We start from the raw sequence: 1,153,433 nt of genomic DNA, 5'->3' as shown, positions 1-1,153,433 counted from the left end.
TATTGTTTTCTTCCTCTTTGCCTTATTTTGAATAATATCTGTTAATCTGTCTTCAACTTCATTGATCCTTTCTTATGCGGTGTTTATTCACATTTAGTGTGTTTTTATTTTATGTATTATGCTTTTACATTCTAGAATTGTTTCTAGTTTCTAGTTTCCATTTCTATGTTGAGATTTTCCATTTGTTCATCTAATTTTTGTTTTTCCTGAAAATCCTTGAATATAATTATAATAGCTATTTTAATTTCCTTGAGTGATACTTCTACTGTTTCTATCATCTGTAGCTCACCTTCTGTTGTTATTTTCTTGGTTGTGGACTCCCAGTTGATTGTTTCTTCATGCCCCTTATTATACTAAATTGTGTTTCCTAAAAAGTAAATCTATAGTTCAAAACACTTTAGGCTGGGCACTGTGGCTCACACCTGTAATCCCAGGATTTTGGGAGGATGAGACGGGTGGATCACAAGGTCAGGAGATCGAGACCATCCTGTCTAACAAGGTGAAACCCCATCTCTACTAAAAATATATATATATGAAAAAATTAGGCGGGTGTAGTGACAGGCACCTGTAGTCCCAACTACTCGGGAGGCTGAGGCAGGAGAATGACATGAACCCAGGAGGCGGAGCTTGCAGTGAGTCAAAATGGCACCACTGCACTCCAGCCTGGACAATAGAGTGAGACTCCATCTCAAAAAACAGACAAACAAACAAAAAAACCCCACATTAAAAAAAAATTCTGACCGGGCGCGGTGGCTTGCAGTGAGCCGAGATCGCACCACTGTACTCCAGCCAGGAGGACAGAGCGAGACTCCGTCTCAAAAAAAAAAAAAATTCTGTCTTCTACCTTTATAAAAGTGTGAGAATGGACTAATACAGAAAATTGGTACCAGTACCAGGAGAGTGGGGCACTGCTATAAAGATATTTGAAAACGTGGAAGTGACTTTGTACCTGAGTAATGGGCAGAAGTTGAAACAGTTTGGAGGGCTCAGAAGAAGACAGGAACATGTGGGAAAGTTTGGAACTTCCTGGAGATTTGTTGAATTGTTTTGACCAAAATGATGATAGTTATATGGACAATGAAATCTATACTGAAGTGGTCTCAGATGGAGATGAGGAACATATAGGGAACAGAAGCAAAAAAAAAAAAAAAAAGAAAAGTCTCTCTTCCTATGCTTTAGCAAAAAGACTGGTGGCATTGTGCCCCTGCTCTAGGGACCTGTAGAACTTTTATCTTGGGATAACTTAGGGTTTTGGGAGAAATAAATTTTAAACAGCAAAATGTTCAAGATATGACTTGGCTGCTGCTAACAGCATACAGTCATATGTGTTCGCAAACAGATGATCTGAAATGGGAACTTACATTTAAAAAGGAAGCAAAGCATAAAAGTTTGGAAAATTTGCAGCCTGACCATGTTGCAGAAGGGAGAGAGAGAAAAAACAAACAAACACAGTTTCTAGGTAGAAATTCAAGTTGGCTGCAGGAATTTGTGTGAGTAAAGAGGAGCCAAATATTAATTGCCATGACAATAGGGAAAACGTCTCCAGGGCATATTAGAGACCTTTGTGACAGCCCCTCCCATCACAGGCCCAGAGGCCTAGGAGGGAAAAATAATTTCATGGACTGGTCCCAGGGGCCCACTGCTCTGTGCAGTATTGGGACATGGTGCCCTGCGTTCCAGCTACTCCAGCTCCAGTTGTGGCTAAAAGGGACCAAGGTATAGCTTGAGCCATTGATTTAGAGGGTGCAAGCCCTAAACCTTGGTGGCTTCCATGTAGTGTTGGACCTGCATGGGGACAGAAGACAAGAGTTTTTGCTTGGGAACCTCTGCCTAGATTTCGGAGGATGTATGGAAATGCCTGGATGTCCAAGCAGGTCTGTAGCAGGTCAGAGCCCTCATGGAGAACACCTACCAAGGCAGTGTGGGGGGAATTGTGAGGTTAAAACCCCCACACAGAGCCCTATTGAGGCACTACCTTGGGAGCTGTGAGAAGAGGGTCACAGTCCCCTAGACCCCAGAATCATAGATCCACCAAGAGCTTGTACTGTGATCCTGACAAAGCTGCAGGCACTCAATGAAAACCCAAGAAAGCAGTTTCAGGGACTGCACCCTGCAGAGCCATAGAGTCAGAGCTACCCAAGGTCTTGAGAGCCTACCCCTTGTGTCATTGTGGCTTGGGCAGATGTGTGACAAGGAGTTGAAGGAAATCATTTTGGAGCTTTAAGATTTAATGGCTGCCTTGCTGGGTTTCAGACTTGTGTGGGGCCTATAACCCCTTTGTTTTGGCCAATTTCTCCCATCTAGACTGGGAGAATTTACCCAATGTTGGTACTCCCATTGTATCTTGGAAGTAACTAACTTGATTTTGATTTTACAGGCTCATAGGCAGAAGGAACTTACCTTGTCTCAGATGAAGCTTTGGGCTTGGACTTTTGAGTTAATGCTGGAATGAGTTAAGAGTTTGAGGGACTGATGGGAAGGCATGATTGGTTATGAAATGTGAGAAGGACATGAAATTTGGGAGGATCCAGGGGCGGAATGATATGGTTTGGCTCTGTGTTCCCACCCACATCTCATCTTGAATTATAATCCCTAGGTGTTAGGGGAGGGACCTGGTGGGAGGTGATTGGATCAGTTTCCCCAATGCTGTTCTCATAATAGTGAGTGAGTTCTCATGAGATCTAATGGTTTAAAAGTGTGTGGTAGTTTCTTCCTTCCTCTCTCTCCTGCTTTGCCATGGTAAATTGTGCTTGCTTCCCCTTCACCTTCCATCATGATTGTAAGTTTCCTAAGGTCTCCCAGTCATGTTTACTGTTAAGTCTTTTGTACTGTGAGTCAAACACCTTTTCTTCGTAAATTTCTCACTCTCAGGTAGTTTTTTTTAGCAGTGTGAGAATGGACTAATACAGATGTCCTTAATTAGATATTAGAAAACCTACGTTAGTTTGTTCTCCAATGCTATAAAGAAATACCTGAGACAGGGTAATTTATAAAGGAAAGAGCTTCAGTTAGCTCACAGTTTACACGCTGTACAGGAAATATGATGCTGACCATTGACTGGGCTTCTAGGAAACCCTTAGGAAACTTACAGTCATGGCAGAAGGTGAAGGGGAAGCAGGATTTGGAAGCAAGATTATCTTACATGGCCAGACTAGGAATAAGACTAATGTGGGTGTTATGGTTTGGCTCTGTGTCCCCACCCAAATCTCATCTTGTAGCTCCCATAATTTCCACCTGTTGTGAGAGGGACCCAGTGGGTGATGACTGAATTATGGGGATGGGTCTTTCCAGTGCTGTTCTTGTGATAGTGAATACGTCTCATGAGATCTGATGGCTTTAAAAATGGAGTTTGCCTACAGAACTCTCTCTTTGCCTGCTGCCATCCATGCAAGATGTGATTTGCTCCTCCTTGCCTTCCATCATGATTTGGAGGCTTCCTTAGCCATATGAAACTGTAAGTCCCATTAAACCTGTTTTTTGTTTTTTGTAAATTTCCCAGTCTCAGGTGTGTCTTTATCAGTAGCACGAAAATGGACTAATACAGTGGGGGAAAGTGCCACACACTTTTAAACAACTGGATATCATGAGAACTCACAATCATGATGACAGCACCAAGGGGAGATGGTGTTAAATCATGAGAAACTGCTTCCATAATCCAATTACTTTTCACCAGGCCCTACTTCCAACATTGAGGATCACAACTGAACATGAGATTTGGGTCGGAATACAGATCTAAATCACATTATTCTATCCCAAGCTTCTCCCAAATCTCATGTCTTTCTCACACTGAAAAATACAATTATGTCTTCTCAGCAATCCATTGAAGTCGTAACCCATTCCAGCATTAACTAAAAAGTTCTAAGTCTCATCTGAGACAAGGTAAGTCTCTTCTGCCTATCAGCCTACAAAATCCAAAGCAAGTTAGTTACTTCCAAAATACAATGGGGGTACGGGCATTAAATATTCCCACTCCAAATGGAGAAAAAGGCCAGAGTAAGGGGCTACAGGGTCCATGCAATTCCAAAATTCAGCAGGGTAGTCAATAAATCTTAAAGCTCCAAAATAACCTCTGTTGACTCTATGTCTTACATCTAGGGCACACTAGTGAGAGTGGTGGTCTCCCCAGGCTTTGGCAGCTCTGTGCCTGTGGCTTTGCAGAGTTCAGCCCCCACGGCTGATCTCAAGGGCTGGCATTGAGTGCCTATGGCTTTTTCAGGTGCAGCATGCAAGCTACCAATGGAACTACCTTTCTGGGGTCAGGAGGATGGTGGCCCTCTTTTTACAGTTCTACTAGGCAGTACCTCAGTGAGAACTCTGTGTAGGGGATCCAACCCCACATATCCCCCTTTCATTGCCTTAGTAGATGTTCTCCATGAGGGTTCCACTCCAGCAGCAGGCTTCTGCCTGGACATCCAGTCTTTTCCATATATGCTCTGAAATCTAGGTGGAGACTCCCAAGCCTGAACTCCTGTACACTGCACCACAGTCTTAACACCACATGGAAACTACCAAGACTTACGGCTTGCACCCTCTGGAGCAGTGGATCAAGCTGTGCCTGGACCCCTTTGAGCAGTGTTCCAAGGCTGCATCGGGCAGTGGGGCCCTGAACTTGGCCCATGAAACCATTCTGTCATCCTAAACCTCCAAGCCTGTGATGGGAAGAGCTTCTGCAAAGGACTCTGAAATGCCTTCAAGGCCTTTTTCCCATTCTCTTAGCTATCAGCACTTGCCCTACTTTTAGATATATAAATTTATATAGCCTGCTTGAAGTCCTTCCATGAAAATTGGCTTTTCTTTTCTACCACATGGCCAGGCTGCAAATTTTCCAAACTTTTATGCTTTTCTTTTCTTTTCTTTTAAATATAACAGTTTTCAGTCATTTCTTTGCTAATACATATGAGCTAGGCTGTTAGAAGCAGCCAGGTCACATCTTGAATGCTTTGCTGCTTAGAAGTTTTTTCCACCAGATACCCTAAATCAGCATTCTCAAGTTCAAAGTTCCACAGATTCCTAGGTCGGGGGCACAATCAAACCAAGGTCTTTGACAAGGTGTAACAAAAGTGACTGCTTCATTTCCCAATAAGTTCCTCATCTTTACCTGTGATCTCATCAGCCTGACCATCTCTGTTCACGTCACTATTGGAATTTGGTCACAACCATTCAACAAGTTTCTAAGAAGTTCCACATTTTTTCCTCATCTTTCTATCTTCTTCTGAGCCCTCCACACTCTTCCAAACTCTGCCTGTTACCCAGTTTCAAAGTTGCTTCCACATTTTCAGGTATCTTTATAGCAATACTGCACACCTGGTACCAATTTTCTGTATCAGCCCATTCTTGCATTGCTAAAGAAATATTTGAGACTGGGTAGTGTATAAAGAAAAGAGCTTTAACTGGCTCATGGTTCCACAGACTGTACGGGAAGCACAATGCTGGCCATATGTATAGCTTCTGGGGAGGCCTCAGGAAACTGAAAATCATGACAGAAGACAAAGGGGAAGCAGGATTGTCTTACATGGCTGGGCCAGAATTGTCTTACATGGCTAAAAAAGGTATCACACATTTTTCAACAACCAAATATCATGAGAACTCACTATCACAATGAGAGTACCAAGGGGAAATGGTGTTAAGCCATGAAAAGCTGCCCCCGTGATCCAATCACCTCTCATCAGGCCTCACCTCCAACACTGAGGATCACAATTGAATGAGATTTTGGTGGGGACACAGATCCAAACCATAAAAAAAAATTCAGTAAAATATAAAAAGATAATATATTACAACCAAGGATTATCCTAGGTATGCATGTTTATTTTAACATTCAAAAATCAGTCAATATACTTCACCACATTAAGAGAATAAAGAAAAATCATATGGTCATAAGAATAAGTACAGAAAAATCATCTGACAATTTTCAACACCCATTTATGATAAAGATAAAAATTCTAGGAAAACTAGAAAGGATTCTACTATATGATAAAGAGCATCTAAGAAAAATGTACACCTAATGTAATACTTAATGTTAAAATGTTGAATGATGTCTGCTATCAACACTTCTTAATATTTTACAGAAGGTACTATTCAATGTGATTAGGCAAGACAAGAAAACAATTTGTATAATGATCAGTGGGGAAAAGAGAAGTGAATTTTTATTTGCAGAAGCATTATTATCTACATAGAAAATACAAAGGATTTTATAAAAAAGAAAATGCTATATCTAATAAATGAACTCAGCAGTTTCTCAAGGTAAATATGCACAAAATTATCGTATTTCTACATACCAGCAACAAAAATTTAGAAAATAACATTCAAAAATTGATGTCATTTATAACACCAAAAATTATAAAACCTCAGAATAAATTTTAAAAAGAAAGAAAATATCTTTATACTTGAAAGCCACAAACACATTGCTACAATAAGTTTTAAAATATATGTATAAATGGAGATATGTACCATGTTCATTAGATGGAAAGTAATATTTTTACAATTTTAATTTTCTCTCACTTGATCTATAGATTGAAAGATCATTACAACTCCAGTGCAAATTCTAGGAGGCTTGGCTATTTTAGATAACAATTGATGATCCTATAGTAAAATGTGTATGGAAATACAAAGGACCTAGAATAGCTAAAAACCATCTTAAGAACGAACAAAGCCAGAGAGCTCACACTCTTAATTTTAAGACTTCCATAATGCTACAGTAATTAATGCAATGTGTGACTGACACAAGGATACATTAACATAGCAATGAAACAGAATAATGAGTCTAGAAATAGCTCTACACATTTTGGTCAATAATCTGTTACAAATGTGTCATTGAAATTCAATGGGAAAAGGAAAGCATTTTTAACAGTCCTGGGTCAATATTATGTCAATATGGAAAGAAAACAGAATCATGACTCAACGTCATACCATACATTAAAATATCCATATAGTTTATAAACCTAAATGTAAATACTAAAACTATAAAGTTTTGGCCGGGCGCGGTGGCTCAAGCCTGTAATCCCAGCACTTTGGGAGGCCGAGACGGGCGGATCACGAGGTCAGGAGATCGTAGACCATCCTGGCTAACACGGTGAAACCCCGTCTCTACTAAAAATACAAAAAAACTAGCCGGGCGAGGTGGCGGCGCCTGTAGTCCCGGCTACTCGGGAGGCTGAGGCAGGAGAATGGCGTAAACCTGGGAGGCGGAGCTTGCAGTGAGCTGAGATCCGGCCACTGCACTCCAGTCCGGGCAACAGAGCGAGACTCCGCCTCAAAAAAAAAAAAAAAAAAAACTATAAAGTTTTAAGAAAAATATAGAATATCTTTGTGCCTTTGCATAGGTAGTAGGCTAAATAGTGCCCCAGTAAAAGATACGTTCACATCTCAACCCCTGGAGCCTATGACTAAAACCTTACATGAGAATGATATGATTGATTTAGGAATTTTAAATGGTGAAGCTTATTCTGAATTATGCAAGTGAGACATAGATGCACTCATATCTATCCTTTTAAGAGAGAAATAGAGGAGTTTTGAGTCAGAAAAACAGGAGGCAACGTGATCACAGACAGAAAGAATTGAGTGATGCAGCCAAACCAAGACATTTCTAGCCACCCGAAGCTGAAAGAGGCAAGAAGCAGTCTCCTCTAGAGACTTTGAAGGAACAATAGTTCTGATAATACTTTGATATCCAACTTCTGGCTTGCAGAACTGTTAAAGAATAAGTGTCTCTTGTTTTAAGCTACTATTTATAGTAATTTATTATAGTAGCCACAGGAAACTGACAGAAAGTAAATAAAGATTTCTTAACAAATTCAAAAAGCGCCGGGCACGGTGGCTCAAGCCTGTAATCCCAGCACTTTGGGAGGCCGAGACGGGCGGATCACGAGGTCAGGAGATCGAGATCGAGACCATCCTGGCTAACACAGTGAAACCCCGTCTCTACTAAAAAAAAAAAAAATACAAAAACTAGCTGGGCGAGGTGGCGGGCGCCTGTAGTCCCAGCTACTCGGGAGGCTGAGGCAGGAGAATGGCGTAAACCCAGGAGGCAGAGCTTGCAGTGAGCTGAGATCTGGCCACTGCACTCCAGTCCGGGCGACAGAGTGAGACTCCACCTCAAAAAAAAAAAAAAAAAAAAACAAATTCAAAAAGCAGCAGCAAAATCAGAAAACAAATGTAGAAATAACATAAAAATAAAAAGCATTTGTTCTTCTTCAAAAGACACCATTTAAAATGAATCCAAAGAGTGAGAAAAATATTTTTATCACATATATGCAATAAGGCTTGACTCCAGAATAAAGAACTCTGATAAATCAATAATAAAAAGACAATCAATCTAATTAAAATAGAGAAGAAAGCAGGCAGAACAAGGTGGTTAAACAGGACCCCCCAGAGATTGTTTCTCCCACAGGAACACTAAATTGAGCAACTAACCATGCAAGAACACCTTCATAAGAACCAAAACTCAGGTAAACAATCACAGTACCTGGTTTTAGTATCATATGAAGGAAAAAGACACTGAAGAGGGTAGAGCATAGGAAGACAGTCTTGAATTGCCTACACCACTTGTTTCCCCATTTCCCAGCAGTACTACATGACATGGAGAGAGAATCTATGTGCTTAGAGGAGGGAGAGCAAAGTGATCGTGGGACTTCCCATTGGACCTCAGACCTGCCCTGTAACAGTGGAAAGAAACACAGGGCAGAATTCAGCTACTGCCAACAGAGAGAGCCTTTAGACCAACCCTAGCCAGTGGGGACTCATCCATCCTAGCAGTGGGAGACTGAGTTCTAACTAACCCACTACCACAAGCTACAGTACTCTGGGGTCCTAAATAAATCTGAAAGGTAGTCTAGGCCACAAGAATTGCAATTCCTGGGCAAGTCCTGGGGTTGTGCTGGGCTCGGGGCCAGTGAATTCAGGGTGCAGTGGCTGAGTGAGGCATCAGATAAGGAGGCCAAGGGAATGCTCGTGTAACCACTACTCCAACTTCAGGCAGTGCATCTTGAAGCTCTGGTAGGGAGTCCTTCCACTTGAGGAAAGGAGAGGAATGAGTAAAGAGTACTTTGTCTTGCAACTTGGATATCAGCTCAGCCACAGTAGAATAAAGCACCAAGCAGAGTCCTGAAGTCCCTATTTTGGGCTGTAGCTCCCAGATGAAATTTCTGGACCTACCCTGGGCCAGGAGGAAACCTGCTACCCTGAAGGGAAGGGCCAAGTCCCGACAATATTCAGCAGCTGCTGACTAAAGAGCTCTTGGGCTTGAATAAACATCAGTGGTAGCCAGGCAATAATTTCCATGGGCCTTGAGCAAGTCCCAGTGTCATGCTGGCTTCAGGTGTGACCCAGCACAATCCAAGCAGTGGTGGCCACAGGAGTGCTCACATCAGCCCATCGTAGCCCCAGGCAGCTCAGCACTAAGGGAGAAACTGCATTTATTTGAGGAAAAGTAAGGGAAGAGAACAAGAGACTTTGGTTGGTAATCCAGGGAGTTCTCACAGATCTTACCCAAGTCCACCAAAGTGGCACATCTATAAAACTACAAAAGTCACAGCAATACTGGGCTTTACTATCTCCCATTGCAAATAGAGCTTCAGCGACCAAAGGTTTAGACCACGACTTTCAATTCCCTTGGAATACATAAAAAGCCTTTCTTAAGAAGGACAGGTACAAACAAGCCCAGACTGACAGTATTAGAATTAATACCTAATACTTCAATGCCCAGAAATCAACAAACATCCACAAGATCAAGACCAATTATAAAAACAAGATTTCACCAAATGAACTGAATAAAGCACCAGTGATCCATCCTGGAGGAACAGAGATATGTGACTTTTCAAACAGAATTCAAAATAGACTTTTAGATAAGTCAAAACAGCTATTTTGAGGAAGCACAGTGAAATTGAAGATAACACAGAGAAGGAATTCAGAATCCTATCAGAGAAATTTGATGAAAAGATTAAAATAATTTTAAAGAATCAAGCAGGAATTCTGGAGCTAAAGAATTCAAATAACACACTGAAAAATGTATTACAGTCTCTCAACAGCAGAATTAATCAAGCAGAAGAAAGAATTAGCTTGAAGATAGACTATTTGAAAATATACAGTCAAAAATGACAAAAGAAAAATAATAATAAAGAATAAAGCACATTTACAAGATCTAGGAAATATCCTCACAAAGGCAAACCTAAGAATTATTGCCTGAAAGAAGAGTTAGAGATAGATATAGAGACAGAGATAGAAAGTTTATCCAAAGATATAATAACAGAGAACTTTCCAAACCTAGAGAAATATATCAATATTCAAACACAAGAAAATTTATAGAACTCCAAAGATTTAACCCAAGTAAGACTACCTCAAGATATTTAATAATCAAACTCCCAAAGGTCAATAATACATTCCAAAAAGCAGCAGCAGAAAAAATAAAAAGTGTGAACCAGTTCCAATACATTGACAGCAGACTTCTCAGTGGAAAACTTACCAGCCAGTGTAGAGTGGCATGGCGTACTTGAAGTTATAAAGGAAAAAAAAAAAATTTTATCATAGCATATTATATCTGGCAAATATATACTCCAAACATGAAGGTCAATAAAGACTTTTCTAGACTAACAAAAGGTGAGAAATTTTGCCAACACTAGACCTGTCCAGCAAAAAAATGCTAAACAGAGTTCTTCAATCTGAAAGAAAAATGTGTTAATGAGCTATAAGAAATTATCTGGATGTACAAAACTCACTGGTAATAGTAAATATACAGAAAAATACACAATGCTATGACTTTGTAATTTCTGTGTGCCCATATCTTGAGTAGGAAGACTAAAAGATGAATAATAACTACAACAACCTTTTTCTTTCTTTTCTTTTTTTTTTTTTTTTTTTTTTGAGATGGAGTCTTGCTCTCTCTCCCAGGCTGGAGTGCAATGGCGCCATCTCAGCTCACTGCAAGCTCCAACCCCGGGTTCACGCCATTCTCCTGCCTCAGCCTCCTGAGTAGCTGAGACTACAGGTACCCGCCACCATGCCTGGCTAAGTTTTTTGTATTTTTAGTAGAGACGGGGTTTCACCATGTTAGCCAGGATGGTCTTGATCTCCTGACCTCAAGATCCAACTGCCTGGGCCTCCCAAAGTGCTGGGATTACAGACGTGAGCCACCGCGCCCAGCCCAACTTTTAAAGACATAGTATAATAAGATATGAATGCAAACAACAAAAATTTTAAAAGGTTGGGGGATAAAATTAAAGGGCAGAGTTTTCTCTTTGCTTGTTTGTTTTCTTTAATTTTTAGAATCTGTTAAGTTTTCATCAGTTTAAAATAATGGGTTATAAGATACTATTTGCAAGTCTCATGGTAACCTCAAATCAAAAAAGCTACAATAGATCCACAAAAAATAAAAATAAAAAAGAAGAACATAAAACATACCACCACAGAAAATAACTTTCACAAAAAATAGGAAAAAATGGAGGAGGAAGGGCCACAAAAAAAAAAAAAAAAAACCAAGAAAAAATATTTTTAAATGGCAGTACTAAGTCCTTACTTATCAAGAATAACATTGATTGTAAATGGACTACGCTCTCCAATTAAAAGACATAGGGTAACAGAAGGGATTTTCTGCTGCCTACAAGAAACACACTTCACCTATAAAAACACAAATAGACTAAAAATGAAGACATGGAAAAAGACATCCCATGCGAATGGAAACCAAACAATAGCAGGAGTAGTTATACTTATTTCAGACAAATAGATTTCAAGACAAAAACTGTAAAAGGAGACAAAGAAGGTCCTCATAGAATGATAAAGGGGTCAATTCAGCAAGAGGATATAACTGTAAATATATAAGCACCCAACACTGGGTCACTCGGATATATAAAGCAAGTATTAGAGCTAACAGAAACATGGATCTATATAAAATAATGGGGAGAGACTTCAATAGCTCACTTTCAGCATTGGACAGATCATCCGGACAGAAAATCACCAACGCAACACTCAACTTAATCTGCACTATAGACCCAAACCTAACAGATATTTACAGAATGTTTCATCCCACAGCTGCAGAATACAAATTCTTCCCTTCAGTAAATGAAATATTCTCAAGTATGGACCATATGTTAGTTAGGCCACAAAACAAATCTTTAAAAATTCAGAAAATATATTTATATCAAGTTTCTTCACTGACCGCAATGGAATAATGCTACAAATCAATTCCAAGAGGATTTTTAGAAACTATATAAACATATTGAAATTAAACAATATGCTCCTGAATGAGAGTGTGTCAATGAAGAAATTAAGAAGGAAATTAAAAGTTTCTTGTAACAAATATAAATGGAAGCACAACACCACAATTTATATAATACAGCAAGAGCAGTACTAACAGAAGAGTGTGTAGCAATAAGCATCTTTACCTTAAAATAGCAAAACTAGCAATGCATCTTAAAGAATTAGAAAAGCAAGAGGAAACCAAACCCAAGATTAGTGGAGGAAAATAAACAACAAAAATTCAAGCAGAAATAAATGAAATTGAACCAAGAAAACAATACAAATGCTTAATGAAACAAAGTTGAGTTTTTTGAAGAAAAAGAAAGCTAACAAATTCTTTTTTGTATTTATTATACTTTAAGTTCTGGGTTACATGTGCAGAATGTGCAGGTTTGTTACATAGGTATACACGTGCCATGGTGGTTTGCTGCACCCATCAACACGTCACCTACGTTAGGTATTTCTCCTAATGTTATCCCTCCCCTAGTCCCCCATTCCTCGCAGGCCCCAGTGTATGATGTTCCCCTCCCTGTGTCCATGTGTTCTCATTGGAAAGCTAACAAATTCTTAATCTGACTAACTAAAGGAGAGAGAAGACACAAGTAAACAAAATCAGAGATGAAAGAGGTGACATTACAGCTGATACTGCAGAAATGTAAAGAATCATTAGAAACTACTATGAGCAACTATAGGTCTATAAATTGGAAAAACCTAGAAGACATTGATAAATTCCTAGAGACATGAAATCTACCAAGATTGAACCATGAGGAAATCCAAAACTTGAATAGATCAACAACAAGTAATGAGAGAAAAACCATAATAAGAAGTTTTCCATTAAAGAAAAGCTGAAGAATCAAAGAATTCACTGCTGAATTTTGTCAAACATTTAAAGGAAAATTAAACCAATCCTACTTAAACTATTCTAAAAAATACAGAAAAAGGGAATACTTCTAAACTCATTCTATGAGGCCAATTTTGCTCTGATACCAAAACCAAAAATACATAAAGAAAACAAAACTACAGGCCAACATCTTGATGAACACTGATGCAAAAATCCTCAAAAATACTAGCAAACTGAATTCACCAACACATTAAAAAGATTATTCATTATGACCAAGTGGAATTTATTCCAGTGATGCAAGGATGAGTCCACATATGCAAATCAATCAGTGTGATGCATCATATCAAGAGAATAAAGGACAAAAACCATATGATAATTTCAACTGATGCTGAAAAAACATTTGGTAAAATTCAACACCCCTTCATTTTAAAAAAACCCTAAAAAAACTGGGTATAGAAGGAACATACCTCAACACAGTAAAAGCCATATATGACAGACCCACAGATTGTATCATATTGAACAGAGAAAAACTGAAAGCTTATCCTGTAATATCTGGAACAATATGGACATTGTCACTTTCACCACTATTTTTCAACATAGGACTGGAAGTCCTACCTAGACCAATCAGACAAGAGAAAGAAAGAAATGATATCAAAATTGGAAAGAAAGAAGTTAAAATATCCTTCTTTGCAGATTGTGTAATTTTATATTTGGAAAAATCTTAAGACTCCACCTAAAAGGTATTAGAACTGATAAACAAATTCATTAATATTGCAGGGTAGGCCGGGCGCGGTGGCTCAAGCCTGTAATCCCAGCACTTTGGGAGGCCGAGACGGCGGATCACGAGGTCAGTAGATCGAGATCATCCTGGCTAGCACGGTGAAACCCCGTCTCTACTAAAAAATACAAAAAACTAGCCGGGCGAGGTGGCGGGTGCCTGTAGTCCCAGCTACTCGGGAGGCTGAGGAAGGAGAATGGCGTAAACCCGGGAGGCGGAGCTTGCAGTGAACTGAGATCTGGCCACTGCACTCCAGCCTGGGTGACAGAGCGAGACTCCGTCTCAAAAAAAAAAAAAAATTGCAGGGTACAAAACTAACATACAAAATCAGTGGCATATCTATATGCCAACAGCAAACAATCTGAAAAAGAAATAAAAAATGTAATCCCATTTACAATAGTGACAAACAAAATACCTAGGAATAAAAGTAGCCAAAATAGTGAAAAATCTCCACAATGAAAATTATAAAACATTGATTTAAGAAATTGAAGTGAACACAAAAATGAAAAGATATTTTATGTTCATGGATTGGAAAAATTAATGTTATTAAAATGTCCATACTACCTAAAACACTCTACAGATTCAATGCAATTCCTATCAAAATATCAATACATTCTTCAGAGAAATAGAAACAAATTATCCTAAAAGTTATATGGAACTGCAAACAAAACAAAACAGAATAACTAAAGCTAACCTGAACAAACAGGACAAAACAAGATGAGACACATTATGTGACTTCAAATTATACTACAGCGATATAGTAACCCAAACAGCATGAAATGGCATTTAAACAGACACTTAGACAAATGGAACAGAATAGAGAATGTAGAAGTAAACCATACATCCATAGTGAACTCATTTTTGACATATGTGCCAAGAACAGACATTGGAGAAAGGACAATCTCTTCAAAAAGGTGCTGTGAAAACTGGATATCCTTATGCAGAAGATTGAAACTAGACTCCAGTCTCTCACCATATAAAAAAGTCAAACTAAAATGCATTGAAGACTTAAATCTAAGACCTGAAGCCATGAAACTACTAGAAGAAAACTAATGAAACTTTTTAGGTCATTGGTCTGGGCAAACATTTCTTCAGTAATACCTCAAAAGCACAGGATACCCAAGCAAAAATGGGATCACATCAAGTAAAATAGCTTCTCCACAGCGAAAGAAACAATTTTAAAAAGTGAAGAGACAACCCACAGAATGGGAGAAAACATTTGTTTTCTAATTATTTTACTAACTTTTATTTTAAATTCTGGAGTACATATGCAGAATGTGCAGGTTTGTGACATAGGTAAACATATGCCATGGTGGTTTGCTGCACAGATCAACCCAAAATCCAGTTATTAAGCCCAGCACCCATTAGCTGTTCTTCCTGATGCTTTCCCTCTCCTGCATGCCCAACAGGCCCCAGTGTGTGTTGTTCCCTATAATGTGTTCATGTGTTCTCAACATTCAACTCCCACTGATAAGTGAGAACATGTAGTGTTTGGTTTTCTGTTCCTACATTAGTTTGCTGAGGATAACAGCTTCCAGCTATATCCATATCCCTGCAGAGGACATGATCTCATTCCTTTTTATGACTGCATAGTATTCCATAGTGTATATGTACCACATTTTCTTTATCCAGTCTACTCTGATGGACATTTGGGTTTATTCCATGCCTTTGCTATTGTATATAGTACTTTAATGAACATATGCGTGCATGTATCTTTATAACAGAATGATTTCCATTCCTTTGTGTATATACCCAGTAATGGAATTGCTGGATCAAGTGGTATTTCTGCTTCTAGATCTTTGAGGAATTGTCACACTGTCTTCCACAATGGTTGTACCAATTCACATTCTCACCAACAGTGTAGAAGCGTTCTTTTTTCTCTACAACCTCATCAGCATCTGTTGTTTCTTGACTTTTTAATAATTGCTATTTTCACTGGTGTGAGATGGTATCTCATTGTGGTTTTGATTTGCATTTCTCTAATGATCAATGATGTTGAACTTTTTTTCATGTTTGTTGGCTGCATGAATGTCTTTTTTGAGAAGTGTCTGTTCACATCCTTTGCCCCCTTTTTGATGGGGCTGTTTATTTCTTGTAAATTGGTTTAAGTTCCTTGCAAATACTGAATAGTAGACTTTTGTCAGATGGATAGATTGGAAAAATTTTCTCCCATTTTGTAGGTTCTCTGTTCAGTCTAATGATAATTTCTTTTGTTGTGCAGAAGCTCTTTAGTTTGATTAGATCCCATTTGTTAATTTTTGCTTTTGTTGTAATTGCTTTTGGTATTTTAATCATGAAATCTTTGTCACTATCCATCTGACAAGGAATTAATAACTAGAAAATATATGAACCTTAAAACATACAAAAAAAATCTAATAATTCAGTTAAAAATGGGCAAACAATCCAAATAGACATTTCTCAAAATGAGGCATAAAAATGGCAAACAGGTATATGAAAAGTTGCCCAACATCATTTATCATCAGAGAAATGCAAATTAAAACTACAATAAGACATCATCTCATCCAGTTAAAATGGCTTTCATCCACATGTCAGGAAATAACATGCTGGTGAGGGTGTGGAGAAAAGAGAGCCCTTGTATACTGTTTTCTGGAAAAGTAAGTGTATGAAGAACAGTTTGGAAGTTTCTCAAAAAACTAAAAATAGAACTACCATATGATACAGCAATCCCACTGCTGGGTATATATATCCAAAGGTAAGAAAATTAGTGTATTGAAATGATACCTGCACTCCATGCTTATTGTAACACTATTCATAATAACTAAGATTTGGAAGCAATCTAAGTGTTCACCAGCAGACAAATGGATACAGAGAATGTGGCATATAAATGTGGCATATATACACCATGAAATACTACGCAGCTATAAAAAAGAATGAGCTCATGTCCTTTGCAGCAGCATGGATGGAGCTGGAGGCCATTATCTTACATGAATTAACACAGGAACAGAAGACCAACTACTGCATGTTCTTACTTATAAGTGAGAGCTAAACATTGAATACATATGGACACACACAAAAAAAGTGCAACAGACACAGGACCTACTTGATGGTGGGAGGGTGGTGGGTGAGGACTGAAAAACTTCCTATCCTGTACAGTGCTTATTTCCTGAGTGGCAAATTAATCGGTACACCAGACTCCTGTGACATGCAATTTACCTTATAACAAACCTGCAAGTGCAGCCCTCAACCTAAGAAAATAATTTTTTAAAAAAAGAAGAAAGTAGTGACAGGAAACTTTCCAGGGTGGCAATGGCAATGTTCTAATATATCTCGATTGGAAAGTTGGTTACATATTTGCTAATATTTATCCAACTCTATGCTTAGAATATGTACATTTAATATGCAATAGTGAATCAATTAAAAATAAATCCAGCAGACTAGAAGCAGCTAGTGTGTGATGTTCTCATGAAGTGAAAAAAAGAGTAGCATGTAATTACTAAATATTCAACTGGAACATCAAGGTCACAACGGGATTCATCAAGGAAACAACTAGGAGAATGAGAGGAACAAGTGGTGTGGTTCCCTCAAGAGTGGCATGGAACCGGGGGAGGCTTCCTCATCCTGTTGCAATGATGAGTGTGTGAGAGTCCCTGACGACCAACACTTCTGCCATGGACCTTTGCAACCCTGTGCTTAAGTTGATCCCCCTGTGAGCCCACCCCACCAGGGTCTGCAGACTGACACAGAAACCCATGTGGAGTCTGAGCAGAGTGGTAGCTCAGGCACACATGAAGTCCCCACTGGTGAAGCCTTGATTCCTCAGGTGTAGGGAGACCCCCTGAAACTATTGCTACGGAAGAAAAGATGAAATGCTTCTGATTATTGTAAGTACAAAATTGCATGCAGGATTGTGTAAAGACAATGCCAGGTTGGTCCACCAGAATGAGCCAACAGCGCGTGATGTGCTTCCCCCTGCAGAGAGCCTATGAATGGACGTGCAGTGAGGGAGGTTTCACATCACCAAGATTCCTATCCCAGAAAAGCAGATGTTCATAGCTCTGGGAATGGAATGCGACCCTTGTGGAGAGCCTATAAATGGATGCATGGGGGGCACCTGTCCATACGGATAAGATAGGGCTATAAATGCCCTTATCTTGCCACGGCTCTTCTAGGCCTCTTTAGGGTTAAGACATACTCCCTTCTGAGAATTTCTGGTCTAACCAGTTGTCTAGTTTCATGTCCTGTTTCTATGGATTGTTTATAACCAGCTTTTGCTGCAACTGTTACTGCTGATTAATATCTTGCTTATCATAGGTTATGGAAAGACTGTGTTCCTGTTTTAAGGCTCTGTTAGAAATTACTGATTCACACACTGTATTGTAAATTCTTATCTCTGTATACTGTACTTCTGCATACAGATGTTATGTTAAAGAATTACTTCATCCCCATGTGACCATCTCACCTCATAATCAAATGACCCTAAATCCTTCACTAACCTACCCCCTCACTCACTAAACTTGATAATAAATGCTGGCATATCCAGTGCGTTGTTGGCACCACGGGACCAGAAGGCAGTGACCCCCCGGACCCAGCTTTCACTGTGTTGCGTGTGCCTATTATTTCTCAACCTGCCAATCCACCTGGGAACAAAGAGAGAGCCACATTGCATTGTGGGCTGCTGGCCAGATCCCGCAATACTCAGGCATCCTGGAGTTAGCATCTGTAGCTCTGGTCATTGAGGAGGTCAAGTTCCCTCACACCTTCCCAGGAAAGGGGCCAATTACAGGGGGCTGAGCAGTGACTGACTGCAGGCCTCATCTCTGCTGTGTTTCACAGGATAAGGTCCACTGGCCTGGGTCTCCAGTCACTGCCCACCTGGGCTCTGGGGCCAGCAGCAGCTCTGCACTTCCCTAGATGGAGCTCCCAGTGAGAGAGGCCAGCCACCATTTTTGCTGTCTCACAGGCCCTACTGCTATAACCTTCAGGCTCTAGTGGTGATTACAGAGTGGCATGGATTTCTAGTACAGTGTAGTCATCCCACAGAAATAATGGCTAGACTGTTTTTTAGGTGGGTCCCTGATTCCACTTTTCCTCACTGGGCAGGACACCCCAACTTGGGATTCCAGCCACCCCCTGACCAGGGCTCTCAGACCAGCAGGAGCTCTGCACTTGCCTGGGATGGAGTTCCCAGGGGGAGAGGCTGGCTGCCATTTTTGCCATCTCACAGCCTCCACTGCTATAGCCTTTAGACTCTGGAGAGCGAGTGGTGATTAGGGACTGTGCAGTCCCCTGCACAGTGCAGCCAACCCAAGAAAAAGTATACAGATTGTTTTTTATACAGGTCCCTGATCCTGCTTCTCCTCACTGGGCCTTCAGCCACCTACCACTGGGGCTCTTGAGCCATTAGCAGCAGCTTGGCAGTAGACAAAACTCCCAGAGGAAGGGACCAGCTGCCATTTTTGCTGTCTCACAGTCCCCACTGCTATAGCCTTCAGGCTGTGGAGAGTGCATTGTGATTAGGGAGTGGTGTGGTTCCCCAGCATAGCACAGCCATACCATGGAAAAGTGGTCAGACTGTTCTCCACACAGGTGCCTGTCCCTGCTTTTCCTCACTGGGCAGGACCTCCCTACCTGAGACTCCAGCACCACTACCCTGCCCTCACTTGAATACTGCAGTCAGAGGCAGTTCTACATTTCTCTGAGGAGGAAATCCCAGAGACAACTCACAACCTCTCTGCCATTGCAACTACAGTGGTACCATCCTAACTGCCCTTGGCAGAGGAAGGAACAGAGGCCTAGTCGCTATGTTGTCACCTGTAGCCTACCACAGCCACCATACAGAGAGGAGTTCAGTCACTTTTCACTGTGAGCCCCTACCCCCAACTATTAACCAGGAAGGGAAGAGCATGCCCACTGGTAGTGGCTCTGTGTTTCCCTGGACAGGGGCTCCCAGAGGTAACTGAGCTCTCCTGCCGCTGCCACAGCAATGGTTCTGCCCCTAATGCCCTTGGTCTGGGGAGGAAACAAAAAGCCGGAGGTCTTCACCTGAGCTTCCATCAAAACACAGTCACTATCGAGAGAGAAGCACAGTTTCTCATCGCTATGAGCCCTTGAGTACCCGTTCTTCAACAAAGAGAGCCACCATCTTAGGCCAGCAGAGCAGCCACTCCAAACCCATGGCTGAACATTCCCAGTAGCGGTGGCTTTATGTTTCTCTGAGGTCAATCTTCCGGAGGCAATAGAAAACTCCCTGCCACTGCCATTGCAGTAGTACTGCATTTGCTGCCCTCAGATCAGGGAGGAACAAAGACCCTCAGTGCTTTAACCACACCTTCAGCAAGCTGCAGTTGCCCGAAGGAGGAGAAGCCAGTCTTTCTTCCCCAGCTCCCACCCGCTGCTGCTTCTCACCAGGCAGGGCCTCCCTGGCTTGGGTTCACAGCGCAGCCAACCCATCCCGTGCAAATCACACTGATTGATAGTGGCTCTGCATCTCCTTAGGGTCAGCCCCAAGAGATAGGTGTAAAACCCACGACCACAACCAATGTTAAGATCCCTTCCCCTGCTGCCTCCAAGCTGAGGAGGAAACATAAGGCCTGAGATTGTCCCAGAGCTGCAGTGTGCAGCCTGGGAGTGCCAAGCCGAGATCTTAGGATGGGAGAGAAGCCCATACCTTCAGATCACTGAGAGGGAGCACAGCTGCAATCATGAGGAAATGCAAGGGAACCATCTGACTGGGAAAGAAGAGCCTACCTACTGGCCATTATACTTAAGCGCCACCTAGTGGATCACAGCCCAAAACATTAACACAAGACATACTTGGCTAATTTACTCCCCTGTGAAACCAAGGACAAGAATTCAGCTACAAATAAAGACCCTGCACAAAGCCTTGGCCCTCTGAAAACATCCAGAAAAAGTCTACTGACTACTCAATTTACACTGCAGTTAAAGGATACTAGCCTACACAGATGAGAAAGAACCAGTGCAAGAATTCTGGCAACTCAAAAAGCCAGAGTACCTTCTTTCCTCCAAAATATCATATTAGTTCCCCAGCAAGCGTTCTTAACCAGACTGAAATGGCTGAAATGACAGATACAGAATTCAGAATATGGATAAGAGTGAAGATCGTTAAGACTCATAAGAATGGTGAAACCCAATCCAAGGAAGCTGAGAATTACAATAAAATAATACAAGAGCTGATAAATGAAATAGCCATTTTAAGAAACAACTAAACTGATCTGATAGAGCTGGAAAACACACTACAAAAATTGCATAATGCAATAGCAAGTATTAACAGCAGAATAGACCAAGCTGAAGAAAGAATCTCGGCGCTCAGAGACTGGCTCTCTGAAATAAATCAATCAGAAAAAAAAGAACGAATAAAACCCACAAGAAATATGGGAATATGTAAAGAGACAAAATTTATGACTTACTGGTGTCCCTGAAAGAAACAGGGAAAAAGCAAGCTACTTGGAGAAAATATTTGAGGATATCATCCATGAAAACTTCTCAAACTTTGTTGAAGAGAACAACATTCAAATTGAGGAAGTGCAGAGAACTTCTGTGAGATATTGCATAAAAATACTATCCCCAGTATACATAATTATCAGATTCATCAAGGTCAAAATGAAAGAAAAAATGGTAAAGGCAGCTCGAGAAAAGAGGTAGGTCACCTGCAAAGGGAACCCCATCAGGCTAACAGCAGTCCTTTCAGCAGAAACCCTATAAGCCAGAAGAGACTGGGGGCCTATATTAAACATTTTTAAAGAAAAAAAATATCAGTCACAAATCAGTAGAGAAATGCAATTCAAAACTACGATGAGGTTCCATTTCACACCAGTCAGAATGACTATGATTAAAAACTAAAAAAAAAAAAAAAATGTTGTGAGGTTTTGGAGAAAAGGGAAGGTTTATACACTGCTGGTGGGAGTGTTCAGCCCCTGCAGAGAGCACTTTGGAGATTTCTCAAATAACTTAAAACAGAACTACCATTAGACCCAGCAATCTCATTAGTGGGTATATACCCAAAGGAATATAAATCATTCTACCATAAAGACACATGCACTTGTATGTTGCATGCAGCAATTTTCACAATAGCAAAGACATGGAATCAACCTAAATGCCCATCAATGGTAGGATGGATGAAGAAAGTGTGATACATATACATCATAGAATACTATGCAGCCATAAAAAGAATGCAATCATGTCCTTTGCAGCAGCATGGATGGAGCTAAAGGCCATTATCCTAATCAAACTAACATAGGAACAGAAAATCAAATACTGCAGGTTCAGATTTACAAGTGGGAGCTAAATAATAATGACACATGGATACTAGGAGAGGATCAACAGACACTGGAAATTACTTGAAGGTAGGGGGTGGGAAACAGGAGAGGACTGGAAAAAATACCTAAGAAGCATAATACCAGCTATTGTGCTTATTACCCGGGCAACAAACTTACCTTTACAACAAACCTCCGTGACATGCAGTTTGACTATACAACAAACCTACACATGGACCCCTGAGCCTAAAAGTTAAAAACTAAAAATAAAAAACTAAAAGGAACAATGTATATTTGGTCAGATTATTGAAAGCTTCAATTATTTAGTGATTATTAAATTATGCAACTTACAAGTAAGAAGCTGGAAATCAAAGTGAATGACTCAGTAACATGGGAAGTAAAACTGCCTCATCGTAGCTCATTGTAACAATTATGACAGCAAATGAGGACAAGGCCCAAGTAGCTTGTTCATTTTCTCTGGCATGAACCTGAATATTTATGACAATGAATTCATCTGGAATTTCACAAGAAGTTAAACCATAACAGAAGTGACTTCTAATTCCCCTCCCCACCAGAAATTATGTAATAAAGTGCTATAAATTTCATTAACAGGCTCGTTTTCTTCCTTGTTGTGAACATCAACCAAAGTCCTGCCAGATGGGTACACTGATTAAATCCATATAACCCTAGGAAGGACATTAATGACCACTGGTGATGCTATATAGACACAATAACATGCTAAACTCTAGGAAAATGTATGTGCATGGCTAGTTTAGAGCAAATGTAACATACTTGTCTCATATTAAAAACCCGGAGTTTTTATGAGAAATATATGTTTGATCTTTGACAACTACAATTTTTAAAAATTGTTAAGCAACATTGGTTTATGTTAATGAATAATCAGAGGTTGTAGGTAAAAATATTAAAAATAATAATAGAGGATCAAGCTGTGCTTATTTATAAATGACATGTAAAACTTAATCCGATTTGAATATAATTTTTTACCATATCAAATGTGAATTGAAAGTGATTAGAAAAATTTATTCTATCATATGCATATCAACACAACCCCGATTGTAAACTGATAATTCAGATGTTTCCTAGATACCGTAGTACTATTTCCCCCTATTAATCAGCTTACTCAGAATGCACCTAATACGGTAAAACTGTGAAATGTTTTATCTCCCCAGATAGACTCTAATTTTAATATGGATACCTCTCCTACCAGTTATTGACTTTTGCTGGAAAGACTGTAATGGGAAAACTTCACAATGTTTATGATATTAATAATTTAAGCTATTTTCTAACTTCAATAATAGAGTATCTTTTATTAGGGTCTTATGCTCAGCTATTTGATAAGTGCTCTGTCAGCAGTATTTCTGTTAATCCTCACCATAACTTTTTATGAAAGTGTTGTGTAGTTAACTTCCATTATATAGATAAGGAAACCAGGGCATCAGCAGGTAAAGTATTTTTCCCAAAGTCTCACAGATGATGGCAAAAAGTGGGATCACAATTTATACTCTGATTAATGTGCCTCCTAAGCTCAAACTCTACTTACTACTCATATTGATACCTCTCATCTTTCTTACCTCATGGCATAATATGCATTTAGTAGAATAAACAGTTTGAACCTTAGCAAAAATTGTGCAATATTACCTAATGTTCCAAATAATTTGGAGGCATTTTATATGTGTTCACTATAAACCAAGTCATAAGAAAGGATTTACTTGTTACATAAACACCCTTTTAACTTGTTACAACTTTTGATTGAATTGTTAAACTTTTTATAGTGCCAACTGGCAGAGAAGTTTAACTCATTATTTTTATGTAAACATGTAACATCTTTGTATTTGATCTTTTAGTGTTTACATGTTAGCTTGAGAATCTTGGCTTTTTCTTATTTATAGAATCAAATATTTTTAGTTTAAAGGTAAATTACAGATTACTAGTTCAGTATCACGTTCAATGCAGTTATCCTCTGTTTATGTTTCCTCCATAACCTTTGTGATTATCTTCAGTAATACATTGATCAAATATTCTATGCTGTGTGTCTCATTGATCAAATATTCTATACTGTGTGTCACATTGCTGAGAATAGCTGTAACACACATAGAAATTGAGTACATATTGTTTTATGTATAAAAAATAAATCCACTAAATAATTAAGAAAGAGTTTTCTAAATGTCTTTCTTAAAGATTGCCCTTAAAAAGGTCTTCCAGTAAGATAAAATATTAACCCTGAAGAAAAAGTGAGTTGTGAGAAGGAATACGAAGCAAAGATACTTAAAAACATTAACCTAAAATGTATTTAGAAAAATGTAATAAAAGTTTCACATAGTTTTTGGAGATACTTAAACAGCAAGTTACCATTGTTGTTTAGGAAAAGAATCAAAATGTTCACTAATTTTTTTACTTTTTCAGAAAAATATAAAGCTAATTAGGTTTTAAAACTTCCAGGGAGAGCACTGAATGCATGGAAATAAATGCTATCACTTCTAATTCAGCAGAAAAAAAAGAAAACAACCTTATCAATGCAACAAAAAGTCAGGAAAAGAGATAAGTAAAATATGTTTCATTATAAGATTGCAGAAATAAATCTAAATGTATTAGTAATGACAACAAAATGTCTTTGATTCAGTACATCCAGTAAAATATATAGATTATAAGACTGGACAAAGCTTTAATAGCCACACTCTATAAGAGACACTTGTAAAACCAAAAGGAACATGAAGATCTAAATGCAGATACTTTAACATAATGAATTAGGAAAATGTCAAAGAAAAATTGTTGTCCAAGATGATTCTACATCTAAAAGAAAACAATTTTATGATGCTTAAAAGTACATTTATAAATTTTGACTAATTTGGGTTTATGCCAGGAATTTAAGGATAGCATAATATCAAAAATATTTATGTGATCCATCACACACATTAACAGACTGAAGAAAAGTTGTAGATTATTTCAATATATGCAGTAATATTGGAAAACTGTAATAATTCATAATTTTAAAAAATCTTTAAAAACTAGGAATTGAAAGAAACACCCTTAAATTTTATCTATTGTAAACAGTGCTACAACAAACATAGGACTGTTACTAGCTCTTCAATATACTAATTTACTTTCTTTTGGGTTTATAACCAGTAGTGGGATTGCTGGATCATATGATAGCTCATCTTTTAGTTTTATGAGGAAACTCCAAATGGTTCTGCATACATATATGTCCATCAAACGATGAATGGAGCTGAAAAATGTGGTACATATACACGAGGGAGTACTATTTAGCCATCAAAAAGGATGAGATCTAGTCATGTGCAACAATATGGATGAAACTGGAGGTCATTACGTTAAGTGAAATAAGCCAAGTACAGAAAGACAAATGTCACATGTTCTCACTTATTTGTGGGATCTAAAAATCAAAACAGTTGAACTTATCGACATAGAGAGTAGAAGGATGGTTACCAGAGACTCGGAAGGGTAGTGGGGTATTGAGTGGGGAGGTGGGCATAATTAATAGGCACAAAAACAATAGAAAGAATAAATAAGACTTACCATTTGATAGCACAATAGGGTGACTATAGTCAATAATAACTTAATTGTATATTTTAAAATAACCTAAAGGATGTAATTGGATTGGTTGTAACTCAAAGGATAAAAGCTTGAGGGGATAGATACCTCATTGTTCATGATGTGCTTTTTTTCACATTGCATACCTGTGTCAAAACATCTCATGTACCCCTTAAATATATACACCTACTATATACCCTCAAATTTTAAAAAAATCATTCTAAAAATTTATGAAAAGAAAAAAATGGAAAGAATGGGTAAGATCTACTATTTGATAGCACAACAGGGTGACTATAATCAATAATAACTGAATTGTACAATTTAAAACAACTTAAAGAGTGTAACTGCATTGTACATAACTCAAAGGATAAATGCTTGAGGGGATGGATACCCCATTCTCCACGACATGCTTATTTCACATTGCATGTCTGTCTCAAAACATCCCATGTACCCCATAAATATATATAGCTACTAGGTGGCCATAAAAATTAAAAATTTAAAAAAGAAACTCCTTTAAATTGATAAAATATATCTACCAAAAACTTGCATCAAATTGTATTAGTCCATTCTCATGCTGCTATGAAGAAATACTTGAGACTAAGTAATTTATAAAGAAAAGAGGTTTAATTGACTCACAGTTTCACATAAGTTGGGAGGCCTCAGGAAACTTACAATCACGGTGGAAGGCCCCTCTTCACAGGGCGTCAGGGAGAGAATGAGTGCAAGCATGGGAAATACCAGACACTTATAAAACAATCAGATCTTGTGAGACTCATTGATTATCACGAGAACAGCATGGGGGAAATTACCCCCATGATTCAATTATACCCACCTGGTCCCACCCTTGACATTTGGGGATTATGAGGTTTACAATTTAAGGTGAGATTTGGGTGTAGTCTCAGAGCCAAACCTTATCACAAATATTACACTTAATAAAAACTTTATTAGAAATACCTTCAGTTAAGACAAAAATAACCACTAAGCCCACTACTTTCCAACATGGTAGATATTATAGCCAATAAATGAAGATGAAAAGCAAGAGTTTTAAAAATTATTAAAGATAAGGTAAAATTAACGTTATTTTAAAACAATCTCAGAGAATCTAAAAGCTAGGAAAGACTTTTGCAGGCCTGCTGATACAAGATCAACATACAGAAGTCACTATTGTTCCTACTTGTATTAAAACATGTAAAAAATGTAGCAATAACATAATCTTGTATTTAAGAAAAATAAACTCTAAAGCTACAATGAATAAATCTAGTAAAAGATTTACAGAATGTTACGGAGAAAACAGAAGGACATAAAAGGAAACCTGACTAAATGGGACCAAAAACTATTGTTTATGGATTGGAAGAATTGGTATAATAAAGATATTATTTTATCCAAATGAATTTATAATTAAAATAGTTCTCAATGTAACAACAGTAATTCATGCACTAACGTGTTTTTTGAAAATGTATATAAATGAAAGGTAATAAAAATATAAAACGATACTGGATGCATACCCACCAAATTAATGACATTGTTTGCTTCTGAGCAGGGAGAAAGGGAAGGGTGCTGGCAAGAAGAATAAAGGAAATTTATATCTCATCAGTCAAGTCTTATTTTTCATAATCACGATGTCTGAAGAACAAATTGTGAATATGGTGAAAATGCTGGCTTGAGAATTCGTTTTTGTTTAGTGACATCTTTACCTTTCTCTACTGTTTAAACTTTTCAAATAAAATAAAAATGTTAGATCTTCAGAATCTCCTCTGAAGATTAGTAGACAGTAGCAGTATGAACTTTCATTTTAAATCATTTCACCTAAAAACCTAAGGTTTCCACACAGCTGAGTTACAGATAGGTAAAATTCTACCATATTAAAAAATAAGAGGAAAAATTATATTCTGAAACAGTCAGCTGAAAGTAATTTATTTATTTATTTATTTTACAAATTTTTTTTGAGACAGAGTCTCACTCTGTCACCCAGGCTAGAGTTCAGTGGCACAATCTCGGTTCACTGCAGCCTCAGCCTCCTGGGTTCAAGCAATTCTCCTGTCTCAGCCTCCTGAGTAGCTGGAATTACAGGCACGTGATATCACACAGGGCTAATTTTTTTTTTTTTTTTTTGTATTTTTAGTAGAGACAGGGTTTTACCATGTTGGCCATGCTGGTCTGGAACTCCTGACCTTAGGTGTTCCACCCACCTCGGCCTCCCAAGGTGCTGGGACTACAGGTGAGAGCCACCGCACCAGGCCTATTTTCTTTTTTGTCGTTATTGAGAAAGTGTCCCTGTTGCTCAGGCTGGAGTGCAGTGGTGAGATCATGGCTCACTGCAACCTCTGCCTCCTGGGCTCAAGCAATTCTCCCACCTCAGCCTCCAGAATAGTTGGAACTACATGCCACCTCACCTGGCTAATTTTTGTATTTTTTTTGTAGAGACAGGATTTCACCATGTTGCCCAGATGATCCAGAACTTCTGAGATCAAGCAGTCCACCCACTTTGGCCTCCCAAAGTGCTGAGATGACAGGGGTGAGTCAATGCCCCTGCCCTAAAGTAATTGATTACTAACACTAATTTTTACTATAAAGACTGGCACCACTGACCTTTACCTAAAGACAGCTGATGAGCTCCATTTACTCAGTTACATAATTTACCTTCACAATACCAAGGATATCTAAAATCCTAGAAATTATTTTAGTTGCTTAGAGATTTATTTCAGTTATTAGGAATTGTATATAGTAAAAGCATTGTTCTTGAGCTAAATTATGAAAAATGATCGAGCATATATACCACTTATGAAGCATTCACTTATATGCTGGTTTCATGTGAGTCACAAACTTAGTATTCAAAGCAATCATTTCAGCTAAAATTTTTTGAATACTGTTTTCTAGAAGTATAGCTGTTCCAATATTTACTTGTTTGGGCTTGTTCAACACCACATTGACTTGTATAGTAACTGGTTCTAATTACATTTCAAAACTTTACTATATGGTTTATTTATATGACTAAGACTCATTTTGTTCTAATTGTTACCAAATATCAGCTCTTACTGTTATTCAAACCAGGGTTGCTTACAGGTTAGCAAATTTTGTGAGAGTAGCAAAATATATTTTTAAGCCAAAATAATTAATGCTCATGTATATAGTTAGTTTTGCAAACGTAAAGAACAAGACAAAACAAAATAAGAAACTAAAGACTTTCCATAAAGGAGAACATCTTTGGACAGAGTGGGGAAAGTTTCAGTAGAGTTTATCTAGGCTTGTGAGGATCAGTCTTGTTCTTGTGACTCTTGATTTTCAGCCAAAATATGATCTCTATTTAATTTAGGAGAGCCTGGAGAATTTTCTTCAGGTAAAGAACAAAGATTATATAGAACATGTATCATATCTGCTAATTAGTATTTACCCTCTCATTTTGGTAGCAAAGTGATTTATTTTAGGTAAAGGGTTAATAATGATTTGATTTTATATATCTTGAAAGAAGCTCTTCCCCATCCAAGGGTATGATTGAAATTCATTAGGAAGAAAATTATATTCCTATAACAGAGTTCCTTATACTAAACCAATTAGTATAAGGAGCTTTATTAACCAGTTTAACCTTTTCCAAGGGAAAGCTTAGATTGAAGATGGTTAATCCATCCTCAATAAAGGATGCTTGCATACACAACACATGATAGGCAATGTTTAATGCATTAACTGGCTAGATTCTAGGTAATAAAAGAGGGATAGCTGGGTGCGTGATGGAGCATCCCTCTGCACACTTTAGAAGAATTTATCTTATGTCACGAGGCATGGGAAATGAATTTGTATTCCTGGAGAAAATGGTTCTAATCAAAATTAAAGGAAAATTGAAAACTCTGGTCTAAACACATTGCTGGAACTATCTCATATCTAGCTGTTGGGGTTTAAGAAAAGGCCTAAGCAACTGGATGCATGCAAGATTAAAGGAATTAGGATTATTTGGTTTGGAGAAAGCACAATTGGAAAGTGACTGGCCATGATTATTTAAACATGATAGTATTATTTGGAGGATGTTGACCAGCTGTTGTCCAGCCCCAGTATGCCCTTCATGTTAAAAAAAAAAAAAAAAAACTATTTAAAACAGCAAAAAGAGAAATACAGACTAGGTCTCATGAGGAATTTACAAACTCTAGTATGAAGACATCACGTATTAGAAAAAAGACCATATAAATGATTATTATAAATAATAGTTGAGGGAGCTCACATCTAGCCATATAAATCCCATAACAGATTGCACAAACATTCTAGCTAACATATTCATGGCATTCATTTGGATTAAAGAGAAGTGTCTATTTATACGATTACGTAAATTGCAAATTAATGATTTTTATGTCACTCAAAAGTAAAAAAAAAAAAAAAAGAAAAATGCGTGCCAGAGTGCCTATTTTTCTTTTGAAAGCATTGAACTCTTTCCCAAGCTAAAGATGCAATCTTTGCAACACTTGCTGTCATTCTTTGATCCCATGGTCATAAGAGAAAGGCACTCAACAGAGCGCAGAAAAATCCACTCCACTGTTCTCCTGATGTTCCCACATCTTTCTTTCTTTTCCTTTTTCTTTTCTTTTCCTGTCTTGTCTCGTCTCGTCCTCTCTTTTCTTTTCTTTTTTTTGAGACGGAGTCTCGCTGGAGTTCAGTGGCGCGATCTCGGCTCACTGCAAGCTCCGCCTCCCGGGTTCATGCCATTCTCCCGCCTCAGCCTCCCCAGTCGCTGGGACTACAGGCGCCGCCACCACGCCCGGCTAATTTTTATTTTTTTATTTTTTTATTTTTTTTAGTAGAGACGGGGTTTCACTGTGTTACCCAGGATGGTCTCGATCTCCTGACCTCGTGATCGGCCCGCCTCGGCCTCCCGAAGTGCTAGGATTACATGGGATTACAGGCGTGAGCCACCACACCCAGCCTTCCTGATGTTCCCACATTTTTCTTAGTGAAAATTATTAGCTGAAATCGCTTTGAATTAATGGAGTCTGTGTAGTTGAGATTGTGCTTTGCTCCACGGGACAGAAGAGACTGGGCTAGCTTGATACCTTGGCAAGGCAAACTAGAAACACTACTAGCCTATCAACAAAAGTTTAGCATAATGACAGAAAACGAGTATTCAGACCAAAACCAAAATGGATCATATAACCTAGATGTATTTGTATATAAAACTTTCCAATTTTTCAGTGTAGAGATATTACAGTTAGTAGCAGAAATGCGGTGTCCTTATGCTTGTATATTGAGTTTTTGAAATGTGATACAACTGATTTTTGATTAACTTTATAAAGTTATAATTTACATACAATAAAATGCACCTATTTAAGTGTACATTTCAATGAGCTTCAACAAGCATATTAACTATGTAGCCACCATCACCATGAAGATATAGAATATTTCCATCATTCTAAGAAGTCCTTTTATTCCCTTTCCCAAAACACATCTTCCAAACTTCAGCTCAGGCAAAAAACTGATCACTGTCACTATAGATCACGTTTTTCTTATAAATTTAATCATATAATATGGACTCTTTCTGCCTTTTTTGCTCAGCCTTATGTTTTTGAGATTTGTTCATGTTGTTGTGTGTATAAATAAGTTCAATTATTTGTCAGTACTCTTGTTGATAAACATTTGGATCATGTTCATTTTGGACTTGTAATGAACAAAACTGCTGTCATTTTTTCTGTATGACTCTGTGTATGGACATTTTCAATTTGGGAGTCAATACCTAAGAGTGGTATTACTGATTTATATAGTAAATGTTTATTTAAGAAGCTATGAAACTGTTTTTGTAAAGTATTTGTGTTATTCATTGTCTCACCAACAATGTAGAACACTTCCAGTTTTCCACTTGCTCCATATCGTTGATAACACTTGCTATTGTCAGTCATATTGTAGCTATTGTCAAATATTTTATAAGATGTGATTGTGCTTTTAATTTGCACTTTCCTGATGACTAATTATGTTGAACATATTTTCATGTGATTATTGCTAATTTGTATATCTTCTTTTGTGAAATAGCTGTAAAAAATTGTTCCTTAACAGGTTTGTTGATATACATATTTGTTACCAATCTTAGCAGAAAAATAGTTCTTCACCATTAAGTATGTAAGATTAATGTTAACTGTGGGTTTTCCAGATTCTTTTTATTAGGTTGACAAAATCTAGTTTGCAGAGAACTTTTATTATGAATGGGTTTTGAATTGTTCAAATGCTTTTTAAGGAACACTATTTGCCCAAATAGTCATGTTTATTTCATATACATGTAAATACACATACATATAGTATCTATATCTATATCTATCATTTGTGTATAGCTGTACTTAATACATCCCCCAAAGCTATCACTTGACTTTTTGTTACCTTAACAACATACTTCAAAGATCAAAAGTTACTGTTTCTTTTTATTTGGTGAAGCCCAACTTATCACTTTCCTTTCTTATAGTGTGCATTTTTTGTGTCCTAATTTGGAAATCCTTGCATATCTCAAGGTCATGAGGATTGTCTTTTGAGTTCTTCTAGAAGTTTTAGAGATTTTACTTCTACAGTTATGTTCACGATTCACTTTGAATTAGTTTTTGTAGATAGTGTCAGATAAAGATTAAAATTTATTTTACTCAATTGGTATCCAATTTGGTATCCAATTTTTCCAGCAGAATTTGTCGGAAAGAATATTCCTTCCCCATAAGTTACCTTGATATAATTGTTGAAAATAATTGAACCCAGATAGATAGATAGATAGATCTATTTTTGGACTTTCTATTCTATTTCATTGATCTATATGTTTAATTTTACATTAATACCACACCACCTTGAATACTGTAGGTTCATAGTTTTAAGGCATTTTTGACTATTCAAGTTCCTTTTTATTTTGATATAGATTTTAGGTATGTTCTATAAAGTCAATAAGCCAATTTGTTTGACGATGTTTTTCAAGTCCACTCTATTCCTGTTGATATGTTAATACGTTATCTATTTGCTACCTAGAGATGAATATTGAAATCTTGAATTGTGGATCTGTCTATTTCTCCTTTTAGTTTTATTAGCTATTGCTTCACATAATTTGAAGTTCTATTATAGAGTTCATAAATATCTTTTTGATGAATTTACTACCCTTTATGTATGTTTTCCCATTTTGTACTTCTAATCTCTCTCTCTCTATATATATGTGTGTGTGTGTGTGTGTGTGTGTGTGTGTGTTGTGTGTGTGTGTATGTATATATACATATATATAAACTCTAGAGAGGGAAGTGGAGTAAGATGGCTAAATAGAACCCTCCAGTGTTTGATACTTCCTGCAGGAACACCACATTTTACAACTATCCAAACAAGAAAGCACCTTCATAAAAAAAAAAAAAAAAAATTCAGGTAAGTGATCACAGTACCTTTTTTTAACATCAAATCAAGGAAAGAGGCACTGCAAATAGTAGAAAAGACAAGCTTAAATTGCTAACACCACCCTTCCCCCATCCCCCAGGAGCAGCCACATTGCATAGAGAAAGAATCTGTGTGCTTGAGGGAGGGAGAGTGTAGTGATTGTGGAACTTTGTATTGGAATCCAGTACTGACCCTTCCGTAGTGGAAAGCAATACAGGGAAGAATTCAGATAGTGCCCGTGGAGGAATCATTTAGACCAGCCTCAGCCAGAGGGCAGAACCTGAGTTCCAGCTAGCCCCCCCCCACCCACCAGCTAAAGTGCCCTGGGGATCTAAATAAACTTGAAACGCTCTCTAGGCCACAAGGACTGATATTGCTGGACAAGTACAGGTGCTGTCTGAGATTAGAACCAGCACACACGGGGTGCATGTGACCTATGGAGACACCAGCCATGTTGGCCAAGGGAATGCTTGTAACACTCCCACCCCAACCCCAGGCAGCAGAGCTTGAAGCTCTGAGAGAGACTCATTCCTTCTATTTGAAGAGAGGAGAGGGGAGTGGAAAGAGGACTTTGTCTTACAACTTGGATACTAGCTCAGTAACAGTGGAATAGAATACCAGGCAGAGTTGTGAGGCTCCTATTCTAGACCCTAGCTCCCAGATGACATGCCTAAACACATCTTAGTCCAGAAGGGAACATACTGCCTTGAAAGAAGGACCCAGTCCTGGCAGAATATATCACTTGATTACTAGAGATCCCTTGGGCCTTGAATAAACATCCGCTGTAGCCAGGCAGTAATCACTGTAGTACTTGGGAGAGACTTAGTACCGTGTTAGCTTCAAGGATGACCCACCACATTTCCAGTTGCAGTGGCTATGGGAAGAGACTCTTCTGGCTTAACGAAATAAAAGAGAAATGTAAAGGGAAATTTGTCTTGAAGCTTGGGTACAGTCCAGCCACAGTAAGATAAAGCACCAAGTGGGCTCCTGGGGTCCCTGAATTCAGTCCTTGCCACTGGGACAGCATTTTTTGTTCCACCCTGGGCTAGAGGGGAGCCCACTTCTGTGAGAGAGAGACATTGGCATGCAGCATTTGCCACAGGCTGATTGAAGAGACGTTGATTGAACATGCGTGATCGCTAGGCAGCACTCGCTATGGGCCTGGGGCAGTGATGTCCACAAGGAAAGACTCCTTGTTGAGGAAAAGAGAGAGAAGATTGGGAAGAACATTGTCTTGTAGATTGGGTGTCAGCTCAGAGGCGATAGACTGGAGAACAAAGTAGATTCCTAAGGTTCCCAACTTTAGGCCCTGGCTCCCAAATTGCATTTCTGAACTGACCCTGGAGGAAGGAAGGTATCTTGCCACCCTCAATGGAAGGACACCAGCCTGGCTAGATTTGACACCTGATGACCAAAGAGCCCTTGGGCCTTGAATGAACGTTGACTGTAGCTAAGTAGTGGTTGCCATGAGCATTGGGTGAGACCCCGTGTTGTGCTGGCTTCAGGGCTGACCCAGTGCAGTTGCAGTGGTAGTGGCCACAAGGCTACTTGTGTCACTGCTCTCCCAACTGTAGGCAGTTTAGCATGGAGAGAAAGGCTCCATTTGTTTGGGGAAAAGTAAGAGAAAAGAACAAGAGTCTCTTCTTAGTATTCAAGGGAATTCTCTGAGATCTTACCCAAGTCCAACAAGGCAGTATCTCTGCCAGTCTGCAAAAGTCCATAATTACTGATCTAGCGGTGGACCCTAATGCAGATTTGGCTGCAGCAAACAAAAACTTAAATCACAACACTCAATTCCCTTTGAATACTTGGAATGTCTGTCCAAGAAGGATGGTTACAAACAGTCCCAGACTGTAAAGATTACAATAAATACCTAATTCCTTGGTGCCCACACATCAATGAACATCCACAAACATTAAAACCAACCAGGGAAAACTTGGTCTAACCAAAACTAAATAAAGCACCAGTGATAAATCTTAGAGGGACAGAGATGTGTGACTTTTCAGACAGAATTCAAAATAACTGTTTTTAGGAAGCTCAATGAAATTCAAGATAACAGTGAAAAAGAAATTCAGAACACTATCAGAGAAATGTAACAAAGAAATCAAATTAATTTTTAGACATGAAGCAGAAATTCTGGAGCTGAAAAATGCAATTGACATAGTGAAGAATGGATCAGAGTCAACAAGATAATTGATTAAGCAGAAGAAAGAATTAGCTTGAAGACAGGCTATGTAAAAATACACAGAGAAATGAAAAGAAAAAGAATTTTTTAAAATGAAGAACATCTACAAGATCTAAAAATAGCCTCAAAAAGGCAAATCTAAGAATTACTGGACTTAAAGAGAAAGTAAAAAAACAAATCAGGATAGAAAATTTATTCAAAGAGATAATATTCCAAACCTAGAGAAAGGTACTAATAGTCAAGTTCAAGAAGGTTGTAGAATACCAAGAAGATTTAACCCAAAGAACACTACCTCAACATATTTAATAATCAAACTCTTAAATATCAAGGATTTAAAAAGGATCCTAAAAACAGCAAGAGAAAATAAACATGTAATATAAAAATGAGCTTCCACACATCTGGCAGTGGACTTTTCCATGGAAACCTTACAGACCAAGGAAGAGTGACATGACATATTTAAACTGCTGAAGAAAAAGTATTTTATCCCTGAATAGTATATCCAGTGAAAGTACCCTTCAAACATGAAAGATAAAGACTTTCCTAGACAAAGAGAAGCTGAGGGATTTCATCAAAATCAGACCTGTTCTACAAGAAATGCTAAATGGGCTTCTTCAATCTGAAAGAAAAGAACATTAATGAGCAACAAGAAATCATCTGAAGGTACAAAACCCACTGAAACTAGTAAGAACACAGATAAATACAGAATATTAGACATTGTAATTGTGTATCTGTACAGATCTTGAGTAGAAAGACTAAAAAATGAGCCCATCAAAAATAATAATTACAACAACTTTTCAAGACATAGACAATAAATTAAATGTAAATAAAAAAAGTTAAATAGTTCTGGGGTTGAAGCATAGAGTTTATATTGGTTTTATCTGACTTGTTTGTTTATTGTTCTTGTAATTAGTGTTAAGATGTCTTCAGTTTAAAATAATGGGTTATAAGATGGTATTTGCAAGGCTCATAGTAACTTCAAACCAAGAAACCTACAACAGATACATGAAAAATAAAAGACAAGAAATTAAAACATACCACCAGAGAAAATGACCTTTATGGAAAGGAAGATGGAAGGAAGGAAGGAAGGAAGGAAGGAAGGAAGGAAGGACAATACAACCAGAAAACAAATAACAAAATTGCAATAGTAAGTCCTTACTTATCAATAATAACTTTGAATGTAAATGAACTATACTCTCCAATCAGAAGACATAAAGGATCTAATTGGATATATAAAAGAAGAAACAATGATCTCTTGCCTAGAAGAAACACACTTTACTTATGAAAAAACACACACTGAAAAATATGGAGATGTAAAAAGATACTCCATGAAAATGGAAACTGAAAAAGAGCAGGATTAGCTATACTACAAAATAGATTTCAAGAAAAAAGACATGAAAGAGACAAGGTCATTATAAAATAATAAAGAGGCCAATTCAGCAAGATAATGTAACAATTATATATGCAACAAACACTAGATCCCCAAGATATAAACTAAAAACTGCTAAAAACCTACAATCTAAAAATGGCTAGAAATGATAAACAAATTCAATAGAGTTGCAATGTACAAATCAACATTCAAAAATTAGGGGCATTTGTATATGGCAATAACAAACAACTTGGAAAAGAAATTAAGAAAGTAATTCCATATATGGTAGCTTAAAATAAAATACCTAGGAATAAACATACCCAAAGAAGTGAAAGATCTCACTGTGAAAATCATAAAACACTGATGAAAGAAACTGAAGTAGACACAAAATAATAAACATAATTATGTTTATGAATTGGAAGAATCAAAATAGTTAAAATGTTTGTACTCAACAAAGCAATGTACAGATTCAATGCAATTCCTATCAAAATACCAATGACTTTCTTCATAGAAGTAGAAAAATTATTCTAAAATTTATATGGAACTATGGAAGAACCAGAATAGCTAAAGCTATCCTAAGCAAAGAGAACAAAACTGGAGGAATCACATTACCTGACTTTGTATTATACTGAATAGCTTTAGTAACCCAAACAGCATGGTACTGGCATGAAAAGATACATAGAATCAATTAGTGAACCCAGAAATGAATCTACATATCTACAGTGAACTCATTTTTGACAAAGTCTCCAAAAACATTCATTGGTGAAAGCACAGTCTTTTCAGTAAACGGTGCTAGGAAAACTGGATATCCATAGCAAAAGAATGAAACTAGACACCTATCTCTCATCATATACAAAAAACAATAGAAATGGATTAAAGACTTAAATCTCAGACCTCAAAGTATGAGAGTGTAAGAAGAAAATACTGGGGAATAACTCCAGGATATTGGTCTGGGCAGCAATTTCTTGAGTAATACTCCAAACGGAAAAGCAACCAAAGCAAAAATAGACAAATTAACAAATGTGTTAATCAAGTTAACAAATTTCCGCAAAGCAAAGGAAACAATCAGCAAAGTGAAAGATAACCCACAGAATGGGAGAAAATATTTACAAACTTGCAATCTGACATGGGATTCATAACAAGAATATATAAGAAGCTCAAATAACTCAACAGGAAAAAAACCTGATGATCAAATTTTTTAAAATCCAATTTAAAATTATCAGAATAATGCAATTCAAAACTATAATTAGATATAATCTCCCCCCAGCTAAGTGGCTTTTATCTAAAAGTCAGGCAATAACATATGTTGGTGATGAGGTGAGAGAAGGGAACCCTCATAAGCTGTTGGTAGAAATGTATATTAGTACAGCCACTATGGAGAACAGTATGGAAGTTCCAATAAAATAAAAAATAGGGTGGAGGAGAAGAGCACAACTGTTGAATAGAATGCTCCACTGATTACACCCCTGCAGAGATATCGATTTAACAACTACATACACTTTCAACGCACCTTTATAAGAACCAAAATTCGTGTGCTCACAGTATCTGGTTTTAACTTTATGTCACCGAAAGCATCATTGAAGAGGGTAGGAAAGAGTCCTGAATCACCCACATCACCCCTTCCTCCTCCCACGGCAGAGGCCATGTGGTATGGAAAAAGAATCTGAGTGTTTGGGAGAAAAGTGTAGCAATTGTGAGACATTCCATTGAACTCAGTGCTGTCCTGTCATAGCAGAAAGCAAAACCAGACTGAACTCAGCTGACTCCCACCTACGGATGGAGTATTTAAAACAGTCCTAGCCAAAGGGGAATTGCTTGCTGCAGCAGTGGGAAACTGAGTTCTGACAAGCCTCATCACCATAGGCTCAAATGCTCTGGGCCCCTAAATAAATTTGAAAGGCAGTCTAAGCCACAAGGACTGCAACTCCTGGGCAAGTCCCAGGGCTGAACAGGGCTCAGTGCCAATGGATTTGTGGGGCATGCAGCTTACTGAGACACCAGTTGGGGTGACTAAGGGAGTGCTTGTGCCACCCCTCCCCCAACACCAGGTTCCACAGCTTGCAACTCCAAAAGAGACTTCTTCCTTCTACATGAGGAGATAAGAGGAAAAAGCAAAAAAGACTTTGTTTTGCATCTTGCACACCAGCTCAGTCACACTTGGATAAGGCACTGTTCAGAGCCTTGGGGCCCCCTTTCCAGGCCCCAGCTCCTGGATGACATTTCTAGAAACACCCTGGGCCAGAAGGGGACCCACTGCCTTGAAGGGAAGGATCCAGTCCTGCTAGGACCCATCATGTGCTGATTAAAGAGCCCTTGGCCCTAAATAACCAGCAGTGATACTCAGCTGGTATACCATGGGCCTTGAGAGAGACTCTGAGATTGGCTGGCTTAAGGTGAGACTCAGCACATTCCCAGCTGTGGTGGCCACCTACAGGGAGAAACTTCTGCATGAGAAAAGCAGAGGGAAAAGTAAAGTGGACAGTGCCCGCACCTTAGGTATTAGCTTGACCACAGGGAGATAGAGCATCAAACAGACTCTTCAGATGCCTGATTCCAGACCTAGACTCTTGGATGGCATTTCTGGACCTGCCCTTGGCCAGATAGGATCCCCCTGCCCTGAAGGGCAAGTCCCAGGCCAGGCAGCATTAACCACAAGCTGACTGCAGAGCCCTTGGGCCTTAAGGGAACATCAATGGTATCCTGGCAGTACTCCCCCTGGGCCTGTGGAGGTGCTGGTCACAGGATAAGGCTCCTCTGCCTGTGGAAAAGGGACAGAAGAGTTGGAAGGACTATCTTTTGTAGTTTGAGTATAGTCTCAGCTGCAGTACAACAAAATACCAGATAGATGCCTTACATTTTTGCCTCCAGTTCCTGGATCCCAGATGGTACCACTGGACCTACCTAGGGTCTAAGGGAACTCACTGCCCTGAAAGGAAGGACAGAAGCCTAGTTGACTTCACAATCTGCTGACTGTAGAGTCCCGGCAAACATAGGCGGTATCCAGGTCGTGGTTACACCAGTCTTTTGGCAAGACCCAGTGCTGTGCTGGCTTCAAGTCAGACTCAATGTAGGCCTAGTGGTGGTGGCCATAGTGGTACTTGTGTTACCCCAACCCCAGCTCCAGGTGGCTCAGAACACAGAGAGAGATTTCATTTGGGAGAAACTAAGGGAAGGTAACAAAAGTCTCTTCCTGGTATTCCAGAGAATTCTCGATCTTGTCCAAGACCATCAAGGCAATACCTCTGTAAGTTGGAAGGACCCCAGTATTACTGTGCTTGTGATGCACTCTAACACAGCTGTGGCTTAGATCACAACACACAAGTCCTTTTGCGTACTTGGAAAGCCCTCTTATGAAGGATTAGTACAAAGAATACCAGATGGCAAAAATTACAATAAATAATTAACTCTTCAATGCCCAGACATGACAAACATCTAATAAGCATCAAGACCATTCAGGAAAACATGGTTTTAGCAAACAAATTAAGTGAGATACCAGGGACCAATCCTGGAGAAACAGAGATATGTGACCATTCAGGTAGAGAATTCAAAATAGCTATGTTGAGGAAACTCAAAGTAATTAAAGAGAACACAGAGAAGGAAATCAAAATTCTATAATATAAATTTAACAAATACATTGAAATAATTAAAAAGAATAAAGCAGAAATTCTAGAGTTGAAAAATGAAATTGGCATACTGAGGAATGCACCAGAGTTTTTCAATAGCAGAATTGATCAGACAGAAGAGAGAATTAGTGAGCTTGAAAACAGGCTATTTGAAAATACACAGAGGAGACAAAATAAAAAAGAATAAAAAGCAATGAAGGATGCCTACAAGATCTAGAAAATAGCCCCAAAAGGGCAAATTTAAGAGTTAGTGGCCTTAAAGACAAGGCAGAGAAAGAGATAGGGATAGAAAGTTTATTCACAGGGATAATAATGAGAACTTCTCAAATCTAGAGAAAGATATCAACATTCAAGAACAAAAAGGTTATAGATCACCAAGATGATGTAATCCAAAGAACACACCTCAGAGCATTGAATAATCAAACTCTGAAAGGTCAAAAACAAAGAAAGGATCCTAAAAGCAGCAAGAGAAAAGAAAAATAACAAAGAGTTTCAATAAGGCTGGCAGCAGACTTTTCAGTGGAAACCCTACAGTCCAAAAGAAAGTGGCATGATGTATTTAAAGTACTGAAGAAATTTTTGTTTTTTACTATAAAATAGTATATCTTGTGAAAATATCCTTAAAATGTAAAGGGAGAAATAAAGACTTTCCTAAACAAATAAAAGCTGAGGGATTCTATCAATATCAGACTTCTACAGAAATGCTAAAGAAAGTACTTCAATCAGAAAGAAAAAGACATTAACAAGCATTACAAAATCATCTGAAGGTGCAAAAATCACTACGGATAGTAAGTACACACAGAAAAACACAGAGTATTATACCACCAGAGAAAATCATCTTCACTAAAAAGAAGACTTGAAGGAGAAGGAAAGGAAGAAAGAGGGGAAGACCACAAAACAATCAGAAAACAAATAACAAAATAGCAAGAGTAAGTCCTTACTTCTCAGTAATAACATTGAATGTAAATGGAAAACACCCTCCAATCAAAAGACATATAGTGGCTGAATGGATAAAAAAACAAGACCCAATAATCTGTTTTCTAGAAGAAATACACTTAACCTATAAAAATACACATAAACTGAAAATAAGGGAATGGAAAAAGATGTTCCATGCCAATGGAAACCAAAAAAGAGCAAGAGCAGCTATTCTTATATCAGACAAATAGCTTCCAAGACAAAAATCATGAGACAAAAAAGGTCATTATATAATAAGGAACGGGCCAAACTAGCAACAGAATAAAATGATTATAAATATATATGCACCCAACACAGAAACACCCAGAGAAATAAAGCAAATATTATTAGAGCTAAGGACAGAGACCTCAATAAAATGATAGCTGGAGATTTCCACACCTCACTTTTAGCACTGGACAGATCTCCCAGGCAGAAAATCAACAAAGGAACATTGGCCTTAAAATGCACTATAGAATAAATATACATGATAGATATTTACAGAACATTTCATCCAATGGCTACAGACTATGAATTATTTTTCCTCAACACATCAATCATTCTCAAGGATAGATTATATGGTAGGTCACAAAACAAGCCTTAAAACATTCCAAAAACTTGAAATATTATCAAGCATCTTCTCTGACACAATGGAACAAAACTACAAATCAATAGCAGGAGGAATTTTGGAAACTATACAAACACATAAAAATTAAACAATATATGACCAGTGGGCCATTGAAGAAATTAAGGAAGAAATTAAGAAATAAATTGAAAAAATTCTTGAAATAAATAATAATGGAGACACAACATAATAAAGCTTATGAAATTTAGCAAAAGCAAGACTAAGATGGAAGTTTATGGCCCTAAGTGCCTACATCAGAAAAAGAAAAACTCCACCTAAAGATGCATCTAAGAACTAGAAAAGCAAGAGAAAACCAAACCCAAAATTAGTAGATGAAAAGAAATAATGAAGATGAGAGTAGAAATAAATGAACATGAAATGAAGGAAACAATATTAAATATCAGTGAAACAAAAAGTTGGTTTTTTGAAAAGATAAAATCGACAAAACTTTACCCACACTAAGAAAAAAAGAAAACATAAATAAATAAAATCAGAGATGAAACAGTAGATATTACTTCTGATAGTGCAGAAATTCTAAGCATAATTAGTGACTACTATGAGTAATTTTATGTCAATACATTGAAAAATCTAGAATAAATGGACAAATTCCCAGACACATACAACCTACTCAGGTTGAAGCAGGAAGAAGTTCAAAACCTGAACAGATTAATAACAAGTAATGAGATCAAAAACATAATAAAAAGTCTCTCAGCAAAAAAGGTCTGGGTCCCAATGACTTCACTGCTAAATTCTACCAAACACTGAAAGGAAAACAAGTATCAATTCTACTCAAGCTATTCTGAAAAACAGAGAAGAGAATACTTCCAAATTTATTCTACAAGGCCAGTATTACCCTGATACCAAAATCAAGCAAAGACACATTAAAAAAACTACTGGCCTATAGCTCTGATAAATATTGGTGCAAAAATCCTCAAGAAAATGTTAGCAAACTGCATTCAACAACATATTAAAAAGATCATTTATTGTGACCCAGTGGGATTTATCCCAAGGATGCAAGAATGGCTCAACATATGCAAATCAACTGATGTAATGCATCATATCAACAGAATGAAGGACAAAAACCATATGATCATTTTCGTTGATGCTGAAAAAGCATTTGATAAAATTCAACATCCCCTCATGATAAAAATGCTCAAAAAACTGGGGGTAGAAGGAGCATACCTTAACATGATGAAAGCCATATACAACCAACCCATAGCTAGTATCATATTATATGGAGAAAAAGTGAAAACATTTCCTCTATACTCTGCAATATGACAAGGATGCTCATTTTCACTACTGTTATTCAACACGGAATTGGAAGGTCTAGTTAGAGCAATCTGACAAAAAAATAAAATAAATAATAAGCATCTTTATTGGAAAGGAAGAAGTTAAATTATACTTCTTTGCAGATTATGTGATATTATATTAGGAAAACCCTATAGATTCCATCAAATTACTATTAGAACTGATAAACAAATTCAGTAACAATGAAGGATACAAACTAAACATTCAAAAATGAGTAGCATTTCTAGATGCCAACAGCAAACAATCTGAAATAAGAAATCAAGAAAGTAATCCCATTACAAAAGTTACAAATCAAATAAAATACCTAGGAATTAGCCAAAGAAGAGAAAGATCTCTATAACGAAAATTATAAAACACTGGTGGCAGAAATTAAAAAGGACACTGTAAAATGAAAGATATTCCATTTTCATGAATTGGAAGAATCAACATTGTTAAAATTTTCATGCTACCCAAAGCAATCTATAGATTCAATGCAATTTCTATCAAAATACCATGACTTTCCTCACATAAATAGAAAAAACAAGCCTAGCATTTGTTTGAAACCAGAAAAGACCCAGAATAGCCAAAGCTATCCTAAGCAAAAAGAACAAAACTGGAGGAATCACATTACCTGACTTCAAATTATACTACAGAGCTATAGTAACCAAAACAGCATGGTACTGGCATAAAAACAGATACATAGACCAATGGGACAAAATAGAGAACCCAGAAACAAATCTACACACCTACAGTGAACTCATTTTTGACAAATGTGCCAATAACATAAACTGGGGAAAAGACAGTTTCTTCAATAAATGATTCTGAGAAAACTGGATATCCATATGCAGAAGAATAAAAGTAGATACCTATTTCTTACCATATGCAAAAATCGCATCAAAATGGGTTGAAGACTTCAATCTAAGAACTCAAACTGTGAAACTATCTCAAGAAAACATTGAGGAATATTCTCGGATGTTGGTCTGGGCTACAATTTCTTGAGTACAACCCCCAAAGCAAAAGCAACCAAAGTACAAATGGACAAAGAGGGGGCCCATCAAGTTTAAAAACTTCTGCACAGCAAACAATCGACAAAGTGAAGAGACAACTCATGGAATGGGAGAAAATATTTGAAAAGTTCCTATCTGACATGAAATTAATAACCAGAACATATAGGGAGCTCAAACAACTCTATAGGAGAAAAAATCTAATAATCTGATTTAAAAATGGGCAAAGAGTCCGAATAGACATTTCTCAAAAGAAGATATACAAATGGTCAACAAGTATATGAAAAGGTGTTCACCATCATTGCTAATCCGAGAAATACAAATCAAAATGACAATGAGATGTCATCTCACCCCAGTTAAAATGGCTTTTATCTAAAAGTTGGGCAATAACATGTGCTGGTGAGGATATGAGTGCAGGGAATCCTCATATGCTGTTGGAAGAAATTCATAGCCACTATGGAGAATAGTTTGGAGGTTCCTCAAAAAACTAAAAATACAGCTGCCTTACTATTCAACAATCCCTCTTCTGGGTATATACCCAAAAGAAAGAAAATCAGTATATCAAAGAGATATCTACACTCCCATGTTTATTGCAGCATTGTTCACAATAGCCAAGACACAAAAGCGACATAAGTGTCCATCAGCAGATAAATGGAGAAAGAAAATTTACATATACACAATAGAGTACTATGCATCTTTAAAAAATGTGATTCTGTCATTTGCAACAATATGGATGGAACTGGAGGTCATTATATTATGTGAAGTGTAAGCTAGGCATAGAAAGACAATCATCACATGTTCTCACTTCTTTGTAGAAGCTAAAAATTAAAACAATCGAACCCGTGGAGACAGGGAGTAGAAGGATGATTACCAGAGGCTGAGAAGAGTATTGGAGGTTGGGAAGTGGGGAAGTGGGGAGTGTTTGTTAATGGATGCAAATAAATAGTTAGAAAGAATAAGACCTAGTATTCGCTAGTACTAAAGGGAGACTATTGTAAAAAGAATTTAGTTGTACATTTTAAAATAACTAAAAGATTATAATTGGATTGTTACACAAAGGATAAATACTTGGGGGGTGGATACCCATTTTTCTGTAATATGATTATTACACATTGCATTCCTGTACCAAAATACCTCAGGTACTCCATACATATATACACCTACTATTAATATATACCCACAAAAATTAAAACTTAAGAAAATGATTTAAAAAAAACCTTATTGCTAAAAATGCCAATGATCATCAGAGGCTTCAGTGAGTGATAATTTTTTGCTGGTAGTGGTATTCACCTCAATATTTTTGTTTGCTGACGTCAGGATGGTGGTTGCTAAAGGCTGTAGTGGCTGTAGCGGTCTCTTAAAATAAGAGAAAAATAATGTTTGTCACATCAACACTTTTTTTCACAAAAGATTTCTCTGTAGCATGCAAAGCTGTTTGATAGCATTTTGCCCATAGTAGAATTTTCAAAACTGGAGTCAGTTTTCTCAAACCCTGCTACTGCTTGATCAACTAGGTTTAAGAAATATTCTAAATCCTTTGTTGTCATTTCAACAATGTTCTCAGAGTAAATTATATCATAAGAAACAACTTTCATGCTCATCCATAAGAAAACACTCTTCATCTGTTCATGTTTTACCATGAGATTACAGCAATTCAGTCACATCTTCAGGCTATACTTCTAATTCTAGTTTTCTTACTGTTTCCACTGCATCTGTAGTTGCTCCCTCCACTGAAGCCTGGATCCCCCCAAAGTCCTCCATGAGTATTGGGATCAACTTCTCCCAAACTCCTGTTAACATTGGTGTTCTGACTTTCTCCCATGAACTGCAATGTTCTTAATGGCATCTAGCATGGTAAATTCTTTCCAGAAAATTTTCTTTTTTTTTTCATTTTTATTATACTTTAAGTTCTAGGGTACATGTGCATAATGTGTAGGTTTGTTACGTATGTATACTTGTGCCACGTTGGTGTGCTGAACCCATCAACTCGTCAGCACCCATCAACTCGTCATTTACATCAGGTATAACTCCCAATGTCATCCGCCCCCCTCCCCCCTCCCCATAATAGGCCCCGATGTGTGATGTTCCCCTTCCAGAGTCCAAGTAATCTCATTGTTCAATTCCCACCTGTGAGCGAGAACATGCGGTGTTTGGTTTTCTGTTCTTGCCATAGTTTGCTGAGAATGATGATTTCCAGCTGCATCCATGTCCCTACAAAGGACACAAACTCATGCTTTTTTACGGCTGCATAATATTTCATGGTGTATATGTGCCACATTTTCTTAATCCAGTCTGTCACTGATGGACATTTGGGTTGATTCCAAGTCTTTGCTATTGTGAATAGTGCCGCAATGAACATACGTGTGCATGTGTCTTTATAGCAGCATGATTTATAATCCTTTGGGTAGATACCTAGTAATGGGATGGCTGGGTCATATGGTATTTCTAGTTCTAGATCCTTGAGGAATCGCCATATTGTTTTCCACAATAGTTGAACCAGTTTACAATCCCACCAACAGTGTAAAAGTGTTCCTATTTCTCCACATCCTCTCCAGCACCTGTTGTTTCCTGACTTTTTAATGATTGCAATTCTAACTGGTGTGAGATGGTATCTCATTGTGGTTTTGATTTGCATTTCTCTGATGGCCAATCATGATGAGCATTTTTCATGTGCCTGTTAGCTGTATGCATATCTTCTTTTGAGAAGTGTCTGTTCGTATCCTTTGCCCACTTTTTGATGGAGTTGTTTCTTTTTTTCTCATAAATTTGTTTGAGTTCTTTGTAGGTTCTTCATATTAGCCCTTTGTCATATGAGCAGATTGCAAAAATTTTCTCCCATTCTGTAGGTTGCCTGTTCACTCTGATGGTAGTTTCTTTTGCTGTGCAAAAGCTCTTTAGTTTAATTAGATCTCATTGTCAATTTTGTTGCCATTGCTTTTGGTGTTTCATACATGAAGTCCTTGCCCATGCCTATGTCCTGAATGGTATTCCCTAGGTTTTCTTCCAGGGTTTTTATGGTATTAGGTCTAACATTTAAGTCTCTAATCCATCTTGAATTAATCTTCGTATAAGGAGTAAGGAAAGGATCCAGTTTCAGCTTTCTACTTGTGGCTAGCCAATTTTCCCAGCACCATTTATTACACAGGGAATACTTTCCCCATTTCTTGTTTTTCTCAGGTTTGTCAAAGATCAGATGGCTGTAGATTGTGGTATTATGTCTGAGTACTCTGCTCTGTTCCGTTGGTCTATATCTCTGTTTTGGTACCAGTACCATGCTGTTTTGGTTACTGTAGCCTTGTAGTATAGTTTGAAGTCAGGTAGCGTGATGCCTCCAGCTTTGTTCTTTTGACTAAGCATTGTCCTGGCAATGCAGGGTGTTTTTTGGTTGCATATGAACTTTAAAGCAGTGTTTTCCAATTCTGTGAAGAAAGTCATTGGTAGCTTGATGGGGATGGCATTGAATCTATAAATAACCTTGGGCAGTATGGCCATTTTCACGATATTGATTCTTCTTATCCATAAGCATAGTTTGTTCTTCCATTTGTTTGTGTCCTCTTTTATTTCACTGAGCAGTGGTTTGTAGTTCTCCTTGAAGAGGTCCTTGACATCCCTTGTAAGTTGGATTCCTAGGTATTTTATTCTCTTTGAAGCAAGTGTGGTGAATGGAAGTTCATGCATGATTTGGCTCTGTTTGTCCGTTACTGGTGTATAAGAATGCTTGCGATTTTTGCACACGGATTTTGTATCCTGAGACTTTGCTGAAGTTGCTTATCAGCTTAAAGAGATTTTGGGCTGAGACAGTGGGGTTTTCTAAATATACAATCATGTCATCTGCAAACAGGGACAATTTGACTTCTTCTTTTCCTAACTGAATACCCTTGATTTCTTTCTCTTGCCTGATTGCCCTAGCCAGAACTTCCAACACTATGTTGAATAGGAGTGGTGAGAGAGGGGATCCCTGTCTCGTGCCAGTTTTCAAAGGCAATGCTTCCAGTTTCTGCCCATTCAGTATGATGTTGGCTGTGGGTTTGTCATAAATAGCTCTCATTATTTTGAGATATGTTCCATCAATACTGAATTTATTGAGAGTTTTTAGCATGAAGGGCTGCTGAATTTTGTCAAAAGCCTTTTCTGCATCTATTGAGATAATCATGTGGTTTTTGTCTTTGCTTCTGTTTATATGCTGGATTACGTTTATTGATTTGCATATGTTGAGCCAGCCTTGCATCACAGGGATGAAGCCCATTTGATCATGGTGGTTAAGCTTTTTGATGTGCTGCTGGATTTGGTTTGCCAATGTTTTATTGAGGATTTTTGCATGGATGTTCATCACGGATATTGTTCTAAAATTCTCTTTTTTTGTTGTGTCTCTGCCAGGCTTTGGTATCAGGATGATGTTGGCCTCATAAAATGAGTTAGGGAGGATTCCCTCTTTTTCAATTGATTGGAATAGTTTCAGAAGGAATGGTACCAGCTCCTCCTTGTACCTCTGGTAGAATTGTGTTGTGAATCCATCTAGTCCTGGACTTTTTTTGGTGGGTATGCTATTAATTATTGCCTCAATTTCAGAGCCTGCCATTGGTCTATTCAGGGATTCAACTTCTTCCTAGTTTAGTCTTGGGAGAGTGTAACTGTCCAGGAAATTATCCATTTCTTCTGGGTTTTCTAGTTTATTTGCGTGTGTTTATAGTATTCTCTGATGGTAGTTTGTATTTCTGTGGGGTCGGTGGTGATATCCCCTTTATCATTTTTTATTGCATCTATTTGATTCTTCTCACTTTTCTTCTTATTAGTCTTGCTAGCGGTCTATCAATTTTGTTGATCTTTTCAAAAAACCAGCTCCTGGATTCATTGATTTTTTGGAGGGTTTTTTGTGTCTCTATCTCCTTCAGTTCTGCTCTGATCTTAGTTATTTCTTGCCTTCTGTTAGCTTTTGAATGTGCTTGCTCTTGCTTCTCTAGTTCTTTTAATTGTGATGTTAGGGTGTCAATTTTAGATATTTCCTGCTTTCTCTTGTGGGCATTTAGTGCTATAAATTTCCCTCTACACACTGCTTTAATTGTGTCCCAGAGATTCTGGTATGTTGTACCTTTGTTCTCATTGGTTTCAAAGAACATCTTTATTTCTGCCTTCATTTCGTTATGTACCCAGTAGTCATTCAGGAGCAGGTTGTTCAGTTTCCATGTAGTTGAGCGGTTTTGATTGAGTTTCTTAGTCCTGAGTTGTAGTTTGATTGCACTGTGGTCTAAGAGACAGTTTGTTATAATTTCTGTTCTTTTACATTTGCTGAGGAGTACTTTACTTCCAACTCTGTGGTCAATTTTGGAATAAGTGCGATGTGGTGCTGAGAAGAATGTATATTCTGTTGATTTCGGGTGGAGAGTTCTGTAGATGTCTATTAGGTCCTCTTTGTGCAGAGTTGAGTTCAATTTCTCGATATCCTTGTTAACTTTCTGTCTTGTTGATCTGTCTAATGTTGACAGTGGGGTGTTGAAGTCTCCCATTATTATTGTATGGGAGTCTAAGTCTCTTTCTAAGTCTCTAAGGACTTGCTTTATGAATCTGGGTGCTCCTGTATTGGGTGCATATATATTTAGGGTAGTTAGCTCTTCCTGTTGAATTGATCCCTTTACCATTATGTAATGGCCTTCTTTGTCTCTTTTCATTTTTGATGGTTTAAAGTCTGTTTTATCAGAGACTAGGATTGCAACCCCTGCTTTTTTTTGTTCTCCATTTGCTTTGTAGATCTTCCCCCATTCCTTTATTTTGAGTCTATGTGTGTCTCTGCATGTGTGATGGGTCTCCTGAATACAGCGAACTGATGGGTCTTGATTCTTTATCCAATTTGCCAGTCTGTGTCTTTTAATTGAACCATTTAGTCCATTTACATTTATGGTTAATATTGTTATGTGTGAACTTGATCCTGTCTTTGTGATATTAGTTGGTTATTTTGCTTTTTAGTTGATGTAGTTTCTTCCTAGCCTCGATGGTCTTTACATTTTGGCCTGTTTTTGCAATGGCTGGTACCAGTTGTTCCTTTCCATGTTTAGTGCTTCCTTCAGGATCTCTTGTAGGACAGGCCTAGTGGTGACAAAATCTCTAAACATTTGCTTGTCTGTAAGGATTTTATTTCTCTTTCACTGATGAAACTTAGTTTGGATATGAAATTCTGGGTTGAAAATTCTTTTCTGGGCCAGGTGCGGTGGCTCAAGCCTGTAATCTCAGCACTTTGGGAGGCCAAGGCGGATGGATCACGAGGTCAGGAGATAGAGACCATCCTGGCTAACATGGTGAAACCCCGTCTCTACTAAAAATACAAAAAAAACTAGCCGGGCATGGCGGCGGTGCCTGTAGTCCAAGCTACTCAGAGGCTGAGGTGGGAGAATGGCGGAAACCCGGGAGGTGGAGCTTGCAGTGAGCTGAGATCGCGCCACTACACTCCAGCCTGGGCCACAGAGCAAGACTCCGTCTCAAAACAAACAAACAAACAAACAAACAAAAAGAAAATTCTTTTCTTTAAGGATGTTGAATATTGGCCCCCAGTCTCTTCTGGCTTGCAGAGTTTCTGCTGAGAGATCTGCTGTTAGTCTGATGGGCTTCCCTTTGTGGGTAACCCGACCTTTCTCTCTGGCTGCCCTTAACATTGATAATTTTCAATTTACCTTGCCCACATGCATTAGAGGAATCATTTTCTATAGCTTTACAAGATGTACGTCTTAATAAGACTTAAAGCCAGAAATTACTTTTTGATCCATAGGCTGAAGAATGGATGTTGTCTTAGCAGGCATGTTGTTTAATGAAAACAACATTAATCTCTTTTTATATTTCCATGAGAGCTCTTGAGTGACTAAGAGCACTGTCAATGAGTAGGAGTATTTTGAAAAGAGTATTTTTTCCTGGGCAGTAGGTCTCAACAGGAAGCTAAAAATATTTAGTAAGCCAGGCTGTAAGCAGATGTGCTGTCAACCAGGTTTGTTGTTCCATTTATAAAGCACAGGCAAAATAGATTTAGCATAATTCTTAAGGGTCCTAGGTTTTTCAAAATGGTAAAAGAGCATTGGCGATTTAGAGGGGGCAGAGCAAGATGGCCGAATAGGAACAGCTCCAGTCTCCAACTCCCAGTGTGAGCGACACAGAAGACTGGTGATTTCTGCATTTTCAACTGAGGTACTGGGGTCATCTCACTAGGGAGTGCTGGAAAATCGGTGCTGGTCAGCTGCTGCAGCCTGACCAGTGAGAGCTGAAGCAGAGCGAGGCATTGCCTCACCTGGAAGCACAAGGGGGAAGGGAATCAGTTTTCCTAGCCAGGGGAACTGAGACACACAACACCTGGAAAATCGGATAACTCCCACCCCAATACTGCGCTTTAAGCAAACAGGCACACCAGGAGAATATATCCCACACCTGGCCGGGAGGGTCCCACGCCCACAGAGCTTCCCTATTGCTAACACAGCAGTCTGCGGTGATCTATCCGCAAGGCAGCAGTGAGGCTGGGGGAGGGGCGCCCGCCATTGCCGATGCTTAAGTAGGTAAACAAAGCCTCTGGGAAGCTGGAACTGGGTGGAGCTCAGAGCAGCTCAAGGAAACCTGCCTGTCTCTGTAGACTCCACCTCTGGGGACAGCCCACAGCTGAAGACCAACAGGGAAAGCAGCAGGGGCCTGTGCAGACGTGAACGACTCTGTCTGACAGCTTTGGGGAGAGCCGTGGATCTCCCAACGTGGAGATTGAGATCTGAGAACGGACAGACTGCCTGCTCAGGTGGGTCCCTGACCCCTGAGTAGCCTAACTGGGAGACATCCCCCACTAGGTGCAGTCTGACACCCCACACCTCACAGGGTGAAGTACACCCCTGAGAGGAAGCTTCCAAAGGAAGAATCAGACAGGTACACTCGCTGTTCAGCAATATTCTATCTTCTGCAACCTCTGCTGCTGATACCCAGGCAAACAGGGTCGGGAGTGGACCTCAAGCAATCTCCAACAGACCTATAGCTGAGGGTCCTGACTGTAAGAAGGAAAACTATCAAACAGGAAGGACACCTATACCAAAACCCCATCAGTACATCACCATCATCAAAGACAAGAAACAGATAAAACCACAAAGATGGGGAAAAAGCAGGGCAGAAAAGCTGGAAATTCAAAAAATAAGAGCTCATCTACCCCTGCAAAGGATCGCAGCTCATCGCCAGCAACGGATCAAAGCTGGTCAGAGAATGACTTTGACAAGATGAGACAAGAAGGCTTCAGTCCATCAAACTTCTCAGAGCTAAAGGAGGAATTACATACCCAGCGCAAAGAAACTAAAAATCTTGAAAAAAGAGTGGAAGAATTGACAGCTAGACTAATTAATGCAGAGAAGGTCATAAACGAAATGACAGAGATGAAAACCATGACACGAGAAATACGTGACAAACGCACAAGCTTCAGTAACCAACTCGATCAACTGGAAGAAAGAGTATCAGTGATTGAGGATCAAATGAATGAAATGAAGCAAGAAGAGAAATCAAAAGAAAAAAGAAGAAAAAGAAATGAACAAAGCCTGCAAGAAGTATGGGATTATGTAAAAAGACCAAATCTACGTCTGATTGGGGTGCCTGAAAGTGAGGGGGAAAATGGAACCAAGTTGGAAAACACTCTTCAGGATATCATCCAGGAGAACTTCCCCAACCTAGTAGGGCAGGTCAACATTCAAATTCAGGAAATACAGAGAACGTCACAAAGATACTCCTCCAGAAGAGCAACTCCAAGACACATAATTGCCAGATTCACCAAAGTGAAATGAAGGAAAAAATCTTAAGGGCAGCCAGAGAGAAAGGTCGTTACCCAAAGGGAAGCCCATCAGACTAACAGCAGATCTCTCGGCAGAAACTCTACAAGCCAGAAGAGAGTGGGCGCCAATATTCAACATTCTTAAAGAAAAGAATTTTAAACTCAGAATTTCATATCCAGCCAAACTAAGTTCATCAGTGAAGGAGAAATAAAATCCTTTACAGATAAGCAATGCTTAGAGATTTGTCACCACCAGGCCTGCCTTACAAGAGACCCTGAAGGAAGCCCTAAACATGGAAAGGAACACCCCGGTACCAGCCATTGCAAAAACAGGCCAAAATGTAAAGACCATAGAGGCTAGGAGGAAACTGCATCAACTAACGAGCAAAATAACCAGTTAATATTATAATGACAGGATCAAGTTCACACATAACAATATTAACCTTAAATGTAAATGGACTAAATGCTCCAATGTAAACACAGACTGGCAAACTGGATAAAGAGTCAAGACCCATCAGTCTGCTGTATTCAGGAGACCCATCTCACATGCAGAGACACACATAGGCTCAAAATAAAGGGATGGAGGAAGATCTACCAAGCAAATGGAGAATAAAAAAAAAGCAGGGGTTGCAATCCTAGTCTCTGATAAAACAGACTTTAAACCATCAAAGATCAAAAGAGACAAAGAAGGCCATTACATAATGGTAAAGGGATCAATTCAACAGGAAGAGCTAACTATCCTAAATATATATGCACCCAATACAGGAGCACCCAGATTCATAAAGCAAGTCTTTAGAGACTTACAAAGAGACTTAGACTCCCATACAATAATAATGGGAGACTTCAACACCCCACTGTCAACATTAGACTGATCAACTAGACAGAAAGTTAACAAGGATATCCAGGAATTGAACTCACCTCTGCACCAAGCAGACCTAATAGACATCTATAGAACTCTCCACCCGAAATCAACAGAATATACATTCTTCTCAGCACCACATTGCACTTACTCCAAAATTGACCACATAATTGGAAGTAAAGCACTCCTCAGCAAATGTACAAGAACAGAAATTATAACAAACTGTCTCTCAGACCACAGTGCAATCAAACTAGAACTCAGGACTAAGAAACTCAATCAAAACCGCTCAACTACATGGAAACTGAACAACCTGCTCCTGAACGACTACTGGGTACATAATGAAATGAAGGCAGAAATAAAGATATTCTTTGAAACCAATGAGAACAAAGATACAACATACCAGAATCTCTGGAACACGTTTAAAGCAGTGTGTAGAGGGAAATTTATAGCACTGAATGCCCACAAGAGAAAGTAGGAAAGATCTAAAATTGACATTCTAGCATCACAATTAAAAGAACTAGAGAGGCAAGAGCAAACACATTCAAAAGCTAGCAGAAGGTAAGAAATAACTAAGATCAGAGCAGAACTGAAGGAGATAGAGACACAAAAAACCCTCCAAAAAATCAATGAATCCAGGAGCTGGTTTTTTGAAAAGATCAACAAAATTGATAGACCGCCAGCAAGACTAATAAAGAAGAAAAGAGAGAAGAATCAAATAGACGCAGTAAAAAATGATAAAGGGGATATCACCACCGACCCCACACAAATACAAACTACCATCAAGAAAACTATAAACGCCTCTACACAAATCAAGTAGAAAATCTAGAAGAAATGGATAATTTCCTGGACACTTACACTCTCCCAAGACTAAACCAGGAAGAAGTTGAATCCCTGAATAGACCAATAGCAGGCTCTGAAATTGAGGCAATAATTAATAGCCTACCCACCAAAAAAAGTCCAGGACCAGATGGATTCACAGCTGAATTCTACCAGAGGTACAAGGAGGAGCTGGTACCATTCCTTCTGAAACTATTCCAATCAATTGAAAAAGAGGGAATCCTCCCTAACTCATTTTATGAGGCCAACATCATCCTGATACCAAAGCCTGGCAGAGACACAACAAAAAAAGAGAATTTTAGATCAATATCCCTGATGAACATCGATGCAAAAATTCTCAATAAAATACTGGCAAACTGGATTCAGCAGCACATCAAAAAGCTTATCCACCATGATCAAGTGGGCTTCATCCCTGGGATGCAAGGCTGGTTCAACATTCGCAAAAAAATAAATGTAATCCAGCATATAAACAGAACCAAAGACAAGAACCACATGATTATCTCAATAGATGCAGAAAAGGCTTTTGACGAAATTCAACAGCCCTTCATGCTAAAAACGCTCAATAAATTCGGTATTGATGGAACGTACCTCAAAATAATAAGAGCTATTTATGACAAACCCACAACTAATATCATACTGAATGGGCAAAAACTGGAAAAATTCCCTTTGAAAACTGGCACAAGACAGGGATCCCCTCTCTCACCACTCCTATTCCACATAGTGTTGGAAGTTCTGGCTATGGCAATCAGGCAAGAGAAAGAAATCAAGGGTATCCAGTTAGGAAAAGAAGAAGTCAAATTTTCCCTGTTTGCAGATGACATGATTGTATATTTAGAAAACCCCATCATCTCAGCCCAAAATCTCCTTAAGCTGATAAGCAACTTCAGCAAAGTCTCAGGATACAAAATTAATGTGCAAAAATCCCAAGCATTCTTATACATCAGTAACAGACAAACAGAGAGCCAAATCAGGAATGAACTTCCATTCACAATTGCTTCAAAGAGAATAAAATACCTAGGAATCCAACTTACAAGGGATGTCAAGGACCTCTTCAAGGAGAACTACAAACCACTGCTCAGTGAAATCAAAGAGGACACAAACAAATGGAAGAACATACCATGCTCATGGATAGGAAGAATCAATATCGTGAAAATGGCCATACTGCCCAAGGTTATTTATAGATTCAATGCCATCCCCACCAAGCTACCAATGACTTTCTTCACAGAATTGGAAAAAACTGCTTTAAAGTTCATATGGAACCAAACAAGAGCCCGCATTGCCAAGACAATCCTAAGTCAAAGGACAAAGCTGGAGGCGTCACGCTACCTGACTTCAAACTATATACAACGCTACAGTAACCAAAACAGCATGGTACTGGTACCAAAACAGAGATATAGACCAATGGAACAGAACAGAGTCCTCAGAAATAATACCACACATCTACAGCCATCTGATCTTTGACAAACCTGAGAGAAACAAGAAATGGGGAAAGGATTCCCTATTCAATAAATGGTGCTGGGAAAATTGGCTAGCCATAAGTAGAAAACTGAAACTGGATCCTTTCCTTACCCTTTATACGAAGATTAATTCAAGATGGATTAGAGACTTAAATGTTAGACCTAATACCATAAAAACCCTAGAAGAAAATCTACGTAGTACCAATCAGGACATAGGCATGGGCAAGGACTTCATGTCTAAAACACCAAAAGCAACGGCAGGAAAAGCCAAAATTGACAAATGGGATCTAATTAAACTAAAGAGCTTCTGCACAGCAAAAGAAACTACCATCAGAGTGAACAGGCAACCTACAGAATGGGAGAAAATTTTTGCAATCTACTCATCTCACAAAGGGCTAATATCCAGAATCTACAAAGAACTCAAACAAGTATACAAGAAAAAAACAAACAACCCCATCAAAAAGTGGGCAAAGGATATGAACAGACATTTCTCAAAAGAAGACATTCATACAGGCAACAGACACACAAGAAAATGCTCATCATCACTGGCCATCAGAGAAATGCAAATCAAAACCACAATGAGATTCCATCTCACACCAGTTAGATTGGCAATCATTAAGAAGTCAGGAAACAACAGGTGTTGGAGAGGATGTGGAGAAATAGGAACACTTTTACACTGTTGGTGGGATTGTAAACTAGTTCAACCATTATGGAAAACAGTATGGCAATTCCTCAAGGATCTAGAACTAAATGTACCATATGACCCAGCCATCCACTACTGGGTATATACCCAAAGGATTATAAATTATTCTACTACAAAGACACATGCACACGTATGTTTATTGCAGCACTATTCACAATAGCAAAGACTTGGAATCAACCCAAATGTCCATCTGTGACAGACTGGATTAAGAAAATGTGGCACATATACACCATGGAATACTATGCAGCCATAAAAAAGGATGAGTTTGCGTCCTTTGTAGGGACATGGATGCAGCTGGAAACCATCATTTTTTTTTTTTTTTTTTTTTTTGAGGCGGAGTCTCGCTCTGTCGCCCGGACTGGAGTGCAGTGGCCGGATCTCAGCTCACTGCAAGCTCCGCCTCCGGGTTTACGCCATTCTCCTGCCTCAGCCTCCCAGTAGCTGGACTACAGGTGCCCGCCACCTCGCCCGGCTAGTTTTTGTATTTTTAGTAGAGACGGGTTTCACTGTGTTAGCCAGGATGGTCTTGATCTCGTGACCTCGTGATCCGCCTGTCTCGCCTCCCAAAGTGCTGGGATTACAGGCTTGAGCCACCGCGCCCGGCCGAAACCATCATTCTTAGCAAACTATCACAAGAACAGAAAACCAAACACCGCATGTTCTCACTCATAGGTGGGAACTGAACAATGAGATCACTTGGACTCGGGAAGGGGAACATCACACACTGGGGCCTATCATGGGGAGGGGGAGGAGGGAGGGATTGCATTGGGGAGGTATACATGATATAAATGATGAATTGATGGGTGCTGACGAGTTGATGGGTGCAGCACACCAACATGGTATAAGTATACATATGTAACAAACCTGCACGTTATGCACATGTACCCTAGAACTTAAAGTATAATAAAAAAAAAAAAAAAAAAAAGAGCATTGGCTTCAACTTAAAGTAACCAGCTACACAAGCCCTTAACAAGAGAGTCAGTCTGTCTTTTGAAGTTTGGAGCCAGTCATTGACTTCTCCTCTCTAGCATGAAAGTCACAGATAGCATCTTACTCCAACAGAAGACTGTTTCATCTAGGTGGAACATCTGTTGTTTGGTGTAGCCACCTTCATCAATGATCTTAGCTACATCTTTTGCATAACTTGCTACCGGTTCTTCATCAGCACTGGCTGCTTTACCTTGTACTTTTTTGTTATAGGGATGGCTTCCTTCACTAAATCTCATGAACTAACCTCTGCTAGATTCCTACTTTTCTTCAGCCTCCTGAACTTTCTCAGTCTTCATATATTTGAAGAGAGTTAGGGCATTTCTGTGGATTACACTTTAGCTTAAAAAATGTTGTAGCTTCTCAATTTTCATAGTGTCCACAACCCCTCTTTTTTTTTTTTTTGTCTCTTATTCAACTTTGTAGTACTTAAGATAATCTTTAATTGAAGAGATGTGTTGCATAAAACCACAAAGCTGCAAAAAGGTTTTATAGTTAACAGTTAATCTGGAGTAACACTAATTTTCTTTAATCACAAAATCATCTACTCTGCTAATTTAATTAATTGCTAACATTATCACCATCTATTTTTACTCATCCAACCATAGGACTTAAGCTCATACTCTTTTCAAAATAAACCTACCCCATCCTATGGAAGTTGTAAACTAGAAAAATGATCGATTTAGCTGGTCTCTTTTGGGCTAGTTTTTTTTTTTTTTTCTAATTGTACTTTAAGTTCAGCACAACCCCTCTTTTAATGATATACTGAACTCCCTTGCCATACCTCTGTCCCACCAGCATAGACATTCATTACTTTTTTATTTCCAAATCCAGTGGACACTTTTCAGTTCCTATTTTGCCTTACTATTTACCATTTGACACTATTTTTGAAACCCAGTCTTCCTTTGGTTTCTAATTTTTCTTCTTCCCTTACTAACAGGTTAGTGCCCTTTGCTGTTGTTTTACTTCTACTCATTCCTTGAATGTTGATGTTTCTAGATTATCTGCTCCTTTCATTACCCACACTCTCCCTGTGTAATCACATCTACTCTGACAAATAGAGTAATCACATCTATTAGTAAGGGTCAACGTTACGATAACATGACAATGAGACCCTACAAAACTCAATTACTTAAAGAACAAATACTTTTTAAAAATTCACAGAACCGTTCAAGATGAGTACTTTAGGCTGGTGAGAGGCTTTGTTCCAGTGACCCAGGTTTCTTTCAAATCACTATATATATATATATACCCACACACAAGTTTGATCATGTCACTTAAAAGAAAAGCAATGGTTTAAAAAAATAAAGTGCAAGCTCCTTAACTTTACTTATAAATCTCTCTACAATCTAGCCCTTGCCTAATGCTCAGCTGTATCCATGGTCATTCTTTCATAGTTTTGAAGTCTATGATCCATTAGTATTAAACCAATCTCAGTTTCTTGAAATAATATTTTATGTATTTATATGTCATTCCCTTTGTGTAGATATCATTTTATCCTCTTTTGTTTGGTTATTTCCCACCTTTTACTTATCTTTCAGGTTTGAGTTAAAATTTTATTTCCTCCACTGAATTCATAAGACACTTTAATGTTAATAGTTGAGGAAGTAATTCAAAGAGAATGCATAAAATACAGTGAGAGATATTAATAATATCTCTAATTTAGAAAGCTATTGCTTATGAACTCATGGGTACAATTTTAGTGCAAGTTCTATTAGCAGATGGCCAGCAATGTTGGACCACAAACTCTGAAACACAAAATTAGGTATCATTCAATTACAAAGGCTATTAATAAATAGTTATATTCCTGTAACTGCATATAGCAGTGTGAAAGAATCATGTAGGCCTTTATTTAGAAATTTCCCCCTTGTTTAGTTGCCGTTTTTTGGTGCCTTGATTTCTTTTTTTTTTTTTTTTAGTAACAGGACATAACTAGCAAGGTCTTCTATACTGTCAGTTCAATTAATGTTTTCAAAAATGAAATCTATTGTGCCTGCCCTATTGTTTTCACATGGAAATGGGTAGCTTAGCCTTGGTATGTTGGCCCAAATGCTACATTCTTTTTTAAAAGATTCATCTCCAATTCAACTTGAAAAGTTGCCTATGTCATTGACATTGCCAATTACATTTCATCAAAGTCTGTACTTCGTTAGCTTTCCAAAACAAGCAGAGGAGAATTCTGATTTTTAGTAGGTGGTCCCAGTAATTGCAGGCCTTGAAAAACTTCAGAGAAATTTTAATTTTTATGTAGACCTTATGTAAATTTTATATCTGTCAATATAAAAATTCATCCTCATAAGCTCCCTCAGCTTATGTGAAGCAGCATTCACCATATTGCTTTTTATCTAGAACTTCTTTATGTATTCCTTTTATTTTGTACACAATTGGCTCTGTGTGCTTTTGTCTTGTCTAGGATTCATTCCACAATTTTTAATCTCTCAACTAATTAATTTTAGATATAGAAAGCATATATTTGCTTCACATTTTACATAGTACTTATTAATAAGATATGCATACCACATAGTAGATTAAGTAAAAACATAGTAGTAAATAGTTGAAGACAAAGAAGTCTATGGGTAACAATAAGGTGACCAACAGAGATAGTTCCTCAACTACTTGAGGAAAATATACAAAAAATAAAATGCTGCCATCTCTCTTAAAGTATATTTTATTAATTTCTCTCAAAGGGAGCCATTTCTTAAAAAAAAAAAAATATATATATATATATATATATTCCTGATTTTAAATAAATGCTAATAAAATAATTTACATGAAGGTGAACAAAATAGAAATATTAATTGTTACTTGTTGTGATTATTGTTGTAAAATGAATTACCCATGACTCTTTATAATGGGTTTATAAGAGACCTAATTATATGGTACCTGCTGCTAACTGCACCCAAATAAGTTGCCTGAATTTGGTGAAGTAAGAAATAAAATTTTCAAGAAAAAGCACAGTGAAAAGTTGACAATGTAAAGAATATATATTCTCTCAGGAGGATTTATAAGTAAGGAAGTATCAAAAGGGTTGAGCCAGGAGCATGTTCATGTAAGTGGGAAAAATATCAGGTTAATCACAAAAGATATGTCAGTAGGGTAAGGAAGGCTAGAGATGGTGATGTAGAGCAAAGTCATGTAAAATTTTATGAGTACCCATTCTGTCTTCATCCCACTGAGCATATGTGCCTGTTTGATACCAAATTACAGCATGGATGGGGGGATACAGGGATCATTGTAGTCCTATCATATTTTTAGTGATTCGGTAATTAACAAAAGTTCAAAAGTATTTAAAGTTCTTTTTCCTTCTTACTTGATAAGAAGAAAACATACTGTTCTCCACAATATACACTGTTATGTATTCTGAACCTGTAAAAGTTTATAAAAGAAAAAAAATATCATGGCAATAACTTTTGGTGATGTGAGAGTTTCATCAGTAACAGTAATTAAATGAGAGATGGGTTATTGCGAATGTGAACACCAACTTCATAGTTTGAGTACCACATTTTGTTTGCAAATTAATATCTCAAGTGCTTTCCAAAGGAATGAAAATGGAAAGACAAGAAAAAGACCATAATTGCACAAGATTCAGATGAAGAGGATAGGATTCCTATGTCATGCATGAATTCATTTAACTAGAGTTTTTCTACATCATGGGACTGTACAAAAGGCCTAGTGCAGACAAGTCTGCAGGCATGTTTTTAAGCAAGTGTTCATTGAAACATGGGCATCATTAACTTATGGCCTAAATATCAGAGAATAGTTAAAGAGGTGAGCATCAGGGTATTGAAGTAGAAGATCCATGTTGACATTTCCCAAGAATCTACTGTTCCAGAACCCTTGGGAAAATTACATTAACTGTTAAAACACACAAATTTACAAACAGTAGACATATTTTGTTTTAAAAAATATTTATATTAATTAAATGGTTAAACATTTGTACTACTACCCATGTTCTTCACCCTCCCCCTCCAAAAAAATAATAATAACCACAGCAGTTCTAAGATTTCTTTCATGCTATATTCAAGTCACTAAGGAAAGCCAAAGGACAAGTCTCAGAGGAAGACTGTCTTTGCTAAAAATATCATGCTTCCAGTCTTTAAATTTCTACCAGTGTGGTGACATGGTACGTACTGACTTTAAATGTTCCCAGCATGTTGGAATCTTAGGGTGAGACTTAGATAATTCCATGAGCTTAAGAGAGTTTGGCTCACATTTATTTCTTTTAAGTCAAGGAGTTTAGGCAAAACTACTATTAGATTATAGTGAGGTCATGAAAATTTGGGGAGGAATTATGCATCTTTCCAAGGCCTGGTGATTTTTCAGTATATTATAATTTCCAGGATCAATGAAGTTTTCTAGCAGAATCTACTATTCTACTATATCTATAAATTAAGATAAATCTATAAAATACTAATGATTATCCCAACAATAATAGAGACTTTTAAAACACATATATATTCCTGTGCATACACACATGCACATTTGAAACTAAAAGAAATGAATCTTTAACAGCAAAGTTAGTACCCCCCATATTGCTTTTAAAATGGCTGTGTATTTGACTTTGAATGTTCTGGTGGCCAGGGAAATAAGGGAAATATGCTGAAAAATTACTTTCAGAAGAAAGAATAATAATTCCTCAGAGGAGTTTTGGTCTGGTTCCCTCATAGCCCTGATTCTCAGAATTTAGTTATAACCAACCACCTGTCCTCATAAGACAAGAGTCATTATTGACATCAAGTCTTCATGAGGCAGGTCTGAAGGGACTTTGGAAGCACTGGGTCGAGGAATTTTAAAGGAAGCTGAGAAATAAGCAGCTATTTAAATTTTCTACAATTTTGTCTGGAAATCTCAATAGGAAAATATATATTTTTTCTCTATGTTGAAATAGTATATGGTCTATGTAAATTAAACATTCTAAAGTTAGAGTTTTGCCACTGGATAAAGTTCCTACATTTTTAGTAATGCAAAATAAAGTTTGAATTGTGTTTTACTGTTCCTATTCTGTCCAGAAAGTGATAAACAATGGGATTACAATAGTAAATTTTGAAAATATGCTTCTTTTAAAAACAAATATTGGAAGAACTAGGCAGCACCATGTGAAGTCCAAGAGACTGGACCATTGTTATTTAATTCTAGTGTGTAAGGCTTGTGGTTGGGATGATATTTTGATATAGTAACCATGTGAGTTTTTGTTATTGTTGTCCCCAGTATGCTGGGACCTTGTGGCACTTAACATGCAAAATAGGGTATGAGGCATTTATTTCCCTAAAGAAATGTTTCAGCACAGATAGTTTAAAATCCATGCTCTTAAACTTTTAATTGCAAAAGTCAAGATCCATAAAAAAGAGGGCAAAAGACAGAAGAAACAAGTCAGAGGGCCCCTTTTCCTTCTCTTGTCCTCACTTTAAGGGACTGCGCTGGGTTGCACAGTGGGACAAGAAGGAGATATGGAGTGGAATAGAGTGTAAGATACCTGGATGCCTCTGAGTGAAAGTTGTGATGTACCTGCCCTCTTGAGTGAAGCCCTATTGGAAAAGTGTCTGTGTGTTTGTGTGTGTGTGTGTGTGTGTGTGTGTGAAACTCTAATGTATCTAGCTTTTTCTTCATCAATACAAATGGGTAACTAAAGTCACCACTATATTAGAATAATGTAGCATGAAAGAGAAAGAAAGGCAACATGATCAACATGAAAGAATGTGGGGAGAAAAGAATGGAGGGAGAGAGCTAGTTTAAGGAATTGGCATACATGATTGTAGAGGCTGGAAAATTCAAAATCTACAAGATAGGCCAGCAGGCTGGAGACTCAGGGAAGGGTTGATGTTATGGCTGGAGTCCAAAGACAATTTGGGGGCAGAATTCCCTTTTCCTTGGGGTATGTCAGTCTTTTTTTTTCTTCTAGGGCTTCAACTGATTGGAGATCCTCCACATTATAAAGGATAATTTGCTAACTCAAAGTCCACTGATTTAAACATTAATGTCATCTAAAAATATCTTCACAATAACATCAAGACTAGTATTTGACCAAATATCTGGGTACCTTGCCTAGCTAAGTTGACACATACAATTAACCATCGCAAACATTAAACATTTCTGTTGAAAACATTTAGAGAGTAAAGTTTAAAAATCAGCTAGAATGTAAACAAAAGAGAAAAAAGACTGGATATATAAAATTAAATGAAGACTACAAGTCTCAGATTTCAAAAGATCACAAGATAGATAGCATAGTTAGTAAAAAAACAAAAGAAGACTGGTATCTAAAAAATACTGAAATTGTGGAATACCAAAATAAAGATTCTAAAAATTTTTAGAGAACAAAAAACTTACTTCTAAAGGAATATGAATCATATTGGCATCAGAAGTTGTAACAAACAATCACTGAATGATAGACGACCGTATGTAATCCCTTGAAAACTGGAGGGAAAAAGTGATAGTCCACCTCCAATTCTATACCCAGGCCAACTATCACTCAAATAAGTCAGGAAGAAGGGATTTCCAGACATGTGGTGACTTAAAGTTTATCTCCAACACATTGTTATTTAAAAATTTACTCCAGCAAATCAAGATGTTAAAAAAGCATCAAAGGAAAAGACCACCCTTTACATATATCTTAAGCAAATAAGTCAAATGTATTACTTGTTTAGCAAGTAAGAACAGACGATGTAGGGTACAGACTTTGAACAAAGCAAAGAGCAAACTTTACACACCTCTGAGGAAAGTGAAGTTTAGGCAGTGGCTCACTTTCAGAAGTATCCTGGAGTGAAGCATCTGCTGATTAGCCCACCGTGAGCAGCCTGAGTACTTACATAAATCTCTCATTATTGCCAAGATTAGGTTTAAAAAGTGTTCTGAGATTTCTTCTTTATTACTTGGGTTTGGGGCAAAATAACAGTCGGTATTTTTTTTTTTCTTGATCTTGGACGAGAGAAAATTTTATTCTCAAAACAAAGAGAATCATATGGGCCCCAGGAAGGATGGATCCAAGAAAAAGCAAAGAGAAGTTGCAGCTGGCAGTGGCTTAATACATCCGCAGCATGACTTAGCCCTGTTGAACCAGGAGGTTGGAATTCTATGGGACAGAGACATTTAGTGCAAAAAAGGGATTCATTAAATATAATGATTGAGAGTAGAGAGGAAGGAAATGCAATACACATGTTTGAGAGTTGGGGTTGCGGAATTCAATGTAGTGTAGTATCAGTTTTTGTTTGTTTGTTTGGGGTTTCTGTTTTGTTTTGTTTTCTCTTATTGATTCCAGGATCAGTTATCTTCCCACACCAGATAATTAAGGAAGCTTGGCAAAGATACAATTTAATAGTAAGTAAGTAAATGCAACACCCCAGTAAAATATTTAGTTTTGGCAAAGTGTTCATTGTTTTATACTTATTATAAAAGGTGAATAAAAACTATTGATGTGATATCTTTTTTCAATATTATTTTTAATGGTAATACTTCCATCTACTTTTGTACTATGTATTAATCAACATGCAAGGTACAATATTCAAGCAACTAGAGATTTCTATTTTGTTTTGTTTTGTGGCATTGCAGAATAATAATTAGGACTCACTACATACTTAAAACCTAATTATGAAAAAAGGTTTACTAAGCTTGTGTTAGGCAAACATACTTTGTTTATGTATCTTTGGAGAACTTATATCGTTTCTATAGGTAACAGCTCATTTGATATACACCTAATTTTTTCAAAAGTTATGAGACTCTTCTGCACATAGAAAGTTAGGGCTTTTCCCATTTCTACTATTGGGAGTCACAGAGGAGATCGCATTATGTTATTTACACCTGTAAGTTTTACATAGATTAAATCCATGAATTCCTGAAGATATATCCCATTTTATTTACTGACTTCCTGGATGGAAATTTATTCTTTTTCATACGTAAAAGAAACATTGTGGCTTTAAAATATAGTATCATAGTTGAAAACACAAACTCTGGAAACCAACTGACTGTGTTTGAGTTTAATGACCACCAGTTACACATCACTGTGTGACCTTGAGTATGTTACTTAACCCCTTTCTGCCTCTCTTGCCTCATCTGTAAAGTGACCGTAGTAATCGTATTTATCTTGTAGAGCTGTTGTGAGGATCACACAATGTTTATGACCTATTGTCCTGTTACAAAACTTAGTGGCTTAAAACAATTGTATTGGACTGATCTTGGACTACTGTAAAATATACCTGAGACTGGGTAATTTATAAGAAAAGAAGTTTAATTAGCTTATGGATCTGCAGCATCTGCTTCTGTGGAGGTATTCCAATCATGACGGAAGGTAAAGGGAGCAGGTACATCACATAGCAAGAACAGGAGCAAGAGAGAGAGTGAGGGAGAGGTGTTACACACTCTCATTCCATCTGAGACCACAGAAATCTGGCCTTCAGGGTCCATATTGCTGTCAGAATTTTGGTCACAACCATTTAATCAGTCTCTAAGTAATTCCAAACTTTCCCTCATCTTTCTCATCTTCTGAGCCCTCCAAAATGTTCCAACCTCTGCCCATTACTGAGTTCCAAAGCTGCTTCCACATATTCAGATATCTGTATAGCAATGCCTCACTATTCAGCACCAATTTTCTTTATTAGCCTATTCTTGCACTGCTATAAAGAAATATCTGAGATTGGGTACTTAATAAGAAAAGGGGTTTAATTGGCTCATAGTTCTGCAGGCTGTATAGGAAGCATAGTTGGCATCTGCTTCTGAGGAACCCTCAGGAAGCTTCCAATCATGGCAGAAGGCAAAGGGGGAGCAGGCACATCATATGGTGAGAAGATGAACAGAAGAGAGAATGGGGGTGATGTGCCATACACTTTAAAATGACCAGGTCTCATGAGAACTCACTCACTATCGCAAGGATACCACCAAGAGGATGGTGCTAAACCACTCATGAGAAATTCACACCATGGTCCAATCACCTCCCACCAGGCCCCAACTCTAATATTGGGAATTAAAATTCAGGATGAGATTTGGCAGGGACATACATCCAAACAATATGAACTATGATGAACATTTATTATCTCTTACAGTTTCTGTTGGTCAAGAATATGAAAGATGTTTAGCTTGAAGTTCTGACTCTTTAATGTCTCTGATGGTGTAGCAATCAAGAATTTGCAGCTGTACTGGCTTACTTATTGGCTGGCAAGTTGGTGCTGGGTATTGACATGAGACATCAGTTCCTCTTTTGGTAGATCTCTGTGAAAGATGCCTAAGTGTCCTTATAACACAGTGACAGCCTTCCCCCAGAGGAGATGATCTGAGAGAGGAAGAAGCTATCCTCTTTATGACCTAGACTCAGAATCACATGGCATCACACCTACCTCATTCTACTCAATAGAATAAACCATTCAGTCTGCCCACATTTGAGGAAAAGTGAATGCAAGCTGAATACTGTCAATGAATTCATGACATTTAAAACTATTGGAACTATTACATATAAAAAGTGTATACATCAATCTTTAACACAAAATAAGTAATACATAATGTTTGGTATTGTATCTTTAAAAAACTATAAACATATTGTCCCAATGCTTTGTCATTGGTGTGTAGTCATGTGTTTCACTTTCATATATTTATTTTGTATTCACTATTTTGAAAAACTGTCTAATTAATTATATTAATTTATTAATAGATCCTTCGAGGCTTTCTATGAATACAGCCACAGTATCTGCAAATAAACAATTTTTTTAAATGTTTGAATATTCATGAATCTTTGTTTGATTTTGTTACATGGGTTAGGATCTCCAGTACTTTTTTTTTTTTTTATACTTTAAGTTCTAGGGTACATGTGCACAACGTGCAGGCTTCTTACCTACGTATACACATGCCATGTTGGTGTGCTGCACCCATTAACTTGTCATTTACATTAGGTATATCTCCTAATGCTATCCTTCCCCACTCCCCCATCCCCACGATAGGACCTGGTGTGTGATGTTCCCCTTCCTGTGTCCAGGTGACCTCATTGTTCAATTCCCACCTATGAGTGAGAACATGCGGTATTTGGTTTTCTGTTCTTGCGATAGTTTGCTGAGAATGATGGTTTCCAGCTGCATCCATGTCCCTACAAAGGACACAAACTCATTCTTTTTTAAGGCTGCTTAGTATTCCATGGTGTATATGTGCCACATTTTCTTAATCCAGTCTGTCACTGATGGACATTTGGGTTGATTCCAAGTCTTCACTATTGTGAATAGTACTGCAATAAACATACGTGTGCGTGTGCCTTTATAGCAACATGACTTATAATCCTTTGGGTATATCCCCAGTAATGTGATGGCTGGGTCAAACGATATTTCTAGTTCTATATCCTGGAGGAATTGCCATATTGTTTTCCACAATGGTTGAATAGGTTTACAGTCCCACCAACAGCATAAAAGTGTTCCTATTTCTCCACATCCTCTCCAGCACCTGTTGTTTCCTGATTTTTTTAATGATTGCCATTCTAACTGGTGTGAGATGGTATCTCACTGTGGTTTTGATTTGCATTTTTTCTCTGATGGTGAGTGATGATGAGCATTTTTTCATGTGTCTGTTAGCTGTATGAATGTCTTCTTTTGAGAAGTGTCTATTCATATCCTTTGCCCACTTTTTGATGGGGTTGCTTGTTTTTTTCTTGTAAATTTGTTTGAGTTCTTTATAGGTTCTGGATATTAGCCCTTTGTGAGATGAGTAGATTGCAAAAATTTTCTCCCATTCTGTAGGTTGTCTGTTCACTCTGATGGTAGTTTCTTTTGCTGTGCAGAAGCTCTTTGGTTTAATCAGATCCCATTTGTCAATTTTGGCTTTTGTTGCCATTGCTTTTGGTGTTTCATACATGAAGTCCTTGCCCATGTCTATGTCCTGAATGGTACTACCTAGGTTTTCTTCTAGGGTTTTTATGGTATTAGGTCTAACATTTAAGTCTCTAATCCATCTTGAATTAATTTTCATATAAGGAGTAAGGAAAAGATCCAGTTTCAGCTTTCTACTTATGGCTAGCCAATTTTCCCAGCACCATTTATTACATAGGGAATGCTTTCCCCATTTCTTGTTTTTCTCAGGTTTGTCAAAGATCAGATGGCTGTAGACGTGTGGTATTATTTCTGAGGGCTCTGTTCTGTTCCATTGGTCTATATCTCTGTTTTGGTACCAGTACCATGCTGTTTTGGTTACTGTAGACTTGTAGTATAGTTTGAAGTCAGATGCCTCCAGCTTTGTTCTTTTGGCTTAGGATTGTCTTGGCAATGCGGGCTCTTTTTTGGTTCCATATGAACTTTAAAGCAGTTTTTTCCAATTCTGTGAAGAAAATCATTGGTAGCTTAATGGGAATGGCACTGAATCTATAAATTATCTTGGGCAGTATGGCCATTTTCACAATATTGATTCTTCCTATCCATGAGCATGGTATGTTCTTCCATTTGTTTGTGTCCTCTTTGATTTCACTGAGCAGTGGTTTGTAGTTCTCCTTGAAGAGGTCCTTTACATCCCTTGTAAGTTGGATTCCTAGGTATTTTATTCTCTTTGAAGCTATTGTGAATGGGAACTCATTCATGATTTGGCTCTCTGTTTGTCTGTTAGTGCTGTATAAGAATTCTTGTGGTTTTTGCACATTAATTTTGTATCCTGAGACTTTGCTGAAGTTGCTTATCAGCTTAAGGAGATTTGGGGCTGAGATGATGGGATTTCCTAAATATACAATCATGTCATCTGCAAACAGGGACAATTTGACTTCTTCTTTTCCTAACTGAATACCCTTGATTTCTTTCTCTTGCCTGATTGCCCTAGCCAGAACTTCCAACATTATGTTGAACAGGAGTAGTGAGGGAGCGCATCCGTGTCCTGAGCCAGTTTTCAAAGGGAATGCTTCCAGTTTTTGCCCATTCAGTATGATATTGGCTGTGGGTTTGTCATAAATAGCTCTTATTATTTTGAGATGCGTTCCATCAATACCGAATTTATTGAGAGCTTTTAGCATGAAGGGCTGTTGAATTTTGTCAAACGCCTTTTCTGCATCTATTAAGATAATCGTGTGGGCCGGGCGCAGTGGCTCAAGCCTGTAATCCCAGCACTTGGGAGGCGGAGATGGGCGGATCACGAGGTCAGGAGATCGAGACCATCCTGGCTAATACGGTGAAACCCTGTCTCTAATAGAAAATACAAAAAACTAGCTGGGCGATGAGGCGAGCACCTGTAGTCCCAGCTACTCGGGAGGCTGAGACAGGAGAATGGCGTGAACCCAGGACGGAGAGCTTGCAGTGAGCTGAGATCCGGCCACTGCACTCCAGCCTGGGTGGCAGAGCAAGACTCTGTCTCAAAAAAAAAAAGATAATCATGTGGTTTGTCTTTGGTTCTGTTTATATGCTGGATTACATTTATTGATTTGTGTATGTTGAACCAGCCTTGCATCACAGGGATGAAGCCTACTTGATCATAGTGGATAAGTTTTTGATGTGCTGCTGGATTCGGTTTGCCAGTATTTTATTGAGGATTTTTGCGTCGATGTTCATCAGGGATATTGGACTAAAATTCTCTTTTTTTGTTGTATCTCTGTCAGGCTTTGGTATCAGGATGATGTTGGCCTCATAAAAAGAGTTAGAGAGGATTCCCTCTTTTTCTATTGATTGGAATAGTTTCAGAAGGAATGGTACCAGCTCCTCCTTGTACCTCTGGTAGAATTGTGCTGTGAATCCATCTGGTCCTGGACTTTTTTTGGTTGGTAGGCTATTAATTGTTGCCTCAATTTCAGAGCCTGCTATTGGTCTATTCAGGGATTCAACTTCTTTCTGGTTTAGTCTTGGGAGAGTGTAAGTGTCCAGAAAATTATCCATTTCTTCTGGGTTTTCTAGTTTATTTGCGTAGACGTGTTTATAGCATTCTCTGATGGTAGTTTGTATTTGTGTGGGGTCGGTGGTGATATCCCCTTTATCATTTTTTATTGCATCTATTTGATTCTTCTCACTTTTCTTCTTTATTAGTCTTGTTAGTGGTCTATCAGTTTTGTCGATCTTTTGAAATAACCAGCTCCTGGATTCATTGATTTTTTGGAGGGTTTTTTGTGTCTCTATCTCCTTCAGTTCTGCTCTGATCTTAGTTATTTCTTGCCTTCTGCTAGCTTTTGAATGTGTTTGCTCTCACTTCTCTAGTTCTTTTAATTGTGATGTTAGAGTGTCAATTTTAGATCTTTCCTGTTTTCTCTTGTGGGCATTTAGTGCTATAAATTTCCCTCTACACACTGCTTTAAATGTGTCCCAGATATTCTGGTACATTGTATCTTTGTTCTCATTGGTTTTAAAGAACACCTTCATTTCGTTATGTACCCAGTAGTCATTCAGGAGCAGGTTGTTCAGTTTCCATGTAGTTGAGCAGTTTTGATTGAGTTTCCTAGTCCTGAGTTGTAGTTTGATTGCACTGTGGTCTGAGAGACAGTTTGTTGTGATTTCTGTTCTTTTACATTTGCTGAGGAGTGCTTTACTTCCAACTATGTGGTCAATTTTGGAATAAGAGCGATGTGGTGCTGAGAAGAATGTATATTCTGTTGATTTGGGTGGAGAGTTCTGTAGATGTCTATTAGGTCCTCTTCGTGCAGAGTTGAGTTCAATTCCTGGATATCCTTGTAAACTTTCTGTCTAGTTGATCAGTCTAATGTTGACAGTGGGGTGTTAAAGTCTCCCATTATTATTGTATGGGAGTCTAAGTCTCTTTATAAGTCTCTAAGGACTTGCTTTATGAATCTGCGTGCTCCTGTATTGGGTGCATGTATATTTAGGATAGTTAGCTCTTCCTGATGAATTGATCCCTTTACTATTATGTAATGGCCTTCTTTGTCTCTTTTGATCTTTGATGGTTTAAAGTCTGTTTTATCAGAGACTAGGATTGCAACCCCTGCTTTTTTGTGTTCTCCATTTGCTTGGTAGATCTTCCCCCACCCCTTTATTTTGAGCCTATGTGTGTCTCTGCATGTGTGATAGGTCTCTTGAATACAGCAAACTGATGGGTCTTGACTCTATCCAATTTGCCAGTCTGTGTCTTTTAATTGGAGCATTTAGCCCATTTACATTTAAGGTTAATATTGTTATGTGTGAACTTGATCCTGTCATTATGATATTAGTTGGTTATTTTGCTCGCTAGTTGATGCAATTTCTTCCTAGCCTCAATGGACTTTATATTTTGACATGTTTTTACACTGGCTGGTACCTGTTGTTCCTTTCCATGTTTAGTGCTTCCTTCAGGATCTCTTGTAGGGCAGGCGTGGTGGTGACAAAATCTCTAAGTATTTGCTTGTCTGTAAAGGATTTAATTTCTCCTTCACTGATGAAACTTAGTTTGGCTGGATATGAAATTCTGGCTTGAAAATTCTTTTCTTTAGGAATGTTGAATATTGGCTCCCACTCTCTCCCAGCTTGGAGAGTTTCTGCTGAGAGATCTGCTGTTAGTCTGATGGGCTTCCTTTTGTGTGTAACCCGGCCTTTCTCTCTGGCTGCCCTTAAGATTTTTTCCTTCATTTCAACTTTGGTGAATCTGACAATTAATGTCTTGGAGTTGCTCTTCTCGAGGAATATCTTTGTGGCATTCTCTGTATTTCCTAAATTTGAATGTTGGCCTGCCCTACTAGGTTGGGGAAGTTCTCCCAGATGATTATCCTGCAGAGTGTTTTCCAACTTGTTTCCATTTTCCCCGTCACTTTCAGGCACACCAATCAGACGTAGATTTGGTCTTTTCACATAATCCTATATTTCTTGGAGGCTTTGTTCATTTCTTTTTACTCTTTTTTCTCTACACTTCTCTTCTCACTTCATTTCATTCATTTGATCTTCAATCACTGATACTCTTTCTTCCAGTTGATCGAGTTGGTTACTGAAGCTTGTGCATTTGTCATGTAGTTCTTGTGTTATGGTTTTCATCTCTATCAGTTCTTTTAAGGACTTCTCTACATTGGTTATTCTAGTTAGCCATTTGTCAAATCTTTTTTCAAGGTTTTTAGTTTCTTTGCACTGGTTACCTAGTTTCTCCTTTAGCTCTGAGAAGTTTGATCAACTGAAGCCTTCTTATCTTCACTCATCAAAGTCATTCTCCCTCCAGCTTTGATTCATTACTGGTGATGAGCTGCGTTACTTTGGAGGGGAGATGCGCTCTGATTTTTTTAATTTCCAGCTTTTCTGCACTGCTTTTTCCCCATCTTTGTGGTTTTATCTGGCTTTGATGATGATCTTTGATGATGGTGACGTACTGATGGGGTTTTGGTGTAGGTGTCCTTTCTGTTTGTTAGTTTTCCTTTTAACAGTCAGCACCCTCAGCTGTAGGTCTGTTGGAGTTTGTTTGAGGTCCACTCCAGACGCCGTTGGCCTGGGTATCAGCAGCAGAGGCTGCAGAAGATAGAATATTGCTGGACAGCGAGTGTTGCTGTCTGATTCTTGCTCTGGAAGCTTTGTCTCAGGGTGTACCCCGCTGTGTGAGGTGTGAGGTGTCGGTCTGCACCTAGTAGGGGATGTCTCCCAGTTAGGCTACTCGGGTCAGGGACCCACTTGAGCAGGCAGTCTGTCCGTTCTCAGATCTCAACCTCCATGCTGGGCAATCCACTGCTCTCTTCAAACCTGTCAGAGAGGGGCATTTACCTCTGCCAAGGTTTCTGCTGCTTTCTGTTTAGCTATGCCCTGTTCCCAGAGGAAGTGTCTACACAGGCAAGCTGGCCTCCTTGAGCTGTGGTGGGCTCCACCCAATTCGAGCTTCCTGGGGGCTTTGTTTACCTACTTAAGCCTCAGAAATGGCAGGCGCCTCTCCCCCAGCCTCGCTGCTGCCTTGCAGTTAGATCTGAGACTGCTGTGCTAGAAATGAGGGAGGCTCCGTGGGCATGGGACCCTCTGGGCCAGGTGTGAGATATAATCTCCTGGTGTGCCATTTGCTAAGACCTTTGGTAAAGTGCAGTATTAGAGTGGGAGTTACCCGATTTTCCAGGTGTTGTGTGTCTCAATTTCCTTTAGCTAGGAAAAGGAATTCCCTTCCCCCTTGCACTTCCCAGGTGAGGCAATGCCTCGCCCTGCTTCTGGTCGGGCTGCACCCATGGACCAGCCCCAGCTGTCCTACACGACATGCCCCAGTGAGATGAACCCAATACCTCAGTTGAAAATGCAGAAATCACCCATCTTCTGTGTCGCTCATGCTGGGCGCTGGAGGCCGGAGTTGTTGCTATTTGGCCATCTTGTGGAAATTCCCTCCAGTACTATATTGAAAGGAGTGGTGACAATAGATATTCTTGGTTTATCATTGATATTCTAGGACATACTCTCAACCTTTCACTTGTGGTAGTGACAGAAAGCATTTTGCAGATGTTCTCTGTTAGTCAACAATGTTTTCTTCTGTACCTAGTTTCTTAAGTTTTTATCAAGACTGAATACTGAATTTTCTTTCCTGAGACTGCTGAGATACGTATGATTTTCTTCTCCTAGAATGTAATTGTGATAAATCACAACTTCATCTTTCCTCTTTTTCATTAGATGTTCCCAGAGCTAAGAATGGTCCTATCCTGAGGTTTCTGAGTGATTTAGACCAGGATTCATAACCATGTCAACCCTGAAAGCAAACCTTTGGTCATTAACATTTTATACTTTCGCCTTTTTTGTAGGTGTCAAGTCTTGATAAATCAGGATTTGCATTTATCTTAAGTATTTTTTCTAGAGTTAATTTTTTATACTATGTATTTGTTAAAAATATTCTCTGAGGTTTAGCAGAAAGAGCTATTAATAATAAGCCTTATACAGTACATTTTTATGCAATGAAATAGCTAAATTGGGTATTTCTGTAGTCACTACTAAAAAGAGTAAGTATAGAAAAATTACATTTTCATTGTTAACTTATTTGAAATAATGTGAAACACAAAAATGCACATACACACACATACAAACACATTGCACATACTCAAAAAAGCAGCTGAATTTAGTTATATAAATAGATTGAATCTAAATTGATTTCATAGTTGATTTATTTCACAATTATTAGTTGTTTTCCCTTTAGTTGAAAGGTGTACCCAAGGAGGAAAATACGTCCTACTTTCCCTTTGGGCTCCTATGAACAAAACAAAACATCACAGAGCTGGAGCCAGGCAGTACATTAGGCTGCATTCAGTAAAGCAGAAACAAAGCTGTATTTTACATTTCCTCTTAGAATAATAATTAAAAAAGAAACTAGCCTTTCTCTTTTTCCTTGGAATTGAGCCCTGCTGACCTTAAATATTTTACCTTTTCCCCTATTTAGCAGTCCAGTAGGTAAGAATTACTCGTGGCTAGCCAGCTGGAAAAGAAGACAGCCTCCCAGCTCCACCTCTGAAACTTACTTTCCTTCTCTTTTTGACCATGTCTGAAGTGGCTCCTTCTCAGTCCAGCAGTCAGTATTCTTTGAACATCAGGACTGCTGTCACAAGCACTTGCAGGTGTCAAATCCCAATAAATGTCAAACAAATTGATTTCACTCATTTTGCATCTTGGGTTTCTCCTAGAAGAGTGAGGGTTGGTTGAAAAAAGAGGGTGTATGGGAAAAGCTGGCAAAGTATTTGTACATATTGGCAAAGCATAAAGAAAGGCAAAGTTGGCAAGAGACAGAATAATAATTACTACCATACTCAGAGTGCCTCGTATATGCCAGGCATTTATAAACAAAATTTCATTTACTCTTCTACCACTCCAGGGAGCAAGCATTGTTACCTCCAGTTTACAGACCAGAAGCTGATGTTCAGAGTTTCACTCTAGTTAGTGGCTGAGCTGGGATATGAATCCAGTTGTTTTCAATTCCAAAGTCCACACTGACCCTTGCTTTAGTCATCCTAGACAATACATTTTCATTTACCCTTCTGATTGCTTAAATATATATTACTAATGGTATATGTTTAACAGCACAAGCAAATTTTAACAGTCAAATATAACAACAAATGAACAGGAATAATCAGTCATGTGTGCTTTCAGTAATACTACATTCAAGAGCATATTAACATAATGCCCTTCTATTTGGCGCACTACAGCAAGACAGTGTCTTGTCAAGCCTCCAAATTCATAGGCTGTGAGTTTTAATAAACATTCCTTTTAGGCAAAGAAACAGCACAAAAATATTTTAATGGGTCATGAAAAACAACAGTCTGGTGTAAAAGAACTTTCAGATTTTGTATAATAAGTTTTATTTGTTGTCACTTGTTTATGATCATGAACAAATTACTAACCAATAATAGGTGCACCATTTCCAAAAATTTTATTATCTGCAAATGATACCACCTATCTTAAAACTACCAGAGAAATAACAGACCTTACAACAGATACTTGGACAACTGGTTATTACATTTCCAAATTTGTGGCTTTGAAAAAAAATATTCTGCTGTTATTTCTGCAAGTAATTTTTTTTTCTATGAATACAGTCCTTCTGGATTTCAGGGAATTATACCTTTTACAAAAGTAGGATACCTAGATGAAATGTGACAGCCTAACTTTATAGACTTCAAACTTTGTTCTGGGGAAGTTATGAGAAGGGAGGAGAAACTGGTTGTATCCAGAAGGATTCTTCCATAGTAGTGTGTGGATAAAGATAAATACAATATTCCTACTTTTGTTAGGAGGTAAAAATTGTCAGTTATACTAACTTTCAATGTGGAATAATTATATAAATAACCAATCGAATACAAAGACTATGATCTTATTTCCTATAGTTTCTTGATTTCTATTTCATGCATTCATTTATGTATTAATGTACTCTTAACAAACATTATCAACAAATGTCAATTTCCCAGGATAGAGTGAAAGGATTTTTTTTCTCTTATGTGATGTTTATACTCAGAAAAGAGATGTGTGTCATATGTAGATTGCTTACGAAGAATAAAGTAGCATCCTGCAAGGGGACTATGTTAAGTTTTCTGCCTCTTCTTCTTTAAGAATCTATCCTCTCCATGTTTTGTGGATTCATCAGTTGTCACACAACAAATACTGAGAAAGCATTCATACAATTAAAATATATATAAAGCAAAAAGTGAAAGCATGTTGTGATTTTTTACCCAACTCTAACAAGCTTTTTCTATGCTTATAAAACATGCATGTATTCATAAAGATTTCATAAAAATGGCATCATGTTATATACTTTCATGTTGTTTCTATTACCATATAATGATCTCCTTTCTTTATCAATGAATTTAAATCCCCCTCTTTTAAAAAAATTATTTATTAGCTTACTTATTATTATTTAGTTTAATATGTTGTTTATTTAATTTAATTAATCTAATTTAATTAAAATTTAAATCAATTTTTTAATTTAAAAAGTTACATCAATTTCAAAATTTTTTAAATGGAGATATAGACCAATGGAACAGAACAGAGCCCTCAGAAATAATACCACACATCTACAACCATCTGATCTTTGAAAAACCTGACAAAAATAAGAAATGGGGAAAAGATTCCCTATTTATGAAAGAAGGCATCTATGCAGCCAAGAGACATATGAAAAAATGCTCATCATCACTCGCCATCAGAGAAATGCAAATCAAAACCACAATGAGATACCATCTCACACCAGTTAGAATGGCGATCATTAAAAAGTCAGGAAACAACAGGTCCTGGAGAGGATGTGGAGAAACAGGAATACTTTTTCACGGTTGGTGGGAGTGTAAATTAGTTCAACCACTGTGGAAGACTGTGTGGCGATTCCTCAAGGATCTAGAACTAGAAGTACCATATGACCCAGCCATCCCATTACTGGGTATATTCCCAAAGGATTATAAATGATGGTGCTATAAAGACACATGCACATGTATGTTTAATGTGGCACTATTCACAATAGCAGAGATTTGGAACCAACCCAAATGTCCATCAATGACAGACTGGATTAAGAAAATGTGGCACATAGGCAGAGCAAGATGGCCGAATAGGAACAGCTCCAGTCTCCAACTCCCGGCGCGAGCGACACAGAAGGCCGGTGATTTCTGCATTTTCAACTGAGGTACTGGGGTCATCTCACTGGGGAGTGCTGGACAATCGGTGCTGGTCAGCTGCTGCAGCCCGACCAGCGAGAGCTGAAGCAGGGCGAGGCATTGCCTCACCTGGGAAGCGCAAGGGGGAAAGGAATCCCTTTTCCTAGCCAGGCGAACTGAGACACACAACACCTGGAAAATCAGGTAATTCCCACCCCAATACTGTGCTTTAAGCAAAAGGGCACACCAGGAGATTATACCCACACCTGGCTGGGAGGGTCCCACGGCCACGGAGCCTCCCTGATTGCTAGCACAGCAGTCTGCAATCTAACCGCAAGGCAGCCCCGAGACTGGGGGAGGGAAGCCCGCCATTGCTGAGGCTTAAGTAGGTAAACAAAGCCACTGGGAAGCTCGAACTGGCTGGAGCTCAGAGCAGCTCAAGGAAACCTACCTGTCTCTGTAGACTGCACCTCTGGGGACAGGGCACAGCTAAAAAAAAACAGGGAAAGCAGCAGAGGCCTGTGCAGACCCGAACGACTCTGTCTGACAGCTTTAAAGAGAGCAGTGGATCTCCCAACACGGAGGTTGAGATCTGAGAACTGACAGAATGCCTGCTCAAGTGGGTCCCTGACCTCTGAGTAGCCTAACTGGGAGACATCCCCCACTAGGGGCAGTCTGACACCCCGGGTGGAGTACACCCCTGAGAGGAAGCTCCCAAAGTAAGAATGAGACAGGTACACTCGCTGTTCAGCAATATTATATCTTCTGCAACCTCTGCTGCTGATACCCAGGCAAACAGGGTCTGGAGTGGACCTCAAGCAATCTCCAACAGACCTACAGCTGAGGGTCCTGACTATTAGAAGGAAAACTATCAAACAGGAAGAACACCTATACCAAAACCCCATCAGTACATCACCATCATCAAAGACCAGAGGCAGATAAAACCACAAAGATAGGGAAGAAGCAGGGCAGAAAAGCTGGAAATTCAAAAAATAAGAGCTCATCTACCCCTGCAAAGGAGCACAGCTCATCGCCAGCAACGGATCAAAGCTGGTCAGAAAATGACTTTGATGAGATGAGAGAAGAAGGCTTCAGTCCATCAAACTTCTCAGAGCTAAAGGAGGAATTACGTACCCAGCGCAAAGAAACTAACAATCTTGAAAAAAGAGTGGAAGAATTGATAGCTACAATAATTAATGTAGAGAAGGTCATAAATGAAATGACAGAGATGAAAACCATGACACGAGAAATACGTGACAAATGCACAAGCTTCAGTAACCGACTCGATCAACTGGAAGAAAGAGTATCAGCGATTGAGGATCAAATGAATGAAATGAAGCGAGAAGAGAAACCAAAAGAAAAAAGAAGAAAAAGAAATGAACAAAGCCTGCAAGAAGTATGGGATTATGTAAAAAGACCAAATCTACGTCTGATGGGGTGCCTGAAAGTGAGGGGGAAAATGGAACCAAGGTGGAAAACACTCTTCAGGATATCATCCAGGAGAACTTCCCCAACCTAGTAGGGCAGGCCAACATTCAAATTCAGGAAATACAGAGAACACCACAAAGATACTCCTCCAGAAGAGCAACTCCAAGACACATAATTGCCAGATTCACCAAAGTTGAAATGAAGGAAAAAATCTTAAGGGCAGCCAGAGAGAAAGGTCGGGTTACCCACAAAGGGAAGCCCATCAGACTAACAGCAGATCTCTCGGCAGAAACTCTACAAGCCAGAAAGAGTGGGGGCCAATATTCAACATTCTTAAAGAAAAGAATTTTAAACCCAGAATTTCATATCCAGCCAAATTAAGTTTCATCGGTGAAGGAGAAATAAAATCCTTTACAGATAAGCAAATGCTTAGAGATTTTGTCACCACCAGGCCTGCCTTACAAGAGACCCTGAAGGAAACTCAAAACATAGAAAGGAACAACCGGTACCAGTCATTGCAAAAACATGCCAAAATGTAAAGACCATCGAGGCTAGGAAGAAACTGCATCAACTAACAAGCAAAAAAACCAGTTAATATCATAATGACAGGATCAAGTTCACACATAACAATATTAACCTAAATGTAATGGACTAAATGCTCCAATTAAAAGACACAGACTGGCAAACTCGATAAAGAGTCAAGACCCATCAGTCTGCTGTATTCAGGAGACCCATCTCACATGCAGAGACATACATAGGCTCAAAATAAAGGGATGGAGGAAGATCTACCAAGCAAATGGAGAACAAAAAAAAGCAGGGGTTGCAATCCTAGTCTCTGATAAAACAGACATTAAACCATCAAAAATGAAAACAGACAAAGAAGGCCATTACATAATGGTAGAGGGATCAATTCAACAGGAAGAGCTAACTCTCCTAAATATATATGCACCCAATACAGGAGCACCCAGATTCATAAAGCAAGTCCTTAGAGACTTACAAAGAGACTTAGACTCCCATACAATAATAATGGGAGACTTCAACACCACTGTCAACATTAGACAGATCAACGAGACAGAAAGTTAACAAGGATATCCAGGAATTGAACTCATCTCTGCACCAGCGGACCTAATAGACATCTATAGAACTCTCCACCCCAAATCAACAGAATATACATTCTTCTCAGCACCACATCTCACTTATTCCAAATTGACCACATAATGGAAGTAAAGCATTCCTCAGCAAATGTAAAAGAACAGAAATTATAACAAACTGTCTCTCAGACCACAGTGCAATCAAACTAGAACTCAGGACTAAGAAACTCAATCAAAACCGCTCAACTACATGGAAACTGAACAACCTGCTCCTGAATGACTACTGGGTACATAACGAAATGAAGGCAGAAATAAAGATGTTCTTTGAAACCAATGAGAACAAAGATACAACATACCAGAATCTCTGGGACACATTAAAGCAGTGTAGAGGGAAATTTATAGCACTAAATACCCACAAGAGAAAGCTGGAAAGATCTAAAATTGACACTCTACATCACAATTAAAAGAACTGGAGAAGCAAGAGCAAACACATTCAAAAGCTAGCAGAAGGCAAGAAATAACTAAGATCAGAGCAGAACTGAAGGAGATAGAGACACAAAAAACCCTCCAAAAAATCAATGTATCCAGTTGGTTTTTTGAAAAACTCAACAAAATTGATAGACCGCTAGCAAGATTAATAAAAAAGAAAAGAGAGAAGAATCAAATAGATGCAATAAAAAATGATAAAGGGGATATCACCACCGACCCCACAGAAACACAAACTACCATCAAAGAATACTATAAACACCTCTACGCAAATTAACTAGATAATCTAGAAGAAATGGATAATTTCCTGGACACTTACACTCTTCCAAGACTAAACCAGGAAGAAGTTGAATCCCTGAATACACCAAGAGCAGGCTCTGAAATTGAGGCAATAATTAATAGCCTACCAACCAAAAAAAGTCCAGGATCAGATGGATTCACAGCTGAATTCTACCAGAGGTACAAAGAGGAGCTGGTACCATTCCTTCTGAAACTATTCCAATCAATAGAAAAAGAGGAAATCCTCCCTAACTCATTTTATGAGGCCAACATCATCCTGATACCAAAGGCTGGCAGAGACACAACAAAAAAAAGAGAATTTTAGACCAATATCCCTGATGAACATCTATGCAAAAATCCTCAATAAAATACTGGCAAACTGGATTCAGCAGCACATCAAAAAGCTTATCCAACATGATCAAGTGGGCTTCATCCCTGGGATGCAAGGCTGGTTCAACATTCGCAAATCAATAAACGTAATCCAGCATATAAACAGAACCAAAGACAAGAACCACATGATTATCTCAATAGATGCATAAAAGGCTTTTGACAAAATTCAACAGCCCTTCATGCTAAAAACGCTCAATAAATTCGGTATTGATGGAACGTACCTCAAAATAATAAAGCCATTTATGACAAACCCACAACTAATATCATACTGAATGGGCAAAAACTGGAAAAATTCCCTTTGAAAACTGGCACAAGACAGGGATGCCCTCTCTCACCACTCCTATTCAACCTAGTGTTGGAAGTTCTGGCTAGGGCAATCAGCAAGAGAAAGAAATCAAGGGTATCCAGTTAGGAAAAGAAGAAGTCAAATTGTCCCTGTTTGCAGATGACATGATTGTATATTTAGAAAACCCCATTGTCTCAGCCCAAAATCTCCTTAAGCTGATAAGCAACTTCAGCAAAGTCTCAGGTTACAAAATTAATGTGCAAAAATCGCAAGCAGTCTTATACACCGGTAACAGACAAATAGAGAGCCAAATCATGAATAAACTTCCATTCACACTTGCTTCAAAGAGAATAAAATTCCTAGGAATCCAAGTTACAAGTGATGTAAAGGACCTCTTCAAGGAGAACTACAAACCACTGCTCAGTGAAATCAAAGAGGACACAAACAAATGGAAGAACATACCATGCTCATGGATAGGAAGAATCAATATCGTGAAAATGGCCATACTGCCCAAGGTGATTTATAGATTCAATGCCATCCCCATCAAGCTACCAATGAGTTTCTTCACAGAAGTGGAAAAAACTGCTTTAAAGTTCATATGGAACCAAAAAAGACCCCGCATTGCCAAGACAATCCTAAGTCAAAAGAACAAAGCTGGAGGCATCACGCTACCTGACTTCAAACTATACTACAAGGCTACAGTAACCAAAGCAGCATGGTACTGGTACCAAAACAGAGATATAGACCAATGGAACAGAACAGAGTCCTCAGAAATAATACCACACATCTACAGCCATCTGATCTTTGACAACCTGACAAAAACAAGAAATGGGGAAAGGATTCCCTATTTAATAAATGGTGCTGGGAAAATTGGCTAGCCATAAGTAGAAGCTGAAACTGGATCCTTTCCTTACTCTTATACGAAAATTAATCAAGATGGATTAGGAGACTTAAATGTTAGTACCTAATACCATAAAAACCCTAGAAGAAAATCTAGGTAGTACCATTCAGGACATAGGCATGGGCAAGGACTTCACGTCTAAAACACCAAAAGCAACGGCAGCAAAAGCCAAAACTGACAAATGGGATATGATTAAACTAAAGAGCTTCTGCACAGCAAAAGAAACTACCATCAGAGTGAACAGGCAACCTACAGAATGGGAGAAAATTTTTGCAATCTACTCATCTCACAAAGGGCTAATATCCAGAATCTACAAAGAACTCAAACAAGTATACAAGAAAAAAACAAACAACCCCATCAAAAAGTGGGGAAAGGATATGAACAAACATTTCTCAAAAGAAGACATTCATACAGCTAACAGACACATGAAAAAATGCTCATCATCACTGGCCATCAGAAAAATGCAAATCAAAACCACAATGAGATACCATTTCACACCAGTTAGAATGGCAATCATTAAAAAGTCAGGCAACAACAGGTGCTGGAGAGGATGTGGAGAAATAGGAACACTTTTATGCTGTTGGTGGGATTGTAAACTAGTTCAACCATTATGGAAAACAGTATGGCAATTCCTCAAGGATCTAGAACTAGATGTACCATATGACCCAGCCATCCCACTACTGGGTATATACCCAAAGGATTATAAATCATGCTGCTATAAAGACACATGCACACGTATGTTTATTGCGGCACTATTCACAATAGCAAAGACTTGGAATCAACCAAAATGTCCATCTGTGACAGACTGGATTAAGAAAATGTGGCACATATACACCATGGTATATTATGCAGCCATAAAAAAGGATGAGTTTGCGTCCTTTGTAGGGACATGGATGCAGCTGGAAACCATCATTCTTAGCAAACTATCACAAGAACAGAAAACCAAACACCACATGTTCTCACTCATAGGTGGGAACTGAATAATGAGATCACTTGGACTCGGGAAGGGGAACATCACACACCGGGGCCTATCATGTGGAGGGGGTTTGGGGGAGGGATTGCATTGGGAGTTATACCTGATATAAATGATGAATTGAGGGGTGCTGACGACTTGATGGGTGCAGCACACCAACATGGCACAAGTATACATATGTAACAAACCTGCACATTATGCACATGTATCCTAGAACTTAAAGTATGATAAAAAAAAAAAAAAGAAAGTGTGGCACATATACACCATGGAATACTATGCAGCCATATAAAAGGATGAGTTCATGTCCTTTTAAGGACATGGATGCAGCTGGAAACCATCGTTCTCAGCAAACTATCGCAAGGACCGGAAACCAAACACCGCATGTTCTTACTCACAGGTGGGAATTGAACAATGAGAACACATTGACACAGGAAGGGCAACATCACAAACTGGGGCCTGTTGTTGGGTGGGGGGGGGAAGGGGAAGGGTAGCATTAGGAGATATATCTAATGTAAATGAGAAGTTAATGGGTTCAGCACACCAACATGGCACATATATACATATGTAACAAACCTGTACGTTGTGCACAAGTACCCTAGAACTTAAAGTACAGTAAAAAAGTAAAGGAAAAGAAATTAAGAAAATCATTTTAATTTTTTTTAGTATTTGGTACCAAGGCTGTGATTTTTTTTCTGTGTTTTTTTCTTGTGTATCTTCAGGGTAAAAATATACCTCTTGTTTTAGCGTTATGAGCAGTGCCAGGACCCATAGCAGTATCACCAGACAAGTCTGTGTTGACCTATAAGTCTGTTTCTTTATCAACATCACGTTTCATGGTCAATTTTAAAGTGGCACATGAATGTTGCAGTAGTCATACCTAGAAAGAATGGTTTTCAGAAAGCCTTTGGAAACTTCCAGCTTTTTACTACCAATAGTGGTCATCTGATCGTTAGGCAGTCTGCAGCTCTCTTAAATAAGGAGGAAGTAGCAGTATCCATCTCATGTTCAAAGTCCACAACAATCTAACACAGTTTCTTTTTGTTATGTTCATTCTCCTTCTCAGATGTCATAGTGAAGCTATAGCTGCGTTTTGCTTAAGGAAGTCTGTAACAATCTTCCAAGTCCAGACATGTGGCAGCGCATAAATCCCATAAATCCACACTGTCAGTGATACTGTTACCAGAGTCCATCACAATAGAGTGGTGTGACAAAAGATATTCAGTAACAGGGCTGCCTGTATAACAACACAGTTCTCAAACATAACCTGAAGCATCTCTATCGTATTGGCCACGGAGTTTAGGGGGACCTCAGTAATGTGCATAGTAGAAGGTAGATGCCAGATTTTCTCTATGCCACCCTAGTTGATAATGATGTCATCAATGCGGTACTTCAGGGAAAGGATACACCTCTTGCTTTTAGTGTTATTACCCACGATGCTTCCCGTTGGCCCATAGTGTCTTCGACATCAACAAAAGAGGAAAACATGTTTCCTGTATCTGTATTTGGGTGATCACAAGCTGACAGGTATCCACATAAAAATCCTGACAGTAAGAGGTTTACCTTCATTACCTTGGTCAAGAGGGACATTTATGACATGAAGAGAAGCTTATATACAAGGGCAAAAGGGGTTCATATCCAGAAAAGTCATGTTTCCCAGTGTCAGAGCCATTGTTAATACTGAGTGCAGAGATCTCATTCTCTGTTTGATCTATCTGAAATGGTTACTGCATTGGGTGAAAAGAACCTGGGCAGAGACATGAGAATCTCAGATTAAATTTTAATCATTATAATTTTGAAATATTTCAAGCAAACACTGAGTTGTTGCATTGAAAAAATATTGTTGCAAATAATAAGTATTACATACTTTAGAGCTAACAGGCTTGTGTGTATTTGTTGTGTCTACCCCCACCCACATCCAATTATATTAAAATGTCTTGGATACATGGCAAATGCTTAAAATGTATTTGTTAATTTACCAGTAAATTAAACTTTGTCATAGTGAATAATATTTTATAGTTGGCTATCTCAATGTGTCATTAAATGGTTTTTCTTTCCAAGTTAATTATTATTAAAAGCATACTGATTTAAAACTGAGAATCATTTTAGAGAAAGTCCTCAAACAACTCATGCTTTAGTGCTTGATGGGTTTTAAATAATTAATGACAAAAATATTTGATTCTGACAAGCATTCTGGTATTAAGCAATTAACACAAATATTAGCATATGTGGATTTTAGAAGTCTGCCAAATAGCAAATCTGTTGAAACAAATTGATGTTTATTATTGTTTCATTTCTTTTTCTGCTTTAAATGTCAAGTAATCACAGCTAACACAATTAAAGAATAGGCTTTAATTGTAAGCTATAAACAAGATGTAACTGCTAATAAAAGTTATTGTATACATAGGTGTGCCTTTATTTTTTGAGGCTATAATCCAGTCATGAAAATAAGCCCTGGTACATGTTCTCAGTGTCTAAAGAAATCAGAGAATCCGATCTTAAGAAATTTAATACGTTGAATATCCCCTTGTTACTTTCTTTTTGTTTAAATTTCTTAGGTATTTGTGTTTAAAGAACTCCCAGTGCCTTTGTTAAGGGCAAAAGCTTATATTTTCTTAGCCTAGTGAAAGACAAGCACAAGAAAGAAGTGAAAGGGGAAGTGGATGAAACAGGGATCAGAAAATATGCTTAGATTTGTTATAAGTAACCAAATCCTTATGATTACATCTAAGCCTATCTATAGTACCACCATCTCGTGCCTGCCATGTAATAACGTCTTAACTGCTTTCCTCATGTTTTTCTTTACACCTTTATATAGCAGCCAAGATGATTTTTTAAAAAGGTAAATCAGATCATATTTGTCACCCTTTAAGTCCCTCCAGAGGCTTCCTCTTATCCAGAGAATAAAAGCCCAATGGCATAAAATAACATACAATACCTCCTATAGTCCTGCTCCTGCCTAGTAGTTCTACCTCATCCCATGCCACACCTGTACTGTGCTCTAGCTACAAGGTCTCCTGTCCTGGCATAGAACAAGCCCAGTTTTTCTACCATAGGATTCAGAGTTGCTGCTCCTTCTGCCAAGACGACTGTAGTTCTAGATCTTTCATGGCTGGCTTCTTCTAGGCTTTACAGTCTCAGTTTAAATACCATATCCACAGAGCTTTTCTGAATATATTATAAAATGCATTTCCTATTCTACCCCTTTATTTCTTTACCCAAATTTATATTTTTCATAGCATTAATCACTTTCCAAAATTATGTTGCTCACATATTTCTTTTTTCCAACTCCTCTCCCCACTAAAACATAGGTTCAGCCAAAGCTAGGCCTGGGGTAATGCCAGGCATATGGTAGGTGCTTAATAATATTGACTGAAAACATGGATCATGGATAATCCTGAATGCTAAAAAGTTGACCCAGTGTTCAAGTTTAGATCTCTGTGTGAGATGTATCTGACTAATATTTTGTTGTCTCCTATACTCATGATTTTAAAATATTTAGAGGATGTGAATACTTTGTGACATGTTTAATTATGTTTATAAGCCTATCTTCAAAGAGCAGTGTTGGAATAGAATTTATGTTTAATCAATCAGATGCTAAATCACATGTGCCTGCAATGACCATGTTTCCAGAAATCTGTGACGGTATCTTGTAGAAGAGTGAATAGAAATCACTTAAATTTAACTTTACACATACTGAATACAGTTTATTGCTTAAAAGTCTCATATTGCTTTAACAAGTTTGTTCATTCCTGACAGTTGAAGGAAATAAAAAATTAATTTATCTAACACTATTATGTTGTAGGGACTACAACAGGTAGTAGTACTTGGTATACAGAGAACAAAACAGCTACCAAGTTTTACCATCTAAAATATCAGAGTCTCTGCCTGACAATCTAGGGAATACTCCTGGATCTTACCCAAGCCCACTAAGGTGATAACTCTGCAAGTCTGCAAGACTTGTAGTGTTACTTGGCCTGCAGTGCCCACTAGTGAAAGACGGCTGCAGTGAACAAAGAATTAGATAACAACACCTGATTCCTTTTGAATATCCAAAAAGCCTTCTCAAGAAAGATGGGTACAAACAATCCCAGACTGTGAAGATTAAAATAACTATCTATCTCATCAATGCCAAGACATTGAAAATCATCCACAAGCACCAAGATCATCCAGGAAAACATGACCTCACCAAACAAACTAAATAAGGCATCAGGGACCAATCATAGATTGACAGAGATATGTGGCCTTTCAGACACAAAATTCAAAAGAGTTCTTTTGAAATAGCTCAATTGAATTCAAGATAACAAAGAGAGGAAATTCAGAATCCTATCAGATAAATTTAACAAATAAATTGAAACAATCTTTTTTAATTAAGCAGAAATTCTGGAGATGAAAATTCAATTGAAAAACTGAAAAATATATCAGAGTCTATCAAAAGCAGAATTCACCAAAGAGAATAAAGATTTAGTGAGAGTGAAGCCATATGAAAATACACAGTCAGGGGACAAAAGGAAAAAAGAATGAAAAAAGAATAAAGCATACCTACAAGATCAAGAAACTAGCCTCCAAAAAGCAAATCTAAGAATTATTTGACCTGGCCGGGCGCGGTGGCTCAAGCCTGTAATCCCAGCACTTTGAGAGGCCGAGACGGGCGGATCACGAGGTCAGGAGATCGAGACCATCCTGGCTAACACGGTGAAACCCCGTCTCTACTAAAAATACAAAAACTAGCCGGGCGAGGTGGCGGGCGCCTGTAGTCCCAGCTACTCCGGAGGCTGAGGCAGGAGAATGGCATAAACCCGGGAGGCGGAGCTTGCAGTGAGCTGAGATCTGGCCACTGCATTCCAGTCCAGGCGACAGAGCAAGACTCCGCCTCAAAAAAAAAAAAAAAAAAAAAAAAAAAAAAGAATTATTTGACCTGAAAAAGAAGGGAGAGGGAAATATTGTGGTAGAGATTTTATTCAAAGGTATAATAACAGACAAGTTTTTAAACCTAAAGAAAGGCATAAATATTCAAGTATAAAACAGTCACAGACCACCAAGCCAATTTAGCCTAAATAAGACTATCTTGATACATTTAAAAGTCAAACTCCAAAAGGTCAAGGATAAAACAAAAATCCTAAAAGCAGCAAGACAAAATACATAAATAACATAAAGCAACTCTAATATGTCTGATAGCAGACTTCTCAGTGAAAAACTTATAAGCCAGGAGAAAGTGGAATGACATAATTAAAGTTCTGAAAGAAATAAACTTTTTTTTTTTTTGAGATGGAGTCTTGCTCTGTCGCCCAGTCTGGAGTGCAGTGGCACAATCCTGGCTCACTGCAACCTCCGCCTCGTGGGTTCATGCCATTCTCCTGCCTCAGCCTCCTGAGTAGCTGGGACTATAGGTGCTTGCCACTACGTCTGGCTAATTTGTTGTATTCTTTAGTAGAGACAGGGTTTCACTGTGTTAGCCAGGATGGTCTCGATCTTCTGACCTCATAATCCACCCACCTTGGCCTCCTAAAGTGCTGGGATTATGGGTGTAAGCCACCGCGCCCAGCCAAGAAATAAACTTTTATCCTAGAATAGTACATCCAGAGAAAATATCTTTGAAATGTAAAGGAAAAATAAAGACTTTCCCAGACAAACAAAAGCTGGAAGATTTCATCACCACAAGACCTGTCCTACAAGAAATGCTAAAAGGAGTTCTTCAATCTGAAAGACGAGGATGTTAATAAGCAATGAGAACTTTTCTGAAGGTACACACTCACTAGTAGCAGTAAGTATAGAGACAAATACACAATAACACTGTAATTTGGGTGTGTAAACCACTTGTATCTTGAGTAGAAAGACTAAAAGACAAGCCAATCAAAAATAATAGCTACAAAACCTTTTTAAGAAATAGTCTAAAAAGATAGAAATAACAAAAAGTTAAAAAATGGGAGAGATGCAGTTAGACTGTAGAGTTTTTATTACTTTTCTCTTTGCTTATTTTTTGGTAATTTTTTTTTTCAATCAGAGTTAATTTAGCAAAAGCTTAAAATAATTGATTATAAGGTGTTATTAACAAGTCTCATGGTAACTTCAAATCAAAACATCTATAAGAGATCCATATAAAATAAAAAGAAAGAAATCAAAACATACCACCAGAGAACATCCCTTCTACACAAAGGAAAAGAAGCACGAAGGCAGGAGGCAGGAAGGAAGAAAGGAAGGCAGACAAGAAGAAAGAAAGGAAGGAAAACAATAAAGAAGAATGGAAAGGAAAAAGAAAAACTACAAAATAATTTTAAAAAGCAAGGAATAAGATGGCATAGTAAGTCCTTACTTTTCAATAATTACATGGAATGTAAATAGATTAAACTTTTCAATCAAAAGGCATACAGTGGCTGAATTAAAAATAAGACCCACCTATATGCTGTTTACAAGAAACTTATTTCATATATAAAGACATACACAGGCTGAAAATAGATGGAAAAATATATTTCATGCAAAGAAAATAAAAAAGGAGAAGAAGTAGCTATACTTAGATAAAATAGATTTCAAAACAAGAGCTATAAAAAAGGACAAAGATGGTTACTCTATAATGATAAAAGGGTCAGTTGAGCAAGAGGGTATAACAAATGTAAATTCATATGAACCCAACACTGGAGCACCCAAATATTTACATCAAGTATTACTAGAGCAAAATAAAAATATAGATCCCAAAATAATAAAAGCTGGAGATTTCTACACTCACTTTCAGCTTTGGACAGGTCATCCAGACAAAAAGTCAACTGATAAACATCACACTTAATCTGCACTATGGGACCAATGGACCTAATAAATCGTTACAGAACATTTTTTCCAGTGGCTGCAGAATACACACTTTTCTTCTCAGCACATAGATTATTCTCAGTGATACAGCATATGTTAGGACTCAAAATAATTCTTAAAAAATTCAAAAAGTTGAAATAATATCAAGTATCTTCTCTGACTACAATGGAATAAAACTAGAACATGATAACAAGAGAAACTTTGAAAACTATACAAATGCATGCAAATTAAATAATATCTTCCTGAATGACCAGTGGGCAAATAAAGAAATTAAGAAGTAAACTGAAAAGTTTCTTGAAATAGATGAAAAGGCAACATACCAAAATCTATGGAATATAGCAAAAGCAGTACTAAGAGGAAAATTTAGAGCAATAAGCTACCTCAAAAAATTTAGAAAAACTTTAAATAAGCAACCTGATTATGTATTTTAAAGAGCCCCAAAGCAAGAGCAAACCACAAAATTAATAGAAGAAAAGAAATAATAAAGATAACAGCAGAAATAAACTTGAGACAAAAATACAAACGATCCATGAAACAGAGTTTATATTTTGAAAAAAATAAATAAAACGGACAAAGCTCTACTCAGACTAATTAGAACAAAAAAGAGAAGACCCAAATAAATAAAATTAGATGAAAGAAGGCATTACAACTGATACCACAGAAATACAAAGATCATCACAGACTACTATGTGCAACTATGTGCAATAAATTGGAAAATCTAGAAAGAAATTGATAAATTCCTAGACACAGCTTTTCAAGATTAAAACATAAAGAAAACCAAAACCTGAATAGACCAAAAACAACCAACAATATTGAAGCCATAATAATAAGTCTTCCATAAAGAAAACCCTAGAACCTGATTGTTTCACTGTTGAATTCTACCAAACATTTAAAGAAACACTATGAATCTTAGTCAAGCTATTCCAAAATGTAGAGGAGGGCAGAATACTTCTAAACTCATTGTATGAGGCCAGTGTTACCCTAACACCAAAACCAGGCAAAGACACAAGAAAAAAAGAAAACTATAGGTCAATATCCTTGATTAACATTGATGCAAAAGTCTTCAACAAAATACTAGCAAACTGAATTCAACAACACATTAAAAATATCATTAATCATGATCACATGTGATTTATCCAAGGAATGCAAGCATGACTCAACATATGCAAATCAAAGAGAAACATAATAACAGAATGAAGGACAAAAATCACATAATCATTTCCATTGATGCTGAAACAGCATTTGGTAAAATTCAAAATCCCCTCATGGTAAAAAACACTCAAGAAACTGGGTAGAGAAGAAACATACTTCAACACAATAAAAGTTACATGGCAGCCCCAAAGATAGTTTTTTCTGAATGGGGAAAAACAGAAAGCCTTTCCTCTAAGCTCTGGAACAGGAAATAAATGCTCACTTTCATCACTGTTATTCAGCATACTACTGAATATCCTAGCTATAGCAATTAGACCAGAGAAAGAAATAAAGACCATCTAAATTGAAATAGAAGTTAAACTATCCTCATTTGCAGACAAGTTAATCTTATACATAGCAAAACCTAAAGACTCCATAAAAAAATTAGAACTGATATATTTGATAAAGTTGCAGGATAGAAAATCAACATACAAAATTCAGTAGCATTTCTATATACTAACAGCAAACAATCTGAAAAAGAAATCAAGAAAGTAAATGTATTTACAATAGCTACAAATAAAATACCTAGGAATAACTTAACCAAAGTAGCGAAAGATCTCTACAATGAAAAGTATAATACATTAATGAAAGTAATTAAAGAGGGCACAAAAACCTGGAAAGATATTCCATGTTCATGGATTGGAAAATATATTGTAAAAGTGTCCATATTGCCTAAAGCAATCTACAGATTCAGTGCATCCCTATCAAAATACCAATGATTTTATTTGCAAAATAATAGAAAAAAATTCTAAAATGTATATGGAACCATGGAAGTTCCAGAATAGCCAAATCCATCCTGAGCAAAATAAAACAAAACAAAACTGGAAGAATCACATTACCTTAATTCAAATTATATTACAGAGCTGTAGAAGCCAAAACAACATGATAGTGGCATAAAAACAGACACACAGACTAATGAAACAGAATAGAAAATCCAAAAGTAAGTCCTTACTTCTACAATGAACTTATTTTTGAAAAAGTGTCAAGAACATATATTGGAGAAAGGACATAAATCGTTCTGGGAAAACTGGATATCCAGAAGAATAAAAGTAGACTCCTATCTCTCACCATGTACAAAAATCAAATCAAAATGGATTAAAGACTTAGATCTAAGACCTCAAACTATAAAACTGCTAAAGAAAACTTTGGGGAAACTCTCCAGGACGTTGGTCTGGGCAACAATTTCTTGAGTAATACCCTGAAAGCACAGGTAATCAAAGCAAAAATGAACACCTCAGATCACATCAAGTTAAAAAGCTCCTGCATAACAAGGGAAGCAACCAACAAAGTGAAGGGACAACTCACAGAATGGGAGAAAGTATTTGCGAAATACTCATCTGATAAGGGATTAATAACCAGAATATATAAGGAGCTCAAAGAACTCCACAGTACAATTAGATCAATCTGATTTTAAAATGGGCAAGAGATTTGAATAGACATTTCTTAAAAGAAGACATAAATGACCAAGAGGTATATAAAAAAATTCAACATCATTAATCATCAGAGAAATACAAAGCAAAACTTTAATGAGCTATCATGTCATCACAGTTAAAATGGCTTATGTCCAAAAGACAGGCAATAATGTATGGTGGCAAAGATGTGGAGAAAGAGGAAACCCCATACACTATAGGTGGGAATGTAAATTAGTACAACCACTATGGAGAACAGTGTGTAAGTTCCTCAAAAAACTAAAAATATAACCACCGTATGATACAGCAATCCACCTGCTAGTTACGTACTCCAAAGAAAGAAAATCATTATATTGATGAGACATCTGAATGCCCATGTTTATCACAGCACTATTTACAGTAGCCAAGATTTGGAACCAACCTAAACAGGGTCCATCTACAGATGAATGGATAAAGAAAATGTTGCACATATACATAGCAGAATATAATTCAGTCACAGCAAGAATTAAATCCTGTTATTTACAACAACGTAAATGGAGCTAGAGGACATTATGTTAAGTGAAACAAACAAGGCACAGGAAGACAAATTTTGCACATTCTCATTTGTGAGAGCTAAAAATTTAAAAACAATTGAACATATGGAGATAAAGAGTAGAATAATGCTTATCAGAGTCTGGTAAGGGTAGCTGGTATTGGGAGAACCCGCCCCTGATGGTTAAAGTGGGTTCTTTTATATTTCCTAAGTGTCTCAACTGGTTTGAGAAATAAAGGGAAAGAGTACAAAAGAGAGAAATTTTAAAGCTGGGTGTCGAGGGGAGACATCACATGTCGGCAGGTTCCGTGATGTTCTCCGAGCCGTAAAACCAGCAAATTTTTATTAGCTATTTTCAAAAGGGGAGAGAGTGCACGAATAGGGTGTGGGTCACAGAGATCACATGCTTCACAAGGTAATAAAATGCCACAAAGGAAGTGGAGGCAGGTTGAGATCACAGTACCACAGGATGGAGTTAAATTAAAATTGCTAATGAAGTTTCAGCCATGCACTGCCATTGATAACATCTTATCAGGAGACATGGTTTGAAGCAGACAACCTGTCTGACCAAAATTTATTAGGTGTGAATTTCCTCATCTTAGTAAGCCTGGGAGTGCTACAGGAGGCCGGGGCTTATTTCATCCCTTCTGCTTTGACCGTAAAAGATGCCATGCCCATGGGGGCCATTCATAGGCCTACCCTCAAGGGTGCGTTCTCTTTCTCAGGGATGTTCCTTGCTGAGAAAAAGAATTCAGTGATATTTCTCCTATTTGCCTTTGAAAGAAGAGAAATATGGCTCGGTTCCATCCGGCTCACTGACAGTCAGACTCCAAAGTCTTATCTCCCTTCTTCCCTGAAGATTGCTGCTATCCTGTTCTTTTTTCAAGGTGCCCAGGTTTCATATTTTTCTATCACACTTTCCCTACAAACAATTTGTGCAGTTAATGCAATCATCACAGGGTCCTGAGGTGACATACATCCTCCTCATCTTACGAAGATGACGGGATTAAGAGATTAAAGTAAAGACAGGCATAGGAAATCACAAGGGTATTGATTGGGGAAGTGATAATCTTCACAATTTATGTTCAGAGATTGCAGTAAAGACAGGTGTAAGAAATTATAAAAGCATTAATTTGGCGAACTAATAAATGTCCATGAAATCTTCACAATTTAAGTTCTTCTGCTGTGGCTTCAGCTGGTCCCTCCATTCAGGGTCCCTGACTTCCCGCAACAAGCTGGGGCTGGTGGGTTGGGCAGGAGGACAAGGTAGGGAAGTGGGGATTGTTAATAGGTGCAAAAATATAGTTAGAAAGAGTGAATAAGATATGGTGTTTAATAACACAACAGGGTGATTACAGTCAACAATAATTTATTGTTTATTTCAAAATAACTAAAAGAGTAAAATTAAAATGTTCCTAAGACAAAGAAAAGATAAATACTTGAATTGGTAGTAACCCAATTACTCTGATGTGATTATTACACATTGTATGCCTATAATAAATACCCCATAAATATATATACCTACTATGTAGCCATAAACATTAAAAATTTAAAAATAAAATTTCAGAGTCTATGGGGTCTATCATATCTATAAAAATCATCATAATGCAAGACATGTCATGAAAAGTACAATGTAAAAGTACAAAATTTATTAATTCTAATTCAGGAGATTTGGAAAGACCACATTGAGAAGGTAAATTTTGATGAAATCCTTAAAGAATGTTATGACCTTGACAGAGGGAGTTGGGGACCATGAGCCTGGCTGAGGCCAGAAGCTGGCTGAATGTTTCATTTACAAGAATGTTAGGTAGAAGGAGGTGGGGGACAAAATAATGTGTATTGGGTATAGTGTACACTGCTTGGGTGACAAGTGCACCAAAATCTCAGAAGTCACCGCTAAAGAACTTATCCATCTAACTAAAAACCACCTGTATCCCCCAAAAGCTATTGGAATAAAAATAAAAAAGAAGGTTGAGAAACAGAGATCAGCAGGGGAGATTAAGAATAATTAAGAGAGATAAGAAACAAACAAGTACAGTATAACAAAGGCTAAAAAAAGGAAATACAGAAAAGGAGAGGATATAGAGTTCAACATTGCAGTTATATCGACAGAGAATGCAAAGTAAGAAGGATGCTTCTGCCAACATATTAGAAATGTTTTATTGAATTAATGAAAGGATCAGAGCCTAGGTAAGTGTTCAGGACTAATCAAAAGTCAACAAAGTAGAGAGCAAATGGAGCCTCAACCTTTAAATTTTTGGTAGTACAGGGAAGAAAGAAAATGGAAGAATAGCATGACAGAAAAGTAAAGTAGAGGGATTGTTTTGACTTGTATTATTTTTAGATTAAAGGAGATTTGGATATGCTTATAGGTCTAGGGGAAATAACTGAAAAAAGACTTTGGAAATAAGGGATGACTGATGGCACAGGAGCAGAGGAGAGACAGCTAGGAATGATACAAAGGCACTGGCACAGAGAGTAGCATTGCAAAGAAAGAAATATAATTTTATTTTTTTCTGATATAGGAGGATAAGAAGACTAGAGCAGCATGGTATATGTCAGAATAGACTAGTATTCTTTGTAACATTTTTTATTGAGGAAAATTTATATAGCATAAAATTCATTTTTAACTATTTTAAAATGTACAACCCAGTGGTTTTTAGAACATCCACATGTTGTAAAAGCATCATCATTGTCTAATTCTGGTATATTTTCATCATCCTATAAAGAAACCCTGTGCCCATTCAGTCACTCCTCAAACCCCCTCTTCTTAAGCTCCTAGAAACTATTAATCTGCTTTCTGTCTTTATGGATTTGTCTATTCTGGACATTTCATACAAATAAGGTAATAATATGTGGCCTTCGCATATGACTTCTTTTACTTAACATAGTGTTTTCTAGTTTCACCCGTGAAGTATGTATCACTACATCATTTCTTTTTATGGCTGAATAATATTCCATCTATCAATATACCATTTGTCAATTGATGGTCATTTATGTTTCCACTTTGAAGCTATTATGAATAATTCTGCTATGAGATTTCACGTTTTTGTTTGAACACCTGTTTTCAGTTCTCTCAGATTCCATTCAAGTGGAATTACTGAGTCATATGGTAATTCTGTGTTTAACTTGTTGAAGAACTGCTAAACTGTTTTCCACAGTGTCTGCATCATTTTATATTCACACCAGAAATGCACAAGGGTTCCTATTTCTTGAGATTCTCACCAACACTTGTCATTTTTCATTTTATTATTATTACTACTACTACCTTCCTAGTTGGTGCAAAGTTATGGTTTTGATTTATGTTTTCTTGATAATCAAAAACATTGAACATATTTTCATGTGCACTTCTAGCAATTTATGCATGTCTTTGGAGAAATGTTTACTTAAGTCCTTTGCCCATTTTAATTGGATTGTTTGTCTTTTTGTTGTTGAGTTGTAAGAGTGCTTTATAAATACTGGATACTAGACACTTATCAGATAGATGATTTGCAAATATTTTCCTTCTGTGGGTTGTCTTTTCACTTTATTGATAGTGTCCTTTGATGCACAAACTTATAATTTTGATGACATATAATTTATTTTTTATTTTGTCATTTGTACTTTTGGTGTCATATCTAAGAATCCATTGTCAAATCCAATGTCATGGTCCAAGATTATTGTTTTGCATGTGGTTACTCATTTCTCCAGCACTATTTATCAAAAAGATTATCCTTTTTCCCACTTAATGGTCTTGACACTCTTGTCAAATATTAATTGACCAGAGACGTATGAGGTTTTTTATAGACTCTCAACTTTATTCCATTGGTCTATTTGCCTGTCATTGTACCCATACCCCACTTTTGATTACTGAGCTCTGTAATACATTTTGAAATCAGAAAGCATGAGTCCTCCAAAGTTTGTTCTTATTCAAGATAGTTTTGGCTATTTGAGATTTCTTACAATGTCATGTGAATTATAAAATATGAATTTCACAATCAGCTTGTCCATTTCAGCAAAACTTTAAAAATCAGAATTTTGATAGAGATTGCACGAAATCTGTAGATCAATTTGAAAGTATTCCTGTCTTAACAGTGTTATCGTTCCATTCATGAACACAAATATCTTTCCATTTATTTAGAATGCATTTATTTATTACGTATGTTTTCTTATTCCCTACACGTTTCTGTCAAGCTTTTCAGCTTGTATATTATTTGCCCTGTTACCCCTTCTCCTGGGTAGGAGCTGCTAATGTGTTTGCCTTTAAATGATTTTGACAAATGCCTTCTGGGTGGCCACCTCAGCCATGAAATTTTCTGAATAAGGAAAAGTGAAGGCAAGCCTTTCGTTCCTCAGTCAACCATCAGACAGGTCAAAACAAACAACCACAATTCTTTGAGAATGAGTTTTGTTCTGCAAACTCTGGTACTAAAAACCTGTACAACGAATGTAACCTGTTGTCTTCACTGCTGTCTCTGAGCTGGGGACTGGCAACTGGGATGAGAGTACATTAAAATGGCACAAAGTTTTCTTACTGAGACTCATGTTTTTCTCTTGATTAAGCCGGATTGATTATAGTCTGGTTGCTATACACTTGACTAGTATGCAGAGTTCAGATTAAGTTGATTCTGACCATCCTTACCAGGTTATTCACTGCTTTTGTGGATATATAAGCTTTTGGAGTTCTCTCCTCAACCATTTTCCCTTGATGCCACTTCTTGATTTGGTTCTTGTTAAGGTAACAAACAACCCCCACATTTCAGTGGACCAACACTGCAAAGGTTTACTTGCCCATGAATGATTCATAACCACTGTGGGTAAGCTGGAGGCTTTGCTCCATTTCTACTGCAACTTCAAGACATTAGCATAACAGAACAGTCACAACTTGGAACAATGCTGAAAGCTATGGCTGATGCAAAGAGAACGTGGCCGACTATCTACTGACTCTTCAGTCTTCCATCTGGAAGTGACCCACTCATATTTCAGTGGCCAAAGCAATTCACGGCCGTGCCTCACTTCAAAGGGGCAGGAAATTGCACTCCCACCTGGTGAGTAGGAGAGGGAACTGAATATTTGTCAACAGTATAATTTGCAAAGAAAATTTGAATATTTTTCCATTAAGGATGTAGTTAGGAGTATTTTTCTATTAAGGTTACAGTTAAGAGTATTGATATGAAATATCCTTGAGCCTCACATAAGACTAAAGGGTGAAATAATTTGCTATTAGTATAGGGGGTGAGGACTATGTGGGGCCCATTGTATGAAGGCATATAAAACATTTGGATCGGTTGTTATATGTAGGTATTCAATACAATGGTAATTTAAAAATAAAGGGAGTTGAACACTGTTGAAAGCCCAACTGAAGTTAGCTATGTATTTACAATGCAAATAATCATTGTAGGATATTCTCCAGTAATGCATCATAGCTCAAGACAAACACAATATTTAGCACAGTAGGGTGACTAACAATATAACGTACCACCAAAACACAAGTAAAGGCTGCGCTAATTGTAGATGCCATTTCTTTCCTTCTTCCAGGCTCATGTGATATTTTTGGACAGTTTGTTTATTTTCATTTATTCTACTTTGAATAAATCCAGATGTAATGAGGTGAAACCTATGGGAGAAGACTTTCCTGTGGCTTGGCTGGATGATCTTCCCATAAAATGCTATTGACGAGATATAATTCTTGGCCTCCAACAAGAATATTTAAAATATTTTTTATCTTAAAAATACATATGTGACAGCTTCTATTGTTTCACCTTCAGAAGTTTATTAGAGACTTTGGAAGTAAAAATAATTAAAGAAATGATTCTTTGTGTATTGAAGAGAAAATATAAGAGATTCAAACACTGGTGATTTGTTACTTCCTATTTATGTTAAGGGTGGGTACAAAGATACAGTTAGATTATGTGGAACAGACCTAACTACTCCTTTGAAACACTAAATGGGGTGTCAGGGTCACAGTCGAGCCTGGACACAGAAAGAATTGCCCTGTTGGTTAACAGCTCCTAGAAAATTCTTAGAAATTAACCATCAAATGTAGGAGGAACATATTGGCCAGGTGATGGTAAAACCAAAACCAAGAAAACATAAACAGCTGCTTAAGACCTCATCTTCAGTGAGTGGGGGCTTTAATAATGCCATTAGTAAAAACAGAGGAATCAAAAGAAGGAAGGACCAGCAGAAAGGATATACTGGTCTCTAACTCTGGATAAGTCATCTAAATCCTCTAGGTCTCCTTAAACTTCTGCAAATTAATAGAGTTGAAATTGTTAAATAATTGCTAGTGATCCATACAGCTCTATGATTTTTTGGGGGGAGAAATAAAGATGAGTTCAATTTTGAATATCTTGAATTTGAGATAACTGTGGAATATCCACTGACTATGTCCAGCATGCAAGCAAAACACTAGAGTTTGGAATTTAAATAAATGGAAATGCAGACTACTTAAAATTTATTCAAGATCATTCAAACCCCATTTTAATTTGTAAGAAATATTTTAGAAAGCTATCCTTTTGGCAGAAATTGTGTATATCTGGGTCGTATCCAAAAGTGTATTTCTTTTGGAAAAAAATGATGCACATGTGTTAAACTGTTTGAGTTAGAAGCAGGTGAGAAAGTATCTTTTACTATTGTTAAAGGATTACTTTTGGTACAATGCTTATGGTGAGAGTTTAAAAGTTGAAACTTCACAGGTATCAAGTTATCACTGAGGAATTTATTACTTATTAATAAAGTAATTGTTACCATGGAAAGCAATCTTATTCAGAAAGCAAGGTCATTTTCATAAAACTATCTCAAATGGAACAATATAAGCTCAATTTCTTTGAACTCTATTGAGGTGAATGGACCAGCAGACAGGGAGGAGTAATGGAAAGGACATGAAGAAGGAAATGTAATGAAACTGAGAAAATAGATTCTTGCTTCTCATTTCTGTCTATGTTTATTAAAGATGAAATTAGAGATAACAACTTCAAATTGCTTAGTGTTTAGGTTCCAGACATAAATACAGAGAGGCCAAGAACTGTGAAAAATGAACTTTCTTTTTCATTATGGAGCAAATCCTTCAGATGTTCATTTAATAGTCCAATCAGGCTTTTTAGGAAATGGTGTGGGAAATATCTGGAACTTTTTTACTTCTTTGTATTCACATTTAGAAGTGAAATTTATTTGTGTCTGTAGGTGAGTGTGTGAATACATGAATTTAACTTGAAAAGTTCCATTTTTTAACTGTTATTTTAGATTCAGGAGTACATGTGCAGGTTTGTTATATAGGTAAACTTTGTGTCATGGAAGTTAAAAGTACAGATTATTTTGCCACTCAGTCAATAAACATAATACCCAATAGGTATATTTTTCTTATGGCTTCCGTCCTACCACCCTCTGTCCTCAAGTATGCCCCTGTGTCTGCTGTTACCTTCTTTGTGTCCATGTGTTCTTGTTGTTTAGCTCCCACTTATAAGTGAGAACCTGTGGTGTTTGGTTTTCTGTTCCTGTGTTAGTTTGCTTAGGATAATGGCCTCCCGCTCCATCTGTGTTCTGCAAAGAACCTAGTCTTGCTCTTTTTATGGTGGTGTAGTAGTCCATGGTGTATATGTACCACATTTTCTTTATCCAACCTACTGTTGGTGGACATTTTAGGTGATTCCATGTCTTTGCTATTGTGAATGGTGCTGGAATGAACATACATGTCCATGTGTTTTTTATGGTAGATTCATGTTCCTTTGGGTATATACCCAATACTGTGATTGCTGGATCGCATGGTAATTCTGTTTTAAGTTCTTTGAAGAATCCCCACACTGTTTTTCACAATAGCTGAGCTAATTTACACTTCTACCAGCAGTGTATAAGCATTCTCTTTTCTCTGTAACCTTGCCAGCATCTGTTATTTTTTGATTTTTTCATGATAGCCATTCTCACTGGTGCGAGACAGTATCTCATTGTGGTTTTGATTTCCATTTTTCTAATAATCACTGATATGGAGCTTTTTTTCATATGATTATTGGCTGCATGTATGTTTTCTCTTGAGAAGTGTCTGTTCATGTCCTTTGCCCACCTTTTAATGGGGTTGTTTTTACTTATAAATTTGTTGAAGTTCTTTATAGATTTTGGATGTTAGACCTTTGCTGGATGCATAGTTTGGAAATGTTTTTTTCCCCCCATTCTGTAGGTCATTGGTTCACTGTGTTGATAGTTTCTTTTGCTGTGCAGAAGTTCTTTAGTTTAATTAGGTCTTATTTATCAATTTTTATTTTGTTGCAATTGCTTTTGGCATCTTTGTTAAGAAATATTTGCCAGGTCCCATGTATGGGATGATATTACCTGGGTTACCTTCCAGGGTTTTTATAGCTTTAATTTACATTTAAGTCTTTAATCCATCTTGAGTTGATTTTTGTATATGGTGTAAAAAGTGGTCAAATTTCAATCTTTTGCATATGACTAGCCAGTTATCCTAGCACCATGGAAGTCCTGGTGAGAGCAATCAGTCAGGAAAAAGAAATAAAAGGCATACAAATAGGAAGACAGAAAGTCAAACTATCCCTGTTTGCAGACAATATTATTCTATATCTAGAAAATGCCCTAGTCTTAGCCCAAGAGCTCTTTGATCCGAAATACAACTTCAGCAAAGTTGCAGGATACAAAATCAATATACAAAAGTCACTAGCATTCCTATACAACAAAAACATCCAAGCCAAGAGCCAAATCAAGAGTGCAATGCTACTCCCAATTGCCACAAAAAGAATAAAATATCTAAGAATACAGCTAACCAAGGACATAAAAGATTCCTACAGTAAGCATCACCAAACACTGCTCAAAGAAATCACAGATGACAGAAACAAATGGAAAAATGTTCCATGCTCATGGATAGGAAGAATATTGTTAAAATGGCCATCCTGTCCAAAGGAATTATTCTATAAGGCCACAGTAAACAAAACAGCATGGTACTGTTACAAAAACAGACATATAGACCAATGGAACAGAATAGAAAGCCCAGAAATAATGATGTACAGTTACAATGATCTGATCTTTGACAAAGCTGAGAAAAAAAGCAATGAGGAAATCACTCCCCATTCAAATTCCATTTTTTTTTAACAGATGATGTGATGGCAAGACCAGTCTCCTCTTCAAACTACTACATACATCAACAGTTCACATTACCCTGGGCATGCTGATTTTGTATACAATGATTTAATCTACCTACTAGGTATTCCATTCCATGAGAGACATACTAGGTGTCTAGTATGTCCCACATAGTGATAGGCAATGTGAGAGTTACAGAAAACCAAAAGGTGAGTGCCTTCCCTTCGAAGAGGTTGCTATCTAGTTAGGAATATTGATATCTTCTTAATTTAAAAATGAGGCTTTTATTTGTCATATATGTACTTAACAGGCCATGGTATGATCCAGCAAACAAACAAACTGTTGCCATTAGCAAAAAAGGTCCCTGCTATCTTTTGTTAATCAAAAAACTGTAGTGAATTTTCCATATGTGCTTCTTTCAATTTCTCTTGGTATGCAGTTCCAGTAAACATACAAAACCTCTTTGAAGAAGAAAAAAAAGAAATAAAACTTATATAGAAATTTATTTAATCCTAAGTGATAGGAGACAAAAAACTCTTTCACCTAACTCAAACCACATAAAGGACTTTCAAAAACATTTGAGCATTCCTGGGCTCTGTTCCCTCCACATATCCTACTAGCCAGACAAGGAAGTACCTCTTTCCCTGTGTGAAATCTCTTCTGTTAGACAATTAGTTCCACGTCTTGGGATCTCATTTCCTAAGGTCCTGCCAGTGACCTTCTCTTAAAAACCATTAATTCTTGTGAGATTCTGGCCAGGTGAAGTTTGGACTGGCTCCTGTACAAGGGTGATGCCGGGCAGTCCTGTGAAGCCTAAAGCAGTATTACACATCACCTTGGAGTTGGAACATTTTTGGCTCAGGAAAGTAAAATGACTGGATGAAGTCTTGCTGTGTAAGTCATAACTCTATAATCAGAATTGTGTATTTTTTTAATTTATAAAAAGGATTTGGCTTTGGATTGGCAAGCAGCAGTGGTAAGTCCTTCCAGGGAGCTCTCGTGACCCTTGCCAGGGTTATTTATGTTAGACGAAGTGGCACTTTGAGCTGTGCCCAATGACTGGTTCCCCACTTATATACCCAAGCCCCATCTAAAATCGAATCAAACCACACACACCTACATCTCTGCCCTCTTTTCCTGAACAGCTGGAGTTTTATAAGGTTACCTTGGAACTCATCTGCCCTTTCCCTTAGAACAGATCAACACTGCTGACTAAGGCTGGTACTTTCTTTCAGAAAAAAGGTCAAGAAAAAAAGGTCAAGAAAAGTGAGGATCATTTTCTTTTTGACTAACGGGTAAGGGTGTCTGTCTGTCTGTCTTTACTGAAGACATAGTACCTTCCAACATGTCCATCCAACAGAGGAAGAGCACACATTCTAAAAGATGCACATTGACCATGCACCAAGCTTTAGCCTTCCGCTCTTTGTTGGTGGAATGGGAAATTAACAGAAGGGAAACAGGGATCAAGATAGAAGCAATGACAATAAATTCGAAGGAGTAAGCATAGGCTTTAAGAAGAATCACACATCTCTTTTTATTATATACTTACTGGAAGGACGCATTTCATGACTACTTTGAGTATACATGGCAAAGCAGCAATTTCACATTTGTATATGCTATGTTCCATTTACTTGATCAGTCAGTAATGTTCACCGAGTGTAATCCAGGCTCCCGAAAAGCAATAGAGGACTGAGTCAGTTCCTGTTCCCCCTAAAATTCAGATTCTATCTGTAATAGAAGGCTTCCCAATTAATATTAGTCGATTGTGGCATCATCGTGGAAATGGTCTTGTCTCTTGGGTAGTCTCTGAATAGCAGGATAGAGTCAGACTCTCTAAGCCACCCTAGGCCTCCTTATTTCCAGAGGAGACGCACTTGCTCTTCTGAGACTGAGGGAGAAACAATTGCTACCACTGCTGCTTCTACCATTGCTAAAACCATTTAATCTGTGTCAATTTTAAATGAATGTGATTAATCATGGTATTCTCACCTATTTTAACATATTAGAAAAGTAAGGCTCTAAGAAAATAACCAACTTACCAAAAGTATTAACTAGCTAATAAAATGTAGAATCAAAATTTGAACTCTGTTCATTTCATGCTGAAAATGGGTGTTAATATCTTTCTTACTTTAAAGTCATGTTATTTGATGTACAAATTAACCACCAGCAGAGTTTGATTAATTATAAACTTAGAATTTTAAAATTCCTGTTTGTTTAAAACTTGAATTTTCTAAAATAAACATACATTTTATATAATCCATTAAGTTTACTTTATCAAATATTTTTTCCACTTCCAAATGCTTTTCTTTGCCATATTTCTTATTTTATTTTTTTTTTTACTTTTATTTTAGGTTTGGGGGTACATGTGCAGATTTGTTGCACAGGTAAACACATGTCATGGAGGTTTGTTGCACATATTATTTTATTACACAGATATGAAGCCCAGTACCAAATAGTTATCTTTTCTCCTCCTCTCCCTCCTCCCAACCTCCACCCTCAAGCAGACCTCAGTGTCTGCTGTTTCCTTCTTTGTGTTCATAAGTTTTTATCATTTTCTTCCCACTTATAAGTAAGAACATGCAGTATTTGGTCGTTTGTTTCTTTGTTGATTTGCTAAGGATAAGAGCCTCCAACGCTATCCATGTTCCTGCAAAAGACATGATCTCATTCTTTTTTATGGGTGCATAGTATTCCATGGTGTATATGTGCCACATTTTCTTTATCCAATACGTCATTGTTGGGCATTTAGGTTGATTCCACATTTTTGCTACTTTAAATAGTGCTACAATGAACATTCATGTGCATGTGTCTTTATGGTAGAATATATTTCTCTGGGTATGTACAGTAATGAGATTGCTGAGTTGAATAATTCTGCTTTTAGCTCTTTGAGGAATTGTCATACTACTTTCGACAATAGTTGAACTAGTTCACACTCACACCAACAGTATATAAGGATTTCCTTTTCTCCACAACCCACCAGCATATTATTTTCTGACTTTTTATTAATAGCCATTCTGATTTGTGTGAGATAGTATCTCATTGTGGTTTTGATTTGCATTTCTCTAATGATCACTGATATTGAGCTTTTTTTCATATGCTTGTTGGCTGCATGTATGCCTTCTTTTAAGAAGTGTCTATGTCCTTTGCTGTCTATGTCCTTTGCCCACTTTTTAATGGGGATATTTGTTTTTCTCTTGTAAATTTGTTTAAGTTTGTTACAGATCCTGGGTACTAGACCTTTGTTGGATGCATAGTTTGCAAATATTTTCTCCCATTCTGTAGGTCATCTGTTTACTCTGTTGATAGTTTCTTTTGCTGTGTAGTTTCTCTTAAGTTTAATTAGATCCCACTTATCATTTTTTGCTTTTGTTGTGATTGCTTTTGGTGTCTTAGTTGTGAACTCATTGCTGGTTCCTATGTCCAGGACAGTATTGCCTAGGTTGTCTTCCAGAGTTTTTATAGTATTGGATTTTACATTTAAGTGTTTAATCCATCTTGAGTTGATTTTTGTATGTGGTATAAGGCAGGGGTCCAGCTTCAATCTTCTGCATACGGCTAGCCAGTAATCCTAGCACTATTTATTAAATAGGGAGTCTTTTACCCATTGCATCAATGTTCATCAAGGATATTGGCCTGAAGTTTTCTTTTTTTGTGTGTGTCTGCCAGGTTTTGGTATCAAGATGATACTGGCCTCCTAAAATGAGTTAGGGATGAGTCCCTCCTTCTCATTTTTTTCTAATAGTTCTGTAGGAATGGTACCAGCTCTTCTTTGTACATCTGGTAGAATTTGGCTGTGCATCCATCAGGTCCTGGTCTGTTTTGGTTAGTGGGCTATTTATTACTGATTCAATTTCAGAGCTGGTTATTGGTCTGTTCAAGGAATTAATTTCTTTCTCACTCAGTCTTGGAATGATGTATGTGTCCAGGAATTTATTCATCTCTTCTAGGTTTTCTAGTTTGTGTGTATAGAGGTGTTTGTAATAGTTTCTGATGATTGTTTTTATTTCTGTGGGGTTAGTAGTAACATTCCTTTCATCATTTCTAATTGTGTTTATTGGGATCTTTTCTGTTTTCTTCTTTAATAGTCTAAGCAGAGGCCTATCCATTTTGTTAATATTTTCAAATATTTCAAAAACACCAACTCCTGGATTCATTGATATTTTGAATGAGTTTTCATGTCTCAATTTTAAATATTTTTTTGAGTCTTAGGGATGTTCCAGGGATATGCCACATTGTATTTTAACATTGAAATTAAAGCAATGAACAACAAAGAAAATCATTCCTGATCTCATGGTGTTAGAGTACTTGCTTTTTGTCTTCTGGTGAGGGGAGACAAAATAAAATACAAATAGAAAAAAATCTATGCACAAATGATGATACAGTCAATGAAAAAAAATGAAGCAAATTAAGCAAACTTTAAGGGAGATAGATAATAAGAGAAATAGGGGTATTTGAGCTACTTCTGACCAGGGTAGAAAGGACTACCTCCTTGATAAGGTAACATTTGAAAAGAGACTTGGAGGAAAGAAATCAGGAATACATGTGAAAATCTGGTAGAAGAACATTCCGTTGCAGGAAACTCCAAGTACAAATGCCTTAGTGTAGAATCATCTTGATGTGTTCCAGAAATAAGTAGCAAGGAAGCAAGTCTGCTTGGAACAGAGCGAGAAGCATTTGAATGCTGATAGGGAGAGACAAGATGGGAAGAGGGTGTGATTGGAGTTGAGAGAGAGATAGCAGAGAGTCAGATCCTGTTTTTGTAAATGGTCATGGTCTTGAGGAGTGATTGAATTTCATGCTGATACTGGAAGCTATTAGTGTGGTTTGAATAAAGGAAAACATGATTTGACTTAGATTTTTAAAATATCACTCAGATACTCTGTGACAAACCCAGTAGGAGAGAGGTCGAACTCATACATTTTATAGGGAGCTCATTCTCATAATAACTGACCCACTCCCACAATAATGACATTAATTCATGCATGAAGGCAGAACTCTCATGATATAATCACCTTTTATTAGGCCCTAACTTTCAACATTGTTGCATTTGTGATTAAATTTCCAACACATGAACTTTGGGGAACACATCAAACCACAGCATAAGTAAAACTTAAATTCCTTTTAATTATAGATGCTCCTCAATTTATAATGGAAATATATCCTGATGCATTCATCATAAGTTTGAAATTTATTTAATACATTTAACCTACTGAACATCATAACTTAGCCTAGACTAACTTAAACAATCTCAGAAAACTTACATTAGCCTATAGTAGGACAAAATAATCTTTTAAAAGCCTATTTTATAATAAAGTCTTGAATATCTCATATAATTTATTTAATACTGTACTGAGTGCATATAGGTTTACAATTGTCTTAAAGTCAAAAAATCAAAAGTCAAACTATTATAAGTTAGGGACCATCTGTATACATAGATAATTGGAAGTATGAATAAACGGAAACAAATTTTTTTCCATTTTACTTTCCAAGACTTGTTTTGGCAAAGTGCCTTTTGAAATGCTGAAACCAGTTGTGAACTTTCTATAAAGGAAGACTAATCTCAATTCCTAAGAATGAACATCTCTCTCACATAGGGTAAAATACACATAGTTGGAGACTGTGGGTCTTTTCAAAGTGTAGTAATTACAATACACTTCCAATAACCTTGGTAAATATGATAACAATACATAAGAAAGAGAGGATTTGGCCCTGTAAGTAGGCCCTTAGCTTTGAGTTGTCACTCGAACATTTTTATTACAGTAGAAAATACAATGGCCAACCAGGTCTTCTTGGTTTCTTCGCCTTGCCTTCACAAATACATGAATACTATTTTCCCCATTCTTAACTTTTGCACAAGATTTTAGGCAGTAGCCCTGGATGATGATGGCACTTGCAATTAGGTAGTGACTGATTAGCCTTGAAACACTAAAATAACAGAAAGGAAATTCTGAAGATGAAATAGTGTGGGTGGGAGCACACAGAATTCCCCTTCAAAGTAATGGTGACCACCTATACCAAAACCCCATCAGTACGTCACCATCATCAAAGACCAGAGACAGATAAAACCACAAAGATGGGGAAGAAGCAGGGCAGAAAAGCTGGAAATTCAAAAAATAAGAGCGCATCTCCCCTGCAAAGGAGCGCAGCCCATCGCCAGCAACGGATCAAAGCTGGTCAGAGAATGACTTTGACGAGATGAGAGAAGAAGGCTTCAGTCCATCAAACCTCTCAGAGCTAAAGAAGGAATTACGTACCCAGCGCAAAGAAACTAAAAATCTTGAAAAAAAGTGGAAGAATTGACAGCTAGACTAATTAATGCAGAGAAGATCATAAACGAAATGACAGAGATGAAAACCATGACACGAGAAATACGTGACAAATGCACAAGCTTCAGTAACCAACTCGATCAACTGGAAGAAAGAGTATCAGCGATTGAGGATCAAATGAATGAAATGAAGCGAGAAGAGAAACCAAAAGAAAAAAGAAAAAAGAAAAGAATGAACAAAGCCTGCAAGAAGTATGGGATTATAAAAAGACCAAATCTACGTCTGATTGGGGTGCCTGAAAGTGAGGGGGAAAATGGAACCAAGTTGGAAAACACTCTTCAGGATATCATCCAGGAGAACTCCCCAACCTAGTAGGGCAGGCCAACATTCAGATTCAGGAAATACAGAGAACGCCACAAAGATACTCCTCCAGAAGAGCAACTCCAAGACACATAATTGCCAGATTCACCAAAGTTGAAATGAAGGAAAAAATCTTAAGGGCAGCCAGAGAGAAAGGTCGGGTTACCCACAAAGGGAAGCCCATCAGAATAACAAAAGATCTCTCAGCAGAAACTCTACAAGCCAGAAGAGAGTGGGGGCCAATATTCAACGTTCTTAAAGAAAAGAATTTTCAACCCAGAATTTCATATCCAGCCAAACTAAGCTTCATCAGTGAAGGAGAAATAAAATCCTTTACAGATAAGCAAATGCTTAGAGATTTTGTCACCACTAGGCCTGCCTTACAAGAGACCCTGAAGGAAGCCCTAAACATGGAAAGGAGCAACCGGTACCAGCCATTGCAAAAACATGCCAAAATGTAAAGACCATCGAGGCTAGGAAGAAACTGCATCAACTAACGAGCAAAATAACCAGTTAATATTATAATGACAGGATCAAGTTCACACATAACAATATTAACCTTAAATGTAAATGGACTAAATGCTCCAATTAAAAGACACAGACTGGCAAACTCGATAAAGAGTCAAGACCCATCAGTCTGCTGTATTCAGGAGACCCATCTCACATGCAGAGACATACATAGGCTCAAAATAAAGGGATGGAGGAAGATCTACCAAGCAAATGGAGAACAAAAAAAAGCAGGGGTTGCAATCCTAGTCTCTGATAAAACAGACTTTAAACCATCAAAGATCAAAAGAGACAAAGAAGGCCATTACATAATGGTAAAGAGATCAATTCAACAAGAAGAGCTAAATCTCCTAAATATCTATGCACCCAATACAGGAGCACCCAGATTCATAAAGCAAGTCCTTAGAGACCTACAAAGAGACTTAGACTCCCATACAATAATAATGGGAGACTTCAACACTCCACTGTCAACATTAGACAGATCAACGAGACAGAAAGTTAACAAGGATATCCAGGAATTGAACTCATCTCTGCACCAAGCGGACCTAATAGACATCTATAGAACTCTCCACCCAAATCAACAGAATATACATTCTTCTCAGCACCACATCGCACTTATTCCAAAATTGACCACATAATTGGAGTAAAGCACTCCTCAGCAAATGTACAAGAACAGAAATTATAACAAACTGTCTCTCAGACCACAGTGCAATCAACTAGAACTCAGGACTAAGAAACTCAATCAAAACCGCTCAACTACATGGAAACTGAACAACCTGCTCCTGAATGACTACTGGGTACATAACGAAATGAAGAAAGCAGAAATAAAGATGTTCTTTGAAACCAATGAGAACAAAGATACAACATACCAGAATCTCTGGGACACATTTAAGGCAGTGTGTAGAGGGAAATTTATAGCACTAAATGCCCACAAGAGAAAGCAGGAGAGATCTAAAATTGACACTCTAACATCACAATTAAAAGAACCAGAGAGGCAAGAGCAAACACATTCAAAAGCTAGCAGAAGGCAAGAAATAACTAAGATCAGAGCAGAACTGAAGGAGATAGAGACACAAAAAACCCTCCAAAAATCAATGAATCCAGGAGTTGGTTTTTGAAAAGATCAACAAAATTGACAGACCGCTAGCTAGACTAATAAAGAAGAAAAGAGAGAGGAATCAAATAGACGCAATAAAAAATGATAAAGGGGATATCACCACCGACCCCACAGAAATACAAACAACCATCAGAGAATACTATAAATGCCTCTACGCAAATCAACTAGAAAATCTAGAAGAAATGGATAATTTTCTGGACACTTACACTCTCCAAGACTAAACCAGGAAGAAGTTGAATCCCTGAATAGACCAATAGCAGGCTCTGAATTGAGGCAACAATTAATAGCCTACCCACCAAAAAAAGTCCAGGACCAGATGGATTCACAGCTGAATTCTACCAGAGGTACAAGGAGGAGCTGGTACCATTCCTTCTGAAACTATTTCAATCAATAGAAAAAGAGGGAATCCTCCCTAACTCTTTTTATGAGGCCAACATCATCCTGATACCAAAGCCTGGCAGAGACACAACAAAAAAAGAGAATTTTAGAACAATATCCCTGATGAACATCGATGCAAAAATCCTCAATAAAATACTGGCAAACCGGATTCAGCAGCACATCAAAAAGCTTATCCAACATGATCAAGTGGGCTTCATCCCTGGGATGCAAGGCTGGTTCAACATTCGCAAATCAATAAACGTAATCCAGCATATAAACAGAACCAAGGACAAGAACCACATGATTATCTCAATAGATGCAGAAAAGGCTTTTGACAAAATTCAACAGCCCTTTATGCTAAAAACACTCAATAAATTCGGTATTGATGGAATGTACCTCAAAATAATAAGAGCTATTTATGACAAACCCACAGCTAATATCATACTGAATGGGCAAAAACTGGAAAAATTCCCTTTGAAAACTGGCACAAGACAGGGATGCCCTCTCTCACCACTCCTATTCAACATAGTGTTGGAAGTTCTGGCTAGGGCAATCAGGCAAGAGAAAGAAATCAAGGGTATCCAGTTAGGAAAAGAAGAAGTCAATTGTCCCTGTTTGCAGATGACATGATTGTATATTTAGAAAACCCCATTGTCTCAGCCCAAAATCTCCTTAAGCTGATAAGCAACTTCAGCAAAGTCTCAGGATACAAAATTAATGTGCAAAAATCACAAGCATTCTTATACACCAGTAACAGACAAGCAGAGAGCCAAATCAGGAATGAACTTCCATTCACAATTGCTTCAAAGAGAATAAAATACCTAGGAATCCAGCTTACAAGGGATGTAAAGGACCTCTTCAAGGAGAACTACAAACCACTGCTCAGTGAAATCAAAGAGGACACAAACAAATGGAAGAACATACCATGCTCATGGATAGGAAGAATCAATATCGTGAAAATGGCCATACTGCCCAAGGTGATTTATAGATTCAATGCCATCCCCATCAAGCTACCAATGACTTTCTTCACAGAATTGAAAAAAACGGCTTTAAAGTTCATATGGAACCAAAAAAGAGCCCGCATTGCCAAGACAATCCTAAGTCAAAAGGACAAAGCTGGAGGCGTCACGCTACCTGACTTCAAACTATACTACAAGGCTACAGTAACCAAAACAGCATGGTACTGGTACCACAACAGAGATATAGACCAATGGAACAGAACAGAGTCCTCAGAAATAATACCACACATCACAGCCATCTGATCTTTGACAAACCTGACAAAAACAAGAAATGGGGAAAGGATTCCTATTTAATAAATGGTGCTGGGAAAATTGGCTAGCCATAAGTAGAAAGCTGAAACTGGATCCTTTCCTTACCCCTTATACGAAAATTAATTCAAGATGGATTAGAGACTTAAATGTTAGACCTAATACCATAAAAACCCTAGAAGAAAATCTAGGTAGTACCATTCAGGACATAGGCATGGGCAAGGACTTCATGTCTAAAACACCAAAAGCAACGGCAGCAAAAGCAAAAATTGACACATGGGATCTAATTAAACTAAAGAGCTTTTGCACAGCTAAAGAAACTACCATCAGAGTGAACAGGCAACCTACAGAATGGGAGAAAATTTTTGCAACCTACTCATCTGACAAAGGGCTAATATCCAGAATCTACAAAGAACTCAAACAAATATACAAGAAAAAAACAAACAACCCCATCAAAAAGTGGGCAAAGGATATGAACAGACATTTCTCAAAAGAAGACATCCATACCGCCAACAGACACATGAAAAAATGCTCATCATCACTGGCCATCAGAGAAATGCAAATCAAAACCACAATGAGATACCATCTCACACCAGTTAGAATGGCAATCATTAAGAAGTCAGGAAACAACAGGTGTTGGAGAGGATGTGGAGAAATAGGAACACTTTTACACTGTTGGTGGGATTGTAAACTAGTTCAACCATTATGGAAAACAGTATGGTGATTCCTCAGGATCTAGAACTAGATGTACCATATGACCCAGCCATCCCACTACTGGGTATATACCCAAAGGATTATAAATTACTCTACTACAAAGACACATGCACACGTATGTTTATTGCGGCACTATTCACAATAGCAAAGACTTGGAATCAACCCAAATGTCCATCTGTGACAGACTGGATTAAGAAAATGTGGCACATATACACCATGGAATACTATGCAGCCATAAAAAAGGATGAGTTTGCATCCTTTGTAGGGACATGGATGCAGCTGGAAACCATCATTCTTAGCAAACTATCACAAGAAGAGAAAACCAAACACCGCATGTTCTCACTCATAGGTGGGAACTGAACAATGAGATCACTTGGACTCGGGAAGGGGAACATCACACACTGGGGCCTATCATGGGGAGGGGGGGAGAGGGAGGGATTGCACTGGGGAGTTATACATGATATAAACGTCATGCACATGTACCCTAGAACTTAAAGTATAAAAAAAAAAAAAAAAGAAAAAAAAAAAAAAAAAAAGAAAGATAAATCCCAAAAAAAAAAAAAAAAAAAAAAAAAAAAAGTAATGTGACCAGCCAGGTAGTCTGTCTATAGGTCTTCATTGTACCTTCGAGTAATCACAGCTTTCTTACTTCCAGTATGCTAAACTAAACTAAACTAAACTAAACCAAACACTAAAAAGGGAAGAGAGGAGAGGAAAAATAAAAGGTAAGAAAACACAGCAATGAACCAAACAAATTTATGGCTGTAGATGATGGGGAACATTTAAGGCCACTTACACTATCTAATCCTTTAACTTGATTTGATTTCTGTGGAAGTAAAATAGGCCAGTCAAATTATTCCTAAACTAGATTTTTTTTACTCATTTCCTTTTTGTAAGTTTTATTTTATTTTTAATTGACACACATAATAACTGTACATTTTTATTGGGTACAATGTGATGTTCCTTTTTTAAAAAAATATTTATTTATTTTGAGATGGAGTCTTGCTCTGTTGCCCAGGCTGGAGTGCAGTGGCACTATCTCGGCTCACGGCAACCTCTGCCTCCCAGGTTGAAGTGAGTCTCCTGCCTTCCGAGTAGCTGGAATTACAGGTGCCCACCACTACACCTGGCTAATTTTTGTATTTTTAGTAGAGACAGAGTTTCACCATAATGGCCAGGCTGGTCTCAAACTCCTGACCTCAGGTGATCCGCCCACCTCGGCCTCCCGAAGTGCCGGGATTACAGTGATGTTCCTATACTCCTATACATGTATACTTCATTGTAAAATAATCAAATCTGGGTAACTAGAGTCTATCAATCATCTCAAAATTGATTATTTCTTTGTAATGGAAACACTCAAAATCCCTTCTTCTAGCTCTTTTGAAATATATAATGCATTGTTTTCAACCCCAGTTACCCTGTTGTGCAACAAGCCATCAAAGCTTGTTTCTCTCCTATCTAACTGTAACTTTGTACCCACTGACCAACAGCTTTCCATCCCCTCCCCCTACTCTCCTTAGCCATGATATACTCTGATTCTATTTAATCAGCTGTTTTAGATTCCACATATGGGTGAGATCACGCAGTATTTGTCTTCCTGTGTCTGGCTTATTTCATTTAACATAATATCCCTCAAGTTGAATCTTGTTTTTGCAAATGACAGAATTTAATTTTTAATAGTATTTCATTGTGTGTATATACCACATTTTCTTTATCCATTCATCCACTGATGGACACTTAATTTGGTTCCACATATTGGCTATTGTGAATAGTGTTGCAATAAACATGGAAGTGCAGACATCTCTCCAACATATGATTTAATTTCCTTTGGATATATATCCATCAGTTACGTGGCTGGATCATATGGTAGTTCTATTTTTAGTGTTTTGAGGAACCGTCATACTGTTTTCTGTGATGACTGTATTAATTTACATTTTCACCAATAGTATGTAAAGGATCCCTTTTCTCCATGTTCTTGGGAACACTTGTTATCTTTTGTCTTTTTGATAATAGCCATTCTAATTCAAGTGAGGTGATATCTCACTGTGGTTTTGATTTTCATTTCCCTGATAATTGGTGATGTTCAACATTTCTCATTTCTTGAAGGAATAAAATAATAATGAAGCTACTACATTTTAAATTTATCAAGGGTTCTTTTTGTCTATTTTCTACATGTGAACTTTGGAATCAGTCACGAATAGCACCACCAAAGCTCACAGACGAGGTTTCACTGGCATCCAATGTTTGAACTTGTTAACGAGGACCACCATAGAGTTAAGCAAAATGCTTGTTATTTCTGTCAATTAAAAACAGGCATTTCAGAGCACCCAGTTCTGTAACATTTCTTACAAAGTAAATGCGACATTTTCATCAAAACCCAAAAGCAGATACAGAAGTAGTGTTGCTGACGTGTCATTCCAAAGGTCTCTTAATAGTTCTGAAATATAGAAACAGCTTTTGGTTGTTGTTTTACCCCTTTAGATTAGAGCACAGTAAGTATGTTTACTTCCAGGGCCAATGTTGAGTGAAAGTGAAAAATTTATTTTTTATAATCCTCTTTATTTTCTAACTTTAGGTACCCACTGTCAAAACTCCTCACTTTTCTTGGCCATGTTCCCAGCACCATACCTCCTTACTTACACCTATCTTTTGCACACATACATAAACCCATCTCTCGATTTTTTTCCTATATCATTTTTCCACTACCTCATTTATTCATTCATTTACTTATTGATTCAGCCATTCACTAGTCATTTAACACATATTTCTTGAGAGCTTACTATGTGGTCGACCACATGTCAGTCACTGGGCATGCAGCTGTAAGCAAGATGTATGTTTCTGTGCACATGGATACTAGTGGAAAGAGTCAAATAATGGAAGAGAAAGAATAAAAAGGTGAAGAGAAAAACTATCAGAGAGTGATAAGTGATACAAGGACAACTAAGTAGGTTTGCATTTCAGTAACTGACTAGGGATATGCCTTCCGCACTAGGTTCTCCTAGGACTCCACTCTTGGATTCCAAAGCATCAACCAATCTGAATTCATAATTCATGTTTCCTTGTCAATGACTTCCCCTCCTGTCTCCCTTTTAATTAATATAATTTCTGATGTTTGACTCTAGAGATAACCCAAATAAATGACTAATAGTAGACATTTCAAGTACCAAAGTGACAGGGTGAGATATTTAGGAACAGCCTACCATTTGTCACCCAGGCTGCCCCAGAGTTTGGCTCTGCTTGGCTCTTCTTTATTTCTTTTATAGACTTCTGAGCTCTTCATGCCTCTGGCTTTTTCCACTGCATTGCACAGGAAAGAACTTTTAACCACTCCCTGGTGAGTTGTTTCTCTTTTGTCTTCTTGGATCTGTCCCCAGTCAATCCTGTCTCCCTTCACAGCAGTTGCTGTCTGCCATTGCCTCCTGGCCATATCATTCTTTCTCTACCATGGATCAGATTATCTTGTTTTTGCCCCTCTGAAGGTCATTTCATCCAATATGCATAAGTCCTTTTCATTTTTGATTTTTTTTTTTTTACTGGAGAATGACAAGCTGTCTAGCATTTCAAGAAATGAAAGCCTAAATAAAAGCATTTTCTTGTGTCTTAAAAATTCCTTCTGATTCTATGCAACTTTGGTTTGCCACCTTTCCAAAGAAAATGAAAGGCCAAGATCATTAGTTTACGAACTTTATGAGTCTCTAAAATTCTTATGGGTTGCTTTTCGTATCTTAGACTCCAAATCCTCATTGCAGGATTGGGGCAGTGTTGGCTGCTGGAGTAGCAGACACAAAACAAGCATATCCCAAATGGGCATATTATTTTTCTTTCAAGAAACCTTGGGGGATAGTCAGTCTGAGGAGCAAGAAGGAGGGAAGACCACATCTATATCTTTCAAGCGTACAAACCTTAATGTCAAAGAGATAATCCAAGGATGGTGGAGGAAAGAGGAAAGCTGATTAACAAAATGATCTGTACATGAAGCAGGTGGGAGAAAACACACACTGTAATATGAAGAGCAGGTCTAAATGCTGCCTGCCCCAGATGGCAATTATAGGGTACTCTGAAATGATTCATTAAAACTCAGGATGATGGGTATGGCGACTTACACCTGTAATCCCAACATTTTAAGAGGCCAAGGCAGGGGTACCGTTTGAGGCCAGGAGTTTAAGACCAGCCTGGGCAACATAGTGAGGCCTCATCCCTACCAAAACATAAATAACAACAACAGCAGCAACAACAACAACAAAGCTTAGGGATTAGCCTGTAAGTTCCTCTTCTAGGTCCCAGGAATTCACAGCAATTCACAGCAGTGGTCTTGCTTTGGAGGATCATTTCAACTGCACCAGGAGAAAGCCTACATGTCTATCACAGGCCCTGGGAATACTGCCCATCACCAAACTCTGAAAGTCAGCTCACTGGAACTCTAAAATTCAATGAAAGAGTTTGAAATGCCTAATTTTAGAATAATTTTCTATGTAATACAAAATTTGAGGGTGAAGGGGTCCTTTGGTATCATTTATGCCACCAACAGGTTGGCATAAGTGCCACAAATGGGTTGGCATAAATTAGGATGTTGATATCTATGTAGAGGAGAAAAGGTCATTTCTTTTCCTAACTCATCACAAGTGTCATGGTGGACACTCCTGTAATTAAAGACAAGTTAACAAGATAAAAGCATACCAATTTTTATTATTATTATTATACTTTTAAGTTCTAGGGTACATGTACACAACGTGCAGGTTTGTTACATATGTACACTTGTGCCATGTTGGTGTGCTGCACCCATCAACTCGTCATTTACATCAGGTATAACTCCCAATGCAATCCCTCCCCCCTCCCCCCTCCCCATAATAGGCCCCGGTGTGTGATGTTCCCCTTCCCGAGTCCAAGTGATCTCAATATTCAATTCCCACCTATGAGTGAGAACATGAGGTGTTTGGTTTTCTGTTCTTGCGATAGTTTGCTGAGAATGATGGTTTCCAGCTGCATCCATGTCCCTAAAAAGGACACGAACTCATCCTTTTTTATGACTGTATAGTATTCCATGGTGTATATGTGCCACATTTTCTTAATCCAGTCTGTCACTGATGGATATTTGGGTTGATTCCAAGTCTTTGCTATTGTGAATAGTGCCACAATAAACATACGTGTGCATGTGTCTTTATAGCAGCATGATTTTTAATTCTTTGGGTATATATCCAGTAATGGGATGGCTGGGTCATATGGTATTTCTAGTTCTAGATCCTTGAGGAATCGCCATACTGTTTTCCACAATGGTTGAACCAGTTTATAATCCCACCAACAGTGTAAAAGTGTTCCTATTTCTTCACATCCTCTCCGGCACCTGTTGTTTCCTGACTTTTTAATGATTGCCATTCTAACTGGTGTGAGATGGTATCTCATTGTGGTTTTGATTTGCATTTCTCTGATGGCCAGTGATGACGAGCATTTTTTTCATGTGTCTGTTGGCTGTATGCATTTCTTTTGAGAAATGTCTATTCATATCCTTTGCCCACTTTTTGATGGGGTTTTTTTTTTCTCATAAATTTGTTTGAGCTCCTTATATGAAAATTAATTCAAGATGGATTAGAGACTTAAATGTTAGACCTAAAACCATAAAAACCCTAGAAGAAAACCTAGGTAATACCATTCAGGGCATAGGCATGGGTGAGGACTTCATGTCTAAAACACCAAAAGCAACGGCAACAAAAGCTATAATTGACAAATGGGATCTAATTAAACTAAAGAGCTTCTGCACAGCAAAAGAAACTACCATCAGAGTGAACAGGCAACCTATAGAATGGGAGAAAATTTTTGCAATCTACTTATCTGACAAAGGGCTAATATCCAGAAGCATACCAAATTTATTTGACAACATTTTACATGGCCACAGAAATAAAGACCCAAAGACTGAAAGAAAACTGTGTATTTTTATGCTTAAGTTCAGTAAAGAATGGATAGTCATGTAAAAGGATGACTGAATAAAAGGGATATGATCTAATGGTAACAAACTGGAAGTAACTTAGCAAGGCCTGTTTGTTCAGATTCTTCTTGGCCTCTCCATGTAGCATTCCTTCCTCCTGAGTATGAGGCAGGATCCCTCTGGAATGATCTACTTTCAGGCAAGATAAGTCAGAAATTTTCTTTATGGTCAACTCTCACACAAAAACCAGGAGAGAGTCAAAATGACCTTCCTGATTCTTTGACCCTCTCAGTCTCCTTCAGTTCAAGGTACTTTGGACTGACGTTTTCCAAGCCTCAGCACCTAAATGGGTAGACTGACTTGCTCACTTAAGAACAAACATGCACTAAAGTAGAAAACTCATGAAAATATACGAACTTTAACCTATACTCTGCTAATCAATTAGAGTTTAATTTTAGAATGTTACATATTCTCTTATCATCTCACCCCAGTTAAAATGGCTTTTATTAAGAAGATAGAGAATAAAGAATGCTGGCAACCTTGTGGAGAAAGGGGAAACCCTGTACGCTGTTGGTGAGAATGTAAACTAGTACAGAATGGAAAACAGTATAGAGGTTCCTCAAAAAAGCTAAAAATAGAACTACCATGTGATGCAGCAGTTCAGCTACTGGGTATATATCCAAAAGAAAGGAAATCAATATATTGAAGAGATAACTGCACATTGCAGTTTATTGCAGTACTATTCACAATAGCCAAGATATAGAATCAATCTAAGTGTTCATCGACAAATTGAATGGATTAAAAAATGTATTATATGTACACAACGGAATATTATTCAGCCATAAAAAGTTAAATTTTATAATTTGAAGCAACATCAGTGGAGCTAGAGATCATTATGTTAAGTAAAATAAGCCAAACACAGAATGACAAATGAAGATTGTATATTCTCAAACATAAGTGGGAGCTAAAAAAAAAAAAGGATTTTGTGAAGATACAGTAGATTGGTGGTCACCAGAGGTTAGGAAGGTTAACAGGGAGGTGGAGGATGAAGATAAGTTTTTAATGGGTACAAATATACAGTTTGATAGGAGAAATAAGAGTTTGTGTTTGATATATCAGTAGGCTGAGAATAGTTTACAATAATCTATTATATATTTCAAGATAGGAGAAAATAATTCAAACATTTCAGCATAAAGAAAATACTTAAGGTGATGGATATCCCAATTACACAAATTATATGAATGTTTTAGATTACTGCACATACCCTGAAAATATGTACATCTATTGTGTATTAATAAATAAAAAGCTTAAAAATAAAGTTATATAATCTCTGTGAGCTAAATTATATGTATTATATACAAAACAGAATTCAGGAAACCATACAGAATATGACTAATTTTTATAAAGGATGCTTAACTAATGCTTGGAAGTCACTTATTTATCAAAGAATTTCATCCTATAAAAATTCTGAAGTATTTAATTCTAAAATAACGGAAGCTTATGTTACATGATGTAACTTTAGAAAAAAGAAGCTTTCAAACTCTTAGTCTATATATTTTGGGATAGCCCTTAGAATATTACATAATTTAGATTTAGGAGTTAAAATAAGTAAGACGTCTCAGCTGCTTAGATAAGTAAACTTCAAATACTTTTGATTGTATACCCTACTATATGCTTCATTAGATTAAAAATAACCACATTTGTTCACACAGACCCACTATATTAATTTTTGTCTACAAATTACATCTATGTACTACTGACCTAATATGTAATTATAAAAAATTTAAAATATACCTAATATTAAAATAAGACAAATCAAAATGTATATTTTATATTAATTAGTAACAATATAAAATTTTGTTTTTAATTTTTTTGTTGAAAGCAAATATTCCTCATTGTAAAAATAAATCTTAGTTTTACAGTTTATGTTATAGTGACTCAAAACCTGGTTTTAGTTCAGCTTATTTTATATTTAGTACTAATAACTGCTTTAGTTTTAAAAAGATTACTAACAGCCTGTAGGTCTCAAATGAAAACAAGAACATCTTTGGTTGCAATTATATCTTGAGATCCATTTTTTACTGTCATCCACCAATTGTGAATAATTTTTGCCAAAATTCAGCTAGTAAAGTTTCATCTTCTCTAATGTCAATCTATTGTTTCTGAAAAGTAATTAGAAAGCGATCTATTTTTATATTTTTAGAAAATAATAATTTTTAAAATTACAATATTCTAGATTAAATATTTTCCAAGTGAAAGGTTCAAAATACACTGAATCTTGTAGTACATATAACTGAGACTAGAATATTATAATTTTAAGATTATTATATACAGTTGAGATTCTTAATGTATATATTACTTTTGTTAGCAAAGTCACATAATGGAATGTTCATCTTCTCTTCCACCCCCATCCTCTTCATAAAAGCGGTGACTATTGAAAAGCTGCTTCTTTCTCACTTACTGCTAAAATGTCAGCTTTATCTAGAAGAGCCAAACTAATTGCAAAGGGTTAAATTAATTGTGTTTATTATAAAATATATCTACTAGGTAGCATACTGTTGACAGTAACTATTAACTCATATCTAAGGCCAAGTTCAGAATGTGTATTTTGGCAAAAGTGTTTAGCTTATCTTTAAACTCAACAACACTTTAAACTCAACACTATACTTGTTGAGTGAGGGCAGCAGTATATAAAAACTCTAATCTTTTTAAATATTAGCAAAGTCGAATATTTTTTCTCTCTTTAAAAAACAATGGATATCTACTATGTGCTTCCTCACCCCTGTGGATCAGGTTGCATGTCATTTTGCATTCCTATGCTGGTTATTTATCTATATTGTCTCTTGGATACAAATCCACCCTTTTAACTATGCTCAGTAAAGCTGTGATGAGGAAATTGCAATTTATATTTGCCAGATTCCTTTCTAGCTGGCTTCCTCTTGAGTTCTGCCAATACGAGGCAAGATTGCCTCATATTGCAAAGGTAGAGTGCAAATGTAGATTGGAAAGCAGAGAGGAGAGAACTTTGTTGTTTTTTCTTGATTTCTTATTAGCATTGCCTTAACAATAACAACTCATATAAGCAGTAGTAGTTCAGCCCAGAAGACACAGTTTACTCCAGCTTTTGATTTCTTTCAGTGCTTCCACAGCCAGCCTCATCTTACCCATCAGCAGTCCCAGCAGGAACCTGGCGATGTTCCTATCTTAGAGATCTGAGCACTAACTCTGCAAGGGATTACTCTGAGTTTTTAGACTCTGGTAACTCTAGAATCTTCCCTTCTTTTCTCTCAGACTGAAGCTAGTGTCTACTTCCTTAAGTTATTATCTCTGGGTTAAAAAAATGTTCTTCTTTTTGTCTTTTCACTCCTTCAATGTCTGTGTAACCAACTCCTTACATTAAATTTCCTCCCAGAATACTGAACATGATACCTCTTTTCTGATTGGACCTTAGCTGATGCAACTTATTTCTACAATAAAAAGCCTTAGAAGTCCCCACTTCATTAATGACAGTAGCAAAACAGAGATGACTAAATATAAAAAAGCTACATGGAATATGAAAGCAAAACTTTATAATTATGAAGAAAATTTAGGTTCATATTATTATATACTCATGGGAAAGAATTAAGAAAAAAATTTAAGAGGAAATAAGCACAAGTTATAAGTGAAACAATTGATAAATTTGACTACATTCAAGTATAAAATGCCTGTGTCACAAAAGATACCGTAAATAAAAGTTAAGTAATACACTGGGAGAAGACATTGTAGTACATATAACTGAGAAACCATTGAAATCCAGAATACTAAATAATTCTAAAAGCTAACAAGAAAACAAACAGTCCCATGGAAAACTAATGAATGACTTAGAGAAATAATTAATTTAAAAGGAAACTTCAATGGCTAATAAATATGTTTAAAGTTTCTCAACTACTTTACTTGCACATATAGAAATGTAAATGAAAACAACAAGAAGACATCATTTCATCATGAAGGCAAAATGTAAGTTTGAAAATACCAAATATTGGCAACAATGTTGAGAAAGAGATACTTGTGTGTACTGCTGCAATAAAAATTGTTTCAACTTCTTTTTAGTGTATATTGCTTGAGATTCTTTGAAGACCAATTTTGAAATATCTAATAAGGCAAAGATGTGTATATCTTATATACACAACACAACAATTCTAGTTTTTTAATACTTATAAGGAGACATGAGCTAGGAAATCTGATGTAACATTGTTAGTAACATAAAAAACTTAAAATAATTGAGATGTCCATTAGTATGGAAATGGATACAGTGGAACTATTTAGTGACTAATGTGGTTAAAGAAAGCTGTATTTCCCAACATCAAAAACAACAACAACAAAAAAAAAACTCCAAAGATGTTTTCTGCTGAAACTAACAAAAAAAGAAATGCATGAACTCATCTAAAAAGAAGCCTGAGGTGCTATGGCCTGAAGATTGGTTAAGATAGCCTCTCCCTCTTTTCCCCCTTATTTCTGCTCTGCCATCCATATTACGTGAACTTATCTTCAGGCCAATTTTCTCAATGCAGTAAGACAGCTGCACAATTCTAGGTCTCATATTCAGATATGACAGCATCCAGCAGAAAATGAAGCCATTTGTGTGCTTTCAAGAATAAGAAATGTTTCTCAGAAGCCTACCAGTAGGATCCTGCCTGTTTCATTGACTATAATTATGTTGCATGCCCTGCGTAATTCTCTCACAGGAAATGAGTAAGATTACCATGATTGCTTAGACAAATTAGAATTTACCCTGGACATGGAAATAGGCTCTCCTCCCTGAAAGGATGTACCTATTGTGTCTCAAGAAAATTGGAGCTCTGTTAACAAGGAATGGAGAGGGAATAGTTAATGGGCAGACAGCCACCAACTCTAGTTTAACCTGGAATGAAAATAATACAAGATATAGAAGAACATTTACAGTTTTGTGTCCTTGTAGACATTTTTAAAGCTCTGAAAGCAATAATGATATTGTGTAAAGATACAAACACACATAATGGGTGGTCAAAATCAAAGGCAGACACTTTATATAGTGGCTATTGGACTTCCCCATTGAACAACTGGGGTCTACAGTGCACAGCTTGCCTCTCTTAGCATTGTGCTTGACTCAGTGGCCTTGTGGTTTTCTTTAGGGAGAGAGGAAAGGGAGTAAGATGTGGAGGGATGCTTCAGCAATAGCTACACATTTTATTTATTTTAATAAAGAAGCAAATGTAGCAATATGCTAACATTTGTTAATTCTGGGAGGCAAATGAAATCCATCACTTTTAGACATAAAATATTTTTAGAGCTGAAGCCCAGGGTACACTTTGTTGTGTTCAAATTCCTGAGTGTTGATTATCTGGCTTCTTGAAAAAAGGAAAACAGTATTTCAAAGTACAAAATTGGTACATTTTAACTCAAAGCAAATATATTTACTTTGGCAAAACTGTGGGAGATTTATGAATGATGACTAAAATGATCAAAATGTTACCATTTCATTGTTACAATTCCAAAAAAGTCATTCCCCAACATGAATTCCCAGACAAATGTGAATGTAGCTTTTGGCTATTTTTTTTAAATTGCATGTTTGTTTTGGTTTATTCATTGATGTAAATCACTAGGGAACAGGTAAGCTTCTGTTTCCTTCCTAAACTAACCCCTGCTTATGTACACACCCTAAAAGGTCAAATGCATGCAGGACCACTGTGTAAGCCCTGGGAAATATATTCTAGGTGATCATAAACATAACCTCATTTTTTTCTTTTTTTTTTTTCTATTCATTTGTATTTATTAGAGTATGTTTCAACTTCTCATGATAGTGTCAGAAAAGTCACCTTGCCATTTTTTAGTTCCCTTCCATCCTCACCCTTACAGAATAAGGAGCTTCTACACAAATTAGGAGACACAGGGGTTCACCTAGCCTCTTGCCCATGAACCTCAGAGATCTTTCTTTTTGCTAGGTAGGGAAGAAGAAGAAAAATATGTTTCATTTTGGCCATTAGAACTTCACATGTTTGGGAAATGGCTCATGCTTTAATAAGGGACTTCCAGCTGATTATCTTCTGTCATCAATATTCAGAAAATCCAACCAAAAATATTTCCACGGATCTGCAAGTAGACTGGTAAGTCCTCATTTTACATTCCAGAGCAACAGTGTCTAGGTGCTCCTTAACCATTGGAAACACTGTGGTCAGAGAGAGTTGGCACAGATCTCAGAGCTGTGGCCTCTCTTGGGCTTCTCATTTTCTACTGGCTCACCAACCCATTGGCCAGAAGTAGATCCTGTGTTGGATGCTGCATTGGGAGTCCAGGTGGTCTGAAGGGAGAGGAGTTTCTTATTCCTCTCACCACCTCCATTTCCACTTCTCAAAGATTCAGGAAAGGCTATTTCTGGACACTCCATCCAAAGCTATAGGTAGACAAAAACCTGATCATAAAAAGTGCTGTTACTGTCACTAATGTCTAAATATCAGATTAAAGGAAAAGTCAGTCCTGAATCATAGCATAGCTTTGCATCAATTGGTCTTACTAAAAAATGAATAGATATCCTTTGTTGCTTGTGCTCTATGTACTTACAACAATATTGTGAATACTATTTGCACTTACAACAATATTGTGAATATTATTTCTGCTTGCCAGTTAAAACTTAACTTCCTCTTTCTGAAACAGTTTATGAATGTTATGTTATAGGTTTGCATCATTAGCCTTTAGACAGGACTGCAGTTCAGTGGTTTTAAAGAGCAATTTAATGGTGGGTGTAGCTTGAATGATGCAGGAGAATGGTATTAGAGGTTGCTCTGGAGACAAGTATAATTGCTCTATTTTTCACTTAATTCAAAAGGCATCTGAGCAGAGGAATTCTACTCTTGACTCACCTTAAGTGAACTGCTCAGCCACTGTCTCAGTTTTCGCTGTAGTCAGCACAAGATTTTTATGCCTACCTGTCACACCAGCATTTTAGAGAGTACCAATGCCAGTGTTTCTCTGACTCTGTTGAATCTGATCAATTTCCAGCCAGAATTAGTTCAGATTTTATGACAAAGAAGTATTATATGTGATTTAAATGTAATTTTTACTTATAGGAAACCCTAGAATAAGTATTCCTTAGATTTTTTATATACAGCCTTCCTCCTAAAAGTTCAAAGCACTTTTATATATAATTTCATTTTTCACCCAACTCCTGTAATGTAAGTCAAGAGCAGGTTTTAATTATTCCTTGCATTCCATGAAGATGATATGCTATTATTTTATTGTAAGTGAAGATTTCGAAGATATTGTCTCAAAATAAAATAAAGAAAATTAGTTTCTTTTTCTAAATACATGCATTGCCATCAAGATTGGCAGGCCTACACTTGACCTTTTGTACTTTCTATTATCTAAATACTTATTTGGCTTTAGGAAACCAGCCATGTGTGTCTGGAATTATTACTAAATGTAGCCCTTAGATTGCAATACCAGTTTACAACTTTAAAAAAAGGGTAAAATTGGCAATATTGTGGTTTTGAAAAATGTCTTCTGAGTGAAGGCATGGACCACTATCTACTTCATCTTCAACTGGGTGCTTCTGCCTAAAGCACTGTCAGGCTACAGCCTTACACGAATAATATGACTAACTGTAGCCTATAGGACCAAATATTCCATGTTAAAATCTTATTAGAGGAATATAGAAACTGCAGAACGGAGGGGAAGGTCACCCCCACACCCCAATTCTGTTGACCTGTTTTTATGGGATTTAAAGAGAGACAGAGGAACCCTTCTGTCCTTCTCATGGTTGGATCTCAGATGTATGTGCTTTTATCATAGGTTTCCAGCTGGAGAAGTGGTTTCCAAATGGAGAAGCCTAATTTCTAGCAGTTCTCAAAGGCAAAAATAAAAATCCAGATATGTTCATTAGTTTTATCTAGCTATTCCACAATGTATACATACATGAAAATGCTGTGATGTACACCACAAAGATATATGATTTTTATTTGGCAATTAAAAATGAAATCAATCAATTAGTTTAAAACATAGCATGATATGTGCAAAAATACATAAATGCGAATAGTTAATTCTAATAAATTTTGAAGTCTCACATTAATCAGTTATATTCACATCCTTGTTTTAGTTGCAAGAATATCAACATAGTACGGTAACACAGTAATCTTAAGCTGAAGAATGGCTTCAACTGGCTTCTATTTGTGATTTTGAAAAAAAAAAGCAATTTAACATTTACTTAATACATGTGGTGAGATTGGTGGAAAACAGAAATTGTCTCAAATCTGAAGCCTGTGGAAGAAACTATGGTGGTGGGAACATTGGCTTCTTCTGTCATCAGTTTGAGGTCACCATCATCAAGTGTGCAGAGCCCTCCACTTTATAGTTCCCACCTTATTTGGCTTGATTCCCCACCCAGACACCTGAAGATCTTAGAACTTCTGACTGCGAAGTATTAAGAGCCCAATTAACGTCCATTAAAAGAAACAGCTAGAAACAGACTGGTTCCACTTCTTAAGAGTCCCACTTACTCATTCAACAGATATATAGAAAGTGACCAATTTCAGCTCTGTGCTGGGTGCTTGGTATACAAAAGGTTCTCCTTCCCCTTTGTATGAAAAAGATGCCACTAATTGCCTTCATAGACATTGTAGTCTGGTAGGAGTGGCAGACGTTTATTCAATAATCACATAAAGAGGAGTAAAATTATAATCGTGGTAAATGCTGTCAAGCAGAGGTGCAAGGAAACTTCTACATCGGGATTTGACCTAATCAGAGATTAGGAAAAAGCTTTCCCAGGGAAGATAACCCTGAGCTGAAGCTAGTGGTTGAGTTGTAGTTGACCAGTCAGGGATCTAGGGAAGAGCATTCTAGCCAAAAGGAACCAGATGTATAAATATTCTATGTCAGGAGGAAGTCTGGTAAGTAGTAGAGCCTGAAAGAAGATCAGTTTGGTGGTGAGACTGGCTGGAACACGGAAGAGTCAGTGAGAAGTGAGGCTGAAGTGTAGAATTAAGAGTCCCACCGTGGAAGACCCCTTAGGAAGTTTGTCCTACCTTAAAATGGAAAAAAAAACATTTAAGAATGATGAAGAATATGTATTACATGATCAAACTTGCATGCTCTTTGTTTTTTAAAGAATCCCTTTGGCCGCAAGGTGGAGAACAGAGTGGAAGTAGAGAAGAGAGTTCAGTTAGAATTCTACTGCTAGAGTCCAGAGCATGGTGCCTGAACTCTTGTAGAACTGTTAAAAATAGAAGTAGACAAAATAAGGAGATACTTGGGAATCAACTTTGAACTCTCTGGTAGCTGCATATGTCCATCTTTGTATGTATTCACATGTCTCCCAGGTCAAGAAATATTAATTGGTTCCCCCAGACTCCACCAGAGGAACCCCTCAGTCTCATGGTCGGATCTCAGCCTTCCTAGATGTATCTGCCTTTGTCATAGGTTCATGCATTATAATCCCTGTTGTGGGCTGCTTTCTTAGCTCTTTATTATTATTATTTTATTTATTTATTTATTTTGAGACAGAGTCTCACTCTTGTCACCCAGGCTGGAGTACAGTGGCATGATGTCGGCTCACTGCAGCCATACCTCCTGGGTTCAAGCAACTTTCCTGCCTCAGCCTCCTGAGTAGCTAGGATTACAGGCACTCGCCACCATGCCCAGCTAATTTTTGTATTTTTAGTAGAGACAGGGTTTCACCATGTTGGCCAGGCTGGTCTCAAACTCCTGAGCTCAGGTGATCCACCCATCTTGGCCTCCCAAATGCTGGGATTGCAGGCATGAACCACCTTGCCCAGTCAGCTCTTTATTGAGTCAGCCTGGGCATGGTGAGTAATAACCAGGGGTAAAATCTACATCCATAGCAGGCGTTTGTCTAGACAGTGTTAGCCTCATAAAATTTAAATGCTCCACCTTGGCCACCTGACCACCAGGATTACTTAAAGATGCTCTGTTTTATGCTTTAACTCCAGGAAACACTATTGTTTGGAGAAAAAACCCTAAAAGGGTATAATCATGAGTTTGTTCCCACCAAATATAAAATGCTACATTCTTCTATGATATGATAGGGCTCCCTGATTTAGTACTCAGAGAACAGGAGTGGGAAAGCCAACCCTAACATCTAGGCTACGGAGCCTGTCAGGATGTCTAAGCTTTTCCAACTGCTTCCATCAGGGCCAATATGTGGGAGATATGAACTGAGGTTGTGTAATGGAGTGACCTTCATCCCTCTTTTGATTTATGTATTATGTGCAAAGAGTATTTATTATTTATGGCATAAATAAATAAATTTATCAATCAAAAATAAGTATCCACTCTGCTTACCCATTCAGAGTTAAAAAGCAAACAAAGTTAAAAAAGGAATATATTCCAAAATTTAGCCAAAAATTCATCAAGTGAGAAGAAGGGAAGAAATCTGGTTGAAAGTAGAACCATAACAGAACCAGAAAGAAACTGAAAAAAGAGGTTTCGCTGAGGAGGTAGCATGGGAAGAGTGAGTTGATTCTTATTCTGGCAGGAGAGAGAAAAAGCTGGAATTGGTGTTTAATCTGATGGAAACAGTGTGACTATGCATGCCCCAGCTGGGCTTATTCCATCTCCTCAGGCTGCTGTGACTGCCCCAAGTTTCTGGAAGTTTGAGCTTCTGCACTGAAAATCAGTCTAGACGTTTTATTCTCAGACTTTCCAGAGGAAACTCAGATGGTAACCCTACCAGCGTGTCAAACTGAGAACCTACATTGTTCTCACCTCATGAAAACCATTTAGGCAATGTCCAAGACAGTTTAAAGCAATAAGGGAACTATTTCTACTTGGTAAGAAAGTAAATGCTTCCTTGAAATTCATTATGTGAACTGCTAAAAAGAAAAATATAAAGAATGTAAACTTTTAAACCGCTTGTTTAAATGCTAGTATAAAAACAAGTAATGTCGTAATTTCACCTATATGGTTTGTCATTTCTGGACATGTTTACATATTTTCGCATTTAAACCAAATTCTTGAATTTGAGAAAAAATCATGAAGAGGTAATAAACAGAGCAGAGGACTCGGAATGAAGATAATCAGGTTAAAGTTTTAATTTCTAGTGATGTGATCTGGGACAAGCTACTTAACCTCTCTGGGTGCTCATTTCCTCACTGAAAAAAGTAGCAGTGTTGTATATAGGATCTAGAACTTTCTATGTAGAATCCTCATTGAATCCATTTATGATCAATAGCAGTAAGCTACCTTTTTAATACAATAGACCTCATAATGAATATTAAGCATTGTTAAATTGAGAAGCACAGTATTAAAGGATCAGTTTGGATTTTGTGTTATCTCAAGAAGTACTGTAACCCAGCAAGTAAATTACTTTCAATCAAATATATACATTTTATCTAGAGAGAGAATGTAAAACAAATACTTGATATATTTATTTCTCTGGTAAATTTATTAAAAATATTCCTAATTTTCTTACTTTGAAATAATGAAAGATCTCAAGATAAGCAATGTGTATTATATATATATATATATTTTCCAGACTTTTCCTTTATATACATAGAAGTTATGAGGAGCCTTTATGAAAATCTTAGAATTTGTACTTTTTAGCTGAGATGAAGAGCATAAGGCATTTGGGAGATAATTCTTTTCACATCATCACACAATATGTAGAGAGTATTGTGCTGCATAGTTAGTTGAGGTCGGTAAGAAACATAGGCCTGGACTCAGCTGCAGTGAAGTTTACTGCACAATTATTTCTATTCTCTAAACATCTACCACTTTACCTTTTGGTAGAACTCTAACACATACAACATAAACTACAGGGATATTACGAAAAGTTCTCTCTGTTTCACCTTACTCCAAAAGAGCTTATGATACAGCATGTTAAAAATTAAAGTATAGTCATCACAATGTAGAATGCGTTATGCTCTCATGTACTCTTACAGCTTAGAGGAGAGGCCATGCAAATATAAGGATTCCCAGAAGCCCTCATCACCAACCCTAATTAAAACATATGGCTTTTCTAAAAGAAGGCAGCACAAATCATTTGTTTTTATCTAAGAATCTACAATACAAATTATATTGTAGGCCCAATCATGCACACCTTATTCCAATGCCATTCCTATACAAAGATAATTGGCTAGGATGGCGTTCCAAAGTATATTGCTAATGGTATCATAATCCAAAATCATTGGCATTAGATCTCCATTTAATTATTTTGTTATATAATTAATTAATTAATACAAATGAGCTTTGCCTGTCCTTCCTTCTTTCCCTACTGCATAGAGTTGCTTCATTTAGCAAAAACAAAAACTAAACAAAAAATTAAATGATTTGCAATTAAACTTGAATTTCAGAAAACTGACAAATAATATTTTAGCATAAGTGTATCCCATGCAATATTTTGACATACTTACATAAAATTTTAATATAACTAGGCGTCCTTTATTATGTTTAGAAACTCTACTATCACAGATCACCTCTCTATCTTGGCTTGCATGAGAAATATTCCACATATGTATTTTTATTACATACAAGAACATCAACTCCAATGTGAAAGTTGGAGAAATTTCATGACTGTAGTTCTTCAGGCATAACAACCAAATCTGAGTAAATTATCTCTTTAGGTAGGGAAATAATTTACTACGTAATTTCTAAGGATCGCATTCAAGCTTTTATGTTTAAGTTCCTAAATCTTATGATAATCAAATAATAGGCTGTCCAAAGCTTCATGAAAGCAGGGACATTGTATATCTTGTTCAATTTTGAATTCACAGTGCTGGAACCTTACCTAATAGAGGTAATGACTATGGAAGGCACTTAGTAAATACATGTGTTAAGTAAGTAAATAAGAAAAAAAAATGTGGAATCTATTTAGGACAGAAATGACAAAAATAAAGGAAAAACTAGAGAAGGTTCTTTTCAACTATGGGCCCAGAGGTGTAAGGCCCTATAGACACTTCACAACTACGTTTTCACATACATGGCTGAAGTTGCATCCTAAGGTAATACATGCAGATTTTTAGAAGGATTAAAACTCTTTGAAAAGGTTGGCCCAAACCAACAGGATATTATTTCTAGGTCTCATCTAGGGCTCCCAAAGGATAATATTTTGACTCCTAGCCTAAATCCTTTTATGGTTTCTCTGGGCCACCTGGATATTGTCTTAATGCACAGTTTGATGCTTTTTTGAGTACTCTGTTAGTTAAAGTGGGGTTACAAAGTAGAATCTATGTATGACTATGGAAAGTCACTTTGACCTCAAGAAATATAAATGTAACAATCAAGAGAGAGAACAAAACAATTTATATTTAATTGCCCTTTACTCAGTTATAGGGGAAATTTGAAGTTTCTTTCAGACTTTCCTTTTTCAATGATTACTAAGACGAAAAGACTCCTAATATTCAAATCATGCTTCTGTTTTCAACCTCTTCTCCAAAAGAGTCAAAAATAGAAAGAGAGGAAGTCTAGGAATTCCCACATGGTCCTTTTGGGAGTGATTTATGTTTCAAAGAGATTACCTTTTCTTTTCTTTTTTTTTTTTTTTACTGTTAACCAAGGAAACATTGCTTTCAGCTTTAAATTAGGTTGCAGATTTCTACAATAAATTTTTACCTCTGTTTTTCTCATGCATATATGTTTTGGAAGGGGCATGAGGGCAGTGAAAGTGAGATTTGCATGTATCCAACATAAAGCATGCATCATTGAATGTACTTGTTCCACTGCCACTATCTGAAGCATTTAATATTTAGCAATCAAAAATAATGATAATGAAATGTCTAAATGATTCAAATTCATAGAAACAGAAAGCAGAATTGTGGTTGCCCAGGGTGAAGGAAAGGTTGAAATAGGAATTGTTATTTTATGAGTACAGAGCTCTCATTTTCCAAGATAGAAAATAATTCTGGAGATCCATACCCAACAATATGAATATACACAACACTACTGAACCATGTAGCAGTCAGAATGAGAAGAAAAATTCATTATTATGAACAAATCATAAAATTCTTCATTTACATTTTTCTATGCAATATAGGTTCATATGTGGAAATATACGGCAATTCATTCATTCAGACATTTGTTAAGTCTCTGTTATATAAAAGGTAGAGTAGGAAAGATAAAACACACCAATAACTTTGTTCAAAACTTTCTACATGGAAAATTAGCTGGGCGTGGTGGCGGGCACCTGTGGTCCTACCTACTTGGGAGGCTGAGGCAGGGGAATGGCATGAACCCAGGAGGCGGAGCTTGCAGTGAGCCGAGATCGTGCCACTGCACTCTAGCCTGGGCGACAGAGCAAAACAAAAACAAAAACAAACAAACAAAAACTTTCTGCATGGAAAATAGTATTGTTGTGAGAGTTAAATGAGGATGTATGTGAGTGTGTCTATGTGTCTGTTCATTGCTTACCACATGATTGGCATACTGAAAACTCTTGTTTAATATTAACGATTATTATCATCATCAATTTACTCATTAGATGGTCATCACAGCCCTAGTGTTACTGCTGACGGTAGTTGTCCAGTTGTCCAACTACGAGTTGAGGGTAGTTGTCTAGACTCTTAGCATTTTGAACAAAGAACTGGACAAAATGCAAAACGAAACAGGGCCAGGTTCTTGGTGTTCTGGACAAAGAACTGGATGAAAAACACAAAGCAAGGCAGTGAAAGCAGAGACTTGTTTTAAATGAAAGTACACTCCACAGGGTGGGAGCAGGCTCAAGCAAGTGGCCAAAGAGCATTGGTTACAGCATTTTTCCGTCTTCGAATATCTACCTAGGAAACCTAAACCTGGAGGTTTCCCATTGGCCCACAGCCAGTCTAATTTATTGCAGGAAGGAACCAATCAGAATGAAGAGTAGGCCTGCAACCAATCTGATTGGTTGTGGGAAGGGACCAATCAGAGGTACTTACATTTTTCAATTGCCACCCAGAAAAAGGAGGGATTGAAAAGTGAGTAGCCTCTGATATCCAATCAGCATGAATCAGCCTTAGGTTCTCTGCCTCCAAACCCTATTTTCCTGCTTCATTTCCTCACTAAGAAACATGATCCCTACAGATCTTTGTGGGAGGCAGAGGGACTGATGGTCTTTCTTCTGTAACTGCTTCATACGGACATGGGGCACAGTCCCCACCTACTGGGGATCACGGAACTCATCCTGCTCTGTCTAGTGGAGACAAGGTAGATTCTTGATGGCTTGGGTTGTTGTCTTCATTTGGAACTGGCTGGAAACCTAGTCAGTTGATCATGTGAAGCTTGATAGTCTCTAGGTGAGAGGAAATGAATTTGATGAAAAGATCTAATGGGAACTTTACGGGGTGGATACCTATGCTGTCAGGAATGTTTGTTATGGGAATGAATAAGACATTCTGCTTAACTACTACAAAGAAAGTGATTTGAATCGATCAAAAGAAGGCAATTAAACTGCAAAAATATAAAAGCATGGCTACTATTATCCAGCCTACAGTAACTATGCAACAAAAACACCAAGGAAAGTTGGCAGGCATTTACTTATCTTCTGGCTGTCTTCTAAAAGGTTCTTCAGGTCTTCTACAGGTTCACAGGTGTGGTGGCTTATGGGAGCTTCCAGATTCCAGGTATGAGACTTCAGGTATAGCAGACTTGATCCTCGAAAGAGGTATTCAGCTATCTAATCCTAGTACTTTCACTGCAGAAGATATGGCCATTACCACTGAAAATTGTCCCTTCCATTTGGGTTGCAATTGTTGAGCAGGTGATCCCTCCTTCCGTGTTTTAACAAGTACCTTATCTCCTGGCCTGATTTGGGGTTGGTGGTTAGTTTCCTTTTTCATTCCTCCAAGGAGCCTCAAGAAATTTAGCCCAGTTGTTCATTTCCACGGATCTGTTATAGTCCTGATTAGGATCAGTAGTGGGGACTATGTCTGGGCCCAGGAGGTTACCCTGAGGGCTTCAGGCATAAATCTTCTGCTTCCAGGTGGGCAGTCTCAAGGATTCACTCCTTTTAAAGGGGGGTGCAACAGGTTGCTAGAATGAATTGAACATCTCTCCATGAGAGATCAAAGGCTAAAGTCAAGTTTGGAGCTCATCTGTGAATTTTCTGGGATTCTTGGAATAGTTTCCTAGCTTTTCCTTACATTGCTGTATATGAGTTATAGAGAAGGGGACCTGTACTAGGACTGGCCCCACAGCTCCCGCTACTTCCCTAAGGGGGATGGAGGGAGAGTTAAATATGGTGTTTCTCTCCAAGTGTGAGGGGGACTTAGTCGGGTCTCCAGTGTTTGGGTTGTAGCCTCAAGTGCACTTGGCAAGGGGCTATATGGAAGAGGTTGCTGTTCACCCTGAGAGACAGGTAGCCCTTGAAAAGGGTCATGTGTAATATCTAGCTCTGCCTTTGGACTTTCTTTTGGGGCAATTATTAGATTTTGGTATACGGCCATGGAGGCTGTACATATGGGATTTCTGACCATTTGCCCTGCCTCTTACAAAAATAGGTCAAATTGCAGGATTGTCATAATCAAAGGCTACCATTCACCACCCATTGTTCTGGGCTGGGCAGCTCATAATGGTGCCAAACAGCATTGCAGAAAATAATCATACATGTTTGTATTAGTCAGGTTTCTGTAGAGGGACAGAACTAATAGAATATATATGTAGAATATATAATTTATATATATATATATATATATATATTCTATTAGCCTGAGTCATTTGTAATCCTGCCTGGATTGGACCATTGTAGTTTCCCGTTGACCTTAATCACAGGACATGGTAATACTAAGAGACACCCTAATGGTTCATCACTTTATTCAGTGAACTTAGGAGCAACCAATCAGTTTTATTATGTTCCCTGGTTTTCCACATACAATCAAAGGCATTATGTATAGAGTTGCTAAACTCCTTGCCTCTCATGAGCAGTGAACCAGGATTGTCAAATCATTTATTTTACATAACTCTCTGAACAGCTTATGCCAAGGACTATCAGTGTTCTCCATACTATTAGAAGTAGAGTCCTTAGCATTTTTGGGTCTAATTATATTAAGCAGCCAACTCCAGAAACCCCAAAACCAATGAAAGGACTCCATCCTTAATATTCTGCTCCTCTAGAACCACTCCTGGTACCAAAATATGTACTAGTCAGGACTCTGTAGAGGGACAGAACTAATATACTATATATATGTATATATATGAGTTTATTAAGTAGTATTAACTCACATGATCACCACATCCCACAATGGGCTGTCTGCAAGCTGAGGAGCAAGGAAAGCCAGTCTGAGTCCCCAAACTGAAGAACTTGGAGTCTGATGTTCAAAGGCAGGAATCATCCAGCGCAGGGCAAGATGTACGCTGGGAGGCCAGGCCAATCTAGTTTTTTCACATTTTTCTGACTGCTTTATATTCTAGTCATGCTGGCAGCAAATTAGATGGTGCCCACCCAGATTAAGAGTGGGTCTGCTTTTCCCAGCTGACTGACTCAAATGTTAATATCCTTTGGCAACACCCTCACAGACACATCCAGGATCAATACTTTGCATCCTTCGATCCAATCAAGTTGACACTCAGTATTAATCAGTTTTCTTTTTAGGTTGTCAGGGTCAAATTGATTCCAATGGTGGAGGATGCAGCCTAGCTGGGAGTCAGGTGGAATAGATGGAGAGTTGTCCATAGAGGAATCAGGAGGAATAGATGAAGAATTGTCCATAGAGGAATCAGGTGGGATAGAGGGAGAGTCGCCCACAGTGGAATCAGGTGGAATAGATGGAGAGTGGTCCACAGAAGAATCAGGTGGAATAGATGGAGAGTTGCCCATAGAGGAATCAGGTGGACGAGATGGAGAGTGGTCTACAGAGGAGTCAGGTGGAATAGATGGAGAGTTGTCCACAGAAGAATCAGGTGGAATAGATGGAGAGTGGCCCATAGAGGAATCAGGTGGAATAGATGGAGAGTTGTCCACAGAAGAATCAGGTGGAATAGATGGAGAGTTGCCCATAGAGGAATCAGGTGGAAGAGATGGAGAGTGGTCTACAGAGGAATCAGGTGGAATAGATGGAGAGTTGTCCATAGAGGAATCAGGTGAATAGATGGAGAGTGGCCCATAGAGGAATCAGGTGGAATAGATGGAGAATTGTCCACAGAGGAATCAGGTGGAATAGATGGAGAGTTGTCCATAGAGGAATCAGGTGAACAGATGGAGAGTTGCCCATAGAGGACTCAGGTAGAATAGATGGAGAGTTGTCCATAGAGGAATCAGGTGGGATAGATGGAGAGTTGCCTGTAGTGGTCTGGAAAAGAGAAGATGACATTGAAAAGTGGAGAGCTCATTAGGTGACCCAATTTTCCTTGAGGCATCCCCCTGGAATAATTCTGGGCCCTGACTATGATCCCTGGGGGAATCCCCCTTTGGGCCCCATCTTAGTCTGTCAGATTTCTCTGACCTTAGATGGGTGCTGGTACTGCTTTGAAATGGTCTCCTCCACCACTGATGAACCACTATGAGCTTTCTCTCTTGTCCTTGGATGAAGGCCTTGACTTCTAGAATTAATTTTCCATCAAACCTTGGACTTTTTTTCTATCCTGCTTAAAACAATTCTTTACGTACAATTTAATCTTGCCTAAATTTAAAGAGTTAAAGAATTGTATCCAAAATATCAAAATAACTTTTTTCTTGAGTTTTAAAGGGATAAAGTTTAAATGCTTTGTAAAATTAAAAATATAATGAGATTTTAATGCATGCTTAAATTGAAGGCAAAACACTGTCAACTTTGTTAGAAAAGCAATAAAATAGTATTAATTTTTATTGTAAAATAGTGAGGGTATATTAAATAACAAGAGTAACAACTAAAAATAGAAATATAGGACATTGTGTCCAAACCAGCAGAGGGGGGAAGATAACACAGAATGGTTAAATAAAGGGAAAAAAATAACCAGTCAAATGCTAACTCAGGGGAAACTGGTATAGTATACTAGTTTAGTATAGTATACTAGTATAATACAAAATAGAAGTAAAGGCAGAAAGCATTGAGAGAAGCAAAAAAGATCAGTGCATAAGAGAAGGAATAATTTTAATGAGTAACAGAAAATATTACAATAGAAATTATAGAATATATGTAACTGAATAAATAGAAAAGTGAATAAATATAAAAATAACTGAATAAAAAACTGTGAGACTCATGTAAAGCAGTCATTAGGGGGTAATTCAGAGACATGCATTTATTAAAAATCATGATTGAAACTAAGCAAGAAAATGGTTTAATTCATTAATCAGGGAAATAATAGACTAAACAAAATAAAAGGAGAAAGCAATGAAAATATATAGCAATAGAAAATAATAAAATCAACAAAACAGATTATTTATTTTAAAGGAAGAAATAAAATAGACTGAATTAATCAATAAAAAAGAGAAAACATAAACATAATAATGGAAATGAAAAAATTAAATGACCATATTTTTATGTAGCTTTTTTTTTTACATTACAAGAAATTGTGAAAAAAATTGATGCCAATAAACTTGCAAATCTGGTAACTTGCTAGACAAGTATAATTTAGCAAAAGTACCTAAGGAAGAAATAATGATCATTAAATTTAATAATTTATTTAAACTAAACTCATCTAAAAGTATCAAAGTTTCAAGAAACAAATAATTTAAAACATATACAAATGTTTCAGTGGATACAAAACAAGAAAAAGCTACTCAACCACTCTCATGAAGCAAACACCCAAACAGATATGAATAGTAAAAGTAAAATCCTATAGATAGGTTTAAAAATAATCTGTAAATTTCAAGACTAGTTTATAAAAATGTTTAGCAAATTAAGAATAGAAAAATTTCTGAACTTAATCTATAGTAAACAACATATTTGAATGTGAAACTAGTAACATTTCAATTAAATTCAGGAACAACACAAGAATGCTTGCTATGACTGTCTCTAATAAACCTTGTACCGAAGACTCAAGGAAAATAATGTTTAAAAAATAAGAGGTATAGAAGTGCAAAAACTTGCAAAATTGTCCTTATTGAGATGATAAAGTTATAAAATTCTAAATAATTTGCAAACAATTGTGACTACTAGAATATTCAGCAAGTTTAGTAGATAAAATATCAATATAAAAAATCAATAGCATCCCAACATATCCCAGCATCGTCAATTAATAAAACAACGTCAACAAAACCAGTAAAGCACCTAGCAATAAATATAGCAAATTCTGTATAATAAGATTGTGATGGAGATAATTCTAATTTGAATGATATTTTTAAAGTACTGAATAAATGGGAAATTATGACATGATAATAGATGGAAGACCTAACATCCAAAAATGTCTGCTCTCTCTTTTTTTAATTTAATTTAATTTATTTTTTTATTATACTTTATGTTCTAGGGTACATGTGCACAACGTGCAGGCTTGTTACACATGTATACATGTGCCATGTTGGTGTGCTGTACCCATTAACTCGTCATTTACTCATTCTGTTTTTTAAATCAATAAGAAAGAACGTGTGTGTGTGTGTGTGTGTGTGTGTGTGTGTGTGGCTTTAATGAAACTTGCCAAGATTATCCTGAAATTAAGATAAATGAACAAAAATTCAAGATTAAATAAGATATTTATAAGAAAAATATGATGAAAAGGGGATATCAACACATATTCAAATTTTGTAATTAAAATAGTGTAGAGCAGGAACTGAAATAAACTAATAGACTAAAGAGCCAGAAAATAGAGCCTGGAAATAGATCTACATATGTATGGCAAAAGATGAAGACTTGGCCTTAAAAATCAGTGGGAAAAGAATAAAATTTTTATTAATACTATTAGAACACCTGGGAATCTGTGTTGGGCTTTTTTTTTTTTTTTTTTTTTTTTTTTGCATTGCTGTAAAGAAATATCTGGGACTGGGTAATTTACAAGAAAAGAGGTTTAATTGGCTTATGGTTCTGCAGGGTGTACAAGAAACATAGTGCCAGCATCCGCTTCTGGGAGGCCTCAGGAAGCTTTTACTCATGATGGAAGGCAAAGCAGGAGGCAAATGGTGAAGGTAGGAGCAAGAGAGAGAGTGGGAGGTACCATACATTTTAAACAGCTACATCCAAAGAAAATTTACTCCCTATAGGGAGGACAGCACCAAGGGGATGGAGCTAAACCATTCACCCCCATGATCCAATCACTTCCCACCAGGCCCCATTTCCGATACTGAGGATTACAATTCAACATGAGATTTGGATGTGGACAAATATACAAACTATATCAGTATCCAAATATAAAACAATAAACTTGAAATATTGGAAAGTCCTAAATATTAAAAGCAAAACTTTAAAGTATCTAAAAGAAAATACAGAATAAGTTTATGATATTGAGGTTCAGAAGGAGGTATTAAATATAAAATTTCAAAACTCATTAAGTATAAGCTCTAATACATTTACCTATATGAAAATAAAAACTTTCTATTTAATAAAACACCACAAAGTTAAAGGAAGCTGCCGAATGGGAATTTATATCTGCATGGTTTATTGCCAATAATAATTTTGTATCCAGAATATGTAAATGATTAAAAATGAAGAAGCAAAAAATAACCCAATATAAATAAAGGGCATTTTGTGAGCAAGGTACTCAAGAGATGTTTAAATGGTCAATAACACAGAAATAAAATGCTCAACACTACAAAGAATTAGGAAAATGTAAGCTAAACCCATGTGCAATTAAAACCACATATCTTTTCAAACTCAGCAGACAGAAAAACATTTTAAAATCTGGCAAAATTCTAGGTTTATAAGACTAATGAGTCACAGGGATTCTTATACATTGATAGTGAGCACATGAATTGGTACAGCCACTTTGAAAAGAAAGTTAGCAATAATTATTAAAGTTTAATATGCTGTATTAGTTTTCTATTGCTGCTGTAAAAAATTACTGCAAACTTTGTGGCTTAAAACAAGCCAAATGTGTTAGCTTACAGTTCTGGAGGTCAGAAACCTACCATGGGTTAAAATCAAGGTGTCTGTTCACATAGCTACATTTCTTTCAAGAGCCTCTAGGGAAACATTCTTTTTCTATCCCCTTTCCTAGCTTCTAGGGTCTATTCCTTGGCTCATGGCTCCTTTCCTCCATCTTCAAAACCAGCAACAGATCCTATCTCTCTGACTCTCTAATCTGCCTCTTCTTTCAATTTCAAGGACTCATGTGCATAGATTGAGTCCTCCTAGATAATCCAAGGTAATCTCACCTTCTGAAGATCCCTAACCTTAAGAGATATTCACCAATATGTTCATTGGAACATTGTGTATAGCATGAACATTTTTCAAATTGTGGGTATTGATAGGATAAACAGTACTGGTTTATTAATATAATGAAATACTGTTTAGTCTGTTCTCATGCTGCTAATAAAGATATACTCGAGACTGAATAATGTATAAAGGAAAGAGATTTAATGGACTCACAGTTCCACATGACTGTGAAGGCCTCACAATCGTGGCAGAAGGCAAAGTCAGGAGTAAAGTCACGTTTTTCTTGGCGGCAGGCAAGAGACAATAAGTGCTAACCAAAAAGGGAAGCCCCATATAAAACCATCAGATCTCATGAGACTTATTCACTACCAAGAGAATAGTATAGGGGAAACTACCTCCATGATTCAAGTACCTCCCACTGGGTCCCTCCTACAACATGTGGGAATTATGGGAGCTACAATTCAAGATGAGATTTGAGTGGGGACATGGCCAAACCATATCAACTGCATAGGGTTGAGATAAATTTTAAAAACATAATGTTGAACAAAATGAAGATGCAGAATTATATAATTGTGTGTGTTAATAGGCAGATAGACAGATACATAGATAGATACAGAATATAACAACTTGCACTGACATAATAGGTATGGCATATGGGCTATCTGGGAAGTAAGGCCAGGGAGGAAAAGAAAAAGGTACATAAGCAAGGCATACTGTTCACATTTGTTAAAGCTAGATAGGAACATGTGTTTTCCTTAAACTCTTATCTATACATTTTATATTTTTTAAGTGTTTTACAATAAGAATCTGTAGGTTTTAGGGTAAGGATATTGAGTTGAATGAAGGCATCCATGTCAGGAACAAAAGCTGAGAAGAGGAAAACATGGAGGAAAGCCCAGATTAGTTGGTGTTGTTGAAAAAGCTTTAGACTGAAACGGAAGAGACCTGGGTTTTCACTTTGGCTTTATCACTGTCTAGCTCCATGACATTGGGAAAATTACTGAATGTTGCCAAACCTCTATTCTTTCATCTCAAGAATGAGTACTTTGAATCAAAGCATCTGTAGGTTTGTTGTAACCATAAGATATTATATCTGGTGGCTTTTATGCACAGTGTAGTATTTTCATCACTAAAAATATGGGTAGTATGATAAAATACATCTGCTTAAGATTGGTGATCACATCAAAGAAACTTGTACACACACACAACACTCTCATAATGCCTGATTTTTGCTTAAAACCACTCCACCCTGTCTTTTGGGGCTAAAAGGTGGCTCCAGAGCTGGAATGGGAGAGTGGCTACTAATGCTAATCTGGGATACAATTTTGAGGTGGGATTGAATTTGGAGTCCAGCTCTCTGGGGCTCTCACAGGTCCAAACTCAGTTTTCTTTTCTTTTTTTTTTTTTATTATACTTTAAGTTCTAGGGTACATGTGCATAGCGTGCAGGTTTGTTACATATGTATACTTGTGCCATGTTGGTGTGCTGCACCCATCAACTCATCAGCACCCATCAATTCATCATTTATATCAGGTATAACTCCCAATGCAATCCCTCCCCCCTCCCCCCTCCCCATGATAGGCCCCGGTGTGTGATGTTCCCCTTCCCGAGTCCAAGTGATCTCATTGTTCAGTTCCCACCTATGAGTGAGAACATGCACTGTTTGGTTTTCTGTTCTTGTGATAGTTTGCTGAGAATGATGGTTTCCAGCTGCATCCATGTCCCTACAAAGGACGCAAACTCATCCTTTTTTATGGCTGCATAGTATTCCATGGTGTATATGTGCCACATTTTCTTAATCCAGTCTCTGTCACAGATGGACATTGGGGTTGATTCCAAGTCTTTGCTATTGTGAATAGTGCCGCAATAAACATACGTGTGCATGTGTCTTTATAGCAGCATGATTTATAATCCTTTGGGTATATACCCAGTAGTGGGATGGCTGGGTCATATGGTACATCTAGTTCTAGATCCTTGAGGAATTGCCATACTGTTTTCCATAATGGTTGAACTAGTTTACAATCCCACCAACAGTGTAAAAGTGTTCCTATTTCTCCACATCCTCTCCGGCACCTGTTGTTTCCTGACTTTTTCATGATCACCATTCTAACTGGTGTGAGATGGTATCTCATTGTGGTTTTGATTTGCATTTCTCTGATGGCGAGTGATGATGAGCATTTGTTCATGTGTCTGTTGGCTGTATGAATGTCTTCTTTTGAGAAATGTCTGTTCATATCCTTTGCCCTCTTTTTGATGGGGTTGTTTGTTTTTTTCTTGTATATTTGTTTGAGTTCTTTGTAGATTCTGGATATTAGCCCTTTGTCAGATGAATAGATTGCAAAAATTTTCTCCCATTCTGTAGGTTGCCTGTTCACTCTGATGGTAGTTTCTTTTGCTGTGCAGAAGCGCCTTAGTTTAATTAGATCCCATTTGTCAATTTTGGCTTTTGCTGCCGTTGCTTTTGGTGTTTTAGACATGAAGTCCTTGCCCATGCCTATGTCCTGAATGGTACTACCTAGGTTTTCTTCTAGGGTTTTTATGGTATTAGGTCTAACATTTAAGTCTTTAATCCATCTTGAATTAACCTTCGTATAAGGAGTAAAGAAAGGATCCTGTTTCAGCTTTCTACTTATGGCTAGCCAGTTTTCCCAGCACCATTTATTAAATAGGGAATCCTTTCCCCATTTCTTGTTTCTCTCAGGTTTGTCAAAGATCAGATGGCTGTAGATGTGTGGTATTATTTCTGAGGACTCTGTTCTGTTCCATTGGTCTGTATCTCTGTTTTGGTATCAGTACCATGCTGTTTTGGTTACTGTAGCCTTGTAGTATAGTTTGAAGTCAGGTAGTGTGACGCCTCCAGCTTTGTCCTTTTGACTTAGGATTGTCTTGGCAATGTGGGGTCTTTTTTGGTTCCATATGAACTTTAAAGCAGTTTTTTCCAATTCTGTGAAGAAACTCATTGGTAGCTTGATGGGGTGGCATTGAGTCTATAAATAACCTTGGGCAGTATGGCCATTTTCATGATATTGATTCTTCCTATCCATGAGCATGGTATGTTCTTCCATTTGTTTGTGTCCTCTTTGATTTCACTGAGCAGTGGTTTGTAGTTCTCCTTGAAGAGGTCCTTTACATCCTTTGTAAGTTGGATTCCTAGGTATTTTATTCTCTTTGAAGCAATTGTGAATGGAAGTTCATTCCTGATTTGGCTCTCTGTTTGTCTGTTACTGGTGTATAAGAAGGCTTGCGATTTTTGCACATTAATTTTGTATCCTGAGACTTGGCTGAAGTAGCTTATCAGCTTAAGGAGATTTTGGGCTGAGACAATGGGGTTTTCTAAATATACAATCATGTCATCTGCAAACAGGGACAATTTGACTTCTTCTTTTCCTAACTGAATACCCTTGATTTCTTTCTCTTGCCTGATTGCCCTAGCCAGAACTTCCACACTATGTTGAATAGGAGTGGTGAGAGAGGGCATCCCTGTCTTGTGCCAGTTTTCAAAGGGAATTTTTCCAGTTTTTGCCCATTCAGTATGATATTAGCTGTGGGTTTGTCATAAATAGCTCTTATTATTTTGAGGTACGTTCCATCAATACCGAATTTATTGAGCATTTTTAGCATGAAGGGCTGTTGAATTTTGTCAAAAGCTTTTTCTGCATCTATTGAGATAATCATGTGGTTCTTGTCCTTGGTTCTGTTTATATGCAGGATTACGTTTATTGATTTGTGAATGTTGAACCAGCCTTGCATCCCAGGGATGAAGCCCACTTGATCATGGTGGATAAGCTTTTTGATGTGCTGCTGAATCCAGTTTGCCAGTATTTTATTGAGGATTTTTGCATCGATGTTCATCAGGGATATTGTTCTAAAATTCTCTTTTTTTGTTGTGTCTCTGCCAGCCTTTGGTATCAGGATGATGTTGGCCTTATAAAATGAGTTAGGGAGGATTCCCTCTTTTTCTATTGATTGGAATAGTTTCAGAAGGAATGGTACCAGCTTCTCCTTGTACCTCTGGTAGAATTCAGCTGTGAATCCATCTGGTCCTGGACTTTTTTTGGTTGGTAGGCTATTAATTATTGCCTCAATTTCAGAGCCTACTATTCGTCTATTTAGGGATTCAACTTCTTCCTGGTTTAGTCTTGGAAGAGTGTAAGTGTGCAGGAAATTATCCATTTCTTCTAGATTTTCTAGTTGATTTGCGTAGAGGTGTTTATAGTATTCTCTGATGGTAGTTTGTATTTCTGTGGGGTCGATGGTGATATCCCTTTTATCATTTTTTATTGCATCTATTTGATTCCTCTCTCTTTTCTTCTTTATTAGTCTTGCTAGTGGTCTGTCAATTTTGTTGATCTTTTCAAAAAACCAACTCCTGGATTCATTGATTTTTTGGAGGGTTTTTTGTGTCTCTATCTCCTTCAGTTCTGCTCTGATCTTAGTTATTTCTTGCCTTCTGCTAGCTTTGAATGTGTTTGCTCTTGCCTCTCTAGTTCTTTTAATTGTGATGTTAGAGTGTCAATTTTAGATCTTTCCAGCTTTCTCTTGTGGGCATTTAGTGCTATAAATTTCCCTCTACACACTGCCTTAAATGTGTCCCAGAGATTCTGGTATGTTGTGTCTTTGTTCTCATTGGTTTCAAAGAACATCTTTATTTCTGCCTTCATTTCATTATGTACCCAGTAGTCTTTCAGGAGCAGGTTGTTCAGTTTCCATGTAGTTGAGCGGTTTTGATTGAGTTTCTTAGTCCTGAGTTCTAGTTTGATTGCACTGTGGTCTGAGAGACAGTTTGTTATAATTTCTGTTCTTGTACATTTGCTGAGGAGTGCTTTACTTCCAATTATGTGGTCAATTTTGGAATAAGTGCGATGTGGTGCTGAGAAGAATGTATATTCTGTTGATTTGGGGTGGAGAGTTCTATAGATGTCTATTAGGTCCGCTTGGTGCAGAGGTGAGTTCAATTCCTGGATATCCTTGTTAACTTTCTGTCTCGTTGATCTGTCTAATGTTGACAGTGGAGTGTTGAAGTCTCCCATTATTATTGTATGGGAGTCTAAGTCTCTTTGTAGGTCTCTAAGGACTTGCTTTATGAATCTGGGTGCTCCTGTATTGGGTGCATAGATATTTAGGGTAGTTAGCTCTTCCTGTTGAATTGATCCCTTTACCATTATGTAATGGCCTTCTTTGTCTCTTTTCATTTTTGATGGTTTAAAGTCTGTTTTATCAGAGACTAGGATTGCAACCCCTGCTTTTTTTTGTTCTCCATTTGCTTTGTAGATCTGCCCCCATCCCTTTATTTTGAGCCTATGTATGCCTCTGCATGTGAGATGGGTCTCCTGAATACAGCAGACTGATGGGTCTTGACTCTTGATCCAGTTTGCCAGTCTGTGTCTTTTAAATGGAGCATTTAGTCCATTTACATTTAAGTTTAATAGTGTTATGTGTGAACTTGATCCTGCCATTATGATATTAACTGGTTATTTTGCTCATTAGTTGATGCAGTTTCTTCCTAGCCTCGATGGTCTTTACATTTTGGCATGTTTTTGCAATGGCTGGTACTGGTTATTCCTTTCCATGTTTAGGGCTTCCTTCAGGGTCTCTTGTAAGGCAGGCCTGGTGGTGACAAAATCTCTAAGCATTTGCTTATCTGTAAAGGATTTTATTTCTCCTTCACTTATGAAACTTAGTTTGGCTGGATATGAAATTCTGGGTTGAAAATTCTTTTCTTTAAGAACGTTGAATATTGGCGCCCACTCTCTTCTGGCTTGTAGAGTTTCTGCCGAGAGGGCTGCTGTTAGTCTGATGGGCTTCCCTTTGTGGGTGACCCGACCTTTCTCTTTGGCTGCCCTTAAGATTTTTTCCTTCATTTCAACTTTGGTGAATCTGGCAATTATGTGTCTTGGAGTTGCTCTTCTGGAGGAGTATCTTTGTGACGTTCTCTGTATTTCCTGAATTTGAATGTTGGCCTGCCCTCCTAGGTTGGGGAAGTTCTCCTGGATGATATCCTGAAGAGTGTTTTCCAACTTGGTTCCATTTTCCCCCTCACTTTCAGGCACCCCAATCAGATGTAGATTTGGTTTTTTTACATAATCCCATACTTCTTGCAGGGTTTGTTCATTTCTTTTTCTTCTTTTTTCTTTTGGTTTCTCTTCTTGCTTCATTTCATTCATTTGATCCTCAGTCGCTGATACTCTTTCTTCCAGTTGATCGAGTCGGTTACTGAAGCTTGTGCATTTGTCATGTATTTCTTGTGTCATGGTTTTCATCTCTGTCATTTCGTTTATGACCTTCTCTGCATTAATTAGTCTAGCTATCAATTCTTCCACTCTTTTTTCAAGATTTTTAGTTTCTTTGCGCTGGGTACGTAATTCCTCCTTTAGCTCTGAGAAGTTTGATGGACTGAAGCCTTCTTCTCTCACCTCATCAAAGTCATTCTCTGACCAGCTTTGATCCGTTGCTGGCGATGAGCTGCGCTCCTTTGCAGGGGGAGATGCGCTCTTATTTTTTGAATTCCAGCTTTTCTGCCCTGCTTCTTCCCCATCTTTGTAGTTTTATCTGCCTCTGGTCTTTGATGATGGTGATGTACTGATGGAGTTTTGGTATAGGTGTCCTTCCTGTTTGATAGTTTTGCTTCTAACAGTCAGGACCCTCAGCTGTAGGTCTGTTGGAGATTGCTTGAGGTCCACTCCAGACCCTGTTTGCCTGGGTATCAGCAGCAGAGGTTGCAGAAGATAGAATATTGCTGAACAGCGAGTGTACCTGTCTGATTCTTACTTTGGAAGCTTCCTCTCAGGGGTGTACTCCACCCTGTGAGGTGTGGGGTGTCAGACTGCCCCTAGTGGGGGATGTCTCCCAGTTAGGCTACTCAGGGGTCAGGGACCCACTTGAGCAGGCAGTCTGTCCGTTCTCAGATCTCAACCTCAGTGTTGGGAGATCCACTGCTCTCTTCAAAGCTGTCAGACAGAATTGTTTGCATCTGCACAGGTTTCTGCTGCCTTTTTTGTTGTTGTTATTTAGCTGTGCCCTGTCCCCAGAGGTGGAGTCTACAGAGATAGGCAGGTTTCCTTGAGCTGCTGTGAGCTCACCCAGTTCGAGCTTCCCAGCAGCTTTGTTTACCTACTTAAGCCTCAGCAATGGCGGGCGCTCCTCCCCCAGCCTCGCTGCTGCCTTGGGGTTAGATCGCAAACTGCTGTGTTAGCAATGAGGGAGGCTCCGTGGGCATGGGACCCTCCCGGCCAGGTGTGGGATATATTCTCCTGGTGTGCCCGTTTGCTTAAAGCGCAGTATTGGGGTGGGAGTCACCCAATTTTCCAGGTGTTGTGTGTCTCAGTTCCCCTGGCTAGGAAAAGGGATTCCCTTCCCCCTTGCGCTTCCCAGGTGACGCGATGCCTCGCCCTGCTTCAGCTCTCGCTGGTCGGGCTGCAGCAGCTGACCAGCACCGATTGTCCGGCACTCCCTAGTGAGATGACCCCAGTACCTCAGCTGAAAATGCAGAAATCACCGGTCTTCTGTGTCGCTCGCGCTGGGAGTTGGAGACTGGAGCTGTTCCTATTCGGCCATCTTGCTCCGCCCCACTCAAACTCAGTTTTCTAACCATATTATCTCCTTGGGGCGCATGCTCAGTGGCGAACTGCTACAGTACATCTCCAGAACATGTATTCCTCAAAATAAGTCTATTTAATACCATAGAATATGGCAATTGGTAACTGCCTGTCCTAATTCAGGAACACACAGTATTAGACTATGGGGTAAGTATTTCCTGGCAAAAGATAATATGGCCACACAAATCCTAGCACTGCTGAATGATCTGCTTGCCTATGCCAAAGTGGCTCCAAGTCCGCAGAAAGAATTCCCTTCACAGATACTGTGCCACCTCACAAATGCTTCTTTTGTCCTATGTGCAAAATAAACTCTAAAGACCACCCAGGTTTTATACCCTGATTCATTTCTTCAGACACTATTTGACATGTCTTTGGGGGCAATGTCTTCTTCAATAAGAACAAACCACTTACTTCTGATGACATGAATTCTTGAGTAGGACTCTGACTAGGACACACATTGCCTCAGGCAGCAGGCTGGGTTCTTTGGCTCTCTTTTGAGCAGCCCTGCTTTCATGTCCCAGTTACTCAACTTCAAGTACAGCCAAAAATTATCTTAAGCCAAGTTCTTCTGAACAAAAAACACTCAGAAGTCTTGCCTGCTTCAAGCCAGTAGAAGACTCCAGCCGGATATTGGACCCGTCAAGTAATTTTAATAACTAAAAGAAGAACGTATTAGATTCTTGTTCTCATTCTCTGTAGTGCTGATGCCACATTCTTATAAACCATGCCTATGTGGAATTTTTATATTTTACTTTAAATGCTGTGTTGGTTTTACTGTTCTATAACATATGGCTATATTTCAGAATATAGTTTGCAATCATGTATCTACTCCAAAGACCCACTGAAGTGACTCCTTCATGTATATATCACAATTCTCTATTTTAGGAGAGAGTATTCTAGATTTTGTGTAGCCTTCTCTAGTTAATTGTCACTGCATTCTGCTTATCTCCTATTCATTTTCCCATATTCTTTGATATTTTGATGCTAGGTTTATGGTTCTCTTTCCTAACTTATTGAGTATTTATGTGGACAAGTTATCCAAATTGGATTATCTAGTTCCTTTTTTTTTCATTTCTAATCAATGACTTTCTCCATCTGTCACAATCTCGAACATGACACCACCCAATTTCTCCAACTCTGAACATTACTAATTCAAGTTCCTCACTGCCATCACTAGGCTTTCTAGTTGACATTCATGGACATCATTGTGTCCTTTGAGGCTTTCCAGTTCATCGACTCTTCCATTTTCTTCAGGTCTTTTTACTGCCTTTGTCCTAGTTTCAGGTATTATTACACAATCCAGGAATTACTTTCATAAAATCATGACTTTTCTTGTCTCTTTTGTCAGGATAGTCTAATCCTGTTTAGGATTTAGAGATAATTTGATTATCTGCTTTGAAAAATAGGCCCCATTATAAATTTGTAATTGCAAACCTTATCTCTTTGTCTGATTACCTTGCCCTCTTACTTTCTTCAAAGATTATTTCAAAATTTTTTTTTCCATCCTTGGTATGATCTGAATAAACCTTTCCCCATATTAATGTTAAAACCTATCCCCCAAAATAATGCTATTAGGAGGTGGAGACTTTGGGAGATGATTAGATCAGGATGGTGGAGCCCATAGGAATGGGATTAGTGCCTGCATAAAAGAGGCTCAAGGAAGCTTGTTTGCCCTTCCAGCCATGTGAGGACATAGCTAAAAAGCACCATTTATGAGAAGTGGGGTCTCACCAGAACCCACATCTGCTGGCACCTTGATCTGAGATGTCCTAAACTCAAGCAGAAATTCTGGAGCTGAAAGATACAATTGGCATACTGAAGAATGTGTCAGAGTCCTTTAAGAGAAGAATTGATCAAACAGGAGAAAAATTTAATGAGCTTGAAAATAAGTTATTCAAAAATACACAGTCAGAGGAGACAAAAGAAAAAAGAATAAAGAAAAATGAAACATGCCTACAGGATCTAGAAAATAACCTCAAAATGGCATATTTAAAAGTTATTGTCCTTAAAGAGGAGGTAGAAAAATATATAGTGGTTGAAAGTTTATTGACAGATACAATAGCAGCCAACTTCACAAACCTAGAGAAAGATATCAATATTCAAGTACAAGAAGGTTATAAAACACCAAGTAGATTTAACCCGAAGAAAGCTACCTCAAGGCATTTAATAATCAAACTCCCAAAGGTCAAGGATGAATAAAGGATCCTGAAAGAAGCAAGAGAAAAGAAACAGATAACACACAGTGGAGCTCTAATATGTCTGGTAGCAAATTTTGCAATGTGAACCTTACAGGCCAGGAGAGAGTGGCGTGACATATTTGAAGTGCTGAAAGAAAATAATTTTTCCGTAGAATAGTATATCTTCAACATGAAGAAGAAATAAAGACTTTCCCAAAGAAACAAAAGCTGAAGGATTTCATCAACACCAGACTTGTCCTACAATAAATGCCAAAGGGAGTACATCAATCAGAAAGAAAAGGACATTAATGAGCAATAAATAATCACCTTAAGATGAGCTCACTGGTACACAGAAAAATGCAGAATGTTATGAAACTGTACCTGCGATGTGTAAACTACTTTTATCCTAAATAGAAAGACTAAATGATGAAGCAATCAAAATAATTATAACAACTTTTTAAGATATAATAAGATACCTTTTCTATAACTTTTCAAGTATAATATGAGATAAACAAAAACAACAAAAACTTAAAAAGCAGAGGGATGAAATTAGGTCATGGAATTTTATTAGTTTTTTTTTCTTGTTTGTTTGTCTATGAAAATAGTGTGAAGTCATTAAAATAATCCATTATAAGATAGTATTTACAAGCCTCATGGTAACCTCAAATAAAAAAATACATTGAATACACACAAAATAAAAATCAAGAAATTAAATCATTTCAACAGGGAAAATCTCCTTCACCAGAGGAAGACAAGAAAGAAGGAAGAGAAGACCACAAAGCAATCAGAAAACAAATAACAAAATGGCAACAGTCAGTACTTACAGTACTTACTTATCAATAATTACATTGCATGTATATAGGCAAAACTTTCCAATCAAAAGATATAGATTGGCTGAATGGATGAAAAACAAGACACACTGATTTGTTTCCTATGAGAAACACCCTTAACCTATAAAGACACTGAAAACAAAGGGATGGAAAAAGACATCCCATGACAATGGAAACCAAAAGGGAGCACTAGTTACTATACTTGTATCAGATAAATAGATTTCAGGACAAAAATTGTAAGAAGAGACAAAGAAGGTCACTATATAATGATGAAGCAGACAATTCAGCAAAAGGCTGTAACAATTTTAAATATATATGCACCCAACCGTGGAGTACCCAGGTATAAAGCAAATATTATAGAGCTAAAGAGAAATATGTCTACATAATAGACATATCATATGTCTATATAATGACATATATAATTATATGTCTATAAATATGTCTATATAATAGACATATTTCAATACAATAATTACTAGGGACTTCAGCACTCCACTTTCAGCACTGGACAGATCTTCCAGATAGAAAATCAATAAAGAAACATCAGACTTAATCTGCACTATAGACCAAATGGACTCCAGTAAATATTTACAGAGCATTTCATCCAATGCCTCCAGAATACACATTCTTTTCCTCAGTACATGGATCATTCTCAAGAATACACCATATTTAGGTCATAAAACAAGCCTTAAAACATTCACAAAATTTCATTATAGCAAGCATCTTCTGTGACCACAATAGAAAAAAGCTAGAAATTAATAAAAAGAAGAGTTTTGGAAACTACTAACACATGGAAATTAAACAATATGCTTCTGAATGACTAGAGGGTCAATGAAGAAATTAAGAAGAAAATTGAGAATTTTCTTGAAACAAATGATAATGAAAGCACAACATATCAAAACCTAGCAAAAGCAGTACTCAGAGGGAAGTTTATAACTGCAAGTGCTGACATCAAAAAAGAGAAAATACTTCAAAGAAACAATTTAATGATGCATCTTAAAGAATTAGAAAAGCATGAGTGAATAAAACCAAAAAGTAGTAGAAAAGAGATAATAACAATTAGAGAAGAAATAAATGAAATTAAAACTTAAAAATTAGGAAATGCCAATGAAACTAAAACTTAACTTTTTAAAAAGTTAAACAAAATTGACAAAATGTTAGACTAAGAAAAAGAGAGAAAATTCAAATAAATAAATTCAGAAATTAAAAAGGAGACATTGAAACTGATACTTCAGAAATTCAAAGGATTATTAGTGACCACTGTGAGCAACTATATGCTAGTAAATTGGAAAATTTAGATGAAATGGACAAATTCCTAGACACACACAACCTGCCAAAATTGAACCAGGAAGAAATAAAAAATCTGAACAGACCAATAACAAGTAACAAGATCAAAGCCATAATAAAAGTCTTCCACTGAAGAAAAGCTTGAGACCTGATAGCTTCACTGCTGAATTCTATCAAATATTTAAAAAACTAATACCAATTCTAGTCAAACTATCCCAAAAAAATGTAGGAGGAGAAAATACTTCCAAACTCATTCTATGAGGCCAGTATTGCCCTGACACTAAAACCACACAAAGACACATCAAAAAAATAAAAAGAAAGAAAGAAAATTATAGGCCAGTATCTCTGATAATTGATGCAAAAAATCAATTTTTGCATCAATTATCAACAAAATACTAGCAAACCAAACTCAACAATACATTAGAAAGATCATTCATCATGACCAAGTGGGATTTATCCCAGGGATGCAAGAATGATTCAACATGTGCAAATCAACCAATGTGATACATCACATCAACAGAATGAAGGATAAAACTATATGATCACTTCAATTGATGCTGAGAAAAATATTTGATACATGTAGCATCTCTTCATGATAAAAACCCTGAAAAAAAACAGGATAGAAGGAACATACTGCAACATAATGAAAGCCATATGGAATGGGGGAAAAGTGAAAACCTTTTCTCTAAGATCAGGAACACAACAAAGACACCCACTGTCATCACTGTTATTCAACATAGTACTGGAAGTCCTAGCTAGAGCAATCAGACAAGAAAAAGCTATAAAAGGTATCCAAGTTGGACAGGAAGAAGTCAAATTATCCTTGTTTGCAGTTGATATGATCTCATATTTGGAAAAACCCAAAGACTCCACAAGAAATTTATTAGTTTATTGGTTAATAAACAATTCAGTAAAATAGCAGGATGCAGAATCAACATACGAAATTAGTAGCATTTCTATATGTCAACAGCAAGCAATGTTGAAAAGAAATTAAAGAAGTAATTGAATTTACAATAGCCACACAGAAAATTAAATACCTAGGAATTAAGCAGAGATGTGAAAGATCTCTATAATAAAAACTATGAAATGCTGTTGAAAGAAATTAAAACATTGGAAAAATATATTGGAAAAAAATTGGAAAAAGATGGGAAAATATTTTGTGTTCATGGATTAGAAGAATCAATATTGTTAAAATATCCATACTACCCAAAGGAATCTACAGATTAAGTGCCATCTTTATCAAAATACCGATGACATTCTTCACAGAAATAGAAAAAACAATCATACAATTTATATGGAACCACAAAAGACCCAGAATGACCAAAGCTATCCTAAGTAAAAAGAAAAAGCTGGAGGAATCACATTACTTGACTTCAAATTATGCTATAGAAGTTTAGTAATCAAAACAACATGGTACTACCATAAAAACAGACACATAGACCAATGGAACAGAATAGACAATCCAGAAACAAATCCATACACCTACAGTGAATTCATTTTTGACAAAGTTATCAAGAACATACAGACAGTCTATTCAACAAATGATGCTAGGAAAACTGGATATCCATATGCAGAACAGTGAAACTAGGCCCTTATGTCTCACCATGTAGAAAAATTAAATCAAAATGGATTGAAGGCTAAAATATAGGACCTCAAGTTACGAGACTACTACAAAAAATCTAGGGGAATATCACCAGGATATTGGTCTGGGCAAAAATTTCATGAGAAACAACTCACAAGCACAGACAATAAAAGTAAAAATGGACAAATGGGATCACATCAAGCTAAAAAGCTTCTACACAGCAAAGGAGAGAAACAACCCACAGAATTGGAGAAAATATCTGCAAACTACTCATCTGACAAGAGATTAATAACTAATACCTTGTCACGTGCCCAGCTTCCATATATAAGAAGTTCAAACAACTCTATAGGAACAAAAACTAATAATCTGATTTTAAAAAGTGGGCAAAGGGTTTGAATAGAAATTTCTCAAAGGAAGACATACAAGTGTGCAAATAGGCATATAAAAAGGTGCTCACGGGGCCAGGCGCAGTAGCTCACGCCTGTAATCCCAGCACTTTGGGAGGCTTAGGTGGGCGGATCACGAGGTCAGGAATTTAAGACCAGCCTGGCCAATATGGTGAAACCTCACCTCTACTAAATATAAAAAACTAGCCAGGCATGGTGGTGCTTGCCTGTAGTCCCAGATACTCAGGAGGCCGAGGCAGGAGAATTGCTTGAACCCAGGAGGTGGAGGTTGCAGTGACCCGAGATTGCGCCCCTGTACTCCAGCCTGGGCAATAAAGGGAGACGCTGTCTCAAAAGAAAAAAGAAAAGGTGCTCACGATCATTGATCTTCAGAGAAATATAAATCAAAACTACAGTAAGATATCATCTCACGCCAGTTAAAATGGCTACTTCAAAAACACAGGCAAGGCCGGGCGCGGTGGCTCAAGCCTGTAATCCCAGCACTTTGGGAGGCCGAGGCGGGCGGATCACGAGGTCAGGAGATCGAGACCCTCCTGGCTAACACGGTGAAACCCCGTCTCTACTAAAAATACAAAAAACTAGCCGGGCGCGGTGGCGGGCGCCTGTAGTCCCAGCTACTCGGAGGCTGAGGCGGGAGAATGGCGGGAACCCGGGAGGCGGAGCTTGCAGTGAGCGGAGATCGCGCCACTGCACTCCAGCCTGGGCGACACAGTGAGACTCCGTCTCAAAAAAAAAAAAAAAAAAAAAAAAAAAAAACACAGGCAATAACAAATGCTGACAAGAATATGGAGAAAAGGGAACTCTTGTACATTGTTGGTGGAAATGTAAATTATTACAACCACTATGGAGGCCAGTTTCAAGGATCCTCAACGAACTAAAAATTGAGCTACCATATGATCCAGCATTCCCTCTGCTGGGTCATCAGTATATTGAAGATATATCTGTACTCTTACATTTGTTGCAGCACTGTTTACAATAGCTAAGATTTAGAAGCAACCTAAGTGTCCATCTACAGATGAATAGATAAAGAAAATGTGGAACATATACATAATAGAGTACTATTCAGTCATAAAAAAGAATGAGATCCAATCATTTGCAACAACATAGATGGAACTGGAGATCATTATATCAAGTGAAATAAGTCAGACACAGAAAGACAAACATCGTATGTTCTCACTTATTTGTGGGATCTAAAATCAAACAAGTGAACTCATGGACATAGAGAATAGAGACATGGATATAGAGAACCAAGGGTGGGAGGGGTAGTGGGGGGTTGAGGAAGGTGGAGATTTTTAATGGGTACAAAAAGTCAAAGAGTGAATAAGTCCTACCATTTGATAGTATAAAAGGGTGACTACAGCAAATAGTAACTTAACTGTACATTTTAAAATAACAAAGAATGTAATTGGATTGTTTGTATCTAGAGAAATAAATGCTTGAAGGAATAGAAAAAATATAAAAGAAAGTGATTACATTATTAAAAATATATAAAAGCTCATTGTCAGAATTTATGTAATCAGCAGCTTGGTATTCTAATATGTTGGTCTTAAGTTCTGACAGTGCTATTACATCAACTGAATAAAGATCACTTATATCTATCAAGAAAAGATATTTTTCTAGTAATAAGCTATCATTCTTATCATTTTTATCTGTGTGTAAGCTGTCAGGGTTTTTCTTCTTTACTGCTTTCATGAATTTTCACTTAATCCTTGGTGTTCATCTTTTGACTATGACTTTTTTTTAGTATGGTTTACTTTGTACTTATTCTATGGGTTTTGCCAAGTTTCTTGGATATATGGGTTAATAATTTTATATCAGTTTTGAACAATTATAGAGATAATATGTGCAAATACTTCTTTTGTCCCATTCATTTTCTCCTCTCCTTCTGGGATTTCATTTATGTGAATGTTAATCTGCTTGATTTTAATCCTATAGATCTTGAATGCCCTGTTCCATTTTTCTCACTCCTTTTTTCTCTTTGTGTTTTGGCTTGAATGATTCCTAGTGTCCTGCCTCCAAGTTCATTTATCATTTCTACTGCTTTGTCAAATCTGCTGCTAAGTCTTTCAAATACTTTTTTCTGTTTTTCCTTCTGGATTTTTAATTTTGTCAGAGTTTGCATCTTTAGGTTGACGTATTATAGCTTCACTTAGATTTAGCTAACTTTTGTCTTCAAATATTTTGAAGGAGATATTAGGACTTTTCAATCAAGTGGGACTTAGAATCTGAATACTGGAAGACTCCAAAGCCCTCTTTATTCTTTACTTTAGCCCATCAGCTTTAGTCTCTTTATACTTTTAGCTATCAGCTTTTCAAAGCATGAGAGATAGTTCTCTGCCTTAGAGTTCAGTGCCACCTCTTTGATCAATACAGATTTTTCTTTTCCTCTAGTCCTGTCTTCAGATTCTCTGAATCCAGGAAAATTATTCTCTGTCCTATTTCTTGGTCAAGCCCTGAAAGTTCGCTCTAGCATATTTGGTGCAGATGCAAAAGACCAGAGAAAAAGGGGGAAAGAGAGAGAGACAGAGAGACAGAAAGAGCGTGTGTGTGTGTGTGTGTGTGTGTGTGTGTGTATGTGTGTGTGTGTTCTTGGGCTGTCCTACCTGGGCCCAGTCTTTGGTACATAACTCCCATGCACTTAGTGAAGATAAAGGTTGTTGGGTGAATATAGGCTCTTTCTGGCTGGAGGTCCATAGGATTCTAATCCATCCATCATTATGGACCACAGGTGACTATTAGAAATTTGGTAATAATTAGCCTGACATGTCTTTATAATGGATTCTCTCTTGTTATTGTGTTTCCATAAATGAAAGCAGCTATGAGTTTCTTTATTTAGGTTTATTTGCATTATTGGCTCTTTAATGCATTTTTAAAACCTATGATTTTGTAACTTTATCAGCTTGCTTCATTATTAGCTAGGTAGAACTTTGTTTGGTTTTACATAATAGTAAATAAATCACTTTTGAAAGCCCATGACAAATTTATTCTATATCAGAATGTGTGTTATTCAAAGGAAACTGTTTATTTAGAAGGAAAAGGAGTTTTATTTGATTTTATCATACAATATAAATAATATACTTTTTTTTCCCTTTGGATTTAAGGGATTTTTTTTTTTTTTTTTTTTTTTTTTTTTTTTGAGACAGAGTCTCACTCTATTACCCAGGCTGCAGTGCAGTGGCACAATCTTGGCTCACTGCAACCTCCACCTCCCGGGTTCAAGCAATTCCCTTGTCTCAGCCTCCCAAGTAGCAGGGACTACAGGCAGGCACAGGCCACCATGCCTGCCTAATTTTTGTATTTTTAGTAGACACGAGGTTTCACCATATTGGTCAGGCTGGTCACAAACTCCTGACCTCAGCTGATCCACTCACCTCAGCCTCCTAAAATGTTGGGATTACAAGTGTGAGCCACCACACCCAGCCGGATTTAAGGGAAACTTTGGAGGAAATATTTTTAGGGGATACCTTAAAAATATTAGATACATCTTTCCTTAAGCAGTTAATCTTTGTTGGCTCTGATTCAAAGTGATAACAAATTCTGAAATTTCAAAAATGTCTACTCACTTTTCTTTGCTTCTTGATTAGATTATTCCATTCTCTTTAGCCATGCAGGCATTTCCCTCCCCTCTTCTATAATATGAACTTTCCTTGAATAATCGATTCATTCCACTGGCACAATTCCAACGTGTTGTGGGATGGACCTGGTGGCAGGTGATTGAATCATGGGGGCTGGTCTTTCCTGTTCTGTTTTTGTGATAGTGAATTTTCATTGTATTGACTCCAATAGAACGTGTAACATTTGGTTTTTACTAAAAGTGCATTCTGCTTTTGCACTGGAATCATACACTATGATTTTAAAATCACAATTATCCTCATTATGCATAATTTCTTAACATCTATCCAATTTATACCCATATGATCAGTAGAGCTTCATCAAATCTTAAATCAAAATAATTCTCAGATAGTATTGAAATGAATCTTCTTTCATTTTGGCAAATCTGAAGACAAAACAAAAAATTGGGCCTTGAGGTCACTTGAAAGAGTGTAGGTTTCTTCAAGGGCTTCTGCTAATCTGTTGCTTTTATTTATCACCTGGCATTGGTAGAAGATCTGGTATACTAGACATTGATACTTTCTGCTTCAAACCTTGTCTAGCCTACAACTTAATCTCCTGAATTCATGGATATTGCACCCTCCAAGCACAAACTGTTTTGGTTTCCCTGTACTTTGGTGCTTACCATTCCAGGGGAAAGCAGAAATCAGAACTAGGACTAATCCTGATTCCAATAGAAGTTTTGATCTCAGGCCCAGCCCCGGCCCCAGCTTTAGACAGAATTTCAATGATCCCCCTTTCACTAAGTCACAAAGTCACTGAAAACTCAATCAGTGATTCATTTAGTTTAGCCACCTACATTTCCAGAGCAAATGGACCTTGGAAAGCTGTCAGTCCTTTATAAGTCAGTGCTAATTAGAGATGTTTCCTTTCCACTGAGCACCTAATTGAGATGAGTCACATGAATAAACAAAACAAAACAAAAAAAATCCCTGTTTCAGAGAAAAATAAGATATGAGTAATAATTTCAGATCAGTCCTGAATTATTACACCAAGCAAGGGATCTTGGTCTTGAGAAGCTGGTAGAGAAGAGATGAAATCGATAGGAAATGATGCAGAAAGGATGCTTAAATGTTGCCAGAAATGAATTTCATCAGCTTAGCAGTTTTGATTAAATCAATCCTCATTGAATAATTTTTCAACCTACCATTCAAGATAAAGGAAGCAAATCCTTTTCTGTTCCCCAAAATTCAGTTCTCTGTTAAATGAGACAGTGAGGAAGATACACATTTAAAAGAAGGCAAGGAGAGGATACCTGCTTTTAAGTGATGGAGAGATTCTTACATTTTTAAGGTATAAAGTGTCCTGGTTCATCATTTATTTAGGAAGAAAGTTGAACCTGATATTATAACACTTGATGTAATATCAAAATATTTAATTCATTAGACATATGTTGAGCACCTACTGTGTGCAAGGCATAATTCTGTTAGATCTAAATAGAGAAAACTTTTAAAGTAAGAATGAAATGTTTTATGGTGCTTATATTTAAAGGCTGTATGAAAAATAGCTTCAAAGGAATGACTACGTCTTTGTACACAAGACAGCCCAGCATGATTTGGGATGCATTAACTATGGAAAAATCACACTTTATACTGCTCAAACTTCAAGCAAAATTATGTGTTATATGGCAAGGATTTACAAGTGTAGGTATTTTTCTTTGAATGTATACTCAGAGTCTAAGTTGATTAAAAAAAAAAAAAAACAGCTGCTTCTCTTGGTGATATGGTTTGGCTATGTCCCCACCCAAATCTCATCTTGAATTCCCATGTGTTGTGGGAGGAACCTGGTGGTAGGTGATTGAATCATGGAGGGCAGGTCTTTCCCTTTCTCTTCTCATGATAGTGAATGGGTCTCACAAGATCTGATGGTTTTAAAAACGTGAGTTTCCCTGCACAAGCTCTCTTTTTTTGTCTGCTGCCATCCATGTAGGATATGACTTGCTCTTCCTGCCTTCCACCATGATCATGAGGCCTTCCTAGCCATGTGGAACTGTAAGTCCAATAAACCTTTTTCCATATAAATTACCCAGTCTTGGGTATGATTTTATCAGCAGTGTGAAAATGGACCATTACACTTGGTTTATTTTCTTATTTTCCTAGCAATGACAAAAAAGACAGGCAAGTGTTTTCATACCACCCAATTTCACATCTGCTCATGATACATAAAAGACATATTAATATTTTGACATTTAAAATGTAAAGTCCATCGACGCTAGGAAGAAAGTGTATCAACTAGCAAGCAAAATAACCATCTAATATCATAATGACAGGATCAAGTTCACACATAACAATATTAACCTTAAATGTAAATGGGCTAAATGCCCCAATTAAAAGACACAGACTAGCAAATTGGATAAAGAGTCAAGACCCATCAATTTGCTGTATTCAGAAGGCCCATCTCACATGCAGAGAAACACATAGGCTCAAAATAAAGGGATGGAGGAAGATCTACCAAGCAAATGGAAAACAAAAAGAGCAGGGGTTGCAATCCTAGTCTCTGACAAAACAGACTTTAAGCCATCAAAGATCAAAAGAGACAAAGAAGGCTATTACATCGTAAAGGGATCAATTCATCAGGAAGACCTAACTATCCTAAATATATATGCACCCAATACCAGAGCACCCAGATTCATAAAGCAATCCTTAGAGACTTACAAAGAGACTCAGACTCCCATACAATAATAATGGGAGACTTTAACACCCCACTGTCAACATTAGACAGATCAACGAAACAGAAAGTTAACAAGGATATCCAGGAATTGAACTCAACTCTCCACCAAGCAGATCTAATAGATATCTATAGAACTCTCCACCCCAAATCAACAAAATATATATTCTTCTCAGCACCACATCGCACTTATTCCAAAATCGACCACATAGTTGGAAATAAAGCACTCCTCATGAAATGTACAAGAACAGAAATTATAACAAACTGTCTCTCAGACCACAGTGCAATTAAACTAGAACTCAGGACTAAGAAACTCAATCAAAACCCCTCAACTATATGGAAACTGAACAACGTGCTCCTGAATGACTACTGGGTACATAACGAAATGAAGGCAGAAATAAAGGTGTTCTTTGAAACCAATGAGAACAAAGACACAACATACCAGAATCTCTGGGACACATTTAAAGCAGTGTGTAGAGGGAAATTTATAGCACTAAATGCCCACAAGAGAAAGCAGGAAACATCTAAAATTGACACTCTAACATCACAGTTAAAAGAACCAGAGAAGCAAGAGCAAACACATTCAAAAGCTAGCAGAAGGCAAGAAATAACTAAGATCAGAGCAGAACTGAGGGAGACAGAGACACAAAAAACTCTCCAAAAAATCAGTGAATCAAGGGGCCGGTGTTTGGAAAAGAGCAACAAAATTGATAGACCACTAGTAAGACTAATAAAGAAGAGAAGAGTGAAGAATCAAATAGACGCAATAAAAAATGATAAAGGGGATATCACCACCGACCCCACAGAAATACAAACTACCATCAGAGAATACTATAAACACCTCTACGCAAATTAACTAGAAAACCTAGAAGAAATGGATAATTTCCTGGACACTTACACTCTCCCAAGACTAAACCAGGAAGAAGCTGAATCCCTGAATAGACCAATAGTAGGCTCTGAAATTGAGGCAATAATTAATAGCTGACCAACCAAAAAAAGCCCAGGACCAGACGGATTCACAGCCAAATTCTACCAGAGGTACAAGGAGGAGTTGGTACCATTCCTTCTAAAATTATTCCAATCAATAGAAAAAGAGGGACTCTTCCCTAACTCATTTTATGAGGCCAACATCATGCTGATACCAAAGTCTGACAGAGATACAACAAGAAAAGAGAATTTTGGACCAATATCCCTGATGAACATCGATGCAAAAATCCTCAATAAAATACTGGTAAACTGAATCCAGCAGCACATCAAAAAGCTTATCCACCACGATCAAGTGGGCTTCATCCCTGGGATGCAAGGCTGGTTCAACATATGCAAATCAATAAACGTAATCTAGCATATAAACAGGACCAAAGACAAAAACTACGTGATTATTTCAATAGATGCAGAAAAGGCCTTTGAAAAAATTCAACAGCCCTTCATGCTAAAAATTCTCATTAAATTCGGTATTGATGGAACATATCTCAAAATAATAAGAGCTATTTATGACAAACCCACAGCTAATATCATACTGAATGGGCAAAAACTGGAAGCATTCCCTTTGAAAACTGGCACAAGACAGGGATGCCCTCTCTCACCACTCCTATTCAACATAGTGTTGGAAGTTCTGGCTAGGGCAATCAGGCAAGAGAAAGAAATCAAGGGTATTCAGTTAGGAAAAGAAGAAGTCAAATTGTCCCTGTTTGCAGATGACATGAGTGTATATTTAGAAAACCCCACCGTCTCGGCCCAAAATCTCCTTAAGCTGATAAGCTACTTCAGCAAAGTCTCAGGATACAAAATCAATTGCAAAAATCACAAGCATTCTTACACAGCAGTAACAGACAAACAGAGAGCTAAATCATGAATGAACTCCAATTCACAATAGCTTCAAAGAGAATAAAATACCTAGGAATACAACTTACAAGAGATGTCAAGGACCTCTTCAAGGAGAACTACAAACCACTGCTCAGAGAAATAAAAAGAGGACACAAACAAATGGAAGAAATACCATGATGATGGAGAGGAAGAATCAATATCGTGAAAATGGCCATACTGCCCAAGGTGATTTATAGATTCAATGCCATCCCCATTAAGATACCAATGACTTTTTTCACAGAATTGGAAAAAACTGCTCTAAAGTTCATTTGGAACCAAAAAAGACCCCGCATTGCCAGGACAATGCTTAGTCAAAAGAACAAAGCTGGAGGCATCACGCTACCTGACTTCAAACTATACTAAAAGGCTACAGTAGCCAAAACAGCTTGATACTGGTACCAAATCAGAGATATAGAACAGTGGAACAGAACAGAGCCCTCAGAAATAATACCACACATCAACAGCCATCTGATCTTTGACAAACCTGACAAAAACAAGAAATGCGGAAAGGATTCCCTATTTAATAAAGGGTGCTGGGAAAATTGGCTAGCCATAAGTAGAAAGCTGAAACTGGATCCTTTCCTTACCCCTTATACGAAAATTAATTCAAGATGGATTAGAGACTTAAATGTTAGACCTAAAACCAAAAAGCCCTAGAAGAAAACCTAGGTAATACCATTCAGGACATAGGCATTGGCAGGGACTTCATGTCTAAAACATCAAAAGCAATGGCAACGAAAGCGAAAATTGACAAATGGGATCTCATTAAACTAAAGGGCTTCTGCACAGCAAAAGAAACTACCATCAGAGTGAACAGGCAACCTACAGAATGGAAGACAGTTTTTGCAATCCACTCATCTGACAAGGGGCTAATATCCAGAACCTATAAAGAATTCAATCAAATTTACAAGAAAAAAAACAAACAACCCCATCAAAAAGTGGGCAAAGGATAGGAATAGACACTTCTCAAAAGAAGACATTCATACAGCCCACAGACACATGAAAAAATGCTCATCATCACTGGCCATCAGAGAAATGCAAATCAAAACCACAATGTGATACCATCTCACACCAGTTAGAATGGCAATCATTTAAAAAATCAGGAAACAACAGGTGCTGGAGAGGATGTGGAGAAATAGGAACACTTTTACACTGTTGGTGTAAAAGTTTAACAGTGTAAAAATGGTTCCACAACTAGTTCAACCATTGTGGAAAACAGTGTGGTGATTCCTCAAGGATCTAGAACTAGAAATACCATTTGACCCAACCATCCCATTACTAGGGACATACCCAAAGGATTATAAATCATGCTGCTATAAAGATACACGCACACGTATGTTTATTGCGGCACTATTCACAACAGCAAAGACTTGGAATCAATCCAAATGTCCCTCAGTGACAGACTGGATTAAGAAAATGTGGCACATGTACACATGGAATACTATGCTGCCATAAAAAAGGATGAGTTCGTGTCCTTTGTAGGGACGTGGATGCAGCTGGAAACCATCATTCTCAGCAAACTATCGCAAGAACAGAAAACCAAATACCGCATATTCTCACTCATAGGTGGGAATTGAACAACGAGACCACTTGGACACAGGAAAGGGAGCATCATACACCAGGTCCTATTGTGGGGCGGGGATAGAGGGGAGGGATAACATTAGGAGATATACCTAATGTAAATGATGAGTTAATGGGTGCAGCACACCAACATGGCACATGCATTTATATGTAACAAACCTGCACGTTGTGCACATGTACCCTAGAACTTAAAGTATAATAGAAAAATAAAAATAAATTTTGACATTTAAAATGCATATTGTAATCATAGATGCATAGAATCAAAAGGAAATAATTCTGATTTAATTTTTATTTCTATTCGCATTCTCTCCAAGTCTAGAAGATCTTTACTTAACTTATTTTTAGGAACACTGTGTTACGTGTGTTTCCCCAAAAACTCTGGTTTTGGCTCCTACATGTAAAGAGCTTAAAAGTTGTCACTCCTGTTCTTACAACAAGAAAAAAATGAACAAACTGAAAATCAGTGACTTTTCTTGGATCCATTAAAGAACTGAGCTGCAAGGCAAACCTCCACCCTAAATCTAGAAAGACAAGTAAATCCAGACAGTCACAGCCAAGTCCTGCTAACCTGAAACAGTAGCCGCTAGAGCCATAAACTTGTTAAAACATTTTAACAGTAATTTTGATGAATTGCTGGAAGCTGATTCTGGACTAGCATGAGAATGAGAAACTCTTGGGGCATTGCAGTCTGGGGTGCGAGACCCACAATTCATGGGTTTTACCTCCAAGAACCTCACTGGGTTCTCATGATGAAGAGCCAAGAAATATATCCTTATAGTTCAGCCAGGGGAAGAGGAAGAGTGGTTATTGAGAAATAGATCTAGAGAGTCTTTATAGCAAAGGCCTACTTTTCAAGGAAAAAGACGTTCTAGTAATCTCATATAAGGTAAGGGCATTTTCTTCTCACCCTCAGGCCTTTCTAGCCTTCCTGTCTCATCTAATGAGAGAGAAAGCTAAGAAATATTCCCGAATGTCACAGTCATCACAGTGAAGGACAAAAGCCCACTAAAAAGACGGAAATTTCATCATAACATTAAAGAATATTTCCACTGCCACACATTGCCAGCACACTAGTAGAGCTCAGTATAATGACAGTGGATTATAGCTAAGACGTCTACAACATGCAGGCTGTCTCTGAGGAAGAGTACTTAGAGAAGCCCAAAGTCATCAGGGAACGTTTTTAAAAAGGACATCAGAGTAATTTAAAGTCTCCGACAAATTCAGATACAGCAAACATTGCATAGAGGCCAACTCCTAGCCAGATTGACATAGAAGCTAACATTAAAGACCTATTTACCTCATTTCCCATTATTTCCAGCTTTCAAAAAGAAATTACAAGACATACTAAAAGATAAGAAAAACCACAGTCTCCAGAGACAAAGCAAGCATCCAAACTAGACTCATATGCCACAGATGTTGGGATTGTCAAACATGAAATTAAAATCACTATGATTAATATGTTAGGGACTCTAATGAAGAAAGTAAATAACAGGCAGCAACAGAAGGGTAATGAAAGCAGAGAAATTAAAAACCCAAGAAAGAATCAAAAACATTATAACAGCAATGAAGAATGACTTTGGTCTCATTAATAGACTGGGCACAGTCTAGGAAAGAATAAATGTGTTTGAATGTAAGTCAATGGGAACTTCTCATGCCAAAATGCAGAGAAAAAATGATACAAGTAGAACAGAATGCCTAAGAACTGTGCAATAATTTCAAAAGTGTTACATGTGCATAACTAAAATATTAGGCAAAGAAAAAGACAAAAAGAGTTATTTGAAGCATTAGTAGTCAAGACCATCGCAAAATTAATGAGACCCCCCAGTCACAAGCCCGGAAGTTCAGGGAGCACTAAAGCACAGTAAATACCAAACAAAAACGTCGACCTACCCTTAGTCACAGCATATTCAATTTGCAGAAAATCAGACAAAAACAAACTCTTGAAATAATTTAGAGGAAAAAAATGTCATTTTACCTATACAGGGAAAAATACAAAGATAAGAATTAAAGTGAACTTCCTGTCAGAAACTATGAAGCAAGAAGGGAGTAGAATGAAATCATTGAAGTGCTTAAGAAAAAAAAAACATCAACTAGAATCCTATATTCAGGGAAATTCTTTTTCACAAAATGACGGAGAAATAAAGACTTTATCAAACAAACAGAAACCGAGGAAACATGCAAACAGCATACCTGCCTGGTAAGAAATGTTAAAAGAAGTTGTTCAGGAAGAAGGAAAATGATAATAGATTTACAAACTCAGATTTACATTTAGAGAGAAAGAGTGTCAGAGAAGAAATTAAAATAATTAAATAAAATCTGTTTTTCTTATAATTGAGCTAAAAAATACATGTTTGTTTAATGTCATAATATTAACAATGTATTGGGTGATTATAGCTTATTAATGAGTAAAATAAATGACAGCAATGTCCTAAGGAGGGACAGGAGGGAATAATTAGAAATACTTTGTTATAAGGCATCTACATTACAAATGAAGTAGTTTAGAGTTACTTGAAGGTGGATTTGGATTGGTTAAAAATGTATATTGCAAACTGTAGAGCAACCACTAAGAAAATTTAAAAAACAAGTGTAATCAATATGCTACGAGAAGTATTAAATGAAACAATATTAAATGTTCAATTAAAACTAGAGAAGGAATTTTTAAAAAGGGGGAAATACCTCCAGAGCTATTTCCTGGAAATAGACAACTGCCTGAAGAAATAACAGGTAACTCTGACATTCCTGATCCTTTAGTGAAAAATTAATTGATGGTCAAATATTAGAGGAAATGTTGGGAAGTACAGCATTCCACATTTTGCAACTCTTCTTACAAAACTTTTTTTATAATTAAATTAATTGGTTGGTTGTGTACAAACGTTCTTCTCCAGATTGGTGGCATTCAGATTGCGGGACCCTGTATTTCATTGTGTCTTCCATTTGGTACTTTTTTAAAAACTAGTTTAATGCAATTGATTAATCCAGGAAATTAACAACTTATTTAATTCTCTCAAAATCAATTCCAATGCCTGTAATCCCAGAACTTTGGGAGGCCGAGGCGAGTGGATCACTTGAAGTAAGGAGTTCAAAGGCAGCCTGGCTAATATAGTGAAACCCCATCTCTACTAAAAATACAAAAATCAGCCAGGCATTGTTGTGGGTGCCTGTAGTCCCAACTACTAGGGAGGCTGAGTCACGAGAATCACTTGGGCCCAGGAGGCAGAGGCTGCAGTGAGACAAGATCGCACCACTGCACTCCAACCTAAGGGACAGAGTAAGACTCTGTCTCAAAAAAAAAAAAAAATTCCAAGATAGATCCAGTAACTAGTAACTGGAATATTTAGGTGATTGCTGTGGTGGAAGACAGATATTGAGGTTAAAACACACATAAACACACACACACACACACACACACATACACACACAGAGAGTAATTACAGCAGTTCTTCAAATTTGCTATCCTGCTGGTATTTGGTTCAAAGAGTTTCTCAGTAAGATGATCATCTAAAAGTGCTGCTGGTAGCTCCTTTTTGGGTTCACAACTCTTTTAAGGATTTCAGTTAACAATTTATTTTCCCCAGTAGTTCGGGCTTAATCTAATAAACACTGAAAATATATTTTAAAAGTAGATGTTTTATACCTATTTCTACTTAAACCATTTAAATCTTTATTACATCAATGAAAATTATAGTCTTCATATTTTTCTGTATTTATATTTTTGTGAAATATAAATAAGATTGTTGTAAAATATGAATAACAAACATTTCAGAAAGGTTACATTATTTATACTGTAAATTAAAAGCAATTAAATTCAGTCAAAAAATATTCAGTGAGCATTTACCTTCAGACACATTGACAAGTTCTACAGTGGGTTATGAAGATGAGTAAGATACGAGCTCAAGAGGACTTCAGTGACCTACTCATATGGAAGAACCCATTTTATAACAAAATAGCTATTAATAAAACCACAAGTCTTTTTCATTTAATGTGTTCATGATTATTTTAGTAAAATTCAATTAGTTAATTAAAATATCTCCCTGATTTTTCAATTTTCTGTGCAACTCAAAGCACTCAAGATTCAGTAATATTGCCAATTACTATTCCGTCTTTCCCATACGTGACTGATAGCACTAAATTATACTGGTACATTTTCAGATTGGCCTTGGGTGTGCCTTTAGAATCTTTTCAAACAGCTGAAAATGTATTTTCCATTTCATTATAATTGCCACAAAAGATGAAATTTACTTGCCGTCCCCGGTTTAGATTAAAGATGTGTTGTAATCATGTTATCACAAAATAAAAACATTGTGTAGGGTCTGAGTAAATGCTGGATCATATTCCAATTCATTTGAAGACATTTGAAGAACTATCTGGAAAACACAAACAAAACAAACTAAAAGTAAAACATTTAGGGATGAGTTGTACAGGAGAAGAGCATCAAAGGCAACAAGAATGCCATAAAGAACAAACATTATTGAATCCTAGTATTCTAAGACATAATATTGTGACTAATTGTCTTTCAAAAACATTAGCAAAAATCTAGAATATAGTATGTCTTGGTACCAGCACAACCATATTCTTTTCATTGAAAATCATGTTTTAGGCCAGGCGCGGTGGCTCAAGCCTGTAATCCCAGCACTTTAGGAGGCCGAGACGGGCGGATCACGAGGTCAGGAGATCGAGAATACAAAAAAAAAAAAAAAAAAAAGCTAGCCAGGCGAGGTGGCGGGCGCCTGTAGTCCCAGCTACTCGGGAGGCTGAGGCAGGAGAATGGCGTAAACCCGAGAGGCGGAGCTTGCAGTGAGCTGAGATCCGGCCACTGCACTCCAGTCCGGGCGACAGAGCGAGACTCCGCCTCAAAAAAAAAAAAGAAAATCATGTTTTAAATATGATATTATTTCTGGTTATCAGAATGTGTCTTATGACAGATTTCAAATGGAATTTTTTTCTATTATTTATCTAAGTAGACTTTAATGGGTTGTCATTACCTGCACTTGTGTGAATTTAGCCACATGTAGACTGTTACAGTTTATAATATTGAGTCATTTGAATTGGCAGTATCCTGAAAAGTTAAATATTTAGCCAAATTTGGATTTTTAACACTGCTTAAAATATCTTCAATATTAAAGTACAATTTAGCATATAATTTAGTTATAACATGTAGCATATAATAGAGCATCTTATAACTCTCAACGCTTCCACTGAGAACAAACAACATTGGATCAAATGTAAAATAATCATTTGAAAGGGGCAAGTGAGCTTCCAAAATACTGAAGATAAAAGTGAAAAAATTTGAGAGAAAAGAACTATAGAAAGATAAATCAACCACCATCAGCAGCTTTTAGTGTTTTTGAGGTATCTGTCAACCTAGATGTGGGCAAGTGAGAGATAATCTAGTTTTGTCCTGGCAGAAAGGTGCTCTTACAGAACAAAAACTTGCAGAACCTTTGCCATCTCACAGACTAGAGTGAAATGTTAAACTTTTGAAGTATATCTTACATTCAGGCAGTTTTCCTCTTAAGATAAATGCTGAATTTGAAGCTTCATGTGGTAGAAGCCAAAAAAAGCCAACTCCCCAAAACACATAAAAACCCCAAACCTGTGAAAAGCAGAGAAGAAATTTTGGCAAACTCACGGCTCCAAAGAGACAATGATTTGCAATAAGAACCCACTGTGAAAGGGGATCTGGCACACGTAGTCTCAACTGAACAAGCTCTCAGCTGAAACCACTAAAGGTCTATTCCCAATTAACAGAGCAGAATTAATTGCACTATGTTCAATTAATAGACAGATTTAGTTTTGCCTAAACTATGTCTAGTATCTACCAAATACAATTCCTATTTGACCAAAGTGAGTAGTTCTCACTTTATTTGCACAGTAGAAGAAATAGTGAGATAGTAATATTGGCATAATGAGATAAGTGGAATAGAGTATCCAGAAATAGATCAACATATATATATTTGACAAAGATGCCAAGGTATCTCAATGATTAGAGGATAGTCTTTTAAACAAATAGCTCTGAAACAATATTTGTATGACAGTTATGCTTCAATTCTTAATCAGAACATGAACAAACACTTAAAATGGACCATAGGTCTAAATAAAATAGCTAAAATTATCAAATTTCTTGAAAAAAGTATGCAAAAGTATTTGTGACTTTATGTTAGGCAATTTCATTTCTTAGATAGTACTCAGAAAACATTGATCATAAAGATAAAATGACAAATTGAATATCATCCAAAGTAAAAATGTCTGCTTTTTGAAAGACATTAGAAAGAAGATGAAAAATTACACCACATATTTGCAAAACATGTATCTGATAAAAATACTTGTATCAAGAATATATTTCTTAAAAGATTCATAGAACTCAGTAATGAGAAAATAAACAATCCAATAAAATGGCTAAACAATTTGAACAAGAACTTCACGAAAAGATTTTAGCATTACTGGGGAAATAGTAAAATTAATATTTTATATTACACTATAGTAATTCAGGGATAGGTATTATAATCTCCCGGGTAACCGCTAAAGAAGAGTAAAAAATATTTGTCTTGGAAGTCAATAGAAGGAAAATAAAATAATAAAAATATTCATTATCCAAAATAATGCAAGAATGAGGGAAAAGAAACCTAAATATATGAGCCAAATAAAGAAGACTTGTAATTTGCAAATATAAAATCAAATGTATTAATAATTAGAATAAATGCAAATCAAATTTAAAGTTTAAGTAAATAGCTAAAATTCTCAGACTGCATAAAGATACAAATCCATTCTATTCTGCTTACAAGAAATAATTAAATAAGTCATACCATGAATACATGAATTAGGAAAAAAGCAAAGTAGACTTTAAGGCAAGAAACATTGTTAGAGATAAAGAGAGACAATTTAATGATGATAAAATTGTTGATCCAATAGCATGACAAAACAATTTCAAATATGTAAAGCAAAACTGATGAAATAAAAGGAGAAGAGATAAATTCAAAATAGTAGTGACAAATTATAAGATCCTTTCTCATTAACTAATAGAATAAATAGAGAAAAAGAGAGAATATTGTATGTTTCAGGATATACTGGTAATGAATCCACTATATCACACAGAAATACAATTTAAGAAGTTTGGGAAAACTCTAGGTTTACTAAATAAACATTTACTTTAGTTATTATTCAAGTTAAAGACAAACTTAAAATTTTTAATTCTTTAAGTTACCACTTGCATTTTAGATTAATTTAATTTACAAAAACATTTATTGTAAGAAATAAATCTTTTAAGAAATAAGTCTAGTGCTGCAAATTTTTGTTATTCTGTAAATTGTGCATTTTTGAGCAAGAACACTCAGATCCTATGATGTAAGACCACATATATTCTCTAAAATTATATAGTTAATACTGTTATTGAGAACATATTCTAAACTTAATTTTGGAGTGCTACTTCATGTAGAGTTAAATGTAGAGAAAACCTTAAATGACCTGATGGAGCTGAAAACCATGCCACGAAAACTATGTGATGCATGCACAAGCTTCAACAGCTGACTCGATCAAGTGGAAGAAAGGGTATCAGTGATTGAAGATGAAATTAATGAAATGAAGCAAGAAGTTTAGAGAAAAAAAAGTAAAAAGAAATGAACAAAGCCTCCAAGAAATAGGGGACTATGTGAAAAGACCAAATCTATGTTTGATTGGTGTAGCTGAAAGTGATGGGGAGAAATGGAACCTAGTTGGAAAACATTCTTCAGGATATTATCCAGGAGAACCTCCCCAGCCTAGCAAGGCAGGCCAACATTCAAATTCAGGAAATAAAGAGAATACCACAAATATACTCCTCGAGAAGAGCAACACCAAGACACATAATTGTCAGATTCACCAAGGTTGAAATGAAGGAAAAAATGTTAAGGGCACCGGGTCGGGTTACCCACAAAGGCAAGTCCATCAGACTAACAGCAGATCTCTCAGCGGAAACTCTACAAGCCAGAAGAGAATGGGGGCCACTCTTCAACATTATTAAGGGAAAGAATTTTCAACCCAGAATTTCATATCCACCCAAACTAAGCTTCATAAGTGAAGGAAAAATAAAATCCTTTACAGACAAGCAAATGCTGAGAGATTTTGTCACCACCAGGCCTGCCCTACAAGAGCACTGAACTGAAGAGCTGAAGGAAGCACTAAACATAGAAAGGAACAACCAGTACCAGCCATTGCAAAAACATGCCAAAATGTAAAGACCATCAATGCTAGGAAGAAACTGCATCAACTAATGGGCAAAATAACCAGCTAACATCATAATGACAGGATCAAGTTCACACATAACAATATTAACCTTAAATGTAAATGGGCTAAATGCCCCAATTAAAAGACACAGACTGGCAAATTGGATAAAGAGTAAAGACCAATCAGTGTGCTGTATTCAGGAGACCCATCTCACATGCAGAGACACACATAGGCTCAAAATAAAGGGATGGAGGAAGATCTACCAAGCAAATGGAAAACAAAAAAAAGAGAAGGGGTTGCAATCCTAGTCTCTGATAAAACAGACTTTAAACCAATAAAGATCAAAACAAACAAAGAAGTCCATTACATAATGGTAAAGGGATCAATTCAACAAGAAGAGTTAACTATCCTAAATATATATGCACCCAGTACAGGAGCACCCAGATTCATAAGCCAAGTTCATAGATCTTCAAAGAGCCTTAGACTCCTATACAATAATAATGGGAGACTTTAACACCCCACTGTCAATATTAGACAGACCAACAAGACAGAAGGTTAACAAGGATATCCAGGACTTGAACTCAGCTCTGCAACAAGCAGACCTAATAGACATCTACAGAACTCTCCACCCCAAATCAACAGAATATACATTCTTCTCAGCACCACATCCCACTTATTCCAATATTGACCACAGTTGGAAGTAAAGCACTCTTCAGCAAATGTAAAAGAAGAGAAATCACAACAAACTGTCTCTCAGACCACAGTGCAATCAAATTAGAACTCAGATTTAAGAAACTCCCTCAAAACTGCACAACTACATGGAAGCTGAACAAGCTGCTCCTGAGTGACTACTGGGTAAATAACGAAATGAAGGAAGAAATAAAGATGTTCTTTGAAACCAACGAGAACAAAGACACAACATACCAGAATCTCTGGGACACACTTAAAGCAGTGTATAGAGGGAAATTAATAGCACTAAATGCCTACAAGAGAAAGCAGAAAAGATCTAAAATCAACACCCTAACATCACAATTAAAAGAACTAGAGAAGCAAGAGCAAATAATTCCAAAAGCTAGCAGAAGACAAGAAAAACTAAGATCACAGCAGAACTGAAGGAGATAGAGCCCAAAAAACCCTTCAGAAAAGCAATGAATCCAGGATCTGGTTTTTTGTAAACATCAACAAAATTGATAGACTGCTAGCAAGACTAATAAAGAAGAAAAGACAGAAGAATCAAATAGATGCAATAAAAATTGATAAAGGGGATATCACCACGGATCCTTCAGAAATACAAACTACCATCAGAGAATACTATAAACACCTCTATACAACTACACTAGAAAATCTAGAGGAAATGGAAAAATTCCTGGACACATACACCCTCCCAAAACTAAACCAGGAAGAAGTTGAATCCCTGAATAGACCAGTAACAGGTCCTGAAATTGAGGCAATAATTAATAGTCTACCAACCAAAAAAAGTCCAAGACCAGATGGATTCACAGCCGAATTCTACCAGAGGTACAAGGAGGAGTTGGTACCATTCCTTCTGAAACTATTCCAGTCAATAGAAAAAGAAGGAATCCTCCCTAACTCACTTTATGAGGCCAGCATCATTCTGATACCAAAGCCAGGCAGAGACACAACACAAAAGAGAACTTTAGACCAATATCCCTGATGAATATCTATGAGAAAATCCTCAATAAGATATTGACAAACCGAATCCAGCAGCACATCAAAAAGTTTATCCACCATGATTAAGTTGGCTTCATCCCTAGGATGCAAAGCTGGCTCAACATACACAAATCAATAAACGTAATCCATCACATAAACAGGACCAAAGACAAAAACCACATGATTATCTCAATAGATTCAGAAAAGACCTTCAACAAAATTCAACAGCCCTTCATGCTAAAAATTCTCAATAAACTAGGTAATGATGGAAAGTATCTCAAAATAATAAGAGCTATTTATGACAAACCCACAGCCAATATCATACTGAATGGGCAAAAACTGGCAGCATTCCCTTTGAAAACTGGCACAAGACAGGGATGCCCTCTCTCACCACTCCTATTCAACATAGTGTTGGAAGTTCTGGCTAGGGCAATCAGGCAAAAGAAAGAAGTCAAGGGTATTCAGTTAGGAAAAGAAGAAGTCAAATTGTCCCTGTTTGCAGATGACATGATTGCATATTTAGAAAACCCCATCATCTCAGCCCAAAATCTCCTTAAGCTGATAAGCAACTTCAGCAAAGTCTCAGGATACAAAATCAATGTGCAAAAATCACAAGCATTCTTATATACCAATAACAGACAAACAGAGAGCCAAATCATGAGTGAACTCCCATTCACAATTGCTTCAAAGAGAACAAAATACCCAGAAATCCAACTTGCAAGGGATGTGAAGGACCTCTTCAAGGAGAACTACAAACCACTGCTCAGCAAAATAAAAGAGGACACAAACACATGGAAGAACATACCATGCTCATGGACAGGAAGAATCAATATCATGAAAACGGCCATACTGCCCAAGGTAATTTATAGATTCAATATCATCCCCATTAAGCTACCAATGACTTTCTTCACAGAATTGGAAAAAACTATGTTAAAGTTCCTATGGAACCAAAAAAGAGCTCACATTACCAAGACAATCCTAAGCCAAAAGAACAAAGCTGGTGGCATCACGCTACCTGACTTCAAACTATACTACAAGGCTACAGTAACCAAAACAGCATGGTGCTGGTATCAAAACAGAGATTTAGACCAATGGAACAGAACAGAGTCCTCAGAAATAATACCACACATCTACAGCCATCTGATCTTTGACAAACCTGAGAAAAACAAGAAATGGGGAAAGGATTCCCTATTTAATAAATGGTGCTGGGAAAACGGGTTAGCCATATGTAGAAAGCTGAAACTGGATCCTTTCCTTACATCTTATACAAAAATTAATTCATGATGGATTAAAGACTTAAATGTTAGACCTAAAACCATAGAAACCCTAGAAGAAAACCTAGGCAATACCATTCAGGACATAGACATGGGCAAGGACTTCATGACTAAAACACCAAAAGCAAAGGCAATAAAAGCCAAAATAGACAAATGGGATCTAATTAAACTAAAGAGCTTCTGCACAGCAAAAGAAACTACCATTAGAGTGAATAGGCAACCTACAGAATGGGAGAAAATTTTTGCAATCCACCCATCTGACAAAGTGCTAATATCCAGAATCTACAAAGAACTTAAACAAATTTACAAGAAAAAACCCCATCAAAAAGAGGGCAAAGGATATGAACAGACACTTCTCAAAAGACGACATTTATGCAGCCAACAGACACAAGAAAAAAATGCTCATCATCACTGGTCATCAGAGAAATGCAAATCCAAACCACAATGAGATACCATCTCACGTCAGTTAGAATGGTGATCATTAAAAAATCAGGAAACAACAGGTGCTGATAGGAATGCTTTTACCCTGTTGGTGGGAGTGTAAACTAGTTCAACCATTGTGGAAGACAGTGTGGCAATTCCTCAGGAATCTAGGGCTAGAAATACGATTTGACCCAGCGATACCATTACTGGTTATATACCCAAAGGATTATAAATCATGCTACCATAAAGACACATGTGTACGTATGTTTATTGTGGCACTATTCACAACAGCAAAGACTGGGAACCAACCCAAATGTCCATCAATGATAGACTGAATTAAGAAAATGTGGCACATGTACACCATGGAATATTATGCAACCATGAAAAGGATGAGTTCATGTCCTTTGTAGAGACATGGATGAAGCTGGAAACCATCATTCTGAGCAAACTATCGCAAGGACAGAAAATCTAACATCTCATGTTCTCACTCACAGGTGTGAATTGAACAATGAGATCACTTGGACACAGGGCGGGGAACATCACACACTGGGAACTGTCGTGGGGTGGTGGGGGATGGGGGGAGGAAAGCATTAGGAGAAATACCTAATGTAAATGACGAGTTAATGGGTTCAGCAAACCAACATTGCACATGATGTATACCTACGTAACGAGCCTTCACATTGTGCACATGTGCCCTAGAACTTAAAGTATAATAAAAAAATTAAATAAAAAGCTTCTATAAACTCTATGTTTTGTGCCATTTAAATTTTGATCAAGTTTGTATATCATCTGAAGACTGTTAGTAGATACAGACTATGTAAAGTAGTTATCATAAAACCTACAAATGGTTGTGAAAACCTTTCTAGCTAACAATGTTATTGTATCTCTTACAAACAGAGGTATATAAACTAGTTCCTGTTCTACAGGTTGGAAAACTGAGATTAAAAAATCCCTTACTTTTTGTCTGCATCACTCTATCTCATCCTACACAATACTTGAGCCATCTCCATATGAAATCTCGGCAATAAATGGCATTGTTGACCATGCCCTATTTCCCTAAACTCTCTCCAAAACATTATGAACTTAGTTATATACAAGTGAGGCTGGTCTTTTTCAATATCAGAACTATTAAGACATCAGGACAGTTAAGAGATGGGTAACTAAATGAGATCAACAAGGGATCACCTGGAAATTGATAAGAAAATGATATGAATACCAATGGGAGAAAGTGAGCAAAGGATATAAACAGGCAATTTTTTGGAGGATAAAATTTTTGTAAGGCTAACAATCATATAAATACTTCAATTCATTAGTAGTAGAAGAATTATACACCACCTCTCTCCAAATTTTCACATAGGTCAACAAATAACTATGTAAATGGATATTCTTTGCAACATTATTTGGATGACGGAAAACTGGAAGCCATCTATTTCAGGGGTCCCCAACTTGATCCCACAAGCTCTATTGTGAACTGTACATGTGAGGGATCTAGCTTGTGTGCTCCTTAAGAGAATCTCATGCCTGATGATCTCTCACTGTCTTGCATTATCCCCAGATGGGACCATCTAGTTGCAGGAAAACAAGCCCAAGGCTCCCACTGATTCTACATTGTGGTTAGTTGTATAATTATTTTTTTACATTACAATGTAACAGTAATAGAAATAAAGTACACAATAAATGTAATGCACTTGAATCTTCCTGAATCCATCTACCTGCCCCCAGCCTATGGAAAAACTTGTTTTCCACAAAACCGGTCCCTGGTGCCAAAAAGATTGGAGACCGCTGATCTATGTGACCTTCGGTAGGAGAGTAGAAGCACACTTTGAGGACTGTGTCTCAAGTAAAATAATTGATTATAAGCATATGGCAACAGAACTGGACCTAAAAATCAGACATGCAATACCACCTACATAACTTAAGAATATATGATTACAAAGATACATTTCATATTTTGTTAGAACATAGAGAAGTAAAAAGATACACAGTAAACAATATGAATGAATGTCTAGTGGGAAGGAGAAACAGTATAAACTGTGTGGATAAAGAAAAACAATGTGATTCGGAATAGTTTCTCTAGGAATGGTACCAGCTCTTCTTTGTACATTGGGTAGAATTTGACTGTGAATCTATCAGATCCGGGGCTGTTTTTGATTGGTAGGCTACTTATTACTGATTCAGTTTTGAAACTCATTATTGGTCTGTTCAGGAACAGACAAACAGCCAGGAAAAAACTGAATCAATTTCTTCCTGACTCAGCCTTGGGAGGGTGTATGTGTCCAGGAATTTTTCCATCTCTTCTAAGTTTTCTAGTTTGTGTGCATACAGGTGTTCACAATACTTTCTCATGGCTGTTTTTATTTCTGTGTGGCCAGTAGTAACATTCCCTTTGTCATTTCTAATTGTGTTTATTTGAATTTTCTCTTTTTTCTTCTTTATTAATCTAGCTATTGTCCTGTTTTACTATTTTTTTTTTTTTCAAAAAACCAACTCCTGAATTCATTGACCTTTTGAATAGTTTGTTGTGTCTCAATTTCCTTCAGGTCATCTCTGGTTTTTGTTATTTCTTGCCTTCTGCTAGCTTTGGGGTTGATTTGTTCTTGCTGCTGTAATTATTTCCATTGTGAAGTCATATTGTTAATTTCAGATTTTTCTAACTTTTTGATGTGTGTATTTAGTGCTATGAATTTCCCTCTTAACACAGATTTAGCTGTGTCCCAGGGATTCTGGTATGTTGTATCTTTGTTCTCATTATTTTCAAAGAAATTCTTGATTTCTTCCTTAATTTCATTATTTACCCAGAAGTTACTTAGGAACATGTTGTTTAATTTCCATGCAATTGAATGGTTTTAAGAGATTTTTATAGTCTTGACGTCCCTTTTTATTGTGCTGTAGTCCAACAGTGTATTTAGTATGATTTTGATTCTTTTACATTTGCTGAGGATTGTTTAATGTCCAATTGTATGGTTGATTTTAGAGTATGTGCCATATGGCAATGAGAAAATTGTATATACTGTAGTTTTGGATGGAGAGTTCTGTAAAGTCTCTCAGATCCATTTGGTCCAATGTTGAGTTTAGGTCCTGAATATCTTTATTTTCTTCCTCAGTGATCCATCTAATACTGTCAGTGGCATGCTGAAGTCTCCCTCTATTATGGTGTAGGAGTCTCTGTCTCTTGGTAGGTCTCTGTTAACTTGCTTTATGAATCTGGGTGCTCCTGAATTAGGTGTACATATATTTAGGATAGTTAAGACTTCTTGTTAAATCAAATCTTTTAATCTTATGTAATGCCCTTCTTTGTCTTTTTTGATCTTTGTTGGTTTCAAATCTATTTTTTCTGAAATCAGAATTGCAATCTGTGCATTTTTATGTTTTCCATTTGCCTGGTAGATTTTCCTCCATCCCTTTATTTCAACCCTGTGAGTGTCATCAATTGTGAGATGGGTCTCTTGAAGACAGCATACCATTGAGTCTTGCTTTTTTATCCAGCTTGCCACTCTGTGACTTTGAAGTGGGTTATTTAGCCCATTTACATTCAAGGTTAGTAATTATATGTGTGGATTGTCACTGTACTGTTAGCTGGTCATTATGTTGGCTTGGTTGTGTGGTTGCTTTACAGTGACACTATTCTGTGTGTTTAAGCAGAGACACAACCAAAGAAGAAAACTTCAGGCCAATATCCTTGATGAATATCAATGCAAAAATTGTCAGCAAAACACTTTCAAACTGAGTTCAGCAGCACATCCAAAAGCTAATCTACCATGATCAAGTAGGCTTCATCCTGGAATGCAAGTTCATTCAACATACACAAACAGATAAATGTGATTCATCACATACACAGAACTAAAGACAAACACCACATAATTATCACAACGGATGCAGAAAAGGCTTTCCATAAAATTCAGCACCATTTCATGTTTAAAACTCTCAATAAACTCGGTACTGAAGGAACAAACCTCAAAATAATAAGAGCCATCTATGGCAAACACACAACCAACATCATACACAATGGGCAAAAGCTGGAAGCATTCCTCTTGAAAACTGACTCAAGAAAAGAATACCCTCTCTCACCTCTCCTATTTCTAGTAGTACTAGAAGACCTAGCTAGAGCAATTATGCAAGAGAAAGAAATAAAGGGCATCCAAATAGGAAGAGAGGAAGTCAAACTATCTGTTTGCAGATGACATAATTCTATATTTAGAAAACCCCACAGTCTCAGCCCCAAAGCTTCTCCAGTTAATAAACAAGTTCAACAAAGTTGCAGGATACAAAATCAATGTACAAAAATCACTAACATTTCTACACACCAATAACAGCCAAACTGACAGTCAAATCAGAAAAGTAATCTCATTCACAATTGCCACAAAAATAATACAATACCAAGGGATGCAGCTAACCAGGGAGGTGAAAGGGCTCTACCATGGGAATTATAAAACATTACTCACAGAAATAAGAGAAGACATAAACAAATGGAAAAACATTCACTGCACATGGATAGGAAGAATCAATATCATTAAAATGGCTATACTGCCCAAAGCAATTTACAGATTCACTGCTATTCCTATCAAGCTAGCAATGACATTCTTCACAGAACAAGAAAAAACTATTTTAAAATGCACATGATATCAAAAAAAAAGCCCAAATAGCCAAGGCAATCCTAAGGAAAAAGACCAAAGCTGAAGTATAATGCTACTTGACTTCAAACTATACTACAAGGCTACATTAACTAAAATAGCATGGTACTGGCATAGAAACAGGCACATAGACCAATGGAACAGAATAGAGAGAGCCCAGAAATAAGACCACACATCTATGACCTTCTGATCTTTGACAAAGCTGACAAAAATCAGCAATGGGGGAAAAGACTCCCTATTCAATAAATGGTGCTGGGGTAACTGGCTAGCCATATGCTAAAGATTGAAGCTGACCTTCTTCCTTAGACCATACACAAAAATCAACTCAAGATTGACTGAAGACTTAAATGTAAAATCCAAAACTATAAAAACTCTGGCAATGACATTCTTCACAGAACTAGAAAAACTATTTTAAAATTCATACGGTACCAAAAAAGCCCAAATAGCCAAAGCAATCCTAAGCAAAAAGACCAAAGCTGACACATAATGTTACTTGACTCCAAACTATACTTCAAGGCTACATTAACTAAAATAGCATGGTACTGGTACAGAAACAGGCACATAGACCGATGGAACAGAAGAGAGAGCCCTAAGCAATATCATTCTGGACATAAGAACAGGCACAGATTTCATGATAAATACACCAAAACTAATCAGAACAAAAGCAAAAATTGACAAATAGGATCTAATTAAACTTAAGAACTTCTGCACAGCAAAAGAAACCATCAACAGAGTAAACAGATGACCTACAGAGTAAGAAAAAATATTCACCAACTATTCATCCAGCAAAGGTCTAATATCCAGCATCTATAAGGAATGTAAACAAATTTACAAAAATAAATAAATAAATAAATACATAAAATAAAAACCTCATCAAAAGGCAAGCAAAGGGCCAGGTGCAGTGCCTCACACCTGTAATCCCAGCACTTTGGGAGGCTGAGGCAGGCGGATCACCTGAGGTTAGGAGTTCAAGGCCAGCCTAGCCAACATTGTGAAATCCTGTCCCTACTAAAAAATACAAAAATTAGCTGGGCATGGTGGCAGGCACCTGTAATCCCAGCTACTAGGGAGGCTAAGGCAGAAGAATTGCTTGAAATCGGAAGGTAGATGTTGCAGTGAGCTGAGACTGAGCCACTGCACTCCAGCCTGGGCAACAAGAGCAAAACTCCATCTCAAAAATAAATAAATAAATAAATAAATAAATAAATAAATAAAGTGAGCAAAGGACAGGAACAGACACTTCTCAAAAGAAGATATACATGCAACCAACAAGAATAAGAAAAAAAGCTCAATATCACTGATTATTAGATAAGTGCAAATCAAAACCACAATGAGATGCCATTTCACACCAGTGAGAATGGCTATCATTAAAAAGTAAAAAAAATAACAGATGCTGGTGAGGTTGTGGAAAAAAGAAAACACTTATATGCTGTGGGTGGGAGTGTAAATTAGCTCAATAATTGTGGAAAGCAGTGTGGCGATTCTTCAAAAGCTAAAAGCAGAACTACAATTTGACCCAGCAATCCCAGAGGAATATAAATTATTCTACCAGAAAAACACATGCATGTGAATGATCATTGCAGCACTATTCACAATAGCAAAGACATGGCATCAACCAAAATGTCCATTGATGACAGATTGGACAAACAAAATGTGTTACATATACACCATGGAATACTATGCAGCCATAAAAAAGAATGAGATCGTGTCTTTTGCAGGAACATGGATGGAGCTGAGGGCTATTAACAAACTAACGCAGGAACAGAAAACCAAATACTGCATGTTCTTGTTTGTAACTGAGAGCTAAATGATAGGCACTTATGAACACAACAAAGGAAACAATAGACACTGGGGTCTACTTGAGGATGTAGGGAGGGAGGAGGGAGAGGAGCAGAAAAGATAACTATTGGGTACCGGGCAGAAAAGATAACTATTGGGTACTGGGTGATGAAATAATATACACAACAAACCTCCAAAACACATGTTTATCTATGTAACAAACCTTCACATGTACCTCCAAACCTAAAAAAAATTTTTTTAAAGAAAATAAATGCAGAAACAGTAAATCAAAGAACACTCTTTTCCCGTACACATCTGCAAACTGTCTCCTCCTCTCCATCATCAGTCTTCTAACCCCCTTTACCTCAGTAACATTAGAACTGCTTTCCCTCTATCTTCTTTTACTTTTCTTCTCTCCATTTTTTTCTACCTTGGACACAGTGACTTTCAAGAATCCAAATCTCTTCATTATATTTCCTTTATAAAAGTTCTAATACTTTAGCTCTCTAGGTAAAATATTTAAGCCTTAGCGCAACCATACACTGTCTGGCTGCTACCTACAGTTCCAGCCTCATGCTGGGTATTCTGGTCCTTGGCAACACTCTGATACCTTTAAATCAATGCCTGTGTCTAGAACATTCTTCCCTTGTCTCCTCATCTAACTATTAATAACTTATATTTATGTTTTAGTTCCACACTCAGAGTCCTCTCTACACAACCAACTAGATCAGTTCCCTTTGGTATGCTCACAAGAGCACCCAGCAATGATTCTTCATATCACTGATCACAGGGTGTAAGTGGATCTAGGAAATGTTTTCATAATTTCTATTTCTACCACATTTTTAGGCTCCTTGGAGTTCAGGATTCTATTTGTTTGTTCACCATGATACTCAATGAAGTTGACAGATTTCCAGGCACATAGTTGGCTCTCAGTTATCATCTCTTCAATTAATAAATAAGTGTAAAAATTCTTGCCTTAAGGAAAATAGTAGACACCTGCTTTCATCACTTAAAAACAAGAGATTTATAGAAGGAAGTTTATAATAATAAAAAGATTATGAGTCAGAGAAAGAAATGATGTTCAAAAGGGAAAAACATTAAATGAAATCAAAACATACACAGCATACTTTACTTCTGGATTTAAGTATTAAATGTTTATCATAATGATGAGAAAACAAAGAGCATCATGTATCTATTTTACATTTCTCTCTTCAGAATTTCAGTATAATTCCATAACTGCTGAAAACAAGTTTTAAAATTGCATTCCACATGACAGCTTTTAAACAATAATGTTTTTTCTGAAACAATGCCAGGAGATTTTACATCACAGATGTCTACGTACCCAAAGATTCATTGTGCTGAAACTTATTCCAAAATATTCCCTTTAAAATTTGCTTATGCATTTCCTTTACAAAAGTAAAGGCATTCAGACATAAGAGAAGAATGAGAATATTGCTACATTTTTAAGTATACAGCATCTGTTGTATTAAAATAAATACCACATCTGTTTTTTAATTCTGTGGCATTAAAACTAGCCTAAAGGAAACCTCAGGGAGTAAACTATAAGTGGTATACCCCATACACAAATATTTAATAATGACTAGCACACAGGGAAGTTGTACATTTGCAAAGAAAATCAATGTCAATGTTTCCTATTCAAACTAATTTGGCTATAGGGAGGAATCCTCAGAAATAGGATATTTGTCATTCAGAAGCCAACTGAGCCTAGATGAGTTTTAAAAACAAAATTTAATCAGGGTGCTTTTTGTGCCAGGTGCTTTACAAACATTATGTCATTTAATAGTCATCCCTTATGGTATATATAATTCTCAACATTTACAGAGGAAGGAACTGAGACTCAGATACATTGAATAATTAACCAGAATAGATGCAGTTAGGTGACAGTGGGGCTGGACTTGAACTCAAGTATAACTCCAATTTTTTTTTCTTCTGTATGTTTTTGTTTTATTATTATAGTATAGTAACATAATAATCTTACTTGTATGTATGTCTTAAACTTCACAAAACGTTGTCATTACTTTTGATTTAAACAGCCAAGTATCTCTTAAACAAATCAAACTATATATTTATACAAGCAGTTATCATTCTTGGTGCCTTTATTTCCTCATTTAGCTTCAGGTTTCTATCTAATATCATTTGTCTTCTTTTAACATTTCTGTAGCACTGGTCTGCTGGTGATAAATTCTTCCAGCTTTTGTGTATTTAAAAAAAGTACTTCATGCTTCTTTTGGAACTAAAATTTTCTGGGTAAGGATTTCTAGCTCTTCATGTGCTTATTTGCCATCTGTACATCCTTTCTGATGAAATGCCTCTTCATATCTTGTGCCCATTTTATAATTGAATTTTTTTACTGCTCAGTTCTTTATATATTCCAGTTCCTTGTCAAATACATGGTTTGCAAATGTTTCCTTTTCAGAATGTAGTTTGCCTTTTCATCCTTTTATCAGTCTTTCACAAAGCAAAAGTTTTTAACTTTGATTAAGTCCAATGTGTTGTGATTTTCTTTTATGAATAATGCTTTTGGCATCATGTCTAAAAACTTTTCAGCAAACCCTAGGATTCAAAGGTTTTTCTCTTATGTTTTTTCCTAAAAGTTGTATATTTTACAGTAGGAGGGATGGCCTATTTTGAATTAATTTTTGTATAATGTGCAAGTTTCCTGTTTTCAGTTATGCAATCTTTTTCTTTGCATTTAATTTCATATAGTTTATATTGCTATAGTTTTTATGTAGCACCATTTGTTGAAAAGGCCACTCTTCCTCTATTGAATTGATTTTACACTTTTGTCAAAAATCAATTCATTATAGTTGTATGGGTCTGTTTCCAGGTTCTCTATTTTTTCCATTGATGTCTGTGACTATCCCTTCACCAATACCATACAGTCTTGATTACCGTAAGTATACAATAATCTTGAAATGAGGTACATTCATTTATCCTGTTTTATTCTTCTTTTATGAGAGTGTGTTATCTGTTCTTGTTCCTTTGAATTTACAAATACATTTTAGTATAATATTGTCTAAAACTATAAAATAACTTGCTGAGATATTGATAAAAATTGCATTAAACCTGTACATCAATTTTAGAAAATTTATGTTTCTACATTGAGTCCTCCAATTCATGAACATAATATTATCTCACCAATTATTTAGCTCTTTTCTGATTATTTTCATTAACATTTTGTGTTTTTCAGCTACAAATCCTGTACATTCTTTGTTAGTTTTTTACCTAAGCATTTTATTTTCTTAGTGATTCTAAATTTTGGTGTACTTTTAGAATTTCATTCTCTCTATGTTCATTGGTAGCATACACAACCCTGGTTTATTTTTGTATGTTTATCATGAACACTGTGACTTTGTGGAACTCACTTATCAGTTTGAGGGTTTGTTTGTCTGTTTTGGTAGATTCTTTAAGAAATCCTGCATAGACTATCACATCACCTGAGAAGTAAGGACAGTTTTGTATCTTTCTTGCAAATCTCTATGTCTTTTATTTCCTTTTCCTTCTTTATTTTGCTGCCTAGGATTTCCAGTATTAAGATAAATAGTGGTGGGGAGTGCAGACATATTTACCATCTTCCCATTCTAATGGAAAAGCATTCAGTCTATCACCATTGAGTGCAATTATTTAAGTAAAAGATTTTTGTAGTTGTACTTCATCAAGTTGATGATGTTTCCCATGATTTTTAATTTTCTGTTGTTTTATTTTCATTATAATAGGTGTTGAATTTTATTGCATGTGTGAATTTGGCTGGTCATGTGATTTTTATTGTTACCTGTTAATACTGTAGAATACATTGGTTGATGTTAGAATATTGAATGAGGCTTAGATCCCTAGAATAAACTCTCCTTGGCTATGGTGTATAATTACGAGTGCACATTGCTGAATTCTATGTGTGAATATTATCTTAAGGATTTTTTTTGAATTTTTAATTTGTTTATTTATAAAACTACATGTGCGTAACGTGCAAGTTTGTTACATATGTATACTTGTGCCATGTTGGTGTGCTGCACTCATCAGCTCGTCAGCACCCATCAACTTGTCCTTTACATCAGGTATAACTCCCAATGCAATCCCTTCCCCGTCCCCCTTCCCCATGATAGGCCCCGGTGTGTGATGTTCCCCTTCCCGAGTCCAAGTGATCTCAATGTTCAGTTCCCACCTATGAGTGAAAACATGCGATGTTTGGTTTTCTGTTCTTGCGATAGTTTGCTGAGAATGATGGTTTCCAGCTCCACCCATGTCCCTACAAAGGACACAAATTCATCCTTTTTTATGGCTGCATAGTATTCCATGGTGTATATGTGCCACATTTTCATAATCCAGTCTGTCACTGATGGACATTTGGGTTAATTCCAAGTCTTTGCTATTGTGAATAGTGCCGCAATGAACATATGTGTACATGTGTCTTTATAGCAGCATGATTTATAATCCTTTGGGTATATACCCAGTAGTGGGATGGCTGAGTCATATGGTACTTCTAGTTCTAGATCCTTGAGGAATCGCCACACAGTTTTCCATAATGGTTGAACTAGTTTACAATCCCACCAACAGTGTAAAAGTGTTCCTATTTCTCCACATCCTCTCCAGCACCTGTTGTTTCCTGACTTTTTAATGATCACCATTCTAACTGGTGTGAGATGGTATCTCATTGTGGTTTTGATTTGCATTTCTCTGATGGCCAGTGATGACAAGCATTTTTTCATGTGTCTGTTGGCTGTATACATGTCTTCTTTTGAGAAATGTCTGTTCATATCCTTTGCCCTCTTTTTGATGGGGTTGTTTTTTTCTTGTATATTTGTTTGAGTTCTTTGTAGGTTCTGGATATTAGCCCTTTGTCAGATGAATAGATTGCAAAAATTTTCTCACATTCTGTAGGTTGCCTGTTCACTCTGATGGTAGTTTCTTTTGCTGTGCAGAAGCTCTTTAGTCTAATTAGATCCCATTTCTCAATTTTGGCTTTTGTTGCCATTGCTTTTGGTGTTTTAGACATGAAGTCCTTGCCCATGCCTATGTCCTGAATGGTACTACCTAGGTTTTCTTCTAGGATTTTTATGGTATTAGGTCTAACATTTAAGTCCCTAATCCATCTTGAATTAATTTTCATATAAGGAGTAAGGAAAGGATCCAGTTTCAGCTTTCTACTTATGGCTAGCCAATTTTCCCAGCACCATTTATTAAATAGGGAATCCTTTCCCCATTTCTTGTTTTTGTCAGGTTTGTCAAAGATCAGATGGCTGTAGATGTGTGGTATTATTTCTGAGGACTCTGTTCTGTCCCATTGGTCTATATCTCTGTATTGGTACCAGTACCATGCTGTTTTGGTTACTGTAGCCTTGCAGTATAGTTTGAAGTCAGGTAGTGTGATGCTTCCACCTTTGTTCTTTTGGCTTAGGATTGTCTTGGCAATGCGGGGTCCTTTTTGGTTCCATATGAACTTTAAAGCCATTTTTTCCAATTCTGTGAAGAAACTCATTGGTAGCTTGATGGGGATGGCATTGAATCTATAAATTACCTTGGGCAGTATGGCCATTTTCACAATATTGATTCTTCCTATCCATGAGCATGGTATGTTCTTCCATTTGTTTGTGTTCTCTTTTATTTCACTGAGCAGTGGTTTGTAGTTCTCCTTGAAGAGGTCCTTCACATCCCTTGTAAGTTGGATTCCTAGGTATTTTATTCTCTTTGAAGCAATTGTGAATGGAAGTTCATTCATGATTTGGTTCTCTGTTTGTCTGTTACTGCTGTATAAGAATGCCTGTGATTTTTGCACATTGATTTTGTATCCTGAGACTTGGCTGAAGTTGCTTATCAGCTTAAGGAGATTTTGGGCTGAGATGATGGGGTTTTCTAAATATGCAATCATGTCATCTGCAAACAGGGACAATTTGACTTCTTCTTTTCCTAACTGAATATCCTTGATTTCTTTCTCTTGCCTGATTGCCCTAGCCAGAACTTCCAAGACTACGTTGAATAGGAGTGGTGAGAGAGAGCATCCCTTTCTTGTGCCAGTTTTCAAAGGGAATTTTTCCAGTTTTTGCCCATTCAGTATGATATTGGCTGTGGGTTTGTCATAAATAGCTCTTATTATTTTGAGGTACGTTCCATCAATTCCGAATTTATTGAGAGTTTTTAGCATGAAGGGCTGTTGAATTTTGTCAAAGGTCTTTTTCCATCTATTGAGATAATCATGTGTTCTGTTCTTGTACATTTGCTGAGGAGTGCTTTACTTCCAATTATGTGGTCAATTTTGGAATAAGTGTGATGTGGTGCTGAGAAGAATGTATATTCTGTTGATTTGGGGTGGAGAGTTCTGTAGATGTCTATTAGGTCCACTTGGTGCAGAGATAAGTTCAATTCCTGGATATCCTTGTTAACTTTCTGTCTCGTTGATCTGTCTAATGTTGACAGTGGGGTGGCCTGCTTGACAGCACTCTTCCTCTCTTCTTTAAATTTCAGTCTTTCTCAGTCTCTAAATCCTTATCAGGATATTATTCCTCCCAACAATTTCCCTCTGCTCAACTTTATGCACTTTCACTGTAGTTACAGTGATAGATATTACAAACTTGAAAATTCACTGCTTTGGAGGTATCCTTCTAACTAAAGGTAGTCTAACTAAAGGGTAAGTAACTTGAGGCTAATTTCTATTTCCTTGTTCTCTTTCTCCTTTGTACTTCTTGGTCATGGAATAACTTGGGCATTTACCTATGAATGTTAAAGGCTAACATGTCAATAGTTGGAAGAATAACATAATAAATGACAACCTATCATTTCCAAATTTCTGGTGCATATATTAAGTTATTTAAGCATCCTTTTTAGCTCAATGTGACTTCAACGTTTTCTAAATGAAATTAAACCAACAAAAGGGGCCCCCATGTGTGTGGTGTGTGGAGTTTGCCTCATTAATTAAGGACTGTGATTAATTAAGGACAAATCCCAAGCTAATCCAAACAGGCCTCTCCTACTTGATATCCATGTGCATTATTTCCTTACTAGATGAAACTGGAGAAGAGATTTTTCTTCCAAAGGCCAAGCCCCTCGTAGAGTTTCCTCATTTGCACCTTCTTGAGCCAGGGATTCCAGTGTATGTTTATTTAATCTAAATAGTCTTCAGTAAATTATTTAACTTCATTCAGTGTGTTCCCCCATGAACGTTTGTAGTAATGCATAATGAGATATCTTCAAGGATTAAATGAGATAATGTATTTAGAGCAGATAGGTTGTAGGGAAAATTCTTAGTCAATGTTAAGTTTCTTTCTTTACCTTCTCTTAGACTTTCTAATTTATTCTAAGTTCTCATCAGTTCTTGCTCTTTTTTCCTAGTTCCCTTTTTTTCTAGCTATTTATTTCTTCATTAATATCCTTCAAACTTGATCTGCTTATTTTGCATGAATTCTGCAGCCTCAGGGCTTCCTATAACTGAACTCTCCTATCAGCCTCCTATTTCTTTCCCTTACTCTAGAAACTTTCTGGCCTGGAACTTTATCTCAAAGAATAAATTTCTAAAATGGGTACATTGCAGTTATGCAACTCATCTGGAATTTGAGCATGCCAAAAACCTTCATTAAATTCATATGCCCTGCTGTGAAAGGATAGAGCAGTTCTTTTCCTCTCAACATTACCATAAAAAGGCATCATGTCTCCATTTAATTAGAGTCCAATACCCCTGTCTCTAGCCAAGCTGGAGATATTTTTCAAATCTACCATGATTTTTGAAACACGGTGTGGCTTGCTGTAAGACTCACTTTCAGTAAACTTGATATTTGGGTATATATTATATAAATTATAACAGCAAGAAAATCCAGGAGAATAATTATGGGAAATACTCAGAAGTGGTCATAAGGAATAACTATAATAATTGATAGTAGGGTATAATGGCCTAATGCTTAGACTTAATGGTAATATCAATGGCATTGTGATTATGTTGGTTTGGAAATATGGCCCCCAAATCCTTTTGACCCACTTCCCATCAAGGGCTCTGTGTCCTTTACCCTTAAATTTGGGCTCTGTGACTTCTTGAATCATAGAATATGCCAAAGTGACATTGTACAATTTTCTACGCCAGGCAACCAAAATTTGGTAACTTCCATTTCTTGTTTCTTAGTACATTTGCTCTTGGATCCCATCCACCACGCTGTGAGGAAGCCCAATTACCTCATGGAGATGTCCTCAAAGAGTTAAACAAAAGGCTCTGGCCCACAGCCCTAGGGAACTTCAAGCTGAAAGTCAGCACCAACCTGCTATTCATAAGAGGGAGTCATCTTGACAGTGGATCCTCCAGCCTCCAACAGAAGCCCTGTGGAGCAGAGAGGAGTCATTCCTATCAAACCCTGAAAAATTCTAGATCTCTAACAAAATAAATTATTGATACTATCTGAGCAATTAAGTTTTGGGGTGATTTGTTAGGTATCAATACATAATTGGAACAGGAAAACATGCAAAGGGATATCAGTGTTGTCTAAGATTGAGGAAGTGAATTTTATCAGCAGGAGGGCTCTGTGCCCTCTGTGCTTCCTACATCTAAATTGGCTTTGAATGTTTCAGCCTAACATCCATAAGTATCCTGCTTAACTTCCATATGGATATGAAAGTTAAACAGACACACACATTAAACAAGGTTATGTATTGGCCAGTTGATAAAAATGTGACAAGAGGCTCACAGGATCCTAAGCCTGTATTTCTCCTAGAAACAATGGTTCAGTAATAGCAAATTCAGCATTCGTGTAGACTTTATAAAACATTATTGTCATGAACAAGAATCAACTGTACATATTCCAATCTAACATCTCAATGATTCTGCCTAAATTGAAGGTATTTATGTACATGCACACACACATATAAAAGACAACATGATAATATAGGAAATCATGGATATAAACCATGAAACATCTGCTCTGATTCTATTTGGTCTTTTATCATATAAAATTTATTAAAATATATGAAAAACTACAAGTGCTATTTTATGGACAGACTCACTAATATGGTATCCAAGTAATCTGTTTCTCAGTCATCTTTGCCACATATAAATTATGTTATCCACACTTTACCTTTTGAAGAAGGCATTGTTCTCTGGATGAGAAGTGAGAATAAATCATAATTTCCTACATATAATGTGAACTTAATAAAAACTATGTTAAACTGAAATACATCTGATTAGATAAATACAAGGCAAAGATGCTGTGGGTTGATTAAATGTGGGTACTCTAAATAGACTGGTTAATACCCCAAACTCTTAGCTGTGATTAAAGTTTTTTTCTAACACTCATTCACTCTTTTCTTTTTGTCACTGATAAATCTCATCGGTTCACTGTCAGAAGACCTCCTTCTGAATATGTGATGATTATATGATGAAAAATCTTTAGTCCCAAATGTTAACTTGTATTTCATTTTCTAAACTCAAACTCAAATCCTTTAGAGTTGGTTCACGGCAGCTGAAGGGTTGGAAACAGAGGAGCACTTAAATCTAACTTGTCCTGCATGAACTACAAGTAATCATTTACCCTCTGCTCTCTCTTCCAGATGTTCCTAATCACTCCTTATCCTCCTCCCTCCTGCCACACTGAATTTTTTAATGTGCAGCATACCGGAGAGAAAAATAGTACTTTGGTCAGATAAGGAAACAGAGCTGAACATGGGAAAAAGAACCATATTCTAATTTTGAAGAAAGCAGGTCAGTAGAATCTTAGATTTTCCAAGCTGTGGGGCCTTTATTGTGCTAGGGGGAAAAAAGGGAAAATAATACAAAAAACTGATTCTATTATATTTTCCCTTAATGGCAAATCTTAATAAAAGAAAATAGAACTTTAGAATGGAAGGAGCACTGGGCTTATTTTCTAATGAAATATCTTTACTTTACAAATGAGAAACCTAAGGATCAAAGAGAAAATGTGATTTGTCCAAGCCCTCACAGCTTTCCATGACAGAACCTGAAGTAGAACCAAAGTGTCAACGCTCATATTTTAGTATAAAATATGAGTCAGATAATAGCAGAGAACACTCAGAAAGAAACTTTAACAGTTTGTCAACATTCTTATTTCTTGGGCTATAATGTTGATGACTGTTTTAGGATTGATTATTTTAAAGATAAGAAAATTTTTTTTCTGTCCTTTTTTTTTTTTTTTTTTTTTGCAACAACAGGGCATGCTTTTTTCTCTCCCCATTATTCTGTGGGGGAAATTTTGTGAAATTCCATCCAGTAAAACTGACTGAGGCAGTTGGGAGAATGGCCACTGCCTTCATCTAGTAATGAAAGCAATAATCGCTGGTGAGAAGACAATTGGTTGCAGGCAAGTCTCACTGGTACTATGATAAGGGACCCAGACACAGTGGAGAAAAGCAAATTAACATGACCCCCAGGTCTCTGGAGTCATATAAGACACTAAATCATATAAAATCCCTTATAATGTCATAGTCATAAGGGACTATGAAGCCTATGTGAGTTCAGTGTTAGGCCATGGAGAGTGGAGTAATGGAGCAAGGGAGAATGAATGGGAAACTGTTTGGTGTTTAACTAATGTGCTCATAGAAAACCTGGTAATTTTTGGCTAGTTCAAAGTTGTGTCTGACCTGAAGCAACTGTTATTGCCTACTGACTAGAGTTTCTTTGTGGAGGTTATATGATTCACTTGAAGTGTTTTCCAATACCAAATTGGTTAGCTAATTTAAATAAGGAACAAGATATGTTATTTCTTCTCCAGACTTCTTTCAACAAAAGCTAATTTTCTTTCCTTCCTCCTATCCAAAACACAACTAATAAAATTGTGAATTCTTAATAATTTAGAGAAACTCAGGAGAACTCCTTAGAAGTATAAACTATCAATAGGAAATAATCTGTGACTCATGGTTAAAATATGCTTAGTCAGTGTTCAGGGACTCTGCTTGGCACCACTCCAAGGACATCGTTTGTAACATTTTTGCACAAATGGAGCAACACTATTAGTCTGGTTTGATGAAATACAAATCTGAAAAGATGGGATAATGGAGTAGTATCACAAATCAAGAAAGCCTGAACTATGTGAAAAACCTTGACCCATATAAGAAAAATATGAAGAAAAACATGTTAATCAGAAAAAATGAGAGTAATAGTAAATTATCTAGTTTGGGGAGAATGCATAACATTCTCGAGTCCAGCAGGAGGGACATATGTCATGTTTATACCTAGGATCACAAAAATGGCAGAATTGAATCATGGCCGCAAGGAGGACCTCAGATATCTATTCGTGAAATCTTCAGTAGATCCACTGTTGGGTTCTTTATTTCCACCTTTCTGGACACCTTCATGTCTACATCTATTCCTCATCTGGAGTCAAAGTCAACTGGAAAAATATTCCCTGCCTTTCCATCTCCTGCCCACCCTTGAACCTTGATTCCCACCACTGCATTCTTGATTCCTTATGTTCAGCTCTTTGGCCTTCTTCCTCTTCCTAGAAGATGCAAAGACTGTTCATACCTTAGGGCTAGTGCACTTGCTATTGCTCTGTGTAATATTCTACCCTAGGGTATTTTTATGGTTTAATCCCTCTTGGAATTTAGCTCTCAGCTTAAGTGTTACTTCTTTAGTGAGGCCTTTCCTGAGCATCTAATTTAATAGTAATGGATATAACTCCTTACCCATAACTTTCTGTCATGTTATGGTAATTTACTTTGTTTATAGAACCTGTAATTAGCTGAAATTATTTTGATTTTTTTTGGTTTACTGTGTCCTCTGTCTCCTCTCTCTGTCATGTTCTCTGCTATATTTTTCTCAACAAGAGCCTTACTTGATATATCATAAGTACTCTTTACATATTTAATGTGAAAATCAAGTTACCAGACTAACCCTGAGGTTGCTTTGCTAACAATTTCATCTCTTAATGAGTCCATAAATAACCAAAAGGAGTTGCTAATTTGAATTTAATTCTTAGCAACAAGGGAAAACTGACTGAGTCAACGGACGTGATAGTAGCTTTGGAGAATGTGAGCAACGCTCTTGGAATTTATAATAAAGCTGTGGAAAAGAATCCTGGGGGACAGCCAGATATCTACTCTGGGCTTCAGGAAAGCAGGCCTTAAAAAGTGTAAGACAAATTAGGAATGACCACATGGCTAGAGATTCAAAAGGGAAGACTGCTTCAGGAGATGAAAGAATAACAATAACATTTTGATAATACAGTCACTGATTATATTTTTTAAAACAAACAAAAATTGGAACCCTAGGTACTCTCTGGGTTGAGGTCATTTTTAAAAAGACATGTACAAAAGTCAGAATAAACAGTGTATAGCCAAAAATAAAAATATAAGAGTTCCATAAACCATAAGAACCATGCATCAAGTTGAAAATGGGCTGTGGAGAACAAAATACAAAGCACAGAACTTAAATGATTTTTTAAAAAATTAAGTTTGCTCTTCCCACATTGAAAAGAACATGTTGAATCAAATTTATTTGGGAGAGACAGAGTAACATTAGCATAACACTAAACTCTTATTTATTGTTTTCGTCCAACTTTTATATAGAAAGAAAGATATTCAATCCAAAAAAAGAAGAAATAAGGAGAATAGGAAAATGAGGCACAAAATAAAATAAGACAAATTAATGGTGAGATCAATACAGCCCAGAGTATTAAAACAACTTGAAGTAACACAATGTTTAAGGAATCACGTTGAATAACAAGGAGACAAAAAGGAGCCTTATCTTAAAGTTCACAATGAATAAAATTAATTTTTGAAACTAGAGACCTGTTAGTTTGTGTCTTTCATGATGAAGTTCTAAAGCATGTTATTAGGGCTAGATGGAGGTGTATTCCATGAACTAGGAACACAGCATTATGTTAATATAAATAAATCCAAACAACTGCTAAATGAGTTTTTTAATACAAATAAGCTTGAAAAATGTTGGATCAATTGAAGTTAAAGAAGATTTTCCTTTATTTACTGCAAGTTCGCAGTTTATAATGTGCAATCTGCACTGAGACTTTCCAAGAAAAGGCAGATCATATGTGGTGTTTTTAGTATCTCATGGAACTAGTATCTTAAAGAATATACTTTGGGAAACAGTGTTCTGGTGACATGCTGCAGGGTTTTATACTTTCATATATTGTGCTCCACACTTTTGCTAATGACTTAAACAAGGACAAGATGGCCTGCTTATCACAAATACAGCCAACCCAAAGCTGGGAGAGACAGTTAATATAATGGATGACTAAATCAAGTTTAAAAAAATATTATGACAGGTTGGAATATTGGGCTGAAACTAACAAGATAATACTGGTCTCCAAAATTATCTCATATGTACAAGATAGGAGACACCTGGCTTAATAGTCATTTCTATCAACAAAATCTAGAGAGCTACAAACTCAGTATGAGCCAACAGTGTGTTGCCTTTGCAAACAAAAACAATGTAGTAACACTGTTATACTGGGATGTCTTAACAGAAGAAAAGCGCTTACAGGAATTCCGAACTCCATTGTCTTCAGTACTGGTCAGGCAACATTTGGAAGGTGGAGTGATGGAAATATGCTCAGTTGAAAGCTACTGCACCTATCATTATCCATTAAGACCTGCATTCTACATTAGCTAAACTCTAAATCAACCTTAATAGACACCTACTGTGAAGAATAACTCGTGGCCAGGTGCAGTGGTTCATGCCTGTAAGCCCAGCACTTTGTGAGGCTGAGGCATGAGGATCATGAGGTCAGGAGTTCAAGACCAGCCTGGCCGACATAGCAAAACCCCATCTCTACTGAAAATACAAAAATTAGCTAGGCGTGGTGATGGGTGCCTGTAACCCGAGCTCCTAAGGAGGCTGAGGCTGGAGAATCACTTGAATCCGGGAGGCAAAGTTTGCCATTGCACTCCAGCCTGGGCGACAGAGAGACACTCCATCTCAGAAAAGAAAGAAAGAAAGCAAAAAGAATAACGCTTAAACATGGAGCTAAAATAATGCATATAATGTTTTCAAGAGGAATAAAAAAAGTTCATTCACATTAAAAACCAATTTTACTCAAAAGGAAAAGAAAACATAAAGAATAAAATACCAGAAGTCATCAGTCCTAAAATAATATTTCTACTTACTGATCACCCCACATGTATACATATTGCTTCTAATCCTCAGAAAAACTCTGCAAGGCAGATATTATGAATCCCTATCAACAGATGAGGAACTGGGATGTCGGTGTAATGCCAGTCAGTAAGTTGCTGAACCTGAGTACAAACTCAAATTTGTCCGACTCCTGTGCTCATGATATTTCCTCTACAGCACTCAATCGTCTGCTGCGGAAAGGAAGGCAGGCTTGGTCAGATTGTCCTTTTCCATGCATCAATCTCTATTTTATAATATAAAAAACTTACAGAATGTAGATTCATCTAGGAAAATGACCTTACTTTATACTATTCCTACCCACTCCCACTGCAACCTGTATAGCAATAGTATAGTATATAGTAAGCAATTTAATCCAATTCAAAAAACATTGATTCATTCAGCAAATGTTTATGAAAAGTCTATCATGTGCAGGCACTATTGTTGGCTGTGAAATACAACAATGAAAAAAACATGCAAATTCCCAGCCCTCATGAAGCTGATTTTGTAACAGGAGAAATTACAATGCCATGAGAAGCATATGGAAGATATGTTTATTCTTGGCCATTACATAAAAAATATTTAAAATTGCCCATTAAATGATTGTTTTTAGGACTGTGGATTAGTTTCTACTGCTGGGTGACAATTGACCACAATCTATAAAACAATACTTATTTATAATCTCACCGTTTCCATGGGTCAGGAATCTAGCACCACGCAGCTGAGTTCTCTGCTCAGAGTCTCGCACAGCTGAAATCAAGGTGTTGCCTTGGTGATGCTGCCTCACCTGAAGCTTGTGATTCTTTTCCAGGCTGCCTCAGAGTGTTGCCAGAATTCAGTTCAGAGATTGTAACACTGAGGTCCCTATGTTCTTGACTGATGTCTAGGAGGCCCCTTCTTGATTAATGTGAAGGAGCTCTTCACAACATGGCAAGTGCCCATTCAAGGCCAATAAAAAAGGTCTCTGCTACTTCTAATTTCTGACTTCTGTCCTCAACGCCTAGATTCAAATTTATAGGACTCAGGTGATCAGGCCAGACCCACCCAGATCATCTCTGTTTTGATTAACCTAAAGTCAGTTGATCAGTAAATTTAAGTACATCTACAAAATCTTCAGTAATTAAAATTAAAATTTACAGTGATTAAACTCCATCATTAAAATTAGTAATCTTAATTATCTCTTCAGAAATCTATTTTGCTGCATAACATAACATAGAGGAGTGATAGCTCATCATATTTTCATCCATCCACGCTCGAGGGAAGGAGACTACACAAGCACGAGTCATTTGGGGGTCACCTTAGAATTCTGCCAATCACAAGCTATAAAGGAGTTCGAGAATTCATTTCTTCCAATTTCTTGCTTTATATTTTTCATTCATTAATTCACTCATTTAATATATATTTACTGAACACAATTACATGTGTCCTATGTGAAGAGATGCAGTTACATAAGACAGAAGTAATTGCTCTCAAGGCTCTAAAAATCTAAAGGAATTCAATAAATTGGGCCAGGTGTGGTGGCTCACTCCTATAATCCCAGCACTTTGGGAGGCCGAGGTGGGTGGATCACTTGAGGTCAGGAGTTTGAGACCAGCCTGGTCAACGTGTTGAAGCCCTGTCTCTACTATATATATATAATATATATTATATATATTTTATATATATATATATATAGTAGCCAGGAGATGTGGTGGCATGCACCTGTAATCTGAGCTACTCAGGAAACTGACAAAGGAGAATCGCTTGAACCTGGGAGGCAGAGATTGCAGTGAGCTAAGATCACACTGCTGCAACTAGCCTAGGTGACAGACCAAGAGTCTGTCTCTAATAATAATAAGAAGAATAATTCAATAAAGAATAGTAATAATAAAACAGTATGATAACAGCAATAAAAGTATGTGAACATACAGATTTGGCATAGAGGGAGGGATCCATCATCTAGAAGGGCAAGAGAGCATTGTGAATATGATGCAATAACTACATATTAGTAAGTGGACTCAAACCCTTCTAAATAAATAACCTTTATTTTGAGTTTTATGGAAGGACTTACCATGATGACATATTCTCTCTTACTAATATTAGCTTGTTTTCATTAACAACTATGAATGCTAAAATTTCCCACCTCTTCTGAGGTGGGAACACCTCATGTTACATGTTGCGGCTCCTCACTCCAAGGACTAATCAATTTCCAGGTATGTCTGTAAAGTGAAATTGATGAGTCTATAGAGAGGTATTTCTCCTCTATGAATGGAGTCAGAAAAGTACCATTTTCTGTTAACAATAACATTATCTACTGGCTTTATTACTTTCTTCCATATGTAGGTTGGAAATACAGGTTAAGTCATACCACTAGTAAATCTGTAGCAAGATCTCACAGGGGAATAAAAAACAGTGAATGCATTCATTTCTTGGCTTACATATGGGGGAAGTACATGAATGCCTGGACTCCAAAAGGACGACTTTGTACAGTTCTGTTTGTAGTTACATATGGTCTGCATAAACACATGAAGGGTCTTTGGCTTCCTTTAGAACAAGAAGGGTAGTGAGATTCTAGCAGCCAGAAACAAAACACTGAAGGTTGGCTACAAACAAGTTTGATCAATGGTCTGAGAGCTTCAATTCGCCATTCTATTTCCTTAGCAAGCACTTCATCTTGTGCCAGCCACTGCTGTGCATGCCATTTGATTTTAGGGACTGGCTATTCATCATCTTTTGGTTTTCTCACCAGGCACAAGGATGCCAATAAGGCTGCTTATTGCCTTGGGATAGCAGGTGGCAATGTTGGCAGTTAAACAGTCAGAGAGACGTCAATCTTACTTTTATTGCTCTGTTCCAGAAAAACACAGAACTGAATGAAAGCACATTTCCCCACCTCTCAAGTTTTCTAAACTGTTACACTATTTGAAAAAAAGAAAAGCTTTGCCACATAGAAGTTTCTTTTAGTTCAGAGAGTCTACTTGATATTTATTTCAAGAATAAATGAATGAATTCTTCATAGATTCTCCCTAATGTATCAAGTAAGATTTATCTTTTTCTGTAAAAGCAAATATGGAAATTGTCTTTTGTAGTAAGATTGTGAGTGATTTACTGTTTCATGGGTTGATCCACACATGTCATCTGCAAGGTTTCATATCATCCCAGTGAAATGTTTCATCCCAATGAAACATGATGAGAACGTGTTAATTCTATGCCTAGATCCTCTAAGAATCCCTTTATGGTTTCTTTCTGTGCTCCCACCCCTTAGCTCCTCCATGCTGTCCTCCCACAGGTTTACTCCCACACTTTGCTTCAGAGGACTGTCGATGAGCAACTGGAGCTGCTCCTCCCAGAGATGCAGCATGCTGGGAGATGTTCCCAGGGTAGTTCACAGTTTATGACATCAGTTCTGTGTTGTAATTTCTGTTCTACCCTACCTTAGACAGAGGCTGAGGTTGAGACATGGCTTGGCTTCTTCCCTTCTATCTTCTCTCATCAGCTTCTATTGGAAGAACTTCCTTAATGAACCTACTCAATAAGGTAAGTATTTAAAGAGATCCCTCTAGCTGTGATATGGAGAAGAGAGGGCTGGCCAAGATTACACAAAAATAAGACTGGTCTTCAAAATATTGAGCATATCATACTTGTTTGGGTAGAAACACTTCGAGGGGGGACATGCAGTCCCACCTTCAGTCAGAGCAGAAACTCCTTCTAAAACATCCATTACAGAGAATCATTCAGCTTAAGCTTGAAGATCTGGAAGCTCATCCTCTTGCAGAACAGTTTTTTTAAATACAGTCATGCCTGTTATAAACATCTTCCTATAAAAGGCTCCAATGAGTCTCCCATGAGTTTTGCCCATTGCTCCTAGTTCTGCTGTCTAGAATCTCACAGATTAAAACTGATCCTTTTTCCATGTGTGTAATGGTTAATTTTATGTGTCCATATACCCCCTGAACTTAAAATAGAAGCTGAAGGGAAAAAAAAAAAACAGAAAAAAGAAAGTGCTACCCCCAACATAGATTGTTCCTATAACAACAAATTGATGCCTGCATTCTCTCAAGTGTGCATTATTGTATACCAGAATCACTATGCACAAACATGACAAGAAAGGACCTATCCCAAAAGTATTTCTGGAAGAGTTTAATATCTGCCTCCAGCAAATGCTTGGCTGTGTGGTTAAGGGTCAGGGTCAACGTCACTGCATTACAGTGAATGTAATGCAGGGAGCCTTCTTCACGAGCTGCACTGGAGAGAAGCTTGGGGATTATCTTCCCCCAAAACTGAAGTAACACAAATCAAAACCGACACACAACTTTAAAGATGCCAGCCCCAGGATACCAGTGCTTAGGATCACTGCCCCTGAGATTACAAATGCAACTGGCAAAATGATCCTTGAAAGTCACTTACATGCAATAAATATATAAGATCATGAAAAAAGAAATCATGTGTCAACTTTACTGGGCCACAGGGTGCCTAAACATTTGGTCATACATTATTCTGAGTGTGTCTTTGAAGGTGTTTCTGGGTGAGGTTAACATTTAAAAGAATGAGTAGAGTGAGTAAAGCAGATAACCCTTCCTAATGTGAGTGGACCTCATTCGATCAATTGAAGACCTGAATAAAACAAAAAAGCTGAGTTAATGAGAATTCCTTAAACCCTGATTGCTTCGAATATTGGTCTTTTCCCACCTCCATCTCAAACTGAAATCCAGCTCTTCTCGGGTCTAGAGCCTGCCAGTTTTTGAACTGGAACTACATCATTAGCTCTCAGGTCTCCAATTTGCCAAGTACAATAATGCATATACTACATACATACATACATACATGCAGACACACACACACACACAATTAATTCTGTTTCTCTGCAGAACCTTGACTAATACAACAACCTTCAGGTAGGAATGTCCCTAGGTAGTCTAATTTAAGATCTACTGATATCTCAAATATATTTCATCCCCCTTGCCCAGCAGAAATCTTTGGCACTCATAAGTACAAATGAACAACATGAGAAAACAGTATATTAATTCAAGAATAACTTTTGTTTTACTCTTATCCTAAATTTTATCACCTTTTGAAATAGAAGACACCTGACTAAAGCTGTAAAGAACTGGATTGTACACCAAGAATTAAACTAAGGTTGGGTGACCTTGAGGAAGTCATACCATCTATCTAGGACTGCTGCTTTTCCTTCTATGTCAAAAGAACTTTGAGTGGGTGAGATACGGGGAAGCATATTTTAATTTGGGAAGTAGAAGTATTGATAAGAGAATTAATACAGGAAGTAGGAGTCTGGTACAGTCTCATAATTGAGGCTTCTGTAAATTCTGGAGTGGCATGAGGTGTTTGAGATAAGGAAGTGTGCAAGAGGGTGGAAAAAGACTTCTGGTCATCTTTTTTTTTTTTTCTCAGCCCAACATAAAAAGCTCAGCATAAAAAGAAATTTCTACTGATTATTTTGACTGATGCCTAGTTTACACATACTTCTAAAACTAATTACTAAATTTAATATCTTTGTGTATTTTAGACACAAACTATTGTCTTTGATCACTTTTTATGTGGTGAATTCAACTGTTAAGAACAGAATCAACAAAGTGTTTCTTGGCTACGAAACAATGGCTAAATCATATGTTAATATCTGACTTGGTTGGTAACTTTAGGATAAAATTCTCTAAGAGTATAAATCAAGGAAATAAAACCTCACGGCTTTCAATTATGATCATTCCTATAGGCCTGGCTTTTAAAGCTATGGAATAGAAGGATTGCATATGACTAAAACTTGCAAAGAAGTTTTGTGTTTTAGCAATAGTTATTTCCTGAGAAAAATTAGTCTCTCCTTGAAAAGATTACTTTCACCTTTATAAAATCCTGGCCATTTCTCTTTATATATTACTCAAAAATTAATGGGTTAATAAAAAAGATTTGGAAAATGATAACAGGCACTGAGCTATTTGAAGACCTAGACATCTTAACTGGATTTATTTACTTAACTAACACCACTCTACATTTGATAGTAATTTTCCTTTGGCTACATACCAATAGCATTTCTAACTTCAGTCAACTTTATTTATACACAAACTCTCTGAAGAGAATGTGTATCATTTCAAATTTATGGCCTGAAATTATTTTAATAATCTTCTATCATACCAAATTATTATTTAAATCTTATCCTAGATTTCCTCATCTTTTAAAATAAAAGACACCTTTCTAAAGCTCAGAAGAATGGGTTGAAGTCCAAGAACTAAATTAAGGCTGGGTGACTTTGAGGAAGTCATAACACCTCTTTAGGATTGCTGCTTGCTATTCCTTTTATGTCAAAATAGGCTTTAAAATACAAGATCTCTGAAATTACTCTCAACCAGAAGATTCTACAAATAGGTTCTGTCAATAGAAATTACATGTATACTCTTATTTAGCAGTATTTACTTTTTAAAAACTTAAATTAAAAAAAGTACAAGCATTTTCTTTTACCTATTCACAATAGCAAAGACAGAATCAACCTAAATCCCCATTGGTAGTAGACTGGATGAAAAAATGTGGTACATATATACCATCGAATACTGTGCAGTCATAAAAAGGAGCAAGATCATGTCCTTTGCAGCAATATGAATGGAGTTAGAGGCCATTATCCTAAGCAAATTAACATGGAACAGAAAACCAAACACTGCATATTCTCATATATAAGTGGGAGCTAAACAGTATTATATATGGGCACAAAGAAGAGAACAACAGGCAGTGGTGCTTCAGGGTGGAGGGAGAGAGGAGGGTGAGGATTGAAAAATGACCTATCAAGTACTATGCTTATTACCTGGGTGATGAATAATCTGTACAGCAAAGCCCCATGACACACAGTTTACCTATATAACAAACCTGCATGTGTATCCCTGAACCTAAAACACAAGTTAAAAAAAAAAGAGAAAGCATCATGCTTAATGAAATAAGCCAGACACAGAAAGCCAAATATTGTATGATTCCACTTGTTTGAGGTTACCCAGAGTATTCAAATTCATAGAGACAGAAGGAAGAATGATGGTTGCCATGAGTTGGAAGACAAGAGAAAATGGGGAGTTGTTGTTTAACGGCGACAGGGTTTCATTTTGGAAGATGAAAAGGGTCCTAGAGACTGGCTGCACAGTGTAAACGTACTTAACATACTGAACTCTATGCCTAAAATTATTAAGATGTGAATTTTACATTATATATTTTACAATTTTACATTAAAATTAAAAATATATTTAAGCAGGGCGCGGTGGCTCAAGCCTGTAATCCCAGCACTTTGGGAGGCCGAGACGGGCGGATCACGAGGTCAGGAGATCGAGACTATCCTGGCTAATACGGTGAAACCCCATCTCTACTAAAAAATACAAAAAACTAGCCGGGCGACGAGGCGGGCGCCTGTAGTCCCAGCTACTCGGGAGGCTGAGGCAGGAGAATGGCGTAAACCCGGGAGGCGGAGCTTGCAGTGAGCTGAGAGCCGGCCACTGCACTCCAGCCTGGGCAGCAGAGCAAGACTCCGTCTCAAAAAAAAAATATATATATATATATATTTAATACATGAAAAACAGAAATACACAGAACAAAGCAAAATTGCGAGCATTATTTTCATAAATACTGAACAAGCGGGTCTAAGTGAGAAACACATGTTTTTTAAAAAGAAATGTACATTCCTTGGCGTGATAGCCATAGCATATTAACTTTACAGTTGATATCTTATAAAGTTGTGGGAAATGTCAGATGTGGGGTAGGAAAGACATCTTCCCTTCTTCACACAGTGTTCTGTCTCTAAAATTTAGTAGGCTCATTCTCACACCTCCTGAGATCTTAAGTTAAAGCAGAGTTTATCTCCCCATTTCTGATTCCCTGTGAATACTGGGCTCACATCCTAGTTCGAGTGGGAAATTAAAGCTTTTTGTTGAATTGTAAATGAAACTGTGTGGTTTCAACTGATAAGGAGGATGACGGCCAGGCCACTGGCACACCCACACAGTGTCCAGAATTTGCTATGTATTTGCAGCAAAGGCACCAATAAGTATCCAGGGAACGCTCCTGGAAAGCACATAGTGATTTCTCTTCTCTTACAAACATCAGACCCTATGGAGACTCTACAGTAGGGCTTTTATTTGAGTGTACACATGTAAAAGAGCAGAAAGAATCAGCATACGCTGAGAAAAAAAGGGTATTTGAGTGCGAATTCCTCACATCCAATAAACTTCTTCTGTCTTTTCTTTTGGTTCCTAACATCCTGCACATAAATATATATGTCTTATCTGTTTATTGAACAACCATATTTGGAGTGGCTACTAAGTCTACTTTAATGCGGAAGATGCAAAAATGTATGTTACAGAAAATGCCTTTAAAGAGATAATCAGAAGAGAGGAATGTAAAGGTCATTTGGCAAAAATGCAGCATTTCAAGTACGTATTAAGTGCAGTGATCACGTAGAGCCACTGAGATAACGGCCACACATATGAAGGCATGTAGGACTAGAAAAACCATGTCTTTTGGGCTGAAGAAAGTTATTTGGAGCTGAAGGCAAGGTAAATTGGAAAAGTAGGCAGGTATAAGGCAGCTATAACTGATTTCAAGCCAATTTATGACACAGACATATATTGTTATTGGATGTCAACAGCAGAAATGGATATCAAACAAAGACATTTTTAATCTCCAAAATTATTGGTGACAAGTTTATCTGTTTTGCAGTAAAGTTATATACTTAAGTTTTCTACTTATACAAAGTTAATCATTCAGACTCTGCAAGAAACCAAAACAAAACAAATATAACTTAAAACCAAATTCATCAATTCCATTCATTATTCTACACAAGGACATGTTATAGCATGAGCACAATGTGAGTCTGAATTCTTGCTATTTCCTCTGTTGGTCTCAGTTCCAGAGCATCTCTCATACTCTGAGTATTTCTCTTTATTTATTTTATTATTATTATTATTATTATTATTATTTGAGACAGTCTTGCTCTGTCAGTTAGGCTGGAGTGCAGTGGCACGATCTCGACTCACTGCAACCTCCATTTCCCAGGCTCAAGCAATTTTCCTGCCTCCGCCTCCTGAGTAGCTGGGATTACAGGCGGGTGTCATAATGCCTGGCTAATTTTTGTATTTTTAGTAGAGACTAGGTTTCACCATGTTGACCAGGCTGGTCTCGAACTCCTGACCTCAGGTAATCCACCCTCCTCAGCCTCCCAAAGTGCTGGGATTACAGGCATGAATTTCTCCTTATTAATTAAGATTGTGAGATAGGCTGGGCGTGGTGGCTCACGCCTGTAATCCCAGCACTTTGGGAGGCCGAGGCGGGCGGATCACAAAGTCAGGAGATCGAGACCACGGTGAAACCCCGTCTCTACTAAAAATACAAAAAATTAGCCGGGCGCAGCGGCAGGCGCCTGTAGTCCCAGCTACTCAGGAGGCTGAGGCAGGAGAATGGCGTGAACCCGGGAGGTGGAGCTTGCAGTGAGCCGAGATGGCACCACTGCACTCCAGCCTGGGCGACAGAGCGAGACTCCGTCTCAAAAAACAAAAAAAAAAAAAAAAAAAAAAAGATTGTGAGATAATGTATATCCTTATCAGATTCTCTGTATCTCCTTACTAGATTTGGATTTTATTTTAAAAATATATATGTGTATCTATATACACACACACATATATAAAGCAATTCTACACAATCTAAATGCAAATCAACTGCCTGATGCTTAACCAAATATAAAGACATAAATATACAAATAAAATAAATGTAAGTAACATTCCTATGCTGGAGAAAAAATAATGAGCTGTGTTAGACTACTTGAGAGATGTTAATTTGATCCCCAGTAGGCACTTTCTTAAGAGACTTAAAATAATTCTGATTTTATACTAATTTTATCATCTGCATCTGGCTTTGTATCCTAAAGTGGATAAAATACATAATTCCATGGTGTACTCATGTTCTTTTCAAAAAAATATTAGTAACTTAAACAAATTTTGAGAAAATAGGCAAATGAGTCAATGATGTAATAATTTTATCAATATGAAACCTTATATTTCACATTAATGAAGATTTGTAATCCTAGTGATATTGCTTTCCTAAAAAGCATCACCACATTGTCATCCTTATCATCATCAGGCATGCAGTTTTCAAGAGGAAAACAACAGAATAATAGCAAAACTTGAAGAGATAGTGTCTGTTTTGTAATATTTTAAGTTATTTGATCTTGGTGAACTGTGTCCTTCCTGCCATCCTGACTTTGACCTGTTTTATGCTTTCCTCCAAATTCCTCACCTGCTTAGGAAATGTGTCCAATCTTTTAAGGAAAGACTTTATAGTTTATCCAGGCACATGCCATTCTGTTGAGGTCGGGGGTAGGGATCCTCAACCTTTATGTTTTAGAGATGACAGGATAATTTTGATAAATATTTTCAAATTTTTTACAGTGATACATTTCTGTGGAAAATCCTGTTACAGCTGGGAAAACCAGTTGAGTATCAAGCATACTGACATTATCAGATCATCTTTTATTTTTTCACCCAGATAAATGCTTGATGGGTACCGTGGCTCTGCATATCTTGAATCTTTCATGTAGAAGGCAGAGTGTGGGTGTGGAAAGATCATGGTAGGGAGAAGTCTGAGGAATGGAATGTGGTACGGAAATTTATTGGAATATGGGAACAGACCAGAGCTAAATTGAAAGTAGTCAGCCAGCACCCAGGCCAAGAATACAAGCTTCTCTAGAACAGGAATGTTGGCTGTTCTCTTGTGGCTCATCTGGGCTATGGATTCTCACACTGTGTGTGAAATACCACAGATGTGGGAAAAAATAATGTATGTTGATATTTGAATCTACTATCCACTGACCACTCTGTTGTGACAGATATTAGGTGGAAGATACTCTGCTACCACAAAGCATCATTATTTCATCTTATAAATGTCTAAACCAAGCATGATTTTTTAATAAGAGATAAAATGTGGAGTTTTGCTTTTCCAGGATAGTTAGGCAGAATACCACATGACTTACAAGGGAGGAATAAATTAGGAGAGATGTGAAAAATCAAGAGTTCCTACAGTATATAAACAAATGATACCTATGCTGCAGTGCCAAAAAATTAAACTTTTTAAAGTATATATATGTGTGTGTATATGTATACATATATACACATATGTATACATATATATAAATAAATGCATTACCATGGAGAGAAAATCCCAAAGATGAAGCATTTTTCTCCATGACTGGTCCTTTCTGACATTTAAGAGAATCAGTAAGTGGAAATCTTGAACTTATTTCAATTTTTAAGGAGAAATAGAATTTGAACTTGGAAACAAAGATGAACTCTTCGGGTAAGGGAACAAGCATGATCAGAGGCAAGAAGTGAGGCTCCTTATGCTGGATTTTGGTGTCAATTGGAAGACCAATGTAGCCTGAATAGAAGAGTTATACTGAAGATAAGAGGGAGGCATTAGATTCAGGACAGGATGTAGAAGACTGGGAATGCCAGTTTCAAGAAATTATTATAAAAATAAAATTTAAAACTGTTACTCATAGAGATTTCACAGGATACTTTATAATTTTATAATGTAATCTTATTTTTTAGTTTTTTTTGCAGGCGGTAGTATACAGTCTTGCTCTGTCACCAGGCTGGAGTGCAGTGACGTGAACATGGCTCACTTCAGCCTCCACTTCCTGGGTCCAAGCAATCCTCCTGCCTCGGCCTCCCATGTTGCTGGGACCAGAGGCACATGCCACCACACTTGGCTAATTGTTTTTTTAGAGATAAATCTCACTTTGTTGCCCAGTCTGGTCTTGAACTTCTGGGCTCAAGCAGTCCTCCCACCTCGGTCTCACAAAGTGCTGAGATTACAAGTGTGAGCCACTGCACCCAGCTTAATAGAAATGTTTTAAAAAGCAAATATTAAAAACCATGAAGAAAATACAGCTAAGTCAAAATGTAAAACTTCCATATGATAAAAATTAAAAGATGATGGATGGTACAGTACTTTGGAAGACACTTTGGCAGCTTCTTATAAAACTAAACATACTTACCCAAAGATCCAGCAATTATTCTTCTTGATATTTACCTTAAACTTATGTCATGCAGAAAAAAGAAACAACAAAAAAAAACCTGGATATGAATATTTAAAGCAGCTTTTATGATAATTGCCAAAACTTGAACCAAAATGTCCTTCAATAGGTGAACGTATTTAAAAAAAAACCTGTGATACATCTATAAAATAGAATATTATTTAGCAATATAAAGAAATAAGCTCATAAGCCACAAAAAGACATGGATGAACCTTAAATGCATATTGCTAAATGAAAGACGCCTGTCTGAAAAGACTACCTAATGTGTGATTTCAACAATATGGCATTTTGGAAAAAGGCAAAACTATGGAAAGAGTAAAAAGATCAGTAATTGCCAAGGGTTTGGAGAGAGGTAGGGAAGGACAAGTAAGAGTACAGAGGACTTCTGGCTAGTGAAACTCTTCTGCATAATACTGCAGTCGCAGATACATCTTATACATTTTTCAAAACCCATAGAAAGTACAACATAAAGAGTAATTCTTAATGTAAACTATGGACTTTAGTCAATAACAATGTATCAACATCGGCTCATGAACCATAATAAACATACCACACTAATGCCACATATTAATAATGAAGTAAACTTGAGTAGAGGATAGGTTGAGAGGGTATATGGGAACTCTCTGCTTTTATATAAGCCTGAAACAGCTAAAAAATCTATTGATTAAAAAAGGACAATAGGATAAAGATGTCTGCAACATATACAACAGGAAATTAGTGGATGGAATATATAAACAAGCTCCTCAAATCAGTAAGAAAAAGACAACGCAATAGAAAATGAGCAAAGGAAATAAACCAGGGAATACACAGAAAAATGTTGAATAGCAAGTAAATATGCACTTGCTGCAGAAAATGCTGAATCTCAAGTAAATATATTCAACATTTGACAAAATATTTATGGAGTCTTTCTGAGCCAGGCACTCTTCTAGGTGCTTGGGATACATGAGGAAACTAAATATGGAGGTGTGTTTCTATGGAGGTAACATTATTGCAAATATGATATCATTTGGGCAAAAATTAAATATTGGATTTTAGCAACTGTTGGCAAAGATTTAGAAGAACAGAACATTCTATGCCCTAATGGTAGAAGAAAAAGTGTTTCAAAATTAAAACAAATAAACAAACAAAAAACCAGAATCTTGATAGTATCTTGTAGTATTAAACAGGCATGGTCTATGACCCAAAAATTACACTTGTGAGGATATAACCTTAACAGACTGTTACATACACAAGTATATATAGCAATAATGTTTATCACAGCATTGTTGTAATATTTTAAGAATTGGAAGCAATGAGAGATTTGAAAAATATGAGGTATATACAAAGGAAGGAATATTATCAAGCAGATAAAAGAAATTAAGCAGATTTTAATATATCAACATGGCTAGATCTGAAACCACAAGTTTAAGGAGAAAAACAATCAACTGGCAGAATATAGAGTATGCAATAAATTATATTAATAAAGTTATAAATAATATAGTATGTATATTTAAATATATTAAAATATTATGGGTATAATATTTGTTGCTTATAGGGAGAGCAGAGTGGAATGGGTAGGGGGAACAGAAGCAACTTCAACTTTATCTCTAATATTTTATTTACTTCATACAAAATTGATAAAATAAATATAGCAAAATGTTAACATTAGTTTCAATGAATAGGCATAGCTATCATATATTTTTTATATTTTTCTGTAATTTAAAAAAGATCTGTAAATATAAATGAAATTGTAAGAAGAATAAGTGAATTTTTTACAACTCTACTCCAAGACAAGGAAATAGTTGTATATATCTATCAGGATTTCTGAGCCAATAAGCCTTAACATAACCACTTCCAACCTTTTATAAAAATTGAGGATGTAGACACCAAAAAGGTAAAAGCTTCCAGAAACACAGTGACAATCTGGGCAGAATTTCCTTTAATTTTTAGACCAAAGGAATTGAAGGAAAAATTACAATCTGTGGAATGCTTAAAGCAGGGGAACTAGAAATAAAGCAAACCTACTCACCAGACAGTAATTTAAAAATTCCCTTAACTTTCCCTGTAGTCTGTTCATTGGTCCAGGGAGGGAACAAAAATACCTTACCAGACAGAACAGTTGGCAGCTCTCTTCACTGTGATGGTAGTTTTTTTGTGATGGCCAAATGCAGGCTCTCTTTATACCTTCAGTCATCAGTATTTCTTGGTCTACAGCTCATCTATCGAGAGGACACATTGACTGAGAAGCTGGGATGGGCAACAAGTACTGAGCTGCCTTCCAGGTAGTGAAGTCTCCACATGTAAAGCATTATTGCAGATGTAGACGTAAATCACCCGGGAGCCTGTGCATAATATAGGTTTCTAGGTCTTCCTCCTCCTCACACTAAAGATTGTGATGCAGGGGAACTGGGATTAGGCCCAAGGCTCTGTATTCTGGTGCTAACTGGCTCATGACTACATATTACAAACCACATTGTCATCTAACCCCCAGCAAAAAGATCCCAAATAACAATGTAAACTTAAAATCGTAGGGGCTTTTTTTGTTCTTTTATATGTTCTGAGTCCTTTTAGCCATATGTTATACATTGAGAAAAGTCACAAATCAATCCAACAAACTGAAAGACAAAAGGTGTAGGACTGCAGTTCATACTTATCACCTGTCTTGGGCTGTAGATCTTAGAAGACAGTTTGAGCACTATCCAACTAGAGAACATGCAGAGTCAAAGGCAGTTTGCTTACCTGGTCCATTGACGAAAACTGGATCTGGGTATATTTTTCCTTGTTTAAGGAGAAGTAAACAGAAAGACAACAGCATGGGATCCAGGAAAGACTAAGAGAGCATAAGTGAAAGCACAAATTTCCCTGGATAATGAAGAGAAGAATAAATACATCCCTGAAAATAACACATTATAGAAACAGAAAGAAAATTTTATAACATTTTGCAGTCCTCTTTAAAATATAAGCATATATTTTCATTTTAGCAGATGCAGAGAATCATCAGAGAAAAATCTGAGATAATTTGACTGGAAGATGAGATGAAAAGGATAGGAAAAATAGAAGAGAAGAGGGAAATAAAAGAAGAGGTAGAAAGGAATAAAATAGAAAAGGCAGAGAATAAATCAGCAATGGAAGTTAAAACATGACAATTCTCCTGTAATATATTTTGAACTTTAGTTGATTCCAGTTGGTTTATGTGCTGCTGGATAAATTCTGCAGCCCAGGAGGAAAGCTCACCCTTGAAGTATGCTCTCTTAACTTTCTCTTTGGATTCCGCTCCTCTGCCAGGTCCAGGTACTATGTCTACCACCAGATAGCTTATCCCAGAGTTGAGCTGGAGTCTCTTATTATTTTTTATAAAAAGAATGCAATTTTTCTGCTATCTTTATTTAGCACTTGAAAACAGTATCCAAACTATTTGCATGAAGCACTTTGCCAATAAAGGTTCCTTACCTATCTCTACAATACAGAGCGGAAAGAGCAATACCAAGCCAACTACATTGACAAGTACTTGAGGAAGTATTTTTTGCGTGGTTGAAGCTCTTACTAGAATGGCTTGTGTAATTTCATTCAATTAAGAAAGATCAAAAAGCCACCCAAAGAGGATATTAGCTGTCATCATGCCTTGGATCTATTATCTTCTACCTAGGAACTATGAATGATCCTTTAACTGTTAATCTTTTTATTAATAATTTTTTAATTGACAAGTAAACGCATATATTTATCAAGTACAGCATGACATACACACACACACACACACACACACACACATTGTAGAATGGCTAAAATAACCTATTTAATGTATACATTACTTCACACACATTGTTTTTATGGTGAAAATACTTAAAACCTACTCTCTGCAATTTTTCAGTTATACAGTACATTGTTGTTAACTGTAGTCACCATAATATACAATAGATCTCTTAGACTTACCTTTTCTAACTGAAATTTTGTGTTTTTTCACCAATATCTTCCCAATCCTCCCACCCTCAGGCTCTGTTAACTATCATTTTTCTCTCTGTTTCTATGAGTTTGAGTTTTTTACATTCCATAAATAAGTGAAAACAAGTGGCATGTGTCCTTCTGTGCTTGGCTTAGTCCACTTAACATAACGTCCTGCAGATTCAGCCACACTGGCACAAATGACAGGATTTCCCCACTTTTTAAGGCTGAATAGCATTCCATTGTGTACATATACCACATATTCTTTATTCCTTTATCTACTGATGGACATGTAGGCTGATTCCATATGTTGGCTATTGTGGGTAGCGCTGCAATTAAAATGAGAGAGCAGGTGTCTCTTCAACATGTTGATTCAGTTCCTTTGTATCAAATGCCCAGAAGTGGGATTACTGGATCTTATGGTAGTTCTACTTTTAGTTTTTACCTCTGATTTTCCATAATGACTGTACTAATTTATGTTCCAACAAACAATGTAAAAGAGTTCCCTTATTATCCATCCTTGCTAATATTTATCTTTCTTATTTTTTGATAAAAGTCATTCTAACAGGTATAATGTGATATCTTATTGTGGTTTTAATTTGCATTTCCCTAATGATTAGAGGTGTTGATCATCTTTTCCTGTACCTGTTGACTATTTGTATGTATTTTTTGTGAAATATCTAGTTACGTTTCTTGCCCATTTTTAAATATGGTTATTTGTTTTCTTGATTTTTTTGTGTTCCTTACATATTTTGGATATTAATCCCTTATCAGATGTATGGTTTGCAAATAGTTCCTACCATTTTGTCAGTTGTCTCTTCATTTTGTTCGTTGTTTCCTTTGCTTTGCAGAATATTTTCAGTTTGTTGCCATTCCGTTTGACTGTTTTTGCTTTCATTGCTTATGCTTTTAGTGGCATATCCAAAAAAATCATTGCCCAATGTCATGGAGCTTTCCCTTTATGTTTTCATCTAGTAGTTTCACAGTTTCTGGTCTTATATTTAAGTTCTTAATCCATTTTTAGTTCATTTATGTATGTGGTATGAGATAAAGGACCAGTTTCATTCTTTTGCCTCTGGAGATCCAGTTTTTCCAACATCATTTATTGAAAAGATTGTCCTTAACCTTTTGTGTGTTCTTGGCACCTTCGTTAAACATTTATTGACTATAAATATGGGGGCTTATTTTTGAGACTTCTATCTTGTTTCATTGATCAAATGCCTGTTTTATGCAAGTACCATGCTCTTTTTATCATAATCCCTCTGTAATATGTTTTGAAATCAGAGAGTGTGATGCATTCAGCTTTGTTCTTTTTGTTCAAGATTGTTTTTGCTATTCTGGATCTTTTGTGATTTCATACAACTTTACGGGTTGTTTCTTCTACTTCTGAAAAAAATTACACTGGAATTTTGATAGGGATTACATTAAATCTCTGGATCACTTTGGGTAATCTGCATTGAATAATACAGACATTTTCATAATATTAATTCTTCTAATCTGTTAATACCAGATACCTTTGAATTATTTGTATTTCTTCAATTTAATTTATCAATATTTTATAGTTTTCAGTATACAGGTCTTTTATACCTCCTTGGTTAATTTACTCATAACTATTTAATATTTTTGTTGGTATTGTAAATAAGATTTCCTAATTTTCATTTTTGGACAGTTTATTATTAGTATATAAGAATGTTACTAATTTTTTATGTTGATTTTGTATCCTGAAATTTTACTGAGTTTATCAGTTCTTATAGCTTTTTGGTGGAATCCTTAGGGTTTTATATGTATAAGATCATGTTGTTAGTAAGTAGAGACAATTTCACGTCTTCCTTTTATACTAGGATGCCCTTTATTTCATTCCCTTGCCTAATTGCTCTGGTTAAAACTGCCAGCACTAAGTTGAAAAGAAGTGGCAAGAGTGGGTATTCTTGTCGCTGATATTAGAGAAAAATCTTTCAACATTTTAGTGTTGAAAATCATGTAAGCTACAGGATTTTTACATATGACATTAATTGTGTTGAAGTACATTTTTTTCTTTATTTTTTATTTTTGTGAGTACATAGTAGGTGTGTATATTTATAGGGTACATGAAATATTTTGACACAGGCATACAATGTGTACTAAACCTATCAGGGTAAATGGGTATCCATCACCTTTAGCATTTATCTTTTCTTTGTGTTACAAACAATCCAATTATACTCTTTTAATTATTTTAAAATGTACAATAAATTATTGTTGACTGTAGTCACCCTGTGGTCTATCAAATACTTTTATATCTTACTCATCCTTATATTAGTCCATTACTCCATAAAGAATACCTGAGACTGGGTAATTACAAAGGAAAGAGTTTTGGCTCATACTTCTGCATAGTTGGAGAGGCCTCAAGAAACTTATAATCATGGCAGAAGGCAAAGGAGAAGCAAGGTACGCCTTACATGGCTTCAGGAGAGTGACAGGACACAGGAGCAACAGCCACTTTTAGAACCATCAGATCTCATGAGAACTCATGCATCACAGCCCCCATGATCCAGTCACCTCCCATCAGGTCCCTCCTTTGACACCTGAGGACAACAATTTGGGATGAGATTTGGGTGAGGACATAGAGCTAAACCATATCAATCCTCTCTAATTGTATTTTTGTACCCATTGACTATCCTCCTTTCCTTCCTACCACTACCCTTCCCAGCCTCTGGTACATTTTCTCTATACCTAATCTGTTGAGAGTTTTTATTATGAAAGAGTGGTTAAATTTGTCAAATGCCTTTTCTGCATTTGTTGACATGATTATAGTTTATTCCTTTCATTCTGCTAATGGGTTATGTCACATTAATTTGCATATGTTGAACCATTCGTGCATCCAAGGGAAAAATCTCACTTGATTATGGTGAATAACCCTTTCAATGTGCTATTGAATTTAGTCCATTAGTATTTTGTTGAGGATTTTTCCATTTTGTGTTCATCAGAGATAGTGGCCTGTAATTTTTGTAAATAGTGTCTTTATCTGGCTTTGGTATCAGGGTAATAATGGTGGCCTTGTAAAATGAGTTTGAAGCTTCTTCTTCTCTTCACTTGGAGAGAGTTTCAAAAGGATTGGTATTAGTTGCAATCTAAGTGTTTGGTAGAATTTAGCAGTGAAGAAATCATGTCCTGGGCTTTTCCTTGATAGGAGACTTTTTATAACCAATTCTATCACTTTATTCATTATTGGCCTGTTCAGATTTTCTGTTTTCCCAGGATTCAGTGTTGGTAGCTTGTATGTGTCCATAAATTTATCCATTTCTTCTAGGTTTTCAATTTGTTGTTGTATAATTGTTCAAGTAATAGCTTATGATCCTTTCTATTTTTATAGTATTTCTGAGTTTTAATGTCTCTTCTTTTGTTTCTGGTTTTATTTATATATTTGAGACTTTTCTCTTTTTTCTTAGTTAAGGTAAAGATTGTAAATTTTATTTTTTAAAAAAAACAACTCTAAGTTTCACTATCTTTTCTATTTTTTCCTACTCTCTATTTCATTCATTTTGCTATTAACTTTGTTATTCCCTCCATCCTACTAATTTTGTGCTTAATTTGTTTTTCTTTTTCCATTTCCTTGAGGTGTAATATCAGATTATTTGATATCTTTCTTCTTTATCGATATAGGCATTTATTGCTATACATTTTCCTCTTAGAAATGCTTTTGCTGCAATCCATAAGTTTTGATACATTGCATGCCCGTTTGTGTTTGTCTCAAGATGTTTTAAATTACTATTTTAATTTCTATTTTGATCCTTTGGTAACATATTCAGGAGAGTGTTGTTTAATTTTTATGCATTTGTGATTTTTTCAAAATTCTACCTATTATTAATTTCTGGTTTCATACCATTGTGCTCAGAAAAGATACTTTATATAATTTCAATATTTTAAAATTTATAAAAACGTACTTTTTGGTCTAGCATAAGATCTATCCTGGATAATGTTTCACGTGTGTCCATGTGTGCTTCGAAAGAATATGTATTTTGCTGCTGTTGGATGAAATGTTCTCCATATATGTCTGTTAGTTTCATTTGGTTTAAAGAGTGGTTCAAATTCAATGTTGCTTTACTGATTTCTTTCTGGATAATCTGTCCACTGTTGACAATGGCATATTAAAATCCTCTACTATTATTACCTTGCACTCTATCTCTGACTTCAGATTTATTTATATTTGCTTTATATATTAAGTTGTTCCCATGTTGAATGCATATATATATTACAACACGGGAATGCAACATCCCATGTTGAATGCATATATATATATATTTATTATATCGTTTCAATTTATTGATCACCTTATCATTACATAATGACTTTCTTTGTCTCATTTTATAGTTTTTTTTACCTAAGTTCTATTTGATCTAAGTATAGCTATCCCCACTCTCTTAGCCTCCATTTTCATCGAATATATTTTTCCATTCTTTACTTTCAGTCTATTGGAGTCTTTGTGGCAAACTGAGATTCTTATGGACAGCATATAGTTGGTCTTGCTTTTTTATCCATTCAGCTACTCTATCTTTTGATTAAAGAATTTAACCCATTTATATTTTAGGTAATTATTGATAGGTAGGAGCTTACTACTGTCATTTTGTTAATTGTTTTCTGATTGTTTGGTGTATCCTTTGTTCCTTTCTTTCTCTCTTGCTGGCTGACTTTATTTATTTATTTATTTAGGAATGGGTTCTTGCTCTGTTGCCCAGGCTGGAGTGCAGTGACATAATTACATCTCACTACAGCCTTGAACTCCCAGACTCAGGTGATCTCGCCTCAGCCTCCTGAATAGCTGGGACTACAGGTGCATGTCACCATGCCAGGCTAAATTTTTTTATTTTTAAATATTTTGTAGAGATGAGGAAAGACTACGGCTTTGGGCTTTGGAGAAGTAATGGCACTGGTGCCTGGGGCATAGACACCTCTGCTGTCATCTTGGCAACAGAATTCAATGCATGGATGCTCACGAAGCAGCAGGGGAGCCAAGAATGGAAGCACAGGTATAGAAAAGTTAGAGTAGCTTCAGGGTTGGTGCAGGGCCTAGCTCTCCATGACAGCTCAGCTGGTGCCCAAGGCACAAGCATTCCTGCTGCCACATTGGTAGCAGTATGCGAGACACAGATGCTTGTGATGTAGCCAGGGAGCTAAGAATGGGAACACATGAGTGCACAAAGTCAGAGAAACTGTAGGATCAGGGTGAGGTCTAGCTTTCTATGGTAACTAAAACAGTTCCTGGAGTATGGGAATGCACAACGAGAGCTTGGCTCTGGGATTTGGAGTGCAAACTATCTTACTGTGGTGGTAACTCCAATGTCTTAGACGTGAGCAGCCCTAATGCAGCTACAGAGCCTGAGTCTGAAGTGTGGGCACTCATGAAGTGGTCACAGCTCCAGCGTTGGGGCTTACATACGGTTGTGTCAGGTGGTGGTTTCTTTCCCAAAGTGAAGGGAGGTATGTGGAGCCCCATCTCTCTCTCTCTCTAGGGTCTCTCAGCAGGAATGGCTGTTGGTTATCTCAGTGGCAAGATATGATGGTGTCATCTGCGGAGCAGACCACTGGCAACTACAGATAGCCTCCAAGTCTCTAATTTCTATGCACACAAAAGGTGAACAAACATAGGTTATGATTATGTTAATCAAGATGATATTAATGTAAACTTCTTACAAAGTACCCAAGTGATGTTTATCATGAAAAAAAATCTTAGCAAAGAGAAGGACATCTGCTTTAAACCTATGATTGATATGTTTCTGGAGTGATCAAGTAGTTTGTAGCATAGCCAAGAGAAGAATGGGCATACACGTGGTATTAATCCTTTTTCTTTGGTTTGTAAGACTGAATAAATGGACACAACGAAAATACAACCTAATATACAGGATGTGCATGAGGCTGTATTTGGTACAAATATATATATTTACAACACTTATTTGGGCTACTTTGTTAGAACTGAAAAAAAAAGTTAACCCACAAACAAATACCAGTATTAAGTCTCATCACAATTGCTTTTGATTACGAGTTAACTTTTAAAAGTTAGCTAAACACATCCACCGCACTCCATTCTTCCCAATAATTTATTAACAAGCACTCTTGATCTAGGTTCAGTATACCTTTAGCAGTGAAATCAATTTAGTTCCAATGACAAACGTGATTATTTTATAATTCCCTGGATACATTAAATGTATACAAAAGTCACACGTGCCTGTCCTACTGGAGAGCTCTGGCTCACATGTGGTGTCAGATATGCCCATTAGAGCCTTAGCTCGGTTTCACTCATTTTGGAGTCCTTAGGAATGAGTCCTATCCTCCATTCCCATCCTAAGGCCTTCATGCAGTGTGGGTCACTATCATCCTCTCTGATGGTATTTTTGTTGAGGTAGATCAGATTTGTGTTGAGCCCTTAAAACAGCAGCCTGTGTTTCTGTATCCCATACAATATTGTCACGTCTATGCATCCTCAGCTCAATCAAATGACTTCCACAAATGTAGTTTATAAGGAATATAAAATATCAACATAGGGAGGAAGACACCTGCATTTTAAGTGCCTCTACTTGTCAATTTAATTGGTGCTTTGAGATATATGCTCAAAACACATGGAGTTCATCACTACTTTCAGTGCTAGTGTAATGTCCATCATATATATATTTAATAAACAAATCAATAATCTTAAATAAAAAATTAATAGTTCTTTACAACAGTTTGTATTGTATCTCTCAGCTGTATTCTGTTTTACCATCTGTCACAACCAATTTAATTTCAAAAGTTAAAACTAAATTTTGGAATTATTAATAAAAGGGATAAAAAATTACTATATATTTTCCCCACTAATAAGGAATAGAAAGGCCCAAAAGGAATATATTTTCCATTTTCATCTTGAATATGAAATTTTTTTATTTCATTCATAAAAAATCTTCTTTTTTTCATAAAACCTAGAAAATCAGGGCAGAGCAAGATGGCCAAATAGGAACAGCTCCCGTCTCCAACTCCCAGCGCGAGCGACACAGAACACTGGTGATTTCTACATTTTCAACTGAGGTACTGGGGTCATCTCACTAGGGAGTGCCGGACAATCGGTGCTGGTCAGCTGCTGAAGCCCGACCAGCGAGAGCTGAAGCAGGGCGAGGCATCGCCTCACCTGGGAAGCGCAAGGGGGAAGGAAATCCCTTTTCCTAGCCAGGGGAACTGAGACACACAACACCTGGAAAATCGGGTGACTCCCACCCCAATACTGTGCTTTAAGCAAACGGGCACACCAGGAGAATATATCCCACACCTGGCCGGGAGGGTCCCACACCCACAGAGCCTCCCTCATTGCTAACACAGCAGTCTGCGACCTAACCGCAAGGCAGCAGCGAGGCTGGGAGAGGGGTGCCCGCCATTGCTGAGGCTTAAGTAGGTAAACAAAGCCGCTGGGAAGCTCGAACTGGGTGGAGCTCACAGCAGCTCAAGAAAACCTGCCTGTCTCTGTAGACTCCACCTCTGGGGACAGGGCACAGTTAACAACAACAACAACAAAAGCAGCAGGAACCTCTGCAGACACAAACGACTCTGTCTGACAGCTTTAAAGAGAGCAGTGGATCTCCCAACACCGAGGTTGAGATCTGAGAAGGGACAGACTGCCTGCTCAAGTGGGTCCCTGACCCCCGAGTAGCCTAACTGGGAGACATCCCCCACTAGGGGCAGTCTGACACCCCACACCTCACAGGGTGGAGTACACCCCTGAGAGGAAGCTTCCAAAGTAAGAATCAGACAGGTACACTCGCTGTTCAGCAATATTCTATCTTCTGCAACCTCTGCTGCTGATACCCAGGCAAACAGGGTCTGGAGTGGACCTCAAGCAATCTCCAACAGACCTACAGCTGAGGGTCCTGACTGTTAGAAGGAAAACTATCAAACAGGAAGGACACCTATACAAAAACCCCATCAGTACGTCACCATCATCAAAGACCAGAGGCAGATAAAACCACAAAGATGGGGAAAAAGCAGGGCAGAAAAGCTGGAAATTCAAAAAATAAGAGCGCATCTCCCCCTGCAAAGGAGCACAGCCCATCACGAGCAATGGATCAAAGCTGGTCAGAGAATGACTTTGACGAGATGAGAGAAGAAGGCTTCAGTCCATCAAACTTCTCAGAGCTAAAGGAGGAATTACATACCTAGCACAAAGAAACTAAAAATCTTGAAAAAAGAGTGGAAGAATTGACAGCTAGACTAATTAATGCAGAGAAGGTCATAAACGAAATGACAGAGATGAAAACCATGACACGAGAAATACATGACAAATGCACAAGCTTCAGTAACTGACTCGATCAACTGGAAGAAAGAGTATCAGCGATTGAGGATCAAATGAATGAAATGAAGCAAGAAGAGAAGCCAAAAGAAAAAGGAAGAAAAATAAATGAACAAAGCCTGCAAGAAGTATGGGATTATGTAAAAAGACCAAATCTACATCTGATTGGGGTGCCTGAAAGTGAGGGGGAAAATAGAACCAACTTGGAAAACACTCTTCAGGATATCATCCAGGAGAACTTCCCCAACCTAGTAGGGCAGGCCAACATTCAAATTCAGGAAATACAGAGAACGTCACAAAGATACTCCTCAAGAAGAGCAACTCCAAGACAAATAATTGCCAGATTCACCAAAGTTGAAATGAAGGAAAGAATCTTAAGGGCAGCCAGAGAGACAGGTCGGGTTACCCACAAAGGGAAGCCCATCAGACTAACAGCAGACCTCTCGACAGAAACTCTACAAGCCAGAAGAGAGTGGGGGCCAATATTCAACGTTCTTAAAGAAAAGAATTTTAAACCCAGAATTTCATATCCAGCCAAACTAAGTTTCATAAGTGAAGGAGAAATAAAATCCTTTACAGATAAGCAAATGCTTAGAGATTTTGTCACTACCAGGCCTGCCTTACAAGGGACCCTGAAGGAAGCCCTAAACATGGAAAGAACAACCAGTACCAGCCATTGCAAAAACATGCCAAAATGTAAAGACCATCGAGGCTAGGAAGAAACTGCATCAACTAACGAGCAAAATAACCAGTTAATATCATAATGGCAGGATCAAGTTCACACATAACAATATAACCTTAAATGTAAATGGACTAAGTGCTCCAATTAAAAGACACAGACTGGCAAACTGGATAAAGAGTCAAGACCCATCAGTCTGCTGTATTCAGGAGACCCATCTTACATGCAGACACATACATAGGCTCAAAATAAAGGGATGGAGGAAGATCTACCAAGCAAATGGAGAACAAAAAAAAGCAGGGGTTGCAATCCTAGTCTCTGATAAAACAGACTTTAAACCATCAAAGATCAAAAGAGACAAAGAAGGCCATTACATAATGGTAAAGGGATCAATTCAACAGGAAGAGCTAACTACCCTAAATATATATGCACCCAATACAGGAGCACCCAGATTCATAAAGCAAGTCCTTAGAGGCTTATAAAGAGACTTAGACTCCCATACAATAATAATGGGAGACTTCAACACCCCACTGTCAACAATTAGACAGATCAACGAGACAGAAAGTTAACAAGGATATCCAGGATTGAACTCATCTCTGCACCAAGCGGACCTAATAGACATCTATAGAACTCTCCACCCCAAATCAACAGAATATACATTCTTCTCAGCACCACATCACACTTATTCCAAAATTGACCACATAATTGGAAGTAAAGCACTCCTCAGCAAATGTACAAGAACAGAATTATAACAAACTGTCTCTCAGACCACAGTGCAATCAAACTAGAACTCAGGACTAAGAAACTCAATCAAAACCGCTCAACTACATGGAAACTGAACAACCTGCTCCTGAATGACTACTGGGTACATAACGAAATGAAGGCAGAAATAAAGATGTTCTTTGAAACCAATGAGAACAAAGACACAACATACCAGAATCTCTGGGACACACTTAAAGCAGTGTGTAGAGGGAAATTTATAGCACTAAATGCCCACAAGAGAAAGCAGGAATGATCTAAAATTGACACTCTAACATCACAATTAAAAGAACTAGAGGGCAAGAGCAAACACATTCAAAAGCTAGCAGAAGGCAAGAAATAACTAAGATCAGAGCAGAACTGAAGGAGATAGAGACACAAAAAACCCTCCAAAAAATCAATGAATCCAGGAGTTGTTTTTGAAAAGAGCAACAAAATTGACAGACCGCTAGCAAGACTAATAAAGAAGACAAGAGAGAGGAATCAAATAGATGCAATAAGAAATGATAAAGGGGATATCACCACCGACCCCACAGAAATACAAACTACCATCAGAGAATACTATAAACACATCTACGCAAATCAACTAGAAAATCTAGAAGAAATGGATAATTTCCTGGACACTTACACTCTCCCAAGACTAAACCAGGAAGAAGTTGAATCCCTGAATACATCAATAGCAGGCTCTGAAATTGAGGCAATAATTAATAGCCTACCCACCAAAAAAAGTCCAGGACCAGACAGATTCACAGCACAATTCTGCCAAAGGTACAAGGAGGAGCTGGTACCATTCCTTCTGAAAGTATTCCAATCAATTGAAAAAGAGGGAATCCTCCCTAACTCATTTTATGAGGCCAACATCATCCTGATACCAAAGCCTGGCAGAGACACAACAAAAAAAGAAAAATTTAGACCAATATCCCTGATGAACATCGATGCAAAAATCCTCAATAAAATACTGGCAAATCGGATTCAGCAGCACATCAAAAAGCTTATCCACCATGACCAAGTGGGCTTCATCCCTGGGATGCAAGGCTGGTTCAACATTCGCAAATCAATAAACGTAATCCAGCATATAAACAGAACCAAAGACAAGAACCACATGATTATCTCAATAGATGCAGAAAAGGCTTTTGACAAAATTCAACAGCCCTTCATGCTAAAAATGCTCAATAAATTCGGTATTGATGGAACGTACCTCAAAATAATAAGAGCTATTTATGACAAACCCACAGCTAATATCATACTGAATGAGCAAAAACTGGAAAAATTCCCTTTGAAAACTGGCACAAGACAGGGATGCCCTCTCTCACCACTCCTATTCAACGTAGTGTTGGAAGTTCTGGCTAGGGCAATCAGGCAAGAGAAAGAAATCAAGGGTATTCAGTTAGGAAAAGAAGAAGTCTAAATGTCCCTGTTTGCAGATGACATGATTGTATATTTAGAAAACCCCATTGTCTCTGCCCAGTATCTCCTTAAGCTGATAAGCAACTTCAGCAAAGTCTCAGGATACAAAATTAATGTGCAAAAACCACAAGCATTCTTATACACCAGTAACAGACAAACAGAGAGCCAAATCAGGAATGAACTTCCATTCACAATTGCTTCAAAGAGAATAAAATACCTAGGAATCCAACTTACAAGGGATGTAAAGGACCTCTTCAAGGAGAACTACAAACCACTGCTCAGTGAAATAAAAGAGGACACTAACAAATGGAAGAACATACCATGCTCATGGACAGGAAGACTCAATATCGTGAAAACGGCCATACTGCCCCAGGTTATTTATAGATTCAATGCCATCCCCATCAAGCTACCGATGAGTTTCTTCACAGAATTGGAAAAAACGGCTTTAAAGTTCATATGGAACCAAAAAAGAGCCCGCATTGCCAAGACAATCCTAAGTCAAAAGGACAAAGCTGGAGGCGTCACGCTACCTGACTTCAAACTATACTACAAGGCTACAGTAACCAAAACAGGATGGTACTGGTACCAAAACAGAGATATAGACCAATGGAACAGGACAGAGTCCTCAGAAATAATACCACACATCTACAGCCATCTGATCTTTGACAAACCTGACAAAAACAAGAAATGGGGAAAGGATTCCCTATTTAATAAATGGTGCTGGGAAAATTGGCTAGCCATAAGTAGAAAGCTGAAACTGGATCCTTTCCTTACTCCTTATACGAAGATTAATTCAAGATGGATTAGGGACTTAAATGTTAGACCTAATACCATAAAAACCCTAGAAGAAAACCTAGGTAATACCATTCAGGACATAGGCATGGGCAAGGACTTCATGTCTAAAACACCAAAGGCAATGGTAGCAAAAGCAAAAATCAACAAATGGGATCTAATTAAACTAAAGAGCTTCTGCACAGCAAAAGAAACTACCATCAGAGTGAACAGGCAACCTACAGAATGGGAGAAAATTTTTGCAACCTACTCATCTGACAAAGGGCTAATATCCAGAATCTACAAAGAACTCAAACAAATATACAAGAAAAAAACAAACAACCCCATCAAAAAGTGGGCAAAGGATATGAACAGACATTTCTCAAAAGAAGACATTCATACAGCCAACAGACACATGAAAAAATGCTCATCATCACTCGCCATCAGAGAAATGCAAATCAAAACGACAATGAGATACCATCTCACGCCAGTTAGAATGGTGATCATGAAAAAGTCAGGAAACAACAGGTGCCGGAGAGGATGTGGAGAAATAGGAACACTTTTACACTGTTGGTGGGATTTTAAACTAGTTCAACCATTATGGAAAACAGTATGGCAATTCCTCAAGGATCTAGAACTAGATGTACCATATGACCCAGCCATCCCACTACTGGGTATATACCCAAAGGATTATAAATCATGCTGCTATAAAGACACATGCATACGTATGCTTATTGCGGCACTATTCACAATAGCAAAGACTTGGAATCAACCCAAATGTCCATCTGTGACAGACTGGATTAAGAAAATGTGGCACATATACCGCATGGAATACTATGCAGCCATAAAAAGGATGAGTTTGCGTCCTTTGTAGGGACATGGATGCAGCTGGAAACCATCATTCTTAGCAAACTATCACAAGAACAGAAAACCAAACACCGCATGTTCTCACTCATAGGTGGGAACTGAACAATGAGATCACTTGGACTCGGGAGGGGAACATCATACACCGTGGCCTATCATGGGGAGGGGGGGGGGGGAGGGATTGCATGGGAGTTATACCTGATATAAATGATGAATTGATGGGTGCTGATGAGATGATGGGTGCAGCACACCAACATGGCAGAAGTATACATATGTAACAAACATGCACGTTATGCACGTGTACCCTAGAACTTAAAGTATAATAAAAAAAATTTTTAAAAATAAAAAATAAAAATAAAAAAATATGAAAAATCTCTAAGGAAACTGATGAATAGGATTTAATAGGCATTGTATTTCATGACAATTAGAGCTTAAATTGTAATTGCATGTATAAATGAATAAAATACAATAATATATCAAAAAACCCTAGAAAATCAAAAGTTTTTTCATAAAACCTGACATATTAAAACAGAATTACCTCCTGACTTGCCTGTGTAATTCGTGTATATATTTCTCTTTGCCACTCCACCTGAGTTTGAATACAGACAAGGTATGCTTAAGGGAAAACATAGTAGTTTAAAGCGTCATCCTAATCCCAAATCTCATGTGAATGTATTGTTTTCCATATTTAGAATTAACATCCAGACTAGTCAGGTGTTCATGAGCCAAGCAACCACACAAACGAGCCTGATGAAGAGAGACCCACATAACTCAGACACTGGTCCCACCCCTATCAACAACAGTCTTCTGGAATACTATTTTTAGAGGCTATTTGTCTTTCAGTAGCTGATCCTTTAAGACATAAGAAACATAGCCCACCATGGCTTGTCCATACTACTCTACCTCCACTTTCCCAAAGTTGCCTTTTACTTCCTTACCTCCAAGATAGCACAGTTCCTAAGGGTAGCTGAGGCATTCCCACTGCAGTCTGATGAGAATGCTGCTCCAAGAGATGTGGGGTGCAGTGGAAACAATTCTTTACATCTTTACAGCCCCATAAATACCTTTAAAACAAGAAGGAAACAAAATTCAAAGTATCAAAATAAAAGATTAAAATGTGACAGAACCAATCAATGTAGATTATGAGCACCCACTTCCTGCCTTACACTGTGTCTACAAGACTTTAAATATACCAGTGAAGAGTGTGTGTGTGTGTGTGTGTGTGTGTGTGTGTGTAACCAATAAGTACAATAGGAGTTTAAGACATATTCATTCTTTTCACTTGCTTGTAATCTTGTGGAGGTAAAATTCACTCACTTAAAGCAGCAAAAGTATAATAAGCTCAGATGCCTATAGTAAGTATAATAGATATTCAACAGAGAGAATAGATTGTGTTATACAGTTATATAGAGTCAATTTTAATTTTTCTATTAGTGATATTCAAAAGTAATCTTCATTGGCTATCTACCCAGTTACTAAGAAATTATCTTACTTATTTAAACTGCTAAAGCTGAACCCTTCCCAGTAAAGCTAAATCTGAAACTATCACCCCAGAGAATGTAACACAGAGGTTAAGCATACAAACGCTGCAGCTGGAGTGTCTGCACTCATGTTTTGACTTTATTAGGTATGTGACCTTGGGCAAGTTACTTCACCTCTTTGTGTCTCACTTTCCTAATTTGTAAGATGGTATATTTCTAAATTTTTCCGTGGGATTACAGTGAAAATTAATTATATTCATATTATTTCTAGTATAGTCCCTGCTAGTAAGCATCATGTAAGTTTTCACTATTATTTCAAATACAAGGATTTGTATAGGCATTATGTGAGCATTTGCTATCATTTCTGGTTTCTACCATCACGTGGCTGACCTTCTCCTACATGGTAATATAATTTGGGAATGATGGACCAGCACAGTACCCTGAAACTGGAAGTTCATGGTTGCTGAATGAAAGAGTCCAAACCAAGCAGAGTACAGATAGGTTGAGTGTGCCCAGAAGGCACTGGAATAAGTTATTTGAAAAAATTGGCCTAATCCTCCATTTCTTTGAGAAAGAAAACAGAGTTACCATAAAGGGTTAAGAAGCCTTCACATCCGGAGGCTGACAACCTATGTCAAAATACTAAAATCATGCTCAAATGTGCTAGTTTTATGAGGCTGAAGCCTCAATTAGCCAAGGGAGGCCTGTATACATCACTGCTTCTTTCTTCCTGAAGAAATCATAAAGACAAATTTATTCAATGTCCCGAGATTTTCAGATATAACAATCAGTGCCACACTGCTTGACAGCGGTAGGAAATGGTTGGGCGCCATGGCTCACGCCTGTAATCCCAGCACTTTGGGAGGCCAAGGTGGGTGGATCACCTGAGGTCAGGAGTTCAAGACCAGCCTGGTCAACATGGCAAAACCCCGTCTCTACTAAACACACAGAAACATTAGCTGAGCATGGTGGTGGGCACCTGTAATCCCAGCTACTTGGGAGGCTGAAGCAGGAGAATTGCTTGAACCAGGTAAGTGGAGGTTGCAGTAAGCCGAGATCATGCCATTGGACTCCAGCCTGGGCGACACAGCAAGACACTGTCTCAAAAAAAATTTTTTTTAAATAAAAGAAAAGAAAGAAAGAAAAAGAAAAAAAGAAAGTGGTAGGTAATTAGACAGACTAGAGATGTTGCCTTAAATCACTCATTCCTGGGGAAATGACATAACATATTTAAAAGACCCCGATCTTGTAGCAACACTAAACATTTGAGGAAGAGGAAACATCTGTTTCCACTGAAATGGCACCAGTACCACTGTAAGTTGGCTGGGAACAAGGTGGAAAATGGGGCGTGGAAAGAGTTGGTGCTCCCCTTTCCCCTTCCAAAATATGTTTTACATATAGATAAAGTCAGCATTGAGATAAATTTAAAGCAAAAGGAGTATACAACAGGCAACCTGGAAGCAAATGGATGGAGTGGAGAGGGCGTTTTATCATCTTCCATTGTGGTGGTGTAGGAGGGAGTGCCTAAGGTGAGTCTGTACAGCCACTTCACTACTTCCTTCTGTCTCTCAAATATTTACAGATTCATTGGAAAGGTCAGGCACAAATCAGTGACCCTGGGTGATAAGAAAAAGTACACAAATAAAATATAAGAATGATGAGACTCTGGTTGAGGGAAAGAGAGGGGAAAATAAATACAAACAGACAGAAACAATGAGGAGCAGAGATTTTAAGCCAGTTAGAAGGCAAAAATTTTAGAAACTTGGTGCAAATAAGCAACATGTACTTTCACTATCAGTAGGATTTTGTCTATTCTTTCTTCTTTTACTTTTTTTCTTCATTTTTGAAATATTCTGACATCCTCCTTGAAAAAAACTTTTAGCAGAGATACAAAGAAAAAAGTCAAATAAATATTTCTTAATCTAATAGTCTAATTCAGTACTGGTACACTCAATGACAATTGATAAGCCAATAAATCAGTCAATCAATCAATGACTTCAGTAGTTTAAAATTTATAATTATAAGCTGGATGAGGTGGCTCATGCTTGTAATCCTAGCACTTTAGGAGGCCAAAGCAGGCAGATCACTTGAGCTCAGGAGGTGGAGACCAGACTGGTTAACATGGTAAAACCTCATTTCCACACACACACACACAAATTAGCCCGGTGTGGTGGTATGTGCCTGTATTTTCAGCCACTCAGAGACTGAGGTGGGAGGATCCCTTGAGTCTGGTAGGTCAAGCCTGCAGTAAGCCATGATCACGCCACTGCACTCCAGCCTGGGTGACAGGGTGAGACTCTATCAATAAAAAGAATGAATGAATCAGTTATAATTATATAGAGGACACAGTGGCAAACTGTAGTGTGAACATTTGACACAATTGAAGGGAGGAAGGATGGTAAAGTAATGAGTCTAATAGTGCCAAGGTGTATGTAAAAGGGAAATCCTAAGTATGTCTCAGTCTTAAGGGGGAAGGGGAGTCTGTGTTCAGAAGCCTAAGAGAGCAGCAAATTGAAGTCATGTCCTAAGCTGAGGCTATACCTACTGATACGGTTTGGGTCTGTGTCCCCACCCAAATCTCATGTCAAATTGTAATAACTAGTGTTGGAGGAGAGGCTTGGTGTGAGGTGACTGGATTATGGGGTGGATTTCTCCCTTGCTGTTCTTGTGATAGTGAGTGAGTTCTCATAAGATCTGGTTGTTTAAAAGTGTGCAGCACCTCCCCTTCTCTCTCTTCCTTTTGCTCAGACCATGTGAGATGTGCATACTTCCTTTTTGCCTTCCACCATCACTGTAAGTTTCTTGAGGCTTCCCCAGCCACATTTCCTGTACAGCCTGGGGAGTCAAGAACCAATTAAAGCTCATATCTTTTTAAATTACCCAGTCTCAGGTCTTTCTTTACAGCAGTGCAAGAACAGACTAATATACCCACATACTGATAAAGGAAAATTAATATGAGTCATGTCCAAGTGGTGTGTGTGTGTATATATATATATATATATATATATATTATATATATATATATTTCCAAGAGATAGTTAATCTTTAATGTGACTATCTGGGGAACAAGGTGAGAATTGTGGTAAAACCACTCAGTTATCTACGCTAGCTGAATTTTTAATATTGAATAATTTTAAGGATAAATGCAATCAAACATTTTTAAAGACCACATGTGTGCAATTTCTGATCAGGGGGCTCTAGTATAGATTGGTTATATTAAGATAAGGTCTAGGAGTTTAGAAGAGCTGAGCTGTTTGTGGGGAATAAACACAGCCGATGTCTACCTGCTCTTCATGGTATGACCCCCTGGGTGTTTCTTGGGGATGGGGGCTGGCCATTCTTATTGGTTAGGCACTTCTTTTGATTGATGTGCCTCTGCCATTATGATTGTTACGTGTTTTGAACAACACCCCTGGAATAACTCCATGCCAGAAATGTGACCTAACAACACAAAAGCTTCCCTTGTCAAGTGGCATTGCTTGCTCTAACTTGTATATTATAAAGAGCAATCTTGCTGGTGCACTGGCTTTTTTTCCCCATGGGGTAGAACCCATAAACAAGTAAGATCTCCTAGGAACCACCTATGCTTAAATGAATAACTATATGATGCCAGTATGTCATGCTGTAACTATCAAGCAGACTGTCTCTGAGAAAACCAGGACTGTTTATTGGCAGGTAAGAATTCCTTTTGGAAATATAATCCTCCTTCTCCATTTACATAAGGATTCCCTTCCTATACTTGGGGAGAAGATATGAAAGAGCCTTGATCTCCTGATGCATTCCCAAGCTTATTATTGTCAAAGAGATCTGTAATCCAACCAAGAAAAAATTCTTCATGTACTTGTGGACTCTTCCCAGCCCTTCTGCTCTCCTCAGTACTCAGGTGAAAGTGTAGTCATCTTTCAGATCCAGCCACTGCAGTACACAGACTCTTTGGCTCATGCACTGCAAACTCTGGAACTCTCTTCCACAAACTGTTGTGCAATGTGTAAGGAATATCAGCCACGTCAATAATTAAATATATGGCAATAATCATTGCAGGAATTTGTGCAATGTCAATCCACGTGGGAGCTGAGAAGTAGCAAATGCTTTGGAGTAAATTTTCCAACCAGGGTAGAGACCGATGGCTCTATACAACTGCTTGCTGAAATCTATATGACCTTCACAAATCCAGCTCCTAGCAGGCAAAAGAATTCAATGGATCTGCAAAAGGAAGTGCAGGAGAGGGGAATAGAAAGAAACACTCTCTTGTATCCAATGAATATGTTTTCCTTTTTCTTTTACAGGAAAACAACTTTCTTATTTTGGTGTTTTAAAACACATTTCGGTATATCTCTTGTATTGAGACATGTCACAGAACCTTGTAGAATGTGATTGGCATCTCTGAGTTAGAAGAAAAAACTATCATGGATGAGTAAGATTGACATTCAGATGTTCCTTGGATACATTTCACCTCATGGAGTCTAGATTTTTCTGGGTTTTATTTTTTCGTGTGTGTGTGTGTGTGTGTGTGTGTGTGAATTTAGGAATGATTTTCATAGCACCAACCTTCTAAGACATCTGGTCCTAGATGGCAAAAAAAGTCATGTTGTTCAGACAGTGGCAAGTTCTCAAGACAGCACAGTATTTGCTTTGCTTCATTTCTAGAGCAGCCTACATGTAACAACATGGCTTTCATTTCCCTTTGCGTTCTTCTCTCTACACATGCCTATCAAAAAGAATAAAATAAAATGCTCATGCCCCAACCAAAGACTTGTGCCTGCTATTTTCCATAGGGAAAATAGCTTTGCTCTGGTTGAAAAGGGAAATCTTATCACACACTATATGTGTAGGGATGAATTCTGATTGCTTGCCACCAGACCATGAAGCACAAGAAGAGTGAATAATAACTTTTCAGTTGGAGATGGAACTGGTAGACAGAATTTGAACCCTGGCTGACTGTAGAATTATTTGCCACCTTAGTCTATACTGATATTTCTGCAAAACACTTCACTTGGGCTCAAGAATAGAACCAGAGGCAGACAGAGAATTCAACAATGGTTATTTGATTAATTTATTAATTCCACAAATAGTTTTAAGCCTCTTCTATATGCCATAGACAAAGCACTGAGGATACAGAAATGAAGAGCACAGCCCTATAGGAGCTCGACTTCCAAAAACAACAACATAATATATACTTGTAAACACCTAAAAATATGATATAATGTCATGTACTGTAAGTGCTGAAAAGCATAATAAAGCAAAAGATGGAGCTACAATCCAGGTGCACTTTAGATGTGCCTTCAGAGGAAGCCTCCTTGATCTGCATGTGTATGTGGGAGAAGTAATTTGAACAGTCAAACAAGGGTTAAGAGCATACAGTATGATTTGATTTGATTTTATCATAGAAGATAGCATGAATTAAAAAACATTAAAATGCATGACATTATCTAAATTCAGAAATGTGAACTATTTTACACATTTTTTATACAATTCTGTGAAGTGGACAGAAGGTGTTAATTTTATCCTCTTCCCCTATAAAGTAAACTGTTAATAAAAAATTTACATAGATTGTGAGAGGCATAACCAGGATCATGAACCTTTAAAGACTCCCTGACTCCAAATATAACGTGTGCTCAAAACACAATATTTGTCATCTATAACCAAATAGAGGTATTGAATTTTGCAGAGGAGCTCTTTTATTATGGATTCTAAACTGAACTAGACCTGCCCCATTTATGGCCCCCGAATGGAAGCCCATATTTCTGTCTTCTACTCATGTCCTGTTTCCCTCAGATTTTAACCAGAATAGACTCCTAACCCAAAAGGAAGAGGCATCCAAAGATGGGTGAACAGCCCAGATTCCAGCTGGTAAAAATTTGTTTTTTGTTTGTTTGTTTGTTTGTTTGTTTTTGAGACAGAGTCTTGCTCTGTCACCCAGGCTGGAGTGAAGTGGCATGATCTCAGTTCACTGCAACCTCCACCTCCCACTGATTCAAGCAATTCTCCCACCTCAGCCTCCTGAGTAGCTGGGATTACAGGCACGCGCCACTATGCCCGGCTAGTTTTTGTGTTTTTAGTAGGGACAGGATTTCACCATATTGACCAGGTTGGTCTCAAATTCCTGACCTCATGATCCACCCACCTCAGTCTCCCAAAGTGCTGGGATTACAGGTGTGAGACACCACACCTGGCCCCATTTGGTAAGAATTTGAACTAAGAGGTCAATGATCTGTAGACAATGGAACTCACAAATCAACTCAAATTGAGAGAGGAACAAAGGAAGTTCATAGGGTGAGAGGGAATAAAAGAGGAAAGTAGAGAAAGAAGTAACTAACACTGAGAAACAGAGACGACTACATTCGTCCTGTAGAAAGTAAGGAATTACCCAAGATACTTGCCAAATCCTCAAACATAGCATATGCCATTGGTAGCCAGACTGAGAAAATCAATGATTTTTATCCTAATAAATATCTCTAGGGATAAAATGACTGTTATTTGACAAGGATAAGATAGGAGCTGAAGAACTGTCATCACTTGTTTACTGGAAGAAATAAAAAATGTAGATCCTCTAAAAATCTCAGTTGTGCTGTCTTTTTCAACTTCTTCACCCACAGTAAAGAGCTATAGCATTTCAGAGCTGAAAGAGAACTCAGAGTTCATCTAGTTCAAGTAGGTCAAAATAATTTGATTTTATTTGGCCACATAATATCCCTGTGAGGTTCAGAGAAGCAGAGATTACAGATGGACAAGCTAAGGCACCTGAAGCTTCACCCAAGTCGTGGGCTTATGTATGTCACAGAACTCCTGGCTTCCAGTTCTGTGTCTCTTCTTCAGCAACAGTTACATAACAGAACATACTTTATTATCTTAAAGCAGTCGCTTCGTCAAACTTAAAAAGAATAAGGCTTAAGAACTCCACTTCACGGCTGGGCACAGTGGCTCACGCCTGTAATCCCAGCTACTCAGGAGGCTGAGGCATGAGAATCTCTTGAACCTGGGAGATGGAGGTTGCAGTGAGCCAAGATCCCGTCACTGCACTCCAGTCTGGGCAACAAGAGCCAAACTCCACCTCAACAAAAAATAGAACTCCACTTCAAAATAACCACAGCCCAGAGGAATCACACAAGAAAAAGACCTTAAATGAATACAAATGAAATAAAAAGTAGAGACTTAGATGAGGAGACTCTTTCGGGGCCTAGTGGCCTCTACAACAGCATGTGTTCCAGAAACTTCTAAGCTTCCTCTCTGGTCCTATCCTGTTTATTGAGATGAATTGCTCAATTCACCAAAATTCTCCAGGCCCAATTTTCATCTGCTAGGTAAAAAGAAGTTCTGATAAACCAGCATGCTATGAGGAATACAAATGAGCAAAATGAAAGGGACACTCTACAGCATGAAGAGATGAAGAGCTGTAAAGTAATGGGTTGATAAAGTTGAAAAGAGGCCTTGACAGGTAATCTGGCTGCAAAATATAGGATAAGGCAAATTATTATCTGCTACCCTGGCAGCTATTAGAGAGTTGAAAATACATGTATTTGTATTTCCAGAACACTTTGTCATGCAATTGGGAAGAATGCAGAATGGGGAGCGATTCATTTATCTACTTCTACTGCTCCCCTCCACCAAGGGGGTTTTTGCTTAATCCAAGATGAGAGTTGATTGGAGCAAAAGAGGTAGCCATGAATTAGAATGAAGTTTATTCCTGGAAACATTCTGCCCATTCCCATTCTTACTGCCACCCCCACACTACTACTCAGCTGCTCCCCACTATCTTTTGCCATATTTAATAAATGTCTTTATGCTATCCATCATTATCCAGGCTTCACACTATTAACTACTACAAGCAATGTTTTCCCCCAATAAATAAGTTCCTTTCCCCTCTAGACTTACTAACTAATAGTCATCACATCAACTTCATGTATGCTTCCACAAACATTTGTAGACCCTATTATTTATTAGGCACCAGCTTTAGCATGTAGCTTCTCACCTCACCAAAATCCTTAATCAGATAAAATGCAGCTAGGTTCCAAAAGATGCGGATGCTACAAATGTCAGTTGCACAGCAGGCCAACAGAACTTGGTACTTCCAACCCCCAGAGATAGGGCAATGAGTCATGTGAGGCAAGGCTGCTGCTTGAATGACTGAGCAGAGTCAGGACCTGACAGTGGCCCTAGACCTCCTGTTCTCTGAACAGCTGCTGAGCCTGAGCTTTCATCAGTGGATGCATGAGTAGAAGGGAAGTTCAACCCTGGGTAGCCGCCATGCAGTCAGAGGATGTGAGTGACCAGAATATATTGATCTGGCTTATTCCCTTTATGCCCCAAAGACAAATAGATCTTTTCACAAAAAGTAGAATGAGGTCTAATGCACACACGTGACCTCAGGTTGAGGAACAGCAAAGGGTTTTCAGATATCTCCATTGATGTTCAGAAAAATGCCCCGTTTTCCTCCATGCAGTTGAAGTGCCGTTTTTTCAACCCTCATAGCACCTGTTATGAATAAACCAGACAGGCTTTGTTACCATCTGAAATTCTATAACAAGCATTTTTCAGCCTTGGCCAGCATTCTAAAGACAACAGCTTAATTCTCACCACTGCAAAGGTGAGAAATTCTGAGGCATGAGAATCTCTTGAACCTGGGAGATGGAGGTTGCAGTGAGCCAAGATCCCGTCACTGCACTCCAGTCTGGGCAACAAGAGCCAACTCCACCTCAACAAAAAATAGAACTCCACTTCAAAATAACCACAGCCCAGAGGAATCACACAAGAAAAAGACCTTAAATGAATACAAATGAAATAAAAAGTAGAGACTTAGATGAGGAGACTCTTTCGGGGCCTAGTGGCCTCTACAACAGCATGTGTTCCAAAAACTTCTAAGCTTCCTCTCTGGTCCTATCCTGTTTATTGAGATGAATTGCTCAATTCACCAAAATTCTCCAGGCCCAAGGAAATCAGAATATGAATCCACTGTTGATATATTTTCTTTTGACATACACAATTTTACTGAAACTGCTGACTTGGGGTTTGAAATGCAAAGATGTTTCATTTGAAAATTTTACAGGGACTATGGCTTCAGGAAAGCTCTTTATGTCCCTATTTCAGAAATGCCATATTGCTTATCTGTTTGAATTCACTATATTCTTAAATCTAGAAGCCTTTTCAAAAAGGTTCAAATTATAATCCCCAACATAAACTTCCTTTGTCTTTATTGTTCACTTTATTGTATACCAATGACCAATATGAAAGATGTTTCATTTAGCACTGTAGCTAGCAGCATATCCATTCCTGCACTTCTGAGACAGCTGCCAAGGTCCATGTTTGAGCAAAAATATCACATATTCTGTGTTGATCTCAATTTCTCAGGAAGATATGTGAGATGGGAATAGGCAAATCGACATTGTACTTTAGTGTCTGCTGGAATTATTTTGGATCCTTGATATATAGAAAAGTGGTTTGGATAATTGGCCAGGCCAGACATAGTGCATTGCTCTTTCAAGGAAGGCACAGCAATACACTGGGCCATTCCCAAGCATTGGGGAAATGCTGTTTGATTAGGGAAGTTGCTAGTTCTGAAGATTGAGTGATTTAAATACTCTGTGAGGAAAGTTATTGGTCAGTTGATAGTCAGCCATGGTCTGAAGATTTTTTCTTTTAACATAACAATTTGTTTTCAGACCTTTGAAAACCTCCAATAGACTCAGTGCTAGCCAAGTATTTGGTGGTTTTGTGAAGGTTTTTGGTATTCGTGTTGACTGCAGTTCTTCAGAAACCCATTTAAAATGTTGTTTCCTTTCCATATGGCATTCTGAAAGGGAACAAGGGATTACAAATTTAAGATTGTGACAAAAAAGAATGTTCTTTGTAACTCTTTCTGTATTTTCTAAGCTTTGTAAATGAGTTTGACTCATATTTTGCCAAGACTAAATACTAGATTTATTATTGGATTGTGATTTAAAACAAAAACAAAGATACATATATTCTTGGCAACTGGAACATATTATATATGTATAATTTGTTGTAGGCTTTTGGTTTTCATTTTTCACTATGTTTTTAAGTTTGATTGACTCTATAAATGAGTCTCGAAGAAGGATAAATCATCTAAGCTTTATTTCAACACTTTCAAAGCAGGTTTAGCACAATTTTAAAGTCTAAGACACTCAGCATTCTTTGCAAGGCTTACCTCATTATCTCACGTTGCACACTGGGAATACCACATTTTCATGGACTTTCAAACACTCTTAAGGCTGTAACTTTGTCCACTCTTACAAATTTGACTCTACTAGACAAGCCAAGTAATGTATCCTTCTGAGAAACCTTGGAATCTCTGCTGAGACCACAGCTCCCTTCAGAATGGTTCTCCATTCACAGATTGCTGCACTTTATGTCTTATGATCTTCACCCCTTACCCTTCAACTCTGGTTGCAACATCTCTGTCCAGATAATGCGCGGCCAATCCAAATGCAGCATCCACAGACTGGGCAAGAACCACAAGAAGTGCAGCTGGAAAACTCCACTCAATAACATAATGGAATGACTGATACCATCAGATCTCTCAGTGAGAGATCTGTCTGAGAGATGTACAAACTCAGAGTCAGTAGTGGGAAAAAATTTAAGAGATAAATGAAATAAGATAGAAGGTGCAAACAAGGGGTAGAAGCCTGAAGGAAGCACAACCCATGGGTTGCAGATTTCGTTCTCAAACAGAAGTTATGGCATGGAAGGAAGGAGAGAGAATAGAAAGATTTATTAGTGGTAGAAAGTTTCGAAGAGAAAATAGGTAGAGAACAAGGCAGAGGGGAAACTGAACCACAAACATGGCAGAGTGTCAATGGGGGTTGCCATGTACCACCATAGCTGAGATATTAGAGAAACAGATGCATTCTGACCAGCTGCCCAGTCCTCTGTAAGTTTGACTGTGGAGTTCTTGAGGTTATACCCTGTCCTCCTTTATTCCCCTTACAACTCATCCCCACTAACTAAAACAAAAGAGTAGAGCTTTATCCACTTTCTGACAAAAGACATTGAAACCCCTTAAGTAAATAATTCATTTACTATAATGAAATATCTATTTTGTGGGTTGGTGCTTTGACAGGTTCTGTGAAGACTATAAATATGAAAATCTGCAATCACTGCTTTCAAGGGGCTCATTTGTTTAAATATATCAGTCCATAGTGTGCTGATGAAGGGAGCAAAGGGTTAAAAACAGGCACCATGGAACCAAATTGCCTGATTTCAAATCCTGACCCCAATATCAACTAGCTGTATGACCTTGGGCCAGTTCCTGAACCTCTTTGTGCCTAGGTTTCCTCATCTATAAAAGAGGGAAACACTCTAAAATCTACCTCATAGTAGTGTTCTTGTAAGGGTAATATGAGTTAAGTCCTACAAAAAGCTCAGAATAGAGTTCAGAGTAACAGGTTGTTAAGGCTCTTCTCAGATATCTTGAATTTTTGTGGAAAAGGAAGGAATTGGGTGGATTAGAAGCACCTATTCCTCATGGGAGAACAGTCTTTATGCCAAACCAGGCAGGGTGGTTCAGGAGTTACACCTATATTCCAAGGCAACTATCCGCAAAACAGACATCCACCAGTGCTCCTGAGTCTTGGCATAGAAGATCCCTCCTCTCTTCAGTCACTCACATGCCAGGGAAGAAATCTGGCTCTCCTGCCTCCCTGCCTGGCTCCTGTCAGCCAGACATCTACTACGTATGCTGCTGTTGTTTCTGCTTCACCTTTCCCCACATGATCTTATTATTGCCCCTTCTCTTCCCTCTTCATACTTTCTTACAGGAAAGACGCTGGGGCAATTTTCTTTACGACATATGGAACCATGCAAAACATATATTTCTGCTTGACTCTGGTGGGTTCTCGAGTCAATCAAGACCATCTGGGCTTGCATATCTAATATCCCCCAGTCTACCCCATCTCCTAAATCGAATCCTTTCTGTATAATTTAACAGTGTCTTTGTGCTACAAAGCCCTTAATAATTTTTAAACAAAATTGCCTTAATACATAGCAATTGCTAAATGCAATACGGAAATATTTATTTCTCTTGCCAGCTATGGATTCCAAAGGCTGCCTTGCACAACGTGCAGAACTCTTTGTGATACAAACTATATAAGACATGTTTCTCAAAAGCCACTTTTTTGGGGAGTCTAGCCACACATCACATTCAATTCTACTAGATATGAACATTGAAAAAATATCAGCAAGTTAATTGCCCAAGGAAAGAACTCAAACTAGCCCTGCAATATTTAATTTCCCCTTGTCCCTTCCATGGCTGACATCTGATATGCTGAGTCTTTCTAATGGCACCTGTTTTCCAATTGTTGACTTGTACTTATCATCACTACAAAACACTAAGGCATGAATTCTACTGATAGAGGGAAGTCCAGCTGGAAAGTAACACCATCAGAGCATCCTGGAATATGTGATACGGTTACATAATTAGAGTCATGTATGAGCACCAAAGATAAACAATAATTTTTGTAATCATATACTTATAAAATCATTTAAATGATCAGGAATTTTTCAGTAGATTTGGAAATATTTCAGAGATCATTCTTTCAGGGGTTTTTAAAGTCCCACAAGTACGCCATTTTCTTGAATGAATCTTTGAAATTGCTTCAGTTCTTCTGATGCATTCAGCAAATGCTGCGATCTAAACCTTTGTTGTAAGCAGTAGACTTGGATAGATTCTTGGATAGCAGTAGAATACAACAACACATCAGACACAGATTTGAGGCTCCAAGGAGTTTACAATCTAGTAAAAAGAAATAAGACATATATACCTGTGTTCAGCAGATTGATAGCCATCTTAAAGATGTTTGTGCCCTACACTCAGGAACCTGTGAATATATCACCTTACATGGCAAAAAGTACTTTGCAGATGTGATTAAAGTTAAGCATCTTGTGATGGGAGAGATTATCCTGGATTATCTGGGTGGGCCCGACATAATCACATGATTCCTTAAAATGAGAGACTATTTATAAGCAGAGAAAGATGTAAATAAATGGTCAAAGAAATACAATATTGCCAGCCTTGAAGATGAAAGGGGCCCATGAGCCAAGGAAAGTGGGTGGCCTGAAAAGCTGGAAGAAGCAAGAAAATTTTTCCCCTAGAAAATTTTCCAAATGAGAACTCAGCCCTGCTAACATCTTGATCTGAGCCAAGTGACACCCATGTCACATTTTTCACCCCCAGAACTGTAAGCTAACAAACTTTGTGTTGTTTTAAGCCAGTGAGTTTGTGGTAATCTATTAATGTAGCAACACAAGACTAATACAATGTGTAACTTGAATACAAATTAGAATGTGCCAATTGCTGTAGAAGAGATATAAAGTGAAGGAGATCTTAGACCTTCGTTAGCATGGCAAAATCAACTATCTATCTTCTCTCTGATCGTTATCTTTCTTGAGTCTATGACTTGGATTTGTAACAAATAACATCCATATTGAAACAGCATTGTAATGTCCTCCCCATCTTCCTGGGAACTCTGCATCACAAAACTAAGGAAATCATGCAAATGAGATGAGTGACTTTTACAAGATAGGAAGCTAGCAAAATTGGCTATTCCTGCACTGAACGCAATTCAAACCCAAGAAAAAGTTTCCAGACCCATGTCTAATGCAGCCCAAAGTAAGTTTCTGAAATCACAAAGGTAGATTTATGATAGGATCACAGTGGCATCAAACGCTATTGCTACCTAAGACCTTTTCATTAAAAAATAAATTATGGGATTTCCAGAATGTGACATTCAGTTTAGCAAAGATGGAGTTCAAATAGGTTAAACGTTTTTGACTCAATTAAAGAGATAATCAAAAACAAAAAGTGGGGGGAAGGAATCTGTATGAGAGTCGATATAAATAATACCTTATACTTGCACATGCAGAGTATATTTATGTATAGGATCACACTTAATATTTACAACAATGCTGTTAAGGTCTTATTATCCTTGCTTTTACTGGTGAGGAAACCAAGGTCCCAGAGGTTTGATGGCTTGTTACTAAGTAGCAGAGCACAGGCTCACACCTAAGAGTAAGTAGAAACCCAGATGTCTTTTTTTCACTGGTCTAGTGTAAGAGAAAGATACTAGACTATAGACTCCAGGAGAGCAAGGGCTCTGGATACTCCCAATACTTGGCACAATATCTGCACATAGGAGGGTTTCAAAAGTGATTGTGAAATGAAGGAGCGCAGTCTGGTGAGTGACAGTACTCTCTGCACACTCCTTTACCAGACAGCCCTGGAAAAGAAGACAAAATAGCACGCCTTAGGACCACCTCCTCAGGTGATTTTAGGCAGAACTTTTAAGCCTTTGGCACATATTTGAATCATCTGTGGAGCTTTTAAAAATTCAAACATCCTGGCCACACCCTAGACCTGCTAGCATAAGATCTAAATGAGACCCTCTAGAGCTGGATCGCACTGAATCTTTGCTATTGAAAAACAAGTTTTGAGTCAGCACAGAGCAGAAACCAAATGGTTTTGTTGTTTCTTTTTTTTTTTCCCTAAACAAATGACACCTGAATCTTTCCAGACTCCTGATGTAAGTAAGTACAGTGCTGAACCCTGAGCAGGCCTGGATTCCTTAGTAATGAAGTGCACCCAGACGAGTTCTCCTTGCAGCTGACAACCAAATTCTGTTGGTGGAGGGAGAGCAATGGGCAACTGAAAAACTAACCTTGGCACAGGGAGGGTAACAACACACACTGGGGCCTGTAGCAGGGAAGGGAGAGCATCACGATAAATAGTTGGTGCATGTGTGGCTTACTACCTAGGTGACAGGTTGATAGGTACAGCAAACCACCATGGCACACATTTACCTATGTAACAAACCTGCACATCCTGCACATGTATCCCAGAACTTAAAATATAATTAAAAGAAAAAGAAAAACTGTATGTTGGAGAGGTCTATATGCTTGTACATATAGCCCAAAATAATGAGAACATTATATCATAATGCTCTTACCTCATTCTTTACTCTGAGGGATCTGTTTTTCTCTTAATAGAAACCTAAAACAACGAGCACTCATAATTCTGAATAGAGCTAAAGTTTGAAATGGGAACTCTGCAAACATTATATATTCTCTCTTATTGTAGCATCTTGTTTATTTTCAGCAGGAGGGCACAGAGATCTGGGTGAGTTAAGAACAATGGTCACAGTTTATTGAACTCACCTGTTTTCTTAAAAAGGATAAATTATGCCTGATGCAGTACAGGGTTCTTTTAAGTCTCCCAGGGGGATGGGCCAGACACAGAGATTCTTGAAAGATGTCCATAGGTCATTTGGATGCACACCAGAATTGATGACCAATGTTCTGTAATCAAAACCCCAGCTACTCATGTAGATAAACCATGCCCAACCCTTCATAAATTCATCATAAAATGGGTCTGATCCTTGAATCTACACTCCCTCCATTGTCTTAATGAAGTTACTCTTCTCAAGTCTCCTAAATACAAAGAAAGAAACTGGTGAAATCTAGGAAGGGTAATATTTTAAAACAAACTTTTGAAATTGTAGCTGAAAAGAATTGGAGAAATAACAAATTATTTTAAGAGGTCTAATGGCAGAATTCTCTCAAAAGGAGAAAAACAAATGTTCAAGTATCCCTTTTGCAAGACAGGCCCAACGATGAGGTCAGTCAAGCAAAGTGGCATTTTTCCTTGGAATTCATTGAGGTATTCAGGTCATAATTGGCTGTAGGACTTGGGAAAATGTGGGAGAAGAAACTTGGATTTGGAAAACGGGGGAAAATTATCTCAATGCCCTACAAGCTCTCTCAAACTACAGATCTGCAGTGGGAAATTTAGAGTTAGAATTTCCAGTAATGAAGACAATATATCAAAGCCCTGGATTTCAAACAAGGGGGAAGGTCAGGGAAGTCGTTAAAAAAGGAAAAGAAAACTCTGAAATAAATAGTCTTGGACAGTTGAATGGTCAGACAGTCTAACTGAGTCATAGGAAAGAATGATATGGTATCTAAATGTTAAGTTGGGGGGTGGGTGTCTTGTGCTTATGATCTGATTACACATTGTTAAACAGGGGTGCACAAAACAGATGCAACACCCACTAAAAAGTTTAATTTATCAAGTTTAACATAATAATTACTGCTTTAACATATTCCCTCTTTAGAATCTGTCTTGCTTGCTTTTCATATTCCTTCCTCAGAAATATTAAGGGTTATTGTTATTCTCAATAATAATATCAGTAATCCATCACTTGAGCACATATTTCAGTTGTACCTACTATGTGTCCGATACTGTGCTGAGAAATATAAGATCCACAAAAGAAGTAAAACATGATGTCTATTCACACAAAACTTAAAACCTAAGTGGAACAGAATTTGTGCACATTCAGACATTAAATAATAATAGCCTATATGATACCAATAGGAAGTGTGATGTGATATGATTTCTGGAATGGGAGATATCAGTACAACTAGGCTATGTTGAGACAAACCCCAGAGGGAAGTTGGGGACTTGATCTGGACCTTGATAATGGGGCAGAAGTGGAAGGTGTTAACTATTAGGTTGATGCACAAGTAATTGCAGTTTTTACAGTTAAAAGTAATGGCAAAAACCGCAATTACTTGTGCACCAACCTAATACTAGCATGTGGAACTAACTGAGAGACACGTAAAAGTTCAGCTGGTATAAAGAAATTGGTATGTCTGCTTGACCATTGGAATTGAAAAGTCTATATTTAATATTTAAGTTATAAGAATCATAGAAAAAGACTGTAGCCTGATGGAATGAACACAGGTTTTGAGACTGGATTCTGATTTTGCCAATATAACCTCAGCTTTCATCTAAAATAAGAAGAAATTTTGGATTTACTTATTTGAAAATGGCTTCTGACTTATTTCTGCTTGAATATTGCTCCTCAGCCTCCTGTGTTTCTCAAACTGCTTCCCCCTCTGGCCAAATGCCATCATTACTTTCCCCATTTTGAGCCCCACCCAGAACTCTTAGGTACTGTCCACTTGATAGGCCATTGCTTCCTCTCACGTGGAAAGAGTCATGTTGAACAAGTTTCCTTAAGATTTCTCTACACAGGGTGGATTTCAGACAAACCTGTCTCTTCCTTTGATTGACCCATGAGTAGTTGCTGAACAAAATGTATACATTGCTTCCAAGGATAAATATTTATTCTCAGAGACTGTACAGTCTAAACCCATGAAAAGGGTGGAAATATATGTATAATTGTCTCATGATTTCTTGAAAAAATTTAAACTTATTTGCCATTTAGGGCTACATGTGTGGGTTTCTTATACAGGCACTCATGTCATGGGAGCTTGTTGTACAGATTATTTCATCATCCATATATTAATCTTAGCATCCAATAGTTATTTTTTCTGATCATCTCTTCCTCCCACCCTCTCCCGCCAAGTAGGCCCCAATTGTGTGTGTTCCCTTCTATGTGTCTATGTGTTCTCATCATTTAGCTCCCAGTTAAAGTGATAACAATGTAGTATTTGGTTTTCTGTTCCTGTGTTAGTTTGCTAAGGATGATGTTCTCCACCTCCATCCATGTTCCTGCAAAGGGTATGATCTCATTCTTTTTATAGCTGTGAAGTAGTCCATGTTGTGTTTGTACCACTTTTTCTTTATCCAGTTTACCATTGATGACCATTTAGTTTGTTCCATGTTGTTGCCATTGTGAATAGTGCTGCAATGAACATATATTGCATATGTGTTTATGATAGAATGCTTTATATCCCTTTGGGGATATACGCAGTAATGGGATTGCTGGGTTGGGTGGTACCTCTGTTTTTACCTCTTTGAGGAATTGCCAAACAACTTTCCATAATGGTTGAACTAATATACACTCCCACCAACAGGGTATAAGCTTTCCCTTTTTTCTACAATCTTACCAGCATCTACTTTTTTACTTTTTAACTAATAGCCATTCTGACTGGTGTGAGATAGTATCTCATTGTGGTTTTGACTTGCTTTTCTCTAATGATCAGTGAGCTTTTTTTCATAGGTTTGTAGTTTGCATGTATGTCTTCTTTTGAAAAGTGCCTGTTCATGTCCTTTGCCCACTTTTTAACAGGCTTGTTCTTTTTTTCTTGTAAATTGGTTTAAGTCTCTTATAGATTCTGGATATTAGAGCTTTGTTGGATGCATAGTTTGCAAATATTTTCTACCATTTTGTGGGTTGCCTGTTTACTCTGTTGATAGTTTCTTTTGCTGTGCAGAAGCTCTTTAGTTTAATTAGATCTAATTTGTCAATTTTTCTTTTGTTATGATTGTTTTTGGAGTCTTCATCATGAAATCCAGTTCCTATGCCTAGAATGGTATTGCCTAGGTTGTCTTCCAGGGTTTTCATAGTTTTGGGTTTTACATTTAAGTCTTTAATGCATCCTGAGTTGATTTTTGTATATGGTGTAAGAAAGGGGTCCAGCTTCAATCTTCTTTATATGGCTAGCCAGTTATCCCAGCACCATTTACTGCATACCATTTACTTTCCTATTTGTTGAATAGGGAGTCCTTTCCCCATTGATTCTTTTTGTTGGCTTGGTCGAAGATCAGATGGTTGTAGGTGTGTGGCCTTATTTCTGGGCTCTCCATTCTGTTCCATTGGTTGACATGTCTGCAGAGATGTGTTGGATTCTTTCCTTCCTTTTACTGCTCCCATTCTATGTCTTTTTCAGTTTGTGGTCACTTTTGCACCACTCAAACATAAGAAAAATGCCAATGTTGTACTGTATCCATTTCATGGCATGCTGTTAGCCAGACAGTAGCTGAAGTTTGAGGATTATTTCCCAAAAGAATTAACTGGTCAAACACTTTTTGTTTCTCTGTGAGGGTTGGGAAAATGTAGTTGTATTCTAGGTAATGCCTAGACTAATGTATAGACTTGGTTGGGTTGCTTAGCCTTTCAGAGCCTCAGTCTTTTCATCTGGAAAAACATAATATTAGCATCAAGCTTCAAGATCATTAGGATAGTTACATCTAATTTATGGAATTATGTATATGGAGCATAATGGATGGAATATGAGAGTGTTCCAAAATTGATCATTATTATTTCCACTCAAAAAAATAGGCCAGTATCTCACTTTAAGTAGAAAAAGAAAGCAGAAAAAAATAATGTAAGTAGATGGAAAAAGAAGAAAGAACAATTGATGCTATTTGAATGCCCACTATATGTCAAACATTGTGTGAAGTTCTTCACAAATATGTTATCTCAGTAATGACTACCTATGCAATGGGTATTAATATGCTCATTTTTGTAGGTGAGAAAATTGGTACCTAGGGAGTGTAATAATCTATTTAATGTAATAGAGAGGAAGTGACTGAGCCAAGATTAGAAGATTGATTTTAGGCAACCTTTATTAGTGATCTTTTCTTGGGCTACCTTCCTCTCCTATCCCCATTAGATTGTGTATTTGATTCCACAAAGGTTTTTGACACTTGTGGCTCTCTTTAGGAGGTTCAAACCATTGAGAAATTCTCAGTTGCTGTATGTGTGCATGTGTTGCAGGTGTGTGCAATTCCTCTCCCCATTTCAGATGAGTTCATTTCTATTCATGCAAGATTCATCTCACTTCTCACTTTATTACTCATTTTTTAAAATTATCATTCATCACATTGGTGCACAAATAATTGTGGTTTTGGACTGTGAATTTTAAATAATTATAACTAGGCTCAAACACATCTTTATTAATTAAAATAGGAACAATTACAATCAACACATTTTTGCCAATGAGAAATAAGTTTGTTTATTCCTGCAGTATAAAAATCCGTATTTCAGGGTTTGATGAACTCTTGGAGAGCATTTTCTGCATCTTGCTGGTTGTGGAAGCGTTTTCCCTGCAAAAAGTTGTTGAAATGCTTGGAGAAGTGGTAGTCGGTTGGTGAGAGGTCAGGTGAATATGGTGGAGGAGGCAAAACTTTGTAGCACAATTCATTCAACTTTTGAAGCACTGGTTGTGCAACGTGCAGTTGGGTGTTTTCCTGGAGAATTGGGCTGTTTCTGTGGACCAGTGCTGGCTCCAGGCATTGCAGTTTTCAGTGCATCTCATCGATTTGCTGAGTATACTTCTCAGAAAGCTGTAGTGGATCAGACCAGCAGCAGACCACCAAACAGTGACCATGACCATTTTTGGTGCAAGTTTAGATTTGGAAAGTGCTTTGGAGCTTCTCAGTCAAACCACTGAGCTTGTCATCGCTGGTTGTCGTATAAAATCCACTTTTCATTGCCCATTACAATGGGATCAAGAAATGGTTTGTTGTTGTGTTGAATAAGAAGTGGCAACACTTCAAAATGACAATTTTGAAAAATTTTTGGCTCAGCTCACGAGGCCCAACTTATTAAGATTTTTCACCTTTCCAATTTGCTTCAAATACCAAGCTATGCTTCTCATCTTCAAGATTCTCCTCTCCTTTGCAAAACTTCTTGAACCACCATTGTATTGTATGGTCGGTAGCAATTCCTGGGCCAAATGCATTGTTGATGTTGGGAGTTGTCTGTACTGCTTTATGACACATTTTTAACTCGAATAAGAAAATTGCCCAAATTTGCCTTTTCTCTAACATCATTTCCATAGTCTAAAATAAACATAAAATAAACAGCAAGTAATAAGTCATTAGCAAAAATACATAAAGTGAGAAAAGTCCATTAAAACACTGTATAACATAACCATATTTACTTAACAATGTATTCCAATATCTAACGGCAAATTCCAACAATGCAAAAATTGCAATTACATTTGCACCAACCTAACATTTCACTTCCTCACTTCAGTTATTATTATCCTTCCCTGGGACCTCATTCAAAATGTCTTCAAATTAACCTTTATTTGCTTGTACTGTTGGAATAGCTATATTGATGTGTGTGTGTGTATGTGTGTGCGTGTGTACATGCATGGTATGATGAATATGTTTCTAACTTTTTCACTCAATATTAATTTTGGTAATTCTGCTTATGCTACTCTGTGGATATTAAGTATTTCTTCTATTGTTGCACATATTCCATAGTGTGCACTAAACCACATCTGCCAATGGCAGACACCAAGTTTGATTGTAATACTCCAACGCCGCAAACAATACCATTTCATTGTAGACTTATGTGAGAATTTTTCTAGGTTATATATCTAGACATAGGATTTCTGGAACATATGGTTAGTACAGGAGTGTTTAAACCGAATTGAGCACTACATCCTTCTCATTAGAATTGTCCACATGCAATCCCACTTGTTTAGGAGGGTTTCTACTTTATCCCTAGAGAGCCTTCTGCACTTGCCTTTGTGGAAGAGCCTGCCATGTTAAGATAACATTCATGTCTATTAACATTAAGATCTTCAAAAGCCTTTAAAATCACACTTTATAAAATATAAAGAGAGATAGCCCCCAAAAGGACATTTCACAAATCAAATTCAATTCTTACAGCAGTATAGTTGTGATCCTCTTACAAGAGATTGGAACATACTAAGTTTCACATCTCCCCTGTGGGGACGATATTACATGCCCTCCGTTGGAGGGAGAGTCTATGCTTTAGCTTAATGGGAAAATGTCAAGTTTTTCTTGTGTAACCACTGTGTATTGTAAAAAATGACTTTTAAATGGGAGAATGAGAAGGGCACTAGTACCCAGGTACTTGGCAAGCCTACCAAGGACTAAATGAGACAGCAGAGCTTCGTATAATGGCATGGACCTAAGAAGCCTCCAAGACTATGGTGACGAGCAAGATGCAGACAGTCCATGACCTCACAGAGCTTACAGTACAGTGGGAAGGTCAAAAAACAAACAATTATAAAAAAAATTGTGAGTCTGAGATTTTGGTAGCCTTACTGAAATAAAACTTTGGATCATCTGCATGTCAGAGAGAGCCTGGTTACGTGGAATGTGTAGTTCATTGTTTCTTATCTCCCAACTGAGAAGCCTTTCTCAGGCTAGGTCTCCACTGTCTGCAAGGAACATGAGGTCTCTTGCTTACATAAGCTATTTTCTAACTCAGTGTGTTCAGGCCCTCACTCCTTTTATTTAAGCAAGATTGTCTCAATTTAAATTTGTCTGGCACATCCAGACCCATCTTTTTGGCCAGGACTTCACTCAAAAATGTATGGCTCTGAGAGAATAATGTTCTTCACACTAGATTTCTGAGGAGCTGTTCAATGTCTTCCCTAATTCGGCAGTGAAAATAATGAGCTGAAACAAAAGTAACCGTGACAGGAATTGTCCTCATTAATTATTTTCTCAACATCTCAAGAGGATCTGGTGGGCTCTTGACCTTGCCCCTTAAGTTAAGTACTTGGAATGTATTTTGACTGCTGGCAACTTAGCCAGTGCTATGATAAATGTGACTTAGCTACCTTAGTTCTGGTTTGTGGGAAACAGTTGAATTTTGTATGGTTATTTTTGTGCACTGTTAACAAAAGAGAAATCTTTTTAAAAAAATATGTGTGGGCAGGAAGAACTGTGAAGGAAAAATTATATGGCAAATCTGATTGACTCCTGGGATTTCAAATATGACAAGCAGTGCTTTTTCTCTCCACATCATCAATTTCATGCTGTTTAGAATAACTGCTAGGTTTTCTTTTAGAAACCTATTAGAAAATATTGGTATGTGACTTACTGTTGATAAGACACATGAGATAAATGTTAACACAAGGGATGCTCACTTCCTACATGATATGTGGGTTATTATGTGTGTTAATAAAAAATACTGTGCTTTTTCATTTTACTTTGTAGATTTGAAGATCTGTAACTAGGGTTGTATTGAAATTTAAGGAACTCTAGTATTTTCTTCTTATAACCATTTTTATGGTTAATAATTATCATATAAATTATGAAACTCAGAAGATCCTATAATAAAACCATTCATTGGGCATTTACTTCATTTTAGCCACTGTATCATTTGTTCACTCATTTATGCATTTAACAAATATTTATTGAGTACTTAATATATGCCAGGCATTTTGACAAAAACTGAGGCTATAATGGAAAGGCATAGACAGTCCTTAACCAGTGGGAAAGACAGAACCCAGAAAGATAACAAGCAGACAACCACAAGAAAATATTTCAAATGTTATAATAAAAAAAAGGACACTATTTATTTATCCTAATAAAGAAAAAGAGAACAAAAGGAAAACTAGACTAAGGGGCCTGGAGAGAGAAGATTATATTTAAGCTGAAACCTAAAAGATGACTGAGAGTTCTGCTGAGGAAGAGAGGGGAAGAGTGATTTGCAGGCAATGGAAACAGCCTTTAGGAAGAATATAAACCAAAAGAAAGATTACAGCATATTCACGGAATGGAAATGAGTCCTGGTTTTCCTAAGCTGTGCAATGAAAGGTGGTCATAAGCAGTGGCTAAATTATGAAAACCTCATAAAGTATGTTTTGGACTTCAGAATTTATCCTAAAACCACAGATAAATAAATACTATACGACACGAACAGACAGTATTATTTTCACTTATTAGATAAAAAATTAGCATAGAGAGGTTAAATATGCTTTTGTTTATTCAGCAAGCAATTGGTCAAACCAGATTTTTTTTTTTTTTGATACTTTAAGTTCTAGGGTACATGTGCACAACGTGCAGGTTTGTTACATATGTATACTTGTGCCATGTTGGTGTGCTGCACCCATCAACTCATCAGCACCCATCAATTCATCATTTACATCAGGTATAACCCCCAGTGCAATCCCTTCCCCCTCCTCCCTCCCCATAATAGGCCCCGGTGTGTGATGTTCCCCTTCCCGAGTCCAAGTGATCTCATTGTTCAGTTCCCACCTATGAGTGAGAACATGCGGTGTTTGGTTTTCTGTTCTTGCCATAGTTTGCTGAGAATGATGGTTTCCAGCTGCATCCATGTCCCTACGAAGGACACGAACTCATCCTTTTTTATGGCTGCATAGTATTCCATGGTGTATATGTGCCACATTTTCTTAATCCAGTCTGTCACTTTTTTTAACAATCACTGCCTGACTCCAAAAACTTGGACTTTTACTTTATATGTTATGGCCTATCTTCTAACTCACATAAAACTTAGCCACTGTGTGGCCTTATCTTGACCAACTATTGCATTCAGAGAGACATTGATCCAACATTTAAACATGATTTTTTAAAGATTAAATATATACTACTGTGCCTCAAGAAATTTCCAGGATGGAAGGAGGTTCTATTCATATTTCAAGTAAAGCTTTATATCCTCCTTTTCGTCTCTTTTGGTCTCAATGACACCTACACTTATAAGCTGTTTCCCACGTCTCTCCTCTTTCCACATCCAAAACAAATATTCCCTAAGTCTTATCCACATGGGTACTCATACCCCTTTATTTTCTCACTCTTAGTGTAACCTTCATTTATTTATGGGAGTAATTCTTGGTTTATTCCAGTGTGAACTTAGCCATCTTCTACAGATTCTCCGATTTTTGTTTCTCACCTTCCTCCAATTAGCAGAGGCAGAATAAGCCAGATAGTACTCTGCCTGACAATGTTCTATTGAATGACAAAACTCCTAAATGATCATGGCTGAGAAGAATTCAGACATACATTAAATCTTATATGAATGAGGTGCATGAATGGGGTGTTACTGAGAGCCCAGTGACTTGGAAAGAGGGTTGCTTCTGTGCAAAGACAGATGCCACAATTCCAAGTGCCCTGGGGTGAAAATCACATGGAATATCTGGCCAGTTACTAAGGGGAATTTATTGGCATAGGAAAAAAATACAGCTTGCTATGTGCCACTCTAGAAAAAGCAGGCCATTTCCTTAACACAACGGCCCCAGCAGTAAATTTCAAACTGCTTCCATTTCACCCTAAAGAAGAAAAACCATTCCTTTGAAAAGCCTCAAGAGAAAAGCATCAACTTGCCAAACTTATCACCACCTGGAGGAAAAAACTCCCTATGCCATTATTCACTTTCCAACAACATTTATTGATAAGAAAAAGCAATGGGTCTATTTAAGGGACGTAATAGCTTAAGAGAAGATGATGGCATCAAATAATAAGGACACTGTAAGCAGAACTAATGGAAGAAACATGAGATTCTAATAAAAGCCTTATGAAAGAGACAAATTAGAGCACAGACACACAAAGAGTATTTGGACCAAAATAAAGAAGAATCTAAACTTAAAAATTAGAGAAATTGAAAATAAGTTGGCTACCTATAAAAATTATGTTGTGTAATTTAAAGTATAAATTGCAAAGTACAAAGAAAGGAAATTCATAAATGAAATCTTAAGAGATATATAGATCAAAAAATAGATTAAAAATGATAATCAGGAAGGGACTTCAAGATGACTGACTAGTGGCATCTGATACTCGCTCTCCTCCTCCACAAAGAAAAACCACAAGAGTGAGTAGATAATCACACTTCAAATGGATCATCTAAGAGAGAACACTGGAATTCAACAGAAAAATAACAGGAAACACCTAGCACAAGGAGAAAGAGGAAAATGAGTCAGACCACTTGGCAGGGATTGCCTGGGGAGACTGGAGAGACTTCCCAATATGGGGAAAGGGAAGTGAATGACCCCCAGGAGTCCATATTCCCACCACAGATTCCTACAATCCTGGCCACAGTAGAGTCTCTAGACCCTTGCAGGCCCTAAGACTAACATAGGTAGTGTCTGGATATCACATAAAGGCATTGCTACAGGGAGAGAACTCACACTGGGTCCCACACACCTGTAGCTACAGCAAGGCTCATATTGAGAGCCCAGTCCCCACTATACTGTATCTTGCTTTGGAGCCTACCACAGTTGGTTCTTGGAAGCAACCCAATGCCCATCAATGATAGACTGGATAAAGAAATGTGGCACATATACACCATAGAATACTATGCATCCATAAAAAAGGATGAGTTCATGTCCTTTGCAGGGACATGGATGAAGCTGGAAACCATCATTCTCAGCAAACTAACACAGGAACAGAAAACCAAACACTGCATGTTCTCATTCATAAGTGGGAAGTGAACAATGAGAACACATGGACACAGGGAGTGGAACATCACACACCAGGGCCTGTTGGGGAGTGGGGGGCTAGAGGAGGAATAGCATTAGGAGAAATGCCTAATGTAGGTGACCAGTTGATGGGTGCAGCAAACCACCATGGCCCGTGTATACCTATGTAACAAACCTGCACATTCTGCACATGTATCCCTGAAATTAAAGTATAATAATAAAAGAAAAAATGCTGATGAAATAAATTGAAAAGGACACAAACAGATGAAAAAGTATCACATACCCATGGATTGAAAAAATTAATATTAAAATGACCATGCTGTACAAAGCAATCTACAGATTTAATACAATCCCTATTAAAATATCAATGTCATTTTTCACAGAAAAATAACAACTATAAAATTCATCTGGGTGAAATAAAGGTCCCAAATACCCAAAGCAGTCCTGAGTGAAAAAGAACAAAGCTGGAGGTGGTGTCACACTTCCTGACTTCAAAGTATATTACAAGGCTATAGTAACCAAAACAGCATGGTATTGGTATAAAAACAGACACATAGACCAATGGAGAACAAAATGGATAACCCAGAAACACATCCATGCATTTACAACCAACTGTTTTTCAACAAAGGCACCAAGAAAATACAGTGAGTAAAAGACCTCGTCTTCAATAATTGGTACTGAAAAAACTGGATATCCATATGCAGAAGAATAAAATCAGACATCAATCTCCCAGCATATGCAAAAACAATTCAAGATGGATTACAGGCTTAAATTTAAGAGCTGAAACTATAAAACTACTGGCAGAAAACATAGAGAAAATTCTTCAGAACATTGGTCTAGGCAAAGATTTTATCGCTAAGACTTCAAAAACGCAGGTAACAAAAAAAAAAAAATAGACAAATGGGGCTATACTAAAATAAACAGCTTCCACACAGCAAAGGAAACAATCAACAGAGTAAGGAGACAACCTGTTGAATGAGAAAACATCTATAAACTATTCACCCACAAGGGACTAATATCCAGAATGTGTGAGGAATTCAAACAACTCAACAGCAAAATACTAATAATCTCTTTAAAACGTACGCAAAGGACGTGAATATCAAAATAAGACATACAAATGACTAAACAGGTGCATGAGAAAATGCTTAACATCACTAATCATCAGGTAAATGCAAATCAAAACCACAATAAGATATCACCTTACACCAGCTAGAATGGCTATTATTAAAAAGACAAAAAATAAAATAACAGATTCTGGTGAAGCTACAGAGAAAAGGGAACTGTTACACAGTGTTGGTGGGAATGTAAATTAGTATAGCCACTATGGAAAAGAGTGTGGAGATCTGTCAGAAAAACTAAAAAACAGCTACTATATGACCCAGCAATCCCACTATTGGATATTTACTCAAAAGAAAAAAAAAATCAGTATATCAGATGGATACCTACATGTTATGTTTATTGTAGCACTACTTGTAACAGCAAAGATATGGAATCAATCTAAGCGTCAATCAATGTATGAACAGTCATACATTTTGGGTGTCTGTCCCCTCTAAATATCACGTGATTCCCAATATTGTGTGTGGGGCCTTGTGGGAGGTGATTGGATCATGGTGGCAGATCCCTCATGAATGATTTAGCACCATCCGTTTGGTAATAATTGAGTTCTCACTTAGTTAGTTCATGAGATAATTAAAAGTCTGGGAGCTTCCCCACCTCGCTCTATCTTACTCTCTCTCTTGCCACATGATATGCCTGCTTCCGCTTTATCTTCTACCATGATTGTAAGCTTCCTGAGGCCATCAACAGAAACCAGCAGATATTGGTGCCATGCTTGCACCAGAAGCCAAGCAGATATTGGTGCCTGCAAAACTGTGAGCAAATTAAACCTCTTTTCTTTATAAATTACAGAGTCTCAGGTATTTCTTTATAGCAATGCAAGAAAGGCCTAACTGGATAAAGAAAATGTGATGTATATGTACACAATGGAATACTATTTGGTCATAAAAAGAAAGATATCATGTCATTTGCAGCAACGTGAATCGAACTGGAAGTTATTATGTTAAATGAAATAAGCCAGGCACAGGAAGATAAATAGTCCATGTTCTCACTCATACATGGGATCTAAAAAGTTGATCTCATGGAAGTAGAGAGTAGAATGATAGATACTAGAAGCTGGGAAGGGTGGGTGGGTTCGAGGGGCAGGAAGATAAAGAGAAGCTAGCTAATGAGTACAAACATATAGTAAGATGGAATAAGTTCTAATGTTTGATAGCAGAGTAGGGTGAGTATAGTTAACAGCAATGTTTGGTATATTTCAAAATAGCTATAAGAGAAGACTTGAAAGCTTCCCAATACATAGAAATGACAAATATTTGAGGTGATTGACATCCCACATATCCTGACTGGGTCATTAGAGTATATACATGTAACAAAATATTTCATGTATTACATAAATATGTAAAAATATTATGTATCAGTAAAATTAATCTTAAAAATGATAATCAGAGGAATATTAGAATGCAAACTCAATGAGAACAGGAATCTTGTACTTCTTCATTATTGTCAATTGCTATAATGATGCCAAACCCATGGCAGGTGCTAAATGAATGAGTGAATGAAGAAACAGTTAATAGGAGAAAAGTTACCTAAGCTCAAAACTTTTTAAATAGCCTACTAGATGGGTACAGGCCTGATTGTCCCTACTCCTCTCTAGAAAGTATGACTATAAACTCTGGAAATGGTGTAAACAAACAAACAAACAAACACATTAGAAAGAACTCTGAAAGATGTAAAGGAGAAGGCAAGCTAGTTTGGGAGCCTAGAACTAGAGGAATGGCACAGTAGTAGGATGTCTTGCATACCTCACCGAAGAGGAGTGTCACTCAGCCCCATCTTTCGTGGTCCTCAACCTAACAACAGAAGGCAGCTGAGATAGGCTCATCCCTTCACCAGATTGAACAGAATCCCTCTGGCAACATTAGGTGAGATAGACCACATGGGTTAGGTGAACGGATTTAGAGCCCTGCCAATAATAAGCAGCCTGAAGAAGCATTCTTCTTTCCTGTAGAGCCTGAGACTCCTATGTTCCATCAACAGATGTTAAGCCGGGCTGGAGAGACTGGCAAAGAAACCCAGCCTGTCTAGGAAGTTCTTTGCTCCAGTGGCCCAGGTATCTCTGCCTCCTGCCCAGAGATATCATGATACCCAGGAGGCGTTATCCCTCCCCAGCTGAGAGACATTCAGCAGCTTCATCTTGGGAAACCCCTTCTTCACTCCCAGGTAACACTGTCAGAGAGCAACTGTTGTTCCAGAACCACTGGGTAAATCAAGTAGACCAAAAGAATACCACAAAGGCTCAATTTTCTGAGCCTCAGAACAATAGCTCACAAAGGTCACAGGATGACCCTAAATAGGACATGGCCTCTAAAAATTGAAGATTTAAATAAGATTCCACATCTCCTCACATAATAGACAAAAATGTCAAGAAAATAATTAACAATCACCCATCATACCAAGAACCAAGAAAATCACAATGTAAATAAGAAATCAACTGACAGCAAAATAAAGATGAATCAGAGGTTGGAATTACCTTACAAAGATTATAAAGCAACTATCAGAAAAACGCTCCAACAATCAATTACAAATTCTCTTGAACAAAATAAAACTAGAAAATATTAGCACAAAACTAGAAGTTATAAAAAAGAGCCAAATAGAAACGAAAAATGCAATAGAAATTGAAACTCACTGAATGGGCTAAATAGTAGAGTGGAGATGATGACAGCAAATAGTGTCAGTGATTTGAGGACAAAACAATAGATTGGCTCTTCACCAAATCTGAGCAAAAGAAAAAAAATGAATAAAACAATTAACAGAGTTTTACAGACCTGGCGAACAATAACGAAAAAAAAAAATGTTCATATCATTGGCATCCTAGAAGGAGAGGGAAGATAAAAGGGGACAAAAAAATTATTTGAGGAAATAATGCCTAAAAATTTTCCAAATTATATACGTTAAAGACAAAGACCTACACATCCAAGAAGCTGAGCAACACCTCTCCAACCACCAAAAAAATTAATAAACTCAATGAAATCTACATCAAAATCACATAAACTTTTGAAAACTAAAAGTAAAGAAAAAAATATTGGAAGCAATCAGGCAGAAGTAACATATTACCTATAGAGGAGTCCCAATTCAAATAACAGTAGATTTCTCACTGGAAATCATGCAGGTCATAAGATGTGGCACTATATTTTTCAAGTGATTAAAAAAACTGTCAACTGTGAATTCTATATCTAAAAAAACCCTATTATGTATGATTAAAGGGGAAATAAAAACATTCTGAAATGAAAAAAGTAACTAACATAACTTTACACTAGCAAGCCTATTCTTAATTATTACCTAAAGGAAATTCTTCCAGGTGAAGTGGAATGAAAGAATGAAAGATGGAAAGAAAGATAGCGAGGGAGGGAAGGAGGGAAGAAGAAAAGAAAGAGGAAAGAAGAAAAGAAAGAAGGAAGGAAGAGAACCTTGGGATTTTGTTTTCAATCAGAATAGTTCCCTGGAGAGTCATCAAGTTGTTTGTATAAATTATCTGTTATTTTTTATTGATAAGTGGTATTTTGTGGTATACTTTTACTAAATTTTGTTTATGCATTCACCTGCAGAAAGGAAAGACAGATTAGTGACTACCAGGAGTTAGGGTTGAAGAGAGGGTGAGAGGTAGTGCAAGAGAAAGGAGGGTGTAGTTATGAAAAGATAACAGGAGGAATTTCTGTGGTGTTGGAAACTTGTGGTGCAGTATCTTGACTGAGGTGTTGGATGCACAAACAATGCATGTGATTTAATTGTATAGAACTCAATATATACATGCAGACATAAGTACATACACGCACACAGAGATTAGTAGGAGTAAAACTAGTAAAGCTAATAGAAATGGGTGGGTTATATCAATGTCAATCTTCTGGTTTTAACAATGTTTCACTATAGATTTTCAAAATGTTACCACTGGGAAAATTTAGACAAAGTGTGCATTGGATCGTTCTGTATTGGTTCTTACAGCTACATAAACATCTACAATTATTTCAGTGCAAATCTCAATGAAACAAAAAGTAGACTACTGTGTTAGTCAGCCTCCAAGACAGCTCTCCCTGATCTTGGGATTCCCACTCATCCCCAGTATTCAGCCCTTGTGTAGCTCGTAAAAGACATTGTAGTTTCTACCTTACTTTTCCATGGATCATTCACTTTGGGGAAGCCATCCATCTGGCATCAAATGTCTCATCTTCATCAATGGAAAATTCAAGAGATAGCTACCTTTATTGACTAATGAGAAAAAAAGTGCTATCATAGAAGATTCTTATACCTCCCTAAGATATCCTTCATTTTCAGATATCATAAAGATCCAAAACTTATTCAGCTCCTCACTCCATGTACTATGACTGAAGCAATTACCTGAGAAAGCAGTCTGATTCACCAAGAAAATTGTGTACAATCTCTCTAGATGTAAACAGTGCCTATAATAGAGCATTGTGCACAATTAACTTGGTAATATTCACAGTGAATTCTGAATAAATGCTTTTAATATAATTAAAATTATAATATAGGTAAGTGAGAATTCATGTCATAAAACAGACATTCTGTGAAGAAAAGTATATATTAACAAGGAAGCAAAATACAAAACTATTTTAGCAAACCCAGGAGTTGGAAGAGAAGTGAAGGATTCATTTGGAGAGTATAACTATCCTAAAGGTCTAGTTCCTGTGGAGATAATGGATAGATTTGGCCAAGTAAATACAGTGGGTGGAGATCATAACATCATTTAATTTTAGTAAATGATGTAGATGTAACTGTTACAGGTAAGATTTTAAAGATAAAAAAGCGATCACTAGTTAAAAAGTAGATGCCAAATTATATTTCCAAGTTAGGAGGGAGAGAAAGAGAATATTTGGAAAGGAATATGATAAAACTGGCTCATAGAAATTAAGGTTCCTGCTTTAGATTAGACAGAGAGGCAGAGATGTCTACACTAGGTCCATCTGGCTCCAAAATTCATGTATTTCTACTCTATTATGTGGCCTCTATTTATGATTCTAACAGGCTTTTACTGAAGACTTTCCAGGTTCACAAGCATCTGCCCCATGTTTTCATCATTTCCAAAATCAGTGAACAAAGCAAATGTTAACAACTTACCCTAGTAGCTTAATTTGGCACTGCAAAATAGTTGGAGTAACTAGCAACAGGAAAAAAAAAAGAGAATAGTCATTCACAAAAGGAAAAATGAGTTAGATATTAGTAAAGGACATCTGACTCATTCAATGACCACCCAGGAGATCAAGAAGGAAGAGACTCAGAGAATTGGAGGTGTCTAGGAACTCCAAAGATAATATTTGCAATATGTTTTTTCTCATCATCCGTATTTATGTTACTAATAAAATAACAATACATAGCAGTTCTAAAGAAATCATCCATTTCTTAGAATATCATGTTCTGATGATCTTACAACATTGGCTTGTAAAGAACCCCCCAAAAATGAATTTGGATGGCCAACAAACTTATTTTTAAAATGCTCGACATCACTAATCATTATAGGAAAATGCAAATTAAAATCACAATGAAATACTGCTTTACTTCTGCAAGAATGGCCATTATTAAAAAGCCAAAAAACAGTAAATGTTGACATGGGTATGGTGAAAAGGGAACACTTATAAACGGCTGATGGGAATGTAAATCAGTACAATCTCTATGGAAAACAGTATGGAGGTTACTTAAAGAAATAAAAGTAGGTCTACCATTTAATTTAGCAGTCCCACCACTGGGTATCTACCAAAAGGAAAATAAGTCATTATATCAAAAAGACACCTGCATGCATATGTTTATTGCAGCACAACTTACAATTGCAAAGATATGGAACCAACCTAAGCGCCCATCAACCAATGAGTGAATAAAGAAAATATGGTATATATACACACCATGGAATATTATAAAAAAGAACGAAATCATGTATTTTGCAGCAAGTTGGGTGGAGCTGGAGGTCATTATTCCAAGTGAAGTAACTCAGAAATGGAAAACCAAATTAAGCTATGGGTGTGCAAAGGTATGCAGAGTGATATAATAAAATATGGAGACTCACAGCAGGGAGGGTGGCAGAGGGACAAGGTTTAAAAATTACATATCGGGTACAAGGTACACTATTTGAGTGATAGGCACACTAAAATCTCAGACTTCACCACTATACGATTCATCCAAAACCACTTGTACCCCAAAAGATATTTAAATTTTAAATTTTAAAAAACTTTGCACCTGGAAAATGAAATTATTTTGGAGATCTCAGAGCATGTAGTGACAGTGAGTTTGATTTTTAGAGAAATTTGAAAGAAAATTCTCTTTTCTAATGAGAATTTTATTTTTTGAAAAACTGTATCCTTCCTTCAGAAGAAAGGTGCCTCTTTCAGGATGTTTCTAAATGCTCTGTGGTAAAAGTATTCCTTTTCTTTCAGACAATGCAGTATTGGCCTTCTGCCTAACGGTGCCAAGTGCTGTGAATGAGGTTTCGTGGAAAAGACAGGACTTGAACAAGGAGAATTTTATCCAGGCAGAAGCACATTGCTTAATGTTACAACTGAAGCTAATGGCAACTGTGGCCCTGAATTGTTTCTGTCCCGCAATGAGTGTGGATATTATCTTGAAGTTTCCAAGAAAAAAGTCTCATGCTGAGGTTTGGAACTTTTCATTCTGAGGTAGTCAGAACATTTTTTAAAATGACAAGTTCTGAGCACAAATATCAAAATATTGAATAAGTTGGGGCACTGGATAACAGAGAAAGATGAAAGATCTAATTCAAATGACTGGGCCAAATAATGACTAAGGAGAAATAATAACCATCTGTAAATATTTTAGGAAAATAGGGAGCAAGAAGGTGAGAGGAATTTCTCTGAATTATCCAAAGGGGTATAACTAAGAGAAACAGGATTAAATTGAGCAAAGAAAAGGTAGGCAGAGAATGAGGGGGAAAATGACCACATAATGAGATCTGTCAGTCTGTGAAATAGTGCTTCAAGGGAGGTGGTGGAAATCCCATTGCTTGAATCATTTTCAGCTAAGTTGGAAAAATTGATCTATTAAGAGTATTATCCAACCATGGAAGAAGAGAGGCTTGAGGATGAGCAATGTATCTTTTCCATCTTTAACTTCTATATTTTTGGAAAAGGAAAAAAAATGAAGATAAGGAAGCAACCTAGTAGAATATTTTGGAGAAAAACAAAAATAATCTAGAAACCACAGGATAACAGTGATAAGTGAAACAAATGGAAAGAGAAAACCCACGGAAACACACCACTTTCAAAAAATATGTAAACACTTCAAACATGGCTAAAGAAGGGGTGACTTCAAAGAGAGTTAGGAATTTATTTAAGGATTTCTGTTTTTCTATTTTTAATAAAATATCAAAATCACAACATTCCTCTTAAGTAACTGAAGGACTGTCGTGATTATTTGAGTTAGGCTAACACGGTTGTGTTTGTTTAGGACCCCAGCAAATCTGCATGCTTCAGAGAAATCTGGATGATCTGATCCTCTAGAGTGGCCAGACCCTGGTAATACTGGTTAAGCAAAGCAACAGAATAATCACAATTAAATAATATATAATTAAATTATTAAACATCATATAAACTATGTAAAAATATTGAGCATCGACCACAGGCAAAGCACAATTTCAGATAATGTAAGGATTACAAAGGTTTATAAAACTTGGTCATTTTACTCCTTGAGATGTGAGTCTATTGGAAAAGACAGACTGATGGGAAATGTAATATGTCTCTGGGCAACGAAGCACCAGTGCTCCTCCTTGGACAGAAATGTTCTTCTTACCCCCACTCAAAGTCTCAGGGACTCATCCTGCTTTTCTCTTCTCAGGGTGGCTGCTTCTTCCCACTCATTCTCCTTTCCGCAAACTCAGCTTTACCATTTCTTACTACCGTGAAGAAGAGAAATGAGGGCTTTTTCCTTTTTCACATTTAATCAGTATTGGAATAGCAATGGAAACTCATAACAATATCATATTTATTTTGTGCTTGTTCTATGCCCACATACTATAATGGGTCCTTAAAATGCAATGTTTATTTTAATCCATGTCAACATCCTGTGTGTTGAGTAGTAGAATTACCCATATTTTATAGATTTTCAAATTGAGGCTTAGAGATGTTATAACTTGTCCAAATTCAAACAGGAAGGAAGCGATGGAGCTACGATATGAGCACATGTTGCTATCGACTGAGTCGTGTGCCTCCAGATTCATATGTTGATGCCCTAACCCTCAACGTGATTGTATTTAGAGAGAGGGCTGATGAATATTGTATGATTTCACCACAAAAAAAGACAGATCTTGATTTATATTTTGTTTCTTCCTATTATTAGCACATAGTTGCAAGCATGACTGTATTTCATTTAATAACCTAATTCTTGGTTTAATAAGTATATTTTTATAATTTTTTATTTTATTTCTCAATGTAAAATTAAATAAACCCTTTGTTCACTGTCACTGAAGTTCATTTATTTTAAGTAGCCTTTCTGCAGAACAAGTTATAAAGCTCATAAGACTTAGATAACAAAAGTTCTTTCACCTACAGCTCTCTATATACTTTTTGAAAATAAACTGGAAGCTTCTTTGGTGTGTTTTATTCTACTTTTGTATCTAAGCAACACAGTTAACAATCAATCCCCATCTCTCCTTTTCTGATATCTGCTACTACAACAATGATAATAGACAGCAAAGTCCATACATATGGTCCCTGATTTAGGATAGTTTGGCTTACAATTTTTCAACTTTACAATGTGTTTATTGGGATCTTAAATACATTTCTGACAGGTTATATTTTACTTATGATGGGTTTATTGTACTATAACCCTATTGCATACCAAGGAACATCTGTATATTATTTGCGTTTAAGTCCTGAATTTAATTAACAATCCTACAACTCTTTATTTTGGTTGACTCTTTTGGTGAAAATCCAGGCTACAAAGAAATGCTCTATGTTCTCTAATGGGACAGTTGTTTAGGCTAAATAAGTCCAACAGGTAAAAAGGAATCCGCTCTAAAAACAAAGCAGAATGCTATCTGGGAGTGGATAATCATCATTACAAGAAAGCATTCAACACATGTACATTTATGGAGCAAATATATATCCATGATTACAAATAGGAGACTACAAGTTAATATCATAGGAAAATGCTACTTTGGCAAGGTTCCCAAATCAATTTGGTAACAGAAATTCTTTTTTTTTTTTTTTTTTTTTTTTGGCTGATGCACAGTTTTTATTCTTTGGAGCAATTCAGTGGCAGCTGTTAAATCTGCTTCATTTGGGGGCTGCTCATACTGTAAATAAGGTAGACAAAGGACAAGGGAACATTCTGGGGGAAAAAAAAAACATTTTGTGCGCCTTTTCCACCAATATATACCTTATACTTGAAAACCAGCATTTTTACGAGCATAGCCTTATTCCAGAAAGCAGTTAGTACAACCTTGAAAGCGAAATTGACCAAAACTCATATAATGATGGATTAGTTTCTCCTCTTAAAGCTTATACTATATGTATCTTTCTTGATGTAAAAATATACTAGTTGGAAAGAAACAGCCTAAATAGTAGAAATAGGCTGTGTCTTATAGTTATAATGCCAGTGAGGATACATTTTGTAAAAATATTTCATCCCATGTTTCTGGGGAAACTGGCACTAAGCTTAAAAAGATCTCTGCATATTCATTGTGTTTATTGAGAAATCTCATAATGAGAATATTTACTTAGTAATTTCATTTCTCTTCTATTTTGAACTTTATATACTATATATACTTATTACAGTTGAATTATTACAGCCACTTAAAGGATGTGGCTGAATTTTTTTTTTTTTTTTTATACTTTAAGTTCTAGGGTACATGTGCATGACGTTTATATCATGTATAACTCCCCAATGCAATCCCTCCCTCCTCCCCCCTCCCCATGATAGGCCCCAGTGTGTGATGTTCCCCTTCCCGAGTCCAAGTGATCTCATTGTTCAGTTCCCACCTATGAGTGAGAACATGCGGTGTTTGGTTTTCTCTTCTTGTGATAGTTTGCTAAGAATGATGGTTTCCAGCTGCATCCATGTCCCTACAAAGGACGCAAACTCATCCTTTTTGATGGCTGCATAGTATTCCATGGTGTATATGTGCCACATTTTCTTAATCCAGTCTGTCACAGATGGACATTTGGGTTGATTCCAAGTCTTTGCTATTGTGAATAGTGCCGCAATAAACAAACGTGTGCATGTGTCTTTGTAGTAGAGTAATTTATAATCCTTTGGGTATATACCCAGTAGTGGGATGGCTGGGTCATATGGTACATCTAGTTCTAGATCCTTGAGGAATCGCCATACTGTTTTCCATAATGGTTGAACTAGTTTACAATCCCACCAACAGTGTAAAAGTGTTCCTATTTCTCCACATCCTCTCCAACACCTGTTGTTTCCTGACTTCTTAATGATTGCCATTCTAACTGGTGTGAGATGGTATCTCATTGTGGTTTTGATTTGCATTTCTCTGATGGCCAGTGATGATGAGCATTTTTTCATGTGTCTATTGGCTGTATGGATGTCTTCTTTTGAGAAATGTCTGTTCATATCCTTTCCCCACTTTTTGATGGGGTTGTTTGCTTTTTTCTTGTATATTTGTTTGAGTTCTTGGTAGATTCTGGATATTAGCCCTTTGTCAGATGAGTAGGTTGCAAAAATTTTTTCCCATTCTGTAGGTTGCCTGTTCACTCTGGTGGTAGTTTCTTTTGCTGTGCAAAAGCTCTTTAGTTTAATTAGATCCCATGTGTCAATTTTTGCTTTTGCTGCCGTTGCTTTTGGTGTTTTAGACATGAAGTCCTTGCCCATGCCTATGTCCTGAATGGTACTACCTAGATTTTCTTCTAGGGTTTTTATGGTATTAGGTCTAACATTTAAGTCTCTAATCCACCTTGAATTAATTTTCGTATAAGGGGTAAGGAAAGGATCCAGTTTCAGCTTTCTACTTATGACTAGCCAATTTTCCCAGCACCATTTATTAAATAGGGAATCCTTTCCCCATTTCTTGTTTCTCTCAGGTTTGTCAAAGATCAGATGGCTGTAGATGTGTGGTATTATTTCTGAGGACTCTGTTCTGTTCCATTGGTCTATATCTCTGTTGTGGTACCAGTACCATGCTGTTTTGGTTACTGTAGCCTTGTAGTATACTTTGAAGTCAGGTAGCGTGACGCCTCCAGCTTTGTCCTTTTGACTTAGGATTGTCTTGGCAATGCGGGCTCTTTTTTGGTTCCATATGAACTTTAAAGCAGTTTTTTCCAATTCTGTGAAGAAAGTCATTGGTAGCTTGATGGGGATGGCATTGAATCTATAAATCACCTTGGGCAGTATGGCCATTTTCACGATATTGATTCTTCCTATCCATGAGCATGGTATGTTCTTCCATTTGTTTGTGTCCTCTTTGATTTCACTGAGCAGTGGTTTGTAGTTCTCCTTGAAGAGGTCCTTTACATCCCTTGTAAGCTGGATTCCTAGGTATTTTATTCTCTTTGAAGCAATTGTGAATGGAAGTTGATTCCTGATTTGGCTCTCTGCTTGTCTGTTACTGGTGTATAAGAATGCTTGTGATTTTTGCACATTAATTTTGTATCCTGAGACTTTGCTGAAGTTGCTTATCAGCTTAAGCAGATTTTGGGCTGAGACAATGGGGTTTTCTAAATATACAATCATGTCATCTGCAAACAGGGACAATTTGACTTCTTCTTTTCCTAACTGGATACCCTTGATTTCTTTCTCTTGCCTGATTGCCCTAGCCAGAACTTCCAACACTATGTTGAATAGGAGTGGTGAGAGAGGGCATCCCTGTCTTGTGCCAGTTTTCAAAGGGAATTTTTCCAGTTTTTGCCCATTCAGTATGATATTAGCTGTGGGTTTGTCATAAATAGCTCTTATTATTTTGAGGTACGTTCCATCAATACCAAATTTATTGAGCGTTTTTAGCATAAAGGGCTGTTGAATTTTGTCAAAAGCCTTTTCTGCATCTATTGAGATAATCATGTGGTTCTTGTCTTTGGTTCTGTTTATATGCTGGATTACGTGTATTGATTTGCGAATGTTGAACCAGCCTTGCATCCCAGGGATGAAGCCCACTTGATCATGGTGGATAAGCTTTTTGATGTGCTGCTGAATCCGGTTTGCCAGTATTTTATTGAGGATTTTTGCATCGATGTTCATCAGGGATATTGGTCTAAAATTCTCTCTTTTTGTTGTGTCTCTGCCAGGCTTTGGTATCAGGATGATGTTGGCCTCATAAAAAGAGTTAGGGAGGATTCCCTCTTTTTCTATTGATTGAAATAGTTTCAGAAGGAATGGTACCAGCTCCTCCTTGTACCTCTGGTAGAATTCAGCTGTGAATCCATCTGGTCCTGGACTTTTTTTGGTGGGTAGGCTATTAATTGTTGCCTCAATTTCAGAGCCTGCTATTGGTCTATTCAGGGATTCAACTTCTTCCTGGTTTAGTCTTGGGAGAGTGTAAGTGTCCAGGAAATTATCCATTTCTTCTAGATTTTCTAGTTGATTTGCGTAGAGGTGTTTATAGTATTCTCTGATGGTAGTTTGTATTTCTGTGGGGTCGGTGGTGATATCCCCTTTATCATTTTTTATTGCGTCTATTTGATTCCTCTCTCTTTTCTTCTTTATTAGTCTAGCTAGTGGTCTGTCAATTTTGTTGATCTTTTCAAAAAACCAACTCCTGGATTCATTGATTTTTTGGAGGGTTTTTTGTGTCTCTATCTCCTTCAGTTCTGCTCTGATCTTAGTTATTTCTTGCCTTCTGCTAGCTTTTGAATGTGTTTGCTCTTGCCTCTCTAGCTCTTTTAATTGTGATGTTAGAGTGTCAATTTTAGATCTCTCCTGCTTTCTCTTGTGGGCATTTAGTGCTATAAATTTCCCTCTACACACTGCTTTAAATGTGTCCCAGAGATTCTGGTATGTTGTATCTTTGTTCTCATTGGTTTCAAAGAACATCTTTATTTCTGCTTTCATTTCGTTATGTACCCAGTAGTCATTCAGGAGCAGGTTGTTCAGTTTCCATGTAGTTGAGCGGTTTTGATTGAGTTTCTTAGTCCTGAGTTCTAGTTTGATTGCACTGTGGTCTGACAGACAGTTTGTTATAATTTCTGTTCTTGCACATTTGCTGAGGAGTGCTTTACTTCCAATTATGTGGTCAATTTTGGAATAAGTGCGATGTGGTGCTGAGAAGAATGTATATTCTGTTGATTTGGGGTGGAGAGTTCTATAGATGTCTATTAGGTCCGCTTGGTGCAGAGATGAGTTCAATTCCTGGATATCCTTGTTAACTTTCTGTCTCGTTGATCTGTCTAATGTTGACAGTGGAGTGTTGAAGTCTCCCATTATTATTGTATGGGAGTCTAAGTCTCTTTGTAGGTCTCTAAGGACTTGCTTTATGAATCTGGGTGCTCCTGTATTGGGTGCATAGATATTTAGGAGAGTTAGCTCTTCCTGTTGAATTGATCCCTTTACCATTATGTAATGGCCTTCTTTGTCTCTTTTGATCTTTGATGGTTTAAAGTCTGTTTTATCAGAGACTAGGATTGCAACCCCTGCTTTTTTTTGTTCTCCATTTGCTTGGTAGATCTTCCTCCATCCCTTTATTTTGAGCCTATGTATGTCTCTGCATGTGAGATGGGTCTCCTGAATACAGCAGACTGATGGGTCTTGACTCTTGATCCAGTTTGCCAGTCTGTGTCTTTTAATTGGAGCATTTAGTCCATTGACATTTAAGGTTAATATTGTTATGTGTGAACTTGATCCTGTCATTATGATATTAACTGGTTATTTTGCTCGTTAGTTGATGCAGTTTCTTCCTAGCCTCGATGGTCTTTACATTTTGGCATGTTTTTGCAATGGCTGGTACCGCTTGTTCCTTTCCATGTTTAGGGCTTCCTTCAGGGTCTCTTGTAAGGCAGGCCTGGTGGTGACAAAATCTCTACGCATTTGCTTATCTGTAAAGGATTTTATTTCTCCTTCACTGATGAAGCTTAGTTTGGCTGGATATGAAATTCTGGGTTGAAAATTCTTTTCTTTAAGAACGTTGAATATTGGCCCCCACTCTCTTCTGGCTTGTAGAGTTTCTGCCGAGAGGTCTGCTGTTATTCTGATGGACTTCCCTTTGTGGGTAACCCGACCTTTCTCTCTGGCTGCCCTTAAGATTTTTTCCTTCATTTCAACTTTGGTGAATCTGGCAATTATGTGTCTTGGAGTTGCTCTTCTGGAGGAGTATCTTTGTGGCGTTCTCTGTATTTCCTGAATTTGAATGTTGGCCTGCCCTACTAGGTTGGGGAAGTTCTCCTGGATGATATCCTGAAGAGTGTTTTCCAACTTGGTTCCATTTTCCCCCTCACTTTCAGGCACCCCAATCAGACGTAGATTTGGTCTTTTTACATAATCCCATACTTCTTGGCAATGCGGGCTCTTTTTTGGTTCCATATGAACTTTAAAGCCGTTTTTTCCAATTCTGTGAAGAAACTCATTGGTAGCTTGATGGGGATGGCATTGAATCTATAAATAACCTTGGGCAGTATGGCCATTTTCACGATATTGATTCTTCCTATCCATGAGCATGGTATGTTCTTCCATTTGTTTGTGTCCTCTTTGATTTCACTGAGCAGTGCCAAGACAATCCTAAGTCAAAAGGACAAAGCTGGAGGCGTCACGCTACCTGACTTCAAACTATACTACAAGGCTACAGTAACCAAAACAGCATGGTACTGGTACCACAACAGAGATATAGACCAATGGAACAGAACAGAGTCCTCAGAAATAATACCACACATCTACAGCCATCTGATCTTTGACAAACCTGACAAAAACAAGAAATGGGGAAAGGATTCCCTATTTAATAAATGGTGCTGGGAAAATTGGCTAGCCATAAGTAGAAAGCTGAAACTGGATCCTTTCCTTACCCCTTATACGAAAATTAATTCAAGATGGATCAGAGACTTAAATGTTAGACCTAATACCATAAAAACCCTAGAAGAAAATCTAGGTAGTACCATTCAGGACATAGGCATGGGCAAGGACTTCATGTCTAAAACACCAAAAGCAACGGCAGCAAAAGCAAAAATTGACACATGGGATCTAATTAAACTAAGAGCTTTTGCACAGCAAAAGAAACTACCATCAGAGTGAACAGGCAACCTACAGAATGGGAGAAAATTTTTGCAACCTACTCATCTGACAAAGGGCTAATATCCAGAATCTACAAAGAACTCAAACAAATATACAAGAAAAAAACAAACAACCCCATCAAAAAGTGGGGAAAGGATATGAACAGACATTTCTCAAAAGAAGACATCCATACAGCCAACAGACACATGAAAAAATGCTCATCATCACTCGCCATCAGAGAAATGCAAATCAAAACCACAATGAGATACCATCTCACACCAGTTAGAATGGCAATCATTAAGAAGTCAGGAAACAACAGGTGTTGGAGAGGATGTGGAGAAATAGGAACACTTTTACACTGTTGGTGGGATTGTAAACTAGTTCAACCATTATGGAAAACAGTATGGCGATTCCTCAAGGATCTAGAACTAGATGTACCATATGACCCAGCCATCCCACTACTGGGTATATACCCAAAGGATTATAAATTACTCTACTACAAAGACACATGCACACGTATGTTTATTGCGGCACTATTCACAATAGCAAAGACTTGGAATCAACCCAAATGTCCATCTGTGACAGACTGGATTAAGAAAATGTGGCACATATACACCATGGAATACTATGCAGCCATAAAAAAGGATGAGTTTGCGTCCTTTGTAGGGACATGGATGCAGCTGGAATCCATCATTCTTAGCAAACTATCACAAGAAGAGAAAACCAAACACCGCATGTTCTCACTCATAGATGGGAACTGAACAATGAGATCACTTGGACTCGGGAAGGGGAACATCACACACTGGGGCCTATCATGGGGAGGGGGGAGGAGGGAGGGATTGCATTGGGGAGTTATACATGATATAAACGTCATGCACATGTACCCTAGAACTTAAAGTATAATAAAAAAAGAAAAAAAAAAAAAAAAAAAAAATCCCATACTTCTTGCAGGCTTTGTTCATTTCTTTTTCTTCTTTTTTCTTTTGGTTTCTCTTCTCGCTTCATTTCATTCATTTGATCCTCAATCGCTGATACTCTTTCTTCCAGTTGATCGAGTCGGTTACTGAAGCTTGTGCATTTGTCACGTATTTCTCGTGTCATGGTTTTCATCTCTGTCATTTCGTTTATGATCTTCTCTGCATTAATTAATCTAGCTGTCAATTCTTCCACTTTTTTTTCAAGATTTTTAGTTTCTTTGCGCTGGGTACGTAATTCCTCCTTTAGCTCTGAGAGGTTTGATGGAGTGAAGCCTTCTTCTCTCATCTCGTCAAAGTCATTCTCTGACCAGCTTTGATCCGTTGCTGGCGATGGGCTGCACTCCTTTGCAGGGGGAGATGCGCTCTTATTTTTTGAATTTCCAGCTTTTCTGCCCTGCTTCTTCCCCATCTTTGTGGTTTTATCTGTCTCTGGACTTTGATGATGGTGACGTACGGATGGGGTTTTGGTATAGGTGTCCTTCCTGTTTGATAGTTTTCCGTCTGACAGTCAGAAGGACTGTCTGTTGGTCTGTTGGAGATTGCTTGACGTCCACTCCAGACCCTGTTTGCCTGGGTATCAGCAGCAGAGGTTGCCGAAGATAGAATATTGCTGAACAGCGAGTGTACCTGTCTGATTCTTTCTTTGGAAGTTTCCTCTCAGGGGTGACGCCACCCTGTGAGGTGTGGGGTGTCAGACTGCCCCTAGTGGGGGATGTCTCCCAGCTAGGCTACTCAGGGGTCAGGGACCCACCTGAGCAGGCAGTCTGTCCGTTCTCGGATCTCAACCTCCGCGTTAGGAGATCCAGGCTCTCCCCAAAGCTGTCAGACAGAGTCGTTCGCGTCTGCACCGCCCCCGCTCTTTCCCCTAATGGGCTGCAGCTGTGCGCTGTCCGCAGAGGTAGCGTCTACAGAGACAGGCAGGCTTCCTTGAGCTGCTGTGAGCTCCACCCAGTTCGAGCTTCCAGCGGCTTTGTTTACCTACTTAAGCCTCAGCAATGGCGGGCGCCCCTCCCCCAGCCTCGCTGCTGCCTTGCGGATAGATCGCCGCAGACGGCTGTGTTAGCAGTGAGGGAGGCTCCGTGGGCGTGGGACCCTCCCGGCCAGGTGTGGGATATATTCTCCTGGTGTGCCTGTTTCCTTAAAGCGCAGTATTGGGGTGGGAGTTACCCGATTTTCCAGGTGTTGTGTGTCTCAGTTCCCCTGGCTAGGAAAAAGGGATTCCTTTCCCCCTTGCGCTTCCAGGTGAGGCGATGCCTCGCCCTGCTTCAGCTCACGCTGGTCAGGCTGCAGCAGCTGACCAGCACCGATTGTCCGGCACTCCCTAGCGAGATGACCCCAGTACCTCAGTTGAAAACGCAGAAATCACCGGTCTTCTGTGTCGCTCGCGCTGGGAGTTGGAGACTGGAGCTGCTCCTATTCGGCCATCTTGGTCACAGAAATTCTTGACAATACTACCTAAAACTCCTCAAATCTACTTTTTCTGAGAAAGCATTGTCTTTCAATCATCAGTCTGAAGCAAGATGTGTAACAGTCTGAAATATCCTTTCCATTGTTGAAAGCTTCAAACCTTTCCACACTAAGAGATTTATGACTATTTCTGATATATTCAGTCATTTCCCCTATATTTTTCCTGGCACTATGTTGAAAGGATAATTTAAACATTAAGATTTATGTGCCATTTAAAGTAAAGGCAGTCGGTTCATTCTCTAAGAGGTGTGATTTGACTGCCATCTGGCTAAAGTAATGGCTTCTTTCTAGGTTAGTGACAAGTGAAAAGAAAAAAAGTGAAGAAGACTAGAGGAGGGTATTCCTAAATAAACTCCAAGCAACAGATGAGGGGAGCCATTTGTATACCAAATGTCATAGAGGAGAGGTTAGGAAGCACTGGTTTTGGTGTCAGACAAACGCAAGTCCTGATTCTGAATCTATTTACCATATGTATAAACCTTGGCTGAGCTTCTGAGTACTCTGAGTTTTAGCTTCCTCATAGGTGAAATGGGAACAATGACAGGGTTGTTGTATATATTAAATGGGGTAATACACATATAGTGGTAAGTGGAGAATGGACATATAACAAAGTCAATAAAATTATAGATTATATCACTATCAATATACCTTATAAGAAGTAAATGAAAGTTAATTTTTTATGCTCCTTAACCACTAAATTATTCTTTCTGAGAATGTGGTATGAGGAAAATTTGCATCAACATCACAACGTGAGCTACTTGTTAAAAATGCTCATTTCTAACTCCCACCCAGCAATACTTAATTTTTTGAATTTATTTATCTGTTGAATGAATCAACAAGTATTTTGGAACACTTGGTATATGCCAGTCACAGTACTGGAAATAAAATGATGAATATGACAAACAAGCTCCCTGCCCTTATAGAATTTACATTCTAATGGAGAAGACACAGTAAATAAATAACATAATTAACAGACAGATTGTGTTAAGCAGGTTGATGATACAGAACAACCTGAAAAGGCCACTTTAGATAGGGCGGTTTGGTGAAGACATTCAGGGGAGATGACATATGAGTTGAGACTTGAAGAAATTGAGACTACTATGATAACAGCCAGAAGAAGAGCATTCCTGGCAGAAGGAAAAAAAATCCAATGGCCTGGAAGTTTGAAAGACTGGGAATGTTTTTATAAGGAGATCAATGTAACTGGAATGTTGTGAGAGAGGAATGGTATGAACTGATATTGAATATATTGAAGAGAAAAGCCTTTGTACCTCTTGGACCCATTTGCTTTCTAATATAAATTCATCTCATCCACTTTTCCAGAATTGTGGTTGGTATCTTTTTCTGGGGAACTATACTAAGGAAGGTTAATGGGATAAACTACAAACCCCACCATATTGCTGTCTCAAGATTGCAACTAATGCTCATCTTTCTTCTCTGCTATCCATTCTAGATATTCCTTCAACTTCAGCACTTCTGCTGGTCCAGGTGGCTTATTTAGTAAGGTGATCCAGACCCTCACATGGAATATAAGCTTCTGGTCACCATGTTGTTCTAGGCCATGACTATTGCACTTTACTACTACTGTTAAAATTAAGAAGAGCTGCAGGAGCATACTAAAAAAATTCCCTATTGTATCACCCAGTAGTCAAACATATTACTTCCTATTTTTATTGTATAGTAGCTCTCCTGCTTCCTTCTGGTCTTCAGAGTCTATTACCCTTTGTGCTGATCTCTTTACATGGAGATCCCAAAGTAACTGGATGGAAACCATACCTTAGAGTTTAATGGGATTTTTACTGTGTTCTCTAAAGGAAGCATTATCCTGCTCAGTTAACTAGAACTCCTAGCCTCAAAAAACATAAAGCTGCTGGGCTGGAAAGCGCATATGTGGACCATTGGAGGTGATGATATGTGGGGATATTCTGATTTCCACAATTTGGTTCAAAAACCAATGTGTTTAACCTACGGGGAACCCTGCACCATATGATAGTCATTGACTTAGAGCAGGTGTCAACATATATTTTTTGTAAAAGTCCAAACAGTAAATAGTTTGGGCTTTGCAGGCAATATGATCTTTGTTACAACTCTTAATTCTGCTGCTTTAGTGTGAAAGCAGCCATAGGCAATATGTAAATGAAGGAAAGTGGCCATGTTCTATTAAAACATTATTTACAAGAAAGATGGCAGGTCCTTGGACTGTAGTTTGTTGACTCCTGATTTAGAGGTGTAGTGCATTCTAGGGAATGGCATTCCATTCTTGCAGAGTAACATATCCCACTGATGCCAGAACTGAATATTCAAAAGGCAAATCCATCGCTCTACTGGGTGGGCAGCTTCTAAGTAGTGGGCTGTCATGTGACAGAACCCACAACTATAACCGTTTCATTGTTGTAGGTGGTGTTTTGGGTCTTATTTGTTATTATGAAGGACCGTTTATTATCTGTTCAGTTGATTTAATATTCTGTAGCACTCAGATGATAGTGCTAACCAAGACTATGTCAGCAGGAAAGACAAAATGAATTGCTGTCTTCTCCAGAGTAAGAGTGATTCCATGTAATCAGTTTACTATCAATAGGCTGGTTACCCTTCTGCTATATTGGGGGCTCAGTATTAGTATCCCTTGCTGGATGCTGAATATTTAGAAGTGGCAGTAGCTAGATAAATTTTGGTAAGTGGGAACAAATAGGGGATATCCTCTATCCTTGCCATTCTGGTTACTCCTCTCATAAGCCTATTGTCTCAGCAGTGAGGTGGTAGATGATAGATGCTATCTGATATCAGTTGGCTCGTAAGTTCAACATTGTGCTCTTCCTCACCACAGAACCTCTGGTAGCATAAGATCTGCTGGACCTTATGACCCAGATGGTAGAGCTGCCTGAATTCCAGCCTAGACATCCTGCAGACCTCTTATCTGTGTTGAGCCCTGCTAAGAGCAGATAGCTTTAATATCACTTGGTTAGTGGGTTTAAGAAGTATTCCCAAGTATGTAATATTTTCTCTCCAGGAACTGAAGGGACTTACAAGGCATTGTGCTACCTTTCTAATGATAGGAGGTGTAAGTTTTAACAGTTTCTCCCTTATTTTGGAGGGGATTTACATGCATGCCCCTGACCACTGTAGAATTCACTGATGCAGCAGTCCTTGAATCTTCACAGGGTGTACCTTCCAACTCTGGACTATACATGATTTTCCAAGGAGCACATACATCTTATCAGAGCCTCCAACATACTTGCCATTTTTTGCTTGTTTGTTCCAATTAACATGGGTCATCAATACAGTGGAACAATATGACATACTGCAGAATATCCAGACAGTTGAGGTATCTTGGAAATATATTACAAGAGAGGGTTGGAGATTTAATATAGCTTTAGGCCAAGACTGTATATATTTATTATTGTCTGTTCCATGTGAATGAAAACTGGTTTTAAGCCTCTTTCTTGACAGAGATGGAAAATAACACATCTGCTAAGTCATGGCCAAATGCCATCTACCCAAGTCTATGGTAATCTGCTCTAGCGATGATACCACACCTGGCATAGAAGCTGCAATTGGGACTAGTATAATGGTTTGTTGAATCTGCAGCACTATACTATTATCCAATAGAATCCCAACATTTTCACAGGGGCCAGACTGGTAAATTAAATGATAGCATCAATCATCTCTGCCTCCTTTAGGTCTTAATTTCTACCATTCTTGCTGAAATGCAATATTGTTTTTATTTATCATTTTGACTGGGTGTGGAGTGGGCAGCTTCAATAGCTTCCACCTAACCTTTCATACCATGATAATGCTTATTCCACAGGCCAAGGAATCAATGTGAGAGTTGTGCCCATGATGAATTACACGTTTGGAGATAGGAATAAGAAGTTACCTGTGAGCCATCCCTGGGCCAGAGCTCCACTTGTTACCTGGCTTTCATAATCACCATTGTAAGAAGGACATCCATGACAATGCTTCATGTTTCTGAGTATCAGTGCCAACTCAGAGCCTATGTACGACAGTCCTTGAAATTTGTGGAAATTCCTCTTTTCCCAGTGTATGGACTCAGAGCCTATGTACGAGAGTCCTTGAAATTTCTGGAAATTCCTCTTTTCCCAGTGTATGGTGTTACGTATAGTTACATTTCTTTTGGGGAAAGAACTGGAAGAATTATTCCTATATATATTTACCATAGAGTTGCAGAGCCCCTTGTTCTGAGCACCCAGTCGCTCTCCCCTTCAGTAAGCAGGTTCTGGGCCCAAGATTTGGCTCAAGTCTGGAAACTGGGCCAACGATTGTGGTATATTATTGAGGGAGGTGCTCTCAGCCTCCTAATCATTAATTTTTCTTGTATTTGGTAGTATAAATTAAGCAATATCCCTGTTTGCTGCCCATGTATCTTTCTCCTCAGGAATTTTGTATTCTATTAATCATTTTATAGCTCTGTGTGGGTCAGACCCCGAATTGGCACTCCGGTTTTGCCTGTCATTACAGTAATTGTGCACAGCTTGCTTCTGATGATTAAGCACCTGCCCTCTTTCATCCTCATTGCCTGTTTTGGGACAGCATTTCCTCCTATCAATCCTGGTCTGCAAGGGAAAGCCAGCATTGAGCTTCCCGTTGACACTGGTATCCCTCTCCCAAGTGCAATCCTTGTTCCCTCGGTAAAAAGATTGTCTGCCTAGCCCTCCCACAAATATTGTCAGCTGGTAAGTTTTCCAGCCATATGTAGTGTATCCTTTCTAACATGTTCACTTCTCTCTTCCTATTGATCCCTCTGTCAGCTGTTTGTCCCTGTAGTTCTAGTATTCTTACTTCATTTAGAGCAGTCTTTGTTTTTGTCAAGCTTCCAAGGAGCATCCTAGCAGTATATTAATACTTTCTTCTAAAGTCTTACCAAGGGGTTAAATCCTATATCCCAGAAAAGCAGCAAATAAAGTCTTGCTTATCCAACTTTATATTCTGCCCCCTGATGCAGCACCTCAGGAACAAATTTCAAAAAACACTCCTGGCCCCTGCTACTGTCTGTTGACTGGGTCTCACTGATCCTTTGGATTACATTTCTTTTCCTTTTCTGGCAGATCTGGCACTTCTCTGGCTGGGATGTATTATGAATTAACCCTACATATTGGTCTGGTGGTCAGGAGAGGAGATGGGAACAGATCCTGAGAGGAGTGCATACTGTCTTTTAAAGCAGGATGGAGAAGCACTGGCCTTTTAAAGGGATGTGTGGGCCATTCCTGCAGGCCCGAAGGGAACAGAGTATCTGGAAATCCAGGATTTTTGATGATTTGGCCCATAATGGCCCCATCTCTAGACTCCGGATTCTCCGCCTTCATAATAGGCTTCTGATCTCAGCATGTCAGATTTGCCATGGTTGACAAGTCAACTTTCTCTGGAATTCTACTAGTCTTACAACATTCTTTTCTTCCCTTCAAATTCCAAGAATTGAGTTTCTTTTCTATTACCAAAAAAGCTCTACAGTTTTTAGAGCTATTATTTAATTAATTGTTAATTATCGTCAGCATTTTAAGGTATTTCTTCAATGACTCAGTAGCACCCAGCAAAGGCTGTCTGATTGATTTCACAGCCTTTATAGTTACTGTTTCCTCAGAATCTTTCAAATGCCTAAGACGCTCTCACACCTGTGCATTTCCTTTCACCAGGTATCTTGTTCCAGTTCACCATTAGTGAAAGTTTTCATAATAACCACTGTAACACGTTAGGGGCTATGAGTACTCTACTCACCTTCTATAATGGGGTCCTCATTACCAGTTGGCCAGAGGGAGAGCCAGTTCCCAGACTTTCACTTTATAATCTATTTCCTGGAGTCACTCCTGACTTCATCTGTCAGAAGATAGGTTCCCTGTGAGAAATACTCTCAGATAAAAATTTGTATGCAGGAGATTTTTGTGGGAGAAAGCTCTTGGGAACAACACCAGTAAATGATGGAAAAACTGCAGTATTAGGGAGAGGAACAAGTGGAACTGCAACACAGTCAAACAGAGATCTCAGCCAGCCCTCCAGGAAGCTCTTGGAGCTGGGAAAGGCCTTCAAAGTAGTCCAAAATGGAGGCAATAAAGTTGGGCCATTGTACCTTCATCAACAGTCAGTCACTGGGTGCAGACTGTCCCAGGGAAGGAAGCACAACTTTAGAAGAGGTGGCTTCCTGTAGTTGAGGGGAATTCCCAGAGAGAAACTCAGAGCTGTTTGTAACCAACACCTGGGATACTGAGTGTCCTGGTCCTGAAAGCAAGGATCTGTATTGCACTCCATAACATTTACTAAATCATCACTATTGAGTTCACTTTTCAGTGAGTCTAGAACATTAGATATCTTTCAAAATCACCATGGTGGCAAAGATACTTGGAGCCAGGAGAGTTTTTGGATGTGTGATCAGTAAATGAGATCTGCACAAGAAATGGTTCATCTCAAGTGTCCAGAAATTTTACTTTACCACAGCTGCCTTCAGTATAATTCACAATTGTTTCCAAAGATCCAAGACAATTACTCACTTATTTCTTCCCCAAAAAACTCTTCCAATTTTACAAGTGAGGAAAGAATGTCATAATATTTAGAATAATAGAATGAGTTGGTATGCTTGCAGCAAAGCCAACCCTACAAGTGAACTTCTAAGCAGATCTTCCTGTGAATAAATGACCAACAGAATCAAAGTCCTCCCATCATCTTCTGAGTTTGGCCTAGAAGCCTGCACATGTACCAGGATTAGAATTCCCATTTACCCTTTATAATTAAGGCATTATCCAGTTAAGCAAAATATTTGTTAAACTACTGTGTGCCTTTAGCAAGAACTATAAGATATGGGGTTGTTGCAACATCAATGACTCAAAGGTTAAGGATGCAATTTCTTTCATCAACATTTAATATGGTGAAGTGACTTTTATGACTTTTCACTATGCATATTTTTTAAGCTGGTCAGAATTATGGTAATCATTGACACATCAACTTCCTAGAACTAAAGAATTAACAAGGTTCAAAAGCAAGTTCATTGCTCTACTTCGTCATCTGAATTCAGTTCAACTTAGATCTAAATCCCTGGAATCTTCAAAGAGAACCAGTAAACCCCTAATATCTACCCTTGTTGATTTCTGATGATCCTTGTAGGATATCTTTCTTTGTGAGGAAAGAAGAAAATAATAGTGCATTGCAGTCAATCATTAAATCATGGAAGCTGGTCATAGTATTGAGAAGAAAACTAAACATTTTAGCTGTCAGCAATATTTAAATACTTTAAAGAATGCCAAATTTGAGGACTTAACCAAAATCCTATTTAAATAGATTTAGTATAAAACCTACATAAGGAAATGAGTCAGTATAAGGATGTGAATTCACATTAAGTTGTTTATAAATAGCAAACAGTTTAGGGAGCCTGGTTTTATGTACAGTGCATTCTTCACTTGGTACTTACAATGCATTTGGGAAAATGAAAATATTTTCAGTATTACAACTGGAAAGTCAGTAAGCCATTTTATGCCAATGCCTCAGACTTTTCCTAGGACAAGTCTGGAAATATGGATCCCATATTCCTAGGAAACACTTGAGATGGTGCTGGAGTTTCAACCTTTTCCTGGCTACAAAGAAACCTGGAGATGGCACTTCCTGGATTCCTTCTATACAGAATAGGCACTGAGAGTTTTCTAGGCTGTATAACCATGTTCCTTGTCACAATGTAAGTCACATCACCACTTGTTAAAATCCTATGAAGGTATTACCATTATCCCCATTTCATAGATAAAGATTCTGAAGCACAGAGATGTTACATGTCTTGCTCCAAGTCATAAAGTCAGTAAGAAGGGAGACATAATTCAAACCCAGGCAGTTTGCTTGAAGAACTTGTGGATTTAATTACTTGGCAATGCTAACTTCTGCTCACATTATTTATTAACAGTATTAATAAAACCAGGAGAATTTGAGGAGAAACAGAAATGAAAATATATATAAATCATACCATTGAAGCTGATTACCCCATTTGATTCTGTTTTGTTACCCAGTCAGTCAGGCATCTGCATTTGATTTGCAAATCTTCACAAGAATTATGACTCTCAATGGATCAACAAATGTTCCAGACACTTAAAAGAAACAGGATGAATAATTTTGGTTTTGGTAGTTGTATTAGTCAGAGTTTTACAGAGAAATAGAACCGATAGGATATATAGATATAGAGAGAAATAGAGATAGAGGTATAAGAGTAGATTTATTATAGGATTGGCTCACACGATTATAGGGGCTGAGAATTGGCATGATATGCTGTCTGCAGGCTGGAGAACCAGGAAACCTGGTGCCGTGATTCAGTCCAGTTCCAAAGGCTTGAGAACGAGGAGTGCTAATATTTGAGGGCAGGAGAAGATGGATGTCTCACCCAAAACTTCTGCCTTTTGTTCCACTGGGGCTCTCAACAGATTGGGTAATGTCCATCTACATTGGTGAGAGCCATCTGCTTTACTCAGTCTACAGATTCAAGTGCTGATCTCTTTTAGAAATACTCCCACAGCCCCACCCAGAAATAATTTTTTATCAGCTATCTGGGCATTTCATAGCCCAGTTAAGTTATCATAGTGGTGTTGAAAATACTGTTACCCAGACTACTCCTTTTAAAGTTCTGCGTTATCCCAGTGGCATATTTGCTTTGCCAGCTAACTAATCTACAAAATGAATTACACGTGCAAATCTATCAGATGTGCTTCTTGAGTCTCTTTAATTCATTTTTTGGCTATAATTTTCTAAATAGAAATGTCAAATAAATTATATTACCATATCTCATTTCTTTCTGATTTTAAACTCAATATACACTTACTGTTAAAATGTACTAAATAGTGAAATACATACAATTGAAGATACACTTAATTTATACTTTTACCTAACAAAGAAACTAGTAATACTTTCATAGATTTTTCTTCCTCCTCCTCCTCTTTCTTTTCCTCCTCCTTCTTTTAGATTTTCAATAAAAGTACATCCTGCAGGTGTGGCTTTCCATTCTACTTTATATCACTGTATATTTGTCTTAGTCATTAACTATTCTTCAAAAGCAAATTTCAGTGGGCAACTGAATAATATCATATTACATGGATACAGCTTAAAGGACATTTGGACATTGTATCAGTTCATTTTCATGCTGTCAAGCAAATGGGGAAGCCCTTTATAAAACCATCAGATCTTCTGAGAACGCACTCATTATCATTCACTGTCAGGAGAATAGCATGAGCAGCATGAAGGTAACCATCCCCATGATTTAATTACCTTCCACTAGGTCCCTCCCATGACATGTGGGGATTATGCGGACTACAATTGAAGATGAGATTTGGGTGGGGACACAGTCAAACCATATTATTCTGCCCCTGGCCCCTCCCAAATCTCATGTCCTTGCATTTCAAAGCACACCCATGCTCTTCCAACAGTCCCCCAAAGTCTCAAGTGATTCCAGCATTAATTCAAAAGTCCAAGTTCAAAGTCTCATCTGGAAGGGACAAGGCAAGTCCCTTCCACCTATGAGCCTGTAAAATCAAAGGCAAGTTAGTTACCTCCTAGATACAATGGGGATACAGGCATTATGTAAATACAGCCATTCCAAATGGGAGAAATTGGCCAAAACAAAGAGGCTACAGGTCCCATGCAAATTGGAAATTCAACAAGGCAGTAATTAAATCTTAAAGTTGTGAAATAGTCTCCTTTGATCCTATGTCTCACATCCAGGTCGTGATGATGCAAGAGGTGGGCTCCCATGGTCTTGGGAAGCTCTGCCACTTTCACTTTGCAGGGTATAACTCCCCTCTAGACTGCTTTAATGGGCTGGTGTTGAGTGCCTGTAGCTTTTCCAGGCAAGCTGTTGGTGGATCCTCTATTCTCGAATCTGGAGGATGGTGGCCCTCTTATCACAGCTTCACTAGGCAGTGCCCCAGTGGGGACTCTGTATGGGACCTCTGACACCACATTTCTCTTCCTCACTGACCTGGCAGAGGTTCTCCATGAGGGCTCCACCCTTGCAACAAACTTCTGTCTGGACATCCAAGCATTTCTACACATTATCTGAAATCTAGGCAGAGGTTCCCAAATCTCAATTCTTGACTTCTGTGCACCTGCAGGCTCAACACCACATGGAAGCTGCCAAGTCTTGGGGCTTGCACCTCCTGAAGCCACAGCCCAAGCTGTGCTTTGGCCTCTTTTAGCGAGGGCTGGAGTGGCTGAGATGCTGGTCACCAAGTTGCTAGGCTGCACACAGTAAGGGGTACCTGGGCCCAGCCCACAAAACCGTTGTTTCCTCCTAGGTCTCTAGGCTCGTGATGGGAAGGGCTGTTGCGAAGGTCTCTGACAGGCCATGGAGACATTTTCCCCATTGTCTTGGCGAGACCATCCTGGCTAACACGGTGAAACCCCGTCTCTACTAAAAATACAAAAAACTAGCCGGGCGAGGTGGCGGGCGCCTGTAGTCCCAGCTACTCTGGAGGCTGAGGCAGGAGAATGGCGTAAACCCGGGAGGCGGAGCTTGCAGTGAGCTGAGATCCAGCCACTGCACTCCAGCCCGGGTGAAAGAGCAAGACTCCGTCTCAAAAAAAAAAAAAAAAAAAACATTTGGCTCCTCGTTACTTATGCAAATTTCTGCAGCAGGCTTGAATTTCTCCCCAGGAAATGGGGTTTTTCTTTACTATTGCATCATCAGCCTACAAATTTCCAAACTTTTATGCTCTGCTTCCTTTTTAAACATAAGTTCCAATTCCAAGTCATATCTTTATGAATGAATAAAACTCAGTGATTTTAAAAGCACCCATGTCACATCTTGAATGCTGTGCCACTTAGAAATTTCTTCTGCCAGATACCCTAAATCATCTCCCTCAAGTTCAAAGTTCCACAGATCTCTAGGGCGGGAAAAAAATGTCACCAGTCTCTTTGCTAAAGCATAACAAGAGTCACATTTATTCCAGTTTCCAACAGGTTCCTCATCTCCATCTCAGTCCACTTTAGACTAGACTTCATTGACCGTATTACTATCAGCATTTTTGTCAAAGCCATTCAACAAGTCTCTAGGAAGTTTCAAACTTTCCCACATCTTTCTGTATTCTGAGCCTTCCAAGTCTCTAAGAAGTTCAAAACCTTCCCACATTTTTCTGTCTTCTTCTGAATCCTACAAATGGTTCCAACTTCTGCCTGTTATCCAGTTCCAAAGTTGCTTCCATATTTTTGGGTATTCTTATGGCAGTGCCCCACTACATGGTACCAATTTACAGTATTAGTTCATTTTCACACTGCTATGAAGAAATACCCAAGGCTGGTTAATTTATAAAGAAAAGAGGTTTAATTGATTCACAGTTCAGCATGGCTGGAAAGGCCTCAGGAAGCTAACAATCATGTTAGAAGGGGAACCAAATACATGCTTCTTCACATGGCAGCAAGAGTGAGAAAAATGAGAGCCTAGCAAAGGTGGAAGCCCCTTATCAAACCATCACATCTCATGAGATCTCATTAACTATCACAAAAAAAGCAAGAGCAGAATGAGGGTAACCATCCCCATGATTAAATTACCTCCCATTGGATCCCTCCCATGATACATAGGTATTATGGGAACTACAATTCCAGATGAGATATGGGTGGGGAAACAGGAGAGAATAGGTTGAGAACACAGCCAAACCATATCAGACATCCTTTACTTAAAAAAAAAATATATATATATATATAACAAACTTTTCTGTTCACTTCTCTAGTCAAATAATTATCACCTATTTCTTACTTTAAACAGTCTCTTTAATGAGCTCCTACAACTCCTCTTAATTTCCTTCACTCTATCTTCATGCAGCAGCCAACACAATCTATAAAACCAAATGGTTACTCTTGGAATAAAGACCAGAGACTTTATTATGGATCCCCAAATCCCTCGATCATCTCACTGCTGCCTCAATCACCAATCTTATTCTAAACCCTTCTTAGAATTCACCTTTTTCACCGTATTTATTTATTTAGAAATAAGGTCTCACTGTTTTGACTAGACTGGACTTTAACTAAAGCGATCCTCCCACCTCAGCCTGCCAAATAGCTAAGACTACAGGCGTGTTGTGCCGTGTGTGATTTAGACTATTTAATTCTTCATCGTTCCTCAAGTTTCAGGTCAATTACCACTCTTCAAGGGAAAACTCTTATGTCCAGAACTCTGATTTCTTGTTATATGTTTATATGACATGTGTATATTACATTCATAGAAGTAATTACACTTGGTAATTACCAATTCTGTGTAATTATTTTATTAATGCTTATATTCTTCCCTATACAATAAGGTAATTAGATCAGCAACTAAGATCATTTTTCATGGTATTGCTACTGCTTTGTAATAATTGGCTCATAAAAGTCACACAATGAGTATTCATAAAATAAACTGATTTCTAGAAGAATTTTCAAGCATAATCACATCATTTTGACAGCTTATCAAAATTTAGTTTTATACCAGCAATATAGTAGAAGCATCTTTTATCAGTATCATCTTTACCCTTTATAAGGAATTCTGACTTATTTACTTGACATGAAATACCATACCGCTGTTATTTTGTTCCTATTCATTTAAAGGAAACATTTTTTAAAACTTCATACTGGTCTTTCATAGTTTTTCTCCAAATCCTCTATATAGTCATTGCTCATACTTCTATTGTGGTGCTAATGTGTTTCTTATTAATAAGTGCTCTTAATATATGTAAAGTTTTAACCATATGTCTTATTTCCAAATATTTTCCTCTAGGCCAATATTTGCTCTTACATTGAGTTTACAGTAATTTTGGTGTTTACAAATATTAAATTATGTCCAGTAAGATTTACCAATAATTATCTAATAGTTTCTTAACATTCTTATACTTGAAAAGGCATATGTTATCCCAAGACCAGTTAGTTACATATTTTTCTAGTTTTGTACAGTTTTATTTTTTATTATGTTTTCTTCTTGTCACTTATGGAACTAAGCTGAGCAGAACGGATTTAATTATAATCCTTGGCTCACGACACACTATCATCCTTGGTCTACACACCGCTCATTTGTATTAATTAATTAATTGTTAAATAAGAAAATGAATACTGAATCCCATTACCTATTAAAAATATTTGCAAAGGCCAGGCACAATGGCTCACACCTGTAATCCCAGTACTTTGGGAGGTTGAGGCGGGCGGATCATGAAGTCAAGAGATTGAGACCATTCTGGTGAACATGGTGAAACCCCATCTCTACTAAAAATACAAAAATTAGCTGGGCATCGTGGTGCACACCTGTAGTCCCAGCTACTTGGGAGGCTGAGGCAGGAAAATAGCTTGAACCCAGCAGGTGGAGGTTGCAGTGAGCCAAGATTGCACCACTGCACTGCAGGTTGGTGACATCTCAAACAAAAAAAAAAAAAAGACACACACACACACAAATACTCACTGTTTTGAATTGTTCATTTATAATTTTCTTTCTTTGTGAAAGTAGTTTTAATCATGCGTATATAAATATATGTGTATGGTATATAAAATCAATATATGTATACATAAATACATGTATAGATGTATCTATAAATATATATGTTTCAAAGCATGTATATATGAATATATGTATTTGAGTATGTATTTATGGACACTTTGCATATTGCTTATTTTTTAATGTCATAAAAAAATCGTATGTTTGCAGAGTGCGCTAGTACTTGTTAGTTGTTTTCTTAGCATTTTTTTTTAAGTTTAGCCAGACTTTATTATATTCAAATGCTCAGTGGTTGCTAGATGTGTAATTTGTTTTCATTATTATACTTTAAGTTCTAGGGTACATGTGCACAACGTGCAGGTTTGTTACATATGTGTACATGTGCCATGCTGGTGTGCTGCACCCATTAACTCATCATTTACATTAGGTATTTCTCCTAATGCTATCCCTCCCCCCCTCCCCACCCCACATCTGTCCCCAGTGTGTAATGTTCCCCACCCTGTGTCCAAGTGTTCTAATTGTTCAATTCCCACCTACGAGTGAGAACATGCTGTGTTTGGTTTTTTGGTCTTTGAGAGAGTTTGCTCAGAATGATGGTCTCCAGCTTCATCCGTGTCCCTACAAAGGACATGAACACATCCTTTTTTCTGGCTGCATAGTATTCCAAGGTGTATATTTGCCACATTTTCTTAAACCAGTCTATCATTGATGGACATTTGGGTTGGTTCCAAGTCTTTGCTATTGTAAATCATGCCACAGTAAACATATGTGTGCATGTGTCTTTATTGCGGCATGATTTATAGTCCTTTGGGTATATACCCAGTAATGGGATGGCTGGGTCAAATTGTATTTCTAGTTCTAGATCCTTGAGGAATCGCCACACTGTTTTCCACAATGGTTGAACTAGTTTACAGTCCCACCAACAGTGTAAAAGTGTTCCTGCTTCTCCACATCCTCTCCAACACCTGATGTTTCCTGACTTTTCAATGATCGCCATTCTAACCGGTGTGAGATGGTATCTCATTATGGTTTTGATTCGCATTTCTCTCATGGCCAGTGATGATGAGCAGTTTTTCATGTGTCTGCATAAATGTCTTCCTTTAAGAAATGTCTGTTCATATCCTTCACCCACTTTTTGATGGGGTTGTTTGTTTTTTTCTTGTAAATTTGTTTAATTCTTTCTAGATTCTGGATATCAGCCCTTTGTCAGGTGGGTAGATTGTAAAAGTTTTCTCCCATTTTGTAGGTTGCCTTCTCACCCTGATGGTAGTTTCTTTTGCTGTGCAGAAGCTCTTTAGTTTAATTAGATCCCATTTCTCAATTTTGGCTTTTGCTGGCACTGCTTTTGGTGTTTTAGTCATGAAGTACTTACTCATGCCTATGTCCTGAATGATATTGCTTAGCTTTTCTTCTAGGGTTTTTATAGTTTTAGGTCTAACATTTAAGTCTTTAATCCATCTTGAATTAATTTTTGTATAAGGTGTAAGGAAGAGATCCAGTTTCAGCTTTCCACATATGGCTAGCCAGTTTTCCCAGCACCATTTATCAAATAAGGAATCCTTTCCCCATTTCTTGGTTTTGTCAGGTTTGTCAAAGATCAGATGGCTGTAGATGTGTGGTATTATTTCTGAGGGCTCTGTTCTGTTCCATTGGTCTATATCTCTGTTTTGGCACCAGTACCATGCTGTTTTGGTTACTGTAGCCTTGTAGTATAGTTTGAAGTCAGGTAGCATGATGCCTCCATCTTTGTTCTTTTTGCTTAGGATTGTCTCGGCAACGTGGGTTCTTTTTTTGTTACATATGAACTTTAAAGTAGTTTTTTCCAATTCTGTGAAGAAAGTCATTGATAACTTGATGGGGATGGCATTGAATCTATAAATTACCTTGGACAGTATGGCCATTTTCACGATATTGATTCTTCCTCTCCATGAGCACGGAATGTTCTTCCATTTGTTTGTGTCCTCTTTTATTTTGTTGAGCAATGGTTTGTAGTTCTCCTTGAAGAGGTCCTTCACATCCCTTGTAAGTTTCATTCCTAGGTATTTTATTATCTTTGAAGAAATTGTGAATGGGAGTTCACTCATGATTTGGCTCTCTGCTTCTCTATTATAGGTGTATAGGAATGGTTATGATTTTTGCACATTGATTTTTGTATCCTGAGGCTTTGCTGAAGTTGCTTATCAGCTTAAGGAGATGTGGGGCTAAGATGATGGTGTTTTCTAAATATACAATCATGTCATCTGCAAACAGGAACAATTTGACTTCCTCTTTTCCTAATTGAATACCCTTTATTTCTTTCTCTTGCCTGATTGCCCTGACCAGAACTTCCAACACTATGTTGAATAGGAGTGGTGAGAATGGGCATCCCTGTCACGTGCCAGTTTTCAAAGGGAATGTTTCCAGTTTTTGCCCATTCAGTATGATATTGGCTGTGAATTTGTCATAAATAGCTCTTATTATTTTGAGATATGTCCCATCAATACCTAGTTTATTGAGAGTTTTTAGCATGAAGGGCTGTTGAATTTTGTCAAAGGCTTTTTCTGCATCTATTGAGATAATCATGTGGTTTTTGTCTTTGGTTCTGTTTATATGACGGATTATGTTTATTGATTTGCATACTTTGAACCAACCTTGCATCTCACGGATGAAGCCAACTCGATTGTGGTGGATAAGCTTTTTGATGTGCTGCTGGATTCCACTTGCCAGTATTTTATTTAGGATTTTGGCATCAATGTTCACCAAGGATATTGGTCTAAAATTCTCTTTTTTTGTTGTGTCTCTGCCAGGCTTTGGTATCAGGATAATGCTGGCCTCATAAAATGAATTAGGGAGAATTTCCTCTTTTCCTATTGATTGGAATAGTTTCAGAAGGAATAGTACCAGCTCCTCTATGTACCTCAGGTAGAAGTCGGCTGTGAATCCGTCTGGTCCTGGAGTTTTTTTGGTTGTTAGGCTATTTATTATTGCTTCAATTTCAGAGCCTACTATTGGTCTATTCAGGGATTCAACTTCTTCTTGGTTTAGTCTTGGGAGGGTGTATAGTCCAGGAATTTATCCTTTCTTCTAGATTTTCTAATTTATTTGCATAGAGGTGTTTATAGTATTCTCTGATGGTAGTTTGTATTTCTGAAGGATTGGTGGTGATATCCCCTTTATCATTTTTTATTGCATCTATTTGATTTTTCTCTCTTTTCTTTTTTATTAATCTTGCCAGCAGTCTATTTTATTGATCTTTTCAAAAAACAAGCTCCTGAATTCATTGATTTTTTGAAGGCCTTTTTTGTGTCTCTATCTCCTTCATTTCTGCTCTGCTCTTAGTTTTTTCTTGCCTTCTGCTACATTTTGAATGTATTTGCTTCTGCTTCTCTAGTTCTTTTAATTGTGATGTTAGGGTGTCAATTTTAGATCTTTCCTGCTTTCTCTTGTAGATATTTAGTGCTATTAATTTCCCTCTACACACTGCTTTATATGTGTCCCAGAGATTTTGGTACATTCTGTCTTTGTTCTCATTGGTTTCAAAGAACATCTTTATTTCTGCCTTCATTTTATTATGTACCCAGTAGTCATTCAGGAGCAGATTGTTCAGTTTCCATGTAGTTGTGCAGTTTTGAGTGAGTACAGTTTTGAGTGAGTTTCTTAATCCTGAGTTCTAATTTGATTGCACTGTTTTCTGAGAGACAGTTTGCTATAATTTCTGTTCTTTTACATTTGCTGAGCAGTGCTTCACTTTCAAAAATGTGGTCAGTTTTGGAATAAGTGTGATGTGGTGCTGAGAAGTGTGCATATTCTGCTGATTTAGGGTGGAGAGTTCTGTAGATGTCTATTAGGTCCACTTGGTGCAGAGTTGAGTTCAAGTCCTGGATATTCTTGTTAACTCTTTGTCTTGTTGATTTGTCTAATGTTGACAGTGGGGTGTTAAAGTCTCCCATTGTTATTGTGTGGAAGTCTAAGTCTCTTTGTAGGTCTCTAAGGACTTGACTTTATGAATCTGGGTACTCCTGTATTGGGTGCATATATATTTAGGATAGTTAGCTCTTCTTGTTGAATTGATCCCTTTACCGTTATGTAATAGCTTTCTTTGTCTCTTTTGATCTTTGTCAGTTTAAGGTCTGTTTTATCAGAAACTAGGATTGCAACCCCTTCTTTTTTTCATTTTCCATTTGCTTGGTAGATCTTCTTCCATCCCTTTATTTTGAGGTTATGTGTGTCTCTACAAGTGAGATGGGCTCCTGAATACAGCACACTGATGGGTCTTGACCCTTTATCCAATTTGCCACTCTGTGTCTTTTAATTGGGGCATTTAGCCCATTTACATTTAATGTTAATATTGCTATGTGTGAATTTGATCCTGTCATTATGATGTTAGCTGGTTATTTTGCTCATTAGTTGATGCAGTTTCTTCCTAGCATCAATGGTCTTTACAATTTGGCATGTTTTTGCAGTGGCTGGTACCAGTTGTTCCTTTCCACGTTTAGTGCTTCCTTCAGGAGTTCTTGTAAGGTAGGCCTGGTGATGACAAAATCTCTCAGCATTTGCTTGTCTGTAAAAGATTTCATTTCTCCTTCACTTATGAAGCTTAGTTTGGGTGGATACGAAATTCTGAGCTGAAAATTCTTTTCCTTCAGAATGTTGAAGAGTGGCCCCCATTCTCTTCTGACTTGTAGAGTTTCTGCTGAGAGATCTTCTGTTAGTCTGATGGGCTTCCCTTTGTGGGTAACCTGAACTTTCTCTCTGGCTGTCCTTAACATTTTTTCCTTCATTTCAATCTTGGTGAATCTGACAATTACGTGTCTTGGGGTTGCTCTTCTCAAGGAGTATCTTTGTGGCACTCTCTGTATTTCCCGAATTTGAATGTTGGCTTGCCTTGCTAGGTTGGGGAAGTTCTCCTGGATAATATCCTCAAGAGTGTTTTCTAACGTGGTTCTATTCTCCCTGTCACTTTCAGTTTTATCAATCAGATGTAGATTTGGTCTTTTCACACAGTCCCATATTTCTTGGAGGCTTTGTTCATTTCTTTTTTCTCTAAACTTCTCTTCTCACTTCATTTCATTAATTTGATCTCTAATCACTGATACCCTTTCTTCCACTTGATCAAATCAGCTACTGAAACTTGTGCATGCATCACGTAGTTATCGTGCCATGGTTTTCAGCTCTATCAAGTCATTTATGGTCTTCTCTATGCTGTTTATTCTAGTTAGTCATTCATCTAATCTTTTTTCAGTGTTCTTAGCTTCTTTGTGATGGGTTCAAATATCCTCCTTTAGCTCAGAGAAGTTTGTTATTACTGATCTTTTGAAGGCTACTTCTTTCAACTAGTCAAAGTCATTCTTGGTCCAGCTTTGTTCCGTTGCTGGCGAGGAGCTATGTTCTTTTGGAGGGGAAGAGGCACTCTGATTTTTAGAATTTTAAGCTTTTGTGCTGTGGTTTCTCCCCATCTTTGTGGTTGTATCTATCTTTGGTCTTTGATGGTGGTGACCTACAGATGGGGTTTTGTTGTGGATGTCTTTTTTGTTGATGTTGATGCTATTCCTTTCTGTTTGTTAGTTTTCCTTCTAAGAGTCAGGACCCTTACTGCAGGTCTGTTGGAGTTTGCTTGAGGTCCACTCCAGATCCTGTTTGCCTGTCTATCACCAGCACAGGCTGCAGAACAGCAAATGTTGTTGCCTGATCCTTCCTCTGGAAGCTTTGTCTCAGAGGGGCACCCTGAATGTCAGTCGGCCCCTACTGGGAGGTGTCTCCCAATTAGGCTACTCGGGGGTCAGGGACCCACTTGAGAAGGCAGTCTGTCTATTCTCAGATCTCAGACTCCATATTGGGAGAACCACCATTCTCTTCAAAGCTGTCAGACTGGGACATTTCTTAGCTTTTTTTTTTTTTTTTTACCAAGGTTTATCCATATTATTGTATAGAATTGCATTCTTTCATCTATGGTTTATTGCACTATAAGAATATGCCACAATTTACTAATCCATTCTCCTGTCAATAAACATTTCATTTCAGTTTTTTTGTTATTACAAACGGAACAAAGCTGGGATCAGAGGTGTGCACTACCACACCCAGCTAATATTTGCATTTTTAGTAGAGATGGGGTTTCACCATGTTGCCCAGGCTAGTCTCAAACTCCTGACCTTGGGTTATCTATCTTCCTCAGCCTCCCAAAGTGCTGGGATTATAGGTGTGAGCCACCACACCCAGTCCAGAAATAACATTTTTTCTGAATTTCTGGGATATACAATTTGTTCATTTAATATACCAAGAAAAGTCACAAATCTGGCCAAAGTCATTGTAACAATTTACATTCACCAGCAATGTAAATGAGCTTCCCCAGATCTACATTCTCTCCAAGTCTTGGTACTGTCAGATTTTCTTAGGTTCTGCCAAGTGGGTGTAAAGTGGTATCTCATTGGGTTTTGGTTTTATTTTCTTAAGTTCTGAACATCTCTTCATGTGTGATCATGTGTTTCCTTGTCTGTAACATGTCTCTTTATGTCTTTTACCAATTTTTCTTTTGAAGTTTTTTCTTTTATCATTGTAAGCATTCTTGATACGTTTTTGAGGGTAATCCTTTTGTCACAGATATCTACTACCAGTTTGTACCTGGAAAGCAAGTTTCTTTACTTTAAAAAGTTTTTTATTAAACATAATTTTAAAATTGTAGCCCAATTAACTTATTAGTCTTTTCTTTTATGGTTAACATATTTGTCTTCTTTAGAAAATCCTTCAGCTATATTTTAACCTAAAAGAATGAGGTTTTTCTCTTCACATTTCTTAATCTGCTAAGTTCTTTTTTGTCCCATACAGAAAACTGATTTTTCAATCTTCACTTATTGAATAGCTCTTTCTTTTCCCAGTGACTTGCCATTTCACTTTTGTCATTCGTGAAAGTTCAAATATTTGTGTTTATTGGCTCTGTGTGCCCTTCCATTGGTTAATTTCCCTATTTCTTCACTAATATTCCACTTAATTGCTATGCTCAAAAGTAAGTATTGTATCTGGCTATCCTCCATGTCTTAATATTCTTATTTAAATATATATTGACCATTTGTTATTCCAAATCAATTTTAGAATAGGCTTGTCATATTATACTGAATGTATAGATAATTTAGGAGAAAACTGACATTCTGACAATATTGGATCTATCTATTTATCTATAGGATATCTCTCAATTTACATATATCTTCCTTTGTACTGTTCAGTAAAGTTTTGTTAATTTCAGGAAATAAATCCTGCAAATTTTTATTTGGTTGATCCTAAATTCTTTATAGCTCTTTTTGTCATTGCAAATATTACCCCTTTACAATTTCATTTTCTAAGTTTTGTATCTAGCATATAGAAATGCACTTGACTTTTTAATATTGAATTTATATCCAATAACCTGACTAAGGTCTCTTACAATTTTTAATAACTCATCTATAGGTTCCACCAGGTTTCTCTGTTGACATTTATATCATTTGAAAATCACAACAGCTTTATTTCCTCCTTCCCAATAATTAGGCTTTTATTTGCTTATTGTACTAACTGGGACCTCAAATATAATTTCTCACAGAAGTGGTATAGCAAGTATTTTTATATGGTTGCTGGTTCTACAGGAAATGCTTCTAATATTTTCAAAGGTTGAATTACGTTAATTTAGGTTTTTTATGGATGTCTTTATCGGATTTAGGAAATTCCCTTTCAATTTTAGTTTACTAAAAATTTTGCCATGTTTTTTCCCCTTCATCTGTTGATACAGTTTTCCAGGTTTCTCTTTTAATCTACTGATATAATAAAGCATGTTTAACAAATCTTCCTTGAATTCGAGGTATTAAGCTCAATTTCATCATATATGATATATCATGCATTTTATACATTTTTAAATTTAGTTTGCTAACTTTTGGTTCAGGATTTTTGCAGCTATATCCAGGTGTTAAATAAACCAATACTTTTTATTTCCTCTTTTGCTCTTTCCTGGTTTGGGTAAAAAGTTTACATTATTCTTGCAGAATAAAATGATGACCCTTGCTAATACTTCTCAACACCTTAAAAGACTTTACACAAGATTAGATGATGACAATTAGATTAGATATTCATTTAAAGCTTGTTAAAACTCACCTGTAAAATCATTTAAGATTGATGTTTTCTCTGAGGGAAGACTCCCTTGCCGACTGTTAACTATTAATTACTACTGTAAGAAACATATAGTCTAGGACACTGAAACACAAACCATCTCTTAACTCCATTTCATCCAACTTTAAAAATTTATATTAACTTTATATCTGTTGATGCTTTCATGGCAAAAACTCACCAAATTTCAATTAAGGAATTAAAACTGTATGTCTTTCCAAAAAGTTTAAATGTTACAATAATATAATATTGCTCATATGTTCATTCATATTTTCCTAAGATAATTCTCACATAAATTATTATTTTCCTTATCCAAAATTTTCAACACTGTAATTATAGTTGTATTACAGTCAAATATCTTCCTCATTTGCAAAACACTTGTACTGTTATTTACTTAATTTATTTCCTTTAAGTCAACTATTTTTTTTATTTTTATTAATGGGAAGTTCAAACATCAGAAAGAAATTTGTATTATGAACCCCATGTACTCATCACCTAGTTTAAATCATTATTAAATTGTGGAAAATATTGTGTCAAATACATACTCAATCACTTCCTCCAACCCCTAGTTATAGTAAAGTTAGTACCAAAAATCTTTTTTTTTTTCATTTTTAAATATATCAGAATGTATCTCTAAAATAGTTGCTTTTTTTGCATACTCTGGTTGACTACTGGTGGTCCCTAAGACCCTTTCAGGGAGTTTATTATTATAATAATACTAAGATGCTGGTTGCCTTTTTATCTCCATTCTTGGGAAGTTTTCCAGAGGCTACATGACCTGTGATATCACAAAGGACTGAATATAAAAGAAAATATGAGACTCTATTTGTCTTCTACTAAAAAAAACTCTTAAAGATTTGTAAACATGAAATAATGCAACACTTATCCTTTTTTCTTGCTTTGGAAAATGTACTTCTTTTGTAAAAATACGTTAACATGTAATTGGATTCTTATTATAATTTTAAATAAATTAATAAACATGTTTTGTTTTAATTTTTGAGTTTTAAAATTTGAATGAATACATATCAATAAGTATAATCCAAAAGATATAAATAGACACTTCCCAAAGGAAGCATACAAATGGCCAACAAGTATAAGAAAAACTGCTCAACATCACAAATGAACAGAGAAATGCAAATCAAAACTACAGTGAGATATCATCTTACCCCAGTTAAAATGGCTGTAATCCACAAGACGGGCAATAACAAATGCTGGCGAAGATGTTGAGAAAAGAGAGCCCTTTTACACTTTTGATGGGAATATGAATTAATACAGCCACTACGGAGAGCAGCATGGACGTTCCTCAAAAACCTAAAAATAGAACTACCATGTTATCCATCAATCCCACTGCTGAGAATACATCTTCGAAGAAAAGGAAATCAGTATATTGAAGAGATATCTGTACTCTCATGTTTATTACAGCACTTTTCATGGTAGCCAAGTAGAAATCAACCTAAGTAGCCATCAATGAGTGGGTAAAGAAAAAGCAGAATATATAAACAATGAAATATTATTCATACACGAAATGAATGAAATCATGTCACTCGCAACAACATGAATAGAACTGGAGGCCATCTTGTTAAGTGAAATAAGCCAGGCACAAAAAGACAAATATCAAATGCTCTCACTCATATGTGGGAGCTAAAAAAGAAAAAAAAAAAATGAACTCAGTGAGCTAGACAGTAGAACAATGCTTACCAGAAGCTGAGAAAGATAGTGGGGAGTGGGGCATAAAGAAGGGATGGTTAACAGGTACAGAAAACAGTTGGAATGAATAAGATCTAGTAGTGAGAAGCACAACAGAGTGACTATAATTAATATCAATTTATTAAATATTTTAAATAACTAAAGGAGTAAAATTGGAATGTTTGTACTACAAAGAAATGATAAATGCTTGAGGTGACAGATACCCCAATCATAAATATATATGATTAATATGTATACATAATTAAAAATTTAAAAATGTAATAACTTTGGAATTCTCAATAATTTGTAAAAGTATAAGCAATCCTGAAAGCAAATTTTCAGAGGAAACATTCTCATATTTAAGCACTTTAAAAATCCATAGCCATAATGACACTGTCACAGGTAAAACAAATTAGTTTCTTTTTTTTTTTTTTACTTTTATTTTAAGTTCAGGGATACATGTGTAGGTTTATTACAGAGGTAAACTTGTGTCATAAGGTTTTGTTGTACAGCTTATTTCATCACTCAGGTATAAGGCCTAGTACATATTAGTTATTTTTCCTGATCCTCTCCCTCCTCCCAACCTCCACACTCTGATAGGCCCCAAGGTATGTTGCTCCCCTCTATGGGTCCATGTGGACATTTAGCTCCCACTTATAAGTGAGAACATGTGGTATTTGGCTTTTCGTCTCGGTGTTAGTTTGCTGAAGATAATGGCTTCCAGTTCCACCCATGTTCTTGCAAAATACATTATCTTGTTATTTTTATGACTGCATAGTATTCCATGGTGGTGAATTTTATTGAAAGCCTTTTCTGCATCTATTGAGATAGCCAAGTGGTTTTGCCTGTAGTTCTGTTATGTTATTTCACTTTATTGATAGCTCCCTTTGTCCCTTAGCACGTGATGAAAACCTGAAATAGACTCAAGTACAGTTTATTATAATGACTTTTTAAAAATTACCCTCAGTATACTAGCGATCCCTCTGTCAGCTCTGGAGAAGGCCATTAACATTTAAGAGATTGTTTAGTCAAATAGGAACAGCGTGGAAGTGAAATGTTGTCAGAGCAATGGTTGCTGTTAGGGCTTCCCACAGGACATGGTTCCCTCTGGCCCACACAGTCAAGCTCAGTCTGACTCCACATTGCTGGAGGGCCAGCTTACGTTCTTAACACAGATGCTATATATTTTGCTTTCACCCTGCATATGCTGTCAGCATAAACTGAAGGGAGCATGTGTATATGTTATCTCAATTCTTAAGTGTTTCATTTCTTGTGGACAAACAAGAAAGTATGAAAGGTGGTTTTTCCACCTCTGGCTTCTGCAGAAAACTTCAAAGAGGCCAAAGTTGATGTGCGAACTTTTATGATTAAGGGGTGTAGCATGTCTTCTCAATCAGGCTTCTTCAAAATCTGGTTGAGAGAGTTTGGTGGATTGATTCAGTAAAGAGTAAGAGGATGCATATTTCAGAGTGCACTAGATGTGCTTGCCACTGATTAATATCGGCATCTTTTTTTCCAATTCAAATGGGATGAACAAAACAACATAAGGAGATAGTAATAAACATTAATTCAAGGGTGATAAACTTCAGCTATTTAATTTTAAACATTTTAATTAAAAATGAAAGGAGTTCAGAGTATAAGAAAAATGTCCTTTGGAGCCAGAGACAAAGTTATAGTGCCAGCCAAGCCATTAAAATTTGCAATATGGATGTTCAAGTGTTTCATTTCATGAATCTCTCATACTAAGAATAATTTGAGATGGTAGTTTATAGGTACAAAGGATTTTTTTGTTTGTTTTTGAGATGGAGTCTTGCTCTGTCACCCAGGCTGGAGTGCAGTCGCACAATCTTTGCTCACTGCAAGCTCCACCTTCCCGGTTCACGCCATTCTCCTTCCTCAGACTCCCGAGTAGCGGAACTACAGGTACCCGCTACCACGCCCAGCTAATTTTTTATATTTTCAGTAGAGATGGCGTTTCACCATGTTAGCCAGAGTGGTTCCGATCTCCTAACCTTGTGGTCCGCCCACCTCGGCCTCCCAAAGTGCTGGGATTACAGGCATGAGCCACCGTGCCTGGCCAGGTACAAAGAATTTTTATACACATTCTCTTAGTAAAACCTCATAAAATTTCTGTGAACCTTCTGTGTTCACATTACATGCTCTTTCATTCAATCCCCACCTAGGATTTACTGCTTTTGCTTTGCTCTTTAATGAAGTACAGTCAGCCCTTTGTATCCATGGGTTCCAGATCTGCGGATTCAAGCAAATCCAAAAATATTCAGAAAAAAACGATTCTGATGCTTAAGTCTGTTACATAAAATGTCACAGTATTTGTGTATAACCTGCATTTATCCTATAATAGACTTAAGCATCAGAGGAATTTGGTACATGAGGGGTGTCCTAGAAGCAATCCCCCGAGGATATCAAGAGATGACTGTATTTTAAATATATAATCTCAGCTATGTTTCAAAGGAAACTACATGGTTAAGTTAAATTCCAAATTCACTCGGCCAGCAATTGTTAATTACCAAGAGATATGTCAAATTTCTAGCCTAAAGAAGCATATGATTTTCTGAATAGACATGACATGGAAGAGAGTAATGGACAGTTACCAATGCCACACACTTAATTTCAGAGTGATCATGAAAACAATGGTCCAAATGATAAGACAAACATTGTCTATAGGTTTGAGAGAACCCAAGGAGTATTTCTTGGAGGAGGTAGAATTTTATCTGGACCTCAAAAGACAGGTAAGACTCAGCTAAGAGGAGTGGAAAAGCCATCTCAGATAAGGAAGCAGATATGGCACAAGTAGATTCCAGTTGGAGAGATATATTCAGTTGAAGCCAAGAGTTCATGATAGGGAATAGAAGAAAGAAAGCTGGAAAATAGATAAAGATGCAGGTATAGAAGGCTAAATAATTTATCTAATTGGGAGTCATCAAAGATCTTGGAGCAGATAAATACCATGATGATAAATACTGTGTCTAAATATGGAAGTGAAGGGGAGCAAAAGAATTGAATATAACGTTTTTAATATGGATAATGAGAAAAATGGTGTCAGTGACAGAAATAGAGATGCTAGATTGAGAAGTTTTTTCCCCATACCAAACGATGCATATTTTCATTTGAGATTCTCTTCATTTTGGATTTAATTAATTGAAAGACGTTCTCCAAACTCTAACCTTAACTAAGTACCACTTAGCCCAACTACACAATTGACATTCTCACTTGAATTTCTAAAGCACCTATCAATTTTAGTTCTGCCTATCAGAGGTCTTAACTCCCACCCCCTACCAATTATTCTTTCCTGAGTCTTCCTCATGTTAGTAGATGTCATCTATCCATCAACAAAAACTCTTGGTTCCATCTAAAAAATATATTTCACATCTTTTTATTTCTTTTCACTTCTACCATTTTTCACCTTGGTCTAAGTCACTGTTATCTCTAGCTTTGATTATTATGAAAGTATTATTCTATTTCAGCTTCTCTACAATCTATTTAAAAAGTCAGAGTAGTACTAGGAAAACACAAAATTTTTTTTAAACCCCCATATCAAAATCTCCAGTAGCCTCCTACTGCATTTAGAACAAAATTTAATTATTTTTCATGGTCCATTAGGTTCTATGTGATTGATCCTATTCTTATCTATGACTTCTTCTCCCTTTATCCCCATCTCTCTATGCTCTTGCCACATTGCCCTTCCAGAGTAGGTTAAGATATTTCCTTTCTTAAGGCCGTTGCCCCTGATGATCCCTCATGCTGGAGTTCTCTTCCTCCAGGCCTTTGCATAGCTAGTTCCTCTAGTCACTAAGCCTCAGCTCAGATGTCACCTCCTCACAGATATTCACTCACAAGTAGCCCTTCCCCACTGGCCTCCCCAACACTTTCTATTACACCACTCTTATTTCATAGCATGCACCACTGATCTTATTTATTTGGTTATTTGATTATCGCTGCCTGCTTATCCCAATGCCATCCCTTGAGAGGGATTCTAGTCTGCATAGTTTAGCCCTCTATGCCTTCAGTAGTGTCTGGCATACAGTCAGCTCTCATTTAATATCTGTTAAATGAGCAAACAAAGTCTCTCTTATATAAGTCAATATAATTCTAGCTATGAGGAATTCCCATTCTATGCTAGTCTTGAGGATGTGAAAATATGAGGGGAAATTAACATTTTTCAGCAAGCGCTGCTAGAGATCCAGGAGTTTCCCCCTCACAATGGAAAATTTAAACCATGAAGGAAAACAAATGAAGGTTAAATACTTGAGGATATTTGTGGACAGTTATGCTTTCATTCCACAGACTCTGTAAACCTGTAAACAATCAGAAGTTTATACCACATCTTATCTGGTGTTCTGCTGCTTTCTACAGAACAGGAAGAAAATGCAGCTTGTCTATCACAGCAGGACTGGTGGCTTGAAAGGCAGCAGGATTTACGTTTTCAAGTATGACAGGCTCTCTCACCCTCAGCTCCCAGAGGGCGGAGACCAAGGACCACATAACCACCAAAGCCAATGCTTCGATCTCTGGAGGACTGACAGGCTCCAGGATGAGTAATGAGTTGGGCCCGGCAGATTATACAGTGCCCCTGAGATGAAGAAAAACAGAATAGGGGTGGATGAGTGCCTGTGGGAAAAGAAGTGTATCGGCTCTCACACAACCACCATGCCCTGCGTGACTGGCTTAAACAGAAATCTGGCAGCAAGAAAGGGAACTAAAGGAAGTTAAAAAAAATAAAATAAAATAGCAGGCAATCTCCTCCCTTTTCATTCCTTAACTTTCTGATGAGAGAATAAAATGCTGCTACCAGATGTAGCATGTGCTGGCATTAATTATCTCATTCTTCCATTATCAAGAAAGAATCGATTCATATCATCGTTAGCGTGAGACCACTTCAGAGAAAGCAGGATGTTGTTGTAATGAATAGTTCAAGCTCTGGATTCCACACAGACCTGGACTCAAATTATGGTTGTTATCATTTAGGGCCACGACACCTTTTACGACGGGAACATTTTACTACCACTACATGAGATTATGTAAGGAAAACATAGACAGTTCATGTGAAATGTTTAATTTAGCACTTGGAGCTCTCAATAAATACTAATAAAATATAAAATTACTATTTTATTATCTAATCTATGTTTTTTCTCCCCCGCCCCTCCCATAAAAACCAAGTAGTCTAAACAAACATAAATTTTCTGTACAAGAAATATCTATCTGATGATGTTCTGAATTTGGAAGAAATTGAAGAACTTTAGAATTTTAAACTTTAAGAAATTTAGAACTTTAAGAATTATTCTGCATTTAAAATATGTGTAGTTCTAGCAAGCCATTCCCACCACCGTTACCAAGCATGAGCTACAGAATTTAATCATTAAGGGTAATCACCAAGCAGTTAAATAGTGAATTAATAAGTAAAATTTTAGAATTAAAATAGAAACTTTAATGCAATTTACTGTTGTTATTTTCCATTCACAAGTTTGGTAAAAAATAAAAAGCTGAATAATAGCTTTTGATAACAATAATGTATATGGAAATGGGCTTTCTAATACAGTATTGTTGGAGGCATGGATAGATACAAACTATTTGAAGGACCGTTTCTCAATAACTGCCCAACTCTTTAGAAACATTTCCCATTAGATCCAATAATTCCATTTCTAGGAGCTCACCCTAGTAAAATAACAAAAGAGTTTCACAAAGATATATATATGAGTATCTCACTTTTGGATTGTTTCTAACAATACCTGCTCCCACAAAAAAAAAAAAAAAAAAAAAAAAAAAAAAAAAAAAAAAAAAAAAAACCTCGACTGTTAATCATTTGAGACTTGGCTAAATAAATGATAGTAAATATTTTATAGACACTAAAAATGATATGTAGATAAACATTGACATTAAAATTGTTATGAAGGGTTATTCACTTAAAATTGTTATAAAATAATTTAGAGTACAATCTCATTTTTCCTAATAATAATTATTTTTATGTATAGAACAGAAAAGCACTTGAAAAGATATCCTACAGAATATCAACTCTTCTTATTATTTGGCTATAGGATTATAGTTTACCTCTATTTTCTTTATGCTTTGGTATTTTAAAAACATTTTATGATGTCCAATTATTTTCCATAATAATAAATCTATTTTAAAAACTTAATAGACTATGAAAAAATCTTTTATACAAAAGTAGTATCTAGGTCTTAACATTTATAACACGTAGGGCCTTTAAATTATATCGAGTCTCTTGGGAGGGTTCTGTGGATAAGTTAGTATTTTCCTGAACTTAGAAACATGGCAGCAGTTCTTCGCTATACGTATCACTGAATAAAAAGAGACTAGAAAGGCATCATGATGACACTAAAAATTACCATGCTAACATGGTCAATGGAACCATTTTTCCTTGGAGTACTATCAGCATTTGCTTGTAGCCTCTCGCTTTGTCTTATCAGTAAAAGCAATGGTATATAGTATTACATTATTTTTTATCCATTATCACTTGACCAAAATATTGGCTAGACCATAACACCTTAAAGTATATGCTGCTTCAGAGCTTAGTAGGAATGATGCTCCTTGTTTGTTTTCAGCATGTTGGTGAAGAAAAGTCATCTAGTTTTCTGTGACCATTTCTCCTCTCATAAATGACAAAAATAAATACCAGTGTCCTGAAAGCATACAAGTAGAAAGCACGATAGTGAGAACATTTTGAAAACCTACAGGTGTAACTACAAGATATAATTCAAAACAAAAGAAGCAAGAAACAATAGGAGAATTTGCAAATAAATATTTTTAAGCCTCAATATTGAAAACCCTTTTCTTCCTTTTTTAAAACCAATGAGAGCTTTAAAAAGAACTGTATTGTTTCCCACTACAACTTACGTCATCAGTAACACTTACAGCGTAAAGAACACCTGCCTCTTGTCTGCCCTGGATATTAGTGAGGTTATAGCAGCCACTGAAAGAAAACTCAGATTTTAGCAATAAGAAACATGTTTTACTTGAGTTCTATTTCTCTTTCCTTCCAAGTCAATGTGTATTTAGTTAATAATTTTGAGACCATTTTGGACTGAATAGAATAACCTTTAAGCCAAATGTACAGCTTATTTCATGGTATGTTTAGAATCAGGTCTACACTGCCAAAATGAGAAAGAACTTTGGATAAATCCAAGTAGTACAGACAGCTCTTCTGGAAACTGCTAAGCAAAAAAGTTTCCTTGTCTGCCTAAAATTACTTGAATTATCAGAAATTGTTCATTTGCACATCTTGTGTTTCAGGAAACCAACTGAACTTGTTTTTTAATATCTCCCATTTAGTTGGAATCTGTTGACCAAAATAATACATTGGAAAATATGGTGACACATAGTGGAAGAATCTTCACCACTCTGAACTACGTGAATTCTCTCTCTGGGACAGGAAATACCAAGCAAGTTTTAAATGAATTCCAAAGCAATGCTTAAAGCCAAAGCATAGTGGAAAATATATAAGAGCTATTCAATAAGTATTTATTACTGTCTGTATCTATATTAATCATTTAAAGCATATTAGCATATTATATTCATAACCAGCTAATCTGTACTGCACACTTACTCCATGTTAGTCCTCAGGCTAAATGCTTTATTCTGTTTAATCCTACATAATCTAGTGAGAGATATATAATTATTATATTTATTTACAGCCGAGAAAACATAGAGAATTTAGGAAGCGTACACAAGGTCAGATTGATCAGTACATGATTAGGTCAGGATTTGATCCCTTAATAGACTTTGAAATCTCAGTCTGATTTCAGAGCCTAACTTTTAGTCACTATGTTATAATTCTTATAGCAGTAGCAGGCATTGAGTGAACTACAAAGAAGTTAAAGGCATGGCCCCAACTCCATAGAATTTCCTTTTCCAAACAAAGTGACTACCTAGAGAGAATGGACTGAGCAGAGTTCTGGTTCACTTTGGGAAGGACCTGAATTTTCTGTATTCCAAAGGTTGGTTTGCTAATAATAGAAAATCCCAAGAAATTCCCCCCAAAATAAACCCCTAAACTAATAAATGAGTTAAGCAAGGTTATAAGCTAAAAGGTAAAAACACATAATCAAGTATATTTCTATGTTCTATCAATGAACCCTGAAATTAAACAATCCATTTACACTTCACTCCAATGAAAAATATATACTTAAGTACACAATTAACAAGACATGTACAGGATCTATTAGGTTGGTGCAAAAGCAGTTGTGATTTTTGACATTGAAAGGAATTTTTTATGCTGAAAATTACAAAATTCAGATGAAATAAATCAAAGACTAACACAGAAAGACATACTTCATGTTCATGCATTGGAAGATTCATTTCTCCTGAATTGATGTGCAGTTTTAAAGAAAAACCATTATTAAAAAAAACCCTGGCTGCACACAGTGGCTCATGCTTGTAATCCCAGCACTTTGGGAGGCCAAGGCGGGCAGATCAATTGAGGTCAGAAGTTCGGGACCAGCCTGGCCAACATGGTGAAACCCCATCTCTACTAAAAATACCAAAAAACTAGCCGGGTCTGGTGGCACGCGCTTGTAGTCCCAGCTGCTGGGGGCGCTGAGGGAGAATTGCTTGAACCCAGGCAGCAGAGATTGCAGTGAGCCAAGATCTCACCACTGCACTCCAGCCTGGGCAAAAGAGTGAGACTCCATCTCAAAAACAATAAGCTAAAATAAAATTAAAATTAAAAAAAAAAACCCTAACAAGCTTTTTTGTAAAAATAGATATTATTATGAAATATGAATATGAAATGGCAAAAGAATTAGAATAGCTACAGCAGTGTTGAAAAAGATAAATAAAATTAGAGGAATTAGTCTTCCCAATTTTAAGACATACTCTATACCTATAATAATCATGACTGTAAGTATTGTAGAGGATAGATAGATAAATTGAAACAGAATACAGAACCCAGAAATTGACTCATACAAATATGCCCAATTGACTTTTGCCAAATGTGCTAAAGTATTTCAATGGAGGAAATATAGTGTTTTCAAAATATAGTGCTGGAGCAGTTGGATATTTTTAGGAAGAAAATAAACCTCAACCTAAGTCTTATACCTTATATAAAAATTAAAAAAAAAAAGATCATGGCCATAAATGAAAATGTAAAATTATAAGAATTACATAAAAGCATAGAAGGAAATCTTTGGAATCTAAACTTAGACAAAGAGTTCTTCGACTTGATTACAACATCACAATTTATAAAGGAAACCACTGATACACTGTACCTCACCAATGTTCAAAACTTTTGTTCTGTGAAAGGCCTTGTAAAGAAGATGAAAAGACCTACTAGAGACTGGGAGAAAATATTTGTAAACCACATATCTGACAAAGAATCCATATCTACATATATAAATAACTCTCAAAACTAAACAGTGATACATAAATAAATAAACAAACCAAAAAACCCAGTTAGAACATGGGCAAAGGGTATAAAGACCCATTCACTGAAGATCTAAAGATATACAGATGCAAAATAATCACATGGAAAAAATTCGACTTCATTTGTCATAGGGAAATACAAATTAAAGCCACAATGAGATATCACTACCTGCCTCTTAGAATTATGAAAGTAAGAGTAGTGACAACGCAAAATGCTGGCAAGGGTATAGAGAAATTAGATCACTCACGTATTGCTGGTGGGAATGTAACATTGTCCAGCCACTGTGAAAAAGTTTGACAGTTTCTTCTGAAATTAAAAATGCACTTATCATACAATCCATAATTTACACCTTTGGGAAACTTTTGGGGATTTATCCCAAAGAAATAAAGACTTTTGTACACACAGAAACCTCTACTGAATGTTTATCACAAATATATTCATATTAACCCCATACTGGAAACAACCTAGATGTTCCTTCAACGGGGAAATGGTTAAACAAACTGTGATATGATCAGAGCACAGATTACTCAGAAGAAAAAAAAAGGTGGGGGAAGGGGGAACACTGGCGATACACATGACAGTCTCAATGAATCTCCAGAAAATTAAACCAAGTGAAAAAAATCAGTTTCAAAACTTCTATACTGTACGACTCCATTCATATAACATTTTAAAAATGACCATACAATAGAAATAAAGAACAAATTACTATAATTATTTGTCAGGGATTAAGGAGGTGAATGGGGTAAGAGGGAAGTGGGTGTGGCTACAGGAAGCAACATGAGGAATCCCTGTTGTGATGTAAATGTTCTATATGTCTATTGTATCAATGTCAGTATTCTGATTGTGATATTACAGTATAGTTTTGCGAGATGTTAACATTGGGGAAAACTGGATAAAGGGTAGATGGAATTTCTCTGTGTCGTTTGTTACAACTGCACATGAATCTATAATTATCTCAACATTAAAAGTTTAAAAAACAATAGAACAATTTGTGTGTGTGTGTGTGTGTGTGTGTGTGTGTGTATGTGACAGAGTCTTACCCTGTCACCAGGCTGGAGTGCAGAGGCACGATCCCGGCTCACTGCAACCACCGCCTCCTGGGTTCAGGCCACTCTCCTGCCTCAGCCTCCGGAGTAACTGGAACTACAGGCGCCCGCCACCACGCCTGACTAATTTTTTATGTTTTAGTAGAGATAGGGTTTCACCATGTTGGCCAGGATTGTCTCCATCTCCTGAACTCATGATCCACTCACCTTGGCCTCCCAAAGAATAATCATTTTTAAAGGAAGGAGCACAGCATTGGACATAAGTTCTTGTCCAGTAACACCACTCAGAAGCCATATGACCTTGGGTAAGTCATATCAGCTTTCACAACCAAAGATTTCTAATGTCTAAATGTGTAGATTAGATAAGTTGATTTTTGAAATTGTGTTCCAGTTATATAATTCTTCCATGGTATTTTATTTCCTAGAAAAGACTGTTTCCATAAAATATACTTTTCTCCACACAACTGAAATAAAGTACATGGGAATTATTTTAAATCCAGGAAAACAGTCATACCCAAGTGTAAAGATATTGCACTTAAAAAAGACTGATCTGTTTGCTTAGTAATGAAAAAATCTCTAAAAAGGGTCTTCAACCCAGCACAAGACAGCATTTTCCCCAAATATTAGATATGAGAGACTGGTTTAAGATTACATTATAAGCCTCTACCTTTTCAGCCAATCAGAGAACTAAAGAAATATGTCCTTTCTAGCTATTTTTGATGTTTTCAGAAAACCAAACTTTTCCCATGCCCTATTTCTCAGGGAGGGGGAATAAATGTGTGGCAGGTCCTTTACTTCACTTTAGCTTCAGCGATGTTGGCTTTGGCTTAGTTTTTAGAACTAACATGTTTACATGACATCTGGGGCACACTTCTTCTGCTCTTCCGTCTGTCAACAGCTGATGGACTCCAAGACAGTCTGGATAAGAATCCATTGCTCTTACTGGAAGCTAGTCTATCTATATTACCTTCACATATGGTTTTTTAAAAGTCATTTTCTCATTAAAAATCTACAAAATATCTTGAAAGAATTTTAAATGAGCAAAATGGTTATTTAAATACCACATGGCTCTTAAATTCACAAACAGTTATTATTCTGAGTTCAAATTACATAGGCACTGTTATATACAAAACATAATAGCATGATGGAATTCCATGTATACGATGCATACCTGGTGATGTATACATAGAATGATGCACTAGATGAGGAAAGTGATACTCTTGTTATTCAACCAACTATGAAAAACATCCTACGTGTTAAATGTAAAACTGGGGCCCATGGACTGCCTTTAAAAAAAAAGTTAAGGTATTGGAGAACTGTGTGAAGATTTTTGAAAGTGATCATACTTGAATTCTTTTCAGAAGCTCAAAGAGTATGCAGAGTTACAGCTTGCTTACATTTGTTATGGCATTTATTTATTATAAATTTGTATTGGAAGCTGCCATGTATCATGTACTGTCTAGGTGCTAAGGAGAGATACGAATAGGCAATTACCTTAACATGGAGTACTAAATTCTATGATGGAGGTGAGTACTAAAGTGCTATAGGAGGAGGGGAAATGATTTAACCCAACCTTGAGAAGAGTTTTCACATGCATACGACTACTTTTTAATCTCAGACTCCCATGTGAACAGCAACATCCTATTTTTCATGTGATGAATATCAAACAGGTTCCAATGTTTCTAATAGCTGGGTTACGGATATATCCAGAAATCTTCTGTAAACAACTGACAACTCAAATTCAGACTACCTGGTGCCAAGCAGCCCAGCTCACTTGTCAATACTATTTATGTAACCTTCACTTCTCATGACAGAGTGGAGGTAAAAATAGACCCACCACCAAATGGTCATCTATACAATATGTATTACAGGCTCAGCAGAAGTCTGGCCCCACAGACTTCTCTGTGGGATGTTCACCTACATAACTTTACTTCTCCTCGTAGTAACTCTGGCCTTGTGCGTTTTTCCTTCCTTCTCTAATAAACTAGGCCAATAGCTTCAAAGAATTTATTCTGAACCCCATTACATGATAAGTGAAAACTCAACTGTACTCCTTTGCAAAACAGGCTTCCTGGGTGATGTTGAAACGGAAATCATATGATAGTATGTCAAAGGATTTTCCCCAGACTTTTCTGACACAAGAGAGTTGGAGTGAAACTTAGAATTCTCATGTACAGAATGACCTTAGGTTCCCCATGTAAACTCAACTCTCTCCACTCCAGACTGCTGGACTGTGTTAGTGTCTGGTTTGTCTGATTTGATTATGAACCCCCTGGGCAAGAACTTTGTCTAATTCTATGTTCTCTACAGCACCTAGCAATGGTGTTGGCACCATCTAATGCCAAAGGACACTCAATCTCTGTTAACTAATAATAGGATTGACTTCTCAACTCAACATGATGAGGTTTCTGTCATCTTTATGCCAGTGTTTTTTCTGATGTGTATTTCTATTTGTGTCTGGAGAGCAAGCTTCATGTGTTACTGATTCACTCCTGGGCTGATCTTCTTTTCAGGAAATGTAGGCATGAAGTTGAGATTTTTTCAACCACAAGTTTTGGGAACACAGACTGCTGAAATATGCTAGGTTACATGAAGGGGAAATGTTTTTGAAAGCATCGCTTTTTTTTTTTTTAGCAGTCATGGGGATCTTTGTGAGCCAAGGATGCAGACTGGTTAGCAGATGTGACCATAAAACCAGCAGGTCTTTTCAATGCAAATATTTCGTTTTAGTTTCTCCATTCCTAAGGAAAACAGTCAGCTTTTTGTTCGATTGACAAGTCTTTATAATGGTATTTTTTAATTGCACTTCTTGTTTGCTCCAGTACTGAATTATTAATTAAATTTTCCTCACGTTGTATGAGCCATTGTATTGATCTTTGTAGTCATAAATCAGATGTTACGTATGAAATTTTAGAGCACAAATATAACAAAGGATTTTTCTGTGCGATTCCATCTTAATTCAACTGAAGGTGGAAAATATCTTCTAAAAAGAGGACTCTTTGTTATATGGGTTTTTCTCTTGCCATTTAGCATGCTTTGTAATTGGCCTTTAGTGTAAGGTTTTAGGCTAATCTGGCTAGGAGTTGGGCTGTGTTTAATGTTTTCTGTACTTGTACATACCAGAGGTTTCAAATCCCTCTGTTGCTCTTTTCGCCCCTGTGGGGTTTTTTTTGTTTTGTTTTGTTTTCCTAAGAACTCCTCCTCAGAGAGAGTCTGTGTCCTGTGCCTCTTGCAGCTGTAATTCTTTGTTATACTGTGTTCTGTTGGTGTGTTGGTGTGTTGGCAAGATGCTGGGGCAGGGGGAGAAGGAGCATTCTATAATTTTATAATTAAATCTCAGTCTTCACATGGGTATCACTCAGCCATGACCTTAGCAAGTATTTCTTAGCTTTACTCCCCACTTACATGAAACAAGGTGGCTAGAAAGAGCTAGAGAGGAGTAGATGCTCTTTTCTCAGTTGGGATAAGGCTCTAGTAGTATCTTTTACCCTGGAAGGTGAGTCTTTGTATGGTGATTGCTTTGGGTAAGTCACTTTTTCCCCCTTGTGCCAAAGCTACAAGGGGATCTTTCTTGACTCTACCGTAAGAATCTGGTAGAGTTCCTGAAGGCAAAGTCCAAGAAAGTTGGCGGGTGGGGGTTGCGGGGTGGGGGCATGGTGGGGAGGCTAACACTGTATTCCTTAGGAGTTTCTCATCCATATGCTCATCCACACTCAGCATGTACAATTCATCAAGTTTGCCATGTAAGTGTTACTATAAATTTATTGCTGGAACTTCTGCTCCAGGTAAGCAGATCTTGGTAGTAACTCTGAATTTGCCTGGTTTGCAGGTGGCAATTCAACATGTGACCTCAGGCCTCTACTGGGCCTAAGAAAGGTTATGGTGTTCAGTACGTTTAATTTTCATCTTATAATGACAGGAGTGAAAATTTCCAAGTTCTTGACATGTTGGAGCTGAAACATATGATTTTTCACAGGTAAAAATAAATTTGATAAGGGGTTGAAATATCACTACAAACAGACTAAAGTTTATTTAAAAGTGCTTGAAAACCAATTTCCAATGATGAAGTTAAGTGGATAGGGCAATTGAAATGAATAGCAGAGCTTAGCAGGGCTTCCACTGCCAAATTTGGGACAATTTGTGCATTATAACAAATAATAAGTGAAATAAATTACAATACATTAAACAAAGAAGGAATCCACTAGCTCTTAATGATACCTCAAAATAGTAGTTTCAAATGCTGAAGAGAAAATGAATGAAAAGCTCTTTTTTATAGAAACATAACTAATAAATATAGAAGAAATGATGAAATTAGAAGATCATTTGCTGACACTGTAGTAATGATTGATTCAAGCAATATGAATTTATGGATGCCAAAACCATCAGGGTTAGAATCACTGGAGAGCAAGATATCTGCACAGTATTACCTGTGCAGATTACCTTTGATAATCTCAAAGTATTACCCCACAGATTACTTGTTAATCACAAAAAGAAAAGAGCATCTTTACAATGAAGAAATTCAGCAGACACGCCTCAACCAAATAATCAAGCTAAATTCTTCAAACTAGGATACACTGACGTCATGTACTTCTGACAGGCTGCTCCGTGAAGGACACAGCATCTTGTGTGTATTAGTCCTGCCATAAATATTTCACCTGAATTTAATTATGAGAAAATACTCATTTTAGGGGATAGTGTGTAAAACAATGGTTTGGACTCTAAAAATATCAATATCATGAAATTTTTTAAAAGCTGGGAACTACTTTAGATTAAAGGAGGATAGATAGACTTGAAAACTAAATGCAATGTATGATTCTTTATTGGATTTTGAAAGAAGGGGCATGGAAGAAGGATTTCATTGGGACAACTCTGGAAATGTGATTATGTAGTGGTTTTAGATAGTTGCATTGTATCAATGTTAATTATTTCAGTGATAATTATATTGCGGTTTGTGGGAGAATGTTCTCCTTTAAGGAGAGAAATGTTGAAGTATTTGGCAGTGAGTGTCATGATGTCTGCAATTAACTCTCAGACAACTGAATGTTAACAACTAATAAGTCTAATTGAAGGGCCCTTATTGCAACTTTTCTACAGGCTTGATATTTTCAAAATTAGAAACAGGAACAGTAAATAAAATGAATGACGGTAGTAATCATCATTATAAAATCAAATGTTTTATCCTATGGGTGTTAGGTATCATACAGAGAAAAAGTTAAGCTTACCTTTGATCGATAAATACATTAGAAAATCTTTTAACATGCTATACGTGAGTTAACAATTTTTGCAAATGAGATCCCAGTTATACTTAAAAAATCAGCCAACTACACAGAAACATAAAGAATACAGTAGATAGTCCAAAACTTCTTGCAAAAGACATAGAATTTGCAAGGGCTTTGGCATACAGTTGTAGGAAATTAGAAGTAAAGTTTTGGATGCAATAAACTCACATGTATTTTATTTATTGCTGCATAAACATAAAATGTCAAAAATATTAATAGCAAATATAAATAATTTCAATAAAATGTCCTCCTACCTTAATTAAGCACTTTCCACAAACTTGTTTTCTTCAAAAGGCTGTCTTTTCACTGTACTGGTTACTCTGACAACATGTGAAATAATGAGAACATACACCTAGTCTTGGCTCTGAAGTTTTCCCTAAATAGGGCATTTTTAACGATGCTTTCTCTCCTGCAAGTGATGGTAAAGTGATTAAAACTATGGCAAAATTCAACATAAAGGTCAGACTGAGTCTTGCCAACTGCTAGAAACTTTCGTAGTGTGTGCCTGAGTAATGTTTTTATCCTTCCACATCGCCTCCTCTGCTCATGAATTGTGCCAAGCCATAGGGAAAAGTTAGTCAGTGTGTTCATAGACACAGGGGGAAAGTAACAAGGGGAAGGGGAATTAACTATCTTATCTATCTGGGATAAAATCCTTCTGTTTTGAGACATGCTTTTTAAGTCGCTTCATTCCAATTAGCGTCATTTATGAACTATCATACTTAATAAGCAGCAAATGCCACAGTCAGCACTGCACTGTAGTGTAGCCATCCTTACAGGATACAATAATTAACTCACCTGCAAATGAGTTCCTGCCTTTTTTCCCTGCCAAGTTCCAAGAACAAGGAGTCTGTTTTCAAAGAGCTGTGTCACATTGATAAAAGGGACAATGGCTTTCAAGGAAGAAGAGGTACCTAGAAAAGAGCAGAGCAGGGGCTGAAGAGCCCTGCCCCTCCAAATGCTGTTCTTTCTTACATGCTCTTTGATACTGGGAAGTAGTAGGAAGTGAGTGAGGAGGATGGGGAGAGGCAGAAACTAGTCAGAGATTCACATCTTTACCTCTTTGAGACTTTCATTCTCTTTGCAAGTCACATTTTCTCCTTTTGGAGCAGAAGTAGGATTTTTACATCTCAGAATCTGCAGAAGAAGCCTGAGGCTGGCTGCAGGAAGCACTAAAGTCCCAGGAATTTTCCTTCCATTTCTGCTCCAGCACAGAGGCCGCTGATCTGGGCTGAGTTACAGCACCTAGAAACCAAATAGCATCATGTTTTTGAGGCACTTCTGATACTAGTTCCTGTGTCTTAAGGCCCTAGGGTAAAGCTTGAACTTCGGAGTTCATGCTTTGAGGGTTAAATCCCAGTTTTAAAATATTTTTTGCTTGATTTTAAAGTAATTTAACCTCTCAGACTCTCAGTATCTTCTGTAAGACAAAAAAAAGTGGAGATGAGGTATAGATACTATTAGATGTCTCTTAGGTTAGTATGAGGATTAAATGAGAGCATATCTTAATGGTTCAGCAGCATGTCTTACACTAGTAAGGGCTCAACAAATGACTCATCACACACTTCAGCCACCGAGGAATGGCAGGGAGGATCGTCTTTCCTTTGAGTCTCTTCTTGCAGCCACAGTGTGGGTTATAAAGGCTGTGACATTCAGTCCATTCTGGCCTCCTGTGATGTTAACATGAGCACATCATGAACAAAGCCTATACAAAGTTGTAAAGCAGACAACGCTTGTCTTTAATGTTCTTGTCCTGCTCTTTCCAGAATTAGATTTCATATCCTAGACTTCCTTTTCCCCAACTACTTTACAGTGTTGGGGTTTATGCAGCATGTCCCATACAACCCTGTTTAGCACTTCACTCTCCTGTCTCCTATGGTCCCCAGGTTCTGTTTGAACACACCACCTGCTACTCCTATTAACCAATGAGTCCTCTGAGGGTAAGTTCAGTTCTCTTTTCTTATTCTATTCACAAGATTTTTCAGTAACAAAGGATTATGGCCCTAGTGTTCATTAAGTGAGTGGTCTTGGAATTTTATTGCTTTAGAAATTTTAAGAATAAATACAATTTGAAAATATTTTTGATATTTGAAATAAAATACCAAACAGTCTTTAAACATTGGGGATATTCTCTGAGTGAAATTGTGGAAGATTTTCTAGTTTTTCTAACTTAAAAAAAAAAGCAAAGAAAAATGCAGAATTGTAGATTTAAAATGAAAAAAAAATGAACCATGACTCAATATAACTTGCAAATTCATCATTTCCCAATTGCCACTCCTAACCCTCCCTAATTGTAAATGGTGGCATTATAGTTGACTCTATACTTATTCTTCAAAGTCCTCAGATTTTTTTTAAAAGTTCTTTGTGTAAGCCGTCTATTAGTCCTTGTCAAGAAATACAATTATTTTACAGCTTTCTGAAAATATGTTTCAGTCATGCACACTTGGGCACACAGTTTGGAAAATTCAAATTAAATTTCCAAGTATTTAGTTCATTACAGAGTCCACGCTAACCACCTGAGGAAAACTGACTTCTCAATACCTTGTCATGGTGGTCACATTCTTAAGCTATTAGTTTTTCCTTACTGAAATCCACTAGTTTTCTAAAAGTGTAGGTTTTTAATAGTGAGATCATAGCATTTCTTTTATGTAGAGCTTCTTGTCATGATCGGGTAATTGTAAGTGGTATTTGGAAGGCCCATTATTGCCTTTTTCTTGCCAGATTTAAATGTATCTCCATTTTAATGACTTTTTCTGATATATTTGTTATGTCAAACCCCAGCACGTGATAGTATCCTCCCTTTACTTTATGCCAAGATACCCAGTTCCTTCATCCCCAAAAGATTATTCAGCATTAAACCAGATGTGTTCTTTTGTAACCTATAACTGAATTTTATCCTCTTGGGTACAAAAATTAAAAACAAAAGGTCTCTGACACCTCTTACTACTTTCCACCTTCCCCAACAACCAAAAAATGCATAAAAATTTAGATTTTCTTTTCAATTTCTGAATAAAGAACTCAAACTCCAGTTTTTGTTTCTTTCTTTCTTTTTAATTATTTAGTAGACTGTCTCAAAGAGTATTTGCTGTAAAGGTGTCTTTGAAGGTAAAATAAAACCTCTATTATTAGGACTGTGTATTAAGTCATTCCACAAGATCTTATAAGCCCATGACTTTTATCATTTATCCTGGGTTTCCTCTCAAGACTGTGTATTAATGCAAAAAGGAAAAGAGTGAAGCCTCTTTTTTCTTTTCCTGCCTATACTCCATGCTCAGGTTTCAAGGCAAGATGTCACACTAGAAATAAAATAAATGAGGGAAATTTTCCTCGTGGCAATACTTTTCAGAGGCAAAGACTAAATAAATAGTAGCAGAGGTGGAAAGAGCATGATAAATATTTTCACATTATTGGGAAGTCCAAATAGAAAGATGGTCACATTGTGAACTTCGCTGTATTGAGGTTCTGGTAGAAATCTGCATGGAAAACATACCTTGGACTGACACCCTTGGGAGAGGCCTCCCTTAAATTCTTCACAACTGGACTCTGGAGACAGGCAGAGCTCTGCATGCCAAGGACATGAAAGGAGAGGGAACTACCCAGCTGATTTCTGAGGAGGTTGGCTCCCAACCCAAGCATCAGAATTACAGCCAAGACGCTGATTATTTGTCACGTTTTCCCTGCAGTGTTGAATCAGTAGTCATATTTCTCTGAAAGTAGATAACATAAAATTATGGCCAGCCAATGTTACCCAATGTTTAATCATTAATTTGTTTAAACTTTCTAAATAAAGGATATTTCAGTTAAGGTTCTGTTGATATTACACAGAAAATTCAACAGTACTAAGAGCCCTGTTTAATTTCCAAATCTTGTTCCTTTAGGAGGTGAATGAGTTTCTCTTTTCTTTATTCTTTTAGCATAAAGATGAAGACCTAGTTTTGTTTTGTTTTTTTTTTTTTTTGAGACGGGGTCTCGCTCTGTCGCCCAGGCTGGAGTGCAGTGGCATGATCTCCACTCACTGCAAGCTCCGCCTCCCGGGTTCATGCCATTCTCCTGCCTCACCCTCCGGAGTAGCTGGGACTACAGGCTCCTGCCACAGCACCCGGCTAATTTTTTTGTATTTTTAGTAGAGACGGGGTTTCACCGTCTTAGCCAGAATGGTCTCGATCTCCTGACCTCGTGATCTGCCCGCCTTGGCCTCCCAAAGTGCTGGGATTACAGGCGTGAGCCACCACGCCCGGTCTCAAGACCTACTTTTTAAGGGAGGCTTTTCTTTCTAATAAATACTTGCATCATCTCTAAATAAAAAAATTGCTTGCTTTATTTCCTGTTCCCTTTAACAACTGCTCAGATGAATGCATTCATGATTATTATACATCTCCCATGACTTTATTACTCCTAAACTTCTCAAGACTAGTGATCATGTTCTCTATTATAAGCCATAAGAGCCTAGAAATATGTTCAACATTTGGTTAATAATTTACCTTAAGGTCTATTGGCTGTTGAACAGCTTCCTGTGGGAAAGACAAATCACTTTTTTACTCTCATTGCATTATGAAAGATTGTAATTATTTTAATGTAAGATAGTATATTGAATTATTAAAAAATTTAGTATTTGTAATATAGAGATTAATTAAGTTTATTAACTACCAAAGTTTGATCTTATTATAGGGTGTTGTTTTCTCAGCATCTATTTCCATGTCTGTAGGCTACTTTGGGTTTTAGTGTCTAATTGCTCTCTTTTTTATGTCTCCTTATCTGCCTTGGCCACTTTCCTAAAGTCCCATAAGGATATACATGCATTACCTGTCAGCTACACAGAAATATTCTTTGGAATGATATTTACTGGGTGTTACTATAATATAAATTCTAATTGATGGTTAGAGTTGGAATAAAAATATGAAATACCTTTCACACCTTGCCATGCTCAAGAATTTCAATATGTTTAAAAGAATACAGGAATTGAAATTTGCTAACATACATGCTTTCCAACAAATTGAGTGTTCTACTATGTATCAGTCCCAGGGGTTATCATTCTGACAATTTCTCACCAGAATTAAACTACAAATCCAATAATAATAATAATAATAACTTAGCTAAGTAGGTCAGACTGCTGAGAGCCCTAGCACTAAGTTTATTTACAACTGGGCAAGAATTCTCTACCATGGAAGAATGAAAACGACATAATGAATCTACCTTGTGCTTATAAAGAAGTGAGTTAATGAAAAAAAGTGTATCTCTGATAACATCAAACTTTTCTTTTAACTTAAATCTTGTAACTTTTTTCTCATTTTCTCCCCTCCACATTTTAATGTCATTGGGAAATGTGCCCATTCTTGTTATATCCTGGAACTGTCTAGAGTTCCATTAGTCCATTGTTTATTGGTGGTTTTTTTTTTTTTTTGACTAGATCAAAACTTAATAAGTTAAACCTTACATATACAAATTGATAGATAATCTCTATCTGTATAGTCCATAAGTGTCTCAAACTTAACTCACTCTCTTCCTGCTCATGTCAATTGGCAAGGGGCCAAACTCAGAATTTCAGAAATGTTACCTCTCTTCATACAGTCAACAAGTCCTATGAATTTCATTTTGAAGCTATAATTTGATTCTGTTATCTCCTTTTTACTCATACTCCCACTTCTCTGCCAACAAATTGATTGTTCCGTCTCTGGTCTCCTTAGTTTTCATATATTTTTCATCCTGCCACCAGAGTTTTCTTCCTACAAGGCAAATCCAATCAAACTATTCTGCTCAAAAACCTCCAATATCTTCCCTTTATGTACAGAATAAAGTTCAAAAATAATTAACATGAAATTAAGACCTGGTTTGTGACTGATTTCAGTTTACCTCCATGTTGTTTTAAATGAGATTCAGCATCATAATGTGATTAAGAATGCAGGTTTTAGATGTTAAAAGCCCGAAGTTTAAACTCTGACTCCCACATTTTCGAGCTAATGGACCATGCTTTACAGGCACAATTGGAACCATTAGAAATGATTCTTAACTTTTGCAATCTGTTTCTTTATATATTGAAAATGGAAAGAAAAATGCCTACCTTACATATTTTCTGTGAGAATTAAATTAGATAACCTATATGAGGGTGTATAATAAACACTGAATATATAGTAATTATTACTATTTTTTAACTTTTTGACTTTAGCTACTCCTATCACCCCCCACCACCTTGCAGCTATCCTATACCTGAGGTAGCAAACAGATTTCATTACCCAAGCCAAACTGGTGAAGAAGTAATGTTTGTTTCTTGAGCCCTAAGCTAAGGATTCTGAGGCAAATCAGATTCAGCAGGAAACAATGTTGAAATAGATTTGTGGAGTCTGCCATTGGGCATAGAAAAGGGTGTTAGTTGCATTGATAACGTATACTACATTGTAGCTAATTTGGAATACATGTGGTCCCTTGTATCTCCTACATTCATAAATTTATCTGCTGCTTCATCTGTCCAAAATATTTTATTGTTCTCTCATTTTCCCTTCTACCTGTCAAAATCTTACTCATTCCTTAAGACCCATATCAAATGTACCCCTTGTTGTAAACCTGCCCTCCCTGGGTACTACTAACTGTACTTTGTGTCTCTGTTATAACTCTTCTTGCAGACTGAGTTGAATTATACCTCTTTGTATGTATTTCAGGTTTCTGCATCTTGAAGGTAAGGACTACTGTTCATTTACCTTTGTTTGCACTGGTACACCAAGGGCAGTGCTTGCAATAGACCAATAACAGCAACAACCAAAACGTATGGAGCCCTATCTATGTGCCAGGCCTTGTTGTAAGCAGTTCTCATACATACTTAATCCTCACTTAATCCTCACAACACCTCCAGGAGTTACATTACCCTTTTACAAAGGAGGAAATGAGAGGTAGAAGGTGAAGTAACTTGCCCCAGCTCACAAAAGTAGTTACTAGTAGCAGCCTGTCTTCTCAATCACTACACTTGTATACCTTCTTAAGGAATTTATTATGTTTACTGAATTGAAGTTTTACAAATTTTTTAATTTGAATTGAAAATACATTTTGATGCTATTCTCTTCACTTAAATGTTTTATTTGTAGACAAAATGCATGACCAGTTACATTGCAAATGCCCACTCTAAATGTATATGTGAGAAATACCATACTGTAAACACAAAGGGGTGTTGACTGCAAACGCTGCAGTAGGGCCTGTGTTTGCTGAAATTCTGTATCATCTATATTGTAGGTATGTTTCAGTTCAAGTTATTAATAGATATGTTAGTGTATTCTGTCATGTTGAATATTTTTCTTAAAATAAAAATATTTTTCAAATATCTCTAAAGTGCTTTACAGGCGTACATTTAATGTCAAAAATTTCTACTGTGAGATCATTGGAACCTGGCCAGAGATGCAACCAAACTGAGAAGCGAAATGGTGCTCATAAGTGCCAAGTTAAGCCACGTGAAACCAGGGATATCTTCATCTTGATCAAGCATGCATATCCACATGTGGAAATCTTAAGGGGCAAAGTTGTCATATTTAACTTGGATTTGCACTCTCCCTTTCCTAATATGGATATTTTCTTCTACTTATCATGGGCCAAGTCTCATGCCTTTGGAGTCTCCGGTCTCCTCACAGGAGTTTATGCCTTTGCACTTCCCCCCACCAAAATTGACTAACCAAAGAAACAGGTCTAGGTGGGACATTTGCGATGTTCCTCTGGTTCTCTTAAGTGAACTGTGATGGTCTACTAAAGAGCTGTGTAACGACAGAGCCAGAGATATTCCTGAATAAAGGATAGGGGTGAGATTATGGACTTGTCTTAGAAGGAGGACTCAGCCATAGTCTCAGTCCATCTAGCAAACTAGATTTTTGCTTAGAATCCCAATGTAAGCTTTCAGAAGAATCTCAGGCATATGAGATTAGGGAGCACGCTAATGAATACATCTTGGTTTAACATTACAGTCACATATGTCTTGAAGACAATTGGAATTTCCTATACCATATATGTATGCCCTAACTCGGTTTGCCTTTTTTATATTTAATAGATGTCAATATTTCACTTTTCAAAATGCCCTACATTTACATGCAGTCCACCATGCCTGAGCCCCGTCCCCTACCACGGGCTCCCATGAGGCCGGAGCCTCCCCTGCTCTGTGGGGCCAGGTTCCATCAACTGCTCAAGGGCTGAGGAGTGCCGGCACGTGGTGCGGGACTGGCAGGCAGCTCTGCCCGTGGCCCCCGCATGGGATCCACTAGGCAAAGCCAGCTGGGCTCCTGAGTCAGGTGGGGATTTGGAGAACTTTTATGTCTGGCTAAAGGATTGTAAATGCACCAATAAATACTCTATCTAGCTCAAGATTTGTAAATGCACCAATCAGTGCTCTGTGTCTAGCTAATCTAGTGGGGACTTGGAGAATTTTTGTGTCTAGCTAAATTATTATAAATGCACCAATCAGCACTCAATGTCTAGCTCAAGGTTTGTAAACGCACCAATCAGTGCTCTGTTTCTAGCTCAGGGATTGTAAATGCACCAATCAGCACTCTGTAAAACGGACCAATCAGTTCTCCATAAAATGGAAAAATTAGTAGGATGTGGGTGGGGTCAGATAAGGGAATACAAGCAGGCTGCCCAAGCCAGTAGTGGCAACCTGCTCACAATAAATCTTGCTGCTGCTCACTCCTTGGGTCTGCGCCACCTTTATGAGCTGTAACCCTCACCACGAATGTCTGCAGCTTCACTCCTGAAGCCTGCGAGACCATGAACCCACCAGAGGGAAGAAACTCCGGACACATCTGAACATCTGAAGGAATAAACTCCAGGCACACCATCTTTAAGAACTGTAACACTCACCACGAGGGTCCACAGCTTCTTTCTTGAAGTCGGCGAGACCAAGAACCCACAAATTCTGGAGACAGTCTTAACTCTGTACACATACATGTCTGTGTCCTAATTTCCTCTTCTTTTAAGGACATCAGTTACATTGGATTAGAGGCCACCCTAGTTAGCTTATTTAACTAAGAGTTAGGACTTCAACATATGAATTTGGGAGTGGGGACAAAATTCAGCCCACAAAACCACATATTGATTCTATACCTTGTCTCCTTTTTTGTATATAAACATGTCTTAGCTGAGTCCAATTTGAAGACTATGATTGAGTTGTGAACTCCTGAGAATTTGCTTGAATATAATGTGCATAGGAATTTTTGCAGATGTTGCTGACAAAGAAAGTGTTTGTGTACAGGAGTGTCTGAGAAGAAGAAAAGTGAATATAAAAGTAATAAAAGGGGAAAACATAAAGTTTCCTTTACCCTATCTTGAATTCTGATCAAGTATTTCTGAACCTATAATAAGAGAGAGAGTTTCATGCTAAACTGTGTAAGGCTTTGCATTAGTTCGTTTTTATGCTGCTGATAAAGACATACATGAGACTGGGCAATTTGCAAAAAAAAGACATTTATTGGACTTACAGTTCCACATGGCTGAGGAGGCCTCACAATCATGATGGAAGGCGAAAGGCACATCTCACATGGTGGCAGGAGCTGGTGCAGCAAAACTCTCCCTTATAATAACTGTCAGATCTCATTAGATTTACTCACTATCATGAGAACAGAATGGGAAAGACCTCCCCCCATGATTCAACTACCTACCACCTGGCTGCTCCCGCTACACATGGGAATTCAAGATGAGATTTGGGCAGGGACACAGCCAAACCATATCATTCTGCCCTGGCCCCTCCCAAATGTCATGTTCTCACCTTTCAAATCCAATCATGCCTTCCCAACAGTCTCCCAAAGTCTTAACTCATTTCAGCATTAACTCAAAAGTCCACAGTCCAAAGTCACATCCGAGACAAGGCAAGTCCCTTCTGCCTATGAGCCTGTAAAGTTAACTACCTCCTTTTAGATAAATTGTTAGATACAATTGGGGTACAGGCATTGGATAAATACAACAGTTCCAAATGGGAGAGATTGGCTAAAACAAAGGGGCTACAGGCCCCATGCAAGTTCAAAATCCAGCAGGGCAGTCAAATCTTAAGGCTTCAAAATGATCTTCTTTGACTCCATATCACTGGTTCAAGTCACATTAATGCAAGAGATGGGTTCCCATGGTCTTGAGCAGCTCTGCCCCTGTGGCTCTGTAGGGCATAGCCCTCCTCCTGGCTGCTTTCATGGGTTGGCATTGAGTGTCTGTGGCTTTTCCAGGGGCATGGTGCAAGCTATTGGTGGATCTACTATTGCAGGGTCTGCAGGACAATAGCTCTCTTCTCACAGCTCCACTAAGTGGTGCCCCAGTGGGACTTTGTGTGGGGGCTCTGACCCCAAATTTCACTTCTGCACTGCCCTAGTAGAGGTTCTCCATGAGGGCCCCACCCCTGCAGCAAACTTTTGCCTGTGCATCCAGGCATTTCCATACATCTTCTGAAATCTAGATGGAGGTTCCCAAATCTCAGTTCTTGAGTTCTGTGCACCCACAGGCTCAACACCATGTGCAAGCTGCCAAGGCTTGGGACTTCCACCCTCTGAAGCAACAGCCTGAGGCTGGAGTGGCTTGGATGCAGGACACCAAGTCCCTAGACTGCACACAGCATGGGGACCCTGGGCCTGACCCATGAAACCATTTTCTCCTAGGCCTCTGGGCCTGTGATGGGAGAGGCTACCATGAAGACCTCTGATATGCCCTGGATTTTTCCCATGGTATTGGGGATTAACATTTGGCTCCTGGTTACTTATGCAAATTTCTTCAGCTGACTTGAATTTCTCCTCAGAAAATGGGTTTTTCTTTTCTATCACATTGTTAGGCTGCAAATTTTCATGCTCTGCTTTCCTTATAAAACTGAATGCCTTTAACAGCACCCAAGTCACCTCTTGAATGCTTTGCTGCTTAGACATTTCTTCTGCCAGATACCCTAAATCATCTCTTTCAAGTTAAAAGTTTCACAAATCTCCAGGGCAGGGGCAAAATGCTGCCAGTCTCTTTGCTAAAACATAACAAGAGTCACCTTTGCTCCAGTTCCCAACAAGTTTCTCATCTCCATCTGAGAGCACTTCAGCCTGGACCTTATTGTCCATATCACCATCAGGCTTTTGGTCAAAGCCATTCAATAAGTCTCTAGAAAGTTTCAAACTTTCCCACATTTTCCTGTCTTCTTCTCAGCCCTCCAAACTGTTTCAACCTCTGCCAGTTCCAAAGTTGCTTCCATATTTATGGTATCCTTTTAGCAATGCCCCACTCTACGGGTACCAATTTACTGTATTAGTCTGTTTTCATGCTGCTGATAAAGACATACCAAAGACTGGGCAATTTACAAAAGAAAGAGGTTTATGTGAGCTACAGTTCCTCATAGCTGGGGAAGCTTCACAATCATGGTGGAAAGTGAAAGGCACATCTCACATGGCAGTAGATAAGAGAAGACAGGTTGTGCAGGAAAACTCCCCCTTATAATAACCATCAGGTCTCATGAGACTTACTCACTATCACAAGAATGTCATGGGAAAGACCTGCTCCCATGATTCAATTACCTCCCATCTGGTTCCTCTCACCACATGTGGGAATTCAAGATGAGATTTGGGTGGGGACACAGCCAAACCATATCAGACATAGATAAATTTATCTTCTTTTGAAGGCAAGAAGACAAAAGTGCAACATACTCTTGGGAGAATAGTGTTTCTTCTTCTTAACACTTCCCCACCCACAATCAGACTACTCTGACACAGATGAAAGGACAGCTTTGGTAGACTAGGAGTTTAGTATAGCGTAGCCACTGTCTTAGTCCATTTTATGTTGCTATGAAGGAATACCTGAGATTGAGCAATTTATAAAGAAAGAAGGTTTATTTGGCTCATGTTTCTGATGTCTGTAAAAGCTCAGGATTAGTCATTTGGTGAGGGTCTCAGACTGTTTCCACTCATGGAAGAAGGGGAAGGGAAGTTGATAAGTGCAGAGATCACACAGGGATAGAGGAAGCAAGAGAGAGCGAGAGAGCAGAGGTGCATGCCCCAAAAGGACGTCATGGAAACTAATAAAGTAAGAACTCACACATTAACAGGAGGGAGGATGTCACCCAGACATTTATAAAATCTGTCCCCATGAACCAAATACCTCCTGTTAGGCCCTAACTCCAACACTGAGATCAAATTTCAACATGAGGTTGGATGGTCTCATATCCAAATGATAGCTGCCATCAATAGAAAATATCTGTGCAACATCGTGATTGATAGGGGAAGACAATTAAAGCAGAGGCAGTATTAAGGCTGCTGAATGGGAGACCACAGTGAAAAAAAAATGGAAACAACCTGAAACCTCAGGTGGCCTATTAAGGGATGGTGTTGAAGTCATTAATTAGAAAGTTCTGGAGTCTACTCAGAATTGTGAAGAGCTGGGTATTTATGTAAATGAAATATCATTTATACCCACCAACTGGTAAAGCTGTGGTCTCTTGGGTTGCATTTGTTAATAATCTTCTGTATAATCACTTTTACTCCTTTTCCCCCCTCACCGTGAATATTAGGTGGAGAATCTGTCATCTTTAAATGCTATCATGGACCTACTAAGAAGCTGGAATCACCTTTGAATAATTTAAGTTATGCATTTATTTAATGTGCTTTTTCCCCAGTCATTCACTACATGATAAGAAATTGACATCCTACTATGTGGTAGACCCTATGCTTCCTAGTTTTCAAAACTTACAGATATTTTTAATGCTAGTAGTTTTCTCTAGAAGGAGAATAGATATTTACATATTTAAGAATTTGTATAACCTGTTTCTCAGTTAATTAGATCAAAGAAAAGAGTCTAAGTTTTTTCACTTCTAGAAACTTGAAATCAAAAGGTAAGAGAATAAATCATAAAATATTTTTTAATATCCAAAATGTCAAATAAAAAGCTTCAGACACAGGCTTCTGTGCTGGATTTCATGGCTAGTAATTACCTTATGATGTAACAGACACATTTTTAGCACACATAAAAGTATTAAAACTTGGAGTCAGATAGTTTAGATAAAGAAGACTTGAGGGAAATAAATTCTACTAAATCATTATGATAAATATTCTAGAGTAGCCTCAAATGACTGCGATGAAGAATGTCTTCTCTTCCATCTTCTTTAGTGGTAGGGTACTGTGCTTTAAATGGACATCCCCATCCAACACAGCAAAAAGCATGTGTTGGAAACCTAATCTTCAATGCAATAGTGTTGAGAAGTACGACCTAGGCAGAGATTATTAGACTATGAGGAATATGCCCTCATGAATGAATTAATGATGCTATTACAATAGTGATCTTGTTATCAAGGGAGTAGTTTCCTTATAAAGAGACATGTTTGGCCCTCTTACGTGTATATGTCTCTCTCTCTCTTTGCCCACATGCCATGGAATGATATTGTAAGTAAGCCCTAGCCATATGCTGGCTGCTTGATCTTGGATTTCCCAGCCTCTAGAAACAAGAGACAATAAATTTCTATTCACTATAAATTACCCAGACTATAGTATTCTGTTATAGCAGCAAAAAACCAACTAAGACATAGGGTTTTTAGTGCTTACCTGATACCAATAGAAAGTAAATGAAAGCAGCTAAGTTTGAAATACAGAGGTTGTGAGCTACAGTTTTTCATGTTACAAATGCATTATTGAGTAGTATAACTGTAAAAATATGATGTGGGAAGAGGTTTTATACAAAAGACAATGTCTCTGCTGTTGTACATATTATTGAAAGCCAATTTTTTTAAATAATAAGAAAAAATACAGAGTCAATTCCTTTGCACCTATTTTTCAGTAATCTGAATATACAGCCAATTTGAAAAAAATTCAGAACCTTCTCAAGAAATGAGATTTTTAAGAAAGTGAATGATTTTAGAAGTCAAAATCTGATGAAGTTGGGAGCTGTAAGAATTTCTCAAGCTTGAATATGAATCCATGGAATTAGGATGTTTTAAAATTTGGCAACTAATGTATGTTAGAATGAGTTATGAGTGCCAGACCCAACTAAGCAGACTGGATACTAATGTTTGTTCTGAGCAGGATTCAGCACATTGGACAGGGAGACCAGTACTCTCTGGAAATAGTCAATTTCAAATTATGGAATAAGAGCTAGAAGTGTTGAAGCATTAGGATAAATTAAGAAATCATAGTCAGTGAAGAAAATTATTTCAGGTAAAAGAAGTTGCTGAGAATAATTATAATTTCACTGAGAGCAGTATTTTTTGACCACTATGTACAGACACTTTCATTGTCTAGGAAATAATGGAGTACTATATGCACTAGATTTTTTTCTGGATGGATTTTGGTTTGTTTTTTTCCACATTCATTGTGCTGAGCATTCTTAAGCTCTTTAATCTATGGTTTTATATCCTTCAATTATGGATGTTTTTCTTCTATTATTTCTTTGATAATTTACTTCTTTTTTGTTTGCTTGTCTGTTTTTCTTTAATGGAGTTTCGCTCTGTCACCCAGGCTGGAATGCAGTGGCACAATCTCAGCTCACTGCAACCTCCGTCTCCCGGGTTTAAGTTATTCTCCTGCCTCAGCCTCCCGAGTAGCTTGGACTGCAGGTGTGGACCACCATGCCTGGCTAATTTTTGTATCTTTAGTAGAGACGGGGGTTTCACCATGTTGGCTAGAGTGGTCTCGATCTCCTGACCTCGTGATCCACCAACCTCAACCTCCCAAAGTGCTGGGATTACAGGAGTGAGTTTTTCACTCAATTCCTACTAGTTATATACTGATGTTCCCATTTTCATGTCTGTTTTATTTCAATATTCCTTCTCTTTGCTTTTTAAGACTGTGTTCTGAGTCATCCTCTTGATCTTATTTTTTAAATATTCTAGGAATTTTATTTAAAATTTCAGTTGTTTTACACCAAGGCATACAGAGTGATATAATGGACTTTGGAGACTCAGAAGGAGAAGGTTGGGAGTAAAGTGAGGGATAAAAGAACTATGTACTGGATACAATATACACTATTTGGTTGATGAGTGGACTAAAACCTCAGACTTAATCACTATTGAATTCATCCATGTAATCCATGTAACCAAAAACCACTTGTACCCCAAAAGCTATTGAAATAGAAAATATTTTTAAAAATAAAAACTCAGCTGTTTTAACTTCAATTTATATTTATATTTATTTTTTACTTTTTCTGTTTTTATCACGTCTTTATTTCAAGGTTACAACACCTTCTTAATTAACTGAAAGCATTAAGTGTTAATGTACTTAAATTTTTTTTCTCTGCATTATCTCTGTTTCCTCCAAGTTCCTTTTATTAGATTTGTTGTACTTTGACCTTTCTCTTCTACAGTGGTGGATTTCCTTCAGTATGTGTTAATCTTTGTCTTCTGCAAGAGTCAGGAACCAAAAAAGCTGACTGGAGTTCTGTGTGCATAGATATGGCATGACAGTCAGTGAGCTTTCTTAAAAGCAATTGGATTAAAAAACTGGTATTTTGCTTTCAGGTGTTAAAAATGTCAATACCTGCATACCAATTTTATGTCTCCTCTAACCTTTCTCTTGGAGGCTCCTCACTGCTAATGTTCAGCTGGTAGGTTTGAGAAGAATTTAGAGTTTCACTGGTTACTGTGTAGACTTACACATAATATCTTCATTTTCAATCCATTGCCTCATGGCTGCCCTCCTTTGTGCTTGGTGCTTCAGCATCTGGAACCTTGCTGATTCCTCCAGAGTGTAGAAGGGAGGCCGCCATGTGATGCTGCATTAGGGTGGGCACCTGGGTCCTAACAACTCCACAAATGGGCTTTCAAATCTCTATTTTCAGCCACCTGCCTAACTTACACCTTTTGCAGTTCTTCATGCTCCTAATTGTTGAGCCTTTCTTGAAATCCTATGTGGTGAATTGGTTTACTTTTTATCAGTTATCTCCACTTTCTCCACCATAGGCAGGTACTTGAATTTGATCTTTTTTTTTTTTTCCACTAAGATCTTCATGATTCCTCCATCTGTTTTCTTTCTTTAAATGTTATAATTTAGGATTGTAGATGTCTTTGTGTTTGATTGAGCATGGAGTTTATGTTGCTGTTTCTTTAACTCTTGGATTTTTTGTTGTAATTTTCAACAGAAAAGGGGGATGGAAAGATCTCTACTGCCCTGTCTTAGCATTGGAAATCTAATGCAATACTTTATAACTTTGAAGATAAAACAATACAAATATCTTGGGGCCAACTATATAAATTTAAAAGTGGGACATTTTAATGTAGCCAGTTCATTTTATTGGCAATGTCCAGGCACGAGTCTTTATTTTCATCTGCGGCATTATACTTCTCTCTGTTCCTTGATTTTACATTAAAAATGAAAACACACTGAGTCTTAATAACAGAGCTTTCATATTTCACTTGTCATATCCCAAATGTGTCCTGTTTTTCAAAAACTTCTACTCTCCTCAAACTATGGATGTGCCATCGCCTCATTCATCCTCAGCAGACAGTGTCAGCTTGAACTTCTCACCCAGTAACGGTCTCCACCTCTTCCAACTTCCGGCCACTATATCTTTGCTCCTTTCCTCCTCTTACTAGGGTGAAAGAGGGGTTTTTAATTTTTTTTTTAACTAATGCCTCTGCCTAGACACTGGATTTCATTCTTTTCATTCATTCCTCAGGGCATCTGCTCTTTTTATTTATTATTTGCTCTTTTCCCTCTCTTCACTCTCTATTGCCCCCTACTTATCAACATTTTAACATGTTTCAAGTCTCCATTTTTAAGGAAGATCACATTTCTGATTTTTACATTTCTCTCCAAATACCAAGTCAATTTTCTTCTCACTTGCACAGACAAACTTCCTGACTTTTTTACAATCACTCTTTTCACTTCCTCATTTACTCCTCAACCTCTTCTAGTCTGGTTTCACACTTATCACTCTATAGAAACTATTCTCACTAAAATGAAAAAAGTTTAAAAAATGGTTTCACTGTAGCCAAATTCAATAGACATTCTTTAGTCCTATAGTCTTTAACTGCTCTTCAACATTTAGTGTTACTAATTAATCCTTTACTCCAGAAACACTCTTTCTTTGGTTTCAGTCAGGATGAGTTCGCTTATATCACAATAAAAAATCCTTTATGTTTATAGAAAATTGACCTCGGGATCCAATATGATTTCTCTTCACTCCTAGTCATGGTTGATGAAACAGCTAGTATCTAGAACATGGCAAAATATTAAGGCAAAGGAAGAGAGAAAGCATGGCAAGTCATACACTAGCCCTTTAGCCTCCATCAGAAAAAAATACATGCCTCTTCTGTTTATATTCCACTGCTACAGCAAATCACGCCACACCACCTATCTCCAAGGGAACCCAGAAGTACAAATTTACCAAGTGCTTAGGAGAACTAAAAATAATTTGAGAAACACACTAAGGACAATCTACCACAAACTACCTTAATATGCAAATTGAGGCAATCAATATGAACCAAAATACACAATGTTTGGAAATGTTATTTTATCCATTTTAGCAGCTGAATGAACCAATCAATGATAACCACATACAATAGGAATAAATATGGCTAAAATGACCACCTAGATTGTACTGAAAACTAAATATACAAGTCCATTCTGTTTTAGTAACTATCTTTGTCCACTTGCGCTGCTATAACATAATACCTAAGACTGCATAATTTATAAATAATAAAAATTTATTTTGTCATAGTTCTAGAGGCTGGAAAGTTGAAAATCAAGGCACTGGCAGGATTAGTGTCTGGTGAAGGACCATTCCACATAGATAGGGGCCTTCTAGATATTTTCAATGGCAGAAGGGAGGGAAAAGAACAAACCAACTTCCTGAAGCCCTCTTAGAGGGGCTGTAAACCCATCCCTGAGAGCTCTGCTCTCATGACTTAATCACCCCTCAAAGACTCTGCCTCTTAATAGTGTCACATTGCTCATTAAGTCTCAATATATGAATTTTGGGGGACACACTCAGACCATAGTAGTCTTCTTGGGCTGATATAAGAAAAACACCATAAACTGGCTGGCTTAGGAATAAGAATCATGTATTTCTCACAGTTCTGGAGGCTGCAAATTTCAGGATTAAGACACCAGCAGATTTTGTGTCTTGTGAGAGTCCATTTCTCAGAGATGTTGCCTTCATGTTGCATCCCCACTTGGTGAAAGGGGCAAACAACCTCCCTTAGGCCTCTTTTATAACAGCACTAATCCCATTCATAAGGGCTCCCCCTTCATGACTAATTACGCCCAATTAGGCATAATAACATCACTTTGGGGGTTAAGTGAATTTTTTGGAGCACAAACATCTAAGTCAGAGCACATCCATTTATTCAATAAATACTAAGCATTTACTTCATTTCCCATAAGTACTTTATACTTGGCATAGTGCTAAATGATGGAGATTAAACAAAACATAAGAGAAGTAGGGAAAAATCATATAAAATTTGTAATTTTTAATTCTGCTTCCTAGTCATCAGTGAATTTCTTTACATATGTAAAAAGTGAATCTGAACATAATGTTTCCTACAAAATAGAAATCTGAATATTTGCAAATCTGAAATACCTATTAAGAAGAAAGTAGAACCCTTTTAGTTTAATTGCTTCATAGACTATACTAATCAATTAAGTATATTCTGGTCCTTAGGAGATGGGTTATTAAGATCTCTCTTCCTTTTATTACCTAAATCAAAATCTTTCTTCAAATTAGCAATCTTATGAAAATTCTCCCAGATAGCAGTTTGCAGTTTCCAAGGGAGTACAATTTTCATTTGGAAAGAACTCTCTGGTGAGGTCATTAACATTAATCTCTCAAAAAATATCACCAGGTAAACATTCACAAGAGAGGAGGTTTAGAATGACTACGATTATATCCAGTCAGTGAATTCATATTTGGAATGACCACCTGAAGTTCTAAACTAATTTCAAGCAATGTGTAGGAGTCTGAAACTGGAAACACAAATGCTGAGCTGCCACTCCATTTCTACTTCTTGTATACACTTCCTCTTTTTCTGACAGACAGGAGCATGTGAACAAATGAGATAATAGCTGGAAACGTGAAGCCCTAGCTACCAAGAACAGAGAGCTCTCCAATTGTAAGAATTCTTCAAAGTATCTATCTTTTTTAAAAATCACAAGATTTTTCAAGTTCTTCCTAGGAGCATGCTGAGATGCAAAGAAAGTTAGATGAAAGATAGTGACTGAGAGCAGACAGTTACTTAGAAGTCTTGTTATGAAATATTTTTTAGGTGGGAAAACCATGCTAGTACTTCCCAAATCAGGTCAAATTTATTTTAGCTTATGCAGTTGTTTCCTACTGCGTCAGTGACTATAGAAGGCAGAGACATCCAACACTTCCGTAATAGATCAAAGAAAAGAATCTGTGACTGGAGAGAGAGTGCATGAGGCTCACCACAGCATGGTAGGGCTGCCCCAAGAATCATTGTGCATGGAGATCTTACAGGGTGACTTTTTAATCTCAAGGGCAGGAAACATATGTATGAGTCAATGTACATAAATGCAAATTCATTTCAATAGGTCTGTATTTGGTTACTTTCTGAAGGTCCCGAGTCCTGCCAGTCAGGGAGGCAGCTGAGGCCCGGTGAGAATTGGAGCGCGGCATGGGCGGGCCAGCAGTGCTGGGGGACCCAGCGCACCCTCTGCAGCTGCTGGCCCAGGTGTTAAGCTCGTCATTGCCCAGGGCCAGTGGTGCCGGCTGGTCACTCTGAGTGTGGGGTCCGCCAAGCCCGCGCCCACCCGGAACTTGTGCTGGCCCACCAGCGCCTTGCGCAGCCTGGGTTCCCGCCCATGCTTCTCCCTCCACACCTCCTCGCAAGCAGAGGGAGCCGGCTCTGGCCTCGGCCAGCCCAGAGAGGGGCTCCCACAGTGCAGTGGTGGGCTGAAGGGCTCCTTAAGCACTGCCAGAGTGGATGCCAAGGCCAGGGAGGCACCGAGAGCAAGGGCTGCTAGCACGTTGTCACCTCTCAAGATCACGTGAAGACACTAGGAAAAGACAGCTATCTGCAACCCAAGCAGAGAGGCCTCAGAAGAAACAAATTCTGCCAACCCCTTGATCTTAGACTTTTAGCCTCCATAACAGTAAGAAAATTAATTTCTGTTAGTCTGCAGTACTTTGTTTAGCAGCCCTAGCAAATGAATACTTGTGGCATAAAATTTAAAGCAGAATAAAGAAGGAGGGAGGGAGGGAGGGAAATAAGGAAAAAAGGAAAGTAGGGCAGTATAAAGTTTCATCTCAAGAACTTTTTTCAGTAGCTGAAGATCTCAGTTTTAAGGATTTTAATTAGACAAAAACTCATTGAGTTGGAAAAGATATGAGGTATTTCCCTTTTTTAACTCATTTTTCAATTAAAGAATTGAAGGCTCAGAGACATGAAACTCCAAGTTCAATCAGTGAAAAGAAATCCAAGTACCTAATTCTAGAAATAGAGCATTGTTGAAAACTCGGGAGGAAAGTCCATGTCACTTCCAGGGGCATGGTGATTAGAAAGGCAGACTTTGGCTGATGTGGTGGCTCATGCCTGTAATCCCAACATTTTGGAGGGCCAAGGCAGTAACTGAAGCCAGAAATTTGAAACCAGCATGGACAACAACAAAGTGAGACCCAATTCAAAATAAATAAATACATAAAATAAAGAAAGAAAAAGAAAAGAAAGGTTTTTAAAAAAAAAAAAATTAAGAATTTTTAAAGATATCTTAGTATCAGGATATCAGAAAAATGGCCTCACAGAGAGAATGGCTGATAGTCCCACTTCTTTGAATGATGTAATTTTGTCAACCAACTAAACCCCTCTGACTCTTCCTCCTACTTGTTCTTTCCTTCCACTGATTTTCCCTACATTCCAAATTTAGAAACATACACATTTTTAAAATCACTTATTTATGAAAAAGGGAGAGTTACATGGGATGGCTTGGGGTAGCTGAACCTGAGGAAACCTAGTTACCCATTTTTGTGAGTGCCCACCCCAAATGACATAAATTAAACTAAGAGCAAACTGTAGGAGTTGTCTCAGAAGCTTTAGGAAATGCGGAAGTGACAGCAGGCAAAGATTCAATATAACTGATGTACTTAAAAGAGGAGGAAATTAGGACAGAGACATGTACAGGTACAGAGGAAAGACCACGTAAAGACACTAGGAAAAGACAGTCTCTGTTCCAAAGGCCATAATGGGAAAGGAAATCAATATTTTTTTAACAACAAAAACCCTTTTTATATACTGTCTTCCAAAGCTTAATATATACGTCTGATGAAACAAGGTCATTTGTGTCTGCTCTTCCCATTGTCTCAATTATAGCTGTTTTAGGACTTGATTCACAAGAGAGGTAAACAGGCTTTGGTTCAGAAAACAAAAAGCTCCTTTGTTTTCCAGGGAATGGGATGCTGAGGTAATACACTACATTTGTGGAACCTTCCCCAAGGGAGAAAATGGCAGGTTTTCCACCAAGAAATAATTGCTTTTAGAATGATAAGAAAGGAAGCTAGTTACTCTTGCATAAGTGTATCTGTCCTGACTGGCTGTAATTTTTGTTTTTAGTTTGTTCTTTTAGGTCAGATGGTATAAATCATCATGTTCAGACAGTTTAATGTTGTTCAGCTACAGTGTGATTTTCTGGCATACTAAATCTAAGTGTTAAAATAAATTGGAGCCAAGTTTTACATTGAAAAAAAGTCATAAAACTCTACATATTTGAAAATGAACAGCTTGAAAAGACTTAGTATTGACCTTGTCTATTGTTTCCTGTAGAATAGTATTTACATTAATGTCAAATTCCAAAAAGCAAAACTAAATGAGTCTAATATGAACTACATATTAATTCATACACACACACACACACACATTATTGTGCCTATGTCAGGAAAAGATAAATATACAGCAAGTTCTCATGATTTGCTTTTGCAATCTTTTCTCTTTTGGTTTGTATTGTGTCTATTTAATCAAAGTCTACTTCTGATCCCATTTCTCCCTGTGTTGTTTCTCTGAATCAGGCACTTTGTTTTCCTTTCAAATCCAGTCTTAACTTTTTCTTTTTCATTTTTCCTCTCTGCTTTAGGACTTCATCTTATTTTTGTTCCCAGTCAATCTTTCAAAAATGTATTGAGCATCAAGTCTGCACATTAACATATACATGATTATATACAGATGTGTATATGTGCATACACAAAGACACAGAGAATCTTCAACTTGTGAGAACTCAGCTTCTAAATTTCAAAACTTCTCCCAAGCCCTTTGCATAACACACAAGACTCTTCATGATCTGGTATCTGCCTACTTATGCGCTGTGTTCTCCACCCCTTCCCCCTTCATACTTCACACTACATAAACACTGAGCTGCTTGTAACACCTCTCTTCTGCTTGCCTTTGAACATGATCCACACCTTAGCTAGAACAAACCTAAATCCTCTTCTCATGGGTCATAGCCTTATCACCCTTCAAGTCTGAGTTCAATAGCCACCTCCTCTGAGAAGCCTTCCATAAGCACTCCCAAGGGGCTCATAAACTCTTCCATGTCTTTCACCCAGGCTGTAACCTCTGTGAAGGCAGTAACAATGTACAGGCAGAACAGGATTATTGTTATATCTTTGTCCCCTCAATTCCTAAAATAATTCCAAACATATAATAGAAAGTTAATGAATACAAGATTAATGAATCATCAAGGGAATATACCTCTTGTGCAAAAGTAATTGTCTTGTTTGTTGGACATTTAATTCTTAATTGGACATTTAGAATGCCAAGAAAGTATATTTTCTCAGGAGATCCTTTTTGTAACCAGGAATTACTACCCCAGCATACTAGTAATGGAGGTCCTTCTCGCCAATGCCTCTTTCAGGAAAACTGTGACTCTTCAGAGTAAAAACAGATGTATTAGAAGCTGGGATAAATTTATTGACAGAAATCATGGTATACAAGTTGGATAGGCATGGTTAAAATATAAATGGTCTACTTAAGCCATGCTGTAGGTTAAACTGAGGTTTTATGAGCACATCTGGAGATAACAGACGTTCAATAAGCCTGTATCTCTATGGTAAATTGATTATAGGACCCCAGAAACTGACATAAAATTGAATTTCCAGAATTCAACCAAGCTGGGTGCCTCGGAAACGTTAATTAATTGGTGTCTATATTAGCAGCTTAAAACAACACAAATGTAACAACACAAGTAACTAGTTTATTTGCTCCATGTTTCACAAGATTTAAATCAAGATGTTGGCTAGGTGAGCTATTATCAGGAAAATAGAGATATAAGTAGTCCCATTCAAAGCTCATTTAGGTTGCTGGTATAAGTCAGCTCCTTTCAGATTGGGACTGATGTCCTTGTTCCCTTGCTGACTGTCAGCTGGCGATTACTGTTAGCTTTTAGAAATCTCACTCTGGGCCTTGCATGTGGTCTCTGAATCTCAGACCAGCAAAGCATGTTAAATCCTTCTCACACTTGGGATCTCTTATGATTTTTACTTCTGCCATTTCTTTTCTTCCTCTTGTGCTGCACTTTTCTTTTCCTTCTAGCCAGACAACCTCCTCCATTTTAAGGACTCATCTGATTAGATTGAGAGATTAGCTAGATAATATAGGATAATCTCCCTATTTTGTATTCTATAACATTAATAACATCTTCAAAGTCCCATTTGCCATGTAATGTAACATATTCACAGATTCTGGAAATTAGGATGTGAACATATTTGGGCAATTATTCTCCCTATCCCAGTGCCAATTCAAAATTATAGTTTTATGATGTTTCTTGTTCATTCATTTACAGGAGCAAAGAAAAACTAATTTTATATTAATAAAAAGTGTACATTTGGATTTATCTATTAATTTACTTCCTCTGGCCAAAACAGAGGGTGATGTTAAAGAAAGTATTTCTTATACTTTTGTTCTATTTGGGTTTTTTTTGTTTTGTTTTATTTTGTTTTGTTTTTTGCAGTTATAGTTAGTCCATTCCTGGACCCAGATCTGAACATAGTGCATTGATAATTATGATTTCTTCTCTGTATGTGTTTGCCTACACTCAACTATATATACAGAGGTATGAGAGTTATTTAGAAAACATTCTTGCACAGTTTACCATCTGTAGCTTGGTAAAGCGTTAAAGCAATTGTGCAACATAGAATACCTAAATCTTATGTATCTTGTCTAAAGTATCACTGATCCCCCAGACATGCAGCTGTCACTTCTTTCAGGGATTCTCTTTACACAAGCATTTGCCGGGGAAATTTATGGCCAGCCTGCTGAATTTATGAAAAGGAATGTTTTGCCCAGATGTTTATCAACATTCCAGGACCTACCAGTGTTCCCTGAGCCTAGCACTGTGCTTAGTCCATGGTCAGTGCATAATTGGTGCTCATGTATTTATGAAATAAAATAAGGAAGAAAGGAATAACATGAATGAGGTCACAGAAAGCAAACAGTAAAAATTACATATTCTTGACTGTCACTACAAAGATGTAAAATAATACAAGATATCAACTCGCAAAATATAACATCATAAAATGAAAATTAAGTAATCTATATTAATGCATTAACATTAATTTCTCTTTCAAAGAGAATCACATGTCTTAAGGGGAAGTCTTTAAGATAAAGTTTTAAATGTCTTTATAAAAATTCTATTTTGGTTTCCAAATCTTTAGTTTATACATTAGAAATCGTCATATCCATTTTATACATTATTTATTTATTCAACAAATATTTATACCAGGCCCTTGCATTCTAGAGGAAGAAAACAGACAATACGCATAACAAATATGTAGTACATAAATGATGGATTAAGTTATAAGGCACTAAGTAAATTATGTAGTAGTTTAGAAAGCAATAAACGTTATGCAAGCAAAAAGAAAATGCAAACCATGTTAAGGGGTATCAGGAGCGTAAGGGTGAAAATGTGGCCTTAGAATCATTAAGGTGAGCCTCATTGTGAAGGTGACATTCAAAGTGGTGAATGTTAGCTATGCAGTTATTGGGGAGAAAGTATTTTAGACTATGGTAGAGTTCCAAAGGTAGGAACATGCTAATAAACTAGAAGAAAGTTATGAGGGCCAGTATAACTGTGGCAGAATGACCAGTGGCAAACAGAGTAGATGATAAGGTTGAAGAAATAATGGAGAGTCTGCTAATATAGTGCTTTGTAGGACTTTTAATAAGTTTGGTTTTGTCTGAGTGAAATGGAGATCCATGAGAGGATTTTGAGCAAAAAGTTACTTTTTTTACTTGCCTTACTCTTTCAAAGTATATCAGTCATGACTGCAGAAGGACAAAGATGGAAGCAAGAAATGCAGTTGGGAAGGCATTGTAATTATCCAGGTTAGAGATGATGATAGCTGAGACCATTGAGATAGAAAAGGAAGTAGTAAAAAGTGGTTATATTACACATGTTTTGAGGCTTGCCCCAGTAGAATTTCCTGAGAAATGGCTACAGAGTATGAGAGAAGGAGAGGGTTCAAGGATGGTGCTAAGGTTCTAGTCTAAGTAGCTTGAAAGATGCTATCAACCAACATAAGGAAGGCTGTCAACAGAACAAATATGAAAGGAAGAAACAAAAGTTCATTTTTAGACACGTTGGGTGTCAGATGTTGATATTGTTTGGATGGCTCCCACCCGAATCTCAGCTTGAATTGTAGCTCCCATAATTTTCACCTGTTGTGGGAGGGACCCAGTGAAAGATAATTGAATCATGGGTGTGGTTTCCCCCAAACTGTTCCCATGATAGTGAGTAAGTCTCATGAAATCTGATGGTTTTATAAGGGGAAACCCCTTTTGCTTGGTCCTCATTCTCTCTTGTCTGTTGCCATGTAAGACATGCCGTTCACCTTCTGCCATGATTGTGAGGCCTCCCAAGTCACATGGAACTGTAAGTCGATTAAACTTCTTTTTCTATATAAATTACCGAGTCTCAGGTATGTCTTTATTAGCAGTGTGAAAGCACTATTCAGCAGCGTTAAAACACACTAATACAGTACAATGGTACTGGTAGAGTGGGGGCACTGCTGTAAAGATACCTAAAAATGTGGAAGCAACTTTGGAACTGGTTAACAAGCAGAGATTGGAACAGTTTAGAGGGCTCAGAAGAAGACAGGAAAATATGGAAAAGTTTGAAACTTCCTAGAGACTTGGAGGGCTCAGAAGATAGGAAGATGTGCAAAAGTTTGGAACATCCTAGAGACCTGTTGAGTGGCTTTGACCAAAATAATGATAGTAATATGGACAATAAGGTCCAGGCTGAGGAGGTCTCAGATCAAGATGAGGAACTTGTTGGAAACTGGAGTAAAGGCAATTCTTGCCATGTTTTAGCAAAGAGACTGACAGCATTTTGCCCCTGCCCTGGAGATTTGTGGAACTTCGAACTTAAGGGAGATGATTTAGGGTATCTGGCAGAAGAAATTTCTAAGCAGCAAAGCATTCAAGAGGTGAGTTGGGTGCCATTTAAAGCATTCAATTTTGAAAGGGAAATAGAGCATAAAAGTTTGAAAAATTTACAGCTTGTCTATGTAATACAAAAGAAAAACCCATTTTCTGAGGAGAAATTCAAGCCAGCTGCAGAAATTTCATAAGTAACCAGGAGCCAAATATTAAACCCCAAGACAATGGGGAAAATGTCTCCTGGAGACATGTCAGAGGGCATGTCAGAGATCTTTGCAGCAGTTTTTCCCGTCACAGAGCCTAGGAGGAAAAAATGGTTTCCTGGGGCAGGCCCAGGACACCCCTGCTGTGTGCAGCCTATGGACTTGGTGCCCTGCATCCCAGCTGCTCCAGGAGCCAAGCTAAAGGCTAAAAGGGGTATCAGGAGTGCAAAGGTGAAAAGATTGGCTTAGAATTCAGAGCCAAGTACCATGGCTAAAAGGGGCTGTGGTATAGCTCAGATCATGGCTTCAGAGGGTGCAAGCATCAAGCCTTAGCAGCTTCCACTTAGTGTTGAGCCTGTGGGTACAGAGAAGTCAAGAATTGAGATTTGGGAACCTCCACCTAGATTTCAGAGGCTGTATGGAAACACCTGGATGTCCAGGCAGAAGTTTGCTACAGGGGTGTAGCCCTCATGGAGAACCTCTGCTAGGGCAGCATGGAAGGGAAATGTGGGGTCGAAGCCCCCTCAAAGAATCCTTACTGGGGGACTGCTTAGTGGAGCTATGAGAAGGGTGCCATTGTCCTCCAAACACTGGAATGGTAGATTCACCGAGAACTTGCACTATGTGGCTTTCCACAGACACTCAACACCAGCCTGTGAAAGCAGCCAGGAGGGAGGCTATACCCTGCAAAGTCACAGAAGAAGAGCTGTCCAAAACCACAGGAACCCAACTCTTGCATCAGCATGACCTGAATGTGAGACATGGAGTCAAAAGAGATAATTATGGAACTTTAAGATTTGAATGCCCTGCTGGATTTTGAATTTGCATGGGTCCTGTAGCCCTTTTGTTTGAAACAATTTCTCCCATTTGGAATAGCTGCATTTATCCAATGCCTGTACCCCCCATTGTATCTAGGAAGTAACTAACTTGCTTTTGATTTTGCAGGCTCATAGGCCGAAGGGACTTCCTTGTCTCAGATGAGACTTTGGAGTGTGGACTTTTGAGTTAATGCTGAAATGAGTTAAGACTTCAGTGGGCTATTGGGAAGGCATGATTGATATGGAAATGTGAGGACATGAGATTTGGGAAGGGTCAGGGCAAAATGATATGGTTTGGCTGTGTCCCTACCCAAATCTCATCTTGAATTGTAGCTCCCATAAATCCCACATGTTGTGAGAGAGAACCCGTGGGAGATAACTGAATCATGGGAATGGTTTCCCCCATACTGTTCTCATGGTAGAGAATAAGTCTCACAAGAGCTGATGGTTTTATATCAGATTTCTCCTTTTGCTTGATCATCATTCTCTCTCACCTGCTACCATGTAAGATGTGTCTTTCACCTTCTACCATGATTGTGAGTTCTCTCAAGCCACGTGGAACTGTGAGTTCAATAAACCTCTTTTTCTTTATAAACTATCCAGTCTTGGGTATGTCTTTTTCAGCAGCATGAAAACAAACTAATACAGATGTCCATCAGACATACAACTTGAGATGCCAGGTAGGCAAATGTGTATATAAATCTGGTATTCTAGAGTGAAATTTGGCCTGGAGATAAAAATGTAGGGGTTTTCAGCATACAGATGGTATTTTTTAACAGGACTGGATAATACTACATAGAACATCAATGTAAATGGAGAAAAGAAGAGGACCAAAGAGATACACTGGAGTGCTCCAGCACTAAGCAATAGGAAGAAGAGGAAAAATTGCGATGGAATCGTTGAAGGAGCAATCAGTGACATAGAAAAAAATCCAAGACTATGTTGGGAACTGGAAGCTAAGTGAAGAAAGTATCTTAAGAAGGAGTGATCTGTAATCCCAGCACTTTGGGAGGCCAAGGCAGGCAGATCATGAGGTCAGGAGATCGAGACCATCCTGGCTAACACAGTGAAACCCTGTCTCTACTAAATATACAAAAAATTAGCCAGACGTGGTGGCTGGCACCTGTAGTCCCAGCTACTTGGGAGGCTGAGGCAGGAGAATGGCGTGAACCCAGGAGGCAGACGTTGCAGTGAGCCGAGATCACGCCACTACACTCCAGCCTGGGTGACAGTACGAGGCTCCATCTCAAAAGGAAAAAAAAAAAAGGAGTGATGAGTGATCACTGTGATAGGTTACATAAGATAAGAACTGGAAGTTGACCTCATCATTTAACAGTCAGAGATCATTGGTGATGTTGGCAAGAGCAATTTTAGAGGATTAGCGGCAGTGTAAGTTTGACTGGAATGAGTTTAAGAGAGAACGAAGAGGTGGAAATTTGAAGACATTGGAGACACTGAAAATCAAAGAATCTTTCAAAAAGTTTGCTGCAAAGGGGTGATAAAAAGTGGGAGAATATCTAATGAGGGGAATAGGAGGAAACAACTGAGCAAATAAGTGGCAGAGCTTCAGTATCCCCTAAAAGAAAATGGCAGAAAATGCTTCTCACTATATTATATTGACTTTATATGGATACATTATTTTAAAAAAAAGAGCTTCAAAGATCACTTACTATAATCAGGTTTTAAATCAGTCCATATATGCAGTGAGAATCATACAATTTCATGGCAGTAAACAATATTCAAAATTCTATATTCCAAACTCCTTATTTCATAAACAATAACTCTGACAACAGAAAGGCTAGTCTCTTGCTCCAGTGTACAGTTTGTTACAACCCAAAAACCACAATCTAAATATCTTGGTTTCCAGTAGAGTATTTATTGCTTATGGTGGTAGTAGTCTATTTAAACAAAAATGCAATAATTTTTGTGACTGCATTCCTTCCAAGGGTTGTATAATGTACATATATTATCATATTCTAAATCCCTCCTCTTTTAAAACCATAAATTTTTCCTGATACATCTATAAAGAATTGTGGTCTCTTAATTTATTGCTCCCCCTTCTCCATCCTCTTCAGCCGTTCTAATAATCAACTCTATGTTACTCTAAATTATTTCTGAAACAAGGTACTATATAAACCCTAAAATTAAATAAAGCCATTTGGCACTATTAAACTCTCCCTCTTTCCTCCCTTTTTCCCATTTTTTATGTTCCACCAATGTTTGTCAAGGTTTGATTACTGTTCTGGTTTTCATGTTTTTGTTAAGGAGGAGACAATTATAGGTTCACTAGTGTCATTTCACTAGAGTACAGCAAAAGTTAAGCACAGCGAGAGAAGATACTAAGAACTAGGCACAGGAAGAAATGAGCACAGGATGCTGTTGGAACTTAATTAATCCCCTGTTTTCCTAGTTTCTTACATCTGAAACACAGACATTCTATCCTTATTTCATTTTCTGAGACTACAACTTCCTTCTTTTCTTTCTCTTATTAGTATCATGTACTTCTCCATATCATCTACTAACCTGTGAGTGTGTATTCTAACATAAATTTTTAATGATGGCTCTCTGTTTTATCAATTTTTTTATTTCAATAGTTTTTGGGGGAACAGGTGGTGTTTGGTTACATTAATAAGTTCTTTAGCGGTGATTGGTAAGATTTTGGTGCACCCATCAACCGAGCAGTATGTTGTACCCAATATGTAGTTTTTTATCCCTCGCCCTCTCCCACCCTTTACCCTGAGTCTCCAAAGCCCACTGTATCATTCTTATGCCTTTGCATCCTCATAGCTTAGCTCCCAGTTATGAGTGACAACATATGATGTTTGGTTTTTCATTCCTGAATTACTTCACTTAGAATAATGGTCTCAAATTCCATCCAGGTTGCTGTGCATGCCATTATTTCATTCCTTTGCATGGCTGAGTAGTAGTCCATGGTGTGTATATACATATATATCACATTTTCTTTATCCACTTGGTGATTAATGGACATTTAGGCTGGTTTCATATTTCTGCAATTGTGAATTATGCTGCCATAAACATGTGTGTGCATGTATCTTTTTCAAATAATGACTTCTTTTCCTCTGGGTTGATACCCAGGAGTGGGATTGCTGTATCAAATGATAGATCTACTCTTAGTTCTTTAAGGAATCACCACACTGATTTCCACAGTGGTTATACTACTTTACATTCCTATCAACAGCAAAAAAGCATTCCCTTTTTACCACATCCACAACAATATCTTTTTTTTTTTATTATTATGGCCATTCTGTTTTGATTTTGCATTTCCCTGATAACTAGTGATGTTGAGCATTTTTTCAGATATTTGTTGACATTTGTATATCTTCTTTAAGAATTGTCTATTCATATCCTTAACCTACTTTTTGTTTTATTTTATTTTAAGTTCCAGGGTACATGTGCAGGATGTGCAGGTTTGTTACATAAGCAACTATGCACCATAGTGGTTTGCTGCACCTATCAACCCATCACCTAAGTATTAAGCCCAGCATGCATTAGCCATTTTTGCTGAAGCTCTCCCTCCCCCGGAGGGTTTCTCCAATGCTTTCTTGTAGTAGTTTCATAATTTGAGGTCTTAGATTTAGGTCTTTAATCCATTTTGATTTTATTTTTTATATGTTGAGAGACAGGGCTCTAGTTTCATTCCTCTACACATGCATATCCGATTTTCCCAGCACAATTTGTTGAGGAGACTGTCTTTTCCGCAGTGTAAGTTCTTGATGCCTCTGTCAAAAATGCATTTACTATAGCTGTATGGATTTGTTTCTGTGTTCTCTGTTCTGTTCCATTGGTCTTTGTGTCTGTTTTTATGCCAGTACTGCAGTGTTTTGGTTACTAAAGCTCTGTAGTATAAATTAAAGTCAGGTAATGTGATTCCTCCAGTTCTTTTATTGTTTTTGCTTGGAATAGTTTTGCCCATTCTGAGTCTTTTGTGGTTCCATATAAATTTTACAATTTCTTTTCTTCTCTTATTAATTTCATTGATATTTTGAGAGGGACTGCATTGAATCTGTAGATTGTTTTGGGTAGTATAAACATTTTAACAATATTGATTCTTCCAATCCATAAACATGGAATATGTGCCTTCTTTTTGTTTTTTCTGGGGTCCTCTTCAATTTCATTCATCAGTGTTTTATAATTTTCATTATAGAGATCTTTCACTTCTTTGGGTAAGTTAATTCCTAGGTATTTAATTTTATTTGTGACTCCTGTAAATAGGATCACTTTTTTATTTCTTTTTCACATTGTTCACTGTTTACATACAGAAATGCTACTGCTTTTGTATGTAGATTTCGTATCCTGCAACTCTACTGAATTTGTTTCTCACTTCTAATAGTTTTCTTGTGGAGTATTTAGGTTTTTTCAAATATAAGATCATATCTGCAAATAAGAAAAACTTCACTTCTTCCTTTCCAATTTAGATGCTCTTTATATCTTTCTCTTCTCTTATTGCTCTAGCTAGGACTTCCGGTACTATGCTGACTAACAGTGGCAACAGTGGGCATCCTTGTTGTGTTCTCAATGTTAGAGGAAAGGTTTTCAGTTTTTTTCCAATCAGTATGATACTAGCTGTGGGTGTGTCATACATGGTTTTTATTACATTGAGGTATGTTCCTTCTATCTCCAGTTTTTTTAGAGTTACTATCATAAAATGATGTTGAATTTTTAAAAATGCTTTTTCAGCATCAATTGAAATGATTATATAGCTTTCAACCTTCATTCTGTTGTTGTGATGTATCACATTGATTAATATGAGTATATTGACCCATTTTTGCATCCTAGGGATAAGTCCTATTTGATCATAATGAATGATCTTTCTGATATATTGTTCAATTCTGTTTGCTATTATTTTGTTGAGAATTTTTGCATCAATATTCATCAGAGATATTAGCCTGTAGGGTTTTTTTTCTGTTTTTGTCTGATTTGGGTATCAGGGTAATACTGGCCTTGTAAAATAAGTGTGGCTGTATTCCCTTCTCTATTTTTTGGAATAGATTGTGTAAGATTGGCATTAGTTCTTCTTTAAATGTTTGGTAGAATTCAGCAGTGAAGCCATCAGGTCCCAGGCTTTTCTTTACTGGGAGAATTTTTACTATGGCTTCAATCTTGTTACTTGTTATTGGTCTGTTCAGGCTTTGGATTTCTTCCTGGTTCAATATTGGTATGTTGTATGTATCTAGGAATTTGTCCATTTCTTCTAGATTTTCCAATTTATTGGCAGATGGTTGCTCAAGTAGCCACTAATGATCCTTTGAGTTTCTGTAGTATCAGTTGTAATGCCTCCCCTTTCTCATTTCTGATTGTATTTATTTTGATCTTCTCTCTTTTATTCTTAGTCTGGCATTGAGGAGTTAGGCATTTAGTGCAGTCTTCACTGTCTGGACTAATTTGTAGCCGTCCTTCTTGGAAAGGCTTTCCAGACATTTGAAAGGACTTGGGTCCTGATCTAAGCTGTTTCGGCTTTAGGGGTCACCCCACCCACAGTAACACTGGTTCTTGCAGACTTGTAGAGGTACCACCTTAATGGCCTTGGAAAAAAATCCAGGAGAATTCTCTGGATTACCAGGCAGAGAATCTTGTTCTCTTCTTTTACTTTCTCCCAAACATACAGAGTCTCTCTTTCTCTGTTCTGAGCCACCTAAAGCTGGGGGTGGAGTGACACAATTATCCCTGTGGCCACCACCACTAAGACCTTGTTGGGTCAGACCTTTCTGGTCAAGGCCCCGAGGCTCTACCACTAGCCACTAGATGTGCAGCCTGGGGTTACGGGGGGGTGATGCCAGCACTCCCTTGGCTTCCCCAGCTGATGTCTCAGTGTGTTGCATGCTTCCCCAGTCCACTGTCTCTGGGCCTTGTTCAGCCCTAGGACTCTCCTAGACTGCCTGTTAAGTTTACTTAGAGACCCAAAGCACTTGGCTACGGGTGAGGAGATTTGCAGGCACTCATGTCCAGACCACTGGGATTGGCAATTCCCCTCTGGCTAGGGCTGGTTTAAATGCTCCCTCTGTGGGCGGGCATCCACTGAGTTTGGTCTGGTTTTCCTTCCTGCTCTAACAAGACAGCACTGAGCTCAGTGCCTCACAGTTGCTGTGTTCTCCTCAGGCAGTCCCCAGAGATGCTCTCAGGACCACACCGTTGCTGCTGGAGACGAGTGAGACCAGCAGCAGCGATTCAGGATTGTGTTTTCTATGTCTTCAGTTCCTCTTTCAGTGATATGACGTTAAAATCACGTACTATGAGTGTTTACTTGATTTCCTGTTGTTATGAAGCTGTGTTTTTCTGGGTAGATAGTTGTTGACTTGGTGTCAAAAACTCCCTGCAGGGGAGAGGAGGAGGGGTGAGTGGTGGAGCTTTCTAGTCCACCATCTTGCTCCACCTCCACAGATGCCAGCCCCTAAAACATAAATTTTAAAATATACTTAATGTCTTCATTTTCCATGGTTGATAATTCTTTCTCTGCAGTACTTCAAAATTTGACCCTTTTTTTCACCGCCCATAGGCCTAACTTCATCAGTCCATGCCTAAATTGGTGAATAATCTCTTTACTGGTTCCTCTGTGTCTCATTTTTTTTTTTTTTTTTTTGGAGACAAGTCTCGCTCTGACGCCCAGGCTGGAGTGCAGTGGCGCTATCTCGGCTCACTGCAAGCTCCACCCTCCGGGTTCACACCATTCTCCTGCCTCAGCCTCCCAAGAAGCTGGGACTACATGCGCCCACCACCACCCCCCGCTAACTTTTTTGTATGTTTAGCAGAGACGGGGTTTCACTGTGTTAGCTAGGATGGTCTCGATCTCCTGTGATCCACCCGCCTCGGCCTCCCAAAGTGCTGGGATTACAGGCGTGAGCCACTGCGCCCGGCCTGTGTCTCATTTGTTTTCTTTTTTGTCTGGACCCGTATCTTACTAAGACCATCCATCTGTCACTTCCTGAATTAAAAAAGATATATAATGAAATTTGGGTGAAGACTATGAGTGGAACATTCACAGAAGAGGAAATCTAAATGGCAATAAATATTTGAAAAAATGTTAATTTCTATTATAATTAGGGAAATGCAAACTAAAAGAAGCAATTTTTTTTATGATAGCATTGGCAAAATTTTAAAAGTCTGACAATACTGTATTGGGGAAAATATTGAGAATATGATACACTTATATACCACTGGTGAGAGGGCACATTTTTATTATCATTTGGAGAGAACCATTCATGATAAAATTACAAGTGTGCATATTCTACAATCCAGATGTACTACTTCAAGGTGTATGCCCTAGAAAAGCTACACATATCTGCGCAAGGAGACACATATAAGAATATTAATTGTACTTGTGTTATAACAATAAAAAATTAAAACAGACTTATCATAAGTTAGAGAAAAATATATTTTATCAAAATAGTGAAATCATATAAAAAATTTAAAGGTATTGATTCTGATAAGAATCAGTAAGGATAAATCTTAGAGACACAGATGCAAATCAACAGTGTAGTACTATTTAAGCACATTTAAAAACAGAATGTAAAACTGTTTATGAATGCATATACATACGGAATGGATGGGCACACACAAGGACGTGAGAGTGGCTATATTTAGAGCAAAAGAAAATACATAAACCTGGGGCCATAGTTTAAGCAAATATTAGCTTCATCTGTAGTATTTACTTTTAAAAATTGGGAGAAAAATATGATAACATTTAGGGGTTAAGTCATTAGTGTAATTTAATTTTGTTTCACCACATGTTTAAACTTTAACCGAATAACTGATAATAACTGAAATTTAATTTAAGATGTAAGCTAATGCTTTATAAAATCCTATTATTCTAAATACATTAAGTGAGATATTTTAAAAATATGTATTGGTTTATTTAAAATATATACCTATACATCTCACATATATATGTAACTGTATACTTGCATATATACACAGTGTTTTATATATGCATATTTTAATATTATATGTGTGTATGTAACATCTCTGCTGATCAGAAACAGAAACCCCTGTAAAGCAGAGAGGGGTGCAAGCCAAAGGCCTGTTGGATTTGGTGATGGAAGTAAGCTCTGGGAATGAAGCATCTGGCCCTGCAAGATACAGAAACAAAATGTGTTCCACACAAAATTGTAGAGAACCTGAGCCAGGTTTACTACTTGAAGCCAAGAACTAGGGAGGGGCTGCTGTATTTGTAAAAGGAGGCTGAAAATAAAGTTGTTCAAAGGCAGCCTAAGGCTGCAACTTAAATGAAGTTTCAGGTCTATGGATTACTGAGGTCATAGACACAAAACAGAATTGTAAATTATATTCCAATTCTAACCACAGAAAACGAACTCCAAAGTGCCATTATAAGACTTAGTTCTGAACAAATGGTCCAAAACTCCAGGTGGAGAAAATTACAAACTATTAGAAAGAGCAAAAAGGAAAATGTCTCATGCAAAAAGGGCCTGCAAAGTGAAACACTTGAACAATTTTAATGCAAAGAAAGATAGGCAAAAAAAACTAATATAAATTCCCTTTGGATAAAATAATGTTACTAAGCAATCTGACCAAAACTAAGGAGTTTGGAAAAGATAAACTAGACACCTTTAAAATAAAATTTTAAAATATTTAGTTTTTAATTTCAGTAAATAGGGTAGAATGTAGACTGAATACAGTCAAAGTGAAAAGTAGAAAAATGATAGATTGCTCTGAGGAATTCATTCAGCATGTTCTACAGAAAGAAAACTTAAAAATATGAAAGAGTTGTTAAAATATGTAAACAGAGATTGAAAGACTTGAGCACATTCCTAATTGAACCTCCAGAAATATGGTATTTTGATTGATACAAGCTTCAATTGTACCTTCAATTGTGAGGGCAAAACAAAGACAACTTCAGAAATACAAAGAGTAACAGTGTTTATTCCTACTCTGCTCCTAACTGAATTAGGATATTACATTAGGACATAATTAAGCAATCAGAAAATTAAATCTGTAAGGAAAGCAAAGGTTAAAATAAACAGTGGGGAGCACAGACAATAATAAGATATTCTGATAAACTTAATAAACTAATACATATAATATTAACTTTTTTGGTTTAAAAATAAGTTAAAGCCTACATCCTAAAGAAAAATCTAGAAGCATAGCATATAATAGGTAGTAAAGGATGAATAAGATTGTCGTATTCAGGAAGAGGATATGAATGTTAAATAACTATAGATTTACTTTTCAGCGTTCTAGTTAAACATGAAAGTTTAAAATATAAGGCTAACCATTAAAAATATAGAAAGATATCACTTGAAAACAAAAAACAGCAGAGAAAAGAAAAAAATTTAATGTTATCAATTCATAACAAATTAGGAAAAGAGTTAACAAAGCAGCAGAAAAATGTAGAGACAAAAATAAAGATTTTTTAAAAACAAAAGTGAAAATAAAATTAGATTTTAAATAGTCTAAAATATTAATAGTAATAAATGTCAATGAAATAATCCCATCTATTAAATAACAGAGATGATCTGATTGGGATCTAAGAAAAAAATAATACTGCTGCAAGCTACTAGAAGTGACACCTGATACAGTCACACAGAAAATAAAAGTACAAAAAAGATATTTCAGATATTTATTGACCAAAATAAAGCTGGTATAACAACTCATCATCAAATATAATTGAATTAAATGCACAAACACCACGGGAAATTAAGATAAGTACTATATAATGAAAGGAATAATCTAACAGGAAGATAAAACAAGCATTTAATATTGATGTGGTTTTTCTCTGTATCTCCACCCAAATCCCATGCTGACCTGTAATTACCAATGTTGAGGAAGAAACCTGGTTGGAGGTGGTTGGATCATGGGGGCTATTTTCCCCATGCTGTTCTGGTGATAGTGAGTTCTCAGGAGATCTGATGGTTTAAAAGTGTGTAGTACTTCCCCCTCACTCGTGCTCTCTCCTGATGCCATGTGAAGAAGGTTCTTCCTTCTCCTTCACCTTCCACCATGATTGTAAGTTTCCTGAGGTCTCTAGTCATACTTCCTGTTAAGCCTGTGAAACTGAGTCAATTAAACCTCTTTTTTTCATAAATTACCCAGTCTAAGGTAATTATTTTTAGCAGTATGAGAATGAACTAATACAAATATTAACCTAAAAAAGACCTGAAATTTCATTAAATGAAAACTCAGAATTAAAAATAAATCTTATGAATCCCAAATCATGATGGCATATTTTTGAACACTTGTCAGAAATTAATATACCAAGCACATTAAAAATTAGTAAAATTACAGAATTTTTGAATGTCAAATATAAATTGATCGACTAAAAAACTCTGCATCTAACAGGGAATATGTAGTCTTTGCAACACTGAATGTTTTCTAAAATTGTCTAGGTCAACAAGAATCAACACCTATCAAAGAAATGATATTATATGAACAATGTTCTCTAAACCCAGTTGAAAGATGTTCTTAATTATTTGTAGGATCTAAAAATCAAAACAGGTCTGGGTGTGGTGGCTCATATCTGTAGACCCAGCACTTTGGGATGTCGAGGTGGATGGATTGCTTGAGCCAAGGAGTTAGAGACTAGCCTGGGCAACATGGTGAAACCCCATCTATATTTTTTAAAAATTAAATTAAAATTAAAAAATTAATATAAAAACAATTGAACTCATAGAGAATAAATAAGAGAATGGTTACCAGAGGCTAGGAAAGGTAATGAGGGGCTGTGGGGGAGTGGGAAGAATTAATGGGTACAAAAAAGTAAAAAGAATGCATAAGACCTAGTATTTGATATAACAACAGAGACTATAATAATAGTCAATATTAATTTAATCGTACATTTTAAAATAAAGAGTAAAATTGGTTTGTAACACAAAAAATGCTTGAGGGAATGGATACCCAATTTTCCATGATGTAATTATTATACACTAAATGCCTGTACCAAAATATTTCATGTAGCCCATAAATATATACACCTACTAGGTACCACAAAAGTTAAAAATTAAAACATTGTTAAAAGTAAAAATAAAACAGTTCCCAATGATTTTAAAATAGTTTTTTAAATTTATGTTTGTGCATTAAGAACTATAGTTTTAAGTAATTAATGGGATAAAGAGGAAATCACATTGGAAGTGACAAAATATCTAGGCTTGGAAAATAAAAGCACGACATTTAAAAGTTTTAGAATGTTGCTAAAGCAGTACATGTAGATAAACCTTAAGCCTTGAAATATTTCTACCATAAAACAAGAGTGTTTGAAAATAATGGGTTAGATATTCAAATTAAGAGACTGAAATAAAAACATAGAGTACTTGAAGTGTAATGAAAGAAATTATATAACTAAGTGTAGAGAATAATAAAATAGAAAACAAAGGCCCAAGAGAGAAGATTTATAAACCAAGAATGTGTTACCCAATAAAAAATAGACAAATAAAATATAAGGAATATTGGCTGAGCTCACACCTATAATCCCGGCATTTTGGGAGGCCAAGGAGGGTGGACCACTTGAGGTCAGGAGTTTGAGACCAGCCCAGCCAACATGGTGAAACCCCATCTCTACCAAAAATATAAAAAAATTAGCCAGGCATGGTGGTGGGCGCCTGTAATCCCAGCTACTTGGGAGGCAGGAGAATCGCTTGAACCCAGGAGGTGGAGACTTCAGTGAGCTGAGATCATGCCACTGCACTCCAGCCTGGGAAGTAGAGTGAGACTCTGTCTCAAAAAAATATATATATTAGGAATATTAAAACAGACATTAAAGCTATACGCAGAGAATAATATAAACCTTACAGAAATGTTTTATAAATAAAATTGGTACTATTATGAAAATATGAAATTGACTGAAGAAGATACAGAGAACTTGAAAAGTATATAGCACTAAAGAAAATAATCGTTAATTAGTCAAAAGTCTTCTCAACAACCTATAGAATGGAGGAAGATATTTGCAAGTCATGTATCTGATAATGGTTTGATATCCAGAATATATAAAGAACTCTTATAACTCAACAACAAAGACAAACAACCTAATTTTAAAATGGACTAAAGATTCCTTTAATATTTATCCAAAAATGATATACAAATAGCCAACAAGACCATGAAAAGGTGTTTAGCATCATCCTCCATTAAAGAAATGCAAATCAAAACCAAGATGTGATACTACTTCACACTCACTAGGATGGCTTTAATCAAGAAAAAGGAAAATAACAAGTGTTGGCAAGGATTTGGAAAAATTGAAACCTTTATACTTTGCTGATAGTAACATATAATATAAGGATGTCATTGCTGTGGATAACATATTGGCTGTTCCTGAAAAAGTAAAACATACAATTACCATACGACCCAGCAATTCTACTCCTAAGTATATACACAAGAGAAATGAAAATATATGTACACGCAGTATTCATTCATAGTCCTAACTACTCAAGAGGCTGAGGCAGGAGGATCACTTGAGGCCAGAAGTTTGAAGCTGTAGTGACTTATGTTCATGCCACTGTGCTCCAGCTTGGGTGACAGAACAAGACCCTGTCACTCTTTAAAAAAGAAAAAGAAACAAAGAAAATATATGTCCATACAGAAACTTGTAACAGCATTATCCATAATAGCCTGAAAATAGCAAAGCCCAAATGCCCATCAATGAATAAATGGCTAAACAAATAATTGGGGTATATCACAAAGAATGAAACATTACTTAATCATAAAAAGGAATAAAGTACACTCACATGCTACAACTTGGATAAACTTCTGAAACATTATGCTAAGTGAAAAAATCCAGACACAAAAGGTCACATACTATATGATTCCTTTTATATGATCTATCCATTATAGGGAAATCCATAAAAACAGAAAGCATATTAGAGGTTACCAGGGGATTTAGGGAGAGGGAAATGGGGAATAATTACTTAATGGATATGGGGTTTTTTTGGGGGGGGACAATAAAAAGTTTTTAAGCTAAAGAGAACTAGTTGTTGTTCTAGTTCTCTTTAGAGAACTAGAATTGTACCCTGAATTGTACCCTAAATACTACTAAATTGTACCCTAAATACTACTAAATTGTACTTTTAAATGGTTAGTTGTATGTTATATGGCTTTCACCTCAAAAAAAAGGAATCTTCCCCATAGAAACACCAGAAAAAGTTAACTTTATAAGAAACATTTAAAAAATATATACAATAAGTAATCTCAGTATAATAAAAACTAATTCATTAAATAAGAAGGAAAACCCACAAATGTATTTTATGAGGCTAGAAGACTTTAATGTCAACACCCAGTACAATAAAAAGTACAATAAAAGAAAGTCATAGAGTAATCTCATTTTTAATATATCAGTAGAGAAAATATTACATTCATTGCAGCTGTTTATTAAACATCTGCATTATCACTATAAGAATGCCTTCAGCCGGGCGCGGTGGCTCAAGCCTGTAATCCCAGCACTTTGGGAGGCCGAGACGGGTGGATCACGAGGTCAGGAGATCGAGACCCTCCTGGCTAACATGGTGAAACCCCGTCTCTACTAAAAAATACAAAAAACTAGCCGGGCGAGGTGGCTGGCGCCTGTAGTCCCGGCTACTCGGGAGGCTGAGGCAGGAGAATGGCGTGAACCCGGGAGGCGGAGCTTGCAGTGAGTGGAGATCCGGCCACTGCACTCCAGCCTGGGTGACAGAGCCAGACTCCGACTCAAAAAAAAAAAAAAAAAAGAATGCCTTCAAAAGGTTCATCAATCAACTTGACACAACTACAGAATCAGTGATCTTGACAGATCAATAAAATTTACCCAAACTAAACACAATTTTAAAAGAGAATTTTTAAGAAAGGTAGGGGAGTGACAGAACATCTTGGTGTTATGGTACAAGCAAAAAGGTCTAACCAAGTATAATTGAAATTTCACAAAAAGAGGAGTCTACCCTGTGAGCTTCTCATATCTACTTTTTCTTGCATGTTCTTGAAGCAGCTTTTTCAAGATAGCGGTAGAGCTCTCTTCCTGGGGCAAACCTAGAAGAAGATTACTTAAATAAATGACAGCCTCTACACTACTGCTGGTCTCCAGGTTGCAAATGGTATGTCTTATCTCATGTTTTACTATCAATTCTCAATTCTCCTTACCTTCAGCTAGCACCTATCCTGTTTTTGACAGCTTGACCCATGACATGATCCAGACTTCAGCCCTAAGAGATCTGAGTCCATGGCCTTCATGTCCTTCTAAGACTAGGGTGCTGCATTCATTCATTTAACCTTCAATTGTTGGCAAGGGACTACCAACAGGTAGCCAAGTAGTTCACCTCTGTACCAAACATATTGACAACTATGATCTCTTTCTACCCATAGAACACTTCTTTTTTTAGATATGAGATCTCCCAGGCTGAAGTTGGAATGCAGTGATGCGATCACAGCTCCCTGCAGCCTTGAACTCCTGGGCTCAAGCTGTCCTCCCACCTCAGCCTCCTGAGGAGACAGGATAACAGGTTCATGCCACCATGCCCAGCTAATTAAAAAATATATATTTTTTAGAAATAGAGTCTTGCTTTATTACCCAGGCTTTTCTCAAACTCCTGGCCTTGAGTGATTCCCCTGCCTCAGCCTCTCAAAGCACTGAGATTATGGACGTGAGCTACCACATCTGGCCTACTTCTGACACCAAGTCAGCAAGGAGGTTTTCCTCCCACAATCAATTCTCCAACTCTCTGTACACTAGCTGGGTGTCCTACAATTTAATTCAATTCTGATGCTAACTTCCTAAAGACCCAGAATTTTTTATTGTTTTGATTCTGTTTCACCCATATTCCTCAAATGCCTGATACATGGAACCAACTAGTGGATTCCCTTATGCTGCTATACCATCCCAGTGTACCACCAGCAAAACCTTTGACAACTGGATGGTTCTACCAGGGCTCTCTGTGCTTCATCTACTACCAGGAATGGTGTCTTCATTGTTGGCCAACTGGCAGGTAATCTGACTCCAGAACTCCATTTTAGCACTTGTTTTCTTAAACCACTCTTGGTATCAACTTTACAGGTTGGGTTTCCTGGAAAACAGATCCTAAGACAGGGTTTAGATGTTTACTAAAGTGTATGCTTGAAATCAGTACTTGTAGAAAGCAGAAGTGAGAAGAGGGAGAAATAGGACCAACAACAGTGTTGGCTAAGCCATGAGGAGCTCTGGAACTAGTACACCTTTAAGACTGTCTGTTGGAACAAGATGGCCAGGCCTTTATCAGTCATTGGACTTGCCCATTTGCCACCCCTGGAGGCAGCATGACATTGTGTGAAGTGGCTTGCTGAGGGCATTCCTGGTGGGGTTGACAGCTGAAGCCTGTCTGCTGACAGCACTCTCATAGCTAGGGCAATAAGTTCTGCATGTCTGACATCTTCCTTGAGGAGTCAGGTTCATGGGTAAGTATAACCTACATTTCTGTGACTTCTGTTATCTGGGCAATACTCACAGATCTGCCTGGAGAGTCTCAGTATCCACTACATGTCCCAAACCAAACTCTTAAAATTAACCAACACCCTCCACCCCTAAATATGACCCTTCTCCAGTCTTTTCCATTTCAGGAATCTACCCACCAGTTTTAAAATTAGAAACCTAGAAGTCCTTCCTAATATCTCCTTTTTATTTTAACCAGGCACTCACAATATAGACAAGTGTTAAGTCCAGCCACTTTTTCTCCAACTTATATTTCATAGTTTGCCTATTTGTCACCACAGCCACCCACCACCCCTGTCTAAGCTACAATTATCTCACCTGGAAAACTCCATAGTCTCCTTGCTCGTCACTCTGTTCTCTCTCTTGCCTTTTTCCAATCTATTTTCCGTACCAGTCATTATAAAATTTGTGAAATATAAATTAAATCTTCTCAACCCTCCTGGCTTCAAACCCTTAAGGGATTCTCACTACATTTCAAATTAAATACAAACACCTTCACATCTCCTACAAGGCTTTGAATAATTGGTGCTATCTCCAGTCTCAGCACAGGCTCTCTCTCTATCACTCATCACTCCTTAGCCATGGTGGAATTTTTTCAGTTCCTGGAAGCTGCTAAGCATTTCCTTGCCATAAATAAAACATTCACCATTTTTGTTAAACCATTAGTTTTTGCCTGGCAAGTTCTTTATCATCCTTCAGATATCAATGTTGATGTTACCTTCTCAGAGAGCTTCTTCATAAGCTACAGTGACCTTCTTTTGTGGCTGGCTAGCATCTCTTTAATATTCTTTTATACTAATAGAAATTCCAAGAATGTAGTAATTCTTGCATTGTGAATCCTGCTTCCCCAGAGTAAATACCAGAACTCAACTTCCCAGCTCCATTGCTCCACTGCAGCTGGAGTACAGGTCTGTGATCCATGATCTGCCAGTCAGCTGCACCAGAGTTAGCCTTCCACTGAGAAGGGGCTAACATGAGGAGGGAGTCTTACTAGTACTCACTTTTCAGAAAGCAGGTGGTGGAGATGATAAGCTATTCTGGGCAGTAAGGGTGGAGATTCTGACGGCCCACCCTGAGCCTCACTGGTGGGGTTGGGGATTTGTGGAAGTTGTAGTTTCAGAGCCAATTGGTGGTGGCTATGCTGCTTTTGTTGGAGCAAACCTGAATTATGTGTGGACATTGTTCCTGGTTCCCCAGTCTTCTCAGAGACCCTGTGAGTCACCTTTTATATGTTGATAAATTAATTTTCTGCTAGAACAAACCACAGTGGATTCCATTGTTTGGAACTACAACCTAACATTTATAATCTCCCATCTAAGGCATATTTAGTCTATTATTCTCTATCACAAAACACTTTTTGTTTCCTTTATTGTATTAGCAAAACTTATATTGGGTGGGGGAGATCAGGGAGGGTTGTGTGTGTGTGCGTGTGTGGCGTCTGTCTGTCTGCCAGACTGTACACTTCTTGAGGGAAGGGACTCTGTATTATTCATTCAGCACTGGATATCAGGCCCCTAGTCCATTCATTCAGTCAAGTTTATGGAACTATTTCTGTATGGTAGACACTAACACAGGCACTAAGAATACAGCCTCAATAAGATACAATTCCTCCTCTCCAAGTGCTCCTCTCCAAGTTGGAGGAATAAATCATTAAAATCTAATACGGTAAATACATTGATAAAAATTGCAAAGCGTTCTTATAAGCTCACAGAGGAGGAGCATCTAATATAATCTGCAGGGAAAGGGAGGTGAGGCTTTAAAACAAGTAGAAAAACAGGTGAGTGGAGGAGTAGGAAACATACTAGGAAGAATTCTTGGAAAATGCAATGCCAGTGCTTCGAAGTGTGAACAGAAGTCTGATAGGTGAAAGGAGGAGTGATGAGGGACCGTGTTGAAAAAGATGATTCCAGGCGAAGGAGAAAGGTCCTACAGCGATAAGCAGCCTGGTGGAGGGAGGGGGAGCTTTCACAAGAGGGAAGCAGGAGAGATGGAGCAGGCATGGGGGAGCTGGGAAGGAAGGCAAAGGACTGGACTCATGCTCCATTAGAGATTCCTAAAATTATGCCTGCGTACAGAAAAAGCTTAGAAGAGAATGTGGGGGAAAAAAAATCAAGCTAAGAGATTAGTTTGAGGTATTTTATTTTTTATTTCCTTCATAGCTATTTAAATATCCCTTGTAACATTATTTCATCAATTAACTGAGGCTTGTAAAATTCGTACCCTAACTGTCTTCACCACACACAGTGGCCTTGCTTGTACTGTGTATTTCTCGGCACTGTGATATCATTTATGTAATATTAATTACACGTATACTTGTTTTTCTATTTATCTTATTTCTCTTTATAGAATGCATTTCTCAAATAGATCCTGTGTATTCTGTCAATTCAGATCCCGATGATTTTAAACATCTCGGTAAGCCTGCAGTAGCATTTTATAAATGGATGTGGAAGGGAAATGCAAAGTCATACTTAGGAAACTGAACTGTAAAGGAAACCTATCCCTTTTCTATGATTGCTAATGTATAGTATCCACATAAAAGGTTCAAAATATTTCACTGCAATCTGTGCTATTTCATGGCCTATCCCTGCAGAGAATTTTTTAATACATTAATTAGTTAGATAATAATACATATCAACTTACATTTAGCTTTTGTAAATGACAAAGCAAGACCCAAAGACTGTGATTATCAAATCAAATAAGATTCATAATTCTACCTAGATTCAGACAGATTTCATCTCCAGAACCCAGACAAACTGCTTGTCTAAGCAACCTTTTAACGTCTTCATTCCAATAAAAAAAATGTCTTGAAGGTCTTAATTATATGACCCCTGCTTCACACTCCAGGGGAAGGGACGTTTCTCACAAGACCCTCACCAGTAGCATGCAAACAGAGAGTGAAGTGAAAACAGTAAAATGAATAAATACCATTGGCTGGTTAAGAAAACAAATAACTTCTTACCACCCCCTATTTACTTTCCACTCTATGGAGACTCTGGATTTAAAATGCTGACATACAGACTTGTGAACAAGCTTTTATAAATGTATCACCAACAATGCCATCTGTAGGATGAATCTTCAGTAACTTCAGCTGTCTAACTCCTCTCTATCTCTATTTCTTAGAGCCACACGGGCCTATTCTGCTTTCAGTGGGTTAATTACCAAGGAAACATTTTTCCTCTGTGGTCTAGACATAGAAATATCCAGATACTGTTTCCCTTGAAAGGCAGCCATCCTGCTGAATGTACTTGATCACCAATTCTTATGTTTTCCTAAGGCCAAATGGGGCTACATACAATTTCTAAAGACTCCCCCACCCCCCACCCCTTTTTAACCCATTCACAGCTTGTTTGATTTTCGTTGAGGATATTGCCAAACGGAGGGAAGGAGAAGAAAACCCCTTAGTTTTTAAGGTAGAGAAACTAGAGAACGATGAATTTGCTATTGCCAAAAGGAAACAATCCTTGGACCTAACAAATAAGTGTGGAAAAAAAGGTTACTCAATATTATATAACTTCAGAAGTATGAGTACACAATGGAGATTTTAAGAAAAACGATTTTTTCTTAAACAGAAAGGTGTATGTGAGGGTGTGTAATTATAGCCAGGTAGAAAGTGAAAACAAAGACAAGAATCTCAACCTTTGAGAAACAAAGTCTTAATCTTGACCTTGCTATCTATATATCTATGATCTTGGATAAGTCACTTGACTTGTTTGAAGCTTTGTTTCTTCATATGTAAACCAAAGGATTTAGATAAGTTTACATCCAAGGTCTCTCTCCATCTCTAAAATTCTTTGACCGCCCGTGTTTCTCTGCCAAGAATATTCTTCCTGGAAATAGCTCTATTTCTCTTATGTTCTCTCCCCACTTCCTCACACCCTCTATCTTCTTAGATAGAAACTATCTTCTTGCTTCTGTGGGAGTTACATAATAAGTGGGAAGTGAAGACAGCTGAGCCTGCTCTGGAACCGTGAGAAATAGCCCCGATGTCCTGAATGTGCCTTCCCTGTGGAGGCCAAGGGACTCCATACAGACTCAGGAAGGATTATCTGGTACTCCAGCCGAGTGCAGACTGGCACAGAGGCCAGGCACATGTAGGCCACATGAGGTTACTCTGAGGCTTCTCCTTTCTGGGAGGACTTGGACTTCCCTTCTTCCATCACAGGCTCAGATTCCTGAGTCCCGGTGGCCCACGGCGCAGCCACAACGATCAATGTTGCCAGGAACAGTGGTGAGTAGCAAGAGCAGAACCCTGACTGTATCCGGACTCCCTCCAACTCTTAATGATTTGGGCAACTCACTTGGCCACCAGCTCTGTTTTCTCCCAGCTTTGCTTAAATAGCCAAGTCTGTGATGGCTGATGCCCAGTAGTGACATTTCCATTTCAGTCCAGGGAATGTAAAAATAAAATTAAAAATAATATAAAAGAGTTAATATGATTAATGTTCTTGAAAATTGTTTTTTTTTTTTTCTTTTAGTACCAAAACATCATTAAAGTGACTAGAGGAACTGATCACTTTTAGTCACTTTGTGACTTGAGGGACATACTGCCTAAGTGCCCAGCTGACAGGAGGCCAAACTCTCCTCGGCTATTGGTGAGCCACATGGGAATAACAAAGGCCAAATTGGCAAATGATAGGAACATTGCCTCTCACAGGCCAAACCCTCAACAGAGGAGCTCGGCACCCTCCATGGAGTTACTGAGACTGGGCCTCTCATTTCTTTCTGAAACGCCTGTTCCAGCGGTATTAGACACACTCTGGAAGCAGCTACACATTTCTGAATGATGAGTTCTGAAGTAAAGACTTGTCAGTAGTATAGTAATGTGGATTAAAAAAATATATTTTATTTGGTGGTAGAATTGCCTGGCTCTTAAAAAGACACTGCAAAACTTAGTTTGACTGCAAATGAATTTAACTATCAAGGGTCTCTGTCTTATTCATTGTCAGGAAAAGACAACCAACCTTCCACTTGTTTTTTCTTCTCACTGCACATTAGATGTCATATGAAAACATACCAGAATAGCAAGTTCAGCCTCAGGGACAGATTTGTAATGCAAGACTCCTCACATGAGAGTACTTTTGTCAAACACCTGTGGGTGTATTTTCCAGCTCTATCTCCCCGTCAAAAAACAACCAGCAAAAAAAGAAGATGACTTTCAAGATCTAAACATACTTTAGCTCTATCCCACTGGGCAAATGCCATTAAAGTGGTTGAAAGGACTGATCACTTTTAGTCACGCTATCACTGTGCATCCTAAGGGATGCCTTCACGAACTCAGGCTGCTCAGATACCGCTGAGTCACATGGGAATAACGAGGGCTGAATCGCAAATGATAGAAACGTTGGCTCTCATAGGCCAAACCTCTCACCAGAGGCTCACGGAGCCCTCCATGGAGTTAACCCCATTGGGCCTCTTGTTTCATTCTGACATGTCTGTTCCCATAATATTAGACACACTCTGGAAGCAGCTATGCAATTCTGAATGATGAGTTCTGAGGAAAATATTTGTCCACAGTATGAAGCTATACAGTGTTTCACTTTGTGATGATGCCACAATTCATTAATCCATTCTACCCTTGACAGGCACTCAAGCAATTTTCAGTTTTGTATTTTATAAATAGTCCTACTAAGATCTACTAGGACGTGTCTTTTGATAAACCTATGCTCACATTTCTGTCGAGTTATATACCTGGGCATCATATTGCTTAGAAGATATTGTCAAACTGTTTGCCAATGTAGTTGTACCAATTTAGACTCCTACCAGCAGTGACTCAGCCAACAATTTCTGTGGCTTCACATCCTTACTAACACTCAGGATTCTCTGCCCTTTCTGTTTTAGCCATTCTAGGGAATGTACAGTTTGTTGTATACTGGGGTTTTTTTGTTTGTCTTTTCCTGATAACTAATGTGATTGAATATTCTCTATTACACTGTCTACTTCAGCCTTGTTTATTTCTCTACTGGTTATATGCCTTTTTCTTATTGATTTTTAGTTCTTTATGTATTCTGGATACATGTACCTTGGGGTTCTTAAAGCAGTTCTTAATTTTGATATAAACTGAATTATCTTTCTTTTTGTTTTAGAAATAGTTCTTTTGGTGTCCCATTTTAAAGTCTTTGCCTGCTCCAAGATCATAAAGATGATCATCAAACTTTTCCTCTAAAAGTTTTATCATTTTGCCTTTTACATTTGAATCTATAATCCATCTGAATTTGACTATTTTCTATTTAGTAGGACTCAGCATCATTTATTGAAAAGACTATTATCTCTTTGCTGCACTGCATTGCAACTTCTTCTACTGTTGTCACAAATCCAGTGACTATGTTAGTCTGGCTCTGGACTCTGTCCCAATGGTCAGTTTTTCTGTCCTACAAACACTATACTGTCTTGACTACTATAATTTTATAATAAATTTTGATATCTGGTCAAAAAAGCCCTCTAGCTATGTTCTTCTCCAATAACACCTTGGATATCCTTGGCCTTTTGCCGTTCCAATTTTCATTTAATAAAAATATGCTGGCTTTAAAAATTAGAATTACACTAAAGATGTAGACTCATTTAGGCAGAATTAATATCTTAACAGCATTGAGTCTTCCATCTATGAACATGGAATATTTCACCATTTGTTTAGATCCTCTTTCATTTTTCTCAGTAATGTTTTGTAATTTGACTGCAGAGGTGTTTGCCCATGTTTCATTGTATTAGTTCCTATGTGCTATGATTGAAATCTTGTTTGTCCACCAAAACTCATGTTGAGGTTTCATCCCCAGTGTCACAGTATTGGGAGATGGGGCCTAGTGGGAGAAGTGTTGGGTAATGGCAGCAGTTTCCTCGTGAATGGCCTGGTACCTTTCTCATGGTAATAAGTTCTTGCTTTACTGAGACTAGATTTATTCCTCAGGAATGGATTTGTTTCTGCAAGAAGGGGTTGCTATAAAGCAAGGTTCCTCCTTACTGTTGGTATCTCTTCCCATGTGTTTACATCTCCTTTGACCCTCTCTGCCATAGTTTGACTTAGCATGTGGCCCTCAGCAGAAGCTATGATGCCAGTGCCATGCTTCCCATACTTGCCATCTGGCATAACTATAGCTAAATAAACTCTGGTCTTTATAATTTACCCAGTCTCAAATATCCTGTTATAGCAACACAAAATGGACTAACATACTAGGTATATAATTTTTGATACTTTGGTAAGTGATAATGTTTTAAATTTATTTTTTTTCAAGTGTTTCTGACTTATTAGATTATGCAGATTATTAGATTATTATTAGATTATTAGAAAGACTTACTAAATTACGCAGATTAACCTTGTATTCAGTGATGTTGCTAAATCTACTTATAAATTCTTATTCCTTTCCTATAATCAGTTAGTGTAATGAATTACATTGAGTGATTTCTGATGTTAAACTACTTTTGCATACTCAAACTCCTCTTAATGATGATGTATCATCATTTTTTATGTATTGCTCACTTGAGTTTGTTAATGTTTTCTCAAGAATTTTGCGTCAATGTTCATCAGAAAACTTGGTGTATAATGTCCCTTTGTTATTCTGTCAATTTTATAATCCATATTATGGTGCCTCTTTAAAAGAATTAGAAAGTGTTTCCTCTTTTTCCTTTTTCTGGAGAATTTGTATAATATTGCTATTATGTCTTTCTTAAATGTTTGAAAGAATCACCAGTGAAATTACGGGTGCCTAAGAATTTGAATATGAAAAAATTTTGATTAAGAATCCATTTTTTAAACACATATGTCTGATTGTTTACATTTACTATTTCTTCTCATGGCAAAATTAGTAAGTTGTTGAGTTTTTTGAGTCATGAATCCATTTCATCCAAATCAGTAATTTTATTGGAGAAAGTGTTCATAATATTATCTCACTGAATGTATTGTGATCTGTATGTTTTCAATTCTGAAAACTTATGGATTCTTTATTTTTTCTTGATCAATCCTATTAAAACTTTATCAACTTAAGTCTCAAGCCTCAGTTTTGTTAATTTTTCTCCTTTTCATTGTTTATTTCTGTTCTTTTTATTTCTTTCCTTAGGTTTTCTTTAGTTTTGATGTGCTTTTTACTGTCTAGCTTCTTGAGTTGTAAGTTTAAATAATTGATTTTCAGTTTTTCTTCTTGTCTAATATATGTAGCATATTCTCTGACCACAATAGAATTAAGCTAGTAATTAGAAAACATTTTGAACTAAAATAAAATAGAAACATGCCAAATCAAAATTGTAGTGCTACAGTTTCTCTCTAAGCACTGCATTACCTGCAGCAATATAATATGTTTCCATTGTAATTCAGCTTTTTTCATATATAATATATACTATATGCAAATATATATGACATTACAATTCTTGTTTCATACATACAGCCACTAGTCATTTGTATTTATCCACATATTTACTCTCCTGAAGTTTGAAATTTTCTCCTATATTTTCATGTTGCATCTGGAATCATTTTTCTTTTTTTTTACTTTTTATTTTCATTTATTTATTTTTACTATACTTTAATTTCTGGGATACATGTGCAGAATGTGGAGGTTTGTTATATAGGTATACACATGCCATGGTGGTTTGCTGCACCCATCAACCCATCATCTACATTAGGTATTTCTCCTAATGCTATCCCTCCCATAGTTCCCCACCCCCCAACAGGCCCCAGTTTGTGATGTTCCCCTCCCTGTGTTCATGTATTCTCATTGTTCAACTCACACTTAAGAGTGAGAGCATACAATGTTTGTTTTTCTCTTCCTGTGTTAGTTTGCTGAGAATGATAGTTTCCAGCTTCACCCATGTCCCTGCAAAGCACATGAACTCATCCTTTTTTTGGCTGCATAGTATTCCATGGTGTATATGTGCCACATTTTCTTTATCCAGTCTATCATTGATGGACATTTGCGTTGGTTCCATGTCTTTGCTATTGTGAATAGTGCAGCAATAAACATACATGTGCATGTGTCTTTATAGTAGAATGATTTATAATCCTTTGGGTATATACACAGTAATAGTAACACCTAGCTCGGTCCAATGGTATTTCTTGTTCTAGATCCTTGAGGAATATCCACACTGTCTTCTACAATGGTTGAACTAATTTACACTCCCACCAACAGTGTAAAAGCATTCCTATTTCTCCACATCAACTCCAGCATCTGTTGTTTCCTGACTTTTTAATGACTGCCATTCTAACTGGTATGAGATGGTATCTCATTGTGGTTTTGATTTGCATTTCTCTAATGACCAGTGTCAATGAGCTTTTTTTCACATTTTTGTTGGCCACATAAACATCTTCTTTTGAGAAGTGTCTGTTCATATCCTTCACTTACTTTTGGATGGGGTTGTTTGTTTTTTATGGTAAATTTATTTAAGTTCCTTGTAGATTCTGGATATTAGCCCTTTGTCAGATGGATAGATTGCAAAAATTTTCTCTCATTTTTTAGGTTGTCTGGAATCGTTTTTCTACTTGAGAGAAGTTCATTTAATTTTACAATAGTGGGCCCTCTAGTGACAAAGTCTCTTATCTCTTATTTGACTAAAACTATGTTTATCTTCATTTTTTGAAGGATATAAAAATATTGTGTATGAAATTATAGGTTGGCAGTTATTTTAACATTTTTAAGATGTCATTTCATTGTTTTCTAGTTTCCATCATTTTGGTTAAGAAGTTAGATTTTAGTCTTAGTGTTTCTCTTTTTAAAGCAAACACTTCAAGCTTTTCTCTTTATATTTGGTTTTCAGAAGATTATTTGATACACTGTGGTGTAGTTTGCTTTGTTTATCTTCAAGTTGGGGTTCTCAAAGCTTTTTGAATCTCTCAGTTGTAATCTTTCATCAGTTTGGAAAATATAAATAGTGATTCCACCCATTTTCTCTTCTTACTTCTGTGATACCTAGTATGTTAGACCTTTGGATCATCCTATACATCTTTATCCATTTTTTCTTCTGATTTTTTCCATGTTCTTAATTGTGTGTTTTTATTGACTTATATTTTAATTCACTTGTCCTGTATACTTCTGTTTCTAATCTACTGTTAAATCCATCTACTGAGTTCTTAATTGTAGAGATTGTATTTTTCAATTGTATATTATCTATTTATTTTTATTTAACAGAATATAATTCTCTGGAGAAAATCTCCACACTTTCATCCATTCTTTTTATCTTTTTCCTAATTTATTTAATAATTAATTATTGTTATTACAAAGGTCTTGATTGGTAACTCTGATATCTGGATCACTTACTAGTTGCTACTATTTCTATCTTTTTCTTCTTCATTATTAATAAAAATTTTCCTGTCTTTTTGCATGTATAGTAATATTTTATTGTATGTCAGACATTAAGTATAAAAGAAATAAAGAGGGTCCAAATAATGTTATCTTTCACCAGACAGGGTTTCCCGTTTCTTCTGTTAAGCCACTCAGTTAAGCAGCTGATCATTTTGCAGAGTCAGGAATTGATATAGGTTAGAGCTGGACTATAGATTGTGTAAGTCCCAGTATACATTTGTTTCAGTCATCTTGTTGAAAATGACCATCTCAAGCTTTTAATTAAAAGCCTACTCGGTTTCTTTCTCTGCAGTTCTGAAAGACTTCAGAATTTCCAGCTCTATCATTCATACGTTTCCAGCCCAGCTCTTTAGCCTGTCACTTCAGACACCTTAATAGTCTAGCACATGTCTTATTTAGAGACTAATGGAGTGTCTAAGGTACTCCCCCAGTATGTCTTTTTGAAGCTTTTAGATGACTTTCTCAACCTCCAGTGTGGTTGCAGGTATCCATAATTTTGCCAAGGTCATATAGGATAAATTAGCATTTGAAGAAGCCCCTAAAATTTCTAGTTTCCCTCACCAGCCTCCTACAATGGCTAAAACAAAGAAACCAACAAAAACTTTGCTGGTTTTTCTTTCTCCCTGGAAATGGCTCAATGGCTAAACCAAGCCCAATCTGCAGGCTGTGCCTTTAATTAGCTATATTTTCCAAAGGACGAATATCCAGGATTCAGCAAATGTCCTCAGGAAACATTTCTCCTCACCTCAGAAGAGTTATTCCCCATCTTAGAGCCTTCATCTATTTTCCCTATGGCTGGCAGGGAGGAGGGGGGCACAAGGAACGCTACTAGTGAACTGACTAGCTAAGTATTTTTCCAATCTATTATGTAAACCAGAATTCCAGCCCTTAGAATTTTAAGTGCTGACAATTAACCATTTTGCATTTTAGCTGTGGCCAAGAGACCAATATTTAATATGAACAGGGTAAGGGTGAAGTAAACAAAGGCCTTACAGAGATAAGAAAAAGTTAGGTTAAGCTTATGTCTTCCTTGTACAGCATTATGATCTGCTTCTGCCTATATTTGACTAAACTTTACTTTCAAGTGTTCTTTCTCTACTCACTAAATCAGATTTTGCTTTTTATATACCGTTCCATAGAACTAGGTATAGTGTCCTAGTGATGTCAGAATCCAAGGACAATCATTTGATGTTTTGCTCAGAAAATATTACCCATCTTATTGATCTTATCCATTTTTAATTTAAACATAGAGTGCATGTTACAATCGTAGTCATACAGATAATCAAGATTTTTGGTTGCATACTCAAACAAAATATCCCAGTACCATAGCTTATACTCAGTTTAAATCTACTACAAGCATTTTCTAATCTATAAGTCTGATATGAATGTGTAAATGTTACACTTACAGAAAAGAGAACATGTATTGCTGTGTTTTCCTTTAAGGCATCCAGCTACAATGACCAAAATGTTTCCAGCTTGCTAATGTTATCTGAATCACGGTCATTAGTTTATGCTTACTTTTGTCCAAAGTTCTTTATTGTCACAACATGCAACAAAGTTAACTCACTGTGAAAAATTAAGACCATAGAACTATTACTTTTGGTTATTTGACTATCAAAAATTAGCTTCTTAAGCACTTAGGGTTGTTGGCACAACTGAGATGGCATGAGAAAGAGAAAGAAATTGCATACCAGCTTTATTTGTTTGAAAGCTTTTAGGACTGAGTTACACAATGGAAAAATCTCAAGGACATTCCCTGTGTCTGTGTTTGTAATGATTACACTAAAGTCAAGCACAACTCCAATAAACGAATCACATTCAAATGCTTTGGAATTAAGATACTGGATATGTAGATTAGGTTCCCTAAAAGAGACCAATGTTTCTAATGAAATTATTTGAAGGAGATCAGGACAGGATATTTCCTGCTTTATGAAGGTAATCTTGATAATGTTGTTGAGCCAAAGTAAAAGGTTATTTTAGATATCAACACTTAGATTAATATAGTAATTCACAAATTTATAAACTTGAGAGTAAACAGTATTTTTCCCACTTGTGGGTAATGTGGGAGTTTTTAGTAAATAACAATGTTTGTCTTCTTTCTAAAATCTGCCTATTTAAAGTCCACTTAGAACACCCCACAAACTCCTTGGCTATTGCCTGTAAAGACCACCATGGTCAGGCTCTTGCCTATCTATGTAATCTCACCTTGCCACAAACATCCTCTGTATGAGCTACTTTGAATCATTTGAGGTTCAAGATGCACGAGGCTATTTCTCGTCTTTGTGCTTTAGCACAAACTATTTTCTCTACACAGAAGTTCTTACCCTACCTTTCACACACAGTAAACTCAACTCAAATGCCACCTTTTCTGTGAATCCTTTCCTGACCTCGCTAAACACAGTTACTTTATTTTTCTTGCTTCTGTAACATCCTATTTATACATCTATTACAGCCTCTACTTCATTACCATCTCTAGCTTCTGCATCCTTCTAGGGCAGGGAAAATACTCTAAGCATATTGATAACCCTAAGAGCAGCACTCCACACGACACAAAGCAGCTCTATAGTTAATACATGTACAAATAACTAAGAGGAGGAGGGAGAGAAAGGGGGAAGGAAAGAAAGGGAGACTTGAGGCTTTTAAAATGACCAAAAATATTTCCAAAACCTAAATTTACAATTGCTAAGCTCACAATAATATTTACTGAATGATCTAAGAGCTCCTGAATACTCAAAATGTGTGATATAATAAAGGGAGGTGGTTGCACATAATGTATAGGCTTCCAGTGTTATAACATCAGGCATAAAGATATAACAACTTACATTTTAGTCTCTCTTCTTTGTCTTTTGCCTTCCTTCATGGAGACTTCATTTTCTGTGTCCAGGAAATTTGTTTTCTGTTCTGTTCTGTTATCACTCACCAAGTTTCTTAGGGTCTTTTTCTCTGTTTGATGATGGCAGTTGATATGGGTTTTGGGTGTTGTGGTATGAAATAATTCTGGAAAGTATTATAAAATATCATTTTATTAGTAATACATTTTGTACTTTTAAACTTAGAGTTGCTGACTTATAGAAAAATGAAATAGAGGCTGGGCACGCCTGTAATCCGAGCACTTTGGGAGGCCAAGGCGGGCAGATCATGAGGTCAGGAGATTGAGACCATCCTGGCTAATATGGTGAAACCCCATCTCTACTAAAAATACAAAAAATTAGCCGAGCATGGTGACATGTGCCTGTAGTCCCAGCTACTTGGGAGGCTGAGGCAAGAAAATTGCTTGAACCCAGGAGGCGGAGATTGCAGTGAGTCGAGATTGCACCACTGCACTCCAGCCTGGGTGACGGAGTGAGACTCTGTCTCAACAAAAAGAAAGAAAGGAGTGGTACCATGCCAAATAGTAATTCTATTTTCTGAGATAGAATCAGGGATTCATTAAAATCTGTGCACAGTTCAGACAAGTCGAGGGTTCAGAATAATGTATTATTCCTTTCTGTGATGGTTACATAGTGCTTATGAGTCACAAAATATTTTGCATGTAATATCCATTTGATTCTTTATCTTTCATGTGGGACACTCCTAGAGGACAAACAATGGACACAAAATCACTCATGCAGTAAATTGCAAAGTTAGAGACCAAAACTGGTCTTCTGACTTCAACTCCTGTCTTATTTTTTACTATACTAGGGTGTTTTCTTGTACTTGCTCATTCCCTGGCCCCTTGTATGCACAACCCACAAAAGATGATACTCTACAACCGATGGCTTACATATGGTAGCATACTCCTAGCTAACTACTCACCTGCTCCTTTAAGCTTTGCTGCTACACTGAAGCTCATTTCCATGGCTATGAAGAGGACAATTTACCAGAAGTACAGGTGTAAGACTAGCTGCCTCTAGCTGTCTTTGTGAGACACAGGGACTTGACAGATAAACTCTTAATTAAATAAACTTAAGCATTTAGTGGGGTTCACATGAATTAAAGTTCATCTGGTAGTCACTAATATTGTTCAACAAAGTACTTCGTTTTCTTTCTTAGAAATTGACACGGTTACACTTCCCTGCCCCTTGAAGTTAGGTATGGCCATATAAATATCTTTGGCCAATGATATGTGAGCAGAAGTGATGTGTGTCACTTCTGAGAGGAAGCTTTATGAATCATTATGTCATTTGCTTTCTTCCCTTCTGCTCTGCATCATTTCCTCCTACCCTGATTTTTTTTTTTTTTTTTTTTTTTTTTTTTTTTTTTTTTTGACTTGACATTCTGGCAGTGCGGACATTTAGTTTCTCCTATCAGGGTTCTTGACAAAAGACAATGTAGAATACATCCTTCTTTCCCACTGTCCCACCCCCACAAGCCAACCCACCAGGGACATGAAGTACTAGCAAATGTTTTAAACCTTTACAATTTTAGGTGTTTGTTTGTTTGTTTGTTTTACCAAGCATTACTTAGACTATCTTAACTGGTGCACTTACCTTAATATATTATTTCAATCCAGTAGTAATGCCCAAGGGAATAGGTCAGTGGAAACATTTTGGAATCTATAAAACGTTAGTGCAGTCTGCTCTTAACTAAGAATTCTCTTTAAGAATATTGATGGGTTTTAGGACATACTATCCCAAAATGTGGCACCTTGCTTTTTGAGAAAACAGCTGAAGCTGGAAAGTTTCTCTCACATGCTCCTACCCTTTTCCCCTAAAGGAGGTCATGAAAGAGTTCTTCAACCTTCCTCTAAAAATAGAAGAAAGTTTCATGCACCTTATTTGAAAGGTGCCCAGTCAACACTTGGAAGATAGGAATGTTTTTATCTTTGAAGACACAGGATCACAAAGAAGATTATGAACAGGCCTTACTAAGTTCCCCAACCCATTTATTACCACTAGGTCATAAACCCTCTGTTCAATTAGACTTCCCCATGACTGTCCACTCTTCATCAAACCTAAGCATAAAAATACACAGGTTTCTTGGTTTCTCTGGGTCTTCATTTCTGAAGGCTCCATGTCACATAAAACTTACATTAAGTAAATTTGTATACTTTTCTTTTGTTAATCTGTATTTTATTCACCCATGAACCTTGTGATGTGTGAAAAAAAAGATGTTGCTTTTTCTTCCTTACACTATTGTTTAAACATTCAGAGGCCCATTGGCAGCTAATTGCTAAAAAGCTTTTTGAACAAGTGTTTTAGTCTATGACACTGAAAAATAAACCAGTGGAAGAAACAATTTCATGGATAGCCATCTGTGTATGGGGATCTAAGAAGACTAGGAATGGCTGTGTTTATGAGAAGCTCATTTTTTTCTCCTCTCCCAGCCTCAATTGCCTTCAAAGGTCATAGTTTCAGGAACAATTCTTTTTATTTAGACAAATCTGACAATCCTTCCTTTAGAGACTTCAGACAAGTGCTAATCTTAGCAGACTCTAAGAACAGACATAGGTTGAGACACACCCTTTTTTTGCAACTAGATTCGCATCCAACTTAAGAAGTTTGATGCTTCTCCTGAAGCTTAAAATCATTTAACAGATTACAGAGTTCCTTTTGACTTTTTTAGTCTCAGCTGGCAGCTCCAGCAAAAAGATGCCCACAATGAATAATTTGAGAACTCATAATGAACCCAACAATTTCTAATTCTGTGTACGACAGCCATTCATATCTCGCCACCCCAGGCCAAATCTTATTGACAGGTGTGCCTGCAAGGTTCCCTATCAAGGCCATAAGGACTGTATGAGTACAGCTAAGGATAGGGTTTGCCCAAAATCTGTGTTTTAATTTGATATCTGTGTTATGATTTTCATCTGGAATTGACCCTAAAGGGTCAGAAATGAGTATCCCAAGATGAGATCTGAGTAAACAAAAGCTGAACACAGAGATGTGCATTTATCTCTCTCAGTTCAACAGAAAACAAGATCTGCCCAAATCCTATCACGGTGGTTATGCTTCTCACCACAATCAATGCTGGGTTATCACATGTAACAGAAAACTTAATTGGACTCAATTTGAGTTTAGAATGTTCCCATCCTTTGACTTCTAGTTAGATTTTCTCCCCCTAGTTCAGAAATGTGAAGTTAGGATTTTGTACTAGAAATTAAGAAGTGTGATTTAGTTAATAGGAGGGAAGAAAACTCTTTAAACTTTATTAAACGGAGTGAGTTCAAATAAAACAAAGCTAACCAAATTTTTTCATCTGTTGAATTAATAAAAATCACAAAATTGAAAGTGATTTCAATAGGTCCTGTTTACTTCCTGATGGTATTAAACTAATAAAATGATCATCGATACTTCTTAACAGCCAACAGTTTAGATACAGTGGCATACTCCAAGATTTCTTGTCATTATCCCTATTGCACAGTTAAAACAAAAGAAATAAAGGTCCAGAACGTTCCTAGGAAGGTATTTTTTGGTAGTATATTGTAAAAGTTCCATTTTTTGATTTGGACATATTTGTTTTAAATACTAACAACTTTTAATCAGTGTGCAAAACGTAACCATTACATTTTACAGTATTTTTTAAGTGTGGCAATAGTTTAGTAAATACCATGGAAAATTATATTAATCTATGTTTACATCTAATTAAATAAAAATGAAAATAATGTGCATATGGATTTTGCGATGCAAATTCCAAAAGCTTCAGGAATAAAGTATACTTGGAAAAAACTGTAGAATGAAGACATGATGGCACACAAGCCCACAAGAATAATTTAAAGTACATTTCAGACACACTTCCTTTCTAAGTCACTTGAGATATACTGTTTTCATACCCTTGGGGCCCCGGGGGAGCTCGAGGGAACACCAAACCACATTCATTATTTCTTGCCAGGAAATAGTTCTGCAGATTTTTTGTTTGTGGCTGCATCCCTTCCTTCCTCAATAGCTGGATTTGTGGGTGGCACACATCAGGTCTGTTTGTTTCAAAGAGGAACCTGGACCCCCTAAAGTGTCACAATGCCTCCTGCCTCTGTGGGGGGGTCCCTGGCTCCTGTGGATGCCACTTTCTCTTATTCCACTTTCTACTCAGAGAATTGAAGCATTGGGATAAAGTTGGGATTGGCCGTATGTGGAATGGGAGAAGTACCTGAGAACACAGACCTGGCATCTGTGGAGACCACCAGTTTGACAAGACTAATTTTGAAGAGAAAAGGAGCAACCATTTCCTCCCTTCAGTTCCAATAGCTGAAATCCTTCACACATCTGTTATTCTGGGTTTTGGATACAGTAAGAACAAAAGAGAAGTGGGAAACTCTGCAGTGGTTTGGCTGCTTAGATGTAGGCAAAGCACAAGGAAAACCACCAAGAGAACAGCAAAAGTCTCATCTCCATGTATCTGTAATGTTCAGCTTGGGCTGATTTATGCTGTTGTACTACCCCACCCAGTACCGTAAAGGTTTGCTTCTCATTCACACAAATATCCTCTGCAGTTCAGGATACTTTCCAGGGCAACCGTCCCTAAATCCAGTCCCAAACCCAGGCTTGCAGAGGTTGCCTTGACCTCTACTCCTGTCCCCACCACCCAACACACTGCATGATCTGAAGCACATGGCCCCTTTGGAAAGTGTGGCAGTGGGAGAGAGAGCAGGAAATTCCATGCCAGTGATGAGGACTAATGGGTATATGTCGTTCCTGCTTGCATTTCACTGGCCATCTCTATTCACTTCTCGGCAATGCCTGACCTCAAGGAACAGAGGAATCACAGTCCCTGTATATCTGGAAGTGGAGGAGAACTAGATATTTACAGTCCTTATCCTCTGAACCCCTAAAATTAAGTTCTAGCTCTATGTAGCCTCAGCTTTCTAGTTTTCCAACAGCTAAGGAAGCCAGGTGATAGATTACAGGACTTGGATATAGCACAGAAATAACAAAAGCATTGAAAACAGTAGAAAGGAAAGTTTTGCATTATCTATGTCAACCCTCCCATAGAGCAGAGAAAGATACCCTTGAATCGGGGGGAGAAGAGTGATGTGAGCATGGAACATTGCCTCAGACTCCAGCAAGGGGCACACCCCAGTAGGACCCAGCACCAGTCAGGACACCACAACCTGTCTCCAGGCCAGTCCCACTCCCGGCCAGTGGGCTCCAGTCTCCAGCCCACAGACTCAGTCTGAAGCCCACTCCAGTACCAGTTCAGCCCCCTCAGACTCAGTCTCAGAGCCTGACCCACCATTAGGCTAGTCCCAGTGGCACCAGGTCCTAGGCCAGCTCCTGAAAATTCAGGCTGTAGACCTGCTCAGGACTGCAGGCCCACCCTACCAAAAGGCTGGCTCCAACAGCCCCAGGCTCCAAACCACCCCCCCAGCACCAGGTCAGCCCCTATCTACCCAGCTGTAGACTTCCCCCTTAGCTTCAGACTCCAGGCAAGGACTCACCAACTCAGTTTTTAGACCCTTCCCAACATTATGCTAGTACCCATAACCCTAGCTCCACACTAGCCCCTACTGACAAAGAACCCAGTCCACCTGAATATCAGGCCAGCCAGCCTCCATAGCCCAGGCCAACACCACTGTGAACCCAGGACTTAGGCTCTTCCCCACAGATTCGGGCTCCAGGCCCACTCCCCACTCCCCCACCCAACAGGCCATCCCCCATGGACTCAGGCTTCACACCAATCTCACCGCCAGCCCAGCCCCTGAAGATTCAGGCTCCAGGTTAGTTCCTGCTGATACAAGATCCAGGCCCACTGCTGTGGACCCAAGATCTAGGGCTCTCTTGGGACCCAGTTAACAGGTCCACTCCAATGGACTCTAGTGTCACACTGTCCCATGAAGACCCAGGGCCCAAGCTTGCCCCTATAGACTCAGGCTTCAAGATCACCTTCATGGACCTAGACTCTAGGCTCAACCCTGTGAACCCAGTCAACAAGTTCACCCTGGTGGATCATCCTCGAGCCAGACCCCTGTGGACCCAGAATCCAGGTTTAATCCCACATATCCAGGGGCCAGGACCACCCACCTGCTGACACAGGCATCAGGACAGCCTGGCCAAGAACTACAACAGAAAGCCCTCCTGGGGACCATGCTAGAAAGCCTGCACAGAATCTCTGGATAGACTAGTGAAGAGCTTTTTCTGCCAAATCCAGTCTTTAAAGACTGCAATAAATTCCTAATTCTTCAAATGCACAGACAGCAATGCAGGGCCACAAGGATTATGAACAATCAGGGAAATATGACACCATCAAAGAAATAAAGCACCAGTGGCCAGCCCTAATTAAATCAATATTAACTGTCTGACAAAGAATTCAAAATAATCATTTTAAAGAAGCTCAATGAGCTACAAGAGGACAATTAATTGAAATCATGGACAATACACAAATAAACTGAAAAGTTCAACAAATAGAAGACATTAAAAAAAACAAGAAGGAATTCTGGTTTGAGCTAAAGAACACAATGACTAACTTTAAAAACTTCATAGAGAGATTCAACAGCAGACTCAACCAAGCAGAAGAAATAGTCAATGAGCTTAAGACAGGCCATTCAAAATTACCCACTGACAGGAACAATAAGAAAAAACAATGTAAATGAATGAATAAAGTTTATAAGAACTATGGGACACCATCAAGTTAACCAATTTATGCAACATGAGAATCCAAGAAGAAACAGATAAAGGAAGAAACAGGAGCAGAAAGTTTATTTAAAGATGTAATCAGAGAAAGCTTTCCAAACCTGGAGAAGAAAATGAACACTCAAATTCATAAGCTCTCAGAGCACCAAATAGATTAAATATAAAGAGATCTTGACCAAGACATATTATAATAAAATTTTTGAAGATCAAAGACAAAAAAAAAAAAATTGTGAAAGCAACAAGGAAAAGCAGCTTGAAACATAAAATAGAACCACTTGAAGACAAACAGCAGATTTTTCAGCAGCAATCTTGCAGTACAGGAGAGAGTGGGATAATAAATTTAAAATTCTGAACGAGAAATCTGCCAATCAAGAATAATATGCCTGGCAAGAGCATCCTTCAGAAATGAAGGAAAGATAAGGACTTTCCCAGACAAACAAAAGCTGTGGAAGTATATCACTGCTAAAACTGTCTTACAAGAATGCTAAAGGAAGTTCTTTGAGTTGACATGAAAGTATGCTGACTAGAAACATGAAAACATATGAAACTAGAAAACTCATTGTAAAGGCAAGAATATGGTAAAATTCAGAATACTTTAATGATGGTGCATAAATCACTTCTGACTCTAGAATAAAAGTTAAAAGACAGCATTAAAATAATAATGATGATGATACTTTCTTAATGGATACACAATATATAAAATATGTACATGCTGATATTAATAACATAAAATGTGGGGATAAGAAGTAAAAGTGCAGTGTTTTGTATGGGATAAAAGTTAAGTTATTATCAGCTTAAAATTGGATGTTATAAAATGTTAGCCTCATGGTAACCACAAAGAAAAGTTCTGTACTAGGTTCACAAGATATCAAATCTCCCTACTTCAGAAAATCATTAAATCACAAAAGAAGACAGCAAGAAAGGGAGAACAATAAAATCAGAAAACAATCAGAAAACAACAAAATGGCATACTAAGTCCTTAGCTATCAATGATCACACTAATTGTAAATGTATTAAATTTTCCAATCAAAAGACATACCATGATTGAATGGATACAGAAAGAAGATCTAACTATATGCTATGTAAAAGAGGCTCAGTTCAGCTTTCACACATCTACTAAAAGGTAAGAGATGGAAAATAATAATCCATGAAAATTGAAACTTAAAAAGAGCAAAGGTAGCTATTCTCATACCAGAAAAAAATAGACATTAAGTCAAAAAGTATAAAACAAAACAAAGAAGGTTATCATATAATGATAAAAGGGCCAATTCATCAAGAGGATATAACAAATGTAAATATATATGCACTCAACATTAGAGCCCCTAAATATATAAAGTAAATATTGACAGAATTAAAAGAAGGAATAGACAAAAATACAATAATGGTAGGGAGCTTTGATATCCTACATTCAACAATGGATAGATCATCCAGACAGAAAATCAATAAGGAAACAGCAAACTTGAATAACGGATGATCAATAGACATATAAGACATACACAGGAAGAGATGCAGAGCAAGATGGTGGAATAGAAAGCTCCAGTGATTGCCCCTTCCATCTCCCACCTGCTCTGCAAGGACACAAAGTTAACAACAATCTACACACAAAAAAAACAGCTTCATAAGAACCAAAAGTCAAGTGAGCACTCATAGCACCTGGTTTGAACTTCATATTGCCAAAAGAGGCACTGAAAAGACAGAAAAAACTGTCCTGAATCACCAGTACCACCCCTCCCTAACCCCCAACAGTGGTGATGTGGTTCAGAGAGTATCTCTAGGTTCTGAGGAGGAAGAACAGAGCAACTGTGAGGCATGGACCTCAGTGCCATTCTGTTAGAACAGAAAAGAAAGCCAGACCAAATTCAGCTGTACTTATACCAGAGGAAATAGATTTCAAGACAAAAACTATAGGAAGAGACAAAAAGTGTTGCTATATAATAATAAAGGGGTCAATTCAGCAAGGAGATATAACAATGTTAAATATAAATGCACCCAACACTGGAGCACCCAGATGTATAAAGGAAATATTAGAACTAAAGAGAGAGATAGATCTCAACTCTATAATAGCTGGAGACTTCAATACTCCACTTTCAGCATTGGACAGATCTTCTAGATAGAAAAGCAACAAAGGAACATCAGGCTTAATTTGCACTTTAGACCAAATGAATCTAATAGATGTTTACAGAATATTTCATCCAAGACCTGCAGAATACATTATTTTCCCTAGCGTATGGAAAGATCACACATTAGGTCATAAAACAAGTTTGAAAACATTGAAAAAATTGACATAATATCAAGCATCTTATCTGACCAAAATGAAATAAAACTAATAATTAATAACAACAATTTTGGAAGCTATACAAATACATGGAAATTAAACAATATGCTTCTGAATGACCAGTGAGTCAATAAAAAAATTAAGAAGGAAATTGAAAAATATTTTTAAACATATGATAATGGAAACACAACATACCAAAACCTATGGGATAGAGCAAAAACAGTACTAACAGGAAATATTATAGCTATAAGTATTTACATAAAAAAGAAGAAACATTTCAAATAAACAATCTAACAACATATCATATAAAACTAGAAAAGAAAGAGCAAACCACACCTAAAATTAGTAGAAGAAAAAAATAATAATAAAGCAGAAATAAATGAAACTGAAGTTAAAAATACAAAAGATCAATGAAACAAAAAGTCAGATTTTTGAAAAGGTAAACATAATTGACAAACTTTAGCCAGACTAAGAAAAAAGGGAGAAGATCCAAATAAATAAAATCACAGATGAAAAAGGAAACATTACAACAGATACTACAGTAATTCAAATGATCATTAGTAATGGCTATGAGCAACTATATGTCAACAAATTGGGAAATCTAGAAAAAAAAGTTTGAATTCCTAGATATATGCAATATAACAAGCTTGAACCAGGAAAAAAATCCAAAACCTGAACAGACCAATGACAAGTAATGAGATTGAAGCTGTAATAAAAAGTCTTCTAGTAAAGAAAAATCCGGGACCTGATGACTTCACTGATGAATTCTACTAAACATTTAAAGAAGAACTCATACCAATTATACTCAAACTATTGTGAAAAACAGAGGAGGAGAGATACTTCTGAACTCATCCTATGATGGCAGTTTTACCCTGATACCAAAACAAGACAAAGACACATCAAAAAGGACAACTATGGGTCAATATTTCTGATTAATATTGATGCAAAAAATCCTTAACAAAATACTAGCAAACTGAATTGAACAATACGTTAGAAAGAGTATTCATCACAACCAAGTGAGATATATCCCTGGGATGTAAGGATGATTCAACATAAGCAAATCAATCAATGTGATGACTCATATCCACAGAAAGAATGATAAAAACCGTATGATCATTTCAGTTGATGCTAAAAAGCATTTGATAAGATTTAACATCCCTTCATTTTAAAAACTCTAAAAAAACTTGGAATCAAATAACATACATCAACATAATAAAGGCCATATATGACAGACCCATAGCTAGTATCATACTGAATGGAGAAAAACTGAAAGCTTTTTCTCTAACATCAGGAACATGACAAGGTTGTCCATTGTCACCACTGTTATTTAGCATAGTACTGGAAGCCCTAGATAGGGCAATCAGAGTAGAGAAAAATATAAAGACGTCCAAATTGGAAAGGAATAATTCATATTATCCTTGTTTGCCAATGATATAATCTTATATTTGGAAAAACCTAAATCTCCACAAGGAAACCATTTGAACAGATAACTAAATTCAGTAAAGTTGCAGGATACAAATCAACATAAAAATCAGTAGCATTTCTAATGCCTACAGTCAACAATGTGAAAAAGACATAAAAATGTAATTCCATTTACAATAGCCACAAATGAAATGAAATACCTAGAAATTAACCTAACCAAAGAAATAAAAGATATCTATAATGAAAACTATAAAACAGTATTGAAAGAAATTGAAGAGGACCCAAAAATGGGAAAGTATTCCATAGTCATGGATTGGAAGAATCAATATTGTTATAATGCCCATACTATCCTAAGGAATCTCTATCAAAATACCAATGACATTCTTCATAGAAAAAAAAAAAAAAACCTAAAATTTATATGGAACCACAAAAGACCCAGAATAGCCAAGGCTATCCTAAGCAAGAAGAACAAAACTGGAGGAAACACATTACCTGACTGTATCAATCCATGCTCACACTGCTAATAAAGACATATTCAAGACTGGGTAATTTATAAAGGAAAGAGGTTTAATTGACTCACAGTTCACCATGGCTGGGGAGGCCCCATGTGCATGCTGGGGACGCCTGCAATGATTCTACAATCATTGCAGAAGGGGAAGTAAACATGGCCTTCTTCACATGGCAGCAGCAAGGAGAATTATAAGCCAAGAGGGGAAATGTCCCTTATAAAACCATCAGATCTCATGAGAACTCACTCAGTGTCACAAGAACAGCATGAGGGTAACTGCCCCCATGATTCAATTACCTCCACCAGGTCCCTCCCATGACACATGGGGATTATGGGAACTACAATTTAAGATGAGATTTGGGTGGGGACACAGGCAAACTATATCACTGACTTCAATTTATACTACAGAGCTATAGTAACTCAATAGCATGGTGCTGGCACAAAAACAGACACATAGACCAATGGAACAGAACAGAGAAACCAGAATCAAATCCACACACCTACAGTGAACTCATTTTTGACAAAGGTATCAAGAACATATACTGGGGAAAAGAAAACATATTCAAAAAATGATGCTGGGAAAACTGAATATCCATATGCAGAAGAATAAAACCAGAGCGCTATCTCTTGCCATATACAAAAATCAAATCAAAATGGACTAAAGATTTAAGTCTAAGGCATCAAACCATGAAATTCCTACAAGAAACTGATGGAGAAAAATCTCCAGGACATTGGTCTGGGTGAAAATTTCTTGAGCAATACTCCACAAGCACAGGAAACCAAAGCAAACGTGGACAAATGGGATGACGTCAAATTAAAAAGCTGCTGCACAGCAAAGGATACAATCAACAAAGTGAAGAAGCAATCCAAGATTTGGAGAAAATATTTGGAAACTACTCATCTGATAAGGGATTAATATCCAGAATATATAAGGAGATCAAACATCTCTGCAGGAAAATATCTAATAATTCGATCAAAAAATGGAAAAAACTGAATAGACATTTTTCAAAAAAAAAAATGGAAAACATGCTTATGAAAAGGTGCTCAACATCACTGACCATCAGAGAAATGAAAATCAAAGCTACGATGGGATATCATCTCAGCCAGTTAAAATAGCTTATATTCAAAACACAGGCAATAACAAATGCTGGGGAGGATGTGGAGAAGAGGGAAACCTTGTACACTGTTGGTGGGAATGTAAATTAGTACAACGATTGTGGAGAAGAGTTTGGAGGCTTCTTAAAACACTGAAAATTAAGCTACCATATGATTCAACAATCACGCTGCTGGGTGTATAACCAAAAGATAACAAATCAGTATATCAAAGAGATGTCTGGATTCCTATGTTTGTTTACAATAGCTAAGATTTGGAAGCAACCTAAGTGTCCGTTAACAGGTAAATAGATAAAGAAAATGTGGTACATATATACAATGAAGTACTATTCAGCCACATGAAAGAATGAGATGTAGTCATTTGCAACAAAGATGGAAATGGAGCTCATTATGTTTAGAGAAATAAGCCAAGCACAGAAAGACAAACATTGCATGTTCTCACTTATTTGTGGGATCTAAAAATCAAAAAAATTGAACTCATGAACACGTAGAGTAGAAGGATGGTTACTAAAGGCTATGAAAGGTTTTGGGGGCTGCAGAAGAGGTAGGGATGGTTAATGGGTACAAAAAAGTAGAAAGAATGAATGAGACTGAATAAGAATGAATGAATTTGATAGCACAACAGAGTGACTATAGTCAATAATAACTATACATTTTAAAATAACTTGAAGTGACTAATTGGATTGTTTGCAACTCAGTGGATAAATGCTTAAGGGAATGGATAACCATTCTTCATGATGTGCTTATTTCATATTACTTGCCGGTATCAAAACATTTCATGTACCCTGTAAATACACATACCTACTATGTACCTACAAAAATTTTAAAAATTTAAAAACGAAAGACATATACAGAACATTCCTTTTAAGAGCAGTACAATATACATTCTTTTCAAGTGCACTCAGAACATTCTCTAGCATAGATTATTTTAGGCCACGAAAGAAGTCTTAACAAATTCAAGAAGATTCAAATCATAGCAAGTATCTTTTCTGACCACAATGCTATTAAATTAGAAATAAGTAACAGAAAGAAAATTAGAAATTCACAAATATGTGGAAATTAAACAACACACTTTGAAACATCCAATGGGTTAAAGAAGAAATCAAAATGGAAATCAAGAGATATGGTGAGACAAAGAAAAATGGAAACACAATATGCCAAGACTTCGGAGAGACAACAAAAATCACTTTTAAGAGGGAAATGTATAGCCATAAGTTCCTACATTAAGAAAGAATAAAGATCTCAAATAAACAACCTAACTTTATACCTCAAGGAACTAGAAAAAGAAAAACAATCTAAGCCCAAGGTCATCAGAAAGACGGAAATAATAAAAATTAAAGCAAAAGCAGAGACTAGGAAAACAATAAAAAATATCAATGAAACTGAAGAGTTAATATTTTGGCAAAATAAACAAAACTGACAAACCTAAGAAAAAAGAGAGAAGACACATATAATTAAAATTATGTATAAATTAGGATACATTACAACTGATGCTACAAAAAAAAACATTTTAAGAGACTACTCTGAAAAATTATACATCAACAAATTGGATAACCCAGAAAAATGAGTAAATTCCTAGAAACATACAACCCACTAAGACTGAGTCATAAAGAAATAGAAAATCTGAACTGACCAATGACAAGTAAAGAGACTAAATCAGTAATCAAAAACCTTCCAACGAAAAGTTCAGCGATTGATGGGTTCCCTGGTAATTTCTACCAAACATTTTAAAAAGAATTCATCCCAATCCTTCTCAAACTCTTCTAAAATATTAAGAAGTGGTGAGAACACTTCCAAACTCATCTTACAAGTCGAGCATTACTCTGATATCAAAGCCAGACAAATACATCATAAGAAAAGAAAATTACAGGTCAATGTTTCAGATAAAGATATATGCAAAATTCCTTAAAAAACACTAGCAAACTGAATTTAATAGCTCATAAAAAGATTACATACCATGATTAAATGAGATTTATATTTTATCTGGGGGGGATGGAAAGATAGCTCAACATAATGCAACTCAATAAATGTAATACACTACATTGATGAAATGAATGACAAAAATCATATGATCATCCCAAGAGATGTAGAAAAAGCATTTGATAAAATTCAACATCTTTTCACAATAAAAACTCTTCAACAAATTAGGTATAGAAGGAACATACCTCCACATAATAAGAGCCATTTATAACAAGCCCACAGTTAACATTACACTAAGTGGTAAAAAGCAGAAAACTTTTATTCTAAAATCAGGAACAAGATGAATGCCCACTCTCAGCACTTCTATTCAATATAGTATGGTAGTGCTAGTTACCCAATTACATTAAAAAAATAAATACAAGGCATCCAAACTGGACAAGAAAAAGTAAAATTGCCTGTGTTTGCAGATGATGTAATCTTATATATGGAAAATTCCAAAGACTCCATCCAAAACTTTTGGAACTGATAAATTCAGTAAAGGTGAAGGATACTAAATCAACATACAAAATGACTTTTGTCATTTTGTCATTTTGTATGTTGTACTTTTGTACATACAAAAGTAGTATTTGTATACATTAACAAGAAACCATTTGCAAAAAATTTAAGAAAACAATCCCATTTGCAATAGCTTTAAAATATGTGTAAAATATATAGAAATAGAGGTAAAATACCTGTACACTGAAGACCACAAAACATTGATAAACAAAATTGAAGACAAAAAGAAATGGAAAGGTATCCCAAATTCATGAATTGGAGGAATTTATATTGTTCAAATGTTCATACTACCCAAAGTGATCCAGATTCAATGCAATCAAAATTCCAATGACATTTTTCACAGAAATAGAGAACAATCCTTTGTATGGAATCACAAGAGATTCTGCATAACCAAGGCAGTCTGGAGCAAAAAGAGCAAAACTGGAGACATCACACTAACTGATTTTTTAAAATACTACAAAGCTATAATAATCAAAATAGCATGGTACTGGAATAAAAACAGGTACGTGAAACAATTTAATTAAATGACAAAGCCCGAAATAAATCTACACAATTACAGTAACTGATCTTTGACAAGGTGCCAAGAACATACAATGAAGAAAGAACAATCTCTTCAATAAATGGTGTTGGGAACACTAAATATCCACAAGCAAAGAAAAATTGAAATTGGACCCTCATCTCATGTCATGTACAAAAATCAACTCAAAATGGACTAAAGACTTAAATATAAGACCTGAAACTGTGAAACTATTAGAAGACAACATAGGGAAAAATCACCATGACATTGGTCTGGGCAATGATATTTTTGGGTATGACTTCAAAAGCTCAGGCAGCAAAAGCAAAAATAGACAAATGGGATTTTATTCAACTAAAAATCTTCTTTACAGCAAAGGAGACAATCTACAGAGTGAAAAGGCAGCCCATAGAATGGAAGAAAATATTTGCACAGCATTCTTCTGATCAGGAATTAATTTCCAAGATATGTAAGTAACTCAATTCAATAGCAAGAAAAAGGTAAGGTTAAGGCAAAGGACTTGAATAGGCAAAGGACTTGAATAAACATCCCTCAAAAGAAGACATAGAAATGGCCAACAATTATATTTTTAAAATCCTCAACATCACTAATCAAAAGTACAGTGAGATATCACTTCATGCCTATTAGAATGGCTGCTACCAAAAAAGACAAAATATAAACATTAACAAGGATGTGAAGATAGGGGAACCCTTGTGCACTGTTGGTGGGAATGTAAATTAAGTCATTACGGAAAACAGTATTAACATTCCTCAAAAAAATAAAAACTGAACTACCATGTGATTCAGCAACCCCAATATTGGGTACATGTACATATTTTCCCAATAACGAAGACATGGAATCAACCTATGTGTGTTAATCTACAGATGAATGGATAAAAAAAAAATGTGATACACACACAAACACACACACACAAACACACAAAGGCCAAGAAATGGAATCGACCCATGCGTGTTAATCTGCAGATGAATGGATAAAGAAAATGTGATACACACACACACACACACAATTGCCAAGACATGGAATCAACCCATATGTGTTAATCTACAGATGAATGGAGAAAGAAAATGTGATACACACACACACACACAAACACACACACACAATGGAATACTATTGAGCCTTTAAAAAGCAGGAAATACACAGATAAACTTAAAGGCATTATGCTAAATAGAATAAGCCAGGAACAGAAAGACAAATACTGCATGAGCTCATTTACACATAGAATCTAAAAAAAGTTGTAAACTTATTAATGCAGACAGTAGAATGGTGATTTTTCAGAGGGAAGAAGGTAGAGGGATGGAGAGATGTTGGTCAAAGAATACAGAGCTTCAGTTAAGCAGGATAAATAATTTCTAGAGATGTATTATAGAGCATGATGACTGTAGTTGATAGTAATGCATTGTAGACTTGAATATTGCCAAGAGAGTAGATAAATGTTCTCACAACAAAAATGATAAGCATAGGAGGTTACAGATATGTTAATAAGCTAATCATTTCACAATGTATACATAGATCAAAACATCATGATGTATATTGTAAATATATACAATTTTTGTCAACTATACCTTAATAAAAATCATTAAGAATTATAAAAGAAATAAAAAATTTAACTAGTGAGGAATAATACAGATTATAAAGTTCTTTTGAAGATGTCGATTTATGTAAGTTTCAAAACAATCCTGTGAGAAGAACTTATATACTTCACCTAAGTTACCAGTGAAGAAACCAAGACTTGGAAGGTCACATAAAGAAAGTTTAAGGCAAAGGCAGGAATGAGTGTTAGTTAGGGGCAGTTTTACTTATTTCAGGGCCTTTGAAAACCCAGACAAGACCATACTTTAACACACACCTTGTGTCTTCTAAATGTCAGCTGCCACTTGCCTTTTATACCAATGGTTATTTTCACTGGTGACATCTGAATTCACTTTCTCTAAGTGTTTGCTTATAGTTCCTGGTCTCCTCACCTGCCTGGAATTCACCAAAACTAAACCTGGGAACTCACACTGTGCTTGTCCTTACTTTGGATCACATCTACGGCATTCTCATGGGTCCCCTGAGGCTTCTTTTCCAGCCCTCAATGCCAGCTCACAACCTATGGACGCCCAGCTGATCCTGTCTTGCCTCCCCACAAATGAGGCTCTCATTCAAACCAGCTCATTCTGTGGTTGGTTGTTTTGCACCCTGAGCCACACCTCAGTGATTACAGGTAGGCATGGGAGGAAGAAATGGAAGGTCTGTGTGTTTGTGGGCACAAAGCTAAATGTTCCCTTCAGCCCAACAATTAAAAGCCAAGCTCAAAACAGAGAGGCAAAGTCTCCTATCTGCCAAGCTACTTAGAAGAAAAATGTAAATGCCAGCAGCCCAGACCGCCAGCAGGACTGCTGGAAGGTATGGGGACTTGCAGAATGAGGCTGTAGTGTCATGATCTCCTGGAGACAGGACCGAGGCAGGCCAGGAAGTGTGCAGGAGGGAGGGAAGGAGGGAGAGGAATGTGTCTCCCAACATGTTTGAGAACAAGCAGTTATTTTCCCCAAAGCCATCTGTGAGACTCTCAACTTGTGCCTGAAAAAGAAAAGGGCGAGACAGAGAGAGAGAGAGAGAGAGAGAGAAAAAAGTGAATTACTGGAAAAAACAGGTATCTCTTTGGGAGTTTGTGAGGGCAGCGAAAAGACTGTCTACCAGTCTGTTAGTCTTGGCAGCTGCATATCTATGAATCTGGCCACGGTCAGGGTTTCCAAGGCCCTACTTCTGAAAAATGCGGGAAGGGTTTAACCTGAAACGTGGACTGTGGATGGCTCTGGCATGATCTAAGTCAGAAGGAACTGTGAGGTCCCTCGGCACAAGGGGTCACTCAGGTGATATTGTGACTAATTGCATTAAAGATTGTACAGGAACATGTCTACAATTAGACAGAAGTCTCTCAGGAGGCAGGTTCATACAAGTTTGTTTGTTTGTTTGTTTGTTTGTTTTGTCTCTATCGATTGCAGCCTGAGAAGTGTTTTAAACTGTACACAATGGATAAGAAATTCCTCATTGCCAAAGGAGAGGGCATTTGCCCAGCACTCTGCATCCACCAGAGGGCAGATGTTCTGGCTAAAGTAGCTGCTTCCTCCAAGCTACTTTGTATTATACAAGAAATAGGACTTTTTCTTCTTTAAGGCTGTAGACATTTAGGGATGTCTTTGATTGCAAGCAACAGAAAACTTGCTTCACAGCCGCTCAAACAAATGCAAGTGTATTTTTCTCACATAACAAGATTTTGAATCTAGATAGCAGCTGGCATTGGTTCAGTTGTTCAGTGGCATCAGGGCTAGTATCTCTGGAATTCTCTCACACTTTCCCTCAGACTTGTCTCTCTCATAGTCACAAGATGGCTGCTGTATCATTGGGCATTATGTTCACGTTCAAGATAGGAAAAAAGTAGAAGGGCAGAGTCCCCTGCGTTAATCCCAAATTATCAGGACTACAACTCCATCAGAATCTCCATCAGACCCACACAGCCACACCTAGCATAAAGGGAGCCTAGGGATATGAGAACCTAACTGGACACCCTGTCAGTCAGAACAAAATCAGAGTTCTATCAACTACAAAGAAGACAGAACTACTACTGGGGAGGAAACCAACAGTGTCTGCCACACCCTGTGCATAGCACTGATCAAATTGCATTGAAATATTCTGTTTCTTTCTCTCTCTTCTCTTTCACCAGAATTAACAGCACTTGGCAGGCAGAGACGCCCAGTCATTCTTGTATTCCCAACACATGGCACACACTGCCTGGCACAAAATAGACTTAATAAGCATAACTTAAGTTCAAAAAATGTTGGCAGAACTAAACTCCAAATAATAGTGAGGCAAAACAATTGCATTTAGGTTCATTTTTGCCTGCACATCTCCCTAAAGATAATAGGAGATATTGATGGAAAAGAAACATAAGTTAATCAAAAGATAGGCACTCAGAGAATGAGTAGATGATGCTCTTTGGATGCACAAAGTTTCTAACACATACACTGAAATAAGTAATGATAATAATAGCTACTGCTTATTAAGTGCCTAAGAAATGTTCGATGTTCTATATATACTACCTCTGCGATGTTCTATATATACTACCTCTGATCCTAATATCTTTATAAGTTACATATTATTTGCCTAATTTTGAGAAACTGGGAAAGTGGCCCGAGGTCTAAGAGCTGGAAACAAACAGTAGAACCAGAATGTGAACCCAAGTGAGTCTATCTTTCTCCACTCTCCATCCTGCCTCCTGCATGAGAGTGTCCAATACTCTCATTTTACTCAAGGGAAACTCCAGTGCTGGGAGGTCACATGAGGACTCGCTCCAACTACATAGTAAGTTTCCTGTCTCCAAGGACACGTTTCTATCTTTATTCTCTGCCGCCCTCAACACCTCACTAAGCAGAGAAACAGTGTGCTGTGCTGTTGAAGCTACACTGGTGGTGTTAGCTGTGCTGTGCTGTATTAGCTATGCTGCGCTGTTAGCTACAATGGTGTTGCTGAGTATGAAGAAAGGCTTACTGACAGCTGGCTTTCTTATCCAGATCTATGATAAAACTATAGAGAAGAAGATGGAGCCAGAAGTGTGCAAGTCCCTCCCTTCTCTGAATTCCATCCCATCCAGCAGAAGAGGCAAGTGTATGTGGTTTCGGAGCATGAATCATCTTACGAATTTCCCATAAACGTGTATGATAAAATGTGAACAAAGACAAAATGGCTGCATTTTTATTCCTGGCTTCATGTTGCCCACAATGGTCCACAAGTGATTGGACGTCCCTGATCACCACCTTTCTCTCTAATTGATAAGTTGAGCTCTGTGCCAAGAGCTCAGAGTCAGGTATGCCTTGGTGGGAAAATGTAACATTTCAATTCTGACTTACCTAAAGGCCAATATCACATGGCCTACAGTCTGTGGATGTGTCCAAAGGGTATCAATTGCATTGCTTATGGCAAATACAATACAGATGAGGTCCTTCATCAAGAAATCAGAACCTAATTCAATAAAACCTGCTCACGCAAGCAAAAACAGTCTTGAGTATTTCAGGATGCCCAGGGCTGAGAGACAACCCCATCCAAGTAGTGTTCATGGCATTTGCACTCTTCTAAAGCATTCACTTCTGAGAATATGTACAAAATAAGGGTAGAGTTGGACGTAGTGAAAAACCTCAGATACGTCGCAGCAAACCAAAACTAGCTTTTAAGGATCTTGAGCTCAGCAGCAAGATACACACTGAGGTCTTATAATCCTTTGGATGGAATAAGGGAATTCTCCTTTATACGAAAAAAATATTCTGAGCTATTCAGGCACAAACAGAGACTGTACGTTTTGGCAGGAAACTCATCTGGAATTTTAAAGCCAGAATTATAAGCTTGAAATGAGAGAAAAGAGAACAAGAACCAGGGTTGTCATAAATAGAATAATTTTATTTTTCATGTTTTCACCAAAATAACAATCATACATTTCAACAGTGGGTTTTTTTTTTCCATTGGTACCAAATGGATTATTCAGAACATCTCATTTTGATTTACTGAGAGCAAACATAACAACTGTTCAAATTAGAGTACAGAGTTTAAAATTAGGTAAACACTGGGAAAGAATCAAACAAAAACCTATTTTGCGCTAAGCTGGGAGTCTCTTGTGCGTTGAGGAGTGGTGTCACATGCAGTCCCAGGGCCCTCAGCTCCAAGTCCACATAGCCAGGTACTCCTGGGGCTGCGCCCAAGGCCTTCAGGGCAATGGTGTCTGGTTGCTGTCTCCCAGCTTCATTGCTGGCTTGCATAACTCTCGCAACCAACTCTAAACCAGAGGTATATCCTGAATTGGACCTCCTGGGAAATGAAGTGATTACTTCCAAATTCACCAGTCAGAATCTCTGTAATCTGGAGCTCTTGGCTGTGACCAGAAAAGAGCAGGGTGGATGGAAGGTGGAGAGTCCTCCCCTGAGCTCTGCCATTGGTTGCAAGTTATAGAATCAACATCATACAGAAGCAAAATGACCAGGTCAGAGTTTCACCAGCCACCCTTTCGTGGGCTACTAAGAGCACCCTTATTATTCCAAAAAACGCGGTGGGTTGTGGAAATAGAGGATAGATGCTGGCCAAGCTACACCTGCAGATGGGGAACTTCTAGTCTACCCTTTGGGAGGCAATCTCATTCTTGATGAAGCCATTATAAATGCAACGACAGAAGATATTATGGTCACTGCAGTGACAACAGAGATCTTATGGGGAAAAATCAACATCTTAATTTCTTTTGGATTTTTTAATAGAAAAGTATTTTCTTTTCCAATTATTAAACATGAGCATCAGGAGGAGTAACTAGACTAAAGCTTTTGGTCAGTACATGTAATAGAGGAACATTCTTGTTTGTAATAAGCTTGTTTCTTCCTTGTGTATTTATTTTCAAAGTAAGGACTAAATTCTCCCCTCTCCAAAACCTGACAGGAGAAAACTACATAAATATAGTTGACAATTATAATAAAATGTATACTTTTATATACTTTTGTATATCAAAACCTGTTAAAATTTAAGGATAAAGGCATATTAAATGCTATGAAAAAAGTATACCTATTACTTTCATATGACACACTCTACACCTAACCTTGTGTGCACTAAACGTTCCAGTTCGGCATCCTTTATTCTGAGAAGTCTACTTCCTGACCTGTCCATTCACCTTCCTGGCAAGGTATCAGTAGAGGAACTGGAGTATTAGAAATAGAAATACAAACTTCCATGCAGTTGAAAGCTGAGAAAGAGAAACTGTGATATGTACTTTACAGGCCAGCTTTCTCTCCCCTAACTCAAAATTAGAGCAAAGGGAATGAAATCTGAGCAATCATAACTCACATTTCTATAGCTCCTGCAGTGTACAAAGAGACTTTACACATGTGATCTCATTGAAACAGCAAAACATTCCACCTTCTGAACAATTTCTAGGGTGAGAAAGTGCATGTGTAAAACAGAATGTGGCCTGTTCTTAAATAAGGATCTTCTTTATTCATAGTAGGTCAACACAAACATAGCTAAGTCCCTTAGGTTTGGATTCCAGAAGCAGACTCAGACTGACTGAACAAAAAAATAAATAAATAAAGAGATAAAATGTGAACAAATGTGGGAGAGATTCACTCCCAACCAGGAAATTGGGACAGGGAGGGAAAAGTAGCCAAGCAAAGGTGGGATTGCAGGCAAAGTCCTAGCTCCAGCCTGATCCCCAAAAGGAGTCTGGAATATAAGCCACACTTCAGAGTTTGTCCTGACCAGTAGCACAGGGGCCGGGCTTTCATATTCCTGAAGATACACTCATGGGCTCAGGGCTTAGGGGAGTGGAGTGGAGTGATCGGGGAACACAAAATCCCAGACTCTTCTGGCTGTCTGCACAACTCCAGAAGAGTTGCAAGTGAGGACTGTCAGGAGAAAATCAAACAAACAAAAGACGGGAAGCTCACAGACATAAACAGTAAAAGGGATTTGAGGGAATCTGGGCAGAGTAATAGCACAGTCCACTGTGGGTTTAGCTTTACAGACAACAGACTTTGAAAAACAGAATATTAAGGCTATCAATTCAAAGCCCAATACCAAAACTACTGAAACGTTTGCAAAAAGAATGTCATGCTGTAAGTGTGAAAAGTAGTTGAAGGAGAAAGTTCAAGTGGAGTCTTACTATATGGTTGTTCAAAGGTGGCTTAAAATATAAAATTCTATTGAGCGAATCACATAGTTCAATTAAGGCCAACACTAAATTAATTCTGACTTTTACTGACTAGCCACACAAGACATAAGACAAATCTTTTCACAATACTGAGTCCCAAGCTGCTTTTTAAATGGAGGGATAGGAGATAAGGTTATAATAACTATTAACATGTATTTGTATATTTATACTGTGCCAGGTGCTAAGTGGTTAGCCCAAATGATCTCATTACATGTTAGTGTTATAAATCTCCCCATTTCATAGGTCACACAAGCTAGTAAAGGGCAGAGCCATGGTTTAAACCCAAACATGTCAGTTTCAAAAACTGGGTGTTAAACTGTTCCAACACTGCTTCCCAGAGGGAATCCACATCATTTATAGCTCTGGAATTCAATTGTTTGAACTTATGCCCTATGAGTTCACTTGCGGCAGATGTAAGAAAAGAGGGACACAGAGTAAACCAAGACATTCATAGACAGGATACTGTCTCCACGTTGCACAACTCCTAAGGATACTGGTTACCACCTGCATCCGCCATCTGCGGTTTTGCATTGCTGGGATATTCAACAAGGCCCTGATGAAGCAAGCTCAGATGATTCCTGCCATCTCAATTCTTGATGATGTGCCTAATCAATATGTTGTAAACTTAGTTGTATGGATTAGCTTTAGAAAACGCTAATTGAGATGTCAGGGCCTAATGACCACATTTTCCTTTTTTTTTTTTTTTTTTTTAAGCCTTTCTTTTCTATTGCTAGTTATTAAGGAAGCTGCTGGCTGTCCAAGTAATTCTTAACATCTTTTAAATCCACGGTTTTCCCTAACTTAGTGTGCTGCCTCTCTCCAATAACAAAAGCCTTCAGAACACACTAAACACAAACGTCATCTTAAAAGCGTGTACCATTTATGATGGCAGTGTGGGGAGTAGGGTAAGGGTGGAAAGGTTTTCACCTCACACACACATCATACAGGAAACTTACCTATGTTTTAAGTACTACCCATGACTTTGGTCTAGATTTGAGGCCTGAAAAATAGCATAAAATTTGTGTTCTATTCAAGTACTTTTCAGACAGAATTGACTTTGTCAAAGAACTCACAACATTTTGACATGAAGATTTATTCCCACATTCCTGGGATAGATCTCCATTATAGAAATTATCAAATTATTATTATCTGTTTATATAAATTTGTGAATGCTTCCTCTTGAAGGTAATCTCTTTGAGGACAAAAGCCATGACTTAGGTGTCTCTCTTTCCTCAGGTCTGGAATATGACAGCTATTCACTGTCAAGGACTTAATGAGTGTATAGTACTATGCAGCACTGAGCATGTTCTCCTATCTCCTTAAAGAAGAGAGAGAACCCTGACATTTACTTATCCGAGAACTGAGAAAATGAAACCACATTCTTCATGTGTGATGAATCAAGTCACATTGTACCCTAAGGACTCAATAAGGCTACTTCATCTTGCCAAAAAAAAATCTCACTAGAAATATTAAAATAAAATGTCAAGACATGTGTATTAAATTGGGTTGGGCCAGAAATGTGTATTTTTTATTCAAACATGAAATGGATATGTACCTATCCAATGTGGTTTTCAGAGTCCATGACCCCACGTAGGGGAAAAAATTCTCCCTCAATCACTTGCCTCGAGACCCACCCTTAGAGCTGTACTTTTTTAGCACGGTGTTTAGGGTGGAATGGAAATCCCTGTGGGATAGGAAACACTTTAACTGTAGTTATCAATCACTTATAATTTAATATGAATAAAAGCTCTCAGAGCAGAATTTTTATCAAAAGCACTGAGGATGCGAAGGTGTAGTTACACATATATCAAGGATTATAAAGTAAAATGAAAAGAGAGCAGAGTTTTTCTGAAGTCACATTTCACCTCTTCACTGACTTGCCTTGGGCTGACCTTGACTGCAACCAGGCAGTCATTTGTCTGCGGGCATCAGGACCAACTCTCCCCTCCAAAGCAGAAACTCAAAATACACTGCAATCTTCAACCATTCTTTCTGTGGGTCCAATGCACAGCTGCTATTGCTTCCTCCTCAGTCTGGGGAATCACCCGAAGATCATTAGATTCAGAATGACTTGGCAAAGCAAAAGCTTAGAGAGTGCAGTCGCGTGGCCCAGTCACTACTCCACAAGTCCTCGGTTGTGAGTCACAGTCAGAGTACTTCACAGACCTTAGCAAGTGATGCAATAATCTGGAGCCTGAGAATTGTGAAATTGAGGATTTGTCACCCTTAACCCTGTAACTGTAAGGCTTTGGTTTCCTTAACTGCTAAACAAAAAAAAAAAAAAAAAAAAAAAGGAGGGGAGGGGAGATATTGCATAATCAAATAAAAGTAGGAAATGCTGCATTAAAAGAAACCTAATGCTTTTTTTTTTATTTGGGGACTCCTCAAGCCTATAATATGTTAATATGAACTGCAAATCTCCAGGAGGGGAAACAGTGTCCCGTGTTTCCCAACCTCATTTGATTTTGGAACCCTAGTTTCTTTTTTTTTTTTTTTTGAGATGAAATCTCACTCTGTCACCCAGGCTGGAGTGCAGTGGCAGGATCTCACTGCAACCTCAGCCTCCCAGGTTCCAGCGATTCTCCTGCTTCAGCCTCCTGAGTAGCTGGAACTACAGGCGCGTGCCACCATGCCCAGCTAATTTTTGTATTTTTAGTAGAGACGGGGTTTCACCATGTTGGCCAGGCTGATCTTGAACTCCTGACCTCGTTATCCACCCACGTTGGCCTCCCAAAGTCCAAAGTGCTAGGATTACAGGCGTAAGCCACCGCGCCCAGCTGGAGCTCTATTTTCAAATATCATTTTTTAGAACTCGTATTCCAGTAGAATGCTAGTCTAAATGATTCCCAAAGGCCTCCCAAGCAGTAATATTCTAAAATTTTACTCTATGATTCTTTTTTCCCCACTCTAATCCTAAAAAGGAGCTCCACTTGAGATTCTGCATATCCAAACTCTTTGCAAACTTCAAAATACCAAATAACTGTTAGCTATTATAACATGGGGGCAGGATGAGGGAGATGAAGCATATCCTCCTGTCAACACCCTGAGAACATGGGTAACAGTCTCCACTAGAAAATCTCTGACCAGCAATTATGTCTTTTTTTTTTTTAATGTGCTTAATTATATACTTAGAAAATAAATTCTAGAATTCCAGCACAATTTTTGTTTAAGGAAATAAGAAAACCCTTTGTTTTGCATAAACGGTGTTGTAACTAATTAAGGGAGAAATTAGCTGCCAGGTTACATGAAAAGACAAGACCTGATTCCATGACATCTTTGCATTCATGAGAAGCGAGCTGATGGTCTGCTGCCTGTATGGTGTTTAACTCAGCCTCCACCGACTGGGACTCATTAGCCGAGGGTTATAAAAAATGTAACCAATGCTTTTTCCAGATATTCCACCGCAAACCAAGCAAGACAGTGTCTGTCCCTTGCCTTGAAGGCCTGGGTCTGAGCCACTCATGATGCTCCCTCCAGCTCAGCCTGCAGCATGGGATTTTCATTAGATGGTGTTCCTTGTATTCAAGCGAGTCCTGCTGGGGTATAAATACTGCTCCTTTCTTTTTGGAGAAGTGAAGAGGGAGGTAGGCATGTTAATAAACAGCTATTCATTAACTTTTTAAATAATTTTCATGTTTAATAAACAACCTCTTGTTCTACTCTTGTTTTTCCCAAGGATAAATCAACATATATTCCAAGTGGTTTTGGGAATTGGCTAAATACTGCCCATGCTTTTTCCCTTAATGAAAGTTTATCCCATTTTGTGACTTGAGAGGCTTATTCACAAGCAGCATTCACCAGAAGAGCCACAGAACTGCTGATGCTTGTAAGGCTCAGGATAACGGGATGTGAAATACAGACATTAGAGGCCCGAGTGGACACAAAAAGCCACACGCAGCCCAAGAGCAGGCCTAAATGTCACTGCTCTGGAACTGCCAGAGTGGACAAAGGAGGCTCCCTCGATGTGGGATGCCCTCCCCAGCTCTCCCCACTTTCCTCTTGGAGATACTCTGCTAGTTTAGAGAGCGCTAGCAGATTCTCTGTCTCTGGATGGCTGCTGTTAAAAATCTACAAGAGTTTCTTACCTTACATTTACTTATCGGATTTAACTGTCCTTTCAGAAGAACTAAGAAAATAAGACCACATCTAAGGAGCGTTATTATGGGGCATGAGATTGGATCCTGACAGGACCTGGGTGGCAGAGAGTGGCAAGGACCAGACACAAGGACAGCCCACAGGATATTCACATTTCATGGGGCTTTGCCAACCAGAGAAGGAGTGAAGAAGTTAGAGGAGTATGTCAAAGAAAAATCCCAAAAGGGAACTCTGAAAAGGAAGGTGGCCAGCTTCACAGGGAAATAAGTGCTTCCCCAGCAAGTCCTGCCCAGCCCCCAAATCAAGCTCTAATGAGTTTTTCTAGTCTAAACAATATTCACACACTCAAGCAAGAAAACAAAAAGGGAAAACAGCAAACCTAAGTGACTTTAACAATTTAGCTCTTCCGTGTACCCTGGACACAAGAAGGACAAGATTTTAGAGAGAGTGACACAAAAGCACACATTTTCTCAACAACCAGAGGTTCCATACACCTGAACTGTTGCCAATTCAATTCAAGGAGAAATGTATGGCCCAGAGATAGTGACTTTGCTGGTGCCCAGAAGAGAGTGGAAGGGCTCTGGTAAGAGAGAGGTGAAAATTAAAAGTGACAGTATCATGCTTTGGAAATATAATTGTAAGGAAAATAATCAACAGGACAAATAAACTGAGGATCCAGACGCTTCTCCCAGTAAATTGGTTGAAAGAAAGAGAAATAAACAACTGAGCTGGGTAGCCTTGTTTTCCTCCCACTGAGACTATCTCCTCAAATGTCACCTATCCATCCTCAGCAGTGAGAACTTCAAACCTTGGTGGTTCTGTACTTTTGCCACGAACTTTATTCTTAAGAAGCCAAGAGCAGCAGAAAACCTAACTTTATGTTTTCCTTTTTGAGAGAGCCTTGGACTTCCTTCTCAGAAATTTACTAAACAATGTAGAGCAGGCTTGGAGGTAGGTGGTTTAAAAAAAAAAAAGAAAGAAAGAAAGAACAGACTTCTGAGCATCCAGGATGATATTCAGCCTGAACTGCAGTTAAATTTCAATAAATAAATACATAAAATATATCATCCAAAGTCCTTACTATTAGACCACCAGAAACCTTAAAGGAACCCAAAATGTATAACCTTAGAGGAAACCCAAGGGCCACTTAAAGAAGCCTCATTTTACCAAACCACAGCATAGCTGATCGCTGATGCACCCTCAGAATTGCATATTTATACACTTGTCTGCTAGTAGAATAGGTGGCTGGGCTTTTGTTTTGTTTTGCTTTATCCAAGTGGAATGCATTTCTCTAGGAGCACAGCATATCTTGGACCTGGGTCTGGATGGAGCCCAAGGAATGCAAGATCAGAGAGTGCCTGAAGTTACCAGAAAATGGCCAAAAGGCAATGAAGCTTTTGATTCTGTAAAATAGAGAATTGGACGAGATGAACTCTAAGAGTCTTCCAGCTTGAACATTCTGTGATTCTATGCTTCCACTCCACATTCCACATTCATTGACAAACAAGGAAAATCTGATCTGGACTGGTGGTGGTTTTTAAAACCTCACGATTCTATAAAGCACCAGGAAAATGTGGTCATACCAGACATATTTAATTTGTGTGTATTTCATCATTGCAGAGCCCTTCTCAAATGTTAAACTGGGGCTAGGGTTCAAGGGTATTTGAAAAAAAAATTTTTTTTTTAATCTGGCCTTTAGGTTTGTGCTATATTAATCTATGGGAAAAACAACAAAGATTCTTAGGGGGCTGTGATCCTGAGGGCTATAATCAGATATACACTAAAGAACTCTATGATGAGAAAAAAAAATCCTTGAGGGAAGGGTTTGGAAAGGGAGATCTGAATGGTCAGTGTTTGCAATGAACTAAATGTGTATTCACGGGCCCCCATTCATATGTTGAAATCCTAACCACCAAGGTGATGGTAGGAGGTGGGGCCTTTGGGAGATGATTAGGTTATGAGGACAGGTACCTTATGAATGGGATTAGTCCTCTTATAAAAGAGACCTCAGAGAGGTTCCTCACTCCTTCCACTATGTGAAGTTACATGGAGAAGGCACATCTATGGAGAAGCAAGAATCTGTCAGCACCTTGGTCTTAGACTTCCCAGCCTCCAGAACTGGGAGAAATAAATTCCTATTGTTTATAAGCCACCAATTATAGGAGTATTTTGCTATGGCAGCCTGAACAGACCAAGACAGGCTTGAAGTGATGTCCAGCTATTATTAAAGATCTTTTGACTGAGCTAACAATATGTTAGAAAAACTAAAATGGTTTTGTTTGCAAAAACAAAATATTTAGATAACAAGAACAAAAAACTACATACTCATTTTTTAATTTGAGGTTTAGCTTAGATCCAGCAAAATTCACCCTTCTTAGTATACAGTTCTATGGGTTGACAAACACATATGATCATGTGTAACTAGCACCAAGATCAAGACAAAGAACACTTCCACCATCCAAAAAAGCTCCCCATGCCGGCCCCTGGCAGCCACCTACCTGTTCTATGTCCCATAGTTTTCCTTTGAAAGAATGTCATTTACATGGGATAGTATCCAGCCTTTTAGGCCTGGTGTGTTCATTAGCATAATACATCTGAGATTCATCCATGTTGTTGCATAAATCAATAGTTTGTCCTTTTTGTAGCTCTGTATTATCCTATTGTATGACTTTATCACATTTGGGAAACATCTGGGCTATTTCCTGTTGTTGACAATTACAAATAAAGCCACTGTGAACATCCCCATACAGGTTTTTATGGGAATGTAAGTTTTCATTTGTCTATGGTAAATACTTAGGGAGTGAGATTTCTAGGTTTGTATGCTAAGTGTATGTTTAACTTTATAAGAAACTGCCAAATTATTTCCTAAAGTGACCAAACCATTCGCACTCCCACCCACAATGTAAGAGGTCAAGTTCTTCTCCATCCTCACCCACACTTGGTATGAACAGGTTTCTCTTTAAGGTTTTCTAATAAGTATGCATTGACATCTCATGTGGCTCTAATTTGCCTTTCCTTGCTAGTTAACGATGTTGAGCCTCATTCCGTATGCTTATTTCCATCCATTGATTTCCTTGGTAAAGTGTCTACTGAGATCTTTTGCCTACTTTTTACTGGGTTATTTGACTATTGCCTTTCAAATGTTCTTTTGTATTCTGGACATGAGTCTCTTATCAGATATGTGATTTGAAAGTATTTTCTCCAGCTTATCTTTTTATTCCTCTAACAATGAATGTTTAAGACCTACAGGCCACTTTGAAGCCCACTTTTGAGAGTTGATAGAAAATGGAGAGACAGTGAAAGCCTATATCTCTCATTTGATCTCCATCTTCTCTGTGGAGAATGTTCTTCAGAACAGATATTGTGCTACAAACACAGCAGGATCGGATTAAGTTTATTCAATGTATTAAAATTTACATAAGTGCCAAGAGAACATCTACATTCTCTAAACAAACTCTATATTTCTATCAGGGAGAATTTTAACCCCTGTGGCTGAGAGAAATGCAAACGTGATGTGTGCCCATGAGGAAATGGGAAAACCAATAGAGGATCAGGAATATTGCAGACCCACCAAATGTTTTTCTTATTCCAAAACAGAGAGATAGATGGAAATTGCACACACCAAAGGACAGTGAGCTATCCTCACTCAGAAGAGGGAAACATGGTGAAGACACAATTAACAGTTTCTACTAGTAGTTAGCATGAGTTCATTAATAGACCACATGGGATTAACCTGTTTTTCCTATTAGGCAGGCCAAAAGGCCACATGTAATAGCTATGGAACATGTGACGTCTGCATTTTACAAAGTCTCTCTAAATAGTTTAGTTGATAATATGGGAAAACAAGGGAGATGACCATTTGACTAGTTGCATTTGTAATTTTTGAATAACTGTACACTATGCAATAGTCATTCATCTGTGTATCAGTGGCAACCTAGAGAGAATTTTTCTTAATTATATCATAACACATAATTTTATCAATAATTCATATGAAAATGTGAAAGATAGGTATCCTAAATTTGTAGATGGTAGAAAGCCGGAAATTATTATGAATGATTTAGGACCAAATAAAGACCAAAAACATCTTCTCAAGCCAGGCTGAATACAATGAGGTGAAATTTAAAGGAGACGAATTTAAAATACTTCACTGAAGTCTAAAAACAGTTTGAGTTCTGGGTGGTGAAGAACACGGGGCTCAGCATGACAGGTGAAAACATGACTTATGGTTTAAATCAACAGCAAGCCTGAGGTAAGTCAACAGTGAAATATAATGTCCAAAATTCCTAATATGCAATTTTGGGATATGTTGATGAATGTTTATCATTTTAGAGTGAAGAAGGATGATAGTTCTATTTGGCCAAACCCAGAGTTTTGTGTCCAATTTAGGGCACTACACTCTAGGAAGCCTATAAACTGAACATGTCCTGAGAACAACAGTCTGCCAAATGATGTAAGCAGTGATCAAGGAAACAGGAAATGATAGACATGTGAGGAAAGAGAAAAAGACTTTGGGACTCATAGTTGTTGACATACAACAGTTTAAGGTTTGCATGGGATTGAAGAATCAGACTTGTTCAAGATAACTCCAAAAAGGTTATAACTCCAAGAGAACTCTAGAACTAAGGCTAGGAGCAGAAAGGTCCTGAAAGGAGAATATTTCTGACATAGTTGTTCAAATATAAGCTACATTGTTTTGAAAGTTAATAATTCTCTTAAGAGGAATTCAAGAATAAGCCAGATTATCTCTCAGAGGGGATGTCTGTATATAAAGGAGATTTTAAAACACAATGAATAGATAAATAAAACAACCATGAAAGTCTTATGTAACCTAATCACTATGTGATTCCATGATCATATGGTACTTGTTTGAACTCTTATTTCTCCGAAACTTGGGATAGGGGGAGGAAAATTAACAAATATGTAGAGGGAAATAAGACCCATAGCTACAAAAGAATATTTGGAATCAATTTGGAAGTACTTCCAAGAATTTACATTTGAACAATTTGGGTTGTTTTTTAATTTTGCATCAAACCGAAGATTAGATTTTATGATTTTATAAGTTGCAGGGATATTACATTTTTTACATTGTTTCTTCCACTTGACATTCATAAGAAATGATAAGCAATTGAAATGAAAGTAATAAACAAATACAATGTTAAATACAGTGAGAATTTCTCATTAGACATAGTGGGAGCTTTAGAATTTTGTTGAAATTTAGGAAGAGAAAATAAATTAAAATTTGGAAGGGGGAAAAAAGAGAGTGTACTGATAGTTCGGCTCAATACTGATCAACATATTGACAATTCTCCAGAATAATTAGTGGAAAATCAATGAGAATTCTTCACTGATTATTTTGGAAAATTAAGATGGAAAAAATCACCTTAAATAGTGTAATGGCATATAAAACAAGATAGTAAACTAAAATAACAAAGGAAATGTACATTGATACAAAAATGTGTCTAGAACTACATGGTAAGGAAACTGAAAACCATCAAAATCTTGTCAATAACAATGGATTGCATGCCTTCTCTAAAAAGGATCAGCACTCAGTATTGCCAGGAGATCATCCCAGAATCAGATTGCTCTGGACTGATAGAGCCCAACTGGTTAAACAGCTAAAAATAAGCAATCAATTCATAAGCTGAAAAGTTCACTTGCCCTGCAGGTGGCAAATGAGAGTGCCAGACACAAAAAGAACTGAATTATAATTTCCCAGACCTTGTGATTCTTGGTGCCACAATCAACATCATGTAATGCAATGACATGCCGTGTGATATATCATGCACGTATACATAATACACATACACACACATAAATACATACACATACATATATGTATAGGGCTCTATGTAAACACATACACATACTTTTTTTCTGCCAATTCTTTTTTCTTTACGCACACCACTCAAGTCTACACTGGGAATAAAAATGTCTTTCTTGCATATATGTAAGTAAGCCTTAAGTCATGGAATTCATTCATGAGTTTGTAAAGTGTAAATATATCATAACTACATTAAGAGTTTACAGTCTTATGGGCTCTGTCATTATAGCTTAACTAAACCTAAAAATCCTTCAGGGGAATACTCGGGGAGGGCTGTAAATCAAGGTAGTCACCTAAGCAAAGGAGGAAGCATTTCTTCCAGGGATTTGGAAGGACTCTTGGTAAAAGTATATTCTCTACCATCTAAATGTCTTCATATCAGAAATTTTATCATTCTTTTTAAACTAAGCATTGTCTTCCTCCTATAAATCTCTTTGAAAATCAAAGTTCCTACAGTAGGGTTAACTCATTAAGTTCTAAAAGTTAAATGCCAATTCAATCATCAATTTCTTTCCTAACCAGCAAAGAGAGAGAAGAAGAATGGGTGAACCCCAGTTTTACATCACAACTGTCAAGGGAAACAAGAGAAGGGTCCAAGAGAAAAAGAATGAGAGAAGATGAAGTAAGTAGAAAATATTGCTGACAAACCTCACTTCCCTTCAAACCTTTGCTCCAGCAGATTCTGACCTTCGTAATGGTCATTCCCCAAGTCATCAAGCACAATGCAACATGATAGAGCTGCTTTTACCTTAGCAATAATCAAAATAAACCAAGCTATGAAAAATGGCTTAATCTTTTCATTTCAGGCTAACTTTAAAAAGCATTCTAAAGACAATTCCTCCTGTTGATCAATTCACTTTTATTCTCACTCTTTTTTTTTTTTTTTTTTTTTAGACAGGGTCTCACTCTGTCATTTAGGCTCACTGCAGCCTTGACCTTCCAGGCCCTAGTACTTTTCTTACCTCGGACTCCCAAGCAGCTGGGACTACAGGTGCATGCCAGTGCAGCCAGCCAGCTTTTTTTTTTTCTTAATTTTTGTAAAGACAAGGTCTCACTATGTTGCCCAAGCTAGTCTTGAACTCCTGACCTCAAGCAATCCTCCCTCATTGGCCTCTCAAACTGTTAGGATTACAGGAGCAAGCCACCACACCCAGGCTCACTTGTTTTTTAAGAACAATACCAAAATGGCGTATTCATCAATGCACCTGTTGTATTATAGAGGTGATTTCATGTGGCAATCTATAAAAAATTATCACAAATGTCACCTCCTCCATGAAGCTTTCTCTGATTCCCTAATCCAGATCCCCAGTCATCACTCTTCATGCTACTTGAGGGCTCTGCTAGCCCTTCCCTTCTAACTTTTTTCAACGTATTGAATCATTTAAACTTACCACTCCAGTTAGATAATAATCTCTTTGATGTACCCAGAACCTAGCCCAGAACCTGGCACAAGGATGGTGTTTAACAACAGTGTGACACATGAATGGTCAACTACCAAAATACTTGTTATACTGTAAATGTGTGTTGACTATCTCCTTGGCATATACCCTTAATTATAGGACAGGCCTGTTCAGCAGTGATGCTTCCTCCAAAGTATCTCTTTTGGGTCAGATGTAATTACCTAATCTTTGGTAAATAGTAGGTAGTGATCCTGTACCACCAGGAAAATGAATTAGATGATTTCTTTGGGATTTTCCTTCACAGAACCATTTCAGAAGCATTAGCAAGGAGATATTACACTAACTGGAAATTCAGGCATCAATTAAAATGTCTTCTTTGCCATCACTGCCTTCATTTAATTCTTACAAAATCATCAATGTGTTTGGGGAGGTCCCAAACCTAGTTAGTCAGAACAACTCAATCCTCCTTTCTTTTGAGTCTATATCCTCTTGGTTGACAGACCAATGTAAAAATCATTTCCCTCCTGCAAAAGAGTCTGCTTCTGCCAAGACAAACAGCAGGCCCAAAAGTAAATTGAGCTGGGGCCTTGGCTCTGCCTACAGCCCTACCTTTGGCAATAAGCATTTTCTACCTCTCCACCCTGCGCCTTCCACAGGATGCTCAGTAACCTCTCATGGAGCTTCCAAGTTCTTTGGCAAATGCTCATCATGGCCAACTGGATTTCTCTTAAAGGGTTTAAATGTCTCCACCCTACCACCTAGTCATGAAGAAATTCAGAAATCATTAAGCTTCTGGAATCAATGACTTCTTTTTTATATAAAAAAGAATATCTTACTATGCAATCTCTGACTAAAATAGTATATACGTTAAGTGTCAGCAAATGTCAGTGTTCACTTTGGGATGGTACTAGATACTTTAAGGACTAGTAGTAGGACTGAAATGTAGTAGGACTGAAACTTGTAGTATATACAACAATTCAGATATATCCTACACTTGTTTTTGCCATTGTCTATAACTTTTCTTTCTCCAGAACGTCTTTTTAGGCAGGAGGGAAAACAAAACCCTTCTCTTTCTAATTAGAATTACTTCCTTTGAGTTAATCCAGTCAATTATAAGTGTCTCACTTATTTAGGGGTTTCTCCCTTCTGCTCCATCTTCCAAAGATGGCATCTACATAGTGGGAAGACTCTGCATATCCTCCATGGCTGTTTTCTTCCCTGTCTACCACATAGTAGTCAATCTGGTCTTGCCCTTAGGAATCCTTCCTTGGTATTTGTTGAAATGAAACCAGTGTCTGGCATAGATCAGTTTAATACCTTCTACCATTCCCTTGTCCTGAGTTTTTAGTGCTTAGGTGTCTACTTGCCAAGAGATACAGAAATATTTAGAACCCCTACAGGCCACAGTCAGACTACAGGTTCCCAGCACATCCCGTGTGGCCTATCTAACCTGGCTGCCATCGAAAGACCCCAACACATATGGAAAGAAACAAATTCTGTGAAGGGCTGACTTCAATATTCCCTGTTGGAAAAGTGAGGAGCAAGCCTCCCTATGCTGGTCGCTTCCCAAAACTATCTGGGTATTTCTGCCTTTCACTCCCACTCCTGAGGGTTTTGGCCAAGGGAGGAAAAGTAGGACAATAACATCTGATTTCTTGTTTCTCTTCCTCTTGCCTTTTTCTCTTTATGGGAAAAAAAATAAAAAATAAAAACAAAAACGTAAGTATCTTGATGAGAACGTTCCTTAAAACAGACTCCAATATTTCTATACAATGGCTTATAACAAAACTTTCTGAAGGAAGTCTGCCAGGCTTGGTTTTTGATATTTATTGTGGGAGAGAGTTAGAAAGTTAATAAATTCTTTTCTTTGTCAAAGATACCAAAACCACTCTAATACTATGGACTCAAAAACTCATCTCTGAGACTCATTTTCAAGGCAAAAACCTTCTTGTCTTTTTTTTTTTTTAAACAGAGTCTCATTCTGTTGCCCAAGCTGGAGTGCAGTGGCATGATCTCGACTCACTGCAACCTCTGTCCCCAGGTTCAAGCAATCCTCTCACCTCCGCCTCCCCAAGTAGCTAGGACTACAGGTGCATGCCGCTATGCTCGGCTAATTTTTGCATTTTTTGATAGAGATGGGGTTTCACCATGTTGGCCAGGCTGGTCTCCAACTCCTCACCTTAAGTGATCCGCCTGCCTCAGCATTCCAAAGTGCTAGGATTACAGGTGTGAGCCACCATGCCTTGGCTTAGTCTTAATGACAGGAAGCATAAAGGAAAAGATGATTTAAGAAAGAATGAGATCAGGCACAGTGGCTCACTCCTGTAATCCCTGCACTTTGGGAGGACAAGGCAGGTGGATCACTTGAGGTCAGAGGTTCAAGACGAACCTGGCCAACATGCTGAAGTCCTATCTCTACTAAAAATATAAAAAAATTAGCCAAGTGTGGTGGTGGGTACCTGTAATCCCAGCTACTCGGGAGGTTGAGGCAGGAGAATCACTTGAATCCGGGAGGCAGAGGTTGAAGTGAGCCGAGATAGCATCACTGCACTCTAGCCTGGGCAACAAGAGCAAAATGCTGTCTCAAAAAAAAAAAAGAAAGAGAATGAAAAATGTAACTGATAAGTATTTTTTTAATTGATACCCTTTTAGATATCTGATAATATTAAAAAATAGCAGAAATTTTGTATTAAACCACGCCTTTATTTTCTACCATGTAGCCTACTATAAAGAGTTAATAAAGAGAAATAAAATGGAAAAAGGCTTGACAAACTATAAATACATAGAAATAATTTCCCTAAAAACATCTGGATATGATGTTTTAAGGTAAAACTTGCTATTTAGCAATAAATAAACTCAACCAAAATGTCTTGGGCCTATCATATGCCAGGCACTGAGGATAAAGAAATAAATGAAAATCAAAGTCATGATCCTAGCTGTTTTCATGCTTGTTCCTGATTATATTATTCTGTTATCCCTTTAAAAATCTATCAAACACAGACACATACTTATACATAGATATATATTTACATCTATATTATATACTAACAACAAGGGAATGATAGCACCTTTCTCTTCTTCAAATACTGTGACAAGAAGGAAAAAGTATTTATAACCTTATACACAGACAGTAAATTAACATTGAAATTTTGGGTAACCTGCCCAAGGTCACTGAAGTTCTAAGTTGAGACTTAAACCCAGCTCACTTAACAATCAGTCTGCTACTTCTTCCAGTGCATCATTCTGTATCTCCTTGTAACCAAATATATCCATGAACTAGTTTAATTTTCCCCAAGGAGTTTGGAAACATATGATTCAGAACTCTATATATTGTAAACTGGTTCTAGGATAGTTATGGGACCGAAAGGGACAAAGACAGACTCCCTGTCCCAGTGTATTCTGCGTACTGCTGCCTGCCAGGTTAATTATGTTTGACCCTTGTTTCTTAGTATTTTTATACGAATAGAACCTCTGTATTTTAGCTAGACACCTGCCCTCTCCATCCTGCTTTCCTGTAGCAGTCATATGGAAACAGAAGCAAGCTGTCATGGACCATGTGAACAAGAATGAGCCCTAGGGATGGTGAAGCAATAAGATGGAAAGATACCGAAGCCCTGACTCTGTGGAGTCAATCTGCCAGCCTGGACTGCTTAAGCCTAGACAGTTAATAAACTGAAATATAAACTTTTATCTTGTTTAAGCCACTCTTACTGATGGTTTCTGTTAGACCAGCTGAACCTTTAATTAATACGTTTATCTTCCCTAATCACTCTTTAACATATGTTGACATTTAGATACCATTGACAGTTCTCTGTTGCCTACAGAATGAAATACAAACAGCTTTCAAGGGCTTTTATAATCTGGCCAACACTTACCTTCCTCTCATTACTTCCTCTACTTCTTTTCTCCCCAGTCAGACATGGATTCATTGTTTCTTGAACATTCCTCCACTATCCATCCTCCCCAAAGACTCTCCACAATGAACTCTGATTTCTGAAACCCCCTTTATTCTTTCAGTGAACTCTTTACAGCCCACCTTTGAGCCCACAGTATCCTATGCCCAGAAAATGCTTAACAAAGATTCTTTTGTTGAAAAGGAGAAGGCAGAGGAGGAGGGTAGAAGAAAGAGGAGGGAAAGGAGGAGGGGTATGGGGGGGATATAAGAAGAAAGAGTAGGAGAAGGGGGAAACAATTGGAAATGGCTGACTATTGTGTTTTGTTAATGTTGATAATGTTAAGCAGCAATGTATGCAATGGGTTCAAAAATAAAACGTAAAGCTATGAAAGCATGAGAGGAAGTCTGTGGCCATAAGCATGTTTTGTATACTTTTATGGACTTTCTATTTGAGCGTTTTGTATTTATTTCTTTGGAAAACAATTGGGCAAATGAGAAACATTAAGAAATGGGTTTCCACTCATTTACTGAGCTATTTTCAACTCATGTAGCATAATTTGAATAAACCACAGATTAATTTTCTATTGATGGTACCAAAATGTCTGTGCATTCTCAGAGTGGCTATTTGAAACTTTATTTATTTTTCAGTATATTGCTGAAATAAAAATAAAAATCTCAACATATTGCTATATTTGAAAGAAGCTGCATTCTGTTTTCATTTAGGACTTTCTGTGTTGTTTTCTCCAAAATAAAACAACAGCTATGTCTAGGCAACATACAAAATTATCAGAGAGAGTTGATTTGAAATATTGAAAAAGATAATGGAGGAGCATCAGCAAAAGAATCCTATGAAAAAGTGTAAGTTCATAAAAAGGAAAATTTCATGAAGGTTATATAAGTTATATATAGTTTATTATAGGTTAACTAAACATATTAACTTCAATTGTTGTGTAAATAAGGCTGAGTCACCGGAATTTTTCTTCTGGCTTTAAGTTTCCATGTTTTGTCCCCAAATATATATTCCTAAGTATTCCCAATACTCTTGAAGAGTACAACCTTATGAGTGAGAAGTTATCTCTAGTTTTCCCAAATAGCAAAGACAACAGGCGTCCCTCATGGTAGCTAACAGAGGTAAGTACTATATGTCTCTACATACAAAGAATGGAGCTTCCTTTGTCAAGCAGTGGACCCAAAGCAACTGTATATGCAGTCTCCTTGGTATCAGATTTAGCCTGAGGATGAAGATAATGTGAGCCAGTTTAGGGGAGGGCCAGGATAATCCTCTTGTTCCCTGCAGCCAGGAAAAGGACAAGCCCTGTAGAGAGAAAGACCTAATGTGTATATTTTATTGTGTTGCTATTACAGTCTATTACATAACTTGAGCTGAAATGTTTGCATTCCACCCAAATGTTGGATCATCAAAAGCAGACTCAAGTCTGCTTTCGATTTGTATTTTCCAGGCCCACTACACTTGTACCATGGTTTACTGAAATATGAGTCAAAGATACAAACACCTTACACTCCCTTGTCTACAAGATGGAAATCGTGATTATTATTTAATGCCAAGAACTCTTGTCATGTTACTCAAGCTATTTTTCAAATAACAACAATATCTTACATTTGTATCAAATTTTGTAGTCTCAAGTTCATTATTTCATAATGCAGGTGCAGTTTCTGTGTAATTCTCTTGTTAAATTTTTGAAAACTGTGTCATCTCATGTTGCCAATGATTTTACTTAATACACATCTAATTAAATTAAACCATCATTAATTAAGCACCTACTACCTCTCAAACTCATGTCACCCTGTAAACATATTTACAAATGTTCTTCCATTGCAGCCTCAGACAAATGGAACATATCGTAAATCCCATGTCTGTCACATGAATAAACTATACTACTCTACATGATGATTCTAGTAGAAGAAAGGAGGTTAAGAACATAGCTAATACAATTAAGATTTGGACAACTATCAAAGGTTTTCCTTGAATATGGTTCTATAAGTTGGGGTAAACTTACAAGCTTTTTCTGCTTAAATAGCTTCCCATTTCCAATTACTAAATATGTCATAGGAGAGTTCTGATGTCATGTTGCAAATACATTATCAAAACTGTATAAACAGCATTACTTTCTTTTACATAAGGGAATACTCTCCCCTGATACTTTGGATTTACATTAATCTTCTCATGGTTCCCACAGCGAGAAGCTATCCTTATGTGCCCTCAGTTTTTGTAACTACTTGCTACCCACTCTTCTTGTTCCACAGGCACGCCTTAAGGTCTTTTAGCCAACATTTACTTTTGCCTCCCAGTTGACCCTTTCTCTGGAATACACCCTTGTCTCATCTTTTTCTCCCAGACAATCTGCTCTTCTCCATAGACAGTATGTCCAAACAACTCCAATTTGTATTCCATGACCTTTCCAACAACCCACACACCCTCTTAAATGGATGTTTTACTCATACAATCATGATGCTTTTCTTGTTTCCCTATGATTCTCTGTATTAGATAGTTTAGAGAACAGTGCCCCAGTATTTTAATTATAGAATTAAGAACTAAGATTTATTGGATGCTGCAATGTGCCAGGTACCATGATAAAAATCTCATTTAAACTCCATTACAATGTTTGGTGGTCAGTATTAACCTCACACTACAGATGAGAAAACAGCCTTGGACAGTTTAAATAACTTGTCCAAATGCATTGCTCATGACAGGTCAAACACAGATTTTAACTTGAATCTATCAGCCTGTATCATTCATGGTGAAGCCAAAAACATAATGCCTGTGTTTTTTAACTCAGAAATTCAAGAGGGAGTTTACCATGGGGTATTATTCACAAAGGTGTTAGAAGATCCCAAAGAGCAAACATTGGAAGGGGAAGCAACCAAGAATTTTCAACTGGAGGCTCCTATCATCCCCAGACTTGGATGAACAAAGGAAGCGACAACGTTACTAAAGCTCAGGAGGTAGATGCAGTAGAAGCTGAAACGAAACAGGCTCAGACAGTGGGAGTTGGGGCCATGCAAGAACAAGCTGCCTGGCAGGAGCTGGAGCTTTCCAAGACACACAGTCACTACGAAAAGCAAAGAGACATGGAGGCAAGCACCCTAGGTTATCTCTTCCTTCACCCCTCCTATTTCCTACCACTGACCTCCAATGAGACTTCTAGGGAGAAGTTAATTAGCAAGGAAGTCTTGGAACTAATTCACAAGAATAGCTTCTCTCCAATACAGAGAGGGATACAAGGGAAGGAACTTGAGAATAAACAGGCAAAGGCTCACTGGACTCCAAAGCTCACGTTAACCTTATCATTAAGCTATGTCGCCTACACTCCATCATTTAACTGAGTGTAACCTGTAGCTATGTGTTAACTGAGTGTAACCTGTAGCTATGACAAAAACAAGCTATCCATTTGCCAATATCATAATGCCTTTTCTGTATCTTAAGCATTACCAAGCACCTCACATAGTGACTAGAACATTGTGGGCACAGTGACCATTAGTTTGCTTTTTTCCCCTCTCACATGTTGGCTAAGTCAATCAAATCATCTATAGGAAGAGTAAGTATAAGCATAAGGAATGGATCTCAAGTAACTAAATACAAAAAAGATAGAACATTCTTTTCCATGATACAAGAAAGACAGGAGACCAGCGTAATTTTTTTTAATTTTGGCCTTTATGTAACATTGTTTTATGAATTTATTGCTAAATCAGTTTGATGGCTCAGATGACCGGATCACTACGCAAGCCGAAATGCTGTCTAGGTAGCCTGAGAGGCCTTTAGACAGCTGACTGTTCCTTCCTACTCAACTTCTCTTTTCTGAAGAGAAAAGGTCAACACCACTTTAATGCTGTAGAAAAGTCACTTGCTCAGCTTTTTGGTACAACAATTGATATTATTTTTGGAATTCATTACTTCTCAAGTGTCCTTTATTTAATCTATTTCACATTCATAAGGAGTATAAAATCCAAAACCAGCATAGACTCAATTATCCTCATTACTTGATCTTAAATGTAATTCCCTAACATATGGAAGAGGGAACATTTTGGGAAAACATCAATGGGTCTGAAGCATCAGGGTGACAAAGTTCTCAAAGTTGGATACTCATCCAAACATATTTAATCCCCCTCATTATAAAAATTACACTAGAAATTTCATAAGAACCATCTTACTAGCAGAATTCTAGGTATTTCCTGTTCCCAAGGGCAGAGAAGTACTGCAAAATCAACGTTTTTAAAATGACATTTCAGTACTGTCTCTCTTGGCTGAAAACAGAAAAAGCAAGAGACACACAAAAATGAAAAAGAAAGAAAAAGTTAATTAAACATTTTCAACTCTTAAATAGTTGATTTTTATGTTAACCTTTAAGCAAATTTGTATTTTATCCAAACAAACTTGCTATCCTTGGTGACAACATCATGAATACATTAAACACATCTGCTTCCTCTAAGTTTAATTCTTCCACGATTACTATAAAGAGAAATGAGTATTACCATTTCAGTGTAAAGACCAAGCATCATTTGATTCAACTGTTTGGCTGTTTCTGCATTATAGAAAAAAAAAAAATTCTATCTTCTATCACTCATTTTGAATACAATCTGAGATAAGCTCATTTGAACTGGTGGCAGAGTCTAATGTTTATTGAAGTCTGTGAAATGAATTCACTTTGAATATGATCTCTTGGTCTGAAAGTTTAGTATCAAGCCAGCATAAACTCTTCTAGCAGTAAAGTTATAAATTTCTCTCAATTCGAGAAATTCCCACCCCACCACCACCACCACTCATAACACATGCACGCACCCACACACACCCACACACACACCTTCCATCACATTACCTAGAAGCCTCCTCCTATAAAGTAGAGCAGGCTGCTCCTTTGTGTGTTTGTTCTCAAATCTTTTCTTCCCTGGCACCATGTTTTGCTCTGTAACGAGGATGTGCTGACTCCTGCAGGCTGCATTCCCCAAGTTCCCAGTGGGCCTCTGGCATTTGCTAAAGAGAGGCAACTTGTGGGAAAATTGGAGAGCAGGTAAAAAGGAAATACTCGATATTTCTACCTCCCTGTTTTCTTCTGGCTATGTCTCCAGCATGGTTTCATGGCAGGAAAGGCCAGCCATAGTTTCAAATTCCACTGGATGACCCTCAATCCCTAGGATCCCATAAAAATGCCCCTCCCTTAGTCTCTCTTGGCATGGCTTTCTTTGTTGCCAATCTCTGGGTTGCCTCTCTATCTTCTGTTTCGTTTCTCAGATCTCTCATCATGCATATAATCAAGTCCTTCTATTAGGCTTCCATTATTTTACATACTTAGGGTGTTTCCTGTGTTCCTCCTTGGAAACTGACTAATACAGTTTCAATCAAAGCTGACAAGGATTATAACTCACTGTTTTCTGTTACTCTTAACATTTGCTTCTTAGAAACATAAACTGTGAGAGAAAGTAGGAAAAGAAAGGAGAGAAGAGGCGAAGAAGAGAAAAGAGGAGAGGAGAGAATGGAAGAGAAAAAGGAAGGGTGGGGAGAAGAGGGAAGGAGGAAAGGGAAGGGGAAAGAACTCTCTTCCCACTTGCCTACAAAGGTTCAGTGTGGTTCTCTGTGGAGATTACTACCTGGGTCTTTTTGTTTCTTCCCCATTTACCTAGAAATGGAATGGATTTGGACAATATTGGCTATAACATTCTCCACCCCTCTGCAGAGTCTCTTCGCTCTTCTTGTAATCAGAACAATCCAACAGTCAACACAATCCCCACCCGAATCCACTTCTCATAGCAAAGATGGGAACAGTCCATGGCTGACTGATCCATCTGAGGTCCTAAGTCAGAAGACATCTCTGCTCTCCACCTGTTTCATGGAGAAGCAAGAGCCTGGAGTGGCTAAGGACTCCTCAAAAAAATTCAAGAAGTTCAGTTCCTTAAAGCAGCAGAATGATATCCTATGACACACAGACTCGGGGCTGAGAAGCCTCACTTCTGGCACTGCTGGCCCTGAGAACTCCAACGCGCCTGCCCAGGTAGTTGCCTCCAGAAGCTCCCAAAACTTACGGTCTGCAGGAGGCATGAGCATTTCTCTGTGACTCCACACTTCACTTTCCACCCGGTCTCCAGAGAATCTCTGCCGGCCAGAATCTCCAACACTCTCTTGAATAGCCAGTTCTTTGACACTCGCTTCTCTACCAGTAGGAATTGAAAACAGTCCACTTAAGCAAATGAGAGTGGCCATCCTCATCTTCTTGCTTCCCCCTTCCTTTGTTCAATCCTACATCTGCTTTCCCCCAACACCAAAACAAAACAAATATGACAGGGGATATCAAGACATGTAAAAAGTTCCTTAGCAGTAATGAATAAAGCAACTATAAAGAAGGACAGACCTTCTTTAGGAAGTTATATAAGACTCAACCTCAGACCTCCATATAGTTCTGCATTCTGAGAAACATGAGTCCGTACATATGAGTGGTATCGCTCTATGTACAAAGTGCCATGGGACAACATGGAAGAGAGAAGCCAAGCCTGCTTCGGAGGCATTAAAGACAGGCCTCTGTCCACACTCCTGCTGCAGCCAACAGATCAAGAACACAGGGGTCAAAAATCACATTCACTTTGGCTGTAGTACCTTAGTCAGCTGAGGTTGCCATTACACAGTATCATACACTGGGTGGCTTATAAGTAAGAAAATTTTATTTCTCACAGTTTTGGAGACTAGAAGTATGAGATCAAGTTGCCAGCATGGTCATTGCCAGTAAGAACCCTTTCTTGACTGCACACTGCCAGCTTCTCCTTGTGTCCTCACATGGCAGAGAGAGGACTAGAAAGCTCTCTGAAGTCCCTTTTATAAAGGCACTAATTTCATTCATGAGGGCTCCACCCTCGTGACCTAATCATCTTCCCAAGTCCCCACCTCCTACTCCTAATACCCTCACATTGGAGGTTAGAATTTCAACATATGAATTCAGGGAGGACACAGAGATTATAGGGATTAAAGGAATTCAATTACTCTTTTATTCTTCTCGTTTCCCCCTTTGGGCTTTTATTGCTGTTGTTGTTGCTTCTGTTCATTTTTCATAAAAATCCAAGTTCTGTGAAAAAATTCTGCTTGCTATAAATAAACGCTCTTGTTGCCAAAATTTCTTACCGTGACAAGTACTACAAAGTAGAAGAAGGAGCTGGGAAAGATAAGTTAATTCTGAGTTCATGGGCCTAATAATTATTCTTATATTATATTTTACAAAGCTTTTATGAAATACTCTGATTTCTTTTTTTCCTGGTGAGTTTTTTCTCCACTTTTTAAATAAAGGCATCAATATTTATAAATAACCATGGGCTGTGTTGATTAGATAGAGTAGCCTAGACATCCAGCCCTTGTAAAGCAAGTTGATCTTCGTTTTTGACTGCTCGGTTAATCTTGAGACTTAGTACTCACAGACTAGTACCTGCACTTTAATTCATTGTTATCTTTTTGGGTTTTTCTTGTTCTCTCTCTCTCATTGATGCTATAAAATTCCAGTGCATGCCTGATCTTTAACAAATACATAGCTAGAATGCTTTATTCCTTAGCTGCATGTACATTTAGCTTATGAGAACGAACGATACTCACAGTAATGTGAAGAACTTCCGGAGGGGTCTCTATGAGCCGAGATTTCCATATTAGTCCTTTTCAGGGGGGAAAAAACAAGTCTAGGTTGCATACTTGAAATGTTTTCAATCGGCAGCTTCACATGCCAAGCTAAATCCGCTTTCTACTTCCCTGGTCAAATCTCTGAGATTTGTAAGGACTGTGGACTTTTTCAACTGGTCAGCCCCTTTTTGGAGTCAGATGTTCCCATTCTAAGCTGTAAGTTCAGCTGTACAAAATTAACTGCCTACACTATGGGCAGCTTTCTGTCAGCCAGGTTTATGTGGGCCCAGTCTCTGTCATTCTTCTTGAACTGGGGAGTTTGAAAAACCATCCCAAGGCTACTTTGAATCTCCAAGTTAGCCCAGTCTTCACTTTGATTTCTGGAAATTAGCAAGTCATTCTGTTACACTAACCTCCTGGCCATAGACCACAGTATCGCATTAGAAATGTAAAGGAAAGTAATTTCTGTTTCTACTTTTCCCATATAATATAAAGCAAGACAAAGCAATTTTTGAAGGCTAGGAATACCAGATACTAGCTACAATATCTTATCTCAAAACCTTAGTTTCTTATCTGTGAAGTGGAGATAGTAAGAACTGTGCTACTGAAATTGTTATGGAAATTAGAGATGACAAACAGGATGTAAAGCAGTTGCTGCTGTTATTAATATTAATAGTGTGTTTTCAGTGAGAAAGACAAACAGACTTCTATTAGATAATGGCACAACTGAGAAAAGAAAATATGCCCATGGGAATATAAAATGGACAAATATCACTGCCCGGGGGCTTCACCCGGGCACAAGCAGAAATTCTACGGCCATGTGTTGAGAAGCCTATAGCCCTTCCTGGAGGGAGGCACACTGTTGAAATGACATGCCAGGAAGTTAGAGAAGGTAACTATCACATAACCGTCAGCTTTAATACAGTTTCACCAAGTGAGTGCCGCAGCAGCCTTTCACTAAATAAAAAAGGGTCTTTCCCGTGTGAGTGACAGAGGCTGTGGTGGCTAGCCAGGCTATGGAGTAAGTCTGTAGTAGGAAACACTCAGCAGCACTCGTACTCCAGGCTACATCCAAAACCATGGGGTCAGGCCCTAGAGAACAACATTATTTTGGGAGACCTGACAGTTGTCATTTTGTTATTTAGCCAACTTTTTCTTTTTTAAATTTATCCTGGTTGATTTTTAAAGCAACCCTCTTACGTGATCCTTAATTATTTTTCTTCTTGATCTTAATGGGTAAGTTATTTATAGCTATCTATATAGTTGTGGGCTGGGTTTATTAGACAGCGATTGTAAAGAGAAAAAACAGTGTAAAAGAAATGAAAATGCTATGATGCCCTTGCTCTTTTGGCTCTTTTAACAACTGAGCATATCTTCAAATAGTTTTCCCAGGCACATGGCTCTGAACTCGGTTTAAACTCAATAAAAGTTTCTGGAACCCCTGCTAAAATTAAGGACCCATTCTGCCTTCCTCTAATTGACAGCATTACTTTTTTAAAAGGAGATTATTGTACTTTGCAGTCATCAAAGCTTCCCATTATTACAGATTGGCATTTCTGGTGTAGATTAACAAATGCCAGAATTATCCTTCAACTCACAGCATAGATTCAGGTTTGAACTCTGTATGTAGAGCAGCTTACAATTTATGGGCAGCAGAAATGACATCATTGAGAAAAGTTAGCATGAACCACAAACAAAAGATTAAATTGTTTTCCCAGATGCAGCTTCTGAATTTTTAAGTTTTAAGTAAATCTTTCATCCAATTAAAGCTTATTATAACTACAGAGGTTTCATTATTAATACATAGCCAGAAAATTCATTACCTCTATCGAATCTCTAGTTTTCTCCAGATTAACCTGAATCATTGAGTTGTAAGTGTGTTCGGGCTTTCTGCTGCTTGAAACGTGGCATTTACTGGGCTAATCTCTGTCTTATGTTGGGAAAGATAGGAAAATTGAGATAGAGATGAGCAAGTCATCAAATTGTCAAACCTGAAAATACATTGGCCCGAATGAAAAGCATTCAGGTGGAATACATGCATAGAGCTCTGTTCAATATGTCAGATATCTACTGAGTAGTTCAAAGCTAAAAACTATGGATAGAAGTTCAGAGCAAAGAAGTGCCTGTTTAAATATACTTTAAACACATAAGCCTGAGCATTAATTACACTTAGAAAACTTGAGAACAGCTGGAGAAAGAGTTAGCTCAATCTTGAGTAAAATTGGTCATTTGAGGAAAAAAATGAACAAAATTGTTTCCACCGAGTCAATAGCCATAGACATTTTCACTGACCTTTAAGAAAGTCTGTACACAGCAGTCTTGTAAAACACATAGTGATTTCCCATTTTACATGAAGAATTCAGCAAAATTCCATCTGACATTTATGACTTGTGATTCAAATCTATCTCCTACTAGGTAAGCCCAGAGATTGTGCTGGTATTATATAAATAACCTAAAGCTGAGGTTCTCAAAGTATGATCCACAGTCAAACAGCATCAGTATTATCTGGGAACTTGTAGAAATGCAAATTTTAGCACATTTTTGACTTGTGATTCCAATCTATCTCTTACTAGGTAAGCCTAGAGATGGTGCTGCTATTATACAAATAACCTAAACCTGGGGTTCTCAAAGTGTGACCCATAGTCAATCAACATCAGCATTACCTGGGAACTTGTAGAAATGCAAATTCTAGGATGCTCCCGGAGACCTGCTTTATCAGAAACTGTTGGGAGTGAACCCAGTAATGTTTGTTAGCATTCTGACAGCAACTGGCCTACAGACTTACAGTTACAGATTGCAAAGTAAAGATGCTTCTACCTCTATTCTCTTCTCTGAAATTGGCTGAAAATAACAATAAGAAAAAAAACCAAGGAAATTCCATTTTAAATGATATTAGCTACTACAATACCAAACCAAAAACTACGAGGAATACAGTGAGATTTGGATTCAATTGAGCATAATAGATGCATACCTTAACAGACCTCAGGCAGAGCATGGAATTCTACAAAGGAAAGAGACACAGCCCTGAGGCGCCTGACCAGGGATTTCTTTTTTGAAACAGCAAATTGCAGAGTGACAGGCAATGTGGGGCCAAATGACGAAGGAGGCAGACATCCCGTCTTTCAAACTACTAGGCTGGCAATATGGCAAGGAGAGATGGTGGGTAACCGTTGCTGTTTTACAGTTGCTGTTCAAAATTGCTAAAGTAAAATTAATAAATATGAATTCCAATACATTGCTCCATCGCAAGATAAGCAAACTGAAAGGGCACATCTGTGAAAGAAGTGAGCAAAAATCTGTCCCCTGGCAGAAACTTTGGAAAAAGAATTGAAACAGCATAACCATAATAAAGCTATATTCTGCCCCAACTTACTTCCCGAGCCCCTTTTCAGACTATTGTTTAGCAAATAGCCAGCTACCCTAGAAACAGTGGCCCCATTTAAAGATGAGAAAAATATCAGAAAGAAGCTGGAATAAAACCAACATATAGAGAAAAAATGAAAAAATTATACAAAAGAGGCACACAAATTAAATGTAACAATTATAGAAGAAATATATTATTTCCTCAAATAATTTTCAATGATATTGAAAAAAATTTAAATAAAGCCTTTTTGAAGAAGTATTTAGAACAAGACAGAATGGCTCAAAGAAGAAAAGAGAACCCAGTAGAAGGATAATAAAAGTAAGCTAGCAGAATTTAGCAAGGAAATAAAAGAAATAAATATGACTCATTCAGAAATAAAATCCACTTTAGAAGCAGACATCTTTTAATGGATATCACCAAAAATACAGAATTGATTATGGAATTTAGACTTGAGAACACTGAGTAAAATGAACAGGAGAAAAATAATTTGAAATCATTGGGAAGAAGAATTAAAGATAAATAAAAATTAATATGGAAGACAATTAAATAGAATCCAATATGCACATCCATGAAGAGAAGTAAATGAATTAGAAACAAATTCAAAGATGTATTAGAAAAAAACATTCCAGGACATTTAAATTAAAAAACAAGTTACAATTTCAAGGCAAAAATTATTAAATTAGTCAAAGAATGAGACTTGATAATGATGAAGTAACTCAGTAACGAAGACCTAGCTATCCTTAATATCTATGAACCAAATAATATATCATCAAAACGCATAATGCAAAAAACTGGAAGAAGTAGACATAAATGGATAGACAAAACATACACACAGCCTTTGACAAATGATATAGATTTAAAATAAGTACCAATACAGAAAAAAATAAGTAACATAATAATATGGATGTTATATACATACACACACATATAAAATCAAATGAAGCAACTTTTAAAGACAAATGGAAAATGTGTTAAAGTTGGCAGGTAACAGTCCATAAAGAAAATTTCCATAAATTTTGTATTATAATTAAAGAATGTCTGTCATCTATACTATTTTGCACTGGCAAATGTATTAAGGTTTTCCTTAAGAGCTATACATAGATAACAGTTTTTAATTATAATGCCAGACATAAGAAATTTGCAATAACAATTAAGGCCAACAAACCAAGAACTGAAACATTCTCAAACAATTCAAGTCAAACAGGAAATCAAACTGAAATAGCCATATTAGGAGGCTGAAGACTTGAGGGTTCTTGGTTTTAATTTCCAGCCAAGGCCATCAGGCTAAACCTTTCAAAATAACTTCAAAAAGAAAATAAGGGAATACATAAGATTATAAATAATAAAAATCATACATAAAAGTAATTGCTGTCCTATACACAAGTAAGAACTTTTAAAATACAGGAGCTAGAAACATTTCACTTTCAATAGTGACTCTATCAGTCAGGGCCCAGCTAGCAATACAGAGTCCTGACATATAATAATTAAATAAGAGAATTTAATGTGGGAACTAATTACAAAGGTATTAGAATAGCTGAAAGAGTAAATGAAGGAAGGTGCCATCAAAAAATTATTCACAGTGGAAAGCTGCTAATATACCTAAGCCAGAAGGACAAAAGGAGAGGACGATATTCCTAAGGTCTAGGCACTGGGCCCACCAAAAATGCTAGAACTCTGACAGGACTGCCTCTTGAAAGCTGTGACTAAAGAGGGAGTTAAAGCACAGAGGAGACTGGACCAGAGCTGCCACCAGGAGCAGAGGAGTCAGGAGAACTAGCCTCCCTTCTTCCCAGCTCCTTCCTTTCAGTATCTTCCCAGTGCCCCCTACTGGCTAACTTTAGATGAAAGTCACCAGGCAAGGGAGCCTGGGAATGAGTTCACATGGTGTTCTATCTTGTAACCTACAGGGCAAGGGAAGGAGACGGAATTGAAAGCAAACATTGGCACCATTGGTACAGCAAGCAAAAGAAAAAGAAGAAAAGAGAGAGAAAATTAGCTCTGTCTCCCATACTTCACCTAAAGGTCCTTGATAGGAAATGTGTTATGGGCAATGCATGTGTTTATTTAATTATTTTAAAATATGAAGGGAAAAACCCACATATATTGTATACAAATTATATACAATAAAAAACAAGTTTATCTCTCCCTTCATACCCCCAGTCTCTCTACACAGCATAGCCACTGTTACTTCTTTTGTGTATTCTTCTTGAAATTTCCCATATACAAACATGAATTTTTTAAATGTCCACAAGCATAAAACACATATTATTCTATCTCTGTTGTTTTCCACTTAGGTATATATGTTGGAAACCTTGTCATAATTTATTTTTAAAAGTCTCCATTTGATGCATAAATAGGCCATTTCAAGGCTTTTTTTTTTTTTACTACAGAGAATATATTACAAAAGTAAGGGAGTACTGATAAAATTATTTGGCTAGTGTCTTTACATGTCTGGTATTTGAAACAATCCAGTTAGCATGTGTTGGGCCAGGGGCGATACAGCTAAAAGTAGAACATAAGTGGGCTATGGGATTTAAAAGTAAGTCACTAAAACATGGAGCTATGGCATATTCATTGTTACTTATAATTCATTCCCATATGTTTGTGAATGTTTGGAAGGACATGCAGATGTAACCAATATGTGTATTTTTATCCCCAAGGCAATTGCACATACCAATGTTTTTATTCCCCCAAAACTAAATAAAACCTGATCCCCTCTGTTTTAGCCAGGCCTATTCACTTGCCTCTGAAATTTTTCAGGTTTTTGAGATTGCTTAATTGTGTAACCTTGGACAAGGCCGTAATCTCCGTGGCCTTCAGTTTCCTCATTAAAATGAAAGTGTCATCGTAATCTATCCTGCTCTTACAAATTCAACAATTCTACTTGTCCTAGCTCTGACTATCACATTTTCAAGACAAAAGAAAGAGCAGGCTGGGCATGGTGGCTCAGGCTTATAATCCTAGCACTTTAGGAGGCTGAGGCGGACAGATAGCTTGAGCTCGGGAGTTCAAGACCAGCCTGGGTAACATGTTGAAACCCTGTGTCTACAAAAAATGCAAACAAACAAAATAGTCAAGTATGGTGGCATGCACCTGAAGTCCCAGTTACTTGGGAGGCTGAGATAGAAGGATAGCTTGAACCCAGGAGGTGGAGGTTGCAGTGAGCCAAGATAGCGCCACTGCACTCCAACCTGTGAGACAGAGCCATACTCTGTCAAAAAAAAAAAAAAAAAAAAGAGTGGACAAAATCTCCTCCCTTTAAAGAGAGGACAGCTTGAAGCCCATTCTCCAATAATTTAAAATTTTCACATTGGGACCGGGTGTGGTGGCTCACACCTGTAATCCCAGCACTTTGGGAGGCTGAGGCGGGCAGATCACCTGAGGTCAGGAGTTCAAGACCAGCCTGGCCAACATGGTGAAACCACATCTCTACTAAAAGTACAAAAATTAGCTGGGCGTAGTGGCAGGCGCCTGTAATCCCAGCTACTCAGGAGGCTGAGGAAGGAGAATTGCGTGAACCCGGGAGGTGGAGGTTGCAGTGAGCAGAGATCGCACCACTGCAATCCAGCCTGGGCAACAAGAGAGAGACTCCGTCTCAAAAGAAAAAATTCACATTGATCTTTCGCTGTAATCCCTGTATTCTCCCCTTGATTCTTTTAAAGCTCTGGAGCTTCCACAAGTTTCCTCCAAGGAAGAAAATTAAAAGAATAAAATATTGGAGAGAGTAAGAGAATGAAACTGTTGAACATTCCCATAAATTCAGACTGCTATTGCTTTTACTGTCTTCAAAGAGAATAAATTATGATGCAACCTTAAAATGAAAGTTCTATACTCAGTCAACCACTGTAACATGACAAGTCATAAAATTAAGGCAATAAAAGTTTCCAAATTTGGGGAAAGATCATAGAATTTTTAAAGTTAAAAGAGTTTAGTGGGAATATACAGGTCCTGACAGACTACTACCAGGCAAATTCTAAATACTTGGTCACTTAAAGTTTTTAGAAAATTTGTAAGAAAGTTGTTTAATTTTCAGTAACATGTAATTCAGTTAAGGGGAAAAAAATCAAAAGTTTCATGAAATAGGAAATGAACTTAAAACTCTGCTGTTCTTGAACACATCTTAGAATTATTTTATCAGTTCTAAAAGTGAAACTGCCTAAATCTCCAGCATGGATTATGAAAAATAAAGAGTTCTCATGTCTTCAAACACCACTGCCAAAGGACAAAGGTCCTGAAAAGTCTTTAGAGGAGCAATATTAAAAATGTACAGACTCAACTTTGGGATGTTGAAAAAAGTGGTAAATCGATTTGCTTTTAACAATAAGCTACCCTTCCTTTAGAAATTATTTATACATTAAAGACAATGCTTTGGAAAGTTGATATTAAATGAATAGCTGCATTGAGGAATTATAAAAATTAGCTGAGCTATGTTTCAGTAGCATATTACTGAGCTAGAGAGGTTAAAGAGTACTGTGAGGACATAGAATTGGCAACCCCCAAAAAAGTGATTCATTAAGTCAGCCCAGGAGAGTCAGGAAATATTCTACATAAGAAGCCAAATTTTAAATCAATTTTGAAGGATGAGATGTAGATTACCAGTCTTAGAAGAGGGAAAATGTATTCCAGGAAGAGAAAATAGCAAGTACAAAGGCACTGAGGCATGTTTGGAAAGAAAAGAGAAAAGTTTAGTATGATTTCTGGAAGAGAATTGTGTACGCATAATGGGAGGAGATCAGGCAGGAATGTCGGGTGGGGCTGGAATGTGCCGTGGAGTTTGAGGTATGCTCAGACACCCTGGCCTCTTTAACAACAAGAAACTATGCTAAACTATGGAACCATATGTTTTATCACAACATGTTAATGACCACATGTTAACAGAGAGGGAACTGGAAAATAACCGCTGGCTATGGCAATGACTCAAAACATTCTCCTATTTCAGTCTTCAAAGCACCAGCATGCAAGATGACACTCGAGAGTACACTTTCTTTACATCATATTAAAAAAAGCAGAAGTCCAGCAATCCAGCATTTTAAAAAACACTAAATCTTGGATGAAAACTAACTAAATAAAAGTGGTGGAGTTAAATTCACTTCTTGGAGTGTTATATGTCTTTATTATGGTTAATGGAAATACACCCAGGAAATAAGTAAAAAACACAGTGCCAGAGAACCACAGAGCTCTCCAGATTCCAGCGTTTCTCAGCTTCTGAAACCAAAAAGCAGATTTGACTCTTTTAGAACTTATGTAGAAAGTAACTGTGATTTTTTTTTAGAACTTATGTAGAAAGTAACTGTGATTTTCCCAGTTGTATCTCCTATTTTTCCTACCCTGCTGGCATATTTACTCTTGCACATGCATATCTTGGTTTTTGCCACATTCAGTGTTCATGCCATTCTCAACACCCTCTTAATCAAATCTGCCCATTCAAATTCTACCCATTCCTTTTCCTTCCAGTTTGAGCATTACTGAGCACGTATAGGAAGCAAGAAATGTTTTTGGCATATGGTGGTAGTGAAACAAAAGGAATAAAGCAAACATATGTTAAACACCTAAAACATATTCAGCTTGGGTTCAGTTTTAAATGATTAATTTGATGTCATCATGTGTCAAGACCTTTCAGTGCCTTAGAGTCTAGACCCAAATGCCTGCCACTTTTGTCTCCACTGATTACCGTCTCATGCAACCCTGGCCCCTTCCTCCCTTTATCCATTCTACTACTCTTTCACTGGATTTATTAAAATCCTTGTGTTTTCTTATTTTCTTTACAACAACCTTTTCTTCAAATACTTCTTATCCTTCGCTAAAACTAAAAGGTCATTTCAAAACCCTAAAAATATATTTAATATTAAAAATTTTTAAAAACATCATTGTGACCATCATAAAAGCCCTTCTGAATCAGTTTTCTCACCTATCAAAAGGGGAAATTTTCAAGATCATTTCTCTAGTTCTTTCCAGGTATTTGGTAATAAATTTTAAGAATTTCCCTAATTTAGTTATTAATGTATTATAGTCCTGATTTCTTAGAAGTGACAACTCAATCATTTCTTACTTCAGCCAAATCATTTCTCTTCAGGGAAAGAGTATAAGGTACCCAAGAGATGACGACACCCAAATCATGATATTGCACTCTCATGACTAAGACTTATTAGTTCAAGTCCTTCAGTCTCCAAGCTGCTCCCTTCTGGGTAAGCCGACAAGCCACAAGGATTCATTCAAATGGTGAGTGGGACACAAAAATATTAAAACTAACATCAAAGATCAACTGGTTAAGGTCAAGGACTCTTGAATATGAATTTCTGCATTTTGAAGGACGAAACCGCACCATTTTGCACTTCAAAAATGTGGTGAATTAGGTATTTAGAACATCAGTGTTTGTCAGACAGAATGTGTTTCAAGGACTTGATTACAAAATCCTGCCAGAAACAGGAATCTGATCCCTAGGGAATTATTAAGCTCTGTTTATTTTAGTTACATGAAAGCACATCTAAGTGAAAAAAGTTAATGTTAGTTAAATCAGATAACAAATGGCTCTTTGGAGACTCTGGTGTGACTCTCTCATGTGAGTCTGCGGTGTTTCTGTAACACTTCAGCTGGCTGAGATGTCCTGCCTCGTATTGTCATCATGCTCCCTCCACTTTCTGTCTTCTATGAGACTGAAACATAGATATGAGAATTCTTCTAATCCAAAACCCCAAACAGGTGAAATTAGAAGTTTGGCTTAAATTTTATCTCAAATTTGAGGGTTATCAAGCAGCAAAAAAGGCAAAGCTGATAAAAAGGCAAGCATCAGAATGGAATCAAAAATGAAAATCAAACACATAGCCACGCTCTCCACACGGTCCCAAGAAACAAAAGCAACTGAAACGGGAACAACTCTCCTTGCTTACCCTTCAGAGACAAAGCAGCAGGAAATTGTGAGATTCCTCCCAGAGCCCCACTTGCGAGGAAGCCCATTTAGTAAATGGTATGAGTTGTGGGATCTGTTGTTATTGGTTTTCTTCCCTGGGAACATAGCACACTGGGGATTCAACTGTACCACAAAACGGTCTTCTAAAGCCTCAGACATGTCAAATGCAGACTGAGAACTGCTCCTTCTGGGTTTGCAAAGAGCCATAACTCTCCTTCTTGGCCCACTCATTCTTGGCACTCTTGAATTGCTGAGGAAAAGCTTTTGAACCCATCAGTCGAAGAGCTTGGTGCCATGGGCAGCCATTAGCTCAGCCTCATAACATCTGGTCTGTGTTTTTGTTGTATAGGGAACCTGAAGCCCACAGGATGACAGTGAGGGGACCAGAACCAAGTCATGGAGAGGCTTCAGGGAGAGAAGCCCCTAAAACATAGCCTGCAACTTCATATTTACCAAAATGTGTTCTTTTTTTTTTTTTTGGCATTAACAAAGGTTTCTCTCAAAACGAAAAGGAAAAAATGACCTCCAAAATAGTGTATTATAACAGGAATATACAGAAAATAATTCCCAAATGTATATATTTTAGGTGAGATTTGTATTATGTATAATAGTATCTTCTGGGTGCCTCCTACATGCCAAGCACTACTCTAAGCATTTTACATTTATTAATTCATGTAGTACTCACAATAAGCCACAATAAATCAGCTGGGTAGTATTATCTTTTTCTCACAGGTGAGGGAAATGGGGTATGTCACATGTCTAAGGTCCCAGAACTAGAAAATAGCAGAGCTGGGACTTGAACCCATGTAGCCTGGTTCCAGACCTCAGATTCTTAGCTATCAGGTCATATTGCCTCTCATGCTTACCAAAACATAAAAAGTCAAGCAGAAAAATGAAAATCCAGTTTGGAGGCAGAAAGTTCTCTTACGGTACTGGTAATTGCTCACACAGGAATTTAGAAATACCTAGTATCTCTTTCTGGGGTCCATGGTGGGTGCACAGGACTCCACAAAAGGTATAAAAGGCATCTTTGAGTTCCTTCTGGTTCGTAGACTCAGCATCGCAGTGCCACATCAGGCAGCAACAGTGCTTGCTGCACTTCCTACACTTGTGTGAGAAAGAAGTCAATGTGCCGTTGGAGCGATCATCCCCCTGTTGATAATAAGCTATGTGAGTTAGCAATTGTGTCTCTTGGGCTCATTGCTGTAACTCCAGTGTATAATACAGTGTCTGACTACGGCAGACATTCAGTCGCTGTTTAGTAAAAGAGTTAATTCTGCCATGTGTGTATCACATGCATGCCATATATTTATGCTTTTATTTTATTTTATTATGGAGAGGGTTTTCCAAAATTGTGAGTTGACAGAAAACAAACATCATACTTGACGAAATACCTAAATGAGTGCAGACTAGACTGTAAACATTACATTTTTAAAGAAAGAAGGAATCTCTGCTAAATCTAACTAAATTAATCTGAGAAAAACTGTACATTTAATGGAAAATGGTTGAATAAAATACAGATGATATCTCTTTAAAGCATTTTTAATAAATTGGGGGCTCAAAATAAATTAGAGGTTCTCACTATAATTTAGAGCTGCCAACTATTTATTAGAAAGATTGACTTTGGTGGATATAATTTTTATGATACTATTTTTATTGCCAACATAGTTTTGAAAAATATGGTCTATTAAATAGGATAATGATTTCTATTGAAGACTGTACCAAAATAGTAAAAGAAAAAAAAAATCAGTTGTATTTCATCCAGAACAAAAGGAGATTAAATTTACCTCATCCCTGGATATGGTATTTGGCCCAAATTGCAGTTTTGCAGTAGGGTGGAGTCTGAGATCAAAAACACCAGAAAATTATGCATTTGATGAAAGCCAACTTTCTGGCAAGTAGGGTAGCATTGTTTTGTCCTATTTCTGTGGAATTTTGGTGACATCTCAGCTATCAAAGAATATTCTTTGTTCCTACAGAACTACAGCTTCAAGAAAGATGGATACCATATTTGCAACAGTCCTTAATTTAAATGTCAATTGTGTTTCTCCATGCACTGAAATAAAAGTACATATGCGTAAACCAAGAGAAAACAGTATACATTTAAACTCTTCACTTTAAAAATGAAAAAGGAAAGAAAGAGGGTGACAATTGATTGCCGGTTATAGCGGCAAATCATTAACATTTTAGAGCTAAAAAGGAACCTTGAAAATAATTGTGATGGTTAATACTGAATGTCAACTTGATTGGATTGAAGGATGCAAAGTATTGATTCTGAGTGTCTCTGTGAGGGTGCTGCGAAAGGAGGTTAGCATTTGAGTCAGTGGACTGGGAAAGTTAGACCAGCCCTCAATCTAGGTGGGCACCATCTAATCAGCCACCAGTGTGGCCAGAATATAAAGCAGGTAGGAAAAACATTAAAAGACTAGACTGGCCTAGCCTCCCAGCCTACATCTTTCTCCCATGCTGGATGCTTCCTGCCCTTGAACATTGGATTCCAAGTTCTTCGGTTTTGTTACTCAGACTGGCTCTCCTTGCTCCTCAGCTTGCAGTCAGCCTATTGTGAGATCTTGTGTTCGTGTGACTTAATAAACTCCCATATATATATATATATATAAAATATATATGAATCATATATATATCTCCTATTAGTTCTGTCCCTCTAGAGAACCCCGACCAATACAATAATCTATTCCTATCTTCTGGTTTCACGAACAAATAAATGGGAATAGTAAAAAGTACAATGATTTATCCATGAACTCACAGTTTCTGAAGCACAAAGCTGAGACTAAGACCCAGGTGTTCCATTTGTAGTCCAGATGTGTTTCATTGTCCCATGCAGTCCAGCTGCAATGCTGCCTTGTGCCACTCTCAGGAGATCTTGCTCAGTAGCATGGCATACTCAGCCTCTGGTGATAGTTCTGTGACTGGCTTTAACTTGAACATACAATGCATCTCCCTTGGAACCTGGCACCTAATGCCCTTGAGTCTGTGTATGGTGGTTATCAGCACCATTGCCTGAACCTGGTTGGTTGTGCAGGAGTTTAGTTTCTTTTCAATTGTGTCACTCACTCATGACAGCCTGAATCAAACACATTATGACCACATATATTTTGTGCTGTTATGTAATAGAAATCTCTAAGAAAGTTGTCTTAAGAGGTTTTTTTTCTGAATAGTAAAATCCACTATATTTGCCATTGTCTGAAAAGAAATATCTCTCTCAATCCCTTGTCTTCATCCTCTTTCAGAAAAAATCACATCTAATTTTTCTTTTCTTTTTTTTTTTTTGAGACGGAGTCTCGCTCTGTCGCCCAGGCTGGAGTGCAGTGGCCGGATCTCAGCTCACTGCAAGCTCCGCCTCCCGGGTTTACACCGTTCTCCTGCCTCAGCCTCCCGAGTAGCTGGGACTACAGGCGCCCACCACCTCGCCCGGCTAGTTTTTTTTTTTTTTTTTTTTTTTTAGTAGAGACGGGGTTTCACCGGGTTAGCCAGGATGGTCTCGATCTCCTGACCTCGTGATCCACCCGTCTCGGCCTCCCAAAGTGCTGGGATTACAGGCTTGAGCCACCGCACCCGGCCACATCTAATTTTTAAAGGAGCATGAAAATTCCATGATAGAGCAGCACATATGAGAATCAGAAAGACAAAACTCTGGTGTAACAAGTAACCTGTAAAGACTTGAGATGATTTTTTTGGTGCACCCAATCCTGTAATCCCAACTAAACCATCAGTCACCAAGCCAGAAAAGTCAATCCTGATGGTGTTAGCCCACCAACAAAAACTTTGTTTCTGATGATATTTCTGTCCATTCAGCCGAAGTTTTATCACACAGGCTACCAGCAGTTGCTTGGTTGTTCTCAGTGATGGCCTGATACTGTCATGTCCACGTTCACACATATCATCCCGTTTACATTCTCATTTAGAAAACAAATTCCTTCTAAAATAAAGAATTATGTCCCATTTACTTTATCTCTCTCATTCTGCAAAACCTGGAGATGAATAGACATTAAGACAATCACAACAGCCTATATGATTATCATGAGGAAAGACACCTGAGTTAGAAGTAAATGCAAACACTGTTTCATAATTGTTCATTTTCCTAGAATTGACAGATGTACCATTTAGAGAAGCAAGAAGCAGGGCAGTTGAAGTAATCATCAACCTAATTGCCTCACCCCTTGGCTTTGTTTGAGCCCCAGGGCTCCACTTTTGGGAACTGATAGACTTAGATTGTGATGCCAGCCTGGTTTCTTGCATGCTTTCACTCAACAAGCCCCTTCATGACCACATGCATTTGATATCCACCAAGAGGACATAACATCTGCTTCCTCTCAAAAGTTCCATGTAATTTGTAGAGATCAATGGGAAAAAGTCTCTGAAGCACAGAGCTATCAAGATTATTACTATAAATTCCTAATTCTACCTATTTCATTTTAATAGAAATTCCAGTTTCATAAAATAAAAATTATTGGTAAGGGAGACTGGGGTGACATTTACAAGTCCTTTATGTAACATTTTATAGCTTTACACATTATAATTCAGTAATAAGAGGAAAAAGAAGAAACATTCCATATTTTCTCTCAAAATTATTTAGTTGCATATATTCTTAATAGAATTTTTAAGATAAATTATCCATTTTTATGAATGACCTTAGCTATACACATTGTATACGGATATTTTAAATTATATTATCAGTTTCATATTATAATTGTTGATAATAATGACAGATAGTTCTCCAAAATATTCTAGTGGAAAACTGGAACTTTATTTCCTTTTTCATATACTCAAAGCATCATTCACTTCAGTTGTTACTATCATAACTTACAACTCAATAATGATTGTGTCTGCTTAATTCTGTGCTTTGCCTCAGTCAAGATCCCACATAGCAAAAACTTGCAAACCTTTTGATGTGGGAGCATATTTTCAAATTTCTAAACTATTTATAAGAGGTAACTAATACATAACAAAGCAAGTAGATGAGGTGTAATAATATCTCATCCATACCTATATCTATAGGATATATCCTGTATCTCAGGAATAGCAGTTAACAGCACAACTCAGAATAGAAGCCCCAGTGTGAACCCCAACCTAAGTCTGAGGTAGAAGTAGAATTAACTGACTAGAGTGGATGAGTGGAGTTGGTCTTTATTATTAGTGATCTGAATTTTTTTTTATTAAATACAATCACAACCATTCATGTAAGGTGCCAAATCTTGTGCTAAGCCCTTTACATAGAATTTCCTCATTACTGATTATGTACTTGAAGCTCTAAGAAGTAGATCACACATAAGTAGCAAAGCCAAGAGTTGAACCCAAGCTCTCTGAGTCCAAGGCCAAGATCTTAATCTCATATGTAAATAGGTAGGTAAAAATTTTAAAACTCAGGAGTTCAAGGCTGCAATGTGTTATGATCTTGCCACTACACTCCAGCCTAGGCAACAGAGTGAAACCATGTCTCTAAAAAAACAAAAACAAAACCACACCATATTCTATCCCTTAATACATTCTAATAACCAGAAAACTAAATGGTCAATTTCAAACAGACAATTTCAAAAGAAGTACAAATGACTCTGAACGTCAGAGAAGCTGTTGAATCTCTATTAATCAGGAAAACGCAAATTGAAACAGCAATTTATTATCGGTTTTATCATCCATTATATTTGGATGTAAGTGTTAAAAACATTAACAATATCTGTTTTGGGTGAAGATGCTGATCTTCCTATTTCCTGTTATTTTCAGGAGATTTTGGAGAGGTGTCTGTCTCCCCTTGTCCTGGCAGCCTGGGATACTGTTATCACATTTCCCTCACTCTGATAACACAGAAAATCCCATGGCTAGCCCCTCTATGTGTGTTCTAAGTTGAAGGAAGATATGTCTGAGTTCCCTTTCTACTGAATTAGAAGCTTCTAGCAACCTCTACTCCTTCACTGTGACAAAGTAGCAGTGGGGTTTCAAGGTCGGACTTACCTGGCATTTATTCCAGTTCCAAGACTACCACATGCACCAGGGAAGAGCTCTGCTATCCTCTCAGCAGGCACCTGTGCTGCAACCCTGCCTCTGAGGTCACTTCTTTTTCACATTCCTTTCTATGGATTTTGCAAGGCCCACTCCTTGCTGCTTAATCTCACTTCCTCTGACCTAACCCATTTCCTGTCTAGTACCTGTCTGCTCCTCCCTTCCTCTGGCACTCTGTGTCCTGGTCTGCTTTATTTATAGTGTCTGCAAGATCTTCCTTTTCCCCTCCAAGCTTTCCTGGCCACCCCTGTTCCTGAAGACCTGAACACCCTAGTTTCCCAACTTTGGGAATTCAACAACCAGTAAATTTTTTATAAAATGTAGAGAATTGTCAGAAAACTGCCAAGTGTCAATGTTGCCAAGTTGGCCCATCAAAAACAAGAAATACCATCTATCATCACCCTCATTTTGTGAACAAAAGGCATTTTAAGTTTAAAAATGAAGAAAGGTCATAATCTCAGACAATAAAAGTGTTTCTCAAAGAATACCAATCAAACAACTTTGGGTGGAGGGGAACCCTGATGTGGGGGAGGGACCGATGACTAGAAGAAGCTGATGTATTAGAAAACTGTCTGCCTGTCCAGCACAGGGATGCTCTTGGAAGTCAAAGCAAAACCACTTTTTGCAGTCCATCCCCACCTCCTCTCCCATCTCAAGGTCCCTTGTTTGAGTTCCTCATCTGCTTATACTAAAGGATCACATTACCTGCTCATCTCTCTCAGAAACCACCGTGCATCAACAGCTGCTGGCAAGCCACAGTGGAAATGCCAGCAAAATGAAGCTCACTCATGTCTGGAGTATGCTGCCCTCCATCCAGAGACACTACACAGACCCCTCATTGTGTTCTATAGCTTAGGGTACTTTAAGCCCCTCCCAAAGAGTAGAGTTTTTGACATGCAGAGAGGCTATGGAGGTGTGGAGGAAAAGCCTCAGCAGAAGTATTAGGGTGAAAATAGACAGTGGTGTCCCTATAGTGCTCATTTCATCAAGGACATGTAACTGTCCATAGAAAGGATTTTAGGGCAATCACTGATGCTTCAGTGTAAGATTTTAAATCCAAAGCATTCTAATTATGGAGAATTTTTTTAGGTGAACATAGTTCTTGAAATGCAGCTCTTTTCTTATCGTTAATCAAGTAAACTTTATTATTCACCTTGATTACACGTCAAAAATGTGTTCCAAAATCACAAGCTTAAGTGACTAAATGACTTTTTTTGTTTTTATTAAATGCCTAGGTTCTAAGGTGTCAACTACTAGGTTCCAAGGTTTCAGTCCTCTCTTGGTATCAGTGGGGGATTAGTTTCAGTACTCCCCACAGATACCAAAATTCGAGGATGCTCAAGTCCCTAATATAAAATGATATAGTATTTGCATATAACCTATGTACATTCTCTCATAATCTTTAAATCATCTCTAGATTAGTTATAATATTAATACAACACAAATGTTATGTAAGTAGCTATTATACTGTACTACTTAGGGGATAATGACAAGAAAAAAAGTCTGTACATATTCAGTACAGATCCAATTATTTTTCCGAATATTTTCAATCTGCATTTGGTTGAATCCATGGATGTGGAACCCGCAGATGTGCTAGCAGATTTTGACCTGCATGTGCTAGCCGTAGAAATATCCTCGCCCTCTGACTCAGGGCATCAAATCTTACACTTCTTATCAGGAAACAGTGAAAGGAAATGGAAGGAACAGAGATAGGACCATGGCCAAAAGGGCCTGAGTTATGAAAAGAAATTGGTCAACTCGGTCTACACGAGGATATCTGGGAAGGACAAACTGCACAGACGTCCCACTTCTCCACGGGCCAAATAAATATTAATGGTGGTGTATTTGCTCCACTAACATTTGGTAGCAGAGGCAGTGTCTTGCCCCAGGCTGATTGCTAAATAATACAGAAGCTAGAAGGAAATGTAACAAGGAAGTTGGGAATGTGAAACATGTGGTGAGGTCAGGACACACACACCCACATGCCCACACAGCACATGACTATGTGGTTTCTTCTATCACTGTGAACACAACTGCCATTTCTGTCACCATCGTTAATTAGAATGAAAATTCTTAAAACTTTCTGCACCATTCATCTGTAGAGCTAAGTAGGATTATTCCGGGCTTTCAGCCCAAGTTTTCTAAAAGCCTAGCTGATTAAAAGGCATTAACATTTGTGTTTTGCCAACACTGATTATACTGATTGCTGGCAAGCGTTTATGTGATAACCAAGACCTAACACGAGAGATGCAGAAAAACACAGTGAGCATAACACTTGTGTATGAGGGATACCCACCAGTTGCTGAAGTAATTGCTTCTTCCTTGGCAAAGGAAGAAAGTTACCTCATTGTGGTCTTCAAGGCACCATCTAGGGCTAACATTTTATGACTTTGATGAACAGAAAACTTTTCAGAAGGCATCTGCTGAATAACATGAGATAAAAATGCTTCAAAGGCTAGTTACCCATTTTAAGTACTCCATACTCTATTTTTACCTCTTTTCCTTCTGTTTCTTACCACGTATTCATTTTTCACTAAAATTGCTAATCAAAGAGGAGACAAAAATAAGTTTTATTAAGTCAAATTGGATGAGATAGAAAGTTGAAGTTCTGAGATTATGCACAGAATTCTCCCACATGTTTAAATTCTCTGAAATATGTCTTTCTTCGGTGGCATTGAACAGGAAGAGTTAGCTGTGATTTGAACCTTAGCAAGCTTAAAGATTGATTGTAAAAGCACCTCTAAAGGAGAATGCTGGCAGAAAATACAATGAACTTCTGCTAGAGACTTCAACACAGCTGAGAATCTGGAAATTTGTGCTATTTGTGATAAGAATTTAAGCAACCAGAAGTCTTTTGTTTTTTGAAAATGAAACAAAACAAAAAGCAGCGACTTGCAAGTATACAGGAAGCTTATCTCCTTCAGTTTAGGAGTATTTGTTTGCCAACTAAGGGTTACTTTTCACAAATGTAAAGTTAAGTCAACAACTTTCTTGGCATTTATGACACTATATGTACAAGAGCCTGTGAAATATGAAATGAACTTTTCAGGTTTTGAAATTGATACACCAAGGTTAGGAAAATAAACCATTTGATGAGTGTTTTGCTGGCTCATTTAAACTACATTCCCAATCATAACTCTTGATTTCTCAAGCAAAGAAACAGAAAGAGAAAGAGAACACAGTGTGTTATAAACAGAACTGAGTGCTCCTTGTATGACTTAGGAGTTAAATCCACATGAAACATTTATGCCTACCATTACTTACCACTCCCATCATTACTATTATTAATGTTGTACATTAGAATTAAGTAGTTTCCAAAGTGCTTTCATATATTTTTTCTCATTTTTACATGACTGGCCAATCCTGTGATGTAGATTAAACAGGAAGTATTCAGATATATTAAGTAATTCAGCATCCATCACCATTATCATCATCATCATCATTTAATGAGCACTTACTATTTGCTGGGCCCTGCACTAAATAAATGTCTTACGTGAATCATCTCATTTAATCTTCACAACAATTCTATGCAACTGGCATTATTATTGTCTGTGTTTTACAGATGAGAAAACATGGTTGATTGGGAGCTGGAATCTGGAGCTTATGAGACCAATTTCAGTGTTCTCTCCATATTGTTTTAATAACAGAGTTTAAAAAGAACAAAGAGAATCCTAAAGTTTCCAGTTCATTTCATATCCGTTTCTTTTAGACATAAATAAGACAAGAAAGAGACCATGAAAAGAAGGTTAAATTTTCAGCCTCTTCCCAAAATAAATACTTACAAAAATGCAATAGACAAAAATATTTGCCATATCTTTTGGAATTTTGTAAATTGCAATACACTTGCAGTTCCACTATATTTGCAGCTAAATGCAAAATTCTACTTTTAATCCTGCTACTGACCAAATAATGTCTTTTTTTTTTTTTTTAATAAAAATCTTTGTTAAAAAGACTGACAGTGTGGTGTAGCCTACCATGACTGATAAAGCTCTTGAGCTTCCAAACCAGCCTAGTTGCAGTTTGGTTGTCTTTAATTAGGTCAGATTCAATTTCCACTCAGCAAGTCTTTAATGAGTGTCTACTATATGCCTGGTTTCAGGAGATGTGGAAGTAAACAGAACACTTGTTGTTTCTACTCTTCTGAAGCGTATAATGAGACCAAGACACATATACGAGATTAATTACAGTGTAGTTTTACAACAGAAGATTCATCCTTGTCTTGGGACTTACAGGAGGCTTCCCTGAAAAAAAAAATGGCATTCAGATGAAACCTGAAGGAATGCCATTAGTTAGTCTGATGGAGAAATGGCATGAGGACTAGGAGACATTCACAAACTTAAGCAAAATTTGCACCCCCCATGAGATGAAGGAGGTTTCCATAACCTGCTACAGGGTAGAGGTTTTGGAAGAGAAGAGGTTCATATATAAAAAGTCAATCTTTAAAATATTTTCCTTTCTTGGTCAAGAATTCTCACTGTGAAGAAGCTAGTTTATAACTACCTATTCTGGAAGGAGGGTGAAAGCAACACACTACTGATGGTATCTTAGCTAATTAGAATAATTGTTTCATCAGCATCAGGGGAAAAAAGTAGGGTATGCATTTAAAAGCGCATAAGACAAGAAAGTACAGATTGAAAAAACTGATTGAAGAAGGAATAAAAATAGAGAAAAGGGAGGAATATTCTAAGTTAAATAGAATTATAGTAAGAAAAAATAAAATTTTTACTATGATGAGTTCTCAATTACCTGCATGTGGCTGGAATAATTCACAACATATCATTCCATATTCATTTATACTGCACTTGGGACTACAAGGGAAGATTATATATTTGAGCAGATTCACTTTCCTATGTTCTGCTTAAGTTGGTTAAGACTATGGATGGGAGGCAAAAACACAATAGAATCCTTGATTATTTTCCCTTCCCTTTGAATGTGAGTTCCCAATTCACTTTAAAAATTATGCATTTGTTTTGGATTGCTAAGGACACCAACTGACAGAATAAGAAAGCAGCCCATTGAGTGCCAGGAAAGGAAGGAACTGATAGCTTTCCAGAAGTAATCCATGCACTGAATAACCTCTATTTGTCCACCTGTATACACACATCAATCTTTTCCATCCTGCTCTGTGCTCCAAAGGTTGACCTGCATCAAGGAGCTCCCTGAGCTTTCAATTGAGTGTGGTCAATGGGAAACACCAGTAGGAGATAAGAAAATGAGAGACTTAAGAGATTGATGTACTCCACCATCCCTGGGTGGTTTCCACTAAGGCTGCTCACACCCTTGAAAACAGCCCTCCATTAATGTCTCCTTAATGGTCTAAGTTTAATGTGCCATCTCTTTCCTCACCCCAAAAAATGGAAAAAGAAGTGCAATGCAAGGTTAAGGCAATGATGATAGACAAAGAAAAGGTATATTTATGATATAGTATGTTAGATTAAGAAACCCATTTGAAAACATCTTTGAGATATGTCCATTGTTTTCCTCTCATACCAAGAAGAGAGAGAAAGTGAAAAAAGAGACCACATTAGAAGCAAGTGAAAAAAGAGACAGCCAAACTATTTTGGACAGTGATTCACAATAACCCCTGAGGGATAGGGCATTTGGAGGAACTATTTGGGAGGAGTTGAAGATAAGCACATTGAACATTTCTGTAGCCTTTAAAAACAATAGTGCCTTCTAACTACTTACCTATGCAAATCTCCAGTGCCCTTTTCCCTCTTTGCCCAGGCTTAAGGAAACTAAGCCAAGATGACTTCAGTGGCCTCATTCTGACTTTCTTTCCAAAAGTGTGTATTTTATAAGAATAGCTACCAATTTAGTAACCTTTTGCATAAGTAAGTATCAAGTTACAGACCTTAGTCTGCTGATGGTATAATGAGGAAAGAATAACTTCTCTCTTTACAACCACTGTGGTAAAGTTCTATTGGCTTCGTCTCAGTTGCATACATTTTAAAAATTCAATTTAGCTAGATAATAAATACTAACAAGTGAATCTCTCTCTAATATGTTTAAATCAATCATCAAATGTTTATTAACTACCTCTGCATCTTAGAGGGGAAAAAAGATGTTATACTTCTTGGGGTAAAGCTGCTTATTTTAATGTCTCCCATCCTCCTGTGTTACTCCTTAAATAACAATGACAGCTAAATTATTTTTTCTCAGCCCAAGAATAATGCGTTGGGCTTCCTTTTTAATGACAACAATCTTTTTGTTGCCAAATGCTTCACGTCTTAAATAATGGCCTGAATCTTGGCTGCAATTACAAGATAAGCTTTTTTCTCATAACCTTTTCACAATAGATTTTCACCATCTCCTTTATAAAGAAAATTAAAATTTGCATTTAACTTTAAGCTCTTGCATCTAAAATTGGACACACCACTGGCACATTTAGACAGTATTTATAGAGGAATAGAGTTTGCTTTAGAAGTTTTCATTTAATTTCATCTCTAAAAGAAAAGAGAAGGAAAAATCTAATTGAAGTTAATAAAGAATCAATGGAGGTTGAGTGGCAAAGTGGCAGAGTAACTTAAAAGTGAAGACAATAAATATATTTCTATTAAGTACAGTGTGCTAAGTCCCAAATATTGCCAAAACAATCTATTTACCTTACAACATTTCTCAGTAACATCTGAGATTCAGATAATATGACTATACATGGATTTGATGTATAACAGAATGCATGTTGCCAGACAATAAAGGCCACCATACGTATGAATTTGACACAGTAAGTGATATCTTCATTGCTCTGAATAAACCTCACAACTATAGCCATGGTCTAATAAAATCAAGATGTATCTAGGAATTAGCGAGAAACTCCTTTCAGGCAAAGTTGTCAGTTCAGTTTTTCCAGAACCCAAGCTGGGACTCTGTATAACCTGAGAGTAAACATCCCTCAGGCCAGGACTTGAGAAATACCAAACTCTAAACTTGTGGAGAAGTGTCTATTCCTGATCCGGTGTTCCAGCTCCCTGGCTTGCTCTAAATGTCTCCTTCCTTCAGTATTAGGCAAGTATTGCCAGCTTTTATGGTAGGTGGGATTTGCCCATATTACAGTCTCAAATCAGAGAAAACATTCAAAACTAAATGAGACAATGGCTAATTCAAAGGCAACATCTGTGGGAAATATGGTTGCAAACTAAGAAGGCAAGTTGTCTATCAGGAGACAAGTGATTCATAAATGTTTCTGGCAGGCACTCACACAGATGGACTTGTACACACATGCTATTTTTTCCCACTAAGATTTCTGCCTAACACAGGGTAAGTGATTGCAGGCCTGAGTGAATATGCATTGCAATCTGAAGCAAATGTAACGGACTTTCTGATCAGAGTACAATTGAATCTCTTTCCATGTGGAATTCACAACTCCGGCTTCTTCCTTTCAGTAGGCAACTTGGGGAGATTCTCCACTGAAATGTTTGTGCAGGTGCAAATATTGTGACTTCCCTCATGGAGGGGATTTCAACCTTGACAGGATATAGAGGAAAGAAAAGTCCTGTGCTTATTTCCCAGGGGCTCTAGAAAAACAAATGCCATAAGTCCTGTTTGGGCCTAGGGTTGAGAGATAGAGATGGTCTCTAATGTGAAAACACCAGACACACACAATTTGAGAATGGTAGAATTGAAGTCTTAAAAGTTCACAGTCCCAGCACTTTGGGAGGCTGAGGTGGGTGGATCACAAGGTCAGGAGATTGAGACCATCCTGGCTAACTTGGTGAAACCCCGTCTCTACTAAAAATACAAAAAATTAACTGGGCGTGGTGGCGGGCGCCTGTAGTCCCAGCTACTTGGGAGGCTGAGGCAGCAGAATGGCGTGAACTCAGGAGGTGGAGCTTGCAGTGAGCCGAGATCGCGCCACTGCACTCCAGTCTGGGTCACAGAGCAAGACTCCATCTCAAAAATAAAATAAAATAAAATAAGTTCACAGTCCAAACTTCTCGTTGTACAGAAACTGAGATCCAAGAAAGTCAAATGATTCATAATTAGTCAATGATGGAACCAGGATTAGAACCCAGTTGTCTTGATTCCTCTTGATTCCAAGTTTAGTAAGCTTTTTCCCCATTATGACATTGATGTTTTCTTCATTCATCAATTCATTGTCCACCATATGGCAAGCTGTATTCTGAGTTCTGGACAAAGAACAAGGAACAAGACAGACAAAAGTTCTGCTTCAATTAGTTTACATTCTTGTAGAAGAGATGAACAAAATTTAGATCAACAAATAGATAATATCATGTCAGGTGAGTAAATGCTGCAAGAAGAATAAATGAAGGTCAAGGGATAGAGAATGATGAGGGGATGCTATACAAAAGAGATTAATCACCCTGGGCATGGTGGCTCATGTCTGTAATCTCAACACTTTGGGAGACTGAAGTGGGAGAATTGCTTGTGGCCAGAAGTTTGAGACTTGCCTGACCAACATAGTAAGACCCCATCTCTATACATAAAAAATTAGGTAGATGGAGTGACAGGCACCTGTAGGACCAGCTACTCAGGAAGCTGAACTGGGATCATCACTCAAACTGGGAAATCGAGGCTGCAATGAGCTATGATAGCTCCACTGTACTCTAGCCTGGGTGAGAGAACAAGATTCTGTGTCTAAAAAAAAAGAGAGAGGTGGGGGTTAATCAAAGGAACTGTCTCCAAGTGATATTTAAGCAGAGTCTGAATGAAGTAAGGGTGCAAGCCACACAAACAATGTGGAAAGAACTTTCTCACTGAGAGAACAATATGTGCAAAGTCCAGGAAGCTGAAATGAGCTTAGTGTGTTTTTGTATGGCTGTCATGGAATAAATGAAGGTAGGGAGGAGTGAAGAGGAGGGCAGAGAGGCCACTAGAGGGCTTTCAGCAGGGAAACAATGACCTTATTCAGCTTTTTATAAGATTATTATGGCTGTTATGCGGAGAATGGGGGAAAGAATAAGAGGAGATCCAAGAGGCCAATAAGAAAACGTCTCCCTAAAGCAGAACTTAAGTTCTTTGAGAGAAGGGGCTTTTATTTGACTTACTCATTGTTGCAAAATTAGCACCAAGAATAGTGCCTGATACACTACTGGCACCTTCTAAGTCTTTGCTGAATAAATGGAAACCTAAGAGGTGGAGCTAAGGAGAAAGCTGATAGTGGCTTGGACAAGGATAGTAGCAGTAAAAACAATAAGATATTTTTGGATGGAAGTATGTTTTGAAAGTAGAAGTGACAAGAACAGTTTCAAGATTAAATGTGAACATTTTGTAAGAGAGAACTTAAGATTGACTCCTAGGTTTATGGTCTAAGCCCAACAGGTGAATAGCATTGACTTCTCAGGTCAGTGGGAGAAATTAAGAATTCTGTCTTGATCATGTTACATTTGAGCTATATACTGGTCTTTAAAATGAAAATATTGAGTAAGAAGTTGAATTAAAATGTCTGGAGCTCAGAGGAGAGATTCAGATTGGAGACATAAGTGGATAGTATTTAAAATCATTGAACATCATAAGATGACCCAAAGAATAAGTGTGATGGGAAATTCATAAAGTCCAAGAAACTCTTGTCATTCCAACACTTACAGGTCAGTAATGAAAGGACCAACAAAGGATTTTTGATTAACACAAAATGATACAGATAAAGAAGCCTGAAAAAAAGAAACACCAAAAATTGTGGTGTGCTAGAAGTCAAGTGATGAAAGTGCACTTTAAAAAGGAGTGGTAAACACTTTTAGTTGCTCCCGAAAGGTCAGGATGAAGACTGAGAATTGACCACAGAATTTGGGAACACCTAGAGCACTGATATTCAGTTTTCAGGGCATGATGAGGACAAACCTCACTAAGTGAGTTCAAGAGGAAATGAAAGAAAAAAAAAGGGGGAGACAACAACAGCAGGCAATCTTTGCAGAAATTTTGCCTCATATAAAGGGAGTAAAGAAATGGAGAAACAGCTGGAAAATAACAAGGAGATCAAAGGAGGGTTTCATGGGCTTTTTTTTTTTTTTTTTTAAGTGGAAGACACGACAGCATGTTTATATGCTGATAGGAAGATCCAGTAGAACTGAAGGAATTCATGTTGGAAAGAAACGGGCAAGAGAAAAATCTAGGTTAGACAACAGAAAACAAGATCCAGCGCACAAGTGGAGGACTTGACAGTAGAAAAGAGTAGACACAGTATATTTGAAAGGGACTAAAGGTACAATATACCGGTACAGATATTATTCGGTGGTAGAAAAGAAAGTCCTTTTCTACTTGCTTCTTTTTCTCCAGTGATAGGGAACTTCAAAAAGCCCATGAACATGGAATTGAAAGATAAAAAATATGAAGTATTTCTTACCATAAGCCCCATCAAGTTCAAGACACTTTTGTAAGCAATGAAATCAGCCATCGGTCTATCACTAAAAAACTGAAGGTCTTGGGAATTTAACCTTGTCACTGGAGACGTTTTTACACTATTCACTGGGGAAAAAAAACTGGGCGCCTTTTACAGATTTTTGTTTGTTTGTTTTTTGTTTTGTTTTGTTTGTTTGTTTTGAGACCGGAGTCTCGCTCTGTCGCCCAGGCTGGAGTACAGTAGTACCATCTCGGCTCACTGCAAGCTCCGCCTCCCGGGCTCACGCCATTCTCCTGCCTCAGCCTCCCGAGTAGCTGGGACTACAGACGCCTGCTACTTTGTGTGTGTGTGTGTGTGTGTGTGTGTGTGTGTGTGTGTGTGTATTTTTAGTAGAGATGGGGTTTCACCGTGTTAGCCAGGATGGTCTCCATCTCCTAACCTCGTCATACCCCTCAGCCTCCCAAAGTGCTGGGATGACAGGCCTGAGCCACCGCGCCCGGCCCTACAGATTTTTTAAGACTGAGAAACAAAAAGAAGTTAGAAGGAGCCAAATTAGGATGGTAATGATGTCCCATTTAAATTCCAAAACTGTTATTGTTTGATGAGAGGAAGGAGCAGGAGCACTCTCGTGGAGTTGAGAAGGACTCTCTGGTGAAGCTTTCCCAGGCATTTTTCTGCAAAGCTTTGACTAATATTCTCAAAACACTCTAATAATGTTATCATTCTTTGGCATTCCAGAAAGTCAACAAGCAAAATATCTTAAACATCCCAAAAAAAACTGTTTCCATGACCTTGGTTCTTGACTGGTCCATTTTTGCTTTGACTGAACCAATTCCACTGCTTAGTAGCCATTGCTTTGATTGTACTTTGTATTCAGGATCATATTAGTGAAGCCATTTTCAACCTCCTCTTAACAATTCTTCAAAGAACTTCTTCAAGATCTTAATCTCACTGGTGTAAAATTTCCATCAAAAGCTTCACTCTTGTCTGCAGTTGATCTGGGTGCAATGATTTTGACCCTAGTTGAGTACAAAGTTTGCTCAACTTTAATTTTTCCTGGTGTTGAAAATTGTTTCTGCTGTTAATCCTCAATCCTCTTCAATTTGTGCAAATGAGATTAATTTTCTCCTCACAAATTGATGAGGTTGGTTTGCCACCATGGGCTTCATCTTCAGCATTGTCTCATCCTTTCTTAAAATGAGATATTCATTTTTAAACTGCTGATTTCTTTGGGTTTTTTTCCCCATAAACTTTTCTTATAAAGCATCAATAATTTCATCATTCTTTTACACAAGCTTCACCATAAATTTGTTGTTCTGACTTCAATTTTAGCAGGATTCATGTTACACTGACAGGAGCTCTTTTTAAACTGATTTCTTATCCTTGTTAGTGTCTTAAACTAGATTCCATTCGGTCATGTTATAATAAGTTAGTACAAGTTTATTTTGGTACAAACTTTAGAAATCATGCATAGTTTTTTTGTAATATGCATTTCTCATGAACATTTGAAGACTCATTGAATAACAAGAAAGGTCATCAACTGAGAACAATGGGAAGGAAAGAGTATCTGAGATCTGAAGAAAAGGGAGAAAGTGAGAAAATGTGTAGGACATTGATTTCTGGCAAGGAACTCTATGTAGCAGCAGCAGAGAAGGAAATAGCATTGGAAAACATCGAACACAGTCATTAAGTGACCAACCATTCTGTGGAGCCAGGTGTGCACATATAAGGGCGAGAGGTGGCTCCAAATAAGAAAAAAAGAAAAAAAAAGAAAAAGAAAAAAGAGGCAGGAGTTGTTTTAGACAATTTCTACCTACTTCAAATCCAGCTGCAAAGCTTGTAGAAGAAAGGAAATAACTAAAATCAGAAAAGAACTAAATGAAATTGAGACCCAAAAGTCCGTTAAAAAGATCAATAAAATCAAGAGTTGGTTCTTTGAAAGAATAAGCAAAATTGATAGATCACTAGCTGGATTAACAGACATGATCCAAATAAGCACAACCAGAAATAAAAAAGATGACATTACAACTGATCCCACAGAAATATAACAGATCCTCAGAGACTATTATAAACATCTCTATGCACACACATTAGAAAACCTAGAGGAATTGATAAATTTCTGGAAATACATAAACTCCCAAGATTGAATCAGGAGGAAAGTGGACAGAGACCAATAATAAGTTTAAAAATGGAATCAGTAATAAATCTATCAACCAAAAAGAGCCCTGAACCAGATGGATTCACAGCCAAATTCTACCAGACATAGAAGTAGCAAGTGATACCAATCCTACTGAAAAATTGAGGAGGGGCTTGTCCCTAACTCATTCTATGAAGCCAGCATCAGCCTGATATCAAAATCTGGAAGAGACACAATGAACCAAGAAAACTTCAGGCCGATATCCTTGATGAACATGGACATAAACATTCTTAACAAAATACTAGCAAACAAAATTCAGCAGCACATCAAAAAGTGAATTCATCTTAATAAAGAAGGCTTTATTTCTGGGATGCAAGGTCAGTTCAACATATACAATCAATAAATGTGATTCACCACATCAAAGAATTGAAACCAAAAACCATATGATTGTTAGAGTAGGTGCAGAAAAAGCCTTCAATAAAATCCAATATCCTTCATGATAAAAACGCTCAACAGACTAGGCATCAAAGGAACATACCTCAAAATATTAAGAGCCACCTATGAAAAACCCACAGCCAACATCATGCTGAATGAGCAAAACCTGGAATCCTCCCCTTGAGAACTGGAACAAGACAAGAATGTCCACTCTCACCACTTCTATTCAACATAGTAATAGAAGTCCTAGCCATGGCCGGGCACAGTGGCTTATGCCTATAATCCCAGGACTTTGGGAGGCAGAGGTAGACAGATCACCTGAAGTCAGGAGTTCAATATCAGCCTGGCCAACATGACAAAACCCCGTCTCTACTAAAAATACAAAAATTAGCTGGGCATGGTGGCTTGTGCTCATAATCCCAGCTACTCGGGAGGCTGAGGCAGGAGAATTGCTTGAACCCAGGAGGTAGAGGTTGCAATAAGCCAAGATTGCGCCACTGCACTCCAACCTAGGTGACAGGTGACACAGTAACACTCCATCTAAATAAATAAGAAGGAAAGAAAGAAAGAAAGAAAGAAAGAAAGAAAGAAAGAAGAAAGAAAGAAAGAAAGAAGGAAGGAAGGAAGGAAGGAAGGAAGGAAGGAAGGAAGGAAGGGACAGAGAGAGGGAGGGAAGGAAGGAAGGAAGGAAGGAAGGAAGTCCTAGCCAGAGCAATCAGGCATCAGGGAAAATAAGTCAAATTGTCTCTTTTTGCCAATCTTATGATTCAATACATAGAAAATCTTAAAGACACAAGCAAAAGGCTCCTGGAACTGATAAATGACACAAAGTTTCAGGATACAAAATCATGTACAAAAATCAGTAACATTTTTATATGTCAATAGTGTTCTAGCTGAGAACCAAATCAAGAACACAATCCCATTTTCAACAGCCACAAAAAAAATTAAATACCGGCCGGGTGCAGTGGCTTACACCTGTTATCCCAGCACTTTGGGAGGCTGAGGCAGGTGGATCACCTGAGGTCAGGAGTTCGAGACCAGCCTGACCAACATGATGAAACCCTGTCTCTACTAAAAATGCAAAAATTAGCCAGGCATGGTGGTGGGCGCCTGTAATCCCAGCTACTTGGGGAGCCGAGGAAGGAGAATCGCTTGAACCCGGGAGGTGGAGGTTGTAGTGAGCTGAGATTGCACCACTGCACTCCAGCCTGGGTGACAGAGCGAGACTTTGTCTCAAGAAAAAAAAAAGTGTAACTGTTATTTTATTTTGCTATCTCCTACCTTATATCCTTTTAGTGGCTTTTCATTGCATCTAGGGTAAAAACTTAGATCATTACTGTTACTATAATCAACAAAACTATTGAGTTTTGCCTGGCCTCTGTCTATAGCCAGTGAGGTTGCAGTGAGCCAAGATCATACCATTGCACTCCAGCCTAAGCAACAAGTGAAGAAGAAAAAAAGAAAATTAAATACCTAAGAATTTATCTAACAAAGGGGGTGAAAGATCTCTACAATGAGAACTACAAAACACTACTGAAAGAAATCAGGGATGACACAAATAAAATGGAAAAATATTCTGTGCTCATGGATTGGAAGAATTAATGCCACTAAAATGGCCATATTGCCCAATGCAATTTGCAGATTCAACACTATCCCTATAAAAATACCAATTTCATTTTTCACAAAATAAGTAAAATATATTCTAAAATTAATTGGGAATGAAAACAGCCAAAGCAATTCTAAGCAAAAGGAACAAAGTCTGAGGCATCACATTGCCTGACTTCAAACTATACTACAAGGCTACAGCAATCAAAACACTATGGTACTAGGGGAAAAAAAGACATATAGACCAGTGGAACAGAATAGATAACCCAGAAATAAATCTGCACACCTACAACCATCTGATCTTTGACAAAATCAACAAAAGCAACCAATGAGGAAAGGACCACCGTTCAATAAATGGTGTTGGAATAACAGGCTAGCCATATGCAGAAGAATGAAACTGGACTGCTACCTCTCCCCATATACAAAAATTACTCAAGATGTATTAAAGATTTAAATGTAAAACCTAAAACTATAAAAATCCTAGAAGAAAGCCCAGGAAATATCCTTTTTGACGTAGGTTTTGGCAAATAATTTATGATTGTCTCCAAAAACAATTGCAACAAAAACAAAAATTAACAAATGGGACCTAATTAAACTAAACAGCTTCTGCACAGCAAAAGATATTACCAACAGAGTAAACAGACAGCCTACACAATGGGAGAAAATATTCACAAACTGTGCATCTGACAAAGTTCTTATATCCAGAATCTATGTGGCATTTAAACAAATCCACAAACAAAACCCAAAAAATCCAATAATAAATGGGCAAAGGACATGAACAGACACTTCTCAAAAGAAGACATATATGTGGCCAGTAAACATGAAAAATTACTCAACATCACTAATCATCAGAGAAATGCCAATCAAAACCACAATGAGATACTATCTCACACCAGTCAGGAGTGGTGATTATTAAACAACAAATGCTGGTGAGGCTGTGGAGAAAAGGATATGCTTACAAATTGTTAGTGGAAATGTAAACTAGTTCAGTCCCTGTGGAAAGCAATTTGGAGATTTCTCAAAGAACTTAAAACAGAACTAGCATTCAACCAAGCAATCCTACTACTGAGTATATATCCAAAGGAAAATAATTCATCCTCTCAAAAAGATACATATATGTGTATGTTCATTGTAGCACTATTCACTAGCAAAGACACAGAATCAACCTAAGTGCTCATTAACAATCGATTGGACAAACAAAATATGGTACATATATACCATGGAATACTATGCAGCCATAAAAAAGAATGAAATCATGTTCTTTGCAGCAATATGGATGGAGTTGGAGACCAACTAAGCAAGGTAACCTAAGAGCAGAAAACCAAATACCACACATTGTCACTTAAAAATGGGAGCTAAACTCTGAATACACATGAATGTAAAGAGGGGAACAACAGATACTGGGACACCAGATCAGGGAGGGAGGGAGGAAGGCACAAACTGAAGAACCACCTGTTGGGTACTATGCTTACTGCCTGGGTGATGGGATCATTGGGACTCCACACCTCAACATCACTTAATTTACTATGTAACAAACAAACCTGTATATGTATCCTTTAATCTATAAATAAAAATTGAAATTATAAAAAAAGAAAGAGAACTTCAAGATGGAATAGATAAATCTTGTTCTTTATGGATATGAAAAGATTAAAAAGTAATAAAATATTTTTTTCTGAATAAAGAAGGAAAACATTTGTCACCTGAAAGTATTAGTTCTTTCATTTGAATAGCTCATAATGAAAAAATATAGTCACACTCTGAGTCAGCAATCACACTGACTCTGTAAGGATCCATAAAGTAGGATCCATGAATACTATGACATTTAATTACACAGAAAGGCATTCTGTACAGGAAAGATTAATAATGTAAGTTAATTACCTAAGAACAATAATAGTAATAATTACAGAATTATGTTTTCCTTCAGTGTGCTTGAGAGTGTAATAATTGGAAAGACTTACTCATTTAATCTGAAGAGTTCTATTATTTATTCTCTATGGTAGTTTTTATTTTTAGATGCTTGCTTCCTTTTTATGGAAGGTTTTAATTAATTCATTTTACTATTTCATTAATCTTTCTCTTAATTACAGTTTTAGATAACAGTGAGATTCAAATCTTTGAGTAGTTTGAGGGTTTCCTTTTTCCTTTAACACTTCTAAAGCACATAAATTCCAACATGAAAGATCCAAAAAAAGCAATATAAAAAAACAGTTTAGCAAGCTTGGAATTTCTTTGGGTTAAAGGAATCATAACACTGTTATTTTCAAACTGGGTTCTTGCATCACTTTGTTGGGAAAGAGTATGTACAAAACATGCACATAACACAAATACACACACACACACACAGCTTTATTTCAAACTCTAATTTAGGGAAAGTCTTTGCATGGCGTTTAGATTTCATTGCAAGGAAATGTTCTCATAATTAATTATTTTTATTTTTATTTGAATTTAAAATGAACTTTCTTTTTGAAATATCTTGCATTTTGCTAATTTGGGTGTTCAACAGAATATTTTTAAAGTGATTCATTCAACATATTCTTCTAAGTTAAAACCCTTCTGACTTTCAAAAACATTCTTCTTTATTTTTTTCATAAACTCCTCTTACATATTTTGCTTAGCTACATTCACATTGAGTTTCTGGAAGAATGTCACTGTGAACACAAGATGCACCTGCATATGCCCATTTGGATTTCTTCGTGTGAAGCAGAAGCCCTCTGGCCCATCAGTCAAGACCACAGCTACATGGCTACTTTTTTGAATGAGCTGAACTCAGAAGACAGGAAAGACAAAAGGGTCCTTGCTCTACAGTATTCATTCCTGCTACAATCAGTCCCTTCTATCTGTGTTTCTATACCCAAGTAACTGCATGATCTGAGGGCTGAGCACAAGGGCTAAGTAAGATAAAGGCTTGGGAGCCTAGGAGTTACAGAAAAGGGCCTGGATTGGAACAATTAGCCAGTCTAAGGTCACATAATGTCAAAAGCTCAGTCTTTGAAGTTAGACCTATATTTAAGATCTAGCCACACAATTTAGTGGGTGTTTAGTCTCCAAAAAGGTACTTAGTTTCTCTGACCTGAACTATACAATGGGGATAATAATGGCGCTACCTCAAAGACTTGTAAGGATTAAAAGATATGATGATGTAAGGTGCTATACAGTTTGAATGTTTGTCCCCTTCAAAACTCATGTTTCAATTTAATTGCCACTGTAACAGTATTAAGAGGTGGGACTTTTAAGAGGTGATAAGGCCATGAGGGCTTCACTCTCATGGGTGGGGTTGGTGGCTCTTGGCCTCTCTTGCTCTTCTACCTTCCACTATGGGGTGACAAAGCAAGAAGTCCCTTGTCTAATGCCAGTCCCTCAGTCTTGGGCTTCTCAGCCTCCAGAACTATGAGAAAATTAATTTTGTTCATTATTAATTACCCAGTCTGTGATATTTTGTTAGAGCAGCACAGAGCTGATAAGACATAAGGCAACTAGCATATTAAGCGTGAGTTATGCTTTCATTGGTTCAGTTTATAGAAGAGGAAATGGATCTCAGTGAATGCTCAAAAAAGTCCCATGAAGTAGGCTCCATTGTAACCATCTCTGTTTTGTAGATAAAGAAACCAAAACACAGAGACTTTGAGTAACTTGCTCAAGGATATAGTCAGTCAAAGCCAGAGATGAAATCTAAAGCTGGGCAATCTGGCTTTGGAATCTGTCTTCTTAACCAGGAAAGATAGAATGGATAAACAAAATATCTAGTTTTTTCTGTTCTTGGGTTAGTTTGCTACACAACACTGTCTTTCACAGTTCTTTGCTCGGAAAGTTCTGTTGAAATAAGAGTTAAAACAGTGATTGAAATTAGTCACTAGATGGAAAAGTGGAAGACATAGCGACAATGATGCCAGACAAAATCTAGCATTAGGATTCAACCAGGCAGAACTTGCTCTTATGTCTGATATGCCTATTGAAAGATAGACATCAGACAGTAGGCCAAGAACCAGCAAAGCTAAAGAATGTAGGAGGGGACCAGCTTCTGTCTGGTGTCTAGTGTTCATAGAGTGAAGCTTCAAAGCAGAGTATAGAGATGCAGCTAATGCTTCAACTACAGGCTATAGAGTGTCAGGTCTCCCCTTTATTGCCCTAAACTCTAAGTTTAATTGGTGAAGTAAATAACATGGTGCACGAAAGACAACCACAGACCATAAAGAAAGAAAAATCAAAGCAAGAACAAGTGCCATCTATTTCCAGGGCACCACCCATAAAGTAGGATGGATTTGTTGAGACCTTTCTCATAATCAGCAGGGTATTTTATATGTTTTTTCCTATTGATGGACACTTGATGATGGTTATAGACTTAGGAGGTCAGTCTGGATGCACCTTGCTGATTTTACTTAACAGAATCATGACTCATGGTTCCAGATTAAACAGAAAAGATTATGCTGGTCAAAGGCTTCTTTTTTAGAACTCTAAGGGTTGTCACCCTTTTGCATAACCTCTGCTTAAACTGTCCTCTCCTTAAACTGAGCAGTAGCTTGATATTGTAAATTTGTAATTAAACTTGCTTATGCTATAATTCTGACCCCTCAAAAGTTTACTTCCAACAATGGACTACTGGAGACATGACAAAACAATCCTATGATTAGGTTGTATCTGGTTTCCCTCATATCATAAAGTAGGTATTGAGATTCTTCCATCATTACCTGCAAATGGCCTAAAGAAAGAGCAGCCCTTCAAACTGAACATCTTTATCTAGTTTGTATTTATATCAATGCTGTTTTCCTTTCCTCTCTTCTTTCCTGTTCTCGTCCTGTTTTCTTCTCTCCCTTCCTCACGCCTCTCCAGATGGGACACACTAAGACCTTCAGCCTATTCCCACACACTTTTTCTTGTTCCTGATAGGGCCAACAAGCTGTGAGCAATCAGCACCAACACCAGGGACAGCTCCTTTCCCTAGGGCTTCCCCGTCAGGTTCCCAATTGTGGTTTTTATTGCAAGACTAACATTTGTGACTAGGAGGTTCTTCAATCTCCCACCCTCATTGTAGCTTTTAATACCAGAGTCTGGCTGAAGCATTAAGTGTAGCTGCTGCAATATTTTCATAGCTCTCAAGGTCTAGTGGTAGATACATGGAGACAGCAAAGACTCACAGGAAACATATTTGATCACAGTCCAGTCAAGTCAGCATTCACAAATCAGACTCTACTGGCATTTGCAAAGGGCCACGTCTCAGATGGATGCTTGGGTACATTTGGAATCATGGAGAGGGTGAGTGAGGAATAATAATCTCTGCATCAGTATTTCAGGGTCCCTCCTGGCCTGAGTTGAACTTGCTAGGCTGGGCTCCTGAAACACCTGTTTGCTTCTAGGGCCTCAGCAAGTTCTGTTGATGCCTCCACAAGCTCTCACAAGTGTCAGCACTGTTCAGACAGACCTAACAAGCTTTAAATGGCAATTCTTGTGTAATTTTAGCACATTTCATGACATAGCCCATGTGCTCTGGGATATTTTAGACAATCCCTTGGAGTCCCAAATCAGGTTCATATGTTCTCTGTAGACATCCACAGAGACTGAGTTGGAATGTGGTTCAGAGACAAGGACTGTTACATTTTGGGGAGTCAGTGTGCCCTGGAAGAAACTTATAGAGCCAATTAAGTATCTTCAGGGAAGCCATAAAAGGTACTCTTGTTTGGGAAAGCAGGTTCCTCCAGATCTAATACAGAGTACTGATTTATACAGAGTAGTCACTGTATTCTCCAACCTACCTGATCTAACTCACAGAGAAATTTATGACCTATCTTAATGGAATTCCAAGCACGTATTTTTCCCATGTGTTATCAGAATAATAAAACATTTGAGAATTCTTTTCATATTTCTCATGTGGGGGTCTAGCACCTCTGCATATATTTCTAGGAAGAAATAAGCAAGAACAGTTGGTGTGGACTTTCTAAGCTAAAAAAAAAAAAAAAAAAAAATTCTACAACAAATAGCTTTCTGATATTCAATATGTTCAGCTGTGACTATGCCAGAAAGTTCTAAGTAGGCAGCTTGACACTTACTCTTAAGTTCAGTGAGCATGTTTCAAGGAATTCAGAAAATGAGAAGCTGGGTCCCTCAGCTCAAGAGAGCTAAATGAGTTTGTAGTTATAGGCTTAAAGACACTGGGCTGCTAGTGGTATGAGTGTAGCTATAAGAGTGGGCCATCTTTAAGTTGAGGTAGGAGACACATTTATCAAACTCTTGAACTCTAAGGAGCCACTGGATTATCCTGACCTACATAAATGTGATTTTAGAAAGAGTTAACGCTGCTAGCGGATCAAGGCATTTTGCAGGAAACTATGTCAACTCCTTGAGGGGAGGCCTTTGTCTCAGTTGTTTACTGTTGAATCACTAGATCCTGTAACATACCTGGCATATAAAAAATGCTCAAGAATATTTGTTGACTGATTGGTGAGGCAATCCAGAACACAATTAAAATGTCCAATAAGCCTGACACATATGGCCAAAGTAGGCTTAAGGCTTCATGACAGCCAGATATGGCCTGTTTTTGAGGATACTTTCTGAGTATTAAGATCATTCAGGGAGCTTGTTAAACTGAATATTCTCAGGCCTCTGCGCAAATATTCTGATTCAGTATATCTCCTAGAGTGGGGCTTTAGAACTTCTTTTTAGCAAGCCTCCAATGAGCTGAATTTAAAGTGGTTTGTAGTTTGAGAGCTACTAAACTAATCTCTCCAAAAATGTGACTGAGCTGGTCCCTAGTCCTAGAACTACGAGCCTAATTGCATTGGTCTTCATAGGAAATAAATACAGAGTACTGGCTAGCTATCTTTGGGCCATCTCTAGAATAGCCTTGTTCCCTGGGAACACCCAGAAGCCTGCATCCAAACTCAATCAACTACTTAGAGAATCTATGTTGAAGGGAGTGCTTAAAATAAAGGTAGAAAATTTGAATTTTTCTAAACATTTCATCTTTAAGGCAGTCATTTTGATGGTGGAAGTGATAGTGTCTTATACCATCCTGAATCTCACAGGAAAATTTATCTAGAATTTCTAGGCATTCATAATAATAATATTATGCTAGTTTCATATGTACACATTCTCTTGGTGATAAGAGCTTGGTCTGGGCTTCATTATATCAAACAAAATTAACTGAAATGTAATAGATGTTTCACAAGTATTCAAGAGGTATCATTGTGACTGTATATGCCAAAAGACACACATTACCCTAGTGCTAAACTCACTCACTTCTGCTTGATGAGAGAGCAGAGGCAAAACATGTCTAAGACATTTTAGGAGTGACCCATCAGCTACAGAGATACCAGTAGATGAGAAGGACCTCTCTTTTCAAGCACTTTTTTCCCCATGGAAATTGAATTTCCTGATTTTTTTTTTCAACTTTTATTTTAGGTTCCTGGGGTACATTTGCTATACGGGTAAATTGCATGTCACTGAGTTTGGTGTACAAATAAATGATCCTGTCACCCAGGTAGTGAGCATAGTACCTGAAAAGTAGTTTTCAACCCTTACTCCCCTCTTACCCGTACCCCAGCTGGTCTTCAGTGTCTATTGTTCCCATATTATGCCCATGTATACTCGATGTTTAGCCCCCAGTTATAAGTGAGAACCTGTAGTATTTGGGTTTCTGTTCCTGTGCTAATCCTGTGCTAATTCACTTAGGATAATGGCTTCCAGCTTCATCCATGTTGTGGCAAAGGACATGATTTCATTCTTTTTATGGCTATATAGTATTTCATAATACATATGTATGACTCTTTAGTCAACCGTCGATGGACATCTCAGTTGATTCAATGTCTTTGTTATTGTAAATAGTGCTCCAGTGAACATACAAGTGCATGTGTCTTTTGGTAGAACAATTTATTTTCCTTTTGGTATATAGCCAGTAATGGAATCACTGGGTCTAAATGTAGTTCTGCTTTAAGTTTTTTGAGAAATCTCCAAACTGCTCAGCCCCTGAGGAAAACAGTTTGGAGATTTCTCAAAAAACTTAAAACAAGCTTGCATTCCTACCAACAGTGTATAAGTGTTCTCTTTCCTCCACACTCACCAACATCTGTTTTTTTTTTTCTTCTTGTTTTCTCTTTTTTTTGTCTTTTTATTAATAACCATTCTGATGGATGTGAGATGGCATCTCATTGTGGTTTTGATTTTCATTTCTCTGATGATTAGTGATGTTGAGCAGTTTTTCATGTATTTGTTGGCTGCACATATGTCTTATTTTGAGAAGGGTCTGTTTAGCCCTTTGCCCATTTGTAATTGAATTTTTTGTTTTTTACTTGTTGAATTAAGTTCCTTATTGATTATGAATATTGGACTTTTGTTAGATGCACAGCTTGCAAATATTTTCCTCCATTCTGTAGGTTGTCTGTTTATTCTGTTAGCTTCTTTTGCTGTGTAGAAGTTCTTTAATTCAAATATGTCCCACTTGTCTATTTTTGTTTTTGTTCCAGTTGCTTTTGGAGACTTAATCACAAATTTTTTGCCAAGGTAGATGTCTACAAGAGTATTTCCTAGGTTTTCTTCTAGGATTTTTATAGTTTTAAGTCTTATATCTGAATCTTGAGTTAATTTTGGTATACGATAAGAGGTAGGGGTCCAGTTTCATTCTTCTGCATATGGTTAGCCAGTCATCCCAGTACCACGTATTAAAAGGAAAATCCTTTCTTCTTTGCTTGTTATTATCAATATTGTTGAAGATCAGATGCCTGTAGGTGTGTGGTTTTTTTATTCCTGGTTTGTCTATCCTGTTACACTGCTTTGTGGTTTTATATCAGTACCATACTGTTTTGGTCACTGTAGCCTTGCAGTATGGTTTAAAATCAGGTAGTGTAATGCCTAGGATTGCTTTGGCTAATTAGGCTCTGTTTGGGTTTTATATGAATTTTAAATTAGATATTTCTAATTATATGAAAAATGACATTGTTAGTTTGTAAATTGCTTTGGGCAGTATGGTTATTTTAATGATATGATTCTTTCAATCCATGAGCATGAGTTGCTTTTCCACTGGTTTTTATCATTCATGATTTCTCTCAGCAGTGTTTTATAGTCCTCCTTGTGGAAGTCTTTCACTTCCCTGGTTAGACATATTCCAACTATTTTGCGTGTGTGACTATTGTAAATAGAATTGTCTTCCTGGGCCGAGCGCGGTGGCTCAAGCCTGTAATCCCAGCACTTTGGGAGGCAGAGACGGGCGGATCACGAGATCAGGAGATTGAGACCATCCTGACTAATGCGGTGAAACCCCGTTTCTACTAAAAAAACACAAAAAACTAGCAGGGAGAGGTGGCGGGCACCTGTAGTCCCAGCTACTCGGGAGGCTGAGGCAGGAGAATGGCCTAAACCTGGGAGGCGGAGCTTGCAGTGAGCTGAGATCCGGCCACTGCACTCCAGCCTGGGCAAGAGAGCGAGACTCCGCCTCAAAAAAAAAATATTGTCTTCCTGATTTGGCTCTCAACTTGAATGTTATTTGTGTGTAGAAATACTACTGATTTTTGTACATTAATTTTTGTATCCTGAGACTTTACTGAAGTCATGTATTAGTTCCAGGAACATTTTGGTGGAGTCTTTAGGGTTTTCTAGGTATAGAATTATAACATCAGTAAAGAGAGATAATTTAACTTCTTTTTTTTCCTATTTTAATGCTTTTTATTTCCTTTTCTTGCTTGATTGCTCTGGCTAGGACCTCCTTTAGAAATCTTTACTGAAGCAATGCATCTGCAGCTGGACAAGATATGGCATAGTCACATATGAGTTCTTTCTGTAAGAAGCCATTAACTTATTATAAGATAGGAACTGTACAGCACGGTGATTGTAATCCTGGACTTTTTACTCAATAAACTCCTAGGTGATTCCAGAAATAATACCTAGGGAAAGAAGTTTGGGCTGCATTATTGTACTAATAATTTTAACATTTTCAGTGTACCCAGTGATAACTCCTCATTATATCAAAATTACTTGAGGTAATGGTGTCTTTGAATGCTTTCATAACTCAGTCGGGTTCCAACATGAAGCCTCCTATAACCTTGCACATGAAGAGAAAGGAAAAGAACCAGTAGAGATGTAATTTTTGAACCTGACTAACTACAGAGATGGTCTTGGCCAGAGCAGCTGAACATATGTATATTTTAGTACGTGGTGTGTAGAGGTCAAGTGATATCCTGACAAACTTAACCACTGTTTGATGTTTTTGTGAGTGAGCCCAGAAAGAGTAAGTACATGGATCTAGAGCTGAAGAATAAATCCAGGGATCCATTTTTTCTTTCTTTTTGGTTCTGCAAATTGCTTTAATCTCTTAACTCAAATGTGTATATTTCTGAAAAGCCACATTTTATTTATTTTTTATTTTTCTAGACTTATGAGTACAAATGCAGTTGTGTTATATGCATATCTTACATAGTTGTAAAATCTGGCTTTTAGTATACCCATCATCCTGATAGTGTACATTGTACCCCACACGCGACATTTTATCTCTCACCCTCTTCCAATCTCCCAACATTTGGTGTTTCCAGTGTTTATTATTCCACTTCACTTATCCATATATACCCATTGTTTAGCTCCCACTTATAAGTGAAAACATGCAGTTTTTAATTTTCTGTTTCTGCAGAGCTCGAATTAATTCCTCATTTAATCCACAAGACAAAGATCAACTTCTAAAATCTGATAGGGCCAAGAAACTTCCTGAAAATCACATGTGGATTTGGAGGACCTGTCAATCAATTATCGCTACAATAATGTTGCATAACAAAATCCACTAAACATTATTGGCAAACAACAATAAGCACTTATTTGGCTCATGCAGTGCAGGTCTACTAGAGGTAGCTAATCCAGGCTGGACGTGGCTGAATAGTTACCTCCGTCCCCATATGTCTCTCAGCTTTCTCTTAAGACTAGCAGACTAGCCTGGGAATGTTATTCTCATGGATTGCAGAAGCACAAGACAGTAAGTTGATACACACAACGTCTCCAGGGCCTAGGTTCAGAACTGGCACCCTAGACTTGCATCTAATTCTATTGGCCAAAACAAGCCTTGTGACCAATCCCCAAAGTCAAGGGTGAGGAAATAAACTGTAGCCTTTTAATGAGGGAAACTGAACAGTCACATGACAAAGAAGATGAATACAGAGGAGAGAATGGAATTGTGATCTGCCACAGAGGCGGTCAACAAGCAGACCAAATAACAAGCAGTCCATAATGGGACTTCTGTACAGATATGAAGATGACCAGCAGACCTGTCATCTTAGACAAGGCTACTTCTGCAAAGTGTGCTCCCTTTATGTGGCCTTTGTTACTATTGAATCCTCTGGTCAATACATACCTTCTGAAATAGCTCTACAAAAGTGAAATGAATGATCATTCTTCCCCTTAAACATTATTCTTTAAATTTACTTAGCATATCACTAATACTTATGAATAAGTAAACATATTCAAAATAGTTTATAAATCCCTTATTATTTGGACACTGAGTGGTGCTCACTAGTTATTGCATAATAACTAATGGTGAAGAGATAACCTCTCAGAGTCTTTACCAAGCTTTAATGATTTGAGCATCCGGGTGTAGATAGCATGAACTTCAAAATTTCTCTTCAGAGATTTTCAAATGCGTTAAATTCTCAGTGGGCTTGGCAGTAATTGTAGATTGTGTTATGACTATCAAGTGAGAAAGCTAGGTCCATCCGTCTGCCACTTAGGAATTATTATAACATTAAAAGGAATTCGATAAGGCTTTGGCAACTTAACTATGTCCTTGCATTTGGAACAGGGTGTTAATCCATTCAAATTACCCTCCCTGGTGATAGTGAAAATATTTTTTAGAATCAGAGAGATTAACACAACATTTGCCATTTATTTAATTTTTGGATCATACTTTCAAGATTGTCATGTCTTCACAAACTTTCTTGTTTGTTGTTCAAGTGTCTTGCCAGAGTATTTTATCTCAGAAAATTTAACCACATGCAACTCAGCAGCTGTTCTTAGTTATTATCTTCAGGTTAAATCAGTACACACACTATAAACTAAAACTTGCCCCACATGTTTGTTTTTAAAGTTAGCAAGTGCATTCATAGCTTTGAGACTTATATTCCCTCTCCCAACCCCCAGCATTCTCCAAATCAGGATGTTAGAAGGAGTATCAATAAGTCATCATACTTGAAAAAGTGAACATATTTTTCAAAATATAAACACCATTAAGGAAAAGTAAGATGCATACTACTTTGGTTGCCTGGATTGTCAATGACTGCTACTAGAAAATGTATCTGCCTATTCAACCATAGTCTCACAAAGGCATATAAATAAATAAACACATTTAGACATGATTAAATAAAACCCCATTCACTAGATAATCCCCCTTTTTTTTTCTAAATAAGGCATGCCATCTAGCTTCCAGGGAAAGAAATAATACTTCAAAAGATTCTTCCTTTAAGATAACGGCTAAGCAAATGTAAGCTGTTTCCATTTAGGAAAATCATATGAGGGCTTTAAAGACATTTTACTACTTTTCAAAGTAAGAAATTAGAGCACCGAAAGTTTCCACTGATAGGACATTGTGAATGCACAACTAGATGTCATAGTTATAACATGAACTCATCACCTCATATAGCTGCTGCCTAGACAAGTGACTTTCAAACATTTCTGACCATGGCACACAGCAAAATACACATTTAACATCACAACTCAGTATGCACATACTCACACCCTCAAACATACACACATACATGAAACAACAGTTTTAGGAAATGGTGCTTATCTTCAGTATATAAGATATACCCTGATATTTTGCTTCTGTTCTATTTCATTATGTTTTCAAATGCTGATGGTGATGCACGGAAAATGATTGCATAAACTACTAACAGACTGTGACATACTGTTTAAACTTTGGAGAAGTTGAAACTTAACAGATGTCCAAGTTCAGATTTCCTGGAAATCAGGCCCCATGGTAAGGTTTTAGTGTTTGGGGGGCTTTATCTCAGGAAAGCAAGCGTGAAAGGAAGAGTGAGTCAGGGGAAAAGGAAGATCACATATAAGATGGTGCATTACTCAGCTGGCCACAGCTTTATAAGAACAAACAGGGCCGGGCGCGGTGGCTCAAGCCTGTAATCCCAGCACTTTGAGAGGCCGAGATGGGCGGATCACGAGGTCAAGAGATCGAGACCATCCTGGCTAACACGATGAAACCCCATCTCTACTAAAAAATACAAAAAAATAGCCGGGCGAGGTGGCGGGCGCCTGTGGTCCCAGCTACTTGGGAGGCTGAGGCAGGAGAATGGCGTAAACCCGGGAGGCGGAGCTTGCAGTGAACTTAGATCCGGCCACTGCACTCTAGCCTGGGCGACAGAGCGAGACTCTGTCTCAAAAAAAAAAAAAAAAAAAGAACAAACAACTGATTGCTCAGTCACAAGGGAGGGACATCTCCAGTGTGGCCACATAGAACCATTACATCCTAGAAGAGTTCTTTGTAGAGGGTGGATGAGGAAGGGCAAGCTATTGACTACTAGCTCCTTCTCATCTGCAGTCTCTCATTGGTTAAACTTCATCCCAGCTCAACTCCTCTCCCGGCTATTTCTAGATTTCACCACTCAGTGCCTCTGGGCAGAGTCTCCTCCAACAAGGTGAGACCTGTGCCAAGGCTCACCTTGGAAACACCTGCCCTTGGACACAATGTCGATTGCCAGATTTTACCCTCAAGGGAGGCTGAGACAACCTAAGATTAAGGACTAGTCATACAGCTAGTGCTTAATACCTTAGAAATGACGCAACCTGCCACTGTTCTCTAGCTAGGAAAAGGGACAAGCATCTAAGTCTCAGGAGTCATGTAGGGCTGAGCACACTTGGGGAGGCCCAAAATTAGGGCCACTATTTGGGAAAAAAACACAGATCTTGGAGTTGAACCCTCCTACATTCAAATCCTCACGTCCCTACTTCCCAGGTATGTGATATCGGTGTAAGCTGCTTTACCGCTTTGATGGATGATACTAATATCCTTGCAGAGCTGCTATAAAAGCTAGAGATATGCCGGGCGCCGTGGCTCACGCCTGTAATCCCAGCACTTTGGGAGACCGAGGTGAGTGGATCACGAGGTCAGGAGATCGAGACCATCCTAGCTAACAAGGTGAAACCCTGTCTCCACTAAAACTACAAAAAATAAGCCGGGCATGGTGGCGGGCGCCTGTAGTTTCAGCTACTTCGGAGACTGAGGCTAGAGAATGACATGAACCCGGGAGGCGGAGCTTGCAGTGAGTCGAGATGGTGCCACTGCACTCCAGCCTGGGCGACAGAGCGATACTCCGTCTCAAAAAAAAAAAAAAAAAAAAAAAAAAAAAAGCTAGAGGTAATATGATTTCCTCCAGAAAGGTTTTTCCCTTCCTAGATTTATTTTCAGTTTATATAGCTTATATTTTTTATGCTGGCATTATTTTTTCCTTTCTTTTGTTAATTAATGCAATTAAATAGGCAAACTTTTATTGCTGGTATCGAAAGAGAAATTTTCAGTTTCACCATTAAGTTTTATTTCTGTAATAAGGTTTTGTTAGTTGCTGTTTTTCACGTTAACAAGTTCTCTACTTCTAGTGCTCTGAACTTGTTTCATGAATGTATTTTGAGTTTTATGAAATGATTTTCAGCACCTATTGACATATTGCTTTTTGCTTTGGTCTGTCAACATGGGGAATAATATTGACTTTTCTAATGTTTCTTAAAAACTTTGCATTCCTGCAATAAACACAACTTCAGTATAATGCATTATTCTTTTCATATATTGCTGGGTTGGCTTTGAGAATACTTTGCTTAAGATTATTTTTATCTATGCTCCTAAATAAGATTTGCCTGTAATTTTCCTTTCTTGTACTGTCCACATTTGGTTTTTGGTATCAAGGTTACAATAGCCTCATAAAATGAATGCCCAGGCACGGTGACTGACGCTTTAATCCCGGCACTTTGAGAGGCTGAAGTGGGACGTACAGTTGAGCCCAGGAGTTCAAGACCTGCCTCAACATGGCAAAACCTCATCTCTACAAAAAATACAAAAATTAGCCAGGCACAGTGGCATGCACCTGTATTCCCAGCTACTCTGGAGGCAGAGGCAGGATCATCAATTGATCCCGGGAGGTGGAGGCTGCAGGGAGCAGTGATCGTGACACTGCACACCAGCCTGGGCAACAGAATAAGACTCTGTCACAAAAAATAAATAAATAAAATAAAATGAATTCTCTTTCACTGTAAAATATTCCCTCTTTTACTCTATTTTGAAATTGTTTCTATGAAGTTGAAATTATTTGTTCTTTGAATGTTTGGTTAGACAGCATGGTAAATTATCTAGGCCTGGAGTTTTCCTCTGTGGGAAGATATTTAACTACCTGTTCAATGTCTTTAATGATTATGACCTTTCGTGTGTCCTATTTTTTAAAATCAATTTTTGTAACATTTTACTAGGAATTTGTCCATTTCATATAACTTTTCAAAGTAACTGGCATGAAATTATTCATACTATCATTTTATTGTCTCCTTAATAGTGGCAGTTATATTCTCTTTTATATTCCTCACATTATTTACTTGGGATAGCTCTTTTTTTCATGATCAAAGATTTGTCAAATTTATTAGTCATTCCAAACAACCAACTTTTGTTTTTGCTCATCCTTTCTACTCTATGCTTATTTTCCATTACATTAATTTCTGCCCATATCTTCATTATTTCCTTTCTCCCAGATTCTCTGTGTTTACTTCAGTTTTCTTTTCCTATCCTCTTAAGATGGCTGTATCAGTCATTAATTTTCAATCTTTGTTTTTGTTTTAATATAATAATTAGAAGCTAGAATTCTAATTGCTGCTTTATCTGCATCTTATAAGTTTTAATGGTAGTATTTTCACCATCATTCCATTCTAAATATTTTCTGGTTTTACTATGATTATTTTCTTTGACTTGCGGTTTATGTAGAAATGTATTTCTTAATTTCCCAATACATGAAGTTTTATTGGTTATCTGTTGGCTATTGATTTCTAGCTTAACTGAATTGTGTTCAAAGAATGACAGGTAACTTTGGAAATTATTGAGACTCGCTATATGGTCAATTTTTGCAAATGTCCCTTGTGTTCTTGTACAGAATTTGTATTCTGCATTGTGTGAGTACAATGTTAAACATGTGTATTAGGATATAGTTGGTAAATTGTATTGTTTAAATCTTCATTTTTCTTACTGATTCCTTATCTGCTCCATCACTTGTCTTCTGATAGATATCTTAAGACCTTCTTTATAATTGAGAATTTATACCTTTAAATTTATCTTTAATTTCTGTCAATTTTTGTTTCATTAATTTTGAGATATGCTATTAGGTTCTATTTATCTTGCCTTTTCCTGATTTCTTTTTTCTCTCATTTCTTGCCTTTTTAAATAAAATTGGTTATTTTTTATCACCTTTTTTCCTCTACTAGTTTCAAAGACATGTACCATTTTACTATTTAATGGTCTTCCTAGAAATTATAACATGCATACCATAAAAATATCTTCATTTCTTTATTGAACAACACAATTTTAACTTTATTCATTCCCTTCCCAATTTAAGTGCTGTTATTTTCCAGTATTTTAGTTCTGCCTTTTATTTCAGTATTTTAGTTTTGACCTATTCCTCATGCCTTTCCTTCCTTCCTTCCTTCCTTCCTTCCTTCCTTCCTTCCTTCCTTTCTTTCTTTCTTTCTTTCTTTCTTTCTTTCTTTCTTTCTTTCTTTCTTTCCTTCTTTCCTTTCTCATTTTTTTGAGACAGAGTCTCTCTCTATTGTCCAGGCTGAAGTGCAACAGTGTCATCTCGGCTCACTGCAACCTCTGCCTCCAGGGTTCAAGCAATTCTCATACCTCAGCCTCCTGAGTAGCTGGGATTACAGATGCACACCACCATGCCCAGCTAATTCTTGTATTTTTCGTAGAGACAGGGTTTCATCATGTTGCCCAAGCTGGTCTTGAACTCCTGACCTCAGGTGATTCACCTGCCTTGGCCTCCCAAAGTGCCATCTTTATTTAAATTTGCCATTATCTTTGCTCAGCATTTCTTAATGCATCTCAGATTTCTCATCTAGGATCATTTTCATCCTTCTTGAAATATATTCTTTAGAAATATATCCTTTGATATAAAATCAACGTACAAAAATCAATAGCATTTCTATACAACAACAACATCCAAACTGAGAGCCATATCAAGAATGCAATCCCATTCACAATAGCCACACAGAAAAAAATAAAATAAAATGCTTTGGAATACAGCTAACGAGGGAGGTGAAAGATCTCTACAATGAGAAGTACAAAACACTGCTGAAAGAAATCAAAGATGATACAAACAAATGGAAAAACATTCCATGCTCATGGACAGGAAGATTCAAAGTTGTTAAAATGGCCTTACTACTCAAAGCAATTGACCGTTTCAATGCTGTTCTATCAAACTACCAATGACATTTTTTACACAAGTAGAAAAAAAAAAAAAACACTATTGTAAAATTCATATGGAACTAAAAGAGCACCAGAATATCCAAAGTCACCCTAAACAAAAAGAACAAAGCTGGAGGCATCACACTACTCAACTTCAAACTATACTACAAGGCTACAATAACCAAAACAACATGGTTAAGGCACAAAAACAGACATGTAGACCAATGAAACAAGTTAGATACATCATATATAAAGGCACCCACCTACAATAATCTAATCTTTGACAAAATCAACAAAACAAGCAATGGGGAAAAGAACCCCTTATTCAATAAATGATGCTGAGATAACTGGTTATGTTAGCCAGATGCAAAAGATTGAAACTGGACCCCTTCCTTTCAGCATATACAAAAATAAACTCAAAATGCATTGAAGACTTAAATATAAAAACTCAAACTACAAAAATCTATAAGACAAACCTAGGAAATGCCATTCTGGATGTCAGCCTTGGCAAAGATTTTACAACAAAGCTCCAAAATCAATTGCAACAACAAACAAAATTGACAAATGAGACCTAATTAAACTAAAGAGCTTCTGCACAGCAAAAGAAACTATCGACGGAGTATGCAGACAACCTACAGAATGGGAGAAAATATTTGCAAACTATGCATCCAACATAGGTCTCATATCCAGAATCTATTAATATAAGAAACTTAAATTAACAAGCAAAAAATAAACAACTGCACTAAAAAATGGACAAAGGACCTGAACAGACACTTCTTTAAAAAAAGACATATATGTGGTCAACCAATATGTGAAAAAATGCTCAGCATCACTAATGATTAAAGAAATGCAAACCAAAACCACAATGAGCTATCATCTCACACCAGTCAGAATATTACTAAAAGGACTAAAAATAACAGATGTTGGCAAGGTTGTGGAGAAAAGGGAATGCTTATACATTTTTTGTGGAAATGTAAATTCATTCAGCCTCTGTGGAAAGCAGTTTGGAGATTTTTCAAATAACTTATTAATAAAACAAAACTACCATTGACTCAGCAACCCTCATTACCGGGTACATACCAAAGAAAAATAAATTATTCTACCATAAAAACACATGTATACATATGTTCATAGAAGCACTATTCATAATTAGGAAAGGCATAGAATCAACCTAGATGCTCATCAATGGTTGACTGATAAAGAAAATGTGGTACATATACAGCATGAAATACTATGCAGCCATAAAAAAAGCAAAAGATCATGTCCTTCACAGCAGCATGGATGAAGCTGGAGGCCATTTTCCTAAGTGGATTAATATAGGAACAGAAAACCAAATACCACATCTTATCATTATAAGTGGGAGCTAAACACTGAGAACACATGGACACAAGGAAGGGAATGTTGGACACTGGGGCCTACTTGAGAATGGAGGGTGAGGATGGAAAAGTAACTATCCTAGTACTATGCTTATTACCTGGGCGACAAAATAATCTGTACACCAAATCTCAGCAACATGCAATTTACCCACGTAATAAACCTATGCATGTACCCACTGAACCTAAAATAAAGTTGGAAAGCAGGGGGAAAATATAATACTATGATGTAAATTTAAAAATAAAAAATAAAAAGAAAGATATCCTTTAGAAAGTACTTTAATGATGATCTTTGGGTAGTCAGTTGAGTTTCAGTTTAGGTTTGCCTGAAAATGTTGTCATTTTGCCTTTGATTTATAGATAGTTTCACTGGGTTAAAACTTCATAATCAGCAATTATTGTCTCTTATCATACGGAATATACTATTTCTCTTCTTCTGGCTTTCATTGTTGCTGCAAGAGACCAGCTGTCAACCATTTCTCTGTAGGTGATCAGTTTATTCCTTCTGATTGCTTTAAAGATATTTTCTTTGTCTTTGGTATTTTGTAGCTTACTCATGTATTTTGGTAAGGATTTCTTTCTTAATGTCTGCTCTGGATTTATTGGAATTTATGTATCTGAGGATTTATGTCTTTCAATAATTTGGGGAAATCCTCAGCCATCATCTCTTTGGATATTACCTTTTCCCATTCTCTTTATTATTTTTTAATAAAACTCAAATTATACTTACATTGGATATCTCACCCTCTCCTGTGTGACTTTTAAGCTCTTTCATATTTTCCAAATATTTATCTCTCTTAGTGGAGGACGTGGAATTTATAGTTCACCCTCCCCGTTGTTCACTCTCACCATTGAAGGGAGAGTGTTTTTGTCCCAGTGTCCCATGGTCTCTGTTTCTTGTCTCATAACTCTGTGAGGAAATTGAATCTAAAGGCTACTATGTCAGTAAATGTCCTCTGGATAAAGTAAAATTTAGCAGTAGTTTAGCTGTCTGGACTTCTGTTTTATCGATCCAGATTTTAACCAGATAGTTATCTACCTTATTGCCTGCTCATTAATCCTTTTAAGCACTATTAGATAGCATTTTTTAATGGTTTCACTGGGAAAGTTTATTTGAGTATCTGTCCCACCATATTATCAGAAATAGAAGGTGATATTATTTATATAAATTATCAGGCATGGGTTAGGCATTTAATAAACTGTAGCTATTATTATTATTATTGTTTATTCTCCTAGCCTAACCAGCTTCTGTCTGTTATCTTCTTTCCCTCATGAAAATGTCATGCGTGGAAAAAAATGATAAGTTTTTTAATCAACAAGGGAATAATTCTTCATTTGTTTTTCTATTAGTAGAATGCCAAGAATAAGTTCTGAATTCTAATAATTCAAACCAGAAAAGTAAAAAGCATGGTCATACATGTGTTCCAAGGCTCTGTAATAATAATATGGAAAAGACAAACAGCTCCTTTTTTTTTTAGTTTTGAAGACAGTAACTTTGATCACGCAAAACACAGTGAATAGTTGAAAAAACAAAAACAAAAACAAGAAAGCATTCACACACATATTAAATTATACAGCAAACTTTGTCGGAAAAAAAAGAAAAGGAAAGACCTATTTTTCCACATGAATCATAAATATCAGCTGATTAATATAAAATAAAATGTTTTCATGGCTACATGGCCATATCTGATGAAACTGCAGTGTCTGATGAGTGTTGCTGCTCCTGTCTGCAGGAATAGGAAAGAAGTAAAACACTGTAATTTCAGAATTTATAAACCAGACAGGGTTGCTGTTAGGATACTGACCATGAAAGCTGTCATAATCCTAAATCATAAAAGTAAGTATGAACACGCCTAAATGCCAATATCTCTTTACTATTATCTCTTGCCAGGTTTGTACTGACAGAACTAATTAAAGGAAAAGTGATATTCACCACATTCATCTCATTGGTAAAATATCAACCACATAACTAGCTTTTGAACTGTCAAGATTATGGCAACATTAAACACTTCTCAGGGGAAGATATCAAAGAGTCCCAGATTGTTGCTCAACGCTGTTGCCTCCTTTCAGATGTGAAGATATGATTCTGAGGACAACAGCAAGAACTTCAAGAACAGCACATCTGTAGAACAGAGTCAATCATGATAGAATATTTTATTTATTTGTTTAGTTAGCCCAGATATTTTCTATGGATCAAAGTTACTGGAACTCAAATTCTCACAGCTCAGAAATGCAAAGTATTCATTAGCCATCCTACAGAAGGATATCACAATTTAAGAGTATGTGGATATTTCCTGTTAGGAATCAGAATCATAAGGAAAGTAAATGTGGGGTCACGTAAGATGCATCCCCATTCCTGAGTAAGAGATAAGCAGTAAAATAGGGGGAAGTAAGCTAGTAAGGAGGCAGTATGGAGGTAGTGGAAAGTGTAGAGGACAAGTTGTTTGCAAATCTCAAACAAGTCCTGGGAGAGGAACTAATAACTGGGACTGGCAGGGATCGAAGGAGTAAGGGGGACAGAATTCAGACATCTGACTGGTGTATAGAGGAACTTTACCCTGGAGTATCAACATGCAAAGGGAGGACCAGCGCACCCTGCACAACCTGGAACCATGACAAGGGACAAATACTGGTAACGAGATTGGACACTAATGGTAGTCACCAAGGAGAAAATGCTAACTAAGCCTAATCACACTAAATTTTTGAGAAGTGAGTATAATTGCTGAATTTGCTGATTCCTGAATCTGCTCCAGGCTTTAAGACTTAAATGTGCTGATGGTTGGGGCACTTAAACCATAAGCCATAAATAATCACAATTAATCTTAGTGATGAATCAAAATATGAATCATTGTGAAGACCAAGCAGATCTGTATTTTAAAGAGAAAGAAGTAAACCTAAGCATTTAAAGAAGTTTTTCCTTCTTCGCATATAAGTTGAAGACCAGAGCAGAAAACATTCCCTAAAGCATAACTTCCAAACCACACCAAAGTCTTTGGCTCTTGACTCCCCAGTACCATGTGCTGTTGAATCAACAGTATTGTAAAACCATTCAGTTTAGTGGTACAAATAGAAGTTGAGCTTCTATAATGTGCCAGGAAGGTGTCAGGAGACAGAGAGATAAAAAAGACATTGTCCTTGCCACTGTATCCAGCATTCTTTTTTCTTCCAAGCATTCTTTATAAAAAGGCCATAAAGCTTTGAAGAGAACTTTGTGTAATTATTTTTGGTATTTACTTAGTGTTTGTGTCCACGTGGCTCTGGACATTGGACATGAGGCAGGGGCTCCATAAACTTTACTAAATGGAAAAATACCACTTATTTGACTTATGCGTTAGTTTTCTCTTGCTGCCATAACAAATAAACAAAAAGTTAGTGACTTAAACAACACCCACTTATTATCTCAAAAGTCCAGGTACAGCCTGCCTTAACTGGGTCTTCTACTTGGGGAATCATAAGGAATTAATCAAGATGTTGGCTGGGATGAGCTATTATCTGGATGCTCTGGGGAAGATTCTGCTTCTGAGTAATATTCAGCTCTCTGTGGTTATAGAACTAAGGCCTCCATTTCCTTCACACATGACCCCTTCATCAAGCCAACAATAGTACCTTAATTCCCTGACTTCCCCTTCTGTTACTACCCAAATAAAGACCTCAGCTTTTCAGTGCTTATGTTATTAGATTAGACCTACCCAGATAATCCAGGACGATCTCTCTCTCTTTTTTTTTTCCTGATTTAAGACTTTATTGCAAAGCTATATTAATGAAAACAGTATGGTACTAGCATGAAAAAGAGACATATAGCCCTGCTCAATGCTGACAATGCCCAAGCAGGGAATCAGGGCACCATTTGGTTCTATAAACTGTGCTTTACACTCCAACACCACCTTGTTGGGGAGCGGAAATTTGCTCCCTACTTCCTTGGGGTGAATGAGGTTTTTATTATTATTATTATTACTATTATTATTATTATACTTTAAGTTCTAGGGTACATGTGCATAATGTGCAAGTTTGTTACATATGTGTACTTGTGCCATGTTGGTGTGCTGCACCCATCAACTCGTCAGCACCCATCAACTCGTCATTTACATCAGGTATAACTCCCAATGCAATTCTTTCCCCCTCCCCCTTCCCCATGATAGGCCCCAGTGTGTGATATTCCCCTTCCCGAGTCCAAGTGATCTTATTGTTCAGTTCCCAACTATGAGTGAGAACATGCGGTGTTTGGTTTTCTGTTCTTGCAATAGTTTGCTGAGAATGATGGTTTCCAGCTGCATCCATGTCCCTACAAAGGACACAAACTCATCCTTTTTTATGGCTGCATAGTATTCCATGGTGTATATGTGCCACATTTTCTTAATCCAGTCTGTCAATGATGGACATTTGGGTTGATTCCAAGTCTTTGCCATTGTGAATAGTGCCACAGTAAACATGCGTGTGCATGTGTCTTTATAGCAGCATGATTTATAATCCTTTGGGTATATCCCCAGTAATGGGATGGCTGGGTCATATGGTACTTCTAGTTCTAGATCCTTGAGGAATCGCCATACTGTTTTCCATAATGGTTGAACTAGTTTACAATCCCAACAGTGTAAAAGTGTTCCTATTTCTCCACATCCTCTCCAGCACCTGTTGTTTCCTGACTTTTTAATGATTGCCATTCTAACTGGTGTGAGATGGTATCTCATTGTAGTTTTGGTTTGCATTTCTCTGATGGCCAGTGATGATGAGCATTTTCTCATGTGTCTGTTGGCTGTATGAATGTCTTCTTTTGAGAAATGTCTGTTCATATCCTTTGCCCACTTTTTGATGGGGTTGTTTTTTTCTTGTAAATTTGTTTCAGTTCTTTGTAGGTTCTAGATATTAGCCCTTTGTCAGATGAGTAGATTGCAAAAAGTTTCTCTCATTCTGTAGGTTGCCTGTTCACTCTGATGGTAGTTTCTTTTGCTGTGCAGAAGCACTTTAGTTTAATTAGATCTCATTTCTCAATTTTGGCTTTTGTTGCCATTGCTTTTGGTGTTTTAGACATGAAGTCCTTGCCCATGCCTATGTCCTGAATGGTATTCCCTAGGTTTTCTTCTAGGGTTTTTATGGTATTAGGTCTAACATTTAAGTCTCTAATCCATCTTGAATTAATTTTTGAATAAGGAGTAAGGAAAGGATCCAGTTTCAGCTTTCTACTTATGGCTAGCCAATTTTCCCAGCACCATTTATTAAATAGGGAATCCTTTCCCCATTTCTTGTTTCTCTCAGGTTTGTCAAAGATCAGATGGCTGTAGATGTGTGGTATTATTTCTGAGGGCTCTGTTCTGTTCCATTGGTCTATATCTCTGTTTTGGTACCAGTACCATGCTGTTTTGGTTACTGTAGCTTTGTAGTATAGTTTGAAGTCAGGTAGTGTGATGCCTCCAGCTTTGTTCTTTTGACTTAGGATTGTCTTGGCAATGCGGGCTCTTTTTTGGTTCCATATGAACTTTAAAGCAGTTTTTTCCAATTCTGTGAAGAAAGTCATTGGTAGCTTAATGGGGATTGCATTGAATCTATAAATAACCTTGGGCAGTATGGCCATTTTCACAATATTGATTCTTCCTATCCATGAGCATGGTATGTTCTTCCATTTGTTAGTGTCCTCTTTTATTTCACTGAGCAGTGGTTTGTAGTTCTCCTTGAAGAGGTCCTTTACATCCCTTGTAAGTTGGATTCCTAGGTATTTTATTCTCTTTGAAGCTATTGTGAATGGAAGTTCATTCATGATTTGGCTCTCTGTTTGTCTGTTACTGGTGTATAAGAATGCTTGTAATTTTTGCACATTGATTTTGTATCCTGAGACTTTGCTGAAGTTTCTTATCAGCTTAAGGAGATTTGGGGCTGAGACGATGGGGTTTTCTAAATATACAATCATGTCATCTGCAAACAGGGACAATTTGACTTCTTTTCCTAACTGAGATGTCTCTATTTTAAGGTCAGTTGGTAAGTGACCCCAATTATACCTGTAAAGTTCCTTGTGCCATTTAACATAACATATTCATAGGAGTAACACAAGGGAGCCAAGTTTCTGCCTACCACAGCCCATTTAATAATTGCAAGTGATATGAAACTGCCCTAAGTGGTTTACACCGAAAGGGAGTCAAAAGAGAATGTATTAGGTAAACGGGAAGTAAAGGAGTGATGCATCTTTACTATGAATACAGTCATGCCTGAAGACATTTTCAGATCTCAGTCTCTGACTCTCTTTTTAATCTCTCATCTCTGCTCCCCTCTATGTGGCCTTGTTCTCTCCAAGGGCAGACTAATTTTCTTTAGTTCCAATTTTATTTATTTCCAGATTAGTGACCCACCAAAAAAAAAGAAAGAAAAAAAAAAAGCTTTTCTCTTGCAATGTCTGGACTTTGAATTTAAGTAGTGTTCCAGTGATGGGTAAATGGTTGTTACTTATTCATTCCAATACCATGATAACTCATCCTTCATACTGAGAACTCTGGTCCATGGTCACAACCCCACTAGGACCATATGGAGTGCAAAAGAAGGTTGTATTGGGAAAGGCAGGAAAAAAAATAAGCATGATAGTCTACTTCACTAATAGTTATTTTTGAGAGTCTCAAATTTCTTACTAGTTTGTGTAATCTGAGAGCCAGGGCCATGTGCTAGTCACCTTTGTATATTCCATAGCATATGGCATAAGGCTTTACACAAAGCAGAAGCTCAATAAATATAAATGGATCAATTGCACAGAGGTAAATTCCCCAAAGTGTTTACTATCTATCAAAAGGCAACAAGGAAACAGACAAACTGAAAAAAAAATAGCATTTTTACTACATATTTCATGTTAATTACAACTACCTTTACATAGTAAATTCCAGTTTACATAGCATGTCTACATATAAAGACAGCTATAATACAAGTTGGATTTTAACAATAGCCCCATTTTACAGATGAGCCTGAGTGAGGTAGAGACTTGCCCAAAACAGTCAAAGTAGTAAGTATTGAACAAGAACATCTGATTCATATTTTCTATGACTAAATATTAGCCAGGGAGTCGCACCCCACCCTCAACTTGGCCTTGTGTTCCTTGTGCTGGGTGTTCTTGGCACCTGAGACAAAAGAGAGTAACTGGACTGTGGTGATGAGAAAGTGTGCTCTGTGAACTGCCAGTCATTTCAAAAGAGAGGTTAATGGTGGCATGAAGTAAGACCACAAGGGGTACCTAACTTAGACCTGCAAAAGACAGCCAGCCAGGGGTATATGAAGAAATAAGAAAGACTCTACCCTATTCAGAGCTCTCAGAGGCTTTATTATTATTTTCTTCTAATTCCTGGCATCTATTGTTTCAGCTACTGAGCACTTTCCATTTCTCTCCCAAAAAGAAAGCAAAGCCAATCCAATTTATCTTCAATAATGTAGCTTTGCTCATATCCTTTAAACATAATTAATTAGGGTGGTGTGTGACCACTTCCGGACCAAGAGCCAAAACTTTTCCTGTAGTCATTAAGAAAACATCTCCCACCCAAAGAGAAAGCCCTCCTTGCTCGTTCTCAATGCCAAAAAGCAGAGAGTGAGAACAGGTCATCTGTCTCAAATCTATAGGTATCATCTGGGACCCATGTCTGGTGTCTGAGGTCCAAGAAAACACAGAATCCCATTTGAGTAGCTCTCAGAAAAATCTTTTGCAAATCTGTTTGAAATTGTCTGCTGGCTAGAGCTTTCATGTTCACACTGATGGTGTCTGATTTTCCATTTCTTCCTTTAATAATGTGTTTCTACCTGGGACTATTGATTTCAAACTATTTTACTTCAGGAATGTTAGACTTCATACTGGCCAGAAAAACAGGAGAACCCTCCCTTGGATCATCTTCCCTGCCTGTCCATCCCCCACTAACAGGAGTCCCTATGATCTTTCCTGTCAATGTCCTCAACTTCAGAAGATTCTTCCAAGCAGAATCCAACACAAACAGAAGATGAAAATCATCTGCCCTGTTACATTTGTCCTTTACTCAAGAATTTCAAAGCACCTCTCCAAGAACCAAAAAATAAAATATCTCTCCATAAACAATGTTTTGGTGGCCAGTATTGTTACAGTCAAAAAGATCTCAGTCCCATATTCACCAGTGATCTGATTCAAGGGTCAGAGAGGTTAAGGGACACACCCCAAATCATGCAGGGGTTCAGCAATCAGAGGTGGAGCTTCTTGTCCCCACTGTCTCCCTAGGTCTTAGCATGGTTGTTTTCAAATACCATTTTCTTTGAAAGAACTTGTGAGTTTTTCTTAAATTAAACCAATTATCTTGATGCTAGATCCCAAATACTTTACCATCCTTTTTGTCTTTCATGTTCCCTAATTAAAAGGTCATTATTTTTTAACATCTAATGCTCATTAATTTCATGGCCACAAGGTGTGGAGTTGAAGAAAGGAGGTCCTAATAGGAAAGGAAGGCATACCCAAAAGTACAATAATTCAGAGAAAGGGTGTATTTCTGAGGGATGTGTGACCTACAAAGAGTAACACCTGTTTTAAACACCAGTTGGAAGAGAGAGAAGAAGAAGCAATTATCAGAACCCAAAATGAGTGAGAGTTGGAGTCCACTATCTTGAGAAGAATCATGACATTTGGTAAAGGGACACAGCCAGTGTCACAAGGAAGGGACCAAGGGATACTACATCCTTGACCTCACTGTCTTTCCCTGCCACACTCCTGCAAGCTCTTTCCATTGTCCAAATCCTGAAGAAAACCTCAGGACATGGAGAGCCCAGTTGATGTGGTCCACGCAGGAAAGCCTTTCAGAACCAATAATTTTTGTGAGTTCTTGCAACTCTTAGAAACGATAATAACAAAAACCACATATAGTATTTACCATATGTACTAGTCACTAGCACTTTATTTCTTTGATATCGCTACCACCATCCTCTCTGGTGGATATTTTCTCTCTGTCTTACAGATGTGGAAACTGAGGTTCAAAGACTTTCAATAATTTGCCAATGTCATCACATGGCTAGTAAGTGCCACATCCCGGTTTAAAAGTCCATTCTGTCTACCATCAAAGCTAGTGTGTTCCTAGTATGCCCCCACTGCATACAAAGTGCCCATGATCGTGCTTAGTACATAACAAGGTTCAGAAAATACCAGCTAGGCAGGTAATATTATTAATGATAATAAGAAAAGACCTGTCTCTTACTATCACTGCATGCTATTTGCTGTGCTAAGCCCTTTATATACATTATCTCAGTTCATCTTCACAGCCAAGAGTAGATGTTTCCAAAAGAAAGCTCCCCTCGTTGCTGGAGAAATGCACAAAATTTGACCAAAGACTACATGTTAGCCATGAGAATACGCCTCTTGGATCTCCCTCTGCAGGGCGGGTTATTGACAACAACTGGAGAGGTGGCACTCTCAAATCTCATCAATGCCTTTGCTCCTAGGTCCCACTTTCCACCAGCTACTCCCAGGCCAGTGATTAAGTGCAACAGGGACACTAAATCAGGCCTTTTCCTCGGAAATGCAAGAATCTTTTGATAGGCAACTTTGGCTCAAGGACTCTTCGGCAGGGAGGTCAACCTTTTCTTAGAACTGTTCTTCAGTCAAACATGTTTCCACCTAAATTTTCCTCCTTCCTTCTCTCCTTCATTTGCTGTCAGACCTGTGTTTACAAACTGATGTCTCTCCCAGTTCCCTCCTTGTTTTTGCTCTCAGGCATTTTCCCCAGAAATTTCCCCTAAAATATTCTTGCAAATTTAATTTTGTCTTGGTGCCTGTGCCTGCTTCTTGGCAGATCCCACTAACAGAGATCCTAGCAGTCTCACTGAATTGTAATCTTAAATGTAGTACTATCGACAATTACTGAGTATCTATTATTTATTAAGTTGCTATAAAAAAAAAATTAAAAACTGAAATTCAAGTCACTTACAATCTAGCAACAAGTTGTGTATGTACAAAGATACATTGTTAGCTGGTTACCTGATGTTCTAGAAGGAGAGAACACACTGGGAGGTCAGACTGTATCCTTTCACGTTTTATGCTATTATCAGTGGGAATTCCATGTATGTTCCCTGGCAATGCATTTCTTTGAAAATTTGGTTCTGAATTCAATATCAAACTGTGGTTTTTTTTTAAATCCTATGTAGAAATGGCTTGGCAGGAAGAAAAAAAATGAACCAGCTGTCTTTGTCCAACTGTTTAAAATATGTTTTTTCCAAGCATTCCATTCTTTCCACTGTTTTTTTTTTTTTTTTCAAACAGAGACTCCCCTCCTTTTCACAAAATATGTTTGCACTCTGAAAGTCTTCCTTTCCTCTGAGGCAGATGAAGTTAGCAACCAAGCCACTGGTCTAAAGCATTCTTTTAATTTATATAATAGACTACTATTATACACCCCCCTACCCCATTCCACTTCCCAAAAAGAAGGGTCTCCTAAAATTTTCTTATGCAGATATTTGACCAGCTTTATTTTCTTTCTTCATAATAAATTTTGAGGTATATGTGAAATATATAAAAAGACAGAGACACATAGAAATAATTCTAGTTATTTTTGTTGTCAAGTCTGAAACATATCTTGTACAAGTTAAAGAATTAAGAAATGAAAGACAGTTCCAGCTTTCTACCATTTTCTCACTTAAGGCAGTTATGGACTTTTGTTAAGCCATGAAGCCCTAAAAAAAAACAACAACAATTTTTTTAACAAGCATGGGATGTATAGCAAATAATCACTCAGGAGATAGGATAGTAAGTATAGAAATAGATCATGAAATCCAGTTATGCTAAGTTAGTTTACTGAGTGATTCAAGTGATTTATCACCTTTGGTGTGTTGGTGTGTTATCGAAAAAAATCATAATAATAACCTTATCAAACTATCACCTGAAGGAAACAGGGAGCCTCCAAAGCTTTCAGATGTTTTCCCAACTAGCAAGAGGCCCCTGCTTGCTGAAAACAGTCTATGCTTTTTGTTTTCTGGGTTTTTTTAGTTTTTTTGTTTGTTTGTTTGTTTGTTTGTTTAGAGACAGGGTTTTGCCATGTTGCACAGGCAGATCTCAAACTCCTGGGCTCCTGGGCTCAAGTTATCCACCCACCTCAGCCTCCCAAAGTCTTGGGATTACAGGCATGAGCCACCATGTCCGGTCTTAGTCTATACAATTTAAGCAAGATGTTAATGGAGAAAGTCTCTGCTTTTCTAAGAGTCTCTAAATGTTGTGGCCAGATGTCTTCAGTTATTATACTTATATCATCTCACTGATTCTGAGAATCCCAGCATGTATTCTGACAAGAACTCAGTAAAACATCAATTCCAAGTCATCTCCTCACCAAGCTTGACTTAACGGCATCCTCCATCAACTGCCTGGCAGAAATTCCCACCAGAAATCATTCAGGACACTAAAGCAGCTGAGGGGCACAATCCTCTCTACCTTACATTCAGACACTCACAAATAATTGCTCTTATTTGAAAATAACTCTTAACAAAAAGTAGAAGAAAAATAAGAAGGTATCCAAGACTCAATAAAATGAGTGAAATAGCTATTTCTAGTCAATTTTATATAAACTTTATTAGGGTTCCAGAAGAGTCTCTCCTTTTTACAGAGCCATGTGTCCCTTCTCTGTAACTTTAAAATTTTCACTGTCTTGGTATAAAAATTAACCCAATTTATTTTAAATGTGCTGTTCTTATCTTCCTTTAATGTAGCTCCTTGGATATTGATTCAAAAATTCTTAACAAAGTACTAGCAAACCACATTCAACAATTCATTAGAAAGAACATTTATCATGACTAAGTAGGATTTATCCCTGGACTGCAAGGATGACTCAACATATGCACATCCATCATTGTGATACATCACATCAACGAAATAAAGGATAAAAAAACCATATGATCGTTTCAGTTGATGCTGAAAAAGCATTTGACATTATAAAATTCAACATCTCTTCAGGATAAACACCCTCAAAAAATTGGAGATAGAAGGAACGTATCTCAACATAATAAATGTCATATATGACAGATCCACAGCTAGTATCATACTGAGTAGGGAAAAACTGAAAGCCTTTCCTCTAAGATCTGAAACTTGACAGGGGTACACACTTTCACCACTGCTATTCAACATAGTACTGGAAGTCCCAGCTAGAGCCATCAGACAAGTGAGAGATATAAAGGGCATCCAATTTGGAAAGGAAAAAGTCAAATTACCCTTGTTTGCCAATGATATGATCTTATATTTGGAAAAACCTAAAGACTTCACAAGAAAACTTTTAGAACTGATAAACATTCTCAATAGAATTGCAAGATACAAAATCACAACACAAAAATCAGTAGCATTTCTATATGCCAACAGTGAACAATGTGAAAAGGCAACACTTGTACGCTGTTGGTTAGAATGTAACTTAGCACAACCATTACAGAGAACAGTTAGGAGTTTCCTTAAAGAAACTAAAAACTGAGCTACCATATGATTCAGCAATTCCGCTGTTGGGTATATGCCCAAAAGATAGGAAATCAGTGTGTTGAAGAGATATCTGCACCCCCTGTGTTTGTTGCAGCACTGTTTACAATAGCTAAGATTTAGAAGCAACCTAAGTGTCCATCAACCAGATTAACAGATAAAGAAAATATGCCACATATACAAAATGGAGTACTATTCAGCCATAAGAAAAGAATGAAATCCAGTCATTTGCAACAACATGGATGGAACTGGAGATAATTAGGTTAAGTGAAATAAGCCAGGCACAGAAAGACAAATATTGCATGTTCTCACTTATTTGCAGGACCTAAAAATCAAAACAATTGAACTCATGAATAAAGAGTAGAAGGATGGTTACCAGAGTCTAGGAAGGGTAGTGGGGGGCTCAGGGAAAGGTTGGGAAGGTTCATGGGTACCAAAAAAATAGAAAGAGTAAATAAATCCTACTATTTGATTGGATGATAGGGTGACTGTAGTCAATAATCACTCAATAGGACATTTTAAAATAACTTAAAAAGTATAATTGGACTGTTTGTAACTCAAAGGATAAATGCTTGAAGTAATGCATATCCCATTCTCCATGATGTGCTTATCTCACATTGCTTGCCTATATCAAAATATCTCACACACCCCATAAATATATTCACCTACTATGTATCCACAAAAATTAGAAAATTTATTTAATAATTTAATGTAGCTCCTTGAGGATAAGAATCAGCGTATTTCCTCACTGTACCTAAACCACCCCTCCCAGCAACATACACAATAGTTTGCACTTAGTAGAAGACCAATAAATAGGTAATAAAAATTAGATGCCCCAGAAAAATAATCAAAACTGATTGATGACCAAAGTATTAAAACAGGAGTTCAAATATGCAAAAAGATCTTTACTATAAAAATATACAGCCATGTAAAATGAACAATCTTTGTCTTTAGATTTCTGGAACAAAAAATCTATGTGACCACAAAATTATTAACTGATTACTTTTGCTCTATTTTTTATTTTAAGTCATTTTTTATTTCTTCTTCTTTTGTGGCTTGCTTTCTTTCATTAAGTCTTCCGGGGAAATTTCCCTTTCAGATTAAGTCAAAAAGCTGTGGATTTCCTGGCTTCTGTGAGACAAACGACTGGAGGAAAATGCTAATTTACCAGGAAGGATGGAGATGAGAGTTCTTTGAGGAATAGTTGAGCTTCAAGAGACATTCCCCAAGATTATGTGGAATGGCCTTTCAAGGTGGTTAAGTCGGAACTGTCATTGGAAGAACTCAAGATTATAGTCGTAAGGTTAAATCATTCCAAATCTGAGGCAGAACTGATCAAGATTTAAGGAACCATCTGGGAAACAATTCTCATTCCACAAACAGCATTTGCCTGTTTCGTTTCATGCCCAGAATATTTGGAGAGGAGTGAAAGGAGAGTCAGGACAGGAAGAGGGAAGGTGTTTAAGGAAATCTTTCTATGCTGACTGCTTTTCTCTTCCTTAGATGTTATCTTGATTAAGCAACAAACCATAATCCTTATTAAAGGTAAATACAACAGGGGCTATTTTTGCCTGGGAATTGCACTCTATAACTTAAGGCTACCATGTGCTTTTCCTGGCACATCTGATGTTATTAATGACCTGGAATATTGAAAGAATTTTCAAACCCTCAGACAAAAACACAAGTAGTTACATCAATAATTAACACTAAAGAGAATTTTCGGCATCTGGATATTTCAGTAATTAAGACGGCCCAGAGCATTTCAGTCTGTTATTAAGCACAGATCATCAAAGAAGCGCTTTCCACAATGTATAAATTTACTTCCTGTCTCATCTTACTTGCAGCCTATAGAGGCTGAGCGCTGGACTTTAGTCCCAAGAGCGGTAATTGAACCCCAGCTATCACTTACTACTTTGTAACTTTGGGCAAGTTTCTTAGTCCCTCAAAACTGGAGCTCTCCCATCTATAAAACTGGAGCATTTTTATCTACCTTACATAGACAAAAAGGTTTTTGTGAGGCTCAAAAAGGGGAAATAGATGTGAAAGCATTTTACAAATCCAAGGCACTGTGTAAGAGTTACTGAATAGGATGGCTGTTGTGGGGTATCTTTTGATGACCTAAGTTCTACTAACAGTTGTGTGGTCCTCTCCTGACCATCATCCAGCACTCAGGCAGACCTTCCATTGCCCAAATCCAGCATCAGGTGGAGCATGAATGAATTGAAACCAAGTCAGATCTGTGTTCACCTTGTTCCTGACAGCTCTTCTGTTAATAAGTACTCCAGAGCTGTTTTCAAAGATAAAAATTAGAGATAAATCTTAATTGCATTGTCAGTTTCATGTATTCTATTACATTACTTTTGGAGAGGTTGTATGAAATGATATAACAAAGGTATATGTATTTCACAAGAATGTACATAAATATTAATATTCTTTGCTTAAGTTCTAGAAACTATTATGAAAAGTATTCATTTGCTCTTTGGGCCTCAGTAAAGATGTTTTATCCTTTCTACTAAATCACTTCAGATTGTGTTCCATGCCAGTAGTGTACATTATATCCTGCAGGTCAATAGCTGGACGGCAATGGCATTCATCCAGATTCTCATTTTTACATAAATGGCTTTACACATTCTCTATATTACACCCTCATCTTATCCTGGCCCAGCCAAACACACATGATTCCATATAATGCAAATACTATTATGATGAGAAAAAGTTACTAAGGAGTCAAAATAGTGTTACAACTTACTATAAAATCCATATGCTCAGTCTGAAAATAATCCAAATAAGCACTGGAAACCGACAGTTTAATGTGGTACTGAAAAGGTCAGACCAAGAAGCAGGAAGGCTCATAAAACCAAAGCATATGCAAAAGAAATAGCCAAAATAGTATCATGACTCCTGAAAAGATTTTTATGTAGAGGCCCAAATTTCTAGCCCTAAACTTGATATACTTCTGCTCATATTAGAGAAAAAAAATCTCCTTATTAGAAACATTGGAAAAGTAGAATAATGTAGATATTATGTGTTTACTCTGATTTAAATCAATGGAAATTTATACTTTTCTTAGAATAAATAAATATGAACACTTAGATTTTAAATCTGCCCACATACCAAGATGTTACATATCCATTTGCCATTTAATTCAGCTGGTCTGATGAGAATTCTTCATGTGCATTATACTTGAATATGCTTGAATATGTTTTCTATACAGTTTGCTGTTGGTTTTTTAAGAATAATGTTTTCAAGCATGGTTATAGATTTATATATTCAAATAGTGTTTTGGGGGCAAATCTCTTAAATAATTTTTGCTTAATTAAGTGTAGCTTCAAATGTACAACTTCTAAAAATGGTCTTGAAGGATTTGCCAAGGTCTTATAATTATTTATATTTGTGGCCCAGTGAAACATCATTTCTATATTATACCCTATACAATCCCATTTCTATACTCCAGGTGGAGAAATTGAGGCAGAAATGGGGAAATCTTGATTTAGAATATTAGTGATTCAGTCCAGCAACAGAAATCATGTTTCAAAATTCCTTTTCCTATAATAGTTTTCTGGAGCTGCCTTAGAAGACCTTGCTGTTGGTATGACCAGAATTACAACAAACAACTTACTGCTTTTTAAGACAAGAAATTGACTGCTGGAACTCCCTCTAATTGGTATGAGTGAAATCAAAATCTAGTAGAACCAGAGAACCTTGGCTCACGCTACATGACAATTCTAACAGTAAAATTCTGAAATGCAAACATTCAGCCATTCAACAGGAAAAAAAAAAAGCTTCAACATGTGTCTCAAGCCAAAACAAATCAAAATAAACAATAATAGAATCATGAGATGCTTTCAACTTGGCCTGGATAAAGCAAATAACAAAGTTGTAGCATAAAATAATTGAGGAGAAACCCTCTTTTTGAGATTGGGCAAAGAACCCCAGATATCATGTCCCTCCCTCTTCTAGCTTTCCCGCCAGGACTGTAACTACCTGACCCGGTATGAGACGGAGGCTGCTGCCTAGTGAACAGAGCGCAGTGGGAAGATGCTGCCACCTCCCTTTAAACGAGGATGAGTCAACAAAGTACTTAATCAGACGTTTTCCTTATTGAGAAAACACAAAACAAAAACAAAAAGGACCACAGAAATCACAGGCAGAAAATAGGATATCCCAGAATTCCTCTATCCCAGAATGAGAAGTTGGAACAAAAATAAGAAAATATTAAATTTTGAGGATTCTTTGGTTTGTGGCAACTGCTACAGATTCCTATGTTTTGATTCAGAAGTTACTTATTTCTTACAGCAACATTGGTAGCAATGTGCACTCAGCAAACGGCAATTCTTTTTAATTCCAAACCTGAGAAACTGTTTCTGCTTCAACAATTATTATATGAGGTGAGAAGTAGAAAAAGATATAAATAACAGTGTCACAGAGATTGGTTGTAAGTCAGTGAAAATAATAGCAATAGAAATAGGAATCCTAACTTTCTAACTCAGAGACTCTTCTTCCTTTTCAGCAATGTTTGTTACCACATAAGTACAATTTTATGTTTGCCTTGTTATGTATTTTATGACAAGTTCTTCCTCAGTTGAAGGGTAATTTTGAAAATGTTTTGAATAGAAAAGTTTCTTGAATCACTCAATAATTATTGGCAAGTTAAATTATGCAAAAATAAGTTTTATACAACCCAAAGACAAATCTAACTTGAGAACCACTCAAAGAAATGGACTGTTTATGTATATACCTGCATTATATCTGTTTCAAGTGTATGGTTTTTTTTTAAAACGAAAGCTGTCGATAGAGATGACAGGGTCATAAACCTGATAAGCCAAAGTGAAGAAACCACATGTTACAATCCCTTCAGTAGAAAGTGAGACTGGGTCGCTCAGCCTTCGACCTGACAGTTTCAAAGAGAAAAGAAATCTATTAGCAAGTTTCTGATGTCTTATAAAAAGCTTAATGCAGAATCTTGCTCTTCTATTTAAAGGCATATACGTGTCCTTTCTCATTAACTCTAAAAGAAAAAAAATCAGATTTGACATCCTGTAACTTGCTCCTTAAATATCAGAAGTCATACGTACACAGCAAGTTCTTTATAATTAAAATTTTTATACCTTCTTTTCTACATTCCTATACCTTAAAATATGTTTTTCAAAGTTGTGTGTGATGTGCGTATTTTTAAGAACTATCATGAGCACAGAGGAAATACAAGTAGATGCCTCTTTGTGGTGTTTGAAGAGAACAAAGATTAATATTCCTGGCTGCATGTAATGAATGTTCACTGTTGGAATCATTGTGATATTTCAAGGGGAAAAAAGTCATCAAATTTCTGAGTGGTTGGGCCAGGCACAATGGTTAATGCCTATAATCTCAGCACTTTGGGAGGCCAAGGTGGGTGGATCACCTGAGGTCAGGAGTTTGAGACCAGCCTGAGCAACATCTCTACTAAAATACAAAAATTAGCAGGGCATGGTGGTGCATGCCTGTAATCCCAGCTACTCGGGAGGCTGAGGCAGGAGAATTTCTTGAACCCAGGAGGCAGAGGTTGCAGTGAGCCCAGATCACACCATTGTACTCCAGCCTGGGCGACAGAAAGAAATTCTATCTCAAAAAAAAAAAAAAATCTGAGTAGTTATAGTCTATGTATTATAAATAATACCCATTGGCTGTGCCTTCTTCTTGCAGCGGTAGTGCACAGAATTCATAAGCATAAGCTAGCATGCTAGATCATGCCAGCCATGGATCCTTCACCCAAATAAGAGACTCCATTCGATAACTGTTCCTTTATACCAAATAAATCTGCTCATAAGAGCCCATATTTCAGGAAAGTTGAAAGGTAAACATAAAATAGCATGATTCCCACAAATCTTTGGAAATAAAATGGAAGCTTTTCTGTCAAGGAACTGCAGAAGCCTAAAACTCAGGACCATCTTATTCAACATCCACATTTTAAAGATGGGAAATTTCAGGCCTAGAAAGGTAAAGTCACTTGCTCAATTCACAGATGATTAAGTAAAGTTCATAACTTGAACCCTAAAGGCCAGTTTCCTGGAGTTTTCTAGTGGTTATTCTGACCAACACACTCATTCAATGAATTGACATAAGTGAAATGGTTTATTGTGGTATTTAATGAAATCAAAATATGGTCTAAACATTTACTCTAGGCCATATTGGTTGGCACTCAACTATCACATTAAGTTGGTACTCACATGTTTATAAATACACCTAAACTCCAACCCCTCTAGACTATTACTGTTTAAAATATATATTTAGTTCCCCTATACTGTATAACCTTGCTTTTAAGATTGGACATAAAAGTTCCTTGTATAATTTGAAGCATATATTGAATGCCATCTCTGCCATGATTTTCTGCAGCTTTTAACCAGAAAGGGAGCCTTCCAAAACCTAGAATATCTAATTTATGTGTCTTATTTAGCATTGATTTATTGTATACTTCCTTGCATTGATCTTACTCATATATATATATATATGTATGTATGTTTGGGATGCAATCTGTCAGCATCTTTAAAAAATCCATTAGCATATATAGACACATATATATTTTACCTGACTCGTCATGTCTAAAATGCTTAGAGTTTAAGTCAGGACAGTGTTTCTCCCTCAGCTATATTACTAATGTAACATTTGTCTTTTAGAAAACCCCATCAGCCTTTTGGGTTCATAGTTCAACTTGTATTATAGTGAATTATTTATGAATCTGGGCCCTGCAACAAATTGGGAAGCACCAATTATCTAGGTTTATGTTTGTTTACCTGTTTGTTCTTAAAAACTCCCATTGCATGCAGGGTGTCACCTCCTCTGGGAAGCGAAAGTGGTCAGGGGATTTCCTGTTCCTAGCCAAGAGAAGCTATGACAGACTGTACCTGGAAAAATGGGACACTCCCACCTAAGCACTGCACTTTTCCCAAGGTCTTAGCAACAGGCAGGCAAGGAGATTTTCTCCCATGCCTGGCTCGAGGGTCCCACGCCCATGGAGCCTTGCTCATTGCTAGCCCAGCAGTCTGAGATCAAACTGCGAGGTGGCAGCCTGGCTTGGGGAAGGGCATCCCCCATTGCTGAGACTTGAGTAGGTAAACAAAGCAGCCAGGAAGCTCGAACTGGGCGGAGCCCACCACAGCTCAGCAAGGTCTACTGCCTCTAGACTCCACCTCTGTGGGCAGGGCTTAGCTGAAAAAAGGCAACAGACAACTTCTGCAGACTTAAGCGTCCCTGTCTGACAGCTCTGAAGAGAGTAGTGGTTCTCCCAACACAGCATTTGAGAAGAGACAGAATGCCTCCTCAAGCGGGTCCCTGACCCCTATGTAGCCAAACTGGGAGACACCCCCCAGTAGGGGCTGACAGACATATATGTGGGTGCCCCTCTGGGACAAAGCTTCCAGAGGAAGGATCTGGTAGCAATATTTGCTGTTCTGCAATATTTGCTGTTCTGCAGCCTCCACTGGTGATACCCAGGCAACCAGGGTCTGGAGTGGACCTCCAGCAAACTCCAACAGACCTGCAGCTGAGGGACCTGACTGTTAGAAGGAAAACTAACATATAGAAGCAAATAGCATCAACATCAACAAAAAGGACATCTACACCAAAACCCCATCTGTAGGTCACTGACATCAAAGATAAACGTTAGATAAAACCACAAAGATGGGGAGAAACCAGAGAAGAAAAGCTGAAAATTCTAAAAATCAGAGCACCTCTTCTCCAAAGGATCGCATCTCCTTGCCAGCAATAAAACAAAGCTGGATGGAGAATGACTTTGACGAGTTGAGAGAAGTAGCCTTCAGGAGGTCGGTAATAACAAACTTATCCAAGCTAAAAGAGCATGTTCAAACCCATTGCAAGGAAGCTAAAAACCTTTTTAAAAAGGGTAGAGGAGTGGATAATTAGAATAAACAGTGTAGGGTAGACCTTAAATAACCTGATGGAGCTGAAAACCATGGCACGAGAACTTCCTGAAGCATGCACAAGCTTCAGTAGCAGATTCAATTAAGTGGAAGAAAGGGTATCAGTGATGGAAGAGCAAATTAATGAAACAAAGGAAGGAAACAAGGTTAGAGAAAAAAAGAGTAAAAAGAAATGAACAAAGACTCCAAGAAATATGGGACTATGTGAAAAAACCAAATCGACATTTGATTGGTGTACCTGAAAGTGATGGGGAGAATGGAACCAAGTTGGAAAACACTCTACAGGATATTATCCAGGAGAACTTCCCCAGTCTAGCAAGGCACACCAACATTTAAATTCAGGAAATACAAATAACATCACAAAGATACTCCTTGAGAAGAGCAACCCCAAGACACATAATTGTCAGATTCACCAAAGTTGAAATGGAGGAAAAAATGTTAAGAGCAGCCAGAGAGAAAGGTCAAGTTACCCACAAAGGGAAGCCCATCAAACTAACGTAGATCTCTCAGCAAAAACCCTACAAACCAGAAGAGAGTGGGGGCCACTATTCGACATTCTTAAGGAAAAGAATTTTCAACCCAGAATTTCATATCCACCCAAAGTAAGCTTCATAGGTGAAGGAGAAAAAAACTTGCAGACAAGCAAATGCTGGGAGATTTTGTCACCACCAGACCTGCCTTACAAGAGGTCCTGAAGGAAGTACTAAATATGGAAAGAAACAACAGGTACCAGCCACTGCAAAAACATGCCAAATTGTAAAGACCATCTATGCTAGAAGAAACTGCATCAACTAATGGGCAAAATGACTAGGAAATATCATAATGACAGGATCCAATTCACACATAACAATATTACTCTAAATGTAAATGGACTAAATGGCCCAATTAAAGGACACAAACTGGCAAATTGGATAAAGAGTCAAGACTCATCAGTGTGCTGTATTCAGAAGAACCATCTCACCTGCGAAGATACACATAGGCTCAAAATAAAGGAATGGAGGAAGTTCTACCAAGCAAATGGAAAGCAAAAAAAGCAGGGGTTTCAATCCTAGCCTCTGATAAAACAAACTTTAAATCAACACAGATCAAAAGAGACAAAGAAGGCCATTACATAATGGTAAAGGGATCAATTCAACAAGAAAAGCTAACTATCCTATATATATATGCACCCAATACAGGAGCACCCAGATTCATAAAGCAAGTCCTTAGAGACCTACAAGGAGATTTAGAATCCCACATAGTAATAATGGAAGACTTTCTCACCCCACTGTCAATATTAGACAGATCAATAAGAGAGAAAGTTAACAAGGATATCCAGGAATTGAACTCAACTCTGCACCAAGCAGACCTAATAGACATCTACAGAACTCTCCACCCCAAATCAACAGAATATACATTCTTCTCAGCACCACATCACACTTATTCCAAAATTGACCACATAGCTGGAAGTAAAGCACTCTTCAGCAAATGCAAAAGAACAGAAATTATAACAAACTGTCTCTCAGACCACGATGCACTCAAACTGGAACTCAGGACTAAGAAACTCAATCAAAACCGCTCAACTACATGGAAACTGAACAACCTACTCCTGAATGACTACTGGGTACATAATGAAATGAAGGCAGAAATAAAGATGTTCTTTGAAACCAATGAGAACAAAGATACAACATACCAGAATCTCTGGGACACATTTAAAACAATGTGTACAGGAAATTTATAGCACTAAATGCCCACAAGAGAAAACAGGAAAGATCTAAAATTGACACCCTAACATCACAATTAAAAGAACTAGAGAGCAAGAGCAAACACATTCAAAAGCTAGCAGAAGGCAAGAAATGACTAAGATCAGAGCAGAACTGAAGGAGATAGAAACACAAAAAAACCCTCCAAAAAAATCAATGAATCCAAGAGCTGGTTTTTTGAAAAGATCAACAAAATTGATAGACCACTAGCAAGACTAATAAAGAAGAAAAGAGAGAAGAATCAAATAGATGCAATAAAAAATGATAAAAGGGATATTACCACCGACCCCACAGAAATACAAACCACCATCAGAGAATACTATAAACACCTCTATGCAAATAAACTAGAAAACCTAGAAGAAATGGATAATTTCCTGGACACTTACACTCTCCCAAGACTAAACCAGGAAGAAGTTGAATCCCTGAATAGAACAATACCAGGCTCTGAAATTGAGGCAATAATTAATAGCCTACCAACCAAAAAAAGTCCAGGACCAGACAGATTCACAGCACAATTCTACCAGAGGTACAAGGAGGAGTTGGTACCATTCCTTCTGAAACTATTCCAATCAATATAAAAAGAGGGAATCCCCCCAACTCATTTTACGAGGCTAACATAATCCTGATACCAAAGTCTGACAGAGATACAACAAAAAAAGAGAATTTTAGACCAATATCCCTGATGAACATTGATGCAAAAATCCTCAATAAAATACTGGCAAACCAAATCCAGCAGCACATCAAAAAGCTTATCCACCATGATCACGTGGGCTTCATCCCTGGGATGCAAGGTTGGTTCAACATACGCAAATCAATAAATGTAATCCAGCATATAAACAGAACCAAAGACAAAACCACATGATTATCTCAATAGATGCAGAAAAGGCCATTGACAAAATTCAGCAGCCCTTCATGCTAAAAACTCTCAATAAATTTGGTATTGATAGAACGTATCTCAAAATAATAAGAGCTATTTATGACAAACCCACAGCCAATATCATACTGAATGGACAAAAACTGGAAGCATTCCTTTTGAAAACTGGTACAAGACAGGGTGCCCTCTCTCACCACTCCTATTCAACATAGTGTTGAAAGTTCTGGCTAGGGCAGTCAGGCAAGAGAAAGAATAAAGGGCATTCAGTTAGGAAAAGAAGAAGTCAAATTGTCCCTGTTTGCAGATGACATGATTGCATATTTAGAAAACCCCATTGTCTCAGCCCCAAATCTCCTTAAGCAACTTCAGCAAAGTCTCAGGATACAAAATCAATGTGCAAAAATTACAAGCATTCTTATACACCAGTAACAGACAAACAGAGAGCCAAATCATGAATGAACTTCCATTCACAATAGCTTCAAAGAGAATAAAATACCTAGGAATCCAACTTACAAGGGATGTAAAGGACCTCTTCAAGGAGAACTACAAACCACTGCTCAGTGAAATAAAAGAGGACACTAACAAATGGAACAACATACCATGATCATGGACAGGAAGAATCAATATTGTGAAAATGGCCATACTGCCCAAGGTTATTTATAGATTCAATGCAATCCCCATTAAGCTACCAATGACTTTCTTCACAGAATTGGAAAAAACTGCTTTAAAGTTCATATGGAACCAAAAAAGACCCCACATTGCCAAGACAATCCTAAGTCAAAAGAACAAAGCTGGAGGCATCACACTACCTGACTTCAAACTATACTACAAAGCTACAGTAACCAAAACAGCATGGTACTGGTACCAAAACAGAGATATAGACCAATGGAACAGAACAGAGCCCTCAGAAATAATACCACACATCTACAGCCATCTGATCTTTGACAAAACTGACAAAAACAAGAAGTGGGGAAAGGATTCCCTATTTAATAAATGGTGCTGGGAAAATTGGCTAGCCATAAGTAGAAAGCTGAAACTGGATCCTTTCCTTACTCCTTATTCAAAAATTAATTCAAGATGAATTAGAGACTTAACTGTTAGACCTAAAACCATAAAAACCCTAGAAGAAAATCTAGGGAATACCATTCAGGACATAGGCATGGGCAAGGACTTCATGTCTAAAACACCAAAAGCCACAGCAACAAAAGCCAAAATTGACAAATGGGATCTAATTAAACTAAAGAGCTTCTTCACAGCAAAAGAAACTACCATCAGAGTGAACAGGCAACCTACAGAATGGGAGAAAATTTTTGCAATCTACTCATCTCACAAAGGGCTAATATCCAGAACCTATAAAGAACTCAATCAAATTTACAAGAAAGAAACAAACAACCCCATCAAAAAGTGGGCAAAGGACATGAACAGACACTTCTCAAAAGAAGACATTCATACAGCCAACAGACACATGAAAAAATGCTCATCATCACTCGCCATCAAAGAAATGCAAATCTAAACCACAATGAGATACCATCTCACACCAGTTAGAATGACAATCATTAAAAAATCAGGGAACAACAGGTGCTGGAGAGCATGTGGAGAAATAGGAACACTTTTACACTGTTGGTGGGACTGTAAACTTGTTCAACCATTGTGGAAAACAGTGTGGCAATTCCTCAAGGATCTAAAACTAGAAATACCATAAGACCCAGCCATCCCATTACTGGGGATATACCCAAAGGATTATAAGTCATGCTGCTATAAAGGCACATGCACACGTATGTTTATTGTGGCACTATTCACAATGGCAAAGACTTGGAATCAACCCAAATGTCCATCAGTGACAGACTGGATTAAGAAAATGTGGCACATATACACCATGGAATACTATGCAGCCATAAAAAAGGATGAGTTTGTGTCCTTTGTAGGTACATGAATGCAGCTGGAAACCATCATTCTCAGCAAACTGTCGCAAGAACAGAAAACCAAATACCACATGTTCTCACTCATGGGTGGGAATTGAACAATTAGATCACTTGGACACAGGAAGGGGAACATCACACACCAAGTCCTATTGTGGGGAGGGGGGAGGGTGGAGGGATAGCATTAGGAGATATACCTAATGTAAATGACGAGTTAATAGGTGCGGCACACCAACATGGCACATGTATACATACGTAACAAACCTGCACATTGTGCACATGTACCCTAGAACTTAAAGTATTAAAAAAAAAAAAGATAGGAACCTAAAAACTGGTTTAAAATGGTAGTACATGTTTTAAATACACATTAAGAAATACATAAATACTATAATGAATGTGGCACTTATCCGTGAAGAAAACCTGAAATTTACATGAAGAACTGGGCAGCAGTAGGGTTGCAATCTGTGAGTTATCGTGAAGTGGTAGATGGATGGTTATCTGAAATCAGATGCAACATTGGAATACTAGATGTAGATAAGTGCAGTTCATAACACAGTGAACTGAGGTAACAAGATAGTTGAGGTGTCTGTTTTGTGTTTTGCCAGGCAGCTTGGTTCAGCCGGATGCAGTTTCCTGCCATCCTCTAGTATTTCTTACAGAAAAAATAATGCAGAAACAAAATCCACACTATGCTCAATGTGTTCCCTAATACATCAACTTAAGTGGAACAAATTCACATTTTAAAAGTCAAGTGTTATAGCAGTGTTTACTATATATGTGTCATTATATGCCAATGCTTTCATTTGTATGAGTTAGATTTCCAGGATAGAGACTAATGGATTTTTTTAAGATGCTGGCAGATTGCATCCCAAACAGCTTTAATAATTTTAAGATATTTTATATTTTCACAACCTCAGAGAAGATAATTCAGTCCCACACCCTGAACCTCATTTTTTTTTTTTCCTTTTTCTGAGGTGGAGTCCTGTCACCCAGGCTGGAGTGCAATGGTACAATCGAGGCTCACATCAACTTCTGCCTCCCAGGTTCAAGCGGTTCTCCTGCCTTAGCCTCCCTAGTAGCTGGGACTACAGGCATGTGCCACCACACGCAGTTAATTTTTGGGCCGGGCGCTGTGGCTCAAGCCTGTAATCCCAGCACTTTGGGAGGCCGAGACGGGCGGATTACGAGGTCAGGAGATCGAGACCATCCTGGCGAACAGGGTGAAACCCCGTCTCTACTAAAAAAAATACAAAAAACTAGCCGGGCGAGGTGGCGGGCGCCTGTAGTCCCAGCTACTCAGGAGGCTGAGGCAGGAGAATGGCCTAAACCCGGGAAGCGGAGCTTGCAATGAGCTAAGATCCGGCCACTGCACTCCAGCCTGGGCGACAGAGCGAGACTCCATCACCAAAAAAAAAAAAAAAAAAAAAAAAAAAATTGTACTTTTAGTAGAGAGAGGCTTTCACCATGTTGGCAACGTTGGTCTCCAACTCCTCACCTCAGATGATTCGCCTGCCTCAGCCTCCCAGATGAACCTCATTTCTTACAAAGTTTGAGAAAATTGTGAGACTGGGTGAGATTTCCGATAATGGACACTGACTCTGCTTCCTACTAGTCAAAGTAACCAAATGATTCATTTAAAGGACCAGGTGTTTCTGGGGACAAGCAGGAAAAGGAACCCTCCCCTACTTATCCACCCTTCACCTCTGCCTCTGTAGCCCAGCATCAGAAGTAAAAGATTAGACCACAAGGTCTCCTTTCTAAAATAAAAATTTGTCACATCGTAAAATTTTAAAATTCTCTCTTGGAAAGGATTGAAATATACATTTAAAAAGATAAAATGAAAATAAAGTATTATTACTTTACCACAGGGAGAAAACCATTTTTAAGAGTTTGTCAAAGTCTGTCTTGGTGTTTTGACATCACATGATATTTACCTTTGACTATTTTCATGTCACAATTATCCTTAAAGTGCTTCATATTAACACTATATACCTGCATAATACATTCTACTATGTGCCATAATTTACTTGGACATTTTTCTATCATTGAAAATGTGGTTGTTTTCAAACGGATTCTGTCATAAAAATCCCTCCCACTGGCATTTTTTGTCTCTATATATTATATATACGTGTGTGTGTGTATGTGTAATATTACATATATAATTTCTTCAGAATAGTTTCGAAGAAGGAGAATTTCTGGGTCAATATAAGATTATGTTTAAGTCTATTAATATATTTTACAAAATACCTTTTCAAAAATGTTACACCAACTTATAGCTCTACAAATCTAGCCTTAACCGCATTTTATTACCTTTTGTAAACCTCTTCTAATTTGATATTTGAAATAGTATAGCCTAGCACATCTCTGGCTGGGTTATAGTGCAAATTAACTCTAGTTTTTTATCCGGTGTCCAGGAGTGCAGGTAAGGAGAGTTCCTGAAAAGAGCGTGTGTTGTCTTTCAAAGCCTGTGTGTCATCTTCAAACAGGGTTTATTGTAGGGTGGGCTATTTATGTGAGCCCAGAGGATTCAAAGAAATAGGCAGGTACAAGATTTTTGAGGAAATTGACCTAATGTCCCCATTTCAAATCTCAAGAGTCCTTCTGCTTCCTACCTAGGCCCTGATCTTGGTATAGCAGACTTGCTGAGGTTGAAATGGCAACCTTCTCTGCAGTTCCACTATTCCCATAATTAAGTCCTGGAACTGATCTTCGATTTTTTATTCTTTTTATAGAAGGTAAAATTCATTTTGTATGCTACCAAGAAAGCTCACTGGCTTTCATACTTTACCTTAAAGTGGGGATTAATCACCCTTAACCTTTCCTTGTCTTTCTTCTTCAGTGCATTGCTAGTACCTAGGAAAAGCAATTTGACTCCCTTGGCCTGATAATTGCTACTTCCCTAGAACCTCTCAAATGCCTGAGATATTGCTCCTGCCAGTGCATTCCCTTCCACTGGCGTCCTGTTCCAGCTCAGAACTTGTAAAATTTCTAACAACTGCACTGCTGTAGCATGCCAGGGGCTATCAGTTCCCCACCTAATACCAGTGGCAGGGTTCTCATTTCCCCGCAGCCAGCAGGGAATCCAGCTTCAAAGTTGCATTTTAGAGTCTGCTTCCTCAGACACTCTAACTGGTGTTTAAATTGGGTTCCCTAGGAAACAGATTCTAAGATGGAACAATACTTATAAAGGAATGAGAAATAAGAACTGGACAGAGGGGGAAGTTGAACGTCAGTGTGCAATTCTAACAGGTCTTAGCCAGTCCTTCAAGAGCCCCAGAGCTAGAATGACTCTTCCAAGTTTTCCAGAATTGAGACAAAAAGGTCAGGTCTTTGTACATCTGCATAGACCAATTCTCTGGTGTGAGCTAACTCCAGTGAGAGGGTGCAACCATGAGCAAAGCAGCTCCCTTTATTCTAGAGCAATCTGCAAAGTGGTACTCAGCCATGAAAAGTCTACAGCCAATACTTCTCGCAGGTGTGGGAATGCATGCTTCAGACCTGAAGGGGCAATGCAGAAGGCGTACCACAGCATCCACCACATGCTTCAACAGCAACAAAAAATAGTTTGAATATTACTTAGCTTAATAATTCAAAGGCATGTCCGTAAAAGTCAGCATAATGTTCAGGTAAGAGAACAAATGATGTTTTAAACAGGTAAATCAATATGCTTAAGCAAAAATGTAGTTTGAATACTAAAGTTGGGGAAGATGTTCATAAGCATCAATATATAAACAGGTAATATAATAATTATGTTATAATATAGAGAAGTTAATAATATATAGCCAATAGTAAATAAAAATAGGGAGGGACCAAACTCTTTGGCCAGGAAATAAGCTTTCTTTATAGCACAAGATGTATTCTGTAAGTTGCACATGCTCTCCACTCCTGGATTTTTCTCCACTTTTGAGTTGCTGTGCCGTCTATAAAATTTGTTTATACAAATTTTTATCTGCCTAACTTCCACGCTGCCGTTCATTATGCTCAGCCTCATGGGCAAGGAACAGTGGTAAAGAAGAGAGGGCATGGTTCCCAAAACAGATTTCATTTTGTGCAGTTCCACCAACTACTGTTCAGTCAGCTCTCTGCTTTAACTAGAAAAAATATATAGTAAGGAGAAGAGGATGAAATTACTTGAATCCTCCTACTTCCAGTATGAAGATTATTAATCAGCATAGATTATTCTAGGAAGCATGAATTTCAAAATTCTGTGGTCTAGGTGATTCTGACCAGTTATCTAGATTAATCTTCCTCATTCTATTTAGTGTGTAAAGTATTCTAGTCAAGACCCTTGAGACCCACTGGTTTGCCCTGACAAAGAAAATTCTTAATCCCATTAATGAAGGAATCAGCACCATTTCAAATAAAGAGCTAATGAACTTTTGTCATAGATAATTATGCTATAAAAGTGTATAAATTATTATCTTGTGAATATAACTATTCTACTAAGCAACCCAAGACCAATTGTCAGCTCTAATGAGATCTGGTAATATGGTCCATATGATCTTGGGATTTCAATAAACCCAGGTTCAAGTTCTGGCTCTGCTACCTGCTTGCTTTGTTTTCATAAGCAAATTATTAACTTCTCTAAGCTTCAGTTTCCTCTTACATAAAATACATATATCAATGCCGCCTACTTCATAGAGTTTTGCAATAATATGAGCAAATAGCATAGTACTGGCTCCGAGAAAGTACTAAATAACTTTTATCTATATTAATTTAATATTATTTTTAGTGTAACAATAATTGTTATTTGTGTTGTTTTTCAACATGTAACTGATCTTTCTCAATGTTCTTGGGTTGTAAGAACAAAGCCTAACAGAAGCAGAGTTGATTTTTCAGTGTTTTAAATTGTTGCCCTCCAGAGGACGAGCAGCCCAACTGTGCTTGTTTAATGTGGTTTGTTCTGCACCATATGCGTGTGGGCTTTTAATAAATGCTATTTGATGATGATGATGAGTTCTTGGAGACGGAGCTGTGTTCAGCAGAGTCACTACATTATGTTTGGCCTTGCTTTCTACTACTCGACTCCAGGAATGCTCTTGTGAGCAGTACCGAAACTTCTGAAATTTCCATTTGAGGTAAAGTACCGCTGCCAGCAAGCCGCAAGAAGGGAGTCATTAACCCTCACCTGCTTTTCTTGTGGCTCTTGCCAAACTGACCCTCAGAAGGGCTTTCTCAGCAGGCTGTCCTGCAGTTCTCAGCAGCATTCCACAGCAGTGCTATCTGCTGTCCTTCCTGAGAAAGCAAGGGGAGAGTAGCCACTGAGCTCAGTGGGCCAACTCCTAAAGTCCAAACTATGGGGAAACATTTATTACAACTCTACCTAGAGGAAAAACAAAACCAAGGACTCAGTCTATGGTCAGCCCCTAATCAGTGCAAAAGGAGCTTACAGCTCCAGGGACTCAAATAGAATTTAAACATTTTAGAAATGTTTACATTAAAAACAATGACACATTAAAGCAACAAGCCTGAAAACTAAGATCAAAAGCAAAAATTCTTTCTCCCCAAAACTCACATTAAAGTGACTGGGCAGTATGAAGGGTTTTCTGTCCACTGGCAATCAGGATTTTCAAGAGCCCAGTTTTTCATGGACAGTTCACTTTCCAATCCAAGATAGACTTTTCAACTGAGTTTTGTCTTAGTACATTCTTGTCACTGCTATAAAACAATTATAATTGTCTTTGAATTAAGTCTCTTTTGTTTCAAATGTGCCCCCCCAATTTTTAGAAGAAAAGTATTTTTTCTGGAGTGAAATGTCAAGTTTCTTATGGACAAAACTTTCACTGTCCTATCTAGGAGTTATCATTGGAAAGGGTCTAGAGACCCCTGATACAATCTTTCCAAAAAGGGTCCTTTAAATGAACAATGCAGAAAATGCTGTAAATGAATAATGTTTCTTTTCAGACAACCTGGGTTCTCCAAACACAGACATAGCTGTGATGCTTTGCCAGGTCAAGAAAGAGCCTCATGTTTAACAATGATGACCTGGATTTTCAGCAACATTATTAGCTTTGCAGACAGTCTGCCTATGCAAGCTTAGACCTGATTTCCAAGATTCGTTGAGACTATTGCCTGAAATATCAGAGAAGAGTTAATAGAGTGAAGAGATTCAAGACAGTAGAAGAACATCAAATCACTTTTGGGGGGAGAGGGGACACAGGGAGAAACCAAGACAATGTGCTTTGACTTGGAAAAGGCAACAAGACTGTAAGTTTAACATCGTAAAAGTCACAAAAATGAGCAATCTTGCCTTACTACACCTGTTTATGTGTTTACAGTTGCACTCTAAGCCACTCTTTGCTCTTCGATCCACTTAATCAGATTTTACATCCAGTTGATCAATCATTTCATCAAGTGTTTGTTCGTTTGTTTGTTTTTGGAGACGGAGTCCCACTCTGTCACCCAGGCTGGAGTGCAGTGGTGCAATCTCGGTTCACTGCAATCTCCGCCTCCCGGGTTCAAGTAATTCTCCTGCCTCAACCTTCTGAGTAGCTGGGACTACTCAGGTACATGCCACCATACCCGGCTAATTTTTTGTATTTTAGTAGAGACGGGGTTTCACCATGTTGCCCAGGCTGGTCTCGAACTCCTGAGCTCAGGCAATCTGCCTGTCTGAGCCTCCCACAGTGCCAGGATTACAGGCGTGAGCCACCGTGCCCGGTATTCATCAAATTTTTAAATCCATCCACAGATACTTTGCAACAATATTCCAAGGACTTTTTTTTTTTTTTTCATTGTGGGCAAGTCTGTTGTTACTGGCAATGTGTGTAGGAACTAGTCCTGGTGACCTCCCTGTGAACCCACCAAAAAGTCAAAATTTGCAATTTCTTGTTCAGTGTAAAACTGAGCTTTGACCTTGAGGACTTTGTTGTGGTGGCTTCCCCTAGGAAATCAAAGAGACTGGTCATTTATCAAGTCCCAGAAGCAGTTCTGTTGTCAGAGTCTCTCAGGGGCCTTTGAGTAAGAATCCTTCAACTTAATGGTTCAAGTACAAGTTTTCATTGGTATACAGAAGCTGTAATCTAAATAACAAGTCTTTCAAGAAGTGACAGGAAGACACAAGGGAGAGAGAAAGAGGAAACTGTTTTTGAGAAAAGAAGCGGTAAGATAATATAAAAAGTAGTAGGAGGGGGTCAGTTTGAGCTTCGTAGCTACATCATTCTCTCCATCTTTTTGGAATGTCTCATTTACTTGCTGGGTCCTTTCCATTGTTCTCGCTGGCTCTTCTCATGTAGAAAGCAAATACTGTCTCTGCCAATTACAATTGAATCTTTTACACCTCAGCTGAGAACATTCTGTAGGTTGGACTTTATTCTAATTTACTTGGATGCCCTTCCTACTGGCCTTATTTTCCTTGTGTCTCAGTTATAAGCCTTCCTTAAGAAGTTAGGTACTGCTATTCTACACCTCACTCAGATGTTGACATAACTTTTATCACCAGCAGTTCTACTTGTCAAAAGTAATTAGGCATGCTATCAAATGTCTGGAGTCAGGCAGATCTTCTTTACGATACACTTCAGTGAGACGCTCAATTTGTAGGTTTATTCACCCATATCCTTCTCTGCTTGTTTGCCCAACCCATGGGACCACTTCTCTTTCTTAGAACCACATGGTTTTGTGAAGGCCAGGATCAGTCAGTATTTTTTGAATGAGTACCCATTACGTGCCAAAACTGTGTGTGAGAAACAAAAAATAAACATGAACAGAGCTGAAAAAGACCCTAAATCTTTAGTCTAAAATGTTCATGTCTCCCAACAATGAAATTGAGACCCAGAGAAATATTTTTTTCAAGTCCTTCTATAATATCATGGTGGGACTAGAATAAGAAAACAGTTCTTACCATAACTCCTGGACTTTCACAGGTTCATAAGTCTTTCAATTAGTTGCAATGACAAATTCCAGAACATCATAACCCAAAAACATTGCCATATACACTTTTATGGTCCCCTCTAGTCAAAAAAATCTATCCTGTCTGAAAATGTTTATTAATGCCTCATCTTCCTAAGATTTTCCACAAAAACAAGCTCTAAAGAGAAAGGTAATGAGTTCTTTCCATTTTTTTTTTAATCCAAATTCTCACTGACCTCACGGGTCATAGAAAATCACTATCAACAATTCTGCAAGAGTTACGAAGTAACTCACAAGTCAGCAGTGGCCTCAGTGAATACAGAATTGCATATGTCAGGAAGCCTGTGAGAAGAACTGTATGTAAGACTGAAATGTGGTAACTCTTTTTTTTTTTTTAACTTTTATTCTAGGTTCAGTGATGCACGTACAGGTTTGTGATATAGGTAAATTTTGTGTCACAGGGGGGTGGTGTATACATTATTCCATCACCCAGGTAATAAGCATAGCACCTGACAGGTAGTGTTTCAGTCCTCACTGATCTCCCACCCTCCACCCTCAAGTAGGCCCCAATATCTGTTGTTCCCTACTTTGTGTCCATGTGTACTCAAAGATGAGCTCACACTTGTAAATGAGAACATGTGGTATTTAGTTTTTCTGTTCCTGTGTTAGTTCAGTTAGGATAATGGCCTCCAGTTCCATCCTTGTTGCTGCAAAGGACATGATCTCATTCATTTTTATGGCTATGTAATATTCTACGGTATATATGTATCATATTTTCTTTGTCCAGTCTACCATTGATGGACATTTAGGTTGATTCCCTGTCTTTGCTACTGTAAATAGTGCTGCAATAGACATATGTGTGTCTTTATGGAGTACCATATGATTTATATTTTGGGGGCATATACCCAATGATGGAATAGCTATGTGGAATGGCAATTCTGTTGTGAGTTCTTTCAGAAATCACCAACTGCTTTCCACAATATCTGAACTAATTTACACTCCCACAAGAAATGTATAAACACTCCCTTTGCTCTGCAACCTTGCCAGCATCTGTTATTTATTTTTTAGTAATAGCCATTCTGACTGATGTGACTGGGCATGGTGGTTTGCGTCTTAATCTCAGATTCTTGGGAGGCTGAGGCCAGGAGTTTGAGATCTGCCTGGGCAACATAGTGAAAGATCAGCACACCACTATATTCCAGCCTGGGCAACAGAGTGAGACCCCATCTCTAGAATAAATAATTAAATAAAGAAGGTGTTTTTTTTTTTTTTTTTTTTTTTTTTTTTTAGACGGAGTCTCGCTCTGTCGCCCAGGCTGGAGTGCAGTGGCCGGATCTCAGCTCACTGCAAGCTCCGCCTCCCGGGTTTACGCCATTCTCTCGCCTCAGCCTCCCGAGTAGCTGGGACTACAGGCGCCTGCCATCTCGCCCGGCTAATTTTTTGTATTTTTTTAGTAGAGACGGGGTTTCACCGTGTTAGCCAGGATGGTCTCGATCTCCTGACCTCGTGATCCGCCCGTCTCGGCCTCCCAAAGTGCTGGGATTACAGGCTTGAGCCACCGCGCCCGGCCAAGAAGGTGTTTTCTTTAGAACAACTCTTAAATTAGCAGAACCTACTTAGCTCTAGCTTTCAAATAATGCAGACGTTTTAAAAACACATTCAACTTTCTGTCAGAAAAATTAAGTCATTAAAACAAACTTACATAAGGAATTTGCTCTAAAAGGTATTCCTGTATACCCTGGAATCTGGATTCTATGTATTCGAATCTCACACTAACAATCCTAAACCAAGGATAGTCTATTATTCACTGATTAAGGATTAAAATGGCCCCCATAGCCTCATGGATGCCAAAGTAGGAGCATACATTGATGTATGTTAGAATGATTTTCAATACTAAAAGTTTTGTCCCTTAATATTAGAGCAAAAATTAACTAAACAACACTAACTTCTAATATTCCAATAAACCGAGATTTTAAAATATTGAATACAATAGAAATCCATTATAGCCTTTAGTACGTCTAACAACTGAGCATCAGTTTCCTAAAATATACCTGCATTGAGATAACATCACTAATCCTATATTCAACAGTAGCTATACATAGTCAAGTAACTTCAAGTCTTTAAGTATCACCTCTCTTAGGCTTAAAATAGAGGTGATGAGCATTCAGCTAAGTGAGTTTTAAGGTCCTTCCCAACTGTGAAGTTATTTGACTATGTGGATTCTATAACACTATTTGTGTATCACCCAAATATTAATACTGTCTTCTGGCAATAAAAGAAAAAAAAATAAGCACAAAATAAAGTCTTATACAACCTCTCCAGTGTGCTAAAATCCTGTAATTCTCATTGACTCTAAAAGCAGTTCTGCAGATGTGAGAGGAAGAACATAAATAGTGTGCCCCTCTGCAAAGTGAAACTGAATGACTGTGAGCCAGCCAGCTGCACCAAGAATGACTTCGCTTGAGTTGTGAGTTGGTAACTGGTTCTCAAACCAGCTGTGCAATAATCCTTGATCCAGTCTTATTTGCAACAAGAATGTGTCTGGAGACCCAAGGGAAAACATTTATTTGCCTGCAAGAGATTAAAAATAGAGATACCACAACCAATTTGAAAGTCATTGGTGACTATAAGAAATTTCTAAAAAAGAAATATTTACTGAGTATTTTGTTTTTTGTTTTGTTTTGTTCTCTTTTAAACCAATACCCAGTTGAGTGTCTACAATGTGTCAGAATAGTAATAGACGTGTGGAGATAGAAAGATGAATAAGGTATAGCTCTTGCCTTCAACTCTGTAGGGGAAATAAGACATACACAAATAGATACAGCACAATACAGTAGGGATGGGCCCACAAATAATGGAGACAACATTCTTTAAGAATCAAAGTCGGTGGGGGGCGGAGCAAGATGGCCGAATAGGAACAGCTCCAGTCTCCAACTACCAGCGCAAGCGACACAGAAGACCGGTGATTTCTGCATTTTCAACTGAGGTACTGGGGTCATCTCACTGGGGAGTGCCGGACACTTGGTGCTGGTCAGCTGCTGCAGCCCAACCAGCGAGAGCTGAAGCAGGGCGAGGCATTGCCTCACCTGGGAAGCACAAGGGGGAAGGGAATCCCTTTTCCTAGTCAGGGGAACTGAGACACACAACACCCGGAAAATCAGGTAATTCCCACCCCAATACTGAGCTTTAAGCAAACGGGCACACCAGGAGATTATACCCACACCTGGCCGGGAGGGTCCCACGGCCACGGAGCCTCCCTCATTGCTAGCACAGAAGTCTGCGATCTAACCGAAACGGCAGCAGCGAGGCTGGGGGAGGGGCGCCCGCCATTGCTGAGGCTTAAGTAGGTAAACAAAGCTGCTGGGAAGCTCGAAATGGGTGGAGCTCACAGCAGCTCAAGGAAACCTGCCTGTCTCTGTAGACTCCACCTCTGGGGACAGGGAACAGCTAAACAACAAAAGGGGAAGCAGCAGAGGCCTGTGCAGACGCGAACGACTCTGTCTGACAGCTTTGAAGAAAGCAGTGGATCTCCCAACACTGAGGTTGAGATCTGAGAACGGACAGACTGCCTGCTCAAGTGGGTCCCTGACCCCTGAGTAGCCTAACTGGGAGACATCCCCCACTAGGGGCAGTCTGACACCCCACACCTCACAGGGTGGAGTACACCCCTGAGAGGAAGCTTCCAAAGTAAGAATCAGACAGGTACACTAGCTGTTCACAAATATTCTATCTTCTGCAACCTCTGCTGCTGATACCCAGGCAAACAGGGTCTGGAGTGGACCTCAAGCACTCTCCAACAGACCTACAGCTGAGGGTCCTGACTATTAGAAGGAAAACTATCAAACAGGAAGAACACCTATACCAAGACCCCATCAGTACGTCACCATCATCAAAGACCAGAGGCAGATAAAACCACGAAGATGGGGAAGAAGCAGGGCAGAAAAGCTAGACATTCAACAAATAAGAGCGCATCTCCCCCTGCAAAGGAGCGCAGCTCATCGCCAGCAACAGATCAAAGCTGATCAGAGAATGACTTTGACGAAATGAGAGAAGAAGGCTTCAGTCCATCAAACTTCTCAGAGCTAAAGGAGGAATTACGTACCCAGAGCAAAGAAACTAACAATCTTGAAAAAAGAGTGGAAGAATTGATAGCTAGAATAATTAATGCAGAGAAGGTCATAAATGAAATGACAGAGATGAAAACCATGACACGAGAAATACGTGACAAATCCACAAGCTTCAGTAACCGACTCGATCAACTGGAAGAAAGAGTATCAGCGATTGAGGATCAAATGAATGAAATGAAGCAAGAAGAGAAACCAAAAGAAAAAAGAAGAAAAAGAAATGAACAAAGCCTGCAAGAAGTATGGGATTATGTAAAAAGACCAAATCTACGTCTGATTGGGGTACCTGAAAGTGAGGGGGAAAATGGAACCAACTTGGAAAACACTCTTCAGGATATCATCCAGGAGAACTTCCCCAACCTAGTAGGGCAGGCCAACATTCAAATTCAGGAAATACAGAGAACGCCACAAAGATACTCCTCGAGAAGAGCAACTCCAAGACACATAATTGCCAGATTCACCAAAGTTGAAATGAAGGAAAAAATCTTAAGGGCGGCCAGAGAGAAAGGTTGGGTTACCCACAAAGGGAAGCCCATCAGACTAACAGCAGACCTCTCGGCAGAAACTCTACAAGCCAGAAGAGGGTGGGGGCCAATATTCAACGTTCTTAAAGAAAAGAATTTTAAACCCAGAAACTCATATCCAGCCAAACGAAGTTTCATCAGTGAAGGAGAAATAAAATCCTTTACAGATAAGCAAATGCTTAGAGATTTTGTCACCACCAGGCCTGCCTTACAAGAGACCCTGAAGGAAGCCCTAAACATGGAAAGGAACAACCAGTACCAGCCATTGCAAAACATGCCAAAATGTAAAGACCATCGAGGCTAGGAAGAAACTGCATCAACTAACGAGCAAAATAACCAGTTAATATTATAATGACAGGATCAAGTTCACACATAACAATATTAACCTTAAATGTAAATGGACTAAATGCTCCAATTAAAAGACACAGACTGGAAAACTGGATAAAGAGTCAAGACTCATCAGTCTGCTGTATTCAGGAGACCCATCTCACATGCAGAGACATACATAGGCTCAAAATAAAGGGATGGAGGAAGATCTACAAAGCAAATGGAGAACAAAAAAAAGCAGGGGTTGCAATCCTAGTCTCTGATAAAATAGACTTTAAACCATCAAAGATCAAAAGAGACAAAGAAGGCCATTACATAATGGTAAAGGGATCAATTCAACAGGAAGAGCTAACTCTCCTAAATATATATGCACCCAATACAGGAGCACCCAAATTCATAAAGCAAGTCCTTAGAGACTTACAAAGAGACCTAGACTCCCATACAATAATAATGGGAGACTTCAACACTCCACTGTCAACATTAGACAGATCAACGAGACAGTAAGTTAACAAGGATATCCAGGAATTGAACTCATCTCTGCACCAAGCGGACTAATAGACATCTAAGAACTCTCCACCCCAAATCAACAGAATATACATTCTTCTCAGCACCACATCACACTTATTCCAAAATTGACCACATAATTGGAAGTAAAGCACTCCTTAGCAAATGTAAAAGAACAGAAATTATAAGAAACTGTCTCTCAGACCACAGTGCAATCAAACTAGAACTCAGGACTAAGAAACTCAATCAAAACCGCTCAACTACATGGAAACTGAACAACCTGCTCCTGAACGACTACTGGGTACATAACGAAATGAAGGCAGAAATAAAGATGTTCTTTGAAACCAATGAGAACAAAGATACAACATACCAGAATCTCTGGGACACATTTAAAGCAGTGTGTAGAGGGAAATTTATAGCACTAAATGCCCACAAGAGAAAGCTGGAAAGATCTAAAATTGACACTCTAACATCACAATTAAAAGAACTGGAGAAGCAAGAGCAAACACATTCAAAAGCTAGCAGAAGGCAAGAAATAACTAAGATCAGAGCAGAACTGAAGGAGATAGAAACACAAAAAACCCTCCAAAAAATCAATGAATCCAGGAGTTGGTTTTTTGAAACAATCAACAAAATTGACAGACCACTACCAAGACTAATAAAGAAGAAAAGAGAGAAGAATCAAATAGACGTAATAAAAAATGATAAAGGGGATATCACCACGGACCCCACAGAAATACAAACTACCATCAGAGAATACTATAAACACCTCTACGCAAATCAACTAGAAAATCTAGAAGAAATGGATAATTTCCTGCACACTTACACTCTTCCAAGACTAAACCAGTAAGAAGTTGAATCCCTAAATAGACGAATAGTAGGCTCTGAAATTGAGGCAATAATTAATAGCCTACCAACCAAAAAAAGTCCAGGACCAGATGGATTCACAGCTGAATTCTACCAGAGGTACAAAGAGGAGCTGGTACCATTCCTTCTGAAACTATTCCAATCAATTGAAAAAGAGGGAATCCTCCCTAACTCTTTTATGAGGCCAACATCATCCTGATACCGAAGCCTGGCAGAGACACAACAAAAAAAGAAAATTTTAGACCAATATCCCTGATGAACATCGATGCAAAAATCCTCAATAAAATACTGGCAAACCGGATTCAGCAGCACATCAAAAAGCTCATCCACCATGATCAAGTGGGCTTCATCCCTGGGATGCAAGGCTGGTTCAACATTCGCAAATCAATAAACGTAATCCAGCATATAAACAGAACCAAAGACAAGAACCACATGATTATCTCAATAGATGCAGAAGAGGCTTTTCACAAAATTCAACAGCCCTTCATGCTAAAAACGCTCAATAAATTCGGTATTGATGGAACGTATCTCAAAATAATAAGAGCTATTTATGACAAACCCACAGCCAATATCATACTGAATGGGCAAAAACTGGAAAAATTCCATTTGAAAACTGGCACAAGACAGGGAAGCCCTCTCTCACCACTCCTATTCAACATAGTGTTGGAAGTTCTGGCTAGGGCAATCAGGCAAGAGAAAGAAATCAAAGGTATCCAGTTAGGAAAAGAAGAAGTCAAATTGTCCCTGTTTGCAGATGACATGATTGTATATTTAGAAAACCCCATCGTCTCAGCCCCAAATCTCCTTAAGCTGATAAGCAACTTCAGCAAAGTCTCAGGATACAAAATTAATGTGCAAAAATCACAAGCATTCTTATACACCAGTAACAGACAAGCAGAGAGCCAAATCAGGAATGAACTTCCATTCACAATTGCTTCAAAGAGAATAAAATACCTAGGAATCCAAATTACAAGGGATGTAAAGGACCTCTTCAAGGAGAACTACAAACCACTGCTCAGTGAAATAAAAGAGGACACTAACAAATGGAAGAAGAAATACCATGCTCATGGATAGGAAGAATCAATATCGTGAAAATGGCCATACTGCCCAAGGTTATTTATAGATTCAATGCCATCCCCATCAAGCTACCAATGACTTTCTTCACAGAATTGGAAAAAACGGCTTTAAAGTTCATATGGAACCAAAAAGGAGCCCGCATTGCCAAGACAATCGTAAGTCATAAGAACAAAGCTGGAGGCATCACGCTACCTGACTTCAAACTATACTACAAGGCTATAGTAACCAAAACAGCATGGTACTGGTACCAAAACAGAGATATAGACCAATGGAACAGAACAGAGTCCTCAGAAATAATACCACACATCTACACCCATCTGATCTTTGACAAACCTGACAAAAACAAGAAATGGGGAAAGGATTCCCTATTTAATAAATGGTGCTGGGAAAATTGGCTAGCCATAAGTAGAAAGCTGAAACTGGATCCTTTCCTTACTCCTTATACGAAAATTAATTCAAGATGGATTAGAGACTTAAATGTTAGACCTAATACCATAAAAACCCTAGAAGAAAACCTAGGTAGTACCCTTCAGGACATAGGCATGGGCAAGGACTTCATGTCTAAAACACCAAAAGCAACAGCAGCAAAAACCAAAATTGACAAATGGGATCTAATTAAACTAAAGAGCTTCTGCACAGCAAAAGAAACTACCATCAGAATGAACAGGCAACCTACAGAATGGGAGAAAATTTTTGCAATCTACTCATCTCACAAAGGGCTAATATCCAGAATCTACAAAGAACTCAAACAAATTTACAAGAAAAAAACAAACAACCCCATCAAAAAGTGGGCAAAGGATATGAACAGACATTTCTCAAAAGAAGACATTCATACAGCCAACACACACATGAAAAAATGCTCATCATCACTCGCCATCAGAGAGATGCAAATCAAAACCACAATGAGATACCATCTCACACCAGTTAGAATGGCAATCATTAAAAAGTCAGGAAACAACAGGTGCTGAAGAGGATGTGGAGAAATAGGAACACTTTTACACTGTTGGTGGGATTGTAAACTAGTTCAACCATTATGGAAAACAGTATGGTGATTCCTCAAGGATCTAGAACTAGATGTAGCATATGACCCAGCTATCCCACTACTGGGTATATACCCAAAGGATTATAAATCATGCTGCTATAAAGACACATGCACACGTATGTTTATTGCGGCACTCTTCACAATAGCAAAGACTTGGAATCAACCCAAATGTCCATCAGTGGACAGACTGGATTAAGAAAATGTGGCACATATACACCATGGAATATTATGCAGCCATAAAAAAGGATGAGTTTGCGCTTTGTAGGGACATGGATGCAGCTGGAAACCATCATTCTTAGCAAACTATCACAAGAACAGAAAACAAACACCGCATGTTCTCACTCATAGGTGGGAACTGAACAATGACATCACTTGGACTCGGGAAGGGGAACATCACACATCGGGGCCTATCATGGGGAGGGGGGGGGGGGGAGGGATTGCATGGGAGTTATACCTGATATAAATGACGAATTGATGGGTGCTGACGAGTTGATGGGTGCAGCACACCAACATGGCACAAGTGTACATATGTAACAAACCTGCACGTTATGCACATGTATCCTAGAACTTAAAGTATAATAATAAAAAAAAAAAAATTAGCTAGGCATGGTGGCAGGCACCTGTAGTCCCAGCGACTCAGGAGGCTGAGGCAGGAGAATAGCGTGAACCCGGGAGGCGGAGCTTGCAGTGAGCCGAGATCGCCACCCCCCCACTCCGTACTCCAGCCTGGGCGATAGAGTTAGACTCCGCCTCAAAAAAAAAAAAAAAAAGAAAGAAACATTTACAAATATTGATCACTTGCTGAGACATAAATAAAATCTCAAAAAGCTCAAAAACAAACAAACAAACATAAAGAATCAAAGTCGGTTTTTGGCTGGTCATCATCAAGTCATTGTGACATATATCACATAATCATTAAAGATATTTATACACAAACACATTGGTTGCAAGCCAAGAAATATGAGCATGGCAATTGAACGTTTTAAGAAAATAATAAATTAAACAAAGTTGGTGAAAATTTAGTGAGGTCTGTAATTATAACTCTAGTTTTACCCCATTAATAAAGGTATTAGAATTTGGTGTTTTCGAGATTAGTAAATCTCATCAAAGTAGACATTTCATACATGTCACTCTATTAAATGAAATGTGTTTTTGAAAACACTAAACTGAAAGCAAAATGGATGACCTCACCCCAACATGCTATTCTTGGAATTTCTGACAGTCTTGTTTAATATTGTTTCATTGTCTTTTTATCAAAAAAGTTTTTAATGGAGTCCTTCATACCTTTAGTGGAAATGGCATATTTAGTAGAAAATACAGAGTAAACCTAAATTCTTGTATACAGACCACTTAAACTTCCTTATGAGATTGACCATATATGCATATAACTATTTTCTCCAAAAAATGTGCTACAATGTCAGTAGAGGAATAAAAATATATCAATTCTAAAAAACAAAATAAATTATGAGAAAGAAAACATCAGAGTATGAGAAATTTCAGCAAATTTTTGGAAAACTAATGGAGCAGTGGTAACTAACATAGCGTATGGAGGAATACAATCTCAAGTGCCTAGAAAGGTCTTAGGTCAGGTTCCTTAGAAGCAGAACCTGAATTGGAGATTCCTGCGTAAATGACGTAGTGATGGAATATCCTCAGGAGTAACTTATAGGAAAATGAGGGACGTTGGCTAGAGCATAAGAAAAGGCTAGGCAAAAACGTGATTTCAGAGAAGTCTAGCTTCAGCCTGATCCCTCAAAGAGTGCTAGAGGATGAATAGTACCAAAAGGTTATCCCTTCCAGACAGAAGAATGCTGGGCTATTATACCCCTGCATCAGTCAGTAACAGGTCTGTCCCAGGTGGAGGGAGAGAAGTGTAATCTCCCATGCGTCCCTGGACCAACAGGCTCCCCTTCCCCAAGGATGATCTTTCTTTTTTTTTTTTTTTTTTTTTTTTTGAGACGGAGTCTCGCCCTGTTGCCCGGGCTGGAGTGCAGTGGCCGGATCTCAGCTCACTGCAAGGCTCCGCCTCCCGGGTTTACGCCATTCTCCTGCCTCAGCCTCCTGAGTAGCTGGGACTACAGGTGCCCGCCACCTCGCCCGGCTAGTTTTTTGTTTTTTTTTTTTTTTTTTAGTAGAGACGGGGTTTCACCGTGTTAGCCAGGATGGTCTCGATCTCCTGACCTCGTGATCCGCCCGTCTCGGCCTCCCAAAGTGCTGGGATTACAGGCTTGAGCCACCGCGCCCGGCCCAAGGATGATCTTTCAAAGAAGTGCACAGGTGTGAGCCACTAGAGCAGCCAGCACCTCCAACAGTTGGAGGCTGGGTGTACACCCTTAGTAAAGGGAATCTAGGTAAGGTACCAATAGTATCTTCTCTAGTCCATCACTTACACAGCTTAGTCCACTTGCTTCTCACATTAAATGTGCTCCATCTGGTCACTGCTTCTTCAGGGTTCTGGGTGGTTGCAATTTCCAGTAAAATTTACAGGAGGAGAGTTACTGGGGATGAGCTACTGCCTCCCTGCTGAAACAGGTTTCAAGACCTCAACTAATGTACAACATCTTCCTCTTCTTGCATCCTTTCCAGATTTCCTCCCCTTCTGATAGCACTTCTGATAATCTAGGTGACTTACCTATTAGGAAGACGCAGGCCTTCATCCTTGAGTAGTCAAAGCCCCTTGCTAGCAAGCCTTTATTGTTTCACTTGCCAGTTTACAGTTGAGACTGGGTGTGACTATATCAAGAGATGTCCCAGTGGCCCAGTGGATCATCTGAGTGCCAAACATATTCCTCCCTGCCTCTTCATATAGCAGTACCTTTACCACTTCAATGGTGAAAAGGGTCAAAATTAGCCCTCCCAATAGACAATTCCTTTCTTTGCCTGATGGTAGGCCACAATGCCAGGTGTCAGCTGTAGTTTTGTTTTTATTTGGTTTTTCTTAGCCACTAGGTCACCAGGGACATAGTTTTAAATTAGGTTGAATGCTTCCTGTGTTCCCAGATGAAAGAATTTCCTTTGTGGGAACAAGGATCTCTAGACTCACAGAGCCTAGAGCTTCATAGCAATGTGAATTGGATCATGCTTACTTATATCCCTTAATTTCTCTTTTTATTATTACCTTTTATTTAGGTTCAGGGGTATGTGTGCAGGTTTGTTACATAGGTAAGCTGCATGTCACAGTGGTTTGATGTACAGATAATTTCATCATCCCTAGTAATAAACACAGTACCTCATAGGTATTTTTTTGATCCTCTCTCTCCTCCCACTCTCCACCCTTAAGTAGGCCCCAGTGTCTGTTGTTCATCTCCTAAATATCCCTCTGTGTCCTCATTATTTAGTTCCCACTTATAAGTTGGAATATGCTGTATTTGGTTTTCTGTTCCTATGTTAGTTTTCTTAGGATGATGGCCTGCAGCTCTATCCATGTTGCTGCAAAGGATATTGTCTCATTCATTTTTATGGCTACATAGTATTCCATAGTGTATACAGGCCACATTTTCTTTATCCAGTCTATCACTGATGGGCATTTAGGTTGATTCTACATATTTTCTATTGTGATCAGTGCTGCAATGAATATATGCCTGTGTGTGTCTTTACGGCAGAACAATTGATTTTCCTTTGAGTGTATATCCAACAATGGGATTACTGGGTCAAATGGTAATTCTATTTTAAGTTCTTTGAGGAATTGCCACAGTGCCTCCCATAGGGGCTGAACCCCCACCAGCAATGTTTCAGTGTTTCCTTTCCTCCCCAACCTCGCCAGCATCTGTTATTTTTTGGCCTTTTTCTAATGGCTATTCTGAATAGTGTGAGCTGGCATCTCATTATGGTTTTGATTTGCATTTCTCTAGTGATCAGTGATACTGAACTTTTTTCATATGCTTGTTAGCCACATGTATGTCTTCTTTAGAAAAGTGTCTGTTAATTTCCTTTGCCCACTTCTTCATGGAGTTGATTTTAGCCTGTAAATTTGTTTAGGTTCTTTATAGAAGCTGGATATCAGACCTTTGTCAGATGCACAGTTTACAAATATTTTCTCCCATTCTGTAGCTTGTCTGCCTCCTCTGTTAATAGTTTCCTTTGATGTGCAGAAGCTCTTTAGTTTAATTAGAGCCCATCTGTCAATTTTTGTGTTTGCTGCAATTGTTTTTGATGTCTTCATCCTAAAATCTTTGCCAAGTCCTAAGTCAAGATAGAATTTCCTAGGTTATCTTACAGAGTTTTTATAGTTTGAGGTTTTACATTTAAGTCTTTAACCCATCGTGAGTTGACCTTTGTATACTGTATAAGGTAGGGGTCCAGTTTCATTCTTCTGCATATGGCTAACCAGTTATCTCAACGCCATTTATTGAATGGGGAGTCCTTTCCCCATTGCTTGTTTTTGTCAGCTTTGTCACAGATAAGACGGTTGTAGGTATATGGCATTATTTCTGGCTTGTCTATCCTGTTTAATTGGTCTATGTGTCTGTTTTTGTGCCAATACCATGCTGTTTTGGTTACTGCAGCCCTATAGCATAGTTTGAAGTTGGATAAGTGATGCCTCCAGCTTTGTTCTTTTACTTAACATTGCCTTGGCTTTTGCTGGCTCTTTTTTGGTTCCATATGAATTTTAAAATAGTTGTATCTAATTCTGTGAAGAATGTTATTGGGAATTTGATAGGAATAGCACTGAACCTGATCATTCCAATGCTCTATCAGGATAGCAGCTTCCAAAGAAGGCTGCAGATGTAAGCTATTAGCAAGCACCATACCCTGAAGCTGAGGAATGTGTGCAGCAGCCTAGTAAAAAGAATCTGGCAGGACACTAACAGCATCTGCTACAGGAAGATCAACCAGAACTGAAAACTGAGCTGATTCATATTTCAGAACCCAAAAAGGCTAAGAATTCTGCAGAATACAGGTAATACAGGGAACAGAAACAAAAAACATCAATAAGTTTAAATTTTCAAAAAGATTAGAAAGAAATAGCATTACAAAATAGAAAGATGTACTACAGAGGGTGCTTTGATAAAGACATAATCCAAAAATAATGAAGAACTTTTACAAAATAGAAATGTGATAAAATAAAAAATTCAATGGAGTGAGTAAAATATAAAGCTATCTCTCAAAAATAGAATTAAAAGATTTTAAAAACTGAAAAACAGGAGAGGGAGAATAATAAGTTTAGAATATTTCAACATTTGACGTGAGTTCTAGAAACAGAAGAAATGGAGGGAAGAAAATCATCAGTTAAATTACTTAAGAAAATTTCCCCATGAAGACATGCTTCCACAAACTAAGAGGATCTACTAAATGCTCACACAATGAAAAGACCTGTTGCACAAACACCATCACAAATATCCATAAGCAACCAAGATACAGAGTGCACAAGTTTCCAGAAAGGGAAAAGTCGCATTCAAGAGAATTAGAATTCTGAAACTATTCCAATCAATAGAAAAAGAGGGAATCCTCCCTAACTCATTTTACAATGCCATCGTCATCCTGATACCAAAGCCTGACAGAGATACAACAAAAAAGAGAATTTCAGACCAATATCCATGATGAACATCGATGCAAAAATCCTCAATAAAATACTGACAAACTGAATCCAGCAGCACATCAAAAAGCTTATCCACCATGATCACGTGGGCTTCATCCCTGAGATGCAAGACTGGTTCAACATATGCAAATCAATAAATGTAATCCAGCATATAAACAGAACCAAAGACAAAAACCACATGAGTATCTCAAAAGATGCAGAAAAAGCCTTTGACAAAATTCAACAACCTTTCATGCTAAAAACTCTCAATAAATTCAGTATTGATGGAACGTATCTCAAAATAATAAGAGTTATTTATGACAAACCCACAGTCAGTATCATACTGAATGGGCAAAAACTGGAAGCATTCCCATTGAAAACTGGCTCAGGACAGGGATGCCCTCTCTCACCACTCCTATTCAACATAGTGTTGGAAGTTCTGGCTAGGGCAATCAGGCAAGAGAAAGAAATCAAGGGTATTCAGTTAAAAGAAGAAGTCAAATTGTCTCTGTTTGCAGATGACATGATTGTATATTTAGAAAACTCCATTGTCTCAGCCAAAATCTCCTTAAGCTGATAAGCAACTTCAGCAAAGTCTCAGGATACAAAATCAATGTGCAAAAATCACAAGCATTCTTATACACCAGTGACAGACAAACAGAGAGCCAAATCATGAATGAACTCCCATTCACAATAGCTTCAAAGAGAATAAAATACCTAGGAATCCAACTGACAAGGGATGTAAAGGACCTCTTCAAGGAGAACTACAAACCACTGCTCAGTGAAATAAAAGAGGACACAAACAAATGAAAGAACATTCCATGCTCATGGATAGGAAGAATCAATATTGTGAAAATGGCCATACTGCCCAAGGTAATTTATAGATTCAATGCAATCCCCATTAAGCTACCAATGACTTTCTTCACAGAATTGGAAAAAACTGCTTTAAAGTTCATATGGAACCAAAAAAGACCCCACATTGCCAAGACAATCCTAAGCCAAAAGAACAAAGCTGGAGGCATCACACTACCTGACTTCAAACTATACTACAAGGCTACAGTAACCAAAACAGCATGGTACTGGTACCAAAACAGAGATATAGACCAATGGCACAGAACAGAGCCCTCAGAAATAATACCACACATCTACACCCATCTGATCTTTGACAAACCTGAGAGAAACAAGAAATGGGGAAAGGATTCCCTATTTAATAAATGGTGCTGGGAAAATTGGCTAGCCATAAGTAGAAAGCTGAAACTGGATCCTTTCCTTACTCCTTACACAAGAATTAATTCAAGATGGATTAGAGACTTAAATGTTAGACGTAAAATCATAAAAACCCTAGAAGAAAACCTAGGGAATACCATTCAGGACATAGGCATGGGCAAGGACTACATGTCTAAAACACCAAAAGCAACAGCAACAAAAGCCAAAATTGACAAATAGGATCTAATTAAACTAAAGAGCTTCTGCACAGCAAAAGAAACTATCATCAGAGTGAACAGGCAACCTACAGAATGGAAGAAAATTTTTGCAATCTACTCATCTGACAAAGGGCTAATATCCAGAACCTATAAAGAACTCAATCAAATTTACAAGAAAAAAACAAACAACCCCATCAAAAAGTGGACAAAGGAATATGAACAGACACTTCTCAAAAGAAGATATTCATACAGCCAACAGATACATGAAAAAATGCTCGTCATCACTCGCCATCAGAGAAATGCAAATCAAAACCACAATGAGATACCATCTCACACCAGTTAGAATGACAATCATTAAAAAATCAAGAAACAACAGGTGTGGAGAGGATGTGGAGAAATAGGAACACTTTTACACTGTTGGTGGGACTGTAAACTTTTTCAACCATTGTGGAAAACAGTGTGGCAATTCCTCGAGGATCTAGAACTAGAAATACTATTTGACCCAGCCATCCCATTACTGGGGATATACCCAAAGGATTATAAGTCATGCTGCTATAAGGACACGTGCACATGTATGTTTATTGTGGCACTATTCACAATAGCAAAGACTTGGAATCAACCCAAATGTCCATCAGTGACAGACTGGATTAAGAAAATGTGGCACATATACACCATGGAATACTATGAAGCCATAAAAAACGATGAGTTCGTGCCCTTTGTAGGGACATGGATGCAGCTGGAAACCATCATTCTCAGCACACTATCGCAAGAACAGAAAACCAAATACCATATGTTCTCACTCATAGGTGGGAACTGAACGATGAGATCACTTGGACACAGGAAGGGGAACATCACACACCGGGTCCTATTGTGGGGAGGGGGGAGGAGGGAGGGATAGCATTAGGAGATATACCTAATGTAAGTGACGAGTTAATGGGTGCAGCACACCAACATGGCACATGTATACATATGTAACAAACCTGCACGTTGTGCACATGTACCCTAGAACTTAAAGTATAATAAAAAAAAAAAAAAGAATTATCAAGAGCACCATTAGATGATAAAATACAATGGGAAATTCCTTTCAAGTTCTGAAGGAAGATTATTTTCAACCTAGAATTCCATATCTAGCTAAACTGTCAATCAAAGATGAGGGAAAAGGAAATGTTGTTTGCTTTGCATTCTTTATTGGGAAGCTGCTAAAGTATGTGTTCCAGCCAAAGAGGAAAAGACAAGTTCCAGGGTTTGGGACATTTAACACAGGAAAACAAGTATGAATGTTAATCCCAGGGTAACAGCTATGCAGAAGGTTCAAAGAGCAGTGTGTTTGGAATGGAGCAGAAAAATAGGGACTTCAAGATTCAAGAGGAAAGATCTCAAGGGAAAAAATAATTAATATGTTAACCAAAACACTTGAGCATGTGAGACAAACATACTATGGGTATATGACCAGTCTGATAGAGCAAATGGGAAATAGTAAGAATAGGTACAAAGAAAATTGTGCAAGATAAAATTGAAATAAATAATCAACTCCAGGCAAAATAGATATAGAAGAAAAGAATGGAATCATAATACATTGTAGTTGTACGTGGAACTATTTGCACTATTATTATTATGACTACTGTCTATTGATTTAACTAAAATTGGGAGGATATATAAAGACATTTAGAAGATCTAAATTTTCCTCTATCCTAAAAGCAAGTCAATAGATGGAGTCTAAAATGGATAACCCAGGGACTCGGGGGGAAGGCTGGGAAGGGGGTGAGGGATAAAAGACTACATATTGGGTGCAGTACACACTGCTTAGGTGATGGGTGCACTAAAATCTCAGAAATCACCACTAAAGAACTTATGCATGTAACTAAACAACCACTTGTATCCCAAAAACTATTTAAATAAAAATAAAAATTAAATAAGGTAAAATGGACACCGCCCCCACCTCCACACACACACACATACACATACAAAGGACTATCATTTAGAAAAATGGAGGCAATTCCAGAAAAAGCAGCTAACAGAGTTGATAGTGATGGTATCTGAGCATAGTGAGGGATATATCAGAGATTTACTGACTTTTTATAAGCCTTGTCTATAAATATTATATTACCTACCCATAGGTATGCATTACCTTGATAAAAATTTTAAACATTAAATTAAGGAAATAATATAGTGTGCAATAACAAAAATGTGTTTCACATCTCTAGCTTCTCTATATAGGTAAGACAGATAAATTCTGGCATGCTAAGAAGGAACATGTGAGCCAAGTGTTTAGCAAGTAAAAAAAACAAAAGTAATCCAAATGAGAAGCTGAAAACCTTGCTTTGACTCCATTATTGCTTCCTGTGCTTAGAATAGCACAATCCTCATTTGTGTTATTTTTATAAGCGTGGTTTGAAGTAGTATTAACTAAGTACTGTTTTATATATTTGTACATACATAAAGTAGGTAGAACATAGAGTGCTTAGGACTATATTTCTAACTTTACAAATCAAAGTGCACAGAATAATATTTATAAGAAGTATATCTGATACATGACTTGAATCAAGAATATACTTTTTAAGGGTTGGGCAGAGTGGCTCATGCCTGTAACTCCTATACTTTGGAAGGCCCAGGCAGGTGGATCACTTGAGCCCAGAAGTCCGAGACCAGACTATGCAACATGGAGAAACCTCATCTCTACAAGAAACACAAAAGAAATTACCTGGGCATGATGGCACACGCCGATAGTCCCAGCTGCTTCAGGACACGGAGGTGAGAGAAACACCTGAGCCTGGGAGGTCGAGGCTGCGGTGAGCCGTGATCATGCCACTACACTCCAGCCTGGGAGATAGGGTGAAACCCTGTCTCAAAAAAAAAAGTATGTTTTATGTTTTTAAACATAAAACTCAGTAATAAGTAAACAGGCAGTTCAACTTAAGTATAATATACGTAATATCATATATATTTAAAATATATTATCATTTTTAAATGAATAAACATATTACATATTATGTATGTAATGGATATATGTGAAAGATTTGAATGGTTATTTTACCAAAGAAGATATATACATGGCAAAGAAACACATGAAAAAATGTTCACTACAGAATTAGTCATTACAGAAGTGAAAATTAAAACCGCAATGTGATACCACTACATACCCATTAGAATGGCTAAAATTTAAAAGACTGTCCATACCAAATGTTGGTAAGGAAGATAAGGAACTAGAATCCCCATAAACTGCAAGTGAAAATTTTAAATGGTACAATCACTCTTCAAAAAAGTTCGGCAGTTTCTTAAAAACTTTAAAACATACCATATTTAAACCTCAAACAATATGATCTAGCCATTCTATTCCTATGTATTTATCCAAGAATAAATAAAGCATATGTCCATATACAGACTTGTACAAGAGTATTCTTGACAGCTTTATACATCCTAGACAAAAGCTAGAAAAAAATGCAAATCATCAATAAGTGAATGAATAAACAATTATGGCATGTCCATACAATGTAGTACTACTCTTCAGTAACAACTAATGAGTTTTCAAAAATAAGGAATGAACTACTGATACATGCAACAACACAACATAGATGAATCTCAAAATAATTGCGCCAATTGAAAGAAGCAATACAAAAAAGAGTATACACTGTATGATACCTTTTATATAAAATTGTAGAAAATGAAAACTCATTGATAGTGACAAAAAGATGGTAGTTTCTTAGGGGAAAGATATGTGGTACGGGCAGGAAAGGTAATTAAAAGGGGGAATGGAGAAACGTTTGGGGGTGATGTCTATGTTCACTATCTTGATTGTGACAATGTTTTCTAAACTTATCAAATTATATGCTTTAAACACATGTGGGTTATCACAGTCTATTATAACTCACAGCACACTTTTTTTTTTCACCAAAACTAACGTTATTTTATTTTGATTTTTTTTTTTTTTTTTTTTTTTTGTTGTTGTTGAGACGGAGTCTCGCTCAGTCGCCCAGGCTGGAGTGCAGTGGCGGATCTCAGCTCACTGCAAGCTCCGCCTCCCGGGTTTACGCCATTCTCCTGCCTCAGCCTCCCGAGTAGCTGGGACTACAGGCGCCCGCCACCTCGCCCGGCTAGTTTTTTTTTGTATTTTTAGTAGAGACGGGGTTTCACCGTGTTAGCCAGGATGGTCTCGATCTCCTGACCTCGTGATCCGCCCGTCTCGGCCTCCCAAAGTGCTGGGATTACAGGCTTGAGCCACCGCGCCCGGCCTTATTTTTAATTTTTTAACTTTTATTTTAGGTTCAGGGGTACAAGTGCGGGCTTCCTAGATAGGTAAACTTGAATCATAGGGGTTTGTTGTACAGATTATTTCATTACCTAGGTATTAAGCCTAGTACCCATTAGTGATTTTTCCTGATCCTCTCCCTCCTCCCACCCTCCACCTTCTGAAAGGCCCCAGGGTATGTTGTTCCCCTCTATGTGTCCATATGTTCTCATCCTTTAGCTGCCATTTATAAGTGAGAACATGTGGTATTTAGTTTTCTGTTCCTGTGTTAGTTTGCTGAGGATAATGCCCTTCAGCTCCATCCATGTCCCCGCAAAGGACATGATCTTGTTCTTTTTTATGGCTGCCTAGTATTCAATGGTATTGATGTACCACATTTTCTGTATCCAGTCTATCACCAATGGGCATTTAGATTGATTGCATGTCTTTGCTACTGTGAATAGTGCTGCAATGAGCAAACAGGTGCATATGTCTTTATAATAGAATGATGTATATTTCTTTGGGTATATACCCAGTGATTGGATTTGCTGGGTCGAATGGTAGTTCTGTCTTTAGGTCTTTGGAGAATTGCCATGCTGTCTTCCACAATGGCTGAACTAATTTATACTCCCACCAATACTCTTTAAAATACACAAACATAAAAGGAAATTTTTAAAATAAATATAGGAAATAAGTAACCCATATCACTCAGATACAGTCATTAATTCATTCAGTCAACAACTCCTGCATGGATCCTATGTGCTAATCATTGTGCCAGACGCTGGCAGCAGAAATATTTCTACAGCATGATTTGCCTTCCCAAGGACTTCACAGATTTGTGAAATAACAGACACCCACCACTGGGTAAAGTAAGCTATGGTATTTGTTTCCGAGATGGTAATAAATGTTCTTGCATTTTTCTTTACATCAAAATATTAAATAAATAAAATGAATGTTGCTAGGAATACCTATTCATATAAAGCACTCGTTCATGAGTAGCTGTTTCCCTGTTATTCTCACCGTATTAACCATATGCTCTTTGGGTAACAGTAATATCTTCCCTTTTCAACATTAGTGTATTAATACTCCAAAATCATTATAACACATTCCCTACACTAATAATGCAGCCAGCTCTCAATTTTGATGGTGGATTCCAGAAATCTGGCTTTGGTCCTTGCACCCTTCAACCACTTGCATTTAGGGGCATTTCATCGCTTGTCATCACCTCTGTCAAGAGTGTTCAGTAGAAAAGAGGAGGCAAATCTCTAGCCCATGTAATATCCTGATGAGAGTCATAAAATCTTAAAATTGGAAGTAATCTCCAGTGTTATCTATTCTAATTCCCACTCAGTGCTAGAATCTCTTTATCTTATCCCCAACAGATATTTACCCAAGCCAGATTCTGCTTGAACGCTTTGAATAATGACAGATCCAATTCTCAGTTACTTCACTAGTAAATTTTACAATATTTTCCATGTTTGCAGTTCAAATAGAAGCTCTGAGGGGCATTTGGAAACAATATTTAAGTTTCGCTAAGGAATAGTAACATGTATTACGTATTTCACTTATTACATACACACACATAACATTAATCAGGCAAATAAAGATAAATTCTTCCAAAGTATTATGTTATAAATACCTCACCCTAATATTCCCTATGAGTCAGACAGGAAGGACGGGAAGGAGGGAGGAAATGGTTAAACTGAAGAATCAATCTATTAGTGCATTTACCACCATCATCTGCTCAACCAATAAATGAGGACACAGCAACAAGCTGGCTATCTGCAAGCCAGGAAGAGGGCTCTCAACAGAACTCAACCATTCTGGCACCCCAATCCTGGATTTCCAACCTCCAGACCATGAGAAAATAAATTTCTGTTGTTTGAACCACCCAGTCTATGGTATTTTGTGATGACAGCCTAGACTGATTAACACAGTCAGTCTTAGGAAGACTTTTTTTGAAAGTTTATCAAAAACTTTATCAGAGCTCAAAATACTTTATTGCTTACTTCAACTTAATGCCCACAATTTAAAAGATGTTGTAGATTCATTTCTGTTCAGATCACTTAATCATATTTTTTAAGAGACCAAACGGAAAGTAGAAGAGGAAGAAAACTGACAAAGAGGGTGACTGCCTGCCTGAATCCTGGACTTGAACTAAACAACACCATTGAACATAACTGATGCAAAGTTCTTCCATAAAATAAAGGATTGCAAAGTATGTTAGTGTGCACCTGCAGTCCCAGTTACTTGAGAGGCTGAGGATGGAGGATCGCTTGATTCCAGGAGTTTAAGTCCAGCCTGAGCAACATAGAAAGACTCCTGTCTCAAAAAATAAAGGATTGAAATTTTAAATGATCCCCAAATATTCTCTCCATCTACAGAATTCTCCAAATCTTTTAATTTAATATTGGAGGAAAAGGGACAGATGTGTACTCAATTTGGTTGACTGTGTAAATAACTTTGGAACAAGGTAAAAAGGGAGCAATAATTGCCTCCTAACCAAGAGCATTACAGAACTCTCTAAAAGGAAACTGAATTTTTCCTGTTAAGAATTAAAGTATTCTCAAGGTAGATATTCTTACTGGAGCTTAAATATGATAAAAAACGTTATAGCTGAGGCCTTTAAAATGTACTTTGTAATTACCTCTTCTGTCTGAAAGCATTCATTCATTCAACATATACTAGGGACTGAGATGCAAAGACAAAGAAAACTTGACCCTGCCCCTTAGAGTCAAAAACTAGGGAACATTCTATTTGACAGAGTTTTTCTAGTAATCTCAATAAACGTGATCTCAATAAACGTAATTAACGATAGGGCTTCATATCTTCATAAGCAACATAATATCTCCATTTAGTACAATAAAATGTATACACCAAAGAAGCAGTATGTCATAGATTGAGGAAATTTTCATGTGAAAGACATTTCAGAGACTTTCTTCCCTGAAACCTCTTCAAATGCCTTTGGGGACAGCAAGCTGCTACCTTATTGGAGCGTGTCTCTTCCTTGCAACTGCAACTTGTTACGTTGTAATATCTACTTAAATATGTCTGGATATCAAGGGGCCTCAGCAGAGGAACCAAGCCTTATTCCTTTATGTTTCCCAGGAATTTGCACCACATTTGATTAATAACTGATGTTCAATACTACATTTTTGTGGACAAAGGATCATCTTAACTGAACTAGATAAAGTGGATGAGGAGGCTAAGGTTTGTAGCTACTTGTCCAAGGTCTCACAGGCCAACTGATGTGACAGAGCCAGGGCTAGGTCCCAGATCTCAGGCTCACAGTTTAGTGTTCTTACCTCCAATAGCTTGCAATTAAGGAGCTGGTACCTCACTTAGACTTCGAATGTGTGTTCCCTAGAAGTAATTAGAAAGCCTAGCAGTATAAACAAAGAAGCAGGCCAGGCACGGTGGCTCATATGTGTAATTCCAACACTTTGGGAGGCTGGGGTAGCAGGATTACTTGATGCCAGGAGTTCAAGATCAGCCTGTGCAACATAGTGAGAACCTATCTCTACAAAAAGAAAAAGAAAAATAATACTAGCCAAACGTGATGTCTGTAATCCCAGCTACTCAGGAGGCTGAGGCATGAGGATCACTTCAGCCCAGGAGTTCAAGCTGTGATCACATCACTACACCCCAGCCTGGACAACAGAGTGAGACCCTGTCTTGAAAAAAAAGACCTAAAGAAAGAAATGCCATTTGGCCCAGCAATCCCATTACTAGGTATACACCCAAATGAATATAAATCCGTCTGTTATAAAGACACATGCACGTGTTTGTTCATTGCAGCACTGCTCACAATAGCAAAGACATGGAATCAACCTAAATGCCCATCAATGATAGACTAGATGAAGAAAATATAGTACATATACACCATGAAATATTATGCAGCCATGAAAAGAATAAGATCATGTCCTTTGCAGGGACACAGATGGAACTGGAGGGCATTATCCTTAGCAAACTAACGCAGGAACAGAAAACCAAATATCACATGTTCTCACTTACAAAAGGCAGCCAAATGATGAGAACACATGGACACATAGAGGGAAACAACATACCCTGGGGCCTTTCATAGGGTGGAGAGTGGGAGGAGGAAGAGGATCAGGAGAAATCACTAGTGGGTGCTAGGCTTAATACCTAGGTAATGACATAATCTGTACAACCCCCATGACCAAGTTTACCTATGTCACAAACCTGCACTTGTACCCCTGAACTTCAAATAAAAGTTAAAGAAAAGAACTGAAATTTTAAAACAGAAGAAATCATGTAAAAAGAAAGAAAACTGATTTGAATAGACATTTCTCCAAAGACAAGAAAATATATAAAAGGCTAAGATGCACAAGAAAAGATGTTCAACACCATTAGTCATCAAAGAAATGCAAATCAAAGCAACGAGATACAATTTCATACCCACTAGGAGAGGTATAATCAGAAAGACAGACAACAAGGCTATAATCAGAAATATGGGCAGTAACCCATGTTGACAAGGATTTGGAGAAACGCAACCCTCGTACATTGCTGGTGGGAATATAAATGGCACAGCCACTTTGGGAAACAATGGCAATTCCTCAGATAGTTAACACAGAGATACCATATTTCATTCCTAGGATACACCCGAGAGAAATGAAAACATATGGCCACATAAAAGCTGTACATGAACATTCAAAGTAGAATTATTCATAATAGCCAAACAGTGAAAACAGCTGAAATGTCCATATATTCATGCAATGAAATATTATTCAGCAATAAAAATGTATGAAATACATGTAACAACATGAGTGAGCCTTGGGAACATTATGGTAAGTGAAAGAATTCAGTCACAAAAGACCACATATTGTATGATTCAATTTATGTGAAATATTCAGAATAGGCAAATTCGTAGAGATAGAAAGTAGTTTAATGGTTGGCAGGAACCAGGGGAAGGGGAGTGGCTGCTAATGGATATGAAATGTTATAAAATTGGTACAACTTTGCAAATATACTACAATCATTTAATGTGCACTTCAAAAGCATGAACTTTGCAGTATGTGAGTTACATCTCAATAAAAAGTACCATAAAAGACAGAAATCTACATAAAACAGTCAAACTTATACAAAATAATGTCTCTATAGAACAATTTTTAAACAGTGCTATGTGGAGAACCTGGTATGAAGTGAAATGAAATATTAGTCCTAATATGTCCCAGGAGGAAGATCGAGGGAAACTAACGTTTACCTAGAGCCTAGTGTAGGTCTCTGGATAAATGCATTTCCTGTATTTTCTCATTAATCTTTTGAGAAATCTATTATTCATTTTACAGATAAGCAAACCAAATGTCAGAGAGGTTAAGTAATTTTCCCAAATCACACAGTAATCTAAGACAGATCTGGGAATCTAGTTCAGATGCCGAATTCCAAAGCATGTGTTTTTTCCACTCTTGCACAATACTTCCTTAGAGAGTTTCCCATAAAACTTGGTTTATTGCAATAACCAATAAACCCAAGTTTATTTTTTATTGCAATAGTAATATTTCTTAGAATGAAATTCCAGAAAACTTAGTTTATTGCAAGTTCCTTCAGAAGTTGTGAAGTAAACTAGACAAACATCTTCAAATGCCTATGCAAGTGCTTGACAAAATTGATAAGCCCAGCATACTTTTGTATTCATCCCACCTGCCTTCCTGACCACCTCCTTCATGACTGCCAAAGTTGAGGAGAGCATTTTCCCAAAGCCCTTGCCTATGCCTAGAGGACACTGTAACCCTGCAGCATTCAGGTCCATCATTATAGTCTCCAAAGCACTCAAAGCTACTTTGTAGTCAGTAGGACTTCAATGCATGATTGTGGCGATTGAATGAACAACGATGTTATCTCCCTTAAAATTCTCATTATCCATAGGGCACATAAGATGAAGACACAGTAATATTAACCACTTTACCATTTCATAACCAGGTACACCCTAAGAAGCCACTTTACGGAGAGTAAACTTGTGGACAGACTTGGTAGATGTGAAGCTATTCCCCAATGCTTCTTACAGCGGGTTATAGACTGATGGCAACGTTATCTTCCACATAATGATAGACTTACACTCCATAGTCCTCTTGGGTGGGGCCATGTGACTTGCTTTGAATAGTGGGTTGAGAATCAAAGGGACAGATGTTACTCCTGGGCCAAATATAAATGCTGACTTCATGCACTTCTCTCTTTTCCACTGCATAGTGACCAGCAGCTGCTGAGATGGTAGCTGCTTCATCAGGTACATGAGTCCTCAATTGACCCACATGGATATATTGTTGTTTCTGTTTCTACACCAAAACCTAGCCTTCCCTGACATCCAGATCTCCAAAGTACAACTTGTATATGACAATGGTGAGCAGTACAATTTAACTGGAACATGCTTGGCCATGAGGATCTAGAGGAGATAAAAGTCGGAAAGAGGACTGGAGGTCAGATAATATAAACTCTTGAAATCTAGACTAGTCCAGAAGATATATTGCAGGAGGAAAGTACTACAGATGGAAAAAAAAATTAGGTTGGTAAGTCCAAAGAAACGTGTTAGGAAAGAAACAAAAAACAAAAAAAATTCTCAGTTAATATCAGATATCGAGGCATGGGTGATGTCTTCATTTTGAGATCCAAGAGACAGGGTTGGAAGTAGATAGAGAGGTCAAAATAGAGAGGCCACTAGGCAGGAAATGCCAAACCCAATCAGGAAGCTGCTTAAAGCCCATGGCTAGGAGGAAAGTTGTATTAGTTTTCTATTGCTGTGATATCAAATGATTACAAGTTTAGTGGCTTATAACAACAGAAGCATTATTTTACAGGGCTGTAAATTAGCAGTCTAACATGCATCTCACTGGCTCAAATGAAGACATCAATAAGGCTGTATTTCTTTCTGGAGACTCTAGGGAGTAATCCATTTCCTTGCTTCTTCTAGTTTCTTGAGGCCACCTGCATTACTTGGCTCATGGAACCCTTTCTCCATCTTTAAAGACAACAAGGCAGAATCTCTCTGACCCTTCTTCATTTTTGACGTCTTCTCTGACTACAGCTAGGAACAGGATAGAGTGGAGATACTTTGAAGGCATCATGGTGATGAGATTGTGTTCATCTGGAGAATCCCAGATAACCTCCCACTTTAAGACTTGTAACTCAGTCTCATCTGCAGAGCCCCTTTGCCGCATAAGGTAACATATTTATCATGGGATCTAAGGATTAGGATGTGGCCATCCTTAGGAGGCCATTATTCTACCTACCATCATAGCCAGGTATTAAGAATGAGGAACACGGTCAAAATACCAAGAAATAAATTATGGTACTGGACAGGGGAATGCTCAGTTCTAATGCATTCTGAACAACGGCGGGTCAGACCTGTGTACAGTGGCTCTTGTCTTAAGGCCCATAAAGGGCAAGTTCAGTGGTCTAAATGAGAAGTGATTCACTGGCCTGAACTCTGCCAGCAATGGGGAATGGAATATTACAGACAGCAGTGCCCATGGTGCCCTGAGACTGACTATTCCTTTGCCTCAATAAGTGCAAGCTGAATGAATGAATTGATGAGTGAGATGTCAATCAAATAAACAGGACTGAACAGCAGTTTGGATACAGAAGGCAGAAAAGGGGAAAGGATTTTTTAAAAATTTAACAATCAATGAAGTAGCTAGGAGAGGTACAAGGCTAGATACTGAAAAAAACATGGAAGAGTGAAGGATGGAATTTCTTGACTGAGTTCTGAAAGTGACATTTTTTCAGAATTTAATTTCTTTTACAAAGATGAAGTGAATACACTGGCAAATAGATATAAGCTAGAGAAATGTAAAAAAAATTGTATGAATTATACTTTTAGAAAAGGATAATTGGCCAGATGTTTTTCAGGAAACCAAAAACTAGACATAGGGAAACTACACATAAAAAGGGTAAGGTCATTTTTAAATGCATTTTCATCTGTGAATAAATATGAATGAATGGAATCATGTTTTAATTATGAAACAGGGAACTTGGGATGGAGCAAGACAGTGGAATAGAAGGCACTACAAATTGTTCCCATCCCCACCCAGGACACCAGTTTAACAACTATCTACACACACACACACACACACACACACACACACACACAAAAGCACCTTCATAAGAACCAAAGATAAGGTGAGCACTCAAGGTGCCTGGTTTTAACTTCATATTGCTGACAAGGGCACTGAAGAGGTAGGAAAATCAGTCTTAAATTGCTGACACCCATCCCTCTGTTCCCGCACCTGGCAGTGGTGGTTTGGTGCAGAAAGTGTTTCTGTGCGCTAGGAGAGGGAGATCACAGCAACTGTGAGGCACTCACCGCTGCCTTATTATAACAAAACACAAAACCAGACCAAATTTAGCCGAAAACTGCCCACAGGAGGAGCATTTAATCCAGCCCTAGCTAGAAGGGAATCATGGATCCCAGTGGTTGGAACTTGAGTTCCTGCAAGCTTTGCCACTATGGGCTACAGTGCCCTGGAGTCCTAAACTTGAAAGGTAATCTAGGCCACAAGGACTGCAACTCCTACACAAAACCTAGTGTTGAACTGGGCCCAGAGTCAGTGGACCTGGCGGGTGGGTTGTAGTGGGGTGGTGGGGCATGACCCACTGAGACACCAGCCAGGCTGGCTAAGGAACTGCTGGCATCATCCCTCCCCAACCCCAAGCTGAACAGCTCATGACTCCAAAAGAGGCCCCTTCCTTCCTCTTGAGGAAAGGAGAGGGAAGACCAGGGAGGACTTTGTCTTGCATCTTGGTTATTAGCTCAGCCACAGTAGGATAGGGCACCAGTCAGAGTCATGAGGCCCTAGCTTCAGACAACATTTCTAGACACACCCAGGCCAGAAGGGAACCTGCTGCCTTGAAGGGAAGGACCCAATCCTGGCAGGATTCATCATCTGCTAACTGAAGTGCCCTCTGGCCCTGAATAACCAGCAGTGAAACTCAGGTACTATGTCAGGACTTTGGGTAAGACTCTAAGACTTGCTAGTTTTGGGTAAGATTCTGAGACTTGCTAGTTTCAGGTAAGACTCAGCACATTCCCAGCTGTGGTGGCTGTAGGGTAAGGCTCCTTCCACTTAAAAAAAGTAGAGAAAAAAGTAAAGGGGACTTTGTCTTTCACCTTAGGTACCAGCTCAGCCTCAGTGGGGTACAGCATCAAGCAGGTTCTTGGGGTCCTTGATTCTAGGACTTGGCTTTTGGACAGTATTTCTGGACCTGCTCTGGGCCAGAGAGGAGCCTACTGCCCTGATGGGTAAGTCCCAGGGCAGGCAGCATTCACTACAAGTTGACTGAAGAGCCCTTGGACCTTAAGGAAATATTGGCAGTAGCCTGGCAGTACTCCCTGTGGGCCTGTGATGGCAGCAGCCACAGTGAGCAGAGGCTCCTCTGCCTTTAGAAAAGGGAGGGAAGAGTGGAAAGAACTGCATTTTGTGGTTCGAGTGTCAACTCAGCTTCAGTACAATAGAACACTAGGCAGACTTCTAAGGTTTTTGACTGTAGTCCCTGGCTCCCAGACAGCACCTCTGGACTTGCTCAGGGTCTGGAGGACCTCACCCTGAAGTGAAGGCCAAAGGCAGGGCTGGCTTTGCCACTTGCTGATTGTAGAGCTCCAGAGCCTTGAGAAAACATAGGCAGTAGCTAGGAAGTGGTTACAGAAGGCCTTAGGCAAGCCCAGCACTGTGCGGGCTTATAGTGTGACCCAAGGCAGTCATAGTGGTGGTGGCCACAGGGATGCTTGTGTCACTCCACCCCCAAGCACTAGGTGGCTCAGAACAGACAGACTCTGTTTGTTTGGGAGAAAGTAGGGAAAGAGAACAAAAGATTCTTCCCAGTGATCAAGAGAATTCTCCCAGATCATGTCCAAGACCGTCAGGGTAAGTACATTTATGAGTCTGAAAGAACCAGTGTCACTGAACTTGGGGTGCCCACTAAAGCAGATACAGCTTAGATCACAACATCCAAGTTCCTTTGACTATCTGGAAAGCCTTCCCAAGAAGGACAGGCACAAACAAATCCAGACTGACAAGACTACAATAAACACCCAAGTTTTCAATGCCCAGACACAGATGAATCCTCTACAAGTATCAAGGGCATCCAGGGAAACATGACTTCACCAAATGAACTAAGTAAGGCACCAGGGATCACTCCCGGAGAAACAGAGATAATGTGACCTTTCAAACAGAGAATTCAAAGTAGCCATTTTGAGGAAACTCAAAGAAATTCAAGAGAACACAGAGAAGGAATTCGGAATTCTGACAAACAAACTTAACAAAGAGATTGAAATAATTTTAAAGAACTATGAAACAACCTTTTTGAAAGTGCCTGCCTTACACCTCTGCAGTGAAGGTATGTTGCCTCTGGATTCATTGACTCAGTAAGATGTAGTGAAAACTGAAAACTGTAATAAATCTCAACTCCTATGAGCAACACCCGATTAAATTTCTTTCTGGCTTTTGCACAATGGTGGCAATGGCTATAATCCAGAACATAAACAAAAACTCATATGGAAGCAACAAACACGTTTTTAAAAATCATATGCTATTCCCTAGCCCAAAGAACTCTTTGTCTAGGACTTTTGTCTGTGACTTATATTTATATTACTGAATAACTCCACCCAGTGAACATGAAGCATAGATGAGTACAAAAAGGCAACATTTACATAGTCTAATGATTCCCATATATGGACAATAGATATGCACGCCAAGACATCTGGCGATTCATTTTTGTGTGTGTGTGTGTGAAATTGACATAATGAGATGGTGACAAGTGAAGTGTGTGCATGGTCAGTCCCATGATAACTCAGACATTTACATTTACATTCTCATCTCTTGAAAATCAAGCCACTCATTCTCCATTGCCAATATGCGTTAAACCAACATGTCAATAATGGGCAAACTGCCACAAGTCAAATTTGCTAAAAACAGACCCATGGCATAAATAGAAACCAGAGCTTTAACCACTACTAATGCAATGTAAAAGTTAATAAGAACGATACAAGTCTTAAACCTCTTGCTTCTTGAAGCTTACTCTAGGGACTTGACAAACAATGACAAACAAGGACCAGAACAAATCGATTCAGACTGTCACTTGAAATATAGGTTCTTCCACATCTCCGTGTTGATTATCCTGCTAATGTAGATTGTCTCTGGTTAAACTTACAACATATGCTGACCCTCTCTGCCACCCAATACATCCTGTTTACTGTGTATCTGTATATGAGTGTGGTGCTTACCTAGTTTCGCCAGATGGGAGGTGAACCCAGATTTGAAATCCCCATTGAGTCTTCCTACTTCTTTGCCAACTCCTTAAAAGTTTTGCGTAATTCAGGTTTTTATAAAGACTGGTCAAGAAGAACTGATTCTATACTATTAAAAAGTTAACAAGAATTTGCCAGTATACAATACATAAGACATACAACCGTGAGGGTGTACATCTGAAGTTTACTACTAACCTGCTTCTCCTTGAATAAGGACAGCTTGAGTCATACTCTACACATTCTTGGTTTTCTTCTTTTCCTGTTTCCAACCACTATGTCATTTTTAATCCAGAACCTGGCACCATGAGGTTTTATCTCTTCACCCTTGATGCTCTCGCTGACTCAACACTACACCCCAATTTTCATCCTGGCTGTCCCCATCAGACTTAGTACCTCTGCCATTGTTTTCATCACCCATATTTTCCACACATATTTATTGAACACAATTTTGTGTTCCAAGCACCATGGTAGGCACTAAAGATGTGATGGAGAAAAGACACTGATATTTGACTCTCAGCTCTTCTTAACAGATCAAGTCTCAGTCTGGTTTCTCCAGCTATGTCTCCTGAGTCTTCAATAATTCAGTGCTCCAAGATGAGTCGTTGGCCCAACAAGCTGGCATTAATCATTAGGTAAGCATCTCAGCCAAATTGAAACTGATCCCCCAGCAGCGAGAAAGAGGATGTCTGTACAATGTCAGAGCCTCTGTCTTAGAGTGGCACTTCAGCATCGCACCACACTGTCCTGTCTCTTCCCGGTGTCAGGGCAGATGCTACAACACCCTTGAAGCCTCTCAGCCTGCAATTGCTTAAAGGTCAGTATTGCAGTTGAAGATCTCTGTATATCTTATTTACTTTTTTTTACTTTGGTTATTTTTATTTCTGCCCCTAATGACTTTGTATAAATCTGTGTCATTCAAGGACATCAGGAAACGAATCTCTTTGGTACCACTCACTCCTTTCCCATATAAAAAGTGGGGGCAGAGGAAACTTTTCAGACCATTCAAAATGAGTTGCCTATATGCAGAATTTCTAATAAATCTGTACCAAATTATCTGCTATAAATGAGATGTTTTGGGTGGATTTCAATAAGGACTCTTTTTCTCCTAATTCCATTATGATTCAGCATTGAATTAATCTGTTTTACACAGGCAAATAAATGCATTTAGCATGTTAATGCTGAATCTGAAGCATATCTCTGCCCATATGGGACAATATCTGAAATCATGAGGATATCACTACACACGTTAGAAACAATTCCTCTGGGCAGAGTGCTGAAAGGAGAAAAATGTTTACAAAATAAAAAACAGAGAAAAACTCTATATAAGAATTAGTCACGGATCTGTGTTCTCTTTACACAGATCACTGGAACTCATTAAATTTTTTGACATACTAAGGCACAACTATTGATATAGTGTGTCTCATTTTGCACTTACCAAGTTTTAAAATACTACTTGCCCTACACTAATCATAGCCAATGAAAATGGAATGAAATGATACATATGGAACTGTTTTGAAAAGCCTCAAGGGCTATGTGTATTTAAGAGAGAGTGGTGACATTGGTATTACCAGTGGTGGAAGTGTAGCCTTTTTTTTTTTTTCTTTTTGAGACAGAGTCTCACTTTGTCACCAGTCTGGAGTGCAATGACACAATCTCGGCTCACTGCAACCTCCACCTCCCAGGTTCAAGTGATTCTCCTGCCTCAGCCTCCTGAGTAGCTGGGACTACAGGCGTACCGCACCCAGCTAATTTTTTGTATTTTTAGTAGAGACAGGGTTTTACTGTGTTACCAGGATGGTCTCAATCTTCTGACCTCGTGATCCGCCCGCCTTGGCCTCCCAATGTAGTCAATTTTTTTACAGTCTCCCTAATTTAGGGCCCACAGAGCATTAGTTCTGTGAGAAGCCCCTTGGAGGGCAGGCAGATTGTGGGGTTGGTTTTGCAGTCAAATAACTTCAGAAAACACTATACATGACATTTCACTTTTGAAATTTGAGAAGGACATTAGCCGTTCAAGGATTAGAATAGCCTTACAATAAAGAAATATGTTTAATTTTAACAATGCAGAATTTCTAAGATAAAAATGGATTTGAAATATTCTTTCCTACATAACATCTGTTAATATTCCAAGGCATTAGAGTTTCAAAGAGAATCATCATTATTTAGAAGCAACATAGAATTAAATGTTCAACTGAATGAAATGCTTATCATAATAGGCCAACTCCTTCCCCTCATGAAACCCCAAACTCTTGCCTATACTAGCAGCATGCAAAGTGGGATTCTTAATTTATGAGAAAGCCACTGACACTGGCATCCTCTTCAAAATTTAAAACCCAAGTTTGGGACTTAAAAACAATATCCCAAATGCCGATTATTTACACGTGCCTGTAATATTTTTGTCACAAAGAGAAAAAAATCAGAGGAAAATATATTCATGGATTTTAAAGATGTATATAGCCCTCATCTGAAAATGAAAATAAATCAATAAATGTTTATTAGCATGGTTAGCCCTATACTAGTGCTTTGAGTAACACAGCATTTCCTGCTTTCAAGGAGCTAACAGTCTTTTGGATCCCTCTATTTGAGAAATACATGTTCTAGAAGGTACAAGGAAGGACAAGCTAACAAAACTTAAAATAATAGCTAATAGGCATTTGTTCAGATATAAACTTAAGTTATCTTGATAAATGTCACCAGCTGTGAGAAACCCTCCTGGCCCAGCCACAGAGAGAGTGGGGAATGAAGAAGCCCATCTGATCCTGAACAGGTGTCCTTCCTTTGCTGTGTGGCCAGATGAGACCCCAATGCCCTCCTAAAACTCTGTAAGTCAGGCTTGATGGCACATGCCTATAATCCCAACACTTTGGGAGGCCGAGTTGGGAGGATTGCTTGATCCCAAGAATTTGAGACCAGCCTGGGCAACATAGTGAAACCCCATCTCTACTAAAAATACAACAAAAAAAAAATAGCTGAGTGTGGTAGCATGTGCCTGTGGTCCCAGCAACTTGGGAGGCTGAGATGTGAGGATTGCCTGAGCCTAGGAGGTGGAGATCAGAGACGAGATTGCACCACTGCACTATAGCCTGGGTGACAGAGTGAGACCCTGTCTAAAAAAAAAATAAAAATAAAAAATAAAAAAATTTTAAAAAACTCTATACCCTATGATAATAAATACAGCACAGAAAGTCTAATAAAAATATAAAAATGAAGTGTTCTGGAAAGAATGCAAAATGCAGAAAGGATAAATTGAAAATGTAAGAGAATAAGGAAATTAAAAAATAGAAGAAATGAGACTAAGAAAAATAAAATGAAACCAAGACAGAATGACACAAATTTCTTCTGTAAAATCCAAGAAGGCCAAAACTATGTGTTGCAACTTACAGAGCTTCATGGGATCTGACCACTTTTTTTGCCCAAGAATTTAAGTCTCATTTCTTAACAGGTCATTTCTCTTCCCACTCCCTTACCTAGTGATCTAAAGTTCATTTAGTCATATGCAATAGCTGTGATATTCTGGCAAAGAGACTTACCTATTTCCTTATGCATAAAATGAAACTCCAAGAGTTTGACTTTCCTTCTAGGAAAACAAACCGGCTGCCAGAAATGAAGAGATCTGGTATTGGCACGCTCAATGTGCTCACAAAACCATATGGTGGTTCTAAGCAGAAATGACAAGGGCCAACCATTATATGTCCACATTTAGGGAATACATTCAAAATAATATAGAAGCCAAGGTATATGGGGCTCTAAATTGTCCCCCTCAATGCCACAGAGACTCTCTAAGGATATCTAGAAATAGCTATTAAAGGAAATAGATGGGAACTAGGCACCATGAGGGTGTCAAGCCATCATAGAGGGTCCAAAAATAAGTGCTCCCATTCTCAAGTGCATTCAGCACTACGTACAACTTTTGCTCAGTCAGTCAGGCAAAACTCTTAGTGTGCAGTGGTATTTACAAAAGAGCATATTCTGACCCTTTATATTTCAAAGCAATGTTGAAACACATCTGTTCAAATAACCCTCCCACCTCGACTGACTCACCTGGCAGGAAGAGTTAGTTTCCTGGCCAGCATGCAGCCAGACCCTCCTGATCTTCAACCAAAATATATAAAGCATATCATTGTCTTTTCATCCCAAAAAGCACAGAGATGAACCAAGCTTTTCTTTTCTGTGTGTTACTTAAAGATATTCTCTGTCTTACACCTGGCATTCTCAGTAACCACCTCAAAGCTCCCTCCAATGAGGAGGCTCCATTAGATCTCCTATAGAGCCCCGTACTTGCCTTGCCCATAGAATTTACCTCAGTGAAGAGAAATTATCTATTTATTTTCCTCTCTCCCCTACAAGACTATTTAAAATTCTCAAAAATGGAAAGCAAGCCATATTAATCTTCAGAACTCATTTCTATGACCCTGCAAGAAATGTACCAGGAAACTCTAAATGTTTGTTTTTGTTTTGTTTTGAGGCAAATGGGGTAAAGAAGGCTGGGAATAGGGAAAGATAAGAGAGTATTAATTATTTTTTAATCTCTACAATTCACAGATACATACTGACCACCTTACTCTATGCTAGGCTTAGTGTCAGGAAAAAGGGCTAGGCTCTCAAGGAAAAAGCAGTAAAGTTGAAAAGAAAAGAGGTTAACATATGTATAAGACAAGGTAGACTGTAAAAAATTGTGTAAGAGAAGTACCAATTTTCCTTGGCACTTCATAAAACTAACCAGAAATCATTTCCTGAAGGTGGCATGGAAGTAATAAAGGATTTGAGCATGTGTCCGTAGCTGGACCCAGCATCAGGAGCTCCATTAGCCCCCATGCGGGATCTGAAAAGTTAACAAACAAACATTTTGAAAAGCAGATTGTTTCCCCTGACTGAAGCATAAGGTATGTAAATCAGAATGGAAATAAAGACTGGGCCTGAACCTTGGAAAGGGGCTTTGAATGCCAACCACAAATTGAGGGTTTTTTGTAAATGGTGTGATGCCATCAACAATGTCTGAACAAGGGTATTACATAATTTTTGCCGGATTTATGGTGATTGCTCTGGAGGCAGCATGGGAGGTGATTTGGGAATAGGACATGCCAGTCTCAGGCCAGCACGCCTGCTAGATCTCTCATCCCAGATCTTCATTTTTGCCTTTCAAATCAGAGTTTTCAAATCATGAAAAATCTTAGGCTGTATAAGATATAATAACTGAGCAGAAAATACTGGATTTACTAAAATTGAACATGAGGTAAACATTAATAAGAACATAAGAGACTAAACCATGAGTAGACGGAACAGAAGATAGACGATAAAGCAGAGATAAGGAATTATTCATAAGGGAAGACTAGGATCAAGACAATTCCTATATGGTAGCTAGGGTCTAAGATAGCACATAGTGGGAGTGAATTCTATTTCTACTGCCCTGGAAGGCTTTTTAGTTTTCTACCCTTGAGTGGGAAAAAAAATACCTGGGCTACATTGCTCTCCCTCCATTGCCCTGCCCCCATGAGAGAATCTCAACAATTAAATTTCTTAAGTAATAACAAAAGGTTGAGGTGACTTTAGTTGACATTGGTAATAGGGAGAGTGAAAGCTGAAAAAAAGGGTTCAGAGACCTTAATAAAAGTCTAATAGTTTGGAGAACTAGAAAGAGCTACAATAATTTAGTTTATAGCAAAAAGGGTGACCACATTTTTCCTAATTAAATAAAGGGGGTACAGCACTGGGGAGAAGGAACCATTTACAGTGGGAGTAGAGAGTTTCTTAGGAAATCAAACTAATATATACAGACATCAAGTAAATCTGTCACAACAGGGAAAATTTTCAGAAACCAGAGGTCTGTGTGGTGTGGTTACATTTCCATCAATCAAAAGGACAATACTACTTGCTTCAGAAGAATAGAGTTAAAGGGCTGATGGCTGGGTCTGGGAGATGCTTACCAAGCCTTGAAACTTAGAGAGGCAATGGTTGCAGTAAAGAGCTACTTAAGGAACAATGGGGTAAGCCCCACCTTTTGGGATTCTGTACCTAGGATACAAATAAGGTTTAATATTAAGGTGTACTCTCCTTGTAACAAACACTCCAGTAATGAATTAGGAGCTCTTCCATGCTGTGATGGTTAATATTAGACGTCAGTTTAATTGAATTGAGGGATGCCTAGCTGGCTGATGAAGCATTCTTTCTGGGTGGGTCTGTGAGGGTGTTGCCAGAGGAGATGGACATTTGAATCAGTGGACTAGGAGAGGAAGACCCACCCTCAGTGCAGGTGGGCACCATCCAATCAGCTGTCAGGCTAGCTAGAACAAAGCAAGTGGAAGAAGGGGGACACATAGCTTGCTTTCTAAGTCAGATTTCTCTCTTTCTCTCTTCCCATGTGGTGCTGGAAACTCAGCTTCTCCTCCTCCTGTCCTTGGACATCAAACTCCAGGTTCTTCAGCCTTTGGACTCTGAGACTTGCAGCAGCAGCCCCCCAGGGGCTCTCGGGCCTTCAGCCGCAGACTGAGTGAGTGCTGCACTGTCAGCTTCCCTGGTTTTGAGGCTTTCAGATTTTGAGCCATTACCAGCTTCTCTCTTTCCCCAGCTTGCAGGGCACTTCACCTTGTAACCATGTAATTCAATTATCCCTGATAAACTCATATATATGCTACTGGTGTGTGTGTGTGTGTGTGGTGTGTGTGTGTGGTGTGTGTGTGTGTGTGTGTGTGTGTGTATCTCCTACTGGTTCTCTTCCTCCTGAGAACCCTAAGACACATAACTAAATTGAGCATGTGTAGCATTGTATGTTGAGTTGACTTCATGGGGATGTTGAGTAAGTGGGGTGCCCACCAATTGGCACAGAGCAGGCATCTGGAAGGTGGAAAGAACTTTCGAGAGGGTCTGGTTAAGCCTCCTTATTTTACAAATGCAAACACATTTACAAATGCAAACACTGAGTCCAAAAAGGATAAAACACTTGCCCCAAGTTTTCACTTGGATAGTTAGTGGCAGAACTGGGACTGAACTCCAGATTTTCTGACTCTCCATGCACCACTCTTTGCAAAGCCAGCAGGAGCTGTGAGGCAGTCATCTGTGGGGTCACCCGCATCAGTCAGCTCTACCCTATGGGCCAACAGGAAAACAGTGACTCACAAAATCCAGTGGTCCTTTGGAATGCGTAAGAGGTGTGCCTTTCTTCTGTGCTATAAAGCGTTTTCCATTTTTGTAAATAAAATCCCATTTTAAATGCCCTAGGAGAGTTGGCAATTTTAAGTGCCTTACGGACTACGATCATATATGGTCACGCTTAGCACGGGCTAAGACTGACTGACTGATGAGTCATTTGATAGATGGAGAGCAAATTTCTGTATACCGTATTTCAAATTGTAAGATTTGCTTCAAGTGAGCACACCTGTCTATGACTTTTTCTTAGGCCAAAAGCCACATTCATTTGCATTTTAAAGCTCTAAGGAGTGAAAGGAAGAATCAGAGCTTGAAATCTGGCCTGGGCAGCACAAACAAATAGTTGAAAATTAACTATTTGAGAACATAGATGTGAATGTGCAGTTTTTAAAGCCAGATCGCATTGTTTTCTGATCCAGAAATCGTTGAAAACTCAAGGATCTCATGGATCAGGTATATTATTTAGGGATAATGTAAAGCTACATCAGGTGAGAAAGAGACTGGGCTCCTCAGACACACAGAGAAGACACCCCCTCTATGTGAATCCCATATGTCATCCTGGCCACACCGTGAGAGGGTCCTGCCTTCCTCCTTCCTTCCTGCAACCACACAGGGCACTCCAGGGAAACTGGGCTAGAACCACTACTGTTTCTGCCACCTTGCTCAGGCCTCCAAGTCTGCAGTATGCAAACACTCTGTGTTCTCTATTCCTAACAGTCTGAGATGTACAGGCAAGCATTTATCTGCAAAGTTACAATAAAGACTCTATATTCAAAGAAAAATGAAATCTTAAAAATATGCCATTTTCACCATGCCATTCTATTGCTCAAAAATCTTCATCTATTCTGCATTGCTTACAGAATACAGTTCAGACTACTGAGGTGACCTCATCCCTCCTCTCCATTTCTCAGCTTCATTGTTCTACTACATGAACCCCTCTATTCAGTGATGCTGGCCAATTCACCACCTTCTGAATATTCCTGTGATTTCCCTGGTTGCACACATACCCTCCCTTGCCTGGAATGTACTACTGTCCATCGCTCATCTATTCAAATGCTACTTTCCATGGCTCAGCTGAAATGCCACCTCCTCCCTGAAGTCTCTTCACTAAAATTCAACTATCAAGATTTCATGCTTTTCTTCCTCTGTGAGAACAGATGTCTTATTGTCTTCTGCTTTGAATACCTCACATTGTCTGATATCCATTTTTAATAAATATTTGTTAACTGATTAATTCAAAACAAACGCCAAAAAAGGATTACATTTGCAAAGTTCTCAAAAGTAAGGTAATGATCTGTAGCTGTTATAGCCACACAATGGAAACTTCAGAGCATCTAGTATGTTGTCATTGGATTCCTTTCCTTCCACAGAAGACCAAACTAGGTCATTTCAAACCTCAGTCACCTTCAGAGAGATTCTAGGAAGGGCACACTAAGAGTCAGCAAAGAGATCACATTCCTGGATTCCTGACTTGTTGTCCAGATCTGCTACTGAATCAGATTCAGGCAAGTGTGAATGGGAGAAATGAACTAATCATTAGTGCCATCCAAACAAAATGAAAGCAGTGCTTTTGTTATGTTGGCTGGATATTCAGGTTTGAAAGGAGGAAACAATTAAAAATAAGAAGAGAAATACAGCTTACAGCCATCAATTGTATTTTCTTCAAATGTGCTTTTCTTCCCTTTCTGTTTTTTTTTTTTTTTATACGTATGTGATGGAACTGGAATGCTTGAGAGCTTGAGAGGCATTAACTTAGGATTGAAAAGATGATTTGCTGTAATCGATAAGGGTATTTACTAACATGCTTTATCACTCAGATTCTCCTCTAAGAGTTCCATTTTGTCTCCCCAGAACACATTTCTTTGCTAAATTAAAAAGTTCCAAAAGTGGTATCGTGCTTGTGAAATCACATCTGATTTCAGGGTTAGGTCCAAGAATAAATAATGCAGTCCTATTTCTAGGTCGAGTAACAAGTGTTATTCATTTGACAGACTTCACTCAGTAGATTTGTCCATGTCCTCAAAAGACATACTATTTGGGAAGAGGAAAACTGAGTTATGGAGGGTAAGAAGAGAGTAAAACCAAATAGCAAATGGGCAGAAAAGTTGATGTGAAAGTTTTAACTTTCTAAGTATTCATTAAACTAACAAATGCTGACCACTCTCTATTGTCAGTGCTCAATATTGCTGTTTATTCAATTAGCCAGACTATATATATTTATTGAGCACTTATTTTTTGCTAGCTAGTAAACCACTAGCTATAACTTTGTGTAGCCAAAAAATTATTGAATATAATTTGAATAGGGAACGTAGAGATTAAAAGTTATAATAATTTAAGGCAAATAATCAATAATGCAAAACATTGTGAGTAAATTTGAAAACTCTGATGTCAAATTTGTGTTTACAATAAAAATTTTAAATTTTTTATTTCATATATTATTGTTCTTGCTTCATATCCCAGGCACATGGGAGTTTAGTTCATTGACTCCCATGTGTAACCAATTGAGAATGAGCTTAGTTACAAAGGAAGCAATTGAGGCTTTGAGCTCTTGAAGCTAACAGATGGAAATACGTATGTAAAAAACTAAGTCCAGTGTAAACTCGGCACATATGGACGTAAGTATTATTATTACCCAAATGGCACTATTGGGTATTTTCTTAATAGATTCTTTTAAAATGCTTTTTTATGGTTGTGGACCTTTTTTAGACCAATAATTCTTAAGAAGAGGAGGGGATTTTGCCCCTCAGGGACATTTGGCTAAATCTAGAGACATTTTTTTATTTTCACAACTGGGTGGGGAGTGCGGAATGGGTACTGCTACTGGCATCTGGTGGGTAGAGGCCAGGGATACTGCTTAACATTCTACAATGCACAGGAGAGATCCCTACAACAAAGAAATATCCTCGCGAAAGTTTCAGTAGTGCTAAGTTTGAGTAATTCTGCTCTTCACCATCATGTTTCCTTCTCTTGGAGCCTGGTACCAGCCAAAGACATCAGGATCTAACCTGAGACCAACCTAAGTGTTCTATGGCAGCCTGGTGTACTGAAGAGTGCCTAAGGTTTGCAAGCTGGCTAGCTGTGGCTCCCCATCTCGCTAGCTTAAGCTAGTTATTTAAACCCTTAGAGATGCCTTTCTTTAAATTAAAAAAAAAAAAATCTGCACTATATGAATCATACCTACCTCATAAGGTTGCGGTGAACACTGAGTCAAGTACATATATACATATTCAGTACAATTTCATTCCTTTATTATTTCTAGCCTACCCATCTCTCCCCCCTCCCATTCCAGCCTTTTCCCCCTCCCGGTACTGCATCTCCCACCCCAAGTCTCAGGTTCTCTTTTAAAATGCTTTAATTCCTTTGGTGGCAAAAATCAGGCTTGGGCTAGGAAGTGAGTCACCACTCAGCAGCGAAAGGAGCTTGTTTTTCTTTCTCTGAATGCATTTCTTAGTAATTTCAGACTGATCCTTTAGCCACTTGTTGGTTGAATCCTCTCTTAATGTTTAAGACACACTGAGAAAGAGCTGTGGCACCAAGACGTTTTCCGATTGTTAGGAATGAGAGTATTTTAAATACCGAAAATAACCAGAGGGCAGAGAGCTCTGAAATCCTATGTTACATAAGCAGATGCTGGAAGACCCAGGCTGGTTCTGAGGTTCCTCTCTCCACAAGCAAGTCCACGCGGATCCTCCCCGTTGTTGGATTTATTTTAATGCTGCCGAAGTCTCAAGAGGGGCCTCTGGATGCTCGGAGGACAGGGAGCGCAGGAACTTTCTTGTCAAATAAGCCTTGCCTGGAGGGAGAGGGATGGGGCGGTTTTCACCTGCGGGCGGTGGGACGGGGCTGCGGGCTGGGGCTGCCTGGTTCCAGGCTGTGTCACTGCCTCCGGCTCCAGGTCTGGGTCCAAGCCTGCACTTTGGCTCTGCTTCTCGGACGCCCCGCTTCCCCTCCCTTGCCTCGCTTAGAAACCCTTCAGTTCTCCCGGACCGCTATGTAGCTTTTCAAATTCCCAAATTCCCAGAAAACACCTTCAAAAGTCACAATCACCCACAACTCCCTCTGCCAAAAAATGTCATGCAAAAACGGAAAATACTCCAATTCCCCTTTCCTCCCAGACTCTCTCGCGCTCTGTCTTTCTCTCTGTCTCTCTGCTATTCATTTTCTCCCCCACCTTTCCCCATCTGTGGTCTAGATCCCTTTCTCTATTTCTCATTCCCTCTCTTTTTTCCCTTCTCCCTCTCTCCCTTTCCACTCCTTCCTCCGTCGTGACCGCGCCCCCCCTCCCCCGCCCCGTCATCTCTCCTCCGCCTCGCGGGCTCCCGTCTCTGCCCTCTCCTCCCCTCCCCAGAGAAGAGTGTCCAGCTCCTCCAGAGGCTGCCCGCCCGCCGCTCCTTCCCTGCCCACCTACTATGAGGAGCAGCTCCTCCCACCTGCCCATAAAAGCCAAGTGCATGTTACCAGCAGCGGATCACAGCCCTTCCCCGATCCTCTCCGTGGGAGCCCGCGAGCCTCTCTCCCTGATCTTACGTGCTCAAGGTAAGATAACACTTCTGCAGGCAGCTGACCTACCAGGGGTTGCTGTAGGGGAATAAGACACCGTCTGGCCAACGCGTTTGCTGTTTGGTTAGAGCTGATTCTTACGGATGCGCGATCCGCTGCTCCTTTAACTAGCAACTGGTTTGAAAACAAACTTCTGTTTGAATGGTAAAATAAAAGCTCCTTTAGGGAAGAAACAGCAGCATAAATATTGCGAAAACCTTTCTCTTTTTAAATCACTTTTTCTCCTGTTGCTGACTGTTGCTGAGGTTAAAATGTATCTGTTTGGGGTGTTATACTGACGTTTTTCATTGTACATATTTCACACATCAGTGGGGGCAAGGAAAACGTTGTCCCATTGTCAAAAATGTACTTTGAAAGAACACAGTTAACTTCCTAAAAATAGCACAGTCAAAAGGTCTGCTAACAATTTTGTGATGTTTTCCAAACCCCCAAGACAGCTTCTGTGAGTCCTTTAAAAAAATATCTTTCCAGGTTTTAGCGCTTGGAAAAAATGATGTGAACGGGTGCCCTTTGCACGGGGACAGTATAAGTAATCAGGTGGCTGGTAGATAGGAAAGAACAAATCCAAATTTGCAAACCAGGGTAGAATGTGCTCTCTCACCAGGCTATCTTTTCACGACATCCTAAAATGAGAATTGTGATGGAACTAAGAAAGTGTATAAAAGAACTTCATGAATTTCTGTACACACACCTAAACACAAAGCGTTTCAATATGTTTCACAGTAAGAGAATAATACAGGCCAGATTATACAATACTTCTGTGCACACCATATGGTTGTAAAAAAAGATCAGCTAGAAAGGCTTTGGAAGTTTTAATCCTTCTTTCCACCCTTTTTTCCCTCATTTAGTAAATTAAAACCTACCTGATTGGCATCCAAATATCAGTGTTTAAACTACCGTCTTTAAAATAAAATGATCTCTTCTTATTCCTAAGGTAGAATAAATGTGCACCTGTGAACGGAAAAACATACTCCACAGCCACTTCTGTAAAACCAGACACTTGGTCCATGAAGTTTGCCATCAAATTCTGTGGGTTGTGTGGGATGAAACTCTCTCATGTGGGAGAAAAAAACCTCTTCAAATGTTTCCTCTGGGGAATTGCACAAGACCACTTAGAGAAGGCAAACCAAAACTGCCAGTCAGGAAACCAAACCACTCTTTTAGCCCTTAAGGTTCTTAAAGTAAGAAGAGAAATGTTTCACTTCTTTATTTTTTGTTTGTTTGTTTATATTATCTCATGTGGAAAGAAAAAACTCATCGAAGCTGTATAAAATTCTCCCCTATTAACAAAACAAGACTCATTAGAAATTTAACTTAAGTCTTCCAAACCGTTTTGCATATCAAAAGTAATAAAAATATTTAAAAGATCTGTTCAAGATGGAGAGGATTCAGTACTGTTATTCAAATGCAAGAGTTATATGTAAAGTTTCAGTCATGTTAAATTTTTCTTCATTGGAAAAAAATATTGCAAGAAGTGCAGTTTCCTTTAAGCAAATGATATAAAATTACCATTGGCCAAGATAGTATGTGGCCTGAGCATATTAACATACCTTTCATATCATGCCACAATGCAGACTGCTTGCTTTATATCTGATGTACATAGGTAATCAACCATGACAAGAGTACAGGTATGGGACAAGGCCAAACCAAGTATGTGGCACATTCAAGTTAATTCTTCTTTTATGGTAGTGCCTGACTCACATCCATTATCACAAGGATGAAAATACGCTGCTTCATTCACCCGATCCCCTTGAGGGAAGTCATCTTTCCTTGGGGTGGAGAGGGAAATGCTCCCAGTTCAAATGAGCTTCCAGTTATTCCTAAGTTTGGGGATAAAAGTATTCTCCAAGGGTTTGCTTCTGCTTTCTCTGGCAATTAATGCACTGGACCAGTTATGAACCTTTTAGCAGTAACTGCCTTCCCTATGTCCCATCAAGTTCAAGCCCCAAAATAACTGAGTGAGATCATCTTAGTTTGCTCATGATCTAACGTTCCCAGGGGCAAAGCTCTCCTTTCTCTATAGGGTACATACCAAGCAAGATGATACTGCTCTTCTTAAGCTTTTAGAAAAATCAGTGTTGAAGTTTCATGTAGTCGCCCTCAATCTCCCCTTCTGCATAGGATGTGGATACTTCACGTGAGTCTCCTCTTTTTGCCATTATGTAGCTGCCTCTTGATCAAGTCCATGACTATACCCAACCAATGCATTGCAGCGGGCTTGGGAGGACTTCTTAATGTTTCTCAGAAAAGACAAGATGAGAAACTGCCCCTTTCACTAGAGACACAAGAAGGGCGCTCTACTGATTTTGAGGGCTTGCTGTTCCTACAGAAACGTGCATTTTAGATGTTCTACTAATGTCAAAATTATAAAATGATATCCTTTCCATGATCAGAAAACATATGCCACTTTATTCCTATTTGTGAAACAAAAATCAAGGAGAAGCGATTGGGGTGAAAAGGGACTTGAAAGAGAAGCTGGAGGAATCACAGAAGTGCCCTAGGAGAAAAGCAAGATTAGGAGCTCTGTTACAAAACGTAACTTCCCCCAACCCTCATTTATGTGAACATGAGGGGATGGGGAAGAGTAAAAATCCATGTCTGCTCTTGTCTTTTTATTTGTTTGTTGTTTTTTAATCAATGAAAGTGTAAGATCCATCTTTACTCTGCCCCTCTCCTTAGCCCTCCTTCTTTAACAGAAAAGAACAGCTTGGTTCTAATGATGAAAATGATTTCAGGTTTGCCCCATATTTAAAAACCCACAGTAATGTGCGAGTCATAATTCTAAAAGCTATACTATAGTAAAAAAAAATCCTTAAAACATGTTTTTAACTAATGGATGGGTCATGTCTACAAAACAAACTCTAAGTCTCCTGAAAAGCGTAATGTTGAGTGCTTATTTGCAAGCTAAAAGTTAGAAACAGCAATTTACTCCTTATCCATGGTTACTCACTTTGGTATGGAAACTTGCAGAGAGATTGAGACACACTGTATTTCCTAAAACCTCTGGTCCTCCAAGTAACCCTCTGGGAGCTAGGTGTTTCTGCTTTGACCTGCTTCTCTTCAACCAGACCCCTATAAACATACATGTACAGAAGTTAAAGAAGGTACAGATTTTGAAACTTGAGTGTATTCTTGTGAATGGTGCAATATTCTAACTATTGTGTGAAAAGAAAACCAAAAGGAGAGGAGAGGAGAATTAAGGGGAGAATGAATGCCCTTAGGAATTTAGAGAATCTTTCTTTTTAGCATTGTGTGAAAAGGATCTCTCAATCCCTAAAGTGTCTAGGAATACACATTTTTTTTAAAGAACCTGTTCATAAGTTGTCACAAAATGCTAAGAATATAATGAAGAAGATCTTCCAGTGACCTGGCAGACATTAACAGCAGGTTACACCCCACAGTACTAAATTATAGCTCTACTAAACTCCCCCTTTCTAGAGAGATAAGGAGTGAGAAGTACGAGCATGAACCACATTTCAACACCAACAGAGAAAAGCTGCTAATCAGAGATCCCTCTATCACTTTAGTAAGTGTGTTGTTTGAGGAAGAAGGTTCTTCATAGTTTTTCCTCAAGCAGATTTGCAGGAATGGGGTTAAAGGGAGTCACACAAGGTTAGAATGTCTGTAAGCCTGGAACCCTGTGTACTCAAATCCATGAAGCCATTGAAATTGCATCAGAGCAAACTGAAGTGAATTAAAACAAAAAGTGTTCACCAAAACTGATCATAATCAATTAAAATAAAAATAATGAATTCTAACTTCTCAATGTAGGATAAGAGCAAAAGCAACAACTTTAGCTGACTATGTAAAATATGAACACACACCTGACAATTCACCTTCAGTGTCCTGTATTTATTTGGTGCTCACTTTCATTGTCCCTCCTGGACAACAAAAACTGACCCTTCTCGCCTTCAGCAAATCTTTCAGGATATGCAGATGCAGTCATATGTGACATCTCCTTTGTTCTTTCACTAGAAGAAATCTCTTTTTAATTCTCATAGAACAAGTTTCTAAAGAACCACTCATACTTGTGGTTTCTCTCATTATCAAAAAATTTCCTCATACTTCTCTTAAATAGGATATAAATTTCCACCCCATCAAATGTAAAAGTTTCACATTTTTCTAAACTTTAATTCACATACCTAAAAGAAAGTAATTTAAAATTGCTACTTGCCTCCAACAGAGTATCTGAGATGAGGTTTCAAGATAAGCCGTTTTACTTATCCGGTACCTATTACAACTACTTGGAAATTAAAAAAACAAACCTTAGAGAATCACAAAAGGTAAATACTGGAAAAGACCTCGGAGCTAATTGTAACTAAAAGTTAATTTTACAGGTGCAAAAAATCAGAAAGGTTAATGTCTTTCCCGAGGCACACCCAAGGCTGGAGTTCATACAGCCAAAGCCTCCAACCCGTGCTTAATCTTGAATAACTACAATGTGGCTCCTCGTATAATGTGAATCTAAGGTGTCTTTGACTATGCTGAGCATTCTGTAGGCACTTAACCTACAGGGCTCTCAGAAACCATAGCTTGGTAGAGGTTTGGACTACAGCTATACCTCTACTACCAAATGTCTAGGACACATTGATATAAATTCTTGTAAAGAGTGAAGTCAATGGTCATCACCATCACATGGATGGTATGTTTTTAACCAGCCCAGGATATGGTACATAGTAGCTGCTCAGTAAATCTGTGTTGAGTGGGTGAGTGAATGGGGACAAAAGCTGAGTATAAAATATCCATTTTCATAAACTCCTTACTTGTAGAAAATATAGTCCATAAAACTACTTTCTACAAAGTAAGGGATTTACAAAGTAAATTTTACTTTGTAGAAAATAGAGTCTATACAGACATATAGTGACTCAGGTCTCAAATGTATTGAGTTTAAGATTCTCCCTTGCTTTGGGAAATATAGGAGAGTTCATTTTAACCTTAGCAATGGCTAAGCTATTTTCCTGTCTGCAGTGTTCTCACTAGTTCTTCCCACACTTACTTGAGTTCTAGAAACTGTATTTTTTTTTTTACAGGAGGCTTAAGATCTAGTTCCAATATTCATTTGAGGAACAAATGTATTGGAATGTGATGATTTACAGTGTAATTCTTCTCTTCTTCCACCCAGCAGACAATGTGTTGCCAATTTAACCATTTTGTACCTTCCTCGGCCTTTAATGAGAGAAAGAGCAAAATACCCATAATGGATAATCAGGAAAAACATTAAGAGACACATCGGTCAGAATGTGTAGGTATGAGATTTGTTGTGACAGAGGGGAGAGGTGATCAAGGGACCAAGAGTATAGAGACAGAACAGTGATGCTAAGAGAGTTGATTCCTCTGAAACAGAAGAGGGAGAATCTTCCAAGAGTTTTGAAGTGCTACAAGAGATTTTCATAGGATTGTCTAAAACCAGACCCTCTCAAATGCTTGAGAGATGACTTTCTGTTTGAGTCAGGGTTCTTTAAATACAACACTAATTGAAGCCTGGATCACACAGGTGTGAAAGCTTTATAAGTACTATATCTATTAAAACTTCTTATCCTTTGATGGGACCTCGAGTGGGAAAAGAACCTCATTTCTTAGACTTGACTCTGACCCAGGATAATAACTCCATGGAAGTCAAGTCATTGAAATGTTCTCTGCTAAAATAACAACACAATTATTGGTAACACATAAAGTCACTCCACCATGGAAAGTGATGAAGGCAGGAAAGAATATTCTTGTATTATTTCTGTAAACAATTTACCCTGAATAAGCGGACAGATGTTAGCCCAGATGCTTCTTCACTTTCCTCTGAAGCATGCCTGACAATTGTTTCCATATCTCCGAAAGAGTGTGTTTCTAAAATTGATTTATTATATGTTAAATTTAACACAGTCTATGGCTAAGCATGATTGTGAGAACATTCTTTTAAGTAAGTCTTTTGTGAAGACTGTCTCTCTTAAGCTTCCAATCGATGTGTTTACACCACGGGATATTTAGGCGTTGGATCATTTGATGTGCTGAGACTGAAGACAATTAATCACTTCACATGCTACTTTTCCAACTCTAACTAAACAGGCCTGGGTGTGGGTGTCAGCTGTCAACCTCTCTAGGAAATAACATGCATCTAGCCTATTGGGGAGCTTCTCTAGTCCCCTCTGTTAGCTAGATAAAACAGCTGCTTTTTGGAAGTCTGGGCCAATGGCCTCCATAATTGAGGCTGCATGTTCTAAGGCAATTATAGCTAGTTTATGGCAGCAGAGGGGTTAAGTTGCAGCTGCCATCAGTTCAGTAGGAAGATTTCAAATATTACCAGCTGAATAAAGAGCACTGTGATGGGGCAGGTGGGAGGCATTTTCAAGCAATCATCCCATTGAGGATCTTCCTCCAACTAGCATGCTGTCTACACTCTGACGATAAGCCTAAACTTCATTCATAAATTCAGTGATGATTGTACATTATTGTATTCCTTTGAAGATCCACTTACCGATTGCCCAGCCTTAAAGTCCAGGAGTCATGGTGTTGATCAGTGCTCTCAATCCAAACAAGCGGCTTCTTGTTAAATGGCAGACATTAAGATTAAAGCCAAAAAGTACATGAAGGGAGGCACTAGGGGGAGCTAAGAATTTGTGAGTTAGGTAGCCAAGATTGTTGAGTTGGAAGAATGAGGAAAGAAAGGGGATCTGCGGCGAAAATATGCTATCAGATCCACAGTTCCTAGTTTAAGGGCATGTCTAGTCCGTTTTCCAGCCTCCAGCTAATTACAATCCCCAGCTGCCCAAATGGAGAGGGAGGTTGTTCACCAGTAGAGGGAGCCAGGGGCTGGGTGTCTCAATAGAAACAGATCTGTTCCCAGAAGGGGCCTTTAGGTTTAAATTTTTCAGATCGAAGGCAGAGCAAAGTGTCCTTTACAACCAATGGCTAAAATGTATACCATAGTAATACATCACATTGTTAGTTTTCTTTAAAAAAAAAAAATCCTAATTTAAGCCTCTAAGAATAAATCACCCACATTTCTGGCATTAGCAATGCCTGAAATGTCCAGGCTTGTGGAAGTTTATTTGAAAGAAAACTAAAACAATCTTAGAAAATGTTCTTTCCAAGGCTACCACCAGCCAAGACTGAATCTAAATGCTCAGTTCAGTAATAAACAAAGCCTGGCAGCTGGGGGTCAGTGAGAGACAAGCGCAAAGTCTGAGGAAGCCTGCGGTGACTAGACCCTCCCTGTCAGCAGAGTAATGGGAAGGGAGCTGGGAGAAAAAAGACAGAAATGGGCCAAACAGGCTTCTCCAGCCCAGATGGCCCAGAACCTGCTCCCCTAAATCTGGGTCTCTCCAGGGAGCAGCCAGGGTCTTGCCTAGACTGAAGTGAATACCTTTCTGTTGAACATTTCCATTGCACAGCTGTGTGGGGATGGCTTGTTAAGACTTGAGATCCTTGCATAATTCAGAACCCTTTGGGGGATAGAGATCAATTAGGACCACAAAAATAAAAAATCCTTGGCACACCAGAGGAGAGCTGCTTGCTTAGTAAAAATTATGACATTCACAGCAAAACAGCAATCCTCTAAGATCATTTTTTGTGTCCATAGAGATGAAGCTATGGAGTTGGTGTGCATGTGACTTGCAAATCACCAGAAAATCTTCAGTGTTTTAATTTCAAAAACACCTTGACTGTCTCTGGGGTAAGGAGCAAATCACTGATCATCTCTGTGCCTTTATTTATTTATCTTAAGTAGAACAATTTTTAAATAACTACCTTCTTTGCCACTTAGAGACATGTGAGGTCTTGTCAAGTATTTTTCAGAAAGATCCTAATTAAGCATGCATTTTATGGTTATTTGTTTAGTATGGTAAATGGATTATACTTACAATACCTAGGAAGGGCTCAAAGTATTTATACAAAATCAGTCAAAATGGTATAAAATGTCAAATAGCCAGATAACCTTCCAAGATATAGCAAGAGTATTTTTGTTTCTTAGAATACAGAGGTCAATCCCACATATCTCAAAAGGTCAAACAAGATCAAGGGTAAGTGGAAAGTAAAAAAACAAATAATAATTAGAAAATGGCTTAAAGAGTCTTAAAAGGCCTATATTCTTACCAACCTAAATTTTGAGACCAGCCAAAGGGGAATTTCTCACATACAATACAGGGTTTCTGATCTAAAAACTCTATTTTAACTGGAGAAAGATAATTGTTTAATAATGACTTTTGTATAAAATCTCTACATCCCTTGCTTCAACATTTTCCAAAGTGCATTTCAAAACACGACTACCTGGGATTGATCGATGTTTATACCAAAAAAAGTTCTGTGGTCAAATAAGTTTTAGAAACACTCAATGAAACAATATTAAGTATTTTTATTCACTGCATGACTTCACAGAAATTTTTATATGCTATATATTTTTTCATCCTCCAAAGACATTACAATCAAGTGTTCCTTAAACATTTGACGACAGATCTACCCTGCCTGAGCGCGTCTCCTGGGATTGATATTCTACGGAACAGCTTAAGAATAGTTTAAGAATCACTTCCTGCAGCATTATTTCAAGATCACTCAGAACATGGTATTTTCAGTCTTGCTAGTTGTTAAGTAATACATACTGAATGTCACTATAAGATATGTAGAGAGATTTCTAAAACCCAGGTGAAAAAGGAACAAAAGAAGTAGATAACATGCCTTTGTTCTATGGCTCAATTCTTTATTACAATAATAGCAGGAATGTCAGAATTATTCAAGTCTCTGTTTCTCTCTCACTTTCTCTCTCTTTCTCTTTCTCTCTCATATCTTCAACCTCCACTTCTACCCAAAAAATCTTTAGAACACTGGATAAATTGAAGTTGTCTCTTCGTTCCCATCTCACTCTCTGAATACTGTGTAGAGAGAAGTGGCCAAGAATGAGCAATAAGTTCAATAAATGAGGAGCCTAGATAATTCTTTGAACTAGCTCATCAGTCTCTGAGCTATTAATTCCCTGCTTTATCTTTACTGTCATTAACTAACCAAGATCATTGGCCAAATATTTTCTTTGAGCATTTATTTTCTCACCATCAATAGGGAGCTAATTTCTGTAGGAGGAACACACTGATACTCTGGTGTGATTTACTGCATGAGGAATTATTTAGTTTATCTGTGACACTCAGACCTCCCACTCCATACAATTTACTATTTCTCTTAGGACATTACTCTGGGAATTACCTTTCCACTTCACAAAGTTAGTGCCTGGAGGTCAGTATTCCATAAGTGGCACAGTTGAGCACCCTCTCCTTTAAGAAAATAAGTAGCTCATAGTCATCTAAAGGAGAAGGGAGAAATTCAAACACATCATTGGTGGTTATAATAAAAAAAGCTATTTGTTATTTAACAGGACCAGACATTGTGCTAGTCCCATTATCTATACTCCCCATGTCAACATAAGGAGGGTATTATTATTCCCAATTTAACAATGAGAAAAACTAAGCTTCCACTCGTTAAACAACTTGCCTAGGGCCACACAGCTAGGAAGAGGCAGAGCAGGTACTTCCATCCAGGTCACATGCCCAAGTCCACGGTCTTCCTGCCCGCCTGTGCTGCCTCTCATGATGTCTTGTCCTATCATAACAGGAAAAAAATAAAAATAAACTTCCTATGACAACGCCTCTGACTCATAAAGAAAGTGAGAAATTCCAGTGGCTCTGTTCCTAGACACTTCTTACTGGCACTCTTTCTTGTTTTAATACAGTGATTTTAATTTCTTTTTCTTTTTTGTATTTTTTTTCTAAAAGCATGCTGTCATTTCAGAGCCAAAAAAGTAAGGACTGTGTAATTAGAAAAGCAAAAAACAAACAAACAAACAGAACAACACAAAAAACATCATTTCTCCCTGGGGTAATTTTTAAGGGCTAAAAGTTAGTCTATAAACTCTCCCCAAATGAAGACAAGTTGCTTGGCAAAAATCCGGTAAAAAGAGTGACAGTCTAGCATGTCATTCTTAAGGCAACAGAAGTTTCCATGAATCTATGAGAAACACTAGAGCAAAGGCACCTCCACACATTAAATGAACTTGTATCTAGCTCCCCAGATTATTCTCTTTGGCACGACTTTTACCATAAACCATAGCCAGATGATGACAGTAAAGATGACTTAAATGTTTCCCCCAAGCCATGAGAGTCACCTAGGACAATGTCTATGTTGTCTACACCTGCTGCTTAGCCTGCCTGAAAGTATATATAGAAATAAAAATACCTCTGTCGTGGGGTGGAGGGAGGCGGGGAGGGATAGCATTGGGAGATATACCTAAGGTAAACAACGAGTTAATGGGTGCAGCACACCAACATGACACATGTATATATATATGTAACAAACCCGCACGTTGTGCACATGTACCCTAGAACTTAAAGTATAATAAAAAATTGTTTTAAAAAAGGGGAAAACAAAAAGAAACAAATATACCTCAAGTCCTTCCTTTATCCTGTGCCAAAGACAAAAATGGAAACAAAACCTAGCTTTTTCCCCATGCTCACATTCTGCTATGCTTTTTGGCTTTTGTTCTTGGTCTTCCCTCTCTGCTTGTAGTATTTCTCACTTAATCTACTAGATTAATTTATACTCCTGTTCCAAGAGTCAGATTAAGTAAGTATCTTCCCCTCTGTGAGAACATGCCTGAAACCAGCCTGACCCAAGCTGCCTTGTGGATCTCTGACAGACTCCCTGGAACCCTGCACAAGCCCTGCCACAGTTGTCTCAGTTCTATAATGGCATGGGTTTACTTTGTGTATCCTTCTCCACAGACACTGTGAGCTCCCTGCAGAAAGATTTGGGTCTTATTTACCTCTGCACCGTCAGGGCTTGGCACATAATAAGGGCTTAATAAATGTGAAAAGAAAAGAAACGAAATAGGGATGGGGGAATAAAATGAGGTGATGGTGAATAAAGAAGATTTTAATTGTGCTACTCTCTGTCCCCATAAATTGTTCTAAGAAGGGACAATTTGGCCTAAGTTCATTCTTGAAGTCTTGATATAATTGGGGTATATCCAGATATGGTAGAAACTCCTTTCCATTCTGAAATATTCCTTCATGAAAATGAACATCTTAGAAAGAATAAAAGTTCTGAATAAAATTTAGAATATCCTGATTTCTTTAGGACTTCATGAAATGACCAACACTACCCCAGTCTTCCCTGTGGTTTTCTGAGAGAACCAAGAACTGAGCTTCCACATTTCACATCTGCCTTTCCTCCCCATCCCATAGCATAAATATGTGCTCTCTCTTGCTCACTCTCTCTCTCTCACACACACACACACATACACAGTGTTACTGGACTTTGACTCGACTCTGCAGCTAACCACGTGGCATAAGATGAATGCCTAATGGTATTCTAATGTTAATATTGGTGCTCCATATACCAGGTTACACAAAGAAAAATTATTTTCCATGTGACCATTGTCCCAGGATTGTTAGTACCCTGCTCAAAAGGATTTAATGGCATTATGAAATGTAGAACAAACACTTCAGCTTGACAGTCAAGTCTCACAACCTATCTCACTCCAAAGCTTCTTTTCACCTTCACCTCCCTGAAGTCTATAAACAGGAATTCTACCTGATGGGCTACTACTCCCCCAAACATTCCTTTTTCCTTTCTTTACTGAAAATGTCCCCCATTCTCCTTTCAACCTGTCAGAAGAACCATAATTTCAAGATCCTATTAAAGCCTTCGTCAATATTGTAACAAGCATTGATCCTTCCCTATTCTCGACTAGCAAGCAGTTACTCTAAATGTCAGTAATATGTCACCTATACACTGTATTGAAATAGTCAGGGCTGTCCAATAGAACTTTCTGCAATGATGAATCATTCTACTTTCTACAGCTGAGCTGTCCAATATGATAGCCACTAGCCACGTATGGCTACTAAGCACTTTATTTTTATTTTTTATTTTTTTGAGACAGTCTCACTCTATAGCCCAAGCTGGAATGCAGTGGCGTGATCTTGGCTCACTGTGACCTCCACCTCCCAGGTTCAAGCGATTCTCGTGCCTCAGCCTCCCGAGTAGCTGGGACTACAGGTGCGCACGCCACCACACCCAGCTAATTTTTGTATTTTAGTAGAGACAGAGTTTCACCATGTTGCCCAGGATGGTCTCAAACTCCTGAGCTCAGGCGATCTGCCCACCTCGGCCTCCCAAAGTGCTAGGACTACTAAGCACTGTAAATGTGGCTGGAACAACTGAGGTAGTGAATTATTTAAATTTTATTTTAATCTCTTTAAATTTAAAATTAAATAACCACATGTGGCTAATGGATACTGTATTGAACAACAAACTATTTATCTTTTTATGTGCTATGGTTTAGATCCCTTGGTGAGCATATAAACTACTGAAAAAATTGAATAAGATATGCTTTTTTCTATCCCCAGTGAATGCTATGACTGCAGTAGTGTTCATTAAATATCGTTTTCAATGCATTGCCTGACTACATGGTCTTCTGCCAACTGCTATGTTATTTTAAAGAAGTCTTCATCCCTGTATCTGTAATTTTAATAATACTGTACAAATGGTGTTTGCCTCCTTTTTTTCCTTTATTTTAATGGCTTAAAATCCCTCAGAATGACACCCTATCAATGCCTGGATTCTTTATCACTATACAAACAAAACAGGATGAGGAATGGTTTAAACTGAACCTCTGAAAAGGTTCCATTATTCATTACCATCTCATCTCTTTTCCTTTGGGGAAAAAGCATGGTTTAAATACCTGCTGAGACATACAATTGCTTCAGTCTTCAATATGGCCACTTCTACAGAGACAAACTATCCCTGGGTATCGGAAACAAATTCAGCTCGCAGACTTTTGCTTTCCTTTCCTCCTGAAACCTCACCACCTTTTAAAGAAAAGTAGTTCTTTATCATAGATTTTCCCAGAGCATTTTTGTCTCTATTTCTGTGTTCTGCAGTGGACAACCTGAAACACTGTGAAGAAGGCTAAGCTCTCCGCCAGCAGGTCAGGGGAGGTAGCATGTCTTGGAATTTGACAATGATGTGCCCCTGGCACTTGCTGGCTTACCGACAGCTTTTCAGGAACCATCGTGCCAACAGGCCAACCATGCAATAAAATCCTGTACCTGGCAAAGCCATGAGCAAAGTGATCAAATATTCTGGCTGCAGATTAGATTCTAAACTATTAATAAGCCTTCAGAAAATAAGCCAGAGTGAATCTCTAACAGCAATAGTTTACAGAGATGTTTAATGATTTCAGAGGTCGGCCACCCTACATGCTTTCCTTCTGACTCAGCACAGAGCAGGACAAGGGCAGGAGAGCCACTCCAGAAGCCAGGGCAATCAGCTGTATCTTTTCCATTCACAGCTAAGTTTATTTGGAATGAATGGAAAAACCTTCAATGAAAACTCTTTCTAAAATAATAAAAGACTTTATCCTGCTGTCATGAGCCAGACAACATCAAGAAATAATTATGGGTGTGAATTTTCCCCTGCCTCGTAAAATGTTTACAAATTGTATCATAAGAAAGCTCTAGAGTGAATGGTAAAGATAGCAATAACATTTAACTTGTAAATTTTTTATATCTAACCATAAAAGAATCACCATGTGTTTCAATCACATTTGAATACATATAAATAAAATTCTCATCTGTAGACATGAGCCAGTGACTAAAGGAAGAATCCATGACTCCTTTTCCACAGAAAAGTACACTGGAGATGTTTAAGCTTCTCGTATTTATGAAATAGAATTCATTGTTGCCACATCAGCAAAGGGGTGTTAGCAAGGATCTTAATTTGGGAACTTTGAAACATGAAAATAATCTATAAATAATGATGATAATAATAACCTTTGTGGAGAAACTTACAGTTTACAACATTTATTTTATGTACACTCCTTCATTTGAATTTTGTAGGGAGGGGTTTTATCTACAATTTACACATAAGGCAGTAGAGGCTTAGAGAGATTAAGTCAATTTCTTTTTATCATTAATATAGTGAGTGTTGGGGCTGGAATATAAATGTGGATCATCCCATACCTGAAGTCCTCTTCTTTCTACTAATGTGGGCTGAATCTTAACAAAATCACATCCAGAAATGGTTTGGAGCATCCTGGTAGAAAAAAGAGAAAGTGCAGCAAAAGAAAGCAGACTGACCTGCAAGGTTTGCTTAGGGAAAAGTGATTGAGAATGTGCTTTTCAAGAAGAGAACCCAAACTCTCCTCAATAATATAGCAGCTAACATGTCTTGACGGGCTAGTCAGCAGGAATAGTTTTGTAGGTTATCATCTCTATAGTATATGATTTTAAAGGACACCCATTTTATACCTGTCTGTAAATTTTTAAATGATAGTTTTAAATCCCCCTTTTTATTTAATGCCCAAATGTGCGTCATTTATGCGGACAAAATAAAATACCTTAAATTATCTATGGGAAGCTACTACCGTGTCCTGAATAAAAAGCACTGAAGTTAGCATAAGAAGCCCTGAGATAAAGTCTCACTTTTACCACTGAACAATGCAGCCATCCTGGGCAAGACAGTAAGTCTTGCCAAGTCTTTACTTCTCTGCTCTAAAATAAACTTACATCTCAGGATTGATGTGAAAGTTAAATAAGATAACATATAAGAAAGTGTCTGCTACTCAGAAGGTGGTCAATAGAAGTTTATTTAATACTAATGAAAAGCAATTATTGAATGTTTACATAAGTGCCAGCACAGTGGTCATTTAGGTGAGTAGCAGCTTCAAGTGTCATTGTCTACATGTTGCAAATAGGGACACTAAGGATCTCTGTGCCTTGTCATTCATTTAATGAATTCTTTACTTTGCCAGAGTCCTGCTATGCATTGGTCATGGTGGCAGTGTAAACTATTTATGGGTTGATTTATATTTTTGGTCTGTTTTTGTTTGGGTTTGGTTGGGTGGGGGTTTTTTTTTTGTCTAATTATTTGTTTGCACTAAATGGCAAGAGTTCAATCTCCCCACCAGTTCCCCAAAAAGGAAGTTTTCCTGGTTGCACAATGCCTGTCCAGTTCACGGGCACCTCTCTCCCTTCACCATGTCAATGCACAGTATATATAGAGTCCACGTGTGGGTTGTGTGTGTGTGTGTGTGTGTGTGTGTGGTGGACAGCTGTGGCATCATCAGGAAAAATCTGGCTGTTCTGAATGTCTCCTCTAAGATCTTACCTCATCCCATGAGTTTCTGGAGTTTTGTGCTGCTGTGCTCTACAACATTCTCCTTGAGGCTGCCAGCATCCCAGATGCATCCTGGCCCCTGCATTTTTATGCACCGATAAATCTCCTTAAGCCCTGTGCATATTCCCTACAATATTTAATGTCAGTGTACCAGAGTCCTTGTATTAGTCAGGGTTCTCTAGAGGGACAGAGCTAATAGGATAGATGTATTTATGAAGGGGGGTTTATTAAGGATTACTGGCTCACACGATCACAAGGTGAAGTCCCACAATAGACTGTCTGCAAGCTGGGGAGCAAGGAAGCCAGTCCTAGTCACGAAACCTCAAAAGTAGGAAGGCTGACAGTGCAGCCTTCAGTCTGTGGCCGAGGGCCTGAGAGCCCCTGGCAAACCACTGGTATAAGTCCAAGACTCCAAAAGCTGAAGAACTTGAAGTCCAATGTTTGAGGGCAGAAAGCATCCAGCACAGGAGAAAAATGAAGACCAGCAGACTCAACAAGTCTGCTCTTTCCACCTTCTTCTGCCTGCTTTATTCTAGCTGTGCTGGCAGTTGACTAGATGGTGCCCACCCAGACTGAGGGTGGGTCTGCCTCTCCCAGTCCAGTGACTGAAATGTGAATCTCCTTTGGCAACACCCTCACAGACACACCCAGGATCAATACTCTGCATCCTTCAATCCAATCAAGTTGGCACTCAGTATTAACTATCACAGTTCTACCTTACATGATTTCAATTTTTCCGTCAGAAATGTCCTGACTTTTTTACCCTTGTGTCTTAATTACCAAGAAATCTTTCAGTCCAGGTTATCTTAAGAAAATGGCTCTAAGAAGCCCAAAGTGGCTGGGAACATTGGCTCAGGCCTGTAATGCCAGTACTTTGGGAGATGAAGACAGGTAGATCACTTGAGCCCAGGAGTTTGAGACCAGCCCGGGCAATATGGCAAAACTCCACCTCTACAAAATGTACAAAAACTAGCCAGGTGTGGTGGCACATGCCTGTAGTCCCAGCCACTCAAGAGGCTGAGGTGGGAGGATCACTTGAGCCCGGGAGGTGGGGCCTGCAGTGAGCTGTAATTGTGCCACTGCACTCCAGCCTGGGCAACAGAGTAAGACCCTATCTCAAAAAAAAAAAAAAGCACAATATGAGAATAAAGCAAATTACAAGCTATAGTGGAAGAGATTTTAGTTCATAAAAACGAAGAAGGACCATAAGAGGTCTTTTTTTAAGACTTTTCCTCTCAAGTTCTATTATCTGTTTTGTTTGGTTAGGACTTCCATATCAATCTTATTTATTCATTCAATAGTTATTGAGACCCACCACGTGCCAAGCCCTGTGCTAGATGCCATCAAGGACTGTTTCTTCTGCACCCATAGGATGCAGTTGAAAGGCACAGAAACCAGTAAAAAGCCATTTGGAGAACAAATGCATGGGGAATGTGAAAACCCCTTTCTTTCTTTTACTATGGAAAAGAGGCCACTTTTTGTGCATTTCTCTGAGCCCTCTCTGGGGCAAGTGTCCTCTCACATCATACCTATCGCTCCCCAGCAGAAGGCTGTCACTCAAGGACTGTCAAGGATAATTCATTCAAGACCCATCCCATCTACTAGGTGCCAAAAAGCTAGCAAGTCACCTACCTAATAGGTGTCTTTTGAGACATTCAACACACATAGATTTAAAATATACAAAACAGGAAACAGTCTTTATATGGTAGTCTTTCAACTAAAATGGTTATAAGATCTTAAATTTGTTGCCATCAAGGTACTATACAATGAATACTGGTGGTCCCAGGGATGAACATGAAATACTGTGAGGTCCTGAGGCCCGGCAGCAGAGAGGCACTCGACATTCAATTAATGCTCATTGGGTAAATAGTATCTGAATCACTGGAGAAAAACTAAATTATTGCAAGTTGAGTTTTAGAAGCAAAATATACTTAAAGTGATATTTCATGTATCTAAAATTCTTAACTTTTGACAATTTCAACTTCGTAGTACACAACTGAGGACAAAAAGTAAATCAAAAGTGCTCAGAGAATAAAAGACAATGGTCATTAAGGTTTGTATTCTTAAGCAGTCATGTGAAGTCTTCACTTTGAGCCTATTTACTTTTACTTCATGAATAATGTTAACACACATGGTTCTTTAAGTTCTCAGGACATAACCGACTTGAAGCACCCACCTAGAAAAAGGAGAGGAGTTGCAACAAGTAAGTGCACTGACAGAAGGAAGAAAGAAAAGTATGGAGGCCTAACAAGAAAGTAACAAAAAAAGAAGTTAAACAAACACAATAATTTAGAAAGCAAAATGGCATTCACTGTGAACACAAATAGTTGTACGGTTTTAGGACATCTTTAAAAGAATCACTGAATCACAGCTAACTATAAATTTGTTGATATATTTGGTAGCATCTTTTAAAATGAAAAACATTATGTATTTTAAGTATATATCAAAACAAGCATATTTCGATCCTTAAAGGTATAAAATACTGGGAAAATTTTAATTATCCAAACTGTCTCATTTCCTAAAGATTGTGGAAAGTTGATGTTATTCTAACATGTATGTGTCTATGCAAACACATATGTATAAATACATATAAATTATATGAAATAGAATTCCTGTTAAGCTAGAAAATCTCATCTCCCTAACATACAGTAGAACAGATTATTAACTTTGTGGTTGTCAGCTTGACATGATCAAGCTGGTTATCTAAAATCCCAAACCCTAAGTTTGTGCTTTCTTTTCACTGAATGCAACTAAGACCAGGGAAGTTACTTCACTGGTCAGTAACTCAATTTATCTATTTGTATAATGAGAAAAAAAAAAAAAAGCTTGCCTCACATGGGTCTGTTGGACTTTGTTCCTATTTCAAAACTTGAAACTGCTTAATATAAATCTCAATAATAGCTCAGTTTGGGGTTATTATTTTTTAAGCAAACACCCCTCAAGGAAAAGATGCAAAGGCAGTCAGTCTTTCCCTGCTTTTCTTTCCTTACAATCTTTCTTTTCCAAAGAACACAATAAAGAAACAAAGAGCCAAACACACTGACTCACGTCTTTTTCTAATAGTGTTGTGGTCAATTTGCTCCTGCCTAAAAAACTAGTAGTTAAGCTTTGAACTCCGGGTTTTGGAAGGCCAAGAGTGGAAAAATGTCTTTAGCAGAAAGAACAGCACATTCCAAATCTGTCCAGTGTTACGCATTTGTGAGAAAAGTCCACTTGGGCATGCCATCCCCATTGAAGTCCCTTGTGTTGTCAGAACTCTCTTGACAAAGAAATGGCTGAACATTGCCTTTTAGTGGAATTTTGAGTTGGTTCTTCTGTATTTCTTTTTTTTATCAGACCTTCCTCATTCAAACCTTAAGATGATTTCTCAGCTTGAACTTGCTTTTAGGACAAATAGGAAAATGGTATAGCTTTGTACCTAAAAGACTGACTTCATCCTTTTATGAGAGGAAAAGACTTATATGCTTCAGAAAGCCAAAGACGTACTGAGAATCTTCACTAAGGCATTTCCTATAGTAAAATTGATGAACACATCCCAAGCTTGATCAGATGTCATGCCTTTTGTTTTCTTAGATGTTGTCACAATCTAACATAGTCATGTGACTCTAGTGTGCTAAGGGCTTTCATGGGTGTTAACTCATTTCTTAGACCTAGCATGCACCTGACTTCTTAATTATTTTACAGTTGTTTCTTGTTTTGATTCTAATTTTTAAAGACACTGACAGTCTGAAAAATAATACTATTAGCACATTTCTAAATGGCTAGTGTTATCTTTTAGCTGATAAGACTGAGTAGCTGGTATAGCCTGCATATCACCCAGTTGAAGAATTTAATTCAGTACTAAAATCTGATTACCTAAAATGCTCTCAGGAACATCTCAAAAGCGTCTTTACTCTTTTCTCCTCAGGAGGATAAAACACGCTCAACTTAATGCATCTTAACTTCAGGCCATTCTGTCTTTTGCGCCTTCCCTCCTGATACAGTGGAGGAGCTATTTCTCTTCATTCATTTTCCCTCACCTCTTCTCTAAGTGCCCCTCATCCCACACCTCCTACCTTCTGGAAACTTCACTCTTAATTGTTTGCACCATCCGCCACACATAGTGTTCTTTCTCAGTACACACCGGATTGTGACTCACCCCAGTTTAAAACCTTTCAGAGGGCCGGGGGCAGTGGCTCACACTTGTAATCCCAGCACTTTGGGAGGCCAAGGCGGGCAGATCACGAGGTCAGGAGTTAGAGACCAGCCTGACCAACATGGTGAAACCACGTCTCTACTAAAAATATAAAAATTAGATAGGTGTGATGGCGTGCTCCTGTAATCCCAGTTACTCAGGAGGCTGAGGCAGGAGAATCACTTGAACCCAGGAGGCAGAGGCTGCAGTGAGCCAAGATCACACCACTGCACCCCAGAGCGAGACATTTCATAGCCTTCCACCAGAGTCCTGACATCATCTCAGGCCTTCATCATCTGGGCCTGCCCATCTTCTCGGTCCCATTCCTTGCCACACCATCTGCTGTCATCAGCCCCACCCTACCCAATAGTCACAGCTCTCTTTGAAATTGTCAGACCTCTTAATTTTTAGGGCTTTTATTTACATTGTTTTGTTCTCTCTACCCAGAACACCCTGCCTTCTCATCACCTCTTAACTCCTCAGGCATTCCCAGAAGGCTCCTTTGACCTTCTGGCCTAGATAAAGTGGCCCTGCCCTGTGCTCTCACATTGCCAGCATCCCTCTGTGGCATCTAATACTATCACTGTTTCTGTTTAACTAACTGTCTCCATGGCTAGCCTGTAAACCCAGTTACAGCCTGATTTGAGTCTGCCTTACCAAACAGTGTGTCCCCAGCACAGAGCCTGAAACCAAGTGCAGGTACTCAGTACTGTTAATGAAAGAATGAAGGAAGGATAACAAATGATATTCAGAGAAGCAGATATCAGAGACAAGCTGGCAGATACAAAGGTCAACCAAGGGTCTAGGAAAAGTGAGTGGTCAAAAGTCTAATCAAAGTCAGAAAACAAGACGTCTTTAGCAACCAACAGTGCAAGGCAGGAAGAAAAGATCTAAGACAGGCCCTTGGCAATAATGGTAAACAAACTTGATAATCACAGCACTCAATCAGTCACTCTCATTCTCACTGTGGGCAGAGTTCCCCAGAGTGTTTTAAAGTGTGGTCTAAGGACTACCTGCGTCATGATTCCACATCCCCACTAGCTCTGCTGAAGCAGAGTCTCATGGGTTGAGGCCAGAAATCTGCATTTCAAGCCAGCATTCTAGGTGATTCTTATGCATCCTAAGGTCTTCAGGCTGGAACTGGAGACAAAAACAATAGCTGGTTGAATAGGTAGAACAGGACCAGAAAGCAGATACCTTTCCCTGATGGTGGTTGGCTCAGCACTGTGAGCCCCCAGTTGCTCCGCGTGCAGTATGTGACTCACGGATAAGGCCACACCCACCCTGATTCATCTATGATGAGCTACGCCTAGCTGGCTCGTGGTTGGACATTATAAGTTAGAAGTTTCAACAAGGGTCGTGTGTACGTGGAGGAGCGGTGTTTTCACAGCACATTAGTCACAACTCCCACTTCACTTCTCACGGCTGCTTCCCCTTCCCTGTTTGGGGCATGGCCCAGTATAATCCATCTGTGCATTCTCTCTGGGCAAATGAATATTTAATCAGCAGTGAATAAATATTCCCTTGTCTAGGACCTGGATAAAGTGCTAACAATAACAACTATCACATCATTCTAAGGGAATACTCCTCTGAGGAAAACAAAAATGTCCCCTTTAGCCCCACTGAGGCTGTGGTTTTAAAGCCCTAATTTTGTATGATTGTCAAAGAAAAATAAGTAGCTATGGCTGGCTCACAAAAGCATCTAGGAAGTTTGATGGGAGAAAAAGAGGTTTATCTGAAATTAGCATTCCTTGTTTTGATCTTGTGTTCCAAACAGTCTCTTTTTTTCTTCTGGGTTTGATACATATTTTTGTCCTTTATGATCGTGTCCGTAATCTGCCATGCTCACAATGAGTCCAGAATAAACACTTGATTTCTGTTTCTCTGCTATTATTTATACCTTGTGGTTATCCTTTACCTTCCTCCCAAGACTCTGTTCTATTGCTGGCCATTTGATGTCAGCGCACTGCACCTTAAATTTCCCATGAACCAGAATATATGTGATTTGGGCATGAAAAACAATACATACTGCTTTTCCCAGAGTAGTTGGAATCAAACCTTTTAGGTGTAATTGAAAACATATTTTTACAAGCAAATAGAGCCAATAAACTAGAAAAGCTGTGTGGAAGCACCAAGCCTAGTTTCTCTGGTTTTTAATAAACTGCAGTAGAGAACCTTAGGAACAGGAAGACATTTACATTCCAACCCGGAATCACGCAGGACAAGTGAGTGTGGTGCGTCACAAGTGCTCTGTACAGAAAGTTCCGGCAGGGAAAGAAGAGGAAATTCCTAAGGGCACTGTGGCTTTGCATAAGCTCTCCAAAGTCAGTGTAGGGACCTCATATGCCTTTATACAGGTGGTATGATTGAAGGGGGAAAGCATGCCTTTTTCTTCATCTGGTCCCAAGATCTCAAAGCATGATTATCTTCCTGTAACTGTTATTTTTAAAATATAACCATAAAAGAAATATCCTCCTGAGACAGGTCCTTTTCTCAATTGCAGTGACATAACCCTCACCTAATCAGTGGGACATCATCTCCCACCATCGTTGTTACATACTTGCAGTCAGCCTAGCCTTTCCAGACCCTAAAACCGGAAGTCTGTGGTGGTGCAATGGGGTTGGCAATGGGTAGAAGGATTCTGGGCTGAGACTGAATCCTTGGCAGACACTGAATTGTTCTGGCATATGGACTTCTCCTGTAATTTTTCTAGCTATGAATTGGGGTGGACTTATTTACTCATTTATAAAATGGCACCATTCATTAATCATTAAAGTAAATCACTTGAGGTATAAGAACTGATTAGAAAGCTTTTACTAGAAATAAAGTAAGAGCTTTTTACCCTAGGGCTGGGGGCAGAACTACTTTCTGAATTATAGGTTTTTACTTGATGTACATGTTAAACTCCAGGGAACATGATTTGGCCCACATTTGTTTGATAGCTAACCATAATGTAACAGGCTTTTACTGTTTGAAAAACAGAGTGGCATGTATAAAAACATCATTTTCAATGCCTATGTCAATTTTTAAAATACACCTCATGCAGTGCTGGCAAGGGAATGGAGATGGGGTAATGATCATATACTGTTGGTAAGAGACTAAATTGGTATGGCTCTTAGAGGGTGAATTCGTAATTCCACCCTAAGAAGCTATCCTTCTTACATGTAAGATAAATGTGCAAAGATGAATATGTATGTCTTAGGATATAAAAATAATGGTGTTCATCAAAGATACAATCCACACAGCAACAAGACAGACAACAGAATGGGAGAAAATTCTTACAAAATATATATTTGATAAAGAGTTAATATCCAGAATATTTTTTAAAAACTCCTGCAACTCAACAACAATCACAAAAAGAAACACAATTCAAAATGAACAAAAGACTTAAATAGATTATTTCTCCAAAGAAGATATACAAATTGTCAAAAAGCACATGAAAAGATGTTCAACATCACTAATCATTAGGGAAAATGTAAATCAAAGCTGCCATGAGATGCTACCTCACACCAACTAGGATGACTAGTAGCAAAACAAAAAACAAAAACCAGAAAATGACAACTGTTAGTGAGGATGTGGAGAAATTGAAACCTTATGCACTGTTGATGAGAATATAAAATGGTACAGCTGCTATGAAAGACATTATGGCAGTTCCTTACAAAATTAAAAATAGAATTAGCATATTATCCATCAATTTCATTTCTGGTTATATGCTCCAAAGAATTGAAAGCAAGGTCTCCAAGAGATATTTTTACAATCCATGTTCATGGCAGGGTTATTCACAGTCGCCAAAAGGTAGAAGCAACCTAAATATCCACTGATAGATGAATGGATAAACAAAATATGGCATATATATATTCTATTAAATATTATTCAGCCAAAAAAAGGATGACAATTCTAACACATGCTACAACATGGATGAACCTTGAGGACATTATGCTAACTGAAATAGGCCAGTCACAAAATGGCAAATACTATATGATTCCATTTATATGAGATACCTAGAGTAGTCAAATTTATGGACAGAGAAAATAGAATGATGTGCCAGGGGATGGGGGAAGGAGGAAATGGGGAGTTATTTTTAAATGGGTATAGAGTTTTAATTTTGCAAGATGAAGAGTTCTGGAGCTTGGCTGCACAACTACATTAATGTATTTATCACCATTGAACTGTACACTTAAAAATGGTTAATATGGGCTGAGCATGGTGGCTTTTGCCTATAATCCCAGCACTCTGGGAGGCCAAGGCGGGAGGATCACTTGAGGTCAGGAGTGAGAGACCAGCCTGGCCAACATGGTGAAACCCCACTCTCTACCAAAAATATTTTTTAAATTAGCCAGGCATGATGCTGGGAGCCTATAATCCCAGCTACTGGGGAGGCTGCGGCAGGAGAATCGCTTATACTGAGGAGATGGAGATTGCCCTGAGCCAAGATTATGCCACTGCACTCCAGCCTGGGCAACAGGGTAAGACTCTGTCCCCACCCCCCCACCAAAAAAAAAAAGAATAATGCTAATTACAGTAATAATGAAAGGAGAGAAAACATGCAAGTCCTTCAAATGAGAAAATAGTCATTGTATAGAATCCCATGCAGTCACTGAAAAGATGCTGTATATATGCATGTATTAACTTGGAAGAATATATTTGATCTATCTTTTGACTTGAAAAGCAATTTTCCTAACAATGTACTTATAATGACTATCAGTTTGCTAGGGCTAGCATGACAAAATACAACAAACTGGGTGACTTGCAACCGTTCTGGAGGCCAGAAGTTCAAGACCAACAGGCCGGAAGGGTTAGGTTCTGTGGAGGGATGGGAGGAAATATCTGTTCCATGCCTCTACTAGCTTTTGATGGTTTGCTGGCAATCTTTAGTGCTGTGGCTTGTAGATAATGCATCACCCCAACCTCTGCCTTCATCTTCACATGGAGTTCTCCCTGTGTGCATATTTGTCTCTGTCCCCAAATGTCCCCCTTTTATAAGGAACCCAATCATATTGGAGTAGGGACTGCTTAAGGGAGAAAAACAATGGTATCTCTGACCAGATGCATTCTTTCGACTTTCTCAAAGGTGTCATGTCTTCACTCCCGGTAGATGACTCCACTCTGACAAATCCAGGTGTAAAAGGATTTCAGATATTTGATCACAAGTCCTGAGAATAATCACGAATACTTATAGAGAACAACTAAGTATTCCTCAACAGAGTCAGCACCTATCATAGCCCACTCCTTACTTTAAAAAAAAAAAAAAAGTTTTTAAATTTTGTTTTATTGTTTTTTTGAGAGATGAGGTCTCACTCTGTCACCCAGGCTAAAGTGCAGTGGTGCAGTCAGAGCTCACTGCAGCCTCGGACTCCGAGGCTCAAGCAGTACTCTCACCTCAGCCTCCGGAGCAGCTGAAACTACAGGGGCAGGTCACCAAGCCCGGTTCACTCCTCACTTTTACTAACCGTGTGCCGGAACAGGGCTCACACCCTTTGCTGTTTGCTCTAAGGCCTCTCAAACTTCTCGTTTCCTGCTCTATGTTTTGCTAATGTTGGGCTGCAACATTCACACAAATATCAGTTGTTTGGGGATTTTTTTTTAAGGAATTCTAATTCAAGCGGTAGTGGCAGTGCTTTGTTTTGTCTTTTCGCTGCAGTAAGCTCTATAAATTTACCAAATTCCAGTGCAAGCTGATGTCTGACTCTTTGACTTTTAAATCATATTTTCCAACAATGCTTACTGTCATTTTCCCTCTTTAATCGATTTCTGAAATTATGAGAAATCTACACTAGAGGAAACAAACTGTGAAAGAAAGTAGTGAAGATGGTGAAATTTTTCCCATGGAGAGAGAGAAATCTGGATCCCTTACTGAAACCAGGTTTTGTTTTTTGGGGAGAATATTTTTAATCCTAAATTTTTGTAAAATTTCTCCACATATCTAAGAAAAATGATTAATGTAAGTTGTTTTTTAACACATACCATCTTTGATTTAAACTATGAGTTCTATCAAATTATGTCCTGTCCCAGTTCTATAAACTCCCCTACCACAGTTTCCTGCACACAATGGACACTCTCTCACAATTCATTGATTTGGGGTTTGGGAAGGAGTTCCAACACAAAAGGCCTACCCCTAATTACTAAATACTCAGTGTGTATAACAGCAACGTTAGCATCGAGTCTATCCATGGGACCAAAGTAGAATTGCTAAGTACATTCTCCCATCATAGAAAGGATGTGGTTACACAGAATCCACTGTGCAACGATACAATTGTTTGTTGTTCAGTGTTGGTCTTTCCTCACTCGAATATAAGCTCTCAAGAGCAGGGACTTCGTTTTTGTTCCCTGCTTGCTGGTTCCCCAAGGCCTGGAGCAATGCCAGGCACAACTTAGGCCCTCAAATACTATTTGTTGAATGAATCAATGCAACAAGATATTTTTCTCCAATCACAGCTTTCAGACTGGCTCTATTAAGCCATCTTTTGCTGTCCTTTAGTGACATCTTAGATAGATTCTATAACTTCGTGGTCACTTTCAGCAATTAAAGGTTCAATCCTGTTTAAAACTTCAACCTCAGATTCAATGCAAATCTTTCTTCTCTCCCACCAACAGCTATATTTGTACCATGCTCTTTCACTCCTCCTCCCAGCTCAGTGCCCTGTTGTGGATGCTGGGCATGGCCCGACTCTGACATCCCTCTTCCCACTTCCTGTGTGGAGACCTAGGTCCTCAAGTGTTTGGGGATGGGATGAGAAAGAAGAAATGGATGAGCTTTTTAAAATTGTATTCAACCCGCTATCTTCAACCTGCTTTTTCCATTGACTGAAGCATCTTCATTGCGTAGTATCAACTGGCTGTCAAATATTTATGCATGGCCATCCAGCCCCAGTGCTGCTTCTCTCCGGGACATAGTGGGAGTTCTTTGGAGAATGCTAGAGGGAACCAAGGGGAGGAGCGCGCCCCTCCACGGCATTTTTCCTTGAAGCAGAAACTTAGCTTCCACCCTCCTTCAGATGCCAGGGTCTACCTGCAGCTTCTCATTCTCTCCTGAAAATGTCAGTCCAGCTACCATCTCTAAAGTCCACTTGACTCCGAAGAAACTCACACATCCTCGTCAAAACTCACACATCCTCGTCACATCCAAAAGTGGGGTGTGAGCTTCTCCATGCTCCCTCACCCTCTTCTGTGTTGCCATTTCTCAGACTGGAAGTCCAAGGAGCAGGTGCCAGGTGCTCTCCTTCTTGCATATATTCTCAACTCTCACAAGAGAGCTTCTTGGAGCTGCTCGTCTCTCTACTCCCAGCATCTCACTTGGCTTTGGGAAATAGAAAGCACTCACCATCTCCTCCCTCTCACAGAAAAGCTGCTACCATGATCGCTGACTTCTCTACAGGCAGATGGTTTTAGTCTCCAGCTTTCCCCCATTTTAATGTCCTTTCTCAGATAACATGGAGGAGAGGGAAAGTGTTAGGTTTCTTTTCCACAGGGCTGGTTCTTCTGAGGTCTCTTAGTACATCTACCTTTGGGTGTGAGGAGCGATTGGTGAATGTTTTTAGACTTGACCACCTTTCTGTTTTCAACTAGGACCATACACACCAATTTCAGTGCAACAGGAAACGTCCCATCAGCATCCAGTTACTTATGCCACATAAAATATTGCCTTGTAGATTCACACCTCTCTCAGCGGGTAGCACAGTGCCTTGTTTTGGAAGCAGTGAGGGAGACAGTTAATAAATACTTGTTGAATTAATTTTTTTTTTTTTTTTTGAGACAGAGTTTCACTCTTTTTGCCCAGGTTGGAGTGCAATGGCACAATCTCGGCTCACTGCAACCTCCACCTCCCAGGTTCAAGCAATTCTCCTGCCTCAGCCTCCCAAGTAGCTGGGATTACAGGCGCCCGCTGCCACACTTAGCTAATTTTTTTTTTTTTTTAATAGAGATGGGTTTTCTCCGTGTTGGCCAGGCTGGTCTCGAACTCCTGACCTCAAGTGATCTGCCTGCCTCGACCTCCCAAAGTGCTGGGATTACAGGGGTGAGCCGCTGCGCCCAGCCTGAATGAATTCTTGATAGAGCAGTAGGTGCCTGAGATGTTGATCAGAAATTCTAGGCTTCCATCTGAAATCTTCTGGAAGAAACTTGTAGGTGTCATGTCCTGAATCCTGATGAAATCTTGGAGACTTCAGACCACTGCATGAATATCTAAACCCCACTCTGAACCTTCACAAGGTTCTTGGCTGGATGGCTTCCCAGCTGCTCTAATCATCCAAAAATCCCCCATGTGAGGAAATAACAGGGGCAATATTTTAAAAATTAAATCCATACTTAGAAGGAAATTAAAAACGAAACTATTTGATAATGAGACAGTGTTTCATCTCTGCTTGCTGCAAGTTCCTTGAACTCCTTGAGCTTCAAAATGTCTCATTAGCTCCTGGCATCGAATGCCATCAGAATACCGAAGCAGAACATATGTTGCATAATCCTCCTTCTTGAGATTTGATTCACATCATGGGCTTTGTCACTGATTTGTCTTTCTGCCACACTCAGATAAAGTGGGATAGTTGATATGGTTTTGCTTTCACAATCACAGTTTCACCAACATTTTTGGATCCTCCTCAAACACATTAGACACATGTATCTGTAATATACATTCAGGGAACAAAAATTTAGACTAATGTGGAAAGTTAAGGTGGTGGAGAGTGGATTAATCTAATTGTGTTGGTTTCCACTTTCTGTTGAAATTTGTCTCATATGCTTATACAACCCACTTCCCTCTCTGTCCTTCCTTTGTTCCCTCAGTATTAAGGGGTAATATCTACTTTTCTCAAAGAAATGCTATAGGAACTAAGAAAAATATTTGTGTAATGAACTTTCAAGTTTATGGAAGACATTCTCTTTGCTCCACCACAAGTTCTCAAACTAAATACATGACATTTGGCAAGCCTTAAACTCTAGTCTTTATTTTACTTTTCTACCAATGCAGGACCAGGATAATTTATTATCCATTTATTATTTATTCTGTAGCATGTTCTGTGGAGAGCATTTATTATATGTTATTATTTTATTTTGTATTCATTATATATATATATATGAAAAGAATCATAATCTGCATTTTGTACATAAAGAAACAGATTCAGGAAGGTTAAGTAACTTGCACAGCATGTGGTTTGGCTAGTCAATGACAGAACCTGAATCCAAAACCGTCATTTATTTAGTTCCAAACCCTAGTTCTTAACTCCTACAATTTCCTATCAGATGAGCTCTGAGCTTCCTAAACTATTCCTTTGGGTTCCTTGTTTTGAGCCATGGAACTGGAACTATTTTATTTTCCTGTAAGAGGCATCATTAAGCATTTTTGATTGCTAGTTCCATACATAATAAAAAATAGTATACCTTAATCTTCACAGCACTTTTGTGTTATGAGTGATGGAGATAAAAGAAATACCAGGAAGATTTTTCTTTGGCCTTAGGACTCAAAAATACTCTACCTAAACAACTGGGTTTTTTGTTGTTGCTGGGTATGTTAGAGATTCCCTCAGATACAAATTGTACAGTTTTCCTTAGAAGATTATCTGTAGCTTACTATTAGGAGGAAGAATTGTTCTCTGTCTGATGTGGCTCTCTTCTATTCTAATGTATTGTCAGTACCTTAGAGTGAATTTGATCATTTTTTCCTAATCCTTTCCTAAGACAGGACATAATAGGACAGGATGCGCTTAAGGGAAGATACAGAAGTATTGTGTTGAGACAGCACGAAGAATGTTAATTCCTTCTTGTAATTAGTGTTTCAGTGGTTGTCTGTTTTCACAGATTAAAAATAGAAGAAATAAAATGTCCATAAATGGGCAGATGGGTAGCTCAAGTCTTACATAAAAGAAAAACAAGTGCACTTCCTCATCTACTCTTCTTTTAAATAACAAATATTCAGTATCATCTCTGCCTAGGTTTTTATCTCCTTGGAGAAATAATGCATAAGAAATTACCTCCAACTGATAGATACACTGATTTCATTTAAAAAGTATCTAATAATCTTAATAAGAACTGTTTTCTCCATATGTGCTGGACCAGAATGTGAAAAATGTCCATCAGTATTTGAGTTAATAATGATTTTCCTATCAGCTAAGCATTCAGTAAAAGGGAAGAAATATTTGAAACGATAACACAGCAAATTTTTAAAACGTAGAAATGAGATTTTTTTTTTAAACTTTGGCAATGCTATTATAAATAGCATTTTTAAAAACTGTCTGGCTAAAACAAAACAAATGTTTCCTGTCAGTGTGGAAAGAGAAATTCCTGACTAAAACCGTGTTATCAGGTTTTCAGTCTATTTAATTAGGAAAGCTGTTAAATGTCATGCTACATGTCATCAAATGCCCTTTTTAAAAATGATTTCAATTTTTCATAAGTTTATTCCAACTTTTGTGTTTTCATTATTTAATCCTCTGGGGATTTCTTTTAAGTAAAGTCATCATTTTTACAAGTCAAAAATAAACTATTCTTTCCATAACTACTTTTTACACATCAGACTTAAAAATATACCAGACTTAGAAAGAACATAGAAACATATCAAAGATCAAGTCATCTACAAACATAATACCATTTCACATGTATCATTAATATTTACTTTTAAGGAGAAAAACTGAGATATGGAAACTACTAGAGCTGAGGTGAGCTCTAATTAAGTCTAACTCTAATTTTTCACATAAAAAACCTGAGGCTCAGAACTTGAATGAAAAGAAGTTTATGAAGTTGGTGGCAGATGATTTCCTTTCTGCAAATCCAGTGAACTTACTTTACTACCATACTGTTCAGAAAACATTTAATAAGTAGCTGTATAGTAATATGCCAGGCACAGTATTAGTTTCTGTTGATGATGAATAAGACAGGGTGTCAGGTCTAAAGAAGTTAGAACCTAAGGGAGAGTAAAATAAACAAATTGACAAACAAATTACTGCATAACACATTACTTACAAACTTAACAGCGTAAAACAATACACATTTATTTTATCATAGCTTTAGTAGGTCAGGAGTTGGGCATAGCTTAACTGGATCCTCTGCTTCAGGGTCCCTCACAAGGCTGCAATCCAAGGTGTTACTGAAGCTGAGGTATCATCTGAAAGTTCAACTGGAGAAAGATTCACCTTCAAGCCCATATGGTTGTTGGTAGGATTCAGTTCTTTGTGGTCTGTGGGACTGAGGTCCTCAGTTTCTTGCTGGTTGTTGTCTGAAGGCCACCCTCGATTGCTTGCCACATGGGCCTCCCCAGGATGGCTGCTTTCTTCATCAAAGCATGCAAGTCAAAATGGCAACAGAGAGAATCTTCTAACAAGATGGAGGCTGGTGGCTCATAACTGAAATCCCAGCATTTTGGTAGGCTGAAGTAGGAGGATTACTTGAGGTCAGGAGTTTGAGATGAGCCTGAGCAATAAATGAGACCGAATACCAACCAAAAATTTAAAAATTAGCAAGCGTGGTGGACTGCACCTGTGGTCCCAGCTACTCAGGAGGCTGAGGTGGGAGGATTGCTTGGGCTCAAGAGGTCAAGGCTGCAGTGAGCTAAGACCATGACACTACACTCCAGTCTGAGCAACAGAGTAAGACCCTGTCTCAAAACAAAACAAAAACAGCAACAGTATATATATAGAGAGAGAGGCAGGGACAAAGGGACAGTTGGGGGTATGTTAGAATTTATCTGCCACATAATTTTATAGTAAAACATGATAAATGGGCCGGGCGCGGTGGCTCAAGCCTGTAATCCCAGCACTTTGGGAGGCCGAGACGGGCGGATCACGAGGTCAGGAGATCGAGACCATCTTGGCTAACACGGTGAAACCCCGTCTCTACTAAAAATACAAAAAAAAAACTAGCCGGGCGAGGTGGCGGGCGCCTGTAGTCCCAGCTACTCGGGAGGCTGAGGCAGGGGGATGGCGTCAATCCGGGAGGCGGAGCTTGCAGTGAGCTGAGATCCGGCCACTGCGCTCCAGTCCGGGCGACAGAGCAAGACTCCGCCTCAAAAACAAAAACAAAAACAAACAAACAAAAAAAAAACATGATAAATGCTGTGAAAGATAAAAACACAGGAACAGTAGAAAGACAGGAGATATGCTCTAAACCAGACTGAGGAGGTTGTCATTTGAGTTCAATTTTAAAGAATGAAAACTCATCAGATCAGTGAAAAAAGGAAGGTCATTCCAGACAGCAGCAGGGTCTGTAAATGCATTGAGTCATTAAAAAGCAGAGCATTGTTAATGTCTGCAGTTAAACTGGAATGGCATAATATCCATTAACTGAGATAATTGAGAAGAATTATGTTTGCTTAGAATCAGCAAATTTTAGAGTTGAAGACTATAAAGGGAGAAACCAAGGCTCAGAGCTAATAGGTCTGGCAAATGATATATCTTCCATAAATGATGAATGAATGAATGAATGAATGAAATGCTTTGTAGTACTAGAAATGGAATTCCACTTCCATATCCCACATAATAACCATTTAAGTCGGCCGGGCGCGGTGGCTCAAGCCTGTAATCCCAGCACTTTGGGAGGCCGAGACGGGCGGATCACGAGGTCAGGAGATCGAGACCATCCTGGCTAACACGGTGAAACCCCGTCTCTACTAAAAATACAAAAAACTAGCCGGGCGAGGTGGCGGGCGCCTGTAGTCCCAGCTACTCCGGAGGCTGAGGCAGGAGAATGGCGTAAACCCGGGAGGGGGAGCTTGCAGTGAGCTGAGATCCGGCCAGTGCACTCCAGCCCGGACGAAAGAGCAAGACTCCGTCTCAAAAAAAAAAAAAAAAACCATTTAAGTCAACCTCTATCTCTTTAAGAAAGATAGGAGAGATAAAGTTACAACTGCTAACGAGATAGACAGAGGGAAGCTGTGTTACAACCAGAACCTGATGGAAAAGAAACAAAGTTTATATTTCAATTCTAATATCTAATTGCCATGGTGTGATCCCTGCTCTTTGAGGGGTGGGCTCAGAGGTGAGAAAGTGCTTTATAGACATATAGAGTAATGATGAAATTTTTACAACTAGTTCTCTCACTTCATTCCAGTGGAAAAAATGTTTTCCAGAGCCTTCCTGAGCTCCAAAATTCTGTACAATTTCTGACTCAAAAACATGTAATACATCACCTCCAGGACCCAAGGAAGGGATGGTTTATATATTCATAGATTCACATCTAATTCCACATTTTTGCCTTGGTGTGAAATATATACATATTCTTGTATTTAGCTAAAGAGTTTATTTTGCAATGAGGTAAAAACAAGGTAACATCAAACTGACACGAGCAGTAATCACTAAAAAGAAAAATATTTTTAAGTAAGAACCATTATGGGAAGTTTTTTAGCCAAAAATGAATTTGAGTAGTAACGGCCATATCTCTTTTTTCATCTCAAGTATGTTTGCATGAAATACATTGAATAGAACTATACATTCAGGATTCTTCCATTCATGTGAAGTCAGACCTAATAATAGTCAAATTTAGTCATCCTTTGCTAGGTTGATGAGTAAACACACTTGGAACCAGTTTTTTGGAGAGAAAGCTGGTGAGTCTTTGAGTCTGCAAAGATACTCTTTCTCTTATTATTAATATTAGTTTTGATTGATGTCATAATTGTAAACATTTATGGGGTACAATGTGATTTTTTGATATATGTATACAACGTGGAATGATTAAATCAAAATAATTAACATACCCATCACTTCATTTAGTTGTCATTTTTTGTGGTGAGATATGTGAACTTTGCTCTCTTAGTTATTTTGAACTATACAACACATTGTTATTGAAAATAGTCACCCTGCTGTACAGTTAATCTCAAAACCTCTTCCTCCTGTCTGATGTTTTGTGCCCTTTGATCAACAAGCACTCATTTCCTCTCTCTCCATACCCTCAGCCCCTGCTAACTATTATTCTAGTCTCTACTGGTATGAGTTCAACTTTTTTAGATTCCACATATATACCTGTGGCCGGTTTAAAGTACCTCCATTCACTGCCTTTTGAGATGGTGGATTGTTTGCCTTCTTTCCTTCCCCATTTGTAGCACATTCAGGCTCATCTGGGGTGTGTGTGTGTGTGTGCGTGTGTGTGTGTGGGGGGTGGCATTTAAAGGTATAATTCCTTTCTGCAAATTCTCTATAAATCTACAACAGCATCAAAATCCTCAAGGAAAAAAATTTTTTAAAGAATATGGAGCATGAACTAATGGGAAGGAAGATGATCTCAAAGGAATAGGAATAAAATTATTAAAACAAATATGAAAAATACAAGTAATAATTAAGATTATGTGATTTCAAAACATTGAGAGGATTGTAGAGAAGATCATTCTTCAGATGTGGTAAGGCTCAAAAGCATTTTTTTAATGTCTTTGATGAGAGGATGTTCTAAGGTAGAAAACTTAAAGCTCTTGATATGTACATCAGTTTTTTTTAACTGACAAAAAGTTATATATATTTGTGGTTTCCAACATGATGTTTTGATATTAACATACATTGTGGAATAACCAAATCAAGCTACTTAACATACGCATTACCTCATATTCTTTGCGGAGAACACTTAAAATCTACTCTCAGTAATCTTCAAGTGTACAATACACTAACTGTAGTCATTATGATGTACAATAGATCCCTTGTACTTATTTCTCCTGTCTAACTGAAATGGTGTGTCTTTTCACCAACATCTTCCCAGTCCCCCACTGCCTACCCCATAAACCACTATTTTACTCTGTTTGTATGAGTTTGACTTTTTTATACTCCACATAACAAGTGTTGCGAAGGATGTGGAGAAAAGGGAACCACTGTACATTGTTGGTGGGAATGTAAATTGGTACAGTCATTATGGAAAACAGTAGGAAGGTTCTTCACATAATTAAAATAGACCTACCATATGACCTAGTAATCTACCACTGGGTGTATGTATCCAACGAGAATGAGATCAGTATGTCAAGATATCTGCACCCCCATGTTCATTATAGAATAACTCAAACTAGACATCAAATTTTGAGAGAAGCAAGTATTCAATTATCTAGAATATACCCAACCTGCTACAAGAGAAAAAAGCAAGTGTTTGGAAACTTTATTCAATTGTATTGTCTTCTATAGAACACACTAATGGAATTATGTTGAGTTAACCACTTGAGAGCCTAAGAGCTTTTAACAGAGAACAGACACAAGAAATCTAGAACTGGTGAAACCTGAAGGGCTCCATAGAGGCAAACACAAAACTCATCCATAGGAAGTTTCCACAGCTCAGAGCAGTAAGAATTAATTAACGTCCTTGTTTTCAGAAAAACTATCGAAAAGAGAGGTACAATACCTGGCCGGGCGCGGTGGCTCAAGCCTGTAATCCCAGCACTTTGGCAGGCCGAGGCGGGCGGATCATGACGTCAGGAGATGGAGACCATCCTGGCTAACACGGTGAAGCCCCGTGTCTACTAAAGCTACAAAAAATTTGCCGGCGCGGTGGAGGCCCCTGTAGTTGCTGCTACTCCGGAGGCTGAGGCAGGAGAATGGCGGGAACCCGTGAGGCGGAGCTTGCAGTGAGCCGAGATTGCGCCACTGCACTCCAGCCTGGGTGATAGAGCGAGACTCCGTCCAAAAAAAAAAAAAAAAGAAAAGGAAGGAAGGAAGGAAGGAAGGAGGAAGGAAGGAAGGAAGGAGGAAGGAAGGAAGGGAGGGAGGGAGGGAACCTGTTCTCTGTTTCAATATCTTAATTTCTTATATGTAGGCAACATCGTTTCTTCTTTTCTTGGCAAAAAAACTATTACTTTGATTCATACTTTGGTACTTCCATATCAATTTGAACTACTCATAGCTATCTTCCATATTTTTCTAACTTCTTTTGTATTTTCCATCTTTTTATCTCATTGGATTATATTCTGAGTGCTTTCCTTGTGTAGTGAGCTTATCTAGCCCTTTAATTCAATTCTTGAGGTTTTTAAAAAATTTTAATAACACATTTTCTTTTTAATAAATATATTTTATTTCTAGAATTTATATTGGTTCTTTTTTTAAAAAATGCTTTTTTCAGTGTGCGTTTGTTTTCTCATAAACTTTATTGATTCTATTATCATTGATCATTCTTAACACACTTATTTTAAGTCTTTTAAAGATAATTATGCTATCAATAATTTAATTTATCTAATAGAATTCTTCCATTTGTTGCATTAACTAACTTCCTTATGCAGAGAGTCTCTGTTAATACTTTATAATTTTGGTCTATGAGCTCATCTTCAGAGAGTTGCCTCCCACCTGTATGCTGATCATTCCATAAGATGTGGAGATTCCTTTTGGAATAGTTTTGGAGTATCCTTTTGGAGTAGTTTTCCACTTTCTTTTGTGGAGTTCTATACATTTCACCAGTTCCAGACAATTTTTACCTTAGACTTGTGTTCGTGCACTGCTTGGGTTATGATTAAGATCCCATGAGCAGCTCAGATTTAGACTTTCAATTTCTGCAAGGGTCTCTCCACCGATGGCCCAGGGAAGATCATCTGTTTCCAATCCATATCCCCATGCTATATCCCAGGACTGTCTCTGAACCAGATTTTCTAGCTCCCTTCATGAATTGGACAGATTATTTCCAAATATATACCACAAGTGTACAAAGAACTTTAGACATACGATTTAGACATGTTGACTCTCATTTTTATGGACTTTTTTTTTAACAATTAAGAAATGCTTTGTAAGTAAAACTAATACAAGGTCATAATTTTATCAGAATCACTACATGTGATTAGTGAATGGGCAACACATACCTCAGTATCACTTACTTTGACGCCAAAATGTGAGGGAGAGGGGCTTGGTTGCCCTCCTTGATCAAGAGTAAAAGTCCTTGAATTTTCTGGCTAAGAAGACTCAAAAGACTTTTCAGACTCAGATATTAGGGACATTGTGCTTCCTTTCAAAATCCATTATGGGACTACCACTCATGAGTTTGTCTAAATCATTCTCTACCTCTTTATATATTAAAACAGTTTCTTGCCTTTGATGTGAATAATATGATTTTGTTATTCACTGCATTAAACAGTATTAGTCTTTAACATTTATATAAAAGTAAATTTTGAAGAACAATATTTTGGGGAGGAAATTCTTTTTCTTGTTTTTTATTATTTTATTTTCCTGCCTTTCACTCTGATTCTAAGATAATTATTAGTTTTGGGGGATTTCTTTTAAAATATCATTTTATGTGCCATTTTAATAGAGGTAGCAGAGCATAGGTATTAAGATTAGATTCCCAGTTCTGGAGTCAGACTGCCTGGATTTGAATTCAGCCACTTATTACTGATTGTGTGACATGGGGAAGCTTTTTAACCTCAGTGTACCCCAGTTTTCATATCTGAACAATAATGATGATGATGTTAATAATAGTGCCTACCACATAAGGTTATAAAAAGGCCTACATAAGTTATTACACATAATGCATTTAGAATAGTTCCCAATACATGTTACATATTATTATATTTCAAATTTTCATGAGGTCTTTTTGCACAGACATCTCTATAACCTAGCCCAATTATTTCATGAATTATGGGAAATTTTCAAGGCATGTGGAAAGAAACAATCCTATGCTCTCAACTTTTATGATCTCTTGCTTTTTCATGAATGGGTGCTTTGAAAATTATGAATCCAAAAACCCTTCCTTTTTTCAATCAATACCGTCGCTGAGACTATTTATAGGAAATCTCTCCGGAATGGAGGGAGTTGAGGTAACATAAGAACCTTTCAGCTTTGTGGCCAGAGTGTGCCTTCATACCTCCCTGGTGGACCTATGGGCCAAGATAAACATGCTTGGCAAGGAATGCCTTGCTCACTCCACCCTGTCAACTAGGAGGTAAAGGTTTTGGACTGCGGTATTTCTACTCCACCCAACTTCTGCTCCATTTTTAATATACCTTTGAGATAAAGTGTATTGTCTCCTTTAAAAAAAAAAAAAAAAGCCTTGAAGGTGTGGCTGACAAGAAGGAAAGCAATATCCTGCCACTGCCTCACACATGAAAAGTCTTCCAGCCCCAGATCATGACTTGACTCTCTATTCTGGCTATGCAGCTCAGGCTCTACATTTTGTTCAGTAAAAGCAACAACACTCACATACCTCACCACTTGGAAAAAATGCTAGAAATTGTCCCTGGCAAACACCCAGGAATGTAATTGAGCTCACAATGGCCAGGCACAGAAAGAATATCAGCATACATTGCTTTCCTCAACAACTGTGTTGCTGAAACTCTGCATGAAAATCAAATATTTGAAGTTGGATCATTTATTAAGTGTATTGGGTATTTGCTACTTAATGAATGCTACAGAGATTGATTTATTGAATAATGATAAAGTAATAGTGATACTTTTTATCTATTTTTCACAATTAGAATTTTGAAATCTAGTTTTCCTTAAAGCAAGACACACCCATAGCATTAGTTTCTCCACTAAACATATCATCTAATCTTTGGGTGCTCAGTTTTCTTTCGTGGGATACTAGGGAACGAGATTCAATGACCTCTGCAGTTCCTTCCAACTTGAAATTCACTATGTCTAACTAGGGCAGTCTAGGAATAACTAGAGATAAGCCCTCTGGTTTGGTTATTTCTGATTTTCTCATTTCATCCATAATCTGAGAAAGTGTGTGCTTCTAGCATCAGTTTCTCACATAGCTCCATGTGAAGCTTCACAGTTGGGTTGGCATGACTGTCTTGGTGGGTATGACATAGAAAGCTAGAGCCATAATAAACTAATATTTTGAAGCTCCCTCAGAGATCTCTTCCAATGGCTATCTTTCCTGCCTTATTTTTGGCCATGAGAAAAATTGTTATAGAAGATTAGGAGTGCCTCTAACAATTTTATCAGTTAGGACCTTCTTTCTGGACGTTTTCTGAGGCATAAAGCACTATATACAATATTTTGTTATTTGTTATGAGCGCCAGTGATGCAATAAAGGGAAAACCATATTAACTCTACTTCATCTACTGGAAAAATGTACTATAAGTTAATTTGGTTACTTGCAAAAATCATCCAGCAGATTGCTAATGAAGCCAAAGATACTCAATTTTGTGACAGAATTACTAAGCTACACTGCTTGAAGTTAAAATGTCTGACACCAGATATTTTTTAGTTTTTAACTTCCCTTACTATCTCCACTGAACATCATCCTCTTCATCCAGAGAGTTCACACATTCACCAACTCACCCTTGAAATCATCTCAAAAATGAAAGACAACTGAAAAGTAATATTTCCAATTTTAATTAGATATTGGTGGTGTGCCTCAGTTCACCCAACCCATAAGCCTTTAGACACAAACATAAGTAGAATTTTGACCCCGTCTAAGGCTGAATAAATACTCACACATTAATGTGAGCATTTGAAGTCATAGAGATAAAAAAGAGTGTGTGATTCATATCAGCATTATTTCATCTCTTCAATGGCATAAGTAAAAGTGATAATCTATTTGAAATGTCTTGGTGAACTTAAAAGAGTGAATAATCATATTCAGTATTATCATTGCATACAGGAATAATATTAATAGCATTGTAAACTATCACCTGACATTTAAAAGATCATTAAAATATATTATAAAACACTTTATGCCTATAAATATGACAATTTGTGTGAAATTATTAGCAAACTACACAGAAAGAAATGGAAAATATGAGTAGTCCTATATTATTTTTAAAAATTAAATATATTTTTATAAACCTTCTTATAAAGAAAATTCCACATCCAGATAGTTTCACCAGTGAATTTAAAGATGAAATAACACCAATTTCACACAACATTCCCAAATAATAATAAAAAGTGATAACATATATTTTCCTCTTATTTATTAGCACAGCATAATCTTGATCCCAAAACCTGGCAAGAACATTACAAGAAAGGAAAATAGCAGATTCATGATTGCAAAATGATCAGGTAGGCTTTTTTCCAGGACTACAAGAATGGTTTATGATTCAAAAATCAACCAATGTAATTTACCACATTAATAAAAAAGAGAAAATCACAAAATAAATTCAATAGATTCAGAAAAATTGTTTGATAACATTTAATACACATTCATGACAAAAAGTGCCTAGCAAACCAAGGAGACTTCCTAAATATGACAGAGTGAATACAAAAGTTCTGCAGCAAACATTATAGTTAATTACAACTTTTGGAAGAAGACAAGAATGCCCATTATCACCACTGTTATTCAAATTATACTAGAGGTCCTATTATGTATATTAAGGTAAGAAAGAGAAATAAAAGGCATAAGGAATTGGCACTGGAAAGGAAAAATATAATTTTCATTATTTATTGTTAGAATTAATAACTGCATTTATCTAGCCCATGGACATAAGATCAATATTCAAAAATCCATTAACTTCTCTATATAAGCAATAAACAAATAGAAAAATGAAACTTTTGGAAAGATACCATTTACAATAGCAATTAAAACATCAATTTTAGGCTGGGTGCAGTGGCTCACACCTGTAATGCCACCACTTTGGGAGGCCAAGGCAAGCTTTGGGCTCAAACTCTTAAGCCCAAGAGTTTGCGATCAACCTGGGCAACATGGCAAAACCCTGTCTGTACAAAAAGAAAGAGAGAGAGAAAGAGAGAGAGAGAAAGAAATTATATATATGTAACCTATATATATATAATTATATATAAACACATCAATTATATATATAAACACGTCAATTTTAGCAGGTGTATGCAAAGGAATTTAAAGAATGAACATCAAAAAAAGACTGTTTTAAGAGTTACAATTTGATGTGACAGGTGCTTGAAAATACAACCAAAATCAGTAAGTAAGTATAATTCATTTTTAATAATCATTTAGTAATCAATGTCCAAATCTTTCTTATTCTTGCTCTCATCTGTTAGCTTCTAGATTTCTCAAATGCAAAATATCACAGCTATTTGAAAATTCACCAGTCATTACCTAACACCAGATAATAGGAATGGCCTTCAGGAAACTTTCCACAGAAGCCTTGGTTTTAAATTGATTTTATTTACAGGAAGAGCACAAAATAAGGATAAATTAATACATGATAGTCCAAAGTCTGTTAAAGGGATAATCTTCCATGAAATCAGATAGCTTCTTAATGCAGAACATCTTATAGCGAAAATATACAAAGTGTTTAGGGAAGCAATTTTGAACTAATAGAGAACTTCTGAATACTATGTCAGGCAAGGTGGAAAGTACTCAAATAATGTGTGAATTTATGATGAATTTGCTAGACTTCAGGGCCAACTTGAAATCCTCTTTTTACTCCTCCAGACTTTTCCATACAGTTCCTCACTCAGAACAGCTTCAGCTGTCTATGGGAAGGCTTCACAGGACAAAGAGCTAGGACTTGGCCATTTACACAAAACCAAAAATGAATTACCCAGAGTGTGCTGGCAGAGGGACTTGAATGTAAGGACATGGGAAAATCAACACAGGTTGCCAATGGTTTGTGACTGTGAGAAAAGAAAAGAAAAATTAAAGAAAATCTTACTAGCATAATTCACATTGGACAACATGAGCACATTCCAGTCAATCCACTTTATAGACATGATCTCACTGGTCTCCCCAACATCCCTACAAGGAAATGAGGGGGACCAGTATGGCTCCACCTTTAGGTCAAAAGCCCATCCTTCACTCCCACTTGTGGCTGTGAGTGGGTGGAACACATTTAAACAGGGGAACAAATTACCATCTTCCTTGCTTTCGACCCTTTAACATGTGGGTGAGCAAGTCTGCCTTTTCCCTGCTTGAGGCCATACAATTCCCAAAACAACTTGTCTGAAATGTTGGGGACTGAGTCATTGGCCAATGATTATTCTCAAACAACTGCTCGTTTGTTTCTCAACCACTGCTTGGCCATGCTGACTTGGACACAATACAACATGTAATAAAAGCGCCTGGGATATTTTCTTCTTTGGCCCAGGGGAGACCTTTAGAAAGGAAAGACAATGGTGAATATGGAAGGGGAGGTGAATTCACCAGAAGGATATGTTGCCAGCATTGTGCTCAGCTGAAGAGAAGGTTTGAGGCCAGGAAATGTGAGCACATTGGGCATCTAGAAGTTCTCCCAGATGGTAGCGTAGATCTGCATTTTTCTGGGTTGCTTGTTGTTGTTGTCATTTGTTGTTGTTGTTGTCATTTTCTGCACTATGATGCCTCTTAAGACTCCCTTAAGTGTGCTATAAAAAAAAATCCATGACAGAATGGTTTATTCTCCACAAAAATAGTTACTATTGTTGTTGAGGTGTTACTAATAGTTACAAAAATAGTTACTAATGTTGCTGAGGTGAAGTCATTGGGAAAGATAGTAGTAAAATAGCAAAAATGTATTAGTATTTTTCACATTGGGAATATAAGACAATTTATTCAAAAATCAACTCCTTAGGATTCATTTTATTATCTTAAAAATATGTTCAGATTTTTCTTTCTCCCACTAGAAATTAAATTGTCTTATATATTGAGGGATGAAAAGCACAGATCATTATCCATATGAATATTGACACATATACTCACTCTATCCACATAGCTATCTCTTATGGATAAAGAACTCGGCAACTTCTAGCAGTCATCTGAGATGAGCACCATATGTGCATTATTTCACTAAAGCTTTCAGAGCTTGAGAAAAATAGCCTGAAGAATAAGATTGTTTCTTTCTGAGCCAAGGTTGCAATCTTCCAAGTCCAAGATGTGCTTGAAAATACTCATTAGGTAATTGTCAAAGCCTAGGAAGATCAGTTTAAGAATATGAAATAATGTTACTACTGACTTCTCTTTTTGTGTTCAATCCAGATGGAAGCTGGACACATGAGAAGTGGCATTTGTATAGTAGCAAAGAAAAGAACAGAGAACAAGGAAGCAAAACCCTTCACACCTATGTTCTCTTTATAGGGTCTTATTACTGTTTGCTCTCTATAATCCCCAGAAAATGGAAAAAATATATCTATTCAATAAGTTGTGGAAAGTCTCCCTCTGTCCTTCTATAATAGAGTTTCCAGTCATTGTTAGACAATTGCATTTCATTCATCAATAGTGGCCTATTGAAACCATCAACAGGAGAGACAGTTCTTAATATCAAATAAAGAGTCTTGCAATGGAAGTCAAATTACTTCACTCTTTCACTAACTTGGTGTATGACCTTGAACAAGTCATTTAACCTCTCTAAGTTTGCTTGCCTCATCTGTCAAACGAAAGAGATGAGATAAATTATCTCCACAGGCATTATCAGAACTCTTCTACTCTTTTTGCAAATTGGTTTATATTTGTAGAAAAGGTTCAATCTGTTTCTGGCATGGCAGTGACCAAGTCAGAATCTCTATTTGGGAGAGTAAGAAAAACACATTAACAAGATTAATTACTACAGCTGAAAGATACATAAATATGGATTGGGGTGTATTTTTAATATACACAAAAACTTCCATTCCTGAGTTACCTCATTAGCAACTGTTACTTCAACCATCTCGGTTGAGATTTTCCAGTAATTCTAGGTCAGCAAGTATGGACCCTACTTATTTTCTAAGAAAAAGCTCTTGTATTTTCCATCCGTAAAATTTTCACACCAGTGGCGTTGTTCCATAGGGTCCAAAAAAGACTGAAAGATTTTGGAGGGAGGGATTTAAAAAAAAGATTTATGAAGAAAGTTTAAAGGAGATAGAAAGAGTTTGAGTGGGGAGTATATTTAGTCTAGAAACAAAAACTATGAAGTGTGGCTTAATAAAAGTCATAAGAATATGAAAGACCAGCTGCTCTCTATTTCCTCAAAGACTGAAACCCGGGAAGACTGTCTTCAATTACCAAAGCAGGTGGTGCTTTGGGTTAGACCCAAATAATTTCCTGGTTGGGTCCCTGAAACAAGTCACTAAGGGAGATTTTCACCACTTCTCGGAGATATCTTAAGACTAAGGACAGATACGAGGCTAATATTAGCTCATGTGTATGAAGGGCTTCTATATTAAGGCTTGTGCTAAGTATATTACATTTGTTATCACCTTTCATTTCACGACAGCCCTGTGAAAAAAGTGTTATCACTATTGTCATTTTGGAGATGAGAAGACTAAGAGTCATCAAATGACTAGCAAGCAGCAAAGTGTGATATGCAACCAGGGTGTTGGACTCCAGAGCCAGTTCTCTTCACCATGAGGCTCTGCTGCCTCTCTGAGATGGATTGAGTCTCACATAATTAGTTGCAGTTTTCTTTGGAATAAGAAAGGGAAACTATTGAATTTAACTTTCAGATGTAGGAAGGCCTTTTATACAAATCCGAAGTTCTCCATCTCCACCAACTGTGAAATAATTAGAAGTGCCAGCCAGGTTCGATGGGGTCATGCCTGTAATCCCAGCACTTTTGGAGGCCAAGGCAGGAGGATCACTTGAGGGCAGGAGTTTAAGACCACCTTGGGCAATATGGTGAAACCTTGTCTCTACTAAAAAACAAAAAGAATTAGTCGGGCCTGGTGGTGCATGCCTGTAATCCCAGCTACTCGGGAGACTGAGGTGGCAGAATGACTTGAGCCCTGGGTGGTCAAGGCTGCAGTGAGCCAAGATTGTGCCACTGCACTCCAGCCTGGGTGACAGTGTTTAGCATTCAGTGAGCATGAGTTCCCTCCCTACTTTCCCTTTTGAATAAGGGATTTAGGTTGCAGAGGGAAGAACTCACTGACGTTAAGTGTGAAATATACCGTGAAGTGTAGAAAAGAAGAAGAGAGAATCGTTATCTTCTGTATGAACTTTTTGAAAGTCCAGAGAGAAAAATCACCAGGAAGGTCATTGTTTGCTTTCTCCTTTGTATGTTCAGAATTAAATAACATGAATGTGACATTTTTAAAAAAGAAGTGCCTTAAGTGGTTTGGAGTTGTAGAATTCTTATAGATTTTTTTCATAGCTTTATTATAGTACTTATCATATTTTAATTATTTTTACATGCCTTTCTCCCCCATAAGACTCTATATTCTACAAGTCAAAGTCTGTCCTTTGCTCCTCTCCATATTTACCAAAATTTTACTCAGCCAGGGCTTGGCACATAGTAGCTACCAATGAAATATTTGTTAAAGAATGATTGAATAAAAAAATAAATAAATGAAAGTTCTCAGCTGGAAAAGAAGAAAAAGAAAATCACAGGAGATAAAATAAAACTGGAGCTTGTTTCACAAACTACGACTTATTTCATTGAAAATAAGACTTTTCATTGAAAATGGAAATACGTTTTTGCTTCATTTAGATGTGGGAAGACCTACAATTAGGCACAATATGTAAGCATCCCTCATGATTGTTTAAAACTTCAGAACTCTCTTTTTGGCAGCTCTTGGGGGACAGGATACATTTTAGGTTTTTTTCAAAGGAGTGGGTTGTCGTTCCGGGAAGCAGGTGGATAGGACCACAATATTTCTTCCAGCCTGAACTTCAGTGACTCAGTAATTCTAAATGAACCCTCAGGAATCCTCTCAATCAAATGACTCTTTCCAGTTACCCTGACTGTGCCACGAAAAAGCTCACATTAAAAGAATAGCCCAAATATTTAACCCAATATTGTCATATTCCAAACATTCTGTGTTTACCTAAGTGCATGCTTTCAGCCCAACAGAGGTGCTGTGACTGGACTTTGTCTCTATAAGACCAAAACAATAAGCTTAAAAAAAAAAAATCAACATTTCATGAAATTAGGTTTAGGTATCAAAAACTGAAATGAAGTTTTTGTTTTTTGGGTTTTTTTTTTTTGTAAGTGAATTGACTACACTGTTCAGAGCAGTCAAACAGGTTCAGGTTCTTGGACACTACTTCGGTGCTATCGGGTCTGAAATCCCATGATGTTCTGCACTTGTTCAGGCCTGTCATGTAGCAGGTGATGGAAGTCCAGCATGCCACCAAACCAAATTTAGAGCACGAATTTACAAGAAGGGCTCTCTTCTCAAGTTTAATCACTGTGTAATGAGCTCCTCCTGGGTGCCTAGTACTGTACTAGACATTTTACACATATTCTCTATATCCCTAAAAACAATCTTGGGAGGCAAGGGTCATTATTTCTATTTTAAATTGGACAAATTTCCCAAGGCTATCTGTCTAGCTACCAGGTTAGAGTCAGGATTCACACTCAAATGTATCTCTCTGCTTGCCTTCTTAAAGTAGGAAGGTTGGGGTACTGGCATTATTTATTGACATTTGATCCAGAAAGCTGTAAAAAGATAGAACAGTATACATAAGGCATATTGAATGAGCAATTGTTAATCTTTAGTAAGAGTTTATCACTTACTTCAACCCAGTTGTATATATTTTTCCTACTGAAATGGACAATATTCAGATCTCAATAACCCATTTCCCATTGCTATTTGTGAATTGTCAGTATTTATTTTAATGATGGAATCATTTCTTAAGGTAGAGTTGTTATGTTTACTTTATAATGTCTGAATTTGGCTCCTTGTAGAGTACTTTTCTGAACGGGAATTGTGCTTCCATTACCTAATTGCAAAAAGTTGCCAAAATTTAAAAAGGCACTGGGAAGAAGAGGCAGTACAAGAATTCAAGTGGACCTCAAGGTCTCACTCTTAAAAGAAATGGAAATATTTTTGGACTGGATTAGCATGACTGAATTATCATCCTATTTGCTGGTGTAATTGCAGCTGGAAGGGGAGAATGAAAGGCATTGCTTTTCTACCCACTTCCTCCAGTGTACTTAAAACTGAACTATGCTATTCATAAAGTAAATCTTTCTGAGTAGTTTGCAAATTTTACCATCTTTAAAAATGTTAATACACTATTTTAGTGCCTCATTCTGAGGAATAAATTTATTCTTAATGTAATAAAGACTCAGAAAAAATGACATCAACCAACTAAAATGAAAGCTCAGACTCTAAGAAAACAAATGCAGATGATGCAAAATGCAGCATTGGAAACTACTGGAAAGGAATACTTCTTAATACTTTCTTACCATCATCAAAAGCAATGAGAAGGAATAAGAATTTACATACTTTTGGTGTGCCCCAAATCTTAGTATCTTCCAAATGCCATGCATTTCAGTCTTCTACTTTTAATTTTATATGTAGAATCATGAAATAATATTATTTTAGTCACATTATACTGGATAGTAAAGTTAATATATTATTTTTATCCTTGCTAATCTTCTGTCTTTTTTAGTTTCTGCATGATCTTAGAAATTTGCCAAATATAAACGTGTCAATGTGAAGTTAAGAAGTGAGACTCACCCATCCCTGCACAGTCTATACTATGCCCTTTCTCAATAGGTATTTTTTCTACCTTTTCTCTATGTCTCGTGTTATGGAATTGTAGAGTCTTTTTATTAATTCTCCTATGTTGATTTTCCATTTAGAATTTTTCTTCTGATACCTTTCCACATAGTGTAAATGATTTTGTTTTCAACTCATACGTATAGAACTTTTCTCTGGATACTAAAAGCCTGTGGCCAAATCATGTTAATTTTATTTAAGTCTATAATATGGTAATAAATAGAATAAGTTCCTGATAAGAGTGCTAGTTTATTCACCATGGCAGTTCTCCATGATTAAATAAATATGAATATAATAGTCAGACTACTTTACCCATGTGAAGTGCACAGCAAGGGATTTGGCAACCTTTTTAACCATGTGAGAGGTTTTATTTTTATCTTTGTTGTTTTCAGTATACGTAAAATACTTTTGGCTCTAATAAATCTTAATATTATCTCCCTCGTCAGATAGTAGGGCAAAAATCTCCCAGAGGTAGCTAGTTTTGAAAAATCCACACAAAACCAAAATCATTGTAATCAATTGTAACCAAGCATCAACCTCACTTCATCAGAACTAATCACATAGTCCTAAATAGGTCCTAAAATTTCCCAGACAATGCATAGTAAATTTGAACAACATGTTGCATTCTCAAAATAATAATAGAATCATGAGTTACATTTTTTACCAAAGACCCGCAGACATCTTTTAATATAATTTACTATAATACACTATGTAATATTAATGATACATTTCATTCAATTTAGAATAAACCTTGTTACAATGTATGAAAATGAAGAAAAGGGAACAATAAAGTAGCTGATCATTTATTTCACTCCATGTTGCTTTATTTAATAGGTTTCAGAGAGAGTAAATTCAGAGAAAGATTGAATTCACAAAGGAGGAAAGACCCTGGGGAGAGGGTCTTATGAAAACCGGAAGTCAGAGAAATGCCTTCCTTATCCTACCCTAAGAAGAAGAACAGTGAAGGTTCAATAGGAGGTCACTCAAGGCCCAGAGGCAGGGAAATAAAGTCTTTAGAGCAAGAGAACATTAGGAGCAAGTGGACTGGACCACACAGTGGGCACTCCAGCTATAAGTGCTCAGTGTGATAATCACAGTGACTTTGGCTGAGCTCTATAACTACTCATGTCTCTCTCTCTCTCTCTTTTTTTTTTTTTTTTTTTTGGAGACAGGGCCTCACTCTGTCAACCAGTGGTGTGATCACAGCTCACTGTGGCCTCAGCCTCCCTAGACTCAGGTGATCCTCCCATCTCAGCCTCCCAAGTAGGTGGCACTACAGGCACATGCCGCCATGCCCAGCTAAGTTTTTGTTTGTTTGTGTTTGGGGGAGTTTGTCTGTTTTGGGGACAGAGTCTCACTCTTGTCACCCAGGCTGGAGAGCAGTGATGCAATCTTGACTCACTGCCACCTCTGCCTCCCTCGCAAAGAGCTGGGATTACAGACATGAGCCATCGCACCTGGCCAATTTTTTTGTTTTTTATAGAGTAAATAGTTTCGCTATGTTGCCCAGGCTGGTCTTGAACTCCTGCACTCAAGCGATCCTCCCACCTTAGTCTCCCAAATTGCTGGGATTACAGGCGCGAGCCACCACACCCGGCCTGTAACTGTTCATCTCTGAAAATCCAAAGGCAATGTGGAGCCACCTAGCAGCAGACCAACCAGTGGTTTCCAGGTCAAATAATTAAAATTCAAGTCTTTCCTTAACTACCTACTGCCTTTTTGACATTAAACAAGTCACTGAAACTCTTTTAGCCTATATTTCCTAATCTGCAAAATATTGATAATAACAGTGTTTGTGCTAAGGATTATAAGAAAATGGAGGCAAAATGCACTTTGTGTGCCGTTAGGCATCATGCAAATGTTAGTTATCCTTATCTGTTCATGTGTGTGTGTCTAAAACTTTCACATGTCACAAATGGAGAGGGGTAGATGACAGAATTGCACTCCATGTGATGAGGTTGAGAGTGGGGAGCTATGCCTGGGCAGGAGGCTGTGGATGTGCACACTAGAGCACCTAGAAATATATACACTAGGTGCTGGCAGTATAAGACTCTGCTGTGCTCTTAATATCATCCAGTTGCTTCCACATGTAGCTGATATGAAGCAGGGAAAACTGACATCATCTTTACTCAGGATTCAAACTGAAAAGCAGCATTTCAGTGAGGATTTGATGAGAAATTTATTATACTAATAACATTATAACAACAACCAACTTAACATAGTTGTAAAAATTAATGAAACCATTAAAGCAAGAGCATAATAAATATTTATCATTTTGGCAATTTTGCAAATAGTTCAGCTACTGTCACAGTAGTTCCTTGTACTCTGCATCTTCCAACGTACTTGATGGATTATTATCCCCATAAAGTGCCTGTAGAAGAAGGCAGCACAAGACAGTTGGCTTATTTAGGATTCTATCAACCAGCTGTTACACCCACCAGCACTTCACCCGTATGATCATCAATATTCATGCAAAATCCCAAAATGCCTCCCAAACCTTTAGAGGAATGAAATGTTCCAAATAGCTATAGGTTTAGCTGTATTTTGTGTTTTTTAATACAATGAAAATATGAAATATATTTATGTTATATGTGGAAACACCTATCTACTCTCAAATTATGCCAAATGATAGTGTATTTCTTGCTTACTGTTGTAACAAACCACCGCAAATTTAGTGTCATCGAACAACGCAAAATTAGTATCTTACCATTCTGGAGATCAGAAATCCAAAAAAGTTTTACAGAGCTAAAACCAAGGTGTCAATAAGGCTGCATTCCTTCTGGTGGCTCCTGGGGCAAATGTTTCCTTGTCTTTCCAGCTTCTAAAGCTGCCTGCATTTCTTATTTTGTGGACTCTTCTTCCAACTCTAGAGCACATAGCTCCAACCTCTGCTTTCGTCATCACATCTCCCTTTCTGACTTTTACCCTCCCTCTTATGAGAACCCTGGTGATCAGATTGGGCCCACCCAAGCAATCCAGGATAGTCACCTGCTCTCAAGATCTCAAGATCCTTAACTTAATCACAACTGCAAAGTCCCCTTTGCCATGGAAAACAATATGTTCATAAGACTCTGGGGATTGAGACATGAACATTTTGGGAGGTTCATCATTCAGCATACCACAGCTAGTTCACTGTATTATTATTACTTCATCTCTGAAGGTAAATAATGTGTTGGTGGCTTTAAAAATTATGTTCAAATATGCCCAATGAGCCCGTGTGATTGAGCTCCATGATCATTATGTTCAGTTCTTCCTGCCTAAGTCAGTCCAACTCAGGATTTCTCACCCTCAGCACTATTGAAATTTGGACCACATATTTGTTTGCTGTAGGAGGCTGACCTCTGCATTGTGAGTTTTAGAAACATCCCTGGACTTTTACTAGAGGCCCACAGACATTCTCCCCTCCCCAATTGTGACAATCAAAAGTGTCTCCACACATAGCCAAATGTCTCATAGATGGAAAAAAAATCACCTTCAGTAGAGAACCACTATTCTATACAGAAAGCAGCCAAATTATTGTAATGGCCTCTTTAAGGCAGTAACTTTTAGAAAGCAAAAGTTCCACTGATATTAATTAATCACTAATTTAAAAGGGCAAATGACTTACTTATCTCAGCATTTTTGGCTAAATTTACTAGTAATTTTATTTGTCCAAAGAACAAGGAAGTCAGAGTTGAGTTTTATTCATTGACACTAACTCATCTACATGGCATGTTCAAGTGTGGAGTTACACATGAGGCATTTAATTCTTTGGATATCAGGCAAAGAGTAGAAACTTAGTATGAATCATCTCCAAAAGCTGTGGGCCCTTAGTGGCAGGAATCAAGTCATACTGTCTTTGTTTCCATAGACCATAATCTCCTCAATCTTAACCCAGCATTATTTCCATTATACTGTGATTGTTCTCAGGCACAAAGGTGATAGCATCTCTAAAAAGATACCAGTCATGCCCTGGAACCCACTTCTTGCTTAACCCCCTAGGCATTCATTCCCAAGCTTTAGTCATTTGTACACTTCTTTTCATAATTTTTGCCATTATTTATTTGGTATTTATCTTTAAATTGACTTACTTTTTTTAAACATAAATACTATTTTAGCAACATGTATTTCTTCTAAAACACTTAAATTAAATATATGGCTATAAAATATTTAACATTCATCCATGTGCCATCTAAAAGTTTCTCACTATTAGATGCACATATGATACTTTGAAAACCACTGCCCTGGATGCAACCAACATCAGCAAAAGCCTGAATTTTTAACTTTGAATTCTAAAAATGTCTTCTCACAGTTTCCTCACAGAGGAGGGAACAGCAAAGGAACAGCGAACCAAACTGCTCATGGAGAAATGCTGAAAGCTCTCACAACCAGAAAGAAAAACTCAGGCTCATGTTTCTACACTTTACCTAAAAATCTTCCTTTTTATTTTTCTTTAAAATATGACAGTTAAAATGCATGCCCTTAAAAAAACAGCATTTCCAAACCATTTGTACTGACACATTCAACATAAGACATCAGCCAGATAACTACAGACAAAACAAACGGAAAAATTAGGGAAAATAATCTAGACCAGCATTTCCCAAAGTGTATGCCACTGTTTGTTATTTCTACAGGATCTTAATAGGCATTACATGAGGAAGAGTAGGTGGAGAATAGGGTTAAGATCTGTGGTTAAATAGGATTAGGAAATGTTATTAAACAAAGTTAAAATGACTCATTTATTATAAAACTTCTGATACTTTAGTATTCTACTGTGCTTTGTGAAACTTAAAGGAAAATATATATTAATCAGTCAGTCCTAAATTTATGTGATAAAAAACATTTTTTTCTCTAAGAGCATTTCATGAGACTAATATTCTAAGGAATGTATTTTGGGAAATCCTGATCTATCTAGATTAGAAAAAATTTTATTTTCCTCAGACGAAGGTGGGAACAAATTCTAGGGCAATGGATATTTAAAATGCATTCTACCTTAGTTTTTAAAGTCCCTACAGTCACAGGCTGTCTTTTCTTGATTAATTTTGTTAATCACTGCCTTGCACCCCCAGGGACTCAAAAAACATTATTGGATGTGGATGACGAACATGAAAGACATTGTGGCAGTTATTTTACTGGTGGTAGCATGGTTTGTATTGGCTACCTCTTTGCTTTGAGAAGTAATTAACTTTCATTTTATCTTAACTCATAATGTTCCACAGAATGTGGGCCCTAGTAATCTAAAAACCATCTTTGTTGTAGCTGATATCACCTGAGGAGCATAAATGGACAGCTGTTAAAATTCATGGAATCAGCAAACAGGATATTTTCCCTGGAGGACTTTTACTTCCTCTCTGTGCACAATGCACAAACCTGCAAGGGGAATTCTAAATGGAGATTAAAGCCATGAAATTACTTAATGTAACAAATTTAATTTTCCTAACAACTACAGTTGACCCCTGAACAATGTGGATTTGAATTGCAAGGGTCCACTTATGCATGAATTTTTTTCAACCAAGCACAGCTTGAAAATTCAGTATTCACAGGACACCAAAAGGCCGACATTTCCTGTATGCAAGTTCTGCAGGGCTGATGGCGGGCTTGAGCATGCACAAATTTCTAGAACCAATCCCCTGGGTAGACCAAGGGATGACTGTACTGCATATGGTTAGAGATGAAATCGTGAAAGAGAATGAGATAATGTGGCCAAAACACTGAACCCAGAATGCCTCCTAAGACAGGTGAACCACAAAAGGTCATCATCAAATGGCTTTTAGCAGCAGAAGCCATATGAGAGATGTAGCAAGTGATATTGTCATCAAACTGATAGTCATGATACCATGAATTCTTATATAGGGTGTACTACCCAACTGTTGTGTGAACTTGGGTAAATCACTTTCCTTTTCTAGGATCCAGTTTCATCTATGGAATGAGAAAGTTGGGGAAAAAGTCATTTAGCATCTTGCTACTCAAAGTGTGGTCCATGGACCAGCAGCATCAGCACCACCTGGGATCTTCTTAGAGAAATGTAGAGACTCAGGCTTCACCCAAGAATCTGCCTTTTTATAAGATCCCCAGGTGGGCCAGTACACAGGATTGCTAACTCTGTTCCTGGCACCTCAGACCACTCTCTACCTACCTCACTGCCACCCAGCCACCCTCATGGGGCCTCATTCAAAGGGAAGAATTAGCAATGAGCTTTAAAAAAAAAAAAAGCCTCTAGTAATCCAAGCCCTCTCTTTCCACAGGTAAGGTAACTGAGGCCCAGAGAGGTAAAGTTGATTTCCTGAAACCAAACAGCTAATTAGGAACAGAACCCAGATTTTGTTATTAGTTTTCCAGTGTGCTTTATTGTAACGTTTCAAGAGAATGTTACCAAAGGGATGGGCTTAAATTGCCAAGTGTTAATGTTACAACAAAGGAATAGCAATGCTTTCTTCTTGCAGAAAAGCCGTTTTAAAGCCTAAAAATGACTACTTGTTAATGAAATTACGTTATTCCTGGAGGTACTTAGAGAAGAATTGAGTTACAAGGTATCTCATTCCTCTTCCAGGTGGTAGGAAAGCCTCAATACTTGGGCCAGATGTTTACTCTCCTCTTTCCTCCCTCTCTCACCACCAACCCCTACTCACACACACCAACCACAACCACCACCACCACCAAGTGTAATTCAGTTATGAAAACCGGCGGAAACTACATGCATCCATGGTACAGTATGCTCACAAGCCCAGTTTTAATCAATAACTCCTCAACAACCAGCATTTACCTTGTCTAAAACAAATGAAACCTTCTGTAGCTCAAAAACCAAGGATATCTCAAACAGCCACAGAAAAATGGATAGTAGGCTGAGAAAATAATATTATGGCCATATCTAAACCAATATTGAGTTTAATGGACATTTGTACATTCCGTGGTAACAAGTCTCTTTTGCCTTGGGGCAATCTTTTCTTTTCCATTTTGTTCCCGCTCCTTTTTTCATTCTTGTCACTGACGGTGACCAAGAAAAAAGGCAAGTTAGTACTATCAAAATCAGGAACAGTAACAAAACCATTTGAATGAACAATTGATCACACTGCATTTTGCCTTAGCAAGTCAAATGTGTTCTTCAGTTTGCCTCAAGACTATTCTAGGTTTTGCCTCAGAAAAAGTCCCAGGTACTATACAGTCATGAGCTATATAAAGACATTTGGTCAACCACAGACCACATATATTACAGTAGTACCATAACATCACCATAGAGCTGAAGTTTGTAGCCTAGTGAAGTTGCAGCCATTGTAACATCATAACATATTAATCAGGTGTTTGTGGCAATGCTGGTATAAACAAACCTACTGCACTGCCAGCGGTATAAAAGTATTGCACATGGCGGGGCGCCGTGGCTCATGCCTGTAATCCCGACACTTTGGGAGGCCAAGGCAGGTGGATCATTTGAGGTCAGAAGTTCGAGACAAACCTGACCAACCTGAGTAGAAACACTGTCTCTACTCAAAATATAAAAATTAGCCAGGCATGGGGGCACGTGTTTGTAATCCCAGCTACTTGAGAGGCTAAGACAGGAGAATCATTTGAACCCAGGAGGCGGAGGTTGCAGTGAGTCAGGATTGTGCCAGCCTGGGCAACAGAGCGAGATTCCGTCTAAAAAAACAAAAACAAAAACAAAAGTATAGCACATGTAGTTATGTACAGTTCATAAAATTCGATGATGGTAAATGACTATGCTATTGTTTATGTATCTACTATACCATATTTTTATCCTTATTTTAGAGTGTACTCCTTCTAAATATATAAAAATAAGTTAACTGTAAAACAGCCTCAGGCAGGTTTTCCAAAAGAAGGCATAGGATATGACAGTTCCATGTGTATTACCGTCCCTGAAGTTCTTCCAGTGGGACAAGATGTGAAGATGTGGGTGTGGAAAACAGTGATATTGATTATTCTGACCCTGTGTAGGCCTAGGCAATGTGTGTGTTTGTATTTTTAACAAAAGAAAAGTCTAAAAAGTAAAAAGATAAAAGAATTTCAAAATAGAAAAAAGCTTATAAGGATATAAAGAAAGAAACATTTTCGTAGTGCTGGACAATGTTTGTTTTAAGCTAAGTGTTATTTAAAAAGATTCAAAAAGTTAAAAAATTAAAAGGAAGAAATGTTACAATAAGCTAAGGTTAATTTATTATTGAAGAAAAATAATGTTTATAAATGTAATGAAGCCAAAGTATACAATGTTTTTAAAGTCTACAGTAATGTGCAGTAATGTCCTGGGTGTTGACATTCACTCACCACTCACTTACTGACACACCCAGAGCACCTTCAGGTCCTGCAGGCTCCATTCATGTAAAGCGACCTATTCAGGTATACTATTTTTAAACTTTTATACTGTATTTTTACTGTACCTTTTCTATGTTTAGATACACACATAGTTACGACTGTGTTACAGTTGCCAACAGTATTCAGCACAGAAACTTGCTGTACACGTTTGTAACCTAGGAGGAATAGGCTATACTTAGAGCCTAGGTGTGTAGTACGCTCTGCCATCTAGGTTTGTGTAAGTACACTCTGTGATGTTCATACAGTGACAAAATTTCCTGATGACGCATTTCTCAAAACACATCACTATCATGTGACAGAAAATTGTACTTACAACAAAGAAAAAGTGGCTGGGTGCAGTGGCTCACACCCGTAATCCCAGCACTTTAGGATGCTGAGGCAGGCAGATCATTTGAGGTCAGGAGTTCGAGACCAGCCTGGCCAACATGATGAAACCCCATCTCTACTAAAAATATAAAAATTAGCTGATCATGGTACCTGTAGTCCCAGTTATTCAGGAGGCTGAAGCAAGAGAATCACTTGAAACTGGGAGGCAGAGGTTGCAGAGAGCCGAGATCGCACTACTCCACTCCAGTCTGGGCAACAAAGTGAGATTCCATCTCAAAAAAAAAAAAAGAAAAAAAGGACTGCCTGGTGCCATGTACATGCTTTGAATATGATCTTTTTCTCCTCCCTCATAGCATTTAACATGATCATCACATCAGAGAATTGTCTAGCTAAATGTGTCAAATCAAAAGTTAATTTCAGTATTTGTTTTATGCTTGATAAATCTAAATTATCAATTATCTTCCTCATTCTTCAATTCTTTGCTACCTCCAAATCTTTGTGCCTTTGAAAGATTCTTTGTGCTTAACCTCTTCATCTTATATAAGATTGCAGGGCTTTATTGATAGATCAGCATTCTTCAGTGTGACAAGATTAGGTGATTTACAAAGTTTAGCCAAATAATAAAAAATGTCTAGCATGAAAGGAAGCTAAGAACTCAGCAAAATGCAAACTTGCTTGGTTCTCAAGAAATTTTTTGCTACTGGCAGGAGTAAAAGCTGCAGTAAACTCTTATAAAAGACAGATGTTAGGGAATATAATTGACATCCTCTGCAACCAAATATTTTCTTTTGTTTAGTAATAGTTGTTAAGAGTACTCATCTTAAACCACAATCCAACCAAATAATAAATAAGTTTTCATAGCAAGATCCTATAGCAGCACTACTTAATGGAAATATGAGAGCCACATATATAATTATAAATTATCTGGCAGTCACATTTAAAAAGTAAAATGAAAGAGGTAAAATTAATTTCTATGATATATTTTATTTAGCCAATAGTTCTGAAATATTATTTCAACATGTAATCAAAATAAAAATTACTCAAGAGGTATTTTATATTAGTCATAGTGGTCCCCACAAAGCATGTTAATCTTAAGAGATCAGAAGAAAATGGTTAAAATTTAAGAGAAAGAATAAATGATTTTTAAACAATTAAAAAGCCATTTTTGGGTAATAAACCAGCATAAGCCTTAAGATAATTCAATTGTCATGGTCTCTTGTTTTTTGTATCAAAAAATTCCAAGAGAAAACTGAAGAATTTTTTTACCACCATGGGTGAGATTTGCAGTTAGTGGTCAGGTTTCTCTATAAAAAATAAAAATAATTAAAAATCAGAAGACCAGCTGTATTGTATGTTCTCTCTTCTCTTTCCCTCCTTTTTCTCTTACTCTCTCTTGTTCTCTCCCTCTTTCCCTCCTTCCCTTTTCCTGCTTTCCCGGTCGTCTCTCCCTCCTACTTTCGTTTCTATCATAGCACTGCCACAATTTTTAATCATTCATTTATTTGTTGGTTTCCTTCTTTTTAATATGTATTGCACAAAATATAGGCTCTGTAGAGCAGGAACCAAAGATGTTGTTCATTGTTATATCTAGAATACTTGCCCCCCAGCCTGGCACATAAGAATCACTGAAAATTTGTTAAAGAATTAAAAAACAGGCTGGGAACGGTGGCTCACACGTGGAATCCCAGCAATTTGGGAGGCTGAGGTGGGCAGATCACTTGAGTCAGGCATTTGAGACCAGCCTGGTCAAAATGGTGAAACCCTGTCTCTACTAAAAATACAAAAATTAGCTAGGCATGGTGGCAGGTGCCTATAATCCCAGCTACTTGGGAGGCTGAGGCAGGAGAATTGCTTGAACCCGGGAGGCAGAGATTGCAGTGAGCCAAGATTGCACCACTGCACTCCAGCCTGGGCAACAGAGTAAGATGCCATCTCAAAAAGCAAAATTAAAAAAAAAAAAAATTAAAAAACAAAGTAAGGAGTATGAGCTAGGTGAGTATAAAGGTAAATCATTTTTTCACTAAAAACTCTAGAATTCTAGAATTCTATATATTGTTTATCCTAACATCTGATAGACTAAACAGAAAGAGTGAAGCTATCAAAAGTTTCAACTTTTGTAGCACTTTCCATTCCTGGATATTTAAGAAAAACTTCTTCTTTCAAATACTCTCAAGATTAACAGGATTTAGAGCTTCTCCAGGTCCCTACTCAAGGGTAGGAAGAATTTGCTAGGGGCCCCTACCAGGAGAAGCCAGGACCAAGGAGGACAAGTCTGACAGTTGGGATATTTTCACCCACAGCAACCAACAACATCTAAGGTAGAAAGAGAGCTTGAAACAGGGCCAAAGAGGGAAACCAAAGATGGAATAGCAGATTGGAGGGAGCATCCCTCGAGGGGACAGGCAGACAGCACAGCACCAAAGATGTTGGAGGCCTGTTTGCATATGGCCGCCGCTGGTGGGAGATTCCATCTACCAGGGCTCCGGCACGGAGACACTGGGCAGCCATTCATCAGTCCCCAGTGTTACGCGGTTAATGCACCATCATAACAGAAACAAAAACCAGCCATGTGCACACCAGATTATGACTACCAGAGTTTAAGGTGGTAACCGAAGTTTCAGAAATAGAGGCGTTAGTTTGTAATTCATGAGACAGATTTAGGTATAACTGATTCAGATCTACCTTGTCATACTTTCACAATCAACCTCTTAAACACACTTTTTTCTTGAGTTTTCATGTTTAACAAAAATAACATGTTGTAATTGAGTCTGTTTGCTATAATCCCCACCTGAAATATACACAAAATTTAAAATAGCACAAAGAACTTGAGTGTCTATTTGAGCTATCAAATGTTTCCTGTTAACTACAGGAGACATTAAAGGGGTAGCTGCTACAAAGAAATCTTTGGCATGATTAGATCTGCTAATAAACTTTGTAAGTTTATGACTCAGAATTAAGTTAGTCAGATTAAGTAGTTAAAAGGAAAACAACCAAATTGTTTAAAATGCTGGAATTGCCTAAAGAGATGGGGGAAGCTGAGATAAAAGCATGTTTTGGGGAGTTAACTGAAAATGCTTTGGCACTAGAAAGGTGATTTGAGACTCTTCCAGCACCTAGGAGTGACTCTAGCTTGAAAAATAAACAATTCTAACAATGAGGGCTACAAATTCTCACCGACCAAAGTCTTAAAAGACATGAGATACTTAAGATGCAGTGCACCTGCTTACATCTTGAAAGACCAATTCCTTTGGAAATATTTGTGGATACACATCTGGGCATTTCTTCTTCACTTCCTAATTTATAACCCAGTTCATACCAAATTGTATTATTCTTCTTTTTTTTAATTATAATTTAAGTTCTGGGGTACATATGCACAATGTGCAGGTTTGTTACATAGGTATACATGTGCCATGTTGGCTTGCTGCACCCATTAACTCATCATTTATATTAGGTATTTCTGCTAATGCCATCCCTCCCCCTTCCCCTCCCCACAATAGGACCCGGTGCGTGATGTTCCCTGCCCTGTGTCTAGGTGTTCTCATTGTTCAGTTCCCACCTATGGGTGAGAACATGCGGTGTTTGGTTTTCTGTCCTTTTGATAGTTTGCTGAGAATGGTGGTTTCCAGCTTCATCCATGTCCCTGCAAAGGACAGGAACTCATCATTTTTTATGGCTGCATAGTATTTCATGGTGTACATGTGCCACATTTTCTTAATCCAGTCTGTGATTGATGGATATTTGGGTTGGTTCCAAGTCTTAGCTATTGTGAATAGTGCCACAATAAACATACGTGTACATGTGTCTTTATAGTAGCATGAGCATGATTTATAATCCTTTAGGTATATACCCAGTAACGGGATCTCTGGATCAAATGGTATTTCTAGTTCTAGATCCTTGAGGAATCACCACACTGTCTTCCACAATGTGTATTTTTCTTCTTACTGATAGCACTAGTGCTACCTGACCAGCTCAGAATACAAATATTTGTGTAAGAGAAATAGCAGAATTCATGTCAGAGAACGATCTAGAGTAAGTGTTCAAGTCACTCACTGATTCAAAAAGAAATTATAAAGGATGCCAAAGTAACAGAAAGCTGGATCTCTGCCCTCAATTTCCTTACATTCTAGTTGGAGAGAGAAAACATACACAATTAGAAGCTAAACCACTCCATTAAAAAATTAATACAATACTAGCCCCCAGGCTCCATCACATCACTGTATTTGATTTTCTCTATAGCACTTGTCACCATCTGAAATTGCTCTGTGTATGTACTGTATGTATATTTATTATTTATGATGTGTCTTTCCTATTAGCATGTATGCTCTATGACTGAGACTGTTGAATGACGAATGTCAGTGTTAATGACGAATAAAATAGATCACCTGCAGCTTTTAACATTAGGTACTCAAAAGTGATGCCAATAACGTGAGCTCCGAGCATTAGAGGAGGAGTACAGTGAAGCTTTATAGTCAAGGAATGCTCCATAGAAGAGGGGAAGATAAGTCAAATTTGAAGAAGTAGAGAAGGACCACCAAAATGAGGGAGGATGTGAAAAGCAGAAACAAGTGCCACTGGTAGAATAGTTATAGGCTAGCTCCTGGGTTTCTCCATGTGATAAATTCAAAACTAAAACTTCCTCTCACCACCCACTGCATGTGTTCATTAAAATACCATTCTCTCCATCACATGTATCCAAACTCTAGAGCCACTTCCCTACTTTGCTACTACCCAACAGCCAAGAATTGTCTGAGTTCTAGAGACTTTACTCCAGCCATTTCTCTGTCATCTGTATACTCTCCTCCACTCACACCATCAACATTTGGGCAAGCCCTCATTAACATTTACCTGAACTATTGCAACAGTCTCTGAACTGATCCTCAGGGCCCCTAATCTACCTTCCAAGACATGATTTCTAGGCCTAGCTCTGCCTTTAGGTTATCTAAAGGAAGACACTGGACTTGTAAATCACAGCCTGTCTCAGCCTTAGTCTTCTCATCCTCTAAGGTGAGGAGCTTAGAGGGACTAAATCTGTCCACATTCCTCTTCCTGCTTTCACATCACAGAATCCTATGATGTTTCTGTCCTCTGCAGAACCTAGCACTGCGCTTTGGATAGACAGGTGATCAAAGGTTATTTTACATGGATATAATTAACACCAGATAATACTATGAGAAAGTATCCAAGAGCTTCAACTCAAAGACCTTTTAGAGATATTTCTTTCTTAGGCTTTATTTTACTTTCTCAAATACATTTGCACTCTGAGCACAGGGCTTTCTCCATTCTAACCAAAAATATAGTTAATTTTCCATTCTAAGGGGGAAAAAAACCAAGCTAAAAACTTTTAATCACAAAATGTTAAGAATCAAGTAAATTCTCCATTCTGAATAACTATTGCTAACCTCTCTCTGTCCCCTCCACCACACACACACACACACACACACACACACACACACACTTACACATATAGTCTTTTTTAACATTTTAAGTACAGATTAAACAGTCTAGTCATAATTAATACAGAATTCTGCTCATAATGTGTGCTGAAATTCCTGACTGTTGATGAAATAATTAGATGAATGAAAAACAAGATTAGGGAGCAGTGCCTCCCCTGTGCTAATGTGCCCATGAGTCATCTAGGGATGTCATGAAAGGCAGACTCCAACGCAGTCTGTCTGGACTGAGACCTGAGACTCTGCATTTCTAACTAACTCCCAAGTGATATCAAAACTGCTGCTCTGAGAACCAAGATGCTAACGACAAGGTACGAGGGCACAGGGAAGCTCAGAGATTCTCGTGGAAACTCCCTCATTTTTATAGATGCAGAGCATGAAATAGCGCGAAATGCACGTATACCTATGTAACAAGCCTGCACGTTCTGCTCATGTATCCTGTTGCTTTTTTTTTTTTTTTTAAGAAGGAAATAAAGAAAGAACTAGCATGAAATGGTGTGCTCCATGCTCCATAGGTGGTGCTCACAGAAGAGGGACAAGCACAGACAGACAGTCACAGGCTCACTCTCTCACTGCATAGACATGCACCCTCACGCTCTTCTGGCCCCACTTGGTACGCGAAGTCACCTTTTAGATGAGCAGCAAGTTTCTCACCACCTTCTACTGTGAGAGGAGAGAAGTCTTCAAATATCATCTTTGTTACTTACTTGTGTCAGTGGGCTTAACCTCCAAACCACCAAAGCTGAGAATCAGAAAGAATACTCCTAATTCTGCCAAATCCATTTGGCTGCCTTTTCTCCATTTTTACCACCTTTACCAAAATCTCAAGAGAAAAGATGACTGTTTTTGAAATTTCTTAAATCAGCTGATTATGAAATCTGAAAGGCCCAGACTTAGACATGCTGTCACTACCAAAACATGGCTGAGTCATCCTTTAAGTTGTGTTGTGTGCATGTGTGTGTTTGCACATATACACACACCCTGGCTGTGTGTATGCTGGACGTTTGGGCCACATTCTTGTTACTTTCTGGAAGTTCCATCTCTACATGTGGGCTGACTTACACTTGGAAAGTTCTAGTAGCTTCCCATGTATAGGCCTTCCCACTCTTCCCCCATAGCTTCATGATTTTGCGTCAGGCTCCTAACGTCAGAAGGACTTGTTTAAAACATGAAAAGCAAAACAAGAGGAATATCCAGACAATAGCATGAATTTCTGTTCCTCTTGTAAGGACCAGAGGTCACTCACAGCTCACTGAGAGAGCATCTAAAATCATAGCAAGGCCCCAACTGAGGGAACTGGGAAACACACTCATTTTTAGTTTAGTCTATTAAGAAAAAGGTCAGTCTTGAATTCATTTGGTTTCAATTTACTTTTCACAAAACACATATATAGTAAAAGATCTTGGGTTTGTGTTTTCCTTTCTGCTTGCAAATTTCACCCCATTTAAAACATGAAAGGAGAAAAATAATGGTGCTAACTAGAGCCAAACAAAATATGGGTGGTCACAGTACAAACTTTCCCTTAGAAAGCTTTACCCCTACACATAATGGGTGAGATTTTTCCTTAATAGAGAAAGAGAGGCATGTCGTTTGGCAATGGAGTATTTTGTTATCAATGAGACACAACACGTGCCCACAGGGATCTGCATTCTCCTCCACTTCTTGGAGCCCCAGAGTCTGTAGTACAAAAATGAAAATTAGAGTAAGCAGAGGTTTCACTGAGTAAGAGGTGCTATCCTCCTAATTTTGTCCTCTTGAAAGTAGTTTAATTATTTTCTTGAATTGTGGAGTCTTTTTCCAGTCTGTTTCTGAATCTCTCAGCTATCAACTTCCAACTTCTGGAGTTATATAACTCTAGAAACCATTAATTTGAGATCTGGAAAATCATCCTCCATGCATGCCTCACTGAGGCCTTTTCAGGGAAATATTAATGTTTCTTAATTGGAGACAGGTCCAGGACTTCTAATTCACAATCTCGTGCTCTTTTCACTATAGTTATAATATGGAAAACTATTTCAAGTTTTTCATGAAAGAATGAAAAACTTAATTAGAAAGTACTTTGATATTACTGGGACCCATTATTTTCCTCTGCCTTCTCACATTTTTGTTGTTCAGAAGGAGACTGTGATGAAGAATGAGGTAGTACAAGCCACTAACTATGCATGAACCTAAGACGTTGTCTCCTTCATCATGTTATTTAAAAGGCAATAGAAAGATTTCTGCTAACTGTCTCCCAGCCCTACCACACATCAACAGCATCCACTCTTAGATATTCTAAACTTCGCGCTAAGCATTACCTTCTCTAGTGCCCTGTCATGAAATTTATACCTTCCTGAGATGTGATACTTCAAGTCATTAACAAACAACTCTGAATTTGTCTATAAGATACTTCTCCCCATAATGGGAGAAACAGAGCCTTGGTCTGAGTATCAGAAAGCCCACAAAAAGAAGAAAAGTGCAGAAAGAGAGATGAAGTATGCTGAACTTAACTTGCATCACACTTTTGCTTAAGCCAGGTCTTAACCATCATTGTCATGCAATAAAATATAAGCAGCAAAATTCACATGGAGTCTAGTTGCCTCTAGTAACTGTAGCTAAGGACTGACTAGTGTCCAAAGAGAACATAAACAAAGATAAGTTATCATTTCCAATTGAATCAACATGTTTTTGACTACTAATATTCCAGGGGCGATACAGGGGAGATTTCAATTCCTATGAGTGATGATGATCATGATGACAATGACAGCTAATGTCAGGTGTGTCAGGTACTATTCTAAGTACTTTTATTCATTTATCAATTCATTCACTTATCTAACACATGCTTATTCAGTACCTCCTATGTGTGAGGCATTGTTTCAGTTGCTGAGCCTTCATGAAACTCACATTCTAGTAAGGAGTCAGAGACAGCAAGCAAATAAGTATATGCAGAATGTATCTGATGGTGTAAAGGGCTGTGGAGAAAAATATAGAAAGCATTGTTAGGTGGAGTTGCTTTTTTATAGACATCGTCAAGGAAGGCTTCAGGGTAAGACCTAAAGGAAATGAGGAAGTGAGCTATAAGGATTTCAAGAGAAGAGAAAAGCCCATGCAAATATCCTGAAGGGGAAGCATGTTTGGTGTGTTTGAAGCAAGGAAGCTGGTGAGACCAGGGCTTAGTAAGCGAGGGGGAAGAATGGTAGAAGCTGAAGTCAAAGAGGAATCTTCAATATGCAGGACCTCATAGTGCATCAGCAAGACCTTGATTTTCACACTAATGATGATAAGGAACTAGTGAGGGTGTTGAGCAGAAAAGTGATGTGATCTGAGTCATATTTTAAGAGAATCAGTCTGGCTGCTCTGTTTAGACTCTAAGGAAGCATATGCAGGTGCTGTATTAACTGATTTATGTCTCACAAGCTATGAGATTTGCGCTGTTTCCCATTTTACAGACAACAAAACTGAAACAGAGAAGTCACACAGACGGTAAATTGCAGAGCCAGGAGAACAGCCCCAGCAGCTGGCTCTGGAGGTCATGCTATTAACCTCTACACTCTACCCCTCCACAAGAAAGATGTTAAATGCAGAGGCAAGGAAAACTGATGCAAATATCACTGGAGTGAGACCACTAGGGGCTGTCCTAATTGGGAGAAGAAACATCATTTTTCCTCATTCTATTGCCGTTATTTCACAGACCATATTGCACTTTGTAGACAATGAGTCAGAAATACTTCACTGTGTCACATTGTTAAAAAGGAGAAAGTCTATTACAAGGCAGTAATACAGGAGTTATTAGTAGAATTTAATATTGACTTTGTTTCGGTTACCAGAACTGTCAACTGCAATACTGAAACAGGGCCTTGCACGTTTCTTTGTCAGGCCTGCCCAGCAAAAGTTAAGAGGCATGTGGAAAGCACTAAAGTTTGCTTTCAGTGATCTCTCTGTTGAAATGACACATTCAAGATTCTCAACCCTCACTCCTAGACAACCTGTGTTTCTCTAATTATTTAAAACGTATAAAGAAATTCTCCACAGTGGATATATGTTTTACTCACTTCTCATCTACAATTTTTTTAAATTAAATGCCTGGTTGTCAAAAGTTCTAAGAGAAAGTTGTCATTAAATGTTTTCAACATTATCTTAAAACAAAAAAAAATCACAACTAAATTAGCTTCTTTCATGATGTGCCAGAATTTTAGAACCCTTAAAATTAGATGTGTAATGTTAATAAAAAACTGTATTTTTTACACAATTATGTAAAATGTTTACATATATAATTAGGTAAAATGTAACTACAGATACATAATTATGTACTAAAAATTATACTTTAAGAATGATTTTTTCTCATTCACTTTTTTTTAAAGATTGTCTAAAAATTGACTGAATGAAATGAATCCCACTAGATAACCAACCCAATTCAGATCAAAGATAATCTATTTAGTGCCTTAACACTTTAAAGGGAAAGCAAAAGCGGTACTACACGTAGGATTTTCCTACACTCAAAGATTTTACAGCCTTGTCAGAAGGTCAAGGCTTATATATTTTATATCAAAAAGAAAAAACATGCAGCGATAGTAGCTAATAGCAGGGTCAAATTACACAGAGCAGCAGTCCCTGCTCTTTGGAACAGTCTTAGGGTCAGCTTCCTGCCAGCGCTGGCCCACTGAGCCCTCACTCCTTCCTGTTGTCAGGTTTGGTCCATTCTCCAAGCCCTGCAGACTCTGAACAATCTGGGTTGCTCTGCATTACTACACTTCCAAAGTACCAATCTGAGTCTTATAAAGGGCATACTTTGTAAGTCTTATAAAGTGCACCTCTAGGAGTGCTGAGGGCTTTTCTTTCTTTCACCCACTTGGAGAGTCACTGATAAAGCAGGAGTTTTAATTGATTTGAGAGAGGAAAGGCTGAGCCAGGCAATTTTGAACACGGATCCCATGAACAGGGTGGCAGTCCTAGGGGAAGTACCCAGCAGGCAGCTTAGGGCAGCAGGAAGGGACTAGATGTCCAGGAGTTTGGGGAAGAACATATTGCAAGGAGGAGAGGAGCCCGGCAAGAAATGTACCTTTCAAATTTGACAGGTGTGACTCTGTACCTCAGAAATAGAAGACATCTTTCTCTACACCTTTTTTTCTTCTGGCCTATATGTTACTCTCCTTCCAGCCCCCACAAAACAAGGTAATGGTGGAGTTATTTAATTCAAAAACCCAGTTTCCCATTAGAATCCCCAGGTAGTTTTGATGTACATCCAGGTTAGTGAATCATGTAAAAGCTCATTTATTCATTTAACAAATTTATGGAGCCTCTGTTATGAATTAAGTAGGCCTCTGAGGGCCAGCCTAATGTCCAACTTCCCCCGTTTCTCTAGGCAATCTATGTTCTGAGCTTCTAACTACTGATTTATGCCATTGGGAACTCGTCCCAGTGGCAAATAGAAAGGTTATTTGTATTATTTCTCTATTAGAACTTACATGCTGCCTTCACTTTAATGTAAAGAGAGCACTGGAATCTGGAAGAAGGGACAGCAAACCCCTTGATTTTATTTATTTCTCTCCCTTTCTTTGTACTTGAATTATTTGCATGCTGAGAAAGCCTCATGCCACAATTTTTCTAAAAGTTCCAAGAGAGATATCTATCATAATACTGGCTGATAAAACTCTAATACGTGACGGATCACTTGATTTACATAACAGTCAGCACAAAAAGACAATGATTCATGTTCCTAAAATGAGAAGATCTCAAAAGTTCACTTATTTATAAGAAGCAGGGAGACTTTGCTCCTGTTTTGAGGATGAATAAACTCCTGCCCCCAGGTATGATATTTTTTGGGGGAGTCATAATGAACACAATAAAAGATAAATAATTATGTTATTAATGTAGTTCATCCAAGTTTAACATTTTCCCAGCATAGAACAAATATGATGATAAATAATAATCCCTATTTTTCAATGTCAATTTTTTTCTTAGCATACATTACAGTTTTGTATCTCTTTCTATTCTACACTTTCACAAATATCTTAGGTATTTTTAGAAAAAGATCCAAGCTGTATGGTCCTTAAGTATAACTATAGTGAACTGAGTGACAGGTAAATAAATTACTATGAGGAAAAATATGTAGCCTGTATACACAATTTGGAAAAGGAAAGGGCGACAGCATCGCACCTTCTGTACAACGTCACCCCACTCCACTGTACACCCCGCAAAAAAGACCACACAGGTTTGTGTTTCTGCCTGCTCTCCTCAGTACTGGAAAAATAGTGACAGTGTGAACTTTTGACAGTAGGAAAGGCTGTTAATCTCTGGTTCAGGTCTTCTATTTTCCTAACATAATCTTATTTTTAAAAGCAGAGGAAATTTTCTCAATGAAAACCAGCTTTGTTCCCAGAGTGGTTTTTTTCTATTATTTATTCCTTACCTAGAACCCAGCTCAGGAGAACTGGATGTTCAGTCATTTTCTGAAACAGAAGGTGCTAACCATATCTGATGTAGTCATTCTCCTAAGGAAAAAGAGAGAAACATTGCCAAACCCTAAAAAGAGTTCCAGCACTAGAATTCCAAAACTTTAAACATGTTTTCAGACTGATAGCCTTGTGTTGTTACCAAATGCCCTTTATCTTTGATCATAAGAAACAGTTCTGACTCCTTGGCTTGTTAGGACTGGCAAGTCCAGAGTTTGTCAGCTGCCTTCACGAAAAAACATAAATGACATCGATTCAGTCATCTTGATGTGCAAATTTTCATATCATTTCTAAATAAATAGCTCTGTCCTTTACAGCTCTGCAATGGTAGATTTTAGTAACTACTTGAGAAAGGTTTATAAACTTTACTGTTCATGAGTAATATTGGGTTTTCTTGAAATCACTGCAAAAGGAACATTCTCATAGAGCACCCAGGAGGAGAGCTAAATGTAAGTAAAGGAGCTACACCAATCTAGTTTGATGATCAGTGCCTTGGATTGATCCATATATGTGTTTTCAAATGTTTAACTTTCCTTGTTCTGAAAGGATCTGGATCAACTTACAATGACACAAATAACATAGTAAGATAAAATAGATGAAAGTAAGTGAAGAAAATGAGTTAAATGGGAACTAAGGACAGAAAAGTAAAATGCAGTATGGTGAAGAGGATACCCTGAATATGTATGAAGATATGCTGTACAGTTGTGAGACGGAGGCCACAGCTAAGGCCCTGGTCTCTCTAGCAGGCCCTGTGATAAGGGAAACATGTTCAGTTATCAAAACACACACAGTAAATTAACCCACTTCTCACCACCATTGCTGACACACTAAGAGGGCAGAGCTGCACTGGTCTGAGGAAAGGTACAGTACACTACTTTCAGGGCTGAATAACCAGGCTCTTAAGCCCTCAGAGGGCACCAGGTGTTGGTTTGACTTCACATCCAACTAAGGAGCTGTCTGCTTCATATTAGTGGTAAAACCAAGGAGCTTCAAAGCCTCAGTTAGCTAACCATTGTCCTCCTTGCTTCTGCCTATAACTAGCCATCACTCCTTAGGGAGTGTAGGTGTTCAACTCTCCCTGACGAGCGTGGCAGGTGTGTTTAGGAAAAGGTCACTGGGCTGTCCCTTGCTTCCTTTTAATTGTGGTCCCTGCTTGCTAGGGAAGAGTTTAGGGAAGACAGAGGATCACATGATTGGGCCCACGCCCTGCCGAACTCAGGGCACTTCCAGAGACAAAACTGGAGAAAGTGCCATCTAGTAAAAAATACATAAAATAAATAAAACAAGTAAGAAAATTAATAAGATTAAAAACCTGCTAGTCTCTGTCCATGTATATATGTTTAATAAAATAATAGTTAACCTTAATTGAGCACTTACTATGTGCAGATACTGCTCTAAGAGCCTTATGTTTCATTCAAGTAATCCCACCAACAACCCCATGAGACAGATACTGTTACTCTTTTTTTTTTTTTTTTTTGCAGATGTAGAAACTGAGGCAGGGAGAGGTTAGGTGACCCCTTCAAAATCACACAGCCACTAAGTGGGACAGTTAGGATTTGGGCCTAAAAGTCTTACTCCAGAGCTACCCTCTTAGCTGTGAACTCCACCCAGCACCTTCTTTGCCTCATCCTTCACCGTTCAACAACACACATTCCAGAGACTACTGTGTCTGATTTCTTTTTTTCTTTGGTTTAGCGTGATTTCCCCTCCATTAAAAAATAATAACAATAAGGGAAAATCACAGAGTGTTAATGGTGCCACCCCTACATCATCCTCAACCACTTCTCAAAGACGTCACTGCTTATGTGGTGAGCAGGCATCCAAGGGTGCATGCACTGAGTGAGTTCTGTCCTAGAACTGGAAACTGAAGAAGATACCAGCTGCCTCAAGACAGACTGTGGTCAGAGACATAACTCAGGGGAGCGCCTGTCCCTAATTCCTCATTTCTCCTTCATTGCTGGGTCTCCATTCCTCTTTGCCCCACATCAAAAGCTAAGACACTCACTTCTCTAACTTGGCCCATTGACTTGCCTTGCCAGAAAATCACCAGCTTGAATTATTCTGATGACAAAACCTTCCACCCAAGGCTGGAGCCCACTTCCTCCACCCTTCTTTGATCCCTGAAGAATTTTTCTTTTTCAGAAAAACCATACTGGCAAGCACACCAAACTCCTTCACATACTTGGGATTTTACAGTGGCTTTCTTGGAACCCTGTTGTATTTTACATGGTAGTTGATCTCTGCTGGATAGGGCCGCACAAGGACCTGTTGACACCTCACGGCAGAATTTCACAAAATGTTCTAGGGAGAGATAATTTTCTAATTATAAAACCAAATTTTGCTTATAAAGGCATTTTCCAACCACTTCACTTCCAGTAGTGGGAATAGTCTGAGGGTGAAATTAGACCTGGGGTGCATATTTTCTTCTTTCTTTCCATTTTTTTTGCTTTCCTTTTTGGTATTAGGAAGTATTTCCTGGAAAACTAGGCCTTGCTTTCCAAATGCTCACCTGAGAATGCAACCCTAAATGTGACCTTCCTTAGACTAAGCCACGGAAGCAACAACACCAAGGCTCTGCCCCTGGATAAGCAGACTTAACACCCCTCCCCTGCCCTGACCAAAGAACGCAGCCTACCCTTCTGGCCTCCTTGGCCTTTTTGTTCTTTCTGTCTGCCTAGATGGCTCGTTCTCCAACCACCAGTTAGAAACACAATTCCTTTTCATCCTTTCAACCTTGATTCACTTTCAAGGCAGCCTTCCCTGACCCACTATATCAGTGTTCCCCAAATGTGGCCTGTGGACCACCCACATCAGAATTACCCAGGGCCTAGGGATCTGAATTTTAACAAACTCCCATGAGATTCACATACACATGAAAGTTGGAGGACGTCTGCTCTATACTGAGTTCAGTCTCACACTCCACCCTTCCATAGTCCCTGTCCAACTCCACATCATACTGGTACTGACCTGTTTAATGTCTATCTTCTACATCAGAACATAAACTCTCTCAGTACAGGGACATAATTGGGTTTTCAAAGCTTGGCAGTCTCTGGCTTACAGTTGGTGCTCAATAAATATTTATTGACCCAAATTACAGCAAATAAATTTTGCAGAGCTATTTTCTAAAAGAAATCCTGGTTTTCACGAATTAACCTCACTCCACTTTTTTTTTTTTTTTTTTTTTTGAGACGGAGTCTCGCAGTCGCCCAGGCTGGAGTGCAGTGGCCGGATCTCAGCTCACTGCAAGCTCCGCCTCCCGGGTTCACGCCATTCTCCTGCCTCAGCCTCCCGAGTAGCTGGGACTACAGGCGCCCGCCAACTCGCCCGGCTAGTTTTTTCTATTTTTTAGTAGAGACGGGGTTTCGCCGTGTTAGCCAGGATGGTCTCGAAATCCTGACCTCGCGATCCACCCGTCTCGGCCTCCCAAAGTGCTGGGATTACAGGCTTGAGCCACCGCGCCCGGCCAACCTCACTCCACTTTTTAAAGAAGGCAATAAAGCAATCAAAAGATGTCTCTATGAGGAATTTAGCCAAAAACTAGTATCCACAGAATGTCACATGCCTCTCCACATTGAATCTGACCCCATATCTATTTGGTTTGACCTGTGTGATCACATCAGTGTTGTGAATAGCAACAGAGGCATTATCAGTGATTAAAATTAATTTCTGCCCAGAAGATGAGTGTTTTGGTGTAATGTTTTTCAAAATGTTTTTAAGAACAAAGCTTAAGATGCAAAGAATTTTCCTATCAAGACACAGTTAAAGAGAGATAGTGACGCATAAGGAAATTCCTTTTAAGAGCCAACTCCCTTCTTCTCATGTGTGAGGAGAACCTAGCTATCAGCCTTTTTACTTTTTGGAGGGGACAGGGGAATCTCAGAACTATACTTGCTATTTAAATAGCCAGTATAAATTTTTAAAATCATACACTCATTCAAATGCCATTTAACTCTGTGTTTCGTCAAGAGTATGGATGCATGTATGTGTGCATGTGCACACACATTTAACACTAAAAAGGTTGTATCACTGAAACAAAATTCTGGGTTATATGTTAAACTAGAAAAAGATGTCCTGAGAATCCCAGAGCAAAGCAGCAACACTGTCATCCAGGGAACTGGGATATTTCCCAGACTTTTGCCTAGGCTACTCACCAGATATTCTCTTTGCCCTGCCCACAAAGGAAATGGTATCATGCAGAGGAACAGGTTGTGACTGAGCAGAAACCACAGGGCATAGAAAATAAGCCCACTCCACTATCTCCATTCCCTCCAAGCACCAACAGGAGAATTTAATACAGAAATATAATAAAGTTATGTATATTTTAAGGAATGTCAGTATGTCCAAATAAAAGGGACATTGTTAAACTAAGCTAAGTTGTCAGTGGCCCATAAGCAAAATTCCAAATAGCATTTAATGAACCAAAGCTGTGGAAATTCAAGCATAAAAAAAGAGGTTTTTCACAAACCTTCCATGAGTTTAATCCACTTGGTCAGCTACTGTCAGGAGGAGCAGCCAGTCTGTTGGCTGTTAACAATAATGTTTGTGCCAGAAACAGGTGTGCTAACATGTGGACCAGGCATGTGTGTTATTAATATTATTATCATTATTCCTATTTTATAGGTGAGACAGGGTTAGAGACATTAAATAACTAGCCCACATTCACACAAATGGCTAAGTGGTAAAGTTAATATCCAAAATCAGATTCTATGAGTCTAGGGTCAATGCTCCCTGCACTATTAAGAATCTGGAAACTTCTGCTTTAAGTCATAATATCTTGAAGAAGTAGGTAAATGTGAGGTAGAAAAAATATATACTTTATTTTCTTGATAGAATTTCTAGCTCCACTCCAGGGCCTTACCCAAAGGTGATGAAATCCACCATTTTGGAACTCTTAATGGGTACCAAAAGGCAAACATGTTCTCAAACTATAAATGGTGGAGAGGAGGGCCTTGAAAAAATTATCACTATAGGCAATTTATTGTGACAATTCCAAGACTATTTTCTAAATTATTTTTTCAATTGTAAATCTTTACAGTGGTCAGTCCTGCTTTTTCACATCATTATCTCACATATGAAATCACTTCCTTTTCTGGTTTAGAAGTAAAGAGACAATTTGAAAGCTTCAGACTTGAAGAAACAACAAACAAGAGAAAGGCCCCCAAAATGTGATCGTTATTCAGTAGTTACATAAAAAGGAAATTGAACTAGAGTCTGAAAACACAGGGAAAGTAAGTCACTAATAGAAACAAATGTAATAGTCACCATATGATTAATTGTTTTGTTTTCAGCCTTCTGAAAACCCTTTCTTTTCTCTTCTCAAAACCCTTTCTTGCCTTTCCTTTTTCAAAACTCCTGGGATTCTTTTGCACATCTGCAAAACCAATGTCAGTTCCAGGTTCCTATTCTGGTGTTGAACCAATCTGGCCTCCAGCCTTGGAAAAGGAAGCCAGTTCTCACCAGACAAACAAATGGAGGTGACCTAATACCTGGGGGATGTGGGAGTGGAGCCCCGACTGATAAATGGCAAAGGATTTCAGACCTATCTGGTCCTCAGACCATTGACAAACAGAGTCACATCACAACTTAGCAGCAAATTGATGCAATCATAGGAAAAAGGTGAATTTTACTTTGAGAGGAGAGAGAGAGAGAATGTGGGATACAGAGAATTATAAGGTCAAACTAAGTAGTTTTATTCTTTTTAACAGAATGATTTTAAAAAAAATAGTCAGCAACACAGGGATAATATTTTCTACCTCTCATCTTCCTAATGATGATTTACATCTACCAAACCAAGGCTGGTGGGGGAAAAAAGCATTTTGATTCTATCAGTAAATAGAAGTAATACTCTTGGTTTGTGACTTTCTTTCCACTAATAAAAATACTTGAGCCTTTCAGGGTTTTGTTGACCTCTATTAAATTCAGGTAAACTTGGAAGTGAGCAAAACAGAAAACCTGTAGTCCTTGGAAAGCAATAAAGTCATACTTTGGAATGAAAGGTTTTAAAAGGTTAGAAGAGAATGCATTTGGGGCCATTTGTAGCAGAAACCAAAATCAGATGTTATTATCCTCACCAACAACCATGAAAAGAAACTTAGTTATTTGTGACTGTTCAAGTGGTACTTTCTTTGAGGAAAAAGATTCCAAACAATTCCTGGAAACTCTACCTCTCTAAGAAGATGGCATTTTTGTGAATTGAGGATAAAGGCATCAGCAACATAAGGAGTACATTTCCCTTTATAACATTGATTTGTTTAAAATTGAGGGGAAAACCGCTTGGCAAGGTGTGTTGGCCAAGCCAATGGCAAAAAGTCATTTCAGTTTATCGTGATTCTTTTCCACAGTCCACCTCCCACCCTGTCGGACATCCGGGCTCATGATTTATAGGCCCTGAATTGAAAACCAAGCAGCTGAGGATGCCTCACAAATGTGACTTTCTTTTGGCGTATGAAACACAACACTTCCTTTTCTGCCCCATATCTGCAGAGATGATGGCATGAAGGGAAAGAGCTAAAGATTTTCCAGAAACAAGGTGAATTTGAAAAAGCCTCAGAAGTGGCTGTTTTTTGAAAGATTACTTAGTCTAAGAAAGAAATCCCAGAACTGGGAATTAGACAGACATGGAAGCTTTCCAAAAGTAGAGTGACTTATCACCCTGGCTTGCCCAGGTCTCTCCTTGTTTTATTGCTGAATGCCTTGCATCCCTGGAAACCCCTCAGTTTCAGGCAAACTGGGAAAACTGAGCCACAAAGGCAACTGAAGTCTGTAACAGACTTGAGATGCCTTTCTTTCTCTACATTTCTCTCTTTCTCTACATTTGAGCCACAAAGGCATCTCAAGTCTTTTTTTTTTTTTTTTTTTTTTTGGAGGTTTTCTTTTTTTTTTTTTTTTAATTATACTTTAAGTTCTAGGGTACATGTGCACAACATTCAGGTTTGTTACATATGTATACACGTGCCATGTTGGTGTGCTGCACCCATTAACTCGTCATTTATAGACTCAAATGTAGAGAAAGGAAGGTTTTCACAAAGTTGAGAACAACTTGTGCAACGTGAGCAAGGCGGAAAAGAGTAACAAAAATTCTGATAACAGTAGCTAATATTCATGTAGTCCTTGATTTGTGTCAGGCCTCTGATGTGTGCTTGAAAAACATTATCTCAGTTAATCCTTATTACAGTCCTGAGAGTTACTTCTTCTTATTGTCCCCAGTTTACAGATAAGGAGGCTGAGGAACACAGAAATTCAAGTAACTTGCCCAAGTTCACACAAGTAGTAAAGATAAAGCCAGAATTAATGTCATGAAGTACACTGAACTTAACCAAGAACAACTCCTTCATCCTTCCATCACTAAGTCTTCTCATGCCCCACATGCAGCCTCGTTAAATTTTAAGATGGAATTAGAACAGGACAGTTTTATTTTTGCTACCCCAAGAACTTGCTAGATGCCAGATGCTCCCTCAAGTAACAGACTAAGAAAAAGGGAAACCAGTAAAGCTCACACTTGTTAAATGGCAATTGGTTTAGCACCTCCTAAAACAGAATCCATGAGCTTCTATGGAATAAAGCTACAAACTCTTACAGCAAGGTTACTTGAAACCTGCATCAGTAAGATGTTCAGTGCCTTCCCTCTAAAGCATTCTTTCAGCCGTTGATCCTGGGCATTGGGCAGCCTCTTGTGAGCTAAGCATCTTGCCAGACGGCTGTCGTGAGCCCTGTTTAATCCTTCTCTCAAGGAGCAGTGGTATTGTTTCAATAAAGTTGCCACTGTAATTGCTTGGCTTACCGTTTAAGAGTATTATAAGCTCTGGGAATGGATTTGTGAAAAAAAAAATACAATTAAAAGAAATTTTAACAGTGTTCTATTGAGTATGTAGTTGCACAAGAGGAGCTGACTTGCCCCAGACTGGCCACTGGAGGATTTATCTTATGGGAAGAAGCTGTTTTACTTAATCTGGTTTCCTATATAAAAACAGAATGCCAGAAGCCTGTGGCTCTGATGAGAGGGGAGGAGAAAAAGACATTATGGATGTATGTCCATGTTAACACTTAAAATCAAGGCAAATGAAAAACACAACCAACCCGGGAGTTTAACCATAGATGCACTTGGATGACAAATTCAGACTTCCATGTTTTAAATGAGAGCCCCTGACATAGCTCTCCCTGGATGTGTCTAAAACACATGTATTTATGATTAGTGGGCCAGAGACCACCACCACACAGTTGTGGCTGTAATGCAAGTAGCTCTATCTTTTTTGTATTCAGACCATCTGTTTTCAACTTAGTGCTGTACTGGACTTCCTAAAACTTGACCTACCTCAACGTCATGACCAGGGATTACATTCTATTTTCCCCAAGGGTGCCCTCCACTATGAAAGAAAAGCATAAGCATTTGGACAGGCTGGCTGGAAGGAAGCAATTTCTAAAGCCTATCCCATAAAATTCCCAGATTCTCAAGGAAACAAGTGACTCTTGGAGCTCTTGATTTATGTAACTTGTGCTTCCAAAATGTTAACAGAAGTAATGATGAAATGGAATCTATCTGAGGAACTGACCTTTGTTCTGGGTCTATTACAACTTAAATATACTACGCATCTTATTGGCCACCTGTGAGCAGCTCCCTTTATGTTTGTTGACAATAGTCCCAGGGACCTGTTTCCATCCATTTATCCATCATTCATTTATCCATCCATTCTTCATTCATTCAACAAATATTTAAGCCATGATCTCAGGTTCTGGGAGTAAAGCAAAGAACAAGGCAGGCAAAATTCCTTATCTAAAAGTGCTCACACTCTAGTGGAAAGATAGATATTGAATAAGAAAACAAATAAATAAAATTTTTCAGATGACGAGTGCCATAAAGAATAAACAGAGGTGTGCCATAGAGGGAGAAGGAACCACTTTACATAGGGAAGGCCCCTCTGAGGAAATAACATTTTAGCTATTTTATTTAGGAATAATTTTAAAAATTGAAAGAATAATATTCTAGACCAAAGGCACTGTAAATGCCAAGTCCTTAGGGAGCAATAAGCTTGGTGTGTTTCGAGAATAGCAAGGTCTTTGTGGCTGTAGGAAAACAAGCATGGTATAGTCAGGTTATGTTGGAGTTGGAGATTCACATAGGACTTCTAGCCTAAGGGAACTTTGTGTGTCATTCTAAAAGCACCAAAACACCATTGAAAGATTTGGGGAAGAGAGGTGACATGATCTGATGTATAATTGTAATGAATCTATATGGCTGCTGGGTGGAGAGTGAGAGGGCAGGAGGGATGCAGGATACGAGAGTGATCACAGGAAGAACATTAAGAGACTGTTGCAGTAAACAAATGAGAAATGATGGTGGCTTGGACTATTACTGGAGACAGTAAGAGGTGAATATATTAGGGATTTGTTTTAAAGATAGAGCTGACAGGTCTTACAGATCGTTCAGATGTGAGAAATAAGGGAAAGAGGAGAATGAAGACTGATTTGAAGTACTGGGCTTTTGCCCTTGGGTAGGTGGTAGTGCCCTTTCCTGAGACTGACTCCCCGTGAATAACCCGAATCCAGAGAGGTAGAATGAGTTAACTGTTCCCCATTTTGTCCATGTTGTCCTGAGAAGCAGGAGGTTATTTATGTATCGGAACTTGTATCTGTAATGACAGTTCCCAACCTCCCAATGCTTTTTTCTGCATTTATCTCAGAACAAGCAAAAATTTGTTGGACCCAGAGCTACATAAGCTGTCAGCAGAGAAAGAATAATCTTTTCTAGAATATAAAAACATGAGAGAACAAGCAAATACATGACTTTTTATTCTGTGGTCCTCCCCTTGAAATGAATGATTTTATTGCATCACTAGTACGTGGGAATACTGAAGTGGAGTTGGGGTAAGGGCTTGAAGTATTTACTCTCTAGACCATTCTGCAAAGACTAGTGGACTCTTGGAGATGGCTCTGAACACTCTATTGCATTTCCCTATTTCACGGAGTGTGTGACAGAGAATTAAAAGGTCTTATGCCTTCACTCTGGGATATTTCTCAGATTGCCCTTATTAAAATAATTATATTTTACAGTGGTATAACACTTTTCGTCCAAAGGTAGAAGAATTTACAGTCAGCAAACTGATTGCCACGTGATACACATTTGAGTCCAAATTAAAACTTGGTGTGCCACATCTCAGTTTGTCATACTCTGTCATACATAAGTGGATAATTACAGGGCCAGAATTAACCTAGGAGAGTATAGAGTAATAGTTCTTTTAGTAGAATTATTTGCTAAAACTGGTTGATGCATGAACATCATGCAAAAGACTATCTTGAGCATTCTAATTCTCACGTTGGTGGGGTAGCACCTTTTTTATCTTAATTCTTACAGCCTGTGAAAGCTCACCCATCAGACCAGCATCTTAAACACCGAGGAAGTTGCACTGGAAAAAAATACTTGTAAGACAAACATTCCGTCAGAATGATTAGCACCAAAATGCAAATTCATTTACTCCCTGAAGATAATACGTAGATTCGTTTAATAATATTGACAGTGAAATTTTTATATGCATGTTCTAAAATATGCTACAAAAAGAAAGCTTATTAAATAATAAGAATTTCAATCAGCATAGTTTGTCAACAATTGCAAACAAAATCAAAACCCAGACAGAAAATGTAGTAGGTGGCCTTCCTGTCACATCAGATGACTCATGATCCCCCTCCTCGAAAGCCCTATTAGTGACACAAGTCACAATTACAGTCAACCCTCAGCACTTCTTTGCATGACATTTGAACTGAGCAAAAAGTACTTTTCTAACCCCTTGGTGCTGCATATTTGACCCTAAATCTTGCTGTTTGCTCCTTTTTTGTTTCAATCCTCATGACTACAAATGCTATTATTAGTCATAAGATTGTTCAGTCCCTTTTAAATTCCAGCCATGGCATTTGACTCTCTGGCCTAAACATAATAGGGAACTCAATATCCTAATTATTTCCAAGGGGTCTAATTCTTCAGCATTTACTTTGAATTTTCCCAGATTCATATGGAATCAAGACCTGTGTTAAATGTTAGCAATGTTATACCTCTGAATTCTTCACTGAGCATGGAGACCAATGCTTCCTATCGAAAAGTGCATAGGTTTCTGTATTGGCAGTCCTGGAACTGAATCTCAGTCTTGCCACTGATAAGTTAAGTGAATTTAAGAAAGTCATAATATCTCTGTTTTGTGCTATACATATAAGATAATATTTCTATGAGGGGTTATTATATAAATTACATAAATATATTTTATGTAAAATTCTTGGCACAAAATAGGCATTTAGTAAATAACAAATATTACTCATTACATCATCAGCAACACCACCGCATTTATGTAAAGTAACTAACAAAGCACTATTTTCCATTTCAGCCTATGCTTGGTAGGGCTTATTTTAGCCTTAAAAAATCTTTGATCTGATGATTGGACTGTTCATGGCCCCTCAGAGGCACGGCACATCTAATATACCACTTAGAACAATCTAAGAGAATCTAGGCTGTTAGTTGAGTTTAGTCTGAAAATCTATCCTAGGTACATGATAAAATATTACATAGGTTCTACAATGCAAAATAAATCATTAAATCACAAATCTTAACTGCTCAGAGTGCCACTAGAAATAAAATGATTGAAACTTATTATTTCTAGATGTGAAAACTGAGCCCTCACCAAATTAAGTAGCTTTTACATGGTCATGCAACTTAGTAATGAGCTAACATTAGAAGGAGCCCAAACTCCAATTAGGTATATAACTTAAAACCTCTCTTACTGTAGTGATGGCTCTTATTTTTTTAACTAATGATGATCTTTCAGAGAGCTTGGCTTGCCCAAACTAGGGCTGTAGATAAAGTTGGAGCTACATTATTTGTCGTTGTGGAATTGCTTAATTCAGATACTCTCTAAGGGCTCATCCAGCGCTAAATATTTTATTATTGTTCTTCTTGTTATTCAAGGTTACCCTTTACATGGACACATATTGTTCATCAATCTCTAAAATGTTTTTTCTCTTCTAAACAGACCAGGGTCTTTGCAATCTCACAAACATCCATTCCATTGCCAAATTTTTCCCCAAATGCACAATAATCTCCCTCTGTTTATCCAGTTCCCATTCACACTGCAAGACCCAGCTTCCCATCTCCTCCATAATATCTTCCCTCACTTTTCTGGCCTTAATCAAATTCCCTGTCTTCTGAGCACCTATAGTCCCCAAGACTAGTCCACACAACTGAGAACACAGTAATCCACTGTGTATGATGTTATCCCTATTATTTCTTGTGCACATCTTATCTTCTCAATTAGATGATGGCCCCTTGAAGACAAGTACCATGACTTAGGCTTACCAAATTGTTGTGGAGCAGAACATTGTGATGAATGAGCTCAGAGTAGGTATTCAAGTAATACTCAGTTGATTAGGCAGGGGGGCCAGAGAGGAGAACAAACATTTTCTTGTTTCTCCAACCATTCTTGGTTAAGTTCTGGGAATCCTCAATGCTAACACAAAAACTGAAAACTGGCAAGTTGATTAAGGTTTTGAACTAATTAGAACTAATTAGAGAGGGCAGGGAAGGACAGAAGATAGGCTACTTCTAATCCCATCCTACAATCCTTTCTTTGAAACGTAGAGGAAATCCACTTGAAACTGCCCAAGTGACTGATAGTTGTTTCTAAATGAGATTTCTACTTCTGCAGCATTGATTTCTGGCACTAAGTCCTGTCCTTAGAAGTTAACCTTTTTTCTGGAGTAAGAAAAACTTTATTGAATCCATGTGATGAAAGATAAATGATATGGAATGTTATGAGCCAAGATTAGTTAAAAAAAAAAAAAAAGTTCAGTTGCATACTTACATGTACCAGAATGCCACAGCATCATTACACAAGGAAGTGGCATTTGGAACATCTTAGGAAAATATTTCATATTCCAGCTTCATCTTATTTAGCATGAATTTATTGAGTGCCTCATGACCGTAACAGACATGAAGATGATAATAATAGAATATTAAATATTAAACAAAAATAATAAAAACATTAAGAGTCCAGGTTCAAATGTTAAACACTCTGGGTTTGCATTCTGATTCTACAACTCTGTGTGGGCAAGTTACTTACCATTCCTGTGTCTCACTTTCCTTGCCTACTAAGTAGAGATATTAATAGCACTGGATTAGAGATTTGTTGTAAGGATTAAGCTGAGAAATGTGTGAAAAAATATTTAAATAAGTATCTAGCACCTAGTAGATGCTCAGTAATATTAGCTTTTCATCATTACTATTATTATTATCATTAAAGACTTAAAAATACTCTCCATATTTCAGGCTCTGTGTTGGGTAACTTACATATACATATTTTTAGCAGATACAAATTTTTTTACAGTTTGTATGTGTTTACTAATACATTTCAACCAAATGGAGTTCCTAGCCCATAGTAGGCACTCAGGAATGAATTGTTGAATGAAGTGACCTATCTTCTGTCCTTCCCTGCCCTCTCAACAATTGTTGAATGAATAAGAAATTTCATTTACTCCTCACAACAGCCTTAAAATGTGGCAGGCACTCAGAATATAACAGTGAGCAAGACAGAGTCCTAATTTTCAGGTCTGGTATGGCAAATCAACAGGCAATTCCTGTCCAGAGTGATTGCTCTGCTAAGGTACAAGACTTTTGGGAGCAGATATGAGGAACACTTAATCCAAACTCAAGGAAACAGGTAAGATTTTCTGGAGGAAATGACATCCAGGCTAAAATGTGAAGCATGAGTAAGCGTGAGCCAGGCAAATCAGAGGTAACAAGGTATGGCAAATCCGGAAGGTAAGAAAGTATGGTGACTTCATTTAAATGAATATAGTTCTGTATAGATGAAGTGAGAGGTGAAGAGAGGAGAAAGAAAGATGTAGAGGTCAATAGGGCTATGAGTACAGTACTGGGGACCCAGACTTAGACGCTAACATCGGTGGGGCAATTTAAATTATTTAAGTGAGTGAGTGACATGGGCTTCGGAATGATCACTCTGGTCATTTCTTCCATTTCAATGGACTCTCAGAATTCTAACACTTGCCTTGAGCTAGATCAACTTTGGTATTCATTTGCATGTTGGTAAATTTTTTAGTCCACATGACTAGAATTATAATCGTATGGTTTTGAGACCCAGACCCGTCTCTGCGGCAGTGGTCTCTAAGACCAAAACTATCCTGAACCTTACGAACCCACACCCTGTGGGCAGGCAGTTGTTATCAAGAATAGATCCAATTAGATCTGTTAATTGTGTCATAGAATTTCTCAGAATTTCTCACTTGGCTACCTTCCCAATACCATATTATGACTGAACTAGTAGATCTCTCTTTGCTAAGGTTAGAGCAAAGAAGGCGAATTAACTTTTTGTGCATTGGCTGACCCAACCTCAGAACATTTTGTATATTTTCTAATATTGAATGACAGATGGAAAATTTTCAGGGAAGGAGGTAGGTTGTAAGATAGATATGAAACAAAAAAAGCTCCAGATTCCTATAGACCTTTCATTTGTTGCTATCAATATTTAATGTATATTAAATAACAATATATTACCATGGGTAGCTTCCTATATGGTTAGAATTCTACTAATCTGAATTTTTCTTTCTCAGAATTCCAGGCGATAACATTATAAAAATAATAGTTATAGATCCTCAAAAGGATATTTCAAGGGAATCACATTTGCCAAAAGGCAGCCTTTCATATAAATATATCATGCAAGCTGACATAAATACCTAAGAGAACCTAAATTAAAACAATCTTTTCTGTTGCTCTGAGCTCTGTGTGAACTGGCTCATCATAGCAAAATGAGCTTCTTAGTGGTCAGTGCATTGAGAAAATGAAAGAACTGTCATGTATTCAAAAACCAGGACCAAGTACTGGATTAGAGTTTAAGAAAAGAAAATCTTTGGTTTTGGAATCAAAAGTGGGGAAGAATGAATTTAAAGCAAGATTTGAGAAGGATGGCGAGGAGTTTCTGCGGACTGAAGTGAGTGGGAGGAAAGACCTTCATCGTGATCCCCTTACCCTCACTTTTCCCTCAGTGCTTTGTTGATTTCAGTGTGGTGAGTAGAAACGGAGAATGGGCAGAAGAAGACAGGTGAAGCAAAGGAAAGAAGGGGTGAAAAGATAAAAGGCTGATGGAGAGCATTCTCCAAGCCACTCAGAATTTGAGGAGTTCCACTACAGATAGGGAAGCACAAAAAAGCAAACATGCCATCCCCTTTGCTCACTGCCAAGTCCAGCACCAAGTTGGGGGACTGCCAGGCAGGCACTCCCAGTGGTCAAAAAGTGCAAATGTTACTCAGGGAATAATTAATGTGAGCTGTGTAATGTAATATGGGTCAAAAACATGAAAAGACATTTAAAATGTCAGTGGATGGCTCAGCAGACCCATCAGGCAGCCAGAGAGTAGAACACCTGCTTTGCACTCAGTGGCACAGAAGCCACAATTTAGACAAAAAAAAAAAAAAAAAAGAAGAAGAAAGAAAGAAAGAAAGAGAGAGAGAGAAATAAAGAAAGAGAGAGAGAAAGAAGGAAAGAAAGAGAAAAAGAAGGAAAAAAGGGAAGGAAGGAAAGGGAAGGAAGGAAGGAAGAGGAAGGAAGGAAGGAAGGAAGGAAAGAAGGAAGGAAGGAAGAAGGAAGGAGGAAGGAAGGAAGGAAGGAAGGAAGGAAGGAAGGAAGGAAGGAAGGAGGAAGGAAGGAAGGAAGGAAGGAAGGAAAGAAGGAAGGAGGAAGGAAGGAAGGAAAGAAGGAAGGAAGGAAGAAAGGAAGGAGGAAGGAAGGAAGGAAGGAAGGAAGAAAGGAAGGAGGAAGGAAGGAAGGAAGGAAGGAAGGAAAAGAAGCAACTGCACAGCCTGGATGGTCAAGGCTGAGAGAGAGAGGAGACAAGGGCCCTGGGGATGCCCACAGGAGGCCAAAGGAAATGGCTGGAAACCCAGGCAGATTTGTTGTTTGAGGCAGAAAATAAAATGCTGATAAGGTTGTAATAGAAGAAGAATGGCTTAAATTTTATAACAATTATTCATCCTATTTTGATATCTGGAGTATAATTAAATTCAGACTTCCTTTGCTTAATTAGCCATTAGGTTTGATGAAGTACATTTTCAAGTCAAGCAGAAAATGACTTTAAAGAAAGGTATGTGTGCAAGTGAAAGGGCAGGGGAAAGTCAGGCTGATATGTGCAAAGACAAAAGGACGGAAGAGACTATCCACCTTTATTATAAAACCCCTGAGAAGATGGCGGCAGTGGGTTTTCAATGTGGCTAACTCTGATGTGCCCTTTTCTGCTTAATTCAAGGTTCAGCAAAAGTTTAAAAGGAAATGAAGTGAAAATTGATACTCAATAGATAATCACAGCAGAAAAAGATCAACACATAGTTGCTATGGACTTTTTTCAATGCCCTACTTTTGAGGATTCTTTTCATCATATAATTTTTTTTATTCCCTAGTACTTAAGTTTTTGAAATAAAGGAATTACCTTCTAAAGGGAATTCCATGTGTCATCATATTCTCAAAAGGCTCATTTTGTTACCATGTGCTTTAAAAGATTCCAGCACATGAAAGACAGGAAACAGTCATGTGAATAAAAGAGATAGAGAATTACAGACTCCTTTCCAGTGGCATAAAAGCTCTTTAATAAAAACTCTTATATATGATATCAATGGCCTTGCAAAGACATTTAGGCAATAATAAACTGCAAAATGATTTAGCATGTGCAGAAACCCATCAAGCTGTAAACTTACACCCTTTGACATTAATCTGTCATATAAACAGGAGTAGGTACCTGACAAGACTTAAAATATGTAAGTTATGCCTCAGTAAAACAATTAAAAATTTAATTTAGAAGTTCTCGCTTGAAAAATTAGTGATAATATGACACACATTGACCATTGTGGGTAAAATTAATGATAGTTAAAAGAAAACAGCTGCTCTTTTTGGCCAAAGGAATACTTACAACATATTCATAGAATTATTGAGTATTAAAGGTAAATAAAACCTTAACATTTTTTGTCCATCTCTTCATTTTATAGTTGCAAAACAAGGCATCCCTCTCATCATAATATCTAGAGGTAATGTTCTTGCCCAAAATGTTAAGAGCTAGGAAGTGACCATCACTAGCTTGAGACTATCATTCACTTCACCCATTCCAAGCATAAACTATAAATTCCAACATTCTTATAGACTATTATGATTTAATTAAAAAGTCTGATTGGAACTAGAGAAATAGAACAGATTTACATGTCAATATCTGGAGAATAAACCTCATGAAATTAGTTATGGAAACTCACAATTTTAAGGGATCTGTAGCAGGTTATCTTATCTTGAGAAAAAAACAGAGACCAAAGCTGTGTGTGTGTGTGTGTGTGTGTGTGTGTGTGTAATAAACAGATGACTTCTGAAATGAAGTCATATACATTCAGGAAGGAAGCCTAAGATGTGTGTTTAGCAGATGCATTTTAAGAAATGCCTATTGGTGAGTAGTATTCTGCTCTCTAACAAGGAAAAAAGAGGAAATGAATTTAAATTAGAACCAAAGCAATTTAAGTTATATGGAAAGATCTTATTGGCAGTGAAGAGTTTATAAACCCTGGAAAAGATTCCTGGAGAGGTTTTCAAATTCTTTGTCTGAATGTACTTAAAAGAAGGGAGATACCTATCAGCTCAGGGTGGTTGAAGTAGAGACCTGCATGGAATTTGCTTTCAGCTGAATTCTCTGCAAGTAGATTAGTTCTTGACAATGCTCAGGATGTCAAAGCCCATAAATGCTAGAGAGTGGCAAGCAATATTGCCCCTTAAAACAAAAACAAAAACAAAACTCACCAAAGTAATCATTTCCTTGGAAAGTCAATTGGCATATGGTAGTTGGTTATAAGTGAAATGTTCAATTATAATACATTCTTGTTTTATTTTCTTTTTAGCCTAGTTTCCAGTGGAAAGAAGGCTTATGAAATTTCTCTGGCAGGCTATGCCATGCTTAATACAATTTTTATTTTCCTTCTCTCTGTTGGTTACAACCAAATATCTTAGAAAAACCTAAACCTAAGTAGCAATACATGTACCCTCTGAGTAGATTCCTCTGAAGGAAATACCCTCTCTCTTGACTCCAAAGGAAAACTTTCTCTCCTAATTGAAAGGAGCAGGATGATTATCCCACCACCATCAGCCCTCTTCTTCCTTACCTTCAGAGAGTCCACACAAATTCTCTTCATCTTGCAGAATTTCTTCTCATTTCCAACCCAAAAAACAGCACATGCACTAACAGTTCATACCAAAATTCGCTAATTTGCTGTACTTCTCTGCTCATACAGCTGTGTGTCTGTTTACCCCATTGTGTTTGCTACAACTATTGTCTGGTTTTCATTGCAAGCTCCTGAAGGTGAAGGATGGAGTCTGTTTAACTTGCTTTGCACGACCCTGTGTGTACATGCAGGTGGACACCATGTGACTGTCCTTGACAATAATGGTTTCTGACATGACTGGATGGATTAGCTAAAGTTGGAGAGAGAGGACTTAGTTTGCAGAATCTGTGTCATTGGTTGGTCCTCCTATATGTCACATACCAAGGTGATCATTGTCTCTCAGGAGTTATCAGGGCAGTGAGCAGTGCGGACAAGGACTCAATCAGCAGCTAGAAAATCTAAGCCTACCCTAAAATGCACAGAAATCAAAACTGCATTTATTTGCATGCTTTCCTTCCACCATGACTCTTCCTTCTCTTGTGTATAAATCCAGTCTTGCTGGAGTTCTCAGCTCAGAGCATTGTCTGCCAGTGACCATTGCCATACCAGGCTGTTAAATCTCAGACACACCCTGGAAGACTATCAAGTTCACAGTATCTTGTTTTTCTTATTTCTTTGTGTTTATAGTCTAGAGGGAACAGAAGTCATTTTTACAAAGATTAATATTTCTTCTTTCCCACCAATTCCCACATAACCCTTTCCAACCTTCCTTTACATCAGTCTTCCTCACTGACCCAAGAAGACAGAGATAAGTCAATCCACAGTTCTTAGGTTAAAAAATTCCAATGCTTTTTCATCTCTAGGGTCTTCAAAGTTAGGTTTTCAGAGAACAAAATGATTGATGAAAACCTGCTTCTCACAGAAAGCACAGGAAATGACATTTTATTTAATTCAACAGATATTTTCTAGGCACTGATTATGAGTCACTCGCTGTGTATTGGGGAAAGAAAAGGGAACAAAACATAGACTCTGGCTTCATATAATATATTTGGAGGTGTGATGTGTGTGTAATGGTCAATTTAAGATTTTATTACATGATCTTAAATATAATAAGATTGCTTTATTTTGGATTGTGGTGAGGATTAAATGACGTATAATATAGTCAAATTATACTTGACACAGAGCCTGGCATGTAAGACATCCTCAATAAACAACAGCTGTTACTATTACTGAAAGAGGCTTAATTTAGAGCAATTTGGGGGGGAGTGCTCTCTCTCTGGAAATCAAATTTTACCTTGGATTAAAGGTATTTTGATTGTTACGGGAAGAAGAGGAATCATCCAAGAGTTGGATTCTCACCAGACTCTCTCTGGACAGCAGCACATTGCTGAGCTCACCCACTGTCATAAGAAAGTTCTTCTCTTAGCTTCTTTTAAACGTCTGTTTGAAAACTTTCCTTACTGCAAAGATGTTACATTTCCTGAAAGAAGCAGCACATCATAAAGAGTTTTGGCACAGAGCTCATTCTACCTGCTCATTCTACCAAGATTCTAGAGCATTTCAGAACCTGGATCATATCCCAAACACACACACAGCACATATTTTTCTCGTTCCTGCTTCCTCCTACCATGGTCTAGATTATGGTTGTTCTGCAGGGCAAGTGACTACCAAAATACACTTGAAGTTTTTCATATTTATTTTAAAGGTACATAAAATGATTTTATAGAGCATCATCTTAATGATTTAGCTCTTACTGAATCTGTATCAACAATTAATATTAAGCAGGAATAAATCAACTTTTAACCTCAGGAAAAATTAAGTCAAATTGTAGTCACCCAATAGATTTCTTTTTTAAACTTGCCCAATACAAATGGCTTCACTGGTGTCTTAGCTGAGCTATAGTATTTAATTAATCAATTATTCAGTTAATTTTATGGTTAAATATATAAATTGATCATCATGTAAATGTCAAGATAATTGAAGACAAGGATGTCATAATATTATTAGCCCAAGCAAAGGAATCCACCTACTTCACTCTTTTTGGTTCAATTTAAGATTTGCTCTATACTCTCAAATATCTGGATAAGTAAAAGAAGACTTCCTGCCATGTTCTTCTTTAATATTTACCATTGGGAAAAGCCTCAGTCTTTCCTGACTTCTGTTATTTAGAAGACCTCTGACCATGTCCTGCATCACCATTATATTCTCAATATTTTATCCTGACTGAAGCTTCATTCAGTTGTTTCATTCAAAAAAAAGCTAGAATTTCACCTCCCATATTTCGTCAACAAGAATGAAGAATTATGGGAAACATTTGATATATTTTCCATCTATTGCAAAAGTATCAGAAGGATGTACTAGAATGAAAATCTTACAGGTATCTTCTATAAAACATTGCCACTTAAATTATACAATGAGGACCTAATTTTAGCTTCCAACTATGGAAGCTTCTGTTCTCTAGCTCTCTAAGCTAATGTTGCTATTTCTCAAATTTACTTACGTATTGAAGTGTTAATTTCTCACACCTACCTTCTTTATTTCAAACTAATACGATCCAAAGATTTCATATACACTTTAGTTATTTAGATCTTTTCAGTGTTTTCCTTTACCAGATTATTTAGTTTTGGCTTCTTTGAACTTTGTAACCATTAAATATGGTCATGAGACCATTGCATGGGTTTTATAAAAAAAAAGGAAAATTAAGGTCTCTCTAACCATAATGTACTCAAAAGAAAGCCAGTGATCTCCCAATCCAGACTGTCAATGGTACCTTAGTACAACCTTAGGGAATTTTTTCCTCTCTTCTAATTTATCATGATTAGTTGTTAGTTCAGAATTGATCCTATTTCTGTAGAAATGGATGTCACAATCCTAGAGTTTTATGAGACTATACAACCTTGAGTTTTTGTAAAAATCAGCCAGAGGCTTAAAGAGTTCCTTCAGATGGATAAAGAAAGGGAAATGAGCCCTCCCCACCCCTTCCTCTAGCTCTCCAAGCATTATAAGAAGCATGAAGCCAAATCAGATGTACTACTCTATGAGAAGGTAAGAATAGCTTAAAGCAACCTTAAGATGCCTCACCGAATTGTCTTTTTCTAAATCCTGGCACTTTTATACAACACAAATGTGCAGTTCCTATGGAAACCTTGTGCCCAATTTAATAGCATTGTTGATCAATGAACATTTGTCATGCTCCAGACAACTGCCACGAATTAGTAAAATAAAATACAGTATCCCTTAAAAACTTGAAACCAAACTCTGGGATGATGTCAATGGGATAAGAATAGACAGTTCGTTTCTTTTCCTGATTCCTCATTCACCAATCTTCTCCTTCAACATTGCATGAAAGAATAGAATCTTTCTTTCCATTGCCTTTATTCACTTACTGCACAGTCGTAAGGATTAAATGAAACTGTGAAGATAATGCAATTAGGAAGGAGACTGGTTCAAAGGACACGTTTAACAAATATGTGTTTCCTCTTCCTTCAGGAACCATAAGAATATTTGACAACAACCATAAGAATTTTGTGAAGGAAATTCAAAACTGGTGAAGATAGGCTATGTTGAAATGCATATCAAAATTTCTGCCTGATCATCTGAGAGAATATTATATACTTTTTGAAATGTTATGGCATATCTGTAAATAGCAATTCAGATTTTGAGTCTTGTTATCATACCTGGCCACTGAGGCCCAGTCACTACGTTTCCTGTACCCCAGAGTGAATGACAGAGAAACAGCTTGAACTCCCATGCACTCAATGGAGTCATTAAGATATCTCATTCTGGAGGCTTGTATTAAACCAGCCTCCAAAAATGAAATACTTTTTCCAACACTTTTGGTGCTGAAGGGAAGTCTTTTTATTAAGACTTGTTCCTAACCCAGTAAATAAATCACATGTTCAGCAGCAATAAAAATATTAGTGAGAAGTGAACATTATTCATTTCAAAGCAAGGAGCCTGTTGAGTGGTGATACAATTTTTAGAGCATGGATTTGACAAGACAGCTCTCATTAAACTCATGAAATAATTTTATGCTTTTGTGATTTTGTTTGTGGGCTTTTCTTTTTTCAAAATTGAAGTTATGTACTTAACTCTAATCAGAACCATCAAAGCCTTTTAAAATACCCATATAGTTTACAATTTCTGTTCTTTTTAAAAAATAATGTCATGATGTTTCTTTTGTAGTGCTAAGTTCTGTGTTTCAAAAGTACAAATAATATTTATTTGTAAGGAATCCAGTAAATATTTATGAAATTCCTACCATGTGCCAGGCCTGGTTGTGGTTGCAAAAGATGTTACAGCACACAAAGCAAGTTTCCTGCTTTGGAGTAGTTGGGGAGAGAAGAAGGATAGGTGTTGAGACATACTGAAAATAAACAAAATGTATAATTAAGTAAGGAAGCTATCACTGCTACTACAGAATTAGAGAGAATTAAAGATATATAAAAATGAGTGCTTAACTTTAGATTGGATGTTCAAGAAAAACCTTTTTGAGGAAGTGATATTCAAGTGGAGACTGAACTGGTGAAGCGTCCAGACAGCCATGCAGAGTTCTGGAGGAAGAGCATTATAGACAGAGGAATGGCAAAGCCCTAGAAGTAAGGATCAGCTCTCTGTTTTTCGTAACTTGAAGACCCGCATGGCCAGGGGTGGAGGATAAGAAGGTAGGGGTCAAGGTTGGAAAGAAGGCAGAGTGGGAATAATGTGGGGCATAGCAGCCAGGAAATAAGTTTAGATTCATTCTCAGTGCCATGGGGAGCTATTGGGTATGGGGACTGGCGTATAGAAGCAGGAGAATGACATGATCTGATCTACATTTTTCAAAGTGTAATTCATCTGCTGTGTGGAGAATAGAGCAAGAGTAGAGGTGTGTTTAAGGCAGTTGGAACCACTGAAGGGATGTAAGCAAGAAAACTGACTCAATGGTTTTGGTTTTTGTTCTCAAGATCTGACTATGGTATAGAAACTGGACTATGGTAGAAATGGAAGTATCAAAGGAGCCAGAGTGAAAGAACTTTCAGTAAATTTGGAAAGTGATATGAATTCAGATATGGAGATCAGATGGTGTCCTTGAGTTACAAGAAGAGACAACACTCATGAACAATTATTATGCTTATTATTTATAAACACACAAATGTAAGTATAAAACTGTTAAGGCCACATAACAAAATGGGAGTGATGCCTCTACAAGCTGAGAGACAGCAAGGCCTGTTAACAAACATCAGAGCTGGAAGGGGCGGAAGAATTGTTTTCTAGAACCCTCAGAGGGGGCATGGCCCTGCCAATATCTTGATTTCAGACTTCCAGACTGCAGACTTGGAGAGAATACATTTTTGTTGTTTTAAGGCAAAAACTAATAAATAAATAAATAGATAAATAAATAAATAAAACAATTATGCATTGTTATTTCTTACATAAATTCTTTTAATCATCACCATATTCAATAGAATAGGTACTCAGCTCATTTTCCTTATATGAAAAATCCAAGCCAAAGTGGTAAATCAAGTGTCCAAATGTCCAGGTGTATTAGTCCCGTCTCATGCTGCTAATAAAGACATACCCAAGACTTGGTAATTTGTAAAGGAAAGAGATTTAATTGATTCACAGTTCAGCATGGCTGAGGAGGCCTAAGGAAACTTTCTACTGAGGAGGCCTAAGGAAACTTTCTACAATCATGGTGAAACGGGAAGCAAACACGTCCTTCTTCACATGGCAGCAGCAAGGAGAAGTGCCAAGCAAAAGGGGGAAAAGCCCCTTATAAAACCATCAGATCTCATGAGAACTCACTATCCTGAGAACAGCTTGAGGGTAAGCACCCTCATGATTAAATTACCTCCCCATGGGTTCCTCCCATGACACATGGGGATTACGGGAACTATAATTCAAGATGAGATTTGGGTGGGGACACAACCAAACCATATCATTCTGCCCCTGGTCCCTCCCAAGTCTCATGTCCTCACATTTCAAAACACAATCATGCCTTCCCAACAGTCTCCCAAAGCCTTAACTCATTCCAGCATTAACTCAAAAGTCCAAGTCCAAAGCGTCATCTGAGACAAGGCAAGTCCCTTCCACCTATGAGCCTGTAAAATCAAAAGCAAGTTACTTTCAAGATACAATGGAGGTACAGGCATTGGGTAAATATACCCATTCCAAATGGCAGAAATTGGCGAAAATGAAGGGACTACAGGCCCCGTGCGAGTCAAAAATACAGCAGGGTAGCCAAATTTAAAGCTCCAGAATGATCTCCTTTGTCTCAATGTCTCACATCCGGGTTATGCCGATGCAAAATGTCAGCTCCCAAGGCCTTGGGCAACTCTACTCCTGTGGCTTTGCAGGGTACAGCCTCTCTCCCAGCTTCTTGCATGGCTGGCATTGAGTGTCTGTGGCTTTTCCAGGTGCACAATGCAAGCTGTCAGTGGACCTACCATTCTGTGGTCTGGAGGACAGTGGCCCTCTTCTCACAGCTCCACCAGGCAGTGCCCTAGTGGGGACTATTTGTGGGGGCTCCAAGCCCACATTTTCCTTCTGCACTACCCCAGCAGAGATTCTCCATGAGGACTTCACCCCTGCAGCAGGCTTCTGCCTGGATATCCAGGCATTTCCATACATCCTCCAAAATCTAGGCAGAAGTTCCTTAACCTCAATTATTGACTGCTGTGTACCCACAGGCTCAACACCACATGGAAGCTGCCAAAGTTTGGGGTTTGCACCCTCTGAAGTCATGGCCCAAGCTGTACCTTGGCCCCTTTCAGCCACAGCTGGAGAGGCTGGAACACAGGGCACCAAGTCCCTAGGATGCACATAGCCAGCCCACAAAACCATTTTTTCTTCCTAGGCCTCTGGGCCTGTGATGGGAGAGGCTGCCATGAAGGTCTCTAACATACTCTGGAGATATTTTCCCCAATGTCTTGGTATTAACATCTGGCTCCTCATTACTTATGCAAATTTCTGCAGCAGGCTTGAATTTCTCCCCAGAAAATTTGTTTTTTCTTTTCTATTGCATCATCAAGCTGCACATTTTCCAAACTTTTATGATCTCCTTCCTCTTGAACACTTTGCCACTTAGAAATTTCTTCCACCAGACACCCTTAATCATCTCTCTCAAGTTCAAATTTCCACAGATCTCTAGGGCAGGGGCAAAATGTGCCAGTCTCTTTGCTGAAACATAGCAAGAGTGACCTTTATTACAGTTTCCAAAAAGTTCCTGATCTCCATCTGAGACCACCTCAGCCTGGACTTCTTTATCCATATCACTATCAGCATTTTGGTCAAAGCCGCTCAACAAGTCTCTAGGAAGTTCCAAGCTTTCCCACATTTTCCTGTCTTCTGAGCCCTCCAAACTGTTCCCACCTCTGCCTGTTTCCCAATTCCAAAGTCACTTCCACATTTTAGGGTATCTTCATAGCAGCACCCCAGTACCAGTACCAACTTACTGTATTAGTCTGTTCTCACACTGCTAATAAGACATACCCGAGGCTGGGTAATTTATAAAGGAAAGAGGTTTAATTGACTCACAGTTCAGCATGGGTGGGGAGGCCTCAGAAAACTTACAATTGTGGCAGAAGGGGAAGCAAACCTGTCTTTCTTCACATGGTGGCAGCAGGGAGAAATATAAGTGAAGCAGGGAGAAGTCTCTTACAAAACCATCAGATCCTGTGAGAACTCACTCACTGTCACGAGAACAGCATGAGGGTAACCACCTCCATGATTCACTTACTTCCCACTGGGTCCCTCCCATAACGTGGGGATTATGGGAACTACAATTCAAGATGAGATTTGGGTGAGGCCAAACCATATCACCAGGAAAAGTAAATGGCAAATCTAGAATTCAAAGCTCAGTCTATGTGTCCATACTAGGATTTTTCTGTTCTGCTATGGTGTGCCCATATCAGAATTAACAAAGGAAAAATATTGAAAATTCCATTCTAAATGATAAAACAATATTCTATAATATAAAATACATAATTTACTTAACTGTATTGATTTTTAGCTTATTTCTATACTTTTATTCCTATAAATAGAATTGTAGTAAACATTTTCTGTATTATTTTACCTTATTTCTTATTACTTCTTTATCTGAATTCCTAGAAGCATCAAAGAATATAAATATTTTTAAAACTCTGGGTACACATATGACCCAGCCATCCCACTACTGGGTATATACCCAAAGGATTATAAATTACTCTACTACAAAGACACATGCACACGTATGTTTATTGCAGCACTATTCACAATAGCAAAGACTTGGAATCAACCCAAATGTCCATCAGTGACAGACTGGATTAAGAAAATGTGGCATATATACACCATGGAATACTATGCAGCCATCAAAAAGGATGAGTTTGCGTCCTTGGTAGGGACATGGATGCAGCTGGAAACCATCATTCTTAGCAAACTATCACAAGAACAGAAAACCAAACACCGCATGTTCTCACTCATAGGTGGGAACTGAACAATGAGATCACTTGGATTCGGGAAGGGGAACATCACACACTGGGGCCTATCATGGGGAGGGGGGAGGAGGGAGGGAGTGCATTGGGGAGTTATACATGATATAAATGATGAATTGATGGGTGCTGACGAGTTGATGGGTGCAGCACACCAACATGGCATAAGTATACATATGTAACAAACCTGCACGTTATGCACATGTACCCTAGAACTTAAAGTATAATAAAAAAAACAAAAAAAAACAAAACAAATAAACAAACAAACAAACAAAAATAAAACTATAATATAACTAAAAAAAAAAAAACAAAAAAACTCTGGGTACATAATGTCAATTTATTTTCCAGTAAGTCTGTGCCATTTATACTCTCACTTAGCCCAACCAACATTAAGTATATTTTCATCTTGGCTGATTTGATAACTGAAAGGTTAATTTCATAGATTAATTTGCATTTCCTTTCATTACTAATGAGATTGAAGGCTTTCTAACATATTTATTAGCTTTTTATTATCTTCTTTTGTAAATTCAATTGCCGGTTTTCCTATATGGTGTGAGTATTTTTTTCTTGGTGATTTGTAGGAGCTCTTTCTATTGGAAAGATACTAAGACTGCTTTTTAATTCTTGCAAACAACTTTTCCCAGAGTGTATTCCACATTCAGTTTTCCAACTTTCTGTTGTAAAAATATCATACATATAAGAGGGTATGCTCCTGCTATCTTTGCTGCATAATAAACATCAGAGTTTAGCAGCATAAAATAAACATTTTATATCACAATTTTAGAAGTCAGGAATTGAGGTAGGTCTAGAAGCTTTTCTGCTCTCATGACTTACTCATCTGGCAACTGGTTGACTGAAGGACCCAACATGGTTTTGCTCACATATTTAGTACCCTGGCAGTGATAAAAGGAAGACTGAGATTTGCTGGCAGTGTCAACAGGAGTGCCTACATATGGCTTCTTTGCGTGGTGGTCTCTAGGTAGTCAGACTTCTCTCTTGGAGACTCAGGGCTCCAAAAGACAATGTTCCAGCAATCAAGGTCAGCCTCATGGCCTTTTGTGATTCTGCTGCAGAAGTTACATAATGCCTACTCCACTGTGCTCAACTGGTCAGTTCATAAGCTCTCCCAGATTCAATGGGAGAGAACACAGAGGAGAATGAAAGGATCTGGCCATGTTTTAAAACCTCCATAAGGTATAACATTTTTTAAGGAATAAAGCAAACTCCCCTTCACCTTTTAATTTTGTTCACGAAATTTTTGCCTGCAACTGGTTTTTAAGTATTTATGTATGTTTATCTATCTTTTGGTTTCTTTCATTGCTTCATAATTCATTTTTTAAAATTATTTTTAAGCGTCTGTCTACAACCTCAAGGACATTACCGATTAATATATTTAGAACAATTACTTTTTGGTCTTAAAATATTTTAAGTACTAAGTATTGTAGTTGCATTAATTTAATTTAATTCTTAATTCTTTTCATCCTTAGATTTCTATCAGTGACATATTTGAAAATTCACTTTATAAATGCAGGTCAGACCATATATTTAATTATGCAGCTGCTGTGTTGAGAAGAAAAAACAAATCTAACTAAATAATTCTTGCTTAGTACTGTGCCAAATTTGTGGCGCATTCTTTAAAAATTAACTGAAATACAATGAGCTACAGATTGCCTGTGTAGCTAACGGTTCCCTTTAGCTCCTACAATGGTGCTTGAATATTGAATAATTTGATTAATTTCATAAACAGTAATTGTAGCACTCTTTCTCACAGTATTACGAATAACAAAGTAAAAAAGTGTCATCACATTAACAGCAACAAAAATGTCTTTTAATTAGAAATTATTTTAAAGGACATTCTTCTGCATCATAGAGAGAAAAGAACCTCTTTAAATAATATGTGGTGAACACTCAGTGTTAAATAATCCTTAGTCTGAGGGTCGAAAAATGGCAATTGAGGGGTCTTCGGTGTTTTTTCTCTGCTTCCACTATTGCATTTCAAAAAGCGGTTTGATCAGCTACCAAGGTGCAGGTCTGGGAAAGTTGTTCAGAGAGAGGTAAACTGAGTAAGATACATGACATGTACATAACAGTGATCTTCAGCATTTGTATTATGCTATGTATCTTCTTGTTTTATTTTCACCATAACCAGAAAGAAAAAAATGAATTTTTAGAGAAAGAAGAAAAAATGAAAAAAAATCTTATTGTCTAATGCAGTTCAGTAGCATGAGGGAAGGGCAATATCTAATTTATTTCTTCAACATTATATCTCCAACACTAAGCATTACACTTTGCACATAGTAGATACTCAAGAAATATGTATTGAAGAATGATATAAAAGAGGCACAAAAATTCCTCATAAGGCTCTTCCTGATATCCAGTCTGAATCTGGAGAGTTTTTTTTTCATGGAGGCAACTACGTTTGTGGTATATCTCCTTTCATATCTGTCAGTATTTCCTGCTAGTCTTCTGCAAGAAGTCATACTACGTGAGAGTGGACTGGAAAGTCAAGCTGTTGAGTCCATTTACTATCACCAAACTTTATTACTAAAGATAATTTGAAATCCCATGGCTTTCCAGAGGCAAAGGTTCTCGAATCACCTATGGCTAAACCAAAGTTTATGTCTAAATATCCACAAGTTGAGCCAAAGTGCAGGATGCTGCTGTATCCATCTTTTGGGCCTGAACACACATTGTGTAGCCTCTGTAGGGAAAGCCACATGTCAGAGGCTGGACCTTGTGCTTCAGGAACACTACTGCTTTTTTATAGTCATTTTGCAGATAGAAGACATTCAAGTGCTTCTTCATTTTGTGTTGAGTACTAAATACAGAGAAATTCTAGAACTATACTCTCTAATACTAGAGCCACTATCCACAGGTAGCTTAATTAACTCAAATTAATTAAAATTAAGTAAAACTAAAAATTAAGTTCCTCCATCACACTAGCCATATTTCAAGTGCTCAGTAGCCACACATGACTGGCAGCTACCATACTGAATAGTGTAAAGATGAAAAATTTTCATAATTACAGAAAGTTTTATTGGACAGTACTACTCTAGAATATACCATTTAAATCACATTTCAAACCTACTAAATTTGATATCCAATTCTGCGCTTATAACAAATACTGGCTTTCAAACTGATGTATTTATCTGAATGACTGAAGTTGTTCCTGTTAAAATATTTGTTGAACAGCAAATGTAGATATTTCTTAAACAAGTTCCTGTGAAACACACGAAAACAAAATAGAGAGTATCTATTACCCAAAACAGAGTTAAATCTCTGAAATTCATTTTAATTGGAGACAAGTCCCATATGATTTCTACAGAGTCTAGGTTATAGAGAACTTACAAAGTTTATTCAACTAGTTAAATTGTGCCAAAAATTCAAATGAAAACATAAAAGTGTCACCATATTAAAGCCCCATCACACCTGATTTGATATATAATCAAGAATAATTTATAACTCAAATACTGCCATATGTAAATTGATAGGAAATGTATTATTTTAAAAGTTCATTTTTCTTAAATAAAATTAACTTTTTTCCCTGAGGTATTACTAATATTTCTTCATAAATTTGCATTCTCTATGGCAAATGCCCAAATTCTTTCCAATTATCTCCAATCTGTATTAATGGAAATTAAACTGGTGAGAACTTATCACATGATATAACCATGAAAAGCAATAAAGATATACAATTTGTTGTTTATTTGGACAAAAACTACATATAGCATATGCAGAAAAATAAACTAATAGCATTTTACATATTTATACATTCCTATTATGCAATTTCTCGTATGATCCAGAATAATACACTTTGATAATCCATTTCTAATTGCACTGAGTAAAAGTATCCTCTTTTTTCTACTTTAGAAGTTGCTGTGGAAGCAGAGCAGCATCTGCTGAAGAGACAGAAACCAGTCCCAGGGGTGTTACAGGAAGGCACCAGCAAGGACATTGGTCTTTGATTCAACAGTCCTGTCAAGTATAAATGTAAGTGTGAGGAGCAACAGAGGGCAGGGCAGTGGTCTGGGTGGCCCACAGGTAAAGACGCAGATCGCTGTCCAGGAGCACAAGGGCCCCTGGCAGACGCTCAGTGTCTAGCCTGCCTGCGTGTCCTGTCTCCTATCCCCATTTCCATCGCTGCAAAAACCTTGAGACCATCGCTACTAATATTAGGTTTTCAAATCCCCTATAGTAAAATACATGTGCAGAGTGTGATCCTAGCTGATTTTTAAGTCTAGGCATGTTGAATACAGTCTTAAAATAATCATTTCCATAGATCTTGACTAGGTATCCAAATGTTCACCAGATGCTAGGAGTTAGATTTTGCAGAGGAAAATTGCTAACTTAAGCTTCTTTTCATGATTCAGCAGAGGGTTTTAAGTAATAAAAGATCTGGAGATTTGTAACATAAATAATTCCAGTGCAAATGGGAAAATTAAAATAATCTTATCATCTCTGTCATGTCTATATATGTTTTTCTACCATTATCATATTTCTCTTAATTGGGCCAATTTTTTTTCTGGCTGATATTTTATAGTTTTAAGTTATGAGCTGTAATGAAGAAATGATTCTTTTCAGATGACTGAAGTGATATGTACTAAATTTTCCTAAAAACAATCTAGGATGAATGAAACAGAGCATGATATGACAGAAATGGCTTTCTTTGTATGTGGTATTGAATATACTCACAGTGAAAAATAATAATAACAGCACGCCAGAATCCCTTTTATTCCTTAATTGATCTCTCAGTAGAAGCAATAAAAACATAAAGTACCTCATTAACTTTCAAACTTTGACGGAAAAAAAAAAACACAACATACTATCCATTTCTGACAAGTAGACATTATCTCATAGTATCCACAGCCATCCTATGCTTATTACTATTGCCTGGTCTTAAGTGTGACTCTTGGACACACGACTCAATATTCCCTAATATATAATAGTACAATGGTTTTTATAGTCTATTTAATTTTATTTCATAATTAAAAGAATGAATTGCTGAGATTCCCCAGATTTTTCGTGTTCTTATTGGGGTGGGGTGGATACCTGAACAAAAGGAAAAGTACAGCATTTAGCCTTATCATTAATCCCTCATTGACTGCAGCCTGTCTAGAATGAATCCATTTAGAGTTCCTGGAGAAATGCAAATACATTAATGATTTTACCAAGGCATTACATTTTTAATATAGGTACCACTAATTATTTTGGCTGGATTCCATCAAAGCCAGATGTTCTCCAAATGAAATCTTTATAATGCAAACCCAGTGAATAAAAAATACATGCTCATCGAAGCAGCAGATTGTAGGACTTGTGGATATTAGAAAAACTAGGGAAAGAGGCATGATGTGGGTAACAGTCATAATGTCAGAGTAAAGCTCTGAACTCAACCCAGAGGTACTTTATAATCGTTGCAACCAATGACAGGCTTGGCTTCTGGCTTTCTTGTAACAAAATCTTACTGCCAAGGGCATTGATGAGCTCTCCCAGTAAAAAAGTATAATAATAATACTAAACTGAATCATAAAAATACAGAAGGTGGTTATTAAAGGGCAGAGGAGAGAAATTGCTTGTAAAGTTTGGGTGGAAATATCAAAAATACATTTTATTGAACTTTTAAGAAATTAAGCTCTTTGTTTTTAAACTAGGGTGCAAAAGCAATAAAATGTAAAGGCTATTCAATAAACTATTTCATTCAATGGTCAACAGCAATGATTCAGCAAGTAAAAATAAAAATTACATTATTCAACATGGTCATCAATTCAGGCAGGCCTGAAGTTTACAAGTTATAAGTTTTTGAGTGAAAATAACCAGCTGAAAGTATTTTTTAAATGAATTTCGATTGAAAAAATATAAAGAATTTTTTGAATGTACACCTTTTTCTCAGTGAAAATGGACTTGGTTTAACTTGACATAATATAAAACTCTTAATGTTTTATGTAGTTTATTAAGTTCTATGGAGAAATATATTTGAAACAAATGTAGATAATGATCGAAAAAGTTTAAATATGAACACCATTATAGGCATACAATTAAGAAAATCAAAATAGATCATGATAACTAATCTTTTGCATGCCATCCAAAAGCACAGAATGTAACTTTTTAAGTCATTTTTTAATAATCTGGAGTTTTCTTTCTGACCCTTTTACCTTCCAAAAATATAGATTCCTGAATCATAGAACATACACATTTTGGTAGACAGATTCTATATTTTCCTCAAGTTAAATAACATATACCTCTAAGTGACAATAATCGTAAAAGCAAGCTTTTTGCTCATTAAGATACCTAATGTGCCTTACATATAGTATGTACTAAATAATATGGGTTGAACTGAATTATTCCCATTTTCTCTTCAGATGTTAATGTGTCTCTTGGATTGACACTAGAGAGGTGGTGTCCCACACATGGGAATTAATGAGCTACATCTGTAACCAAAAATATCCATGGGAAACCTGTTGAATTGATCCATATCTGTTTTATTAATCAAGCCCACTACGGAAGGGCTTTCTTGTGGTTGTACTATACTTTGGAAATAAATAGAGTGGGGAAACCACAGTTCATTTTAAAAGTTGTTTGAAACTTTGAAGAACATGGGGTTTTATATTATATGACAGCAATAAACTCCAGTTTTTGATGGCTGTAATTTTGAGTATATAAGTATATAAATATTCTGTATGTATAATTTTACTGCAGAACATTATGACTGTGGCCAAGAAGACCCTTACTGTTCAATATGGAATTTACTTCTTACTGCCACTGTCTTCCTTCCTCAACTTTTTAAAATAAAAAGACTTTTAAAAATAAAAAGAAATTTTAAAACTAGCTTGGTATGAATAGCCTTTAGCTGAAGCAGATGGCTGCAAGTCAGGAACCCCAGATTCTATCCTTCATTCTCCTACCAACTTGGAATGTGGCCTTGGGCAAGTCATGAGAGTAAATCTACAATAAAAGAGCTAATAATGCCTTACATGTGTGTGGTGTTTTATGATCTAACAGAGCACTTTCACATACAATATCTTATTTAATCTTCCCCACAGCTTCCTGAAAAGAGTATGGCAGTTATTAACAACCCGCATTATAAAGAGTAGGAATTTGAGACCCAGTGAAAGAAACTAAATCGTTTTTTTGAGTCAGGAACAGTCATAGTCTAAGATTCCGGGCTGGTCTTTGTCTTTCCTCTGCACCACATTGCCACCCTCTGGCACCTCCAATGGTGGCAAAGCAGGAATGACTATAGCTGCACTGGTCAATATGATAGCCACTAACCACATTCTGATATTGAGCATGTGAAATGTGGCTAGTCCCAACTGAGATGTGCTGTGAGTGTGAAATACACACCAAATTTCTAAGACTGGAAATGAAAAACAGAATGTAAAATGTCTCATTAATACTTTATATATTGATTGCATGTCAAAATGATGATATTTTTAATATTTTGAGTTAAATAATAGTAATAAATATAAATAAATATATTAATAAATATTACCAAATATGGTTTAAGAACATTAATTCCACCCGTTTCTTTTTACTTATTAATATGGATAATAGAAAACATAAAGTTGATGTGTGACTCACATTGTCCCTATGGGACAGCACTGACCAGAGAATTCCATTGTTCCGAGCCCACATGCTAATTTCACAGTACTGGACGTGTTTATGTGCCTGGCTTGATGTGGCTGACACAATTTCCTGAGATGCTGTCAAACAGAGGGCAAGGTAGATTAGCAGCAATGATCTGGGCATTCTCGCACAGCTTCCACATGCAGGAAAAAAGTCTGGTTTCATTAGTTGCTGCCCCAAATTGCTCATTCATCAAAAGGGTCCATTTTATACCTGTTGAATCCTTGAGAGACTTAGAAGTAAAAGTGCTATGGCAAGAACTATAAATTACATTTATGGCTCTATAGCACTCTTTATTTTCAAACACGTTCCCATTAAACATTATGAATGAATGAGACATTAAACTGTTAGGCTGATATATACTATGTAAAATAGTAATTATATGTAACTTTGTTGTACAGTATGTTTTATTCTACCTACAAAGTCTTTAAGATATTTTACATACAATCCCTAAATAAATAGCTTATACCTGTTATGGAACAACCTAACTGAAAGTCCTCAGGAAAAATGAGTTCTTTTTTAGAAGAAAAAATATGTATAGTAAAAAATAGCACAGATCACTAAAATCTAGCATCCATCTGGCAGTTATTATGTGGGCTCAAGTACCAGGCTAAGAGTTACACCAAGGTTCTTTCACTTCATCTTTACATGGCTTTGAAAATCAGCAAGAGGGAGCAGAACCAAAGGTCTTAACCACTACTGCTTCTTATTTCAAAGCAATTTAAAATCATAACTCAACCTATCATGACAGTATAAGAATATTTGGAATTGATTTGATTTGACTCATTCAAACTCCACGAGCATCTACCTAGCAAATATAATGGACCAGGAACAGTTCTAGACACTGAGGGAATATTGAGCAATAAGACCAGAGCTCTACCCTCAAAGAGAACACTGATTGGCAGGTTTATGAACATGCTTTTGAAAAATGCTTACTTACGACGAAATAAAAGGGGAGTCACAACTCATGTTCTAAAGGGCTTCTTTATGTTCCAATAGGAATCTTTATAGTGCTATTCCTCAGTTTGTTAAAATGTACCTATTGTTCATAAAGCAAAGGTCTTATATAAAAAAAATAAAAAACTATGTAGTTTGAATTTCAGAGGTTTGCTTTCCTCCATTATAGTCACTTGGAAGAAGAGGTGCTGAAATTACCTTAAATCTTTTCTAGAACAAGGAGAGACGAAAGCAAACAAACAAAAGGAACACAAGTCAAAATGACTCTTAAAAAATCACAAAATAATGAAACTAAAGAGTTTTATAATCTTTTATATAATAATAATAACAAGTTATCTTTGAAGATAGAGATTTAATATTATGCATATGAGTTAACTATCTATTAATTTTTTAAAGAATATTTCAAAATAGAATGTATAACTTGTTGCCAATTTCTTTTTCTTTTTTTCTTTTTTCTTTATTTTTTTCTCTCTTTATTTATTTTTTTTGAGACAGTCTTGCTCTGTTATCAAGGCTGGGGTGCAGTGGCATGATCTCGGCTCACTGCAACCTCCACCTCCTGGGTTCAAGCAATGTAGTAGCTTGGACTACAGGTGCACACCACCACACCAGGCTAATTTTTGTATTTTTAGTAGAGTCAGGATTTCGCCGTGTTGGCCAGGCTAGTCTTGAACTCCTGACCTTCAGGGATCCGCCCACCTCAGCCTCCCAAAGTGCTGAGATTACAGGTGTGAGCCACTACACCTGGCCCCAGTTTCCTAGTGTTCATGTTTACCTAGAATTAAATAAAAATAAAATATTAATAGCCAACTCTGGGTGGCAGAATTTTAGACAGTTTTGTGCCCTTATGTATACTCTTTTGCAAATTTTTCAAAATAAACATATATTGCTTTTATAATTGGTAAACAGAAAAAATACTGTAATTGACTCCAAAATCGACAGGTGATAAAGACAAAATGTCCAGGGGAAGTAAAATGCAAATTTTGCTCTCAATCACAAAATTTTTTAAAAATAATAATAAATGTAATAGGTTCTTCCTTGCAGGTGTTATTTCCCTTTCTTTGATTCAAGATAAAGCAACCTGTAGGCTATTCAACTTCTCTAGACAAGAAAGGTTAAAAATTGGATTGAATTTTCTAGATTTTCTTGAGAAAGCATTTCACCTTCAGCTATGAACATGAGCGTAAAGATCAAAGTTGTAATATGGGCTGGTAAAGCTGAAAGTTGTTATCGTAGCAATCAGAAATGCAGAGCATCATTAAAGTGTACTTCTTTCACCTTAAAACATAAACTGGCTATCAATCATTTCTAATGGCATCTACTTAAAAATGGCCTTATTATTGGCTCCTAAAATGTGTAAAATGTCAGGTGGAAATACATAAACACGTCTGAGCTGGACAGAGTCTCGGTGATCCTAAAAAGTGAAATCTAGAGCTATTTTAGAGATGCCATTTAAAAATTTATGGAAAGAGATTTGGTCTTATAATTTCTTTAATGAATAGTAAAATTTTACTACAAAGAAAACAAAGAAATGGGTTATTTGTGCCATTTAATCATTAAATAATAAATCCACAGACCATTAGAGCTGGAAGGGACCTTCTAGATTATCTCCTCCAATGCCGATATTTTACAGATGAGAAAGTAGGAACAGAAAAGTTATTTTCTCAGGGCTGAGCACAGTGGCTCACACCTGTAATCCCAGCACTATAGGAGGCCAAGGCGGGCAGATCACCTGAGGTCAGGGGTTCGAGACCAGCCTGGCCAACATGGCGAAACCCTGCCTCTACTACAAATACAAAAATTAGCCAGGCGTGGTGGTGGGTGCCTGTATTCCCAGCTACTTGGGAGGCTGAGGCAGGGAGAAACGCTTGAACCCAGCAGGTGAAGGTTGCAGTGAGCTGAGATCACACCACTGCACTCCAGCTTGGGCGACAAAGCGAGACTTTGAAAAAAAGGAAAGAAAATGTATCTTCTCAGGAAAAAGTAAAATCACTCAAAAATATCTTAAAGAATCCAGAAACATCTTGAATCTTACCTGGGAAAATTTAGGTAAGATTTTGAATCCTACTAGAGCTTTAATTATAGCTCGAATTTTTAGTTTGGTTGTGGGCACTCCTACGCAATGAAGGAAAGACACTAACAGTGACTGTGGAAAGCACATTCACAATGAACATTTCATTTTTTCATTTCATTCATATTTTTGGTTATAGTCAAAACCAAAAATAAAATAGACCAATGATTTCAGACCAGGTTATTCATTCATTCCTCAGCTTCCTTTCTTTAGTGAGTCAAGTAATTGAAATGAGCTTTCTTAGCCACTTTTAAGACACAATTCTTCTGTTATCATGAAAAATTGGCTACTTCTAAAGTTGTTGATATGCTGAAGAATAATGGGACCTTCATTCTTTGAGTTTAAATATCCAAATTATTGCCAAAATTCTCCTGATTTAATGCATTTATGAAAATGTGCTTATAATAAAATTATATATATTAAGAATATACTCCTCATCTCCTGCAAATAGATACTTACTTTGCATTATGGACATCCTGGAAGAAGTAAACATGAAAGCCCTTTTTCTAAGTTCAATGTTGGTCTAAGAAATGGAAAATAGTAACACTTGGTTTTAAGGAAGCTAGCACAGTGTAGGCATGTTCGTTGTCATCTGTAAAGGAGAAATAAGAGTAGACTTTTGCAAAATCATTTAAGAATTAAATCAATAATAGATACAAAATGTTTAGTACAGGGCTTGGCTCACAGTTAACATTTAATAAGTCCCCGCTATTAGTATTAGTGGTAGTAATGTTATTATTATTTACAACATGATCACTCTTCCACCACACTCTTCCCTTCAAACAAAACTCTTGTGATCCCCCTACACTATTTCATGGCTCCATGTGCTTGTGTATTCTGATCCCTCTCCCCAAATGCCCTATCCTGACTTCTACAGCTGCTGAACTCCTACCTATCACCCAAGGTCAGCTTTCTTCCTCTTACCTGTGTTACCTAATCCCTCGCTGCACTCACCTATTTCCCATGGCACTCTGCATATATCCCTCTCCTATCAATTGAGATGATGACTTTTACTTGATCCTCCCTCATGCCTCCCTACATACCACACACACATACACATGCATGTACACATATGCACACACTCTGGACTGTAGTGAATTCATCATACTCAATTTTGTATCACCATAGAAATGTCTATTGAAATGAACAAAATCCTGCATAAATAAATGACTTTTTAATTTCATGAGTAGGTATCAGGCTAGAATGTGCACCTAGTGGCCTCAGTTTAGAGGGGGAGAAGGGGAGATGGGCATATGAGGAAAGCTGGGACATGCCACTCACCAGCCCTGGAGCCCAGCTCTGCCACATGCCTACTGCTATGACTTGTAGTAAGTCATTTAACTTCTCTGAACCTGTTTTCCTTCTCAGCAAAATGGGAGGACTGGGCAAAATCTTCTCTGAGGACCCTTCCAGCACCAACCTTTATATATGATGCTATGCACTGGTTTATCTCAGTGGTTCTCAAACTTCAGCAGACATCAGAATCATCTGGAAGGCTTATTAAAATACTGGTCAGCAGATCTGATGGGGCCCCAAAACTTGCATTTTTAACAAATTGCTAGATGATGGTGAGGCTGCTGGCAGGGGGACCACACTTTAAGAACCACTAAGGGATCTTCTTGACCCAGGATCCTGACACTGTCCTGTTGCTAGCTGGTGAAAGGAACTCCTGATATGAAAATGTATAACAAGATGCAGGCAGGCAAACCCACCCTTCTGTGAGGCTGTCATCAGAAGGACTAGGTGCCTATGGGTAAGCCCCAAGGGTGACCACTGAATGAAAGCTTTGCTGACTGGAGTTTTGTTAAAGGCTCACTTTGTGGGAAAGAAACTGCCTGACTTCTCAGTGCTGTAGGGTATAGAAAACACTGATGCCAGGGTTGGACCCATCAGTTAGTACCTGCTGCAGCTGAAGTCACATGGATCACAATTGCCATCTAGTGATGACTTTGAATTACTGCATCAAGAGACTACAGAATGAAATGCTGCTTTTTCATTTAGAAACTTTTTTTTTTTTTTACACAAAACTATGTTCAAAATGAGAACCCTTAAGGATAAACTCTAATGTGCTCTGGTCTTATCTACATTTGTATCTCAGTACTATGAAAATAAACACATATATAATATTTACTATGTGCTAGGCATGGTTCTATGCTTTATATACGTTCAATTATTCACAGCAAACCGATAAGATAATACAAATTTTCCCATTTTGGAGACAAGAAATAAAACTACAAATGTACAAAGCAATGAAAAGACTTGCCTGAGGTTGCCCAGTCAGTAAAATGGTAGAGCTTGGATTGAACCTAGACAGCTATTGGGAAGATACTACACTAACCAGTCTCTCTTATATCAATTTAAAACATAGTTGCTGAAACAATTAGTACTTGTAAACAGTTGTCAGTTACAGATATGGGACTGCAAAACTGGATTAAGTATACACTAAATAAATAAATTTTTTCTGATCCTTCCAAATGAAATCAGCTCATATGCAATAATTAAAGAAAGGTTTCTACCTACAGGAAGCCAAATGCAACAAAATGAGCACCAACTTGGATTAAGATTTGGAATCATTTTTCTACCTGCTATACAATCTTAGACAAGTCACTTAGATTCACTTTTTCATCTATGAAATAGAAAAAAATAAAACTGTAGTTTACATAGTTCTGTAATTCCCAAAGATGTGGTTTGGGGGTTCTGTAAAGTCAGATTAAATTTTAGAGTAGCTGCTCAAGTTATCCACTGAATGCGATCACAAGAGCAAAGAGGGAGATCATGGATAATAACTATATTGTTTTTTTTCAAATTGTCTCTCATGTGTGAAAGAAGCCAGGACAGAAGATTTGATCTCCTGGTCTATTGTCCATAAGTGCTAGCAGTAAACAATAACACTCATGGTGTTTGTGGGAGAATTACAGAGCTCAAGCAGAAAGATACACATTTCCTTTATTTTTCTGAATACTGTACTTGGCCTGTGCACCTGTGCTCTGCATCCCTGCCTGTTCTCTGCCTCCCAAGGGTCCTCAACAAAGAACTCCTACAGAAAGATCACATATTTGCCAGTGGATTGAGGTCCAACGCCCCCCTCCCCCCGCCCTCACTCCAACCTTCTCTTATCAGAGACCTTCTTGGATTTAAAATCCAGGTCCCTGATAATCCTTTCTTATCTAAAACATCTCAGTTACCAAATAATTTCTTATCTCAATAGACCAAACCAGGGTTATCAAACCAAAGTACTAGAGTACTAAGTTTCTTTGCACCTGTATATGTATAACATGCTAAGACTTGCTGGCATCAAATTCATGGTAATGAAGGAAAATAAACATAGACAGAGTCAGAGAAATAATGGGTAACAATTAAAATATAGTAGGGTAAACTATTGGTACCTCACTTTAGTAGATTTCTTGATGTCATTTCAAGTATTTGCACATACTTAGTCACCAAAACAACCCTAAAATTAGGCTAGGTAAGTTTATTATCAATACCATTTGAGAAATAAAGATATTGACACACAGAAATGTAAAGAAAAACAAAGGAAACTGAAACAAAGAAACTTTAAACAACTTGAAAAAATAAGTGAGGGTTCATATATCCTAGTTACTAGGCCTGTGCTTGGCCCCACAATTACAATGTAACAATCAAATCCTGATATAAGATGACTTCCTCTGATAGTTGAGTTTTTTAAAAGTTCTTTATACAAATACAGTAGAAGTAAATGACTAATTAGACTTCAAGGATAGTAAAAACTCTATTAAATCACTTAACCAACGTGTGTTGAGAATCTACCTCGTGGCTGGCACTGTTTTAGATTGGGGAGTTTAGCAGTGAATGAGGCCAAAATGCCATTCTACCCTTAAAGCTTACATTCTCTCTAGTTGGAGAAGAGATGACAAATGTGAATATAAATACATATCTATATACTCTTGAGAAATAAATGTTACAGTAGAAATGGAAAAAAATGTGGTTGGTCTCTGAGCCAGTGGTTCTTTTATGGGAACCAGTGTCTTCAATTTCCAGGCAGCTATGCTGTGCTGAACCTGGACTCAAAAGATTTGGGGACAGTACCATCACATCACCTATGCATGATCAAGAAAACAATCATTTTGGGGATAAAACGTCTTAGCCAAAATCACCAGTAAATCCAGCATAGAGCCAAAACTGTGTAAACAGTAATGTAAAGATGGGCACAGAAACTGATTCATATGCAGAGAAAACTGAAGGATCACCAAATTCCAAGGAAATGTGGTTTCTTTGTCAGTCCTTACTTTTTACAGAGAATGCTCCTTTTAAATATTTTAGCTTCTCTGATGGATCTGAATTGGCTATGATCATTTTTGTAGATGAAGAAGAAATGAAATTCTAAAGGCATATAAACTTAGAAAGACAGGCACTTTTCTGTCTCCTTGCTGTATCCCCAGCAATTAGGATGGTACCTGGCAAATGGTTGGCATTCAGCAAATCTTTGTTGAATAAAGAAATGAATAAAGAAAAGCTTGAATAAATTGCTGAATTTAAAGGGGAAAAATAAAGTAGAAAAGAATCTTTTCTTTCTACTTGTTTTTACATCAAAATTCATATTGCCAGGTGAAACCTAATAAAAATATTGGGAGAAGATTTTCTTCCTGGGGGTGCAACTCTTGTCTAATACACTCTTTCTCTGGTGTCACAATTAAGTTCTTGTTGATCATTCATTACATTGACTAAGCAGTAACAGATTTTTATCTTAGATTCCTACAGATTTTATGGGGTCTACATTTCTCACCCATTCTTCAAACCCTTTGTTGGGGAGCACTGCCAACCTGAAAAGTTAAACAAACAAACAAAAAAAATGAAATAATTGACAGGCTAGTAGCCCCAAAAGATGACTTTTCTGACTGCATTGTCAATTCTGTCTAATCTTCTAAGATCCATATCTAAGATTCTAGCCTGACTTAAACTTGTATCAGTTCATTTACCTTTATTAGTTCTGACCTCATGCTCAGGGCTGGCCTTTTCCCCATTACCATCATTTTATCTGTCATAGCTATTGAGTACCTATGGATGAAAACTAGTAAAGAGATAAAAATGAGAAATGAAGAAGGAACTGAATGGGATACAGCTGTTCTCAAACTAAGGCCCTTTTCAGAAAGTATTTAATGAGAGAACAGAAGCCTCACACTTTTACAGCATAGAATCTAGACTGGACTTTAGAGGCTACTGTTACTCAGCCTGATCAGCATGAATCTATTCTGTATCAAGTGTTCCTTGAGATCTCTGAATCTAAAACATTTAAAAATTTGTATAAGTTATTCTAAAGTGAGAAAATAAATAGAATAGAATACATTCTATTAGGTTGGTACCAAAGTAATCATGGTTTTTGCCACTACTTTCAATGGCAAAAACTTACTTTTGCATCAAGCTAATAGTAGAATGTCACAGAGAGATAAAATAAATCTTTCTCATCTCGCCTGTTGGTGACATCACACTCTAAAAATAGGTATGAGGAGGAGCCCAAAGGAGGAATTTCAATTAGGCTAATCTACTTACAAGTAGAATGTCTTCCAGGATTCAAGAGCTTTTGGCAAACATTAGTTAGCACATTCTTTCTAAAAGGTAAAAATCTTATTTTTCTTTGGCAGGTTTTAAATGACACTTGAGAGTGAAACCTTCCAAACCATAGCCAAAAGCAGCTTAATCCAACTTCCCCAGCAGCTCAAGATCAATGAAAAAGTTAGCCCTAAGGATTTCAGGATGTTAATTGTGAAACATAATTCCATTATATTTATGGCTGTATAAACTGAGCAGAGCTCCTCTTGAGTATTATGAGGTGTTCTTTGCAGTGCGGGCAATTGGTTATACTGGATGCTGTAACAGATACTGTATTGAAAAGAACCACAGTTTAATCACAACCGATTCATTAGGACTGTGGTTCTCAATCTTTATGGGACATAAAAATTAACTAGAGCATACTTGTAGAAAATGCAGATTTCTGGTCCTCTCCCCAAGCCTTTCTAATCAGGTTCCATGTAGAGGAGACTGGGAACCAGGAAGGCCAGTGAGGAAGAAGTGATCTGTAAACCACACACTGAGAAATACTTCACTGAAGTCTGGCTTGAGCTCCTCGAAGTCAGGTCTCTCTCTTTAAACCTTAATTCCCTGCACCTACTACTGAGAGTGGAACCTGATAGATACTCAATGAATATTTAGTGAATTCAAAACAATTAGCACTTATAGATGCCAGGCACTGTTCTAAGCACTCTACACATACTAGCTCATTTAGTCCTCATAACAAAGGATTATTATTGGCCTTGACACTTGCTGAACACTCTGCCTGCACACTGTCCAGAGAGTCATATGGCTGGCTTCTTTCAGCTGCCACCTCCTCAGCAAAACCCTTCTTGACAGCCCATCTCAAGTTGCATCGATGCTACTCCCAACCCATCACAAGATCCTGTTCCTTTGGTTTCTTTTCTAAGCAGTTACCTCTATCTGAAATTATCTTGTTTGGTTTATTGTCTTGCTCCCTTCACTAAAATACAAGCTCCACGAGAGCAGGAATCTCACCAGTCTTATTTGTCACTGTCTAGAAGTACAGTGCCTGAATCACCGTGGACAGGAAGAAAATATTTGTTAAATTAATGCATTTAGCAAACACATAACAAATGAAAAGCAAGGGAGTTGTATTTGCTATGTAATTTCTCAGTTCTCTCAGAGTTTCTAAAATGTATGATAAGGGTAAAAAGTGACAGAAAGACTTCTATCCTAGAAATATCCTCAAAATGATTTCCTAATCTAGCCTGTCCCAAGTCATAGCATGAACATGAGAAAAAGGGAAAACTACATAAGGGCTAAAATATCTGGGTAGATTTTTCATTCTGTGATTCAATATTTTGCTTGAAATGAACTCTCAGGACGTCAGACACATCCGTGTTCAAACATAAGTAAAAAACACATTCCAAGATCAAATGTACATGATTTTCAGATTAACCAATGTTTTCTTTAGCCACACAATGACTCTGCTTTACTAGTTTGAAAAGCTGTATCTACATGACACCAAAAGAGCTAGTTAAATCAATAAAACCCAAGCCAGTTGTTCCAACCGTAAAAAGAATACATAGAAAAATTCACTTCGAATGGTGACTGTGCCAAACTAGTTGATTGTATTGCTTTGTGCCAACAAAATCATCATCAGGAGCTGACTGGCTGTAGGCTCGAGAGAGAACATTTTAAATGGGTTTCTCCTACAGTATGATCATGGTTCCTTTGAAAGGGGCCACTTGGCTAACCAAACCCCTGTAGTATTTCTACTATAGACAATCACATCACTCTCTTCCTCTTCTTTATATATATTGTTGAGTCTCAGGAAAATGAAAGTAAGGCCTAGGAATTGCTGTTGTATGAAGGAATTTTTACCACTTCTACTAAAATGTCAGACAGTGAATGTTGTCAGTGATGTTGCTGGAGAGAAAACACTCAAAATCAAATAGAGACTAAAAAAAAAAAGTTTTCCTTGTTTTATTTTGAGAAAGTCTTTTCACTGTGCTCATGTAGGGAGTTGGCCAGACCTGGGTTGGCTTCATTAGTCATCTCAGAGCATGTGAATAGATCATGGAAAAATCTTTCCATCTTTGAGGAATTCCTGGTCTCCAACTGCATTCATTTCAGTCAGTCATTGAGACTTAGCAGGAAACTTGAAAGTACCAAAATAAATGGAGAAAAAGAGGCAGAGAGAGGGGTACAAACAGTGAGGTGGCTCTACCAGGCAAAGAAAACATCCTTTCTTTGCAAAGAACTTCAGCTAGAAAGAATTTTGCTGTCCCCTCTCCCATAGAAAAATATTAAATATTTAGTCAGAATATTTTGAAAGATAGGAATTTTTTTATTCTAAAAATGTCCAAGGGCAATCTAGTCAAGAATGAACATAAATTCTACATTCACAACCCAAATCCTCAAAACCATTTGAGTTAACTCAAAGCCAGGTTTAGCATATTTTGCTTACCATTTTCTGAGCTAAGCATGATTTAGATTACAAATTTCTCTGACATTCATGTGTAGACCTGACAAACTTTGTCATTTCCTTATCAGAAGCAACAGGAGAAATTCTAACTATGAAGACTCACAGAGATTTATTGCCTCCATTCCCAGCCTAACATTTGACTCAGCACAGAGGGCAGGCAGCCAAAAAGAAGTCCTCTACTAAGATATGAAGGGAATTGGCTGCTTGTAAAGTCCAGACTTGGGAGTGACACAAACAGGGCTTTTACACAGCCAGCAAAGCCTCGTGTGTTTGAAGTCAGATCAATTGATTTCTTGAACATTTCAAATAAGCAAAATTCTGCAGAAAATGGGAGCCAGATGAATTTTTAACTCAGGAGTTCCTTGGAAGAGAGGTAGAAAATAGTCAAAGAACATCTTCTATTTCACATTTGCTCTCCCAATAGACTTACTTTCCAGAACTATACCCACATGACATGTATATAGAAACAATGATTCAATAAACTTAGGGAAGGGTAGAATTTTTCTTATTGAAATAAAAAAGGAAACACTATATGTCTGATATAAATATACACCAAATTTCTCTTAAAGTACTACACTGATTCTGAAGGAGTTCCAAAACACTTAGCATCTATTGTGGACCTGGCACTGTGTTGGCAATTTTTGCAAACCTCAGAGGTTAGTTATTATTTTCATGGTACACCTAAAGAAACTGAGGTTTATGGTGATTCTGTAACTTGGCAGAGGACACAATGATTGTAAATGAAGAGACTGACTCCTCAAAGGAGTCCCCAGCTGATTCTCGGAGTTGAAATGGAAATGGAAAGAATCAAATTTCTAAGACTAAGTTTATTCTCTACTGGCTGTTGCTAGTTTGCACCTCCTTGCACATGGTACAGGAATAAATTGGCAGCCTGTGTTGAAGCTGTAACTACTAGGTCAGGAGTAGTCAGGCAGTTGTGTGCCTGTCAGGTATGCTACCTCGCCAAGCACGAGCAGCCTATGCACAAATTTCCCCAGGAACAATAAGGGGACAAAAATGGAGTCCTCTCCTCTCTCCAATACTCTCTGGCTTTAGATATCCAGAGAAAACATGTGGAACATGAAAAGAAGAAAACAGACACCCTCTCATACCTAGTTGTTATCTTGTTAACACCTTGTTCTTTGTACTTGTGACTTTCACAGAAGATGAAATACTTATTTTCTCTTAATTTCACATATGCTGCTCAGAAGCCCCCAGGTTTTGTGGAATTTTTATTAAGAATTCCAGCTATTCCAGCAATAAATTTTAGACACCACAGCTTTGGCTGACAGAGAGGCGATACATACCATGTTTGGTGCAACTGACCTCTAGGGATTTTTCTCTCTGCTTTCTTCTGCTTTTTCTTCTAGTGAAACTGTCCCGTTGTTGGTTTTTATTAATATGATCATATTTTCCCTTCTCAGAAATCTCATTTTTGAGATAAGGAAATAATAAAAATGGTAATAGATAGTCATCGCTGGTATTTCGTTGGCTCTCCTCTGCTCTTGCATTTGAACTGACTGCTCTGTTTCTTGAGCACTTTGATACCAGCAAAGAAAATCACACACATTTTAGCGTGGGCTTTTTAATGTGTATCTATGTTAATCTGGCCCACTCCTGACATTTGTCATGCTTTGGGCGAAAGTACAAATAAAGGTCCAGATACCATACTCAAATACTTAAAAGTTATCAGTTGAGTTAACAAACTGCTAAAAAAAAAAGTTCTATCCTTCTGCCTTGGCAATATACCTTCATATCAAGCTGGGAGGTAAAATTCAAATTTTCAGACTCTTTGGAGTTCTGAATGCGAAGATACAGGGAGACCAGCCTGCTGCTGGGTTCTTCTGTTCCCACCCTCAACTCTGCTATGGACCACAATAGATTTCACAGCCATGCATGTGAACACCCCATTCACACAGCAAAACTCTATCCACAACCTCCAGCAAACAGCTGTTCCCTAGCCCCACGTTGGTCCTAGGCTTGCACCCCAGTGACACAGTGTATGTCAAGAGGCAGGACCCTGAATGAAAGCCTGTGCAGACACTGGAAAGAGCTTGAGATCATCGGCACAGAGAATTCCAGGATCCTGTGCATCCAGGGCGTGGTCTAGGAGCGTGGGCTCTGCATAGCACAATCCTTTGGCTTCTCACCCCATGGCAGCTGAGGGAGACATGGCTGGAGGACAGTCAGACCAAAGGCCCCTCTTGGCCCAACCTGGGTAGTACTTGGAGTTAATGTCCCCTTTGTTGTAATGGATAAGTGGGAATCAACCTCTTTAACTGCACACTTTTCATTCATACCTTCTAGGTGGCAGAGAAAGGTATTTCAAAAGAGATTGGTAACTAGAAATTCAAGATCCCTAGCTTCATACAAGGCAAAATATCTGCACCTTGGTATCCCTGAGGATTATGCAACTTGCTCTTTGAATTGCAACTGCAATCATCTGATTTCCTACCCCAGTTTCCAATGATCCAAAGCCAACAAAGAAGCAGAACCTGTTACATATTCCAAAGGAGACATCGTAACAATGAATTATTATCTAACACAGAAATAACTTTAATTAAGAGGAGAGAATACAAGCACATATTTCATTGTCATAAATTTCTTTAGAAGACAAAATAAGCAGAAGTCAAAGAAATATACTCTGGGAGATGAGAGGGAGGGATGGGTTCCTTGGGTTTACATTTGTTCTAAGTAAGATACGCTGTGCACCTCCTGCCTGTCTAAACCTCTGAATCCACTCCTGCCTCTACCAGTAATGACAGCAATAATAACAACAGTTAATACCTACATCGCACTTACTTCATGTCAGACATCATTCTAAACACTTTACATGCATATACTTATTTAATCTTCATTAAAGTCCTGTGAGGTAGGTATTATTATTATCCTCATTTTCTAGAAAAGGAAAATGAGGCACAAACATGTTTTTGGAAAAAAAACAAACTTTTCCTGAAGTCACGTAGGTAATAGGGTTCAGAGCTGGGATTTTAACCCAGGCGGTGTGGCTCTAGAATCCATGCACCCAGTATCATGTTCTGCTTCTTGAGGTGGTCTACCACCCAAGGACTAGCCAGCTCAGCCTATTGGTCACCATCTACTCTGCCGTGATTCCCCAGGTAACCATGCATTTGACACCAGTAGTTAGAGGCTTCACCTAGGAAAACTGTCTCTTTGGCTGACCTGGGATATCTTGCTTTCATAATGGGTGATCTACCACCTAAGGACCAGCCAGCTCAGTCAATGGGTCACTATCTGCTCTGCCAGGCTTCTCCAAGTAACCATGCATTTGACTCCAGTAGTTGGAGGCTTGACCTAGAAGAACTGTCTCTTTGGCTGACCCAGGATTTCTTGCTTTCTCTGTGGTAAGAACAGCCTCCACCTTCTCAGGCCCCGGGACTATCACCCACCAGAAGCCTGGAAAACCATATCACCCCCAAATTCTGTCAACACCTAACTGAACTTTTTAAATAGAAGCTTTGTGCATGAGAATGTTCTTATCTTCTTGTCTTAAGGTTCACAAAACATTAGAGATTGTGCTTATTTTTGTTTTCAATTTATACTAGAGTTCTCTGCATGTAAGAGGTATCCAGAGATTTTTTAATAAATAAAGTTCTTCTTGTTCTTCAACAAGTCTGAATTTTAATCTGGCAGCTCAATGCATATAAAGAGCAGGAAAACATTTGTATAAAATTGCAAATTCTGGCCGGGCGCGGTGGCTCAAGCCTGTAATCCCAGCACTTTGGGAGGCCGAGACGGGCGGATCACGAGGTCAGGAGATCGAGACCATCCTGGCTAACACGGTGAAACCCCGTCTCTACTAAAAAATACAAAAAACTAGCCGGGTGAGGTGGCGGGCGCCTGTAGTCCCAGCTACTCGGGAGGCTGAGGCAGGAGAATGGCGTGAACCCGGGAGGCAGAGCTTGCAGTGAGCTGAGATCCGGCCACTGCACTCCAGCCTGGGCGACAGAGCGAGACTCCGTCTCAAAAAAAAAAAAAAAAAAAAAAAAAAAAAAAAAAAAAAAATTGCAAATTCAATTGTGAGTTGCATGAATATGAAAAAGTATGTATGTGCCCCTGTACATATATGTGTGTGCGTGTACATCATGATCTATTCAATATTCAAAGTTTCCATTCAAACAGGTAATATGTTGTTAGTAGTTAAGTGCTTAGAACCTGGGGGTAGATACCTTGCGCTCAAATTCCAGTCCTGTGACTTACCGACTGTAGGACTTTTGATATGCTATTTAAAACCTCTGTGCCTCGAATTCCACATAGATAAGTAAGAATAATTATGGTAGTAGCTTTCAGTCAGGCAGATTTTTCTTTTGTCTTGAGATGGAGTGTCCCTCTGTCGCCCAGGCTGGAGTGTAGTGGTGAGATCTTGGCTCACTGCAACCTCTGTAGTCAGGCAGATTTTTCTAAGAATTAAGTGTTAACTAATATAGGTGCTTAAATCAATTAAGCAATGTAAAGCGCTTTCAATAGTGTCTGGCCAATAGTAAGTTCTCCATAAACATTAGCTGTCATGTCAAACCATCCCATAATTCAAGTATAAATATGGTACCATTCAACACATAAAATAGTTGCATTTTTTAAGGGAATTGGTGAAGTAGTTAACCATACTTTCTCTTTATGGTTATTAAGAGAACAGTTATTAATAATAATAGTTAACAGAAAAAAACATAACAAAGAGGATACAAGGAATAACAGAATATAATACATGCTGCATTGGCCACCAAGTGTAGGCAATGTAACAAGTTACATTATGAAACGGCTCACAGAGACATGGTCTTGGCTATCATAATTACCAGCTGATTCAGTATTCTGCTCTGTCTTAGAGGAAGCTTCACCCTTCTCAGAATAACAGGAAGCACAGACTTCAATCTTAGCTCCAGTCTGGTACAACTGCTCAAACTCACACCAACCAGCAGCAAGAGAATGAACTTCACAATCCCCAGCCAACATCACATCCATTCAGCTAAGGGTATCTAGTAGAACAGGGAATACAATGAAAATCCACAATCATGTCGTTTTTTGTTTACACTTTCTACAATGAAGCCAGAGGGAATTACAGCAAGACTGCTGTATCCAAGATGTTTCAAAGCATATGCACCAGTCTAATCCTTTTTGGAGGCCAAATTCCTTCTTTTGTGATATTAACATTTGCTGTACAAACCCCTCCCAAATTCATCCCCAGGCCTTCTTCAAGATAAAGCTTGGAACAACTTATACTACATCTAGTTTGAATTTACGTCATTAGGATGTGGTATTTTCTCAATATCATTCACGTAAGTCAGGGATCCCTGTAACCAGAGTAATGCTCAATTGGTCCTTTAACTCCTTTTGGTCAAATCTATGTTCTTGGCACCCAACCTAAGAATGTTAACATTTCATGGTTGCTAGATGTTTTTAATACCATTCTCTTCTCTAACACAACAGATTTCTCTTCTGATGCCTAACCAAAATTATTAAAATTACATTCCAATTTCAGAAAAGTGTTCTAAACACCATTCAATGCAACATAAAGTGGTTGTGACCACAGGTATTTTCTTTCTTAGGCTAATATGTAGTATTTATATGAAATGTTAGCTCAACAAACCCAAGAGATATTACTTCTTTTAAAGACAATTTTGTTCATAGATGTGCCTAAAAGAGCTGGCTGGTAAAAAGAATATGAATATCCTATTGGATCCTGGAACCACAGTAATGGCAAGAATACAAAGGCTATATACTATATATTAGTCAAGCTACCCTTTGTTGAGTTTCTGCTAATTGTCAGGCCTCAGCATTTGTTACCAAATATGATCCCCATAGGGATTATTATTCCTATTTTTCATGCTAAGATATGGCTATGTATTCCCTAAGATTACACAGCGGATCAGTGGCAAAGGCAGAATCCAAATCCAGGTGGCTAGGATTCTGCAGCCCATAGGCTCTTTCTACCTTGCAGGCCACCTTACAGCACATGTTCCCCAATCACTGAGGCATACTTGGGAAAGAAGAACTGAGACTTAACAGCTCACTCAATCCATGCACTTAAGGTTGGGAAGCAAATTATCACTACAATTATCTGGGAAAGGAAAAGTAAACTTTTATATGCCTGCCTCATTAATATAATCCTTTAGCAATACTTCATTTTCCCCTAGTGTTTTCTTTGAGAAAGAATATAATAGACCTCAAGGGAAAATGTGACACTATTAAAATTAATATTCACCATAATAATTGGACTTGACTCTCAGAAGCCAGTACTACTGACAGTTAAAGTTGATGTCCTGGCCGGTGCAGTGACTCACGCTTGTAATCCCAGCACTTTGAGAGGTCGAGGCCAATGCATCACCTGAGGTCAGGAATTTGAGACCAGCCGCGCCTGGAGAAACCCCATCTCTACTAAAAATGCAAAATTAGCCAAGTGTGGTGGCAGGCGCCTGTAATCCCGGCTACTTAGGAGTCTGAGGCAGAATTGCTTGAACTCGTGAGGCAGAGGTTGCAGTGAGCCAAGATTGTGCCATTGCACTCTAGCCTGGGCAACAAGAGCAAAAATCCGTCTCAAAAAAAAAAAAGATGATGTCCTCCAGGGGAGGGGGACTCTCTTATGATATTGCATCACAAATTTGTGTAAAGCATTAACTCTTTCCGGTTCCTTCAGATGTTTTTGCATTCTACCTTAACAATAATAAGTGTAGTCCCGTGACACCTTCAAACAGATGGTGCCTCCTCCAAGCCTGAAATATTCTGTGGTTCATCTTTTCCCTGTGGGTTTGATCCTGCAGCTCAGAAGGTGACACTTTTTACAATACAACTTCATTCATTTTAGAGCTTGTTTTCTCTGATGATTTGGGATCTCACCTATTTTGCCACCATTTATTAATCTTAGAGCTCCTCAGACACAAGGTTTTCATTTAATATTTAACTTTGGCACAGAGACATTTTTAAGTTTCTCCAGCCCAAGGCTTGGAAAAGAGCTAAGGAAATGTAGCCAGGAGAACTCTACAATAATATTTTTAAAACCTCATATGTCCAGATTTAAAAATACATACATTTATCTTTTCTTCAGGAACAGCAATAACTCTAAGCTGACAAGATTTTTATTAATATTCAGGGTAACAGCTGGTGGACCCAACATGTTTTTTTGGAAAAAGAAAGAAACCTCAAATACCTTTCATTTACCCGTGATGACCTGGCTCAGTCCTTGAGAGGATTAGGAGCACTTCTTTCATAAAGTCACATTTCATTAGGATGAATGTTTTGCTGCAACCCAACTGTATTGTAGCCCATCGTCACCCTTTCAGTTGAATACCGAAAAGTGGATCAAGATATAAGGCATCCTGCCACTGAACCTCTGAGTCTTAACATGCAGCAAGGTATAGAGGTGTAAGATACTGTAAAAGACAAAGCAAATGCCCCAAAATAAAGAAGTGAGAAGTAAAGATAATACTAATGACAATAAAGTCATATTTTTCAGAATGAGTTGGCATGAGAAACTAATACTAGAAGAATTATATCAATTGCTTGGGCCTGGAACAAGAATATTGCCCCATTCTCCTGTTGAATGTGATATAAGGAGATTATCATAAACAGTAAAACACAATGGAAGCTTGTCTGCATAAAAATAACATTTGATTGAGATCAATACATAACTAATCCCATTTCAAATTCAAAATAAAATCAAAATTGGTGACATTAAGGCAAATTATTAGCAGAGTTGTCAGGGCAAAATAAACATTCCTTTTAGTCAGAAGGGTCCTACATTTCTGGATAAGGGGCTCCCTTTAACTCAAACTCTTGAAAGTTAAGGAATACTGAAAGACATTTTCTTTTTTGCACAGTTGTTCCTACAATCAAGCTCCAAATCATCTGGTCTGATTGTACATGTACTAGAAGGATCACATGGGACTCACAGTCTGTAATCTGCTGATGACCAAATAGGACCGTCAGATGGTATGGGCTATTGCACACTAAGAGCTGACATTTACGAATCACTAGCTACTAGCTAGATACTTTTCAGAGCACTGTATATGGAGAAATCTCATTTACCCTTAACAGCACCCAAGTGTAATATGTATTACTAGATGTCACTATTTTATAGGTGAAGAACATGGAGTAAGTGACTTGACCAAGGTCACATAGACCATGAGGGGCAGACCTGAAGCTTAAGGATCTGCTTTAGATCTCATACACATAACTTTCATGCTATGCTGGCTCTCATACACTTACCATCTTACCAGTCAGAATTCTCAGTAAACAGCTTTCTGAGTACCTGATAGAAAATGTTAGTGCAGAGTTAGGTTGGTGCAGTCCTTGGACACCACCCTCACCCTTCTTATTGTCCCCAGTATCTAACTCTACCAGAGGTCTTCCACCCTGAGAGGCTATACTCTCAAAAACTCTCCATCTGGCCAGCGCTTCATTCCAATTGGTACCTTCTCATTGGGACAATGATCTCCACTAGAGAATAGGTAAAGGTTAATCTTACCAAAGTTATTCACATGCATGTGAATTCTAAGTTATTCATGTGTGTGAACGACTTCGTAGGATAACTCTATCAGAGAGTGCTTGCATTTCAGAAGAGGGTTTTGTTAACCCAAATGAATCATACAGGAAAGGATTTTGTTGTTATTTGGTTGCTTTTGTGGTGCCTGCGGTATAAAGAGCACAGCATTTGGAGTCAGAAAGAAACTAAAATCCTAGCTCTGTCAATATTAGGTATGTAAAATTGTGCAAGTAACTCAATATTCTGAATCTCTGGTTCCTCATCTTATTTTTAAGTTGACAACTCTTCATAGGAGTGTTGTCACAATTAAATAAGATGATGTATGTCTGGCACCAAAGACACTGCCTGGCATATGAAGGGCATCTAATAAATGTCAGTCCTTATCCTATCCTCCAACCATTTCCCGAAGGACAAGAGCCATGGGGCTAACCCCTGACATAGACGGCCATCATTTTACCAGGAATACTGGATTGACAAGGTTTCTAGTTGTTGATAAGGGCAGACATTCTGCTATCTGCCTCCTTGGTAGCCTGCCAACTATTCATGTGCTCCTTCGAAAAGGAAACTTTTCCAAAAAGCAGGGACCTCAGAGGGCTGGTGAGACAGTGTCCTGTCACTAAAGCTTCACTAGAGATTGGCATTCACAATATTAGCATCATGTTGCTATATCCTATAAAGGAGACAAAGTACTATCTTTTCCTTACCCATTGTAAGTTTCACTGGGACCCCTGTAACAAAAGACAGATTGCACCAGGTGCGATGGCTCATGCCCCAGCACTTTGGGAGGACAAGGCAGGTGGATCATGAGGTCAGGAGATCGAGACCAGCCTGGCCAACATGGTGAAACCCTGTCTCTACTAAAAATACAAAAATTAGCTGGGTGTAGGGGTATGCACCTGTAGTCCCAGCTACTCGGGAGGCTGAGGCAGGAGAATTGCTTGAACCCAGGAGGCGGAGGTTGCAGTGAGCCAAAATGGTGCCATCACACTCCAACCCAGGTGACAGTTAGACTCTCTCCAAAAAAAAAAAAAATTACAAAAGACAGATTGACAAGAGAAAATCATACAATTTATTGTTTTGATTCAAGCTTCCACAGACAAATTTGTTTAATATAATTTATATGTGACATGGGAGCCTTCAGAAATGAAGACCCAAAGACCGAGGACAAACTTTTTTATGAACAGCTGTGCAGAAGTAAGATTAGAGAACAAAAGGGTATGGTCTAGTGGTAATTAACTGGGGGCAAATGGGAACTTAGCAAGGCCTGTTTGTTCAGATTCTTCGTGGCCTCTCGGTATAGGGCAGGACATGTTTGGAATGAGGGTTGTATGACCTGCTTTCAGGAGAAGTAGGTCAGATAATTCTTTTCAGGCTGACTTCAGGAGAGAAAGTCAGGAGAAGGTCAAAGCATGACCTTCTTGCTTCTGAAGTTTTCTCAATTACCTTCACCTTAAAACACTCAGTATGCCAAGGTATCATATTGTTGGGTAGTGTGTCCTTCGCGGTATCAACACCGAAATGGCATAGTCCGCTTTTTAAAGAGATTCATCAGCATTGCCTACAAATTTATTATTTCACTCAAAAACATGTATTCATCAACTACCATGTGTCAAATGTTGTGCTAAGCACTTAAGAGTGCAGAAATAAATGATAGCCAGTGAACTGGGTTTCCTGATAGCACAGGTGACAATAAAAGAGAGAACAGAAAAGAGTTGTTCTACCAAGAGGTACACACATATATTTATATACAGATATACTCACAAGACACAGAATCATACTTAAAGGACAGTGATTAGCATCCATGGTATCATCAATTCAGTCATTTTTTTCCACATTTTTTGGAGCACCTACTATTTGCCAGCCACTGGGGAAACAGAACAGTGAAAAGACAGGCCAGGTCCCTTCTCTTGCAGAGTTTAAATACATGGCAGAGGAGATAGGCAATGAATAAATTAAATAAGCAGGATAATTTCAGCTATTGAGAATGCTATGAATGAGGCAATGTGATAGAGAGTGACTGGGTTTGTGCACCACCTCCGCCAGAGTGGTCAAGGAAGTGACCTCTGAGGGGACAGCATTTCACCAAGATCTGCACGACATGAAAAGGGGCCATTCACGTGCAGAGCTGGAAGAAGACCTTTTGGGCAGAAAAACAGCTTGCCCAAAGGCCCTGGCAGAACCAAATTGGTGAATCCAAAGAACAGAGAGAAGGTCAGTGTGGCCGATGTTTATTCAACAAGTGGAAATGGAATTAGGGACAGGAAAGAATCAGACAAGATAGGGATCTGTAAGTCACAGAAGGGAGTCTGGATTCAATGAATAATAGGAATGTATTGGAGGGTTTTTAAAAGAATGCTATGACCTGATTTACATTGGTTAAATAAGAGAGAACATTCATATAATCACACTCTAACAAAGTTAAATGCATTCATGAATAATTATTTTATATTATACATAGACTGATGACCATTTTTGAATAATTGTAACTTAAAATATACTAATTCTAACTAGAAGTTTAATTTTAACATCACTAGGTTAAATGTAATGATTGAGAAGTCATTTGAGGATATTTCAGTGACCTTGAGGTCTATAATGACCATCATTTATTAGGTGTGAGGCAAAAAGGTATCTTTTAATAAATTCTGGCCAAGAAGATGCCAGGCAACGTAAACTCCACTTGAAATTAACGCCCCTCAAGCCTAGTGTGCTTTCTGCAAAACAGTCATGGTTGAGCGGGAGCCTTTCTAGCTCATCAAGCTAGTTTTGTGATTTTAATTCTGTGCAGCTGAGAATAAGCCAACGGCTCTTCTGTGTTTTGCTTTCATGAAAATCCCAGGATGTTAACTGTGAAGATGCTAATGGACACAAAGTGTAATAGTAGGCATGGCTAGGTTTTCAAGGGATCTTAGCTCACCCCCTCTGTAGGATGAGGTGTCCATATGGTGTCATATGGGGACATTAAGAAGCCACCTTCCCTCAAAGGTCCTCTGAGTGAGCCTCAGACTCCTGGCTTCCCCATCACACATTCCTCCTTGGGTGACCAGAACTCTAGTAAAGACAACTGTTTTATCCTGAAGGAGTAATCCAATGATACCATTGTCAGTCATGAATACCTTCCAATGTTGGTCTGTTAAAGTATCCAGTTACTGCTTAGCAGAGCCCATATGCATTTTTTCTTAAGTCAGAGGAGAATTCCGGGAAGCCCAAACTGTGGCTTTAAAATCACATTCATAAATAAGTAATAGTACATCCAGACAATAGAATATTATTCAGTGCTAAAATCAAAGGTGCTATCAAGCCATGAAAGACATGTAGGAATCTTAAGTGCATATTACTAAATAAAGAAGCTAATCTGAAAAAGCTACCTACTGTATAATTCTGGAAAAGGCAAAACTATGGAGACGGTGAGAAGATGGGAAGTTTTCAGGGGTTGGGGAGGGTGGGTAGAGATGAAGGAACAGGCAGAGCACAAAGGATTCTTGGAGTGGTGAAACTACTCAGTACAATACATGTCATTATGCATTTGTCAAAACTCACAGAATGTACAACACCAAGAGTGAACGCTAATGTAAAATGGACTTTGGATGATAATGACGTTTCAGTGTAGGTTCATCATTTGTAATAAATGCAACATTGTGGAGCAAGATATTTATAATGGGGGAGATTGTGCCAGTGTGGGGGTAGGAGGAATATATGGGAACTTTGTACTCCCCCATATATTCCTGTAAACCTAAAACTGCTCTAAAAAATAAAGTCAGTTTTTAGAAATTAAGTGATACATGGCAGAATGAAATAACATTAGATCTTACTAAAACTGGGGAGCAGGTTTATATGGAAGATCTCAAGGAGTAACCCCAGGCAGCATGATGGGGATGCCAAAGGATCCAGGGCTCACTGAACAATGGCCAGAACTCGTAGGGAGTGTGTTTCGTGGCCTCCTGGAGACGATGTTTCCAGCCTGAAGATGTCTTTACTAATGGGAACAAATAACTCATATGTAACAACGAGGCATTGATGCCATGTAGTCTTCCAGTGTCTTGAATCCAGAGTAGTCCTGAAGAGTGAGGCCTTTGGAGATAGACGAGCAGATTCAAATCCTACTGCGCTACCTATTAGCTGGGTGATGACCTCAGGCAAGTGGTTTAACCTTTTTGAGCCCTCAATTCCTTGTCTTCAAAATGATTACAATAATAGTCACTGCCTCCCAGGGTTACTGGGGTAACCCTGGGATAATTTATGTAAAGCATCTAGCGCAGTGTCAGAACTTGGTAAACCTTCATTCAAAGTTTGTGATGTGACTGAATATAGTCATTATTAGTAGAGTGTAGTAGTGTTTGAAACAGTCTAAGCCCTCACAAAATATGTGTTGTTTGATTTATTAATAATAACAAGACTTCAAGTAGGCCATGTTTAATGCCTGGCTTCCATGTCACAGTGAGCAGGCTCTTCTGGGTTTTTAAGGGGAATGGCAGCCAAGAGTGAGCCAAACCCTCCTCTAACCGAATATCACTGCATTTTAGTATGAAGTTGCTCCTCTGATTGTGATCTACACCTGTATGTTTCACGAGTAGGACAAGATAAAATAAAGACTTCAGCTGCTACTATTTCTATTCATGTAGAATCTTTATTGTGGGGATCTTCATTTTAAAAGTAACTTTGTATCAGTTTGAGGTCTTTGAAGGAAAAGCTTTAGGTAAATTATAATATATAATTGCATTTTATGTGTTTAATCCGAAAGGTACTTTAACGAATGCTGGAATGTTTATTTCTATATCAAATCAGAACTCAGGATCATGCATAGCTTACCCTTTGAACTCAGGATCATGCATAGCTTACCCTATGTAGCTACCCTGTGTTTCTGTACCACTATGCTTGCTTTGATAACTATGCAGGGGAGAGAAATGATAGGTTAGAAAATGAATAGATAGGTAAATAGATGACATATATATATATATATATATAATATATATATATATATATATATATATAATATATATATATATATATATTATTATATATATATATATATATATATATATATATATATATATATCTTTGAGATGGAGTTTCACTCAGTTGCCCAGGCTGGAATACAGTGACACAATCTTGGCCCACTGCAACTTCCACCTACCGAGTTCAAGTGATTCTCCTGCCTCAGCCTCCCAAGTAGCTGGGATTACAAGTGCCCACCACCACGTCCCGCTAATTTTTGTATTTTTAGTAGAGATGGGGGTTTGCCATGTTGGCCAGGCTGGTCTCGAACCCCTGACTTCAGGCAATCCACCTGCCTTGGCCTCCCAAAGTGCTGGGATTACAGGCATGAGCCACCACGCCTGACCCGATAGATATTTATTTTTGTAAAATGAATTTTCTTCACAGGTTATGGCGCTATTTGATTGTGTTAGAAGCCAGAACAAGTAGAATCCAACAGTAAGATTCTAGTATGGTTCCTCTAAAAAAAATCCAGAATATCATTATATGCCAAAAAATATGTATATTTAGTAATTCTTGGCCTGCCTCAGAGTTCTTATGAATAACTCATCATTTTTTTCAGTGTGCACCTGTATAAGGCCAGGTACTCATAGAGATCATTCAAAAGCTATTTATGTTTGCTATGCAATGTCTTCCATTTGCATTCTTTGCAAGTCTTGTTCAGACTGATGTTAAAATAAGTTTGTTTTTTATGGATACACATCAAGGATTGGAGAGCAGAAGAAGCCTGATCACATGCTGGGAGATGGAGAGGAGCCAGCTCGAGATTGTAAAAATGTTGGCAACTATTACCCAAGCCCAACATGTGTGTGTGGGGCTGTTCATATCCAGTCCAACACACGTGAACAGTTAAATGTTTTCCTGTTACTCATTTCACAGAGATTGAAACTGACACAGGGAAGGAGTCTGAGCAGTGAACTCCTCAGCTAGGCAAACCCTCTAGACTGTGAGTCATTCCAGGACAGGAGCCTCATTCTCCACTCATTAGTGAGTCTCCAGCACTTGTTGTGTCTCAGCACTTGCTAAGTACTGAAAAAGGTGATCAATGAATTAATTAATGAGTGAAAGCATTTCTCTGCATTCCTCTAGTCTGAGACCTCCAATCTTCAAGTCGTGCACTGGAATGGATCTGGAGGTTGTTGAGCAAACCAAAGTAAATGGCCAAGCAATGTTTATTAGGGAATATGTATGGAGGAAGAAACAGTAGTGGGTGTGAGGATCCCTTGTTACATTGGCACATTCCTGGCTAGGGTCATACACAATGATCCAGCAGGCCTGAAAGTCAGATGCCACGAGAAGGCTCCTGCCCTGTGGATTATAAAGCATTTAAATTATATGATTAGAGAAGCATCAGCCCTTCCCCTGATGTGATCAGGGATAAACTACTGATATGACATAGCAGAACCTGGACTCCAGTCTCTCCTGGCCACTCATCAATCATGGCTAAAGAAAGCACCAGGCTGTCAGGTGCTCTCCCACCTGGCATATGAGAACCAAGTCTTATAACTCTAACTATTTAACGTGGCAGGATTTGCCCCATCCATGTGCATGTTTGGGAAGCACAAGACCCTCCTCTGGCATGATGTGGGAAAAGAGGGCTGGGGTCCAAGCCTTGCCAATGACCAGGACTGTTCGTCTTATGTGTAAACTGTAACCAGTTTCCATGGAGCTTTGGTGGAGGACAATTCCTTTCCTGGGAGGCCAGGCTGCAGGAGATTCCTCTTGAATACATTAACTCCTGTCTCTAAGTGGTGATGTGGTAGACACAAATTAATCATGCCATGATGGCCACCCTCTCTTCCCAGAAACTGTGAGAGAGGCTTTGTGATGAGGCTAGGCTTCTCTAGGGTTCCTGTTACCTTGTACCTCCATGTTATTCTCTACCCATTCTCAGCAAGGGTAATCCACCTACACCTCCCAGACTGTCCCAGGCCCAATACTCCTAAATTTCCTGAGTCCCAGTTCCTTGGGCCCTGTTCTCCATTATAGATCAATCATCTGTCATACAAATCTTTGGACTGTGGGTAAGTCACTTAGCTTCTGTAGGCTTCTGGCTTTTCTGCTGCAAGATAGTCATAAAATCTGGCTATTGAGGAAAAGAGCCCTCCAAAAGAGGCATTACCGTCTAGTGGACTATTTTCATTTATTCCTTATTTTGTTTGCTTACAATTCTGGAACTTTAACAGAAATTTCAGGCACACAGCAGACCTATGGAGGAGGTATTTTGAGTTTTAATGCCACCCTACTTATATCACACTGGCATTTCCTTCTTGCTTTACAAGAAGTTTGTCCCTGAACCAGTGAGAAGGAAGATGATTTTGATTCAGTGTCCCACTGTGGCCTCTGAAGGACATTAGTCTTTACTGTGTTTCAAGTTCAAAGTGATCTGATGAGATTGTAAGCATCAGATGGGACTCAGAAACCTGGGAAAGGGCAAAGAATCAGGGAAGCCACAGGAAAAAGAGAAAGGGGGAAAAATAGAAAGTCTAATAAGGAAAGGAAGAAGGACTGGTTTCTTTGTATTTTTTTTTCACGTCTGTCTTTGCCGTGGACTGACATTGAGGCAGAAGTGACCTTTAAGTTGTGCCTGAATCCTCTACAGCTCCTAGCATGGCAGTTCAAAATGTCTGTTGAATGGGACAAACAAGAAATCTAAAGTGGTGTGTGGTCATGAGCTCAGGGGAATGGGTCATGAACACTGCCCCAAACTTCACTGAATGTCCCCTGGTTAGTTTCACTTTGTAAGCAAATAAAATAAGGAATAAATGAAAATGTTACCAGAAAGGGGTACCAATCCAGATCCCAAGAGAGGTTTCTTGGATCTCACACAAGAAAGAATTTGAGGAAAACTCATAAAGTGAAATCAAGTTTATTAAGAAAGTAAAGGAACAAAAGAATGGCTACTCTACAGGCAGAGCAGCAGCTTGGGCTGCTGCACTAAGAATACTTACAATTATTTCTTGATTCTATGCTAAACAAGGGGTGGATTCATGAGTTTTCTGGGGAAGGGGTGGGCAATTCCCAGAACTGAGGGTTCTTCCCCCTTTTAGACCATATAGTGTAACTTTCTGAAATTGCCATGGCATTTGTAAACTGTCATGGTGCTTGTGGGAATGTTCCTCTATCATGCTAATGCATTATAACTAGCATACAGCAAGCAGAGAGGAGGGCCAGAGGGCACTTTCATCACCATCTTGGTTTTAGTGGATTTTGGCCAGCTTCTTCACCACAACTTGTTTTATCAGCAAGGTCTTTGTGACCTGTATCTTGTGCCGACCTCCTATCTCATTCTTTGACTAAGAATTCCTTAACCTCCTGGGAATGCCGCCAAGTAGATCTCAGCCTTATTTTACCCAGCCCCTATTCAAGATGGAGTTGCTCTGGTTTGAACGCCTTTAAGAAAAATACTCCACTAGAGAGTAGTGCTTGTCTTGCTGGAATCTTTTCCTCAATACCCAGATTCTATTACCGTCTTAGAGCAGAGAAGCCACAAACCTACAGAAGATGAATCACAGAGGCTGGTGGCGAGCTCAGGACAGACACCACATTTCCCAACTCTCAGAGTTAGAACTGTGAGATTCAGATGAATGAATAAAATATAAAAGATGGGGAAAGTAAAATAAATTGCAGACTGCACAAAGTTGAAATGGAATCATGACAACCAATCCTTAATCTGTTTGCTATTAGGGTGGAGAACAAGATTGCATTCTGTTCCTCTGGAATTCAGACACACTTTCTGATATTTAAAGGAATACAAGGAAAGCTCACACAGGCTGAGCTGGGTCTCTTTACAGTGTAAATATCTTTCCAATGGGGAAAAAAATTACTGAAAGATGGTAAGTTTGTCTTTTGACAATATTTCCCAGACGTTTTTCTAGTGTTAACAAAGCTCTCTTGGAGTGTAACTATTTCTGAGGAGTGGTAACTTTAAAGCAAAAGGAAGGAAAATTTCAATAAGAACGAAGCTGCCCCGATTCTCCCTTTATTTTTAAACAGAACCATAAAAGGGCAGCTAACGGAAATATACTTAAGTGGCATTAATTCATCCTTAAGAGAACTCTCAAAGAGTTTTATTGCTACATAAGGGAAAGCTATAAACCAGCAGGAGAGGAAAGCAAAAAAAAAATAAGTCTGGGGAGACATCTTGTGTAAGAAAGTGAGCAGGTGGTCAATAATGTATTCTTGGCTGGTTTCCACAGCAAGGAGACAGAAATTCATGGCAAGCATGTGGCCCACAAAACAGACCATCACAGAGAAAAGAATTATGGAACTTTGCAAAATGCTGTTGAAGAGTTCACTTGAATATGAAATAATAAAATGCTCATCTCCCCTCCTTTTTATCAACACCCATCCCATTTCATGTTAATACTCGACTCCAATAACCTACTGCCTGACTATGTCCCATCGCTGGCATGATTAAAGACAACAACAACAAAAATAACTAAGATAGGCAGGGCCAACGACACGAGTTTTTAGACCTAAAAGTAACATTGGGGTCACTTAGTCTAACAATCTTGGTTTTACAAACAAGGAAATGGGTCTTAGAGGTTACTTTTGTAGAGAGAGAGAGAGAACTTCAGAGATTTTTCCTTGCAATGAGAAGTCTTAAATTGCATATTCAGACTGGAGATTTAGGAAAATGCCTCTATGATCCTGTCATTCAGCTCAAGCTAAGCCTAAGATATTTATCATAGGTATAAAGAGAATCTTACAAGCATCCTGAAAATCAGTAAAAGTTATCACTGATCTCAAGAATATTTTACCATCGGTCAACACTTCATCATTCTTTACAGAGCTTTTAAAATAAAAAAAAAAAGCACTCTTTGTTAATTTCTAAGAAAGAATGGCTATTATGTAGGATTTTCCATTCTTGAAGCTGGCAGGAGACCTCAGGACACAAAATCAGGAGAGTGAAAATGAAAACAGTAAGCAGGGGGAAGAGTAACATCGATCCAGTGTTCAGGTGCTCTCTCAGCCATCACACTACCAAGATGGTACTTCAACATTTAGAAAAGGGGTAGGCAGGATGAAAATGGTGCCATTTGGCAAGGATTTGTCAAGACTACTTTGTGCACAGTTACGAACTAAGTGCAAAGAGAATTCCCAAAGATAAAGTTTTGATTCTATTCCCCCAGACACTTAAGTGAGCTGTTACATGGCATGTCTTTCCCCAAAGCAGCTTCTAGAATTTATCACCAAGAATTAGTTTTTCAAAATAAAATGCATTACAGATTCTTTTGTATTTCAACAAATGTCTATGGCTAAATATTGTTTGAGATTTATTTGGCATTTTAGACGTGAGGATACTACTTTTCACTGTGTATAAGTATACACTGAATTGAGTCTGTGTTTTTTCATACACAAAATTATGTAAAGGTCTATGGGTAAGGAATGAATCTTTTAGATATAACGCTTTAAATATGGTAAACAACAAATAAATGTTTGTTGTAGCAATATTATTATTCAAGTCCCCCAAAACAGCATGGAAAGATAAAGCTAAAAAAGTGATTGTAAGCTGATGATTTTGCTGACCTAAAGGTTTATATATATATTACTTGTGGATTTTACTTCCTTCAGCAGTAAAAGACAGCCTACATTCTGTAGTCACTCCCACAAGGGCAACCTGCTGCTATTACCTGGCAGAAATGTCTTCAGTTCTCTGAATTTCAAAGCCAAAGCCCTTTGCAGTTAATACAAAGAAGGCTCCCCAGCGTGGCCAGTTTTTCTGGGGGAAAGGGAGCAAGAAGAGTTCCAGCCTTTGAACTAGTGTTTGCATGTGGCAAACAGGTGGGAGACACACTGTACTGAAATGGGCAAGCCAACACAATATTTGTTACTTACTTATTAGAAACTATCTTTACCTTGCCTTTCTTCAGACAAAGAGAACTTCAGAGATTTTTCCTTGCAATGGGAAGTCTTAAATTGCATACTCAGACTGGGAATTTAGAAAAATGCCTCCACGATCCTGTCATTCAGCTCAAGCTAAGCCTAAGACCTTTAACATAGATATAAGTAGAATCTTAAAAGCATCCTGAAAATGAGTAAAAGTTATCATTGATCTCAATAACATTGAGCCAGGGGACAATCGGTCAGCCTAGTTTTCAAAACAGGTTTAGAACAGTGTAAAAACAAAAACCTTACAAATTCTTCAAGATGATACTGCAGTGAAGCAAAGTGTCATGGAACGTGTGCTCAAGATCCCATCTGTTATTACCACCGCTCCTCCTCCACCACCACCACCGTTTTCTTTTTCTTAATTTAAATAATAGCTAACACTTATAAAGTGCTTACTATATTAGACACTGTTGTAAGCACTTTACTTGTATTAATTCCCTTAATCTCCTCAAAAACCTCATAAGACAGGTAATGTTATCATCAGCAGCAATTTATCAAAAAGAAACCAAGGCACAGACAGGTTAAGTAACTTGCTTAATATTACACAGCTAATAAATGATGGAATCAGGATTTAATTCAGGCAGTTTAGCTCAAACTTTCTGCTCTTGCTAACTTCGTTGTTGCAAACTCTAGTCAGCCAACTGGACTCATTCATGCCTCTCGCTACTTCCTCTAGGCACTGGGCATTTAGACGTGAGGATACTACTTTTCACTGTGTATAAAAAGAAGTATACACTGAATTGAGTGTATACAACCCCTCACTCCCCATCTAATTCACTCCCTTCATTTTACAGTTTAGTAAAAGGAGGCCCTGAAAGGTTTACAAGGATATCATGACAGAGAAGTTTACAGAGAAGACTCCAAGTCTCCCATATCCAGCTCAGTGCTCTACTCACACTCTAAGTCCTAAGAAATAACATTTGTGATCCATGTTTATCAATGAAATTCCATATGTTCCAGTAAGTTCTGGTGCCTTGTAATGAGTTTTGCTCATAAAAAGAAAAGTCCTTTACACTCTCAGCGTCCTTAACTAATATATCCTGAAGACCTGGCATCTGTTACATAATACACTGCCCTTTCCTTTCTCCACTTCCATTTTTCTTTGAAAAATGTTCAGTGGATTAACTGTGAAAACCTTATGATTTTTCCTCCCAGACACCACATCCATCTCTCTATCCCTCAAAATAAATTCCACCCCTTAAATAAATGGAACTTCCAATACCAAGATAGCTGTGGTTTGGTTGCTCTCCAAGCTTTGCCTTTGTTCAAAGGGCAGGATGTTACCACGCAGGCTAATTATCTAGATGGAGCTGTGGTTGAAAAGTGGTGGATTTTAGAGACTGCCCTCTCTGTGGATGATGATTTATCACAATTGAGTATTTTAGGCTTAGCCCCAGTTTAGAACTAAATTTTTTTTAATTTAAATTCATTGTTGGGAGCAGTCCTGTGGAATGATTTCTGCTACTCTTGAACCATGCAACAAGGAAAGAATAAATCCACATTTTCACTGACCAAGAAATTGTCAAGATTTTTTAGCTCTTTTATAATTCAGAAATTGTGGACTAAATTATTGCAACTTTAGTAGGACTTCCATTCTGACGGAATGGTGTCTTTGTGTGTGGTGGTGGGTGAGGGGGTAGGAGGAACCAATTTTAGAAAACATTGAATAATTATTTTTATTTTCCAAGTGCTATTGATATGATTTAATGTTCTCCCCATGTAAGATAGAAATCTTATGGCTTAACTTTTTAATATCAAGTCATTCAGGGTTATATGATTCAAAATAACCTTAGCTAAATAAAACTTCAACAATTGGACCCCCAAGAAATGTACTATAAAATTTATATTTTATATAACATATTATAGTTGTTTGCTCTAAATAAATATTTTTACGATGTCCAGTTTAATGGATTACATTAGATGAAATTTCCCCACACATCTCTCCCTTGCAAAAGGCCTGAAAACACTTATTTTATATTGTGTTGGTTACACAAACTGTACTAATGCAGAGAAAGCAGAAAGCTGTACATGTAAATAACAGCGTTCCGCAGTCCTTCTAGAGCCATACCAAGAAGGAACTCACCTTGCCGTGTATCGCCAGGTCCAAGGAATGGCAAGGACCTTATTCTTGCAGAGCCCTCACAATCCCCTACTTTACTGTAGAGCTGCCTCTGGATGTTAGATCTTCCATTTTTCTTACAAAATTTTTGTTGCTCCTAAAGCATGATTATGTCACACTCCTTAACTACCTATTTCCCCTTTCCAACCTGCATACTTTGTATTTGTCATTCTTATGACTGGAAGCCTACCTCAATATTTGCTGAATGACTGCAGGAATTTTTGAGCACACACACTGTAGGAAGTTTGTATCTTTCATAGCCACTTTTTAAAGGTTTCTCAGTAAGCTCCACATTTGTATTCAACCTTTGAATGTGGTAAGAAAAAAAAAAGTCATGTATTATTATTATTATTGTCCCTAAATTGTGTTTCTTATTTTCCCCTTTGGTTTCTGGACAAGTATAGCTTATTTGACCAGAGGAATATTTACGGGGGATAGGGGGTGTACAAACTCTCCATCCTTATTCCATAGCCAACTGTAAGAAGGGAGAGTGCAATATTGAAAAGTAACTGTAAGTATGAGATTGATCTAACTTTCTGACATACAAAGGCTTGAGTGCCTAAGTTGGAGATGGAGTCTTGCTCTGTCGCCCAGGCTGGAGTGCAGTGGTGCCATCTCCGCTCATTGCAACCTCCACCTGCTGGGTTCAAGCAATTCTCCTGCCTCAGCCTCCGAGTAGCTGGGATTATAGGCATGCGCCACCATGCCTGGCTAATTTTTGTATTTTTAGTAGAGATGGGGTTTTGCCATGTTGGTCTGGCTGGTCTCGAACTCCTGACCTCAGGTGATCGGCCCGCCTCGGTCTCCCAAAGTGCTAGGATTACAGGCATGAGACACTGTGCCCAGCCCCTAAAATTATTTATTTGTGAAGTGTGGATATGTTCTTCACATTCACAGTTACAAGAAAACTTTAGAAGTAGAAGGGACCTCAAAGTCATATAGCCAATGTTCTCATTCTGCAAATGAGGGAATTGATGCCCAGACAGGATAGGTGACTTACTTGGGTCAGAACTAAAACTTAGGTATTTTCTGCTCTGAAAACAATGATGCTTTCATATTATGGAAAGAAAAAAATATATATTCTACTTTAGAATTTCTTTTTTAGGGGTTCTCTCAAGTCTTTAATAAACTGTTTAGCAGCCAACACTATTCCAGTTAGAGAAACAAAAAAATCAATTGCAAACTTCAAATATGTGAGCTATTATTTTAAGAAAAATATTCTCCAGATGTTTCCCAACTCCTTTGAGAGTGGAAAAAAGGCAATGAGCTTACAGTTCAGCAGAAGAGATTCAGATTAGATATTAGGAAATCTAATGTGAAATCCTACAATTGGTTACTAGGGAATATTGTAAAATCTCCTCTGGAGAACCTTTGGAATGTGGTGGTTGGCCATTCATTTCAGAGGCATTATGTGTGTGGCTCATTTCTAGAGCTGGGGGCACAACCTAATTGACTTCTCAAGTTTTGTTGGTCCCATGAGGTAATTATCTGACTATAGCTAGTACATGGGGGTAATTGGCTGCTCTCAATTACAGAATTCAGGATTTGTTAGTGAAGCATATAATTTAGGCTGTTTTACATTTATAGCCATCCTGGTAGATGTAAATGAGCAGAATGACCAAAACCAGTGAATGTGTATTTGATGGTCTTGACCACTGCCTCCATGTGATTGATTGACCAGAATCTGACAGGCTTATTTATTTGGGCTCTCTATTGGTCCATTTTCACACTGCTATAAAGAACTACCTGAGACTGAGTAATAAAGAAAGGGGGTTTAATTGACTCACAGTTCCGCATGACTGGGGAGGCCTCAAGAAACTTATAATCACGATGGAAGGAGAAGGAGAAGCAAGAACTTTCTTCACAAGGTAGCAGAAGAGAGAGAGAGCGTGCTCGCAAGGTATGGGGGTTGGGGGGAACTGCCAAACACTTTTAAACCATCAGATCTCATGAGAACTCACCATCACGAGAATGGCACAGGGTAAACCACTCCCATGATCCAATCACCTCCCACTAGGTCCCTCCCTTGACATGTGGGGATTATAATTTGAGATGAGATTTGGGTGGGGCCACAGAGCCAAACCCTATCAGGCTCCATCTCAGCATATTTACCTTGCCAGTGGCTTTGTGACTTAATTAATATTTTAAGCTTGTATTCCTAGTCAGAAAAGCAAAGAGTAAGGAAGCCTGTCTAAGAGCTTGTCTTATGTAACAGAAGAATTCCTTATTTCACGCAAAAAGAGGGCCTTGATATTTGGAGGACAAGATGGAGAAAACTGACAGTACAGTTAGATGGATCTGTACCTTGTAAAACAAAGCTGGAACTTTGTCAGCTAATATATTGGATGGCAGCTTCTACAAGTAATCAAATAACAGTTTTCAATTTTTGACTCGGAATGTAACAGGAATAACTGTATACGGTCTTGAATTTCAGTAAAATAATCAATCCTATAAATACAGGATGGGGACATTATCAATTAGAAACTGATATGTCAAAAAAGACCTAAGAAATGGATATGGGATTAATGATATAATGTATTTGAAGTACAGTTATGTGTCATTTAACAACGGGAATATGTTCTGAGAGATGCACCATTAACTGATTTTGTCATTGTACAAACATCATGGAGTGTACTTACACAAACCTAGATGGTACCACTTGCTACATATCTAGGCTATGTGGCATAGCCTATTAATCCTAGGCTACAAACCTATATAGCATGTTACTGTACTGAATACTGTAGGCAACTGTAACACAATGGTAAGCATTTGTATATCTAAATATATCTAAACATAGAAAAGATAATGCATTGCACCACAGACAGTATGATAGCTAAGACCTCACTAGGCGACAGGAATTTTTCAGCTCCATTATATTCTTATGGGACCACTGGCATAAATAGGGTCCTTTGCTGACTTAAGTGTCGTTATGCACCTCATGACTATATAGTACCTGGGACTTTTTTCCAGTAAATAAAAAAACAATGTTGAGATAATGCTGAGTTACTTACCTGAGGGTGATTGATCAATATAGTTAAAGAGTTGTTAATATTTCTAATACTAATCAATTTTGCAACAAAGGTACGTATCCTTTATCAGATGACCCTAAGGTGGGCTTATTTGAAAATGATCTTAGCACGACAATAAAAGGACATGTGCCCATCTTTTATCTTATGGCCAAATTTTGGGATTCATTTTCTCAACATGCCCTCCTTTCCTCCACCACTAATAGTAAGCTACATGTGCACCTCCATATATGAATCAAAAAAGGTAAGTCTCTCTAAAAGTTGCTTAGACAATTTAAAAAGCAACAAAACTGTACAAGATAATGAGCTGCTTTTTAAATGTTCCCATCATTATTAATATCCAAGTTAAAAATAGGACTTTCTATCAACAACCTCTGTAGGCAGAATTTTAATTGGGGAGTGAAGCTAAATTCGATATTTTTGAAAGCCCCCCTATCAACACACTAAGAATCTGGACTGTGAGGATCCATCAGTAAATATGAAGAAGTCAAATTCTTCTTGTCCTCAGAAAGCTTACAATCATGTTTAGTCTAATGGACAAAAAACAACAAGAAAAAAAACGTAAGCCTGGTTACAGTCACATCTGACTTTGTATTTAACTTTAGGAGAATAATGATGATGGAGGTGGGGAAGCCTTCACAGAAGAGGCAGGAATAGAGTTGGTCTGGAGGAAAGAAGGTGTGATAGGCTGAGTTGTGTCCCCCAGAATGCATATGTTGAACCCCAAGTACCTCAGAATGTAAGCATATTTGAAAATAGGGCCTTTAAGAGGAAATTAAGTTAAAATGAGGTCAATAGGATGACCGGTGTGGCTGGTAAATAAGAAGAGGCAAGTAGGACACAGACATATGGAGAAAAGACTGTGAAGACGCAAGGAGGTCTTATGTTCGTCTTATGTGTAAACTGTAACCAGTTTCCATGGAGCTTTGGTGGAGGACAATTCCTTTCCTGGGAGGCCAGGCTGCAGGAGATTCCTCTTGAATACATTAACTCCTGTCTCTAAGTGGTGATGTGGTAGACACAAATTAATCATGCCATGATGGCCACCCTCTCTTCCCAGAAACTGTGAGAGAGGCTTTGTGATGAGGCTAGGCTTCTCTAGGGTTCCTGTTACCTTGTACCTCCATGTTATTCTCTACCCATTCCCAGCAAGGGTAATCCACCTACACCTCCCAGACTGTCCCAGGCCCAATACTCCTAAATTTCCTGAGTCCCAGTTCCTTGGGCCCTGTTCTCCATTATAGATCAATCATCTGTCATACAAATCTTTGGACTGTGGGTAAGTCACTTAGCTTCTGTAGGCTTCTGGCTTTTCTGCTGCAAGATAGTCATAAAATCTGGCTATTGAGGAAAAGAGCCCTCCAAAAGAGGCATTACCGTCTAGTGGACTATTTTCATTTATTCCTTATTTTGTTTGCTTACAATTCTGGAACTTTAACAGAAATTTCAGGCACACAGCAGACCTATGGAGGAGGTATTTTGAGTTTTAATGCCACCCTACTTATATAAGTCTATAAGCCAAGGAGAGAGGCTCCAGCAGAATCCAACTCTGCCAATATTTTGACCTTGAACTTCAATGTCTGTAGAACTGTGAGAAAATTAATTTCTATTGAGCCACCCAGTCTGAGATACTTTGTTATGACAACCATAGAAAACTAATGGTAGGACTGAAATCTACAGAGAAAGAAAAGGAAAATAATTATCTTCCAGGAAAAAAGAATATGGTAAATAAAGAATTCAAAATGAGGTCAGGCATGGATGAAGAACATACTTTTGAAATGAGTCTGTATTATGAAAGGTACCTTCAACTAACATTGTAGTAAATAGGACCCTCCTTTTTTCCCCATACATTGTCTTAAGAGAGATAAATTTCTCAACCTTCACATCTGTATCCAAAATTTACTTCCTCAGATGTCGTTCCCTACTATTCTTTCCAAAACATCGGAGTGCTTCCACTCCGTCATTCTTGATCCCTTTACCCTGCTGCTATACACTGAATGTTTATGTCCCCAAATTCATATGTTAAAATATGACCCCCACAAAGTGATGATATTAGGAGGTGGGGCCTATGGGAGATGATTAGATCATGAGTGCAAAGTCCTCAAGAATAGAATTTGTGCTTCTATAAAAGAGACTCCAGAGAGCTCCCTTGCCCCTTTTATCACGTAAGGACACAGCAAAACGGTGTCATCTATGAACCAGAAAGTGGGTTCTCACTAGACACCCAATCTGCTGGCACCTTGATCTTGAACTTCCCAGACTCATGAACACTAAGAAATTGCTGTTCTTTATAAGCCTATAGTATTTTTGCTATAGCAGCCCTAATAACTAAGACACCCACAACTGCTTTTTCACAGCACTCAAATCTGAAATTATAAAATTTATTTTTAATGTTTATCACCTATCTGTCCACACTAGAATGTGAGTTCAATAAGATAAGACCTCCACTCTCTAATTCACCACTGTATCTCCAATACTCAGAACATTTCCTAACAATTTGTAAGTGTTCAATAGATATATCTAATGAATGAATTGCCCTGAGAAGTACAATCAAGAGAGAATTTTCTTTGAGTGGCATGGAAAAACCAGGAAGGCAATTCTGGTGAACACTGGAAGAGGATTCTGCCTGACCTTCCCTTCCTTTAGGGTGGCAAATCTGAGGCTCTTGAGAGACTACAAATCTTGTACAAGTAGGAGGCACAGAAGACCAGCCCAGGAGCTGATAAGAGAGGCTTGTACACACCACACACAACAGAGACACACATAGGCTGGGCGCAGTGGCTCACACCTGTAATCCCAGCATTTTGGGAGGCCGAGGCAGGTGGATCACGAGGTCAGGAGATGGAGACCATCCTGGCTAACACGGTGAAACCCCGTCTCTACTAAAAATACAAAAAATTAGCCAGGCGTGGTGGTGGGCGCCTGTAGTCCCAGCTATGGGATGCTGAGGCAGGAGAATGGCATGAACCTGTGAGGCAGAGCTGCAGTGAGCGGAGATCGCTCCACTGCACTCCAGCCTGGGCGACAGAGTGAGACTCTGTCTCAAAAAAACAAAATCAAAAACAACAAACAGAGACACACACACATACACAAAGACATGCTGTGTTAGCCTATGTGAAAGGGAAAGTTGGATTCAAGGCAAGGACCAACAGATTAAATGTTTAAACATTCTTCTGTATTGAGTAAGCCAAAGTATCATGAGGATAAATGTACAAATAGAATGCTGAGGAGCATCCAAAATAATATATCTATCACATTATTCTGTTAATATATATATCATATTATTCTGTTATATACATTACAGGTCATATGAGGAATCTGAAACTCTCTGAAGCCCTGACCAAATGTAGGAAGCCATTTAGCGCTGTTCAAGATGTCTAGGATTGGTAATTCTTGACACATGAATGAATGACTGCCTTGGTGCCTTGGTTCAGCTGTTCTTTTCCTAAATCATTTTTAACAAGTACATTTAATGGCCATTACTGTTTTATTCATGTTAGGTTATCATTATTGCAGTTAACCTCACATTTACTTTGCTAGTATCCTTCTCTGAAAATGTTTGACATTTTAGTTGGTTTTGATTTGTCTTTCTGATCACACTCCATTAATAATAACTTAAATGTGAATAGTCCTTTTCAGCTTACAAAGAATTCATATTATCATTTGTACCTCTGAACAGCTCTGAGGGATAGACAGAGATTATAATTTCTATTTTATAGGTAAGAAAACTGAGGCTTAGTGAAGATAAGGGACTTGTCCAAGGTCATAGGCATGAAGAATGGCAGAGTCAAAACTTAAATACAAGTCTTTTGACTTATTTGACAGTGCTTTTGTCACATGACATGACACCCATCACTAAGCCAGCTTGGCTGGCAAAGATTCAATGTTTACATATGTTTAGATATGCTTATGTTCAAGAACACAAACACACACACACCCAGCTGTCAAACAAATAGAAATCAAAGAAAATATTAAGGAGAACTCACAATATTATTGTGCTCCACATTCCCAGAAAGAGAGGCATGAAAACCCACTATCACAATTTCTTCCCAGCAAAATTTCGCAGGTTCCTTCTTTCTCGCCAGGTGTTTGTATAAAGTTACCCAAATTTGATGTTCTTTTTAGTGATTTGGGAGAACCATCACACCACTTTGACCGCCAAAAATATCCTCAGGGACAGGAGAAAAATTAGTAGGAATAAGTAAAGTGGTAAATTCTAACCAGGGCCCTTACATAAATATTCAAGTTAAAACTGAACAAAGTTTATTTAGATAAAGAGCCAGAGAAATGGCAGATGGCAGACCTAAGGAGCTGGTTTACAGGAGAGAAAGGTCAAGCCTACGAGAGGAAATAATTCAACTGGTATTCTTCCAGGCATTTCATCTCCTTCCAGTTTTCCAGTATTTCATTAGATTGTCCTGGTTTAAAGATTGTTAAGTATAATCCAACACATCCACTGAATTGATGGAAGGGTGAAGGGCCAAACATGCTAGCTTATTATTAAAGACTTTACTACAAGTCTGGGGCTCAATAACCAAATTCATTCATCCCCAAAAGTAGAATTAAGCACCAGCTTATACATTACCAGATATTACCACACATTTCTGGTATGGACTAACACTTTCAGATCTCTAGTAACTGTCTTGCAGACATTGAATGTTAAAGCTAAACAAGACTTAAGAGAACCTCCAAGTCTTATTTTAATAAATGAAGAACTTAAAGAATCTGTTTAGATACACATAACTAGATAAGAAATAAGTACTGATCTTTGAATGAAAAAAGCAAAAAATAGAAGTGTGTATAGTATACTGCAACTTATGTTTGAAAAGGATGTATATTATACGTGCATATCCACAGACTATCTGAAAAATATGAGGAAAAATTGTTGCTTCAAATATAAGGGATTTTAGATACTGGAGAACAGAAGTAGGAGGAAAATTTACTTTTTGCTAGATATCCTTTGCCTCTCAATAACAGTTTGCACATCTGTCAACCCTACTAAGAGTACAAGCTCCTTGATGGTAAGGCCCACTGGCCATATTATATTCATCTTAGTATTCCCAAATGGGCCTAGCAACTGTTTTTTCATTTTTCCAGAGGAAAAATGATTAGTTAGTATATTTAGAAAAATTGTAAAGCATTGAACTTTGTGATAGGGATTCATTTTAAGTATTTTCTTAGGTGCTTTTTATTAACCAATCTTTTTGTAGCCTGTTTACACTCTTGGCATTACCCTTGAATAGGATATTGCAAAATCAACGCACATTTTCTAAGAAGTGGAAAACTATGACCCAGAATTAAGTAAGACAAAAGCAAAGAAAACAACTCCTGTGAGAATGGAAATTGAATATAGACAGAAGTTTTTTCAAAGTTTTCCAGAAGATACTTACATTAAACATCGTGAGAAACTTGCCACTTCTCTCTCTCTCTCTCCAGCATTATGATGACATGGCCCTTAAGATTCAAATTTTCATTAAGTCCCTTAATAAAGTGTGAGCATGTAATGGGTGTATGCCCAGTGTTAGTACTACAGGGGACAGGGCTGGGCAGGCAGAATATTGAACAGACCTACGTGTGTAACACACTTGCCCTCTAGTGTGCGTTTGCCAACAATGCACTTATCTGGCTGTCTGGTTTTAGGCCTAGGGCGTTTCCAAACAGAGGTCTTTTCAAGCTGGTTTTTATAAACAGATAAGCCCCATTTATATTAATTCTGTTTACTGCCAATTTGTAAAGAGTGCTATTAATGGGCTTAGAAACAGCATATTCTTATCAATAGTTAAACATCTCCCTCGTATTTATACAACTAATTTGCTTCATAAACTCCTTTCTTTCATAAAAGAACAAAAATAGACTTTAACGGTCCAATTAACCAATTTCTAAACTAATGAATTCATAGTATTTAAATACAAGAAATAAAGGTACATAATTATGACAGTGATTTTTAAAATATTTCATACTGTCATATGAAGAAGCATTTTTCTCTTCAATTCAGAAGACTTCTGCAGTCTTTGTTGTAGTTTGCTCTTTACATTTACATTTGTTTGTGACTACATCAAAGCAGCCCTCATCTGGCAGATGAAAAATCTCTACTGTAACATAAAGCCTATAAATTATTAACTGTTTTCATTTAGAATATAATTTTGGCACTTACTAACAAAGCCTAACTTGTCACCAGTTTTGCCTCCTTTTATCAGAATGTATTCTGTTAGGATTAGATTTCATGCAAATGTAGACTGCCCAAACTAACAGTGGCTTAAAGAAGACAGAACTTCACTTCTCTCTTGGGTAAACAAAGTCCAGATTTAAGGATTGGTATGGCATCTTGTATTCAACCAGGACTGAGGTTTCTTCTAGCTTGTTTTGTCATCCTCTGTGCACTGCATTCACCTCATGGTCCAAGATGTGTGGTTTTAAAGGGACCTAAAAAATATGTTTTTAAATATGTTTTAAAATATTCCCTAAAAAAGGGATTGCATTGGGGAGTTATACATGATATAAACGTCATGCACATGTACCCTAGAACTTAAAGTATAATAAAAAAAATAAATAAATAAAATAAAATAAAACATAGACATTTAAAAAAAAAAAATACTTTGTGACAAAGGTCAAGTAGCTCTTTATAGTTTTTCTTTTTCTTGGGAGTAACATTCTATTTTAAAAATGTGCTTGAGAATAAAGGTTAAGAATCACTAAAAAAAAAAAAAAAAAAAAAAAAAAAAAAAAAAAAAATATGTTTCCAGCAACATATCAGCAATCCAGCCAGAAGGAAGGAGGAAAGGGAAGACATGCCCACTCCTTTTTAGGATTCTTCCTGGAAGGTACACCCATGACAACTACACACAATTCGCCAGAATGGCTGAAATGGCCCTGCCTGGATGAAATGTCTTCATTCTGGGCTGCTCTGCTCCCAGGTGAAGATGGGAAAACAGGGGAAGAAGGGCAGAATCGATATGGGGAACACCCAGTAGTCTCTCCCATAGTCTGTGTTCCCACCAACTGCCTTTATTTGACAGATTCCACTCTTCTCTATTTTTCATTTGTTTGTTTTCTATAGAAAGGTAGCATTTTCCTTTTCATTTGCCTTCTATCATGAAGTTCTGATGTTAAAGACTGTTTCCCTTTTATTCCCCGCTTCTATCCCTAAATAAACTCAAGTCACCTGGCCTTGCAGAGTTTCACCAAGTTGGTGCATTGGTTCCTCCCACAGGTGATGGCTGTGCTGCCTGGCCCTCTGCAGCTGCTGGGAGTGCTGCTTACCATTTCCCTGAGCTCCATCAGGCTCATTCAGGCTGGTGCCTACTATGGGATCAAGCCGCTGCCACCTCAAATTCCTCCTCAGATGCCACCACAAATTCCACAATACCAGCCCCTGGGTCAGCAAGTACCTCACATGCCTTTGGCCAAAGATGGCCTTGCCATGGGCAAGGAGATGCCCCACTTGCAGTATGGCAAAGAGTATCCGCACCTACCCCAATATATGAAGGAAATTCAACCGGCGCCAAGAATGGGCAAGGAAGCAGTACCCAAGAAAGGCAAAGGTAATATCATACTCCCAGGCTGTTATAAAGCAACAGCTTTCCCAACCTCTAAATTATGGGATCAGAGGGGGAAGATCTATTTGAGAAACTTTAGTTTTAGAATTTGTTATTGGCATTTTTAAAATGCCTACTGTGTTCTAAACCATATTCTTGAAAAGTTCAAACCTTAAAGATACAGATAAGATTACCATTTATGTTTTGCTTTATTATTTTAACTAGCATCAGATTATATAAAATATGTTAAATCACAAATAGTCTATCCTCTTATTATTTATTTATTCAAACATTCAGCAACTATCTATAGGGACCACCTATTTGTGTCAGGCTCTGGGTCAGATGCTGGGAGCTAAAGCAGTGAAAACAAAGAAAGGTGACTTCTGAACTTAGTCTTCTGAACTAAGAGAACAGTGTTGTAAGGACCTGCTGTGTTAAAAGAAAAGTCACATGAAAGCATTTTGCGAACAAAGTATTAGATAAGTGCAAGTGTTTTTAATACTACTCTAATTACATATGTCAATCAATAGATCAACAGAAGGAAACTAAGAGTACAGACTGCATCTAGGGATGACACCTGAAAATCTCTCCTGTTGCTTTCTTGGCATATTTATTTAGCACCTACAAAATGCCCCTCAGTGTGATAGACACTTGACAATAAATTCATTTGGTTTGTCTGGAGTTCTCAGAAACCTAGCATTTGCTGCATCAGAGGAGCAATTACCTTTGAGTAAGTGGAGCCAGTCCCGCTAGTCCCTACAATGGCAGGAAGCTCCACCTCTGGAGAACTACTGGATTTGGAACTTAGAGGCCTAGATGCCTGGATGCCAGAAATGAGAGAGACCTAGTCATTTGACCTTTCTGAGCCTATTTTTCTTCATTTGTAAAATAAGATTGTTGAGAGAATCAGTGACATACATGCTAAGTAAAGTGCTGAGTAAATGCTAAAGCACCATAGGAAACTGCAGTTGCTACAACTGCTCATTCAACAAATCCTCAGTAAGAACAGAATGTGTTCCAGGCACTGTGCTAGACACCAGGGATTCCTGATTCATCTCTCCTACTCTTCCCCAAATAACTCAATACAGTAACTACACAATTCACTGGTTAGAAATAGCATGCCTGAATAGTACTATAATCATATCTATTCACATAAAGAAAGTATTACTGACTTTATTCTCTTTAGGAGCTCGTACTATACTTAGAAGATTATCTCAGACATTTCTTTCCCTTCCTTTATTGAATGGCTTGCCTGGCCTTTGGCACTTCTTGTACTTACTCTGATGGGTACTCATATTTTAAAAGAATATGAATTCTCTGTTTGTATTTTATTCCCGGACAGTAAGTCAGTGAAAAGTACAATGGTCAGGATTAAGGTGCAACTAGTGACATAAGCATTATGCCAAGAAGATATTGGGACCATACATTTCATTTCTCCATGTTCTCCATTAGTCCCAGCAGCATGGGAGATCCAGAGTTGTGTTTATCTGAAAGGCACAGCATGTTCATTATAACAGCGTGTGCTGTGTATTTCAATAACAATTTGAGAAACGGTGACACCTTTCACATTTAATCTTGTAGTGTGGCTGTCTTATTCTTATTCTTGTGTGTAGACAGGCAAGCAGAGATGCTAATGGCTTAAGGGACCCAGTCACGATCTTATGCCAAGACCAGAAAGATAAGCAGAGCTTCTTGCTCCTAAACCAAGCTCTCGACTTCATCCATACTGTTTATCATTCTAAAATATCTTACTCAGCTCTCCTACTTAAAAGCCAGATTTGCATATGAGAAAGTATTTGTTAAATTAATGAACTAATATTTGAGGCTTAGGAAATCCCACAGCACATTGAAGAAATTAAGCAAATCTACTGATTCTAAAGGTAAGATGTTATTGAACCACACACAAAATAAAATAACTCTATTCTTTCCTTTTATATTCCACATCATACTGTATTTAAGCATAAGAGGAAATATTTTGGCCATAAATTATTATATTTAAAAACTTTGCCAGGCACAGAAAGAAAAATCCTGCATATTCTCACTTAAATGTGGAATCTAAAACAATCGAACTCATAGAAACCCAGAGGAGAACGGTGGTTACCAGAGGCCTTGGGATGGGGTAGGAGGGAGAGAATGGAGAGATGATGATGAAAGGTTTAAAGCCTCAGTTAGGCAGGAGAAATAAGTTGTTTTTTGGATATCTATTGCATAGCATAGTGAGTATAGTTAATAATAATGTATTACACACTTCAAAATCACTGAAAGAGTAAATTTTAAATTTCTCACCAGATAAAAATAAGTATTTGAAGTGATAGATATATTTAGCTTGATTTAATTACTCCACATTGTATTCATGACTCATAGTATCACTTTGTACCCCATAAATAAAATACAACTATAATTTGGATAATGACTCCAATATTGTTTAAAATACACACACACACACACCCAGAACAAATGAGATGAAAATATATATACATGTTAAGTGGTTATCTCTGAGTAGTGGGCTTATAGGCAAATTTGATTTTTCTTTATACATCTTTGAATCTTCCAAATTCACTATAATAAACACACCATAGTATCTCCAAGTTTTATACTTGGAAAAATGTTTCTTCATTACTTTTTAGCTTCTTTACTTAACCAGTGCTGATACAAGCAGCTTCACATATCAGTTATCAAAAAATACCTCAAATACATAAAAGAAATTGTCAGCTTGATTTTTCTTTCTTATTTATTTTTTTCTTTTTGGAGATGGAGTTTCGCTCTTTCATCCAGGCTGGAGTGCAGTGGTGCAATCTCGGCTCACTGCAACCTCTGCCTCCTGGGTTCAAGTGATTCACCTGTCTCAGCCTCCCAAGTAGGTGGGACTACAGGCACGTGTCACCACACCCAGCTAATTTTTGTATTTTTAGTAGAGATGGGGTTTTGCCATGTTGGCCAAGCTGGTCTCAAACTCCTGACTTCAGGTGATGCACCTGCCTGGGCCTCCCAAAGCTGTAGGATTATAGGCATGAGCCACCATACTCAGACTGATTTTTAAGTTCTAGAAGATGAGCATATTATTCCCAGTCTTTCCTCTTGATAAGTATTAGGCAAATGTGTCAGAAATAAATAATGGTTGTCAGTACTTCATTGATGTGAGAGACAATCTACTAATCAATCTCTCTCTCTCTCCTCCCATACCCCTTCTCTCTCTTCTCTTCCCAGTAGAAATACCATTAGCCAGTTTACGAGGGGAACAAGGTCCCCGTGGAGAGCCTGGCCCAAGAGGACCACCTGGGCCCCCTGGTTTGCCAGGTCATGGGATACCTGGAATTAAAGGAAAACCAGGGCCACAGGGATATCCAGGAGTTGGAAAGCCAGGTATGCCTGGAATGCCAGGGAAGCCAGGAGCCATGGGCATGCCTGGGGCAAAAGGAGAAATTGGACAGAAAGGGGAAATTGGGCCTATGGGGATCCCAGGACCACAAGGACCTCCAGGGCCTCACGGACTTCCTGGCATTGGGAAGCCAGGTGGGCCAGGGTTACCAGGGCAACCAGGACCAAAGGGTGATCGAGGACTCAAAGGACTACCAGGACCTCAAGGCCTTCGGGGTCCTAAAGGAGACAAGGGCTTCGGGATGCCAGGTGCACCAGGCGTAAAGGGCCCTCCAGGGATGCATGGCCCTCCCGGCCCTGTTGGACTGCCAGGAGTGGGCAAACCAGGAGTGACAGGCTTCCCTGGACCCCAGGGCCCCCTGGGAAAGCCAGGGGCTCCAGGAGAACCTGGGCCACAAGGCCCTATTGGGGTACCAGGGGTTCAAGGACCTCCTGGGATACCCGGAGTTGGAAAGCCAGGCCAGGATGGGATCCCAGGCCAGCCAGGATTTCCAGGTGGCAAAGGGGAGCAAGGACTGCCAGGGTTACCAGGACCCCCAGGCCTTCCAGGGATTGGGAAACCAGGCTTCCCAGGACCCAAAGGTGACCGGGGCATAGGAGGTGTTCCTGGGGCTCTTGGACCAAGAGGGGAGAAAGGACCAATAGGTGCCCCAGGAATAGGGGGTCCTCCAGGCGAGCCAGGCCTGCCTGGAATCCCAGGTCCTATGGGCCCTCCAGGTGCTATTGGTTTTCCTGGACCCAAAGGAGAAGGTGGGATTGTAGGGCCACAGGGGCCACCAGGTCCCAAGGGTGAGCCAGGGCTTCAAGGCTTCCCAGGAAAGCCAGGTTTCCTTGGTGAAGTAGGGCCTCCTGGCATGAGGGGTTTGCCAGGTCCCATAGGGCCCAAGGGGGAAGCTGGGCTCAAAGGTGTGCCAGGACTCCCTGGTGTTCCAGGGCTTCTCGGACCTAAGGGAGAGCCAGGAATCCCAGGGGAGCAGGGTTTACAGGGCCCCCCAGGTATCCCAGGGATTGGGGGCCCTAGTGGCCCCATTGGACCACCTGGGATTCCAGGCCCCAAAGGGGAGCCCGGCCTCCCAGGGCCCCCTGGGTTCCCTGGTGTAGGGAAACCCGGAGTGGCAGGACTTCATGGCCCCCCAGGGAAGCCTGGTGCTCTTGGTCCTCAAGGCCAGCCTGGCCTTCCAGGACCCCCAGGCCCTCCAGGACCCCCAGGACCCCCAGCCTTGATGCCCCCTACACCACCACCCCAGGGAGAGTATCTGCCAGATATGGGGCTGGGAATTGATGGTGTGAAACCCCCCCATGCCTACGGGGCTAAGAAAGGCAAGAATGGAGGGCCAGCCTACGAGATGCCTGCATTTACCGCCGAGCTAACCGCACCTTTCCCACCGGTGGGGGCCCCAGTGAAGTTTGACAAACTGCTCTATAACGGCAGACAGAACTACAACCCGCAGACGGGCATTTTCACCTGTGAGGTCCCTGGTGTCTACTACTTTGCATACCACGTTCACTGCAAGGGGGGCAACGTGTGGGTTGCTCTATTCAAGAACAACGAGCCCATGATGTACACGTATGACGAGTACAAAAAGGGCTTCCTGGACCAGGCGTCTGGGAGTGCAGTGCTGCTGCTCAGGCCCGGAGACCGGGTGTTCCTCCAGATGCCCTCAGAACAGGCTGCAGGACTGTATGCCGGGCAGTATGTCCACTCCTCCTTTTCAGGATATTTATTGTATCCCATGTAAAAAAAAAGAAAAGAAAAGAAAGAGATTTTATAGAAGAAAAGAAAATCATGCACCAAAAAATCCAAATGAAAAACGTTAATTGCTTCAAAACATTTATATAGTTGGAAAGTTATGTTTAAGTGAAAATTTGGACCATCGTGTACAAATAAAAACTAAGATGCATATTTAATACTCCACACAGCAGCCTGTAATTGAGAATGATGGGATAGATTTATGTATCAAGTACTGACACTTGGTTGTACCCACTGGAATCATATTAGCTGTTATATGTTATATGCTTCCACAATAACCTGCTTATTCAGATCAGTCAAAATATATCAGTATGAAAGATCATAGCTAATGAAAGGCACTCACTCATATTGTTTACTTTAAAATATTTATAAATATGCCTTAAAGAAATATCAATGATAACAATTACATACCGTATTTACTTGCTTAATTTCCTCTGTATTTGTGTAGATACCTTGACATGGAATGTATGGTGGGGAGACCTGTAGTGTTACTGCCCCAGTGGGAGGGGGCCCTGGGGACCCTGGTAATGCTTTAGTCAAAGGGATATCTCTCTCATATCAGAGGCTGTGTCTTTTAGTAACAGGAGTCCTCATCAGAATTGTGTGTCTATTGTCTCTAAAAGAATGGGTGAACCAATCGGCCGTTATGAATTTACTCAGTGCCTTCTCTGTACCTAGCACTGGGTAAGACACTTTCGTGGAGCATTAGACAGTAACCCTCAAGCAGCTAGAGAACCAGACGGGAGACATGAGCAGTAATTAACTCACCAGAGTTTCTATTTCATTTTTTTTTTTCTGTGACTTTTTTTTCTATTTTCTTTCCTCCATGTAATTTTCACTATGGCCTAACTAATATAAACACCTGGAAATTACAAGGAAAAAAACTCTTCCTCCAATTGAACTTTCCAAATTTGTGGAATATTTATTTGTAATAGCAGTTATCAGTTATGCTTATATAGCATTAAAAATTCTCCTTCTTGGCCGGGCGCGGTGGCTCAAGCCTGTAATCCCAGCACTTTGGGAGGCCGAGACGGGCGGATCACGAGGTCAGGAGATCGAGACCATCCTGGCTAACACGGTGAAACCCCGTCTCTACTAAAAATACAAAAAACTAGCCGGGCGAGGTGGCGGGTGCCTGTAGTCCCAGCTACTCGGGAGGCTGAGGCAGGAGAATGGCGTAAACCCAGGAGGCGGAGCTTGCAGTGAGCTGAGATCCGGCCACTGCACTCCAGTCCGGGCGACAGAGCGAGACTCCGCCTCAAAAAAAAAAAAAAAATTCTCCTTCTTTGACCACACACACAACCACAGTTTGGTTCTAATCATGGAGATATCAGTAATTTTTAGTAACTGTGAATTTTGAAGACATATCTCTGTTTAGTATGTATGCAAATTAATGTATAATCTGAGGTTCCAAAGTCATTTTTTTTTTTTTTTTTTTTTGAGATTCAGTCTCACTCTGTCACCCAGGCTGGAGTGTAGTAGCACGATCTTGGCTTACTGCAACCTCCACCTCCTGGGTTCAAGCAATTGTCCTGTCTCAGCCTCCCGAGTACTGGGACTACAGTCTTGCGCCACCATGCCTGGCTAATTTTTGCATATTTAGTAAAGGGGTTTTCTCCATGTTGGCCAGGCTGGTCTCGAACTCCTGGCCTCAAGTGATTCACCTGCCTCAGCCTTCCAAAGTGCTGGGATTGCAGGCGTGAGCCACCGCACCCAGCCAAAGTCAATTTTCAAAATCCAAGCCATACTTTATTGGTGAGGGGGGAGTTTCAGAATTACACAGAAAAATTAATGTTTGAAAAAAATAATTCTGAAATTTCGAATTTAAAAACAGATGTGCTGCTTCTGGGTACAGGAAGTAAAACTATAGGAAAAGAACTGTTTCTTTAGAAGCGGACTGTAGAAGGGCAATGTAGAATGTCAAAGGGCAACAAGAGCCCGTGTTTTTAATGTCATCCTGTATTTGGCACAAATCAAAGGCCAATATAAGTCTAAAAAGGAGAAACAAATATTTTTCCAGGTTTTTGCTTGGGCACATACTAACTACTTTGGGCATCCTAATCTGATCTCAAAACACCGAAAACCCATTTTGAGCTTGCTATTAGCCTGCTGCTGACTCTATTAGTCACCTGAAGCAATAATGTGGGGTTATGGTGGTGGAATCTTGTATCTTTTTGTCAAAAATAAAACCGTGAGTTAAGGGGATAGATATAGATGGAAAAATACACAAATAAATACGGTATGAAAACACATAGAAATGTGTCTTTGTCAAATCTGAATCATTATTACCATCACAAAAATCCTTCTCTTGGCCAACATCTCATTTCCCTATACAGTATACAAGCACCATTTCTTCTCAATTTTTAAGAAGAGAAATTAGTCCATTACCACAGGGGTTCTTAGTCACTACTAATTATACAACAATCTTTTCCCAACAAAAAGATGACCTCCACAACCTTTGTTTTCAAAGCAGACAGCATTTATGTGGCCAAATATCCTTTGGGTTGTTCTTGAGGATACTGGTTTTGGGCTGATGACTATGGGGGAAACATGGATCCACTGGGCTCCTTCTGCTAAACAGCCACATTGAAATGGTTTTAAATCAAGTCAGATGAGGTGATTTGTAAAACTGTATTTATCTGTACATGTATGGGCTTTTAATTCCCACCAAGCAAGAGAGAAATTATCTTTTTAGTTAAAACCAAATTTCACTTTTCAAAATATCTTCCAACTTATTTATTGGTTGTTACTCAATTGCCTATATATGTGTGTGTGTGTGTGTGTGTGTGTGTGTGTGTGTATGCGTGTGCATGTGTGTGTATGTGTATTATCAGACATAGGTTTCTAACTTTTAGACACTAGAGGAGCAACATCTACGCCAAATACTGTGCATTCTACAATGGTGCTAATCTCAGACCTAAATGATACTCCATTTAATTTAAAAAAGAGTTTTAAATAATTATCTATGTGCCTGTATTTCCCTTTTGAGTGCTGCACAACATGTTAACATATTAGTATAAAAGCAGATGAAACAACCACATGTTCTAAAGTCTAGGGATTGTGCTATAATCCCTATTTAGTTCAAAATTAACCAGAATTCTTCCATGTGAAATGGACCAAACTCGTATTATTGTTATGTAAATACAGAGTTTTAATGCAGTATGACATCCCACAGGGGAGAAGAATGTCTGTAGTGGGTGACTGGTATCAAATATTTTACAGAATACAATGAACGGTGAACAGACTGGTAACTTGTTTGAGTTTCCATGACAGATTTGAGACTTGTCAATAGCAAATCATTTCTGTATTTAAATTTTTGTACTGATTTCAAAACCATCATTAAATATCTTTAAAAGTGTGTTTCTCATCTTGTTCATATCATTCAGTTGACGCTGAACCTCACAAGCATTTTTAAATTCCTACTCTTATGAATTAGCTGCTGAAATAGAGACCTAAAATAAGCATAGCTTACACGGAACAATTTATTCCTCTTTGACATAAGAGCTCCTAGGATAAGCAGTCTAGGACTCACATGGTAGTTCCAATCAGGGCCCCAGGCTCCTTCCATCTTATTGCTCTTCTACCTCAAGGCTGTTGCCCTCATCTCCATGGTCCAGGATACTAACCATCAGTCACATTCTATCCCCAGGGAGGATGAACAAAGCAGGAAGGACAGGACATGCTTTTTGCTTTAAAGAATTCAACCTAGTAGCTGCTTGGATCACTCTCTCCCACATCCCTTGGCTCCAAATGTAGTCACATGACCACAAGAGGCTGTAAGGAAGTGTGGGAAATTGAATAGTCTATGTAACCATATGCCCAGCTAAAATTCAGGGGTTCTATTTTTAGTAGTATGGGAGAAGAGAGAATCCATATTAGGGAATAATTAGCTGCTGCATCTGCCACTTCCATTACAAAAGAAAAAAATGGCCATGGAGTTCTCTTTTCCTACAAGAGACCAATCTTCAAATACTCCATTCTATTTCACTCTGCCACAAAAAAAAAAGCCAAATATTTTGAGGGGAGATAGTGGTGAGTGGAGGTAAAGGGAAGAAGCAGACCTGTTTGAAGAGTCTAAGGGTCTTAGTAAGACCCCGAGAAGAATTATTTTGTGATGACTTACCAATCCCAGAATGATAATAACTTACCATGTCTAAAATATTACAAAGGGATTATTCAAATCATTCAATAAGCAAGTATGTACCACCAGTCTATGGCTGGTTAACTTACTTGTTTAAACCATCAGGCTACAACTTCCATTCCCATACAGCCCAGTTAGTTTGGTTTTATTTCACAGCCAAATACACTTCCCTTACAGTCATCTTATTGGCATAGAGTGTTGTCACAAAAGTGAATGGAAGAACATATAGAGGAAATGGAGGCAGGGAAGAGGAAATGGAGGCAGGGAAGAATAAATGGTTAGAATTCGTAATGCTGAACAGCAGGGCAAATCTATCATCACTGTTACTAAATAAAGGAAATCAAAATATATGTCTTACAATAGGTGTATAGTACCCCTTTATATTAAAACAGAACACAAATAAAGTAGCCCCTACTTGGTGCCTGATACTACTAAGCAATGTGAGGCATACAAAAGGACAGAAAACATAACTCTTCTCCTTAAAAAATTATCTTCTGGGCCAGGTGTGGTGGCTCACACCTGTAATCCCAGCACTTTAGGAGGCTGAAGCGGGCGGATCACGAAGTCAAGAGATCGAGACCATCCTGGCCAACCTGGTGAAACCCTGTCTCTACTAAAAATACAAAAATTAGCTGGGGGTGGTGGCGCATGCCTGTAGTCCCAGTTACTCAGGAGGCTGAGGCAGGAGAATCGCTTGAACCCAGGAGGCAGAGGTTGCAGTAAGCCGAGATCAATCCACTGCACTCCAGCCTGGCACCAGAGCAAGACTGTGTTAAAAAAACAAAAACAAAAACAAAATATATATATATCTTGCTTGGAGGATATCAAGATGTTTGTTAAACAGAAAATTGATTTCCAAGAGCAGAGCCTGCACAGAGCAGGGTGTTGTGTTGTTGACTGGATTCGTACGTGCTAGAGAAATTCAGAAAGAGAAAGACAGTTCCATGCTGCCCTCTTCCTGGGAATACCTTCTCTGACCTGTCTGCTGGGTAAACTCCTCACCCTTCAGGGTCATTTTCTCCCCCACATCACCAACACCACATCACAATCTGCCTCACCCATGCCTCTGTCCCTTCACTTTTTCTGCTTTGTAACTGAACCACTTGTCATCTTCCCTATTATAGTATAAGCTTCTGTGAGCAGGCTAGTTCTTTCATTTTTTCATCCACAGCCCATCATCGAGTAGTGGTCTAATACCAGGATGAGGAAAGAATGAATCCCTGAAGAATGCTGTGGGGTGAGGGGTGGGGGCAGGGAGTCCTAAACTGGATGTGAGTTTAGACCAAATGGCAGGAAATTCTCTTCTAGCTCAGGTATTCAAGATTATGTAGAAGCTAACTGTGGGATAAAAATTTCAGATTGTTGGAGAGGTGATTTTTAAAGATATGTAGAATTTGGAGGGAGGGATCATGAAAGTATCCCAAGAGAAACAGCTTCTCCTCCTCTAATCGAGAGGAGAAAACTAAGTGTGTATGTGTATGTGTCTTGAGTGGCAGGTGGAAAGGAAGTTGAGCTCAGGGAAATGGTCTGACTAGATCACAGCATCTACCTGAGGACTAGTAAAGGAAATTAATTTAATAAATAAAGGAAGGTCAGTCAAGTGACACAGCGCTTCACATACAGGGAAGAGACATTTCTATTTTTAATATGCAATAAGACACAGTAGGTCCTTAAGTGGGAAAATGGTATACAAATAGGTATTTTGGAAAAATTATTTTGACGACGCTATGAAGCTGACACTGAAGAAGGCAGGTTACACGTATTAAAACCAATTATGAGACCAGACCATCTTCTATGCAGAAATGAAATATTGGGTGATGGTGAAGGACCCTAAATAGACCTTGCAAGTGAGGAGGTAGAAGAAGGTAGGTTCAGGTGTCAGGGTTTAAGGGCTGCATGACAATGAGGTTGTTTCAGGGCCTCAGAACTGGGATGATGAAGAATGAAAAAACTGAAGAGCTAGCTGAAAGACTGAATTGAACTTGGGGACAATACTAGATGGCCTTATAAGACAGAAGGAAGCTTGGCCCCAAAAGAAGGAAACTTGGCCCCAAATGGCAGTTTCCTCCCATTAACAAACTTGGAAAACACAGATGGTGCCATCAACAGAAATGATAAAGCCATTAGTAGAACCCATGCCAGGCAGGATACAGGGGAAGACATCCAGTTTGTTTAAAGACTTGTTGAATCTGACCTGATGGTGGGTTTTTTAGTTTGCTAGGGTCACCATTAATGAAGTGCCGCACACTGGGTAGGCTTAAATAACATACTTTATCACAGTCCTGGGGCTAGATGTTCAAGATCAAGGTGTCAGCAGGGTTGGTTTCTTCTGAGGCCTCTCTCTTTGGCTCATAGATGGCCATCATTTACCTATGTCTTCACTTAATCTTCCCCCTATCTGTGTCCTAATCTCTGCTTTTTATAAAGACATCAGTCATACTGGATTAGGGTTTACCTTTGTGACCTCCTCTTAACTTAATTACTTAAAGGCGCTATTTCCATATATGTCACCTTCTGAGGTCCTGAGGTCCTGCAGATTAGGACTTCAACATACGCATTCTGGGGGACACAATTCAGTCGGTAACAGTGGAAGATGCCTGGGCTCCAAAGATGTGTTTTTGGCAGGAAGATGAAAGATAGAAGAACTGTGAGCCTGGGGAGAGGTCTCGTGGCCTCTTGTAATAAGTGGGAGAAAAAAGACTAACCTGTAATTAGTAACACCATTTGCAGAACAAAATAAATTGCTTTACAATTTCCTCCTTTATGTACTGCAAGAAGTTAGTTTAACATATCATTTTATCAAAGATACAGCAAAGATAAACATATGGAATTACAAAGCATTCCAAACATACAGAGCCAACATAGAGTTGAAACCAATCATGTCTTACTATATTTTGGGAGTTTCTCTCCTTAATGGTTCTTGTGACCATTAAAATGCAAATGTTCATGCTCACTCCATATCCTGAATAACAAAAATATCTCTGAAGTAGCCTTAGGATTATCTTTTAACAGAGAGTTGCACAGAATTTTGGATATTTTCTTTCATTTTACAGAACCAACACTTGTGTCTAGACAAATTTTATTCCAAACAACTTATTCTTTATGAGTCAAAATCATCTAATAATGTGTCTTATTATTAGAAAAAAAATTTTTTTGCTAATTTCTAAGGATACATGTAATGGAATTTAAATCAAAGTGGGACATATCATCTCACTTTTATAAGTTATTCAGAAGCTTCTTGTGTGTGTTACTGAAACACTGGACCATCTAATCAAATTTTCCTTAGACACATCCAGAACCTTTCCAGAAACTTTTTTCTTTGCTATCTTACTGTAAGTAAAAACAGACTTGTATTAGAATCAAAGACACTTCTAAATTAAAGTTTATAAATCTTGAGGACATCTACATTTCACATGCCTTATTAAAACCATCACAACCTAAAAATTAATTTTGTCATAAGCACAGCCAAGTCAGTTCTCATCTGACAAGTGAGTGGCTGGCAGCAATTTTCACATCTGCTCTTCATTCGTGGGATGAGAGACACAGGGGAAAAGCTGATGTAACACTGATGACGCTCCACTTGCGTACTACTAATAGTCATCTTTCCTCAGCAAAGATGATGCTGTCCTTGCTATTTATTCTGCCAAACCAGAGTCAAAAAAAAAAAAAAATGTTAGGAGAGGGTTCTAGGGTCAAACCAAAAGAGAACAAATCTCAGCGCCTCTGTTCACCAGCTATGATACCTTGAGCCAATTACTTAACCTCTTTAAACTCCAGGATTTGCATTTATAAGATAGTAAATGATAACACTGAGTATCTTCTACAATAGTTGGAAAGGGAGGTGAAGTACTAGGGTGTGGTATGGAGGGTGTATTAGTCCATTCTCTCACTGCTACAAAGAAATACCTGTGACTGGGTAATTTATTATGTATTTATTTATTTATTTATGTTTGAGACAGGGTCTCGCTCTGTTGCCCTGGCTGAAGTACAGTAGTGCAATTATAACTCACTGCAGCCTCGAACTCCTGGGCTCAAGCAATCCTCCTGCCTCAGCCTCCCAAGTAGCTGGGACTACAGGCACATACCATCATGCCTGGCTAGAGACTGGGTAATTTATAAAGAAAAGTTTAATTGGCTCACAGTTCCACAGGCTATTTAGGAAGCATGGCAGCATTTGCTTCTGAGGAGGCCTCAGGAAGCTTTTACTCATGGTGGAAGGCAAAAGTCAGAGCAGACATCTTCTCATGGCTGGAGCAGGAGGAATAAAGAAAGTGGGGAGGTGCTACACACTTTAAAACAACCAGATCTCATGAGAACTCACTCATACACTATCATGAGAACCACTGCATGGGGACAGTGCTAAAACATTTACGAAAAACGGCCTCCATGATCCAATCACCTTCCACACCCCACCTCCCACACTGGGGCTACATTTTGACATAGGATTTGGGTGGGGACAGAGATCCGAATCCTATCATTCCACCCTTGGCCCCTCCCAAATCTCATGTCCTTCTCACATTGCAAAATCCAATCATGCCTTCCCAACAGCCCCCCAAAGTCTTAACTCATTCCAGCATTCACTCAAAAGTCTAAAGCCCAAAGTCTCATCTGAGACAAAGCTAGCCCCTTCCACCTATGAGCCTATAAAATAAAAAACAAGTTAGTTACTTCCAAGATACAATGGAGGTATAGGCATTGGGTAAATACTCCCATTCCAAAAGGGAGAAATTGGTCAAAATAAATGGGCTAGAGGCCCCATGCAAGTCTGAAACTCAGTAGGGCAGTCCTGAAATCTTAAAGTTCCAAAACAATCTCCTTTGACTCCATGTCTCACATCCAGGGCACACTGATGCAAGGGGTGGGCTCCCAAGATCTTGGGCAGTTCCACCCCTACAGCTTTGCAGGGTTCAGCTCCCAGAGCTGCTCTCAAAGGCTGATGTTGAGTGCTTGTGGCTCTTCCGGGCAACAAGTGCAAGCTGTTAGCGTATCTACCATTCCAGACTCTGGAGGACAGTGGCCCTCTTCTCACAGCTCCACTAGGCAATGCTCCAGTGGAGACTCTGTGTGGGAGCTACAGTCCTGCATTTCCCCTCTGCACTGCCATAGTAGGGGTTCTCCATGAGGACTCTGCCCCTTCAGCAGGCTTCTGTCTGAACATCCAGGCTTTTCCATACATCCTCTGAAATCCAGGTGGAGGATCCCAAGCCTCAACTCTTACACTTTGCATACCCACAGGCTTAACAGCATATGGAAACCACCAAGGCTTATGGTTTGCACCTTCTGAAGCAGTGGCCCAAGCTGTACCTGGACCCCTTTGAGCCAGGGCTGGAGCTGGAATGGTTGGGATGCTGGGAGCAGTGTCCCAAGCCTGCACAGGGTAGTGGGGCTCTGAGTGTGGCCCACAAAACTATTCTGTCCTTCTAGGCCTCCAGGCCTGTGATGGGAGGGGCTGCCACAAAGATCTCTGAAATGCCTTGGAGGCATTTTCCCCATTGTCATGACTATCAGCATGTGCCTTCCTTTTAGTTATACAAATTTCTGCAGCCAGCCTGAATTGCTCCCCTAAAAATGGGCTTTTCTTTTCTACCACATGACTGGGCTGCAAATTTTCCAAACATTTATGTTCTGCTTCCCCTTTAAATGTAAGTTCTAGTTTTATGTCCTTGCTTTGCTCACACATTATTAGCATAGGTTGTCAGAAGCAGCCAGGCCACATCTTCAATATTCTGCTGCTTAGAAATTTCTTCTACCGATACCCTAAATCATCACTCTCAAGTTCAAAGTTCCACAGATCCCTGGGGCAGGGGTAAAATACCACCAGGTTCTTTGCTAACACATAACAAAAATAACCTTTGCTCCAGTTTCCAATAAGTTTCTCACTTTCATCTGAGATCTCGTTACCCTGGACCTCATTGTCGATATCATTAACAGCATTTTGGTCATAACAGTTTAACAAGTCTCCGGGAAGTTCCAAATTTTCCCTCATCTTCCTGTCTTCTTCTGAGCCCACCAAATTGTTCAAACCTCTGCCTGCTACCCAGTTCCAAAGCTGACTCCACATTTTCAGGTATCTTTATAGCAATGCCCTACTCTTCAGTACCAATTTTCTGAATTAGTCTGTTCTTGCACTGCTATCAAGAAATACCTGAGACTGGGTAATCTACAAAGAAAAGAGATTTAATTGATTCACAGTTCTGCAGGCTGTACAGAAGCATTAGGGCATCAGCTTCTGGGAAGGCCTCAGGGATCTTCCAGAGGGGTAACAATTGCTACCATTTAGTGACTGCCAACCATGTGCCACAAACTGCTTTAAATGTTTTTATGTATTGACTTAGTTACTCCTCATAATAGCTCTATTATTAGCTCCATTTTACAGTTAAAGAAATGGAGGCACTGGGCATGGTGGCTCACACTGGTAATCCCAGCACTTTGGGAGGCCGAGGCATGAGGATCACTTGAGCCCTGGAGTTTGAGACCAGTGTGGGTAACATAGTGAGATCCTGTCTCTACAAAAAAATATTTAAAAATTAGCCAGTGTGGTGGTGCGCACCTGTAGTACCAGCTACTTGGGAGGCTGGAGAGGAAGGATCCCTTGAGCCTGGGAGTTCAAGCCTTTAGTGAGCTATGATTGTGCCTGCACTCAAGACTAGGTGACAGAGTGAGACCTTGGAAAAAAAAAAAAGAAAGAAAGAAAGAGACAGAGAGAGACAGAAAGAAAAGAAAAGAAATAGTGATATAGTAACTTGTCTAAGATCTAATAAATGACAATGCCAGGATTTTAATGCATATATCCGGCTTCATAGTCCACACTCTCAGGTATTATGCCAGATTGTCTCCTCAAGGAAGGAGACAAATGTTCTTAGCTATCTAAGAAGCAAACAACTGCCAGTGAGGGTTCAGGAAATGACAGGGCTCTCAGTTGTTTCTTGATTATTATGCTTACCAGAGACAACAGAAATAGTCAGTTACAAAAAGACTATGGCAGATGTTATGGTGACATTCCCATCCCTTAGAATATACAAAGGCAGCAGGCTTTGAAAAGGAAAGGGAACTACCTCACACTTATTAGAAAGACTAGTATCAAAACAAACAAAAACCAGATAATAACAAGTGTTGGCAAGGATGTGGAGAAACTGGAACCCTTGTGCACTGCTGTGGGGGAATGTAAAACTGGACCACTATGAAACAGTATGGTGGTTTCTCAAAAAAATTAAAAATCGAGTTACTATATGATCAAGCATTTCCACTTCTGGGTATATACCCAGAAAAACTGAAAGCAGGAACTCAGACATACGTGTGTATATTCATGTTCATAGCAGCATTATTCACAATATCTAAAAGGTGGAATTAACCCAAGTGGCCACTAATAGATGAATGAATAAACAAAATGTGTCCTGTAATGCAATGGACTGTTATTCAGCCTTAAAAAGGAAGAAAATGTTGACACATGCTATAACATGGACGAACCTTGAGGACATCATGCCAGTCACAAAAGAACAAATATTGTATGACTATACTTATATGCAGTACCCAGATTAGTCAAATTCATAGAGGTAACAAGTAGAATGGTAGTTGCCAGTGGCTGGAGTGAGGGGAGTTTTTGTTTAATGGGCACAGAGTTTCAGTTTTGCAAGATAAAGAGTTCTGAGGATGAATGGTGGTGATGGTTGCACAACAATGTGAATGTACTTAATTCCACTGAACAAAACTGTACTTAATATACTTAAAAATGGTTAAGATAATACATTTTAAATTATGTATCATTTACAATTTCAAAAAATGATGTTAAAAAGTTAAAGGTGAACTATTTGTCAATAGGAATAAACCATAGGAGGCAATTAGAAAGGACTTCTAGCAGCCTCCCTTACCTCCAAGTTCACTGTACTTCTCACCAAATGCACCAGGGGCCTAAGCAGCAGCATTTTGGTGGTCCAAAAACCACAAGTCCCAGTTCTCCCAGGAAAGCTTCTGCAGACCATTATGGAAACTCCCACTTTCTGTGCCTCCTCTACTTCAGTGGATGTTACCTCATAGAGACCTTAAGACCTGGCTGCTGGATGCAGATGCTCTGCCTTCACCCATTAACTTCGAAGTACAAACCCAGATGACTGGATTTCTTTTTCCTCAGGCCCAAATATGCAATCTGCATGCCAATTATCTCATTACACAAGCAAAGTTAATAATCAGGTTTTTCTTCACCTAAATGAGAGGATCTTTACAGAGCCCATACATACTCAAGATACTTAAGATTAGAAAAAGGAAACTTTAATTCAGCCATCCGACCTCAGCAGGCCCGGTCAGGAGAAGGAAGGAAAATCCACTGCCAATCTAGGCAGGGACCAATAAAGGAATATGGTTTTGGCAGCTTGCAGGTCCCTAAGAAACAAGGTCGCCCTCTCGTGGCCATGATAGAAACAGCAGTTCAACAAGCAGGTTTCAGCCAAATTTTTTCTCACAGGAATTCTGTTATGTCAGGCATTCAGAGAGGTCATAGTGGGAATGGCTAGCCTCTGCTTCATGAAGTCTTGGACCACAGCTTGGGATCAATCAACAGCTGATGACTGGAATCACCTGGAGGAATCTTTATTTATAGGTCTGGCTGTGGATGCTGCCCGTCAGCAGGGACCTTAGCTGAGTTGTGGGCCAGAATACCTACACGTGTTCTTTCCACAGGGTTTCTCTGTGTGGACTACTTTGAGCTTTCTCACAGAGTGATGCCTGGGTTCCAAGTGACCATCCCAAAGGAGCAAGGTGGAAATGCGCAGAATTTTTGGGATCTAGCTTCAGAAGTCACACAACATCATTTCTACCACGTTCTCTTGGTTGACATGATAAAGTTCTGCCCAGGTTCAAGGAAAGGGAACACAGATCCCACCACTCAATGGGAGAATGGTCAAGGTCAGATTGCAAGAAGAGTATGTGAGATGGGGGATATTGGCGGCCATCTTTGAAAAATACAATCTACCGCATTGTCTACCTGGTTGGTCAGTGCTTTACTTGTAGTGGATACTCTCTGGTGGACACACACATGTTTCACAAAGATACACACACTTTGTGCCCACTCCTTTAGGTCCCTCACAGGCCTCTTCCTCAGGTCTCTTTATTACTGAACTTCAAATATTCTACCTTAGAGACCTTCCACCCAATCAACTATACCATTCACTGTTGCTCAAGGCCCTACATTTACAATGACCTCAGACTATTTTCTCCATTCAAAGGAGATGAATGCATGTATTGAAGCTCTGCCCACCAGAATTCTGTTCATTTCTGTCCTTTAGGGTTCCTCCCCACAGTGTAGTAGCAATCCATTTTCAGTTCTACCAACATACCAAGCTTAACCAGTTTTGAGTATTTTCCTCCAACATTATCAGCTAGTCACAGAGAATAACCCAGAGGATATAGGTGTGAGCTGAGAAACACAAAAGGCAAGGAGCTCTGGGCCACCTGTTTATGTATCTTGTGACTTTTAGACTTGCTTAGATGTGCTCCCATGTATACCATTTCTGTTGTTCAGTGGATTGTTGCTGTGAGCACCCAACCTTACATTAGCCAGTTCCTGAAGGGCAGTTCTGGTCATATAATCATTTGATAGTCCATAGTCAAGTGTCTGTTTCTGCTAGGACTCAACATTTTGCTCACAGCTGCTTTTCAAATGGTTTGGCTGAAGAAGGCAAAGCTTACTAGAAAACCCTTGAGGCAGGCACCGTGATTCTCTCTTTAGGATCTTCCAGAGATTCCATACAGCATCATTATCTATCACCCAGCACCTTTGGATCTGCCATGTCATTATGGCCTGAGTGGCAGGGCTGGTTGTGCCGTAGCCTAGACTTGCTGCTGAGCACTCCCTTCTCTTGACCGTAAGCAAAAATGGCAGCCTTTTGAGTCACCCAATAAATGAGTAAGGACACTATTTCCAAATGTGGCATAGGCTATCTGCACAAAATACTGTTTCTCTTAGTGGAAGATGAGCGATACAAAAAATTTTCCTTTACATTGAAGGGGATTCCCAGGTATGCCTCAGATCACCAAACTCCTAAAAATATAACCATTGTTCCAGCTGCCTGAACATTTGTAATTTCTCTCACCCTTTGGCATGCATGTATTTTACTAGGGCATCCAGAATACTTGCCATTACCTGCTCTCTAGATCCAATTAACACTATGTCATCAATACAATGGATCAATGTTTTGTTTTGAGAAAAAAACAGAGTCTTTTTGAACTATATGATGATGGAGAGCAGGAGAGTTAACCAGCCCTGAGAATGTTAACAGAAAAATATCCACAGCCTTGAGTTAATCGGAACTCAATCTGCCCAGGTGAATACAATTGCTTTTGATCGTCTTTCCTCACAGATTGAACTGAACATATTTGCTAGATCAAAATCACATATGAAATGCTAGTGGCTGTGTTAATCGATTCAACCAAAAATACATTATCTGTTATAGCTTCTCTGATTAGGGATACCATTTGATTCAGTTTACAGTAGTCTACTATCATTTGCCATGGTCCACCTGGCTTCGAAGGGATCATACTGGTTACCTGAACTCCTTAGTCACCATTAGTCTTTCAAGTTGGCATTAATCTCTGCAATTCCACTGGGATGAGGTATGGCCTCTGATTTATTATCTTTGCCAAGGAGAAGGGAGAGGGATACAGTTTCAGGGACTTCCACTAGGCCCTTCCTACCATAATGGTTCATACTTGATTGGTCAGAGGACTAATGTAATGGTTTTATTAGCTGCTATCACAATTATGCACACGGCAACTGGGGAATGACCATAAGTTTATGGACCCATGACAGCCAGTGTGAAACAGATTAGAAAAAGTATCCTATCACCCAGCCACTGCATGCCCCATTCTAAAAGGGATTTATGGTGCACCTTAGATTCCCTGGTATTGATGTAGTTCACCCTGTATTTGACAGCCCTTGAAAGAGCTAGGAATTCCCAATTTCTCCAGTGTATGGTTCCTCTGAAAAAATGGTCATAGGTTCCTGTGGAAAAAGTATGGGTAAATACCATATATATTTGTGGTGTTGCAGGGGGTCTTCCTCAGGGGGATCTAGATTCTTTTTAATTGATGGGCTCTGGGTTTCCAAACTGGCTGACATCTGGAAACCCGTCCAGATATCATACTATTCCATTTTGGCAGTTGACATGTGCCTTCTGTTCACCAGCTCAAGTTCGCTGTTATTGCTGTTATATAATTCAATCAACACTTTCATTAGCTTTCTACCTATCTTGCCCCTAAAAATATCATAGTCTATGGAACACCACAGATATCCTGAATATCAAGGACCTCTGACTGTAATTACATCCATTTTGCTTCTGATGATTCCACGCTGCCAAATGCCTTTGCTGTTCTAGGATTCTATGGTACCTATTGATACTAGAGCATCTCCTGCTGTCATTCCTAGCCTGCACAGGACAGTCACCATTAAGACTCTCAGCCAAGTTGGTGCTCAATCACTACTGCAATCTTATTGCTTTAGTGGAAAGATTGTCCTCTGGCCCTCCCAGGGGACACAGTGAGCTGACAGGTTCTTTGGTATTAAAAAACAAATACATTCTAAAAAAAAGTCCAGGGCTCTGAGCCTTCTGACTCTTTCCCTAATAACCTGCCAAGGCAGTTCTGACGTCTCCATCTCATTTACCATACATCACCACTGTGCCTAAGCTTCAAGTTACCTCACAAAATTGTTGGTTCTTGCTGACATAGAGAAAACCTATAGCTTTTCTCATGAATAAGTAATTTTCTCCTGTAGTAAGCACTATACTTTCCACTCCATCTATGCTGAGATTTAACACTAGTTCTTGGTGAAGAGGAAATTTAGAGAGGTGAAAGCAGATCCTAAGACAACAAAAGCATCATGTTTGTGAGGTGCTCAGAGACAGAAGCTATCAGCATGATGGAAATGGTCAATCACAGCTGCAGAGGAGCTCAGACACGGGTCAAAGGAAAATGGAGCAGGTTATCAACAGTATTGCTTCAAAGTCATAACGAAAGAAGAGGGCAGTATTAAAAAAAAAAGAGGATTTTAAAAGAACCCAAATCTTTACATACATACAAATACACGTAAATCTTTACATACACATACAAATCTTTCCAGGAAATTCCACCAAGCAACCAGAATTGAGAACCATTGTCCTAAATTATTGGGTTTCAAAATTCATGGAGAAAATAGAAGTCACAAGACAGGAATATCTTCATCGTCCTGCCATCTCAGGAATCTTCTTAAAATGAAGTGACCCTGCTCCTATCAGATGGCATCTCCTGCATGTGTCTCTGAATCTCCATCTGTTTTCCCTTTGCAAGAACCTGACTCTTGCAATTATCCCCCTTTCCTTGACTCTCAGCAGTGCACCTTTGTCTCTGGACTACTCTTCTCTGTTGATTCGAAGGGATCATATTTGCCTCGCTCTCCTCTTCCCTCTGACTATTTTCTCCTGGCTCTTTGGCCTCTCCTACACCTGACATCTAAATAGTGGAAGCCCAGGAACTCTTTTCTGCTCTCTACACTGTCTCCCTAAGTAATCTCATCCAGTCCCACTTCTCTTTATTTCCATTTCTACTATCAAATTCCAAGACACTGCTATCTCGCTTTGATGACTGCAAGAGCCTCCAACCCAGTCTTTCTGTTTGTACTATTCCTACACATCACCCAGCTTAAAAAACATAAGCAGATCTCACAGCCTAAAAATTGCCCAGTGGTTTCCTGCTTGAAATCCTTATGATTGCTGAGAGGCTCTTTCAGGTATGGCCCCCATGTACTTCTCCATCCTCATCTCTTGCCACAGTCCTCCACTAACCCTCCCACCTAGGTCACAATTGCTATGTAGTTCCTTTATAGCACTTTTATCTTTTAGCTGAACTTATCATTTTTATCTGAATTTATTTATTCATTTACTTGTTTTTTGTCTATTTTGTCCTTATTGTTTATGGTCTGTTTTGTCCTTGTCTAAGGCCTACCTCATCATTTTATCCCCTAAACTGTTCCCTCCTCCTTTTACTACTCTCATCTATGATTTTTTTTCTTTTTTTTTTTTAGTTTTTAAGATTTGAACCTATAGATTTTTTTGACATGTTTTCCTCACCATCCTATTTCCAAAACATTAACACAAATTGGTGGTAATGCTCCTCACTTTGGCTCTTCCTTTTTTTCTATACTATTGTTACCCTAGTCCAGTGAGTGTGGGTCATTTTGGTGACACAGACCACATTGAGAGTGCTATGAAGGTCATGGGGCAGACGGGAAATCACTTACTAGTAACTCAGCAAGTTACTTAATTCTCTGTGCCTTAGTTTCACCATCTGCAAAATGGAAAGAAAAACGGTATAAACCCTAGAGCAGATGCTTTTTATGCCCCTTTGCTCACTTTGAAATTGGCTCAGCCACGGAGGAAAGCTCTGGGCACACTGTCATCATCCCACCTCAAGTGAGCTGAGGTGTGACCACTCTACTCTTCTGCCTCAGGGCTTTCTCCAACAGCCTGGGAATATCTGCCAATTCATATCCCTGGCAACAACCCTCACTCAATGGTGGATGACAGTCAGTGGATAAGTGTCCTAGCCTTCTGTCCTTTTGAAGATGCTATGTTGTCTGGGGTGTATACCCTGGAGTTCATTGATGTGCACCAGAAAAATTTAGGACCTGGGCACACATGAGGAGTTTAGGAGCATATGTTTAACAGGCAGAAGAGAACAGAAAGAGGTCTCTTCTTTATATAGAGAAAGGGGTCTCCCAGCGGAAAAGACTGGCTGGTGGCAAATGTGCCGAATTTTCTAGTCCAGTTTGAGGAGGCAGTGTCTGATTTACATAGGGCTCATAGATTGGTTTGACCAGCTATAATGTTTACATAGCACACGGGGAAGGCCGGTCACTCCACCCTAATCTTATTATGCAAATGGGATTTCCAGTTGATCAGTGCCATCTTGTCTGCTCCTTGCAGTACACGTGGCTGGTAGAGAAGGGAAGATAGAGGCGCCATTTGAACATGTCTAATCCTTAGTTCCTGCCAGCATTAATTCGTGCAAGCTCCCAGCCTGCAGGCTGCTCTTTGTTAGAAAATGATTTGGGGCTGCTTTTCACTAAAAAGAAAAGCCTTACTGAGGACTCCCATACCCTTACTATCTGTCTAAGTAATTTCTTCTTAACTCCTGTATCACTTTGTGAGGCTAATTCTGGGGTATATCCTATTTTTTTCAGAGGGTCTCCAACAGGATAAAGAGCCAGCTATTGTCTATATCAAAACCAGTTTAATATCAATCCTCCTTCCTTGTCTCATTCTCTCTGCCTTTATTCCTGCATCCAGGGATCACCTCCCAAATAAACTACTTGCACCCAAGCCTTTGTCACAGGCTCTGCTTTGAGGGGAATCCTAAGTAGGCAGTGATTTTATCAGTTGGGGTCCTACCATGCAAAAGATGACCCATTTAAGTTGGAAAACTAAAAAGAATTTAGTAAGAGGAGTATTTCTGAACATGAGGTAAGGTTAGGGAAATGAAACATGGTGTAGAACCCCGGGACTAGTAATGGTAGGGAGCAGTTACCACTCCTAAGTCTGAAGAGGCAAAGGCAGTAAGTAGTTACTAGACTCAGAAGAAAGAATTGAGGAGAGCTGCTGAACTAGAGCTGTGGCCTTCAGTAAAGGGACCAGCATCAGGACTCAAGTAAGACAAGCATTCTCAGGTTGGTGTCAGTGTCAGCCTGAGAGTGACTGCCTCCTTAAATCTGGTGTCCTAGGCCTCTGCTTGCCTCACCCTAGTCCCAGCACAGTATCTCATAGAGTTATGATTAGATGAATTACAATATAAAAGGCATAGAGAGGTACCTAGAACATGCTATTGTTGTTATTGTTACTACCATTATCGTTTACATGATGCAAAAGTTTGAATACGTTATGAAGTACACTTATAGGCTGGGCTTATTGACTAAGAACCTCTGTACTGATTAAGACCTTTTCATTGCATGGTGAACATTCGCAAAACAGCCTTCAAACTTTACCGCTCTCTTACTAATTCAGTTCTTGCCAACCTTTCACATCATGGCATCCATAGAAAATGGTGATATTTGTACAACACTAGAGCGAAGATGATGGTCCCCTCAACCTGAGGCAACTGCTCCAAGGTCACTGATTCCTCCAAAGGCTGCAGGGTTGGTCTCCGGCCCACCCATGCCAGGTGGGAAGCTCTGCTCAAATCCATTATCCATCCTGCACAGTAATACCAATTTAGCTTTCCTAAAACAACACTTCCAGAATGTCCTTTGCCTCTAATAACAATGATAAAAATCCAGAGTTCTTGGTCTGATACTCAAGATCAAGACGTGGAGTTGGAAGAGACCACAGGAATCATGAAATCTCTTCCCTTTATTTTACAGACTCACAAAGAAAGGCCCAATAAAGTTTAATAAGTTATTCAAAGCAACATTCCAATCTTTCTGCCAAGGAACTATTATTTACCCTATCCATTTTTGCCCACAGACATTCATGGTCAAGTGCTACCTTCCAGTTCACCCCACTGGGAAATGAATGCTTCCTCCTTTAAACTCAAATAATACTCATTCAGATACTGAACAGTAAGAGGGAGCAGAAAAAGACCTAATAGTTATTCCAGCCTGAGCTTCCCTGTGTTAGATGATATGATCAGATACTGGAGAGTATGGTTTTACAATACACTGATTTATAAACCAGGATGCCTATTCACTAACAACCAATTCACTAATAACAAATAGAACAGAAATGAATGCTACAACTTAGGTTGGCTATGCAATATAATCTGGGGTCAGTAAACTTATTTCTGTAAAGTTAGAGCAAATGCATGAGGGAATAAATAATAAATAGTACATATATGAGGGCTACAGTCTCTGCTGCATATGTTTCTTTACCTTTTTCTTTTTCTTGGTTGTTTTGTTCTGTTTCTTACAATGCTTTAAAAATGTAAAAAATGGCTGAACACAGTGGCTTAGGCCTCTAATACCAACACTTTGGGAGGCTGGAGTGGGAGGACTGCTTGAAGCCAGGTGTTTAAGACCAGCCTGGGCAGCAAAATGAAACACCGTCTCCACAAAAACACAAAAAGAACAACAAAATAACCAAGCATGGTGGCACGTGCCTGTAGTCCCAGCTACTCGGGAGGCTGAGGCGAAGTGGAATGTAATGTAAGACCATTCATAGTTCATGGTACTAAACAGGCATCAGTGCCCATTGATGCATAAACGTTCCATAATTTAGTATTGCCAGACTTTTTTTTTTTTTTTTTTTTTTTTTTTGAGATGGAGTTTCGCTTTTGTCAGCCAGGCTGGAGTGCAATGGCACCATCTCGGCTCACTGCAACCTCCACTTCTTGGGTTTAAGCGATTCTCCTCTCTCAGCCTCTCAAATAGCTGGGATTACAGGCGCCCGCCACCACGCCCGGCTAATTTTTGTATTTTCAGTAGAGATGGGTTTCGCCATTTTGGCCAGGCTGGTCTGGAACTCCCGACCTCAGGTGATCCACCCGCCTTGGCCTCCCCAAGTGTTGGAATTACAGGCGTGAGCCCCCACACCCGGCCCACACTTCTTAATTTTGTGATTTATTGCCTGAAAAACTGTCTCGCTGTGGTGTTTTTTGTATTTCCCAGATTAATAATCAGACTGAACATATTTTCATATTTATTGGCCATAGCACTTCCTCCTCCACACTGGCATTTCTTACCTTTCTTTTTCAATAATCTATTAATCACGCAAATCTCCTGTCATCTACATTTCTTCACAAAAGTCACATTGCTTTTGATCTTTATGGATTACTTTACATTTGCCATATTTATACATAATATCTTCCCTTTTGGGGCATTTAGAGTGTGCTGACAAAGTCTAGGCAGCAATGCATTTATAAAACACCTATGAGTTGGGTGCACACAGGTTAATTTTCCACATATGGCTAATCCCGTCCTCATCAGATTAAGTTTCCCTGTCTTGTCATTTCTAAGGATGTATCCTATTAGAAGTCTAGCCCTTTATTCTTACACATTACACTTCCACTACTGTAGGGTGACATCTGAATGGACTCATCTTACTATTCCATGCATAGTACCAGGCACGTTGCGTACTTTCAATACATTTTGTATAATTTTTACCTCTGTGTTTGACGTCCTGAAAAATACCGTCCACAATTACTTCACAGGTAGCCCCAACACTTGATGCCCAGCGCGTTTTCCTAGTCCCTCCCTGCCACTTCACGTTGGGAATAGGACAAGAGGAACTAACTGTTGGTCTCTTACCTAGAGTTACGAAGCAATGGACTCCCTTATTACTTCGTTTCCCAAACAGGGGGTGGCATACACAACCGAGGGAGTATGGGCAAAACAACTTTCAGGTCTTTGGCCACTTGCGTCTTACTGTGGGCGAGCCTTTCCAGACCAATTACATTTTCTTTACTCATATTGCATAAATAGCAGAACTACATTTACTACAAAGGCCAGACATTCATGGTCATGGATCCTTGTGCATGTTTTCTAAGAGCAAAGTGTACAAACACATAAACTCTGAAACACTGACGCACAAGCGAAAACACACGCACGTGTTTGTCTCTTCTCCCGCGGCCCAAGTTCTTTGAAACTGAGCGGAGAAAAATCGTCTTCGCATCGCGTCTCACACTTTCGACACAATCTTATCGGGAAACACAACACCTAAACAAAAATTTTTTGAATACATTTTTCAAAAAGATGACAATTCCTTTCGTCTTATGTTCCTTTTTGTCTTTAAGCTTTGGGGAGATTTATTTTGCGTTTCCAAACTGCTTCTGCCTGTCGGCGCCTGTGTGGAAACTGCGAGGGATCTGGAAGTAGCTGCCGGAGAGGCGGGGCGGAGATGTGACGTCATCGCCGCAGGGCGGAGGCGACAGTGTCTAGCCCGGGCTCCGCGTGTAGCTACGCCGACAGAACTGGCTTTGAGACAGCGTGATACTCTGCAGCTGGCCGCCTCCCCGCGGTGTTCAGCCCACGTCGAGTCCTGAGCTGAGATGGCAGACGATCTCGGAGACGAGTGGTGGGAGAACCAGCCAACTGGAGCAGACAGCAGCCCAGGTACCCACTCTGTGCCCGCGCTCCTACGGGGCCTCTCCCGGAGCCCTTCTGTGCGCCTCAGCCCTGATCGCTTCTGGCGGTCGCGGTGTCAGCCCGACAGGGGCGCGCACAGCCATGGGAGTGCGCAAGCATCTCGGGGACAGTGGTGCAAGGGACTTTTTAACACGTGAAACAGACAACGTGACGTTAACTCAGATCTGTCTGCTAGCCAGGAAGGATCCTTTCCCAAGCTTTCTCTTTTCATTATTTTTTGAGAATGGATAAGACAGTTTTTGTGACGAGAAGCAACTTTGTGTGATGGGTAAGGGTGACCCATGAACTGCTTCAATTCAGGGTTGCCCTTCAGACTGAGGTCAGAAGCAAGGGTTACTGCTTCAGACTGCTTTCATTCAAATCACGACTGCAGTATTCTGATACTGTTTAGCCTCCTTTTTCTCATGTGTAAAATAATGATGATAATAATGTCCGCTTCATAAAGTTGTGAAGATTAAGTAAAGATAGTACAGTAATGCGCTTTAGCACGGTGCTTGACATATAATAGATGTGCGGTAAATATAAGTCACTGTATTTCTTGTGGTCATGATCATTATCATGTAATTTGGAATATTAGAACTGGAAGGAGCCTTAAATAGAGATCATCCTTTGAACTCACTTATTTTACAGATGAGAAACATAACCTAAAGATGTCAAGTAACTTGACAAGTTCACAAAGCTAACTCCTTTGAGAAACAATACTAGAATTCAATTAACACAATTTGAATAGTTTCTGCTATGCTTTGCTATGTTTACCAACTCCTGATGCACTGGGCATTTTATCCCCAAGTAGAGTAGCATTAAGTAACCCCCCATGTCAGGCTGGCCTTGAACTTTTTAAGTTCCATCACACCTACCATGCAATTATTGGTTGGTGGGTTGGTTTTTATCACTCCTCAAGGTCTGTCTCTCTGCTCTACAAGAGAAGACAGGTCCAAAGTTGGATTCATACTTCTGTCATCCACAGGACTCTGCACATGTTAGACACTTGATACCTGTTTGCTGCAAACAGTCTTGAAATACTAGTTGTGAAATATCCATTAAAAATAACCAACTTTAGTTGTTGCATTGTTTCCGGAAGGTCAAGCCTTCAGTTACAAACTAAGCAGATGTCATTTTTAGAAAGGTAGCCAATACAATATTTCCCTGATTAAACTTCCTGACTCTTTTGCAGCCCTGTGGTGTTCCACATTTACTTTAATAACTACCCCTCCCAACTCAGGTGTTAAAAAGCTCTATTTTATGATATGACTGAAGACAAATAGTGGCCATTTAAGAAATAGTTGAATTCTGTTTGAGTGGTAAAGGGAATCTCAATTCTTGGTTCTAGTCCTCACTAGCTGTGTAACTTTCAAGTTATTCATCCCTTGGAAGAAAGGCAATCAACATGTATTGAGTATCTATTATGTGACAAATGTCTTCATAAATATGAATTGATTTAGCCTTCATAACATCCCTAAAAGGTAAGTATTCTCTTCATTTGTATAGGTGGAGAAACAGAAAAAAATTAAGTCGTGTTCTTAGGAACACACATTGAAGAAGAGGTCTGGGAAGAGTTAAGTGTGATTGATTTTTAAAGTCATGCTTTTCCCACTACTACTATGTGACTTCTCTGGGCCTTTGTATCATAATCTGTAAAGAGCCCTTAAAGAGCATCTTTTTTAGGGTTTTACCAACCAACAGTTTTAAACACTGAATCTAGTAAAACTTTAAATTGCTACAGCCTCCTTCATCTAAGTTGCCAGAATTCCCGTGAAGACAATGTGTTGGAGTGCCTAAGATTACTCTACTTCTTAAATCCCTTCTAGCCATAAGACTAAGCTTTTTATTTTTTGAGACAAAGTCTCGCTCTTGTCCCCCAGGTTGGAGTGCAATGGCGCGATCTCAGCTCACTGCAACCTCCACCTCCCGGGTTCACACAGTTCTCCTGCCTCAGCCCCCGAGTAGCTGGGATTACAAGAGTCTGCCATCATGCCTGGCTAATTTTTGTGTTTTTAGTAGAGACGGGGTTTCACCATTTTGGCCAGGCTGGTCTCGAACTCCTGACCTGAAGTGATCTGCCCGCATTGGCCTCCCAGAGTGCTGGGGTTACAGGTGTGAACCACCGCACCCGGCCAAGACTAAGCTTTGAAAATTGCTGACATTAAATTTATCAGAGGCCTTTGCTTTGTTTGCTGCTCCTAAGCAAAGTAAGTATATGCATTTGTTTGAAATCCCCCTGATTATTCACTGGCAATTTGCCTAACTGTAATCTGTACACTATTTCTAATTCAAAAGAAATCGCAGCTGAACCATTTCAGATTTCCTGATTCTTCTTATGCTGATGGGATCTAGCCTTGATCCTAGAGCACAAGGCTTACTTACCTGTCTGCCTTCTTGAAGTCTTAAGTTATTTGACAGGGATGTCATATGTATTCAGTTGTTATTTCAGCCTAAAATATGTGAATTATGTTTTGTTTCGAAAGTCGAAGGAGAAATAATATGTTAAATCAGAGAAAGGAAAGATAGTTGTATTGGGGCTTTTATTCCTATTGTGGATTATGCTACCTGCCTGTAAAAAAAAAATCTTTCGCTATCACGTGTTCCCACTTCACATCCATGGTAGCAAGGCAGTGGAACATTTCAGTCACTTACAAATACTTGTTGGTTATACATGGTTTATAACATCTAATGTAGCTGTCTGTTTGTTGTCTGTCTAAGGAACTGTATTATTTTTTGGCTGTTCTCTTGTCTTCTTAGATGTGGTATGTAACACAAAGTTTTTATGGCTCTTTAAAACCTGTCATTTTTGTGCTAGAGTCCTGCATTGCACTGGAGCTCACCATGGGTCCTGGCACTTAATTGATATTTGGTGGATGTTAGCAGAATAAATGTGCGTGTATATGCATGTTACCTGCTACAGAGTATGTAGGTAGACATATAATTTCTCATCCAATCTAGAAACTTTTGTGAGTGGAAGGCTATGAATTTAGAATTTTGCAGGGACTCTCCTGGTCCTTAGGGGATGTCTAGTCACTCCACTGGTGGCAATTGGAGTCATGACCCAACATAAGGCAGCTGGGAGTTGCAGTGCTGAGTGTGCAGCCCAGGATGCCTTAGGCATAAGACCCCAGGAATCATCTAATGGCATCGAATATTTGATTTATTTCCTTATTCCCTATAAACCTTCAGAAACTGTTTGAAGTGACTTATAGTAAGTAATACATTCAGTAGAATAATAATTTGAAAATATTAATGCTGAAATGAGTAGATATAATGCCTGAGATTTTAATGTAGTTGACCAGTCTGGGTACTTTCTCAGTGTGAAGGTGAAAACTGAGAGAATGTCAATTATAGCATGGATTTTGTGACTTATGGAAGACAGCCGAGAGATTCTGCACTTCAAAAAGTCACTTGAGGGCCTGTCATCCCAGCACTTTGGGAGGCTGAGGTGGGCAGATCACCTGAGTCCAGGAATTTGAGACCAACCTGACCAATATGGAGAAAACCTGTCTCTACTAAAAAGACAAAAATTAGCCAGGTGTGGTAGTAGGCACTTGTAGTCCCAGCTACTCAGGAGGCTGAGGCAGGAGAATCACTTGAACCCAGGAGGCGGAGCTTGCAGCAAGCCAAGATCACACCACTGCACTCCCGCCTGTGCTGCAGAGTGAGACTCTGTCTCAAAAAAAAAAAAAAGAAAAGAAAAGAAAAAAGAAAATGTTACTTGATCATCTGCTTACAGAAGATGAAGAGAATACTGATTGCTTTCCCTTTTTATTTCAGTGATATACCTATTAAATTACCAAGTCGAGTACCCAGTAGGCAGCTAAGTATGTGAGTCTGGAGCTCCAGGGCCAGATCCAGGCTGAGATGCAGATTTAGGAATAACTGGCATACAGATAGCTTGTTTTTAAAGAGCATGTTCTTAGCAGTCTGTAACATTGAGCCTCCATGTCTTTTAAGGAGGGTGTTTCATATGCTTCCCCAACTCATTGTGAATCTTTGTTGCCATCTTTTCCCAAGCGTCTAACTAGAAAACTGAAGTGTTAAGACACTTCTGTGTACAGTGCCAGGAGACTACAGGTGATAATACCAGCTTGCAGCCGGGCACAGTGGCTCACGCCTGTAATCCCTACACTTTGAGAGGCCGAGGCAGGTGGATCAACTGAGGTCAGGAGTTGGAGACAAGCCTGGCCAACGTGATGAAACCCTGTCTCTACTAAAAATACAAAAAATTAGCTGGGCTTGGTGGCACGCGCCTGTAATCCCACTTACTCAGGAGGCTGAGGCAGGAGAATTGCTTGAACCCAGGAGGCGGAGGTTGCAGTGAGACGAGATCGTGCCACTGCACTCCAGCCTAGGCAATGACAGCAAAACTCTGTCTCAAAATAATAATAATAATAATAATAATAATAACAACAACAATAATAATACCAGCTGGCATTTGTTGAGCACTTACTACCTGCCAGATACTGTTTTCATTGTTTTACACGTTCTAGTTAATTTAATCTTCGTAAGTACACCAGGAGTAGTTACTGTTGTTATCTTTACTGATGAGGAAGTTGAGACACTGAGAAATTAAGTGATTTACCTAATACTATTTAATTGACTTTACCCAATACTCTCTATTTAATTGGTAAATGGGGGAGCTGTGATTCATATGCAGGCAGTCTGAAACCAGAGCCCGTGTGCTTCTATTTCGCATTCTAATTATCAGTGGTAAGAATCTCATCTCTAAAGAAATAATCTGGCCGGGCGCGGTGGCTCAAGCCTGTAATCCCAGCACTTTGGGAGGCCGAGACGGGAGGATCACGAGGTCAGGAGATCGAGACCATCCTTGCTAACACGGTGAAACCCCGTCTCTACTAAAAAAATACAAAAAACTAGCCGGGCGAGGTGGCGGGCGCCTGTAGTCCCAGCTACTCGGGAGGCTGAGGCAAGAGAATGGTGGGAACCCGGGAGGCGGAGCTTGCAGTGAGCTGAGACCCAGCCACTGCACTCCAGCCTGGGTAACAGAGCCAGACTCCGTCTCAAAAAAAAAAAAAAAAAGAAATAATCTGTTGTCGGTTTAAAGAGACTCATAATTTAGATACTCTTTTGTTTATATATCATTATCAAATTGTGTCTATTAGTCTTCCAAAGTTTACTCTTTTAAAGAACACTGGTTACTTGGAGCTACAAATAAGCAGCTTTTCCATTTGGGCTTTGAGAACCATTTCTGCCAGTAACTCAAACCTGATCCTGGAGCTCGCTTAATATATATGGCTGTCTTCTTTAAATCTTTATTTAATAGGGATGTCAAATGTAAACAAGACCCAGCTACTGAATTACTCTCCAAACCTGCTTTTTCTCCAGACTTTCCTGTCTCCATAAATTAAACCACCAACTACCCAATTTCACAAAGGCCTAGCAGTATCCTGATTTATTTGTTTATTTTTTCACCCCTATATCTCATCCATCAAGTCCTGTTGTCACTACCTCCAAAACATATCCTGAATCTTTCTTTGCATTTTTCTTCTCTCTGCCTCCATTGGAGTATACGTTGCCTTAGCCACTGCAGTAAGCTTCTAACAGGGCTCAGAGTTTCTACCTTGTCCCTCACTCACTAGCTAAAGGTCTTTTTAAAAGAAATCAGGCCATTCTCCTGCTTAAACCCTCCAATAGCTTTTTCCCTGGCACATAGAATGAAATTCAGATTACTTACCATGGCTGGTGGCCACCAGGTCTTCTACTGTTTACTCCCCTGTAGTTTATGCTGTCCCACCCACACCAGCCTTCATTCTGTTCCTCAGTAGGCCACACTCATTCTGTCTTAGCCCTTTGCATTAGCTGTTTCTTTTCCTTTCTATCCTGTCCTTCTGATTGGCTGACTTTCTTTTTCTTTTCTTTTTTTTTTTTTTTGAAATGGAGTCTCGCCCTGTCGCCCAGGCTGGAGTGCAATGGCGTGATCTCAGCTCCTGGGTTCAAACGATTCTCCTGCCTCAGCCTTCCAAGTAGCTGGGATTACAGGCGCCTGCCACCACGCCCAGCTAATTTTTGTATATTTAGTAGAGACGTGGTTTCACCACGTTGGCCAGGCTGGTCTCAAACTTCTGACCTCTTGATCTGCCCGCCTCGGCCTCCCAAAGTGCTGGAATTACAGGCATGAGCCACCAGACCTGGCGAGCTGGCTCTGTCTTAACATTAAGTACTCAGTTCAAACATCACCTACTCAGAGCGGCACTTCCTGATCAGGCAGTCTAGAGTAACTAGGTGCTCTATTACATTATCACGATGTCTATTAAATTATTATGTTATTGTAATCCTCAGCAGAGCCCTTAGCACCAACTATTATTTTTCCTTGTTAAATTATTACTTTTTCCCAGCACTAGACTGTAAGAGCTCCGTGTGAGTGGGTATTTTGTTTGTCTTGTTTGCTTTAGCTTCAGGGCCTAGAGTAGTATCTGGGTACAGAGTAGGCACTCATTAAGTATGTGTTAGTTAACTAATTAGTTCTTAATATTTCATAGTCACACCTTGAAGACCTCAACCTAGGAGATCTTTGTCAGAAGGACCTCGATCTGCTAGCAGAGTTGTCAAACTCCTGTCCAGGCTTTTGACAGATTTGGCAAATGCCACTTTTCTCTTTTCAAAATTGCATTAGTAGTCCTTGTAAAACTGTGTCTTACTAACATTTTATTGTAACCATATTTGGATTTAATTATATAAATTACCTTTGGAAAGAGGATAACAGACTCTTTGTAAATAAGCCTGTAATTTTTACTGGTGACAGCTTTTGTCACCTAGAATTTATGTGCTTACTCTTTTTGAGATTGCTGAAATGAGCTTTGTAAATATTTTCGTTGTAATATCATTTTATGGTATATTCTTCAAATTATATTGCTTTATCCATGCTGAATTCCTTCTGGAAATGGAGTAGGGGAGCACCTTGGATCTTTTCTTTAAACCCAAATACCCAGGGTTTTTTTTGTTTTGTGTTTTTTCTTTTTTCACACTGAAGTTAAACCTTTACAGTATTAGTTTTACATATAGACAGTCATGCATTGTAGATGTTGTAAGGCATTGTCTCTACATATAAAATTCAGACTTGGAATATTTATAGGAGATGTTAATAACACACAACAGAGGATCGACTTCTGGGCATGTTGTTTTCAAAATCATTTGTCAAGCTCGCTTAGCCTTGTTTTAGACACTGTACCAGAATTAGAGGGAAAAACACAATCAGCTTATATTATAGGATTTACACATTGATGTGGTTCAGTCGAAATGCAGATAGTATTGACAGATATTCAAGGGCAAAACACAGGGGCAAGATGAATTTAAAAGGCAAGGGGAAAGAAAGAAGAAAGAAGAGGGAGAAAAATGACTGTTATTTGTCATTGTTCTACACTTGAAGGCTGTAACAGATGGACCCTTAGATAACCTTCATGGTCTGGTTTAATTTACTGCATATAATTTCTGCAATTCTTGCAAATGATTAAATGAGTGGTTCTTGACAACAATTATGAACATTTAAAGGTGGAGATTTATACATATTTCCCTAAATTGCATGTCAGGTAGTTCCTGCTGTAATTTTGCTAAATGTCCATGAATCTCTTGAAAAATACTACTGATAAATATGGAAGGCCTATACATAACTTCCATTTCCTCCCTCAGATTCAATAATAATATGTTATTTTGTGGCACAAATCTTTTTTTTTTTTTTTTTTTTTTTTTTTTTTGAGACAGAGTTTTGCTCTTGTCCCCCAGGCTGGAGTGCAGTGGCGTGATCTTGGCACACTGCAACCTCTGCCTTCTGGGTTCAAGCGATTCTCCTGCTTCAGCCTCCCAAGTAGCTGGGACTACAGGCGTGTACCACCACGCCTGGCTAATTTTTTTATTTTTAGTAGAGAGGGGGTTTCCCTGTGTTAGGCAGGATGGTCTCGATCTCCTGTCCTCATGATTCGCCTGCCTCAGCCTCCCAAATTGCTAGGATTACAGGTGTGAGCCACAGAGCCCGGCCTGGCACAAATCTTTTATCTGTTGTTGATCTGATGTTCTTTAGTTGAACACTTCAGATGCATTCATAGAATTATACATTTTACTAAATATATCACAGCTTGAAATATAGTTTCCCCATTTTTATAAGATTTCATAGAGTTCTTAATTGATTTTTTGGCTAATATTGCTTATAAAAATTAGTTGATCAAGCTCTTAAATTCTTATTTCTGAGTTCCTTGTTCTAGTTCATACTAGACCAGAGGTCAGCAAACTTTTTTCATATAAATCCAGATAATAAATATTTTAGGTTTTGCAGGCCCAGTCATCACTGTCATAACTCTGCTGTTGCAGTGTAAAAGCAGTCATAGAAAATAAATATGTAAACGAATGAGTATGGCTGTGTTCCAGTAAAACTTTATTTATGGACAACAACATTTGAATTTTATGTAATTTTCACATCACAAAATAGTGTTATTTTGATTGTTTTTCAACATTCACAGTGAGTTAAATTTGGCCTGTGAACCACAGTTTGCAAACCCTGCCCCAAACTCAGTCACATCCTGAATTGTATGTCACCTGTCTTCAGGAGAAGACATTTGAAACAAATCCAGAAAGAATCGTGTTACTCTGTTACTTAGTAATTATCAGCCATGTATTAGACCAGTCACATGTCTGTTAAAATCAGATATTTGATTCTAAAAAATCTCAAGATTAGTTCAGAAACCTTGAAGGTAAATAAGTGAAGGACCAGGAAAATACTTCAACCTGAAAGTATCGGGTTGTTGACATTTTGTTACAAATTGGATTTGTTTTCACTCACTTGGATTTTTATCTGCTTTGTCTCACTTGGATTTTTATCTGCTTTAAAACATTTCATCAAGTGAAATCACTCTAGAATTATTAGGTCAGCTTCTATTTTCATTGTTCGTCAGAGGCCACACTTTTGCGGAAACAGGATGCTCAGGAGGCAAGATTCTTTATGTTTCAGTTGTGTTACATATAGGTCAGACATTACTGTTTTGAACTCCAAATAGTATTCTCACTTTTTAGTTGTATTTGCATTTTTATTATATTATTATTACATATTGCTTGAAATAAGCATGGTTGTTGGTTGTTAATCCTTTTGTTAAAATATAACTTTATTTATTATTATTATTTTGAGACAGAGTCTCACCCTGTCACCAAGGCTAGAGTGCAGTGGCGTGATCTTGGCCCACTGCACCCTCCACCTCCCAGACTCAAGTGATTCTCATGCCTCAGCCTCCCGAGTAGCTGGGATTACAGTCATGCACCACCAAGCCCAGCTAATTTTTGTGTTTTTTAATAGAGATGGAGTTTTACCATGTTGACCAAATTGGCCTTAAACTCCTGGCCTCATGTGATCTGCCCACCTTGGCCTCCCAAAGTGCTGGGATTACAGGTGTGAGTCACCACACCTGTCCAATATAACTTTATTTTAAAGACTTATGTCTTAATGGGATTAGAACTGCATTACCACTGAAAGGTGAGTTTCTGCTGGTTCCCATGGAAGTGTCGACATTTTTCTACCCAATTTTCTTTTTTAGGGGATGGAGTTTTGCTCTTGTTGCCCAGGCTGGAGTGCAATGGCGTGATCTCGGCTCCCTGCAACCTCCGCCTCCTGGGTTCAAGCAGATTTTCCTGCTTCAGCCTCCCGAGTAGCTGGGATTAGAGGCATGTGCCACCATGCCCGGCTAATTTTGCATTTTTAGTAGATACGAGGTTTCTCTGTGTTGGTTGAGCTGGTCTCAAACTCCCAATCTCAGGTGATCCACCCGCCTTGGCCTCCCAAAGTGCTGGAATTACAGGCGTGAGCCACCATGCCTGGCTTCCACCCAAATTTTTTAGTAGTTTGTATACTATCTTGTCTCTCTTTCCCAAAGTGCTGGAATTACAGGCGTGAGCCACCGTGCCTGGCTTCCACCCAAATTTTTTAGTAGTTTGTATATTATCTTGTCCCTCTTTTTGTGCTTCCTCTTAAACTTAGGCCAGCTTGGATAAAAATGTACTTTAGGGAGTCTCCTGACATGGGAGAAAACAATTTTGAAATCTTCAATATACAACATGTTTTGTGCTTCTCTTCAGAGTAAAAATTTTCCCAAGATATTTTGTTTTTCTGGGACTATTGTTAGTGCATGTTGTTTTTCCTGTTTATGCTTCTTTTCAACCTGTTTGGTTTTCACTATAGGGATTCCAATGGGTTTTTTTCTATTAGCATAATTACCAATGTTGAATGTCACCTGGGCATAACTACTTTTCCTAATCCTGTCATACACCATTGCTATCTCTTAGCGTATTTTCTCAAGTGAGAAAATGTCTTGACTGAATGACCTTCTCTTCATCATTTACTCATTCTCTATTCACTCAAGATTTATCAAATACCTGCTGTATGTCAGGCACAGTACTAAACACTCTGTACATACAATTTTTTTTTATGTTAGAGCTTCACCCCACCATTTTTTTTTTTTTTTTTTTTTTACAAACAAGATGTTGCTCTGTCAGTCAGACTGGAGTGCAGTGGTGTGATCATGCTCACTGGAGCCTCGGACTTGTGGGCCCAAACAGTCCTCTTGCTTTTGCCTCCTAAGTAGCTAGGACTACAGGTGTGCACCACCACACCTGGCTTTTTCTTTCTTTTTGGAGAGACAAAGTCTTGCCAAGACTGGTCTTGAGCTCCTGGCCTCAAGCAGTCCTCTCACCTCAGCCTCCCAAAGTGCTGGGGTTACTGGTGTGAGCCATCATGCCCAGTCTTCACCTTCTTTTGCAGTCCATCCCCTTCTACTATTCTCTTCCTGCTTTCCTTTCACTTAGACTTTTCCACTTCAGGCTTTTAATTAATTTGACTTTCCCCTACTGCCATCTGCCACTTGCCTGCTGGGACTGCTGCCCATCATCCCTCTCAGTGCTGCCCATCATCCCTCTCAATGTGCCCATCATCCCTCTCAATGCGCCCATCATCCCTCTCAATGCTGCCCAGGCCTCTAGCTCCTCCTCCTCCTTGAAATTGCAGGGGCCTGGGGGTGTTTGTACAGTGGCATTAGTGCAATGAGGCGGACTTAGTTAGATAAGTATGGGGAATGGCAGTTCCTTTGCTCTTGCTCTGCTGGCTCCAACCCAGGACACCTGGCTAAAGCAGTCCTTAACCATGAGGATTTCTTCCGGGGTTATGCTTCCATCATCAATGCTTCCATCTACTACATCAATGCTTGCCTTGGCCAAGCATTCCACAGCTGAGTCCCCGAGGGAGTAAGCAGCCCTGAATCCAACCACCGTCCCACGCCACCTCAATTACCACATATCAAAATGACCAGAGGTCTCTGGGAGTCTTCAACTTCTCAACCTCTAGAGCTAAAGCGTGATGCAGTCCCTGGAGTCAGGACCACTCCTGAGAAAACACTGCTTTCTACACAACATGTTGCCAATACAGCTCAAAAAGTTCAAAGCACTTACAAAATTAATTTCATTTACAGAAAATGAAACATCCTGACTCCAGCTGTCTGAGATCTAATAGTTTCTCCACAAACACTGATTTTGTTCTGGTACATTTGCACTCCATGATAATGTGAAAGAACAAAAGAGTCGTGTAGAAATTGGGCTATCGAACTGAGACTTTGAATACAACTGAAAACACTTCACCTTTCCATACTTCTTTTGATCATTATGACTCAATGCCTTCTAATGACTCTCTATAAACAGGGAGTCTTCTAGATTGGAAGCATGCTTCCAGTTTTTAGTGAAGGATCACAAAAAATATTTAGTGTCATTCCATTGGTTTTTTTTCCCCCCTCGCTTGAAGCTTTTTGAAATGTTTTTTTGAACAGCCTTTTGTGTCAAACATGCCTTGTCTTAAAATGTCCTGTATTTCTCTGTCCACACTGAATTACAGGCTCACCTTTCTCTCAATTCAATGAGAGAGTTTTCAGTGTGATGAAAAGAATTACTTTAGCTTTTTGCCAGGGGACTGTGTCTGACCTTATAGAATTCAACATTTTGTCTCAATAGTTGGGCATGTTCATAGCTTATCGGAACTGGAAGGGACCTGAGGAATTATTTCACTTTCCCGTTTTACATATGGAAACTCAAGGCTTAGACTGATGAATGCAAAGCTCAGTGTCACAAGAATGAAAATCTAGGATTGGAATTTGAGTCTCCTAACCCCAAGCTTTTGTTGAATCAACTGATTTTCTATAGTGTTTATTCAGGGAAGAGATATGAATAAACAATGTCCTATGAGATGATAAATTGTGTATTTTTTCGAGCACCTGGAACATTGATTCATATCTCCCTAAAAGATCTCAATGTTACTGACCTTCGATTCAGATATGCCCTTATTGCTATTGAAAGCAACAATACCAATCTAAAATTTTTGTTAGTTTTACAAGCCTAGCAATATGATTCTGAGGACTGGTTTATATAGAAGGGGAAACATACTGGAAAAATGGGATAGGAGACCAAGTGTCAGTAAGGTATGCTCACTACACCGGTGATTGTCAGGTATTCTACACAAAGGACGTATTCGGCTGTTACTCACTTTTGTTATGCTTTTCCTCCTTGTAACTAAGAATTATCACTTTGTTTTTTCCCTCCTGGTCATAAAGAAATCATAGTTTTAGACCTTAAATTGTGATTTTAATTGTCCTGTCATCTTGATGGAAAAATTTGATTTTCTTGACTCAGATTAGGAATTTTTGCTATCACCTTTTCTTAGCAAAATATGATTAATTAGCAAAGTTCTATTGAATGAATAATTACTTCTGTGTTCATCAGAAAACTCTTAAACTGTTCTAGTGAATTTTGTCCTATATCAGGGTGACTGTAGATACTCCATCTTTGGGTTAGATATATGTAGGATGAGGAAATGGGTAGATTTGGGTTTAGGCCTGTGAGCATGGGTATGTGCATATACACATATAGAAGTAAAATAATTGTAGATGTGCTGCTTTTTTTGGGATGATCTTCATCAGGTCCACCAAGCTGCTTCACCGTTTCCTGGAGAGATGGTCCTTTGACCTTTCATAGTGGTAATTTTAGCTTTCCACATATTTCTGTAGATGAATGTATCCAGGCAGTGCATTGGTGTGAGTTACCTTCTCCCTCCCATGTGGAGAAAAGTGTTGGAGGTGACAGTTCTTACGATGTGTAGCTTCTCACAGCCATTTTTGTAAATAGGCTTATCCATAGGCACTGTGGGGGCTTTAGTGGAAATCTTGGTGATGCCTGTAGGTTTTGGTTTAGGGATCCGTGTTGGGATTCTCTGCTTGCATACCTCCTTGATCTTGAATTAAACAAGAGAACAAAAGGTAATTAATGGTACAGTTGGTGGAGAAGCAGACATTGTTTAGGACATGGAGTCAGTTTGGAGGATTTGGCTTTGAAAGTACCAGTTTCTGGGATATATCAGATTAAAGATTGTCAGGTTGAAGAAAAAAATGTCAGGAAGTAATCTGGTTTGTGTTGAATGTGTGCTGTGTGCACGGTTCTTGATAGAGATAGTGGTAGATACAGAGATTAATAGATATTTGGCAATCACAGTGTAGTGAGACATAAACAAGAGTAGTGTCCCAAATTAATCTCAGCAAAGAGCCATGAGATTGCCAGAGAAAGGTTAATTTCAAATGAAACTGTCTTTAAGAGTACTTCATGAAGAATATAGCATTTGACTTGGGCCTTTAGACTTTTAGAAGTTTTCACAGTATGAGTTTGGTGGGATGGGCAGCTCCAATGATGATTAGGGGAACAGCGTGGTAGTATGTATCAGGAACCTTCTGAATCTTTTCTAGGATGTAGAGAGGCAGGCAAGGATATTTGATTTTAGCATTGTTTATAATGATGAAAAATGGACAGCTAAATGGATAGTATGTGTTAAATGAATTATAGTATAATTATGACAATATGCTATGTTAATGAGGCCAAAGCATCAGGAGAATGTTTACTGAGAAATGTTAAAAGTAGAATTTAAAACTCTGTACATGCTTTAATTATTTACACACGAAAAGAAAATACCAAAAGAAGAAAATGCACCCGTGCTATTGGTGGTTAACCCTGATTAGTGGCCTTTTTATTTTTCTTACATTTTCTGTGTTCTCCACATATTTTATAGTAAATATGCTATGAGAAAAAGCAACACTAAATTGTTTTAAGAGATAAGAAAGGAAGGAAACAACTCAGAGATCAGGACATTTCTGTGAACAACCGTATTATCCAAGCCATGAGCAGTAGAAGGTGCAGTTGAAGTCAGTGACGGACTAATCAAGTCTGCTAATATTGTGACTATAGCATTAGTAATAGCCTTCCCAAGATAGGTTTCTGTGATGTCCTGTAAGTTTATCAAGATTTAGATTGGTTCTCCAATTTAGTGTACAAAAATGTATGTTGGGATCCTTTTTAAATTGTAGATTTCTGAATCTTACCCTATACATTGTAATTCACTGGTTTGTGGATATGTCCAGGAATGCACATTTTTAGTAAACTCTCAGAGTGATTTCTTTGACTCAGGTGGTCGGCCTACCACACTTGGAAAAGTGCTGCCATAATTGAACTTCCTTTAAATCACCTGGAACTCTGGCCTACCTGGAACTTCCTTTAAATCACCTGGAACTCTGGCCTACCTGGGTATGCATAGTTCAGTACTGTGAAAGGCCAGGACAGATTGGTATGACACACAGTATTGGTGGACCTCGGTTTTTTTGAGCAACACTGATATGTATTGGTGAAGAAAATGTGTCTTGGAATGGCGGTCACTGATAACTTTCAGGCCCAGCCTAACTGAAAGTTATTGGGCTACTACTTGTTTCCACACCATTGATGTGCAAGCTTTTGTTTTTTAGGTAACTCTTAATTTCATTACATAGTTTTTACCTCTAGATGGCAGCAAAGGCTTGTTATTTATCAGAACAACCCCAATTGTCATATACCAAATCTTAAAAAAAAAATGAGCCTAGTGGCTCTCGCCTGTAATCCCAGCACTTTGCAAGGCCAAGGCAGGCGAATCACTTCAGGTTGGTTGTTTAAGACCAGCCTGGGCAACATGGTGAAACCCTGTCTCTACTGAAAATACAAAATAGCCGGGCGTCATGGCGTGCTCCTGTAATCCCAGCTACTTGGGAGGCTGAGGCAGGAGAATCACTTGAACCCGCGAGTCGGAGGTTGCAGTGAGCCGAGATCGCGGCATTGCACTCCAGCCTGGGCCACAGAGCCAGACTCTGTCTCAAAAAAAAAAAAAAAGTGTTTTTTTTTTTTCTTGGACATGTTTCAGTAAATAAGGTATGGAGCATTAAAATGTGTCATCTCTTGGATCATTTTTATACAGCATTATGTCAAATAGCTCCAAGAAAGTTTTGTCCAAATTTGGAATGCATATTGCAAGAGAACTCCATGCATCTAGCTCTTTTAAAAAGACCACACAGTGAATGTTCTACTCAGAGTTGGAGGCTCCTGGGTTTCATCAGAAAGCAGATGTCCTGGAGGAGATTAAGCAAGTTGGAAAGCTCATTCATAGAAGAAAACGATTTTTTAAAAAACGCTTAACCCAGTTCAACATGAAGACTGGGATTTGGAATGGATTAAAAGTCTAAAGGATGATGAGTTCAATGAGGCAGAAGAAGTGGTTCCACCTAGGGAGCAGTAGAAAGAAGAGGAGTATATTTGTGGAATATATTACATTCCAAAGGTGCTGTTTTGTTTTATCCATAGATTCTCAAAAGAAAACTAGCAATCGGCCGGGCGCGGTGGCTCACGCCTGTAATCCCAGCACTTTGGGAGGCCGAGGCGGGCGGATCACGAGGTCAGGAGATGGAGACCATCCTGGCTAACACGGTGAAACCCCGTCTCTACTAAAAATGCAAAAAATTAGCCGGGCGTGGTGGCGGGCGCCTATAGCCCCAGCTACTTGGGAGGCTGAGGCAGGAGAATAGCGGGAACCCAGCAGGCGGAGCTTGCAGTGAGCCGAGATCACGCCACTGCGCTCCAGCCTGGGTAACAGAGCAGGATTCCATATGAAAAAAGACAAGAAAAAAAAAAAACAGAAAAGAAAAGAGGAAGGGAGGAAGGGAAGAAAGAAAAAGACTTAGCAATCTAGAAGACTCCCTGTTTATAGAGAGTCATTAGAAGGCATTGAGTCATAATGATCAAAAGAAGTATGGAAAGGTGAAGTGTTTTCAGTTGTATTCAAAGTCTCAGTTCGATAGCCCAATTTCTACACGACTCTTTTGTTCTTTCACATTATCATGGAGCGCAAATGTACCAGAACAAAATCAGTGTTTATGGAGAAACTATCAGATCTCAGACAGCTGGAGTCAGGATGTTTCATTTTCTGTAAATGAAATTAATTTTGTAAGTGCTTTGAACTTTTTGAGCTGTATTGGCAACATGTTGTGTAGAAAGCAGTGTTTTCTCAGGAGTGGTCCTGACTCCAGGGACTGCATCACGCTTTAGCTCTAGAGGTTGAGAAGTTGAAGACTCCCAGAGACCTCTGGTCATTTTGATATGTGGTAATTGAGGTGGCATGGGACGGTGGTTGGATTCAGGGCTGCTTACTCCCTCAGGGACTCAGCTGTGGAATGCTTGGCCAAGGCCATGTGTTATCAGAATTGACAGTGTTTTTGTAGTTTTGTTTTTATCTTAGTGTTTAATGGGAAAGTATATAAGTAATGATGATGGATATGGTGATGAAAAGGAGGAAGTGCTAAACTGAAGAAAAATATATTTGAAATATGATTGCCTTCTTTTCTTTTGTCTTTTATATTATTTGACAAATCACTGCTAATTTATGGGGAGTGGTGGAATGGAAATAAGAGATAATCTGGCAGCTAGCCCAAAATTTCATAATGAATCTTTGGCTTTTTTCTCTTGATTTTCTCAGAGCTCCCCCATTAAACGATGAAACTTATCAGTACAAGTTTTACACTTTATACAGGAAAGGGTCTTTCAAAAGGAAGCCCTTTGATTTGATTAGCTCATTCTCATTAACCTCTTATGAGAGATCATTTGGTTTTAAATAGTGTTCTACTGCTGTGTTTATATTAAAGAGTTGTCCAGTATCTGATGCAAAGGTTAGAGTAAATAGGTGCCTTTATTCTATAATGTATCATGGTTTGTGGTTGTACCTAGTCACCTCCCGATCTCTCTTTCTGTGGAAATTATTCAGTTGGCAGTGGGGGCAATCCAAGAATAAACATTGAAATAAAGTTTTCAAAATCCCTTCAAACCCAGTTGCTCCCACTTTGTGTCAGACCAAGCATCAGATGTAGCAATACTTTGTTAAAATAAAATATACTAACCTTTAATACTTGTCTTCCTCATTTGTCCTCTTTTTATCCATCTGTGAACTTTTTTCCTTTTACCTCAGCTTTTCTTTTTTTGTATCCTTTCCTCCCTCCCCTCTCCTATTTCTTCCTCATTTCTTCATTTGCACCCATTTAATTGTTTTAGTCATTCTCAGGCTTACATCTTATAACAGCCTTTGGGTAGTATCTACAGCACAAGCAGTGGAGCCAGTCTTGGGTCTTCATTCTAGTTTTGGCACTAACTTGCTGTGTCTCTTTGAGCAAACACTTTACCCATGTAAACCTCAGTTTCCTCATTTGTAATCTTCATCTGGGGATTAAAATACCTACTTGTAAGTTTTCTTTGGGGAGTAGAGACATCATGTAGTAAAGTCCCTGGCCCATCTAAAGTTTCGGGTGTTAGTCGTTCCTGTTGTGATCATCATCGTCATCATCTTTGTCTTTTTCCTTATATCACTTCTTAAGATGCCTGTTTCTTGGTCATAATCCTAACTTCTTTGATGGTTTTTACCTTTCTTGTTTTCCTGCTTTATCTCTTAACTATCCTCTCTCCAATTATTTATGGGCAGTATGTTACTAAGGGTAGGAATTAAGGCAGCTGAATAAGCAGTACTGATTGCTGGGCTGTACTTCTAACCATCTTTGACCCGGAAATGGCCCCCTCGCATGTCTTTTACTCTCCTTACGCTACTTTGGTCCTTGTGAATCTTTCTTTTTTAGAGTTCACCTAGAGACATTATCTGTTCTTTCCTGTTTTCATGTCTTTTGTTTGAAAAATGCAGTAGTTCTATTAGATCACCTATAAAGTCCTTTGGCCTTGACATTCTGTGTTTCTGAGAAAAGAACAAATGCAGGCCAGCTATGGCTACCAGGTGCCTTATTAGCCATATGAGCCTTTGTTGAGCACCTACTATGAGCACTATTTAAGTCCTAGATAGTATAGGACTGTGGTTCTTAAATTTTATATGCCCAGAGAGCCTGTTAGGATGCAGAATCCCTGCAGTGGGAATTAATAGGTCTGGGAATGTGAAACTCTGCAAAGTCATATGTGTTTCTGATGAAGGTGGTCAATGACTGCATTTTAAGAAACACTGATGTAAGGAGTTAAAAAATAAATGATAACTAATTCTTGCTTTTGAGATGATAGTGTAAGAGGGGTAACAAATACTTAGGAGGCAGAATGATGTGCAATAATAAAATTACAGACAGCAGTTTTGGAAACGCAGTGGAAAACTAAAAAGTAAGGAAGATTTTCCAGAGGAAGTGACATATGAGGGATGAGTAGGGTTTTAGTATGAGGATCAAAGGAAGAAGAGTATTCAGCCCTACAACCAGCATGATCAAAGGTACGAAAGCCCAGGAGTATGTGGGAGGATAGTTAGTATGGTGTCCTGGTGAAGGTGTGGGGATATGTCTAGAGTTTCAAAGGGAGATGAAACGAAAGATGAAGGCCATGGTAGAAAGTTTGGACTTTGGGTGTTAAGCAATTTTAAGGACTGTTTTCTGGGAGGCTGGAGAATTGCCAGGATCAGAATGGTATTTAAGGCTGGATTATAGAGGTGAGGATTTAAATGTAGTAGATTAACTATCTTATAGTACCATCTGTCCTAAAGTCTGAACTTGGGGAGTAGTAGTACAAATAAGCAGGGAGGACAGAGAAAGAAAGAATATGACAGAGAGGAGGATAAGCAGAGAAGTGGGGAATAGTTCCCAGATGTTGAACCTAAGCAGTGGGGAAGGTGATGGACCATCATTAGAAGTGAGACAAAAAACAGTTCAAGAAAGATAGTAGATTGGGTTATGGGCACCTGCTAAGTTTGAAGTATATAGTTGAGCCTTCTGTGTGGAACTGTTTGGTAGAGTTGAAATATTGAAGATGTTGCTTTGAGGATCATGATAGAGAAACTGTTGATACTATTCATGTGTCTGAGACAGCCAGAGAGAAAAATGTAATTCCCACTCAACTGCCGCTCTTTTCTTCTCCCACCATAGGTACTTCTACATCCCTTTCCCGGAGCCTGAGATGAATTTTGTGGGATCCTCCCGTGTGCCCACATCCTCTGCACAAGGCCACTTTATCTTACTGATAAGAATGTAACTAGTTCTGAGAACAGCCACCTAAGGAGGCATTTCTTCCCATTACTTGAACAGTGCATGGTGATTGAACCATTATCCAGGGACTGATTGGCTTGCTAGGGGAAAGGAAATCCTGCGCCTCTCTTCCAGTAACCTAGCTGACCCCTCGGCCATTGTGTCTGAACCAAGCAGACAGATTACCTAAACTTGTACTCTCAGAAGGGTTTGCCACTTCGTGGCACAGAGCCATGCAGTAAGGACAGGATAGCCTCCCCAAAGCATATTTACTTCCTCATTGGCAATCTGAGAAAAACCTGGAATAGGACCATATTTGATAGGTTTGGCCTAAAAAAATAGTAATCGTCCGTTGTTCTCCCTAGTCTTCTCATTGTCCTTAGACGCTATAATCAGCAGCCTCAGAAGCATTTATATTTTTCAGTTTCTGTAATTAATACATACTCTTATAATCAGAAAATTTCATATGAAATAAATGGGCTGCTTATGTAAATTACTATGAGAGCTGTTCTTCTCAGGATGATCCCTACTCACTGATTCCCTCCCTGTTGTCCTAAAGGAATAACTGTCTGTCTCTTGTGTTATGGAACTTTTGAGGACCTCTTGCGGTTTTTAGTTAGCTCCTGTTTACATAAATCAGTGGTTTTCTAAGGCTTAAAAAGTGACTGATCTCAGGCATAGTGAATTCAGGCAAGAACACCATGAAAAGGCATAAGAATAGGCTCAAGCCTGTAATCCCAGCACTTTGGGAGGCCGAGACGGGCGGATCACGAGGTCAGGAGATCGAGACCATCCTGGCGAACACGGTGAAACCCCGTCTCTACTAAAAAAATACAAAAAATTAGCCGGGCGAGATGGCGGGCGCCTGTAGTCCCAGCTACTTGGGAGGCTGAGGCGAGAGAATGGCGTAAACCCGGGAGGCGGAGCTTGCAGTGAGCTGAGATCCGGCCACTGCACTCCAGCCTGGGCGACAGAGCGAGACTCCGTCTCAAAAAAAAAAAAAAAAAAAAGAAAAAGAACAGCTTTTTCTTGTTAAAGAGAAGAGAAAAACAAACAAAACAGCCAAACCACTAATTGTAAAGGATAGTAATGCATTTTTAAGGAATTACTTTGAGTTGTTTGAAGAGTGTCTGTATTAATGCAGATTCTTGTATTGTGAGGGGAGACATAGGAGCCAACTTGACAACTTTCCTTTGCCATGGCAGTTTTTACTTGGGATGCTTCCTTGGTTTGCAGTTTTGTACTCCTGAATTTGGAGACTGACAAGGTTGAACCCTAACACTTCTCCTTCTGACCTGGGAAGATACATAGTGATTATTTCTAAAAAATGATTCTGGGAGTGCCAGTCTTTCCTTATTAAGTTACAGTGTTCCTTGAGAAATAGAAATCCAGATTTAGAGTGTACCATCTGGGAAAATTTTCTGTTTCTGTAAAGGCAGAATCACACCAAATGTGGCCTAAGTTGGTGGTGCTTGTCTTTATAGTGGCTGGACCTTGACCCCTTGATTGCCTTTTCTGAAAATCTTGGGTCATTATCAGGATTGTCCAGGCAGCCACCTACTTATAAGTTTAGGTGTGCAATGGTTGTGATGCTCCTTCCATGAATCATTTTCACTCACTTCTGATGCTTCTCTCTCCCATCATCTCTGAGGCTGATAGGTACCTCCTGCTCTGCACATATCGATTGCCTGTCCAAGCTCATTCTTCATGCTTGGCATTTGTGCCCTTTGCTTACAGAATCTTGCCTTAGGACAGAGTGGACACTGACTGCACCTTTTGTGTTCTGAGAACAGTCTCCTAGTGAGAACATGAGCTTCTCTTTGGACTTGCTTTCTCGCATCTCCTATCCCAAGTGCCATCACCAGATCAGTCTTCCCCGTGCCTGCCCATTTGTGTGGGGCTTGGCTTCTCACATTCATTATCTCTTGTCACCCTAACAGTGGCTTCAGGGAGGCAGGTGGAGTTGGAAGGAGAGGCAAATCACTATTGGCTATGGTGATCATGGAAGGTTTCAGAAGAGGCGAGCACTGATACAGACCTTTCAGTGTGGGTCTTATTTCACTTGACAAGAGATGAAAATTGTGTCCATGTAGAGAAGTGGGGAGGAGAAAGGGGAAAGCCCTGCATATGTTTAGGGACATTCTGAGTGTTCTGGCTGAAGTGGCAGATTTGTGAGGTGGAGCACAAGGAGGCAACATGAGACAACCTGTCTATCACCACAGAGAGTGGAAAGGATCAAATTCAACTTATAATGAATTTAAAACCCCTTGCAACTCAGTGTGTTGCCATGGAAAGAGAATGGGGCAACAGAATCAGACCTGTTTTCACTCCTCAGTTTTGTGATATACTAACAGAATGACCTGGAACAGCTTTCCTTATGTGTCAGAGTTTTAATCTACTTATCTCTAAAGTTGTCATAATACCCACTTTCTAAGGTTGTTGTAAAATAAAATAATGTTGTATAATGGATTTGTTTTTTGCCCTCTCTTTTTTAATGTTACCTCACTACGCAGAAGCCTTCTGTGAAGACAGAGACTCCCTAGTGCTGTATTCATGGTTCTTCACAATCTAACAGGTCTGTGCCCTTTAAGCCTTACCCTGCCCCAACCATCTCAACTTCATCCATATTGCACTGCTCACTGTTCCTTGAATGTTGATTATCTGCCCTCCTGCCTGCCCCCACACCTCTACCTTGTGGGCACCTCTTTGGAGCACCTTTCTTTCTTCTCTGTATCCTAGTCCTCCCCATCCTCCATCCCCTGCTCAATCCTCATCTGTTTCTGAAGCCTGATCCCCAAATCCCACCTGAGAGTAACCTGCTCTTCCTCTAAATTCCTGTAGTACTTCCTTCTCTGTGTTGAGCTCTTAGTTACCTTTTAAGCTACCTCTTAACTCCTGCCTTTTATTCCAAACTTGAATGTCTGCATAGCTGCCTAGCACAACAACGAGCAGTATTGCGTGCTTCATAAATGTTTGTTGGTTCATTCTTGTAGGTGAATGGTTGAGGAATGAAGGAAGCCTGTATCCTAATAGAAGACGTTCATGCCTGTGGTGGTTATCAGCTAATAATACAGAGGGAATTACAGCTTCTCAGAGAGGACCTTTTAGAAAGGTCTAAACAGTAGAGAGTTATCTCTTCAGTTCTTGGGATTCGTGCTGAAAACCAATTCCTTTCTCCCCCAACTCCATTTAAAGCCAGGGTGGTTGAGTTCTAGACTCTAATTTCTCTCAAGGGCACATGAGAAATGGAAAGCTCTAGTTGAATTGAAAATTCTAGTTTAGAATTCAGGTATCTTTGAAAGAGACAGAAGTACAAAATACTGTAATAATACAAATATAAATGTTCAAGTATGAACATGCTCTTGGGCCAGTCTGTCAAGTAAGTGGAAACAATTACGCAACAAAACTCTTCAGTATACAGGTTTTTAAAGTTGCTTTGAGGCTTATGTTTAGTCAGATTCAAGGTTCTCATCTCTAGACACCAGACATGAGTTTTCATATGAGTTGTCAAATTTTTCCCACAGTAAGTTATGTAAGAGTGGAACTGGCTTATAGAGTCACTTGGTCCCTCTCTTTAATGTGGTGATTTTTAACCAGAGGGCAATTTTGCCCTCCAGGGAACATTTAGCCATGTCTGGAGACATTATTATCACAGTTGGGGGATGCTACATGGTGTGTAAGTAGAAGCCAGGGATGTTCCTAAACATCATGCATAAACACCTCCTGCTTCCCCACAACACAGAGTTCCTGGGCTGAAACCATTAATAGTCCTGAAGTTGAAAAAATGCTCTAATGGGGAGAAAAAGCTGATATGATTAGGGGTAAAAAATTAATTTGTAGAACCTCTTTTTTTTTTTTTTTTTGAGACAGAGTCTCAACAGAGCTATGAAGCTCTGTTGCCTAGACTGGAGCGCAGTGGCACAATCTCGGCTTACTGCAACCTCTGCCTCCCAGGATGAAGTGATTCTCCTGCCTCAGCCTCCCAAGTAGCTGGGATTACAGGTGCCCACCACCATGCCTGGCTAATTTTTGTATTTTTAGTAGAAATGGGGTTTCACCATGTTGGCCAGACTGGTCTTGAACTCCTGACCTCGTGATCTGTCCGCCTTGGCCTCCCAAAGTGCTGGGATTACAGGCATGAGCCACCATGCCTAGCCAATTCATAGAATCTTAGAGAAAGAAACATCTAGTAGTTTTGACACCTATAAGTGAAAAAATGAGGAAGAAGTTTAATTTCTGGAGGAAAAAAACTCATGTAGGTTGTTGGCTTATTTATGCCCCGACCTTATTTCCCAAAAGGAATTTTAAATGATTTAAGGAGGGTGGCAAGACTTCAAATTCAGAAGTCACTGGAAGTTAGAACCAGATGTGATCTTAAAGATCACCAAGTTGAATTCACTTATTTCGCAAAGGTTAAATGACTTGTCCAGGGCTTCACAACTGACTAGAAAAGGCATAAACCAGAGCCTGATCTATTTGCCTGCCTCCAGTTCTCCTTCCCCTAACCACTTCACTTAACTGAGTCTTTCTCTGTGAAGCTTTGTTAATCTACTGTAGCCTTCCTTAATCTCCAGTTTATTGGTAGAGATTGACAGTTTCCCACTTGATTAAATGTTGTCTGATACTCTTGTTTCTTGTTTAAGTTCTTGCCCAGGTTAATAAGCTCTTCAAGGGCAGTGAATCTTTCATCTCCATAATATCTGACCCAGTGGCAAGTAAGAGGTACACAGTTTAGTGTGTCATGATCAGTGGATTGATCGATTGTGTATATGTGATGCTTTGAGGAAAACATATTGCACACTAAGACGCTGTGCATGTCACTGAGACACAAGTTTTGTTGCATAAGGATCATTTCTACTCACTTGATTGACAGATTGGTCCAGAGCATGTGCACATTTGAACATTTATATTTGTGTTAATACCTTGTACCTTTGTCTCTTTCAAAGATATCCTATTATAAACTAGAGTTTTCAGATAAACTGGAGCTTTCCATTTCTACTATGTCTGTGGCAGAAAAAGAGTCTAGACAACCAACCACCTTTGCCTTTTGCCAGAACAGCAGATAACTCCCTCTACAGACCTTTCTAAAAGATCCTTTCTGAGAAGTCTCAATTCCCTCTGTCTTAGCTTGTAACCACCACAGGCATGAATGTTCTTTAGTAACCTAACCTCCACCTATCCGAAAACCCCAGGAATGGCTGAGGACGAGGCATAGGCTTTGTAGGTCTGTAGAGTTTATATTTGTATATTGTAGTTGTCCAAACATGGCTAGCCTTTAAAGAGCTAAACAAAACAGAGGCACAATCCTATCATAAAAACGGACTAAGGACATGAATAGACAATTCTCAAAAGAAGATATACAAATAGCAAACACATATAAAAAAATGCTCAACATCACTAATTACCAGGAAAATGCAAATCAAAACCACAGTGCAATACCACCTTACTCCTACAAGAATGGTCATAATCAAAAAATTAAAAAATAATAGATATTGGTGTGGACGTGGTGAAAGGGGAACACTTTTACACTGTTGGTGAGAATGTAAACTAGTACATCCAGTATGGAAAACAGTGTGAAGATTCCTTAAAGAACTAAAGGTAGATCTATCATTTGATCCAGCAATCCCACTCCTGGGTATCTACCCAGAGGAAAAGAAGTCATTATATGAAAAAGATATTTGCACATGCATGTTTATGGCAGCACAATCTGCAATTGCAAAAATATGGAACAAGCTCAAATGCCCATCAATCAATGAGTGGATATAGAAAATGTGGTATATATACACGGTGGAATACTACTCAGCCATGAAAAGGAATGAAATAATGGCATTCGTAGCAACTTGGATGGAATTGGAGACCATTGTTCTAAGTGAAGTAACTCAGGAATGGAAAACCAAACATTGTATATTCTCACTCATAAGCGGGAGCTAAGCTATGAGGACACAGAGGCATAAGAATGAGACAGTGAACTTTGGGGACTCAGGGGAAAGAGTGGGAGGGGTGTGAGGGATAAAAGACTACACACTGGGTACAGTGCAAGTGATGGTTGTACCGGAATCTCAGAAATCACAACTAAAGAACTTATTCATGTAACCAATCACCACTTGTTCCCCCAAAACCTATTGAAATAAATAAATAAAAACAGAGGCAAAAAAAAAAAAAAAAAAGATGGTCTCAGGTAGCCCCTCAAATATCATACCAGGACCGTTTGGCTATGGGGAGGAAGAATAACTCACTAAAATAAGAAAACTAGTTTCAGTTTTTCAAAACAGATTGCCTCAAATAATAAGATAAGTTTTATTTCTCTTGATCAACAGTTTTGACAATGAAATTTTAAATGATGTCACAAGTGATTATCCCTGGGATGGCTGACTGCAATGCCAAAGGTTATTCCTGAATACATTTTTATGGCAGCATTCTAAGTGTAAAACCTGGTACCTGATGGAATGTTGACAGATTTGTCAGTGCTCCCATGTAAATGGTGTTAATTCATTATCAAATTATGAAGTACTTAGAGGTGTTGGCCAGTTAACTCGCTAGACTCCCACAAGATTCCTTACCCTACAGTGTTGCCTTTGGGGGATGCCTGCTCTGATGTATTGACTGCCCAAAAGCTTTACCCTTCTTGATGTACCTTGAGGAATGGAAAGGGTCCATCTGCTGGAAAGGAAAGGGCTTATTAAGTAAAATGAATTTAAGTGGGGTTTAAGGTTTGAGAACCTTAGCAAATTACTTGTCTTCCTTGCTCTTGCTTGTTTTTGCTTCACTGTGCCATAAGTTGAATGGAGTCCCTTATTTAATGTGTGTTCTGGACCCTTCCCAAAAAATGCTACAAAGTTAAGTTGAGGGCCTGGGATCTGAGAGAGAAACAGACCTTGTAGGTGTCAGACAGCCTGCTGCATCTCAGCCAAAGATTTAGGCATCTATGCTTTGCTACAGTTATAAAACTGGGAATCTTCCCACCCAATAAAAATGGGAGTTTTTATTGAGCTTTCCTTTTAAATAAAAAGAAAACGTGGAGAATAAGCCTTCTGTTTGTCATGCCAGCCACTAGAGGGTAGAATAGCCACACTTCCTAGGACAGGTGTAATTTAAACAGAGGGACTGTGGTCAGAACACATTTGCCAGTGCTTGTCAATACAGATGCTTTTTGACTTATGATAGGGTTAAAACCACATAAACCCACTGTGAGTTGAAAATATTAAAAGTTGAAAATATGTTTAATACACCTAACCTACTGAATATCATAGCTTAGCCTAGCCCACCTTAAACATGCTCAGAGAACACTTACATACATCTACGATTGGCCAGAATGGTCCAGCAGCACAGCACACTGTAGAGCAGGGGCCCCTAAACCCTGGGCCACGGACTGGTAGCAGTCCGTGGCTTGTTAGGAGCTGAGCAGCACGCAGAAGGTGAGTGGCAGGCAAGCAAGCATTATTGCCTGACCTCTGCCTCCTGTCAGATCACCAGTGGCGTTAGATTCTCATAGGAGCACGAACCCTATTGTGAACTGCACATATGAGGGATCTAGGCTGAGCGCTTCTTGTGAGAATCTAGCTAATGCCTAATGATCTGAGTGGACAGTTTCATCCTGAAACCCTCCACCCAACCCCCCAGCCATGGACAAATTATCTTCCATGAAAACAGTCCCTGTGCCAAATTGGGAACTGCTGCTGTACAGTATCAGTTGTTTACTCCCATGATTGTGTGGCTGACTGGGAGCTGTAGCTCGCTGTCACTACCCAGCACTGGGAGACAGTATCTTACAGCATATTGCTAGCCCAGAAAAAGATCAAAATTTGAAGTACAGTTTTAGGGTACAACTAACCAGCAGAAGAGTTTGTTAAAATGCAGCTTTCTGGGCCTCCGCCCCCAGAGGTTCTGATTTGATAGCTCTGAGTGGAACTTAATATCAAGGGATTCTCATACAGGTATCTTGGATTTTACTTTGAGACATGCTGATCTGTAAGAGTTTTGGGGCATGCATTTTTTCCTGACAATCTTTTCTCTTGGGATTACAAAGCAAAATGATTATCTGGAGGAAAAAAAATCTGAACAATAACAGAAACCAGGGTATAGGAAAAAGCTAGAGTGTTGGTTAATTTAAAGGTCTTTCCCTGCCTTTGTCTAACATATTTTAAAAGAGACTGACTTTGTAAACATTCAGAATCAAATAAACTACTAAAACGTTTTTATTGGGAGTTTTACTTCAACCAGTAAAGACCATGGAATCCTTAGACTACAAATCTCTAAACATTTTTGATAAAATATCCCTTCTATGACCATCTCACAGCTCCCGTAATTTTATCCTTTATGGGTTATGTGGTTTGGCTCTGTGTCCTCACTCAGATCTCCTAACTGTAATCCCCATGTGTCAAGGGAAGGACCTGGTAGGAGGTGATTGGATCGTGGGGCGGTTTCCCCTGCTGTTCCCCATGCTGTTCTTGTGATACTAAGGGAATTCACATGAGACCTGATGGTTTAAAAGTGGCAGTTTCCCCTGTGCACTCTCTGGCTCTCTTGTGCCTGGTAAGATGTGCCTTGGCTTTGCTTTGCCTCCTGCCATGATTGTAAGTTTCCCGAGGCCTCCCCCAGCCATGAGGAACTATGAGTCAATAAAACTTTTCTTCTTGATAAATTACCCAGTCTCAGATATTCTTTGTAGCAGTATAAAAATGGACTAATAAAAATGGATGTCATGAAGACCCCAAGCCTAATGTCTTAGCATTGTAAAATATAGTTGTGGAGACCTTACAAAGAGTGTATGTAATTTTATCATGATCTTGATTGAACAAGTATTGTGATTCTTTCTTATGTGTAAAGATTCAAGTGTAGTAATGCACAATGTCCTTCTAGTAAGAATGACAATTTTATTTTTGTCAGTGCTCCTAGAGAGCAGTGGCATCCTCTTGGGAAAACTTTTGCCATTGCTTTTAAATAGAAAAAACATGATAAAATCATTCAAATCTATGATAGGATTCTACCATTTAAAGAGTTAAAGAGTTAGTGGGAATGTGAGTAAAATGAAACTTGGTTCTGAAGCCAGGACTTAGACTAATGAAAGCTTGGTATGAGTTTTTCAGAGAGACGAAAAAACAGTCTGTCTTCTGTGAGCGCTCATGGACCAAAGAATACAACCCTCCACCCCCACATATTTCATATGAAGATTTCTGAAGATTTTCCAGTGTCACTTCCTCTTTCCTTCCTGGTTTTTGGGGGAGTTCTATGATTATATGTTAATGAAAAAGGAAGTTCTGTAATCTTCCAATCTCTTCTCTCTCTCTCTCTCTCTCTCTCTCTCTCTCTCTCTGTCTCCCCTCTCACATGCACACAAAAAAATATAAGAAATCTTTTTAAAATTAAAGGCCAGATATCTACAATGTGTCATTTTAGGTGTAATTCTATAGAAAAAAAAGATGTTTTGCAGAAATTATGCTGCCGTTATGATGATCTTTAATTAGTAACACTTGTAATAATGTACATGTTATTAATCTGTCTTCTAAAATTTATTTTGATGCTGATACAAATTATTATACTAAAGGAATCCTCCCAGTAGAGGTACTTCTAAAAAAGCGGTGTTCCTTGAAGGTTTGGTGAATTTCCAGTTATGTTAGATTAACTACTTAGGAAGCCTCTATGTAGTTAAAATCTGGAACAAATGATTAAATGAGAATTTGTGCATTATAATAATAGAACGCAGGACTTACGGTGTTAACTTTATTATAGAGAATTGCTGTGGCTCACATAAGAAATTGAACCCTTTCAAAATGGGTGGGCCGATGAAGAGCCCAAATTTGGCTCCCAAACTCTATTAGTTACAAGTGTGCCAAGAATGGATTTCTTCCCTCCTCTCATCCCCCACCAGCACTTGGGGCAGCCAAGAGGAACCTGGGGTGATGGGAATCCCTTGGCTGGTTATCTCTGCCTCTTTATCTGTTTCCCCCAGTGCCACCCAAGCATGTGTTTTGTTTATGCCATTATGTGGCAAAGTTGGCAAGACTTTGTTCTTAAATGCTTTTTGATTTCCATTGTTCATAATTTTATGACTAGTTGATTGATGCCTTCCAAAATATTACATGTACCCGCTCTCAGTAACTAGAAAAAGATCTCATGAAGCAGCAGCATTATCATTGTCTGTTTTGAAAGAGCTAAAATTAAGTTGGCCATTCCTTCTAGAGTTCTGGCCCAAGGTGACTTAAAAATAGTTTTAATAAACATTTAGACCATCATGTATTTTGTAATACAGTTGGGTCACTGCTGATTCCTAAGATAAGTATGTTTAAACAGAAGCTTTCTCATTCATCAGCAGCCTCAGCTTTCATCCAAATTTATTTAATGATGATGCAAGCCCATAGCGTTGGTGTTGCAGTTCGTCACCATGGAAGTGTTTCTGTCAACAAATCCTCGCTTTACTATCATGAAATTGATTTTGCAGGGGAAAGGAGGATGATTGTGAAAGCTTTCTTCTACTCGTAAAGATCTTCACAGTTTGCCTAGATGTCTAAATGAATTGTATTTAAAATCAATAACTGGCAATAAAATTAACCACACTAAATTAACAGTTATGAGGTTAGAAAAAGGGAAATGGCAATAAGCTACTTGGTCTGAAATCGTCTTTTTGGAATGTGACTTGGGGACCATACTTGTAAGTTAAAATGTTCCCTGAAAGCTGTTGTTCTCTGCTCAGAAGTATAGATTATCCACAGGGAGTCTCGTGGAGCAGATATCAGAATTTCTAGGATGATTTGGCTGAGTTTTTCTCAACTATATTGTAAATGGCATAATAATCACAGAAGAAATTCACACTATATTAGTTCTTTCAACTAATATACTGTATTTTTTTAAATATGCCTTTTCTATAACTTATGTCATAACTATCTTTGGCTTTTATTTGCTTGTTTAAAAAAAAACTGTAAGAGTTAAAAAAAAAACCTATAAGCTTCTGAATGCAGGCCCCTTATGAGCAGGGTAGGTAGCACCTACATTAAGTAATTCAGACTATTTTGGGAACCACATAGATAAGAAACAAGAATGACATTTTCTTTTTTTTCTTTTGCTTTGAAGCAGAGTGTTCAGGAGTTTATGTCACAGTGGCTGGTTCCAGATTTGACTGCAGACATATATGTTCTGTGGGAGTTTTGATCTCTGGTAGAAATACAGTCAACTCTTGATTGTCAAGGTTAACTATATATCCAAATGTACTTTCTCTGGCTTGCTATCACATGTCAGAGCTTTTAAATTTTACCATCTGCTTATATGTGCTCATGAAAACCAAAATTATTCAGTAGTACTTTATTTCATTATTATCATAAACATTTAAGTTCCTAATGTAGTCTAAGCACTGTGCTGGGCTCTAGAGATACTGAGCTACATCCCAAGCATGAAGTTATGTTTGCTTCTGAAAGATCTTATAGTTCACTTTGAAATCAGAGATGTAATTTTTATTTATTTGAACCACTTTCCCCTCCTCTAATATGTGATTAGAAGTTGACCGTAAATGGGACATAGGTCCTGTTTGTTTTTAAGGAAGAATTAATAGAGACTATAAGCAAAAGACAAAATTCTATTGTACATGCAGAAATATAACATAGAATGACCAAAAGAAAATTCAGCAAGCAATGGTAAATATAACAAATTATTTACTGTTTTATAATGTTAAAGTATTTTGCCAAGACAAGTTGCAGTCAAATTAAAGTGAGTTATGGAAAATGAAATACATAAAGATGTATTTATACAAGTGCTGACTAAATATTTTCCATACAAGTTTGTAAATGAAAAGATATACAGTAAGTGCACACTCCATATGACTATGCAGGCAACAGTTAGTTTCAGATACTCTTGTATAGTTCATGCACATACCTTCCCAAAGTACGAGTTCAGTCAGTCTTGGGGGATATGGAGGGATGATTAAAAAAGGATTGAGTTCCTTGCAAAAATATCAGTATAGACTGGATGAGGGTGAGCGTGTTCAGTTATATATATTACTTACTGTAATTTGTGATTGTCGAGGAAGAGGTGTGGCTGTTGGTGTGATAGTAATACTGCTGGTGACTTTATTGGTTGTTTTGTTTAGTGCCCCGTTAATTAAGCCTTGAGTTCGGTTATCCTGCAGTGGTGCTGAAGGGCTGGCAGGTCTCACAGGGCTGGCTACAGCTTGCATGTAAGGACTTCCTAAGTGAATGTGGATTTTATTATCCTCAGTAGTTATCACACTTGAACTATTACTGTTTGAACGCTGAAACTGCCATGATGACTGCCGGTCCGGGGAGACTCTGAATATCGCATGCTTGGCACTGATTTCTATTGGTTCTGGAGAGCGTCCCTGCTCAGGAGAGGTAGCTGAACCAGTCACAGCCAAAACCTGAATAGGGGACATTGTCCTTTCTGGAGTTAGAGAACCACAAGACTCTGGGGTCTGTGCTCTGGCAAAAGTTGCCATGGTAATTGGGGACATGCCTTGTTCTAAATTCATGAGGTCTTCGGTAGAGGTTTTGGATTTTACTGGTGTTATGGAGGCGTTTTGGAGGATGGTTATCCTTTGCTTTGGCGTGCCACAGTTCGGTATCACTGCAGTACTCGTGTAAGAGTGAGTACTCTCTGTAGTCGGGCTTGTGATTTCAAGAGTGGCTGTGTTTTGTACATGGTCTGGAGTAACCTTTATATGAAGTGGCTGCCCAGGTGTGTGGCTTAGGACTAGATCTCCAGGTTGCACAAAGTTGGAATTGGGTTTAGTTTGTATTTTTCCATTCTGAGGATGGCCTTCCTTGGATTTCATCCAGGGAATCCACAGCTTTCTGTTAACAGGACATGGAGTAGACTGGCTGCATTTGAAGGACAGCACAGATCCCTCATCATTAGGGTCCTCGTCTTGATCCTCACTCTCCTCATATAACTGACCATTGATGACTGCTCGTTCCAGAGGAATGAGGCTCTTGTAATCAGGTGGTTCATTGTCTACTGATTCTGTCTGAACTTCTTTAGAAAATACTTGAGGATCGGAAATTCTTCTTCCATTGAGACTAGGCCTGAGGCTCTTACTGAAATGCCAGTACCTCTCTAACTCCTTAGTGAGGTTTTCAATCTCTCTTTCTAAATCCCTGTTCCTGTTTTCTTGTTGATTTAGTTTTTTTTGCAGGACTGAGTGATCTCCCTGGAGGTGACATATTAGGTCTTCAGTTGCCATGTATTCATGAATTTTCTCTTTTAATGCATCCACTTCTCTTGAGAGGTGCCCTGACTTAGCTGCTTCTTCTTGAAGCCTTTTGAAAAGCCATTGTTCATGGCTGGTCTCTGTCTTTTCTGCTAATTTGTACTTAGCAAGTTCCATTTTAACATGTTCCAGCTCTTTAGATAAAAATTGAGCTTTGTCTCTTTCATTAGCATACTTTCGTTCTAGAGTCTCATATTCATCTTCTGTTTTCATGAGGTCGTCCTCAATGGCTTTCATGTCCTTTAGCTTCAGTTTCAGTCTTTCCACTTCTTGAGAGAGCTCCTTAATCTTATTGTTTTCTTGGTGTAATGCTGTTGTGGATTTCCCAGAGTCTTGATTTAATTTGTTTTTTGGGAAATCTTTCTCAATGGCTTCCAGTGATTGAAGCCTATTTTTCAACATATTAACTCTTGACAGGAGATCATTTCCTTTCTCTTCTTCCGCTTTCAATTTGTTTTTTAAATCATCTCTCTCCTTGGTTACGCTGTACATCTTTTCTTCTACATCGGTTTTGGACTTGAGCGCCCTTTTAGTTTCCTCAATTAACTTCTCAGTAACTGTTGTTACTTTATTTTGCTCCACTTGAAGCTGAGAAGCAGCAGCTTGTAATTTATCTTCAGTTTTCTTTAATTTTTCACTCATTGTTTTGCGTTCATCTACAAACATCACAGTTAATGTTTTCAGTTTAGTTAAATCCTCTTTTAGAGTGAATTCTGTCTTCTCTAGCCGACTTTCAATGGCTTCTAGCTCTTTAATCCTTACTTTTAAACTCTCCAGTTCTTGAGACAACTGCTTTGTGGTCATCCTTTCTTTTTCTAAATTGCATTTCAGAGAGTAGCATTCTTGTTTGCTTTTGTTGAAAGCGTCTTCTAACTTTTCCAGACCCATAATTCTTTTACTGAGTTTTTCAACCTCTAGTTTAAAGTCTTTACTCTGTAACGTCTCCTTTTCAAGCCTCTTATTGAGATCTCTGCACTGCTCCTCCATTTTTATGAGCTCTTCATCTTTCCCTTCCATATCTAGCACACGTTTCCTGAGCTCTTCCACTTCAGCCATGATACCAGCATTTCCATATTCTCCCTTACTGATTTTTTCTTTTATATCTTGGAGCTCCTCTTCTGCTTTTCGTAAAGACCTGTTTGTCTCTTCTAACTCATCTATCTGCCGGCTGAGTGCTGCCAGCTTTTGTTGAAGCTGGCGATTTTGACTGTCCTCATTGGTGAGCTTCGCCATAATTGTGTGTTGGTCCTGGTGAAACTTTGTGGTCTGCGTTTGCAGTTCCTTCTCTAGTCTGGTTGCCTTCTGCTCTTCCTCCTGAACTCTGGCTTCAGCAAGGGCTAGTTTGGTATGTGTTTCCTTTGCATTTGTGTTCAGCTCTTGGATTTTCTGTCTTTGAAGGGTGAGCTGTGCTGTCAGCCTTTGTTGTTCATCCACCACCATCAAAGCAAAAGACTTCAGCTTGGTCAGCTCCTCTTTCAGGGTGGTGACCGTTTTCTCCTTTTCTTGCTCCTTCTCCTCCTGAGACTTGATTTCTTGATCAATTAGCTTCTTTAATCTGAAAAATGTAAAGTGCATTTTATTTTGTGATTGATATTTTAGTAACTCATCGACTGTAATTAAATATATATGTAATTTAGAAATTATGTAATTGTATGAACTGTGTCAGTTCATATACAATATGCAAAAGAGTTCCTGAATTTGATGACAGAGGACAATCTTGATAAACAGTTATCTTGCTTTTTTATTTGACTACCATTGATCAGTAACAGCTGCATTTCACCAGGAGCCTTAGTAAAAGAATAAGGGCAAGAATATTTAGTTTAAATTGCTTGGGTAACATATAATTATTAGGCAGTCTGGCCTGAAGACTATGAAAATAGGCACAAGCTTGAGATGATGCAGTTAGACCTGGCTGCAAGACTGACCCTAATCTTACCAACTAATTGATCTGGGCAGTTATTTAACACCTCTGAGCCTCAATTTCCTCATATGAAAAATGGGGGCAATAATTATATTTACTTCAGGGGCTTTTTATGAATATTAAATGAGGTAATTCATCTAAGATTCTCATTGTCCTGGCACATGGCAAGCATTTGGTATTAGTTCTTGCTGCTGTTCTTTTTTTATTAATAGGGTTATTATATTTATCAAATAGTTTGCTTGAACCAAAGTATGTGGTACATTAATGTTTGACGTTCAACTCCTTCATTCTTAGTTAAGAAAAATTGTATTCACATTGCTTAGAAGTTATGCACTTCACTGATAGACATCTGTGCCAGTTAAAACTTGGTTTGCACTAGCACAACATTATTCTGAGAACCACTTCACATATACCTTATCCTCATAGTGGACGACAGTTAAATGAGGAAAATTGAGAGGCATCTGTTCGGGTTTGGTGTTTTTATAACATTTGAGAAGAGCATGGGGTTTGGTAGGAAAGTGCTTATTGATGAGAGTCTGATGCTAAGCACGTTGGAAGAGAAACTCTGTTATCAGGAACATAATAATTCCCTCTTAAATGACGACTACTGTGACATGCTGTTTTCTTCTTTTATGTTTTAAATTTGTCTGCATAACAGGAGGGTATTTTACATGTAGTATAAACTGTCTCTTCCACCTCAGTAGTGAGGTCAAAGCTTTAAATTTGTGGCACTCTCAGTTACATTGTGAATGGGCTGATTATAGAGGATGTAATTACAGCTTTGCAGTTAAACAGAAGCTAAAATAGAATGGAATCCCTGAGGAATTGAACTAAAGGACTTGTCATGGATGAAGTTATGAATATTTACATTCTGATAGGTATAGAGAATTCATAATACTTTAATGTATCTTTTCTCTTAGGGATGAGTTAATTATCAAATGCATGTCTATCATCCTTATCATAGAACTTACTTTTTGAAAGTTGTGTAAGGATTTGAGAGAACTTATTATTTATTTTATTTTATTTTATTTTAATTTATTTTTTGAAATGGAGTCTCACTCTGTCGCCAGGCTGGAGTGCAGTGGGGCGATCTTGGCCCACTGCAACCTCTGACTGCCTGGTTCAAGCGATTCTCTTGTCTCAGCCTCCCTAGTAGCTGGGATTGTAGACATGTGCCACCACGCCCAGCTAATTTTGGTATTTTTAGTAGAGACAGGGTTTCACCATGTTGGCCAGGATGGTCTCGATCTCCTGATCTCGTGATGCGCCCGCCTCGGCCTCCCAAAGTGCTGGGATTACAGGTGTGAGCCACTGTGCTGGCTGAGAGAACATTTTAAAAGGAAAGTAATTTAGGGTCGTCTTCTTGGAAATTGAGTCCTTCTTTTTGAGATTCTAATCTGCTATTTTCTGTAATTTTCTGTAATTACATTACACAGGAGGAACATGTTTAAAATAATCATATAAGAATTCTCCATCTTTTTTGTGGGTATCCACTTTTAGTTTTTTCTGTTTTGAGGACTTAACAGGAGGCTGACCCAAGGGCTGTGGCTTGTAAAATCCAGAAGATGCTAGGCAGGATGCTGGGGTGTGGTTGATGATGATCTCATCCAAGGTCTTGGCAAAAGGCTTGCCCATGGTTTCTGGCCATGCCCCATCCCTATTTGAGACACGTGAGAGCCTGGAAAGATAAGCATGGCAGCTTCTCGAATGGCCATGGGACTTCTCAACCCAGTGGCAGCGTCCACGGGTAAACTGCTTTGGTGGTGAAATAGTTAAAAAGAACTTTGGCAAAGTGCTTCTTCCTCCTGCCTTAGCATTAGAATTCATTCGATTTAATGGTTTTGACAATGCCTTGAGCATAATTACAGTGAAATATTTTTCCCCTCTCTACACCACAGTTCTTGCAGTTTTATTAGAGAACAGTTTCACAAAAACTTTTAAGTATTTATTTTCAGTTTATTAAATTATAGCATGTGCTATTTTCAGTTTCATGAGAAGGGGGTATGTTTTCTTAGGATATGAGGGAGGGAAGACTGTTTCACAGTATTAAAAGAGTATTAAAAGAGTATTAAAAGGGAATGGTGATTAGTGAGTACAGTGCAGTAACCTGCAAAAAAGGTTTAGAAAAAAATTCAGTTGCTTCCATTTTGTTCAGTGTTTTTGGAGCAGACACGATGCATATTCTGCAGCCTGGGGCATGATGCATATTTTTCAGCATGATGCAAACATAAGCATCTTTTTCATGGTTTTTGTAATTTGGTTGGCACCCCCGTCTGTTCCCCAAGCTCTGATTATTTGAATGCATTTTCTCTAAGCATTTCCTTACTACTTGTTTTCCAATAACCTGCTATTTCCTTGGGCCATTCTCATGAGCGCACCATAGGACAGTCAGCTGTCTAGTCTGGTAAAGCCTGTCGGGGAGGTAAACAGGAATTTATATGCAGAAAAAACTGTACCCATAGCCATCAACCTGGGAGCACAGGACAAGGATCCAGTGAGAACTGAGAGCAGGAGGCCCTGATGGAATCGTTTCAGACCCAGTTGGATGCGTGTCATGCTATTACACGTTGTGTGGTCGTGTACGTGTGTGTGAGAGAGGAAAAGAGAGCTGGTTACGCTACTGAGTTTGAAGGAATTAGCACTTCTGATAGTGATGAATGGGCCACCCTAAATCATTATTTCTTGCCTTATATCCAGGAGCATTTGAAGGTTGAAGTTTGAGGCTAGTTTTTGGTCTTGAAGAAAGTATAGGGTGAGGAGGGTATGGAGTTGAGCCTCCTAAGCCTGCTTCCTCCTTTGAGTAGGAATGGACTTTAGACAACACAGTCACTTAATTTTCTGTCTGCATTAATTTTTCTTAGCATATTAACAGGATTTAGCATTGATACTTGCATTATATGTTAATGCAGGTTATCATGAACTCTGGGTTTGCTAGCCAAAGCAGATAAATGATTTTGATTGCTTTTAACCACGGTTTTTATAATCTTCAAAGTAGCATAGATCTTGAGGTGCAGAACTCTGCAGATCTAAAATTCATTCCCTAAAAGCTGTGTAGTCAAATTATGACTCCTTTTTCCATTAATAGTTACAGTTTAGGTGCCTTTATGCAGGAATAACCTGTGCCAGGGTTTCTCCATCTTCAGCATTATTGATATTTGGGGCCAGATAATTTTTTCATTGTGGAAGTCTTCTTGTGCACTACCGGATGTTTAGCAGCATCCCTTTGTTGTGAATTAAGAATGTTTCCAGACATTGCCAGATGTCTCCTAGGGGGCAGTCACCTCCAATTGAGAACTACTGATCTATGCATATGTATGTTTGTGGCATGTGTGTATGTCAGTCTGTCAGTAGAAGTTAGACTCCATCATTTTGCCTTACTCAGCTTTAATTAAACAGGTGCAACAGAGAGCTCCCACCTAAATTACATGTACACTTGGTGATTTTATCTTCCCTGCTAGTGGCCTATTCTTTACCAGTGCTTCTCACAGTGTAAAGTGCATTTGAATCACATAGGAATCTTGTTAAACTGCAGACTCCAATTCAGTAGGTCTGGGGTGGGCCTCACAATTTGCATTATAACAAACTCTCAGATGATGCCAAGTCTGCTGGCCCTCAGACTGACTGTGGATAACAAGGCTTTACCATTTACATGCCAGATGTTTCCTGGAAATGGGATACTGTTTGAATATTAATTCTGCCAATTGTTGTTCATTATTGATTTATACCCAATCTGCAGTACCACAGGCTGTATTCCTGACCTACATGACCACCCATTTTTTTCAAAGAAGATATCAGGTGAGAGAATATGACTAAATTAACTAAAATCTGTTCCCCATATTTCTGGGGAACAAAATGAATCGAAATGCATACCAAAGTTGGTGGATCAGTAGCTACATTTTCATGCAAAAAGAGCACTAAATGATTTTAGCTCTAATTTGTGTTTTTTCTCACAAGCACAAAGACTAAAATATAGGAGACTATATAATAGCTGCCATTCTTTACTTAGTGCCAGTGATGTGTTGCCAAGCACTGAGCTGAGTCTGTACATCTGTCGGTTCTAATTCTCATGATAAATTTACAGGGTTTGGGATTATCTCCATTTTATAGCTGTGAAAATTGAGGCTCAGAAAGGTCAAGAAGGAGCAAGGCTGTGCTACTGTGCTATTTCCCCACATTACATTGCAAAGAACACAAACCATTGCATAGGGCTGGTCCACACACAAGGATTTTTATCAAGAACACTCTGAATGGAGAACTATCAGCTTAAAAAATCTTACTTATCATTGCATTTGTATTCTTTCTAAAAAGTGTATATCTCTCAGAGCAGGGGTTTTTAAATGTTTGTTCTTGTATCCGCTAAAAGAATGTTGAAAAACTAAGTACTCCTTTTCACATTTTTTAACTGGCATCTAGATTTTTTCATTCGATGTTTAAATAGTTGTAAAAGGATATATTTTAACATTTGCCATCTAATCTGAAAGTCCTCATTAACAAATTGGACAGCCAAACCAGTCATTCAGGAAAAGTCTGACTTCATTTTTCAACCTAATGAAATGTGTAAATACACATCCCTCTGGTACCCATCTCATTTCTAGAAGATAAGGCATGAGGACTTGCCCTGCATTGTCCCCAGATGAAGAAACAAGGCACTGCTCCATCCATGGTTTGGTTCTGAACCTGTTGCTGCTGCTGCTCTTGCTGCTCTGCTCAGCTCTTTTCTCATAGGACTGTCAGGATTAAGGCTTTCTATAGTCATCCCTTTGTCTGATGCCCCAGAGGGGTTTCCAACCCAGGAAGAGCCACTTGATAAGAGTTTGCTAAGAAGTTTGTTTTGAAAGTGTTGTTGGAAAAGGAGAACTCATAGAACACAAAGAGGATATGTATGAATGGTGGACATAGACGTTGATCCCTTAAATCTCTCCATGCCTGTACCCACAGGAAGTCTTTATGTACCCTCAGGGGTACATGTACCCCAGTTTAAAAGACTACTGTCTTGGAGTACTCATATTCATGTTCTAGTACTGACACCACAGCATTATAGGAACAGTCATTGAATCCTCGCCAATAAAAACGGGTTTTGGAAGCTGGTTTTATGGACACAAAAGTGAGGTAATTAAATCCAAACTGGCTTAAAGCAGTATCTTATTACAGCTTTTCGTTAGTTTCTATTATGGCTCAGAATTGTTATAACTTACTGTGGTTTATCACTATTATTATGTGCAATACCAGTTCCTTGTTTTTTCAGAAACATCACATCTGTCATCTTCAGTATTCTTTGGTACTAACCATAATTCTGGTTCTTCGTTACAAATGATACACTCAGAGGGTTTTTTCAGTTTTTATTTGCAGACACATATGTCAGCACAGATGTGCACCTATATTTATCTCCTCTGTGAGACACTGTCAGTAATAATGCAGCATATAATACACATATGAAACACATGGTATGTCTAAATGCTATAACACCGTACCCATAATAATTTATATTATAATTCTTACCATTTTTGATTTTATGTTATTTTTGTACATTACAGTCAACCCTACTAAAATACAGACTTCTTGAGAACAGGATGAGTATCAGTGTCAGATTCATTTGTGTGTCCTACAGTGTCTACCACAAAGCCCTTACATGTAGAGGGAGCCACATGAATGTCTTTTGAATAAATTAAAGAATGAACAAATACTCCCTTTTGTGAAAAATACTGTAGCACTGTCCTAAGTAGTTTTATTCATTTTTAAAGAGAATGCTCTAATATTTACCATGTACATGTCTTTAGGCATTTAAGAAAATGAGGTATGAGTGGGTTTCCCATCAGTGTTCTCCAAGAACATTATTTTCTCTATTTCATAGCTACAGAGCCTCTAGAAAGAATCAAGACTGTTGGAACAGGTCCTTTTCTCCTTTCTTCAGATCCCTGCATTAGAACTGTATGTGCTTGCTTGTTTGAGGAGAACAGGGTTAGGTGGTAAACTAACCCTGGCTAGGATGTTCACATCCTAGCCCATCAGTCTCCTTTGGCTGTATCAACTCTGCTAACAAAGGAGTGACTATTTTATGTTTTCCTCAGAGTCCGGAGATCTACTGGACAAATATGTTTGTTTATTACATAAGCAACATTATATCAACAGCAGTGACAGTGGAAAAGAAATCTCTATAATCTGACCACCCTAAAACATCAATTATGTTTCTGTTTTCGCAGACCGTTTTGCAGTTTTTCAGATGCTTGGTCCATAGAAATAAACTTAGGGTGATTATCAAGCAATAAAACCAATTCCACAAGCCATTAATGGTACTGTATTCTTTCTATTAGTTCCAGAAATCAGCCTGTAAATAGAGAATAACTTCAGAGTCAGCTTAGCTTCTCATCTGTCACTTTAAGGAAACCAATTTTTCACTGTATTCACTATGTAAATCTTGAATTTAATGTTTTTGATGTTATGAATATGGCAAGACTTTTGTTCATTTAATTTACAAACAACAAAGACTATCATTAATACTAAGGCTATCCTGAGATGAACGGGGATACAGGATCTTGTTTTCAAAGTGTTTATAGGCTATTAGGAAAGAATGAGGAGATAGTTCCAGCACAATTCAGTAAAGGCTTCAGAGCAGTAGTTCTCAACCTTTTAGGTCTCATGACCTCTTTACACTCAAAAAATTTTGAGGACCCTAAAGAGCTTTTGAGTGTATGGGCTTTATCTATCTCTTTACTGTATTAGAAATTTGAACTAAGATTTTAAAAATACTCATTCATGCTCACACCTGTAGTCCCAGCACTTTGGGAGGCCGAGGCAGGTGGATCACAAGGTCAGGAGATCAAGACCATCCTGGCTACTAACATGGTGAAACCCCGTGTCTACTAAAAATACAAAAAATTAGCCAGGTGTGGTGGCACGCGGCTGTAGTCCTAGCTACTTGGGAGGCTGAGGCAGGAGAATCACTTGAACCCAGGAGGCAGAGGTTGCAGTGAGCTGAGATCACACCACTGCACTCCAGCCTGGGTGACAGAGCAAGACTCTGTCTCAAAAATAAAATTTAAAAAAAAAATCATTTGTTAAAAATAATAAATCCATCATCTGTTAATTTAAATAACATATTTTTATGAAAAAATTCTTTCACAAACAAAATTATTTAGTGAGAAGAGTTGCATTGTTTTACATTTTTTGCAACTAATGTCTGGCTTAATTGAAGACAGCTGTATCCTCAGATCTGTTTTACACATTCCATTAACTGTCAGAGAAATATCATCACATGTCATGGAGCCTCTGGAAAACTCCATATACACTTCTGACAGAAGGAGAGAGAAAAAGGTTGTGTTACTGTGAAGACATCTTCTTCACTCTCATAGGGGGCCACACTTTAGGAGCCATTACTCCAGAGGATAGACAGTTGAAACCTAAGTGGCAAATTTGTCTTTCTCTGGAAAAGCATCTGGTTTGGGCTGTCACCATGTGCTTCTTCAGGCTGGTCAGCCTTTTGCTTCATCCTGATGAAGTCCCCAAATTCACTGGCTTAGTCACTGCTTTGATGTTTCCATCATTAATAAAGCCAGTCATTTGCTAACTGTCAAACATAGATGGGAGATTCTCTGCCTTCAAATTTTCTGTCTCCCAGTCCATAAAAAGTCCTAAATGACAAAACCATTTTCATTAAGACATTGTGTTTTGTTTGAAACCCCAATTTGAAATAAGGGTATGGAAACCACTAAGTTGCCTGGTTTTTATAAATGGTTCCATCCATAGTGCTATGCAGGTCAGCTGACATTTAATTCATTTCAGACCTTGATGAGACAAATAACAGTGAGAGCTACTATGTTCTAGGCACTGTACTTGTTGTCAGTTCTTTTTTCCCCCAAACTTGCCTGTATTCTTGCACAGATCAATCTGATTATAACTTACACTATTCTCCCAGTAACAGCCAAACTGGTTTGGTCTTAAGATGTTTGAAACAGTGTAACAGTCACCCTAGTCCTAAGTATGTAACTTCATTTTGATGGGCTTAAATTCCTGTATTTGTTCTCATTATTCCAGAGCTAGTTGAATACATTACTTTTTCTTCCTGATTTAATATGTTGATTACTAAACAGAAAACTGCATACATCACACTCCTTTATTTATTTTTATATCTGCTCTCACAGCTAGACTTTGATAGCCTGGTTATGATTATATCCCATTTTATCTTTTAGCAATTCTTGTCTAATACATAATTTTAATTGTGCTGCATTGATAGCAGCTGTGTTCATGGTCAAATAACCATGGATTTCTAGCAGTTTGTAGAGTAATTACATGGAATTTATTGGAAAGCTTCTTTATTTGAGATAGATTTTGGTAATTAGGCCTATAATTTATGTTTCCTTGCTTTCCTCCCTGCTTTTTCAATGGGACTTTTCACTGTTTAGTCTAAATTTTAGGAGCACTCATAAAAATAGCTATGACCGGTCTTTTTTATTCTGTGTATGCTGCTTCCTTTTATTTCTCTCACAAGTCAAAGGTTTTCTAAAAATTACAGCTACAGCATACCATAGCCATAATGTAATGTACAATTCATTTGACTTGGTCAGCAAGATCAGTAGAACAGTAACACTTTTTTTGGCATCTGCTAGTTGAATATGAGTGTACATCTGTGTCTGCTTTATGTCCTTGTTACTGAAAATCCTGTCATCATCATTGACATCCTTTAGAGACACCATAAATGGGTCCAGACCCAGCAATTTGGGTTAATACTATTTTCCTTCATTGTGAAAGAAGAATTAGGGCATGAAGTTACAGAGGAAGCTTTAGCTTGGTGTCAGAGGAATATACGGTAAAAATGGGACACTGTTAGTCAGGACTCTTCATCACCTGAACTATTCATCTTACTAGGCTCCCCAGAGGTCAGGAGAAGTGAAATAAGATGCAAATAGTCAAATGACCCATTAATTATAAGGAGCTTGGGAGCTTTTAGCAGAGAAGCAGGATTCTAAAAAGAGCTACTGAAATCCTCAAATTGAGCACAAGGACTGGAATTGGGGCAAATCTCACTCTTTTAAGAGCAGAAAAAGGAGGAAAGTAACTGAGAAAAAGGGTCTCTGAAAGGTGAGGTTCCAGAACCAATAAAAAGGCCAGTCTGAGAGTCCACAGGCACAGAGCTTGGGTAGTTAGGCAGCTAAAAGAAGAATATTTTCATCTTGAGAACAAAGGAGGTGCCCATGAATCTGGGCTAGAAAAGACACTGTCCATGCCCCTATGAAAGGGCCAGGTAGAGACTTGAAAAGGTGCTCAGGCTAGGCCTGGAAGAAGAAATTGGAACTGACAGGGGAGTGACAACAAGTACAGCACATGTAAATCTGTACCAGGATAATTATCACCTAAATAATGTGTTTTCACTTCTGCAATACTGTATTGTTAGGGAGCTTTCTAGTAAGAGCCTTTGGACAATGGATGTTCATTTAATACCATGAATATTGTGCCTCTCCTATCACTCTTTTAATTTTTCTTATTAAAAATACCTACTCGGCCGGGCGCGGTGGCTCAAGTCTGTAATCCCAGCACTTTGGGAGGCCGAGACGGGCGGATCACGAGGTCAGGAGATCGAGACCATCCTGGCTAACACGGTGAAACCCCGTCTCTACTAAAAAATACAAAAAACTAGCCGGGCGAGGTGTCGGGCGCCTGTAGTCCCAGCTACTCGGGAGGCTGAGGCAGAAGAATGGCGTAAACCCGGGAGGCGGAGCTTGCAGTGAGCTGAGATCCAGTCACTGCACTCCAGCCTGGGCAACAGAGCGAGACTCCGTCTCAAAAAAAAAATACCTACTCAAATGAATTTTTCTTTATGCCATTTACTCAGATGACATCTATCAAGAAGGAACTTTTAAAAAGTTAATTACTGTGAATACACTGCTGTGCTAGAGAGCCGACTCATTTTTCTCACTTTTCTTTTTGTTCCCCCCCTCCGCCCGCTCCCACCACCACTCTGAATTGGGGTTCTTGAGTATTTAGAAAAGCTTCCTTAAATCAAAGTTTCCTGTTTTCCATACTTTCCATTTTGATTGCTAATACACCCCCACCCTCCCAAAAAAAACTGCCTGTCTTCCAACAGACTGAGACTTTAGGTCTTTGTCAGACTAACAGTTTCAGGTAGATGTCCCTTAATCCTCCAAAGCCTACCTGGGCCTTCCACAGCCATGATGCCTTCCCCTGGCTGCCCTGTCCCTCTAGGGAGAAGTATTCAAAAAGCCACTCAGCGTGTGATGCCTTGTATTATCACAGATGTATGTGTATTCCTGAAAGTGCCTCCTGGTTCATGGCATGCAGAGCTCCCTTTACATGCAATGTGATGATGGTGCTCCTGGGCTTGTCCTCAGGTTCCTAACACTTTCATTGTGTCTCATTGTCTCCATTCCTTCTTCTCTCTCTCTCTGCAGTTGATTTTGTACTCTGTGATCTGCATTCTTCTGTATCTCGTCTGTTTGCCCAAGGTAGCCTTCTTTAAGGCAGGACTGATGTCTTCCCTACTGCCTGTTCCCTATTACCCCAGCAAGAGATTGCAGTAAACAGTACAGGTGGCAGAGGGCAGGTGGAATGACTGACAGCATGTACACTCTCCAGCACCGAAGCACCAATAGGAGTGAGACAGTAGAAAACTATGGGAGGCAGGGCAGGGCAGTACAGAGCAAGAAATTCAGACTCTGGAGTTCAGTTTTTGCAATTGAATCCTGGCTTTCCAACTTCTATCTAGTGTGACTTGAGCAAGCAATTTAACCTCCCTACAAGTCTCATTTTCTTCATCTGTAGAATGGGGATAATATTAGAGCCTCCCTCACAATAGGGTTGTTCTGAGGATTAATAAAAAACAATCCATACAAAAAGTCCTTATCATACTGCCTGGCACAATACATGTCAGTTCTCATTAGGAGTAGGATGGTGAGTACTAAAAGAGTAGGTTTTAGATGTTCTCACCACAAAAAAATGATAAGTATGTAAGGTAACAAATACGTTAATTAGCTTGATTTAGCCATTCCATGATGTCTAGATATATAAAAACATCATGTTGAAGGCCCTAAATATAGTTCTAATTTTCATTTAAAAAATCAAATAAAATTTTTTAAAAATAAAAGTGCTACTTGCTTGCCATATTGGAAAAAAAAGTAGGACAGTGAGACAACACAGATGAGAACATCGGTCACAATGTGCTGGCCTAAAGTTGGGGTCAGCTGGGGGAAAAATAGCACAAATCACATTGGAATGAAAGATATGACTACATAATGTTTATTGCGATCTATTTTAAGGCTTTTCGTGGATCTTTTCAGCTATGCACATGGTTTGTTATAATGATTGTCATTTTAAGTCAGAGTTTCTCAGCCTTAGCATTGTTGACATTTTGGTTAATTCTTTGTTGTGGGGGCTGTCCTGTGCACTGTAGGATGTTTAGCAGCATCCCTGGTCTCTACCTACCAAATGCCAGGAGTAACACAGTATCTCCAACTCAGTTGTGACAACTACTGAATGTCTCCAGATATTGCAGAGAAATTGAGTCTGGTTGAGAAGTCACTATCTTAGGGCATCATTTTTGGGTAGACTTAAGATTCTTTGTATTCATTGTCTCTGGCCTGTATAACTCTTCTTAATTATCTGCTACTCAAATGTATTTGGGATCAGCCACTGTCTTCCATTTCTCTTTTGCTCACAGATCTACTCCACAGCTCTTCTCCCTTCCTGGAAGAGAATGATGCTGTGAATGTTCAATATCCAATGAAATGCCAGCGTATCAAAATGGATGCTAATAGTTGACCTTCCCAAAGCCTCACTGATGCTCTGCTCATCTTACTCCTGCTCTTCATTTTTTGGATGTGAATATGTACTTTGTCTGCTGGATTTAGATACTCACAGACTTGGTCTACTTGGGCAGCAGTCCCGCAACCTTTTTGGCACCAGGGACCAGTTTTGTCAAACACAGTTTTTCCATGGACTTGGGGGAGTGTGGTGGTGGATGGTTTGGGGATGAAACTGTCCCACTTTAGATCATCAGGCATTAGATTCTCATAAGGAGCATGCAACCTAGATTCCTCACCTGTGCAGTTAACAATAGGGTTCACACTCCTATGAGAACCTAATGCTGCTGCTGATCTGACAGGAGGCAGAGTTCAGGCAGTAATGCTGCCTCATCCTGCTGCTCACCTCCTGCTATGTGACCCAATAATAGGCCTCAGACTGGTATACTGGTCTTCGGCCCTAGGGTTGGGGACTCCTGTACTTGGGGACTCAAAGTCAGGCTGGGTTGACTGGGTTAGTACACTGTATATACTATTCCTGAGCTTGGTTTCCATAGTCAAAAATGTCAGGAAGACTATTAAGGATATATATATATTTTTGTGTGTTTTTTTTTTTTTTTTTTTTTAAGTAGAGATGGGGTTTCACCATGTTAGCCAGGATGGTCTCGATCTCCTGACCTCATGATCTACCCGTCTCAGCCTCCCAAAGTGCTGGGATTACAGGCTTGAGCCACCGCGCCCGGCCAAGGATATTTTATAATGCTTTTTTGAGCTCTTCAGAAGAAAATACAAAGCAACAGATTGAAAGATACCCTAGCTGTCTGAGAAATAGGTCATTTGGGGTTTTCATATTGTTGGATAATTAATTTTGCAGTTTATTTTGTGTACTTTTAACTCTTTAAATTTCAATTGTGGATTTTTAGATTAAATTAGTATTCCTAAATATTTGATACATATTTCAAAATGTGTGTATTAAAAGATATACTAGGAACAGTCTTCCTCTTACCACATCGTTTATCTCCCCAACTGTAATCACTGATATTAGTTTCTCTTATGTACTTGTAGAGTTTCTTTATGAGTAAATAAGCAAATATAAATAAAGATTCTTATGCTCTCCCCCTTTTACACAAAAGTAGCTTACAAACACTGTTCCTCAGCATCTTGTTTTTTGCAGCCAAACATTTGTTGGAGATCTCTCCATTAGATCAGTGTTCTTAAGCAGGGACAGGAAAAGGGAATAAAAATAAACGTGATCACTAAATACATCTTTACAACTTCATGCTAAAGAAATTAAACTTTGTAGGATCTATTTTTAATGGAATTAATATATAGGAGGTATGGGAGACATACACTTTTGCTGTTTTGAAATTATTAAGATAGATTGTAACAGTAAGATTATTTGACTTGTAACAACACCTTGAGTGTTATATATCTATCTTTATCATGTCTATGTATAGCACCTGCATTTATTTTCTTAGTTGAAAAACTGAGGCCCAGGCAGATTAAATACCATGCAAGGCCATCATTATGGTGGCCCTGGAACTGGAACTAGAGTGTACACTCCAATTCCCAGTGTGAGACTTGGCTTATAAAGAGAAGGAAGTAAGCATATTGAAGGTCTACTCTGTGCCACTAGATCTCACTTAATACTTATAGCAACTTTATAAGGTAAGTATTACTATTCTCATTTTGCACATGGAGGAGAAACCAAACAACTAAAATTTACAGAGGTTAAATAATTTTCCAAACAGTACAGGTAACAGACCAGAATAAAAATTCACTGGCTGCAAAGTCTGTGTTCCTTTCTACCTAACCACAAGGTTATATGCTAGAAACCCCAGACAAAAAAATGTTGACCTCAGAAGAGTTTCCTCTTATCCCATACCATGTTTTTAGTGTTCATTTGTTCATTCCCGTGCTTTCTGCTCCACCCACTTGGCTCCCTGACCCCTTCTACTGTTCTCCTCTTTGCTCACTCTGCTCCTCTGCCCACTCACCAGCTTCCTTGCTGTTCCTCAAACAGAACACAGCATGGTGTGCTTTTGTGCTCGCTGTCTCCCCAGGAGCCACTGGGCTCCCCCTCACCTCATTAGTACCATCTGGCATACTATATTTTATGTATTTATTGATTACTGACTGTCTCTCCTACTAGAATGTAAACTTCATGCAGGTAGCGGTGTGTGTATGTGTGCACACACGCATCTTATTCAATGATTAGTCAATCATTGGTCTGTTTTATTCAATACTGTATTTCTGGTAGGGAACAGTACCTGGTACTTAATTGGGGTTCAATAAATATTTGAACAAATACCTCTTCTATTTTTGAAATAGCTACCATATTTGAAAGTATGGGTATAACTAAGCAATAGACATATAGTAGGACCTCCTCTCTATAGTCTAGGAATAACAGCTGGCTGAACAATTTTTATATGCCACGTACCATGTTAGTCCTGGAAACAGTCATAGGAGGCAGGTATTACTGTCTTCTTATTTTACAAATAAGAACAGGCTCAAAAAAGTTAATTTGCCCCAGGTCCTGGTAGTAATTGGCAGAGCCAGAATGCCAGTGTAGATTTTACTCCAAATCCTGTTTCTCACCCCATTACATATACATTCACACTTCCTATCTCATACATTATATCTCATGAGCCATCCTCTCCAGTGAAATTTGTGTGTTGTAATATTCTGCCTGTCAAAGATCCCAAATCACCACCACTAGCAATCCAGTATTGTGTCACAGTATTTCGTGTAGGTTTATGGCTACTTTGAGCCTTGATCTTGAGACATTAGCAAATATTCTCTTAGTCATTATAATAATATAGCAAGTTTCGTCATTTGGCATAAATTCATAATTATTTTTGGATGGTTTAAAAAATTGTAACTTTGCCAGTAATAACATCTCATGTTCCCCAGAGGAGGTGGGTTTGTCATAAATACTATTTCTATAGAACATTTCAAGGAACCTAAAGTTCTTGGAAAATATTTTTAACAGGCAGCCATTTCTCAGACAGACTTCAAGGGCATAGTACTGTATATATATGTATCCTTAGAAATATGTGTGTATGTATTTTATCTTATTAAGAATATTTTTTTTATTGCTCACAATCCATTTATATTTCAATGATCCTTTTGTATTTTAGCAGATTAAAGAATCCAGGAATGATTCTTTAGAAAATCATTCCAATGTAGCTGTTAAATTTTGTTTTTAACCTCCATTAGTCCCTTTTTTCTCTTCCCAGGTCACAGGTTATTTTCATTCAGATATTGCATATGGGTATTTTGGAGGATTTAGTATGATTCCTTCTCTTAGTCCTTACTCTTCGGTGGGCTGCTTTTCTTTCCTTTATTCTCTTCTTTTTAAAAAGTAGATTACAAAGTGTGTATCCTTTTCGAGAACTTATTCTGAGCAAAAAGTTAAAACTTTTTTAAGCCTCTGTTTTTTTTGTTGTTTTTTAAAAAAGGGCTTTCCTTTTTTACGTGGCTTTCTTACCTTAATTGTTGTTCAGTTCATCGTATTTAATAAAAAGCCAAAGGAGGGACCAGTCATGTGCCAGAATGGGTAAGTTCACTGGTTTTCACCTCCTTGTACTCTGGCTGCTTACACAGAGTCAGTGGCTAAAGTGGTATGCTTGGGAAACCAAACGTTTCCTAACTTGTTAGTGGGAAATTCAAACTTCAGAAATTTAGAAACCACAACAACAGATGCCTATGTTTTACTGTGACTACTGAAGTCACACAGTTTGCCATAGAAACAGGATAGATAGCAGTCTGAAGAGTATAAAATGTGAAACATTTTGATCCTTAGAGGACTTTTTTGGGTCCTCCAGTTTTGCTGTCATAAGTCAGTAAAAAAGGAACAAGGAAAATAGGGAAATTTAATACATTTAAGAGTACTTAGAGGTTCAGGCAGTTAGAGGATGAGGGTTAATGTGTGGCTTGGCTTCCTGCTGAGCAAACAATTAGATCATGAGCCACAGTGAGCATCCTACTTCTACCTTTACCCACTCTTCCTAGTTCCTGCGGATGATTGGTTTAAATCTCGTCCATGATATTTTTAAAGCTAGAGTTTGGGCCCTATGCGATCTCTAATTACAGAAAGGTGGAAAAGTTTTTATTCTGTAATCTGCTAGAACATGAATGACCATTTTTCTTCTGGTCTGTGTTTCGCTTGTCCTCTTGCATGCTTTGTACAAATTAAAATTATTTTGGTTATCTGAGCCTTGTTTAATTTTCCCTTGACTGTAAGTCCAGAGCATTTGGGTTATGTTTTCCTTTTCAACAAGTTCTGAATACTGAGAAGACAGAATGCATAAACAGTCTGATCGTACTTCCTTTCCTGTAAGTTGGGTTCTTTTAAGATGAACGTGTTTTAGAGGATATTAAGCTTGCATAGCAAGGAGTAATTCCATCAAAATATGACAGTGGTCAACAGCATATCTGCTAGAGGTGAGAGCAGTGACTTTATACCCCACTTCTCTTGGCCTTGAGTCTGCTGCTTATGCTGTCCATTTAGTTTATGTGAGAAATGTTCTGTTTGTGGCAGTTAAAGAAATGGCTATAGTATACCTCATGTGTGTGGTATTTGAATACCATCCATGTTTGCCCTGACCGTATCTTACCTTGTGATTTGAATTTTAAGAGAAGGCAAACTATCTCAGGTTTGAGTAGCTGAAAAAAAAAAAAAGGGTTTTTGAAAAAATCTCTGGCTTCACTATTCATCGCTTTTTAAAGTTTACTAATTCACAGCTACAAACAAAGCAGAACCTCAGGTATTAAACAATTGAAAAGCCACATATCTGATGGACAGGAAATCTTGGACCAAAATCTGCTAGTGACTTAACTATCTGACCTTGCCTCATCTGCTTGTCACCTTAGCTGCAACATGGGGAGAGCAGTGCAATTTTGACTCTAAGGTCTACAAAGCCTTTGGCAATCTTCAAATCTCAGTTCCACAAAATAAATACTCCCAACAACCTTTAAAGTCCTTTCCTCCCTTCTTTCCTATATAACACGGTATACAGATTCACATGTCAAGAGATTTTATGGCTCATCAAGTCTCAATGGTTCAAAAGAATGGAAAACCGTAATTGGAATTCCATGGGATTCAAGTTTATTTGTGTCAGTTGTAGTTCACAAGTTGTTAGTAGGCTGTAAAAGCAAATAAGTACTTAAAATGTCATACTAAATTGAAAGTACAATTAAACTGAAAAATTAACACCTAGACAAAAAGTATTTACATTGTTAATTTCAAAAGGGACTCTATTGTTTGTGGCTAGAATCTGATATAAGCCATTTAGCCCAAATTGTAAGATTTGTCTTACAGATTTGTTTTTTGTGGGTGCATGGTAAAACAGGGAGATTCCAAACTAGCTTTTAAGCCTTTTGTAGTCACCAGCTCTCATTGGTCCTTTACCTGCTCAGGAAGTTGCTTCTTACTTCAGATGAGTAAGACATTTTTAGGAAAGTTCTTGTGGGTTTCTCATAGAGGGGACTGCCTTGTAAGCTGGGAAATCAAGGTAAAGGGTAACCTCTCTGTAAAGAGTGGCTAAGGTTAGGCACTCTAGAGACAGATCTTCAACAAGCTTAATCCTTTACTCCACTTCACAGCTGGGTGTCTGAGAACAGGAATTCTTCATGACTGCATCCTACAAAGCACCTCCTCTTTGGCCTGAGACAGCCCCTATATGTCAGTCTGGCAGCACCAGATGATGAAGGAGCATCATCCCTATGGATAGACTGGCATAACTAGAAGAGTAACAGTATCTGCTATGGGTCTGGCACTGTACCAACTGCTTCATCACATGTAAGCGTCAGGTTAAACTGATGTTACTTTAAGCTGCCTTCCTTTCTGTGTAAGTCCAGGTTGTTCTGAAGGCTAAATAATGGGCTGGGTATTCTGATCTTGGCACAAACCTTATTTCTCTTTTAGCCTCAGGTTGTCCTTTCATAGTAGACTTCTGAAGAATAAGTCTGCCATCTTTTTTGGAATGCTGCACTCAGTCATCTCCATTTACATTTCAGTTCCCATCTTTTCCATGAGTGTTTCTGAACTTGTCTAACCCTGGCTGATTTTCCTTTTCTAAGTCCCCACAGCCCTTACAGCTTTATTACCTAAATAGTCTATATTATTTTGTGCTGCTTTCTAATTTTAGTATATTACTTTTGCCGTTAAGTCAACTGTAAACTCCTTAAAGGAATGATATCTCTGTTTCCCTCATATGGGTTTGAACTCTGTACATACTTAACCAAATGATTGAGAGGTAAAAAGAACCACTTCCTAGGGGAGTATAACCATCCTTTAGGCTGAGTGGTATCTAAAGTTCTCAGAATTACTTGTTATTAGAATGGAAGACGGAAAAGTAGAGTTTTGTTCCTCTTGTTCTTGTCATTTCTAGAAGGAGAACCATTTGGTGAAGTGAAGAATTCACTTGGAGACAAATTTAATTAAAGTCCAGATGGGGGAAATTGGCCAGAGAATCTTAACTCTGCCTGTGATTCTTTGCATCTGTGTTCAGCCTAATGAATTTTATTGAACTGTAAAAAGAATCTTATGGGGCAGAATTTGGGGGGAGATTAGTGGAGCCCCAAATTGCTTGACAAAGTTACTCTCACTTTTATTGGAAAGCCTCAAGAATAATATGCGACTTCAAACATAATGTATTTATGTTAATAACAAGAGTGTTTGAAAAGTAGATAATCTTCCTTTTAGCAGGAGTGGATTCATTTTCACAAAATTCCACAGAGTAATTCGCTTCTTCTGCCATGCCCAATAACAAGTTAAGACTAAGGGACTTCCACAGTATCTCACCGCATGGGTGTTTGTCTTCAGCAAGAAACCAGCAACTTTCTCATGTTTTCCCTAGGCTCCTAGACCAAGCAACTCCTTCCTTTTCTTCAAATTTAACAGGCAGACACTTAAGTCTTGCCAGCCCAAATGTGATGTTTTACATTCCACTTATGACCTCTGCTCAGAGATTTGTTTTTGTTTTGATTCACATAAAAATGAATTTTAAAAGGAAAGAGAAAAACTTATTTCACCTTTAAACTTTTGTTCCAGGACTGGTGGTCAGGGCAGCCCATCTTAGAGGACTGACCTTATCTTTGAGGCTGCTCTAGATACAGTGATTTGGAGCTCTCACAGGCCCAAGTGCTACAGCCATGTTCATCTTTTCTCTATTTACATGTGGACTCTTTTCCTCAAATTACCCTCATTTTCTTCAGCTAATTTGTCTCTAGTGATATAATCAGTAGCTTGTATTTTTATATTGTCTCTTCTCTACTTGATCAGAGTTCCCATAAGGGTTATTGCTCATTATTCAATCTTTATTGAGAACTGAGAAATACTTGGGGTGGATGACATTGTTCCCTTTTTTGTAGTTTGTAGAAACCAAGGGAACAGGAGGCTCACCCATTAAATGGATGGCAGAGCTAAGAAGAGTAGAATTCTGATTTATCGACCCATTATTCTTACTCTTTTAGTCTCACCATTGAGACACCAACATTTATCCATGTCAGTTCAGTGTCACTATGCAGCAAGGTTGGCCATTGACTATATTCTGTTGAAGTTTTTATAAGCACTCTCCCATATTGTTTATCTTTACTTAGTTTTTATGTGTAGCTGATCTCTCTTACCCGCATTGCATTACCAGTCCATTAAAAAAGAGCAGGGATGGGACCATAATTGAAGTTGTTGTCCAAGAGCTGCTAGTGATCTTAGTCCTTGTCATTAATGTGGTACCAGTCCATGCTAGTAGCTATAGCTGGGTTAGTGACATAGTATGGTGTGTGGTGAACTTAGTTGCTGGGCCTGTTGTCATGCCTTGTGCTTAGCTCAGTGAATGTTTGCTACTGCTGAGGAGAATTACAAGCCCTAGGCTAGCTTCACAGGTTGACATTGGAGTAATCTAACTTTGAAATTCAAGAAAAATCACTCTTCTGTAAAATCTGGGAGATACACTGGGTTACCCACAGAAACTTTGGAATTAGGTACATGCTTGGGAAAAGGCAGTCTGCTGCATGGCAAAGATAAGCCATTTGTGCCCCATAAATGCATCTTCCAGGCCTTCACCTGAAGCACAGAGATTAGAGAAATTCAGAGGAGTCCACCCTTCATTAACTACTACACTGTGTTCTTCCATATTTTGCTTGAAGGCCATTCCATGCCCCAGGGTGACTCACCTGGTACTCCTTCACCATGTATACAAAGTCTTATCTTATTGGGGAGAGAGTTAAACTGAGGTAGATGAAGGTGGGCAGAAAAGCATCTGACTTAGTCTACCTATATAACACACACTGCCGTACAAAGCAGATTTCACTGCCTTGACTTAATCTGAGCCTAACTTGGTTTCTGGTTTTTCTAACTTAACCTGAGCCTAACTGGTTTCTGTAAGTCACTTCCATATGGTTGCTTTAAGTAGTGGCTGAGATTTGTTTTCGGCTCCTAAACAAAATCTAGAAGAAGGGGCCCTCCATAGCCCATTGTTTGCAGAAACACTTTTTTTTTTTTGGTATCAAATAAGCAGCTTCTAGGTTGTAATTTGTTCGTATATTTATCCAACACCTTTTTTGTCCCAGCAACACACCTACTAATTGTACCTGGGTACTTTTCTAGGCACTGGAGGTAAAGCTGGTAGTAAAACTGACCCTGAATGAGTTTATAGTCCAAGAGACAATAAGCAAATAAATCATTAATGAGTAATTTAATGTTACATCACAGTGCACAGTTTGAAGGAAAATAAAGCAGGGTAGGTATCACCAGGAGCTTATAGCCTTTATAGGTGACTTCCTCTGCAGTTTTTGGGGAGGTTGTTTTGAAGGCACTGAGTCACTTTGAATTTTGAAAGGGATTCTGCTAACTGGGGACATCTGAGGAATGCAAAATGCTTAGCTGTAAGATAGTAATAGAAGGTGATTTGTCAAGTTAGTGGTTCAGACCTAAATGTCTTTGACCACAGAGTACATAGTCTTTCCAAGGCACCTCTCACCTTCCAAGTAGAGAGTGAGATTTGCCAGCTGGAGGACCTTTAAATACACTTATTATTTTTTGTTTTCTCTTTCTTCCCTTTATCACCTCCCTTCTGTTGTAGCCTGATTAAATTGTATTGATTTTCACAATGCTTCCTTATCCTTTGCTTTTTTATTGCTTATACTTAAGAACTTTGAACCTTTCTACTTTTTTTTTTAATGGATTTTATATCTAAATTAACACCTATAGTACTGAGGCTTTTTCTGGGGCTTCTGTTCTCCTCTCTTCCTAGCATTAATTAAGGAAAAACTACTGGTGAGCTGTAGCCCAAGAATGCAGGGAGCCCTGGCCCTACTTCTGCATAGCTGTGTCTCTGGGGCAAGTCACACTGTGGACATCAGTTTCTTCTGTAAAGGGAGGCATTTGGATCAGATGACCTCCATTGCCCCTTCCAGCTGTAAAATTCTGTGTATATTCTGTGCCAGGACTCTGTGTGTGTGTGTGTGACTCTGGGGCCTGGGGTATCCCATTTTCCATATAGTAAAGTACCTTATCAAGGTACTTCTCAAATTCATAGTTGAATGTTTGCTGTTTTGATGTAATATATGCTCTCTTTTGCTGATAATAACTCCTTTAGGCTAGAATAAGTAGTTATCATAAACAGACACAAGGAGTTGAGGTATGTCTGCATCCTGTTTGTCCCAATCATACACTTTCCTATCTACTCTACTTACCTCCCTACTGCTCCCCCGCCTGCCCCCACAAACACATCATTCCCCAAGCTTGTTAAAAAAAAAAAATTCTATACTTAACAATTAATCACATTTTGGAGCCAATAGAGCATAGAAATGTGAGGATGGTCAGACTGGAAAAAGAATACTGCTAATGTGTTCTTGTTCTTGGGCTCAGAACTAAAACTGCTGCTGTCCTATCTTAATCTGCTAAAGCATCTCAGAGAACAAGCATGAAGAGGGAGTGTTTCTCTCATATCTGAAAAAGAAACAAGGGACTTTCCTTGGCGAGCCTTCCCATATTTGTTTGCCCAGCTTTCCCAGGCAGAGACGACGTTAGTGCAGATGAAGGTTGAGGAGAATCTCTTTTTTTTTTTTTTTAAAAAAAGAGGGATGTGCAAGGGCTTATAAGTGTTGGTGATCATCTGCTAGGAATTAGTGTACCTAACAAAGTGATTCAAAACATGAATGTCCCACCTCATTTTAAGTAGAAAATGATCAGCCAGCCAGAGGAGGTTCTAAAAGTCATTGCAGCACACTTTAAGCATATGTGACTTGATCGGTGGCTAGAAAATGCTGTAGTGATGACAGCAGCAACCACAGAAATACTGCTTTGAAGGTTTGTGATGCCGGCTGCATATGCAGTGTCTCTTCATCTTTAAATCCTTATTTAAATATAATTTACAGAAACTAAACAATCAGTTTAAATTGAAGCTGAATCATAGTCAAATACAAATTAAATGGACCCTAAAAATCATGTAAAATTAATATGTCCAACAGATAAGGTAGGGTGTATTAGATTTTTTCAAAGATGACAGACGCTGTGAACAACAGATGGGGCCATTTCAGTTTCTGAAGCAGGTTGAGACCAATATTGCTTTACATCCACAATATTCAGTCTTTTATAAACAGTTCTCTTCTTGCCCCCCTTCCTTTTTCCTTTAAATAGGAGAGGCTGTATTTTTTTTTTTTTTTCTATTCACCTTGTAAAATGTTCACTTTGCCCTGAAGCACTAGACATGGACAGAACATGACCTAGGAAGAATTATTGGAATCTTATTCTTCCTCCTACATTTTCACTTTTTTTCTTAAATCTCAAAATGCATTTATTACCAAAGGCACTTTTTTGGAGGGGAAGGTACAGCAGAGAACCCTTAAACAAAATTTACAGCCTTTTGAGAAGGCAAATTAATGGGAACTGCAAGAGAACGGGAAAATTAAGTCAAGGCTCGATTTGTGTTTTCATACTGGCTGTTACTATAGTCTCCATCACAGCATTAGGAAAGTAACACAAAAATACCAGGTCTTAACAGTTAAGGTTAATCACCACAAAAGCGCAAATGAACTTACTAAGCATAAAATTATTATGTGCTTTATTTGGAAGTGTAGAAATTCACATTCATTCTATCAAAAACATTTTTCCATCATACAGATTGTCCCAAGGACTAAGAAATGCTCACCCAAAGAGCCCACTGTGAGATAATGTATCCATGATAAATCATACTTAGCTTTCAGTTTTAAAAGAGGTCTTAATATGCAATTGTTCTTTGAACCATGCTTTAACAAATGGGAAAAAGTGTGAAATATTAAAAAGTGTTATTTTAAAATCTTTAAAAATGGATGCTTGCCTGCTTTAAAAAAATAAAAGGCAGACACTGGAAACACAGCTGTTAAGTTTTGATGGAAGTTACGATTTTCAACAGTTGAGTTACAGTTTATGATACAGATGGTACCCTGGGTATAGCTGGAACAATAATTGATGGTTTCTGTTTGTCTTGTCCTCTGTTAGATTCAGAAGAGCAGAATATCTTTTTTCCAAGGCAGGAATTTTTCAGTTTCCAATTACTGCTTATATCAAATAAACAACTCTTCCATTGCATATTCTGTACTTCTCCACGGTGACATGGGTGTTGGCCCCGCGCTTCTCATTATAGTAGGCTTCCCTCAGTTAGAAATAATAGTTTGTGGAAAATCCTACTTCTCAGTACTAACCTGCAGTTTATGTAGCCTATCCTCAGGCCAAATAACATACAATTTTTCTTTTAAAATGTGAAAACCAAAGTCTTGCATTGCTCCACACAAAATTAGCAAAACCAAAAAACTCCTATGAGTCAAAAATGATAGGCACCAATGTCATATACTTTTAAAAACCCTCCAACAGAAATTATTAGAAATATACAGATATAGCCCACATTTTGAGTATTTTTTTAAATGCTGTGTTTCAGTGATAAATCTGGGATCTGATATTTCCTTCTCACTGACAATTAAATACAAAAACATGAATTTGTAACACACACATACACCTCAGTGGTTATAGTGTGCTGCTCCTCTATCTCCAGTTATCTTACTGTATCTCCAGTTATATGGTCATTTTAGTGCCAACTAAAATGCCAGCATTTTTATATCTCGGAGTAAATATAAATGGCAGCCTGTGGATTCTGAGTTTGAATTGTATATACTTATAAAACATAGAGACTGTTTTAAAAGGGACAATTCTGTCACACAGTTGTTAAAGTTTTATTGTACAATATATGTTTAGACCAGATAAGGTTTGAATGATCAGTTTTTCATCTCCTATTCCAGTGTTCTAAAGTTGATATAACCTTTTATTTTTAATTCCTCCGTTGACTTTTAGTTGGAAAAAATGAAGTGAAATATTATGAAGATTTTTCTGCCAAGTGTTCAGTTATACTGTAAGAGTTCACTAGTAGCAATAGCCTCTTCAGGATTTAGATGTAACTAATTATGGTTTAAAATGCTACTGATTAATACAGTTATTCTGTAAGTTTTACCTTTTAAATTGGCATTTTTTACGTAATATACTACTATCCAAAATATTACTCTAGAAATGATAACTGTGAGGTTTGTCATTTTTCCAATATCTGCACTTGAAGCAGAAAGTTGGAACTCAAAACTATGATAGTTACTTCCTTGTACAAACTGACATATGCTTTTAAGACAAAATAGCATTTATAAGATTTTTTGAAGTTTAAAAAGATTTTACTTTTTAAGTTAGGTTTGTCTTAATTCCAAGATGTATTCGTAACAGTGTTTTTCTAGTCACTTGTATTAACATTTACAAAAAGAGGGGAAAACCTGGCACTAACAAATTTTCGCATTCTGCTCATGTAAGACAAGCGCGTTTGAGTCCCGGGGAGAGATAGGATCAAGAGATAGGGTTGCTGCCATACAATATAAGTCTTCCCCACCCTTTCCCAAAGATTTCTCAATATGGGCAGGATTCAATGTGTAGCTCACTTGGAAAGCGTATGTAATACAGTCAGCTCCCATCTCTCAACATTTAAAATTAAATCTCTAATCTGTTTTCTCCGCCGGAGAAAACTTTTACTTTCAAGTTTTGTCTGAGTTGGAAATGGTTTTGAACCTAGAATTCATGGGATGCGCTTTGCGAAACCTGTCTGCAGTTTGTGATGCTGAGACAGCTTTAACAGCTATCCAGAGACTTGCTACCTGGCTCTCTGACAGCAGTGCCCCTTGGTGGAGCGGAGTTGTTCTCCCGGGCTTACCTGAGCTGCCTGCGCCGGGGCGGGCGGGGGGCCTGGCCGGGCCGCTGTGGTGCCGCGCTGCGAGCCGGCTGTGCGCGCTCCAGGAGTCGCCCGAACAATGCGAGTGGGGCGCAGAGCGCGCCCGGCCTATGGGCCTTACGTCACTGCTCCGCCTTATAAGGCGCTCCGCGTGTGCGGTGTGGTCGGCGGGGGCGCCGGTGACCGAGAGACCGGCGGCGGCGGCGGCAGCGCAGCAACGCGCCCCGACTCCTGCGGACTTTCCGGCCGTGTGAATGGACCGTGGTTCCCGGCTCCCACCGGAGGGAATAAGCGGTGGGCCGGGACGCCGGCGTCCGCCTGTAGTGCTAACCAAGTCACTGGGAGGCAGGGTCGATCTGCTTGTAACTTTTCTCCCTCTGGGTCCCTAAAGCTGTTACGGCTTCAGGGACTTCAATACACATCCTGTTATTCTTATGTAAACTTTTGTAAATTCATTATACTTTTGTTTTGGTTGCTGGGGGTAGGCGGGAGAGGGAAAGGAGAAGTCTGGGGTTTTGTGGAGACATCTCTGGGGGTGATTTAGACTTCAAACCTTCTCTTTCCTCTTTGTAATGAGTAGGGGTCCTCGGAGGATAGTGTTTTATTTCCTGATGATCTAACTACCAAACAATTCTTCAAGTGATGATGGGAAGGCCAGATGAAACCTTATTTTTTTTCAGTGTTTTTCCTCAAAGAACCTCCTCTTTCCCCATTTCTGCATGCCTGTGTTTTAACGAAAGCAGTTAAAACTAATCATTTTTTGGCAGGGAAAAAAATTTAAAGAAATTAAATGTTTTGTGCTGTACTTTCAAGACAATGTATAAAATTAGAACTTTAGAGCCAGTTTTAATGTTTGTTCTCTTATATGGGCAAACAAAATAAAGCCAAAAATAACCATGTGAAGAAAAAAGAAATTAGCCAAATATGATTGAATTAAGCATATTATCCTCTAGTCTGGGATAGACTTACTTGTACAAATCCTATTTCTTGTGAATGAGAATTCATCTCTGAATTATAAGAGAAGTCATACCTAAAGTTCTAGCCCAACTATATGAATCTGCTAAATAAATTAGGGACGTGGCATTCTTGTTTGCAAGCTTCAGATGAGTAATTTTAGTAGCTTCAGTCCTTTTAAAATCTCTTAAAATTACATTAAAATAGGATTGCTTCCTATTATGATGTACATATGTCTGTAGAATTATTGTTTCCATATGTTTTGTCAAACAGAAACGATGAAAATAGTCTGCTCGCTTCATTTTCTTAGTGTGGAGTGGAGAAAGGATGTTTGCAGAGTTGTTAGTGGAAATGGTGGTGGAATAAAGATGCAGGGCACAACATTAAATGTATGTCCTCTTCGCTAAATTGAGAGTTCACTTTATCATTCTTCTAGATCACTCTGAGTACCTACTGAGAAACCTAAAGTGAACTCACTCTTGCTTTTCATATACAGTGTGCCATTTTAAGAGAAGTGAGTTACACATACTCTTCAGCTGAACTTAAAATTTAATATTTGATTTGCAGTTGTGTACTAACATTTTGGATGTAGAGTTTGTTAGTTTTGTTAGTTTTAACTCTTCTGCCCTATATTTGTGAATTGCATTGTAATCTTTTTAGTCTCCTGTGCTTACCTCATGCTTTAATTAAACATCCTTTTTGAGATTTTTGTGCTACATTTTTTTATTACAAATGAGATTAAATGACTTTTATGAAAGTTGTATGATGCATGAACACCTGAATCTCAGCCCCAAACTGATAGCATACTTTTACCCCAAAGCTAACAGTTCTATAGCTTGTTTTGCATCTTTTTCCCTCTGATAGGCAAATACGTTTCCTAACATTTAACACTACCATTTGTTTCTTTCTCACATGTCCATACTCAAGTATTGCATTTATTTTCACTCTTTTGACTTGCTGGTTCCACATGAAATATGTTAGTATTATTTCCTCCTTTTCTTTAGCTCTATTCTGAAGAATAGAGAAAAGAGGATTAGGGCCTCTACTCCTTGTATGCCCTTGCCTGGTACACTACTTGCCTGGTTACATTACTAATGTGTTACTCCTGAAACATCGGTCTCTTGACCCAGCTATGACTCAGCTTTCCAAGTGAGGTCATAGTTATGTGACCACTGTCTTCAGGAACCAATATTAATAGCCCTCATTTGTTGAGCTTTTAGATCATACCTACCACCATAGTTAGTGATCTACAAACATTTCATCACTTAATCTTCACAACACATTTTGATGTGATATGAACCATGCTTTTCAGATAAAGACATTTAGAAAGCTAAAGTGGGCCGGGCGCGGTGGCTCAAGCCTGTAATCCCAGCACTTTGGGAGGCCGAGACGGGCGGATCACGAGGTCAGGAGATCGAGACCATCCTGGCTAACACAGTGAAACCCCGTCTCTACTAAAAAAATACAAAAAACTAGCCGGGCGAGGTGGCGGGCGCCTGTAGTCCCAGCTACTCTGGAGGCTGAGGCAGGAGAATGGCGGGAACCCCGGGGGCGGAGCTTGCAGTGAGCTGAGATCTGGCCACTGCACTCCAGCCTGGGCGACAGAGCAAGACTCCGTCTCAAAAAAAAAAAAAAAAAAAGCTAAAGTGGCTTGACCAAGGTCACACTGCTACTAAAGTAATGATACAGGGATTTAAAGCAATGTTTACATATATAGCCTTCTTCTACATATATAGTCTTCTCTTAATGGTTTGCTCAGAATCTCTCAGAGGTGTATTTGGTAAAGGAGTGTTCAGATTTAACTGAGAAATTTCTCTTTATTTTCTAGACTGAATCTTGAACTGGGAAAGCCAAGACTCATCCTATTTTTTTGTGGATTTGTGGATTTACTGATAGCTTTCTGGAAGGTGGCAGCAACGTATCTTGTTCTAGTAAAATTAGAATATCATGACCATTTCACTTCAAACGAACATCAAGGATTTTGAGGGAGCAGGACCTTTATCTGATACAAGAGTACCTTGGGTGGTGTATTGCAAACTCCAACCAGCTGTTGGCATTGTGCGCCATTGACCACATAAGTAGATGAGTAGACTTTTATTTCCTTCCCTCTTTCAACCACAATTCTTTCCGAGGTGTAATTTTTATTCTCTTGGTTTCTGAAATTCTCTTCATTTGTGAAATTCTCTTGGTTTCTATTTGTGAAAATAGTAGAGTTATGATCACTGTGCCTCAAAATTGGCTGAGAGAGTTTTACTTCCTAACCTTGTTCTGTCCAATTACTGTGTGACTTTCTTTTCATTTCATAATCAGGAATTTCCTACAAATAAGCATACCTAGACACTAAGATCCTTTCTACAATTAGTAATCTGAATTTATGATCTAAATCCAATTACTAGCTTTAAGCTGTTATTTAGAAATGATACAAAGAAATTTTTCTAGCAAATTCATTGCTTTCTAATGTGGGAGAAGGGGTTTGTAGGTAACAAGGCTAGAAACAAGGAGGTATCAACTAGATTTAGCCATATTATATCATGTCAAAAACAGCTTAATATCACCAGTTTCCCTGGCTCAAGCTAATTGTCAGGAGGCCATTACAATGACCACAGTAACAGGTGTTATTAGTGAAGTCAGTTGCTACTGACCATAATTACAACATCATCATTATTTAACTTTTAAAAAATACCATTAATGTACTGCTAATCACATCAAGCCAGTTCCTCTTTTTGAAGTAACTGCTCTTATTTTCTTTCATGTCTTCTCTCCCTACCTTTGTTTCTTCTTTTGACTGGTCAAGTCTTTCAGTCGTCCAAATATAGTAAGTGCCAAAGAAGAAGCAATAATTAATGGGATGTTTCTTGCAGCTGCCCACAATTTTCACTGCTGGTTCTTTGATCAGTTAAGCAGTGGTGTGCTCTGCTCCCTAGGAGCTCTGCTTTGAGCTATGAGATGGTAATGCTAACTTTGTATATGACATGTTTGCTTCTTTGCCTCTGTGAGATAGTATATATGGAAACACCGTCATGTACAAAGAAAAGCAGCAATTATTATGGACCTGGTCTTGTATGAGAAGCTGAACAGAGTGGGAACAGACCCAGGATTGCATAAGGAGATGTATAGCTCCATGGTCCTGCATTGCTTCAGACTACAGTTGGATTGGCCAGAATATGAGCTTTCGGTGTTTATTCCACCCCACGCTACCTTCTACCACCTTACCCACAGCCTTCTTGCAAAGCAACTTTGCCACTGAGCACTGGATAACCTTGCCATGGATCCAATCGTTTGCTTGTCCCTTCTCCTCTGCTGCTACACAACTTAGGACGAAGGCTGAAGGGACATGTAGGCAACTGTGAATGTGGAGCCAACAGGAATGTCTGCGGTAAAAGCACCTTCTCTCCATGCCCTAGACAGTCATTTTTCTCATCAACCTCATTTCTTCACTCTTCTTTCAGTTCTTTGGGTGCCACCTATCTGACTCTGTACATGTAGATACCTGCATGAAATACATCACATCTCTGCACTTAAACTGTGTTTTAAGAGCCTTTAACCAGCAGTTAACTGGTTAAATCTTAATATACATACAAACTGCAGTAACTGAATATACATATGAACTGCAGGTCTATATATATAGACTGTCTTTACTTTTATCTGTAGCCTGAATCTCTGGTCCCAGGCCTATAGTCCACAAAGTCTCCAGAACCCTTCCAATTATTCTGCTCATACTTCAGCTGACTATGACTCTAGAATAGTGACCCTTGAGAACTGATTACAGCAGTAGTGTCCATGTGATGCTAGGGTATGGGAAGTCCTTTATTACTACAACATTAAAATGATGATATTTTGTGGTTTTAAAATTAATTTTAAAATTTTATTATTTTATTTTTTATTTATTTTATTTTATTCTTGAGACGGAGTCTTGCTCTTTCACCCCCAGTGGCGCAATCTCGGCTCACTGCAAGCTCCACTTCCTAGGTTCACGCCATTCTCCCGCCTCAGCCTCCAGAGTAGCTGGGACTACAGGCGCCCGCCACCACACCTGGCTAATTTCTTTTTTTTTTTTTTTTTTTGTATTTTTAGTAGAGACGGGGTTTCACCATGTTAGCCAGGATGGTCTCGATCTCCTGACTTCGTGATCCACCCGCCTCAGCCTCCCAAAGTGCTGGGATTATAGGCTTGAGCCACCGCGCCCAGCCAAAATTTTTTTCTTTTAAAATTAATAGGCACCCTTCATAATTTGGAAAATGCATAAAAGTAAAAAATTTTACATGTAGTCCTACCACACGAATACTGCTAACTATTAATAATTCAATGTACGGTGTTTCTTTTAGTCTTTTTCTGAGCATTTGTAAAGCATCATTTTCATAGTGTGGGTGAGCCCTATATGTGTATGTATATGTGTGTATATATATTATGTTTCCTTTTGCCTTTATTATATATTTCTGAATCATGTTAGTGGCTTTTCTGTAGACATTGGGTTATTTAAAAGCACATATTTACATATTCTCCCTAGCATTGGTGTTCACAAAGCCAACCACTGCCTGTTGGCCCTCTAACATTGCCACAGTCTTGTTCCTCATCAAACAAAGCAAGGAAGTCTGTTTAGTAAGGAATCATCTGTTGGCAAGAGACTTCCTACCCTTGGTTTACACGGAATACCATAAGTTGGCTATGTACTCTAGTGAGCATACTAGTAGGTGAGTAGAATGACTTAGAGGGAATGAAGAATTGATAATGTGACGCCACCATAAGATTATTAAATGGGAAGCAGGAAAAGTCTGTTATTTAGGTCCAGTCCATTTGCTTATTTATTCCTACAAACATTTTGTGTTTCCTTGGTAACTAATAATAGTTTTGAGAAAATGTTGAACTCACAAGTATTACTGCAGAAGTGAAAAAACCCTCAAATCACAGAAATTAGAGATGGAAAAGACCTATTAAGTCATCTTCCCTGTCCCTTGCCAGTACAGATTGTTCTCAGTGCTTTGTTCAGTCCATTTTTTAAAGGGACCTTGTCATGTAATTTGTAGCCCATCTCTTTTTTTTTTTTTCTTTTTTTCTTGAGACACAGTCTCACTGTGTTGCCCAGATTGGAGTGCAGTGGTGCAATCTTGGCTCATTGCAACCTCCGCCCCCTGGGTTCAAGCAATTCTCCTGCCTCAGCCTCCCTAGTAGCTGGGATTATATATGTGTGCTACCAAGCCTGGCTGATTTTTGTATTTTTAGTGAAGACGGGGATTCACCATGTCGGCCAGGCTGGTCTCGAACTCCTGACTTCAGGTGATCTGCCTGCCTCGGCCTTCCAAAGTGCTGGGATTACAGGCGCGAGCCACCATACCTGGCCCATCTCTTTTTTAAGTAATACATTTTTAAAGAAACCACTGACAGATTTTCCCATGTAGATGTGGAGCTTGATTTCACGGTAAATATTTGCAGAGAAAGACCTGTGGATTCAAAGTACAGTTGAACAAGTTTTATTAGTTGGAAGTCATTGGAATAGTTTAGGATATCTTTGGAATAGTTGACCAACTAAGAGTAGAATAGTTGGGTAAATCGGATTTATATGTTTTCTTTTATCTTTGGAACTCAAATAGAGCAATTCCTGAGCATAAAGTTTAATTATAAACTTCTAGACTCATTGAAATGGGCTTAGAAAGCCTGAGAAAATAAAGCATCCAGGAAGTAAAAAAATAAGAGTACAACTATTCTAAGATAATTTTTATAAAAATTACATTTTATAATATCCCTTTCTGTTCCAAATTCTGCTTTGTCCATTATTTACATAGTCAATTGATTGATATGAAGATGACTTGTAATTGTAAAATCCTTTCTTTTGTCCAACAACTTCTTCTAGACTCTAGAAGGACAGAATAAAACTGTCTCATAGAAGCAGTCAGTGGTGGTGGTAAGACTAAATCTTCCACTTCCTCATGTAATGGCTGGAAATGTCTTCACTGAGAAAAATGAACAAATTAAGAGTAAAAAATGTGCTTAGAGTTTTATTAAGAAGAATGATCCTTTCATAAAATCATATTTTAGGGTATAAAAGGCCTTAGAAAACATCTGATCTTCTTATTGCCACTCTCTGTTCCCCATTTTTAAATAAATGAGATAACTGGAGCTTAGAGAGGTTAAGGGACTTGCCCCAAGGTCACACAGTAAATTGGTGACCCAGTCACTGTGTTTTCTGGGACTGAATGTTTCTTTTGGGAAACATGAAAAAATGGCATAAACAGTATGATTAGTATCTGAAATCCCAATTAATAATCGAGTAATTTACCTAGCTTATACTAACTGCAAAACTAATTTAGAACATTAATGAGCTAGTTATCTACTTTATAGATTAGAAATGTCATCTTTTGTTGCATTTGTTTTAAATTGGAGATTTATAGATTGCTGCTTATCATCTCAGGCCACTAAGTTTGGCCACATGTCAAAAACCTAATGGAGATGTCTGAACTTTTAATATAAATTTCTGTGTTATCATGTAACACCGTTATCTTGCATGCCTGCCAATTGGTGGTTCTGTACATGAGAAATTCTATTATAATTTATGTCACTAAGCATCCAGTCTACATCATAAATTATAGATTTGGAAGATATGTCAAAAATCTTGTGTCTACCCTTACATTGAATTCTCTCTCAGAACTTCAGAGTTTTGTCCAAGAATTGGTACATGCACAGTCTAGTTGTCATTAATCAGTGCCGAAGAGCTCCAGAGATTTTTCCCTTCCCCAACAAGTCCATTCCATTCCAAACTGAAGTCTGGCTGCTTCTAACTTCCACTCATTGTTCTTCATCTTTCCATGACGCCATGTTGAACAAATGCATTGCTTTGACATAAAAGCCTGTTAAATATTTGAAAAGTTTGTCTTGAATCTTCAGTTATTCCTATATTATATCGTTTTAGTCTTTTCACACCCTGTGTCCAAATGGTTGGTGCTTAGAATGAACAAATTATTTCATCATTATTATTTCAGCATTATCAGAGTTATCCTCCCCTTTTATAGGCTATGTGAATGTGTGTGGGTGGGGGTTGTGTAAACAGATTTTCTTACCATTTTAGACAACCATATCACACTGTTGAGTCGAAGAGCTTACTGATCATCAGTCTTCTAATGAACAACCACACACCCAAATATTGTCGTCATGTACTGCTTCTATGATAATCTAGGATAATCACTTCTATACTGATTTTGTTTGTGTGACTTCATTGTTATAATAATAACAAAAACAATAATAGGTGACACATTTAATGTTTAATTGATGTCAGACACTACACGCTTTACAAATAATATCAACTTAGATCCACATAATAACCCTATGGGACAGATAGATAACTGAGGAACAGAGAAGTTAGGTAATTTGTCTAAGATCACAGAGCTAGGGAATGATGGCACCAGAGTTTGAACTGTATACTGGCTCTGGGGAACTTCTGGGGAAAATCACACTCAGTGTTTTGTAGTAAGATTTGGACTTAGGGGATAAACAGTACTAACAGAGAGTTATAGAACTTTGTTCTTCTCTCATCTGCCATTTAATTCATTGGACTTGAACTGTGGACTAGGAGAGTGAGAATGAATTTTGGAGATTATCTAATTAGCAACCCTTATACTTCATGGAACTAAGACCCAGCCTGTGTAGTAGCCTGTTCAGGGATATGCAGATGGGAAGAAGTCAAGCCAGAATGGAGTGCTTTTTTACTGAAGAATTCTAAAATGTTTCTGCTTCATATAATATCTTCTCTCTTTTTCCCCTTCTTTCTCCTTGTCTTCTCTCCATTTTTATTTATGGTGCTGTCAGTGTTAAAGTAAGTTTCATAGCTCAAATATGGGACCTCTATAAAGAAGTTCCCGGAGTGATAAGGGAAGGGAAAGGAATCGATATCGTTTATTAACAGCCTACTGTATGTCAATCACTCTGCCTACCTGCTGTCTCTGATGTCTCAAACTTCCTTCCCACTTTATGGGATTCTGTAGGAGGACCAGCACAATACCCTGCACAAAGTGAGCATTCTGCAACCCTAAAGAATGAGGAAATGAATGAAAGGAAGTGCTTTGAATTCAGCAGAAGAAAGAGATAACAATCATGTGCGAACTACTCCCACCTATTGCCGATTGACTGTTAGCTCTCAGTTCATTTTTGTACAATTTAACCATTGAGGCAAATGTGTATACAGGATACCATGGAATGCTGTTTACAGTTAGAGATTTTGGTTCTTTTACTTTTGAAGCAGCTGAATACTGATAAGGCCTGGGTCCAGAAACTATTTTTTTCCTTCATTTAATCAGGTTTGTTTACTTCCTTGACTACAAATATTATTTGCTAAGGAAATTTCTTCTTTGGGGTGGTATTTAACCATGCAAGTAGGGAAAATTGTGCTATGATACTGGTCTCACAGCCTGTAGGAATAAAAACTGCAGGAGCAGAGTTTCCTTTCAGCAGTCAACTGTAGGCTCAGTCACTTCTCGACAAAACATAAGTTAAAATAGTGCTGATTTCTTTTTAAACAATCAATTCTAATGGAAACTATTCCAGCTGAGTTTGGAAACACACAGAAGCAGCCTTCAGTTACCATTAAGGCTATTGCCCTAGTAATACCAAAGAGACTCTTTCAGCCCACTTACTTATATTGGATGCTTGTAGGGCTATTTCATGGAGACCTGGTGTTGACTCTCAGCAACTTCCACTTTGACTCAGATTTATCTCCAAATGCTGATGCATTCTAAGATTTATAGAAGCACAAACTTATTATTGCTAATTTGTCCCATTATTAGACTATGCCCCTTAGAGTTGTAATTATCTTATGACTAGCCCAATTATATTTTATTGTGCACTTTTTTGGCAAATAAAATTTCTTTGTTAAACTCAAGGATTTAAAATTTAGCACAAGTTCATAAACTTACTTTCATACTTCTTCACTTCCTTTTTAAAAATACATCAGTAGACTCAAAATGTAAACGTGGCTTAGGGCTCACTTGACCTCTGAAAGGTGCTGACTGACTTTTAGTTAAAAACAGTATTTGTCTGTCTATATCTCTGTCATCTATTTGTGGCTATTATGTGTTGAAAATTTGTGGAACAAATGTCTTTCTCCCTTCTTCCCTCCTCTGCCCAAAACAGACACACACACACACACACACACACACACACACACGTACACACAGAGACTTGAAGGCTTTTGTGTACATTTACCAACTACAACAACAAGAAATGAAGAACAATACAACTCAACTCTGTAGATCTAGAATGGGGAATCTACTTCCCAAAGTCTGTATGCAATATCTTTTCACTGAGTCATGGTAGCCTCCAACAACTAGTAGCACTCTTTGTGCATGAGTTTATTTCTGATTAAAAATCCACCTTTATTGATAATGTTTGTTCACTGTAAAGGAATTGAGTGGATAAAAGAGGTATTACATTTTCCTTTCTAAATCAAGGAGGATGGAATATTCAAACAGAACACTCTGTATGTGTGCACACATGCACATGTACATGAGTGAGAGATGATTTATAGATATATAAGAGTTAGTCCTACTGTATTCTTTTAGGAGGTATTCAGCAACTATTTGTTGAATACCTTCTGTGTGTCTATCACTATGCTGAGTTCCTGGTGAGAGGGGAATGAGTGTAAAGCAGGAGTGTCCAATCTTTTGCCTTCCCTGGGCCACACTGGAAGAAGAATTCTCTTGTATCACACATAAAATACACAAACCCTAATGATACCTGATGAGAGAAGAAAAAAAATCGGAAAACAAATCTCATGTTTTAAGAAAGTTTATGAATTTGTTTGGGGCTACATTCAAAGCTATCCTGGGCCACCTGCAACGCATGGACCATGACTTGGACAAGTTTGATGTACAGCATATTCCTGCCCAGATTTTGCAGGGGTAAATAGAACAAACAAATGAACAACGACAAAAAAAAAAAAAAATTAACATTAAATTAAGGTATTGAGTTGGGTGAAGTAAGAATATTTTTAAAGTATCAGGCAGCCAGTGTGGTGGCTCATGCCTTTAATCCTAGCACTTTGGGAGGCTGAGGTGGGCAGATCACTTGAGGTCAGGAGTTTGAGACCAGCTTGGCCAACATGGTGAAACCTGTCTCTACTAGAAACCAGTGTCTACTAAAAATACAAAAATTAGCCAGGCATGATGGTAGGCACCTGTAATCCCAGCTACACAGGAGGCTGAGACAGGAGAATCGCTTGAACCTGGGAGGCAAAGGTTGCAGTGAGCCAAGATCATCCAACTGCACTCCAGCCTGGGCAGCAGAGGGAGATTCCATCTCAAAAAAAAAAAAAAAGTATTGGCCAGGCTTGGTGGTTCATGCCTGTAATCCCAGCACTTTGGGAGGCCGAGGTGGGCGAATCGCCTGAGATTGGGAGTTTCAGACCAGCGTGAACAACATGGAGGAACCCCGTCTCTACTAAAAATACAAAATTAGCCGGGAACGGTGGCGTGCCTGTAATCCCAGCTACTCAGGAGGCTAACAGGAGAATCACTTGAATCCAGGAGGTGGAGGTTACAGTTAGCCGAGATCAAGCCATTGCACTCCAGCCTGGGCAACAACAGCAAAACTCCGTATCAAAAAAAAAGTATCAGGCCTCAAAATATCTGGTAAATCTTCATCAGAAGTTAAAGTTCATTTGAACCTTGAAGGGTGAGTAGGGCATTCCAGGAAGGAGAATGGCAGAACAAGGGAACCATGGATTTACTATAGTCATTGGTTGGCTCTCATGGAGCAGAGCTGGGCCTCTGCAGGCAGTTGTGCATGTGGTGGATATCACAGCCATGGTTGAGAGGTCACATAAGATGGGTCCAGGCTACGAATAGATCTTAAAATTCAAGTAGTGGAGTCTGGGTTTTAACTTCATGTTATATAGACAGTCGGGTGCCATCAGCAGCTTTTGAGCAGTTGAATAACATATTGAAAGCAGTTTTCAATGAATCATGGCATTATTAGAAAATTATTTTTCAATTGCTTATATAAGTGCAATATATTCATATGAAATGGAAATGGGAATACCCAGATATATATATACACTATAGATATGGATATACACGTAGATGTTGAGACGGCCTCATTCTGTCACCCAGGCTGGAGTGCAGTGGCACAATCATGGGTCACTGCAGCCTTGACCTCTTGGGCTCAATTCATACTCCCCACTCCCATCTCAGCCTCTCAAGTAGCTGGGACTACTGGTGTGCACCACCACATCTGGCTAATTTTTTTTTCCCCCCGTAAAGATGGGGTTTTGCCATCTTGCCCAGGCTTATCTTGAACACCTGGGAAGGTTCAAGCAATCCACCCACCTCGGCCTCCCAAAGTGCTGGCATTACAGGCATGAGCCACCATGCCTGGCCTCCTATTGTCTATTAATGCTTGTCTTAGGTACTATCTTCGGACAAGTGGTGATGTGGAGCAGCATCTATTGAAAAATTTTAAATGTCTGCTCTGAGAATAAAAATAAAATGGGTCTATGACATTGTAATTCAATAGGAGACTTTATTTTAGACTTATTAAATATTAGAATAGCTGCCAGAGGGCCAGGCACTATGTTGTGCACCTGTTGCTACTTGGGAGGCTGAGGTGGGAGGATCACTTGAACCTGGAAGGTTGAAGCTACAGTGAGCCATGATCATGCCACTGCACTTCAGCCTGGGGAACAGAGTGAGACCCTTTACTTGATAAGTAATTATGATTTACCAAAGGTTCTTCCCAGAGAAAAGTTGGTGGCTGGGTAAAGATCTCCCAGACTACAAGAAACAAAACAAAACCAAAGCACCTCTGAATATTAATGAATTGGTTCGTTGGTTGGTTTTGTAGAGGTGCCTGTTGGATCCATCACTGAAAATAGAGAGAGGCTCTTTATGTTTTAGGTATACCCTCTTAACTCCTTAACCTGTGAACAATTTTATATACTGGCTGTGGAAGGTAAAGCAGAGGAAAGAATCTTCTTCGACTGCTTTTTGTGGAGATATAAACACTTTATCTTCGTTTTTCTCTCTTCCAGTGAAAGAAATTCTGTAACCGTCTTCGTTGATTCATTTTGATGTTTCATAATTTCATTGCAAAAAAATAACTCTGCTAAGAACTTTAGATTGTCTCTTTTCTCTCCATGATCTTATTGGGCTTTCATCTCTTACTTAGTTACTTAGAATTGTGCTTCTTAATTTTTTTTTTTTTTTTGAGACGGAGTCTTGCTCTGTCGCCCAGGCTGGAGTGCAGTGGCACGGTCTCTGCTCACTGCAAGCTCCGACCCCCAGGTTCACGCCATCCTCCTGCCTCAGCCTCCCAAGTAGCTGGGACTACAGGCGCCCACCACCACGCCCGGCTAAATTTTTTTTTGTATTGTTTGTAGAGACGGGATTTCACCGTGTTAGCCAGGATGGTCTTGATCTCCTGACCTCGTGATCAGCCCGTCTCGGCCTCCCAAAGTGCTGGGATTACAGGCGTGAGCCACAACGCCCGGCCAATTTTTAAACACATATTTTTAGGTAGAGAAAGAGCATCTTTTTTGTCATTGGTTATGTTATATTCAGAGAATATGATCAGTATGTTATCTATCCTTTGGCATTAACGTTTGTGTCATGGCCCCCACTACATGGTTACTTTTTGCTCAGGTTCTCTATCTGCTTGAAGAGAATTTATGTTTTGTGAAACTTAACAGTTTTGTCTATATAAATAAAGCTTGTTAATTGTGTTGTTAAGATCTTCTGTAACCTTACTGATTTTTGTCTGTTTGGTTTATTAATAACTAACAAGGATGTGCTATAATCTTCCACTGTGATGATGGATTAGTTTGTCCTTGTGTTTCTGGCAATTCTTGCTTTACATATTTTTAGATGCACACAAATTCATACTGTTCCTAGGAAATGGAATCTCTTCACATTATATAATAACTCTTTATAGATGATTTTAACTTTAAAGTTCATTTTGTTTGATATTAACATAGCTACATAATCTTTCTTTTAATTATTAGTTACTAATGTCTTTTCTGACCTTTTACTTTCAGCTTTACCATACCCTTATGTTCTGGTGAGTCTCATACACATAACGTATAGCAGGAATTATAATTGTTAAAATTGCTTTAATCCAGTTTTACGATTTTTGTCTTTTAACAGGATCATTTTGTCTATATTTATGGTAATTATTTGCCATATTATTTGATAATTCCCGTACCACCTTTTTGTTGCTTTTATCTCTCTTCTTGGCTTCTTTTGAATTTTGTTTTTATTCATTTTCTCACTCTCTACCTTGTAATACACACTGTATTCCTGTTCTATTAGGGATTAATAACCCTATGAATTCCATCTCGCAAGTTAAATTCTCAAAGTCGAAAGCTACTCAGTGTCTCAATCCTCCTCCAAAAAAATCTAAGGACTTCAGAACACTTTTAATTCAGAGCATACCCTCCCAGTTTTCATATTATTGTTATTATATATTTTAGTTCTATCTTTAATTCCATAGGACATTGTAATCTATTATTGTTCTATTAGTCAATTATTGGTTTAGATATACCAATATATTTAACACTTTCCTTGCCTTTTATTTCTTCTTTTATTCCAGACTTCTCTCTGGGACCACTTTCCTTCAATCTAAATGCATCCTTTTGACGTTCTGTTAGTGGAAGTCTGCTCTTTGCACACTCTATTTGAATCTGTCTTTATTTCACCGTCGTTCTTGAGGATTTTTACTGGATATAGAATGCTTGGTTGAGACTTGTTTTCTGTCAGTACATTGAAGATATTACTCCACCAACTTCTGGTTTCCCATTTTACTGTTAAAAAATCATCTATCTAATTGTCATTCCTTTTTTCTCTGGCTGTTTTTATGATCTTCCCTTTGTCTTTGATATTATACTATTTCATTTGTATGTACTTAAGTGCAGATTTCTTTTATTTTGTCCTTCCCAGGTTTCATTGAGATTCCTGAGTCTGTAGATTAGTGTCTTCCTTCAGTTCTAGAAAATTCTTAGTTTATATTAATATTTCAATTATGGCTTCTGAACAGTTTTTTCTTTCCTTAATCTCTTGTAACCTAGATTAGACACAAGTTAGACTTTCTCTATCTTCACATCCCTTAACTACTCTTCAGTTATTCTATCTGTTTGGCTTTCCAGACTATATTCTGTATAATTTCTTCGAATTTTTCTTCCAGTTTACTAATTGTCATTCCTTGATCTGCAGTTGTTACCTATTTCATTTCCCAAAGTTTCTCTGTTTTTCTAGTTTAACCATTTTCTGTAGTCTTTTACTTTTTAAACTAGAAATATCAATCCCCTGTTTTTTTTTCTAACATATTAAATATGTCTTACATGCTGTGTGATTATTTAAATATCTGAGGTCTTTGCAGCTCTGATTCTGCCATTTTATGTCACTGGCTTTCAATAATTGTATATTATTTTCTCTATGGTTTCAGATTTTTTTATATGAACTCACGTATCTTAGAATTTTACATGTAGGAATTCCTTGAACCCTGAGTTGAAGGTAGCTTCCTCTAGAGAGGATTTCCATTTGTGCCAGATGCCAAGGGGTATTTTCAGCCTAAAATCTTTTTAAACTAAATTTTTTCACCTGGGATCTTTGGAATTTTTTTCTTTTGTTTTGTTTTTGTTTTTTTCAGACCACCCAGTGAGTATGAATCTGCAAATTCTTGTGTGGGCTAGCTTGGTGGTATACCTTCTCAGTGGATTTTATTTCCCTCTAACTCCCAATGCCATAGTTCAGGGAAAGCAGTTTTCCTTGCAGTCCTGTAGAGGTTGATTTTGTTTCTAAATTCCCCTTTCATCTGGGTAATGTGGGTACTTCCATCTGGGCATTCTGACAGGTTAGCTCTTTGAAGTCTCAGCTTTATGTGGGGCTGGGAGGACCCTGGGCTTTGTACTCTGTCTGCATGCCCTATGATGTCATGAAAACTAAAATTTAAGTTTATAGAGTTTAACAAAACATTCTCAAAGCAAAAACCAGCTTTGGTGCTTTGCTTACCTTTCCAGGTTTTCACTTTTATTCAGTCTTTGGCCTTAAATATTCCTAATATTACCTGCCATCTTATGGATGTATTTTTTAAAATATTGTATATGTTTTATTTTACTTTTTAATATTTGTTGGGTTTTTTGTTTGTTTTGTTTTGTTGGTGATACAATAGCTTAGGGTAGCTAATCCATTTCACCATCAGCAATGGACATTAGAACAATAATAATCTCATACTGAAAATCAGCCTGAAAACTGTGTCTAAAAGGAAATATATCAAATTAAGAAATGGAGTTTTAGCTTAACCCAGTAAAGATTTACATCACAGCATTTCCATTCATTGCTCAGCTTACTAATAAGCCACCAGTGATTTTTCAGTTGCCTAATTGTATAAACATTGTGTCCAATATAAGGCCCAATGATTAACAAAACTACATTTTTTAGGTTCTAGTCTTTCTTAGGTCTACATATTAATAGAAGAATCAGTGTGCTATCTAGAATAGCTATGATTCACTAACACTTATTAGCTAAATTTATATTAAATATAATAATTTTTTTCTGATTTTTCACAGTTGTTACTTCTTAGTTCAGGCAGATACCTTAGTCAGAGCCTGATGTAAAGAGCGATGGTCTAAGAGCTTCTGCTATGCTTTTACCAAACCTCTGTGAAAAATAGAATATCACTGGAGTCTCATTCCAGGTACTTCAAAGGGAAACTGTTCTCATGTGAATGATGCCACTTTGAGAACTGCATCTTGAATTAAGAAGTTTTTCGGCCGGGCGCGGTGGCTCAAGCCTGTAATCCCAGCACTGGGAGGCCGAGACGGGCAGATCACGAGGTCAGGAGATCGAGACCATCCTGGCTAACACAGTGAAACCCCGTCTCTACTAAAAAATACAAAAAACTAGCCGGGCGCGGTGGCGGGCACCTGTAGTCCCAGCTACTCGGGAGGCTGAGGCAGGAGAATGGCTAAACCCGGGAGGCGGAGCTTGCAGTGAGCTGAGATCCGGCCACTGCACTCCAGCCTGGGCGACAGAGCGAGACTCCGTCTCAAAAAAAAAAAAAAGAAGAAGTTTTTCATAGTGCACTAGGCAAGTCTCCAGTTTTGTATAGAGAACCATGTAATGTGAGGGCTTCACATCTTTGAAGAATTCCCACCATTGGCCTTCACTGAGAACTGTCATGTAAATGGTGCCCTGGCTTCTCCAAGTGGTCTGGAAGGTGAGTAACCAAAAAATTATACTTTGGCTAGGAAGTGTCCAGCTATAATCATCCAAAAAACTGAACTCCCATTGGCACAAACTATAGTGAAATATATCACCACACAATAAAAAATCCAGCCTTGCAGCAGGTTCTAGACATACTATGTTGCCTCTGACTCCCTGGTTCTTGTGGCTTTGATCTCTTCCCTTTGATGGCTTCATTGTCACACTGATAGCAACACGACCTTGGTAGCTCCAGGCATCTCATCCAAACCTGCAACACCCAGAGGTGGAAAAGGTACCATCTCTACTGATGTCTCTTTAGGAGCCAGGAAGCCTTTCCCATAAGCTCTCCCCCAATTCCCTACTCCATCTCACCCACCCTCAAAGACTTGCCCTTATGCCTTATTGTCTGGAACTGCCAAAGGGAAAGATAATAACATAACTAGCTTATATATCAATCAGATTTTATCCCTGATCTAACCATGGGTCAAGTTCATGTCAATCATGTGGGCTCAATTGATTATTCTAAGTTATCTTTTACATAAATTCTAATTATACTATTGGCCTGTATTTTTCTTCACAAAGAAGATGAGGCCCCTGTTGGTGCTGATCCCCCAAAACAGAGCTGAATTAGGAGTGATCAGGACAGTGACTGGAGGAGGAGTGGCAATGTCTTGCTAAGATGAAAGCAAGATGCTCTGTGTGTCTGTTCTCTCAGGTGTTACTGGGAGGAAATCTGGGGATTTTTAGAAGACATCTTTCTGCTTTCAGGTATATATTTCCAGTAACAAAATTGGCATCTAGACATTTTTTAATAGGCATTTAGTAACAGTGAAAAATACTATTGTTCATTTTATAGAATTTGAAGTCTTCTCAATCTAAGACTAGATTTTGGTTTTTTAAGGTATGAGGTTTTATGGATCTTTTTGCTGTCATGTAGATATCTAAGAATTATGTCATTTGTTTGACAAATGCAGATAGCGAATTCTTTTAAAGTTATCAAAGTTAGCTATTTTAAAGTAACCTTCAATTGCTTTAATCTCCAATCATTTATGCTCTACAGATAATTTATTTTTCTGTGATGAACAGAAATAGAGTTTCATGCTGATTGAGAATGATTTTTGTTTGCCAGCATCCCTTTATCAAATATATAGATACTTAAAAATATCTTTAGATTATACTTCTCTCCACTCCAACCCAAGATGTTTTGAAGGTAAAAAATCTGGCTCCCCCTTTGCCAAATCCATAAATATTTCTGTGAGTTGCTCTACACTTTTCTTCTTTTTAAAGCTGGGTGTCAAGATATTCAGTGTTCATTTATTAAAGACCTGCTATGTTAAGTGAGATACATTTTGGAGGAGGAAAGCCAGTTAACATGGAACCAGCATATAATAAGCTTCAGTAAATTTTCTTTCCTCTCTGCTATGATACTCAAAGCTTTTTTGTGATGTTGCAGAAAGGAAGACGAATCTCCTGCTTTAAGACAATTACAGCTAGGAGTTGGTTGGAGAGGTATTAATAGAAAAGGAAATAGGATGGTTAAAAACTAAGTAGATTCCACAAGATACATAAATAAAGCACTCTTTCAGTGCTGAGGGAGAAGATCTGTATCTGAAAAGGTGTAAGAGAAGGTGGCACTTAGCAGTTCAGGTGAAGGTCTGCCCCGTTTGTTCATCTGTTGTGGATGCCTAACAGGAGCTAGTCTGGTGCCCGGTCTGGCCAGAGGTGTGTTCACTGGCCCCGTTAGTTTTGTGTGCTGGTGTGCTATTTTCTTGTTTCCACTTTTAGTTATCATCTTTTTGTTTTGGGTTTGTTTTTTGATACTTTTAAAGTCTGTGTTGCTTATGATTTCTTTTGCTCAACATAGGATAATGCCGAATTTACTCTGAATATAGATCTTAGGGCAATTTGCTTTCTTATAGCAAGGAGGAAAGTGAATACTTTAATTTTTTAAATGTAGGAAGTTTGCCATCTTGCAGAAAGACTGTTTCAAAGGTTCATTTGTAAGATATTTCCTCATAAAAATGATATTATTAATCAGGGAGTTGATTCCCAGACTAGCACAAGGAGGCTTACTCAACCTATCATAAAGCTGAAAACCTACATTTAGGTAACTGATAATATGGTGATTTTATAGCACTATAATAGCATAATTCATAAGGTTTATATGTACTCTTATTATTACAGTATGGAGTAGAGAACAATATTCTTGCAAATGTATAGACTTCAAGCTTTATTTGGGTCAGCTAGCTTTTTGTGGACTAGCTGGGAGCCTATGTGTTACATGAAACATGATATTTAATTAGCAAATGTGTTCCAGGTTCCCACTTTGGATTCTAGGTGAATACCTCCCTGTCACATTCATGGCAGCCTCAGGCCAACTAACCTGAAGAAAATTAAGCTCTGGAAATACTCTTGCCCTCCAGGTGCCATCCTTTGAGCAGGATGTAGGCTGGCTTTTTAAATAGAGAGAATGTTCACAAGTCAGGTGTTCATAGCTCAGAGAATGCTTATATATATATTATGTGGCCAGGATGGTTAAACTTAACTATATTTTATTCTTAGCCGTCTCAGGTTCAAGCATGATAGCATGTTCTTTTAGGCAACTTGCAGTCACCCATGTTCACTGCTGGAAAAGCGGAAAATATCCCCCTTTAAAGAATCAAAATCCAACTAGCTCTGTAGTTGGTCTCATATATTTAGTGAGCTTTCAGTCAGCAGGACTTTTTTTTTTTTTTTCCTATGTGTCCCATAACATATGAATGGTAATGTTTGTGGGTTATTCAAGGTACTGTATTTCCTTCTGCTTATGGACAAGAGCTTATTTTTTGGCTGATCTCCTTTTGCAGAAGAGGCCAAGTTCCTGGTGGTGTTTACTGGATTTAGTTTAGGGAACTTAGTTCATAATAGCATCACTATGAACCATGGTAATTTTTTTTAACCTATAGATTGATTTTCGTAAACCAAAAGGGGATAGTCAATGCAGATCAAAATAAACATTCATTTCTTATTGTTGTACGTGTAACACCACACTTCCACATGTTGTCTTCCTTAATCTCCTTCATCTTTGATGAAAAACCTCTTCCTTTTAAGTACTCTCTATCATGTTTTCTCTTGACTCAGGACAATACCCTAGCAGTCTGCGCCCATAGAACAGGTGCCTCCTTAAAAGACTGGTTAAATGTTGGCTAAACTCTAGCAGTGATTGCTAGAAAATAAAACAATGTTGATGTTTGGTGAGGGCTGGACAAAGGAACCCATCACCTATGTTTGGTCAGGCTGTAAGCTGTAAAGATAGTCTTTTGTAGAGGAGACATGTGGCTCACTGGAGGAGGGAACCATTTGCTTCTGCAGGGAGTTGCCACGGTTCCATATTATAAAGCATGAGTCATGGAGGTCTTTGTGATTACACATCCTTCACATATGCGGAATAAACTTTTAGAAAAAAAAAAAAAGGAAGTTAAGGGAAAACAGAAGTGTGAATAACTGCTAATGGTGCTCTCACTGGCTCCATTCCGTCTGCTATTTCATGATACATAAAGGGAGTAGGTCAGATATTCCTTTCCTGGCAAGTAAGTGGCAACATATGTTTGAAACAGTGAATGGAAACTATAGGAGGAAAATGACAGGCATATGCAAAAGGAAGGCAAGGGAAGATTTGTTGCCCTAATGTTAGCCACATAATTGGTATGCTTTTCTATAGAGGGGCTGTTTCATTTTAAACCGTCTGCATGCCCTATTAGTACAGCATTTCTGTGTGTGAAATGTGTATATTTTCTAGGCTTTGTGGATTTTGGTTTTTTTCATGAATGGTAGTCACCTTAAGCTACTGAGGCTTCATACAGAATCCTTGAGAGAAAGGTTCCCAAAAGAGAACCTAGTCAGGAAGTGAGACCCTTTATTAAAGTAGTAAAGAACAAAAAGAGAGGAAGTAGTTAACACCAACTATTTTGATGGGCCAAGAACAAAGGAACAGGCACCAAATTACTGTCTTCTGGAGTGCTCTTCATTTAAATTATAATTCTACAGTGATAGTGTTAATGATTCATTTGTTGCCATAGCAACTGAACCTTTGTTCTGTAGAGTTTTGAGATTCTACAAGGTTCCAAAGGACTAGGGTTTAACGGTTTTTGTTCCACAATATATTCATAAGCAATATTACCTAATAATCAATTGAAAGCACAGTAATTTTCTTTGAAAAAATTATTTTCATAACAAATCAATATATACAACAGGTGCTGAAGTCCATTTCCACTTACCTGTCATATACATGGCTAATAAATATTGTGTTTTAAGTCGCAAAATTTAATTATGGCCAATTAGAGAAAAGTGCTTGAGAGAAACATGATTTGTTTCTCAGAACAAATTTTTTTTCTTTATTTGCTTAGAAATGATTGTGATTAAGACTATCACCAACTTTTGGCCGGACATGGTGGCTCACGCCTGTAATCTCAGCACTTTGGGAGGCAGAGGCGGGTGGATCACTTGAGGCCAGAAGTTCGAGACCAGCCTGACCAACATAGTAAAACCCAATCTCTACTAAAAATACAAAAATTAACCGGTGTTGTGGTGCACACCTGTAATCCCAGCTACTTGGGAGGCTGAGGCAGGAGAATCGCTGAAACTCAGGAGGCCTCCTTGGGAGGAGGTTGCAGTGAGCCAAGATTGCGCCATTGCACTCCAGCCTGGGGGACAAGAGTGAGACTTCATCTCAAAAAAAGAAAAAAAAGTTGGCTGACTTGTTCTATACCTTTGACAGTAAATAGAGTTCAAAACAAAGCAAAGAAAAACAACTGAAAGTTTCCATTATATATCTCAACTAATTTGTGTTCATTTGCCTGACACCAAATTTTGAATTTTCTTTACTAGTTACTTTTTAGATCTTGAGTAGTCTATATTCTCTAAGACTTAATATTATTGCCAAGACAATGGGATGCTGTATGATGGAGTGCTGGGGTATTGTGGTGTATTTGAGGAGAAATCCAGAATACTGAAAGTAAAAGAGATCAGATGAAAAGACTAAAAGGCAGAAATGAAGTCCACAGGCCAACAGCCCGGGCGGTGCCCTGACAGCCCGGGCGGCGCCCTGAGCCTAGTTAAAGATCGGCCCCGGACCTAACCGATTAGGTTATCTATAGATTCCAGATGTTGTAAGGACAAGCGTTGTGAAAATCCCTGTCCTGCTCTGTTCTGTTCTAATTACTGGTGTCTGCCATATATCTCAGTCCTGGGCCCAGTACAAACACATTCCTCTATTTGTCCCAACTTCCTGAGCTCAACACAAACACATCCCCCCATATATCTCAGAAACGCCACCTAGAGAGCCCCCGATAAGGTCACAACCGTTTGTAGTTTTACTAAATGCGCGGGAACAAATAGAAAACTGTTAAATGTATAACTTAGAATATTAACCAATTGTGATGCTGCGACCAAAAGAATTCCTTTGTTCCTTTGTAACCTCACATATCCTGTATACATCGGGCTATAAAAAGCGGGCACACGCATCGTTCGGGGCCCTCTCGTATGTTGTGGAACGGAGGGACCAAGTTCGAACTTGCAGTAAAGATCCTTGCCGCTTGGCTTTGACTCTGGACTCTGGTGGTCTTCTTTGGGGAATAAATGGTCTGGGCATAACAAAAGTAGAAAACCAAAATTGTGTTTTTGAGATTTGGGAAGCAATGAGGTTCTGAGCTGATTAGTTTATTATATTTTTTGTCATACCACTATCTCATATTTTACCTTGACCAGATGGGGATGTCCAGGATGGATGATGGTGACCGTGGAGGGATTCTGTAAGAGAACCCCACTACAGAGAACCCCTATAGTGTGTCAAAGCTTTCTGCTGAAATACATGTGGGAAAACAAATGACCATGAATATGTCCATTGTTCTTGGTTAAATGAAGTTTTCCTTGTTTCTAATCACCATGAATAATTGAGCACTGCCTCTATTAAGAAAAGGTATCCTACCTCCATTTCTGATTCCTCATACTAATGTTACATTTAATTTTCTCACATTGGTTTTTTCTCTCCAGTTAGTCATCAAAATGTATTTATTTCTCAGTAGGCTTATCTAAGTTATTAGACTCTCAAGGAAACTTTCAAAAGCAGGCAGGCTTGATTTAAATGTAGCTTATTTGAGGGTTTAGATATGATACTATATATTTGTTGCATATTTTGACATTTTTTGAAGTTTATTAGGAAAAAGGTATATCTTTATATTGTAGGTGGCATTATTTTTAGAGCTGTATTGTAGGTATATGGAATGAAAGATTGCAAACAAATTATACTATATGGAATTGCACAATGACCAGGGCCTATGTTTGCCTTGATTCTTTATGCCCAACTTCATCCTATCCAATCTCTTCCATTATAAATAGAAACCTGGAAAGATCAGCTAAATAAAAATTACATTTCATGTTGACAAATTTCTATCTGGAATTATGACATGCACCCACTCACACATTAAAAATGTACGTGGAAGTCAGGCACATTGACTCACGATCCTAGCAGTTTTGTTTTTGCTTTGTTTTAATAAGATTTGAACTGTTACATATGAATATCACAAGAAGGTACAATTCAATGAGATATATTGCATGAGCACTGAGTCTGAAGCTCTAATGGAAGTTTAATTTTATTTCAAGTTACTCTCATTAGATATTTATTAATACCAATCAAATTTCTATTGCTAGTTTCATCACCTGAGAAGGCCGGAACACACATACTTTAAAAACATGTGGTTATTCCTTCTTGCTAGGACCTCAAAGACAGCTACAGTGAATGTGTTTTGGTTATATTAGATGGAGATTTTATGTGTGCATTTATTTAGAGAGTTAAACTGGGAACTCATTTCTTTTTATCTGAAAATATCTTTTAAAAGAATGTAGTTTCTGATGTTTGTTGATCTTTATTTTGCATCATATAAAGAGCCTGCTCAGTTTTATTTTGAACAGGACATTTGGTTATAATTTTCAAAAGCAGATTTTTGGTTTCCAATACCAAGTTATTACACTTTATGGGTGTTTGGGTCATTTCTTATAATGATGCATTCCTTTAGCCTTCATGAGCATTACTAATGCACTAGAGTTAAAAGTGGAAATCACATATTTTAAGGTCATATTGGACATCTTCTACCTAAATCTTTTTACAAAGTTTTCTATGAATTATATTAATTACACAATTAAACAAGTTATTGTATATAAAGGATTTAGTTTTTTTGTGAGATCTAAATGGTAGCTGTTGTGATTGCTATTGTTGCTTTTTTCTAGCAGTTTCCTAACCCCTATTGCATTCTTCAACAAACTATTTCTAGGACAAAGTACTAGGAATCTCACATAAAGTACACTGTTCCTGATGATAGGTGTACACATAAAGTACACTGTTCCTGATGATAGGTGTACACATAAAGTACATCTATCATTGTTATGATAGATGCTTTGGACTCCCACCTCCTTGATTGTGTTTCCATTATGGTCCACCTTCAGGGCATCTTTTCTTAACACAAGTTAATTCCTAGGGTGATGAACCAGTCTCCCTGAGTTTGCATGTTGAATTGCATAACTTCTCTGTGCCACTGTTTTCTCATCTGTAAAATGGGGATGGTGAGAGTACCTTCCTCATAGGGTTGTTGTATATAAATGAGTTGTAACCTTTAAGAGCTTAGAGTAGGGCTTACACATAGTAAGTATTCAACTACTTAGCTGTTATTAGTACATTCCTAAGGTGCTAAATGTGGTGTTCTGGTTGTACTGGATCTTTGAAACCATATAATTCTGAGGTCAGAAGCAACTTGTCAGGATTTTAGGATGAAATAAATATAAATGTATGTGAAAGCTTTTTGAAAAGTTAGTATGTAACACATATCTAGAACAGTGTTTCACACATAGTAGGTATTCAGTAAATATGTATTGGATGAATTAATTTAAAAATTAAAAATATTATACATGTATAATGGTGATATCATTAGTAAAATTTATGACTATGGGATGGAAGTCAAAACCACTCAACCTCCTTGAGTTTAAGACAGAATATTCAACTCATCTACACTGATGAGGTACAAAAAACAAAGATGGTGATGATGAGGATATTAATAACAACTAACACATACCTGGTGCTTCCTGTATGTTAAACACTATTTTTAACCCTTTATATTGATAGAAATTAACTCATTTAATCTTTACATCAACCCTATAAGGGTTATCCCCATTGAATAGATGAAGAAACTGAGTCTCTAAGAGGTCATAAGTAACCAGATTTCAGACGAGATAGAGCGCGTTCAGGGTGGTGTGGCCATAGACAAGATTTCAAACCCAAGAAGTTTGACCCCAGATGCCATACCTTTAGCCCTATGTTATAACTAAGGTGTAATTTCATAGAAGTTACTTGTTCCAGCCATTTCTTAACACACTTAATATTCATCGGAACTTCCATAAAGTACCAAATGGGCCGATCGTTGTGTAATCTTCCCTCTTTCTTCTCTTCCATGAAAGTCTAAAGTGCTGATACTCAAACTGAGCTGCACATTGGAACTACCTGGTGTGAGCTTTCAGCACAGTTGATGCTTCGACCTCAGAGATTCCGACCTAATTGATGTGCCCTGGCCATCAGGTTTTTTAAAAGCTCCTCTGGTGATTCTTATATGTAGCAAAGTGTTAGAAGCACTGATCTAAAGGAAAATGAAATTGGCCTAGGCCCTAGAGTATGCCTGAGGGGAGGGGGCATGATGGTAGTAGGATCTGGACCCTGGAGAATCCAGGAGTTGAAACTCAAGTCAGTTTCCTTTGCTTCTTATTGATAATTATGAAGGCAGGCAGGGAATACTGGGTGGAAATACTGGATAACATTTGGTGTAGAATTTACCAAAGGATTAAACTGTATATAGCATTCTTTTAACTTGTTACTTAATACAAATCAAGTAAGCTTTAGTATTGCTTTAAGGACTGGGTCTTAGATGGTCATTACAAATCTTAAGGAAAGTGTTGTTTACAAAAACAAAATGGCTACACGTTGAAATAGGATAGTGCCTTCCTTTAGAGATGCCAACTTAATTGCTCCAATGAGAAGAGTAGACTCCCTTTACTAAACTGTTGAGGAAAATTGATATTTATTTCTAATGTTTATGGTTTATTGTCTCAGAAGATTAATGCCAAATGCTCAAAAATGTAGTGACGAGCGATGACTCATTTTAGCTCATGTCAAAACAATGCGCTTTTGTAATTTTCCTGTCCCTGGAGAAGCTATTAAACACTAAACAAAATGCCTCAGAATGAAACTGATTGAGTGTTTCAAATTATGTACTTTTGCTTGGCTATTAGCCAGATGTTCGTCGGGAAAGCTCACTGTACATCAAAGCCTACGATTTGTGCTGACAATAATATTACACAGTTTACACTGCTTAAATATCAGCGATGTGTATTCTAAAGCTAAATAGTCAAACACAGTTCAGTCTCTTTGCATAATCAAGTTGTGCAACTCTGCTCTCAGCCAAGTGATTTTTCCTTTGTTAACTCTGGACGGGATGTACCTAATGGGTAAGGTATTTTTCTCTGCATTATCTTGTTGATAAATAGCACAGATTCCAGCTAGCTTAGGAAGAGAGTCACACACACACATACACACACGTTTTTAAGATTTATACATTTGTTTTTTTGTGAGTGGTACCACCTGTCTTGTCCCTAGTAGAGCTCAGCATAATGTTTTGTGTGTAGTAGGTACACAAAATATGTGTTGCTGATAATGATGCCAATAAACAAAACAAAACACAGAGTGTCTTTTTCATTAATTTCCTATAATCTGTCTGCCAGTAATATATGAGGTGTTACAAGAATCAGTATTAAGTCAACTATGTTTTATTTTTTAGGGACAAAATATTTAAATGATTGGCTTGCTTTCACTGACCTCCTAAGTAATAGAAATATTTATGATGTTATGTTAGACATTTGTAGAAGACAATAAAATTAGTGTAACTGACTCTTAGTATTCAAGACATTCTTAGTACCATGTGACATTTTTTTGAGTAGGAATTTGGGGCATGGTCTCTTGACAACCAAAAGTATGAAGTTTCTTATAACAGTTTCTGTTATACCCAGCACCTGAGAAAGAGTCAGTGCTGAAAAGATACCTGTTGAATTGAACTGAATTGAACAGATATTCAACTCATTCTCATTTGCTCATATTTTACAAGAAACAGTTTCTCAGATGCATTTCCATGGAGGACGTGGAAAAAGGTAGTGAAAATGAAATACCTTCTGATTCTATGGCATGGTAATAGGAAGTTATCTTGATATATAAGGGTATCTAGCTGTCAGCCCATTCTAAGAAAATGACGTGAAGGGCAGTAATTCAAACTATTTCTGAAAACTACAGTTTTGATCCAGGGAAGAAACCTTGGATTATAGTTCATTGTTACCAGCAGACACTGGACAACCAAAAAGATTAACAAGTCAACAAAATGCTTGTCAGGAAGAGATTCACACTAAATCAATAGTGTGATCTTATTTTTTATTAAAAATGGTACATATCCATGTTATGCTTTCTACTATTCTAGTTGCCTGTCATGGAAAAGGTTTAACAGAATTTGGAGGTTACACAGACAGAATGGTAATGGGGTAACTTCAATGTGAAGATAGTCTGAAATTTAGATGATAAATTGATAGATTAAAAGAGAAAAAAGATCTATGAAAGTGATTTATTTAAAGCAACTAAAATCTATAAATCATAAGCAGTATGGCAGGATAAATACTCTGGTCACCTAAACCTAAAACTATTCGATTCAGAGGTTTCATGATAAAGGATGTAAACACATGGTCAAACTGCTGGGTTTAATTCCTTTCCTGCCCATTTATAGTTCTGTGTCCCTAGGTACCTTATTTATCATCTCAGGCCTCAGTTTCTTCATCTGCAAAATGCTGCTTATAATAGTAACTCTCTCATAGGGTTGTTATAAGGATTAAAGTTTAAGAAAGAAGCACTTAAAACAGTAGCTGGCACATCGTAAGTCTGTGTGTATTCATACATATATGTACATATATAGACATATGCATGTTTTAAAGAATTTTCCATATTGGTTAGGTGGACCAAAAAAGGTAGGTTTAGAAGAATGTTGATTGATTTATAGATGATTCCAAAAATTGGCTATTAGCAGTAATTCATCTTTTAAGCTTGCATCTTCACAGTACCCTACACAACATCCTTGTAGCCACCATGAGAAACTGAGACCCTGGGCTGGTTGGATCAGACGTGGCCTCCAAAAAAAGTATGTTTCTCTTTTTACTAAGATGCTTCATATAGAAAACTACACAATGCCCTTTTCTTATTTTTGAGGCGGAAATAATAATAGAGCTGTCATCCCCTGCTGCTTCATTTAATGGTACTAAATTGTCCTAAATAAAAAACTCTTCATTTGGTAATAGAAAAATAAGGCTTCAAGTAATAGAAACAAGCTCAGGCTAATTGAGTTAAGCAAGATCTCTGGCGAGGAAGAATAACTGTTGAGATATACATCTTGTTTTTCTAAGCAAATGCTCCTACTTCAGAATCTGGTTGGACCTTAGTCTGCTTACCTGGTTTAAGCTGCCCAATTTTCAGACACGTAGCTTACATTTCTGGCAATAGTGAGTGTGATGAATGTTTTGGTTATTATTGCTCTTATTAGTAAGTATATGGCTTTCATTACAATAAACAGAGATCTATAAGGGCCATAGACCAGACTGTTTCACCATTAGAATGTGCTTATTTTATTTTCATCATTTGCTAGTATTTTTGTTCCTAATTTTGGAAGAGATCTTTCAGTAGGGAGAGAAAACACTGCTTTCCAATCAAGTATTTGTAACCATTTTAAGTAGTAGAATCTGCCTGGTAAAAAATTATTTGGTTTCTATGAAGGCAGTGTTTTTAGCACTGGCATTTTTGAATTATCAAATTAAAATAAAGCTTTTTAAATATATATTTACCATGCTCCTTTAGCGTAGGATATTCCGTTAAAATGAGGTCAAAGAGCCTTCCAAACATTAATTTTCGTTTTTTTTTTTTTTTTTTTTTTTGAGGCGGAGTCTCGCTCTGTTGCCGGGGCTGGAGTGCAGTGGCCGGATCTCAGCTCACTGCAAGCTCCGCCTCCCGGGTTTACGCCATTCTCCTGCCTCAGCCTCCCGAGTAGCTGGGACTACAGGCGCCCGCCACCTCGCCCGGCTAGATTTTTGTATTTTTTTAGTAGAGACGGGGTTTCACCGTGTTAGCCAGGATGGTCTCGATCTCCTGATCTCGTGATCCGCCCGTCTCGGCCTCCCAAAGTGCTGGGATTACACGCTTGAGCCACCGCGCCCGGCCTTGACATCTTTTTATTTCAAACATAGTAAGCCTTGAGGTTTCTGTACTTTTCTCTTGTTTGTTTGTTTGTTTGTTTTTACTTTTCTTTATGGCTGCTTATTGCCTTCCAGGCAATCTTAGATTCATGCTAATTGTACCCCCCATCACTGTAGCAACTACCTCCTCCTTGCCTCCCACACCCACTTCTCTTCTGCGAGACTTTGTTCTATCCATCCTCTTTTGCTCTAGAATCTTCAATCTCAGTTGGCTTTTCCCCCTAATCTCACTGTTTCTACAAGTGACCAGCCTCTCTCTTTCCTTCCAGTCCTTGGCAAACCTCTTGAAGGAGTATTATTACACTCTTTACGTCTACATCCTCACCACCCTCTTTGGGTCCTTGAAGTCTGGTTTCAGTGTCTACCATTCTGAAGAAATTGTTCTTTCAGAGGTCATTGGTGACATCCTCAGAACCAAAAGCCTTCACTCTGACTTCATCCTCTGCCACTGCTTCATGCCAGTTAACGTAGTTGACTGCCTGGTGACTCCCTGAAATTCTCCTTTTGGCTTCTAAGACACTGGTCTTTCCAAGTTCTCTTTCTGTTTCATAGACTGCTTCTTGTCTACCTTGCTAGATAGCTTATCCCCCTTTGAATGTAGACATTTGCCAGGACAGGCCAACTCCTTGCTTTCCACACTATTTTTCCACTGAGACTCTCATCTACTACTGTTTCAATTTCCCTTCTTTGCTGAAACTCCCAAATTTTTACCTTTAGCCAATGCTGGCCTGAGTTCCATCTAGTCCCATGTATGCGCTTACTCCTAGATATCTCACCAGATCCTCAAGCACAGGATTCCAAAGCCAAACTCTCTTGTCCTCTACCAGTCTTCTGATTGCTCTTATTAGGACTAATCTTCTTGTCATCAGGGTGAACAACAATTGCTGGTCTTGTCATTGTATTTCTTGCATCTTTAGAACATGTAACATACTCCACTTAACATCTTATAGCATAATCATTATTTCTTCATTTTTCTCATTTATTGAGGTGTAATTTATTTTTACTAAATGTGCACAAATATTAAGCATACAGATTGATACATTTTACATATGTATATATCCATATAATCTCTATCCAGATCAAGTTATAGATTTCCAACTCTGCCACTGGTCTGCTTTGTGCCACATTCCAGTTGATATCCACTTTCTTACTGAGAGGTTACCACCATTTGATATCTATTACTGTAGATTAATTCTGTCTGTTTTGGACTGCATGCATGTGGACTCTCATATTAATGGAAATGCAACTTCATATAAATAGAATTTACATTGCCATCAGAAATGTATGCAAACTCTGGTTGCTTCACTTCTTTAACATTTGGTAATGTCTTTTTAATTTAGCCTTTCTGGCCAGGCACAGTGGCTCACGCCTGTAATCCCAGCACCTTTGGGAGGCCGAGGCGGGCGAATCACTTGAACTTAGAAGTTCAAGGCCAGCCTAGACAACATGGAGAAACTCTGTCTCTACAAAAAATACAAACATTAGCTGGGCGTGGTGGTGCATGCCTGTGGTCCCAACTACCTGGGGGGCTGAGGTGGGAGAATCACTTGAGCCCAGGAGGCAGAGGTTGCAGTGAGTGGAGATCGTACCACAGTACTCCATCCAGCCTGGGTGACAAGGCCAAGACCTTGTTTCTAAATAAATAAATAAATATTTGCCTTTCTGGTAGGGCTGTAATACTCCCTCATTGTAAATTTAATTTGTATTTCCCTGATGATTTATAATGTTGAAACTCCCTTTCACATGCTTATTTGCATATTCTCTTTAAGGCCCCTTGAAGTCTGTTTCTCTTATATTGGGTTGTCAGTCTTATTTTTTATTAAATTATTGCTTTGTAGGAGTTCTTAGGCCGGGCGCGGTGGCTCAAGCCTGTAATCCCAGCACTTTGGGAGGCCGAGACGGGCGGATCACGAGGTCAGGAGGTCGAGACCATCCTGGCTAACACGGTGAAACCCCGTCTCTACTAAAAACTGCAAAAAAAAAACTAGTCGGGCGAGGTGGCAGCGCCTGTAGTCCCAGCTACTTGGGAGCTGAGGCAGGAGAATGGCATGAACCCGGGAGGCGGAGCTTGCAGTGAGCTGAGATCCGGCCACAGCACTCCAGCCTGGGTGACAGAGTGAGACTCCGTCTCAGGAAAAAAAAAAAAAAAAAAAGGAGTTCTTCATGTATTCTGTATGTATTGCTTGGTTATACGTAAGCAAATATCTTCTCCCAATCTGTAACTTGCCTTTTCATCCCGTTGTGTATTTTGATTAACATAACTTATTTACTTCAATAAAGTCTTAATTTTTTTAACCTTTTATGATTGGTGACTTTTGTGTTCTTTTCAAGAAATTTTTACCTTCTTCAAGGTCATGAAGATAAAACTGAAACACAGAAAGGTTAAGTGTTTTGCACTAAGATTGTGGCAGACTGAATTGTCCTCAAAACTTTAATTGTCCCCCTCTTCCTGGGTATATGGCTGCCCAACCAGACATTTCTAGCTTTTCCAGTACTGAGAAGTGGCTATGTGAGTTTGGATTGCATCAGTGAAGTATAAGTAGAAGACATGGTCATCCCTAACTTGAAAGCAAGACACTTTTCATGTATTTTGCCATTTTCCCCACCTATCCCCTAACTCCCTCCCATGCACTATAACAGAGATATGGTAGAGTTTCAGTATTGATCATATGGATGAAGACAACGCTGAATAGTCTCATGGAGCAGAAAGATTTTTAAGTTTATTTAAATGATATTTAAGGTTATTTAAATAATGTTTAGATAATTTTAAACTTGTTTGAATAATTAGAGTATATTTAAGCCTAAATAAACATATTTTGGGGACTCTTACTGTTATTTAGACTTAACAAATATACAGAGTTGGTTAGCATATAGTGGAAGCAGCCCTTCAACTCAGATCTTCAACTTCTTGTACTCTTAATACTTTGTCACATTATCATAATGCTGATGGAATGGTGTAGAATAGTTAAGTACCTATTACCTATTTATTTATTTATTTATTTGTTTATTTATTTATTTATTTTGAGACAGAGTCTTGCTCTGTCGCCCAGGCTGGAGTGCAGTGGCGCAATCTCAGCTCACTGCAAGCTCCGCCTCCTGGGTTCATGTCATTCTCCTGCCTCAGCCTCTCCAGTAGCTGGGACTACAGGCGCCCACCACCACACCCGACTAATTTTTTGTATTTTTAGTAGAGACGGGGTTTCACCATGTTAGCCAGGATGGTCTCGATCTCCTGACCTCATGATCTGCCTGCCTCGGCCTCCCAAAGTGCTGGGATTACAGGAGTGAGCCACCATGCCTGGCATACCCCTTTAATTTGACATCTGCAGCTCTTTGTTTGTTTGCTGAACTTAACATTGCACCCATAACTTCCACTGTTTTTTCACATTATGTATACTTAAGCCAAACCATGCTCCTTGCTTTTTCCTGAATTTGATTGCTCTTTTTGCCCCAATCCCCTTCCCTTATGCTATTAAGTCCACCTATAATGATTTTTGTTTTCCCTTCTCTTTTTCTCCTTGTCTGAACTATGTCTATCTTTTAATATGCAACTATAATGCTACCTTGGTCCATTAGGCGATCAAGCCATTCCTCATCCCCTAATCAGTGATCACCTCTTTTTCCACCACCTGAATGCTTTTCTCCTCCTGAGGGCAAGGGCCATATGTGTGATCCAGTGCCTGGCACATGGAAGGAACTCAGTAAGCATTTTGAAATGAATGAATGAATAAATGAACTAGATGATAAGTGAATTTTTCAGGTACTGAAACTGTGTATTGAATATTTGTAAATATTGATCTGGCCATGCAATGAGTATGGCCAAGGATTTTTAAACTGTCCAATTGGTTTTGTGTCTTATCTATCAGTGAAGTTCTGACTCGGCAGTTCTGAATCAGCAGAATTTCTGTGCTGTATCACTTTCATCTTCCATAACATAGCCCATGCAGCCGGGTAAGTCAATACAAATTGCTGACATAGTATGACCATGACCTCATTTGACCTTTTAGCAAATAAGACCTTTCTATTATAAAGTGAGAAGAGGTGTACGTGGAAAAAGAGATGCTATTTTCTATTCAAGGCAGATGATTTGACTTAGACAACTGTGTGACAACTGGCTTCACTCGTGTTCTCTTGGCATCTTAACAGAACATTTGAGCCATATTTGAAATACCATTATGTTCCTATCTGCAAGTTCCACTTTTGGAGATTCTCATTCAGTATGTTTGGGGTTGGGCCCAGGAATCCATACTTTTAAGTATCTCCCCAGGCAACAATGATGATCACTTAGGTTTGGGAACCACTGGCAGAGAAGGGTTAAGAGCTCAGATATGAGAGTCCTTGAGTCCTAATTCTCCTCTCCAGTTACTAGCAATGTGATCTTGGGAAAGTTACTGTCTTTGAGCTTCTTCAGGATCATTATCTGAATATTATGTGGACAATAATATTACCTCCTTTAAAAGATTGTTAGGATTAAATGAGATAATCTACTGCACTTAACACAGTGTTTGACAGTAAATATTTAATTAAATGTAATTGTTATTATTATCACTAATTATCAAGTTCTTTACAAGAGACCTTTCTTTGTATTTTTTGTATAGAATATACAAAATAGAATCTAACATCTACAAAAAAAAATTCCTATTGTGTGTGTGTGTGTGTGTGTGTGTGTTCTTTCTTTTAATGGGAATCTTAATTTAGCTTCAGGGGTTTAGTTAAAATTCTATGTGAGATTACTCTGACCCCATTTACTCTTCATGAATAATTTACCAGTTAACAACTCTATACTTAAAAAAATTATTGGAGAACTTTAGTGTGTATGTGTGTGTGCATGTGTGTCTGTGTGTGTGTGTGTGTGTGTGCGTGCACGCACACGCGCACAGGCTATCATAGGAATGCTTACCTGGAAAATGTAAGACCAAATGTTCTAGTGCAGCATTTCTTGAACAAGTAGATGGCTAAAGTGTCATAATTTAGGAGCTACAAGTTGAGGCCATGGGTGAAAGACATGCAGGGAGATACCTATTTCAAGTTCTGGCCTCTTCTCATAAAATTAATTTTCTCTCTGATCCAGTATCAAACAGAAAATGGAGCAGAGGTACTCTGAGCTAGGGTTTGGTGGTGCTACTTGCAAAATAAATTGAATTTTGATTGTATGTATACACTGTACCATGTGCTTGTGTATGTTTCATGTATCCATGGAGGAATGATGTGGAAGCCTTGGGTCAGGTGAGGGGGGCTAGGGTGTGGGTGGAGTCATGGTATCCAAAGGATTTAGAGCCACCCCTTGTACAATAGCTACTTGTTAACAAACTTACTCCCAAGAGTCACAGTGAATAATGGAAAGTCAGATTTTCATGCAGAAATACTCATTCATGGCAGGGCAAGATTTCTTTTAGGTGAAGCAGAAACTCTCTAGAGTAAGAGAATGAGTAAATTTATTTGAAAAATCTTCTTTGCATAAAGAAATAATATGGCTAATAATAGGGTATGAAGTATGTCATGTTTTTCATCTGTATAGATTAAAAAGCCCATCACACTGCTAATTTTAACTCATAATAACTTAAAGTTGCTATCAGTTCTAGTTAATTTAGATAACCTCAGTGTATATTTTGCCACATTTTTATTCCATTTCCATTCGACTGCCTATTGAATTCTCAAATTGCATGGAGAGTAGGTGATGAGAGTCGTAGTCTGCAGCCCCTTTCCTGTTCTTTCACTTGAGTGAACTCTTCATATTCAGAGTTCATTTATCATTGTCAACAAGAGCTGTTGTCATCTGACCAGAACAAATGAGAAATTTCAGTTCTTGGGGCAAAACGCATATTCAGAGCTGAAATTTTGATTAAGTATAAGGCTGATTAGTTAACAGTGAAGGGCTTCAGTGTGGGGTCAGCTCACCCTTATTGCACATTCAAGTACAATATTAGGTATGCTTAGATGTCCAGAACCTGTGAAATTCTTAATAGAGTTGGTTTATACATTGGTTTGACTTATAAGAACTGAAATCTTGTCTGAAAACATGTATGGATTTCAAAGGCTTAGAGAGGATTAAAAGGCTATAAAAATTTAAATAACTTCATCCAGTGAGTATGTTTACCTAAATGTGTCATCAACCTTCTCAGTTTTCTGGGTAGAAAACTGGTTTGGGACACACTGACTCACACTGTCGACTGATAGAATGCAAACACATTCCGAATTCTCCTGGCAAGACTAATGTAACAAAAACAGGGTTCTGGGAGCTTTTAGAGGTGAAACGTTTCATTTCGTCAATAAATCTTCCTATCACTAAGAGCTTTTAAAGTAAACAAACACATGTCTTCACAGTTGTTAGGTGCTGGGTGAAGTGGCAGATGCATATTGTCATATCCAGTACCCCTTGCCACTTTCCAAGGAAACAATTTTTGTAGGTAACCTGGGAAGTATTATGTTTTAGCCTTTAGATTGACAAAAAGTAATGCCCTATAATTCTGACTATTATCTCCATATGTAAATAAACATTTTATGGGGTTTATATTTTCCCTTTGCCCTATAGATGTCAGATTCTTTGCCCAAATAGTTACCTATACTCTTCTCAGAACCCTCATGCAAAAAAGCAGATAACTGGAATATTTTTACCCATTTTGTAGATGGAAGCATCAACACACAACTAGTGTTATTTTTCTTAATGTTGCCCCACAGACTTGGGCCCAAACTCAAACGATGGCCAAAGACAGTTATATTCTCTAAGTAAGGTTAGCTGAGCAACTCTTTTCAAGGATGAAGAGATGGAGACTGGACTGTCTTCTTGGCAGAGCTCAGGGTACAGTTAAAATAAATAGACGCTCCTGTTTCTTTCTCTTTTCCAGTTGGTTATATCTCATTGCCGTTTGTTCATTCACATGTTGCTGTAATTAGCCAATTTTAGGCTAGGCAAAGGAATTAGGTAGCGTATTACACACCCACATCTCCCTTTCTGGGATTTAGGATGAAATGAGATTTATTTTTCCATTTGCTTCATCCAAATGGAAATGTATTTCTTCAATCCTATTTGGCTGTAAAGTAAGTTTTTATCAGGAAGTTGTACAATAATGGATAATGTGAAATCCATTTCTCTTGGGTGTTTTGCTCATAAGAGTTTTCTGGTTGTTGTTTTTGTTATTGTTATATATTATATAATAACGTATATATTATATATTATTATAACAAAATAATAATTGTTATTATTAAGTTGTTTCCAAATTTGACTCTAGACACACCTAACACAAGGCCTGTATACACTGTAGGTTCTCTAACAAATTGCCAGTGGTGGGTTGAGATTTTTCTGCATAACGAATGTCTCATGGTCTCAGGATAAAGGGGAAATCCAAAGTTGTGGCATACAGGGTCTGTATGCCCTGGCTGTAACATACTCATCCTCAACAGAGGCTTAGCTCCACAAATTTATCTTTTTAATGTACCTGTGAGTGCATTTCTCTGCCTGCTAAGTCTACTCAGCCTTGAAGCTAATTGCTGCCTGCTGGGAAACCTTCACATTCCCTCCATGCAGAACTAATCCATCTTTCTAATCAGATCCTTGAGCACTCGTGTACGTGCCTCTGTTACAGCTCACAATTAATTACCTCATACTACTTACATTTCCACCTGGGCCTCAAAGACAGGATCCATGTCTTCTTCATTTTTTTTTTCCTAGTTCCTAGTTCCAAGCATAGTGTTAAGTTAAATGAATGAATGGATAATAAATATCCCCATTTTCTCTATTTTCATATATAACCTAAATGTTCATTCTTTTTTTTTTTTTTTCCCAGCAAATAATCATTTTCTTTCCGTTATTTCTTTTTGGTATACCTTCATTTACCTTTTTCCAAGTCTTTATTCTTTGCTTCTTAATAACATTAAAAGTTTTAACTTTTAAAGTGTTAAGAACCCAGCGAAACTTTATCTCATGAGAAATCTACATTATCATTTATGGTTTTATTATCTATTTTGGTCATTTAAATCAACCAAGTTACACATCCATCCTGACCTTTTTGGTTTTATTCAGCCATAAAAAGAAATGAAGTGTACTGATACATGTTACAACATGTCTGAACCCTGAAAACATTATTTTAAGTGAAAGAAACCAGGGACAAATAGCTACATCTTGTATGATTCCATTTATATGAAATGTCCAGAATAGGCAAGACCATAGCGACAGAAAGGAGATCAGTGATTTCTAGTGGCTGTGGTGTCACTGCTTAATGGGCACAGGACTGCTGCTGCTTTTTTCTTTCTTTTTTTCTTTTGAGACAGGGTCTTGTTTTGTTTCCCAGGCTGGAGTATAATGGTGTGATCTCGGCTTCCTGCAGCCTTGACCTCCCTGGACTCAGGTGATCTTCCTACCTCAGCCACCCAAGTGGCTGGGACTGCAGGTGCATGCCACTACACCCAGCTAAATTCTGTATTTTTTGTAGAGATGAGGTTTTGCCATGTTGCCCAGGCTGGTCTCAAACTCCTGGGCTCAAGCAGTCCACCTGCCTCAGCCTCCCAAAGTGCTGGGATTACAGGCATGAGCCACTGCACCTGGCCCACAGAGCTTCTTTTTAATTGACAAGTAGTATTCCATTACATGGATATACCACAGTTGTGTGCCTCAGTTGATGGATATTTTGGTTGTTTTTACTTCTTGACTATCATAAATAATGCTGCTGTGAATATTTGTGTACAGATTTTTGTGGACATGTGTTTTCATCTTCTTAGCTCTATACCTAAGAGTAGAATTGCTGAGTTGTATGGTAACTGCAATGGATTGAAAACTTGTGTCCCCCCAAACTCTTATGTTGAAATCATAACCCCCAGTGTGATGGTATTAGGAAGTGGAGCCTTTGGGAGATAATTAGGTTTTGAGGGTAGAGGAGCATTCATGAATTGGATTAGTGGCCCTTGTAGGAACTTTCTCACCCACTTTCCACCACTTCTCCTTGAGGAAACAAGGAGAAGACAGCAGTCTACAACCCGGAAGAGGGACCTTACCAGAATACTGCTAGCACCCTCATCTCCAATTTCCACCTTCCAGAACTGTGAGAAATAAACTTCTGTTGTTTACAAGCCACCCAGTCTCTGGTATTTTGTCTTCATAGCCCCAGCTGACTAAGGCAATAATTCTACACTTAACTTTTTGAGGAACTGCTAGACTATTTTCCAGTGCACTATTTTACATTACTACACAGCAGCATATGAGGGTTCCAGTTTCACATCCTTGTCAATACTTGTTATTATCTTTTTGATTAAAGTCATCCTAGTGGATATGAAGTGGTATCTCTCTGTTACCAGTGATTAGCCCATTTCTAAAGGAAAATAGAAAGTAAGAGGCATTTGAAGTTATTAAGAGTCAGTTAACCAAAGAATGTTCAATATAAAATAAAAATAATACAATCTAAAGCTCATAAGGTGGCCTGGCTAAATGACTTGCATCTATAAATTTGAATAATATGCAACCACTTAAAAAAAATAGGAAAAGTATTGTATGATCTTCATGGATTGCTGATATATGCTTGTAATAATCTTTTTAAACATAAATACAAGAAACCATTCACAGTGGATTATCTTTGAGGAGTAGGAAGTGAGAGGAGGGCTATATGTGGGACCCTGAAGCATATATGCAAGATACAGAGTGAAAAAGCTTGAGTTGGAAATTATTTATTCTTAAGAAAAGAAAAAACATAGAAAACACATATTCAGTCTCATGAATCTTGCTAATGCGTTTCTTCTGAAACATCTTCTGAAGCTTCAAGTTACCTATTTGTCTGGCATCTTGGATGTTTCAGAGTGTTACTGAGAAATTCATGGAAATAAATGGAGTGTATGTGTATGATAAGTAGGGAGGAAATATAAAGAAGTGAGGATTGGCAAGTAGAAATTGAGTTAAATAGGAAACTGATGTAGAATTCTCAAACACTCCAAACTAACTGAATTTAAATTAGAGAGAGAATTTGGCAAAGTGGGCCTTAGATCCCACTATTTTCAACAAATCAGACTTTTCAGGACCATGTAGGGCCAGTCTAAGTGTTGTGAACTATTGCCAAATATGTCATGTGGTGAGAAAGGTGAGCCAGGATCCTGGATTTGGACTCTAAGGCTTAATATAGGATATGTGAAGGAGGAAGCCTCAGACATTTCAGAGAATGAGCAAAGGAAATTTTTTATTTTTAGAAGACCAGTGAAGCTAGGCCATGAGAACCTGAATTTGAAAGGGAAAAGGAAATATACTGAAATTATATTGACAAGGTGAAAAAACTCTTTCAATGAAGTGTTGTAATCTTTAAGTGTTTTTTTGATATGTTAAGATTTTTTTTTTCCAGAAGCAACACATCTCTAAACAAAGCCCAAGTCAGTGGGAAAGTCTGATTCATGTCATTAACATTCACTTTATACTCTTTATAACACCATATCGTATTTAAATTGAGGTCAGATTCAAGATTAGTCTCAGGTAAAGTTATAAAGTAAGAAATTGGCTCTCTTCTGCATTGTTAGTAATGGTATAAATATCTTTTACAACAGGCAGTTTAGCTATAGGTTTTATAATCCTTAAATAGGTTCATAACTTTTGACTTAGCAATTTCATATATAAGAATTCTAAAACAGGGCCGGGCACAGTGGCTCATGCCTGTAATCCTAGCACTTTGGGAGGCCGAGGCAGGCGGATCACGAGGTCAGGAGATCGAGACCATCCTGGCTAACACAGTGAAACCCCGTCTCTACTAAAAATACAAAAATCAGCCGGGCGTGGTGGCAGGCGCCTGTAGTCCCAGCTACCTGGGAAGCTGAGGCAGAAGAATGGCGTGAACCCGGGAGGCAGAGCTTGCAGTGAGCAGAGATCATGCCACTGCACTCCAGCCTGGGTGACAGAGCAATGCTCCGTCTCAAAAAAAAAAAAAAAAAAAAAAAGGAAAGAAAAAAGAGTTCTAAAACAATAATCAGAAAGGCATAAAAATTAATTGGAATATGAGGCCATTCAGGATAGTGTTCTTTATAATAGTGACAAAGGAGGAATATAAATGCCCACAATAGAGAATTTGTTAAATAAGTTGTGATGCATCTGTGTGATACAGTAGTATTCATCTACTTTAATTGTGATGAAGAGTAGTTGGTGATTTGGGAAAATGGTCATGATGTTTTTGTTAGTGAAAAAATATTGAATATAAAAACTACAAAGTATGAGTTGAGTGAGTTGCTTTTAGTGATGAGTTATTGTCTCTGATGTGTTTAATCTTAAAATCCCCTTTTAGGATCTTTTTTTATTCTAGCTCCATGATAAGAGCACCATACGCTCTTACTTCTGCCTTCTTGGGAGTAATCCCAAAGCTCTCAAGCTCATTCTGCTTTTCTCATCAAAATGGGCTTGTCTTGACCATTCTCCCATGACCATGCTAACCAAAGGGAATGAATCCAGAAGCTAATTCATAATGAGTGATTAATGGAAAATAATAGATTAAAATGCAGCCAACTTTTCCTACATTTCATTCACTCATTCAAAAAAATATTTATTTTACCTCTCCCATGTTCTTGGTCCCGTGGAAGGAGCTGTGTAACAAAATATATCAAAAGTAAGCCCACTTACCTTAGAGTGGGAATATTTGATTTTTCACATAACTTTAGACAAGAAGATGCAATTAGTGTGAGGATTTTTGACAGTGGCAAGTCAGAGGAGCACTGGAGTCTTTGGATGTACTTAAAAACCCTCACTTTGGTTCAGTCTTGATTTCGCATATTTGGAAGGCTACTTTTTTCATAATACCACCAAACTAACATTTCTGTTTCTCTAAGTAGAGTGATTTACCAAAAAGAAGAAATGAGTCTTAATGGTTAAAAAAAAAAAAAAAAAAAAAAAAATTCACAGAGCACTGTCTTGCCCAGCTCAGTGTTATACAGTGTTAGATCGTTAGGACATTCAGTAATTCTCCTACACTAAAGAAAATAGGATACAACCATGCCTTGGGTATGAGCCCTTATTTGTGCCTCCTCTGTATCCTTTGTTGTCATTAGCCTGCAACTTTGCATTGCACTTACTTGATTTTGTGTCTGTCTCCCCTATACTAAACAATATGCCCCTTGAAAGCTCTTATTAATTGTCACATTATTAGAACCCAGTATAGGGTCTACTTAAATGCTTTCTTGACAATTCAAAAAAAAGTGCCCATTGGTATCATGCAGAGTACATAAGTAAACTACTTTGAAGATAGGCAAATTTGAAGAAAGATACATATAATGGTTAATTTTATGTGTCAACTTGACTGGGCCATGTGATGTCTGAATAGCTGGTTAAACACTATTTTGAGGTGTATCTGTGAGAGTGTTTCCAAAGACGTTAGCATTTTAGTTGGTAGACTGCCCTCCCCAGTGTGAGCAGACATCCTGCAATCTGTTGAGAGGCAGAATGGAACAGAAAACTGAAGGAAGGTTGAATTAATTGACTGGGTGAATTGCGCTGGAACATCAATCTTCTGTCCTTGCCACTCCTGATTCTCAGGATTGGGAATAGAATCTATACCATTGACTTTCTAGCTTTCAGGTCTTTCGGCTACATGACTGGCTTTCTTGGGTCTCCAGTTTGTAGACAGCAGCTCATGGGACTGCCCAGCCTTCAGGATCATGTGAGCCAATACTTTATAATAATGGTTTATACACACACACACACACACACACACACACATACACACATTCTGTTTCTCTGGGGGACCCTGACAAATACAGTGTTAATGCTCACTGAATGCTTTGTATGTGCTAGACACCATACTTAGCACTTGCTGTGCATTATATGATTAGTAATCACAAGAACCTATGAGATCTCTATCATTTTTTAAACAGATGGTGAATTGGAGACTTAACAAGATTAAATGCTTTGCCCAAGGTCAAATAGCCAGTAAGATCAGATGAGAGGATGGGACCATGCTTTATGGTCCATGCTCCATGTTTGTTGTTCTAACTCGAGTCTATGCTTTTAACTCTGATACCCTATGCTCTTCCATAAGGCCTTTCTGTTCAGTGATATGCACTCATCACTTGTGCCAGTCATCATCTTCATGGCTGGCCAAGGCTGTTTGGCTTCATCTTCTCATCTGAGGAATTAATACACTTGCCAGGAAAGCTTACCTATGAGTTGCAAATTCAGGATACACTTTAATTCTAATATCCCACCTTGATTTTCACTTATGAGGCAAAAATTTCCATTTTGATATGGTTTAATGGCTCTTTTTCCTCTTTAAATTTTTTAGTCCAGATGGAACAGAAGTTTGAGGTTGCCTTTCCATGTTCAGTTTTTGGCTACCTGTTTTATAGGGCTGTTAAACTAGTAACAACCAGCCAGTTAGTAGATGTATTTATAGAGTATTTACTGTATGTCCTGCATTCTCCTAGGGCTGTGCGGGCTGTTGGATAATTGGTGTCTTTAATCTCCTTTTTGCCTGATCTTCCACAGTGTTGCAACAGTGGTGTCTGTGCCACAGAACGGATACCTGCATTCTTCCTAAATTATCTACAGATTATTTTGAGTGTCTTGTCTTTTCAACTGTATTTTAGTTCTGTGTTAGATTTATCTTGGACCTCCCGTAACACCAAGCACGTGGTTTGAGTACCTAGGGATGATTCTAGGGAGAATAGCATCAAATATATTGTCAGGAGAACTGGCTTCTGGCCTGGCTCTGCAACTATTTCGCTGGAAGATTTGGTGACTTTTTTTATCTTGGACTTGATAGGCCTCACTTTTCTCAATTCAAAAAATCAAAGCATTGGTCTAGATTGCTAGGTCTTTTCTAGCTTAAATTATTGGCTTCTGAGATTTCTATTATTTTTTATAGTTATCTGATAGATTGATTCATGGTGGTTGTATTAACAGGAATAAAAACGTTGTGAGTGGACTTGGATGTGCAAAGGTGATATTAGGTTCAGTTTCAAATATGTGGAAGCAGTAGGGTATACCGAAATCTAGATATCCTTTAAGAATGGACATACAGATTTGGATTTTAAGTTGGTGGTAGTCACTGTCATTCTCACTGACCTCTTTTGGTAGTGGAGTTAGAATCCTAGACTTGAGGTAAAAAGTACTTGTTCATGACAGTCACATAATCACAAATTTTTATGTGTGAAAGAGACACAGAAATCATATAGCCTGCCCTTGTTTTTTTTTGTTTTGTTTTGAGACAGAGTCTTGCTCTGTTGCCTAGGCTGGAGTGCAGTGGTGTGATCTTGGCTCACTGCAACCTCAGCCTCCCGGGTTCAAGTTATTCTCCTGCCTCAACCTCCTGAGTAGCTGGGATTACAGGCGCACAGCACCATGCCCAGCTAATTTTTGTATTTTTAGTAGAGAACAGGGTTTCGCCATTTTGGCCAGGCTGGTCTCGAACTCCTGACCCCGTTATCTCCCCGCGTTGGCCTCCCAAAGTGCTGGGATTAGAGGCGTGAGCCACCGCGCCCGGCCCCTTGTTTTATATACAAGAAAACTAAAGATTTTAGGAATGGAATTTGCCAAAAGTTATACATAGCTGCAGATCAGCTCTGCAGACCAGACTCCCGCTATCTCTAAGCTCTCGGTTCATCCCTCACTAGGCTTGTTAATGTTTTCTTTTTAGCATTAATAGTATTCTTCTGTAAGCAATAAATTCACTATCGTGTACATTCAAATACACATTGAAAATTATTTGTAAAATTTAGTTCAAAAAACTAAATTTCTGGGTAGGAAAAGCAATCAGATAGTATTGTCACTCTATCTGAATTTTGACCTCTGAAATTAAAAGGCATTGTATGGAAACTGCTGAATTGTGCAGTTTTAAGAGTATGGTTTTGTGACATCTGTTGAAAGTTTAGTCATGATGTACGGTCCTAAATGGTTTTTTAGTACCCACACGAGGTAATTAATCTCTCTGCATCCCTTTTCAGATCCTGTGTTAGGTCTAGCATGTATCCCACAAGGCTGATCGTGTTGTGATTCTGTATAGAATTACAATAACAAAATATGTGTTTGTGATGGATCTCCATTTTGTTCTGGTAAAGAACTAGATGCCCATGACAAAGGTCAAGTGGAGATCTGGCATCCATTTCAATACTTGCAAGACATAGTCTTGAGAATATGTAATACAAATAACTCCTTGCCAGAAAAACTGAAAGGAAATGATTGCATTTGAGTACAATGTATTCTACAACAATAGTTTAGTGTGTATGAAATTTAAAACTGCTGGCTTTCAAAATATTTTTTTAAGTAGACTTTATTTTTTTTAAAGCTTTATACCCACTGTGTATTGCTTTGTGGGATATCCTTAAAGGCTGAGTTTTAAGACCAAAGAAGCTGAAAATCTTAATGGCACGATATTGAATTCTCTAGTAAAGTACTTTAGTTTAATGTGTTTATTGATTTCTCCTGAATGTTCTGTCTTCATGAGCATTAATGTTATTACATTAGTTTACCATAGTGGTGCCTTTTTTTCTACCCGTCATGAACTCATAATGCCTTAGAAGAATCAGTATCAGGTCTTAAAGCCTGCAGTGGTGTCTTTGTTTTACATAATGAACAAATATTCAGGATTTTATGTAGGTGAGGACCATATCTACCTTATTCGCCCAGTATCTAGTATGGAACCTGGCTTGCAGTAGACATATATATTTAATCAATTATTGTTTTTATTTTGTTTTGTTTTGTTTTGTTTCCGTTAATGAATGGCAAGTAGCACTAGCTCCAAACTAATGAGTTTAACCTAAAAATTGGATAAATTAACTCATTCATTTACGTATTTCAAAGGAGTATCCAAATCCTCTAGAAAGAAAATTTGATGTTTTTGAGAGAAGCCTTTAAAAGTGGTCTGATTTACTCAGTTAGCAGTAGGGTCAAATATGGCTCAAGCAGTGTTTTAGTCACCTTGTCTGATGGCAGTCTGGAAAAATAGGCCTGTCATAATAGAAAAGGATTGATGGTGAAAATACTTGTTTATAAAGTTGTTTCAGACAAAGGGAGAGGTGGAAGTGCTTTGTTCTTCATTAAAACTTAACAGCAAAGAACTTCCCAGGGTGTGGTCAAGGCAACAACACTTGAAGCTGGACCCTTGGTGACTTTCCTCTAAAGGGCTCTAAGGCCTCTGCACCACTGTTCAATCCAGTCAAACTTGAACAGAAAAGGAACAAGAGATTAATTCTACCTTGATTCCTTTCTTTGTGGCTTTTGAGAAGCTACCATTTGAACTTCTGATTTACAAAGTTGAACTATCAGTGCTAACCTACTTGGCCAAGATTTTATGAAAAGTGATATAAGGCTTTAACAAAATCCATGGTTGAAACCACAGTTTTATACAGAGCTGCCATAACAATATTTGTTTCCTGCTTTAGTTGTTGTTTCAAGACCAGAAATGCAGTAACATATATGGGTAGCATACATAGTTTGTTTTAGTATTCTAAGAAAGAATACATGGTTTAAAAAAAAAAAGCAACTTTTTTATTTCCTTCAGAGCCTTTTCCTCTATTGGAACTGAAAAAGAAAAAAAATTATGCAAGCTTTTTTGAAAGTACAGGCAAAATTGACATTTCACTTATGGGAAAATTTTGCAAAATTACATTGACTAAAAGTGACTTTTGTTTTGGCTTTCCTGTGAAGCCATACAGAAAGGCCAAAAATTATTGGCGTTGCTTTTGTGTAAAAAAATCTTTTACATAGACTCCACCTGTAATTCAGCCAAGTACATAATTCAGGTCATTGGTGACACACGTATCCACATGTTGGAGCTGGTCAGTGAAAGTTGTCATGAAACGTGGATAGAATATTACCATATGGACAAACCAAACCGCACAGATTACAGCTAAGGAAACTTTGCATTAACATGCTTTCCTGAGCCGATCCCTGCCCCCACCCACCCTCAGTGGGAAAGCCAATTGCTTACTGATTACGACAGCGACATCACTTGGCAAACATTTTGGCCTGAGCTCAATGTGTGACATCAGTCTCCTTTAGGGTTTTCCACATAAAACAAATTCTCCAAAGAAAACAGAAATTGAGCCTTAATTTAACATCCATTATTACATCCTCTGAGGTCTCATTAACTACCTCAATCATGTATTTCTTAATTTTTGTTTTATTTCCAGGTAGATACAAACCAACACTTAGAATGTGAGCACAAAACCTTTACCGTGTTTATTTCGGAGTTTCAACCAGATAGCCCTTTGTATCTATTTTCAACCAACCTCCCTTTTACTGGGGTTATGATATCTTTGTTTCACTGCTGGGAAGGTTGCTAGTTTGGGAGTGGCTTACAACACTTTGAGGAAGGAAGTAGACATTGTTTTTTGACCCTTCAGGATAAGTTAGCCTCACTTTTGTGCTAGGCAGCTGTGTGCTTGAGAGAAAGCACTCTCAGTGAAGTTGGAAGGACTCAGTCATGGTGTGTTTTGCCATGTCACTTGAAAGCAAGGCACGCTACGGGTATTTCACAGTCTTGTGTGTAAGCACCTCCTCTGAGCATTTATTTACCTGAAGTCATTAGTTTCCCCCACTTCCTGTTTCGTTAGATGGTATTCATTTAATACTACTTTGATGCACATGGCTTTAAAGCAGGTAGAAGTCAGTTATGCCTCATGAGGCCTGCAGTCTCCCAGCAGAAGGCAGGAGAGCAGGAAGGGTGGACGTGAATGGGCCCACAGTACCAAGATACGGGAATTGTGATGTTGTTCAGGCAAAGCAAGGGAAGTCACATATGCATCAAGTGAGTTGAGAATAAGTTTGATATTGTCACATTCAAAGAGTTCCATCTGGAAGCTGTTCCTTGGCATATAGAAACAGATGAATATTCTCATATCTTCTGGAATGGCTAAACAGAGAGTGATAGACACTTTTTCCTACTTCTTGTTAATTGCATGTTCACTTTAATTATTCTTCAAGGCAAAGAATCCTATAAAGGAAACTTTATATCCTATAAAGCAAATCTCTTAAATTCTTTCTCTTAAATTCATTTTATATATTTAGAAATATATTCTTCATATATCGATTCAGTGGTATACACTTTACATTTTTCCCACAATTTTTCTTTTCCTCCAGCCCATGGCCCTTATTCCCACTGATCTTTTCTTCCCATTTCTCAGTGTTGTTCCTCCTTGCTCTCTTGGTTTAAATAATCTTTGCCATCTGCCTCCCAACATTCCAGTATAACTTCAGGATAGCCGCCCCCCCAAGCTTTCCTCCAGAAGATAGTAGAGATACACAGTGAATATCAGAACTCTCCTCCAATAGCCCTTCACATTCCTACCAAAAATCTGTATCATCTTGTCTTTTCATTAATGTGGTAAGCCCCCTGGGCAGGGACAGCCTGCACCTCTTTGTTCTATGCCAGGCAACACTCTGACCATGGTCGGTAAATGTTCATAATAATGAAAGATGAAAGAAAGTATCTGTATTCAGCAAGTTAGTGCCAAATAAGTATGGCGGCCAAATGAGGCCACTAGTGCCAAACCACAGAGGTTCAAAATAATGTTTAATATAACATTGTCTCATTGAATAACAAATCTTATATTGTAATGTCTGAGTCAAATCTTCCTTTGGTGTCAGATTTCTTGTGCTCCTTTAATCTGCCCCTGTAGATATTTCAGAGTTCATGAGGAGCAAGTTAGTAAGACCTTTCCCCTGCCCCCTCTCTGCTGTGTAGTGAAAAATAAACCTCCTGGAAAAAATAGAGTGAATATAAGTGCCATGGATTCTCTGGCACTCTGAACAAATGTCTACCATAAAGTATGTGGAAAATAAATGAAAGTTTGCTATTAGCCTGGATGTTGAGGTAACTAACTTAAGTTACCTAGCTGAAGTATGAACTGGAAGTAGTTGAATAAGCCATTTGAGATTGGTTACTTTCCATCTTTTCAGTATCAATAGAGAGGGTTAATTGTCCTTTCAATTTCATATGGATGGTTATACTGTCTACAGTGGTTCAGAATGAGGGTCAAGGTAGAACAAAATAATCTACCCTACATATGATTAGAAAATATATACCAACCAAACTCTCCTTTTTCGCAGCTATGCTTCTCAAAATACTAGTTCCCATTTTAAGTTTCTACATTCTTATTTCTTATTTTGTTTTTCAAAGCATTGCAATTTGGCTTCTGCCCTTACCGCCTTATTGAAATGGCTCATTAAGTTCCTCAGTATCTTCTTCATTGCCAAATCCTGGGACATTTCATTCTTTTCTGCATTATTTGGTGCTATTTGACTGTTCACTCTCTTTTTGTTGTTGTTGTTGTTGTTGTTGTTGAGACGGAGTCTCGCTCTGTCGCCCAGGCTGGAGTGCAGTGGCCAGATCTCAGCTCACTGCAAGCTCCGCCTCCCGGGTTTACGCCATTCTCTCGCCTCAGCCTCCCGAGTAGCTGGGACTACAGGCGCCCGCCATCTCGCCCGGCTAATTTTTTGTATTTTTTTAGTAGAGACGGGGTTTCACCGTGTTAGCCAGGATGGTCTCCATCTCCTGACCTCGTGATCCGCCCGTCTCGGCCTCCCAAAGTGCTGGGATTACAGGCTTGAGCCACCGCGCCCGGCCTGACTGTTCACTCTCTTTTTAAAAAGTCTTTGCTTGCTTCATTTAATTGCCTTCTTTTGTCTTCTGGTTCTTCTAAGCTTCCACCATTTTTTTTTCAGCTTCCATTTTCAACCCCTTTTTCTTCCAGAAAACTGCCAAGCCTTAAGGTATTCTAGGGTTCCCTTTCAGCATTCTCTCTTCTCACCACAGCAACACCCACAGTTTCAGCTATCACCTACTGCGGATCCATATCACCAGCCCATCCTTTTACAGACCTGTATTTCCTACCATGGATTGACTTTATACATATTATTCTTTATACCAGATACTGTAATATACCAAGGTACTTCACACTCAAGGACTAAACCAGGACTCATCTCCTACCCACTCACCAAGTATAAACCATCCTGCCTGATCAAAATCCTGCAATCCAGAAAACTGTGCCCCAGTCCTGTATTTCATGTGTTCCTGAATAGCCAGGAGTGCGTCTCAGTAGCTCGTTTCCCTTGCTCTTCTCTCCAGTCTAACCAGTCACTAATTCATATTGACTAAGCATCGTAAGTAGTTCTGCGCACACCCCCTCCTAACCTCATGGCCATTGGAACACATCCCCTTGTCTTTCTCATCTGGATATTTGCCTCCTATGTGAGTTTCCTGTGCCAGTCTAAAGCTCCTCCAGTTGTTCCTCCATGTTCCCTTAACCGTTCTTTAGGAAAGCATAACTGATCATCTTATTTTCCCTTTCACAATTTTCCATTTGCTCCTTCAGGCCAACAGTATAAAGTCCAGCTGCTCAAGGCAAGCCTTTCCTTTTCTCATCCTACAATCATGCCCTTTGCTGTAGCCACGTGAAAAGCTTGAGTTCCCTCAAAATGCAGGTTATTTTCCCACTTCTATACTAACATACTTATTTCACTCCTTCCCATGAATATAGTTTTCATTCTTGTTTGCCTAGGGACTAGATCCCTATTGCATGGTCTTTGCAGCCTTCCCAGGGCACTCCCTTCAAGAGTTGGGGCCCAACATTTATGGTTCCACAGTGCTTATCAAACATCTGGTTATCCATACGTTGTACTGATAATGTCTTCAGACATGTCCTTTTCCTCACCCTGGACTATGAGATCTTTGAGTACAGAGACTGTATCATATTTACCTTTGTATCCCTGACACCTGGTACAGTGGCCAGCTCATAGATTGCAGAATGGGACATTGTTTTGTCCAAAGCAGCCTTACCTTTCACATTCCTGTTCTAGTAAGCATATGAATTCATCACTCTTCTCCATATATTCTTTATGTTTTCTCTTTTCTTCCTCCAACTCCAATATGGTTTGCCTATGGGATTTTTCTACCACTAGAAGCTGTCCCAGGATTCGTCTGTAAGATTCTTTATGTTTTTCCACAACTTTGTCCAACTACGAAAGAAAACACATTTATAGCCTGTTAACAAATTGTTTATATACAGCCATCTTTAAGTCTTTTAGAAATGTCCCTGTTTTGATTAATTCAGCAATGGGTTTTTTTGTTTTTTTGTTTGTTTGTTTTGAAACAGTTTCACTCTTGATGCCCAGGCTGGAGTGCAATGGTGTGATCTCGACTCACTGCAACCTCCATCTCCCGGGTTTACGCGATCCTTCTGCCTCAGCCTCCCAAGTAGCTAGGATTACAGGCATGCGCCACCATGCCTGACTAATTTCTTTTGTATTTTTAGTAGAGACAGGGTTTCTCCACATTGGTCAGGCTGGTCTTGAACTCCTGACCTCAGGTGATCTGCCTGCTTCGGCCTCCCAAAGTATTGGGATTACAGGCGGGAGCCAGGGGAGCCACAGCACCTGGCCAGCAATGGGTTTTTTATCTCCTTGTTCAGTGTTTATTCTCTTGTTAATTGATACTTTTGGGTGCATTTCAACACAAATGTAGTCTTTTTATTGTAATCAAATTTTTCTTGAGAGAATAATCTGTGTCCTTGTGGGTATCAACAATTTCCACAAAACCTCTTTCTAACACTCTTGTGTCTCTCTCCCGAGAAGCTACGTTAAAGGAATGACAGGAAGTTAGAGAATCCTTGCACAGTGCTGGATTCGCAGCTGCCCTAGCTGATCTTTCTGCCCCAGCCCACCCTATAGTTCTCTCTACCAGTATATGCCTCTTGGATCGCTCTGCCAGGACATGCTCATGATTTAATTTTATTATACATCAAGGTATTTCCATTAAAATAGATATATGGATAGATAATCTATTATGTGTTGGTGTAGTATGAATGTCACCAAATGTAAGCACTAAGTCCTTTCTGATTTTCACAGCACCGTACTTGCATCTTTTTTACAAAATGATCAACCTGTGCTTGATAGATGTGTTTGTGTCCCCTGCTAGACTGTGAACTCCCGGAAAGCAGGGCCTACATCCTTTTTATTTATTTATTTTATTTTAATCCTTGGCGCCTAACAGAGTGCCTTGCTTATAAGAGGTGCCTAGTTTACAGATTGAAAACAAAACAAGCAAGCAAGGAAACTGAGTTTTTTTTTTTTTTTTTTGTCACACATCTGCCTTTATTGTGAGCAGCATGTGGGACACTTCCAGCAGTAGTTTAAAAAATTTTTTTTTGATTAGCAAAAGTAGGGATTCAGAGAAGCTGTCCAGTTGGTACCCTTAGGAGCTTATCCATGGATGCTTAGCCACAGCAGCAGGACAGGACTCCATAGCCTAGGAAGAGTGAGACCCCCAGGACATGAGGAGCTCTTGGCAGATATCCCAGGTGCACAGGACTCCATAACCAGGAAGAGTGAGACCACCAAGGACATGAGGAGCGCGTGGCAGATATCCCAGGTGCACTTGGTGGAGGTGGAGGTGACCTCATAAATGAAGAACCAGGCGGTAAAGAACATGCCAGTGGCCAAAAGCATCACAGTCAGATAGAGTTAGACAGCCAGGCTCATTGGGCTGGTTTATCAGCTCCTGGCCTTGAGCTCCATTTTGCCTGGCACAGGGTAAGCTGCCACCAGAAAAACATGTTGGCAAGAGCTAACTCAGGATCTTTTGCTAGTGATAAATTAAGATCTATTAAGAACTTGGTTTTGAAAACACCCGACTTTCGGGGCCGGGCGCGGTGGCTCAAGCCTGTAATCCCAGCACTTGGGGAGGCCGAGATGGGCGGATCACGAGGTCAGGAGATGGAGACCATCCTGGCTAACACAGTGAAACCCCGTCTCTACTAAAAAATACAAAAAACTAGCCGGGTGAGGTGGCGGGTGCCTGTAGTCCCAGCTACTCGGGAGGCTGAGGCAGGAGAATGGTGTAAACCCGGGAGGCGGAGCTTGCAGTGAGCTGAGATCCGGCCACTGCACTCCAGCCTGGGCGACAGAGCGAGACTCTGTCTCAAAAAAAAAAAAAAGAAAAGAAAACACTCGACTTTCTAGATTAATACAGATGCAGTAACTGATAATGTTGATTGATTTTTACAGTTTGCATTTGTCATAAAAGATTTAGAATGTGTGACTCAGTGTGAATTTAAAACCAATTTAAGTTGTGTGTCCTGAAAAGCATGTGTTTGACTAGAAATGTACTTGACTAGAAATCTGGGGTACAAAATGACCTAGTCATTTCAGAAAAGGAATACAACTGAGGTGTCCCAGCATATAGGACCCAATCAATTCTCTCTGACTTCCAAATGCTTAAATTCACAAAATACTTGATTATGCCACACCGCTGCTGATGATTTTTAATAAATGTAGCCAGTCCTTTTGTGAAAGCTGACCCTGCTATGTTGTATTGCCTGCTGGCAGAGGTATCTTCTGAGAGGGGAGCTCTTGTATTGGTTGTCATGGAAGTGTGTCTCCAACCACTGCAGCCCTCTGAAAATTTTATCTTCAGTTGCCCAAACATTAGAGTCCATTGTAAGGAAAATTCAAATCAACTCCTTTTGCAATTTGAGAGTGAAATAGTGATAGGATTAGCTTTACTTTAGGGAAGTTAATAGTTGACTTAGAAAATACATTCAATTTAATTTGTCACAAGATTGACATTAGAATTAATATATGAATAATTATAGTAGGTATTCAGTAAAGCATAAATGAATTACTAAAAGAGGCTTTTCTCAATCCAAAAACAGTATCTCCTTGGAAAGCTTGTTGTAATTGTCAAGATATGTATATTAAACTTTATTCAAACCAAAGAGAGAAAATAGAAGGTTTATTTAACCCACTCTTGCTTTCCATTGTGTTTGTTTTCCCCTGTATATGTTGGTGGTTGTTTGAAGGGAACGGGAAGGAAAGCTAGAAGGAATCAGTGCCTTTCATTTATTCTGTGACCCCTTAAGTGGTCTCCCTTCCTCTAGCCTCACCTCCTTGCAGTCTGTCCTCATCACTGACAGCATGATTTCTCACCAGTGGGACTCCACTCTCCTGTTCAAGGCCAAAAGACCCTTCACCATCTGAACCTCCTGCCACCTTGGCCCTCTCTTCACTCCGTATCTTCCCACCGATCCTACCCAACTTTCAGCCACACTGGACTTCAGGCAGTTCTTAGAACTCACCATGGTGCTTCAAGACTGCTTTTTCAATGCCAAGACCTGGAAACCTTTTTTCCTCTTTCACCAAAACTTTTCCTGTACATGAGCTTTTCAATGCATATTAACTAACTGAATAAAATTAAATTTAAAAGCTTAACTATACGATTGCTTAAAGTAAGTATTTTAAGATTTGACCTAGGTTATGCTAATAATACTGAGACTCTTTTATTATAGTGCCTTGGTAAATCCAAAATGTTGTTTTATATATATATATATACACACACACACACATTTTTTTTTTTTTTTTTTTTTTTTTGAGACGGAGTTTCACTCTTGTTGTCCAGGCTGAAGTGTAGTGGCGTGATCTCGGCTCATCGCAATCTCCGCCTCCTGGGTTCAAGTGATTCTCCTGCCTCAGCCTACCAAGTAGCTGGGATTCCAGGCATGTGCCACCATGCCTGGATAATTTTGTATTTTTAGTAGAAACAGGCTTTCTTCATGTTGGTCAGGCTGGTCTCGAATTCCCGACCACAGGTGATCCACCTGCCTCAGCCTCCCAAAGTGGTGGGATTACAGGCCTGACCCCACGTGCCTGGCCCGTATTTTCTGTAATATATTTTTTGGAAGAACTAAGAATACCTTAGGCTATTAATTTCTTTTTAAGGTAAGTTCTGTTATAGAACCCTAGGCTGGAAAGGAATAGGAAGTCGAAACTCTTGTGGACTGAGTCCTTGACTCTTCCCTCCCTCTTGACCACACCTCTGCTCCTAGCCCCAGCCCCAGCCAGGTTCCAGCTCACAGGCTTCCACCAGTTTTTCATCTTAGGTCAGTGTTCCTGTCGTGTCATGTAACTAAGAGCAGTTTGTTCTTCTAAATTATTTTGCCTTAAGAACTAGATAAATCACCTCTAGTTTACCCTAGACATGATTGAGATTTTTTAGATTTTTCAAAAAGAACATGAGGAAAATAAAACAAAGAAGGGGCTGTTAACACTTCAAGATGGGGGAATGCAAAAGAAGAATACCTTTAGCATGCAAGGTGCTTATTCTGATGTAATTAGGGTACAGTCACAGCTGGTCTCAGCGGGAGCACTGCCCTCTCTCCCTTTATTTTCTTCAGCTCTATCTAGGAAAATCCTAGGCAGAATTCCCCTTTACTGTTTATTTTGTAGGCATTCCCCTCTCACCTAGTACTTCCTAGACTGAGAAAAAGGATAGACAACTGAGTTGTGTGTGTGGAGTTGTTTTGGCTTCAAGGAATTGCATAAACTGGTAGCTGAGGAGAGAGAAATCCATAAGGGGGAAGTAGAGGAAAGAGAGGAAAATTGACAAATTTTGGAGGTGGGAATGTGAGAGGTGTATGTGTATAGGGCTGTCTGTTGGAGGAGTAATCAAAAAAGGTTGGACTTGTAAAGCAGGGCCAGATTATGGGTCATTTTCAGGGGCACATCACAGAGCTAGGATTGCAAGCATTTGGAGAAAAGGGATATTTCCAGTTTTGCATGTGCACAATAGAATTATTTTGTAATTAAAGTTTTTTCCACCGATTTCAACATAAGTTTGGAATCAAACTGTTTCATTTCACACTTAAGTGTTGAGGGGTTGCCATTTGTAGAGTTTTGTTAGGGTTATATTCAGAGATCATTAATTTGCATTTGAGCTCACAGGGACTGGGGAATTTGTGCCTGACACTGTTTCATAGTTAATATGTTGGGAGCCAGTTTACAGTTTTAACAGTATTCACTTGAATGCAGCTCTGGTTCCTTTTGTTTAAAATTTGGATTAAAGTGCAAGTCAACAGACTTTGGGTGGTCTCATCCTCACCCCTTAGAGAAGCAGATCCATATGACCAAACTCCTTCACTATTTGGCAAGACAGTAGTCTCTTCTCTCATGAGACACCAAAGACAAGAATAGCAAGGACATTAGAGGTCAGTCCTGAGGTAGGTTGCCAGAGTTTATTTGAGGGAAATTTGTCTGAAACTTGCTTTCACTTTCCAGCCTCAACTCATGTTCCTAGTTGTTTCGTTTCTATAAAAATGAAAAATTATGAAATTTTCCATGAAGTTCTCAGAGGAAAGTAGAAGAATAAAATAATAAATCCAAAGGGTTTCAGAAATGTCAGCAAGTAAAAGAGCAAGCAGTACTGCCTTTTCCCCAGTGGTGGCCCTGTTGGGACTGCCCACCTTTGCGGTTGTAATTGCTAGGCACACTTGGTGGGGGAAAGGTCTTTGCTGTCATTAAACTTTGAAGGAAAAAGAAGGTATGCACTCATCTAAAATACATGTTTTTAAAACCTCTATTTCTTGGACAGTTCTTCAGATTATTTCCATTCATGTTCAAAATTTCTATGACATAATACCTCAGCGTTTTCAAAAAATTAACCTCTATGGTTGAACTTTATCTGTTTTTTATTACAGCCTGGGTACCCTGCAAGTTCCCAGAGGGTGTGTGTGTCTGTTTGTGTGTGCACATGTATGTGTGTGCATGTGTGTGGTTTTGTGTGTGTGTGTGTCTGCACATGCACGTGAGCAGGGGAGCATTCTCTGGCATTTGGTAGATTTTTGTTGAATTCAAGAAACAAACCTAGTGGATGCATCCTGTCTATGATTCATTCTTTTTAACTTTCCTGTTGAACTTGTTGTATTTATCTATTTTGTGTAGGCTTTAAGTGCGTTAGAAAGTAAAACTGTAAGGAATCAAAGAGGAGTTACAGATCGTGCTCATCTGCAGGGCTAGTGCTTGGCTGCCTCCCAGGTACACACCCCTGATGTGGTACATACCTCATTCATTGGTTTCTCATAGATGTCCTCCTGCCAAGGGGCAGATTTCGCTTGAAAAGCATCTCTCTGGAGAGCCTCTAACACCTTTTTTGGAGTGACAAACCCATACTGAGCTTCCAGCAAAGCCAGGTCCATTTTTTCAGCCTTTAAAATGCCTATGACCTCATCTCGAGCCTGTAGGAACAAAAAGTGTTTCAGAAAGTCTGCTGTCTCTACTAGCGGTCTCAGCAAGTGATTTTTGTGATAGCTGGCAGTGCTTTCTCTTTTCTTTCAAATATAAATGAATCATATTTCATTTTGACACTTCTGTAAAAAGTATCAAAACTATATCCCTTCATCCTTCTTGTAGTCTAATAGCACAATGTTTTAAAAAGTGATTACTATACAACATTGGAGGACTACATTTTTTTTATTGTGTTTGATGCAGCTATCATGATATCCATCAACATACTAGCATTTGGATTTTCAGGGGGTAGGAAATAAAATTCTCCTATATGTGTATCAGCTGTTTCTAGATTTTCATGTAGGTTAATAATGCTAGGGCAAGTCTAGGAGCCAGTTCACTTGGGTTACGAAAGCACCTATTGTTTAAACCAATCCCGAAGTCATCTGGCATTATTGCTGTTGATGCATGCACGTGCACTGAAGCTCCTGAGCAGCATGGGCAGAGGGCGTGACCTTTCACAACCTGTACGCCAATCACATGTCATCGTGACAGCCCCTTTAGATGGGATTAATTTCACTTTGAGTTGGCAGAGGAGAATTCTTTGTATATGTACTTATGCTTTGCTTTCATGTACACACACGTATGAACCACAGATGAACCACAGATATCTATTTCTGAGGCAGCAGGAACACCAAATTCACAAGCAGCCTTCTGTTTGAAGCATGATGGATAACTCCAACCCAGCTGACCTGCAGTTCTCCCTCCAGAATGCTGAGGAGAAATAACAGGTCATCTCTTGATAGGTCTTCTGCTTGGTGGCCATTACCACTGTGTGGCTTCTCTGCCTTGGGACATGGAACTATTACATCCGACTCACTGGGGGGGTCTTTGTCTTGCTGTCTGTGCTTCATGTTTTTAGGCCCTTGGAAACTGTGGCCTTTAGAATGTCTTGGAAATTTCTTTTGGGTTGAGCCCTCGGTGTCACTGCCTCTGGAACGCATTCTGTAAAGCCTGGAAGGAGGGAAGACAATTTGTAACGCTTAATGGAAATGGAGTTTTAATAAGAGTACCTATTACTGCTTTAACAAGTCTGCATTCTTGTTATATTTACCGCAGCCCCAAACTCAATCTTTTTGATGTCTACAGCAGAGAAGGGTATTAGCAGATTTATAAATCACAGTCTTATTTACACTTCTGCTTTTAAAGCAAACATTTAAAAAAATGTGTTCTGCTTTGATTAAGGCCACTTATGTCCATGGGTAAACAGGCTGTGTTTGAACTTCATCCCCCAAGCATTCCACCTCCGGAACCCAGGTTAGACCTCCAACCATGGCCTAAGTGCTTGCTTAAGATGTACTTAACATAATTATAATATTGTAAAATGGTGACTTTGCTAATTCTTCTGACTTTCTTCCGATTTACTTTATAGTATTTCCTTTAAAAATTGTTGGGGGTTTTTAATGGGGTTTTATGTTTTGTTTTTAAAATTTGTTAGCCTTTAAAAGTGCATTAGGACAGAAATGGCAGGATTACTGCTACAGAATTATTGCGTTATTTTGTTTTGAAGGCCAAGTCTAGTATTAAAGGAATGAAGGCTTGGTCCCTGGCTGTATTCCTGTATTCCTGACATTCTTCTAAAATTCTAGATCTATCCTTGGGTAAGCTAAGGGCTTATATTTAGGACCCTCATCTTCAAAGCAGAGACACTGTTACCTAATGTAGTTGGCCATTCTGGAAACAATATAAAATAAATTAATATTTAAAGGATACATTAGCTCTGCATCTGATTATATAATCATCCAAATGAATTTATAATAGGAAGAAAAATTCTTCCACTGTTGAGGCTTCTAACTAGAAGAGAAAAAAATATCAGTTGAACTTGTAATTGACTCCAGTGGCATATAAGCAGATTATTAATTTTACTGTTTGTCCCTACAAATCATGAAACTTTCATCATCACCAGTACCTTCCTTTTAGTTTGTAGTATTTGTTTAAAAATCTGAAAAACTCAAGTGTCCAGAAAAGTGTAGAAACTATAACGAACTGCTACGTGCTACCGCACAAATTTACAAAATTTTAATAATTTGCTATATATTAGAAAACAGTTTTTAAGTACTGTATTATAGATGTATTATAACGTATGTATCTCTTCTGAAACCCGTTCTCCTCCCTTCCCACTCCAGAAGTAACCATGTACTCTTGAATTTGGTATTTATCATCCCCCTGCATGTTTCATACTTTTAAAAAACATGTGTATATATTGCTGAACAATGTATAGTATTGCATGTTTTCAAACCTTATGTAAACAGCATATTGAATGTATCTTTCTAAAACTTGCTTTTTCATCCTAGATTATATTTTTGAGATTCTTCCTTGTTCCATTTTACTGTAGTTTATGTATTTTGATTGCTGTAAGAGTATTTCATTATAAAGTACATCATTTACTTGTTCATTTTACTGTTTTTGAATACTTTTTTTTTCAGTATTCGAAAAAATGCTATTTCAAACATTCTTGCACATTTTTTCCCCTTGTGTTAGGTCATAAGAATTCTGTCACAAATCAGCTGTGGAACTTAATTAATACATTGACCCATTGCCAGGCACAATGGCTCACGCCTGTAATCCCAGCATTTTGGGAGGCCGAGGCGGGCGGATTACCCGAGGTCAGGAGTTCAAACCAGCCTGGCCAACATGGCGAAACCCCATCTCTACTAAAAATACAAAAAATTAGCTGGGTGTGGTGGCACACGCCTGTAATCCCAGCTACTCAGGAGGCTGAGGCCCAGGAATCACTTCAATGCAGGAGGCGGAGGTTGCATTGAGCCAGGATCGCGCCCTGCACTCCAGCCTGGGTGACAGAGTAAGACTCTGTCTCAAAAAAAAAAAAAAAAGACATTGACCCTCTTTAGGTCCAATGACCTGATCTGGAAGTAAGGGAGCACTTACTATGTGTGCTAAGCATTCTTCTCAGCATTTTCCATGTATTAGCTCATTCAAGTCTCACAACAACACTGTGAGGTAAGGAATATTACTATCTCCATTTTACAGTGAACAAATGGAAGCATGGGAAACTTACTGAAGGTTGCACAGCTAGTAAGTGGCAAAACTGGGATTTGAGTCTAGGAAACCTGGCTCAGGGACTCACACTCTTAAAAATCATGCCGTAATGCCATTATGCTGTATTGCCTAAGACAAATGCATATATACACGGGTATAAACACCTTGTCCAAAAAATGCCTATAGCCTTACTGAAGAGACTCCTTACAAATACCGTATAGATGAACAATGATGTGTGACAGTAGTTGTCACTGGCTCTTCCCTAGGTAGCCAGGGAAGGGCTCATTTATTGGAGAAAAGCAAAGGCATAGAAGGGATATTTTTGTGTAGGAATGGGAGATTGGGGATGTGTAAGAGATAAGATTGGGAGAAACCTCATTGTGTGTATATTTATTTATTTATAAAAATATTAATGTACTACCACAGTATATTATGTGCTCTATAAAAGCATTCAAAAAAAGAAAAAAATGAAAAATTATACATAAATAGGATTTCTAATGATCTTTCCCCACCCCCATTGTATTTTCTTGAACACCTAGGAATATCCTTACTCTGGGCTATAGAAATAATGGAAGGTTGTTACATAAATATATTTTATATAGGTAAATATTACATTCTGCTTTATTTATAGATATGTTCACACATGAATGATAGGGTCATCTATGTCCTTTGTCTTATATTTTTAAGACAAATGTATTCTTCATTCACGTCTCCCATGGTGTATCTGACCTGGTGCTCCACACATAAAGGGCATGCGTTAGGGTGACTGGCTTGCTCCTTTTACTTTGTGCCCAACTGTCTCAGGTACATGTTAGTGTTTAACAAACAACCCCAAAACTTGGATGAAGGCTAAATAACAATGGCTCAGAATTCTGTGGGTTACTCCACAGCTTCAGCTTTCTTACAGAGATTCTGGGCGTGGATGGTCTAAGATGGGCTCCCACGTATCTGACTGTTGGTTAGTTGGACTAGGAGAGCCTCAGCTGGGTCCTCTCATCTCAGCCGTATGTGGACTCTCATCTTCCGCACATGGTGGTCTCAAGGCAGCATTCCAAGAACATGAGAGTTGAAACTCCAACGTCTCACAATGTCAGCCCAGATTCAAGATTGAGGAAATAGATTCCACCTCTACATGGAAGAAGATAAAAGGCCACATTGCAAAGGAATGGAAGGAATTAACTGCAGCCATCTTTGAAAAAGTTCGCCATACCCACAGATTCAGATTTCTGTGAAAATCTAATAAAAGTATAGTTTAAAAGAGGAGTGAAATATATTTGGTTCTTTACTTCTTTTCATTTCCTGGAAGTACATAGGGTTTGATTTTTGTTTTTTCATTTTTACATGATGAATTCCTATGCTTTATGCTTTCCTCTTGCCCACACAGTCCTGTGTGGAACAATAGCCTACTGATAAGAATCAACTTGTATCCTGCTGCTAATCAATGAGAATTTCTCTGCCCTCATCACCTTAATCTAGGATATCCCTTCCAGAATACCAAGATAATGTAAGCTTTTATTTAGCAGGGTGATTTGCTAAACATTGTTCATAAGTAGTGCCCTTTTAGCTTAAGGCAGCCCTGAGCTACAACAGAAGACTGAATGGAGCTCTGTATACATTTTAGCTTCCTCATCTCACTCTTAAAGTGGGTTAGATGAAATCTGACAGGAGAGCATAGATCATTTGCCAGTGATGATATTCATAAGTAGTAAAAAAAGGAATGACCTGAAACATTTTTGTACTGTGTTTGTTATTCTTTTAAAGAGATTAGAGTTTTACTGAGACCACCAATTCTCTTTGGAGGCTGGGGATAGTAGCGTCAACATTCTCACTGATTAATGAAGTGGTGCTCACACTGGATTTGTGAACAGACCCATCATGTGCAGACTTCTGGTCTACTGAGGAGCATATGTCTCTTCATGTTTACAGTGGTGGAGTTTCCTTGCCCCTCTGCCAGTAACCACAAAATGATCAGTAATGAGAAGTAATTAAGTATCTAGAGGAAGCAAACAAAGGCATGAATTTCATGATACTCTCATGCTTTGTATTATCAGTGACTTCATTGTTTCTCTTGGCAAATTTTTAATGCATCTGTGCTTGGCCCAGGGGTGCATACTAGTGTAAAGAAAAATTTTGTAATAGCAACAGTGGTTTGGGATTTTCAGGGTACCAAAAAAAAAAAAAAAGGAAAGTTGCTTTTGTGTATACCAAATAATGATGCTTTATTCTTTATAAAGTGCTGACATAGTACCTGGTGAGTTTGCAAGGGAAGAAAACCTGCTTAGTTGTCAGTTTAACGCAGCCTAATGTGTTGTTATCTGTGACTGTCATAACCATAGAATGATGACCTTCAGGAGTGTAGCCTGGGAATCAGGAAACCCAGCCTCTGATCCCAGCTCTGCCTTTAATTAGCCAGGGTCTGTGTTGTTGCTTATAAAATGAGAATATTGGGATAGGTTGGCCCCATGAGGTCATTCAGGCTGGAACAAGGACCAAGGATTGTTTCCCTTGACCTCTACCCTGTTCCTCACCCGCTAATGGATTCCCCTGACAGCAGGATTAGGACCTGAAACTAGAAGATCTTTGAAGTCCTGGGATTTCCCACTTTAGAATTCTGGGATTCTCTGTTGTCTTGTATCTATGGATACAAATACAGTGCAGTTGGCAGTAAGAAGTAGATCCTGCTTTGTTTTCCTATGTAGTTCCTTTAGTCAGTTTTACTTGGGCTTAAGTTAGTTGAAATCATGGTGGATCTTGGTAAGGATGTGTCTATGCAAGAGGACTAGAAGAGAGTTTGTAATTATTTACTTAATTTATTTACAGAAAATGGCCAAATGTAAACAGAGGTCTATTCTACTCATTACCTTCCTCCAGCAGCCCCCCCAGCCAATCCCTTATTATAAAAGTTAGATTTTAAAAATCATTCTTTATTAATGTTGTATATTAAAAATTACATAGGTGCTATTTAGACATACTTTTTAGTCTTCATTTTCCTACTCATTTTTGTTTTAGAATTGTAGATGTGACTAGAGGATATTTTTGCTTGTATCAAGTAAGTGAAAAGCCTCAATAAAAGAAATCATTTTTGGTCTTGGTCATTTAATATGATATTGGGGTAGCCAAGCAAAACTACTCCAATTTAGAGAAAGAAAATAATAATAATAATGATAGCTAGCATGTATTCATTCCTGATCATATACAAGCCCATCCTAAATGCCTTCCTTTGATTAACTCATTTAATCCTCTCAAAAACATTTGTTATTACCTCATTTTGCAGAGGAAGTAATTGAAGCTTGAAGCCTTTCTTTTTTTGGGGAGGGGGACAGATCCCACACTGTCGCCTAGGCTGGAATGCAGTGGTACAATCTCGTGTCACTGCAACCTCCGCCTCCCAGGTTCAAGGGATTCTCCTTCAAGGGATTCTCCTGCCTCAGCCTCCTGAGTAGCTGGGACTACAGGCGCACGCCACCACACCCAGCTAATTTTTGTATTTTTACTAGAGGCGGGGTTCCACGGTGTTGGCCAGGATGGTCTCGATCTCGACCTCATGATCTGCCTGCCTTGGCCTCCCAGTGTGCTGGGATTACAAGCATGAGCCACCTGCTCTCGGCCCGCTTGAAGCCTTTTTAAATAACTTGCCAAAGGTCATACTGCTAAAAAGTGGCAGAGTCAGAGTCAGGCCGTAATTTAGGCAGTCTGGCTTCAGAGCCTACTAAATCACTATGCTGTATCTACTTAGCTCTTATAAAAAGGTATACATAGTAAAGGAAAAATCCTGGTTTAACATTAATTTATTCAACAAACATTTATGAAATGAAGCCCCTACTATGTCAAGTATTGTGCTAGACAATTTTGTTTTAACTAGCTTATTTTCTTTTCTTTCTTTCTTTCTTTCTTTCTTTCTTTCTTTCTTTCTTTCTTTTTTTCTTTTCTTTTCTCTCTTTTCTTTCTTTTCTTTCTTTCTTTCTTTCTTAGACAGAGTTTTGCTCTTGTTACCCAGGCTGTAGTGCAGTGGCGTGATCTCGGCTCACTGCGACCTCTGCTTCCAGGGTTCAAGCAATTTTCCTGCCTCAGCCTCCCAAGTAGCTGGGATTACAGGCACCTGCCACCATGCGGCTAATTTTTTTGTATTTTTAGTAGAGATGGGGTTTCACCATGTTGGCTAGGCTGGTCTCGAACTCCTGACCACAGGTGATCCACCCACCTCAGCCTCCCAAAGTGCTGGGATTACAGGTATGAGCCACCGTGCCCGGCCTACCTTATTTTCATATCTGGACCAATCTCCAATTTGTTGAATTCTGAGTATCCAGAATTGCACAAAAATGTGAGTAATGTAAATTCACAAACCCCTAGCCTTTGAGTCTATTCAGTAAAGTTACTCTGTTTTCATATATTGTTTATGTGCAAAACCTATATATTTGAATTCGTAGTTATTTTTAAATTTTCATGTGCTTTTCTCAACCACTGCTATCATCTTGAAGTGGCAGGAGACATGTCTTAATAGAAAGACTATGAGATTGTGGAATCAAATAAAACTGGTCTTAAATCACAGCTCCAACACTGGGCGTCTGTGAGCCTTTAAATGTAAAATGGAGATAATGGTACTTGCTAATGGATTTATTATTAATATTTGGTGAGCACAGGGCCCCTATTGTTCATGTCTGTATCCCCATGTCCTACAGAGTTGGACCTCAGCAGGGATTTATTGAGTGATTGAATCGTGCAGTCCTCAGCAGAGCTGGTTGGCTCTGAATAGGAGCTGCCTCATGGTAAAGATGATTCATTTGTGAACCACTGGCTAGAAATTTAGAAAAAGGGTACTGAGAACCTACTGAAGTAGCTGTGTATAGACCTCGTACCACATGCCAGGCACTGTTTTAAGCGCTTCAGTTCATTTATTTATCTTAAAGAATTTTAGCCTGAAGTAAATGAAAAAAAAAAAAAAAACCTGTAGGAAGAGGGTTGGTAAAGGTGAATTACGCGTGGAGACTCTCGTAAGAGATAGCAAAGACAAATAAATTAATATCAATTTCAGGGCAGCACTGGTGGCTATAAAAAGCTCAGAAAGTGTGTGTGTGTGAGTGCACACGCACACTCATGCTGGGTGGGGAAGAAATGTTAGATCCACACAACTTACTGGAAATCTCCATTTAATTTCACTGAATTTTGTAAACTTTTGATCATAAATACCCTGATCTGCTAGCCCTCACCCCCAGCCCTCTCACAGACACACTCACATGCATGAAATGAACTGAGTATGCACTACACTACTTTTTTTTTTAATTGACAGCACCATTAACCATCATTAGTTCTGTTTTTAAGCATGTAACATTTTATTAAGGCAGTGTCACTTAAACTTGGTTTAGGGGGAAATTTTAGACATAAATTGTTTGTTTTGATGGCAAGAAGACTGCATAACACGGAGTGAGTCTGTGCTAACTGTAGGACACTCATGGCCAAGGAACAAAGCTGGGAGTGATCCAAAGCTTTAAGTTTGAATATATTTAACACCGCATACTTTGCTGAGTTTAGAGGGCAGACTGTCTGCTGTCTTTACATTTGCACTTGCATTTCCCCCATCTTTACACAGAACCTTTAAGCTAAGATTTAGTTCCCTGAGAGGAGAATGGAAAGAGATGTATTAAGATTATGGGGTTCTCAGCAGAGCTGGTTGGCCCCTTTAATATTAACTGACTTATGGTAAATGTGATTCATCTATGAAAATAGTGGCTATAAATAGATGTTAATAGTGCTCAGTTGCAGAACAGCCAGGTTGTGCTCACATGGCCAGATTAGGGGAAAAAATCCTGTTGGGTATTTTATGTGGTCTTTCAAAACAAAAAAAAGTTTCCTTTTATTGCCCTAGTCACCCACATTTGAAGACACTAAACTCAGTTCAGCCAGCTGCAGTAAAGCTATCTGATGGCTAAAAAAAGACAAATTGACAACAAGATAACCTAATTTAGCAATAAGCCTCCTTGATCTTTTTTCTCCTATTTTCAGTAAAAATCACTGAAACATTTTCTTAGTGATATTTTTCCTTGTAGGGCATAGACAATTCTTTAGACAAGGGATTGGAAAGTGGGGGTGTATGATTCAGGTTCATATTCCCAAGGATTCTAAGTCCTAAGAGAAAGTCAAAGCCACAGAGAGAAAATCAAATAAGAGCTTCAGAAGGTGGTGCAGTAGTCATCTCATCCATCACCCAGAGTATCAGGCACTCAGTATTTTCCATCATCACCTGCTCACTTGTTATATACCTGTGAGTGTCCCAAAGTGCTTCCTTGTTGTGAGCTGAAATCCAGCTCCCAGGAACTTTGGTTTATGTATCCTGGTTCTGCCTCCAGAGCTAAAGCAAGCCAAGCTACTCTTCTTGCCACAATGTAGTCCTTTAACCAAAAGGACTCTATTCTTCTTTATTCCAAATGAAACACTCAGTTTCTTTATCCATTTCTTATACCACCTAGTTTCAGTCTCCTCCACCCACAACTCACAAACACATTTTGATTGTGCCCCTTCAGCCCAGGGTCTTTCTTAAAGATATGCATGGGGGGCGGTTCCAAGATGGCCGAATAGGAACAGCTCCAGTCTCCAGCTCCCAGCGTGAGTGACACAGAAGACGGGTAATTTCTACATTTCCAACTGAGGTACCGGGTTCATCTCACTGGGGTGTGTTGGACAGTGGCTGCAGGACAGTGGGTGCAGCCCACCGAGCGAGAGCCTAAGCAGGGCATGGCATCACCTCACCTGGGAAGCACAAAGGGGAAGGGAATTCCCTTTCCTAGCCAAGGGAAACCGTGACACACAATACCTGGAAAATCGGGTCACTCCTACCCTAATACTGCACTTTACCAAGGGTCTTAGCAAACGTCACACTAGGAGATGATATCCTGTGCCTGACTCGGAGGGTCCCACGCCCACGGAGCCTCCCTCATTGCTAGCACAGCAGTCTGAGATCTAACTGCAAGATGGCAGCGAGGCTGGGGATGTGAAGGACCTCTTCAAGCAGAACTACAAACCACTGCTCAATGAAATAAAAGAGGACACAAACAAATGGAAGAACATTCCGTGCTCATGGATAGGAAGAATCAATATTGTGAAAATGGCCATACTGCCCAAGGTAATTTATAGATTCAATGCCATCCCCATTAAGTTACCAATGACTTTCTTCACAAAATTGGAAAAAACTACTTTAAAGTTCACGTAGAACCAAAAAAGAGCCCACGTTGCCAAGACAATCATAAGCCAAAAGAAAAAAGATGGAGGCATCATACTACCTGACTTCAAACTATACTACAAGGCTACAGTAACCAAAACAGCATGGTACTGGTACCAAAACAGAGATATAGACCAATGGAACAGAACAGAGTCCTCAAAAATAATACCACACATCTACAACCATCTGATCTTTGACAAACCTGACAAAAACAAGAAATGAGGAGAGGATTCCCTATTTAATAAATGGTGCTGGGAAAACTGGCTAGCCATAAGTAGAAAACTGAAACTGGATCCCTTCCTTATACCTTATACAAAAATTAATTCAAGATGGATTAAAGACTTAAATGTTAGACCTAAAACCATAAAAACCCTAGAAGAAAACCTAGGCAATGCCATTCAGGACATAGGCATGGGCAGGGACTTCATGTCTAAAACACCAAAAGTAATGGCAACAAAAGCCAAAATTGACAAATGGGATCTAATTAAACTAAAGAGCTTCTGCACAGCAAAAGAAACTACCATCAGAGTGAACAGGCAACCTACAGAATGGGAGAAAATTTTTGCAAACTACTCATCTGACAAAGGGCTAATACCCAGAACATACAAAGAACTCAAACAAATTTACAAGAAAAAAACAAACAACCCCATCAAAAAGTGGGCAAAGGATATAACAGACACTTCTCAAAAGAAGACATTCATGCAGCCAACACACACATGAAAAAATGCTCATCATCACTGGCCATCAGAGAAATGCAAATCAAAACCACAATGAGATACCATCTCACACCAGTTAGAATAGCAATCATTAAAAAGTCAGGAAACAACAGGTGCTGGAAAGGATGTGGAGAAATAGGAACACTTTTACACTGTTGGTGGGACTGTGAACTAGTTCAACCATTGTGGAAGACAGTATGGCGATTCCTCAAGGATCTAGAACTAGAAATACCATTTGACCCAGTCATCCCATTACCAGTTATATACCCAAAGGATTATAAGTCATGCTGCTATAAAGACACATGCACACGTATGTTTATTGTGGCACTATTCACAATAGCAAAGACTTGGAACCAATCCAAATGTCCATCAATGACAGACTGGATTAAGAAAATGTGGCATATATACACCATGGAATACTATGCAGCCATAAAAAGGATGAGTTCATGTCCTTTGTAGGGACATGGATGCAGCTGGAAACCATCATTCTCAGCAAACTATCGCAAGAACAGAAAACCAAACACCGCATGTTCTCACTCATAGATGGGAATTGAATAATGAGAACACTTGGATGCAGGAAAAGGAACATCACACACCGAGGCCTGTTGTGAGGTGGGGGATTGGGGCAGGGATAGCATTAGGAGGAATACCAATGTCAGTGAAGAGTTAATGGGTACAGCACACCAACATGGCACATGTATACATGTGGGATATAACAAACCTGCACGTTGTGCACATGTACCGTAGAACTTAAAGTATAATTTAAAAAAAAGAGAGAATTAAGAAGCCATTGAAGTAATTACTATAAAGCGTCAACAATATTGTGGGAAATTATGAATGATATAGTACTAACTGAGGAAAGCATGATCCAAATTGCCTGTACATTATGATTTTAACTATATAAAATGTACATACGTGTATATAAAGGCAAGGAAAAATGGAAAAGTGAAGTTAGTTGATATTTGAATAAACTGAATTATGCTTCTCCTTTAACTTTTTTTCAAAATTAGCCTGGTGTTGTTATATAATGCATTTTAAAACAAATGAGTAAATAATACAAAAAAGATATGAGTGGAATTGGGTATAACTTCCCAGATATTAAACACAACTAAAGCAGTGAATTGGTAAAAGTATATACTCAGGGAAGATCTTAGCAGCTTTTCTGATAGTGGTTCTGTTGGAATTTTAAGTATGGATCCAAAAATTTGATAGTAGGTGTTTGTTTATGCCATTCTCCTGCCTCAGCCTCCCGAGTAGCTGGGACTACAGGCGCCCGCCACCTCGCCCGGCTAGTTTTTTGTATTTTTTAGTAGAGACGGGGTTTCACCGTGTTAGCCAGGATGGTCTCGATCTCCTGACCTCGTGATCCACCCATCTCGGCCTCCCAAAGTGCTGGGATTACAGGCTTGAGCCACCGCGCCCGGCTGTGTGTTTCTTGATACATCAGGAGACAGGATATTATTTCCCCAGTTTGCAGCATCCTCATCTGCAAGATTCAGGAATTTTCAATAACTTTACCTTATAAACAATGGACTAGAGATAAAACGCTAGGTATTCTGACTTTTTTTTTTCTCTATGCTCATGCTCAATTAATTGACATTTACACTCTTTTTAGTTTGGAAGTGTTCTTTGGTTTCTTGTTTTCTAAGTGCTGCAGTCAGAGAAGCTGTTGCATTGTAGATACAGAATAAACAGCCGCTGATGAGGTCCAGTAGGGCAGACTTACATCATGCCTTTTCTTAGCTGTGTGTTGTGAAGAAAGGACAAAAAGAAATGTAAAAATCTTCAAGTATAAATAGTGATTTATCCAAGTTTTCCATTACAAATCAGTGACTCTTTAAAGATTCTTTTCTCATTTAAGGTTGAAATAGGACTGAGAATGTTTTCCAGATCTTTGTAGAATACAGCAGAAAAAGGAAATTATTTTTATGTAGTCCAAGTTAGGTTTAAATGCATTTTTAAATGCCACACTTCCAACCCTAGATCAGAGCTCTTGAAAATCATATGATTCTTTTAACAGTTTTCAAACTACATCACTTTCCCTATTTCTTCCAACTCCATGCTCTGGTTTTTCTTAGAAGTACAGTGATATTGAGCCAGTCACTTAACCTTTCTATTTTCTTTGAATTTTTGTCCATTTGGACCTTGGAGCCAGTTTTGTCCAATCCCCTTATACTGTAACCAAATCCCAGCAAGGTTAACTGATGTGCCTATGGTCATGCCCCGAGCCAACACCAGAAGGCAGGTCTCTTGCCTACATCTCTGTTGCTCTTTCCATTGCATCACTTCTTGTTCATAGGCCAACCCCTGTTTCCTCCAGCTCTAAGAAGATGTGAATCCTAAAAGATAAAAATGTACCTTTCAGAGCACCTGAAGTTTCCTACAAATTTTTATTTCTGTGAACCATCTTCTTCACCTTTTAGGTAACAATAGGTCACCCTGAGTACCTTTTGTCCTCCTCTTGCCTAGGCCAACCCAGCATAATAAGGACCTTGCGGTAAACAGTTGATTCAGAGGAGGTCAAGCGTTTCCATCTTTACATTCCAACATGAGGTCGTCCCTTTCTTTCATCTAAGGACTAGAATCATCTGTGACTAGAATAGAGATGGGTTATTGTAGAGAAGATGTTGCAACCCTTAAAGTGCCTTGGGCAAACCCCAACTTCTAAGTCATTTGGTTCCCCTTTCCCAGCATCTCAGGTATATTCCATTTATCTTCCTATAACTGGCAGAAAGTTTAATAACTTCTTGCCTCTGAAGCATATAAGTTTAGTCTGAAACATTTACACTTTCTCTTTTTAGGGGAAGAGAGGGAAACTAACTTTTGTAAAGCTTCTGTTTTGTGCCAAATAACATGATTCATGCTTCCTATTCCTTACGTCTTTTTTTTTTAGACACATGGAGTTGATATTATTCTCTTCATTCTACCAGTGAAAACACTGAAGTATTGTAAAGCTCACAGCTTATTATATTAATAGTAGAAATACAGGTTCACGAATAAATACAAAATACTAGAAAATACTGTAAATAATGTTCAATGCACAAAGTGTTTTGGGAGGATTTGAGAAAGAATGACTAATTCTGCCAAAGGGCCTTAGCACAGCCATCTCAGAGATAAGCTTTATCTTGGAGAATGAAAAAGGGTGCCCAGGCCGTACGTATAGGTAGCAGGTGGATGAAAAACACAGTAAGTGGGGAATATCAAATTGTCCCTTTGCTGAAGCACAGGAGGTATTCAGTGGTGAAAGGTGAGGGCAGAAAGGTCAACTGTGGATATGCGTCACAGGGCTGTTTATAATAAGTGAGATGAAACAACCACGTATCCAGCAAATAATAGGGAATAATTAAATGGATCTTAGAATATCTGTGCACATATTCTGTGGCCAGTGAAGCAGCCAGTAAAAGTCAAGATTTCAAGGAATATTTAATAATGTAGGAAAATATTCGTAATTTGTAGTAAGTTTAAAAATTTGGAAAAAAATTGATTTATCTATTACGTTGTTTTCACATTTGTGAAGTATTTTTCACAAGAGAAAAGGGGATGAATGAAATAAAACCTTGAAATTTATCAACAATGCAGTAGCATGTTGCCTTGATAGCAGCTGGTTTGATTATCCATGAGGTGAGAAAAGAAGACTAAGGAAATTTGAATGTAGACTATAAATTAGATGACATTAAGAAGTTATTGTTAATCTTATTAGATGTATTAATGGCATTGTGTTTATGTGAAGAATGTGCTTTTTATTTTTCCAGATGCATGATGAAGTATTTAAATGTGAAATGACATGTTCTCCTGGGATTTACTTTTAAATACTCCAGAAAAAAATAATGGCAGGTGATAGAGGTGAAATAAGTATGGCAAAATATTGAGGATTGCTGAAGATGGGTAAAGAGTACATGGGTTTTATTCTTCTTTCTACTTTTTGTATATTTGGAAATGTTCATAATAAAAGATTTAAAAGAAAGCACTAGACACATAGTACTGGATACATAAACATTTTAAGAAGTGGTTTTCTTGGCCGGGCGTGCTGGCTCACTCCTGTAATCCCAGCACTTTTGGAGGCTGAGGTGGGCGGGTCACCTGAGGTCAGGAGTTCAAGACCAGCCTGGCCAACATGGTGAAACTCGTCTCTACTAAAAATGTAAAAACTAGCCAGGCATGGTGGTGGACGCCTGTAATCCCAGCTACTCGGGGGGCTGAGGCAGGAGAATTGCTTGAACCCAGGAGACGGAGGTTGCAGTGAGCCAACACAGTGCCACTGCACTCCAGCCTCAGTGACAGAGTGAGACTCTGTCTCAAAAAAAAAAAAAAAGAAAAGAAACAAGATGTGGTTTTCTTAAAAGAAAAAAAGAAAGTGCCATGGGGGAAAGGGGAGAAAAGAAGAAGGAAGGTACCAAGCTTGACTATCAGGCATACACAGAGAAGCAGGAGAATAAACTATGTCCCAGGAGCCAAGAGAGAATTATTTCAAGGAGCAAAGAACTGCTGTGACCTCATTTTAACAACATTACCACTGCTTAGAACAACTTTGGAACTCCACTTTTGGAGTCATCTGCTTTGAAATATCCTTCAGCTGGGGCAAAGCCTGGTTCTTTAAAGGCGAACTCAATTTCTGACAATAAGAACAGGTTCCTTAAAACCAAATCTAGTGAATCTAGTGGTCAGCTCATGCCTATTTTGGTCAAAAGAACCAATTGTGACCTTAAAATAACGGGACTGGCTTTTATGTGTGACCTTCAAAGGAGGTTTGAAGACATTTCCAAAATATGTCAGCCCTGACACTTTTTCAGAATAAGCTTCATAAGATAAAACCTTTGATAACGTTACACATTTGGATTAATAACTCAGGGCTTTTGTTTTTCATATTCCATCTACTTTGGTTAAATGTTAAATCTTGCCGGGTGTGGTGGCTCATGCCTGTAATCCCAACACTTTGGGAGGCCGAGGCTGGTGGATCATCTGAGGTCAGGAGTTTGAGACCAGCCTGACGAATATGGTGAAACCTCGTCTCTACTGAAATTACAAAACTTAGCCAGGCGTGGTGGCATATGCTTGTAGTCCTGCTCAGGAGGCTGAGGCAGGAGAATCGCTTGAACCTGGGAGGCGGAATTTGCAGTGAGCCGAGATCACGCCACTGCACTCCAGCCTGGGCAACAGAGTGAGACTCCATCTCAAAAAAAAGTTACATATTTGGTGTCTTGGAGCTTCAGTGTATTTTCTATAATCCAAATATAAGCAAAGCAGTAAGAAACAGCATGGTGGACAGCAGGGTAAAGAACACAGGTTCTGGAGTCAGCCTGGCTGAGTTATAATCTTGCTTCCCTCACAACTTCTGCTGTCCAAATTGGGTCAAACGACTTCATTTCTTCAGGACTCGGTGTTTTACAGGTTATTGGGAGGATTAGAGATGAGACATGTAAGATGCTGTGCCTGGTACCTAGAACAGGATAGGAACTCATAACTTATCCTGATGGAGATGTCATAATGATACAACTTTATCTCCTGATTCAGCAGACATGCCTTCCCTCTTGGAACATCAAATGAGATAAGAAAATAACTAGTGGATTTTTAGCATCACGAGGAGAGTACATTACTCAGGCCCTACCTTACCAAAGGGAGGGAGTTCTTCTAGTCAGTGCTAAACAAGTATTTTAAGAGCGTGTGTTATTTTGTGCCTAACTGAGATGGAGATTGGCAAGCTGAAGAAGTTGGGATTTGACCAAGAACCGGTGCTTGTTGTTTAGTAGAGAGGTGATAGGGAGCTATGATCCTGCCAGTTTGGAGGGACTTAACATGAAATGACTGCTTGGTCCAAGCTGGCTACAACTGTTCCAAAAAAGATGACGAAGGCTACTAATTCAGAGGGGGATACTCACCCAGGCTATCACTGGTCTGTCTCTTCCACCAAGCAAGACTGTTTTAATCCTTCTCTAACACAACAGCAACACAAAATGTACTGTCTCCAGGCACAATGCTAAGGCACTTTGTGTACACTAAATCGTTAGGCACTGAAAACAACCCTGTAAGGTAGATACTGTGATTCATCTGCACTTTATGGGTTAAAGTAACCTAAACCTAAAGAGGTTAAGTGAATCTGCCCCAAGCCACAGAGCTGGCAAGTGGCAGAACAGGAATTCAAACTGGCTTCAGAGCCCACCCAGTCTTTGCAAGCCTACTTTCTAATGCCTGAATTCCTTCTCTTTAGGAAGAATGATCTGTGTAAAGTCGGGAGAGACATCTCAGCAATTATGGTACACCATTGACTATATCAGTAAAATTGAAGCAGCTAGTATCTTTCACCAAAGACCTGCATCACAAAGTGGTGAGAAGAGAAAAAACATAGATCACCAGGGAGAAAGAAAAAAGCCTGGGTTTGCTCAAATCTGCGATTAAGGCACAGAGTGAATTAAATTCAAGCTTCTGTATTACTGTTCATTATTCAGTTCATTCTAGGCAGTAGGGAGGGAGTTATTATAAAGCAGGAGCTTATAACAGCTGTTAGACTCTGCTTAAGTCAAAAATCATCAAGAATCATCAAAAAGCATCAAGGAAAATACATAGAGCAAACAGTCACCCTGCTGTGCTTTTCTTGATGCTTTTTGGTGGTAACGTGACTGTGACTAGACCCTATGAATTTGGGTTAAGTCCTGGGTTCTTCAAACTGATAAAAGGTTTCTTCTCATGTCTTCCTCTAAGAAGGGCCATCTCCACCCTTTCCAAAGTCCCACTCATCGCTACGAAGGAGTGCTTTCCCCATGCTCCCTCATGAGGTGAGGTTGGCTTACCCAGAGTACTTCCCAGGCTTGTTGCATAGATCTGGACCTCAGACTCTCTGAGGTCTGTGGGAATGGGGATAGATTGAGCTTGGGGGTTCTTCCCACTGTGTGTGGTTCCATACAGCCCTTTGTTAGAAAGCACCCAGGGCAGCCAAGAGTGCGTGTTGACTAAGGAGGGTGGCTGCTGCTAGGAACTATAAGTAAATAAATGGATGTCAGAAGCTTACAATTAAGGGGGGAAACAAAGAATCATTACTCTCCCTTAAGCATGTTGCTTTGGATGTTTTAGCAATGATTATGAAGCGTTTACACACAGACTAAACTAAGCTCTTTGCGTTCCTTGCAAGGTAGAGAGCCTGCCAAGTCAATTTCAGCATGCGAAACCCAGACAATTATTCTTTTGGCATTTAGGAGCTGCCACTGTTTTTGCTAGGGGTGGGGGATGGCAGCCTGTTGACACAGGAAGCCTTCATAAGGAAAGAGAAGTCAACTTTAACCCCAGTTTTTTAAAAAAGAGAAATCCTGTCAGGGTTCTCACATTCCCACCTCTTATGCTAAACCTCTTGTCACACAGCCAGTGGGAGAAGCCTTTGGGCTCAGAAGTGCCACACACGCTTTGATGCCCACAGCGTGCAACTCATTCATAGCAGTTTTCATATCCTCTTCCTAGCAGCTCATTTGTGAGTGTGTACATGCAGACAGTTGGTAGATGTATTTCTAGTAATAACCAATGAAAAGATAAGTTCTTGAGATTATGGTTTGGTTCATCACATAATATATGCTTTATCATGGTCGTTCTCAACCTGTAAGCCCAGAACTCCTGGGAGGTTTCAGAGTTGACAAAAGGGGACCCTGCAATCCATATAGCAAAAGCATTGTGAGAAATGAGTATGTCTATTATGTCTTCAGAATAGCCCTGGATACTATTGTGATTGATAGCTTATAAGCTGCTTTAAAGTTTTCTGAATTTATTATAGGCTTTTATGACTATGTCTTCACTCAGTCAATGAATAGAAAAAGCTACAACTATCAGTGGAGAATTTGGAAATTTTTTGTTACAGAAAAGGAGTTTTCATCCTAGAAAGGGTGTGTAAGCAGTGTCCAAAGGTCTTTTCTGTGTGGCTGCTAAACAAAAGACTCCTTTCTTATTATTGAAACTTTTGGTGGTGTTTTCTGACGCAAACGATTTCATGTCTGTATCAGAACTGCCCTGTTGATATAGCTGCAGCTAAAGAATGGGCTGAAGGCATTTGGTCTTACAGACTGTTAATCTGGAAAAAGTAAATGATGTGGTTTTTTTTTTTTTTAATGTTATTAAAGACTTTATGCATCTAACCCACTCTCTTCAGTACAAGTTACCATGCACATCATAATTACTTGCAGGTATTTGAGAGATGATTGTAGTTTAACATGGTGGTGGCTACATCTGGAGGCCTGAATCCAAAGTATTCTTATTTTTAGCCTTTAATAGGGACTGCTTCTTCCAGTATGTTGGCTACAGTATTTAAAGTAGAGATTTGCTGGCTCTATACTACAAAGGACCAAATCACCAATAGTCACTTGCTCCATCAGGGATACAGTCATTTGTTGCACAGATGCTAACAGAGGCAGGCAGATCACCTGAGGTCCAGAGTTCAAGACCAACCTGACCAACATGGCGAAACCCACTCTCTACTAAAAAAAAAAAATACAAAAATTAGCACGGTGTGGTGGCAGGTGCCTGTAATCCCAGATACTCTGGAGGCTGAGGCAGGGAGAATCATTTGAAGCTGGGAGGTAGAGGTTGCAATGAGCCGAGATCGCACCACTGCACTCCAGCCTGGGTGACAGAGCAAGACTCTGTCTCAAAAAAAAAAAAAAAAAAAAAAAAAAAGTAATAATATATTCAGCACTGAAAATGGGGAAGCAAGCACAAAGAATTTTTAAAATTTACCTTTAATTCAATCATGCAGAGATTTATACCCTTGACCTTTTGTATAGTTTCCCATAGACTTTCTTCTCTTTGTATCTGTTATACTATGCGTATTGCTTAGGGAACATTAGCTATTGTCATAAATCTTCCATACCATGATATTTGATAGCTGCATAGTATTTCATTGTATGGACGTGCCATTATTTAAGTAACCATTCTCCTATTATTGGATATTTAGTTAACCACTCTGCACTCCTTCCTGCCCCACCCTTTCACCTTAGTGGCCTTTACCCTATGGATCCAGAAGGGACCCAAAGCTAAAAAGAAACTTTGACCTTGTCTGGACTTTACAAAACTGGCAGGAGTCCATGAGAACTGTCCTTGGCTCAGAAAAATATCTCTTTGTTGTTTTAAAGTCATGATTACAGTGTCTGCAGGATTTAATCACAACTCATAATCATTATTCTACCTCCCCTCTAAATTCTTTTTCCCTTACCAAATAAAAATATAACATTGTTTTGAATACTTTTAATAAAGTAAAAAGAAAAATAGAAGGCATGGATACTGCTGGGGTAGACCACTATACTACCTTTCTAGGCCCTGAAAGTTGAGCATTTGAAAATGAAATAAGAATTTAGAATATCTGTCCAAATAATTCATTTTTAACAATAGGAGGGCATTTATTTGCACATTTTTTCCCTTCATGGAGGAAGTTGTTACTATATTTACAGATTACCTCATCATATAGAATTGAATAAAACATGAGAATCAGACCTGGAAAGTATATTTCAAACAAAATTAAAAGCAGAACTGTGTAGACAATCGTGGTGGTAAGATAATAAATATTTTTTATTCTAAAGCTATATAACATTCCGTTTCTGATTTATAGAGTGAGTATGTCATCATTTTAATGCTGTCTTATGTCCAAAAAATAAGTACTTAACAGTAGTGCATTAGAAACATGGTTACCAAACAGTATACCAAAACTAAAACATTGCATGGTATAGGACTGGAGAGAAGAACCAAAGTTTGTTTAGAAAAGAGAGTCTCGGGCCAGGCATGGTATCTCACACCTGACCACTTGAGTCCAGGAGTTTGAGATCAGCCTTAGCAACATAGTGAGACTGTCTCTCCAAAAAATAAAAATAAAAATAAATAAATAAATAAAAATTTAAAAAGAAAGAAAATAAAATTAGCTGGGCAGGGTGATGCATGCCTGTAGTCCCATCTACTTATGAGGCTGAAGCAGAAGGATCGGGGTATCCTGAGTCCAAGAGTTGGAGGCTACAGTGAGCTATGATTGTATCATCACTGCACTTCAGCCTGGGGCGGGGCAGGGGGAAGGAGATGGGGAGAAGAAGGAGAAGGGGAACAGGAAAGGGAAGGGGAAGAAGAGGGGAGGGGAAGGGAGAGAGAAGAAGAAGAAGGAGGAGGAGGAAGGAGAGAGAAAGAAGGGAAGGGAGAGAGAGAGAAGAAGGAGGAGGGGGAAGGGAAGGGAGAGAGAGAAGGAGGAGGAGGAGGAAGGAGAGAGAAAGAGAGAGAAGGGGAAGGGAAAGGGAAGTGGAAGGGAAGGAAAGGAAAAAAGAGGAAAAGGAAAGGAAGAAGGAAAGAAAAAGAGAGAGAAAGGAAGAAAAGAAAGAAGGCAAGAAAAGAAAAGAAGGAAGAGAGCCTCAGAATTACAAGACATCATCAGGGTTGGAAGGATCTGGAGATGGATTTGCCCCACTCCCTCTCAGCAGGACTTAGAGACTGGACACCCTCATTGTAAACTGCACACTGTAACCAGCACACATCCGTACTATGAGGGGTCTTTTTGCATAACTGTGTGGTCTTAAAAATGTGGCCAATTCTTTCAAGATATATCCAGAATCCTTTAGCCATTTTATTTCCTAGCACATGGCTGTTAGTTGAATGCCACCTGACAAATTTTGGTGAGTAAATTCCAAACAAATTGGGAGGAAGATGTCCTAAATGTGAAAGCTGGATAAAATTCCCAAAAACCTGTGAGCAAGTGACCAGAGTGATTTATTGTTAAGACTGTAACTAAAGAAAAACTTGCCTTGTAACCTCCTGGTTCGAAAAATGCTGAGTCTAGGCCTACAAAAAAACTTTAGGCTGGTTTCCTCAATTTTTATTTTGACATATTTGTATGATTCAGTTTGTTTGTTTTTAATAGATAAATTTAAGTAAAACCCTCCATAGCTGGCAACTGGCTTCGTGCTTAAATATTTAAATATACTTAGGATTTTTGTTCTTCAGCTCTGTCTAAAAAGTCAGTTGTATAGCAATTCTTTACTTGGGGAAGTCAGGAATGCATAACTCTCTGTGCTTCCACGTATAGTCCCACCTTCAACAGGCAATTTTACTCTCAGTACCTTTTATCAGTTGAAAGAAGGAAAAACAAACAACTCTATAGCAACCTTGGAATCTTTCTCAGGGCACTAACATGGCTGTATTTCAAAGTACTTAATATTTTCCTAAGAGAGACAAAGAAGCACATGGTCCTTACATTATAATTTCCTAATCAGAAAGGTACAACAACACTTAAAAGGTGATTACAGTTGCACAATGAAACATTTGTAGTGGTTCTTTTAGCCATTATGTATCTAAAGTAGAATTTTTACTTTTTGGTCTTCTAAGTTCTGAGAATCAGAATGAGACTTATGTTAGAAATAATTCTTTCCTTTGATTTGTTCATATTTTCCTTAAAATCAATCACAATTATTACCAAGGACATTCTTAATCAGCTGTGTGTGCGTGTTAGGGAGGTATCAGGCTGAGTTGTTCCGTTGCTGCTTTATACATATTCTTAATTAATGATATGTATTTCCCAGAATAACCTTTACTTTCATAATCAAAGGTATGCTTCTACCTTCGACTTTATATATATTTTTTTGCTACCTGCTAAGGAGGATTGGGAATAAGGTCATTTTAAGGTGTCACTTAGTCTCTTGGAACCATTAGGTTAGAGAACAAAAGTAGGTAAAGTTTACAAAGCACAAGGAGCCACCTACTATAACTGTAGATAAGACTTTTTTCTCATTTACTTCCATCTATATTTTCTCTTGCTACTTGCTCTGGTTTCTCTGTGTCCATGCTATGCATCGGAAATAGACTATATTACTGGAAAAGGAAGACAGTTATACCAGAGCTCCTACTAAATGTTAGAAATTTTTATAGCATCTCATTTAATCCTAACAATCCTGTGGTGGATGCCTGATTATTCTCAGTTCTATAGGTAGGAAAATCAGAACGTAGAAAAGTTAAGTAAGTTGCCCAAAGCCACAAAGTTAATAAGTGGCAGGGTCATGATGCACATGATGTCCTATTCCTGAGATTTTTTGACTTATTTATATTATCTTCTGTTTACACTAGTCTCCCCTGGTGACCTTCCTTTTTTTTCAGCTACAAAATTTCATTCATCAGATAGTATAATTGAAGTTTTAAAATGTGCTATTCCTAGCAGGAAGCGGCTCATGGCTATATGAATATTCCTTCCCACTCACCATTTCCAATATTTGCCTCCGCAGACAGAAAGAGGAAGGGAGGCAGCCCACATGATTCTCTTGAAACGTTTCGTATGTTCAGAAAAAGCTGTGTGTTAAATTCTTTGTTATGTTTTCCTTTTTGCTTTGTGCTCATTGAATATGATGCTGGAGATTTAGGTAAATATTCAAAACAGAACTATGTATTTGCCCCAGGAGTAAAAGGAGAGGAGAAAGAAAAGAAAAAGAAAAAGAAAAAGTGAAAGAAAGAGGGAAAGAGGGAGGGAGGGAGAGAGGGAGGGAAGGAAAGAAGGAAGGGAGGAAGGAAGGAAGAGAGAAAGAGAAAAACTGATTACGGAGACAGTAGTAGCTGGAGGGAGGGGAAGGCTGTCACCCAGGGATTATTGGGTTTGACTCTGCCCTTGGAATAACTCAAAACTTGTTAAAAGGGATCCAAGCCCTGCTTGGTTTGGCCCACAGTTTCACCTCATGCCCTTCCCTTCATCACTCTTTCTGCACCTAACGTGCTGGCCTTGAGTTAAGTCACTTACACTTACCATTTTCTCTCTCACTTCTAGGCCTTTGCCTGTGCTGTGCTCACTGCTTGGGCCTCTTCCCTCAGCTGTTCACCCGGCTTACTCCCACTTAGCCCTCAGCCCTCAGCTTCAGTGATACTTCCTGGAGAAGTCCTCCCTGACTTCATAACCACATTAGACACTCTAGTAGCACTACGACCTCCTTCTTATACCAGTAATTACAGTAGCTATTTTACTTACAACTATGTTATTATCTAAAGAATTTCAGCCTTCCCCACTGAACCCTTAGTCCTGTGGGCACAGGATATGGTCTGTTTGCTCACTGGTACCTTGCGCATAGTATGTACTCTGTCAAATGAATGAATGAATGAATGAATGAATGAGGTTGTCTTGAAAGTCATCAAATGACCAGATTTTGTTTTAGTTCAGTCTCCCTGGTAAAAATCACATGGACTTGACCTGGTAAAGCTTATATATTTGCAACTCTGTGAGATAGTAGACTAAGAAAGATGAGAAATAGTGATGAAGCAAGTGTTTTTGTACTACCATTGCTGCCTGACCATAAGTAAGTCAATCTGAAAGAATACTTGCCCCTACTAATTTGAATAAATTAATTGAAATTTATTCAAAAAATTACTGTTTGTTCCAGCGGACCATATGTAACTGCACATATGACCTAGGGCCAACTCTGAAGCTGAGAATATATAGATTTGGCACAGGCATCACCAGAGGTTTTAAGAGTCACATAGACCACAGTCTCTTATAGATGTGATTTTTTTTTTTTTTTTTTTTTTTTTACTTAATAAGGGTCAATTTCTATTTGAGATCTGATATAGTCTCTGATTACAAAATTTGTTTCCTAAATCAAATTAGGGCAGTTTCAATGGGATTATTTTGGCTTAAGCTAGACATCTAAAGTATTTTCATAATGAGCAAATTATCACTATACAAGTCAAACATTTTCCTCAGCTGTTCTTCTGCCAGTCATTTTGTCTGTTCAAGTTGAGGAAATAGAATAATGTGCTGGCTGATCTTACCCCAGCCCAAAAAATTCCAACTCTGAGAACCAGTGTAAAGAATTCAGGATCTGTGTGGAGTTCATTCATGGTTGGCTTAATCATTGTGGAATAGAAGCCACAAGGAATGGATCATTTACATTCTCAGTACATTAAACTTCTGGTACTAGAAAACACTGTGCTTTGGTTCTTATAGGCAAATGGTTCTTATAGGCATAGATACACAGCTTTTAAACACATACACACAGAGAGAAAGAGAGCTGTTCCAGAAGAATGAATTTCCTCTTTCTATGCTATATTTTTAAATAATATCTATAGTTTACTAGTTTTGAGTGACGAAGGGAAAAAAGAGAAAGTTATTATTAAATTGCTCATGAATATTCCTAAGAAGAAACACAAGAAAACTTGTCTTACAGATTTTATTTGAATTAGTTAAGGATAATTTCAACTTTATATGTTGGATTGTTTTTCTGCATAATGAAAAAAAGAATACTATAGAGGTATACTCCCAAAATGGGCAATGGATTGTAGATAGTTTTGGAAATAACCCAGAATAGCCTCTCATTGATTTGGTTTTTGTCACTGAACTGAGTGGTCTGTGAAGGTGGATTTTCTAATGACTGTCCTTTACTCGGAAGTGCCAGAACTTTTTAAAAATTTGTCATCTTGATAAAAATATATTTTAAAGTAATTCATACTTTAGCTGCATACTTAAAGGTCAATGCTATGTATATGAACAGCATTCGAAGTATTAAATAATATCTTTTTGTATTTCATTTTCTACCTCCTCTGTGTTGTCACCAATCATTTATTTATATTGGTTAAGTTAGTGGTTAAGCTATAACCAATCATTTCTTTGTTCCTCTCACCTGCTTCTACCTTCTACCCTATGTGTAGTTTTTGCTTCTAATCTACCATAGACTGAGAGATCAGATAACCAATGAGATTCTAAGGAAGTGAAGTACTTCAGAGGTTCTGAGGGTGCAGTTTGAGGTACAGATGGCTTTATGTCATTTTGTCTGGATTGGAGTTATATAATGATTATGTCCTAGGAAGGTAGCAGTTGATCTGTCTCTATTTCATGCCACAGTGGACCATTTTACCTTTGAGTAGGGTCCTAAATCCTAGCATTTTTTAAAAACTCAATAAAATCCAACCAATCTTTTCTTTTCTTTTTTTTTTTTTTTTTTTGTTGAGAGGGAGTCTCGCTCTGTCGCCCAGGCTGGAGTGCAGTGGCCGGATCTCAGCTTACTGCAAGCTCCGCCTCCCGGGTTCACGCCATTCTCCTGCCTCAGCCTCCCAAGTAGCTGGGACTACAGACGCCCGCCACCTCGCCCGGCTAGTTTTTTTTTGTATTTTTTTTAGTAGAGACAGGGTTTCACTGTGTTAGCCAGGATGGTCTCGATCTCCTGACCTCGTGATCCGCCCATCTCGGCCTCCCAAAGTGCTGGGATTACAGGCTTGAGTCACTGCGCCTGGCCAAATCCAACCAATCTTTTCTAAGATGACTCTAAGATGACTTTGTGAGGGCTGTTCCTATTGTCTTGCTCATAGGAAGATGCTATAAATATGTTTGAAACACTGATTTCTTGTCATTTCTACTGGAATGTGCTTTTCATAGATAATGAAACCACAGTGATGGCTTTTCCTAGAAACTCAGTCTATACTGACAGAGAACTGCCCAAAGAGTCCACATAGGCAATTAGCCAGCTTATTCAGTTGTGCCCTTTCATGGGGAATCTTGTCTTCCTTGATGCATAAATAGTCTGCCCATGCTGGAGGCAGAAGGCACCAAGGCATACCTCCCACACTGACCTGCTCTGTGGTTGACCAGTGCCTCCCTTCCCACATTGTAAGTCTCTTAAAACTCCCCTGCAGTCCTGCAGTCTTCTTAGAAGTTGCATTCTCTATTTTTGTTGCACCCTTAAGAGAGTTACCTTGTTGTACATGTGACCCTCAAGGAGGAGAAGGAGGTAGTATCTCAGTTTGTAGCAGCCTTAGACTAAGCAAGCTGTATGAGGGCTCATCTCACTTAACCCTTCGGTAACTGTGAGGTATAAATATTGGTCTTCATATTTCACCGGTGATGAACTGGAACATCAGGAAGCTGAAGTCCATGCCCAACATCACATAGCTAAGAAGTAGTAGAGCTGGACTTGGAGCCCAGGTCATCTAATTCCACAGCCCAGGTTCTCTCTAATACCCCATCCTGCTGCCAAGAGGGGAATATCATATTCATGCTAGACAGACTTTGGGCCAGTATCTCACATAATAATCCAACCACACTGTGAGACAGGTATCATAATGGCTCCCAGTTTACACACAAACAAGGGACATTTGGAAACTTGATGACAGTCACTCATCAGTTAATGGCAAATCCTGAAAAAGAACTCAACCTCTGACTCTCAGTTTCTCTAAACCTCAATTTCCTCATTATAAAATAATAATTGGGCTGGGCACAGTGGCTCACACCTGTAATCCCAGAATTTTGGGAGGTGGAGGCGGGTGGATTACTTAAGGTCAGGAGTTCGAGACCAGCCTGGCCAACATGGTGAAACCCCATCTCTACTAAAAATACAAAAATTAGCCAAGCATGGTGGTGCCCGCCTGTAATCCCAGCTACTTGGGAGACTGAGGAAGGAGAATCGCTTGAACCTGGGAGGCAGAGGTTGCAGTGAGCCGAGATAGCACCACTGTACTCCAGCCTAAGCCACAGAGCAAGACTTGTCTCAAAAAAAAAAAAAACAAAAACAAAAAACAGACTGTTAGGATTATTGTTAGGACAAAATGAAATAATTTTTGTGAAGTGCTAAGCACCATGTCTGGCATAAAATAAGCCCACAATAATTGTTAGCAAAGGCAAAATCACTTTGAATAGAAAAATCCTGCCATTCTCCTCTCATCTGTTTTGACTCTTACAAAGATTCCATTATAGAATGGTAAATGAAAGGGTATCTTCTCCCACTTAAAACAGAAAATTAGATCAAGTGCTGGGTAATTTGTCCTTCATCACCTAAGTGATTGCACAAGTGGTTTCAAGGCCCTTTTTCAGTTCTGTGGCTATATCATTGTAGCAATGGGGTGCTGTTTTTCCTATTAAGAAATTGCAGGTCAGAACTCACGTCTTCTCTGTAGTAATAAAGTGGCATGCTCACACAGAGGTTGGAACAGAGCCCATTATCAAAACTTAGTAAAGACTTTGATTTTCAGAGTTGTAAATGACGAGGAGTATAAACAGAGACCTACGGAATATTTGTTTCTCATGGAAAGATAAGATACCTACAACATTTTTAAAACGTGAAAACAAAGGCTAGATCATTGATTTTTTTTTTTTTTTTTAACAAAGGCATTTAAGAAAATATTTGCTTTGTGCTTGGCTCTGGGAGATAATAGAAGTAATTATTAAGCCGGAATTTAGTGGCCCAAGTTGAATCAGGAAGCCAGTTCCTCAGAACAGTTCCCAGCAATGCTTGAGGACTCTAACAAGATATATAGCCAAAGCCAGGCACTTTTTTACTTGTGAAAGACTGTGAAAAAACATTAATCATATTTTCCTGGAGCTCCAATCGTCCTATCAAACTCTTTGATGATAATGAAATTACATCCTGGAGAACTGATGATTAAGATCCTTCAGTGCCAATGTACTGAATTGCTTGATTTTACATTGAGTATGGTTATATACCTTCCACATTAGTGTATCCTGGAAGGAAATAAGATGGAATTTCAAGTGGCCCATTCTCCATTTTTGCAGATTACAGATAGGCTTCAGAAACTCCCCCTCCAGGAAACTACATCCCATCCCACCTTCGAATTAAATGCATCTTCTCTGTTCTCCCATATAGCCTATGTAGACTTCTAACGTAGCACGTACCACATTGTTATGACATATTTACTTGCCTAACTCCCAGACTTGACCTTGGAGTCCTTGGCTAGGTTGTAAGGTGCCTGGCACTTCAGAGTTGTTCAGTAAGTGTTCATTGACTGACTGACTGACATGTTTTTAAGTTTCCAGCTTCAAACGGGCCCTTACTGTCAATAACAGACTTATTCATTCCTTATTGCCTCTGTCTCATTGCTAAACCATGATTCCAAAGCTTTAACACTCTTTTCATGCCCTTTCTTCCACTTATTCCCTAACCACTCTCACCCTTCACAAACACCTTCACCTTCCTTACCTTTCTTCTTTGTTGCTTTCCTTCCTCTGCCCCCAACACCTCTTCACGTCTTTACACATGTTCTCCTTTTCCTGTCTTTAGAAGTATTGCTCTTGGTTTCAAATTCTGTCCCCTCCATCTAAGTTTGTTTGTTTTTGTGAGATGGAGTCTTGCTCTGTCACCTAGGCTGGAGTGCCCTGGCATGATCTTGGCTCACTGCAAACTCTGCCTCCTGGGTTCAAGTGATTCTTGTGTCTCAGCCTCTCTAGTAGCTGGGATTACAGGAGCCCACTACCACACTCGGCTCATTTTGGCCAGACTGGTCTCGAATTCCTGACCTCAGGTGATCCACCTGCCTCGGCCTTCCAAAGTGCTGGGATTACAGGCATGAGCCACCACGCCCAGCCACTTCCATGTAAGCTTTGGATCATAAGCATCGCGTCTTAAATCTTGCCCATCAAATACCCGTTTCCCTTCTGCAGCCATAGTTTCTTTCTCACTGTTGGTTCTTTTTCCACAACTTTGTAACATGCCCAGTGGTCCCACTTTCTAATAAAATCTCCACTTTCCCTGCTTCCCACTCTGCCAATTTCTCTTCCATCTTCACATTGCCTGAATTCATTGTACTCATCTCCTAACTTCCCACCCCCAACTTACAGTCCAGATTCTGCCCTCACCAGTGGCTTCCTAATTTCCAAATCCAGGAAAATCTTCTTAAAGAGGTCTTCCTACCTATTTCTGTCCAGGACTCTAGCTGGATTTAATAATGCTATCTTTTTCCCAGCTGCCCAGGCTAGAAATCTTGATGCTATTTTCTACCTCCTCTTAACCCTGCTTAACATTCTGTAAGAATAAAAATACTTGTGTTTATGTTTGTACATTTATTTTTTATTTGGTATACAGCAAAAAAATACTGTATGAAGTAGAGGAGTGATGAAACATTCATCAGGGTGATCTGCTTTGGCAGTGAAAGGGCCAAGCTGGTGATAAAGCATGGAAAGTGGTAAAAGCAGTGAATGAACCACATGCATTGTATACATAGCAGCTATTCTTAAGAATTCTGATTTCCACATATTCTAAGCACTAACAGAAAGCCAACCCAACCAAGACTTGAAGCCAGAATGTTGTTTTTTTCACAAATAGTTGTGATATTTTTGAAATGCTAACACAAAATTATGTATCTACACATATATGTGTGTCTATATAGAGAGAGATATGAAAGATCCTCATTAGGTTTCTATGTGATAATATCATCAGACATCTTTTAAGGAACAAAACAATGCTCTTAATCACTTCTTTTTTTTTATGTCTTTTTCTTTTTTTATTATTATTATTATACTTTAAGTTCTAGGGTACATGTGCATAACGTGCAGGTTTGTTACATATGTATACTTGTGCCATGTTGGTGTGCTGCACCCGTCAACTCGTCAGCACCCATCAACCAGTCATTTACATCAGGTATAACTCCTAATGCAATCCCTCCCCGCCACCCCCTCCCCATAATAGGCCCCGGTGTGTGATGTTCCCCTTCCCGAGTCCAAGTGATCTCATTGTTCAGTTCCCACCTATGAGTGAGAACATGCGGTGTTTGGTTTTCTGTTCTTGCAATAGTTTGCTGAGAATGATGGTTTCCAGCTGCATCCATGTCCCTACAAAGGACACAAACTCATCTTTTTTTAAGGCTGCATAGTATTCCATGGTATATATGTGCCACATTTTCTTAATCCAGTCTGTCACAGATGGACATTTGGGTTGATTCCAAGTCCTTGTTATTGTGAATAGTACCGCAATGAACATACGTGTGCATGTGTCTTTATAGCAGCATGATTTATAATCCTTTGGATATATACCCAGTAATGGGATGGCTGGGTCATATGGTACTTCTAATTCTAGATCCTTGAGGAATCGCCATACTGTTTTCCATAATGGTTGAACTAGTTTACAATCCCACCAACAGTGTAAAAGTGTTCCTATTTCTCCACATCCTCTCCAGCACCTGTTGTTTCCTGACTTTTTAATGATCGCCATTCAAACTGGTGTGAGATGGTATCTCATTGTGGTTTTGATTTGCATTTCTCTGATGGCCAGTGATGATGAGCATTTTTTCATGTGTCTGTTGGCTGTATGAATGTCTTCTTTTGGGAAGTGTCTGTTCATATCCTTTGCCCACTTTTTGATGGGGTTGTTTGTTTTTTTCTTGTAAATTTGTTTGAGTTCTTTGTAGATTCTGGATATTAGCCCTTTGTCAGATGAGTAGCTTGCAAAAATTTTCTCCCATTCTGTAGGTTGCCTGTTCACTCTGATGGTAGTTTCTTTTGCTGTGCAGAAGCTCTTTAGTTTAATTAGATCCCATTTGTCAATTTTGGCTTTTGTTGCCATTGCTTTTGGTGTTTTAGACATGAAGTCCTTGCCCATGCCTATGTCCTGAAAGGTATTACCTAGGTTTTCTTCTAGGGTTTTTATGGTATTAGGTCTAACATTTAAGTCTCTAATCCGTCTTGAATTAATTTTCATATAAGGAGTAAGGAAAGGATCCAGTTTCAGCTTTCTACTTATGGCTAGCCAATTTTCCCAGCACCATTTATTAAATAGGGAATCCTTTCCTCATTTCTTGTTTTTCTCAGGTTTATCAAAGATCAGATGGCTGTAGATGTGTGGTATTATTTCTGAGGACTCTGTTCTGTTCCATTGGTCTATATCTCTGTTTTGGTACCAGTACCATGCTGTTTTGGTTACTGTAGCCTTATAGTATAGTTTGAAGTCAGGTAGTGTGATGGCTCCAGCTTTTTTCTTTTGACTTAGGAATGTCTTGGCAATGCGGGGTCTTTTTTGGTTCCATATGAACTTTAAAGCAGTTTTTTCCAATTCTGTGAAGAAACTCATTGGTAGCTTGATGGGGATGGCATTGAATCTATAAATTACCTTGGGCAGTATGGCCATTAAATCACTTCTTTAATACCATAAATAGTTGGAATTTTCATCCTCTGGGGCCTCCTATGAACCTCTGCAGAGTAGTTTAGCCCTCAGACTGGAAATTAAGCTAATCAGTAGTTACTTGCTTGACACTCCCCCTCCCCCTTTTCTCTTTTCTTTCTTTCTTTTTTTTTTTTTTGGTGTGTGTGTGTGTTTGGAATCTGTTTAATGAAAACACAGGTTCCATTCAGTGATATAAAACAGCACATCACAAAGCTTTTTCACACATAGCTTGTTTTTAGTTGTTAGGCCTGGATATTTGTGTGTTCTTAATATAGGCCTAATAACTGCTGAAATGTCATTTTTTAGATTCAACAAACTGTGTGTTTTGAAGCTGTTTGATGAAAACACAGGTTTCATTCAGTGATATAAAACAGCACGTCACAAAGCATTTTCCAAGATAGCTTCTTTTTATTTATGGGGGCTGGATATCTGAGCCCATTGAGCCTTTATATAAACATGAATATGTCACTTCTTTTTTTGTTTTCAATTTAATTTAATTTTAATTTCCAGGATACATGTGCAGGACGTGCAGGTTTGTTACATAGGTAAACCTGGGCTGTGGTGGTTTGCTGTACCTATCAACCCATCACCTAGGTATTAAGCCCTGCATGCATTATTTTTATTATTATTATCATTATTTGAAGGTAAGATGGAGGTTTAGTTTGAATTTAAGAGAACAGTAACAGAAAGGGAAAATAACCAGCCACCCAGGGTCTATTTTTAACTGCCACGGTTTGAGCAAAGCCATGAAGAGAGAGAACTAGGGCCTGTTAAAGCCAGCCATGAAAAAGCTGCTACAGTGGCAATGTGTGACTGAGCCTAGCAGGAAAGTGCTTACATAGCACTCAGGCCCACCTTTCAAGGACCTTGCAAAGAAAGGAGACATTTGAGAGCCAACAAGAATTATAACATGTATGTGCCACAGAAGGGTAGGAGGAATTCCATGGGTAAATGGTCACATGGGTCTACGGTTAGTAGAATTAGACAACATTTCACAATACACTTCCAGTGAAGCTTGGTTTGAATCTTGGTACTCTTGCAAGAGAAGAAGAGAGCTAGGGGCAGAGCAGGCAGTGTGAGGCATAGAGGCATGAGCCAGCAGGGCTCGTTCAGGGAACAGCAGTGTAGATCGTGAGGCTAGAGCCTGAGGTTGTGGGGAGGCTCATGATGGAGTAGAAGAGGCAGAGAAGGGACCAGAGGAGATGTCAAAATGAACTGGAGATAACTGTACTAGTTTGGCATCTTAAAGAATTTTGGCTTTACACTTAGGCAGTGGGAAGCTATTAGTTGTTTCTAAGCAAATTTTCTTATCTATAAAATGGAAATAATGAGCTCTGTACCACTGGATTCTTGTGTGTAAAAACATAGCAAATTGTCATCCCTTGGTAACTATTTGTTCCTTCATTTTTTTAATCTGATAAATAATTGAAATAGGTTATAAATGTAACAGAATTTGAAAGCACATCAGGATATGTTGGTAATTTAAAAAAAAAATTCATTGCATAAATGTTCAAGTAGTTTCCATTTTCCCCAAACTTTATTTATTTTATTTTATTTTATTTTATTTTATCTTATTTTTTGAGTCAGAATCTCACTCTCTTGCCCAGGTTAGAGTATAGCAGCACAACCTCGGCTCACTGCAACCTCCAACTCCCAGCTTACAAGCGATTCTCATGCCTCAGCCTCCTGAGTAGCTGGGATTACAGACATGCACCACTGTGCCCAGCTAATTTTTGTATTTTTAGCAGTGGCAGGGTTTCGCCATGTTGGCCACGCTGATCTTGAACTCCTGGCCTCTTGTGATCTGCCTCACTCAGACTCCCAAAGTGCTGGGATTACAGGTGTGAGCCACTGGGCCTGGCCATTTTCCTCAAATTTTAAATATTTTATTTTCTATATAAATATTAAAAAGAAGAGGAATTAAGTCATTTAATTTGTCTGTAACTCTAATTCATTACATGGTTTGTATCCATTTTCTGGACTTTTCTGAGCCTTAGTTTTTCATGTGTGTAATTTCTTTTGCAGTCTGATCAATTGAATTTAGTAATCTGTAGACCAGAATGCTATAGCCTTTTAGAGATGGAACAAAATTAGTTGTTACAAAAATGTTTATTTTCTAACAGACTCCAATAAATAGAACGATAATGAGTCTCCATTCACATTAGCTCCCAGAGGACATGGGGATAATTGTATAGAAAACAATTAAAGGAAGGGATTGTACTAATGTAATTTTTTTAGAATTACCCAACAGTAAGATTATGAGCATGGTTCTTGACTGAGCCCCCCAGCCCACTCAGTGTAGTAGGACTAAAACTCAGACCACTCCCATTGTACAAAGGAGGTGTGTTCAGAATGCATTCAGATGGCTAACATCTCTCACTTGCAGAAAAAAAGGTGTGAGTTAGGCCTAGCTGTTCCTTTCACCTTTCCTCCTTTCCTGCCTCCTTCATTTATCAATTGTCTAAAGTGTGTATAGCATTATGCCTCCCAATGTTATAATGATTGGCTCCATCGCAACCTGGGTTAAGTTTAACATTGAAAAATTAGTTGTATCTCACAACCTGCCAAGTACGAGAGAGAAGTAAGTAGTTCTTTTCTCTCCAAACAGACAAATCAGCGGCGGTTTCTGTGTGTTTTTCTAGTTAGAGTAGCCACCTTTACACACCGAGTTTTAGTTATTCCTCTCAACAACACTATGAGGTCGGTTTTAGGATCCCCATTTTACAAATGAGGCAAACGAGGGCTCGGAAAAGTTAAGTGGCAGAACCTGGATGTCAGGTCAAAGACCGTAACTTCCAGCCCAGCCCTCTTTCCACAACTGCTCCTCAGTTAGGCAGCCCAGGTGTTTGTCCCTACCCACAGGGGAAAAATCAAAGATTGTGAACACTAGTAGAAGCAACATTCCGATTAGGAATATAAAAGATTACAGCGTGAAGTCAAATAGTCTCCCTCCTCACCTCCTGTAGATCTTGCCCAAATCATTCTTTAGCCTCTTCTTCTATCCCTCCCTCCTACAGTCTTTTTGCCTGCTTCCTAATCATTAGATTGACATCTGAAGGTAGGGGAGAAGTAGGGGAGTCCAGAGTCCTGGTACTGGGATTGAGGGGAGGAACACTTTCACTTTCAGGGCTATTGTTCTTGCTTCCCTTTGGATGAGGTAGTATTTTCTGTTATTCATTTTATGTTTACTTACTGTCTGAATTGAATACTGTTAATTTATGTGCCCTTGGCTCTAAACCTCTGGTTATATATTTTTGTGTTGTTAATATTTTTAATTGGTGTTTCTAAAGTAAATGTACTCGGTGTGTTTGGCAGACCAACAAAGTGAAATGTAAAAAGAGTCTATTTTTAAAAGTCACCATATAAGGTGAAAAGGCCCTTTTTGTGTGGGTGTGTGCGTGCGTGTGTGCAGATCGCAGGTTTTATCAGGAACATATTCGTTAATATTTATTGTCACAGTTTACAGTGTGCCCCTTGAGTCCCTCTGGATTATGCACAGCCCAAATGACGTAACCTTAGAAAATGCAATAAATCTAAAGTTGGAAACCACTTCTAATGGGAAGTTTCTTGAAAGTTGTAAAGTTAAATTGCCTCTTCCAGGATGAGGGAGGTGGTGCGGAGAATGCCCGAGGGGATCGGGACTTGCCTCTTGTGGGTGTTATCCCCTGTGTTGGAATGCTGGGTCTGTGGGTTGGATTATTTTGTTTTGTTTTGTTTGAAATCCTCTGAGTATTTTTTAACCCCAATATGCCATGGGGTGGCAAGCATATATATATATATACCTTAAAATGTAACTTTTGATCATCCTTTTATGTATCTAGAATGACTCTTATGCTATATATGCATACCCAGGAGCCCAGAAGCACAATTTAATTCATCAGAATCTTAACTTTGCAAGGAGACAGGCATTATGTAGTTCATTTTGCCAGCCCATGTGTGAACCCATCCAGTGCTATGCAGCCGAATACCAGTCAAAGTATCCCATGTTTTACATTTTAGGACATTTTTGCCGTATTATTTTGGGGAGCTGGAAAGGCTCCTGGGAACCTACACCTTTGGCCCTGGTGTCTCTTTTTGAAGCTACATAGAATATTCTCTTATAAGTGATTTAGTCTAAAAAATTTGTTTAAGAATATTTATCTCCTTCCAAGACGTTTGTAGATATTTAAAGATAATGACACTGATCTTGCCTTTCCCCCTTTCTAGATGCCAAACATCTTTAGGCCTGCCAACGTCGTTTCTTATGTCATAGTTCATTTGTACATTCGTAGAGCACAACCCATGTATATATTGACACAGCTAGAAACTAGGGAAACACTGAGGACCAATTAGGCTGTGATTCTGCCCTTCAGGAACTTCTGATCTATTAATAGCAGAGTGGCAAGGGCTATTATAGGGGCCCCAAATTTAGCCTTGGTGATTGGGGGTTAGGGATGTCAAGGAAATTTTTCTGCAGGACACATCACACAAGGGAAGTCCTGAAGAGAGAGTACTATGAGTTACCCGAGGAAGCGACATGAATGAGGAGAGGAAGTTATTCCAGGAAGGACTGGCTTGCTGGAAAGGCTGAAGGGGAGGGGATGCATGGTGAGTTCAGGGAAGTGAGGGTGGTTCATTGTGGTTGAGGCACTAAGTGGGAGATGAGGAGTAGGGAAAACAGGCAGAAATGCTAGAGCAGAAACCAGGGCTAACAGTGGGGAGATGAGGTAACATGTGAGGGGAGCGTGGAAGATGATGGGCAGTCCTCATCAGGAAGGATATTTATTGTTCTCTTGGGTACATAACTACTGTGGGCAACATAAAAGGTTCTGCATGAGGTCATTTAGGTTTAGGAATATTTTGTATATTATCTTTTGTTGTTAGAGAAAGGATGTATTCAGTCATTAGGGTTAGACAGATATAGCTCTTTCAGTAGCATGATCATTTCTCCAGCAACAATATGTTTGGAGAAAGAAGAGGAAGAGATAATATTGTTTTAACATTCTTATGACTGTGAGAAAGTTTGGTGGCTTCAATACACAAGATTATAATTAATAATAACAACAACAGCAACAAACACATATAGCACTATAGGCCTGGTCCTGTTACAGTAAGAAATACAATGTTCACATTAACTCTATGAGGTGGGTATTGTCCCCAGATACAGTTAGTTTAAATAACTTATCCAAAGTTAGAAAGCTAAATGGGAGAGCTAGGATTTGGCTGCAGCCCCTAAGAGCAAATGGGGAAAGATTTAAGTCATAGATGAAGAACTCTGAGGATGCCTTAAGACATGGCTCTAGCCTGCTGTTTATGGTCACAACTACATACTCACTGGAATGTTCATGACCGAGATAAATAAAGCAAGTATTCATCCATATTTCACATGTTACTCACACACATTGCTACATGGAAGAGATTGCTCTCTTGATGGCTTTTAGGAGCTAGCCTGGGTTTTACCAGCAGTTGAGGTTGCTTGCAGCCTTAGTTTCTCTCCCTGCCTCCTGCCACTGTCAAAGAGGATTTAGCCTGCCTACAAAGGGTAAAATAATTAGGATAACAGTGCACCAGAGAAAATTTGAAATGCTCTTACTCTTAGGGAGACCTTTCTAGATCAAGCCACTTAATGCTAGCAACCATGAAGGTATAGTTGCCCCAGAACAGTGTGTGGTTTTCCACTAGCAGTGATTTTGCCCTAGCGTTGACTGATCCCGTGTGGTGGATATATGCAGGTAAGTCTTCTTGGGAACAGAAGGGATGAAGATACATAAGAGAAAGTTTAAAGTGATGATCCGTGGAGCCTGTGCTATATAGGAAAAAAAGTAAAAATAAGAGTGGGCTGTGATATAAGGATATAGCACAGAAATAAGGGGATGAGGGTCTCTGTGGGTCCAAAAAGAAGTGAAGTGGGAGCAACTGCTTGAAAGTGTTAGAAGGACAGCAAAGAATGTTGAGTGAGCGGGATATTTACATTTTGTGTCAGAGAAGACTTTTAGCACTCGTCCTTGCCTTGGTGTTACCTGAATATGCATCCTTTATTATTATTATTATTATTATTATTATTATTATTTTTTTTGAGATGGAGTCTCGCTCTGTAGCCCAGGCTGGAGTGCAGTGGCGTGATCTCGGCTCACTGCAACCTCCACCTCCCAGGTCCCGGTTCAAGCAATCCTCCTGTCTCAGCTTCCTGAATAGCTGGGATTACAGGCATACGCCACCATGCTCAGCTAATTTTTGTATTTTTAGTAGAGATGGGATTTCACCATGTTGGCCAAGCTGGTCTTGAGCTCCTTACCTCATGATCCACCTGCCTCAGCCTCCCAAAGTGCTGGGATTACAGACGTGAGCCACCGCGCCCTCATCCATTTGTTAATGATTTAATTAAAATGTATCATAGCAAAAATGTTCAATAGGCCAGGCTGGAGCTCCCAGGTACAACCAAGGTGAAGCTGATTTCACATGACTTTATAATCTTCAAGCCCATGTTTGAATATTTGAACATATGATTGTTGTGTGATTAAATAAAAACAGAGGTCGTAGACTCATTCTGTGGTGCAAATTTACCCTATAGATTTATATGCTCAGTAGGAAGTACATTGAGTTATTATAAGCAATGATAATTCTATCTTCCAAATCTATTACGCCTCAGTTAGATTTAATTTTTACTTATCAATATTTATCTTGATTAGTGATCTTACCTCTAGCTAGCTTACAGGTTCCATGAGAATAGGGACAGTGTCTGTGTCTAGTTTCTCTCATGTTACCTAGCCCAGTACAAGGCATATGGTACTCAGAGACTTAGGGGTACCATATGCCTTGTACTGGGCTAGGTGATGTTTAGGATGGGTCCTTAAACAGGATCGAGGCCAAACCATTTATATTAGAGTGAGGCAGTCAAGGTCCTGACAGGTAAGTGATCTGCTCAGGGCTCAGAGCTAGGTAGTGAGAAAGCCTGTGCCAGAACCCAAATCTCATTCCTCACTCTGTTCTTTGCACCATATCGCTTTGACATTGAATCAAGTTCTTGTCGTGATCTTCTCTGTGTGTGTCTAGGGCCAAAAGGAAATATGTTCCCTAAGCTAGAGCTTCCCAACCTGTTTCTCAATATGACTCACAGAGAAATTGGGGATATTTGTCTAGAACAGTATGGTGAACAAAGGAGGCTTCGGAAGGCCGCTGAAGAAAGAGGTCCCCTAGGACACTAACGCCCAGAAACCTCCAGGCTACCCCGGGGGATCATACCTTCACAAACCTCTCATCCACTGTGCTCCCTGTAACTGTTGGAAAACTCTTTCTAAGTTAATATTAGATCACTTGAACATCAGTCCCATAGTGCACAGATACAATAGTTTCCCAGGCTTTAAGACTGTATAAAAATTGTTCTTCAAACCAAAAAGAAACATGATCCTTTTCATTGTATTTCTTGAAGTACCTGGTATACTTAGATACTGCTGTATCTGTAAATAAATTATGATACCTTATAAAATTTTAAAGGAAATGTACAAATGTTATTTTCTAGTAATTACCTTGAAAGACATTGGTCCAGGAAAATGTTTTCTGAAGCAATGTTAATCCTGCTAGCCAAACATATCACTTAGTCCCTACTGTGAAATGAGGGATATGTGCTTAAATTGTGAAACAAATATGTGAGTCAGGTATTTTTCCTTTGAGTCTAAGTGGTTTATGACTTTCTTTCCTGTTCTTTGTATATGTGGGAGTTCTATAATTTTTTACCAGGATGAAAGGTTGGCTTATGTTCTTACTGGTGCAGGCTGTCACATTTCTCTCTGTTGCCCAGTCAGGTGCTATGGCATGTGCTGGTTCTGGCATAGTGTACTCTGTGGATATACCAGCATGTTCTTCAAGGTCGTGACTGATTTTCCAGACCTTTGGAATTGAGATAAATATTAAATTTGTAACTGTCTCTGAATGTCTTCCAGACACTTTTCTTCATTTGTTTGTTTGTAGGGTAAACATACCTGATAGCAGCAATTTAAGCATACCTTTAGAATGACCCTGTATGGCCAGTGCACCTGAATGTGTGTTCCAAGGTAGGGAATCCAGGAATGGCCAACCCGGAGATTCGTTCCTTACTATAATAAATATTTGAGCCCCCTGCTCATCCTGTGGAACATGGGCTTATTGGGAATTGAGGCCCTGAGTTTTAGATTAAATGAAGGTTGCCAGATGGAGGTCATTAGGGGGAGGGTGTTAAATGAAAATTCTCTGTAAACTGCATGCTCTTTGCAAGCGGTTGTGGTTTTCCTGCCCAGCCCACAGCCACTGGGCCATGCAATTATATTGTCCAGCCTGCTGCCACTGGACCATTTCTATACATAAGGTGGTTCTCCTGTCCAGCCTGCCACCACTTCTCCACTCTCTCCCCGTATGTAAGCCCCTAGTAAATCCCATGTCTCATTTGCTGCCTCTGGGTCTTTTCTTCGGCCTCTCGAACCTAGTGCCTTCCCTTCTGAGGTTAATAGGGGTTCAGCACAACAGTGTTTTAACAGAGAAAGTGATATTTACAGGGATACATCTCACAATATCTCTTAGGAAAGGTAAATAAAATGTTCACAACTTGTAGGTGAATAATTCCTTAGATAAATTGTTTCTTAACTTGGGAGGAGTTTGGGAAGGGACCTAAGCAGGCTGCAGAGGCTGGGCGTGGGAGCTTGTAATGAATGGCTGGAAGCTGAAATGGTCAACTCCAGGCAGATCTCCTGGGGCGAAGCAGCTTCTGCCACCAGTAGCCCTTCGTTTCTGTTCCTTTCATAGCCCCACTGCTCTGTCTGAACTCTTCCAGAAAATTGATGGGTAGATTTTTTTTTTTTTTTGGCTATATACAGTTTTAGAGCTTAGAACTAGATATAATTCAGTCTAGTATATTTCTCCTTCCCCAGAAATGATTGTTTTTGTGCAGAGCCCCATCACAATAGTATGGAGACTTAGACTGAGTTCACTTATCACTAACAATTAACTTTATAAACATTCAACAAGTAGGACAACTGTTATTACTGTTACTCAGAACCCTTTGCTCTGTATCTACAGTTTGATTTAAGATGCCACGTTTACATGGCATTTTCAACCTTCAAACTCTAGCAGATTTTAAAGCTAGGTGGAAGAGAATAAAATCGTTCTAGTAAATGTAGTGTGACAGATTTGAAAAATCATTTGGTGAGCAGGATCTCTGTGAAGTTATATGGGCCATGTGTGCAAGACGTAACTGAAGAAAATTAATTCAACAGAGTATGCTGTACTTGAATGACACAGAGATTTACTCAAACTGAACTAACTCAACCTGGCAGAACTCTGAGCAGTGTTGATTGTAAAGCCTGGATGAAAATAGATGGAGTATGCCTGACTGAACCTCTGTACTGCCCCACATGCTACACAGGCGGGGGATTGGATGGCTGTTAGGTGATCATTGCATTCTCTTTTGGATCCCTATTGAGAAGAAATGATAAGAGAGGGAAAGGAGATGGGGCAAGAACAGTCTGAAAAAAGAAAGGATAAAGTTCTTAGACTCTCTTCAGACTCTAAGAAGAACTTTCTGAAAAGCTTGGATTAGGTCTGGCAATGGATATAAGCAAAGGACTCTTGGAGTGTATTCTTGGCTCTTAGCCCCACCTCTGACTTTGAGCAAATCAACTGACTTCTCTGCCTATAAAATAATAATCCCTCTGACATTAATACTTACCTCATGAGGTTATCTAGAGGATAGTGTTGGTAATAATGTCTTGTGTTTACATCATTCCTTTCACAGAGAGCTCAAAGCACTTTACATACATTGAGAATGAGGCTTCTTGTGAGGAGTGAATAGAAGTGTTCACTTTCTGGAAATGAACTTAAGCCATAAGAGCCCGAATTTAATGCATTGCAGGAAGAAATATGGTACATAGTGATCCAGTGGGTCAAATGAATTTTTTATTCCACGAAGATTCACATCCTGCCTCCTTGTTTTGTGAATTGAGGAAATATGGTGAGTCCATACACCTGGATGGGAGATCCCACATATGCAATTAGAATGGTCTCTCACGACACATGCAGAGATTGAAGAACAGTCTGGACATTTTTTGATAACGTTCTTTGGGCCTTGGTAGTAACTGAAAGACACCTGGGAAATCTTAGCTCAGAGCTACAGAATGACACTAATGGATCCCAGAAATAGAAATGTAGATATGGAGTGTTTTATCTGTTTATTTCACTCAATTCAACCAATATTCCTTGAGTGCCTTTTATATACATGATTTTGAGGAATGTGGAGAATGAAAGAGACACAGCATGCTCGGGAAAGTTAACCTGGTATTAGCAAGGAGAAAGAGTAGGATTTACAAATAGTTAAGTGCAGCAGTATGCAAGAGTGTCAGAAAAGCATCACAGTACTTCAGTACATCTACTTGGGCAATCTCAAACATGTATTACTCATGTACCAGGCAGTATGCTGTTCACAGAGAGATATAATCTCTGCCTTAGGGATCCTTGGGGAAAACATGTGCAAAGAGATAGTTTTAGCACATTCTAGTAAAGGCAGTGATCAAGGGCACCTAGCCTTACATGGCAATTTAGGGAAGGTACCTTGGAGGATGAGACTTCTCCTAAAGTCTTAAGAATTGAAAAGAACATGGGAAGGGGATTCCAGGCTGGGAGAGTAGTATGTTCATAGGCCCTCAGTGTTTAGCCTTCTTTGAACAAAAAATGGCAAACTACAGACAGTTTGGTCTTCCTATAGCCTAAATTATACTTAGGGGTATGAGTGAGAAACAGGAATTAAGATAAAGGAGCTGTTTTGCTGTCTTGTTTACTGTTGAATAGTAGTATGAAGTAGGTCCTGAAAAGAAATTTTTTTTGAAAAAAAAAAAAAAACCTGAATGATATGTTGGGTTTAAGTCCTTGCAGGCAGGCTATCCAGGTAAATAAACATGGAAAGTGATGGCAGGTAATCAGGGCTGGAAATACAGATTTGGGAGTCACCCCATATCAGTGGTGTTTAAAATCAAGAGCAAATGAAATTGCACAAGGAGAATGTATAGAATGTACAAATTACCAAGGGTGAAGCCTTGAGTATTATAGACGTTTAAGAAGCAAACAAAAGAAGAGGAACCCATGGGGAAACTGGAAAGGAAAAAACAGAGAAATAAGAAAAAATGAGAGGAGAGAATTGATACATGTTCCTCAGATATGGCATTATGGAGTTCACTGGTATCTCATCAGAGACGTTTCAGTGCAGTGGCCAGGGCAGAATTGACATTGTGTCTTGTTTTAAGGTAAATGGGTAGGGTGAGAAAGTTGAGAAGAGTTAGCACAGACCTCTCTTTCAAGTCACTTGGCTTAGAAGAGAAGGAAGGGTATGGTTTCTGGGGTGCAACCCAGGTTCAAGAAGCAAAAAGAAAAAAATTCATTTGATAAAAGATTTAAATGGGTTTCTGCGTTTAGAGGAAAGAGTAAACAGGCACTGAGAATTTAAAGATTTAGGAAGTAAAGGGGATAATTAATGGAGCTTGGTCCTGGGAGTGCTGAAAAGGGGGGCCATGTGTGGAGGGCAGGATCTTGACCTGGAGTAAGAATACCTCATCCTCTAATTGAAAGAAAATGCACAAGGACAGGTCCAGGCATATCTAAAAAGGGGAGGGGAACAATATTGGGATAATATATGTATAGTTGTCTTATTGAAGTAGAAAAATGATGTCATCTGCAGAGAAGGATGTAGTCTTGTTTGGGGTCTTGAGCAATATGACAGTTTGGAAACATTGCTTAGTAAAGTAAGAGCAAGCTAAGCAAGAATGAGTAGGAGGTTGAGCCAAGTTGATGGCCTATTTGTGACTGAGGACGCAGATTTATATAGTTGCATCAGTCTGAAAGCTGACTTTTTTTTCCAGCTGAGCTCAGCAGCTTGGTCACAGAAATATAGAAGTCTATGTCTGAATTGATTCTAAAGATATTAGTGAAAGAATGGTTTCAGTAATGAGTCATGCTATCCCAAATGGGTAAAGCAGTGAGGCCAGGAAAGAGGTCAAGGAACTATGGTTTTCCAGAGATTGGAGAGCAGAGGTAGTGAGAGCAAAGGCATGGGGGGCCTGGAAGGGTCAGAGATTGTGATCATCTTCACATAATGGATAGGAGGCAGCCCCACTAGATGAGTAGTTGCAGGGTATGACCTTGGAAATCCATGACCATGGAGATGAAGGAGGTGAGGAATTTATAGATTGTTGGATGGCTTGTCTAGATGGATACTGAAGTCACTCGGGATGGTGAGAGGACAAAGGATATGTTAAAGGTTGTTGCCAAGTGCCCTAGTCATGAATAAGTATTGTGGAGGGACCAGGATATTAGTAAGGGGATATCAATGAGAAAAGATAATTGGATAATATGAAATTCAACAAATGAGTCTGTTACATCAGAAGCATTAGGGAGTAATGGTTTAGAAGCATTATAAAAAGGAATAATCAGTTAGGCATTGTCTTAAAATTTGGTTGAGCCATATAAACTTGTTGATATTTGAGTATTTTGAAATATAAAAATAGTAATTTCATGTGGTTCAACCTCATACTTTGTATGCATTAAATCATTCATTCTCACAACTACCTGCTGAAATGGTTTATCATTTTGCAGCTGAGAAAGTGGAGTCACAGAAATAATAAGTAATTTGCCCAAAGTCATCTGATAAGTTTTGGAGCTCAGTTTCAGACCCAGGCAATCTGGCTTTAGAGACTACAATCGCTCTCTGAATAGGGAATGCCCACCTTACCCTCACTGCCCTTCAGGCCTTATGGTGTGTGAGGTGGATGAGACTGAACTCCTCTTAAGCATGTAATAAACTGAGATAAATGCTGTAAAGGAAATGGATGTAAAGTAAATGTAAAGATTCGCTAGTCAGTTTTGAAGTCTCATTCTCACATACTCTGTGCTTCCCCACCCCATCTGTGTTCGCTTTCACTCCCAAACTTCTACCTAATTGCAGAACACTTTCTCTACATTTTGCCTAACTGAAACTTAGCATATCCCTGCTTTTCTTGTAGTTCACTAGTAGATAAGTAGGAAATAGTTCTAGACGTTGCATGTACAGGGTCACAAGTTTTAAAAGAGCAAGGAAAACAATTCATTCAGTAAATGACAAGACATTCTGTATATGGGATATGACCTGGGCTGGGAGAGAGGTAGAGTACTTAAGAGAGAGTGCTAGGATAGACCTCAAAGGATTTTTTACCATTTTAAATACTTTAAACATTATACTATCTGCTACAGCCAGCCACAGAAAGATTTTAAGAAGCAAATGTTGTGAGGATATTATAGATAAATGTTGGTGTGGATGCAATTAAAGGGAAAAAGACTAGAGGTGGGAAGATGGGTTAGGAAGCTGTTGCCGTCATTCATGTGAAGGAATAGGGCTTGGCAGTGCTCCTACCTGTGTGATTGAAGTGGAGGGGCTGTATTCACAAGATATTTGACAGCAAGGATTGGCAGGTTTTGGTGTCTCTTAAGAGAATATGGATGCTGGAACCCATAAGTGAGATCACCGCACAAGGAAAGAAGTCCGTTTGAAAGGAGAGATGAGGAGTCCTCTTTTCTACATGTTGAATATGAGATGTCCGTAGAATCCGGGTAGAAATACTGGTATGGGACTCAGGAATGAGGTCTCACAGGAGATGCAAATGAAAATATGTTAGTATCGCTTAACCTCTCTGAGCCTCACTTCCAAAATTCCCACTTCTCCCATCAGCTTCTGTCTTGTAGCCACTCCCTGATCTAAGTTGGTACCAGAGTATAGGGACAGAGACCTGGGTGAACTGTGGCTTTAGACCTGCTTTCATCAGGACCTCATACTGTGGAATCACAGGAGTCTGTATGGTGGGATCTAGGATACACACTGACCCTCAAACTTTTGAAAGGAGTCCTCTCCCTGCAACACCATTCCCATAAAAGAGAACAGAATTGGTTCCTAGCATGAATGAATGAATGAATAATCATGTTGGGGCCTCTGGATATAGATCATTCTAAAAAGCACCTATACACTCTTTTGGTAGGATTTGGTACAGGTAAGATTATGTAAACCTGGTTGCTGACCTGGCTATATGTAGTCTTGATGGGAAATATGGATTAGTCATAAAATTAGCACACTGACATGGAGTGTAGTCAGCAAATGGACAAGATGGTTAAGTATCTATAATATAGTTTGACTAAGCAGTAAGTGAATCAGTACGAATATTATTGAGAGGAACCTGGTTCTGACAGATAGAGGGTACTGATATTGCAGATATATAAAAATAGAGACTAATATGCAAAGTGTGGGGAAAGATGTCGTTCAAACCAGTCTTTTTATGGGCTTAATAAATTTGATAAGGGAATAGGAAGACAGCTAGTCATCTCTTTCCCTTAGGTTGAAATAAACTTGACCCAATAGAGTACCCTAGTTTTGTTCATTTGCCGAATTGACTTAGATTAGAAATTAGAAACGGATTCCATGGCAGGATTACTAGACTGTAAATTCATGAAGAAGTCTGATGATATCATAAACTGTGAGGAGCCTCTGTCTTACAGCAGCATCGGAAGCCTCCCCATTTGAGTAAGTGCTGGTAATCCATTTCGTTTCTCCCCATTTGAGTAAGGGCTGGTAATCCATTTCGTTTCTCCCCATTTGAGTAAGGGCTGGTAATCCATTTCGTTTCTCCCCATTTGAGTAAGGGCTGGTAATCCATTTCGTTTCTCCCCATTTGAGTAAGTGCTGGTAATCCATTTTATTTCTCTCCATTTGAGTAAGTGCTGGTAATCCATTTTATTTCTCTCCATTAGTTATTATAATAATAACACATTGGCGACACAGTCTCATTTTCTGCCTCTAGTGCTGTCTACTGCTGGGCACAGCTGCTCCCAGTCATTCTTTCCAGAGTAAATAACGGTTCATGTTTCCACAGGCTGTCGCGAGAGCTTTCTATGCTTATGAAATGTGCCCATGTCACCACCCTGTTGGGAGAGATTGAAGGTATGGGCAAAGCCAAGGAACTGCATGAGAAAGGCAGAGCTTTACCCCTACCCTAAGATATATTTTTTGCTCTTGAAGACATTTAGATTAACTGGGTGTTAATAATGTGAACTTCCATAAGTGTGAGGCAAGAAAATTCCATCACTTGCATCTGTCTGATGCAGGCCTTTTGCTTTGGAACCTTTTCTTTGATGTTAGATGTAAATAATGAACTCCTTTGTTGTGAGACGGTTTGTTACAAGGAGGTAAACATGTCTGCAGAGAGCATCTTTTGATCTTCACGCCTTTGGCAGTAAAAGCTGAGAGCAGAAATAGGCCAGAGAATTTGGGACAAAAACCACTAAAAGCTCCCCTTTTATCTATTCACAAAATTAGGTGCAGAACTATAGGAATAATGGATAGAATGACAATTATTAAGAAAGATGAAGGGCAAAATGAGGCCACCTAAATAATAGAAGCCAAGGTTTAGATTTTATGATCTGCTTTAAAAGTCAGTGAATTCTCTGAAAAACTAGGAGCATTATATGGAAACATCATAAACAAAATGAATAAAAATGTTTTTTTCTGTCTCTTCCTGTGATCTCATTAGTGGATGTTAAAAAATTTTAAATACTGGCCGGGCGCGGTGGCTCAAGCCTGTAATCCCAGCACTTTGGGAGGCCGAGACGGGTGGATCACGAGGTCAGGAGATCGAGACCATCCTGGCTAACACAGTGAAACCCCATCTCTACTAAAAAATACAAAAAACTAGCCGGGCGAGGTGGCGGGCGTCTGTAGTCCCAGCTACTCGGGAGGCTGAGGCAGGAGAATGGCGTAAACCCGGGAGGCGGAGCTTGCAGTGAGCTGAGATCCAGCCACTGCACTCCAGCCTGGGCGATAGAGCGAGACTCCATCTCAAAAAAAAAAAAAAAAATTAGATACTCATTTGAGAATACATGTTATAAGAACACTGATTTTCTGTGTGTGTATGCAAAATTGCAAAAACTGGTATGTTTTAATGCCTTAATTCTGTGAGTCTTGTCTCATGATTGTTAATTCAGTCTTCTTCTAAATATTAAACCACATATTCATATAAGGTAGAAATCTAAAATATGCAGTTATAAATACATATGAAAATTCTTCTCTCTTTTTTTCCCTTATTTTGAAAGTTTAAGCTTTATTGCCAGGTTTTATTGGTAGAAATCTAATGTTGCTTTACTTCATGAAACTTATCAACATCCTCCCTTCAGATCTTATAGAATTTATACTCACATCCTATAGGTAAGTAAAAGATTGAGGAGGAAAACCACTCTGTAAGAAGAATAATAAATACACTTCAAACTTGATGAAAAATAAATGGATCTGCACTCAAAAACCTGTTTAAGCTCACTTTTTCCCCAGTTTGGTAGCTTTATAATGAAGGCAGAGATTAGGATGCAGGTATCATGTTACATGTTAAATACCTCTATTCTTAGGCCTGGTGTTCGTTTTTGGTGGCAGGTGGAGGGATGGTTGCTCTAAGTTTTAGGTGTTCTTGATAGACAATATTGTTAGACAAAAGTTAATTGTTAAGTAACTTTTCAAAGATCTTGCATTGTTTTCTATTTTATCCCACTGTTTCCTGTAACCCACAGTTCCACATAGCTGGCTCAATTGCTGTGTGATAAAAGGAAATCTGAGACTATGTACCAATTCCTTCCAAGTTTAAGAACAAGAAGGTTTTCTGAATATTTTTCAGAGGCAGACTGGGGAACTGTTTCTTTTTAATGGTCTTTTAATTTGAAAGTTAAACTAAATCCTTCTAATTGCTTGTAGGTATTGGACAATATGAGTGTTTCCATTGGATAACATGGAAAGGACAATTTATCATTGAAGGACTTGTCATTTTTATCTTAGCTGAATGGGGTGCCAGTATATACAGTTCATGCTTTCAAGCACAGGTTGATTTATTATGGTTTGGACCTGCAGTTTTTAGAAGGGATCACAAACAGGATTTTTCTTTTTAAATTTAGTAAAGCCCATTTCTTACCTTGTTGACTGCCACTATCAGGTCAAACAACTTAGCAGGAATAAAAACTCATATTTGGGCCGGGCGCAGTGGCTCACACCTGTAATCACAGCACTTTGGGAGGCCGAGGTGGGTGGATCACCTGAGGTCGGGAGTTCGAGACCAGCCTGACCAACATGGAGAAACCCCGTCTTTACTAAAAATACAAAATTACCTGGGTGTGGTGGTGCATGCCTGTAATCCCAGCTACTCTGGAGGCTGAGGCAGGAGAATCACTTGAACCCAGGAGGCGGAGGTTGTGGTGAGCCGAGGTCATGCCGTTGCACTCTAGCCTGGGCAACAAGATTGAAACTCCGTCTCAAAACAACAACAACAACAACAACAAAAAACTTATGTTTGGAGGGGAAAAAACCTGTTGTTTTATGACATGTAGTTAAAATTAATTTACTTGTATTCATATAAAGATAATAATTTAGTCCTCAGGAGGTGAACATTTCTATATTCTCTTTCCCACCCCTTGGCATGGGCTCTTGTGTTTGCCATACCTAGGTGGATTACTCCGAACTCTGTAAACCTGAGGGTGTTATTTGACCTTTTTGAATGTGCAAAGTCAGAAAATAATACCATTTTCACAAGTTCATTAAGACACATTTATGAAAAAAGAGCAACAGTCATTAATTACAATTAATAATTCTGAGTGTCTGCTAATGTTCCAGGGACTGTACTGAGCATCTTAGATTATCTAGATTAAAGCCAGTGAAGTACCTTTCACCTAGCAGGAATTCAACTTCCGCCTGCTTCTGTTCCTCCCCACTCCAATCTACCAGATTCCTCAGGTGAAAGGAATTTCTGTTTGTTGACATATTACTTCGTCCTTCATTCATGTATCCATTCAACAAATACATACTAAATTCCTTCTAGTTCCAGGAACTGTTGTTAAGTGCTGTGGATATAGCAATGACCAGGAGAGACACAGTTCCAATGGTCAAATGTTCTAGTGCAGGAGATTGACAACAGACAGGCATTGAATATATAATATGATACTTCAGGCTGGGTACGGTGGCTCATGCCTATAATCCCATCACTTTGGAAGGCTGAGATGGGTGGATCACCTGAGGTCAGGAGTTCAAGACTAGCATGACCAACATGGTGAAACCCCATCTCTACTAAAAATACAAAAATTAGCCAGACATGGTGGCGGGCGCCTGTAATCTCAGCTACTCGGGAGGCTAAGGCAGGAGAATTGCTTGAACCCAGGAGGCGGAGGTTGTAGTGAGCCGAGATTGCGCCATTGTACTCCAGCCTGGGCAGCAGAGTGAGACTCCGTCCCAAAAGCAAAAGGATACTTCATGTGGAAATAAGTGCTATGAGAAAGAGAAACTAGGGTAAACAACAGAACTGAGAAACATAGAGGAAGAGAGGATTCTGTTTTAGAGTGGTCTAGGAAAGGGACATCTCAGCAGAGTCCTGAGTATATACTCATATCAAGGTCATTCTAATAGTGACATTCTTACTCAAATTGAGAAGTCATATATATATTGAGTTGTAGAAGGAAAGTTTAGAAAAATCAACAACATCCATTATTGCATATTTTCTTTGGGCTAGCAAGCAAACAGTAATATAATGTCTCTTTGTTGTTGTTATTAGACAAAGTCACGCTCTGTTGTCCAGGCTGGAGTGCAGTGGCACCATCTTGGCTCACTGCAACCTCTGCCTCCTGGGTCCAAGCGATTCTCCTGCCTCAGCCTCTCGAGTATCTGGGACTACTCGAGGCGCATGCCACTATGCCCAGCTAATTTTTGTATTTTTAGTAGAGACAAGGTTTCGCCTTGTTTTCCAGGCTGGTCTCGAACTTTTGACCTCAGGTGATTCGCCCACCTCAGCCTCCCAAAGTACTCATGAGCCACCGCGCCTGGCCCAGTGTCTGTTTTAATAGATATAAAGCACTTAGTAGGTGGAACATAGTAAGGCTGTATAGTATATTACTCTACTTGAGGAGAGTGAAAAGATACTGTGGCCTATATACTACGCCTTATTGCTTATAACCAAATAATTATATAGAATTCATACATAAAGAATAAAATTGGATAAGGATGTCTATTTTTATTGGATGTTGTAGGTAAGTTATTAAACTATGTCCAAAAGAAATTCATAAATATCATGAACTTGGAAACTAACCCCCCAAGAGAACTGCAGCCAAACTACTACTAGTAGGACCCATGGTGGACCTGCATGTTACTCAAGTAACTAGCAGTCTAGTGCAGTGGTTTTTCTTTCACCATGTTAAAGATACCACTTCATTTTCTCGTGACTTGCATAATTTTGCCATAAATTTTTGCCATAATTTTTATCTTTATTCCTCTGCATATGCATCTTTAAAAAAAAAAAAAAACTGGCTACCTTCAAGATTTATTCTTTATTTTTAATTTTCAGTAGCTTGAATATGATATGATTTTATTATCTTATTTTATTGTTGTTACTTACCCTACTCAGAGTTCTTTGGGTTTCTTGGACCTGTGGTTTAATGTCTTTGATTATTTTTTAGCAGATGTTTGACCATTATCTCTTCAAATATTTCTTCTGTTCTTTCCTCCTGCTCAGTTATTTTCTCTGGCTTCCTACCTTGCCCCCAGTCTTTCTAATGAGCGCCTGATGTAGGTCCAAGGAGAAGAGTCTGTGAGTGACTTTGAAACTCCCTGTGTGAGTACACCTTGCAGGAGTTCTATCCTCTTATTCTAGCCTATGATCACCCTTTAGCAAGTACTTAGATACACAGGGGAATCCTTCTTAACTACTAATAGCACCTAGTGTCTGTATGTTAGGATTTGCTGCTTTTTCTTTTTTATTTTTTTGTGACGGAGTCTCGCTCTGTCGCCCAGGCTGGAGTGCAGTGGCCGGATCTCAGCTCACTGCAAGCTCCGCCTCCCGGGTTTACGCCATTCTCCTGCCTCAGCCTCCCAAGTAGGTGGGACTACAGGCGCCTGCCGCCTCACCCGGCTAGTTTTTTGTATTTTTTAGTAGAGACGGGGTTTTACTGTGTTAGCCAGGATGGTCTCGATCTCCTGACATCGTGATCCACCCGTCTCGGCCTCCCAAAGTGCTGGGATTACAGTCTTTTGGATAGAACATGGAGGGATGAAGCAACCTGGCACGCACTGTACACAATTCCCTTGTAAGAGGCATATGGCTGGAGGAACAGGCAGGCAGCACAGCCTGGAAAGAAAGACTGTATCACAATGGAGCTGATGCCTCATTCCAGGAGCAATGGGGAAGCCAGAAAAGAGACTTAGACCAGGAAATAACATTAACAGTTTTCCATCTTAGAAAGTTTGATCTGGTAACTGAATGAAGGACAAATTAGGAGAATAGAGAGATCTGAAGCAGGGAAACAAAGTAAGGGTATTTCTGTGGTTCAGAAAAGTGTGCTGGGGGCCTATGGGCAATACAAGTGGAGTCTGAGTTGGATAGAGTAGAGTTGGATAGAGTAGCTATGAGAGATGTCAAGGAAGATAGCCAATATACCTAAATTACTTGTTTTCCTGGGAATGTAAGCAAGTAATTACCTCCAAAAAGAATAAAATTATTTTAATGTCTCCATGAAATAAATTTCAACAACAAAAAAATTATTTGTTTTTTTAGCATACAGGCCCTAAAATGTATAGCACAAACAGTAGAATATCTTAACCAAGGTTATTTAAATTCTTAAATTTTATCAGAAAAATAAGAGAATGGAATCATTTGGATGGAGCATGACACTGCTGAGATCAGGACTACTGGATCAGTTCCTTCATAAACTAGTTAACTTACTTTGTCTGATGGCCTAAACCTAGGCAGTCGTTTACAAGTATGGATCCAATAAGAAAAATCTGTTACCATTACTAGGAAGCTAGTTCAAAGCACATAATATGCATATATACATCATTAACCTAAAAGAAAAAATTGCAGGAAAAATAGAAACAGGCCCAAATTTCCATGTGCAAATTATTATGCCAGATGGTCCTCTTTAAGATTAATATTCTGTTTTGAAGTTCCTCATAATTCCACCTAAAGTCATTCTTTACATAAAACAAGAAATGAAGATTTCAAAAGAAAACATTTTTAAAGCTCTACCTCTGGAAAGTATTATAAATAAAATTTTAATAGTAAAGCATTTAGAATTTATAGACTAAGAATAGTATATAAAAATAATATGTCATCTTCAGTAATTCCCTCATGGAAGCAAAAAATTTCAAATCCAGCCATCTCCAAAAAACCATTTAAGTTTTAAAAAAAATGAATCTAGCAATCCCACTACTGGATATGTATCCAAGGGAAAAGAAATCAATATGCCAAAGAGACATCTGCACTCCCAGGCTTATTGCAGCACTATTCACAATAGCCAAAATATGGAATCAACCTAAGTATTCATCAATAGATGAATAGATGAAGAAAATGTGGTATATCTACATAATGGAATACTAGTCAGCCATAAAAAAGAATGAAATCTTGTCATTTGAGGCCACATGGATGAGCCTTAAGTTAAATAAGCCAGGCACAGAAGGATGAACACCACATATTCTCATTCATATGTGGAAGCTAAAAAAGTTGATCTCATAGAAGTAGCGAGTAGAGACTGGACACCAGGGCTCTCCCCTGTAATCCCAGGACTTTGGTAGGCCAAGGTGGGTGAATCACATGAGGCCGGGAGATCAATACCAACCTGGCTAACATGGTGAAACCCTGCCTCTTCTAAAAATAGAAAAATTAACCAGGCAGGCCTGTAATCCTAGCTACTTGGGAGGCTGAGGCACGAGAATCACTTGAACCCAGGACGTGGAGGCTACAGTGACCCGAGATTGCACCACTGCACTCCATCCTGGGTGACAGAGCAAGACTTTTGTCTAAACAACAACAACAACAACAACAACAAACAGAAGTCGGGAGTAGAACAGTGGTTACTGGAGGCTGGGAGGAAAGGGAGGTGGATATGGAGAGGCTGGTTAACAGATAGAAAATTACAGCTAGATAGAAGGAATAAGTTCAAGTGTCTGTAGCACTGTAGGGCAACTAGAGGGTGTAGTTAACAATTTATTGTATATTTTCAAACAGCTAGAAGACAAGATTTCTAACATTCCCAACACAAAGAAATGATAAATGTTTGAGGTGATTACCCTGATTTGATCATTACACACTGTATACCTATATCAGAATATCACACTGTACGCCATAAATATATACAATTATCTTTCAGTTTTAAATAAATTTTTCAAAAAACAATATTTTTTAAAATGAGACTCTACCTAAAATTTTATTATGTTCTCTCTTTATGGCCTTCTTCTGGGCAACACTAAAAAGATAAAAAGCTTGTCTGTATATATGGCTCAGAGTTAAGAGATGTTAACCAAACGTATCATAGTAGAATGATTCTAAAGATGTTATATCATGTTCACTTTTCTAATGGAGTAATTTTTGTGTGGGAACTAAATTTTGAAGATGATGAACCAGCATTGGAGTCAGGTTGTTCATACGTAGAAATGGTTTATTTTTCTTTCCCAGATTTTTTTTTAAGACTTGGTCTAATGAGAAATAGGATAAAACTCCTTTATGAAAATTCCACTAGAAAAAGTTTTTTTAAAGAAAAAAATGAAACCTGTTATTACATGAGTGTTAAATATTACCTCTATATGTCCATACAAAAATCATTAATTAAAATATCATTAGTTTTTTATTCTTACAGCAACATTTATGGAACAATGATAATATTCATGGCATTGCTCTAGAATTGTAAGGATATAAAGAGGAATGGGACAGGGTCCCTCCCAATCTTTACAGAGGGCACAATTTAGTTGGGAGACAAGATGAGTTCACACATAGCTATAATATGAAGTTGAATTTTGTGTATTGTCTTAAAAGAGAGAGAGAGACCAAGTGCTGTGAAGGGTGAGGTAGGAGAACTAATTTGTGGTTAAGGACATTAAGAACATTATTTTGAAGGAAGTGGTATGTAAGTTGAGCTTTAAAAGATGGACAGAAATTATTAAAGCAGCACTGTGGGGAAAGAATTCTAAGCAAAGATTGCTTAGAAGTGGAAAGTAGAGGGTGTGTCTTAGAAATGATGAGAAGCCTAATTCAGGGCAGTACAGTAAGGACTATATAGTGAGACATGCAGTAGTACCGTAAGCTCTCTTTGGAGTAGTTTATTGGACACTCGGAGCAAGTTTAGCTAAATGGTTAAGAGTCTAGGAGCTGGTGCCAAAGTGACCTGTGTTTGAGACCTGGATCTATTAATCTTACCTCTGTGACTTTGGATGAGTTACTTAACCTCTCTATATCTCAGTTTGCTCACCCATAATCTCTGAAGTCTTGCATCAGATGTTTTGAAATTCAGAATTTTTCAGTTTGGGGAAAGGAATATTGTATAGTACATCAGATATGTTAGATAACTGCTCCACCAAGGTCTGAGGCAGTTCCTCATAACCAGCACATTTTTATTTCCACAGAAACCATATGGGAATTTACAATAAGTAGAATAAAAATGATACACACTTTTTTATACATTCAGTTCAGGTTTTATCCAAATGAGTTTATTACAAACTTAAGAAAAATTGCTGGCTTTCAGCAGTTTTTAGATTCCAGAATTGTGAATAAGGAATTGAGGACTTAGAGTAGTATCATTTTTATAAGATTGTTGTGAGAATCAAATGGGACAGCGTATTTGCAGAGCTTGCACCCTGCCTAGCACTTGGTAAGTTCTCACTATTACCCTTTCTGCATTATTATCAGTTACAGGTGTGACTTGTTTAAAACCAGCCAGAGAGAGAGAGTGAGTGACGTGTTCTAGCTATTCAGTGGCAGAACAGGACAGCCTCCTAGGCCAGTGCTTCTTCCTTTAACATTATGCTAAGTTTGAGTCGGGTAGTTGAAACCCTTCAATACTGGCTACGTACCATGTTTGCCGGACAACTGGGACTCATTTAACCAAATGAGGCATAATGAAGATGTGAGCTTTGGTAGAATGACAATAAAGAGACAATGGGGCTTGCCAGTGAAATATAGGGGTGAGGGACGAGGCAAAGGTTTTGGAAACAAAGGACCTCTCACATTTATGTGGGATTACTTACCCCCACTCTGTCCGAGCATTGTGCCACTGAGCCTCACAAACACCCTGTGCTGGGATGTGATGCCAATGTTCTTTGACGCCTGACTTTTGTTATTTTATACCTTCCAACTTTTAACCGTGCTGTTTCCACTGCCCCAATGCTAAACTTGTCCCTGACCTGGCAAACTCCTACTTAATCTTCAGGACTAAGCTCTGATGTCACATCTTAAGTGAAGCCTTCCTGAAATGACTTAGGAAGAGTCAGGCCCTCCACCCCTCTGGCTTCTGTGGGAACCATGTCTGTCACAGCACCCAACACTTTCCTATAGTTCCTTATTTGCATGTCCTGTTTCCCTGGCCACTCTTATTAGTATTCCTAGCACTCACAATGATTCATGATAAATGATACAATGATACATGATAAATGTTTGAGGTGATTACCCTGATTTGATCATTATACAATGTATATCTATATACCTATATGCTAAATATGGTATTTAATGCAGATTTACTATATGTATGATTCCCTGTTTTACAAGTGGAAAATTGAGAGTTTCAATAACTTGTCCAACATTGTGCCTTCAGCACCATTTGAAAAAAATTAGTTGGAATTGGTATTTAAACAAGATCTGCCTGATTCCAAATTGCATTCTATTTTCTCATCTTTACGCAAAAGAGGAAGAAATGTGTATAGGTGTTTATTCACACATGCATATATATAAATATTAGTGAAGGTTCGTGAGACAACATTGCAGAGCCAAGAATGGCCAGGCATGGTGGCTCACACCTGCAATCCCAGCAAGGCGGGAGGATCACTTGAGCGATCAGCCTGGTAACATGAGCAGCCTGGGTACCACGACCAGCCTGGGTAACATGAGATCCTGCCTCTACAAAAAATTAAACAACAAATAAAAGCCAAGCATAATCATTTTTGTATTTTATTTTTCTGATAAACATAATATGCTCTTTTAGTTGTTTATAAATATACATAAATAGAAGTTTATACTTTTGTGACAGTTGTTAGTCTTGTTTTTGTATAATGTTATCATTCGTTTAAAAAAACTAAAACAATATAAATGGTATATATTTTGATATATGTACTTCAGTATGTGTTTTTTAATAGTATTATCTATATTCATGCATTTCTTCATCTCTTTGTACCGTATCTTCTTTTATGCCTGTCATGCTTATACATTTTGCATCCATCTGGTGCTGTGTATTTATGAGTGAAGAGCAAACTTTCATTCAGCATTAGGTTTTTTGTTTGTTTGTTTGTTTTGTTTTGTTTTGTTTTTTGGAGACAGGATCTCACTCTTTCAACCAGGCTAGCATGTAGTGGCGCATTCATGGCTCAAACACACCGTCAGCCTCCTGGGCTCAAGCGATCCTCCCACCTCAGCCTCCTGAGTGGCTAGGACTACAGGCACATGCCACCATGCCCAGCTGATTTTTAAATTTTTTTTATAGAATAAGAATCTCTCATTCTGTTGCCCAGGCTGGTGTTGCACCCCTGGGCTCAAGCATTCCGCCTGCCTCAGCCTCCCAAAGTGCTGGGATTACAGGCATGAGCCACTATGCCTGGCCCACTCAGCTAATTTTTTAAAGTATTTTTGAATCACTGAAGTGGTTAATCATGGAAGTAACGAGACCACCATTCATTTGCATGATTCTGTTAATTCCATATGTAATATTTCATAGAATGATCCTTCTTCATTTTTCAAAAATGTGCTTATAAAATTTGTGATGACAATTGAACAGCCCAACCCTATGAAATGGTAATTTATGCAGCAATAAAAAATAAATAAATTCATAGAATGTAGGCTTGCAACTGAAGACAGCTGTGTTAACAACATGTTTTTTAGTCTCTTACATCAAAGTAATACATACAGTGCTGTACGAAAATGTGTAGGGTGGATGTCTTTGAGGTGCCCACATATTAGCAGTGCTTTTGTACCCGCTGGGTGAATATGAGGGAAGTCATTGTTCTGTGCCCATCAGGAATAATACATGCAATGATGGAAATATTAAAAATGCCTTTCTTTGAGATGGTACAAAGTCTTTTTACAGCTATTATCTCACTTGCCTTCAGTGACATTTGAAAAAAATTTCTCAGGGACATTGTTCTCTAACTTCTTTGAATTATTGAAGTAGCCAAGAAATCTCTCTAGCACTGATATAAAGAAATAGAAGTACCAGCTGGGCGCAGTGACTCACGCCTGTAATCCTAACACTTTGGGAGGCCGAGGCAGGCGGATCACCTGAGGTCAGGAGTTCTAGACCAGCCTGGCCAACATGGTGAAACCCTGTCTCTACTAAAACAAAAAAAATACAAAAAATTACGCGAGTGTGATGGCAGGTGACTGTAATCCCAGCTACTTGTGAAGTTGAGGCAAGAGAATTGCTTGAACCCAGGAGGTAGAGGTTGCCTGGAGCTGAGATCACGCCACTGCACTTCAGCCTGGGCAACTGAGCAAGACTCAGTCTCAAAAAAAAAGAAATGGGAAGTACCACATTATTTACCTAGAATCTCTGTTTCCAACTGTTCAAACCCCAATATTCCATGTAACTCTACCTGTAGCTAGCAAGAAAAGTAAAATCAGAGGATGAAAGCAAAGGAGAATGGACCGTCTGATGAAATAATCTCATAATGTGGAATAACTTGCTGAAAGAAGTAACAGCACAGATTTGGTCGCAAAACAGGCTAGAGGAAGGCCAAGAGAGGAAAACATCCTATACCACAAGATACAAATCAGTTACCTAATAGATTTTCGTTGTTTTGTTTTATTGATTAATCTAACTTCTGTGATATGTTAATTAGCATGAAAAAAGGATGTGTATGTATGTGTGTGTGTGTGTATGTGTGTGTGTATGTGTGTGTGTGTGTTCAGCTACAAAGGTAAAAGAATATCAGGTGCTCAGGTATGAAATAATTAATCCATAGTTCTGGAAATACATCACAAATTGACTGAAGCAGAATTTTTAAAAAGTGAAATTGGAATGTGATTGTTTGAGAGCCAAAACTGCATTCTTTGAGTATAATTTTACTAGTAGCCATTCATTTATTTATTATGTAGAGTGTCCTGTCAAACCAAATTAAAGGCTATATGTTGTCTTCTCCACATGTAATCTAGAGCCAAGAATGGAAACCACATAATATATTTTTAGGATTAAACCATTTATTACTGATAGATAATGACAGAGCAGAAACAGGAGGCACCAGTTAGTCTGCATTAGCTCATGAGCCTGGATAACTTTTTTGTGAACTCTAAAGATTTATGAAATTCTATCATTTGCATTAACTTTCTGATAAATTTCTGATGTGATCAGTGCTCCTGTAGCCCCTGGTCACTGAAGCTCATTCTGCACACTGCCATGAGGCATCTACCCTTAAAGATCTTTGCCCAAAATTTCCCCCTTCAAGTGCTTTTTAGAAACAATGAACACCTTTGCCAAATCTACCAAGCCTCCTCTCTGGCAAATTACTTTGGCTACTGTGGGGGAGGGAATCCTAGCATGTGGGAAGATGTGTAGTACGAATAGAAAGATCTGTGTTTTACTCAGCACTCTGCCTGGTTGAGAAGGTAAGATAAGTATATGATAAAATCAAGGATCATATTCAGCTAATATTTATTGAGTAGATTCTTTGTTGCTAAACATCAGCCCCAAAGCACAGTATATAGATATTAACAAACGCAAGATTATGTTAGTAAGGAATTTGGACAACTGGAATTCCCAGGTTAAATAAACTGAGGATATTGCTCTTAGAAGAAAAGATTTAGTGGAAATGAGATAACTTGTGTTAAAAATAAATACTTAAAGGGGTTGCCATGAAGAAGGTATAAGGGGTGGGGTAAGAGGTATATATGGTTAGAAGTTGCATATTCGACTTGTCCTTTTTAAATTTAAAACACAGACTACTAGAAATAAAGTTCAGAAGTTAATTGGAGTAAAGAGAAGATTGAACGAAAAATCATCCTAGGGGGTCAAAGGTTGTTTTAAAAGGTTGAGAAAACTGCAGTTGGTTCTCTAAAATTAGTCTCAAGAAAGTGAGCTAGGGCCCATCATGGTGTCTCACGTCTGTAATTCCAGCACTTTGGTAGGCTGAGGTGGCAGATTGCATAAGCCCAGGAGTTCAAGACCAGCTTGGGCAACATGGCAAAACCTCATCTCTACAACAAATAGAAAAATTAGCCGGGCATGGTGGTGCACGCCTGTGGTACTAGGGAGGTTGAGGTGGGAGGATCGCTTGAGCCAAGATCATACCACTACACTTCAGCCTGGGTGACAGCAAGACCCTATCTCAAAAAACCACGGTGAACTTGCCAACCCATACTTTTAAAATTAAAGTCTGATAATTTCTCTTCAATCTTGTGAATTTCTTTCGTAATCATGAGAAAAGCTTTTTTTTTTTTTTTTTTTTTTTTTGAGATGGAGTCTTGCTGTGTTGCCCCAGCTGGAGTGCAATAGCATGATCTCGGCTCACTACAACCTCTGTCTCCCAGGTTCAAGCAATTCTCCTGCCTCAGCATCCTGAGTAGATGGGATTACAGGCACCTGCTACTATGCCCAGCTAATTTTTGTATTTTTAGTAGAGATGGGGTTTCCCCATGTTGACCAGGCTGGTCTCGAACTCCTAACCTCATGTGATCCACCCACCTCGGCCTCCCAAATACTGGGATTACAGGTGTGAGCCACCATGCTGGGCCTGAGAAAAGCTTTTTAAAGTTCTGTTGGATATATCCATAAAACACATTGGAGGTTAAAGTCGGTATGACCACAGAACACATTTGTATCACAATACTTTGATACTAATAGGACTTCATAAGATACAGTTTGCACATGGACCCAAGTCAACAGCAGGAAGTTTATTCACAGATGAATTAATGTCTGTAAGATATTAAAATGTATTTCACTTGTGTTTTAATTGTGATGAGGACAAAAGATAGAAAATCTAAATTGTTTTTATTTTAATAAGAACCAGATATCTCCAATATGTTCAAATTATAAGATGTAAAGATAGCTTACATCAATAGAATGGTTGGTAGATGTTGCTCCTGCATCAATCTGTAAATTGAATAGGATGTGTCCCAGGAACAGGTGTTCTTTCATGAAGCTTGTGGCATTCGATATGCCCTCAACTCCACTGCCATAAAGACATATCATTGTAAAATAAACAGAATAGTATGTGTGCTTCAGGGGGCTTAGAATATTTTTTAAATAAAGAAAAACTATATCGCTGGCATACATTATTTTTAGCAACACAGTTGTAGACATACTAGTGATGATTAGTTTTCTGAAAGTTGGTAGTGAAAGAAATAGAAGAGAACAGGAGTTACGGGGCTTATATGAGGTTGGTAGATGTATTTTTATTTTTTTAATGGGGAGAATTAAGATACTTGTTTGTCAAAGAGAATTACCAACTGCACATGGAGAGAAGAAATTGATGAAGATTACATGAAGTGGTGATGGGTGTGGGCCTAAGAACTCAAGCAGAAGGAGGACAATGGTTCTTCCTCTAGTCTAGTGGCCCTAAGCAGGGGATTCTTTTGCCCCACTCCCAGGGGATGATAGGAAGTATTATGGCATGTAGTGAGTAGAAGCCAGGGATTCTGCTAAATATCTGCAGTGCACAGGACAATCCTCCATAGCAAAGAATTATTCAGACCAAAATGTCTATAGTGCCAAGATAGAGAAACCCTCATGTAGTTAGGACAAAAAAATACTAGGAGACTATACAAAGAAATATTTAGGCCAGGTACAGTGGCTCATGCCTATAATCTCAGCCCTTTGGGAGGCTGAGGTAGGAGGACTGCTTGAGCCCAGGAGTTCAAGACCAGCCTGGGCAACATAGTGACACCCCATCACTACAAAAAAATACAAAAATTAGTCAACCGTGGTGGCATGCACCGGTAGTCCCACCTACTCAGGGGGCTGAGGCAGGAGGATCACTTAAGCCCAGGAAGTTGAGGCTGCAGTGAGCCAGGGCCATGCCACTGCACTCTGGCCTGGGGGACAGAGCAAGACCCTGTCTCTTAAGAAAAAAAAAAAAAAGGCGAGGCACAGTGACTCACTCCTGTAATCCCAGCATTTTGGGAGACTAAGGTGGGTGGATCATTTGAGGTCAGGATTTTGAGACCAGCCTGGGCCAGATGGTGAAACCCTGCCTCTACTAAAACTACAAAAATTAGCCAGGCGTGATGGCATACACCTGTTATCCCAGCTACTCAGGAGGCTGAGACAGGAGAATCTCTTGAACCTGGGAGGCAGAGGTTGCAGTGAGCCGAGTTTGTGCCACTGCACTCCAGCCTGGGTGACAGAGTGAGATTCTGTCTCAAAAAAAAAAGAAAAAGAAAAATATTTAAGAATATTTAAGTGCAAGAGATTATTTAAACTAAGGGAGTTTGAACCCTCTGGCCTTAATCTTATTAAAATAGAAAGCCACATGTCTGACAAGACTAATAATTCTGTTACTAACATGACCGAAAGTCAGAATTAGTTTAGCACAGTCCCAAGACCTCAGTTATTTTCTTCACAGGTGCATGTAATGAAACTTTTTTGAAATTCCATTTTAAATTGCATGCATATGTCCAATGAGCAAGTCAGCAAAAAGAAATGTTTTTATTAACTTAAAAATAACATTCTAGCAGTAAACATTTCATTAACTTGATCTGGCAAACAATAATGCTTATAGTTCTAGAACAAAGCTGCCAGTCTCATCCTGTTGGATTCCTGAAAGATGTTGAGGATAGTGTCTTCCAGGCCATCGTTCTCTTTCTTAAGAATAGCTCTTTTTTTTTTTTCCTAATCAAATGAAAGTAAAAAAGAAGCTGGTACACCAAAATATAAGGATAAGCTGTGATTTCATTGCTTGTCAATACATACTTCTTAAGAATCTTGTTTTTATATTCTTCAGTTTCAATAATTTTTTCTCTATAAGTGAACAAAAACTAAAAGAACTGTGGGATCTTTTATCTTTATTTTAATTCAACCCATACATTCTTTTTAGAAAATCTGAAATTTGGCTGGGCGCAGTGCCTCACACCTGTAATCCCAGCACTTTGGGAGGCCTAGGCAGGTGGATCACAAGTTTGAGAGATAGAGACCATCCTGGCTAACATGGCAAAACCCCACCTCTACTAAAAAATACCAAAAAAAAAAAAAATAGCTGGGCATGGTGGCACGTGCCTGTAGTCCCAGCTACTCAGGAGGCTGAGACAGAAGAATCGCTTGAACGCGGGAGACAGAGTTTGCAGTGAGCCAAGATCACACCACTGCACTTCAGCCTGGGCAACAGAGTGAGACTCCATCTCAAAAAAAAAAAAAAAGAAAGTCTGAAATTTATCTTCAATTCTGTAGGTTTCTCTTATAAGAAAAGCTTTGTTTAAAGGCCATTTCCAAAGTCCAATTGTATTTTCTTGGTTTGATTCTGACTGGCAGTTAGATAGTGCAAACAAAAAAGAAATTAACCCTTTCTGTTTCTTTTAAACATTAAAAAAAAAAGCATTGTCTGGATTGCCTCTATAATTTTTACAGAAACATATTATACTAACACTTAAACTTCCACCATTGGCCCATTGTTCTTGGGCTATTCTTTCATTGGTAATTTTTATTCCAAATCTGGCAGATGCCTTCATTCTCCTGGCTTCTGCCTTGATTTCTATTAAAGCTTCTTTCAGCATGCAGAGTAATTGGAAACTTTCTGTTTACAAATTTCCCTATGTAATTATTAGAAGTGTACTGTGACTGTGTCTATACCTTTAGAGCAGGTACGTTTTTTATGGACTGCAAGGGAAAAATTAGGAATTATTTTTCTCAACAAATTCTTCCATCTCATAAACTTATTTAGCATTTGTCTTGTGATTCACTCACAGTTCATAGGGTGCTTTCATAGACATTATCTTGTTTGGACCTAGCAACAACTGTATGACATGGGTATTATTATAATTTTCTTGGAGATAAATTAAGTGTAAGTTTAGTGAGGCTTATGACTCCAAAGTTTACAAAGCCAGCCTCTGTTCTGATTCCTGCTGTATCTGCTCTGGTCTGAGTTCTGCTCTACCTTCTCAGGGGCTCTTGACTGCATAGGATTCTAGGTACTAAATGTAGAGGTGGGAGTGAGGTAAGAGGGGGGCAACAGGAAAATCCCCCAGACAAGAAGACTATCACTTTCCATTCTAGTATCTAATAACCCAGTTACTGTGTCCCCCACATTTTCTGGAGACCCAACACTACAGCACTCTGTCTGGATGTTTTCCTCAGTTGACTCAAACCCTTGACTCCATTTCCTTATTGGAACTATGACATTGCTGTCTTAGTTCTCCTGTTCCTGCAGTTTCCCTGCTCTTGCAAGCTACTCTGCCTTTATTTTGAAACATTTTCAGATAGTGGAAGCATTACATTCAAAGCTATTTTTTCAAAATACTCAATTTAGTATCTTTATATATAGTATATATTATATTATATATATATATATATATATTTGCAGAAAAATACCTAAGGAACAAATACCTAAGGTAATCCTATTTAGTATGCTAATATGTTATTGACATGTTAATATTAAAAGTTAGACATTGGGCCGGGCGTGGTGGCTCACGCCTGTAATCCCAGCACTTTGGGAGGCCGAGGGGGTGGATCACAAGGTCAGGAGATTGAGACCATCCTGGCTAACACGGTGAAAACCCGTCTTTACTGAAAATACAAAAAATTAGCCGGGTGTGGTGGCAGCGCCTGTAGTCCCAGCTACTCGGGAGGCTGAGGCAGGAGAATGGCGGGAACCCGGGAGGCGGAGCTTGCAGTGAGCTGAGATCGCGCCACTGCACTCCAGCCTGGGTGATAGAGCGAGACTGCGTCTCAAAAAAAAAAAAAAAAAAAGTTAGACATTGATTTGATATAAAGGAAAATAGAAATAAATTTTTACTTAGATCAGTTTCATAAAATCTCATTACTGAAAAAGGTAGTCAATGTTAAGATTTCAAGTGGATTTTAAAACTGGAGTAATTCTTTCCTTAGTTCCAAAACACCTGGTACGTGCTTAAGAGTGCAAGACAGAATTATACCCACCAAAAGCAACAATGCCAGTGGTTTATTTCTGACTGTAATATTAACAAGTATGAGCCTTTAAATCCCATAAAATGACTATTTTTGCAATTCTGTTTGCCTCTGTTTGTTTGAGAAAGAGAAATATATTAAACTTACATTTACCCAGCAGCTATTGTATGCCAGATATTGCCTAAATCTAAATCATCTAGAAATAAAATAATGAACAAAACAGAAAGGCTAGTCCTAACAGAATTGTCATTGGGTGGTAGAGAGGGTAGTCAAAAGAGGAGAGAGAGGCAAAGATAGACAAAGAGATAGATATTCTGTTTCTATATCAGGACTTGAACCAGAAGCCACAAATTGCCAACTGCACCATGGCACCCAGCCATCAGAGAACTTAATGTTGATCCATTCGTCTATCTATTCACAGCTTACATTGAGAGCCTTATGCCCTTGGGCACTTGCTGAGTGCTGAGGACATAACAAAATGAACACTACATGTTCAGCCCCCAGCCCTGATTACACCTCCTCTCAACTTAAAGTCAAACTAACAAATGTGTATTAAATGAATATCTGTTATGTGTTCCAATGGTGGTTTTCAGTCATGACCACAGTTAGAATTACTGGAGAGCCTTTAAATAATACCAGTTCTTGTGCTTCACTTAAAACCAATTAAATCAGAATCTTAGAGATGATATCTGGCATCAGTATCATTCCAAAGCCTCCTGGTATAATTCTGATATGCAGCGAGAGTTGAAAACCCATTTCCTATCAGGTGCCCACGGGAGGAAAAAAGAAATGTAAGAAAAAAAATTACCTGTATTTGTAAAAAAAAAAAAAAAAAAAAAAAAAAAAACCTTTCTGGAATTCCATAAAGAAGGTGGAAGAAGCAAACATTTAATTTCCCTTTATGTTTTCTCCAACAGATAAATATTTGCTGACTCCATCTATGCAGAGAGCAAATGAAAAAAGCATAAAGTCTGCCCCTTCCCTCAAGTAGCTTAAACTTTGGTTGGAAATAAAAGGCAGAGACTTTTGGGAATTAAAGAAAAATACAGGTGCTCCATAAATATCCTCCAATTACAAAGATACCCATAATCTGGTCCGTGAGTTCCCAGAAGGACAAATGTCACTGGGGATCAGTCCTGATATAAGACCAAAAAATTTCTTCCCATCTCCCCCCATAATGGACTATAACAGGAAATATGCCCATTCTCATTCAATTTGCAGTAGAAAATGCCCACTAATTTACAAATAAGCAGCCTATTCTTCTTTAAGGAGAGAATGTTCTCATTAGAAGTGTATGACCATTTCAAATGGCCGATATACCTATTTGTGAAGTGTGCCCCTGCAGGTTATACTAATTTACATTCCCATCAACAGTATGTAAGTGTTTCCTTTTTTCTACATCTTTGCCAACATCTGTTGTTTTTTGACTTTTTGATAATAGCCATTCTGACTGATATAAGGGAGTATCTCATTATGGTTTTAATTTGCATTTCTCTGATAATTAGTAATGTTGAGACTTTTTTCATGTTTGTTGGCTGCTTGTATGTCTTCTTTTGAAAAATGTCCATGTTTTTTGCCTACTTTTAAATGGGGTTATTTGGTTTTTTCTTGTTTCTTGTAGATTCTGGATATTAGCCCTTTGTCAGATGCATAGTTTGCAGATATTTTTTCCCATTCTATAGATGGTCTATTTACTTTGTTGATTGTTTCTTTTGGTGTATACAAGCTTTTTAGTTTAATTAAATCCAATTTTCAGTTTTGTTTTTGTTGCATTTGCTTTTGAGGACTTGGTCATAAATTATTTGCCCAGGCCAATGTCTACAAGAGTTTTTCTTAGGTTTTGTTCTAAGATTTTTATGGTTTCAGATCTTACATTTAGATCTTTAATCCATCTTGGGTTAATTTTTGTATATGGTAAGAAGTATGAACCCAGTGTCATTCTTTTGCATGTGACTATCCAATTTTCCCAGCACCATTTATTGAACAGGTTGTCATTTCCCAATGTATATTTTTGTTGACCTTGTCAAAGATCACTTGGTTGTAGGTATGTGGCCTTATTTCTGGGCTCTCTTTTCTGTTCCATTGATCTGTATAACTGTTTCATACCATTGCCATGTTATTTTGGTTACTATAGTCTTGTGTAATTTGAGTAAGGTAATGTGATACCTCCAGCTTTGTTGTTTTTGCTTAGGATTTCTTTGGCTATTTGAGCTCTTTTTGGGTTCCATGTAAATTTTAGGATTTTTTTTCTACTTTGGTGAAAAATGACATTGGTGATCTGATAGAGATTACATTGAATCTATAGACTGCTTTGGGCAATGTAGTCATTTTAATAATATTGATTCTTCAATCCATGAGCATGGAATGTTTTTCCATTTGTTTATATCATCTACAACTTATTTCAGTTTTGTAGCTTGAAACTTTACTAGTTCATTTGTTAAATCTAAGAGTTTTTTGGTGGAGTCTAGGGTTTTCTAAATATAAGATCGTATCAGCAGCTAACAGGAAAAATTTATCTTCCTCTTGTTCCAATTTGAATGCCTCTTATTTCTTTCTCTTACCTGACTGCTCTGATGAGGACTTTGATACTATGTTGAATAAGGGTGGTAAAAGTGGGCATCCTTGTCTTGTTCCAGTTCTTAGAGGGAATGCTTTCAACTTTTCCTCATTAAGTATGATATTGGGTGTGGGTTTGTCATATATGGTCTTTATTATGTTAATGTATGTTCCTTCTATGCCTAGTTTGTTGAGGATTTTTATCATAAAGGGATGCCAAGTTTTTCAAATGCTTTTTCTGCATCTATTGAGATAATATGGTTTTTGTCCTTAATTCTGTTGATGTGACATATCGTGTTTATTGATTTATGTGTGTTGAACCATCCTTGCATCCCTGGGATAAATCCTACCTGATCGTGATATATTATCTTTCTGATGTATTGTTTGATTTGATTTACTAATATTTTGTTGGTGATTTTTGTGTCTATGTTAATCAGGGATATTGGTTTATAGTTTTCAGTGTGTGTCCTTGTCTGATTTTGGCATCAGGGTGATACTGGCCTCATAGAATAAGTTAGGGATAATTCCTTCCACCTTGATTTTTTGGACAGTTTCAGGAGTATTGGATTTTGCTCTTTGTGTATTTGGTAGAATTCAGCTGTGAATCCATTTGATCTTGTGCTTTTTGTTGTTGTTTTTTGGGGGAGATTTATTATTACTGATTCAATGTTGCTACTTATTATTGGTCTGTTCAGGAGTACTATTTCTTCCTGGCTCAGTCTCAGTAGGTTTTGTGTTTCCAGCATTCAGATTCAGAAAACAAAGATTACTAGACTTAAAGAAAGAGATAGATGGCAATACAATAATAGTAGCGGACTTTATTTTCCCACTCACAGCACTAGACAGATCATCAAGTGAGCAAATTAACAAAGAAATATTGGACTTAAATTGGACTTTAAATCAAATGAACTTAATAGACATTTGCAACAACATTCTTCCCAATAACTACAGAATATATATTATTTTCATCAGCAAATAGAAAATTCTCTGAGGTTGATCACACGTTAGGCCACAAAACAAGTCTTAGCAAATTTTTAAAAATCAAAATTATATCAAATATCTCCTCAGAACACAGTGGAAAAAGGCTAGAAATCAATACAAGAGGAACTTTGGAACCTATACAAATACATGGAAATTAAACAGCACGTTCCTGAACAATCACTGGATGTATCAGTCCATTTCACACTGCTGATAAAGACATACCTGAGACTGGAAAGAAAAACAGGTGTGATTGGACTTACAGTTCCAAGTGGCTGGGGAGGCCTCAGAATCATGGTGGGAGGCAAAAGGCACTTTTTACATGGGGGTGGCAAGAGAAAATGAGGAAGATGCAAAAGCAAAACCCCTGATAAAACCATCACATCTCGTGAGACTTATTCACTGCCATGAGAACAGTATGGGAGAAACTGCGCTCATGATTCAAATTATCTCCCACTGCGTCCCTCCCACAACACATGGGAATTATGGGAATACAATTCAAGATGAGATTTGGGTGGGGACACAGCCAAACCATATCATTCCACCCCTGGCACCTCCAGATCTCATGTCCTCACATTTGAAAACCAATCACACCTTCCCAACAGTCCCCCAAAGTCTTAACTCATCTCAGCATTAACCTGAAAGTCCACAGTCCAAAGTCTTATCTGAGACAAGGCAAGTCTCTTCCATCTTTGAGCCAGTATAATCAAAAGCAAGCTAGTTACTTCCTAGATACAATGGGAGTACAGGTATTGGGTAAATAGAGCTGTTCCAAATGGGAGAATTTGGCCAAAACAAAGGGGCTACAGGGCCCATGCAAGTCTGAAATTCAGTGGGGCAGTCAAATTTTAGAGCTCCAAAATGATCTCCTTTAACCGCAGGTCTCACATCCAGGTCACACTGATAAAAGAGGTGGGTTCCCATGGTCTTGGGCAGCTCCACCCCTGTGGCTTTGCAGGGTACAGCCTCCCTCCCAGCTGCTTTCACGGGCTGGCCTTGAGTGTCTGCCACTTTTCCAGGAACATGGTGCAAGCTGTGGGTGGATCTTCCATTCTGGGATCTGGAGGATGGTGGCCCTCTTCTCACAGCTCCACTAGGCAATGCCCAAGTAGGGACTCTGGGGGCTCCAACCGCACATTTCCCTTCCACACTGTCCTAGCAGAGGTTCTCTATGAGCGCCCTTCCCCTGCAGCAAACTTCTCCCTGGACATCCAGGCATTTCCATACATCTTCTGACATCTAGGCAGAGGTTCCCAAACCCCAATTCTTGACTTCTGTGCACTCACAGACTCAACACTACGTGGAAGCTGCAAAGGCATAGGTCTTGTACCCTCTGAAGCCACGGCCCAAGGTCTACGTTGGTCCCTTTCAGCCATGGCCAGAGTGGCTGGGACACAGGGCACCAAGTCCCTGGGCCATACACAGCATGGGGATCCTGGACCCAGCCCAGGAAACCATTTTCTCCTAGGCCTGGGCTGTTGAGGGGAAGGGCTTGTGTGAAGACCTCTGACATGCCCTTGAGACATTTTCCCCATTGTCTTGGGGATTGACATTCGGCTCCTCGTTACTTATGTAAATTTCTGCAGCCAGCTTGAATTTCTTCTCAGAAAATGGGTTCTTATTTTCTATCACATTGTCAGGCTGCAAAATTTCCAAAATTTTATGCTCTGCTTCCCTTGTAAAACTGAATGCCTATAACAGCACCCAAGTCACCTCTTGAATGCTTTGCTGCTTAGAAATTTCTTCCACCAGATACCCTAAATTATCTCTCTCAAGTTCAAAGTTCCACACATCTCTAGGGCAGGGCAAAATGCCACCAATATCTTTGCTAAAACATAACAAGAGTCACCTTTGCTCCAGTTACCAACAAATTCCTCATTTCCATCTGAGACTACCTCAGCCTGGACCTTATTGTCCATATCACTCACAGGCCTTTGGCCAAAGCCATTCAGCAAGTCTCTAAGAAGTTCCAACTTTCCCACATTTTCCTGTCTTTTTCTGAGCCCTCCAAACTGTTCCAACCTCTGCCTGTTACCCAGTTCCAAAGCCACTTCCCCATTTTTGGGTATCTTTTCAGCAATACTCCACTCTATTGATACCAATTGACTGTATTAGTCAGTTTTCATGCTGCTGATAAAGATATACCCAAGACTGGGAAGAAAAAGAGGTTTAATTGGACTTACACTTCCACATGTCCAGGGAGGCCTCAGAATCATGGCAGGAGGTAAAAGGTGCTTCTTACATGGGGGTGGCAAGAGAAAATGAGGAAGATGCAAAAGCAGAAACCCCTGATAAAACCATCAGATCTTGTGAGACTTATTCACTACTGTGAGAACAGTATGGGGAGAACTGTCCCCATGATTCAAATTATCTCCCACTGGGTCCCTCCCACAACACATGGGAATTATGGGAGTACAATTCAAGGTGAGATTTGGGTGGGGACACAGCCAAACCATATCACTGGGTCAATGAAGAAATTACAATGGAAATTTAACATTTTTTCGAGACAAATGAAAATGAAAACACAACATGCTTTAACCTATGGGATATATCACAAGCAGTGCTAAGTGGAAAGTTTATAGCATTAAATGCATACATCAATAAAATAAAAGATCTGAAATTAACAACCTAACATCACACCTCAAGATACTAGAAAAGGAATAAACCAAACCCAAAGTTAGCAGAAGAAAAGAAACAACAAAGATCAGAGCAGAACTAAATGGAACAGAAACAAGAAAAACAATACAAAGATGGACAAAATGAAAAGTTGGTTCTTTGAAAGGATAAACAAAATTGATAAACTGCTTGCTAGACTAACCAAGAAGAAAGTCCAAATAAAAATCAAATGATAAAAGGAGGCATTTTTTACAACTGATACCAAGAAATATAAAAGATCACCAGAGACTATTATGAACAACTATATGCTCACAAACTAGAAAACCTAGAGGAAATGGCTGCATGTTATCTTTTTAATCCTCACAACTGTATTTTTGAGAAAATGAGTCACATGTCACCATTAAGTGACAAATCCAGATTTTGAGCCTAAGTCTTCCAAGTCCATTGTTCTTTCTGATACACCACTGGTTCTCAATCTTGGCTACACATTAGAATACGTAGGAAGCTTTTTCAATTTTGCCAGAGCCTGACTCACCAGTAATATTCACGATAGATTCTGGGGGTGGGGTGGGGAGGATAGCAGAGAAACCAACAAAAGTGCTCCCAGAAAAATGTAAAAAGAATATTTCAGTGATCCATACTGTCACTTCCTCTGAAGTGAATAATTGAGCAGATTTATTAGTAGTTTAAAACTTTGTACACAGAGCTATGAAAATAAATAATATTATGAAAAGATAAAATAAGAATAGCATGAAGTAATCGAGTTTTGATTTCCCTCAAATACCAAATATCTGGCAATTTAACTCATAAGTCACTGTCTTATTACACAAACCTTAATAAAATGTAGACTAAAGTATAATACATTTTGAAGATAATCTGCTTTACAAATACAGGCTCAGGATTTCTACATCAAGAATCAAGGTCAAATTGAATAAAATTATCCAAAAGAGTCATTTCAGGTTCTTGCTAGAGCATAGAGCTAAAACCAGTTAACTGGTATGGAAAACTTGTGGAAACACAAGTTAACTGGTGTTTAGTTTAACTTGTGAGTTAAAACCAGTTAACTGGTGTGGAAATTCAGAATCATAGTGTACTACTGAGAGAGGTTTTTTATTGTTGCTTTTTTGTTTTTTGAGATGGAGTCTCACTCTGTCGCCCAGGCTGGAGTGCAGTGGCGCTATCTCGGCTCACTGCAAGCTCTGCCTCCTGGGTTCACGCCATTCTCCTGCCTCAGCCTCCCAAGTAGCTGGGACTACAGGCGCCCGCCACCTCGCCCGCCTAATTTTTTTATTTTATTTTATTTTATTTTTGTATTTTTTTAATAGAGACGGGGTTTCACCGTGTTAGCCAGGATGGTCTTGATCTCCTGACCTCGTGATCCACCCGCCTGGGCCTCCCAAAGTGCTGGGATTACAGGCTTGAGCCACCGCGCCCGGCCTTCTGAAAAAGTTTTTAATCTCAGCAAGATCTGTTACCATCTGAAAAGTTATTAATGGCAAAAATTGCAAGTACTTTTGCACCAACCTAATACTTAGTTCTCTAAATTAGTAACTATTTGTAAAGGATAAATCTATCCTAAATATCCCTAATTTAGATCTGAAAGTGTCTTTCTTGGAATGTTTTCTAACTACAGGGTAGCCCATTGGAAACATCTTTAAGTAGAGTGAGTTTAAATGTTTGGTGTAGCAACCCATTTTGCATGTTTAAATGTTTGTATACCAACACATTCTTTGAGTGGGGTAAACTATGTATAAGTACTCAAAGAATGTACATTTTTGAGATTAGATTTTTACCAAACACAGTTACCAAGGGAAGTAGGACTTGTGGGTTGTGCCACTTTTGTAGGAGAAAAATGCAGGTATATTGGAGCTAATTAAAGAAAGACAAAACTCAAAACTTAGTCTTTCTAATAACCACTTGGTGTCCCATTTCCAGAGAAAGAAGAGTTCCTTCTCCTTCCTAGGGTGAATTTACTTCATCTGTAATCCATCTTAATTCCATGACTGCTGATTTCCTCTAGAACAGACATCTGTAAGTGGGCCCTCTATGCTATGTATCTTCAGCCTCCCCTTTTCTCTTCACCTTCTCCCCCTCCATCTAAAAACATGCTCAGATTTCCCACTTTGACAAGGATAGGTGAGATGGGAGCTCCCTCAACACCCCTCTGCCTCCATTCAATTTCCCCTCTCGCCATTTCCCTGTATCTTCCCTTTCATTCCCCCAGTGGGATCTGTTCCCTGTCCACTGCCCATTCATTCCTCACCCATGCTTGGCCTCCCACCACTCCACATTATTTTGTGATTATTACTGTGTTTCTCTCCCACTGGAATGGGAGGCATGTATATTCCCTGCATCATAATTGTAAGTATAGAGAAAGTGTGCAATAGTAGTTGTATGTTAGATGGATGGATGGATGGATGGGTGGGTGGGTGGGTGAATGGATGGAAGTCCATCGCCATCACAAAGGTTACCTCCAACATCCTCATAGTCACTCATGGACACTTTTCTACTTTAATTTATCTCATTCCACCTTTCAACAGCATTTAACACCAGAGGCCAGTTTATCCATCTTGAAATTAATTCTTTGTAGGCTTCCATGACCCCTTTTGTTTCTGTTTTTTCTCTATTCTTATGACTGTTGTTTCTCAAGTTCCCTTTGCTGGCTTACCTTCTTTCCATCTCTTAAATGTCCATACTCCCTGGATTTTATTCCCAATTCTCTTTACTTTTCATTTTGTTGCTGGATAATTTTGTTCACTCTTGGCTTCAGTCAGCAGTGTGTTGGAGCCAGCTCCTAAAAACCAGTTGTGCATATCTCTTCTCAACTATTTCTTCAATGGTCCTTGTGTCAGTAGCTTGAAACTGACCAAGGTGGGAGTATTTACACCATGGAAATCAACAAAAGCTGTATATTAGAGCCTTAGTTATGTATTTATTCATTTTTTCTGAGTGCTAGTTTAAGGGCACACCACTAGCCTCATCAATGACATATATGTCTCCAGTTCCTAAACTTGTGTTTCACATTTTCTGAGCTCTATTCATTATTTCCAGCTGATTCCTAACAAGCTCCTCTTGAATGCCTAAATTGAACTCATTATCTTCTGCCTAAGCAGCCCTCTCCTGCAGTAGTCTATGGTTTGGCTAATGGCCCCTCCTGTCATTCTTGCAGAAAGCTAAAACTTCTCTCTCCCTCTCCCGCTGTTTCTCATTGACTGGTATGTATATGTCTCCACCTTGTTTCACAAAAGATTTGTCATCTTAACAATATGCATAATGGAACAGGACAGAATAATTTCTGTCACAGTGACCGTAAAGGAGGGGATCTGAGCATAGGAGAAGTAAGTCCAAGAAGAATAAATGAACTCTGAGTCCATCTTTGCTAGCAGCTGCAGTATCTTAGTCTACATGTCCTAGCTTACTTTTCCCCACACTCACATTCACTTTCCACAGTGCTTCCAAAGAGATGAATCTTTTTTTTTTTTTTTTTTGAGACAGAGTCTGGCTCTGTTGCCCATGCTGGAGTGCAGTGGCGCGATCTCGGCTCACTGCAAGCTCCACCTCCTGAGTTCACGCCATTCTCCCGCCTTAGCCTCCCCAGTAGCTGGGACTACAGGCACATGCCACCGCGCCCCAGCTAATTTTTTGGTTTTGTATTTTTAGTAGAGACGGGGTTTCACCGTGTTAGCCATGATGGTCACGATCTCCTGACCTCGTGATCCGCCTGCCTCGGCCTCCCAAAGTGCTGGGATTACAGACGTGAGCCACGGCGCTCTGCCACAGTTCTTAAACTGTAACCTAATCTCTTCCCCCAACTAGAAACTTTCAGTAGTTCTCCACTTCCTTTGGCATAAAGTTCAAGCACACACCCAGAGAAAAAACCTCTACCACAAGATTTTTGGGTTATTCTTCAAGACTTAGCTTCAACATTGCTACTCTATGAAGCCTTCTGTGCCTCCCATAGGCACTTGTACTGTTTACCTATATCCACCATATATATCTCAGTTACTGATTCAATTTACAGTTGTTGAATGCCAGTTTTATGCCATGAATTGTATGTAGTTTTGAAGATATTGAGTAAAGCAGTCTTTATTTTTTAAGGATCTCTAGGTGAGGAAGCATATTTAAGCAAATTTTAGAAAGTGTGATAAACTCTCACTGTGGCAGGGAGGAAAAAGAGAGGCACTGTCTCATAGCACATATCGCATTCTTTTGTGATTATTACTGTGTTTCTCTCCCACTGGAATGGAAGGTGTGTATATTCCCTGCATCATAGTTGTAAGTATAGAGTAAGTGTGCAATAGTAGTCATATGTTGGATGGATGGATAGGTGGATGAGTGGATGGAAGGAAATTGCAACAACTGCCTAAAATTGTTTAGAAGATTATCAATAGACTTTATTTAGAGTTGGGTAGGGGAGGTGCATGAATATGGGAACATATATATCCTTACACTGTATAGGCTAAATCTTTGCCTTGGGAACTTCTTCTTGTGGTTCAGTGAGTCTTTAATCTGTTAGTCTGGAATCTTTTAGAGAGGATCTCAGGGTGTAGGCCTTTCAATCAGCCCTTTGCTAAACACATCAAAGAAGTCTGTCACTTGATGGTTCATTGCTTTATGATTTGCCAGAGGTTCAGGCAAAAGGTCCCAATTAAAAGCTCTGGGTTGTATCTCATGGTCTCTTGCTCAATGGCAAGGGGAAGAGTCCTCAGGGCTTCATCACAGTACATCCAGTTAATCTGCTATATTAAAAAAGAAAAAAATGCCATGCTGAAATTTAATAGTTCAGTTTCACACATAGTCCATTTCCCTCCATATTAGACTGTGGGCCTCTGTTTGTGTTGATAGAAAGATATCTCTAGACTCTAGAACAGTGATTCTCAGTCCTGGCTTAAAAACAAAAAGAAAAGAAATACCAGACTTCACCTCCAGAGTATTATTTGCTTGCAGTGGGGCCCAGGCATCTCTATTTTTTGGAGTGCCCAAGTTGATTCTAATGTATAATCAGGACTGGAAACACTGGCCTAGAGTCAAGACCAGAAAACTTTACAATTAGCCTGGAATTTGTTCCACAAAAATTTCTTCCTGCCTTCTTCTGATCCTTCAGGTCTCTATCTAATGATCACCTCCTCAGTAATATTGTCCGGTGACCTTGCTTTTTGTAGGAAGAAAGTCATCCAGAGGGGGCTCCTCTATCACCTTGTCCCTCAAAGTATTTACTACAACCTGAAAATAACTTGTGTATTTATTTGTTTTCTTGTTTGTTATGCATCCCTCCTGGTAAGTGAGGAGTATCGTATATTTATTGGCAGCTGCTGTTGCGTGAATATTGTCAGCTGTAGATCTAGTAATATGTGTGACTGCTGCTAGGCCAAATCAAGGAAGGGGAGAAGGAGCTGGAAGAAAGAGTAAAAACAGGTGAAAATTTGATGGGAAATGAAAATTCAGACAATACTCCTAAAAGTGAAAATTCTGACCAGACACAGTAGCTTATGACTGTAATTCCAGCACTTTAGGAGGCCAAGGCAGGAGGATTGCTTAGGCCCAGGAGTTCAAGGCCACAGTGAGCTATGATTGTGCTATTGCATTCCAACCTGGGCGATAGCGCAAGACTCTGTCTCTTAAAAAAAATTAATAAGCACTCTAACCCCCGTTCCCCAGGAGTAACCACTGTTTACGGTTTGGTGTTTATCGTTTGAAGCATATTGAAACGTGTACACAAATAACATACAGGTTGGTTTACAAATAATTGAACACTTTAACAAATGTGTTACTCAGTAACTATGTTGTATATAAATGTGTAGTCACACCCTATGGCAAGACACTTGTAAGAGTAGCTCCTTGATTTAATACCAGCTATGTTTTCCATAAGATAGCCTAGTTACTGGGTGATAGACTTTTTAAAACTGTTCAGTTCCCTTTGAATTATTCTATATTTCACAAACACACACACACTCTCTTCCCAAAAATATCTTATTGTGCCTACTTATTAATGCAGTTTAGTCATTTTAGAGGTTTAGTCATTTTAGAGGTTAGCCATCCTTCCAGAATTGACTTAGATTTAAATAGGGTTAAGTGGTGATAAATTTGGTAGTACTAGCCATACCCTCTCACTTTATCTCAATTCACCTATTTGATAGTATACTGTGGCCAGCAGATCAAATCAGACCCTTAATCTGTTTTTGTAAATAAAGTTTTATTGGGACATAGCTATACTCCTTCATTTACATATTATCTATCACTGCTTCTGTGATGCAATGTCAGAGGTGAGTAGCTGCGACAGAGCTAGCTACTCAAAATCTGAAATATTACTATCTGACTTTTTAGGGAAAAAGTTGGCTGACCACTGCTCTAGTTGATCAAAAAGATTATACCATCAATAACCAATCAGAACAAACCAACTGAGCCCAGTGTATGAGAATGTATTGGTGGTTCTGGGATTTTACATCTTTAAAACTCTGGATCTGATTGCTTTTCGTAGGGAGAAAGTCAGCCAGAACATTGTTAAATGACAGGGTGGGAAGGGAGTAGGGAGACATGTTCCATCTAGTTGGGTCTTGTCTTCCTGTCAGGCAGGTCACATCTTCTCCCTTTCTCTTCTTTCCCCTCCCAAAAGAAGCAGTACACATTGCAGATGTGGCCAAGGTTTTCAAAATACCTGTAGGTTGGATCCTTTGAATTTAAACCAGTCTGTCGTGTCTTTGCTGCCAAACCTCATAAATCATTTGGCTGAATAATTACAGGGCTGGGTGTCTTGTTGAATGCTGCACCAGGTGTGGTGGGGCAACTTACCCTCCGCTGAGCTGCTCAGCATGGAAGGTCGGGGACCCTACGCGGTGTCAGCTATGAGGGAAGCACAACGAGATATTTGGTTTTCATCTCCAGTGGGCTTGTCCATTTCCCCCCCCCCAATTCTGAAGCTTTGTTGGAAATGCCCCTCTCTGGAGATTCTATCACAAATCTGCCGGTGATGTGTGTCTGGAAAGGTGCGGTGCCACTGCAAGTAGAAAACATGCCCAAAGCTCACTGGGACTGACCACTTCCTGTACAGGCCTGTATCTCTAATGAATTCTTTCTTTGGAGCTGATAGTGTTGTACTCAAAAGCTGCTGGGTAAGTCATGCACAGACTGATCATGATTTTGGTTTAGAGTTAGGGTCAGAGCATCTCTTTTAAGTTATGAATTATTATCAATTTTTTGTACCTTCAAAACTTCTTCTTGTTCAAAACATTGTCCATACAGAAGATAGGTCTTAACACATTATATCCCATGATACACATTTGCTTTTAAGCTTCTGTGGCTTAGACTGGAGTATCTCTATAATCTCAGGTGTGAATATTCACATTGTCTAGAACCACCAGTTTCTGCCTGCCACTGCTTACTTACTTTTGCAAGATTTGTACATAGGTACACACTTGTATTAATTCAGAGTAGGATGGAAGTAGCCTAAAATTTGAGTGACCTAGATAACTGAGAAAAACTAAAGCTGATTTTGTGCCTAGCTTTTAAAACCAAATGCATTATCTGTCCATCATATGGGTGTGATTGACCTGAATTTTTAATGATGAAATTACACAGCTGAAAAAGACCTTGAAGCTCATCTAATTGTACATGTGGAAATGGGGCCTGTGGACCTGGAGTGACTTGTCCAAAATGATGAAGCCTAATCCCTTAGGCCTTAGACCAGGTGGCTTGATCTCTAGTTATACATCCCACCCCTATGACTTCCCCTCTAAAGCATGATTTAAACAAAAGGAAATAGCAGGAACTTCAGTTTGGGTTCATATTGCCTTCTCTGATGAGTATGTGTGTGTTCTGAAGCTCTCTCTGCTGTCTGCAAATCAGACATTCTTGCTGGGTTGCATCAGAGTCCAGGCGACAAGATTGATGAAGAAAGGGCAGAGGAGGGATGACGTAATAGATTGTGCAGCATTTACCTGTGAATTATCTCTAGCTATGTACTGCTTGATGTCTGTGTGACTCACATACTGAGGTACTGCCATCCCTGTTATTCAGCACTGTAGCCCCACACTTACCTCACCCTGTGTTTCTCTCCTTTTCCTGCCAAATCTGATTAGAAGCACTTTTGTTGTAAGCCCATGTTTATGAAGCTGTAAGTGGACTTTGTACCAATGACCATGTGGAGAAAATAAAAGAATGTTAGAACTGGCAAGTTACATATTGACTCAGTCAAACCAGCTTGATGTCTGTCTCAATGTAGTTCAGTAAATACTTACATAGCACCTGCCATATGCCCAGCACTGTCAGTGTTTTCTTCCCTTACATGGTTGTTTTGTCTTCTCAGCTTCAGTTTAACAGATTCACATAGAATAAACCTGTAGCAAGTGCCTACCATGTGCAAGTGACTATGATAGATGCATTCACAAGCATTTTTTCTTTTGAATCTCAAAAGAACCCTGTGAAGCAGTTACTCTCTGTATCCATTTTGTAGATGGCATAAGTGACTTAACTAATGTGTGTCAGAATTGGAATTAGAAGCTCAGTCCCTTGACACTAAGTACAGTGTTTTTTCCAGTGCCTCACAAGTATCTTTGATTTGTGTACTCAAGAAGTTTTTGCAAGAAAACTAACAGTTTTCTTAAGGTCATCTTCATACTTGATCTATGATCTTCATACTTGATCTAGTGTCTGCCTCTGTTGTTCGTTTGCCCTTCAGATGCTAAAAGTCAACAGCATAGGCATATGTTTATTTATTGAACAATAACGATTAAGTTCTACGTTGAAGTTGTATCATATAAACACTAACTTTGCATGAATTCAAGTACACCTGCTCAGCAAATGAATATAAAGAGAGAAGGCATAAAAATTTGCATTGTGCAAACGAGTCTTCTCGGGTTGTATTCAGTGAGTCTATGCCTGGGAGTGAACCTGAAATGGAAGGTGTATATTGATTTTTCTGTACATGTCTGTTCCCACATCCCTCTCTCAGGGAGGGTAAGCATCTTGCCTTACTCAGATGATTACCAAAACTAGAGGCAAAATCTACCTTGATTGGGCCTACTGAGTGATGGTACATTGGCTTCCTGCATGATGACTTCCTAGGGGATTTATTTACAAGGTAATTTTGACATAAATTGAGGGTTTTTCCCCCTCACATATTCTCCAAGAAACCTAAACCCCAAGTAAAATGCAACTTCTGTAGGATGGTACTGGGTTGCATATAATCAAGGAGGGGATTTTTCTTTAGAGTGAACTGAAACTGTCTTGGGCTCAAGAACATTGTGTATAATGGTAGCTGAACATATCTTGTATTCTCTGTGTATTGTGCCAGGTTGATAGGATTAATAGTGAGCAGATCAAATATTCCTTGTGTTCATAAGAGAACTGTGTTACCACTGAAACCAAGGGAGGAGAACCAACAGAAAAAAAAAATCCAATGAGGTCACCCATCAGAGTGGTAGAGAAAAAGGATTAAGAAAATCCCATCAAATTTAGCTGCAGGTGATGTTTGAAAGAACAGTTGTAGTCAGTTATAAGGTCAAAAGCAAGATACGAGGAATTAAGAAAAATCATCATCATCAGAACAGAGTAGCCAACAGGATGTCATGAAACCAAAAGAGGAGGGCTGCATGAAGAGAGAGCACCATAGGTGGGGGTTGAGGACTGAAAACTGGGACTGGGTGGTGATAGTACCTAACAGATAGGATTGGTGGGTTTAAAAGTGGAAGCACGTAATGTCATCAAAATGAATTCTGGCTTCTGAGCTTGACTGAGATTCTTAATGTTTGAGTTTCCCCCTATGGGGCAGGTGGGGAAAATCTAGCCACAGAGAGATTAGAGGCAGGAGAATTATTGGTGTCTGTTGGCAAGCAGATTCTCATAGCCTCATACCCATTAGATACTAGATTTCACTTTTATTACTTTTCTAAGTAGTTAGGTTCTAATTTGCTTGCAATTTAGAAATCAAGACTGGCTCTACAAGGCTGTCATCATGCTGGGAAAGGGGGTGCCAGAATGCAGCAGGACATAACCAGAAAGCCAGTAAAGGTTCAACTCTTATGAATAGGAAAGCCAACTAATTCATTCATAATACCAAACCTTGTCTTATTCAAGGAAGTGGAGTTACAACCAGGAAACCTCCCTTTCTTTCCTGTATTTGTATAGCACCTTGTATTGTTTAAGGTTGTTGGTGATAATTTTCTTTTTCCCAGATTGCTCACTTTGTGTTTTTGGCTCAATATTCAGTGTGACTGCTTGACTACTGTCACTCAAACAGGCTGTCTTGAAAAAGGTGAAGCTGAGAGGTTAGGGGGCTCAGATTAGAATGGGATCTCAAAATGGGGTCCCTCTACCCCCACCATATAGGCATCTCCTTGGGTGCTTATTAAAAATGTAGACTCCAGGGTTCCACCTAAGACCTACTAAATATGAATCCATATTTATAGCATCCCTGAGGATTCTTATGAAGTCTAGATTTTAAGAACCCTGGTTTAGGAAATGTGAGTGTAGTGTAATAAACCAAATTTTAGAAGAATAACCTTTTAACAAATTGAATTCCAATCATTCTAAAGTCAAATTGTATTTATAAAATATAGCCAGAAATATGTGTTTTAATGAAAATTTTTAAGGCTCTTTGAAACTCTTAGAAAAATCTAAATGCAAGGCACACAGAAAATGTAAGCAGTCATAATAAACACACTTGGTTATGAGGAAGAGTGTTGTGAATTCAGAAGGTTTGTGTGTTTTGTGGAATTTCTATTATTGCCCAAGAGAGGAAAGGACTGAAAGGAGAGAACTTGGAAGAAGCTTTCCTTGGCTTCCAAGATCCTAATCCTCCAAAATGCAGCTGCTTCCTACCCACCATCTCTTTGCCACAGACCAGCTGTGTCCCCATTCATTCCCACCTCCACTGTTGCTTTTTCAATCCACACATGCCAGAACCAGAATGGAGAATGGTAGAGAAGGGAAAGGCAGTTTGATAGGAAGTAGAATAGAAGTTTTATAGAAAAAAGGTTTCTGGAAAGCCCTAAAGCATTAGACCAGAAAGCCCTTAGCTGTAGACCTCTGGGTCAAGTTTGTTGTAGTTATAAAACTGTGTGGGATGCAGGTAGGTGTACTGGTGGTTTCTGGGGGTTGGGGCAGTAAGACAGGCTGACCCCATTAAGATAACCTCAGAAACTAATCCAAACTGTTTTCCCCAGCCCTCATCTGATCTTTGACTCTTATTTAAATTTTGTTTTTGTTGTCTTTGAATTGTTTCCTTTTTACAAGTCATTTCCCTAAATAATCCCCAGATTTCTTCATGACTGGAATAGTTAGGTACTTCTTTTTTTTTTTTTTTTTTTTTTTTTGAGGCAGAGTCTCGCTCTGTCGCCCGGACTGGAGTGCAGTGGCCGGATTTCAGCTCACTGCAAGCTCCGCCTCCCGGGTTTCCGCCATTCTCCTGCCTCAGCCTCCCGAGTAGCTGGGACTACAGGCGCCCGCCACCTCGCCCGGCTAGTTTTTGTATTTTTTTTTTAGTAGAGACGGGGTTTCACCGTGTTAGCCAGGATGGTCTCGATCTCCTGACCTCGTGATCCGCCCGTCTCGGCCTCCCGTTAGGTACTTCTTTTGAATACTTTGCCAACACCCTTTTTTCCTCCTTCCCCATAATTATCATAACTACTACCCACAAATGGATATATTTGGTTCCAATTTTTCACTCCTTTTCATGAGGTTATCATCTAAAATTTTCTGCCCCAGAATCTCTTTTGAAAAAAAGTATTTTTTCTATATAGTCATGAAGGCTATCATTCAAATCCCAGAAGTTGTAGTTTTACCCTTTTTGTTTAGTGCTATTAAAACTCACCTTTGGAATGATGAGAATTCAGCTCATTTGTCTTACATCTTTTCTTTCCAAAAAAAAAAAAATTCAGCTTGGGTTGCACCCAGCACTTAGCATAGTAACTCCCAGAGTTTGCTACTTAAGTTAAGAAATTAAAACTAAGATCTTACTCTGTTTTGAATCAGATAATTAAATTAATAATTGCTGCATGTCAGCCAAAGTAAACAAGCATTCTTGATGGGTAGAACCATGCATTGTCTTAAGCTATTTGATTACCAAACCACTGCAAGCTTTTAAAATTGAACTATCTCTAATGTGCATTGAGAAGGATAAAAAATAACTTGTTTTTAAAAGTATTTTTGTTTGGTCTTGTTCTGTGTACTCTTTGTCCAAAACTAGAGCATATTCATCTTTATAAATCTTTCATTACTTACTGGCTTTCTTAGTGCCTTAGCTGGTATTTTCCACATGAGGTTTACACCATCTTGTGGCCTGCAGTTTTCTGACTCGCTTTTTCTTGCATCCTTGGCATTCATTAGCCTATTGGTAAATGTTTGAAATGGGAAGAAAAGGAGAAATCACCTGTCATTTCTGCTCTTAAGGCTTTTATTACTTTTTCTATTTTCTCTTCAGGACCATGAGAGTCAATGATTTCAGTCTCTCAGACATACCCTTTTTATCTTTTCTTTTTTGAGATGAAAATATCTTATTTCCTGAAATTTTTAATTTGACTAGAAAGCTAGTCCATGTAGAGGAGAGCTTTGGTGATGTGTCTGCCCACAAAACTGATTTTTGCCATGGCTCACTAATGTATTTTGTGTGAAATATCAAATTCTGGAAATCCTTGCTTGTATATCTCCCACCACAAAAAAAAAAACGAGAAGATGAAATGAGAGAAATCAAATCATGAAAGATGCAAAAGTCTAGTCAGGAGAAACCAGTAGGAGATCCATTATGTAATGAAGAAGAGAGTCAGGAACAAAACCAACTCTCAGTTAGGTGGCTGAGGCACAGAGAGGCCCAGAACTGGCCCCCAAAGTGTACAGATTTTGCTCTAATTGCATTTGAAGGTCAACCCTTAAAGTGCCTTAAACCAAAAAAGTGTCACTGATGGAAGCTAGAGTATCGTGTAGGCAAAATGGGCCTTGTTGCTTTGACTGCCACTGTTAGGAATTGTGATATAGTACTGATAGAAAAAATATATTAGTTATCTAGTGGCAACAGGGAATTGGCCACTGCCAGCCACTGAGGTGGCTACTGGTGTCTGCTAGTGAACAGAGTCTTACAGTCTCTCACCCACTGGGTACTGCATTGCGTATAGTTATTAGTTTTTGAAATAGTTAACTTCTAATTTTCTTGCAAATTTGGAAACTGAGGGCTCCCTGGGAATTATAGGTTATGGTTGCTTTCCCCAGCCCAACCTTGCCTGGGACCTATACACAAAGTGTTTCCCTCCTCCACTAAGTTGCCGTAACATTTTCCACCTTCCTGATGTTTGTACTAACATAATTACAATAAATTGCTGCTGCTCTTGGAGACATTCTCTTTTCTCACATCTGGGTTTAAAGCTTTCAGTAAGGCTGCTAAGCAGTGGGAAGGAAGGAGCCTTTCCATAACTTTAAGGTCATTCCTGATAAAGGTAACTACTCCACCCCTCCTTCCCAATTAGATTCCCTGCCAGCAATAGCATAGACTTGAACCAGTGCCAAATGTTTTAATACCATAAGGACTTGCTTGATAAAGGCTATGCATGGCAAAGAAAAAAAACAGCCAAAGTTTCCCAAACTAAAATTTTCCAAGATTTTCATATGAGTTGCAGCCAGGGTACCCTTCATCTAAGTGTTACCATGTGTTTGCTGTAGTCATTGGTATCCTGCAATTCTCATTCTCCAGGACTTCTAGAGATTAGAATTTAGAGGAAGTGCTGGTGATGTCAAGACGGAAATCTACTCTAGCTGCAAAGAATATAGTCTTTGACAAAAAGAAGGACAATAGCAAAGACAGGGAACAATGGTGGGGTTGATACTATGATCTTACAAATAATTACTAAATAATTATAAGTCTATTACACAGCAGCATTCAGCGTTGTACTTCATTGTTCCATTAACGTTTTGCATATGTTTGCTAGCCTTGCTTCTCTTACTGTTATAAACTCTAGACTAGGAGGAGTATTGTCTTGCTCTGGCCCTTGTATTTTGCATGGAGAAACAACATAATGTCATCAATAGACAGTTGTTGGTTATCTGACTAGATGCAGCAAAGTGATTTTATTCCTGGGCATGAGTGGGATTCATTAATAATTACAAAGTGCCTACATAGTTCAGAAACTTGGAACACCTATAAATATAGGAAAGAAATTTTTTTCTGTTTGACATTGATTTTCAGATTTTATATGTAATGATAGTTTTAGCCTCAACATCCACTCAAACCTTTATCATAGTTGCTAATGAATAATAAAAATGACTGGTTTGCAGGAGACTCAAAAGAAAAAAGAAAGCCTCTTTGGCCTTTAAATATTAGAATATTCCCAAATGAGAATTCAAATTGAGTGCAGGTGACTGAACTTACTGAGGCCTGTTTCAGTTGGATCACTCAAAGCTTTGCCTCCTGTTTGAAGAAATTCTTGGATTTTAACCTACAGTATTACCAAGAATATAAGATCTGTCTTCAGTTCAATTTATTTTCCTGTTGTCCTGAAACAAAATGGCAGCCAATATAAATTTCCCCATAATTTCACTGAAGGAGTTAGAGTTCGCAGCAGTAGTAATAATAATGATGGCATTAAAGGCAGAAACAAGATTGTCTGCTCCTGTTAGCAACCTGAGCAGTCAAAGACATTAATGGACCATGAAGACTGGAGGGCTGGGGTGACTGTGGGTCAGAGCTAATGTACATAGGCAAGCACAGTGTAGGGGAAACTTTCGTCACCTCCACTACACTAAGCCTTTTCACTTGATAGACCAAGCTCTTAATTTCCCCAGGTTGTTAATCTGGCACCTTTCATGAACATCAGTGTTCACTTTGGAAAATAAAAACGCAAACAGCCAAAACATCTAAGTGTTAAGGGGAAAGAAAATCAACAGAGGAAATTACAGTAGCACATGATACACTGGCACCTTTTACTTGAGTCATAGGAGGCAAAGATATTTGAAAGTCTGCAGCTTTGACCGTCTCTTAGTAACCAGAGGTCTTGAGAAAGAGGGTGCAATGCATGGTTTAGCTGTAGCCCTGATATGTATACGTGTCCACATTTTCATAACTGACCCCTTAAAATATGTATGAGAGCCAAGTGGTTTGAAAGTAAATACCACTTTCTTTCACCATTGCTTTTGCTCCATGTTTACCATTTCCTTTCTAACATCAGTTACTGTTTCTAAAGGAATTGGTGTTTCCTGATCTGGTGTAGTTTCTGTTTGTTTTGGATTGTCCATCACTTGTTAAGATATCTACCATATGTTTTAGAAACTAGTATATTGAGGGTTGAGTACCACACGAATTTCTCACGTTTTTCTTTCTGTCTCTCTTATTTTTAGGTAAGTCATCTGATTGGAGCCACATTTCATTTGATGGAATTTTCCATTTGGTAAAGTATTGCTATTCTTATCAAATGATGTAAACTGTCGTTTTTGTGATTTCCCAGTATGTTTTTTCCCCACAACATTGTCCTTAGTAGTATATTGTGTTCTGTATGGAAGGAAGAAAAATGAGTTGGGGAGCAGCGAGATTTGGAAACAAGAGAAAAGGCATATAACTGAGTATATAGCTATAAAGAAACCTGCCTCTTTATAGCTGTTGTCCTCAATTTTGCCTTTTAGAGCCTCAAGAAGTAGAGAAGTTATTACTTTTAATGGTATTTAGAAAGGACCATGCTTACTTCAGAGAATCCAACTAAGAGCAGCGACTTCCAGCTGTATTTGGTGACAATCTGGCATTCCTCAACATGTTGCTATACGTGTTGGCTAAAGCATTCTATATCATCTGAGAGTTTTTCTTTTGCATCATAGTTTAAGTCTACAAATAATTGCCCCTTTTAAAACACAGTTATTTAATAGAAGAAATAGAAAAATACACAATTTAGGAAATACAAACCCAGGATTCTGTGGTGCAAGGATGATGGTACCAGGGCTTGTGGTCTGTGGTAATAGAAGATTGAAGCTTCTGATATTGAGCATGACGGAGACAAAGGAGACACTTCATGACAGCAAATTACTTTTCCCTAATGGTTCTGGATCTTTCACTAGTAAGAAGGATGTCTGTATTGGATATACTTTCTGTAAAAGTGAGGTAGGTTATGAATCTAGGAATTCTTTTTTCCTGAGGGAAATGTTTCTTTTTCTGTAGAACTCAACACATGTTGATCTATTGAGTAACAAGCAACCAAAACCTAAAAACCTCCTCCCAGCATCGTGCCATGCCCAGCGTGTTTCTTGAGTAGTACTTGCATTGTATGTTTTCTTTAAAAGAGACTAACTTAATAAAAAGATATAATTTAAAATACCCAGAGGACTAGTTGGGTGCCATATTCCTCCAAAATGGAGATGGACTCCATTTTCTCTTCCTTCCCTCCATTTTTAATTTTATAAACTAAATACCTGACCATCTATATCTGTAAAGCCTGTTGAGATCATGGAATGTTGGCATTTGTTGTGGCTGACTGAGGGAAGACTCAAAATTCTTGAATATTGGATGAAGCAGTGGATAGGATGTCATTGATGTTCTGCCAAAAAAGTTCATGTATTAAACCAAAGTTCCTTCTTGGATAGAAGACTGTCCCATCTCTACCCATAGGCTCCACTTCACGGGTCCAACAGCCCATCAGGTAGGGAAGATCTCTGCTCTGTAAAACACTGTGTTTTGGTTGAATGAATGAATAGAATGATGAGTGGCTAAACTGTTTAATACATAGATACTCTTATCAGACTATTAAAATTCAAGTTTTAGTATCATAATAGTAAAAACTTTTAAAAATGGAGAACTTCCACTTTTAGTCACAGTTACCTTGTTTGGCAGTATAAGATATTGTGTGGCTGCTTTCTCGTATTTTGATTCTGATAATTCCCATATCAATTATCATTTACCTGAATTAGATTTCTTTTGAAAACCTTTGTGAGGAAGATGGTATGTGGGAAGCAAGGGATGAATATCATCATTGACCTCAAAGTATTCAAAAAGCAACCTTAAAAAATGCAAAATGAAATATTGTTTAATTCTAAATTTGAGTGGGATTTATAATGTCTTTACCTGTCTTTTATATTCCAAAAGGATAAAATATCTAAAATTATTTCTTGTTTTATATCTTTACACTAGAAAGGAGATTGGTAGGATTATTATTTGGTCAACCAATCAGAAGGCCTGCCAGATATGAGATGTATAAAAATAATTTCATGCTGTTTTCCCATTTTCTTTCCTGAGAATCTCATCATATTTTCTCATCATATCATTAAAAGCCCAAAACCAAAGAAAATATTCTTTGTATTTTTCAAAAAATTGTTCATGCAGGGGAAACTCCAGCTTTCTAGTGTAGTATTTTCTAACTTTGGGGGAAATCGGGAGCCTTGTAAAGGGTGGAAACTTCTGGGAATAAGAATTTTCTCTAATATTGGGAAGGCTGGGAAAGGTTCTAGTGCTTCAGGAGGATTTCAGATTCCCCCACCGTGGGCCTAATTATTTCATAGACTCAGTTCAGCTAAACTACCATGATAAAAGGCAGACATACATAGTTGCCCCAATTATAAAATCAGTTGACATCAAGTTTTCCAGATTAAATCACTAGTAATGGATTGATTGCTGGATCCAGGAAGCATATTCTTTATTTTATTATTATTTTATTTTATTATTTTTTTTTTTTTTTGAGGCAGGTTCTCTCTCTCTTGCCAAGACTGGAGTGCAGTAGCATGATCTTAGCTCACTGCAGCTTCTACCTCCTGGGCTCAAGCAGTCCTCCCATCTCAGTCTCCTGAGTAGCTAGGATTACAGACCGTGCCACCACACCCAGCCAATTTTTTTTTTGCGGGGGGAGAGACAGGGTTTTGTCATGTTGTCAGGTCTGATCTTGAACTCCTGGGCTCCAGCAGTCCACCCACCTTGGCCTCCCAAAGTGCTGGGATTATTGGCGTGAGCTACTGTACCCAACTGCATATTCTAACAGCAGCCCATTTCAAGGCCAATGAGGTGGTGGTAGTGGTGGTGGTGGTGGTGGTGGTGGTGGTGTTTGAGATGGAGTCTTGCTCTTGTCACCCAGGCTGGAGTTCAGTGGTGCGATCTCAGATCACTGAATCCTCCACTTCCCAGGTTCAAGCGATTCTCCTGCCTTGGCCTTCTGAATAGCTGGGATTACAGGCACATACCACCACGCCCAGCTAATTTTTGTATTTTTAGTAGAGACGGGGTTTCACCATGTTGGTCAGACTGGTCTCGAACTCCTGACCTCGGGTGGTCCGCCCACCTTGGCCTCCCAAAGTGCTGAGATTAAAGGCGTGAGCCACCACACCTGGCCGGCCAGTAAGTTTTATTAGATAGAAAGTATGTAGAGAATGTTTGAAATTATATTTAGCAGAAAATGGAATGACCATATTCATTTGTTTTCTTTATAAAATAAGCTCCTTCTAAACAGTGAAATGATATTTTTTCCTAGTTTTATTAAGGTTTCGTTGGCAAATAAAAATTGTGTACATTGACCGGTACAATGTGATGTTTGATGTATGTATACCTTGTGAAATGATTAAATCCAACGAATAAACATATTTATCATCTCACATATTTTGTGGTGAGAAAATTTAAAATCTGCTATTTTAGCAATTTTCAAGTGTACAGTATGTTGTTATTATTAACTATAGTCACCATGCTTCACAATAGATCAACAGAATTCCTGTCTAACTGAAACTATGTACCCTTTGAACAACATTTCCCCATGTTCCTCTGTCCTGCCCCCCTCCCCACTGCCCCTTGCTCCTGGCAACTGCCACTCTACTGTTTGCTGCTATGAGTTTGATTTTTTAAGGTTCCGCATATAAGTGAGATAATACAATATTTGTCTTTCTGTCCCTGGCTTATTTCATTTAACATAATGTCCTCCAGGTTCATCCACATTGTTGAAAATGACAGGATTTCTTTCTTTGTAAACCCTGAATAGTAGTGTTACATTGTATACGTGTATTTATATATATATATCACATTTTCTTTATCCATTCATCTGTCAATGGACACTTGATTCCACATCTTGACCATTATAAATAATGCTGCAATGAACATGGGAATGTAGATATCTTTTCAAGATACTTATTTCATTTCTTTTGGCTATATACCCAAAAATGGGATTGCTGCATCATATGGTAGTTCTATTTTTTATTTTTTTTAGAAACCTGCATACTTATTTTCTATATTCGCTATTCTAATTTACATTCCCACCAACAGTGTACAAGAGTTCCCTTTCTCCACATCCTCACCAACACTTTTCTTTTGTCTGTTTGATAATAACCATTCTAACAGATGTGAAGTGATATTGTGGTTTTAAATTGCATTTCCCTGATGTCTAGCGATGTTAAACATTTTTTCATATACCTGTTGGCCATTTGGATGTCTTCTTTTGAGAAATGCCTTTTCAGGTTCCTTGCCCATTTTTAATTGGGTTATGTATTTTCTTGCTATTGAGTTCTTTGAGTTCCCTATGTGTTTTGGATATTGGATATTAACCCTTTATCAGATGATTGGTTCACAAACATTTTCTCTCATTCCATAGGTTGCCTCTTCATTCTATTGATTGTTTTCTTTGCTGTGTCAAAACTTTTTATCTGATGTAACCCCATTTGTCTTTTTCTTTTTTCTTTCTTTTTTTTCTTTTTTTGCTCCTGTTGCTTGTGTTTTGGGGGTCATATCCAAAAATTATTTCCCAGACCAATATCAAGAAGCTTTTTCCCCATGTTTTTTCATCTAATAGTTTTATAGTTTCAGGTTTTATGTTTAAGGCCTTACTCTATCTTGAGTTGAATTTTGTGTATGGTATGAGATAAGGGTCTAATTTCGTCCTTCTGCATGTAGGTATCCAGTTTTCCCTGTACCATTTATTAAAGACACTGTCCTTTCCCTGTTGTGCATTTTTGGCACCTTTGTTGAAGATCAGTTGACCCTAAAGATGTGGATTAATTTTTGGGCTCTCTGTTATGTTCCCTTGAACTATATGTTTGTTTTCATGACAGTACCATGCTGTTTTGGTTACTATGCTATATAGTGTATTTTTAAATCAAGTAGTATGATGCTTCAAGCTTTATTCTTTTTGCTCAAGATTGGAGTATTTGAGGTGGTTTCATATGAATTTTAGGATTGTTTTTTCTATTTCTGTGAAAAATCTCACTGGAATTTTTATAGATATTGCATTGAATTCTATAAATTGCTGTGGGTGGTATGGAAATTCTAACAGTATTAATTTTACTGATTCGTGAACACAGGATATCTTTCCATTTATTTGTGGGATAGTATTTTTTACAGATTCTTGGTTTCAAGTTCATTGCTTCTAGAATTCTGATGGTCCTTGAAACCGAATGCTAAGATTATTGAGTAAAAGTTGCTACAGCTACGACTGAAATTACAGAAGAGAAACTTGTTCTTAAATTTTCTGTGCCTCAGTGTCTTCATCTTTTTTGCTTTCATCGAGCTGCAAGTTCCTTGAAGTTAGGGACTGTGTCTCTGCTTTTGCCCATTTTTATACCTGTAGCACTTGTCACATGGCCTGGTACACAGGAGGCATTCATTGAATATCTGATAAATGAGAGGAGGGACTACTGAATGTAAAATAATCTGTATCACATATGATCATTGTAGGGAATAATGAAGTGATATATATGTGTGGATAACCCAAAAATACTTGCTCAAAAATTGTTTTTTTAGAAACCTGATTCATGCTAATCAAATTCTCAAAGACAGATTGCCTTATTTTTTTTATTTGCTAAGATATTTTCATTGCTTTTACCTTAACAGAACATGTACTGACCATAATTTAACCTTTTTCGGATGACCCAAGATTATTATTCACAACACTTCATTTCAGCAAGTGTGATGATCCTTGCAGGCCCTTTTGTGGATTTAGAGGTCTCTTTACCACTCTCCTAGACGGTTTCTAAATGCTGAGCATTGGGGCTATTGAGTCAGCGGTTTTTTTTTTTTTTGTTTTTTTTTTTGTTTTTTTTTTTTGAGACACAGTTTTGCTCTTGTTGCCCAGGCTGGAGTGCAGTGGCGTGATCTCAGCTCACTGCAACCTCCGCCTCCTGGGTTCAAGCGATTCTCCTGCCTCAGCCTCCCGAGTGGCTGGGATTACAGGCGCCCGCCACCACACCCAGCTAATTTTGTATTTTCAGTAAAGACAGGGTTTCTCCATGTTGGTCAGGCTGGTCTCAAACTCCCAACCTCAGGTGATCCACACCTTGGCCCCCCAAAGTGCTGGGATTAGAGGCGTGAGCCACTGCACACAGCCAGGTCAGCTTTTTGTAGCTTTTCTGGTTTCTTGGCTGTGAAGACTGGCAGACCTCTGTGAGGTGCCTTTCCGAACCTTCCTCCCTGATGTGAATGCTCCTAATCTTCTGTGACCTTGAAACTAAAATACTTTGCCATATGAATATGCATATAAAATAAGAGGACACTAGGAAGCTCTTTCACATGTAAAGTCTGTGCAATTCATAAATTGGCTGCTCTTGAATCCTTTTTATCGTTTCGCTTATTTCTTGAATCTGAGTTGTTGTAACATTTTAGATATGTGCAAAGTTGCTATAAACTTATAAAGCAGACATTTCCTTTATCTCTTTTAATAGTGCTTCTAGGAACAGATGCAGATTTCATGACACCTTAGTCTATGTTATCTCATGGCGAAGCAAGAATTAGTTGTGTCCAAAATATCAATCAGAATATTTCCATCTAATTACAGTTCACAGCTTCCTTATGAATCATTTTATATTTACATAAGATTTGCTTTAATCTTGTTGAACAGTGATGGAGACCTTTAAATGGATTTTTGTTAGTTTTTCAAATTCCCCAGTTTCTCACATGTGTGTATAATTCTTCATAAAGACTTTTATAGCAGCCTCATTTTGATATTTCCCTTGTCAAAATGATATTTCCTGAAAATGTTTATCATCAAAAATCAGTATTTATAAAATATCTGATCAATTGTATGTCTGTATCTGATTATCAATTAAGCTGAAAATGAATTGAGTGCTGGAGAAGAGTCCCGTCCAGTTGGTCCGTTATACAGAGCGGAAAGCACTAACATGTTACATCAGCAAAGCTTTTGGGGCTCCAATGTAGCTTGGAGCAGTGAAGTTAGATGAGACTTGTAGCACCTCCCAATGACCATGCTGACTACTCCGCTACCACAGTTAACTCTCCCATTAGGAGTAACTGTTAGTTAGCTCATCACATTTCTTCAGCACCACTTTATCCTCTTTAACCCTCTGTCCTATTTATGTACTCAGACCTACCTGGCACCCACCTACCAAATGAGAGTAAGCACCATAGTAACCAAAGAGTGAAATTCTTGTATATATGCTTCGTACTGTCAGCAACATGTATCCTGAGATCTTTGTTGAAAAGTCAGTTAATGAAATTTGAGAGTCCTTGGATTATCTGACATGTAAAGTTGTGAGCCAGATGTGGTGGTATGCACCTGTAGCCCCAGCACTTTGGGACGAGCAGCAGGGAGGATCCCTTGAGCCCAAGAGTTCAAAACCAGCCAAGGCAACAAAGTGAGACCCTGTCTCTAACAAAAAAATACAAAAACAAAAGAAACGTTGATCTTCTCCAGCCTTCAGTGCTCCTGGTTTTCAGGTATTCAGATCCAGACTGGAATCTCTACCATCAGCTATTTCTCAAGCCCATAACTACATCACCAATTTTCCTGGATCTGTAGCTTGCAAATTGCAGATTGTGGAACTTCTCAGCCACCATAATTGCCTTGAGTTTCCCAGGCAAAGACTTTGAAACTCTGAGAAATGTATTCAGGAGGATTTTTAAGTTGTGCACAGTGACCAGTACGTATGAAAGGTGAAGGCTGGGCGCGGGGGCTCATGCCTGTAATCCCAGCACTTTGGGAGGCTGAGGCGGGCAGATCACGAGGTCAAGAGATCGAGACCATCCTGGCCAACATGGTGAAACCCCATGTCTACTAAAAATACAAAAATTAGCCAGGCGTGGTGGCATGTGCCTATAATCCCAGCTACTCGGGAGGCTGAGACAGGAAAATTGCTTGAACCCAGAAGGCAGAGGTTGCAGTGAGCTGAGATTGTGCCATTGCACTCCAGCCTAGGCGACAAGAGCGAAACTCTGTCTCAAAACAGAAAAAAAGAAAGAAAGGTGAAGCTAGCAGAATTAAAGTGTGAGAAATTAAAATGCAGTGTTGTGGCCACAAAGCTTCAGCATATTTTGTAGTTGCTCTGGAGTTGGGAGGGCCCTTCCAAGTCAGATGAGGCTCATTTTGTGTTGTCAAAAATGGATAACCACATGCAGAAGAATGAAATTTGACCTTTGTCTCACTCCATATACAAAAATCAACTTGAAATGAATTAGAGACTAAAACTTAAGACTGAAATCATAAAACTGCTAATAGAAAACAAAAAAATATGTTTCTTGACATGAGTCTGGGTAGGGATTTTTTGGATATGATATCAAAGCACAGGCAACAAAAGCAAGAATAGATGAATGAAATTACATCAAACTTAAAAGTTTCTGCATAGCAAAAAAAAAAAAAAAATCAACAGAGTGAAAAGGCAGTCTATGAAATGGAAGAGTATATTTGCAAACCATATATCAGGTAAGGGGTTAATATATAAGACTGTCCTACAGCTCAATAACAAAAAACAAATAAGCTCATTAAAAAATCGTCAAAGGCCCTAAATAGACATCTCTCAGAAGAAGATAAATAGCCAAAAGGTATATAAAAAGGTGTTGGACCTCACTAATCATCAAGGAAATATTAATCAAAACCACAGTGAAACATCACTCACAGCTGTTAGAATGACTGTTATCAAAAAGATCAAAGATAAGTGTTGGCATAGTGTGAGGAAAAGAGAACCCTTGTACATTGTTCAAGGGAATGCAAATTAATACAACATTATGGAGAACAGTATGGAGGTTCCTCAAAAAATAAAAATAGATCTACCTTATTATCCATCAATTCAACTTCTGGGCATATATCCAAAAGAAAATCAGTGTCAAAGCAAAAATTAGCCTGGTATGGTGGCACATGTCTATAGTTTCAGCTGCTAAGGAGTCTGAGGCAGGAGGATCTCTTCAGCCCAGGAGACTGAGGCTACAGTAAGCTATGATCATGCCATTGCACTCCAGCCCGGGTGACACAGCCAAGGGCTAAAAGTCCTAAAAATATGAACTGACAGGAGAGTAACCTCTCAAACCTTACCCTTACCAAAAGGAATAACAGGAGATTGAAAATTAATACTAACTGATGACATTTAAAAAATAGTCTTAAAGTTCTTTAAAAGTATACTTTTAGTGATTTAATTTCTAAAAAGATTTTTAAAGTAATTTTCTAAAAGAGAGAAAAGTAGATAAGTAAAATTGTTGTATTTTCATGTACTTAAAGACAGTAGTAGATACTTTTTTCCTCTAAAATTATTTCTAGATATCTTGACTTTTGCTATTGACTGTCTTTCCATTCCTTTTCTACTTAAAATTCTTCTGTTTTTAAACAGTATGAATGTAAGCTGATGTATGTTTGTGTAAAACTGTCATTCACGTTCTACAGAACTATCATCTTTCAAACTATTATATCAAAATTAAGGAGTAAGATAATTTTTCATCATATTGTCATCCAACTTCATGACTTATTTTCTTTTTTTAATGTACTTGGAATGTATAGAAGAAAATTCCAGAAAGCTACAGTGACTTCTTTTTTTCACATAAAGGAAGTGGCTAGAATGAGATTGAGGGCAGGGGGGAATGTGGCACAAGGAAACTGGCTTGAAAGCTCTATGTATTATGTGCAATTTTATTTTCTGAGTAATATCACTGATTCAGTAATTACCCTGGGTAGTAGCCATACAAGTTTTCTTGTTCCCTGGAAAGCCTTACTATAATCCAGAACATTGCTAGCATATCGTATACCTTGTAATTTTATTTTCTAAAATTAAGTGGCATTTAATGTCTTCATTTCCCCATGTAACCTTTTAAAAGCCTTGTATCTTCATTTATTTTATTGCTCCCACGCCCTCTTTCTGTTTCATGTAATTCCTTGCAATTCACTTCACTATTCTGCAAATAAATCATTTGCACATTTTCTAAAAACTGGATTCTCGCATTTAGGACTTGGTGCCGTGGTTTCTTAGTAGATACAACTTTACAACCAGAAGTTGCAAGTTCCCCAACTTCAAAATCTGTACATGTTTGCACTAGAAAGCCAAAATATTCCCTCTGTAGTCACTGAACTTCCAAAAGAAAATAGATGCTGTCAGTCTAGATAGATTCATTTAGGCTCTAATCATTTTGAAGGCCTCAGATAGGTAGGGCACGCGAGACTTAGCATTGCTTTGGCCATTATCTTTTGAGGACTACAATTGGGTTATATCTTTTGCCATAAGCTAAAAGACAAAAACATGAATTGACAGGAGAGTAACCTCTCTCACCTTACTCTTACCAAAAGGAATAGCAGCAGATTGAAAATGAATAATAATTGATAACATTTTTAAAATAGTCTTAAAGTTCTTAAAAGTGTTTACTTTTAGTGATTTAATTTAAAAATTGCAAAGCGAGTATATATGTTACTATTAACTAAGAACTATTTTATTAGAAAGTAATGAATAATTTTGCTTTTTTTTTTTTTTTGAAACAGAGTCTCGCTCTGTTGCCAGGTTGGAATGCAATGGCACGATCTCAGCTCACTGTAACGTCCTCCCCCCAGGTTTAAGTGATTCTCCTGCCTCAGCCTCCCAAGTAGCATGCACCACCACGCCCAGCTAATTTTTGTATTTTTAGTAGAGACGGGGTTTCACCGTGTTGGCCAGATGGTCTTAATCTCTTGACCTCGTGATCCACCTGCCTCGGCCTCCCAAAGTGTTGGGATTACAGGCATGAGCCACCACGCCCAGCCTAATTTTGAATTTTCTTAGTGCCAGTGTGCTGTACTTTTCAAGGCCCATCAGTTGCCTAAGACCTCAAATCCGGATGCAAAATTCTCCAGCTTGCTGCTCTCACATAGAACACACTTGTGCCAATGTCACTGCTTTTCCAGGCATCAAGCAAAACCATTGGAAGTAGTTGAATTTCTAGTGACACCCTGTAGAGCTCTCCTTATACATAATAAGTTTATTCTTCTTTGGAGTTGTTAAAAAGTGAGGCTCAAGTTTTTGTGCCCTCAACTTTATCCCCCTTGCTTTATTGCTACCTTCCAAGTTCAGCATCTTCAGCATTTTTACTTCAAGAAATAAGCTTATGATGCACAGCGTTAAGCAAGACGCTTTGGGAGAGGAGGAACCCTTCCCAGAATGTCAGAACTGTCTCCTTGTAGAGAAAATTCCTGTAATGTTTTGTTTTACTTCGAAAATCTGAGTGCCAGAAAGAACAAAGAGTCAAGAAAGGAGTTATCGTGAGCTCTTGAATTTGAAGCAAAATCTGTACTGTGACCCCATTTTAGAAGATCACTGGCCCTCCATAGAGCACTACTTTGAACAAATCAGTGAATTTTAAATCAAGTGTCTTGGTTGCTTATATTTTTTAAATCTCAAAATATCTAAATTCAGATGCCAGTGAAAGCTTTGTAAAGGGAACCTCCCCTTCCTCAGCCTACCCTTTCCTTGCATTCTAGGAACTTCTGGGGGCTTTAGATATTCCCTAAATGATTAAAGAATAGATAATAATTCAATAGAACAGTGATTTGCTGATTAAATGAAGAATAGCTGATACTTTATGAAACTGTTCTTAGAAGAGCTCGGATGCTAGGTCCCTTTGTGTTTCTGTGTGTGTGTGTGTGTGTGTGTGTGTGTGAGAGAGAGAGAGAGAGAGAGAGAGAGAGAAAGGGAGAGAGAGAGATGAGGGGGCACCAAGACAGACATAGTTATACCCATCTCCTTTTTCCACAAAGCATTTGCAGTAGCTTGTAACCAGCACACATTATAAAATTTACATAGGGATTTTTAAATTTTTAAATAAAAATAGAGGGAAACCCATGGGAAAGAAATGGTGTTAGAATAACGTTGAGTCTCTTGGGAATCCTACAAGTCTTTTGCTTCAGATGCAACTGCAGTAGCATTAAGAGAGAAGTCAAACGTCAAACACAATTCTATCCTGAAGAAAAGGAGCAGACCTTCCATTGGTCCTCCACTCCACTGCCACCCCAAGTTGAGCCAGTGCCAAGTCCAATATCAGCCGTTGGGCTTCACCTGGCCTGTGCATTCATTCTAGTTCCACCATCTCTGCCTTCACGCTTGTTACGGCACAACTCTGCTAGAGTATTCATTCCATTTCTTTGGAAAGGCCTGCAATTCAACAATTGCACATCCCATTACAGAAACAGCATTGAGCATGATTTTGGAAAAATTACACATGCATCTTATATTGGACCTGAGTATTCAAGACAGTTTCAGACACCCTTGGTTTATTATTCTCTTGGCTTCATACGTACATTCATGGAATGGACATAGATGAGGGATACCCAGAAACTGGCGAGGCACAGGCGAAAAGAAAGTGAGGGAGATTCCATTCTGCCTGACTCAGCCAGGATAGGTAGAAAACCTAAGGATCTTTTTCTTCAGCAGTCATCATATGTTTCCATCATTTGTTCCCATGGTTATTTTCCACTGCTCAGTTGTTATTTGCACTTCTTTTAAAACATCAGTGCATGGGCCTCAACAGGCAAAGAGAATTGAGGTCCTACACTAGAGTCAGAATACTCAAAGTTTTGGACTGAGGTATCACCTCTGAGCTCATGCTTTTTTATTGCACTACATTTGGCTGAAGATCTGACACTAGATGCACCATAACCATTGCAAAGGCCATGCAATCTCTTGCTTTTTAGATTTCCACTGACATTTTTGCTTGCTGTAAGAGTAACCACACCTCTCCATGAGTTTCAGGTGTTTTAACCATTTAGGAAAAAGAAGGAAGGGAGAAAGAAACAAATCAGTAGTAAAGAGATGGTGCCTGAGAATGGAAAGATCACAGATGAAAGTGGAGTATGTGCCACCCTCTGGCGCAGGCCAGGTGGCTGGGTGTGGATGGACGTTTTGTGTATCCCCAATACAGTAACCCTTACAGAGATAATTCTCCCAGTTTAGCCACCACGAAGTATTGTTCTTTGTTTTTCTATAGTGCTTGTCAAAATGCTATGACAACTGACTGGTTTTATGCAAACAGAGCCTGGCTCTCAAGAGACAGTGTGTCTGAAACTCAAACATGGATGGCAGCCATTGGCACACAGAGGAGTCAGAAACCACAGATTGTTTTCTCATTGGATGAACAGCTTAAAGCAACGTAAAGTTAATTGAAGAATTCCTTGAAAGTGAAGTCAGACTAAAAGAAATGCTCCGAGTCTATAATTTACTAAATGTGAAAGAACTGTAAGTGGTATGAGACTAAAATAGTTTTTTCGGGGGAAAGAACATTTTTGTAAACAGATCTGGCTTTTATTTTTGCTTGGGCTGTTTTAATTATTTGCTCTAATAATGTAGATCTCCAGAAGAATCTCTAATTAGGTAAGGCTTGATTTATGGAGTTGGCCTCACATAAACCATGATGTCATGGTATGCTGCAGAAAATTACAGGCCTGGTCTCGTCATTGAAAACTAGTATTTCTACCTAGAACTACTCCTGCTCTGCATGTCTTACTCAGGAAACCAAAGCATTCTGTGTTCTCCTTCACAGTGCACATTGCCCAGGTAAACTCAACATATAGTATTACTCATCAAATAATTGTATCAAACATTTTAAAAACTTAGGAGGGAGGAGTAGAAGAAAAACACTAGAAGTTAAAGAAATCTTTACTTCCTGGGAACCTAGTAGATACCAGCCTATGATTCTCAGTAGAAGTGGGTTCAGTCCCTCTTCAGCTTACAGACTGATGAGGATATGCCAGACTATCGAGAGTAGTGTCTGTGTGTCCCTTCCTCCCACAACTCTTCCACACTCCCTCTCCAGCTCCATCCCGGAAAGGTCTTTCAGTGTCATGGTCGCCTGTTTCATCTGGTTTCAAATAAGAGCCATGGGGCCTCTGTAACATTTCAACACGGTTCTTACTCCCTTTCCCATTGCATTAGAAGCCTTGGTGTAGGGCCAAGGCCTTTTCTTTGGTTATAGGTCTGCCAATTACAGTTTCCTAACATTTTTCTCACATTAATTATACCTTAGTGATTGCATTTTCTATGATTTCCCATTTCAATTTTGTTAAATTTTGACTCCTATAGAGCAGGCTGTAGAAGGAATCCCTCTAGATTTTTACAAATTGTTTTCCTGTCTTCCACAATTGTCTCATTTACATCTGCCCTGATAGTCAGTTTAAGTCACCTGCCTTTATCAGGTCTTCTTAGACTATTCAATGTACTTTTCAAAGAAAGCAACTCTTTTCTTTCATGGTTATATTTCACCAGTTTACATCATATTTAATTAAATTATGTAATTATAGTAACAAATCCAATAGGCACAAGCAGGTCTGGGAACAAATACAACTCTAAGCAGTTTGAAGAAATGCATGGGATATACTAGCGAGTGACCTTGTAGCCTCTTATTCAGCATGTCCTGGTTGAAACACAGGGATAGAATTGGTTAAGTGGAGCTCAGTTATGGAGGCTTCTGAATCTGTACTCTCCACGCTGTCTTCATTTTATGGAGGGGGTCCAGGGTGGTTACAAGGCTTGCCCAAGGTCAGAAACAAATTTGTAGCCAAGCAGGGTATCCTGACTTTCAAGGCAGGGTTTTCTCAGGGCACCAGAGCAGGACTGATATCCTGGGCTTTTAATATGCTTGTCTGACTGCTGCCAAAGGTAAAAAATGCAAGTTTATCGAGTTTGATTTATTACCACAAAATATGTCTTGATGCTTACTTTACCCATAGTTTTTGTGTTACTAATTAACACACATTTTTCTTCGAATTCTTCCTGATAGTAAAACAGGCTCTTTGTTGTTACAGGGAGTTAATCAAGGCCGTAAGATTTCCCAATTCTGTCAATGACCATACTTAGCTAAAAGACAGAAAGGCTGAGTGGAAGAATTTTCCTATGCCTATAGTAGGGCTTGTCCTTGCCACTACACAGCCCCATACTGTTTGTGGCTATTTTTGTTGGTCTAAAGGGCACAGGCCTCTGAAACAAAACTGCTTTTGGGTTTGAGCCAGATGATTAGGTTTGTATTTATTTGATCACATTCACAACCCATATTTGCTGACTTTCCTAACACCAACTTGGGAAGATTTTTTTAAAATCCCTTTCCTTCTTCTCTTCCTTCCTTCCAGTGTTTTCTTCCTTACCCACCCACTTTCAGAAAGGATTTGATGTTGCCTAGGGTTAAAATAGATAAATAAAATCAAAACCATTAGGATGAATATGAAGGAAAGGGGAAAGATGTTATACTCGACTCCCTGAGGTAAGATGGCTTTGCTGTTATATTGAACAATGCATTTGGCTCTGAGCTTCCTGGTAGACGAAGTGAAACAAGTCTTTGGGTTCATATTATTTCTATTTGCTGAGGAGAAACATATCAGGTCATCCACAGAGACATTGTTACCAGGCACTTTATTCTAAGCCAGTGATTTTCATGTAAGTGAAGCTAAATAACCATTTAGAATAGGGGATTCATATATACATTAGAGTTTGAGAAGCTCTGCTGTAGTCCACCTCCATTTTTTGTTGATAAGCCCAGGGAAGATAAATAATTTGCCGGTTACCAGGTTTGACAGTCATAACACAGGCTTAGAGCCAGTTTGTCTTGGTACCAGCCTGGGCCTCAGAACTCCTTTGTTTAGAAAGCACAGGTGTAGTGAGATGCGATATTAGCGCTGGTGTGGTCAAGTACCTTACCTCACTCCCAGGCAGTATGGACACAGACTATGACATGAGTCTTGGGATTTAGACTTAATGAAATCAGAATATGTGAAAGAGGAGTTTTTTTCAAGAAGCTTTTCTTTTTACCACAAGGCTGGACCTCTGTATCAGGATGCTGTCAAATTGCCATGGAGGAGAAATCTAGAAGAGTAGGCCATAGCAGGTGTCCTTTTTATGGCCTGTTTTAAAATACTTTGTCAAAAATGCCCTTCATTTAGTCAAAATTGTGGGCAAATTTATGTTATATTTTTGCTGCCATCAGTATATGGTAGAACTTTGGGCAGGGGTCCTAAACTCAAGCTGTCTGCAGGAGACAGACAGGCACGGACAGCTATTTATTATTCAGAAGGCCAGACATAAAACAAGGAGCCAGGTCTATAGTGAACCAAAGGGCCAGTGTCCTGTCTCAATGGGGCAACTGCTTCTCAGCTCCTGTTCATTTTTTATCATGTGAAAAATGCAGGTATGTGGATGAGCATATCTTCCAGTATTTTGAGAGGAGCTGGAAGTCTGGATTATTAAATTAAATCTCCTGATTTTAAATGTTGGCAACTCTTTTCTTCCACTTGTTCAAGGCAGAAACCTTGGAGTTGTCCTTGACTCCTGTCTCCCTTTCAAAACCCACATCTAATTCATCAGGAAATCCTGTTGGCTCTACCCTCAAAATATATTCAGAATCTGATCACATCTTACGGATCTCTATTGCACTACTGTGGTCCAAACCACCACTGTCGCTCTCCAAGATTATTGCAGTAGCCTCCTAACTGGTCTCACTGCTTCCATTCTTTCTCTCCTGCAGCCAGAAGTGTTAAGTCAGATCATATTGCCCGTCTGCCCACAGTCCTCCAAAGTCTCCTCATCTTACTCAGCGTGAAAGCCAAGATCCCCCCCAATAACCCATGAGACTCTCTGACCTCATCTCTGCAGCTACATTGGCCTCCTGTCTGTTCCTCACATATACCAGCTCATTTCCTCCTTGTGAACTTTGTCCTTGCTGTTCCTTATTTTTCCAGGTATCTCTATGGCCCATTCATCCCCTGCATCCCTTTGCTTAAATGTCATCTTCTCAGTGAGACCTGCCTTGGACACACTATCTAAACTTACATACACGAATACACACATCCTTCCTCTCCTTCTCTGCTTTGTTTTCCTCCCTACCACATGTCATGGTCTAGAATACTCCATCAGTTTCTTTTTTGTTACCTGTTTTCTGCACTAGAATGTAGATTCCACATGGATAGGGACTTTATATGATTTTGTGTTTGTTCATTGCTGTTTACATCTGGAAATGAACCTCACACATGGTAGGTGTTCAATAAATGTTTGATGAATGAATGAATCTTAAAAACAATTTTTTTAACTTTGGGCCAAATAAAACTCTTCAATAGGCCAAACCTGGGCTGTACTTCTTTTGGCCTAGAGTCAAAAAGAGGAATGAGTGCTTCTCCAGCAGCTCCTTGTAGCTTGGGAACAGACTTTATGAATGCCTCATGATGCCTGCCCTGCTCAGGAAACCACAGATGAGTTCTTCCCTTCCATTCCCACATGTACCCTCCTACTCCCACACTGCTCAACTTCAATACATGCTTATTGTTTTGTGTCCCAACGTTGTTTTTCCCAAGGCATTGCTGTTTAGAATGTGGAAAATGTTGTGTGAATTATTTCAGCCTCCTGAGTGCACTTTCAAATCTCTGAAGGCAGCACACATTTGAACAGTTTGACTTGCTTTCGGCAACACAGAGTTTAGGACTGGGCAAGCAATAAGTGAGAGGAAGACTGTCGCAGAGGGAAAAACATGTGTAGAGACAGGTGTAAAAATACCCATGATGCTTAGAAAGAGAACAAGTGAAACTAGAGTGGGGAGTGAGAGGGAAAGTGGTTAGAAAAGATGTTGAAGAGTAGACAGGGCCACTCGCAGACCATGGTAAGGAGTTTGAACGCTATTGTTACATCCAATGGGAAGCTGTTAAAGAATTTCTAAGTACTGAAATGATGGGGTTGGATTTATATTGATTAAATTTTACTCTGGCTATTCTGGGAATTTAGGAGATCAATAATAATAATGACAAAGCAAATGCAACCAACATTTATTAAACACTGATGCCAGGCAGCATGCTAATTGCTTTATACAGATTATTTTAGTTAATTCTTACATCATTCTATTGAGTTAAATGATATTATTATCCCAGTTTTGCAGATGAGGAAACTGAGACACACTGAAGCTCAGTAATTTGCCTGAAGTCACAGAGCTAACCTATCAAACCCAGGCTGTCATTTTTCAGCCTTTGCTCTTACTTAGCCCTTAACCTTTACTTCTTTGACTCTTCTTCCAATCCTAGATTCAAGATGAGCATTTAGGAGGTTATTGCTGTATTCCAGGCAACAGCTGGTGGTTGCTTGGCCTTTCTGCTAAGGTGGTTTTTCTATCGTTCCTTATAAGTTTAATATTCATTCTTACAGATGGAGTATGATTTAATTCATGTTGGATAATAGGCCTTAGCAAAGACTGAGGTAATACATTTTATTACTAACCATAAAATTTTGCATTGAATGTTTTTTAAAATACTGTGCATTTACCTAGTAGGCACTTAATAAATAAATCTAAATTATAAAATATAAGGCTAAAAGAGACAATGATGGAATCGCATTTATTCCCATTGATGGATATATTTGTAATTTATCCAGTTAGAAAATAATCTCTAGTTCCTTGTCAATGATAACAGCACATTTCTAGGAGTCAGTTCTTATTTTCTTAGGAAGAGTTGACTCTGATAAGCTGTCATACCAACCGTATTAGATTCCAGACTCATTACCGTGAACTATTCAGTGGTGATTTGTTTCAATATGCCTTTTTACTGAGATGTATCACACACACAAAGACACACACACATATAAACATATACATATAGATATATATCCTGTTGATGTTTTGCAAGCACATGAGTCCGTTTTTAGCAGTTACTTGAGCACCTAAACTCAATTCAGTTATTTTTCTTTAAAAAAAATTTTTTGAGCCTGGAATGGTGGTGCATGCCTATTGTCCCAAGCTACCCTGGGGGCGGAGGCAGGAGGATTGCTTGAGCTCAGGAGTTCCGGGCCAGCCTGGGCAACATAGCAAGAGCTTCTCTTTAAAAAATAAGTAAATAAAAACTTAAAAATTTGTTCAGACTTATTTGTCTAAAAATAAATATTTTTTATTTTCACATATATAAATAAAATATTAAAATTAATTTTAAAATATATTACAAAAATAGATTTACTTATTTGTACAGAAAAGCGTTGTTTTAGCCACATAACACTATTGATTTTGGTTATGATAATTGTTCAATAAAGTCCCCTAGGCACAGTCTTAATTGTATCCACTTTAGTTACATAAATAAAAAGCTAAATAGTCATTCATTTTACTGTTGCATTTGCAACCTTTGCCAAGTTACTATCACATTAAATAGTGGTTTTGTTTCTAAAAATATAGCCTATATATACATAGACCATACCAGTGTGCATTAATTGGAGTTTATGAAAGACATAGCTTTTTTTTGAGCTCAAGGTTTATTCCAGCCTAAATAGTCTAATCATTAAAATAAAAAAGCAAATACTGAGTAGTTTACTGACATCCATAGAAGATAGAATAAGACTCAGTGTGTGAGAACACTACAACATTTCTGATGGTTTCTTTTTTAAAATAAAAAACAGCAACTTCAAAATTCTGCTAGATAAACTGATACAAAGAGGGCTTTTGTAGCTTAGCCTGTCACTAGGCTATATAGTGACCAAAAGGGCAGATTCTGAGTCATGATAACATTCCAGGAGATGTCAACAGTCAAAATAAAATCAAACTATATGTCATCTGGAAAGCTGAGATAAAGACCAAGAGATCTTGGAACATTTAGAAGCAGCCCATGTGTGACATGAGTGAGGACTCTAAGAAGAAAAACTTCACAGCTGTTTGTAACTTTCTCACAACTGCTTCACATTTCTCTAGTGTGGAATGGAAAGTATAGAAATGGAGAAATTCAGAACTGGAAAGGACCTCAGAACCCTTGTTTTACAGATAAGGAAGTGGAGGCCCAACAAGCACCAAACACTTGCATAAAGTCACACAACTAGAGTTAACGATCGGACTGAAATTGGAATTTGGAACTCCTATTTTCTAGTTTAATATTATTTTCTCTACTCTTTTGGGACATTTTTACTGTATAGTCATTCCAGGTGTACCAAAATGAAAAGAGCTGGCTTGGGTGAGAAAAGGATCTCTGCCACCAGAAGTCAGTGATTAGGCCAAAACTAGACAGTGGCTCCCAGGCATGCGTGTTGGTTTTCCATGAAAGAAACTTGGACTCATTGCCTCTAAGAGCTTTTCCAACTCTAATTGTAATAAGTATTGATAATTTTTATCATATTTGTAATAGGGTAATGATTCGTCCTCCCTCCTTAAGGCATTATTGCTCATTCTCATTCATGCATGTCTCATCTACTCTAGTCTTTTCTCAGAACCTGTTTTCCCATTGAGAGCACCTGTTCCAAAGTTGCTTAGTAAAGCAATGTGACTAAAAAAGCAGGCTAAGACTCCAAGCTCTGTTCACCGTTTGGAATCATGAGTAATCACTGTCCCCACAACTAATTTAACCTTCTACATTAAACCAGTATCCAATAACTGCTGCTTTTCCTCTACCATATAAATACAAATCAGCTATATAGTTAGCAGAAGGGAGACTGGTACAGTGAAATCAATCCATTTTCCCTCCTTGCAGCAAGGATGTGGTATGGTAAAAGCTTTGGTCAATTTATAACCTAATAAGGTATAAATGGTTTTTAAAGTACATTGTGGTAAAATTTTCTTTACTGTGCAACTATATAGCTATTCTTGGCTTAGGAATTAAAAATGTATAGATTTGCATTACAATATAAAATCTATGAGATATGAAGTCTGATTAGAACTATATTTACCACCTGATAATATCTGTGTGAATATAAACATCTCTGTTACTCTCTTCCTAACATAAAATGATCTTTGCCTGTATCTTCTGCCTGTATCCCTTTGTCCAGCTCTCAGATTCTATTTTTTTCTGCTATATTTTAGAATGTATTTTCCCAGACATCAACATTTTTAGACTATGTATTTAAATGTCATATTAATAATAGGGAATTTCCAGAAAACAAGTGATTCAGTCTCATATGCCTAAAGTACCCCATTCTCCAGTGGAAAACAGGAAGAGTTATTCATTGTATTAGTTATGTGGTCACAATGGAGGCCTATCTCCATAGATTTAAAACAATAGGTTTTAAACTTTCATCTAGCAGTCCAATAGAAATGTTCCCAAAATTCCTATTACCCTCGTTTCCACTGATCCTGGATTGATTTGGGAAGTGGGGTGAGGAAGGAGTTGGTGGTAGGGTTCACGTTATTATCATGGTGATCTAGTGAGTGAGTGAAGGATTCCTTTTTTCAAATATAAAGGAATTGAGAGCCCAAGAAGGAAGAAGCCATGTTACAGAACTAGAAAAGTAATTGTCCAGACCTAGCATTAAAACCCAACACCCAAATGTGACCTGAGACCCGCATCCCTTGGCTCCTCCTATGTTCTTTTTTTTTCACTAACCTATTCTCTCCCCTTAAGGAAAAGTCAAGCTAAGCCAATTTTCCTTCTAAGGCTGAGGATCTAGGACAAGAAGGCAAAGACAGGGAGGGGGGACATTGTATCTTACATGTATTTGCCTCACTTTCTCCCAAGGGAAACATCCCACTAGGGCAGTGTCAACAAACTTTCTTTATAAAAGTAAAAATAGTAAATATTTTAGGCCTTGCTGGCCATGTGGTCTGTGTAGCAACTACTAAACTAGATCAAAATCAGCCAAAGACAATACATAAATTAATGAGCATGGCCGTGTTTCAATAAAACTGTATTTTGGACAGTTAAATTTGAATTTTATGTATTTTTCTTGCATCATGAAAAATTATTCTAATTTTTAATTTTTTCAGCCATTTAAAAATGTAAAAATCATGCTTACAGGTTTTATAAAGACAGGCTACAGACCAGATCTAGCCCATTAGCCACAGTTTGCTAACCCCTGCCCTATGGGAATAAATAATGAAATATGAGGAAGATTGTAGGTGTTAAAACATGGAGAAAAATATGATACTTGAAGGACAATGATTTAAATGTGGTAAGGGAAATTACTGATGTGTATGCCTCTTTCAGGGAGAGCAGATGGTTGCCTTGGTCCTTGATTCTGTTTTAGGTAATCTTAGTTGGTACTAGGTCAAATTCCAGATTGATTATTTTGATTTATTCCTTAAGATTTATGAAAGGCAGGTTATAGCTGGCTTTAGAGAAGAAAAGTGGGAATAAGAAGAGGACATGTGACTTAGAGCTTACCATAAGGTACGCAGAGCCAACAGAACATTTTCTTCGAAATGGCAGCTGGTGGTTTCTGTTATCTGTGAATCATTGTGAAGTGTGTCTGAGGCGGAGAGGAGACAGCTAGCTGAATTCCCCTTTAGCAAAAACGGATTCATAACATTGTAAAGCTCACAGAAAATGCATGTTATATCACAAGAACACATAAAAATCTCTATTTTTTGACATATAGGCTATACCGACAAACTTTAAAATAAAAAGAACCTGTAAGCATAAAACCATAAAGAAACATTTTTAAAAATAGTATGAATCATTTATGGGCAGTTGAATACAGCTTTTGTTGCTTTGTAGGTAACTCACTTACAACTATTGCATAAATGGTAATGCAGTTGTCTGTAACAAAGGACCATTAATTATGACACTGATGACAATGATAACATAATTAACTATTTTTTAAGCTGCTACTATTTGCTGCCACCTAACATACATTTTTTTTTTTTTTTTTTTGAGACGGAGTCTTGCTCTGCCGCCCAGGCTGGAGTGCAGTGACCGGCTCTCAGCTCACTGCAAGCTCCGCCTCCCGGGTTCACGCCATTCTCCTGTCTCAGCCTCCCGAGTAGCTGGGACTACAGGCGCCCGCCTCGTCGCCCGGCTAGTTTTTTGTATTTTGTGTAGAGACGGGGTTTCACCGTATTAGCCAGGATGGTCTCGATCTCCTGACCTCGTGATCCGCCCGTCTCGGCCTCCCAAAGTGCTGGGATTACAGGCTTGAGCCACCGCGCCCGGCCACCTAACATACATTAATACATTTATTCCCTGCAACAAGCCTGCAAGGTAGGTATTATTCTCCTGTTGAAAATGATGCTGAAGTTCAGTCACACAAACACAAAGTACCAGGGCCAAATTGCAATCCATATCCCCCTGACATGAAAGTTAGTGTGGTTTCCACCCTACTATTACTATTGATGAGACATGGTAACCAAAAAAAAAAAGACTTCAGGAAAACTATCTTCAACTATATTGCTGGATAGCATTACTTTATAAATATTAATTTTACTCTCTGATTACTGTATGGTAATGGAATTATTTCGGCCCCTTAAAACCTTAGAAAAAAATCAAACTAATCGTGCCTTATAACATTTGTGGTTTGTGTGTCCATTGACTGTTTGCAGTTTCCAGGCAGGCTGCATCCTTGAACTATTCACTGTCTGAACTTGCCCTCAAAGAATTCTTCCTCCTGCCTCACCTCTATGGAGTGGCAGCCAATGAAAAACCCACAAGCTCGGCAGCTGCAGCTCTGGAAGGCTTCCATCAAACCCTCATTCCCAAATCCCCTTTGAAAATTACAGCTCCTAGAGCTTTGTGTTATCTTCTTGAAGGTCTTGACTAATGTTTGTAACATTGTAAAACTTAAGCAAACACTGTCTTCAAGACCAGGATTCCTGAACTTGGACTCTGTTAAGTTGCCTGCACCAAATCATTTACTGCCCCTCAACTGCACTATCTTAAATTCTTACCCTGGAAAGTAGCCTGAAAAGCAGATATTAGGATGGGAGCTTTTTAAATGGTCAGTAGGAAATTAGAAAGCTTAATACGTTTCAGAAAGTGCCTATTTGACAATTCAGAATTGAATTCAAAAAAAAAACCCTGATATATTGAGAATATGTGGTGACTCAGCCCTGTTCTCGTTCCTGTAGATTTTATTCTTTCCATGAATCGTTTTTAGGATTTAGAGGTCAAGTATCCCTTATACCTGTCTCAGAGGAAACAATATTATTTTCCTAAGTGAACATCTAGTACCAAAGTAGCTATTTTATGTATAACTGAGCAGTACCAAAATCCCATTCTTAGCCAGCCTTTTTATATATGAATCATATTATTTAATCCAGATTTATTTGAAACCACAACCAGACACACAATATGGTTATTTGATTGAAGAAACATGGATGCTATTATTCACCCCACCATGCGTTATTTTGCTTACATTAGTGACCCATTAATACACTTAAGAAAATAAGTAGTTTGCATCATCATCCATTGAAATTGACAAGACTGGATGTTGGTGATTATGGACACTAAATTCCATTGGGGGCAAAGTTCCTGATCTCTGTGTAGCACAAGATTGGTTTTTCTAGACTGTCTCAAAAGTATATCCAGGAACTCAGAAATAGGGGAAAAGCTGCAGCCAGGAGACAAATATGTGCTAATGTACCACTTATTGTCTAGAGAAACTGTACACTCATGGCAGCAGTAAGAAGTTATTTGGTCTGTATTTATTTACAATGTGCAGGCTGCAGAATGTTAGCATTCTGATTATGGCCAGATGTAATGGAAAGAATTCACTAGCATTTTCACACTGGCTTTAGTAAGGAATGTACTTTTTAAATCAACATTGGTTAAAAGGTAGCCATTTCATTCCAGTAATCCAAAATGTTCTTTGTGTTGCCTAAATAATAGAGGAAATTATTAGGGGCCTCAGATACCATCTGAATTGACTGCTTTTGGTCACTTAAACATGCTTCCTTATCAGTCAAACTGAGCAGACACATTTTTTTAAAAATTTGATAGGAAATGTCTAGTATTTAGGTAAGACAGTGAGTTTAGATTTATGATAGGAAACCCTCATAGTTCAAAGAACACTTGCTTGAAATAATGTTGATAAAGAATATTAGTGTCAGTTTTCCTAATGGGAAGGAGGGGCATGCTTTAAACCCAGACTTTCTATGAAATATGCAGCCTCAGGAGAATATCCACTGTGATCAGTAAACAGTATATACATATGAGTATATTTGTTTGTGGTGTTTTTTCTCAGTAGAATATCTCAGTCACTTCAGTGGTCCACTTTCCTATTTTAATGTTTGACTGTCAGTTGTTTCAGTATCAAAAAACAACTTGGGATGTCAAGAAAAAGCCATTTTGCTATCTCCATGTAGTCAGCAAAATGCTAGGGGGTTTTCTCCAGATAGCTTGAAGACCTGTTTATCTTATGTTATTTTTTGGGGGTTGATCTGATATCATAAATATATATTCAAAATTGTTATCCAAATTGTGTTTCAAGTTTGTGCTTTCTAGGATGATTAGCAATTTGATGATGAAAGCCATCTACATTTTCAAGTCCCTTAAATCAAATATATTTTAAACAATTAAATTCATAAATGAATGACCAGACTATGAGCATATTCCTCCTTAAATTATTATTATTATTATTATTATTATTTGAGACAAGAGTCTCACTCTGTCACCCAGGCTGGAGTGCAATGGCGCAATCTTGGCTTACTGCAACCCCCGCCTCTTGGGTTCAAGCAATTCTCCTGCCTCAGCCTCTGGAGTAGCTGGGACTACATGCGCATACCACCACACTCAGCTAATTTTGTATTTTTAGTAGAGACAGGGTTTCACCATGTTGGCCAGGCTGGTCTCAAACTCCTGATCCACCCGCCTCAGCCTCCTGAAGTGCTGCGATGTGAGCCACTGCACGCAGCCGAATTATCTACTTGAATTTTTTAATGCCCTCTGGTTCCTGGTAATCAAACACTTTGACCTTTTTCACCCCACCAAACTATTAAATACATTGAACCATAGAAGAGGCAGAAACTTTTATCATTCTGATATGCGGGCATTTCTTGATTACCTTTAAATTTATTTTATTATAATAGAAAAATTCAAATGTAGAGAGAAGTGGAAAAGAAAGAACCCCCATGTGCTCATCACGAGCTATAGCAGTCATCGACTCATGGCCAACTTTGTTACATCTTTATTCCTTTCCCCTACATTGGATTCTTTGGAAGCACATCACATACATGTAATTTCTATGGATTGTCTATTATGTGATATGAACTTTGTTGGGCTCTGAGGATAAAAAGATGAATGAGACATAGTCCTTGTTCTCAGGGATCTCATCAGATTCATCTGGGATAATAATGTTTAGTAGTCAATGTAATTATAAGTCCATTGTAAGATAGAACCAAAAACTAAAAACCCCTGTACCATCTCTACACATTGCATAAACTTAATATAAAAGGAATTATGGTATAGTATGAGTTCCTAAATTCAGTTTTATGAAGGCCTTTTAAGGCATGAAAAATTTCCTAGTTCTGTCAACTAAAAGGGTCTAGAATCAATGACACCTTGTAGCAATGAACACATGCAACACATAAAGCTTCTACATCTCATTTCCCACTAAGAGGAACAGAGGCTTCTTGGAGAAGTAGCGGACTGCAGGACTGTTGGAGGAAAAAAAAGATGAGCCTGGAATATCTTTTCATGCCAGGATGTTAGGAAGTCTCAAAAAATGATGAGGACATGTCAGAAGGACACCAGAGTTAGCTTGAAAGGACTCCCACTGGCCTAATCTGAAACAACCTGAACAGCGAAATAATTATAAAATGGAAGGTGACCCATTGAATAAAATAAGAATTCATGAATTTGTTCATGGTGATAATAGGTAGATACTACATGTGTAAGAAAGAAAAGTTGTTCTTTACAGTAGAATGCCTACTAGTAAATGTAGAAGAAATATAGATTAGAAAACCACCATTTTGCAACCATCATAGTTGCAAATAGTTACCTGAATAGTTACCTGATTCAGGTAGGAAGTATCAATGGCTACTGGAACAATTTTTTTAAAAATTCAGTGAGAAACAGGATATTTACATATCTCAAAGAATTTTCCACAAAGTACTTATTAATAATCATGGGAAATAGTAGTTTTGGAGTAGAGAAGCCTGGTAGTGACACTTGAACCAAGTGATGAAAGTTACCATCATCAATAGTGGAACAAATTGACATCTTGTACTTCTTGATGTTATGCAGTGAGAAAGATACATTACTTCTATAGTATTCCTGCCCCAAATATGCATAATTAATTTAATGTTAAGGAAATATCAGAAAAACCTAAACTAAAAGATACTCTTAAAAAATATTAGTATCCTGAAACACATAAATAAAGCTGAGCGATTTCAGATTAAAAGAAACCAAAGAGACATAAAAACTAAATGAGTGGGTTCTTCCAGTTGGATCCTGTCAAGGGGAGGAAATGCAAACAGAACAGTATTGGGACAATTGGTAAAATCTGAATAAAATGTGGGGGTGAAACATAATATTGTGCTTACATACATTTCCTGATTTTGATCATTGTATTGTCACTAGGTAAGTGAATTTCTTTATTCTTAGGAAAATACATTGTAATATTTAGAGGCAAAGGGACATGATGTCTGCAACTTACTCAGATGGCTTAGAAAAACAAATGTGTGTGTATGTAAAAGATAATAAAATGCAAAAGTGGTAAAAATGTTAACAACTGGTGAATATGGGTGAAGGGTAAAAGATTTTTTGTAGTATTCTTGCAATTTTTCTCTTAAGTTTGAAGTTATTTTAAAATTTAACAAAAGATTAAAACAAAGCAAACAGACATACACACTTGTTATCCTCACTTTAAGTAAAGCCAACGCAACATGTAGAAATCTGAAAATCATACCCTAAGACAAACTGAGTAATACAAAATTTTTATCTCCCAACAAAGTTGCTACAGAAACCCTTTTAGCAGTCTTTATGTTCAAATCATAAAATTTATAAATAACATAGAAATAGTGTCCCAAATCCCCTTCTGTAAATTGAGGCACACCTGCATTTGTTTTAGCTCTGTCCTGATAAGTTTCTCTATGCATCTTGCTTGCTTTGGGAAGCTCATTGCATAAAGCTGTGTATAAGTGAATTTTTAAAAGCTTTTGAAGAAAATGACAGTGATGATAACTTGACCCCCCCGTACAGATTAAGACCTTTAAAAAACTAAAGCTCTACTAATTTATTCCTCACAATTACCTGAGTAGCTTTACAGCCACACTAACTGGCTATGAATCTCTAGGTTTTCCTTTTTAATTGCATTTCTTTTCTTTTTTTTTTCTTTTTTTTGGAAACAGAGTCTCGAATCTTGCTCTGTCGCCCAGGCTGGAGTGCAGTGGCACAATCTTGGCTCACCGCAACCTCCACCTCCCAGGTTCAAGCAATTCTCCTTGCCTCAGCCTCCTGAGTAGCTGGGATTACAGGCACCTGCCACCATGCCTGGCTAATTTTTGTATATGTAGTAGAGACAGGGTTTCACCATATTGGCCAGGCTGGTCTTGAACTCCTGACTTCAGGTGATCCACCCGCCCTGGCCTCCCAAACTGCTGTGATTACAGGCATGAACCACCATGCCCAGCCTCTCTTTTCTTCTCATTAAAATATAACTCTTAATAATAAGAAGAAAAGTAATGAAGTAATGAGTCTATTATTTTGAGCCTATCCAAAAAAAAATTGCTTAACTGACAACAGATAGAAAAATAAGATATTGAATTATCCAAACGCTGATTAGCCAAATTCTTTTTTCACCTTTTTTTTTTGCTTATAGAGAATTCGAGTAGGGAATGCAAACAGGCAATACTAGTCAAGTTGTAGTGTCTTACTGACTGCTTGGTTTAATTTCAAAATTAACAAACATTGTAATTGCAAAAGATTGGAAATAACCTAAATGTACTTTTGTAGGGACTGGAAGTAAATAGGACTATCCATTTATCCAATACTATGCTTCCATAACAAAAACTAGAAAGCTATTTATGGGTTTTGTTGGTTTGTTTCTTTTTAAAGGACATGATCTCAGTCCATGTCCTCCATAGTAGCCTCAAACTCCTGGGCTCAAGCGATCCTCCCACCTCAGCCCCCCAAGTAGCTGAGATTACAGGTGCCAAGCCACGGTGCCCAGCTGCTCCTTATATACTAATAGAGAAAGCTCTCCCAGGTGTATTGTTGAGTCCAAAAAGCACAGTACAGAACGTATTGTCTATATTGTATGCTACCATTTGCATGTAATAAAAAGAGGAAAGAATGAATGTACATGTTTGCCTGCATATGTATAAAATGTCTTTGAAAAATGCACACACAATATTGCTTGCCTAATAAGAATTTTGTGTTGGGAGACAATAATTTTGCGTTAATTCAGCAATAACAGATGTTGGAAAAACTCCTAAATTTAATGCTTATTTATAAAAAGAATGAGAAATTCTGCTTTTCACCAGTGTTGTATTGGTATTGAAATTATCATCATCTAATAATAGTTCATCAAACATAGAGACATTCCCAGACCTTTCACTGTAGTAGTGAAAACCATTATGCATTTTATCTAATTCAGTTAGTCTGCTTTACTTATTAACTTGACCTCAAAAAACTGAGCAACTTTCTAAGTGGTCTTGGTCACAGTAGTACAGCCTGTGAAGTACATAAGAAGTACAGCCAAGACTCACCTGCTACAGGAATATCAAAGAGCAGATGAAATATAATCTATGATTATATTTCACGGTATAAAGATTCACAGTATAAAGATTTCAGTGGAGTTCTACCAAAATACCAACTTGGTTTAATACCTAATTGAAAGGAAAAGAGTAAAATGTATTTCAAATTAGATAGTGTAAGATACAGTCTTATAATATGCGGGATACCAGGAGTACCTTGGAAAAGCCAGATACTAAATAAGATCTAGGAAATTTTTAGGAATCCAAAACAATCTAGAAGAGCATCATCCCTGGAGTTGATATTTTAATATATCACCAAATCATTTTTCATTCACGATCTCAATGCTTCCCTTAAATTAGATATTAAATGGCATGTTGGCATGTTGTAATTTCCCCCCAATGGTTTTCTTCATAGTTAACAACTGTCTTTTTTTGAGACGGAGTCTCGCTCTGTTGCCTAGGCTGGAGTGCAGTGGCGCGGTCTTGGCTCACTGCAACGTCTGCCTCTGGGGTTCACACCATTCTCCTGCCTCAGCCTCCTCAGTAACTGGGACTACAGGCGCCGCCACCTCGCCCAGCTAATTTTTTTTTTTTTTGTATTTTTAGTAGAGACGGGGTTTCACTGTGTTAGGCAGGATGGTCTCAATCTCCTGACCTCATGATCTGCCCGCCTCAGCCTTCCAAAGTTTTGGAATTACAGGCCTGAGCCACCATGTCCGGCCTCATAGTTAACAACTTTCTTGATCAATCTACCTTCATTTTATAAATGGATACATGAATTAATCCAACCTGTCTAAATATTTCTTTTTCTTTCTGCACCCACAAAAGTCAGTGAGAAGTAGGAACCTAAGACAGTCTCTGGAACAGGTAACCATCTCTTATCACTTACAACATAAGATTAAACAAAGAGTTCTCTCTTGTGGCTTATTTGCATATTTCATTTGCATAATTCTCAGCTAACTCCCTCTTTAAAAAAAAGTATTGATTATTCAAATAAATACTATTTATCCAGGCCATAAACAGTATATTAAAGTTCTCTCCCCGAGAATTATTTATATAGTTCCAGATAATAGCGTTCCATTTTATTATAGATGAGTACACAGATGTGACAATGGTTTTAGAAACAGTTTAGGTAGCATCAAGAAACAGCTGCACATTTTCCCAGCAGCCTGAGTAACTAGTAGTGATTTGTACAGACTTCTCTGCATCCGCTCTTTACCCTCTTCCTTTTTTCAGCACATCTAGATGATTAATAGACTGAACAGTCCCTTATATATGCATTCTTAGAGCCATTAGGACAATCTCGGTTGACAATATACACATAAGCCAATGTTGTTATCATGAAACACTTCATTTGAATGACTATTACAGGCTGAACAGGATGTCCTATGCCAAGAGGTTGTGACATTTTGAGAGGGTGGTGCTGGGAGCCATGTGGGACTCTTTTCCCATCACAGCCAAGTTAATATTTTCTCAGGTCGTAGGATCATTAGGGCTGCAGAGGGAGAAACTTTGAGTCAGTGGCTGGGTAGATGTCCCTTGAGTCTGGATTATGCATTTGAAAAAATGATTTCTTTGCTTTAGGGAAGAGAGTCTCATTTTAAAAAGAAAAAAAGTTTTTATAACGAGTTCATTTATTCCACTATGAATTTTGCTGAAAAGTCTGTCCTGAAGTGTGTCTTTGCTGCCAAATCCCACGCTTTACAGTTAACCAAAGTTGACTCTGTATGACCTGTTACATTTTCCTTAGACAGTCGGATGTGATCACAGAAGGCTGGTTGCCAGAGTTTTATTTCAGCTCAGATACAGCTAAATGCAAGAAATCACTTCCTGACACCTTTCTTCTGCCTGTCCCACCCTAAATCACCATTTTTCAAATAAGCTATGGGATCTACAAAATGGCCTACCTGTGTTCCAAGTTAATTTTGAGAATGGCTTTTTATGGCTGGTTTGCAATCTCTTTAGAAAAGCAAAATTATGATGGAAATTCTATGACATCCTAAGCTGTAAGCACTTGAAGATGAATGTAACTTCAGCTCTGCGAAACTAAATGTTTACCTTCCACATGATTTACTGCATCTTTGTTCCTTTCCACACTGAGCTTTTTCTTTATGTGCATCCCTTCATCTCCAATCTGCTTTTTAGTAGCCCTGTTATATCAGTGTTTTGTGATGTTACAAAAAGGCAAAGAATGTGAGGTCAAATTTTCCATTACATACTTCAACAGGAATGCCAGGGAACTTAGCCAAACTAAGGCTACAAAAAAAAAAAAGTAATAAAAATTACAGGAAAGATGATTCATTAATCAACAATTGCCTTACCAAGAAAATATAATTACTTGTATGTATTTGGTTTGGGGAAGGGGGATGAGTGTAGATAGCCTGGCTATGGGTGAAATGGAGGTGTTTTATGTCTACGTAGCATGGTTTTAGACCTACCAGAGATCTTTTAAACAGTAAAATTCAGGAGAAAGAATAACTCACGTTGTGCCTTGATTTATCTCACCTTTTTCTTCTTTCAACATGAACGTATATCACATGCTGACCCCAACTACAGTTTTATTTAAAAAAATAATGACAGCTGAAAACTAGGATAGAAAGGCACAGGCTGTACCTCAGGAACAGTGAGAACAGGGACCATGGCCATTCCTTCCTCTTTCCTCAGCTATATGATCTGAGTCCCTTTTTATTTCACGTAGGTCCCCTTCTGCTCCCTTTCTCTTTATTTTGCCATAAGCTCTCGGTCGTGGTCCCTCCCTAAAACATTGTAATATTAATAGAAATGCTGGAATTTGCCCTTTAAATATAGTCATTGTTACATATTAAAGGATCTACAAAGGGCAAAAATTGTGGCACTAGATGAAAACAATAGCCACTGAAATTTTTTAAAGTCTGCAAGCTCGTAAGATTCCTCTTAAACAAACAGAATGATCCAATCACAGAGCTTAGTGCTGTAAATGTCAAACTCAATATAAACTGATTTTTTTTGTATTCTAATAAGAAGACCAGCCAGTAACAAAAAACATTGGCTCTGTGACCAGCCAGTACCAGATACAGTGAAATCTGTTATCTGATGTTTCGTTAGCTAGCCTGTGAGCACCATCTTGTAATAAAATTCTCTAAACTGTGATTCATGGTGCTACAAGATCTTTGTGCACCTTTTGACTAATCAAAGACAAATCATATCAGGCTCTGTATTATTTTATTACTGAGTATATTTTATTTTAATTATCTGGAAATTGGTAATCCATGTATGGTTCAGACATTGTTAACCAGAGTACATAATTAATCAGAACAATTCCAACTATGCCGGATGATACTATATTTACTGAAGAATTTTATTCCCTTTTATGGAGAACATGAGGGAGGAATAGAGAACAGGGTTTTTTTCTTTTCTTTTGCCACATAGCTGATAACCCAGTTGCTATAACCGTTTCTTCCACACAAAGGGACAACGACATGAGAAATAAACATTTTAAAGTTCCTAACAATCGAGTACTTCTTATGTGAACCTGAGACAGTTCAAGAAAAGAAATGGATTAAAGGAGAGGAGTAGAACCAAAGTTCCCAGACCTTGACAAGTAGGGCAAATGTAACAAATCTACATTCATCATGGAAAAATGTAAAGTCCTGCATGTTTGTGGAAGAAAATGACTGCATTTGTAGAACAAGAGTGATAAGGGGCTAACATAACCTGTGCTGGTCACAGCCTTCTTTGCTCATCTCTCTTTACCTCAATGTGAAGGTCAGTGACGACTCCCCTCCCCCACCCCCAGCAGGGAATGTTTTTTGAATTATAATGATGGAGACAAGTATCCTGTGTCTCAAATTGACAAAAATTAATCACCAGTCCTCAAAGCTCAGAGAGGCTTTCTTCAGGCATATGCAGTATTTCATTCTTTACTGTGTTGTGCCTCTTCTGCTCTCTGTACATACAAGTAGGGAAAAGAGAAAATATATGCAGAAAATCATGTCCAATAAGTTTTCTTCCCCCTTTGAAAGATTATATTTTGTCTTTTCAAAGTCTCTCTGCCTCTGTTCTTTTCAGCTGAATTAAATATTTGTTTCCTTCATTCTTGAATCTCATTTTCTTGAGGCTTATAGCAGCTCAGCAGTCTCTAAGTTCTCTTTTCCCTCATCCATACTGTGACTTCTCTATTTTTGACAACTTTTGCAGGCCAGTGGGTATTTATTATGTCTCATTTGCTGTGGGAGACAGGCTCCACCCCATCCTACCATACTCCCAGATTTTATTCCTTTTAACCATATAACTAGCCATCCATTTGAGTCAGTAAGGACTTGGAGACTTGAGAAATTTACATCCCTGGAAGGTGATTATGATATGTTGAATTTATTTTTTAAAACTTTTTTTTACAAGATGACAAAAAATTGTGTATATTTAGTGGGTACAATGTGATATTTTAATCTATGTATACATTATAGAAAGAGTCAATCAAGCTAGTTATATCCATCACTTCACCAACTTATTGTGACAAGAACATTAAAAATCTATTCTTTTAGCAACTTTGAAATATGCAGTATATTATTTTGAATAACTGTAGTCATTATGCAGTGCAATAGAGATCAGCTTTTTAGATTCTGCATATAAATGAGATCATACATACTTGTCTTTCTGTGCCTAGCTTATTTCACTTAGCATGATGTCCTCCAGTTCCATCCATGTTGTTGGAAGGACAGAATTTCCTTCTGTTTGAAGGCTAGCTAGTAGTTCATTGTGTGTATATACCATATTTCTATGATAAACTCAGTCCTGCTTTGCAAGATTTTAAAAGACAGTGTGCTTTAGAACAAGACTTGTTGAGATTTGGGTTCAAATCCTGTGACCTTGAGCCAGTTACTTGCTTCATTTATTCATTTAACAAATTTTGATTGAGCATCTTCTATATGCCAGGCATTGTGATGGGCACAAGAGATGCAGTTGTTTACAAGACTGACATAGTCTTTGCCCTAATGAACTTTATATTCTAGTTAGGGAAACCAATGAAAAATAAATATTTAAATAAGTATTTACATCATAATATAAAGAAGAAGTAACACAGGGGTAATCTATCAAGAGGGGCAGTGAAAACTATTTTTGAAACAATAGGTAAGCTGAGGCTCAAATAATGAGTAGAGTTAGCCAAACAGAGAGTATATAAGAACATCACAGGCTGAAGGACAGCCTGCTCCAAGACCCCAAGTAAGGAAGGAACTTGAGACAAAAGAGGAACTGAAAAAAGGCAAGCTAGACTAGAGCCCAGTGAAAGAGAGGGAAGTAAAAAGATACAGAGCTACAGTAGTGAAGCCAGATTATACAGGGCCTTATAGGCACTGGCAAGTATCTTGGTCTTTTCTAAGAGCAATGAGTAGCCATTGAAAGATTTTTTTAATGAGGTAAAAACGTGATTTGTATTTAAATCACTCTGATTATTGTACTTCATCACACAGTAGATGAGAGAAGGAAACCAATGTGAAAAAGGCTGGTGCCCTTTTTCAGGTGAGAGATGATGGTGGCACTCAATGGAGTGGTCAATGGTTCCAAAACAGATTTAGGAGGTAGAGCTGGCAGGACTTAGTGGCTCTCTGCTTTGGTGACATTGCAGAATAGGAGTGTCTCTGATGACTTCCATTTTTCTGATGTGACGTGCTGTTTACTGAAGTTAAGAATGTTTAGAGGAGAGCCTAGCCTGGGCGTGGAGAGGACTAGATCCTAAGCTCAGTTTGGAACATGTTTGATCTGAGATGCTTGTGATATGTCCAAGGGGAGATGGTATGCAGGTAATTGTAAAAACAGATCTGGAGCTCACAAGAGATGTAGGCTAGGAATATAAATTGGGTAACAGTGTATAGATTATATTTAAAGCTGTGAATATGACCTCTCTAGCCTTAGTTGTTGCGTCCATAACTTGGAAGTAATGATCTAGCTGTGCAAAGAGGTCGAAAAGGATGCTTACAGCACATAGTGCAGTATCTAGCTCATAGTAAGCACTCAGTATATGGTGATTGCCATTATTATTATGTCTAGAAAAATCTCACAGCTTTGTTCTCTTGAGTTGGCACTAATTGACAAAGAGGAGAGTGGAAAAGAGTGAATAAAGGAATGAACATAAATCTGTGAAAATATGTATATAAAATAAAGATAAAACCATTAGCTTTCATTGTGCTGCTGTGTTAGAATTTTTTTTTTTTTCTAATTTTTAATTCCCAGGCATCCCTCCTCTCACAAACACCTCCTATAATTCTCCCCCTGAAAAATCAGGGGACTTCATTTATCTTAAGTGGGACATTTGGACCCAAATGATTTCTGAGGCTGCCACCAGGTTCTTCATCTTGGTGGGTTCTCATCACTGCTGCTGCAGTGACTGATTGATTTGTTGAGAAATATCTGTCTAAATATTCTTCTGGTAACATTATTTTTAGGAAGGCAAAGCCTTTACATTTCCAGACAGCAGCTTTGCTGTGAATGTGGGGAAACCACAGAAAGCTGTAACACATTGCACATGTCAGCAAGGCCTTCTGGGCTTCTTGGCATTCCTAATGATGATAATGATCCCACTTGGTGGAGGCTGACCCTCCCTGCAGCTGGTGTCCTTTCTGCGCAGGGATGAGGTCATTGGGGAAGGGGGAGGAGATGGAGCTGGGGTAGATGAGAGAAGAAAAGGGGAAGAAGCTGTCACATCTGCATTCTTAGTGGAAAAATGGAAACATGTTTGCCACATGCTTACTTTGTTTATTTTTTTTTTTTAAGGAAAGGATATGGAGAACAAGAGAATAGTGAGGAATTGTAACATGATGACGGCTTGGTTTTCCCCCAAGGCTGCACAGCTATCTGTATTCTCAGTAACAGGCTCATCAAATTTCTCAGGGCACTGATAACCCTATGAATCTAATCTTGAATACTTGAAACTGATCAGAGCCAGGATATTCCAGCTGTTTAGATCCTAGTAACTTCTTTACAGTTGTGAAAATTCCTAATTCTAGATAGTCCACTCCTCCCTATGCCTCAAACATGTCTTAAAAAGGGAAATTCAGAATTTTCAGAATTATTTTTATATTTGGCAATGTAGTTAAAAGTATCAGATTGTTCATCTATTTCTCAAAGTTGTCACTGAAAGTAAACAACCTTTTTTTTCTTTTAATTTCCTAATAGTAGCCTAACTGGTAGACCATAGTTTTATCTCTAGAGCTTGTATATACAGAGATTATATAATCTAGAATTCCCCAACTCCCCCCAGGATTTGGGCTTGTTGTTACAATTGGTTGTTGTTGATGTTTTTGTGAGGAGAGAGGTTAGCAAAAGAGGGGTCCCGTTGGCATTACAGGGAATGACCCGGCCTGGGCACAATCGCAGCCAGCCACTTGGCCATCTCAGCTCCAGATAAGTCAACGCTGACAGAATTGAGAAAAATACTCGAAATGCTCTCAGGATGGTTTTGAACCCTTCAAACCTGATAAAGCCAGGTCTGATTAGCCTTCGAATCTTCAATGCCTCAGCCAGGGCCTGATGCATAGTAAGTGCTCAGTGAGTGGTGAGTGGCTAAGTAACCCAGTTTTCCCATTTTCCATGGTTTAGGACTACTGCTGGTAGCCAGAACAAATGACCATGAGTAATTAGCTGGAGGGAAAAAAATATTTCCTCCTAAATCATGGAGAAAGAGGCTGTTATTTAAGTAAATATAATAGTTGACTATCAACAGTGCTCCCGACTTGAGTTTTCAAGATATAATGTAAAGGGTACTGACCTCAGGTTTTGAAGGTCCAAAACTGCTAAATGTTTAGCCATTGAAGTTTTTAACCTTAATTTCCTTGTTGGTAAAATGGGTATAATACTTTCTCTGCCTACCTTTCTAGAGTTATTTTCAGGATTAAATGCTTTTAAGGAAGTGAAACTAGTAAGAACTATCAGACGTAAGTGTTGTTATTGGCTTCTTTTGAGAATAATATATCTTTAAACATTTTTAGAAGAAAAAAATGGTTTTGAATTCCTTGAAAAAAAGGTGCTTCCAAAGCATATTTATTGATGCTATTATTGTAAATCTCTCTTTAAGCTTCATGTATTTAAAAATTAATGACAACTCTCTCTTCCTTTCTGGAAAACTTTTATGACTTAACTCCAAATTCTGTGGGTTTTAAAAAACTAAAGTATCTTGTCCTCCTTAAAGAATACCATTATTATTCATAACCTCTGAAACCAGTGAGGGTCATAAAGCTACTGACTGCAAATGATTAAGTGGCCACAAATAAAAGACTGGTATTACCACATGTAAATTCTTTCCCTGCAGTTTGTGCCTCCACAAACAGTGATTCAACTGCAGGTGTCTGTCAAGAGACAGTAGAGTTTTGTCCTTCTGGAAGTCTCACTGTATGTGAAGTCAAAAAACAATGCCCCTGCCACTGTCTAGCTATAGCCTCAATCAAATCATTTCACCTCTCTTAGCCTCTGCTTCCTCTTTTCTTAACTGAGAGAGCATTCAGTGGCTGTGCATCTGGGCCTCACTGCTCTCCCCAGGAGGCATTTGAAAAAAAAAAAAAAGGAAGGCATTTTTGGTTGTCAAAATGACAGGGTGGGCAAAAAATGATAGGATGGAGGTAGCTTCTGGCACTTAGTAGGCAAATTTTCTATGGTGAGCTGAGCATACTCACGAAAGAACGAATTGTACCCCCTATAGTATAAATATACCCTCCAAGAAACACTGGACCATAGCTTGTGAAAGTGAAAGGGTTCACAATGAATAGTAAGGTGCTGTCCCAGGCAAGCTGGCATACAGGGGCCAACCAGCCACAATCCAAGTCCACTTGTGCTTGCATTGTCTTCCTGCATTCTGGCCCTGTTTGCCCCACAGATAACCAGGTCCCAAGCTCTGGTAAACAGCCCTCAGGGAAGGGGACAGATAGGTCCAGACAAAATCCTTCCATTGTCTTTATTTTACTGGGAAAACTAGCAATAGAGTTAAAGTTAGATCACTTGTTTAATCCCTTAATTTGGTTATGCTTTAGTCCCAGAGCCCCCTCATTTCTCTCCTTTCCAGACCTTCAGAGCCTTCGGCACTGCCAGCCCTCAAGTATGGCAGCTGCTTGAAGCATTTGTTTGGGGTGGGTTGGGGCAAGAGGAGGAAGAGCAGAGTCAGCTCTTCCCTGCAGCTGTGGCTAACCGAGGCAAGCCGTGACACGGAGCTCACTCCATCTCAGTCAGGGCCCACCCTGAAGCCATATCTGTGGGTGCAAAGTTATTGTGACACATCCCACCACGCAGTGTCAGGGGAGAAACCAAGCATAGTAATTGAGGTGCCAGGTGATTCTTGCACCACTTTTTTGGACCGCTATTTAGAGAGGCCAAATCAGGAATCATTTCCACTCTGCTGACATCTCACTAAAGGAAGCAATCAAGTCCAGGTGGGTTTTATGTTTCCCAGCCCCTGTACATGGACAAAGACTGGAATTCCAGATTTTCCTGACTAGCCCTAGGTTTTTCTCCAGTACATTTTCTTTCTGCTTCTAAAATTGTATTTTACTCTTTAAGAAAAAAAATCTGTTGTGCAGAATTATATAAGGTTGATATGATGGCCTAGACTAACTGCTTAAATATGGACTTGGGCAGTTATGGAAAAGCACTTTTGTTTGTGTCATGGAATTAAAGTTACCACACAATCCTGGCTAACACGGTGAAACCCCGTCTCTACTAAAAAAAAAAATACAAAAAACTAGCCGGGCGAGGTGGCGGGCGCCTGTAGTCCCAGCTACTCGGGAGGCTGAGGCAGGAGAATGGCGTAAAACCCGGGAGGCGGAGCTTGCAGTGAGCTGAGATCCGGCCATTGCACTCCAGCCCGGGCGAAAGAGCAAGACTCCGTCTCAAAAAAAAAAAAAATAAATAAAGTTACCACACAGACAATAGTCTGTTTTCAAACCTAATGGATTACATCTTATATGAATAAAAGAGTATAGCAAAAAAGGGGGCATAATTTTTTTTTTTTTTTTTTTTTTTTGAGACGGAGTCTTGCTCTGTCGCCCAGGCTGGAGTGCAGTGGCCGGATCTCAGCTCACTGCAAGCTCCGCCTCCCGGGTTTACGCCATTCTCCTGTCTCAGCCTCCCGAGTAGCTGGGACTACAGGCGCCCGCCACCTCGCCGGCTAGTTTTTTGTATTTTTAGTAGAGACGAGGTTTCACCGTGTTAGCCAGGATGGTCTCGATCGCCTGACCTCGTGATCCGCCCGTCTCGGCCTCCCAAAGTGCTGGGATTACAGGCTTGAGCCACCGCGCCCGGCCGGCATAAATTTTTTATGCCGAAAACAAAGTCGATGTCTGAATGTAACTGGAAAAAAAACTGTAGAAATGTGTGTCTGACAATTGCAAACAGTTTTCTTTCCTTGTTTTTTCTTTTACCTTCTCTCCTTACTATTTGAAGTTATACCTTTGGGAACACATAGCTTCTCGATGTTATAGAAAAGTGGCAACTATAAGTCATGGTAACAAATAAACTGTTGTTTCATTTATCATCTCTTTTTGAGGTTTGAGCACACTCAACAAAGATTAGAGGTTAGGCTATTGCTCTTCTAACTTGTTATGAAACCCTAGGGTCTTACCGAACTTACCAAAGGATGAAGGATTAATTTGGGGAGAGCTTTTTAAAAAATCGCTCAGTGTTATAAGGGAGGTTAATATGGCACTAGAGTGTCACAGTTTTAAGAGAGAGTCTTCTTTTTATTGATTAATCTATTTATACCTCACTTCCAAAATATATGCAGTACAGAAAATTACAATAATTCATTGAGGTAATAAAAATGATTAAAATATAAAGCCAGAGATAATAGTGAGAAACAGAAATAAGTTGACCGTTGAACAACATGGGTTGGAACTCTGTCGACCTCTGCCATTCCTGAGACAGCAAGAGTCCCTTCTTCCTCCCTGTTCTCAGCCTACTTGAAGAATAATGAATAGTAAATATATTTTCTTAACAAATAGTAAATATACTTTCTCTTATGATTGTCTTCTAACATTTTCTTTTCTCTGGCTCACTTTATTGTAAGACTACAGTTTATAATATATATACAACATATAAAATATTTGTTAATTGACTTTTTACGTTATCAATAAGGCTTCTGGTCAACAGTAAGCTATTAGTAGTTAAGTTTGAGGGGAGTCAAAAGTTATATGCGATTTTCAACTGCACAGAGGGTCAGTGACCCTAACTTCTGAGTTGTTCAAAGGACCATATACTATGTGGTTCTTTACGGTTCTTAGAAGTAAATCACAGTTTAGCTCTAAGCTTCGTAGTGGCCTAAGTGAAAAGGAACATGCTTTTTTTGATCACACAGACTCACCTGCGGAATGAATCTATTAAGGGCATCATGGGGTAGTGTTTGGGGCAAATTTTGAAAATTTGTTTACGTACCAGCATTTCTGGTACTTCAGTTTCATAGATGAATAAATAAAAAGAATCCCTCTTAAAAATATGACACTCTGGTGCCATATTAACCTCCCTTATAACTCCGAGTGATTTTTAAATGTGCCCTCTAATGAGTCAGGAACTTATACTGAGAGACGGTTGGGGCAATATCCAGAGAAAGGCATATCTTTTTTAGATTTATGTGAAATGCTCAGTATGAAAATTTAAAATCTCTTAAAATTGATTATAAACATGTTTTAATGCTAAAATAGAATGCTTATCTGATTATGGTAAGATCCAAATTAGATCATAGTCATTTTCATTATTTTCTGTTTTTTTAGAGAAGTCTCTGTAAATTCTCACAATTTGTTTGTTTGTTTGTTTGTTTGTTTTGAGACAGAGTCTCATTCTATCGCCCAGGCTGGAGTGCAGTGGTGCAATCTCAGCTCTCTACAACCTCTGCCTCCCAGGTTCCAGCGATTCTCCTGCCTTAGCCTCCCGAGTAGCTGGGATTACAGGTGTGCACCACCTCGCCTGGCTAGTTTTTGTATTTTTAGTACAGACGGGGTTTCACCATGCTGGCCAGGCTACTCCTGACTTCAAGTGATCCACCCACCTTGACCTCCCAAAGTGGTGGGATTAGAGGCATGAACCACCGCACCCAGCCTCCCCCAGGTTTTGTTAAATTAGCTGCTTTAACTTTAGAAGATAACTCTGTGAGACACATTCTTTGGGAGCATGGAAGTGACTCCTTGTGGAAGAGTCTTAAAGAATTTGATCCAAAAGTCAGCTCTATAATGCCCTCTACCAAACTTATTTTCAAATGTTTAGGTAGCAGTTTCTTCTTGCAAACAATCTTATGCCAACCCTTGATAGAGAAATCACATAAAAGTGATATTTTATTAGTGTAAATTTATTTTTAAACCATCATTTGCATAATATATATTTATTATAAAGACAGTTGTTAAAACCAGTGAAACCCTTTCCACAAGTCAGAAATTTAAATAGATCACAATTCTTCTCTGTCAGTCCAGCTTCTTATTTTTTCCCACATTCTGTTTTGTTACAGGTTTTTAAAACTTATTTGGACACCCACCTCAATATATGCTATGCAATTAGATTAATCCAGAAGATTGAAAAAGGAGTAGTAAATAATTTATTTCAAAATTTAATAATATAAACCAATGGCTTATGTTTCTAAAAACATACATTTTATTATATATATTTTATATAGTATAAGTATGTAATTTAATGTAATATATTTTATATGCCATATATTTATTAATGTGTTATTAAAATATATATTTATAATATGACATATATTATAAAATATTTTATGTATTTATACATAAATATAAACATGTGATAAATATAAAATATGTCAAGCAGGAAATACATGCAATTTACCAACTCACCCTTAAATGATCTATATTGTTATGTCATATGTGTTATTTGTCACATGTTATTTAGGCTACTAATGGGCATAATTTGTTGTCTGAGAGTTCAGTTCCTTCAGAACTGACTAGGACCCCATGATGCACACTTATAATAGGCAAATGTGTTCAAGCTTTTCTTGACATGTAATTGACTATGGCATATGTGAGCTATACTAATACACTCCATTGGAGTTTATTAAGTGAACTTCTAAGTGAAACTGATGAAGGCTCTCCTCCATTTTCTTGGTTATAGATTAGCAATTCGAGGCTAGTATAGGAAAGAGGGCCTGAGTCATGAAGATAACCAAGGAGCAAGTAGTAACACTGAGAATCCATGGGTAAGTTAATACAGTGTTTCTTTCTATAACCAAATTTTAAAATAATTACATTCTAAAATTTTACAAAGGCAAAATGGAAAGTACCTTCCCCAACCTCATGTAAACCAGTTGTTTGAGTATATACTGTATAAGGTTAAACTTTCTGGATGTGATACGAGATACAGTTATAAATAAATTCATATTTTAAATATGTAAGTATCCTTAAATGCGTTGTTATTATTTTCTAGGATTTGTTTTTTCACAGGAATTTTTAAAACCTGTAATATATAATTTCCCCTAAGATGAAATTTAGTTCATCCCTGGGATAAATGCTATGTATATCACCTGTGGAGTTATTCTCCTGCTCTCCCTTTGGTTACCAGTCATTATTTCTTATTTCCATTCTCTCCTGAAACAAGGGTGCTCCTACTCTGTTGACAGTATGCTTCCTGTGCCTTTTTCTCTTAAAGCCTATATATTACTCCAATTTGGGGCATAGTAAGTCATTGTATAGTTCACCATAGCAAGCCTTCTGCCCCAGAAGTGTCTTGAAAAGACACAGTTTCAGGACTGCCATAACAGATTACCACAAATTGGGTGATTTATAGTAACAAGAATACATACTCTCACAGTTCTCGAGGCTAGAAGTTTGAAATCAAAATGTCAGCAGGGCTATGCTTCCTTTAAAGGCTGTAGGGAAGAATACTTTCTTGCTTTTTGTAGCTTCTGGTGCTTGCCAGCAGTCCTTGGCATTCCTTGGCTTGTGGCAGCATAACTCCCAAATCTGCCGCTGTCTTTACATAGTTGTCTTCCCTCATTGTGTCTGTATCCAAATTTCTCTCTTCTCATAAGGATACCAGTCATTGCATTGGGGCCCACCCTAATCCAATCTGATCTCATCTTAACTTGATTACATCTGCCAAGACCCTATTTCCAAATATAGTCACATTCACAGGTTATGCCAGGTGCATAAATTTTGGGGAGTGGGGACAATGGATATTCAACCTGGTATAGGCAGTAAGAATCTTACTACACTCTCTCATTTCCCTGAGCATTTAGGGATCTACACTTGAGCATTCTATTTGTTTTCACTGCATTATCTTTCTTACCTGGAAATCTATCCAAAGCCACGGAAACCCTAACTAATCAATTCTTTAGTGACTGCCACAACACATGCTGAGTCTGTATTATTTTATAAAACTGCCTCTTGGGGCCAGATTTTGTTCTCCATTATTCATGTGCAACTTCCTACTAGAATCAAACTAAATTGCATCCAAGTGTTTCCAAGCATTGACTCTGGCCCACGCTTAACTTCTTCCCAAATTCTATACTTTGTTCTTTGTATATCCGGACATTAGGCTTACTTAAAAGTATGTAATATTTTCCTCAAGGCTTTGAAGAGCTACATTATTTCCAAATCTTGTACCACTTGGGCTTCCCTAGTATTGTAAAAGCTGGCCAAGGGTCAAACATTTGTGTGCTTTCAAGATAGCAAGTAGTGTTTAAATCCCTTCCTTAACCAAAGTTGCCATTGTACTGTGAATGAGGTTCAGAGCAGAGGTCACAAACTAACCCAGACATGACATTCCCCCTTCCCTCTTGATATGTTCTCTTTGACTTGCATGATGGTTTTTTGAAAGAACATGAGTTCCTAATAATAGCAAATTTCACAAAGAAATGGAGATATCTGACTTTTCTTGAAAGCTCAGATCTGGAAAACCCAGTCCCACATTCTTGCAGCTGGCCAGAGCTGGTAGTGGCTGTCCCATCAGGCAGAGCATGTATTCTTGCCTGCACCATGAGCCAGTTTGACCTGCTTTGTTCACTATGTTATGTTATGTTATGTTATGTTACCTGCCTGCCCCTGTTGGCATTTGAGCTATCCACTCCTGGCCCAGGACTTGGGAATACAGCGTGAATAGTCTTGCAGATGTGGCTCAGAGAAACTATGCTGGACAGCTGGATCAAAGGAGGACAGATCACTGATTTCCCTTCCCTCTAGGCTGCACTGTCTTTTAGCAGTTCCTACCAATAACCTCAAGCCTTGGGATGAGATGCACACCTTCTGTCACCATGCCTCTGGATCCCATAACCTTGCCCCCTTTCTCTCACCGTCACTGGTGTCACAGTTGAGTTCAGATGCGAAAACTGAAATGTTCAGAAGTATGAGGTCATTTCAAATTCAGTCTCATGTTATTCTGTTAAGCTTGGATTTCATTAATCACAACATGGTCCCTTCCAGAAACTTCTGAATGCCCTTTCCCAGCTTGCAGAGCCTCTTTTGGGCCTTCTTGCTGATCATCTCTGCTTCCATGCTTTACCCTTTACCTCCTGGCCCATAGTATTTTGTTGTCAGGTCACAGTTGTCTTTCTGGAAGTCTCCTGCCTCAGACTCTTACCAAAGTCCTCGTGGCCTGCCCTTCAGAACATTCTCAGCGGCTCCTATCCCAATTCAGGTCTCCCAGTTCTCCTTGTCCTGCTCTTATCAATTTCTTCTTGTATGCATAGGGTTTCCAGTACAGGACTATCATCTCAAGCACTGAGGATCCTGAGCAACGTCTCTGTTGCTTTCCTTAGATCTTTAGCATTACTGAACACCTCTTAGTTCTGTTATCCCCAACATCACGGGCGCACTCAATCCATCCAGGCGATAGAAAATCATGCTGACTGTATGATCCATGTGGCCATATGCTGTTCTCAGGAATTCCTAGGACATGTTATCACATTGTGACAATCACTATCTAATGCTAGAAAAAAACGGATTTGTCTCTCCGTATATATTTGTAAATACTAAAGACTGTCTTTAAATTTATTTTAGAGTTTATAAGAGTAGCCTGTGTTCATTGAATGTGGAAAATATACAAAGATGCAAAGATAAAAATATAAATTACCCATTGCTATACCACCTAGATTAAAAACCACAGCCAGCATTTTGATATGTGCATTTTCACATTTATATTTTAATCTCTTCTTCTCCCTGTTCTTTAGTAGTCAAACATTCTTGAGAGAAGAGTAATTTTTGTGATTACTCTTAAATTTAGCCTTAAATTTCAGAATGTTTTTAATATTATACACATTCTTTCTTGTTTATATTAAATTACCCTTCTACAATATGAAGGGTAGATAGGAAGTTTTTCATAACTACCTTCAAGGAGTCCAAAGATTATCTGTATAGTACCCTCATTTTTCTGATAGGATAGATTGTATTGTGGACAACACAAGTGTATGGAGTCCAAGCTTAGTCTTAGGCATTTGGAGAAGGATAGCCTGCTTGATCTGGTTGGGGAAATAAGACACAGATAAAAGAAGATTCATATTTGCTCAAAGTAGCATGAAAGTGCGAGCTATGGTATACTAAGGTCTTAAGCTGGGGCTTGAAGGGAGGGGAAGGCAGGGAGTAGAGAAGAAAGCTACGTAGGTGCATTTTACATTACAAAAATGGTGGGATACCAAATATTATTACCAGCTGAGGGTGTGGCAAGACTCTGGCTAGGAACCAAGTCTGACTCTCAGCTCTGGGATTCCCCCACATTTCCAGCTGATAAACTGGCAAGTCTCCAGTGCATCTTTCCATAAACATTGTTACATATTCCAGACCTCCCATCTACTTTTTAAATTTTTATGGGAGACTTTTTAGAAACTTATAGCCTAGAAATATTTATTTTAAACAAAAGTTATTTAATATTAAAATAAATTTCAGTGGCTGAATGCTTACTACCTGGTGATACAAAGATAACAAAAGTTTATAATCTGCTCTTGTTGAGCTAAATAGAGATATCATTAACATTTTAGCCTCTAGGTCAGAAATGCTTCCAGCACTTACTGGCTTTATCTGCTTGTGATTAACAAGTTTGTCATAATATAATTAACACAGCTAATGTTGAGTTTCTGGGAAGCTGGAACAACCAGGTAGCAGCTCCAGACCATTAAAAAAAAATGGGGCCAGGCGTAATGGCTCACTCCTATAATCCCAGCACTTTGGGAGGCCGAGGCGGGCGGATCAAGAGGTCAGGAGGTCGAGACCATCCTGGCTAACACGGTGAAACTGCGTCTCTACTAAAAATACAAAAAAATATATATATATATATATATTAGCCGGGCGTCGTGACGGGCGCCTGTAGTCCCAGCTACTCGGGTGGCTGAGGCAGAAGAATGGCGCGAACGCAGGAGGCGGAGCTTGCAGTGAGCTGAGATCGCACTACTGCACTCCAGCGAGACTCGTCTCAGAAAAGAAAAAAAAAAATGGGCAAGTGATTTTTCCCACAACTTTGGGGTAGCTCTGTAAGAGAACTAATGATTGGCTGGCTAGGGCAGCAGATTTTAGTGGAAAGCCCTGGACCTGGAGGCTGAGAAGCTCTGGTGCTGGCAGAGCCAGGATTTAGCTGTATAATCTTTGCCTGCCACGGTGGCTTCTCTGCCCCTCCAGTGGACTAGGTGACTAAAGACCCTTCCCATTCTAATATTCTGTGACTATGTTCTCCAAGTGTCTAATCTTTCTACAGGAAACCAGAAATACAGTGAGATGTTACTTTAAGGAAAGATAACATGATCTCTAGGCCAAGCTTCTTGCCCAGCCTTAGGCATGTCAGTTTCAAATACTCATTACATCATCAAGGAAAAAGGCTAATAAAAGCCCAGACCTCTCAAGCTATAGAATCTGCTTATAAATTGGAATGGACAGAGTAGCTGCGGTTTCTCCAAATTCTGAAACATTACATGTTCTCGAGTAACACTAAAATGCATTTTGTGTTCTGCATCTCATTAAAGTTCTCGTGATATGTCTCTGTAAAAGTCTGCTCACCTCCTGCCAACAGGGAATGTCCAGTTGGTTATCTGTTACCAGTTAGTTCAGTTGGTTGAAATCCAAGGCTGTGGGATCAGGCCCCATATGGGACAGTTGGTTTCATGCAGAGAAGCCCCCTGCTTGCCCGGGTGTTTCATAAATGCATATTGGTCACAGAAGGTATAGATGTGAGCATGGCTGGCTCAGCAGAACCTATCCCTGCTCCTGGAAAAATCACTCAAACCCTACGTTTTTTTAACAGGGTTACTGCCCTCATCCTTGTTTAGAATTAACAACTGTGAGCACAATGCTGGGCCAACTTCTATGCATTCCTCAAAGATCCTGATGGCCTTTTACCCAACTGACCATCTAAATCTTTCGGCATTGTGAGAGTCTGATGACAATAGCTAGTTATTAGAGGCTGACTCTCTGTGAGGTACTATGCTAAGTGTTTTGTGTCCATTCTCCCACTCATGCGTCAGAGTAATCCCAGGCAATATGTACAATTTTTTATTTTCTTTTTGCAGTTGAGGAAACTGGCTGGGGAAGTTACCTAACATTTCTAGGGCTCCACATGTACTGACTGGCAGAACCAAGACTGAGACCCCTATCTATCTGACTCTAGAGCCCATGCTATTACTCTCTATACCCTGCTGCCTCTCTCAGGCAGAAAATTAAGAGACATCTGAACAGTGTTCTATGTTCAAGGCACTGAACAGAGTTGGGGATTTTAGAAACTGTGATGAGCTCCAACTTACGGAATGAAACTTTGTACAATCAGATGCTTATAAATGGGTATGATTTTCCATTGTTATTCTTTGGAATGAAAAATGAGGTCATCTCTGAAGGCAGGCAGAGAAAACTTGACATATAGTCAAGTGAGGCACATGTCCGTTCTTGGATGCTTCTACAAGCTTCCCATTGGTGAACTCCTCTCTGTCCCGGAAGCTTGAGATACTCACATCCCCAATTTAAAGCTTTGCTCAGCTTTTGCTCCTCCAACTTTCATTTCAAACACAAATCCCTTGGTGGACAAACTGAGAAGTTTCTCTCCACTTCTTTTCTCCTCTAAATTCCCAAGCACCTCACCACGAACTGACTTCATTTTACACCCTCAAACCCAGAAGCATCAGCAGACCACAGGGCCCATTTTTCCTGACTGTCCCACTCAGAGGCTTTTCAGTAGAAGGAGAATGCTGTATAACCTCCTTTGTTAGAACATTGAGTTAAGCCATGGCTTCTCTTCTGGAGCCAGTTTCATATGTGAAGTTTAAAATAAAGTTTAATAGTTGAGTGATGTGTTTAGTATTCTAGAACCCTTTTCTTTCTGATCTTCTAACTTGCATTTGAGCGCAAAAGGGCGGTTTGGACAGCATGGACAAGGCATTTGGTGCAAACTCAGGAAAAGGTCCTTGGTAACATCCATCTCTTCCAGTGTTTTTCTTTTTAGATTTTGTAGATAGACTTGAAATGAAGGCTGCCTTTAGGGTAATTTCTCTTTTACCTGGTCAGCACTACAAAGTAAAGCTTAAAGTTTCATGGTTTTCCTTAAAAGAAAGAACAGATTGACTCACTTCACTGTTGACGCAAAAACATATACTTGGAGTTGAAGAGCTTCGTTAGATACTCTGGTTTGTTTCTGTCCAGTTTCTGGGAAGCTATCATTTTAAAAATACAATGCCTCTTAATTTTCTCTTTTTCCTTAAAGGGCTTTATAAATCTCTGGCATTTGAGGCTATCATGGGACAAGCCTTCCCTGTGACTTCTTTTTTGAGACAATAAAAAATGCTTCACACCCATGTCCTTGTCTATGGTTTTCTTTTAGCCTCATCTCCGTGATCATCACTGCTTTCATCTGCTTCTTCATTCTAGCCTTTCTTCCATTTATTCAGGAAGCATTTTTTTTTTAGCACCTGTTAGTAAATAATGGTGTGCTAGGCCCTGAGGAGGTGAGGAGATGAAGACAAAGGCTCTGTCCTCCCAGAGTAGAGGGTGCAGTTCAGAGGTTGAAGATTCAAACAGCGTTAAGAGCCAGGAAGGTTTATGAGCGAGCAGGAGGGGGCCGGGTGCAGGACAGAGTAGTGATTGGGACTGTACAGTAATGAAAAGGACCCATCATGCCGGAAGCAGTCAGTCTTTACACACCTCTGTCTGATTGGAACCATCCATATGTGCCGGCCTAGAATTGTCAGAGCCTCCAGTTTGTCAAGAGAAATCAGAAATCCAGATTTCTGTGTGTATGTGTCATCTCTCGATTTTTAAAAAATGCTGACAACTAATTCGTATTCTTCAAAAACATCATGTAGGCCAAACAAAACATGCATGTGGACTGGATTCAACCTATGAGCCTCCAGCTTGGGGAGTTCTGGCCTGGTTAGTGAGGTAAATCACACATGTATGAAACGATTAATTTAAAATGTAGCCCATATGACTAAGGGTCGCCCAGGCAGTTTTCCTGCTGGAGGGAAAGGAGGAGGAGGAGGGCTGGGGAAATGGGGGGAAGACGGGCTCCAGGTATATGTGCCCTCAGCTGTGCCAGGCATGGTAAAGGGATTTGAGGAAACTGGAGGTGTGTGTCTCATGGTGGGTGGGCTCCAGTACGAGACTGAAGACGTTGAGATTTAATTTCTATGTCATGAGGAGCCACTAAAGGTTTTTTGATCTACGTTTTAGAAAATAAAATCTATTGGGAGGTAAAGGAGTGAAGTACCATGCAAGGAGAAACCATGAGGAGACTCTTGCCTTAGTAGTTGAACTGTTTCCCACTCCACCTCCTCTTCCATCCCTCTACACCACATCCAAAACCTATCTTCCTGATGCCCTTCTAAGAGAAGGTGGCTCCCTGGCCTAGCAAGGTAGCTTTAAAGTATGCCAATGCCCTGAACGAAAACAAGAAAATGAAATCAGGGCACAATAGAATAGCATCTCCACCCAAGGAAAAAAAAATACATAAAAACTCTTAGCTACCACATCTCGCTGAGTAAAAACCACCACTTAAGAAGCAAACAAGGGCTCGGCGCAGTGGCTCACACCTGTAATCCCAGCACTTTGGGAGGCTGAAGCAGACAGATAGCTTGATCTTACAAATTTGAGACCAATATAGTGAAACCCCATCTCCACAAAAAATACAAGATTTAGCCAGGCATAGGGTGTGTGCCTGTAATCCCAGCTACTCTGGAAGCTGAGGTGGGAGGATAGCGTGAGCCTGGGAGGCGGAGGTTGCAGTGAGCCAAGATCACACACCACTGCACTCCATCCTGGGCAATAGAGCCAGATCTTGTCTTGAAAAAATAAAAATAAAAAACAAATAGGGCATCTCCTTGAGCCATGCAGATCTATCAGTGGCCTGCATGCCTTTGAAATGGAGGTGCAAGCTGCAGAACCACGTGCTCATTAACCACACGAGGTGATGAGATGAAGCATAGCAATAGCCACACACAGAAACCACGCGCTTTGCCCCAAGATTTCTTAGCAGGGCTTTCTGTCTTACGTAGCCAGTAGATGTGCACATAGAAGGTGACCTTTCATTCTAATCAAGGCAGAAAGGCACTGTTAAAAAAAAAAAAAAAAAATAAAAAACAAATAGGGCATCTCCTTGAGCCATGCAGATCTATCAGTGGCCTGCATGCCTTTGAAATGGAGGTGCAAGCTGCAGAACCACGTGCTCATTAACCACACGAGGTGATGAGATGAAGCATAGCAATAGCCACACACAGAAACCACGCGCTTTGCCCCAAGATTTCTTAGCAGGGCTTTCTGTCTTACGTAGCCAGTAGATGTGCACATAGAAGGTGACCTTTCATTCTAATCAAGGCAGAAAGGCACTGTTAAAAAAAAAAAAAAAAAAATTAAAAAATAGGAAGGAAGGGTACAATTTTTGGATTTTAAAAACCATACCGTCTTCCAAATAAACCTAAAATACCAAAAACAAGTGATCCCTCTGTACACAGTGAGTATATTTGTGCAATGAGAGACTCGTCATCTCTAGACAGCCAGATGCGGTGAGTCCAAGTTGGGGCCAAGCACGTGACTTTACAGAATCTTCAGAGGTGGTTGAAGACCCTACACAGTTTTGCTTAGAGATTAAAACTTAAATGTTTGGCCGATGTAGGCAATTCTTGGTTATTCCACGGTGTTAATTTTCCCAGGCCCTTGTTTTACTTTCTTCCTCCTTCTACCCACATTTTCACTATTTTATTTCTTATCAATACCTCCTGCAGAGAATGAAAAGAAGAAAAAGAAGCTGGAACTTTTTTAAAAAATTGCTTTACCTCGGCCGGGCGCGGTGGCTCAAGCCTGTAATCCCAGCACTTTGGGAGGCCGAGACGGGCGGATCACGAGGTCAGGAGATCGAGACCATCCTGGCTAACACGGTGAAACCCCGTCTCTACTAAAAAAATACAGAAAACTAGCCGGGCGCAGTGGCGGGCGCCTGTAGTCCCAGCTACTCGGGAGGCTGAGGCAGGAGAATGGCGTGAACCCGGGAAGCGGAGCTTGCAGTGAGCTGAGATCCGGCCACTGCGCTCCAGCCTGGGCGACAGAGCGAGACTCCCTCTCAATAAAAAAAAAAAAGAAAGAAAGAAAAAATAAATAAAATAAATTTTTTTAAAAAATTGCTTTACCCCATAATAAGAGCAGTACTAATAATTGCAACACCATTAACAACCACTAGCATTTCTTGGGCCTTTATTGCGTTCTAGGTGCTGTTCTAAGTGCTTTACACATATGAATTCATTTAATCCTCACTACCTCCGAGGTACATGCCCTTATCCTTCCATTCTGAGATGAGAAAACTGAAGCACAGAGAAGTTAGTGCAATACCCAGCTCACAGCTAGGAAATATCAGAGGCACGATTTGAACCCAAGAAGATTGATTCCAGAGACTTCACTTTTTTTTTCATTTATTCATTTATTGTGGTAAAATATATATAATACAAAATCTGTCATTTAAACTGTTGCTAACTATTCAGTTTAATAGCATTAAGAACATTCACATTGTTATGCAACCAAGACTACTACTCATCTCCACACAGTTTTTCATCTTCCCATATTGAGAGCCGTTATTTTTAACCACCACTCTATATTACTTCCCCAGTAATACTTAGAGATCTGGAAATATCCTCTTGTGGTTATCCTGTCTTCTTTTAACAGAAGATTTCGAGCCCTTTCAGCCTTAGCTTCATTACTTCTCCATTAGTCCCCTGTGTTTTGCGTGCCTTGCAGCCAGTCCCTCATACCAGGGTCAGTCACACCAACCTCTCCAGGCTCTGAAGTGCTTCAGTCTTTTCCAAAAGATCTGTGTGTTGGCACATGTGTGGCCAATTAGAACTACATCACCTCTGCTGCCTCCCTTTTAACATTGATTCTAAGCTGCATACTAATTTCAAAAATCTCAAAACCATAAAAGAAATTTAAAAGCCATATATCTTAGGCTTAAAGAAATAAACCCTTCCTCCAGGCTGAGATGTCATTGTGAAAAAGCTTTGTCCTGGTTCCTCAGCATTCGCCCTATACTGGTCTGGCCCAAGCTTCCTCTCCTCCAGCCTGGATTACTGTGATAACTAGTCCCCCAACTCTCAGTTGCTTGTACAAAGTGGACATCATGAGACCTGGTTCTAGTCCTATAACCTTGAGCAGCTTGCTTAATCTCTCTGAGCCAGCAGACCTTTTGTTCAGCATGAAAGGAGGATAGAAATGACACATAAAGGCAAAATTTCTAGGAGTTCTCAGGCATCCTCAAGGTGGCATTTGGAGTTCATTGAGGCCAAAGTCAGAAGAGCTTTGAACTATATTAAATGCCTCTTTGTCATTATTTTACCACTTGGCAGCCTGTTTTGTTTCGTTTTTACTGCTGAGATATCAGTACCCTCACCCACTACTTGTTGTCCATGTAAAATCTGCTTGCCCCAGAACTTCACCTCTGGCTCACTTGTTCCCAAATAAGCCCTGGTACTGCTTCTCATTTTCCCTTTCTCCTCAGTTTAAAAATAAAATTTTAACAGAAAATTTAAAAATTGGTTCCACATTCAGTATTATAATGATCTCAACCAACCATTGAAGGGTCTGAATGACTTATTACTATATATCTGAATTATTGTATTCTTATTCTTAGTGTAATTGTTATTATAGTATTATTATCTGAATAGCTTTTTACTATAACTCAAAGAATGATGGCCTTAATTTTCTCCAGGTGAATTGACTTAAAAAAAAAAGAAAAAGAAACTTTATAAATCAAGTTTAAAGACTCCTAAGCTTCTCTCCCAGCCTGCATAATTAGCAACTAACATGCAGATCTGAATACTTTCTTATCCAGGGTTTGATAGTCTTTTAAAAGTTATTTTAAGGATTATTTTAATCTGGGGACTTGACTTTTCATTAAATACCACTTTTTAACCACTTTTTAACTGGTTAGCGAATTGTGTGTGTTGGTTTTTTTTCTAGTATGCAAGGTTGCAAGAAAAAAAGTCACCCTGAATAAAATTTCATCAGAACTCTGGACTTCAGTGTACAGAGGAAAACTAATTTTTAAAGCATCTAATTTCTTCTCCCTGTAAAGAGGATTCCATTAAAGAAATAAACTGATTTGTTCTGTTATTTGAAGTATAGAGAAAAACCTAATTAAATGTTAAAGTCTCTCCACACGTTTATCCCCAAGACTGTCAGGAATACGTATTGTCAGCCGAACCCGTTGGTGCCAGTATTGAATGTTCACACTTCAGGTTGGAAAAGTTGCTTCTAGTTCTCCTTTCAAACCTCAACTTTCTGGACCTCTAGAAGCAGGTGGAAGAGTTCTTGTTTTGTTTGGTCTTTGTTTTGTTGCTTCTGGTTTCAGAGAACCCAGAAGAATGGAGATTTTGAAAGTGAATTTGAGGTCTGCTGTAAACCTTCAAGGGCTCTTTCCTGTTAGGATTGTGGGGTTGTCTTCTGGGAATGTATTTAGGATGTGTGGTGGTTTGGGAAAGAGGAGGATGTATCAAAGTAAACATTTCATGAGCTTCTGCTTTGCAGTTTAACTTACTAATAGACAAAACTTCTGACCATTTCCTGTGTATCCTAAAGGACCAATTTGCCACCAGCTCCCCAGTCCCACGGCCTCTCTTTTTCCAGCTTATCCTGACCCCCCCCACCCCAACACAATTTTTTTTTTTAACATTAAACATTTTTTTTAACATTCAATTCCACCAGTAAATGTTTATTGCCAGGTATCATTTACCTAATACTGTGTTCTATGCTGTAACGTAGTGGTGCTCAAAATGTGGTCCCTGGATCAACAGTATCACCTGGGGACTTTTTAGATATGTAAAGTATTGGGCCCCACACTGGACCTTCTGAATCAGAAACTCTGGGAATGTGGCCCAGCAATATGTACTTTTAAAACCCTTCCAGATTATTCTAGTGCACATTAAAGTTTGAGAGCCACTGCTATAATGGCTAAGAGAAGTTAGAGACATGGTCTTTACTCTTCAAGAGATTACCATCTATTTTCCCTTGCCCACCTGTCAGTGTCTGAATTCAAACTGGAATTTCTGATAGCTAAGAGCTGACAGCAGTATAATGATTTTGTTTTACTATGTCTGCTAGATTCAGAAATGCCTCCTGCAGCTCTTTGTGGGATTCTTTTCTTTTTATTATTTTAATGAGAGTCAATCACTCATTTATAAAACCTCTTACAGAAATTAAAGTGTGTTTCAGATGACAATTATACTTTTTTTATTTCTCCATGGGTCTCATTTGCAAAGAATTCTTATGGAACTGAATTGTTTTGTTTGTGTAGGCAGTCATTTGCCATGTGGTGATCTTGAAAACAGACTAAATAAATGGTTTGGATGGTGATGTCATGGATAGTGGTGATTAAAGCAAGGATAATGTGGAAGGCTGTACTTCTTAAACCACCCAGGGACCAGACCAACTCCTGAAATCCTGGGTCATAGTTTAAAGATTTTTACATGACCATACCATATTTATAGCCAGTCATTACTTGTTTTCTCACAGGATATTCTGTTTCTTTTTTTTTTTTTTTTTTTTTTTTTTTTTTGAGACGGAGTCTTGCTCTGCCGCCCAGGCTGGAGTGCAGTGGCCGGCTCTCAGCTCACTGCAAGCTCCGCCTCCCGGGTTCAGGCCATTCTCCTGTCTCAGCCTCCCGAGTAGCTGGGACTACAGGCGCCCGCCTCGTCGCCCGGCTAGTTTTTTTGTATTTTTTAGTAGAGACGGGGTTTCACCGTATTAGCCAGGATGGTCTCGATCTCCTGACCTCGTGATCCGCCCATCTCGGCCTCCCAAAGTGCTGGGATTACAGGCTTGAGCCACCGCGCCCGGCCAGGATATTCTGTTTCAAAAGAATATTTGTCTTCTTCAGAAGACACATAAAAATCTGTGTCCCATACACATATTGAGTGAGGTTCCTCAGTCAAGTGTGCTTTGTATACAGAAGGGCAAACATGGACTGTGATTAGGTTAACTGTCACAGGGCCACTGAGATGCATATTCCCAGGGCACCAGTCACCTAGAATACAGGAGCTTTGCAACTGTGAAGCCCTGGCTACGTTTCTGATCTTGTTTGTGGTTGGTTGGTTGGTTGGTTGGTTTTAAATAGGGAAATTTTAGCTTCACAGTTGAACTAAACTAAGATATCCCTATTCAAACTGAATTATCATGACCCTTTCTCTCTTCTTGCCTTTCTTGGCATTTATACAAGTTATTCTGGCCTCCCTGCAGCACAGGTGAAAGTCTAGAAACTCATACCTTGGAAAGCAGGTAACTAAGCACCCTGGTGAAGGTGTATATATATAAGAAAGGTGGAGGCTTTTGTAATGTCTGTTGAATCCCTGGCTCTGATTCTTCCCATTCCTCCATTAGTATACATGATTGAGGATAGTGAGTGATTTTCAGGTAAATTCACATCATCTAAAATGCTGTCAAATAATCTGAATTTTGCAGATTTGATTCAGATACAGGTTTATTTAATGTAAATATAAGCCCTTAGGGGGAAGGAAAACAACTAGAATTCACAAGATTATCTAGATGATTCAATTTTTAGTAGTATGCTGGTTTGATAATAAACTGATTAATGATTAACTAGTTTAAAAACTGTACTGCACACTGAGTAGGTGCTAAATATATACCACACTACTTTGAAATAGTCTCTGTGGGCTCTATCCAAGCCTTGAGTGAAGTGGGCTGACATTTCAAAGAGGCTTTAATGGCCACCCAGGAGGACTCTGGGTATAGTACAATAGAGAAGCACAGTAGAGAAGCACAATATTAGTAAACAGATGCAATCAAAACTGTCCCTACCCTACCACCCAGGCAAGTCATTCATGTCCTTGTGTCAGTCTGTGTCCCAAAGACCCAAGGCACCTCCAAGAACCTTTTTAAGTGCCTCCACAGCATAAGCTTTAAAGTCAAGCCAACCTGAATCCACCATTAATGATGGGAATTTAGGAATAACTACTTCATAAAATTGTGAAAGATTACATGGAGCATATGTAAAACTCCAAGGCAATCAGAGAAATGCACATTTAATCAAAGAAATACCATTTTTTTTGCATGTCAAACTGGCAAATTTTTTAATGGTGATACCTGGTATTGACAAAGATACAGTGAATGAGGAGGTGTACTTGCACACTGCTAGTAGATGTGTAAATGGCCTTTAAGGCAGTTTTGCCATGTTATTATAAACCTGGATGGAGGCATAGTGAGATAAACATGAATGATGAAAGAGCCTGTGTGTGTGTGTGTGTGTGTGTGTGTGTGTCAGAGAGACAGATACAGTATCTTTTGACTCAGTAAACACATTTAACTACAAAACATCATCTGAACTAACACACGTCTATCTAGATTCTTTAACAGTTTAATGTAAATATTCCTATATCTTGATATAGGAATATTAATGTTGGATTAGTGGGTGCTGCCAAATAACCCACTACAAGTTTCATATAATACATAGTATATGTATCAGTTTACTCTTCTAAAACATGAAAAATTCTGAAACAATAATTTTTTGTTTTTTGTTTTTTTGAGACTGAGTCTTGCTCTGTTGCCCAGGCTGGAGTGCAGTTGTACCATCTCGGCTCACTGCAACCTCCATCTCCCAGGTTCAAGCGATTCTCCTGCCTCAGCCTCCCAAGTAGCTGGGATTACAGGCACCCACTACCATGCCTGGCTAATTTTTGTATTTTTAGTAGAGACGGGGTTTCACCATGTTGACCAGGCTGGTCTCCAAGATGTTTCTTCTCTTTGTGATTTCAGAGGTTATTTTGTGAATTCACAGGTACCACTCCCAAGAAAGTTCAGCTTGCTCTCACCCTCGCCCAGCAGGTGGCACTGTGAAATAGAGGGACGTGACAGTGCAGGGAGCTGCCGTTCTGCTCCACAAACCCAGATAGAATGTTGCAAGTACCCACATGATTTGGGCACTTCATAATAGATCAGTTGACATACTTGAAAGCCTCATACAAGTCTAGTGCCTCAAACAAGTTTTGTTCATTTAGTTTCATGTATTCTGTAAGCTCCTGCTTCCTTTAAGGCTCAGCGGCGTCAAGTGCTCACATGGTGAGCATTAGCACAGTGCTCTTCCAGCATCAGCAGGACCACCTAGGTTCTTCAAAAAGGTGCAATTCTATTTCTGCACATGGATGTTAGCTGCATTCTTTCTATCATTTGTAGGGAAAGCCACACTCTCCTCATCCTGGTGTAGGCATTATTACCCCTCCTGCTTGGGAAAAGATCTATTAACTTCTTGAATAAATTACCTAATTTGTGCAACAGCCTTACCTGAGCCAGCCATTAGCTGCCCACATAATGCTCAGCTGCTCTGTTCTAAGCAGGCAAGTGGTTAAGAGAAAGGAAATCGCTGGTTGTGTGTTCCAGGCCTTTCTTTTTGGAAAGACACTTTTTCTTCTCCTCTGATAGTGGTGTTTTGGATTTCTGATACAGCAGCCAGTGGAATCAATGTCACAGTCTAAAACCTAGTGGTTCCTTCAGGCTTTAGTCTCCTGGGACACCAGACAGTTTATACTCATAAGAACTTTCACTGCTTCTCACAGACATTAATAGTTTCCTGGCACTGCCTATCAGGAAATGTCGTCATGGTCTGGAGGAACCAATAAAAATACAAGTAACCTGTTTTGACAGATCTCTTTTCTGCCAGAAATTTCAGAATTTGTGGTAAGAGGAGGTGGCAGAGTGGAGGGCCAGTCTATTTGTGAGGGCATAGGCAGAAATATTTGCCTTACGAGAGGGAGCTGGTATCTACCCTGGATATGAGAAACAGAGGACTCACACTATCCAGTTCATTTTGTGGGAAACTTAAAAAAAAAATCTGGTTTCATAGGGTAATTAAAGTCTATAGTACATTAAGATATTTTTCTTTTTTTTCTTCTTATTTCAAACATAATTCTTAACTTGTTTGATCCTCAAATAAAAAACTCACGCATTAAAAATTAACAGTATTTGATTAAGGATGTACACGTGGCACTGTCATAAGGTATGCAGAAGGAAACCGTGGATTTGGACAGTGATACCAGACAGCTAACACGAAGTTCTCCGTGCTTACTCCTGTTACGGCCAGAGCATGATTCTGAATTCCTTTAATGTGAGAAACACTGAATATCATCCTTTGTTAACTGAAGTTAGATTTTGTGGAGAAGTCAGTTGTTTATCCCTTGCAAGTTTGCAGGGAAAATTGATCACCATAATACTTGAAAAAGAGTGTGATTAGAGTAAAAGTAATAGAGATATCTGAAATGATTGTTTGATCTCTTCTAACCAATGAAATTTTAAAGAAAATTTTATACTAGTGCCAATTTTGAGTCCTCTGCTTTTACTTAGGACTTGACTATTAAATAATGTTGATTTATTCTCCCCATCAGTTTAGTTTTCAACTCAAGTACATTTTAAGGTATAAAACTTACACATAAACCTTGTGCCAATTTAAGTGGATGTATGGGGTTGTAATAAGATACTGCCTATCCCCATCAAAAGTTGTCTATGAATAAAGACTTCATATCATTGTGAGTTTTGAGTTTCTTTTTTTTTTCTTTTTTTGAGACGGAGTTTCGCTCCTTTGGGCCAGGCTGGAGTGCAATGGCGCGATCTCGGCTCACTGCAACCTCCACCTCCCAGGTTCAAGCAATTCTCCTGCCTCAGCCTCCCAAGTAGCTGGGATTACAGGTGCCTGCCACCACGCCTGGCTAATTTTGTATTTTTAGTAGAGACCGGGTCTCACCATGCTGGCCAGACAGTCACGAACTCTTGACTTCAGGTGATCTGCCTGCCTTGGTCTCCCAAAGTGCTGGGATTATAGGCATGAGCCACCACGCCTGGCCTGTTGTTTCCTTTGTGTATGATTTTCCTTATTAAATTCTCACTATGTGATGCCTTTTTTTTTGTTTTGCTTTTAAGCTGTTCAGTTATACAGAAAAAATTAAGCCAAGTTCTTTTTCTGTTTTTTTTTTTTTTTATTTAAGTTCTAAGATGCATGTGCACAACGTGCAGGTTTGTTACATATGTATACATGTGCCATGTTGGTGTGCTGCACCCATAAACTCGTCATTTACATTAAGTATATCTCCTAATGCTATCCCTCTCCACTCCCCCGACCCCACGACAGGCCCCGGTGTGTGATGTTCCCCTTCCTGTGTGCAAGTGTTCTCATTGTTCAATTCCCACCTGTGAGTGGGAACATGTGGTGTTTGGTTTTTTTGTCCTTGCAATAATTTGCTGAGTATGATAGTTTCCAGCTTCATCCATGTCTCTACAAAGGAAATGAACTCATTCTTTTTCATGGCTGCATAGTATTCCATGGTGTATATGTGCCACATTTTCTTAATCCAGTCTATCATTGATGGGCATTTGGGTTGGTTCCAAGTCTTTGCTATTGTGAATAGTGCCGCAATAAACATACATGTGCATGTGTCTTTATAGCAGCATGATTTATAATCCTTTGGGTAGATCCCCAGTAATGGGATGGCTGGGTCAAATGGTATTTCTAGTTCTAGATCCTTGAGGAGTCGCCACACTGTCTTCCACAATGGTTGAACTAGTTTACAGTCCCACCAACAGTGTAAAAGTGTTCCTGTTTCTCCACATCCTCTCCAGCACCTGTTGTTTCCTGACTTTTTAATGTTCGCCATTCTAACTGGTGTGAGATGGTATCTCATTGTGGTTTTGATTTGCATTTCTCTGATGGCCAGTGATGATGAGCATTTTTTCATGTGTCTGTTGGCTGCATAAATGTCTTCTTTTGAGAAGTTTCTGTTCATATCCTTAACCCACTTTTTGAAGGGGTTGTTTGTATTTTTCTTGTAAATTTCTTTGAGTTCTTTGTAGATTTTGGATATTAGCCCTTTGTCAGATGAGTAGCTTGCAAAAATTTTCTCCCATTCTGTAGGTTGCCTGTTCACTCTGATGGTAGTTTCTTTTGCTGTGCAGAAGCTCTTTAGTTTAATTAGATCCCATTTGTCAATTTTGGCTTTTGTTGCCATTGCTTTTGATGTTGTAGACATGAAGCCCTTGCCCATGCCTAGTCCTGAATGGTATTGCCTAGGTTTTCTTCTAGGGATTTTATGGTTTTAGGTCTAACATTTAAGTCTTTAATCCATCTTGAATTAATTTTTGTTTAAGGTGTAAGGAAGGGATCCAGTTTCAGCTTTCTACTTATGGCTAGCCAGTTTTCCCAGCACCGTTTACTAAATAAGGAATCATTTCCCCATTTCTTGTTTTTGTCAGGTTTGTCAAAGATCAGATAGCTGTAGATGTGTGGTATTATTTCTGAGGGCTCTGTTCTGTTCCATTGGTCTATATCTCTGTTTTGGTACCAGTACCATGCTGTTTTGGTTACTGTAGCCTTGTAGTATAGTTTGAAGTCAGGTAGCGTGATGCCTCCAGCTGTTTTCTTTTGGCTTAGGATTGTCTTGGCAACGTGGGCTCTTTTTTGGTTCCATGTGAACTTTAAAGTAGTTTTTTCCAATTTTGTGGAGAAAGTCATTGGTAGCTTAATGGGGATGGCATTGAATCTATAAATTACCTTGGGCAGTATGGCCATTTTCATGATATTGATTCTTCCTATCCATGAGCATGGAATGTTCTTCCATTTGTTTGTGTCCTCTTTTATTTCGTTGAGCATGGTTTGTAGTTCTCCTTGAAGAGGTCCTTCACATCCCTTGTAAGTTGGATTCCTAGGTATTTTATTCTTTTTGAAGCAATTGTGAATGGGAGTTCACTCATGATTTGGCTCTCTGTTACTGGTGTATAACAATGCTTGTGATTTTTGCACACTGATTTTGTATCCTGAAACTTTGCTGAAGTTACTTATCAGCTTAAGAAGATTTTGGGCTGAGACGATGGAGTTTTCTAAATATATGGACATGTCATCTGTAAACAGGGACAATTTGACTTCCTCTTTTCCTAATTGAATACCCTTTATTTCTTTTTCCTGCCTGCTTGCCCTGGCCGGAACTTCCAACACTGTGTTGAATAGGAGTGGTGAGAGAGGGCATCCCTGTCTTGTGCCAGTTTTCAAAGAGAATGCTTCCAGGTTTTGCCCATTCAGTATGATATTGGCTGTGGGTTTGTCATAAATAGCTGTTATTATTTTAGGATACGTCCCATCAGTACCTAATTTATTGAGAGTTTTTAGCATGAAGGGCTGTTGAATTTTGTCAAAGGCCTTTTCTGCATCTACTGAGATAATCATGTGGTTTTTGTCTTTAGTTCTGTTTATATGCTGGATTATGTTTATGGATTTGCATGTGTTGAACCAGCCTTGCATCCCCGGGATGAAACCCACTTGATCATGGTAAATAAGCTTTTTGATGTGCTGCTGGATGCGGTTTTCCAGTATTTTACTGAGGATTTTTGCATCGATGTTCATCAGGGATATTGGTCTAAAATTCTCTTTTTTTGTTGTGTCTCTGCAAGGCTTTGGTATCAGGATGATGCTGGCCTCATAAAATGAGTTAGGGAGGATTCCCTCTTTTTCTATTGATTGGAATAGTTTCAGAAGGAATAGTACCAGCTCCTCCTTGTACCTCTGGTAGAATTCGGCTGTGAATCCGTCTGGTCCTGGACTTTTTTTGTTTGGTAGGCTATTAATTATTTCCTCAATTTCAGAGTCTGTTTTTAGTCTATGCAGGGATTCAACTTCTTCCTGGTTTAGTCTTGGGAACCCTCCCAAGTAGCTGGGATTACAGACGCCCGCCTGTGTATGTGTCCAGGAATTTATCCATTTCTTCTAGATTTTCTAGTTTATTGCATAGAGGTGTTTATAGTATTCTTTGATGGTAGTTTGTATTCCCATGGGATCGGTGGTGCTATCCCCCTTATCATTTTTTATTGCATCTATTTGATTCTTCTCTCTTTTCTTCTTTATTAGTCTTGCTAGCGGTCTATCAATTTTGTTGATCTTTTCAAAAAACCAGCTCCTGGATTCATTGATTTTTTGAAGGGTTTTTTGTGTCTCTGTCTCCTTCAGTTCTGCTCTGATCTTAGTTATTTCTTGCCTTCTGCTAGCTTTTGAATGTGTTTGCTCTTGCTTCTCTGGTTCTTTTATTTGTGATGTTAGGGTATCAATTTTAGATCTTTCTGCTTTCTCTTGTGGGCATTTAGTGCTATAAAGTTCCCTCTACACACTGCTTTAAATGTGTCCCAGAGATTCTGGTATGTTGTGTCTTTGTTCTCATTGGTTTCAAAGAACATCTTTATTTCTGCCTTTATTTCATTATGTACCCAGTAGTCATTCAGGAGCAGGTTGTTCAGTTTCCATGTAGTTGAGTGGTTTTGAGTGAGTTTCTTAGTCCTGCGTTCTAGTTTGATTGCACTGTGGTGTGAGAGACAGTTTGTTATAATTTCCGTTCTTTTACATTTGCTGAGGAGTGCTTTACTTCCAACTATGTGGTCAATTTTCGAATAGGTGCAATGTGGTGCTGAGGCGAATGTATATTCTGTTGATTTGGAGTGGAGGGTTCTGTAGATGTCTATTAGGTCCGCTTGGTGCAGAACTGAATTCAATTCCTGGATATCCTTGTTAACTTTCTGTCTCATTGATCTGTCTAATGTTGACAATGGGGTATTAAACTCGCCCATTATTATTGTGTGGGAGTCTAAGTCCCTTTGTAAGTCTCTAAGGACTCTCTTTATGAATCTGGGTGCTCCTGTATTGGGTGCATACATATTTAAGATAGCTCTTCTTGTAAAATAAAGGGATGGAGGAAGATCTACCAAGCAAATGGAAAACAAACAAAGGCGGGGTTTGCAATCCTAGTCTCTGATAAAACAGACTTTAAACCAATAAAGATCAAAAGAGACAAAGAAGGCCATACATAAAGCCAAGTTGTTTTTCTAAAAGAAAGGGGTTTGTTTGTTTTTAAGAGAAGCTACTCTCTTTTTTTTCTTTCTTTTTTTTTTTTGGATGGATTAGCATTTCCAAACTTTCTTTTTAAGTTCTTGTAACTACCCCCTATTTCAGACATACCACTCTCAATCTATGCTGGGGAAGTAAAGAAAAGAAGTTAGATTTTATCCTGATTTTCTCTTACTCACTTCATCTCTTGAGAGCTGCATTTGCTACATAACTAGCTGGGTAAGATGGAGAAACTTGTACGTCAAGAAGATAGTAAGGGACAGGGACTGTGACCTCCTGTGTTCTGTGGGGAAGAACTGCCTCAGTAATGCTCAGTTCCTGCCAAGACTGCCATCCTCCCCATCTTACTGTAGCCTGGCCTTCACCTGAGAAAGACAGTCAAAGTAGATACTGTTTCCTCTTCCTGAGCCTGCCTGGATTTCAAAGCATTCACTAAAATTTACATGGGAGAAGGGTGGGGGGCAGAGTTCAGAAAAGCCCGAGGTGTGGGTCTTCTCCTCCTGGTTCCAGTCAGAGCCAAGCGCCATTTTTGATGTCCTCGGGCGAGTGTTGGAAATCAACTTGTGGACACATCTTTATCCTGGACAGATCTTCCTTGGTCCATTCTCAGGTCCTTCTTTTATTCTGCTCCAAAATTGCTCTTTCCTGGCCAAGACTGCTCCTCCCCAGATGATCCTTGTTTGATGCTCCCTCCTGACTTTTCACCTCTTATTGTCTTCTTCCTGCCCTGGCACCTTTTCCTGTCAGCTCTCAAGGCTTACACTTATTGGGCACCCAACTTCATTATTTCTCAAGTGTGAACCAGTGGCCCATCAACCAGGTGTCTTCAGGGGGACTTTGCCATATCACCTAATTACATTTTTACAATTTGGTATCTTGTTCAGCAGACTGAAACTGAAGTATAATGAACTCTCATCTGCAGCAGTTCAGAGGACCATTTGTCTCTGTGGCAAACTAATTAGCACATGTTAGGATAAAACTGTCATCTTTGATGGACTTAAAACTGTCATTCTTCCAGAAGAGAAAGATGGACCCATCACCCACTTTAGTGTGACATGGACCTCATTTTAAGACCAAACACTAGGAAATAAGCTGTGAACTAAAGGTCTACTGATCTTGGCCACTCTAATCTCATATGCCAAAATCTTTCAGCTCTATCTCCCCAAGCCCAGACCCAAGGATTATTCACTCAGAAATGGAATGTATGTAAAATTGATAGGAGATTATTTTCTCATTGGCCTCCTGCCCTAGTTCATTCTGTGCATTTCCAAATCTGAGCTCAAACTTGAACATGACTTTGAGAGCTCTCCTTGATTCAGGCTTGGAGCTCAAGAAACAGTTGTCTCTGGCTGACTTCCTGGATTCCCCCCTTTCTAGATGGCCCTTAATGGTGTCTGGTTTTCTCTTATGACTGATTTCATCAACTGAGGCATTTGCAATGGTGCAATATCTTGCATTGCTTTGTAAAGTTGTGACTCCTTCTCTGGCATCCAGTTCCAGCATTTTAACTGTCAACCGACCATCGCACCCCACTTCCAACCCCCAGCTGGTACAGTCTTCTTTGCAACAATTAGGAAATCTGGGTTGCCTTCCAAAAATATGGGCTTGCTTGAACACAGCCAAAATACAGAATATGTACTAGACAGAGGTGATGAGGACTTATCACCTGATCTCACTTGATAATGTATTGTTATTTATTTTGGACAGCTTGCTAAAGAACAGAGGTTCTCAAATTGTAGGGACTCATGAATCACTTCAATATGAGAAATAATCCTCTGCTTCCACCATAAACTACCTACCCACTTCCTCTAACTTGTCACTGAAAACCTCGCCAGAGGAGTGAACATTGAGGCTGCTTTTGTCACAGGGTAGTGAGAATAATGATGATAGCATATGTTTGAAGAGCACTTTTAAAAGTTTTTTTATGTCCACTTCCTTAACATATATCTTGATTAATATCAGAGGCAAAACATAATTAGTTTATGTGTATGTTCATAATAAAATGGAAACCATCATGTTTCTTTCATCTGCCCACCACTTTTTAAGTATGCTGTTATATTATAGAACAGGGGAGAACTAGTACCAGGAGTCACAAATTATAGCCTGTGGGCCAAATCTGGTCTGCCACCTGTTTTTATAAATAAAGTTTTATTGGAACTCCACCATACTCATTTATTTATGTATTATCTGACTATTTTCATCCTACAACAGGAAAATTGAGTCCTTGTGATAGAGATTGCATGGCCTACAGAGGTTGAAATATTTACTATCAAGTCCTTCACAAAAAAAGTTTGCTGGCCCAGGACAGCAAAATGAAGCAAGCTGTCCTGTCATGAAAGTATACATTTAAATACAAACAGGGTAAATGTTGTCTGCAGCTTCCTAGAAAAGATTAGGGTAGAGGAGATTGTGGGGACTTTTAGGCTTAGGTCAAGAAAACAGAAATCTTGAGGTTTTCTCTTCAGATCCAAAATGAAATAAGGAACTTGAGTCCAGGATGCAAGAGAGGGAATTCTATGAGTAAATATCTTCATTTAGCACAGTTTGTTAGTGCTCCTCAAAGAAGGCCAGGAAGTTTTCCATGCCAGTAATAAACCTTGAGGGAGCCTAGGAAATAACCTACTGATCTGTCTTCTAACATGACAGCCAGTGTTCACTCCACGTTCAAATAAAGAGCAGGGTGCGTATGGGCAAGACCTGTTGGATTCCTCTGTGGGTCTTGGCACCGGGAGGGCTTTATTAAGAACCTTTCCACTAACTCTTTTTAAGCTTATGTCCCTTTCCTTTTAAAACACCAGAGTTCAACATTCATTACCTTTCTTCCCTTTGATTGCCCACTGAAGTTTTCACAGAGGAAGTAAAAGTTTTCCTGTTTCCTTTCCGTGGGGCCATTTTGCACACCATGGTTCTCCTTCCCTTTTTTCAGTCTTGCATGCAAGTAAAAGCAAGTTGTCTTCTACTGTTAACTGCGGGAAAAGGTTTGTGGGGGCCTTTTTTTTCCCTTCCCTCCTTCTCAACTGGAAAATATGAGGCAGATCCTGTTTATGTATGCTGTAACCTCAAAAAGAGCTGAACACTGTTGTCATTAAAGAAGAATCCCAAGCTGTTTATCCTGCAGTGGAGTACCAGAGCTGTAAATCTGACAGCCCCCCTGGGCCCTCCAGGCACAGACTGTGGAGAGCTCTTCACTGCTTTCCCAGGCCAGCTCCGAAATGCAAGGCAAAGGTTTCTGTTGCTGAATCCCTACACTCTGGGAACAGACAAGATGTCAAATGTTGTGGTTTTATTAAAAATCAGGGGCTTTCTTCCCTTGTATTAACTTGTCCTTTGAAATCTGTTTTCCAGAGGGCTTTTCTACTCTAAAATGTAACTTCAATACCTATCTTTGTGCTACTTTTTTCTCTGTGGATCTCTTATCATGCTCCAGAAATCATTTTTCAAATTTATTCTATAGCCAGTATGTTTGGCAAAATTATAATAAAATAAGCTTTCTTATTTATCTAAAAACTAGTAAAAACTAGCTTTAGAAATACATCTTTCTGTTGAAGTTTCGTTCCCAATTTTTTTAAATCTTATTTTCTATTCATGTGCAACATTTGACTTTTTTTTTTTTTTTGAAACAAAGTCTCGCTCTGTCATCCAGGCTAGAGTACAATGGCACGATTTCGGCTCACTGCAACCTCTGCCTCCTGGGTTCAAGCGGTTTTCTTGCCTCAGCCTCCAGAGTAGCTGAGATTCCAGGCGCCCATGACCACTCCTGGCTAATTTTTGTCTTTTTAATAGAGACAGGGTTTCGCCGTGTTGGCCAGGCTGGTCTCGAACTCCTGACCTGAAGTGATCCACTGGCCTCATCCTCCCAAAATGCTGGGATTACAGGCATGAGCCAACACGCCTGGCCTGATTTTCTTTTATAATAATGATTTTTTATAAAGCTATGTTTGTATAAAGCTATTTTAATTGCTTATTTATTTAGGATTTATTTTATTGGTCTATGTTAGTTCCCTTTGTTTTGGTTTATCCTGGGGTCAAACCCAGATTCTCCTTACAAGGATTACGTTAGATAGAGATCGTCAAAACCAGAAATGATCAACCTGAAATACTTCCTAGTCAGCTTTTGCTAAAAGAAGATATATCAATGTAATATGATTACCTTTCAAATAATGGACTTCTAATGACACAAGAGAACAATCTAGAACGTGCTAGTTGCTGCCACAGAAACGGATACAGAGACAACCCACAGTCTGGTTCTCATCCTTGTGTCCTTTACCTTACAGGAGAGAAGGGCTTATGATAATGAGCAGAGATTTTACTTTTTTTTAAGGAAGCTTAGGAGTTAGGAAGACCATAATTTGTTCTTTAAACATCTCTTGCATTTTTATAAGTTCTCTTACCTTCGAAGCTTTATTCGAAGCTTCGGGTTTTTGCTTTGTACTTCCTATCCCAATCTTTGTCTTCTGTTTTCTTTTTTTTTTTTTTTAACTGTCTCCTATACCCGCTGATGGCAGACTCTGTTTTCTTTTATCTTCTTTTCCTTAATACACAAGAATTAAATGAAGCAATGTCTATAATATAAATTCTCGGAAAAATTACACAACATGGTAATAACTAATTATAAAGGCAATTTATAGATTTGGGGAGAATCTCATCCCACAGTGATAGTAACATCGTTGGACCTGAAACCAGGACCTATTGATGACTGACCTGGGGCAATTTATCTCTGAGCTTCTGACTTGCCTTATCTATAAACTTATCTTAAACTCTGCAAGCTTCTTGAGCCAATCCTTCTTGGGTATTAAGATTCAATTCGGGAGAACTGAGTTGGAGCCTAGAAGTCTCCATTTCTGTTAAGCTCTCCAGGCAATAGGCCCTCAGACCTCACTTTGAAGACACAAAACTATATAATCTCTAAGATCCTTTCCTGCCTAAATTTCTGTGATTCTGAGTCTTCTTTCAACTACATGGCTTTGGACAGGGCTGATGCTTCCTGGAAATTCACTGTTTCATCTGCCATATGTATAATTAAGAAATATATTTGTTCGTTATCTTGCCCGGAAAACCCTTAAAAATGTAAACAATAATTTTGATCAGAGTTAAGTACCTCTTTTTGTCACTGCTCAGTGGAGGCTTGTCTGTTTCATTCCTTTAATCTCTCATCATATGCTTATCTCTGTACATATATTTTTCCTCTCTAAAGGCGTCTCAGATGCTTTTCATCTTTCTGAAAGAATGTTTAAAGCCAAAGTCCAGGTGCTTACACTTTTGGACTTACTAACTGAGCTGTTTCTACTCACCACCCCCCACCCCCTTCTTTTTCTTTTCTCATTGTCAGCATGTGTTGAGCCCCTCTGATGGACAGCTTCACATCTACTTTATGCTTTGCTATTTCTGTTCTATTGCAAAATCCTGTCTAATCTGTGGGTTACAATATCTATCCAGTTGCTTTTGACATGCTTTCGAGGTTTCATCCCCACTGAATGTCAGTCTTCTGAGTTATTTTTTCCTGGATACTTGTACTTCATTGTATTTTGCCAGACTGAACTCACGGTGTACTTTGCTGTTCATTTTTCTGATATCCAGGGATCCATGAATATTGTTTGACCTCACCTCTGTTTCTTCTACCATCTCCACCTTTAGTGCCATCTGAGGAACTTATTAATGTAACTTCTTCTCAGATTTCCAGGTCATTAATAAAGTTGTTTAATAAGACCTTTTTATGCAGCCTGGGAATTATTCAGACTTACTCAGTTTTAACAGCTCTGCTATTATTTCTTGCCCACTGTTATGTACTGTATAGTTGAGGATGCAATAGAGAGAAAGATTACTTTTCAAATTACAGTTCCTGCAAGAGATGTCTCTTCCCAGAAGACCCTTTACTGTTCCACATAAGAAATCAAAACTCTCATTTAATTAGAGAGGGCTTTTGGAACAAGGCTGGCCAGGGTACGCTTACATAAGCTTGTTTGCAGATTCCAGTTAGGTCTCCCAAGGTCACAGACAGCTGTGTTTTGCATTTAGCGTCCTTTGAAAGAAGAGTAGATGCTTGGATAGCTTGTACTTGACATATAGAGAACTTAGGGACTGCATACTTTCACATGTTGCTCATAGGTTCCAAGCAAATGGCAACACACCATCATGCAGAAACTCTCTATCTGCCGTTATCCTGTGAGCTCCCAATCAGTGATGCATGGTGTTCTTAAGAAGTAGACTCAGGGAACAACCAAAGTCATTTCTTTCTCTTACAATCTGAGAAGCAATTATGTTTGTACTTCACTGAGAGTGTTTCAGGACAGCAACCAGATTTAAAAACAAGAGTAGTTACACACGAAAAAGGTAGTTAGCTGTTAAGCCATGGCTGGATTTAGCCTTCAAGGAATTTATAGTACAAAAAGTTGATGCATGGCCCTGTGTATTTAAGATAAGGAGGATTTAAGGAAATGGAGAGGGGAGAAGAGTAACATTCCAGGTTGTGGAATTACAAGATAGCCTTCATCCCCACAAGAGTTAACATAGAAAGTAAAACAGTACAGAATTAGATTTATCTAATTCAGTAAAAATAATAAGGAATTGGCTGTGCCCAGTGGCTCACACCTATAATCCCAGTGAGGCGGGACAATGAATTGAGCCTAGTAGTTCAAGCCTGGCAGCATGACAAGATCCTGTCTCCACAAGAAATAGAAAAATTAGCCAAGCATGGCCATGCATGTCTGTGGTCCCGCTACTGGGAGGCTGAGACTAGAGGATCACTTGAGCCCAGGAGGTAGAGGCTACAGTGAGCTGTGTTCGCATCACTACACTCCAGCCTGGGTGACAGAATAAGACCCTGTCTCAAAAAAAATAAGAATAATAAGGAATTATTAAAATAGAAATTTAGGACACCCAGTTTCACTTACTCAGACTCTAAAATGGAATGTCAATAGTTGAACAGCCAGCTAAAACATTATTAATTGTACTAACAATATTGAGTTATCCTATTTATAAGTTAGAATTGGGCTTGCTTATAAAAAAGGTAACAATACATTGTGGTTTGATAACAATTTCATGTCAGTATTTTAGTATACAAACAGCACATTGGTGCTAATACATTTAGTCCCACTCAGAACAACTGAAGAAAAGTAAATTAACTTTTCAAAGTCTTGAAGTATATAGGAGGGAAAGTAACAGTAGTTATTGAAATGAAACGCCCTCTAGAAATAAAACCTTTACTACCAACCTACTTGCATTTTAACCAATAATTGATAAATCCAGAGAAAATGTAGAACTTTGCCTAATTTTTTTCTGTTACAGTTCTTACATGTAGAACAATGACATAACACATATGCAATATAAAACATAATGGTTGTCTTAATTATCTATTGCTGCATAACAAACCACTCCAAAATGTTGTTTCAAACAGAAACAATTTATTTTTTATTGACTAGGTCAAGGGTGTCCAATCTTTGGCTTCCCTGGGCCACATTGCAAGAAAAATTGTCTTGGGCCACACATAAAATACACTAACACTAATGATAGCTGATGAGCTAAAGAAAAAAAAAATTGGCCTGGCATAGTGGCTCGCACCTGTAATCCCAGCACTTTGGGAGGCCGAGGCAGGCAGATCACTTGAAGTCAGGAGTTCAAGACCAGCCTAGCCAACATGGCGAAACCCCATCGCTACTAAAAATACAAAAATTAGCTGAGCATGGTAGCGAGTGCCTGTAATCCAAGCTACTCAGGATGCTAAGGCCAGAAAATCACTTGAACCTGGGAGGTGGAGGCTGCAGTGAACCGGCATCACACCACTGCACTCCAGCCTAAGCAACAGAGTGAGACTCCATCTCAAAAAAAAAACCCAGAAAAAAATATTGCAAAAAATCTCATAATATTTTAAGAAAGCTTACTAGTTTGTGTTGGGCCACATTCAGAGCTGTCCTGGGCCACACGTGGCCCACGTTGGACAAGCTTGGACTAGGTTCAACTAGATGGCTCTCTTTTCCAAATAAGGTGGCCAAGACCTCTGCAGTAGCATTCAGCTAAAGCTGAAATATAGAAAATGACCCCTCATGTTCCGGGGCCTCTCTCCCCAGTCCTCTCAGCAATAGCAGTCTAGTACAGACTCCTTTACAGCATGGTTACTGGTTTACAAGAATGCAAAGGTGAGAGTCACCAGGCCATTTTGAGGCTTGTTTACACCCCAAAGTGGTAAAGGGTTATTATCGGTGCTTTCTGTTGGTGAAAGTATTCAAAAAGCCAGCCTAGATTCAAGGTGGAGGAAATAGCCTTCACCTCTTGACAGGATGAATGGCAAAGAATTTGTAACCATCTTTAATTTCCATATAGTTGCTTAGTAAGTATTTGTTGACTGATAGTATGAATATTGCATTTGAACTTCTTTATGTCCTTGGTTGCATTGAAGTGATGTTTATGTTATTATTTTGTAGAAGAGTTTACTTCACAGTTCATGAAAAATCAAGAGTTATTTTATCATGTCAGCAAAAAAGTAGATTTTTTATTTTTGGATAGATACAGCCAGTGTCACTTTTGGTTATTAAAAATCTTTGTAAGGGTGTGGAATCAGATCCCTCTTTCAGATCCTTCCGATTTTCAATTCATTGTGAGGTTTCATTATTTTATATGAGATTATATGAATGCCCCAAACATTACATACCTGTATTCACACTTTAGAACAAAAATTAATCCCACAGCAAATCCCAGGTTTGGGGAGTTACTGCCGTTTTACAATTTCTATGCCTCATTACTCTCATGATAACCTAAAAAAAAAAATCAAGGTTTGATATCTCTATTATTTAAAAAAGAACTCACATAAAATAAACATAGATGTTGGGATTTTTTCTTTTTCTTAAAGTTTAAATAATTCATATATGGGTAATGTAATCTCTAACAAAAGTTTTCATGGCATGTTGAGAAACAGTGGTTTGGAGTGGCTAGATCAAGCAACTCTGAATTCACCATATGAGAAATTAAATGCTTCACAAAATTAACGGTGTCAACATTGGGTCTTCTGCAGACTCTTTTAACTTTTACTCCATCCCTCTGCTGAAATAAGCTAGTTATTTTTCTTTTCTTTTTTTTAATTAATAAAAAATTAAAATTTTCTATTTTTTTTTTTTTAATAGAGACAGAGATCTCACTATATTGCCCAGGCTGGCCTCAAACTCCTGAGCTCAACCGTCCACCTGCCTCGGCCTCCCAAAGTGTTGGGATTACAAGCATGAACCACTGTGCCCAGCCATCATTTTTCTTAAAGCTCTCATAACCTAGCTAAGAGGAGGGGAAAAAAATTTAGTAACTCTAGGGTTCTGACTTCCCCTGAACAAACTATCCCTTTACAGAGGGTTTCTCAAACTTTAGTGAGCATAAAAATCACCCAGGGAACATGTTAAAATGTAGATTTGGGGGCATACCCTGGACAATTTCAATTTTATAGTAAGAGATGGGGCCCAGGATCTGAATTGAGTACCTGGGACGATGCAGATATAGGTGATCTGTGGACCACATTTTGAGAAATCCAGCTTAGATTTCCTCCTGCCAGTCTCAGAAAGGCTGAAAGTGGTTAGATATGAAGGAGTGATGCCTTGTTCTCTTCTCCCCATAGCAAGAGGCAGTGAGGATGGCAGAAAGACTTATGTGGGTTCATCAGATGATTAGAATCGATGTCATTTCTTGGTCATATCAGCTAACTCTTTATTTGCATTGGAACTGGAAGGCTTGTGAGAACAGATATGGAATGCTTCATCAGTTAGTTATTACCCGAATAAGGCAAGGACTGCCTTTTCTTGCATAGTCCTATTTTAGGATGGATGTGTACACTTTTCCTGCCATGGTTACCAAAGCAGTCCCTCTGAAACCAGCCCATGGTGCTGTCCTAAAGGATGAGTTGAGAATATTAATTGGTTTTAGGTCTGTGTTTGCAGAAGATAAAAAGGAGTCACATATTTATGTCATTATTTATTCAAGAAATATCTGTTGAGTATCTTGTATAATGAAGGTGTTATTTTAGACACTCTCAACAGCCAGTATTATATCCATTAGTCTTGCTGATATTTCTAGCCCCTTATTTGATGAGCCTTAATTTTTGAAAAGAATTGCAGGACTTTAGACCACCTCCATGGTTCATAATCCTCTCTCAAGACAGAACTTCACCTAAACCACCCAAGAGTCCTTCTAATCTTAACATTTTCAAGAGATAAATCATCTTTTATCTCTCTCTCTTTTTTTTTTTTTTTTTAAAGATGGAGAACAAATCACCTTTCATAAAACAAATTGTATACCATGGTTTATTATTATCTCGCAGATACCCTGATGGTCAGTTTATGCTTTTGGAAACGCAGCAGAATTCTTTGAAATCCCACTGTCATACTCTTAAGCAAACTTTAATCTTGTTTGTCAATGCCAGTCTCTTTGAGGAATCTGATTATACTTGACAACCCTTATCTTCCATGTATACTCATGTGTAGAAAATCTCTCTGTGAATAGCTTAGGGATTAACGACTCATGAAGATTCTTTGGTTGGGAATAACATCTTGTAGTTTGGCCTCTGTACCCTAATTGTTGCCACCTTGAAGCCTGCATGCCAGTATAGTGTGATTTTATGAGAGTAACGGTCATAAAAACTTCTCTAGGAAGGGATTTTTAAAAATATATCCATCAATACAGGTAAATAAATGTTACAATGATACATCACATCTTTTATTATTTTTATTATGTCTTTTCTTAGTTGTTTTAGAGCCGGGTTTCTCATTCCGTTCTGGGTAAGTCTTAGTTGCAGAGGGCTGTCCTGTGCATTGCAGGATGTTTAACAGCATCCTTGGCCTCTACCACGCCAGTAGCACCCTCTGAGTTATGACAATCAAAAATGTCTCCAGACACTGTCAGATGTCTTCCCAAGACAACATTGCCTTCAATCACTAACTATTTTAGAGTAGAAGGCATGGCATAGTTAGACTTCAGGCTATCTGAGGAAAAACTGTTCCCGTATCTTGTGGTATTCCCTCCCCATCTTCCTAAAAGTGCTACATGAGCCTCTGAAAATATTGGCATGTTCTAGACATTTTTAGTTCAATTCAATCTTTAAAATGGAATTGCAAAATACAAACAACTCTTTATTTTCCCATTATGTTGTTTATAACAAACCAAGAACATTGTTGCTAAAAAGTCATATATCATAAAGTGTGCTGCATAGAATTCATAGAATAGAATCTATTTAACATACTGACCTAAGCTGCACATGTACAAAGTAAATACTACTTATTACTCATGTAACTCCATAGGCAAGAATTTACAAATACAGTATAGCAAAAACTTAAAAGGAACTCCTCTGTACTCCTGGGGAGGGAAGTCAAACTTTTTTGTCACCACAGATAAGAAAATTCACTGTTATCATAACTTACAGCTTTAAGACTGGTAGTTAGTTAATGGTTTCTGTTTTCTTCTATCAGTGAGAAATTATTCATTTCCAGGAATCTCTTGAAGAAGACAGCCTGTAATATCTGAGTGAGGAATGAGCCAGCTTTGAAGACCCTAAACAGCAGTGTGGCATTCATATTTCTGGTCAGAAGAATGCAGCTCTGGGAAACAGGGTCCGACAGGGTAACTACTTTTTGGTTATAGTCGAGCTCCAACAAATTTTATTTAGGAAGACTTTATAGATGCCACACAAACACACCCATTTTTTATACCCTTACTTAAATGTACTATTACCTGTTTCTGTTTCTGTGAGGTCCATGCATGTCACAAAATCTGTCAGCATAGTAGTCAAAGACTTACCTTTGTTGACTTAAGACACCACCTAGTTTGAAGAGATATAATTCACCCCTTGGGTTCATTTTGTGAGAATGGCCTATTGTACATTCCACAATCTGTAGAATTAGCTCTCTTGTGGTTTTGAAAAAAGAACAAATTGAGAACTCTTGCCCTTGTGGTTTTATTTAATGTTTAGAAAAGTTCAGGTTTAATCTAGTACTTTGGGATGTATATATTCTACTGGCTATATTTATGAAATTAAAATTATTTTGCAGCAATTTCCAGCTCTAAATAAAATCATGTATGGATTTTATTGTTTAGGGTCAGACATGGTGGCAGTCAGTACCTGACAGGGTCAAAGTGAGAGTTTTTTTACTTAATGCCTCAGGATATTCAACATAAGACTCTCCAAAATATTCAACATGAGAATTAACTAAATAGTTTTACTTTATCTCAGGCTTGCTTGCACCTGTAACTATTTGTTTGTTTTTATCTCGACCTACTAGTTAATTGCCAAAGGATTATTTTAGATAAGTAACCCTTAAAGTATGTTGTGTGGAACAGCAGCATCAGCATTACCTGGGAACTTGCAAGAAATGAACTTCCTAGATCCAACCCCAGGCCTACTGAATCAGAAACTCTAGGGGTGGAGCCCAGTGATCTGTATTTTAGCAAGCTCTCCAGCTAATTCTAATGCACAGCAAGATTTGAGAACCATTGTTTCAGATCATAATCACTGTGACATTTCCCCTCTTGTCTCTGATGCCATGAAAAGCAAATGATTTTTGCTTAGAAATGAATACTAGTTGTTTAGTACATGCTTCTTTATCTTGTTTGAAATATGAGGCCTACATTTAGTGTCACATTTTTTAAAGTGTTAAAGTAATCAGTGTTAACTGAATTGTGTTTTCAACTTCATAAAAAATTTTTTTAACATCACCCTTTGTTTGTTTGTTTGTTTGTTTGTTTGTTTAGAGAAGGGGGTCTCCCTATGTTGCCCAGGCTGGTTTCAAATTTCTGGGCTCAAGCAGTCCTCCCACCTTGGCGTCCCAAAGTGCTAGTATTAAGGCATAAGCCACTGTGCCTGGCCTGATTCTTGCCATTAGAAGTTCCATGGTAGCTTTTGGTCAAAAGTACTAAGGTTGTGAGCATAATTATCAAAATAAAATTTATGTAAACTGAAGTTGACAGCTGAATTACAAAGAACATTTATCCATTGTAGTTAATTTGTGTTATTTCTTCCTTTCATAAAATAATAATAATGGTTGTATTAAAATCTGGCTATTCTGCTACCCCCATGCCAGCAGAAAGGAGCTCAAATTTTTAAAATAAAGCCTCAGGCCACGAGACCCATGTCATTTGCTGCATGTCTAGGCTTCTAGATTCTGCATTTGTGCCCCAGTTAACCAAAAGCTCCATATTGTTATTTCATGTACATGTTTAAATAACTTTAATGGCAGCCTTTGCAATGGCTCATTTTAAAAGTCCCTTTTATCTCCTACCTGCTATTTTTCACTAGCCCATTGAGTAGAGGGGTTTTTCATGCTACCCACATAAAAATATGCAAACATTTATAAGCTTAGGTTCACCAAACTAGTTAATTTGTACCTAAATATGAATCTTGATCAAGGCTACTTAACAAATTCACATTTTGGGCTCACTTTCAGATTTCAGATATATAGAAAACCTCAAAGAAAATGAACAAAGCTTTTCAATGCTTCGAAGATTTGTTTAGAAGGAACAGCCACTAAAAACGGGAAAACAATACAGTATTACGGGAAGTAAGAACCTTAGGATAGCCATGTCTCTTACACGGAGCTTTATAAAGAGGAACTGATGTGGTTTTACTATGTCTATGCAAGGGATTTGACTGTAAAGCCCTAAGTTAGAGAAATCGTCACTTACGTATAAGCATGAGCATATGGATATTACAGATCAACCTCACTTTTTCCACTTATTTGTGTTCCTAAAACTGAATATTTATAAATCACATCATAGTTTTCACTTGGTTCATATTATCTTCTCAGAGCTGTAGCTTCTTTTTCACTTGCTTAGGTGGAATTTGGCTGTGAAAATACCTATCCCCAATCAGTCCCAGCCTCGCATCAAGTTAGGGAATTATAAATGCAGTAGCCACTATGTAAAGGTAATGTAATGAATCCAAGAATTATCTCATGATGCAGAAACTCATTCCCTGTCGATGTCGTTAGCTTCAGATTTTTCTGTCATTTGTTGAATTGTGGCCCACTTTTAAATATGTATTTATGGTGCAGATCTCTGCTGAATCTCCTAAACTAAGCCATGTTCCCTAAAGTGGTGGTTTCCAGCCCAGGCTGCTCAATAGAATCACAAGAGAAACAGTCCTCATCAGTTGAATCAGAATCCCTGGATATGGAGTTGTTGTAAAAGTCTCTAAGGTGATTCTGCTGTACAACCAGAGTTGATAACCTGAAGTTTGCCAGAAGAGAACATTAATATTTTAGAGCAGCTTATTATGGTAGATAGTGTGATTATAAACTAGTTAAAATGTTTCACACCAAAAGGACTGATGTTTTATATCTTCCCTTCCCCTTAAAGAATTCTTTTCTTTCTGCTTCCTCACGTAGGGAAAAATGACTGACTTTTACTTTAATAGCAGGGTCTTTTTATACAAATGTTGCCCATTTGGGACTATGCTTTCTCTAAGTACTTGTAATTTCTCAAAACCATACATTAATCCAAAGTTTCTTTCCTCTTTTGTCTCAGAAGCAAAAATGTCCCCATTTCTTCCTCTCTTATCAACCAAGGCCCCTCTGTGTTCCTCTTTCATCCTTCATCTCAGCACAGCTATAAGATGCAGGCAAATAACATCCTCAAACTTACAGGCTTTCCATCTCTCATGAGGGAACAAAGTGCCTTTCCTCCAACTGAAATGTTTCTGAAGTACTCTTCAGCCACTGCAGTGTTCTGTCATTTTTGTCTGTCACCTGGGAATCAGAGCTATGCATGTGGATGATGACCCCCTCCTAAGTGGCCAAATAAAAGAAGTTACATATGTCTTTTATTCACTGTGTTTCTCTGGAGACCTCCACTAGCAGGAAAAGAGGTGGTTACATTTTCATGAAGAGTAATATACTCCCAAGTTGCATTTTAATGGATAACTTAGCTCTGGGTTAGATTCTTCAGCATAAAGGTCACCACTTTTAATATAGAGGGTCATGAGTTTAGTCATTGGACAAGTTAATCAAATGGCTGCTGTAGTTCAAAAGTACATCTGCATTTGAATAAAATATGATTCGTGTTAGAGAGCTAAACTTGACGTTTGGTTTCTTCCAGGTAATAAAATAGCTTTTAATGAAATAAACATGTACCTTTCTGCAGTGAACCTGCATAAAGAGCATAGAACAGTTGCATTTCCTTTCTGGCAGTGGTAGAGAGTCTTTGACCTGCCATGGGCTGCTTTATTTTATTCAGTCTCAAGTAGTTAACCTGTTGAGCTGATTAGAAAACAACTCGAAGTCATTCAGTACCACAGAAGAAAGGGACAGAAAAGCCACGAAGTTAGTTGTACTTGTTTGGACATCAATATCATGGATTATATCATTCCAAATATTACTACTGAGAAATGTCTTGGAATCAGCTGACCCCCTCTAGTTCTAATACCATAAAAGAAAAAAAAAAAAAAATCCAGGTTCTACTCTTATCTGTGCTTTATCACTTATAACAGTACCTAACTCCTAGTTGATACTCAAATACTTTTTTTACAAATTTTTTTTAGCCCTAATCTGTGTACCTAGATCAAATACCTTTTTAAGAAAAATTAAAGTGATATTTATTACCCACCAGGCTAAAGTCCAAAATATGTGTCTTCCTATAAATCATTGCAGCAATTTAGTGTAGAGCCTCTTAAAATTTTTGATAAAAATCACTGGAAAGTTGGGAGCAATGGCTAACCCATTTTTTCACTTTTTAAAATTTACATATGGTAAAATTCACTTTTGTGTCTAGGACAGGTCTGTAATTCAGACAAATGCATACAGTAGTGTGATCACCACCATAATCAAAATACAAAACACTTCCATCACCCCCAGAAATCCTTCAGGCTCCCTTTTTAATCAGTCCCCTCTCTCTATTCTCAACCTCTAGCAACCGCTGATTTTTGTTTCTATTCCTCTAATTTCACCTTTTCCTGAATGTCATATAAATGGAATCATAGAATTTTGAATCTGGTTTCTTTCACTTAGCAGAATGTACTTGAGATAATATCCAAATTGTCATGTGTACCAATAGTTTGTTCCTTTTTGCTGCTGTTTAATATGCTATCATACAACTGTACCATAGTTTGCTAATCCATTTACCAGCTGAAGGACATTTGGATTATTTTCTGTTTGGGGAAATTATGAATAAAGGCACTATTAATGTTCACGTACAGGTTTTAAGTGAATGTAGCTTTCTTGTGAGTGTTTCTCTAGAGTGGAATTACTGGGCTTTGTTGTAAATGAATGTTTAACATTTTATAAAGAACTGCCAAACTGTTTTCCAAAGTGATTGTACTGTTTTGTATTCCCACCAACAGTGTATGAGAAATTGCAGTTGCTCAGCAACCTCACCAGCAATTGGTATTGTCAGTGGGTTAGTTTGGTTTTGGTTTTGGTTGATGGGGTTTTGTTTTCTTTTGTTTTGTTTTTTGTTTTTTTGTTTTTTGTTTTTTTTGGTCATTCTAATAGTGGTATCTCCTTGTGGTTTTAATTTGTATTTCCACAATGACTAATGGTGTTGAGCATCTTTTCACAGACCTATTTTGCATCCAAGTATAGTCTTTAGTGAGGTCTTCCTATAAAGACTTTTAAAATCTTTTGCCTTTTTTTTGTTTAATTGTTTTCTTGTTATTGAGTTTTGAGATTTATTTATATATTCTGAATACAGGACTTTTTCAGATATATGACTTGCAGTTTTTTCCCCCAGTCTTTGGTTTGCCATTTCATTACATTAATAATGTCTTTCACAAAGGAAAAGTTTTTGAAGAAGTCCAATTTATCAGTGTTCTCTTAAGGACTGTGCTTCTGGTGTTGTACCTAAGGAATCTTTTCCTAACACAAACTCACAAAGATTTTCTCCTATTGTTTCAACTATAGTTTTTTTTTTTTTTTTTTTTTTTTTTTGAGTCTCGCTGTGTCACCCATGCTGGAGTACAGTGGTGAGATCTCGACTCACTGCAACCTCCACCTCTGGGGTTCAAGCGATTCTCCTGCTTCAGCCTCTCAAGTAGCTGGGATTACAGGTACCTGCCACCATGCCTGGCTAGTTTTAGTATTTGTAGTAGATATGTGGTTTCATCATGTTTCAGGCTGGTCAGGAACTCCTGACCTGAAGTGATCTCCCTGCCTCAGCCTCCCAAAGTGCTGGGATTACAGGCATGAGCCACTTCACCTGGCTCCAACTATAATTTTTTAAACTACTTTTGTAGGTTTTTAAAGTGAAATTTGGGAGCTTGCTGGGATGGAAAACGCAATGAAAGAGAAAAGTTCTCATTGTGTCCCTTAGACATCCCTTGCCTAAACCAAAAGCTTAAATTGATACAGAAAAAAAAAGTTTCATTTCAGAAGTTAATACAGGTTTTCAGTGTAACACTCAGACATTATGGAATAAAGATACCTAGATCCCCCGAAACTAAAAATAAGTCAAAAGAGTAAGTTATTATTGTCAGAGGAAATATATCAAGACATAGCTAATATATGGATAACTAAATAATTCATTTTCTGATTGAAATTAACTTTTAAAACCTAAATAATTTCAAAATCTTTATATTTGTAGAAAACGAATATTCTGCACATTGGTAATTCATAATAAATTACTGAGAAAACGATTACATTTTCAAAAGTGTCAAAGCACACCATTTTCCTCAGTCTTACACAGACGTCAAGTTCTTGCTCTTTCCTTTCTCTGCTTCTCTGTAGTTTTCTCTCTCTTCTTTTTCTCCTCATCACTCCCTTGAGTCTCCCATTTTTCTTGCTAATCTTGACTTATATCTTCTCATCCTTGTGCTTTGTAATTTCTTTTTCTTCATATTTCCTCTCTCTTCTCTATCTGCCCCACTTTTTTGTATCTTTTAACTCACTACAATATGAAACCAGTTTCTTTCTCTGGGTAGTATTTATTTAGTGAGCTCTTTTTTTCCTTTTTGTGATTTAAATTTTTTTTTTTATTTTTATTTTTTGTCCTTCTGACTCAGAAATTTTTTAGAAGCACTAAGTAAGTCACTGTTTGCATGTAGTTGAATCACTCATGGTTTACACTCTCCAGAGAGAAAGTATCCTTTGATGAAATGAGGACATTTCCCACCTCTGCTCTGTAAAGCACCAGTATTAGAAAGCATCAGTGAGGATCATTTTATCCATTTCCCTACCAGTAAAGTATCCAAGAGTAAAAGTTATATAATATAGTTAACATGAAGTGTCTAGACATAGCTACTTTGCTAATACATTCCAATGTCTAGGTCTTGTTTTCAGTGGCTTAAAGAAATGTAGTAATCTTATTGATCTGCTTTCCAATTTCTCCGGCTGTATTTGCCCTACAGGAAGTATTTTATTAATTAGAGTTCAGTTGCATTTTCAAATATTACTACATGCATATCCACAAGCGAAACCATCCAGAGATTTACTTGGTTTTCCTGCTCTTTCCTACTTAATAATGCTAGCTAATACTCTTCGAAATTAAATATTTTCTTTGGTTTTACTAACTTTATGCAAGTAATGGATTAACTGAATTTAAAGCCCTAAAGAGTAGATGGAGATGAAGATTTTTCTGCATCCACCTATAAGTCAAAGCCTCATGTCAAGCAAAAAGGATAGGAAGCAGAAATATTTCTAAAACGGAACAATTTAGTTTAACAGACTAGAACTATGCATTTCCCATTATGGTTCTTTACATGGTATTTGATGACTGAATCACTTTACTGATGTCTTACCTTTGAGTGAAAAGGTAGTATAATATAAATAAAAATGTCATAGGCATGTGTATAAAGTAAGAATTCATTGCTTGTTAATAATCTGGAAAAGAAGACACTTGTGGCTAACTGAGGAAGATTTAGTCAGGCTTTTTAAGTAGCATGTCATACTAGGAACAACTGGATTCTAGTCTCCATTTTTGCCACCTACTAGTTCAGTGACATGGAGCAAGTCTTGTCTTCCGTTTCCCAGGCTGCGAAATGTAGGAATTGACTCAGATGATCTCTAAGACCTCCTCTAGTACTGAACAAAATTGGAGGGAGGGAATAATACACTCATCTTCCCTACTGCACCCCCGCCCCACGGACAGCTAGCTTTTCTCCTGACAGGAGTGCGTGGAGCCGCAGAAAACTTCACTGAGATTTTCGCAAAGCTCATTGCTCCACTGTCTGCGGCTGCCCCTTTTGAGCTCCTTCCATGGAAGGCTTGTGCCAAGAGCAGTCCCTCCCTGAACTTTGAAGCACTCTGTGAGTGCCCCTTCTGGTAAGGCCCCCGGCATCTTTGTCCACATGGGTCCATTGTGCAGCTGTTTGCTATTGTTTTCTTCAAGATCCAAATTTAACTGTCCCAATCTTCTAAGTCTTTAAGATAGTCAAGGGAACATTAGCTCACTGAAAATAATTGAAAACACCTTTTGGAAAAGGCAGCTAGGAATGCAAGCATGGGATTCAATCATACTGGTCGTGATTTTTCAGGGAAGAGATTATTCCTCTATCTTATAACATTTTCTAAGACATTTAGAGAAAGCAATTCCACCTCAGATTTTCTGAGTCATAGTCTTTGAGAGCAAGACCAGGCCACAGAGATGCATGACTTGCCCAGGACCTCCCAGTGGTAGGTTATGAAACTGTTCTGCAATCCCCTGCCTGGGCTCTTCCTCTGCAACACTAGCCTCCACCTTTCCAAAGCCAGACAGACCATCCTGGGGTTGCAGTCATGTTCTCTGTAGCATTTCCCATTGCCTTTGACCCTGAGTCACTCCTATCATGAAATAAGGCTGTAATTAGGACACCCAAATGCTCAAGAAAACCTTTGCATCAGAACTGCACAACTTGTCTCATCACCACTGTCCTAGGAGCTCTCTGCAGGTATGCCAGTGCTGACAGGCTGACTGGCCTCTGGAATATGGTATCTCCTATTCTCCCTAGAGCTTGCCTGCTTCATTCCATCCCATGCAGTCTAAAGTGTATTTTAAGAAGACTTGAAATGAGTGCAGAGGTTAAACATTTCAAAGTAGCTTGGGATTACAAGTAATTGTAACCCAAGGTCATTTGGAAAATGTCATTCTTGAAACCGTACCTTTAAGGGGTGTGCATGTGTGTATGTGTGTCCATGTTCACCTTCTTCTTCTAAAACAAAATGTTTTAATAAATGAACTTGTGGAATTTGATTGGAAAGATTCATGTTTTGTAAGGGAAGAAGCAGTGTAAGAAATTAGGTAACAAGAGCAGCCAGTTTTAAAGATGCTGATAAATGCTTTGCAGCACAAGTCTTCTACCCTGTCCCTAGCCATAAGCATCATAAGTTATTCTGTCACCAGAAGTGTAGCCATGTTCTAACTTATGTGCCTGACTTATATTACAAAAGCATACTAGCTCCTCAATTTCCCACATAATCTTTGTGTCTGAAGCCACTTGAGTATCCCAAATTCCTGTTTCTGCCATATCTGACAAGAATAAAAATAATATTGGAAAACTAACCGTTTTCTACCAGTATCATTAGGCAGAAGTGAAATCCTTTTTCTAGACGTATTTCCAGTATTTTCCTTAAGACAGGATTATTTCCTCAGTGTCTCCTCTCGTGATTCACGGTACATTGTTCTGATTCCGTGTTGGGCCTGAGTAAATACTAATTGAAACTGTAAAGGCAGTATATAGCATGGTCGTTAAGAACTCAGGTTCTAGGGTCAGATTTCTCAGGTTAGAATCTTAATGCTGGTCTTTACCAGCTATGTGTCCTAGAGCAAGTTGCTTGATCTCTCTGGACCTTATTTGTGCCACATCTGTAAAATGGGGTTGCAGATATTAATATCTATTTCCTAGGGCTATTACGAGCAGTGGTCCTCAAAAATGTACTCTGTAAAGAACTTAGAAAAAATGCATACTTCCTCACACATTTTTAAGCTGGATCTAAAACTTTTTATCATGGTTTTCAACGTTTATTTTTGTTAGTAGGAGGTAGAAAAGAGTAAATATTCTATAACATTATTAAATAAGAATTTATTGTGATTGAAAATAGTTGACATGCTGGCTAAAGATGTCCTGATTACAGCACGTGTCCCTGAAACCAGTTGTATTTCCCGTCATAGCATATTTTGGTTTCCAGGAGTCTGTTTACCCCAAAGACAATGGTATACAAGACAATGAACTATAATAAGATTTGTTTTGGGTGAAAAGTTTGGCTTTTTTTTTTTTTTAACATGAAAAAGTCAATATGAATGTAGTTGGATTCTCAGGCAGCTAAAAGATAAAGTACAAGTGGAAGTTAAGGTCTAAAGACAAATATCCTTAAAATACCCTTGCATGTGCATATCTTGTATTTGCATGCCCAGTACACTTACCCCAGTTGGAAAGCCACTAGTTATGAGGGTTAAATGAGTCAATGCATGTTAAGCTTCTAGAATAATGCCTGGGATGTAGTATGCACTAAGCAAACATACATTATGGCTATTATTATTTTAGGTTCTCTCTTTAGAAAAAAACAATTCATACTTACTCTGAGGCCCTACCTTATCCTCATGTCTTATTTCCCTGCATTCAGCATCCTTTAGAATTAAGTGACTAAGGATCAGAAGAATCTATTACCTCTGTATTAGGATCATGGTTCTATTCTTCTCACAAGACGGACTCATTCCAGGAGTTAACAGCAGGGACTTCCTGGTCAAATTCCATTCAGTTTGGCTATCTATAAATATGACATTCTCCTGGATACACATAACTTTCACTACCTGTGGATCCAACCTGATGCTAAAGACTCCATAAATTGAGAATTTATGGGGTTTCATAAATATCTTGAAGGAGTAGAGGTTACTGGATAACTGCAGAAACAGAATACGGAATGGAAAAAATTGAAGTGTAAAATTGTGAAAGAAAAGGGTAGCTGTTTTTAAACATACTCTATGCATTGGTCATCAGACACTTAGAAATCTCCAAATCAAAACAGGGACCCCTGGCCTAACATATTACCAGATATGCTGAGTTGAGCAGCTTATGTCATTAGATATTAGTTCTGTGTTTTTATAGCTGATGTCTTCTGTAACTTTTTAGTTACCAAAACAATGTATGTTCATTTTAGAAAAAATCAGATAATCCCGAAGGAGAAAATGAAAATCACTGATTTACTACCACCTAGGGATAAAGATTTTGATACATATCTTCTCGTTATTTTTCATAAACAAAAAATATATGCTTTTAATTTTTAAGTAAACTTTTTACTTTGAGATAAATGTGATTCACATGCATTTGTAAGGAATAATGCAGAGTGATTCCACATACTCTTCAACCAGTTTCCTCCAGTGGTAACATCTTACAGGACTATAGTGGAATGTCACAACCAGTATATTGACATTGATACAGCTTAGAAAACTTTTCTATCACCACAAGGATCCCTCATGTTCACCTTTTATAGCTACAACCATTTTCCTCCCACCCCCTACTCTCTCCTGAAACCCTGGCAATCACTACTCTGTTCTCCGTTTATATAATTTTGTCACTTCGAAAACAGTATATAAATAGAATCATACAACATGTAACCTTTTAGGATTGACTTGTTTTTCACTTATCACTTAGCACAATTTTCTGAAGATTTATCTAGGACATCTGAGTTTTTTCTAGTTTTTGGCTATTGCAAATAAAACCACCATAAAAATTTGTGTACAGGTTGTTGTTTGAACGTAAGTTTTCATTTCCCTGGGATGAATGCCCAGGAGTGCAGTTGCTGGGTTCATACCGTAGTTTTATAGAGTGGCTGCACCAACTTACACTCCTACCAGCAATGTATGAGTGATCTGATTTCCCTGCATCCTTGCCAATATCTGGTGTCATCACTATTTTTTTTTATTTTAGCAATTCTGATAGATGTGCAGTGATATTTCATTTTGATTTTCATTTGCATTTCCCTAGCAGTTAATGATGTGGGACATCTTTTCATCACTTGTCATCTGTATATCCACTTGGATGAAATGCTGGCTCATGTCTTTTGCCCATTTTCTAATTGAATTGATTGGATTGTTCTTTATTGTTAAGTTTTAAGAGTTCTTCATATTTTTTTAATGGTTGTCCTTTCTCACATATGTAGTTTGGTATATTTTTCTCCCAGTATCAAGATATTATTTTCATTCCCTTAACAGGGTCTTTCATGGGGCAAAAGTCTTTTGTTTTGATACAGTCTAACTCACCAATTTTTTTTATGGATTATACTTTTAGTGTTAAGTATAAAAACCTCTGTGTCCGGGCCAAGATCCCAAAGATTTTCTCTTATTTTCTAAGAGTTTTAATTTTACATTTTACATTTAGTTTCATGATCCATTTTGAATTCATTTTTGTTTAAGGTGGTAGACTTGAGTTCGGATTCACTTTTTTCCTATGGATGTCCAATTTCTCCAGCACCATTTGTTGAAAAAGCTGTCTTTTTTTTTTTTTTTTTTTCTTTTGAGACAGGGTCTCTCTCTGTCACCCAAGCTGGAGTGCAGTGGCACAATCTCGGGTCACTGCAAGCTCTGCCTCCCAGTTTCACACCATTCTCCTGCCTCAGCCTCCTGAGTAGCTGGGACTACATGCACCCGCCACCACACCCGGCAATTGTGTGTGTGTGTGTGTGTTTTAGTAGAGATGGGGTTTTATCATATTATCCAGGATCGTCTTGATCTCCTGACCTCATGATCCGTCCACCTCGGCCTCCCAAAGTGCTGGGATTACAGGCGTGAGCCACCACACCTGGCCAAAAGCTATCTTTTGTTGGTTGAGTTGCTTTTGCACTATTGTCAAAAACCAGGCAGGCATATTTGCATGGTCTGTTCATAGATTCTCTGGTGACTATCCCTTTACCAGTACATACAGTCTCGATTACTATAGTTAGTCTTGAAATAGGTACACTGATTCCTCCCACTTTCTCTTCTTTTTCAACACTGTTTTAGTTATTCTATTTACCTTTCCCTTTCCATATACATTTTAGGATCATCTTGCCTATATCTACAAAAATCTTGCGGAGGTTTTAGTTGGAATTCCATTAACACTATATATCAATTAGGGATAAATCGATGTATTTGCTATGTTAAGCACAGTTGGCCCTTCCTACCCTTGGGTTCTGTATCCGTGAATTCAACCAACTACGTATCAAGAATATTTTTAAAAGACTATTAAAAAAATTGAAAAATAATACATATTGAAAACCAATATACTACAGTGAACTCATTTTTGACAAACATACCAAGAACATGCACTGAAGAAAGGACAGTCTCTCCAATAAATGGTGCTGGGAAAACTGGACATTTATATGCAGAAGAATGAAACTTGATCACTATCTCTTACCTAATACAAACATTAAACCAAAATGGATTAAAGACTTAAATACAAGACTTCAGACTATGAAACTGAAACAGGAAAACGTTGGAGAAACTTTTCATGACATTGGTCTGGGCAAAAACTTATTGAGCAATACCCCACCAGCACAGACAACCAAAGCAAAAATGGACAAATGGGATCACATCAACTTGAAAAGCTTCTACACAGCAAAGGAAACAATCAACAAAGTGAAGATAAACCCACAGAATGGGAAAAAATATTTGCAAACTACCCATCTGACAATGGATTAATAACCACAGTATATAAGGAGCTCAAACAACTACATAAGAAAAAGTTGAATAATCCAATTTTAAAAATAGGCATAAGATTTGAATAGACATTTCTCAAAAGAAGACATACAGATGACAAACAGGCATATGAAAAGGTACTCAAAATCATTGATCATCAGAAAACTGCACATCAAAACTGTAGTGAGATATGATCTTACCCCAGTTAAAATGATTTATCCAAAAGACAGGCTGGAAAGGATGTGGAGAAAAGGGAACTCTCACACACTGCTGGTGGGAATGAAAATTGGTACAGCCACTGTGGACAACAGTTTGGAGATTCCTCAGACAACTAAAACTAGGACTACCATATGATCCAGCAATCCCACTACTAGGTACATACCCAAAAGAAATGAAATCAGTACAGCAAAGAAAGATCTACACTCCCATGTTCATTGCAGCACTGTTCACAATAGCAAGATTTGGAAGCAACCTAAGGTCCATCAACAGATGAATAGATAAAGAAAATGTGGTACTTACACTCAATGGATACTATTCAGCCATAAAAAATAATGAGATCCCATCATTTACAACAACATGGATGGAACTAGGGGTCATTATGTTAAGTGAAATAAGCCAGGCACAAAAAGACAAACATCACATGTTCTTACTTATTTGTAGGATGTAGAAATCAAAATAATTGAACACATGTTGATGGAGGGTCGAAGGATGGTTACCAGAGTCTGGGAAGAGTAGTAGGGGGTGGGGAGGAGATGGGGGGTAGTTAATTAAAAAAAAAAAAATAGAAAGAATGAATAACACCTAGTATTTGATAGCACAACAGAGTGACTATAGTCAATATAATTTAATTGTACATTTCTAAATAACTAAAAGAGCATAATTGGATTGTTTTTAACACAAAGGATAAATTCTTGAGGGAATGGATACCTTATTTCCCATGATGTGATTATTATACATTGCTTTCCTGTATCCAAATATCTCATATACCCCATAAATATATACACCTACTATGTACCCACAGAAAGTAAAAATAAAAAAAGTTTTAATGAAAGCCAATACAGTATAACAGCTATTTACATAGCATTTATATTGCCTCACAGGGGCTCCCAACCCCTGGGCCACAGATCTTACCAGTCTGTGGCCTGTTAGGAACTGGGCCACAAAGCAGGAGATGAGCAGCAGGCAAGCCAGCATTACTGTCATTACTCCGCTTCCTGTCAGATCAGCCGCATTAGATTATCATAAGAGCACGAAACCTATTGTGAACTGCAGAACTGCACATGCGAGGGAACTAGGTTACATGCTCCTTATGAGAACGACTCTAATTCCAGATGCCCTGCGATGAACCGTTTCATCCCCAAACCACCAACCACCCCATCCGTGGAAAAATTGTCTTCCACAAAACCAGTCCCTGGTGCCTAAAAGGTTGGGAACCACTGTTGTATTAGATACTGTAAGTAATCTAGACATTTTTTAAAGGATGTAGGAAGATCTGCATGGATTATATGCAGATATTGTACTATTTTATATCACTGACTTGAACATCCTCAGATTTTGGTATCTGAAAGGGAGTCCTTGGACCAGTCTTCTGTGGATATGGAGGGACAACCCAGTATTCCAATCCATGAACACAGTGTCTCTATTTTTAGATATTTGATGTCTTTCATGAGCATTTTGTAGTTTTCAGTATACAAGTCTATATATATACACGTTTTGTTGGATTTATGTCTAAAAGTGAGATTGCACTCTGTTTTTAAAGCTACGTATTTGTGAACATGTACATCATGAATATTTTCTAAACTATTAGGTTACTTTCAGCACCATTAATAGACTCTAATAATTAGTTCTGGATTTGAATATTCTTCATTATTCAGCAAACATCACAAAGACTACTTGGTTATTAAATTTTTCCTAGCCCAGGATTAGGCCTCCATTTCAACAAAATATTCAGCTAGGATACTTGCTACCTTCTAAGTTGCAATGCCTTTGTTGCACTTTTTCTGAATAGCTTTGTGTAATATTTTTACTCAGCAGAAACTCTTATCATTTATTTTGTTGGTTTTTTAAAATTTTATCAACAGTGGCATATCTGGCAAGGTAACAGTGATTTTTAATGTTTAGCTAGGCATAGTAATGGTACGTGCCACATTGCTATTTGAAAAATCTAGTAAAACAAGAATAGCAACAAGACCATAGGTCAGGGACTACTTTGACTCTTGGCTGTGCTGTAATTTGTTATTGCCAACCCACTGGAGTCTGTACTGCTTGCGACACAGCCGGCTGAAAGCGTCCCTGTGATTCCCTCACCAGTTAGCAGATTCACATTTTATGACAGATAAAAAAACAAACTACACGGTACCTGTGTTGGTGATGATAAGCTTCAGTAGAAGGAGGCAACGAGATGTAAAGGAACAAGCACTGTGTTTTAGAGTGAAAAAAACCTGTATTTGAATGCCATTTCCACCATTTAACCAGCTCTTTGACCTTAGGCCAGTTACTGAACTTCTTTCAGGCAAACTTTCTCATCTGTAACATGACAACTAGAATGCCTACCTCACAGGATTCTTGGAATTAAATAAGTTAGTGTATTAAAGTATTCAGCATGGTACCAGGCAGATAGCAAGCACTCAAGAATTGTTAGCTATAGTAGACTGACTCTATAAGCTTTATTTGTATTATTCATAATTGACCTTTGGCTCTTGTTGCTAATCAATACCAGTACAGGCAATGAAGTTATTTTTGTGCATCTATTCCTTCCCTACTGGAGTATAATTACCTACAACCCTGAAAACTTTACATGCCTCAGTGTGTAGCATATCCGTGCCTTCCAAAGAATGTTGAATGTCATTGCCATATACAGAGGTGGGAACTCACCTTGAAAACAAACCATTAGCAAGAATCTGTTTTTAAAAATGCCTTCCTTAAACTAGGAAAATATTTTAGGGTCTCAAATGGCTTCCTTAAACTAGGAAAACATTTTTAAAGATTCCAACTGATAAGAAAGACTTTTCATTCATTACCTGGAACTCGATACTTCTCAATTTGGGATTATAAATAATTCCAGTTAAGATGGTGTTGGATTCAGCCATGCATGGGATGTGGAGTAGAGTGGTTCAGGAAGCAGGTTTTTGCTTTCCCAATTGCAGAACTCTTCTTTATATATTAAAAGGGAGTTTTCAAATTTTTGCCAATGATCATTTTTCATTTGTAACCCAGAGGAATTTTGAACTGTCATTTTGCAGGCTTTTTCAGGAAGCTTACATGCAGGATTGAATTAATCAGAGAATACAATATTGGATTTCTGCATTTTTTAGTTTTGAAATTGACTTAATGTGGGTAAAAGACTGAACATTTATCATCTTAGTACACACACTAGGAGCAATCAAATATAACATTACGTAGTTCCTTTGAAAAGATACCAAGAGTCTCATATCGGTACACCCTTTAAAGCACAGAGATGCATAATCCTATCAGAATTATTCATATGTGCATTAAAAGGGTAAGCTATCATCTTTCCAAATTTTTTGATAAGATTTTGTAAGAAACAAGTATACAAGGGTAAGGAAGGTAGAGGAAGAAGAGAGCTGGTCTTGTAGTTAGGATGGTAGGAAAAGCCCCTGCCAGCCCCTAGGTAACATAAAATGTAAGTATTTATTGAGGTCTAATTATGTATCCTTAACTAAGTCATTTAACTTTTCTGAGCCTCATTTCCCTATTTACACAGGGGAATTATAATAATGTTTCTGTCTTCCTAAGGTGATGAGCAAATAAGATTATCTCTAGAAAACTATATAAATGTTTCATGTTATTCATTCCATAAATATTTATTAAATACCCACTGTGTACCAGAACTGTCCTAGGGATAAGGTTAAAACCTCTCATAAGATATGTTCTGTAGCAGTGGGAACCTAACAGGCCACCAAGGAGAGCCAGACATTTGAACCACTTAAGTATGGTAAAGTATCATAAGTATGCAGAGGTAGAACATTCCAGGTGTGGTTATGGAACTGAGTCGCTGAGAGTGGGCAGAGGGTTTTGGAGTTGAAGTATGAAGCCACAATGTTGTAAAGATCATCCATGTTCAAGCTGAGACAAACCACAGCTGGGAGGGAATTAGGAGGGGAAAAAAGTTTGACCCAGTTGTCGAAGTCCTTATTAAAGAAAGTGCAATGATGAGGAGAGGCCAGTAGGTGGCAGAACTGAGGAGTAGGCAAGTGTGGCGTGAGCCGTGAGAGCAGAGGTATTTTGATAACAAGAGAATGGAAAGGAATTGCCTGGAAGCCGCATGGTGGGCTAGGACAGTGCTGCCACTCAGATTTTGGTGTGTGGGCTCTTGGGGCACAAGTAGCCTTCTCTTGAGATGCTCAAGGGTTGTACATCCTGGGGAAAGGGTTGGACAAGAAATAGAACAGGACTTAGAATGAGCAGTCTGTGAAAAGGATAAATGTAAGAGTCCCAAAATAGCAATATTTGTCATTTGTTGAACACGTATAATGTACCATGTACTATACTTGACTGTCCTATGCATTATAATATTGCCAGACCCTGCAAAGTAATTACTATCATCTGGATTTTACAGATTAGGTCATAAGGCACAGTGAGGCCATATGCATTTAAGGTACACAGCAAGTCCACATTTGAATCATTAAATCCAGTTCTGCCTGGCCGCAAAGCTGTGCTTTTGCATGGTTCTGCATGTCTTCAGAGAGATTCAGAGCACACCATGGGAAGGATTTGGAGGCAAGTCAGAGAGGAAGGGAAGAATCAGAGGGAAGAATGCGAAATTATACAGGAGTGAAAATAGAGTAAGTGAGGGGACTATTGACCCTTGAGACTTACATTTTTGCTGGTAGCTGAGAATAGCAAGATGATGAGAAATAGCATCACTGAGTATCTGGTGGATTGTGAGACCTCGCAAGGTTAGTATCGCCTTGCTGTATATTCAGGGGAAGTGCTGTGGAGGAGGTGCTGGTGTCTTTTGAAGAGAATTCTTTCAGGCAGTTCATGAGGAAGATCAGCTTTTCCTGATTCTTCCATTCCTGGTGGAGTGGTTGACCAAGATTTAGCTTCCTTATGTGTTTTGGATCAGTTTTTTAGCCCAGGTATATAGAGAACAGAGAAGAAAGTGTGTGATGACACTGGCATCTCACTTGCATGCATGTAGGATAGCAGCCAACAGATTTTGAATCTCTTGACCACTTTTGTACTTGGGGGCCTCTGGAGCTGGGTGTTACATACTGGAATTGTCATTAGACTATGGTGAAAAATAAACACATGTATTAGCCCCTCCTGAGTGGTGGTAACCAGTTACTTTCTGAGACAGCATTATACTAAGGCTGAGAAAGAATCCCAGGCACAGGTAATGTTCTACTTTCCTTTACTGAGGGACAGTTAATACTACAGCTAAAATGACAGCTCCCCACTGCCTATGAGGAGGAGTGCATTGACTTCATTGACCGAGGACACAGACCAGGACCAGAGACTTTTGTGGGAAGAAGCTTCGGTATTTGGTGGGAGGAGCAGTCCAGCTCTGCAGGCAGGTAACAGTGACCTCAGGTAAAGTAGATCGGGTTAGAAGAAGCAAAAGCAACTGAAGAGACTCTCACAGCCTTGCTTTCAGTGAAGTACTTCCATTGGAATTCTTGATTGTGGTTGAAATAAATATACCCTTCAAAGTGTAACACATGCACTGTCTGATCCAGTCCAACACAGGAGGGGTTGGGGTGTGAAGAGGATAGCTAAATATCCTTGGAAAGGGGATAATAAGGAAAGAGAAATGAAAGTAGCCTAAGATGTTCACAGAAGAAATTGGATCCTCATCAGTGTGATTTCTGCTTCTCCACAGGTGTGAAATCTCTCTTTTCTTCAAATCACTCCAGTACTTTATCTGTACCTCTGTTGTGACACTTTTCATATTCCATATTGTTTTATATTTTTTGTGTTCTTCCTACTTCCATTACTAAACTGATAATTCTTTGAAGGCAAGGATGATGCCAGGCTGCATTCTGTGTCCTCCGCCATGCTTTGCATTCAGCAGCTACTCCGTGTTTGACTAAATTCATGACCCCAGGGACACTGTGCTTCCTCTGGGTTTGTTCATTTACTTGGCTATGAAAGACAATAATTTGCAAAGCCAACTTTCTCCTTTTTCTGAGGTCAGTGACCAAATTATATTAAAAGCATTTTGCAGTGCTATAAGTATATAGGAGAGAGGTTTTCTGTTTAGGGAATGTTGCTAAGCCCTCGCATCAAAAATAGCCTTTCCATCTACCACCAAGTTCTGCCAGGGCGGAGCAGATTGGCAAGAACAGTTCAAAGGAAAAAGCAATGTAATGCCCTCTGCTCATGGCATTACAGGTGCCAGTGGAGGAAAAAAGTGTGAGGTTGAGGCTTGGAAGGCTGAGTGCTGTAAAAATGAAGCAGACCGACTGTGGGGCAGAGATCTAGTCTTTGTGAAAGACCTTCCCTGCCTTTTGTATATTTCTGTGCACCCTTTGATTGTAGGCCAAGAGTCTTTAATAAGAAACTGGTGATTTGAAGTCTCCCCACATAAGCAGACCAAGCAGCTTTTTGAGAGGAGCCTACTCAGACCGTGGAGAAGGCAGCAGCTCACAATGGCAGCAAGAGCTACGGGACAGCGAGAGTCAGCCAGAAGCACACGTGCAGAACCCGAAGTCTTGAGCACAGCAGGAAGTTGGGCAAAGCTGCTCCATTCTGAAGGTTATTATGGCCCCACTGGGGGCTGCCACACAAGTATTGGCATGAAAGCAAACCAGTGATGGGATAGCTCTTTTAATATTTGCAAAATCTACTCTAGGTGTGAGCTCCTTTATGTGACTGAAGATCTAGAGTCTTTAGGAGTTTGTTCCTCAAAACTTGAATCAGGTTTTTTCTAGGCAAGTTGGAAGCACGGATTGGGCAGGTAACAACAACCGTTCTTCATGTTGAGCAAAAAGGAGGTGTGGGCAGTTAAGGGCCAAAGCTGAGATGGAGGAGAGAATATTGGTTGCCAGCACTGTGCTGTATTAGAAGCCTTTCCAGCAGCTATCACAAACTGCCCCTAGGAAATTCAAACAGGAAAACCTTTGGGTTTCACTTCACTGGCCTTGCAATAAACATGTTTGTTCAAATAACAAATTGTTGCATTAAGATAGATCTGTCTGTGTTGTCCTAAAGAAAAGAGTCTATGCCCTGTGTGTTGGCAGGATTATCAATGAACAGCTGATATTTATGTAAATATCAGCCTCATTAATAAGAATCATGAGCACGGGTCTGCCAAGGTTCCTGACAGCTTGCTTTATCAGCTGCATTAACTCAGAGGTTTTCAGTTATTAGAAGCGTCCTCTTACATGCCTTATTTGCTTAAAGGCCCAGGGGCCATGTCACCAAATTGGGGCCTCTAGCCATCCACTGAGGAGAGATGGCCTTCATTTCTCTGAAATGAAGACAATCGCCATCTGTATGTGTTTGGGTTGGAGAGCACAGGTAAGTGTCCTCTCCAACACATTTGCATCTCCAATACTCTACAATGAGAGTGGCCCTCTCTCACCCCCACCTCCGTTGCCAGTCATGCCAAGTTACAGGGTAGGGGCTGCAAAGAAGCTTGCTCAGGCAAAGCATCTGGATGGACTGACTGGTAGGAGTCCCCTTTGCTGGATGGCTCACCCTGACCTCTGCCCGAAGCTGGAATCAAGACCAAGATGACATAGTGTGGTCACACAAAGCTTGTTAACTACATCAGTTGTCTTTGTTTATTCAATAACTCTGAGCTACACTTATTTTTTAAACAAGAAATGTGAACCACACTTTGTTTGAGATACTCCAGAAAGATGTAGCAATGTGGTTACCGTTTTATAAACTTTTAAATAAAACTGTTAGCAGTTCACAACTTTGTTTAAAGAACAATGGCTTGGAACATAGGCCTGTGTTCCCAAGACCCAGAGGACAGTGACCAAGGCAGAGAAGAACCCAGTACAGATCCGGCTGACCAAGGCCTGCTTTGCATGCCCGAATCTAAAAGTTAAGCTCAAGAGCCTTTTCCTGTTTTGCAGAAGAAGCAGTGAATTTGACCCCATTGCTTTGGTGATTTGCACTGATGTTCTCAGCTTGTTAGCTTTCATCAAGAAAAACTTTCATCAAAAGAAACTCAGAAAAAGCAGGGATGAAAACAGTCACCCCTGTTATTTTCCCTTACCCCCAAAACTGGCTGAGACTCACCATTTATAGCTTAGCTAGCTCAATATCTAGCTATTGCCATCCTTGTTTCTTCACTTCCATGTTTTTTTACCTGTATAGTTTATTCTCCCTATAACAGCCAAAACCTCACCTATGCTTTAACTGTAATCTTTCTGTAAAAGTATCCGCCTTTATTTAACTTTCTGCTCATGGCATGATTTATGTATATAAGAGTCTTCATTTACAGATTGTTTCTTTTACTATACTTAGGTGTAGCTATTGTTCTCTTGGCCTAGTCTTGGAAGGGGTGTTCACAAGTAAGCATTGTTTAAGTCTCATACACTTTCCTCTAACAGCATACAAACATTTATGCCGATATAGATTCTTCTGGCCTGTTGACAAGGCTGATTTAGTAGATAATGTATTCTCCTGCCAGAGCTTAAAGTTGAAATAACCTATCATACTGATTTGGGAGTGGCAACATTTGGTTCATAAGTACTCAGGAAAGACATGAGAAACAGGAATTTAGACTAGTAATATCTTTTTAGACACATGTTCTCACAACTCAGTTTAGCTCCCTGGAAGGCATTTCTTTTGGATCGACTACAATTCATATCTAACAGTTTCATAGCTTACAAGTAAGACTATTATTAAAATGTTAACTAATTCTGGGGCAAAAGGGACTTCCAGGAAGGTTCAGTAATCATTGAACAGGTTGGTTAAAGGGCTATAAGATTAACCGAAAACATAGCACTTCTCATGTACCCTTTAAGCAGAATTGACAAAGTATTTCCCAGAGATTAATGACAGTCTGAGTTAATAGGCTGAGGGAAGGTCATGAATCCTTACACAAAGGTAGTCTGGAAAGTAGAAATGAAAAACAACTGGTAGGTCAAGCTGATGCAATCCCAGGAGACATTTCAGAAGACCAGTTCCCTTTTCAGAAGCCCATGCTTATTACTGTTGTCACTCTCCTCCACATGGCATGCTTCCCACTCAGGCTGTTAACCTCCTGGGATGCAAGTCGTTTTTTGAAAGCAGCTTATAAGTTCTCCTTTTATCAAACAAAATTTTTTTTTAATCAGCGAGCTTTCTTTTTTTTTTTTTTTTTTTTTCTTTTTTTTTTTTTTTTTTTTTTTTTTTGAGGCGGAGTCTCGCTCTGTCTCCCGGACTGGAGTGCAGTGGCCGGATCTCAGCTCACTGCAAGCTCCACCTCCCGGGTTTTACGCCATTCTCCTGCCTCAGCCTCCGGAGTAGCTGGGACTACAGGCGCCCGCCACCTCGCCCGGCTAGTTTTTTGTATTTTTAGTAGAGACGGGGTTTCACCGTGTTAGCCAGGATGGTCTCGATCTCCTGACCTCGTGGTCCGCCCGTCTCGGCCTCCCAAAGTGCTGGGATTACAGGCTTGAGCCACCGCGCCCGGCCTGAGCTTTCTTTTCTCACTTCAAACTTAGAAACATCATCTTGGAAGTCATTCAAATCACGTAGCTTCTCACCATCAGACAGTATGGACAGAAAGTTGTGCCTGGGAGTCTAGAAGTCAAGGCAGTCAGATTATACCTCCTAGGGGTTTCAATTAGATAAAATATCCATATGTGCTGTGTATACCATATGGAGAAAATATGAAATTACTGTCAATAGTAGACTAGGATTGATGGAACAATCAGATACAGATACCACATAGTAAATCAGAAGAGGTTGACTTATCAAATGGACACAGCAACAAGTCAGTACAGTCAGGTTACCATTATAAGCAGAGGTGCAAGCTTCCAGCTGTGGAATACTCTCCAGGGACTTACGCTTGCAGATGATAATGTCAGACTGAAAGCTCGATCCTCTTCCAGGCCAGCCTAGGCATGACTGATTCTACATGTAACCTAATCTGGATCTGTTCCAAGGACCCCCCTGCCCCCATCTAGCCAAATTTATTAATCTCAGGATTATGCAAGATATATTTTGGCCTCAGGGGCAAGAAGGACTCCAGCAGAAATGGGGGTAATGGTGGCAGATGATCTGGAGCCACCCATCTGGAACCACCCATCTGGAACCTGCACCAAGAAACCCCACTTTGACTCTTTACCCAAAGAAGAAAGGTTGAGAGCTGGAGAATGATTTCTTAGTTGAAAAAGATCTGCCTTCATGGATGGGCATCATTTTCTCTAACTGTGTGTCCCTGGTAAGGGCTGTAGGATCCAGAAGCATGTGCATGCTTACCTGGCCTAAAGCATGTTGCTCACCTTCCTGCTGTAAATGTAAGCTTCTTTTTGAATGCTTTGGATGAGTTATACCCCATCTGATTCACTCAAATGGTGTGTGACTGGTGGTTGTACTACTCCTAACCTAATGCTCTGATCCCTGTAGTATGTTTTCATACGTCTGGAAAATTTAAGATGCCAGAGGTTATATTGCTGCTTTTTAAAAATATGCAGAAAGTTAATGAGATAACAGAAGTATGCTAAGGGAAACTCTGAGAAAAATGTTTTCTGGTCAGTAGATGAAGGGAGCCCCACTACAGTGGTGACTGGCATTTTGCCACCAGTGTGTATCTGATCTAAGTCTCAAAGAATAAATACTTGTGGATTTTGTTACACAGCCAAGAGATATAAATTTGGAGCTACCAGTTCAAAATGCTTAGTGCTGCAGGTACAGGTGAAAATCTTTATATTCTTCCATACAGTTAAAAAAAAAAAATCCTTGTTTTATATACAGATTAATTCCACTAGACCTAGCTGGACCTTTTGAGTTTCTTTACAACTGAAATTGCCTTTTAGAGAGGAACTATCCAGACGTAGATGGGAATATAATAGAATTCTGTGCTGAAGAAACTCGGTTATTTAGGTCATGATTGCAGTTTTATGATGCCATCTGGGAAAATGACGAAGTGCATGTGGGTTTTAAGTAAACTAAAGTTTTTCTCCCTTCAGTGAGCGTTATAGCCTCTTTTGACACTTTGTTGGTAGAATTTCTGAACACTGTGTTTACTTTGAGAGTGGTGAATCCACGGGTGTGTCATGATTTGGATTGGAGCTTTCCTTCCGCACATTTGGCAGGTATTTAATGCATTAGTACAGTCTTTCTGAAACTGACCTAACCACTTAACGATAGGCTAGTAAAACTTGCAGTCTTGTGAGTATAAATGCTGTCTTTTTTAAATTAGGAAAGAACAAATAAAACCCTGTTGGAAATTCCTTGTTTTAAAAGGAGTAATTTAATGCTCTACTGTTAACATTCTCCCAAGGTACTATTACATAAATAACTACTGCAAGACAGGAAGAGTCATTTCCCATTCTGGAATAATTTGCACGTTTAGGAATTTCATTGTCTCCTCAGAATCCTCTGGACTGTGAGGCCAGAAATTAACACTTTTTTGATTATGGAACCTTCATTACATGATTTAAATGTTATGGTAGAAGATAGCAAGAGAATTAAAAAAATAAAAATAAAAAATTACTTGCTTAGGGCCAAGAGAACCTCAGGGAAGGGAAAAGGACGTTTCTACCTTTTTAACATCGGTCAAGAAAATTTCTGGTTTACATTAATAATCAATTTTCTGGGATTTTTCTTAATTCCAAAATCATGAAATGAGGCATTTTAAATTCATACCTGTCCATGGATGTGTAGTCTAGAGCACTGGTTCTTAACTTAGGGGCCCAAAGAAAATACATGATTCAAATGCCAGTTCCTTTTATTTCTAGATGACGTTTCTAGCCCATGGCTTCTTAATTTGGTCCAGGGAATCCAAAGTTTTGTGTTTGTGTGCAATCTAAGTAGGTCTTACAGCATTTATCAGCCTTTCAGAAGGAACTGACCACATTGTCAAGACTGATTTTTTTTTTTTTTTATAGACCCAGTATATAGCACCATGGTGGGAGTTTTCTATATTAATGATAATGATAATAACAGCCTCTCATTGACCACTTATGTGCCACTAACTGTGCTTATTACTTATCAAGGCAGGTACAATTCTTATCTGCATTTTATGGCTGAGGAAACATGAGGCTTTAGAGGGTAACTTGTTGAGGAACACACAGAAATGGATTAGAAGTTGGTTATGGCATCTGGGAAAATCTATGCCCTTAGGCATTAAACGCATTGTGGTACATTCTGGTTTTGACTCTGATTTTGTTTGATATTCATGTATTCAATTCAAACAGTCCTCACTGTATTCTAGTGGTTGGACATTGCTCTGTATCTAGATGCTACTGTGTTACAATTCCGAGATCAGCATTGGATTACAGGACCCACGACAGTGTCTGGCACTCGTTTGTTTGTTACATAACTAAGTAAGCAAATGAACAAATGTATGCCTCTTCCAAACATGGCTTGGGTCTTCTTTTGTGATACACCTCATGCTCAGCACAGTGTGTGGTTGTGGTGGCTGTTGTTTTTGACAAATAGTATGCTTGCTATAATGTCTATCCGAATACTAAAATCAGATCATATTCCCTTGTAACTGTATATCTGTCAGAAGCCAGCCGCTTCTGACCAGTTTCGCAACATGACATTTGGAAGGCGGGTACTTGGAGTTTAGTGCGTAGTTTTTGGTCCCATGGCTTTTTCAAGGCAGTTTGACAGTCAGTATTATACAAGAACAGAGTTGAGTTTTCTGGGTTCTACAGGATGATCATTTTTAACTGTCTCTTATAAGAAAACAAAAACAAAAACAAAAACACCTATTTCTCTGCCACTAACTTTCTCAGGCCTCAATTCTTCATCTGTAAATCAAGATGGTTGGACTCTATTAGTCATTTTTTAAGGGTTCTTGTTCTTTTGCATGTTTCAATATCCTAAAAATTTTTTTTCAATGAAAATCTGTAAGAATTCCATCCACCACCAAAGCAGAATATGCTGGTTGAAGTGGGATTCTCTCAATATATAGAGCCACACAATAAGGTATGCTTTACATATTGTAAAATTACCTCTTATATAATGTACAATTCTGCAGATTTTGACAAGCTCATGCAATCACGTAACCACCATTATAGTCAAGACATAAAGCAGTTCCATCACCCAAGATGTTCCTGCTCACCCTTTTGTCGTCGGTTCCTCCCCTCAGTATCCGCTGTTGGCAACCACTGATGTGTTTTCTGTCCCTATAGTTTTGGGGGTTTTTTTCCCACAATGTTGTATAAATGAACTCATTCAGGATGTAGCTTTTTGAGTCTGGGTTCTTTCAGTTAGCATCATGCAATTGATTTCATCCATATTGTTGTGTGTTTCATTGGTATTGCTGAGTAATTCATAGTGTTGATTTACTATAGTTTGATTATTCATTCACCAACTGAACGGCACTGGAGTTGTTTCCAGGTTTGGCAATGATGAATGAAGCCACTGTAAATATTGTTACCTAACATTCTAAGGTTAATGATATATAAGTTAGCTGCTAAATCCCAGCACTTTGGGAGGCCGAGACGGGCGGATCACGAGGTCAGGAGATCGAGACCATCCTGGCTAACACGGTGAAACCCCGTCTCGACTAAAAAATACAAAAAAATTAGCCGGGCGAGGTGGCGGGCGCCTGTAGTCCCAGTTACTCGGGAGGCTGAGGCAGGAGAATGGCGTGAACCTGGGAGGCGGAGCTTGCAGTGAGCTGAGATCCGGCCACTGCACTCCAGCCTGGGCGGCAGAGCCAGACTCTGTCTCAAAAAAAAAAAAAAAGCATCAAACTCAGGAATCACTGAGGGAAGAGATAGGCACTGCAATCTGCATCTGCAAATGTTTATGACCCCCCCCCAGTGCCCCCCCAATCAAAGAATCCTTAGTAACTTCTCTACCCATACCCACTCTTCAAACTGTTGGCAACCATTTTTGTTCTTATTTGAAGAAGAAAGATTAGGAGATGTCATCTGAGATAGAACCAGCCCCAAGATAAATCAAGTCACTAATACACCCCTGGTGGCTTTGGGAATATAATATTTTTACATTGATTGGAAGGAAATGCAGTAATAAGTTTTAAAATTTGAACTACTAACTGCACCTGCTTAGAATCTAAAACTGAAGTGGAAAACATAAGGCTTAACCCCACATGCTCCCTGATCAAATGCAAAGGTTCTTAAAATAGCTTCATTTAGAGATGTTAGTAGCAGCTGAAACAAGGAGCTGGTGTCCCTAGTCACAACCTGTCAGTTTAATATCATGGCTCAGAAGCAGCTGCCTCTGTATTTTTTTTGTTTCAGGGCCAGGAACAGCAACTCTAAGGAGAAGCACAGAAGCAGCTTTATCTAGTTTGCTATCCTCCCCTGAATTCCAGTTTCCTAGTCAAGTGATTGTCCCTAGATCCGTCATGAAGATACATGTCATCCATTCCAAGCCACAGATAGAGAAAAAAGTATCTAAAAGCCTCCAAGGAATTACAACAAACTTTAAATACATGTGCAGGAAGTTCCAGGAAGAATGTAAAAAAAAAAGAAAGAAAGTCGTGTATTTGCTTGGTCATAGCTAATAATAGACAGTACTAGCTATGTGGCTTAACTCTCAAAATCCATCAGAAAAACCTTCTCTGTTCACTGCTCTGCTCAGCTCTGTATAATTCTCCATTACCTGTGCTTACCATTTTTCCATGTAGAATATTTTTTCTTGTGAGTTTTTCCTCTTACCCATGATAAACTGCTTCTTCAAACAGCCTACTTATGCTTGCACCAGAAGCAAGATCTGGACTGGGTGGACAATGGTCTGATCTGATGTGACAGTGTTTTATGTTGCTAGGCTGGTGGCACTAACTAGCAGTGTAAAATTCCATTTGCATTTTGCATGTAGGTGGATATACTAATATACTATACTGTTCCTATCCTAAACAGTCACAAACTTTTTAAAATTTTATCGCTCAGAATAATTTTTTATTTCATTACAATAATATTAGGAGTCAGTTCAGAGCTTTACAGCCCAGTTTGCCATATTCTACTTCATCATTCCACCCAAAAAGAAGAAGAAAAAGGTAGCAGCTTATATCTCTTTAAGCAACTAAACTGATTTTTGAAGGGCCAGAAGGAAAAACTCTAGGGTAAGGACCTAGAAGGGCAATGGAGGCAGGAAGAGGGTGGTGGGGGGAGACACGAAACGTTCCTCTATCTGCATGGTTTCCTGTTTGCTAATACCACTTTCAAACAATAGGTCAGGGCTATGAGTACTCATGTTGAAAACACAGAATTTTTCTAGTCCTTTATTTAAGAGATTACCCCATGAGGCTGTGCATTAGAGAAAACATTAGCTGGGCTAGTCCCTTAAATATCTAAAACTTAGTTTATCCATCTGCTGAACAGGGAACGGTACTACCTGCCTTTCCTACAACACAGGGTCAAGTGAGTAACTGATAATGTGAGTTTCATACACAGTATAAAACACCTTGTAGGTATAAAATGACATTGTAATAAAAGTCTCCTCGACCAAGATGAGAAGCACAATAGGCCTGCTTTTTCACTGTGGGCCCCAGTGATTGACCATCAGATTAAACAGAAAATCTTGCACTACTGTCCGATTTGAACCCTAGACTTCTAAGAGGCTATAATACAAATTTTCTTCTGTCTTCTTTAGAATTCCTGTCTGACCCAATTCTGAAGAAGCAGATGGTATTAGTATGTGACTTTTTTGTCTAACATCTATAGCTTGCACTGAAATGTCAACATCCCTCAAAGAAGGCTCAAGTATTTACACTCAAATGTGTTTTCCAATTCAATTATTTGATGCTGAGATGGTATCTAAAATTGTCTCCATATCTATGTTGAACAACATGCACAATATACAGATTCAGATCACTAGTAATCAGACTCTCTATGCAGATTCCTACACTCAGGGCATCTGGAGACCATGTTTGCCTCATTCACTGTTATAGTCCCAGTAATCAGAACAGAGTAGGCATTCTAAATAGTTGATGAATGAATGAACAAATGAGCAAACAAACTAAGCTATTACTATAAAAGTGTTCCCCTAATATAACTAAACAAACTTATTGTGTGTTGCTGGTAGGCACTAGTTCTACCCTAAGGAAAATAAAAGCTACTGGCACTTTTTCCTTAAATGTTTTTTAAAGTAACATATTAGAAAGGTGAAGCGGGTATTATTACACTGGTAATGAAAATTTTGCTTTAGGTTAGGACATAGAATAATACGGTCTGTAATCGGAAGAAAAGAAGATAGAGCCCCTTACTTTTAGGTTTGTTGCATCCTTGGACCTGCCTAACTCTTGGCAAGTTGCAATGGCAGTCTCCTACAATAATGCTCTATTAAAGGCACCATCATTTTGATGGCACAATAAAATATCTTCATCTCCATTGCCAGCGCCACTACCTAAGACCAAGTCTTGACTAAATTTATTACTTAAATTTATTGCTAATTTATTGCTTAAATAAAGTTTAAGCAAAAAAGACAATTACACATGAACTTTAATAGAAGGTAAACGCTAAAAATAAACTGTCACTCACTTTTTAAATAATGCATACTTTCCTTTGCTGCAGAACTTTTACAGAGTATCTTTGTATTGGTTAGTATAAGAACCCAAACCCCACACTGCTTTGGGAAATTACTTAGAAAATTCTCATTAGAGTAGACCTTAATTACCCAGGTGGAAAGAGCCCATGAATATTATTGCTGCCTTTAGAAATTTTTATTAACAAACAGCTCTTACAGTATTTATGCTGATTTTTAATTAAGCATAATGAGAGTTTCATAATAGTGTCAACTGATAAACAGAGAAATATTTACGTGGAATATTTGGCTTTGGGAGATAGCAGATTGATAAATCAGAAAATGTCATCACAGGAAAAACATGTTTAACTGTAGCTAAAGGAACATTGCCGTAATTTCAATGCATTCTCTAGTATTAACTACACCATGTTCTCCTTTATACAAATCTAATACACATGTGGAATATGGTAGTGTAAACAGTGTATGTGTTGCACCTCTTCTATTCCTTCCTGAGATGTGAACAGATAATGAATAAAGAAAGAGATGTAATCATTAATTGGTATGGAAAGAAAAAAGAATAACTGAATATGTCACAACCATTTTAACTGAACACATATCCCTCTTCAATGGAGGTCCTATATACACAACTGTGCAGCCACCCTAAACATTGAATAATCCTCCCATTGAGGACTACAGTGAGCAGAATTTTCTGTGATATCATTTGGCAGCAGCCTAGCATCATTTCCCATTTGTATCCAGATGTGATGTGCCCATGGATATCCAGTCATCTTCTGTGGGGTGTTACAAAACAAGTTCTTGATAGGTATCTCCCAAGACCTCTCAAAACCTTCCCTCAGAAACCTGCTTCTGTTCTCTGGCTCTCATTCATTAAATCTTAACATCAACAGAAGGTAAACAAACAAAAGAAAAAAGAGACAATCTAGTTGCCATTTGAAGATGTTAGTTTCTTCCACCAATCTTTCCATGAAAAGAGAATTCTTCCTCTGCAATTTAACCTATTCAGTATACTTCTCCATTTTCAACACATTGTGATGATTTTGACATGGCATATTGATCATTCACATCAGCTTACAAAATCAAGCTACTAAGAAGGAAAGCATTTATCCAAACATACTTTTTCTTTAATCTTTGACTATTCATCTTACTCTTAACAGAATAACAATTTAAAGTTTCATTTTGGCTTTCTTTCATGTGTATCACTTTAGTAAAACTGACCTACTGTCAGGATAGTTCCTCTAATTTGCAAGCAACTCTTAGTCATTTTAGCCTAAAAGTCATCATCTGTCATGAGCTCTTAATCACACTGCATTCCCTTGCATAATATTCACAAGATCCTACTTCTGGAGAGTGGTATTGGCCACTCCTAGCTGTTGAATAACACAGAAACATCCCGTCTTCTCAGCAAGGATGAGGACACTTAGCTTACCGTGCAGGTACCTTTGTTGATCACGCCTGGTAATTCCTTCTTCTCATCCCCGCCAAAATCCAACAGTGGAACCCAGGACCAACAACAGCGTTTTCTTCTTCTCTTTTTGGACACCCTCTCAGTTTTTGTTTTGTAGGCTTGAAAGCCACCGAGAGTTTGCACCCGCGGGCCAGTGATAGCTCTGCAAAGGAGAGGCAGTGGAGAGCCCAACAACAAGTGGGCCCAAACACTAAATATTGCCCTCTTTCCTCTCCGGGCAGTGTCCTTCATGCTCTGAAGACAGGCAGCCTTACCAAAACCCTTACCCCACAGCTTGCCAGTCTCTGTGGAAGAAAGGGTCTAACTGGACTGGGCTGCAGGATGAGGTGACCCAAAAGCCAGGAACCATCTGCCCAGAGCAGACAAGTAGAGGCACGCACAGGCTCCGTGAGCACGTCTGTGTGTGTGCATGCGTCTGTGTGTGTGTGTGTGTGTGTGTGTTTGCATGTCTGTGCCCAGCAGCTGCTCTCCAGATTAGAAGACACCACTCTTTGGCCAGCAACTCTGAAACACCCTCTTGGGTAATTTTAAATTCATGTGCACATCTTGGCTAAGAGTAGAAACTTCCCAGGCACAATCTGGGTCCCTTTCTTTGCTGTGTTGCGACCCCAGATATACTGTGAACCACAGACAGCAGTGCTAGCACCTGAGGAACAGATGCCCAGATGGACATTAAATTGCACCTCATTTTGTACCCTGCAGCCACGAATTGATGGAAGCCTTGTTTGAGATTTAAGTAACAAGGGCATGACCCCTTCTTGGACACCCATAACTCAAGGCACTGTAAACATTCGCTATTATTAACACTGTGTTGGACTCAAACCGGAATGCCTGCTTGTTCCATTTAGTGTCACAGGAGACATGAGGGCAAAGTGCTGAGGAAACTCTAGAGCAACATCAGAATGCATGGTGGTATGTTTGTCATTTATTATTATTATTTGACATTTTGTTTTATATTATTCAAGCGTTAAGAAAAACTTCATGCTTTGGATTGCTAAAATTTGAAGCATCTAATTTTCTTTAAGTAGCATCACTTGTTCAGATTGAGGGGTTGGAGAGAAGGGAGGAGTTTGTTCATTTATTCAACAAATGTCTATTTCGGCATCCATTATGTATCAGATTATCTACCAGACATGCCTACCACCTGCCCAGTGCTCAAGTCATGCATTATCTAATTTAATCCTCACAGCATCCCTTTAAATTAGTCCTACTCCTGGTGATCAAATGAGAAAACCAAAGATCAGAATAATTTCATAACTTCCTAGGGTCTCACAGATGATAGATAGAAGACTGAGGATTCAAAATTGAATCTGAGTTACTCCAGAGCCCATGCTCTTTATTTTTAATTTTTAACATCAAAATAATTTCAGACTTACAGAAAAGATACGAGAATAACAAAGAATTTCTTTTTTTTTTTTTTTTTTTTTTTTTTTGAGACGGAGTCTCGCTCTGTTGCCCAGGCTGGAGTGCGGTGGCCGGATCTCAGCTCACTGCAAGCTCCGCCTCCTGGGTTTACGCCATTCTCCTGCCTCAGCCTCCCGAGTAGCTGGGACTACAGGCGCCCGCCACCTCGCCCGGCTAGTTTTTTGTATTTTTTAGTAGAGACGGGGTTTCACCGTGTTAGCCAGGATGGTCTCGAACTCCTGACCTCGTGATTCGCCCGCCTCGGCCTCCCAAAGTGCTGGGATTACAGGCTTGAGCCACCGCGCCCGGCCACAAAGAATTTCTATATGCTCTTCACTCAGGTTCTCCAATGTTAATCATTTTACCACTGGTTGTATTCTGTCTTTCTGTCTCTCTCTCTCTCTGTCTGTCTCTCTCTCTCTCTCTGTGTATTTCTCTCTCTCCCTCTCTCTCTCATCCTCCTTTCTACCCCTGTGAGTTTATTTTGGTGTGTGCATATATTTTTCTGAATTAATTTATATTATATACTTTAGTGTGATTATCTTAAAAATATAAGTATACTCTTCTACATAACCACAGTATAACAATTACATTCAGTAAATCAACTTTACTTTCTAATCCATAGATCCCATTCAGCTTTTCACCAAATGTCTCAATAATATCCTTTATAGAAAAAAAATGTTTTTTTCTTTTGGCCCACGATTATGTGTTGCATTTAGTTGTCTTGTCTCTACTTTCCTTCAATCTTGAACAGTTCTGTAGTTTTCCTTTTTTGTGTGTGACTTCACATTTTTGAAGAGTACATTTTGTAGAATGTTCCTCAGTTTAGATTTGTGTGATGTTTCCTCATTGTAAGATCGACATTGTGTATTTTTGTGGCAGGAATACTACAGAAACAATGCTGTATTCTTCTTAATCATATCAGGAGTCACATAAATAGAGTTAGTCTTGTAATCAAACCCACTTGCTTAAGGTGATATCTATTAGATTTAGTCACTGTAAAATTATAGTTTTTCCTTTGCAGTTAATAAATATTTTGTGGGGAGATACTTGGAGACTAGGTAAACATACTGCTCTTAAATAAACTTTCTTAGTGTGAAGAAGAACATTCCCTTCTCCTCGCTTATTTTTTTGTTTCTATCAACATGAGCTCATAAATTGCTGTTTTATTGAATGAGTTATAACTCACTAATATCATTATTTCTTTTAATGCTCAAATGATCTCAGATGTGGCCCTCATGTTTTTCTGAGTACTTTCTTACCTTCTGGTAATAAAATGTTCCATAAGCATGTTGTACGTTCTCTGCCCAACTCTGGAATTAGCCATATCTTCAAGAAGACCTCCATCCATTATGGAAAACGGTGTTTAGAAACCAAGATCTGGGGATTGTGTGAGCTCATTGCTTCCAGGCCCTTTCAGGTAATAGACTAGGAAACACAGACACACACACACACATGCCTATATCTATTGCTCTATTTATATTAAAGACTCTGAGATCACACTGATAGCTCTATTTCCAATCTAACACCATAGAGGCACTCTAGCTTTTAACCCTTTCCATACTTGTAACTCCCTTCCCCAACAGTGAGAAAAAGGTGGTTTCTGTTATCTGTTATCCTCAGACTACTTATATATTTGCTCATTGCCCCTGTGGGTAAGGGCCCCTTTGGCCCTTAGTCTTTTTGGCCCCGTCATCCTGATTTCTCAAGGAAAAGGAAAGGAAGTAGTCAAAATTTTTTAAATAAAAAAGAAAAGGAAATGATGAGAGTAAGAGTTTCATGTTCTTTCTATACCATAAAGTATCTGTGTCTTCATGGCAAGGTAGGTATTAGAAATCATCATGCAATCTCTGTGAAGGCGTAAAGATGTCATGGAAACAAAAGTTTATAAAGACTGAGGGAAGAGTTCAATTATTTATTCACATAAATAAATAATTGCCATGTGTCAGGCACACTGAAAGATAGACATAGCCCTTGCCCATGTGAACCTATAATCTAGTGGATTATTTTTATTATAGTTGCTATTTATTATGTCACACTTTGGCAACACTACATTAAGTACATTAAGCACTTTATTTATGTTATTTGATTTTAATTCAGACAGAAACCCTATGGGAGAAATAGTCTTTTTTTCCAACTTTACAAAAAACAGAACTGAGGTTTTGAAAGATTAAGTAATCCTTCTAACATCACTGAGCTAATTAGTAAGAGACTAGGATCTGCATTCAGTTTAGTCTGACTTCCAAGGCCCAACTCTAAACACTAGGGCTATGTGAGAAAAAAAAAAAGGTGGAATTATTCATCATGGTGGCATCCAGAAGGAATCATGATTTATGAAATCTTGAATGCAAACTCTCCTATAGAACTGTGCTATCCAGTACATTAACTACTAACCACATATGGTTATTAAGAGCCTAAAGTGTGGCTAATTCAAATGGATATATGCTGTAATCATGAAATACACAGCAGATCTCAAAGACATTAGAAAACAACTAATGTAAAATATCTCAGTAATAATTTGTATATTGATTGCAGATTGAAATGATAACACTTTGGATATATTGGTTAAAACAGATACACTATTTTTTTTTTTTACCTTCACAATAGCCAAAAGGTGGAAACAACCCAAATGTCCATCAACGGATAGATAAACTGCAGTATATATATATACACAATGGAGTATTAGGCTTAAAGAAGATTGAAATTCTGATACATCCTACAATAGGGATGAACCATGAAGACATGTTAAGTGAAATAAATTAGGCACAAAATGACAGACACTGTTATGATTCCACTTATATAAAGTACCCAGAATTGTCGAATTCATAGAAGTAGAAAGTAGAATAGGGTTATCAACAGCTGGGGGGAAGGAATGATGGGGAGAATAGTTTAATGGGTATAGAATTTCATTTGAGGATGATGGGAAAGTTCTGGAAATAGATAGTAGTGATGGTTGCATACCAGTGTAGTTGTACTTTATTTCACTGAATTGCACAAATGAAAAGGGTTAAAATGGTAATATGTTCTGTATATTTACTATGATTTTTAAAAATTGGTTTTACCATTTCTAGAAAATTTAACCTAACATACACGGCTTATATCTCTATTAGATAGCATTGCTATAGTATTGTATTATTAATACAGAAAAATTAGTTATTTCTTAAACTCTTCCCTTTTCACATGGCATATTTAAGAGCTTTTGAGATATTAAATGATCCTAAATTAGACTTTTCACCTCTGATCAGTCAGCTTTGAAAGAGTTACAGGACAGCTTTTCACTTACAGTTGTATTAGTGACATAGACTTTTGAAATGAACTTTATGAAACACTAGCCATTTGTTGTTTTAATAGTTCATTTTCCAGTTTCAGAGTATCCATGCGGCCTCTGTTCAAGCACTAACATAATTGTCTCAGCCTATGTAGATCCTAAAATACAATTATCTTAAAATTCCATCGCAGTTTAAGCTTCCTTGGGTCTATGGATTGATATTAGTTCATCAGTTAACTTTCAAAATTTGACCCCTAGGACAGATACTCTTTCCCCTGCCTGTGGCCTTTCTGTCACAGCATCTACCCAAAATGGGCATCTGTATGGGGAGGAAATGAGGGACTGTATTAGACTGACTTATAGGTATCATCCTATAGATAACTGAAAGAATTATGAGTCCATAAGCAGAACACATTCTCTAAAGATGTCTCAGTCCCACCCGCTCAAAGGCGACCAAGCAACCAAGCAAAGAAGGGAAAAATCAAGAAAAACATTCCTAATCTTTTGGTGGTTGTGTTGTTGCTGTTTTTTTGTTTGTTTGTTTTGTTTTGTTTTGTTTTTTGTTGACTCTCTGAGCTTCAGTTTCCTCCTCTGTGAAGGTATTGCACTGAAAAAGATGTCTTAGTTCTATTTTAGTACTAATATTATGTGACTCTGTGAATTAATAACTTTAAAATGATTCAGGAAAGCCTAATACTGTGCTTTTTGCTGCATTTTACGAACAATTATTACTGCACATATCTGCAAGGTGGTGACAGATATATATATTGCTAATTCTAGAAAATATGAGGTATAAATTAATTTGTCTATTTATTTTGTTTCTATGAATTATAAAGGAAAAGTGAATTCTTGTAGCAGAGCTAGATCACAGGACATAAGTTTCCCCAGGCATGCCTACTTTTTCTTGACTCACATCCCAAATCCCATCCTTCCCACTGTCCCCTCTGTATTCTGGGTGGATCATGTAATCCTCCATAGTGCTCCCAAGGCACTCAGAGTTTAACCACACTTTACCCTCAATCCCATGTTACTGCAATTGCCAAGCATACTTGTCTCTCCCCCACTAATGGGAAGTTCTTGGAGTGCAGAGTGCACCTTCCACCTTTGCAGTTGCAGCCTCTGGCACATAGTCAATACACAACACATCATAGAATTGATGCATCTTTAAATGGATGAAGCATCTGACCTCTTTAGCCAAGTGAACAAAAGATGACAGTAGCAGCCCTAGAGGAAAGCAACTTCAGAACAGCATCTCACTGAGCTAGAAGGTAAAAAAAAATAAGAAAATTACACATATTAAACCAGTCAGTCATTTTTCAATTCCAGGGTTGTAAACTTTTGTCCTAACAGACATTTTACTAACAGCAAAATTGACAGTTAGAATTTCACGTATTATCCTGTTCTTAATGTTCCTTAAGAGTGGGATTATTTATATGTAAAAGTGAAAGGTCTGGATAATCTATAAAATAGAGAAATATCTCCAAGGTTACAGGTTTATTTAGGAACTGCTATAATGAGGGGAGCTTCTTCTACCTATAGGCAGTGTTTAGGTATTAGACATTTTAGAGCATCATAGTTTTCTCAAGTGAAAATGATAATAAGAGGTTAACTTTTTTAAAAAATGAGGAAAACATATTCTTGACCTCTGAAAATTGTTGTTGCAAATAATCTGTACTCTCCAGTTTCCAGGGACTATCTCTTCATGTTCTTCAATAATGCCAAAATACCAGGTGACAGCTGTTTTAGCTCTAAGACATTCCTCGAGTGGCCTATTTTGATGTCATTATGTAATGCTTTTCTTTGGCATCGCTATCATCGTTCAGTAGCCTTGTTGACATTTATCACTGCATCGCTTTCTTCCTTGTGTGCCCATATTACTTTTCCAAACAGGCACTGGTTCTCTGAAATGTAGATAAAAAGAGAGGGAAGGGATAATTCTAGCAACATCTCAAATTGGACCAATGTCTTCTCCTTGGCTAAAAGGTTCCTTTTGAACAGGAAAATACACGAGTTAGAAGTCTTTTTCCCCTCCCAGCCTCCTTCTGTCTAAAAATGCTATTTCATTCTAATCCTGTTTTCTGTATTAATTGCACATCTTATAAAGAGGTATTACACCAACCATGCTAGGTGTGGCACCTAGCTCTGTGCTAGGTCTTCGTCCTTTAAAGACAAAATAAAATGTTGTCCCGTCTCTGTCACTCAGGAACTCATAGTCTAATAGGAGAGGCGGTATGAAATTCTCATTTTAATAGGCTAGGTGTTCTAACGTAGGGCTGAATAGCCTGTTTTCTGAGTCTTCCTGAGGTGGAGGTCAGGGAGGCCTCACGGGGTGGGGGTGGGGATACACCTATTTGAACTGGACACCTTGGGCAAGGAGCAGTAGGTTTCTGGCAGGAAAAGAGTAAGAAGGAGGGCATCCTAGGCAGAGGACACAGAGTCAACCCAGGCACCCTGGCAGGAAAGGGCAGGATGGCTCCAGCCCTGGCAGCTGCCCCTGTGCCTCAAGGACAGGGCTATGGCATCCAGCTTTGTACTCATGAAAATTGTGTGGCTCAGCTTTAACTTTGATACTACTGTGTGCCCTGTATTTGACGTAAAGCCTTAGATAAACCACTTCAGTCACAGCTTCCCCAAAGTGATCCCTGAATTCAAGCAAACTTTTTTTTTTTTTTTTTTTTAATACTTTAAGTTCTGGGCTACATGTGCAGAACGTTCTGTTTTCTTACATAGGTATACACGTGTCATGGTGGTTAGATGCACCCATCAACCCATCACCTACATTAGGTATCTCTCCTAATGTAATCCCTCCCCTAGCCCCCCACCCCCAACAGGCCCCTGTGTGTGATGTTCCCCTCCCTATGTCCGTGTGTTCTCATTGTTCAACTTCCACTTATGAGTAAGAACATGTGGTGTTTGGTTTTCTGATCTTGTGATAGTTTGTTCCAGCTTCATCCATGTCCCTGCAAAGGACATGAACTCATCCTTTTTTATAGCTGCATAGTATTCTACTGTGTATATGTGCCACATTTTCTTTTTTTTTTTTTTATTATACTTTAAGTTCTAGGGTACATGTGCATAACGTGCAGGTTTGTTACATATGTATACTTGTGCCATGTTGGTGTGCTGCACGCATCAACTCGTCAGCACCCATCAATTCGTCATTTATATCAGGTATAACTCCCAATGCAATCCCTCCCCCCTCCCCCCTCCCCATGATAGGTCCCGATGTGTGATGTTCTCCTTCCAGAGTCCAAGTGATCTCATTGTTCAGTTCCCACCTATGAGTGAGAACATGCGGTGTTTGGTTTTCTGTTCTTGATGCAGAAATCAGACGTAGATTTGGTCTTTTTACATAATCCCATACTTCTTGCAGGCTTTGTTCATTTCTTTTTCTTCTTTTTTCTTTTGGTTTCTCTTCTCGCTTCGTTTCATTCATTTGATCCTCAATCGCTGATACTCTTTCTTCCAGTTGATCAAGTCGGTTACTGAAGCTTGTGCATTTGTCACGTATTTCTCGTGTCATGGTTTTCATCTCTGTCATTTCATTTATGACCTTCTCTGCATTAATTATTCTAGCTATCAATTCTTCCACTCTTTTTTCAAGATTTTTAGTTTCTTTGCGCTGGGTACGTAATTCCTCCTTTAGCTCTGAGAAGTTTGATGGACTGAAGCCTTCTTCTCTCATTTCGTCAAAGTCATTCTCTGATCAGCTTTGATCCGTTGCTGGCGATGAGCTGCGCTCCTTTGCAGGGGGAGATGCGCTCTTATTTCTTGAATTTCCAGCTTTTCTGCCCTGCTTCTTCCCCATCTTTGTGGTTTTATCTGCCTCTGGTCTTTGATGATGGTGACGTACTGACGGGGTTTTGGTATAGGTGTTCTTCCTATTTGATAGTTTTCCTTCTAATAGTCAGGACCCTCAGCTGTAGGTCTGTTGGAGATTGCTTGAGGTCCACTCCAGACCCTGTTTGCCTGGGTATCAGCAGCAGAGGTTGCAGAAGATAGAATATTGCTGAACAGCAAGTGTACCTGTCTGATTCTTACTTTGGAAGCTTCCTCTCAGGGGTGTACTCCACCCTGTGAGGTGTGGGGTGTCAGACTGCCCCTAGTGGGGGATGTCTCCCAGTTAGGCTACTCAGGGGTCAGGGACCCACTTGAGCAGGCAGTCTGTCCCTTCTCAGATCTCAACGTCCGTGTTGGGAGATCCACTGCTTTCTTCAAAGCTGTCAGACAGAGTCGTTCGCGTCTGCACAGGCCTCTGCTGCTTCCCCTTTTGTTGTTTAGCTGTGCCCTGTCCCCAGAGGTGGAGTCTACAGAGACAGGCAGGTTTCCTTGAGCTGCTGTGAGCTCCACCCAGTTCGAGCTTCCCAGCGGCTTTGTTTACCTACTTAAGCCTCAGCAATGGCGGGCGCCCCTCCCCTAGCCTCGCTGCTGCCGTTTCGGTTAGATCGCAGACTGCTGTGCTAGCAATGAGGGAGGCTCCGTGGCCGTGGGACCCTCCCGGCCAGGTGTGGGTATAATCTCCTGGTGTGCCCGTTTGCTTAAAGCGCAGTATTGGGGTGGGAATTACCCGATTTTCCAGGTGTTGTGTGTCTCAGTTCCCCTGGCTAGGAAAAGGGATTCCCTTCCCCCTTGTGCTTCCAGGTGAGGCGATGCCTCGCCCTGCTTCAGCTCTCGCTGGTCGGGCTGCAGCAGCTGACCAGCACCGATTGTCCGGCACTCCCCAGTGAGATGACCCCAGTACCTCAGTTGAAAATGCAGAAATCACCGGTCTTCTGTGTCGCTCGCACTGGGAGTTGGAGACTGGAGCTGTTCCTATTCGGCCATCTTGCTCCACCCCTGTGCCACATTTTCTTAATCCAGTCTGTCATTGATGGACATTTGGGTTGGTTCCAAGTCTTTGCTATTGTGAATAGTGCCACAATAAACATATGTGTACATGTGATGCTATTGTGAATAGTGCCGCATTAAACATACATGTGCATGTGTCTTTATCATAGAATGATTTACAATCCTTTGGGTATATGCCCAGTAATGGGATTGCTGGGTCAAATGGTATTTCTAGTTCTAGATCCTTGAGGAATCGCCACACTGTCTTCCACAATGGTTGAACTAATTTACACTCCCACCTCAAGCAAACTTATCCTGGTGCTCTGAGGGGGCCCCTGGTGTCACCTCAATGCATGTTTGTTGATGAAGGATGCTGGGACCTCAGAGGCTGGCCTCACGGAGGGGCTAGAAATAGGTGAGGCTGCTCCCAGAAGCAGAACCAGTAGCATATGTTACAAGTGAGATATTTCAACACTGCAAGGAGAATATCGGCAGGTGGCTGCAGCACAATTCCAGGTGTGCTACTTGGGTTGGGGCCTGATCCCAAGCAGCAGATAGGGAATGAGTAGCAAGAGATATGGAAAGATAAGAATTATGCAAGGAAGCAGAACCCCATGCAAATAAACTAGGTGCTGAGCGGAGCTATAGTCCTAACAGAGAAATTAAATGCATGGAGGAAACCAAGGGAAAAGTTTGGGCCTATCCCTTGAGCAAATCAGGAGGTGACTGGAGAAAGACTGCGGTTCATGCTTTGTACAGGTACGCAGGACCCACTGCAGGCCTTCTAGAGATCTTCCCTAGGCAGTAAGACAATTCTAGACCTCCCTTTCTCTTGTGGGTGGGCTCCTGGTAACCTACAAGATTTGGTTTTGCTGGCTGAAGAACCACACAGGACACAGTGTGAAGACTCAGGGTCTTCCATTGTAGCCACTGGGCATGGTTGGAAAAACAAGACTGGCACCCAGGGTACTTCTTAGTTTCCAACAACTCCATGATTTGGCAGCCTAGGCCAGAGCCAAATGGCAAAGTGACAAGGGTATTCCCCCTTAGGCCAGCTTCACAATAGCTCCCCAGGAATATACTGTGCTATTCATTCTTAGTGTTCTGGTGCTTCACGTTAAGTTTCTTTGTAATTTTTCTTGAGTTAAGGAACACCATGCCACACACATAATAGGAACTCTGCTCTCAACCACAAATAGCTTTAAATTAGAAGGACTAACCCCTCTCCCCCTTATTCAAAGTGCATTGTGTGCCAAACCTAGTGTTTTAAAGCAATCACTTTGAAACGTTCTAATTGCAGCTATACATCAGCTCTCCATTCTCTCAGCTTCTCAAGTCCAGTCAGGGTAGTCCTGGTTAAAATGAATACATGAAAAACCTCTAATAGTAATCTGGATTTATGGTAGTACAATAGTATTTATGGTAGTAAAAACAAAATATAAAGATGCCCTTCTTTATAAAACATTTATTATTTGCAATTATATTCATTTCATTCATCTATTCAACAATTATTTATTACATGTCCACTATGTCCAGGCATATCTTGAATACTGGGGAGATGATATTTAAAAAGCAGATGTTATTGGTCCGTCCTATCTTGGAATGTAAAGTCTATGGGAAGGATCAAATAAAAACAAGGTAACAAATCAGATAATAAGTACATCTTGTGATAGTGCTGCAATAGAAAGGAAGAGAAAATCGTGGCAGAGAATTGGGGGAGGGAGTGAACCTCAGATGTCAGAGGAGACCTCTCTCTGAAGAGGCGCCATTTAACCTGAGATGGGAGTGATGTGAAGGAGCTAGAGGAGGAAGCATTCAGGTCTGAGAACAATAAGTGTGAAGGCTCTGGGGCAAGAAAGGAGTTTGCCTGTTCTAGCACTCCGGGAGGTCAGCATGGTTGGGGTATTGTGGGCCAAAGAGGAGGCAGTGGGATTGAAGGAGGAAGTAGGGTCCTGGTTGGGGGAGCCCTGTGGGTGATACTAGGGAGTATGGATGTTATTTTAAGTATAAAAGCAAACTGCTGTGGAGTTTTAACCTGGAAGGTTACATGATCCTATTTACCTTTGGGAAAGATCTTTTTGGCTCTCATGTGGAGAATGGAAGGGTCCAAGTGGTTGCTGGGGGTCTAAGTACTTCCTGAACGGGGTACTCCCAGGCTGTGCTCTGGGTGGTCCCAAGGATAGTGACCTGGGAATTCATGGACTGCAGGCAGCCTATCATTAATTTTCCTTCACAAGGCTCTTCCTCTAAAGGCCGAAAGCATTTCTCTCTGCCTGATGGTTAACAGAAGAAAAAGTGTCAGAAATGCTGTCTTCCAGGTGGGCCAGTAAGGTAGGTCCTGGCCCTAACACTTTGTACGGATGTCCTAAACCTGCTATCATTTTCACTTTGCAGGCTGGTTAAATTTATGCCAACTTCCCAGTGTTCTTCACCTTTGTTCCTGGTACAAATAAGGTATTCAGTAAATATTCATTACATTAATTTCACTTGGATTTCCAGTGGCCTGGGTAGAGAGGGAGAATTAAGAGATAGCACTAGGGTCCTCTTTACCTCCTATGTGGAGAGGATGTATTTGTCAGGTGGTTACCATGGCTCTTAAAGTATTAGTATTTTCAGCCTATGGCGGATACAGTTCAGAACTGAACAACATGACTCCGCTACAATAAAAGGTGCTGTGTACATACAAGAAGTTTTTAAAGAGTATCTGGTTAGAGTTTAATGTGGCTGAAAATAGCTATTTTTTTCCTGTTTCAATTACTCGAATGTGACTAAAAGTGTGCTTTGGAGAGTTTCCAAAATAAAAATTCTGAGGTGAGAGATATTTCAACCCCAACAATAACTTGAAAATTGGAAGTTGTACTAGCAACCATTTCTTCAGCTGTCTTAACTCTGCCACCAGCACTATGATGATTCCATTACATGTGAGAAGTCTAGTTTCTGACCATTTAACTGCACACTTCAGCTACAGGCATCAGTCTTTCCCTTCTTTTCTTTCACAGTGAGTAGATTTAGGAGCAGAAATGAGAATAATGAGAGAAAGCAAGAGGCTGGGGAGTACAGGCCTTTCCACTGGCCCCCAGGTCACAGCTGGTGACCCTGACCTTCTCAGCCGCCTCATGTGATTAGGAGCCTGCAGCAAACCAGTCACAGGGTAGGTCCTGGTTCCCTCCCTGTCCTCACAGTCCTCACCACCCAGCACCAATAGCCTTGCTTGAACATTAAGGACATCCTAGAAGAGGAAACACATCCCCAAATGGCAAAAGGCCACGTGGACCCATGTGAGAAGAAAGGGGACACCACGCCTCAGCAAGGTAGTAGACACAAGGCTCTAGGGACAGGACCTGGCACTGTGTGCTGTCTAGTAGCAGCAGCAGCTACTGCTGCTGCTCTTTTTATTATTGATGTCAATGGTGTGTAAATTGATTAGCTGTATATGCGTTCGCATGTCAGGTGCTAACTCTCAGATCCCCCTTGTTTTCACTCTGTACCTCATCCCCACCAGCCACTCCCGCACAATCCCTCAGGCACTGCTTGATGCTTCCCTTTAAGTAAGGGCTGTTTATTCTCTGTATTTTAGAGCTGCCCCTGTTCACAGTACTTGCATTATTCCAGTATCTCCATTCGGCAATTGCCATTTCTTCTTAGTGCCGCTCCAAATCTCTTTACTGGGAGAGGTCAGTTTTTGGAAGTGAAAGAAATATATAAATGCATCATTCTAGCCACACCATTTATTCCCTGGCTTCCTCCTCTTTCCCATAGGGAGGGTGGTTTTATTATCATGTTACTCTAGTGCTTCTCATGACGGAACGTAACTCAATTTCTTCAGTCATCTTTTGCACTTCACTGAAGAGTCTGGGATCTCAGGTACTTCGTTTTGTTGGAAAGGGAAGAGTAGGACACATCTGATCCCTCACTCAGAAAAGCAGGAAATAATCATTTTAGTTAGGGGCCTGGGAGACACCTCTGTTTGCAAAAGGAAGGAGTTGCTGTTTCTCTGGCTGTCTGCTTCCTTCCATCTATCCCTAGCCCACCCTTGGAAGTCATAGCTGAGCATCTCTCAGTGAAGTAAATGTTGTAGTAGATCAGGTAATTAGCAGGCAGATTTATGTGTGAGCTGTAACCTAACTCTAATCGCTGACCTCAGAGAATTCATTTCATATGACATAACACCTTAGCTGTGTGCTGGCTTAAAAGTTTCCACTTGTCTCTCTCTTTTAGCTAGATTGCATTTTCTATTTCTGGATTTGTCATGTTGATGAGTCAGGTGGCCCCAGACTCTTCCTGTGGATGAAAGGGACATCCTGACTTGGACATATTTTCTACAGATGTAAATTACAAAAAGGAAAAACTCTGTGTCCTTTTTTTGGCATAAAAGTAAGGGAAACTGGAGGGTTTAGTGAGGAAGGCATAAACTAGCCAGTGTAAATAAACTCTAGCCCTAGGGCATGAATGCAGCAAGATGTACAACAGAGAAAATGGTACTCTGGAATAATGCTTTTCTATATTAAACACAGCCATTATAAGGAACTTGTGGTATAATGGATCATGTTAATATTTGCCACCAAGTTAAAAAAATTTACAAAATAAGGTATAACATCTGTCTGATGATCTATGTATTCCTGTGCCACAGTGAGTGGCTTTATCTCTTCCCCTGTAGTACATGTGGAAATTGTCACTCTACCCATATCCCTGAGTCCTAGAACAGTTCCTACAACTAGTGGGCTCACTGGGGTCTCACCTGCTTTGACTTCCGTAATGGAATTTGCTACATGAGTTCAGAGAGATAGTATGCTTTTCATGTTTTTTTAAAATTCACATAGTGAATTATCTTGTATACTGAAAAGACAGTTGAAAACCAAAATCACCTTTGAAGACCTAGTTTTGTTTAATAATCAAAGGAAGCTACTATGCATTATGCCAAGGTGTAATTATTATGAACCTAAAATAGTTGTACTTCTCTTGAATAATTGATTGTTTTGTCATTGTCATTTTAGCTAATGCATACTATGAATAGTGACCAGGTTTCCTTTTTCACATGGGTTCCTGCAAATGTAGAATCAAATTTGTGCCCCATCAGTAGCAAATGTCTAGGCCATTATATCTTTATCAGAAGTCTTCGATTCATTTCAGGTCCAATTCTTATTTTTCTTTCATATTCACTCCCACTTTTAATTTATACAGTCTTTTTTTTTTTTTTTTGTAACCTTGTAAGCTGCCTTAAATTTTTTCTAGAATAAAATGATCTATAGTTAACTAAGAGCTAGATATTGAAAACATGAAAGAAGAAAGTTGGGCAGAGAGAGAACTAAGGAAGGAAAGCAGACAGGCAGGCAGCTATGCGTGTCTCAGTCACTTAACCTTCCTAAGTCTCAGTTTCAAATCTGTAAATTGCTGACATTCAGCGTATTTGTGGGACTCACAGTCATTTTTAAATAATGAACATGAACACACTTTGTAGTAGAGCTCTGTGTAGCTTTGTTGTGATTATTTTAAAGCCATTTTCAATTGAGGCAATTCTCCATTGCCAAACCCTTGGCCTAATCCTCATTCATCTCTGTCCAGTAGAAAGCACTTCCCTAGGGAGCAGGGCCCAGGCTCTTCTGAGAGCTTTCCATGGGTCCAGCCAAGAACCCAAATCCTTACAGCACATAGAGACAATGTCGTCTCTCCCACGATGGCTCTAAAACCTCTAAGCCTGACAGAGTTCTGTACCTTAGCTGTTCCCGGGCTAGGAAATCTAATTATCTAGCTGCAAAATAGCTAGCCAGCAAATCCTGTTTACCTCAGTATCTCAGTATCATCTAGGAGATTTGGTGAGGACATCTGCACAAAATTCCCCAGTCAGGGACCTTCCACCCCATATATAGTTCCCACTGGGATTTGGGGACCCCAAGAGCATCCCATCTCCCACTTAGAAACTTATGGGGCCATCATCTCACTGCTTACCTAATCCCACAATTAGAACTTCTTGACAAAGGAGTCTGTGGAATGGAGGGCGTGGAGACAGACCTTAGTGATCACTGTTCAGCTGCTGTTACTAGTGATCTTGTTAGAAATAGTTCTGCTTTCAGGTGAAGGGAAGCAGGAAGAAAGGCTGGTAAGTACAGCCAAATGATCCATTATTGTCAGTCTAGCTATCTTCTTAAAGTAGATTCTGATCAGGTAAAAGCCTCTCTTAGGTCCCATCAGTGCCATGATTAAAGTCAGACACCCCAGCATGACAGGAGACAGCACATGAAGGAGGACAAGAATGAGAGTCTGCACTACTGTGTGAGAATGCTTGCTCTGCCTACACAACAGCCGAGGAACCTGGACCAGGCCCCGTGCCTTGTCAAGCCTGGGCTATGAAACATGGAGATAATAATGAGGATAAAACTGTCCAGGCAAAGTGCTTAGCACAATGCCAGCCCTTCTCACATCTGTGACTTTGCACATGTTGTTCTGGAATGTTCTTTTCTTGGTCTGTGCACTGAACGTCTACCCTTCAACATCCTCTTGAGACTTGCCTCTTTCTTGCCTTTCCTAAAATACAGCAACAGATCCTCACCCAGATCTGTTGATCCTCAACAGATCCTCAACAGATCTACAGCAGAATGTAGAGTTCTATCCTTCTCTGCACATTTTAATTATTAATTATCTTTGTCATAAGATTTATTATTAGATATTATTTTACTTCATTAAGACACCAAAAAAATTCAATTGATCTTAAAAATAAACTGATAACATATGGTAGAGAGATTGTTAATGTTTTTTGCAACTTTAAACACCATTAGAAATGTTATGCTGTGAAAGACAAGCCAAGAGCTAAATGCATATTTTTAATTGAGTTAGAATTTACATTTATTGAGGTACTCACATTTTAAGTGTACTGTTCAATCAGTTTTGACCAAGACCTAGAACAGTTTCATCACACCTAAAAGTTCCCTAAGATCCCTTCCCAATCAACCCCACCCCACCCCGCTACCCATACACACAGAAGCAACAGCTGATCTGATTTCTAACAGCATATGTTAATGTTGCCTACTCTAGAAGTTCCTATAAATGAAATCAGACAGAATGTACTTCATCCTATCTGCTCCTTTCACCCAGTAATGCTTTTGAGATTAATCCATGTTGTTGCATTTGTCAGCAATCTAATCCTTTTATTACTCAGTAGCGTCTACTGTATGAATATGCCATTGTTTATCCATTCTCTCTTGTTGATAGGCATCTATCAGAATTTTTTTATTTTAACTTTTAAGTATCATAGAGTAAAATTGGCCTTTTTTTCTTTTGGCATACAACTATGAATTTTAATACATGTACAGATTTGTGTGGGTGCCACCACAATCAGTATGCAGACAGTCCCATGAAATAACTCCCTGGTGCTTCCCTTTATAGTACCCCCTACCACCCCTAGCTCCTACCTCACACCTGTTCTCCATCACTGTAGTATCACATTGCATTTTAATTGCTTATACACATGTCTGTCTTTCCCGCTATATTGTCAGCTTCTCAGAGTAAGAACCACATCTTCTTCATCTTTCCTTCTCAGGGCTTAGCACAGTGCCTAGTACATAGTAGGTGCTCATTAGATTTTTGAGGGATAAATGAATGAATGTCCATGTGACCACATAATGAGTCCTTTCATAATTTCTAGTAGGGAAGGGGAAGAAGAAGGTTGAAGGAAACGAACATTACCTTTGCTCTTTTAAAGAAAAATTTAGGTTCTTTTTTCACAGCAATAATGATTTTATGATTTTAAGAAATTTTAAAGAGTGCTCTCTGGTAATTGCTACTTGAGAGGATATGTTAAGTCACACAAAATAGTAATCTCTCCGTAAAAGGAGTTCAGCAAATATTTATACTAAAAATATTACTGCTGGTTAAGTTTGGGCTTGAAAATTAAAAAGGAAAAATTTAAACATGCTTCTTTGTCTATTACCTGTTTCTAACTATGTTCCAGAAGTCTAAAATTCTCCCCCAGAGTCTTTAACATATTTTTCAGCTATCCCTAGCTCTATAAGGATCCTCTACAGTGTATTTAGAGAAACTGAATACTCACACTGTTACTTTTGACTGAGGTTTTGGTTTTCTTATTTTTTCCTAAACCAGTGTCATCTTTATCTAAAATTTGTTTTACTAAAGTCATTATTACTTTAAGTGATACTTGGTTCTTATAGTGTCTTCCCTAGAGCATATTCAGTTCTTTTCAGCTTCAACTTTACTTTTCTTTTCTTCCTTTCAGGGTTTATTACTGTTTCCTTTTTCATTAATCACAATGCTGAAATGACTTGGTATATATTCTTCTTATCCTCTTAATTTCACCAACCAGGATATTATCTCTTAAAAACCGAGCCCTTTGCCAACTCCATGTCACATTTTCTTTAAGCAAATAAATTTTCTCCATATGCTTAGCATATACCCCAGAGCCCTATAGCCTATTTCCCCTTTTAAAACAGAAATGGGGAAACAGCTGTTCCATTCCTATAAAGTGTGTCCTGTTTTATAGATAACCCTGAACAGCTCTATTTTGATGTCTGCAATATTACTTGGTCCTTGAAATTGTGAGTTTCCTGGACCCGAATTTCCCTCTCACATTTGGGAAAGAAAAATTAATTCTGCTGGATGTTTCAGTGCACTACGGAGGCCATGAAGTCTTCTCTAAAAGTTTGTTTTGGTAGCTACTGAAGGGCTCATTTCTTCCCTGTAGCACAGCAAACTTTTAGCTGTAAACACTCATATTATGCGGCCATGTCATTGAGTGTTTTAGCAGAAGTTGATTGTATATATCTGCTGGATTCTGTGCTGCCTCCAGAACATACTGGGATGAAAGGACACATTGCCCTAAGGTAGCCCACAGCCCAGTAGGGAGGACAGATGCAATGTGATGAGTTTTCGAATACCTGAGCTGAAACCACCACCTAGAGTAGGAACCAGCAGACTATGGCACGTGGGCTGGCTGCCTGTTTTTGTATGGCTTGTTTTGTTGTAATATAGCTATGCGTACTCCTTTACATATTCTCAATGGTTTACATATTATACAATGTGTAGTTGTGATAGAGATCATATGGCCCACAAGCTTAAAATATTTATCTGGTCCTTGAACTTAAAAAATTGCCATCTCCGGCCGGGCACGGTGGCTCAAGCCTGTAATCCCAGCACTTTGGGAGGCCGAGACGGGCGGATCACGAGGTCAGGAGATCGAGACCATCCTGGCTAACACGGTGAAACCCCGTCTCTACTAAAAATACAAAAAACTAGCCGGGCGAGGTGGCGGCGTCTGTAGTCCCAGCTACTCGGGAGGCTGAGGCAGGAGAATGGCGTAAACCTGGGAGGCGGAGCTTGCAGTGAGCTGAGATCCGGCCACTGCACTCCAGTCCGGGCGACAGAGCGAGACTCCGCCTCAAAAAAAAAAAAAAAAAAAAAAAATTGCCATCTCCTAGCTTAGAAGAAGGACCATCAAGAAAGTGTATGATTGGTCACCAAAGAATAGGATAGTGGAGGAAATCCTGGAGGATGACAGCATTTTAAGGGGTAGGTGAAAGACGAAAGTGCATGAAGTGATGGGTTGGGAACCAAATCACAGTGTTCCAGAAGACAAAGGAGGACAGAGTGTCAAAAAGTTGAGAGTTAACATCAGTACCAAATGCCCCAGGGTAATCAAGTGACATAATGGTTATGATGACCATTTTGTGAGAATTTACTTGTGTGCCAGACTGTGTGTTAAGTAACTTACATTCTTTATATCAGGACTCCATGTAACAACCCTGTGAAGTAAGTACTATTATATAGTTTTATAGATGAGGAACTAAGGCACAAAAAAAGCAAGTAATTTTTCCAAGCTCACACAGCTCGTAAATGACAGAGGTAAGCTTCCAGTCTAGGCATCCTGATTCTAGGGAGCTTGTAATTTTAATCCCCATGCTGTAGTAATTTACAGTGGTATGACGGCAGTGGAAGATAGCTTCAAATGAGTGATAATGATGTCTACCACGGGCAATACACTATTCTGAGTGTTTCTCCCTATCTCATTTAATCCTCTCAACAACTTCACTTTATATTTTAGGAAACCAAAGCACACAAAGAGGAACTAACTTGCCCAAAGCCAGCTATTGAGTGGCAGAGGTGTGATGTGAACCAGGGCATTCTGGAAGGACACAGCTTGGTACCTGACTTAGCCTGACCTCCCTACCTACATCTCTACTGACCCCCATCCAGCCTCAGGCCTTTTCCAGTTCTCTTGGAGATTTTGGCCTAAATCTGGCTCTCCCTTCCTTTCTACTCCCTGCACCCCAATGTGATAGCCATTTAGGAAAATAAAAAAGAAGAAAGCTCAGTGTGTTTTTTAATAACATTAAGGTGTAGTAGCAGTAGAAAACTCATAGGCAGAGCAATGGAATTATACCATAGCATATGTATAATTTGTGTTTAGAAGTGTCATGACAAGAAAGTGAGGAAGAGAAGACTCATTTGGCAAGACATTGGGACAACTGATTATATATTTTAAAAGGTAACAGAGTTAGGGCCTCACGTTATACTCAACAAAATCTATTCCATATGGATTTAAGTTACATGCTTTTTTTAAAGATTAAATTATGTTAAACACTAGATTATGTACTTTGAAATAGAGATAATTTTTCTAAGCATAACTGCAATGAGAAAATGATATATTTGATCTCATTATAATTTAAAACATCTGTAAATCAAAAGCAATTATAAAAATTTAAAAGATTAGGCAGCATTAAAAATTAATCTTGGCTGGGTATGGTGCCTCACGCCTGTAATCACAGTGCTTTGGGAGGCCAAGGCAGATTGCTTGAGGCCAGGAGCTCAAGACCAGCCTGAGCAATAAAGCAAGACCCCATCTCTAAAAAAGTTTAAAAAATGAGCCAGACATAGTGGCATGTAGCTGTAGTTCTGGCAACTCAAGAGGCTGAGGCAGGAGGATAACTTGAGCCCAGCAATTCAAGGCTATAGTGATCTATGATGGCACCATGGCATTGCAGCCTGGGCAACAGAATGAGAGCCTGTCTCTAAAAATGAATATATAAATAATTTGTTAAGATTAACCTTAAAATTAATAGAGCCATACAAGTTGATAAGGAAAACATTAAAACTTTCCTTGACAAATGAACAGTTAAGAACATTCTATGCATATAAGAAAATAAAAAGTAAAATATTTAGTCTCATCAAATGATTGCAAATTAGTAAAATGCTATATTATTTTTTACCTATTTACAATATTAGAAAGGTAATACTCAGTGTTTGCTGGGGTGTGATAAAATATACACAGTGTTATACAGTGTTGATGACTTATAAATTGACCCAAACGCTTGCAGAATAGAGTTTAGAAGTTGTTAAGACCTTTTAAAAACATGTATACCTTTTTACAATGCAATTTCTCTTCTGGAAATCTAAACAGAAATATATAAAATGTTACATATAATGATGTTTATTATACTATATTTGCAAAGCCAAATGTTTGAAATAATCTAAATAATGATAGAAGAACAAAGAAATATATTGTAGACAAACCATGGTTTACTATACAGCCACTAAAAATGTTTTTCAAGACTAATGACATGGGGAAATACTCATAATATTAAAGGATAAAACATTTGTATACGATACATAATTCCAGACATGTAAAGCTATGTGTATATACATAGTCTTACTCATATACACACAGAGACAGACAAAAGTAAATACCAAAATTGGAATGCTGGATATCTTTTACAGTAGGACTGTCTTTTTATAGTGGCACCAAATTTTTTTTTTTTTTTTTTTTTTTTTTTTACTTTTCTGCATTTTCTAAAATCTCCACAATGAATATGTACCATTTTTATATGAAGGAAAAGGGTAAAAAAAGGTTTTTAAAAATTATGATGCTATCAAATTTGTAGTATGGTATTGATAAACCAAGTCTTATTTCATTCTCTCTTGTTTATTTACTCCATTAGACTTACATCTCAGCGTTATCTCACCCCATCATGTAAGACTTTAGGGTTGTGGTTCTCAAAGATCAATCCAAACACAAATCATTATATGAATATTTTTCATATAGTTGGTAGTAAGTTGATAGACTAATTCCTTAAGCCCAGTTTATCAATAAGAAATTTGAAGGATGAAGCCATGAAGGACCTTGTCCTAAGCTATACCCAAAACGCTGTAAGAAAAGGCTTTTTCCCCTGAGAAGCTGGGTGAGAAAATTAAGCATTCTGAAGCAGGGCAGGTGAGCATTATACCTACCTTGAATGATTTACATTAAGGGATACATGATGTATTAATAGTATAATAGGTAGTTGAAGTCTCTGTGAATGCCAAAGGGTACTCTTTCAGAAATACTGTGTTTTTCCATCGTAACACTTCTCTTCCTTGGGGTTCCACTCTATAACAAGGGTGAGTGGATAGCAGGTCTAGATGTAGCCTCATAGGCTTTTTTCTTATGAAATTTCCGTTCAGGGGAAATTATGTAACTCACATACCTACATGTGGGCCACATTCACCTATATTTTTTTAATGTTACCCTATTCCTCTGTACTTCAGCATTCCACCGCAGTCTGGAAATTTTGACGCATCCAGGATATATAGCATTCTTAACAGAAGTTGGCCCGAACCAGAAGAGAATCATAAATCACAGCAGTATGACTTCATCAATCCACAATTAAGAAAACTGTGGCATAAAGTGGTTTGCTCAAGATCACAAAAATTAAAGCTAATATTTAGGCCTCTCTATCACTGTTCTGGGAGCTGTTAACAGGTGTTCTGCAGTGAGGGGTTTGGGGATCAAATAAATTCGAGGATGGCCTCATCTCCATTTCCTTACTTGGACTGTAGTAATCCATATTAATATATTAAAGAATTTCTGCAATAAGACAGATAATATTAACAAAATAGATGAGATATAGGGAAAACAAGTATAAACCAGGACTAGCCAAGGCAAACCAGGATATATTTTCTCCCTAGCTAAGAGATAGGATGGGGGTGGAGGGAGTGGTAGAGAGTTACTGACAGATATCTGAACTCAATTAAGTTTGGGTTTTCTTGGAGGAGGGAGGCTGCCTGCCACATGTAGATGAATGTTAGTTAAATAGAACATACATTATTATATGAAACTGGGCTCTACCCATAAAGCCCAGTGAATTCTAATAACCTGCTTAAAGACCAGTGCCACCAGCAAGCTACTTGATTTGCCTTCCAAGTTTGAGGGGCAATATTGTACAGAGCAGACTTTGAATCAATATTGTGTAGGCCCAAAGCCTGGCTCCCTTTCTTTTTTTTTTTTTTTTTTACTGGTCTGTATCTTTTATTATTATTATTTATTATTATATTTTAAGTTCTAGGGTACATGTGCACAACGTGCAGGTTTGTTACATATATATACATGTGCCATGTTGGTGTGCTGTACCCATTAACTCATCACTTACATTAGGTATATCTCCTAATGCTATCCCTTCCCCTACCCCCTCCCCACAATAGGACCTGGTGTGTGATGATCCCTTTCCTGTGTCCAAGTGATCTCATTGTTCAATTCCCACCTATGAGTGAGAATATGTGGTGGTAGGTTTTCTGTTCTTGCGATAGTTTGCTGAGAATGATGGTTTCCAGCTGCATCCATGTCCCTACAAAGAACACAAACTCATCCTTTTTTATGGCTGCATAGTATTCCATGGTGTATATGTGCCATATTTTCTTAATCCAGTCTGTCACTGATGGACATTTGGGTTGATTCCAAGTCTTTGTTATTGTGAATAGTGCCGCAATAAGAATATGTGTGCATGTGTCTTTATAGCAGCATGACTTATATCCTTTGGGTATATCCCCAGTAATGGGATGACTGGGTCAAATGGTATTTCTAGTTCTAGATCCTTGAGGAATTGCCACACTGTTTTCCACAATGGTTGAAGTAGTTTACAGACCCACCAACAGTGTCAAAGTGTTCTTATTTCTCCACAGCGTCTCCAGCACCTGTTGTTTCCTGATTTTTTTTTTTTTATTATACTTTAAGTTCTAGGGTACATGTGCATGACGTTTATATCATGTATAACTCCCCAATGCAATCCCTCCCTCCTCCCCCCTCCCCATGATAGGCCCCAGTGTGTGATGTTCCCCTTCCCGAGTCCAAGTGATCTCATTGTTCAGTTCCCACCTATGAGTGAGAACATGCGGTGTTTGGTTTTCTCTTCTTGTGATAGTTTGCTAAGAATGATGGTTTCCAGCTGCATCCATGTCCCTACAAAGGACGCAAACTCATCCTTTTTTATGGCTGCATAGTATTCCATGGTGTATATGTGCCACATTTTCTTAATTCAGTCTGTCACAGATGGACATTTGGGTTGATTCCAAGTCTTTGCTATTGTGAATAGTGCCGCAATAAACATACGTGTGCATGTGTCTTTGTAGTAATTTATAATCCTTTGGGTATATACCCAGTAGTGGGATGGCTGGGTCATATGGTACATCTAGTTCTAGATCCTTGAGGAATTGCCATACTGTTTTCCATAATGGTTGAACTAGTTTACAATCCCACCAACAGTGTAAAAGTGTTCCTATTTCTCCACATCCTCTCCAACACCTGTTGTTTCCTGACTTCTTAATGATTGCCATTCTAACTGGTGTGAGATGGTATCTCATTGTGGTTTTGATTGCATTTCTCTGATGGCGAGTGATGATGAGCATTTTTTCATGTGTCTGTTGGCTGTATGGATGTCTTCTTTTGAGAAATGTCTGTTCATATCCTTTGCCCACTTTTTGATGGGGTTGTTTGTTTTTTTCTTGTATATTTGTTTGAGTTCTTTGTAGATTCTGGATATTAGCCCTTTGTCAGATGAGTAGGTTGCAAAAATTTTTTCCCATTCTGTAGGTTGCCTGTTCACTCTGATGGTAGTTTCTTTAGCTGTGCAAAAGCTCTTTAGTTTAATTAGATCCCATGTGTCAATTTTTGCTTTTGCTGCCGTTGCTTTTGGTGTTTTAGACATGAAGTCCTTGCCCATGCCTATGTCCTGAATGGTACTACCTAGATTTTCTTCTAGGGTTTTTATGGTATTAGGTCTAACATTTAAGTCTCTAATCCATCTTGAATTAATTTTCGTATAAGGGGTAAGGAAAGGATCCAGTTTCAGCTTTCTACTTATGGCTAGCCAATTTTCCCAGCACCATTTATTAAATAGGGAATCCTTTCCCCATTTCTTGTTTCTCTCAGGTTTGTCAAAGATCAGATGGCTGTAGATGTGTGGTATTATTTCTGAGGACTCCCTTTCTTATTAACATTGAGCAGGTGCCTCCATTTGTCCCTCTGTAAAACAGATTATAACGACAGTACCCATCTCATAAGATTGATACGGGAATTACATGAGTTATTTACAAAGAGCATTTCGAACAGTGCCTTGTACAGAATAAGGGTTATATAAGAGCTGTTATCATTAGAATTGGTTTCTATTCCAAGAATGAAGAATTTATATAGTAACGCTTCCAAATGTACAAGTATTCAGACCCAAAATGCCACCACCAGCATCCATGGCTCTATTCATTTAACTGTAAAAGTTGGGTAGAAAAGATTGAATTGAAATTGCTCATAGCTTGAAAACTGCCCCCAAATATATAAATGTTCAAACATTTCAAACAAACTAGAAAGGAAGAAGGATTGGGAGCTTTAATACTTGCCTGAAGTTCATGTCCTGTCACCTAAGCCCCTGATGTGGACTGATGATTCCTGAGGAGCCTTTCCTCTGTGTGTGTGTGTGTGTGGTGTGTGTGTGTGTGTGTGTGTGTGTGTGTGTGTCTCAGTGTTTAAGAGACAGGGTCTTGCTCTGTCACCCAGGTTGGAGTGCAGTGGCATCATCACAGCTCACTGTATCTTTGAACTCCTCAGCTCAAGTGATCCTCCTGCCTCAGCCTTCCAAGTTGTTGGGACTCAGATGCATACCACTGCACCTCACTTCCTGTGTGCATATTTAAAAATAAATGAATACAGCATTACTAACCTGGAACAGTCAAATTTTTAGAAAATAACCATTAAGTTCTGCTGACTTGTAGCTAGCAACAGAAATTTTGTAGCATTTAAGCATCCCATAAAAAGCTGAGGCATTTTTCTTTAGTTGTGTTTTTCAAATGATCTTTTTGTTCTTAGTACTTTGCCTTCCATCAGAGTATCAGGACCCGTGAAGTACCTCCAGCTCAGTGTTTTACCATCCTAGTCCAAATTTTCTAGCTTTAAAGTTTTCTGTGGGTACAGGTGACATATTTTGGAAGCAAACTCTAGATCTGTTGCCTTAGGTAGGAAAATAGGAGCATTATTTTAATGTACATCAGGCTATAGCTGTTGCCACTAAAAATGGCAAAATGAAAGGAGAAAAAGGATCACCCACTCCTCTTTCCAGTTCAGAGTGACGAGAAAACTTCTGATAGAGAACCAAATCACAGGGGCTTATATCCAGAAGCATTTGTTTTGTCAAATCTTTTGGAGAGAAGACGAGATCTTAAGAAGCTTGAGAAATGGAGAAGATAGATCATGCCCAGTTTTTTGCCATATGTTAGACAGCAAAAAAGCAAAAAGAAAGAGATGAGAACTGGAAAAAACAAACAAAACTGGACTGATGCCAATAGAAAGCCTAATGAAGCACCACACGCCCACAGCTTTGGTCCCGTGTCCCGGCACCTGGACCCCAGGACCGCAGGGCTTGAAGAAGCCAGGAGGCTGAGGGCCGAACCTTCCCGAGCTCCTCCAAGCAGCTCCCTCGAAGCAACCGGATGCCCTGCAGTGGGCATGACAAGCCTGTCTTGGGTTTGCTGCTCCTCCTGCACTCTCCTTCAGTGAATTCCTCAATGTCATACCGGCCCTGCCCCATTTTCCTTTCCTAGTGAAAGTTGTAATTGCTTGCTCCATTATCCCCTAAGACAGTCTTGTTTCTTGTTTCTGCCTTCAGAAGATCTTTACAGAGGGAAAACCTGAACTGAAGTTTAAAGGGTAGGGGTGAGATTTTGATGGAAAAGGAAAGGAGACAAGGATAGAGTGAGAACAGGCATTCTGAATAATTAGAGTAAATGAGAGATACACTTACAGGCCATATGATTATTTGATCATGTGGCCTCATTGACTATAAACCCTTCTTTTCTAGTCATAACATATCTGTAGTAATTCTTTTGAAAAATGTGCAGAAGCAATAAAAGATTGACCTTTTATTGTGTAATACAGAGGTTACACAACCTCTGTGAGTATAGGTGGGTTCAGAATTGAGAGTCTCTTCCTCCTTGGCTAGGCTGCTCACTGCCTTCACTGCCTTTTCCTCCTCTTCCCTTCCCTGTAATCTGTGTTGCTGGCATGGCCTCACGGCCTTCACAGAGTTCAGTCTCAGGGTCCTGTTCTTGGGATATGGGAATTGTGTTCTTTCTCAGTGATGCTGGTGGGAGTCTCTTAATGAGCTGGGAACATGGTTCTTGAAGAGTAGTTCCCAGCCCTGGCCAAAGAAAACATTCTGGCTCCTAGGGATTGAGTAATTTTAGCAAAACACTTTAGACTGTTTAACTACAGCTGTGTATCCAGCATTACTTTTCAGTGTGTGTAATGTAGCTTTCCCAGAGAACAGCTGATGACCTCTAGAAATGTAGAACTTCCCCCACAAAATGATACCGAACTAAATAAAATGGATTTTTAAAAATAAAGCCACAACATGATGATAAAAGGAACAGTTCTACAGGAAGTCATAGCAATTCTAAACTTGCATGCACCTAAGACAGCTATGAAATATGTAAATAAAAATTGGTAGAATTACTATAAAACATTGACAAGCTCAAAATGAGAGGGGCAGATGTTAATACACACCCCAATAATTGATAGATAAAAGAGATTAAAATTCATAAGCATGTAACTTTTTTTTTTTTTTTTTTGAGACAGAGTCTTACTTTGTTGCCCAGGTTGGAGTGCAGTGGCATGATCTCGGCTCATTGCAAGCTCTGCCTCCTGGGTTCATGCCATTCTCCTGCCTCAGCCTCCCAAGTAGCTGGGACTACAGGTGCCCGCCACCACACTGTTGTTGTAGAGACAGGATTTCACCATGTTAGCCAGGATGGTCTCAATTTCCTGACCTCGTGTTCCGCTCGCCTCGGCCTTCCAAAGTCTTGGGATTACAGGCTGAGCCACCGTGCCCAGCCAGCATGTAACATTTTTTAAAACACAAGTGTATGATCATACATAGACATCTGTACCTAACAATTAGAAACTATATACTCAGAAACAAGCTACAGTAATCAAAACAGCATGGTACTGGTACAAACACAGACACATAGACCAATGGGACAGAACAGCGACCTCAGAAATACCACCACACATCTACAACCATCTGATCTTCGACAAACCTGACAAAAACAAGCAATGGGGAAATGATCTCCATAAATGGTGCTGGGAAAACTGGCTAGCCATATGCAGAAAACTGAAACTGGACCCCTTCCTTACAACTTATACAAAGATTTACTCGAGATAGATTAATGTCTTAAATGTAAAACCCAAAACCATAAACACCCTAGAAGAAAACCTAGGCAGTACCACTCAGGACACGGGCATGGGCAAAGACTTCATGATTAAAATTCCAAAAGCAATTCCAACACAAGCCAAAATTGACAAAATAGATCTAATTAAACTGAAGAGCTTATGCATAGCAAAAGAAACTATCATCAGAGTGAACAAACAACCTATAGATTGGGAGAAAAATTTTGCAATCTACCCATCTGACAAAGATCTAATATCTAGAATTTACAAGGAACTTAAACAAATTTACAAGAAAAAAACAACCCCATCAAAAAGTGGGCGAAGGATATGAACAGACACTTCTCAAAAGAAGACATTTATGTGACCAACAGACATATGAAAAAAAGCTCAACATCACTGATCATTAGAGAAATGCAAATCAAAACCACAATGAGATACCTTCTCCCACCAGTCAGAATGGCAATTATTAAAAAGTCAAGAAACAACAGATGCTGGCAAGACTGTGGAGAAATAAAAACGCTTTTACACTGTTGGTGGGAATGTAAATTAGTTCAGCCATTGTGGGAGACAGTATGGAAATTCCTCAAGGATCTAGCACCAGAAATACCATTTGACCCAGCAGTCCCATCACTGGGTATATACCCAAAGAAATATAAATCATTCTACTCTGAAGACGCATGCACACATGTTTATTGCAGCACTATTTACACTAGCAAAGTCATGGAACCAACCCAAAAGCCCATCAATGATAGACTGCATGAAGAGAATGTGGTATATATATACCATGGAATACTATGCAGCCACAAAATGAATGAGATCATGTCCTTTGGAAGGACATGGATGAAGCTGGAAGCCATCATCCTCAGCAAACTAACCCAGGAACAGAAAACCAAACATCACATGTTCTCACTCATAAGTGGGAGTTGAACAATGAGAACACATGGACACAGGGAGGGGAACATCACACACCAAGGCCTGTTGTTGGGTGAGGGGTGAGGGGAGGGAATTTAGAGGATGGGTCAATAGGTGCAGGAAACCATCATGGCACATGTATACCTATGTAACAAACCTGCACATTCTGCACATGGATCCTGGAACTTAAAGTAAAATAAAATAAAATGAAAAGTTTAAACTCTTAAAAAAAAAAACCCTTGAAACATTTTTTAAATTGATTAAAAATCCAGCCAAGAGACCAGACACAGTGGCTCACACCTATAATCCCAGCACTTTGGGAGGCTGAAGTGAGTGGATCACCTGAGGTCAGGAGTTTGAGACCAGCCTGGTTAACATGGTGAAACCCCGTCTCTACTAAAAAAAAAAAAAATATATATATATATATATACACACACACACACACACACACACACACACACACACACACACACACACACACACACGTGTGTGTATATATACATATGTATTTATGCATACATATATGTGTGTATATATACACATATATAGGTATATACACACACACACACACATATTAGCCAGGCATGGTGGCGGGCACCCGTAATCCCAGCTACTCAGGAGGCTGAGGCAGGAGAATCGCTTGAACCCAGGAGCTGGAGGTTAGCTGAGATCGCGCCATTGCACTCCAGCCTGGGCAACAAGAGTGAAGCTCCATCTCAAAAAAAAAAAAAAAAAAAAAAAATCCAGCCAGGACAAGTTTCTATAAATCAAGTTCATCAGAACACTGCCATTTCCATTTTTATACACTGCCTAGGGCAGTGTGTAACTAGAACAGCAGAGTCGAGTAGTTATCAATAATGTTCATATTACTCTGCAAACCCAACACCTACTTACCCTGTGTCCTTTACCTTAAAAGTATGCTGATCCCACTGGGTGCAGTTACACAACTGTATGCATAATCCATAGAACTGTTCAGTAAAAGTTATTTTTAGTATATGTAAAATATTCCTCAATAAACCTTACTTTAAAAAATAATGATTGAAGCTAACTTCCATTAATTGGTAACACTTGCCCAACATCACACAACTAATCATTGCTGAAGCTGAGATTTGAACCCCAGATATTTTAATCCAACAATCCATAATCCCCCACACTATCCTTGCTTCAAAAGAAGCTGCTTTCAGCTTCATGAAACTTCCTTCTATTCCTCTATTGTTTTGCTAAGAGGTCTCTTTGATGCTTTTATTTTTAAATCACCTCCCAGAAGTCCCCCACTTCCAGTCTCTGGTCACTACTGATCCTTTTTCTTCCCCTATAGTTTTGCCCTTTCTAGAATGTTAAAATAAATAAAACCATGCATTATATAACTTCTTGGGCCTGGCTTCTTTTGCTTGGCATCATGCTGTTGAAATTCATCCATATTATGTTTTCTGTTCTTTTTCTTTCTTTCTTTTTTAGAAATGCAGTCTCACTATGTTGCCCAGGCTGGTCTTGAACTCGCAGCTTCAAGGGATTCTCCCACCTCAGCCTCCCTGAGCACTGGGATTATAGGCATGAGCCACAACCCCTAACCTGTTGTTCTTTTCCTAACTATGAGAACTAATAAAGACAGAGGAGCAAGGTTGTTCGCCAGGGCAGATGTAGGTTTTTCTGAGGCCTGAGCTTATGCAATGTCATGGGCCCTGTCTTAGAAAAAGAATGCAAAATTCCTGATACAAAATTAAGTATACAAGAAAAAAAAAAAAAAAAAACAATGGTGCCCCAACCACAGCAATTCTGAAAATTTGTATTTTACTCATCCTCATCAAATAAAGAAAAAACATATAGTTTCTTTTCAGTCATATACAGTGCACCATCTACTATTTGTATCCTACAGGAGAGACGTTCAATTTCAAATAGGCAAAAATGAGAACCTAATTCTCTGCTTACAGTTTTATATTTTTTATGATTAGAAGAATCTTCCACTGACTAGTTTCAGGTTTCCTACATTCCAAACCTGGTTCCTCCTCCACCTCCCACGTGGTTCTAGGGACTGATGCTCAGATCTGGGGGCGGAGCAAGATGGCCGAATAGGAACAGCTCCAGTCTCCAACTCCCAGCGCGAGGGACTGATGCTCTAAGCACATCTGTGTCATGATCTACATCCTCTGGCCTTGCCTACTTTATGTCTGGTGAGTTAGCACAGGGTATCTAGTGCAGGAAGCCAGCACTAGAACAGCTAGCAATCATTTGATCATAGGCAAAAGTGATTGCAAACCACATAAAACTCCCATTAAATTCAAACTAAATGTATGTGCAACTAGCTTCCTCTAAATGGATCCCCAAAAATGCTCCCAGCCATCCAGCACTACTCCCTGGGAGATATGTGGCAGGAGAATTCTGAGTGGAAACAGACAACGGTCTTAAGATATTGTGGTGAAGACAGCGGTCTTAACATACTCTTGCACATTTTAAAGAACAATTGACTGTATGATCCCATTGCCAGGGCCCCTCCCAGGGTCTTCAAGGGTTCATGCAAGCAAGTACCTAAAAACCTAAGGAAAATGATGGGAAACTGGATTTCAGATACTTACCAAAAAGAAGATGAAGGTAGGGATTGAGGGAAAGAGAAGATGTGCAGCCTTCTATTTTCATTTACTGTTGTTGCCAGGGGTTGAAAAAGGACAGTGTACTTGATGACTCCTCTTTTGGAATAACTTAACCAGTCCCATCTGGCAGTGTCTTTTTTTTCAGTAGACTCTTCAAGGAGTTGGGGAAGAGGCAATGCAGTCTTAGTGACTCCACTTAACTGGCTGAATCAACCACTGGGACTGAGTGGCACAGGCCCAGCTTAGCCTCCTCAAATCCCAGCAGTCCTGGAGGAACCTGAGTACTGGAGCCAACCTGGCTACATTGGGTCCCCATACTTTTCTTTCAGTCTTCTCTTAATGGAAATCACAGAACTAGCCTCCTTACTTCAGAAAAGCAGTTTTCTATTTTGGAATCAAAAAACAGCACAGACTAAGGAAACAACTACATTATCCAATTTACAGTGATATAAGATGATCTCATTTAAATGTTAAAAGGTATCAGATAAAGTAACTTTTTGGAATAAGAAGTAAATCAGATTTAGAGCATTTTATTAGCAAGGTATTTTAATCTTTCTCGTAGTTTTTGTTGCATAAGTGTCACGTACCTTTAAAACTATGTTACAGTCAGCCCTCCATATCCACGAGCTCCACATATGTAGATTTCACCAACCACAGATCAAAAATATTTGAAAAAAAAAAGTGTCTTTACTGAGTATGTACAGACTTTTTTCTCTTGTCATTATTCCCTAAACAATACAGTATAGCAACTCTATACATAGCATTTAATATTAGGTATTATAAGTAATCTACAGATAATTTAAAGTATATGGGAGAATGTACATAGGTTGTATGCAAATACTACATCTTTATTTTATTATTATTATACTTTAAGTTCTAGGGTACATGTGCATAACGTGCAGGTTTGTTACATATGTATACTTGTGCCATGTTGGTGTGCTGCACCCATCAACTCGTCAGCACCCATCAATTCATCATTTATATCAGGTATAACGCCCAATGCAATCCCTCCCCCCTCCCCCCTCCCCATGATAGGCCCCAGTGTGTGATGTTCCCCTTCCTGAGTCCAAGTGATCTCATTGTTCAGTTCCCACCTATGAGTGAAACATGCGATGTTTGGTTCTCTGTTCTTGTAATAGTTTGCTAAGAATGATGGTTTCCAGCTGCATCCATGTCCCTACAAAGGACACAAACTCATCCTTTTTTATGGCTGCATAGTATTCCATGGTGTATATGTGCCACATTTTCTTAATCCAGTCTGTCACTGATGGACATTGGGTTGATTCCAAGTCTTTGCTGTTGTGAATAGTGCCGCAATAAACATACGTGTGCATGTCTTGTAGTAGAATAATTTATAATCCTTTGGGTATATACCCAGTAGTGGGATGGCTGGGTCATATGGTACATCTAGTTCTAGATCCTTGAGGAATTGCCATACTGTTTTCCAAATGGTTGAACTAGTTTACAATCCCACCAACAGTGTAAAAGTGTTCCTATTTCTCCACATCCTCTCCAGCACCTGTTGTTTCCTGACTTTTAATGATTGCCATTCTAACTGGTGTGAGATGGTATCTCATTGTGGTTTTGATTTGCATCTCTCTGATGGCCAGTGATGATGAGCATTTTTTCATGTGTCTGTTGGCTGTATGAATGTCTTCTTTTGAGAAATGTCTGTTCATATCCTTTGCCCACTTTTTGATGGGGTTGTTTGCTTTTCTCTTGTATATTTGTTTCAGTTCTTTGCAGATTCTGGATATTAGCCCTTTGTCAGATGAGTAGATTGCAAAAATTTTCTCCCATTCTGTAGGTTGCCTGTTCACTCTGGTGGTAGTTTCTTTTGCTGTGCAGAAGCTCTTTAGTTTAATTAGATCCCATTTGTCAATTTTGGCTTTCGCTGCCGTTGCTTTTGGTGTTTTAGACATGAAGTCCTTGCCCATGCCTATGTCCTGAATGGTACTACCTAGATTTTTCTAGGGTTTTTATGGTATTAGGTCTAACATTTAAGTCTCTAATCCACCTTGAATTAATCTTCGTATAAGGGGTAAGGAAAGGATCCAGTTTCAGCTTCTACTTATGGCTAGCCAATTTTCCCAGCACCATTTATTAGATAGGGAATCCTTTCCCCATTTCTTGTTTCTCTCAGGTTTGTCAAAGATCAGATGGCTGTAGATGTGTGGTATTATTTCTGAGGACTCTGTTCTGTTCCATTGGTCTATATCTCTGTTTTGGTACCAGTACCATGCTGTTTTGGTTACTGTAGCCTTGTAGTATACTTGAAGTCAGGTAGCGTGACGCCTCCAGCTTTGTCTTTTGACTTAGGATTGTCTTGGCAATGCAGGCTCTTTTTGGTTCCATGTGAACTTTAAAGTAGTTTTTTCCAATTCTGTGAAGAAAGTCATTGGTAGCTTGATGGGGATGGCATTGAATCTATAAATAACCTTGGGCAGTATGGCCATTTTCACGATATTGATTCTTCCTATCCATGAGCATGGTATGTTCTTCCATTTGTTTGTGTCCTCTTTTATTTCGCTGAGCAGGGTTTGTAGTTCTCCTTGAAGAGGTCCTTTACATCCCTTGTAAGTTGGATTCCTAGGTATTTTATTCTCTTTGAAGCAATTGTGAATGGAAGTTCATTCATGATTGGCTCTCTGTTTGTCTGTTACTGGTGTATAAGATGCTTGTGATTTTTGCACATTAATTTTGTATCCTGAGACTTTGCTGAAGTTGCTTATCAGCTTAAGGAGATTTTGGGCTGAGACAATGGGGTTTTCTAAATATACAATCATGTCATCTGCAAACAGGGACAATTTGACTTCTTCTTTTCCTAACTGAATACCCTTGATTCTTCCTCTTGCCTGACTGCCCTAGCCAGAACTTCCAACACTATGTTGAATAGGAGTGGTGAGAGAGGGCATCCCTGTCTTGTGCCAGTTTTCAAAGGGAATTTTTCCAGTTTTTGCCCATTCTATGATATTGGCTGTGGGTTTGTCATAAATAGCTCTTATTATTTTGAGGTACGTTCCATCAATACCGAATTTCTTGAGCGTTTTTAGCATGAAGGGCTGTTGAATTTTGTCAAAAGCCTTTTCTGCATCTATTGAGATAATCATGTGGTCTTGTCTTTGGTTCTGTTTATATGCTGGATTACGTTTATTGATTTGCGAATGTTGAACCAGCCTTGCATCCCAGGGATGAAGCCCACTGATCATGGTGGATAAGCTTTTTGATGTGCTGCTGAATCCGGTTTGCCAGTATTTTATTGAGGATTTTTGCATCGATGTTCATCAGGGATATTGGTCTAAAATTCTCTTTTTTGTTGTGTCTCTGCCAGGCTTTGGTATCAGGATGATGTTGGCCTCAGAAAATGAGTTAGGGAGGATTCCCTCTTTTCAATTGATTGGAATAGTTTCAGAAGGAATGGTACCAGCTCCTCCTTGTACCTCTGGTAGAATTCAGCTGTGAATCCATCTGGTCCTGGACTTTTTTTGGTGGGTAGGCTATTAATAATTGCCTCAATTTCAGAGACTGCTTTTGGTCTATTCAGGGATTCAACTTCTTCCTGGTTTAGTCTTGGGAGAGTGTAAGTGTCCAGGAAATTATCCATTTCTTCTAGATTTTCTAGTTTATTTGTGTAGAGTTTATAGTATTCTCTGATGGTAGTTTGTATTTCTGTGGGGTCGGTGTGATATCCCTTATCATTTTTTATTGCGTCTATTTGATTCCTCTCTCTTTTCTTCTTTAATAGTCTTGCTAGCGGTCTGTCAATTTTGTTGATCTTTTCAAAAAACCAACCCCTGGATTCATTGATTTTTTGAGGGTTTTTTGTGTCTCTATCTCCTTCAGTTCTGCTCTGATCTTAGTTATTTCTTGCCTTCTGCTAGCTTTTGAATGTGTTTGCTCTTGCCTCTCTAGTTCTTTTAATTGTGATGTCAGAGTGTCAATTTTAGATCTTTCCTGCTTTCTCTTGTGGGCATTTAGTGCTATAAATTTCCCTCTACACACTGCTTTAATGTGTCCCAGAGATTCTGGTATGTTGTATCTTTGTTCTCATTGGTTTCAAAGAACATCTTATTTCTGCTTTCATTTCGTTATGTACCCAGTAGTCATTCAGGAGCAGGTTGTCAGTTTCCATGTAGTTGAGCGGTTTTGATTGAGTTTCTTAGTCCTGAGTTCTAGTTTGATTGCACTGTGGTCTGAGAGACAGTTTGTTATAATTTCTGTTCTTTTACATTTGCTGAGGAGTGCTTTACTTCCAATTATGTGGTCAATTTTGGAATAAGTGCGATGTGGTGCTGAGAAGAATGTATATTCTGTTGATTTGGGGTGGAGAGTTCTGTCTATTAGGTCTATTAGGTCCGCTTGGTGCAGAGATGAGTTCAATTCCTGGATATCCTTGTTAACTTTCTGTCTCGTTGATCTGTCTAATGTTGACAGTGGAGTGTTGAAGTCTCCCATTATTATTGTATGGGAGTCTAAGTCTCTTTGTAAGTCTCTCTAAGGACTTGCTTTATGAATCTGGGTGCTCCTGTATTGGGTGCATATATATTTAGGGTAGTTAGCTCTTCTGTTGGGATCCCTTTACCATTATGTAATGGCCTTCTTTGTCTCTTTTGATCTTTGATGGTTTAAAGTCTATTTTATCAGAGACTAGGATTGCAACCCCTGCTTTTTTTTTGTTCTCCATTTGCTTGGTAGATCTTCCTCCATCCCTTTATTTTGAGCCTATGTATGTCTCTGCATGTGAGATGGGTCTCCTGAATACAGCAGACTGATGGGTCTTGACTCTTTATCCAGTTTGCCAGTCTGTGTCTTTTAATTGGAGCATTTAGTCCATTACATTTAAGGTTAATATTGTTATGTGTGAACTTGATCCTGCCATTATGATATTAACTGGTTATTTTGCTCGTTAGTTGATGCAGTTTCTTCCTAGCCTCGATGGTCTTTACATTTTGGCATGTTTTTGCAATGACTGGTACCGGTTGTTCCTTTCCATGTTTAGGGCTTCCTTCAGGGTCTCTTGTAAGGCAGGCCTGGTGGTGACAAAATCTCTAAGCATTTACTTATCTGTAAAGGATTTTATTTCTCCTTCACTTAAGAAACTTAATGTGGCTGGATATGAAATTCTGGGTTGAAAATTCTTTTCTTTAAGAACGTTGAATATTGGCCCCCACTCTCTTCTGGCTTGTAGAGTTTCTGCCGAGAGATCTGCTGTTAGTCTGATGGGCTTCCCTTTGTGGGTAACCCGACCTTTCTCTCTGGCTGCCCTTAAGTTTTTTCCTTCATTTCAACTTTGGTGAATCTGGCAATTATGTGTCTTGGAGTTGCTCTCTGGAGGAGTATCTTTGTGGCGTTCTCTGTATTTCCTGAATTTGAATGTTGGCCTGCCCTGCTAGGTTGGGGAAGTTCTCCTGGATGATATCCTGAAGAGTGTTTTCCAACTTGGTTCCATTTTCCCCCTCACTTTCAGCACCCCAATCAGACGTAGATTTGGTCTTTTACATAATCCCATACTTCTTGCAGGCTTTGTTCATTTCTTTTTCTTCTTTTTTCTTTTGGTTCTCTTCTCGCTTCATTTCATTCATTTGATCCTCAATCGCTGATACTCTTTCTTCCAGTTGATCGAGTCGGTTACTGAAGCTTGTGCATTTGTCACGTATTTCTCGTGTCATGGTTTTCATCGCTGTCATTTTGTTTATGACCTTCTCTGCATTAATTAGTCTAGCTATCAATTCTTCCACTCTTTTTTCAAGATTTTTAGTTTCTTTGCGCTGGGTACGTAATTCCTCCTTTAGCTCTGAGAAGTTTGATGGACTGAAGCCTTCTTCTCTCATTTCGTCAAAGTCATTCTCTGACCAGCTTTGATCCGTTGCTGGCGATGGGCTGCGCTCCTTTGCAGGGGGGAGATGCGCTCTTATTTTTTGAATTTCCAGCTTTTCTGCCCTGCTTTTTCCCCATCTTTGTGGTTTTATCTGTCTCTGGTCTTTGATGATGGTGACGTACTGATGGGGTTTTAGTATAGGTGTCCTTCCTGTTTGATAGTTTTCCTTCTGACAGTCAGGACCCTCAGCTGTAGGTCTGTTGGAGATTGCTTGAGGTCCACTCCAGACCCTGTTTGCCTGGGTATCAGCAGCAGAGGTTGCAGAAGATAGAATATTGCTGAACAGCAAGTGTACCTCTGATTCTTACTTTGGAAGCTTCCTCTCAGGGGTGTACTCCACCCTGTGAGGTGTGGGGTGTCAGACTGCCCCTAGTGGGGGATGTCTCCCAGTTAGGCTACTCAGGGGTCAGGGACCCACTTGAGCAGGCAGTCTGTCCCTTCTCAGATCTCAACCTCCATGTTGGGAGATCCACTGCTCTCTTCAAAGCTGTCAGACAGAGTCGTTTGCGTCTGCAGAGGTTCTGCTGCCTTTTTGTTGTTTTTTTTTTTTTTAGCTGTGCCCTGTCCCCAGAGGTGGAGTCTACAGAGACAGGCAGGTTTCCTTGAGCTGCTGTGAGCTCCACCCAGTTCGAGCTTCCCAGCGGCTTTGTTTACCTACTTAAGCCTCAGCAATGGCGGGCGCCCCTCCCCCAGCCTCGCTGCTGCCTTGCGGTTAGATCGCAGACTGCTGTGTTAGCAATGAGGGAGGCTCCGTGGGCGTGGGACCCTCCCGGCCAGGTGTGGGATATATTCTCCTGGTGTGCCCGTTTGCTTAAAGCGCAATATTGGGGTGGGAGTTACCCGATTTTCCAGGTGTTGTGTGTCTCAGTTCCCCTGGCTAGGAAAAGGGATTCCCTTCCCCCTTGCACTTCCCAGGTGAGGCAATGCCTCGCCCTGCTTCAGCTCTCGCTGGTCGGGCTGCAGCAGCTGACCAGCACCGATTGTCCGGCACTCCCTAGTGAGATGACCCCAGTACCTCAGTTGAAAATGCAGAAATCACCGGTCTTCTGTGTCGCTCGCGCTGGGAGTTGGAGACTGGAGCTGTTCCTATTCGGCCGTCTTGCTCCGCCCCCCACTACATCATTTTATATCAGGAACTTGAGCATCTGTGGATTTTGGTAGGTGAAACAGATCCTGGAACCAGTCCCCTCAGATACCAAGGGACTACTGTATTTATTTTCAACTAGATTGCTTAAATATAGACTGTGTTCTTCAGCTAGCAGATTCTGAGGAATGGAGGAATACAGAGTTTATATTTTTTAAGATCATTCATTGATTTTTAAACATTTATGGGGCTGATCCTGGCAATTATTTATTTGTAGGTCATTCTTTTTACCTCAGAGGATTTTTATGATATGAGGATATAAGGAAATTTGGATTAAATGCTTTACATAGAGAATATATGTTACTTTATAATAAAAATGTACATAAAGCAATAGGTATGGGGAGTCCTTTTTACTTTTAGTCAACACTGGGTCAAGTACTTTGGGTACTCATATGTACCCTCAGCGAGTTTACAGTTCAGATGGAAAGAAAACCTAACATTTATGCAACACCCGTACACATTGTAAGACAAGGTAAAATTATGTGCCTATTTACAAGGTACAGGCTACCAACAGTGTAGAAAGAAGTACAGAGGCAAGAGAAAGAAGGAGAAACATAGTTTCCCGTAAGGATCCCAGATGAAGATGGGCTGGAGAATACTGAGAGAAAGGAGCCCCCATTGATAGAAGCCAGTATAAGAATTTTCACATAACTAGGGGTAGCCTTTAGATTTCTTGGGACTTTTTATGTACACAATCATGTTGTCTGCAAATGGAGGCAGTTTGCTATCTTCCTTTTTAATGTATATGCCTTTTATTTCCTTTTCTTATGATATTGCACTGGTTAAAAGTTCTAGCACTGTGTCAAATAAGACTGGTAAGACCTGACATCTTTGTCTTGTTCCCAATCAGGAGCAAAGCTTTGGCCTTTCATTATTAGCCATAATGTTGCCGAAAGCTTTTTTACATGCTGTTTATCAATTTCAATTCTTTATAAATTTATTGACGTTTTATGACCTAGAATATAGTCTGCCTTGGTATACCTTCTGTGACACTTGAAAAGAGTATGTACTCTGCCGTTGTTGATTGGATTGTTCTACAAATGTTGATTATATCCTATTGCATGATAGTGCCACTCAGTTCTATATCTTTGCCGATTTTCTATCTAGTCATTCTCTCAATTTTTAAGAGACGACTGTTAAAGTTTACAAGTCAATTGTGGATTTATCTATTTCTCATTTTATTTCTACCAGTTTTTGCTTCACATGCTTTGTAGTTCTACAAAGCATGTAGAGCCTGCTGTTTGGTGCATATACATTTAGGATTGCTATGTCTTCTTGACAGATTACCCTTTATCATTATATAATGTCTTTCTCATTCTCTGGTAATTGTCTTTGCTCTGAAGTCTGCTTTCCCTGAAATTAATATAGCCACTCCTGCTTTCCATTGACCAATATTTTCATATTATGTCTTTTTTCATCCCTTTGCTTTCAATTTGCCTGTATCATTATATTTGAAGTAAGTTTCTTATAACAGCATATAGTTCGGCCATATTTTTAAATTCATTCTGTCAATCTCTGTCTTTAAATTGGTATGTTTGGGCTATTTACATTTAATATATTCATTGATATGTTGGGGGTTTAAATCTGTGTATGTGTTTTTTTTCTTTGTTCACTAATTTTTGCAGCTCTGTGCAGGGGAGGAGCAGGGGTTGGTCCCCTATCTTCCTATGGATTACTTGAACATATTGTAGAATCCCACTTTATCTTGGTGTTTTTGAGTACATCTCTCTATATAGCCTTTTTAATGGTTACTGAAACTATTAGTGTGGATTTGGCCTCATTACTGCTGAGTGATGTAGAAAGTCCTAACTCTCCACTAAGCCTCCTCTGACAGCATCCCAGTGGGAGAGGAAAGATATAATTCATTACAGCCAGGAGGGGATGGAAGTCCAGGCTCCTCATGTGGTCACCACTGATACTGCAGTGGTGGCGGTGGTGGTGGCAGTGGGGGATGGATGAGGGCTCATTACCACCCTCTGGGGATAAAAATCCCAGCTCCCAGTATGTCTCTGACATCACCCTGGTAGGAGATGGAGCCTTGAGGGGTCCATCATGGGATGCCTCATTACACTCTGTCAAGGGTGGAAGTCTAGGCTCCCCATTCTGTCTTTGGTGGTAAGGATGAGGTTGCAGTTTTTTCTGTGGTGTTGGCTGCAGTCAAGTGGTTATTGTCTGAAAGGTTTTAATCTTGCTAGGCTTCCTCTTTCTTGGTCATTTTGGTAGAGAGAGCAGACTTTTGTTGGGGCTTTTTTGGTCTGCTTCCATTGGCATTTCCAGGTAGCTGCCTTCTTCAGCTCCTAGTCTGGGATAGTGGGGCAAAAAGATAACCCAGGGAGTTTGCCATGGAATTATTCTTGGTCCCTAAAATCCCTAGCTGGTCTGCTATCTTCTCTCAACCTTTCAGAGTCTTTCTATTTTTTAAAATACGTAATGTCTAGGATTTTTCATTGTACTTCGCCAGAGGGATAGGGAACAGTGTAACTACTACAGCTATCTTCCTAGAAGCAAAGATCCTATAAATACTTTTAATGACAATTTAATTGTTCATTTTCAAAGGTCCTGTTAATCTGCCTGCTATTTTTCAGTACCCCATTAGGTAGGCTTTTTTCCTCATGCTGCACACTTAAAAGTATACATATTAGGCTGGGTGCAGTGGCTCACGCCTGTAATCCCAGCACCTTGGGAGGCCGAGGCAGGCGGATCACCTGAGGTCAGGAGTTCACAACCAGCCTGGCCAACATGGCAAATCCCCATCTCTACAAAAAATACAAAAATTAGGCAGGCATGGTGGTGGGTGCTTGTGATCCCACCTACTCGGGAGGCTGAGGCAGGAGAATCACTTGAACCTGGGAGGTGGAGGTTGCAGTGAGCTGAGATTGTACCAGTGCACTCCAGCCTGGGCAACAGAGAGAGACTCCGTCTCAAAAAAAAAAAACGTACACATATTAGACAGGGTTCTCCAGAGAAACAGAACCAACAGGATTATATAAAGAAAGAGATTTAGTCTAAGGAATTGGCTCACATGATTATGGAGGCTAGCCAGCCCAGCCCGAAGATCTTCATGGCAAGTTGGCAAACTGGAGATCCAGGAGAGCTGATAGCTTAGTTCTAGTCCAAAGGCCTTAGAACTAGAGAAGATGATATAGTTTTAGTCTAAACATGATAGGCCTGAGACCCAGGAAGAGCTAGTGTTTCAGTTCAAGTCGAAAGGCAGGAATAATTCTCCCTTATTCAAGGATGGGTCAGTGCTTTTATTTCAACCACTTGGATGAGGCCCGCTCACACTATGGAAATTAATCTGCTCTATTCAGTCTATCCATTTAAATGTTAATCTCTCTAAAAACACCCTCACAGCAACACCCAGAATGTATGACCAAATATTAGGGCACCCCATGGCCCAGTCAAGTTGACATACAAGATTTGCCATCACAGTATGCAAACATTTAAAATCTCGGGCCTACCAAACTGGTTAAGTTGGACCTAAATATGAACTCTGACAGAACATGTTCACAAATTCACATTTGAGGCTCACTTTGAGATATACAGAGAAACTCAAGGGAATGAGTAAAGTCTTTGATAGATCAAAAATTTGTTTAAAGGAAGCAAGCACTAAAACCTGAAAGGCAGTGTGATATTAGGAGAAATAAGAACCTTCTGGTCACCATGTTTCTTCAGGAGAGCTTTATAAATAGGAAAACTGTTAAAACTTTTATTTTTCCTGATTCTTAGGGTAAGAATTTATTTTTTCTATTGTGGAAAGGTTAAAAAATTCAAACTAGGAATTTCTCGTGACCTGTAATCCCTTTGTCACAATCTTAACATTTCCCCCTGGGGCCAGCATCTAATGTCAAGGCCTGGCTGGTTCTGGGTGCAGGCATCACTTGCTGGGGATAGCTTCGGACTCAAATAGACTTTAGTTCCTAGGTGTGTGACCTTGGGCAAATGGTTTTACCTCTCTAAACAGCAGTCTTTTTATCTAAGAATAGAGGGATTTCATATCTGTAATCAGTAGTTATACTGTAAGAATTAAATAAAATAATGTCTATGAAGCGTAGTGTTGAACATGTAGTAGCCACTCAATAATTCTCGCCCTGACCACTTCTTATTATCATCATAAGACAGCCTTTTGTCATTGTAAACTCTTAATAAATACCATTTTTTAAAGGCTGCAAAACGTCCTCTTGTATGAGTATTCTATAATAAAACATTCCCTCCTAAGGTGACACATCTAAGTAATCTTTAATTTTCCAGTTTTATAAATGAGATTGCCATCTTGGTGCTTAAATATCTGTTTCACTTTGGATCATTTCCTTAAGTGCAGCTTCTTTGAGGCAGAATTAAAAAGTGAAGAGATAGAACCTTCTAGAAAGGTGGTACCAAGATTGCACTAGCAATGAGAGAGAGAGAGAGAGACTTTTCTGATTTTCAAACTTTATGTTTTCTAGAAGCATCAGATGGTGAAGGAGGAGGAGAGACAGAAGTGATGCAGCAGGAGACAGTTCCAGTTTCTGTACCCTCAGAGGAAACCAGACAGGTGAGGGGTCACTGTGGGAGAGCCACCGCTGTTAAATTCTGAAATCAGCCTTTTCCTCCTCTCTGTTGTTGAACTCCCCGTGTCCTAATATCGGTTGTTGGTGGGATTTAAGAGAGCCTTTTACTTTCTTTCTGTTTGAAAAGGCCATGGGCCATGCTTCCTTCATTGTAAACCAGCAAGGTCTGTTTTTTGCTCTAATTATCTTCCTTTTTTTTTTTTTTGTTTTTTTTTGTTTTTTTTTTTTTTTGAGACAGGATCTTTCTTTATCACCTGGGCTGTAACAGTGGCACAATCATGGCTCAGTGCAACCTTGACCTTCTGGGCTCAAGCAATCCTCCCACCTCAGCCTCCTGAGTAGCTGGGACACCACAGGCATGCGCCACCACACCCAGCTAATTTTATGTTTTGTAGAGATGAGGTTTCTCTGTGTTGCCCAGGCTGGTCTCAAACTCCTGAGCTCAAGCAATCTCCTTGCCTTGGCCTCCCAAAGTGCTGGGATTACAAGTGTGAGCCACTGCTCCTGGTTCCTAATGTTTTTTAACTATATAAATGTATTTCACAATAATGGTATCTTAGATTCTTACATCACATTTTTGCCAAAAATTCAGCCTTATGCTTTTGGGTACAATTCCTAAAAGGAGACAAATAGCATAGATAGAGAAGATTATTACACACTCGAGTGCATGATTACAGCACCAGGCCATGCTGCCAGCAGGCTCCTGGGACCTTATTTCTACCCAGCATTATGGTCTGTCATATGCATTCTTAACAGGGGATCTGTGGTCTTTGCATTATCAGAATTGGCCATTTGGATAATCTTTTTTCCTAAACCTGTGACCTCTTATTGCCTTTTAAATCTTCCTACTGTCTTTAGAAATGCTACTCACATCCATTTGTAGCTTTTTCTCCTTTAGTTTGGTGCAAAAGTAATTGTGGTTTTTGCCATTACTTTTAATTTTAAAAAATTACTTTTGCACCAACATAATAAATCTGTGTGATTTGGGTTTTGGGGGGTTTTCTTTGTTTGTTTTTGAGATAGGGTCTTGCTCTGTTGCCCAGGCTAGGGGACAGTGGCACAATCATGGCTTACTGTAGGCTCAACCTCCCAAACTCAAGTGATCCTCCCACCTCAGTCTCCTGAGCAGCTGGGACCTCACTGGCTAATTTCTTTATTTTTTTGTAGAGATGAGGTCTCACTATGTTACCCAGGCTGGTCTCGAACTTCGGGGCTCAAGTGATCCTCCTTCCCTTGGCCTCCTAAAGTGCTGGGATGATGAGCCACAGTGCCTGGCTTATGTGTGAATTTTTAAGGGAGTGTCTACTACCAATCCAAAGTTACTGTATTTTTCATTGCAACAATTTGGGTTCTTATTCTTATTGTAGGTGCTTTAAACTCATTACACCAGAGTGTTATTCTACCCAAAGTTTGTGACCCAGCTCAGGATAACTGTAAGAAGCAATTTAGTGTAGTGTTGCTTAACTTGCTCACCCAAGTGAGCAAGTTAAATTTCTCTGTGACTCAGTCACCTTCTTGGTAAATGGTAATAATTATGTCTGCCTCACAGAGTTGTAATGATGATTAAATGAGTTGGTACTTGATAAGCACTTCAAAGTGGTTATCAAAGAGAATCACTGAAGTGTTAATTATTATAGCTATAGTTAATAATTATATTATAATCTTTTTTATTTTGTCCATTATTTTTTCTTCCTGGGAAGGGATATGCAGAAAGGTATACATGTTTAATATATAATCATCTTGGTTTTTTTCTCCAACCATTAAATATTTTGCTCAAAGTCCCTATACTGGTTTTAATTTTAATCATTCTTCTGGAAACCTACAGGGTAACACATCCTTAGCTTTTCAATTTATTTCCTCAAGGTGGGGTTTAGTTTTTCCGTAGCTTATCCCACTAATCATACCATAGTCATGCCCTCTTTGACTTTTGCCTCTAATCAATGTCTACCTACAGGACTTACTTGCACGTATTCTTCTTTATACTCCATTGGCTTTCGTTTTTTCTTGGTTTCCCCTTGATTTTCTTCTTGTTTGTTCCTTACTCTTTCTGGACCCATTGGTAAAACAAAAAGACCTTTTATTGAGGAGTTAATACTGTCACTGTGTAAAGCACACTGCACCATATAATCCTGACAGCATCCCTAGGAGGTAGGTGATACCCACTTTACAAGGCTGAGAGGCTCAGAGAGACAGGTTCTGGGGGTCATCGCCCATCTGCTTGGCTATGAGCCAGGCTACAAGGATACTGTTGCTTTCACTTCCCTTTTTACCTGTCCTTTCTCTTTCAGCTGAGGAAAATCGGATTAACTATGTTCTAATGTGTTTTGTTGGTCACATGCCATTGCTATTTTCTGCCAAGCAAAAAAATAATTACAAAACCTTAAGCTGTTACTGCCCATTTTAATCACCTTTCTCTTGCTTTAATTTCTTTCACCACCAAATTGCTTTGAAGAGTCCAAGTGCTCGGTAAGCAAAATGCCCTAACCCCTTTCTCCAACCCTATCCTAATTTCCCTGGCCAGAGAAATACCCTTTTTCTCTGAATTGACATGAGAATCTGTGTGTGCCCCTCTGCCTCACATGAGTGTTGCCCATCTTGGTCCCTGCTTATCCCCAGGAGGCTCACCTCAAGGACAGATTTTATCTGTGCGTCTCCACAGCACCTGGCAGGGAACCTTGCCCTTCATTGGCACTCATTATTTGTGAATGAAGGAATGAAGGACCATACCGGTATCCCAGTTTTCTCATGACTCTTACCATCTCAGCCCTTTGTCCAGCTTGTGAGCTGTCAGCTCCCTGACGCAGCTGCCTGCAGAGTCTTTTGGGGCCTTGTGATGCCCTATCCCTCCTCCAGCCACATCACTGATTTCCCAAAACAATTCCCTCCTTGAAAGGCTCCTCCACCTTGACATTCAGGACTGGAGTCTGTCCTCTCCATCCCTGCCTGCCCACACAGTCACCCAGCTCCCCTGTGGCCTCCTTCGTCCTCTCTCTGCCACTGCTCTTCTCCCTCTGGAACTTATCCCACCACCCCAAGGATGACTTACTTGTCAGGCATACTGTCTGTCCTTTCAGGAGCCCTTCTCTAATTGTTCACACTCGTAGAACTTGAGTCTCCAGCTGGTTCATAAGTCCCTTGGGGCCAGGGTTTCTTTTGTGTCCACTATAGTAGCTAACACAGTTTGGGGCTCTTATTTGACAGATATGGCCAGATGTGTGTTTTCTAAATATAACCGCATTTTTTCTGGATCAATTTTTTAAAAATTTTATGCTATATTTAAATTTTAGATTTGTTTCAGATTTGTTTAAGGCTGTGCCGTTCTTTCAGTTTTTCTTTATGCTTGTACAGGAACCACTTGGCATGATGCTGTCAGCTGTAATACACATTTAGGCTTTAATATCACCAGGCAAGAGCATCTGTCAAGATAGATGATGTTCCCTCCTTTGCCGTAGCTGGGCCTCACATTTGTGTCACTGAATACATTATTGCCTCTAGTTTGTTCGTATTTTAGGCAGCAGATTTATAACTTTAAAGTTTTTAAATCCATGCAACTACCTCATCTCTAGCAACCATTTCACATCTAAATAATCATCCTTGGCCTGCTTAATAATGTGAGTATAAAGATTTGCCAACAGTTCTTTTTTCCCTAGTAATCACTTCCAAAATAAATGATGAGTTCCCTCCTCCTAGAGATTGCATCACCCTCTTCCCTCTTCAACATCAGTCATTTCAGAGCCAGCCCTAGTGACTTTGTAATGATGGTTCCCAGAACATAAACCCTTACAAAGGATTTTGTGACTTTTCCTTGATGCTTCCATGATGTCAGTAGCATTTCAGTGGTTCCATGACCCATCTTCTCCTGCTCAGAGACCGCAGTGGACTTCTTTTTTCTTCTGCTGTCCTTCTGTTTATCTCCTTTAATTATAAAGGAATCTTCAGCAGGAGTGTTTCTCCCTTTCCCTTCTTACTTTCCTTTCTCTACTCTTGTATTCTCTTGCTACTGCTTTATTTGAGCATTGGTCATTTCATATTTCTTCCACTCTTTATCTCCAAGATTATGCTTATCTATTGTTGAAAGAAAACAGGACTATGTCCTATTCATTCTCTGATTCACCTTTTTCCTTTTCATTACGTTTTCTCAGTTCTGTTCTTTGTATGAATCTATTGTTTCATTGACAAATTGCCCAAAACTTAGCAGCTTAAAATAAAACAAAAACATTTAGCATCTCTCATCAGGTACCAGCCAAGTTGTGGGCTGGGGCTGGAGGCTCAGCTGGGGAGAGTTTACCTTGCAGCTCGCTTGTGTAGTTATTGGCACATCTCAATCTCTCACTATTTGAGCCTCTCCACAGGGTTGCCTCATAGCACTGCAGTTGCCTTTCCCCAGGCCGAGTGATCCAAGAGGGAACCAGCAAAAGCACCCAAGACAGAAACCACAATCTTTTTATAGTTTATTCTCAGAGTTAACACCTCGTCACCTCTGCCATATTAAGCAAGTTAGTAAATCCAGACCACATTCATGGGGAAGAGATTACAAAGAGATTACCAGGAGATCGAGATCTTGAGGAGCTATCCTGGAATCTGGCTACCACTCTCTTCCTCTGACCCCTCAATGACTTACATCCCTTCAATGTGCAGAATATACTCACCCCTCCAAGGATTGCAAAGTCTCATCCCATTGCAGTGTGAGCTCAATATCCAAAATCTTGTCATCTAAATCAGGTCCAGGTGCAGTTGGGGCTCCTCAGTTTTAATTCCTTAAGTACAGCGCTTTGAGTACATTTCTTCTTCTCAACCTATGAAACTAAAGAGACAAGTTACCTCTCCCACGTGCTCAACACACAGTGGTGGAACAAGTGTAGGATAACCTTTATTGACATTTCTATTCAAAAGGCGGCAAATAGGAGGCACATGGAGTCATTGGTACACAGCATTCTGAAGGCCATCCAAGCAAATATCAGTTTATTTATTAAGTGTCGAGGCCTAAGAGCAATTCTCCGTGGTTCTTGGCTCTGTCCTTTGGGCTTTGTTTTGTCCTCCAATTATCCTTCTTCTTCTTCTTCTTTTTCTATGAAAAGCAGCATGTGTTTGCAACTGAGCATCTAATGCAGCCTGCTTCTTGACAGAATTCTCCATGTCCAAAGGCCTCTGCTCTCATTGTTCTCTGACTCTCTCAGCCCAAACTAGTGGTATTTCTACATATATACCTCCTTTAAAAACTGTGGGTGTCACCTGTGATGCTTCTGGGGGTTCACTCCATTAGGCAGAAGTCACACCCCTAATCTCCTCTCTACCTTGGGCCCTTGCTGAGAGAATATGAGGCAATATCCCTTAAGCTTCCTAGAGGCATCTTGTTTGAGAAAATCTGTGAGCACACCCCTAATTTCTTTAAGGTGCTCCTGTGTGACTGAATAGTATTCTGAGGCACCATCTTTGTTTCTTCTGAGGTCTTGACAAATGGTTTTAAGTCATACCCTTGATTTCATCTTTAATAGTCCTCTCAATTTAACTCCTTCTTCATTTTACTGTAAGAGCCAAGAAGAAATCAGGTGTCCCCTTCAACACTATTTGAAAATCTCCTTAGCTAGATTCCCCATGCCAGTAGACACATTTTCCATATAATTTCAGAGAACTGTATTGCTAAACTTTCTACCACTGCATAACAAAGAGTCCCTTTCCTTCAGTTTCCAGTAAGATTCTTCTTTCTTCAAGCCCTCACCTTCCATGTCTTCAAAGTCCAAAATTTCATAAAGTGTTGTTCAAGCACATTCTTCATCAATTACTTTACTTTTGACACATTTCAGAGTAGTTTGCAAAATCAGTACACTCACCCCAGATACTTCAGCATGCCTATCAATGACTAATGTTTAATATTTGTCTTAAAGTTTATGTATTTTCTTTTGAGGTAAAGTTAATATACAATAAATGTACAAATGTCAAATATACCATTCAATGAATTTTGACAAATAAATACAACTGTGTAACCCAAAGCCCAATCTGGATTAAAAGAAAACAGGATCATAACCCCCAGAATCCTTTCATGCCACCTGGGTCAATCACTATGCTAAATTCCTTGCCCCAGAGTCAACAACTGTTCCGATTTTTTTTCTAAAAAATTAATTTTGCCTGTTCTAAAATGTCTTAGAAATGGAATCATACAGTTACATGCTCTTTTGTTTAAGGCTTCTTTCATTCGACACAGTATTATTTAGATTCCTCCATGTCAGTGTATAGTATTTCATTCCTTTTTATTGCTGAGCACATTGAGTCTGCTAGGGCTGCCATAACAAAATACCACAGACTGGGTGGCTGAAACAACAGTTCTGAAAGCTGGAAGTCCATGATCAAGATGTCTACAGGTGTGGTTTCTCCTGAGGCCGCTCCCTTCACTTGCAGATGGCCTTCTCACTGTGTCTTCACATGGTCTTTTCTCTGTCTATGCATATCCCTGCTGTCTCTTCTTCTTATCAAGACACCAGTCACATTGAATTGAGGCTCTACCCTTATGACACCTCATTTAAACTCAGTTGCCTCTTTAAAGGCCCTGTATCCAAATATAGTCACATTGGAGGTTAGGGTTTTAACATACGACTTCCTAGGCAACACAGTTCAGTTTAGAACACTGAGTAGTATTCACTTATACAAATGTACCATTTTGTTTATCCATTCTTCTATTGATGGACACCTGAGGCTATTTCTTTTTTTTCTTTCTTTCTTTTTTTTTAAAGATGGAGTCTTGCTATGTCGCCCAGGCTGGAGTGCAGTGATGCGATTCTCAGCTCACTGCAGCCTCTGCCTCCTGAATTCGAGCGATTCTCCCACCTCAGCCACCCGACTAGCTGGGATTACAGGCATCCGCCATTAGGCCCGGCCAATTTTTGTATTTTGTAGAGATGGGATTTCACCATGTTGGCGACGCTGGTCTTGAACTCCTGACCTCAGGTGATCCGTCCACCTGGGCCTCCCAAAGTGCTGGGATTACAGGCGTGAGCCCCCCGAGCCTAGGGCTATTTCTTGTTTGGGACTATTATGAATAAATCCACCACGAATATTCACATACAAGTTTCTTGGGGAATGGTTTTTAAGCTTTTTATTGTATTTTACATTTTTAATTGACACGTAATAATTCTGCGTATTTCTGGGGTACATAGTGATGTCTGTATAGTGTTCACATCAGGGCAGAACATAAATTTTTATTTCTCTTTAGTAAATACATGACACTTGCTGAGTCATCTTCAGTTTCATAAAAAAAACTGCCAGATCTTTTTCCTAAATGATTGTACCATTTTGCACCCCCACCATCAGTGTGTGAGAGTTTTGGTTGCTGTGTATCCTTGTCAACATTTGGAGTTATTGGCCTTTTAATTTTCGACATTTTGGTGAGTGTGTATTGAGTAACTTTTACCATGTCCAAAAGAAACTAAAAACCACTTCTAAGTTGTTTTTATCTTAATAATGAACATGCTTGTTTTGTTATAAAATGGCAATTTAAATTTTTTTATTCTTACCAACCTAATAATCATACATATCTTTTTTAAAAATACCAGCTGGGTATGGTGGCTCATGCCTCTAATCCCAGCACTTTGGGAGGCTGAGGCGGGCAGATCACTTGAGGTCAGGAATTCAAGACAAGCCTGGCCAATGTGGTGAAACCCTGTCTCTACAAAAAATACAAAAATTAGCTAGGCATGGAGGCACACTCCTGTAATCCCAGCTACTCAGGAGGTTGAGGCAGGAGAATCACTTGAACCCGGGAGGCGGAGGTTGCATTGAGCTGAGATCATGCCACTGTACTCCAGCCTAGGCAGTCTCAAAAAATAAAAATTTAAAAAATTTAAAAATCAAACAATATTACTTATTTACTAAGAGAAAAATTCAGCTTCTCTAGCTTTTTTCCTTACTTTTCTGCCTTATAGTTTACACTGATATTTCTTGACTTAGCAATGTCTGATGTAATCTACTGACATCCTGACTTAGCATATGAGGACATAGTTCTCCCATCTGTTTTACTTCCTATTCCCTCACCAACTGCTGCCTCCCCTGCCAACGAGATACCACATTTTGGTCAAAACAGTTGTCACTAATACACCATTATGATGATGGAAATATTGTTCAATGCTGAGAGAAAGAAGCTATAACCATCCCTCCTTTCTTATACAACTCTTTATTTTCATGGCATTAATAGTTGCTTCATCTCTTTATTTGCATGGCTTTCTCTGTTCCTATTGTTAATTGTTTCCATATGTTCCAACATCTCTTCCACATGCCCATGAATAATATTTTCCATATGTTCAAATAGGTTAGTCATTTTGTTTTGTTTTGTTTTCCTGCAAAACTCCATATTTCTGTTTCACTCCAAACTGGTTATTCTCCAGGCCCACTGAACAATTGAGGCCTCTTAACTGTCATCCTAGGATGCCCCTTCAGCGCCCTCCTGGGCTGGACTCCTTTTTGGCTAAATCCCATAGCTTCCTTTTGTTTGGTTTCACCCTTTGTATTCTGAAATACAGCCTTAAGTATCTGCAGGTAGGATGTAAATTTTTTGAGACTTCATATATCTGAATATGTCTTTATTCTACTCTTACACTTGATTGATACTTTGGGTATAAAAGTTTAATTTGCAAATAAACTTTCTTCATAATTTTGAAAGCATCATTCCATTAAGTTCTAATATCCATTATTGCTTTTTAGAGATCTTGGCACTATTCTTTTTTCTGATCCTTTGTATTTTGTATGTTATATTTTGGAGGGGAAAATTTTAGAATCTTCTCTGCCCATAATTTTCTGAAATTTTATAGTGATGCTCCTTGGAATGGGTATTTTTCATATTCATTGTACCCTATACCTAATGGGCTTTCAATTTGGAGTTTCATGTTCAATAAAGTTTCCTTCAGGCAGCACAAGTTTGTCACATATTATTTCTTTTTTTTTTTTTTATTTTTATTTTGTCATGTGTTATTTCCTTGATGACTCCTTTTTAGAGACAAGGGTCTTACTTAGTCACTCATGCTGGAGTGCAGTGGTGCAATCATAGCTCACTGCAACATTGAATTCCTGGGCTCAAGAGGTCCTCCTGCCTCAGTCTTCCACGTAGCTAGGAGTACAGGTATGCACCACCACACAAGCGCATTTTTTTTTTTGTGAGGCAGAGTCCCACTCTGTCACCCAGGCTGGAGTGCAGTGACGCGATCTCGGCTCACTGCAACCTCTGCTTCCCGGGTTCAAGCGATTCTCCTGCCTCAGCCCCCTAAGTAGGTGGGATTGCAGGCGTGCACCACCAATGCCGAGCTAATTTTTGTATTTTTAGTAGAGACGGGGTTTCACCATGTTGGTCAGGCTGGTCTTGTACTCCTGACCTCGTGATCCGCTCTCCTCAGCCTCCCAAAGTGCTGGGATTACAGGCATGAGCCACCGTGCCCAGCCTTTTTGTTTGTTTGTTTGTTTTTTGGTGAGACGGTCTCACTATGTAACCAGGGCTGGTCTCAAACTCCTGGCCTCAAGCAGTCCTCCCACCTTGGCCCCACAAAGCACTAGGTTTACAGGCATGAGACACCATGCCAAGCCCCCTACTGTTTTATGTCACCTCTTTTTCTATAATACCATTTATTGGAAAATTGAATCTCTTGGGGTGGTTCTCTGATTTTCTCACCACTTTTTTCTTTTCATTTTTCATCTCTTTCTGGGAGATTGCCTCTACTTTATCTTCATGCCTTCCTCGTATATTTTTGTCCCACCTTTCTTATTTGTTTTAATACTTCACTGTTTTTCCCATTTTTACAGCATCTTGTTCTTGTTTCATTGTTGCAAAATCTTCCCTTATCTCTCTGAGGATATTAATTATCATTATTTTGAGGTACCATCCCACTTTTCTCTAGGTTCATTTTTCTTTTTGTTATTTATTTGCTCTTGTGTTGGAGACTTTCCTTAGATGACTGATGAATCTTAGCTATCCATTCTTATTGAAGAGAGATACACGGAAACATTGATGAGTGGGGTTTGTCGATTAGTGTATTCATGGTAGGGTGATAGGATAACAAGCTGGATTTTTTGCTATGGAACTCCCAAATGTCACTCTCTGATAGTATTTCTTTTAGGCCATTACATTTTTCCGAAGAGGCATTCAGTAGTCTCCTGCCTGCAATATATAAGCATGGAATAGGGGCAGGAAATGGAGACAAGCCTCTGCCTCTGCCCTTTCTCCCCTGGCCCAGCCTTGATCCTCTTGATCTCTTAAGAGAATAGATCTCCAGTTGGCTGGCAGGACATGCAAGGTGAAAGGAAGCAGTAATGGAATAGTTGCTTGGCTACCAGGGTAGGAGATATCACCTAGTAGGGGACGGGGGTAGCTAATCATTCTAAATATAAACTTTCAGCCAATCTCTTTCTTTTTAACCCTTCACTCTCTGTAATACTTTGTGCCTCCAAATACTGGACCTTCTCAGAGTTCAGTGAGTCAAAGACTTACTTATTGTTAGCTTCTACCCCTTCTGAAACCCAGATGCTAGCTTTCTCTCTGTGCCAAGTCACTTTTCTCCAGCTCCAGCCACTTTCCATTTTCCAAAAAGTTGTTGAAATCTCTCCATTACTGTTGGTCTTTCTCCTGGTGTCTTGGGTTTTATATAGACCCTGCTCAACAGGTCCTTTTCAATGCCCTTTATTTTCAGTTTACTGGCATTGTGAGGTTCATTTGCCATGTTTAACCAGGAGAATCATTCGTAAAGTAATTTTTGATACTTTAAGGAACTGAAAATATGCTCTAGTTGCTTCCCTTAAAAGCCACAGTTTTTTAGGGGAGTGTGATTCTTCAGACTATGTATTTAAAATTGCTACATTTCATATAAAGAAATGACATTGCTATCAACTGTGAAAGTCACACAGTTTTGGAATTGATTTCCAGAAATGCTTAGTGGCTTGGCTGGATTCTTCCATATCTTCCTACCCAGTCTCCCTGAGGGTAAGCAGTAGCATTCATAAGGCAGTTAACTAAATATAAGCATTTTCAATACTGTGGATTTGAATTTCTCCATAAAGTCATCTTACCTCTATGGAAATTGACCCCATAAAATTGGCCTCTTCACTGGCACCCTACCACAGCCAGCTAAAGTAACTAGTCTCCAAAACCAAAGATTATTTTGCATTTCCTTTAGGATGATGTAAGAATTTGAACCTGTCATTTACCTGAAGCAATATATGGCTAAAGCAGTTCATTGAGCATGTTTCTTTTTCCTTTGCATGATTCAGAATTACATTTTTGTTTTTTCTCCCAGAATTAAAGAGTCCATATTCTTACAATTGAGCTTATTTCTAGATTTATGTCATGTTTTAGTTCATTGGCTTTGTAAACCTAGCACAAATACAACCAGTACACTAAACTGGGTTCCTCGAGAATACCTCCATACGCTAAATAAGAAGATGAAACAGATTTCTAAATATGCTTCCCAAAAACTTTCATACTGGTAGAGATAATACAGTATAGTTTAAGGGATCTGCTAATCATATCCCGGCCTTTGCCTTAGGAACATGAGCTGAGCACTGGCCTGGTTTGTAATTGTACTCTTATGGCCATCTGGCAGCTTCTGTGACATATTAGTGGCCTTGGCACAGTTTCTAATTGGCATGTACCAGCATCAAATTGGCATGTATCAACATCCACAAGACAGTTTAACTTTCTAAATAAAAGAAGCCATATCTCTCTTTTCTTTAGCTATGATGCAATTGCTCTTTGCAGGTTTTTTTGTTTTATCTGAAAGGAAACTAAAATTTCAAGATTTCCCATGTCACTTTAATCCTGAACTTTTAAAATCTATTTCTGTAATAACTAAAAGAGAATCCTGAAACTGCTGGTCTTTGGCCACATGTCTTGAAGAAATTATGTAGTATTATATCTTTCTCTCTAACTTCAGGCCATAGACATTCTTAATCTGCAGGCTGTCTGCAAGCTTTCATAGAAAGATTCATCTGTAATCATTTTCACGGAGCCAGTGGAGACAGGATCGTTTTAGTTAGTAGCTTATCAGTTTAAACTGCATATTCTCTGGTTGGAATGGAAAGTTAATCAAGGAAAATTCAGAATAAGTTTTCACTTAACATTTTATATCTTACTTGGCAACTTGTTTGACAATGTTGCATAAAAGATCCAGCACAGGAAACATTTTATACTCCTGCTTATGATTAATAAATACGGAATCTGGGGCATTCTATTTTATAAATCAAGGTCTTAGTCCAAATTTCCTGTTTTTCTACATTAGAAAAAACCCTCAGGGTAAAAATAGCACTAAACTGTATAGGGTACTCGGGGGTCAAGGCAACAGGCAGAACAGATTACTCTAGGTACTGTGGTGCTGAGACTGTTATCAGACTAGTAGCAAAGACATTCATTTTGTAGTCATTATAGTAAAGGCATTTGATGCAGCTGGTTTATAAAAACGTAAGTTAATATATCCTACTTTGGATTTTCTATGCTTATTGAAAAGAGGAAAGGAATGAATAATACAAAACAATAAACCAGGGACTTGGAAATGTAGGCTCACACACAGCTAGTTCATGGAAAACCCTAGTCACTCTAGTCAAAGACTGTCTTACCACATCTTAATTTTAATCACACTGATTTCTGCTGTATTATACAAACTCAGTCACTGCCTTCAATCTCCAATACCCTGCACTTCCACACCAAGCACACATATATACTCACTCACACATATATCTTTGTTCAAAGATTTTCCAGTCTTAAGTCATCTGTACTTTCTGACTTTCTCAAATTCTCTCAGCCCAACCGCTGCATAGTAACCTACAGTAGATCTTCCAGCATCTCTCTTTCTGTAGAATATTACCAAGATACTCTGAAGACTACATGCATGGCAGAAAGTACTTTGGGGTTCATACCACTAATTGACACTTTATCATGAAAAGATTAAAATGTTCTCATTTGTATTTCTTAATAGCCTAAAGAATGTTTTTTGATACAACCAAAGGAAAGAAAAGAGAATACCACCAAGACCAGGAAGAGGAGAAAGGTAATATTAATAATTTCTTAAATTTGTATGGCCCCACATGGTTTCCATCACATTTTTATATGTCATACTTTCATGAGGCAGCTATTGTAATCCCCACCTAAGAGATGCAGACATTGTAAGATTCCTTGAGGTTTGGTGACTTTCCGAAGGTCACTACTAATAAGTGTTTCTGTTGGAGCTAAGAATAAATTCTTCTGACTCCTATTTTGGTCTTGTGGAGTGCCATATATCTTTGTTACCCACCCTATGTTTTCAGTGTGGTCAGATGTCAGACATAGGTTTCTAATTGTAGAAGGAGTCCAGAGCGATCCTCCCCCAGCCCTTCTGGCTCTGTCCATGAAAAAAAATATACCAACCTCCTTTTTCTACTCATTCCAGATTTTAAGACCTTATACCTTAAAGTATGACTAAAAAGAAAATAATAAGCAGATGAAGGTAGTATGAGGCACTTCTGACTAATTTGGAACCATAAATTAAGTCAAAAAACTCCCCTCCTCTTGCATTTTGATATTTGCCAGTGAGCACAGGAAAGACTCTTTCTCCTATACAAACTTTTTGATGGCTCAGCCTTGGAGAAAGTATGGTTAGCTATGACCTTCTCCCACAGTTGTGAAAACAGCGGTGTAATTCTCTCCCTGCCAAGAGGGGTCTACTGCTGAAGTCAGCCGAGGAAATACGATTGGGATTAGAAGAAAGAAGATGGACTCAAACCAATTACTTAACAGCAAGCTTCTAGAAAACTAAGAGTGTGTGTGCATATGTTTTCTTTTCTTACAAATGGTCAAATAGCAAGATGGGAGATGCCAAATTGGCTGAGGTTTGGCAAGTCCTTAAAGAAGTGACTTTAACTTCTCTTTGATAATTTGTACACTAATGGCCTTCAGGAGTGTTAAGTTTGTGGTGGCTCGAGGTCAAAACTCTAGCTAGATAGTTTAGCCTTGACTGAGGTCATGCTAAAATGTGCCCACTGATGACATATTTTTAAAAGTTAATTCCTTTGACAGAGCCTTGACCATTCTTGGCAAGTGTATAGAAACGAGGATATTGTAGAAGGAGGGGAAAAAGTTGGGATCAGGGGTGGGGAACGTTCCTTCTGGATCTTTGATGGAACATTAGAAGAAAGTGAGAAGGGAAGCTTATGATGGAAATAAATGAATGATTGTGGGTTTCTACTATACTGCAGGCATTCAATACATGCTATACAAATGAATCCAAATCAAAATCGATGTTGGAAAGTATTTCCTGTAATTTTTTTTTCTACTTTCCATAGGGCCACTTTAATACTGTCAGCTATCCAAGACCTGAGAATCTAGGGTGTTAAGTCCCCTCCTCAGTAGGCTCCTATGCTCAGATTCCTACTGTAGGTTTTATACTAATGCCAGAAATCCAAACTAAGACTCAGCACCTCACAAAGCAGGTTGGGCAAGAAATTCTCAAAATTCTAATCCTACAGGAATATAAATCATCTAGGGCTAAAAGAGAGCTTTCCATAGCAATGAAATTTCTTTACTTTTAACAGAAAATAATACCCTAGTATGGAGACGGCTGCAAAAATGTAGTTCTCCTGGAAGTCATAGACCAAGAGTTGCAAGAAGCTTTCTAGGTCATTTTTTTCATTTTTCAAAGCAATAGTTATATCCAAGAAATATTTAGTGAATTTTCTCAAATGTATTTATTAAAACCCACATTCACACTTGGCTAACACCAAAAGCTATGTGCAGTTTAAATGCCAGAGGAATTAACCTATTCCAACCAAATGCCATTTTAAAGTACGTCCTCCCATTTTTCTTCCTTCTCATATCTTAGAAGAAAATTACTGATGTTCTTGCAAAATCAGAACCAAAACCAGGGTTACCTGAAGACCTACAGAAGCTGATGAAGGATTATTATAGCAGCAGACGCTCGGTGACTGAATTAGAAGAACTGAACCTGCCAGGTATAGCCAAGCTTCAATTTTCCTAATGACAAGGAACAAAACATAACTGTCTATTATGGTTAGGTGTCTCAGGCAGTCAATTAACATATTTTCCGGCGGGTGTGGTGGTTCATGCCTGTAATCCCAGCACTTTGGGAGGCCGAGGCTAGAGGATCGCTTGAGCCCGGGTGTTTGAAACCAGCCTGGGCAATATAGTGAGAACTCATCACTATTAAAAATAATAATAATAATAATTGTTTAAAGAGACATATTTTCAGGCCGGGCATAGTGGCTCATACCTATAATCCAAGCACTCTGGGAGGCTGAGGCGGGTGGATCACTTGAGGTCAAGAGTTTGAGACCAGCCTGGCCAACATAGTAAAACCCATCTCTACTAAAAATACAAAAATTAGCTGGGCGTGGTAGCACACACCTATAATTCCACCTACTTGGGAGGCTGAGGCAGAAGAATCACTTGAACCCGGGAGGCCGAGGTTACAGTGAGCCAAGATCGCACCATTGCACTCCAGCCTGGGGAACAGAGTGAGACTCCATCTCAAAAAAAAAAAGAAAGAAACATAATACTTCTTTCCTCAATATAATAGTTTTAACTGATAGATTATATCAAATAGTTTTAGCTGATAGATTATATCCTTACTGGATGCTAAACAGTATTTGTCAAATCTAATACTAAGATTTGTGATCGTATTTTTTTTTCAAAAGGCTAATTGTTGGGTGTGCATTTTTTTTAACAGACTATTCAACGAGTAGGAATTTGTCATGAGGATAGACGTTAAAGTACACATTTAAAAGTATAGTTGTGAAACACTGATTTATTCAACTCTTATAGACAAGAGCTTTAGCCTTAATAAGTAATTTAGTTTTGTTGTTGCTCTTATCATGGATTTCTAGTCATGGTTTTTAGAATAGTATTTTGGGTTGCAGGCCAGACTCTTTCAAGCAAACTATCAAAAGGTAGGAACAAAATTCTGCATGTTTTGCAAGGCTGACACTTTGCCTCAAGGGATTCTTAAGCCTACTAGAGTTTTAGATCCTCTGCCTTGGTGTATTTATAATTAAGCTAAAAGATACTGCAAAATGTAAACAGCTAATTTTTAAAAAATATTTATTTATTTTAGAGACAGTGTCTTGTTGTCTCGTCCAGGTTGGAGTGCAGTGGCACCATCGTAGTTCACTGCAGCCTCAAACTCCTGGGCTTAAGTGGATCCTCTCACCTCAGCCTCCTGAGTAGCTAGAAATATAGCCATGTGCCACCACACCCAGCATAAACTACTACTTTTAATTAATTTCAAAATTATGATGCATCCTTTAACTCTTTCAGGCAGCCATGGGAGAAATAGATGTTGTCATAAAATCAAACCATAAAAAGTTTGGGTACAACTGCTTCAGATGAGCTATTTATAGACTACTAGGGATATCTAATATTGCTTTTGGAAAAAGTAGAGGGTGGCTTGATTTCCTTTTTCCATTACAATTTTATGCTTTCTAGAAGCTTGAGAAGCTGAAAAACAATCTCTTCCCTGAATTTTTATAATTCTTTTGTGATATCCTTTTTTAGAAACACACATTGGATTTGGAGACATGAGTGCCCTGTCTCTTTGTTTTCCAAGGAGATTACCCTTTAGGGAATTGAAGGAGTGCATTTGCACATGAGCAGGATCTGGACTTTTAGACTTACTAAGCCCAGACAGTTCCAACAGCAGTTAGAATCCACTCTTCTCAGCACACCACTGCCTCTGCTGTGAAAACTATGTCCTGACTGCACTATTACAGGAACTATTCTAACAAAACCACTTTTGAAGCTTTAACTGAAGTTTGATTTTTACTGTGACTCAATGGTCAGTTTTCCATTCTAGTTCTTTGTTAGAGCAACTTAACTTACGAAGGATTTGTGAGTGGTGGGACCACTGCTGTTCTGTAACCTCATGGAACATCATAAACCTTGCTCCTCTCTAGAGTTATAGGGAGTCAAAGCTCAGAAGAAACTTTTAAGGAGTCATTTGAGTTCCATAGTGAATTTGTTTGATATTATTGTTTTATTAGAGGTCAGTAATATAGTTAGGCAAGAATGTGTGGTCATGGGTTGGTTGGGGAGGAAAGAAAATATGTTTGAAATAATGTTATAACCAAAAAGGACAGGTTTTCATTTTTAGTTTAAAAAATTAGGCCATTTAAGACACAATAAACTGAGACATCAGAGGAAGGTTTGGGAGAACAGGCACTGTCACTACACCGATGAGACCAAGAACAGAGAGGAGATTTAAGCTAGATGTGGGGAAGGAGATACAGTGGGTTATTTGGAATAGGCTCAAGGAGGGACATAAATCCCCTTATATATACACATATAAAGTAGATATAAATAATAACATATTGTTCCTATTTAGTTTGTCGAGCTTCTAACTTGGTTTTGATTTGAGGCTGTTTGTGTCTCTAGGGCAGGAACATGTCTTTTAAATTAATATTGTGCACTGTACATTGTTAATGTCATACACACGGGCACTGAATTAGGATTTCAAGGCTGGAGTCACCCGGAGCTAATTGACCTCTCTGCTATCTCCTGAGAGCTGCAGTGTGGTTTAGATTAGTGATTCCTAAATGCCTATAGGCTAGCTGCAACTGAATCACCCAGGAACTTCTTAAACATCAGATCCCCAGGCCCACCCCCAAGAGATTCTAATTCACTATGCAAAAGAGACTCCATCCCAGGAATCTGTACCTTCAGTTCTCCAGGTGAGTCTGATCATATCCAGACTTGGGACATTATGAAGACCACCAAAGGCTCCACAACAATGCAGGAGAAAACAGCTTTGAATTACTCACTTAATGAGTTATATGTGCTGGGTCACAACATAAATTTCATTTTGGTCAGTCCAGCCCCTGTTTTATTTTAATGTGTTATATTGTTTTTTATTGTATTGTTATGTTGTGTTGTATTTTGAGACATTATTACCATTCTTCCCTAATCCAAACTCTATTTTCATATGATAGGCATTTTAAAATATATATATATATATATTTTTCTTATATGTCATCCTGTGTATGTATATATATATTAAAGTGTATCTAAAATGGCTCTGTGCTAATGCTTTCATTCTGTTTCTTTCTTCACTTGACAGTTTTTCCAGATAGGACTCTGTAGTTTTATGCATGTCTAGTTCATTGCTTCTAAATGCAACATAATATTCCAGCATTTCCATCTATCACATATACTCATCCATTTTCCCAGATATGGACACTTAGGTTGCCTCAAGCACCCTGGCATCACAAATAATGCCAAGATGCATATCCTTGTGTGTGTACCTTAATAGACCACACAAGAATTTCTTTCTATTATTTACCTTGAATTGAAGTGATAGAATTATAGGGTATATACATATTAATATTATTACTTTTCAGAATATCTATACCAGTTTACACTTCCACTTACAGTTCACAAGAGTTTCCATCACTCTGCATTCTCAACAACACTTAGTATTACACATCTTGCTAATAGTTGCCATTCTAATGAGTGTGTAAAGTATGATCTCATTATATTAACATGCACTTCTCTGATAACTAGTGAGTTTGAACATCTTTACATAGATTTGTTAGCCACTTCATTTTGCATTTGTGTAGTCCCCATTTGATGGATTTGGAAAATAAAGGTGCTTCATTAATCTGCTGAGTGATATAAGAAGCTCCTATTTCACTGCTCTAAGAAATTACAGGCATCCGTGACAGGTTAAAAGTTTACTTGTTGCTGCTACTGTTATTTTAAATATAGGAAACACTTCAAGATATATAATGGGCCCCAATTCACTAATATTTTACAACCTTATACATCACTCATAACTCACATATAATCTATTTTGATTGTGTGTGTGCATTTACAAAATTCTCTGTATAGCATGTTTATCATATTTCTAGACTCCTGTTTCCTCAAGGCCAATGATTTGACTCACAGTCTTTCCTCATACCTAAAAGAAAGTAAGTAAACTCTGATTTTAATCTATTTAAACTTATCCTTATTTTGCTCTGGCTTTGGAAATTTAGGTTTTGGTCTCGTTTTTGTTTTATAACACATTAGGCCATTATTGCTCCAGGAATCCAGAGAATGGTGTTCCAGTCCCAGGTCCCCCACCAATTTGCTGTTTGACCTGAGATGAGTCACTGAGTACTCCCCTGGACTTAATTTGTTATCTGAAAAATAGGGAAGATGGACTATGTGATATGTGTTCCATCTGTGAGATTCTGAAATTCTGTTTGCATGTTTATTTAGAACTCAGACCATGGCTATTGTGAAGCCAATCTAATTTTATCTTTTCAAAATGTACTTTTTGGGAGACTGGAGAAGGACAGGGTCTCACTCTGTCTCCCAGGCTGGAGTGCAGTGGTCTGGTCATAGCTCAGTGGAGCCTCAACCTCCTGGGTTCTGACGATCCTTCTGTCTCAACCTCCCAAGTAGCTGGGACTACAGTTGTATGTCACCACAAGCAACTAATTTTTTTTTTAATTATTTTTGGTAGAGACAGAGTCTTCCTATGTTGCCCAGGCTGGTCTCAAACTCCTGGGCTCAAGAGATCCTCCCCCCTCTGCCTCCCAAAGTGCTGAGATTACAGGCGTGAGCTACTGTGTCTGGCCCTTCAATATGTATTATATGTAGCCAGCAATAACTAAATTATTCATATCAACTGGTCATTTATTTATGGCCAGCAATGAAACAGTTTAGATATAGAGAGTTTCCATTCTTCTTTCAAACTACAAGCAATTCTGATGACACTAAACTTGAGTTCATAAACCTTTCTTAGCTTCAAATTCAGAAAATGTAAATCTAGGTAATAATAGAATCAACCTCACTAGATTATGAGAACTAAAAAGAAAATCTATGTAAAGTGCTTAGCACCGTGTCAGTATTTAGTAAATGTTTGCTGTTTTTAAATGTTTGTTCCATTTTATATCTTATGTTGAATTTCCCTTTAAAATTTAACATGACTGAATCAGAATTCATTTCCTATTTAATCAACATTGTGAAGTGTCAAACATAAAATATCAAAAATGTAATATTCCAAATTTTTTTACTTAATTTTAAAATTAGTCACATTTAGGGACTTGGCATGTTTGTTTTGTGTTATAAATTAATGATACTTCATTTTAATATAATATTTACAATAACCAGAAAATTGAATTATAATTGTTATTATAATGAACCATGCTCACTATATTTTATTTTGCTTAAACACTCAACAAAGAAGAAATACTGAACTTGGGAGGTGGGCCCTGTTTTGCTATATTTCAAATAATTGTTTGGTGGTCTTTTTTCCAGTTTGTCCTAAGTGGGTAAAACTTAGGAAAAACCACAGTGAGAAGAAATCGGTCCTGATGCTGATCGTCTGCAGCTCAGCCACCCGAGCCCTGGAGCTCATCAGGTTGGAAGGTTCACCTATTCCGTATCATAAATGTTTTCTGAATAACTGATATATGCCAAACTATTATGTTCTATGTGCTGGAGATGTAGCAATAAACAAAACAGAGTCCCTGCCCTCATGGAATTTATATTTCAGTGGGGGAGACAGATAATAAACAAATGAAGATACATCATAACATCGGGTGCACTGATATGTAAGGAAAAAATAAAGCATGGCAAAGGGATATAAGCAGATCAGGACTACTTTTAAAAGGGTGGTCACAGAAAGCTTCTCTAAGGAGATGACAATTTGATCAGAGACTTGAACAAAGTGAAGAAGAAAGCCCAGCAGCTATCTGGAAGAAAAGCATTCCAGGTAGAGGGGAGAATAAGCACAAAAGACCCCAAAGATAGGATGCCATTGTAGGATTTTGAGGAGTTACTTGATCTGAATCATCATTTTAAAGGTTCACTTTGGCTGCTGTGTGGAGAGCACACATTATAGAGAACACGGGTAAAAGCAAGGAGATCATACCCCAAACAACCAGTTAGAAGAAAAGATCTGACTTAAAATAGTGACAAGAAAAGACAGAAGCCAGGCACAGCAGCTCATGCCTATAATCCTATCACTTTGGGAGGCTGAGGTGGGAGGACTCCTTGAGCCCTGGAGTTTGAGACCAGCCTGGGCAACATAATAAGACCCCATCTCCATTATAAATTTTAAAAAAAAAAGAAGAAAAGAAAAGAAAGAAAGAAGAGAAAAGATAGAATACCACGGAATACACTTACCAAAACTTATGTACAGACAGTATCATCTAAGGGATGCAGAAAACTTGAACAAACAAAAATGTATACCATATTCTTGAATAGGAAAACTCAATATTGTAAACATGTCTGTTTTACTTAGGATAGCCTACAGATTTCACACATTCCTAGTTAAACAATAGAATTGTTTTGTTTTTTTAAACTGGTTAAACGAGTTCTGAATTCTTATGGGATAATATACAACTAAAAATAGGCAAAGAAATTCTGAAAAATAATACTAATGAGAGGATTATATCACTAGAGATTACAAATTATATATACATATATATATACACACACACACTCTCTGAAGTCTCAATAATTAACAGTATGGAACTGGCACATGCATGACAGATCAGACAAGTGGAATAGAATTGAAAGTTCAGGAACAGACCCCAATGCATATGAAAATGTAGCACATGCCTAAGGTGACAAATCAGAAATCAGTAGGGAGAGATGGATTGTTTAATAAATGGTGTTGAACAACTGAGTAGCCATCTGGAAAAACAAAGTTGGATTCATATCTCACTGCTTATAACAAGATAAATTCCAAATGGAACAAAAATTTAAAGGTAAAGATTATGTTTTAGGCCGGGCGCGGTGGCTCACGCCTGTAATCCCGGCACTTTGGGAGGCCAAGGTGGGCGGATCATGAGGTCAAGAGATCGAGACCATCCTGGCTAACACGGTGAAACCCCGTCTCTACTAAAAATACAAAAAAATTAGCCGGGCGTGGTGGCGGGCGCCTGTAGTCCCAGCTACTCGGGAGGCTGAGGCAGGAGAATGGCGTGAACCCGGGAGGCAGAGCTTGCAGTGAGCCGAGATCGCACCACTCACTCCAGCCTGGGTGACAGAGCGAGCCTCTGTCTCAAAAAAAAAAAAGATTATGTTTTAAAGATAATTTGTCAGTGCTTTACTAAGTACTTTCACGTACCTTTTCATTTACTGTAGTTTTTGTAGAATAAACAAAAAGGCTTCCACTGGTCAGTGGTAACATTCAGCTTTCAGAGAAGAGCTGTGAGAGTCAGATGGGATTTGCTAGGACCAGCTCTCTCTGAGAGCCTGGCTCTGGGCCAGGCTTTGACAAGAGACAAAACAAAGGAAAATCCAAGTCATGAAGAAAGAGGAACGTGGTCAAATAGACTAAGGTGCAAATCTAGACACTCAATAGTTATTTACATCTGTTTTTTCTAAATGAACTAATGTAATCATGAATTTAGAAAAGCAGTTGTTAAACTTTAATAGTCCTTCAAACCCTCCTTTCTCCACTGAAGTGGAGACACACATTAAATTGTATCACATTGTGCACATACATTAAATTGTAGCATATAATCTCCCAGTGAAACACTTGTGTTTCTTTACATTTTTTCTGCTCTAAACATAATTGATCTTGAAGATTCCAACTGCTTCCGGGCAGCTGTACTTACCAGTCCTAAAATCATGGGAATTCACATTGACTCTTCAGTGCTTTAAAAACTACCTCATTTCAGATTCAGATGCTAAGGGCAAAGAGTTTGGCCTGGAGGTGGACTCTTAAAATAAAGCTATCAAATTGATTTGAGCTTTTGTTGTACATAAATTCCTTACTGAGGACATAAAAGTACTGTGTTGTCACACTTCATTTACCAATTTGCAGTATTTTTTTTGTGTCCCCAGTAATATTATGATCCATTTCAAGGTTAGGTGATTTGCAGAAGGTGATTTCTGAGTAGGCACAACAAGCTCTATTCATAAAGACTAATATTTAATAATTCTAACTTTTGTGAGAACATCTGTTCTGTTGAGAGCCGTGACTTACTTTAAATTGTCTTCCTGGTTAACCTTGCCATGGAGAAAGCTTATGTGTAAGTAAAAACTTGAGGCAACAGAACTTGTAGAGCATGATTCACTATTTTGCAAACTCATATGTTTTTACTGGTATTTCTCAAAATATAATAATGATATGTGAAGGAAACTAGTAAACCCATGTTAGGTCTATCCTCAAATATAGGTGATATATAGAAATACGTTCAAAAAATGAAAAACAGGTTGTGAAAATAGAAGCAAGGAAAAAGTAAAGAACAGAAAATTAGGTGAAGCCAGCTAGAAATAGTGCTCAAAATCACATCCATAAAGCCCTGTTCAGTTGCAAAGGTGGACCCAACTGGGGGCCTGCACTTTCCAACAGCCAGGATCTGCTGGGAAATACTATCAGTTGTCAGATTGATGACATTCTGTGGGTTTAAGAAGAAAAAAAAAGTTCCCTGAGAAATACAGTTTTTCCCTCTGTGACATAGTGATAGCAGCATTCTCAGTATCATCTGTACAAGAAGAATCCTGGATAGATAATGTTATGTGGCTGTTTATAGAACAGCTGTTGGTACCAGCTGACGACCTGATGCCACAGTAGAGGTAGAAAGGCAGGCATGTCAGGTGCCACCAGCGTCGTCACCACCCTCAGAGCTGGTGGTCTGGATTGATGTGGATAGATCTAGCTTCTTGACTACCTAGAAACTAAGTGGACTGCCTGTCCTGCTGGTGTAAGCCAGAGACTGTAAAGCGACAACTCAAAGGCTAAGTTTACCCCACAAGTATTTGGCACCTAAAAAATTTTTGAATGACTTGCCCATATTTAAAATCAGATTGCACATATAAAAATCTAAATTTCTGGCTTCTCTAAAAATCAGAGGATCTTAGGCCCATAATCTCACATCATCACAACTGGCAGAGCTGAGCACTAGTTGACCCCTGTACAGGGGGCATCACTCTCGAGTGCCCCTCAGTCCTCACACCCACCTCCCAGATCACCTCATTTACAATAACCCCCGCCCTCATAGCTTTAATTCCACCAGTCCTTTGTGTCAGTGGTTTTTTCTTACTTTTTTTCCTTCCTTCTTTGCTTCCTCTTTCCCTTCTTTCCTTCCTCCTTTTCTTTCTTTTGGCTGAAGCTCCATTTCCACCTATAAAATTTTATAGAGAAGCTTAGTCTACAAAGTAGATAAGAAAGGACAGCTCTGACAGAAGGATAGAAGCCATCCTTCTTTCCCCTTTCCGTGTCATCCCCCGGCTTCCCTCATGGCCACCACAGGCAGACCTTTGTAGATGCCCTTGGCTCCACAGAGAATGGGCTGACATCACCGCTCTAAGATATCTCTTGCAACCAAATTTTGTATGAGAACTGCACTGCATAGTTGGAAGATGAATTTTCTGCCAGGGACCTGAAATACTGGAATTCTGTATTACAAGTGAAAGGCAGATCATGTGTTTCAGTAATCAAGGAAACCTACGTAAGGTTGACCTTGTGTATGGCGGTGTGAAGCCAACACAGATATGTACCTGAATAAAAGGCTACCCCATTCTCATTGCAAAGACTGGCTAATCTGCAAATCTCCAAATTTGTGTGTATGTATGTGCATATATACACACATATGCACACATCCTTTGAATAAAGCAAGACATAATACTTAAGTAGTCATCGTGGCCTAGAATGAGTTGGTTTTCTTAAGCATTCACCTACTTCTTTTCATTAGGTCGATGACCGCATTTAGAGGAGACAGCAAAGTTATAAAATTATTTGCAAAGCACATAAAGGTAAGCAAGGGCCTGTGATCCCTAAAGGAATCTCCCAGACCTCAGCTTTTTCTTTTCAACCTCTTCTCCTAATCTCCTTAGCAAGTATTTTATTGAGTTCCTTCCTTATGTAACATTTAACAACTTTTCTGGTTGTTTAAATTCTATGCCTCCGCATACCTACCTCCCCCTACAGCGGATGCTTCTGCATGCTCCGTCCCTGAGGCTTCACCCTTTGATTCCTTGAAGATTTACCAGTTTTCTAGGGATATGCTCATTTCTGCCCTGGAAGTTGACCCTACCCAAGCGTAGCTCCATTTGCATTTCACTTTCTTAACTTTGAGATAAAGTTGAGAAATTGGTGTAAAATTGCACTTTCTTAATGACTTCCTTTTCTTCTCTTTCATCTTGGAACAGGTCCAGGAGCAGGTAAAGTTGCTGGAGAAGTGTGTGGTGCACCTGGGTGTAGGAACTCCAGGGAGAATTAAAGAACTTGTTAAACAAGGTATGACAAGAGGGCAGTGGTACTCTAGCCCAGGGCTGGGAGTTTGCCTTACCCACATGTGAGTCTCAGAAACTAAATTCAGGATATACAGAAACCAGACCTCTGTGTTAATTCAGGAAGTAGAAACTCAGCCTTTAATCTCTGAAGCCAACCAGCAAGTATAGCACATTAGGGAATGATAAGGACTGTGGCAAACTGAAGTACATGTGCCCCCCTAAACAGAGTCCAATTCCAGCTGCTCTAAGCAGGTTAGTGGGTCACATGGCCTTCATTCCACCAGTGTGCGGCCACTGCTTGAGTTGAGCATTCCCGTCCACTCCACGGAGTCTCGGGGAGACTCCCATTTTGAGGGCTGGTATATAAAACATACTAAAACAAAACGTAGTTTCCGTGAATGTAATGCAGGCATTCCATAATTGTTCTTCCCAAATGTGTTTCTCTTTGAGTGCTTTATAGAAAGTACTCTAGACAATATCCACTGGTGGGTTTTTATAGTTTGCCGACTTTCTCAAACCCAGTAGCCTAAGAACCTGCTAACCTGCCAATTATCTTATTACCTCTTCTACTTACCAGGCAGATTCAATGATTTCTTTTCAATACTTATTTTCAAATTACTTATGTATTATATAATAGAGGTTTTTTTTAAATAACTGTCTGGAGCTATTCTCAGATTATTTTATATACCTAAAAGTAATGTGCACATCAGTGTAGTAACTCATTTTAGAGATGGTCATTTGCCAGGGAGCAACCAAAAGCCAAAACTACTATTGTTTCTCTCCAGATGAAAACCATCCAGGGTTCGTTGAACCCACTATATGCAGAGTTTTGTACAAATACCAACAAGTAACAAATTTGGCTGCCCCTGACAAGGAAGGGAAACAACACTTTTGAGTTCCTACTTGTACGCAGTGCTACGCTTGACACCCTTACATATGCTATCTCATTTAGCACTCACAGCATCCTTACAGGCCAGCCATTTTATTTCTTATGAGAGAGAACTGAAGCTCAGAGGGTTATGTTGCCCTCCCCAAGGTCTATGACTCCCAGCTTTCCTGGTTCTAGAGCCTTTTTTCCTCAGGGAGCTCCTGATCCAGCTGAAGAACTAAATGTACATACACTGAGATCGATAGCATGAGGCAGTAAATGCCAAGAGCCAAATGAGCACTTCTAAGTGGTACAGGAGTTGAAATGAGAAAGAGATAGTTACGCTGGCCTGAATCTGCAAGGCAGGGGTCTTTAACTGATCTTTGAAGTGTGGGGAGGATTGAAATGGGCCGGGAGGGTCAGGGGAAGCATTCACGAATGGGAGAACAGTCCAGTGAGGTTCTCAGAAAGCAGGCACATACACATGGTATATCACAAGGAATTAGGAGGAGGCAAAACAGTGTTGCAGTTAAGAGTCCCTGTGATGGCCTCAGACCTCCAGATTCAAATCTTAGGTCTAGCAACTTACCAGCTCTGTGACCTCGGCAAGTTACTTCACCCTTCTCAGCCTGTTTGTGCGAACGACCGGGATTGTAATAGCAGCTACTTTAAGGTTTGTTATAAAAACAAAATGCCAGTAAAGGGCTCAGCGCACTAAGTGTCACACCCTAAACACTTAGCAAAGATTAGTTATTTATTAAAGAGACCAACTTTCTTGCTTGGAGACTCTGTGGGCTATAGTAGCAGTTGATGTGATTGGAAAGAAATTTGAGGAAAGCCCTTGAACAGTAAGCCGAGGAGTTTGGATTTTTGTCTTGTGGACATCCTATGGCATTTGAAAGTTAAGGAACAGATGAGAGGCACCAGGGTGTTCTATGAGACACAGATTTGGGAGTGATTGGCTGGGTATCAGGAGAAGCTAAGGATGGACTCTCAGGTTGGTTCCTGTCTCCCTAACAGCTTTTAGCTAAAGATTCACCACCAGTCCCTCCTGGCATCCAGATTTTTTTGTGTGTCACCAGACTTCCCCAACCCCCACCCCATGCAACAGGATTACTCTTCTCTGTATTTAAAAGAAAGACAGGAAGAGAAAAAGCAAAGCTATCCAGACTATTGAAATCAGATCTCTACAGAGTTGTGAGACCTCAATATGCAGGCTTATTTCATATGGAAAAATCATTTAAAGAGCGATTTTTTTTTTTTACAATAGTAATGAAACTAATTTTTACTTCTGATCCTAATTGGATGAATGGTTTAATATTCATTAACCACAGGTCTTTGGCTACATACAAAGTGTTTAAAGAGAATAGTCCCAGCACCCTAAAAATGGGAAATCTAACAGAGTGACACCAATAGCACATATGTAGCTGTTTATGACTTAATGTTTATATGTTTGATATATAAGGAGAGTTTTCAGACATTGAACAATATCCCATGACATTGGTATGTATACAATTACAGACAATTGTGTTGTTTTAATTTAGTAATGAAGGGGATTTTCTGACTGTAGGAACCTTTGGAAAATGCAAAAATGTACAGAGAAGAAAACAAGTCACTTTAGAGGCAATCTCTTGTTAATAATGAATATATTTCCTTTCAGTCTTTTTTCTATACATTTGTATGTTTATTTTTATACAGCAGAGATTGATTATACTGCATTTCATAACTTTATAACCTACCTTTTTCACTTGCTATATCTCATGAGGACTTACTTTCCTTGTCATGAAGCACGTTTAATTTTTCATTTGTATAGCTACGCTATTTACAATATTCTATTGTAAATTTATTTTTTTGCAATTCTATTATGGTAGACTTTGGGTTGTTTCTAAATTTTTGCTATTATAAATAATATGGCAGTGATCATTTTTGCAAGTAGCTATGTTTATGTTTCTGATGCTTCACTGGGATATGTCATAGAAGGAAATTTATTTTATCAAATAAAAGCATTTTGGCCAGGCACCGTGGCTCATGCCTACAATCCCGGCACTTTGGGAGGCTGAGATGGGCAGATCACTTGAGGTCAGGAATTCGAGATCAAATAAAAGCATTTTGAAGCTGTTATATTATGCTCAGTTTCATTCCAGAGAGGCTGTACCTATTGCTTTCCTGACAGCACTTACATTAAGGGAAGACTGATGATCAACTCATTGTCTTTTCCAGTTCACCATTTTTATTTTAATTTTGCAGAATGTTTTTAATAACAGGCATTTGAATTATAAACAGCATGAACAAGTATTAGGGCAAAGAGGAAAATATTTAAATACCATGAGGAAAAGCTGAGGGGAAGTGCCGCAGGAGAGGAAGGCTGCAGGTACTGTTAACACAAGAGACGTGGAACAGCTTGGAGCAGAGGCAAGAACTGACTGTATGCCCAACTGTGAGACCTCTGAGGACTAGATAATCCCTGAGGTCCCCTTCAGCCCTCACCGTCCATAATTGTCTTGTAGACAGACAGGAAAACAGAGAATGGAGTAATTAAGTGATTTACCAACCTCGTCAAAGGATAGCTGAATACAGCCTATTCATCTCAACTTCCTTTTCTGCCTAAAATGAACCACCCAGCCCTGTCCTCATCTTTCTCCCCACTCACCTCTTCAGAACCATGCAGACTCCATGGACTCAACTCCTCTGAAAGGCAACTACCCAAAACTGCAGGATTTAGCTTAGCAAATGCCTGTCAGGAATGAGACTACAGCCTCTGGGTCTTCATGAAATGGAGGCTTGGCCAGCATGTGAGCATTTGAGGAGCTTAGCAAGAGCAGCTTGTCTGCTTTCCTCAGAAGGAGTGATGAGTTGGTAAGAAGAGCAAGTCTCAGAGTGCTGCATTTGTTTCCATCAGGGAAGGGCAGCACTTCATGTGCAGAGATAAGTTACTGGGGGAGAGGACAACATATGAGACAAAAAGTAACCCGGAGAATAAAAAATCATTTTAATAAGCTTATGTCATGAGGTCTTTACTGCAGCAACTCTGTCCCTGTCTCTTTCAGGTGGCTTTAATTTGAACCCCTTAAAATTTCTGGTTTTTGACTGGAACTGGAGAGATCAGAAGTTGAGGAGAATGATGGACATTCCCGAGGTACCACGTAACCAGCAGTTGCTTTTAATCATTTTTTCTCTATTTGAACTTGAGTTCAAACACAGTAATAAAGTATTTGACATGAGGAGCCAGCACATTTTAGATTTTGAAATGATTTCTATCTTCTCTAACTCTGAGCTAACTATAATTATAGAGGCCACCTCCTCCCCTTACACATAACTGTATCCTTTCCATGTGTTTCATGGGAATCGGCTCTGTTGCTCCTTAAATGACCAATGGCCTCTCCTCACTAGGGACCATTTTGAGAAACAAGAAGATCTGAAGAACCTGTGCCTTTCTTTGTAGACACACTTGTCTTTGTCTTTCATTCTTATGTGTGCACTTTTGGCTCGGCTTGGGGAAGCAGGGGTACAAACTTGCCTCTTTGCCAGCATCTCCACATCCCCAATAACCCACTTACTTAATTTAGAAAGATATTTTTATTTCATGGGGTGGGGAAATTTTTTGATGTCTCAGTGGATTAGAATTGAATGATTGAATGCCTTTATGGGCACAGTATTAGCTCATTATATATTTTTAAAAGCAATTCATTATCATCATAATGTGAAAAATTGACCTTGCCACCTACCATGCTATCATGGGGCTAATTGTTCAATCTAGCCTGATGCTTCACAGTAGCTGTTAGAAAAAAAAAAATGGTTACCAGTCACCAACCAAGAACAAACCATGGCAGTAACTATCAAAGAGGCTTGGAAATACTCTTCCAAACATGCTGAATGAATTAATCAATCACATAAAACTATATCTCCAGATTGACCAAACCTGATTATAATTCATCGGTGAGTTATTTCAGACATCAGTTCAGGTTAAAAAACAGTTTGCTCAGTTACACACACACACACACACACGCACACACACATACGCAGTTGTGCATTTTGTCCCCTGAATTGACTGGTTTCTTCAAACTGGTGTAACAAATATGATATCAGGCATGAGGCCACAGTTGATTATTTCAGTTATAATATTAAATCTGACTAACCTAACCTACTAATTTTCTAATTCTAATAATAAGAAATATCCAAATATATCTTGTCTCCCACAGTTATTTTTATTCTGTTGCTGTCATTCTTAGCAGTTATCCTAAGGCAATAAAATCCTATACTGAACTATCATATATAATCTTGCTTACAGAAAGCACACTGCGGAGTCCTTGAAACACCTTTTTATAGCATTTTATTTTGAATGGCTGCACTTTAATGAACCTAATGTTTTATATAGTACCTCTTCATTTATATAGTACCTCTTCCTTCATTTATATAAATATTTTAATTCTGCCAGGCATGGCGGCACACACCTGTAATCCTAGCCCTTTGGGAGGCTGAGGTGGGAGGATTACTTGAAGCCAGGAGTTCGAGACCAGCCTGGGCAACAAAGCAAGACCCTGTCTCTACAAAACAATAATAATAATAGGCCAGGCGCAGTGACTCACACCAGTAATCCCAGCACTTTGGGAGGCCAAGGCAGGCAGATCACTTGAGGCCAAGAGCTCAAGACCAGACTGACCAATATGGCAAAACCCTGTCTCTACTGAACATACAAAAATTAGCTAGGTATCGTGGCACATGCTTCTAATCCCAGCAACTCAGAAGGCTGAGGCATGAGAATCACTTGAACCCGGGAGGCAGAGATAGCAGTTAGCCAAGATCACGCCACTTGCACTCCAGCATGGGCAACAGAATGGGACTCTGTCTCAAAATAATAATAATAATAATAATAATTTTTAAAATTTCAACTCTGAATCAAATGTGTGTTAGGACTTTTGCCCTCTCTGATTCTGGCCATAACAGCTGGGTAAATACCAAGGAGTCCTGATGGTTGAATTTATTCACCAAGATCATTTTGGCTTGATATTAATCTTTTTTTTTTTTTTTCCTTTTCTCTCATTTAGATAAGAAAGGAGGTATTCGAACTTCTGGAAATGGGAGTGCTCGGTCTGTGCAAGTCAGAATCTTTGAAACTGGGCCTTTTCTAAGTCTGTGTCCTAATGAAGATTCCAGTCTTCACAGTAGAAGTTGCATCTTATTTAATGATTCTGATACATTGCAAGCACTCAGTAAATATCAGCAAATAGTTTATGTTAACTGTGTCAGCAGATGGATCACTGGAATGTGGGGATTCTGAAACAGGAATGAATCTGTCCTTTTGACAACTCTCTTATATAATAAAGTATCACCAGCTTGTGTGTGATCCTTGTTGAGCAGACCGAGTTTTTCTGTCACCAACTGGTTTCTGATGTAACTGTTCAGGAGAAAGGAAAGAGCAGCTGGGTGACCTTAGGCAAGCCCCTTACCTCTCTGAGCCCCATCTCATCAGCTCAAAGTGGGAATGTCTCACAGCATTGTTGAGGGTTCCAGGAGATGGTACATGGGGAGCAGATTTGTAAACTCTGAGGCATGGTCCCAGCAAAAAGGGTGGCAGGTATATTAGTCCATTCTCACATTGCTATAAATAACTACCTGAGACTGGGTAGATTATAAAGAAAAGAGGTTTGACTCACAGTTTCACAGGCTGTATAGGAGGCATGGCTGAGCGGCCTCAAGAAACTTACAATCACAGCAGAAGGTGAAGGGGAAACAAGCACATCTTCACATGGTGACAAGAGAGCAAGAGAGTGAAGGGGGAAATGCTACACACTTTTAAACGACTAGGTCTTATGAGAACTCACTCCGTATCATGAGAACAGCTTAAGAGCAAGGGGGAAGTCTGCCCCTATGATCCAATCACCTTCCACCAGGTCCCTCCCCCAACAATGGGAATTATAATTCAACATAAGATTTGGGTGGAGACACAAAGCCAAACCATATCATTCCACCCTGGCCTCTTCCAAATTTCATTTCCTTCTCACATTTCAAAACACAATCATGCCTTCCCAACAGTCCCCCAAAGTCTTAACTCATTCCAGCATTAACTCAAAAGTCCAACTCCAAAGTCTGATCTGAGACAAGGCAAGTTCCTTCCACCTATGAGCCTGTAAAGTTAGTTACTTCCAAGATACAATGGAGGTACAGGCATTGGGTAAATGCTCCCATTCCAAGTGGGAGAAACTGGTCCAAACAAAGGAGCTAAAGGCCCCATGCAAGTTCAAAACCCAGCAGGGCACTCATTGAATCTTAAAGCTCCAAAATAATCTTTGACTCCATGTCTCACATCCAGGCCATGCTGATGCAAGGAATGGGCTCCCAAGACCTTAGGCAGCTCTGCCTCTGTGGCTCTGCAGGGTACAGTTCCCATGGTTGCTTTCACAGGCTAGTGTTGAGTGCCTACAGCATATCCAGGTACACAGTGTAAGCTGTCAGTGGATCTACCATTCTGGGGTCTGGAGGATGGTGGCCCTCTTCTCACAGCTCCACTAGGCAGTGCCCCATTGGGGACTCTGTGTAGGGGCTCCAACCCCACATTTCCCCTCTGCACTACCCTATAGAGGCTCTCCATGAGGGCTTCGCCCCTGTAGCAGACTTTTGCCTGGACATCAAGGCATTTCCATACATCCTATGAAATTGAGGCAGAAGATCCCAAACCTCAACTCTTGCCTTCTGCACACCCATAAGCCCAGTAGCACGTGGAAGCTGCCAAGGCTTGGGGTTTGCACCCTCTGAAGCAATGGTTCAAGCTGTACCTTGGCCCCTTTTAGCCACAGCTGGAACCGGGCAGCTGGGAAGTAGGGTGCCATGTCCTAAGGCTACACAGAGCATGCTGGGCCCAGGGCCTAGCCCATGAAACCATTTTTCCCTCCTAGGCCTCTGAGCCTGTGTGGCAGGGGGATGCTGCCACGAAGGTCTCTGAAGTGCCCTGGAGGCATTTTCTCCATTGTTTCGGCTATTAATATTCAGCGCCTCTTGGGCAAACTTCTGCAGCTAGCTTGAATTTCTCCTCGGAAAATGGGTTTTTCTTTTCTACCACATGGCCAGGCTGCAAATTTTCAAACTTTTATGCTCTGCTTTGCTTTTAAATATAAGTTCTCTTTCCTTATGCAAATGAGCATAGGCTTTTAGAATCAGCCAGGCCGGCCGGGCGCGGTGGCTCAAGCCTGTAATCCCAGCACTTTGGGAGGCCGAGACGGGTGGATCACGAGGTCAGGAGATCGAGACCATCCTGGCTAATACGCTGAAACCCCGTCTCTACTAAAAATACAAAAAAAAAAAAAAAAACTAGCCGGGCGAGGTGGCTGGCGCCTGTAGTCCCAGCTACTCGGGAGGCTGAGGCAGGAGAATGGCGTAAACCCAGGAGGCAGAGCTTGCAGTGAGCTGAGATCTGGCCACTGCACTCCAGTCCGGGCGACAGAGCGAGACTCCGTCTCAAAAAAAAAAAAAAAAAAAAAAAAAAAAAGAATCAGCCAGGCCACCTCTTGAACACTTTGCTGCTTAGAAATTTCTTCTGCCAGATACCCTAAGTCATCTCTCCCAAGTTCAAAGTTACACAGATCCCTAAAGCAGGGGCACAATGCCACCAGTCTCTTTGCTAAAGCACAGCAAGAGTGACCTTTGCTCCAGTTCCTGATAAGTTCCTCATCTCCATCTGAGACCACCTCAGCCAGGACTTCATTGTCCATATCATTTTGGTCAAAACTGTTCAAGTCTCTAGGAGTTTCCAAACATTCCCTCATATTCTTGTCTTTTTCTGATCCCTCCAAACTGTTGCAACTTCTGCCCATTACCCAGTTTCAAAGTTGCTTCCACATTTTTAGGTATCTTTATAGCAATGTCCCACTGCTCTGGTACCAATTTTCTGTATTCTTCCATTTTTACACAGCTATGATGAACTACCTGAGACTGGGTAGTTTATAATGAAAAGAGGTTTAATTGACTTCCAGTTCCACAGGCTGTAAAGGAGGATGGCTGGGGAGGCCTCAGGAAACTTAAAATCATGCCAGAAGATGAAAGGGAAGCAAGCACATCTTCACGTGGCAACAAGACAGCGAGAGAGTGAAGGGGGAAGTGCTACACACTTTTAAACAACCAGATCTTGTGAGAACTCACTATCATGAGAACAGCAAGGGGGAAATCCGCCCCTATGATCCAATCACCTCCCACCTGGTCCCTCCCCCAACACTGGGAATTACAGTTCCACATGAAATCTGGGTGGGGACACACAGCCAAACCACATCAGCAAGATAGTGGTAGAAAGAGCATCAAGTGAATTTGGCACTTTGTAAACATATAAAAAGACAACAATATAATCACAGTTATCTTACTCATTAACTTTTTTTTTTTGTTTTCTATTTTGAAACTTCAGGCTTAATAGAAAAGTTTAAAAAATGGAGAATTCCCATATCTTCTTCCCTGAGCTTTCCCAGTGTTAACTTCTTGTATAACCATAATAGAGTTATCAAAACTAAGAAGTCATCACTGGTACCATATAATTAACTAAACTACAGAGTTTATTTGGATTTCTCCAGTTTTTCCACTGATGTCCTTGTTCTATTCCAGGATTCATTTTAGGATCCCACATTGCACTTACTTAGCTGTTGTGTCTCTTTGGTTTCTTGAGACCAGTGACAGTTCCTCAGTATTTCCCTGTCTTTCATGACCTTCACACTTTTTTGAAGAGTATCTGTCGTGTATTTTGTAGAATGTCCTTCAGTTTGGATTTGTCTGTAATGTTCTCATGATTTGATTGAAGTTATGCATTTTTTGACCAGAATACTACAGAAGCGAGTATGTCCTTCTGGATTTATTATATCAGGGGTACATAATGTTAACATGTCTTATTACCAGTGATGTCAACCTTGATCACCTGGCTAAGGTGCTATCTGCCAGTTTTTTCTACTATAAAGTTATCTTCCCTTTATAATTAATATCTATTTTAGGGGCAATACTTTGAGGCTATACAAATATCTGTTTTTCCTCAAACTTTTGCCTGCTAATTCTAGTGAACATTGGTATTTCTTGCCTGCGACAGCCATTACTGTAATGGTTTTTCTATTTTTCTCATTCCTTCAACATGTGTTACATTTATTACAGAATTCCTCTTTAAGAAATAATTATCTCTTTTCCCCCATTTACTTGTTTGTTCAATTATTTATTTACATCAGTATGGACTCGTTGATACTTATTTTATTCTATGAGTTATAAGGTAATAGTATTGTTTTTTATTTGTTGCTCAAATTCACTTACTTTTCTTACTCATTTAAATAATGTTGATTGGTTACCCACTCTGTGCCAAGCACTGTGTTTACAACTTTCATTTATATATAAGCTGTCGTGTTTAATCACTGAAATAGTCCCAAAGGAAAAAGTGTTAAAAGTCACATTGTATAGACAATGAAACTAAATCTGAGAAGGGACATATACTAGTTTAAGTAGCAGAACCAGAAGTCAGACCCAGGTCTCCCATATCCACTTCAAGACACCCAACTTATCTGGAGACTGAAGCGTATACAGCAAAGAAGAGATAGGAAAGCAAACAGATGCCAGTACTAATATATAAAATTCAAATTTTTTGAAATTGTAAATGAGCCTAACAGGCTAGCAAGTCAAAGTCCAGGAAATCACACAGGCCTGCATACCAACAACTTGTTGCTCATGCACTTTGCACCTCTGTGGTCCGAAAGCCACAGAGGGACTCAGAGGAAAGAGGAGTAGGTTCCATTCTCCAGGATTCCCACTAGAGCCCAATAAGTTATAAGAAAAACAACTACTACAGAATGAACATTTAAGCTATCGCTAAACTTAACCCTATCATTTTCATCCCTTTAGCCCTAAGAAGGGAGATATTCTTAGGCGATGGTAAGAAAGAAAATGGACCACATACCTTCTCAATAGAGGCATTTAACTTCCTGTTAAGTGACATGTCTTAGATTAATATGGGAAAAAAAGCCATCAGGTATGACTGTTATCAGAGGAGAGATCTGCAAATTAAGACACTGCAGTCTGTGCTGTCAGAATTCAGACCAATCTGCCAAGCTGCTATGAATTCACCGAAACATGAGACTATCGTGAATATTACATGTGTGTATCCATATAATGTATGTGTATATTTAATATATATTTTTATATTTAGCATATATATTTTCATCCCAGCAGTTAATAGGAAAGACAATGAAATATAAAGCAACCCCAAATATGCAAATGTCTGCTAATGCCTGAGAAGGCTATTTAAATGAAAACAAGTTAGAAATCACTTCAAAATTTTTCTTTTTTTCCCTTTTTTTTTCCTAAAAAAAAAAGAGAGATGGGATCTTGCTCTGTCTCCCAGGCTGAAGTGCAGTGGTGCCATCATAAGTCACTGCAGCCTCAAACTCCTGGGCTCAAGTGATCCTCCCACCTCAGCCTCCCAAAGTGCTGGAATTACAGGCATGAACCACTGCACCTAGACTTTGACATTTCTAGTGATACCACAGTATATCCGCTGTTAACAAATTGCTGTATTGGTATCAATCTAGATAGAACAGTGATTCTCAAACATGGGCAATAGAGGCCGGGGATGCAACTAAACATTTTACAATCTTACAGGACAGCCTTCACAACAAAGAAACATCTGGCCCAAGATGTCAGTAGTGCTGAGAAAAAGAACCCTGTTCTGGAAATATCGAAGGGCAACGCATATATTTGCACATTGAAAGTAGATTTATTTAGAAGAGGGAAATAGATGAATGTAAAAGTACCTGGAGAATGTATATCTAGCTGTCTCTCAAGAATATTGTCCCAGAAATATTTGTACTTACTACCTGTGATGGCTAATTTTAATGTGGCAACTTGGCTAGGCCATAGGATACCCAGATAGTTGGTTAAACATTATTCTGGGTGTTCTGTGATGGTATATTTGCATGAGATTAACATTTAAATCAGTAGACCTGAGCAAAGAGGATTGCCCTTCATAATGTGAGAGGGCCTCGTCCCGTCAGTTGAAGGCCTGAATAGAACAAAAGACTGACTCTCCCCAACCCCCCAAGAGAATTCTACCTGACTGCCTTCTAACTGAAACATTGGCTCTTCCTGGTTCTATGGCAGCCTGTTGGCCTTCAGACTTGCATTGGGACATCAGCTCTGCAGATTTTGGGCTTGTCAGCCTCCATAATCACGTGAGTCAATTCCTTATAATGTACATATATGGTCATATAATCTACTGGTTCTGTTTATCTGGTGAACCCTGAGTAATACACCACCTGTGAAGCTCCTTTTAGTCTGGGATTTGGGTTAGCTGGTTTTGTTGTTTTATAAACTGTCTAAGAAACACTATTCTCATTGGCTTTTTGCTGTAATTACCCTCTTGCTAGGCATTATGTAATATAATCCCATCCAATCCAATGTTGGAATAAGTATTTGAATCACAAACATACCCCAATGTTGTGTAGGTCAACCCTGTTCTTATAATCTAATCTCATAGCTTTTTACTGCCTTTTAAACCCAAGCTCTTGACCATGTTTATTTAGTAAAACAAATGGTAAATGTTAACTAGAAGTGTTCACTGCCATCTTCTCACACAAGGCTGTCTGATACCAGCAACCGTACTAGTTGCCACCTCCAAATTAGATTCAAATGTCATGCTGAAAATTTCCCATTGGTATTTTGCTCTTTACACAGTTTGTAAGAGGAAAGCTTTAACTCTGAATTGGAAACTTCCTAATGTAAGCATTTGCATCAATTTTGTATTCTTTCAAACCAGGTACATTTGCCAAAGTCATTACTTTCTTGATACAAAAATAGTCCAGGATGTCTTCTCTGTCTAATGTAAATTAAAAGGGAAGATTAGATTAGAAATTCACATGCTCCCTAATTTTAAAAATTCTAATTCTAAATCTTAAATACCAGTTTTTAAAAAAGTAATTATTAATTACTAATGGCCTAAGGAAAATAATGTTAGTGGATTTCTAACAAGGGAAAAAACCCAAAACCAGACCTAATACTGTACTTCAATGTTGAACATCTCACTGATTATCTTCCTCTTCCTTTCTCTTGCCTCATTCAGGCTACTCCAAAGCATGCACTTAAGAGAGGTTAGGAGGAGATGTTTTTAATCTACATTCTCTACTAGAGTCTTTTTTATGGATGCAAAAAAACTGGAAGCTGCTGAGATGAGACATCTGTGTTCTACAATTCCCTGTTTGCTGCTCTCTTCCTCATTATCACAAATAGCAAAGTTAGCTATGATCTGAGAGTATTTTTCCAATTTAGTTTATATTCATGTTAAGCCACAGCCACATTTGGAGAAAAGCTGACAGCCCTAACTTTTATTTTTTTGTATTAATCTCCAAGGATCTAGGCAAGTTCCTAAAGATAAATCCATTTCCCCCTCTCAGGAAGGGCTTGCCTTGAATTACTCACCAAATCCCAGAAATAGCCCATCGTGATTGCTTCCTAGTGTCACCAGATGTTGGTTTCTGCAGACCTTGCCAGGGACTATCCATCCTAGGCATGACATTTAGCACAAGAACCTTTTTGAGCCTAAGTCAGTTATACTCAGTAATGGCTGGTTGGAGAGAGCTGAGCTCCCGTTAAATACCAGGTCTGATTAAGGAATAATCCAGGAAGCACAAAGGCTTTGCAACTTCAAAGGAAGGGTTCACATAATTCATTTCACATTACCATTATGTGGTATTACTATGAGTAAAAATGTTCTAAATGTCCCAAAAGTATCTGAGTCACTTGCAGGACCAAAATGGAGGAGAGACCACAGCATCGCCTGTCCAGATTGCCAGACAACTCTGCCCTGAAGCAGCAGGAGTTACCCGCCCACCGGCTGTATTTCACGGCCAGGAGAGTCCTCTTTGTCTTTTTCACAACAGGAATATTCTGCCTTTGTATGGGCATCATCCTTATATTGTCTGCAAGGAGCACTCAGGAAATAGAGGTTTGTCCCATCTTACGTTTTGAATGCAGTTTCTGAGAATTTTCAGCTTTGGCACCATACATGAGTATGGTCAGTTTGAGAACACAGCCCCTCAAGAGCGTCTGTATGAGATGGGATCATCCCTCTTTCTGCTGGCAGTCACAGATGGTGACAGAGTCTGTGTAGAGTGGTTTTGTTCATCCCTGCTCCCTCTTGAGGGCAGTTACTCTCATGCCAGTGAGCTCAGACATATTTGTGTGCAAGGGACTGACAAAGTTAGAAGCTTTTTTTTTTTTTTTTTTTTGAGATGGAGTCTTGCTCTGTTACCCAGGCTGCCGTGCAGTGGCACAGCCTTGGCTCACTGTAACCTCCACCTCCCGTGTTCAAGCAATTCTACTGCCTCAAAGCTGGGATTACAGGCACCTGCCACCACACCTGGCTAATTTTTTTGTATTTTTATTAGAGATGCGGTTTCACCATGTTGGCCAGGCTGGTCTTGAACTCCTGACCTCATGATCCACCTACTTCGGCCTCCTAAAGTGCTGGGATTACAGGCGTGAGCCACCGCGCCTGGCTGAAGCTTTTTTCTTATGCTGGCAGGGAAGAGAGCAAGTGACTAATAGAGGCAGAAGGAGAGTCAAGGCCACATGACTGCCAGAGACCCATGAGTCATATTGATAAAAAGAGCAAAGTGTCCAAGATACAGATCTTCAATATTGCCCCACTTTCAAGCATTGTGTCTTTCCCTTTGCAGATGAACTCCCTCTGAGATCCAGGAAAGACAAAAGCCCAAGTCTTTCTGGCATCTTAAGGATATTTAGCAAAACTAAGTTCTACTCAGAGTGAGAAAAGATGATGCTGAGGGCAGACCTCTCAGGAACGAGCCTTTTGCCAACTTAACAAGCTGTTTGAGGATGAGAATCCCTGAAGCTGGTCTAGAGAGGGAAGACAAGAGCTAGTCTAAGGCTTGATTGGCCATGCCCATATTCAATCTAATGAATTAAGTATATGTTTCATCCATATCAACTCCAGGCAGATTTCTGGACATCCCAGACCGCATGAGCTCCACTCTGAAAGAAGTAACCATGGAAAGCTGATCTATTCCCTCTCCCCGCATGGCTACTGGCAAAATTAAGATGAAGGCCAAGTCTACCAACATTAGTTTACAATTTTGGAGTGTCGGCTCGATGCGGTGGCTCATGCCTGTAATCCCAGCACTTTGGAAGGCTAAGGCGGGTGGATCACCTGAGGTCAGGAGTTCAAGACCAGTCTGGCCAACATGGTGAAACCCTGTCTCTACTAAAAATACAAAAATTAGCCAGGCGTGGTGGTGCATGCCTGTAATTCCAGCTACTCAGGAGGCTGAGGCAGGAGAATCACTTGAACCTGGGAGGCAGAGGTTGCAATGAACAAAGATTGCACCTCCACACTCCAGCCTGGGTGACACAGCGAGACTCCATCTCAAAATAAAATAAAATTTATAAGTGTCTGAAGGTGCCTAAGGATTCTGTTGACTATGCAGAAGAGTAAGATGAGGAAGAGTGGATTCGTGCCCTCAATGAGCTGAGAACAGAATAGGTAAAATAGTATGTAGTAAGAACAGAGAGCTTAGCTATGGCTGGCTGTTTACTGCATCACCACCCGCTTCCTTGCACATTGCCCAGTATGTGATAGGCACACACTTATTGAAAGAATGGACTAGGGCAGATAGTGTAGAACCCAAAGAGGAAAATGTCTTTTCAGGCTCTACTCCTCCTCCCAAAGCATACTGCTCTGTTGCCTCTCTACTTAACATTTTTTCCTCCCCACTTCCAGCTCCCAGAGCTTATCTCCCTGGGAATTAAATGACAGCAAGACCTCCACTGTTATATGTAAACTCCCACCAGCCTCCACCATGTGGCAGAGGCAAAATGGCAGGAGGAGATGAACCTTACCTTGCTGAAGGGGATAGCAAAGGAATGGGCTTACAACGTTGATGTCCATTTCCACAGAGTTCATGCAATTTACTTTTCTACTTTCTTCCTCACCAATCCCTTTCATTCTGGTTCTTCCTCCCCATGTCATTCTTTCTTCCTCCCTTGCAACCCTGCCCCCCACCCACCCATTGTGGAGTGCAGCCTTCACTAAGAGGTACCCATGCATGAGAAGGTGACCTCATTCCATACCAACTATTGGCCATGGCCACTCCGCAAACAGAATGCTTTTATCTCATGAAATCTACAGGCATTTTCCAACTAACTTTGTTTCTTTAGTTGCTTCAGATAGGATTGCTTCTGACACTTCACTTTTATACTCAAAAACCAGTGTTTCATTTTATTGGGTGATAATATAGAGTACACACTCCAGGCCAATGTGATCAGGCACAGACATCATAGAAAAGACTTCTGAGCCTTTCTTCTCACTCAGCCCTGGGGCACAAGGATGTGCTCTCTCTGCAGTTCACTTTAAACAAGAATAATTTCTGCCTCTCCAAAATTCTATGAGAAGCAGACTGTGATCGTTGCTCCATCTCATAGCTATTCATGTACAAGTCCACTCAAGCAGCAAACTGAGGATACTGTCATTGCATAGACAATAGATAAGGGATATTTTTTAGGCAAAAAAGCACCATGGATATCAACTACTCAAAAATTATTTGATCATGAAATATTTTCTTGAGTACTACATTGATAGAACTCACAAGAGGAATTCATGAAGTAGCATGTATAGTACTACAATGACCTCACAGATCAATTAATTGCTGCATGAAATGATGTTGATGGGCAAAATGTGGGCCCTAGAGGTTAAGCACTTAACTCAAGGTCAGAGATTGGCTGAACTAGAACCCCAGTTTCCTCAGACACCATTCAGTATGCTGTCTCTCCATTGGGATACGGCCCTGTTCTTTAATGCTTTTTATAAATTGAAATGTAGTCCACCAACAGAAATGGCATAAACATTTTCAAAATAATAGTTCAAGTCTTGCTGTGTATTTAAAGAATGATTTAGCTACATATAAGCATCTAAGTACAATGAAGTGTAGCATTTTCACTAATCTTCAATTTAGTGTTCACACTTCACCTTTGGGCTTCAAAACCCTTAGTAGCTTTACAAGGATGCAAAATTCCTTCTGTCTTCCTTGTTAGTCTTCCCTTCAAAGGAATCTTAACTTCTACTAGCACCTTAACAAGGAGAAAGCCACTCCCTTGCTTCCTTGCTCCTCACACTCCCATAATCGTCTAATCACTCCTCAAGACAGTGAGGGCAAGGCAGAAGCAGCCCACTGCAGCACCCAGGACAGCCCCAGGGCCCCTGAGATGAACATTCTTGCAGATAAGGCAGAAGTACAGCCCTGTGCCCACTCTCCTGAGCCTCTCCTCTTTACTCTTCTAGCTGCATCTTCACAGAACTCAGTGCCTCAGCCAGAGCTCACAGGAGCCATCCATTTGGGACATACTACCCTTTTTTTTTTTTTTTTTTCCTTTTTTTAAGGAGTCCATTAAACTATTTTTCACAGAATTGTACTTTTAAAAAACAGAATGCAACAGTATTTTCGGACCAGAATAATTCAACATATGTCAATAATCTTACATTTTGGAAACACTTCTTTTTCTGTTTGGTCATTTTTAATAACTTCCTCTGGATGCCATGTAGAATAATTCACTAGTATAAATATTTTCCATACAATAGAATGGAAAAACAGTGAAGTGACTTCCCCATAAAGTTGATTAGACTCAGGCTGTAAGCCTAGTTCTCGTGAGTCATTGACTAATACCTTCCTGGTAACTGACACCTCTTTATGATCGGGGGTAAAGCTTCATCACAACGGGTTACATAAATATGCAACAGAAACACTGAACTCTGGGCCAGTGGCAAAATGCTGCCAGTCCCAGATAAAAGACTGTGGGAAGGCCCACACCTCCTGAACATCCCCAGAAACACTGGCCCCACACATGGGCTGCCACATTCGTGTCCCAGACTCTATGCGCCTGACCCAGACAGGCGGAGACTTGGGTGGACTCCAGATTTGAATTTTAAGATATGTACCCATGTAACTTTTTAATTAATCATTTTTTTCCTTGCCTGACAGATTAATTACACAAGAATATGTGCAAATTGTGCAAAACTGCGGGAAAATGCCTCTAATTTTGACAAAGAATGCACCTGCTCTATTCCCTTTTACCTTTCAGGAAAAATGATGGTAGGTGAAATTCAAGAAACTTCAGTTGACTTTACACTGATCTATTCCTATGTAACACTTAGCAGTAAGTTCACAATTTCCATGAAATGCTTTCCAAAACTGAAAATATAAAAAATAAAGCAGGATGGTGGTGGGGAATCCGAAAGAGTGTTGAGTTCATATCCCCTCCCTCCTTTTTGAGTATTATTCTCCTCCTTTGTTTCTTTGTTTCTAAGTTGCACAATTCTTTACCTATCCAACTTTGTAACATAAATCTTATCTACCAAACAGGTTTTACTCTAAATATCAGCACAGGGACTGTGTGTGAATTTACATGAAATTGAACCACTAATTTTATAGTGAGAAAATTAATGTGCTAAGAGGTGAAGTAACTTGGCTAAGGACACAGTAGGTTGGTGTCAGGGGTCTCCCCAAGTCATTCCACATGTGCAATGACCTATTTCCCAAGGGGACAGTTTGGCTGTCAGGCACTGTGAGAAATGCCAAAGAAATATTGAGAGAAGTCCCCACTCACGGGCTGATTTAAGTTTCATGTTAGTCAAGTCCTCTGAGAAGCAGATGCCAAGACAGGGTTAGACATCCGAGAGATTTACTGGGCAAAGCCTCTGAGGGGAAACAGGGAAGGAGCAGGAGGAGGCTGGGAGAGCGCTGATCCTTAGAAAGGGGAGGGGAGGAGAAGAGAGAAGGAAGGAGGGAGGGGAGGAGAGAAGTGAGGAATATTTTTCAGGAGGTGATGAGTCTGGTTTGGAACCAGCTGAATTTGAGGTGGGATCAGGGCCTTGAGGTAGAATGCTCAGTGAGCAGCTCAAGAGAAGGCCGCCCTGTACCTAGATTCAGCCCATGTAGAGTTACTTATGAAGTGGAAGGATGGGGGACCGGGTCCGTGTGGAGGATGCTGCAGGGGGAAAGGTGCCGTGTCCAGAAACAGAACAGGACCTTAAAGTACATTTGAGGAGTTGAAGGAAATCAAATTTTTCATTTGATTAAGTCTTGACTAACAAGTAAGACTGTGAAGGCCATGAAGAGGCTCCTCTCAGATCTACTGCAGGGAGTGTAATTGAGGGATATCACCAGCTGCTGTGCTCTGAAATCAGTGTGTTTGCACCAAGGTCATGCTTCCACGGCCACCTCAGCCAGTGGCTGAGCACAGCAGGGACATCGAGGTGGGTTCTTTCCTGGGAGTGGGGACTCTTCTGATGGGTGTCTTTGGGGATTTCCTGTCAGCCTTGCTGAAACCTTTTTTTTTTTTTTTTTATTTAAGTTCTAGGGTACGTGTGCATAACGTGCAGGTTTGTTACATATGTATACTTGTGCCATGTTGGTGTGCTGCACCCATCAACTCGTCAGCACCCATCAATTCATCATTTATATCATGTATAACTCCCCAATGCATTCCCTCCCCACTCCCCATGATAGGCCCCAGTGTGTGATGTTCCCCTTCCCGAGTCCAAGTGATCTCATTGTTCAGTTCCCACCTATGAGTGAGAACATGCGGTGTTTGGTTTTCTCTTCTTGTGATAGTTTGCTAAGAATGATGGTTTCCAGCTGCATCCATGTCCCTACAAAGGACGCAAACTCATCCTTTTTTATAGCTGCATAGTATTCCATGGTGTATATGTGCCACATTTTCTTAATCCAGTCTGTCACTGATGGGCATTTGGGTTGATTCCAAGTCTTTGCTATTGTGAATAGTGCCACAATAAACATACGTGTGCATGTGTCTTTGTAGTAGAATAATTTATAATCCTTTGGGTATATACCCAGTAGTGGGATGGCTGGGTCATATGGTACATCTAGTTCTAGATCCTTGAGGAATTGCCATACTGTTTTCCATAATGGTTGAACTAGTTTACAATCCCACCAACAGTGTAAAAGTGTTCCTATTTCTCCACATCCTCTCCAACACCTGTTGTTTCCTGACTTCTTAATGATTGCCATTCTAACTGGTGTGAGATGGTATCTCATTGTGGTTTTGATTTGCATTTCTCTGATGGTGAGTGATGATGAGCATTTTTTCATGTGTCTGTTGGCTGTATGAATGTCTTCTTTTGAGAAATGTCTGTTCATATCCTTTGCCCACTTTTTGATGGGGTTGTTTGTTTTTTTTTCTTGTATATTTGTTTGAGTTCTTTGTAGATTCTGGATATTAGCCCTTTGTCAGATGAGTAGATTGCAAAAATTTTCTCCCATTCTGTAGGTTGCCTGTTCACTCTGATGGTATCTTGGCCCTTCCTCCCTCACTCTTTTCACCCTCTCTTACTACCCTCCTTCCTTCCTTTCTTCTTTCCTCTCTCCTTTTGTCTTGAGGGCTCAGAATGCTAAAGTTTTTGGAAAAAAAAAAAAAATCCAAAAGGGCTTCAATTCCCATCTGTCAGTGTCCTTCAAAACTAAAACAGCAAATGAAGTGTTACCAGCTGCTAACCATTCCCTTCAGGCAGAGCCTTCTCATAAAAACCCAACTAAACTACTTAGAGCAATCACAGGGCCTTCAGCTTGGCAGCTACCATGCATGACACTGCGGAACCACAGCAATGAATCCACGCAAGACTCTGTCTTAAAATAAACAAAGAAATCCTGCACAAAGTGCCACTGAATTTAAAGAGAAGAAATACCATAAAGTGAATTGTGCTTCCAGGGACCATCAAGAAGATGATCTTGGAGGCCTCGTTCAGCTAAATCTTGGACAAAGAATCACTGAAAAGAGATTATGGAAACACCCCAGTCCCTAGTATGCCGAGTATTCTGTGCCTGTTTATTTTGTCATTTATGTGAACATATAACTCTGATTAAGTAGAATTCTCTTTTTAGCTTCCAAGAAAATGTAAGGTAAATTGCATTCTGTGGATTTCATCTTTTCTATCGTCATGGGTCAACAATAGAGGTTCCTGCTTTGGATGAGGAGATGTAATGGGTCCTTCCCTCTAAGCCTGGCTTACTTGCCTTCATGCCAACACTCCCTGTTGACTATGATGCAGCCTGCTTCTTCGCCATGGCCCAGCATCTCCTTTTTCGGTGTTCCGGAAATTATTCCCTTACAAGTGACTGAGCTCTTCAGCCTTTCTTGCATTCTAAAGCTGGCCACATTTACCATGACTTTCCTTCCCTGTTTACCATGGGTAGCACCTCCCATTTTCCATACTCATCTTAAAGAAGATGCTCTTAAGGTCCTTAGGAAATAAGGCCAAAGCCTTTCCAAAATGCTGTTTTTGCACAGGGTAAAAGAATCAATGGACTCAGGGACTTATAAAGGAATGCTTTTGTACTTCTAGCACTGAATATAGCACCCAACACATGGGAAGCACTTAATAAAAGTTAGGCTTTTATATTTTTGGAGTCAGGTCTTCATTATTTTGGAGGTATGGAGTGTATTCATTTTAAACAGCTACATTGGACATTTCTATATGTGCTGTTAGTAAAATCTATGAATATGTTAGTTAAATCCATATGGATATTTCCATATGTGCTATTAATAAAATCTGTATCAAGTCTGCCTGGAGAATTTCCAGGGCCTTAATATATTACCATAAAGGCAGAACCATGGTGGTAGGTTGTGGCTGGGCAGCCTTACTTACATGGCAGCATACATGAAAGACGTATCTCTCCTGACAACAAGGCTACTTATTGCTAGGGTGAAAATCACCTTCTTTCTTTTGGATCAGTGAATTATTCCATCTTTTTCTCTATAACAAATAGTTCACCATTTCTTAAGCAAGTATTATGTGCCAGGTACTGCATTAGATCCTAAAGATTAAAAAAACAAAAATCTTAGGCCGGGCGTGGTGACTCATGCCTGTAATCCCAGCACTTTGGGAGGCTGAGGCTGGTGGATCATGAGGTCAGGAGATGGAGACCATCCTGGCTAAGGCGGTGAAACCCCGTTTCTACTAAAAATACAAAAAAATTAGCAGGGTACGGTGGCGGGTACCTGTGGTCCCAGCTACTTGGGAGGCTGAGGCAGGAGAATGGCGTGAACCCAGGAGGCGGAACTTGCAGTGAGCCGAGATGGCACCACTGCACTCGAGCCTGGGCGACAGAGCGAGACTCCATCTAAAAAAAAAATAAATTAAAAATAAATAAATAAATAAATAAACAAATAAATAAATAAATAAATTCCTAGAGTGGGACTGCAAGGAACTTCCAATCTCGTGCCTTTCACATGCTCAGTGTACACATGCACCTAAATTGCTCAATGGCTTGAATTTTAAATTCTTTTTCATGGATTTGCTGTAAAATCACGTGATTTTTGCTGTCAACCACAACCTCTAGGCAAAGCATTTTTCCTCATATTTCTGGGACATGATAACATTTATAAAACCAGATTTTATGTATTGAAAATATGCTTGATTATAAAAATTTTTCAAAGAAAGGAACGTAGCAGCCCTTAAAAAAACATGCAAAAATAGTTATTTAGTTATTCCAACAATTCTGTATAGACCAGGATTTCCCACTGTAATTTTTTTTTTTTTTTTTTTTTTTTTTTGAGATAGGGTCTCACTCTGTCACCCAGGCTAGAGTGCAATGACACGATCATAGCTCACTGTAACTTTGAATTTCTGGGCTCAAGGGATCCTCTCCTCAGCCTCTAGAGTAGCTGGAACTATAGGCGCATGCCACACCAGCCTAATTTTTCTTTTTCTCTTTTTCTGTAAAGACAGGATTTTGCTACATCGCCCAGCCTGGTCTCAAACCCCTGGCCTCAAGTGATTCTCCTGCCTTGGCCTCCCAAAGCACTGGGATTATAGGCGTGAGCCACTGTGCGCAGCCCCAAAATTGATTTTTTTAAAATGATTTATTGGGTTTCTATTTCCCATAAATAGGCTTTGAGTTTCTATCAATTTTTTTCTGTGCTTTTATTTTAAAATTTCCATGTTTATTAATATTCCAGTTAATTTTTCTTACTCTCCTCTTACTTCTTTTCTCCCACACAGGGTAATGTTTATATGTACTACAAATTGTATGGCTTCTATCAGAACCTGTATCGATATGTTCGATCCAGAAGTAATAGACAACTGGTGGGCAAAGACATAAAAGTAAGGCTTGATTTAATCTGGTATAATACTCTTTCTTTTTTTAAACCAAGTGGATTTTTCAGTCTAAAAGAAGAGACAGAAGATAAACTCAAATGCTACAAAACAGAAATGCTGATTTCATTCTTGTGTAAACTGAAGGGACTGGGTATTCAGGATAACTGTTATTGAAAAGTAGCACTTTCCCTCTTTAGAGCAGTGATGTGAATCTTGTCCAACTGAATGGTGATCCCTTCATGCACCATTTTGATAGCAACCTTGAGTAGTTAGTCTCAGCGTGGCTGAGCCTAACTACCATTGTCCTTCCTGTCATTGGGGCCTTCAATCCAGCCTACTTTAAGGAAATTAGGCTCTATTCAATTGAGTAAAAGCCTTTTGCTTTAATCGAATACCTTTTAAAACCTATGATTATACATTTTTACTCTTGGTAGATGATACTCAGCCTGCGTAAGAAAAGCTAGAAAGGAAATTTTTTTCCATAGCAACATTATTATACTAAAGTGATTTTTAGCAACCACTCTTTTAAAAATGTATTTGGTAGTTGTGTGCATGGATTCCCTATGATAAGTCATCTAGTGGTAGACTCATGATTTTTATACTTTTCTGAATGTAATACTTCAATATTGTCGAGGCCCTGAGTGATTGTGTGGAACAAAGCCCCCCACCACCTCCACAACCCCATTAGATAGTGATACAAGTGAAAAGTAAGTTGTTACTGTTTTAACCACTAAAATAAAATAAGCTACATGTCAATAAAAAAAGGTTTTAAAAATATACTTCATTATAGGTTTAGCGTGATATATAGCACAGCCAGTAAGGTAAAGTTCCTTCTTGCAGACATTTTAGGTATGCTATGTATTATTAATGAGGAAAAAACACAGAGACACACATCCACACACATACATATCTCCAAAACACAAAAATTTCCCAGTCTCAGTAAACCAGAAGCCTAAGAAAACCAGGCAGCAGTCTGTAATCTTAGTCACTGCCAATAAGTCACTGGGGGGTGATTTACATTGCCAGTGTTCTCACTTTTAACATTCTAAGAGAGTTTACCAAAAGCATGTCTCATTGCCGTATCCTCTTGCATCCAGGCTGTTGACGACTGTGCCCCATTTAAAATGTCCGACAATAAGACCCCTATCGTTCCTTGTGGTGCTATTGCCAACAGCATGTTCAATGGTAGGTGACTTTTCCTATCGCATGTTCAATGGTAGGTGACTTTTCCTATCTCCATGATGTACCCTTTCATGAGTGTGTAACAACCTAAATGTCCAGAAATTCACCTCTGAAGCTAAGTGGCAGTTTTTTGTTTTGTTCCATTTTAATTCTGTAAACATCATCTGGACTAAGCCAGAGCACTGATTTACAGTATATCATTTGGAAATAATTCCTCTCTTGCCAAATATCTGAAGGAATAGTCAAGGAACATGAGTTAAATGGAGTTTAAGGGTATTTTTCAATAATTGGCTCAATTTTGGCAGGAAAAAGAATAGTCTTGTGATTCTAGCATCCATGGCATGTAGAAGTGTTGAGAGTCTGCAAAATCCCTGATTTGTCAGCTGTGTCTGATTCTGCATTTCAAAGGGTGGCAAAATTGCTAGACTGCATCTCTAACATAATTTTTAATTTCCTTACAGACACCATAATTCTTTTACACAACATTAATTCATCTGTACAAATCAAAGTGCCAATGCTAAAGAGTGGACTTACGTGGTGGACAGATAAGTATGTCAAATTTCAGAATCCAAGTTCCAAGAATCTTGCTGATGAATTTAGAGGTAAGATCCATACAGTAGCTCAATATACTTATCTCTTTATGAAAACTTTGTTTCTTACATGTGGGGAAATGTTTATGAATCCTCCTTCTTTATCTCCTTGTTGACTCCTTTTTGTTCTAACTCTCCCTACCATGAACATCTCCAATGCACACCTATCAAAAACATGAAAAGATTGATGCCCTGGTTTCTTCCAGTTTTCATTAGGGAATAGACAATGGTTTAAGACACTTACTGCTTCAGCAATAATAAGGATGAACATGTAATTTGTTTTCCAAACTGGTACCCTTTAGAGAGTGAAAGGGGGCACTTGAATAGCTATATACTTACTTAAAATTTTTATATATCAATCAATAAATTGACATCATATTGATGGACTTATAAAATAATCCAATTTAAAACTATTTTCTTAGAAGGCCAAGATAGGCAGATCACTTGAGGACAGGAGTTTGAGATTAGCCTGGCCAAGATTGTGAAACTCTGTCTCTACTAAAAATACAAAAAATTAGCTGAGTGTGGTGGTGCATGCCTGTAGTCCCAGCTACCTGAGAGGATGAGGCTGGAGAATTGCTTGAACCTGAGAGGTGGAGGTTGCAGCAAGCCAGGATTGCGCCACTGCATTCCAGCCTGGGTAACAGAGGGAGACTCTTTCAAAAAAAAAAAAAATTCAAAAATCAAAATAGCATGTACATTAAACCCACGTTTAAAAAAACGATTCCAGTTATTCTCTAAACATTAAAAGATAACAGAAGCTGAGTCCTAGGGGTGCTTCAAGATGGCTGACTAGATGTATCTGGTACTTGCTTCTTCCACAGACAGGAACCACAGAGAGTGAGTACGTAATCACTCTTGGAACTTACAAGAGAATACTAGAATTCAACAGAGAAGTGATGGGAGGTGTTACCAGTGGTGAATCCACAGGGGTCTGCAGCAACTTGATTGTTGCCTCCTCTAAGGAAAGAATTTGGCCAAGGGGCAGAAGGCAGAGGGAGAGACCAAGGCGGCAAGTTTTAGAGCAGGAGTGAAAGTTTATTAAAAAGTTTTAGTGCAGGAATGAAAGGAAGTAAAGTACCCTTGGAAAAGGGCCAAGCGCGCGACTCGAGAAATCCAAGTGCCCTGTTCAGCCTTTGACTTGGGGTTTTATACATTGGTGTGGTTATGGAATTTGCATCTCTCCTGCCTTGATTTTCCCTTGGGGTGGGCTGTCTGCACACACAATGGCCTGCCGGCATTTGGCAGGGTTAGGCGGCGGGGTGGGGGCACATGCACCATGGGTTTACTAAAGTTGTGCATATGCTCATTTGAGGCATTTTTTTTTCCTTACCAGTCAAATGTTCCTAGAGGAAAATCATGTATCAGTTAAATGCCTCCATTTTGCCTCTTAGTGTACATGCTTGAGCCTGCTCACCCAACTCCTGAGATTTTATTGGGAAGCTGATGATCACCAGCTTCGGGTATTGTCTACTAGGAGCCTGCTGGTCCCTGGAAATGAATTCCTGGAAACATACAACCTTGTTTGTACTAAGTTTCAATAAATATTCAAACTTGTTCAAGTTTGAACTAAGTATGAATTAGGAAAAAATAGAAAACCTGAGCAGACAAATAATGAGGAGCAAGATTGAGTCAGTAATAAAAAATCTTCCAACAAAGAAAAAGCCAGGATTGGATGGATTTACTGCAATATCCTACGAAATGTATAAAGAATAACTAATACCAATCCTCCTCAAACTATTCCAAAAAATTGAAGATGAGGGAACTTTCTATAACTCTCTAATTCTGCAAGACTAGCATTATTACTCTGATACCAAAACCAGACAAGGACCCAACAAAATAAATGGAAACTATCGGCCAATATCCCTGATGAACATGAATGCAAAAATCCTCAACAAAATACTAGAAATCAAATCCAGTGGCACATCAAAAAAAAAAAAAAATACACCATGATCATTACACATTCTATGCATGTAACAAAATTTTACATGCACCTCATAAATATGTACAAATATATCAAAAACAAATAAGTAAAATGTAAATCTTATTTTTATTTTTTATTTTTAGTTACCAGCTCTTACACAGCAAAAGGTGAATTTTTACAAATTTAAAAAATAAAAGTAAATCTAAAAAAGGGATAACAAGCAGAATAATTATTATTCATACATACTCACATGCTTTAATGAGTTTATTGGCCATATCTGTCTTCATCATGTACCTGTGTATTTTTCTAATTAATTTATATATTTTTACCAAGGCCTTGTTAATTTTTTCACAAAATTGTAACCTATTTTTTTTTTTTTTTGAGACAGGGTCTCACTTTGTTGCCCAGGCTAAAGTGCAGTGGTTCAATGACCACTCACTGCAGCTTTGAACTCCTAAGCTCAAGCTATCCTCCCAATCAGCAGCCACCCCAAGTAACTGGGAATACAGGAACATGCTGCCACATCCAGCTATTTTTTTTTTTGCCAGACAGAGTCTTGCTCCATTGCCCAGGCTGGAGTGCAGTGGCGGGATCTTGGCTCACTGCAACCTCCACCTCCCAGGTTCAAGCAGTTCTCCTGTCTCAGCCTCCTAAATAGCTGGGAGTACAGGCACATGCCACCACCGCATGCCACCACCACACCTGGCTAATTTTTGTATTTTTAGTAGAAACAAGGTTTCACCATATTGATCAGGCTGGTCTCGAACACCTGACCTCAGGTGATCCACCCACCTCTGCCTCCCAAAGTGCTGGGATTACAGGCATGAGCCACCACACCCAGCCCCCACCCAGCTAATTTTTAAATTTTTTTAGAGACAGGGTCTCACTATGTTGCCAAGGCTGGTCTTGAACTCCTGGCCTCAAATAATGCTCCTGAGACAAGGATTTGAATGTAATAAATAAATAAACAAACAAACAAGCAATCCTCCTGACTCAGTCTCTCAAAGTGCTGGGATTACAGTCATGAGCCCCCAGGCCTTGCCTGTAATCTTTTTTAAAGTCTCATTTAATGGTTAATCAATTGGAAATTGTTTACATCTTTAGCTGATTCTTTTCTTTTGACCCTAACTTCCTTTACTGAGAAAATACTCTATAGTGCTGAGGTATCGATTATGCTTATGGCCAATTTTACTAAATGGAGGATATTCTCAATTCTAATTTTTTTATTGAAGTATGTTACTATTTTAACCCAAATATTGACATAAGCACTGTCTTTTTGACTTCCCATAAGTTTTTTTTCTCATTTTGGTTCTTTGGAGTGCACCATGAAATGTAGATAAAATCCTACACCTTCTCAATATAGTATCATTCTGACACAGAAAATTTTGTCCAATTGGAAGTACAGCCAAGTGCAGGGGCTCATGTCTGTAATCCCAACACTTTGGGAGGCAAAGGCAGGAGGATTGCTTGAAGCCAGAAGTTTGATACTGGCCTGGGAAACGTTGTAAGATCCTGTTTCTATAAAAACAATAAATAAATAAGAGCACTATCAAAAGAGTCTTCACATATATCAAGATATTCCAAAGCATAATTACAGAATTTTAAAATTAAATCTTATACATATTTTGAACTCCCATTATGTAGTATATTCAATGATTCCCTTGCTCTTTTAGGGGTAAATTTCAATGCCTTCTTGTTTGCAAGCATGATTTTCAATAATTACAATTCTCTAAATCTTCTAAAACTAGAGTTTTTGGTATTCCGTATTTCAGATACTTTGTTTAAAGATTTTCAACTACTTTGAACAAAATGCAACCAAAGTTAGAGGGCTTATTTACAGAAAAATCTCAGGGTTGTGGTAGGACACATGGTTTGATACAGAAAAAAGTTATTTAGAGGTTCAAACCCTTCTAAAATTCTGTCTGGTTGATGATGCCCAACAATGAGAGATCACATAAAATACCACATTGAAGTATTTGTTTAATTTAACATGTGTCATTATAAAAATTTTGCAAAGGAAAATTCAGTTTTTTGGCCAGATGCAGTGGCTCACGGCTGTAATCCCAGCACTTTGGGAGGCTGAGGGGGGCAGATCACAAGGTCAGGCATTCGAGACCAGCATAGCCAATATGGTGAAACCCCGTCTCTACTAAAAATACAAAAATTAGCCGGGCGTGGTGGTGGGTGCCTGTAGTCCCAGCTACTTGGGAGGCTGAGGCAGGAGAATTGCTTGAACCCGAGAGGCGGAGGTTGCAGTGAGCCAAGATTGCGCCACTGCACTCCAGCCTGGGCCACAGAGTGAGACTCCATCTCAAAAAAAAGAAAAAGAAAATTCAGTTTTTCTAATTGTTAATATACAAAAATACTTGAATTTGTACAACTACAGCTCTTCTTTTGATTAACAAAACATTGTAGCCTGTTTGGATACAACTGTGAATTATGTATGTACCATGACTAATTTTAAGTACATTTCTTCTCTGTCAATTTCTCAATTTACTAACAGCATTATCTTTACTCGGATGTTGTGCTCCACCAAATCTGCGGTTATGTTGTCACTACAGAACCAAACAATTTAAACCTGATTGTTGAATTCTGTTTAGGGGGTATTGGTTTTTGGTTTTGGGTTTTTGGGGTTTTTTTGAGGCAGAGTCTCTGTCTGTTGCACAGGCTAGAGTGCAGTGACACAATCTCAGCTCACTGCAACCTCCACCTCCCTGGCTCAAGCTATCCTCCCACCTCAGCCTCCTGAGTAGTTGGGACTAGAGGTGTGTGCCACCACACCCAGCTAACTTGTTTGGGGGTTGTTTGTTTTTTATAGAGATGGGGTTTCACCATATTGCCCAGCCTGGTATCAAACTCTTGGGCTAAAGTGGCCCACCCTCCCTGACCTCCCAAAATGCTGGGATTATAGGCATGAGCCACTACACCTGGCCAATTGTTGAATTTTGTAACTGAACTTATAGTAACGTTTATAATAATGTCACAGTTTTCATCATCAAAGATTGAACTTCTAAAAGGTTTGCTTTGACTTCGTGAGGAATCAAACCCACAAAAATCAAATCATTATTATAATTAACCTATTTGATTTTTCTATTTGAAGTATCTGAATACATTCATATAAAATTGACCTCATTTAACTATTTACAAATTATTTTTGCACTAAGCCAACACATTAAAAGCTGCTCTTTGATTACAAAAAAAGAAAACATCAACAACCAGTAGCTAGGCATAGCTGTGCACACCTGCAATCTCTGCTCTCGAGAGGGAAGTTGGGGAGGAGGGTCGCTTGAACCCAGGAGTTCCAGTCCAGCCTGGGCAACATGGCAATACCCCGTCTCTAAACAAACAAACAAAACAAAACAAAATGTAATAAAAAAGTGAAACTAGAAGGAAATTCATTTGATCTAAATGAAAAGTCATGCTCATACAATGATATATAAGTGGAACTTCTACAGATTGTTGTCTGTGGACACAATCTTTAAAAAATAAGCATAAACGTTTGAAGTGGATTCTAATGTTCTTCGGCAGATGTATATCTTTTGATTTGCACATGGTCATTTGAGACCACTATGGTACCCATGGTAGGGGGTAAATATCAACCAATATTGCAAGTATAACGTTCAATCATCTTAAAAAACTGTACTGAACTTTACATGAAATACGTGTTTTCCATTTTTTTAGCTCTTCACAGCTAAAATGAATTATTAGCAAATAAGAAACTATTACCAATACAATAGTTATATAGTCACACCATATATTAAGTAACAAGGCCAGGTGCAGTGGCTCACCCCTGTAATCCTAGCACTTTGGGAGGCCAAGGTGGGTGGATCACCTGAGGTCAGGAGCTCGAGACCAGCCTGGCCAACGTGATGAAACCCCATCTCTACTAAAAATACAAAAATTAGCCAGGCATGGTCGCAGGCACCTATAATCCCAACTACTCAGGAGGCTGAGGCAGGAGAATTGCTTGAACCTGGAGGGCGGAGGTTGGAGTGAGCCAACTTCACCCCAGCCTGGACGAAAGAGCAAAACTTCATCTCAAAATAAATAAATACAAAATAAAATAAAGTAACAGAACCACTGTTGCAAGGGAGTCCAAACTACTCTCAGCAGGACTGCTCAGTACCTAGTTCCCACACATGCATCATGTATCCATAACCTTACCCATAATTTTCCACATTTCTCACTGACCCCGTTGATTTGCAGCCTGGCGGCTTCACACATCTCATAGGCTAACACAGAAAGAAACTATTGCCTAACTGGCTGGAATGCTTAACAGCTTGCATGGGTTACAGGGATATGTTTTATTATGTTTTGACTGGAAGGGTCTCTGGTTGACTTTCATGTATAATCATATGTAAAAGTAAGCATTCCATTCACTGCACATGGACATCTCACATATTACTAGCTAAGATCATGGCTGGATGCTGGAAGGATGAAATTATATGCACCTTGTGTGGGATACAAGCTAAATTAGATGAGATAATGAACAACAGACATAAACTGGGACTGTGCTAGGCAAACTGATATATATGGTCACTATAATTGAATTACTGTTTTCAAAAGGGACTTGGCCACATTCTGCAGCATTTTCTTACCACATAACCGTAGGCCTATACATGAAGGGTCCTTGGCTTTCTCTCATCACTGTTTTCAAAAGGGACTTGGCCACATTCTGTAGCATTTTCTTACCACATAACCATAGGCCTATACACGAAAGGTCCTTAGCTTTCATCTCCTGCTGCACTTTGTTCTTACCTCTATTGTAAGAGTTACCACATTATACTCTAATTATCTGTTTATATACCTGTCATGCCCACAGCCTGTAATCCTTGAAGAAAGAGATTCGGTCTTTTGTAGTTTTGTATAAGACATGCTTAGGAACATATATTCAGGCCATCTTGAATCTATGCTCCCAAGAAAAAAATAATTTTTTTAAAAAAAGAAATGCATATAGATGAATAAATGGATCAATACAAACGACCCGAATGAACTTAGAAAATGAAGTTGATGTCTCTTAGACCATACTTTTCACACTCTCTGAAGACATGGGATGGCACAGAAGTAGGAGTTGGTAGGGGAGGATATGCTTGAACCTGCATTTTTAACAAGCCCCCTGGGTGATTCTGATGTCAGTGGCTCATAGGACACACTGCCTTCAGTCATGAGCTCAGGCCAAAGTAGACAGAAGGTGAAGTCCACAGTGCAGGTGCCAAAGGCAATTTCAATTTTGATCAAAATTCTTCTAGCATCAGTGATTGCAGTCTTGGGAAGAGCCAAAATAAGTGGACTGTACAATATTTGCAGAAGATGCTCCAGCAGAGGATTATTTCCCAGGGGAATATAAGTGTAGAAACATATGTCAGCAGATTAACCCAACAACACTCCACATATACTTTTACAAGCATCACAGCCCAAGCTTAGAAAACAGGTCTGGGTTTCTTTTAGAACATAGTTTAGTCAGTAGTCAGAGTTGAGAAAGAGTGACTCCCTATTTAGCATTCTAGCATCCTACAAATAGTAGAACTGGCTTTATGGAAGTAAAATTTCCATTAAGCAATTTACTCTTTCTGACTAGCTCTTTACAATTCTTAATGGTTTTTGTCATCCGATTTAACTGGAACCTTTCATCCCTTTATCTAGCATTTATTTAATACCTACTGTGGGCCAGGCACTAGACTCAATGCTATTGAAAACACAGACGAGGATGACACTGTTCTCAAGTCTCCTACAGAGTGGGAGAGACAAACATGCCTCCTGTTGTAAAGTGGGAAGTGTGAGAATGACGGTAAACCCAATGGGCTCCTCTCCTGGAACCACCCTCCACCCTGTGCTTCCAACATTTCTGCAGCTCCCAAACCTACCAGGCTTCCTGGCTTGAGAACAGGCTCACAATGCCTTTGCTTTCCACTTCCTCCCACTTACCAATTTCTCCTCTCTCCTTCCAGCTTTAGCTCTTAGATGCAGTGCTGCAGTGAACATCTATGTAACCCAATCTTCATGCCATGATTATTTCCTTAGAATACATTCCTAGAAACAGAATTTCTGGGCCAAAATGTATGCAAAATATTAAAGCATTCAATGTTCCTAGATTGCCGAGGAAGTTAGTGCACCTATCTGCTCTGTACAAGAGTTCTCATTTCTACTGCCTCTTCAATGGTTGTCACTTTTTTGTTGTTAAATATTAACCAATTTTTAGATGAAACTGGTATCTTGGTTTAATTTGCACTCCTTAGATTACTAGTAAAATTAAATAAAATAAAGATATTTCCCAATAAAATTTTAAAAAGGTATTTCCTATGTGTATCACTGAATGCAAACACCATGATCATTTTGTTCTATTTTTTTAAACGCTTTATATGCATTGAATGTAGTTAAAGACACAGTATGCATATAATTTGATAGTCTGCTCTTTTTTTTCTTTTTTCTTTTTTGAGACAGAGTCTTACTCACTCTGTCGCCTAGGTTGGAATGCAATGGTGCAATCTCGGCTCACTGCTATCTTCACCTTCCAGGTTCAAGCAATTCTCCTGCCTCACCCTCCCAAGTAGCTGAGATTACAGGAGTGCACCACCATGCCCAGCTAATTTTTGTATTTTTAGTAGAAATAGGTTTCACCATGTTGGCCAGGCTGGTCTTGAACTCCTGACCTCAAGTGATTCACCCACCTGGGCCTCCCAAAGTGTTGGGACTACAGGCATGAGTCCTCACACCCAGGCAATATTCTGCTCTTTATTAACTTAATGAAAATATCATGAATCTTTAGAATCTTTAAAGCCATTATTTTTCATGGTTGCACACTCAGGTAGCTAACACACACATACACACTTTTTTAAAAAGTATAATTTCTATTTCTATTTCCTCAAGAATGCAGAAGTTCTTTCATTCTCTACATTCTAAAGAAAGCTGAAGAGAATAGATGATTTTTTTTTTTCTCTATCATATCACTTATTTTCTTCCCACAGGAACCACAAAGCCTCCAAACTGGCCCAAGCCCATCTATGACTTGGAAAAAAAGGATCCAAGAAACAATGGCTTCCTCAATGATGACTTCATTGTGTGGATGCGGGCAGCTGCCTTTCCCACTTTCAAAAAACTGTATGGTCGACTCAATCGAACACACCATTTTATAGAAGGCTTGCCTGCTGGTAATTATAGTTTCAACATAACCTACAGTATCCTTTCATACCACTTTTCTTTCTGGAGATGAAAGAAAACCTGGCTGCTGGTTGTTGAGATTCTATACTTTTCTATTTTCCAATCAAATCTGTATACCAAAAAAAAACATGTGTAAGGGAGGATAAAATTCTCCTATTCCCTCCCAGGGGCTCCAGCTGGGACTGACAGATTAACAACAGAAAAGCATATGAATGTTATGCCTTTACATGTACATGTGAGCCCTTACAAGAAAAATGGAGACTAAAAAAATAAGTGACTAAGTCTAAGTGCTCATATGCTAGGCTGAACAAAGAATGGCAATTGTAGAAACGTAACTAGGAAGATAAAGGTTAGTTTAGCAAGGCTTTTTTTGTTTGTTTTTGGTTTTGTTTTTGCTTTTTTTTGTTTTTGTTTTTGTAGAATTCTCTCAGTCTCAACTCTCTGGGAGGCCGAGGCAGGCGGATCATGAGGTCAGGAGTTTGAGACCAGCCTGACCAACATGGTGAAACCTGGTCTCTACTGAAAATACAAAAAAAATTAGCCAGGCGTGATGGCATATGCTTGTAATCCCAGCTACTCAGGAGGGTGAGGCAGGAGAATCGGTTGAACCTGGGAGGTGGAGGTTACAGTGAGCCGAGGTCGCACCACTGCAGTTCAGCCTGGGTGACAGACTGAGACTGTCTCAAAAAAAAAAAAAGAAAGAAAGAAAGATTAAATAACACCAGGCCTAGAGATCTGTTAAAAAAAAAACTGTGAGGAGAAGCATGCCGGATAGGATGGGAGGAGATGGAAGACTATGAAAATAGGAGTTTGGTAAGTAAATATAGACTAAAAATTACTAAAACTGAGCCAACAGAACCTTTTATTCTAGGGAAAAGTATCACAGACCACAGGAGCTCTGGACTCAAGGGACAGGTCCAGTTCATCCAAATCCACGTGAAGTCTGCGACAGGCTCTACACTGAAGACGCCGTGTTCCTCCCTCCCTTAGGCACAAAGCCACCATGTGGGAGATGGTGCCCTAACGATTAGGGATATATGGTCCAACTCAGGAGACATATGCTTATTTTTACTTTTATTTACATATTTGCTTTTGAGACAGGGTCTTGCTGTGTTGCCCAGGCCAGAGTACAGTGGTGCAGTCACATCTCATTGCAGTCTTGACCTCCTAGATTCGAGTGATCTTCCCACCTCAGTCTCTCAAGTAGCTTGGACTACAGGCACTCACCACCATGCCCAGCTAATTCTCTCTCTCTGTTTTTTTTTTTTTTTAAAGATGGGGTCTCCTTTGCTGCCCAAGCTGACACATGCTTAAATATGAGTCTGAATTTTTTCACTTAATGTAAAAATACAAATGTAGCTCTTGATTTGAAAACAAACAGAACTTAACTTTAGCATAGCACCAAACACTACCTTTAAGAAATTATATATTTAAATGCAGTTTACACTAACTCTGTTCTTTAGATTTAATTTTAAAGTCTCCTCTTGATTCCCCCTGAGGTAGCATTCTCTGGAGGCAGAATCATTCCAGGGCTTTTACATGACTGTGAAATTGCAGCCCAATTAGCACCGCTGTGTTCATCCTGCCAAGGCTGCTGGCTAGTTGTTCAATGAGACCCCTGATGGGTCAATTTTAACACAAAACTGTCCACCTCCTTAGTTTCTTTACCTTTCAGGGAGGCTGAATAAGAAATTCTTAGGGAGAAGGGAATGACGGCGTGTGCTCCAGTTCCCTGCTCCAACTTTTCTTCCTTTCCATCCTAGAACAGGTGTGTGGACATCTCCATTCGGACAGGGAAGTGGGCGCATTTCTCAGTCAGAAATGCCCCCACTGATGAGATGCCATCTCTGCCTCTCAACTTTTTGTCTCCTTTTGTTTACTGACCAGGTGGAGCTATGCCTTCAGTTAGTTCCTTTAGCAGGGTGTCTAATTCTGTGAATATGAAACTGAAAGCCACAAATTGCCTCTGGTGGAGCATTTTAGGTACAGATCAAAGTGTAAACTCTTTGAATAAGAATTTCAGTAAACTCCTCTCTCCCTCAAAATTATTATTATTTTTATTTATTTATTATTATTTTTTTTTTTGAGATGGAGTCTCGCCTATGGCCCAGGCTGGAGTGCAGTGGCGCAATCTCGGCTCACTGCAAGCTTCACTTCCAGGGTTCATGCCATTCTTCCTGCCTCCTCCCGAGTAGCTGGGACTACAGGCGCCAGCCACCACGCCCGGCTAATTTTTTTTGTATTTTTAGTAAAGACGGGGTTTCACCGTGTTAGCTAGGATGGTCTTAATCTCCCAACCTCGTGATCCACCCGCCTCGACCTCCCAAAGTGCTGGGATTACAGGCGTGAGCCACCGCGCCCGGCCTCCCTCAAAAAAATTTAAGCAGAGGTTGAAAGTTGCTTAAAACTAGTCTCTCAAGTTAGGCCTTCTGATTCTGTCCATTTTGGGCCTGCCTTACCATCAAAGCAGTTATGGGTGCATTCAAAGAGCAGGAAAAAAACTTCATGCACTGCTATACCACAATGCGTTAGGATGACTTTGGGGTTGGGAGGATGAGGGAGAGGCATGTTCCCAATAACAGAGACATTCTGTTTCTCCTCTCTGGACATGTTCTCCCTGGGTGACTACATTCACAGTCATGTCTTCATGCTAATCCCTCTCAAATGAAAATCTGTGTACGTAGAACTTCAATGCTAAGCTTCAGGCCTATACCTGCACTACCTGGGTAGAGCTCTGGTGTGAGTATTATCCAACCAGACTAAGAAAGTGCCTACCACTTCTAAGGGGAAAAAAGATGTTCTGTGTATGAGGAGAAGACCCTCTCATGTAGAACTGAGGGAGGGAGAAAGCAGATGGGTTGAGGTGGCACCCAAGGGCCTGGTGACAATGAGGAATTCTGACGGAAAAGGAGAGACAGAACTAGTTCCTTACTAATTTTCCTTGTGCCTTTAAATAGCACGTTGCCAAGTGATTTGAGGCCCTTTAATAGCTTTGCTGGGAAATGCCTCTGTCCTGTGCTGTTGCTATGAGAAGCCTTTCTTTGTTTATTAGTTTGGTTTACAAAAGGCACCAGATGTTTTAAAACCTCAGGCCACATGTATAATCAAAATGACATCATTAAAATGCTAACGACAGCAAACCCACTTCAAACACTTTCTCCCCAGCATGGGGATACTGGCCTTGCCAAAACCCAGATGAATGTACCACCTTTAGTTCGACCACCAAAAATGTTTTGTGATCTTTTTATTTGTTTGTTCGTTCTTCACTCCCGTTAAAGAATTTTCCCTGAGGTAGGAATTCAAACCTTAGCCTATTAAAGGACTGTAACCTGCCTGGGTCTCCTGATTCATATTTAAAAATTTAGGTTTGTATTCTTTTAATTTCCTTGGGTTTGCCAAAGGAAATTAAATATATTTGTTCATTATTCAGTTGTCTGTAAGTCGTTCAGATCTGTGTCAGAATCTCTTTTGTAGCTTACAACTATGTAGAGGGAAGGCTTGTTTTCTTTTTCATTCCAGCAAGATATAGAGCAGTGCTTGGTAAAGATTAAGTTGCACCATATGAGATTAAATATTTCACCATTTTTTACCAACAAAAAAGCGCAATTTTATATGCGTCAACCTAATATATTCAGTATACGCAATACTACAAATGTGAAGTGTTGAGACAGATCCTTAACAGGTCTTCTTAGACTTTCCAGTAACCAGGTTCCATGGAGAAAAATCAGTTGTTCTCTCCACCCTGACATGGTGTGGGGGTAATAGCCTTTTCTTAGGTCTTGCCTACACAGTGACAGGAGCTATAACATGGTTGGCCTCCTTTGCCATGATGGCAATTCACATTATGCTGAAAAACAAGAAAATATCCGTCTTCCATCAGTAAAGTCAAGCTTTAAAAAGAAAAGGAGGAAACAAAAATGGACAGTGAAGTAACAGAACCAAAGATGTCTGAAGGGCTTGAAATAACTGGAATGTTTCAACAAGGGGAACTAGATTGACTGAACTAAAATCAATTTGAAATAGATAATGAAGAGAATTTTAGAGTTAAAAAGAAGAAGAAGGAAGAAGAGGGGAAGCATAATTATATGTAGTAAAATGTCCTTGGTATGGGGAGAATAAATCACTCTTGAGCTCTAGACCAGTTCTCCAGTATTTATTTGAAGTCCTTGAGCCTAAAGGCAGGTGAACTCTGTAAGAGAGTGCCATCACCAGAAAAGAGCAAGCAACCTGGGGTGCCCACGTTTAGGTGAGTCCTAACCATCAGATCAGGCTCAAACAATGAGTCTTCACTGGCTATCTGAAATTTTTTTTTTTTTTTGAGATGGAGTCTAACCCTGTTACCCAGGCTGGAGTACAGTGGCACAATCTTGGCTCACTGCAACTTCTGCCTCCCAGGCTCAAGAGGCTCGTGATCCTCCTGCCTCGGCCTCCTGATTAGCTAGGATTATAGGCGTGTGCCACCATACCCGGCTAATTTTTATTTTATTTATTTATTTATTTATTTGAGACAGAGTCTTGCTCTGTCACCCATGCTGGAGTGCAATGGCGTGATCTCAGCTCACTGTAACCTCTACCTCCCAGGTTTAAGCAGTTCTCCTGCCTCAGCCTCCCGAGTAACTGAGATTACAGGTGCATGCCTCCACGCCTGGCTAATTTTTGTCATTTTCACCATGTTGGCTAGGCTGGTCTCGAACTCCTGACCTCAGGTGATCCACCCGCATCACCCTCCCAAAGTGCTGGGATTACAGGCTTGAGCCACCACGCCCGGCCTAATTTTTATAATTTTAGTAGAGTCAGGGTTTCACCATGTTGGCCAGGCTGGTCTCAAACTCCTGACCTCAAGTGATCCACCCACCTTCCAAAGTGCTGGGATTATAGGTGTGAGCCACCACACCCAGCCTGAAATTATTATAGCCACCCCAACAATTGTTGAACTAAATTGAACATCAGGATGATTTTTGAAAACTGATTTTTTTAATGCTCTCCCTTTTCTATAGAGTTAAATCTTATTTTTTCCACTAAGAACAGACCAAGCAAAGGTTATGACAATATGCTTATGACTCAAAATACAGCCATGCACCAAAAAGAAAGGCCAGAAACTTCCCTAAAGTTATCCATTTGGCCAAGAGGGAAGCATTGACAGTGATTGATTCTCAAAAACTGTACTCAGCATGTTGAAGGCACAACAATTCTAGAACTTATGTTGGGATGACATGTTCTAGAATACAAATGATGGTGTAGATTTATGATACTTGAATTAATGTTTTGAGGAAGGTTCTCAGGGTCTCTCTTAAAAGGCTTTAATTCCTGCCAAAGGTCCCTTACGGGAGACTGGATGGAATGCTTAGTGAATCTGTCAGGACATGAAATCCCACAGATTTGTGTACCTAGCTGGCCACAATATTATACTTTTTAAGACATTTTTATGTTAATTTTTTAGAGACGAGGGAAGCTTTACTCTGATGATTCTAGGAGCAGAATTGTCATTGTTAAATAAAAATATAGTACCAACACATATCCACCTCTTTAGGAGCCAAGAAAGCATTTCTTTGTTGCAAACTTCTGCATTTGTCACATAATCGAGTACTTTTCTAAAATATAAAATAATTTTAGGTACCAACTCTGAAATCTTAGAATCCTTCCCCTATCTCACCTTCCATCTGTAACCAATTACCTCTGACCAGGTGTGGTAGGTAGAATAATCGCCCCTGCCCACCACCGATGATGTCCACGTCCTAATCCCTGGAATGTGTAAATGTTGCATTAAATGTCCAAAGAGACTTTGCAGATATGATTAAGGACACTGACAGGAGGAGATGATCCTGGGTGACTGGGGTGGGCCCACTGCAATCACAAGGGCCTTATAAGAGGAAGGCAGGAGATAAAAGGAGTAGCAGGAGACGCAACAACAGAAGCAGGAGGTTGGAGTGATATGAGGAAGCGGCCATGATCCAAAGAATGTAAGTGGCCTCTGGAAGCTGAAAAAAGCAAGAAACAGATTGTTCGCTGAAGCCTTCAGATGCCCTGCTGATACTTTGATCTGACCTGCAGAAATATAAGAGAATAAATTTACCTTGTTTCAAGCATGGAGTGTATGGTAATTTTTTACAATGGCAATAGAAAATGAACACATCAGAGGCTGGCAATGCTTTAGTCATCTGAGTAATGGTTTCTGGAGCTTAGGGAATCTATCCAGGGCAGAGCACTAGGAAGTGACAAGGCCCACACATCACCCAGGCCCACTGACTTACGATCCTGGGCTCATGGCCTCTTAGTCCACACTCCTCAGTGATGGTGCTGGTTAGGAAAGGCAAGAGCACATTTGTTACCTCTCAGCCTTGCTTGTCAGCTTAGGGGATGCTGGATTAGTCAGAGTTCTACAGAGAAGCACAATCAATAAAGTGCAGACAGGTGTATGGACAGGATAGATGATAGACAGACAGATGAGAGATGATAGATAAATAGATAGATAGATAGATAGATTTTAGGATATCGTGGAGGCTGGCAAGTCCAAAAGCTGATGGGAAAGGCCTCTCGGGAAAGACTTGCAGTTCAAATCCAAGGCAGTCTGCTGGACAAGCAGGAAGAGCCAGTGTAGATGAAGTCTACAGGCAGTCTGCTGGGGAGTTCCCTCTTGCTCTGAGGTCAGCCTTTTGTTCTATTTAGGCTTTCAGCAGATTGGATGAGGCCCACCCACATTACGGAGGGCCATCTGCTATACCCGAAGTCCACTGATTTAAGTGCAAATCTTATCCAAAAATACCTTCACAGAAACATCCAGAATAATGTTTGACAAAGTATCGGGGTGCCCCATGGCCCAGCCAAGTTGACATAAAAAATTAGCCATCACAGCTGCCAAGAAGGCATCTGCATCCACGAAGTGGTCCAACATTTTCCCAACAAAGCATTTGTCATTTAACTTTATGCTAGAATCAGCTTAATGAAAAGGAGCTATATAAAAACACAAGTCATATCCATGAGAAGCTAAACTCTTCAAGAAAAATGCATGGCCAGAATTTATGACAGAATGTAGATTGTTCCACTCCTATTTTCTCCTTCTCCACAAGTCAGTGCATCCAAAGCAGTTTATCTTTGCAGGACTCTCACTCTGCTGTACAATCTGGGAGCCATCCTCCTTAACCCTGATAAGCACTGTCATTCACAGTTCACTCCCTACCTACAATGGGAAGCTTAACTTCTCTGGTTTTCTTTCTCGCCTATTCTTTCTCTTCTCTTCCCCTCTCCCATCATCTTGCTCTTGTCTTCTTCTTTTCTTTTCTTTTCTTTTTTTTTTCTGAGACAGGGTCTCACTGTGTCACCCAGGTTGGAATGCAGTGGTGGGTTCATCGCTCACTGCAGCTTTGACCTCCCAGGCTCAAACAATCCTCCCACCTCAGCCTCCTGAGTAGCTGAGACTACAGGCATCCACCACCACACCCAGCTAATTTTTTCTTTTTTCCTTTTTTTTTGGTAGAGATGGGGTCTTTCTACGTTGCCTAGGCTGGTCTTGAACTCCTGGGCTCAAGCGATCTTTCTGCCTCAACTTCCCAAAGTGTTAGAATTACAGGTGTGAGCCACTGCACCAGGTCCTCCCTCCACTTTTCTAATTCTTCATCCTTGTGCTTTTGTGAACTGGTTGGTGAAAATTTGGAAAAATCAAAAAAGTAAGTGCTATTCTACCCTTTCTCCAACTCCTGGCAACAATGCTGGAGATGAAGAGATACAAAGTGAGTGTGAGATTGAGAGAGAACAACGAGAATCAATGAGAGATTCTGAATGTGTAAGTGTGTGTGTCAGCGTGTGACTGGTTAGAAACTCATTGGGGTTTTGAGGTGCTTTTATTTTGGTGTATATTTTAAGTGCAAGGGCAAAGGCAGTAAGGTATAAAATGGGGCAGGATGAAATTACGGGTGAATGAAAGTATAGACTTGACCTTTACTTGAATTGTACTTACTAAATCCCTACCTTGTGTGACAAGTGCACTATGTTGAGGATACCGAAATGAGCCAACTGGGCCCCTGTTTGGAAGGTAGTCATCATCTCACACCAACCTCTGTGTCCTTTTAAATCCACTTGCACTCAGCCCATACAGTTGTGCATGATTCCATACCCTCCTCACACAGGTTTCTCTCAGTTTCTCGTATGTCAGTCTGCTCCCATTCCCAAAGACAGAAAAGGGAATGCTCTCACAGGGCAGCACCAGGCTTCCAACTCCCTCTGTATTATCCCGAGCACCTAAGTCCATGCAGAGGTGTTCAAGGGGATAGAAACCTACTGACTTGGACAAAACAATATCTTTCCCAGCCTGCAATAAGCCCTTCTTGAGGAAGGCTGGTTTTTTATCTGGTGTGTTTCATGGTACAGGCTTTATTAACCAAATTTTAATAAGAGAAAACCAGCTTCAGACAGCTGCTGGTGGTTTTCCTTTGCAATGTGTCCAACAGAATTGCACAGTGCTGTGGCCTGTGGCTGTCAACATTGTTGTCTCTGGATGTTCGTAAGTGAAAGGACTGCACAGCAGATTTCTGCTGGCTTTTCCACTGGGTTAGAGACAGGGAAGCCCACATCTGAGAAGGGGGTTCCTTAGAGCCCGAGAGTCACTCAGGCACTCAGCCCAGGGTCACCTTCATTAGGACTGTCTCATGATTCCATTGCTCAATCTGCTTTGGTTTGGCAAATAGACATGTGGCCCTTTGAAGTATTTATCACTACTAAGCAAGTTCCTGAAAACGTCATTCTGCATTACCTGGCGACAGTGTCGATATTTCATTGGCACTTCTGAGTTAAATGTATTTTAGGGTGTTATGGCCCCTTTAAAAAAATCTGCATGCCTGCGCCCCCTTAAAGTTGCTATCTGGTAAAATGATTAGAAGAGAAGGAGATGAAATTATGAGATTTGGATTGCAGTGACTCAGAGAGTAGCAAGAGCAGCTCATTTAGAAGGGGAAAAAAGCTTAAACTTAACTGCAAAGGGTCAGGCTTGTACAATACCCCCATTCTAATCCTGCGGTGGCTGTGAAGTGATTCAGAGCTACTCTGACAAATGTAGGAACTTTCAAAGTCTGGGGAGTGAAATATTGTCTAATAATGAATCTTCCTTTTTTGATTAGTGTGGAACCTGTATCCTGCTTCCAGAGGCAGGACTCCGTTTTCTTATTCATTTTCACCACAGTTGGAATGGAAAAATTGAAATCATTGCTCTAATGGCAAGAAACATCTTACGGTGCTCAGAGCCAGCAATCAGTACAGACAGGCACAGACAGGGGTGCCTTTTGCTCCTTTTTTGAATGGAAAGAGCTTCACTCCACTGAAATAGATGATTTTCTAGTGGAGGCTAACATTGTAATAATAACATACTCTGATGGGTTTTTTCTTTTTTCTTTATAAGGATTTCTCAATTTTATGTCTATAATTGACATCTATGGACCAGCCATAAAAATGTATTCCTCAGTCTAAGATAAGGGACTTTTGAGAGGTCCAGGAGATCCCAGTTGGTTTGTGGAAACTCAAGCTGCAGAACTCCAAGAAGTAGACGAGGGTGGGAGAGACAAGCAGGGCCTTTATCTAGGGAAGGTCAGCAAAACTTCTGGATTTCCATATTTCTCTTAAAGGTGAAAAATGAGGTAAGAAAACTGAAGGGGAGAAGGGAAACATGAAATAAAAAGAATTAATGAGGATTGAGCCCTTTATGTGCCAGCCCAATTAGAGGTGCTTTACCCACATTACTGCATTTAATCCTCACAACGGAGTGAGGCAAATCTGTTGCCTCTCCAGGAGTCACTTTCCTCACATTCCATCCCTCCTGTCCCAGCCCATGTCACATGATAACAGTTAACTGCTAGAGAGCCACTTTGCCTTCATGTTAACAAATGACCAAGGGACCCAGTTCTGACTATGGGACATAACACTAAGTCTGTTGGGGGGATTTGGAAAACAGTTTTCCTTCAAGACAAAAAAAAAAAAAAAAAAACAAGCACACATGAGAAGAGCTCTCTTGTCACCTGAGCTGCTCCCAGCTCCCTACATAGCAATGCAATTGTCTAAGGACCCAGTACTTGGAGCTGAAGCAGCCATCTTGCAAGTAAGACACCAAAAGTTTTCATGTGAGGACAGTGGAATGGAGGATGAAAAAAAGCTTCATTCCGGCCGGGCGCGGTGGCTCACGCCTGTAATCCCAGCACTTTGGGAGGCTGAGGTGGGTGGATCATGAGGTCAGGAGATCGAGACCATCCTGGCTAACACAGTTAAACCCCATCTCTACTAAAAACACAAAAAATTAGCCGGGCGTGGTGGCGGCGCCTATAGTCTCAGCTACTCGGAGGCTGAGGCAGGAGAATGGTGGGAACCCGGGAGGCGGAGCTTGCAGTGAGCCCAGATGGAGCCACTGCACTCCAGCCTGGGCGACAGAGCGAGACTCTGTCTCAACAACAAAAAAAAAGCTTCATTCTTCATGACATTCTTGAGACCACTGATTCAGCCCTAGAACCACCTACTTCTGGATGTCTTTTTGTGTGAGATAATAAATCTCCTCATTATTTCAGTCACTTTTAGCTGGATATTCTGCTTGCAGTCAAAAGCATTCTAATCAACACAATATGACTATTTCCATTTTACTAAATTTGTTTCATCCAACAAACCAAGAAAATTAATTCATTGACCACCACATTAGAAGCAAAAGACAGTTGCTTTATAATTTCTCTGAAATACTATCTGTACAGTCCTTTAGTTTTTAGCTTACTACATTTCATCCTCACTGTCCTTCATGTATAGATAACACATGATGGTCATGAAATGACCATGTACCACAGATGGTAACCTTATTTCCTATTATTTCTTGTGGCATAGGTGCTAAAAGCTTAATCCCAATCATCAACCACTAGCCTTAAGTTGTGGCCAACAACCTTCTCCACTGAGAAGTTAGAGACAGATAGAAGTTTAGAGGCTTGTACTGTGAGGCCAGTTTAACATATGAACCTTTGATTATGACCTCCTACCATGATGATTATGATATCAGGTTCACAGTTCGGGACAGTTCTGCAGAATAAGAAGGATGTTGCTCAAAATGGTTCTTAGCAAAATCAGTCATATTTAAGCTTTTAGTCACAGACATATTACACACTATATGACATTTTCAAAAAGACAAAAGAAGAAGATTAGTGGTTGCCAGAGGCTCAAGGGAGGAGGAGGATGTGACAAGAAAGAGAAGGCAGGCAGGAGTTTTTTGGGAGTAATAGAACTGTATCCTGATTGTGCAGCAGTTACGTGAAATCTATGCATGTTTATTCCTTGAACTGTATACCAAAAAGAAGTCAATCTATTGTAAGATTTTTAAAAATAAAACTAAATTCATTCCATAAAACCTGGCTCCTAGCCATTTGTTAATTAGTTCAAATTGATTTATTTTTTTCCTTCAATTGTTAGCAAGAAAGAAGGGAATAGTATAGTTAGTTACTGCTGGGCTTAAGAATACAGTTGACAGGTCAGGGAAGGAAAATATCTAGCAATATCAATTGCTGCAATTGACAAGTGTTTGGATTCACCAATAGGCATGGAAGAGAATAGGGTTTCATGAAACAAAACTGTAACTTTTCAATTGCTGGGGCCTCCTCTGATAACTTTTTGGGTTGGGAATTAGAGCCATTTCCTGGTTATAAAAGCTCAGGGTTTGTGGTCATCTCAACTGATGCAGAAAAAGCATTTGACAAAATTCAGCCTCTTTCATGATTAAAAACAACAACAACACAACAAATTAGAAATAGAGGAAAACTATCTCCACACAATAAAGACCATATATGAAAAACCCACAGCTAACATCATACTCCACAGTGAAAGACTGAAAGTGTTTCCTCTATGATCAGGCACAAGAAAAGGATATCCACTTTCACCACTTCTAATCCACATAGTACTAGAAGTCCTAGCCAGAGCAATTAGGCAAGAAAAAGAAAAATATCTGAATTGGAAAAGAGGTAAAACTCTCTCTGTTCACAGGTGACAGGATCTTATATGTAGAAAAGCCTAAAGAACTCACTGAAAAAAACTGTTTAATTCAGCAAAGTTGCAAAATACAAAATCAATACACAGAAATCAGCTGTGTTTCTCTACACTAAGGATGAACAATCCAAAAAGAATATTCAGACAACAATTCAACTTATAATAGCATAAAAAACAATTGGGGTCCCAGGTGTGGTGACTCACACCTATAATTCCAGTCCTTTGGGAGTTGAAGCCTGGGAGTTCAAGATCAGCCTGGGCAACATAGAGATACCCTGTCTCTACAAAAATTTTAAAAATTAGCTGGGGGGCTGGGCACAGTGGCTCACACTTGTAATCTCAGCACTTTGGGAGGCTGAGGTGGGTGGATCCCTTGAGGTCAGGAGTTTGAGACCAGCCTGGCCAACATGGTGAAACTCCATCTCTACTAAAAATACAAAAATTAGCCAGATGTGGTGGTGCATGCCTGTAGTCCCAGCTACTCAGGAGGCTGAGGCACAAGAATCGCTTGAGCCTGGGAGGTGGAGGTTGCAGTGAGCTAAGATTGTGCCACTGCACTCCAGCCTGGGCAACAGAGCGAGACTCTGTCTAAACAAAAAAGGAAAAAAAAAATGAGCTGGGCATGCTGGTGGTGGCATACTCCTGTGGTCCCACCTACTCAGGAGACTGAAGTGAGAGGATCACTTGAGCCCAGGAGGTTGAATCTGCAGTGACCCATGATCCTGCCACTGCACTCCAGCCTGGGCAATACAGCGAGATCCTATCCCTTCCCCCCACTAAAAAATATATATATATACACACACACACATACACACTCACACACATATATATAATATAGACACATATTTAATATACACACACACACATATATATATAAATAATAATTTGGAGTAAAGTTAACCAAAAAGGGGAAAGACTTTTACATTGAAAACTATAAAATGCTGCTGAAAGAAACTAAAGAAGACATCAATAAATGGAAAGAAATTCCATGTTATGGATTGAAAGGCTTAATATTGTTAAGATGTTAATACTACCCAAAGCAATCTACAGATTCAATGCAATGCCTATCAGCATCTCAATGGCTTTTTAATTTTTGTAGAAATGGAAAAATCTATCCCAAAATTCATAATCTATCCCAAATCACAAAAATAATCTAAAAAAAGAAGAACAAAGTTGGAAATCTCATATTCCTGATTTCAAAACTTACAACAAAGCTATAGTAATTAGAACAGTGTGGTACTGGCATAAAGCTAGACATATACACCAATTGAATAGAATACAGAACCCATAAATAAACTCTGGCATATATGATCAAATAATTTGCGACAAGGACCAAAACCATTCAGTGGTGAAAGAACAGTCTTTCAACAAATGACATCATGAACATCATGAAAACTGGATCTCCAGATGCAAAAAAAAAAAAAAAAAAAGAAGAAGTAGTAGTTGGATCCTTGCCTTATACCAAATACAAAAATTATCTCACAATGTACCTAAACATCAGATGTGAAAGGATGAAACTCTTAGAAAACTCTGGTAAAAGCTTCACTACATTGGATTTGGCAATTATTTCTTGGATATAACACTAAAGGCAGAAGCAAAAAAAGAAAAAATAGACAAACTGGATATCATTATAATTTACAAATCTTGTGCATCAAAAGATACTATCGTCACTCCCAACAAAAGTGGATTCCATCCATTGTACAGGTTCAACAAAACAAGATGTACACTGAGCCTGACTCCCTGTGGTGAGCATGAAAGATGGTGTCATTTTCTTGTGGGCAACAGCTATAAAAGCGCTTCCTTCATTATAACCCAAAATGCTAGAATTTCAAAATAATGATCACCTGCAACTCTCAAACAAACAAAACCATTAATGATTTCCCAAACAATGAATAGATAAAATGTGCAGTATTTCTTAGAGGACAAAATAATATTACATTGATTATGCTACTTAAATTTTCAATAATCCCTACAATCTGATTTTTGCTTTTAAGAATTTACATTCTTCTTGAAAGCAGATGTGAATTCCAAATTTCTATATTATTCAGTCAAACAAATTCTTCCTACAGAAATAAAAGAAACTGTAACTTTAAGTACTTTTCAGCTACTGAGACAAGATAAAATATCCAGAGGATACAAAATATTTTACATGTACTTTCTGCATTTGTAGAGACCCTCATCCTTCAATACTTGTGAAATGGTGATTGGGTCAATAGCAAAGAGTTCTCGAGGTAAATTCTGGACTTCTGTATGACATAATTCAAATGTATCCATTTGTCAGAATCAACTCTCTGCATTTTCAGACAAAATTCAGTTAATGTCAAGTTGAGCCAAGTGCTAAACCTCGGCAATTTAAATTTTGAAAAATATTCCCAGCCAGATGTGGTGGCTTACACCTGTAATCCCAGCACTTTGGAAGGCCAAGGCAGGCGGATCACTTGAGGCCAAGAGTTCAAGACCAGCCTGGGCAACATAGTGAAATCCTGTCTCTACTAAAAATACAAAAAATTAGCTGGCAATGATGGCACGCACCAGTAATCCTAGCTACTCGGAAGGCTGAGGCAGGGGAATTGCTTAAATCCAGGAGGTGGTGGTCTCAAAAAAAAAAAAAAGAAAGAAAGAAAGAAAGAAGAGAAAAAGAAAAAAGAAAAGGAAAAGAAAAGAAAAGAAAGAAAAGAAAAAAAAATACTCCTGCCTTGGGGAATCAGGATGAGGTAGGAAAGCACAGTTATTAAGTCCATAGGTTCTCAGCACAGACTGCCCAAGTTCAAATCCCAGCCCTGCCATTTATTATATAGACTATATGACCTTGAAGAAGTTATTTCTCACTAAACCACAGTTTTAAAAGGTAACAACAGCACAGTACAATAGTCCTCCTTATCTGCATGGCACATGTTCCAAAACCCCCAGTGGATGCCTGAGATAGTACTGGATCCAATTGCTATCATTTGGAGCGTGTTTCAGTTCATGTCTTCCACTCACAAATTTAATGCCTTTTCCATCTTAGGTAAGCACTTATCACATACTGTGGCCATAACTTTTGCAGTGTGAGGTGCAACAGCAAAACTAGCACACATTTCTCTTTCTTTTCTCTTGACAAAAATGGATAAAATTCTTACTGTGGATTTTAGCAACCTCCGCATACTATTTTTTTTCGTTTCCTTATTTAGTTGAGAACGTTCAGCTTTTCATTTAAAGCAAACACTTTACAGCTTCTCTTTGGCATATCTGAATTGCCAGCATCACTACTCTTGGACTTTGAGGTGATTATTAAGTAAAATAAGGGTTACTTGAACACAAGCACTGTTGATACTGCGACAGTCAATCTGATAACCTAGAGGGCTCCAAGTCACTGTCACTAATGGGTGGGTAGCACAGACAGTGTGGAGATGCTGGACAAAGGGATGGTTCACATCCCCAGCGGGATGGAGCAGGATGACCCAAGATTTTGTTACGCTACTTAAAATGGCCTGCATTTAAAACTTACGAATTATTTCTGGAATTTTCTATTAATATTTTCAGACCACAGTTGACCTTAGGTAACAGGAACCATGGAAATTGAAAACCATGGATGAAGGGGAACTATGATAACTGTCTCACAGAATTGCTAGAAAGGTAAGAAATGCACCCGAAGCACTTATTGTCAAAGTAAATGACATCTAGAAAGGGCTCAACACATACTAGCAATTATTACTTACCTGGATACTTTTCCATGACCTTTTGTAAACCATTTGCCTATAAATTGCACTAGGGGCCGGGCGCGGTGGCTCAAGCCTGTAATCCCAGCACTTTGGGAGGCCAAGACGGGCGGATCACGAGGTCAGGAGATCGAGACCATCCTGGCTAACACGGTGAAACCCCATCTCTACTAAAAAAAAAAAAAAATACAAAAAGCTAGCCGGGCGAGGTGGCGGCGCCTGCAGTCCCAGCTACTCGGGAGGCTGAGGCAGGAGAATGGCGTGAACCCAGAAGGCGGAGCTCGCAGTGAGCGGAGATCCGGCCACTGTACTCCAGCCTGGGCGACAGAGCGAGACTCCGTCTCAAAAAATAAATAAATAAAATAAAATATAAATAAATAAATAAATTGCACTAGAGAGATCCATTTCATATCCCATTGCCTCATACAATTTCAGTTGCTAGTCAAGCCCACATTTAATCCTATAATGACAAACAAATATGAAGTTCGATTTTCTTTTTTTTTTTTTTTATTATACTTTAAGTTCTAGGGTACATGTGCATGACGTTTATATCATGTATAACTCCCCAATGCAATCCCTCCCTCCTCCCCCCTTCCCATGATAGGCCCCAGTGTGTGATGTTCCCCTTCCCGAGTCCAAGTGATCTCATTGTTCAGTTCCCACCTATGAGTGAGAACATGCGGTGTTTGGTTTTCTCTTCTTGTGATAGTTTGCTAAGAATGATGGATTCCAGCTGCATCCATGTCCCTACAAAGGACGCAAACTCATCCTTTTTGATGGCTGCATAGTATTCCATGGTGTATATGTGCCACATTTTCTTAATCCAGTCTGTCACAGATGGACATTTGGGTTGATTCCAAGTCTTTGCTATTGTGAATAGTGCCGCAATAAACATACGTGTGCATGTGTCTTTGTAGTAGAGTAATTTATAATCCTTTGGGTATATACCCAGTAGTGGGATGGCTGGGTCATATGGTACATCTAGTTCTAGATCCTTGAGGAATCGCCATACTGTTTTCCATAATGGTTGAATTAGTTTACAATCCCACCAACAGTGTAAAAGTGTTCCTATTTCTCCACATCCTCTCCAACACCTGTTGTTTCCTGACTTCTTAATGATTGCCATTCTAACTGGTGTGAGATGGTATCTCATTGTGGTTTTGATTTGCATTTCTCTGATGGCGAGTGATGATGAGCATTTTTTCATGTGTCTGTTGGCTGTATGGATGTCTTCTTTTGTGATTTTCTTTAAATAAAATCACATCACAAAAGCAGAATTATTACTAAAACAACTCAGCCTCTGGCATGATATTTTACAGATATCATAGGCTTTTTCCAAGGTAAATTGGTAATTCTTCATCATAAAAGCAGTCGCTATAGCAATACTTCAACTGACTCCTGCATGACTGAAAGAGACCTTGAAAATAAAATAGCAAAATAGCAACAATTTTAAAAAATCCAGCTGCCTATTAATGGTGAAGTTCAGGTCTATATCATGACTACTTCTACTCAGATAAATCCTCTGCCTCTGAAATATGACCAATGGTGTAGGGAAAAAAAGACACTATCAACTGAGTAAAAACGCAACTCACAGAACGGGAGAAAATATGCACAAATTGTGTATCTCATAAAACATTAATAGCCAGAATATATTTTTTAAAATTCCTACAACTCAACAACAAAAACCAAAACACCCAGTTGAAAATGAGCAAAAGGACTTGAAAAAAATCTCCAAAGAAGTACACAATGGCCAATAAACACATGAAAAGATGGTCAGCATCTAATGATTAGAGAAATGCACATCAAAATCACTATTAGATGCAATTTCACATCAATTAGGATGACTGTTATTTTAAAAAAACAAAAATAACAACTTTTGGCAAAGATGTGGAGTAACTGGAACCCTTGTGCATTGGTGGTAGGAATGTAAAATGGTGCCGCCACTAGGGAGAACAGTATAGCAGTTCCTCCAAAACTTGAAAATGGAACTACCATATTATTCAACAATTTCATCCCTAGGTATATACCTGCTTATGTTCACAGCAGCACTATTTACAATAGCCAAAAGGTAGAGACAACCGCAGTATCCACTGAGAGGTGGCTGGATAAACAAAATGGGGCATATACATACAAAGGTCTATTATTCAGCCTTAAAAAGGAAGAAAATTCTGACACATGCTACAACAACACAGATGAACCTTAAGAACATTTTGCTAAGTGAAATAAGCCAGTCACATAAAAACAAATGCTATACAATGCCACTTATATGAGGTACCCTAAAATTCATAGAGAAAGAAAGTGGGACAGAGAAGATTAGCAGGGGCAGAGGAAGGGCAGAATGAAGAGTTGTTTAAAGGATGTAAAAGTTTCAGTTTTGCAAGCTGAAAAGAGTTTGAAGGTGGACAATGGTGATGGCTTTACAACCATGTGAATATACTTAATGCCACTGAACTCTACACGTAAAAATGGTGAAAGTGGTCCTGGGCTGCGGTGGTGCGGTGGTCGCCGTGACGGTCACAGGACTTGGCCGCTGACCCCCAGGCTAGGAGACGGCCCAGTGCCCCGGATCTCGGTGGCCACTGCGGGAGAGCGGCCTGCTCCATGGCCACCTCCGCCGCCTCCTCGGAGCATTTCAAGAAGCTGTAGGAGATCTTCCACGGCCTCCGCGAAGACCTACAAGGGGTGCCCGAGCGGCTGCTGGGGACGGCGGGGACCCAAGAGAAGAAGAAGTTAATCGGGGATTTTGATGAAAAGCAACGGGAAGCAAATGAAACATTGGCAGAGATAGATGAGGAGCTACGTTATGCACCCCTGTCTTTCCGTAAACCCATGATGTCTAAGCTTCAAAACTACCAGAAGGACCTTGCCAAACTCCATCAGGAGGTGAGCAGCACACCTTTGACAGTCACACCTGGAGGCCCAGGAGACATGAAATACGTCATACATGCTATAGAGAATGAGCATATGAATCAGCTACGGTCTCAAAGGGCAATGCTTCCTCAAGGCGCTGAAAGTCTGAACTAGGCCACCCACAGTATTGAACGTTCTCATCGGATTGCTACGGAGACTGACCAGCTTGGCTCAGAAATCATAGAAGAACTGGGGGAACAACGAGACCAGTTAGAATGCACCAAGAGTAGACTGGTAAACACAAGTGAAAACTTGAGCAACAGTCGAAAGATTCTCCGTTCAATGTCCAGAAAAGTGACAACCAACAAGCTGTTGCTTTCCATCATCGTCTTACTTTTGCTCGTCATCCTGGGAGGTCTGGTTTACTACAGATTCTTTCATAACCATTGAACTTCCTATAGGGAAGTGTTTGTGGACCAGAACTTTGATTTTGTGAATGCACGATGTTAGGGATGTGGATGGAATAAGCATATTGCTGCTGTGGCCTAACAGTTCAGGGATGCACTGTGTAGCCAGACTGTGAGAGAAGGGAGGAAAGATGGAAAGCCACTTAAATGTGAAGGAACAGCAACAAGACCAGTATGATATACCAAGGTAATAAATGCTGTTTATGACTTCTTTAAAATAAATGGTTAAAGTAGTAAATTGATGTACTTACCACTGTAACCATTTTTATGTGTAGAGCTTAACCATTTAGTACTTTAACACCCGACAGACACTCAAGTTCAATGTGCCATGCCTGGAGTTTGGAATGGCAGATATGAAAAACCCTTTTTGAGTGGGTAATTACACGTGCACTAACCATTTGAACAAGCCAAATATCAGTAAAGAAGATGGCATGATGATAGCTGCAGCTGAAAGCGGCAGCATCTTCTAAAAAGTTAGGACAGCCTGCTTGTTTATGTGAGGTTCCTGTCTTGCTAGTTTCACTGGGAATGAATCGTCTCCCTATCAATGGAGAGTTTTATTAACTTGAGTTTATTCGGTTCACTAAAATAGTTCCATTATTTAAGCACTCAAAAAATTCTTCAGCCAGAGACATCTTATGTCACTACATCACCGAACAGAACTCTGTCAAGGATGCTCTGTAGATAACTTTTTAGCACAAGGAATTCATTCTCCTAAACACATGGGAGCCTCCACATGGCCCTTTAACAGACACTGACCTCTTTGAAATTAGGACTGGAAGATCTATGAACTGGGGGCAACTCCCAGTTGCACAGATTCCTCTGAACTCTGGTTCTCAGAAAGGCTAAACGAAGGAATCATCGGAAGACTCAAAATAGAATCTGTCACATACCAATCCTATGAGATAATGCATGATCTTGCAGAGGCATTAAGAAGCAGGAAGATGGATAATCTGAGGCTGTGTTTAACGTGGTTTATTGGCTTCTATGGACTCAAAGACCATGGAAACAATCTTCTTCTTCCATAAGAATTTACTTCATATATATGTATGTATTAAACTGAAAATAATGGTTAAATCCTAGGATCAGGACTAGTATCAGTAGAAGGAAAGAGTTCCTGACTCCCTGACTTCCTTCCAGCCAGATGAGATACCATCAGTCTCTCAGCCAACACAGAAACAGTCTGTATTTCAAGATGTTCATCTTTGACCTCTTTTGCATCGTCAGGGATTTTTAGATGGCCTAGAGCTTCATGCAGGCTTCTTTGGCTCACACTAGTGAGAGTTTCCCATATGGACTAAGGTCGGTTTTTTACCTCTGGAATCCTCAATATGCTATCCTCAAGGCAGCTGCCTTCTTCCTAGTGTCTTATAAATTAGCTGTGTATTTTCTGGGATCAACCATATCCTTGGAAAACTGACTGCAGCTCATCCAAGAAACTTGGCCCCTATATGTCTCTCTCCAGAGACAGCTGTGTGAAGATTTCAGGAGCAATAACTCAAGACAAAGGGTCCTCAGTGGTCAGCAGAGCCCCAAATTTGGATAAGGTTTCACTTGAATATTCATTGGTTTTAGCAGCTTGGCAAAAGTAGGAAAGAACTCCTAATTCCATGGGGTTAAATATCCTCCCTGAAACTAAAATGGAAAAGATTAACTGCCTCATGGAAAGGATTCTGTGATAAATCTGATGTCCTGGGGCCACTTTCCTAATAGCACCTCCTCTTCTCATCACTCATCTCCCTTGTGTGTCTCTTGAATAATATCACTCTTAAGGATTTAATAAAGATTTCTCTGTCAGCAGCCCAAGTCAAAGCCTCTAGAGAAGCTGGTATATTGTTTGAAAAATCCTGGTCCCTCAGTCCCGATGAAGTGTAGGAATAAAGAGAATGTAAGGGAAAAGACGTCTATTGGGGGCACCCTGAAGCCAATAGTATTCTGTGTTTAGAAAGGATTATGAGACATCAGACCAAGAGAGACATTTATATAGACTAGGAGTTAGATGCTATTAGCAATTATTGTTAATTTGGTGTGATAATCATATTGTGGTTATAGTAGTATTTTTATAGTTTTTAATTAGCGATAAATACAGGGATAATTAGTTTAAATGCATTCCACTTTATTGACATTAGCAGATATTGAGCTTTTTATAAATTGAAGGTTTGTGGCAATTCTGCATGGAGCAAGTCTATCAGCGCCATTTTTCCAACAGCAGGCGCTCCCTTCATGTCTCTGTGTCACCTTTTGGTAATTCTCACAATATTTCAAGCTTTTTCATGATCATTGTATCTGTTATGATGATCTGTGATGAGCCAGTTTTGATGTGACTATTGTAGTTGCTTTGGGGCAACACAAACCATGCCCATGTGACAGCTGAACTTATTGAATAACGTTGTGTGTGTTCTATCTGCTCCCCCAGTTGGCCATTCCCTCATCTCTCTCCCTCTTTTCAGGCCTCCCTGTTCCCTGAGACATAACAATAATGAAGTTAGGCCAATTAATAACTCTACAATGGCTTCTAAGTGTTCAAGTAAAAAGGAGAGTTACATGATTCTCACTTTAACTCAAAAGCTAGAAATGATTAAACTTAGTGAGAAAGGCATATTGAAAACAGAGATACACTGAAAACTAGGCCTCTTGTGCCAGTTAGCCAAGTTGTGAATGCAAAGGAAAAGTTTTTGAAGGAAATTAAAAGTGCTACTCCGGTGAACACATGACTGATAAGAAAATGTAACAGCCTTACTGCTGACAGGGAGAAAGTTTTAGTGGTCTCGATAGAAGATCAAACCAGCCACGACATTCCCTTAAGCCAAAACCTAATCCAGTGCAAGGTCCCAACTCTCTTCAACTCTATGAAGGCTGAGAGAGGTGAGGAAGCTGCAGAAGAAAAGCCGGAAGCTAGCAGAGGTTGGTTCATGAGGTTTAAGGAAAGAAGTCGCCAGGCATGGTGGCTCACACCTGTAACCCCAGCACTTTGGGAGGCTGAGGCAGGTGGATTGCTTGAGCTCAGGAGTTTGAGACCAGTCTGAGCAACATGGAGAGACTTATTCTCTACAAAAAAAATAAAATATTAGCTGGATGTGCTGGCACATGCCCGTAGTTCCAACTACTCAAGAGGCTGAGGTAGGATGGCTTAAGCCCAGGAGGTGGAGGTTGCAGTGAACCAAGATTGTGCCACTGCACTCCAGCCTGGGTAACACAGCCTGACACTTGTGAAAGAAAGAAGAAAAGAAACAAGCAAGCAAGCAAGCAAGCAAGCAAGAAAGAAAGAAAGAAAGAAGGAGAAAGAGAGAAAGAGATAGAGAGAGAAAGGAAGGGAAGGGAGAAGGGAAGGGAAGGGGGAAGGGAAGGGAGAAGGGAAGGGGAAGGGAAGGGAAGGGAAGGGAAGGGAAGGGAGGGAAGGGAAGGGAAGGGAAGGGAAGGGAAGGGAAAAAGGAGCCATGTTCAGAACATAAAGTGCAAGGTGAAGCAGGAAGTGCTGCTGTAGAAGCTGCAGCAAGTTATCCAGAAGATCTAGTTAAGATAATGGATGAAAGTGGCTACACTAAACAACAAATTTTCAGCATAGATAAAACAGCCTTCTATTAGAAGACACTGTCTAGGACTTTCACAGGTAGAGAGGAGAAATCAATACCTAGTTTCAAAATGTCAAAGGACACAAAGGTTCTCTTGTTAAGGTCTAATGCAGCTGATGACTTTTTTTTTTTTTTTGAGATGGAGTCTCACTCTTTTGTCCAGGCTGGAGTGCAGTGGCACGATCTCGCCTCACTGCAACCTCTGCCTCCTGGGTTCAAGCGATTCTCTTCCCTCAGCCTCCCGAGTAGTGGGAATTATAGGTGCCTGCCACCACACCCAACTAATTTTTATATTTTTAGTAGAGATGGGGTTTTGCCATATTGGCCAGGCTGGTCTCGAACCCCTGATCTCAGGTGATCCACCTGCTTAAGTTGAAGCCAATATTCACTTATCATTCTGAAAATTTTAGTGCCTTTAAGAATTATCCCAAATCTATTCTGCCTGTCCTGTATAGATGAAACAAAAGACCTACATGACAGCACCTCTGTTTACAGCATGGTTTACTGAATCTTTAAAGCCCACTGTTGAGACCTACTCAGAAAAAAAAAATCACTTTCAAAATGTTATTGCTCATTGACCGATGCTGCTGATCACCCAAGAGCTCTGACGGACATGTACAGAGATTAATGTTGTTTTCATGCCTGCTAACATAAACTCCATTCTGCAGTCCATGAATCAAGGAGTAATTTTGACTTTCAAGTCTTATTATTTCGGAAATACATTTTGTGACCAGGCACAGTAGCTCATGCCTGTAATCCCAGCACTTTGAAAGGTTGATATGAGCAGAGTGTTTGAGCTCAGGAGTTCAAGACCAGCCTGGGCAATGTGGTGAAACCCTGTCTCTACTAAAAATACAAAAACTAGCTTGGTGTGGTTGCATGCACCTGTAGTCCCAGCTATTCAGGAGGCTGAGGCAGGAGGATAACCTGAACCTCAGAGATCGAGGCTGCAGTGAGCCATGATGGTGCCACTGCATTCCAGCCTGGGTGACAGGAGTTAGACCCTGTCTCAAAAAAAAAAAAAAAAAAAAAAAAAAAAAGGCCATTTTGTAAGGCTATAGCTACCATAGATAGTGATTCCTCTGATGGATATGGGCAAAGTAAATCAAAAGCCTCTGGAAAGAATTCACCATTCTAGATGCCATTAAGAACATGTATGATTCATGGGAGAAGATTAAAATATCAACCTTAACAGGAATTTGGAAGAAGTTGATTCCAGCTTTCACAGACGACTTCAGTGGAGGAAGTAACTGAAGATGTGGTAGAAATAGCAAGAGAACTGTAATTAGAAGTGGAATCTGAAGACGGAACTGAATTGCTCCTGTCTCATGATAAAACTTGAATGGATGATGAATTGCTTCCTATTGTGAATAAAGACAATGTTTCTTGAGATGGAATCTACCCTGGTGAAGGTGCTGTTAACATTGTTGAAATGACAACAGAGGAGCTAGAATATTACCTACACTTAGTAGATAAAATAGTAGCAGGATTTGAGAGGATTGAGTCCAATTTTGAAAGAACTTATACTGTGAGTAAAATGGTATCAAACAGCATCACATGTTTTTCATGAAAGGAAGAGTTCATTGATCCAGCAAACTTCTTTGTCGTCTTTTAAAAAATTGTGACAGCTGCTGGGTGCGGTGGCTCATGCCTGTAATCCCAGCACTTTGGGAGGTCGAGGCAGGCAGATCACGAGGTCAGGAGTTCAAGACCAGTCTGGCCTATATAGGGAAACTCTGTCTCTAGTAAAAATACAAAAACTAGCCTGGCATGGTGGCACATGCCTGTAGTCCCTGATACTCGGGAGGCTGAGGCAGAAGAATCGCTTGAACCTGGGAGGCAGAGGTTGCAGTGAGCCGGTATCACGCCATTGCACTTGAGCCTAGGCAACAGAAAAAGACATTGTGCTGTTGCATACTTATAGATTACAGTATAGCACAAAAATAATTTTTGTATGCAATGGGAAACCAAAAAAGGTGTGTGACTCATTTTATTGTGATATTTGCTTTATTGCAGTTGTCTGGAACCAAATATGCACTATTTCCAAGGTGTGTTTGTACTGAAATATTAATGGCGAAATGATGAAGTTCAGAACTTGCTTTACAAAACTCCAGCAGGCTGGGTGCCGTGGCTCATGCCTGTAATCCCAGCACTTTGGGAGGCTGAGGAGGGTGGATCACTTGAGATCAGGAGTTTGAGACCAGCCTGACCAACATAGTGAAACCCCGTCTCTGCTAAAAGTACAAAAATTAGCCAGGTGTGGTGACAGGCGCCTGTAATCCCAGCTAATTGAGAGGCTGAGGAAGGAGAATTGCTTAAACCCAGGAAGCAGAAGTTGCAGTGGGTCGAGATTGTGCCACTGCACTCCAGCCTGGGCAACAGAGCAAGACTCCATCTCAAAAAAATAAATAAATAAAAATTTCAGAAAAAACAAATAAAGAAATGCTGGTAGGGTAATTGATGAAATACAACTGGTAAAATGTGGAGACTTTCTGAAGGTGGACTATTGTGACCTGGGGGTTCATTATACTATTTTCCCCCATTTTTGTATGTGTTTTAAATTTTCTATGATAAAAAGTAGGAGGGAAAAGTTGGAGAAGAGGGTGCCAGCAATGCTGGATTCACTCAGTATTTCACTTTGAAAAGAACAGCTTCACAAAAATTAACTCAAACTGTATCGTAGACCTAAATGTAAAATGGAAAACTATAAAACTCATATGCATAGGAAAAAATCTAAGTGATCTTGGGTTTAGTGGTGATAAATTTTTAGACACAACATCAGATCATGATCCACGAAAAAATATTGATAGTTGGACTTTATTAAAATTTAAAACTGCTGTCCAGGCATGGTGGCGCATGCCGCTGAAGCAGGAGGATTACTTTAGCTCAGGAGTTCGAGACCAGCCTAGGCAACATAGTGAAGCTCCATCTCAAAAAAAAAAAAAAAGGATGGTCAACATCAGATGTCATCAGGGAATTTTAAATTAAAACAATGAGATGTGACTATATAACTCAGAATGGCTAAACCAAAGCACTATGCGACCAGATGCTGGAGAGCACGCGGAGCAACAGGAACTCTCATTCATTGCTGGTCAGAATGCAAAGTGTTACAACCCCTTTGGAGGACAGCTGGGCAGCTTCCTACAAAACTGATCTCACCGTACTACCTGGCAATTGTGCTCCTTGGCTGCCTAAATGAGTGGAAAACTTATGTCCACACAAAAACCTGCACATGAATGTGTATAGCTGCTTTAGCCATAATTGCCAACACTTGGAAACACCAAGATGTCCTTCAAGAGGTGAACTGATCAACCGCGGCACATTCATACAATGGAATATTATTTGTTCCATTTATTCCAATTCAGTAATAAAAAGAAACGAGCTATCAAGCCATGAAAAGACACAAAATAAACTTAAATGCATATTGCTAAATGTAAGAAGCCAATCTGAATAGGCTTTATCCTGTATAACTCCAACTATGTGACATTCTGAAAAAGACAAAACTATGGAGACAGTAAAAAGATTAGTGATTGCCAGGGCTTTGGGGGAGGGAAGAAAGATGACTAGGTACAGCACAGGGGATTTTTTAAGCAGTCTAGGAACCCTCTGTATTTTCCATTCAATTTTTCTATAAATCTAAAACTTCTCTAAAAAATAAAGTATATTAATTTAAAAAGGAAAAAACGCTGCTGGTAATGCCTGTCTGCATGAAGGGGCCAGGGACAGATTTGCCTCCTCTCAATGCTGTACATTACATGTGTGGCTATTAAGTGGGAATACATTAGAGGGTTTACAGCACAATGAAGTTTCTCAAAATTAGGTCCAAGAACTACATCTATCAGAAGCAATTGAGTTGCCTGTTAAATGCAGATTCCTAGGCCCTGGGCCAGAGCCACTGAATCAAAATCTCTAAGAACAAGGCCTGGAAATCTCCCTTTAGAATACCCCAGTGATTCCTATGCACATTAAGGTTTGAGACTCATTAGTATACACTCTACCAATCTGATCAACTGTTAGTCTTTTATTTTTGCACACATGGAGGAATAAAGAGAAAATGTCCACTAAATTCTTCTCAAATACATGTAACAAGCCTATGAACAGGAGGGCTTAGGATGGAAAGAGTAGGATGGACACACCACAGGCTGATGAACAACCGGCTTGGAGAAGCTTCTGAGCCTGAGTGGAGAAGGAGGACAAGAACTAGAGGTAAGCTATTCACTCTCCACACCATGTGACAGCTAGGTTCATTTGAAACAGCAATTAAGCAATACAGAGGATCAGACAACATTGACTAAGTTGGAAAACAAAGGCATATGAACGAAAGTCTTTCAGAAATAAGTGCAAGGTGTTAGAAGTCATCTAGATTGAAGACAGAGAAAAAGTGACAAGAAGTATTTCAACTGATTCTTAGGAAGGCTGCTCTGCAGAAGCAAAACAAAATAAATCCAAAAAGGTAAGGAATGCCAAGAAAGAAAAGAAAGAAAAAGAAAGAAAAGAGAAAAGAAAAGAAAAGAAAAGAAAGGAAGGAAGGAAGGAAGGAGGGAGGGAGGGAGGGAGGAGGGAGGGAGGGAGGGAGGAGGGAAGATAAAAAGGAAACAAGGGGAAAAACCTGAAAGAGAAACCCTGAAAATGCAAACGTTGAGCCTGATGGAAATAATGTATCAGAAATGACCAAGGCCAGGTGTGGTGGCTCACCCTTGTAATCCCAGCCCTTTGGGAGGCTGAGGTGGGAGGACTGCTTGAGCCCAGGAGTCCAAAGCTGCAGTGAGCTATCACACCACTGCATTCCAGTCTGGGTGACAGAGTGAGACCCTGTCTCAAACAAACAAACAGAAAAGAAGTGAACCCAAGTAGGAGATAGCTCATGAGCTTTGAGTATAGGAATCATCAGTGATTTTCAGAAAGAACTGTGAAAACAGGCCAAAAAAATTTTTTTCTAAAAACTAAAACAAATACCCAAAGCAAAGAAACAAGAATATAAAAGACGAGCATTTTCTATCATAGATACTACACTCATATATTTTCCAGATTATGGTTTTCTTTCCACTTAAATAACTATAACTGTAACCTGAGACTGAGGTAACAAAATAAAATGAAACTGCAGAGAGATGGAGAATGAAGTTATCTTTCTCCTCATTGTGCTATATCCACTTGTATAACAAAGTTCTTTTATGTTTATACAATGCTTTATTAGAGCTATTTTAGCACTTATAGCCAGATATGTACATATCTGACTCTTTCACTAGCCTGTGAACTATTTAAAGGCAGACTGGCTCTTATTTACCTCTGAGTTCTCTTTCTCGGGCACATAAAAGGTATTTTGTGAACATGTTTTGTTAATTAGTTAAACAAGACCTCAGAGTCACACTCTCGGATGGAAGTAGGGTTCTATAAATGAGGGTAACAGAGCAAAATCCCATCAACTTAAAGCAAGTGGAAGGGGAGACTGAGGCAGTAAGGAAGATTAGGGTCAGCAGCTGCAGAGAGTGAAGAGGAAAATCACATCTGGTCATTAAGAGTTCCCAGCATTTCATCATTTTTGTCTGATTAGCAGAACAGATCCAGAACTGTGCTTGGTCCGCTAATAACCACAGCCATTTTTAGTACAGACTTTTCCCTTCCTGTCTTCTATCCAACATTTATCTTATTCGCACCCCTCCCCACCAAAACAAACAAACCAACAAACCATCTAGGGTAGAACTACTTAAAAGATTCCATAAACAAGTTAGGCAGTAGACATAAAAAGAAATCAGATGAATTCTGTTCTAAGTGTTTAGGTAACTAACTGCATAGGATATGAGATTTGCATTTCACGTGAGTATACGTGCTGCTTGCTAAATTTTCCTGGCCTGTGTTAGAGCTTCTCCAGGTTCTATGAATTAGAATTTTGTTTCTGTTGTCTACAGAACTAAATAGCATAATTAATATTTCTGCAAAACATTTAAGTAACATTAGAAAATTTTAATTTGACCTGTTTATGAGGCTTACTTTTACTTAGACTAAGAAAGGCATAGTTTGATTAAGGCCACCCCAGAGGGTAACAGCAATCTGAAGAAAAGCTGCAAGGAGGGAAGTGAGATTCACAGTGTTAACTTCTAGTCATCTAAGTTACTTTGAAAAACACAAATACGGCCGGGCGCGGTGGCTCAAGCCTGTAATCCAGCACTTTGGGAGGCCGAGACGGGCGGATCACGAGGTCAGGAGATCGAGACCATCCTGGCTAACATGGTGAAACCCTTCTCTACTAAAAATACAAAAAAAACTAGCCGGCGACGTGGCGGGCGCCTGTAGTCCCAGCTGCTCGGGAGGCTGAGGCAGGAGATGCGTAAACCCGGGAGGCGGAGCTTGCAGTGAGCTGAGACCCGCCACTGCACTCCAGCCTGGGCGGCAGAGCAAGACTCCGTCTCAAAAAAAAAAAAAAAAAAAGAAAAACACAATACATTAGGAAAATAAAATTGGAAAATACTGTGCATTTGAAGATTTTTCATTTACCAAATTATTTTGTGTATATTAAATCTCAACAGAGAAAATACCAAGTGTTGGTAAAGTACATAGCAAACAGATATCTCATACATCACTTGTGGGAGTATTAACTGAACCATCTATTTTGAATAATTGTTTGGTGATATCTACTAAAGTCAAACATATGTACAAGCCATGATTATGCAATCCCACTTATAGGTATATATCCAATAAAAAGGCATGTATTTATTTTTCAATTCATAAAGCCAGAAGGGAAAACTGTTTAAATGCCTATCACAGAGAAGCTGAAAAATCAATTGTATTTTCATAAAATTCAATACTATAGAGCAAGAAAAAGGAACAATCTATAACTGCAGAGAACAATATGAATTAATCTCACAAACATAATGTTGAGCAAAAGAAGTCAGGTATAAAAGAGTACATACTGTGTGAGTCCATTATATAAAGTTCAAACACCAACCAAATCTATAGTAGCAGAGACTGGGATACAGAATACGCTTTTGGCAGGGGATTAGTGATTTGCAGGGGTATGAGGGAGGTTTCTGGGATGCGGTAATATTCTCTTTCTTGTCCTGTGCCTTCATTACATGGGCATGTTATATTTTTGAAAATTCATCAAGCTGGTCACTTCTGATGTGTATACTTTTCTCTAAAGTATAGGCCAAAGATATCTTGTTTTAATCTCAGTTGCTACACAAATCCTAGGCGGTTGTCAAGAAAGCTACAATGATATATCCATTTTATACAAGAAAACAGTGAGGTAAAGACAAGATAAATGACTACTTCAGAGTACTTATTTTTCACATTGTTGCCCAGCTCTAAAACAGATCTTTATCCACTTGAGATCAAGAAATGTTATACTTTGTATTAATTGTACATTTCTCCCCCTTTGCAGCAAGCAGTGCTTTAGAATAATAATTTACTAATTACACTAACATCTCATACACTTCACCTCCTGGGTTCAGATGAGCCTCCCACCTCAGCCTCCCAAGTACCTTGGAGTTTATGTGCTATGATGTCTGACTCATTTTTATGTTTAATTATTTTATTTTATTTATTTATTTATTGTAGAGATAGGGTCTTGCTTTGTTGCCAGACTGGTCTTGAACTCCCGGCTTCAAAAGATCCTCCTGCCTTGACCTCTCAACATGCTGGGATTACAGGCATGAGCCACCGTGCCCTGAACATTCTATTCTTTAAAATATTTCTTTCGTCACCGAAAAGCCAGTAATAAGTAAAATCATCTCAAGATGTTTTGGGGCCAGGTGTGGTAACTCATGCCTATAATCCCAGCACTTGGGAAGCCAAGGAAGAAGAATTGCTTCAGACCAGGAGTCCCAGACCAGCCTGGTCAACATAGTGAGACTCGTGATGAAAGAAAATGATGAACTCAGGGATTCTAACTCCTGGCTTCAGAAGCAGATACTGAGCCTCAAATCTTCTAAGATTGCCCTGATTCAGAGTCTTATCCCCTTTAGAGAAAGAGCTGAAAAAATAAAATTAAAAAAAATAAATAATTAGCCAGGCATGGTCACACACACACATCAGTAGTCCCACCTACTAGGGAGGCTAAGGCAGGAGGATCCCTTGGGCCTAGGAGTTCCAGCCTACGGTGAGCTATGATCACACCACTGCAATCCAGCCTGGGTGACAGAGTAAGACTCTGTCTCAAAAAAAAAAAGTTCTAAAAAGTTTAAACAATTGTGTGATGGTTAACACCGAGTGTCAACTTGACTGGATTGAAGGATGCAAAGTATTGATCCTGAGTGTGTCTGTGAGGGTGTTACCAACGGAGATTAACATTTGAGTCAGTGGGGTGGGAAAGGCAGACCTACTCTTAATCTGAGTGAGCACCATCTAATCTGCTGCCAGCAAATATAAAGTGGTCAGAAAACTGTGAAAAGGCTAGACTGGTTTAGCCTTGCAGCCTACATCTTTCTCCCATGCTGGATGCTTCCTGCCCTTGAACATCGGACTCTAAGTTCTTCAGATTTGGGACTCGGCCTGGCTTCCTTCCTCCTCAGCTTGCAGATGGGCTCTGGTGGGACCTTATGATCATGCGAGTTACTACTACTTAATAAACTCCCCTTTATATCCTATTATATATATCTGCATTTAATGTTGCAGCTTGGGGAGTTAAAAAAGGTTCTAACAGTTTATTTGTTTGGTTAGCTGAAATATGGATGAAAAGATGGCCCACTGTGAACAAGCTGGAAATGTCTGATCTCCCTTACTTTAATGTAAAGGAAGGAATCCAAAGGTTTAGGGAGATTGGGATGATGGAGTATATTAGTTACTTTAGACCTACTCATCCCAGCTGGGAGGTTCCAGAAGATATACCCTTCACAGTGCTTTGCAAAATAGATTTGTGAGGGCAGCACCTGCATTTCTGAACAGCCCTGTAATTGCTGTTCTCTATATGTCAGATCTAACAGTGGGAACCTCAGTCACTCAACTACAAAATTTAAATACAATGGGAATAATTGGATGCCAAGATGGCAGGGGCCAAATGGTGGCACTCAACTGTCAAAGGCAAGGTGGGCATAGCTACTGTAATGAACAGCAGAAGCAAAGCAGCAATCAGAATAGTCTGACTCATGTAGAGCTCTGCATTGGCTGATTAGTCATGGTATTCCTAGAAGTGAAATTGATAGGAAGCCTACTGCATTCCTACTTAATTTATATAAGCAGGAAACTTCTAGGTTGAATGGACAAAAGACTAATTTGAATTATGAAAACAGTGAATCATGGCCCCTCAATCAATTTCCAGACTTCAGGCAGTTTACAAGCCCAGAACCTCTCGAATAAATGGGAGGCCAGTCCCCTTGAAGAAGGACCTCACTACACTACTGACTATTTATGCTGTTAATCTTTCTCCCATCCTTCCCCAAGGAGACCTCTACCTTTTTCCAGGGTAACTATGTATTGGGGAAAGGGAAATGATCAGACACTTCGGGGACTACTGGACATCGGCTGAGGTGATGTTGATTCCAAGGGACCCAAAACGTCATTGTGGTTCTCCAATTAAAGTAGAGGCTTATGGAAGTCAGGTCACTGATGCAGTCGTAGCTCAGGTTCAACTTACGGTGGGCCCAGTGGGTCCCTGGACTCATCCTGTGGTCACTTCCCCAGTGCCAGAATGCATAATTGGGATAGACATACTTAGCAGCTGGCAGGACCCCCACATTGGCCCCCTGACTGGTAGAGTGAGCGCTAATATGGTGAGAAAGGCCAAATGGAAGCCATGAGAGCTGCCTCTACCTAGAAAAATAGTAAATTAAAAACAATGTCATATCCCTGGAGGGATTGTGGAGATTAGTGCCACCATCAAGGACTTGAAAGATATAAGGGTGGTGATTCCCACCATATCCCCATTCAACTCTCCTATTTGACCTGTGCAGAAGACAGATGGATCTTGGACAATGACAGTGGATTATCATAAGCTTAACCAAGTGGTGATTCCAATTGCAGCTGCTGTACCAGATGTAGCTTCATTGCTTGAGCAAATTAACACATCTCCTGGTACCTGGTATGCAGCCACTGACTTGGCAAATGCCTTTTTCTCCATTTCTGTCCATAAAACCCACCAGAAGCAATTTGCCATCAGCTGGCAAGGCCAGCAATATACCTTTACTGTCCTACCTTAGGGGTATATCAACTCTCCGGCTTTGTGTCATAATCTAATTCAGAGAGACCTTGACCGCTTTTCATTTCCACAAGCTATCACACTGGTCTATTACACTGATGATATTATGCTGATTAGACCCGGTGAGCAAGAAGTAGCAAAGCTGCTGTACTTATTGGTGAGAAATTTGCATGCCAGAGCATGGGAAATAAATCTGACTAAAATTTAGGGAGCTTCTACCTCAGTAAAATTTCTAGGAGTTCAGTGGTGTGGGGCCTGTTGAGATATTCCTTCCAAAGTGAAGGATGAGTTGCTGCATTTGGGCCCTCCTACAACCATGAAAGAGGCACAATGCCTAGTGGGCCTATTTGGATTTTGGAGGCAACACATTCCTCCTTTGGGTGTGTCACATTTATTGAGTGACCTGAAAGGCTGCCAGTTTCGAGCGGGGTCTAGAACAGAAGAAGGCTCTGCAACAGGTCCAGGCTGCTGTGCAAACTGCTCTGCCACTTGGGCCATATGACCCAGCAGATCCAATGTTGCTTGAATTGTCAGTGGCAGACAGGGAGGCTGTTTGGAGCCCCTGGCAGGCCCCCATAGGTGAATCATGGTGGAGGCCTCTAGGATTTTGGAGCAAGGCCCTGCCATCTTCTGCAGATAACTACTCTCCTTTAGAGAGACAGCTCTTGACGTGTTACTGGGCTTTGGTGGAAACTGAACGTTTGACTATGGGTCATCAAGTCACCATGCGACCTGAACTGCTATCAGGAACTGGGTGCTTTCTGACCTATCTAGCCATAAAGTGAGTCATGCACAGCAGCATCCCATCATCAAATGGAAGTGGTATACACATGATCGGGCTCGAGCAAGTCCCATAGGCACAAGTAAGTTACATGAAGAAGTGGCTCCAATGCCCATGGTCTCCACTCCTGCCACCCTGCCTGCACCAATGGCCTCATGGGGAGTTCCCTATGATCAGTTGACAAAGGAAGAGAAGACTAGGGCCTGGTTCACAGATGGTTCTGCATGATATGTAGGCACCACCCGGAAGTGGACAGCTGCAGCACTACAGCCCCTTTCTAGGACATCCCTGAAGGATAGCAGTGAAGGGAAATCTTCCCAGTGGGCAGAACTTCTAGCAGTACACCTGGTTGTGCACTTCGCATGGAAAGAGAAATGGCCAGATGTGCAATTATGTACTGATTCATGGGCTGTGGCCAATGGTTTGGCTGGATGGTCAGGGACTTGGAAGAAGCATGACTGGAAAACTGGTAACAAAGAAATTTGGGGAAGAGGTATGTGGATGGACCTCTCTGAGTGGTCAAAAGCAGTGAAGATATTTGTACCCCATGTGAGTGCTCACCAACAGATGACCTCAGCAGAGGAGGATTTTAGTAATCAAGTGGATAGGATGACCTGTTCTGTGGACACCACTCAGCCTCTATCCCCAGCCACCCCCGTCTTCGCCCAGTGGGCCCATGAACAAAGTGGCCATGGTGACAAGGGTGGAGGTTACACATGGACTCAGCAACATGGACTCCCACTCACCAAGGCTGACCTGGCTACAGCCACTGCTGAGTGCTCAGTTTGCCAGCAGCAGAGACCAACCCTGAGCCCTCGATATGGCACCAATCCTCAGGGTGATCAGCCAGCTACCTGATGGCAGGTTGATTTTACTGGACCTCTTACATCATGGAAATGGCAGAGGTTTGTCCTCACTGGAATAAACACTTACTCCAGATTTGGGTTTGCCTATCCTGCACTCAATGCTTCTACCAAGGCTACCATCCATGGACTCAGGGAATGCCTTATCCACCATCATGGTATTCCACACAGCGTTGTCTCTGACCAAGGCAATCACTTTATGGCTAAAGAAGTGCAGTAGTGGGCTAATGCTCATGAAATTCACTGCTCTTACCATGTTCCCCATCATCCTGAAGCAGGTGGATTGATAGAAAGGTGGAATGGCCCTTTGAAGCACAATTACAATGCCAACTAGGTGACAATACTTGCAGGGCTGGGGCAAAGTTCTCCAGAAGGC

At 38.6% G+C, this 1,153,433-nt stretch overlaps 3 protein-coding genes, 3 long non-coding RNA genes and 1 pseudogene across 15 annotated transcripts; 5 read left to right on the top strand and 2 right to left on the bottom strand.

The window, feature by feature from the left end:
- The first annotated feature begins 164,194 nt into the window (after nucleotides 1-164,194).
- LOC117076735 lies at nucleotides 164,195-176,562 on the top strand. Its single transcript, XR_004434461.1, has 3 exons — nucleotides 164,195-164,258; nucleotides 165,851-165,855; nucleotides 176,363-176,562. It is a non-coding gene; the product is annotated as an uncharacterized LOC117076735 (long non-coding RNA).
- A 247,736-nt stretch (nucleotides 176,563-424,298) lies between these two features.
- LOC117076729 lies at nucleotides 424,299-435,795 on the top strand. Its single transcript, XR_004434458.1, has 3 exons — nucleotides 424,299-424,408; nucleotides 427,179-427,184; nucleotides 435,758-435,795. It is a non-coding gene; the product is annotated as an uncharacterized LOC117076729 (long non-coding RNA).
- Nucleotides 435,796-536,430: 100,635 nt separating this feature from the next.
- LOC117083604 (collagen alpha-1(VIII) chain) lies at nucleotides 536,431-1,091,067 on the top strand. 8 transcript variants are annotated; one of them, XM_033211492.1, is made up of 12 exons: nucleotides 536,436-536,630; nucleotides 634,164-634,283; nucleotides 708,013-708,331; nucleotides 1,059,565-1,059,653; nucleotides 1,072,611-1,072,682; nucleotides 1,074,489-1,074,618; nucleotides 1,078,525-1,078,584; nucleotides 1,079,921-1,080,023; nucleotides 1,084,315-1,084,375; nucleotides 1,084,772-1,084,859; nucleotides 1,088,771-1,088,859; nucleotides 1,090,769-1,091,067. In XM_033211492.1, exons 3-12 carry the CDS (start codon nucleotides 708,268-708,270, stop codon nucleotides 1,090,850-1,090,852), a joined length of 840 nt encoding a protein of 279 aa, XP_033067383.1. In that variant the 5' UTR covers nucleotides 536,436-536,630; nucleotides 634,164-634,283; nucleotides 708,013-708,267; the 3' UTR covers nucleotides 1,090,853-1,091,067. The 8 variants fall into 8 exon arrangements, with proteins under 8 accessions (XP_033067379.1, XP_033067378.1, XP_033067380.1 ...); XM_033211495.1 differs by lacking the exons at nucleotides 536,436-536,630; nucleotides 634,164-634,283; nucleotides 708,013-708,331 and adding an exon at nucleotides 902,277-902,437; XM_033211494.1 differs by lacking the exons at nucleotides 536,436-536,630; nucleotides 634,164-634,283; nucleotides 708,013-708,331 and adding an exon at nucleotides 1,017,481-1,017,544.
- On the bottom strand, nucleotides 739,342-1,017,055 carry FILIP1L (filamin A interacting protein 1 like). 2 transcript variants are annotated; one of them, XM_033211485.1, is made up of 5 exons: nucleotides 1,016,594-1,017,055; nucleotides 825,018-825,279; nucleotides 824,103-824,276; nucleotides 818,051-818,229; nucleotides 739,342-742,484 (listed from the first exon to the last, which is right to left on the bottom strand). In XM_033211485.1, exons 2-5 carry the CDS (start codon nucleotides 825,267-825,269, stop codon nucleotides 739,688-739,690), a joined length of 3,402 nt encoding a protein of 1,133 aa, XP_033067376.1. In that variant the 5' UTR covers nucleotides 825,270-825,279; nucleotides 1,016,594-1,017,055; the 3' UTR covers nucleotides 739,342-739,687. The 2 variants fall into 2 exon arrangements, with proteins under 2 accessions (XP_033067376.1, XP_033067377.1); XM_033211486.1 differs by lacking the exons at nucleotides 818,051-818,229; nucleotides 824,103-824,276; nucleotides 825,018-825,279; nucleotides 1,016,594-1,017,055 and adding an exon at nucleotides 767,824-768,359.
- LOC117083608 lies at nucleotides 1,022,956-1,084,077 on the bottom strand. Its single transcript, XR_004437136.1, has 3 exons — nucleotides 1,083,664-1,084,077; nucleotides 1,064,319-1,064,473; nucleotides 1,022,956-1,023,205 (listed from the first exon to the last, which is right to left on the bottom strand). It is a non-coding gene; the product is annotated as an uncharacterized LOC117083608 (long non-coding RNA).
- A 5,645-nt stretch (nucleotides 1,091,068-1,096,712) lies between the features above and the next one.
- On the top strand, nucleotides 1,096,713-1,123,018 carry LOC117083606 (cell cycle control protein 50C). The gene is made up of 8 exons (XM_033211498.1): nucleotides 1,096,713-1,096,900; nucleotides 1,098,453-1,098,669; nucleotides 1,102,718-1,102,828; nucleotides 1,107,757-1,107,858; nucleotides 1,108,950-1,109,037; nucleotides 1,109,496-1,109,636; nucleotides 1,118,514-1,118,723; nucleotides 1,122,399-1,123,018. The coding sequence occupies exons 2-8, from the start codon at nucleotides 1,098,478-1,098,480 to the stop codon at nucleotides 1,122,587-1,122,589; spliced, it is 1,035 nt and encodes a 344-aa protein (XP_033067389.1). The 5' UTR covers nucleotides 1,096,713-1,096,900; nucleotides 1,098,453-1,098,477; the 3' UTR covers nucleotides 1,122,590-1,123,018.
- Nucleotides 1,123,019-1,136,996: 13,978 nt separating this feature from the next.
- Nucleotides 1,136,997-1,137,930, top strand: LOC117083607 (annotated as a pseudogene). The gene has a single exon (XR_004437135.1). The product of XR_004437135.1 is annotated as a vesicle transport through interaction with t-SNAREs homolog 1B-like (transcript).
- Nucleotides 1,137,931-1,153,433: the final 15,503 nt, after the last annotated feature.

Source organism: Trachypithecus francoisi, unplaced genomic scaffold, assembly GCF_009764315.1.
Source record: "Trachypithecus francoisi isolate TF-2019V2 unplaced genomic scaffold, Tfra_2.0 Lachesis_group0, whole genome shotgun sequence".
NCBI classification, from domain to species: domain Eukaryota; kingdom Metazoa; phylum Chordata; class Mammalia; order Primates; family Cercopithecidae; genus Trachypithecus; species Trachypithecus francoisi.
The sequence above is the reverse complement of the archived record's forward strand: the minus strand, read 5'-3'. Positions and strand labels throughout refer to the sequence as shown.

Coding starts and splice junctions, on each gene's coding strand:
- LOC117083604 (XM_033211487.1), top strand. Junction 681,005..684,205: donor AGTACCCAAGAAAGGCAAAG/GTAATATCATAC, acceptor TTCTCTTCCCAG/TAGAAATACCATTAGCCAGT.
- FILIP1L (XM_033211485.1), bottom strand. CDS start 825,269: ATGCGTTCCAGAGGCAGTGACACCGAGGGCTCAACCCAAAAGAAATTT. Junction 824,277..825,017: donor TTCTGGAGGGAGAACTGCAG/GTCAGCTGGGTT, acceptor TTGTTCCTACAG/GCTCGAGATGAGGTCATAGG. Junction 818,230..824,102: donor ATGAGAAACCAATGAATGAG/GTATGTACCACA, acceptor TTTCTTTCGTAG/TTGGACAAAGTTGTGGAAAA.
- LOC117083606 (XM_033211498.1), top strand. CDS start 1,098,478: ATGGAGGAGAGACCACAGCATCGCCTGTCCAGATTGCCAGACAACTCT. Junction 1,102,829..1,107,756: donor ACCTTTCAGGAAAAATGATG/GTAGGTGAAATT, acceptor TCTCCCACACAG/GGTAATGTTTATATGTACTA. Junction 1,109,038..1,109,495: donor TGCCAACAGCATGTTCAATG/GTAGGTGACTTT, acceptor ATTTCCTTACAG/ACACCATAATTCTTTTACAC.